We start from the raw sequence: 1,153,433 nt of genomic DNA, 5'->3' as shown, positions 1-1,153,433 counted from the left end.
AAAATAATCGGTGGCACAGTCAGTTTCGCTCATATCAAGATATTTGTTCAACTAAACAGGTATTGATTATCGTTTCCCAAAGTCTCTCAGATATCTTGAAAATGTGATATATTGAAATAATAAACATGCGTGCACCTATCTGTTCAGCCTTGTCGTCCCTAAATGGTGAACAAGAGGTTGTTCTGCCAGTGTTTAAGGTAACAAATGGGAACGGGAAGTAGCCGGCATCTTCTGGGGGGTGTGTGAATGTGGTCACATGTAAGAGACGAAACCGCATTGTTCTGCTGAAGCTGTGCTAGGCAAAGCGCCAAGGTGTCAGGATGGTATACACTATACACCATCTTTTAATAATCCAAAGGAAATGCACTCTTTGGTGAAGAATATCAAAATGAAGCCAACTTCTTAACTATTCCATATAATATTTGGACTTTATTAGCCTCTGTGTGTTAATTATGGTAAGTCCAGAAAATAGAAAAAAATTAGGCCCTTTACAACAAGTTTCTTTGCTATATAGTACTAAGGCTTGAGGTGCCCTATTAAAGTGGCATTTCAGCAAATTGCACGGGGGTATTGTGATTAGTTATCTTGTTCATGATGGTGTACCAAAAGGCCTAGTGTAATTTTACAGATGGGTATTTGCTTGATACAACTGTGTATAGGGAAAGCGATCCAAACACCATGGTGAAGTTCATAATGTCAAGCATATGATCCTTATTACTGGCCATATGGTTGTAATCAAAAAAATATGCCAGGTTGATTGTATTAATGTGTCTGAAAGAAAGCGGGCTCCCATCATTCCAATATATATTCTTTCATAAACAGCCAGGGAATATCTTTATTGAGGCCAATTCTATCAGTTCCCAGTTTAATGATCCATCTTAGTTCTGTTTCGAAAAGACGATCCTTGACATTGGGCTCTTCCAGAGGCATTCTAGTACATTCCATTCCATTGGGTTGAGGATTCTTCTCCAGATAATGGGAGGTCAATTTGGTTGTTGATCTCTTGCAAAGATTAGTGCTCCAATATTTGTTTAATGTGATCTTAATTTTCTAGGTTGTCATTGTGATGTACTGCAGCTTGTATGAACAGCTTTTGAGATATATTGCATTTTTGGTGTTACAGTTGGTGTGTCTAAAAAGTTCCCATTTATAATGGAGTCACAAGTCAATTTCTTTGCAATGTTTTGAAAGAGGGCACACATTACAATTCCCACAAAGGAAGTGTCTAGTAAACGGGGCTACGCACCACTGTCTGCTGATGGATTCTGTAATATCCAAGAGACGTGGTCTGGTATGTACTAGGATGCAAATTCTTTGTTCTTTGACGGTAAAAAGTGGTTTGTTCAATTACATTTCCATGTGTTTAGAATATGCCAATTGTGGTTTATTATTTTATTAAAGTTCTTTGAAATAAAAGTGCAAGTGGTCACACAGGCAATGGTGTCCTGTTTTTTCTTTCTCAGTGGTATCTATTTTTTCACATTGGTCTCTAAAAAGTGCCTCTCTGTTGGTATTTCACGCTCATTTATTTGCACGATAGATTGATTTCTTAGGTTGTTTTGTTTTCTCAAAGTTTCATGGCTACAACATCAGCTTCTGAGTCGTAAGTGTGAATTTCACTGCAATTTCTGCAAAGTTTGAGGAATTGTACATATGGTAAGTTTCCTCTCAGGGCTTTGGGATGATAACTGTCATACCCAAGAAGATTGTTACAGTCAGTCAGTTTATGAAGGGTAGTTGCTTCAATTGTGCCATCAATGATATCCAACTATAGATCTAGGAATGACAAATTCTGTGCTGACAGGGGGATGTGAATGTGAGATACTGGTCCAGAGTGTAAATCCAGTTGCTGAAGTGTTGGGCCCCCTCCATGTTCCCGTTCCAAATAACCAATATGTAACCAATGTATCTTCTCCATGGTGTTATGAAATGATGATATGGATTGGAATTTGAGAATATGTATTTATCTTCAAACCTATACATCTAAAGACATTCTAAGGCTCGAAACAAGTGTACTGCCCATTGAAGTTCCTTATATTTATCAATATATGGTTTCTTCAAATTGGAAAATCCTATTTTTCAGAGCACAAGAAGCGCATTCCATAACACATACTATGGGTGTTATGTAATCCCAAGCACTTGATCTTTTAGTTCCTCAGTTAAGGTCAGAGTTGCTTCCTGCCAGCTACACGTCTAGAGCACTTCTACGTTGGCTCACTGGTGTGTCTGATTTATTTCGGAGATGATGTTAAGAATATATTTGATATCTTGTACACATGACAGAATTGTTGTAATCATTGTTCTTAACCCCTTCCAGGCTCATGACGAGCTGGGCTCGTCATGAAGTAGCCTCCTACCAGGCTGATGACGAGCCCAGCTCGTCATACATAATGTACTTTTGAAAATCCCAGCACAGGAGCAAAATATCACTAGCAGCGATGGTGTTAAGAAGAAGTCACAAAATAAGGACAAGTGTTCCAAGAGGGAGGTTATTCCCGAGACAATAGGTTTTCCCGGAGATGGCTAACGATTCTTGTGTGCCGAGGAAGAACATAGAAATATGGGGTTTGGGGTACTTTTTTTGTTTACCAAAAATCGGCCTCACCTTTCGTGATCCATCCTGCCATCTCTGCTTTGTGAACCATTATTCTGACGTCTTTTGAGAGTTTTACAGTGGGATCTTCTATCAAAATTCTGTAGCTATTAATCTCACTGAGTACGTTAACATTAAATCTGTAGTCTGTGATAGACCTAATCACTGTGGCACCTCCTTTGTTTGCAGATTTAATAGTGATAGTTTGATCAGCACCAAGGTATTCTAGAACGTTCAATTCACCATTTGTGATATTGAAAAACAGCTTGCAATATATAGCCGCAGTGGGTAGCTTATCAAAGAAATGAAGGAAGGGCTGCATTTACATTTTCCAGGGTCAGAACAGAAAAAGGTAGCCTGCACAGTCATTGGACTAGAGAGAGGGGCATGTAAGGATGCCTAGGGAGGCATGTTTCAGTCCTGCGGATGTACTTATTTTTATCCTGTGCACTGTCGAGTTATTTTGTTTAACTTTCACAATCCCCTCTTTGTCTTTCATACAGCACAATTGAAAGCCTATTAATAGATATTAGTATCTCTACCACTATAGTATTTGTTTTATTGGCATTGTAAAGTTATAACTTACAAGACAACAGACATGGTCATGAAAATGGTAATTCCCATTACTGTCACAGGGCAGTCATTAAGATTATAACACAGTAGGTCTTAAACATGTAGAAATACCAGGAAAGGCCAAGCACCAATACAATATCAAATAAAGAAAATAAACAACCAATGGAGTGGCCGTGGAAATGGCCGCACGGGCATGGGAGATGCAGGGGTGTCTAAAAGCTGGATAAGAGATAAAATATTATCACGGATGCCATATCGTTGAGGGGTTTCCATAAGAAAAGGCCATTCAAGGCAATCGAATGCCATCTTGGCATCCAGCAGTGCAGGAACAGTCTGAACTATGGAGTCGATCTGATTAAGTACCAATAAGACAGTGAAAAGATTAAGTGCTGTAGATCTGTGAGGCAAGAGTCTTGTGGCTAGAATGTTCACTAGTATCTTATTATCGTAAATAAGCAACGAAAGAGTGTGATAGGAGGCACATTAAGTCAGATCTTTCCAGGGTTTTGGGAGAAGAAAGGTGAGTGGCTCACGAGTAGATGGGGGCAATTATCCATCTTTTAATGCCTCCATCTATATCTAAAAAAGGTGAGGGGCTAGATATGTTTATAGGCTTCATAAAAATCAGCGGTAGGACCGTCGGTACTTGGGGATTTTGAACAAACCAAAGAGTCTATGGCAGCAATAACCTCCTCTGGTGATATAGGCTGACATAAAAATTGGTGCAGGTCTCCCACCAATCACACCAGAGACGCCTCATCCTGTTACCCGGAGATCTCTGCCTGAGATTTGGCATTAGTTGCGATATAGTGTTAAGAAAAATAATGAATGAACTCAGAACTGATGTCTTTGTCGGTGGTTAGAGTTGTCCCATTGTGGCCCTCTAGGCCGACTATGCACGATTTGGTTCTCTCCTGTCAGAGAAGTCAGGCTAGCATTTTGCCAGGGCTCTCCATCTCACCGTACTGCCTATCCAGTGCATATTTCCTGAGGTGATGTACCTCCCTATTGGCTAGTTCCCGAAATTGTTGAAGAAGTTGGTTCTGTTCCCGTAGCAATTCCCTGGAAGGCATACTTTCTTCTTGGGTATGGTCAGCAGTGCAGTTTCAAACTGAGCGGGCTGGCCCTGTATGTGCCTTACTATGCCAGCATGTTTTGATATCACCTGTCCATAAATATACGCTTTAAAGGCCTCTCAGAGGATAGCAGATTTGGAGACCGAGCCAGAATTAATCCAAGAATACTCAATATTTACACATTGGAGCAACTTTTTGAAAACCAGATCTAAGAGTGGGGAAGCTCCTGTAGCCACTGAGACTTTGAGAACACAGTAGTTACAGGTCACACAGGATCATGAGTTGTCAGAAAATGTACGAGGTAAGTGTCTGATGTTTGTGATTGAAGAGTGAAGGTCAGAAGAAGCATACCAGAAGTCCAGCCTGGAAAAATAATTCTGTGGCGCTGAGTGAAATGGGAAGTCTCTGGTCGAAGGGTGTGCCCCTGCCACAATTCCAACAGCCAAAGAGGTCAATAATGTCACCTAGGGATCGTGCAGCCTGAGTATGTTCAGACCGTTATGGCCCTGAGGAGTAAAGCCCTGTGTCTAGAAGTAGGTTGAATTCCCCTCCCTGCCCCCCCCCCCCCTCCCCGCCGATAACAGTGTCTCATTAGGAGCTGTGCACTTTGGTAGAAACATCCTTAAAAAACTAGGAGGTCATCAGTATGCATTAACTAATGCAAGTAGAATTTTATGAAGTGTGCCTTCCGGTAATAGGAATCTACCATCAGACTCTTCTTGTAAACGTTGTTTAAAGGAGACATGTGGATGTATGTGTAAACATCCTCCCCCAGAGTAAGTGCTATAAGAGGAAAAATAACAATGGGGGGCATTTAGAAGTAAAGGAGAATGGGTGAGTAGGGGAGTGGTGTGACTCCTACAAAAATGCTTTATCTACTCTATGTTGGTCCAAATACAAGTTTTATGATTTGCATTAAGGCCACAGACATTCCATGTAAGCAATTTAATGCTGTGCCTATGGGGGGAGGGGACATAAGACTGGGCAGAGAAGATTACCAATTTAGAAATCTATGTGTATGGATCAGTCTGAGGCCTGCATAACTATAGTTATTCAATGTTCATGACCATTAAAACATAGAGCAATAATATTCCATAAAACATATGTCCACCCACACTGAGAACCTCGACTTTCAGTGCTATTTCCCCAGACAAAAACCCTCCTAAGAAGAAAAGAAATACACAATATGTGATACATCGGTGAGGTGTGACTATGGTCTCGGGTGAGGCAAGAAAGAGAGAACAAACTTAAATTACAAAGGTGCGTGGAGTCCCTACCCCACACCGCCCCACAAAATATTGACAATTAGCAATCAGGTTACTTGAAGAGAAAGTGTCATGAGGAGTTTGCTGCCATTCCCCAAGCAAGCACCAGGAGGCAAAGCAAGTACAACACGGTGAACAAAGAAGTATAGTATAAACTTTCTTTTTCCCTTTACTTGAGTCCATTATTTCCTCTAAAAATCCCTGCTCTTGAAAACGTTCTTGGTCATACATACTTTTATTGCCCAAAGCACAGAGATCATACTGAACGTTATGAAGAAACCAAATTGGAGGAAAAACCCAAACCGCTCATTCTCCATGGAGAAACAGGAATCCTATCACCATTCTGAATTATGTTTATGACAATCTGCTTCATTTCCTACTGCTCTAGAAAGTGTTCATTCGCTATCTTGAGCAAGTGATTCATGGATTGATGGATAAAGATCATGACACATATTTGCACAGTCTTCATCCTGTGTACCTCTTTCTTAACTTCATTCTCTGTGCTCCTTACTTCACTATCATTATGTAGGACAGAGTCTAGTGGAATTTGTCAAGCGGTCACAACATTTACCAGTGGGCTAAGGATAATCAAGTGTCCTAATATATAAGTGACTTGAGACTAGATGCAGAAATCCTGCAGAACCTCACACTCTCCACACTGAGAATCCAGTGCAGTGCAATCTCACAATATGTGCCATTTCCCAATGCCGATAGAGAAGTTGTGGCTGAGTTGCAGATCCAGAAACCTCGTCCCAAGATTAACTTTACATCCACATTTTCATTATTCTCAAGTATACAGTAGATGGATGAACGTGTTACTGTACAATTGGAGGTAACCGCATAGCTACCATTTCCAAAGTCACAAGCTGAAGCTATCTCGTTGCCATTGTTGTTGGAAAACTTCATTGGCCACTTCTGATGCCCATTCAGGTTCTTCCATATCAATTTACTGTTTCCAGGAAAGCCATTGGCCATTGATGGCGGCAGGGTGTAAGAGTATGGAATCGAGCCAAGTGCCCACCCCAAGTTCCAAACCTTTTCACTACAGCGGAACGTGCACTTTTAATCAGGTCATAAGACACCTGGTCACCGACAAATAATCCAGAGATTGATATTTGAAAGAGGGTGAAGACAGGATCAAAGGCTAAAATGCAGCTTACTAAGCATATGCGTGTGTTACCTGTGCTTCCAATGCTCTCAATGAGTGTGTCTGCTGCTTGTGAAATGCACTTTAAGAATCATTTATTATCCTCTTGGAACAAATGTAGTACCCTAAGATTCAATTTGCTGACTTTTCTAGCACCCTTCCACCTTCCCCTCCATGATTTTCTTGCTTGGCTAAGCTGTCCTGGTTCTCCTGGTGTTGATTCACTTCCTTGTTAACCACAATGGTGTTTAAAAGTGAGTTTGCACTGCTAAAAGCTCTTTTCACATCCCCTAGCACACTTATTCACAGTCAATGGTGGCTGGTAGTGTTTTCCTCCATAGGCCCTTCTTGTCTCTTTTGTACACAGGCTATTAGGTCAACATGATGGGCACAATGTGAAGTGTTCACTTGCAAATCAATATAGACCACTTTGTTTATGGTTATTTTTATGGCAGAGAAAAACTTTGTGCAAGACTTGGAAATAGGTAGGATGCCAAAGGAGGGTGGTGTTCTGACTGAGGGGTAAGTATGGTTCTTACTTGAAGTAAACTATGTTAGATTGGAAAACCTCCACGGATGTGAGTTTATTGTTGGAATGTTCACTGCCGCGGCTGAGGTAGATGAGGTGTATAATTGTATATGAACATGGTCTGCAGATTTGAAGGACCAAACTAATAAAGCAATAAAAAAATTAAAAAAGTATGGTTCTTCCTTTGTCGCTTGAGGGGGGGGGGGGTGATTGAATAACCAAATATTGTGTGGCCAGGGTACAATCAGTTCTCCCTCACTCTGGATCTAGGGGTGAATGCATTAGACCAATAATTCAGCATTTACTATTTCCTTTAGAACTACTTTCAATCTAGACTTTCTCATATTGTAACGAGTTATAGAGAAGCTGATATAAGTCTGCAAAACAGTAAAAGTGTGATTACTACCACCATTGCTACAGGTACATAGTTACAGTGTCCACATTTTATTCAGCCAGCTGTTTGCAGTGCAACAAGCTGTAATTACTAGGTAAACATTCTGTCCAACAGGTGAATTATGATTTTAGGTGCGGTTAACAAATCCTAATACAAAAGGCTCCATTTCTCAAGAGGGAAATTTTCAGTTAACTACTAGTCCAGTGTGCGGGCGAAACTCAAACTGAGGCACTGCTGTGATGGGATATAGATCTCCACCTGTTTTTGAGTCTGTCCCCCTCCTAAACTTCTGGAAAATGTGCAGTTAATAGACTGAGTTGGAGATGTCTTAGACCCTCTATGTGGTATTATGTAATGAGAACTTAATTTGTTTGTTTATTTCTGCTGATTCTTAAAGTTATTTGGATATATGATAAATATGCATTTTTTTTTCGTTGGAGTTGGACAAGTGTGGCGTGCATCACCACAGATGTATTATGTACTGTATAGACTGTGACTATTTACACTCATGTACAGATTCAATATTATGCTGGCTTGTTGTGTTGTAAAACGACCTTTTCTTGAAAATGTCAATTAAAAAAAAAAACTACTAGTCCAGTGTTGTTTTCAGCTGTCTATTACACTTGTGATTGCCTTTCTCTCCTGCCGTGAACCTGGTCGGGAAAGAGCAGTTCAGGGTAGAACCATAAAATGAACATGACCATTCTTACCATGGCAATGAACAGCCGTACTGCCCATCTCCATGAGGGCCTTATATCACGTAATTGTTTTTGTGGTCGGGAGTTGGTATGGGTGGTGGGTGTGGTTTTGGCTCCAACTAAGATGGCGGTGCCGCTTGAGCTCCATTAGACACGGAAGCCTTCAGCTGCTTCGGGACCACTCTGGCGCTCACTTAAAGGAGGAAACAACCATGCGTTTCCTCCTGAGGATTTAGTGAGTCGCTAGAGCTGTTTTATGTGCTGTTTGCTTGGTTCTTTCTGCCACAGTCAGCCCTGGTGAATAACACCTCACAATGAGAGGTCATGCCTGCCATTTTGACAGCGGCGGGCTCATTACCTCACAAAAAGTATCTCTGCTTATGGAGCTCACGCTCCTTCTCCCAATTTAAACAACTTTGTGCATTTTACAATTGTACATATCAGTCTGTCCCTGTCAACTCGCAGTCTTGTTTTTTCTTGTTGTTATTCCTCAAATAATGCTTGGCAATTTTTTTGCTTTTTCCTTCTATGCACCAATATGTTTCCTCATCATTGCACTTTCGTTTATTATACTCAGTTGGTCTTAGTGCTGTTAATATGGCTATCAATTTCTGGTGTGAATTTCTACTAAATGTTTTTCATGTCTCCTGACCAACTATTTTATTTTTTTCTCATGTTCTTCAGCTCCTGGGCCGATTGACTTACTTTTCATGAGAGTCCTGTCCTTTCCATAGGAAGTTTAATATAGTCTTATAGGCTGCAGTAGCGGGCTATACCGGCCATTAAAGGTCCGCTCCAGCATTAAAGGCCCGAGCCGAATGCCTTTAACAATTGTTGCGGATCTTTAATGGGCGGTATAGCCCAGCTACGGAGGGCTATAAGGCTTATAGAATATTCTGCCACTAGAGGGCAAAATGGCCAACAAATAAAACAAAGGCCTTGTGGAGCATTAGTGGATTTAAATCCCCTTGAGCTCCAAGAGGCCTTTGTTCACAGCAGCAGCTGTGAATGAAAAAAAAACATTAGAATGATGCTCTGCAGGCTTCTACCTGCTCATTGAAGCCCAAAGCATTCCATTGTCTGCAATTGAGTGCTCAACATTCTAATGTTCTAATTTACATTTCAATTCATTGCACATTTCACCTAATTCAGTTGCTGGAATCTTTTCTCAAACCTATCAATTTGCTATACGCACCTTCATTTTTTCTGGTTCTTTTTTTCAGGTTCTTTTTTTCATATATAGGGAAAATAAGAAACCTGAAACTGGTGCCTCTACCAACGTTACTCTGTCTGATTCAGAATCTGCACCCCACAATATAGATGATGCTATCTCTCAGAAATCTGAATCTAATTCAGGTGCCATCAGAATCCTTCTTCAATAAAAGTTTGACATATCCAGTAAAACCTACTACAGCTTCAATGGATGTGATTCTTGAAGACAGTCGCTCATTAAACCCCTTCATGGAACAAACTACCAAGATGTTGCAACACTTAGTTGAGAAATAGGCCTCACTTGAGTCACATGTTTCCATGGTAGAACAATAAAATTAGTTTGCGACCTGCAACTTCATGAATCTCCCACCTGGAGTCAGAAATCTCTTTACCTAAAAAGCACACAGAGGACCTTGAAAATTAAAATCGCATGAATAATTTGCGCATATATGGGCTTCTGGAAAACACTGAAGGTTCGGATCCAACAAATTATTTTTTGTACTTTTTCACCAAAACTCCTCGATTATTCTACAACCACTTCTCTTAACATACAAAGGGCACACAGGGTTGGTCCTAGAGTTTATGCAAAACCACAAGGTGCTATTCTGTTTTGTTGCAATACACAGACTTTCTTACAGGTTATGTCTGCTGTTAAAATGAAAAAACAAAATTATCTGAGCCGGACACAGACTGTTTTCTCTCCGGATGTAGCTGAAGTTACTACAGATCGTCAGAAACAATTCTTGGATATGCGCCTTCAGTTGAGAGCAATGAACGCTAGATATACCCGAATTCATCCCTGCTTGTTTAAAGTAGCATATAAGGACAAAACTACTACTTATGAGGAGCCTGCTGCACTTAAAAGATATCTTTAATTGCATGGAGGAGAAGATATGAACACTTCAAAAATCACTTGAATGTTATTTTGTTGCTATTGACTATTCTCTTGTTAGGAATAATTAGGTTTGGATTTCTCTTATGATTAATTTGTTATGATGTCTCTTTCTCAGAATAACATTGAAGAATTCTGTAATGTTTATTTTTTATGATACAGGTATATGTTTTCGCTTCTTGATCCCGTAAGGTCCCGCTTTGTCTGATGTTTTCATCCAAATTACGGCTGTTCTTACATCTTGTGGAGTTTGCATGTGGTCGCCGTCATCTTCCCGTGTTGCCACCCTCCCTTTCATTCTGTGTTTTGTAGATATGTTATTCACCTTCTCTGTCTCCTGTACTACCATCCCTCTCCCCCTCCCTCTCCTCGTTAAACTAAATTCTTATTCTCTCCAATATTGGTCTCATTTCTTTTCTAATTTTATTTCTGTAGACATATTTATTGTGCATGCTGTTGTTACTGTCCTTGTGTCTTGTTCCAGTAAGTTCTCGCTTTGTCTGATGTTTTTATCTAAGTTACGACTGTCCTGGCATCCTGTGGTGTTCGGATGTTGTCGCCATCATCGTCCGGGTTTGCCACCCTCCCATTCGTTCTGTGTTTTGTAGATATCTTATTCGTCTTCTCTGCCTCCTGTCCTACCATTCCTCTCCGCATCCCTCCACTCATTAAGCTCCTTTCTCATTCTTGCCAATATTTGTCTAATTTCTTTGCTAACTTTATTTTTGTAGACGTATTTATTCTGCATACTATTGTTACTGTATTTCATTCTGTGTAACTACTTGGAACATCACAGGGTTAAGTAACTCTATTAAATGACAGAGGGTGTTATCTCATTTAGCCAAACTCAGAACGGATGTAGGCTTTTTTACAAGAATCTCATCATCCTGAAAAAGAGGTTGCTGGAATGAAAAGATGTTGGGTAGGCAATGTTTTAGTACTTTTTCTTTGTCATAAAATGTTACATGTTACCGTTATTAACCAAGAGTCTGATTCTGAAGGTTGATGGGTTATTGTCAAACTTATAGTTGATAATTCGGGCTCCCAGTTTCATGGTATTTTTTTTTTTTTTTACATTTCCATCTGTTTATATCCATATTTATTTTTTGGCCATCTTATCGGCATTTATCCATATTTCATATTTTGAGAACAAATTGTGTGATAAAATGGTGTCTTTCCACATTTATTTAACTGCTTAACATGTGCTCGTTCTTTGATGTCTGTTGCGTTTTAGCAAATTTAGCAGCCAAATACAGCAAAATACTACACCCAGAGGTAAATATCAGCATTATACTATAAATATGTATTAAAATATGTCTGCATTTAGGGAATTCTCAACCTGTATTTTTTAATTCCCCATGCTGGCTATCTGCTCAGCTGCTGTCCTGGAATTCACGAAAGACAGCTGGGAGAGTAATTCACAAGAAGCACAGTTTTCAGTATTTTTCTGCTTTTAAAAATAAATACAGACTGGGAAAATACTGTTTTCTGTCTGTATTTATCTGTAAAAATGGAAAACCGTAAGGCTTATTGATAATATACCTTTAACTATTATTAATGTATATTTTCCAGTTTCTGTTGATAATACGTTTTGGACCACAATATCTGATACTTTTTTTTATGTGATGGCCTTAATAATTCACTACTTTTAGAGAACAAAGTCACACCCCAATTTGAAGTTTTGCTTCTAATTCTTCTCCGGCAATGGTTTGGGATTCCTTCAAAACTGCGGCAAGGGGGTTTATAATACGTTTTATTTTGCAAAAGAAAAAAACCAATCAAACCAATTGCTTGAATTTTTTTTAATGGAATATACCTCGTATCACTCAAAAAATGAGTTCGCTGCACATAATCTTATAGATACCAAGCTTAATTTTAACAGATTAACTACAAATGCTGCTTCCTCTTACCTATTAAAGAGCAGTGAATGTTATTATGGAGGGCAAACTTAAATATGAAAATTACTTGCAAACTCTTTATAAATCGGGAGCGATAGAACCAGAATTGAATGGTTACAAAATAATACAGGAACTACTTTTTTAAGTATAAGGATATATTGCAGAAATTAATTAACTTTTATGCAAATCTCTATTCTCCAGAATGGCAACCACTACTAACAGAATTGTCTAAATATTTTCAATCTATTGCTTCTCCCCTCTCACCATATTGATTTTGATTTATTAGGGGCAGATATTTCACTTACAGAAATCACCCATGCTGTCTCAATTTTACACAGGGGGGAAAGCTCCTGGACCTGATGATTTTACTATTGAGTTTTATAGCCACTTCGCAAAACTTCTCCTTCCCAATCTTTTACTTTTATTTAACTCATTCATTACTAAAGGTGTTTCTCAAGGCTCCTTCCAAGTCGATATGATTTGCTTCATCCCCAAAGACAATAAAGACCTTTCGCAGTGTTAGAATTTTCATCCCAATCCTTTGGTTAAAACCGATTCAAAATGTTTGCAAAGAATTTGGCATTGCATATTTACCCTATTCTACCCAACCGCATAGGCCCTGAGCAGTCTGGTTTCATGAATGGTAGTTTGACCTCGGATAATGCTTGAGTCTTTTTCAATGTTTTAAGTAAAACCTCTACACTGGACCATCCTCTTGCTGCCATTGCCATGGAAGCAGAGAAGGCTTTTGATAGGATCGGTTGGGACTTTATGTTTCAGGCATTGAAATGGATTGGCTTTCCACCCAAACTCATTTCTTTAAATTCCTTGTTATATACTACGCCTCTTTCATTCATTATACCACTTGAACCCCTTCTTACTAAACTCTAGCAAGATATGCACATCAGGTTATCAGATTGGGTCTCAACAAATTAAAATGTCAGATTATGTCGATGATACTCTTCTATATTGTTCCAATCCCACTGTTTCCCTCCCTTTCTTCAAAAAGTTACCACTTTTTCCCCAGTGTCCAGTTACAAATGTAAATTGATACTTGTATAGCACACTACTCACCCGCAAGGGTCTCAAGGCGCTTGTACGAATACCGCTGTGGAACCCATCCTGGCTTTCCCTGTGAGGCGTCCACTCCAGGGCACCCCAAGGTGGAGGCCAGGCATCCTTAGCATTGTGGGGGCCGTTGTGGAGATTAAGCAAGCTATTGCCCAGAGTTGCAGAGTGGGACTCCATGATTGGAATAGGCACCGAGGCAAGAATTATCAGGTCCGTGGAATTTTTGAGCCCAAGACCTGCCGAGGCGGGGAATTGAACCCTGGTCCCGGGCTAGACCTCTGGATCAGGGTCTGCCGCTCTAACCATTGAGCCACACTTCTTCACAGTTACAGACTCAACCCTGATAAATGTGAAGTTCTACCTCTTAATGTCCTGTGTAATAGGCAGCTTTTTGAACACACAAGATTTGCCTGACACCTTCCAAAATAAAATTCTTGGGATTGTGGTTCTCACAGACGATCAAAGAAACGTTGAACCTGAATTTCGATTACATTACAAAGATACTTAATGATAATATCGCCCGATGGCATCCACATTTTCTTTAATGGTGGGGCAGGATTGATTCCTTTACAATGAGGCTTACTCCTCTAATATTATATGTTATTGCTGTGTTTCCTGTTCATATTCCTGGTTATTATTGTACGAAAATCGACTCTCTTCTATCAAAAGGTCTTTGTAACGGCAAACCAACTAGTATAGCCTTTTCTTTGTTAAAAAAGAATAAATATAATGGAGGCCTTACATTTCCAGACTTCCAAACATATCACTAGGTTTTGTCTTTCAAACAGCCTGCATGCTGGCTCTCTTCAGATTTCCCCATACACCCACCCAGCAATCCCGCACAGATAGGGAACAAGCTATTTTTCTGCCAAATTAATACACAACCCGACAACCCCCCAAACCAATCCGACAACCAGTCGACCCTGTCAGGGTCAGTCATCGTATCATTTAAAAACAGCAGCTTATCATCAGCATCAGGGCAAGTGATGGACAGATCCACTCACTACCAAGTCCTCATAGTAAGCACTGGGCCTCGCTCTACAATCCAAAGGCGTCATTGCTAGCCCAAAAGGCAGCGGGGATAGCAGGCAGCCCTATTGGATCCGGCGCCCCTCCGAATATACCTCTGAAGTCACACTGCCTGTCTTTATGTGGCCCGTGGGGCTTGAGTAAAGAAGTGTTGTCCAGCCCATGAATCTGCTCCTTAAGCACATCTTCTTCATCACACTATAAAGATATGCTGACTCCAGACTATTGAAGGCCTTCTCAATATCTACCGCTATCACCACTGCTGCCTGCCCATCATTAGTACCCTCTATCAACAATGCCAAGAGTCAGCAGATATTGATTGCCTTGTTATGCCCCAGCATAAATCCAGCTTGATCCGCATGTATCGGGCGAGTCATATAAGGCAGTAGCCGCGTGGCGAGAAGATTTTATCATCGACATTAAACATCGATAAAGGCCTTTAGGATTTCTTATCCTGGGGTGGGCGGCCAGGCTTTAGTACTAGATTCACCAACGCCTCAGAAATAGAAGCCGTCAAAAACTCGACCGGGAGCCCATCTGTCCTGGCACCCTCCCCCAGGTGATATTCTCCATGCCAGTATTAATATTGAAGATCGTGATATCGCTCCCCAGCAACTCAGCTTCCTCCTGTGTGAGCACCACGAGGGGTAGCAGTTCCAAGAAGTCAGCAATCTCCTGCTGGGCCTGATCGGGGATCCCCTTAGCCTGTATACAGAGGAGTGCTCTTAGAACCTGTCATTGATAACGTTCTGCCCATATATCCAACCTCCGAACTCTGTCTCAAACTCTAGTATCATGTATCCCCTCTTGGTAGGGTTAGCCGACCACGCTAGCAGGTTTCCTGACTTATCTCTCAGAGTGTTTTCCCTCAGCATATACTCCCAGTAATCAAAACAATGAAGCTTCTCTTCATGCCACACAAGCATCTCCTCAGCATCTAACAGCGACTGCTGGAAATCAGGGTTCCCAGTCCTCGCTCTCTCCATAAACCTAAGTGTCAGTTTCTGGGCTTCAACCCCCCATACCCGGGTCTGACGCACTCCCATTGGTTCAGCAATACAACACTCCTGGGTAAGTACTTTAAAAGCGTTCCACTCTGCCTGTAGAGTATTCGCCATACTTGTGTTAGCTTCAATCTCCTCCCCAATCATGCTGAAACACTGGGTCCCCAAGAGTCAAACGTTCAGAGACCATCCTAGCTAGGTACTCAACATTCTGCACCTCTGCATGTACCCCGGAGTACAAAGAAATGTGTCTAAGTGTACATGCAACTCGAGCATGCCTAAAAAGAAGGAATAGTCCTTGTCTCATAGGTGGGTGTGCTGCCACGTGTCAATGAGCCCCCATCAGAGTTTCTACTATGTAAACTTCCACGCTAGACGAGCCACAGGGGTGGGTGCGATCTATCTAGAATGGGGTCAGCCACTCTATTAAAATCCCCCCAAGGATCATAGACGGCAACATATAGGGTGCAAGAACTCTTGATAATTCATCAAAGAAACGCTCCTGGTTTGTATTAGGAGCATATGCTTACTATGATTAAGTCCCTCCTGCCAAGGCGGCCTGCAATCACCACATACCTACCAGCCATGTCCACTAATTCCCTGGTCTTCTGCAGGGGAACTGAAGGCTGCACCCAGAGAGGGACCACTCTTGCCAATGCTGAAAAGTGTATAAGTCTGCCTCCTCCAGCGCTTGAGTAGTGCTAACCCCTCAGCAGTAGTCAAGTGGGTCTCCTGGAAGAAAGCAATATGACCCCCCCCCTCCACGCCCCCCCGTTTGGGGGAATCTTATTCAGACCACAGACATTCTAGGACACACACAAATATCCAATGATCATAGATCAAGGAGGGGTGACTGCGCTCATCCTTTTATTGAGCACAGCTTTCAAAACCGTTTCCCATTTAGTCCTGAAAGAAAGGATGACAGAAATGTGAATCACAGCTTTTTTAACAAACAGAAGTTTTCAAGTTAGTGAAGGCTCTTTTTGTCAGAAAGAAAGAGAGTGGATTCGGTGTGCACAGGGGTCTGCCCTGAGCCCCATGCTTTTTCATATTTATGTCAATCCATTGTCTGATATTATCGGTGCACATGGCTTTACCAAGGTGTAGTATGCGGACAAAACCCAAATTGTCATTTCCATGGCTCCAGATATTCATGCCACCTCCAGGAGACTTAACATATGTTTAGAACAGGTGGCCAAGTGGATGGCGGCAAGCTGCCTCAAGCTAAATGGAGACAAAACAGAGGTGTTGGTGGTGGGCAATAACTCTTTACTCTGGGTTTAAATTGCATGGCCTTCCTGTCTAGGGGGGGGATAACCTTCTCCCAAAGATGAGGTAAGGTACCTAGTAATCATAGTAGATAAAGATTTGACAATGAACTCCAAAGCCAAGAAGATAGTGGTGACTTGTTTTGGACTGGTTAGATCCCTAAGGAAAACACTGAGATGGCTGCCACTGCAGTGTCGTAGGATGGTGGTTCAGAGTTTGATACTTTCACACCTTGACTATGGCAACTTCTTATACGTAGGCAGTCCAGCCTATGTCATAAAGAGATTACAGGAAATAAAAAATGCGGCAGCCGAGTACTCCAGGATATCCCCAAGAGGAGCTCAGCTCAACAGGCTGTGGGACAACTGCATTGGCTTCCCATCAAGAAACACATATAATTTGAAGCCTGTGCATCGCACATAAGCTTAAATATGCACCCAGGCCGCTGACCTTATAACATCTCATCCCCTCTCATACAATCGCTAGAACACGGAGATCAAACAATCTATCTCTTTTGGCCATTCCAAAAATAAGAAGAGCAAAAGGGGGAGGCAGAATATTTGCCTTCCTCGCTGCCAAGCTATGGAACTCCCTTCCTGTACAACTCAGATCCAACAACTCGCTAAGCTTTAGGAGACAATTAAAAACACATCTCTTTAGGTAATTACAGAATATCAGGTCTCTCTTTAGTAAGATATCTTCTTGTAAATTTTAGACACTTTTGCACACTTTCTGAAACGTCCACTCACCCACCTGGAACACCTGTTAGACAGTGGGTCTGTCAGCGCCGGGAAGCCCTATTTTAGGTATCTGTTGTGCTTTATACAACTCTATGAATAAATAAAAATAAAATATGTGAGTCCGTCATGGTCTGTACAGAAACAGGCTTCCCAGACCCCTCCCCACATTCGTTCAGGACCATGGCACAGAAAAAGCACAGTGGAAGGTGTGGCTAGACCAACTGAAACAAATTCAACTCCACCACCCCAGTACAAGAAGGCAACATCCCCCATCTAAATCAGCAACGCAGCACCAAACATATGTGCAACCATCGCACGCCTAACAGCAGTGGGGGACTTCCCCACTATTGCACCCCCCAGCATCACAACTTACCATTCGGCCATGAATAACCATAGTACCTGTAAAGCTGGCCTTTCCAATAACAGGTAAAAAACAAATGAGCCACATTTCTCCTCCCTTTCCCCCACTACTCCATCACCTTCCAACAGCGGCAGCACCCAACAATAGTCAGAGAAGATCATCAGAAATTTGAAGCGTGATCTGGGTCAAAACAGAATCCAAGTCCAGAGTGGAGACCGAATCTAGGTCCAAGTACATGTTACGTGCTCCATCCTCCCCAAAGTCGACAGTGGGCTTGCCCCCACCACACTCGGCATCACTGCTGTCACCACTGACCTCAATTGTTCACCATAGACCTGCGACTTAGTAGGGATAGCATGACATCCACTGCGCACTCTTTTTCTGGTCAATTTTCATGCAGCCACCCACTCAGAAACACTTGGAAGATTGGCATTCTGCGGTTGGCACTTAATCCACTCCCACACCTCCAGCAAAGTGGTGAAGAATTGCTCCCTCCATCACTAACAACTCTTAGTCTTTCAGGAAAAAGCATCGCCATCCCAGGATAACTGAAGAATGGCACTTGATGTCGGTGTTCTGCTAGACGCATCAAACCTCCCAACTTTCTCCATCTACGTCAGGCCACACCTCAATGTGGTCATCCACATACTGTATCAGCACAGATATTTTGGTGATTTTGACCAAATTTAAATTGTTCATCAGAATTTGGGAAAACAGGGATGGTCACCCTGCTAACTCTTGGAAAGACATATCAAAGTGTACTGGACATTTCTTTGATTGTGTGACAAAGTACCTGGAGTGAAAATTAACTGAAATTCTAATTCTGCAACTATTTGTTTGTGAGGGAAGGTATTAGTATTTTCTGAAAGTGTATGATGCTGAGGAATGTTGAGTGTTATGGTCATGAGGGGTTAGTATACATAATAACATATTCCCTATATACCAGTGTATGATAATACTTTCGGGATTGTGAGTTTACAAGTTGTAGTACTGGATATTTTGGACTTCATAGATGTGTAATTGTGTTCTTGCAAGTTTTTTGCCCTGAAAAATGTGGATTTCATACATGTGTAATCATCATCAACAACTTTATTTGTCAAACAGTCACCGGTAAAAATGCCATCAAGTGCTGCACAAAAAAGAACAGTACAATACACCCATCACAGCCCAAAACATACAAGGTTATTAACAAGGACTATGTCAGAAATAAGTAAATTCATAAATAAAAACATCCATTGCAGCCCCATAAAATGCTAATTTAATAACACAGACTATATCAAGAACAAATTAATTTGTAAAGAAAGAAATCTCATCTCGCCGCGGTATCCAGAGTTTATCCTTAAAAGTTTGTTGCAACTGGACCTGAACCTAACTGCAGCTCTTAAAAAACTAAGAACATGTAATGCTGAGTTACTTGAGAGCAATTTAAAAAAGAAAAGTGGATCTAACCTGCCTAGAATGGGGATGATAAAAGGCTTACTTGGTACCTCCTAAAAACTACAAAAGATTAAAAATGCATTATATCCTGTGGAGAATTCCAGTCTCAGCCACAGGGTAGGAGGCTCGGCCCTTTGTGCGCCCCATGGGGTGGGTCAGGAGATAATGGAAGAGGTTCAGTCGAAATCTGGTAAATAAAAAACGATCATGGTTGCCTTTATATCCATAAAAGCTAGGGCTCGGTTAATGGCACAGCTACACTTCTTCTCTGGCCTGTATACACTTTTTAACAGTTTTCCTTCGCCCAATACAGAACCCTCCTGCAAATTTTCTCTGAGTTGCCAAATAAATTTGTCCTTCCCATACCGGTAAAAATTTCCCTGACATACTTAAGTCAAGGGATGCGGTTAGAATGGTCAAGGGAAATACAGTCACTTACAATTTCCTTACTTCGGTAATTCCCTTCCTTAGCCTGATTTTCATCCACAGCGATAAAGGACGAAAGCCAACACGTCTGAAAGAAAGGCCGGCCCTTGTCCTTTGTGAACTACAAACGAGGAAGTGCTCTGCAGTGAGCAAAGTATCCGTCTCAGGAAGGTATTTTCAACAGTTTGCAATACGTCATGCTCAATATATCTCAGATCTCACTACCATACGACACCTTAGAAATACATTTGGCCTTGTAAATCTGCAAAAGGGCCTGATGGGTCTACTACCTAATCTAGATGCAAAGTTAAAAACAGCGGCAATAACCCTGACAAAGTCCCCTTTCTTTTGCATTCTTTGAAGAGGAGGCAATCTCGAAGTATATTCCCCTGCAGTACGGCGTCCCCCAGGGTTCCTCATTAAGTCCTACCATGTTCAACATCTACATCAGGCCATTGCCTCAGATGGCTCTTCCCTGGGGGGTTCAGTTGGTCACCTACGCCGACGATACCCAGTTGGTAGTCGCCCTTTCCAGACATGACTCCTCTGGCTCTAACCTCTCCGCATGCCTTGGCAAAGTCCTTGAATGGATGGATGCATCGTTTTTGAAGCCTAATGGTTCAAAGACCGAAATAATGATGCTGGGGCACATGGCAGCCAACAATTTAGATCCTTGGTGGCCGAGCTGTCTTGGGCTGCCCCCCACCCCCCCTCCCAAGAAGCAAATCAAGAGTCTGGGTGTCTGGTTAGACCCCAACCTTAATTTCCTGATACATGCACGAAAGGTTGCGGCAACCTGCTATGGTCTTATTAGACTTCTCAGAAAGATCTTAAATCTTCTCCCGTTTGTAGCCAGTCGTTTGTTGGTCCAGTCACTCATCTTGTCACGTCTTGACTACGCGAATGCAGTGTTCCTGGGTGCCCCTCTGGGAACTATCAAAGTCCTGCAAACAGTACAAAACTGTGCTGCTTGCTTGCTTATGGATGTGCCTAAACGTAGTTCGGCCAAATCTGCACTACATCAGTTGCACTGGCTTCCAGTGCTGCAAAGGATTTGGTTCAAAGCTATGTGCACTGTCCATAAGTCCATTTCTGACTCTGGACCTGCCTTGCTCCAACCCATGTTTCAGCTCCATCATATCCCACGGACCCTCAGATCAAACCATAAGAAGCTGCGTACAATCCCCAAGATTAAAAGGACAAGGATGGGTGGCCGCCGTTTCTCCCTTCACGCTGCAAAATTTTGGAACCAGCTTCCCAATGCCATCCGACGGGAATCTAATCATCTCACATTCAGGAAACAGCTTAAACCCTTTCTGTTTCCTTGAGCTGGAGGAATGACTAGGTACTTAATGCGCTGAGATGCCTAAGGGTAGCCATGCGCTACATAAATGCGTAATCATTCATTCAGGGGGGTGCCAATTCAAGGCTGCATCAAACACTACCCCCAGGTAGGAAATAACATCGATCTTAGGGACCTGAATTGCCCCTACCATGACTGTATAGGGTTTAGCTGGACAGAGGCCCACTTGCATTATAAACAAGTTACTGTTGTTGACCAACAAGTCCAGAGCCTCCATAAAATAAACAAAAGAGGTCAGCAGAGATTGTAAACCCCTCACTGTCCTAGCCATGAGGACAGCATTGTTAGCGTACAATAGGACAGGCAAACTTCACTGATCCATGTGGGGACAGTCTATTTTTGACTTCAAAAGGACCTGCTCCGGATTATTGATGTTCAAGTTAAAAAGAAAAGGGAGCAGAATACACCCTTGATGGACCCCTCCCTGGATTGAAAATTGGCGGGTAACTCGGAGATATTTGGAATAGCGACCTACCACTTTGGTGTCTCTGTGGCAGCGGCGTCACTAGGGGTGTGCGGGGGGTGCGGACCGCACCGGGTGACACCCCATCTGGGGGTGACACCAATCTAGTAGTTATTTAGCCTAGCCAGGCCACGCACGCACCGCACCTCACCTCACCAGACCAGATCATGTTCATGTTGTGATGACGATCGTCACTGGTGTCTGGTGGTGCGATGCGGATGCGCGCGGCGGACCCACTGGACAAGCTGGCTGGCAGAACTGAATTGAGAGGAGAGACTGCTGCACTTCGTCAAAGTTGACATTTTAAGGAACGATGCAGTACTTTACCTTGGAGTTACCAAACACTGCTCGTGGCGCATTTATTTCCGATACCAGGCAGGCAGGTTCATTTTTTGTACTCCTAGGCTAGCTGAGGTCATATTTGTATAATAGCCATTTAGATGAGGAAGCTGGGTGAAGAAACAAGTGAAACAGAAACAATTACATTGCAAATGCACAACACATCAGCTAAGGAGCAAGCTGATCTGTGTGATTGTTGTGAAAAACATTTATTGTAAACTGTGAAAATAGGTCACGAATCGATGGCTTTGAAAAAAGCTTCATGACGTGTCTCTGAATGAAATCTGAAGCCCTAGGTAGTTGAAGTTTGCGGTTTGATTATCTAGCAAGCATGAGTAGCCTCTAGAAATCTTTGTTCCACCCGTTCTTTACCTTCACGATTCGAATTTGCGATGCAGCACGCCAGCTACTCGAATCCTTTCTACTAGTACTACCCAGCAGTTTGGGTCCCAGGGCCGTCAATCTTAGCGCTACCAATGACGGCTCTGGGACAGCCCCCGCGCGCACCTGCTGCACTGACGCGTCACGGCGGTCACGCGCCCGCCAGGGAGAGTGCGTGCGGGGTGCGTCCGACGTCGTGAGAATAAAGAATTAATACCGATGACGACAGAGACCACCGGCACTATCTTTTGATGATATCGCGATTCGCGAGCGCCGTCTTGGTCTCTCATCAGTCCCCCCTTCAAATTTGGAACGGTGAGAGAAAGAATATAATTTATTAATTTATATATAAATACTGCATGAACTAAGTTAAAAATGTGGCAGTGCAGCGGCACACAAATGAACTGATTCAGTACATGCTTTCAGTTTTTTTTACTGGCACAAGCAAAAACACTGCCCTCTTCTCTGATGCTAACCTAGTGTTTTGAGGCTCAGACCAATAAGATGCCCTTGCCCTTTAGCCCTGGAAAGAGCTTGTGCACGTGCACAGAGGATATTGCTGTAGAACAAATACATGGTAACATAGCTGGGCCTTAAAGCTTGCCTTTCTTCCTTCCAATTGGGCAGTGACAGTCACGATAGGCCTGGGCCCGGGTCCCCCCACCACACCTCATGTGATGTGGCCCCTGCTGTACCCTGCCAGCCGGTCAGAACCTGTTAATACCAAACACCAGGAGCGGGGGTGGTTATTTAGACAGACTGTGTTCTGTCTGGATGTGTACAGTGGGCGTTTTGTTTCACAAAAGGTGTAACCCATGCTCCTTCTAGCACAATAGGAATGTAGGCACATCTCATGGTGTGCCCAATGGGGGTGATGCTCTACAGAAAGACTATCAGATTTTGTGCACTTGAACCTCTTCAGATTAACACAGTGGGTGTGTGTGGACAAATCTACCTGGCTGGGTGGGAATATAACGATGCTCTCCAGTTGACATAAAGGGCACCTTGGCAGATCTTTCTAGTGAGTGTTACCGGGGACTGCGCAGTAATGCCATTTTGTTTGCTTTGATACTTGCGCAAGTGCCACCATTGCCTACAAACGTAACGTTTGTTCTTGTGCTCGAGTGTCTACCATATATTGCGGAGGTCCATGCGGTAAGTCGTGAAGGGGTGACACCATGAGTTACCCGCACCGGGTGACACCAACCCTAGTGACGCCACTGCTCTGTGGAGACCCTTAAGAGCAGGACAATGTCTATAGCGATACCAATCAAAAGCATCATCTGCCAAAGCTTGTGTCTGTTAATGCCGTCATACACTGAGGACAGATCCATAAAAGTTAAGTAGATGGTATCAGCACGGGCAACGGTGTACTTATTAATGACCATATAAAGATATAAACTCTGGTCCACTGTTGAAAAACCATATTAGTCCGCTGCCAGGATGTTATTATCATCTTTCCAGCTCAAAGGCCTGTCTAGTACCATATGTCCCACCCCCTTTACCACAAAATCTAAAAGGGGGCTTATAGCAATGGGTGCTATCTCGATCTCACTTTTTCAAAACATGCACAATAGTGGAAAACGCCCAAGTACCTGGGCGGCCAATCGTGACTGCGGCATTGATAATTGAGGTAAGGGCGGGTACCCAAATGTCCAGATTCGAAATGTAGAAACATGTGTAATCATTGCAGATGGAATTCTTGATGTTGTACCTTGTGTAATATAGTATTGTAGGTGTGAATTCATGTTTGACCTTCTGTGAAGCCACAGACCTGACTGATGGAGGGACAGAAAAGATAGCAGATTTCAAAGGCTTTATTTCAACAAGTTACAGCTCTCCTGGTAAAGTCCTTTGGGACTTCAACAGTTTCTTTCACATTAATACAAAAGGTCTTCTGGAAAAGCAGTCCAGCTGGCACGTTTTTCTCTATCTTCTCTATCAGCTTCTCTTGCAAGACGTCTGTCTTTATTGTTTTTTTAAAGTTCTGGAAAGAAGTGAACAGTCAAGACGCTGTGGTTAGAGAAGGGTCCCTTTTATACCACTCTGTCTCTCCTCATGGTTGTTGCAGCCACTCTTCTCCACCCCTCTTTTGCCTCTATCAGTTCCACCGTAAAGGCTAAATCAGTGTTGCTCTTGTGTGTGAATTGCTGATATTCTGAGTTAGTTGTTTTCCTTAGGGTCGTTGCTAGACTCATTTCTTTAGTTCTGATTGCCCAGCTGCATTTTGCTTTCCCTATGAAGCTGAGCCTCTCTGTATTGTGTCAGCTGTCCAGGGGCTGAGGGTAACCTGCATATGTATCTCCTGTCAACTGCTGGGACCACAGAGGACACCACTGTGTGTACCTGCAAAACTCTCTAGGATTCCCCACAAATGAGAGGCAGGGGGGATTAACCAGGCTCTCCTAAGCCAAAAGGCAAACATGTTGGTATGAATCTAAGAATGTACGTGAAGGTTTTGTTAGTGTGGCGGGCAGGTCATGGTTAAGCAGTACCTTAAGTTGTGTTGAATTTTACATCATTTGAGGTGTTTTTGCTGTAGCCTCTTCAAGCTTTCCAAGGGTATTTTGCTGTTTTTTTTAGATGCATGCTTTTGAATTTTATTGGCTCATACTGGTTCGTTACCATCGTATAGCAGTATGTGAATTTAGTGTATATAGAGTCAATCAATCAATCAGGGATTTGTGTAGCAGTACTACTCACCCGTGAGGGTCTGAAGATGCTGAGGGAAGTAGTTGGGGGGAGCTGCTGATCTGTCTGGAGTTCAGTCGAAGAGCCAGGTCTTGAGATACTTCCTGAATTGGGTCAGCAATGGGGATTGCCTGAGGTTGAGAGGCAGGGTGTTCCAGGTCTTGGCGGCGAGTGTTTGCGAACATCATGTTGAGTTGTTTATCTGTTAGAAGTAGACGTAGATTATTACAGCATGTTTCAGTGGAAAATGTTAAGAAATTGAAAGGAGTATGCTCAATCAAATGGAAGAATATATCATTCATATGATTTGGGCTATCAACAATTAGTATGAATGCTCCTCAAAAAAGGCGAAAATTGATTGTTAAGTTTTCTTTTATTCTTAAACAAGTTTTCATCTTCAGTCAGCTTTCACAAAAGATAACAATTTAAATCGCATGAAAACAAAATTCAATGATTAACAGCCAACGCGTTTCGTCCCCATCCGGGACATCATCAGGGCTTCTATTGTGCTGCTGAATTTAATAATTAACACGAAAAGAGAATAATTTTCAGAAGAATCCTGTATTTTTTGCAGTCCTCCTAAGATCTTTCAATACAATGATAACTGCGGTGAACTTCTTATGTTATAGTTCCAAAATCCCTTTTAGATAATCTACTTCCACTTTTAATGCACCCAGTACATCTAATCTGTTAATCTTGGTGTCTTGGCCACTGCAAACCGGGAACCAGGAACACGGCGGATCGGCTGATGATTTTGAACAGTGATTTTGAATATTTGGGTACATTCGTCAGACGACGGGATGCTTTGAACTTAGAAGGAAGTATTTATTTGTTTGGAGCTAGGGCGACAGAACTTGCAGTGGCCAAGACACCAAGATTAACAGATTAGATGTACTGGGTGCATTAAAAGTGGAAGTATGTTATGTCGTACTTTATTTCCTTGTGTATTTCTTTAAGGCTCGTGTTGGTGCAAGCCTATCTTTAGAATGGTTATGACATAGTATGACATAGTATGTATTCTTACTGTGGAGTCAGTTGCTGCCTGACTCGTTGCTGTACAGCTGTGCTTCCTGGCACCACCTGTTCTTGCCTATATCTTGAATAAACTATTACTCAAGAACCCTGCCTCCACCTCTACTTTTCAAGTGGCGACGATCGGGATTACCTGAAGATTTTTTTATTTATTTATTTCATCTCATGGAAAAGAAAGAAACCACGTCGTGAAGGAATATTTCACAGAGAAAAGAAAACTAGCCTGGAATGGGTAATTATTATTTACGATCATCCCCATAACCCCAGCGTTTATAGATTTTAATTGACTTTGCCTCAAATCCGGAGAAAGAGAAGTTACTTACTACTTCGGTGCCTGCATTTTTTAAAGCGTCCGCAGAGTTCCATGCACGCTCTGCTGTTGCGCAAAACAACAACCGATGCACGCTCTGCTCCTGCGCGAACCAACAACCGCGTCAGCTGATTGTCTGTCAAGACTTCCTTCCCCTCTGGAAGAATGTGTTGATGATCCTTGGGGAAACGTTAGTGTGGCGTTTGTACACGATTCTGGGTTCCCGGACATTAGCAGGGAGGATTGGATAAGTGAACATAATGCAGATAAGGAATTAGTAGAAGTCTCAAAGTTTATTTGTCACGGTTGGCCAAAAGAAAGATTTTTACCTGGCTCTGTGAAGCCATTTTGGGAGGTACGATCTGAATTATCATTTGAGAAAGAGGTTTTATTGAGAGGGGACAGGATTGTTCCACCTTCTGGGTTAAGGAAAAAGATCTTACAATTATGTCATGAGGGGCATTTTGGTATAGTAAGGACTAAGTTATCTGTTAAAAGTTTGTTTTGGTGGCCAAAAGTCGACAGTGAAGTAGAGACTTTTGTCAGAGGTTGCCCTGTTTGCAGTTCTGCAGACAAATCCATGAGGACTTTGAGACCAGCTATGAGTGATGGACTCATTCCTAGCATGCCTTGGGAAACTATCGCTGTGGACATATTTGGTCCTGTAGGAGACCCGAAGGAATATGGTTTGGTTGCCATTGATCTGTTTACCAAGTGGCCTGTAGTTAAATTTGTGGATAGAGTAGATACTCAGGCTGTGTTGAAATTTTTAGATAAAATTTTTATAGTTGAAGGTTTACCTGTTAATATCTTAACGGACAATGGTGTACAATTTCTGTCCAAAGTTGCTAAAGATTATTTTGTGAAGTGTGGTATTACGCACAAAACGACCTCATTGTACAATCTTAGCGGCAATGGAACTGTCGAACGCTTCAATAGAGTGATTAAAGGCATTTTGCAAGCTGCAAATTACAAAGGTTTGGATTGGAAATTGGAGATACAAAAGGCCGTGTGGTCTTACAAAGTGACCTTGAATAATTGCACAGGAGTTTCCCCTTTTGTGATGATGAGAGGTAGGCTACCAAGGTGTAAGGTTAACCCTAGTTGGTTTTTCAAAGACAATGTCCAACAGTGGTCACCTGTTGAGGTCAAGAAAAATTTGGAATTGGTGCATGACAGGAGTAAGGCTTACTATGATCAGCGCCATAGTGTGAAAGATGTCATTGTAAAAACTGGAGATTGGGTTAGGATTAGGAAACCTTACAAGGTCTTGAAAGGTGAGAATAAATTTGATTCGCCTAAACAAGTTCTTGAAGTTCTTAAGAACTCAGTCAGGTTAAGTGATGGAAAAGTTTGGAACCTGAAAGATGTGGCTTTGGATATTTGTCAGAATCATGATGAGAGTAAAATCGTGAAGGGCAAACTTACTGATTTTGATTGGGTTGAAGATTACTTTCATGGCAGCGAGCTGCAGTCCCAACTTGCGCCTAGTACTTCACTTCCTCAATTAAGGGAGGGGGATGTGGTAACCGGTTCTCCTGTTTCTCCTGATGCTGAACATGAACCCAGCTCGGTTGACACCGGTCACATGTGTGATAATGTGACTTCCTTCTCCAATGTGAGTTCCTCTTCTGTTAGTAGTGACACAGTTTCAGCACCCACATTACCTGCTGTTAAAGTTTCCAATAGGACGCGAGGTGATGTTCCTGATTCTCAGGCTTCGCATGACCCAGGTCAAGCTGGTACGTCTTTGCATGACCCTGGTCGTAGTATGTGTTCAAGTTCTAAGAGGACAAGAGTTTTGCCTAGTTGGCTTAAGGATTATGTTAAGTAATTTCCTTAGGGTTTGTTTGTTTCCTTTGTTTGTTTTCTTTTTCTTTCCGGGTCTTCTCCTTCTCTTTCCTATGTTTTTTTTTGTGCTTCCTTTGTGAGGGGGGGGGATGTGTTATGTCGTACTTTATTTCCTTGTGTATTTCTTTAAGGCTCGTGTTGGTGCGAGCCTATCTTTAGAATGGTTATGACATAGTATGACATAGTATGTATTCTTACTGTGGAGTCAGTTGCTGCCTGACTCGTTGCTGTACAGCTGTGCTTCCTGGCACCACCTGTCCTTGCCTATATCTTGAATAAACTATTACTCAAGAACCCTGCCTCCACCTCTACTTTTCAAAGTAGATTATCTAAAAGGGATTTTGGAACTATAATACAAGAAGTTCACTGCAATTATCATTGTATTGAAAGATTTTAGGAGGACATCGAAAAATACAGGATTCTTCCGAAAAGTATTCTCTTTTCTTGTTAATTATTAAATTCAGCAACACAATAGAAGCCCTGATGATGTCCCGGATGGGGACAAAAAGCGCTGGCTGTTAATCATTGAATTTTGTTTTCATGCGATTTAAATTGTTATCTTTTGTGAAAGCTGACTGAAGATGAACACTTGTTTAAGAATAAAAGACAAATCAACGATCAATTTTCGCCTGTTTTGAGGAGCATTTATACTAATTGTTGATAGTCCAAATTATATGAATGATATATTATTCCATTTGATTGAGCATACTCCTTTCAATTTTTGAACATTTTTCTATAGTTTTTGGAGGTTAGGACGGTGTACCTTGGGGAGGTTGAGTATGCAATAAGAATTTGGATCAGGTATTTAGATCACTGGTGTGGGATTTACCCCTTAAGTGCACATTAATCGACCCTACACCGTCACATTTTGTTTAGATGTTTCAGTGGAAGTTCATCAAACTCTTTTTATGTATCATTTGATGATGAGTCATGTTTGCTGTACATGGAGAATGGAGTATATTTGATTTTAGGACACAACATAACTTTTGGCTTGAATGTGTACGTGATTAGAGTGACAGTTGAGCCCCCCTTGGGTGAAGGCTTCACCCACTCTAACTTAATTCATGCACTTTTTTTTGATGTTCTAAAACATTGTAGTATGACGTATATTAGAACACAACCTAACTTATGGCTGTATCTGTGTGTGCTGTAGGTTCAAAAATTGAGCCTGCACGAGTGATGGATTTTGACCATGACGAACTTGGAAATGTATGTAGTTTGATGTTTGCGAATATATGGATATGTATGTCTGAAGTTTTAACCCAACGTAACTTCTGGCCTGTATATGTGAGTGACATTTGCAGATTGCAAGTTTCTGTATGGCTTTGATTATGATGTTCGTGACCTTTGATGTTCATGACCAGTAATATTTGCAACAATTTGAGATAGGTTGCAAAGGTGCATGATCAATGGCATTTACATGTTCCCAAACTGTTCGCAATTGATCACAAACATTTCTTGAGATATCCGGCACTGGTGCATTGGACAGGTAATTTTTGCTTATTGTCTCAAAAAAAGCTGAATTACATAAACCAAAAAAAAGCACTTATTCGAGACTAGATATACGTGCCTGTAAAGTTTGGTGGACTTTCGTCTTTAACTTGTTAGCAGCAAATGTTTCTGTGCTATTAAGGGAAATTCACCTAATTTGGGAAACCTGACCCTTATAACTATTGAAAACTTTCACCAAGCGGCACCAAATTCGGCACACTGAAAAGTAATCTTTTTTTGGCTCGGCTCCGCCAAGCATATAATCAAATTCGTTTTTGTGTCAAATATGGTTTCAAGGCCTTTTGTTTACTTTTGCGACTTCTGGTTTTGTATCCTCACCGAGTTTCTCTATTTGTTTTATTTTTATCATTGCATTTTATTCTATTAAAATAAGTTGAGTTGTATCTTAAGTACTTTATTTCTTTCACTGAAGTTGTTATTTGGTTGTCAGTTACACATGAAACCTATGCTCTTTTCTCTGAGGATGGCTTTACTACTCAGGGCATCGGTGCATATGTGTGCCAGACTAGTTCTTGGTGCGAATTGTCTTCCAGCAGTTATGAGCCACGGGTAACTAACTGCTGCGAAACCTTTGAATAACTACTTTCTATCCATACATTTCTTTACTTTGAAAGCCAAACTAATTAATAAGTACCGACTCACCTCCCACTAATGCCCACTCTAAAACCAAATGCCTGTGTGCCCTAAGTGAAACTTTAAGTACTGACTAACATTGAAGCCAACTACTGATCATCCTGCAACCAGCAGCCAACTCACAAACAAGTATTGCCGTTGGATAGACCTCCAGTCCCTATCCAAACCAGAAACAGTGGCCAAAACTCAACAAAAAGCACTGCCCAACCCAATACCAGCACCCAAATCCTAACTACAGCACATTGCACTTTTCATTTGGAGCGGCCAGCTCATTCTGCCAGAGAGGAGAGCACTTTACGAAAAGATTTGGAGATCACCTCAACTTTGGCCTCATGTCCAACCAGCCTCCTAGGTACTGGAAGACCCAAAACCCCAAAAAATCACTGTTAGCTTCCCAAGAAGTAAAACATTGTAGTAGGGCAAAATAAAGACCAAATAAAACATTACGCGTCTCATTTACGAGGCCCTAGCAGCACTTTTGCGCCACCGGAGTGTCACTTTATTGACGTTTCGGTGGTGCAATGTGCTGCAGGCATATTTACAAGACCACGCAAAGCCACTTTACGTGGCTTTTCATGGCCTTGTAAATATGCACTCCTTTCAAGCAGAACACTACGTGAAAGGGGCGTTCCATGGGTGCTACTGTGAGTGTTCAAATACAATACCCATGGAATCTGAAGCATTCCCAGATATATGAGGAGTCGTAAACCTGGGAATGCGTCAGATTCCAACACTTCCCTAGGAGAGGTGTAGGAGTGGAGCAATGAGGAGAAATACTTTTATTTCTCCTTGTTTTTTCCTCTTTCTATGCATTCAGCACGCATAGAAAGAGAAAATGCCATCAATTATTGTTCTTGTGTAGGAAGGTGAACCCATGGAATGCCCCTTTCACACAGAGTTCTGGTGAAAGGGGCACATATTTACAAGGCCATGAAAAGCCACCTTGTAAATATGCTGTGGCACATTACGCCCTCAGAGCGTCAAAAAAGTGCCTCTCCGGCGCCGCAAAAGTGCTGCTAGGGCCTCGTAAATGAGGCCTTAACTATTTAAGCAACATCTTCAGTGAGAATCATGTCAATGTACTTCTCTCCTATCTGCCAAAGACAGAGGAGGGAAAAGCTTGATTAAGGAATGTGCACAGAGTGTCCTGTGCACACTATTTTCTAGAAATCTTGTCATCAAGTGAGAACTTGCTAAGTTTTGAAACGTTCAATATATGATTTCAGAGTCCATTTTCATAGAGTAAATATATTTAATGGTACAGTCTTGATCAGTACATACAAGAAAAGATAGCCGACACGTGTTTCGTCACACCGTGTTGTGGCTGTGACTCTTCAGGGCTGTGGATGGTAGTGTGGAATCTGGTGTTGAAAAGCGGCGCGCCAGAGAAGAGCGGAGCACGGTCTGGCAGCGTCAACGGAACTTCTGATGGTGTGATGCACGTTTCAGGGCGGGTACGTCATGATCTGTGTGCTGAAGGAGTGAGGTATCAAGCACGGGTATGTGCAAACGGGAGGCTCATCACCCGGGTTGTGGGTTGATTAATGAATGTGCGGTTTCTTTTGTATAATCTTTTACAAAAACAACATGACTGATGCTAATATGCGGTGTAATGACTTACTTTCATTCTCCCATTAGGATTTGGAAGAGTGCTTATGTGTGTTAAAATGTTTGATGCCTTGAAGGTTAAAAGTATAACTGAAGCCGTCAGTCTTGTCACTGTTACTTTTTATAATCAATGCGTTGTATTTAGTTTCAAATATAGAGTTTAGAAATTACAAAACGCAAGAACTAGCAGGAGCCAAATTAAAAAGAACAAACATTGGCATTCAAAAGCCTAGGTACGGGTTACAAATGCAATGCCATCCAGTTGCCATTCAGTCGAATTGGTCGTTCGGTTAGCGTCTGCTACCCTCCTCCGCATACACAAAAGGTTGTTATTTGATGATGCTGATGTCATGGGCTCCCAGGGCACCGTCTGTCCTGAATAATTCATTTTCATGGAGCAGCTTTTTAGCAATTGTGAGGGGATAGTCCATGGAGTCCGACTACAGTAGTCAAAGCCGGAGCAGCCCCGCCTGGGCAATGCAGGCATCTGTATTCCACAAATCGACTTCGGTAATTAAAGAGAATAATGATGTGATCATTATTACAATTTTATGGTCTTTGACCGAAATAAAGTTATCAAAGTGAAGTATTACAATCATAGATATGCATTTTGTTTTAGTCATAATATGAGTATGGATAAAATACTATTTTGGATTTCATGTCTTGCAACATAAAAAATGAACTTTGACAAATCAGCACACATTACTCTAAGCTAAACAGAGAGGATGTGGCCTAACTGCTAGAGAGGTCGACCTCGGAGCTGGGGAACCGGACTCGAGTCTCAGCAGAGACGCTCAACATCCTGTAATTCTGGGCAAATCTCTTAATCTCCCGGGGCCTACCAAAAAATGAAGGTGTCAGTCTGCATCGCAATTGGTGTTCATATAAAGCTCGTTCACACTTTATAAAACAAAAACAAAAAAGAGAGCAATACATAAGAAATCTATAAAAGACAATAAAAATCAAAACTTTGGTAATCCCCCCAATTTTGGAACTTCAAACACGGCAGGCATGGGAAAGTACAGAGAGGAGTCATTACTTCCCATTTTAAGCTTTTGGGTATTAATGTGTTGTGGCACCGATTCCCTATTCCCCTTTCCCCCATTTTGTCACCCTGTATTTCACCTCAGTTAACCTGCCATCAATAGGTGAAGTGTACAGATGAAAAATCACCAGGCGGAGATTTTCATCCAGACATTTAGCAGATGTTGTCATCCTTAGGGGCCAAGCAGTTAATTGCCCCATCTGGGTTACCGGGGAGTGTGTGATGAAAAAACCCTAAGTAGGCTAATAAAGCTTGTATCTTGGGTGTCATAGGTCTCTGTGACATCGGCATATTGTTAACTTTGGAAGGTAGGTTTCTGGGTTAACATCTTTCAGAGGTCATAAATGTACATTGATGAGTTTGCTGGATTTCTTTGCAAGGTCCTAAGGCTACTTGCATGACTGTAGACCATTCAAATTCTGGCTCTGAGAGACAGTGATGCAATAGTGTATGTATGTATGTATGTATAGGCATTTATATAGCGCACTACTTACCCGGAGGGTCCCAAGGCGCTTCGACCGCTGCGAAACCCTTCCTGGCTTCCCTGAGAGATGGTCCCTTAATGGGTATCTCCAGGGTGAGACCAGGCATCCCCGGCGGTCTGGTGGGGCCGTTAGTGAAGATGAGGCAAGCTAATGCCCAGAGTTGCCGAGTGTGATCGCTGATCAGAGTGGGCACCGAGGCCAGAGAATTATCGAGTCCGCTGACCCTGGTCCAGAAACCTGCTGCGCCGGGAATCGAACCCTGGTCCCGGGCCGTCCTCTGCTCTCGGGTCTGCCGCCTCTAACCTCGGGTCTGCCGCCTCTAACCAGTGAGCCACACTACTTTTACACTATCGAATTGAGGGGTTTGCTCTTAGATAATTCATTCTACATCCCTAGTTGTTTTAAGCTCTTTCAAGTCACAGTTCAGCTTATTTGCCAGGGCTCAGGAATCTTTAGGTAAAATTTAAAGCTGTCAGAAATATCACTGCATTAAATTTTAAGCAGTGATGGTGCAGTTCTTTCACTTGGACCACTGTAGAAGGTGTCGTGGAAGGAGTAAAAGGAGTAAAATGCTTCTTTGTTTAAATATGGGGAACAATTCAAATTCTTCTATCAGGCCTGCCTTTGGCCAGAATGGAGGTATGACACAGGGAGGCGTGTAAAAATAACTTGCAAACTAGGCACTGAAAGCATAAGTCATTCTATGTTTCAAAATAAATAAAGGTTAATTCCTGGGGTGTGGCATGTACCACAGATGATCCCTGTTTTACTTAGGAGCTCTGACAAAGTGAATTCTCATTGCGCAATCACCATCTATTTCGTGACTTCAGTCTACAAAAGCTACCAAAGAAGATAGGAACAAGGATAGGTCAGTTAGATATGTCCAGAAACTATTTTGAAGAACAGATACACCATTGATGTCCTCTCATTAGTGGCCAGCTCTCAGCACGGATCAGGCTCCTCATCACTTACCAAATGGTACTGTTCAAATCACTCCTATCTATTCGCTCTAGGTCAGGCTCCCAGGCATCCCCAGAGGGACGACAGCACCACTGAATTTAGTATGAGAAGTGGGCTACAGAAGTGCAAAGGTCAACAAAACCACAGCTTAGGCCTTCTCTTGCACACAGCATACACCACACCAGGTAACAAGATAGCAGAGAAATGTGTTTAATCTCTCTGGCTGGTCTGCAGACCTTTCAACCCACCCTAACTTTAGACTGATATCTCTGCTACCATTCCCAGCCAAGGTCTTGGAAAAAAATCACAGCAGATACTTCACCAAATACCCCAACTACCACCAACTCCTTTACACTGCTCAGTCTGGTTTCAGACCCAACCTTATCATGGAAACTGCTCTCATTTCTGCCAAGGATTACAGCTGCATGCCTCTGGATGGAGGATACACAGCTGCCCTCATCCTCCTGGACCTCACTGCAGCATTTGACATGGTCTCCCACCCTTTCCTCATCCAATGTATACATGACATCAGAATTCAAGGACACTTAGTCCAATGGTTTTGTTCCTTCCTAACTGGAAGAACCCAGGCACTCAGCCTGGCAATGTACCACTGTACACTTTGGTTGCCTGAGACCTCATTGTGGAGTTCAGCAAGGATCCTACCTGAGCCTGACACTTTCCTATGCCAACGACATGCAACACATTCGATCCCTTAAGGATAAGACCCCAGTACCCAGATCAAGTTCAATGCCTGCATGATCAATCAAACAAGAGTTTATTAAGTGCAGTTACTCCCCTGGGAGGGTCTCAAGGTGCTGAAGGGGAGGGGAGGCTAATGACTGAAATCGCCCACTGGACAAAGACCAAATATGTGAACCAGACCAAACCCATAATCTTTGGGAAGACCACTGCACCGTGGGACTCCACTTGGTGGCCAACCGAGTTAGGACCAACCAACCATCCACTGGAAGAACCTCAGGATCTTCATCGTCAGAAAACTCAACATGACCACCCAAGTCAAAAACATCACCTCCTCATGTTTCCATACCCTGAAAATGCTGAGGAAGTCTTTTTAAATGGCTCCCAATCAGCACCTGGAAAACCATCACACACGCCATTGTCACAAGCAAGCTGGACTATGGGAACACCTTTTAAGCCGGGATAAACAAAAATTCACTCGAAGGCTGAAGACCAAACAGAACTCTGCATCCACAATCACTCTCAACCTCCCACGCTACACTCACATCACAGCCAACCTGAAGGAGCTCCACTGGCTTCCCATACACAAACAAGCACAATTTAAACTCCTCAGGCACACTTTCAAGACTCTACATAACACTTGCCCAGCATACCTCAACCATCACATCTGCTTTCACAAACTTTCCAGGCACCTTCGTTCATCTAGAATCCTACTTACACACAGCCTGCACATACATAAAAACCAGATCCAGCGGTCAAGCCTTCTCATAGAACACTCCTAATGCACGGAGCGACCTGCAACTACACATAAGAGCCTCCTTCTCGCTGCTTGAATTCCACAAGAAGCTGAAGACCTAACTCTTTGAGTAGTCCCACTTTGCCCTAGGTTTGGTTAGACTCACACCTTCTCCACATCTAAATACCTTTTCGGTTGATAGTGCCAAACCTGCCAACTTACATGGTGCCACAGTGTGTAACACACTATCATCTTCCTACAAACAATCATCTGGTGGGAAGCCAATATCACACATTGGCAGGAAAAATCATTTGAAAACCACTGCAAAGAGTTGATTTTCAGGTTGTATTTGAAGGTTTTTAAATGCCAACGTCTAATAAGGGGGTGAAAACACCCCAGGACATCAGCACCTGCCTTAGCAAGCTTGGTTTTGGAGGTGGGGAAAGGCGCAGAAGTGCCTCCCAGGTGGATCTGTGCACAAGGCCCTGCCGCCTTCAAGGCCAATCCCCCTCCTCACACAGTAAATCATTTTAAATGTTGGCAGGTTTGAAGTGCGCTCAATAAATCTGCATAACATCACATACACACTAAGATACAACTACTGCAATATGCCGAAGACTTGGTGCTCCTTGACCATACTAAAATTGGCCTACAAAAAGCACTTACGGCCCTGGCAAATTACAACACCAAGAACAAACTGATTGGCAACCCATCCAAATCAAAAATAATAATTTTTGGGCACTATCCGAAAAAAAAACTGGCAAAATGGAGGATAGAAAGCTGTTGTTGGATTGCACACAACATTACAATTACTTGGGAGTTTGGCTTAGTGAGACAGGGCGCCCAGGAGTACACCTCGATAAAATACCTGTAAAAGGGAAAAGCATTACTTATGCCCTTGGAAAGCTGCATGCTACATTACACTGCCCCACAACAACAGCAATTCAAAGAGTCATGAGGGCGAAGCTAATACCTTCACTTACCTATGCACAACAGGCCTTCCCAGGAAAATTACCAAGAGTGCTAGAAAAAATCCATTGCTCGGCATACAAAAAGTTATTCCATCTACCTGCCTGCACTAGAAACAATCTAGTGCGGTTAGAATTCGATTTGAATCAACAAAAATTGGAAGAAATGGCTTCCATGAGCAAATACTTTTTTCTCACCATGGCGGCAACAGAGAACATTTTGAGGTTCACCATAAAAAGCATTTTTATGGAACCAGATAACCCCTGGGTCAAACAGCTTCTCAGCCGCCAAAGAAGCTCTGAAGCTCGCAGTGGAAAACTGGGATCCCGAGTTAACTAAGTACACCGCCATTAAAAGTGCGATAAAAAAACAGGTTCGCCTCTGCTCGCGCACCTCTGACCTGGAATCATTGGAAATAAGAGGCTTTCATGAGTCCCAAAGCCTCCCACATACAGAACACAATTCCAAACTCCATCTTACCCAGGCGGTGGGGAGACAAGCCCTAAATAGGATTCTAGCATTCAGATTACATCCTCTCCCCATTAAAGAACTATACCCCTCGAGGCTGATACGCATGGGGTACTCGGAGTGTCGGCTATGCAAATATAATCCTGAGTTTTGCCCACATTTTATTTTGTTGCCCGGTCTTGTGTTCTGAACGTAATCTTTACCTTAAGCCAATCTTACTACAAAAAGGGATCAGATCCACAAAGGAGGCTGTTTATCACCTGTTCACACTGGAAACAGTGAAAGATATGGCTATGTTTGGCAAATGTATACAACAGTCACGCCGGAAATTGATGGAATCCCCCAGTTAGGCAACTGGACCTGTAACTGCACTGATCTCTCACACCACCGAGACCTAATAGCCCATCCCATTGAGACCAGGCAAGAGTGATGGGTGAACACAAATGAACCAATGAACTTTAGATTTTAACAATGCTTATGTTTTTAGCTATTTAAGTTTTTTGAAAATAACAGAATGTTCTTCTCTATTTTGTTGTGCTATTTGATTGGTTTTGAGTAACCACAAATAAATTGTATTCATTCATTCATTCATTCATTCATTCACATATAGTAAATGTCAATCAAAGCATATCCATCCTCCAAACTCCCTCGTTACCTCCCTACCCTCTCCTCTCTCATCCTGATCTTATGCTCAGTACCATTCTCTTCTCTCTTGCACTTCTCTTCTATGCTTTCTTTACAACAGTTTTTCCTTCCTTCAGACTGTAATCCTCGTAACTAAGTAATCAGCTTTTATTAGAAAAACAATAACACACATAAAAGGTAACGTTCAGAGTCAGACTAATAATGATATATCCCCAAGTTATCGCTATAACATAACCTGCATGAAACACCTACACGTCTGCTTTTATAAACCTTTTTTCCAACATACATGATGAACTTTATTGCATCATTTGTTGTTTCAATGCTTTTCATTTAAAATACATGAACTCTTCTGACATTAAAAAAAAGTTAATTCCTAGCAAACTCAAACTATTTCAAAGTAACCTAAATACATTAACTATTTGTCCTCTTCCTTTTCATTGGAAATCAAGTTGTTTGGTATTTTTTGATAACATCCTATCATGGAAACAAGTGTCATTCGTCTGGTCCTAAGCTGTCATTTAGTAGACCAGAAGAGGTTGCCCTTTCTGAGGACTGTATACAAAATAAAACTGCAGTACATTGTGTGTTCGGTGGAGGACCCCAACATTGTTCTGTCACTAAATATATATATTTGCATTCAGCACAGCAGGTTGACGCAAAAAGGACAGTAATCCTCTTAGAACAGTAGGGAGAAGTTATAACTTCATGACTTATACAACCATTTACTTCAATGTGTACACTTTTCTTTCCTTTTCAGAGTGGTGTCTGCACCCTTGAAAGTGAGAAAACCCCTGCTAAAAAAGTTGGATCCCACTGTAAAAGCAAAGTATAAGCCAATATTGCAACTTCTATACAATGGCAAACTAATCAAAAAAATCATTTTTTTGTCCAAATGAAACTTGCATTAAGAGTACTAATAAAGTACATTAATTCAATGCTGGTTTTCACCCCCATGTGAAAAAAGTTATTGCTGATGCTTGCTGATGTTGACAGCTTTATGGCGTTAATTTTGTTAGCCCTTTCAGTGGCTTTCAGCACAATCAACAGTCATCTGTCACATATGTAGCAGGTAGATATACAGGATAATGCAGTGACCTGAATTGCAAGAGGCACCAGTTAATCTCAATTCCTCTGTAATTCTCTTCGAAAACACCTTATTTGTGGAATACCACAGAGTGGACCTGTCGCTATTTTTTCAATGTTTATGTCTCCCCTCTGGCTTGTGTAGGTTCAATCGTTTGGACTTATGTGTTTTATGTATGCAGGTGACATGCAGGTCCTCCAAGTTGTCATCACAAACCACTTCCAGTCCAATCTTGCCATTTACATAAATAAACTATGGAATATGAACATATGTCCTTATCAATTCGGCACCCACATTCACCATTTTTCAGTAGGGAAAAACTAAGGATAGATTTTCATGTTTTAAGGACGCCACAAATAACAACAATCACCCGTCCATTCTTTTCCCAGCTCTACATTTTTTAGGCACATTTTACTGTTTTTCCCGTTCCCTCGTAACTTGTTAAGTGAGCAGGCCATTCTTCCTCACATTTAGGAAAGAACAGCAGAGCCTAAATAGGACTCTCTAAGCTCTCTATCACCAAGTTGTAACCCATTACAAATGCTGCAGTTTCTCTAGTACTAAGGCAATTGTAGGGGATGTCTAGGTCGAAGTCATGAGATGGCTTACAAAGCATTGTGTTGCCAGATTCATGGACAGTTGGTGCTCTGGAGTTGCAATAGCCAGACCCACTCAGGAGTGTATCACTGCATCCGAGTTTTGAGGTGTGGGGTATGCGCGAAGTTGAGACTTTTGCTCTTTGATAGAAAGCCCAGTCTAAACAATCAAGACAGACAGGCGATTTAACCCATGGGCAATTTCTCCTGGCTTGGGGGTGGAAATGGAGTCATTGGATGCTAGTTTTTGAAGGCCCATGCCTGACACTGGACTTCAGCAGGAATAACTGGGGTGAGTGAGAAGGGGAAGAGAAAGGAAGAATGGAGGAAGGAAGTCGCTCTGGGTTGATCTGAACATTTTTGAAAGGACTGCCTTTACTTCCTTTCCGCCCGTGTGAACAGAGTTGCATAAAGCTTGGAGCTTGTTCACACACACACACAGCAAAGGATTGATCCTTGATCAAACAGTTGTCTAGATAGGGGAAAAATATCTCCCTACAGGCAAATATGGACTGCCACTGTTGAAAGTCTGAACAGATGTCGCTAGAGATACCTTAGATTAGGTAAGAGATGTATTCAGTTACTACCAACTTAGAGGAGGACTTCTTGCAACTGTCTTTGCACTCACATTCCATTTGCGCACCTAGTCACCCCATCTTCTTCAATACATGGGATGCAACACTTTAAACACCAACCGTGAAATTGCTAAAACTGCGTATGCATAACACGGATATACTACAGAAAGTATAGCCGAAACAGCAAAAGATATTAGAAATACAAATACAAAATAAATTAAATACATTTAAAACAGACAAAATCCGCCCATGGTGAATACATCATGGAAATACTCTCACTAATATAAAAGGAACTCATTAAATTTCTGCGGAATCTTGAGCTCCGTCTGATCACAAATGAACCATGGACTTGCCCTCATCTTCATTAAACACCTTCCTCTGTACTCTTGCTTCATTCCTTCCCCTCATTCAAACCTACAGGGAACCTTCCCACCTTCTTTCAGTTCCAAACACTCCTATCATTTAAAAAAAAGTGTGTATTTATTGACTCTTATTACTTGGAGGGTACGAGAAAACTTGGATTCACACTTGCTCACCCTGCGCCCTTTCAACACTCAAACCCAGTCTCCTACCTTATGGTCTTTTTGTTTTTCAGTAGAATTCTCCAAAACAGCATCCTTTCTATCAGTTCCTTTGGACAACATCCAGGTTCTGTGACCTCTCATCACTTAAAAAGGAGTTTTCCAGCCACACAATGAGGTGTGGTACGATACGACCACATCAATTTTTCTCCATTCCTCCCATTGTCGGAAACAATGGTTTCAGGTACACTCTCTCTCTCAAACAATTCCTTCAAAAAATCAATCAATGTCTCCGTGATGATTTGCCCTATGAACCTTACCTCTGGCCATGATGAGAAATAATCTGCTAATACAGTAGCATACTTGGGACACTTTCCCAACACACTCAATGGACCAGTGACATTAATCGCAATCTTCTTCCACGGACCATCAGATTTGTCAGTAACTACAGAGGGATAATTCACAGTTTTCTGAGACTTGTGTTTTCTCGCACAAGGTACACATTCCGTGATGTTATGTTCCACATCACAGTCAACACCAGGCCACCAGTAATCTGCTCTGGTGTGCCTTTTGGTGGAACTCGTTCCATTGTGCCCCTTATGGGCCAGCTTCACCACCCATTCTCTAAACACCAACAATTCTCCTCTCACCACCTACAACCGACAACTCGGCATTTGTCAGAAATACTCTGCATTCTCAAAAGCCTTGCCTTTTGCCAGCCAACCTTGCCAAAAATACTTTTGTATGTTTCTGAATACCACGTCATTCTTCACAGCAAACATCCACTACTCATAACAACTAATCGTCATGTTTGTCTTCCACGTTCAAACCTTCACTAGCTAGCACCTGGACAAACAATCGGCTAAATCATTAATTTTTCCAGGGACATATCCATCCTATAGTTGTACTCCAACATCCTCATCATCCACCACACTATTATAGAAGAGGCTGTTCCTCCTTTCCTAGTACCAAAAATATCAACCAAAGGGCGGTGGTCCTTACAAATCATGAACTCAGTTCCCTATACATACTTCCAGAGATGATTCACAATGACCAAGCTGCCAACGCCTCTCTCACTGAAAGGTGGAGTAATTTTTCTCTGCATCCCTCAAAGACCTGGATGCATAGGTAATAGTAACTTCTCTTCCATTCGTATTCTGTAACAACACAGCACTCAACTCTACTGAACTTGCATGAGTGTTGATAACAGTGGTATTGTTTGTGTCAAATGGTTTAGTGCTGTTGCAGATGCAATGTACTTTTTTAGCTAATTAAACTGCCCCAAGCATTCCCCAAATCAGAAAACCTCTCATTCTTCCATCATGAGTTTTTGCATGTACTTGGTCTTATCTGCAAACAACAGAATGAACCATCAATAATAATCTGCCAGATCCAAAAATGATCTTAACTGGTCTTTGTTTGCTGGAGAAGTAGAATTTTTTATGGCTGAAACCAGTTTAATCTTGGCAGAAATTCCATTCTCATCAATCCAATGCCCCAGATACTCCACATCACTCACTCTAATCTTGCAACTCCCCCTCTTGTTTGTCAAACCACCTTTTTAGCAACATTTCTCAAACTGCTTTCAAAGTCTGATCCTGTTCCATCATATTTTCTTCTGACACTGGGTTGCAATTTTGAAAATAAGTAACTTGTGTAGGTCTTCAAATTAATAATGCGTAGCAAGTTGAAACACTGCGGTCATAAAATCCAACCCAAATGGCATTTTCTTGTATCTGTAGGCACCTTCTGATTTAACAAAATACGTAAATGGTCGAGAATCAGATGCAACGCTACCAGATGTTATGCCAAAGATAAATCTAACATGGAAAACACCTTAGCCCTCTTAATAGTAGTAAGAATTTCATCTATGTTTGGCAAAGGATGTCTATCGGCCCAGATTGCTGCATTCTGATCATGAAAATCCACAAAAAGGCATAAATCACCATTCACCCTTCTTGGCTATCACTACATTCGGATGCCTCTATTACTTCACTTATTCCCTCATCACACAAGCTGCTCAATACTTGGTTCCATGATGAGTGGAACACTTTGGGGCTTGTAAGGCTTGGGAGTCACCCCTTCCTTCAATACAATTCTATGTAGATACCAAAAGTTTGTCATTGAACACTAAAGAATATTCTTCTACAAAAGGCATGTTCTCCACTCGACACACATTTAATTGTGCGCCCAATACTTGTCCCAGGTGGTTAGGGTCCAACCATATAGATAAATCCCTTTGTTGGGGCCCCTCCTTGAGACACAAACCATCTTGGCAAAATATACTTTGAAAGGCACAACTACCAGTTGAAATTCTAGTTGAGCCTCAATAAAACCCAACAATTGTTTGGGTTTATTACCCGAAGCTACCAACTTAACATCAGGTGTCATAAGTACATGATTGGGAAATTTGCTCAAATATTCTTCCCCAAACCTGACTCCAGAATCTGCCATTAATTTCACACTCACTCCATTAATTTTAATGATACAAAATAGATTATCCTCTACAGTATTCCCAACCTATAATATGTGTCCAATTACATCCTGGCTCTCCCCCCTCCACACTGTTCAAAGAATATATTTTTTTCACTCAACTCACTTGACACACGCTGGCAAAATGCCCTTTAACTTTACATCTCCTGCATATTTGTCCAACAGCAGGACATGATTCATTTCTTCCCACATTACCCATCATCCCTCATTTGTAGCAGTCCATTGCTCTTGTGTCTCCATATTTCAGAGTTCCAGCATCATCTTCTCCCTTTGACTTTTGCACATCCTTTTGAACCACTTCTACTTTATCTTTCAACAATAACTCCTTCAGACCCTCGTTGTTGCTTTCGGCTCTCTTCATCATATCAATGGCCATTTGTGAAGTTAACCCTTCCATGCTACATAACCTTTCTTGCACTTTTTTGTGATTGGCTTTCTACACCAATTGATCCTTTAACATTTCATCAAGATAAGTCTTGTGATTGCAAGTGGCCACAAGTGATTTCAGTCCAGCGATGTAACTCTAAACTGATTCACCTGGACATTGGCTTCTCTTAAGGATATTGGACCTTTCATATTCAGTTTCCACAACGCTGACTCATATTCATCCACCTCCTTATCCGTGAGAACTGAAGATTTTTTTAAACTCTCCTTCATTCAACTCCCAGACAATACTTGAGCAGGGCTAACTTCCTAGATGCTGTAAAAATATTGCCAACAACGGCTTGGACATGAGCTTCAATCAGTTTCTCCAGTCTTCCCAGAGTACAACAGGTTCTCCTGAGATATGTACAAAAAACTCCTTCCATGATGATGGTACAAAACTATAGAGCAGTGCAACAATAAAGAATAAACGAGCCAAATGACACGAGAGAGTGCAGCCCTCAAACAAATCCCCAAAAACATCAGCACATGGGTTTTCACCTGTTCGCACTGCGGCGAGTAAAGTCTGAAGAAAATGATCCCTGGAACAGGTCTTCACTGTATGACTACTGCACCTTGTTTCCAGGCAGCAAATATGCAGGCATGTGCTCGCAGACAACGCATGTCAGCATACCGCGAGCGTCTTAACACAACTGAGTGTGTACCTGCATAATTGTCTGTGGCTCAAGAGGAGACAGACATGCATGGAAGCAAATAATGGCAAGTGAGGCACACCAGCAAACCCGCACCCACTGGCAAGAACAGTCTGGTCACACATACCAGCAAAGTCACACCCAGCAGCAAGTACACTTGTGACCAAACAGCCTTGGCTTCCGATGGAGGCTGAGGTGTGGAGTTACCGGTCATGCTCTCACTGGTCAGACTCTCACCAGCAGAATAAACATCTTGGCAGACATCACCAGCATTGCATTCAGCAGAGTTTTTCAGCGGCTCTCCTCCTGTACTTTCCTTGTCACCCGTGAAAAGAAGTCGCTGGGGATACCTTAGATAAGGTTTATTCAGTTGATGCAAATCCTAAAGATAAACCTTGGACAAGTTTCCATCTTTTTGGGGACAATGAAGTACCCGAAGTAAAATTCCAAGGCTTTCCTTTCACTTTTACCACCTTGATTGCTCCAAGAAGAGAATGTTCTTAGTATTCCTGTACAAGCTCTGGAGAGGGCTTCTGCAATTCCAGGAGACAAGAAGCAGCGAATGGAGGAAGATTCAGGACGCTGGTGTTGACATGCACTTGTAAAGAGGATAAGAGTACACAAGAGAGGAGTTGCTAGCACAAAGCAAGGAACTGTCACTGGCTATAACCTGAGTTTTATAGAACAAAATACACCTTGCATCATCCGTGTGGTGCAGGTAGGCTGGGGTGCAATGAGGTGTAGAGCAATCAAATTGTTAATGTTGTGCCTGCTCGAATTGAGAATGTTCCTACAGTGATACCTCCAGGTGTTACTGTTTCAGTAGAAACTGTATCAGAACCCATTACTAGGGTTATAACAGCACAGCCATTAGAGATTCGCATGACAGCTTCTCTTATTAATATTCTTCCGGATGCAGTTAATTCAAAGAACTGTTCATGGAGCACCTTTGACAGGCTTTCACCGACCTCGCAACAATTGCAAATAGTTGCTTAGACACCACCACAAAATGATTCAGTCATTGAGAGAAGGGAGAAGGATTGTATTTACGACATTAATAACACAGGGTGAGACTACTCTTTTTGAAGATGGGATTTTCCCCCATGGTGTTGAAGAAATTGCAGAGAATACAAAGACAGAAAATCATGTTCCCACTACACAAGAGGCAAATAAGGAAAGACCACTAAATGTCCTGGGGTTAAAAGAACTAGAAAAAATAATTAGAGGATGTTTAGGTCTTGAGCATGTGAATCAGTAGCAAGAAGAAGAGCTGATATTTTGCACAAAGAAATGACAAGACATGCAGCAGTTGCTCACAATAATCTAACTGATTTTGCACGTAAATATGAAGTCGAACTTTCAAAAAGTTTTCCATTGCTGAAAAGTGTCAGGGTACAATTGGATGATGATGCTATGGAGACAATGTGTTCTTCAGGAATACGATTACACAAAACTGAATTAGTAAATGAAGTGATCTTGAAAAGATAGAAAGCGAATGGGTAAGGAAGCATGAGAAGAAAAAGAAACAATCAGAGATAGTTAATGAGAATATTAAAACAGATGAATAAAGATCTTTGGCTTATCCATTGAGAGAAATTCCAGGTGAAGGGTATGTTCATGTGCCTTAGAGCAGAAGTGATCTTACAGCATTTATGAATAATTTCCAAAATTGGTACACACAAGTAGACAGATTTGTCAATATTTCAAAAGTGCTGTGGATTAATTTAAATATATATTCTTTGATATTGTAGTGATTTGTGGGCCGAGTGTAAAGTTGCTGTGCAATGGAGGTGTGCATAATGAGAGAGAGATGCCCACACTAATGCTCTGTCTCCTATGGTTATGGAAAAATATGATGTAGTGATTACATTTCTGAATATCCCGAACAGAGAGATATGGGATTTTTTGTGTCCTAGTTTGCTCTTGGGTTGAGACCAAAGATCAGTATCCACATACAACAGAGTGTGATTTTCTGGAGGACAAAATAATTTGATGAGATCCTGAGGTATGCAAAATACTATATTGGCGAACAAGAGATGAAACAGAAAAAGCTCAAGGATAAATTCATGTTAGCCCAGACGAAGTTTACTCAGAAAGGTTTTCAGAATCAGTCATTTGCAGGAAATGCTGTTGACATGGAAGGTGTTGGTTTACAAGGCGCTCAAGAAGGATTTGGTGTTTCACATGGTAGAGATAGAGGTGTTACGATTGATCCGAATTCTGGAGTAGATATTGTTACTTTGAAGAAAGCGACCCTTTGTCACCTTTGTAACAATACTGGGCACCGGAAAAGAGAGTGTAAACTGAATCCAGAAAGAATGAGCCAACATAATCAAATGCAAGGAGGAAATCAAATCCAGATAGAGACTGTGCAAGTTCAGCAAATGCAAGTACCAATGTAGAAAAAGGTTCCAAGGATGCAGGTTCCACAAGTCCCAATGGTCCTACAGACTATGAGAAACCCTAGATTTAATATGAATCAAATGCCCAAAGCAAATATAAACACATTTCAGAATCAGAATCCATTTAAACAGTACCCTATCTTACAAAGTGACGGTTTTTGCTCTGATAATTTCCAATGATAGTGGCTGAGGGGGGAGGAAGATTGCATGCTTGGCGTAGTCTTGGAGATAGACAATTTGTAGACGGAGAAGTTAATGGCCACCAAGCGTATTTAAAAAAAAAAAAAAGAAAAATCTTTATTTTATTTTTATAAACAACAACATATTCAGGCATCACATAGCATCCCAATTGGTGCTTCCAAAGTATACATACAGCATAAGCAGCAAGCATGCAGTGTTCGAAACAGCAAAATGAATAAAACATCAAGGGGGCGGGAGAGAGAAAGCTCCCCGGAAATAATGATTCCATCAGTGCCCATGACACTGAATGTCAGATAACAAAGAAGAAAGAGCACCACACAACACTCATATGGGAGTGTATCGCTACCCAGACACAGCTGACACAGCATTCCTAACTCCTGGTCTCATGCTACCAGTCTCATCCGCCTCAGGCCCCTGATCATAATAACATAACCAGGGCCCCCACACTGTGGGGAATTTGTAGGGACTTCCCATGCTCTTATAGGTGACTTGCTCTGCAGACATATACATGTCCATACATGCCTTCCATTGGGGCAGCGCGGGAACATCTTGTTCTTTCCCGTATTTGGCACAACTCTTTTCACCAAAATCAAACCCTAATTACAGAAAAGGAGTTGAGCCCCCGGGACATCCACCTCCGTTGGTATCCCTAGAAGAACAGATTTCGAGTCAATTAGAACATCCACCTCCAGGGTAGCGTGGATTTCCCGGACAACCTTGTCCCAATAAGTTTGAATGGTGGGGCAGCTCCAAAGTGTGTGCAGGAAATCGCCTCTAAGCCCCATACATCATAAACAATCCGGGGAGGCCACGTATCCCATCTCATGCAACCTGGTTCTCTGCCAAATTATACCCAGTGACGTACCTTAAACTGTTTTAGCTGAAGCCTTGACTTTATTGCAACTTCTCGTGGATGCATCGAGTCCTCCACCTAGTCTGTATCATCAATCTTCCCAATGTCTGTTGCCCCTCTTTTTTGCAGTTTGCCTAGCGTGTCTGGAATATTATTGTTTATGGTTTTGTAGGTGTACAAGATACCCTTGCTCCCCAGCTCAACCATAAGTAACCAGCCCTCAAGTGAGGTGTGTTCAGGTATGTCAACAGCGTCCAAACCTTTAATTAAATACTGTACGTTACATAAACTATTTAGTATCCCTGTCACATAACTATCTTTTGTTTGTTGCTCCGCCTGGCATTAATTACCTTATATGCCCACTTGATATAGGCATATTGATTAACACCATCTCAAATGAAATGGTTGTTTTTTTACTTTGGACCGCACTGGCCCGTTAGGAACCATTGTTTTCTCAAAACATCAAAGAGGTAAAGGGCATCAAGTCCCCATCTTCCAGAACATCACCTATTTTGGAGATGCCAATCAAATCCCAGGGTTCAAACCCTAGATGCCCAGCCCAAAGCTTAGGTGGCCATTCTCCAAACTCCTGCCCAAACCGGCCCGTCGTATATATATATAGTGTACAGGGGAGTACGGCAGTAGCTGGGCCCTGAGGGCAAGCCTAGAACTAGCTGTGACTCATACCGTCCAATTTCCCTCTTGAACTTAGAAGCTAAGGCGCATGCCACAATTCTGGTGACTACGCTGTTAAAAGTTATTGTTCTGCTGTTACATGGAAACCAATCAGGCTTCATGCTAGGTAGATCCACCAGGATTAACTTACGAAGACTGCACAACTGGCTGGTAGAGGTTCAAGGTAGTGGGACGCCCCATGTCTTTCTTTCCTTCGATCCAGAGAAAGCATTTGATGCTACACATTAACCCTACTTATAGCAAACACTGGTAACATTCAGCGTTAGCCTTAAGTGTAGGCAGTGGGTAGCATTATTATACCAAGCCCCAGTGAGGGAATGAGATACTCTCCATGGTTTTCCCGATTGCACGGGGACATGACAGGGATGCTGTTTGTCCCCTCTTCTGTTTCTGCTGTGCATTATTAAAAGCAGTCTGTTTGGAGATGTGAGTATAATATATGATTGGAAGCACATCAGATTATGTGTTTCCAAGTGCCTAAAATGATATAGGAATACAAAGGGGCATGTTTATGAGGGAAGTGGCACAGTGAGGCTTTAGCCTTCCTGGCTTAACGCCTCACTCCGCCACTTCAGAAACGCAGGGCTGCACCATATTTACAAGAATATGGTGCAGTCCTGAGTTTCCCCCAGCGCTGGCGCTACACTTAGCAGCATAGCACCAATGCAGACACCCTTGCACCATAGTGCAAGGGTGTTTGCACACAGGGGAAAGTAGTTTATGTGCAGGAATGTCCCCCTTCCTGCACATAAACAATCTTTAAATGCGATTTCGTAATTATTTGTGTGCTGCTTAATGCAGCGCACACAGAAGTTGCAAAATGGCATTTAAAAAAAATTATTGTTTATGTGCAGGAAGGGGGACCTTCCTGTACATAAACAATCATTGGCCTTTTGCTGTTTTCATGGGTGCTGCACAACGCAGCACACATGAAAACAGCAAAAACGAGGAGAAATAAAACATTTCTCCTCGTTGTGCCAGGGTAAGAATAGGTTTACCCTGGTCTTAATTCTGGTGCTGCCTCCAATTTACGCCTCCCTTGTAAATATGGGGCAGCGTCAGAATCAAAGGGTGTTGTGGTGGAATGCCCGCAGCAACACCCATTGCCCTCTCCTTTCACAGTAAGCATAGCATGAAATGAGGCCTTTTTTACAAGGCTGCGTTCAGCCACTTTGAGTGGCTTAACGCTGCCTTGTAAATAAGGCAAAGTGACTATCGCCACAGGAATATTGTAAAAATGGACATTCCCTTGGCGATAGGGGCTTGTAAATATGTCCCAAAGTGGGGGGGCGGAGCTTGCTGGCGTCCATGAAAGACGTGTGAGCGTTGAGCTCCTCGCCTAAGCCCCGTTAAACTTCGTCAAACTTATCCTTCTGGGGCCTAACCAGCTCTAAAAGTGGCAGCGGACTCCCTACCAGCGCTCCGGTCCGGTGGGGGTTCTTTACCCGGTCGAAATCCGGTGTGGTGGAACTTTGCTGCTCAGAGGACGGCGCTGACACGGACCAGGCCGTAATCCACGGACTATCCTGAGGGGCGGCCTGTGCTGCGTCACACTACGTGCGGCTCGCTGTACTGCAGCGGGCCCGGTCTACCTAACCGGCTGCCGAGCAACTGGTCCTGAGCGGCGCTACTACGCCCTGTTCCCGGGCGGCCTTGTGGTGAACTGGCATCCGATTGTGAAGTTTTGGAGGGTGCGGACGTGCTGGTGCCTGCGGTGATCCTAGCCGCTGGAGGAAGTTTCTGGCTGACCGCCGATCTGCGGGGAGGACGCCCCAGTTGCTTGTACCTGGTCCCCACGCTACCTACAGCCAGTCGCAGGATCGTAGGTGTGCTGTGATCCGGAGTGGGGGTGGCCCAACTGCCCAGTCTTGGTTCGGTGTGGTTACGGAAGAGTGCTTGACGGTGTACCTTATTGGCGGCCGGGCCTACTCGCACTATCGGGCGGACGGCCGCCATTTTGGGCGCATTTCTTGCTGCGCAATGCCTCGCCCTGTGGCATCCACTGCCTAAGTGTCTCCTACCTGCCCTCCTACCATCCGCTGGTGGTGTTCTGCTAGCGGATGTCCACCAGGAACACCATGGGGAAGGGCGACAGAACCCAGCCCAAACTGTCGTTTGATCAACGGAAAACGAAGGGAGCTGAAGGACCGGCCCCGGACGCCTCGCCGCGGCCCGCTGCCCCCGACAGCTCATTATGTGCGGACATAAGAGAAATGCTAGTGTCGATTGAAAAAGGCTTGCAAGACAGCATGGCGGCGATTGGTACTAAAATTGATGCATTGACATATCGGATGGACCGCATGGCCGAGAGAGTCGATAAGCATGCTGAACGGCTGGATATGGCGGAGAGACGGCTGACGGAGGCAGAGGAGGCCCAGACGGAATGGGATAAAGATCGCAAGCAGTTCGGAAGGCTACTCCAAGTCATTCAGGACAAGACGGAGGACTTGGAGGCGCGCTCACGGCGCTCCAACGTTCGCATTACTGGGGTGGCGGAGTCTACCAACACTGGTAAAATGGAGCTGTTCGTGGAGAAGCTGCTGCGGACCCTGTTAGGAGAGGAGGTCTTCTCCCCTATGTTTATCGTCGAGAGAGCTCATCGCACGCTGGGGCCGAAGCCGCAACCAGGACTCCCACCGAGGCCGATTATTGCGAAGCTGTTGAACTATCGAGACAGGGACATAGCGCTTCGGCTGGCCAGGGAGAAAGGAGATCTGCAATTCGAGGGCATGAACATCTCCCTCTACCCGGACTTCACAGCGAGAGTGCAGGAGGAGAGGAAGCGCTTCGCCCCATATAAGAAACAATTGAGGGAACTTGGGCTTGACTATGCCATGTTGTACCCCGCGAGGCTCCGGATTAACAGGCAGGGGCATTCACATTTTTTCACCGACCCTATGGAACTGAAAAAATCTTTGAAGGAGTGGGCCAAGGAACAGCGCAACAGTCCGAGGAGTCGACGAGAGGACGCTGATGCTGCATCTAACATGAACGACCAGGAGTAAACGGAAATGCGGCCTCCTATATGGGTCGACTGGGCCCTGTAGTACTCTGGCTCTTGATGCGAGCCCACTGTGACACGATCTCGGGGTGAGGTCTTCCTGGTTACTTCCTGAACTAATTTGATTGTACTGGGGAGTTTATTGGCAACATGCTCTGCTGGCCGTGTGTTACTATGGGGAAGGGCCTCCCGTGTGCGGGAGTTTCATTATTAGACTATGAGGATTTGAGCTGGCGAAGGTGCCGAATGTTGATCGGGGGCGGGGTGGAGGAGCAACTGAAGTTTAAGGTCCCGGACCCAATTGTGCTGTTGTCTGGCTGGGAACCTCTGCCCCAGCGCTTTCGGCTTTTGGCTCCTTTGTGAGCCCCTCAGGGTTTGTAGAGTTAGTTTGTAGTTCGGGGGGGGGATGGTGGGTGGTGGCGGGGCCTGTCTGACCGGGTTGGGGATGGTCGACTGTGGGTGGGTGGGTGGATGCTCTTCTATTCCTTTGTTGAACGTGTTGAATATGTCAAATTGGGACAGTTGGGGGGAGGGTTTTGTTAGGCCTACTACGGGATTGTGTCTGCGTTTCCACCTGCGCGAGTTCAATACACTCATTACTCTGAAATGGCGAACGCTGAGGTCTTAGGGTCGGAGAGTGGCCCCAACTCTATCAGAATGCTGACTTGGAATGTGAGGGGGTTGAATGACTTTCGTAAACTTCAGAAGGTACTGGCATATTTACAGCGTCACGGGGTTGACCTTGCACTGCTCCAGGAGACGCACCTTCCTCTATCCAGCCCTATGCTGTTGACTAGAGGGCTTGGAAGCAATTGCATTGCAGCGGGTTTCACTACACATGCAAGAGGGGTGCTAACGTGGGCTAATCCCAAATCGCAATTGAAATTACAGCAGGTGGCTGTGGACCCGGAGGGTGGTTATACAATTGCCCGTTGTGTAGGGAAAGGTCAGGATCTGTTGGTTGTGAATGTATATGGTCCCAATTATGATACGCCTGCCTTCTACACCTCTCTAGCGGATCTAAGCAGACAGTATGAGGGTTCCAGGTTGCTGTAAATGTAAATGTAAATGTATGAAACTTATATAGCGCTGGACTTACCCTGGGGCATCTCCGCGCTTGCTTAGGGAACCCGTCCTGGTATTCCCCTGTGAGATACCCCGGCAGGGTATCCACAAGGCGAAAGCCAGGCATCCCGCCGCGAAGGGCCGATGTGGAGATTAAGCAAGCTATTGCCCAGAGTCGCAGAGTGTGAACCCGTGAGTCGAGAAGGCACCGGAGCGAGAGAATTATCGAGTCCGTGGGATTATTGAGCCCAAGACCCGCCGAGGCGGGGAATTGAACCCTGGTCCAGGGCTGAAACTCAAGCTCCAGGTCTGCCGCCTCTAACCCCTGAGCCACACTTCTCCACCTGTGGGGGGGTGATTTTAATTTTGTGCTGAACCCAGAGCTGGACAGGTCGGCTGGCGCTTCCAGATGCCCGGCAGCCTCGGCGTTGATTATGCAGGCGGAAATGGTTAAACTTGACCTGGTGAATGTGTGGCGCAATAGACACCCGGGGAAGGGAGGTTACACTCACTACTCAGCCTATCACAACATCCACACGCGAATTGATTATTGGTTTGCCTCCCATTCCCTCCTTAATTCAGTGAAGGGTTGTGTAATATTGCCCCGCACGTTGTCGGACCACTCACCACTACTTATGCTGCTGGAGGCGCCGGCTAGGAGAATCCCCCCGTTCACTTGGAGGTTCCCCCCATACTCACTTATGGATGAGGCTTTCAGAGGGGAATAGGCTGAAGACATTGACACTTACTTTGAGACTAATGTGGGGTCGGTGGATAGTGTGCAGGTTCTTTGGGATGCGTTCAAGGTGTATATACGAGGTATGACGATGGCCAAACACTCAGGGGTGCTCAAAGCTATCAGGCAGCGGTTGAAGTACTAAGAATCGCAGCTGTCTGATCTGGAACGGCGAATGGGGCGTGCAGGAGACACAGCCACTGACGAGAGGCTTAAATCCCTACTAGCAGAATTCCATGATGAGGCGGACAGGGAAATACAGCACATGGGGAAATATGCCACTGCTCGCACCTATGGGGAAAGAGACCGCCCTGGTTCCCTACTGGCTAAGCTTATGCGAAATAGTAGACCGCCATTGGTGATTGAGGAATTACTAACATCTAGCGGTGGGGTGGTCACGGAGGAGGGAGATATACTGGCGGAATTTCACGCTTACTATACCGAACTGTACAGAACACGGTCAGGTCACCTAGAGGAGGAATTAGATGACTACCTGAGCTATATTGATATGCCCTTTCTTGCCAATTGGCAGAGAGAATTTCTTATGGCTCTGATTCAGAAAGAGGAGATTTCTGAGGCACTCGAGGGAATGAGGTCAGGCAGTGCTCCGGGGGCTGATGGGCTTACGGTAGCTTTCTATAAGGCTTTCCAAGATAAACTTATACCACACTTGATGTTGCTATTCGATGACATTTGCCAACAGGGTAGTATGCCGAAATCTACGAGGGAAGCACTTCTCATTACAATCCCGAAGCCGGGGAAACCTCCCAACGAATGTGGCTCGTATAGGCCGCTATCCCTGATCAATGTAGACGCCAAGCTGTACGCGAAAGTCCTGGCTGCGCGTCTGGCTCTCCTGGTCCCGGACTTGGTTGCCCCGGAACAGGCTGGGTTTGTCCCCGCTAGGAATTTGACATATAACATCCGTACTGTGTTAGGCACCATACAGCATGTCCGGCAAGAGAATAAGGCTGTCGCTATTTTCCTGGACATGGAAAAAGCCTTTGACTCAGTGGAGTGGCCATTTATGCTCAGGGTCCTGCGTAAGTATGGGCTGGGCGAGCCTTTTTTGCAGATGCTAGGGGCCTTGTACTACAAGCCGACAGCCCGGTTGAAGATAGGGAACTCGGTCACTGCTCCGATTGAGATCAGCAGAGGCACCAGGCAGGGTTGCCCCCTCTCCCCTCTTCTGTACGCCTTAGTGGCGGAACCACTGGCGTGCGCTATCAGGGAATACCATGGGTTTGAAGGGATCAATTTCCCTACTTATCAGATCGGCATATCGACGTACGCCGACGATACCCTGCTATATGTTCGGGAACCGGAAGAGAACTTGGTCTCTGTCCTGCGGGAAGTGGTGAGGTTTGGAGCTCTGTCTGGTTTGCGGGTCAACTGGGACAAGTCCGTGGCGTTACCTCTAACTCCGGTGACCCACCCGTTTGACTCGGAGTACCCGTTGCAGTGGACCACGGACTCGATTCGCTATTTGGGTATACGTGTCCACACTGATCCCGAGACCTTGGTACGCGAGAATTATGGCGTGGCGTACTCTAGACTGGTGGATGGTGTGGAAGTGTGGTGCAGGCTGCCGTTGTCCTTGATGGGCAGAATAGCGATTATGAAGATGGTGGTCCTCCCCAGGTTTCTTTTTCTTTTTACTAATATCTCCGTGGTGCTTTCAAAGGCATTTTTCCGGCAGCTTACGCAGACCCTTATCAGGCTTGCGTGGGGGGGCCAACAGCCTAGGGTCCAATGGCAGACTTTAATGCTCCCCTATGAACGAGGGGGACTGGGGGCTCCGGATCTGGAACGGTACTATAGAATAGCGCAGGGGGCTCATCTACACACTTGGGTCCATGGGGACACCGATATCCCACACGTGAAACTTGAACGCCTCTTTGCGGATCCAACCCCGCTCCCAGCCACAATATGCTGCCCTGTTGACCGTAGGGTTGGGAATTTAGATTCTATTGCGGCTACGAACCACGCCTGGCATGAGGTGGTCCGCTCGAGGGAGAGCGAGCTACTGTACTCGCCCCTCATGCGTGTGGAATGGGCGGTGTGGTTAACTCCGCTGACAGAGAAGGGGGTCCTTAAGGCGTTACGGGACTTGGGCATAGAAAAGATGGGCGATCTCTTCCTGAACGGTACTGTCAAAACACTGCAACAGGTCCTACAATCCCATTCTGGGAAGACGCTATTGCACAGTTTTCAATATCATAGGGTCCGTGGTGCACTACAGGTGCTACTGGGCCCGGAAATGTCGGAACCCCTGGAGGTGCCGGAGCTCACCTACGTTTTGAAAAACCCCTCGTCCAATAAGTTGGTCACACACCTTAAGAAACTGGGGGACCGACACAAGCTGTACCCGCTCTCCAAGACCAGATTAGCTTGGCAGACCGATCTCCAGATCACGGTCACGGATGAGATGTGGCAGTACTGCTGCACGAATACTAGAAAGATTTTGCTTAATAGCAGACACAGATTGATACATTTTAAGTATCTGCAGCGTGTCTATTACACCCCGGAAAGACTGCACAGATAGGGACTGAGGGATTCGGCGGAGTGCGAGCGGTGCCGCTCTCCCTCGGCTGATTTTTTACACATGGCCTGGTCTTGCCCTAGCATTTATACTTTCTGGCAGGGGTTATTCTCGGAACTCAGTGTGATATTGGGAGTGGAGGTCCTGCCGTGCCCGGCACTGGCACTGCTGGGCTTCTCCAAGCCGCTGCCGGTGCGGCGCTTGGCGGATATTGCGTTGCTGACTGCCAAACGCCTGGTTGCACTGTGCTGGATGAGGGGACCGATACCAACTAAGAGGCGTTGGGAGGTGGATTTGCTGTACTGTTGCACGCAGTCGGAGGTCTATAATGAACTGCTGCCCCCGAAGAGTCGCCCTAAGAATTTCTGGGGTCTATATAGGGAATACCTGTGTGCCAAGGAAGGTGGGGAGTCCGAACCTGAAGGGGAGGAGTTGGATGTGATGCCGGAGGGAGGGGTGGGGGCGTCGGAGAGAGATTTCCTACTCGATTGACTACTTCCTTCTGGTGGTGGTCGCTGGTCCCTTGGTGCTGTTGGCTGTGTATTGGGGGGGTGGGTGCCACCGAGGAGGTTACACAGGGAGGGTAGTCCTTGGTGCTTGTTTCAGTGGAATCACTCGCACACACGGGGCCTATGGGTCTCTGGCTGTAGGCACACTGTTCGCATTCAGACACTACAGATATGGTAGGTGGGTGGGTGGGCACATGTACGGGTAGGTCGGTTGCTGGGGGGGTTGGGGGTTTGTTTGAGTATGGGTTTTATTGTACTGTTACTTAGCGGACATTGTTTATTGGATTCAGGACTTCTTCTGCTCAGTCACTCTAGCTGCACTGCATTTGCACTTTACTCTACGGTTCTGGGTTCCGATATACAGACTGCCCATTCCATTCTTGATTCATGGCAGCACTATTCCTGCATGAGAATTTATCTGACTGCGCCGCCAGGCCCCCGGGATGCTGGCATTACGGCTGTGTATGATGCTATTGAACACTGTACCGGATACTATTTACTGTTGCCGCCGGCCTCCGGGTTGTGGGCGAAGAGTGCTGTGTGCTTTTGTTGGATGTGCAATAAAGTACAAATTTAATTTAAAAAAAATATGTCCCAAAGTGCATAGAAATTATGGAGCTATTTAATGAAGTAGAATACTGAGGGATGGAAAATACTCTGTTGAGAGGTGCCCCATTCAGGCTTGGTCTTCTAGAAGGCGAGCAGTTAAGAAGTTTTCTGTATGCCCATGCTTTATAACTTTACAAGACAACAAGATCTTGGGATTTTCTAAATAGTTATTGTTCAGGATACAAGTCACTGTGAGTTAAGGAGTTAAGGCACACAAATTATCCTAATTTCATAGGTTTCTGGTAGTAGAATACAAAGTACTTTGAATTTAGGAATTTTTCGTTGCCCGTTCCTAGGATACAATGTAGTGTTGAACTTGATTTATGTGATGCTTGGCTGTAAATGTTGCTTGGTATGGAGTGGCATGCTTCCTTTGTTGTTACATTGTGTTCTTGACAGGTGGACTGTGGGTAAGATGTGTTGCATGTCGTGTTTCAACTTTTGATTGGGACGTATAGGCTATCTACTACATAGACTTTAATTGCTGAGTTAAAAAAAAGATTTATGAAAGTGTGGTGTGCTTTGCTGTATGTATATTTGAGTTGCATGTTTCAGTTGTATTGACTTGTTTATTTAAGGACGGAAGTGTGTTGGGAATGTTGTTCCCTGTCCTGTGCATGTCTTAGTGCTTGCTAAATGTCTTTCATGCTCCCTACCCTTTCATTTACGATCTAACACTGTTGTATGTGGCTAGAAGTTCAGATACTAACAGATGCGTCAGTTGGTCATTGGTAGAGATTACGCAAAACTATTGCTCCGGAAAGAAGTTAATACCTTGAATAATTAAGAATCTGCTTTTTGCCTGTCAGTGTCCAGATCATATCCACTGTGAACAACTCACTTTGTTACAGTTCCTTAATGTGATAAGTGGATGGGATGAACTATTATTGTTGTCTTTCCAGAACCACATTTGTTGCCAGCCTTTCCTTTCTTAAAATGTACTGTTGAGCACATTTTTTATACATTACCACTGTGAGAGTTGCCATCTTTGAACAATAAATTAACATAAAGTACAGAATGGACTGAGCAGAATTAGAAGGACAGTTAAAAAGACCAATGGGTGTAGAGGTCTTGCCTATAACCTCCCTGTGAAGACTGGCAGTGAAGGTTTGTCCAGGTGTGTGACCGTGAATAGTCCAATCTGATCAGTGCTTCAGCAACGTGGTTATGAAGATCTGCAGCTTTTTTTTTCAATGATAATCTGCCTTAATATTTAAGTTTAAATATCAACATGCATTCATATCAACTCAACTCCTCTACCACTACCATGCCAGTCGCTACAGTGCTCGCAATCACAACGCTCTTGTGTACCACGTTGCTCGTTGTGTAGCTGTGCTGCTTGAATCCGACTGGACCCAACTGGTTCAGACTGAGAACCTGCCAGATTCCGAACCCTGCAACCAGCCAGCTCGTAAGCCTGCCTGTACATCCGTCTGGCATTTGCCTGATATTTGCTGCCTTGGTGTTTTGCGGCCATTAATACCTGGATAAGGCCTCCAGCATGCCAACTGTGGCTAGCAGGAGTTAACTGCTGTATAGCTGTTGGAGTGAACTATCCTATTTGCAATCCTCAAGTCCCCCCTCCACAAACCGCTACTACACCCTGCCCCCAAGGGGAGATAGGGGAGTTAGGGTGTACAGCATGGTGGTAATTCAGTGTTGGGGGCCTGGGGAGTGCAGGGGAGTCACTGGCAGGCGCATCGGATGAAAAGAGGGGGCGTCAGCAACTAATTTTGCTGAGAATGAAGCACGGAGGCTGGTGGAGGCAGCGGTAGCATCAAGGCAGAGGGGGGGTTAAGCCTTTTTAGGTCGAGCCTGAGCAGCGCATGTGTTTTTCTGCGAGGCATGCTGTATTCGAGTATGGACTAGAAGCTGCGCCGAATCACCGCCCATATTTTTCATTGGCTTGTGTCATTGTCCTTTGTTAATGCTGGCTTCTGATTCGTTAATAGGCTTGTTAGTCCCTCCTTAGTACCGCCTTGTCTTCATTTCTAACCTCCCATGAGAACTGACCCTTTTACTTCTGTTGTTACACGGTGTGTCTTATTTAGTTGGTAAGCACTATTTTCCTTAATTAGTTTTTCCTACTGCAGGCAAGACATGCTTTCCTGCAACATTCAGCGCGCCATGCGGCCTTTCACTCTCCAAGCAGACCGGGACAATGGCGGGCGTTTCTTTGAAATTAAATAAGTCTCGCATTTACAAGAGTTTGAGCTATTGGCATTGTAAATGACAATGCCTTTTATTTATGTTTTAATTACCAGAACAGATAAATAAAGGCATTATCATTTACAATGACAATAGATTAAACTCATGAGAATGCAAGACCTATTGCATTGCAAATGCTTGTTGCATTTGTAGTCCTATTTGTGTAAAACCTGATGGTCTGACTTAAGGTGCAGTTGATTAATTGTCACAGAGACAAATAAAGGCAAAATGCCACATTGTAAAGTGAAGGCACAAGGGGGTTAGGGCCTAAAGAGTCAGAAGAAAGACACCTCAGTAAAAATGTATCCTCCCAGGGAGATCGATCAAAGTGAGTCCGTGGAGAGCACTATCATTGGCCCCCATGAAGGAAATAAGTATCCCAGTATGACAAGGGGTGAACACTCGTCAGGCACCCCGACGCACCCTACGGAGAAGCAAGTGTAACACCCCCGGGACAATCTATAAAGGAATTTGTGTGGAAATACTTGAAAAGGAAATCTGTTGTCCGAGCCCACTCCACATACTGCTGAGAAACACACTAAGCTGTGATCAGAAAGAGGGCAAGAGGAATGTAATAAGTGACTCTATTATTCTGGAATCAGCACTGGACTTGGACCTAGCTCTGGGGGATGAAATGGGTAAAAATATATAGGAGATGTTTTTATCGGAACCAAGGTTATCTTCATCACCCCACCTCTCCCATTTTTTAGTTAACAGCTTCACAGAGGATAGTAGAGCCCTGCATCAAATGGTGAATAGGCCAGGGGAGGAGGGAATTGGGAGTGGGGAGAATACTCTATTGGAAGAGGCAGGAAGAGATACCCCTCGTCTACACTCTACCCCTCCCCTCCAGGCTCACAGTCCTATCAATACTAGAGCTGATGTTTTTAATGCAGAAAACCTTTCAGGTAATGTTGGTAACAGTGACCAAGAATAATAGGCTGGGGAAGTCCCACAAAAGCCAACTACAGGGGATCACAGAGGAACTAAAACAAATGAATATTTGTGTACGCCTACCCTAGTGCTTCCGGTACCAGAGAAAAGAGACCAGGAGATATTAGTGCCGGCCGACACAAACAGTAAGCTTCCCACAGGTATATATCTCAAAGCGCCCTATGTTGGTTATAAAGAGGAGGCAGTACCATGGGGCAAAGGGTCATATACCTCATCCCAGAAAGCTAGGAAAACCACAGAAGATGTTAAAAAAGAAAGGAGCGGGGAAAATGAGGTGGGTGGAAAGGGCAGTGTAGGACCCCAAGTGTAGAGACCTGGTAGAAGAGTGAAATGGGAAACAGGTAAGTGGGACCCCAAGAGGAGTTAGAGTACCAAGTAGAGGGGATACCCAGTCACAGTTTGGAAGCATGCAACCTCGAAGGTCTGTGAAAGAGAATCATAGGGGAACAGCTAACGGCGAAAGAGAGAAAGAAAAAGTGAAGGGTGCAGTATGTAGCATAAACAAAAGGGGTGAGGTCACTCTGGAACAACTTGGGAGGAGTGGATGCTTAATGTCGGTTACAGCTCCTAGAAGTGTAACTAGTGGAGAAGGACATAATAGAAGGGATAGCCTATGGGTATACCTGGAAGCCTAGGGAAGAGACACAGGTAGGAAGCATCAGAGGAAGCTTAAGTCTATCTGTACGGCAAAGGCAAATCATTTGCCTAGTGATATTAGGGGATTTGAATCGTAAACTTGATCCATCCTCCAGTGACAAGATTGTAAGCCGCTGCACGGGTGCCTTTGGCTGTTTTCCGTAGATCAGGTGTTACTGTGTGAGATGAAACCCTTGTAAAATTCCTAGGGTCCATAGGTCTGTTTTGTGTTAATAGACGGGTAGATACAGACTCCCCACAAGCCAGACTTACCAAGTAGGTAATCAGGTCTATCCTTTTGATTATGTTTGTATAAATGCCTGGCACTTTTCTGAGGTAGAGGGGTTGGAAGTATTGCAAATGGAGGGCAGTCATCACTGACCCTTACAGGTAAAACTTAGAGTAGAGCAAGGGGAGCAAAGACATACAGCCTGATTCATCAAGCTGATATGCGCTCGCAAAGGGCCAGATTCTGTGAATCTGGCCCTTTGCGAGTGCGATTTTTGCATTTGGGATTCATCATTCCAAATGCAAAAATCGGTAATAGCGATTTCGCTATTTTGCGAGGAATTACATTTAAGGAATCTCTATTTGAGATTCCTTAAATGCAATTCATCATCCATTTAAAAATTGCGAATTCGCAATTTCGGCCCGCTATTTACTGCGAGGTCAAACCTCGTGGTAAATAGCGAAAACTCAGAAAAATGCTTTTAAAAGCATTTTTCTAAGTTGCATGTTGCACACACACATGTCCTTTGGACATGTGTGTGCGCAACACCTGTTTCAATTTGCATTTAAGGGGTGCTACAGGGTGTCCTTTGGACACCCCTGGCACCCTTTAAATCGCTATCTTATTTGCGATTAGCTAATTGCTACTCGCAAATAAGGAATACTCCCCATTCATTCCTATGGGCCTTTTGGCCTTTTGGCCCATAGGAATGAATGGAGAGTTATTCCTTATTTGCGATTAGCAATTTGCTAATCGCAAATAAGGATTGTGTAGGAATCGCAAATCTTTTTGCGATTCCTACATGAATCCCGTTTCGCGAGTCTGTAATAGCGATTCCTTATGAATCGCTATTATAGACTCGCAAAATGGGTCTATGATGAATCAGGCTGATAGAGTTGCACCTCTGCAGGTAGAGTATCTACGACGAATAACTAGCCATATAACAGAGGACAGTTTAAAACTACCTAATGATGTGATGGCAGATTATACGTCTCTCAGCATGTCTGAAGATCAGAATAATGTTCTAATTTGGTATGAGCAGGTGGTTTAGCAAGTGGTAAACTGAGGGTAAAACTCATAGCAGGGCCTGTGATTAAGGAACGTGAACATTATAAGTGAGGCAAGAGAAATTGTTGGTTCAACAAAGAGTGTAGGAGTCTAAAACTAAGGATACAAAAATGTGAAAGATTATTTAGTAAATGGCACGATCAGGGCCGGCGCTAGGCATGGGCAGTTGGGCAGCTGCCCAGGGCCTCGCACTCAACCCACCAGGGCCCCACACTGGTGGTGTGTCCTGTTGTTTCCCTGGCAATCCATTTTGAAGAAAGGTGTCACCTTGCAATTAGGGTCCATGGGAGGGCCCCACCTCCCTGGGCCTCTCAGGGATTGTGCCTGGAGGCCTAGGGGAGGGAGACGCTTCCTCTTGTCCCAATTGCAAGGAGACCATTCAGAGACACTGTGGGAAGCCCATTGTCAAGCATTTTAGTGCCCAGCAGTTTTAACTTTTAACCCACAAGCAATTCTCACACCTACACTGCTGAAGGTGTAAGAATTGCTTGTGGGCTGAAAGTTAAAACTGTGGGGGCGCAAAAATGCTGTACAATGGGCCTCCTGCAGTGTCTGTGAATGGTCTCCTTACAAGGGTCCACTTATCTAAATTAGAGGGGCCTCGCACATTCCCTTTTTAGCCCAGTGCCTCACAAATCCTAGGACCGGCCCTGGGCATGATAGAGAAACAATGGAGAACCTCCACCTGGCAAAACGTGTGTATAAAAATAAGCTGAGGGAAAAGAAATTGGAGTACGCAAGCAAAAATTGGCAAACTATGGTTGAATTGATTGGTACAAATAACATTAAGGCATTTTATCTGCTGGTGCGTGATAGGAACATGCCAAGGGAAATAAGTTGTTTAGTAGGGAAAGATAATTTGATCAGCCACCTGACTAATCTCTATATGTTAGTAACAATGTAGGTGAGAACCTGAAGAGTACTGTCAAGGTTGATGTGGTTATTGAGTCTTACTTCTTCTTTCAGAAAGTAAAAGAAACCATTCAGTCTCGTAAAAATGAACAAAAATGGCAGGGCCAGACAATCTAACGGCAGTTACAATAAAAAATAATGTGGATTAGTGGGCAAGATTTTTTTGTGTCACCTTCCAAAAAGCTTTGGCCTCCAGGTGGTATCCTGAGAGTTAGAAAGGGGAAATAATTAGGCCAATACATTAGAAGGATGACGCCACACAGCCCAAGAATGATCACCTAATTAGTTTGCTGGATGTGGGGCAGAAAGTATTCTCCAAAGTATTGTTAGGCTTAATGAAGTCTTGGGTAGAGCAACATAATGTAATCCCAATAAAGCAATGTGGCTATAAGAAAGCCCATTCAATAATAGATCACTGCCATAGTTTATGGGCAATGGCAAAAAAAGGCAATCGAGTTGTGAGGCAGATTATTTTCTTTGTTGATTTCTGGGCTGCTTTTGACTTGGTCGATCACAAATTATTGTGGGATATGCTTATGCTGCTCGGTATCAACAATGTGTTGCTTTCACGTATTCAGGAATTGCACAGCCAGAACTGGGCCCATGTGATCTTAGATATCCGTAGGACCTTATAAAAAAGTATACAGATAAAGAATGGCCTACAGCAGGGCTGTGTTCTAGCCCCCACTATTGTTCTCTTAATTTTTGTCCATCTTGCCAAATACTCTACATAAAGTTTGTGGCCTATACCCAAAATGAATGGGATCCGTATTCCTTGTCTACTATTTGCCAGTGATCTGGTGATATAGGACATGACAGAATTGGGTCTCCAAAGGAAACTGGATAGTGTCCATGATTATTGCTCAAGGAAAAAACGTATGGTTAATTTGAAGAAAACTAAAATTATGGTGCTGGGGAAAGGAAAGGGGGCTTTTAATTGACGCTTGGGAGGGGATAACATTGATCTAGTTGACAAATATAAATACCAGCATATATAGTTTGATAACAAGTTAAACTGGAGAGACCACAGATAAGCATTAAAATCAACTGCATTATCCTCGGACTGGGGCCTAGAAAACGTCAGTCTAAAGTATGGAGGGCCATCCCTACGCCCTATACTGTCGGCCTTTAATGCAATGGTTCATCCACAATTCCAGGACGTGGTGGAAGTGCTAACCTTAGGTGGTACATTGGATTGGAATCTTGAGGAGGGTAAATGTGTATAACAGCTTCTTGCACTTCCTCCCTCAACCATAATTCAGGCCATTAGGGTAGAATGCCAACTTCTATCCTATAGTTATTAGGACCTGGAAGCTATGCTGAATTTTTGGCAGAGATTGACTAGAGAGGGTAATCTTAAAATATCACACATCTGTAAAATGGAGAAAGAGAAAAGGGAACTGAACTGGGCCCTTCATGTTAAACGCATGCTAGGCAAGCTTGCATTAAATTGTCATTAGAGCCTAATCAGTGGACGAATGGGCAATCGACCCCCAAGCAGGTGCTATGCACTATTGTAAGCAAAAGTGCGAGAGAGGAGGACCTGCTCTATTTGCAGAGCAAACTGGCTACCCAGTTTTTGGTTAAAAGCTGTAGCAATGAGGATGAGTTCCCTTATATCGAGGCCCTGTCAAGCCCCAAGCTTAGGAAAGCTGTGCTAAAATTTAGGGTCGAGCTATACCCATGTTATGCAGATATGAAGCTAAAGGCAACAATGAATGATGAGCAGGGCCTATGTACATGTGGACTGAAAGTAAAAAGTAGTGGAATACTTATTTTACTGGATTGTCTGAGATTTCTAGATGAACGAAAAGAGTGTTTAAAGCCTGTTTTTATTGCTAAAACGAATATTATTCTAGATCAAGCCCTCAGCCTGTTGATAAACATGAAATTTCTAAATGTTGTATGTGTAATAGGATGCTTTTTAAATGCAAAATGGGATTCCCAAAAAGGTCTGCCTGATAAACTGTAAGGAATCAGGGAGTGGCATGAGACCCTTTATTAATTGATATTCTTTTTAATTCTGCATGTACATTGAGACGCACCTTTTTAAATCATTTTTATATTAGTAATGGATTTTAGGATGTATTTATGGTAATGTTTATAGTCCATGGTCTAAATAAACAGATTTCTGAGTCTGAATCATATCATCAAGTAGATGTGTAGCTAAAACTAGTGCATCTTTTATTCCCTATGTATGTAACCTTATAGTGGTTGTTGATATATGTGCGGATCAATATTCTTGGCATCGATATAGTGACATGCAACCATTTTCAAAGCAGACACCCAGCTCGTTAAAGAGTTATTATGATGTAATAGGTGCATTTACATTTGCTTTCGGGTTGTGGAATTCTTACGCAATCTTGAACATTTCCTTGGAGAAGCAGTTACAGTCAGTGTAGTCTAATACCTGTGTGAAGATCTTGCATATTAATCAGTTTCTTTGCAAAGCGGAGATTCTTCCTTCCTGTAGACTGTGGAACAAGAATTTCTCTTTTACAACATGACAAGTGGGGATTGAGTGCAACACCACACGCATCACCAACATCCAAACATGGAAAAGTATGTCATAACTCTGTTTAAATTCCATATTCTGTTACCCTCTGTTTTGATTGGATTTTTTTTTTTCAAAACCAAGTTTATTGAGCATAGGAGTATCAAGAATGTGGTATCTCCACACACCAAGATCACCACAACAATATCAATGCATCTATGACATATATAAGAAAGGATGAAGTAAATACAAAATAAGCTCAGTTTAGAAATGCCCCAGCAACCTACTCTAACCCCCAACTACTCCTCCCCCCCATACTAACACTCCCCCCCAACCCCCCCACCACACGTGTACAAAAAGGCAACAGAAAAGGAAATATACAAAGAATAGGCAGGTATAGCGCCGCCAGGGCTTTGCCGCTGCAGGCCAGAAATGTCACTGTGTTCAAATGTCCTCCTCCTGCTCCGCCGGGGGGTCCAAGGACAGGCCACGGTAGTCGGCCCACCGCTTCCAGATTTTGAAATGTTTGCGCGGGCAGCCCCGCGCCTCAAAGATCGGCTTCTCCAGGCCCATGAAATAGTCTAACCCTGCCTTCCATGCAGACAGGGGGGGGGGCCCTCACAGAATTCCATGCCCGAGCCAGGTCTCGTTTGGCCACCACCAGCCCCAGGAGCAATAGATGACGCTTATATATGTTGCCCCCAACCCCTTCCATAATATGCAGCAGGCCCAGCCGGTGGGTACGAGGAAGATCCCAACCCAGGACCTCAGCCAGGCAACTCCACACGCCCCTCCAGAATCCAGTCAGGCGACCACACGACCACACCGTATGCATTAGGGAGCCAGGCACCGCCCCACACCGCAGGCATTCCGGGGACGCAATCAAGCCAGCCTTCCACAGACGTTCACGCGTATAATAAGCACGGTGCAAGTACTTGAATTGAATCAGGCGGAGCCGGACCGCAATGGCGGCGCCGCGCGGGGACTCCAGCGCTTCCCTCCAATCGTCCTCGTCCAGGGCGCCCACGTCCACCTCCCACGCCTCCCGAAGGGAGCGGAGGGTGGAGGAGCAGTGGATAACAAGCGTCTGATAAATCCTAGAGACCTTCCTGTCTCCCAAGTCTCCCATAAACACTTTCGCCTCAATCGGGCTGAACTCCGGCAGGGAGTCGAGGCCAGTAATGCTCGAGGCGAGGGCATGCCGCAGCTGGAGGTAGCGGAAGAATTGGGACTGAAGCATCTGGAACTCCGCGCGTAGTTCCTCGAAGGACTTGAGAGTGGTGCCGGACATGACCTGGCCCAGTTGTGTAACTCCAATGGCCTCCCAGCCCTCAAACCCAGTCAGGGCCGCCAGTTCCGGAAGCAGGCCATTGTGCCATAGCGGCGTTTCAGCTGTTAGTTTGCCCCACCAGCCCATGCGGCGTAGGGATTGCCGCCACACCGCAAATACTACTTTAGTGACCGACGGTAAGCCACGGCGTATGCGAGCCGAATAAAGGATGGTGTGAAGCGTGCGATCACCCATGAGCAGTCGCTCCAGGGCATAGGCCGGATCACCCCTGTCCCCATACCACCATTCATTAAGGACAAGTAGGTGGGACACTTGGTAATAGGAGAGGAGGTCCGAGGTGGCCAAGCCACCACAGTACGTGGATAGAAAGCACGTCTTCAAGGCCACCCTGGCTGCACCACCATCCCACAGGAAGCGGCCTAGCACAGAGTTAACCTGACGGAACCACTCCACTCCAATGGGGTGTGGGAAGTTTTGGAGTTGGTATAGGAGCCTCGGCAGCGCCACCATCTTGAAGATGGCCGACCTCCCAAAAATGGTGAGCGGCATTCTGGACCAAGTTTTAACATCAGTCTGGACCCGTTCCCACACCGGCAAGACACCACGTGCCCACGCCACGGCCCGCGAGTCCGATAGAAAAACGCCCAGATATTTCAGGCCATCTGCCGCCACACGCAACTCGGCGGCCCATGGGTCGGCGACCTCTCCGCCACCCAAAATCCACAGGGTCGATTTGTTCAAATTAAGATGGAGACCTGAGACCTCGCCAAACACCCGCATGATCTCTAAAACCCGGGGACCCGAGCGCCGCAGATCAGTGAGGAATAGAAGGACATCATCTGCGTACAGTGCAATCCTATCCGTCAGGTCATCGTTCCAGACAAAGCCACGCAGCTGGGCATCTGTCCGTATCCGCGACGCCAGGGGTTCCATGGCTAGGGCAAACAGGTAGGGGGACAGTGGGCAACCCTGTCGAGTACCGCGACCGATGCGGAAGCGCCCAGAGACAGCGCCGGCCACGCGGACCGAGGCCGTAACATTAGTGTAAAGGAGACGAAGATATGACAGGAAGACAGGCCCCAGGTTAAGGCGGGTTAACAAGGTGAACAGATACGTCCAACTCACCGAATCAAAGGCTCGGTCCATGTCCGCCAGAAGGAGTGCCGCCTGTTCATCTCTAGCACCCATGGCGTCTACCGCCGACTGCGCCCGTCGGATATTATGCCGGGTGGCCCTGTGCGGCATGAATCTGGCCTGGTCGGGGTGGACCAGGTCAGCAATGTGAGGCAAAAGGCGGTTCGCCAAGGCCTTCGCCAAGATCTTGGCCTCGATGTTGAGAAGGGAAATCGGCCTGTAAGAGTCGTGCCGGTCCGGCGCCCTGCCCGGCTTCAAGAATACCACTATTTCGGCATGACGCCAGTCCGGTGGCAACTCACCCTGAGCCCGCGCCGCCTCCAGGGCGCTGCGAAAGTGGGGTCCCAGCTGGACGTGAAACTTTTTATAAAATTCACTAGGATAGCCGCTCGGTCCGGGCGCCTTGCCAGTATTTAATTGACCAAGGGCCTCCCCGAGTTCTTCGGACGTAAGCGGGGCTTCCAAGGCGGTTCTGGTCTCGTCAGGGACTGCCTGCGGGAGCGGGTCATCTAGGCATGACGCGATCTCGTCCGCCATCAAAGGATCACGAGGAGCGTATTGCGCCTCGTAATAACGGGCAAAGCTAGCCGCCAGCAAGTCCGGATCGGTCATGACCGAGCCGTCGTCCGCATTAAGGCCCGGCAACACTAGGGGCTGGAAAGTCGCCTGGCATAGCCTATGGAGCATGTTGCAGGACTTGTTGCCCCACTGGTATACCCTGCTGCGCGAGGCGAGCCACGCCTGTCGGGCCTCCTCGTACAGGACTGAGGCATACATCTGTTGGGCCTGCAGGAGCTGTCTCACGACCCCCTCATTACCACAGAGCCGACCACGCTGCTCCAGTTCCTCAACACGAGCCGCGGCGGCCACAATGGCCTCCCGATGTTTTCGCCGAGCTGCCACACACCAAGCTATATCAACGCCCCGGAGTGTAGGCTTCAGCGCTTCCCATACAACCAGCGCGTCCACATCCCCAACCAAATTCTCGCGCCAGAAGTGGTCAATCGCCTCGCGTAAATGGCTCACATACTCAGGCCGTTGCAACTGCCAGGAGGACATACGCCAGCGAAAAGGTTGACGTTTCGAAGGGAGGGTCACGGTAGCCAGGACAGGGGAGTGATCCGAGAGGCCTCTGGGGAGTATCGCGGCATCCCGGACGCGACTCAGGCAGGCACCAGGCACAAACAGATAATCTATTCTCGAGAAGGACCCATGCACCGCCGACACATACGTGAATGCACGCACCACAAGGTGAAAGTGCCGCCATACATCAATCCAGCCTAGACCACTCACAGTCGCATGTAACCTGGTGGGAGCAGCCGCGGGGGGGGGGTCAGACACAACGGGTACTCGTCTCAGGCGATCCAGGCACACATCCATAACCTCGTTCCAATCGCCCCCCACCATGGTCAGTACCTCCGGGATCTCGTCCCACAGCGCGAACAGCCGCTCAGACAAAGCCCACTGCAGGGGGGGAGGGGCGTACACACTACCAAAAACCACTGGCTCGGAGCCCAGCAGGCCCTTAATAAAGACATACCGGCCCTGAGGATCAATCCATTGTTTCTCATGCACATAAGCCACCCTACGGTGTACCAAGATTGCCACCCCCCGCGACCCCCTCGTGAAGCCCGCATGATAAACCTGTTGATATCCAAACCTCTGGAGGCTAAGGGCCTTAGAGCCCAGCATGTGAGTCTCCTGGAGCAGGAGCACGTCCACCATCTCCTTCTTCCCCCATCGCAGCACAGCCCCACGCTTGATTTTATCCAGGATACCCCTCACATTCCATGTCACAACCCGCAGGGTCTTTTGAGGAGGCATAGTCACAGTATCAGCCATTATCGTCACACAGTCTAAAATCCGGCCCTCCGTCCCACCCTGGCACAACCCACAATTCAACAAAAACCAAGACCTTAGACACGTGTGGTCCCACCCCCCCAACCCAAACACTCAGCAGCCCCCCCCCAATCCAGATCCCCCCCAACATTAGCAACAAAAGAACCTCCCCCCACACCCCACACCCACCACCCCAATACCTCAGAGAACTTTGAAGTATCTGTCGCGGCATGGAGAGACCCGGGTCCAAAACAGAGAACCCAGGGCCCGCCATACCAATGGATCCCAACAACCCAACCATGACACACTCACCACCCCCCCAACCACACTCACATCTGTGAGGGTCTGAGGCCCACAAAAGGTACCCCCGAGCCCCACTGCGTCCCCATGAAAACCAACAGGAGTCCTCACATAGGAACCAACTGGTATACGAAAGACACAAAAGAACAGTCTCACCAGCCAACGTAGGGCAACTCAGTGTCCAGCAAAAAAGTCCAGTCTCAGCAATGTTCAGCTGCCGGCATCGGAGTGCTCCGAGTCCCTGGCACCACCCGACTGCGATGCACTGGCGGAGGCCGACCTCTTCTTAGAGCGGGACCTTCGATGGCGACCCTTCCTGTTCGGGCGATCCGTCCGCTCCGGCGACGATCCCTGAGACCTGCCCGGGTCCAGTACCGGCTGGGGGTGCGGTCTGAGTCGCACCGCCTCATCGGTCCAGCGGAACACCTCCTCATGTGAATCAAAGAAATGGGTCCGGGACTGAAACACCACCCGCAGGCGGGCTGGATACAGGAGAGAGTATTGGAGCTTGAGGCCCCTCAGCTTGGCCTTAGCAGCCACGAAGGATTGTCTCTGCTGCTGCACCATCTTCGTGTAGTCCGGGAAAATCATGATGGTATGATTTTCGAAGGCGAGCGAGCCCTTGTTCCTCGCCTCCCGCAAGATAACATCACGGTCATGGTAGTTTAGCAGCCGAGCGATGACTGGCCGCGGGCGCTCACCCTCCGGCGGCCGCTGGGTCAGAGCCCTGTGAGCCCTCTCAATCACGAAGCACGCTGACAGTGCCCCTTCGGGGAGCCAGCTCTCCAGCCACTGGGTCAAGAACCGCTCCATGTCGTCTTTCTCGCACCGCTCCGGAAAGCCGACAAAGCGGAGGTTGTTCCTCCGCGCGCGCCCTTCGGCATCCTCCACGCGGGCCGCCAGCGTCTTTTGGACTCCCTCCACCTCCGCCAATCGTTTCTTCAGGGCGCCAATGTCAGCCTCGGTCACTGTGATGCGGGACTCAGCCCCGGTGATCCGCTCCACCGCGTTTGGGAGGTCTTGGCGCAGCAGCGTGACATCCGCCCCGACCGCCCCAATTCTGGCATCAAGCATGTCCCGGGACTGGGTGATGGCCGCCAGTATAGCTGCATTGTCCGGCCCAGGGCCACCGCTGCCACCGGCCGCCCCAGAGCCGCCACTCGGTCCAGTGAATTTGTTGATAGGGCCATGTTTAGGCGGGCCACCTCCCCTATCCCTGGTCATGGCACACGCTGGGCAGGGTGGACACCACCCCCGACAAGGCTTAGGGACCCTTGGGCACTGCCACAAGTCCTGAATGGAACGGCAGCAATGAAGTTCCAAATGAGAAGGTGGGCAGATCCAATGTCGCGAAAATCGAGGTCCCGGCCTCACCCAAGCGGAACAGGCCTCACCCACACTCGTCGTCACGAGCGGCCGTCCAAGGCTCAGAAATAAGCTGCGGCTCCGTGATTCGTGGGTGGCCGTAGCTCGGGAGCCGGGCCAAGAGCGGTGGAGCGGATGCCACCACCGCCCGCCAGTCCGCCACCGGCGCCTCGAAACTCAAAGACCCCGGTCTCCAGCCGGTCACGAGGCCTCGCAGTGTCGTCGCCTCTTTTCGGTCACACAGGGGAAGAGCCGTCCTCCCAAGGAGTAGGAGCAGGTGGCGCCGTCCTGATCTGCAGGCGACCGCAGCTGTAGAGTTGAGCCAAAGGCGGCGCAGCGGATGCCACCCGCACCCGCCAGACCGCAACTGCCACCAGGCGTCTCGAAACTCGAGGACCCCGGTCTCCGGCCGGTCACCAGGCCGCACGTCGCCATCGCCTCCCTCCGATCACAGGAAGGGGAGAAATGCAGGATCGACACACCAAAGCAGACAGGAGGCTTCGCCAGATCGACGCCAACCACTGGGTATCAACAGCGGGCTCGGGGGCCAGGATAAATGATCGGATTAAGTCCGGGCCGGCGGGAGCTCTACAAGGCTGCGACCGCCATCTTCGCCCGCCAAGCCACGCCCGTTTTGATTGGATTTTTAAACAATTTCAGCACTTTCAAAGATTTATTGAATTTTGAATATCTTGTTCTTGCAATTAGAAGTCGTAATTTGACCCAATTCCCCACATTTCCTAACTTTTTTTATCATCACCATTATGCATCTCTATTTGTGCACCGCATCCTCTTTTCACCAAATCTGTTTTCCAGCATATCCTCTCCTTTTATTGACCCAACTCGGACACATTAAACAACTGTGCTTTCTTCCCTTAAAAAGCTCAAAAGGAGATCTTCCATTTGTGGAGTGTGGTTTCAATCTATATATTCTTACTTTCTCCATCAATCTCTCCAACCAGCTCTTGCCACAGATCACTGCACGCTGAATGGTCTCCTTTAAAACTTTGTTGAATCTCTCAATCATCCCGTTGGCCTCGGGGTGATAAAGAAATGTCTTCTTGTGAGTAATACCTTTATGTAACAAAAACTCCTTCATCTGAATTGAAGATAACTGCACACAATTATCAGTTAATAAAGAAGGCGGCTAACCTTCCCTCCCAAACATCTCAACTCATGATGCCGTGACAGTAGTTATCAGGAAACACTCAGGCTGGAATGGCTGAACCACCCAAGTACCAAGGCTGTCATGGTATACACAACATCAGGCACTCTGGGCGGGCGTGATTGCACCTCTGACTGGCCTTTGGGATAGGCGTGTGGGATTTGGGGACCCTAATCCTCAAAGCAAATTGGTCAAAAATACTGGAACTAATGCCTAGGGTATTTAGGAATGCCTGCCTTAAATAGATACTTTCTACTTCCTCCATAGGCCGTATCTCATGCCCAGAGAAATGAACAGGTTCTACCAGGCAGCTGGGGCAACATGCCCTCTGTGTTGCAAAGTAGGAGCTGAAATGTCTCATATGGTTGGGACATGCCCTTCATCGCAGGATTCTGAGAGGAAGTTATGAACTGCCTTAACGATGTTACACAGCGCAACATTCCTTGTTTCTCGGGCTCCTGCTTATTGTGCTGGTTTCCGCCCCAGCCAAGCATAAGGTTTCTTCTAGATTCTTTGACTTTGCCCTGGTACCTGCAAAGCGTAAGATTACTATGAACTGGAAGGCCACTAGAGAGCCCAGTACATAAATGGTGTGTTGAGCTTGTCAAGTGTGTGGGGTTGGAGTGTGGAGCAATTCTCAGGGAGACGAAAAGAGGTTGTGGCTGCCTTGATGTAGCTTGAGCAAGGGACAACCTGGTTGTCGAAGTAGACAGTGAAATGGCATTGAGAGAAGGGGTATAGTGTCAACAGATTCCAGGGCCGGGTGGAGTCTCAGTGAAACTATTGGCTTCAGGCAGAAGAAGGTCCGATGGGAGAAGTTTAAGTTTTAATGCCTCAGATGTCTTTGGCATCAGTTGGTTCTTTTTTGATGGCAGCACTGACTAATATGCCATTTGGAGTCAAAGAGGGCTCAGCATCGACATATTCTGGCATCGAGAGAAGAACATAGCAGGAGCTACAGCAATGTATTCTTGTCTGATCATCTGGACAGGTTGGTCCTGATCTCCTGATGGTTCTCTGGGTAAAACCTTGGTAGAAAGTTTCTAAGTCCCAGGTTTTTCCGGGATGTTTGGAAGAGTACACTTCAACACAGCCAAGGAACCCAGAAACTTAGGAACAGCACTTTGGGGTCAATACTCACTCCAGCAGAAGCCACCGGCAATCCAGGATAGGTCCAGTTATAGCTGGTCATCTGGGTTCTGCAGAAAAGGGGCTTCTTACTGCTTTTTGTTTCCCTTTAGCTTAAGATACTTGGAGGCCACTTCTGTGTCCTGGTTACAAGTGGACTGGGCCACAGGGTCAGAGCTGATTTGCATAAAGCCATTATCTAACCCAGGGTGGTGTGGAGTGCAAAAAACGATGGATTTAGGCCCAGATCCTTGTACTGGGGTGAATGTAAGACACTGATCTACATTCTGTCCATCAAATTGTTTTTTGTAATTTTCTCCCTGAGTGTACTGGGGTAGCTCAGACGTGGGTCCCAGATCCTCCACACCACTGGAGTCAAGCTAGCTGGGCTGATGAGAGGTGTTACCTCGAAACCGGTCTGGTCCTCGGATGCTTGATTCCGGTCTGGGAAAGATATGGCTGTGTAGTTCGGACTGGACTGTTCCCATGGGGCACAGGGTCAGAGCTGATTTGCATAAAGCCATTATCTAACCCAGGGTGGTGTGGAGTGCAAAAAACGATGGATTTAGGCCCAGATCCTTGTACTGGGGTGAATGTAAGACATTGATCTACATTCTGTCCATCAAATTGTTTTTTGTAATTTTCTCCCTGGTTACAAGTGGGAGCAGGTCCAGCCTACCAGATCTCAACAGCAGATGCAGTCCATCTTCTATCTTTCACAGACCCAGCAGTGTTCTAAAGAGGATGCCCATGAGTGCCACATGTATGCCTAGCACTAGCCTGTGAGTGGGGGCGACTACTGGTCCCTCCCTGACCAATAAGGAAAATGTTTTCAGGGGTAAGCCTGCCCACTTCTGAAGCAGTTCCTGTGTGTCCCACTGCAAACAATTCCACAGTGCCCCTTCTACCCGACTCCAACATGGCAGAAGCCTGTGCAGAGCCTGTGCCCACCCTAGAGCTGTGTCCAGGAAAATGAGCAACCCCTCCTCTGTGGACACTCAAAATTCTGAGGGCAGTTCCCCTCCCACTGGGAGTGGTGCCTGGATGAGTAGAGGGGTCAAGGAGGGGGCAGACCTTGGTGTTCGCTATATCAGCCTGTTATAGTGTAAGCTCTAAAGTTCCTGGGCACTGCCTAGATGGTCATCCTGTCGGATGAAAAGAACGCCTACCCTCATACAAGGCCTTTGTTTCAGCTATGGGAACAAGTTCTCTCCTCATGAAGTGGCTATTCACCTTCTGGATGACAGTTGGAAGCTTGTGCAAATTGGCTTCTAAAGGATATAGGCAAGTAAAAAGGTGACATTTCAAAAGTACTTTTTGTAAAATACTTAGTACAAATCTGACCTTACCAGTGAATTGGGCTTGTAATAAATATTTTAAAAAGTTCAAGAATTAACTTTGTAACTGTTTCCTAAGCGAATATTACATTCTTTAATTGTAATATTATCCCAATGCTTTCCCCTTGCTACAGTGAAAATAGATTATTAGGTCTTGTCATTGTAAAGACATGTTTTACTTAAAACTTCTACATGTCTTATTTTTTTTTTAATGTAACTCTTTTTATTATGCAAGTTATTGGCACAGCATATCGCAATACAGACATGTGAGGACACATCAAATAATGACTGTTAAATGTTTACATTCACTTGACATCCCATGTTCTTACTCTCCCACCCCGTCGACGACAGAACTCGTGATATGCGTTAACCATAGAGGCCCATTCCCTTGTACTGAGGGGGAGGCACAGATGTTACCTCTATATGTATTCCATTTCCCCCATACCTTGTCCCATTTTTTGGGGTATCCTCTGTTTGTGTAGACCGCTGGTTCAGCTAACATGCACCAATCAACATCTCGCTACCATTCTTCTAGGGTAGGCGACACAGAAACCCCCATTTAAGGGAAATATTACGCTTAGTTATTATAAAGCTAGTGGCAGCTCATAGTTGATCCATATGTGATTCGAGTATGTAGCATCCCAAATATTGAGCAAACATACCTTGGGGGACAGAGTCAGGGCCACCCCACACTTCGCCAACCACCTCGTTGACAGCATTCCAGTATGCCTGGATAATTGTATGGTAAAATGTGCCTATCCCCCCCGCATTTCCATCTACATTCTTCGTTACTTCTGCGCCCCATCTTGACCAATGTTGTGCATGGTATGTATGTACGATGTAAAACTTTCAACTGGACTAACCGCAGTCAGGATGGTATGCCACTTCTTGTTGGGAGGATAGGGCATCAGGGTAATCCTCGTCCTCTAGTTCCACCAGACCCGTCCGCCAGCGTTCATATAGGTGCTTCAACGGGTCTGGGGAATTGTTGATTATCTTACTGTAGGTAAGTGAAATTGTCTTGCGATCTATAGGATCCGCGAGCAGTCTATCTTCAAGCGGGGCGGCCTCTGGGATTTTATCCACCTCCCTGGTCGCTGCCTGCAAGGCATGTTGTATTTGCAAATACCTAAAGATATCGCCTGTGAACAGCTCATATTCTTGCTGTAGTTCTGCAAACCTAAGTATTTTCCTTTTCCTTACCAGGTCACCCACTTCCGATATTCCAATGGTGTCCCACTTAGTGAATCCTTTGCATCTACCTAAGTTGCCCAATATTTCTGCATGCCACAGGGGCATCTTTTGTGTCAATTTATTGTACCAGCCCAGTTTTGTAGTGGTAGTGTGCAAAATTGCAACCGTGAGGGCTGTAGGACCGGTAAGTTGCTGTTAACAGGGTTTTGTGTACAGTGCCTCTCTATATCCCATAATACTTATTAGCCACTTGTCCATCCGACACGCTGGATCTTGCTGTGCGCCATATAACCATTTATTTATGATCGAGGGGTGCGCTGCCCGGTAGTAGTTTTGGATATCTAGCAGGGCAATTCCCCTGACACACCCCAGACCACCTTGGGTGTTGCAATGCACGGTGGCTTCCCATCCCAAAGTAGGTTTCTAACTTCCCCCTCTATTCCTTTAAAGTATGATTCAGGAACACTATATGGGGTCTTCTGGAGCATGTACAAGAATCAGGGCGGAGCCATAATTTTGTATGCGCATCCCAACAATAATAAAGGCAGCGCCAGCCAATGGCGGACATCGCACTGCAGTCGGGTCAGAGGGCCCAGAAGGTTTCGTTCATAGAAGAGCGATGGATCGGCTGTACAAATATCCCAGGATAACAAAACCCATCCGTAACTATAGTGGCTTAGCAATCAGTCACCAAGATCGTTACGGGCCCTTGGAGCAAGTATATTACTGAATTCGACCAGTTGATAGTATACCCTGAGTATCTACCATAGTTCAAACAGATCTGGAATATTCTGCTGATTGAGGCACGAGGGGAGGCAACGTACAATAGGATGTCATCTGCATAATGCAAAATTCTATTCTCCCATTTGTTTGCCCAGATCAGTCCCTGTATGAAGGGGTCTCCCTGTATCCAGCACACCAGTGGCTCAAGAATAAGGGTGAATATGAGTGGTGATAGATGGCAACCCTGTCGTGTTCCAGGGAGCAGAGTGATTGTCGTAGATATATGTCCATTTCCCACCACCTGCGCAAGTGATACAGCATAATAAAGTCGGATCTACTCAATATATGCCATCCCTAAGCCCATATGCTCCAGGACCGCAAACATATATGGCCACTCGACAGTGTCGAAAGCCATACGGGCATCAAAGGACAGTATGGCTGCATTTTCTCTGATGGTATTTTTCCTAACAAGCACTCCATTTAGCCGGCGTAAGTTCAATGCAGTGTTGCGGCCCGGCATAAATCCAGACTGGTCTGGATGGAGCAGCTTTGTGACTACGGGGAGCAGTATCGTTGCCAATACTTTAACCAGAATTTTTGTTTTGACATTGAGTAGGGATATAGGGTGGTATGAGGTAAATTTCTCCTCTGGCTTCCCTGTTTTGCGGATTAATACTATGGAGGCCACTCTTTGGTCCCTGGGCACCTACTGTTTTACTCTCTAGGTACATATGAAGGAGGTGGAGTGCCACCTTAGAGGCCGTAATTTTAAGGAGCTCAATTGGGAGACCATTTGGCCCCATTGCTTTGCCTGATTGTATGCTAAGTATGGCCGCAATGATTTCCTATGTAGTAAGGTCTGCTTCCTGTGGTTGCTGGTCTATTGTGGCAGTTGCTGCGGGGGAGTAGCATTAGGGTATAGTTGTCAGTGAATCAGTCGACCCACGTATTTGTCTTATTCATCGCTCCGCTCTCCCTGTCTGTCCAGACATGCTAGCAATTTAAAAGCCCTGTCTCCATGTTAGTATAGTTTGTATAGTTTAGTGTGGTGTTTATAGTCCACTGTTAGGGAGAGGACACAGCTCTTTATCACTGCTTTGTAAGCCTCCCATATAATTTGTGATGACTGGACCGACCCCACATTCTCCTCGAAGTAACAATCAGTGTTTTTTACCAGGGTGGCTTTAATGTGCAGGATTTTAGGGCTCCATGGGTCAATCGTGATTTTTCTACGGGTGGGTACAGTACACACCGCATATCACGCCATTGTGGGGACATGATCTGAGATGCCCCTCGCTAAGTGCTTGACCTCAGTTAAATAGTGTGTTGTGTCAGCCAATGTGAGAATATAGTCAATTTGGGAGCCACCGTTTTGGGCAGCCGAGTAGAAAGTATATTGTTGTGCGTTTGGTTGGGTCACCCGTCATACATCAGTTAAGCCCATCGCCGTTAAGAAGTCGTCCATTATGTTTTTTGTCATGGAGTATCCCTTGGGGGGTCTCTATCCATCTGGTCGCTCAGAGTCATATTAAGGTCTCCTCCTATCACTATTTCGCCTTCTGGTAAGTCAAGAATCATCTTACTCAGGGGCGTGGCTAGCAACCGCCAGGAATGGTCGCTCTCTGAGGCGGCTCCGTAACCCTCGCCCAGAAATCCGTCAATAAAATGGCACGCTACGCAGCAGATTCCCCACCGAGGTCAGGGATCTCCTCATAACCCGATCCTGCAAAAGATCGCGGCTTCAACCCTGAGCAAGCGCCGCCACAAATGCTATAAAGAGGAGCTGAGCTGCGGAGCCAGTGACCCGCAAAATGGCAGCCTGAGAAGATGCCCGTACAAACAGCGGCAGTAATCTCCGCGGTGAGACCCGAGAGAGGGTGACAGCTGCTGCACCTGTCCGCGGCACCGGCCCGAGCCCCCTAGTGCACTAGAGGGTGACGAAAAGTCTGTGGGCGGCTGAGCGGGGAAGCGAACCACCCGCAATAAAGACCTCCAAGTTGCAGTGAGGGAGGTGGCTGCCATATGAGGTGGGGCCTCCCGGCACTGCGGTCTCCCCGTGCTGCCAATGACTCCTTCTGAGCTACAAACTGCCCAGAGTGCACCGGACAATGCCGCTGGTGAGGAGTGCGGTCGTTGCTTGGGGGGGGATAATTGCACCTGCTGGCCTCATTGGCGGCTCGTTAAGAACTGGAGAGAGCTGCATGGCTAGGCAGAAATAAAGATTCAGGCTGTGGGGCCTTCCAGCAATCTGGTCCCTCCCCCTCTGCTGTGTGTACCAGGAAGCTAGCTGACACGTCGGCATTGCAAACTTGGAACCTCTGCCCTGCCTGGGGACTGACTTTCAGTGTGATGCAGGCGGATGAGTGCACTGACTGCTGACAATCCCCAAAATTGAGGCCCCGTTTCGCTGCCTATACATAGACACACCGGCTCACTCTCAAGCCTGAATCAATAGGGCGGGGTGCATTCCACAACGGGGGTCAACCTCTCCCCCCTGTGGACTTGGACCCCAGTTACATTGACCAGTTGGATCAGAAGCGACTTTCTGGCCCCATGGAAGACCCCCGGGGGCCTTGCTGACTACGGAGATACCAACCACGCTGAGACTAGACTACCTTGGCCACATTTCCCGCGAAATACTACAAGGCCCCTACTTGCAAGACTGAACGATAAATTACCCTGCTCTTTGCCCTTCGGCTAAGACCCTTACCCTAGAAGACGTCATGGAAGCAATAGCAGGAGTGCAAACCTCCCTGGAGACTCGGATAGACTCGGTGAACATAGAAGTGACTCTTCTAAGGGTTGATCTGAAGAAAATGGACTCCAGAGTCAGAGAAATAGAAACCACAACGAAAGCCCTTGTGTCCGACACCTCTACTTTACAACAACAGGTGACCCTGTTGCAAGATAACCAGAGACAAATGGAGGAGCTCTTGGATGAATATGAAAGGAGGGCACGGCGGAATAACATCCGAATCCTGAAAAATCTGAAGGTCAAGCCGTGGACCTCTTTGTAGAAGACCTGGTACTTAACAAATTCCAACCTAAGTGCCTCTCCAGTTATTTCTCTATTGAGAGGACCCACAGAGTCCCTGGGGGCACCCAAGGCCTCCCCCCGACCTATAATAGCTAAAGTCTTCAATTTCAGAGACAGGTACGTTATCTTACAGATGGCGAGAGTGGACCACCGGTACAGATTGTCGTGCTCTCACCTTATGTTGCCTCAGGAGTGCCACAGAAGTGAAGACAGGTCCGCAACTTCCCCAGAACACCACCATATGCCAGAAGAGGAACTGGTTAACAAATAGTGGTACCCAAGGGGAAGAAGGGAAAACAAAACAAGGAAAGTAGGGAAGAGAGGTTCTTCTTGATGAGTCGTCAGAAAGGCAGTCTAGGATCAGGGAGCTAATAAATGTCCAGCAGGCATCAATTTCCTTTGAGAGAAATTAACATAACATTAAATATCACATTCTAGATATAAGAAAGAATAAATACAGGTCTGCTGTATTTCTTGGTATGTACCTTTTCTTTAGGTTCCCTTTAGTACGAGGAAAATACACAGCAGGATTCAAAAGGACATCCCGGACTTATCTGGGTAATGTTAACATAACTGTCAGGATGTAAGGATAATACGGAAAACACATACACTAGTCTTTTGGTGTCTTTATTCTCACCTTTTTACTTTGTCTGATGCACATACAAAATAACCCCCATAAAGGAAAGTGTACTACAACGCTTTAAAGCAACAGCAACGTAGCTCTCTTAAATGCAGAGCAAAAACTAAATCTTAATGCCCGTCAAGAAATACCTATGTATGGCCAACCTAGTCACACAATAAACAAAAGGGAATGCAATGTAAGGGAAAATATATTTCCTACGTAACTGGAAATTACCGGGCATACATCTGAAACTGAAATGTCCTGAAAACAATGGTACCAAAAACGCCAGAACCCCGACGTTGCATTCAAGGCTGATAATCACTTACGCTACCAAAGGAGAGGGAATAGACAATACTGCGACATCCAGTGAAGCCAGTGAAATAGCTTCAACCGAGGCAAAGCTCTGAAGGTCCGATCGATTCCCGAAATGCCAACGACTCCTGAAACGCCACCATTGTGACCCGGAAGCAATCGGAGCAAAGCAGGAAGCAAACCCGAACTCGAAGCATTGTGGAGGCCGAGAGGAGGGCTTAAGAGCCACCTCCTCCACTCATGCGCATGTGTCAGTCTCCGCGCATGCGCACAATGGGTCAGCGGCCATTTTACCAACCATGACGACAGGCACGACACAGATAGACAACGCAAATATCACTTTCTTTCCTGACTTTACGGTCAAGGTCCAAGCGCAGAGCTTTACAGCGGTCAAGAAAGCCCTACGAGATAAAGAAATCAAGTACTCCATGATGTTCCCTTCCAAACTTCGAGTGAAATCCGAGGGGAAAACTTGTTTTTTTCAGTCCTCAGAGGAAACATGGGACTGGCTAGAGGACTGGCGGCGAGTAGGCAAACAGCTGGACATCCAAAACAATAAAGGATCAGGCGCCAACCTACGAAACCCCTCAATCTCACAGGACCACAGCTCAGCAGGGGGTTCAGATGGAAAGCGCTGAATATTTAATTGGACTCAACCTGTCTCCAAAAACCCAATAAAACACACAAGAAGATCGACAGAATGTTGCACAATGGCAAAACATTCACCCCCAGTCACAGATCTGGGTTTAAGCCATTGTTATTTTGCTCACCAAGCCACCCCAGTTCATACATGGCCATATGCAAATCAGTCTTGAACCTGTGCCTCATAGGAACAGTCCAGACTGAACTGCCAAGCCATGTCTTTCCTGGACCGGAATCAAGCATCCCAGGACCGGTTTATGGCTATCAGCCATCTTCAGCCAGGATAGCTTGACTCCAGTGGCTTAATGAGCACGGGACCCACGCCTGGGCATACCCTTCCCACATAGGGTGAACAGCAAAACACACAAGAAGATGGACGGAATGTTGCACAATGGCAAAACATTCACCCCCAGTCACAGATCTGGGTTTAATCCATCGTTATTTTGCTCACCAAGCCACCCCAGTTCAGACATGGCCATATGCAAATCAGTCTTGAACCTGTCCCTCATGGGAGCAATCCAGACTGAACTGCCAAGCCATATCTTCCCTGGACCGGAATCAAGCATCCTAGGACCGGATTCTGGCTATCAGCCGTCTTCAGCCAGGATAGCTTGACTCCAGTGGCTTAGTGAGCACGGGACCCACGTCTGGGCATACCCTTCCCACATAGGATGAACAGCAAAACACACAAGAAGATGGACGGAATGATGCACAATGGCAAAACATTCACCCCTATCAGACAATGACAAGGAGGCCCTAGATGCCGACATAACCACAGAGAAAATCTGTAAAGCCATATTTGCTATTAAGTCGGGGAAGGCAATGGGACCCAATGGGGTCCCAATCGAATTTCTCAAGGGAATGGCCCTCAAAGTGGCCCCACACCTTCAAAATATGTACGAGGAGAGTCTGGAACAGGGTATACTCCCCTTAGATCAAAGATTGTCATAAGTAAACCCGACAAACCGGCGACCAACTGTAGCTCCTATAGACCCATATCTTTAATTAGCTCAGAAGCCAACGTGTTGGCTAAACTCCTTGCGTCCCGCTTGATCACCGTCCTCCCCTCACTGGTTCACGAGGACCAGTCCGGGTTTATACCAGGCCGCAATACTGCCCTGAATATCCGTAGTGTTCATAACGTCCTTGGCAGGCAACCGTGCCTACTAGAAGATTCGGTCATCTTGTCGCTCGATGCCGCCATGGCCTTTGATGCAATAGAATGGCCCTACCTATTTGAGGTTTTGGCGAGGCTCGGTTTTGGACCTTCTTTTCAGAAATGAGACTCACTGCTGTACAACGAATTACTGGGGCAGGTCAGGGTAAATAATCATACCTCACGTACATTCGCCCTGCGGAGGTGGACTAGACAGGGATGTCCCCTGTCCCCCTACTATTCACGCTAACACTTGAGCCATTAGCATATTGGGTGCGATGTGCTGCCTCAATACGCGTCATGCGATGGAGTGAGGAGGTGGAAGATAAAATATCTATGTAGGTCGACGATATCTTGATCTATTTGTAATCCCCAAGGTCATCACTCAACAGTCTAATCCACATCATTACTAATTTTGGTAAATACTCGGGGTACACTATCAACTGGTATTAATCAATACTCTACGTCTTACACGGCCAGCCGCCTATCCTGCCCCAGTGATACACATTTAAGATTGCCTCCGGTGGTTTCAGATATTTAGGGATATATATTACAACTGACCCCAAAGTATTTTACAATCGAAACCTCCTGGGCCCCCTCCGGAGACTACAAGATGATGTTACACACTGGCGGCCTCTGCCCTTGTCGCTTCTAGGTAGGGCTGCCCTGTTTAAAATGCTTGCACTTCTTAGATTCCTGTATGTGCTCCAGAATTGCCCATTCCCAATTGCCAATACCTACTGTACTGCCATCGAGGGTGAGATCCGTACTTTGTTGTGGGAAGGGGGAGCGCCCGCATTGCCCTCTGAAAACTGACAAAAGGGTGGTATAATGGAGGAATAGCCCTCCCGGATTTGCGCCTATACTATTGGGCTGCGCAACTGGTAGCTACGAGCCACTGGATTCATCGCTCTCCATCTAACCCGGCATTTCACTTAGAATACTATCAAACTGGACGGGATGGATACTTAGGCGCACTCTACAGTAAAACTCAAAAAGGCAGATACCTGGGACCTATGTTGCAAACAATAAACGTCTGGCACCAGACCACTAAGCGTCTGGGTTGGGCGGACAAACTTACAAAAGCCACTCCGCTTTGGTCCTCTCAAAGATTGGGTCTGGTCTGCCATCACACAGAGTTTGATAAGTGGGACACTATTGGTATCACTAACATTGGAGATTTAGTGCATAAAGGCAAATGTCTCACCTTTAAAGAACTCAAAGCCAAACACGCACTTGCGCCAGGCGAAATTTTTAGATATTTACAGATTAGACATGCCCTTCTTACCAACATTACAGATGTATCCTCCTTGCCTGACTCTTCCCCTTTGGAAGAGCGCTTACTCCAAGAACAACATGCCCGACTCCTTCCAGATCCTCTGGGAACAATGGCAAAGAAATGTGGGGCCGCTGGACCTAGACGACTGGCAAACTGCATTAATGTCCCCCAGGGAAACAGCGATAAATCATCGCTTTCGCCTCATCCAATTAGAAATTCTGCACAGGGCCTATCTTTCGAGGGTGCTTCAGGCTAGGATAGGAAGTCGAGCGGATCCACTCTGCCTTAGGCGATGCGGACAAGATGGCACCTTTTATCACATATTGTGGGAATACCCCGAAGTTCGCCCTATATGGGATAACTCGACCCAGAAAATGAAAGATACCTTGGGTAAACAGCTTCAACTGTCGCCAAAGTTAGGAATATTGAAAATATGTGACCCCACTGATTTAATAGACATCAAGCAACAATGGGTGGCATTGGGATACGTAGTAGTGAAGAGGGCCATAGCTATGCTTGGGGGATCTGATAAACGACCTTCGACGATTGGGTGGGTAGCAGAGATGGATCGCTGCACGATAGCAGAAAAGAAGGTCTATAAAATGTGAGGCTGCCCCAAGAAGTGGGACAAAAAATAGTGGGTGGGGGGGGCGGTGGAACACCTCAGAGGGGAGATCTGTACCTCACCTACGGAAGATATGGCAATGACAGACGGATTGACCTATAATTTTTATGTGTCTGGATTATGTAGCAAATGACCATTGATGTACTGTGGTTTAATATGTTTGATGCATAACATGATATTGCCAGGATGGCTCTGTACTTTCAATTTAATAAAAATTGTTATATAAAAAAAAGAATCGTCTTACTCAGATCAGGAAAGGTGACATTATTCAGTGCCGGAGGTATGTAATGCGAAAGGATGTTCGTACATCTGCCCTACCAGGTCCCCGACACAGCTGCAAAGTGACCATACTTGTCTATGCGTGTTTGAGTCACAATGAACTGAAGATTTTTTGGGATTAATATCCCCACCCCTCTTGACCCAGTAATAAAGCCTGATTGAGCTATGAGCTTGTATTCCCATCTATCAAGCGCCTTGCAGGTATTCCCTACTAGGTGAGTTTCTTGCAGCAAGATGATGTCTGATAAGTGTTGTTTAATGTATTGGAGTACCACCCCCCTCTTAATTATGTCACCCAACCCTTTGACATTCCAAGAGAGTAGGTTTACTGCCACCTCAGATCTTACTTCCCCAGGGGTGTCTGCAATCGTCACTGCATTTTGCATAGAGGCAGCAGGGGCCCCATTGTCAAAGATGGGTTCTTGGGGCGGAGGTGTCTTATTCACATATGTGGGGAGTGCAATGTTTGTGCTTAACGGTATTTGCAGACCTGACAGAATGGGAGGAAGCCAGTGTTAAATGTGAGCTGTGACCAGTTATCAAAATTTAAGACGCAATTAAACAGAAATAGCCCCCCCAGAACTTGCAAATTCCCCCACCCTGCCTCCCTGCAAGACGAACTTTAAACTACCCACCACCCCAACTTTGCAGAGCGCCCGTCGCCCTCCCTTCCCAGTTGTGGGGGAGATGTGGACCTTTGGATCCCTATCCCCAACGCCATTGACCCCAATAATTATACAGAAAACAGTCTTTGCATATAGATGCTCCACATTTATATTCAGCCATCTCTGCTTAGGGCATTGCCCATCGTATTCTCTCCGACAGGCGGTCATGCAGATCCACTAATGCTCTAATGTAGCACAGGGATACAATAAGTCTTGGAGTTCGTAGGTGTTGCAACTGGATCCTCCACGTGGGCCTCTGAGCTTGTCTCTGCCCACTCTAAATTACGCAGGATCAGTCCGACCGCTCCCTGTTTGCTCTGTGTCAATAACGTCACTCACTTCTTGATCAGACATGATTCTACTCCGATCTTTCCCTGTTTGTCTCCTCGCCTGTCAAAGTTATGCGGACCTCCCACCTGCCGCCATCCGTCATTTCCAGGCCGTCGCCAGCTCCATGAAGAACCATGTCTTACCCTCGGACTCCGCCCTGAGTTTTATCGGGAATAGCATTGTATATGACAATGCTTTTTTTCTCAGGACTTTTTTGACTTAATTGAAACTCCTTTGCTGTCTTTCCACCTTTACAGTGAATTCTGGGAAAAACATGAAGGTGTCGTTATCTATTTTGAGAGGAGGAGCACAGCGTGCAGTTTGCAGGATCACATCTAAGCATGGGCGGAAAATCTGTTACGCTCGCGGATTTTCGGTAAATTCGCAATCCGCGAATGCTCGCGAATTTACCGAAAATCCGCAAATTCGCACGCAGCGGATTTTTTTTCTTGGTGATACAATTTTGCGGCGTGCGGTGTAAGTTCGCAATTGCGAACTGGTACAAAACCCTCGCGAACTGGCAGAAATCCTTGCGAACTGGCAGAAATCCTTGCGAACACAAAAAAAGCATTCAGCAGGTTCAAAAGTTCAAACTCATCATTAGTAACCATTCCCTGTAGTGCTTCCTGACAAGGGCCCCTCCAGAGTTCAGTTGCTAGTTGCAACAATTGTATGACCCTGCTCTGACCCTCACAGCAGGCTCATAGAATAGCTACAAGTAGGCCACAAAGGTCCTGGAAAAAAAATTGCACTGCAACAGAAAGCAAATTACAGATAAGGAAGCAGGTGCCAGACTGAAATTTTAAAACAGTGACACATTAATAAATCAACCCCAAATTAATTCATGTCAGTTGAAGCAGGCAGGTGTGCTTGCTTTTTCCCCCCATAATCTACAGTGATGATGAACCAGGGGTGGCATTGATGAACCAGAGGGTGGCATGGGTGAAACAGAGGGTGGCAGGGGTGAAACAGAGGGTGCTGGGAACCTGTGATGATGAACCAGATGTAGAAACAACATAATTGTGACTGTTACGAGGCGACATGTAAGTTCGCAATTGCGAACTGGTACAAAACCCTTGCGTACTGGCAGAAATCCTTGCGAACTGGCAGAATTCCTTGGGAACACAAAAAAAGCATTCAGCAGGTTCAAAAGTTCAAACTCATCATTAGTAACCATTCCCTGTAGTGCTTCCTGACAAGGGCCCCTCCAGAGTTCAGTTGCTAGTTGCAACAATTGTATGACCCTGCTCTGACCCTCACAGCAGGCTCATAGAATAGCTACAAGTAGGCCACAAAGGTCCTGGAAAAAAAAATTGCACTGCAACAGAAAGCAAATTACAGATAAGGAAGCAGGTGCCAGACTGGATTTTTAAAACAGTGACACATTAATAAATCAACCCCAAATTAATTCATGTCAGTTGAAGCAGGCAGGTGTGCTTGCTTTTTCCCCTCATAATCTACAGTGATGATGAATCAGAGGGTGGCATTGATGTACCAGAGGGTGGCATGGGTGAAACAGAGGGTGGCAGGGGTGAAACAGAGGGTGCTGGGAACCTGTGATGATGAACCAGACGTAGAAACAACATAATCGTGACCGTTGCGAGCCGACATGTAAGTTCGCAATTGCGAACTGGTACAAAACCCTCGCGAACTGGCAGAAATCCTTGCGAACTGGCAGAAATCCTTGCGAACACAAAAAAATTAAAAATCCGCAAATTCGCGCAAATTCGCGGATTTTGCGGATTGCGAGTTCGCAAATTCGCAAAATTCGCGAACGCCAGATTCGCAAAATTCGCCCATGCTTAATCACATCCCTATCACTGAAATTAAACATGCATGCAAGTATTGGCTTGGGAGGCTGCCCCGGCCTGGGTTTGTCCCTGGTACTCCGTGCGCCCACTCAATGGAAAAATATTTGGAGAGAGTTTTGGGCTTCAGGCGCTGAGTGATCAATTCCTCCATGAACAAATCTATTGCATGACCTTCAGTTTTCTCAGGAATCCCAATAATTCTCACATTATTCCTCTGGCTCTGCCTTCGTAGTCATCTAATTGGTCTGCGAGTGCCTGACTGGTAGCCTGTAGTTCCCGGGCTTGTTTCTCAAGTCCCTTGGTGTTGGTAGCAATGCCCTGGGTTACCTCTTCCACATCTTTCAGTCGCACATCCATTTTTCAAAAATCGGCCCGGATGAGGGAGATTTCGGGGGAGACAGAGTCAATGCGAGATTCAAGTGATGTGCGTATTGCTGTGACTGCTGATAGAATGTCTTGCAATGTAGGCTCCTTTTGTTCCGGCGGCATGCTATGCACTTCTTGCACTGAGTCAGCCTGAGTCCTTGTCCCTTTCTGGGTCTTGAGACATGCAATGTTGTCTAGCTTAGGCTGGTGCAAGCCACGACTTCCCTTATTACCGGACATGGTGAAGCGTCTTGGGATTATGCCAGAAGACACCGCTGTTGTGGGGGAAGAGTATTAGGGGCCTCACCACCAACTGCCCGGTACAGCAATCTTGTGGGCCTGTTGGGCTCACCTCTTCCCCTACAATGTTCACTGTGGTGGCCCCTCTGGCGTCACGTAGCACTCCCACTAGGCCTGGTATAGGCTCACCGTCGGCCTCCAGAAGTGGGATTTATTTTGAGGGAACAACTTGGCACTACTCTCGCATGACAGTACCTTGTGTGTGAGGGGGGGATCTTCTGACTTCACGATTCACCGATCAGTTGTTTCTGCACTCGTTGTGGTTCACCGCGCCTTCAGGCTCACCTCCTTGTAGGTTTGTATCGCCCGCTGTGCTGTGTCTGGGTCATTTCCATCTCGATCCAGGCTGGGCCCGCTACAGGTGCACAGTGTCAGGGATCTGCCGGCCCAGGCTCCCATCCTTAACAATGTTGTTTATTTCAGCCTCGGCCAGAGATCTCTCACTGGCCCTTCTTTGCTGCTTAAGCCGGTTTACTTTTGACTGGAATCCAGTGTCTGCACTCTGCCAGTGGCCGCAACCATCCACCACGGCAGCCACACACAGCCCGACACCGGCAGGGGCCCCACCCCTCAGGCTCGCTCTCGGTCACTTTGTTCAGCACAGCAGTGCGGGTACGCGAGACCGCGCCCACACTGTTACACTTAGGCAGTGAGTCGTATCAGGCTCCAAACCCTGGCTACACCTCTCCTGCCAGGAAAATTATTGCCGCAGACCTCTGCAACCTTGATTCTGGTCTGACTATTCTTGTTGGGAACGGATATGCATGTGTATTTATTGGGGTTTAGGGGTTCGGAGCAGAAGCCGCGTTAGTGTGCAGTCATCTTCTCCGGCCACTCCCTCCCTACGTGTCTTATTTTTAAATACCATGGACCCTGCATTATTGGGCATTAGTGCCTACTTATGGGTGACTTACTAATATTTAAAATGAGGCTTTAGTGCTATTTAATGGGGTATTTTATAGGTCAAAGTACCGTTTTAAAATTTCACAGACAGCCTACAGTAGTTAGCCTGCAGTCATGGTTTGCATTGTTACTCTGGTTGTGACACAATGTGTGCAGCAGCCACTAGTGACATTTAACTTATAGGCCCTGGGTACACTTTATACCATATACTAGGGCATTACAGGTTATTTAAATATGTGAATTAGGAGTATAGTAAATTTCAACATGTTTTAGGAGTCAGAGCACATGCACTGGGGCCTTGTTATAATGCATTATGTGGGAGAACTGCCTTTGAATAAGAATCGGCTTGAGGGTGCGTTAATTGGGCCCTTGAAAGTAGTGTGAGTGAGTTTGACTGCAAGTTAGTGGAATGAGCTTAAAGTGAGTGAGGACATAGTGAGGGTGAGTGAAATGTGCTGCCTGTGAGTGAGAATCATGTGAGGACGAAAAGGGTAGGCTATCACTCTGTCAAAATAAGCACTGTGTTTTGTCTGTGTGTGAGTAAAGTACAGATTGTTGCCTGTGAATGAGGAGAGTGCAGCATTGACAGGGACCAGCTGGCCTTGTGTGAAGACAAGGGACACCAGAGATGGCTGAGATGCATGCAAGTGAAAAATGGTGAAAGGGTGAATTGGGTAGGCTTCCTCCGTGTAAGGGTTGTGTGAGGATGATTTTGGTGTTCAACTGTGAGTACAAATGGTGTGAGGATGAATGGGGTGGTCTTGTGAGTGAATGTAGTGTAAGAGGTTTGGTTCCTGTGAGAGTGGCGTGAGTGTGTGGGCAGGGCTGCATGCTCCCCTGTGTGTTATCTCTGACTGAATCTGTGCTGGAGGACAGTGTAAGGGTTACCAGGATGAACTACTGTGTGAGAACAACGTGAGGGTGAGCTGCCTGTAAGCGGGGCTAGGGTGACTATAGAGTGCTGGTTAGAGATCTAATAATGAGAATAGAGTACAATAGGCTGGAAATTCCTGCCTGTAGATAAGTGAGATATAAGGGTGTGTTTGGCAGTTACATATAAGTGAGAAGAGCATAAGTGTAAAGGTTGGGGCACATTGTAGCAAGTATATTATGAGAGGGTTGATCTCCCTATGAGTCGGGTTCAGTGGGTTGTCTGTAAATGAGACTAGACCCCTGACCATCTGTCAGAGATCAGCTCTCCTCCCGCAGCTCCGCCTGACAGTCCCCGGCTTTGACCCAGACAGGCAGGGTTCAAGCCTTCTCTCAGCTGGGTCCCTTTTTTTTGGCCTGGCTTGGTTCTTGGTTTTTTCCCTCTTTTTCTCGTCTGTTTCCTCCTTATTTCTTCATCCCCACATTATACTTCCAATTCTAACCCTCCCATTTCATTCCATTCTGTGCTGCCCTTAACGCTCTTCCTGCGTTAATTTTTCCTGCCGCTCCAGCCCTGATCCCGCTTCCCAGCCTCAATCCCCTCCCCTACTTATATGGCGGACGAGTGCAGCGGGCGCGCCAAAGGCAAGCCCTTCGGCACCCGTCCGCGCCTTGACTGTTCCCTGGCCCCCGCGAGCACCACGACACCAGACGCTGGTACGACGCCAACCACCTCCATGCACTCCTCGCCGGCCGATCGACCGCCTGCTTCCAGGCCACCCTGAAGCACAGCCACGGTCCATTCACCTGCCGAAACTGCAGCTTCATCAGCAAGCGCATACTAACACATCCTGCCCCCCCACCAAGGCAGGCAACAGCTGACTCAGATGCATACTGCTCAACACCCGTTCCATCCAGAGGCATGCCATCGAACTCTGGGACCTGCTCGACTCATCCTCCCCAGACGTCGCGTTCATGACAGAGACTTGGATGAACACCTCATCGGCGCCCGATGTTGCAATAGCCATCCCGGATGGCTACAAGATCACCCGCAGGGACCGCACCAACAGACTGGGAGGAGGAATCGCCATTGTCCATAGAAATGCCCTCAGAATCTCAGCCAACACTGAGGACACCATTGGCACCGCCGGACACCTGCACTTCCAGATCAACATCGATCGCAACACCAGCCTCAGAGGAACACTCGTGTACAGACCCCACGGATCCTGGGCACAGTTCATCAACTCCATCACAGACGCCGTCAGCTCGCACGCCCTAGCCTCCACAGATGACATCCTCCTCGGAGACCTCAACTTCCACCTCAAGAACACCAACGACAGCAACTCCACCACACTTCTGGACAACCTCGCTAACAAACAGCTCGTCACAACACCCACCCACTCCGCCGGACATACGCTCAACCGCATTTTCTCTGCCAGCAGCCAAGTCTCTGTCAGTCACACCACCGAACTCCACTGGACTGACCACCACTGCTTCCACTTCTCCTTCATGAAAACCAGCGCACACAACCACCAGCATAGAATCCCCCACCGCAGCTGGAACAAGGTCACCGGAGACCAGCTAACCACCACCCTCGCCCAAAACCCACCTGCCGACCACACAGACACAGCCACCCGCAACCTCAGGCAATGGATCAACGCTTGCGCCAACACTCTTGCCCCGATCGAGAAACCCTCAAACAGAAGCACTGGCAGAACAGCCATCTGGTTCACCACCGACTTCCAGATATCCAAGCAGACCTGCAGAAGACTAGAGAAGAAATGACGTCACGAGCAAACACTGGACAACCAGGCAGCCCTCATGAACGCCAGCCGCAGACACCACCAACTCATCCGAACGGCCAAAAGGACCGCCGTCAAGGAACGCATTGACAACAACGCACAAAACAGCAAAGAGCTCTTCAACATCGTGAAGGAGCTCGCCAACCCCAGCTCCAGCTCCAGCTCCAAGGACATCCCGCCGTCACAAGACCTCTGCGACTCTCCAACAACCTTCTTTCATCGCAAGATCACAGACATCCATGACAGCTTCGACTCCCAGACCTCTCCGACAGCCGCCGACACCCCAGACTCACGGCCCCCCCGTCACACTGGCTGCCTGACCTCCTGGAATCACATAAACGACGAAGACACCATCAAGACCATGATCACATCCACTCTGGCTCACCATCAGACCCCTGCCCCCACCATATCTTCAATAAAGCGATCTCCATCAACGCACCCCAACAACGTAAGATCTTCCACAGCTCATTTGAGACCGCCACCTTCCCATCAAGCTGGAAACACGCAGAGATCAACCCCCTGCTCAAGAAACCCAAGGCAGGCCCAAAGAACCTAAAGAATTTCTGGCCCATATCTCTGCTCCCGTTCCCAGCGAAAGTTATCGAGAAGATAGTCAACAGACAACTGACCCAATTCCTTGAAGAATACAACACCTTGGACTCATCCCAATCCGGATTCCGCAGCAACCACAGCACCGAAACTGCCCTCATCACCGCCACCGACGACATCAGGGCCCTGCTGGACAATGGCAAACCTGTGGCCCTCATCCTTCTGGACTCTCGACTGCCTTCAACACAGTCTGCCACCACACCCTTCGCACATGCCTCTACTTCCTCACTGACAGAACCCAGAGAGTCCGCCTCCCTCCATTCCGATCCGAAGCCACCAAGATCACCTACGTTGTACCCCAAGGATCATCCCTCAGCCCGACCCTCTTCAACGTCTACTTGACACCGCTCGCCAACCTCGTCCAATCGCACAACCACAACATATTTTCATACGCCGACGACACCCAACTGATCCTCTCCCTCACCAAAGACCCCACCACCGCCAAAACCAACTTTCACGAAGGTATGAAGGCTGTCGCCGAGTGGATGAAGACCGGCCACCTGAAACTGAACTCAGACAAGACAGAGGTCCTCATCCTTGGTTACACCCCCTCCGCCTGGGACGACTCCTGGTGGCCGGCCTCACCAGGAACTACGCTGACACCCAACGACCACGCCCGCAACTTGGGGCTCATCCTGAACTCCTCTCTGTCAATGGCCCAACAAGTCAACGCCGTCTCCTCCTCCTGCTTTAACCCCCTCCGCATGCTTTGCAAGATCTCCAGATGGATCCCCACCAGAACCAGAAGAACGGTCACCCAGGCACTCGTCACCCGCAAGCTGGACTACGGCAATGCCCTCTACGCGGTAACCATGGCCTAACTCCAGAAGAGACTCCCAACGCATAGAGAACGCCTCTGCACGCCTCATCCTCGACATGCCCCGCCACAGCCACATCACTGCCCACCTGAGAGATCTGCACTGGCTCCCTGTCAATAAAAGGATCCCCTTTAAGCTCCTCACCCACACTCACAAGGCACTCCACAACACTGGACCAACACACCCCAACGACCGACTCAACTTCTACACCCCGAACCGCCAGCTCCGCTCCGCCGAACTCGCCCTCGCCACCGTCCAACGCATCCGCAGAGCTACCGCAGGCAGCAGATCATTTTCCCACCTCGCCGCCAAGACATGGAACCCACCTACGACAGACCCAGGACCTGTTGACCTTCAGGAAACTCCTCAAGACCTGGCTGTTCGATCAGTAGCTGCTCCCATCCCCCTCTCCACCCCCCCCCACCCCCCCAGCGCCTTGAGACCCTCACGGGTGAGTAGCGCGCTTTACTAGTGATTGATTGATTGAATGAGTAGTGTGAAGGTGAGTACGGTGGGTGCTGCTTGCTGGGACAGTACGAATAAAAGAAGCGTGGGGTTATGCTGAGTGAGGATTATAGGGGTGGGCTGTCTGCATATATATTACAAAATGGTGGTTGCTAGTGTGAAGTTATAGGTAGGATAGAGTTTCCATAGAAAGAGCGATTTTGTTTTGCTAATAACTTTGGTGCCATATGTTCATACCCCTCAGCTCCTTTCTGGAAAGTTTTGGAGTGATCCATCCAGCTAGGGCAGAGAACAAGGGGGGAGGGTCCCAAAACGTCATTTTCCCTTGTTAATTCCCACAGAAAAATGTTGGGAAGCAATGAGGGAAATACAGCTTAACAAAATTACACCAGAAAGTTCGATCTTTACTCAGAAAGCGGGCTTTTCATGATTTGGTGTAAATATGCTCATCTGTTTTAGAGAAATTAGGATGTAAATTATGGTTGTATCTGGATAGTTAGTCTCACAGTAGTACAGCGGTACCACAAATTAAAAAAATAAGGCATTTTGATTGGTCAAGAGAGGGCTGTTTTTCTAGTCCAACCCGTGGCCTGAGTGTTCTGATTACCTGGATGTAATATGAATGAAAATGTTACTGCTGACATAACAGGACTCTGGGACTCTGTCCACATGTCCTTGAGTAAAAGTTAAAAAAACATATAGGGGGAAGGGTGGGGGGACCCTAACCCCTATCACTTCTGGGGTTGACCCAGAGAGACCCACTCCAGGTCCAAAATTAAAAACTAAATTGTCTTGCAGGTACCAGAGTACTTCACTCAGTGCGGCCCCTCCTATGGTTCCGTGCAATTTCCATGGAATAAATGGTACAATGGGACCACACAAGTTTCACAAACTGAAGATGCGCTTTCAAGGTGGGATGTATGATCTTTAAGTTCCTGAATGGTAGAAACACTAAATTCATCAACAATCTGATTGAAAGATACACTCGGACCCGCAACCTGCGATCTGCCCATATGCATCTTCTGACTACACCTCCCTTTAAACTGAAACGTTTTGGTGGAACAAGGTTCTCCATACTAGGCCCCAGATACTGGAACTCCCTGCCTCTAGAAATTAGATACTGTGCAGACCTCATGAGTTTTCGTAGACTCCTAAAAACATGGCTATTTAGACAAGCATACGAGTAACATCTCAGACCAACACCGCTAGAGTAGATCCATGAAACCAATCTGGTGTTTATGCGCTCTACAAATAAAGTATAACATAACATAACAAGATTGCACAGACTTGAAGTACCATTTGTTAACACTTGGTAGTGGTACTGTAGTACCACAAAAAAACTTTAAAATATATAAATATGAACAATGTGGGGTGGAGGTATGTTGGGGGTTTACCACCCATAGGAAGTTCAGTGCAGGGCCTGGCTGCAGATCCCAACCCAGTGCTGCACACAGTCAAATGCTAATCCCTGAGGAGGAGGAAAGAGTGGGAATGACCTGTAAATGTATCAGAACTGTTTTAACCAATCAGTTGTCTATCCCCTATGGCACAAGTACTACAGTACCATTTTCAGGGACTGAGATACTACATCGCCTAAAAAAACAGGAACACTTGACTACAACAAAAAACAAGACATCTTGCTTAATTGTGCCCATCAGCAAACTTCTAGTCTCAAAGTAGAAAAATAATTAACCCTTCATCCTAAACACAACTTTTCCTTTCTTAAAGTTCTGGGTCCCCTGGTAGTCCTACAGGAACCTGAACTGGAAATAAACCCACATGGTATTCCTGCTGTAGCCTCTAATTCATTATATGGGTCCTGCTGGAGTACTGCAATACCTATGGTCGGTCAAAAAATATTAAATAATAAAGCAGACATTTAATTGGCCACTCGAAAAACTACTCAAAAGAAACTCAAACCCTGTAGAAACAACCTCAAACAATTTTGCTAACTACAATTACTGGTTTAACCTCTTCTGTGCGTGGGACGGCCCGCCGTCTGACGTCACGGTGGGCGTGTGTGGAGGACGGCCGGGACGGTGCCGTTCTGTGCACGCGTCAAATTCCTCAGCACCACGGGGGAATTCCGGCTGCAGCGAAGTGGTTAACAAAGACAGTTTGCAGTAAATACAGTCCAAAGCCATCATGGCATCAGACAAAACTGGAGACCCACATTTACTCATAATTAAAGTTGTGGATGCAACAATTTTTTGGTGTAGCCACGACGCAAAATGCTAGTTGAGCTTTACAAAGACAATCAAGGGCTATTTTGCATAGTCTTGAGTGGCTTCGTAAAATAAAAGTTGTGTTAAACTGTTGTGGGTAAGCGTTACATGGGTGGAGCCTGGGCCTTCCCATGTTTTCACCCATGTATTTAGATGCAAACCCAGGTATACTAAAGGAAATAAACCTGGGCTTGTGCCAAAATTGTGTCTGCTACCTGAGGGTGGCATACCAAGAAGAAATATCTTCATTTCTCCTTGTTGCTTCTTCTTTCTATGTGTGCCGCATTTTACAGAAAGCATACAAAGAGGAATATGCCTCTAAGTCAGCGGCGGCCGGCACAGATAAACGCAGTGAGGCGGGCGGGGTGAGAGGGGATGAAGTCGACAGACGACAGAATAGGTATAATTAAATAAATAATACCTATTCCGTCGTCCTTTGACTTCCCCCTGCCGCGTCCAGTCCGGCCCCACCGCGTTTTCTCTGTGCCGACCTCCGCTGCTCTAAGGATTGCTTTTTTTTCTAGGAAGGTATCCCATCCTGCACATAAACAACTCCGCCCATTGTGCAGGCACCCATGCACCATAGTGCAAGGGGGCCTGCATTGGCTTGAGGGTGCCTGAAATGTGCCTGCTCTGTGAGAGCAGAAAGGCCATATCTTTGTAGAAATGGAGCATTTCTGCTCTCTCCTTTTCACGCACAGTAAGTTGCCCTGCTGAACTGCATTGCATGAAAGGTTAGTAATTCCGGGCCAAAGTTCATCATGGAAGGTATTTGGAGAATAGAATGATCCCGTATACGCGGGAGAGAGTACTAAGATCTACTATCTTCCTCTTGATGCAGATTCCAAAATTCTGGAAGACACCCCGTGGAGGAGGATTATTTTCAGATTTTACAGCCAAGCTATGGAACAGTCTGCCACCTAAACTGCGCTGGTCTGAGTCGCTGGCCTTCTTTAAAAGAAAACTCAGAGCCTGGTTGTTTGATGCAGCCTAGTTAAGGTAATGCAGTTGGTTCTCTGTTGTCCGCCTTAAGTGCCGGGACACTTCTGTTTGTCCTGAGTTCTTAACAAATGCTGATTGATTAACTGATTGAAGGTACACCAAATGAAGATGATGACATTAATGTTGTGCCAAGCACTTCTGCAACCCCGCAAGTCCTCCTTAGCTAGCTATAGAATGCCACTGCTTTCTCTTTGCATTAGGCTGGGACTTTCCTCAGAGAGCTCTTGGTTGGAGGATTTTTCCCCTTTTCCAAGGCCCTGCAACTCTCTTCTTTCCCTATTCCTTTTTTGAGTAGTCTAGCAGACCTTAATTAGTGCTGGTGTTTGTCGGTCCTCGACACGGCACTTATTTTTAAGCACAGGCACTTGCTGGAGTACACCACAAGGGGGTGCTCTCTGCCTGTTTCTGAGCATTGTCTATCAGAGTGTTTAACAGTTCAATATACTAACTAAACAATATATACAGAACGAGCGCTTACAGGCCTGTCCTAAAGCTGAGAGTTACCTGGAATTGTCCAACATTTCACACTTGTTTAATTAAGTACGATGATTAGTAAATAATGTTGGCACTGGCATTGGGTAGCAGAAGCAAGAAGTGTGGGTGTTGCCAGCTGCCGTGGAAGTCCTGGGGACCTGGCACTTATATTTTGACAAACTAAGCACTATAGTCAAGCAACTCCTATATTCCATATTCACTCCTCCTAGCATAGAAAACAAAAACAAAAATTAATTGATGGTTTTCTCTAGATTTCCTTTTTTGACATCATCCTAGACTCTCTTCTACTCTAGTTCGCATGCACTTTCATATGGCCCAGCATCCTTTTCATCTTAGTCCCCTCCCCATCACTTGCACTTTTGTTCAAATTACATATATGTCTAATGACTTCCAATGCCTTTTTGAAGATATAGCCCAATTAAGACCAGTGGGTTGTTCTTTCAGTTGAAATGCCTGCGGAGCTTGCACAATGGTTCTGCAATGGATGCCTTGTTGGACTGTCGCATTACCCGTACACGGGTAACAGTTACATAGATGTTCATCCGGACTCTTGTTCGAGAGATGGAAACCTTTGGTGTTGTGTTAGAAGTTATCTGGTGCTGCTGAGTCTCAGGAAACCTAACCTTTGCCCTCTTACACACCCGAGTCACTTCCATTTTTCTCTGAAGGAGGTGTGTGGTAGAAGATAGTGTAGTATGATAAGATAAGATACTAAAAGCTACTGTAGACAATGTGAGAGGTGACTCATCTTCCCCAACTGCCTCAAACTCCGCCTCTGTGTTCTCATGACTACTCTATCCTGCCACAGAAATCGGTATCCTGCAACCTAGAGTCAGCTCTCTTGCACCATATCTGGGCATCGATTCAACTAAGACGTGGTTGTAACAAAAGTGCTGCCATACTAAGCATATGGGGAACTTTGCCTACTCTTTCCCATTGCTTAATTTGAGCCAGTGGTTTCCAGTGCTGGGCTCTGGCACTAAATTGTCAGCACTACACTTATGACAGGCTGCTACATGGTGGTGCTGTTTATCTAATATAGAGCCAAACACAACAACAGTTGTTTCTTAATTCAATATACATAAAAAAACTCATACCTGCTGCCAAAGCTATTCTTATAGCTTTGGGGTTTGGAATCAGAGGGTAGTGAAACCCCCACTTTAGCAGCTACAGCAGATGAAGTTGTCTAGGGGCCTTTTCAGTCTGCAAGTCAGCAGACAAAAGCTCATAAAAATGTGAAAGTGTGGATGGCTGACTGGTTGAGTGAGTGAAAGGACTGAAGGATGGATAGGTGAGTGAGCAGCCAGGTCTGGTGACTCAGTGGACTAATGCATCCACTGCAGGGGCCTGTGTTTGACCTCATGATCACAGGTTAAAATCCCTGTTGGTCTACTCAGCGTTTCATCCATCTGAGGTCGATAAAATGAGTACCATTGAGTTGGTAACAATAAACATCTGTTATTTAGCACCAAGATGCTTAAGGCTGAACGTGCGCTTTACAAATACACATGTTATGTTATGAGTGAAAGATAGATAGGGTAGATGGATGAATGAGTGAAAGGATAGAAGAGAAATAATTGATTGATAAGTGAAAGAGTGGAGGGTTACATGGATGAAATGGTGGATGGATAAGTGAAAGAATAGATGGGTGAATGAAAGAGAGATCAAATGGATGAAATGGTGAATGGATGGATGAATAAAAGGGTGAATAGATGATGAGAAACGGTGGATTGGTCGAGTGAAAGGGTGGATAGATGGATGGAATAAAAAGGTGGATAGATGGGAGTGAAAGGATGGATAAAAAACAGCAATGGACCACACACCGCTAGCCCCTCCTCCGGGTCGCCCCTAAGCACTCTGGTATGTGAAGTGCCTGAAGTCCGAAGAATTACTGAAAGTTCGTAAGTGGTTCACCTATGTAGGTGCAAGTAGATACTTGTTATTACCCCGATCTCTAGACCCGGGACATGGCCTGGGTTTCGGGATATCTTCCCTCATCAATAGAGAAAGTCAATAGGGGTGGAAGAGAAGGCCGCCTCGTAACCGTCACGGTTGTTTCAGTGAAAGGATGGATGCTGGGGCGTTGTGAACCCTCAACTTTAGAAGCTAGAGAGAAGTGGAGTTCTTGTGGCTCAATGATTAGAGCGGCAGACCCTGATGCAGAGGTCTAGCCCGGGACCAGGGTTCAATTCCCCGCCTCGTCGAGTCTTGGGCTCAAAATTCCACAGACCTGATAATTCTCGCCTCAGTGCTTATTCCAATCGTGGAGTACCACTCTGCAACTCTGGGCAATAGCTTGCTTAATCTCCAAAACGGCCCCCACAACACTAAGGATGCCTGGCCTCCACCTTGGGGGTGCCCAGGAGTGGACGCCTCACAGGGAAAGCCAGGATGGGTTCCACAGTGGTATTCGAACAAGCGCCTTGAGACCCTTGCAGGTGAGTAGTGCGCTATACAAGTATCAATTTACATTTACATTTGATAGGCCTCTTCTTATATGTATGTATATGTTTTATTTGTTTTTTTGATCATATGTACTCTTTTATGATACACCTTGTGTGAACCGAATAAAGATATTTGAATTTTGATAGGCCTCTTCTGTCTGCACGTGGGCAGATAAACATGAGTGAGTGAATGGGTGTGTGTATTAATGAGTGAATAGATGGATTTAAGGACGGATGAGTTAAAAAATTACTAGATGGGTGAAAGGGAGGATGGATGTATAGATGAGTGAAAGGGTGGATGTAGAGATGGGTTGATGGATGGATGGATACTCAGATGGAATGATGAAAGACTGAATGATAGATTTAATTGCTGACAGAACTTAAAGGTGAAATTGTGGATATCAGCGATGTAGAGCTGTGTGAGGTAATCTAGTGGTTGGGGGCGGAGTCATGGGAGGAGCAGGAACAGGAGGAGCCGGGGAAAGGAACTGGTCAGTTAGAGTAGGGACAGTGAGTGAGTAAGAGGTATTGAATAAAGCTCGTAGATATAATCAATGGTGTCTGTGGTTATTGGTAGCGGGACGCTACAACTGGCGACGAGGGTGGGATGAGCAAAACCCCACAAGCCACAGCACCTCGTGGAATCATCTTGTCCCCGCAGCGTCGAGAAACGAGCTCCGCTGCTGAAGGAAGGCGGCGCCAAGAAGAAGAAACCGCCGCTGTACGGAGCTGCCCCAGAGAGAAGCTGGCAGCCGGTGACCCTGTCCCTTCAAAGGCCTTGAGGGAGAAGAGAGGGAGCCGCAGTGACGAGCGTTGGAGCGCTCGAGAAGTTGGAGCAGTTCGCGCCAAAACGTATATGCATATACAGACAGAACAGAGGTCGGGAGCGAACCCCGATTCTGCCCAGCGCCCAAGAAGCAGAAAGGAGTGCCCCGAGTGAAGAGCATTGCCCCAGAAGATTTGGCGGCAAGCGCCGCCGAGCGCGGTGGACCCAGAGCTCGAGTGGCCCCGACGCTAGGAATCTCAACCCTGATGCGTGTGTTTTGACACGCTGACGCCGCGTGGAAGCGGCCCCTAGCGCAGTGAAGTGGGAACTCGCTCCAACCTCACCTGTGGATCGGCGTGGAGACCGGGAGAAGTGCTGATGACCCTGGGACCGGCGGCCGGTGAGTCCTGATTGAGTCGGCCCGGGTCTGAATGAGCAAAGTGAAAGTCTCGTGCAAGCTGGGATTTCAGTGGCGGCGGCCATATTGGAGTCAGGCAAGCCAATGGGACATCCCTGTGAAAATCGGGAGCGGCCATCTTTAAGTCAGGCAAGCAGTGTCTGGAAATAAGCATTGATAAAGGACAAACAAACAAGCATTGGCAAAGACCAAACAAGCATTGGCAAAGGCGAGAGACATACAAACAAGCATTGGCAGTTGCATGCAAACAAGCATTGGCGAAAGTGAATCAAACAAGAATTGGCGAAGACCAAACAAGCATTGGCAAAGGCAAGAGACATACAGACAAGCACTGGCAGGTGCATGCAAACAAGCATTGGCGAAGACCAAACAAGCATTGGCAAAGGCAAGAGACACACAGACAAGCATTGGCAGTTGCATGCAAACAAGCATTAGCGAAAGTAAATCAACAAGCACTGGCGAAGACCAAACAAACACTGGCAAAGGCCAAACAAGCATTGGCGAAGGCCAAACAAGCATTGGCAAGGATCAAACAAGTACTGTCAAGAGCCAACAGACGAGTCGTGGCGAATAGAAACAACAAGCAGTGGCGAAAGGAAACAAACACATGCAGTCGACAAGCCTTGATACATGACAATAAACATACACTGGTAAATGCCAAGAAATAGGCAGTGGCAAGGCAAACACACAAGCGTGGATAACGGCGCGTGAACAACAATGAACACGGCTTGGCAACTGAAACAGAACAAGCACGTGCAGACACGAGAGTAAATCAACTAACAAGCACGGACAACCACAAGAGTTACTCACCATACATGCGTTGACAAAAACAAATGTCAGCCCGGGTGGCAACGCGGACATGGAGAAACGCAAACGAATGCGCAGTGGTGAATGCACTGAAGCAACACGTGTCTGTAAAATAAGAGGCTCAAGCGAACACAAGAACCAAGCAACGACAACAGCACAATGGAACAAGCATTAGCAAATGCAAGAGACAGATAACGACGACACTGAGCGCAAACTGAAGAGCGCCGAAGAGAGAAGAGCTGCTGGACAGAACTGCAGAAGACCCAGAGGAGGGCAGTCCTACAGAGGACCCCGGAGAGAGCAGAACCATCCAAGTTCATTCGCCGACGCATACTTCGTTGGTTACAAAGACCATCAATCTCTAAGCAAACGACCAAACCAAAGACCTTGACCAGAATCTCCCTCTCTCATGGCGGGTGGAGACATAGCACGGAGGGTCACTCCATACAGTGAAGTACCGCCCCCGGCGATGCAGACTGATGATTGGATCTCGGATCTCAAACGACACCGGTGGCTCGAAGCACTAGAAGACTTCTTAAAAGCCAATGGTGAGCAAAGAGAGAGGAAATGTCTGATACTACTCCTCCATTTGGTGGGTCCGGAGGGCCGATGCCCAATCAGGACATTTTCCAAAGAGGACACAGAAACCTATAAAAGACTCCAAAGGGAGCTCTGTGCTCATCTCAACGCACAGACAGATGTGGATCATAATCGCATGGCTTTCAATACAGCACGGCAGGAACCAGGCGAACCGCTGCCAAATTTCATCACTCGTTTGCAAAGTATGGTACGAGGTTGCCACTTCAACACTTTCACAAATGAGGATGCGGTTCGACTTCGGATCGTTGAAGGTTGCACAAACCCTGACACAAAGCGCAAGATCCTGCATGGGCATTGGTCGTTAAAGGAAATCATCAAGAAGGCCGAAATTGGAATGCAAATCGAAGCAAGAGAAGGATTGAAGGACATGCACCTAAGCGCAAACCATCAAGATACCGGGGAAGATAGAACTCAGAAAACAAACAGAACTGAAAGGAGAGAGGGGGAAGGCAGACCAGCAAAAAGACAACGGGAAAGACACAGTGACAAAGAAAGTGACACAAATTACTCAGAGTCAGATTCCTCAACATCCGACTACTCGAAGTCAACCAAGGATTACTCGGAGTCAGATGACCCAGAGTCAACCATCCAAAAGACCGTTCCAAGAAGTTATTCACCTCCCAGGAGTTCCTCAAGGAGTCACTCAAGGTATGACACACAATGCTCTGATGGGGAAAGAGCATCAAGTGGGACAGATCGCACCCCTGGACAAGAGGGCATCCGGCACAGCAAGTGGGAGAGAAAGAATAACCATAGAAGAAGGGGTCGCACTGGTCAACACCGGAAGTCGGCGCAGGAACATCAGTCGACAAGCAGTGAAGAGGAGTCCAAGGAAACATCTGGCCGAAGAACACATAAAACTCAAATCAGAAGTGTTAGAGCATCAAACAAGAAAGAAGGAGAAACAGGTCGCACAAGACGGACTGATCCTCCATTGCAACGAACCAAAAAAGAGGACAAAGAGGCAAAAGCTTGGGATCAAGCACAAGGAACAAGCACAGGATCATCAAACAACCTCCCAAATGAGACAGAATTGAAGACGTTCCAACAAAGGCACACGGAGAAACATCTCAACGACAACTCAAAGGGGAAGAGCAATTCGTCATGGACTACGGACTTCAAAAATCCATTACCAAAGACAGTTTCAAAGAAACGTTGGAGAAGGAATGGGGAGAAGGATATCTCTGACACTGAGTGCACATCTATCCGATCCTGGAGGTCGACAAAAGACTTCTCTGACCCAGAAAGCACGTCCATGGCCAGGAACTCCTCTGGTTCAGAGAGCGCGTCCGTCCGATCCTGGAGGTCAACAAGAGACTTCTCTGACCCAGAGAGCACGGCTGTTCGATCCCGTGAGTCGACCAAGTCATGGTCCAGACAACAGCCATGGCGTCAACCACCCGAACGCGCCATAGAACCAAAGGACACCCTTCCTGTCAAGAGCAACATAACACACACTAAGGTCTCTGAATACTCAGTCACGCCACAAGACAATCTGTCGTGTCAATCACAAATATATCCGGACATAGACCAGACACCGTCACCCCTGAAGGGGTCCGAAAGGCTGACTCAAAGGACCTATAAAAAGAAAACAGAGACAGTGGACCTTAGTCACCGGACGGGAAGGGACCTGCCAGCCACTCCGCAAAGAAAGTCGGACATGTCAGTAGAGAGAGATCATCAGATGAGAGAGAAACATGCCTATGCACAGGTAACCCACGAGTTCGTCAGACAACCCGAGGCTGTGAATGAGTTACCGAACCAAACCAAGACAGTCTCGTCAGATAGTACCGTACTGTCTGGTGTGCATGACCCTGAAGTGGAAGACAATGTTGCCCTCGACCGGACAAGACAAGCGGAAGCAAAAGCAGGCGCAGATGCCCATAAGAGGACCAGAACATTATCCACTCATGAAAGAGACCGAGCACCCGAACCAACCGTTACACCACCAGAAGGAAACATGAGGACTGCAGACTGTGAGAGCGAAAAGTTCACACGCAACGTGGTCAAGAATACCCTGATCAAGACACCGGAAAGAGTGACCAAAGCCAAACCCACCACTGATTCGACACTACTGAGGCTTGAAGAACAGGCTGTCCGCCAACCCGTGTGGTGGATTGAAGAACTGCGAACACTGAGGACATTAAGCTCACTTTGTTGAGAAAGGGGGAGATGTAGAGCTGTGTGAGGTAATCTAGTGGTTGGGGGCGGAGTCATGGGAGGAGCAGGAACAGGAGGAGCCGGGGAAAGGAACTGGTCAGTTAGAGTAGGGACAGTGAGTGAGTAAGAGGTATTGAATAAAGCTCGTAGATATAATCAATGGTGTCTTTGGTTATTGGTAGCGGGACGCTACAAGCAGGTGGATGGAAGGATGAATGGATAAATGATTGGATGGGCGAGACAAGAGAGCTATTCTGGGGAGGGTTGTGACGACTTGTTTCATTTGCTCGGTGCCAATAAAGCTTTGGTTTGAAGGGGGTCTATTTTAATTTTCTAGCAACTCCCTTGTCTGGAATAGTCCGAATTGTCACACTTGTAGCAGAGTGAGGGTTAGTAGTTGTGCTGAAACTGTATTGGCAGTGCTGACAGCAGCAGTGGCCTCTGCAAGCGGCAGTGTACTCCTGACAGGGCCTTGGTACTTAATTGTTTTACCAATTAAACACAACATTCTGCCATTGCAGTATTATACCTCTATGTTTATTTTGTACGCTTATGTAACCGGCACACGTTCTGTAATGCACCGTTTGCTACCTCTTGTATTTTGTTGGCTCACGATTGTCACTTTTGCTTCATTTAATGTAACGTTTGCTATTGTATTTTGCTCATTTGTAAGGTTCTCATGTATCAGTTATGTTCCTATTGTGATGCGCTCTGACACCTTCGGGTAAAGTCCGCGCTATATAAAAACGCATAAATAAATAATAAAATAATTGCTGCTTATCTGACCGGCCATGAAGGCCCGCTCATTCCTGCCTCGCTGCCTGCTTAGGGACAGTGGCCGCGTCTGAATGCACAGGGTGCACGGGTGTGCTTGGAGACACTATTGTCCATGAAGAAAGAGGTGCTTTCAGGTCAGAAGGCAGCATGACCCGTACTTGTTACAAATGGCACGCTTGTTGCATACGGAGAGTGCTGCCTGTCTGACAGGGGGGCTTCCTTAGAGCTACAGTGGCATCCAGAGGACAGAGGGGGCGCGGGCGCTGGGGCACAGCAAGCATCACTTTTCTCGCGCCTCCCCAGTGCCTTGTCCCACGCGGGCTACAGTTACATACATTACCTATAACGTGGCAAGAGTCTGGTTTCTCCTGATCCCCCTTGAAAGAAGATGAATAGCCAGGGGCGTAGCCCCCATTGGTGCAAGGGCACCAAGACCCAGCGCCCTGAGGGGCCCTTAAAACCTGATAATATTACTTCACTACCCAGCAGCTGTCACGGGGGCGTTTTCATTGCTTGCAGCAGGCCCATTTAATCAGCATCCCAAAAATGTAATGCTGTACACAGTGCTTAATTTTTTTAATAATCAGTCCGGTGCTCAAATCTCTGCTCAGAAGCCCCCAGACCTTGGTTCATCCTCAGTGGCCCTTCTTTCGCCTCGTGTCTCTTTAACCCACTATCTGACACCCCCCACCCTTTCACTCCCTCTGGGAGGGTCTTGATTTCTCCCTTTGTGAAGGGTCCTCCGTCTTCCTCTTCCTCCAACCTGCCGTTTTGTTTATGCTTCAATCTCTCTTTTCCTTTGATAAAGGTCTAATGCAGAAAAATAAGTGCCGGTCCCCAAAAGTGAGTGCTGGTGCCTAGGGTGGCTCACATTACGCACTGGCTGCAGAGGTGTCACGTTTCCCAGCGCGAGCTCTCTGTGTGCACTGCGCAATGCTTATGCTTTCAGGCAGAATCAGAAAGGCCCATGAAACGTTAGAAGGGTATTAACAGGATGCAAGTAAGAAAGCGCGGCAACACAGCAGGGTACATTGTCTTTGCAGGTCTTAGCTCCTGAGATGCACAAATCCTCCTAAAATTAAGGCTCCTCAATTTAGAAATAAATACGTTCCATATTTTCTTTGACGTAAATATACTTCCAATCCAGTTCACTTGCCATGTGCAGTGGTGTGCACAAAGAGCTCCTTGCCTGTTGTTTTCATCTAAACATGAACGTGCCAAATTACCATATATTTTCCTAATCATTTCATTTTCGTTCATGGTCCTGATTTATCGCTTTGATTCGGAGAACTGTTGTAAGCGAAGACCTACCAGTAACAGAAGACATTTCACATACACACGTCTGAAACAAAATCTGTACAAAGCCTGCGCGCCCTGTGTAAGAAAGGTAGCGTTGTATTATAGGTATCGGGCAGTTATTGGTAAGGTGGGACCCGTGGCCATGCCAATGCCGCGGATGTAGTTATCAATGGTGTAGCAAGTGCAGTGGCACCGGGCCCTGGGGCTAATGGCGCCCACTCAAATGCAGTTGGCTGTATTTGATCGTCCTCTGTGGGTTCTGCTTTTTTTGAGTGGGGGTGATGGAGATCGGGTCTCTCTTAAATATTGTGTTTGCCAACTGTTGCAACGTGTTTATCTGGCAAAGTGCTTGATTCGATCAATTGACATATTCATTCACCTTTAGTGATAATACTTCCGTGTATTTTTTTTTCAGTAACCAGGAGCTCCCTGTTTTTACTGGTGAACACGAGCACGCCCCTCGTGTTTGTTGTATTCTTTTGCATAGCAATGCTAGGCCTGGACTCAGTTGTGGTGATCTGCTTCTGAAAATGTGTACTGATCAAATGGGGTGCTTCGAAGGCTTTGGAATGTGTATTATTTGATTTCAGATCATGCAAATGGGTTGCACTTAGCTATATCTCTACAAAATATTTTCTTAAATCAAATAAAACATTTTAGGCCCACGACTTACTGTCAGCCTCCTATGTAATGTAAGACCTTTCTGTTTTTCACAGTGTGTATGTGAAGCGCTCTGATACCTATGGGTCTAGCTAGCGCTATATAAAACTTTAAAAATAAAAATAAAATAACAATGTTTGGCAAAACAAATAAAGAAATAACTTTCGATAATACGGGTAAAGTTGGATATAGGCCCTGAATAAATGCTTCTGAAATTGTCGATGGACTGCATTAGCTTTGTCTTGTGCAGCTTTCACCAGACCTTCGCCGGGCCTGCCTCACCCCCAGTGTTAGGACCTGGGCGGGCCCGGGAAAACACAGTGTAATCCCACAGAAAAGTAAATGTCTCAAAATGAACCCCCTGGGTCTCGATCAGCCTTTTCAAAATGACAAGAGCTTGGTATTGTTTTGCAAAGTCGAGAATTTTCAGGAAAGTGGTCTGTGTTTTCATACGCTCTCCATATGCAGATGTATCTGTTGAACACAATGAGTGCTGAAGTGGGGGCAATTGAGAGGCGAGCACCCTTCACAGAACATTCAACCCCACTCGGCGATGCTTTGTTTTCAGTCCATGTGTGAACGTGCTCGGAGCTGGCTGGGTTTACATGCAAATCGCCTCAATGTCTTTCAGCCTCTAAATAGATAATGACTGCACACCTCTCACCCTCAGCTGTGCAAATGGCTTCCCAGATTCCTCATTTTGGGGGGGGGGCAGTGCGCACTTTCGGAGGAAAAGTTTGAATTGTGTCTATTCTCTCCTTTTCATATTAAATAACTTAAGCTTCATACGTGGACCCGAAAGAGCATCCGTGTTTGATACTTACATAAATGTATATTGCTTTCGCCCATTTGCAGGGCCGTTTCTAGGTGTTTTGCCGCCCTAGGCGACAACTGAAAAATACTCCCCCTCCCTTTTACTACCATCACTCTCTCCCCCTGTCATCCAGGCTAGAAGAATTAATGCATTAGATATAAAATAACTTGTATTCAAGTGCTGTTTAAGGTTGCACCATCTCTGCATTTAGGCTTTCGTCTCGATGGATAAATGTTCATACTTTAGGATTGTTGGTTCAATTTGTATGAAATTTGTTTTACTCTTCTGTATGTATTCATAAAGGCTGGGATGTCCGTTTCTTAAACATGTTTAATTACTTACGTGATGAAAAAGGTACCCTTGCTATTTTTATTTGCGTTTGTCTATACTACTATTATAAAGAGAGAACTGTGTCCTTTGAGCCAGGTAAACTCGAAAAGTACACCACCAATCCAAACACCCAAGACATCTTTGAAATCCTCAGGGCAAGCAGAAGGACATAGGCTATATAAAAATAAAAAATATACGTTCTTTAAAAGAATTAGGAATAAAAAAAAGTAGTCCCTTGCAAGTAGTGCCGGCCGTGACGTGCGTGATGACATCGGGAGTGCGGGGAGGAGCGGCGTTCAGGAGCAAGAGAAAGAGCGGCGGACATGAGCGCGGGGAGGAGCTGCAGACAGGCGGGGAGGAGCGGCGAGCGGCGGACAAGCGGTGAGGAGCGGCGAGAAGCGGAGGAGCAGTGGAGCGGTAAACTCAGCAGCGCTGGGAGGAGCAGCGACTGAGGTAAGTGAAGCAGCCGCGGGTGCACACCAAGGGATGGGCGGAGCGACGGGCGGGGGCCATGAGTGCTCGCAAGCCTTTTACTCAAAGTCAGGACGTCGGGGGAAACAGCGGACAAGAGCTGCGGGTGCGCACCAAGGGACGGGCGTAGGGACGGGCGGGGGCCATGAGTGCTCAGAAGCCTTTTCCTCAAAGTCGGGACGTCGGGGGAAACAGCAGACACGAGCGTGGGCAGAAGCGCCCAGGACCAACAAAACCGGAGCAAGGAAACACCGTAAGTACGCTCTGCTGCTTACAGCCGCTCTGCTGCGCCTCTCCTGCTGCGCTGCTGCCCCCAGCTCCCTTCTGCCCCGGGCAACGCCGGGGCGGGCTGCTAGTTCAATATAACTTTGCCAAATTTCTTTTCAGAAAAAATGTGCCCTCTGCTTTCCAGCAAACTCACTTTAAATACTTACTTGCAATACTTATTTATACAGGTTTTAAACAGTTAAGTTAGCTTTTTAGGAAACATTTACTCCAGGCTGACACTCTCATTCGCATTGTAAACATTTCCTGCAAAAATAGTGTCTAAAGGTGCTGGTGTTGTCACATACTTGACGGTCTCGACATGAAAAGCAGTAATTGTAGTGCATTATGGGCACCATTGTTTACTGCTGAAGCGCTAGCCTCGTTTTCTGTCTTTTTTAAAATAATTATTACAAAAATAAATAAAATGTCAGCTTTAGGCCACTTTTTAAATGTATTCATTTTTATTGTTAAACACATTTTTTATGAAATTCTTGGTATAGAACCTTAGCACTCCACCTAGTGACTATGAGTTGCTACACTTGTATATCTATTACTACTCTTCAGAATTTTTATGACAAGCCCTACTTAGTAAAACTACATTTTATCAAGGTACACCAACTGCAATTAGCAGCTAACGTGTTTAATAGTGAACACAAAATACTGCTGGCCTAGCATGTAAGAAGTTAGGGGAAATTTGTAGGTAAAATCAAAGCTAGCAGAACAAACATGATATTTACTGGTACAAGCCATGGAAGTTCCATACCGCGCAGACTACTGACCCAGCCTTAGGGGGTCTCTGATGAACAGGCACAGGGGGGATAAGCAATAATTTCCCCAAACCTCACAGACTTGGCTGTACACATACCATAAGTCAAATGCCTTCCTGACAGGGCCTGCCTCGAAGTGACTGTTCCTCATTTCAGACCTTTGTGAGGAGATAACATTCTGCTTATGTGTAATGTGACTGTATACGTCGCCCTTAAAATCGGGCATTTTCTACATAAGACATTATCCATATATATGTATGTGTGCTAGCTTTCCCCTATTAATGTAACTGGCCCATTTCGAGTTTTCCCATGTTATATTAAACATTTGGGCTGGAAATATTCCCTAAAACGTTGCTGCTTTAAATGCCGGGCAACTCTGTCGAGAGTCTTTCCAAATAGCTGCGAGATTTTAATGGGGGCTTTCTCGGTTTCTTCAATGGTTTTTCGGGGGCTCACACCTTATGTTAGACGGACCGGGAGGGTCGGCCGAGGTTACGGGGAGAGGTCTCCAGGGAGAGCCGTCTCCAACGACTGTACAGATAAGTAACTTCCCCCCCACAGACGGACACCACACAAGATTGAAGGTTAACGAGACTTTATATGCACTTCTTAGGTTACGTTGATATAATACAAGGAGGTCTGGACTCAGGGGTCCCCTCGGTTCTGATCTCTGGTTGAGGAAAAGGGTAGCGGGACAGTCTTAGTTACCAATGAGTTCAATAGCTCTCAATCCTCGAGCTCGGTGTGGTTGCTGGTCGGGCCGTGGAGGAGCCAAGCAGGTCCCGAGATGGATGAAGGGTGGTCGGCGGGCCGTGGAGAAGCCAAGCAGGTCCCGATATGGATGAAGGATGGTCGACGGGCCGTGGAGAAGCCAAGCAGGTCCCGATGCAGATGACAGTTACAACGGTCCGCGGCCTCGCCAGCAGATCCGGACGACGGTGAAGGATGAAGGTTACGACGGCTGTGGCAGCGCCAACAGGCAGGATGATGGTGCACAGGACAGAGCTACGGCAGCGCCAGCAGTCCGTCCAGGATGAGTTCTTCTTTCGTCTCTCGACTCCAAGATACAACTGCCTTCCTGTTCTGGAGCTGCCCCAGTTATAGGGCTGGCGTGCTTTGATGTCCGGACCCTCGCACTTGGAGGTCGGGAGGTCCGGGATGAGGGAGTCCAGACACCCAGCAGGGGGGTGGAGCCAGCGCCCGGGGAGGCGATGGGCGAGCGGCACTGGCCGGGGGAGAACCATCGACACCTCTTTCTCCCATTGACTGGCCAAGTAGCTCGCTCACCTCCTGGGTGGAGGGTGGTGCCGGAATGTCTGAGGCCGGGCTAGGCCCAGGGTTGAGGTCGATCGGGGGCCAGGCGGCCTCGTGGCGAAGTGTCCAAGATGGCGGCCCGGGCTGGGCGCGTGGGTCGGTCGTGGATCGGACCCACGAGGTTATCATGCTCGGGGGCAGGTGTCCCTGAGGGGACGTAGGACGTGCAATGGTGGTGTGTGGTGCTTGTATGACTGGCTCGGGCTTGGTCGAGCCGGGGGAGAGCGGCCCGTCACGTGGCCTGTCCAACATGCGTCCCCCCCAGCTGAAGGCGGGGAGAGTTACCCATCCTCTTGGGGACTCTCTTCGTCGAGGCGGAAAAACCGGGACAGGCCATCCGCGTTGGCGTGGTCAGACCCAGGCCGGTGTTCAACGGTAAAGTCCATACCTTGCAAGGAGATGGACCAGCGTAGCAGTTTTGGGTTTTCCCCCCGCATATGCATCAACCACTGCAGGGGTCGGTGGTCAGTCTGCACCCGGAAGTGGGTGCCAAAAAGGTAGGGTCGGAGCTTCTTGAGGGCCCATACCACAGCGAAGGCTTCCCTCTCTATGGTGCTCCAGCGTTGCTCCCGTGGTAGGAGTCTCCGGCTGATGAAGGCCACCGGTTGATCAAGGCCTTCGGTGTTCACCTGGGACAGGACCGCCCCAATGCCCTGGTCGGAGGCATCCGTCTGGACGACGAACTCCCGGCTGTAGTCTGGGGCCTGGAGTACAGGAGCGGAACACATGGCGGCCTTTAGCTGTTCGAAGGCCGCTTGACACTCTGGGGTCCAGTTCACCTTCTTGGGCTGATTTTTCGACGTGAGTTCGGTGAGAGGCCCCACGATGGTACCATAGTCTTTCACGAACCTTCGGTAGTAGCCCGTGAGGCCCAGGAAGGCTCGCACCTCAGTTTGAGTGTTAGGGGGTTGCCAGTTCTGGATGGCAGCAATTTTCAGTTGAAGAGGGGCCACTAGACCGCTTCCCACTTGGTGTCCGAGGTAGGTTACTGACCCTTGTCCAATTTGACATTTGCTGGCCTTGATCGTGAGGCCAGCTCGCTGAAGGGCTTGCAACACTGCTTGGAGGTGGTGGAGGTGCTCGGTCCAGTGGTGGCTGTACACAGCGATGTCGTCCAGGTAGGCGGCGCTGAACTCTTCGAGCCCCGCCAGGACCTGATTGACGAGCCGTTGGAACGTCGCTGGGGCATTTTTCATGCCGAAGGGCATGACCGTGAAGTGATAGTGGCCATCGGGGGTGGAGAAGGCCGAACGTTCTTGTGCTCGGGGTGTGAGGCCGATCTGCCAATATCCTGCCGTTAGATCGAAGATGCTGAGGTAGCGGGCAGCGCCCATTCGGTCGACCAGTTCATCTGCCCGGGGGATGGGGTGTGCGTCCGTTCTGGTGACTTCATTCAGGCCCCGGTAGTCGACACAGAACCGGAGTTCGGGTGTGGTTCCGGGGGCGGCTGCTTTGGGGACCAGTACGACCGGGCTGGCCCATGGACTGTCGGAGGGCTCGATGACCCCGAGCGTGAGCATCTTAGTTACTTCCGCCTGGATGCAGGCCCGTACCCGATCAGGTACGCGGTAGGCCCGGTGGCGGATAGGAGGGCTGTCTCCGGTGTCCACATCGTGCACACACCAGGAAGTGACACCTGGGGTGAGGGAGAACAGGCTGGCAAACCGTGATAGGAGGGCTTGGCACTCTTGGCGTTGTTCCTGGGAGAGGGTCTCCGAGAGTCGGACCCCATCCACGGAGCCGTCTTGCTCCTGGGTCCGCAAGAGGTCAGGGAGAGGCTCGGAGTCGTCCTCAACCCCGTTGTCTGTGGCCATCAAGAGGCTGAGTTCTGTTCGTGCAAAGTGGGGTTTCAGTCTGTTGGTGTGGAGGACTCGGAGCGGATTCCGGGCGGACTCCATATCGATCAGATAGGTGGCGGGTCCCTTGCGCTCGATTACTTTGAAGGGTCCCGTCCATTTGTCTTGGAGAGCGCACGGTTCTGTGGGGGACATTACCCAGACCTGTTGCCCCGGCTCGAATTCAATAGATGAGGCGTTCTGGTCATACCATCTCTTCATGTCCTCTTGACTGGCCTCTAGGTTGGCTTTCGCTAGGTCTCTGAACCGCTGGGACTGGTTGCGGAGGGTGAGGAGGTATCGGAAGACATCTGGAGGACTCTTGGCCGGAGGCAACTCCCAGCCTTCTTTGATCAGGCTGAGTGGCCCCCGTACTGGGTGCCCATAGAGCAGCTCGAATGGGCTGAAGCCTAGGGACTTCTGTGGGACCTCCCGGTAGGCGAAGAGGAGGCACGGCAGCAGCACGTCCCACTGGCGACGGAGGGGTTCTTCCAATCCCCCGATCATCCCTTTTAGAGTGCGATTGAACCGCTCAACAAGTCCGTTTCCTTGGGGGTGATAGGGGGTCGTGAAGCGGTAGGTGACCCCACACTGTTGCCAGAGGGACTTCATGTATTTGGAAATAAAGTTCGTGCCTCTGTCACTGACGACTTCTCGGGGGAACCCCACACGGGAGAAGATCCCCATCAGGGCCCTGCCGACCACTGGGGCTGTGACGGTCCGGAGAGGAATAGCCTCAGGGTAGCGGGTGGCGTGGTCCACTAGTACTAGGATGAAGCGATGGCCTTGTCTTGTACGTGGGTCTAGGGGTCCCACAATGTCTATTCCGACCCTCTCAAATGGGGTCGTGACTACGGGAAAGGGTTGCAGGGGGGCCTTTAATTTGCGGCCGCTCTTCCCACTGGCTTGGCACGTGGGGCAAGATCGGCAATGCTGGTGCACATCGTTTCTCATTTTTGGCCAGAAGAAGTGGGTCACTAGGCGGCTGTAGGTTTTATCTTGTCCCAGGTGCCCTGCCAGGGGGACATCGTGGGCCAGATTTAGCAGGAAGTCTCTAAAGCGGAGTGGCACCACTAGTACTCGGTTGGCCCCTAGCTCGGCGATTCGTTGCTCGCTGTACAGTAGGTCATTGTCCCAGTAGACCCAATGAGTTCCGGAGGTATCCCCTGCGCTTTGGGCGAGCGCTTGTTGTCGGAGTCCCTCAAGGGAGGGACAGGTCTTCTGCTCCTGACGAAATTGTTCTTGTGTGGGCCCCCCTTCTTGAGCCCACTGGTCGAGATTAGCAAGGTCGGAAGGTTGAGCAGGTTCGAGGGGGATGCCCTGGTCGGGGGTCTCGGCGGGGGCGACCGGAGGCGGAGGCGCCGGCCATTCTGGTTCTTCCGGGTGATGGTTGGCACGGGCGGCCATAGACCGGGTGGTGACGCACGCCCAGTCTGGGACGCCCAACATCCCCAAGTGTTCTTTTCGCTCCACGGCTGCCCACGGGGAGCTTTCCAGGTCATTTCCGAGGAGGCAGTCCACGGGGGCGTCGTCTCGGACCGTTACTTTCAACATGCCGGAGACCCCTCCCCACTCAAAGAGGACGCAGGCCATCCGACACAGACTCTCCGAGTTGTCGGCTGATCGTACAGGGCAGAGAATGTTCGGTAGATATTGTTCTGGGGTCACCAGATGACAGCGGACGGCTGTCACACTGGCCCCGGTGTCTCGAAGGGCTTCGGCCCGTTGTCCATTGATGCTCACCCATTGGCTGTACTTCTGGGTGTTAGCGGGTAGGGGGACCCGCGGGACCATGTCTCTTCCCCCTAAGCACGCGAGAGTCATGGCGGCTGGCTCCCACCCTTGATACTCTTGCTCGTCTGTTTCTGGTTCCTCGGAGATCTGTTCTTCCCCTAGTGCCGCGGCGGCCACCTGGCGGGGTCTTGGGCTCGGATACTGCGGGCAGCTTGGGTCATTTGCATAGTGGCCTACTCGTTGGCATCGGTGACATGTAACATTGGCTCTGTATCCCGGTCGCGCCGGGGTGCTGCCCCGGTTGGCCGGGGGGGTGGTGCTGGTAGTGGGGGCGGCCGGAGTGTTGTCTCTTCCTCGTCCTTGGCCCCCTCCTCCTCCTCTGGATCGGTGGTGACCATTGTTGTTCCTGTTCTGCTCGTAGGACCCAATCCGGCCCACTCGGGTGATCTCCCACCGGTCAGCTTCGGCTGCGAGCTGCCGGGGATCGGTTAACTTGCTGTCGAGGAGGTGTTGGCGTAGTTCAATGAAGCAGTTGTTGGACAGATGCTCCCATACCATCAGATTGAACAACTGCTCGTAGGTCGTGACGTTGTTCCCTCTGATCCAGCCTTCGAAGGCTCGGCTGAAGTACGTTACATAGTCCACCCAAGTTGTACCTGGAATGCGTGTGCAGTCTCGGAACCTCTGACGGTACATCTCGGGCGTGAGGCCATAGCGAGTGAGGAGGGCCGCTTTCATATGGTCGTAGGAGGTCATCTGGTGGTCTGGGAGCTGTAACAGAGTATCGCGGCCCTCATTGAGGAATTTGCCCCATAGGCCGGCTCCCCAGTCGGCTCTATCGATCCGGTGCGCAGTCATCGCGATTTCATATGCCTTAAACCATTGCTGGATGTCGTCTTCTCGAAAATATTCTCGGACCACATCCTTGGGGATGTGCACTTTTTTGTCCGTGGTCCCGGGGGTGGACGGTCTGTCGGGCACCCCTAATTCTTTATTCTGTTTGCGCAGGTTGATCTCGGCTAGGTTCCGCTCGTGCTCGTACGTTAGCCTTTTTTCCTCGAGCTCCCTTTGCCTCTGTTTCTCCTCTCTTTCTTCTCGGAGGCGAAGGTGCTCTAAGTTTATTTTTTGCTCGGCCAATTTGAGTTCTATGTCCATCTTGAGTCGGGCCATTTCAAGTTCGTGTAGTCGGGCTTTTTCTCTTTCTTGGATCTCGTCTTGCGAGAGACCCGTTCTTTGCTCTTCAGGGGCCGTGTTGGTCTTTTTCGCGGTGCTTTGCTCCGGGGCTTCGACATCCCCGGTCTCTGCCCAAGATTCTAGGGCATGCTTAAAATCGTCCTTGGTACTTAGTCCGGTGGTAGCGATACCTAGTTCGATGCAGAACTGCTTTAGTTCACGATGGCTGTATTCCTCTAGCTTTTCCATTTGGAACTTCTCAGTTGATCCGCTCTCTTTAGTCGACATTGTTGTTCGTTGTGGGGTGAGCTACTCTCTGTACGTTATGCGGTGATTCGGATCGCGCCGCTGGCCACCAATGTTAGACGGACCGGGAGGGTCGGCCGAGGTTACGGGGAGAGGTCTCCAGGGAGAGCCGTCTCCAACGACTGTACAGATAAGTAACTTCCCCCCCACAGACGGACACCACACAAGATTGAAGGTTAACGAGACTTTATATGCACTTCTTAGGTTACGTTGATATAATACAAGGAGGTCTGGACTCAGGGGTCCCCTCGGTTCTGATCTCTGGTTGAGGAAAAGGGTAGCGGGACAGTCTTAGTTACCAATGAGTTCAATAGCTCTCAATCCTCGAGCTCGGTGTGGTTGCTGGTCGGGCCGTGGAGGAGCCAAGCAGGTCCCGAGATGGATGAAGGGTGGTCGGCGGGCCGTGGAGAAGCCAAGCAGGTCCCGATATGGATGAAGGATGGTCGACGGGCCGTGGAGAAGCCAAGCAGGTCCCGATGCAGATGACAGTTACAACGGTCCGCGGCCTCGCCAGCAGATCCGGACGACGGTGAAGGATGAAGGTTACGACGGCTGTGGCAGCGCCAACAGGCAGGATGATGGTGCACAGGACAGAGCTACGGCAGCGCCAGCAGTCCGTCCAGGATGAGTTCTTCTTTCGTCTCTCGACTCCAAGATACAACTGCCTTCCTGTTCTGGAGCTGCCCCAGTTATAGGGCTGGCGTGCTTTGATGTCCGGACCCTCGCACTTGGAGGTCGGGAGGTCCGGGATGAGGGAGTCCAGACACCCAGCAGGGGGGTGGAGCCAGCGCCCGGGGAGGCGATGGGCGAGCGGCACTGGCCGGGGGAGAACCATCGACACCTCTTTCTCCCATTGACTGGCCAAGTAGCTCGCTCACCTCCTGGGTGGAGGGTGGTGCCGGAATGTCTGAGGCCGGGCTAGGCCCAGGGTTGAGGTCGATCGGGGGCCAGGCGGCCTCGTGGCGAAGTGTCCAAGATGGCGGCCCGGGCTGGGCGCGTGGGTCGGTCGTGGATCGGACCCACGAGGTTATCATGCTCGGGGGCAGGTGTCCCTGAGGGGACGTAGGACGTGCAATGGTGGTGTGTGGTGCTTGTATGACTGGCTCGGGCTTGGTCGAGCCGGGGGAGAGCGGCCCGTCACGTGGCCTGTCCAACACCTTACATGTCATATATTGACGCGTTTTTCTAATCTATTGCGTTACTTTTAATAAAGTGTATGATGATCCGACACCACATGTGGCATTTTTATGCAGAAGGCTGCTTTGGGGGAGGACTTTTCTCTGTTGTGCGGCAGCGTTTATAGAATGCTTCCCCTCACCTTTTGCAGAGACAGTTTCTGTTCACTCTGCACCTTTTCATGTGGGGGTCACTAACGTATGACTTTTTGGTACATTTAAACGGGTTACATGGCACACATATTAGGCCCCAAACAGCGCGGAGACTGCCAATTGAGTGTGCAGGAACATCTGTGAGCATTTCCTAGTGCTCACAAGGACATGGACCCTGGGCAAGATGCCAGACCAGTAGGACTTTCAGAGGCGGGCTTGTCAGGGTCTGGGCGCCTGGCCCGTGATAGCTTTCAGCGCGCACATGACCCCTATGTACCCCTTTCAGTATCTCCAGTGCGGACCCCAGAGAGGATTGCTTCATTGCTCAGCAGTGACATTCACCTAAAGCACCACGATGTCACATGGTCTAGCCCTGGCAGGCAGGAGTTTTTGCAGACATCCATAAAGCACCACACAATGGCACTGGGTTTTCACCGATATGAAAACCCGTAATGTGCAATGTCAAAATGCAAGGATTTGACAAGACTGACAACCCCAGATGCTGCTGGGGGATCTGCTCTCTTTGGAAGGGCATTGTAGGGGCCTTCTCACAACTGTCACAGTTTATAGGGACACATGTTTTAACTCGGGCCGGGTTGTTTGGGGGGCTAGCACTGCTATAAAACACACGGTGTGGGACGTGCCCCCTCATGTATTGCCTAATGGTGAGGGGCAAACAGAACACGAGAATTGAGAGTGTCACAGATTGTGTGAGCGGCAAGGCGGGCGGGATGGGGGACGACCATAGGGGGACTCTTTGCGCAGAGGCTTCCTCTCCTGTTTATTGTTGGGGTATGCCGATCGGTTCTGCTGCCGCACAGGTGATTTGCAGGGCTTTATCAACTAACACAGAGTCCAGGTTTGCAGGGAGTATGGTCTTCCAGGACATGGCTCGATTTACAGGGTCCTTTCCAACTAAATTACTGGTAGAACGTGCATGAGCACGGTGCCACATCTTGTCCCGATTTGTAGAATTACAGCGCACTAAAGCGCTTCGTGTTCAATCACTAGTACACACTAGTAAAAACTGGAGCAAAATCGGAAGTCACATATTTATAGCGGTGCGCACTCATGGCTTTTGCCGCCCTCCCCCTTTTGCCGCCCTAGGCGACCGCCTAATCTTGCCTAATGGTAGAAACGGCCCTGCCCATTTGAAAGTTTCACCTTCATTAAACTGTTTTCTCTGGAGGAGAAGCGCATAGATACAATCCCTTAGAGTTTGCTGCCAGTGTGAAACTGCCTGTACTGTCCCAGTCCCTGGCTGTAGTTTTCATAGGGCTGATTCTAATTTATTTGGACAAACATTGACAGTGTTTTACTCTTTTTTCAGATTTATAAAGGGCGAACTTTACCCGAAAGTATGGAGCTCTTTAGATGAGCACCAGTTACGTTACACAAGGACACCTTAATTTTGGGTAGGCGCGGGGAGATTAAGAGATTTGCCCAGAATCACAGGATGTTGAGCAGATGCCGAGGTTGGAACCTGGTTCCCCAGCTCCAAAGTCGGCCGCTCTAAAACACTTACCAACCGTCGTGGGAGCGTTTGGGGTGCGAGATTCAGATGCGCGCTCGGTAGACCTTGTGAGACGTCCTGCGGTCTTCTAAGCGTAAGGGTTGTAATATGCCTTTTAGGACTCTGACGCCTGCAGACCTAGGGACTTAAAATGAGTTAGGATGGCGGAGTATTCATTCGTCCTTTTTGCACATTTTCTCCCCCAGCAAAGAAAACAATGCTGTATCGAGAGCCGACTGCCCGGGCTGTAACGGTCTCTGTTCAAATGTACATCTGTAATGGCAGACGCCATACTGGCGTGGGTGAGGCTAGGGCACTCTCTTTAAATCTAACAATTTTCGAGTCAAATAAGGTACTTTCTATTTTTTACCAGAGTAGCCACTGTAAATATATCCCCACAGAGGGGGTACAGTATCAGTGCCCACATATCCAGACTCTCCCTCCGGACGATGAGGTGCAGCAGTTAGCAGCACTGGACTTACACATTCATGAAAGTTTGTCACCCTATGCATGTTGGTCTCCCATGTATGTATATACGTATTTGGTGGTATTTCTAAAGCGTGAACCTAGCTGGCTGGCAACGGAGTGCAAGTCCAGGTGGAGATACATAGTGTGGAGGGGTCAGAGGAGGGAAATGGAGCTAGCGGAATGTCAAATAAGTCAGCCTTTCTCAGGTAGTGCTCCTTGAAGAGCAATTTTCAATTTCTTCCTGAATTGTAGGAGGGTTGGTGCTGTTATGATGCCTGAGGGACTCTTGTTCCATATCCTGGGGCATGGGCTAGAGAGGGTTGTTGTTTTGCTTTCTCTTACATGTAGTGTTTAGACTCTAAACTGGCAGTGGCTGAGCTCCTCGTCTGGCGTTGACCTGTTAGCTAGGTAGTAAACAGGTTCCGTGGAGTTAACCCCAGCAAACATGGCTGGCCAACATGGCAATAGATCAGTCGCATGGGGCTGGGTCGTGTGTGGATGCCTCACAGGGGCCTGAGGGTTGATCTGCCATCATTTATGGAGCCGTCACCTTCAAATCTTGGTATACCTCTCAACCTTTCGAGCCTCCGAGGAGGGTGTGTAATGGCAGAGTTTTTGGCTCTATTTAGCAGTGATATAGATCTTAGTCTTGCTCACATCTAGTATAGGTATTCTTAGCTTGTGTTGGCCCTTTTAAGCCCTTTCTTCCAGACCTAGAAGAGGATAGCTGCTTAATATGATGATAGATCCCTTATTCTTGACTCTAACCTGTCTATTGCCTATTGGCTTTGACATACTTGACACATTGGTATGGTTTATGTAGGTATTCTGGCAGAGCTAAGGGGCATTTCATCCCTTTCAGGCCTACAGGCCTAGAGCTAGAGGGACTCCATCTTGATGAAGCTGAGAGGCTTTTCAGGGTAAAGGTAAAGTTTATAGTTATAGCTGTTGTTCGCCCTAAGTGAACCGGAGAGAACCGGCCAGAGCTGAATCTAATCAGGAATTGTTCCCGGGCTCAGGTCTCTAGACAAAACAAGCAGACTGGTCACTGTGGGAGCGTCTAGCGCAAGGAGCCTGGTGCATGGGATTGGTGGGAGGAAGCTGCTGGCTGGAACTTTCCATGAGGAAACAGTATTCTATATCAGTGAAGTGCAGAGGCGGAGTTAGTCAGTCGAGTGGAGGTGGCGGAGCCAGTCAGTCGTGTTGAGATGGAGGAGTGGTAAGCAGTCGAGTGGAGGTGGCGGAGCCAGTCAGTCGTGTTGAGGTGGAGGAGTGGTAAGCAGTCGAGTGGAGGTGGCGGAGCCAGTATGTTTAATCCTTTTCTTTCAGCGGTGTGTTAAAGTTACTGCTAGTTATAGAGACCCCATAGTTTTGTATATGTGTATTTTATTATTGCTACAATAAACATCCCCATTAATTAGTGAATTAGTGTGCATGAGTTTTTTTATGATAAAGCTAGCCTGGCTTCTAGCCAGTTGCCGTTGAGCCACTGATGGATCAGAAGGGAGTAGGAGCGCTTAAATCAAGAAATAACTCAATCACATAGTGTGTATATCTTTGTCCCCATACAGTGAGGGTAATCTTCTTTCCTGGTAGGTATTACTGTTTGAACAGATGCTACCCCTGATCAGGTAAGTAATAGTGAGGGAGAGAGGAGACCTGCAACTAAGGGACCACGGTAGTACACTCTCCCATAATCCTGTAAACAGCGTCTTCTGTTCCAAAGCATAGGTAACCTTTTTTCTCCTAGTCAGATGTTATAGCCAGAACAGATGCTGTCCCTGATCCGGTAAGTCTGAATGAATAGGGAGAACAGGGAGCCCTTGAGCTAGGGAATTGTTGACACTAAGTAATTCGGCCATCCCATAATATTATTGTAGTAGCAGACCCTTAGTGAATAGACAGAGAGCTGAAGGTGTTCATAGGAATGTGGTCGTTGTTGATATACGGCGTTAGTGAGAACGCTGGGGAGGATTACCAGCGTGGAGGGCTGCCGGATTGCGGCCCGTGTGTAAGTGAGAGCGTCAGGGGGGATGACTGGCGTGGAGGTTTGCCGGATTGCGAACTGTTTGGAAATAAGGGAGAGCACTGGGGCTGCAGACCCACGTGTGTAGACGCACCGGATTGTGTGTCATATCTGCCCTGGGGTAGATTAATCTGGGTCTGAGTGGCCGCGAGACTATAAGTTATCCTTAGTAATCAGTGAGTATTCTTAGTATCCCTATAGATTTAGTGGTGTTTCTAATAATATGAGCTTGTATATTGCAAGTTCCCCATCCTCAGGTAGGTACCCAGGTGCCTGGATAGATGGTCCTGAGGAGGGAGGTGGTTACATTCTGGCTGGGTTGGAGGGGCCCCTAGGGGCTGATCCCATCTAATCAGAAAACCCAACCATTACATCTGGCGTCTACGAACAGTTTACGAAGCCTGTGTGATCTGGCCATGTGCTTAGAGAGTTTCCCATGTGTTGTGAGGGAGTGCCCTGAGCGCCAGTTCCATCTGGCGTAGTTTGGCAGTTTATGTAGCCTGTGTGACCTATGGGCTTGAACAGTTGCAGCGTGAGGAGATTGCATTACATCATGGCATTTGGCTTATTCAGGGTGGAAGGAATGGTTTTCATCTTGGTGTTTAAACTGTCAGGGTTGAAGGATGGCATTACATGAGGGAGCCAGTTACATCTTTGTGATGGTCCAATTGTATAAATGTGTGTAAAAAATGCTTTTAAATTGCCCATTAAATTGCTTGCTGCATCTGCTTATGCTGTGCAATGTGAAATGTGTTCATTGTTATATGATCTGTGGAGTTCTTTGCATATAGCTCCTTGTAAATATGGCTTGTGAATAGCGCCATATTAATGTGGCTTGTGAGGTGCATGTTCTCATGTTGATCTGCTGTGTTCCTTGTGCATTGCGCCTTGGATATATTGTTTGTGAAAAGCTTGTCTTGTAAATATGGCTTGTGAATAGCGCCATGTTATTGTGGCTTGTGAGGTGCATGTTCTCATGTTGATCTGCTGTGTTCCTTGTGAATTGCGCCTTGGATATATTGTTTGTGAAGAGTTTGTCTTGTAAATATGGCTTGTGAATAGCGCCATGTGGTAATGGCTTGGACAGGGCATGTTATCATTACGTTAGGCAGGAGAGAGCTGGACCTCTCTCGGGTGCTTGGGGATAACGTTTTGAAAATGTGTGTACGTGTTATCTGTAAACGTGAAGAGATGTGCTCATGACTTTCCCATGTATCCATGGACATTGGGGAATGATTGTGCTTGAGCTGCCAAAGGGTTAATATCTTGAATTGAGATGGCAGTCTTTATTTTTAAACATGCTGTTTTACCTTGCATGGTTATCTGAACTGACTATAAAAGTCAGTGTATTATTTTAATGATTGATGGTTTGATTTTGACTTTTATTGATTCCTGGGTCTGCCTACGTGCTTTGTCAGCTTCTTGACGGAGAGGTAACATCTTGTGCTTCACGAAGGGTTCTGTTCATTTCACATTCTTTTTGAAATGCGTCTACGAATTTGTGTGGGTTTGCCTTGGAACTGATGTCTTCATGTGTCTGACTCTTAGGGGTCGCTAGGTTATAAATCAACCAGTCGGATTGAGATAAGGGTTTGCACGGAGAGAGCTGTGTTCTTTTAAATGCGCTTCTTAATATGCATCCATAGACGTGTGGAGAATTATTTTTGAATGCATGGTTTAAAATGTGTGAAATATTAGAAGATGGCCCAGTTGGTGTGCGCACGCTACGGGCTGTTTTCATTAATTATTTCTTTGAGGGTTTTCCATCTAGAAAGGAATGTGCTGGCCGATGCTTTGGCAGTGATCACAGGTTGAGAATAATCAATCTTGCCCGACAGTGCATGGTAACATGTGCTTTTAATTAGTGAAAGGCAACCGTGTGCTTTTAAAATAAAAGTATTATTATTATTATTTTCCCAAATGCAAACTGAACTTTTTTTTTTCTAATGTGACTGTATGCAGCAAAACCGGCATTGGTAAGTTAACCAACTCAGTTAGAAAATAAATGGCTGTTTATTAATGTATGAATGTGGCCCTTTTATTTGGTCGAATTGAAAGGTTTGCGCTATAAATTACACTGTAATGCAAAATTACATGATGCCCCTGGTTGAACAAAATACAATGGTGAAATGTGTCTGCATTTTATGTTGTTTTAAAATTATTTCTCTTTCAACAGCTGACAATATATGTTTTTAATACCTTGCACGATAAACATGCTGCCTGATAGATATATGTACAGAGAAATATTAAACCCAATAGTCCATGTTAATTAGTTTTTTTAAATGCAGTCTGCATAATCTTGTGTGCAGAACTAAGTTGCCCCTTACTAAATCAATGCCCATATTTCAATTATCTTGCCTTTTAGCTGCATTAGTTAGACAAAAGTCTTTTTAGAAAGTGGACCTTTTAAGTAGCAGTACATTGTAACAGAATTGTTTTTTTTTAAAAATGCTAGCTTTTGTTAGTTAGAGAAATCAGGCCTGGGAACAAGCTTAGAAAAAATGTGTTTGTCGACCTTGGCAGACCAGCTGGTTTGTGAAGACGGGTTTTTTCCTCTGCAGGCTTCGACTGCAGCCTGTCCTGTTATGATTGGCTATAATCCAATTTTGTTCCGCGGACGGCATGTTTATGTAAGGGTGGGGTGAACTCGCTCTTCCTGGCTGTCAGCGCGGGCAGCTTCATTGCCTGCTGATAAGGGATTCTTGCAGACTCTTGGCCCTTGGAGTTACTTAGATACAGTAGGCCTGGGCGGGCTTCTCTGATCAGGGACAGGGAGGCTTGCAGCGCCCTGCTCCTGCTGTGAGATCATCACTTGGCAGTGATTCAAATTGCTTCACACTGTAGCCTGGCTCCTGCGTATTCTGAAGGGAGGGGCTGTCTCACAGAGGATTAGGGTATGTTAGGCCCTTCTAAATGAACTTAAAAATTAGATTTTGCTAATGTTTTTAATTAATTAGGATATTTTCTTTTCAATAATGAAAGGCACCCGGGGTGCTTTTTAAATAGAAAATGTTATCATGCAAGATTAATGATACTTGTTTTCTCGTCCTAGGATTGCTGGGTTGTGGTGTTGGTGCGTGGGTCGGCCCCCCCCCCCACTTCCTTTCTTATTTTAGTTTTTTACTTTCATGTTTTTATGTTAGTTTGTTATTTTTGGAAGATGGAACCAGACCAGACCAGACCGGAAGGGTGGTGGATGGCCGCATCAGAGGAAGTGTCCGGATACCGAAGATGCCGGGTGGTGACCTACACTGATGTCCCAAAATTGACATTGGACTTTTTTTTTTGGATAAAAAAACAATTATACTTTTTTTTATTTGTGACAGAATCGCAAAAGGATTTTCTTGTATAATTCCTTGGCCTGCATTATTCCCATGTTTTTTCTTTGCAATCACTATGAGCAGGCCCCACTTTTAAAAGAAAAACAAACATGTCACCTATTATAGTTTTCCTGTTTTCTTCAAAACAGTTTTTGCCAATGAAGGACCTTTTTTTTTTGAATGGTGGTGCACACATGTGTTCCACAGTGTGAAGAAACTAGGTGTTATATATATACACCAGCTATCTTGTAGAAATGGGGTTGTCTTTTACTGTTCTTACATTTTCACCTTGATTGATCAAAGGGTGGTTACCCTAGCCTTTAGGTTGTCCTGGGAGGTGTGTCTTTTAGTATGATTATGTATTAATGTTTGCCCAGACCTTGCAAATAATTTGTCATGTCTATTTCTCAGATTTCACCAAAATGTTTCCTTAAGTTGACCATAGTAGGTAGGCCTCATTTAGGCCCATTGTTATTTTCATCCCACAAACAAGCCCCTACACCATTAGATTTCATGAGTCATCATTAGCTTAAGTTGACCATAGTAGGTAGGCCTCATTTAGGCCCTTTGTTGTTTTCTCGTTAGAAGTTGAAACACATCTAGTTCTTAAGTTGTCCGAAGTAGGTAGGCCCCATTTAGGCCCCTTGCTGTTTTCATTCAACACATAAGTCCCTACATCACTAGACTTCACCAGTTATCACTAGAAGTTGAGGCACATTTAGTTTGAGGATGCTTTGGTTAGTTTCTGTTGTTATCAGATCCAATCTCAGATATGTTTCAGCATTCGAATCAAGGGTGCTTTGATTTGTTTTCAGTTGGTTGTTAGATTTGTATTCCCTACAATTGAGTTTCAGGTGGAATTTCCTTAAGTTGTCATTCTTTTTAGAGAGTTTTTTAGTTTTTGATTTGTTGATAGATTGTGTTGATGTTTGTTTATATGGATGTTGTTGTTTATAGATGTTCGCAAGATAAGGATCTAAGGGTGGAATGTAATGGCAGAGTTTTTGGCTCTATTTAGCAGTGATATAGATCTTAGTCTTGCTCACATCTAGTATAGGTATTCTTAGCTTGTGTTGGCCCTTTTAAGCCCTTTCTTCCAGACCTAGAAGAGGATAGCTGCTTAATATGATGATAGATCCCTTATTCTTGACTCTAACCTGTCTATTGCCTATTGGCTTTGACATACTTGACACATTGGTATGGTTTATGTAGGTATTCTGGCAGAGCTAAGGGGCATTTCATCCCTTTCAGGCCTACAGGCCTAGAGCTAGAGGGACTCCATCTTGATGAAGCTGAGAGGCTTTTCAGGGTAAAGGTAAAGTTTATAGTTATAGCTGTTGTTCGCCCTAAGCGAACCGGAGAGAACCAGCCAGAGCTGAATCTAATCAGGAATTGTTCCCGGGCTCAGGTCTCTAGACGAAACAAGCAGACTGGTCACTGTGGGAGCGTCTAGCGCAAGGAGCCTGGTGCATGGGATTGGTGGGAGGAAGCTGCTGGCTGGAACTTTCCATGAGGAAACAGTATTCTATATCAGTGAAGTGCAGAGGCGGAGTTAGTCAGTCGAGTGGAGGTGGCGGAGCCAGTCAGTCGTGTTGAGGTGGAGGAGTGGTAAGCAGTCGAGTGGAGGTGGCGGAGCCAGTCAGTCGTGTTGAGGTGGAGGAGTGGTAAGCAGTCGAGTGGAGGTGGCGGAGCCAGTATGTTTAATCCTTTTCTTTCAGCGGTGTGTTAAAGTTACTGCTAGTTATAGAGACCCCATAGTTTTGTATATGTGTATTTTATTATTGCTACAATAAACATCCCCATTAATTAGTGAATTAGTGTGCATGAGTTTTTTTATGATAAAGCTAGCCTGGCTTCTAGCCAGTTGCCGTTGAGCCACTGATGGATCAGAAGGGAGTAGGAGCGCTTAAATCAAGAAATAACTCAATCACATAGTGTGTATATCTTTGTCCCCATACAGTGAGGGTAATCTTCTTTCCTGGTAGGTATTACTGTTTGAACAGATGCTACCCCTGATCAGGTAAGTAATAGTGAGGGAGAGAGGAGACCTGCAACTAAGGGACCACGGTAGTACACTCTCCCATAATCCTGTAAACAGCGTCTTCTGTTCCAAAGCATAGGTAACCTTTTTTCTCCTAGTCAGATGTTATAGCCAGAACAGATGCTGTCCCTGATCCGGTAAGTCTGAATGAATAGGGAGAACAGGGAGCCCTTGAGCTAGGGAATTGTTGACACTAAGTAATTCGGCCATCCCATAATATTATTGTAGTAGCAGACCCTTAGTGAATAGACAGAGAGCTGAAGGTGTTCATAGGAATGTGGTCGTCGTTGATATACGGCGTTAGTGAGAACGCTGGGGAGGATTACCAGCGTGGAGGGCTGCCGGATTGCGGCCCGTGTGTAAGTGAGAGCGTCAGGGGGGATGACTGGCGTGGAGGTTTGCCGGATTGCGAACCGTTTGGAAATAAGGGAGAGCACTGGGGCTGCAGACCCACGTGTGTAGACGCACCGGATTGTGTGTCATATCTGCCCTGGGGTAGATTAGTCTGGGTCTGAGTGGCCGCGAGACTATAAGTTATCCTTAGTAATCAGTGAGTATTCTTAGTATCCCTATAGATTTAGTGGTGTTTCTAATAATATGAGCTTGTATATTGCGAGTTCCCCATCCTCAGGTAGGTACCCAGGTGCCTGGATAGATGGTCCTGAGGAGGGAGGTGGTTACGTTCTGGCTGGGTTGGAGGGGCCCCTAGGGGCTGATCCCATCTAATCAGAAAACCCAACCATTACAGGGTGGTATAGATTGGTTTTAGAAGGCCATCTCAATGGAATCAAGAGATGGCACATTTTTAGAGAGTGAGGAAGACCTTCATGGCGGTGATCTAATTGAAGACTATGGAAATCATTTGGCGTGTTTGGAGGATGAAGAGGAATCCAAGGAAGTTTATCCCCTCCAAATGAGATTGAGTTGAACAGTCCCCTTGTGAACCCAAAACTCTAGCAACTTGAGAGGTTTGAGAGGGTTGCCATTGGCCCGATGGGCTAGTAAGCTGGGTCCCACTGAAATGGAGTTCTTTATGGGCCTCTTCTCACCACAGGTTTGTAAAAGAAAAGCTAATGAACAACAGTGTGAGAAGAAACTACGTCAAAGCTGATGGATGTGAGCCCAATGCTGCCAAGAGACAAGTATAGGAAAGGAAAGGGAGAAGTATTGAAAATGACGTAAAAGAGAAAGCTTGATGGCAATAGAAAAGTAAGAAAATACTAAGGAGGGAGAGTGAAAGAAAGATGGGTAGATAGAAAGGGGGAAGAAATAAAGCAGGAATGAAGGAAGAGTGATGTGAAGAAGATGTGAAAAAGGATAGGAAAGGGTGTTAGATGAAACATGGATAGTAAAAATATATATGCAAGGAAGAAAGGATCCATGAGTGAAAGAATGGATCGATGGAAGAGTGAAAGGATGGATAAAAGGGCAAAAAGATTGATGGAAGGTTACTGGATGGACGTCTAGAAGGGCGAACATTTAAATGGATGCTTTGATGGTTAGTAGCATGACAGAATAGAAGGAACAGTGAGATGGATGGCAGATATTAGAAATCTGTGGATGGATAGGTTGGTAAGGGAATGGATGGATCCATTGATTGAAAAGATGGAAGCATGAATGGGTGAAGAGATGAATGGATACATGAAATGATGATGGCTAGAAAAGTGAATGAATGAATGAAAGGATGGATGATTGGTTGGAACAGAAAATAGATGATGCATGGATGGCCGAAAGGATCTCTGAATGGATGGAAATGTGAAGGAATTAATGTAAGAATGAATGGAGGGGTGGATGATAAATGAGAGGATGTATAGACGGATGTCATCCATTCTGCTCTACAAAGAGAATAATTGATTCTGGGCGGTCAGTGGTTTGCACTACTTTCTTCTGGAGGGAATGGTCTATTTTCAGCTTCCTAAGCTTGCCAGATTACTAGTAAAGGTACATTTTACTCACACAAGTAGTTTCTGTAAATATATCGCAACATAAAAAGACGATGGACGGTACGCTGAACATTGTGAAGCATTCACCCCCAGTCACAGATCTGGGTTAAATCCATTGTTCTTGTGCTCACCACACCTAACTGACAGGCCAGGTCTTCCCTGAACCGGAAAACAAGCATCCTGGGACCGGTTTCAGGGCATCATACTTCATCAACCAGGCTGGCTTGAGTCCAGTGGCATGGAGAGCACAGGACACACGCCTGGGCATACCCTTCACACTAAGGGTGACTTATAGCAACACAAAAAGATGTTGGAGGAAATGCTGAACATTGTCAAGTGTTCACTCCCATACAGGTTAAATTCATCATTCTTTTGCTTGCCATGTCACCTCAGCTTGGACCCAGCCATATACAAATCAGTCTTGATCCTGCGCCTCTTTGCTTTCAGTCCAGCCCGACTACCAGGTCAGGTCCTCCCTTGACCAGAAAACAAGTATCCTGGGACTGGTTCTGAGGTTTCACCTCTCATCAACCAGGCTAGCTTGAATCCAGTGGCACAGCGAGCATGGGTCCTACATCGCGGCATACCCATAGCCACTTAGGGCGCACATAGCAACATCACAAAATGAAATTAAGGCTGGCTTATAGTAACACAAAAAGATGATGGACGGAATGCTGAACATTGTCAGGCAATTTCACCCTTTAGGAGGCTACAACTAAAATGGGACAGCAGGGACTTTCGTGGTTGGATCATGTCAGCCGACTCAGCTTTGAAAGTCGCTCCATAGTCTTCAGACCAGTGGAGAAATTCCACTTCAAGTAGGATTATGAGCCCTTATGATGTCCACATTGGAAGAAAAGTGTTGGCTGGATTGATTTGACTGATGGCTGGATTGATTTGACTGCTTCTTTTTAGGTCTCGCCTATTATATCCCTCAGGGATAAATAGGCGAGATTATAGTAAGCGGAAAAGAAAAGTCTAACTAGCCTGCGGATCGCGTACAGTTCATGTGAGCTATGCGCGTGCACAGAGCCAGCCACATCATGGCCATTCCTATATTTAGATCCAACCTTTTGGTTGTAGTGGACAACTGGTGTAAAACAACATGGTGTGCTTTTGGTTGTAGTGGAGCTATGCATGATTAGGATGTGTGAGCGAGTGTATGTGGTTGTGGTTCTCGACCTGGGTTATAAAACTGTCTTGCTTTTAAAGAGAAATCTATGTTTATTTAGATAATGGAATTATAGAATGAATTTTTGTATATGTATTCAAAGATAATTATATGAAACACAGCAAATAATTACCAGTTTTAAAAAAAAAGAAAAAAATGATTTAAGGAATGACAAAAAGACCTTAAAAATAAAAATGAATACATAATTAAAAAAAATGTATATGTGGTTTATGTATGCCTGTGACATTAGAGGTTTTTCCCAGTAGCAAAGTGGTTATAGGTCAAGAGGGAGTTCTTTTTTGCTTCTGGTTGCCGTGCCACCATTTACTTCAGACCCTCACCCTCACACCCTCACCCACCCTCAAACACCCTCACTCACCCTCACCCTCACAACCCTCTCACCCTCACTCACCCTCACCCCCTCACACCACCTCACATCCCCTCACCCTCACACCCCCTCAACCTCACACGCCTCCTCACCCTCACGCCCCCTCACTCATACCCCATCACCCTCACACCCCCTCATCCTCATCCTCAAACACACTCACCCTCACACATCCTCACCCTCACACACCCTCTCACCCTCAGACACCCTCTCACCCCCTCACCCTCACATCCCCTCACCCTCACATCCCCTCACCATCCCTCACCCTCACACCCCGTCACTCTCACTCACCCTCTCACCCACCCCCACCCACCCTCTCACCCTCACAAACCCTTTCACCCTCACACACCCTCTCACCCTCACATACCCTCTCACCCACCCTAACACCTCCTCACCCTCAAACACCCTCACCCTCACTCACCCTTACACCCCCTCACCACTGTTCGCAATAATCTGCGCGCCCGGGCGCGCGCCCATAGATGGCTCCCCAAGTGAGCAGTGCTCAATATTTAGTGCGCACAGCCTGAGACTGTTCGCGCTGCCGCTTTTAAAATAAGAGCGGCGCGAAAACCCGGCATTTTCTGTTTGCTGGAGACAAGAAGATCACGACGAGTGGCAGATAAATGGGTTTTGGGAGGGCGTGCGTTCACATGCAAATGGCCCTTGCAATTGCTGCATTCCTTTCCTTACAGTGCACCACTGCGGAGCTGATTGTCGGCCATTGAGTTAATATTCAATGTTAATTGCAGCCCGTGTGCGCTGCAATTAACATTGAATACTAACTCAAAGGCCCACAATCAGCCCCGCAGCTGTGCACTGTTAAGAAAAGAAAAAACGATTTTTAAAAACGACGTGTGTTTTAGCACAGGCCGTGTTTGACACTGTGCTTTTCTTTTCTTAATTGTGCACAGCTGCGGGGCTGATTGTGGGCCATTGAGTTAGTATTCAATGTTAATTGCAGCGCACACGGGCTGCAATTAACATTGAATATTAACCAATCCAATCCAAAATTTCTTTATTTCGGTCCTTGAGACCATAAAAGATTCATACAAAATACATTTATACGACCATTTAAAAAGTGCATTACATTTTAAAATACAATAATAACTGGGCTTGAAAAGTGTACCAGGGGTAAAATGGATTGTAGACACAGTTACATAATATTAAAAAGGAATGGTTACAGAGTTTTAAAAGGGATAATTCTGATTGGGAGAAACATTCAAATTTTCTACATTTAGGCGAGTAGCAATTTTTTCCTTATCTGCCACATAGCCATAATGAACTTAGCCACTGCAAATACAATATGGGATTGAGTGCTTGTTTTTAAAATTCTATATACAACCAGGTAAGACCTAGATCCCAAATTCCTGCATAAGGGCACCAGCCAGTATTTTCTAGGTCTATTGTAGGCAGGGCAGAAGAAAAGAAGATGAATTTCCTCCTCATCATACATGTTACATCCAGGACAGGATCTATCCCCCCCCTTAAGCCATTTACAAGTGAAGGTTTTTATGGGCAAAGTGCCTAACCTCCACTGTATAAACAATTTTCTCGCTAGGATGGGGAATATTATGTCCATAAAATCTTCAAATTCATAAGAGTTCTTAAATTCCAAAAAGCGATCAGTCAGGGTGCCATTGGTAGTGGCGGACAGGAGAAGAGCTAAACTAGATTCCTTGTGGATTTGCACCAAATTTTTACGAGTAATGGTTCGGCATCCCTGCTCTGGGTCCTCCCATAGCTCCTGCAGTTTCAACCGATACAATTCCTTTTTGACAAAGGCCAGCCATGGGATTCTATCGCGGTTATTCAGACTCATTACATGGGTGAGGTCACTCCTGTAATGAGCAAGCTCGCTGGTGGTCCATAGCCTGTGCCAAAATCTTAGTGGCTTTGACTCCAGTTCTATGGCAATGGAAGGTAATCCCACATCTAATCTTAGGGGGAGCAGAGGTGTGCCACGAGGGAGTGCCAAAAGGCGTCTTAAGAAGTTATTTTCCACATTAGCCAATTCACGCCCGCTCTATACCCAGAAAACTCGCTGCCATAAGATGCAGCTGCTTTGGCTTGAGTTTTATAGAGCTCTAGTGCCGGCCTTATAGGTTTAAAGGTGGAAGTGTTCACAACCTTTAGAATGGCACCTGAAAGTTGGCACAACTTCAGCCGTGATTTTAGTATTTGGGGGTCCCAGGAAAGATTCTCTTGCAATGTAACCCCCAGGTATTGAAAAGTTGTGACCCTTTCCAGACTGGCATCGCCCAGGGTGGGATTTGGTCTAGTCTTTGGGGATGGGTTAAAGATCATGAACTTGGTCTTTTCGGTATTGATCTCTAGACCATGCTGTATACAGAAGAGACCAAATCCATCTAGGATCCTTTGTATCCCCATCGGAGATTTGGAAAGCAGGAGGGTGTCGTCAGCAAACATAATAGCTGGCACCCTCCTGCCTGCCAAAAGGGGGGCATCATTATCTTTAACGTTGTCCAGGTGGGATATGATATTATTAACAAAGAGGCAAAACAGAGTCGGCGCCAAGACGCAACCCTGCCTCACCCCTCTGCGGACAGGAAACCTAGAGGACAACGCTCCATCCCTCCCACACCTAACCTGTGCGTAATTGTTGTCATGGAGCCTGATTATGGCATGCAGTATTTGTGTGGGAACGCCAAGCGTTCTTAGGACCTCCCAAAGTTTCTTGCGTGGGACCATATCGAAGGCTGACCTCAGGTCCACGAACACCATGTACAGCCCCCCCCCCTCTATCCTCACCGTTTTCCAGTACAGGAGGACGAGGCGGAAGATCTGATCCATGGTGGACGTGTTTTTCCTGAAGCCAGCCTGTAGTGGGCTCAAGATTTCATTGTCCTCCATCCAATCCATGAGATGGTCCAGGAGAAGACGGGAGAAGAGTTTTTGGGGAAAATCGATAAGACTGATCGGCCTGTAGTTGGCTGGGAGCAGGGGGGAACCCTTTTTGAAAATGGGCACTATCTCCGCCCCCAGCCAAGTACAGGGGATCTTCATGCCTCCCAAGATGGCATTGAAAAGGATTAGGAAGTACGGGCCCCAGATCTCCGAATGGTGTCTGAAGAGATCACCAGGCAATCTATCCAGTCCCGGGGCCTTCCCCATTGTTAATCTCTCCATTGCACCCACCACCTCCCCTAGGGTGAATTCCATACCGGCTGCAGAGGTGGATAAATCACCAGGGGCAATATCGTCATTTGCGAATTGTTCGGTCTCTTGGTATAGTTTACCAAAATGCTCTTCCCACAGAGAGGATGCAATGTTTGGCTCTACTGCGGCTTTCGGTTCTCCTGTGCCAAAGTTAACCAGGGACCAAAATGTTTTAAGATCCCTGGATTCCAATGCTAGGGAGAGCTCCTGCCAGCGGTTGCAGTCCCACTCTGACCTTGCCAGTGCTAGGGCCGCCTTATACTCCCGCCGAGGTTCAACTACCCTACCCCTGTCTTTGCCTGCTTTAATTGAGGCAATGAGCTCTGTTTTTGCCTTTTTGCATGAGGAATTGTACCAGGTGGAGGTTCTGGTCTTTTTACGGCGTGGGGGTACCACGGGATGAAAAACCTCGCCTAGTGCTCCAACCAGGTTATCATGGATTTGGCCTAGTTGCTCACTAAAATCCGGTTGCCTGGGCAAGTTAATTAAGTCCTCCATTTCTTCAAGTTTGGGGAGTGCTACTTCATAAATTCTTCTTATATTATCTTCTGCACTGATTATTTTCCCCCATTTAACCCTACGTCTATTGGAGGTAAGAACCAAGTTCCCGGGGTCACCACATGGGTTGGAAGAGGGTGACTCGCCTGCAGGAGCGGGGTGTTTCATTTCTAGTAACAGTGCGTTATGGTCGCTATCTGTTCTAGACAATATCCTAAAATCCTGGACCTTGGACCATAGGGAAATGTCAACGAAAATATAGTCCAGTCTCGATTCATGATCCCTCCTATTGAAAGTACACAGAGAGGGGCTGTCGGACGGAGTTCGTCCATTACAAGCCCTCACCACATAATTCAAAGTAAGGGACATGATTTGAACTGCGAGAGGGGACCAGGATTTTGGGTGAATCATCTTCAGAGGTGATAGCACCCTCCTTTAGACCTTCCAAAGGTTCAAAGTGACAGTTAAAGTCACCGCCCATTACTATTTTACAGTCACTTGGGAGTTGGCCCAGGAAGGACGAAAGGTCGTCAAGGGTAGGTGATTCCGAGGCCAAACTAACAGGGCGGGAATATACATTAACAATTGCCAGGTTTACAGCATTTGGCCATCTGAGAAGCACACACTGGATGTCCCGGGAGAACGTAGGTATACTCTCCACGGAACACCCAATGTGAGTGGCCACCCAAACCGCCAGACCCCCAGAGGGCCTCCCCCTGCCACTCCAACTGGCCGGAATTTCAAGGACTCCTGGAAGAGACAGATATCGCTCCCTTCCACTAGGAGATCCCAATCCTCTGAGTGAATTTTGTTTGCAATGCCCGCTACGTTCCAGGACAAGAACTTCAAAACCTCAGTAGGATTTTTTGGTGCCTAACCTCCGGAAGATTCCAATGGATTTTCCGTTACATCGTCCGCTGGTCGAGGTGCGTGGCGACGTACAGGAAACTCCAGAATGGGCTGCAAAATAGGAGTGATGTTAAGGACACACGAGACTTGAGGTGTTGGGGTACTGTCGGATTGGCTCTGGGGTAAAGTGACTGCAGCCCCGCCAACGGTAGGTGACTTTAGTGTACTCCCTTGGGAAGGTTCCAGGTCTCTATTATTGTGGGTCTCCAGCACAGTAGTTACCTCCCCCTGTCCCAGGGATTCACTCTCAATGTTTCCGTTGGGTTGCAAGGGGACACCCCTACAGAGTCAATCCACTTCGTCAAGGCAGGTGTATCTGTTGGGATGTGCGTAATTAACTTGGGCGGGGAAGATATTATGCCTAGGCCTATATCTTGTCCCATCCACAGCAAAGCCCACCCGTGTCCAGCCTTCGTCCCTCCTCACAGTGTGGGTTGGGGCATTAGGATAAAAGTATGAAAGAGGAACCAGCTCAATAGTAGTGTTACCTTGATTTCCGAGCCAATTGCAAATATGTGTGACTACCTGGGGGTTCCTGAAGCTGACAATAATGCAGTCCCCCACTCTTTTATTGACGGTGTACCCAACCCATGGGACCCTTCTAACCATGAGAACCTCTCCCTTTAAGTGCGGTGGTAGGGGTCTATGGATATTTAGCCAACTGATTACCTTGTTGCGTAAGGATTCATAAGGTTCTGTTACGCCGCTTGCAAGCTCAGGTGCCCCCATCAAAATTACGGTGTAACCCACCGCCTCTGGAGGTAAATGAACTGCCTTATGCCTGGATTTAGGGCCATCCGATCTTTTAGAGCCGTTATCCATCCCATTCGAAGATCTCTCCTGTCTGGGTAAAGTGGCCGAAGTTAATTGCTTCGACCTCCTGGGAGCAGGTATCAGTGGCGCTAACCTGGGAGATGGTACAGGTGCTATTTGGCGCTCCGGTATAGCGCCATTGTTGGTGTTTTCCCCAGGGAGGACTATCGATGTGGTTGCAGCTACGGCCAGTGAGGTCGTTGAAGAATGGGATGCTTCGGCAGTGGGCCCCTGTATTACCCGTGTACTGTCTCCCCTCCCCGTCTGAACCTCAGTGCCCGTGCTTGATTTTTCAAGGGCTATTAGTCTAGATTCAATTGAGTCTAATTTAAGGGCGAGAGGATTTAAGAAGCTCTTAAGGATTTCAGTAAACGAGCTAATGAGAAGTTCTAAGTTGTTAGTGGGAACCCCGCCAAAGATGAATGGCTCAGGAGGCACAGGTAGGGAGGGGATGGATGGTGTTGCCAGTACTTCCGGGTCCTCGTTACCAGAAACTAATAGCACAGAAGTACTTAAACCATCTTCCCTCGCGGGCAATGTAGAATCAGTTTTGGCCCTTTTAGCATTTTTGGATTTTCTTGATCTTTTCCTTTTTAGTTTCGGTACCGGATCCATTGTACACCCCGCATGCTCCAGAGAATTGGGATCCCCACCCTGAGCCCCGGACAGTGCCAGCTCCACAGCAGGGGAGAGCTCCACATCACTGATAACCCGAGATGTGTCCCTATCCCTCTGCGTGAATGATGGAGTCCTGAGCTGTTGGAGTACAGACTCTATAGTTTGGTCAATACTGTCCATTAAGGACAGGTGGGTGGCATCAAGCAATACTGGAGTACTAGTGTTGGCTACTAAACTCGAAGAAGAACCCAGAACATTATTTTCTACGCCTTCCTCTATTGATGTTACGGGTAACATAGGGCCGTTGCTGACCGACATATTTATTTTAGAAAGGAATTTGTCCATAGTACCTGAGACTGCAGTCGCAGCCTTGCTTCTTGTTTCCCTACTGGCCATGGTATATCGCCCACTGTCAACAGGTCCACGAGAGGGAACCGGGAGAAAAGGCCTTAGAGGGGAGGCCCGGTCGGTCTCTACCGCCCTCTACCGGCCTCAAACGGCCCGCCCTTTGCCCGGGCTTAGCCCGGCACCCGCCCGCGCGCGTCCCGCGTGGCGCGTTACCCTCTGTGTTCTTATTCCCAATGTTTCAGCTGGATTCCTGGGAGAAGGAGGCGGAGTCAGGGGGGAAGAGTCACACAGGTGCGGCCGATGACGGAGCCGCTGGCGTTCCTGGGACTCGCAGTCCCGCTCTTCCTTCCGCCCCCCAATCAGGTCACTTGGGCTCCCAGGGACACGAGGCAGCAAGCAAACAGAGTCCTTCCACAATATCCTTCACGCAGCTTCGAGCGGCTCCCGCGAAGCGGGGGCCGCGAGGTGTGGTTTTGAGCACCTGGGAGGAGGCCGGGTCAGGGGGGAAGAGTCACACAGGTGCGGCCGATGACGGAGCCGCTGGCGTTCCTGGGACTCGCAGTCCCACTCTTCCTTCCGCCCTCCAATCAGGTCACTTGGGCTCCCAGGGACACGAGGCAGCAAGCAAACATAGTCCTTCCACAAGATCCTTCACGCAGCTTCGAGCGGCACCCGCAAAGCGGGGGCCGCCAGGCGTGGTTTTGAGCACCTGGGAGGAGGCGGGGTCAAGGGGGAAGAGTCACACAGGTGCGGCCGATGACGGAGCCGCTGGCGTTCCTGGGACTCGCAGTCCCGCTCTTCCTTCCGCCCTCCAATCAGGTCACTTGGGCTCCCAGGGACACGAGGCAGCAAGCAAACAGAGTCCTTCCACAAGATCCTTCACGCAGCTTCGAGCGGCACCCGCAAAGCGGGGGCCGCGAGGTGTGGTTTTGAGCACCTGGGAGGAGGCGGGGTCAGGGGGGAAGAGTCACACAGGTGCGGCCGATGACGGAGCCGCTGGCGTTCCTGGGACTCGCAGTCCCGCTCTTCCTTCCGCCCTCCAATCAGGTCACTTGGGCTCCCAGGGACACGAGGCAGCAAGCAAACAGAGTCCTTCCACAAGATCCTTCACGCAGCTTCGAGCGGCACCCGCAAAGCGGGGGCCGCGAGGTGTGGTTTTGAGCACCTGGGAGGAGGCGGGGTCAGGGGGGAAGAGGCACACAGGTGCGGCCGATGACGGAGCCGCTGGCGTTCCTGGGACTCGCAGTCCCGCTCTTCCTTCCGCCCTCCAATCAGGTCACTTGGGCTCCCAGGGACAGGAGGCAGCAAGCAAACAGAGTCCTTCCACAAGATCCTTCACACAGCTTCGAGCGGCATTAACTCAATGGCCCACAATCAGCCCCGCAGCGGTGCACTGTTGAGAAAGCTCCATTTTCTTTTTTTTTTTTTTTTAAATAAAGCCAAATTGCACACTATTGAACTTCACGACTTTGCACAGCTCCACTTTCACATTGTCAGATTACATTATACTTTTATGTCACCATGATCACACTCAGTAAGACTTCTATGGGTGGAGCACATTACAGTTGCCCAGAAACTACTTGAGGAAATGTGGGGTCCGAAATTAACAATTACAGTCAGTATCTCTCCATCAAAGTCAGTAAATTGATATATTTAGTCTGTGGATTTGAGAATTAACTAGAGGGCATGCAACTATCTGATCAAAGCTGCAGGTTTTCCCCAAAATTGAGCACTATTAATAAATGCGAGCGAGTAAGTGCATTGTCAGGAGAGTAGGGTCAGGCTCAGGGGCTGCTAGAGTGAGCGTTTTATACACCCCAGACCCTCTAACCTTAGGCTCCATCCTGAACAGCCAGAGATTTCACAAGGTGCATTCCCGCACACAATAGAATCGGCCTCGGTATTCTCACACCTGGGCATTTGGGGTGCACTGAATACTGGGCCATGTGAAGTCAGTCAAAGCCATACTCCACAGGTTTTTAGTTGTAACTAGAGACATTTGACACTATATTTTGTAGCATGTCCACAACAGTGTGTCTTTCAGAGCACATACACCAAGTCATAAGATTATAAACGTGTATGTACATGCCAGTACAGATGCATGTGCCATTCGTACACATCTCAAGGATCAATATGTTAGATCATGAAATGGAAAGGCAATAATGTTAACTCTTAACTCAGGAAGCCCATTAAATCTAAACACGTATCTGAAAATACTTTTTATAATGTTATGCAATGGCACAGTATCCCCGGTGTTCAGGCATGCAGAGGAACACACATGACCACTCAAGAACAGTAGAAGTAAACTTACAGATAACCCTGAGACAGAAAAAAGATAAGCTAACAAGTGAATAAAGACTAACATTCAACAGACTTTCGCTATCCTGTTATCATGTACTTTGGAATCATCAGTTCATTAATGGACTCACCCTTAGCTGCTCAGGCCCTGGTGGACACCCTTGACACCCTGTCTAACCGACTGCAGCTGGATTTGCCCTAGAAGCATTGCAGGCGGCGACGGGGTGGTGTGCGGCCTTACAGACTGAAGGTCGACGCAGACAGGTAACAGCAGTAGGGCGAACAGCTGAGGTGCTCCAGCCCTGAAGGCTGTGGGCAGAGGCTCGAGAGGTGCGGATAACGGAGTGGACCTGCTGTGGGGTGGTTCTGCCACCGGAAGGTGCGCTGCCTTGCCTACCTTCCCCGCCTGAAGCTGGTGGAGACGCCTGGGGGGGTGACTTGGAGGCGTGATGGGGCACCAGACCGCCCCTGCCGAGAGGTGAGTGTGGGCTAGCAATAAGCCAAGCCAGAACCTACATAATGTTCGAGCTGCCCCTGGGCCGTTATTTCGTGGCCGATGGAGGGCCGGGCTGAAGACCGGAGCAGAGGGGGCCGGGGATGGCCCGGTCGCGGGAGTTGCTGGGCCCTTGATGGAGGCACTGACCTGCCTGACTCTGCCGGTGGTGCATACTTCGATGGGCAAGTGAATGGCGCCGCTACTCCGGTGGCTGTGGACAGTTCCCTGACCTGCCTTGTGAGGTCGGGCGGCGGGGCGTGTCTGCAGTGTCTTCTCCCTCTGGGCTACAGCTACGCAAGGGGATAAAGGCTTGTTCCTACAGGACAATCCCTGGTCTGGGTTGCCCAGACACTTGGAGACAGCGCTCTTGGGGGCCCGGGAGTGGCAGAGAGCCAGCCATTTGTAAAACCAGCGCACAGTTGTAAGGAAAGCGGATAAAAAAAAAGAAAAAGCCCGTGAGTGGTGCGCGCGCCACTGCGAGCCATGGCCTATTGAAGCGCGTAATAGACACCAATAGGCCATGGGCGGAGCAATGCGTCCTCTTGTGGCCTATTGCATGTAGTCTTTCAATAAAAGACGCACACAAAGGCCAATAGCTGCCCAGCTGCTAGAGGTCACTCGACCTGCGCGAGCACTGCTGCGCAGTACAACGCAGGTCACAAGACCTAAAAAAGGGGTATGTGAGAAGCCAGTAGGAGAAGGCACTTACAAAAGATAAAAGTTTGGAGGGTTATTTGGTGCTGCACACACGCGCGGTCTGGTTTCTGGCGCACATAGCCATGGCTGCAGCGCAAAGAGACCCTAAACTGCCGCACACAGCGGAAAAAAATTAGGAGGGAACATTGCCCCTCACCCTCACACGCCCTCACACACCCTCACACCCTCACGCACCCTCACACACCTTAACCCTCACACCCTCACATCCCCTCACTCTCACACACCCTCATCCTCACACCCTCACCCTCACCCTCCTAGCCCCTCACCCTCACCTCACACCCCCTCACCCTCACACCCCCTCACACTCACACCCCCTCACCTTCACACACCCTCACCCTCACACCCCTCACCCTCACACCCCCATATCCTCACACCCCTGACCCTCACACCCCCTGACCCTCACACACCCTCACCCTCACACCCCCTCACCCTCACCCTCACACACCCTCACCCTCACACCCCCTCACCCCCCTCACCCTCACACCCCCATATCCTCACACCCCTGACCCTCACACCCACTGACCCTCACAACCCCTCACCCTCACACCCCTCACCCTCACACCCCCTCACCACCTCACCCTAACACACCCTCACCCCCCTCACACCCCCTCACCCTCACACCCCTCACCCTCACACGCCCTCACCATCACACATTCTCACCCCCTCACCCTCACACTCCCTCATCCCCTCTCACCCTCACACCCTCACACCCCTTAACGCTCACACCCCTCACACACCCTCACCCTCACACCCCCTCACCCTCACACCCCCTCACCCTCACTCTCACACCCCCTCACCCTCACCTCACACACCGTCACTCACACACCCTCACCCTCACACCTTCACCCTCACACCACCTCACCCTCACACCGCCTCACCCTCACACCCCCTCACCCTCACTCACCCTCACTCGCCCTCACACACACTCACACACCCTCACACACCCTCACCAGCATAGCATAACAAAACATAGCATAGCATAACAAAACAAAACATAGCATAGCAAAACACAACAAAGCATAGCATAACATAACAAAGCATAGCAAAACGAAACATAGCATAGCATAACAAAACATAGCATAGCATAACAAAACACCACAAAACATAGCTGAACAAAACATAGCATAACATAACAAAACAGCATAATATAACATAAAACAAAGCATAGCATAACAAAACACAGCATAACAAAACATAGCAAAACACCATAAAACATAGCATAGCATAACAAAACACAACAAAACATAGCATACATAACAAAACATAGCATTGCAAAGCATAGCAAAGAATAGCATAGCATAACAAAACACAACAAAACATAGCATAGCATAACAAAACCCAACATAGCATAACAAAACAAAGCTTAGCATAACAAAACATAGCATAACAAAGCATAGCATACCATAACAAAACAGAGCATAACAAACATAGCATAGCAAAACAAAGCATAGCATAATAAAACACAACAAAACATAGCATAGCATAACAAAACATAGCATAGCAAAACACAACAAAACATAGCATTGCATAACAAAACACAACAACACATAGCATAGCATAACAAAACAAAGCATTGGATAGGATAGCAAAACTAAACATAGCATAGCATAACAAAACAAAGCATAGGATAGCAAAACAAAACATAGCATAGCAAAACATTGCATAACATAACAAAACATAGCATAACAAAACACAACAACACATAGCATAGTAAAACAAAACATATTTGATATTTGATATTTATTGACACTTGTAGAGCGCGGCTATCGCTCCGGAAGGAGCATCTTGGCGCTAAGCGATCAGAGAGCCAGCATGGCGAGGAGTGTATCAGATGGCTGCAAGAACTGCTGAGTCGGGCTGAAGGAAAATCCAGGTCTTCAAGAGTTTCCTGAACTGGCTTTCCGAGGGGACGTGCCTAAGGTTAAAGGGGAGACTGTTCCATGCCTTCGATGCTAGGAATGAAAAAGTTTTTCCCCCTTTTGTTTTTAGTTTTATTCTAGGTACTACAATCAAGTTTGCTTCGGCTGACCTCAAACAGCGCGATGGAATGTAGTGCTGAAAGCGTTTGGCTAGGTAAAGAGGGCCGGTGTTCCTAGTGGCTTTGAAGACCGTGATAAGGAGTTTAAAAAGGACTCTTTTGTGAAGGGGAAGCCAGTGCAGCGTGTTGAGGGCTGCAGAGGCCGAGGACCTTTTTGGGAGTTTAAGAACTAATCTAGCTGCAGCGTGTTGGACGCTTTGCAATTTCTTTAGCGAAGACTTTTTTATTCCCGCCAGGAGGCCGTTGCAATAATCCAGCCGAGAAAGGATTAGAGCCACCGCGACTGTTTTCCTGGCGGAGATAGGGAGGAAGTCGAAGAATTTTTTCAGCTGTCGAATGAGGTTAAAGCAGCACCCAGCTGTGATGCGTACATGGTCATCGAAACTCAAGGAGGAGTCAAATTGGACACCTAGATTGCGGGCCGAGGAAACCGCACAAGGCGGTACATCAGAATTTTGAGGCCACCAGTCCTTTGGTGAGAAAAGGACGTCTTTGCCCAGTGGAATAATTTCAGTTTTTGCACTGTTGCATTTTAGGTGGTTAAGATTGAGCCAGGAAAAGACTTGGGAGAGGCAGTTCTGGAATCTGAGAGCTGTGTCGGGGTATTTTTTATCAATGGTGATGACAAGCTGAGTGTCGTCAGCGTATGAAGTAACGAGGATGTTGTGGGATTCAATCAATGTTAAGAGGGGGGCCATATATAGATTGAAAAGGAGGGGGCTAAGTATGGATCCCTGGGGCACCCCGGATGTGACGGGTCTTTCGCTGGAAAGAAAAGGTCCAAGCGAGACTGTTTGTGTTCTATGATATAATAGCATAGCAAAAAATAGCATACCAAACACAACAAAACCCAACATAGCATAACAAAACATAGCATAGCAAAACAAAGCATAGCATAATAAAACACAACAAAACATAGCATAGCATAATAAAACACAACAAAACATAGCATAGCATAACAAAACATAGCATAGCATAACAAAGCATAGCATAGCATAACATAACAAAGCAAAGCATAGGATAGCAAAACATAACATAGCATAGCATACGGCATCCCTCCGCACCATCACAGCATTACTCAGGGGCACCACAACATCACTGTGTGCTACCACAGCATCACTCGTTCGCCATCACAACATCACTCAGCGCCACCACAGCATCAATCTGTGCAACCATTCAACAACACCTGGTTCAAATATGTTCTCTCAATGTTTCAAGCTTTATTACAAATGTAACAAAAAGATGTTAATATTTCACTTCTGTTCTTGGATTTTCGTCACAATAAAATACACTGAACATACTCTTCACAAAAGTTATTTACAAAACTTTAAGCTATTGCCATTATTAATTAAAATCACTTTTATTTAAGTATTAAGTATTGAAAAAAAATTAAAAGCCATTTTTATTTGTAATATCAATACATGTAAATCCAAAACATATTGCATTACAAATGCTATAGGTGTCACATTTGCGAAAGTTATAACTATTGGCATTCTAAATGACAAAGCTATTAATTTCGCTATTTTCAAAAACAAAACATAAATAAAAAAATGTGTCATTTACAATACCAATAACTCAAACTTTCCTAATGGGAGACCTATTGCATTGCAAATGCTTGTTTTGTTTTATAATGGATTGAGTAAATTTCGAATTCAAAATTAATCTAAAAAAGACTCCCAAGAGACCGCTTTGTGATTGGATGATAACGAATATACAGATCAAGATAATACTTTTGTGAACTATTGTACAAAGGAAAGACTGACACTTACACGTTCCTTTTACATAGGTTTGAACTTTGCTTTGACGTGGCCCAGTGGCAGTGGGACCTCATTAAATTGAGCGTGATAGGAACATTATTGAATTCCCAGATTATACATCTGTGCGCCCTGGGTTGTCACCCTCACTACCAAGTAGTTGTGTTTACATGTTTGAAAAGCACTACTGTGCATACGGGTTCACCTATATGCGCACCATTAGAGACCTGGGTCAATGGGTTAAAATCGTATCACCCACCCTTAGATCTATGGGAATTCCAGTGCTTCACTGAGTTGTGTACAATTGTTTTTCATACACTGCAAAACCCTTTACTTAGACTGCATGCTAAAGTTATTCCCTGTTTAACCTTTGGGATTAGCGCTGACAATCAGATTACCTTATGGGAATGAGGGACATTTGATATTCGCTGGCTTGGACTAATTATGACTGAATGACAGGTGAGAAGCTACAGTGATTTTCTCATTCATGCGGTATTTGCTGATATGCTAATTTTTGAGTATGGAGATGAAATATATTGACGGGACTATACTGGTTATCGAACATCACTGGTTCTGTTATGTCCCCCACTATGTTTCTATTTCAGAACCCGTCTAGGGTTATGTCCCCGTTTTTGCAGACATTTTGGTGATGTCTTTTTGCAGCAAAAGAGACCTCATATTCCTACTCCACTCAGTGTATGAATTTATTTTTTTTGACTCAGGTACCACGTTTTTAAAAATGTTTAACTCTGCTATACTCACAGAACTACTTTTAAACTAGAATCCTGGTAACTTCTCTTTCCTGCCGGTGGCTACCTTTAGTACACAGGGCAATTCTTTTAAAATGGCACTATCATCTTTTTGCCACGCCATCTTCTTTATAGCTCAGCATACTAACTTGGAGTATACGATGTGTAGGACTCATGTCATGGGGTTGTGGCTGTCTGGATAGGTTTGATCACTTATTCGACTAAATTCGGTGTGTAGCCTGTACCTTTGTATCACATTTCTGAGAATCTTTACTGCTATTATGAAATTATTCGCTCTACCGGTGAAGTACCCTCAATAGAAAAACTTTTCCCCATGTCATCGTGACTCAAAATAATGTATGAATATGTGCATTTATCATTTGAGGCCTTGAAAAAGTCTATGTGACAAAACATGTGTTGTCTGCGGCCTTCTTTTGTTGTCCCATTTTATTTGCAAGGACTGTGAAAAATGCTGGGAAGAACAAATACAACCATCATATATTCACATTTCTGAGTACCTCATTACTGTTCAAATACAGTGACCATTAAACTTCCTACTGTGCTTCGGTGCTTTTTCTCCATAAACCTGCCAGTCTGAGAATTTTCTCCAGGTTGGCCATCCTTGGTGGCAGGGTATACAAAGCAGAATAGCACCAACCTACAAACATTTGCCGTGGTATTACAAAATATATTTCTCTGATTGTGAACGGCATTTGGGCGTGCGGACATTAGGGCATAGCCATCACTTGCTATTGTTTTCACTGTCCTTAAGTATTGCAGCCTTGCTTGATTGTGGTGGTTTTGTTCAGCTGTAATACTCCACTTCTGTCCCAGGGATATTCCAGGAGACTTTAACACTATCCTGGAATTTTGCAACTCTCATGTGTTCCATTTTCTTTTCTACCTTTTAGTCTTAGGTCATGCTTTTTGCCCCTATATTCCAGGTGCAACTATCTAAATACACCACATGTTTGACAGACCCCTATCTAGAGTACTAAACCCTACATTACAGAAATCTGTCTTCATGACACATCTATCTGTACGAGGACAATCTCATGCTGATTCTGGATTCGATTCAATAGTCTGAAGGTCTGCAAATTGAATCTTTCCGAGAGGATGCACACAAAATTCGGAAAAAGTGGGTTCTGCATTTCTCATCGAAGGACCAGAGATTAGCCATTTCCTCAGACGAGTGTCAGGACGGGGGGGGGGGAGATGGGAGGGGTGCTTACTTATTTCTGCTGCTGCCAGCCAGGCAGCAGCAGAAAGCAGTGATATGCAGGGCACTTAACTTTAAACTACGCATGTATTTTTGGCTGGTTGTCTTGTGACGGCCTGCCAGACATGCATAGTTTAAAGCTCTCTAACCCTGCTGTCTTAAGACAGTTGGGATAGAGACCGCATAAGGCTTTAGTGCCCTCAGGAGCCGTAAGAGAGGCCACTCCCTCCAATCCTGGCGCTGCTTTAATGCTGCATGAAAGCAGCATCAAGATTGGTTACCGCTCCTTCCTGGTCCTGCCGCATTGGAGCCTGCTTGCCTCCATGCTCCCAAGCGAGGAGGACATCGCGCCAGGATCGAAGGTAAGTGTATTTTTTTGTTTATTGTTTTTTTTTTAAACCTTTATTGACAAACATGGTTATACAGTAGCAAGCATGCAGCCACTCCAAGTCGGCTGTCACCATTGTCAAGAAGTATATCGGATGAGTCAGTTACACAGCACTTCAACCGACAACCCAGGGGTCCGGCGGCAATTAAACAAACATGTCGTAGCCATATATTTAATCGCAGGAGAAATAAGGTATTTTTCTTTTATGTTTTTAAAAAAACCAAACAAACCAATAAACAGGAAAGAATAAATAACTGTTGAGGCAAGACAAAAAGCTTATATACAAGTGATCCTTCTAGAGAGGGAGGACCGCATCCAAGGCCATTACCCGGCAACAATTGAAGCTAAAAAGCTATAAGGAAAGCAAGGAGGGAGGGGGAAAGGGGGAAGAGAGCAAGCAAGCAGTATATGAACGAAAATCAAGACCAGAAGGAACATCTAGCTAAGGGGAGTGCAACACCTCCGGTGGAGTCACAAAGGGGGGAGTACAGATCTATCCACGATACTGGTTCCACTGATTCCATACCCTCCCCCACTTCTTGGGCCTGCCCCGGGCGACATAGACCGTTTTTTCGCGAAACATGCACCAGTCCATGTTTCTTGACCAGGCCGACAGACTAGGTGCCCTCGATGATCCCCTCAGTTGTGCAATATCACGCTTGGTGACCATATTCCCTAAGGTGGCCCACTGTGTCTGAGCCACGTTGTAGTCGTTGGGCTCCCACACATTCAGAAGACACCTTCGCGCCTCAGGCAAGATCGAAACACCCATCACTTCTTCCATAACGCCATGCACACGCTTCCAAAAGGACACCACCGCTGGACATTCCCACAAAATATGTAGGAAGGTACTCACCATTCTACACCCACGCTTACACAATCCATCCAAAGAGTACCCCATACGTAACAATCGAGGGCCCGTCACATACACTCGGTGTAGGATTTTCAATTGCACCAGTCGCAGACGGGCCGGGATCGCCACCTCCTTCGGGGAGGATATAGCTGCCTGCCAATCCTCATCGTCAAGTTCCAATCCATCGCTGGTCCAGGCCTCACGGAGCTGTAAAAGAAGGTCCGCCCGGTCATTTATCAGTTACTTATATATAAGAGAGATCGTACTGTCCGGGACATGGCCGTCGAGCACTCTGTCCTCCAGGGGTGAGGATTCCGGAACAAGAGTGCCAGTCGGGAAGACCGAGCAGATGGCATGTCGGACCTGCAGGTACCGAAAGTATTCTCAATTGCTAAGTTTATATTCAAGTTGCAACTCATCAAAAGTCTTTATCCTATCTTTCCGCCAAAGGTCCCCCACCTTGCTGATACCAATGAGGTCCCATTTCTCAAAGCCCTTGGTAGTCCACAAATTGCCTAACCTCTCGGAGACGTAGAGTGGAGTCGCTCGAGTGATGGTGTCTGACCAGCCCATAGCCGCATTAACGTTATACCAGATCCGCACCGCTACCTTGGTGGGCCCCGTTAACGTCGTATCTGACCGTTTAGAGTAAAGTGCCCTGTAGTAATCCCCGCCCGGAAGCAGCCATTTATCCATTGCAAAAGCCGGGTTGGAAACTGGGCCATACATTGCATGATTAACCGAGCTCAATTGAGAGGCCCAGTAGTAGCGCCTGATATCAGGCAACGCTATACCGCCATCTTACCAAGGCAGCGTGAGCTTAGCCAAGGCAATCCGGGGACGTCCGGTCCACACAAACTTTCTTTGGAGGCTCTCGATTTCGTGGAAGTAGCTGGTAGGCACAAAGTCAAGAGTGTTTTGAAGTGCATATAAAAATCTAGGGAGGGACATCATTTTGAAGAGATCTGCCCTGCCCACCAGGGACAGCGGCAGCCTACACCAGGCTTTCACACAGCCTTTAAACGAAGAAGCGGGGGGAGCAAGTTGCGCTGATACCAGACTGCAGGATCACGCGAGACATATATACCTAAATACTTGAACCCAGAAGGCGAAATTTGTATCGGGCAGTTGCGCGGCACGAGTGGCGTATCGTCCGTGAGCGAGTAAACACAGGACTTACTCCAGTTGATCACTAGACCAGAGTTTCTACCAAAGGAACTAAGGACGTCGAACAGCACTCCCAGAGATTTCCGAGGGGAAGTGAGATAAAGAAGAATACCGTCCGCATACAATGAGATGCGGTCTTCAAAGTCAGGGGGCCATCTGATACCCCTTAGCGACGGTTCCCACGGCAACCAAGCAGCCAGGGGCTCCAAAGCCAAGGCAAAGAGCAGGGGGGACAGAGGGCACCCCTGTCGCGTACCCCTCCCTAGGACAAAAGAAGCTGAGACCCTACCATTAACGACCACCTGGGCCAGGGGCTCTTCATATAGTAGCCAAACCCAGCCAATGAATACCGGTCCGAAGCCGAACTTCGTCAAAGCCGCCCATAGGTACGGCCATTCCACTGTATCAAATGCCATGGTGGCATCTAGAGAAACCAAAATAGCCGGCTCACGCAACGTCTCCGCCCTCGCCAGAACGCCGTGGAGACGACACAAATTCAATGCAGTGTTGCGGGTCGGAATAAAGCCAGACTGATCTGGGTGCACCAAGTCCCCAATCACTTTAATCAATCGATTCGCTAACAATTTTGCCAGGATCTTGGGTTCAGCATTAAGAAGTGAAATGGGTCTATAGGAAGTACACAACTCACGGGGTTTTCCTTCTTTATGTATTACTGCGATAGATGCCAATCTCTGATCTCGGGGGAGTAAACCCTTCTACCTGGACTCTAAGAACATCGAGCGAAGGTACGGCGCCATTTTGTTCGGACACAACTTGTACAGCTCGATAGGTATGCCGTTCGGGCCTGTAGCTTTTCCAGAGTGAATGGAGCGTATAGCGAGCGCCACTTCATCGGTGGAAAAGTCCGCCTCCATTAGCTCTCTGTCAGATTCGGACAAGCCAGGCAAAGCGATTTCCCTGAGCAAAAGACACGAGTCCTCCTCCGGCCGGTCAGAGACCGGCGCGTACACCGCTCGGAAGTGACAAGCGAACTCCTCCACGATCTCCAGTGGATCCGTCACACGTACACCATCCACTCGTTCAACCACCGGCACCACTCGATTCAGTCTCTCTTTCTTGTCCAGCCAAGCTATCAACTTCCCCGCCTTGTCACCCACATCATACAAACGGCCCTGTTGCTCACGACTCATGGCTTTCGCGGCATTCGTAACCAAGGCTTTATAGTCAGACTGTTTTAGTTGAAAAACATGCACCTTATCTCGTGTGACCCCAGACTCAAGATCTGCCTCCAAAGCAATAATATCAGACTCCAACTGCTCAACCTCTTCATTGTGGCGTTTCTTAGAACCGGCAATCAGAGATAGCGTCTGACCCCGTATAACAGTTTTAAAAGCTTCCCACAGGGACACAGACGAAGACACCGATCCCACATTTTCGGCAAAGTAATGGTCAATAGCCTTAACCACCCAAGCCCTGATCACCGGAAGACGGAGATGCCAGGGATTGATCGGGGCGACCCGGCCCCTGGTGCCCAGATAGAGATACATGAGTATCCATAGCGGGGAGTGATCTGAGATGCCTCTGGGCAAATGTCGGACCTCTCTTACCGATGCTGCTTGGGCTGCAGGCATGAGGATGTAATCAAGTCTAGCCAAGCTCCCATGTGCCCCAGAATGGAAGGTATATTGAGCCTGCCCGGGGTGAAGCATCCGCCAACAATCAACCATACCAAACGTTTCCAAGAAGCCACCCAGGCAGGACTGCGACTGTGTGAGAGCTCTGGGAGGATGACGATCCTCCAAGCCGCAAACAACAGAGTTGAAGTCTCCTCCAACCACCAAGATCCCCTCAGGAAGCCCCAACACCAGTTTCCCCAGGTCGGCAAACGTGGGGGTCTGTAAACCCGGGGGAACGTATATTGAAAGGATAGAGATCGCCTTCCCCTCCCACCTACCAACGATGGCCGCATACCGTCCCCTATCGTTAGGGTGACCAGAATTTTTCATTAAAAAACGGGGACATTTCACAAAAATAGAAGGACTGCAATTTTACTTCAAGCGATAAGAGCGCTCCTCAGCAGAGAATTACAGAACAGGCAGTAAGAACCTAATTATAATGCTATGTTTAAACCCAATAGCTTGCCTGTTAATTAAATTGCTTTCTTGAAGCAACTGCTAACTATCCCTGCTTTGTAAAATATAGAAAACACCTCCCACCGTTTTTAGTCGACCCTCTCTAAAAACCGGGACATGGGCTACATTTCTTGAAATCTGCTGGGACAGTTGGTTAAAAACAGGGACCGTCCTGGCAAAACAGGGATGCCTGGTCACCCTACCTATCGTCCAGTACCGTATCATCAATCTCCAAGGGGAGGGAACTTCGGACCATAACACTGGTCCCTCTGGATCCCGAGGAGAACCCCGAGTGTGCAACCAACCTGTAGCCCCTCCGGTTCATTGCATGGAACGTCTTCCCCACCAAGTGCGTTTCTTGCAGTAATACAATATCGGGGGAGTGGCGTTTTAAATATTGAAGTACAATCCCCCGTTTTATCTTGTCCCCCAAGCAGTTGACATTCCAACTCAAGACTCTTAACCCCCTACCCTGAGGTAATTGGAATTTTTATGGTCAAGTGTGTCCCCTAACGTAGACCCCAACGGCTCCATGTACGCACTTCAAGTACATGTAATTTCCCTCCACGACCGAATCTGAAGACGCAAATACATTTGCGTCCAACGTTAACATGTCCTCTATCAGATCCACCATGAATGGATCGATAATTCCGTTCCTAAGTATGCCGTGCCACCGTCTTTATATGGTGCACTTTCACGTTTTTCCTGGCTCTGCCGAGCTAGGCCCTGATTTCTGTCTTCAAGCCACTTCTGCCTCTGCCTCTGAAAGCTGCGGCATGGAGATGCATCCCTGACCTCTGCCTTACTTCCTGCCAACCAAGCGGTGCCCGGCTCGGCCTGGTCTGTCTGCCAGAAACAGTATTTTACCTTCAAGTTATCAGCGTAGCCAGCTCAGTTTCTCGAAAACACATTCCTGTCTAGTGATTTAGGTAAACATATCCCCGGCTGCAGAGCAAAGAGCAAGTCTCCCTGTCCCCATGCAAGTAATTTACAGTTCCCGTTACCATGGTAGGCCCCTGGCTTCGAGCATCCACATGTAGACACGCAGACACCTATGCACGCACTAACATTCAGTATAGAGTAGCCTCTGCCCAAGAGACCTTTTCCTCTAGATTAAACATCCTCCAAATACTAGATATCAGATATGTTATAGGGACAGGTCGATCTGACATGCCAGACTTCTGTCTCTTCTACTAGTGTTAAAAGTCAGACTCTTAGCTTCCTCCCGTTGCACGTCAATCACACGTCATATTAGCTGCGCGCGCATCCAGGCCATAGGTTTCAGCTGACTCTGCAAGAATTCTCCAAGCATCCACCCACTTATGACACTTTTCTGTGACGTTTCTAGTTCACGCCTCTGTGCACACCCATGTTCACGCCTTTTTGCTACGCACATGTATTCTTATCCTATACATTTCACTTGTCACGCCTACTGTATTCAATGCTATTGTGTCATTTTACTATATATGTCATGTACTGTGAATAAATCGTTGACATCTTTTCCTGCCATCATTGCATACCCGAACCCTTGTATTGATGGACTAGATCTCCATTGACTCGAGTCATTTAGTCATCCTTTATGATTAAAGCCCTTATGACTCAGACACCACGGACTCTGCCTCTCATTTGATTGAGCTATTCTTTTGTAACCTGTCTGAAATTATATGGAAAAATAGTATACGGTAAAATATTTACCACATAATTTGGCGCCCGAATAGGGACCCCTCCCCCACCCCACGCGCCGGCGATGCGTCGCAGGCTTTGCCCCCGACTACAGCTGTGACGGACCCCATGCGCATCTGCAGGATTTCCTGTATCTCCCTCAGGCCTACGGAGGTGACGGAGACTGCGGCTGACATCCAGACGAGGCGGTGAGGAGTGCGGAGGATCCCGACCAGAGCCCAGCCGAGAGAGCAGTGTCCGAGGTATCGAGAGACCCACCTGTAGTGTCGAGGCGCATGCGTAGTGCGCAGCAGAAGCAGTGACGTCAGTCCAGTCCAGTCGAGTTTCTATGGCCTTCCGTTCCGTGCTTCCCGGTGAGTACCGTTGCTGGGGACGCATCTAGACGGGTGCATTAATTTGTGTCCGGTCAAGACGGGTTTGGGTACACAGACCCGGTCTGCACTGTTTTAGCAGTGTATCTGTACTGTTTAGCAGTGCATCTAGTATTTAGGTATCAAGTTATTGTTGTTCGTTTCATAATGTTTCAATGTGTTTTAATGTCGTGGTATGAGTGATTGTTCGCATTTTTACTGTGTTTATTGTGTATAGTGTCTAGATCGAGGTAGCGATGCCCTTATTCTCGAAATTGCGACAGATAGGAACTAGGAAAGGGATATTTGAAGAAGCTGTTCCCATCCCACCCAGGGACACTCCTGGCTATTTTATGTACCACAAGCACGGCTTAGATGCCATATTATTTCTCGACTTGTGGGTGGAATACACGAAAGACTTAGCAGAGAATCAGAGATGGCCCGTTACAGGGACATGGGATGCCGAGTGCATCATGAGAGTAGAGGAAGCGCTGTGGAAAAAGAAAGCCAGACAGTCACAGAAAGATGCCATTGAATTATGGCGTAAAGAATCACATAGACGGACAGAGAAAGCACTCAGAAAAGCAGAGAAAAGTAGAGAGGATTCTGAAAAAGCCAAAGAAAAAGAACTACTAGAAGAAGGAGAACGAGTTAGAATGGAACAACACAACAGACAGAGTAATGCCATTATGACAGGACTGTATCCAGTCCTGGCCGAGGGCCTGCCCAAGGCGACCCCGGAAACACCGAAAAATCTGCCCCCTCCATTGGTTCCGACTAAATTACGTCACAAGACCGCAGCAGACATTTTCCTTTCGTCCTATTTAGACGACGTAGCTCCCGCCTATACCAATGTACCTGCCCATGTACCCGTACCACCTACTGACAATAACCTACCCCATGATCATCTGCCCCCGGGTCCGCAACAGCAGACCCCTCCTGCACCGCTTCCTGCACCCGTACCTGTTGTTCCCCCTATTCACCCGCTTAATCCTTTTGGGTCTGGCACGGTCCAGGTTCCAACCCCGTTACAGCAAATACCGACCCTACAGCCAGGTTATGCTCAAGCCTCCACCTCAGGAGGTGCTACAGGAGGTTATCGCACCCCGCCACAGTTACAACGTATGACAATGAGAGAATTCGCAATGTCGCGTACACCTAAAGGTGCCCCAGCCGAAAAGCTCAAAGAACAGCTTACAGATTGCAGATATGACACAGTGCCTGGTAAAACAGGACCCATGTTGTTAGCTTCCCTACGTTTAAGACGTGTTACAGATTATTTGATATTGTTACCAGAAATGCCAGACCATCTAGACAATCTGTATCATTTTATTAGAACAGGAGAAAGACCGGAGTGTGTTGGTGAAGCCATGTCACGTCAGAAGGTTGAGACTCAAGGTTTAATAATGCGATTTTTGGTTAATTGTTTGATAAGGGAACAAGATCAGCCCAGTTTTCCACAAGGAGAGATGGATAGATTGATCAGATGGAGTCAGAATATATCGGAGGGTAAACATGATAGAGAGAGAAGTGTACATGCTATGGTTAGAAAGATCCGTAAAGAAATAATAGCAATACATGTCCGTCGAGAATCTGAAAGACATTCTGGGTCAGAGGAAAAGGACTCCTCAGAGGAGGAAGAAACAGAGAATCCAGCAGAAACATCGCAACAGGCGAATAGAGACATAGTGGCATATGTAGGTAGAGAGAAACTCCCTAGACCGTACCCTCTTGATAGGCCCTTCGACAGACCCATTCGTTTAGAAAATAAGAAACGTTACCTTTGTCCGATACCAGAGCAATGTACCCTTGAACATGTATTCCAAATTACTGACAAAGTACTGGAAGAAAGGGTAGGTTATCACAAACTCAATACCCTACGTGATCAGGAACTAGCCCGGTCCGCAGTACAGTGGGCCGGAGATGACAGCATATATAAAGACGATTTAGTAGTGCAAACATTTTTAAGTCTTACTCCCGAAGAACAGCGACTAGCTGGTATATACATGACCCAACACCTCATTATACAGTATGAAAACCAAGCATCTGATCCAGGTCCGTTATATAGTTTATTGCAAGACTTACTCCTGAGAAGATGGAGAGGTCTAGGTACCGATCTAATTGAAACAATTTTAGAACAACGTCACAAATATAGAACTTTCTTGACTCCACATCTTGTTTCCGTTCCACCCCCAGTCAGGCAACCATATCACTTTGACAAACAGAATCCTTTACGAGAAGTACATCCAATCCGGAACCCTGATGATACCTTTGCACGTGTGTATGTATACACGCCCATAACTAAGATGGAGTTATTGGAAATGAAGAAAATAGTGCCCAGTCATGATAAAGACCCTGCAGGTTTCCACCGTGAAATAAAAGACATGTTACTCATGGGAGATTATACTTATCCCGACATTATGAAAATATTGAAAGTGTTATTGCCTGCCGGTACTTACGAGAAACTCAAAGAAAAAGAATGGGAGGTGGGAGACAAAAAGATTGATTGGGCTGCATTAGAAGCTGAAGAAACGACTCGAACCCCAGGTGTAGGTCTTGGGGATAAAACTAAAGCATTACCAGGATTGTTAGTACAGGTTTTGCCAAGATTGTTAGCAACTAAAAAGGAGGACTGGGATGCAATCTCAGCCTGCAAACAGAAACCCGACGAAGACACTAGTGATTTTTATTCCCGATTTGAGAAATGTTTTATTATTAATAGTGGCCTGAAAACAAGTAGCGAGTCATACCCACACCTTTTTGTGTCAAAATTAGTCGAGAATTCCCTGCCCCAGGTTAAGAACCGTGTACTGAAAGTCGAGAGCACATGGCAAGCTAATACGCCTTCCCAAATGTTACAAATGTTACAGTATCACCAGAACAGAATTAGGGAGGAACATGATCACGAACAGAGACGTATGAAAGACACGAAAATGAAAGTACTAGTTGCCCAGTCAGTTCCAGCTGACGGTCATAAAAGGGGTACGACACAATCAAATAATTCAAATTCAGCAGCTCCTGTTAAAGGGATATGCAACTATTGTAAACAGCCAGGTCACTATGTAAACGATTGTGCAGTTTTGAAACACAACATAGCTACAGGAAAAACTAAAGAGAGACCGCGTCCCCCTAGACAGGACCAGGTCCAACAACACGTTCCACAGAATGTCCAGCCTATGCAGGTCCCACAACAGACCGTAGCAGTACCGCTGCCACAACCCATTGCCGCAACACAACATGTCACACAGCAGATGTACCAGTATGCGCAATCCGACTACCCCGATTACCAGCAATACACATGAAACAGCCTAGAGAGGGAGGTTGGCTTGCCCCTTATCGAGGTTCCTGTAGATCAAGAAGGCCCTTATGTACACAGTCAGGTATTAGGGAAGGACAGAAAATTTTTAATTGACACAGGGGCAAGCAGGACAACCATCAGTCATGAAGAGGTTCCAGGGGCACCCCTCTCAGGCTCACAGAATGTTTCCCTTGGATTTTCAGGAAAGCCTATTGTTAATGAAGTATCGAAACCTGTTCCCCTTGCAGTCGGTCCATTGTCCCGCACTACAGATTTACTGCTCACGAAATCATGTCCAGAAAACTTGCTTGGTATAAAGACCCTGAAAGCTCTAGGAGCTGTAATTTGTTGTTCTCCGGAAGGAGTAAGGTTGTTCCTTCGTGATTTTAAGGGACACTATGTATTGAGAGATTTTGACGCCAGGTTACAGAATGTTCCTGCACATTTATGGGCAAAAGGCCTCACTGATGTAGGTTGTATGCACATTACTCCATATTGTGTCACACTCAAGCCAGGAGTAGTACTACCACGCATCCGACAATACAAGTTACCACCAGATGCTGTAGTGGCTTTACTGAAAATCATTGACGAGCTCATTGCACAAGGAGTGGTTGTAGAAACCGACTCCAATGTTTGTAATTCCCCTATCATTCCAATTCTTAAACGTACTGATCCAAATGCACCTCCAGTTTATTGATTAGTTATCGATTTACAAGAATTGAATATATGCATTGTACCACAATATCCCGTGGTCCCAGACATTTCATCCCTATTGACAGCTATTGATTCCAAAGCGATGTTCTTTACTGTAATTGACCTCAAGAACGCCTTCTTTAGTGTCCCCATTGATCCGGAAAGCCAATATCTTTTCGGATTCTGTTTAAATGGCCGAAGCTTCAAATTTGCACGCGCACCTCAAGTATTCACAGAAAGCCCCAGCATCTACAGCCAAGCATTAAAACGACAACTTGACAGTATTCACATGCCTGCCAACACTGCCCTACTCCAATACGTCGATGATCTATTGATCACCGCCCGTAGTGAACCAGAATGTGAACAAGCATCACTGACAGTTTTGCATTTCCTGGCGGACAAGGGACACAAGGTGTCTCCTTCGAAGCTACAATTCTGTGCCCAGCAAGTGGTGTACCTTGGGCACTTGCTGACCAAGTGGGGTAGGCAGCTGACACCTGAACGAATTCAGTTAATTGCACATCTTCCGCAACCCAAGACACAGAAAGAAGTACGAGCCTTTATTGGACTCACTTCCTATTGCAGACAATGGATTCCACAATATGCATTTCTAGCTAAACCACTCATACAGTTGACAACACAGGAGGCAGCGTCTTCGTCTGTTCTCCCATGGACTCAGGAACATACACAAGCTTTTGATGAATTAAAGAAAGCCTTATGTCAGGCACCAGTTTTAGCAACACCATGTTACAGCAAACCTTTTACACTTTTTGTTACAGAACGCGATGGCACAGCGTTGTCGGTTCTCACTCAGGTTCAGGCAGACAAACACAGACCGTGTGCTTATTTTTCGAGTACATTGGATCCAGTAGCCCAGGCCTTGCCTGCGTGCTTAAAGTCAGTTGCAGCGACAGCTCTAGCAATCAGACAAAGCGACTCCATTGTATTAGGACATCAATTGACAGTACAAGTTCCACATTCTGTAGAGGTTCTTTTAAACAGAACACAGACTCAACACTTGACTGTAGCACGACTGACAGGTTATGAATTAACATTATTCCAGCCACACATAGAAATCAGACGCTGTAATACACTGAATCCTGCTACTCTTTTACCATCGAGCACCATAGATCCTACTCCACACGACTGCGTAGAAGTGGTTGACACAGTTACGAAACCCAGACAAGACTTGACAGATGTCGCATTACCCGATCCAGACCTGACACTTTATGTGGATGGTTCATGTTTAAGAACAAGTACAGGAGAGTTAGTGGCCGCGTATGCAGTGACCACTGAAACTGATGTCATAGAAACACATCGCATTGACACCCTGTCAGCCCAAGCAGCAGAGCTTATTGCTCTGACCCAAGCCTGTATACGTGCAAAGAACCAGAAAGTAAACATATACACAGATTCACGTTATGCATTCGGAGTCGTTCACGACTTCGGTGTACTCTGGCAAGAAAGAGGTTTCTTGACCTCTCACGGAGCCAAGATACAGCATGGCCCCCTCATTCAAGCTCTGTTAGAAGCAATACATTTGCCTACAGCTATAGCTATCATGAAGTGTAAGGCACATACGAAAGTCATCGACAAGATTTCTCAGGGCAACGATTTTGCAGATCGAATAGCGAAACATACAGCACTGACTCATACTCAAACGACGGACATGACCAAGATGGATGCGACTTCACAGACACATTGCATGACAGTTAGGGACCCCACACAAGATGTCATCGACATACAGACACATGCCACTCCAGATGAAATAAAGAAATGGGCTGAACAAGGAGGGGTCCAGACAGACCAGGGATGGATGACGAGGGGAAAGACCACATGGTTTCTCCCCGACTCTATGGTTCAAGTTATCATTAACACAGCACATAGTCCAGCACATTTAGGAGAAAAAGCCATGTTAGATAGTGTACAGAATCTTTGGTTCAACAAGCATTTACGAGCAGCAGCGAAACAGAAAGTGCGTACCTGTATGATCTGTTGTCAGTTCAATCCAGGAAAAGGGATTCCTGTAGAGCAGAGGTCTTCAAACTTTTTGATGCCGAGACCCCCTTGTAAAACCTTTTTAGGCGTAAGGACCCCCTTACGACAAAAGATTCTAGAAACTGGTACTCCTCATCATCAACAACTATCGACAACCATAAATGCGCCTGTTAGACCTCATCACATCCATCCATCCATCATTCATCCACCCACACTTTCACACATCCATCCACCCTTTCATCCTTCCATCCATACGTCCATCCTTTACCTATCCACCAATCTATTCATCCACCCACCTTTTCACACATCCATCCATCCATCATTCATCCATGCAACCTTTTACCCATCCATCCATACATCCATCCTTCATCCATCCACCCTTTCATCCTTCCATCCATACATCCACCATTTCACCTATCCATCCTTCATCCATCCACCCTTTCATTATTCCATCCATACATCCATCCTTCATCCACCCACCCTTTCATCCATCCATCCACCCATCATTCATCCCCCCACCTTTTCACACATCCATCCATGCATCCATCATTCATCCATGCAACCTTTTATCCACCCATACATCCATCCTTCATCCATCTACCTTTTTGTCCTTCCATCCATACATACATCCTTCATCCATCCACCCTTTCATCCATCCATCCTTCATCCATCCACCTACCCTTTCATCCATCCATCCATCCATCCACCCATCATTCATCCCCCACCTTTTCACACATCCATCCATACATACATCCTTCATCCATCCACCCTTTCATCCATCCATCCACCCACCTTTTCAGACATCCATCCATCCTTCATCCATCTATCCACCCTTTCATCTTTACATCCATCCACTCATCATTCATCCACCCACCCTTTCATCCATCCATCCACCCACCTTTTCACACATCCATCCATCCTTCATCCATCCATCCACCCACCCTGTCATCTTTACATCCATCCACTCATCATTCATCCACCCACCCTTTCATCCATCCATCCACCCACCTTTTCACACATCCATCCATCCTTCATCCATCCATCCACCCTTTCATCTTTACATCCATCCACTCATCATTCACCCACCCACCCTTTCATCCATCCATCCACCCACCTTTTCACACATCCATCCATCCTTCATCCATCCATCCACCCACCCTTTCATCTTTACATCCATCCACTCATCATTCATCCACCCACCCTTTCATCCATCCATCCACCCACCTTTTCACACATCCATCCATCCTTCATCCATCCATCCACCCACCCTTTCATCTTTACATCCATCCACTCATCATTCATCCACCCACCCTTTCATCCATCCATCCACCCACCTTTTCACACATCCATCCATCCTTCATCCATCCATCCACCCTTTCATCTTTACATCCATCCACTCATCATTCACCCACCCACCCTTTCATCCATCCATCCACCCACCTTTTCACACATCCATCCATCCTTCATCCATCCATCCACCCTTTCATCTTTACATCCATCCACTCATCATTCATCCACCCACCTTTTCACACATCCATCCATTCATCCTTCATCCATCCATCTACCCTTTCATCTTTACATCCATCCACTCATCATTCATCCACCCACCTTTTCACACATCCATCTATTCATCCTTACATCCACCCATCCATCCTTCATCCTTCCTTCCATCCATCCATCCATCCACCCACCCTTCATCCTTCCATCCACACATACATTCATCCTTCATCCACCCACCTTTTCTGTGCCTCTCTCATGGGGGTGGGGTCAGTATCTCTCTGTGTCTTCTTCCTTCTTCCTCTCTCATGGGAGGGCATCTCTGTGCTTCCCTGCTTGGGGGGAGGGGGGGGGGAGGGGGGGCAGACAGGCTGTATAAACACCTCACGGTGAAGAACAGTTTCAGGCACATTTCTCCTGCACAGGCGCCAGGTATGTGGGACTTGAACCAATGACTGTAATGTCCTTCTGCTGTTTGCTATGTGTGTTTGTAAAGCGCTCTGATACCTACGGGTTAAGCTAGCGCTATATAAAACGTTAAAAATAAAAATAAACCCCACAGCTAAGTCCATTGATTAAACTCAAAGGGCTACAGCCTCCTCCCCCGAACCCCCCTCCCCCCCCTCCCCCCCCCCCTCCCCACTCCCCAGCACGTGTAAGTGAGCCCGGCTGAAACAGCTTCGGGACACACAGAAAGGGACACCCGAGTACTTCACAGGTCTTCAGAAGACCTTTACTTGTTAATGAGGCGTGAATTAGGCCTCCACCGTGATCACCCGGCCTCAATCAGCCTGACGCCAGGAACTGCTGCACGCTCCAACAGAATCTGCGACCCCCTTCCCAGGACTCCACGACCCCCCTGGGGGTCGCGCCCCACAGATTGAAGACCTCTGCCGTAGAGCAAGGTGGATTCCATCCTCCCGACTATCCTTTTGAAGTCCTCCAGATGGATTATATCCAGATGGACAGATGCCGAGGATTCAAGTATGTCCTCGTAGTTGTCTGTGCCCTATCCCGATGGACAGAAGCATATCCCGTCCCAGATTACACTGCCCCGACCACTGCCAAGCAGTTGGTTCGTGAGTTTTTCCCTCGATACGGTTTGCCCCGTGTCGTATATTCAGATAACGGTCAGCCATTCTCATCCGAACTCATGAAGCAGGTCTCTCTTCTATTGGGGTACCAGTGGAAGTTTCACTGTGTCCGACATCCTGAGGCAGCAGGTCTTGTGAAGCGGCACAATCAGACTCTGAAAACTCGCCTTGCAAAAGTGTGTAAAGAGAAGGGAGTAGATTGGATAGTAGCATTGCCAGTTGCTCTTTTTTATATGAGAATGGTAGCCCACTCTAGGACAGGGCTATCCCCGTATGAGGTGGTCTTCAGTAGACCTCCTAATATGTGGGGGACGCCTCTGCCGCAAAAGATTACTGATGTTGATAGTACTATGCTGACAGATTACCTTGCTTCCTTGATGTCTGCACTACAATCATGTCGTTCACAGGTCGCGGCAGCCTTCCCAGACAACACCGAGGTGAAGCCACATGAACTGGTCCCAGGCGATGTAGTGGTCGTACGCAACTTTGACCGGTCAAGCCCGTTGGAGCCCCGCTGGAAGGAGCCGAAGATCGTTTTGTTAACAACCAGGACTGCCGTGAAACTGGAGGGGCGCAAAGGTTGGGTGCACTCCAGTCACGTTAAACGATTTCATGGACTTTCTCCAAACTCTGAATCCCAGAACTCCCACGTACCAGTGACTGATACCAAACTCCCCCTTCTAGAGAAAACTCCCCAAGAGGAGTATCGCCAGAAACTGAGGTCTAGTAAGTCAGACAGTTTAATTGTTTAAGTCCCCCCCTGGGTGAAGTGGTTAGGCAGTTCTGACAATGTACAAGTTAGACCCAAATAGAGAGAGAGATAGACAGGAGACCAAGAAACGAAAATATTGTAAAAGTCTCCGGAGCAGATGCGTCTGCACATTACTCATTATGTTTTTTCTGAGTCTTACGATTATTGCTTTAAGTTGGATGCTTTATATGTATTTTCCTCTTGCACATTTTTCTAATAACACTGCAGAACACACGTTTAGTGCTCTACCGCCACACGAATTGTCTTATCGACTTGCGCTGCGCAACAATACATTCATTCGTATGTTACACCATTCTCACCAGATCAACAATGCTACTCATTGTTGGATATGTGGCCGACTCCCTCCCTATCAGAACTACAAGGGAGCTCTGCCTCTCTTTCCATACCCGTTTACACATAATGGTTCCTGTGGTGCCTGGTTTAGTTTAATATCTTCTATAGACACTGACTCTAAGGTTTCCCAAGGCAATTGGATATGGGGAAATCTGAACACAGTCATGAACAAAGCATGTTTCCCGAACGAAGAGGGTCTTCCACAAATGACAGGGACCGATCTAGAAAACGAAGTGTATGGATTAGGCAATTTTACACTTAACCTTATGATTCTAAATGTTCAGTCAGAAACCAGTCCAGACTTGCCATCCATATCAGTTCTACCAGCGAAAGGTGTATTATGTGTCAGAAAGAATGGTTCAGTACATCTAGGTCACAGTGACTGTACTACTGTGGTCGAATTTAGTGATCAAGGCAAGTCTACTTTCAAAGCTTCCCGACATTCCTATTTTATATGTGGTCAGACAGCCTATGTCCGTTTACCTCCAGACTGGGATGGTACCTGTTTCATTGCATTCTTATTACCACCAGTATTTCTAGCCCCATCAGACTATCATAGGAATTCCCGCCTTAATATTGTTAGACACAAAAGAGACCTCCCAATAGTTGATCAGACTGAAACTACATGGGAACAATATACAGATTTCAATAAAGGATTCTTTCCCTATCTAGGAACTGTCTCCAATAGTAAACTGATACGCAAATTAACCAGAATACTCGAAGCGGTAGTGAATGAGACTACTTCAGCTTTGGGCAACTTAACAGAGGAGCAGTCTGCTATGAGACTTGTTGTTCTTCAGAACCGCCTTGTCCTTGACGTTATCCTGGCCGATAGGGGCGGGGCTTGTAGAGTCATCGGATCCAGTTGCTGCGTATTTATTCCAAATAATGCGCCATCAGTCTATAAGGCCATTACCCGACTTCACGAGATTGCCCATCTGATACATCAGAATCCAGGCTCCTGGACTTGGTCCGGTTGGCTCTGGAGTGTAATAACAGCCTGGGGATGGAACTTACTGTCATTCCTAGGAATCATATTGGCCATAGTCTTCAGTTGTTGTCTATGTTTACAATGTGGGCCAGCGATTTGCGGCTTGTGCGCCACAGCTTGTGTTCCCCATTCAAGTGCACGTTCCCATTCCAGAAGAAAGAAAGAACAGCAAATGATGTTATATGAACAGATTGATGGTCTCATGAACATCGACATATCATGAAGGGTCCGTAGGGGACAAGGAGGGAATGAGGTAATTGGAATTTTTATGGTCAAGTGTGTCCCCTAACGTAGACCCCAACGGCTCCATGTACGCACTTCAAGTACATGTAATTTCCCTCCACGACCGAATCTGAAGACGCAAATACATTTGCGTCCAACGTTAACATGTCCTCTATCAGATCCACCATGAATGGATCGATAATTCCGTTCCTAAGTATGCCGTGCCACCGTCTTTATATGGTGCACTTTCACGTTTTTCCTGGCTCTGCCGAGCTAGGCCCTGATTTCTGTCTTCAAGCCACTTCTGCCTCTGCCTCTGAAAGCTGCGGCATGGAGATGCATCCCTGACCTCTGCCTTACTTCCTGCCAACCAAGCGGTGCCCGGCTCGGCCTGGTCTGTCTGCCAGAAACAGTATTGTACCTTCAAGTTATCAGCGTAGCCAGCTCAGTTTCTCGAAAACACATTCCTGTCTAGTGATTTAGGTAAACATATCCCCGGCTGCAGAGCAAAGAGCAAGTCTCCCTGTCCCCGTGCAAGTAATTTACAGATCCCGTTACCATGGTAGGCCCCTGGCTTCGAGCATCCGCATGTAGACACGCAGACACCTATGCACGCACTAACATTCAGTATAGAGTAGCCTCTGCCCAAGAGACCTTTTCCTCTAGATTAAACATCCTCCAAATACTAGATATCAGATATGTTATAGGGACAGGTCGATCTGACATGCCAGACTTCTGTCTCTTCTACTAGTGTTAAAAGTCAGACTCTTAGCTTCCTCCCGTTGCACGTCAATCACACGTCATATTAGCTGCGCGCGCATCCAGGCCATAGGTTTCAGCTGACTCTGCAAGAATTCTCCAAGCATCCACCCACTTATGACACTTTTCTGTGACGTTTCTAGTTCACGCCTCTGTGCACACCCATGTTCACGCCTTTTTGCTACGCACATGTATTCTTATCCTATACATTTCACTTGTCACGCCTACTGTATTCAATGCTATTGTGTCATTTTACTATATATGTCATGTACTGTGAATAAATCGTTGACATCTTTTCCTGCCATCATTGCATACCCGAACCCTTGTATTGATGGACTAGATCTCCATTGACTCGAGTCATTTAGTCATCCTTTATGATTAAAGCCCTTATGACTCAGACACCACGGACTCTGCCTCTCATTTGATTGAGCTATTCTTTTGTAACCTGTCTGAAATTATATGGAAAAATAGTATACGGTAAAATATTTACCACAACCCCCCATCCCATAAGCAGTGGCAGGGTCCCCCAAACCCTGTGAAGGAAACACAGATCACACTATGCAGCGATACGTAGCCTCTGAAACAATTCAAACGGAAAGAAATAACCCCCCTCCCCCAAAATGCCCCATACACACATCCCCCCACCCTGCACCCCGGCGATAACACAAAAAACCACCTCAAAATGCAGTGTGCCTGTCGCCCTACCCAAGAAAACTAATCTACAGGAAGAAAAGGAAACACCCCAGAAGGAGGAAAAGTCCCAAACTCCCCGCCGCCCCAGGGTTTGTCTCGTAAAAGTGTCATTGACCCAAAAAGATAACGATCCACCTCAACACAGTACGGTGGTTACACACGCCGGTGTCCTTACTCCTCCTGGTCCCGTTTGCCTCCCTCTGCGCCTTTGGAGTGCTCCGCATTGTCCCGTTGCGTCGATAATTTGTCCAACCAGTCACTGACCACCTCTGGCATATCAAAAAATAGCACACGCTCATTATGTTCGATACGCAGTCGAGCAGGGAAGAGCATAGCATACTTCATGCCCAGGTCTCTCAGTCTACGCTTCACCCCAGTAAATCCCAGTCTCTGTTTCTGCACCGATTGAGTGAAGTCGGGGTAGAAGCTGATGGACGCATTCACAAATTTGGTAGGGCCGTTAGTCCTCGAGGCCTGTAAAATGGCGTCCCTGTCCCTGAAATTGAAGATCCTCGCAATGATGGGTCGTGGCATAGACCCCTGTTTGCGTCTTCCGCCCGGAACTCTATGGGCACGCTCCACCGCATAAAAGTTACTGAGGCCCTTCGGGGCGAGATGGTTTAGGATCAGGTCTTCCACGAGGAGGTCCGTTGATTGATCGGCTGAGGACTCCGGAACTCCGACGATGCGAACATTATTGCGCCTAGCGCGACTTTCAAAATCCTCAAGCCGGCAGGCAAACTGTTCGCTCGAGGTCCGAAGGGTCCGGACCTCGGTCTGGAGATCGGAAACGTCAGTGGTGAGACTGGCAGCTTTGATATTCAGCGACTTGACTCTCTCGTTAGTCTTGGCCAAGTCCGCCCTAATCAAGCTAACATCCACAGCCACAGTGTCAATCTTGGCGGCCAAAGTTTCATATTGTTGGCCCATGGATGACTTCATACTCGCAATGGCGCCCATTACATCTCGAAGGGTCAGCTCCTCCGTTTCGGGGGGGCCACCACCAAGGTCCTCAGAAGATTTACCAGTTCCGCTGGGTGAACCTTTGTGGCGCGCAAATCGGTCCATAATGGTGGTTTGAGTAATGCCACCACGAGACATATTCTTGATTGTCCGCTTGTCGCTGTCGGACTTGCCCGCCATGGTGGGCTGCGCGCCCCTTGGGGGCTTTTGGGACCTGGTGAAAATGGCTCCCCACGGAGAAAAACAGCGAGGAATCAGAGTGCTAGGCGCCGGCGAAAAGCAATCAAGCGAGTGTGCATACGGGCCAGCTAGATCAAGGGACAGTCGTCTCCCAGCTGTCTTAGACAGGAAAAACGAAACTGAAAGTAGACCCTGGGTAGCTGTCCCCTTCCATACGCCGTTGTTGTTCAACTACTCTCGGGGTGTTTCGGATGCCCAAGTCCCGGGATGACTCACGGTGTAGGCCTTCAGGCTTCAGGAAGGAGTATTTCAGGTGTCCGGCATCCGATTCGAAGTTTGAAAAAGGCCATATAGGTCAGGAGAGTCTCAGCTACAATAACCCGTAGTTAGAAACAGGATCCATGACAGGATAGATGTTGGAGGCGGCAAGGGTTTCGGGAGCTCACAGCTCACGCGACCATCTTGGATGCGCGCTAAGCTCTTACCATCTTTTTTGTTTATTATTAATAACTTATTTTATTTCCCTCCTGCTCCACTACCCTCCTTGCATACCAGCTGCCACCGAGTGGTGGACTATATTGAAATCCTCCCTTGGCCAGCGTCATAGGTCAAATCTCTTTAGCTATTCCATGCCTGTAAAGCTGGTGATGGACAGTTTATTTGCTGTGGACTAGAATACTAGTGGGTGATGGACATGACCCTTAGCAGTTTTGTCTTATTTGAGTGTAATGGTGTCAAGCAGTTTGTTATGCAGCCAATATGAACTACATTAAACTGTCCAACTGCTGAGTGTTATGGCATTAGTATTAGTGTGGGTTATAAATTGTATTGTAATTGCATTTATTTAGCAAGTACTACCCCTGATGAGGTGTTGAATTATTTTACAATGGGCAGCACACTGCTCCGGAGCCCGGGATTGGCATCTTATTTTTTTAAGTCATGGTTGGGTATTAGGATTAGTCTTGCGCTCTTAGGGCCCGATTACACTGTCGGATGGACCTGAGTCTGTCCGAAATCGTTTGGGAACTGGGACCGATCGACCTCCTGTCGTCGGTCCCAACCCAGTAATTAGGATGCCACCGGACGCTGTTCAGTCGCAATCCTATTCTTTACCATGGGAGCCTGCATTCTGACTGGAATGCATTGTCTTATCGTAAAAAGCTGAGGTGCAGTTCATCCCTGAACCTTAAGGTGCCTTCCACCGGGTGCAGGGATCAACAGGGGGGCACAATAGCTGCCCATAAGGCCGTCATCCGGAGGCCTTGAACCCATGGGAGCCCTGTTGGGAGCCCCAAAGTCAGATTCCCACAGCGTTTCTGTTTCGGAAAGGCTGACACAGAAAGGATGTAGGGATCTGCCATCATAATTCCTCGGGCGGAAAGAGCCCTCCTTGGGATTATAGGCCCATAATCGAATGGCAGACGGGCTCTCCAAGCCCTTCTTAAGCCATTCGGAAATCCTGTTTGGATTCATTTCGACCGACTCCATTAAAATGGTTTGGGCAGAAATTAATCCAAAAAGGAGATTACGATGCCATAGGAACGGCTCCGACCGAGGGTAATCAGACCCGTAGTGTTTTAGCCGTGTCAAAATCAAATGGCAGGGAAGCCTAGTGCATCTCTGCCTCTTACCACAGACCAGTGTGCAGATCTTCTGTCTAGAGTGCTGCTACTTACCCACACAGTCTCATGACCAGTGAGCTGCCAAGATCTAGCCACCACCCATGGCTCTATTATAGTTGCAGCCTCCTGCTGCATGAGCTGGTTTGAACATTTTTACCAGGTCTGCTTTTGGATCCCAGTCTGGGCCTGAGAAGCATCTTGTAATGCAACTCTCCACACAAATTCTTCCACTTGTATTAGTTCACTCCGTGGCCCTCCCCATTTTCTTTTTAAAAAAAATATTTTTATTGAACTTTCGTTAGTTGAAGTATACAGTGTATATTCCACAGGAGCATTGGTAGCATAAAACAAAAGGAAAAAATTTACATTTTAAATCTAATTCCCAATATTACAACAGTTATTCTGGAGTTTGCCTCAGTAACACATTTATAAGTTGGCATTTATCCTATTTCACCTGTTGTCATTCTTGTTATCATTCTCTCTCCCTCACCCCCTTACTTCAAAGATCCCTGTAGATCACCCATTGGTGCCATATTTTATCCCATTTCCGTGTGCATCCTCTACTCTCATAGACAACTTTTTCAGCTGTGTTGTACCAATCAAGGTAAGACTTCCTTTGTCCCACCCTCAGGGGAAGGGCCTCCCCCCCAGGCTCTGGCGATATTTCTCTTGGCTACCATTGGCCGGTCACTCTACTACCGCACGGCCCCCGTGTGCCCGGATTCTGCTGCCGCTGCCTGCTTGGCCCTCTTGCTGCCGCCTCTCCTTAGGGCCCCTGCCTCTCCAGGTTTGCCCAGGCTTGCCCTCGCTCTCCAGGCTTGCCCAGACTTGCCCTCGCTCTCCCCCGCTCCGCTTTCCTGCTTTTTCCGACCCCCTCTGCTCCCCGCCGCTGCTCTCCTGTGGACCGCCTCTTCTCCTGTCTCCCGCTCCCCATTCGCCGCCCCGCTCCCGCCTCCCAGCTGCTCCTCCCTCCCACTTCGCCATAAATGGCGGGGACCGCGTATACGCGCAGCGGCCACGCACAGCGGACGCGCCGAATGGGTGCCAAAGGCAAACCCGTCTACGCCCGTCCGTGCCTGGACCGCGCCCAGCGCCAGAACCCCTGGGCCAGAACCCAGAGCCAGCCAACCCGACTGAGCTACGACGCCGCCACCCTCCACGCACTCAACACCGGCCGACATCCACCCTGCTACCAGGCCACCCCGAAACGCACCCACGGAGCCTTCACCTGCCGCGCCTGCTACTTCACCTGCACTCGGTCCTGCACCACGCCAGCCAAAACAGCCGCCAACAACAACCACCTCAAGTGCATCATGCTCAACACCCGCTCCATCCACAGGCACGCCGTCGTACTATGGGACCTCCTGGACAAAACGGCACCAGACGTCGCCTTCCTCACGGAAACCTGGATGAACGCCTCCTCAGCCCCCGACATCGCCATTGCCATCCCGGACGGCTACAATATCATCCGGAGGGACCGCGTCAACCAGACCATAGGAGGCATCGCCATCGCCCACAGAAACACTATCCACATCACGACCAACACTGATGACACCCTCGCCACCGCAGAGCACCTGCACTTCCAGATTCACACCAACCCCAAGACCACCCTCAGAGGAACCCTCATCTACAGAACCCTGGGACCACGCTCACACTTCAGCGAGGCCATCGCAGACTTCATCAGCCCACTCTCCCTCACCTCCCCCGACTACATCCTCCTAGGAGACCTCAATTTCCACCTGGAGAAAACCAGGACAACAACACCACCACCCTACTAGACAACCTCGCCAACCTCGGATTCAAGCAACTGGTCAACACCCCCACCCATTACGCCGGCCACAGGCTCAACCCTGTCTTCTCCTCCAGCAACCACATCTCCTTCGGCCACACCACCGAGCTCCACTGGACCGACCACAGCTGCGTACACTTCAACTTCAGGAAAACAACGACCCACCATCGACCTCAACAAACCCAACGAAGATGCTGGAGCAAGATCACCACCGACCAACTCACCACCTCCTTGTGCCTAAACCCTTCCACCAACACCACGGACCCCAACGAAGGAGCCCGCAACCTCACACAGTGGATCACCGACTGCGCCGACACCCTTGCTCCACTGAAAAACCCTCCCAGCAACCTCAACAGCAAGAAAGCTGCGTGGTTCACCAACGATCTCAAAGACTCCAAGAAATCCTGCCGTGACCTCGAGAAAACCTGGCGCCACAACCAGTTATTGGACACCATGACAGCCCTCAAGAAAGCCGCCCACAAACACCACCAGCTGATCCGCACCACCAAAAGGTCATCCTTTAGAGAATGACTGGACAACAACACCCACAACAGCAAGGAACTCTTCAACGTCGTGAAAGAGCTCTCCAACCCCAACGCCAGCAACAACGACATCACGCCTTCTCAAGACCTCTGCAACTCTCTGGCCACCTTTTTTCACCGTAAGATCGTCAACATACATGACAGCTTCGGCGCTCAGAACACGTACCCCACCACCGAACCTACACCCACCACCATGTGCGCCTGGACTCAGGTCAGCACGGAAGATACCACCCACACGATGAACACCATCCACTCGGGCTCCCCAGCCGATCCCTGCCCACACCACATCTTCAACAAAACCGACTCCATCATCGCACCCAAACTTCGGGACATCATCAACAACTCCTTCATATCCGCCACCTTCCCGGAGAGCTGGAAGCACGCAGAGATCAGCGCCCTCCTGAAGAAACCCACCGCAGACCCCTCAGACCTCAAGAACTTCCACCCCATCTCGCTCCTCCCCTTCCCTGCAAAAGTCACTGAGAAAACTGTCAACAAACCGCTGACAGCCTTCCTGGAGACGAACGGCTCCCTCGACCCATCGCAGTCCAGATTCAGAGCGAACCACAGCACCGAGACCGCCCTCATCGCGGCCACCGACGACATCAGGACCTTGCTGGACAACGGAGAAACCGCCGCCCTAATCCTGCCCGACCTTTCGGCTGCGTTCGACACAGTCTGCCACCGCACCCTGACAACCTGTCTCTGCCACGCCGGGATCCAAGGAAAGGCCCTGGAATGGATCACCCAAAGAGTCCGTCTCCCGCCCTTCCTTGCAGAAGCCACCAAGATCATCTGCGGCGTACCTCAAGGCTCCTCGCTCAGCCCCACCCTCTTCAACGTCTACATGAGCCCCCTCGCAGCCATCGCACGCAAGCACAACCTCGACATCATCTCCTACGCTGACGATACCCAACTGATCTTCTCCCTCACCAACGACCCCACGTCCGCCAGAGCCAGCTTCCAGGACGGAATGAAAGACATCGCAGACTGGATGAAGCTCAGCCGCCTGAAACTGAACACAGACAAGACGGAAGTCCTCATCCTCAGCCCATCCATCTCCGCCTGGGACGACTCCTGGTGGCCCCCTGCTCTGGGCCCCCCACCTAAGCCAACTGACCACGCATGCAACCTGGGCTTCATCCTTGACTCTTCCCTCACGATGGCCAAGCAAGTTAACGCTGTTACCTCCTCCTGCTTCAACACTCTCCGCATGCTCCGTGAGATCTTCCGCTGGATCCCCACTGGAACCAGGAAAACAGTCACCCAGGCCCTCGTCACCAGCCATCTGGACTCTGGGAACGCCCTCTACGCTGGGACCACCGCCAAACTACAGACAAGACTCCAGCGCATCCAGAACGCCTCAGCACGACTCGTCTTGGACATCCCCAGACACAGCCACATCTCCGCCCACCTGAGGGACCTACACTGGCTCCCCATCAGCAAAAGGATCACGTACAGACTCCTCACCCACGCACACAAGGCTCTCCACGACTTGGGTCCCGAATACCTTAACAACCGCCTCACGTTCTACACGTCAACCCGCCAGCTGCGCTACACCAGCCTCACCCTCGCCACCGTCCCACGGATCCACAGAACCACCACCGGAGAAAGATCCTTCGCCTACCTGGCAGCCAAGACCTGGAACAACCTCCCCACCCACCTAGGTCTGCAGAGGTGCGCCCTAAGTTAAACATAACTATGCCCGTAGAGTAAGATCTATGGAGGATCCTTAATTGGGCCAGTCGAAATCTTGCTCTGACTGCTACTTTCCTTGGGCTTTGTAGTGCTTTAGCCCAATCATCATCTTCCAGTAATCCGATATCTGATTCCAAGGCTTCTCGCAGGGTCCTCAGTGGATCGGGTGAGTTATTAATAATCTTCCTATCTGTTAAGGATAAGGCCTTTTTCTGGGATCGGGTCCAGTAGGAGTCAATCCTCCAGGGGGATATATTCTGGAAGCTGCTCCCCTTCTTTGATGTGCCTCCAGAGTGCGAGCCCTAGCTGCATGTATCTAAATCTTTCTGGGTCCGCTTGCTGATATCCTTTCTGCGGGTCTTCAAATGAGAATATTGCCAGACCTCTCCATACATTTCCCAAATGAAGTATATCTAACAGTTTCCATTTCTTAAAACCCCGTAGTTTACCCACTTCTCGCAACATGTTGCTGTCCCATAGTGGGGTTCCTTCTATCAGTCTGTTTTTCCACCTTACGAATATATTTGCCCTCTTCCATGCACCCAGCACTGCCTGTGTGTGTGGGGGCATGTGTTTGTATGCAATTCTCCGGTACAGTGCATCTGGGTATCCCCTATGTCCGATCACCAAGTGATCCACCCTGTACGCCGGGCCAACTCTAGCCGCAAAGATCCACTCATTGATTGTTATCAACTGCAACGTCCAATAGTAGTTTTTAAGGTCGGGAATGGTGAGGCCACCATCATAGATTCCTCTTTGGAGTTTTGTTAGCGCTATTCTTGTGCCACCCCCATCCCACAAGAGCTTCCTCAGTTCACTATCTACTTCGCTAAAGTACCTGTCTGCTACCTTATATGGGGCATTTTGGAGAACATATAACATACGTGGCAATGTCATCATTTTGAAGAGCACAGTTCTCCCCATCGAGGAGATTGGTAGGGTCCTCCAGTGCGGGACATCTCTTTTCAAGCGTTCCAGTTGGGGCAGCAAGTTATCTTCCAGGAATTCTGTTTTCGCTATCTTAATGCCTAGATACTTGAATTTGTCTTTAGGTTGGAGTTTTATCTCTACAGTCAGCATAGTCATTGGTCTATTCGTAAACTCAAACAGGAGGGACTTGTCCCAATTAATTTGGTACCCAGAGTAGCCACCAAATATGTGGAAGATTTCTAAAAGCCTGCTAACTGTAAAGCGAGGTCCTGTGGCGTACAGTAGGACATCATCTGCATATAAAGATTTGCGTTGCTCCCAGTTCTCATCACCCATTATCCCAGTCACCAATGGGTCTCCTCTTACCCAGGCTGCATGCGGCTCCAGCGCCAATGCGAATAGTACGGGGGGCAGTGGGCATCCGTGCATTGTCCCTCTATGTTGTGCAAAAGAGCGGGAAACCGAACTGTCACCCGTACCCTAGCCAGTGGATTTGTGTAGAGCAACCTGACCCAGGATCGATACCGGGGATCAAATCCGAATCTCTCAGGACTGCAAACAGATATTGCCATTCGATGCCGTCAAACGCCATACATGCCTCCAGTGAGAGCAGCACCGCCTCCTACGCGGGTGAGACTTGATCAAATGCCCCCATACAGACATCTTAGATATAGCCTAGTACTCTCATGGAGTATAAATCCTGACTGATCGGGGTGTACCAAAGTCATAACTGCCCCCAAAGTGACGATTCACCAGGACTTAGGCCAGGATTCAAGCCTCCGTTTTTAGCAAGGATATTGGCCTGTAGGAAGTACATTATTCCAGAGGTTTGCCCGTCTTAAGGATCACTACTATGGTAGCCGTTCACTGGTCTATTGGTAGGCTACCCTTTCTCTAGCCTCTTCGAACATCTTCAGGAGATGCGGAGCCACTACACTCGCTGTACCTTTAAACAAACTCAGCCGGCAGGCCGTTAGGCCCGGGGCCTTCCCGCCCTACAGATCTCGTATGGCTCCTGTAATCTCTTCCACTGTGATGTATTTTTCTATTTAGTTTAAAAATATATATATTTTTTATGTTTTTTCTAAACAAAACAAGCGCATTTCTTCATCAAATGGCAGTTGTACAGTCAGCAACATGGTACTAAGGGAAATCGCTTTCAGTAGAACATCTCCGACATCCAATTATACAGTAGAAGTACTAGAAAATACAGTCCATAATAGCTGTTAACATTTAAAACGCCATAACCTCAGCCCAATTCTCTGGAGATAATCATCCCCGCCATACAACTGAAACTAATTGCTCATCATTAAACAAATAGAACCAAATGCAATCCCTGTTCCTCCCAATTATCCCTCCCCCCTCCCTAATGGTGTAACAAATATTTGTAAATAACAATAATAACAAATCATAGTTGTGTCAACTGTAGATGTGCATAACACAGTAGACCAGAAAGCCACATTATGGTGTCAGAGGTAGTTACATGAATGGAAGCATTGTAGCCGTTCTCTTAAGGAGGTGCAATCTCTTGAGGTGGAGTCTCCAACCCTGACGCGCTCGAGTCTTCGTCCGAGTCCGTGCGCGGCATCTTCATGGGTTGTACTAGCGCCTCCCAAGCCCTTGACAGCTCCAACGCCCTATCGCTGTTAGCGCGGGTTGCCAACTGAATTCCCTTGCATTCCACCCATTTACTAAATTCAGTACGCCACCTCTGAAAACTAGGCCCCTAGGCTGTTATTTCTCTCTTTGCTAGCAAAAGTCCCGAGTCTATAAACTTACTTGTTATCTTATTCCTAGAGGTATGGGGTAACCAGTGCAGCAAGCAAAGATATAGTGGATTCAATGACGCTGTCCGTAATAGTACGTAAAAGAGCGACCACCTCCAACCAAAATGCACCAAGTTGAAGACAATTTCACAGCATGTGGCAAAAATCCGCTCCTACCAAACCACAGCGCAGGTCACATTAAAATATTTATTTCTTTTTTGCGGCGTAAAGTATGCGCGAAAAAGAAATGGATTAGCTGGAAGAACGCATTCTTAGTGCTTTTCCATGCACGTTCCACCAGTCCCACCCATGCCTTCTCAGGAATTTCGTCACCTAGATCTACTTCCCATCACCGCCGGAGTGCTACTAGTGGGGACAATCGCTCGCTGGTCATTCTACGATATAAGCAGGTACCTGCCTTGATAGTGCCAGCAGGCAGACTACATACTTACAAACCATGGAGGTGGGCGGTTCGCTGAGTCCCATTTTCCAATACGATTGAATAGCCGTTACAAGCGCTAAGTGCAGCAAGTAGTCTCCCCGAGCCAGTTCATACCTATCCTGCAATACCTCATATGAAATCAATGAGCCATCTTTATATAGGTCACCAATGGTGGACAGCCCCCTCTCCACCCAGTCTATCAGCGCCACCCAACTACTGCCATGCGGTAATGCACTGCATATCACCAACGGGATCTCAGGGGCATAAGGACGAACTATTTGTGCGCATGTTTGACTTCTATTCCAGCAGAGCTTGAACGTCCCCATCTCTCGGGTGAGAGAGGAGGCCAGGAGCGGCAATTGCAACAGCAGTTTGGAAAGCGTTTGCTTGTGTGGCTTATGTGGCTGATTCCTCTCCCGGTCGTCAGAGCTGCGGAACGTTCGTGCCACCGCTTGAGTTAAGCCACTGTAGTTGCGCCTGCTAAATAATACGATTCAAAATCAGGGACCGCCAGTACCCCCTCAGAACGCGCCCTCATTAGCGTGTTAAGAGCCACTCTCCGCCGTCCCCAGCCCAGAGGAACCCAACCACCATTGACTGGAGGTGCTTAAAAACGGTATGTAACTGTTACCACAGATTTTTTACAACGCATACCATTACCACGCATAATATTACAACGCATGTCATTTTACAACGATTACCTTTACATCGCATTACACTACAACGCACATACTATTACAACGCATACCATTACAACGTGAGTATAATTATAGGTAAGTTTATCTTACAATTTGTTTTAGGGTTGGGTTTGGGTTTTGGGGTACAGGGGTATTTTTAGGTTTTAGGGTTGGGTTTGGGTTTTGGGGTACAGGGGTATTTTTAGGTTTTAGGGTTGGGTTTGGGTTTTGGGGTACAGGGGTATTTTTAGGTTTTAGGGTTGGGTTTGGGTTTTGGGGTACAGGGGTATTTTTAGGTTTTAGGGCTGGGTTTGGGTTTTGGGGTACAGGGGTATTTTTAGGTTTTAGGGTTGGGTTTGGGTTTTGGGATACAGGGGTATTTTTAGGTTTTAGGGTTGGGTTTGGGTTTTGGGGTACAGGGGTATTTTTAGGTTTTAGGGTTGGGTTTGGGTTTTGGGGTACAGGGGTATTTTTAGGTTTTAGGGCTGATTTTGGCTTTTGGGTTACAGGGGTATTTTTAGGTTTTAGGGTTGGGTTTGGGTTTTGGGGTACAGGGGTATTTTTAGGTTTTAGGGTTGGGTTTGGGTTTTGGGGTACAGGGGTATTTTTAGGTTTTAGGGTTGGGTTTGGGGTACAGGGGTATTTTTAGGTTTTAGGGCTGGGTTTGGGTTTTGGGGTACAGGGGTATTTTTAGGTTTTAGGGTTGGGTTTGGGTTTTGGGGTACAGGGGTATTTTTAGGTTTTAGGGTTGGGTTTGGGTTTTGGGGTACAGGGGTATTTTTAGGTTTTAGGGTTGGGTTTGGGTTTTGGGGTACAGGGGTATTTTTAGGTTTTAGGGTTGGGTTTGGGTTTTGGGGTACAGGGGTATTTTTAGGTTTTAGGGCTGGGTTTGGGTTTTGGGGTACAGGGGTATTTTTAGGTTTTAGGGCTGGGTTTGGGTTTTGTGGTACAGGGGTATTTTTAGGTTTTATGGTTGGGTTTGGGTTTTGGGGTACAGGGGTATTTTTAGGTTTAAGGGTTGGGTTTGGGTTTTGGGGTACAGGGGTATTTTTAGGTTTTAGGGCTGGGTTTGGGTTTTGGGGTACAGGGGTATTTTTAATATATATTTAAAAATAATAAAATTAAAATTAATTGTATTAATAAAATTATTTAATATTTAAATAATAAATAATTAAATTAAATAATACAAAAATAATTATTTACATTATATATTAATATTATATACTTACCTATACTTACGTTGTAATGGTATGCGTTGTAATAGTATCTGCGTTGTAGTGTATTGCGTTGTAAAGGTTTCCGTTGTAAAATTACCTGCCTTGTAAAAAATCTGTGGTAATGGTATGCGTGCTAAAAGTACGCGTTGTAACATCATATATCCCTTAAAAACAGATGCTGGGATCCAGATCGGAAACATCCTGAAATAATACAGCAGTCTGGGTAGCGCTACCATTTTAAGAAGGGCTACCCGCCCGGCCACCGAACACAGGAGCGTACCCCAAACTCAATACAATCCTTAAGTGCTCTAAGGGCCCTGCCCACGTTGCACTCCAATAAGTCCGTTTGGTTGTGACAAATGCGAGTGCCAAGACACGTCAGACATTGTCGCTCCCATCGTACCCCCTGTGTATAATACTTGTCCCTCAGCCTACAGCACCGCGGGTAACAGGCAAGTCTTTGCCCAATTTACCTTTAGACCGGCAACCTTACCAAGGTCCTGTAATAACACCTTCTTGCCATGGAGGGCATCTTCTACATCAGCCAAAAACAAAAGGAGATCCTCAGCATATAATGCAATATGATACATTTGTTCCTGGACTCTCAATAATGCATAATGCAAGCCCGTCCTAGCCCGTGCCGCCAGCGGCTCTATGGCCAGGGCAAACAACAGTGGAGAGAGGGGGCAACCCTGCCTCATCCCTCGACCCACCAAGGGTGTCTGATATCACCCTCCCATCTTCACCCTCGCTGTGGCCTGTCTTTACAAAAGAGATGTCCGACATACAAAGCCATCTCCCAAACCAAAGTGTCGCATGACGTGGAACAGAAACACCCATCTCCAAGCTATCAAAAGCCTTCTTGATATCTCTTGCCAAAATGGCAGCAGCCTCTTTTTGGTAGGTGTCAGCTTCCAAAATAGCAATAAGGTGCTGTACATTCTGAGCCGTATTCCGAGTTGGTATAAACCCTGCTTGATCTCTGTATGTAAGTTGGACCATTTTGGGAGCAGGCGAGTCGCCAAAATCCGACTCAGGATTTTATAATACGTTGTCAGGATCCTCCCTAGTAAAGGGTCAGCAGGGGTTCTCAAGACGAGGAAACAGAACTGGAGTTTAACTTCTTCCTGGTCCAGAGCATGGAATTCACGGAATTCCAAGATGGCGGATGGAACAGGGGAGTTATCAGTCTAGCTTCTTGGACATTCCAGAGCGGAGTTCAGGTGAGGCGCGCGCTCTATCAGAGCTGCGCACTTCACCGAGTATTCAGCCCGAGTTAGTCGTGAAAAATTCTGTTAGAGTAAAAACGTCATTAAAGAACGTTGTTTAGAGTCCTTAGTGTCCGTGAGGTGAGAGAACAAGAAGAGACACGGCAAGTTTGTTCCCGACAGTTCAAGTCCGATGTTTTGAAGAAACTACGCACCTGACAGAAAAGGCGCTTAAGAGAGGCTCCGTTACAGACAAGTCTTCGACGTTGCTGGAACTTCCAAGAAGCTTTCGAGTCGAGAAGAGCAGCATTGACAAGGAGCTAAGTGAAAGTTTGAATTGGACAGTTCAGTTGATTTGGTAGCAAAATATTTGCAAAGACTGTTTCTATTGAAAGAGAAAACTGAGGAGATACAGTGAGCTCATGTTTCAAACAACAGCAGCAATAACGAGTTAAAATATACAAGGAGAAATGTTAAATAGTTAAGGTTTAGCCCTTTAGTTTAGGAAAGTAGCACATAAGAAGAAATTAAGCGCAACCCTGAAAAGTTAGTGAGGCGTCATCACTCAAGCAGGGTGACAGCACTCCTTAAACGGAAAAGGACAAGTTAAACAGAATCCAATTAAGAAGAAAACACTAAATACCACTGGTAGGTCAAAAGAGAAAAAGAGATAAAAGAATAATAGTGAAAAATAATAGGGAATTAACTAATCTACTGTTTTGCAGATGAGGTTCATACAGACAAGTTGCAAAATACAAGAGAAAGAAATAAAGACACGGAGTTGCATAGAGTGGTAGGTTAATTAAACCCTAATCCATACTAGCACCTAGAGAGTAACTGGAGATAAGTACTAAATTGAGTTTATTTGTTTCAGTGAGAAATAAACACAAATAGGCAGCCCCAGCAAAAGAGAACCTCTCAGGAGAAAGAGAAGAGTTACAGGTCCACACAGTCCCTTGGGTATGTAAACGTAAGACACTAGAAGAAGAGGTAGAGCAGAGTATTGACATTAGGACTTATTATTTTCTGTATGTGCTTAGTATTCACAGGAATCTTTGGTAGGCTGACTAAAAGCCAGTAGAAGTTTCGTCGGAATATCGAGGGAATCTGGACCAGTCTCTTCTGTACTTTATTTTCTTATGGTTATTTTCTCCACTTTTCCCCTTCCCTTTTTCTGATTGCTTGGAGTTATGATTTCACTCTGACTCCGACTGATTGGAGAGAGGGAGTTGGAAAGCTAGCATCTTCTGTTCCTGTGCAAGTCGACATAGAGACAAGAATTGGTGATTCGTGGACCTTGACATCCGTGGTCAGCATCGACAGTGGGCGTTCCTGTCATGGGAAGGCTCACACGGTTTTAGCAACAGTATAATTAACGCCTCTCGAGTAGTGGCAGGTAAGAGACACTCTTTCTTCGCAGTATTATAAAGTGTCACTAGTCTAGGGACAACAAGTCAACATACGTACTATAAAATTCCACCGGGAGCCCATCCACACCGAGGTCTTTTTCCAGGCCATATGTTTAATCGCGCCATGGACTTCTCCCAGGGTGATGTCCTGACCCAGTAGTTCCGCCCTCTAGTTATCCAGCACTGGGAGACTTGCCGCCTCCAGAAACCTCTGAATGACCTCTGCGTGAGGGGCCACTTTACTTTGATATAAATCATTATAATAAGCAAATAACAGGCTGTTAATCCCCTGCTGTGTGTAGTGGGCCTCCCCATTTGGTGCACAGAGTTCCAAGATGACCATCCCTCTTTGCACTGGATTAGCCAGACATGCCAATAGTGCCCCAGTTTTATCACACTCTGCATGCGCTCGCGTAGCGTATTTTTTATAGTCGAAGCAACGTAATCGCTCCACCTGTACTGCAACCTCTTCTCTTGCAACTAATAGGTCCTACTGGCGGTCTGGACGCTCAGGCCTCTCCCTCTCAACGTTCCGCAACTTTTGATCTGCCCTCTCCAGATCTTGCAATAGCACTTTACGCAATCCCAACTTATACGCTATACAACTTCCCCGTATTAGACTCTTAAAGGCATCCCATTCCATCGTCAGCAATGAGGCAGTACCAGTGTTATTCTGAAAATAATCAATAATGTCTGTCTCCACCTCCCCGCGGAATGCACGGTCTTCTAGCAATTCTGGGTTTAAACGCCAAGTCAGAATTTTAGGGCGATCAGGCAATGAATTCACTCGTAGTAATAAAGGGTTATGGTCAGATATGTATGTATGTATGTATGTATGTATAGCATACTTATATAGCGCGTACTGTCACCCAAAGGGTATCCTGGCGCTTTGACTCCATAATCGCAATACAAGCAGAGGAGGATCAACAGCCCTAGGAAAAAGATGAGACTTCAGACCCTTTTTAAAGTGGGTCGGCTCATTCAACTTCCTTAAAGAGAGTGGAAGAGTATTCCACAATTTTGCGGCAGTAAAGCTGAAAGAGCGACCCCCCATTTGCATCCTCTGAATGCGGGGGACCCCAACCAAAAAGGCAGAAGAGGAGCGTAAAGGCATAGCTGCAGAATACCATTTGAATTAGTTCTGAAAAGCAGTGGGTCCCAGTCCATGAAGTGCTCTAAAGACAATACAAGAAGCCTTGAAGCAGATCCGCTGATGTATAGGCAGCCAATGAAGGTCTTTAAGAGACAGAGATGAAGATGCAGAACGCACACTTGAAAGAGCCAGCTTGGCTGTCATATTCTGTATCTGCTGCAGTTGCTTTATCAAAGAGCTAGGGGCTCCTAGAAGTAGTGCGTTACAGTAGTCTAACCTACTGAGTATAATACTGCGCACTACCTCAGGTCTCGCCAACAAAGGTAGCATAGGGAGAATTTTGCGCAGCATTCTTAGCAACATCAGGCAAGTGCTAACAGTCTTGTTTATGTGGACGTCCAATTGCTGGTGAGGACCAAAAATTACACCCAGATTGCGAGCAGAACCAGCTGACTCTGCAGTGCCCTTAGTGGTAGAGGGCCAGAAATAGTCGGGCAGAGGGCACGGGATTTTATCCAGCGAGCAATGTAAAACCTCTGTGTTAGATCCATTAAACTGGAGGGAATTTTCCCTCAGCCAGCCCGCCGTGGCCAGCATACAGCGATGGAAGGTCTCTGTAGAGACAGCATCCATACCCTCGAGAGAGAAGATAAGTTGCATGTCATCTGCATAGTTTATTACTGTGATACCAAAAGATTTGATCAACTTGATCAGGGGACAGAGGTAAAGATTGAACAAAATGGGGCTGATTGCTGAGCCCTGAGGGACACCTTGCCCTACCATTCTGTTATCAGACATAAAAGGGGGCAAGGTCACCACCTGATGTCTGTTAGAGAGGTAGGAGGCTAGCCAGTCACGGGCTGTACCGACCACCCCACTGTCCTCCAGTCTCCTGATCAGTATGGAATGGTTCACGGTGTCGAATGCGTCAGACATGTCGAGCAGCACCAAAAATGCTGCTCGGCCACTGTCGACTCGCGATCGTAGGTCATCTAGAACCACTACCAACGTTGACTCTGTACTATGTGCTGGTTGAAACCCGAACTGGGCCACATCTAGGCATACATTCTCCTCAATGAAGTGAGAGAGAGACTTAGTTACAAATTTTTCCAGAATTTTAATTGGAAAAGGTAATAAGGAGATGGGTCTGTAATTCACAGGGCAGAGAGGGTCCAGGGTGGCTTTTTTTTACAATGGCGATACCACAGCCAGTTTCCAACTGTCAGGGACAGTGGCAGTACTTAGAGACTGGCAGCAGATCAAATATAGAAGAGGGAAGAGCTCGGCCTGAAACAGCTTCCAAAACTTGTGGGGTAACGGATCAAACGGGGAGCCCGAAGACACACTGTTAGCCATAGTACAAAAATCCTCGTATGAGGGGGGATAAAACTAGACAGCGGAGTATGCGCAATGCACTCCCCCCATCAGATGAAGTCCGTACAGGTAATGGCTCTGCAGTAACCTGATATTAGGAACACTTGATTCAGAAAGTCCAGCTATAATAGAAGTGATCTAGTCCTCAAAGGTGGAAGCCAAAGAATCACATAGTGCCTGCGAGGCCGGAATACAATTAGTGGCACAAGCAGGGTTGGAAAGATTATTGATATAGATCTAGTGAGGTATTTGCTGTTCTGTACTACCACATGTATGTCAGGAGAGCAAAGCATTGCATCTAGCTGAACATGGAGGTCATGCAAGGCAGAAAAGAATGAATAATTCCGGGTGGTCAGGTGATGCGCCCACCAGATGTCTATCAGTCCCCAACTATGCTGCAGTTCCTGCCTAATCTTGGAAAGAGCATGAGTAGGGGCATCCAGGAGGGGAGGATGCAATCTATCCAGCAGGACATCCCCCCCAACAGCACTGACCCGGTTAGGAAAGGAGCAAATTTCCCAGACGATTGGTGCATATATGCTGCCCAGTACTACATCCCTACCATTTAACCACCCTGCAACCAATATATAACGACTCTCGAGATCTTTCAGTTGGCGAGTGGGTTGAAAATGAACTCCTGCTCCAACCCATACCAGTACCCGTCGCTTAAAGGCTGAGTATGTTGTACAAAAAATCTGGCCTCTCCATCTACGCTGTAATGCCATATCTTCTTTTGGTGCAATATGTGTTTCTTGAAGAAAAGCCTGTTGGACCCCTCTACGGGCTCAGCATGCATGTATTTTATGCCTCTGTGTCAATGTGTGCATACCCCTGACAATCCAAGATAAGCATTTCAAATCAGATAACAAACAGTGACTCCACACAGCTAATTCTAAAAGGTTACGCCATATACCCTGTAACATTACCTTACTGAAAAAGAAACAACCCCAACAATCCCGTAAAGGATGACCCGGAGCCAACGGTCGAGCCGTAACTCGATGAGCCCTTTCCAGCATGTAAAACTGCGTCAGCCCCTCCAGCGCTACCGCGTCGCAGAGCCAGTCCTCCAGGTATTGGCCCATGTTGGACCCCTCAATTCCTTCCGGAAGAACCAAAACACGGATGTTGTTCCTCCTATTTCTCCCTTCTGCATCTTGAGCCCTTTTCTCCAGCACCGAAGGCCTGCAGGAGACGTCCACTACATGGTCAGCAATGGTCTTCTGTGCTGGCTCCAGCGTCACCAGGGAGGTTTCGGCCGGTTCCACTCTGTCCGCCAACCTGGCGTGCTCGGCACGCAGCTGCCCCTGCTCCACCAACACTGTTGCAATGTCCTGATGTAGGGCTTCCCTCGTATCTGTAATAGCCTGGAGTATACGGGCCAATTATTGTTGTACCCCTGCGTCCCCAGGATCCGTAGGTGAAGTCGGCCGTTTCTCCTCTTGACCCATGCCCTCCTGATCTGGAGGGCCGTCTGAAGCTTCCCTCCGGGCTTCCCCATATTGCAGCTGTGAACCAGAAATTCTATTGCAGGAGGGGTACTCATCACTTGCAGCCTTACACTCTTCTCAATAGCCTCCACCAGTGCTCTGTCGACACCCAACAAGGCACTATTGGGCCCACATCTAGCAGTTTGTCGGGCTCACCAGGTCACTCCCCCCTCTAGCTCAATTCAAGCGATCCAATTAGGCAATGATCTAGTATTAAGGCCAGATGTCCTTAAGGGCCGTCAGCTCTCCCGAGGTACAGTCAGGTAGGCTGGAGCGCACTCGTAAGGAGTCCGTGCGGGTTCTTGAAGTGCTCAGGCTTGTGTCTGTAATGAGGAAGCCCCAGGGGTAGCAGTATTGTGCTTTACCAGGGCCAATGTACAAGGTGATGAAGCACTGGCAGGTCATCACTCACCCATGAGCGCCCACGATGGCAGCAGGTCGCAGTTGGTGCCCATCCACGCAGCAAGGGGGCCATCCCAGTGCGCTCCGAGGAAAACGCCTACAGGTCAATCACCGCCACCCCGCACAACCACCCACACAACAAACTCACAACAAAGAGCAGCGGAGCAGGCCCCCAGGTCGTCAGCAGTCTCTGCGCTTCCACTGCTAGGGCGCAATCAGGCGCTCACTGTTCAGCCGCAATCCCACCATATTCTCAGTACATCACTGGGCAGGGTTGCGGTCCTCAATGCAGACCAGGCAGTGTCCCCCACACGTTCCACATCAGCCCATCCACCGCAGGTCATAGTTGTTTAGGGCCGCCACTGCTGACACTCACCGCATGTCAGCTGAGCAGGCCACCGTGACGTCGTCTCCAAAGCGTCGCGGCACAATCAAAGCGGCCCGCAATACCCAGCACCGCCGGATCTAATGTGGGCCCCCCGTGTAGCGAGCGGGACAGCAAACTCCAGGCTGTGAATCTCGCCCCTCAGTTCATGGGCCGCCGCCACCCTTGGTCGACAGTATCAAGGGCTCACCTCAGGGAGCAATAATTCTGGCTGCGGATCTCCGCCGATTGCGCTGCTATAGCAGGCACCAGCACACTTCTCCCAGTCGCCAGATTCCGGGCGTCCCAAGCTGGAGTCACAGGACAGCCCCTACAAAGTCCCCGGGCCGTCCAGCGCCTTGTTGCTGCTCTCGGCTTGCAGTTCGCACTGCCGCCGCAGTCACACATCTCCAGGCAGGTGGAAAAAAAGGCCGCAATCAGCCCCGCAGAGTCTCACGGGCAGTGTGAGACGACTACCTCCTGGGGACAGGATGGTCGGTAGGCTGGATAATTTACGGGGCTGACGCGGAGCTCGGAGCTCACTCGTCTGCCTCCAACAGCCTGCAAGCCACGCCCCCTGTGATGTATTTTTCAATGTCCTCTCTATCCCCGTCCATCAACGTGGGAAGCCGGACAATTAATAGTAGTTCTCGACAGTCCGCTCCCATCTGGTAGTGTTGGAGGTATAAACACCCTTGTAATAGTCTGCAAAGGCCTTTCCTATTCCCTCCCCAGTAGTTTGTACTACCCCCCTGGAATCACATATCTCCACCACACTGTTTCTCTCCCTAGCTCTCTTTTCCAACCATGTGATCATTTTGTTGGCTTTGTCCTCTAGGTCATATAACTTCCTTTGTGTTGCTAGCAACAAGGAACTTGCAGCGTTGTCCACTAGATCTCTCATTTCCTGCCTTTTGAGATTAAGATGCTGTATGAGTGGTAGATCAGCCTCTTCCCTTGCTTATACTCTGGCCTCCAGCTTGGCTATTTCTCCCTCAAGGGTGTCCCACTGGATCTTCTTTTCTTTCTTAAGCCCCCCAAGTTGTGCTTGGATAGATCTCCTTATCACTGATTTAAATGCTTCCCATGTGGTGCATGCTGAATCCACTGTCCCTTCATTTTCCTGAGAATAAAGTTGCGCCCTCTCCCTAATTTGATTGTCTAGGTCTCTAGGTCTCTATTCTTGAAGACCCAGGGGTCTTTTCTAGGTGGTAGTGCCATCATTCTCGGTGGGCCCTGAAGAACCACCTCCACCGGGGAGTGATCTGAAATCCCCTTTGCTTTGATTTTTGTGTTTCGAAACCATCCAGCGCCCCCCATTGTGCGTCAAGATATGGTCCAAGCGACAGTAGCTGCCATGTACCGCTGAGTAGTAAGTATATTACCGTTCCTGGGGTTATATAGACGCCATAGGTCCGTCAGGCACATAGCTTCCACGAATGCCTGCAGCGGTTCTATACCCTCACCCTATTTGCCCTGGATTCCCTGTTTCTCTCTGGTTCCATGGTTGCATTCATGTCCCCTCCTAATATTGAGGTCGCTGGTGGGAGGTCGACAAAACCACCCACCTCCCCAACTTGCAGAGTGCCTGTCGCACCTTAAACTTTGGAAACTAGAATGGGGTTGGCAGGTGCCTAGTAGTTAGAGCACCGTCCTCACCCACCCGTACACCCCAAAATCCATCAATCTCATTTCGTTCCCGCTGTCAGCAATGCCTAGGCACTCTGGAAGTCTCTTGTTCACAGGTGCCAGCTTTGTTTATGTACAGTTCCTTTGTGTTTCAGCCTCTCTTGCCAGGCGTAGCTTATTCAGTGGTATGTGTTCTTCCTTCCATTGATCCCCCTGGCTTGTCCTTCTATATTCCTTGTCTCCTTTCTCACTGGGAATTGTGTCCCACGGCACGTGAACCTTACAGCCATTCCCAGGCTTCTTCCGGTGTATTGAAATGCCAGGTCTTTCCCTCAGCGACGACTCTCAGCTTTGCTGGGAATAACATTATATATGTAATTACTTTGCTATGCATTTCTCTTTTGACTGCCTCAAAAGTTCGTCTCTTCCTCTGGATCTGCAGTGTGAAGTCCCGAAAGAACCGAATCACTGCGTTTTCATAGCGGAGGTCTCCGTGTTTTCAATATGGCATCCCTATTTTGAAAATTAAGGATCCGTGCAATAATTGTACTAGGTGGAACTCCCATTTTTGGCTTGGGAATTAGGGCCCTGTGCACATGCTCTATAGTGAAGTAGTTAGAGAGCCTTTTGTGCTTTAAATGTCAGGTCCTCCAGGAACAGATCAACACTGAGCCCCTCCACACCTTCCGGGACCCCCACTACTCTAACGTTATTTCTGCGAGATCTCCCTTCCTGATCCTCCAGTCTTGCAGCCATTACCTTTTGTTGCTTTGTGAGGGTCAGTACTTGCTATTCTAGGCGCTTTGTGCTGGTCTGCAAATGTGCCACCTCCGTCTCTGCCACAGCAACTTTAGCAGAGATTTTGTGGAAGTCTGCTCGCAGGAGATTCACATCTAGGGTCACTGCATCTAGTTTGGGTTTGATTGTCCCTTTCAAGTCAGTGATTGCTGCCTTTATTGTGCTTAGGAAGGGTTCAACAGGTTTTTCTAGCCGCTGTTCTTGGGCTCCTGGTGCCTGCCTCGGGACTGCATATTTGTCCATTTTGTTGGTCTGTGTCCCGGGTTTTCCCTTGGGCCTCATTTAGGAGCACCACGTTGTGACCGTTTTCACTTCCCTTGCTCTCTTCAGCGCTGGGTCCCATAGGCGCCTCAATCAGCAGCTCTGGTCTTTTCTGCAACAGCTGGACGATAAGGACCTACTCTAACTATTAGTGCAGCTTCTTCGAGTTTCCACCACAGGGACTCGGCATCACAACCCTGCTATGACGAGATGTCATTATGATACTCTGTTTGTGCCTTTGCGGTGTTCCCCCTGTAGGCCAGCATACTTCATACAGTCCGTGGCCTTACCTGTATGCGAAGGGACTGGCTGCCCTTGGTCTGCTCCCATGCAGAGGCTCCCCCCGGGCCCTCTTGCCAGTGCGAGCAAGCACCCTCCTCACTGGGGATTGCACCTCCCTTGGATTTTGGCCTTGGCCAAACAGTCCCTGCAATGGTCACCGGGCCCCGACTTCAGGGCATGCGTGCCCTGGACATGGTTAATATTGTGGGCAGTGGATATGATGGATCTTCACCTCGCAGTCTTATGGGCTGCACCCCACACTGCTGGTCCTCCCATCTATGCAGGGGATCTGAACTGAACTAATCTGGGCATCCCGGGGCCGAATTGCAGGACGGACTGGACTGGACTGCCAGCTCCCAGCAGGGGGTGGCAATCGTCCTTCGTGTAGGCCGCGGATTAGCGCCTCGCCCCTTGGCTTCTGCAGTTATTGTACTGCGCCACGCCTTATTTACCCGTCCTCTTCTTCCTCTCCGAGTGTTGGTGCGGTCTTTCTCAGAGTCCGGGGTGCCTTTGCCCCGGCGTGTCCTTAGCCAGGCGTCGAGCGCTCCTCCGCAACTGCCGAGTCCCAACGTCTGCCCCAGGGCGCACAGCAGCTGGCCTAACCAAGAACCGAGCTTCTCTGTATATCACCATGGGAAAGGCGCAAGGGGAGAGGTCCACTGTCGGCAGCTCATGAAACGACACTCCATATCAGCATCTTGTCAGTGTTTAACAGTCATTCTACAGCTCATTGTTGGCCCCTTATTCGTCTCCGTGCACTGCCGATAAGTAAATGTCAGCAGGATCAGAGATCAGTACGGATGTTGGGATATTCCGGCAGCGAGGGCCAGAGCTCCGCTACTAAGCCTCCATCTTGGTTAGTTCCTAAGCCTCGCCCCAATTGCCCTCCCTATTTTTTAAAAATTCAAATACTTCACTGATGCCATATGAGTACAATAGGGACATGTAGGGTAGGTGCATCATAGATCTAATTCCCCAAATAACTCCTTAAATATTTATGAAAGTTTGGAGGAAATGTGAGCAATTTTGTGATTCAATATTTGAGAATTTATGAGTTTAAATTCCACTTTTTGCATATGTAACTTAAAGTTGCAAATCCAAGGCACTTTTGTAAGGGCTCTGGAGTAGATGAACCTGCTTTTCAACCAAATACTGTCTGTAATGTCCAGAGAATGGAAGGAATTGATCAACGCATATAGGGCGATGGTCAGTAGGGCACATTGATTACAGAAGAGCAGCAGCTGTGGGCTAAGCTGGCAGGGCAACACTAGGGAAGTGCAGTAAATACATGTGCACTGGGGCAAGAGCGCAAACTATAGGTGGTAGTGGGGCGAGGATGACTGTGGCCAGAGATTAGATGTGTGTGCTACTGGCCACAGTGAGTGCTAGAGCAGACGTAAGCTGACGCGGGGAAGCCTGATACAGATGAGATGGCCATCTGTACACCTGGTTGGTGTCTGCCAATGTTGGGCTGTTAGCATGTCTGGAGCAGTGCTTAATTTGCAAAAAAATAAGTGCCAGAGGTCTCGTAAGGAGGCCATTGCAGCTTGCACCACACAGTTCCACTGCCATTTTGCCAATGGTAGTAACAACACAACTGCTAACCATCATACTCCTACAAGTGAGGCAATTCAGACTATTTCAGGCCCCAAAGCTACAAGAAACTCTTAGGCGACAGGTAATAATTATTTTTAATATATATTGAATTAATAATTAACTGTTGTTGTGGTTATCTCTAAATTAGCCAGGAAGCGCCACCTTGTGGCAGTCTGTCACAAGTGCTGGTGTTGAGAACTAAGTGCTGGTGCCGAGCACTGTAAACCTCTGTCTCAAATTAAGCACTGGCATGGAGATGCAGTGAGGGTGCGACTGGGGGCCATGGTTAAAACAATATGCTACAGGCTCTGAAGAGAACTGAGAACAGTTCACTGGAGCAAAGATGACCCTGACAGCATGCTGCAGTGCGGGAACTGCCCATTTGTATGAACGGTGTCTCCCGGAGATGGAGGGGTAATGGACAGTGTACCACTTCAGTGGACAAGATAAGATGAAATGCCTGACAATAGAGGGGGCCCACGTCAACAGGGTGAAATGAGGCAGTACTGAAAGCTACAATGGGCAATACATTGGAAAATCAAGATGTTAGATACACAGCAAAATGGCAACCAGAGGAGTGAGATGGCCTTAACACAGTGCTATGCAGCAAGAGCAAGCCACTGGGCTGGCAAGACTAGTGGATTGCACCATTATTTCGATCTTTTCTGAGAACATGCAGGATTCAGTGTCCAGCGGTGCTCAGGTGGGAGGAAGACATAGGAATACCTGCTAAACCAGGGCACCTGTGGTGCACCTGATGTGCTAGGCTAATGGGTAAAGGCAAAGCTCCTAAAGTTACACAGCAGACAAAATTGGACCAGTACATAATGACCACAGGTGGCAATCAGTCCATGCCCGAACAAGGAGACAGTTAGGTGCTCTTGAAATTGCATGTGCCATCTGCAAGGCAGATTCTTTTCACCACTGAAAACTCTAGACAAATGCTGGAAAATAAAATTGATGTAGTCCTACTGGAAGTGGACCTAAGCAAGATGACATCTGAGGTGGCAGAACTGCGAAAAACACTTAGAACCCTATCGGAGTTCTCCTGAATTCTGGATGGCAGGATAAAAGATAGGGACTGAAGTTTCTTGAGAACAAATTCAGTATTGTGTGTGTGTTGAGTCGAGGGCAACTCTGAAGAGCTTGTCATGAAAAGTGGACATCCTAGGTCTTACAACCAAGCCGTCTGTCTATCTGTTTTACTGTGGAGAGGTGGATTTGTTCCACTGAGAGGCATAATCACAAGAATGCTTAAGTTTTGAGAAAATTATGCTATCCTACAGCATGTCAAGAAGGAAAACAACCTGAAATATGAAGGACACACCATCAGTGTTCCCTACGTATACGCAAAAGTGCTGAGGCTTCGGAAATCACCCCAGCAGAAAAAAACAACAGAAAGGAACAAAATGCATTGCCCTACGGCACGTGAATCAACAGACATGAGCTGCATATCTTCAAACTGGTGATACCATTTCTATATTTTCTATTAAAAGATAGAAATAAATAAGGATCACTGGTTTCTTGCTATTTAGATCCCCACATTGTACAAGGTTTTTATGGTCCAGTTAGTTTCAAACTTTCCTTTGCTGGAGTTTTTAGGGTCCTTGTGTCATTACATACTGAAAGGTATTCTGCAGCTTTTCTACCATTTTGTAAGTTTTACCTACCCTGCCCTTCCTGAGTCTGTTCTTCTTCTAAGCATGGTATGCTGCTGGACATGGGATACTGAAAGGTCTGCATTGACTGGCCAAAGCCAGGTTTGCTGATGTTAGGTATTGGCTAAAGCTGGCCTGCTCTCCTAGGCCGCTCGTCTTACATTGCTGTGAGGAAGAACTGAACTAGAGTAGACATCATAGCCAAGGCTATTTCACTGAGGCCCTTCCCTGCCTGGCCTTACTTTTCCACATAACTAACAACTAATAACCCGAAGTCTGTCCATTATCACCATCCACTGGCCCCAGACGGCCATATCCTTTTTAGTTGTGTATACCTCTTTGCTTGTGGGGAAATTTCAAACTCATACCCCTCTGCAATATTGACTAAGCTTGGCTTCTTTATTTAGATAGATGCATCTGGAGGACATAGGGGTGATTGATAATCCCTGTGAAAGCCTGGTGCTATTAAGATTGATGAACAAGCAACCAACTGCATTTGAGGCCCCTATGACTAAACAAGAGCTTATGAAAGTAAAAGCTGAATGACCAATGCCCTGAGTACCCAACTGTATTGTTGTCTGGATCCCTAATGCTGATTTTTGTCATAGGCAAACATGGATCAAGAGTGTGCACCATGACATAGGCCTTTCTCACAGATTGCGGTCTTGGTGGACTGGGAGGGATGCCCAAAGTGCTACCCCCATAGTGGTGGAAGGCTACTGCCTTCACCAAGATTTAAAGAAGATCAGGATTGTTTCAAGAGAATTCAAGGCCCACACAGCCAAACCGTACTGCGTGGCCAACGGTTGTATATTCCAAACAAATTTATTGTCATTTAGAATCAATTTGCATTAGTTCATCAGAAACATGACATCGAAGGAACTTTCTATCAAAACAGTCAGTTCAAAAACATGCAAGAATATGCACAATATATACAAATATACAGACATTTAAGGTGAATACTCAAGATTAAGCGACAACAACAAAACACTTCAAACAAATTCCATTGCAAAGTAATTACAACATAAACAACCTTTACACAAAAAACACCGTTTATCAGTGGAAAGAACCAGTCCTTTGACTAAAAAACCAGTGGACAGGCGGATCTGAAGTGGGTTTGCCTGCCTGTCTCACAACACCTGTGGTAAAATATTTTTAGATTGACAGCAAGGGCCCACACAAGTGGTATTAGTTAGTCCCTAGCTGCACCCTTCTTTCTTGACACAGGCTGGGGGTCAACGCGTTTCGAACCGAGATAAGTAAAGGTTCTCCTCAGGACAGGGACTGGGTGGAAGTTTACATAGAAAAAGAATTAAGGAGTGGTGTCAAAAACTATACATATTGTTTGTATTGTCATACTGAGAGAGCCCTCTCTGTCTCTCTACCCAAGGGTAAAAGAAGTTTACCTTATCAGCTAGCGCAGAGGCTGCACGAGGGAAAGTAGACTGAACATCAGGTGAATATTCTGAAACGGCAAGAGTGAAGGTAGTCAGAACTGTAGGGTACATCAATGGCGTGCAAGCACAGACACGGGTTTGTGTGGGAGAACCAAATAATACCTGTATGCAATAGCAAAAGGTGTCTGGATACAGAGCGCCCAAGGCACGGTGCGCGGTTCAAGGGGCGACTCACATGATCGTTCTCTTTTTTTTGTAGACTGAGTGACAAAACAGAGAGAAGAGAGACAACAGTGTAAGGGGCCGTTGGAAGGCGGCATGTAGAATCTGTAGTGCGGAGATTAATGTTTAGCATGAACAGGACGTCTCCTACCTGCACCCAAATTGCACTAGTATGGGAACGGCCGAGCCGCTGAGAAATCCGAGCAGCGGAGTGGGAATCAAGCTGCCGCGTACCGCTGTAGAAAAGCGGAGACAAACACGGAGCAATTAGGACGCGTTTATCATGTTGTGCCTAAGGGCGGAGAAATACGGGCAGCAGAGATGCTACTTACTTGGAGCCCCCGAAGGAAGGAATCTTTTCTTAGTTGCGCCTCGAAACAAAGTCGCAGAGTGAGCCTCTCGCTCGTACATCAAACAAGTTACTGACTGGAGGGCGTGAAAATGGAAGAAGGACTAAATATCAGTCCCGAGAATCATGGTGCTCGTAGTACCGTGTAGCCTATAGATGGAGAAGGGGGGGCACAGTGAGGTTACTGAATGACAAACCGTGTCCAAATCACGATTTGACTTCTTCATCAGTGGGGGCATGTCTGTGGAATGAGGTACACACAGCATCGACATATGTCCAGAGCTCGAACAATTATAACATGGAGTCCATATTGTGCCCAGAGCATGTACATGTATCTGAAGCTTGAAACATATTAGAACATGAAGTCCTTTTCACAAGTCGCCCTATTCATGTTGATCCCGCCCAGAACTGTTGATGTAAGCCATGATTGTGCCCTACAGTAACATCCTGTGTTATAAGGCATATCCCTAGTTAAAAAGCATTAGACAGCCAGTACCAATTCGAGGTGTTGCTCAGAACACGGCACCAGTCCGATGCCACCATTAATTGCAAAATGAAACTGACAGTAGTATATGTAAAGAAATATGGCAGAAAGTTAAAAAAAATAATTTTTAATTAAAAAACAAAGGAAAGAGGAAATTAGTGTTTGGGACAACCCAGATTGAGAGGAGAGAAATCAGCAGCAGCACAGCTTAAACACAGAACCGCCCGAACTGGCTGAAGAGGATTCTGAAAACAGGCATAGGTTGGAGCTAGAATCCTAAGTTAGAGAGTTCGGACATTTCATTGAGGCCAGAGTTCGATGTGTCAAATTTTAGGATAAGATACGCTTTCTTTTGGGGAAGTTGTGCGTCTGGATCTCCACTGCCACCTCGAATCACTGCCTGCACAGTCCATCTCATATCATTCACAGAATGTTTGTATTGTAGAAAATGAGAGACCAAAGGTGCCGTTAAGTTCTTATTGTTTATTCAGGACCTGTGTTGTATGATTCTTTGACGAACCTCCTGCGTGGTCTTCCCAATGTATAGCTTTTTACAGGGACATTGAATAGCATACACAGTGTATTTAGTCTTGCAATTGGTATGTTCATCATGGCGCCAGAATTTGTTGCCGTCAGTGAACAGGGAACCTTCCATTGTGATGTCACAAAGAGGCAAATCCCGCATTTACGATGTCCCTTCACGGGATTGGACCCGAAGATGGTACTTTGGGTATCTCTTTTGGCTGGAGGCCTGGTGGAAGTGATCATCTGGCCTATGCTCCGGTTCTTTTTAAGGGCAAACAATGGTACACCTACATGGTGCATCTTCACAAACCCAGCCTTCATGCTAGCTTTGACCTGGTATGATAACCTGTATATTTTGCTTTTGATGGGTAAACTGTCAGTGGTGTCCACGTCATGGGTACACCATGTTGTCAAACCTAGGGTTCATGAAAATAGATCAGCAAATTGACTGAGAAGAATGTAGCAGTCTTTTTGCTGTGCCTGGTACTCAACTATGGAAGACTTCTGGTCATACCAGTGTTTGACAAAATCCTGGCTGGCCTCCGAGATTCTGTTTGCTTTTTTTTAATGTATTCAGCCTGTCTGGAGCAAAGGTTTAATACTTAGTCCAAAATGTCTAGTTTGGGCTTTTTGAGAGGTCTCTCCCAACCTTCTCTTACCAAACTTAAAGGACCTCTTACAGGGTATCCAAAGAGTAGCTCAAATAGGCTGAAACCCCCTCCTTTCTGAGGGTCCTCTCTGTATGCAGAAAGCAGACGTAGTAGGACAATATCCCATCTCCTTCTGAGTTTCTCAGGTAAACCCATGACCATGCCTTTCATGGTTTTGTTGAGCCTCTCTACAAGAACATATCCTTGGGGATGGTAGGAGGTAGTGAAATTATGAGTCACTACACACTCATCCCACATGGCTTTCAGATAGACAGACATGAGGTTTGTGTCTCTATCTATTATGACCTCCTTAGGGAACCCACCCCTGTTAAATATGCCATTAGGACCTTCGCTTCTTCAGGAGCAGTAACTGTCCTAAGGAGAATTGATCCTGGGTATCTGGTGCAATGGTCCACTACTACCAAAATGAACCAAATAAAAAGAAATAGAAGACATTATTGTCAGTGTCGTAAGTCTCAGAGGCTTGGGGGTCAGGCCAGGGGACTGAGGGCAGTAAATGGCCGCACCCCGTCAAACCTACAGGGCAAGCACACTTTTGATAATTTGAGGTCAAGTAGCAGGATAGACTACATCCTAATAGATGTTAGAGACTGGCACAAAGTGGTAGATATGCAAGTGACATCGAGATTAGAGAGTGACCACAACCCGTTGTGCCTGCTCTTTAATCTGGAACAAGGTGAAAATTCAACTAATCAGGAAAGGGGTGTTACGACACTAGATGTTGTTCCAACTAACAATCTCCGCCATATCAAATGGGCGACTCTGGTAGATAAGCCCGGGGACATGAAGGACCTAGAGGAGATAGTTATCAAAGAGGTCACCAGATTACAGATTCATAGCAATGAATCAAATTTTAATCAATTGATTGAAGAGTCACAGCCAACGTTTTTTGCTAACTTACAGAGGTTTTTCTTCAAAAAAACCAAGCAGAGGAAGGGTCCTGGCCCACCGATAAAAAGAGGGTGGTATGACCACTCCTGCAGAAAAGCGCGACAGAAACTCAGCGTAGCACTGAGGACTAAAATAGGAGAATTAAAGGCCAGGGATGATTACAGGAAAACACAAACTAGGGCAAAAAGACTGTGGGATGAGAACACATGGCTAGACCTGAAGAAAGCATGTACAGCCAAACAACAGAAAGAGTTTTGTGCCATCTTAAAGTGGGGCAGTGGGGGAACAGCAGACTGCCCGAAAAACCATGTAGCAAAGGAAGCATGGGTGGACTTTTTAAACCACAATACGCAGATAATCTACCTCCTCCAATCGAAATGCCACCAGAAAGGGTATTCTATACTTATGGAATATTCTCATTAAAAGATGTAAACGAGGCCATGGACGGGGTAACTAAAGGAAGGGCGCCAGGAATTGATGGAATACCAGCGGATGTGTTCTTATTTGACAGGGTCAACTGGTGTAAATATTTTGTATGGCTTGGTAATGCCATCGCACAAGAAGCAATGATCCCAGCAACATGGAAGGGTGCGGAGATAATACCAATCTTCAAAAAAGGGGATAAGGCTTTACCAAGTAATTACAGGCCCATTAGCCTTATCGACTCAGCACAAAAACTGATGGGCAGGATGACACAAAACAAAATACAAGCCTGGATAGATGATAAGGATATCCTTTCCCCGTACCAAGCTGGCTTCCGCCCACTAACTAGCTCTGTTGACCAGGTATTCCACTTTTTAACCTTGTTCTGGAAAAATGTAACCCTGACAAATGGCCCATTATATGCTGTTTTCGTTGACCTGAAGTCAGCGTTTGACCTAGTACCCCGACAAAAACTTTGGATTGTTTTGCGGGATCTCGGAATAAGCCCCGAATTGCTTACTCTGCTCATGAGAATGCACAAAAATAACTATGCCAGGATCAGGTGGGGTGCACAGGGAGACGTCACCGAACCTTTCCCTGTGGAACGAGGGGTAAGGCAGGGCTGTGTCCTGGCCCCCACCCTATTCTCTCTTTATATCAACGGCATAGTAGACTTTCTAAAACAATCTCCGACAGATGCCCCAATATTAGATGGAGAGCGGGTTCCAGTATTAATGTTTGCTGATGACACCTTACTGGTCTCGCGGACCCCTAGTGGTTTACAAAAGACAATCAACGCTTTTAGTGATTTCTGTCGGATTCGGGGCTTGGAACTAAATACATCAAAGACTAAGTTTATGAATCTGAACCCTGCAAAGCAATTTAAGGGGAAAATGCATTTTAATGGGTCTTCATTGGAGGAAGTGAACGCTTTTACCTATCTAGGTATTTCCCTACAGGCCAACATGAATTGGAAATCCCACATGGACTCTGTGGTGCTAAAGTTCAATCAATTGGCCGGGGCTATAGCATAAAAACACAAATCTTCATTTACAAAACTCATCCAGCCAACAATGGAGATTTACAGTATGAAAGTGTTGGGAGCTTGCCTTTACGGATCAGAGCTATGGGGCTTTACCAATTTGAGTACACTGGTCACTGCAGAAAACAAATTCCTTCGTCGAATGGCTGGTCTCCCGCAGAGCACTCCATTGATCCCGCTCCATTATGATCTTGGGAGGAAAAAGATTGAGGACATGGCCAGATTGCGTCCCCTCCTATATTGGAGGCGCATAAAGACTACTCCTGAATTGGGACATTACGCAGCTGCTCTAATGGACGTTGTTAGCTCTGATCGGTTTCATAAAATATCTTGGCTTAAAGAAATCAAGAACTTGCTCCAAAAAATGCACCTAGATCACCTGTGGACTGCAGTAGACCCACATGCCTTTCCTTCTAAGGCATCATTGAAAAAAATGTATTGGGACATGATACGTAACACTGTTCTGACTTCCCACCAACTAACAATGTTGACATCCCAGTTCTTGGATTTTAAAATTACCCCTAAATGCGAACAGTACTGGGATTTGATTTCTAAACCCCTAGATAGGAAGCTGTATTTTCAGTTTAGAATTGGTTCCCTACCCCTTAATGCCTTCACTGCCAAATGGTCCCCTGGCAATGTAAATATTTGCTCCTATTGTAAAGTACATGTAGAGGACATCCCACATTTTCTGTTTGCCTGCCCGCTATATGCTGCCCCAAGAAGTAGATGACTAAAACCGGTTTGTAGGAATTTGGGGATAAGGAAATACCTAGAGGCACTAAGGATATTGAGATCAAATTGTGCCCCCAATCTTGCTATTGCTGTAGCCAAATACCTAGGGGTGGGCCTGGATAATACGCATGCGCACTTTAAACTGTAATTAATTATGGGAAATGTAATTACAATGATAACTCACCTCGCCAAGACCTTGTACTGTGACTCGGATTTTACTATGTATGAATTTTATAACTTGAAATATTCGCCAGCACTGTATAAATTGATGGTATTTAATATGTATTTTATTCTGCTCTTAAAATTTTTTGTGTAGTATTTATTCTGTTTAGCTTAGGGAAACATGCTTTTATGACAATGCTGTCGAATAAAGTATTAAACTTGAACTTGCAATCCAGGGGACAGCAGGGCAGTCCTTCTTCGGTCCGTGTTCCAGTTCTGACTAGATCTAAGGGTCAGGGTCCCAGGGGTGTCATATTTATTTCCAGAAAGTGCCCTGGGGTGAGGACTATCTTCAATAACCCGAAGTCTGGTCAAAGATACTCATCAACTCTTGGAACGAGGTGGGCATCAGTCTTGGTGACCGCATTCAAGCCTCAGTAGTCCACACAAAATCTCATTTCTGGCTTTCCTCCCTTGGGACTTGGCTTAGGCAACAGAATTACTGGGCTAGCTCATGAACTACTAAAGGGCCCAATCACCCCCACCTCTAGCATCTTCACAAACCCAGCCTTCATGCTAGCTTTGACCTGGTATGATAACCTGTATATTTTGCTTTTGATGGGTAAACTGTCAGTGGTGTCCACGTCATGGGTACACCATGTTGTCAAACCTAGGGTTCATGAAAATAGATCAGCAAATTGACCGAGAAGAATGTAGCAGTCTTTTTGCTGTTGTTGTGTTAAGGGGGAAGAGAGGAATACTCTTTCAACTGATCAATTCTTGACATTGGTAGATAGTAGATCAGAGAGAGGTTCACTCTCCTAGTTTTCTCCTCCATCTGTTACCATGAGCATGTTGATGTCTGTTCTGTTATGACAGAGCTTGAGCCTATTCACATGTATCACCCTATGGGGAGTATCTGGGGGCTCCCAAATCCCCAGATATGTGACTTCACCCTTCTTCTCTTAGATAGGGTAAGTCCCAATTCACATATATTAGAGGGCCATGGGTGCTACAGGCTCTAGGACCCATATCAGTTGTCCAGCCTGGTACTCAACTATGGAAGACTTCTGGTCATACCAGCGTTTGACAAAATCCTGGCTGGCCTCCGAGATTCTGTTTGCTTTTTTTTAATGTATTCAGCCTGTCTGGAGCAAAGGTTTAATACTTAGTCCAAAATGTCTAGTTTGGGCTTTTTGAGAGGTCTCTCCCAACCTTCTCTTACCAAACTTAAAGGACCTCTTACAGGGTATCCAAAGAGTAGCTCAAATAGGCTGAAACCCACTCCTTTCTGAGGGTCCTCTCTGTATGCAGAAAGCAGACATAGTAGGACAATATCCCATCTCCTTCTGAGTTTCTCAGGTAAACCCATGACCATGCCTTTCATGGTTTTGTTGAGCCTGTCTACAAGAACACATCCTTGGGGATGGTAGGAGGTAGTGAAATTATGAGTCACTACACACTCATCCCACATGGCTTTCAGATAGACAGACATGAGGTTTGTGTCTCTATCTATTATGACCTACTTAGGGAACCCACCCCTGTTAAAGATGCCATTAGGACCTTCGCTTCTTCAGGAGCAGTAACTGTCCTAAGGAAAATTGATCCTGGGTATCTGGTGCAATGGTGCCTTCGACACCGTGTCGCACTCCATCCTCATTGACTCTCTGAAATCTCTAGGTGTGGCAGGCCAGGCCTTGGCCTGGCTGGTGTCTTTCCTCAACGACCGAAGCTTTCAAGTGTTTTCTTCTAAATCAGCTTCCACCATCTGCCCATCTACCCGCGGCGTCCCCCAGGGCTCAATCCTTAGCCCTTTATTATTTAACATTTATGTTAAACCCTTGGCAACCATAGTTGAACAGGCTGGGCTAACCCTGTTTTCCTACGCAGATGACACCCAGATTGTCTTCTCCTTATCAGGGAGGGACGAGAACAATATCTCCGCACTCAAGTCGGGCCTCACTCTTGTTGCCGATTGGATGCGGAGAAACTGTCTCAAGCTGAATGGGGAGAAGACCGAGGAGGTCATTCTGGGATGGAACAAACATCTATGGGGTCCCCACCATTGGCCCACCGAACTGGGAAATGCGCCTACACCATCTACTGCAGTTCGTAACCTGGGTGTCATTATTGACGACAGGCTAACCATGAGGCAACAGGCTACTAAGGTTGCAGCCATTTGCTTCTCAACGCTGCGGTGGCTTTATAAGATTCTGTGGATGCTCCCCCTCTCCTCCCGCAGAACCGTAGTCCAGGCACTTGTAACATCACGCCTGGACTATGGCAACATTCTCTATTTGGGCGCAGATAAAGCCACCATACATGTGCTGCAGGTTGTGCAAAATGCGGCTGCGCGCCTGCTAAAGAACGTCCCTAGACGCACTTCAGCCACTGCCGCCTTGCGTGACCTTCACTGGCTGAGCATCCCTGAACGTGTTAAATTCCAGGCACTCTGTTACATGTTCAAGGCCAAGCAGGGCAGCGCCCCAGCATATATTCAAGGGCTGGTAAAACCCTACAGACCCCTGCGCTCACTAAGGTCATCGGACACTGGTAACTTCACAGTGCCAAGATGGAAGCTGACAAAAATGGGAGGCCGCTCCTTTTCTACTTTGGGTCCTAAATACTGGAACTCCCTCCCTTTAGCACTAAAATCAGAGACCAACCTACTCCGCTTCCGTAAGGCTCTGAAGACTCTGCTTTTTACTAAGCGTGAACAATAGTCGGCTGTGGCCTCAAGTCAGGTGATACACCCTCCTTCTTCTATAGTCTATCCCTGGCGCCGGGAAACCCATTGTGGGTAGCTGTGCGCGGTATAAGCTTAAATAAATAAATAAATAAATAAATGGTCCACTACTACCAAAATGAACCAAATAAAGAGAAAACGAAGACACTATTGTCAGTGTCGTAATCTCAGAGGCTTGGGGGTCACGTGGTTTTTATGCTAACCGGGTTTCGGGTATTCCGACGTGAGGACAAGTCAAACATGCAGCGGAGGGTTTTATCAGGGTTAGGCAGGGTCAGGGGATCCGTGTAGGGAAATCAGTACGAACTGTGGTATTTAAATTAAAGCCCGTTCCTCACTAACCCACCCGCATCCGCCCTCTCTAACCTCCTCCCTCCTCCCTGCTCCCGTCCCGCACTTTCCCCAGAACCCAGTCACTCACCAGGCCTGCCGTAACTCTCCTGAGTTACGGCCGCTTGACAGCCTCCTCCGGGGGACACCACCACTCTTCACTCCAGTGGTCTTCCGATCCTTCGGCTTCTCCGGTGTCGTCATCCTGGTCCCGACCGGCGTCTTCTTCCTGGTCCCACTCGGCGTCTTTCCTCCTGGTCCCGCTCGGCGTCTTCTTGCTGGTCCCGCTCGGCGTCTCTCCGGCTCTCCTCGTTTCCGGCTCTCCTCCTGTTCAGCGACCTGCAGAGGACGGCCCGGGACCAGGGTTCGATTCCCGGCGCGGCAGGTTTCTGGACCAGGGTCAGCGGACTCGATAATTCTCTCGCCTCGGTGCCCACTCTGATCAGTGATCACACTCGGCAACTCTGGGCATTAGCTTGCCTCATCTTCACTAACGGCCCCACCAGACCGCCGGGGATGCCTGGTCTCACCCTGGAGATACCCATTAAGGGACCATCTCTCAGGGAAGCCAGGAAGGGTTTCGCAGCGGTCGAAGCGCCTTGGGACCCTACGGGTAAGTAGTGCGCTATATAAATGCCAATACATACATACAATACATTCTCCCTGGGCTGTGTACCTTTTCACTGGTGCAAAGCCAATGGTTCCGGGGTTAACCCCTCCTTCCGGTTGCTCGTCCTGTCGTAGGGAAATACGAGAGACGGGTGTAACTGGCTGATGCGGTGTTGTCCTCCGCAGCGGCGATCGGTGTACATGGAGCCTGGCTGACGTCCCCACAGGTACATTAAATGGGAAGAAACGGGTCCCTGGGTCTATCCCCTTACAATGGACTTTGGGAAAGGGCCTTGCCAGACTTCCTACCCTTCCTCTTGGTACTAGGCTCTTGGGCCATTTTTTCAGGCTCCAAAGTCCCTTGACTTTCCCTTAAGCCTTTTGTGTTCTGGTCGAGACACACCTACTCAGGGAGACCCAACATTGCTGCATGAGTCCTTCTCTCCACCGCTGCAAAGGGCAGAAGTTTCAAGGTCGTTGCCCAGTAGACACTCCACTGGGATGGCAGAGGACACAGATACTTTAATCCCTCCCCCACTCCAAGTCTACCTCAGATATGGAATGAGACTTGGTAACATTGTCAGAGTTTACTGTTTGATGCACCTCATCAAGAATGATCTGACCTGGTGAAACAAACTTAACCATGACCATAACCATGGTGATGCTGGCACCTGTATCCATCAAGGCCTGAACTTCAGTCCCATTGATTCCTGGTCACTGTCTGTACTTTACAATGCTGCCAGACCAGTGGACCAGGGGTTCAAGTTCCACCCCAACCATAGAGACTAAAGTGGCTTCAGTGTAATCCTTGCAATCCCAGGGACAATGTCCACCCACATCCCTACACTGGCAATGCCCTTGGGAGGGTCACCAGTGGGTGACTTCTTGGTGCATGCAGAGCCCTCCAGTGGGCCCCTCTTTTGCCCTGGCTATTTACAGTCATAGCACACCCAAGCCTTTGAAGGGCCATAGTTCTTTCCCATGTACTGCCTCCCCTTTTACTGGAATGTGGATCTGGGCTCCCCTTCTTGGGTATCTTTTGGGGACTCTTTGGGGTTTTTTATTTTTTGTTTTACTTGGCCCCATCATTCCCCAGCAGTTGACCCCTGTCTTCCTTTCTCGTGTTCACCACCCTGGGACTTTTTGAGCACCTTAGTGTGTGCCCCTTCATCAGCTATCTTCTCCAGCTCTCTAGGGCTAGATAGCTTAGAATCTACCAGATTCTGGTGTAACGTTGCTGAGATACAGTTTGTAAGTATGTGCTCTTTAACCATCCCGTTGTAGAACCCCTCATAGGTATCCACTGTGTTACTCTTAATCCAGCCTTACAGTGACTTAATGGAGGCATCTACAAAGTCCACCCATGTCTGAGTGGACCCTTGTGTGTGTTCCTGAAGTTTTGTCTGCCCTTCTCTGGGGTGAGACAAATAGCTAGATGAGTGTATGACTCATCTCATGAGTAGATGTGGGTGTATGACTCTGGCAACGCATCCTTCAGTATCATCATCCTATTTCTCCCTACTGTTGGAATCAGTTTCAACAATAAGAACCCCCAGTGTTGGCTACCCACACTTCTCATGCTGAGACACCAAACAGACCTTCATAAGAGACAAGGTCCTCCAGAACAACGTGACCCACGCCAAGGAACTGTTCAATGTTATACAGCAGTGTACTGCAAAGCCACGGACATCACACCTTTCCAGGAACTCTGTGACAAGCACAGCTCCTACTTCCATCTGAAGATCAAGGACCTCTACGAAAACTTCAGCGAAGACAAGGATGAATACCACCCCCCCACCCACCACCGCCGATGAGCCGACCATCACGTCCTGGGATCCCGCTACCATCGAACTCATCACCGCGACCATGAAGAAAATTCACTCAGTAGCCCCTACGGACCCCTGCACACCGCACATATTCCACAAGGCCACTACCGTCATCGCACCTGAACTTGGATGCACCAGCAATGCTTCCCTCAGATCAGGCATCTGCCCAGATAACTGGAAACTGGCGAAGGTAAAACCCCTCCTCAAGAAACCAACGGCTGAGCCAACGGACCAGAAACACTACCGGCCTTATGTGACTCCCCTGGGGAGCGGGGGGAGTTGGTGTGCAGCTGGGTGGTTGCTCAGTTGTGGGGGTCAGTCTGAGGCACAGGCGAGAGAATTAAGCAACAACCCTTCTTTAACAAAAGGAATTCGGAAAAGTGCAGCCAAAATAAAACCAACTATATTACTGAGTGCACTTTGCGTATCCATTAACTTGTATCTACATTTCCCTCCCCAAAAGAGACTTCGCCCACAGCTACTACTGAATCAAGTGCAGAAGGGGTATCAGACCACGGCATATCAGGAGTAAAAACGCGTAACCACCACGGTTGGGCCCAGTAGTCCCTGATTGCCCTGTGGCCTGCTGAGAGGGGTTCTTCTGACAGGCTTGCTGTTTGAGAGGCTGCTAGAGGTATTCCTTGAAGCATTTAATAATGGTGCTCAGCCTAATACCATGAGGCAAGCTTAATTACTATGATCCGAACATCAGATAGGAAACGAATGGGAAGTGTCATATAGGTTGCTATCAAAGATCAATACTTACACAGAAATACTGAAGAAAGTGATAACTAGGAGACTGGTGCTCTTAGCTGGCCCACTACTACTCCACAAACAGTGCATGATTTTTTACCCATAGCATTCCCCATAATTTATGGAGGCTTACTTATGTCCTGATGTTATGTAATCGTACAATAAAGAACAACCTACTACTCATGTCCTGCATGCCTTGCAGGATTCAGAGCAGCACTGCACGCTTGCACTTCTTGACATTGAAAAGGACGTTGGCGTTTAATGCCTCCTTTTCTGAGCGAAACTTGATCATGCGTTTAACAAAGAGGATATAGGAACTGAGCAGGATAATAAATACTTGTAAGATGGAAGCTTGCAGTGGCTTATACAGTGAAGAGAATGTGGCATGTCGGGACACTGTTCGGCAGACTCTGAGTCTTAAGTGAAGACAACGAGTGAATCATTCGAGCGGGAGTAATGGTGAGAGCTACTGACTGCGGCGCCAACCCGCCTCACAATGGAAAGATTTCCCTCTGGCTGCCATGCGGCGCCTGCGGGGTGGGGCTGTAAGACAGAGGCTCCCTGCAGGCCGGTTTCTTTTAAATACCGTGAAGGACAACTACCAAAGGGGTGTTTAGATTAAAAAGAAACGCTATGGAGTGGTGCAGAGAGCGGGGCTAATTGAATGGCTCGAGTGAGCCGTCTAACGCCCATAACTGCATCTCTAAGATTTCGTGCAGAGGAAGGGCTCGCGCCAGACAGCTGCAGTGCAGAGATGTGAGCTCAGCCGCTGCCCCCACCTCACCCCTATTCTGTTCGGCAGACACCAGCTAGCATGTAACTCCTCCCAAAGAGAAACCGGCTCACATTGTAAGCCATTTAGGGTGACTGACTTGAGCATACAGCGCTGGAAACTCTAATATCACAATTTGTGCGTGCTTCTGCACGAGACTTTTGGGACTGCTTTTCACGAACGTTGATTAACGTTTAATATCTAGTAGTCAGTCTCCAGTTTGAAGGCGTGCATGCGGACTCTGAAAGCAATTACAATAGCTTGCACCCCATTGAATAACTTTTGCTGTGCTGAAAACTGATACTAATTACAACAGAATGGCTAAAATGCATATGTCACCAGGCATCACAGTTTTTTTTCAAGTGCATTCTTTCTTTTGCAGGAAAGTAGCCTCTCGTACGTTCTAGAACGTGTCATGCTTGGTACTTCTTCACCAGCTGCCCTTTATAATGCCCATGAGACATAAAATGTCCTCGATGTTTAACTTTCCTGCGTGTGTGGAGGGGTGGGGACTAAAGCAACGGGTGGGAGAGATATATACTTTTTAAATGCCCTAGTGTGGGAATATGCCCGGAATGTGTTCCTTTGATCAAATCATGTTTCCGATAATCGCGGTGAGCACTGTATCCACGTCGAGAGAGATTTGATATAATAAGGAGACTGGCCAATCAGAAAAGCAAATGCAGAGACGACCATTGAATTGCCCGTGAAGACCCCCCCAGTTTCACGGGTCTAATTTATTCTAGACCATCGGTCGTGCGTCTGTTTTTTTTTCTTTTATTTTTTTGAGAGCCGGGTGTCTAAATTCTAAACAAGTTGGAAAGAGGAAGGCAGTCCATTCGCACGGTTTCCAATTTGCTCCAATCCATGCATTAACTTGGAGAAATTCAGTTATATGTTTTAACTATGGACACCTCGCACGCAAAAACACTCTCAACACACCATTGTAGGGACCCTGCTTACGAATCAAAAGTAGGATGGAGTAAACTCACGTCAGCGAGATGCAGCTCTAATAACACATGAACTGCATCGGTCAATAATGCCGACTTATATTTAGAGGCACATCTTTGGAAAACCATTACAAAGCGGTCCATAAACAACATTTGGGTTTCAGTGGGCAGTTCCTAGTTTAAACACGCGTATTTTTTTATTTTTAATTAAGGCGAGATTGGGGTATTTTAAGAAACTGCTTTGAATTATATCGGCGATTTGCTGAAAATATTTGTTTATGTCTCAAAGAGACATTTCTCTCATGTAACGTAACTGGCTCTATTGTTCAGTGCTCTGACACCTTCGGGTAAAGTCCGCGCTTTATAAAATGCATAAAATAAAGAGAATGCAAACTATTGAGAATCGATAAATAACGTGAATTGCCACTACATAAGACATAAATGTGCAGGAACATATAAATGCAGAGACACGGAGTTTAGATGTAGGTACTTTCCAAATATCAACACACGAAGGTGGAAGTGCATCCCCCACAATTAAAGTTGCCGCCTTTTTTTCCCCCCTTTGTCTCTAAGCGGGTTCTTTACGTATACTGGCATCTGTATTTTTTTAAAACGCGCTACTCCGTCGCCTTCTAGCCAACCAGCAGCCTGGCTACTCGACCAACCCAATCAGCTCCAACCCCGCGAAATTTTAAACAACCCATCAAGCCGCCAGACTCCGCCCAGCATCCTCCCAGAAGCCCTAACCGGTTCCAACGAGTAGGCAAACCCAAGGATTGGAGAGCTGCAGTAACATGCTTTACCAAGGCTGCTGACGTCATCCATGGATTAACCAATCGAAAGGCACCCCTGACCCTGAGCCACTAACTTTTCCGGTTGAAAAGGGGACACGAAGCCAATGACGATCAAGTAGGCGGGCTTCCTGGGACTCTTTATCAAGCTGCTGTGAGCGGGACAATTGTGAATAACAAGAGGCGGTATTCCGTTTGAGTTAAGCCATTTCGCTGCAGCAAGACGAGGCGAACGGGTTCTTAAGCGTTGTCTTCTAGGTGAGTCACCCTTTCCGGCCTCGGGAAGTTCTTGCTATCTTCTCTTTTTCACGTTAGTTTTTCTTGTTCCTCCATATGTATGTGTGCGACAGGAATCTATAACGATTATTGTATTTAATTTTAAAATACACTTCTAGCTGTACTGGAGTTGTTCCGTGGTTTTTAAGTGTCGTGAGTGTGTCCTGACGTAGTTCGGAACGTGGCCTAATTGGATGAAAAACGTAAACTCGGGCATGAATTTCCTAACTTATATTTCTGATGGAGTAGCCGCATTCGGCCGTTGGTCTTGACTCTAATCTTTGGACTGTTTCTAAGGCCAGTATCAAGTTTACTTTTTGGCGGGTCTTTGTGTACCATTGGATTTGCTTACATGAATAAGCAGTGCTTCTATGTGTCGTGACTGCAGCAGGAGCGGCACTTGATCGGTGATCTTACCTTACAGTAAGATACTTGTTATTGAGTGTTATGGTGTAATGTGGCCGACTGTATCACACATGTGATTTCGCAATGTCATGGTTTTATAGTTACGTTGAGATTGTAAGAAATGAGCGTAAACGTATAATGTCGTAGCCGACTGTGTCACACAAATGTGATTCCGCAATGTAATGTTTTTTTTTAGCTATGTTGAGGTTTACGTTTAATAGTATCTGTTCGCTTTGCCCTCATGTGCGCGCCATGAGCACGCTGCTCTTGGAGGGTCTCTGACGGGCGCTGCTGTCTTTGGGCGGGAAGGGTAGGTTGGGGGAGGAGTCTGGGGGTGATGGCGGCCGTTCTTCATGCGGTGTCTTTTTTTTTTTAAATTTTTTATTTTAGGTGACAGATTAACTTCCGCCATGGGTAAAGGAGATCCCAACAAGCCTAGAGGCAAGATGTCCTCCTACGCCTACTTCGTGCAGACGTGCCGGGAGGAGCATAAAAAGAAACACCCGGACGCGTCGGTGAACTTCGCTGAGTTCTCTAAGAAGTGTTCCGAGCGGTGGAAGGTGAGTGCGCCACAAGCTGGCCCGCGCTTCCGCTACAGTTCTGGGAGGAGCAGTGGAGGGCGGTCCGAAGCGGAGGTGGGAGTGGTGAAGGGAGTAGGATGTGTAACTCGAGGTTGCATAAGATACAGCTGAGTGGGCGGGAGTCCCGAGGATGGGGTGGTGCTGGCAGACTGCCGCTGAGGAGGAAAAACAATTTCTTATATGTACTTCCGCAAGGGGGTGGAGTTTATTGCATGTTTCGTAGAAAATGGCTCTAGCCATTTTAAAAGGCGGGAAATATCCCAGCAAAAGAAGATCTTGGTCTAGTATAAAGCTGCGAGATTTCGTAAACCTTAGTTTAGGGTGTCTGGGCACGACTAGTTAGTGTATGTCTGACCATTTTCCCTCCCATTTCCAGACAATGAACGCAAAAGAGAAGGGCAAATTTGAAGACATGGCGAAGGGGGACAAGGTCCGGTATGACCGGGAGATGAAATCATACGTGCCACCAAAGGGCGAGACCAAAGGAAAGAAGAAGAAAGATCCTAATGCACCCAAGAGACCACCGTAAGTTTATTGCCTGACTTTTATTTTAGGACGTGATATACGGACTTGGACATGTCTCTTACCTACTGTTTCTTTCTATCCAGTTCGGCATTTTTCCTCTTCTGCTCTGAACACCGTCCCAAAATCAAGACTGATCATCCTGGCTTGTCAATTGGCGATACGGCGAAAAAATTAGGGGAGAAGTGGTCGGAACAGACAGCGAAAGACAAAATCCCATTTGAACAGAAAGCTGCGAAACTGAAGGAGAAATATGAAAAGGTAACTTAGCCATTTCACTAAGGCATACAAAGTGTGCCAGGTTTCCATGTGAGATCTACGATAAACATCGAACTGTTTGCAAAGACTACTAAAGTAGCGCTTGTTCTGCAGGCTACGGGGCCATATCAAGCAACGGCGTTATAATTATCACCGCAACACCTTTCTTCATAATAACCCCATGGCATATTATCAAGGACCGGTGTTGACATTATCGCCGTTTTATCGGCAGGAAATTTTAACACCGCTCCTTGATGCTATGCCCCCTCGTTTGTAGTCGTTGCTTGTGGCCGATAAAATACCGAACTACTTAATGTGCCCGCAGCATGCAAGTTTAGCAGCGGTAATCTTGGTTCAACAAGAATGTGCCTTCATTGTGAAAGACTTTATTAATAAAATTCTTTATAATATGTACACCACTGATCTCTGGCACCAAATTGGCCTAGGTAGTAAATTGCCCTAATTCGCCTAAATATCCGATTAGAATATAGTGGACATCAACAACTTTTTCTGAACGTTGGAAACTACTTATTTAGTGGAGGTTAGTTGCATGGGCGTTAACAGTAGCTCATCCCTTTGGGAAGCCGCATTGTTTTCCCTAACTTGAGACGCTGAGCATCACGAATTGAATGTTAACATCTTCCGTTTGCGTACTCTTCCAGGACGTTGCAGCATATCGTGCAAAGGGGAAGGGTGACGTAGGGAAAAAATCACCTGGAAGGCCAGCAGTGGCAGCAAAGAAAAAAGTAGAGCCAGAAGATGACGACGATGACGAAGAAGAGGACGAGGAGGAGGAAGAAGAGGATGAGGAGGAAGAAGAGGAGGATGACGAGTAACTTGAATGCCTGCTATGAGATTTTGTGCTGGAAGTCCATTGTTTTGCTAAGAATGTGAACTCGAGTGCAGCTCATTGTTAGCGCTGGTATACAAACTGTACAGAATTGTGTATAGGTAATGTGTGATTCTTTTAGGGAAAAAACTCCGTTTTTAATGTAAGTAGTAGCTGAGGTGCCACTTCAGTTAGTATGGATTCTGATGTTGTGGAATGTCTCTGCATATTTGCATATTTAAAAGGATTCTAAAGACTTCAAAATAAGCCCTGGTATGTCCATGTACTTTAGGAGTATCATAGCAGATTTTACATCCATGTAGACTGGTGCATTGTACTTTTCTAAACTTTTTTTTTTTTAGCAATTTTGTAATAAAAAGATGTATATTACCTTATTCGCATTTCATTTATCTAACGGGTTGATGTTTTGCTGGGTGTGGGGGTTGTAAAGGTTACTGTTAGATCAAAGCGGTCTATATAACGGGGTGTAAGGGGTCTCTTTGTATAAGACACGTCCCGCTTCCAGAGGATAATTGCTAGAGGGATCTGCAGGCAGTGGCTTTGAGACCTATTGAGACCAATTTGACCCGTGGTTTCACCACAGATTCCAGTTATATAGGTGCGCTAATCATGGTGAGAGAAATGTCTAGTATGCACTGCTTGAGACATGAAATGCTGTAATAAGCAACCATAGCTTTTTACGGAGTACAAACATCCCGAATCTCTGCCACAGGCCACATTAAAGGAGTCAAGTAGAACAAGCAAGTCTGGTTAAATACAAACGACAACTGACCTTGCTGCTTCTCTTCTGAAACCGTTGGTGACACGCTCAGGGGCTAGTTTGCGCTGTAGTCGCGCTTCGGCAAATAGTTAATCTGTGTTCGTGCCTCTTGTGTTAAGGCACTCGCCTGTCACTCGTATATGCCTCAAAAAGGCACGTACCGGACGGTGCGAGCTTCGCAACGAGGGGTGAGGCTGTCGACTAAGATGCAAACACTGCCCGAAGGAGACTTGCACTTTTAAGAACTTCTTGCAGGTACACATTACAGTGTGACATCGCACAAAATAATGTAAATTTGCCTGGTGCATAAGGCTGCACATCTGCTTGTACCCCCCCCCCCCCTTTTGTTGTGTAAGGTATGTAACGTTTTGGGCCGTTGCGGTTTTTAACCCGCATCTGGTATAAGCTAGTTCCCTAGAATATTGTACCGAGGAACCGCGCTGACGGACTGATCAGTGTGCGAATACAAAATGGTCTGGAATGGTGGTTTTAAAACTACTAGTTTGTCACTCAACGTGTCTCTAATTGGGGGAATATGGTTACCTTAAGCTTGGAGCTGTAGTAGGACAAACTAAAGTTGCCGAGTCACCAAGGCAGCAACTCGCTTGCTTAGTTTGTACAGTGGCCTTGCACAAATGTGTGCCGCCCTTGTTCAGGAATAATGGAAGCGTGCTACAGAGGATGGTTTCACTTCCACTTTGCAGAAAGCCACACTTGTCAAAGGGAGTAAAGCTACATTTAGTAAACAAATGGTCATCACCCATCTGACTGCTCGTGTTTTTTGTAGGCAGTGGGCTATCAAGCTCCCATACTCCGTGAAATCATCCGGCTGATCAGCCCAGACTCGGGGGAGCACACACGCTATGGCGATAACGCAGATTTGTCCGGCAAGTGTTGCAGCATGCACTGATCACCTGGGGAGCAACAGCCTGCAGAAGGGCAGGGAGCAGCACAAAACTCAGCGCTCTGCATGTCTAAATGTCAGAACCAGGCGGTTCCAATCTTAATAGAATTACAACCCTTCCTCTGTCAGAGGACTACAATCTCACTCAGTGGCAGCTGTCTTTAAATGGGCAGTCATTGCCTATCGATGCCAATTTCATACCGGCAACCCCAATTTGAATTTCACTTCCATGGGATTGACTTAATTCCCCCCTCAAAACTGGCCATCTACAAATTATGATTTTATCCTCTTCAAATAATTATGCCCCCCTGTGGGTAAAAAATATCTGCCCCCTTTGTCAAAAGTATCGAGTGTGTGGGGGGGGGTGGGGTATTAAGGAGTCCCTTCCAAAACAATTCCAGCTAGGATATAAACGACAAAATGTTAATGAGCCATTAGAGCCCCATCCTCACAATAGTCCCCTCCCCCAGCTTAAAGATTCTGCTTTAGGGAATCTCAAATTGCAGCGGCCACCCGGAAATACTCCCTTGTAGAGTCTGGCACGCCGACTCGACAAAAGAAGCCTGACCAACTTAATGTGTCTGATCTCACCGGCTCAACATGTCAACGGCTTTGGGCTCCTAACTCCAGCCATTGCTTTACCAAAGACATACATAAGAGTCCCATCCACTCTAACAACAGAGTGCGCTTTAGGTGGCTGTGAATGACATTGTGACATATTTACCCTACCAACTGTTGTCTAGGTTGTACCTTTAAATTCCCGATTGCCACAGGTCCCCATGACGGCGGTGCCCATGTTGCACTAGTGATAGCAGAGGATATCTCCTGCCTATTTCACCTCTCTCCCATCAATGCCTTATGATCATTACCGTTTTGAAACCGGCTCTGTACCTTCTAGATTTTGGGATGTGCTGTGTTCCCAGCTGAGTCCTTGATCTTTCTAATATACATTAATCAAGATGTTTTTGTGTAGTTTGTTTACCTATAACAAATATATAGATTAAATCGACTTGCATATTCAGTGTTTTATGTCGTATGCTTTGACTTTTTAGCACTATTCACACATGCCACTAACCAGGATTCAGCTTTGGGATGATGGACAGAGCGTTTGAGAAGTCAAACTTCCATCCCCAGTCAACTGATCCGGTTTAATCCATCATTCTTTAGCTCACTCCACCACCCCAGTTTAGACATAGCCATATGCAATCAGTCTGACCCTGTGCCTCATGGCAACAGTCTAGCCCGAACTGCCAAGCCATGTCTTCCCAAGACTGGAAACCAGCATCCTGGGACCTGTTTCTGACTAATCAGTCGGTCCTAGGATGCTTGATTCCGGTCCAGGGAAGACACGGCCTGGCCTGACAGTTCAGTCTGGACTGTTCCCATGAGGCATCAGGGTCAAGACTGATTTTCATATGGCTGTCTGAACTTGGGGTGGCGTGGTGAGCTAAATAACGATTAATTAAAACCAGATCTGTGACGGGTGAATGTTTGACACTGTTCAACATTCCGTACATCTTTGTTTCACTAGTGATAGATGGCAGAGGCCCTGAGAGCAGGATATCTCCTGTCTTTCACCCCTCTCCCACCAATGCCTTATAATCAATACCGTTTTGATGAAACGGGCTCTGTACCTTTTTTGTTTTTGGGGAGTGCTATTCAGCGAAAACTCAGCCCAAGTGCATTGGAGTGCTCCCTTTCATGAGCACCAGTTAAATTACACAGGGTCAGATCTTTTCACATGGAGATTAAGTGATGGTGCCAGTGAAAGCTTGAACTAATGGAGCCGCTTGAAGCTCCACGAAGGCTTTTTATTATTGAGAGGTAATGTGAGGGTGTCACCAGCTGAGTTCTTGATCTTTTTAATGTACATTCATCAAAATGTTTCTAGTTGTAGTCGGTTTACCTATTGCTAAAGTGACTCGCATATTCAATGTTTTCTGTCACATGCTTGGACTTTTTAACACTATATATACACATGCCACTATTCCCCACTGCACCAACCAGGATTCAGGTTTTTGATTTCTGGCAGGACCACTGAACTTATGCGATTCTGCTGCATTTTCCACATAATTTTGCATTTTGTCCCACTTGCCACTTAATCTGTCATCGGGTGCATACTCTGCAAATTTAAAGAAAAAAAATATTTCTAGTTCAAACAGATTAAAATGTATTAAAAATGTAGCAACGTGTTGCCACACAGTGGACAGCCCTTCACAAAAGGTGCTTAGCCACTTTTCAGTTGCTCCTTTGTGTATTTCGGTGGGAAACGGGTACTAATGAAATTAAATCTTTGCCCAGACAGTATTCACATGTGTACAAATGGACACAATGAAATGCTATCTTGATAATGTGCCAGATCAAGTTGTAGTATTTGCATTTTGTTGCAATATTACTTATTTAACCCTGTAACATAATTCTAGTTCTGCTTTCTGGCCACAAACCGACATTTGCCATAATTGCATTAGAAAACGTAGGTTTCGTAGTAAACTAGATTAGCTTATCCATTTATTTTCCATTTAATATGTGCACATTTTTGTTTATCCAGTTACTTGAAGGTTAGAAAAATAACTACCGTAACTGGTTACTGGATATATTTCTCTTTTTAACCACGTCCTTTACCCTAACACGCTTCTCACTGACACGCAGTTTTCATCCTCTCTGTTAAAGCCCATCAGCTGCTGTATATAAATGAAGGTTGCCTGGAAACACACCAAATGAATAAAGTTGCTCTTCCAGGCCTTCCTTATTTGCAAGTACTTGAAGTCATATTACTCAGTTTTACATTGCATCAAGGCGGAGTTCTCCCATTCTTTCACAAAGTCCCTGAGATTCAGGACCCTTCCAACAACTCATTTTCAGTCTTTTGAATGCATGTTGGTAGATATGTCCACATCCACTACCTCCAACATCATATTAAATGTAATATACCATCCACTGTGTCAAAACAACACCATTGAGGAATGCATGGATCTCTTCACCTCTCAACTTACAAGCTCAGACAACACTGTCTTCCTTGGTGACTTCAACGCCCAATGGGGTGGAAAGGTTAACAGCCAAGTAAACACTTTCACATCCTTTCTTAAAGATGATCTCCAACAACACTGCCACATACACCCACACCACAAAGGTGACAATCTAGACCTGATATCACATCCCCCTAACCTAGAGTTGTATGACCCCATTCCGGTCAACTGGCACGACCACATGCAGATCCCATTCTACCCATCTGCCCCTTATACCAAAACATCCAGGTAACCCAAGAAAGAGAAAATATGGTTCAAGGACACATTCAGCCTTGACACAGCTATGGCCATCATAGACCTTCCTACACTAATTACAATTACATCTCATGTTGATGTAAATGAGGCCACTGTCAGGTACATCTCCTTCATGGGACCCCTAGTTGATAAATGTGCACCCCTGAAGTGATATCTGCAGTGTTCTTAACACGACCTAGTACCTAAAACCACCGCCCTGCTAGCGATATATTTACAATACGTCGCAACATGGTGATAGTAACAGCTAGCCGAGGTGAAAACTACAGGTAATGGTAGTGTCAAGGCAATAAACATTATGAAGTTAGTGGGAGAACATTGACGAAAGGCACATGATTGGCAAAAATTCTCACATTAGTCAGCCTGTGTTCTTTTTATTTTTTTGCCTCCTGAGGCAAAAATAGCCCATAACTCCACCGCCAATGAAAAATGGGAAATAAAACGAATGGAATGCAGAATTGAGCAGCCAGGTGCAAGTGCAGCACAGATCAAAAATCCCCCCTCCCCCGCAAACCCCACAACAGCAAGGATGACCAGCCGGAGTCCACAGGGAAGAGGAAATGCAGATTCAGGGCTACAGTTATGAAACAAGGTGCATCACTAGGAAAAACCACTGATTCATCACTTTTCATAGCGCCCTCCTTGCAACACCATGGCAGCCAAAACCTTGAAAGCGGGGACAGTCCCTGGGGCCCGGAGGCCTAGCTGAGCCCGTGTCTGTGACCCGGAGAGGGAGGCAGAGTTGCTGGGCCATGGCAGTAAATATCGAGGCGTAGGCGATTGCCCTTACCTGGTGGTAAAGTCTGGCAGGTCGCACGGAGACACATTGCTGACCTGTGTGAAACGACCACCATGGAGCTGTAGAGGCGCTCCTGCGCACCGACCTAGGGATGTCTGCATTACATACCAGGCGTCACCAGTACACTTGGGTGTACAGACGAGATTACCAATGGAGGGTTGCACCTCTGCATCACAGACTGCAGGATGGTGTGCTGGCCGGACGCTGTGGAGGGTAGGCCCCCTGAGTTGTGCCTAACTTATGTGGCGGTAGCACTGCAACTTCATGCCTAAGGAGACCCTGTTGCATCGGGAGGTTCCCCAGCGGACTTGGCGTTTACAGCTGTACCCAGGCTTGTGAAAGGAGAGCTGGCCTGGGGGCAATTCGGCCCAGGCCCTTTGGGTATGCAGCTTGATCTGCCGTTACTCTCTTGGAACTAGGGAACACTGAATCTGTTCACCTCTGTTAGATTGGAAGAGGGAACCGGGTGGTGCTGCCTTTCCTTGCCCTCTCTGTTAGTTTGCTTTTAGGTGTATGGGGGACTAACCCATAGTGGACTTCCTCATCCCACAGCGCTGCGCCTTTGGTTGCTGCTGCCGTCCCCATCTGCTGCTTCCTCTGACTCGGAGGTCAGGTGTTCGCGTACCTCCTCCACCCGCACACTTTTAAGGAAAATTAGGAAAATCTCCCGGCTACTTACTGCCGAGGCCCTTACCCTGGCCCTGCTTGCGCAAGTAATATCGAGGCTTGACTACGCCAACGCGCTCTATGCTGGCATCCCAGCCTACCAACTTAGGCGGCTTCAGCTGATCCAGAATCAGGCTGCCCGCCTGATTCACTTTCTCCCAAGCGATCAACACGTCCGCCCCCTCCTAAAAAGCCTTCATTGGCTCCCGGTAGCCGCCCGTTGCAAGTTCAAGCTGGGCTGCATCATTTTCAAATCCCTTGCCGGGCAGGGCCCCCTCTTCATTTCTTCCCTCCTTCAACCCTATGTTCCCCCTCGTACTCTCCGGTCTTCCCAACTGGCCCTGTTATCCACTCCCAGATACAAGAGGAAGAAACACGGCGGGCGTTCTCCTTCCTGGCCCCCACTTTTTGGAATTCCCTCCCTCTGCCTCTCAGACTGTCCACTCCGTACCCCAAATTCAGATCTTCTCTTAAAACTTTTCTTTTTACTGAATCCTACCAATAAACGTCCTCTGTTGCTTCCTCATCTGCTCTCTTCATTACGGCGCCAAGAAACCTAATGGTGTTAGTTGCGCCTTACAAATTTGTTTAACATAACATAACATAACGCTCCTGACTCTGCCTAATCCCTGGTGGTCCAGTGGTAGAGCATCACTGCTCTGCAGCTTGACTGCTCTCCTGCCCCATTTTTCTGGTGTTCCTGTTAATCTTTCTGCTCTTCTCTATTGCTTTTCTACTTTTCTCTTTTTTTTATCTTTACTTTGTTTTTCCTGTGCTATATTGTAGTTTCTTTTTCCTTATCGTCTCCTTTGTTGCTGCTGGGATCCCCTGTGTCCCTGCTCCCCCGGTGTCCTTTCCTGCGTTTCCTGCCTCCCAGTTGTCCAGTCCCCCTGCAGCAATACTTGATGGCAGACGCTTTGTGGCCATGCACAGGGGTGTGCCATTTGTGCGCCGAAGGCAAGCCAAAAGCAAGCCTGTCTGCGTCTGTCCGTGCCGTACTGCGCCCAGCACCAGGGACCCTGCCTCTGGGACATTCCACCACTACGACACCAGCACCCTCCTCGCCCTCAACCTCGGACGCCACCCCGCCTGCCATCTAGCATCAACAAAGAATACCCTTGCCTGCCGAAACTCCTGCAACATCAGCGCCTCTTGCCGCCGAGCCGGCCAACAGCGCCCGACTGGCTCAACTGCATTATCCTCAACGTGAGGTCCCTCCACAACTATGCCACAGAAATCTGGGATACCCTTCGTGCCACCTCTTCAGACATCGCCTTCACATAATCCTGCACCAAATTCTGCTCCGGACAAGACATCGCCATCACCATCCCAGACAGATACAAATTCACCCGCAAGGACCACCCCTACCGTCCAAGAGGACGCATTGCCATTGTCTAAAAAAGTACACTTCGACTGACCACGCACATTTGTCCAATGTGCCCTGCTTACTGGATGTTGTGTGTATATCTTTAGCCATCATGGCGATTCAAATATTCACAGTATTTTGTGGATGCCACAGAATCCATTAAGGGGAATTGATCATCTAGGCACTCTGACACCCTACACACCTATCTTCTGCTTTGAAACTCGCCCTACCGCTCCTCAGCCGACTTTCGGCGGCGGTGGGCGCCATCTTGAGTGAGGCAGTCGGGGAGAGCGCTCTAGTCGCGCCCTACTCCCGCCCTCCTGGTGTATTTGAGTCGAACTTGTGCAGAGCTCTTCGCCCTACAGAAGCTCTCCCTAGCGAGGGAACTGGGGCTGCGAGCGACTGTTGTCCACATAAATGTGTAATCTGGAATTTTATTGTTAACAGCTTCGTGATTAGCGCATTTTGAGCGCTTTTTAATCGTTTTTAAAACTGTTTGGAATTTATTCTGGGGGCTCTAACATTAAGGGGAATTGATCATCTAGGCACTCTGACACCCTAAACACCTATCTTCTGCTTTGAAAGTCGCCCTACCGCTCCTAAGCCGACTTTCGGCGGCGGTGGGCGCCATCTTGAGTGAGGCAGTCGGGGAGAGCGCTCTAGTCGCGCCCTACTCCCACCCTCCTATCTCCCTACATAATGTGCATAGCAACCAGACGGCGCAGCGGGCTGGCGCAGCGGGTGCGCCGGATACGCGCCGAAGCCGCGCCTAAGCCGCGCCTAAGCCGCGCCTAAGCCAAGCCCGTCTGCGCCCGTCCGCGCCAAGACCGCGCCAGGCGCAGGACACGCTGCTTCTACTTCCCCTGTTCTCAGGTACGACTCTTCTGAGTTGCTATCTATGCGCCCCCCCCTACCTAGTCCTTCCTGTTGTGTGCATTCCTTTTCTGACCACCTCGGTGGCCCTTACACCTGCCGACCGTGTGGATGGTCATCTTCCAGCCCCGCCAGCCCCATTACTCCCCCTCCCCCTCGGCATAAGCCAACCTCCTTTAACGGTGGTCTTATCAATGCCAGATCCTTAGCGCGACATGGACAAGACATCCATGACCTTATCATAACAGCCAATTTTGATGCCATGTTCATTACCGAATCTTGGTTGCATGATGCCTCAAATCCCGATCTCGCCACCGCTCTCCCCCCTGATTACACCATCCTTAGGCGAGACAGGCCCATTGGTCGGGGAGGCGGATTGGCCATCATTGTAAAAAAAGCACTCAAGTGTCACACATTTGATTTAGCTTCCTTCAAGGACTGTGAATCCCTGGGATTTGTAATCCAAACTAGTTCCTCCTCCGCATTTTCTGGAGCACTCGTCTACCGCCCCCCCGGAAATGCCGCTACTTTCCTGGACTCCCTTGATGATACTCTCGCAGCTTTTCTTACCCATTACCCTACCTTCACCCTCCTTGGAGACTTTAATCTCCATTTGGAATCCGATACTGACCCCCACACTCTCAATTTTCGCCACTCTCTTGAGATTTTTGGTCTTTCCCAATTAGTCTCCCTTCCTACCCATTGTGCCGGACACACCTTGGACGGAATTTGCACAAACTTGACCTCCCTAGATGCTTCCACCCCCGTGCCACAAATATGGACAGACCACTGCCTCATTCCCTTCTCCATCAATAACAAAACCCTGCCCTCCCCCCCCCATGAAACTTCCTCACACCCCCTTCCCTATTAATTGGAAAAAGGTAGCTGAGTACATCAAACTTAACCCACAACCGGCTGTACCCCCCCCTTCCATCACGGGTGACGCTTCATTAGACTCCACAAATTTCCACCTGTGGATTGAGAGAGTAATCTCTGCCAATGCAAAACCCGTCAACCAAAAACCTGTCCGAGGAAAAAAGAAACCCAATGCTCCCTGGTATTCTCCGGCCCTCGCTGACTGCCACCTTAAGTGTAGGCTTTTAGAGAGAGAATGGAGAAAAACCTACGATCCAACGTCCAGATCCACATACATTCTCCAGAGAAAGCAATATCTCTCCAATATAAAAAAAGCAAAAAAGGCATTCTTCACTCAAGCAATAGACTCTGCTAAACAGAAACAACAAACGATTTTCAATATCGTAAAATCTTTTACTCACCCCAAAGCACTGGCACTAGAAATCCCCCCCTCGCAAGTCCTCTGTGATCAAATTGCTGATTTCTTCGAGGAGAAAATTAATAATATCCACAAGGACTTCCCCCCTGCACCTATCCCCACCCAAGAGCCTGACACAACTATTCCCTCACTAAACCAATTCAAAGCAGTCTCCCTATTGCAAACGCGTAAAGCCATACTAGCCTGCAAATCAGGTGCGCCCACGGATTCCTGCCCCCCAGTCATCTTGCACCATCTTATTGAGGCCGTTAACCCTCTAATCAATGCGATCGTGAATGAATCCCTTGACTCCGGCATTGTTCCCCCTGAGTGGAAGAAGGCAACAGTCAAGCCCCTCATGAAAAAACAAAATAAATCCCCTACTGATTTGTCTAATATGCGCCCAATCTCACTCCTCCCTGCGCTAGGCAAAATCACGGAGCAACTAGTTCATGAGGAATTAAAGAACTTTGTGGAAACTCACTGTATCCTGCACCCACAGCAATCTGGCTTCCGCTCCGGCCACTCCACAGAGACCGCTTTGATTGAGTTGTCAGACACTATCAAGTTCTTGCAGGATGAGGGCAGGCAGGCCGTCCTCATCCTGCTCGACTTAACCGCGGCCTTCGACACCATCTCACATGCTATTCTAATTAATAGGATGCGTGAGATTGGTGTCTCGGGCTCCGCGCTTGCTTGGATAACCTCATTCCTGTCCAATCGCTCTCAAACGGTCTCCTTGGGCCCCTTCCTCTCCGGCGAACGATCCATCATCTCAGGGGTTCCTCAGGGTTCCATCCTGAGCCCCCTCTTTTTCAATGTTTATATGGCCCCCCTTCTCACGTTGATCGAGTCATATGGGATTCTCGTGACATCCTATGCTGACGACACCCAGCTTGTCGTCACTATTGATAAAAGACTTCCGGATGCTGCCATCAGATTCCAAAACTGTCTGTCAGAAGTTTTTTCTTGGCTTAACCGGCATCATTTAAAATGCAACAGTGCCAAAACAGAAATAATTCCCCTTGGCAAAGGCACACTCTTTTCCCCCAAAGACTGGTGGCCTCATAACTCCGAAGCACCACCAAGCGCGGTCGCCTCAGCCCGCAACTTGGGCGTTCAATTTGACGAGTCCCTCAGCTTCGATGAACATGTGCGTATTACTGCAGGGCGCTGTTTCAGTCTGATCAGGCAACTAAAGAAATTTTTTAATTTTCTGCCTATCACAGCCAGGAAAGCAGTCGCGGTGGCACTTATCCTCTCCCGGCTGGATTATTGTAACGGCCTCCTTGCAGGCATCAAGAAGTCCTCTTTGAAAAAGCTGCAGAGTGTCCAACATGCGGCAGCTAGGCTTGTTTTGAAACTCCCCCGTAGGTCCTCAGCCTCTGCAGCCCATAACACTCTCCATTGGCTACCCCTCCATAAGAGAATCTTATTCAAGCTCTTGGTCACTGTATTTAAAGCCAACAGGGGCTTGGGTCCATTCTACCTGACCAAGCGCTTCCAACGTTACACTCCAACCCGCTGTTTGAGGTCATCTGGCGCCAATTTTATTTCTGAACCCCGTATAAAACTAAAATCCAAGGGTGGAAAGACCTTCTCCTTTCTGGCGGCTAGGGCATGGAACCGTCTCCCCCCCCAGCCTCAGGCACGCTCCCTCAGAAAGCCTATTTAGGAAATCTCTGAAAACTTGGATTTATTCTCAGTCCGACTCCTTAGTTCTCGCAGCTATTTGATCCATGCCCCCCTAGACGACCTTCTGTGTGCCCAGCGCCAAGATGCTCCCTCCGGAGCGAAAGTTAGCGCTTTATAAATGCCAATAAATATCAAATATATATCAACTCATAAATTGCATATGGCCCTCCATCAAGGCCATCCAACCTGCCAGTACTCAAACCTATGAGTGTCCTTTGAGGTAGCACAAGCAAGCAGATGTAAGATTGGGACCGTTCTGTAGGGTTTCAAGCAAGCCTAGTGAGTGCTCCAGTGAGGGCTCAGACGGGGAAGTTGGTCATCAACCAACAAGTCAATCCTTCTCCCTTGTTCTCGTGTGGAAAAGACCAGATTTTAGGTTATTGGCCATGCAAATGAGCCTACCACTGATGGTGGATTTTTTTGTGTCCCAAAAGTAATGTTCCGAAGGAGGGGGGCTGGAAGGGACAACAAGAAGAATCTGACACCAGAGATGGATTGGGGCAATGTCCCACCAGAAGGTAAGACCAGTTGGGCCCAGTTTCACAGGGCTGGCCACAACAGTCAAAAGACTGCTACCCGGCCGCGCGGGCTGTCACACTTTCCTCAGACTAAATAGACCATCTGAGCCAGGAGGGCTTGCCCTAACTGCCAGGCTCGCCTCTCGGGTCCCCCTCGCCCATAACTTACCTGGCGAGGGACAGAGAAATAGTCCAATCCTCAAGGGCCACCTTGCAGATTCCAGAGGATGAGCCCATACTCCGCCCTTTGCTCCCCTGCCCTAGTCTGATTGATCTAGAGCGCTCCTTCTCCCTCGCTCACAAGCACCAGTAGGCCAGGCCCAAGCGTCACTCCAGCCTGGCAAGGCCCCTTCCCTCTAGTCGGGTTGAAGCATCTACATCCATGGACTCTATCTGTTACTCAGTGAAGGCCCGTAAAAAAATCGGGTCCTTAAGGGGCCAACCCCAGATCATGGGAGTCGAGTCTGCTCCTCTCACCATCTCTCAGGCTAAACCAGCCAGGCTACAAAACAGGATCCGGAGTGCCACTTCAGTCCTCAAATGCGTATCAAGCTTCCACAGGCACCCCTTGCTGCACAGTGTCTTTTCACAGGACAGGTGGTCAGAATTGGAAAAGATATTTATGGTTGTGCGGTGGAGCTCCGTTACAATGCATCTAACATTTTTGGCTGCTGTCCACACCCACCCATCATCTTCTATGTGTTTGATGTTATAGGGACTCATGCAAGTAGGTTTTTTCACTTTGGCTGCTACCTTTTAAAAATATTCACCCACCACTGCTACGCTTGATTTGAAAAGCAAACTGCTAATTTTAAAAACTCACCCCCACCACTGCGACGCTTGATTTTAAAAAGCTGTGTTGTAATGACTGTGTATATCATTGTATAACCACTGCTCCCCGGTCCACCACGGGCATGCCCGATTGATGTGGAGGGAGCAGCGATCCTAGCATATTTCCGGGTCTCAGGCGGGGAAAGTGAGCGCTGACGTCAGCAGTCAGCTGTTAGCAAGGCTTGAAAACCCATGCCCCATTTCGTGCGTGCCGGTGGTGCGCCGAAGGCGTGCCAAAGGCAAGCCCGTCTGCGCCAGGACCGGGCCGTGGCCCCCAAACCCTGATCCCAATCCCTCAGACACCTCCTCCACTAAACCCAAACCACCTTTTGCTGAGATCCAGGCTGCTCCTACTGCCCATAAGGGCATTCGACCACTTCTTAGGTACAACTCTAAACAGCTTAGGGCATTAGGATGCCCACTTTCAAGGGTCCCATGCTGCAACTCTGGGCAATAGCTTGCTTAGTCTCCACAACGGCCCCCACAACGCAAGGGAGGCCTGGTCTGCACCATGGGGGTGCCCAGGAGTGGACAATTCACAGGGAAAGCCAGGAAGGGTTCCCTTGCGGTATTCGTACAAGCGCCTGGAAACCCACTGTGGGTAGCTGTGCCCTATACAAGTGCAAAAACATTTACATTTACATCAGGGCCCTAGCCACTGCAGGTGCAGTAATGGTCCTCAGAGGAATTGCCTCTGGGTACCGTGTGGCGTGATCCACCAGAACCAGGATGAACCTGTGACCAGCTGTAGTTGGTGGATCCAATGGCCCAACAATGTCGATGCCCACCCTTTCAAAGGGGGTGCTAACGACAGGAAGTGGTTCCAGGGGAGCTTTCAGCTTCCCCCCTGTTTTCCCACTGGCTTGGCAAGATACACATGTCCGACAGTATGTGTCGGATGCCACCCTCATCTGAGGCCAGTAAAAGTGGGGGACAAGCCGGGCAAAGGTCTTGTCCTGTCCTAAGTGTCCTGCCAAGGGTATCTCAGCCAATTCTAAAAGAAAGGCTCGGCAACGTTGTGGGACAACCAAGGCCCGTGATGAACCGTGCACAGGTGCCTTAGGTTCACTGTAGAGGAGTCCATCCTCCCAGTAAATATGGTAATTCCCAGCAACGTTCCCTGCTGCCTGGGCTTCGGCCTGTCGCCTCAGTCCCTCAAGGGTAGGGCACTCCTTCTGGCCCTTACAAAGCTCCTCCCTGGTAGGCCCTCCTTCCACATGCCACTCAGCAGGGATAGGTAAGTTCTCCAGGGAGACAACTTCCCCCTCCACGGACTCCTGGTCCAGCACTGCAGGTGGCCTATCTGTCTCAGGGAGCGTGGAAGACGAGGTAGGCTTCTCCTGTCCTCGGTTCTTTCCCTTTTTAGCAGCTGGCTGGGCCTTTGTTCCAGGCTCCAGTCCAAGCGAACTCCCCCTCCGGGTAGTCGCGGACCTTGTGCTAGCACAGGCCCAGTCAGGTGTAACCAGCATCTCAGAATGAGTTCGGTATTCCACCTCCTTCCAAGCATTATGCTCCATATCATTCCCCAACAGACAATCGACTGGCACAGCAGGGCTTACGGCAACGCGAAGTGAACCTGCAACCCCTTCCCACTCAAATGGAACCTCGGCCACAGGGTAGTGGCCCAATCTGCCGTCAGCCATCGCGGCGGGGTGGAGTACATGTGGAATCACCTGCTCTGGAGACACCAGTTGACTCCTTACCGTAGTCATACTGGCTCCTGTGTCTCTCAGAGCCTCCCCTCTTTGGCCATTGATGGTGACCCACTGCCCATACTTTGTAGTATTGGAGGGCACCTGGATCTTAGGAACCATCTCCCAATCTCCCAGGGACACTAAAGTGACACCCGCCCACTCCCCCCCCCTTATCTAAGGGCAACTCCTCCCTGAGCACTACACTAGCTACTCCTGGGGCTTTTACTCCAGTGGGAGGGGGTGGTCTCTTTGGGCACCCCCCTTATCTAAGGGCAACTCCTCCCCGAGCACTACACTAGCTACTCCTGGGGCTTTTACTCCAGTGGGAGGGGGTGGTCTCTTTGGGCACTTGACATCTCCCTTATAGTGTCCAACGCCACCACACTCAAAGCAGTGGACAACCCTTGTCTGCTGACTTTGGCCAGGATGAGGGTTTCTGGGCGGAATAGCCTTAGGGGTGAATCCTGTTCCCGTTCCCTGGAAACTGTTTTGGGGGCCTTTTGAGAACTCCTTCTTTTTATCTCCCCCCCTCTTTCTTCTGGGGAGCGCCCTTTCTGGTCCTTTGGGAATCCCCTCCAGTCCTCTTTGAGGACACCCGGGTACTAGCCCAGATGTCCGCCTCCTCAGCAAGCTTCCGGGGGCTGGTCAGCTTGCTGTCCACCAGGTGTTGTCGCAGCTCGGGAAAACATTTCTCGAGTAGGTGCTCCTTGAGAATAAGGTCATACAACCCCTCATAGTCCCTCACCTCGCTGCCTTGTACCCAACCCTCTAATGCCTTCTTTGCGAAGTCCAAGAAATCCACCCAATTCTGTGTGCCTAGTTTGTGACTACCCCTAAACTTCTGCCGATACTTCTCTGGAGTCAGTCCAAACTTCTTAATCAGCGCCACTTTCATGGTAGGGTAGTGGGTCTTCTCTCCCTGCTCTAGGGCCAAAAGTGTATCCCTTCCTGCAGGAGGCATGTATTTATACAAGCCACCCCCCCAGTGTTTCTCCAGTATCCCATGGGCTCTTAGGGAGACCTCATAGGCAGCCAGCCACTTGGCGATGTCATCCCCTGCGCTGTAGCTGGCGACTACGTCCTTTGGTAAATATGGTCTGGGTTCCCATGTCAAGTCCTTAGATTCGCTGCCACCATTTAGAGAACTGGAAGTCCTTACTTGCAGGGCCTTAAAGTCTAATTCTCTGAGACTCAACTCATGAGCTAGCCTACTCTCCTCCCTTTCCTTCTCTAATTTCGCCAACTCCCATTTTAACTGTCTCTTCTCCCTCCTGTCCGCTAGTTCGGCTTCAGTCAAACTTCTCACGGAAACACTGCTGCCCTCCCTTGAGAGTGTTCTGGGACCTGTCAGTAGATTCTCCCTCCCAGGTTGGTACAACACATCTACCCCGATGACAGTGTCCCGGTCTGCCTCCTCCACCTCCTTCCCATCTAGGCGAGCTGCCACCCACGCCTTCAAGCTAGTTTGGAGTTCCCCCTTTTTAGCACCACGCTTGAAGAACACACCCATATTTTGACAAAATTCTCGGAGTTGAGCCACAGTATAGGTCTCTAATTCTTCCAGAGCAAATTCCATTTTGCCAATGAGAGTCCGGGACAGCCACTTGGAAGGAATTAGTTTAGAGGGTAATTGGAAGCTAACTCCACCCACCACCAGGAGTAAATTTGGAAAAACAAAAATATAATTAGAGAGTCCGCTAGGAGAAAACTCCAGGTGTAGGTCTGTGGAGTACACTACTTTACTATTGAGTGGACGCAAGCACAGTTCTCATCCCACCGCTGGACACCAATTATGGTCGACCTGGGGTCTCCAGATCACATAGGGTAGCCTGGCACAGAGTGGAAAGGTCTAACCTAAAGGTCAAAGTGTTAAGCTTGCGTCACACCCTAAAAGTAACTCGGTGTCCATCCACCAGAAAAGAAAGAGTCTACACCAGTTTAGAAAAATACGATTTGTTTTATAAAAGCTCTTTAAGTTATCTTGCTTTGTAAATTAACACATGAGGTTGTACATCAAGCATTTCTCCCGTCCATTTTTCTGCAACAAGGGAGTCTCAGTAATATAACTCATCCTTCAGCTACTGTAATAAACACTTACACTTAGTACTTGAAATTATAAGCAGATTCTTGATTACTTAGATAATTATTCACAATATGAAAAACAGAACACGTCACATTTCATTCAGTTATCGAAAACTTGTAATATTGCAGTCTAGTTAACCCATTCAATAAAGTTAAATTAAGTGCTTGTACAGCACTGCCTGTTTTATTCCTCACTGATAAGATAAAGCAGTTAAATGTTTCAATCAGGTTCATATAATGTATTTGGGATTTCACAAAACACTGGCCCCTGTTTCACCTCTCTGTCGAACCAGAGTTAGTTTTACATCTAGAATCCTCTTCTGATGATATTACTGTCTGTGTTAGGTCGGGCTCCCTTAGCCAGTACAAGTTCCTCTGGGGCTATAAGGGAAGACCAGACCCCATGACCTGTGGCGTCAACTCCCAATCCCAAGCACCCCCACCAGCCACCAGAGCCCGGCTTACTTATAGAGTTTCTGTTGTTTGTTCATCCCCGGCTGACACAAGCACCCGGAGACGCCAACGCGCCTCCAGCCACTCCTCTAGCACTGTTCGCTCCCTTCTCTGGTCGGGCCGAATCACTCTCAAGACCTGCGCGGGAGCCGGATGCTGCCGCACCACATAACGGGTGATTCCTCACAGGCCGCTCGCTCCCCGAGACACTTCCCTGAAGAGCCGCGCTTCTGAGCCTGCGCGGGAAACAGACGCCGCCGCCCACACAACAGGCGTATCTTCTCAGGCCGTTCGCTCCCCAAGACACTTCCCTGCAGAGCCGCGCCTCTGGGCCTGCACGGGAAAACAGGCGTCGGAATTACAGCACCGCCCTCCCTGGGGACTCCAGCGAGATCTCTGCTGGGCCTGCGCGGAAGTCAGACGCTGCCTGGCCTCTGCCTCTCCGCCTTCACTCCCACGCTCAGCAGCAGCTCCGTCGGCACCACCATGCCAGGACTTCCCTCCCGAGCACCTCAAACCCCGATCCCACAGAATTGGGGAGGTCCTCACTGCTCACCCGGTCCCAGGAGACCACGTCCCTGGATGAAGGGAAAAGCAGCCGCCGGTCAATGCTCTGCAGCGCAGGTGAGGAGACAGTCCTTAGCAGATGTACTTCTTGTGGCGGAAACGGGTAGGGGAAAGAGAGAGGGACAGTGGCTCACCGTTCCTTCCTTTACTGGGATCTCACAGAGATGTTAAACTGCACTTCCTACTGGGGGACGGAAAAGGGCAGTGCTATTGGCTCAACACCGGCCCCGGCAGTCACCAGTTATGGGTCAGTGGAAGGGTCAGTTCCCCTTCTCTGGAGATAGTTGGGCAGTATTCAGATATGGAATACCTAAGCAGGGTCAGATCTAAGGTCAGGGGCGATAACAGAAGAGAGAGCGCATCCCCAAGAGTGAAGTCAATTTTCTCAGTGTACCACCTCCCTGATGTCCTAGCCTGCACTCCAGCTAGCCCTCCAAGATCACTCTAAAATGGCCGCCCTAACCTGGCCTTTATATAGGGTGGCCTCATGCTACTAGAACCAGCTGGAAGTTTCTAGAGTGTCTCAATGCTATCCTATGGGTCCCTTCCCTGAGGTAACAGTTTTGGCAGTTACTAGCCACCATTTTGTGTAACTGAGGTTCCATTATTTTTAAGAGTCACCTAGGCCTATGATAAAAACTATAGGGTCAAGGAGTACCTAGCCTCTGGGACATCACCTGAAAATTCCAGTGGACATAACACTGCCTGACTCTACCAAGAAAACAGTAGTCAATGCCTTAATTACTTCCAGGCTTGACTATGGAAGTGTGCTTTATTTGGGGGCAAATAAAGCATCGATTTGTAAATTACAAGTCATTCAAAATTCAGCTGCCAGGCTACTATGCAAAATCATCCAAATCAACAGATGCAAAATCCCCAGATCTACCCCAACTACCCGATATCTTCGAGACCTACATTGGCTGAGAGTCGACTGCCGAATCAAATTTAAGACACTCTGCTTTATGCACAAAATCCACACAGGCACGGCACCAAAATACCTTCAGTCACTTGCTCATCTGCACCACCCTGCCCGCACCCTCCGTTCCTCCTCATCTAAAAAGTTTGTGATTCCAAAAATCAAGCTCACACGAATGGGCGGCAGGTCCTTTTCCTATCTTGGGCCATCGCTATGGAATGCTCTCCCAACAGCAGCACACAATGAAACGAACTACATGAGCTTTCGTAAAATCCTAAAAACCATAATATTTAATTTGTAGAAGCATTGTCCTCTCAACCTTACTTACATTTGCTCCACTTTTCGCGCCAGGAAACCTTTTGTGGGTAGCTGCTGCGCGCTACAAATGGAATAAATAAATGCAAAAATAAATGTTATACCCTAAGGAGCCACGGGAATGACCAGAATAGGGGGGCATATTACCAACAACTAGCGATAATTTTTGTCTCTAACTTGTTTAGAGACAAAAATTATCGCCGCACATCGCCGATTTTTATCGCAGATAAACCTTGCTATTAGCAAGGTTTATCGCAAATGCGATAAAAAACGGCCGCAATGCATGAATATCGCTGAAAAGTCAGCGATATTCATGCATTATCGAGCAAATGCTCTTAGCCATGTTATCCACCTCCCATTGGATAACATGGCTAAGAACTGCTCAGGGCAGGTGTTAGCTTTTGGAGATATTCGCGCTTAGTGCGAATATCTCCAAAAGTTGGTAATAGGAGATAGCGATGTTAGGGATTGTTTCCCGTCGCTAACATCTTGGCACGCCCACTTTGCATCTCATTAGTGATAAATATCACTGACATGCAAAGCGGGGCCCAAGATGGTCGCTATCTCCTATTAGCTGTCACTAACTGGTGTTAGCGACAGCTTGGTAATAGGGAGATCATTTTATCTCCGCTTTCTTGGCTTTTAAGATAAACCCCCTTGATAATATGCCCCTAAATTCCTTGCTTGCTGCGCCACTGGAACCAAGGAGCAACAGACTGAAGAGGCCTGTCTTGGGTGCTTGTATTCTGGTACAGAGAGGTCCTGGCTTATCAGTCAGAGCTGGATTGTTTTTATTAGAGCAGGACCAAGACCTATTTGCAAATGGCTGGTTTTAATCTAGACAAGAACAAAGATGGCCGCCAAGTAGGAGCTCTCTGATGCAGCTCCCGGGTCGTGGATTACCATTTCCATATCCGTTTATATCCCCTGTTAACCCCGCCATCCGCCTTCCTCTTGCTCCTACATCTCCTTCTACAACACACCGGATCATCTGGGCCCAAATATGGCTTACCTGTGAAGAAGATCCCTGTGACTCCTGACGCGCCTTCTCCTCTGCCTCGCCGCTCCCTGCCTGGATCAATCTATCTGAGGTCTTTGAAGGACGTGCCTGGAATCAAACGCTCCGAGGTCTTTGCAGGATATGTAGCATCCCTGCCACCTCTGACAATTCAGTGCTGTGATCACGCATGCTTGGACTGTCTCCAGGAGCCCGACAAGCCGCTCGCTATCTTTTACACTTGACCGCTGACCACCTGGATCGATCTCTTTGAAGTCCTTGCAAGACGAACCACATCCCCGCCGCCTCTAACATCAATGTGCTGTGGTATGCCTGCTGAGACGATCTTCGGGAGCCCGATGGACCTCTCACCATCCATCTCTCATGCTGACCCCCAAAATGAGTGTGCTTCCTGAATGACTGGTGCACGAAGCACCTCACTTGAAGTACCGGTCCAGTGGGTGCCTCTGAACCTCGCTGCTCCCATGCAGGTCTGAGCCTCCAGGAACCTCACTGCTCCTCTGCAAGTCTGAGCCTCCTGGATTGTGCTCCCTGAGTCACTGGTACGCTAGCCCCCCGCTGGAAGAACCGGTGCGGTGTAGCCCTCGGAACCGCGAAGCTCTCCCGCAAGTCTGTATCTATTTGGGTTACTCGCAACATCTTATCCCACTCTGGGTCTATTAACGGGCCTTAGAGCGACAAATTCCACTTGCACCCCATTGAGCTTTCAATGACCTACTCTTGTCGTTTCTGCCACCCCCCCCCCCCCCCCCCCCCAACCCATTTTGAAGTGTGGAGTTTGTTGACGAATCACGGTTTGGGTGGTCTGCTCCTTCAATGTCAACTAGACCAGCTGCATATCCTGGTCCTCTTAACTGCCTTGCTGATATTGTCGACATTTTGTCCTCCCGCCTCGTCCACCGCAAAATGGCAACACCTAGTTGTTTCAGCTCCTGCCGCCTCTAACATCAAGGTGCTGTGGTATGCCTGCAGAGACAATCTCCAGGAGCCCAATGAACCTCTCGCCATCTCTCACGCCGACCCCCTCAATAAATGTGCTCCCTGAATGACTGGTGCACGAAGCACATCACTTGAAGTACCGATTCAATGAGTACCTCTGAACCGCACTACTCCCCTGCAGGTCTTAGCCTCCTGGATTGTGCTCCCGAAGTCGCTTAGCCCTGCTGGAGGAAATGGTGCGGTGTGTGACCTTGGAACTGCGATGCCTCCCCACAAGTCTATATCTACCTGGAGTAAGCACACTTTGCAAAATCTTTACCCCTCTGGGGCTATTATTGATTCCCTCTTTGCATCGACTGGCAGTCCTCCGCCTTATACTCTTCTAATTGGTGAAGCCCAGATCATTTATGTATAGGTCTCCCAACGACCTAGGTTCCTGCCGTTTGGCCTACCACTGTTCGCGCTACTGCCTGACCATCAGGATCTGGTGATCCGATCTGCCCACCAACACAGCCTGCATCCTAACCAGGTGTCAAGCCTTCTGATCATGTCTAACCCCCTCCCTCAATCTCTGGCAATTCATGGTTTCAGTCTGGTCTGCTACAAGCTTCAGCTTAATCATCGACACCGGTCCGCACCCTCCCACCAGGCCGCCCGTTGCCCGAACTAGGTACTAGTTTCTCTCTCAGCCCCTGTTGATGAAACTCCACCCTTGGCTCCACTAAACTGGCGGGGCCCTGATACCCTCTGCTTTGCCTCCAATCATTGTGTGCTCTAAGCTCCGGCCTAATCAGTGACCTGTTGCATATCCCCGTCCTATCCTGCCTCTCTACCACCACCGAGTATTCAACTCCCGGTACTCCACAAAATGGCGATGCTCGCTTTCCCACAGCCTTGCCACTAACTTAGCTTTAGCCTAATCACTGACACAGTGGCTTTTCCCAGGCCTAGCCTGCCTCTCTACCCCCACCGAGTATTCACCATCCGGAATCAGCCTCAAGACAGTCTGGTCCAAATCTTATCCTCACACCCGATGTCAACGCACATCGGTGTCTACCGGGCAACAACCCCTTGGACCTGACTCCCCTAGGAGCCCACTAGTTCAACGTTTACGCTCATACCTTAATTTTCGCTCTTTCTTGGTCCCCACTCGAACTGTTGAGGTAATTCTTGGTCCCCCAATGAGGCCACCGTCAAACGTTTATTTCTGTCATTTTTTACCCCTGCTGATCGCAGCCTCTACCTTGCTGTGAGGCCTCTTCTGTTTCTCCCCTTGAGCGGCCGCTGAAGTTCTGAACAGAATATACTGCCTAAAATGCATACTGCTGCACCGACCGCATCCTCTCGGATCATCTCTGACACAGCTATGGCCATCTTAGCCCTTCCTACTCTAATTACAATTACATCTCATGTTGATGTAAATGAGGCCACTGTCAGGTACAACTCCTACATGGGACCCCTAGTTGATAAATGTGCACCCCTGAAGTGATATCTGCAGTGTTCTTAACACGACCTAGTACCTAAAACCACCGCCCTGCTAGCGATATATTTACAATACGTCGCAACATGGTGATAGTAACAGCTAGCCGAGGTGAAAACTACAGGTAATGGTAGTGTCAAAGCAATAAACATTATGAAGTTAGTGGGAGAACATTGACGAAAGGCACATGATTGGCAAAAACTCTCACATTAGTCAGCCTGTGTTTTTTTTATTTTTTGCCTCCTGAGGCAAAAATAGCCCATAACTCCACCTCCAATGAAAAATGGGAAATAAAACGAATGGAATGCAGAATTGAGCAGCCAGGTGCAAGTGCAGCACAGATCAACAATCCCCCCCCAACCCCCGCAAACCCCACAACAGCAAGGATGACCAGTCGGAGTCCACAGGGAAGAGGAAATGCAGATTCAGGGCTACAGTTATGAAACAAGGTGCATCACTTGGAAAAACCACTGATGCATCACTTTTCATAGCGCCCTCCTTGCAACACCATGGCAGCCAAAACCTTGAAAGCGGGGACAGTCCCTGGGGCCCGGAGGCCTAGCTGAACCCGTGTCTGTGACCCGGAGAGGGAGGCAGAGTTGCTGGGCCATGGCAGTAAATATCGAGGCGTAGGCCAGTGGTTCCCAAACTTTTTTGACCCGTGGCTCCCTTGACCTAATCGGCAGTGGGCCGTGGCTCCCCACAATTTTTTTATTTATTTATTTATTTATTTTTTTCCAAAACCTTTATTGCACTTTGCATAGTACACAGCGGAATGCCTACAACCCCGAGGGCCGGCCGCTATCGGAGGATCATTGCAAATAGAGATTTTCAGCAAAATGGACAATCATACCACATTAACAATCAAGTTCTTGACAGAGAGTGCTGAGAAAATAAAAGTGCCAGTTGCGCAATTGTTCAATGCAGGAATTGAGGTTTTGATGGAGATTTTTTTGTTTTTTGAAAAATAACAAACTCATAACAACAACAGTTAGGAATGACAGTGTGGTCTGACACGAATCAGTGCTTTGTAAGTCTCTAGTGTCACTTTGGAGCATGGGAATCTGACAGTCCTACCCAGTACGTACATGCCTCTATTCTCCCCAACCGCCCCTACCCCCTTAGACTCATCTGTCTAAGTACTAAGAGGCGATCTCCTACAGCAGCCCAGGCCCTCCCCCCACTCCCACCCCCGCCCAGGATTAGCCCTCCTCGCCCTCCTCATCAGATTCATCCAGATCATCCTCTCGCAAGGGTTCGCAGATGTCCCCCCTGTACTCATTCCACTTCAGCCATATCTTATTCCATTTCCCGGGGCAGGCTCGGTTGATGTACACTGCTCGCTCGGTCAACATCACTCGATCCATGTTCAAGCACCACTGGGACTTGGTTGGGAGTTCCGCTGCCCCCAGCGCTGTGCTATGTCACGTTTCGCTACCATTAGCCCCGCCGTGACCCAAAGTTGCTCGTATCGGGTCAAGTCAGTAGGTTCCCATATATTTAGCAAGCACCTCCGTGGGTCAGGTAAGATGGAGTGATCTAGTGCCTGTGAGAGTGTGCGGAGTACTTGCCTCCAGTATTCCTGGATCTTAGGGCAGTCCCATATGGTATGGAAGAACGTGCCCTCCTCCCCACACCCGCGCAGGCAGTAGGGATGGGGCGCCCTTTGTATATGATGTAACATCGTCCTTGTATAGTAAACCCTGTGCAGGATCTTAAATTGCACCAGTCGCATGCGTGCCGAGATGCCTATTTCTTTAGGGGACCCAAGAGCTGCGTTCCATTCATGTTCATCCATGTCGCTAACCTCCCCTTCCCATTTCTCCTTCAGGTGTGATGTTGGTTCAGGGCTGTTGTTGAGGAGCTTGCGGTAAGTGAGGGATGTTGCCCGTTCTAACATGCAATCTGTGAGTAGGCGATCTTCCAAGGGTGAGGACTCTGGGAGAACTGTGTCTGCTGGAATGGCTGCAAGCAGTGCGTGGCGTACCTGAATGTACCTGTAGAGCTCCCTGTCGTTGAACTCATAGAGTTCTTTTAGTCGGGTAAAGGGGATCACTTCATTCCTCTCCCATAGGTCACCCACCACGGAGATGCCTATTGTGTCCCATTGTGTGAATCCCTTGGTGTTCCTCAGGTTGCCCAGTACACGAGAGTCCCACAGCGGAGTCATCCCTGTGATTTTCCCCTTCCAGCCCAGAGCTGCCGTGGCTGCGTGCCATATCTGCACCGTCAACTTGGTGGGGCCGACCAGAGTACGCACCTTGCGGTGATCGTATAGTGGACCTAACAGACTATCAGCTCCCAACTGCTCCCTGTCTGAGTGAAATGCTGGTTCGGTGTGTGGTGCGTGTATCCATTGATTAATGTGCCTCAAATGTGCAGCCCAATAATACAATTTCAGATTCGGTAGCGCAATGCCCCCACCATACCAGTCTCTGTGAAGCTTGGATTGTGCCACTCGCGCCGGGAGGTTGCCCCACAGTAGGTTAGAAACTAGAGCTGCTACTTTCTGGAAGAATTTGGGTGGCACCGGATAGGGCGAGTTGTCGAGGACGTACAAGAAGCGTGGTAACGCCATCATCTTGTAAAGCGCCGCCCTGCCGAGGAGTGTTAACGGCAGGCCGGACCAAAACTCCACATCCCGCTTGAGTCTATCCAGGGGCGGCTTCAGATTCTTATCCATGAATTCGACCGGGTCCTTAGTGACATGTATGCCCAGATATTTAAAGGAAGTTCCCGCCAGTCGCAGCGGGCAAGTTTCGTCGAGGTCTGGGGCCGGACCCCGGAGGACATATATCTCTGACTTGGACCAATTTAGCGTGTAGCCGGATATCCTGCCGTACGTGTCACAAATGCGTAACAAGGCCGGTATACCCTCCTCGGGGTCTGTTAGATACAGCAGCATGTCGTCTGCGTAGAGGGACAGACGGTCTTCCCAACCCCCGGTCCCCGGTATACCCTTGAGGAGGGGGGAGGCGCGTATAAAAGTCGCAAGCGGTTCCAGGGAGATGGCAAACAACAGGGGCGACAAAGGGCACCCCTGTCGCGTGCCCCGACCCAGCGGAAAAGTGCGGGAAATGTGTCCGTTCGCCACCACATGAGCCATCGGGGCTGCGTACAGTAGTTTAACCCACGCTAGAAAGCGAGGCCCGAACCCCATATGCGTCAGTGTTTCAAAAAGGTACTCCCACTCCACCAGGTCAAATGCCATTTTGGCGTCAAGTGCCAGGATTACTGCCGGTGTGGTGATGGTGTCAGCTCTGGCTAGGATACCATGCAGTCGCCGCAAGTTCAGAGCTGTGTTCCTGTGCGGCATAAACCCGGACTGATCCGGGTGTACAATCGAGGACAGATGGGGCAGGATCCTCTGTGCCAAAAGTTTGGCCAAGATTTTCACTTCCGCGTTCAATAACGAAATTGGCCGATAGGAGGAGCAGTCCTCCGGGGGCTTGCCCGGCTTGGGGATTGGTATTATAGTGGCCTCACGCTGGTCTGGTGGAAGGGAACCCCTCTCCAGGCATTCCTTGAACATCCCCAGCAGATGCGTGCTAAGGGTGTCTGGCATAACTTGATACCATTCTATGGGTATCCCATTCGGTCCCAATGCTTTGCCCGGGTTCAGTGCCTTGATGGCCAGCTGGATTTCGTCGGCTGTGATGTCTGCCTCCAGTTCGGTCGACGCCTCCGGTGAGAGGGTCCGAACCTCAATTGGTGCCAAGAGTGCCCTGGCACTCTCCGGTGTAATTGTACGAGCCGGGGTGTACACTCGTTCAAAATGGGACGCAAGTAGTTCTGTTATGCGCCTGGGATCGGTGTGTGTCACTCCCTGTTCATCTCTCAAACGTTGGACTCCCCTGGAGCTACCCTCACGCCTATCGAGCCACGCCAGCATTTTCCCCGCTTTGTCCCCCACTTCATAGATCCTGTTCTGGGTGTCGGTTAAGAGACCCTTGACCACCAACCGTAGGTGATCATTGTACAGCTGTTGCTGGAGAGTGAGTGCGTGCAGGGCATCTGGAGAAGGGTGAGACTCATGCGCCGCCGTCCGCTCCCTCAACGTAATCTCTAGGTCGGCTAGCTCCTGCGATTGTTGTTTCTTATGTCCGGTTATGGTGTTAATGGCTTGTCCCCGCAGAACTGTTTTATAGGCCTCCCAGGGCGTTGCCGGTGAGCGCACTGAATGTGTATTTTCAAGAAAGTAGTGTTTCGTGGTGCGTTTGAGTGCTTTGCGAACCTGTGGGATTTTAAAATATGATGCGTGCATGGGGTAAATGCGCCTACGTGCTCTCGTCTGTAGGGAAAGCGTCAGTGTGAGCGGTGAGTGGTCCGAAATACCACGAGGGTGAATCTCCAGGGTATCCACATGACAAAGGGCCTCCCCCAGTGCCAGGAAATAATCGATGCGTGACAGGCTGCCATGCACCGCTGAGTGGAATGTGTATTGCTTCGTGCCCGGGTGCAGGTGTCTCCAAATGTCTGTCATGCCCATTGCCGTGGTAAATCGTCGAAAGTATGTTTCCCCCCCTGTCTGGTTGGGTGAGGGGTGTTTATCCAGTTGTGGGTCTATGACCGCGTTGAAGTCCCCCCCTAGTATGGTCTCACCCTCGGGGAGAGTTAAAAGGAAGTCCCCTAGTCTCGGGAGGTGGACCGAGTGTAAAGCAGGTGGCACATACACCGATACCAGATTAAAGAGTTTCCCCTCCCACTGTCCCTGCACGGCCGCAAAGCAGCCCTGATCATCCGTTTTAATTGATAGGGGCATGAAACGTGAGTTCTTCTGTATTAGTATGCCCGACCCCCTAGAGCCGGACGTGAAAGCAGAGTGGGCCCACATTTTGTAGCCTCGCCTATCCAAGGCCTTCGTGGCCCCCCCCCACCAGGTGCGTCTCTTGCAACAGGGCCACAGTAGGTCGCAAGCGCTTAATAGCCGTCAGTACCAATCCCCGCTTAACCTTGTCCCCCAAACCTCTCACATTCCAGGACAGCAAGGTCATAGGTGGGCATTGTGCGTCAGAGTGGGTCACCCCCTCTGCCGGGACGGGATTGTTAGCCATCGGGTGGGATTAGGGACATGATGCAGCGCCCCAGAGACGTGACCGGTTTAGCGGCTGCGTCGTTGCGCAGCAAAGTGTTTAGAGGCATCATGGGGGCATAATGTCACCGTCTGTTTCAAGCAATGTGTTCTGATCCCCATAGGAACTGAAACATCGTCTTCGACCCATAATGCACATTCCTAACATAAACAATTCAGAACAAACCCCCCTCCCTGCCCCCCTGCTCAACGGACCTCCAACTGCCCGCCACCCCAACTTAGCAGAGTGCTTTACCCATCCCAAAACCAGAGTACTTGCTTGTAGGGGGGAGAGTGTCTCCCCAGGCAGGCGGCTTCCCTGAAGGCTCTTGGGGCAGCCATGCCGGCGTCTACGTGTAGCTGTGGAAAGTATGGGTTAGTTCGGCGTTCGGCGATTGCTTAGTGTCCAGTGTCCAAGGTCGGGTTCATTCTTTCCCGCCTCCTCCTTCAAACCCATGGGATGGTGAGTGGTCCGGTCCCTCCGCTCGACCTGATGTTTGCGAGTCCGCTCCGCTACCTCCTCCACGGTCTCGATCCGGTCTGTGTGTTTTGCGCTGTCGTCCCACGGTGTGCCAACCCTCTAGCCAGTCCCGGGCTGCTCCAGGGGAGTCGAAGATCCACACTTTCTTGTCTGCTACCACCCGTAGCTTAGCCGGGAAGATCATTGAGTACGGCAGTTCTTTATCTCTCAAGGTCTTTTTGACTTCCAGGAACGTTTTCCTTCTCCTAGATACCTCAGCCGTATAGTCCGGGAAGAAAGCAATCTTCGAGTTCTGAATTTGGATGGTCGGTGCCACTCTAGCGGCCTGCAGGATGGCGTCCCGATCCCGGAAATTGAACAACCGAGCCAGTATCGGTCGTGGTGCGGCCCCCGACTTGGGCTTGCCTCCTGGAACGCGGTGCGCCCTTTCGACGGAGAAGAAGTTTGAGAGTCCCTTGGGCTTAAGCCGAGTCTTGACCAAGTCCTCCACGTAGAGGTCCATAGCCCCCGTGTCCTCTGATTCTGGCACACCTAAAATTCGGACATTATTGCGTCGGGAGCGCCCTTCCTGATCGTCCAGTTTGTCCCTAAGCAGTCTGTTATCGGTTTGCAGCCGTTCTACTGCTATTTGCAATTCGGACACATCCTCGACCAGCGACTTAGTGACCACCTCGACCTGTTTGACCCTTTCGTTCATTTTTTGGAGATCCGCCCTTATCAAGGTGACTTCCGTTGCCGTGGCACCCACCGTCGTTTGTACTTGGGCCAGCGCTGCTAGGACATCGTCCAGTGTGGCCTTCTTCGCCCCCTCGGTTTCCGCCGCTTTTCCGGCGGCCTTTCGTTGGTCTTGGGGCGGTGAGTGCCTCTCAAATGCGAATTTGTCCAGCTTGGCCTGGGTTGAGTTGTTTCTAGGGCCCCTATGGGACATGGCGCTGCCGTGGAGTACACTGCCTGGTGGATAAAATGACCGTGCGCGGGTTGCACAGTGCCGCTTCCTTGCGCACCGGTGGTAGCCTGCGACGAGGTACAAGGTCACCGCAGTGGAGGGTGGCGTCTCCTCTCCGTCATGCAGTGGTGTGACGCTCTCCTAGTGAATGCGCACCGGCCAGGCGCTGAGCCTCCTCCCAGCGCTGGGTTGAAAGGGGAGTGTGGCGGTGCGTTGTAAGTTGCGACTCACACCGGCCGGGGCCGTCGCGTTATGATTCTCCTCAGTGCCCCCTTGATGTGGGTGATGCCCAGGCTCTTGCCCCTCAGGTGGCGCCGCGTGCGTATGGCCCCCGGTGATTCCGGTGAAAAGGCTGTGGTGTCTTTAACCCTCGCCCGCTGTGGCCGCCGTGTAGCGTTGCCGGTCACTGAGCGGTTTTGGCGGCCGCAGCCGGGGTCCGGCGTCTTCTATCGCTGGGGCCGTGTAATGGCGGCACTGGGTGACCCTGCGCAGCTCCCGTCGCGCTGCTGGAGGATGCGTGTGTGACCGGGGAGTGCTGTCGGGTTGCCGTGGTGGGCGTCCGTGTGTCTGGGTGGACGGGGGGGGTAGCTTTGCGGTGTTGTCGGGGGAAGCGCTCGGTAAGCCGGCGCTTCCTGCCACTCACCCCCGCTTGCTGGACACTTCCGGCCGGATTCGATGGCACTGGTAGTCCGCGGCTCCTCGGCTGCAGTCAGGCCCAGCTCCTCCTCCGCCTCCCGAGGATGTGATAATTTTTTTTTTTTTTTTTTTTACCGGTGGACGGGATGCAAGCCCGACATCGGGAGTACTTCCAGTTGTCTTCCTTAAAGTAATTGAGACGCAATGAAGGTATCATAATGATATTAGTAACAAAATAAGAAGATAAGTTGTTTAATAAAAACTTGTTAAGTGAGAAACAATACAAGACTTTTTTGGACCACACAACAGTAGTTTGAAAAAGATATATTATACAGAAGTTTTTAATGACCAGGAAAAACAACAGAGTCCGAATTTACCTTGCTAATCCTAGTGCGATGGATGTGCTTGTTTTCCCTTACATAGCTCTTGATATCTCGGAGTTATTTTTGAGATCGCAACACGCATTTCCTTTTCAAGGTTAATTTTTGCCCTATATTTGGACTTTATTACTGCAACTGCTGAGAAACCAGCTTCACAAAGGTATGAAGTAGCAAACGGGATCAAAACATGCAGGTCTCTCTTGCTTATCATTGGGTATTCATCCCCAGCTTGGCACCAGAACTCAAACAGTGACTGAGAGTGGAACCTTGCTTTCAATGCTAAGTCACTTGCAACATCAATAAACTGTTCAACTTCCTCATTGTTGAGATGCTGAGGTATCTCGGCATTGAAAGGGTTGTTCACCCATTTTATTGGCTCCACTTCATCCTCTGGAAAATATTTGTCAAGGTAAAAACGCAGTTGAGACAAATACAGAACAAAAACTGTCTGCAGTTCCTCCTTTAACACCATTCCATTCTCCTGCAGAAACTGGTCCAATGAAGGAAACCATTTATAGTCACCCTTGCATACACAGCTTTTCCAAAGGATCACCTTGTTCTTAAAGCCTGAAACTTTGCCTGACAGTTGCAAGATGTTAGTGTTATTGCCTTGCAAGGACTTGTTCAGTTCATTCAGTTTTTCAAATAGATCAGAAAGAAAACCCATTTGTATTAGAAAGTCTGCATCAATAAATTTGTCAGCAAAACAATGTTCATCATCATGTAAATATGAGTATATTTCATTCCTCAGCTCATACACTCTAAGCAGGGAATTACCAAGAGACAGCTACCTAGAGCTGCTGTAGAACAAGAGGCATGAGTGGTCGGCACCCATGTCCTCACACAGTTTAGCAAAAAATCGTGCTTTCATTGGTCTTGTTTTAATATGATTTACCACTTTGATTACTATTTTCAAAATACCATGCAGTTCTTCACTGAGGTTTCCTGCTGCCAGTGCCTCTCGGTGTATTATACAGTGTGTCCAAACAGCATTGGGCGCTTTAGATCGTATGCGAGCTTGAAGTCCTTGGTAGCATCCTGCCATTGAACGACCCCCATCTGTACAAACTCCAACACATCTCTCCCAGTCAATTTGATTATGTTGCATAAAATCATCCACAACTACAAACAAGTCTTGACCTGTAGTTCCACCTTTGATTTCTTTACAGAACAACAAATCCTCAACAATTTGTTTTTCGTGAACAAACCGGACATAGCAAATAAGATGGGTGTCTTTGTGGTTGTCTGTTGCCTCATCCAACTGGAGTGCAAAGTCTTTTCCTCTTAGATTACAGATGAGCTGATCATTAATATCTTCAGCCATATCATTTATCCTCCGGCTGACAGTATTATTAGAAAGAGGCACTTTCAGCAGCTGTTTACCCGCATCTTCGCCGACCATGTTTGTTACCATTTTAACAGCAGCAGGCAAAATCAGCTCTTCTGCAATTGTGTGGTTTTTTTTACTCTGTGCAACTAGATAGGCCACTTGATAGGAGGACAGGAGGGCATTACTATTCATTTTGGTTTGTTTAGAGAATACGGACTTTTGTAGTTTGGCTTCTGCAACTTTTCTTACAAAAAATTCCCTTGGCTTTCCAACCACATTTGGGTGAAGACTTTCAAGATGCCGCTTAAGTTTACTTGGAAGCATGCATTCCAGAGCCAAAACTTTTAAACAGATTGCACATTGAGGACGGTCCTCATTATTAACCTGAACACACGTGAAACCATAATCCGGATACCCGTCATCATACTTTCTGTACTTGGCCTTTCGTTTCCCGTCATCTTTGTCAGGAGAACCTCCAACTTCACTTTGCGCAGATGAACTTGAAATTAGAAATCTCTTCATTGTCAATCAGAAAGATGGAAATCAGTTCCACCTGTCTGAATTATTCAGATGGAGGGGTCTTTCTATCTGTAAAGTTCCTGGTCTTCTTTTCTTTTCCTTTGCTCAAGTATTTCCAGGTTTCTTCCGGGTCTCATCCAGTCTCCACGGTATAATAAGTCTGAAGTACAAAACATCCAGGTAAGACAAGTATAAGAAGAACAAAAGTGATCCTCTTTGTAATGATGGATCTATTACTGATGTCAATTTCCAATAGCAGCACGTGATGATGATGACCATTTGGATAAATTATTCTTATTGGTACCCCACACAGACAGAAAGAGCATTCAGTTTTGTAATGAAATCTAAGATGGCACATTTTTGCAAAGAATGAAGAAAGCCAAATTGCAGCTACTGTGTACATCAGACTGATTTGTAACACCAAAGGCCACACTTCAACAATTCCTGGGCCCAGCCAAGGACATATCACAGTAGTACAGAGTACGCTATAGAACGGACATATAGTTTCTAATCCAAATCAGTCTAGAGATAACAGCACTACCTGCATCAACTTTGTTTGCTTTAGTTTAGATACTTGCACAAGTGCCACCATAACGTTTGTTCTTGTGCTTGAGTGTCTGCCATTATTGCAGTATTATACCTCTACTTGTAGTTTGAACGTTTTTGTAACTTGCACACATGTCGCTTTTCCCCCCTGTAATGTACCTTTTGTATTTTGTTTGCTCATATTACTGCTTCATGTAACTTAACGTTTGCTTTTGTAATTTGGTCAGTTGTAATTTTCTCATGTATCCCAACAGTCAGCTCAGGTCTGCCTCTCTTCGGAAGGTTGAGATACCTACATTTTGAAAAGGCAGGTGAGGGGGCAGTCCTTTCTAGTTGTCGCTAACTATTCACATTGCAAGTCTTTCCTTCCATGCTGCCGTTTGCAAGCAGTTGAAAACCTGGCTCTTCTGTGATGGATAGGTCTGGTGTCCTGCCTTGCAGTCATTCTTACTCTTTGCTAGCGCTTTGGCGCACTTGGGTGTAACACGCTCTATAAATTCTCAAAATACAAATAATGGCCTGCTTGGTGATACCTCCATCTCCTTTAACCTTGCTGTGTCCACATAAAAGGCAAAACCTTGGGTTGCTAGCAGAAAAGCTGCAGGTGCCCCTACCGTTCCATTCTTAAATAAATACATTTCCCCAGTTCAGAGACCCACCCACCCATCAACTTTGAAGAGTTCAGTTGAGACATAAAAACATAATTGATTCAAGAGTAGCCATCAATAAACAAGGTCATATTCAAAAGCAACATGATCGGTCGGCCCCTTAATTTATCTCCACGGTTCTGTATTTGTTCTAGATTTTGAGTAATATGATACTGCCTGTGGTCCAAGTCCATATGCCTGTAATTACAGCCTATTCCCGTCATTTTAGGAGTTGGACTGTTGCATTTATTCTAACGGACATAATCGTTAAATATGTAACCCTAACGCCACACATACAATAAAAAAATCCCCTCGTTGCATGAGCAGGCCATAGAATCAAAACAACGCAGGTAAAAAGAAAATAATTTAAACACAGCAAGCACAGGATGTACATTAAAATAACGCCACACATACAATAAAAAAATCCCCTCGTTGCATGAGCAGGCCATAGAATCAAAACAACGCAGGTAAAAAGAAAATAATTTAAACACAGCAAGCACAGGATGTACATTAAAATATAAACATATGTGACACATTTACGGCTAAAGAACTTCCTGCCAGGGTCTGAGAAGAAGGGAACAATCGGACAGAGAGACGCTTACTTACCGATTTGAAAAGGGTCCTACGGGGCGAGGCACGGCAGGGCAGGGCACAACACGGGGGCCACCAGGAACGATTCCGTCGACGCTCCAAAGCAGGGGCAACACGGGGGGCACCAGCAATGATTCACCGACGCTCCAAAGCAGGGGCAACACGGGGACCACAAGGATCGATTCGGCGACGCTCCAAAGCAGGGGCAACACGGGGACCACAAGGATCGATTCGGCGACGCTCCAAAGCAGGGCAACACGGGCACCACAAGGATCGATTCGGCGACGCTCCAAAGCAGGGCAACACGGGCACCACAAGGATCGATTCGGCGACGCTCCAAAGCAGGGCAACACGGGCACCACAAGGATCGCTTCGGCGACGCTCCAAAGCAGGGCGCAACACGGGGGGCACCAGGAACGTTGCAGCGACGCTCCAAAGCAGGGCACAAGACGGGGGTCACCAGCGGGTCACCAGCTTAAGTACAAACACGTGCGTGCGTACGTACACAGGAAGCGTATGGCGGTAAACCATCATCAAGGCGCTATTTTAAACACCCTCCCCCTCCCGGCCTGCAATCCATATGTCCCACTTCCTGTCCTGTCCTGTGTGGCGTCGCGGCGCCCCTGGCTGCTAATCACGGCGCACCAGGGCGCCGCGGCGCACAGTTTGGGAACCGCTGGCGTAGGCGATTGCCCTTACCTGGTGGTAAAGTCTGGCAGGTCGCACGGAGACACATTGCTGACCTGTGTGAAACGACCACCTGGTGCACCATGGAGCTGTGAACGGTAGAGGGACTCCTGCGCACCGACCTAGGGATGTCTGCATTACATACCAGGCGTCACCAGTACACTGGGGTGTACAGACGAGATTACCAATGGAGGGTTGCACCTCTGCATCACAGACTGGAGGATGGTGTGCTGGCCGGTAGCTGTGGAGGGTAGGCCCCCTGAGTTGTGCCTAACTTATGTGGCGGGAGCACTGCAACTTCATGCCTAAGGAGACCCTGTTGCATCACCTGCATCGGGAGGTTCCCCAGCGGACTTGGCGGTTACAGCTGTACCCAGGCTTGTGAAAGGAGAGCTGGCCTGGGGGCAATTCGGCCCAGGCCCTTGGGGTATGCATCTTGATCTGCCGTTACTCTCTTGGAACTGGGGAACACTGAATCTGATCACCTCTGTTAGATTGGAAGAGGGAACCGGGTGGTGCTGCCTTTCCTTGCCCTCTGTTAGTTTGCTTTTAGGTGTATGGGGGACTAACCCATAGTGGACTTCCTCATCCCACAGCGCTGCGCCTTTGGTTGCTGCTGCCGTCCCCATCTGCTGCTTCCTCTGACCCGGAGGTCAGGTGTTCGCGTACCTCCTCCACCCGCACGCTCCTGACTCTGCCTAATCCCTGGTGGTCCAGTGGTAGAGCATCACTGCTCTGCAGCTTGACTGCTCTCCTGCCCCATTTTTCTGGTGTTCCTGTTAATCTTTCTGCTCTTCTCTATTGCTTTTCTACTTTTCTCTTTTTTTTATCTTTACTTTGTTTTTCCTGTGCTATATTGTAGTTTCTTTTTCCTTATCGTCTCCTTTGTTGCTGCTGGGATCCCCTGTGTCCCTGCTCCCCCGGTGTCCTTTCCTGCGTTTCCTGCCTCCCAGTTGTCCAGTCCCCCTGCAGCAATACTTGATGGCAGACGCTTTGTGGCCATGCACAGGGGTGTGCCATTTGTGCGCCGAAGGCAAGCCAAAAGCAAGCCTGTCTGCGTCTGTCCGTGCCGTACTGCGCCCAGCACCAGGGACCCTGCCTCTGGGACATTCCACCACTGCGACACCATCACCCTCCTCGCCCTCAACCCCGGACTCCACCCCGCCTGCCATCTAGCATCAACAAAGAATACCCTTGCCTGCCGAAACTCCTGCAACATCAGCGCCTCTTGCCGCCGAGCCGGCCAACAGCGCCCGACTGGCTCAACTGCATTATCCTCAACGTGAGGTCCCTCCACAACTATGCCACAGAAATCTGGGACACCCTTCGTGCCACCTCTTCAGACATCGCCTTCACATAATCCTGCACCAAATTCTGCTCCGGACAAGACATCGCCATCACCATCCCAGACAGATACAAATTCACCCGCAAGGACCACCCCTACCGTCCAAGAGGACGCATTGCCATTGTCTAAAAAAGTACACTTCGACTGACCACGCACATTTGTCCAATGTGCCCTGCTTACTGGATGTTGTGTGTATATCTTTAGCCATCATGGCGATTCAAATATTCACAGTATTTTGTGGATGGCACAGAATCCAACTCATAAATTGCATATGGCCCTCCATCAAGGCCATCCAACCTGCCAGTACTCAAACCTATGAGTGTCCTTTGAGGTAGCACAAGCAGGCAGATGTAAGATTGGGACCGTTCTGTAGGGTTTCAAGCAAGCCTAGTGAGTGCTCCAGTGAGGGCTCAGGCGGGGAAGTTGGTCATCAACCAACAAGTCAATCCTTCTCCCTTGTTCTCATGTGGAAAAGACCAGATTTTAGGTTATTGGCCATGCAAATGAGCCTACCACTGATGGTGGATTTTTTTGTGTCCCAAAAGTAATGTTCCGAAGGAGGGGGGCTGGAAGGGACAACAAGAAGAATCTGACACCAGAGATGGATTGGGGCAATGTCCCACCAGAAGGTAAGACCAGTTGGGCCCAGTTTCACAGGGCTGGCCACAACAGTCAAAAGACTGCTACCCGGCCGCGCGGGCTGTCACACTTTCCTCAGACTAAATAGACCATCTGAGCCAGGAGGGCTTGCCCTAACTGCCAGGCTCGCCCCTCAGGTCCCCTGAGCCCATAACTTACCTGTCGAGGGACAGAGAAATAGTCCAATCCTCAAGGGCCACCTTGCAGATTCCAGAGGATGAGCCCATACTCCGCCCTTTGCTCCCCTGCCCTAGTCGGATTGATCTAGAGCGCTCCTTCTCCCTCGCTCACAAGCACCAGTAGGCCAGGCCCAAGCGTCACTCCAGCCTGGCAAGGCCCCTTCCCTCTAGTCGGGTTGAAGCATCTACATCCATGGACTCTATCTGTTACTCAGTGAAGGCCCGTAAAGAAATCGGGTCCTTAAGGGGCCAACCCCAGATCATGGGAGTCGAGTCTGCTCCTCTCACCATCTCTCAGGCTAAACCAGCCAGGCTACAAAACAGGATCTGGAGTGCCACTTCAGTCCTCAAATGCGTATCAAGCTTCCACAGGCACCCCTTGCGGCACAGTGTCTTTTCACAGGACAGGTGGTCAGGATTGGAAAAGATATTTATGGTTGTGCGGTGGAGCTCCGTTACAATGCATCTAACATTTTTGGCTGCTGTCCACACCCACCCATCATCTTCTATGTGTTTGATGTTATAGGGACTCATGCAAGTAGGTTTTTTCACTTTGGCTGCTACCTTTTAAAAATATTCACCCACCACTGCTACGCTTGATTTGAAAAGCGAACTGCTAATTTTACAACCACCATTGCGACGCTTGATTTGAAAAGCAAACTGCTAATTTTAAAAACTCACCCCCACCACTGCGACGCTTGATTTTAAAAAGCTGTGTTGTAATGACTGTGTATATCATTGTATAACCACTGCTCCCCGGTCCACCACGGGCATGCCCGATTGATGTGGAGGGAGCAGCGATCCTAGCATATTTCCGGGTCTGAGGCGGGGAAAGTGAGCGCTGACGTCAGCAGTCAGCTGTTAGCAAGGCTTGAAAACCCATGTCCCATTTCGTGCGCGCCGGTGGTGCGCCGAAGGCATGCCAAAGGCAAGCCCGTCTGCGCCCGTCCGCGCCAGGACCGGGCCGTGGCCCCCAAACCCTGATCCCAATCCCTCAGACACCTCCTCCACTAAACCCAACCCACCTTTTGCTGAGATCCAGGCTGCTCCTACTGCCCATAAGGGCATTCGACCACTTCTTAGGTACAACTCTAAACAGCTTAGGGCATTAGGATGCCCACTTTCAAGGAAATGTTGCATTCTACACCTGGAGGATGAAATCACGCCCTGCCCCAATTGTAATTTCAGAGTCACTCATGGCGGGAAACCAATTACGAACAGGGAAAAAAGATAAGAATGAACTTAGTTATGTTCAACTTAAAACGTTTTGCTTTCTTAGCCTGAATTGTAGGTCCTTACCTAAGCACAAATTTGAAATTTTTAACCAATTAACGGACTAACAACCTGATGCCCTATTCTTCACAGAAACGTGGCTCCAGGAGAGCTCAGGTCCTGACATAGCAGTGGCATTACCTGACCACTATGCTATAGTAAGAATTGATCGTACAAACAAAACAGGAGGAGGGTTAGCTATTCTCTTTAAAAAAGAGTTTACTTGTGTGATTTCACTCACTTGCTTATGCCTAACTGTGAAGCGGCTACATTTAAGCTTGCCCTCACTTCTAATATTACCGTCTCTGGTGTTCTTATATATCGCCGACCGGGCTCTGCCACGGCTTGGGCAACCGCCCTTACTGAGATCTTAAGCCCCTTAGTGATGAATGCTGCTAATTATTCCCTCATAGGGGATGTAAAGAGTAGAGGTTTGATTGTCTAAGTGCACATTTACATCCCACTCATACAGCCGGTCATTTTCTTGACCCGATTTTCTCTAACATAGAGGGAATCAGTGTTCTGCCTGCATGGCCAATTTGTTGGTCAGACCATTACCTGATTAAATTTTCACTTCAAGTGACAATGTGTGACCCTAAAGCCCCCTCCAACGCACCCACATTTATAAGGAACTGGAAAAAAATAGATATGGAAACACTCAATTCCTTCCTTTGTTCCCACCTTCCCTGTACACAACAATCAAGCATTTCTCCCGTCCATTTTTCTGCAACAAGGGAGTCTCAGTAATATAACTCATCCTTCAGCTACTGTGATAAACACTTACACTTAATACTTGAAATTATAAGCAGATTCTTGGTTACTTAGATAGTTATTCATGTTACATTATATTCAGTTAGCGAAAACTTGTAATAATGCAGTCTAGTTAACCCATTCAATAAAGTTAAATTAAGTGCTTGTACAGCACTGCCTGTTTTATTCCTCACTGATAAGATAAAGCAGTTAAATTTTTCGATCAGGTTCATATAATGTATTTGGGATTTCACTGAACACTGGCCCCTGTTTCACCTCTCTGTCGAACCAGCGTTAGTTTTACATCTAGAATCCTCTTCTGATGATATTACTGTCTGTGTTAGGTCGGGCTCCCTTAGCCAGTACAAAAGTTCCTCTGGAGCTATAAGCGAAGACCAGCCACCAGGACCTGTGGCGTCAACTCCCAATGCCAAGCACCCCCACCAGCCACCAGAGCCCGGCTTACTTATAGAGGTTCTGTTGTTTGTTCAGCCCCGGCCGACACAAGCACCCGGAGACGCCACCGCGCCTCCAGCCATTCCTCTAGCACTGTTCGCTCCCTTCTCTGGTCGGGCCGACTCACTCTCAGGACCTGCGCGGGAGCCGGACGCTGCCGCACCACATAACAGATGATTCCTCACAGGCCGCTCGCTCACCGGACACTTCCCTGAAGAGCCGCGCTTCTGAGCCTGCGCGGGAAACAGACACTGCCGCCCACGCAACAGGCAAATCTTCTCAGGCCGTTCGCTCCCCGAGACACTTCCCTGCAGAGCCGTGTCTCTGGGCCTGCGCGGGAAAACAGGCGTCTGAATTACAGCACCGCCCTCCCTGGGGACTCCAGCGAGATCTCTGCTGGGCCTGCGTGGAAGTCAGACGCTGCCTGGCCTCTGCCTCTCCGCCTTCACTCCCACGCTCAGCATCAGCTCCGTCGGCGCCACCACGCCAGGACTTCCCTCCCGAGCACCTCAAGCCCCGATACCACAGAATAGGGGAGGTCCTCACTGCTCACCCGGTCCCAGGAGACCACGTCCCTGGATGAAGGGAAAAGCAGCCGCTGGTCAATGCTCTGCAGCGCAGGTGAGGAGACAGTCCTTGGCAGATTTACTGTGGCGGAAACGGGTAGGGGAAAGAGAGAGGGACAGTGGCTCACCGTTCCTTCCTTTACTGGGATCTCACAGAGATGTTAAACTGCACTTCCGACTTGGGGACGGAAAAGGCCAGTGCTATTGGCTCAACACCGGCCCCGGCAGTAACCAGTTATGGGTCAGTGGAAGGGTCAGTTCCCCTACTCTGGAGATGGGCAGTATTCAGATATGGAATACCTAAGCAGGGTCAGATCTAAGGTCAGGGGCGATAACAGAAGAGAGAGCGCATCCCCAAGAGTGAAGTCAATCCTCTCAGTGTACCACCTCACTGATGTCCTAGCCTGCACTCCAGCTAGATCACTCTAAAATGGCCGCCCTAACCTGGCCTTTATATAGGGTGTCCTCAGGCTACTAGAACCATCTGGAAGGTTCTAGAGTGTCTCTATGCTATCCTATGGGTCCCTTCCCTGAGGTAACAGTTTTGGCAGTTACTAGCCACCATTTTTTGTAATTGATTTTCCATTATTTTTAAGAGTCACCTAGGCCTACGATAAAAACTATAGGGTCAAGGAGTACCTAGCCCCTGGGGCATCACCTGAAAATTCCAGTGGACATAAAAAAACAAAGGTTAGGAGGCAGTAAGGGAACAAAAATAAATAAACCACAGGAGGGACCACCCAAAGGGCTGACTGGTCTAACACGCGTCCCCCCCAGCTGAAAGTGGGGAGAGCTACCCAACCCCTTGGGAGACCTCATCACTATGGCGGAAATACCTAGAGAGACCATCTGCATTGGCGTGGTCCACTCCAAGCCGTTGTTCCACCCGGAATTCCATTCCCTGTAGGGAGATAGACCATCTCAACAGCTTGGGGTTCTCTCCCTTCATTTGCATCAGCCAACAAAGGGGTCGGTGGTCGGTCTGAACCAGGAAGCGCGAGCCAAACAGGTATGGCCGCAACTTCTTCAGAGCCCATACCACCGCAAAGGCTTCCCGCTCAATTGCACTCCACTTCTGTTCCCGGGGAAGCAGTCTCCTGGACAGGAAGACATCAGGTTGATCCAGACCCTCCTCATTGAGTTGCAATAACACTGCCCCAATGCCGTGCTCTGATGCGTCTGTCTGGACAATGAATTCTTTGTAAAAATCCGGGGCTCTTAGGACTGGAGCCTCACACATTGCTTGTTTCAATTTTTCAAAGGCTTGCTGACAAGCCTCTGTCCAGACTACCCGTCGAGGTTGTTTCTTGGATGTGAGCTCAGTCAGGGGTGCCACGATAGTGCCATACCCCTTCACAAAGCGACTGTAGTAACCTGTGAGGCCCAGGAAGGCTCGAACCTCAGTTTGGGTCTTGGGGGGGGGGGGGTTCCCAGGCCATGATAGTCTCAATCTGCCTGGAGGGGCTGCACTGTTCCCCTGCCCTCCAAGTGGCCAAGGTACACAACCGACCCCTCCCCGATCGGACATTTACTGGCCTTGATTGTCAAGCCAGCCTGTTTCAGGGCCTGAAGAACTGCTTGTAAGTGTCGCAAATGGTCCTCCCAACTGCTGCTGAAGACGACAATGTCATCCAGATAAGCAGCGGAGAAAGCCTCCATCCCAGAGAGGACCTGGTTCTCACCAGCCGCTGAAAGGTGGCAGGGGCGTTCTTGAGCCCAAAGGGCATTACGCAGAACTGGTAGTGGCCCTCAGGCGTGGAGAAGGCTGACCTTTCCTTTGCTCCATCTGTAAGGGAGATATGCCTGTACCCTGAAGTAAGGTCAAAGGTACTCAAGTATTGGGCAGCTCCCAGCCGGTCAATAAGTTCATCCGCCCTAGGGATCGGACGAGCATCAGTTTTGGTCACTGAATTCAGTCCCCGGTAATCCACACAGAACCTTAGTTCTGGAGTGGTGCCCAGTGGAGCAGCTTTCGATACCAGAACCACCGGACTGGACCAGGGGCTACTAGAAGGTTCAATTACTCCTAGCTCCAGCATCTTTGTAACTTCACTGTGGATGCTGGCCTTCACCTTGTCTGACAGCCGGTAGGTCTTAGACTTCACTGGTGGGCTGTCTCCTGTGTCCACATCATGGGTACACAGGTGGGTCCTTCCTGGGACAAGGGAGAACAGCGAGGAGTACTGCTCCAAGACCTGGCGGCAGTCCTCTCGCTGCTCAGGAGTTAGGGATGGGGAGAGAATAACTCCCTCCACCGACCCATCCTTTTCCTGAGACGAAAAGAGATCAGGGAGAGGCTCGCTTTCCGCTTCCTCTGCTCCATCAGTCACCATCATCAAGATGACCTCGGGCCTTTCATGGTGGGGTTTGAGACGATTGGCATGAAGCACCCGTAGGGGCTGTTGAGGGGTCTTAAGTTCCACCAAATAAGTGGCCTTACCCTTCTTCTCAATCACCTCAAAGGGGCCTGTCCAGCGATCCTGGAGGGCACTAAGCTCTCCAGGTTCCATCACCCACACTTTCTGGCCAGGCTCCAACTCCACCGGGTGAGCGTTGTGGTCATACCACTCCTTCATCACTGCTTGACTGGCTTCCAAGTTGTCAGAAGCTTGCTTCCACAACTTAGCCATTTGGCTCCGGAAGGCCAGCATATAGCTCACCACATCCTGGGGAAGCTTCCTGGGAGACTTTTCCCATCCATCTTTCACCAGGCTGAGAGGTCCACACACATGGTGCCCATACAGAAGCTCGAAGGGGCTGAAGCCCACTCCCTTCTGTTGCACTTCCCTGTAGGAAATAAACAAACAGGGTAGGAGGACGTCCCATTTCCTCCGCAGGCTCTCAGGCAGACTTCTTATCATGCCTTTCAAGGTCTTGTTGAACCTTTCCACCAGACCATTGGTCTGTGGGTGATAAGGAGTGGTAAACCGGTAGGTACCTCCACACTCCTTCCACCTAGCCCGCATGTATGCTGACATGAAGTTGGCCCCCTGTCGGACACAACCTCCTTGGGGAAACCCACTCAGGTAAAGATCCCCATCAGTGGAGAAGTGTGGCTTAATGGTTAGAGCAGGCAGACCTCGATGCAGAGCTCTGGCCAGGGACCAGGGTTCGATTCCTGCCCCGGCGGGTCTCTGGCTCATTAATTCCCCATACCGGATATATTCTCGCCTCAGTGCCTATTCTGATCATGGGTCCCACGCTGCAACTCCGGGCAATAGCTTGCTTAGTCTCCACAACGGCCCCCACAACGCGAGGGATGCCTGGTCTGCACCATGGGGGTGCCCAGGAGTGGACAATTCACAGGGAAAGCCAGGAAGGGTTCCCTTGCGGTATTCGTGCAAGCGCCTGGAAACCCACTGTGGGTAGCTGTGCGCTATACAAGTGCAAAAACATTTACATTTACATCAGGGCCCTAGCCACTGCAGGTGCAGTAATGGTCCTCAGAGGAATTGCCTCTGGGTACCGTGTGGCGGGATCCACCAGAACCAGGATGAACCTGTGACCAGCTGTAGTTGGTGGATCCAATGGCCCAACAATGTCGATGCCCACCCTTTCAAAGGGGTTGCTAACGACAGGAAGTGTTTCCAGGGGAGCTTTCAGCTTCACCCCTGTTTTCCCACTGGCTTGGCAAGATACACATGTCCGACAGTATGTGTCGGATGCCACCCTCATCTGAGGCCAGTAAAAGTGGGGGACAAGCCGGGCAAAGGTCTTGTCCTGTCCTAAGTGTCCTGCCAAGGGTATCTCATGAGCCAATTCTAAAAGAAAGGCTCGGTAACGTTGTGGGACAACCAAGGCCCGTGATGAACCGTGCACAGGTGCCTTAGGTTCACTGTAGAGGAGTCCATCCTCCCAGTAAATATGGTAATTCCCAGCAACGTTCCCTGCTGCCTGGGCTTCGGCCTGTCGCCTCAGTCCCTCAAGGGTAGGGCACTCCTTCTGGCCCTTACAAAGCTCCTCCCTGGTAGGCCCTCCTTCCACATGCCACTCAGCAGGGATAGGTAAGTTCTCCAGGGAGACAACTTCCCCCTCCACGGACTCCTGGTCCAGCACTGCAGATGGCCTATCTGTCTCATGGAGCGTGGAAGACGAGGTAGGCTTCTCCTGTCCTCGGTTCTTTCCCTTTTTAGCAGCTGGCTGGGCCTTTGTTCCAGGCTCCAGTCCAAGCGAACTCCCCCTCCGGATAGTCGCGGACCTTGTGCTAGCACAGGCCCAGTCAGGTGTACCCAGCATCTCAGAATGAGTTCGGTATTCCACCTCCTTCCAAGCATTATGCACCATATCATTCCCCAACAGACAATCGACTGGCACAGCAGGGCTTACGGCAACTCGAAGTGAACCTGCAACCCCTTCCCACTCAAATGGAACCTCAGCCACAGGGTAGTAGCCCAATCTGCCGTCAGCCATCGCGGCGGGGTGGAGTACATGTGGAATCACCTGCTCTGGAGACACCAGTTGACTCCTTACCGGAGTCATACTGGCTCCTGTGTCTCTCAGAGCCTCCCCTCTTTGGCCATTGATGGTGACCCACTGCCCATACTTTGTAGTATTGGAGGGCACCTGGATCTTAGGAACCATCTCCCAATCTCCCAGGGACACTAAGGTGACACCCGCCCACTCCCCCCCTTATCTAAGGGCAACTCCTCCCGAGCACTACACTAGCTACTTCTGGGGCTTTACCTCCACTTGGAGGGGGTGGTCTCTTTGGGTACTTTAGAACGTGAGACTAGAGGATCTCTAGTCTCATCCCTTTGCTGGCACACACTTGGTTGTCTTTCCTTGGGTCAAAAAAAGACTTTCATTCAATGTTTCTTATTGTGTATCTTTTAATTTTGCTTCAAGATTGAATTCCTGATTTGCGACATTGTTTCTTATGTCTTCAAAATCATTATCAACAATATTTAGTTCAGGCAATGTCTTTCAAACGTGTCCAATGCATTTCGGGCATTTTTAACATGCCCTTCATCAGGGAATTGACACTGAAAACAATAATGTAAATAAACATTAATATGGCTACTGAATATATACGCAGATAAACAGTATACAAACATGTAAATGATAGCAATCATGTTGACCGTTTTCTAAAGTGTTAAACTAGTTTCTCAAATGGAAACGATAATGCAAAGCTGTTTATCCAACATGTGAGAAAATGTCACGGTGTGTTTGCATGAAAAGATAAGGATAAATGGGTCGGCGTGTCACTTACATGCCTGTCAGGGAGAACTGATGTAAATCTAAAAAAGAATGGGAGGAATGCGGTTAGAGCATGTTGACGGAGTGCTTCAATGGCGCACTCGGGACTTGGGTCTAGCGGATAGTGAGAACTGACCTTGAGGTTGTTGGGAAAGTATTCCGGTCCGATGCTCGTCTCCGAAAAACGCCGGCACAGAAGATTACTTGCCGCGTTTAGTTATTTCGAAATGGGGTGATCACGTGATGGGTCACGTGTATAAAACATGGTAGAAAGACTATAGGAGTCTAACATTTCGTCAGGGGAGAATGCGAGCTAAATTGCGAGCTAGTCAAGGGTGTGTGCTAAATTGCACAGAAGGGGTAAATAAGGATTGGTAACGAGCTGATGGTGGTGGGAGATGCAAATTTACAAATCCAAAAAAGATTAGAAAGAAAATGTGTGGAACCCAAGTCTAGAATCGAACCCTGGTGGTGGAGGTGGGAGAGAGCTGAGTGCTAACCGTGTAGCTAATGCGGTTGTGACAAAATTGAAAGGAAAACCGGGATATGAAATGTCAATGTAAATAGTGATAGTGAACATACACAGTGACAACAAGTACAGTCTATGGAGCAATATTTCAAAGGTAGCAAGACAGTTCGATTCTTTCATTTAAACCCATCGGTTTTTGGGTCGATAATTTGTGAATGCAGTAATTCTCTCTTCTTAGGAGATATTTGTTGTTATCTCTCCCTTCCATTTTGAGAACAGTTTCGAGAATGATAAACTTGATTTGAGAGACGTTGTGTTGTGTTTCAACAAAGTGTGCAGATAGTGCTGACTTCAAGTTTTTAAGTCGGATGTTAGACTTGTGTTCCGTAAGTCGCACCTTGATTCGTCGTTCGGTTTTGCCGACATACATTTTCCCACAGGGACATTTTATTCCATATATCAGGTTGTTAGTGTCACAGGTTGCATTCACCTTGAGTTTGATAGGATTACCTTGTCTCGGATGATGGATGATGTTTCCTCTGATAATGTTATTGCAGTTGCCGCAATTTAGACAAGGTTTGGTTCCAGTATATACTGTGGTCTCAGTGGGCTTATGCTGTAAGATTTCTCCCAAGTTCTTTGCCCTGGTAAAGGCAAATAATGGTGGTTGACTGAATGAGTTTTTGAAATCCGGTTCAATGTTTAAGATTGTCCAATGTTTCATTATGATTTGTTTGAATTTTTTACTGGCTGTAGAATATTTAGAAACCACCACTGTCCGTGATTGCTCTGGTTTTATTGTTGGAGTTAAAAGTTTGGTTCTGTCCATGTTGTCAATCCTTGTTTTGGTTTCTTCAACTAGGGTTTGGGGGTAGCCTCTGTTGGTAAATTTGTTGGTCATCTCGGTAAGTCTTTTCTTGAGAGTGGTTGTGTCTGAGGTAATCCTTTTAACTCTGGCCATCTGTGAGTATGGTAAAATCCGTATCAGATTCGGTTTGTGGAAACTCGAGTGCAATAACATGTTGTTCCTGTCTGTGGGTTTGACATAAAGGTCAGTGATGAATCCATGTGGGGTTACGGATATTTTCACATCTAGGAAGTTGACAGAAGTGTCTGAAATGTCCCAGGTTAATTGGATCCGTTGGTCGATTGCATTGAACTTAGTGAGTTCCATTCTTAATGTCTCCTCTCTGTTGGTCCAGATGATAAAAAAATCATCGATGTATCGAATTATCATTTTCAAATGGTTGGTCCATTTTGTCTTCTTAAGGATGTGTTGTGTTTCATACCATTGCATAAAGATGTTGGCATACACGGGTGCGGCCGAATTGCCCATGGCCATCCCAGTAAGTTGTTGATACCATTCCTCTTTGACTCTGAAGTAGCTGTGGTACAAGGTGAAATGCATTAGTTCCATTAGAAACAACTGTAGATCTTGGTCCAGGTCCGTGTTCAAGAGTGCTGATTCCATAGCTTCAATCCCCATGTCATGGGGTATGCTCGTGTATAGACTGCATACATCTGCTGTGCATAAGATCACCTTTTCTGCTGGGTTCAATGATATTTGCTGTAGTTTTAGTAAAAATTGTGAAGTATCTTTGATGTACGTTTGCATGGATTGTACTGTCGGTTGTAGGTATTTGTCGATCAGCTGTCCGATCGGTTGATGTAGGCTTCCTCGTGTGGAGACAATTGGCCTCATTGGTGGGTTCATAATGTTCTTGTGAATTTTCGGCACCATTCTCAATGTCGGACTTCTGGGATTGGAGGTTATGAGGAAGTTTTTCGTCCTCTCAGTGATGGTACCCTGGTTGTATGCTCGATCGATGATGGTCCGTAGGGTTTTGGAGTACTCCATAGTTGGGTTAGAGTCTAGTTTGCTGTAAGTTTTTGTATCCGTGATATGTTCCGTCACTTTATTGTCGTACATGGTGGTGTTCATGATGACGATTGCTCCCCCCTTATCCGCTTTGGTGAATATTGTTTGATCGTTGGCTGCCATTTTGTTCAATGTATCAAGGTCTTTTTGTGTCATATTCCTTGATTTGGGTCTGGTATGTCTGATCTTACTGAGATCCTGTTTGACTATATTTTCAAATAGGTCCAATGTCTTGTGACTTATGGGTGCTTGAAATGAGCTCTGTGGACGTAGTCCCAACAATTGGTCTTTCTCTTGATGTGGACGCTCAGGTATAACGTTGTCAAAGAAGTGTCTGAGTCTAAGTTTTCGCATTAGCTTAAAAAAGCTCACTTCAAGTTCTAGGTGATCAGTAGAAGTGGTGGGTACGAACGAAGTTCCTTTCTCTAGTAATCCCAGTTCATAGGCACTAAAGTTTTAGTCACTGATGTTAATGACTAAGTGTTCTGAGGTTGGTTTTTTTTGGGCTTTTTCTCCTTCTCCTTGGTTGTTGCTGTCGTGCTCCGAGTGTTCGGAGGGTCTCTTTCTTTGTCCATTTCTTTTCCCTCTCCTGGGTCTCCTTTTTGGGCTTGGCCCTGTTCTAAAAAAGGACTGATGTCTGGTGTTTTGCTAGTGGTAGGTTCTTCTGTTGGTGTTTGATCTTGTGGTGTTCGTGAGGGTTGTGACTTACGTGGTTTTTGGCTAGGTTCGCTGTCCGTAGATGAAGTGTCTGTGTTCGAATTATAAGGACGATTTCTTCGTTTCTGGGCGTAAATGTCAGCCCATGTATAGACTTCCCCCAGTCTATAATCCAAGGTGTCCCGCTTGAACTTGCGGACCTTGCGTTCATTGATCTCTCTAGAGTGACGTTCAATTTGGTTTTTAATGTCATCCAAGGTTGCACTAAGTTCATCTTCTGACATCATTTTGGACAGTTCTGTAGATGTTTCCTTAATTTCAGCAGTAAGTTCCTCCAAGATGGTAGATAGTTCTTGAATGATTAAAAGGATTAAGTCCAGTGAACACTTATTAAGAATCTCGTACCAGCGTTCTTGAAACTTTTTAGAATGCTTGCAGAGGGATGGTTTGAGTGCAATTCTTAACCCACGTGGTATGCGTACTTGACATCTCCCTTATAGTGTCCAACGCCACCACACTCAAAGCAGTGGACAACCCTTGTCTGCTGACTTTGGCCAGGATGAGGGTTTCTGGGCGGGATAGCCTTAGGGGTGAATCCTGTTCCCGTTCCCTGGAAACTGTTTTGGGGGCCTTTTGAGAACTCCTTCTTTTTATCTCCCCCCCTCTTTCTTCTGGGGAGCGCCCTTTCCGGTCCTTTGGGAATCCCCTCCAGTCCTCTTTGAGGACACCCGGGTACTGGCCCAGATGTCCGCCTCCTCAGCAAGCTTCCGGGGGCTGGTCAGCTTGCTGTCCACCAGGTGTTTTCGCAGCTCGGGAAAACATTTCTCGAGTAGGTGCTCCTTGAGAATAAGGTCATACAACCCCTCATAGTCCCTCACCTCGCTGCCTTGTACCCAACCCTCTAATGCCTTCTTTGCGAAGTCCAAGAAATCCACCCAATTCTGTGTGCCTAGTTTGTGACTACCCCTAAACTTCTGCCGATACTTCTCTGGAGTCAGTCCAAACTTCTTAATCAGCGCCACTTTCATGGAAGGGTAGTGGGTCTGCTCTCCCTGCTCTAGGGCCAAAAGTGTATCCCTTCCTGCAGGAGGCATGTATTTATACAAGCCACCCCCCCCAGTGTTTCTCCAGTATCCCATGGGCTCTTAGGGAGACCTCATAGGCAGCCAGCCACTTGGCGATGTCATCCCCTGCCCTGTAGCTGGCGACTACGTCCTTTGGTAAATATGGTCTGGGTTCCCATGTCAAGTCCTTAGATTCGCTGCCACCATTTAGCGAACTGGAAGTCCTTACTTGCAGGGCCTTAAAGTCTAATTCTCTGAGACTCAACTCATGAGTTAGCCTACTCTCCTCCCTTTCCTTCTCTAATTTCGCCAACTCCCATTTTAACTGTCTCTTCTCCCTCCTGTCCGCTAGTTCGGCTTCAGTCAAACTTCTCACGGAAACACTGCTGCCCTCCCTTGAGAGTGTTCTGGGACCTGTCAGTAGATTCTCCCTCTCAGGTTGGTACAACACATCTACCCCGATGACAGTGTCCCGGTCTGCCTCCTCCACCTCCTTCCCATCTGGGCGAGCTGCCACCCACGCCTTCAAGCTAGTTTGGAGTTCCCCCTTTTTAGCACCACGCTTGAAGAACACACCCATATTTTGACAAAATTCTCGGAGTTGAGCCACAGTATAGGTCTCTAATTCTTCCAGAGCAAATTCCATTTTGCCAATGAGAGTCCGGGACAGCCACTTGGAAGGAATTAGTTTAGAGGGTAATTAGAAGCTACCTCCACCCACCACCAGGAGTAAATTTTAAAAAACAAAAATATAATTAGAGAGTCCGCTAGGAGAAAACTCCAGGTGTAGGTCTGTGGAGTACACTACGTTACTATTGAGTGGACGCAAGCACAGTTCTCATCCCACCGCTGGACACCAATTATGGTCGACCTGGGGTCTCCAGATCACATAGGGTAGCCTGGCACAGAGTGGAAAGGTCTAACCTAAAGGTCAAAGCGTTAAGCTTGCGTCACACCCTAAAAGTAACTCGGTGTCCATCAACCAGAAAAGAAAGAGTCTACACCAGTTTAGAAAAATACGATTCGTTTTATAAAAGCTCTTTAAGTTATCTTGCTTTGTAAATTAACACATGAGGTTGTACATCAAGCATTTCTCCCGTCCATTTTTCTGCAACAAGGGAGTCTCAGTAATATAACTCATCCTTCAGCTACTGTAATAAACACTTACACTTAATACTTGAAATTATAAGCAGATTCTTGATTACTTAGATAGTTATTCACAATAGGAAAAACAGAACACGTCACATTTCATTCAGTTAGCGAAAACTTGTAATAATGCAGTCTAGTTAACCCATTCAATAAAGTTAAATTAAGTGCTTGTACAGCACTGCCTGTTTTATTCCTCACTGATAAGATAAAGCAGTTAAATGTTTCAATCAGGTTCATATAATGTATTTGGGATTTCACAAAACACTGGCCCCTGTTTCACCTCTCTGTCGAACCAGAGTTAGTTTTACATCTAGAATCCTCTTCTGATGATATTACTGTCTGTGTTAGGTCAGGCTCCCTTAGCCAGTACAAAAGTTCCTCTGGGGCTATAAGGGAAGACCAGACCCCATGACCTGTGGCGTCAACTCCCAATCCCAAGCACCCCCACCAGCCACCATAGCCTGGCTTACTTATAGAGGTTCTGTTGTTTGTTCATCCCCGGCTGACACAAGCACCCGGAGACGCCACCGCGCCTCCAGCCACTCCTCTAGCACTGTTCGCTCCCTTCTCTGGTCGGGCCGAATCACTCTCAGGACCTGCGCGGGCGCCGGATGCTGCCGCACCACATAACGGGTGATTCCTCACAGGCCGCTCGCTCCCCGAGACACTTCCCTGAAGAGCCGCGCTTCTGAGCCTGCGCGGGAAACAGACGCCGCCGCCCACACAACAGGCGAATCTTCTCAGGCCGTTCGCTCCCCAAGACACTTCCCTGCAGAGCCGCGCCTCTGGGCCTGCGCGGGAAAACAGGCATCGGAATTACAGCACCGCCCTCCCTGGGGACTCCAGCGAGATCTCTGCTGGGCCTGCGCGGAAGTCAGACGCTGCCTGGCCTCTGCCTCTCCGCCTTCACTCCCACGCTCAGCAGCAGCTCCGTCGGCACCACCACGCCAGGACTTCCCTCCCGAGCACCTCAAACCCTGATACCACAGAATAGGGGAGGTCCTCACTGCTCACCCGGTCCCAGGAGACCACGTCCCTGGATGAAGGGAAAAGCAGCCGCTGGTCAATGCTCTGCAGCGCAGGTGAGGAGACAGTCCTTAGCAGATGTACTTCTTGTGGCAGAAACGGTAGGGGAAAGAGAGAGGGACAGTGGCTCACCGTTCCTTCCTTTACTGGGATCTCACAGAGATGTTAAACTGCACTTCCTACTGGGGGACGGAAAAGGGCAGTGCTATTGGCTCAACACCGGCCCCGGCAGTCACCAGTTATGGGTCAGTGGAAGGGTCAGTTCCCCTTCTCTGGAGATAGTTGGGCAGTATTCAGATATGGAATACCTAAGCAGGGTCAGATCTAAGGTCAGGGGCGATAACAGAAGAGAGAGCGCATCCCCAAGAGTGAAGTCAATCCTCTCAGTGTACCACCTCCCTGATGTCCTAGCCTGCACTCCAGCTAGCCCTCCAAGATCACTCTAAAATGGCCGCCCTAACCTGGCCTTTATATAGGGTGGCCTCATGCTACTAGAACCAGCTGGAAGGTTCTAGAGTGTCTCAATGCTATCCTATGGGTCCCTTTCCTGAGGTAACAGTTTTGGCAGTTACTAGCCACCATTTTGTGTAACTGAGTTTCCATTATTTTTAAGAGTCACCTAGGCCTACGATAAAAACTATAGGGTCAAGGAGTACCTAGCCTCTGGGACATCACCTGAAAATTCCAGTGGACATAAAAAAACAAAGGTTAGGAGGCAGTAAGAGAACAAAAATAAATAAACCACAGGAGGGACCACCCAAAGGGCTGACAGGTCTAACACTGCCTGACTCTACCAAGAAAGCAGTAGTCAATGCCTTAATTACTTCCAGGCTTGACTATGGAAATGTGCTTTATTTGGGGGCAAATAAAGCATCGATTGGTAAATTACAGGTCATTCAAAATTCAGCTGCCAGGCTACTATGCAAAATCATCCAAATCAACAGATGCAAAATCCCCAGATCTACCCCAACTACCCGATATCTTCGAGACCTTCATTGGCTGAGAGTCGACTGACGAATCAAATTTAAGACACTCTGCTTTATGCACAAAATCCACACAGGCACGGCACCAAAATACCTTCAGTCACTTGCCCATCTGCACCACCCTGCCCGCACCCTCCGTTCCTCCTCATCTAAAAAGTTTGTGATTCCAAAAATCAAGCTCACACGAATGGGCGGCCGGTCCTTTTCCTATCTTGGGCCATCGCTATGGAATGCTCTCCCATCAGCAGCACACAATGAAACGAACTACATGAGCTTTCGTAAAATCCTAAAAACCATATTATTTAATTTGTAGAAGCATTGTCCGCTCAACCTTACTTACATTTGCTCCACTTTTCGTGCCAGGAAACCTTTTGTGGGTAGCTGCTGCGCGCTACAAATGGAATAAATACATGCAAAAATAAATGTTATACCCTAAGGAGCCATGGGAATGACCAGAATTAAGTTCCTTGCTTGCTGCGCCACTGGAACCAAGGAGCAACAGACTGAAGAGGCCTGTCTTGGGTGCTTGTATTCTGGTACAGAGAGGTCCTGGCTTATCAGTCAGAGCTGGATTGTTTTTATTAGAGCAGGACCAAGACCTATTTGCAAATGGCTGGTTTTAATCTAGACGAGAACAAAGATGGCCACCAAGTAGGAGCTCTCTGATGCAGCTCCCGGGTCGTGGATTACCATATCCGTTTATATCCCCTGTTAACCCCGCCATCCGCCTTCCTCTTGCTCCTACATCTCCTTCTACAACACACCGGATCGTCTGGGCCCAAATATGGCTTACCTGTGAAGAAGATCCCCGTGACTCCTGACGCGCATTCTCCTCTGCCTCGCCGCTCCCTGCCTGGATCAATCTATCTGAGGTCTTTGAAGGACATGCCTGGAATCTAACGCTCCAAGGTCTTTGCAGGATATGTAGCATCCCCGCCACCTCTGACAATTCAGTGCTGTGATCACGCATGCTTGGACTGTCTCCAGGAGCCCGACAAGCCGCTCGCTATCTTTTACACTTGACCGCTGACCACCTGGATCGATCTCTTTGAAGTCCTTGCAAGACGAACCACATCCCCGCCGCCTCTAACATCAAGGTGCTGTGGTATGCCTGCTGAGACGATCTCCGGGAGCCCGATGGACCTTTCACCATCCATCTCTCATGCTGACCCACAAAATGAGTGTGCTCCCTGAATGACTGGTGCACGAAGCACCTCACTTGAAGTACCGGTCCAGTGGGTGCCTCTGAACCTCGCTGCTCCCATGCAGGTCTGAGCCTCCAGGAACCTCACTGCTCCTCTGCAAGTCTGAGCCTCCTGGATTGTGCTCCCTGAGTCACTGGTACGCTAGCCCCCCGCTGGAAGAACCGGTGCGGTGTAGCCCTCGGAACCGCGACGCTCTCCCGCAAGTCTGTATCTATTTGGGGTACTCGCAACATCTTATCCCACTCTGGGTCTATTAACGGGCCTTAGAGCGACAAATTCCACTTGCACCCCATTGAGCTTTGAATGACCTACTCTTGCCGTTTCTGCCCCCCCCCCCAACCCGTTTTGAAGTGTGGAGTTTGTTGACGAATCACGGTTTGGGTGGTCTGCTCCTTCAATGTCAACTAGACCAGCTGCATATCCTGGTCCTCTTAACTGCCTTGCTGATATTGTCGACATTTTGTCCTCCCGCCTCGTCCACCGCAAAATGGCAACACCTAGTTGTTTCAGCTCCTGCCGCCTCTAACATCAAGGTGCTGTGGTATGCCTGCAGAGACAATCTCCAGGAGCCCAATGAACCTCTCGCCATCTCTCACGCCGACCCCCTCAATAAATGTGCTCCCTGAATGACTGGTGCACGAAGCACATCACTTGAACTACCGATTCAATGAGTACCTCTGAACCACACTACTCCCCTGCAGGTCTTAGCCTCCTGGATTGTGCTCCCGAAGTCGCTTAGCCCTGCTGGAGTAAATGGTGTGGTGTGTGGCCTTGGAACTGCGATGCCTCCCCACAAGTCTATATCTACCTGGAGTAAGCACACTTTGCAAAATCTTTACCCCTCTGGGGCTATTATTGATTCCCTCTTTGCATCGACTGGCAGTCCTCCGCCTTATACTCTTCTAATTGGTGAAGCCCAGATCATTTATGTATAGGTCTCCCAACGACCTAGGTTCCTGCCGTTTGGCCTACCGCTGTTCGCGCTACTGCCTGACCATCAGGATCTGGTGATCCGATCTGCCCACCAACACAGCCTGCATCCTAACCAGGTGTCAAGCCTGCCGATCATGTCTAACCCCCTCCCTCAATCTCTGGCAATTCATGGTTGCGGTCTGGTCTGCTACAAGCTTCAGCTTAATCATCGACACCGGTCCGCACCCTCCCACCAGGCCGCCCGTTGCCCGAAAGAGGTACTAGTTTCTCTCTCAGCCCCTTTTGATGAAACTCCACCCTTGGCTCCACTAAACTGGCGGGGCCCTGATCCCCTCTGCTTTGCCTCCAATCATTGTGTGCTCTAAGCTCCGGCCTAATCAGTGACCTGTTGCATATCCCCGTCCTATCCTGCCTCTCTACCACCACTGAGTATTCACCTCCCGGTACTTCACAAAATGGCGATGCTCGCTTCCCCACAGCCTTGCCACTAACTTAGCTTTAGCCTAATCACAGACACAGTGGCTTTTCCCAGGCCTAGCCTGCCTCTCTACCCCCACCGAGTATTCACCATCCGGAATCAGCCTCAAGACAGTCTGGTCCAAATCTTATCCTCACACCCGATGTCAACGCACATCGGTGTCTACCGGGCGACAACCCCTTGGACCTGACTCCCCTAGGAGCCCAGTAGTTCAACGTTTACGCTCATACCTTAATTTTCGCCCTTTCTTGGTCCCCACTCGAACTGTTGAGGTAATTCTTGGTCCCCCAATGAGGCCACCGTCAAACGTTTATTTCTGTCATTTTTTACCCCTACTGATCGCAGCCTCTACCTTGCTGTGAGGCCTCTTCTGTTTCTCCCCTTGAGCGGCCGCTGAAGTTCTGAACAGAATATACCGCCTAATATGCCTACTGCTGCACCGACCGCATCCTCTCGGATCGTCTCTGAATCCACCGGACATGACTCCCCAGGGAGTCCACAGTTGATCCTATGTTTTTTACTGCAATTAATTTTGCTCCCTCATGATCTCCTCACAAATATCTTAAGGTTTTCATGATTAGATCGAAACCTTTGTCTCATTTTTGTATGTTTTTTCCTTTAGAATAACCTATTATGTTTGTATAATGACCATTGTGCGCACTAATATTACAAGCCTTCAGCCTCTGATCTGTTTGTAGTCTCTCCTATATCCCAAATACCCCTTCTGATTTCATTCCACTGGAGCCCTCAGACGTGACCACAACCGTGATCTTTTGTGCTCCTACTCCCTGACAATTTTTCCCTGGTTGCTGCCAGACAACCTCCACAGATGCTCTCGTGTTCTAGCACATTGCGCCAATGATTTCTCTATTCACTCGTGTTCTGTAACCTTTCTTGTTCTTTTTATCTATTTCCACACTGCTCTAGTAACTTTCCTTCTGTATTTTTGGACCTCCCCAATTGCTCCCCTTTCGCATTAGCTCCTCTTTTCCCTCCCTTCTAGCACCGACCTCCCTCTCTCACCCTGATTCCCCACTTAAGTTATTTCTTTCTTTTCTCCCCCTTCTCTCTCTCCCCCACTCTCCTCAATTCAGTGATCTGTCATGTCCCCCCACAATCACTCCTTCTTCCCCCAAGACTCTACCCTCACAAGACATGGCCCCAATTCTTGGACCATCCTTTACCCTCCCAATCTCTCCAAAATCGCCAAAAAATATTTTAAACATAAATTACTGATTCGGGACCCAGAAACATTAATTGTCGATAACTACGACAGCCTCTCCTCCCTTATAAAACCCAACTACATCTTCTACTCTAAATGCCCCTCCAAATGGAAAAGCATCTTCCTCCACTTCCTCCCTGTATCTAAATCTAGCAAAATTCCCTATGGATTTAAACTGTCCACTACCCCTTCCCCTGCTTTTCGCGGTGAAATTGACATCTACATATTTAAAACTGCTAAAAGCCTCAAACCCACCTCACCATCTTTGAGCTGCACTTCAGTACCTTGTCATACCAACTATCCACACCTTCTCCTAACCCCTCATCTTACCCCCCACCCGGCCTCTCACCCCCTCCGCACATCAGATCATCTCCCAAAATCAACACTGAACACACCCTATCCCGCCCTCTTTCTTAACTGCTTCTTTTTTCTTACTTTTTACCCAGACACTGTCCAACATAGAATGCAATATCTCAACCCTGAGGACCGAAATCTCACAACTAAGAGAAGATTTCAACTCCAGATCCCTCATTTTTCATTCTAACTCCCCTGGTTCTTGCTTAACATGCATCTCTAATCCTAAACCTTGGAGTACTACTCCCCTCCGCTGCCGTACTCATAGGCCCCTCCCTACTTCGAGTCATCTCTCCTCTACCAACCTGTTTTACCTCTGCAACTCATACCATCCTAATTCCCCCATTAATGATCCTCCCCCCTCACTGCAGCATTCCCGTTATTCTGGGGACCAGCAGAATCCCCTCTTCTCCCCCAGATTCCCATCCCAACATATCACCATCCATTCGAGCTCCATCCCCAATGATAACCCTAAACCCCTCTCCTGTGTGCTTGTGAACTGCTGGTCAGCTGTCCAACATGCTGTCAAAATTTCTGAAGCTAGCTCATCGCCTTCCTCACTGAAACCTGGCTCAATGACCACTCAATGTCCAGCCTTGACTTACTCTCACCCCCCGGTTACACTATCATCAGAAAGGACAGAACTGAGGGAATAGTGGGTGGATTAGCTATAATCTTTAAAAATGAGCTCCAACTTTCCCTTGTTAAGAACTCTGACTGTTCAAACTTTGAATACCTTGAAGCTGAACTCAAGTTTCTTTCCCAATTCGACTACATAATATATACCACCCTCCTGGTGACCCACTTCCCTTCTCTGAGGATCTATACCGACCTTACTCAATCCTCACTTTCTAACTCTAAAAATCTCTTCCTATGAGATTTTAACCTCCACTGGAATGAGACGAAGGATCCCACAGTCAACCTCCTCAATAATCTTCTTGAGAACAGAGACCACAAACAACTCTGCCGTTCTCCAACCTACACCAAAGGGGCCACTCTCGACTCCATCATTGCCAATAATGACTTGGCCTCCCTTTCCAACATCATCTTCATTGACTGGTCTGACCAGCACCTCATTCTGTTATTTATTACATCCATGGCTCCCCACACTCCCCCCCCCAACCCCCAAAAAACATCCAATCCAAGAAATGGACCTGAAATCTTAATCGCTTCCCACGGTGAACTGGAGTCTAAACTCTAAGCACAATTTCTTCGCACCCCTCTCTCCCAAAATGCAAACAAACTTACCAAGCATTTTAATAAAACTCTCTTCGATGTCTTAGACCAAATTGTTCTGTCGAAACTAAAAACTCTAAGAAGTATTCCTTCCAAATCGTGGTTCAATTCAAATCTCAACAACGAAAGACGTGCTTTTAGACTAACTGAAAGAACATGGAGATAACACCCATCTCCCGCCCATCTTATTCTCCTCAGATCCGCTAGATCCACTTACAAGAAACACATTTTCTCTGAAAAAGCTTCCTTCTTCCGCACACAACTCGATCGGGCCAAAAACAAACCCAGAGAGCTGTTCAACATAGTTCAAAACCAAACATCTTCTGCCTCCCCATAATTGATGGCCTCAACTGAAAGGTGCGAAGAAATTGCCAAAACAGATCTACCCTTCCTTGTAACTAAGATCCCTCCCAACCCCCTACCTACAGCTGACTCTACCTCTAAATCACCCTCTCTAGTAACTCTCCCCCCGATTCCTTTTCTCACCTTCTTGCCACTATCCCCCGAATCCTGCCCTTCACACTCACAACTTAAAAACAATGCCTCCTGGCATAAGTTCCACCCCGTAACTGAGCTTCAAGTCTCTAACATCATTTCTAAACTCAGACCTTCCTCTCACACTAAAGACCCCCTCCCTTATAATCATGTCCATGAGCTAAAGCACATCATTACCCCTTATTGGATTACTATCACCAACTCCTCCCTTTCCACAGGATGTGTCCCTGTCTCCCTCCAACTCGGACAAATCACTCCTATTCTTAAAAATCCCAATGCTGACCCTAATGACCTGAACAATCTCCGCCCTATCTCCAACCTCCCCCTGCTTTCTAAAGCCCGTGAAAAATGTGCCCTGCTCCAACTGGACAAACACATTGAAACTTTTGACCTACTGTTCTGCCTACAACCTGGCTTCCGAAAAGGCTACAGTACAGAAACTGCCATACTAAATAAGATTCCTTACCTTAGAACAGATACCAAAGCTGTCCCCGGATGTGTTTCTGCGAACTATTCTTCCTGGAGGACCCAATGGGCAAAATGTCCATTTCTCCTGACGGGACTGCCTAGGTAGTAGTGTTTGACAAATGTGTGCAGTGATGCCAATATGGCCGCCTGAAAGATGTCCAGAACTGGGACTCCTCTATTTAACGTAGTGGTCGTAGCTTTATCTCTGGTGGAATGAACTCGAAGATGCTCTGGGGGTTGGTTCTTGGCCATTGTGTTACATATCTTCATACAAATGATAATCCGTAGCCAATAAAGGGTTGATCTTCAACCTGGGATTCTTTTGTAGGATCGATGGAGAACGACAACGCTCTTTTTGGGTGCAGGTTAGCCACGACCCTTGCAGGTAAGAGCGGTGGCGCCCGGTGGGGCGAATTTCAACGGACGATGAAAAGGGAAAATTAATGATTTCTTTAGTTTCCCTTAAGCAAGCATCCTAAGACCGGTTTCGGGCTTTCAGCCCAAATCAGCCAGGATAGCTTGACTCCAGTGGTATTTGTCACCCCGAGTGGGACGGGTATGCCCAGACGTGTGTCCTGTGCTCTCCATGCCACTGGAGTCAAGCTATCCTGGTTGATAAGGGCTAAAAGCCCGAAACCGGTCCTAGGATGCTTGTTTCCTGTCCAGGGAGGACCTGGCCTAGCAGTTCGGGCTGGACTGTTCCCATTGGGTGCAGGGTCAAGACTGATTTGCATATGGCTGGGTCCAAACTGAAATGGCATGGTGAGCAAAAAAACAATGGATTTTGGCCCTGATCTCTGTACTGGGGTGAATGTGTGCCATTGTTCTGCATTCTGTCCATCAATTGTTATTTTTGCATGGTGGAAAGAAGGCACACTATAGAGGCTTCTGAGTTGTGATTGCTGGGGTGGGGGACAGATTGATTTGACCTCAGGCTCTGGTTCGCACAAGATTTGTGGTAGTTGTGGCCATGGCCGCGAAAGGACGGCAATGCCTTCTGACTACAGTGGCTGGGGGTAAATGGACGTAGCTGATAGCCCCTGCCATAGCTACAGAAGAGCCAGGAGTAGGATTGCGGCTGTTTTAGGGCCATGGTAAGCCCCAAAGACTAAGCATTGGCCCTGCTGTCTTTGAATTGTTGCAGAGCCGAATCCGCCTTGTCTCCAAAAAGGGAAGTCCCATCGAAAGGCATGTCCATAAGGGATGAGTGGACATCCCCTGAAAATCCAGTTACATTTCAGCTACATGTGATGTTCAATTGCCACCATTGAAGCAATGGCTCCGCCCAGACAGTCAGTCACATCCAATCTGCATCCAATAGCGAACTTTGCCACATCCCTCCCATAACAGACAGCCTTGGATATAATGGCCCGGCCCGCTTCAAGGACCATGGGCAGCACTTGCACAATTAATCCCACACCATGTGGGAATTATGGCCCAATATGCATGTTGTGTTCACGGACTGCAGACGAGGCCGGTGAAGAGTACATTCTCTTACCAAAAGGTATCGAGCCTCTCTTGGATTCCCTATCCACTGGTGTGGTAGGGACTGCACAGCCTGGAGGTTGAGGCCGGGATCACCAGGCTCGGGTGTCAGAGAGGAAGGCGGGATCCCAGGGGGCAGGTCGATGGTGGTGAGCAATGGTCCTAGGCACAGGAGCCCCTATGCCGGGCCGTGCCTGGCTCAGGCCCCTAGCAAAACATCTGTGAGGGCTTAATTAAAAGGTAATAAGGGTTCTGAGGAAGATACCCTGGACTGAGGCGCTTCTGTCAGGACATTAGTCTTGACCTCGACCATGGGTGGCATCAGGTCCAGGACCTCAGGTGCCCTCCGGACCACCATTGCAAAAGAAGCATCTTCCTCCATAGCCACTGTGGGAGGGGACAGGAGGCCAGTGTCTGGTGAGATGTACAGATCACTGGCGTCATCCAAGACTTTGCACCAGGTTTCATCGTCCATGGACTCTGCTAGGTGGTCGCAATCGCCATAGGGCCTCTGAGGGCCCTTCAGGGAAATAGGACTCCATCTCTAATTCAGGCCATGTAAGCCTGGTCGGCACCAGAGCAGATTTTGCACAGCACCGGTCTGAGTTCACATCAGAGATGAGAATCACGATGGGCATCTACAGCGCCAGGAACGGCACCATTGGAACTGTCCACAGAGGAGGTTGCATAGCTGTACACAGGGCCATTCCAGATCCACCAATGGATCCTGAGAAGCTGACTGGTGCAAAGGGTGGACCTGCCGGCGGAGCCCCAGTCAAAGGCCCTCCTGAACCCATGGGGCCCGGAGGCGCTGCAGAAGAGTTTAGCCAGATTTGGCCACTTCAGCTCCGGCAAACTTGGCGAAGCGCAGAACGATCCCAGTCTCAGACTCTGGCTGTGCAGGGACAACCTGTGATCGGGGCCTGGATTTGTGGCATTGTTCCCTCACATCGTACAAGGAGTGGGAATGATGCAGAAAAGTCAAAGAGCGCTTTCGCTTCTTTGACTTCTTCTTATGAGACTTACTTGAAGAAGTCGGAATCGCAACAAGGATTGATACGAGCGACTCTGGGAGCAGTCTCATGACCGGGTCCAGGAGTGGCACTGACTCGCATAGAGAGCAGCCAAGAGCTTCATGGCCCACTCACAAAGGGCCTTGGAGTTCATGGTCTGGCACTTCGCACAAGTTGTGGAGTCGTGGCCCCTCTCCAAGCACCACAGACACACCGAGTGGGGGTCAGTCACTGACATCTGTCGAAGACAGGCACCGCAAAGCTTGAACCCGGTGGTTTTCTTCATGGACATTCCCAAAAAATAAGGTGGCACACTAATATTTGACAATGTCAAAAAAATCCAGGCAAACAATGAATAAAGGGCGCTCATCTGAATCTGTGCTAATGACACTGAAAAGAAGGAAATGAGGTTTGCATTTTTGGACCACGCACATCACTTCTGGCGTGGACAATCCCAAAGATTCCATGCAGAGCCGAACAATGCACCCACCTGTGCACAAGGGGATTGCTCAAAATTTTCCTGCTCTAGTCTGACGCCTAGGGAATATTCTATGGTACCGAATATGCGGCTAAAAGTCTCTATCAGATATTGCTGTACTTACCTTGGAGTCAACCTTTATTTTGTCCTCTCCTTCATTCCCCTCCGTTCCTTCCTGCCCTTACCCTTTGGCGAAAAGAACACTGTTACAGTTCGAAAGCCTCTTTCTGAGCCTCCTGGTTGATATGTATATTGTGGCCTTTGCCAACCACGGCAGCCAACTTCTGCTAGCCCTATCAAAAATACCTCTTCTGAAAACCTTCCTAGTTATCTGTGCTTTATCAAGAAGCATGAAAGAGAAAACATATTTTCCCAGATCCTTCTTTTCGAAAAGAAGGCCCTTTGCATCCTCGTGGGACTCCTTCCCAGCTATGTCCACTATTTGAGGCCTACGTATAGGAGCAACAGGAGGGAACCCATAGACCACGTTGGGATGGGTGTGTAATGTAAACAAGAACAATTCCCAACAGGTATCATAAGGAGGCAATTTTAACAATGTATGCAATTCGCATTACAAAAATAAGCAACAAGGAGTCACTAGGGTTTTTTGGAAAAAGGCGGTATTATTCACCAGTTGAAACAAGAGGAGGTCTTTCACATGGCAATACAGTTAAACAGCACTGTACAGAACAAATCATGTGACAACCCAGTGGCACTTGGTGAGTAGTGATATATACAGTTGTTGACTGTGAAGGTGCAAGTGCTAAGGTGAACAGCGTGATCGGCGCATAATGACAAATTATAAATCAATAATGGCTCCAAAAGATCAAGTTGTAGTCACTTAGAACATGATTGCATAAATTTTAACAGGAGCACAAAACGTAATATGCGTCATATAGTTATGCTGTAAAGTCAACGGCGTTTCGATCCTACGTAGCTCCAGCATTAATTGCGAGCACCACTTGATCCTAAGAGCCCTAATCGCCCTCCGCCGCCCTGACTCATACAGGCGCCGCCCGGCCCCCCTCGCTGACCAGATTCAACTAACGATCAGCTATCGACTCCTGAGCGACCGCTTGGATCCCAGCCACCCACGCGCCTTCGCTTGGGTGACTTTTACTGTCTTCATCGACAACCCTGTCCTGATGACGATCCCAACCTACGGGGATCGAAACGCCGTCGACTTTACAGCATAACTATATGACGCATATTACGTTTTGTGCTCCTGTTAAAATGTATGCAATCATGTTCTAAGTGACTACAACTTGATCTTTTGGAGCCATTATTGATTTATAATTTGTCATTATGCGCCGATCACGCTGTTCACCTTAGCACTTGCACCTTCACAGTCACCAACTGTATATATCACTACTCACCAAGTGCCACTGGGTTGTCACATGATTTGTTCTGTACAGTGCTGTTTAACTGTATTGCCATGTGAAAGACCTCCTCTTGTTTCAATTGGTGAATAATACCGCCTTTTTCCCAAAAACCCTAGTGACTCCTTGTTGCTTATTTTTGTAATGCGAATTGCATACATTGTTAAAATCACTATTTGAGGCCAGCATTTGCATTGGCCAAGAGCCATATAACCCTTTAACTCTGCCCTCTTAATATATCTAAATCTCCCTGAAGGCCCTTCAAGTGGGCCTCTACGCCATATTTGAAATCTGTGCCGAGGCCCCCAGAATATCCAAGAGTTTATTCTGACACTGCTTCAAAGATTGTAAACAAAAATGTGATTAGTTCCAAATGCAAGTACTGAAAGGAACACACCTTCTCATCAATCACTGTACTCGAATATTCAACCTGCATCGCACTCCTTATATCTTTTTCTAATGGTTACCTAATCCATTCTTTTAAAAATATTCCAAGATGATCCAATGGCCATCAATCTACTGGGATGTCTTAATCCTTGAAGAGAAACCATTCCCAGAGTGTCCTTTACTACTGACACATTTGTGGAAGGACCGACCATAACTTCATCTAAATTATAATTCAGGACTTCATATTGCTGAAGATCCAAAACATAGCAAATCTAACATTTATTCTCCTTCTTTCTCATAATACTAGCCACATTCATGTATTTTAATGCATTTTTAACCTCTAGCCTTGTTTTGGATGAACATTTGGAGGAGTGTGGCTCACTGATTAGAGTGGCAGACCCTGATGCAGAGGTCTGGCCCGGGACCAGGGTTCAATTCCTGACGCGGCAGGGTCCTGAGCCCCAAAAATGTCCACGGACTCGATAATTCTCGCCTCGGTGCCTATTCTAATCACGGGGTCCCACGCTGCAACTCTGGGCAATAGCTTGCTTAATCTCCACTACGGCGGCCCACCCGCTGCGGGATGCCTGGCTTTCACATTGGGGATGCCCAGTAGGGTTATCTCACAGGGAAAAGCCAGGACGGGTTCCCAAGGCAAGCGCCTTGATGCCTTCGGGTGATACGTGCGTTATATAAGTCGCAATACATTTACATTTACATTTACATTTGATAGAACTATTGCAATTTAGGACATTCATCAAGGACACATTACTAGATTTTAAAGATTGTAAATGTAAAGTAAATTATCTACTTTTCTTATTTGATGTAGTGAGTCTGTGAGAGAATAACACATGAGGAGGGCAAAGACGCTGTAGAACAATTGCTAATAAGAATATTGATGGATTAAGTAAAGGCTATATTCATATTGCAGATTCTTCTAATGATTCTATATCATTCTTTTTATGAATTTGAAAATAATTTTTATCTACAAACTATGCCTTACAATGGGAAGCAATACGACCCACAAACGTAAATATCTTTATGTTTAAAGTGGAGACAGACGCAATATTGGAAAGTACTGATTGGAAACATTATATATCAATGGCATACGTGTCATCTGTAAAGGCAACGAAGATCAATTGAGTTTAGAGAATATTTAAACTCTTGCTAACACGCAGTCAAATTGACCCTTTATAAAGGTGATCTTGGGGTATACTTTTTGGATTTAAACATCAAGACTATCAATAAAACAATCATCAGAGATCTAAGTTAAGAGCAGAGATAAAAAATATTATTGACCATGCTACTAGCTTCCATCCAAAACAACACATTGATAACCTACCACATGGGCAACTATTAAGACTCAAAAAGAAAGGCAGTTTAAAGAGTCAATATACAATATGAGAAATTGAAATATGTGTGAAATTTAAGCGAGAAAATCCCAGAGCCATCTGATTATAAAGTTATCCAAAAAGTAAATAGCACACATAGAATTGAAGCATTGATAAATAAAGCTAAAAACAATAAAGGTCAAAGAAAGAAGATAATGTAGATTTTCATCAGCTTTGATGGACAGAAAATTCTGGATTTTATTAAAGACACGGAGGCTAATATTATTGCGCCACCCAAAGCAGATCCTTTAAAGAACACAAACATTAACAAAGTTCTAAGAACCCAACCAAGGTCCAGAACCACTGGCCATCTTCCTTCTTTTTTGTGCACTGCAACATAACCAAACATAAGTCCATAATAACAAAAGTTCAATAACTCCATACGAAAGTTAACCATTGATTTCTAGACGCCATCTTCTCATCTCATTGTTGTCCACGACCTAAGATAAAAATAAAATGACAATTACCAAACAAGGGTTGGGTTATGGGAGGGATAATATGAGCCACCGTGTCTCTAATAAAATACAGATTTTCTGTGCATCAAAGCTTATGAAAGTCTACATTTTATGACAAGACCGGAGACTAAGATTATTGGAAGTTTTAAGCTTCTCTAATAAACAGGAAGCTGCACTAATTACTGGTTTAAATTACTGAATCATTCAACCAATCAGCACATCTCAAATATCATGCAAAGCGCCACCAAGCATGAAAGCTTTTGAGGCAGAAGCATCTCTGAATGTGCCCCAAACCTGCTCTCATCAATACCAGCATTCCTCATCACCTCCTTCACCCATCTAGCTGAAGTCAGGCTTGACACAGCCCTATGAGGTTTCCTATCAGAGATTAAAAGCTGCTTTTCATTTAAAGAGCGAATGCCTAAAGTTCTCTTCTCATACTCCTTCAATTAACGCACAACACATAAACACTTATGCTCATCAAAATAAGGGTAGAAAATGGTTTCTGAATTCATTTTCATTCTTCTGCACAGATAAAAACAAACACCCTCTGGATTGAAAATCCTTGCACAAACATCCAGAGCTTTCACATCTGAAATCCTTCTAAAAGAAAGCAAACATAACAACGTTGTCAATTTCCCACTTAAAATCCTCAAATCCAACCCTGTGTTGTTTCCTAAATCCTCCAACTACGATAAAACCGTTGACACATCCTAAATCAAAGAATATCTGTCCACAGGAGGCTTAAAGACTCTCACGCTTCTCATTAACCTTTTAACCAAAATATTCTGCCCCACAGACACTCCATTAACCAGCTCAAGGCCAGCAGAAATGGCTGATCTATATACATTGATAGTCTTGTAAGCTAGACCAGCACTAAACAAGCTAGTTGACTAATTCAACTATACCCACTGAAACGGCAATCCAAGTTCCTCTCCACACACCAGCGTAACCATTTCTCCTATGCCAATCTATACATTTTCCTTGTTCCAGGAGCCCAGGATTCTCTAATAAGGTTAGAAGCCTCTTCCGAAAGTCCAGGCACTTCCCAGACTCACCCGAAATTCTTCATGCTATCAGTCTCATTGATCTGACAACACCAACTCGTGATGTTCCCCCAATGGGCCCAACAAAATGTCTTGAAACATTGGAAGTAAAATGGGAAAATTATTGACATTTCTAAGAGGATGGGTACCAGACTTGAGATCTCCATAGGCGAGTTATCAAAACCACTGTTTCTCTCCACTTGTTAACTAGTAAGGTTACACGCTTATCATAACAAACGGAGGAAAAGCATAGGGATGAAGCCCCCTCCAATCCTACCTGCAAGCATCTTTCCCCGCAGAATCTGGATCCGGACACCAACTGAAAAACTTCTCCAACTGGGTATTCCTCATGTTCGTAAACAGATCCAAATAACATGGACCCCGAACTTACATCAACCTCTGGAACACTGACCTGTGGAGACTCCAGTCGCTGGAATCTCTGTAATTCTCTGAGTACCAATCTGCCTCCACATTCTCCAGTCCTGGAATATGTTCCGCCTGAACTAGGATATTCTGGCTCAAACTGTAATCCCCCCCAAAAAATCTGTCTAAATCTGCTAGATCCTTTGAACGAGGGCCTCCCAACTTGTTCACATATCTCACTGCTGACGCATTGTCCATCCTCAAAAGAACTGAACAACATGCCTTGTCCTTTGTAAGGCTCTTTATCGCGAAATACCCTGCTAGTAGTTTCAGACCGTTTATATGCATTTTCCTTTCTTCCACTGCCTAAATACCTCCAGTCAATGTCACACGACAGCGAGCTCCCCAACCAGTCAAACTTGCATCTGATTCTATAATCAATTCCGGATTTACTCCTAAAATTGCTCTCCCATTCCAAGCCTCCATATTTCTTAACCACCATTGAAGTTCTAACTTCGCTTCCTCTGAAAGGGTTTTTTCCTCTGAATATTTCTTCCACGTCTTAAGTGATTTCCCTTCAACCTTTGAAGAGCACGATAATTCAAAGGTCCTGGAAAAATAGCTTGAATTGTTGATGACAGCAGACCCACAATCCTTTCCAACATTCTCAAAGAAATCACTTCGCCAGAATTCTTCGAATTTCCTTCTTTATCCTCTTTACTTTTTTCTTCGGCAACCTCAGTTGGCCTTGAATAGTATCTATCAAAAACCCCAAGAATTGAGTCTCTTGACTTGGAACTAGTCAAGACTTCTCTCTGTTTACTACAAACCGAAGTTTCTCTAGAAGATTTATTGCCAAACTCGTGTGACCCTCTACTCTCTCTTTCTCCTAATGCATTATTAAATTGTCATCCAGATAAATAATAAGACTATTTCCTCTCTCCCTCAAGAATGCTACTACAGGACGTAGTATTTTGGTGAAACACCATGGGGTCGAGGATAAACACACAAACTTCCATATCTTTCTTCCCCACCTGAACCTTAGAAATCTCTGATGTCCTTCCCAGATTGGAATAGTCAAGTAAGCATCTTTCAAGTCTAGATGCGTCATCCAGTCTCCTGATTGTAACACATCTCTTAACATATGCATTCCTTCCATCTTGAAGTGATGGTATCCCACCCAATCATTTTGCTGGCTCAAATTTATAACTGGTCTCATATCTTTTCCTTTCCACCATGAAAATATTGCTCACAAACCCTCACAGAGATCCAATTCCTCCACAAAGGCACCTTTCTTCACCAATTCTTTCACTTCTGCATCCACCAGTTTCGATAGCTTTGAATCGAATCGTATCATTTCTGGACAACGGTGTTGAACCGGTGCCTCTACAAAATCTATGTGATACCCTATGACTGTTTGAAGAACCTACGGGTCCCCTGTTATCCAACACAAATTTTGATAAAATTGAGCAGGTCTGCTGCCCAACTTTACATGGATAGCAAAAGGGCCTTGATTTACCTGATCCTCTAGACCTTCTATTTCCTCTCGAATTGGCCCTCTGCCTTTGGGGGTAAAAATTTCCGGGTTGGTATACACTATGGGGCCCATTAGGATGGCGGGCAGACTTTCGTCCGCCCGCTACCCTAGCGGTGCTGGGCCTAGATGTCAGTGGTGCGGCGGTCCCACACTGGCAATTAGGATGCCACCGCCACGGTGGCGGTGGCATCCTCCATTGCCAGCATTGTGGCGGGCGGTGCTCCCATGATAATATGGATGGCGGTGTCTAGCATACACCACCACCATATATAGCCCCTTTTCCGCCCGGTCAACTGGTCGACCAGCGGAAAATCGGCGGGCGGTCTTTCTGTCCGCTGGGGTCCCCCGCCATACTAATATGGTGGGAAGAAATGGGTGGCGGGCGGAGTAGGATGTAGGGCGGATCGCAACCACCATGCAGGCGTTGGCAATTCACCCTACATCCTTATGGACCTCTTTGTGTCTGATACTGGAAGGGCCTGAACCCTCTCGAAAAAGAGGTCCTTGTAATTCCTTGTCCACAGCCAGGGAAATAACCTCTATTTCTCCCGGCCCCACCAAAAACACGACGGTCAAAGACCTTTTTAATCCCTCTTTGCAACTTCTGCAAAGAACTGAAAGCCCCAGCATATTTTGACATTTCTTTTATAAATGCCTCTCCAAACAACATTCCGTTGGCTTCCAAGCCACCTTCATTAATAGCAAGTTCAGCTAATTTAGGGTCTATTTTGAGAAGTATACTCTTCCTTCTCTCTACTGAAATGGCTGTGTTTGCATTGCCCAACAAACAAACAGCTCTTTGTATCCATTCTCTCAACTCCTCAACATCCAAATCTTTTTTACCCACATAGGCCTCTTCTGCCACATCAAAGATTTTCGTGAGCGGACCAGTCAGATCAAAGAGCCTACCTTGGCACATTCTCAATCCTTTATACAAACCCTTCCGTGGATCTCTACCACCTTTCCCAATTAACTCTATTATTTTTGCATCAAGGTCCGGGGGCATAACAATTTTCTTTGCCAGATTAGGATGTGGGCACTCAGACTGAAGTCTCATTCTTACATCTTTAGGGATTTGCTTCCTTAACCACAACTTCACGTACTTTGCCACATGCGGAGCCGGGCTCCATTCTGGCGAAAGAGGATGCTACAGCATCAATGGGTCAAACATTGACTCCCCAAGTGGGTCCACCACACCACCAATGGTATCCGCCTTGCCAAATAATTTATTGTCCAAAGACTTTTCCTTCTCCACTATTTCCACCCCAGAATCGAATTCAGAAGAGCAACTCAGCTCTATTTCTGCAGTCCATGTGGATTCCTCAAATTGGATAGTAGTATGCTTTCTACCACTTTTCTCCCTCGATTCTGAAGTCTTCTGACTTCTTCCATGGTCTCCTAGTGTGTCCCTGACACAACCATGTTTCGTACGATTACAAAATCCTCCATCTGCATAACCTGCTTTTGCTCTCTTGCTTCTAAAATCATCAACCTCCAAAGTTTTCCTTTTCCTACTTACTTTACCTCCCTTCTTCAACACAGGTCCAGGTCCGTCACCTGCTGACCAAAAACGCTCCCTTTATTTAGGATTAAATCCTCAAATTTCTTTTCCATCTTTTTATCAAGATCAGTGGCAAATTTACTGAACATATTGCCAATCTTTTCCTCTAGGCTCATATCAACCTGTCTGTTTTCTTCGGACATTTTATCTCACAATATATTCTCGTCCTTAAGCACTTAAATATAATCACGTAGAATAAAAATGCAACCTCATAAAAATATGTCCTTCAAAATAAACTCCTTATCCTAATTACAAGACAAAGACCTCAGACTAAACTCATGAATTTCCTTTCACTATTAACATACAAACAATTCCTTTGAAAATACAACCGAAACGTACTCTCCTAGGGCCCGATGTAGGTAAATCCCATTTACCGATTTTGAAATACTGAATTTTACCGATTCGGTATTTCAAAATCGGTAAATGGGATGTAGGTCCCAACATCTGGAATCGTTACCGATTCCTTACAAATTCGGTAATTACCGAATCGGTAAATACCGAATCGGTATTTGCTATTGAATCCTATGGGCCTTTGAAGCCCATAGGATTAAAGTCAAATACCGAATCGGTATTTACCGAATCGGTAAATACCGAATTTGGCAAGGGTGCAGGGGGTGTCACTTTGACACCCTCTAGCACCCCCAAAACGGGCATGTGTGCAATGTGGCACACAGACATGCCCTAAGGGCACGTCTGTCTGTCACATGGCACATGTGTACATGCACAAATGTGCATGTACACAGGAATCGGTATTTTACCATGGATTGGTATTCCATGGTAAAATACCGATTCTGTAAGCCATGTGCTGATGGAACATTGGCTACCTACATTGCATTTTCGGTAATTTTACCGAATCGTTATCATTACCGAATCGGTAAATATTACCGATTCGGTAAATTTACCGATTCGGTAATGATAACGATTCGGTAAAATTACCGAAAATGTGCCCCTACATCTCGATAGGCCTTTACCGATCGGAAACGGCCGAAAATCGGTATTTTCGGCCGATTCCGATCGGTAAAGGGCCTACATCGGGCCCCAAGAGTCTTGCCTAAACAAACCAGCAAGTATTGTGTTAACCTGGAATTGTAGCGTATGTCTCCTGTCAGTTTACCGATTGTGAAACTGACAGGAAAGCTGGTGCACGTGTCAAGATCTACGTGAGAGCATGAGCGTGTACTTCATGCCGCTGAAATTGTGCGTCCACTAGGGCTTGGCAGTACAAGAAGACCAGCATTGTGACGAGCTGACTCTCCCGACTCCCACGTGCCACGCAACTGTGACACACTAAGCCAACGGTCAGTCAACTTGAATGTATTTCAAAACTAAATTAAACAGTTAAATATTTGCCCAATTCCGCGGGTAGCTCGAAATGCAGAGAAGCGCCCTGCAATTACAAATGCGCCAAAAACTGCGCTGCCCTCCTTTTTGACCCATCGCGCACCTCGCTAAAATCCCATCAAAATAACACCGTCTCGTCTCGTTAATCAAATGTACCCCTAATAAACAATTTTATTATAATATTCTAAAATACAATTTTCAGTACAATCGTGTTAAAATGAAAACACAATGTGCTGCGACTTGAATATTAACATAACGCGACGCGCTCCACACACAAATAAGTGTCGTATCATAACAGAAATATACAAGGTTGAAAGAAAATGTTATAAATAACTCCCAGGTTAATTAAATGAACACTTACTATGAAGTTTAACATAAAACCCACTCATACCAGTGAATCATCACAACATTAAGTACATTACGTATACAAACATTCATACAAGAGCAATCTGCAGACAAGACTTATCTGTTTGGGCAGCAGCGAAAAAGAAGGAAGATGGCTAGTTGTTCTGGCCCTTTGTTGAGTTCTTAGAACTTTGTTAATTTTCGTGTTCTTTAAAGGATCTGCTGTGGGTGGTGCAATAAAGAAGATTGCAATAATCTTAGCCTCCGGTCTTGTCATAAAATTCTTCAACATTCCAAACAAAGTTACTTTATCTACTTATTTAAGGTAGCTTATATAGTGCAGTTGTCACTCCAAGAGGAGTCTCTTGGTGCTGTGTAGCTTAGCTCTGCCTGTTCAGGTGTGCGTGGATGGAATTTACTGTTTGCCTTGTTTTTGGGGCTTGCCTGAACTTTTAAGATTGTTGGAAATTTGGTTCCAAAGTTTGGCTCATTGCAATCCGAAAGCACTGCACCTCATATTCAGTACTTGAAACAGGGAAGAGGAGATTTCTTGATGGCACATTGTTCTTACATTTACAAGATTGAAAATTAGGGATAATGGCATGAAAGATATTAGGAAATCATGAGAACAATATACAAGCATTGACACACATTAAAATATGATAACTTAAGAGAGAGAGCTAAACAACAACCATTGTGAAAGCTCCCCCATAAAACAGATCTTCAGCAAATATTAACGTACTGAAACATCAAAAGGATTACTCAAAGTTATATCACTGCCCCAAGAAAAGTCAGGCTTCTGTGCTTTGAGTGTTCTCAATGTAACACTATGAGCAAGAGTGAATTTGTTTTCATCCTAACACTGAGATTTTTTAAAAACATTATTCAAATTATCGAAATGCAATTAAATAATGTCATTTATATAATACAGCCCAGCATGTTCTCCAGGCATTTCAACACTCGGACCCAGGAGTAAGAAAGTATGGGCAGTGTCTGAACATATGAGGCAAATCCTCATTTGGTCTGTGTAACTTGGGTTCGTGAGGAGCACTCCGTTTCTTTGATAATATTTTTCTTTGCTTATCAAATGGTGCTACGACTAATCAGGGTAGTCACTCCTGTGTTTTGTCAAGTGGTTATGATGGGTTTTTGGACCCACCTATCAACCGTTCCAATATGGCGCCTGCATTGGTAGGTGAACTGAATGCAGAGGATGAGAGTAGTCCGTTGTCAGTTACTACCACTCCGCAACCATGCGGAGTTCGCGGAGCTCTTTAATGGAGTTTCTCTAGGACTCGGGTGAACACGGCACACACAGGGCTGCGGTTTGTTCGTATACGGAAGGAATCTTTGGCAAACGAGGTATGGAATACTTAGAATAGAGACGTTAATTCGCGGCTTTAGCGGGAACTCTGAATTATAACACAGGAAATATTTTCTTTCACCCCACAGAATCACAGAAGGGGTGAAGATAAGGTAGGGCATACAACAGAATACTGTTAAATTATACAGTTCTTACTTTTCTCGCGGCATCAGTGCAGTTCTGATAGGTTGTACTTATTGTTTCAGAGAACACAGAGAAATCACACAAGGTATGTTCCTCATGGTAGTACAAGTATAATTTGATTGACGATTAAGGTGTGCATATAGTTGACCACGGATGTTTATTTTTGGTATTGATTCATACAGAGAATTTTATACAGAGGCGATCATACAGGTACAACTACAACAACATTAAACAGGTATGACATTCACATTTTCCAGCAAATACCCCCATGCACCACTACTGAAATCATACTTACATGATGCATATGTTTTTATTTTCAGAGCCGCCCCTGATGAAGGCACCACAGAGGTGCCGAAATGCATTGGGCTCTTTTGTAAATATATGAAAAATTGTATGGACTTATATATGTTATGCCAAAGTACTGAAAAAGCAATAATGATTGTATAACTAAGAAAATGTAAGAAATCTTTTTTGTTATGAACAATGAAAATAACAATCAAGAAGGTTAAAAACAAGATGCAATAACGAAAATAAAAGGTTAAAAGCAAACGTACACCATTTAGTGTGTTAATAATATGTTGAAAGTTTGAGGTGCGGAGCACCAGGTGAACAGTGCACGATTAGGTGGGTCCAAAAACCCATCATAACCACTTGACAAATCCTCATTTGGGCCATAACACCACAAGCAGCTCCCTGTAGCAATCAGTCCCATGTGGTGCAATCACGCTCTGGTAAAATATGTGCGGTGAAGCAGCTTAAGCTGTATTAATCAAAACTGGGAGGTGTTAGAAATGGGGGTCTCTAGTTGGCAATGGTTTGCACCTTTGTCCATCTAGAGACTTAGAAGTGTGGTGTGCGGTACCCTTATGTCGCGGTGCAGGCGGCGGCTCGGTGACGATCGTCCAGCGGTGTCGGTAAGACCAGGGCTGCGATGTGGACTGAGGCAGTGCTTGTGGCAGTGCTGATAGATCACTGTGCAAGTGACACTGCTGGTTGTTGAGAGCTGGCATTGGTCGGCCCAGACGGCGGTGTGGGAAGTAGCGGTGCGTTGTGTAACTTACAAGTGGTGCCCCCAAACCACAGTGTGGTCATGGGTGTCGCTGTCAGCGACATCGACGGTTAGACCAAGGTGGCAGAGTGAAGTGAGGTGGTGCGGAGTGCAGTGCCCGCAGCAGCTCAGTGGCGGCGGCAGTCATCTTTGAGACCAGGTTTGGGGTGTGAAGTGCAGCAGTGCTCTCTGTGGTGCCTTCAGGACACAGAGTCCGCAGCGGTGTCAGTGATGGTATCGGCTACTTTCCCCCTCTGTCGCAACTGAAACCGCGGTTGCAGAGCCGGTACCCAGAGGTAAGTGAAGTCTTTTCTGGCCGTGAGACTTGGTGAACTGGAGGCAAGTTCGGTTTCAAGCCCTTGAAGATACTCAGCACAAGTTTAAGCAAGTTCAGTCCAGTCCTTTCATTTCCCAAGGCTGAAGCAGCAACTGCAGGCAAACCGAACAAAGCAATAACACAGCAAATGGCCAGTATTCCTCCTGGCAGTTCTTCCAGCTCTTCTTCTTGGCAGTTTCATTGATTCCAGGAGTTCTATGAAGTCTTTTATCTCCCTGAGACTTCCAACAGTCGGCAAGCTTTACTTCAAGCCCTTGGAGAAAACCCTAACAGCAGGATAATGAAAGTACAATCCAGTCCTTTCGCTGCCCAAGATAGAAGCAGCAAGCAGCAGGCCAACACAGCAGACCACACAGCAAAGTGGCAGTTCCTCCTGACAGCTTTTCCAGTTCTTCGTGGCAGGTTCCCTAGTTCAGCAGTAATCTAAAGGTTTGGGCCCCAATATTTATACTGCTTCTGTATGTTCTTTTGGGCAGAGAGTGTCTGTGCTCAGCCCAAACCAGTTCTGTCCTCTCTGGTCCAGCTTCCCGGCAGGAGGTGGAGACAGCTTTGTCCAAGGGAGACAGGGCCTAATCAGGTACAAAGGAAATCTCCTCCAACCACTCTAAATGCAGACCAGGCCTATGCAGGTGCTAGTGAAACTCATCCCACTACTCTGAATGCAGCCCAGCCCTGACTCACCCAGGAAAGGCAGAGCACACCTCAACCCTCCCTGTGGCTGTCTACAGGGAATGCACATCCCCAGCCCCTGTCACTCCAAAGCCAGACAGCCAATTCACAAACCCACCAGAGGCACACAGGATGGCTATGCAAGAAAATACTCGGGCACGTTTACAAGAAACTAACAGAGCGCGGCAAGTCATTTTGCTGCACCGCACTGCATTCATATTGAAGAACAGGGATGCAAGATATTTACAACAATATGTCACATCTCTGTGCTTCCTCCTGTGCTGCGCACAAACTGCTGCCCTGCGCCAGCGCCGGCACCCTTGCACCATGTTGCAAGGATTCCTGCATCGTGGGGAGATTGTTTTTGTGCAGGAAGGAGCAAATTGAGGTGATTTCCTCTTCCAATGCTTGCTGTAGAATGCAGCACGCATTGAAAAAGGAAAAACCGGAGAGAAATAAAAACATTTCTCCTCGTTGCACCTTGCTACGCCACCCCTAGCTGGTGTAGCATTCTGAAGCATCAGTGGACTTGGGTGTTGCGTGGGAAAACCCACAGAAACAACCATGTCACGCCTCTAACACGCAAGGTGTTGCACGAAAAGGGGCAATATTTACAAGCACATGTTAAAAGTCATGCAGGGGGGCTTTACCTGTGCTTGTAAATTTCACTCAGCAAGTTGCACCGCCGGTGTGTCATGTAACGTGACGCACCGGCTTGTAAATCTATCCCCTAAAGTGGTATTTTCAAACACAAAACACAAAAACCATCTGTACTATACATTTTGGTATTCTGAGTTCAGGCATACTAAACCCCATTTCTCTATCTTGTCCTAATACGAAGATATGCTTATAAGATGTTATAAGTAAACTCCCATTCTAGCCTATGGGGTTGTGGGAGTGGATTATTAATAACCCTTAATTGGGGAAGGCTTGATACTGTTACAAGTAGCTATACAAGCTGCACATATCACAGGAACATGCTGAATGCAGCAACAGCAAGTGAGAAAGATGGCTCCTATAATTACTGTCTCCATTAATAATTTCCAGCCCCAAGCAGAAACAATACCCCAAAACCATTCTGACCAAGTCCATGTTCCTTTTTCCTGGTGTATTTCTGCAGCAGTTTGGTGAAGCTTTTGTGTGGCTCAATTAACATTTAAGGGTGTTTTATGTAAATATTGAACAAATATATTGTGCTTATATATTTGGCAATGTGAATCCTTAAGGGAGGACAAGGTGAAATGATAATGTTCAGATGTGGTAGGAGTAGGGGGCACTAGGCTATGAACAGGGTAATATGTTTCAAGCTTCCAAAATAGACCCCAAAATCCCAATACTAACAATAAAAAACATACAAGTATCCCTGTTTTTCTTCTTTTAATTCAAAATTGTCAGCTTTTATCAGGGGCATTCGGGGCAAGTACTTCTATTCCTCCTAATAGGACAAAAAGCACCTTCCCAAAGGGGCTTAATGGCAGATCGACAACTCTACCCATTTCAACCTAATCTATATGCAAATACCTATTTCAGAAGAACACCTAACACTATTCCCTATACTGATCTTTTATATTCAACCTGTATGTTTCTTAACCTTCCTTCCTCTTACTGTAGTATTTGTTGTTTGATTGCCAAGGTAACCAAGAGTAGCGTAACGATCAGCCAGAAACAGAGCAATGTAAACTCAATTCTCCCCAAATTCCCTCACTACACTATCAGAGAGCATTAAGTCCCAAGTATGTTTTGCTTCAAAGCCTCTCTGGCAAGCTTATGTACGGGTCCGGATGTTGGCGGTCTTGACAACCGGCATGGGTTGCCACCTCTCCAGAGATAGTTTCTTCAATCAAAGTCTATAGTTCTTTTCGTCCCTTGGCCGCATTTCGTATCAGGGCTGAACAATGTCCGGATGTTCAAAGAGAATTTAGTCATCTCGGTCAGGCATGATGGCAGCAAGTTATTGTTCCAATGACACCACTTCACCATGTTTCTAAAAGATCACCATCCCCAAAAGGCACTTGTTGACAGATCTTATCATATTCAAAATCAGGTATTCTTCTTGTTATCCACTGATCATATGGCAAAGGGAGTGGCGCTTGCTTTCTCCACATCACTAGCATAGATCCAGAGTCTGTACCCTGTGCACTTAACAGCAGTCTGGGTGGTGAAGAGAACTTGCATTGTCCTGTGAAACTGTTGGGTAAAGATTGCGCTTCCCTATGGCAAAACCTCATAAATGAGGCCAAAAGTCGCTAGGCCTCAGCTTGTGACCTGGACCTTTAAGACTGGAAGAGAGACTGGCCTTCACCTGTCAATAGATCAAATGCAAATCTTTAGTCAAAGTTCAAAGTTCAAAGTACTTTATTCGGTTAAAAAGACAATAACCATAAAAGCAGCAAATTAAGATTTCATTTACAGTGAATAATAAAACAGTTTTTGTCTAAGAGAAGGAGACACAATTTTTCCCTAAAAAAACAATTAAAATTCATCCATACAGATCGATTTTCGTAGTTTAAAAACATGTTAAAAAAATTCTGATAGTGATGTAACAATAAAAACAGTGTCCATTCTTTGTAATTCAAAAAACGCTGGGCGACATCTATTTAAATTCATCTCTTTGAGGATAGGGACAATACATTTCCTACGAGGCAAAGTGTAAAATTTACAAAAAAATAATACATGAATATCGGATTGTAGAGACAATTCATCACATGGGCACATACACAATTCATTCGACCAAGAGTTTATTTCTGGGAAGGTCAGTAACCTAAAAACAATATTAAATCTAAAACATTTAAGAAGAAATCTATCATAATTGGACATTGGAAGGCTTAGGTATGGCTGTCATTTATTTCCGGTTAATATCAGCTGATGTGAGCAAACCGTCTTTTTCTTTGTTTCCTCTAACAATCTTTTTTCCCTGAGGTGTTCCATACACAGTTTTTTCAACAATTTTCTGGATATGTGTACCATTTTAGGTGGGTCCTCATAATATTGTAGACAGTCAATTTCTGTCAAAAAGGTTTTAACATAATTTAACCACTTAAGACCATTAACATTTTCAAGTTTTAACACATCCTGGAGTATGGCATGATTTACTACACACTCATTTATAGTCCATACCCTATGCCACAGGAGAATGGGCTGGGTTCTAATTATGTCTGAGAACCCAGACATAATCAGCCCACCGTGATTTGCTAGTTACACCTAAAAGCAAAACTAAGAAATTCGGCGGTCGCCGTTTTTCCTACCTAGCTCTTGTGCTCTGGAACCTCCTTCCCCTCTCAATCAAATCCTCCCCTTCCCTTCTGAACTTCAGAAAACTGTTAAAAACTCATCTCTTCCCCACCCTTAGTTAGAACTTCGCCACCTGTGCTCCCCCCTCACTTGTTCTGTCTATCAGCGCCAGGAAGCTTCGGTGTCAGTGCGCTTTATAAATTGCACCGAAGATAAGATAAGATAAGATAAGGCTGCGCCAGCTCCGCGTGACAGATAAGGGCCGCAATACTTTCGGGTATGGACTGAACAATACAGTAATCAACAAGAAAGGTAAATTCAATGTCAGATTGTCCTTGAACTTGGTATACCCGATACATTTGCTGGCCTCCCCATAACTACCTCAACTGGTTGCAAGACCTCAAAGGGCGGATCTGGGGGTGCAAAATATCCTGTTGAAACACTGTACCTTTTTCTGTGCTATAAGCATGGCACATCTTGCACCTCTTAACATAGAACTCTGCCACCCTGGGAATCAGATTATTGAACCATACATGATATGACATGGCCACTATTCCTTTAGCACTGATGAAGGCTGAACTGTGGGCCATGGTAACAATAGCATTCACATAACAATTTGGAAGTATTCATCTTTGCTTTCCTGACAGATCTATCCAACATCCTGTCGCATTCTGACACCCATATCCTTTACACTGTTCCTTCTCGTCCTCCGTAGCTTCTTCCTGTACTTCCCTAATGCAATCTAGAGTCTGATTAAACATAATCACTTCTGGTGTCCATCTAGCTGTCCCTACAATATACATTAAACTATACTCTGAATAGGCTGTTCGTTTAGCTGTTTCATTGGCAAAAGTATTTCCTTGTATTACCTAATCTATAATTTTCTTGTGGACAAAACATTTAACTATAGCAACTCTTTTTGGTAACATCAAGGTATCCAGTAACTTTATTATTCATTCCCCATACTGTATCTCATCTCCATGCAAAGTCAGAAAGCCCCCCTTTTTTTAAGAGTTGTTTCGAATAATTGGGCAACTCCAAAGGCATATATATTGATATTTACTGTCAAATCTTTACTTAATTCACAGGCTCTAGTCAAAGCTGTCAGCTCCACAGATTGCACTGACATTTGTTGTATTTTACATAACTCAACCACAGATTTCAAGGGAGTAACTGTATACGCCGCTGTACTAGAGCCATCAGGTAGTTTGTAACATGAACCATCCACTGACAGTTCCCATAGTGGGTCAGATATAGGGGTATCTGTCAGGTCTACCCGTCCCTTAGTCTCCTTCTCAGTAATAAATATGCAATCATGCTTCTCATCTTGTTGGGACTCAGAAAGGGGTAGTACAGTGGCTGGATTCAAAATGTTACAGCATTTCAGAATGATGTTTGGAGAAAAAATTGCCACCTCATACCCTGTTGATATCGCACTGGTCAGGTGCTGGGTCTGAATTCATATTTTTTAGATATCCACTAAATGTGGTACCATAACTGTCAAATTGTGACCTTAAATATACATTTCAGATTACTTTATCGCAGTGGGGTCCAATGTGGAGGAAAAAAATGCGCATGACCTATTCCATCCTACATGGGACCGTGCCAAGCTGCAATCACCTTTTGCATGCACAAATTTGTAATAATCAGGTTTTACCTAAAGCAGGAGCATTACATAAGGCATTTTTCAATTGCAAAAAGATAGCTTCACACTGATTAGTTCAAGGAAGCGGCATGCATACATGCTTTAATGTTAAAGCAAGCAAGGGTTTTGCAATTAGTGAAAAATTTGGTAATAAACGCACAGATATTAGATTGAGTCAGTGTTTTCTGCAAGTTCTGCACCAATTATATCCTATGTTAGTGTAGCGTCTTACCCCTCTTTGACAGGAGGAGACCTAAATAGGTAACCTTCTGTTGACAATACTGTAATTGAAAAAGAGATACTGTGTCCCAAGGAGGCTAATTGATGCAATCATTTCACTGTAGTCTGTTTGCAACCTTCTGCTGCATTGCTATGTCGCCAATAAGTGGTTCGTGACCTACCAGTAGATTACCAGGTACCTGTGAGTAGCTCTCCTGTGTGCTGTCCAACCTGCATTTTAAAAATAAAACTCATGCATTCAAGACAACATTTCCTTTGTATTTTCACAATTCATAAACTGATGTCTACAGAAAAATAGTTGACATTTTGAAAATGGACTTACAGCTATAACTTCAGTTGGAGATATTTATTACTCATAATTATATCTTGGTGCAAGTGAGTTTTGGAGCTATTGTTTGTATCTAGAACCCATGTAATATTTCAGTTCAAATTGTCAAAGCCTTTTTTTTCCATTACTGCTGAAAACCTTGGCTAATGCACTAATGTGATCACTACTGATACTCTTTGATAGGGTGGTCACTTTTTCATCACTAGTGACTTTTGTTACAGAAAATAATAGAGACCCTTGTACTAACATTCAGTTGTTGTGAAATAGGGCTTTGAATGGAGATGCCAGAAAATCCCACATGTGTATTAACTTTACCTAAGAAACAACAGGATATCGAGGGACTACTATCTTGTTACTTTCTCTCAAATCAATCACAAATTGATAAACTTTTATCCTGTATTCCATCCCCTCTTTTAAGGACAGGAAGAATGGGGCTATTACATACATTAGAGGAAACGTCCTCAAAGAAATCAGGGATGGACTCGCCCTGTCTTTGCTTACAAGCAGTAAGGAGCATCCAATCTATTTTCTGTGCCCGAATTATCGTCTTTATTTAAGTTAGTATGTTGCCAGGGAGGTCCAGTATGAGCTGATTGGGTTTTTTACTAGGCTTCCTATCAGCTTCAGCTGCTACTATTGCAGTCCAATCTCTTCTTGACTCAATAACATGATCCTGTTTCCGGGTGAGTCGCCACATATCTAGTGGCAGGATCATACCAAAAAAACATATCAATATCTGCTAAAGTCATGATACAGGAATCAATGGCTGCATGTACATCATCATAAAATCCTCTAAGATTTTTCTGTATGTCAGGTAAGGAGGCCTTTAAAGTGAGTACATCCGTCCTTTTCCAGGGCGTATATATCCAATTATATAAAAAAATTGGCTCTAGCAGCAGGACTATTAGGCAGACCCTCCAGTTTATCGCGATTTCGCGATTCACGAAAAAATTGCGAAATCGGCAGACTACCGCGATAGCCGCGATATTGACTATTTCGGCCGCAAAAAACAGGTCTCCTGGCAGACATAAAAAATTATGCCTTTTAATTGGCTGCACGCGCGTACGTCACGACGTGAACTGCGCTGTACAGCCGTAATAGCAGGAAACAGGAGAGCACCCGTATTTGAATTACAAAGAAGGGACATTAGGAGCTGGCTTTGTTTGTGCCGTCGGCGCCGTTGAGCATTTAAATCCTAAAGGAGGCAGCGCAATCTTATTCATCAAAGAAGCATACCATGCAGCCATGTGTGTTTACGGTTGAACATAAACACGAGATGTTCATTAAACGCGCATACCGGCAGCTGCCAACCCGGTTCAATTACTGTTAAGCAGGGCTTGTACTTGAGTAGTTTAGAGCTACGTGTGTGCTTCTCCTGCCTATGTTTCCAGTTGTTTTCCGATTTTTCCTATTCTCTTTTGCGATCAATCTTCATATAGCACATAATAGCAAAAGCAAAACAATTGAACATTTAAAGCCACGCCCATTGACATGGGCAATACATGGTCATTTTATTTTTCTAGAGGAGCATGTGAAATGCGTACATTTTACGGCACTAAAAAGTTCCAGCCATCTGCCATTTCAGAGACTGCTTTTTTATGAACATACATATTTAGGACTTCCGCACTGCTTATGTGCTTTCTGTGGGTAATGCAATGTCAGTTACTAAGTTTATTTTAGTCTGCACGCTTAGGCAAAATAAACGGAGCTGGCTAATTTGTGGTGGTGTCTAGTGTACATCTGATTAAATCAAACCAACTTCAGACGCCGCACACTAAGCCAGTAATGTGTGTACCCACACGGGCAGCTTAAAACCACCACGAATGTGTATGCTCTGTTTAGCAAATCATAATTCTGGAGAGAGTTACAGTGCCCAGCTGCACTTGCTAAAAGATGATGACTATAAAAACATTACCAGGCAAGAGACTGGTTACTTCGAAAATGCATGCACCTCCGTCAAACACAACCACAAAATAGATGGGGGCAGATTTATGAGTTCTGGCGCGTCTCTGCAAATCAGCAGGGATGCGCCAGAACTGATGCGTCACGCAATTCCCTCCTTGCGGCACCACAGATGCGCCGCATTTACAATGCGGCGCAACATGGTGCAAGGAAGGGCAGATGCGTGGCGCATCTTGTGGTGTACGGGCGGCGCATTGCTGGAGTAGCGTCGCAAGTGCGACGCAACTCCTGCAATGTACAGAGGCCACCCATACATAACGTGGTGCGTCACTCCTTACCCCTGCTTCAAGCAGGTGTAAGGATTTGACGCAGCAGCGTCGTAAAACTGACTCAGTGAAATCTTGTAAATTTCACTGCGTCAGTTTTACGGTGCTTTCCTACGAGGGAACGCCCACCCTGCGACAGAACGCCCACATGAAACCTGACGCAGGTTCCATGTGGCGCAGGGCTTTACAACATGACGCATCTGCCTAGATGCGTCACGTTGTAAATAGGTCGTAGGGATGCACCATGTTTCCGCGCCGTTGCGTCACGCAACGGCGGCGTAAACGTGGCGCAAGTCCGACATAAATCTGCCCCATGGTATTTTTCCTGCAGTACAGGAGAGGGTCTGAGCAATAATCCGCTAATGGGGCGGGATATGCGGGTAGTAGTTTGAGGCGGAAAGGGCTTTTAGCGCAGGTGTAAATCTTCACGTGTTTGCAAATGAAGTGGGAGTGCATTTCACGTGGCCCAATACAACCAATGCTTCTAAATGCAGAATTGGAGTAACTTTGTTGAAACACTGAGGCACCCAAGTTCTGCTGGACAGTTATGTCGCCATTTGCACACGAGTTAGTCACAGCCTGGAGAAATATACTTTCACATCATTCTACCATCACCATTCTAAAAGTTAACAATATGCAGATGCAGACCAGTGGTAAAGAAAATGGCACTGCGAATACGAGGGCTGGCTGGAAACCGATAGCCCACTCCATGCACTGCACATACGAAGGCAGGCTGCAGACCAACAGCACAGCCCCAGGCACTGCATAGAACAGGGCAGACAGCAGGCAAATAGCTTACTCCATGGCACTGTACATACAAGGACAGGCAGCAGACCAATAGTACAGCCCATGGCACAGCACAATTGCAGACAGGCTGCCTACAAACAGGCCTGCTCATGGCGATGCACATATGAAGACAGGCTGCAGACCAGTAGCACAGATCGTGGCACTGCGTATGCAAGGACATGCCGAGAAGTACCTAGGAGGCCCTTTTTGAACCCCAACCCACCCCCATACCCCTCCTCCCACACCAAAAAAAAAAGCTTCGAGAGGCTGGTGCCACAGAAATATATATTGGAAGGTTGGGGGTTCGAATACAAATTCTATGGTAGACAGCACACACCATCTGAACAATGCTGTGGGTGACGTCACTGAAAGGTACCACAAGGCGACATTGCTAGAGCACCCTCACAGGGGATGGCACGGTGGTAGCCCAGTCCTAGGCGCTGCCTCCCCTCACTTGTGTAATGCACTGTACAGACCCTCCAGGATTTGAGGCTGAAAATTATTGATTATGAATAAAATAAAGTGCCGCAAAAATGCCGCTAAATTTCCATATTTGTGCCGCTAAATTTCCATATTTGTGCAGCTAAATTTGCAAATCCATGCCGCTATATCCTGGGGGGTCTGATTAGGGTCATCAATATCTGCATTCCCTCTTTCAGCAATTAACTGTGGCGCTGCTTCCCTCATAGGTTTTATTTGAGGAGAGGAATAGAGTTCATTACGATATCCAATAATCATTGCTATGGCATTATTGACCCAAATTATAGGGAACGCCCTATCTGACACTGTCGATTAATAGCTCTAACTTTATCAGGGCCATTCTGTCCTGTAGTCATCTCCCATTGGACTATAAGTTGATGAGAAAGCTTATTTATCAGACAAAGAAGTTCGCCCTCTGAAAAATCCTGTATCTGATCTATTATTTCTTCTACTTCCATTTCTAAATCACTCAACCAATTTAATACCATCAACCATATTCCGTCCTGACAAAACTAAGGTACAGTAGTACAAAGAATCCAAGAGGTGGAGATAGATACAGGAAGTACGGGATCATCAGTCATTTCAGGTGCAGTGGCCTGGGATGGGGGTGCAGTGGCCTGAGATGGGGGGAGGGGGTAAGGGATGTACCGGTACTGGTTGGAAAATAGGGAGCTGGGCAACTGCAGGCAAAAGAGGTCAGGCCGGGAGTACAGGGGGAACAACATTTTGTAGTCCAGGGGGATGAGGTGTAAAATGTACGTATGGGGGTGGGTTCAATAAATAATCCATCAATATTTGAATCCACATCTTCTTGGACCTGAACTGCTACTGTTGGTCTAACTATGTACTCCTGAGATGTTAATAATCTATGCTCTCTATCTAAACATTCCTTTTTCTCCTGAACTTTCTTATCCTTCAATTCCTTATACTTCTGATACTTTGTCTTCCTTTCCTGTTTCCTTTGTACCTTCTCTGCCTTTAGCTGCCACTCCTTCACTTCTTTCCTCTGCATACACAAACTATCAAACATAGCTGGCCAAAAAAAAAAAACAATTGTTTCTCTGGATACTCAAGTTTGTGAGGGTCCATGGTTCCCTATAATGGCCATTGCAACTGGGGATCCCCTTTTGTATATTTGTTCCACAATGAATTATACATGATGGGACAAATACCATATTTGATGTACATCTCAAAATTTGCCGTACTTTCTGGTGGCGCCGGCTGACTTGCTTCCAAAATGCTATGCTTATCGCAGAAGCAACAACAAAAAACTTCCAAAGCGTACTAAGTACAGGCATGTTATATAAGATTAAAAAAAATTATAAACTGAGAGAAATAAAAAATATTCTCACATTACCTGTAAGGAAAAAATGTTTAATCAAAACAAATAGCAAGGTTCAAACCAGATTCCAAATACCAAATCAAAACAGATTTCAAATACCAAGTCAAAAAACAGATTCCAAATACCAAGACAACTTCTAACCGAATGAACCAGTTCAATACAGATTTACCTTATGTGTAGTCTTCAACTCCCACCTGTCAATCCTTCCTGATCCAAAATAAATGACCGCCCAAAGGCCCCAGTCAAGGGCAGCAGCCGCCAGGAAGTCAGAGAGCTGAAAAATCATCTTGGACCATGAGCAAATCTAGTCTCTTCAGGTGGTGCGCCCCTCAGCGAAGTTCATTTTACCAACCCGATCTTCTCCCCTGGTCCAACTGCAAGCTCTTGATAGGGTCTCACGTTCGGGTGCCAATTTGTGGAAGTGGATTATTAATAACCCATTGGTGCAGGGGTCACCCTTGGTCCACGTGTTCTTAACAAGTAAGGAGGAATCAACAGTGGAGCGAAGTACAAACCATAGGTCATTTATTAAGCATTCATGAATGGGACTCCGTCTGACAAACTTCATAGAGATAATCAAGGAGAGAGCACACTGAACGAGGGTTACATGGGTTTTCATAGCAAGAGATCACAAACAAAGGACGCCCAGAGATAAATAGAGCTTTGGGAAAAACACACAAGTGAGGTAAGGCAAGAATAAACAGCTTTGGTGTCTTGTGCAATTGCTACGTTCTTAGGCTGAACAACAAGATATTCTATCTGAGTAGACTTTACTTGTGGATTAACCATTGCCTGAAAACCCTCGAGCAGATTGCCAGCTGTTCTTTTGTGCTGACTTTGCATGTTTACGCAGCCTACAATGTCCCAATCTAGATTCTTTACCAATGTTTATGCAAGTGCGATGTCAAGGATAGAGCCAGGCTGAGAGCAGGGCAGGGGTGGGATGGGGGTGAAAAAAATGGATGAGGCACAGCTTAATAAAAACACGAGAGAATTCAGATTTTACATTTCAACAGGACAAGTAGCCATTCCATAGTGAAAAACACTGTATTTCACTATCAGGACATGTCACACACCAGTACATGTCCTACGTTTCACTTACACTGCACCCTGCCCACAGGGGTACCTTGGGCTTACCTTAGGGGTGCCTTACATGTAAGAAAAGGGAAGGTTAGGGCCTAGCAAGTGGGTGCACTTGCCAGTTCGACATGGCAGTAGAGACTGCATGCAGACACTGCAGTAGCAGGCCTGAGAATCCTTTAAAAGGCTGCTTGTGTGGGTGGGACAATCAGTGCTGCAGGCCCACTAGCAGCATTTCATTTACAGGCCCTAGCACTCTCTGTGCACTTACCTAGGGACTTAACAGTAAATCAAATATGCCAATCATGGAAACACTAATCCAAGAACATAATTTACCTGGAAAGCATATGCACGTTAGCCCTGAACAACAGTTGTAAAGTGCCCAGAGTCCTAAAACTAACAAAAACAGGTTCAAAAACAGGAGCCCAAAAAGCAAAAAGTCTGTGGGTAAACCTGCTGAAAAAACCAAGTTTAACAGAAGGCTATTACCAACTCTCTAAGGACCTCCACCGCCTCCTGCCAATCCTCATCGTCCATCATTCCCAAGTCCCCCTCCCACACTATCTTCACCCCAGTTATCGGGTCTAGTACATTTCAGAAAAGCATTTTATATGTCAGATAGCTTATGGTCTTCGATGTTTATAAGGAGAATATTTCCTTCAAGTGGGGACTATTTGGGGATGTCGTCCTCGGACTGTATACTCTGTAAGAGTACATGATGGAGCTGGATGTATCTAAAGAACTGCATGTGGTGCCTGTCATATTCTGATTGCAAATCTTGGAAGGATTTCAGTGCCCCGTTGTGCAACTCGTCACCCAATGTTGGTGTCCCATGCCGAGAAAACCCACAGAGCTATGACTTATGGAAGTGTGTTACCTCGCCACAATGGATTTTCCAGCGTCAAACTATCCACTTGGCCCATTGATTATGCAGCAGTCCAGACCGCCAGTGCCCCCCACGTGGTGGAGGGCAGGTTTTTGAGTGGAGTCACATTAGTGAAGCAAATGTGGGAGGTTGCAGCGGCCCATCGCACATCCCTCCGTTGCGTATGCCGGGTAATCAAAGCCCTCAAACCACCATAAGTAAGTGTACTACTTTACAATACAAAAGAATGTCAGGAGTAGCTATCCCTCCATCAAAGACAGCCTGGCAGCATTTCAGCAAGGTTATTGGAGGAGGACCCCTTTCTCATAGTAGCATCCTAATTAGTGCATTTGTTTTGGTTAAAAACTGCCTTCTCCACAGAGAAAGACACATTTTGCAGCTGGTACAGGAGTCATTGAACAGAAACTATTTTAAAAATGGCAGAACGTACTAGGAGGGACAGAGGGTGCGTGGGCAGAATTCCACATCCTTCTCAAGGACCTCCAGTTGTCATAGGAGATTGAGTTCAAACTGCCATGGACAATTATCGGTAATGAAGACCCCTAAGTACTTAAACCCCAAAGGGAGTATCTGTATCTCCTGCGGCATGTCATGGCCGGTGGGCAGGGAGCAATGGGGTAAATCAAGAACTCGTGGATATTTATTAGTCCAGAATAGTGACATTCTGTGGCGCAGAAGCCTGCATGATATTTATCAGGCAGCACTAAGCCACTTTTTTGGGCTTAATGCTGCCTGATAAATATCAGTCCCTTTAACGCAGTGTTCTGTGTTAGAGGGTCATGTAATGGGTATTGCTGGGGGCGTTCCCAGCAACATCCATTGCCTTTGCACACTGCCCCAGAATTATGAGAAATCGTAAATCTGAGGCAGTGCCAAAAGCTTATGCCTCCCCAGAGGAGGCGTAAGGGAGGTGCAACAGGGAGAAATCTTTATTTCTCCTTGTTTTTCCTTTTTCTATGTGTGTGCTGCATACTGCAGCACACATAGAAAGAGGAAAAGCCTTTTGTGATTATTTTTGTACAGAGAGGTTTCCCTTACTGTACAAAAATAATCATCCCTGCAAGGCAGGCACCCTTGCACCATTGTGCAAAGGTGCCTGCGTTAGTGCTTGGCAGCCCACTGTGTGCTGGTGCAGGGGAAAAGGACAGGAATGCGCTGTATCTTATAGATACAGGGCATTCCTGCCCTTTTCTTTTGCTGTAGGGAAGCGCAGCAGGAAGTCCTGCTGCGCTTCCCTACGGCAAAACCTCATAAATGAGACCCTCAGAGTCCACTGAGTCAAAGGCTTTCCTGAAGTCAACCGCGACTAAGGTTTGGTGTCCGGGACAACCTCTGCACAGTTCAATGGCATTGTGGACCTTGCGTATATTGTGGCATGTGGGGCGATGGGACATAAATCCAGGCTGATCCAGATGCACTAGGCGAGTGATGACTTTGTGAGCTGAATGGCCAACATTTTGGCCATGATTTTTACTTACGAATTCCAAAGTGAAATCGGTTGATAGTTTTCACAGTGTGTATCGTCCCAATCTCAGTTTCGGGATTACCTAAGGTGAGGCGACAGGTCTCCATGTGTTACTGCCTCTTTGAAGGCCGCCACCACCAAGGGACCAGTCTTGGACCACATCAAGCACCAAAACTCTGCAGGGAAACCGTTAGGATCCGGCGTCTTGCCTGCCTGCGCTAGGGCTGCCCGTAGTTCTTCACAAGTGAATTCGGTTTGCAGGGACTTGCAGTCTGTGGGTGATAGGTGGAGTACCAGTAGGTCTGCTACAAATTGATGAAGATCTGCTCGGGGGCTTGAGAGATCAGAGCTGTCCAATTCTTGGTAGTAAGACACAAAGGCATGTGAAATGGACTCGCTGGCAGTTATTTGTGAGCCATGTTTGGCCACTAAGTAGGCAACAGGGGCTCCGATCTACTTGGGGCTACACAACCAATGCAAGGTCTTGCTAGTTTTTTGCCCCCATTGATAGATTTGACTTCACGTGGCCATCCAGGCCTCTTGTGCCTCCTGCATGAACACCTCCCTGAGCAACGTCCACGCATGCAACAAATCTTTCAAGAGGGATTCCTCCCTTGACGTCACATAACAGCTCTCTAGGTCATGCACCCGTTCTTCAAGATCTTTAACTTTCCATTGGGCACTATCTTTTTGGCTCTTGGAATAACTGATAATATCCCCACGGATGGTAGCCTTCTGGGCTTACCACATCGTGATCTGTGAGTTCCCTGATCCGAAGGTTTTTGGCAAAGAACCGTTGGTACCTGTCCTGATACATCTCACTAAACTCATTCTGAAGACACCAGCTGTTCAGGGGCCAGCTTGTTGCAGCCTTGGTAGGCCACAAGCCAAATCCATAGCCACCAGTGAGTGATCTGATAGGCTTAATGCTAAGAGTCATACATCTACAACTCAGTGGCTTTAACAACAGGGTATGAAAAAGTGATTGCATCTGGACAAAGACAGATGTACACCAGACTAGAAGATGTACACCCTGTCTTCAGGATGGTGCGCCTGCCATGTGGCAACGAGAGCCAGGTTGTGCAAGAAAGCTGACAAGAGCGTCATCCCTGGCCAGCTATTAAGTGGGTAGAAGAACGATCAAGGTTCAGGTCACACAATCCATTAAGATCCCCTCCAAGTAGCCACTGTGACTCCGGAAGCTCAAGTATAAGGTTACCCAGCCTTTCCAAGAATCGTGCTTTAAGAGGCGGCGAGGTCGTAGACACAAGCCAGAGAAATAGGAAGCCCCTGTAGGGTGTCCGTCACTGCTATGTACCGGTCCAGATTATCATACCATTCTTTGAACACCAAGGCCGTACGCTTTCGGACCAGGATAGCTGTATCTCTGGAACCTCACTGGAAACCTGAGTGATATACCTGGGCATAACCTTTATGGGCCAGAAAGGGACAATGGTTGCCGACAAGATGGGTCTCCTGGTGCATCATAATGTCAGCATCAATCTTTGAGGCTGCCCTGAGTACCGCCCCCCTCTTGATCATATCGGGCATACCGCATACAGTTATCATTCCACCAGAGGACTCAAAGTTTACCTGGGAAACCTCACTGTCATGTCCCAGCCATCCATTCGGATGTATCAGTCATTCTCTACCCATTTCCGTGAACCATAAGTGCCTGTCGAATATCTTTGACTAATAGTACCAAACAAGAAGGAACCACAAATCATTCCGGACAACCCTCCCCCTCCCACAACTCCCACCCCAAACTTTGTGAATTAGAAGTACCTGTTTTGGTGCATCTAGAGACCTTGGTCAATCAGGCTAACTTGAGATGTGCATTTCCCCTACCATGTATACCCCCACTCCAACTAAAACCAACCTAAACCCCCTAGCGGAAGGAGAGGAAAAATAGAAGAGTGGGGAAAAAAAGGAAGAAAAGAGAGAGAGAGGGCTAGCTTGGGAGCTGTGCAAAACCACCAAGTGTCTTCATTGAATGTCAGTGTAGCTGAGCCTTTCACTGCTGCCGTATATATTTGTCATGCCTGGGGGGTCATTCTGGTCCCAAGGACAGGGCTCTCTTGTCTCTGTGGCGCGTTTGCCTTCTCGAACATGTGTGCCATTCTCTGGGAAGACTTCCAGTGCCCCCCACTTCCCCCCACACCCTTGTGATGGAGAGTCTCCGGTGCTCAGTGTGAGGCGTTCCTTTACCCAGTCCCAGACTGCTTGAGGAGTCTCAAAGAAGAATGTCTTGTCCTTAAAAATTACCTTCAAGTGGAAGAGAACCATATAGGTGACTTCCATGGCCCTCAGTGTTTGTTTTGCTTCTTGAAAGGATAGTCTTTGTTGTTGGACCTTTGAAGTGTATTCTGGAAACATCATCACAGGAGAAGAGTGGCAGGTCAGAGATCCTATCTTGCACGCTGCTCTAAGAACGGCATTGCGATCAGCGTAGTTTAGCACCTCGACTATGAACAGGGAAGGTGGTGTGCCCACCGGAGGTTTGGCAATAAGTGCCCTATGGGCCCGATCTATTATAAAGCAGTTCGACACTTCACCTGTGGGAATCCTGCTCTGCAACCAGTTGCGTATGGTGGGCGTAGTCCCTTTAGTTCCACCAGGGATGCCTACAATGCCTAGGTTGTTGCACACCTTGATCTTCCTTCAGCGTGGGCCTTTAGTTGTCCCACTAGGTGCTGTAGATTTACCAGAATAGTCTCATGGGATTTGACTGCATCTTCGGTCTCAGACACTCTGCCCTGTACCTCAGTGACCTTGTGAGTGATATTCCACAAGTCTGTCTGATCAGGGCCAGATCAACTTTCAGTTCACCCATCTTGCCTTTCAAAGTAATCTTAAGATCTTGCATGTAGCATGGAGAAGCTTCATGTCCCTTCATCCTTTGAGGGACTGCTGCCGACTGCACCTGCCTCATCCATAGGGACAGTTTGCTTGGTAAATTTGTTGTTCATCTGTTGGGAGGCGGTGGCCGCTGGTTTGTCTCATGCCATGATGAGATCAGATTTAGGCAGTGTCCACAAAAGTGTAATGAGAAGCTTCAGCTAAATTGCCCGCTATGACATACCACCCTGTCTCTGTGGGGCGCAAGGTAATGTTTTTTAAAGTTCAGTCAGGAATGAGTCCTCTCCTTCCTCCGAACTCAGCTCCCTTCCACAGCCCTAGGACTTGATTTTTGCCTCTGACGCAGGCCGCTAGGCAGTGTCCACCCGGCTGGTGATAACCCCCGATTTCTGGAGGATAAATGGGGGGGAGGAAAGAGGATGCAGGGAGAGCGAAGTTCACTGCACCAGGGGTGCGGTGCAGCCTCTGCCTGTTACATTTGTGTGCTGCTTACAGGTGTTCGTAGTCCATCGCCCCACTGGAGTTGCTACCTGCACACTGTTTGTGCTCATATCTCTTGCTAGTCTCCAGTTCACCCCACAGCTGACTCCAGGTCTTCACGCAGGTCTCCTTTGCTCCTACCCAGATGAGTAGTGGGATGAGCCCAACTCCGTTGGGCCAAATGTAGTCTGGCCGGGTGGCCCTGGTGTGTTCCCCCATCACTTCAAAGGGGAGAAGCTGTCCAAACTCAGTGACCGCTCAGTGGCCCAGTGGACAAGCCGAACAAAAGTATGAAAAATGCAAAAAACACAGTTGATGGACAGAATGTAGAACAGTGTCATACATTCACCCCAGTACAAGGATCTGGGCCTAAATCCATCGTTTTTTTGCACTCCACACCACCCTGGGTTAGACACTGGCTATATGCAAATCAGCTCTGACCCTGTGCCTCATGGGAACAGTCCAGTCCGAACTACCAAGCCATGTCTTTCCCAGACCGGAATCAAGCATCCAAGGACCGGTTTCTGGCTATCAGCCTTCATCAGCTTGGATAGCTTGACTCCAGTGGTGTGGAGAGCCTGGGACTCACGTCTGAGTATACCCAGCACACTTGGGGTGAAAATTGCAAAAAACACAGTTGATGGACAGAATGTAGAACAGTGTCATACATTCACCCCAGTACAAGGATCTGGGCCTAAATCCATCGTTTTTTTGCACTCCACACCACCCTGGGTTAGACACTGGCTATATGCAAATCAGCTCTGACCCTGTGCCTCATGGGAACAGTCCAGTCCGAACTACCAAGCCATGTCTTTCCCAGACCGGAATCAAGCATCCAAGGACCGGTTTCTGGCTATCAGCCTTCATCAGCCTGGATAGCTTGACTCCAGTGGTGTGGAGAGCCTGGGACTCACGTCTGGGTATACCCAGCACACTCGGGGTGAAAATTGCAAAAAACACAGTTGATGGACAGAATGTAGAACAATGTCATACATTCACCCCAGTACAAGGATCTGGGCCTAAATCCATCGTTTTTTTGCACTCCACACCACCCTGGGTTAGACACTGGCTATATGCAAATCAGCTCTGACCCTGTGCCTCCTGGGAACAGTCCAGTCCGAACTACCAAGCCATGTCTTTCCCAGACCGGAATCAAGCATCCAAGGACCGGTTTCTGGCTATCAGCCTTCATCAGCCTGGATAGCTTGACTCCAGTGGTGTGGAGAGCCAGGGACTCACGTCTGAGTATACCCAGCACACTCGGGTGAAAATTGCAAAAAACACAGTTGATGGACAGAATGTAGAACAGTGTCATACATTCACCCCAGTACAAGGATCTGGGCCTAAATCCATCGTTTTTTTGCACTCCACACCACACCACCCTGGGTTAGACACTGGCTATATGCAAATCAGCTCTGACCCTGTGCCTCATGGGTACAGTCCAGTCCGAACTACCAAGCCATGTCTTTCCCAGACCGGAATCAAGCATCCAAGGACCGGTTTCTGGCTATCAGCCTTCATCAGCCTGGATAGCTTGACTCCAGTGGTGTGGAGAGCCTGGGACTCACGTCTGAGTATACCCAGCACACTCGGGGTGAAAATTGCAAAAAACACAGTTGATGGACAGAATGTAGAACAATGTCATACATTCACCCCAGTACAAGGATCTGGGCCTAAATCCATCGTTTTTTTGCACTCCACACCACCCTGGGTTAGACACTGGCTATATGCAAATCAGCTCTGACCCTGTGCCTCATGGGAATAGTCCAGTCCGAACTACCAAGCCATGTCTTTCCCAGACCGGAATCAAGCATTCAAGGACCGGTTTCTGGCTATCAGCCTTCATCAGCCTGGATAGCTTGACTCCAGTGGTGTGGTGTATACCCAGCACGAGAGCCTGGGACTCACGTCTGAGTATACCCAGCACGAGTGTGCTGGGTATACTCAGACGTGAGTCCCAGGCTCTCCACACCACTGGAGTCAAGCTATCCAGGCTGATGAAGGCTGATAGCCAGAAACCGGTCCTTGGATGCTTGATTCTGGTCTGGGAAAGACATGGCTTGGTAGTTCGGACTGGACTGTTCCCATGAGGCACAGGGTCAGAGCTGATTTGCATATAGCCAGTGTCTAACCCAGGGTGGTGTGGAGTGCAAAAAAACGACGGATTTAGGCCCAGATCCTTGTACTGGGGTGAATGTATGACATTGTTCTACATTCTGTCCATCAACTGTGTTTTTTGCAATTTTCACCCCGAGTGTGCTGGGTATACACAGACGTGAGTCCCAGGCTCTCCACACCACTGGAGTCAAGCTATCCAGGCTGATGAAGGCTGATAGCCAGAAACTGGTCCTTGGATGCTTGATTCCGGTCTGGGAAAGACATGGCTTGGTAGTTCGGACTGGACTGTTCCCATGAGGCACAGGGTCAGAGCTGATTTGCATATAGCCAGTGTCTAACCCAGGGTGGTGTGGAGTGCAAAAAAACGATGGATTTAGGCCCAGATCCTTGTACTGGGGTGAATGTATGACACTGTTCTACATTCTGTCCATGAACTGTGTGCTGGGTATACTCAGACGTGAGTCCCAGGCTCTCCACACCACTGGAGTCAAGCTATCCAGGCTGATGAAGGCTGATAGCCAGAAACCGGTCCTTGGATGCTTGATTCCGGTCTGGGAAAGACATGGCTTGGCAGTTCGGACTGGACTGTTCCCATGAGGCACAGGGTCAGAGCTGATTTGCATATAGCCAGTGTCTAACCCAGGGTGGTGTGGAGTGCAAAAAAACGATGGATTTAGGCCCAGATCCTTGTACTGGGGTGAATGTATGACACTGTTCTACATTCTGTCCATCAACTGTGTTTTTTGAACAAAAGTATGAAGGCAGAGGCTCCAGGGTGCAAGGCCGCATCTACCACCCCCTCAGTGAAAGTCTGTGGATGAAGCCTCCCAACGGCCTCAGTGCCCCGGTCAGAACTTCAAGATACACAGGTCACACAGCTCCCCATATACACAGGTCACACAGCTCCCCATATTCGCAGGGCCAAACAGGAAGTGTAGTCCGGGTTCACAGCCAGTGACTATGTATGGCCCCAAATGGTAAAGTGTGGGCCAGTGGCTCCCGCTTGAACAACAATACACCCTTAGTTTTAATTTCACAGTGAGGTGGGGGAGAGAGGCATCCCTTCCCCTCCTTCCCAGTCTTCAACAGCAGGCGGGGTCTCCGGTTACCATGTTGGACCCACCATGCCAGCATTCAAAGCGAGGCTGTGACTTCCCGGCAGCATAGCTCTGTGGGCCTTTCAAGAGCTGTCCGTCTGCCCCGGTTAGCTTGAGTCACCTCTCCGTGACTGCCTATGTGCCTTCGCTCCTATAACTTCTTCTGACCCACCTTCAGTTTTTCGGCTCCCTCCGGACCTCTGCCACCATCATAATGGGCCATACCGTGCCTCCTGGCTGCGAACAGGTGCGGCCACCTCAGGCGTCTCTGCTGGATCTGCAGTCCCAGTTTGCAGCCCAGCTCAAGGTGGTCAGCGACCGGGCTGCGGGTGTTGAGTAACCCTGGGCGTAAAACTCACTCTAATCGCAGAGGTTGCAGAGTTTTGGCAACTCCGCGTTCTGCTTAGAATGCAGAGTTGCCAAAAAACTCTGCACTCCGCAACAGAGCGGAGGTTTTTTGTGTTGGCGTACCCGAAATGCATTTTCACATGTGCAGGAGCGACTTACCGGGTGCCCACGATCGCGGACAAGGTTTCCGAGCCATTTGCCAGCGCCACGAGATTGGCTAGGCGGCCGCATGGTCCCGCGAGAGTTTGCGGTCGTGAACACGTCATTCCACCACGCCATCAGACTTCCAGTGGCGGTTTTGTGAAGAACACAATCCTAAATGTGCAGAATTTACTGTGACTGCAATCTGGAGAAGGTTCTCTCCCCCAGCGGCATCAAAACCCTCTCAAAATGACTATTTTGAGTAACAAAACTCCTCAAATTGACATTTAGCTATACTTTTTTGTGTAAAGAGTTCTTTTACTTTTTTTCAAGAGGAAAGAAGTGCCCCAGAGTCTCCAACTTCCTGTTCCTGTCCAGCAGGCTCCTCTCAGTGCTTTGTCCATCTCCTGGTCACTTTTCATTTGGATTTGGAGCTGTAAGGATCACTCTTTGTGTCTGCGGCATAATATCGTTGGATTTGAGGACTTTGAAGTAGAGATTTCACAAGTAAGTTGGAAAACTGATGTTATAAGTTTGAATGAGGCCATACACCTAGATTTATTTGTATTTTTTATCAATTTTATTTTTAAGTTATTGTGGTGGGTGGCCTTTAGTTTCAGTAGGGGCCTAGTTGTGTCTTTGTACGTAATTTTTCTTCTTTGATAAAGGAAACATGTTGCACAGTTCACTACATTTTCTCTATGTTTTGCTTTAAACAATAATTTGCAATGTATATTTAATTCACTATGTAGCCCAGTAGTCTGCCAATAGGCCTTTCCCAGCCAGTAGGCCCAGAACTACTCATGGGTGCATGAAACAACAACTGTTTCTGTGGTGTCTATTAAATTAAAACATCATTTAGGGCATGGATTGCATTGGATTGAAATACAAAATGTATTTTTTGTGGTATTTCCCTTTTTTATGAGATGTGTTGTTTAGCATGCCTCCTTTGTCTGGCCAGTGTGTGTGTGAGTGTGTTTGTAATAGTAGGCCCCAGCAATTGCCTTGGCTCCCCATGTGGCCTGGGACCATTTTGTAAAGTCTGCGTCCATAGGCCTGCTTGTGTTCATTGTTTCCAGGCCTCCTGCTTTTTGTTGTGAGTGACCATGTGGCTAGCGGCCATTTTGTGGAAGCAGTCAGTGTGCTTTTGCCATAGGCCTGCATGTCTTTCCTTTGTTTCTCCTGGCATATTGCTTCTTGTTGTGGTGGCCTGGCCATGTGGCTGACGGTCATTTTGTAAAGGCAGCCAGTGTGCTTTTGCCATAGGCCTGCATTGTCTCCCTTTGTAGGCTTATTGCTTATTGTTGTGGCCTGGCCATGTGGCTGGCAGCCATTTGGTCAAGGCAGCTAGTGTGCTTCTGCCATAGGCATGCAGGCCTTCTTTGTTGTGGCCATGTCTTCTTGCTGGTTGTTGTTTTGCATGCCATTGTTTTGCCTATTATTCAGCAAAAATTTAGCACAGTTCACTACATTTTCTCCATGTTTTTCAAAATAAATTTGCAATAAGGATTTGAATTGATTGACTATGTAGCCTAGCCTGCCAATGGGGTTTCCACCAATAGGCTCAGAGCTACTCATGGGTGCATGAAACAACTGTTTCTGTGGTGTCTGTTGAAATTAAACATCATTTAAAGCATGGAAGGCATTGGATTGAAATGTTTTTTTTGGGTGGTATTTCACTTTTTTTTCTATGTGTGTGAAACCTTTTTAGCCCTGTGGATTTTCGGGCTTGGCATTGTTGCATTAAAGATGTGTTGTTTCACATGCCTTCTTTGTCTGGCCATTGTGTAAGCAAAATAAGTAGACAACTTGTAGAGCGCACGAATGCCGAAGCATCTTGTCGCTATGTGTAGCAAAGAATCAAATAGCGGTCCGGTACAGATGCCTTCATTCTCTTGCAGGAAAAAGCTAGGTCTTAAGCATTTTTCTGAACTGGGGTCTGGAATTTTGACACCTAATGCTGGCAGGTAGTTCATTCCAGAGCTTCGATGCTCAGTATGAGAGACTTCTACCTCCCCATCTGGCCTTATGGGTCCTGGGCACCTGATCTAATCCTTTGTTGACAGAGCTAAGCTTCTGATTTGGTAAATACCACTGAAAAAGTTTCTGTAGGTCCCCAGACTCTCCACCATACAGTGCTTTATGCACCAGGCATAAATCCTTAAACTCAATGCGCTGCCAATGAAGCTCCCTAATGCTACTTGAGATATGATGGTATTTTGGAATATTGAGCAGCACTCGAGCTGCTGCATTTTGCAGTGATTGAAGTTTTAACGATTGGTGTTTGTCAACGTCCAGAAAGAGTGCATTACAGTAGTCGATATGGGAGAGGACTAGCGTGACTATAACCACTGTTCTGAGGTCTAAAGGGATAAAAGTTAGGACTTTACGCATGATTTTCAACAGATAAAAGCAAGAAGATGTCAACTGATTGATCTGTCCAGCAAAGTTTAGTTGGACATCAAACAGAAATTCTAGGTTACTAACCTTTGCTGAGGGATTTGGGCAGTGACCTGCTTCTGCCGGCCACCAAGATTGATCCCAAAGAGGAGGCCCTGTCCCTAACTCCATGACCTCCATTTTGTCTGTGTTTAATTTGAGATATCTCTGATGCAGCCGCCCTATGATTTGCTTCAGACAACTGTGAAATCTCCCTGCCACAGTTTTGGCATTTGAGGAAATGGAGATGATTATCTGCGTGTCATCGGCGCAAGTTATCAACAAGAACCTGTGGGCCCTCGTTAACTTGGCCAGAGGCATAACATAAATGTTAAATAGAGTTGGTGACAAGGCTGAGCCCTCTGGAACTCCACAGGCGAGGGAAAACCTCTATGATGTAAAATTATCCCAACACACCCTCTGTTCCCTGGCAGTAAGGAACGAGGTGAGAAGGGTTAAAGCGGCCTCTGTAATTTCTATTGCCTGCAGCCGTTGCAACAGTACCAGATGATTCACTGCATCAAACGCGGCTGATAGATCAAGTAGTATCAAGACGGGTCTTCTTCCTCCGTCCAGCTGCTTACGTATTTCCTCTGTTGCCATGATTAGAGCTAACTCTGTTAAGTGCCTTGGTATAAAACCATGTTGTGTGGAATCCAGAAGGTCATTAGTGTCCAAATAACCAATTTGAGCTTGATTAATTGATTTTTGTAGTATTTTTGCCGCCAGTGGCAGGCAGGATATAGGTCAATAGTTTTTCACATCTAGTGGATCGAGAGACGGTTTCTTTAGAATTAGTCTAATACAGTCTTTCTTCCAAGAGACTGGATAAGTTCCAGAACTAATTAAGTTATTCAGAAGCGTAGTTAGTTTGGTACTGATCTTATCAGAGGCCAGATGTATTTTAGCGGGGGGACAGGGATCAGTCCGGGACCCAGATTTTGTAGCTAATAACAACTCATTAAGGGGCAGATTTAAAAGCCCCTTGCGCCTCTTTTACACCGCCGTTGCGTCACTTTTGTGACGCAGAGGCGGCGCAAAAGATGCACCATTGTGCGGGGTATTTACAACGTGACGCATCTCTGAGATGCGTCACGTTGTAAAGCCCTGCGCCATAAGGAGGCGTTCCGGCACAGGGGGGGGGGGGTGGCGTTCTGGCGCAGGAACGCCTCCTAAAAGTGGCTGAGTGAAATCTACAAGATTTCACTCAGTCACTTTTAGGCCAATGCTGCGTCAAAACCCTGTGCCTGCTTGAAGCAGGCGTAAGGCTTGACGCAGCATTGGAAGAATAGGCCCCCCAGAGCATTGCTGTAGCTGCTCGTGTTTGCGACGCAACTCCAGAAATGCGCCGCCTTTACGTCACAGATACGTGACGCATCTGTGCCGATTTTGCCCCATGGTGCGCCGCATTGTAAATACGATTTAGAAAAGGGGGTGGTGATGAACAGAGTGTCTGAATTAAGCAGACCACTCTTACCCAGTCCAAAGATCAGGGCTTGATCCATCACCGTTATTTATCTCACTGCCCCATCCCAGCTCAGAACCTGGCTATATGCAAATCAGTCTGTCCCTGGCCCAGTGCATCATGGGAACAGGGCAGACTAAACTACCAAGCCAATTCTTCACCAGAAAGGAAACAAGCTACCGGGGACCGGTTTCTGGCATTTCAGCCGTCTTCGGCCCGGCTTTCTGCTTAATTCAGAGACTCTGTCCCTCACCACCCCTTGTTGTAAATATTTTTGTCCACCCTAAGCGTGGAAGGGTATTCTCAGATGTGAGACCCTTGCTCATTGCACCATCAGGATTCAAGCAAACCAGGCCGAAGACGGCTGTAATGCCAGAAACCGGTCCCCGGGAGCTTGTTTCCTTCCCAGTGTAAGAATTGGCTTTTGTAGTTTGGTTTGCCCTGTTCCCATCATGCATCGGGACAGGAACAGACTAATTTGCATACAGCCAGGTTCTGAAACTGGGATGGTGCAGTGAGCTAAAAAACGGTGTTGGATCTAGCCCTGATCTCTTGACTGGGTGAGAGCTTTCTGCTTAATTCAGAGACTCTGTCCCTCACCACCCCTTGTTGTAAATATTTTTGTCCACCCTAAGCGTGGAAGGGTATTCTCAGATGTGAGACCCTTGCTCATTGCACCATCAGGATTCAAGCAAACCGGGCCGAAGACGGCTGTAATGCCAGAAACCGGTCCCCGGGAGCTTGTTTCCTTCCCAGTGTAAGAATTGGCTTTTGTAGTTTGGTTTGTCCTGTTCCCATCATGCACCGGGACAGGAACAGACTAATTTGCATACAGCCAGGTTCTGAAACTGGGATGGTGCAGTGAGCTAAAAAACGGTGTTGGATCTAGCCCTGATCTCTTGACTGGGTGAGAGCTTTCTGCTTAATTCAGAGACTCTGTCCCTCACCACCCCTTGTTGTAAATATTTTTGTCCACCCTAAGCGTGGAAGGGTATTCTCAGATGTGAGACCCTTGCTCATTGCACCATCAGGATTCAAGCAAACCGGGCCGAAGACGGCTGTAATGCCAGAAACCGGTCCCCGGGAGCTTGTTTCCTTCCCAGTGTAAGAATTGGCTTTTGTAGTTTGGTTTGCCCTGTTCCCATCATGCACCGGGACAGGAACAGACTAATTTGCATACAGCCAGGTTCTGAAACTGGGATGGTGCAGTGAGCTACAAAACGGTGTTGGATCTAGCCCTGATCTCTTGACTGGGTGAGAGCTTTCTGCTTAATTCAGAGACTCTGTCCCTCACCACCCCTTGTTGTAAATATTTTTGTCCACCCTAAGCGTGGAAGGGTATTCTCAGATGTGAGACCCTTGCTCATTGCACCATCAGGATTCAAGCAAACCGGGCCTAAGACGGCTGTAATGCCAGAAACCGGTCCCCTTGAGCTTGTTTCCTTCCCAGTGTAAGAATTGGCTTTTGTAGTTTGGTTTGCCCTGTTCCCATCATGCACCGGGACAGGAACAGACTAATTTGCATACAGCCAGGTTCTGAAACTGGGATGGTGCAGTGAGCTAATAAACGGTGTTGGATCTAGCCCTGATCTCTTGACTGGGTGAGAGCTTTCTGCTTAATTCAGAGACTCTGTCCCTCACCACCCCTTGTTGTAAATATTTTTGTCCACCCTAAGCGTGGAAGGGTATTCTCAGATGTGAGACCCTTGCTCATTGCACCATCAGGATTCAAGCAAACCGGGCCGAAGACGGCTGTAATGCCAGAAACCGGTCCCCGGGAGCTTGTTTCCTTCCCAGTGTAAGAATTGGCTTTTGTAGTTTGGTTTGCCCTGTTCCCATCATGCACCGGGACAGGAACAGACTAATTTGCATACAGCCAGGTTCTGAAACTGGGATGGTGCAGTGAGCTATAAAACGGTGTTGGATCTAGCCCTGATCTCTTGACTGGGTGAGAGCTTTCTGCTTAATTCAGAGACTCTGTCCCTCACCACCCCTTGTTGTAAATATTTTTGTCCACCCTAAGCGTGGAAGGGTATTCTCAGATGTGAGACTCTTGCTCATTGCACCATCAGGATTCAAGCAAACCGGGCCGAAGACGGCTGTAATGCCAGAAACCGGTCCCCGGGAGCTTGTTTCCTTCCCAGTGTAAGAATTGGCTTTTGTAGTTTGGTTTGCCCTGTTCCCATCATGCACCGGGACAGGAACAGACTAATTTCCATACAGCCAGGTTCTGAAACTGGGATGGTGCAGTGAGCTAAAAAACGGTGTTGGATCTAGCCCTGATCTCTTGACAGGGTGAGAGCTTTCTGCTTAATTCAGAGACTCTGTCCCTCACCACCCCTTGTTGTAAATATTTTTGTCCACCCTAAGCGTGGAAGGGTATTCTCAGATGTGAGACCCTTGCTCATTGCACCATCAGGATTCAAGCAAACCGGGCCGAAGACGGCTGTAATGCCAGAAACCGGTCCCCGGGAGCTTGTTTCCTTCCCAGTGTAAGAATTGGCTTTTGTAGTTTGGTTTGCCCTGTTCCCATCATGCACCGGGACAGGAACAGACTAATTTGCATACAGCCAGGTTCTGAAACTGGGATGGTGCAGTGAGCTAAAAAACGGTGTTGGATCTAGCCCTGATCTCTTGACTGGGTGAGAGCTTTCTGCTTAATTCAGAGACTCTGTCCCTCACCACCCCTTGTTGTAAATATTTTTGTCCACCCTAAGCGTGGAAGGGTATTCTCAGATGTGAGACCCTTGCTCATTGCACCATCAGGATTCAAGCAAACCGGGCCGAAGACGGCTGTAATGCCAGAAACCGGTCCCCGGGAGCTTGTTTCCTTCCCAGTGTAAGAATTGGCTTTTGTAGTTTGGTTTGCCCTGTTCCCATCATGCACCGGGACAGGAACAGACTAATTTGCATACAGCCAGGTTCTGAAACTGGGATGGTGCAGTGAGCTAAAAAACGGTGTTGGATCTAGCCCTGATCTCTTGACTGGGTGAGAGCTTTCTGCTTAATTCAGAGACTCTGTCCCTCACCACCCCTTGTTGTAAATAGCATTGTAAATACAGCGCATCATGGGTGGCGGAGCTGCGGCGCACAATAACTGGCGCATCCCTGCTGATATTCAGGGATGCACCAGTTATTGTAAATCTGCCCCAAACTTTGTCCACAGTTAAAGAAGAAAAACTGATCAACTGACACATCGTGGTCTCTGAGATGAGCTTCTCCGACGACAGTGAGTAGGGTTCCAATCAATGCCGGGACCTTACCAGCAAGCTTGTCGAAGACCTTTTTAACCTTCTCCTGAAAGAAATAGCCACTTTATCACAAAGGGCTTGATCTGGTGCAAATGGATTCACCTGTTGCAGTTTGGACAAGGCAGTGATTGTCTTAAAAAGCTCTCTTGAGGAGTTTTTGGCACCTTCAACTTTATTTGTGAGTAGTTTGTTTTAGCACTTATGATAGCTGCCTTTTACTCAGCTAATGCTAGATTATAGGTATGTTTACCTTGATCACTATAATCAGCTCTTCATGCACGCTCTGCTCGTCTGCACTTAGATTTAATGAGTTTGAGATCTGAGTTGTACCAGGGAGCTGAGGTTCTATTATTTCGGACTTCATTTGTTCTTACTGGGGCCGGCTGGTCCACAGCTGATCTAATCCAGCCATCAAAGTTGTCTGCTGCCTTGTTATTGTCTGCTACTAGCAAAGGATGGGCTTTTATCTAGCGTCTCTATAAGATCCTCTTTCTTGATTTTGTTCAACAGCCTCATTTTGGCAGGGGGTAGTTTGTTTGACTGCAAGCTACCATTATCCAAAGAGGATAGTTTAAAATGGTTGGCCATATGGTCATTCCAGGTGAGGGGTGATACTTTGTCCACTGAGATATTGGGATTGTTCATGAATATACCATCCAGAGTCCCATATAAGCTTTAACCGCACACCCTTGTGTCTATTCGTCAGTCCAACATTGGTATAAGATGATTCGGAGACGCAAACAAAATTTACTTATTGGTACATATGATTCTGAAAAGGTCAATTCAATCAGAGTTCTTCATATCCAATAGAAAGTCCAAACCAAATCAAACAATTTAGCAGATTTTTGTCTTTATTAACTTTAAAAGGATTCCCAGCACACGATCTAGCCGACACGTGTTTTGTCTGTACTCCGACTTTTTCAAGGTGATATTGAATTTTTAGCGTCGATAGTTGCTAATCGCGTAAAAATCATCAGAAGAGCATCGAGCTGAGTGTGGATTAGCCGTGGAGTTCCCGTCAATCTGGATGTTTAATGTCCACTATCAAAATATTTGCATAATTTAAGTAATGGGTATCCAGATGGACCCGTATAGTGCCGCACCGATATTGATCTATAAATATTTGAAAGCCTCTGATAAGTATATAGCAGCGGTCTGGCAAATGTAGAGTAAGCTTCCACTTGGGTGTCAACAATTGCGGTACACATCCATGATAATAATGGATCTTCAATATAGCAGTTGTCCACAGTGACTGGTGGCACGGCTTCTTATTTAGCTAATGGCTGGCCGTGCCACCATTCACTGTGGACAACTGCTAAAAAACTGCTAAAAAATCCAGGCTACCACTCTCAGCATGCTTAAGCCGGAGGGGCAGTATGAATGCAACCGCCCAACGGCACGTTTGTACAACGCGAAGCTAGCTAAAATGTTAGCGCTGGACCTCCTCTCTTTTTCTATTGTGGAAGGGGTGGGCTAACTAGAATTTGTGGCAGCCATCTGCCCAAAATGGAAGGTTCTTAACCAGTCCTATTTCGCCAGAGTAGCTGTTCCAGCACTACATCACGACATGCTGCAATTGCTTGGACAAGCTTTGCACCAGAGTGCTATTCACACTATCCACTTGACAACAGACATGTGGACCAGTTGCCAAGCCACTGATTACATGTGCATCACTGCACACTGGATCTCTTTTGTGGGTGTTAGCAAAATAATATCTGCAGGCGTTGACACAAGCTGACATTTTTAATGGCACTAGGTAGCATGCCTCAGTAGCCATGTTACCCATAGAGAAATCTCATATTACTGCAAACATTTTTGAAGACTTTAACACTAAGGTCTTTATGGCTGCGACCAAGAGGGCTTAACATTGGTTTTGTTGCCATGGACAATGGCAATAATATAGTTAAAGCCATGGCTGATGGTGGCTATTTCAGGGTCCTGTGTTTAGTGCACTAAATTAACATAATTGTTCAAGACTTTCTGAAAAAAGAAGACAGAGTCAGCAACACAGTGACCACCTGCAGAAGAATCTGCACACATTTCAGCCTTTTAAAGCCCGGCAACAGCTGAGGATCATTCAACGTGATAATAGAATGCCAGTTAAAGAACTCATCCAGGAGGTACTAACACGTTGGAACTCAACTTATTACATGCTTGAACATCTATTTGAGCAGTACAGACCAGCCAATGAATATATCATGCAAAGAGGGGATGTTACTGTGAAAGGCATTATCATTGAGATGGACCAATGGGGCCTAGTTAAATGCCTGACAGAGATGATACTACCTTTCAAGGTCTTCACACGTGAAGTCAGCAAGGAAGACGGTACCATGGGCAAGGCTATCCCATTGTTGCACATACTACAGGAACAGATAAGGGAGGTGGCTGCAATGTACGCAGGTGTGGAGGAAAAAAAAGAAGCATATGAGTTGGTAGAAAGCTTAATCCTTTGCTTATCTGAAAATACAAGGGTGCAAAGAGGCATTGTGTCATCCAACCATTACACTTGTGCCACAATTCTTGGTCCACGGTACAAACCATTACTGGACACTTTCATTCATTTTTCAGACGGGGCTGTTGCCAACTACAAAACTTGGATAGCTGTGCAAGCAAGTCAGCTAGAAAAAGAACGGCCGGAAATTAGAGGCCAGCTCCTCCAGGGCACAACAAGTTCTGCAAGGCAGCCTTCAAATTCAACTTCAGACTCTGAGAGCAGTGCAGTTGGCTCACAGCAGCCAAAGCCACCAATAACAGCAAGAACAACAGCAACAATGTAATGTAATGTATGTGTTCTCGTAAAGCGCACTGCTGCCCTGAGGCGTCGTGGCGCTGTAGACCGCTGGGGAACCCGTCCTGGCTATCCCTGTGAGATGGTCCCTACTGGGTATCTGCAAGGTGAAACCAGGCATCCCCGGCGAATGTGGGGGGCCATTGTAGAGATGAGGCAAGCTAATGCCCAGAGTTGCCGAGTGTGATCCCTGGTTAGAGTAGGCACCGAGGCGAGAATTATCGAGTCCGCTGACCCTGGTCCACGACCCTGCCGCGTCGAGAATTGAACCCTGGTCCCAGGCCGTTCTCTGTTTCTGGGTCGGCCGCCTCTAACCAGTGAGCCACACCACTCAAGAGCAGGAGCCTCAGCCCAAAAATCAGCAAAGGAATGGTTTCTGTTGGCAGAGCTTAAGTCCAGTGCTGAGGCAAAGGCAAAAGAGGCTGAGCAAAGTGGAGCACCCATGGCCATTAAGCAGATGGTCCAGGCCTATCTGGATACAACAGAGGTCTACTTTGATCAAAACCCATTGCTGTATTGGTATGGGAAGAGGCACCAATGACCGGTGCTCAGCAGGCTGGTGACAGACTATCTGGCTTGCCCCGTAGTAAGTGTCTCTGCTACGCGTGTTTTCAGTGCTGCTGGTGCTGTTCTGACAGTGAGAGGGACCAGTCTCTCACCCTAAAATGTGGAGAGGTTAACCATGATCAAAATGAATCAGCACTTTATACCACCGGATTAACCATACCTGAAGTTCCACAGCAGGAAGATGATGACGGTGACTCAGGTCATGGAAGTAGTATGTTAGGTGACCTACTCCTGGGTGAACCACCAGAGTTTGAGAACAAGCTCTACTTCCCTGACAACTAGGCTTTACTTTCTTTCTTTCTTTAACATCCAATGAATAAACCCTAAATAAAATATAGCTTAGGAACATTATTTATTTTATTATTTGTGCGTGTGTCTGTTTGGCCAATGCATTCTCACCATCCTACTCTTAGACACATTTTATTGCCAGATTGGAGTTGCAACTGTGTGCAGTGAAGTCCCGACTAGCCCTAAAGACATTTCCCTGAAGCCAGACATTTGATGGAGAAATTAATACAAACAAATGTGTGCCTGTCTCTGCCTCCAACTTTGGGCTCTGACTATCTATTTACCCTTTCCTCCTAGCCTAGAGGAACTGCCACGCCCACATGTGAGATTATTAATAATTTGATTTACAGCGAAGCAATGGATGATCTGCATTCTGCAATGTGCCACCACCAGTCGATCACGGTGAACACACGGGAAGAACAGGTAAATGATGGCATGCATTGCACGCTAAGTGACTTGTTTGTTGTAATCTCAACTTGTGAATGATGATCTGTCATCATCATCAATCATGTGTCCGTCAACTTGAGTTGAGACTTGAGAAGAAGAAAGATGATTCATGTGGTGGCAGCAGGCAGTGTGAGACTGGGTGATTGTTTGTTACGCTTAATGTTTTAGTGATGATGATGATTGAGATTCACAATGTTCTGGTGGCCTACCGAGGGCTGATCAATAATTTTCCCCTGAAGGTTATTTTTTTCCCTTCCCCTTTGAAAAATCAGATAGCGAGATCCCTTCACCGGGTCCACTCCACACTGCTTTTTTATTGTTTTATGCTTACTTATACTCCTCAAAGACTCAGACCTGACCAGTTACTTAGTTATGCAAAGCTTGCAAACATAAATCTAGTCTAGTCTACAGTGAGTCCATCAAGTGAATCTTTCCCTCTTGTTTTCAATAAAAAAATTCAGGCCAATCCATTACATTGAGTCGGACTCACTCAGAACACTTTTGGTATGGATTTGGACACCATACTCGGAGTCGTAGTCAGACTCAGGAGGATCAGAGATGATGGAATGGCTCAGGCACTGGCGTAGCTAGAGGGGAGTGAGGGAGGGCCGTCCGCCCCAGGCGGCACTATTGTGGGGGCGACGGCCGTGGTGGCAGCCTTTCTAATTTATTTGGGGACACTCAATGTACAGTGTCAGTGTCCTCAAATAAATTATAAAGGCCGAGCCGCCACTGGGGCCCGAACACAAAGAGCAAGCCCACCTGATCGCAAATCATGCTTCCTGCAGTGCAGCATGCGCAAGATACGTACCTAGTTTGTGGTTGTGGTGGATTCCGTCCCAGGGCCGTCAATCATGTAGCGCGCGAAAGCGCGACCAATGACGGCCCTGGGCATAAAGTGTGGTCAGCCCTTGCGGTGCGCTGAAAAGTAGCGTGGCAGTGACGCATTACGTGGTCGCCTCTTTTCCGGTGTTCAGGCAGCACAATGATTTTGCTGCAGGCATTAGGATGATGTTCTGCTCACGGCGATTCACGTCAGGTCCATCAGCCCAGGAGAGCAGACGAACAGTTGCATAGCCACGGTTCGATTCCAGGTAGTTAAGTTGTTTTAGGTGAGCTGTGACAGTGACTTTCATGCCCATGCCCGGGGCACCCCGGTGTAATTTCTACATACCACCAGGCCCAATAGGGGGGCCTGCTTTACTTAAGTTGCTCTCCCGATCATAGTCATTCACCCCGAAATTAGGGGACGTAGACTTGTTGGTTTTAATGTAAGCGACTAATTCTTTTGAGAAGGACTCAAAAACATTCTGGCAGATATTGAGCCAAGTTGTCGCCAAAGATCGAGTTAAGTAACTCAAATCTTCTATTCAGCCCAGGCAATGAGAAGAACATTTCAAATTAATTATTGTTCCATATTCAGTGTCTGTCGCAACCGCAGACAGCTCAGTTCAAAAATCTTGCAGTAAATGTGGCAGCTTTTGAGAGAACTTATTGGTGTGCTATCGGAGTGCTTTGTGACAGACTATTTCCTTTCTTCTCACACTGCCACACCTGGGTATTAATGTTAAGCTTCAGCCGAAGATGTAGAATCGCCGAGATTTCCAGCTGTCCCAGAGTCGCTCTGAAGTAGCAACATATTGATTAACTCATGTGAGAAAGAAGGGAAAATGAGAAGGGGAGGGAGAGAGAGGAGAAAAGGAGTGCTTGTTCTCGAGAGGTTGCATTGGGAAAACCTATGATGGACTCGCATCGGACTAAGCGGGTGATTTTTGCGTTATTAGATCTCCCCTTAGTGAGTTGAAGGCGCAGCAGTAGTTAACGGCGTTAGCTAATTATGCCCAAGAAAGAATTAAAAACAAAGTTAAACAAAGTAATCGTCATTGGAGCAGAAGACTTACATTCTCATTGCCGGCAGATAAACAACAAACTCCATAGGTGTGTAAGAGCTATCAGGGCTCTAAGTGGGATGAAAAAACTGGGGGTAGAGGGCTCTCTCAAAGGGGCGTGGGCGTGGCCAGTGTAATTAAGGGCGTGGCTTAAAACACGTACGTTTAAAATCTGTGTTTAGCATAGTGTACCACCCGACTTGTATTTTGCGGTTTCTGTCATTGTATCCAGATATGTGATACAACAAGTAACATCATACCTACAACAAGTCAGGGCTATTGGCTTTGTCAGTGGTTGTTAGTTGCATAAGATAAATAGGCAACAACTATGGCTTATATATAATATTGAAAAATCTTACATTTAAAGCCCTGGTGACACCACAACAATGTTGCTGCTCCTCAGTTTCAAAAAGAGAAGGGAAATCAAGAGAGAAAATGACTCTCTCTACAGGATTTCCCTTCCCCTACAATGCTCACCTGGCATGACGTCATGCTGTAATTTCTCCAATAGTGAGAAGTGAGTGCTTTTGCCAGGGCACAAACCAGAGCCAGATAGAGACCCGTTTCGAGGCCCCCTTTAAAAAACTGCCGGAGCTCAGCATCGGTGAGACCCGGCCCACTTAAAGCCCTGAGAGTGAGAGCTATCAATATTTACAAATTACAATAACCAATACTTTTCCTTAGTCCTCTCATGTCCAATGTCACTTAGCTAAGGAAAGTTATGCTTGGTGTGGTATTTTTCAGTTTTTAAAAACTTTATATACTAGAGACTTTTTATTTCTTTTAAATGTGCTCTCACAAAAAATACTGTCTCTAGTGCTCTACACAAATGAAAATCAAATTCCTATTTTCTTAGCCAATTCAGAAAAAGTGGATTCTACCTCTGGAAATGATTTCTGACCTTAAAAAAACAACGCTGATCAAGGCTATTCAATATGAAATAAGTTTCCTCTAAATAGGATATAGACACCAGATAGAACACCGAAGAGAAGCAAACTGGGAAGAGCTGTGTAATGATGTTAATTTGAAGTTTTCTTTATCAAACATATGCTTCTGTTACTAGATTTTCTCAGATTGACAGAGAATAATCGTAAATGAACTGTGTAATAGAGCAGTAATGAAATCCTGGCTAATGTTTCTAGTAAAATGAATTGGCAAGAAGTGTGACGCACATCCTGTATCCGACACAGAGAATATAGTTGCTTATTTGCCTGTTTAGGATGAATTGAGATATTTATAAGAGCAGAACTTGATGCAGAGTTAGTAAATGTTATATGGATTTTAAATTGGTGGGCTTGCAATTGGAGATTATATATGGTTGAAATGTAAAAATATTAAACATATCTTCTCTAATACTAGATATTTCAGAGATTCACATGGTTGAATTATTCGCCATTGTCATGCCTGGAACTCTTGGTAAACAATGTTAACATAACAGTGTACATTATGACTCAATAACATTGGGAGACACTAATACAAGTGCGGAGCGTGCGCAGGGGGAAGCATTGGACTCACAAGTTTCACCCAATAGTGAACACTTGTCGGATCTGACTGCACTTGACGGTAGTCCCTTTGAACAGGCCTTGCATCAGACTTGGGTCTGAAAATTCCCCCCTCCCCCCTCGGTCACACACATGCACATTGTGTAGTAGTAATGTGTAAGACAGAGGAAGGGTTTGTGTTGTTCTTTTCCTCACTAAGTTGAGAGTACACATTTGGCTCCCCTGTCTACACTCTGCACCCACCAGACCTACCTAAATGAAACTGCCTGTGTCAACTGTAACTATGCTGCAATATTAGTTCTCTGTATGTTTTGTTGATGGAAAGCTAAATAATCAAATGAAAAGAAACACTCAACAGAAAATTGTAAATACTAGGGGTGCTGTGCGCAGCCCTCTACAACTGCGAGTTCAGATAGTTAACACTTACTTGCACTAGTTAATAGACCAATGAAAAACTAGCATTCCAATGATACACGTGAGAAATATTTGGGCCTGAAATATGACAGTGAGGTGAGATTCAAAATTCGGCTCCGAGACATAAGCTCACAATCACAGGGCTGCAGATGCCATGGGCGGCAATCTGAGGGATAGCCCCGGGCGCCACAAGCTCTAGCTACGCCCCTGGGCTCAGGGCGTGAGCGTCACTACTTTGAGAACTGCCACCAGAAGAAGATGGAAGCAGACCTACGCATGTCTGTGTAGTGGTGGTGAGTGTGGTGTGAGTGTCTGACGGATTCTATAGCGGTGCATTGATTTTTATAGATTTTTTACTTCATTGGGAAAATGGCATGCTGTGTTGCTGTGTGAGTCTGTGATCAGTGATTGGGCTGGTATAAATAAATCATGACATGAAATCCATCTAATGCCTTTGAGCTTATTTGAACATTGATGATAAGAACGCATTGAATAAAATGAATGGAACTGAACAGAGGAAAAGGATGAAAAGTAACAGAGAAAAGTTGGAGAAAAAGTATATAAAATGATATGAATTTAATTCATTGGATTCAGGCTACCACTTAGCTGTGCAGCTTTATGGATACCTGAGTGGGTTCCTTCGTGGTTTAGTATTGTTGCAGCGCAGCGGGACGAATCGCGGAGAAAGTTTTGCATACTAGAAATGTTTGAATGGAGGAATATGGTTAAAATGATTGGAAAATCGAAGTATAAAAACAGGTGTGCATCTCACCTTCAGTGAACTCATTGCATCTCTGGTTTCTGGCATTCAGCTGACCTTTCAGGGGTCCTGTTGTCCGTGCTCAGAGTCAATTATCTGAGACTGACTTCTGCATGTCAGCCTCCTGTTCCAAGACTGTTGTGGCTTTGGCAAGCGGATGTGGGCCTTCTGAGTCAGGGGTTAGGCACTCTTCCCCCGTCCCGAGAGGAAAGTCATCAAGAGGTGGAAACCCCCTCCCCGTGTTCCTCAGGCCTCACTCATGGTCTCCCTCAGTGTCTGAGGAGAATCTTTTTCCACGACCTGATCTCTTTATTGGTTATGGAGTTACTCTACTGTGTTGCTCAGTTGTGTGACCTCTCCTCCAGCATCTCTGTTGTCCCTCTTTGGGCTTGGCCCCTGAGTCTCTAGTCCTTGTCAATCCAAACCTCTGGCCCGCTGAGTGCACAAGTCTGAGCCGCTCCTCAATCCAGGACATTGTCTCCAGAGAGTTCCTTTGGTATATAACCTTTAACTTCACTGGGAACAGCAGCTTGTACTGAAGCTGGAGGGCTCTCAATTTCGTTTTAGCCTCATAGCTGCTATGGAACGTCCAGCTCCAGTGCTGGACGTTCCATTGCGCAGGTGCAGTTCGAACGTTCAACGGCTGACGGCAGCACTCCAGAGGTAGTGGTGCCGTCGGCCGGTGAACGTGCGCAGCACCTAAAGGGTTAATCGAGACAAATGTGCGGTGTTGACATTGTGCCTCCCAGTATAGTAAGGGACCTCCATAATGTTTGAGTTGTTATATTTCACTTCTACTATGTGGTGTGCTTCTCGAAGGATCATGTCGCAATCCAGGAAGTTGAGGAACTTCGCTATGATGGGCTGGGGTGAAGCCCCTGGGGGGTGGCCTACCACCAAGGGCTATATATGTCCATTCTATTACAAAACATGCAGAAAATTGTTCAGAGGGAAGAACTTCTTACAGCCAAGTTGCCAGGAACGAACATGTGTTAGTGCCCTCAACCCCTCTGGAAAGCAGCCAAAGTAAAGGTTGCTTCTTCGTGCGTGATTTTCTGCGTCCTCAAGACGCCACACAACGTCATTATCTGTTGTGCGCATCTACTTCATCCCTTTCTTGAAGTCTATATACTTATACTATATCTTTCACCTCTGACAGTCTGGATTCAGCCACCGTCACTCTCTGAGACATTGCGCCAGTTCTGGAGCAGTGGAGAAACCTCCGAACACACCTCCCCTAGCTTGCCCCAATACCTCTTGTGAAGATGGAATCGCCTGGAGGAACATTGCATTGTTGGGCATAAGGGGGGCTGTTGCCTTTCGTGTCCATCGAGGTTGTCATGACCTTAGCATACCGATCCATCTTGTCCTGTCTAGGTTGTTTATACTTTTTATCTATCGCCAAGTTTCTGAGGGTAATATAGTCTTCTTGTAAGCCGGGAGCAATCTGCAGAGGAGCCACCAACAAGACTGTGCGCGGCCGGCTAGCACTTCCCACAGGTGGAAGATATCCCCCTCTTGTCGCTTTCAAATGCCCCTGTGCCCTGGAGGAAATGCAAGGGAGGGCCACAAACCTACGGGGAGCACAGATATCTATCTGCTGTGCCACAGCCGCAAGTACGTGCAATCTCATGCCGTGGCACTGGTGCTGCAAATGGCATTTGATGGGCCTCAACACTCCACTTCAATCACTCCTAGGAGAGGGTATTCTTCGACAGTGCCAAAGGGACCCAAGCCGCTCCCCATTCAGGGCTCCTCAACAGGACCTTCCCGTACTCTTGTGCCTCATGCCACCCATCTATGCCATTGCCTTGGATGGTTTCAGATGGCCTCAGCAATCCCAAGCTTCCTTCAATGCCAAGGCCATCTTCTCAGAACGGGGGAGGTGGGAGCACCCCCAGCCTGCACCATTTTTACCCCCTGGGGTCAAGACACCCTCCTCCTCAGTCCCAGCGGAGGACACATTGACCCAAAAAGGAAAGGGGGGGGAGGAGGGACGAACCTGTCAGTGTGGTGACATCCTATGTTTAGTAGCCCCCCTGGCCATGCCATCAGCGGTGTCATGTGCCTGAGTTAGGCCCATGTAGCAACACTGTACATTTTCTTACATTGCCCTCTTTCTGCATAATAACATTTCACCATAACCTTTTGCACATATTCGCGTGTGAGATAATGTTGGATTAGTTTCTCTGAAACTGCGTTGCTTACACATTTGTCTTCATGCAACATTATCATGATGCCTCGAACACAGAGTACAAGGCCTTTGCACATGTTGTACAATGTCGTTCTATCTTCCTCCACGTGGCGACAGGGCTATCTGCAAACCCATAACAATGCTAATCTGTATATACATCGCAAGGATTAATTTTATTACACATTTTATTATAAATAAATAAGCATTTCCAGGTGTTAGCAGAGGAGACACTTCTGCTGACATCAGGAGGTCCTTGCATGCTGATGCTTCGCCAAGTAACTGCCAAACAACTCCCTGAGGGGTATTCAGTTTCTGACCAAGACATGGTCCTACATTCTGTCCTGCCAGGTTATAGGGTTGGATCATCCCGTGGGGGGATTCTTGACTACACACTCACACACACCCTAGACACACATAGGGTAGGGATTACATAGTTGGAGTATGCCTGTTTACTACATTGTTTTATATTCCTGCATATATACACTGCTCTTAGCACCATGGTGGACCTATACCTACTTTTACTATTTTGGTGCTTGTGATCACTTTCATATGCTTCTCTCTACTATTCATATGCTTCTCTCTACTGTTTATCTCAGCACGTTCTCTATACAATAAATATATTGAAGTACTTCCCATTGTGAATTCTCTATATAATTTTTTGAGAACAAGAGTGCACAAGTGACTGAGCAAAAGGGTTCTAGATCTGTTACCATGATCCTTGAGGGGTCAGGGTTGTCATATTCAGTGGCCAGAAACCATTCGCTCTCTGTTTGGTTTAGTGGGGCTTGTTGTGGCACTGTGAGGTAGCTGGACTCTAGGCCAACGTATACTATGGCGTGTATGGAATCAGTCTAGTCACCTCACCAAACATTTATGTTGTCCACAAACATGGAGATCCTACTGATTAGTGGGAACTACATGACATGGTGCCACCAAAGTTGGTTGGGTTCTTATTTTTACGGTTTGCCTGAGTAGTTCAATCATGCCTTCTCAGAGACTTCTACTCACCTCCAAAACGGAGACATCCTTGGTGATCGGGGAATCCACCTGAGCTGAGTAGGAAGACACTTTGTATTGGCTGTAGGTTTTTCAAGCTTGAAGGATTTCCCACATTGTGTTAACCCATTTGATAAATTCATTTGTTCTATTATGTCTGGAGACAAAGCTGCTCAGGCACTGAATATTGCAGAGAAATGTAAACCTATGGTTACTCTAAAATTATTACATTTTGGTCTCCTGGCTACGTGTGGAGATGTAACCTTTGTGGTTGAAGCACACGAAGCATTTAAGACGGAGGTGTCCTAATCCTGGGCTAAATTCCCATCTGCAAATGCTCGAACAGAACTATTTCATACCTACTTTGAGTATGAAGTTACGGAAGAATACTGCTGTGGAATGGAACCAGGCATTGCTTATCTGGTGATGGTTAATTTCACAGTTACTTGTTGCCCACAAGAACTGTTTCCACCTGCTCGCACAGTTGGGGAGGCAATGCTGTGGCCTTCGATGAAGGTTTCCAACATATGCTTTGATACTCTGAGCAAACTGAAAGCCATACTTTTTCAAAAGGATGTTCGCTTAACATCCGCCAAAGAGATGTTTGATCTCCAGGTTGTGAGGCCCTCGTCCGAAATACAGACACTACTTCATACTAACTTCCTACTTCATTTTGGGGAGCTGGTCCACTGTATCTTTAATATGTCTGATACAAAGGGTGTAGCGCACTTTTTAGGTTTTGCTGTAAAATCTCTTGTATTTAATATATCTTAAAAGGGGGCTCTAATCAGTTCCCATAGCCAAATTACTGTGTTCATTTGCTTTTGTGTGGAACTATTTTTGTTTGTTAACTTCCCCTGGCTACATCCATTTATGATACTTTTATTAAAGCTGTTCACACGTTTTGAGCCCCATTCACTGTCAAGATAAGATCTCTTCCCACAGAAAAGGCAGACAGTTTCTAACAGTATACTGGAATGCTTGCTTTTTATTACATAGTTGTCTAAAGCAGATGCTTTAGCTTTAGAACGTTTGTGGCATTTACTATTTATGCTTCAATACCTTTCTTTGCACTTGTAGCCATTATCAACTTTATTTGTTCAATGTAATCTACTTGGTTATAATAATCAAATTCTAAATTTTGTAATAAACATTGCATGTTAAATCGAAAGTTATTATACAAGAGCTTTGCTATATTTTACTACTAAACAGGCAAAAAAAAAAAAAGAAAACTAAACAGGCAATCACAAGTGCTTTTATCTTGCAGACAAGAGGGTCATCATTTCATTGGTACAGTAGGTGCAGTGACACAGGACCAAAAGCTCTAGGCACCCCACTAAACATCTAAAATTAATATATTTTACTACTAAACAGTCACAAGTGCAGTTATCTAGCAAGCACTCGGCTCATGATTTCAACAGCGTCACAGGTGCAGTGGCACTAGGACTAAAAGCTTCAGGCCCCCCACTAAACACTGAATATTGCTAAATTTTACAACTAAACAGGCAGTCACAAGTGCAGTTACCTTGCAGACAGCAGGGTCGTGATTTGAATGGTGCAGCAGGTGCAGTGGCAGTGGGCCCAAAAGTTGTCAGAACTCCTCTAAACACCTAATGTTGTTCTATTTTACTACTATACAGGCAACCACAATTGCAGTTGAAAGGGGCTTGATTTAAATGGTGCAGCAGGTGCAGTGGCACCAGGGCCAAAGATGATCAAAACTCCACTAAACACCAAATATTGCTATATTTTACTACTAAACACGCAGTCACAAGTGCAGTTATTTTGCACGCACAAGGCCCAAAAGTTATCAGAATTCCTCTAAGCACCTACTATTGTATATTTTAATAGTAAACAGACAGTCCCACCTGCAGTTATCTAGCAATCATGATTTACAGTCATGATTTCAATAGTAGAGCAGGTGCAGTGGCACTGGGCCCAAAAGCTCCAGGCACCCCACTAAACACCAAATATTGCTATATTTTACTACTAAACAGGCAGTCATAAGTGCAGTTATTTTTCAGGCAACAGGGTCATTGATTGAATGGTGCAGCAGGTGCAATGGCACCAGGCCCAAACGTTATCAGAACTCCTCTAAACACCTAATATCATATATTTTAATACTAATCAGACAGTCACACCTGCAGTTATCTTGCAACTGCTACAAACATGATTTCAATGGTGCAGCAGGTGCCGTGACACCAGGACCAAAAGGTCTACACACCCCACTAAATACCTATAATTGCTATATTTTACTACTAAACAGGCAACCACAAGTGCAATTACTGTGCAGACAGCAGGGTCATGATTTGAATGGTGCAGCAGGTGCAGTGGCAGCAGGCCCAAAAGTTGTCAGAACTCCTTTAAACACCTAACATTGCTATATTTTACTACTAAGCAGGCAGTCACAACTGCAGTTACCTTTCAGTTGAATGAGGCTTGATTTGAATGGTGCAGCAGGTGAAGCGGCACCACAGCCAAAAAGTTGTCATAACTGCACTAAACACCAAATATTGCTATATTTTACTACTAAACAGGCAGTGACAAGTGCAGTTATCTAGCAGACACTTGGGCCATGATTTCAATGGTGCTGCAAGTGCAGTGGCACCGGGGCCAAAAGTTGTCAGAACCCCTCTAAACACCAAATATTGCTATATTTAACGACTACATAAGAAGTCACAAGTGTAGTTACCTTGCAGGCACTAGGGTCATGAAGCGTCACCAAGCGCTTTATGATTTCAGTGGTGCAGCAGGTGCAGTGACACGGGACCCAAAGCTTTAGGAACCTCTTTAAACACCAAAAATGGCAATGTTTTACTACTAAACAGGCAGTCACAAGTGCAGCTACCTTACAGGCAATAGGATCATGATTTGAATGGTACAGCAGGTGCACATGCACCAGGCCCAAAAGTCATCAGAACTCATCTAAACACATAATATTGCTATTACATCAATTAGTTCTATTATTCCCCTCTTTCAATTTATTTTTCAAAATGTTGCTATTACTTACCCGCACTATACCACTAGTAACAGAACAATGTATTGCATTTTTGTACAATAACATTTTACCATAACCTTCTGCACATATTTGCGTGTGTTACAATGTTGGATTTGTTTCTCTGAAACTGCTTTGCATACACATTCCGCTTTGCGCAACATCATCATGATGCCTCGAACACCGAGTAAAAGGCCTTTGCACACACTGTACAATGTCATTCTTTCTTCACCGATGGGGCGACAGGGATATCTGCAAACCCATAACAATGCTAATCTGTATATACATCACATGGATGATTTGTAATATAAATAAATAAGCATTTCAGGGGTCAGCAGAGGAGACACTTCTACTGACATCGAGAGGTCCCTGCATGCTAATGCTTTGCCAAGCAGCTGCCATCATCTCCATGAGAGGTGTCCAGTTTGTGACTAAGAGGTCGAATCCGATGCTGGTCGGAAGGGCTCTAAATCGGATTCGGGTTTGCCGAATCCGATCCGGAGCCCTTGTTCCGACCGACTTGTTCCCAGTTACGAACAACCAAGTAAAATGCCTGGAAACCGGTAGGGCTGACCAAATCAGTTCTGAAAGGCATTCTGACAGTTCGAGCCTTTCCGGAGCCGATTCGCACAGCTCTATGGACTTGGTTTCCGAAGCAAGCAAGTACGATCACCGATTCGGACAGCCTTTCCGATTAGGTTTGCCCGGAACGAAATGGCTGCCGGAATCAGTCTTTGCCAGTAGCAGGCCCCCCTTCACCCGGGGCCCTCCAAATTGAGCTTTTGGGGGTACCCTTGGGTCCCCTCTTCCCAACCATGCACAGTGTGGCAGGCACTTGGGTGCCGCCACAGGGTGCAAGGTTTTCCCCAACCAACCCTTTCTCCAATGGAAGCCTGTGTTCTCGTTCGGAACATGGCTCCCATTGAAGTCAATGGGAGTTCGAATTGTATACCGATGCATCGGTTTTGTTCGGTCAGACTCCCCCGAGTTGAGTCGTACGGAAAGTATTCTGGAACCGATTCGGTCAGCATGCTTTCCGAACGAGATCGAAATCGGGCCCTAAGACGGGGTCTTACATTCTGTCCCGCCATGTAATGGGGTTGGATCTTCCTGTGGGGGGATTCTTGGCTACACACTCACACACACCCTAGACACACATAGGGTAGGGATTGCATTGTTGGAGTACGCCTGATTACTACTTTGTTTTGTATGCCTGCATATATACTCTGTTCTTAGCACCATGGTGGAACTATACCTGCTATTTATAATTTTGTTGCTTGTAATCATTTTCATATGCTTCTGTCTACTGATTATCGCATCGCATGTACTGTATACAAGAATAACGTTGGTTCAATAAATATATTGAAGAATGTCCCATTGTGTATTCTCTGTATACTTCTCTGTGAACAAGAGTGCATGAGGGACTAGATCTGTTAGAACGATCCCTGAGGGGTCAGGGTTGTCATGTTGAGTGGTTGCCAGAAACCATTCACTCCCTGTTTGGGTTAGGTGGGGCTTGTGGTGGCACTGTAAGCTAGCTGATCCCTAGGCCAAGATATTCTACAGGGTGCATGATTCTAGGCACCTCACCCAAGGTTTATGTTGTGCACAAACACGCATATCCTAATGATGAGTGGGAACTACACAACAGCGGAAGTTTAGATGGGCCAGGGGTCCCACCCTTCAATCCAAGACATGTCCCCTGCAGTCGGCCCCAGGTCCATATGTGCCAGGTCGTTCCTCCTGGCCCCTCTTGCCTGCAATGCACTGGCAGACTCTGTACTGGGAATCAAGCGGTCCAATTTCAGGACAGGTGTCCCAAGGGATGCGGCATCTACGCCTCCTCCCAGCCAATGGAGCACTCATCGATCCAGTGTCACTCGCCAGGGAGAGAGTTGGGTTCTCTGCAGTCTGGGGCGGCTACTCTAGGGACATTTTGTCATACAGTGCCCCCCAGGTCACGGTGTCTGCCGGGTTCCTCAGGGGCTCCCCTCCCTGATCTAGGGTGGGCTTCCATGGTTGACCCCTGGCCAGAGCAATCAGAGTCGTCCCTTCGCCTACATGACCCATGTCGCCCATGCAGTCACTCGGTCAGGATCGATGCACCCCATGTCCGGACATGGGTCCCCCGGGAGGTGATCCTCTTGCCTCTCCACAACTGGGGGGCACTCACAGCCCCAGTATCACCAGCTGGTAGGGGACAGTAACTTTCCAGGCAAAGCACTGACCAAATCTCCAGTGATTCGACAGTCGTCAGCCAGGAGCAATCGAGCAGCCAAGGACAGGATTGGGAGCCGAGCCACTCTGGGAAGTTGCACTGAGGACCAGAGCTACTGCCGCCTACACTGTGCCTGCTCCCAAAAGCCTCCAACCGCTGTTCCACCACGCAATGAGATTGCAATGCATACTGAGATTCAAGATTTGAGATCTGGACTCCCCACTCAGCTTACTCGGTAAGCTCATGGTGGCTGGCGGCTCTATCAGCTTTGTGTAGGGGACGTACCTGGGCACGAGCGTGGCAGCCTTAGTCAGCTGCTGCTAATAAGAGGAGCCCCAGGGGCCCACGGAAACAGCTTGGATAACGCCAGGTCCGGCTTGTGGGCTTCTGCAGGGAGCCCCGCTTGCGTCCAGTTTTGGCCAGTTACGTCAAGCACCTCCAGGCCCTTCTTGTTACTGCGCTGTAGACCTGCAACAGATCATAGCGATTCAGCTCTCCTGGCGCTTCTTGGGGGCACAGAAAGAACGCAAAAAGTACATTTATCGGGAGCGGCAGTGACACCATGAGGGGGCAGGAGCCCTCCCAAATCATCTTGGATCTCCTACTGAGGGGAGCTGCGCATTATAGTGGCTGGCGCACGCACGCAGAGCAGACAGCGGGGGTCAAGAGTCTTGTTCAGTGAGTGGAGAAGGAGTGATGACCAGGTCTTTGGCAGCCACAGGGAGGTAGCTGTCTTAGACCTAACTCCTCAACACCCTTCCCCGTCTCCCGCTACCCCGCTCCTCCCTCCCTCTTACTGCGCCCCAGCCCAGGCGCACAGGCTGACAACACCTACCTTGTCTATACTGCTTATAAGGCTCGGTTACCCTGCCTTAAGGACACCACAGGGGAGTCCCTGACCATTCAGTTACCTCCTTTTTACATTGGCTCATTTGACTTCTAACATTCATCCACTGGTCACTTGAATTGTAAGCAGAACTGGGCTGCCAGAAAACGAAAAAAAGGAAGAAAAGCAGGCACATAGCACAGAGCGCAGAACACAAAGGACCCAACACACAGCACTCAAGCCATCCGGCTTGAGGAAGTGCAGCACGATCACTGCTATGAGGCCAGGAAGGAACAGTGGCCAACCACTCGCCCCGCTGCAGAGATCTAAACGCGAAGTGAACACTAGGGCAACCAAACCCGACCCGGCGACCTCCTCTGAGGACCTAATGGAGTACTAATCCCCTCAGGCTCAGTTCTGCAGCCACCAAGAGCCACCAGGGTGCCCGGAGATAGGCTCTCCCCTGGCGGAGGCCTACACCATATCTCTTTCAACCAAAAATGTATTCAAAAATTCAACTTCCTTAAAGACGCAGCATCCTCCATATTCTCTTCTAATGGCGAAATTCAAGGCCTCCAAAATCCCCATCTCCCTTTACAGCCTACCACCGAATCAGGTGCCGCACAATCTAGCGCTTCACCACCCGTTAACCAAACTGCGGCTGCCCCACAACCATCGGAAAAGGCTGTGGAACCTACCAAATGCAGCAATACCCTTCCACATACCAGAGCCGAGGAAGAACAGGTCAACTCTCCAACCCGAGCTGCCCAAGCATCTCCCACTTCCCCTTCTAGGGAACCGACTCACAGGCTATCCTCTCCAGCTCATACGTCTACCCAACTCAACAAGGGCAGGAATGGGGTAATACCCCAAACTTCCATTCACCTGGGAACTACAGCATATGGCTATGACAAGCGCACCGAAATTCAAACAGCACTGGGACTTGCCGGAATTGAAAAAGGGCCAGAGCATGACATTTTAGGCAAAATACAACTGAATGCGCCATCCTCACCACATCTCCAAATACACTTTTCATACCGGCTTCCACAGCTGCAAACAAATAAGGCTGTAGCAGACCACTCGGAAGTTACGGTGGGGGGGGGATGAATCGACCCCAGAAGCGACCCCAAAAGCCAGGGTTGGCAAGCACGATGCTCTCTTACCTAGGGTCCCAGGAGTGGACTGACCTAGTTGCCTCCTTCATCTTGGATACCACATCAAAACTGATCCTGAATACGGGCAGTATAGATGCAGAACAAGGCTGGGTCCACAAAGCAGCCAAGAGTACACCCCCCTCTTCGCACAGACCCATAACCTACACTACGTACTCGTTGAGTTGATCCTCTAACACCTGGGACATGTTACTAAACACGATACAAAGAACTGTTGATGGTCTGCACTATCAGTCGAACAAAATTGACCTGCAATGGGCACTACTCGATACCTTGGCTCTTTTTGTATGGGGGATAGATGAAAAACTGGGGCAATTAAACTCACTAATCAGTGGAGACCAACAGGAGGCCATAATTGAACTGTAGCTGTGTACCTATCATAAACAAATTGTCTTCACTTCCCTCAATTCGGTTGACACTTTTAGAGGGGTTACCAAAGCAACCGAATAACAAAAAATACATCACTAAATTTGAAAAAGCGGCACCCAAGAAATTAATCACGAAGGACCCCGCTGTTAAAGACCCTACTGCATCAAATCCAGTGTGCTTCCCGGGGGCGACCTGGCCACTGCAGGAAACCAGCCACAAAAAGAACTAACTACAGCTCAAAACACTAAGCAACATCGCCAACTTCGGAGGAAAATAACAACTTCCAGCCACACAGCAGTATACACTCTCTTTGACACTGAAAAAACAACCACGGGTGATACAGCACATGAAACAACGAACCAGCTAACAGAAACTCTGGGTGCAGCAACCATGAATGCGGATCAACCAGCAACAGCTCCCTGCCGGGCCAACCGCTCCCTGTCCCTGGGCAGCTTAACAGGTACACCACTTTCCAAAAATATAGTCATACAGACTCAGCAACACAGCAACCGTAGCCAATTCCTATTGGTGACAGGAAAAGGGAGATACCCCTTCTGCAGGGACATAAACAGGCACGGACACCAAACAAAAAAAAACAATGGAATACAGGGCCCATTCATGGGACAAGGCAATCCCCAACTCAACCCCAGCACAACCAAAAAGCATTCACTACAACACAACCACAATGGCAAAAGAGTGCTCATCCCTGCCCAGTCACCAACTCCTTTGACTCCAGTGACAAGGGAAGTGAAAAGAGAAAATGCCGGTGATAATCCAGCCCCAGTCAAGGCGCAGGAAAAGGTCCCATGGATCATCAACAACAACAGCGTGAAACTCTGACCTTCCATCATCGCAACATCAAAACAGAATCACAGGATCCGACACAGAAGGATCCTTTGGTCTTTCCCACCCAGAAAATCCAAAGTCCAACAACTATAACAGGCTAATCCGGCAGCGCTCTACCCGGGTGAACTATCCTTCTAGAGCATCTCCAGCCTGGCAGCTAACAAATTCGAGCACCAGTCTCTTCACCCCAGAGTATGACTCTAAAGGGAACTGCGACACTGAAAAGAGGGAATGTTCTGCAACTATTGGATACAATACCAACCTTAAAAGACATCAACACAACCGATCTCCTTTCCATATAATTAATAAAGGCAGACAGGGTAAGGGCAGGGAATCCACTAAGGCCACCTGGAGTTCAACCCAAATTGCAAACAAAGTCCTGAACGGATGGGAAATCTTCAAATCATGGGGCATATGAACCTCACCTCACCACAATATTGGATATCCACTCTGACTACTTGTCACCAGGCGGCACGGATCCACCAGCAACAGAGAAAAAACATCCTCTGTGCTTAAAGGAGCTCTACACCAAAGGGAGCAGGTACTGGGCACTCAAAAAGGCCACAAACACCATCATCCCAGGCTGCCTGCAACCGCCCAGATTCCTAGAACTATTACTATAACCAGACCGACACAATGACAAACCAACTCACACAAAATAATAATAATAATAATAGGGAAGCTTATAAAGCGCCTGGTTACGCGCACCGGCGTGTCCCCACACTGTAGTAAGTGGAAACAGCAAGCCCTCAGCAAAGCTCACAGAGCCAGTCTACTGCACAAATAAATGGGTTTTAAGTTTTCCCCTAAACCTTGCCTCTGACGGTTCCAGTCGTAGTTCCAGCAGGAGCTTATTCCAGCTCCTGGCTGCACGAAGCCGGAAGGATCTGCCCCCCATACGTGCCTTTTTAACCTTGGGAATCACCAGTAGACCAGAGCCAGAGGACCTGAGGGCTCAAGCTGGCTTATAAAGAGTGATAAGGCTGTGTAACGGCTCAGGTGCCTTGCCGCCACTAATAAGGTGGCACGTACATAGAGCCTTGAACTCAATTCTGCTCCTCACCGGGAGCCAGTGAAGTGTCTGCAGCGCGGCCTTTGAGGCAGATCTTCTAGGCAGCCTCAGGACCAGTCGGCCCTCAGCATTTTGTATCACCTGAAGGCGGTCAAGGCTCCTCACCGTAGCACCCAGATATAGGAGATTGCCATAATCCAGTCGGGCGGTAACCAGGGCATGCACCAGTGTCCGTCTAGCCTCCATTGGCAGGAGTTCCAACACCTTCCGTAGGCCTTTCAGGACCCCAAAACACATCCCCACCACCGACTAATCTGGGGCACACATGTTAATTCCGCATCGAGCCATACACCCAGATTTTTTGCTTGCTGACACGGTGTGGAAACCGGACCCAGACAGGAGGGCCACCATGCCGATGACCATACAGATGGCCCCCCCACGAGCACCTCCGTCTTGCTGCCATACAGCCTCAGGCAGTTGGTCGACATCCAAGAGGCAAGCTCCTGCATACATGCCCTGAAGCTGTCCGCAGCAAGACCAGGCGCACGCGACAGGGAGATGACCAGCCGCGTGTCATCGGGATAGGTCACGATACGCAACCCATAGCCTTCAACTATAGTTGCTACTGGAGACACATAAAGATTAAATAGAGTTGGGCTCAGGGACGAACCCTGCGGTATGCCCTCACCCAAGTTGACCACTCTAGAGTAGCAGTCCCCCTGCCTGACCTGGAAACCCGGGCAAACCACAATAAAACAACCCTGAGACTATGCACATGGAACATTGATGGTCTACACAGCAAGGTAGCTGATGCTGAATTCCTCACATATTTAAAAACCTTTGACATTGTCCTCTGGTTCGGCCCTGAGTCTCCTTAACTCCTTTCTCCTTGATAGGGAACAGAGAGTGATGCTCGGCGACCACCTCTCCCCAGCTAAGTCTTTGCAATGTGGGGTGCCACAGGGGTCGGCATTAAGTCCGACCCTGTTCAACATCTACGTGGCCCCCCTTGCTAGGCTAGTAAGATCGCAGGGGATGGAGGTGGTATCATACGCCGACGACACCCAGATCATGGTTTCACTTACTCAGTCCTCTGTCACAACATCTGCCTCTAGCTTCAGGTCCTGTATGCAACATGTTGCAGATTGGATGGTTACCAACTTCCTGAAGCTAAATGGCGACAAGACTGAGGTCCTGGTCTTTGGGAAGGACCAAGACATTTGGTCGAGTGAGTGGTGGCCCCCCTCTCTTGGCATCTGCCCCACTCCCTCTCAGTCTGCCAGAAATCTGGGTGTAGTGTTCGATACTTCGCTCTCGATGGCCTTACAGGTGAATCGGACTGTCTCGACCTGCTGGGGCGTGATCAGGACGCTCAACAGAATTCGCAGCTATCTGTCTCTACAAGCACGCAAGCAGATTGCAGTCGCCCTTGTTGGTTCCAGGTTGGATTATTGCAACTCTCTCTATATGGAGTCCAACAAGGGCCTCATACATCGACTGCAAATCGTGCAGAACGCCGCTGCACGTTTCGTACTGGATCTTCCCAGAGCCTCCTCTGCTACTGCTGCGAGGAGAGACCTTCATTGGCTGCCTATTCAACACAGAATTTATTTCAAAATTCTGTGTTTGACCTATAGAGCACTCGAGGATGGATCTAAAGGAGCTATCAGCTCCCTCCTTACCCGTTACCATCCCACAAGGTGTTTGCGCTCTTCGGGTCTATTCCAACTTGTTGTCCCTCGCTTCAAGCTCACCAGATGGGGAGCCAGGGCCTTCTCCGTCGTTGCTCCACAGCTTTGGAACACCCTGCCGATGGAGATGAAGACCTTACCCTCTCTAGCGCTGTTCAAAAAGGCCCTGAAAACGTGGTGCTTCTCGAGAGCTTATTCAGGTTGAGCTGCAGGGTCTATGTTATGAGCTGGATTTCGAATTAGGCGCCTTGACGCCCATTGGGCTAAGTTTGCGCATGACAAGATCCCTTTTATTATTATTTTATTATTCTGTCTGAAACGTGGTCTATGGATCCATACCAACTACAGGGGTGCATTTGCTTCCACACTCCAGCACTGAGGAAATCCAAATGCGGTCACCTATCAGGGGCCTAGCCACCTACGTCGCCATTACAATATTTAATCTAGCACAAGAAATTCTATCTCCACTACCATCAGTAAACTCAGTCAAGATCCACCTAAACCTCATCGACTAAAGACATGGTGCTAGTGGTCAACACCTATATATAAATACAAAACGGAAAAAAACACTTAATCGAACATCTGCTCTCACTCATAAGCTCGCACAATATCTTGAACCTCATCCTCTCCAGGGATCTAAACCAACAAATACTAGGCACATCAGCAAACACTGACATACAGGTTCAGTCCTTCTACTGGAACATACAAGTCGAAACCAAAAACAATCGCGACAGATCAACCGAGAAAGCGAGAGAGCGGTTAGAAGACCTAGAGCACATCAATCTAAGGGTACTAAATGGAAGATTTATTGATGACTCACCCCCATGCCGCCTCATTCTACTCAGAAATTGCAAACTCCACCATAGACTATACCCTAATCTCCCTCTCACTTTTTCAAAATGTATCAGGATTCCGCTTAGGAGCAAAGGGGACAGTGATCATCGGACCCAGCAAGTTTCAATCCAATCAAATCCGCAACTGATGCTTAACCCAGTCGGCGGGCAAGCATGCCACACAATAAACTTAAAAAACTCTGGGGAGGTTCTCCAGGTGGCAAACACACTGCTACATGATTACAGTAATTCCATTGAATATATGGAAAACCTTCACAGTCACACTTGCATGATCATTTTCAACTATAGCCAGCTATAACCCCCAAATGATCCAATCGTCATGGGGAGGGCCACAAGTGCACAGCGGTCCAAATTGAAATTAGTTAAAAAATCTGTAAACGAACTTCTCAGATCATTGAGGCTTTACCCCAGAGACGAAAACTTAAACCACCTACTCCGCCAAAGGTAAGCTCTAAACAAAAAACATAAGTGGGACATAAACAAGTCCAACGAAACAGCATTTTGGGCAAAACTCTACCACGACTCCCAAGCAATCAACAGCGCATGCTTCTGGGCTCCGTTAACAAAATCCTACAACAGGCACATGGAGGGTTCATATCATACATTACAGGTGATTCATGGACAACTTTTTTAGAACCCCACTTAAATCAGCAAACATCAGGATTTCAAGCAATCATGGATAACCAACCGATCCATCCCACCCGGGAAGCACCCCTTACATCGGATACATCGCATCGCGCTGACATTGCAACGCGGCGATTACATTGTGGCTGTCATCACATCGCATGTCATCAGGACGCATGCAAGTGCATCGCATTTACATTTACATCGCATGCAAGTGCATCGCATTTACTAACGATGACATTGTGACAGCATTCAACTAAAGCGCGTTGCCTTTACTGTGTTTATGACAATGACATTGTGACATTGGTGTCAAAGGGCAGGTTTTAAAATGGTTTATCAGTTATTTGTCTAATCGAACAACTACACTGCAAATAGACGAGACTCTAGCCAGTACTCGGCCGGTTACAAGAGGTGTGCCTCAAGGCTCTATTCTCAGCCCCTCGCTTTTTAACGTTTATATGGCCCCCCTGGCCAAACTTATCAGGGCATACGGTTTCGACGTGTTATCATATGCGGATGACACGCAAATACTGGTCACCCTCGGCCCTGATGTAAACGACACCAAAAAGCGTTTTAAAAAGTGCTTGATAGAGGTAAAAAACTGGATGAGTTCAAACCATCTCCAGCTGAATGGCGCCAAATCTGAAATTATGACATTTGGGCGAGCAAGCGTACACTGGACCCATGATTGGTGGCCCCCGGAAATGGGGGAGTGTCCCGTCCCAAAGGAATCAGTCCGCAACCTTGGATTCCGCATGGATAACAAATTATCCATGAAGGACCATGTAAATCACACCGTATGCACCTGCTTTGGAATCATGCAGAGTCTACGTAAGGTCTTCAAATGGATACCAACAGAAGCACGCAGAACCTTGGTTCAGGGCCTTATACTAAATAGGCTAGATTATGGTAACTCTCTCCTCCTTGCCATAAATGAGTGCCATATTAGGAAATTACAAGTTGTACAAAATACTGCTGCTCGTCTGATTCTGGGTTTACCCAGACGGTCCCCTTCTCTGCCATGCCTAAAAAGCCTACACTGGCTCCCTGTTAAAAAAAGAACCATCTTTAAAACCATGTGTTAGGTTCATAAACACATGTACGGCACAGGACCAAAATATTGGAATCAAAAACTGACATGGTACCAGCCTGGTCGACAATTGAGATCTAGTTCCAAGTTGCAGCTTACGCCGCTCAGAGTTCTAACTGCTAGAAACGGCGGACTTGCCTTTTCCTTTATGGCACCATCCCTATGGAACAAACTCCCCCTAAACATACGTACAACTACTGAACTCATGAGTTTCCGAAAAAAAATTGAAAACATGGCTCTTTAGTTAAATTTCCATTTCCAGGCTCATCCACTTTTTTCTGGGATTGTCAGCGTGCGCCATGAGACTCCCCCTGGGATGTGATATGTTGCGCACTACAAATATCCAGACTAGACTAGACAGCGAGCACAATTATTGAAGTAGCGCATATTCAACTAAAGCGCGTTGCCTTTACTGTGTTTATGACAATTTACATTAAATAGGAAGCAGCGCATATGCGAGCACAATGTTTATTTAAGTCATAAAATGGAAATTGTGTTTCTTTAACTAAACAAGCAAAGCAGCGCTAACGATGACATAGTGACATTATTGAAGTATTGCAATATGCGAGCAAATGACAATTTACATAAAATGGGAAGCAGCGCAATTTACATAAAATGGGAAGCCGCGCATATGCGAGCACAATTCCAATTTGGAAGTATGTTTATAAAGCAGCGAATTGTACATTAGCGCATATGCGACTTCAACTAAAGCGCAGTGCCTTTACTGTGTTTATAACAATTTACATAAAATGGGAAGCAGCGCATATGCGAGCACAATGTTTATTTAAGTATTTAAGTCATAAAATGGGAATTGTGTTTCTTTGACACTGTGTTTATGACAATTTACATAAAATGGGAAGCAGCGCATATGCGAGCACAATGTTTATTTAAGTATTTAAGTCATAAAATGGGAATTGTGTTTCTTTGACTAAACAAGCAAAGCAGCGCATATTTGGAAGTATGTTTATTTAAGTAATAAAATGGGAATGAAAATGGGAATTTCAAACTTAATTAAAAACGCAATATAAAACAGCGAAACATCAGCGTCAATCACTGCAACAACATGTGGTCTGACGGAAACATAGACAGACTTTGGTGCTGTCAGACAAGGTTCAAGCCTCCTACCATCCACTCATAGCAAGAGCATATATATTTTATAATTAACAATCAGTATCTTTTAGTTTATACCGATGAAGCCGTGCAGGGGAGTAGTACATCCTGGGTAGGAATTTGACATGGATAATCCTCAATTCGCTGCTAGCAGTTATCAATTCAGTCTGCTGACGGCAGTATGCGCATTGTGCATCTTCCATAGTGTGTCCCTACATGCCCTCCCAGCCCCGTCTGGCTTCGTCGTTGGTAAGCATTTGTGATGTGAGGACACTTCTGTAGTCTTAAAACCACGTGTGATGGGCCTTCAGTTTGAAGCATATTATGCAATGGGATTAGTACTGGTGGCTCCTTGGGGAAGCTAGGGGTAGTCGTCTTAAAGTCCTGTCTTAGCCATAGGTACATAATGATCTCAAGGGGAGTGGAGTTATTTTCAGTGAAAAATTCTTCCCTAATTTGGAATCTCCCCTCTACATACAGGGCCCACCAGGTGCGCAGGTTGTGGCGTTATAGCTTACGACGGCATTACGCTTCATTACGCCGGTGAATACACCATAAGGTGGCTGTAGCTTTTTTGCAATGCTTTTTCAGGCCTCATTCGTACAAACAATGGTTGATTCCCTCCCTACAGCTGTCTGTCGTTCCTTCCTGAGAAAACCAGAAAGTGGCACAGGTGCCATATACCCCAGGTCCACTGCCAGGTGTGGCAAGAAGGGATGAGGATTGTACCAATATGTTGCGTAATGTTATTGGCACTTAAATAATATAGTTCTTGCTCCAGAGGGTTTTTTGAGGGTATCCCACTTGCTTCTGGTTGCTTGCCCCCACAAGCCAGATGTATCAGTTGGGTACTCAGGCTCTTAAAGAACTGGCGTCTTGGGGTATGTGGTATGTTTATGTGATGCCTGGCTAAGTAGGCCAAGAGATCTCTTCTCTTGCGCTGATCTTTCAGCCCCGTACGTTCCATGTCACCAAATTCAGGCCCGTCTGTTGCCTGTTACCTTTCATCTGTTCACAATCTACTAATGAAAGCTGGGTCCTTGCCCCTCCAGGGTCTGGTTTTCCTTGGTCTGAGTGTGTATCTCAATTCAAATGCTGCTCTACTCGGTGTTCATTGTGAAGCTTGTTGCCCCTTACATCGGCTTCCCCAACATGCAATGTACTATTCATCCAGCCCTCCCTGTCCCTCTAACGGTCCAAAATGCCTAAGTAACAAACAAGCAGCTTGGTACGACAAGATTAAGGGTACTCCGATCTCCTCCATGTTTGATTGCTGTACTGCCATGTCTACTCGAGAGTTCGGAGTTTTAACATTTTTAATATTAGTGAGATTGCTGCATTTGGAATAGAAAAGTATAACCCAGATTAAAACATAATGCTTTCAGAGGAGCAAAACAGTTGCCCTGTCCATGTTCTTAGGTGAGAGAATTCCTGCTGGGCCATGACACCAAGGGGGCATAGCTGAAGCTCCTCCCAGCTGTAGCTACATGGGTGGATGGTGTCCAGGACATGCAGGAAGCACCCCTTACATCGCGTTGTCATGTCGCGCGTTGTCATGTCGCGCGATGTAATGTCGCCGATGTGATACGCGATCCTAGGCCACGGCCGCATTTGCGTCGCAACGACATGCGATGACAAAATGGCCGATGTAAGTGGCAATGCGATGTATTGGCCGCGATACGAATGGCCGCGAGGAGTTTGAATACGATGGATCGTCATACAACCATCCCACCCAAACTGAACGGAACCTAGAGGAAGAGGAAAAAGGAATTGAGATAATGACAATTAAGAACCTAATTTCAAAAAGAAGGAGGGAAGGGGCCCCGATGCCAAAACGGGATTCTACTAGCTCTCTTTAAACAAGATCCAGATTACTGGTCAGAAATACTGGACCCCCTCTTTTATACCGTTGGACATTTCGGGATCCTACCTGCTTCATGGAAGGGCTCTATAATTTCTCTAATTTATAAGGCCAGCGACAAAACCTCACCAAATAATTATCGTCTGATTGCACTACTAGACATAGAGGCAAAATACTTTGCCGTTACCTTATTGACAGAGCTCCAGGACTGGGTAAAAGAGAAGGAACTAATCCCCCCTAATTAGACAGGGTTTGGCAAAGACACAGGAACATCAACCAATATACTAACCATGTCATTGCTTATTGACAAGGCAAAATCATCCAAACAGGCGATTCACTTTTGTTTCATAGATTTCAAGGCAGCCTTCGACAATGTTATCTGAGAAAGACTGTGGAGAAAATTGGCGCTCTGGGGAATCCCGCCATCTCTCTTGAACCTCCTAATACATCTCCACACCAACACATAGATACAGGTAAAATTAGGTAATGGCACCCATCTCTCAAGGCGCATACCAGCTACCAAAGGGCTTCAACAGGGATGTGTGCTTGCACCAACACAGTTAAACCTGTACACAGCAGATATGACATCAGTACTCAGCACCTGCAGTGCGCACGCACCACGACTCAGTGGCAAAGCCATCTCCAGTTTCTCATATGCCGACGCTGTTGTCCTGGTAAGCCACACTCAAGTCGGCTTGCAACGTTTACTCAACAAAATGCACGAGCAAGCAGCGGAAAATCACCTAGAAGTGATCAACAAAACAAAAACCTTGACAATCAATGGCAAACGACGGCTCCACACCTGGTACTTGAAAAAACACCAATTGTGAACACCTTGGCCTACAAATACTTAGGGGTAACCATCGACAAAGGTGGCCAATTGGCCATCGAACTTGAGCCTATCAGGAGGAAGGAGATGGCAATAGGGCGTGGCTTAAAACACGTACGTTTAAAATCTGTGTTTAGCATAGTGTACCACCCGACTTGTATTTTGCGGTTTCTGTCATTGTATCCAGATATGTGATACAACAAGTAACATCATACCTACAACAAGTCAGGGCTATTGGCTTTGTCAGTGGTTGTTAGTTGCATAAGATAAATAGGCAACAACTATGGCTTATATATAATATTGAAAAATCTTACATTTAAAGCCCTGGTGACACCACAACAATGTTGCTGCTCCTCAGTTTCAAAAAGAGAAGGGAAATCAAGAGAGAAAATGACTCTCTCTACAGGATTTCCCTTCCCCTACAATGCTCACCTGGCATGACGTCATGCTGTAATTTCTCCAATAGTGAGAAGTGAGTGCTTTTGCCAGGGCACAAACCAGAGCCAGATAGAGACCCGTTTCGAGGCCCCCTTTAAAAAACTGCCGGAGCTCAGCATCGGTGAGACCCGGCCCACTTAAAGCCCTGAGAGTGAGAGCTATCAATATTTACAAATTACAATAACCAATACTTTTCCTTAGTCCTCTCATGTCCAATGTCACTTAGCTAAGGAAAGTTATGCTTGGTGTGGTATTTTTCAGTTTTTAAAAACTTTATATACTAGAGACTTTTTATTTCTTTTAAATGTGCTCTCACAAAAAATACTGTCTCTAGTGCTCTACACAAATGAAAATCAAATTCCTATTTTCTTAGCCAATTCAGAAAAAGTGGATTCTACCTCTGGAAATGATTTCTGACCTTAAAAAAACACAATATGAAATAAGTTTCCTCTAAATAGGATATAGACACCAGATAGAACACCGAAGAGAAGCAAACTGGGAAGAGCTGTGTAATGATGTTAATTTGAAGTTTTCTTTATCAAACATATGCTTCTGTTACTAGATTTTCTCAGATTGACAGAGAATAATCGTAAATGAACTGTGTAATAGAGCAGTAATGAAATCCTGGCTAATGTTTCTAGTAAAATGAATTGGCAAGAAGTGTGACGCACATCCTGTATCCGACACAGAGAATATAGTTGCTTATTTGCCTGTTTAGGATGAATTGAGATATTTATAAGAGCAGAACTTGATGCAGAGTTAGTAAATGTTATATGGATTTTAAATTGGTGGGCTTGCAATTGGAGATTATATATGGTTGAAATGTAAAAATATTAAACATATCTTCTCTAATACTAGATATTTCAGAGATTCACATGGTTGAATTATTCGCCATTGTCATGCCTGGAACTCTTGGTAAACAATGTTAACATAACAGTGTACATTATGACTCAATAACATTGGGAGACACTAATACAAGTGCGGAGCGTGCGCAGGGGGAAGCATTGGACTCACAAGTTTCACCCAATAGTGAACACTTGTTGGATCTGACTGCACTTGACGGTAGTCCCTTTGAACAGGCCTTGCATCAGACTTGGGTCTGAAAATTCCCCCCTCCCCCCTCGGTCACACACATGCACATTGTGTAGTAGTAACGTGTAAGACAGAGGAAGGGTTTGTGTTGTTCTTTTCCTCACTAAGTTGAGAGTACACATTTGGCTCCCCTGTCTACACTCTGCACCCACCAGACCTACCTAAATGAAACTGCCTGTGTCAACTGTAACTATGCTGCAATATTAGTTCTCTGTATGTTTTGTTGATGGAAAGCTAAATAATCAAATGAAAAGAAACACTCAACAGAAAATTGTAAATACTAGGGGTGCTGTGCGCAGCCCTCTACAACTGCGAGTTCAGATAGTTAACACTTACTTGCACTAGTTAATAGACCAATGAAAAACTAGCATTCCAATGATACACGTGAGAAATATTTGGGCCTGAAATATGACAGTGAGGTGAGATTCAAAATTCGGCTCCGAGACATAAGCTCACAATCACAGGGCTGCAGATGCCATGGGCGGCAATCTGAGGGATAGCCCCGGGCGCCACAAGCTCTAGCTACGCCCCTGGGCTCAGGGCGTGAGCGTCACTACTTTGAGAACTGCCACCAGAAGAAGATGGAAGCAGACCTACGCATGTCTGTGTAGTGGTGGTGAGTGTGGTGTGAGTGTCTGACTGATTCTATAGCGGTGCATTGATTTTTATTGATTTTTTACTTCATTGGGAAAATGGCATGCTGTGTTGCTGTGTGAGTCTGTGATCAGTGATTGGGCTGGTATAAATAAATCATGACATGAAATCCATCTAATGCCTTTGAGCTTATTTGAACATTGATGATAAGAACGCATTGAATAAAATGAATGGAACTGAACAGAGGAAAAGGATGAAAAGTAACAGAGAAAAGTTGGAGAAAAAGTATATAAAATGATATGAATTTAATTCATTGGATTCAGGCTACCACTTAGCTGTGCAGCTTTATGGATACCTGAGTGGGTTCCTTCGTGGTTTAGTATTGTTGCAGCGCAGCGGGACGAATCGCGGAGAAAGTTTTGCATACTAGAAATGTTTGAATGGAGGAATATGGTTAAAATGATTGGAAAATCGAAGTATAAAAACAGGTGTGCATCTCACCTTCAGTGAACTCATTGCATCTCTGGTTTCTGGCATTCAGCTGACCTTTCAGGGGTCCTGTTGTCCGTGCTCAGAGTCAATTATCTGAGACTGACTTCTGCATGTCAGCCTCCTGTTCCAAGACTGTTGTGGCTTTGGCAAGCGGATGTGGGCCTTCTGAGTCAGGGGTTAGGCACTCTTCCCCCGTCCCCGAGAGGAAAGTCATCAAGAGGTGGAAACCCCCTCCCCGTGTTCCTCAGGCCTCACTCATGGTCTCCCTCAGTGTCTGAGGAGAATCTTTTTCCACGACCTGATCTCTTTATTGGTTATGGAGTTACTCTACTGTGTTGCTCAGTTGTGTGACCTCTCCTCCAGCATCTCTGTTGTCCCTCTTTGGGCTTGGCCCCTGAGTCTCTAGTCCTTGTCAATCCAAACCTCTGGCCCGCTGAGTGCACAAGTCTGAGCCGCTCCTCAATCCAGGACATTGTCTCCAGAGAGTTCCTTTGGTATATAACCTTTAACTTCACTGGGAACAGCAGCTTGTACTGAAGCTGGAGGGCTCTCAATTTCGTTTTAGCCTCATAGCTGCTATGGAACGTCCAGCTCCAGTGCTGGACGTTCCATTGCGCAGGTGCAGTTCGAACGTTCAACGGCTGACGGCAGCACTCCAGAGGTAGTGGTGCCGTCGGCCGGTGAACGTGCGCAGCACCTAAAGGGTTAATCGAGACAAATGTGCGGTGTTGACATTGTGCCTCCCAGTATAGTAAGGGACCTCCATAATGTTTGAGTTGTTATATTTCACTTCTACTATGTGGTGTGCTTCTCGAAGGATCATGTCGCAATCCAGGAAGTTGAGGAACTTCGCTATGATGGGCAAGGGTGAAGCCCCTGGGGGGTGGCCTACCACCAAGGGCTATATATGTCCATTCTATTACAAAACATGCAGAAAATTGTTCAGAGGGAAGAACTTCTTACAGCCAAGTTGCCAGGAACGAACATGTGTTAGTGCCCTCAACCCCTCTGGAAAGCAGCCAAAGTAAAGGTTGCTTCTTCGTGCGTGATTTTCTGCGTCCTCAAGACGCCACACAACGTCATTATCTGTTGTGCGCATCTACTTCATCCCTTTCTTGAAGTCTATATACTTATACTATATCTTTCACCTCTGACAGTCTGGATTCAGCCACCGTCACTCTCTGAGACATTGCGCCAGTTCTGGAGCAGTGGAGAAACCTCCGAACACACCTCCCCTAGCTTGCCCCAATACCTCTTGTGAAGATGGAATCGCCTGGAGGAACATTGCATTGTTGGGCATAAGGGGGGCTGTTGCCTTTCGTGTCCATCGAGGTTGTCATGACCTTAGCATACCGATCCATCTTGTCCTGTCTAGGTTGTTTATACTTTTTATCTATCGCCAAGTTTCTGAGGGTAATATAGTCTTCTTGTAAGCCGGGAGCAATCTGCAGAGGAGCCACCAACAAGACTGTGCGCGGCCGGCTAGCACTTCCCACAGGTGGAAGATATCCCCCTCTTGTCGCTTTCAAATGCCCCTGTGCCCTGGAGGAAATGCAAGGGAGGGCCACAAACCTACGGGGAGCACAGATATCTATCTGCTGTGCCACAGCCGCAAGTACGTGCAATCTCATGCCGTGGCACTGGTGCTGCAAATGGCATTTGATGGGCCTCAACACTCCACTTCAATCACTCCTAGGAGAGGGTATTCTTCGACAGTGCCAAAGGGACCCAAGCCGCTCCCCATTCAGGGCTCCTCAACAGGACCTTCCCGTACTCTTGTGCCTCATGCCACCCATCTATGCCATTGCCTTGGATGGTTTCAGATGGCCTCAGCAATCCCAAGCTTCCTTCAATGCCAAGGCCATCTTCTCAGAACGGGGGAGGTGGGAGCACCCCCAGCCTGCACCATTTTTACCCCCTGGGGTCAAGACACCCTCCTCCTCAGTCCCAGCGGAGGACACATTGACCCAAAAAGGAAAGGGGGGGGAGGAGGGACGAACCTGTCAGTGTGGTGACATCCTATGTTTAGTAGCCCCCCTGGCCATGCCATCAGCGGTGTCATGTGCCTGAGTTAGGCCCATGTAGCAACACTGTACATTTTCTTACATTGCCCTCTTTCTGCATAATAACATTTCACCATAACCTTTTGCACATATTCGCGTGTGAGATAATGTTGGATTAGTTTCTCTGAAACTGCGTTGCTTACACATTTGTCTTCATGCAACATTATCATGATGCCTCGAACACAGAGTACAAGGCCTTTGCACATGTTGTACAATGTCGTTCTATCTTCCTCCACGTGGCGACAGGGCTATCTGCAAACCCATAACAATGCTAATCTGTATATACATCGCAAGGATTAATTTTATTACACATTTTATTATAAATAAATAAGCATTTCCAGGTGTTAGCAGAGGAGACACTTCTGCTGACATCAGGAGGTCCTTGCATGCTGATGCTTCGCCAAGTAACTGCCAAACAACTCCCTGAGGGGTATTCAGTTTCTGACCAAGACATGGTCCTACATTCTGTCCTGCCAGGTTATAGGGTTGGATCATCCCGTGGGGGGATTCTTGACTACACACTCACACACACCCTAGACACACATAGGGTAGGGATTACATAGTTGGAGTATGCCTGTTTACTACATTGTTTTATATTCCTGCATATATACACTGCTCTTAGCACCATGGTGGACCTATACCTACTTTTACTATTTTGGTGCTTGTGATCACTTTCATATGCTTCTCTCTACTATTCATATGCTTCTCTCTACTGTTTATCTCAGCACGTTCTCTATACAATAAATATATTGAAGTACTTCCATTGTGAATTCTCTATATAATTCTTTGAGAACAAGAGTGCACAAGTGACTGAGCAAAAGGGTTCTAGATCTGTTACCATGATCCTTGAGGGGTCAGGGTTGTCATATTCAGTGGCCAGAAACCATTCGCTCTCTGTTTGGTTTAGTGGGGCTTGTTGTGGCACTGTGAGGTAGCTGGACTCTAGGCCAACGTATACTATGGCGTGTATGGAATCAGTCTAGTCACCTCACCAAACATTTATGTTGTCCACAAACATGGAGATCCTACTGATTAGTGGGAACTACATGACATGGTGCCACCAAAGTTGGTTGAGTTCTTATTTTTACGGTTTGCCTGAGTAGTTCAATCATGCCTTCTCAGAGACTTCTACTCACCTCCAAAACGGAGACATCCTTGGTGATCGGGGAATCCACCTGAGCTGAGTAGGAAGACACTTTGTATTGGCTGTAGGTTTTTCAAGCTTGAAGGATTTCCCACATTGTGTTAACCCATTTGATAAATTCATTTGTTCTATTATGTCTGGAGACAAAGCTGCTCAGGCACTGAATATTGCAGAGAAATGTAAACCTATGGTTACTCTAAAATTATTACATTTTGGTCTCCTGGCTACGTGTGGAGATGTAACCTTTGTGGTTGAAGCACACGAAGCATTTAAGACGGAGGTGTCCTAATCCTGGGCTAAATTCCCATCTGCAAATGCTCGAACAGAACTATTTCATACCTACTTTGAGTATGAAGTTACGGAAGAATACTGCTGTGGAATGGAACCAGGCATTGCTTATCTGGTGATGGTTAATTTCACAGTTACTTGTTGCCCACAAGAACTGTTTCCACCTGCTCGCACAGTTGGGGAGGCAATGCTGTGGCCTTCGATGAAGGTTTCCAACATATGCTTTGATACTCTGAGCAAACTGAAAGCCATACTTTTTCAAAAGGATGTTCGCTTAACATCCGCCAAAGAGATGTTTGATCTCCAGGTTGTGAGGTCCTCGTCCGAAATACAGACACTACTTCATACTAACTTCCTACTTCATTTTGGGGAGCTGGTCCACTGTATCTTTAATATGTCTGATACAAAGGGTGTAGCGCACTTTTTAGGTTTTGCTGTAAAATCTCTTGTATTTAATATATCTTAAAAGGGGGCTCTAATCAGTTCCCATAGCCAAATTACTGTGTTCATTTGCTTTTGTGTGGAACTATTTTTGTTTGTTAACTTCCCCTGGCTACATCCATTTATGATACTTTTATTAAAGCTGTTCACACGTTTTGAGCCCCATTCACTGTCAAGATAAGATCTCTTCCCACAGAAAAGGCAGACATTTTCTAACAGTATACTGGAATGCTTGCTTTTTATTACATAGTTGTCTAAAGCAGATGCTTTAGCTTTAGAACGTTTGTGGCATTTACTATTTATGCTTCAATACCTTTCTTTGCACTTGTAGCCATTATCAACTTTATTTGTTCAATGTAATCTACTTGGTTATAATAATCAAATTCTAAATTTTGTAATAAACATTGCATGTTAAATCGAAAGTTATTATACAAGAGCTTTGCTATATTTTACTACTAAACAGGCAAAAAAAAAAAAGAAAACTAAACAGGCAATCACAAGTGCTTTTATCTTGCAGACAAGAGGGTCATCATTTCATTGGTACAGTAGGTGCAGTGACACAGGACCAAAAGCTCTAGGCACCCCACTAAACATCTAAAATTAATATATTTTACTACTAAACAGTCACAAGTGCAGTTATCTAGCAAGCACTCGGCTCATGATTTCAACAGCGTCACAGGTGCAGTGGCACTAGGACTAAAAGCTTCAGGCCCCCCACTAAACACCGAATATTGCTAAATTTTACAACTAAACAGGCAGTCACAAGTGCAGTTACCTTGCAGACAGCAGGGTCGTGATTTGAATGGTGCAGCAGGTGCAGTGGCAGTGGGCCCAAAAGTTGTCAGAACTCCTCTAAACACCTAATGTTGTTCTATTTTACTACTATACAGGCAACCACAATTGCAGTTGAAAGGGGCTTGATTTAAATGGTGCAGCAGGTGCAGTGGCACCAGGGCCAAAGATGATCAAAACTCCACTAAACACCAAATATTGCTATATTTTACTACTAAACACGCAGTCACAAGTGCAGTTATTTTGCACGCACAAGGCCCAAAAGTTATCAGAATTCCTCTAAGCACCTACTATTGTATATTTTAATAGTAAACAGACAGTCCCACCTGCAGTTATTTAGCAATCATGATTTACAGTCATGATTTCAATAGTAGAGCAGGTGCAGTGGCACTGGGCCCAAAAGCTCCAGGCACCCCACTAAACACCAAATATTGCTATATTTTACTACTAAACAGGCAGTCATAAGTGCAGTTATTTTTCAGGCAACAGGGTCATTGATTGAATGGTGCAGCAGGTGCAATGGCACCAGGCCCAAACGTTATCAGAACTCCTCTAAACACCTAATATCATATATTTTAATACTAATCAGACAGTCACACCTGCAGTTATCTTGCAACTGCTACAAACATGATTTCAATGGTGCAGCAGGTGCCGTGACACCAGGACCAAAAGGTCTACACACCCCACTAAATACCTATAATTGCTATATTTTACTACTAAACAGGCAACCACAAGTGCAATTACTGTGCAGACAGCAGGGTCATGATTTGAATGGTGCAGCAGGTGCAGTGGCAGCAGGCCCAAAAGTTGTCAGAACTCCTTTAAACACCTAACATTGCTATATTTTACTACTAAGCAGGCAGTCACAACTGCAGTTACCTTTCAGTTGAATGAGGCTTGATTTGAATGGTGCAGCAGGTGAAGCGGCACCACAGCCAAAAAGTTGTCATAACTGCACTAAACACCAAATATTGCTATATTTTACTACTAAACAGGCAGTGACAAGTGCAGTTATCTAGCAGACACTTGGGCCATGATTTCAATGGTGCTGCAAGTGCAGTGGCACCGGGGCCAAAAGTTGTCAGAACCCCTCTAAACACCAAATATTGCTATATTTAACGACTACATAAGAAGTCACAAGTGTAGTTACCTTGCAGGCACTAGGGTCATGAAGCGTCACTAAGCGCTTTATGATTTCAGTGGTGCAGCAGGTGCAGTGACACGGGACCCAAAGCTTTAGGAACCTCTTTAAACACCAAAAATGGCAATGTTTTACTACTAAACAGGCAGTCACAAGTGCAGCTACCTTACAGGCAATAGGATCATGATTTGAATGGTACAGCAGGTGCACATGCACCAGGCCCAAAAGTCATCAGAACTCATCTAAACACATAATATTGCTATTACATCAATTAGTTCTATTATTCCCCTCTTTCAATTTATTTTTCAAAATGTTGCTATTACTTACCCGCACTATACCACTAGTAACAGAACAATGTATTGCATTTTTGTACAATAACATTTTACCATAACCTTCTGCACATATTTGCGTGTGTTACAATGTTGGATTTGTTTCTCTGAAACTGCTTTGCATACACATTCCGCTTTGCGCAACATCATCATGATGCCTCGAACACCGAGTAAAAGGCCTTTGCACACACTGTACAATGTCATTCTTTCTTCACCGATGGGGCGACAGGGATATCTGCAAACCCATAACAATGCTAATCTGTATATACATCACATGGATGATTTGTAATATAAATAAATAAGCATTTCAGGGGTCAGCAGAGGAGACACTTCTACTGACATCGAGAGGTCCCTGCATGCTAATGCTTTGCCAAGCAGCTGCCATCATCTCCATGAGAGGTGTCCAGTTTGTGACTAAGAGGTCGAATCCGATGCTGGTCGGAAGGGCTCTAAATCGGATTCGGGTTTGCCGAATCCGATCCGGAGCCCTTGTTCCGACCGACTTGTTCCCAGTTACGAACAACCAAGTAAAATGCCTGGAAACCGGTAGGGCTGACCAAATCAGTTCTGAAAGGCATTCTGACAGTTCGAGCCTTTCCGGAGCCGATTCGCACAGCTCTATGGACTTGGTTTCCGAAGCAAGCAAGTACGATCACCGATTCGGACAGCCTTTCCGATTAGGTTTGCCCGGAACGAAATGGCTGCCGGAATCAGTCTTTGCCAGTAGCAGGCCCCCCTTCACCCGGGGCCCCCCTTCACCCGGGGCCCTCCAAATTGAGCTTTTGGGGGTACCCTTGGGTCCCCTCTTCCCAACCATGCACAGTGTGGCAGGCACTTGGGTGCCGCCACAGGGTGCAAGGTTTTCCCCAACCAACCCTTTCTCCAATGGAAGCCTGTGTTCTCGTTCGGAACATGGCTCCCATTGAAGTCAATGGGAGTTCGAATTGTATACCGATGCATCGGTTTTGTTCGGTCAGACTCCCCCGAGTTGAGTCGTACGGAAAGTATTCTGGAACCGATTCGGTCAGCATGCTTTCCGAACGAGATCGAAATCGGGCCCTAAGACGGGGTCTTACATTCTGTCCCGCCATGTAATGGGGTTGGATCTTCCTGTGGGGGGATTCTTGGCTACACACTCACACACACCCTAGACACACATAGGGTAGGGATTGCATTGTTGGAGTACGCCTGATTACTACTTTGTTTTGTATGCCTGCATATATACTCTGTTCTTAGCACCATGGTGGAACTATACCTGCTATTTATAATTTTGTTGCTTGTAATCATTTTCATATGCTTCTGTCTACTGATTATCGCATCGCATGTACTGTATACAAGAATAACGTTGGTTCAATAAATATATTGAAGAATGTCCCATTGTGTATTCTCTGTATACTTCTCTGTGAACAAGAGTGCATGAGGGACTAGATCTGTTAGAACGATCCCTGAGGGGTCAGGGTTGTCATGTTGAGTGGTTGCCAGAAACCATTCACTCCCTGTTTGGGTTAGGTGGGGCTTGTGGTGGCACTGTAAGCTAGCTGATCCCTAGGCCAAGATATTCTACAGGGTGCATGATTCTAGGCACCTCACCCAAGGTTTATGTTGTGCACAAACACGCATATCCTAATGATGAGTGGGAACTACACAACAGCGGAAGTTTAGATGGGCCAGGGGTCCCACCCTTCAATCCAAGACATGTCCCCTGCAGTCGGCCCCAGGTCCATATGTGCCAGGTCGTTCCTCCTGGCCCCTCTTGCCTGCAATGCACTGGCAGACTCTGTACTGGGAATCAAGCGGTCCAATTTCAGGACAGGTGTCCCAAGGGATGCGGCATCTACGCCTCCTCCCAGCCAATGGAGCACTCATCGATCCAGTGTCACTCGCCAGGGAGAGAGTTGGGTTCTCTGCAGTCTGGGGCGGCTACTCTAGGGACATTTTGTCATACAGTGCCCCCCAGGTCACGGTGTCTGCCGGGTTCCTCAGGGGCTCCCCTCCCTGATCTAGGGTGGGCTTCCATGGTTGACCCCTGGCCAGAGCAATCAGAGTCGTCCCTTCGCCTACATGACCCATGTCGCCCATGCAGTCACTCGGTCAGGATCGATGCACCCCATGTCCGGACATGGGTCCCCCGGGAGGTGATCCTCTTGCCTCTCCACAACTGGGGGGCACTCACAGCCCCAGTATCACCAGCTGGTAGGGGACAGTAACTTTCCAGGCAAAGCACTGACTAAATCTCCAGCGATTCGACAGTCGTCAGCCAGGAGCAATCGAGCAGCCAAGGACAGGATTGGGAGCCGAGCCACTCTGGGAAGTTGCACTGAGGACCAGAGCTACTGCCGCCTACACTGTGCCTGCTCCCAAAAGCCTCCAACCGCTGTTCCACCACGCAATGAGATTGCAATGCATACTGAGATTCAAGATTTGAGATCTGGACTCCCCACTCAGCTTACTCGGTAAGCTCATGGTGGCTGGCGGCTCTATCAGCTTTGTGTAGGGGACGTACCTGGGCACGAGCGTGGCAGCCTTAGTCAGCTGCTGCTAATAAGAGGAGCCCCAGGGGCCCACGGAAACAGCTTGGCTAACGCCAGGTCCGGCTTGTGGGCTTCTGCAGGGAGCCCCGCTTGCGTCCAGTTTTGGCCAGTTACGTCAAGCACCTCCAGGCCCTTCTTGTTACTGCGCTGTAGACCTGCAACAGATCATAGCGATTCAGCTCTCCTGGCGCTTCTTGGGGGCACAGAAAGAACGCAAAAAGTACATTTATCGGGAGCGGCAGTGACACCATGAGGGGGCAGGAGCCCTCCCAAATCATCTTGGATCTCCTACTGAGGGGAGCTGCGCATTATAGTGGCTGGCGCACGCACGCAGAGCAGACAGCGGGGGTCAAGAGTCTTGTTCAGTGAGTGGAGAAGGAGTGATGACCAGGTCTTTGGCAGCCACAGGGAGGTAGCTGTCTTAGACCTAACTCCTCAACACCCTTCCCCGTCTCCCGCTACCCCGCTCCTCCCTCCCTCTTACTGCGCCCCAGCCCAGGCGCACAGGCTGACAACACCTACCTTGTCTATACTGCTTATAAGGCTCGGTTACCCTGCCTTAAGGACACCACAGGGGAGTCCCTGACCATTCAGTTACCTCCTTTTTACATTGGCTCATTTGACTTCTAACATTCATCCACTGGTCACTTGAATTGTAAGCAGAACTGGGCTGCCAGAAAACGAAAAAAAGGAAGAAAAGCAGGCACATAGCACAGAGCGCAGAACACAAAGGACCCAACACACAGCACTCAAGCCATCCGGCTTGAGGAAGTGCAGCACGATCACTGCTATGAGGCCAGGAAGGAACAGTGGCCAACCACTCGCCCCGCTGCAGAGATCTAAACGCGAAGTGAACACTAGGGCAACCAAACCCGACCCGGCGACCTCCTCTGAGGACCTAATGGAGTACTAATCCCCTCAGGCTCAGTTCTGCAGCCACCAAGAGCCACCAGGGTGCCCGGAGATAGGCTCTCCCCTGGCGGAGGCCTACACCATATCTCTTTCAACCAAAAATGTATTCAAAAATTCAACTTCCTTAAAGACGCAGCATCCTCCATATTCTCTTCTAATGGCGAAATTCAAGGCCTCCAAAATCCCCATCTCCCTTTACAGCCTACCACCGAATCAGGTGCCGCACAATCTAGCGCTTCACCACCCGTTAACCAAACTGCGGCTGCCCCACAACCATCGGAAAAGGCTGTGGAACCTACCAAATGCAGCAATACCCTTCCACATACCAGAGCCGAGGAAGAACAGGTCAACTCTCCAACCCGAGCTGCCCAAGCATCTCCCACTTCCCCTTCTAGGGAACCGACTCACAGGCTATCCTCTCCAGCTCATACGTCTACCCAACTCAACAAGGGCAGGAATGGGGTAATACCCCAAACTTCCATTCACCTGGGAACTACAGCATATGGCTATGACAAGCGCACCGAAATTCAAACAGCACTGGGACTTGCCGGAATTGAAAAAGGGCCAGAGCATGACATTTTAGGCAAAATACAACTGAATGCGCCATCCTCACCACATCTCCAAATACACTTTTCATACCGGCTTCCACAGCTGCAAACAAATAAGGCTGTAGCAGACCACTCGGAAGTTACGGTGGGGGGGGGATGAATCGACCCCAGAAGCGACCCCAAAAGCCAGGGTTGGCAAGCACGATGCTCTCTTACCTAGGGTCCCAGGAGTGGACTGACCTAGTTGCCTCCTTCATCTTGGATACCACATCAAAACTGATCCTGAATACGGGCAGTATAGATGCAGAACAAGGCTGGGTCCACAAAGCAGCCAAGAGTACACCCCCCTCTTCGCACAGACCCATAACCTACACTACGTACTCGTTGAGTTGATCCTCTAACACCTGGGACATGTTACTAAACACGATACAAAGAACTGTTGATGGTCTGCACTATCAGTCGAACAAAATTGACCTGCAATGGGCACTACTCGATACCTTGCCTCTTTTTGTATGGGGGATAGATGAAAAACTGGGGCAATTAAACTCACTAATCAGTGGAGACCAACAGGAGGCCATAATTGAACTGTAGCTGTGTACCTATCATAAACAAATTGTCTTCACTTCCCTCAATTCGGTTGACACTTTTAGAGGGGTTACCAAAGCAACCGAATAACAAAAAATACATCACTAAATTTGAAAAAGCGGCACCCAAGAAATTAATCACGAAGGACCCCGCTGTTAAAGACCCTACTGCATCAAATCCAGTGTGCTTCCCGGGGGCGACCTGGCCACTGCAGGAAACCAGCCACAAAAAGAACTAACTACAGCTCAAAACACTAAGCAACAACGCCAACTTCGGAGGAAAATAACAACTTCCAGCCACACAGCAGTATACACTCTCTTTGACACTGAAAAAACAACCACGGGTGATACAGCACATGAAACAACGAACCAGCTAACAGAAACTCTGGGTGCAGCAACCATGAATGCGGATCAACCAGCAACAGCTCCCTGCCGGGCCAACCGCTCCCTGTCCCTGGGCAGCTTAACAGGTACACCACTTTCCAAAAATATAGTCATACAGACTCAGCAACCGTAGCCAATTCCTATTGGTGACAGGAAAAGGGAGATACCCCTTCTGCAGGGACATAAACAGGCACGGACACCAAACAAAAAAAAAACAATGGAATACAGGGCCCATTCATGGGACAAGGCAATCCCCAACTCAACCCCAGCACAACCAAAAAGCATTCACTACAACACAACCACAATGGCAAAAGAGTGCTCATCCCTGCCCAGTCACCAACTCCTTTGACTCCAGTGACAAGGGAAGTGAAAAGAGAAAATGCCGGTGATAATCCAGCCCCAGTCAAGGCGCAGGAAAAGGTCCCATGAATCATCAACAACAACAGCGTGAAACTCTGACCTTCCATCATCGCAACATCAAAACAGAATCACAGGATCCGACACAGAAGGATCCTTTGGTCTTTCCCACCCAGAAAATCCAAAGTCCAACAACTATAACAGGCTAATCCGGCAGCGCTCTACCCGGGTGAACTATCCTTCTAGAGCATCTCCAGCCTGGCAGCTAACAAATTCGAGCACCAGTCTCTTCACCCCAGAGTATGACTCTAAAGGGAACTGCGACACTGAAAAGAGGGAATGTTCTGCAACTATTGGATACAATACCAACCTTAAAAGACATCAACACAACCGATCTCCTTTCCATATAATTAATAAAGGCAGACAGGGTAAGGGCAGGGAATCCACTAAGGCCACCTGGAGTTCAACCCAAATTGCAAACAAAGTCCTGAACGGATGGGAAATCTTCAAATCATGGGGCATATGAACCTCACCTCACCACAATATTGGATATCCACTCTGACTACTTGTCACCAGGCGGCACGGATCCACCAGCAACAGAGAAAAAACATCCTCTGTGCTTAAAGGAGCTCTACACCAAAGGGAGCAGGTACTGGGCACTCAAAAAGGCCACAAACACCATCATCCCAGGCTGCCTGCAACCGCCCAGATTCCTAGAACTATTACTATAACCAGACCGACACAATGACAAACCAACTCACACAAAATAATAATAATAATAATAGGGAAGCTTATAAAGCGCCTGGTTACGCGCACCGGCGTGTCCCCACACTGTAGTAAGTGGAAACAGCAAGCCCTCAGCAAAGCTCACAGAGCCAGTCTACTGCACAAATAAATGGGTTTTAAGTTTTCCCCTAAACCTTGCCTCTGACGGTTCCAGTCGTAGTTCCAGCAGGAGCTTATTCCAGCTCCTGGCTGCACGAAGCCGGAAGGATCTGCCCCCCATACGTGCCTTTTTAACCTTGGGAATCACCAGTAGACCAGAGCCAGAGGACCTGAGGGCTCAAGCTGGCTTATAAAGAGTGATAAGGCTGTGTAACGGCTCAGGTGCCTTGCCGCCACTAATAAGGTGGCACGTACATAGAGCCTTGAACTCAATTCTGCTCCTCACCGGGAGCCAGTGAAGTGTCTGCAGCGCGGCCTTTGAGGCAGATCTTCTAGGCAGCCTCAGGACCAGTCGGCCCTCAGCATTTTGTATCACCTGAAGGCGGTCAAGGCTCCTCACCGTAGCACCCAGATATAGGAGATTGCCATAATCCAGTCGGGCGGTAACCAGGGCATGCACCAGTGTCCGTCTAGCCTCCATTGGCAGGAGTTCCAACACCTTCCGTAGGCCTTTCAGGACCCCAAAACACATCCCCACCACCGACTAATCTGGGGCACACATGTTAATTCCGCATCGAGCCATACACCCAGATTTTTTGCTTGCTGACACGGTGTGGGAACCGGACCCAGACAGGAGGGCCACCATGCCGATGACCATACAGATGGCCCCCCCACGAGCACCTCCGTCTTGCTGCCATACAGCCTCAGGCAGTTGGTCGACATCCAAGAGGCAAGCTCCTGCATACATGCCCTGAAGCTGTCCGCAGCAAGACCAGGCGCACGCGACAGGGAGATGACCAGCCGCGTGTCATCGGGATAGGTCACGATACGCAACCCATAGCCTTCAACTATAGTTGCTACTGGAGACACATAAAGATTAAATAGAGTTGGGCTCAGGGACGAACCCTGCGGTATGCCCTCACCCAAGTTGACCACTCTAGAGTAGCAGTCCCCCTGCCTGACCTGGAAACCCGGGCAAACCACAATAAAACAACCCTGAGACTATGCACATGGAACATTGATGGTCTACACAGCAAGGTAGCTGATGCTGAATTCCTCACATATTTAAAAACCTTTGACATTGTCCTCTGGTTCGGCCCTGAGTCTCCTTAACTCCTTTCTCCTTGATAGGGAACAGAGAGTGATGCTCGGCGACCACCTCTCCCCAGCTAAGTCTTTGCAATGTGGGGTGCCACAGGGGTCGGCATTAAGTCCGACCCTGTTCAACATCTACGTGGCCCCCCTTGCTAGGCTAGTAAGATCGCAGGGGATGGAGGTGGTATCATACGCCGACGACACCCAGATCATGGTTTCACTTACTCAGTCCTCTGTCACAACATCTGCCTCTAGCTTCAGGTCCTGTATGCAACATGTTGCAGATTGGATGGTTACCAACTTCCTGAAGCTAAATGGCGACAAGACTGAGGTCCTGGTCTTTGGGAAGGACCAAGACATTTGGTCGAGTGAGTGGTGGCCCCCCTCTCTTGGCATCTGCCCCACTCCCTCTCAGTCTTCCAGAAATCTGGGTGTAGTGTTCGATACTTCGCTCTCGATGGCCTTACAGGTGAATCGGACTCTCTCGACCTGCTGGGGCGTGATCAGGACGCTCAACAGAATTCGCAGCTATCTGTCTCTACAAGCACGCAAGCAGATTGCAGTCGCCCTTGTTGGTTCCAGGTTGGATTATTGCAACTCTCTCTATATGGAGTCCAACAAGGGCCTCATACATCGACTGCAAATCGTGCAGAACGCCGCTGCACGTTTCGTACTGGATCTTCCCAGAGCCTCCTCTGCTACTGCTGCGAGGAGAGACCTTCATTGGCTGCCTATTCAACACAGAATTTATTTCAAAATTCTGTGTTTGACCTATAGAGCACTCGAGGATGGATCTAAAGGAGCTATCAGCTCCCTCCTTACCCGTTACCATCCCACAAGGTGTTTGCGCTCTTCGGGTCTATTCCAACTTGTTGTCCCTCGCTTCAAGCTCACCAGATGGGGAGCCAGGGCCTTCTCCGTCGTTGCTCCACAGCTTTGGAACACCCTGCCGATGGAGATGAAGACCTTACCCTCTCTAGCGCTGTTCAAAAAGGCCCTGAAAACGTGGTGCTTCTCGAGAGCTTATTCAGGTTGAGCTGCAGGGTCTATGTTATGAGCTGGATTTCGAATTAGGCGCCTTGACGCCCATTGGGCTAAGTTTGCGCATGACAAGATCCCTTTTATTATTATTTTATTATTCTGTCTGAAACGTGGTCTATGGATCCATACCAACTACAGGGGTGCATTTGCTTCCATACTCCAGCACTGAGGAAATCCAAATGCGGTCACCTATCAGGGGCCTAGCCACCTACGTCGCCATTACAAAATTTAATCTAGCACAAGAAATTCTATCTCCACTACCATCAGTAAACTCAGTCAAGATCCACCTAAACCTCATCGACTAAAGACATGGTGCTAGTGGTCAACACCTATATATAAATACAAAACGGAAAAAAACACTTAATCGAACATCTGCTCTCACTCATAAGCTCGCACAATATCTTGAACCTCATCCTCTCCAGGGATCTAAACCAACAAATACTAGGCACATCAGCAAACACTGACATACAGGTTCAGTCCTTCTACTGGAACATACAAGTCGAAACCAAAAACAATCGCGACAGATCAACCGAGAAAGCGAGAGAGCGGTTAGAAGACCTAGAGCACATCAATCTAAGGGTACTAAATGGAAGATTTATTGATGACTCACCCCCATGCCGCCTCATTCTACTCAGAAATTGCAAACTCCACCATAGACTATACCCTAATCTCCCTCTCACTTTTTCAAAATGTATCAGGATTCCGCTTAGGAGCAAAGGGGACAGTGATCATCGGACCCAGCAAGTTTCAATCCAATCAAATCCGCAACTGATGCTTAACCCAGTCGGCGGGCAAGCATGCCACACAATAAACTTAAAAAACTCTGGGGAGGTTCTCCAGGTGGCAAACACACTGCTACATGATTACAGTAATTCCATTGAATATATGGAAAACCTTCACAGTCACACTTGCATGATCATTTTCAACTATAGCCAGCTATAACCCCCAAATGATCCAATCGTCATGGGGAGGGCCACAAGTGCACAGCGGTCCAAATTGAAATTAGTTAAAAAATCTGTAAACGAACTTCTCAGATCATTGAGGCTTTACCCCAGAGACGAAAACTTAAACCACCTACTCCGCCAAAGGTAAGCTCTAAACAAAAAACATAAGTGGGACATAAACAAGTCCAACGAAACAGCATTTTGGGCAAAACTCTACCACGACTCCCAAGCAATCAACAGCGCATGCTTCTGGGCTCCGTTAACAAAATCCTACAACAGGCACATGGAGGGTTCATATCATACATTACAGGTGATTCATGGACAACTTTTTTAGAACCCCACTTAAATCAGCAAACATCAGGATTTCAAGCAATCATGGATAACCAACCGATCCATCCCACCCGGGAAGCACCCCTTACATCGGATACATCGCATCGCGCTGACATTGCAACGCGGCGATTACATTGTGGCTGTCATCACATCGCATGTCATCAGGACGCATGCAAGTGCATCGCATTTACATTTACATCGCATGCAAGTGCATCGCATTTACTAACGATGACATTGTGACAGCATTCAACTAAAGCGCGTTGCCTTTACTGTGTTTATGACAATGACATTGTGACATTGGTGTCAAAGGGCAGGTTTTAAAATGGTTTATCAGTTATTTGTCTAATCGAACAACTACACTGCAAATAGACGAGACTCTAGCCAGTACTCGGCCGGTTACAAGAGGTGTGCCTCAAGGCTCTATTCTCAGCCCCTCGCTTTTTAACGTTTATATGGCCCCCCTGGCCAAACTTATCAGGGCATACGGTTTCGACGTGTTATCATATGCGGATGACACGCAAATACTGGTCACCCTCGGCCCTGATGTAAACGACACCAAAAAGCGTTTTAAAAAGTGCTTGATAGAGGTAAAAAACTGGATGAGTTCAAACCATCTCCAACTGAATGGCGCCAAATCTGAAATTATGACATTTGGGCGAGCAAGCGTACACTGGACCCATGATTGGTGGCCCCCGGAAATGGGGGAGTGTCCCGTCCCAAAGGAATCAGTCCGCAACCTTGGATTCCGCATGGATAACAAATTATCCATGAAGGACCATGTAAATCACACCGTATGCACCTGCTTTGGAATCATGCAGAGTCTACGTAAGGTCTTCAAATGGATACCAACAGAAGCACGCAGAACCTTGGTTCAGGGCCTTATACTAAATAGGCTAGATTATGGTAACTCTCCTCCTTGCCATAAATAAGTGCCATATTAGGAAATTACAAGTTGTACAAAATACTGCTGCTCGTCTGATTCTGGGTTTACCCAGACGGTCCCCTTCTCTGCCATGCCTAAAAAGCCTACACTGGCTCCCTGTTAAAAAAAGAACCATCTTTAAAACCATGTGTTAGGTTCATAAACACATGTACGGCACAGGACCAAAATATTGGAATCAAAAACTGACATGGTACCAGCCTGGTCGACAATTGAGATCAAGTTCCAAGTTGCAGCTTACGCCGCTCAGAGTTCTAACTGCTAGAAACGGCGGACTTGCCTTTTCCTTTATGGCACCATCCCTATGGAACAAACTCCCCCTAAACATACGTACAACTACTGAACTCATGAGTTTCCGAAAAAAAATTGAAAACATGGCTCTTTAGTTAAATTTCCATTTCCAGGCTCATCCACTTTTTTCTGGGATTGTCAGCGTGCGCCATGAGACTCCCCCTGGGATGTGATATGTTGCGCACTACAAATATCCAGACTAGACTAGACAGCGAGCACAATTATTGAAGTAGCGCATATTCAACTAAAGCGCGTTGCCTTTACTGTGTTTATGACAATTTACATTAAATAGGAAGCAGCGCATATGCAAGCACAATGTTTATTTAAGTCATAAAATGGAAATTGTGTTTCTTTAACTAAACAAGCAAAGCAGCGCTAACGATGACATAGTGACATTATTGAAGTATTGCAATATGCGAGCACATGACAATTTACATAAAATGGGAAGCAGCGCAATTTACATAAAATGGGAAGCCGCGCATATGCGAGCACAATTCCAATTTGGAAGTATGTTTATAAAGCAGCGAATTGTACATTAGCGCATATGCGACTTCAACTAAAGCGCAGTGCCTTTACTGTGTTTATAACAATTTACATAAAATGGGAAGCAGCGCATATGCGAGCACAATGTTTATTTAAGTATTTAAGTCATAAAATGGGAATTGTGTTTCTTTGACACTGTGTTTATGACAATTTACATAAAATGGGAAGCAGCGCATATGCGAGCACAATGTTTATTTAAGTATTTAAGTCATAAAATGGGAATTGTGTTTCTTTGACTAAACAAGCAAAGCAGCGCATATTTGGAAGTATGTTTATTTAAGTAATAAAATGGGAATGAAAATGGGAATTTCAAATTTAATTAAAAACGCAATATAAAACAGCGAAACATCAGCGTCAATCACTGCAACAACATGTGGTCTGACGGAAACATAGACAGACTTTGGTGCTGTCAGACAAGGTTCAAGCCTCCTACCATCCACTCATAGCAAGAGCATATATATTTTATAATTAACAATCAGTATCTTTTAGTTTATACCGATGAAGCCGTGCAGGGGAGTAGTACATCCTGGGTAGGAATTTGACATGGATAATCCTCAATTCGCTGCTAGCAGTTATCAATTCAGTCTGCTGACGGCAGTATGCGCATTGTGCATCTTCCATAGTGTGTCCCTACATGCCCTCCCAGCCCCGTCTGGCTTCGTCGTTGGTAAGCGTTTGTGATGTGAGGACACTTCTGTAGTCTTAAAACCACGTGTGATGGGCCTTCAGTTTGAAGCATATTATGCAATGGGATTAGTACTGGTGGCTCCTTGGGGAAGCTAGGGGTAGTCGTCTTAAAGTCCTGTCTTAGCCATAGGTACATAATGATCTCAAGGGGAGTGGAGTTATTTTCAGTGAAAAATTCTTCCCTAATTTGGAATCTCCCCTCTACATACAGGGCCCACCAGGTGCGCAGGTTGTGGCGTTATAGCTTACGACGGCATTACGCTTCATTACGCCGGTGAATACACCATAAGGTGGCTGTAGCTTTTTTGCAATGCTTTTTCAGGCCTCATTCGTACAAACAATGGTTGATTCCCTCCCTACAGCTGTCTGTCGTTCCTTCCTGAGAAAACCAGAAAGTGGCACAGGTGCCATATACCCCAGGTCCACTGCCAGGTGTGGCAAGAAGGGATGAGGATTGTACCAATATGTTGCGTAATGTTATTGGCACTTAAATAATATAGTTCTTGCTCCAGAGGGTTTTTTGAGGGTATCCCACTTGCTTCTGGTTGCTTGCCCCCACAAGCCAGATGTATCAGTTGGGTACTCAGGCTCTTAAAGAACTGGCGTCTTGGGGTATGTGGTATGTTTATGTGATGCCTGGCTAAGTAGGCCAAGAGATCTCTTCTCTTGCGCTGATCTTTCAGCCCCGTACGTTCCATGTCACCAAATTCAGGCCCGTCTGTTGCCTGTTACCTTTCATCTGTTCACAATCTACTAATGAAAGCTGGGTCCTTGCCCCTCCAGGGTCTGGTTTTCCTTGGTCTGAGTGTGTATCTCAATTCAAATGCTGCTCTACTCGGTGTTCATTGTGAAGCTTGTTGCCCCTTACATCGGCTTCCCCAACATGCAATGTACTATTCATCCAGCCCTCCCTGTCCCTCTAACGGTCCAAAATGCCTAAGTAACAAACAAGCAGCTTGGTACGACAAGATTAAGGGTACTCCGATCTCCTCCATGTTTGATTGCTGTACTGCCATGTCTACTCGAGAGTTCGGAGTTTTAACATTTTTAATATTAGTGAGATTGCTGCATTTGGAATAGAAAAGTATAACCCAGATTAAAACATAATGCTTTCAGAGGAGCAAAACAGTTGCCCTGTCCATGTTCTTAGGTGAGAGAATTCCTGCTGGGCCATGACACCAAGGGGGCATAGCTGAAGCTCCTCCCAGCTGTAGCTACATGGGTGGATGGTGTCCAGGACATGCAGGAAGCACCCCTTACATCGCGTTGTCATGTCGCGCGTTGTCATGTCGCGCGATGTAATGTCGCCGATGTGATACGCGATCCTAGGCCACGGCCGCATTTGCGTCGCAACGACATGCGATGACAAAATGGCCGATGTAAGTGGCAATGCGATGTATTGGCCGCGATACGAATGGCCGCGAGGAGTTTGAATACGATGGATCGTCATACAACCATCCCACCCAAACTGAACGGAACCTAGAGGAAGAGGAAAAAGGAATTGAGATAATGACAATTAAGAACCTAATTTCAAAAAGAAGGAGGGAAGGGGCCCCGATGCCAAAACGGGATTCTACTAGCTCTCTTTAAACAAGATCCAGATTACTGGTCAGAAATACTGGACCCCCTCTTTTATACCGTTGGACATTTCGGGATCCTACCTGCTTCATGGAAGGGCTCTATAATTTCTCTAATTTATAAGGCCAGCGACAAAACCTCACCAAATAATTATCGTCTGATTGCACTACTAGACATAGAGGCAAAATACTTTGCCGTTACCTTATTGACAGAGCTCCAGGACTGGGTAAAAGAGAAGGAACTAATCCCCCCTAATTAGACAGGGTTTGGCAAAGACACAGGAACATCAACCAATATACTAACCATGTCATTGCTTATTGACAAGGCAAAATCATCCAAACAGGCGATTCACTTTTGTTTCATAGATTTCAAGGCAGCCTTCGACAATGTTATCTGAGAAAGACTGTGGAGAAAATTGGCGCTCTGGGGAATCCCGCCATCTCTCTTGAACCTCCTAATACATCTCCACACCAACACATAGATACAGGTAAAATTAGGTAATGGCACCCATCTCTCAAGGCGCATACCAGCTACCAAAGGGCTTCAACAGGGATGTGTGCTTGCACCAACACAGTTAAACCTGTACACAGCAGATATGACATCAGTACTCAGCACCTGCAGTGCGCACGCACCACGACTCAGTGGCAAAGCCATCTCCAGTTTCTCATATGCCGACGCTGTTGTCCTGGTAAGCCACACTCAAGTCGGCTTGCAACGTTTACTCAACAAAATGCACGAGCAAGCAGCGGAAAATCACCTAGAAGTGATCAACAAAACAAAAACCTTGACAATCAATGGCAAACGACGGCTCCACACCTGGTACTTGAAAAAACACCAATTGTGAACACCTTGGCCTACAAATACTTAGGGGTAACCATCGACAAAGGTGGCCAATTGGCCATCGAACTTGAGCCTATCAGGAGGAAGGAGATGGCAATAGCAACAACGCTACTGTAGTTAAAAACAAAACTAACAGGGCCTATCCTTTCTCCTCTCCTCCGGGTAGCACAAGGTAAAATTCTACCCTCCATCACCTATGGCAGCGAGGCACTGAGGGGCAGGGACGCAAAACTGCTGGACACCACCGTGGCCAGGGCCTATACAGTTATGTTTAACCTCCCAACTTAAACCTCACCTGTACAGATTCGACTGGAGTATGGCCTAACCAAACAACTTCTGGCAAGTCAAGTTATCTAAATAATCTGTTGGCCCAAAATTAAGAACCCTCCCCAGAATACACTGAACCATCATCTCTGGCAAGATCTTTGAAATATATATAACTTTCCGGCCAGAAAGTATTTGGAGGACTCACTTGCTACTACCGGGTTAGCTGACCTATGGGAAACTCAAACTACTGATTTGCTCTTTAAGCAAGTAGTAAAAAAGGTAATCAAGAAAATCTGCCTAGTCAAAGAGAAAGTTGCCTTTGCCCACAGGAGCCATGCATGGATGACACTGATTGGCTACAAATCACGTGGGTCTCAGGCATACTTCAAATTGGGGTATTCCAGGAAGACCAAAGAAAAATTCTTAAAATACAGACAAGGAATCCTGCCAGCCATTCCACACCTCCCACCCTGACAGAGGGAGAAATATGACAAAACATGCAGACCATGTGGGAACGGTACATGGATCCCCTAATCTGCTCCTGCTCTAAATTAAAGGAGGAAAGGGCAGGATTACTCAAAGTGCACTTTAATGAACGAGGGATTCTAACTCAGGAGACAGGCTGTGATTGCATGCTTCGACTCCAAGGGCCCGCAGCTAAATGGGAAGCTAGTGAAATTCCTGTCACTAGTAGAATCTAAGCAAGGAAGTGCTGCACTCCGTGCAAATGCAAAAACTGCATAAGGGAGTTTTAACTCGCACAATGGAAACATTTTATCACAAACATCTGAACCTTTTCAGAAGAAGCCGAACTGGGGGGCATATTATCAAGGGGGTTTATCTCCGCTTTTTTGGCTTTAAAAGCCAAGAAAGCGGAGATAAAATTATCTCCCTATTACCTAGCTGCCGCTAACACCAGTTAGCAACAGCTAGTAGGAGATAGCGACCATCTTGGGCCCCACTTTGCATGTCAGTGATATTTATCACTAATGAGATGCAAAGTGGGCGTGCCAAGATGTTAGCGACTGAAAACAGTTGCTAACATCGCTATCTCCTATTACCAACTTTTGGAGATATTCGCGCTAAGCGGGAATATCTCCAAAAGCTAACACCTGCCCTGAGCAGTTCTTAGCCATGTTATCCAATGGGAGGTGGATAACATGGCTAAGAGCATTAGCTCGCTAATGCATGAATATCGCTGACTTTTCAGCGATATTCATGCTTTGCGGCGATTTTTACCGCATTTGCGTTAAACCTTGGTAATACCAAGGTTTATTTGCGTTAAAAATCGCCGCAGCGCTGCGTTACATTTTTGTCTCTAACCAAGCAATAGCGATAATTATCGCTATTGCTTGGTAATATGCCCCTAGGTGCTTTCACAATAGAGACTTTTAAGCTTATAGAAATGCATTTCTCTTGTCTTACCAAGTATGAATTGTTTTATGTATATTTTTGTAATGGTTTTAATTAATCAAATACAATAAATTACTTACTTACTTACCAGCTGGTAGGGGTCAGTCACACTCCGTGCAGTGTCCGTCACTTAAGGGACGCCACTATTTTGAGACCCTGCAGCCGTTTCTCTCCTCCCAGTTGTACAGCAACTGTTTTCTACCGCCTTGGAGGCCGAACTCGCTGAATTTAAATGCAGGGAGACTGCGCTTAGTAGATGTGTACGAAGCTCATCAGGATGGCCCTGATAAGGTAGGATTAATGCTTGATGTTTTGCATGTCCCCACAGATAAGGTATAGAGCGACTAACCAGCCATCTTACTGGCCATGCCCCCCGCTGCTGGATTTCTTAAACCATAACTTTGTTGGCACAATCCATTCAGTTGATTTGTCCTGCCCATTTATATAGAATTCAATGTCTCACTTTTGAAAAGCACATTTTAATGATCTAGAATGCAATGCCAAGTTAAATTTGCTATTATTTCTTCCATTCAAAATGTGAGGAAAATATTAAAACTGCCCTTCTACTTATAAAATGGCATTTGTCTCTATTATAGTGCCATGGAAATACGCTTTGAAAATAGGTATTCATCATTCTTATCCTCTAGTCAAGCTTGTTTGTTTCTAGTCAGTCACACAAAGACCTTTGTAAAAAAAGTGCACATTTTTACATGTTCAAGAATGTTTCATTTTCTTTTTTTCTAGAAGCCATGTGGCATCTCTCTCAAACACACAATACAGTCCAGCAATTGAATGCAGATACACCATAACATTGTGCCCTACCCATAGGCTAGTGCTCGTGATTCTTTTTTATTCCCACCATCCAACCTCTACCTGCATTCACTTACTGGCACATGCATCAAGGTAGGTTTTTGCCATTCCTTAATTGCGATTATTAAGGAATCCCAATTAAGGAATTGCAAAAGCCTGTGCATGTAGGAATCGCTATAGAAATAGCGATTCCTAAACATTCTTTAATTTGTGATTCTTAAGGCCAAATCACACTTTTACTGTGCTTCCTACATTGTATTTAAGGAATCGCAATTCGTGATTCCTTAAATGCAATTGCAAAATTAGGGAATCGCAAATTTTGTGATTCCTTATTTTGCAAGTGTTTTTCTTTCTCATACATTGCACACAGCTAAATTGCGATCGCAAACGCTGAAATTCTGTGAACTTTCGCATTTGTGATCGTAATTTAGCTTGATACATATGCCCCTTTGGTACCAGTAAAGCTGACATAATTAATTTTCTGGCTTGTGAGTGTGTGCACTCCAAATGTCTTTAAGTGCGGCACTAAAAGTAACTCTGAGCATCGATGTAGCTGCTCATCCTGGAGGGACTTGGTCCAAAGTATCATGTCATGGTTCAAATGTCCTTAATTTGGTCAAGCGCCGAATTAGCCATCTCCCCAAACAATCTAGAGCAATGGAGCAACTACCCTGAGCTCGCGTTAAGCAATCAGCCACAAGCGCTGCGAGGCCTCCGGGTAGTTAGCGCTATACAAATGCAATTTTCATTCATTCATTCATTCATTCATTCATTCAATGGCTCTTAACATATGGGTTGTGGACCCCTGAGGGTCCGCAACGCCTAAATTAAGGGGTTTCGGGACTGTGTATAAAATGAAATAATATTAGCTGATAAGTATGATGTACATAAAGAAACAAAATGTAAAATTAAAGATTTTAAAACTTCCTGTAAATGTAAAAGAATTTGAAACTGGAGGCTAAAAATGAAGGGCCGGATTCAAAAAGGTAAACTTACACTTTTCTGCTAAGTTTATGATATTTTGCTATTCAAATAGGTATTTTATTAGTATCTTTACGACTGTGGATTCTCCACACTTAAAAAGATAGGACTGTCCTGTCTTTTTATATGCAGAGACTCCACAGTCACAAAGATACTAATAGTAAAATACCTTTGTAAATAGCAACATTTCGTAAACTTGCCAAAAAATGTCTCCACATATAAAAAGGTAGGATTGTCCTAAGCCTATAGGCGCCACGCTTGGACACCAATATCACTTTCTTGCTTGACTTTTTCCACGCCCTAGGATGCAGGGCACAAAACTAATGTCAGTACCAGTGTACAGGTCTTTAATTTGGGACCTTTTTAGATGGTTAAAAGAGAACACTCCACAGAAAGGGGGCTGGAAGGGCAGTGAGCAATTAGCGCTCAGATAGAGTATAAACCAGAAAGTGTTAAAAAAGGCAACTTGTCCTTGTAATGGATACCCCTAACCACAGATTACCCATATTTAGAATAGATACCAAATCAGTACCTCATGAATGTGGAGAATCTGTTGGAGTGGACTCAGATCAGAAAATCTTGCAGGACCGTACGGCCGAAATACCCTTCCTATCAGACCTGGTTGTCAAGGCAATAGTGTTTCGTGAATGTGTGCACTGATGCACACATTACAGCATAACAGATGTCAAGGACAGGCACACTGCATTTCAGCTCAGTAGGCGGTGGCATCCTTGGGCCTGATGGAATGGTCTCTCAAACCTTCCAGAGGCTGCTTTTTGTGCACTGTGTAGCAGATCTTAATGCGGAGGACTAGACACCTCTATAAAGTCCTTTTCTGCACCTTTCCTTTCTTCGCTGCTGAAACCCCGAAAAAGATGATCGTCCACCTGATGGTCCTTAGTACGTTCTATGTCGAAGCTTAAAGCTCTTTTGGGGCCCAACTGAAGGATTCTCTCTTCATCTTTCAAGGGATGGCCACGATAAACAATCCTGGGAGATTGTTGGATTGCCAATGTGGAGAGCAGCCATGACTTTCTGTAAAAAGGTTGCCCGAGTCCTCAGCACCAGACTGCCCGGAAGGAAGGTGGTGTAGAGGGGTTGCATCGACAGAGCCAGGAGTTCATTCACACGACAAGCTGAAGGGATTGCAATGAGGAAGACAATCTTTAAGGTTAGAAGATATTACATGCAGCTGCGCATTGGTTCGAAGAAAGTGCAGATGAAATACATCAAGACCAAGTTATTGTCCCACTGTAGCATCAAATGGAACAGGAAACATGTGTTAAACGTTTATTAAACTGCTTCGCAACTGGTGAGTTAAACAAGTATGGTTGGTCCAGCAAATTGAAAACGGCAGAAAGGGACGACTGCAAGGCCTTTCTGGGACAAATACAAAATAAACAATAAAATATCTGACAGTTTGCCTCCAAAAGGGTCTTTGGGACTCCAAACCAGGCCACAACCTTGTCCCAACAGCCAGCATGAATGGGCTTTGTAGACAAACTCTTAGTAGCAAGGATGAAATCCACAACATTAGGTGGAAAATCAAATTCACACAACTGCCGCTGCTCAACCTTCATGCATGGAGCTGCAGATTGTGCATGCTTGGATGCAGAACCTTTCCCTACTGCTACGACAGAAGCTCCTTCCAGAGTGGTAACCTGATTGGGAGACAGACCCTCATATGCAGAAGATCTGGGTATCACTCATTCCTGGCCCAGTCTGGAGCCACTAGGATGACTTGGGACCAGTCCGTCCCAATCTTCTTCAGAACATAGGGCAGAAGAAGCAGAGGCGTCCCTGACAAGACTCCAGCCAGAATGCATCTTTCAGCAAGAGTTTTCGCAGGAATTCCAATGTAAAAAAGTTCTGACACTGCGCGTTCTTGATGGTGATGGTTTCTGCACTGTCAGAAGATGCCTCATGTCACCTCAAGATGCAGACGCAATTCACGATCTGCCGTCTGCTTAGAGTGACTGCCCAAGTGTTCAAGGATCCCGCATGTAGTTCACGATCAGGAATATACCCTGATGCTGCAGCCAACACCATAGGCGCCAGAGGACCCAGTACCCTACTATACCCTGCTTGTTGCAGTGGTGTTGTCCATGAGAAGCTGCACTAGCCTCCCCTTGATGGATGGCAGGAGGGCCTTCACCACCAGACAAATAGCCTTTATCTTCAAAAGACTGATATGGAGCTTGGTTGCTTCCAGAAACCAGAGTCCTCCAATGTTCATCTCACCCAGGTGACCTCCTGAACCTAGCATTCGTCACCACTGTCCGCTCTGGGTGGGGAAGGGAAAGAGGGTCCTGTGCAGGTCTAGTTGTAGTCAAGCACCACTGCAGATCGTGTGTAGTAAGTTCCAAAACCTAGATGGTGTCTGAGAGGTTGTCTTGTTGCTGGACCCACTGGGACTTCAGATTCCACTGCAGAACTCATATTTGCCAAATGGCATAGGGCCATATGTAGGAAGCTGTTTTGCGATCGCAAACACTGCGAATCGCAAAACAAATGTGTTTGCGATCGCAAAGCAGAGAAACCCTATGTATGAGAGCCATAGTGATCGCAAAATTGCTAATCGCAAAATTATCGATTAGCAATTTTGCGAGAAATCGGTTCTGCAAATAAATTTGGGGAATCGTTATCTGAGCCACACAAATAGCAAAAATCGCAAAAAGGAATCTCAAATTGCAAATTTCCAAACGAAATGCATGAAAAAAATAGCTAATTGATAATTCCCGAAATTCGCTATTTTGCTAATCGCAATTACCACCAAGTCTGAGCAGGTGGTAACCAGGTGCAAACTATTTAAAGAGCCCCACAATGCCACAGGCCTTTTCCACAATGGCTGGTCTATATGTGATAGCCAGGAGACTGCGAATCAGAGCTGCCGCACAGAGAAGGAGACGCCAGGAAAGGATCTTCAGGACGTGCATCACCCAGTTCCAGCGGATTGTGGAGAATTTCCATGTAAACTACAGGCTGGATGAAGAGAGCATCCTTGACTTAATAGCGGAACTCAAACCCATACTTAAATAACCCACACGCAGGACACACACCATCCCCACCCATGGCAAGGTCTTGTGCTCACTGCACCTACTGGCATCAGGGAGTTTCCAGGGGGTGATAGCCACAGCAGGAGGGGTCTCTCAGAGTGCGCTGTCTCGCTTATTCCACGCGTTCCTAGATGCAATGGTACAGAGGCTTCATCACCACATCCAATTCCCCAGCACACAACAAGCACTAAACCAAGCAGGAGTTTTATCAGATTGCACAATTACCCCACGTCATTGGCTGCATAGATGGGACCCATGTCGCTATATCCCCCCCTCTCAGAACGAGTATGTGTTCAGGAATCGCAAGTCCTACCATTTTCTGAACATACAGGTGGTGTGCAATGCCAATCATATCATCACTTACATCGTAGCGAAATACCCAGGCTGCACCCACGACTCATACATCGTCCGCCACAGTGGGATTCACCGACGACTCACAAATGGTGAATTTACTGATGGCTACTTATTAGGTGAACACATTGGTAACAAGGACACACCAGTGAAGTGCAGCAGCAGCAGGACAGTGCTTAACCTGATTCTTCTCACCCTACAGGTGACAGTGTGTATGCTGTCCGTGACTACCTACTGACTACGTACCTGAATCCTGCCACCGCTGGGGAGCGGAGGTACAACAGTGCCCACCCAGCCACCCGCTGTACCAGTGAGAGGACCTTTGGAATACACAAGAGCCGTTTCCGCTGCTGCCATAAGAGTGGAGGGGCACTACAGTGCAGCCCCGAGACCTGTTGCAAGATAGTGGTTGCGTGTGCCAAGCTGCACAACATTGCCACCAGGAAAGGTACCCCAGTGGAGGTTACAGATTCGGAATCATCAGATGAAGAGAGGCCAGCCTCAAGATGCAGGCCAGCCGGTGTTATTTGCGCGGCTGCCGGGCACCAGAGGCGAGATGAGATCACACAGAACTATTTCTAAGTGAGAAATTATGACACAATGCTACAGATTGGTGCAAGACTGTGTTTTTATTTCCTTATGCTCAGGAAAGTTACCATCACACAGCCTGTGTTGCACACTATGTTGGTGTAAATGTCCCGCACATGTTGAACACACAGTGCAAAAAAATCATAATAAACATGGGGCTGTGTGCAATGGGCTAACTCACCTATTGCCATATGTTAGTCAGGGCACCTCAACGTCGGCGTTGACAGCTCGTAGCCCCTCGCTCAGAGTGCACAGTGCCCTCTCCTGAAGCATCGACAGCCCTACCCAGATGCACACTACAGCGCCTGTCCTGTGGGAGGGGTGGAGTGATGCTGCTCCTGCTTGATTGCCCATCCTCCTCCAGTGAGCTGAGGGCTCCTGTGCCAGCAGTGCCTGCTGCCTGCAGCTGGTCCACCGCAGATGTGTCCTGTACTAGTCCCCTGCCACGTCCTTGCTGCCGTGTGCCAACTCATGCTGCATACTAATGCAGCGACTTGACAGCACTGAGGTGGCAGAGGACAGACGGTTAACAGCCCTCGTATATAAGTCCAGGCGTGTGTGGAGGCGCTGTCTCTCCCTGCGGCTGGCTGCACGGTCTTCTCGCATCTCAGCGCACAGTGCCTCCACGGCACCCGTCTGGCCCATGAAGCCCACCCTCATTTGTCGTTGAATTGATTTGATTGTTTTTACCTGCAGGCACTGTACCTCCAGCATGTTGCATAAACCTCTCCTGTGGTAGCTGGGCTTGTGGACGGCCGTGCCTTACGCATGGTTGGAATAGCTGGAATGGAACGTGAAGGAAGTGTGCTCCATGGTGTGGGTCAGACTGGCCCTGGACTTGATGCCCATCCTCATCTGTGTCCAGTGTTTCCAGCTCCAGTGGTGGCAATGGTGATACTGTGATGCGCCGAGGGCCTTTCGCTGGGCTCACTGGGCTGCCTTCCTCCTCCTCCTCTTGCCTTGACACTTCTGCGCTGTGGGATTCATCCTCCCCTCCTGCCATCTGTCCCTGTGTTTCTATGGGTGCTGTGGATGTAAATGCACACATTAATTTGGTGTTCTGCCTTGCATTTGTCATGCAATACATTACACTGTTTGGAGTTACATGGGTCCAAACAGTCTGTATTTTGCCTTTCCTGATACAGACATACTGATTGACCCTTGCTGGGTGTCACTGCTCCACTGTTTGGTGCATGTGACTACATCTCCCATAACTCATTGCTGTGTGTGCTTGTGTGCATGCACTGGACTTGCATTTCTGTTGGGTGCCTGGGTCTCTCCTGGGTGTGTGGGTGAAGTAGGGAGGTATCAGGAGTGTGGTGGCATGCTTCTTACCTTGTCTGGGGTTTGGGGGGTCGAAGCTGTCAAGGCCTGCGACGCCACTCACACTCTCGGGCAGCAGGGTACCCTCAACCAATTCCTGCATTGGCATGGAATCAGTGGCAGTGGACGCCCCACCACCGGTCTTTCTTGCCTTCTCCAGCCTGGCAGCTACCTTTTCCTTAGACCTCTGGCGCACATCGTACCAGCGTTTTCACTGGTCTTATTCGCTGCGGTGGGTGACGCCAAAGGAGTTGACCTTTTCCGGGATGTCAGCCCAGATTCTGTGTTTGCGGGTCTCTGGCACACGCATGGATTTTTTAACAAAACGCAGCTCATGGCTCACCACCATCTCCTGGATGAGCACCTCCAGCTGCCTTTCAGAGAACTTCTGTTTTCTCTTCTGCTTGTTTCCCCCTGCTGCTTATCCTGAGTGGCCATTTCTCCTCTCTCAGTAGCAGTTCACTGGTGTCTCAGCCCTCCTTCCAGCCTCTCCCTCTGCTTCTGAAACTCAGGTGCAGCATGGGTAGTCACACTTCCCGGTTGTGATGTCATCAAGCTGCACCTGAATTTCCGATTTGCGATTTCGCAATTAAGGAATCGCAATTTTGGTATTCGCAATAAATTCAGCAAATTTTTGGGAATCGCTTAATATTAGTGAACTTTTAATTACATCGGGTATTGCGATTTTCAAAATGCGATTCGCAAAGGTTTGCAGTTTGAGAATCGCAAAATCTGAGTTTGATACATATGGCCCTAAGTCAGCTAGCAGGATGCAGGAGGCTAAGAGGCCAAAAAGCCTCAGAACTGGTCTCACCAACATCTAGAACCGAGGTTGAAACATTGGGATCATAGTCTGAATGTTCTGGACTCAATCCAATAGAGGGAAGGCCCTGTACTGCATTGTGTTATAGAAAGCTCCTATGAAAGGAAGCTTCTGCAAACAAGTCAGGTGTAACTTCGGCTCATTGATCTAGAATCTCAATGATGTCAGGAGGTTGACCGTTGTCTGGAGATGGTCCACGATTTACTATGGAAAGCCCGACTTCAACAACCAGTCATTGAGATAGGGGAAAACTTGTTTACCTAAATTCCAAAAGTTGGGCAGTGACCTCTGCAATCACTTTCGCGAACACCGAAGGGGAGCTAGTGAGGCCAAAGGGGAGGATGGCAAGCTAAAAATGTTCATGGTCTACCTTCTATCACAGGTAACGTCAGTGGGGCTTAGGACATGTATATGAAAATACATGTCCTGCAGGTCCATGGCTAGCATCCAGTAGCCTGAATCCAATTCAGACAGAACCTGTGCCAGTGAGTGCATTTTGAATTTGACCTTCTGTAGAAGACACAGAGGATCAAGATCTAGGATGGGCCGAAGCCCTCTATTCTTATTTGGCATGGGCAAATAGTGAGAGTAATCACTCGTCCTATTTCTGAGTCCGGAACCCTATTGATGACTCCTCTGAAGAGTAAAGATTAGACCTCTTCTATCAGAATGGACAGGTGCTCTTCCAACAGCCATTCTGGTGTGGGAGGAAGGTGCAGCAGCGGAAAAGAAAAGGGTAGAGAATAGCTATGCTGAACGATTTAGAAGGCTCCTCTGTTGGGTGTGGTGAATCATCACCCTGGGAAAAAGTGCTTGATACTGCCTCACATAGGCTGGGTAAGTGTCACTAATGGTAGGCTAAAGTGGCTTGAAGGCTATTGCCAGCAAGGAAGAGTACTGGGAGGACTAATGCCCATTGTTATCAGATATGTCCATATTCATGTCTCTGGCCGTAAAATAACTGGGGTGACTACAGAGGGGACTGGGGAGACTGCTGTTGCCTGTATGTCAACCCCCTGGAGTAGCCTTAGAATTTTCTAAACTGGAAACTATTTGGCAGGAGTCAAAAGACCCAGAGAGCATGCTGTGGCCCTACTCCCCTTAAAGGTTTATAATGCATAAACAGGTTTTTTGCGGCTCAAACAAGAGCAACTCAAAGGTATATACAAAACGAATGTCTGTAAGTCTCCTTAGAAACCTGTGGATCGCATCCAAGCATGGCAAGAGAGCACCACACTGGTGCAAATCAGCCATGACCCTGTGCCTCATGGGAACAGTCCAGCCCGAACTGCCAAGCCATGTCTTTCCTGGACCGGAATCAAGCATCCTAGGACCGGTTTCTGGCTATCAGACGTCTTCAGCCAGGATAGCTTGACTCCAGTGGCAGTTCGGGCTGGACTGTTCCCATGAGGCACAGGGTCAAGGCTGATTTGCATATGGCCATGTCTGAACTGGGGTGGTGTAGAGTGCAAAAAAACGATGGATTTAGGCCCAGATCTCTGTACTGGGGTGAATGTATAATATTGCTCTGCATTCTGTCCATAAACTGTTGTTTTTAGGTCTCGTAGAGAGACCTATTGCCGTCCATCCACAAAGCTGACTTTTTACGATCCGGATTTTGACGAGTGCATGTGCTCTCGTGCACGAGCTTGTTGCATTTGTCACCCCAAGTGGGATGGATATGCTCAGACGTGAGTCCAATGCTCTCCACACCACTGGAGTCAAGCTATCCTGGCTGAAGACGGCTGATAGCCAGAAACCAGTCTTAGGATGCTTGATTCCGGTCCAGGAAAGACATGGCTTGGCAGTTCGGGCTGGACTGTTCCCATGAGGCACAGGGTCAAGGCTGATTTGCATATGCCATGTCTGAACTGGGGTGGTGTGGAGTGCAATAAAACAATGGATTTAGGCCCAGATCCCTGTACTGGGGTGAATGTATGATATTGCTCTGCATTCTGTCCATCAACTGTTGTTTTTGCATTTGTCACCCCGAGTGGGATGGGTATGCTCAGACGTGAGTCCCATGCTCTCCACACCACTGGAGTCAAGCTATCCTGGCTGAAGACGGCTGATAGCCAGAAACCGGTCCTAGGATGCTTGATTCCAGTCCAGGAAAGACATGGCTTGGCAGTTCGGGCTGGACTGTTCCCATGAGGCACAGGGTCAAGGCTGATTTGCATATGCCCATGCCTGAACTGGGGTGGTGTGGAGTGCAAAACAACGATGGATTTAGGCCCAGATCCCTATACTGGGGTGAATGTATGATATTGCTCTGCATTCTGTCCATCAACTGTTTTTTTTGCATTTGTCACACCGAGTGGGATGGATATGCTCAGACGTGAGTCCCATGCTCTGCACACCACTGGAGTCAAGCTATCCTGGCTGAAGACGGCTGATAGCCAGAAACCGGTCCTAGGATGCTTGATTCCGGTCCATAAAAGACATGGCTTGGCCGTTCGGGCTGGACTGTTCCCATGAGGCACAGGGTCAAGGCTGATTTGCATATGGCCACTTCTGAACTGGGGTGGTGTGGAGAGCAAAAAAACGATGGATTTAGGCCCAGATCTCTGTACTCGGGTGAATGTATGATATTGCTCTGCATTCTGTCCATCAACTGTTGTTTTTGCATTTGTGACCCCGAGTGGGATAGGTATGCGCAGAAGTGAGTCCCATGCTCTCCACACCACTGGAGTCAAGCTATCCTGGCTGAAGACGGCTGATAGCCAGAAACCGGTCCTAGGATGCTTGATTCCGGTCCATGAAAGACATGAGGCACAGGGTCGAGGCTGATTTGCCATGTCTGAACTGGGGTGGTGTGGAGTGCAAAAAAAAATGGATTTAGGCCCAGATCTCTGTACTGGGGTGAATGTATGATATTGCTCTGCATTCTGTCCATCAACTGTTGTTTCTGCATCAGTATTATGAGCGACAAGAATTAGAAGCTAAAAATAATGAGGATAAAAAGTCTAAAGAGTTGAAAACAAAGGTTATGTTAGCTCAAGCTTATGGCCCACCTTCTAGAGGTAATGATAGAGGGGGACGTGGATTTCATGGTTCGTCTTTTCCTCCTTATACTTGTCCGAATTTGTCTGTTGATCAGTCTGCGTACTACAAGAAGTTTGGACATTGGCTTTCTGATTGTACAGTACTGCGTGCTCAGCAGTCTCCACGTGGTCGGGGACAAATGAGAAATCGTTCAGGATATTCAGGGCCTAGCGGAAGCACAAATGATTGCGCTAGATTTGATACAATTACACGTGGGCAGGATGGGTCTAATGCTTTTGATAGAAGGAACCAATATCAAATGTCTAACTATGTGCTGTCTGATTTGCAAGATTCTGCTTATGCATAGGATTGCCTAGGATGGGGTAAGGAATCAGTTGAAGTTCCAGTAGGTCAGAGGGGTCCCTTTGTTACAGCACATGTTTTGGGTTCTACTGATCAGTTTCTGGTTGATACAGGAGCTACTCGTAGCGCCTTGTCTAAACAATTGGTTCCAATGGCTCCCCTGTCTGGCTTAACCATTACATCGTTAGGTTTCGATGGAACACCTTCCCTTAGCCCATTGTCACAACCACTCACATTTCATGTTGATAAGTTTACTGCTCCATGTCCGTTTTTGCTTTCTCCAAACACACCAGACAATATTGTGGGTCTTGATATGCTTAAATATTTCAGGGCTACGATACGATGTTCTCCTGAAGAAGTACGGGTTATTTTGAATGACAGCTACCCTGTGATTGAGAGATCTTATATTGTTAAAGAAGACATTGCACTAGCCTCACTTCCTAGTACTTTGTGGGCTACTTCCGATACCGATGTAGGGCAAATGGTTATTTCGCCAGTGCATATTAGTGTCAAGGAGGGTGCTTCATTGCCAAGACTGCCTCAGTATAACATTTCTTGAGAAGGAGAAGAAGCACTCACATGTATGGTACAAGATTTGATTAAGGTGGGGGTTGTGGAAGAAGGTCCTTACAATGTTTGCAATAGTTCGATTCTTCCCATTTTGAAAAAAGATACTGACACTAGGATTTATAGATTTATCATCGATTTGAGAGAAGTCAACAGGATTGTAGTACCGCAGTACCCTGTGGTTTCTGAAATAACGACACTACATACTTTGGTACCTCCGACAGCAACTACATTCTCTGTTATAGACTTGAAGAACGCTTTCTTTTGGATCCCTATTCATCCTGATAGCTGATATTTGTTCGGCTTCACTTTGAATAATCGATCGTATAGATTTTGTAGAGTTCCTCAAGGCTATACTGAGAGTCCTAGTATTTATAGTCAAGCATTGAAGAGACAGCTTGATTCCTTTACTTTACCTGAAGGAGTGGCTCTCATACAATATTTCGATGACATCTTGTTGGCAGCTGATACGCCTGAACTATGTGAAGAGTGTACTTTGTCTTTGCTTTCTTTTCTTGCTACACACCATCATAAAGTGTCACAAAAAATTAGCAATATTGCAGACCGAAGGTGACCTATTTAGGACACCTTCTGTCTAAGGAGGGCCGTGCACTTACACCAGATCGTATTCAAGCAATTTTTAGACACCCCAGTACCTTCCACACAGAAAGATGTCCGTGCATTTAATGGTTTGACTTCGTTTTGTAGGCAATGGATATTGGGCTTTTCACACATTGTTAAACCCCTGCTAGCGCTTTTGACTAAAAACACTCCGATCCCCCTTCCATGGACAGATGAATGCCAACATGCTTTTCTTCAGTTAAGACAAGCTCTTTGTTCTGCACCAGTGTTAGGCACACTAGATTATACGAAAACTTTTACACTCTATGTACACGAGAAAAATTGGTGTGCATTGTCAGTTTTAGTACAGACACATGGTGATAAGCAGCGTCCCTGAGCATATTTTTCTGCAGTTCTTGATCCTGTTGCTCGTGCATTGCCTGGATGCTTCCGTTCAGTTGCAGCAACAGCTGTGTCCATACGTCAGAGTGAAGGGATAGTTTTGTCACACAAACTGTTGGTGCTAGTATCCCATGCAGTAGATGCCCTTTTGAATTAGACTAATATACAGCACTTAACTAGTGCTCATTTGACAGGATACGAATTGACAATGTTGGCACCTCATATAATCTTGAAGAGGTGTGCAACACTGAACCCAGCCACGTTGTTGCCATATCCTGCGACTCAGTCCCAGTCGAAGGAACCTCACGATTGTATAGTCCTCACTGAGGAACAGACAAAGGGTCACATTGATTTGCAAGATACACCCCGTCCAGATGTAGATAGGGAACTTTGGGTTGATGGGTCGTGTCTGAAGTAACCAGATGGCACAACTTTAGCTGCTTATGCAATTAGCACGCTTGAGATAGTAGTGGAAACCGCTTGCATACCTCAGAAGTCGGCTCAAGCAGCTGAACTAATAGCTTTGACACGAGCGTGTGAACTTAGCACTGACTTGTGTGTGAACATTTACAAGGATAACCTATATGCTTGTGGAGTGGTTCATGATTTTGGCCTACTCTGGAAGGAAAGAGGCTTTCTTACATCCCACAGGATGCAGATAATGCAGAGAGAATTAGTACATAACCTCTTGACTGCACTTACATACCCAAAGAAAGTTGCTTTCATGAAGTGTAGAGCACACAAGAAATTCATTGACAAAATAGGACAAGGCAATGCCTTTGCAGATCGCGTAGCTCGTGAAACAGCGATGCAACGAAGCACTACATCTATGTACATAGTGAAATCACAAGCTGGGCGTTGGCATGACGCTAGAGAGGAAGTATTGGATATACAAAGATCTGCTTCTGTGGAAGAGCTTGAGAAATGGTCTAAAGAAGGAATGTTAGACCATGAGGGCTGTTGGCGTAACAAAGAAATTAATAAATGGAAATTGCCTGCAGCCTATTTACAATCTATGGTTCAAATGGCACATGGGCAGGCACATGTTGGAGCTCTAGCAATAACTAAATTGCTTATGTAAGTTTGGGAGCATCCTGAAATTGCCAGCACAGCTAAAAGAGTGGTACAGTCCTGTTTGATTTGTTGGCAGTATAATCCTGGAAAAGGGACATGGACTCCTACAGGAGAGTTTGCTACACCAACCGCACCTTTTGAAGTCTTGCCGATGGATTACATCCAACTTGAACGCTGCAATAATCTAAAATATGTCCTAGTGGTGGTATGTGCTTTTAGTAAATGGATACCCTACAAAGGATAATACTGCTCTTGCTACAGCAAAGGTGCTTCTGAAGGAGTATTTCCCTAGATATGGTGTTTATAAGCTTTTGTGGAGTGACAACGGACCTCATTTTATTGGGCAAGTTGTTGAGCATGTCCTGAAAGGGCTAGGGATCAAACAGAAATTCCATACAGTCTTCCACCCACAATCAGCAGGATTAGTGGAGAGGTACAATGCTACTTTGAAACTAAAGTTGGCGAAAATACTGGCTTCCACGTCTTTAAAGTGGCCAGATACACTCCCTTTGGCATTGTTGTACATAAGATCGATACCACATTCACGATCAGGTCTTACCCTCTATGAGGTGGTGTTTGGGAGACCGATGAATATCTGGGGAGTTCCTAAGCCACGCCCCATACATGATGTTCCTTGTGTTCTGATGAATGATTATTTGGCACAGTTAACCGACAGTTTGATTTCTATTCATCAACAGGTTCAAGAAGCGCTTCCTGACAGATCTACAGGTGAGGCCCACGAACTGCGTCCTGGCGACTATGTGATGGTCAAGGTCTTCGATAGATCAAACAGCCTGGAACCGAGGTGGCGAGGTCCGGAGCAGGTGCTTCTGACTACAAGGACAGCAGTTCGAGTGACGAACAAGAAGAACTGGGTCCACAGCACACACTGTAAGCGCGTGTCGCCTGCCTTGGTGGAACCTGCTGCGCTGACCGACCATCAAGAGATTCTGGAGACGGAGAAAGGTCAAGCTATCTCACCTGACGAATCTGCGAATGTCTTCCCGGACCACACGATTCCTGGAGCATCGCGATACCATTCGAGACCGAGGAAAGAATCTGCAGTGTTGGAAAAGACTGGTTGAGCTACCGCCCAGGGTTAGCAAGACGGAGAGCCGATGTGGCAAGGGGGGGAGGGAGGGGGATCAGCCCTGCGTTAGTGTAGTGACACCCGTCTTGTCCCGTGGTGAAGAAATCAGCGGCTGCCCAAGGGATAAGAGCTCCAACGATTGTTTTCAATGAGTTTTAGAAAGATCAATTATCACTGTTGCTGAAATGAATAACAAAAGAATCATTTGTGCTGTACGGTTTGTTGTTGCCCTGGTGGTTCTGGCGATAATCACCTGGTTTGTTGAGAAAGTGGCTCCTGCGCGACAGCTTTTTGTTGCCACTACTCCAGCTCCAGTGGAACACCATTAATGAGGAACATTAAAGACAATGGACCTTTTGTAATTTCTGTGACCAGAGCTAAAGCAGAACTGTATAAGTAGTGTTGGGAGAATTCCAGTAGGACGGAGTGAATGTATTTTGACATTGATTATTGAAGGAGCTAACAACAGTAGTTTTACGTCTTCACACAATTTGTATTTTGTATGTGGTAATAAAGGATACTATCAATTACCTGTTGGGTAGTCCGGGGTAGGTTACATATCATTTTTGTTATCACCTGTGTTCTTGGCCCCTCCATCATATCACCTGAATTTAAAGTTGTATAATGACATTTCCAAGAATAGATATAAACAAACAATAAGTACAGATGAAGGTGACCATACAGATACCACTTTGCAACAATATGTCGATTTCAATTAGGGTTTGTTCTTTTTTGTGGGTGCTGCATTGAATAGCAGAAAGATAAGATAAGGCGATTAACTCGTGTTGTGGAAGCTGTCGCCAATCAGATAGCCATGGCACTTAGAAACATTACAGAGGAACTACAAATTGCAAGGGTTGTAGCACTCCAAAATAGGATGGTGCTTGATGTGATTTTAGCTGATCGAGGTGGTGCATGTCGCATCATTGGTAGCAGTTGCTGTGTGTTCATACCAGATCACTCACCATCAGTGTATGATGCAATCTCAAAACTGCATAAGATTGCTGCAGAAATTCACACAGAGACTGGTACATGGACATTTTCAAACTGGATATGGACACTCTTTGCTACTTGAGGCTGGAAACTACTGACTATTCTAAGTAAACTACTGGTGATACTATTTACATTATGTACTTGTATACAATGTGGTCCTATGCTTTGCTCCATGTGCATCACTGCTTGTACACCTGCCAAAAGAAATATTGCAGAGATAAAAGCACAACAAATGTTAAAGAATGAAATTACTGAGATGATGAACATCAATGTACAGGATGCATATCTAGATTACCCCAGATAAACGAATGTCTTCAGCTAATGCTGAAAGGGTTGTCTGTTGTAATTTAGCAGCGAGTAAGTTAAGCATTAGCAGAAGACATCTTGTATTTAGAAACTATCTTGTCTGTTGTGTGGAATCCATTTTGTATTTCTGGCAGCCATTTTGTTTGCCATGTGCTCGCCATGTGCTCTGTCCTACCTTCCTGTCAACTGCTCTTGAAATCTGCCTAGAGACGAGATATATTTAGCCTCTTCTGCTTCGCACATGCTCAGTTGAGCTCACAGCTGTCCTCAACTTGTAACTGTCAGGATGTGTCCACCAGAATTAGCTAACTGTCAGCCCCTCCCACTTGTTGCCAGCACACTCTCTGTATGACCTTGTATGTATTTGAAACCAGCATTCTGTACTTGTACTGCCTTCATTTGAGCCCCGGTGTGGGTATAAAAGGACCAAGTTCCTTCCAGTCAGCGTGCTACTTCATGCATTACCGAAGGGTGCTGTGTGAATGTAGTTCCACCTCATGAGGTTTAATAAACTCTGTCTTTTCTATTCCAGTTTCTGTGCCAACTTCTTCCTATTGGTCTGAGGAATCTGTGCAGAGAAGGGCGAATCCCTTGCACTGGAAGGCCTTGCTGAGGCTCACCACCACAAGATGCTTGCTGAATTTCCACAGAAAAGGAAGCACTCTTTTCTGTTTGGGACCCAAAAGGCATTTGCCTTACATTAGGGGCAGTATCAAGCCCCCTGCCCTACTGTATGTCCATGTAAAGACTGTCACATCATAATGGAGAGGGGATCATCCCCGTCATTGTCATCTCTGGGTGGTGGCAAGCTCTTGTCAGAAATAAACCGACAATGAAGTCTTTCAGGGTGCCTCTGCAGTAGTTGAAGCATCGGATCAGACACTCAGATTGTACGGCGACCGGGTGTGATATTTCGCTTATGTTTTTGCTTGGACTTTGACTTACTGGAGGATTTTGACTGAAAAGACTTCTTGTAGAGTGTCTTATTCCTATTCCTAGGACACCCCCGTGCCGCACGGCCACCAGCTGTAGCAGATGTATGTCACTACCACGCACACTTTTACAACGCGTACCATTACAACGCGGTTGTAACAACGCAAGTCGTTACAACGACTTGCGTTGGGGGGGCGCAAATTTAAAAAATATAATTTACTATTCCAACACCAGTCCCCGTGGATAGTAGGGAAGGTGTTGGGATAGTAAATTAAATGATTTATTATCCTTGAGCGCCACCCAGCGCAATTCGTTGTAACAACTTTCTTTGTTATAACCGCGTGGTAATGGTACTTCGTTGTAACGCTCGCGTTGTAAACGTTGTATACCGCTGTAGCGTGTGCTCCCCGCCTGCCTCGTTGATCCTGCCTGCTGCCGGCTGACCACGCCACCTGCCGTCGCTCGGCGTGGTCTCCTGCGGTCTGTGTGTACGTAGTTATCTGTTGCCTGTTTCCTGTTGCCTTTCTTAGGCACTTTTGCCCCTTTATTTCGCTATGTGTGCCCCCCTGTGCTGTATACATTAGATTTCGTCTGCCCCCCTGTGCTGTTCTCCCCATTGTTGACCCCTGTGCCCTCCCGCCCCGCTCCCCGCCTCCGTGAGGTTGGACACGCCCCCTTTTCTTTCTATGCCCTCCCCGCTCCCGCCTCCCAGCTGCTCCTCCCTCCCTCGCACTTCGCCATAAATGGCGACCGTGCGAACGCGCAGCGGGCGCGCCGATTGTGCGCCGAAGGCGCGCCAAAGGTAAGCCCGTCTGCGCCCGTCCGCGCCTGGACCGCGCCCAGCACCCGGACCCCCGCAGACCCCAGCCCACCCGCCGGACCTACGACGCCACCGACCTCAACGCACTCAACACCGGCCGAAGCCCGGGATGCTGCCGAGCCACCCCGAGACGCACCCTCGGACCCTTCAGCTGCCACTCCTGCAAGTTCTCCTGCATCCGGACCTGCACGGCACCCGCACCCACCAAGTCGAGCACCAGCAGCAACCACCTGAAGTGCATCCTGCTCAACACCCGCTCCGTCCACAGACACGCCATCGAACTCTGGAACCTCCTCGACACCACATCTCCAGACGTCGCCTTCCTCACGGAAACCTGGATGAACGCCTCCTCAGCGCCCGACATAGCCATCGCCATCCCGGACGGATACAAGATCACCCGGAGGGACCGCAGCAACCAGACGGGAGGAGGCATCGCCATCATCCACAGGAACACCATCCGCATCACAACCAACACCGACGACACCCTCAAAACCGCCGAACACCTGCACTTCCAGATCCACACCGACCCCAAGACCACCCTCAGAGGCACCCTCATCTACAGACCCCCGGGACCACGCACCCAATTCAGCGAAGACATCGCCGACTTCATCAGCCCGCACTACATCCTCCTCGGGGACCTCAACTTCCACCTGGAGAACAACAACGACGGCAACACCACCACCCTGCTGGACAACCTCGCCAACCTCGGTCTCAAGCAACTGGTGACCACCCCCACCCACTACGCCGGACACACACTCGACCCCGTCTTCTCATCCAGCAAGGACATCGCCTTCAGCCACGCCACCGGACTCCACTGGACGGACCACAGCTGCGTACACTTCAGCTTCAGAAGGACCACGATCCACCATCACCAGCAACAGGTTGCACGCAGAAGCTGGAACAAGATCACAGCCGACCAGCTCGCCGCCTCCCTGAGCCAGAACCCTCCCACCATCACAGCGAACCCCAGCCAGGCCGCCAACAACCTCACAAAGTGGATCAGCAACTGCGCAGACGACCATCGCCCCTCTGAGGACCCCGCCCAGTAGACCCGTGTTAGAACCGGGACCCTGGCCGGCCAAGACTCGCGTCGAGGTCAGTCAGGGATCGCCAGTTCTAAGTGTCAGGGCAAGGGAGTCACACACCAAGGCAACCCCTACTCGCCCTCTAGGTAACGTGGCGCGAGCAGTCAAGGCTAAACTTGGAGGCGATGTAAGTTAAGTATTTGCGCATGCACCCCAGCAACAACACCCAAGGCCCACCACAAAGAAAACACTCCACACAAGGTTATGTAAAAATAGCCTTTGTATTATAAAAATATACATCAGATAAAACACACATCTTATTACACGGTGCCAACAGGCACGGGCGGAATTTACAAGGGATATTTGTACAGGACAGGACCACTTGGACCACTGTCAAGGGTATCAGCACTTTTAGAAATAATTAATGTAGCACAAAAATATAACAGTAGAGCATACAACCAGTAATCACTGGTAACAGGACCTCTCTAGCACCACCTGTACTAGGGAGAAAACAGCCACCTACATGTCACAATACCTATAGGGGTGCAAGGATAAAACACATGATGTATCAACATTCAGAGGTGTAAAGGCACATGACGCATAAGCAACACATTCAGAGGTGCAGAATCAATAACCATTACCCCATACTCACAAGTCACCACCTGTGACTGTCCCGGTGTCCCAATGTCAGGGCCTAAACGTGGCAGTTGCCCACTAAGTGCTGGGCAACTGGAGCAGGGAAAGTTAGCGCAAAGTTGGAGCCTCTCTGGGCTCAAAGAACCACCACTGTGGCACTGCGGAGCCTCTCTCAGGCTCTCAGACAAGGGGGGCACTCGAGCCTCTCAGGGCTCGCAAAGCAAAAGGCAGGCTGGAGCCTCACTGGACTCCAAGCCAATGGTGCAGCCTCGCTGGGCTGTGGGGTCCCTCTCTCTGGGGACCCGGGGTCAGGACAAATGCTCCTCAAGAGCCTCGCAGGCTCACGGACGAAATGCCCCTCAGAGCCTCTCTGGGCTCTTAGTAGATGCGCCCACGAGCCTCTCTGGCTCGCCAAACAAGGAATGTGCTGGACGTTGGAGCCTCTCTGGGCTCTTCAATACACAATGCCCCCGAGCCCTCAGGCTCAAAACACACAGGCGCGAGGTCGCGCTACAGAGAGGGGGCGGGGCGGACACCGGCAATGTGTCCCGACGCTCCCCCCCCTCCTCTGCAGGCACCGGCACTCACCGGTCTAGCGCTGGGCTCTCCAGCGGCGGCGGGTCTCTCCCGCTGGTCCCGGGGCGCTCCTCGGCCGGTTGCTTCTCGTCCTGCCCCCGGCCTGCCTGACTTCCGGGTCGCGGCAGCGGGGCGGGACTTCCGGTCGGCCTCTCCGGGGCCGCACAGTGATTGGTCGGCCGCCTCACCACTTCCGGGTCGTCGCGGGCAGCGCGGCGGCCCGTTTCTAGGCAGGCAGGCGGCTTACCAGATGATCCGAGGAGTGGGCTCCCTCGTGGATCAGTGAATCGGGCAAAACACTACGGCAATAAGCGGGGTGGCACCCGCGCCATCAAACCACCACACGGGGCGATCGGAGGCCGGGTGGGCACCGGCCTCTGCAGACCACAGCGCTCCCAAGCGCTGCGGGCACAAATAAGCGCTCGTAAGCGCTAAACAGCAGCAAAAAGCGCTCCCAGGCGCTAGGGGTAAAATCCAGCGTTTCCAAGCGCTAGGCAGGCGATCTCAGCGCTCCTAGCGCTGAAGGGCAGAGAGCAGCGCTCTCAGGCTGCAGGCCACGAAGTCCTCAGTGCTCCCCAGCACTGGAGGACAGGACAGGGCTCCAGCAGGGCTGGAGGCAGGCAGGGGGGGCAAGTCTGGGCCAGAGCCAGCACACTGGGTCTCCAGGCAGGGAGACTCCCCAAGTGGCGGTCCTTCTGGCCCCAGCAGCGGCACAAGCCCCCTCTGGCAGGATTCAAAAGAAGAACAATTTCAGTGGGGACACAGCCCCTTCTTATACTGTAAATTCCTTTGTTACAATGTGCAGGGTGGGGGGAAAACCAGTCGCAGCTGGTGCTGGAGCACTCTTGATGGCCCAACCACCCATTCCTTTCACTGGGGAGGCTAGGGTCATTAGACACACCACAGGGGGGCGGAGCCAGCATTGTGTGGGGAAAACCCAGCCCATCCAGGACCCAGGTACACTCCTCCCACACATCACTCATGCTAATCTCCCACTCACCACCGGGCAGACCCATCCAGACTTCCTGGAGCCTGGCATGCCAGCCAGCTCCAGCCAATCACGCTCCAGCACCCTCACTGTACACATATCTCAATGTCCAGAAGTAGCACTTCCCAACTAGACACATACATGCCGCAGACACCATCTTGCAGCATTCACTCTCACGAGTTCAGGCATACCAAACTCGAGCCTGCACTCCCCACGCATCAGGAACTACCAGGGACACACACATTCCCCATGCATTCCTATGGGAGGGCAGGCCAGCCATACTTCACGCACGCACTTTCACTCTGGGACTCAGGGGAAAGTGCGCAGAGACCCAAAAATCACTAACACAGGGTCACAAATAAGGCAAAAAGTCTAGGGGTGAACCTGCCCTGCGGGCCAAGTCCAACAACCCGGCAGCAAGAAAGCCCCATGGTTCACCGACGAACTCAAGAGCTCCAAGAAGAACTGCCGAGCCCTCGAGAAAGCCTGGCGCAGAGACCCAACACCAGACAACATGACCACCCTCAAGCTCGCCACCCGAAAACACCACCAACTGATCCACGCCACCAAGAAAACTGCATTCAAGGATCGACTGGACAACAACGCACACGACAGCAAGGAACTCTTCAACATCGTTAAAGAGCTCTCCAACCCCAACGCCGGAAACAACGACATCACCCCATCACAAGACCTCTGCAACTCCCTCGCCTCCTACTTCCACAACAAGAACGCAGACATACACAACAGCTTCAGCGCACAACCGACGCACCCCACAACCGCACCTACGCCCCCCCACCACCACCCTCTTCGCCTGGACCCCGATCAGCACCGAAGACACCATCCGCACGATGAACTCCATCCACTCCGGATCTTCAACAAGGCCGACTCTGTCATCGCACCCCATCTGCGGGACATCATCAACACCTCCTTCGACACTGCGACCTTCCCGGAGAGCTGGAAGCACGCCGAACTCAGCGCTCTATTGAAGAAACCTTCAGCGGACCCCACCGAACTCAAAAACTACCGCCCCATCTCGCTCCTCCCGTTTCCGGCCAAAGTCATCGAGAAGACCGTCAACAAGCAGCTGGCCGCCTTCCTCGAGACGAAAGGTTCCCTCGACCTCTCGCAGTCTGGCTTCCGGGCCAACCACAGCACCGAGACCGCCCTCATCGCAGCCACCGATGACATCCGAGCCCTGTTCGACAACGGAGAAACAGCGGCCCTCATCCTCCTGGACCTCTCCGCCGCTTTCGACACTGTCTGCCACCGCACCCTAGTACAGCGCCTCTACAACGTCGGAATCCAGGAGAAGGCACTAGAATGGATCATCTCCTTCCTCGCCGGAAGGACACAGAGAGTCCGCCTCCCCCCGTTCAGATCAGAAGCCACCAAAGTCATCTGCGGCGTTCCTCAAGGCTCCTCGCTCAGCCCCACCCTCTTCAATGTCTACATGAGCCCCCTCGCGGCCATCGCACGCCAACACAACCTCAACATCATCTCCTACGCCGACGGCACCCAGCTGACCCTCTCCCTCACCAACGACCCCGCCACCGCCAGAGCCAACCTGCACGAAGGGATGAAAGACGTAGCCGAGTGGATGATGAACAGCCGCCTGAAACTGAACTCAGACAAGACGGAAGTCCTCATCCTGGGCTCCTCGCCCTCCGCCTGGGACGACTCCTGGTGGCCCCCTGCCCTGGGCAGCGCACCCAAACCAACAGACCACGCACGCAACCTGGGCTTCATCCTGGACTCCTCCCTCTCCATGACCAGACAAGTCAACGCCGTCTCCTCGTCGTGCTTCAAAATCCTTTCCTCTCTTCCTGCCACTAATCAGGCCACCTTGGGAAAAGCCAAAGACCCATCCCCTGCATTAGGGAACCCCCCTAATACACCTGATGCACCTCATTTAGCTTCATTCGGACCAGTCACGGAAGAGGAAGTGGCAGCTACTCTAGCATCGACGAAGAGTGGTGCCCCCAGCGATTCAGTTACCATACGGTTCACTAAAAACATCGCTCGGACCATTACAGCTAGACTTACTGCCCTTATTAACACCTCGTTTATCCAAGGAGAAGTCCCACAAAGCTGGAAGGAGGCCGTCGTCAAAGGACTTCTTAAGAAGCCCTCGCTAGACCCCGCGGACCTATCCAACTACAGACCCATCTCGCTCCTCCCTTGGATAGGTAAGGTCGCGGAGAAGCTGGCTAACAAAAAACTATCTCACTTCTTAGAAGCAAACCATCTCCTGAAAAACTCTCAGACCTGGTCAGGGCACTGACACCGCCCTCCTGGCTGCTGTAGAGAAAGCTAGGGAAATCATTGACACTGGAGGATCAGTGGCAGTGGTCCTCCTAGACCTAAGTGCGGCATTCGACACTGTCAGCCACCAGGTCCTAACCCAGCGCCTGGATAACACTGGCGTGAAAGACAGTGCGTTGAAATGGCTCACATCCTTTCTCTCCCGACGCTCCTTCCAAGTCTGGGAAGGAGAAAGCCGCTCCCCCCCGATCCCCCTCCGGTGTGGAGTGCCTCAGGGTTCCTCATTGAGCCCCACGCTTTTCAACGTGTATATGGCCCCACTGGAGGAGCTGGTCTCTCCATTCGGAGTCACTATCGTCAGCTACGCTGACGACACTCAGCTGGTGGTGACACTCTCTCACCCCAAGCTAGAGCCCTCCAATCTTCGAGACTGTCTCTCCAACATCCATCAATGGATGAGCGACTCAGACCTAAAGCTAAACGGGTCAAAAACGGAGATCCTGCTCCTAGGTCACAAAACTCTGAGCCTCCCCTCCAACCTCTGGCCCGCCTGTATGGGTGAACCCCCTACTCCTAAGACAGAGGTTAAGAGTCTGGGTTTATGGCTGGAGACAGACTTCACCTTCAGGACTCAGGCTAGGAAAACTGCCGGCATCTGCTATGGTCTACTTAGATCATGCAGAAAGGTGCTTCCCTTGTTACCATCCCAGTCCCGTCTTCTGCTAATTCAGGGCTTAGTTCTATCCAGGCTGGACTATAGCAATGCCATTTACCTCGGAGCGCCGGAAGCCACCCTCCAAATACTGCAAAAGACCCAAAATGCCGCAGCTCGCCTACTCACAAATACCCCAGCAAGATCATCAGCCAAACCAGCTCTTAAGAAACTTCATTGGCTCCCCGTAAGGGAAAGAGTCCTCTTCAAGGCCCTTTGCCTGGCCCACAAGGTTCTGCACAACGTCGGCCCCCCTATTCTGAGCACTTGGATCACTCCATATATACCGACGAGAGCGCTCCGGTCAGAACAGGGAAACCTCATCGTTGTCCCTAGGGTGAAGAAGGCCCGCACCGGTGGCCGCCGCTTCTCGGTCAACACTGCCAAGAAATGGAACGCCCTCCCTCCGAGCCTCAGAGCTGAACCAAACCTCCTTCGATTCAGGAAATCCCTCAAAACCCTCCTTTTTCCCTAATGCATCTGCAGCTTCTCTTTGCCCCCCTTAGGAGTCCGAGGTTTCAGCGCTGGGATACTCGAGGGTGACTACGCGCTCTATAAAAACCTAAAATAAATAAAATAAAATAAATGCTACGTAAGATCTTCCGGTAGATCCCCACCGAGACCAGGAAGACGGTCACCCAGGCCCTCGTCACCAGCCGACTGGACTACGGCAACTCCCTCTACGCCGGAACCACTGCCAAACTCCAGAAGAGACTCCAGCGGATCCAGAACGCCTCAGCAAGACTCATCCTCGACATCCCCCGACACAGCCACATCTCCGGACACCTGAGAGACCTGCACTGGCTCCCGGTCAACAAGAGAATCACCTTCCGGCTCCTCACCCACGCACACAAAGCCTTACACAACCAAGGCCCAGGATACCTCAACAGCCGCCTCAACTTCTACAAACCCACACGCCAGCTTCAATCGACCGGCCACGCCCTCGCCGCCGTCCCCCGCATCCGAAGAGCCACCACAGGAGGAAGGTCCTTCTCCTACCTGGCCGCCAAGACTTGGAACTCCCTCCCGACCCACCTCCGCCTGACCCAAGACCACCTCGCCTTCAGGAAACAGCTCAAGACCTGGCTGTTCGAGCAGTAGCGGACCCCCCTCCCCAAGCGCCTTGAGACCCTCCGGGTGAGTAGTGCGCTATATAAATGCATTGATTGATTGATTGATTCAGGAGTGGGTCTATGCCATCCTCTGAAGCAAGCATGTGACTTACGTGATGCTAGTGACTTTTCCTGTGTTTGGTGTTTGGCGACATACAGCTTTGCAGTCCTGGATCGACTTTGGGTGCATGAGAGCACACCTCGCATACCTTAGAATTGTGCCCCAAGCCCAAAATTCACACCTAGTGCGGGTCCGTGACCAGCATCTGTTTTCACAGCATGGTTTGAAGCCTGTAGTTTTAAGAGGGGACATCATTCCCTTACACACTGGATTTTATATTGGGAGATATCAAAAGTCTGAAAAAAGTGATAGTGGCACTTCTGATCTGTGTGTGAAGGTGCAGAAAGAAAGAAACTGACAGTGCGCAGAGACAGCGCTTTTATGTGTTTACGTTACATCACTTCCAGAACAGAATGAAGCCTATACGGACCTAATGGCGTTCTGGAGCACTCTGTAAAGTTTCTCGATCTTTTCTGGTGCCTGGGAAATATTCTAAAGATGAACAATGAATAAATTACTTAAAGCCTTAGACAGGATCTATTGTGTTGAAACATTGGCATATGTTAAAAATTGAAGAGTTCAAAGGTACCTTCAATCTTCCACCTCTATTTTCATATCGAAGAACCAGGAACTGAAAGATCTCCTTTCCAAACCAGATAATTCCAAGAGAGGCCAAACATACCGAGGAACTACACCATGCCTCAATTGTGGGAGCTGTAACACCATCAAACATTGTACCACTATTAGGCACCCAGTTCAAGGAAACCCCATCAAATTGTATACATTAGCAATTTGGGACTCTATAAATTATGTTTATCTGTTGAGGTGCCTGTGCGTATTGGCATATGTGGGTAAAACAGAATGAAAAATGAAAGTCAGACTCAGAACACAAAAGTAATATCTGCACCAAGAACGAAAAGTCCACCATTGCTGTGCACTTCTGCACACATAAACATAACGTGAGCCAACTGAGATTTGTCATTCTGGAGATTGCACCTATCAAAGAAGGCAGAGACAATAAAACATTTGTCAAAGAGAAATTTACTGTATGAAAATATTGGATTCTGCAGCCCTATGGGCTTGAATGAACAGTTGGACCTGAGCTGGTACCTATAAATCCATATTTGGTATTGCTTGCATATTTTAAAAAGTTGGTATTTTCAATGAATACCGATTGTTGATTGCTAATTTTCATTTATCTTTATAATGGCCTTTTACACTTTTTTCATTTCTGTTCATATGTTTTGCTCAATCAATTCATAGAGGTTTGTAAACTCTTCTAATATGGCGTCCACAGTATCCTAGTCCTTTGTTTCACGCTTCAGCCCCTTTCTACTAGCACATATTTCCTTTTTTACTGAGCATGGCAACCCATGGCGTTTAGTCTACACGCTGAGTTCACCCTGGGCGTTTATCACCATGAGGGTATGTTTGCACTTGTGATTTCATTGAGTATTTTTCGGCATGCACGTCACTAACAGCCACATTGTAACACGCTTGAACACTATTCACTTCTTGAAAACCTAGCACGACTTAGATTAATACAGCTTGATTCTCTTTATCAGTAAATGAAATACGTGCACAGCTTTGTTTGTTTCAGAGCGATGAAGTCACCATATCGTCATCACTCATGATGTTAGTTTACATTCACAGAACGTGGCGTTCGCTTGACAGATCATGTCCAGCTTTCTATAAGCATTTTTATCAGCTCATTTTTGAATTGACATTTCCTATAGCTCGATTACAGATGTACCCCTGAGTTTGCATGCCTTGCACAGTGAAATATAATCACTGGAGTAATGTTTTCCATGGTGCTCAAGACAGCCTCCATGTTGTTTATTGGGGTTGATTTTAGCACTTGGATTGTATTTGGATTTGATTAAAGACATTCTTCTTTTTTATATGATTTAATTTCATTTACAATATACTGGCAGTGTCCTCTAGATTGTTTGGTTGGTGATTGCTAGAGTAGTTGATTATTTGATATTGATTGTATTTTAAGAGCTATTCCCATAACGAAGGGCCAGTGCTGAAATGCATTGGGATACTTACGTATTGATGAGGATGAATGATATAGCGTGATGGAAAACACTATAAATTTGATGAACCTACACTGATAAATGAAGATTGAAATTCATAAAATTGATGACATCAAGTGATTATTACCACAAGAATTACCTGTGAGAAAATTACATATATGGTCAAAACTTTCCAGCAGAGTGCATAGTGGAGATGTTATTCCCTCCCAGGAAAACGCACCAGTGAAGAGACAGGATCTAGCCGCAGATTCCTTATCTTAGAATTCTCCACAGGCACCAGATTGAATCTGAAAATGTTTGCAGCAGTACCTCTGTGCACCGCTAGAGGCCGCTGAGCAACTCAATAGCGACATCGTCCTCCAGGTGTGATGTTGACGGAGTCCATAAAAGCCCTCCCCTGACGCCAGTTTCTTCTGTGACTATTTTTCACGCCAACAACACGGAGCCACTAATAGAAACTGCCTATAGAAATTGTGTGCCAAAGCAGAGACATATTTGTGTCAAACAAATATGAAGTCCTAAAGAAAGGCATCGGAATGCCAAGAAAGAGAGCTTATAGTTAACAGAGCCAGCAGTTCACAGAGCGGGGACGATGGGCTGGTCGTTAAAGAATCTGCGGCTAGCTCCTGTCTCTACCACATAAGGTTCTACTGAAGTTATGAAATGTATTAATCTGATAGAGACATCTAGCAGCAGATTCTTTATCTTAGAATTAGATACCTTAGCAACACCATCCCTGGAGGAGGGTCTGCGAACTGAACTCATGAAAGAACCCTGAATAGGACTAGCTGATCCATAATGGGATAAAGTGACCAGGCTCCCATAGTAATTATGGGTGAAGCAAAGAAGATGCTCCACCAGAAGGACTATGGGAAGCCCACAGGGAACTGAAGTCTGCAAGACCTTGAGAAACATGTAGACAACATGAGCCACAGCAGAGAGATAAGAGTAAGTTGGAAAAAGCACTTCATAGAAACAATTACACTATGTAGCCATGCTGAAGGTGTTCAACCCATGACTGGACTAAGATAAAGGATCAAGGACAACCGTCCATACCCCTGAATTAGAGATCCAGCCTCTGTCATGGAAACTAGTATGTGAGCTAACCCTACCCTGTAAAACACGGAGAAAAGGGAATCTCAGAGCACATCCTTGAAAGAGAGAGAAAGAGAGAGAGAGAGAGAGAGAGAGAGAGAGATTCCACCAATGCCGAACATAAGCACTGTGAGAAGAAGGAGAAGAAAAGCAACGTTTGGTAAAGACATCTCTCAGTAGGAGAAAAAACCCTCCTAGAGAAAAGGTAACCCTCCGGTACTGTGTAAAGCAGTAGCCCAGAGGAGAAAAGAAATGCATAAGCAAACAAAAACCAAGATAAGGTCAAACTAGAGCCCCAAGCAAGGCATAGCCACCAAAGCAGATACGTATGCCCTTTGGTGTACATAAATACATATATTCGTGAACCATACTTCACAAAAGCAGGGGTCCCTCAAGGCTCTATTATCTCGCCCATGCTTTTCAACATCAGTATGAAGTCATTACCTGCACTGATAAATCAATTTCACCTCATGTGCTATAACTATGCAGATGACACGCAAATACTCCTTCAACTCAAATGCACCAAACACATTAGAAACTCGCCACTTTTCAGTTGTCTCAGAGCCGTGAATCAATGAATGACGTTGAGCTATCTCAAATTGAATGCTTCTAAAACTGAAATACTCACATGTGGCGAATGGAAACGTTATGACCCGCTCTTGCCACGTGTCCCGATGATCTGGGAACACCGCCAAAAATATCGAAGGAAGACAGAAACCACAGAATGACCATGGACTCCAAGCTATTGATGAATGCCCAAGTGGAAAAACAAGCAAGATCAAGATTTGTTACTATAAACACTCTGCAACAAATCTTCCCCCATTTGGGATTTCTACACAAGTTCCAGGCTACCATCTCTGTTGTTTTGTCCAAACTTGATTCCCCAATAGCCTCTACCACGGATCACCTTTAACGACCATGAAAAGACTCCAATTGATTCAGAACTCGGCTGCCGGACTACTCTTACATATAAAACCGCAAGACCACATCTCCCATACCTTAAATGCCCTGCATTGGTTACCGGTTGCAAGAAGATCCATGTTCAATCTGCTTTGTATCACCCACAAAGCAATACATGGAACAGGACCTCTCTTCATCAGTAATAAAATCACCAAACACATTCAACAAAGGAATCTCCGCTTTAGAGTGGCACCTCGCCTCAAAATCCCAAGATACAAGGAAAAACAATGCGTGGCCAATCATTCTCTGTTCAAGCAGCCAAACTATGAGACTCTTTACCCTCCAACATAAGATCCACATATAACCACTTTATCTTCAGAAAACTACTCAAGAATAGGCTTTTCCCTACATAACCACCATACGTAAACAGATAGAAATATACAGCATATCTCTCTATATAAGCATTTCTTTGTACTATAGATATGTACCTATTTATGTGTATTGCTTTGTATAAACGTGTAGAATAATTATGTTTTACATTTTTTATTGTATATATATATATATATATATCCAAGCTTTCCTCTCCCTCACCTTCGAAGAAGACACGGCACTCATGGGAGGAGGGTTTAGTTTCTTTATTTTACACTCAGATGGTAGTACTATCGACAAAGGCAGTAGCCGAAACGCGTCTGGTTCTCTGAGGGTAAAATAAAGAAACTAAACCCTCCTCCCGCGAGTGCCGTGTCTTCTTCGAAGGTGAGGGAGAGGAAAGCTTGGATAGTAGCGGGGTGGCGCCCCCCGCATACAGGCACCCGTGTTTGAGTGCGCGACCTGGCGGCACAAGGAAGCAATAATATATATATATTGTTCACAAGCAAAAACCAAAGGAACATCACAGTAATGCTCTAAACACCTTTTAACGACTTTGATAAGCCCGCCCCAGTGGGCATACATTTGCAAAGTTCGGCAGTCCTCATGCCTTCTGGTATTTGTAGTGATAGGCATTTCATTTTCTCCAAGTTGATTCTGTGTCATTCCTACAATAAATTCGATAAAATCCCCAGTGGGTTGTGTAATTCGCGGGCTGGTAATGATGCCAATAAAATCCACTTACATTTGAGTCCTCGGTCTTTTACGTAGCACTCAGCCTACTGAAAGCCACAAGATCCGCTCTTCCAGCGGCGGTTCGTCCCTGCGGCCGGGCAATGGCCGCTAACATCCAACAAACAGAGAAGCCTCTCGTGGGGACGCCCACACCAAGGGTGAACCTCTGCAGGTGAGTGTGTGCAGCAAGTCCAGCTAACGCGCTTTTCTCTCCATCATAAGCTGCTCAACGCGTTTTGGATGGCTAATCCTTGTTCACAAGCAAAAACCACTTACCTTCAGAGGTTCATCCCTGGTGTGGGCGTCCCCACGAAAGGCTTCCCTGTTTGTTGGATATATATATATATGCACCTACTAAATCCTTCATCCAGACACTTATACATCCACTCATTCTTCAATATGTAAGACATATTTTAACTTTACAGAAACATACAGTCACTGGATGATGTCATCAGTGATGTCACTGACCATATATAGTTAGGAATTAGCATTTACAAAACCTTATTTTACTCACACAAAACCATTGAAATTTGCATATATAGTTAGTTGCACTAACTATATATCGCGCACCCGCAATCCACTGCTGATGATGTCACATATTACATCATTCATGACATGGTCAGTGACATCACTGATGACATCACTGATGACATCTCAAATGACATCACTGATGACAACATCCAGTGACTGTATGTTTCTGTAAAGTTAAAATATGTCTTACATATTGAAGAATGAGTGGATGTATAAGTGTCTGGATGAAAGATTTAGTAGGTGCATGACTGACTGTATGAGTGAGTGATTAAATGTGTCTCACTGAGTGCATGGGTTAGTGACTAAACTGTCTTAATTTGTGCATCATTATGTCTGTTGTTCTGTAAACTGCTGCATGTGTTGATCAGTAGCTATATGAGTAACTATATGGGTTATTGATTGGTTGCCCAAGTATTTGTATGGGAGACTGAGTGTGTGTGTGTGGGTGGCTGGGAGGTGTATGACTCTGTGCATAGATGTGTGAGCAGTTTATTCACTAGATGTATGGGTTCAAAAGTGCATGTGTAAACAGCTGTATGGGCGGTTGACTGTGTGCATGAGTGTATTGGTGAGTGAATGGATTTCTCAGTGCTACATGTCAAAGTAAGTACATATGTAAAACACAGTACATGTGAAAGTTAACATATATAAATAACTGTGCATAAGAGCCAGTGAATGTGAGTGGCTGTATGGATCATTGTGAACTTGTATCAGGGATTGTATAAGAGAGTAAATATGTGTTAGTATATGTTTGAATAAGTAAGGTGTGTATAACTGTATAGTTGAGGAAATGGAGGTGTGATTGATTCTTTGCATGACTGACTAGGTGTGTGAGTAACTCCATGGATGAGTGACAGTCTGTGAGTGTCTGTTTACACTGATTGTATCTAAGGTTATATTAGAGTCTGAAGAGGTTCATCGTATTATCACATGAATGATATCATCAGTGATGTGATCAGTAGTGTCAAATGAGATGTCATCAGTGATGTCATTTGAGATGTCATCAGTGATGTCATCAGTGATGTCACTGACCATGTCATGAATGATGTAATATGTGACATCATCAGCAGTGGATTGAGGGTGCGCGATATATAGTTAGTGCAACTAACTATATATGGAATTTCAATGGTTTTGTGGGAGTAAAATAAGGTTTTGTAAATGCGAATTCCTAACTATATATGGTCTATAACCTATGGTTTTTTCAGTGAATATATATATATATATATGTATATATATATATATATGTATATATATATATATATATATATATATATATATATATATATATATATATATATGTATATATATATATATATATATACATCCACACACAGGTTTCCCCATTGAAGGTGCTGCATAAGAAGGGGTAACGCACAGGAAGCCGCTGGCAGCAGAAATCACAGGATGCCGCTCGCTCTCCTGATACAGCCATACGCGTTTCGAGCATAACCTTACTCTTGTTCACTGGCACTGCAAACACAAAGGAGGCGGGCTGTTAGGAAACATATTTATTCACGATAGGTCCCGCCCCTGTGGGCTATGGCATTATGATTATGATAGATATTAAAGCCAAATGACCTTGCAGTTCCTTGTACCCTTATATATATATATATATATATATATATATATATACACACACACACATATACATACACATAGGTAATCGCATAAGGGAAGAGAGGGGTTGGAGGCACCACCCACCCCAAAAAAATAATGGCAATCGTCCATGAACCAATACTACCGACTGACAAGGCTACCATCAGGCTTTTAACAGGAAATCAAAAGAAAATAGTAGGTGTAAAAATGCTATAAAGGGAAGGTATAGTCGAAGTAAAGGCCAACAAACAGAAGGCCTCAATAAAACCACCAATTTCCATCCAGTAGGCACATAAAACAGGCAGCATGACCTGACTAAAGCTTCTGATAAAAGATGGAGTACCTAGCCATAATGGGATCAAGCCCCACGAAGTGGAAAGAAATCCCAAAATATTGCATGGCAGTGCACAAAAGCACCACAATGATAGAGGCCAGTAAGAAATGTCTCAACAGGAGACAGGCTGATGCAAAACAAAACCTCCAAAATACCACCGCTAAAAAAGAGGAAAATACCACTATCTCTCAAAGGAAGAGAGGGAGAAAAAGAGAAACTATTCCTTCAAGCAGAAGAAATTCACCAAATAAGGTGGAAGTGGTATGATGAAATTTCGAGGGCTAGAATCCTTATCACCTCCAATAAAGAGGAAGAAAAATCTTCAGGAAAAGGATGCTAAGGGAGACCATAGCCTCCTTGGAAACCAATTCTCAAAGAGATGGATCCATTATTTCTAAAGCACACATGTTCCAGAAGGCAAACTGGAAATGAAAATTAGCCACAACACGACAAAAGGGGTGAGATGGTGACATTTGAAGAACAACCAATGTGATAAGTAAATGCTGTGGCTGTGATACCTATAGGTAACAAGCACTTGCAATGCAATAGGACTTGCATTTACACAAGACCTATTGCATTGGAAACGGGAGCAAGAAGGCACGAACGGGAGTGCGGTGGGGCCCCAGAAGTCACGGATTTCGGGCGGGGGGGCCACGAGAAGAAAATAGTATTTGAAGTAAAGTGGCCAGGAGCCATGGAAGGATACAAATCACGATATGGCCATCATGAGGTGGGACTAACAGGCCTAAAACCAATCAGAAGGCAGCATTTAGGACCTAAACTAATGAAAAAGATGGACGGTGAGTGGGCGGAGCTTCGACGCCATACTGAATACTGCATGCCTCGCAAATATAGGCTCTACCTAAAAAGGGTACAAGGCATTCCAGAATACGACAAGTAACACCATCATCTTGAGAGATGAAGCATAAAAAAAGGCAGCAAAATCTAAGGCACAGGACCAAGGTAATCTTGCAGCAGAATTGGGATATGAACCAATGCATTAGAGGGGCCTCTGATACATAAAGCAACACTGAGTTAAACCTTAACAAGAAAGTTGAAAGATCAGTGGCAGTAAGCCTTCATGCCAATGGATATCGAAAGCAGAACATCAAGAAATGCCAAGGTAGTAGACCAGAGATAAACAACTACCCAGGTCAAGAACCTGGCACTAGTTTCATTACCTCCTATCTGGAAAGAAGGATAACATTAAAGGGAAGAACTGCCCAATGTATGTACGAGATGACCCTTATGATGGTTGAATGGGGAGGGGGGTAAGGTTTAAATTGTGCTGGTGTACTGTGAAGTCTCTATAAGGGATACCAAGCACCAGAAGTAGGCCCCAAAATGCTTAGAAGGCATGCTGAGGATGGTCCCCGTAGAACAGGGAACAAGGCAGTAGTACATCTGCACAACTGCAAAAACCACAGTTGATGGACAGAATGCAGAACAATGTCATACATTCACCCCAGTACAGAGATCTGGGCCCAAATCCATCGTTTTTTTGCACTCAACACCACCCCAGTTCAGACATGGCCATATGCAAATCAGTCTGACCCTGTGCCTCATGGGAACAGTCCAGCCCGAACTGCCAAGCCATGCCTTCCCTGGACCGGAAACAAGCTTCCGAGGACCAGTTTCTGGCATTCCAGCCGTCTTCAGCCCGGCTTGCTTGAATCCAGTGGTGTGGAGTGAATGGGACTCACGTCTGAGCATACCCATCCCACTCGGGGTGACAAATGCAAAAACCACAGTTGATGGACAGAATGCAGAACAATGTCATACATTCACCCCAGTACAGAGATCTGGGCCCAAATCCATCGTTTTCTTGCACTCCACACCACCCCAGTTCAGACATGGCCATATGCAAATCAGTCTGACCCTGTGCCTCCTGGGAACAGTCCAGCCCAAACTGCCAAGCCATGCCTTCCCTGGACCGCACACAAGCTTCCGAGGACCGGTTTCTGGCATTCCAGCCGTCTTCAGCCCTGCTTGCTTGAATCCAGTGGTGTGAAGTGCATGGGACTCACGTCTCAGCATACCCATCCCACTCGGGGTGACAAATGCAAAAACCACAGTTGATGGACAGAATGCAGAACAATGTCATACATTCAGCCCAGTACAGAGATCTGGGCCCAAATCCATCGTTTTTTTGCACTCCACACCACCCCAGTTCAGACATGGCCATATGCATATCAGTCTGACCCTGTGCCTCATGGGAACACTCCAGCCCGAACTGCCAAGCCATGCCTTCCCTGGACCGGAAACAAACTTCCGAGGACCGGTTTCTGGCATTCCAGCCATCTTCAGCCCGGCTTGCTTGAATCCAGTGGTGTGGAGTGCATGGGACTCACGTCTGAGCATACCCATCCCACTCGGGGAAACAATTGCAAAAACCACGGTTGATGGACAGAATGCAGAACAATGTCATACATTCACCCCAGTACAGAGATCTGGGCCCAAATCCATCGTTTTTTTGCACTCCACACCACCCCAGTGCAGACATGGCCATATGCTCCGCTCTGTGAACGGGTCATATGTGAATGAAAAAGGGAACTTTCCCCAAACAAACCTTGTAGAAGTGTAGTAGGAAAGCAGACGGCAGAGTTAAGAATCTGCTCCATCCTGACTATCTCGAAATCCCCGCAGAGTCGGCATGTGTGCTGAATAGACAGGTGCATCAAAAGGTATACCAACCAAGGTTAGCTTGAACAGCCGCAGAAAACCCAGAGGTGCACAACCAGGCACGCCGAATAAAGAGCCTCTAAAGAGGCCATAGCCCGACCTACAGAATTAGTGGTATCCATACCACAGCAAATGATTAGATTAGCCGCTTGCTGCCCATCCCAGTAGTAATGGAACAAGATTCTTCCGGGTCTCTTCCGGAAGGCAGAGCAGCAGGTGCTCCAATGAGTACCAAAATGTATGTGAGAAGCATTCAAGGACACACAAAGTATTAAGGGATCGCAGTGAAGAACTGTTGAAGGAGAAAAATATACTTGCCACATGCTTCTAGTCTTCAGGCCTCTCTTTCTAGAGGGACAACAGAGGAAAAAAATACACATTTTGTGCGGCCAAAGCAGTCTGTTCCATAACACTATGATGAGTTGGATATCTGAGGAGATATGTCGGATCTCCATGGGCCGGACGATGTCTGTGAGAAATAGAGCGATCCGCAGAGTTCCCGGTTTTGGGTTTAGCCCAAGACCCCAACAAAATATCAAAAAGAGCCTCACTGTACGGAAACACTGGCTTTACCCCTGATTGGCCTTGATGCAGGACGTCAAGTAAGGGATCTATCGTCATTTCCACAGAAGGAAGTGCCACATTGAAAACGACAGAAATTAATTTGAGCATATCTGCCAGAGAGGAACTCGCCTCTGTAGCCCAACCAGGAGCGGACACAAAGTCCATGGCTGGAGAAGACTCCAAGCTACTAACTTCACCCAACTCAGTCAACCAGGTAGACTCCATAGGAGGTTGAGCAGGGCCTGAGATGGGATGGTGAAACTCCAAACCCGCTTCATCACCTCAATCATAGTGTTTCTCAGTAGGAGTAATGGGAAGAAGGGATAATAGAGAGCTGAGGAAAAGAGTCTGAGACGGACAGCTCCACCGGCGCCGCATCTGTTGTTGAAGAGGCAGCGTCTCTGCGTCAGAGAGGGAAAGTGGTGGAGCATTGAGCGGCACAGTCATCAGTCGGTAGACCAGGCCCCAATGCAGTCGTTTGTTGACCAGATCCAAGAGCTGAAGGTGGAAACTCAAAAGGGCTGTGCACCGGCGTCAAAGCAGATTTGAACCCAGGAAGTTGAACAGAAGCTGAGGGCGAACCCGCCGGTGTGGGCACAGTCACTGCCTCATGAACTTCCTTCGGGCCTGAGGGCACTCCAGGGGAAGGTGAAGACACAAAGATACTATGAAGAAAATAGTAATATTTTCTGAGAATCTCCCAGGCTCCAGAGTAGGTTGGAAGGTGGGGTAAACTCGGGCACCGAATCTTCAACTGAAGATCGGAAACAGGCTTTATGTGGCAAAGTCAGGTGGTGCCGTGACTTCAACCGCCTGTGTTGAAACTTACCTTGGGCCGTCGATGGAGAGTGACGCCCATGAGAAAGGCTCCTGGATCAAACCCGCAGCTGGTCTGTGGAGCATGAAGGGGACTGAGGTCGATGAAAATCCACGCCTCTAGGAGCTTCATCCGACGTTCCCTCAGTGCGTTCAGTCGAAGCTGATGACAGGAGTCCCACTCTTTGGAGTCATGATGGTCACCCACGAACCACATACAAACAGAGTGAGAGTCTGTGGCAGACATTTGTCATCCACAGGACCCACAAAGCTTGAACCTCAAAGACATGAGAAGTCATTAAAGGCACACTATTCCTTTAGATGAAACCGCTGATGTAGGCCAAAAACAACCCGAGGAACCACTGATCAGATCCGCGGTGTAAGCACGGGAAAAAATAATCTAGTGTCAGAGCATCAGGGAAGGGCTTATATGGACTCCATTGACATCACATCCGGTGTATGATATCGCTACAGAGTTGCTTTATGCCCTCTACCAATCCCAGAGGTACTGCTGCAAATATCTTCAGATCCAGTCTGGCACCTGGGGAGAATTCCAAGATAAAGAATCTGAGGCTAGATGCCTCTATCAGATCTGTGGTTTACAAGTGTCCATCAGAAAATGCATTTCAAAGGTTTATGGACAACTTTAAATCTAAGAGGTTAGATGGATGAAGCCCGACTGGCTTGTTTCTTAATATAAACTAGGTCATTTGGGTTAATCACAGGCAACCTTTTGAGATGAAAAAACTCTGTAAACATGTGCCGAGAAAGGTTGATACCACCGGTATGGAAATTGCTTACTCCCTTGAAGAAGTGAGCAAAATACTTTAGAACTGGGGACAAGACTTGCTGCTGATGCACCCTGAAGACAGAAGGACATAAACTGCATGGTGTGTAGAGACCATGCGTTGTTCAGCTCAGAGCCAGGGTTCAGCTATCCACTTTGCTGCCAAGAGGAACTTGTTTGTCAGAGCCGAAGTCTAGCTATCCAGTTTGCAGCATTTGTCAGGGACTGCCAGGAGGGCAAGTTTGAGATAGCTACGCAGCCTGGGTGATATTATGACATGAAGTGAGATGTATGAGGGAGTGAAAATTCCATTGGTGCAAACTGCTAGAACAAAGCATATCGCCTGCTTCATCTTTCTCCCTATCCCCTTTCCGTGTCCCCGATGTTCATGTTGCAGCCAGAGAAGAAAGTGCTTCACTATTCCCCCATCTTTGGTGCCAGCCACCACATAGTTTTCCCTGCTGTACTACTAACTTATATACGGAGGCCTGTGAGCCCATATTGCATCCTATTTGTACACAAAGCTGGCAGGGGTGAGATACAATACTCCTGTGAATCACCAATTCTGTGCCTGATGTTGAGTCTGTGACTCTCAATGAAGAACAATCAACTGCAGTAGCTGTCTGTGATAGGAGTGTAGAAGTAGAAACAGCAGGATGGGCACTTTCTGCAGCAAGCTAAACCACCTCTATGAGACTCTGTAGGACTGAACAGTGAGTCGTATGTTCTAATAGAACTAGTCAATGTGCTTGTTTCCGTGCAAGTTATGACTGCAATAAGCACAGAGTCCCCTGAAAATAAACCTTAACACAGATTATCTGCAGAATATTACCCAGCGTAATGATTAATGCAACTGAATTTCCAAAGTTATTACACGTTTTTAACAATGCACATATTAGTCTCTACTCTTCTGTAAAGAAATATCACTGCCGGACATTATATCTTTTAGAACTGGTACAAGTGCTATCTCAATCTAAATATTCTCCCCACACCAGCCTTCAAGATTAAGCCATGATTGCTCATCCACACTTGCCTCTGAATTTTAAAACTTAAAAAGAATGTGCGTGATAATTTAGTGAGCTTGTAGTGGCATCTACCTTCCATGGTTCAAGAGACTATGGCAATATTTGTCAAAAGGACTGCCTAATTGCACTTGTATTTCACAGGAACCCAAGAACTGGCTTGACAACAAGTTCAAAGACATGAGTAATTTTATCTATACACTGAAGGTATTTCTTCCTGTTAATATGACTATTATCAATTTCTTTCAATTCTTTTTGAGAACCGATTTGTCAATACAATAATGCAGTTTGTTGGTCAATAAAAATGTAGGTCAGGGCATGATGAAAGCAGTTGAGACAGATTTGGGCAACTTAATTTTAAATCTCTAGATCAGTGGACCTCAAACTTTTTTTATTGCAGCCCCCTGCTCTCCTTCCCTGTGTTTTAGTAAAAAAAACATCAGGGCCCCCCATCTATTACTGTTTTAAAAACGCAATCACAAACATGATTGCCATATTTACTATTCTGATCAGGTATGCATTACTAACTTATACAAGTATCCACATTGTAATTATTAGAAATGGGAGTAGGTCGGTTTTTAAGAATATTTGGAGTCCCTTCCCTTTTGACACCTTCTCCCAGCCAGGATATAAATGACAAAAGATGTTAGTGATTGTTTTCAGCTGAAAACAAAGCACTGTTAATCAGCATAATGCTTCTTTTGGCTAGAGCCTGGCACCAATCCCAGCTCCCCCCACCCAATGAGATCACTTGAGGCCGTCCTAGTTTGAAGACCCTTGCTCGAGTGCATCACAAAGCCGAGATAGGTACTACATGTAAAGTTCTCCGCATTTATATTCATACAATAGGCATACAAATAAGAGGCGTTTGTTGGAGAGGGAATGTGTAGTTATTAAAGCTGTTCAGTTTTAAAGTTAATCAAGACAATGCAGAGAGGCAATAAGAAGCTATAGTGTAATTTAAAACACAATTTCAATGTCATTATGAACACCCATTCATTAGAATGCACATTATTGTGTATTGATCAAACCAAAAGAGAAAACAATGACAAATAAAAATATTTTATTTTCCGCGCCTAGAAAAACAGGCAACCCAATATTAACATGTACATTAAGTTTCCCAAATGTATCCCTAATAAAATGCCTTTGTATTTGTACAATTTCTACAGAAACATACAGTGTATCAAAATCTTCATAAATCAAACGTATAAAATATATGTAGAAATGCATAGTGTGATGTTACAATGGAAGGGTATGGAATCTCATTAATCTAAGCAGGATAATTGTTTTACAGCGAATGATTCTAGTGCCTTTGAGGTCCACTAGAATTGCAGTCTCAAGATACAAATGTAGATTCACAGATATAAGATTAGCATTGAAAGAATTGCACAGAATACCCATCTCAAATATATACATATACTTCACAATGTCTGCCACCTTTCTTTTATCTATGCATAGCACAATATAAATTAACAGAAACAAGGCAAAATGAAAGAGTTCTTTATAACACACAAACAAGTAATAAAGGGAATAAAACATTTTAACATTTTAGTTTTTCTATCATTATTTTGAAACCAAGAATCAAGACTAACATGTTTAGTATCAAATTACTTCTGTGTGTAAATGAAAAAAACCCAAAGACAACAGAAAAAAAATGCACATCTTTTTCAATGAATACTCATATTGATAGTAAAGCTCGGGAATGTAGCGGCAGAAATCAAAGTGGTGCTAAATTTTCCAATACCTGACTCGTCTACAAACAAAACATAAGTCTGTAAAGGCAAATTACTCCACAGTGCATACCTGCCGCTATCGTACATAAGTTTAAGGAAATGTATAATGAAATTTGAGCAGACAAACAAGTACATTAATAATATGTCCACTGGTGGACTACCTGTTCAACAAACACAGTATTTTTCTCAGCAATATAGGTTTTCCCAGTAATAATTCTCTCTCCAGGTCAACAGTTAGAGCTCTTCCGTCATTCCAAAAATCTTACTTTTGAAAAAAAACAACAGGTCCAATAGCATACGCAATATTGCAAACTATACACAATATTGCAAACTATAGGGAGCATTGAAGAATGTTGACAGCATCTCACAAAAAATCCACAAAATTAAAAGGCCCCGAAAATGTCATTTTTCTAGATAGTCTTAACAAGTGCATAGTTGATTTCTTTTAGATGAGACATCAATTATTTTTCACTACATGCAGCCTCTGGTTGCAGGGCATCTTTTATTCAACCAACGGTAAGAATTTCATTGTTGCGCTACTTACTGATGTGTACTCCTGTTTCGGCATACATTTTTTAGCGTACATACAAGGCCAATAATTTGGAGGTATTCTTTGGTTAAACTATGTTCTCCACTTTTGTAGCCATCAATTTTGTGAGTTCTGCTTACATCACGTGAACACATTCTATTTCTACAAATCTCTCATAGCAATACACAACTTCTGAAACTAACAGGATTTTCCTCTTTACAGCTTTTTATGCCAGCACTTTTTACCTTTTTTCCTAGCTTGGAGACAGCTTTTAGCTATCGTCTGTCGTAAGACGTTTTTCAGGGGGTGAAACTTGCTGATTTTGGTCCAAAGACTTCAATTTGGTCTAGTTGACTTTTACGTTTGCATACTCTATATGGGGCCTAAACTAGGTCCATGAGTCCTCCGGTGAGGCAGCGGACCCGAGAGTGGTCTTCAAACTCCCCGAGGCCAGACGCACAGCTTAAACTAAATCTAAGTGCAATCATGTTTCTCTCTTTCTGACACTAAAATTCCCTTTGTTCAAAGATATCTGTTAGGAGACATCTGCTTATATTAGTTTGGTGTATAATGTTCATTAAAAACATTGAACCTGAGAAGGAACCTCAGTGACTTTTTTTTGTTTTTTTTCTGTAAAACGAGGTCCATGCCTTTAAAATATAATTCAGTTGTGCATTATGGATGTCAATATACATCCAACTGTTTTCCATTATCTGCATTCTGGAGAAAAAGAGCTAGCAAAAGAGAAAGTAAAGAGACACGACTGTGACTACAAACCTAAGTTCAAACATGCACAAGTAACTTAATTTGTAACTACCTCCAACCTGCTATAAGCACCAGCTGTCTTAAAGGAAAAACAATGGGGAAATGGGGAGATGTGGAGACTGAAGCTGTTAAGCAGTCAGTTATTTAACCACACATTTTTTAATAAGATGAGAAAAGCACTCTACACGAATATGGTCATTAACAACCCCAATACCACTTGTAAACTGACAAATAAGAGATTTGTGTTGAATGCAGTAACAAAGCCAATATGACTGCTAGATATAAGAATGATAAGGAGAGGACGGTATTGAATTGTGAGCAAAAATATTAGTTAACATTCAATGGTTTTTAAGGAGGGAAGGTTGTCTCGCTTAGCGAGGTTTGTTGTTTAGGATAGATAAGTATTGATGGAACAGACGTGTAAGATCTACTTGTGACAGTATCAGTGCAAGCAGACAGTACCATTTATTGGGACTACTTTATTTCTATTTACCCTGCATTAAGGGAACAGATGCAACGGTTAGCAGTGCAAGGCAATATTTAAGATTATTGTTTTGTTAAGGGAATGGCTAGAGCTTGTTTGCGACCACATATAAACAAAGAATTAAATGTTTAGGAGAAGGGTTGTGGCAGAGGCCAGTGGGTTGAGGTACTGTATAAAATAAAGTAGGGGGCAGCAACAAACCCTGAGGAACAATATAAGGAGGGTGAGGAGAAAAGCAATGTTCATGTGAGTATACGCAGTCACAATTACAAAAGGAAAACTGAAAATGTAGCAGAGAGAACTTGAGACATATGAGTACTTATTGTCACGGTAGAAAGGATGAGAAGAATCGGAAGCAAGGAAAGTTTAATATGTCACGTACGGTTCATGAGTGCAAGAATTAGCAATCTGGTGGAGTGAGTAGGTCAAAATCATAAAGATAGAAGAGAATTAGAGTTCAGAAATAAGAGCTGGCATCACATTTTAGGAGTTTAGATACAAAATGAGTTAAGCGATTGATGGCACTTTATTAGGATGGAGATCTCAAAGGAAAGATTTCTAAGAAGTTACAGGTTTCTAGCATGCCTGAAAGAATTCAAAAGGAAAGATTAACGAATGAAGGTGTGTACGATCCTGAAAATCAGACCTTTCCCTTCTTGTTATCTGCAAAATCTCTTCAATCACGAACACTAATTAACCATTGGTTTTTATTGCACTCATACAACAAGAACACAATCTCCTATAACATCTGTGACCTTTCCTGCTGATTAATGAGATTTTCACAATTAGCAGGTGTTTCGATAGGTAATCTCAGTCTACGTGTGACACATACAGAGATGTACCTCAAGTTTCTAACGTTGTGGGACATTAAGAACATATGACAACTCGAACACTTCATTGAAAAGAATTAGATTTGATGACAATGAAGTTTACCCAAGAATAGCTGGCAGCGGTGCTTGTTTCTTGTGTGCTACTGGAACTGCATCAGTGCAACCTCTTTACGGACACCATATTCTTTCATTGATTTGTTTCTTAATATTGTTGATCAGGTGAGGGATTTGTTTTACATTCACATTAAAAATAAAGAAAAGACTCAAAATGTCTGAACTGATAAATTCATCGGTGCAATGTTGTGTGTGAAATAGTTTATTAAATCAACTTGACAACTAGTGGGGCGCTGTTGCCAAATATCATCCAGACAGTCCTATACCAAGTTTATAATAGAAAATAAGGGTCACCCTCGATGACACTGAACAGTAGAGGGATATTATCATATATATTATACTTTGCAGCTTTTTTTTTTTTTACCTAATGTTTTTCCATAGACACCATTCCCCCAAATACGTGCCAGTTGTTTGGAACTTTTTCCTATAAACCTTAATGAATTTCAAGTTGGTTCTTATATCTTGTTGTCACACAACTGTGACCCTAGGTGGCCTATCTGTGAGGTGGAATAGCCTACATAAAAATATTTTCTGGAAGTAAAAACGTCAAGACTTATGAGTATGACAGTTTCACTTGCTGGCTGTGTACCGGCCAGGAATGGACAAGGACTAGCCAAAGGTGGCACAGCTGCTCATGGACTAGAACCGGCCCAAATGTGATATAAGCCTCAAACTGGACCATTATCTTTCAAAACACTCTTCAACAAGGAGTCCACGTATCTGTGAGTTCCAGCAGGCAGGAGGGCACATTTTCGTTTAGGTCACTTTTGCAATACGGCACAATCCTACAAATAGCCTTTACTGCCAGCTTTGATCATGAGGGTAAGTACAAGCTGGACTGTAATTCACCACTGCTAGCAGGTCACTTGACATCGCACACAATGCGTGATGTTTCTGAACAACGCATGTAGCACTTCATGCAGTAAGTGACATTTAATTGAATCAATCTAACCTATGAAGCCACTTTATGAAAGAAAAGACCGAAGGGTTAAATGTAGGTCCCTTACGGGCAGGGCGCATGGGTGGGAAATATGCGTTGGGGTGAGGGGGGCATAGAAGGAATTCTCAAGGCGGCTCCATTCAGCTTATGAATTGCTGTCAAGTATAGCAATTTCAGAAGCCCCTCACCATAATCTGCTGGGAGGAGCTGTTCTCTTATATTACGTCACTTTTAGAGGGAGTTCCTTTCAGAAAATGTGTTTTAGAAGGTGGTGACAATTTTGGACCTATGCAGGTTTGTCTCTGGTTTAATGTAAAAAAAAAATGAGAGATGCAATGCAAACATGACGAGCTTTACAAGCAGCGAAACCGTAGAGAGAATTGCAGGGGGAAAACAAAACACATCTAGGTTAAAGTGAGGTCTGTTTGTACCATGTCTATATGTACAGCAGCGGCATGCCTAAAAGAAGTGCCTATTAACAGAATATAATGTCTAGATTCAAATCTATACATCGGGTTAGAGGTCAGGTTGGGAGAGAGCTAGTGTCTATGCTCCTCTCTAGCTCTGCAATGTGTAGTAAAACGGATTTAAAAATTCAGGCCTCATAAAAAAGTTGTATAAAACCAGGTTTCTTGTGTAGAATGTACATTGCCAGCTTGAATTTGCTAACATTTAAACCTACAAAGGTGCCAAAATAATGCAATAAATAATATAATTTATTTACTTCTAGGAAGCATTTAACTTAAGCGCTATGAAGATAGATTACATACATATTGTTATCCATAATTAACGTGTACTAATCCACTCAATCTGAAGAATGAAAGGCAAGAGTGAATTAAGTCTGGCTTCTGAACCTATGGAGCCGAGGTTTAAAGAGATGGTACAAGTCACACCATACAGAGCATGTAATTCTATGGCTACAATGCATACATCACAAAAAATGTTCAAAATTGTTAAAATATATACTGTAAGTAGTTGTTGGTCTTGGGTATTCTCTCACAACATTCAAATTATAAAATGCTTCAAAGGGATGTGTAGTGTTTTAGTGCCTACAATTAGTATTTTGAATAACTATAGGTACTAGCAGCTCATTATTCTAATAACTTTTCCCACCATTATAGAGTCTCAGTATTTGGCACAGGTTTGGACTAACTTGTCAAAGTCACCAAATGTGACAGCCAAAGCAGTACATTTTCTTGCATATTATTTTAAGCTCCTTACGAATGGGTCAACCTAGTAATACTATTTATTAAAAAGGTACATTCAATTGAGGGGTGCATTCATATGGCCACCGTGATATCAAACGCTTAATTTTCATATTTGACCATCGTTCATAAATCGTTTGATGACATCACACACAAAGAAGCTGGGCTCTTCTGAAGAGCAAATGTAACTTGAGTAGTTACATGTACAATCTAGGTTGCAAACCACTCCCAAATATATCTTCGGTCAAAAAGCTATGAAGCAGTGACACGTGGAAAGGATTACTCGGGACTTTAGCACTCACTGGGCTTAGCTTTCTGACTGCTTGCCACACGTTTCCTATGTCTAATCTCTTAAAGACAGTTTTTGAGGCTAGCTCCTGGAATGCAAAGTAAAAGATACACAGGGTCCGTTGACGAAGGCCAGTCTAGTTCATTTCATCTTAACAATGTCTTCCATTTCGTAAACAAAGAGATGAGGCAGGGTAAATGAAACAGGTATAACAAACATGGGCTGTAAAAAAGGTCCTAAACTGTGGATCAGAAGTGTTAAGCACACAGGAGTGTCTAAGGCAAAATGTAGCGGTAAAGTTACTTACTGCTTGAGCAAGTAGCTGCACTCCAAGCAATGGTTATAAGAAATGGTCAGGGTGTGACAACATACTGTCGATTTAGATAAACCAGCAAGTTATGCAGAGTCATGCATACTAGAACTGGCTTTTTACGTCAATTTGTGAAAATTAACTGCCTCTTTTTTGGTAGTGCAATGCCTGTAATCATTGGTAATCGGTCCCTTTGTTGGTCAGCAACCCAAACATTTTCGTACATTGTTTTTTTTGTTATTCCTAGATAAAACAATCAAAGAGGCACTACATGTTGTTGTATTTGTCTGCCAAGAATGTAATGTTACTAAAAAAGGCCACCTTAACTCACAACACGTGGCAGTGCTTCAGAAGTTATGAAAACAAGTGAGAATACAGTAGGAAAGGTTGACAATCACCAACAATTGTGAAAATCTGGTTACTGAAACCATGTTCAAGTGTGTAAAATCTGCCTTTAAGACCCTGAGTAAAATCCCAAAGAAGACAAATACGTGCCTTTAACCTTGTTGTTACCAACAAGGGTAAAAGGTCATTTACTAACATCTGGAAACAAAACAATGTAAACATCTACAAAGATTAAGGTAACGCAGTTTTGTAAACATTAACTGCAGGATGATAATGATATCTTAATATCATAGTTCACCAGTGTCCTTCATCAAAATCAGGAGGCTACAGGCTCATAGCTGTACAAAATTATCTATTGCAGCAGGTTTCAGGCTATTGCAGTCCTGTACAAACTGACGTGCCAGCAGTTGTGGCGTTCTCCGTATCTATACGTTAAGAATGTTGTTCATTTCCCATTTCTGACCAGTCTTACTGGCGTCGCAGTCCGAGATAAACACTTGGTGCAGCACCTCTGATCGATCCAGGCATTTCCCCGTAGGGATGTGAGTAAATCGATGTATGTCCTACAAGACATCATGCAGACGGAAGAAGCATAAATGTTAGTGGTTTCAAAATAAACATAAAAATGATCAATTATGTAAAACAAACATGAATACAATATACGGAGCCACGTATGCACATGTGTACATGGGCACATGCGTGTCCTTGCACACCCCTGCCCAACTAGGTGGTCCCCTCGTTGTGCAGCCATCAATGGAATAAATATTGAAAAAGTGAGAATTGCATATGGATTCGTTGTGTGCTTCAGTAGAGTAGATACAGTGGCCAGTTGGAAGACCACAGCCTCCTCCACTATGAAAGTTCCAATCGTCTGGGCACTAAAATACCAGTTTCCCTTTCTCTCGTTCACCTTTTCTTTGCACATTGATCCAGTGTCCAAGGACACCTGAGTTTATAGGCTAAGTATTCTTTTATCAGAAAAACGCCAAAGACAAATAGTACAGACTTTTATCTGTCTATTCAACAACTGCTTTATTTCTGATCAATCTAAAAATGCTATAGTAGAGATGGGTAAAATCAACATTTCGTTGCACACTAAAGGAATATGTCACGTTATTAAATGTAAGAAAAAACGGTATATGCAGGGGCGGTGGGTGACATTTGAAAGTGGTGGGGTGTAAAGTGATTTGCATACTGCACCGTAGCGAGCGAGCGCAGCGAGCGAGCCTGAACCCCAAAAGGGTGGTTTGGGGGGATAACCCCCCCCCAAGAAAATTTTGAAAAAAAAGAAGAAAAATCATGCATTTTCAAGCAAATTTGAGAAAGCAGGAAGGTTAATAAAGCAATTGTGAAAGTGCAGTTATTACATTAATAGTTGGCATAACATAGGTAGTTGCTTATTCAGTATAACCACAGAGCTTCCTACATTCCGTCCTATTACGCTCAGGTGCTGAATTCAGACTATAAGACTTTCATGAAAATCTCAGCTCTAAGAGTGGAAGAAGTTGCACAGCAGTTGGGAAACAGCCTTTACAAAGCATTGGGAACCACGCCTTACCTTTACCACGTTTCCATTAGAACGCATGTGACTTTATCACGCATGTCTTTCCACACAGATTATAGTGTTTAGGTGAAACAAAATGTACTTAATATGCCATTTGATCATTAAAATCTGTTCAGTCCCCAAATAGGAACAAAAACTAGAAAACTTTATAACCCATAGGCTACAGGAACGCCTGCTGCTATTTCACTACTGGGACCACAAAAATAGGCTAGGTCTGCCAGGCTGCCAATGCACCTCCATATATAGGCCAACAACTGATTTTTCTATTTTTTGTTTTATATAGTGCGAACTAGAACTGAGACATTGGGTATCAGAGCGCTTTACATGATCACCAGAACCCCTGGCCCCCGCAGAGGCCATCCCATCCGCCGGACCTACGACGCCGCCACACTCAACGCACTCAACACCGGCCGAACCCCCGGATGCTACCGAGCCACCCCGAGACGCACCCACGGACCCTTCTGCTGGCGATCCTGCAACTTCTCCTGCATCCGGACTTGCACCGCACCTGCCAAGACGAGCACCAGCAGTGAACACCTGAAGGGCATCCTGCTCAACACCCACTCTGTACACAGACACGCTGTGGAACTCTGGAACCTCCTCGACACCACATCTCCAGACATCGCCTTCCTGACAGAAACCTGGATGAACGCCTCCTCAGCGCCCGACATCGCCATCGCCATTCCGGACGGATACAAGATCACCCGGAGGGACCGCGTCAACCAGACTGGAGGAGGCATCGCCATCGTCCACAAGAACACCATCCGCATCACGATCAACTCCGACGACACCCTCACGGCGGCCGAACACCTGCACTTCCAGATTCACACCGACCCCAAACCACCCTCAGAGGCACCCTCATCTACAGACCCCCAGGACCCTGCACACAATTCAGCGAAGACATCGCAGACTTCATCAGCTCACACGCCCTTCCCTCCACCGACTACATCCTCATCGGGGACCTCAAATTCCACCTGGAGAACAACAACGACCGCAACACCACAACCCTGCTGGACAACCTCGCCAACCTCGTTCTCAAGCAACTGGTCAAGACCCCCACCCACTACGCCGGCCACACACTTGATCCAGTCTTCTCATCCAGCAAGCACATCACCTTCAGCCACTCCACAGGACTTCACTGGACCGGCCACAGCTGCGTCCACTTCATCTTCAGAAGAACCACGACCCACCACCACCCGCAACAGGTTCCTCACAGGAGCTGAAGCAAGATCACCGCCGAACAGCTCACCACCTCCCTCAGTCAGAACCCACCCGCCAGCAAACGGACCCCACCGAAGCAGCACGCAACTTCACGAAGTGGCTGACCGACTGCGCTGACTACCTCGCGCCACTAAAGAACCCTACCAGCAGACCCAGAAGCAAGAAAGCCTCCTGGTTCACCGACGAACTCAAGGACTCCAAGAAAAGCTGCCGCACCCCCGAGAAAGACTGGCTCCTCGACCAGACCGCAGACAACATGACCGCCCTCAAACACGCCACCCGCAAGCACCACCAGCTTATCCGCACTACCAAGAAGAAATCACTGAAGGAACGACTGGACAACAACACCCACGACAGCAAGGAACTCTTCAGCATCGTCAAGGAGTTCTCCAACCCCAGCACCGGCAACAACAACATCACTCCTTCACAAGACCTCTGCAACTCTCTTGCCTCGTTCTTCCACTGCAAGATCGCCGACATCCACAACAGCTTCAGCGCACCATCAACGCACCCAACTGTCGAACCAACGCCCTCTACCGCCGCCCTCCGCACCTGGACCACGGTGACCACCGAAGACACAGCCCGCATGATGAACACCATCCACTCCGGATCTCCGACCGACCCCTGCCCCCACCACGTCTTCAACAAGGCCGACTCCATCATCGCACCCCAACTCCGGGACGTCATCAACACCTCCTTCAACACCGCCACCTTCCCGCAGAGCTGGAAGCATGCCGAGCTCAACGCCCTACTGAAGAAACCAACAGCTGACCCCATCGATCTCAAGAACTTCCGCCCCATCTTGCTCCTCCCTTTTCCTGCCAAAGTCATCGAGAAGACCGTCAACAGACAGCCTTCCTCGAGACGAACGGATCCCTCGACCCCTCGCAGTCTGGTTTTCGAGCCAACCACAGCACCGAGACCGCCCTCATCACAGCCACCGACGACATCAGAACCCTGCTCGACAACGAGGAAACAGCGGCCCTCATCCTCCTGGACCTCTCTGCAGCGTTCGACGCCGTCTGCCACCGCACCCTAGCTCAACGCCTCAGCAACACTGGTATCCAAGAGAGGGCACTGGAGTGGATCATCTCATTCCTCACCGGAAGAACACAGAGAGTTTGCCTCCCCCCATTTCGATCCGAGGCCACCAAAGTCATCTGCGGCGTACCGCAAGGATCATCACTCAGCCCCACCCTCTTCAACATCTACATGAGACCTCTTGCAGCCATCGCTCGCCAGCACAACCTCAACATCATCTCCTACGCCGACGACACCCAACTGATCCTCTCCCTCACCAGAGACCCCGCCACAACGAACCTACACGAAGGGATGAAAGACGTCGCCGAGTGGATGAAGAACAGCCGCCTGAAACTGAACTCAGACAAGACGGAAGTCCTCGTCCTGGGACCATCGCCCTCCGCCTGGGACGACTCCTGGTGGCCCCCCGCCCTGGGCGCCACTCCCAAGCCAACAGACCACGCACGCAACCTGGGCTTCATCCTGGACTCCTCTCTCTCGATGACCAGACAAGTCAACGCCGTCTCCTCATCATGCTTCAACACCCTACGCATGCTCCGCAAGATCTTCCGATGGATCCCAACCGAAACCAGGAAGACTGTCACCCAGGCACTCGTCACCAGCCGACTGGACTACGGAAACGTCCTCTACGCCGGAACCACAGCCAAGCTACAGAAAAGACTCCAACACCTCCAGAACGCCTCCGCCCGACTTATCCTGAACATCCCCCGACGCTGCCACATCTCCGGCCACCTGAAGGACCTGCACTGGCTCCCCGTCAGCAAGAGGATCACGTTCAGGCTCCTCACCCACGCACACAAATCTCTCCACGACCTGGGCCCCAAGTACCTCAACGACCGCCTGACCTTCTATACGCCCACCCGCCAGCTACGCTCAACAAGCCTCGCCCTCGCCGCCGTACCACGCATCCGAAGAGCCACCGCTGGTGGCAGATCCTTCTCCTACCTGGCGGCCAAGACATGGAACTCCCTCCCCATCCATCTCCGGCTGACCCAGGACCATCTCGCCTTCAGGAGACAACTCAAGACCTAGCTGTTCGAGCAATAGCAGACCCCTTCCCCCAAGCGCCTTGAGACCCTGCCGGGTGAGTAGTGCGCTATACAAGTGCTATGATTGATTGATTGATTGATTGATCACCAGTTTCGTTATAGATGGACACATTTATTTTTGTTAGGCACAGGAGATTAAATGATTTGCCCAGAATCACAGGATGTTGAGCGTTGTTGCCGAGTCTCGAAACCGGTTTCCCAGCTTCGCGGTCAACTGCTCTGGCTGTAAGGCTACATCTTCTCCCCTCATTGTTAAACTCCAGGTGATTGCTTCCTCCTTCATGTAAGATTCTAGAAAGATATAAGGCCACAGTCAGATTCAAAATAATTAGGACAGTCTTGAACTTCTGAGCGTGGCCCTCTCACACGTGGACTCACCACAAAACCTCTCTGTCCCACTCTGATTTAGTAGACACCCCACTACCAGGCTCCTCTATAGCTCCCTCTTGCTGCTCCCCCTTTCTCATCCTTGAGATTGGCTTGCTCCCCCAACTCGTATTCCTCCGGTCCTCTGTCGACCCCTCCCTGTTTCTTTAAAATTGTTTTTGTTTATTTGTTTTACTTTTCAGGAGGTCACCGAGCTGCAATTTGCTACCAGGCCACTTCTTTCCCTATATTAACTTTCCCTCACCTTTATTTTTAGAATTTACCTCAACCTTAGAATCTGCTATCATGCAACTGTAAAAGCAAATAAAGTGGATGCTGTTTCACGGCATATGTGCGCACATACATACATCATCAGGGTTCAAAAGCAAGACCTGTTGGTTTTGCCATTGCGTTTTGAATAAGTCTTCAGATAATAATTGTTTGATTCCCTCAAACGGTAGCTACTGTTAGAATAATCAATTCAATCCACGTCTGATGTTCACTACTTCCAGCCCTTGAGGTGGTGGTGTTCCATTTTGCACAAAGTTACTAATTGACTGCAGGTCTTACACACAGGGAAACTGGAATTATGTAATTGTGCGACAGCAACGTTGTTCGCATAGTTCTAGATTTGCGGCATTTACCATATAGGCCCACAACCTAGATATTTTCCTGAAAAAACGATATAATAGCTCATTAGAGTTACTACATATGTGTGTTCGTCTGCGTATAAATTGACAACGCAGCCCTTTCAATTTCCCACTTTCTCCCGTCCTGTAATGCTTGTTTTGAGTTAAGCATGTGACCCAGGAAGTAGTTTGGGCACAGACCACTACGCTGTTATTATGTTTTTACTCTGGCGCAAGATTCCACCTCCTTGGCATAAGTGGTTCTGGTACAATGCAGGCCTTCTTCGTTTGCTGTCAAGGCTTCCCTTAAGACTCTCTAACCGCTTCACCAGCAGGTCCCAGCCTTCACATCTAGTACGACCTGCATGCTGATAAACCACTACATCCTGCCCTGGCAGGGTTTTTAACTCGAGGGGACGAACGAGGCAGAAGCACAGACGTAGCGCTAATCCGAACATATCCAGTTCTGGAGAAGACTAAAGAAATTGTATGCCCGTTCTAAGAACGTTTTAAAATTTTACCAGATGCACGAGACTTGAACAAACGCCTGACAAGCTCAAAGTAAGGAAACCCAAGACAAGGAGCTCCTATCGTAGGAGAGAGAATACTTACCATAGATGCACGAGACTTGAATATACGCCCGACAAGCTCAAAGCAAGGAAACCCAAGATAAGGAGCTCCTATCGTAGGGGAGAGAAGACCACATTATTCGCAGAAGCTAATTGAAATTTACAGCTGACCACATCCTGAAACGCCCCCCACACGACTCAAAGGATATGGTGTAACCATCCATTGCCCAAAACCCCAGAAAATAAGAAGTCCTGAGGAAGGTGCAACCAAATCCAGAGTACAGCACCGAAACGCGTCGACGCACTGTTTGTCTTTTTCTAATAGAATCCAATGAGGGCCGTATAAAACTTTAGATGGGCATTTCATTCCTCCACTAGAGTTTTACAACAACATAACGGATTCAGGCCATTGGATCGGGTAAATGACAGTGGCATAGATATTTGGTTGGCCACATAGAAATTTAGGGGTTTTTGTGATTATGTGTAGTTTGTTTTCCATTTACCGTGAATATGCTTTGATCGTGTCTTTACTTATCGTGTATCGTTATATTGTGTTTGTGTAATACTGTTGAATATTTATGTTTATTTTTAACCCTCCAAAGTATCTTTTCACTTGGATTTTAAATTGTGTTGCAAAAAGTATATGAATTTACTCTGTTTTTTATTGTTTAATTGATTGTGATTTTAATAAATATAGACTGTAAACGATTCTATCTCAGTGTGGAAAACCTATTTTTGGGTTAGTTTAACACCTATTGTATTTTGTGACCTTTTCTCCCTAAATAGGAAAGGCCAATAGTTACTAGTCGACTATTCGACTCCAGGGATCTCCCTTTTTGACTAAGGGTTTTTAACTCTCCACACCTTCTAAAATCAGACAGAACATTTGCTGCACTATTTTCGCCATCATGGAAACCACCCACATCGATCACAATTATGTGATCAAAGGACACATATATTCAGTTAAGACTGTTCAATCCTCTTCTCTAATGGCCTGATGTCAAATGTTTTTCCCATTCTTTGTCGATGGAAACACGTGTTAGTATCTAGGGGCCAAAATTCCTTGTTACTGACAAATAGCAAGGCATGATTGTGTTCCAGAAGTCTAGGTCTTTGTTAGCACTCCCAGGCATCAAGCCACAAGTGAAAATGGCAATCGGCGGGGGACACAAGTATTTAAATTCCCTTTCACGAAGAAGAATTAGCAGGGAATTAAGTGCAGACATCATTTTCTCCAAAATTGTAAAAGAGAGCAATGAGTGAATCCAACATCAGAACTTGACAAACCAGCTCACCATAACAAGGACAAAACTGCACAAAAAGGCTTTTACACTTAATGCAACTAACAGCAAAAGATCACTAACAACTTTAACATAACCTTTCACGTGAAACGCTCATAAAGCAGTATGCTCATATACGGTGAGCTGAGCAAATGAACAGAAATCTGCACCACTCAAAGGCATTAACACTATAAAACTGCAAAATCAATATACAAGTTCGATTTCACGTTAAAAAAACACAGAAACGGTGCCTGGTGTGAAGCTGTTCCCCTCATTACACAGAGCAGCAGTGGCCAGAGCAGCCTCCGTGCACACTTCTTGTCACACGCAGCAGTGAAAGCATCGCACACATAACAGGACATTGGACAAGGCATTAGCAAGGCACACTTCCTAAGTTCCTCGCTTTTACGGAGCCGGTACATGTGCCGATTGCCGTATGTCAGGTGTGTGTTTATGTGCACAGCTATGAGTCTCAGACACCCCTTCTATCAGGGCAGATCCATACCCACAGTGCCCCCGCCCCCCAGCACTCTGTGAGGTCGAGGATGGTTCATAGGGGACAGTCTGGCTGCCTCCCTGTGGGACGCAACAGATGCCTAGACCAGCTGCACATCTGGCCCGGCCTCCCTCCCCAGCTCCCGTTCGAGACATCACTGAAGCCGGCAGCCCATCCCTGACTCCCGGGGTCAGCAGAGAGTCTTGGGGACACAGAGGGGCCTTTGTTCGGGGTCTGCATGAAGCCTCCCGGGTCCCAGGAATCCAGGAATGTGCTGTGCAACCTTTATCTCCTCATTGTGTGTGTGTGTGTGTGATGGCGTTTCGTGTTTTACTGTATGTAGCAGCATGTTTGTGTTGCGGCGCGGACCAGGTACAGACTCCAGTTCAAACTTGGCGCCATTATTAATCGTCGGGCCTGGCTGCCCTGCAGTGCCGCGGACCTTAAGGAAACACGGAGGGCATCTGCGCGAGAGTGAAGGTAGGCCTGTGCTGCAGCGTGCTTATAATTCCCGCTATCGGATGGGGGGCACGGAGGTCAATCAGTCCTAGGCCCCCTGGCCGGGCAAGATGTATGAATGAGAAGCCACTGCCAGCCCAGCTGACAGCGCACAATGGTCACCTCAGGCCAAGGCTGTCCCTCCCTTCTGCTTGCGCTAATCCTATGGCGCATGAAAGTGAAAGGGAACCAAGACTGAAGTTCCCTGGTGACTGTGAGATCAGGCACGGTCTGGAGTGGCGCAGTGGCGCTGAAGAGAGTGGATGGATGTGCAGGCAGTGCATGCCATTGCGGTCTGTGTCACGTCACAGCGACAACATTGAGGATCCTCTGCAGCCCTCAATCCCACGCCCATGTTACTTACAGTCAGCAGCTCACTCTTACTTTTTCACAGCAGGATGGATCGGATCACACGATTAGAGACGTCATGTCACCTACACACCAGCGGCTGAAGTCCATCGGTCTGTTGACTGCTGCCTGCGCACGAGATTGGAACGTCACACCCCACCAGCAGCGCGCGCGTCACGAAATGGCCAATCACTGCATGACTTCACATGAAGTCACACAGTGATTGGCCATATGCAGTGCGGCTGCCACCACCCACGCGCGGCATCCAATGATGGATTGCCTGCCCTTCTGCCGGTGGGACCAGCCAACCCTGGTGCTGCATGCAGCACCAGGATTGGCTGGGGGGTCACACTAACTACTCGCCCTGGTGCATTTGAAACCCCGGGGGCTGCTGCGGCCCGTCTAAAGCAGCACCCCCTCTGTCCCTCTATTACTAAGGTTACCAGTGCGCATGCTCGGGTTAGGTGCAATCAAACAATCGCATGCGCAGTGCTGCTGGCCTCCTGCTGTCACTCAAGCTGTGCAGCAGACCAGCCAGCCCCACCCCCTGCCCCTGCGCACTCTCTCCAATTCAATCGGGTGTGTCCCGTATTGAAGCGCTGCGTTGCGGCATTTAAATATATTTCTAGCTGCATTCACAAAAATATTTTAGCGGTGCGTCCAGGCTTAGTGGGGCTACGCCCCTACGCCCCAATGGATGCACCGCTGCTGGGTATATGGGAGCAGTTTGAAGGAAGACACTTTACTCTTGCAGGAAACAAGAACTGCATATAAAGGAATCCTACAAGTTCAGAAGGACTGGGTCGAGGAAGTGTTCACAGCAGAAGCGGTGCTATAATCTTACTAGCCAGATCCCAGAAACACTGCAGTTACTACTACTGAGGACATGGTCTGGATCAGTCTCTCCTTATCATGAGTTGAATGGCTTAGACCAGTGAAACAAGAGCCCCTCAGTCAGTAGAAACATGATCAGGTCTGGAGACATCCAAGGGACCAGAGCTTCAGCTTCACCCAGGCCCATGAAAAGAGGCAACAATAGACCAGAGCAGTACAACCCTCCGGGATTACAAATCTGGCAAACTGGGCTACATGATTTTCTTTCCTTTTAGTTTCAATAGTTTTAATTTGAGTGAATATAATGAACAACATCGAGGTGGGCATATCAACTTAATCTTCTTTCCCCCTCCTTAGACCCCCTTTCTTTTTCTTAATCAAAACTCCCTACTTAACTTCCAACCCCCAAGTCTCCCTTCAATCCTGCCACTCACTCATGTTATTAAGTAAAATGTATCATATCGATCGTCTGAGTGGGGCAATATCCCAAAACGGAATATAGCAGCATAATAAACAAGGCTAGGGCTCTCAAAGATTGTGGACATGTAAGGTTTCTATAACCCATATTAAAGTATGACAAAACTGTATTCCTGTTTGTTGAATTGACAGGATTTTTCTGCATGATCATATGCAATGTTTTTGTTCCGTAACAGTGTTCAAATGTGGTGTAGCTATAGTTCATTTAACCGTACAATTCTTGTCCCACACAGTGATAAAATGGTTTGCTTTGCTTCTAGTAGCAGGTAAGATATTCGATTATCTGCAGAAGAGTGCAGGGGATCGATTCCATACATGTGCCCGCCCAGCAGACCAAACTCTGGAAATTTGTTGACATCCTGATCAGGACCTTTAGAGAAAGCTAGAAAGACCTGTTGCAGGATTGCCCCAATCATGAACAGGACCGCATAGTGTGAAGCAGAGAGACAAGTTCACCACATCCCCTCCAGCAGGTGTCAGGAGTGAGTCTGGCCAATAGCAGGTGTAAGACGCCAGAGGAACAGGATCTTGTAAATTCTCTCCCTACCGTTTGCCTGTCATGTCTAATTATTGGTTTGCAGGAATATTTTGTGCCACTGATCTGTGTCAAGGGAGACACTAAGGTACCTCTACCATTGTATATGGAAAGGGAACTTATGCACATTTGCTGGGGAGTTGAGGAGAGAGTACATTTAAGAGCCTACATGCTTAGCAGAGGTAGAAATTTTCCAAAGTGTGCCAGCTCCCTATTGCTGTTCTTTGATCACACTCTGAGCTACCCAGTACTGGATTTAGAGATAATAAAAGCACTTCGTCTCAGTGATCTGATACTTCTGTTTAAAATTCAAATGGTTGCCAGATGCCTTTAGAATAAAAACCCCAGAGCCTGAGACACTGTCTCTGCCTCCAGATCCGAAACTCATGTGTCTCCATCAGTGATTATACCTTAGAAATACCAACTATCAGGACTAAGGGGTGATGGAAAAGTGGTAAGGCACTCTTTACAGACCCCTAATGTGGCTTAGGTTACCGGAGTGGCATAGAGGAGATGGCCTAGTAGGTTCTTATGGACCCAAGGGACCTCATCCATGGCCTGGTTGCCAAGTTCTGATCAATGGAACACACATGTTTATCAGTTCCCCCCTCAACGACTCAATCAAATATCTTAATTGGCGATGCTTGGCAGTAATGAAACAAATGGGGTACTTTTGTGGAGAGTTTTGGTCCCCTGTCCTACCACTTACAACTGTGCAATGTCTTTCCACCTGAGTGGCAGCAGCAGATCATAGAATACATATGAAATCCACATCAATCGATTTATTTTCAGGGTAGCAATCATCCCCACCAAAAAAAGGGTGTGGTATCTCCAGGCAGCCAAGCTTGACTGAGTCTCCTAATGTAAGAGCTCAAAATTTACGCTGGTGCAAGTCAGGGTATTTGCCATACGCTAGATACCTGTTGATATCTAGAGACCAGCGGAAAGGTCTAGAATTGTTCAATTTCCTAGCAAAAGCATTACTTTTTGCGAACACCAGATCCCAGACTTGGTCCTATTGATTCGGAGGCCAATCACTGTTGATATTCTTCGAATATTGAGAAAAGTTCTGGTACTGACTACATAGGGACAGTGAGGGTGAGGAGTACTTTGTCTGAGAAGGCAGTTACTTTGAATGTATCCTGGTAAAAGGATATACCTTTAATCGTATATGGTCTCTAATTTTCTGAGGAAGGGGCTCCAAGAAGATGTCATAGAGGAGGGGGAAAAGTGGAGGGACAGTGAAGGGGCCACTATTTATTTGTAGATATGCTGAAAACTGACTGATGACTTTAGGTTTAGCTCAAGGTTTGAAGTACAGGGCTACAATCCAACCCAGGAACTCTGCGCCAAACCAAAATGTTTCAGTTAAACAAACAACGTTACTCAGTTCACCCTGTCAAATGAGTTTTCAGCATCTAAGGACACTAGGACTACCTCTTTCCCCACCTCCTCGCAATATCAATTAAATTTAGGGCCTTTCTGCTGTTGCTGGTTGCTATTCTATGGAGTATGAAGGATCCTGTGTCTGAATGTACCAGCCCTGTCATCAATTTATCTAATCGATAGACTTGCATATTAGCAAAGTTCTTCAAATTCAAATTAAGCAGTGAAATGGGGGGATAACATTTGCAGGCAGTTGCATTTTGCTGCATTTGGTAAGTAGAGTAATAATAGCATAAGACGTTCCCATTGTGACTCCTTTATCAGTACTTAAATTGATAAAAAGCACTGTCTGAATACAGAGTATTTCGTGTGCAAACACTTCAAAAACAAAACAAAACAGAGAACATATTGGAGCCCGGCGCCTTAGAAGGTTTCAGTTGTCTAATACAGCCAAGATCTCAGATGCTGTGATAGATCCCTCCAATATGTTTGAGGCCTATGAGAAAAATGTGAAAATCAAAACTGAATAATAGTAGGCAGTCTGTGCCGTCTTAGTAGTGTGGTCAGTAGTGTAAAGGGTCTGGTAGTATGTATGGAAGCCTAAACCTTGCCCTTAGTTGAGAAGTATAGGGTGCCACTCTCATCCTGAATCTCCCCCATGTGCTTATGGGTCTGGTATGCCCCGACAGTGTGTACTAATAAGGTGCCTGGTTTGTTTCCTCCTTTTTGGAAGCGAACCCCTGTTCTCGTAAGGATATAGTGTGCTTTGACAAGTTCTAGGATGAAGAGTTGGCCCCGTATGGCAGTCACCTTCCACCAGATCTCCTGAGATGGGATATTTTTGGTTCTCTCTTTCAACTCCACAGCCAGGTTAGCTCTGGTTAGTTCATGCATACATTTAAACCTTGCTGCCTCCTAGACAAGGGTTCCCATGTGAATGCCTTTAGTGCATCCCAGAGCACCCTCCTCTCCAGTTCCCAACTGTCATCCAGGGTTATGTATTCTGTAAGGTTCTTCGTACTTTAGACTGTACTACAGGTACCAAGTGCCTCAAATATGTCTCCCAGCCTCCCACTGTCGTTTTAGGGTAGTTTCCAAAAGACCATGTTCGGACAGCATCTAGGGGAGCTGACCAGCCCTTTTCAGTTAGTGTTCTAATCATTTATCTAGCAGAACCAGTGCAATTATGGACTACATGTGGTGCACTACGATGTAGTGGAAGTAATCTATTTTTAGGGATGTTGAGTGTGCCAAGTGTCAATCAAGCCCAAATCATTTACCCATGATTGCCCCTCAAATGACAATTTTGACGTCAAACCACAGTATTTACCATGAATTGCATTCATGGCTACATTAAAGTCCCCCCCACGGCTGATAATCAGTGGACATGAGTCAAAGTCGGTAATGATCCACAGAGTATCTTTTAGAAAGTGTTCAAGGTCTGAACAAGGGCACATACAGATGCTAAAGTAATCTGGCTGCTATTCCATTGTCCATTAACCAGTGCCCGCTTCCCTTGCGTGTTGGTTTTATAATTATACTTCTTAAGGGACCCTCTAGGGCTAAAAGGAATTGCCACTCCTGCTATTTTGGATGGGGAGCCTGCATGGTAATGGAAAGGGAGAAAATAGAATTTCAGTCTGAACCAGTCAGCCACGAGAAGGTGAGTCTCCTAAAGGAAGTCAACACCACCGTCAAATGATCTAAGCTCCCCAAGGATGATATACCTTTTTGAGGGATTATGAAACCCTCAGACGATTTTCAGTGTTGTATATCTAGTAGCTATTGTGGTATACCGATATAAGACTAAGTGGTTGAAGTAAAGACCATAAGGCCCGACAGGCCAAGGCTCTCTTTTCCCTATTTTTGCTGAATCATCAAGTCTGGCCTTTGACACAGATGTCGTCTGTCCTTATCTTTCCAAGAACCTGTGAAAGTAACAAGTCACTCAGACAATGACATTGATAAGACACCTGATGCAATATCTGTCTGGAACAACTGTATTGTTATCTCGATTTCAAGGTCAGACTAGAACAATAGCCAAAACAGTGTAGTCTGAATTCAATTTTTTGAATTGAATTGAATTTTTGCCTTATTAGTTTAAAAGAATGCGTCTTAGAATAGCAGCTTGATACAAATCGGTTGTGTCAGACATTCCTGAAGTTATGTGAGAAATTACCATGTTAGATAAGATACAGTATAAAAGGCCCGACACTCGACCACTTGTCAGTAGAGGTCCTTCACCCCAGATTATCGTGCAAGATACTGCCAGAGAAGATCTGGACAGCCAAAGATGCTGCTGCATCGTACTTTCTACTGAAAGCTGATACTATGTGTGATATTCAGTAGAATTAAATAGACTTGTTTTCAATCACCATAGCGTCCCTGGTAGGCACTGTTAGCAACCCAAAATCATTGACACCACTTCAACTGTGTATTGGGTGAGGTTCTGCAGGGCTACAATAACCTGTCTTTCACATTCAAGGGTTGGTGCATAGAACTAAGTTCACTCGTGTCGTCACCTGTGGGTGTGAAAAGAAACCTTGTGGAGCGAAGCCAAAGTCTTAGTTTACGCAACATGGTCTGCTCCGTGCCTCAGTAGTGAGAATTTCTGTAGGACACAATGCCTCTGTTTTCCAGCACCCCCTCTTCCCCAAGAAGGCCAAAACGTGAGTAATAACAGTTACAAACAAGATAAGATATAATGCCAATGGGAAACTTTTTTTCTTTTTAAAGATATTTGATCATTACTTAAAACTCATGCATTCTAATGTAATAGAGAAAGGATATGCGCTGCAGTTTTTTGCCAAGAAATGAATACTCTTACCTATCTATACTGCATCAGGAGATATTCCTCTACGGGCTAGCAGAGGTAGTTCCTTCAGGAGATGGAGGAAGTGACTACTCTGTTCAACAGAAAAAGAACCCTGGACAGGTACTAGACGCAATGGGTCTCAAGCTTTTCAGAAGGGCCCATACAATTCTTGTTACTACTGCTCATACATATTTAGGCAACCAGTTCATGAAGGCTGCATTAGCTAAGCAGACCTTCATAGAAAACAGAAAGCCCTGAACCTGGGCTGAACGGTGAGGGGTTTCCTAGAATCAAGTACAACCCCATCTGAAACTGTTTGATACTGCTGTCCGTAATGGGAAAGCAGTAGGTTTAGTGAGTTTCATTCCACTCTTGAAATGGAAAAATTGTTCTTGTTATCTGAAGTAAGCTCTGACATTATGTCAGGCAATCAAGTGGTTAAATTAATGCACTGTTGCGGTTATGAATAGGAACCAGGTTTGGGAACTGTTTGCTCAGTGGTCAGAAGTGTCTAAAATCCAGTTGAATATTTTCAGACCCCAATTTTCAGTTTCATCCCAACTGCAACACCACAGACCCTACTGTGTTAAATGCAGAAAGTGTAAAAAAAATGAAATTACTGAGATTAAAAAAAGAACAATAATAGGACAAAAAAATCTCAGAATGAGAAGTGCAAGAAGCACAAGGCACAAGTTACTACTTGTGTAAGGATATATCTGTACGAGACATTAGTTAGTGATAGGATCCCTACCTTAGAATATCCCCAGGCGTCAGACTGGATCCAGAAAGTCTTAGCAGTATCCCTGCACGTCAGTAGGTGGCGTCCTGCAGCTCCGCGTCCGTCGTTGGCGCCGTATGCGCCGGGATGATATCACGGAGACTACTAAGGCGCCACCCATGCGCGCTGATGTCCGTTCTGTACACATCTTTCCACACCAGGAACGCAGAGGGATGCAAGATACTGACAATTGGTGCATAAAACTAGGGCCCTAAAAGGGGATGACCTTAACCCTAGTAATCAGTTCGCAGAACGGGGAGGATGGGTGAGGTGGTAAGGAATCTATCACTAAGTAATGTCTCCTACAGCTATATCGTTTCACAAGTAGTAACTTGTGCATCTGAAAGAGACACGTTAGTGATAGATTTCTTACCTTAGAATAGATACCCCAGCAATACCAATCCCAGTGGAGGGTATGCAAACAAAATTACACCAGGAAGTCCCGGAGAACAGAATGGCCAAAGAAGCCGTCTCTCCGGACTACACTGTCAAGGCAGTAGTGCTTGGTAAACGTGTGCAGCGAGGCCCACGTAGCTGCCTGACAAATTTCCTGCAAGGGAACGCCGCATCACAAGGCAATAGTGGCTGCAGTTGCCCTGGTTGAATGGGCACGCAGTCCCACAGGAGGCTCCTTCTTGGCCAAGGAGTAACATGCTTTGATGCACAGGACGACCCACCGGGAAATGGTCCGTTTGTGCACAGCCCGACCTTTTTTGCGCCCACATAGCCAGCAAAGAGCTGATCGTCCACCCAGAACTGTTGTGTGTGCTGCAGATAGAATGTGAGCACACGTTTTGGGTCCAGACACTGGAGCTTCTCCTCTTCCCTGGAAGGATGCCGAGGCGGAAAGAAGGTGGGCAAAGTGATGGTCTGCCCGATGTGGAAGGGCGTGACAACCTTTGGCAAGAAAGAAGGACGGGTCCTTAGAACCACCTTGTCTGGATGAACTGAAAGGAAAGGAGGTATGGAAGAAAGAGCCTAGAGCTCACTCACTCTTCTGGCAGAGTTGACAGCTACCAGGAAAGCCGTCTTTAAGGTGAGAAGACGTAAGGGACAGTTATGAAGGGGCTCAAAGTGAGCGCACATTAAGCAAGTCAAGACAGGATTCAAGTCCCACTGAGGCATTATGAAAGGCACGGGAGGGAACGTGTGTGTAATACCTTTATGGAAACGGTTAACAACCGGGAACTTAAGAAGAGAAGGCTGATTAGGAAGCCTTAGAAAGGCGGAGATGGCAGAAAGATAACCTTTGATAGTGCCCAGAGCAGAGCCCTGCTGGGCCAAAGATAGAAGAAACAGAAGAACCTCAGAAAGGGGATCCACAGTCTTTGCTGTGCACCATGCCACAAATTTGTTCCATCGGCAGGCGTATACCATTTTAGTGGAGGTACGCCTGGCTGCCAGAATGACATGACAGACTTCGGGAGGAAGGTCGAAAGCTGTCAACTGTAGCCGCTAAATCTCCACGCATGGAGGTGGAGTCTGGACAGGTTCGGGTGAAGGACCGTCCCCTGGTGCTGTTACAGAAGATCCTCCCGAAGAGGCAGACGGATCGGGGGATCGATGATCATACTGTGTAGCTCGGGATACCATACTCTTGAAGCCCAGTCCGGAGCCACAAGAATGACTTGGACGCGGTCGTGCCTGATCTTCTACAGCACTCTGGGCAGAAGTGGTATAGGCAGAAAGGCGTGCAACAGACCGCAGCTCCACTCGAGATAAAAAGCGTCTCAGAACGAGTGCCGCCTTGGAAATTCCAATGCGCAGAACGAATGACATTGCGCGTTCTCTTCGGTGGAGAATAGATTTAACCAGGGCTCTCCCCACTGCAGAAAGAGACCTTGAACCAAGTCCGAGTTCAGACACTATTCGTGATCCGTCATGCACTGGCGGCTGAGTTTGTCCGCCCTGCCGTTCAGAGAACCTGCCAGGTGTTGAACCACCAAGGTAATGCCTTGATGTTACAGCCATGTCCAGAGGCGCAGAGCCTCCTAACATAGGGTCCACGACCCCACTCCGCCCTGTTTGTTGCAATACCACATGGTGGTCGTGTTGTCCATGAACACATACACCACACTGCCCTGCACAGAGGGAAGGAATGCCTTCAGTGCAAGTCGGATCGCTCGCAGCTCCAGAAGTTGATATGGAGCCGGGACTCCGCCGGAGACCAGAGGCCTCTGATCTCCGCCTCTCCCAAGTGGCCTCCCTATCCCAGGAGGGACGCATCCGTCACTACTGTGTGCTCCGGTGGGGGAAGAGAGAGGGATCTGCCATTGACCCAATCTCGATTCATGAGCCACTACTGCAAGTGTCATCCAGTGCCATCCGAGATCTGGACATGATCAGACAGGTTGTCCTGATGCTGCGCCCACTGGAACTTCAGGAACCACTGCAGAGCCCGCATATGCCATCTGGCATGTTGCACTAGAAGGATGCAGGAGGCCATCAGGACCAGGAGCCGGAGGGTCATCCTGACTGAAATCCGGGATAGAGCCTGAAAGATCAGAATCAGAGACTGAATATCCCGGACTCGCTGCTTGGGGGGATAAACCCGAAACTGCGTTGAATCCAGAACCGCTCCGATGAAGGGGAGTTTCTGAGAGGGACTGATCTGCGCAGATGAGCTGCGACCACCGCCATCACTTTCGTGAACACCCAAGGGCCGCTGGTAAGGCCGAAGGGGAGCACGGTAAACTGAAAATGCTGCTGGCCTACCGTGAACAGCAGGTAACGCCGGTAGGCTGGCGAGACGGGGATGTGAAAATATGCGTCCTGCAAGTCCAACGCTCCAGGGTCGAGGGCAGCCAAGACCTGAGCCAGAGTCAGCATCTTGAACTTCTCCTTGCGGATTATCTTCAGCACCCACTTGCCGATGTGATATCGCACCAGTGGGGGAGATGGTGGCGAATCCTGCCACCCACCGCCCGCTGATTCCCCGACCCGCACCTGCGGAAGCCGCGACCACGGCCGCAATGAGGCTGGTTCTTCACAGGCTTGTTGAATGAAAGTGCCTGGGTGCCCCTGCCCTGGCTACGAAAGGAACGAAAACCAGGAGTGGCCAGGTTCTTAGCAGAAAGACTCAAGGACTTGGCCGTGGCTCGTGAGTCCTTAAAGCGCTCCAGTGCACTGTAGACCTTATCACCAAACAGGCGGGTGTCATCAAAGAAAGGGCATGTCCATGAGCGAGCCCTGGACATCAGGTGAGAAACCAGGCGAACGAAACCAGGTGTGGCGTCACAACGCCACCATTGTAGAAATCGCCCTGCCCAACGAGTCGGCGGTGTCCAAACCACTCCGAATGGCGAACTTAGCCGCATCCTTACCCTCAGCAATCGCCTGGAAAAGGACAGCCTGGAGCTCCTCAGGACACTGAGGCAACACCTGAGCAACAGAATCCCATACTGGGTAGGAATAGCGACCAAATAAGCAGGCGGTATTCACAGACCGCAGCCCCAAGCTGGTTGAAGAGAACAATCACTTACCAAACTGTTCCAGTTTCTGAGAGTCCTTATCCAGGGGAGCCGTGGGAAAAGCACTCTGCGACGTCGAGGCCTGGATCACCAGACTTTCAGGCGTGGGATGGGTTGCCAGAAAGGCAGGGTCGCCAGGCGCCGGCCGGTGGAGTCTGGTGACATTTTTATCCACTGTGCCCCAGTAGTGGGCCGCGACCAAGTGCCCAAGAGGACGTCGGTAAGGGCGTCATTGAAGGAAAGCAACGGTTCTGACGAAGTAGACGCTGTCTGCAGCTCCTCGTGAGGAGGTTTGGTTTTGAGGGCCACTGTGGGGAGGTCGAGGTTGAGGACCTCAGCTGCCCGACGGAGCACCATTGTGTAGGATGCGCCCTCCTCCATCATAGGCGGGGGGGAGAGGCAAACCCCCGGTCAGAAGAGACATTGAGGTCGCCGGCGTCTTCCAGGTCATCCACCCAATCCTGCTTGGAGTCACTCAGCCAGGCAAGGGGTTCCTCGGATCCGTCCCAGTCCTCGCCCGCCTTCGGCGCCGGAGCAGGGACTAAAGGTGTCAGAAACAGCGCCGTTCTTGGTACCGGCCAGAGTTGGCCCGGTGCTGCCTCCCAATGCGGATCACAGGTCGGAACAAAATGGTCCTGGAACCGGGGCAAGGGCAGAATAAACGGCACCCAGGGCCGGAGCCGGCAACGCCGCACCTCGTGACACCGGAGCCAACGGCGCATGATCCTGTGGCGCAGAGGCTGGATCCGCTGGCGGAGCTGCCGGGCCGACAGGATCTGGACATGGGACCGCGGGCTGAAAGCATGCTGGCGGAAGCACGAGGCCTAAAAAGGCGTCCATGGCAGCAAGAAACTCTTGCACCTGTCCCCCTCCGAGGAGTGACGAGGGGACGTCGGAGAACGAACATGCTTCTTCAACTTCTTTTTATGACGTAGCTTACCAGAATCCGAAGGCGAAGACTTGGAACCCGAGGAACGGCCCCTAGACCAGGAGCGAGTACCGGACTTCCAGCAATTTCCGGCGCCGCTCCCTCAAGGCCTTCGGGCCATGGATCGACCGTCCCGGGAGTCGTGATCAGTCTTCGGGCAGTAGAGGCAAACATCGTGGGGGTCCGCCAACGACATATTACGGCGGCAGGCCCCACAGGACTTAAAGCCAGGCAACCCTCTATGCACCAGGAGAAAAAAGGGGGAGACAAAAGTCCTGGATCCGGGGCAAGAGCGGAATGAATGGCACCCATTGAGGCGCCGAGGGTGGCACCGGGGCCGGAAACGCCGCACCTCGTGGCGCTGGGGCCGGAGCCAACGGCGTAGGATCCTGTGGCGCCGAGGCTGAATCCGCTGGCGGAGCCGCCGGGCCTACAGGATCTGGACACGGGACCGAGGGGCCCGAAGGCATGCCGGCGGGAGCCCGAGGCCTAAAAAAGGCGGTCCATGACAGCAAGAAACTCTTGCACCTTTCCCTCTCGTCCGCCTTCGAGGAGCGACGAGGGGACGTCTGAGAGCGAACACACTTCTTCGACTTCTTTTAATGAAGTCGCTTACAAGAATCCGAAGGCGAAGACTTGGAACCCGAGGAGCGACGGCTCCGGTCCCACAAGTGGTCCTGGGAACGCCCCCTAGACTCGGTGCGGCAGTGAGACGATTACCGAACTTCCAGCAATTTCCAGCGCCGCTCCCTCAAGGCCTTCGGGCCATGGATCGATAGTCCCGGGAGTCGTGATCAGTCTTCGGGCAGTAGAGGCAAACATCGTGGGGGTCCGCCACCGACATTACGGCGGCAGGCCCCACAGGATTTAAAGCCAGACCTCCCTACGTGCACCAGGAGAAATAAGGGGGAGACAAAAGTCTCAAAGTAGTCAAAAAGTGACTACAGTTCGTGCTCAATCCGGATCTGCTCTTGCTGGCGCGGAAAAAGAAAGAACTGACGTCAGTGCGCATGGGTGGCACCTACGTAGTCTCTGTGACATAATCTCGGTGCATACGACGACAGCGACGGACGTGGAGCCGCAGGACGCCACCTACTGACTCGCAGGCGTACTGCTAAGCAACATTTCTGGATCCAGTCTGACGCCTGGGGATATTCTAAGGTAAGGAATCTATCACTAACGTGTCTCTTTCAGATATTATACTATGCTTCCAAAGATTTTCTAAGAGTACAATAAATGAATAATTCAACTTGGTAGTGCATGCTGAAAGCATAATCCATTCTGATTGTTAAGGCCAATATAAAGAACTGTGGATGGAGAGGTGCAAACAAAAGAGATAGAAAAAGTGGTTTAGTATCTATCTTGAGAGAAGGAGGCTAAAAATGGGCCTCAATAATGCTGACAAACCCAGAGGCTATACCTACAATTCACTCCTCATTCATCTGTTAAGAATTTCTGCCTACCTTAATATGCGTAAGAGGAATTACCCTATTCGTTTCCCTGAATCCAATACCTATAGGGCACAACATCCATGCAAGAAGAGTTTCATCTGTCCACAAATACAAAGGAATTTGCACAGGTTCTTCACCACATAAGGAGGGAAAGCCGATCTTGTTGGCCTCCATGGAGCCCAATATAGTAATACCTGCATGTCCATTTGCAAAACCATTTAAGCTCCTTAAGTGCATTTATTCTTGCTCTGCCAGAGCTAAGGTAACCTCAGGTGTTTTGCACAACTATTAGCTAATCTGAACACTCCCACTGGCCATACACTTCATTTTCATTGTACTTTATTTTAGAGGAACTGAAAAAATTCGAATTTGAGGAGTTGAAATTTCATTTTCTATCTACGGTACTGAGCTATACTGTACTTTTGCTCATTTGGTTTTGAGATTGCAAATGCTACTTACCAGTATGCATCTGTTCTTGGCATGTAGGGCTGCTGACATTCATATCTGTGCATAGATCGCCGCCTAGTGTTGGGTCCGGATGATTGCACATTGTTGTCCTGGAAGAGTCTTCGAAGTATCACAAGATAGGTGGCTCCTCCCCTGGACTACAGTGCGCATGGGCATCGCCTCCATCCCCAGATTGTTTTTAGCCATTGGCAGAGATGGAGTGAAGTATGTGAGTGATGACCATGCTATGAGCATATATATATATATGAATACTGCAGCTGCTACAGGCGCCGGGGAGGAGGGCGGGCGATATGAATGTCAGCAGCCCTACATGCCAAGAACAGATGCATACTGGTAAGTAGCATTTGCAGTTCGAGGCATGTGGGCTGCTGAATTCATATCTGTGCATAGAATACATAGCAGTCCCTCCATTAGCGGCGGCCGCCCGTGCCAGCTGCAGCAGTTTGGAAAAGTGTCTTGAGAACAGCCTGCCCTACAGCTGCCTGCTGTTTGGAGTGCACGTCTACACAGTAATGTTTAGTGAAAGTATGTGTGGTAGACCATGTGGCTGCTCTACAAATATCTTCTAAGGGAATGTTACCTAGGAAAGCCATAGAGGCCCCCAACTTCCTGGTGGAGTGGGCTCTTGGTGGGATAGTGAGAGTGCGTTTAGCTTTAGCGTAACAGATTTGAATGCACTTCACGATCCACCTAGCGATCCCAGCTTTGGAGATAGCGTTTCCCTTGTGGTGTGTGGCAAAAGCAACGAAAAGCTGCTTGGTTTTGCGAAAATCTTTTGTCCTGTCCACGTAGTACATCAAGGCTCTTTTAACGTCAAGGGTGTGGAGCATCCGCTCCGCCAGCGTCTCTGGGTTTTGGAAAAACACCGGCAACTCAATTATCAGGTTCATATGGAATTGAGATACAACCTTGGGTAAGAATTTAGGGTTAGTGCGGAGCACAACCCTGTTAGCATGTACTTAGAAGAAAGGTTCTTGGATGGTGAGCGCCTGCAACTCGCTAACCCTCCGTAGCGATGTAATTGCTACTAAGAAAGCAACCTTCCAAGTCAGAAACTGAAGCTCACAAGAGTGCAGTGGCTCGAAGGGAGGACCCATCAGTCTTGTAAGAACCACATTGAGGTTCCATTCTGGAGCTGGTGGGGTCGTGGCGGAATGACTTAAAAAGTGACAGGTGTTGCCTATTCTGGAGGTATGCTGCCATAGCAGACAGGTGAATGCGGATGGAAGAGTATGCTAAATTGCATTGGTACAGGTGGAACAGGTAACAAATGATGTTTTGAATGGAGGCATCTAGCGGGTCAATATCGTGGTTAACACAGTAAATGACAAACCTCTTCCATTTAGCCGCATAACAAGCTCTAGTAGTGGGCTTCCTTGCCTCCCGAATGATGTTCATGCAATCGGGAGGAAGATTGAGGTAGCCAAACTCTAGGACTTCAGGAGCCAGATCGCCAGGTTGAGCTGTTGCGGATCTGGGTGCTGAATGTCGCCATGTTTCTGCGTCAGAAGGCTGGGAGTGAGATGAAGCCTTTGATGCGGTACCACGGAAAGTTCCAGAAACGTGGTGTACCACGGTTGGCGAGCCCACGTTGGAGCAACCAGGATGAGAGTCATCGAGTGCTGCCTGAGCTTGCGTGCCACCAGCGGTATCAGAGGTGCTGGGGGAAAAGCGTACGCAAATCTGCCTGACCAGTTCATCCACATCGCATTGCCCTGTGATTGCGGGTGTGGGAACCTGGCGGCGAAGCTTTGGCATTTTGCGTTCTCCTTTGTGGCGAACAGGTCTATCTCTGGATGACCCCACCTCTGGAAGTACGGTTGGAGTACTGATGGGTGTATCTCCCACTCGTGCATTTGATGGCTGTGCCTGCTGAGCAGGTCCGCCATCTGGTTGTCCTGGCCCGGGAGATGCTCTGCCATGAGGAAGATGTTCCTCTGAATGGCTCACTTCCACATGCTCTGAGCCAGATGAGACAGCTGCGGAGAGTGTGTGCCTCCCTGCTTCTGAATGTAGTACATGGCTGTCATGTTGTCCGTCCGGATCAACACGACTTTGTTGCACAGATGTACTTTGAACGCCTTTAAGGCCATGAAGATTGCCATCAGTTCCAACACATTGATGTGCATCTTCCGTTGCTGTAGTGTCCATAGTCCCTGCACCGTGTACTGGAGTACATGCGCTCCCCATCCCTGGAGAGAAGCGTCCGTAGTCAGGATAATCTGTGGCACAGGCTCCTGGAACGGTCGGCCCTTGCAAAGGTTTTGTGGATTCCACCAATGCAGAGAGTTGTATGCCCGACCGCTCACCAACACTAGGTCTGTCAGTTGCCCATGAGCCTGAGTCCACTGACGTGCTAGGCACTCCTGAAGCGGACGCATATGTAGTCTCGCGTGCGGGACGATGGAGATGCAGGAGGCCATCATGCCTATCAACTGCATGAACACTTTCGCTGGAAGCGAGTGCTGAGGTCTGAATCGTTGGATCAGCGTTTGGATACTGGCGATTCTCACTGAATTTGGCTGCGCAGTGGCTGCCAGAGTGTCTATTGTCGCGCCCAGATACTGCCGTATATGGGCGGGTTGGAGATGGGATTTTGGATAGTTCAGCGAGAATCCCAGATCGTGCAGGAGATGAATGGTGCGGGACACGTGGTCGACGCACTGCTGTTCTGACTTTGCCTGAATGAGCCAGTCGTCCAGATAGGGATAGACGTGGACGTTCTGGCGTCGTAGATGCGCCGCCACAGTCGCCAGACACTTTGTAAAGACTCTTGGCGCTGTGGTGACCCCGAACGGCAGGACCCTGAACTGGTAGTGCTGGTCTAGAATCGTGAATCTGAGATACTGCCTGTGGGAAGGATGCAAGGGGATATGGAAGCATGCATCTTTTAGATCCAACGTAGCCAGGAAGTCCCCCTGTTGGAGCAGAGGGAGTACCTGCTGCAACGTGAGCATATGGAAGTGCTCCGAGAGAATGTACCGGTTGAGGGGCCTGAGGTCCAGGATGGGCCGTAGGGATCCGTCCTTTTTGGGGATTAGAAAGTACAGAGAGTAAACCCCTGTTCCCCTTTCTTGTAGTGGGACAAGCTCTATTGCTCCTTTTTGCAGCATGACTTGAACTTCCTGCTGCAACAAGTGCAAATGCTCGCCGGACATAGGACGGCTTCTTGGAGGAATGTTTGGTGGAGTGGAAGTAAGTTCCAGACAGTAACCGTACTGGACAAGAGATTTGACCCACCTGTCCGTGGTGATGGATCTCCACACGGGCAGGAACTGCTGGAGTCTCCCCCCGACCGGTGTTGTGTGGTCGGGGGGCAGTGACAGGACGTCACTGCTTGTTGGCGGTGGTGGACCTGGAGCTGTTGTTTCCACGTCCCCTGCCCTTGACATTGTTGCCTCTGTAGCCACCTCTACCCTTGTTGGTGTATGAGGATTGGGTATTGCTCTTGTAGTACTGGGTTGACTGCGATGCCTGACCCCTTGAGGTGCCTCTGGTATTGGAGCGGCGAAAGGAACCACCCCGTAACTGCTGAGACTGGAGGGCCCCCATTGACTTAGCAGTGTCTGTATCTTTTTTCATTTCTCAAGCGTCGCATCAACCTCGGGACCAAACAAATGGTCAGGATTAACCGTCTGGTTGAGGATGGTTATTTGTATATCAGGTTTAAACCCTGAGATCCGAAGCCATGCATGCCTTCTGAGCAACACACTGGTGTTGATTGCCCTGGAGGCCGTATCAGCCACATCTAGCGCACATTTGATGGAAGCGTTTGTAATGAGCTTTCCCTCTTGAATTAACATTTCCCCTGCCTCCTTGTATTGGTCAGGCAAGTGCTGGAGCAGTGCTTCTAGGGTGTCGTAATGAGCCCTATCGTAGCGTGCGAGTAGGGCCTGCGTGTTTGAGATGCGCCAAATGTTTGCTGCTTGTGCGGCAATCCGTTTCCCTGAGGCCTCAAATATTTTCGACTCTTTGTCTGGGGGAGGAGCGTCACCAGTTGTCTGTGAGTTCGCCCTCTTGCGAGCGTTGGATACCACCAAAGAGTCCAGTGGCAAGTGTCCCTTGATATATGTTGGATCCGAGGGCGCAGCCTTATATTTCTTATCAATGCGTGGATTGATGACACGCGCCCGAGTGGGCTCCTTGAAGACCTCCTGCGCGTGCTTGAGCACTCCTTTGAGCATTGGCAGAGTCTTGATAGACTTTTCAGCCACTGAGAAAGTGTCAAATAAAAAGTCCACATCCACAGGGTCGGAGTGCAGCTCGACATCATGGTTAGCTGCAGCTCTCTCGATCAAAGCGTTGAAGGCTGCAGAGTCCTCCGTTGGCGATGTTTTCGCCGCAAAGAGCTGCGGTTCTTGACTCGACTGCGGGTCCTCGGGGTCGCCTCCGGCAGTCCAAGGTTCATGTTCCTCCTCCGGATCCGAGTACGCTGGATAGTTGTACTCGACCTCCTCTTCGTCACCATCACCTGCGGTAGATGGAGTCGGTGAACGCGGCAAGTCTCTTGGAGACGCCGGCTCCATAGGTGCTGAAGTACCCGCGGAGCCCTTCTTGTTCTTGAGAGGAATGCGAAAAGGTTCCAACAACGGCTCCGTGGTGATTCTCCTTTTGAGGAGGGACAGTTTCCCGGTATTGGCGTCGATGATGACCTCACGACGCTCTTCCTCCGCAAGTGGCTGGAGCCGAGGCGTTGGCACCAGTGAAGACGCTTTGGGCGTCGACACCTCCTTCGAGGGCACGCCTGCCCCATGCTTCGAAGCGAAGGCCTTTGGCGTCGACTTCGGCGGCAGGGTGAAGCGGATAGGCGTTTGCGCCTTTGACGGCTTCAGTGCGGGCTTCGACACCCCCTCCTCCTGTTCGGGAAGGACAGATACCTTCCGAATCCGTTGCAAGGACTCCTCGACCTTCTTCGAAAGGGCTGGAGAGGGCTTGACCGGCTCGGGCGACTTCCCCGTCTTGGGAGTGGTGTTGGCGAGAGGTCCCGTCTTCGGAGCCGACGCTGCGCCGTCCTTGGCCCCGACGGCCGGAGCCGGCGCAGCCAGAGCCTTGGGATCGCCTTGACGCTTCTTCGAAGCCTTCTTCGGGTCATCGACCGCGACCATCTTCGGCGCCGACGCAGCTGCGTCGGTCGACTTCGCCTTCGGCATCGACCCCGAGGCCATCGGGTCGGCCATCTTGGCGTGACTCTCCATGTCGGCCATTTTGGTTTTCTTAGGCTTTGACGCCTCCAGAGCCTTCAGTACAGCTTTCACTTTCGGTTTTGGAGCCGGAGCTGCAGATCCCGAAGGCTTCACTTTTGTTTTCGGAAACGTGAGTGGCACTTCCAAAATGTCCGTGGCCGGGCCCGGAGGCGGGGCTGCTGGACTAGGAACGAGGTCTTGGGTAAGGCCCGAAGGCGATCCCTCGACCCGGGCCGCAGGAAGGGGGTCGACCCCTGAGTCAATTTGGGGATGCTCTTCCTCCGAGCTATCCCCCACGGTGGCAATGGCCCCATCGTCGTCCCCTACCTCGTCGCCGGCTTCGTCAAACTCCTCGTCTTCTGCGTCGTAGGCATCCCCCTCGGACGCAGGGCTAGAGTCCGAAACCTGTTGGACATCGTCGTCTCCGACGTCTTCTTCGAAGATGTCGTCCGGCGGGGGCGCAGACATCTGGGCCTGGAGTCTCGCAGCGCGACGAATCTTGAGGGTCTTTTTGCACCGGAACCTGGAGCAGGCCATACACCTGGCCTCGTCATGGTCCGGCGACAGACAAGTGTTGCACACTGGGTGCACGTCGAGGTGCGAGTATTTCGAGTTGCACACCGGGCACCATTTAAACGGCGTCCGTTCCATGTCTGGAGCGTCGTGTAGGCCCGTCCGCGCCGACAGCACGCGGAAGGGCAGCAAGAGTTCGGAGCTGAAGTAACAGTAAGACCCGAACGAAAACGATACCGGCGCCAAGCCTAAAGACCTTTTGGTCTCGAGTAAAGAGAGTTAACAACTATCGGTTCCGACAGAGGGAACCGACACACATCCGAACCCAATGGCGGAAAAAAAACAATCTGGGGATGGAGGCGATGCCCATGCGCACTGTAGTCCAGGGGAGGAGCCACCTATCTCGTGATACTTCGAAGACTCTTCCAGGACAACAATGTGCAATCATCCGGACCCAACACTAGGCGGCGATCTATGCACAGATATGAATTCAGCAGCCCACATGCCTCGAACATTCAGTTTTTATTTTGTGGATTTGTCATCTTATGGACTTTACCACATTTACTTGAGCTTACATTCTTTTTTTAGCTAACAGTGCTTGTGCAACCTTTGTACCTGCGCCCTTTGGTGTTACCTCTTCTTTCCACCTTGTTTATTTCTTGTGCGTTTATGTTCTTTTTTTGTTCTGCCTTTCTGTTTCTGCCATCTTCTGTTTAATCTTCTTCCTTTTCAATTAAAGGAGGGAGGTGTGTTACATCCTGCTCTTCCCCTCTCTTTGTCCCTCCTTAGTGTTAGTGTCTGCTTGTCTATGTCATGTGTCTGTGATGTCATCCATGATTCTACCTGTTGCTGTTCAAAGGATTTATCAGTTACCTGGAGGCTGAGCAGGAGGTTATCTGCTCCCGGTGGGGTTTATTCCAGATTACATTCCTACTTGAATGCTGTACCTGACCATCTAATCCCAAGAATAAATATACTATATGAACATTACAACGAGGAGTCTTCATCTTTAATTTACTGAATTTAACAATACCTTCAGTACTTTATAGAAGAACTACTTCATTGACACCAACGCCAGGCCACAGGCAGTAATTATTAAATTGTTTAGCCAGATCCATATTGGCCATCACTGCTAGTATTCTTATGCCTTTTTGCTGCTGAATACAATTATTGGAGTAAATTATCCACGCTTATTTCTGTTGCTGCACCTTTCACAACCAGCTACCCTTCACTCTACCTAGTTGCAACTTAATTGAGAGATTAGCACACACAGGATGCACTGATAAGAAAATGGGGGTAGGGCACACAGGGGACATGTGAGTGGTGGACTGAAGGTACAAGGGCGTCCTTGTTACATGGTGAGAATATCTCGTAAATTATTCCAATGAGTATGTCTTTCTTCTCAGGTTACCTCATGTTTTACCTGCTAAACTATCTTTACTAGTCCTCCCAATAAAGATAAAATACAAAGCAGAAAAACTATCTTTACTAGTCCTCCCAATAAAGATAAAATACAAAGCAGAAAAACTATCTTTACTAGTCCTCCCAATAAAGATAAAATACAAAGCAGAATTATCAGCTTTTTTTCTTCTAACAATACTAATCATCAGCATCGAGAAGCAAAAGAATACATCCCAGAATATTTAAAGACACAAGCAAAGCTATGATACCCTTGTGGTGAAACTTTTGAGAAGTAGCTGTTTCATTGCCACATCCCTGTCCCAATTGAAAACAATGGCACGCCCTCATATCTGCTTGGCATTTGGTGCATTAAAAGATGTCCTGAAGTTGCATTTTACTTGGTAGAAACCTTATTAAACATTTTAGATTGAAATCTGGTTCACTGTGCATCAAAGATCCTAAAGCAGTTACGGCTCATGTTGCTTGTCGCACAGCACGGGGACACAGTTCAGTATAGAATGATGAAAATTGAGCTACTTCAATACGCATTTTGTAATAAGGCAACAACAAACATATAAGCCTCTCAATAACCCTCCCTCCGGGATCCACCCCAATTTCCCTCGCCCCTGGATACAAGTCCTCTAGAATTGTAAACAGTGAGGTCTGATATGACTGTAGTAATGTTTTGGTGCATTCGTCAGGTGTAATATTCTCAGGTATCTTCGATATTATCCTGGGAGAGACACTCACTACATGGCCCCCTTAGTAAACAGTTTAGTGTAAAAAAGAAATGAAAACTCGATGCTAATAGCACATTTCAATTGTATGAGAAAGCAAAACACGAGGGACTCCATTTTCACATATATTGTCTGCCATGTCGAATTTACCTTGAAGTATTTCCATTCCTTGTAATCATTTAGTTCACAGTGTGTAATCATAACTTTTGATCCATCGGGCCCTCTGGTCAAACATTGATCATACTGCATTAGCTGGTTAGCTTCATTAATTCGGAAGAGCTAGAATAAGAAAAATAAAATTATATATTTTTTTAGACAAGCACACGGAGAATGTTTTATGCGAGGAAGACACATAAAAACCTAGCATACAATGCCATCAATTTATTGTATACACCTGTAGCAGAAACAATGTTTCTTCAGTGCATTTTTAAAAACGTCAGAGCAAGTAAAACCCCCCAAACACTGACTTAAGGCATAATACAATGAAGATTTCAAGATGTATATGAATGTATCCATTGTTGTTTGTTAACTCACTGCAATACAGCTTACTGAAGCATCACAACACAAGTAAGTGGAGCTAAAGTATCTACGAATAGGCGATTAATTCTGCCCTTCAGTTTGCCAGACCTGATATGACTATGATGACCAGTTCTCCAAATAAAAATGTAACCTGGAAATATTTTACTTTTAAAGGTTAAGAGTGAAACTGGGTTTTAGGAGAGCTTAAAATGCAACTTTATGTGAAAAAAAATGTTTTACATGACATTGCTTCTTTTGTGCTACTAATGCATTTAAATGAAAATGTAGTAAACTAGGTGGCAGCAAGTAGATTTTCCATGCGATGCGCTCTGCTGTAGGAGTTTTCATACAAGGACAGGTTTTTTGATTGATTACAAAAGCGTATACCATCTATTGATTAACTATAATTTTATGTATTTAGTTATGCTTTTCTGTGATGAAAAACTCAGGGGCCCCGCAGGTCGTGGACACTATGTCCGTCTTAGAGCTCGCAGTGACGGTCGCGAGGCATGCTAGAACACTATTCGACGCAGAGGCATCTTCTTGCCATTCTAGTCTAGCTTCAGCGTTGGAGCACGTATTTCCGTGGGTCAAGATGTCGACTATTCTCACAGTGTCGAGGTGTTGCTCTATTTCAAGTGGCCCCTTGGTGTTCCGACCTTATGATTACGTGTACACAAATTAACCAACAAAAAGGACGCAGGAATCTTCACTACAGAGCCCAATCAATGTTGGGTCACCAGATGAGAGAGCCAGTCAACTTTGAGGCAAGTGATGCTCTAGAACGACGAGCAGACAACTGGAGGTCCATCAAACGAGAGGGAACCACCCCCCCCCCCCGTTGACATGCAGATCAATGGAAGACTTATCTCCGAGGCATCCCAATTCCATAAGAATGAGCCCAACTCTTCCTTTTACGAGATAGCATCAACAGAGAAACACCTCAAACGGATCAAAGAACCAGCGCAGCAGGGTCAGGGTTACACTGTCACCTCCAGACTTCATTTCCCCCAAGATGTCTCTAGCGGATAGCAATACCATATTCATTGAGGTCTTCAAAAGGGCTGCAACAAATCTAAACAGTCAGTAAGGTTATAGACACTGGTAATTTTCAAAACCCTGCTATTTGTTTGTTTAGGGATTATTGTTTTGTTCAAGGAATCTCCTAATGATTTGTATCAGTTACTGTGTCCAATCCCGTCAAGAATGTGGTGTACTGGATGTATGCCAATATTCTTTTATTTCGGTCAAGATATGACCATAAAAAGACATCATAAAGATTCCTTAAAAAATTAATAAATACAATGATAATTAAGAGAATTAGTGTAAATTGTACAAAATGTGCAAACTCAGCAGACATTTCAAAGCTCCTTACTAGATTACATACAACTTAGAGCATCAGGATATTTTAAAACAGATCAATCTATACATCACAATTTAATGTGCGTCTCTTAGTCTAATATACAATGCGTTTTTCATAAAATCTAGAATTTCAGAACATATCTCTATTGAGCCTAGTTGTTGCAGGAATATTAAAGCATTCCTATGTTGTCTAATATTTGCCAGTTTAAAACCGGTATTAAAGCACAAGTTACTACTTGTGTAACGATATATCTGTAAGAGACATTAGTTAGTGATAGATTCCTTACCTTAGAATATCCCCAGGCGTCAGACTGGATCCGGAAATGTTTGCGTAGCAGTACCCTTGCGCGTCGGTAGGCGTCTGCGGCTCCACGTCCGTCGTCGTGGGCGCCGTGATGATGTCGTCGGAGTACTTAGACGCCGCCTCCGCGTGCTGACGTCAGTTCTTAGACACAGCTTTTCCGGGCCAGAAACGCAGAGCTATGCCAAAAACCAACACTGGTGCCTTGAAACTAGGGCCCTGAAAGGGGGATGACCTTAACCCTAGATATCGGTTCACAGAACGGGGAGGATTGGTGGGTCGGTAAGGAATCTATCACTAACTAATGTCTCCTACAGATATATTGTTACACAAGTAGTAACTTGTGCATCTGAAAGAGACACGTTAGTGATAGATTCCTTACCTTAGAATAGATACCCCAGCAATACCAACCCCGGTGGTGGGTCTGCGAACCAATAATCACACCAGAAAGTCCTGGAGGACGGAACGGCCAAAGAAGCCATCCCTCCGGACTTGGCTGTCCAGGCAATAATGTCTTGCAAACGTGTGCAGCGAGTCCCACGTAGCTGCCTGGCAAATGTCCTGAAAGGGCACTCCTTGGCCCAAGGCAGTAGTAGTAGCCGTGGCTCAGGTGGAATGAGCCCTCAGCCCAACAGGGGGTTCCTTCTTAGCCAAGGAGTAACATGCCTGGATACACAATATGATCCACAGCGAGATGGTCCGCTTGTGTACCGCTTTTCCCTTCTTAGCGCCCATGTAACCAACAAAGAGTTGGTCATCCACCCGGAACTGGCGTGTGCGATCCAGATAGAAAGAGAGCGCACGTTTTGGGTCCAGATGGTGGAGCCTCTCTTCCTCTTTTGAGGGATGCGGAGACGGAAAGAAGGTGGACAAGGTGATGGATTGCCCGATGAGGAAGGCTGTGACTACCTTGGGCTGGAAAGAGGGACTTGTCCGCAACACAACCTTGTCCGGATGGACCGAAAAGAAAGGAGGTTTACAGGATAGAGCCTAGAGCTCACTCACTCTCCTGGCAGAGGTGATGGCTACCAGGAAGGCAGTCTTCAATGTAAGAAGGCGGAGAGGACAGTTGTGAAGTGGCTCGAAGGGAGCGCACATCAGAAAAGTAAGAACCAAGTTCAAGTCCCACTGAGGCATCACAAAGGGAACAGGAGGGAACGTATGTGTGATGCCTTTCAAGAATCGATTAACAATAGGGGACTTGAACAAATAAGGTTGATCAGGCAGCCTCAAAAAGGCTGAAAGAGCAGAAAGGTAGCCCTTGATAGTGCCCAGAGCAGAGCCCTGCTGGGCAAGAGAAAGAAGGAAGAGAAGAACCTCAGAAAGAGGGGCAGAGAGAGGATCCACAGCCTTTGCTGTGCTCCATGCCACAAATCTGTTCCACCTGCAGGCGTATACCGACTTTGTGGAGGGACGCCTGGCTGCCAGAATGATGTTACAGACTTCAGGAGGCAAGTCAAATGGCCTCAACTGTCGCCGCTCAAACTCCAAGCATGGAGGTGGAGACTGGACAGGTTCGGGTGGAGGACCGTCCCCTGCTGCTGCGACAGAAGGTCCTCCTGAAGAGGCAGACGAACCGGGGGATCGACTGACATACTGAGTAGCTCGGGATACCAGTACCTTTTCAAGCCAGGAGCCACAAGGATGACTTGTGCCCGAACGCGCTTGATCTTCTTCAGCACTCTGGGCAGAAGTGGTATAGGAGTAAAGGTGTACAACAGACCGCAACTCCACTCGCGACGAAAAGCGTCTCCGAGCGAGTGCCGCCTTGGAAATTCCAACGCGCAGAACTGATGACATTGCGCGTTCTCTTCGGTGGCGAATAGATCTAACCAAGGCTCTCCCCACTGCAGAAAGAGACCTGACGCCATTCGTGATCCATCATGCACCGGCGGCGGAGTTCGTCCGCCCTGGCGTTCAGAGAACCTGCCAGGTGTTGAACCACCAGGGTCACGCCCTGATGTTCCAGCCATTGCCAGAGGCACAGAGCCTCCTGGCAGAGGGTCCACGACCCCACCCGCCGTGTTTGTTGCAGTACCACATGGCGGTGGTGTTGTCCGTGAACACCTGCACTACACTCCCCCGGACAGAGGGGAGGAATGCCTTCAGTGCTAGACGAGTCGCCCGTAGCTCCAAAAGGTTGATATGGAGCCGGGACTCCGCCGGAGACCAGAGGCCTCTGATCTCCGCCTCTCCCATGTGGCCTCCCCAGCCCTGGAGGGACGCGTCTGTCACAACTACGTGCTCCGGTTGGGGAAGGGAGAGGGATCTGCCGCTGACCCAATCGCGGTCCGTGAGCCACCACTGCAGCTGTCTCGCAGTGCCCTCCGAGATCAGGACATGGTCGGACAGGTTGCCCTGATTCTGGGCCCACTGAAACTTCAGGTCCCACTGCAGAGCCCGCATCCGCCAACGGGCGTGATGCACCAGAAGGATGCAGGAAGCCATCAGCCCCAGAAGCCGCAGCGTCAACCTGACCGAAACTCGGGATAAAGGCTGAAAGATTGGAATCAGAGCCTGTATATCCCGAACCCGCTGTTCCGGTGGGTAAACCCGAAACTGCGCCGAGTCGAGAACCGCTCCGATGAAAAGGAGCTTCTGAGAGGGGCACAGGTGTGACTTCGGCACATTGATGGAGAACCCCAGCTGGTGCAAGAGGTCTGCCGTTGTCTGGAGGTGGCTGACGACTGTCTGGGGCGAGCCCGCCTTCAACAACAAGTCGTCGAGGTATGGGAAGACTGAAACCCCTAACCTACGCAGATGAGCTGCGACCACCGCCATTACCTTGGTGAACACCCGTGGGGCGCTGGTAAGGCCGAAGGGGAGCACGGTAAACTGAAAGTGCTCGTGTCCTACCATGAACCGCAGGTAGCGCCAGCAGGACGGGGATGTGGAAATAAGCGTCCTGCAGGTCCAACGCTACCATCCAGTCTCCTAGGTCTAGGGCAGCTAAGACCTGAGCCAGAGTCAGCATTTTGAACTTCTCCTTCCGGAGGAAGCCGTTGACGTTCTGCAGATCCAAGATAGGGCATAGGCCCCCTTTGCCTTTCTTCGGTACCAGAAAGTAGTGGGAGTAGCAACCACATCCTACTTCTGGCCCAGGAACGCGCTCGATGGCCCCCTTGGCCAAGAGGGTCAAAACTTCCTCCTGCAGAAGCCGCAAATGATCCCCCGATACGCAGTGGTGTTGCGGTGGCATGGCTTGAGGGGTCGTCTCGAAGGGGAGGGAGTAGCCCCTTCGGACGATCTGCGCCAGTGAGAGTGGTGATGGCGAACCCTGCCCCCCACTGGTGTCACATGGGCCGAAAAGCACGGACTAGGAGGGTTTTGAGGTGGATGCTGCGGAGGAGGGTGTGGACTGGCCTTGCCGTTATCCCCGACCGCCTCCACGGCGATTTCCACGGCCGCCACCGCGCTGGATGTTAGTCTGTGGTGCGTGGCTGGCGGCACGTGTGGGGGCGCCCCTTCCTTGGCCACGAAAGGAGCGAAAGGCACCCGTTTGCTGGCGCGGGGCGAGAGGCCTAAGGACTTGGCCGTAGCCCTGGAGTCCTTAAAGCGCTCAAGCGCATGGTCTGCTTTGTCGCCAAAAAGGCGACGGCCATCAAACGGCAGTGTGTTTTGGACATCGGCCGAAAAGTTGGCGGACCTCAACCAGGCGTGGCGTCTAATCGCCACCGTCGTTGCCATCGCTCTACCTAGTGAGTCGGTGGTATCCAGCCCACACCGTATTTAATATTTGGCTACATCCTGGCCCTCCACAAGGGCTTGGCCGAGTTTGTCCTGTACCTCTAACGGACACTCTGGCAGAACTTCTGCAACCGTATCCCACAGAGAGTGGGTGTAGCGGCCCAAGAGGCATGCAGTGTTGGAAGACCGCAGTCCCAAGGGATGAGAAGATCTTTTTCCCGTACTGCTCATACCTCTTGGATTCCCTGTCCGGCGGAGCCGACGGGAATGCGGTCTGGGAATTGGATGCCTGGATGACCAGGCTCTCAGGGGTGGGGTGGGTGGACAGGAAACATGGGTCGCCCGGGGTCGGGCGGTGGCGTCTGGCCACGTTCCTATCTATGGGCGAACCCGTAGCGGGCCTGGACCAAGTGCCCAAAAGATCGTCGGACAAGGCCTCATTAAACGGCAGCAGAGGCTCGGCCGAGCATGACTGCGGTTTAAGGACCTCAGTGAGGAGGTTAGTCCTCACGGCCGCGACGGGGAGCTCAAGGCCAAAGGCCTTGGCTGCCCTCATCAACACCACACTGTAGGTTGCCCCCTCCTCCGAAGCCACGGTAGGAGGTGAGACAAAACCAGTGTCTGGAGATGTGTCCAGACCACTGGCATCCCTGTCCAGTCCTCTTGAGACTGACACTCTCGGGTCAGAGGGTCCTCAGACCTCTCCAAATACTCCTCTTCACCCATTCCCTGATAGTCAGGGTCGTCAAACGATGAGGCCGGTTCATAGAAGGTAAACTCCCCAAGCGGCGTGGAAAGCAGCGCCGTTCCGACGCCGGAACCGGAGCAAGGGAGGCATCGGGGACGGCGCCGCCGGAGGTGACAACTGACGGACCGACGCCGGGGGGGTCGTTAGGTCCACCGGCGACGACCCGGATCCCGAAGCGGATCCAGTGGGGCCCTGCTGCGCAGGGCCCGAAGGCGCCGGCGGCGTCGGGACCCTGCGGCGCCGGCCCTGCGGCGCCGGCGGCGTCGAGGCCGAAGCACCCGACGGCGTCGGGGCCGAAGCCGCCGACCCGCTAGGGGCCCCAGACGGGTCCGCTGGGCCCGAAGGCGCCGCGGAGCCCGTCGGAGGAAAGAGGGACCTCATGGCCACGAGGAAGCGCTCGATCTCCTCCGGTGTCGCGTCTTGCCCAGGGACCGGAGGGTGTGGAGCAGGACGCGGCGCCCTCGACTCCGACGGAGCCACGTGGGCGGTGCCACCCAAACCCCCGGCCGTGTCGTGCAAGCGTCGGGGGGAGTCAGAAGAGCGATGACGTCTCTTCGACTTCTTGTGTTTCTTACCTGTCGACGACTTCGACCCGGAGGAGTGATGCCGACTCTCAGAGCTGTGATGGCTCCGACCCCGCGACCTGTCCCTCGACCTCCCGTGGGACCGGGACCTTTCGCGGCGCGGGCCGACTGCCGGAGTTCAAGCCGCCTGGCTTTCGAAGACAGGGCCCGGCAGTCGGGGCAGGTCTTGTCGTCGTGGTCGACGCCGAGGCATAGGAGACACCGACGGTGAGGATCCGTAACCGACATCGTGAGGTCGCAATCCTCGCAGTGCTTAAAACCAGGCATCCCTAGGCACAGTCCGGAGTCGATCGACTTCGAAAAGATGACCAAAAATGATCCAAAAAGTTAGTCAAAAATTTACTAAGGGTTACTGCTTTTTCCAGATCTGTGCTTGCTGGCGCGGAAAAAAGAAGAACTGACGTCAGCACGCGGAGGCGGCGTCTAAGTACTCCGACGACGTCATCACGGCGCCCACGACGCCGGACGCGGAGCCGCAGACGACGCCTACCGACACGCAAGGGTACTGCTACGCAAAAATATCCGGATCCAGTCTGAGGCCTGGGGATATTCTAAGGTAAGGAATCTATCACTAACGTGTCTCTTTCAGATAACCTCTTTCGAGGGACTAAATACAGAGAACAGAAGAACATAACATGTATCATCCTTTGTGGTGTGCAACTGTCACTCTGACAGTTCTGTAAAACTTTAAACTATGTGCCCAGTGTTGTGTAAAGGCGCAAAGGAAAGTCAAGTAAAATATATAATGAGGGTTGTGAAAAAACTGAAGATATGGTTCCAAGGCATTAGATGGACCCAAGTCAATACGCCTTAAATGTAGTTATATTATCAATTTCCAAGAGCCTCTTCTCAAAAGTGAAATCATAGCATAGATATTTAACCAATTCCTCATTATGAGAAGTTATCTTTGTGAGTTTAGCATAGACTTCTTTAAGACCAACGGTCACCAAAGACTGTTTCACATAAAGCAGCCAGGGAATCCTAGCCACCTCATCCAATGCCAGGCAGTCCTCCAGGATTAGCCTCGAGAAGTACGTTTCCGAGGAGGACCAGACCTTAACCCAAAAGAGTAAAGGGGCAAGATGGACCATATCTTCAAAGTAGTTTAAACCCAGCTCGTGTTGACCAATGAGTGAGGTTAAGCGGCTTGCTTGAGAGCATACAATTTACAAATCTATTTTCCAAGGTCTGAAGATATTCTGCCTCTACATGATCACACACTCCCGAACTATATATAGAGTCCACCGGAATACAATAATTTTGTACAGAAGCACCATTTGATTTTGCACCCAGTTTGGAGGAGAATTTACAAAATTGCCTCAATGGCTCCCTGAAATTGGTGCCCCCTAGCTCTGAGTAAATGCATCCAATTTAACTCTCTGGATAGTGACCCCTCCCAAAATGTGTACCCTGTATTTTGTCTTTCTTCTTCCCATTGCCTTCATAAAAGATTTAGCAAAGTTTACCTTTAGGACCTATTGCCCGTAAAATACGTAAAAGATATCAAAAGCTGCTGCAACCCATTTGCTGTTAGTGGTATGAGCACAATGTCATCTGCATATAGGAGGCAGGGGACAGGCAGTGCACCCACTTACAGGCAATTCTTTCCCAGCCTTAACCAAGTGTAGATTCGGACCACTGATGTATAGCAGGAAGAGGAAAGGGGCCAAAATCAGAGCTAAATTTGTGCCGGAGCTTTCAGGTGCTGAGCACCGGCACCTATTTCTCAGGGCTGAGTCTATTGAATTTTTCTCCTAAGCACAGCCAGCACTGCACAGGCCATTAACATGCCCCAGCCCTGGAGAGAGGTGTGTGCACCTGCACATTCAGATTTGGTTCATGCTGCCAGTGTGCTAGCTTTGGTGCACGCGAGTGCCTGGTCTCAAGGGTGGGGGACAGGCAGGTGTGTTGTCATGCGCAGTATAAACTGTACGCACAATAAACTGGAAGCACATTTCAACGGCGTCTGCCCAGGGTCTGCGCTTTCCAGTGTAGCTGAAGCTGCGAGGTTAGGTGAGTTGTGTGGGAGTTATTTTACACACAACTGTTATCCTACAGGTAACAGAGACAGAATAATGTTCCTTGTCCGTGGGACACCATCAATAAATTCCTGCACAGCAGCACCTGCAGCAAATTGCCTGCCTCAGTAGCACAGACAAGGCCTTGCAGCATAACAAAATACGGGAATGAGCTGAGGGTGGTCCGAAAGTGAAAAATGTTCTTCCTGCCAGTCAGTGTATTAGTACCTAGCTTATTCACTATTGATAGCATTACAATAGGAATTAGAGTGAAATCTGGTTTCACTGAGATTTGTCTGATAAGGAGAGAGCTTTATTTTAAATAAATCATTATAGACGGGAAGTTTGCGAACAGTACACTGCATTTTACTGAGTGTTTAATAAAGCATTCTGTAGAGAGTGTCAGTGTAATGAGGCGTGCGCAGGCAAAGGATTTACTGACGCTGGCAGGGCGAATGCGGCTTCCGGAGCTTTAACGACACAGAGCACACAGGCTTGTGGGGAAAGTGTTTGTTTACTCATACTCACTCCTACCTGTCCCAGCACCACCTCGTCCCTATCACACCCATCCTCTCCCTTCTACAATGGGCACCGTTGCAGCCACAAGTGCCTTGATGAATACCTCCCATCCCTGCCACAGTGACTGTCCCCTACAGCTACCTCGTACAGTGCCCCTCTCTCCACAGTGGCCTTCTCCCGCTATCACAGTGCTCCTCTCTCCACAGTGCCTTTCGAACCTGTATCTCAGTGCCTCTCTGCTTACAGTCCCCTTGACCTCCGTATCACAATGCCCCTCCCTACCACAGCACTCGTTCATTCCTGTTACAGTGCACCTTGGCTCCAGCCCTCACTCTCACAGTCATCCCTCCCCACCACCACTTTGATTAAAGCTTGCACTGGGCCCTGAGCATCCATACTTTAAGAGTTTGCACATGAGACCATAAAGCTCTTCTCAATCTTGTCCACTCGAACCAGGAGGCTTTCCCAATTCCCCCCAACCAGAGAGAGGATACATGGGGAATTTATCAGCTTTGACCTGGAGAAAAATAGCATTGATTCAAAACATGCCACCAGAGGGGCTAGGCTGTGTTGGGCGCTCTGTACCCCCCACCCCCACAAGTCTGCTGAGAACAATCGCTTCACATTGTCTCTTCACCTCCAAAGAGCCATGTCCGGTAAACCCCTGCTGCATACTTACAGCCTTATGTCCCTGTTGAAAAGAGATAAGAGTTTTGTCTAGTTGTAGTTTTGACTGCAGTGCAGAGGGGTAATGTAGAACATGTACCATGCAGATGACACAACATTATTTATGTGGATAGCTCAGTGAGTTTCTGTTTTTTGTCACAGACGTCCTTTTGTTACTCGCTGAACATAAATTACAATCCTAATCTAGCACAGGCGGCAGACTCAGTTGAATTGTGTGCTTTATTAGTTAAAATGTGTGTGTGGAAGTCTCTGAATGGAGTTGAATGTCTGACTTCGTTTGAAAACAGGTGGCAGTGGGATTTTGCGACTTATAGCCTGATCATGTAATAGAACAATTTGTTAGAAGCATGGGAGCGTGGTTCTCCATCAAAGCGAAATCCCAATGGTATAACTGATACTTTATTATGTTTTATCAGGAATACCTATTGTGATGGCACAAAACGTCTTTGATGGCATAAAACTTAACACAGTTAAAGAATTGCTATTGTGTGTCTTGAGCAACACAGCTATGCATTGATGAACAGGCCAAGAATGATACACTCCTGTAAACCCTAAACTTTACATAATGAATTACTGTATATTTAAAATAAAGCAGAGGTGCACTCTTTTCTTGCTCTCCCTCAGTATATGCTTTTCTTCCGCCCCTTCTCACCACACTCCTTCCCTTCTCTCCAATTTTCCTTTACTTTCTGCGCTACATAGGTGGCATTGGGATTTCGCGCTACATCCGCATTTTTTCTTAATCGCTACCTCCCCTCATTAAATGCTTATTCACCTTGCCATCTTTCCTTTCCACTCTACTCTTACACGCTCCCCCCTGTCCACTCTTTTTCCGTTGCCTTTCTTCTCTTTTCACTTTTCCTTCTCATCACGTTCCACTCCAATCTTGCAATCCTAATCTCTGCTTTCCACATTTCTCTTCACATTCTTAGTCTACCATATCTATGTTTGCCTTCGGACCTCTTCAACCTCACTTTCCCTTTTAATTTGTTCCTTCTTGCACATATGTTTATATCCACTCCAGGATTCTGTGTTCTATCTCAGGGTCATCAATTGAAATCTTGGTGTGACCCCTAAATCTTTCATCTTTAGATAAAATTAGTGCAATTGAGCTGGATAACAACATTTTTAATTTGGTGCCAAGGCCCCCTCTAGTGAATATGTGCTTTACAAACATACTTGGTGTGTTTCTCCCTCTATATCTTCATTTCTTCCTTTAACATTCTTTTCTTATTTCCTCCTTCTTTCATCCATTGCTTATTTCCTTAGTCCAGTGCTCCTCTTCCTACCTGCATTTGTTGCTGCCTTATTTAATGTATTCCTTCCTTCATCCTTTCCTTTCTTTTAAACAGCACAGTACAAGCACATTTTCTTTTGTTTGCAAAGCTGCCTCAAGTCCTCAAATGACCATTTCTAAAGTTGCATTTTGAGATGTACACACATTCTCTAATTTGAGTTCACTTTTAAGTTGTTTTGATAGGCTTCCTACATGTTATGTTATGTTATATTGATTTGTATAGCGCACTAATCACCCAGGAGGATGTCCAGTGGCTTGGCAGGTGTGAGGTGCCTGAGGTGCTTTTGTGAATAGCCAGGCCTTCAGCTTCTTGCAGATCTCAAGAAGTGAGGAGGTGGCTCTGATTTGTTGACGCTGGTGGATGTGGGTGAAGCCAATAAAGGAAGTGGGTGGAGCTGGGGAAGTGGGTGTGGCCTCTATAAAACTGTGAGCACCTGCACTTCATATTTTAAAAATTAAGCACTGGCCAAAATGCATCCTTGCCTAACACCTCTGCACGATGTAAAGAGGTTACTGCATTCTCTGTTTTGGCCAAAGCAAATCTTTATGGTTGCATTTGAGTGCATCCTCTCTAGGCCATCAACTAACACCTGCTCTACCCCCATAGATTCCATCTTCGTTCATAGCTTGACCCGGTTTACAGTATCAAAAAGCACAGGAAAGGTGCATTAATGCTAAATATAAGGCACCTCCCCTGGCTTTGATATACTTTCTAGCTAAATGTGACAAATTTAAACATTGTTCAACCGTGCCCACCACTGGACGGAAACCAAATTAGAGAGGAGAAAGAATATTGTTAGCTTTGGCCTACTTCTCTATGCATGTGAGAAGAACCCACCCCAGAATCTTAGAGGTGGTATCCAATAAAGAAATGGTTTTATAGCAACCTGGGTCATATTTGTCCCCCTTTTTGAAAATAGGGACAAAACTGCCTCTCTCCACTGGGTGTATGTGTGTTTTAAGGATGTCATCATTATTCATTAAGTGCTAAATGCTGTTGAGAAAGGGATTATAATCTGCTATATAGCATAACTGCACCAAGTTAGATTTATGTGGAATTCTTGGTAGGATATATGATGTTACAACGCGGACTGTAACAACGCATACCGTTACAACGCATCTTTTACAACGCGGATACTGTTACAACTCATGTATTTACAACACATTTTTTTACAACGCAGGTACCTTTACAACGCATACCATTACAACGTAAGTATTGGTAAGTATATATTAATATTAATATTATAATCGTAAATTAATTTTCTAAAATATAATTTAATGTAATTTAATGTAATTTAATTTCAATTAAATAATTTAATTTAAAATTAATTTTACTTTATTTTTACCCTGTACCCCTGTACCCCAAAAACTCAAAACTGACCCTCAACCCCAAACATAAATTAAAGTAATTTAATTTAATGTAATTCCAATTAATTAATTTAATTTAATATTTTAATAAATTAAAATTAATTTTACTTTATTATTACCCTGTACCCCTGTACCCCAAAAACTCAAAACTGACCCTCAACCCCAAAAATAATTTAATGTAATTTAATTTAATTTAATTTCAAATAATTAATTTAATTTAAAATTAATTTTAATTTATTTTTACCCTGTACCCCTGTACCCCAAAAACTAAAAACTGACCCTAAACCCTAAAAATACCCCTTTACCCAAAAACTAAAAACTGACCCTGAACCCTAAAAATACCCCTTTACCCAAAAACTAAAAACTGACCCTGAACCCTAAAAATACCCCTTTACCCAAAAACTAAAAACTGACCCTGAACCCTAAAAATACCCCTTTACCCAAAAACTGAAAACTGACCCTGAACCCTAAAAATACCCCTTTACCCAAAAACTGAAAACTGACCCTGAACCCTAAAAATACCCCTTTACCCAAAAACTAAAAACTGACCCTGAACCCTAAAAATACCCCTTTACCCAAAAACTGAAAACTGACCCTGAACCCTAAAAATACCCCTTTACCCAAAAACTAAAAACTGACCCTGAACCCTAAAAATACCCCTTTACCCTAAAACCCAAAACTGACCCTAAACCCTAAAAATACCCCTTTACCCCAAACATATAACATTTAAAATATAATTATATACTTACCAATACTTACGTTGTAATGGTATGCGTTGTAAAGGTACCTGCGTTGTAAAAAAATGCGTTGTAAAAACATGAGTTGTAACAGTATCTGCGTTGTAATAGATGCGTTGTAACAGTATCGCGTTGTAAAAAATGCGTTGTAACAGGTGCATACCTTCTTGGTACTGTGTGCCGTTGGTAGCATCATTACAGCGAGCTAAGAGACTTATCTGAGCCATGTGGTATGGATGTATCATGTCCTGACAAATGTATTTGCTTGATTTTTGGGCAGTTCTATGACAGAAAAGCAAACAGCACAACAATGCATGCCTTAGATACAAAGATCACAGTGCAGTCATTTAGTTAGTATAAAACAGGTACTAGGTAAGATGGTGTGTTAATATCACCTTCACATGTGGGGTGTTCTAATTAGGACTTTAAAAGTGTATTATGCGGTCAGTCTGTGTAGTGTTTATTATTGGCTTGTGATATTTTGGACACTGTGATACTGTCCTGCAGATTCATATGACCTATGGTCACACCAGATAGCCTACTACCCTGGCGCCTGGGTTAATGAGCGAAATGCGACTGCCTGTGTACACTGTGTTTACACTCTTCTAGGCCCCGAACACATGCATTACTTCCACCAATAATACTACAGAATTACCCACCCTAACCATCTCTTAATAAAATTCCTCATAGTCTTCCATCAGCAAAGTGGAGTATTCTAATATGGAAAGTAAGAATGAACTTAAATGTATGCACTACGATTTGGCGAGATTACAGAAGAGACAAAAGAGGCACAGGTGGCTGCGACTGAAGACTGCAGTCCACGGGACAATAGACACATTTCTGGAGCCCTGAAAAAGGCAGACGGGGACAACATGCTGTTGCTCCTACCAGGCTTCTGCAAGGAGTTGTGCTAAATTAATTTCTCACTCCCCCCCCCTTCCCCGCCCGATAATTCAGCGAATGGATAGAGTGCATATGAGGAACCTGGATACACATGTCATGTCCTATAATAGCCAGTGCACTTTGCCACCAACAGGCCACACAGATCATAAAGTTGGCAAGAAGGAATGCCCCCTCCATGAATGGAGGCCGAAAGATACATATTAAACATGTTAATTACCTTTGGTAACTCCCTTTCTGGTGGATACTCTAATGCACAGCTTTCCATACTTTTCATGTTGCTGACAAGCCTTTTTTTGAATTTTTGTTCAGGGACACGGTAACGCGAGCGAGCGCAGAGAGCTAGCCCGAACCACCCACAACCCCGCACACAACCAACACACACAACCCCACACACACACCCCCAAACACACACACACACCCACAACTCCACACCCCCCCCACACAACTCCACATACACAACCCCACACACACACAGCCCCACACCCCCCCACACCCACCCCACACACCCATACACACACCACCCCACACCCCCCCCCCACACACACACACACACCCACACACACACACCCATACACACACACACACAGATAATGTACGTATGTTTTGTATGGAACTTTTCATGTTGCTGACACATCTTTTTGTGAAATTTGTTTCATTTCAGGGACACAGTAACGCAAGCGAGCGCAGCAAGCTAGCTCGAACCACCCACAATCCCACACACAACCCACACACACAACCCCCCACACACACAACCCCACACACCCACACACACACACAACCCCACACCCCCACACACAACCCCCCCCACACCCCCCCACACACACACCCATACACACACCACCCCACAACCCGCCCCCACACACATACACCCATACACACAGCCCCCCAGATAATGTATGTATGTTTTGTATGGATCTGAAGAAAACCCACATGGTTGGTAACAGAGCATGAACAGGAGATTTGCACATTTGTGATATTACATTTTATATATTTACAATCACGTTACATTCCACACATATTTACAATTTTATGCACTGTAAGGTCAACTCATTTGCCCAGAATCACACATTTTAAAGTCAAGTGCCAGAGCTGGAATTAAAACCAAAAGTTCCAGATCACCAGGTCACCAGTTTCGGCACTAAACTAAATCTCTGTGGTCTAGAATCCCAGAATGTTGCATGTTCTTGGAGGAATTCTGTCTCGTAAAACTCTGCTCTTCTTGGCCACACTTTTGATCTAGTATCCTGGCTTCAGCTGGGTTTGCTTTTCCACACAACACTCAAGCCTATTCTTGCCACCCAGTGGCCTAATGAGCTGTTGCATCTTGTGTTTCTGTACTTTGACGAAAGTGGACACCTTCGGTTTTGCAACAGTTAATTTCTAAGTGCTAGTGGATGGGTACAAAAGTTTGTTGTGACCCCTGAAGGTCGTTCGGTGGCTGCATTAGTTTGGTCCCCGTAACCTTTCTACATTTGAAAGCCGGGGTTTAGGCATCACACACCCCATGGAGCTTAAATAGCAGATCTGGCGTAATTGGAGGAAAGCGGTCTCTGGAATCTTCCAGTGTGCAGTTATGTGTTGGCACTGTTTGCAAAAAACTGCAATGCTCGTGCTTAGTTAGCTGCGTTATGAGCAATCCCACACGAGAGTCAATAAATCCCGAAATATTAGCGATGCTGCTTTTTAGGACTGCCCACAAACTTTCATAAATAAGCACATTTTTTCACCGCAATTTTCTCCTTCTTTTTGCCGGTGAGACACTGTGTGCGCGCTTTGTTAAATGCTCTGTGAACACATCCCCGGACTGGATTCCTAAGAGCCCTTACCTTCACTCATGTTTTTTTTGTTTTGTTTCTTTAACCCGGCGTATTGCAATGACAACCTTCCCCCACTTCCCCCGCAAAAGAGATGCTTTTTAGGTCTCTCTGAACCAATGCGTACATTGTTCGACGAGATTATAGTAAGGCTTCCGAAAAGTCTCTCCAAACTGCGGATTAGGCACAGTTCAAGTGAGCCAGGCTAGTCACATCGCACTCCATACACCATTTGTCTGAGCCTCGGCATCAGACTTCAAAGGGAGCCACTCCTCCGCACCCCCCCCATCAGACTTCAAAGGAATGCGCTCCCCCGCCAAGGCAATGCTACTCCCCTAATGAAAGTCTTCACATAGCCCATTGTCCCCACATTTCTGTGCACATTTCAATACCGCTTTTCTGTGCCTCGTACATTAATTTATTTTTATATTCATAAGAGTGTTGTTTGCTTTTCAGCCGTCGCTCATGTGCACCTCTCTCCCAACCTACTTTGCATGTTGCTCTGTCGCCAGCGTCTTTCTCCCCCACCCGCTCTGCACTGCTCTTTTTTTTAACAAGCACCAACGGTGGATCACCCTTGTAAATTTCAAAATAAATAAAATACTATGTTACCGAAAACATATTCTATGTATCTGTTAAGAGCCTGGCGGTAGCAATATCTGTTCCAGAAGTAGTTTTCTGATGACCTGCACTTAGTTCGTTTAGTTGTTTACCTTCTTACTGATCAGAGTGCCCTGTATGTGGAATTTATATGGAGGATTTGCTTTGCATTTCAACCAAACCCTTCCATGGACCCATGTCTCAGGTTCCAGCAGGCGCGGTTATTCAGAAGATGAGGAGGGCCAATTATTTTTCTTGAGTTGCAATTTCACAACATGCTTCTCTATTAACGATTTCTATGAAATTAAATTTTTGCCCCATGGTTGAATACGTGTATATTGAAAATGCACGGGTGTGATTTCCATACATCAAATATGATTGAACCATGGAGGTGCAGGAGTTCGTTTCAATCTAAGCAGATGGTGTGCATTGAAATGCAGGTACCGTGGCAAGCAGGCACTGCGTCAGTTGAGTGAGTTGGCCTCACTGACACTTGAGAAGAACACGTCTTCTCTATGTAGCTGGATAAGCAGCATCGTTGAATCTACCGCCTTCACTCTACCGCTCTACTGCCCTCACTCTACTGCTCTACCGTCCTCACACTACCGCCCTCACTCTACGGCCCTCACTCTACCGCCTCACTCTACCGCTCTACCGCCCTCACTCTATCACTCTACCGCCCTCACTACTGCTCTACCGCCCTCACTCTACCACTCAACCACACTCAAACTACCGCCCTCACTCTACCACTCTACCGCCCTCACTCTATCACTCTACCGCCCTCACTACTGCTCTACCGCCCTCACTCTACCACTCAACCACACTCACTCTACTGCCCTCACTCTACCACTCTACCGCACTCACACTACCACTCTACTGCCCTCACTCTACCGCCCTACCGCCCTCACTCTACCGCCCTCACTCTACCACCCTCACTCTACCACTCTACCGCCCTCACTCTACCACTCTACCCACCTCACTCTACCACTCTACCGCCCTCACTCTACCGCCCTGACTCTACCACTCTACCGCCCTCACTCTACCACCCTCACTCTACCGCACTCACTCTACTGCACTCACTCTACCACTCTACCGCCCTCACTCTACCACCCTCACTCTACCGCCCTCACTACCGCTCTACCAGCCTCACTCTATCACTCTACCGCCCTCACTCTACCGCCCTCACTCTACAACTCTACCGCCCTCACTCTACCACTCTACAGCCCTCACTCTACCGCCCTACTGCCCTCACTCTACCGCCCTACTGCCCTCACTCTACCACTCTACCGCCCTCACTCTACCGCCCTCAATCTACCACTCTACCGCCTTCACTCTACCACTCTACCGCCCTCACTCTACTACTCTACCGACCTCACTCTACCGCCCTCACTGTACCGCCCTCACTGTACCACCCTCACTCTACCACTCTACCGCCCTCACTCTACCACTCTACCGCCCACACTCTACCACTCTACCGCCCTCACTCTACTACTCTACCGCCCTCACTCTACCACCCTCACTCTACCGCCCTCACTCTACCGCCCTCACTCTACCGCCCTCACTCTACTGCCCTCACTCTACCGCCCTCATTCTACCGCTCTACCGCCCGCCCTCACTCTACCGCCCTCACTCTACCGCCCTCACTCTACCACTACCGCCCTCACTCTCCCACTCTACCTCACTCACACCCTCACTCTACCGCCCTCACTCTACCACTCTAACGCCCTCACTCTACCACTCTACTGCCCTCACTCTACCACTCTACCGCCCTCACTCTACCGCCCTCACGCTACCACTCTACCGCTACCACTCTACCGCCCTCACTTTACCACCCTCACTCTACCACTCTACCGCCCTCACTCTACCACTCTACCGCCCTCACTCTACCACTCTACCGCCCTCACTGTACCACTCTAATGCCCTCACTCTACCGCCCTCACTCTACCGCTCTACCTCCCTCACTCTACCACTCTACCGCCCTCACTCTACCACCCTCACTCTACCGCCCTCACTCTACTGCCCTCACTTTACCGCCCTCACTCTACTACTCTACCGCCCTCAGTCTACCACCCTCACTCTACCACTCTACTGCCCTCACTCTACCACCCTCACTCTACCACTCTACCGCCCTCACTCTACCGCCCTCACTACCGCTCTACCGCCCTCACTCTACCACCCTCACTCTACCGCCCTCACTCTACCCTTCTACGGCCCTCACTCTACCACCTTCACTCTACCACTCTACCGCCCTCACTCTACCGCCATCACTCTACCGCCCTCACTCTACCGCCCTCACTCTACCGGCCTCACTCTACCACCCTATCGCCCTCACTCTACCACCCTCACTTTACCGCCCTCACTCTACCACTCTCACTCTACCGCCCTCACGCCACCGCCCTCACGCCACCGCCCTCACGCCACCGCCCTCACTCTACCACTCTACCGCTACCACTCTACCGCCCTCACTCTACCACTCTACCGCCCTCACTCTACCACTACCGCCCTCACTCTCTCACTCTACCTCACTCACGCCCTCACTCCACCGCCCTCACTCTACCACTCTACCGCCCTCACTCTATCACTCTCCCGCCCTCACTCTACCGCCCTCACTCACTCTACTACCTCACTCTACCCTTCTACCGCCCTCACTCTACCGCCCTCACTCTACCACTCTACCGCCCTCACTCTACCACTCTACTGCCCTCACTCTACTGCCCTCACTCTACCCATCTACCGCCCTCACTCTACCGCCCTCACTCTACCACTCTACTGCCCTCACTCTACCGCCCTCACTCTACCACTCTACCGCCCTCACTCTACCTTCCTCTTTCTACCACCCTCACGCCCTCACTCTACCGCCCTCACTCCACCACTCTCACTCTACGGCCCTCACTCTACCACTCTACCGCCCTAACTCTACGGCCCTCACTCTACCACTCTACCGCCCTCACTCTATCGCCCTCACTCTACCACTCTATCGCCCTCACTCTACCACTCTACCGCCCTCAGTCTACCGCCCTCACTCTACCACTCTACCGCCCTCACTATACCACTCTATCTGCCTCACTCTACCGCCCTCACTCTACTACTCTACCGCCCTCACTCTACCATCCTCACTCAACCGCCCTCACTCTACTGCCCTCACTCTACTGCCCTCACTCTACCGCCCTACCGCCCGCCCTCACTCTACCGCCCTCACTCTACCACCCTCACTCTACCGCCCTCACGCCACCGCCCTCACTCTACCACTCTACCGCTACCACTCTACCGTTCTCACTCTACCACTCTACCGCCCTCACTCTACCACTACCGCCCTCACTCTCCCACTCTACCTCACTCACGCCCTCACTCTACCGCCCTCACTCTACCACTCTAACGCCCTCACTCTACCACTCTACTGCCCTCACTCTACCGCCCTCACGCTACCACTCTACCGCCCCCACTCTACCACTCTACCACCCTCACTCTACCACCCTCACTCTACCACTCTACCGCCCTCACTCTACCGCCCTCACGCTACCACTCTACCGCCCCCACTCTACCACTCTACCACCCTCACTCTACCACCCTCACTCTACCACTCTACCGCCCTCACTCTACTGCCCTCGCTCTACCACTCTACCGCCCTCACTCTACCACTCTACCGACCTCACTCTACCACTCTACTGCCCTCACTCTACCGCCCTCACTCTACCACTCTCACTCTACCACTCTACCACCCTCACTATGCCACTCTACCGCCCTCACTCTACCACTCTGCTGCCCTCACTCTACCACTCTGCCGCCCTCACTCTACCGCCCTCACTCTACCACTCTACCGCCCTCACTCTACCACTCTACTGCCCTCACTCTACCACCCTCACTCTACCACTCTACCGCCCTCACTCTACCACTCTACCGCCCTCACTCTACCACTCTACCACCCTCACTCTACCACTCTAATGCCCTCACTCTACCGCCCTACCGCCCTCACTCTACCACTCTACTGCCCTCACTCTACCACCCTCACTCTACCACTCTACCGCCCTCACTCTACCACCCTCACTCTACCGCCCTCACTCTACTGCCCTCACTCTACCGCCCTACCGCCCTCACTCTACCGCCCTCACTCTACCACTCTACTGCCCTCACTCTACCGCCCTACCACCCTCATTCTACCACTCTACCGCCCTCACTCTACCACTCTACTGCCCTCACTCTACCACCCTCACTCTACCGCCCTCACTCTACTGCCCTCACTTTACCGCCCTCACTCTACTACTCTACCGCCCTCAGTCTACCACCCTCACTCTACCACTCTACTGCCCTCACTCTACCACCCTCACTCTACCACTCTACCGCCCTCACTCTACCGCCCTCACTACCACTCTACCGCCCTCACTCTACCACCCTCACTCTACCGCCCTCACTCTACCCTTCTACGGCCCTCACTCTACTGCACTCACTCTACCGCCTTCACTCTACCACTCTACCGCCTTCACTCTACCACCCTCACTCAACAGCCCTCACTCTACCGGCCTCACTCTACCACCCTATCGCCCTCACTCTACCACCCTCACTCTACCACCCTCACTCTACCGCCCTCACGCCACCGCCCTCACTCTACCACTCTACCGCTACCACTCTACCGCCCTCACTCTACCACTCTACCGCCCTCACTCTACCGCCCTCACTCTACCACTACCGCCCTCACTCTCTCACTCTACCTCACTCACGCCCTCACTCCACTGCCCTCACTCTACCACTCTACCGCCCTCACTCTATCACTCTCCCGCCCTCACTCACTCTACCCTTCTACTGCCCTCACTCTACCGCCCTCACTCTACCACTCTACCGCCCTCACTCTACCACTCTACTGCCCTCACTCTACCACTCTACTGCCCTCACTCTACCTCCCTCACTCTACCCATCTACCGCCCTCACTCTACCGCCCTCACTCTACCACTCTACTGCCCTCACTCTACCGCCCTCACTCTACCACTCTACCGCCCTCACTCTACCTTCCTCTTTCTACCACCCTCACGCCCTCACTCTACCGCCCTCACTCCACCACTCTCACTCTACGGCCCTCACTTTACCACTCTACCGCCCTAACTCTACGGCCCTCACTCTACCACTCTACCGCCCTCACTCTACCACTCTACCGCCCTCACTCTACCGCCCTCACTATACCACTCTATCTGCCTCATTCTACTGCCCTCACTCTACCACTCTACCGCCCTCACTCTACCACTCTACCGCACTCACGCCCTCAGTCTACCGCACTCACTCTACCACTCTTCCGCCCTCACTCTACCGCACTCACTCTACCACTCTTCCGCCCTCACTCTACCGCCCTCACTCTACCACTCTACTGCACTCACGCCCTCACTCTACCACTCTACCGCCCTCACTCTACCACTCTACCGCCCTCACTCTACCACTCTACCGCCGTCACTCTACCGCCCTCACTCTACCGCCCTCGCTCTACCGCCCTCACTCTACCGCCATCACTCTACCACTCTACCTCCCTCACTCTACCACCCTCACTCACTCTACCGCCTTCACTCACTCTATCGCCCTCACTCACTCTATCGCCCTCCTCACTCTATCGCCCTCACTCTATCTATCTATCTATCTATCTATCTATCTATCTATCTATCTATCTATCTATCTATCTATCTATCTATCGCACTCACTCTATCGCATCACCACAGCATCACTCAGCACCACCACAGCATCACTCAGGGGCACAACAACATCACTATGCGCTACCACAGCATCACTGAACACCACAGCATCACTCGTCGCCACCACAACATCACTCAGCACCACCACAGCATCACTCAGGGACACAACAACATCACTGTGTGCTACCACAGCATCACTGAACGCCACAGCATCACTCGTCGCCACCCACCACAGCATCACTCAGCGCCACCACAGCATCAATCTGTACAACCATTCAACAACAACTGGCTCAAATATGTTCTCTCAATGTTTCAAGCTTTATTACAAATGTCACAAAAAGATGTTAATATTTCACTTCTGTTGTTGAATTTTCGTCACAATAAAATACACTGAACATAATCTTCACAAAAGTTATTTACAGAAGTTTAAGCTATTGCCATTATAAATTACAATAACTTGTATTTAAGTATTATTATTTAAAAAAAATTAAAAGCCATTGTTGTTTGTAATATCAATACATCTAAGTCACTTAAATACAACACATATTGCATTGCAAATGCTATAGGTGTCACATTTGCAAAAGTTAAAACTATTGGAATTGTAAATGACAAAGCTATTAATTTCTATTTTCAAAACCAACACATAAATACAAAATTTGTCATTACAATACCAATAGCTCAAACTTCCCTAATGCGAGACCTATTGCATTGCAAATGCTTGTTACCTTTGGGACACCCTTTACTGATACAGCCGCTGAGACTCTGACAATGGCCCCACTGAGCCTCGGTATAGCTGAATGGAGCTCCTGACCACGAGGCTCCGCTGCTACTCCGCCTTGCACGACGTAAACACTGAGCGAGGCTGAAGTCGTATTGCCCTATATCGACTGCCCCTGACGTCATCGCATCGCGCGACACACCTACGCAGGGGGGGCGACACAGTAACGTGTCGCGCCACACACTTTGGAAAGCTGTGCTCTAACAGCAGATGACCATTAGAATATCCACACCAGACATTATCCGGAAAGCTTTCATTGCAGCTCGCTGGCAGGTGGCACCGTGTTGCTCAGCAGTGACTCTGTTCTACCCAAGAAGTGACAGAGCTGAGCCACATATAGGCACCAACCTTGAGTGCTGCAATCAATCAGTGGTACCAGTGTGCACACCTCTAATCTGGGACATTTTTAGATGGAGAGAGAGACCATTTCACAGAACAAGAAGGTCATACAGCCGTGAGAAATATGTAGCTACATAGAGTATCCAGAAGAAAGAGCATTACCTAAGGTTAGTAATGCATTCTTCTGATGGCTACTCTTATCTGCAGATTCCTCACCTTTAGAATAAAAACCAAAGCAGTACCTCCCAAGGTTGAGGGTCTGTGGAGTGGGCACAGACCAAAACGTCCTGCAGGACTGAACAGGCGAAATACCCTTCCACCGGACCTGGCTATCTATGCAGCAGTGCTTCATGAACATGAGCACTGATGCTCATGTCCCAACCTGACTGATATTAAGAACAGGCATTCCGTGTATCAAAGATGTGGTGCAGCCTTGGTCCTGGTTGAATGAGCCCTCAATCCTTCTGGAGAATGCTTCTTGGCCTATGCGTAGCAGGTCTTAATGCAGAGGACTATCCCAGTGACAAATTCATTTTCTGCATCAACTTTATGTTCTTTGCTCCCACAGAACCCCACAAAAAAATGATTGTCCACCTGAGGCTCATTGGTGCAATTGATGCAAGACCTCAAGGATTTTTTTGTTTTTTTAGGTCCAGCTGATAGAGTATATATTTTTCTTTCGAGGGGTGAGGAGGAGCAAAGAATTTTGGATGGGTGATGGATTGCCCAATGTAACAAGCATTTGCAATGCAATAGGTCTCGCATTAGGAAAGTTTGAGCTATTGGTATTGCAAATGACAATTTTTTTATTTATATTTTGTTTTTGAAAATAACTAAATTAATAGCTTTGTCATTTACAATGCCAATAGTTATAACTTTCGCAAATGTGACACCTATAGCATTTGTAATGCAATATGTGTTGTATTTACGTGACTTACATGTATTGATATTACAAATAACAATGGCTTTTATTTTTTTTAATAGTTAATAATTAAATAAAAGTTATTGTAATTTATAATGGCAATAGCTTAAAGTTTTGTAAATAACTTTTGTGAAGATTATGTTCAGTGTATTTTATTGTGACGAAATTCCAAGAACAGAAGTGAAATATTAACATGTTTTTGTTACATTTGTAATAAAGCTTCAAACATTGAGAGAGCATATTTGAACCAGGTGTTGTTGAATGGTCGCAGAGATTGATGATGTGGTGGCGCTGAGTGATGTTGTGATGGCAAACGAGTGATGCTGTGGCGTTCAGTGATGTTGTGGTAGCACATAGTGATTTTGTGAGGGTGTGTGAGGGTGAGGGGGAGTGAGGGGGTGTGAAGGTGAGAGGGGGTGAGGGTGTGTGTGAGGGTGAGGGTGTGTGTGAGGGTGAGGGGGTGTGAGGGGGTTTGAGGTTGAGTGAGGGGGTGTGAGGGTGAGAGGGGGTGAGGGGGTGTGAGGGTGAGAGGGGGTGAGGGGGTGTGAGGGTGAGGGGGTGTGAGGGTGAGTGAGGGGGTGTGAGGGTGGGGGGGTGAGGGTGTGTGAGGGTGAGGTTGTGTGAGGGTGAGGGTGTGTGAGGGTGAGGGGGGTGTGAGGGTGAGAGGGGGTGAGGGTGTGTGAGGGTGAGGGGGTGAGAGGGGGTGAGGGTGTGTGAGGGTGAGGGGGGTGAGGGTGAGTGAGGGTGTGTGAGGGTGAGGGTGTGTGAGGGTGTGAGGGTGTGTGAGGGTATGGGGTGGTGAGGGTGTGGGGTTGTGAGGGTGAGAGTGTGAGGGAGGGTGAGGGGGGTGACAGGGGTGAGGGTGAGTGAGGATGCGGGTGTGTGAGGGTGAGGGTGTGTGAGGGTGAGGTGGGTGCGGGTGTGTGAGGGTGAGAGGGTGTGTGAGGATGAGGGTGAGAGGGTGTGTGCGGATGTGTGTGAGGGTGAGGGGGTGAGGGTGTGTGAGGGTGAGAAGGTGAGTGAGGGTTTGTGAGGGTGAGGGTGTGTGAGGGTGAGGGTGTGTGAGGGTGAGGGTGTGCGAGGGTGAGGGTGTGTGAGGGTGAGGGTGGGTGAGGGTGAGGGTGAGGGTGTGTGAGGGTGAGGGCGTGTGAGGGTGAGGGTGTGTGAGGGTGAGGGTGTGTGAGGGTGAGGGGGTGTGAGAGTGAGGGGGTGTGAGAGTGAGAGTGAGGGGGTGTGAGAGTGAGAGTGAGGGGGTGTGAGAGTGAGGGTGTGTGAGAGTGAGGGGGTTGTGAGGGGGTGAGGGTGTGTGAGGGTAAGGGGGTGTGAGGGTGGGTGGGTGAGGGTGGGTGAGAGGGAGGGTGAGGGTGAGAGGGTGTGTGAGGGTGGGTGGGTGAGGGTGGGTGAGAGGGAGGGTGAGGGTGAGTGTGTGAGTGAGGGTGAGGGGGTGTGAGGGTGAGGGGATGTGAGGGTGAGGGGATGTGAGGGTGAGGGGGCAACATCCAATCTATATTTACTGAAAGGTCTTCCCATACACTGTTACCTATTTGAAGATCCTTAACCCACTCACAAATTGCAATTTCTGGCATTGCTCTGAAAGCAGGCTTAATAAGGTATGTAGACCCAGAGCGGTAGACACACATTGCTCCACGATAGGGTAACTTGCCTTGAAGCAGAATTAATAAAATTAAGCCATGAATGTTTTATATGCTAAAACAAATTAGCTACGTTATCTGCATCAACATTAGTTGAGAGGCCAAAGAACAGTGTAAGAAAAATAGGCCCCAGAGGTTTTATTTGTGTGACTTCACTGCATAACAAGATAAGACCTCTGTTATAACCTATTTTAAGGCACTGTGGGAGGAAGCGGGCCGTATATATAATTATACTTCAAAACTAATACAGATTATGTAAAAAGCGTTTTCATATGAAGAGTTATGAATAGTAAAAAGAAAGTATAACTACGTGAGTTAATGGATGCCCAACGCTTCAGCAATTTAATTAGCAGGCTTGAAATCCAAAAATAAATCCACGGGCTGCTTCATAGTTCAATAAGAGCACAGACCCTGCCCTTGTAGTGATAGGGAGGGTGCCGCCGCGCTGCCCGCGGCGACCCGGAAGCTCTTGGCCGGCCGGCCAATCCGCTCGCGGCCGACCGGAAGTCCCGCCTCCCGAGGTCCGTGAACAGGCATGCCGGCGCATGGAGCGCCCTGCCGGTCCGGGGTAGCCCGGGTCCCCAGGAGGGGGCCGGGGAGAAGGAGGAGTGTGGCGCCTGTTGCGGGGCTCCTCTGACCTGAGGGAGCCCAGATTCAGAAGAGCAGACGAGACGCGCCGCGCCGTGAGGAGCGGAGCGCGAGAGGAGCCCCGCCGGAAGAGCGCAGTCGGTGAGTGGGGCCCAGGGCTGATGTGAAGTGCGTGCGTGCCTGTGTGTATGCCTGGTGGGGGGTGGGGTGTGCGTGCGTGTGTGCTTGTGTGCGCGAGGGAATGTGTGTGCGCATGCGTGACTGTGTGTGATTGAGAGAGAATGCGAGGTAGGGGATAGTGTGCCTGTATGTGTGCCGTATGCCTGCGTGTGCATGCGCGCGCCTGTGTGTGTGTATGTGCGTGCGTGCATGCATGCAGAGGGGTGGGGGCTGCCTGTGTCTGTGTGTGAGCAAGGGCTTTGCACCGCGCATGCGCAGCTATCAGCCGCTCGCTCCCGAGGTGAAATCTGACCTCGTCAAAGCGCGCGTCTGGTAGCTGTCCACATTCTTAAATACGGGCCACAATAGGTCTGAAGCAGACACCTTCAATGCTCACGCATTGAGGGTAGGTCTGCTCGACCTAAAAATTAAGCCACGTTTGCATTTTATTTCTTATTCCAAAACAGTCAGAACCCTTTCTTAATGGTGATGACGTTATATATGGGAATTAATGGTGTTAGATGCAGGTAAATGCTCCTACCTGTGAATTAACACCACCTTTTAATAACGAATATCAATTATTGACATTGATTGACATGTGGGTTTTACCGCACTACTGCCAATTGTTAAAAGACGCACAACACACTGGAATATTATATGAGTGAATTAAGAGCCATAACTCACAGTTATGCATGAATTACAGTGTGTATCCAGGGCCTTAACAGGCCCTTGCTGCAAGGGGGCCAAAACCCCTTCAAGGGCTCCCTAATCATCAGGGGGCCCCATTCCACTCAAGGCCAATAGATACCTGTGAGATATGGAGGCTCAAGGGCCCCTCATCACATTGTGTGCAGGGAGGCCCCATCATTTTGCGTTACACCATTGTGAGTTTCCATCTAGTACTGAAAAGAGTTACCTTTATACTGAATGGATACACTGGACTCGTCTATGGTGACGATGGCCTTTGCACTCCTAGGTGGACAGTTCAAAACTAAAACAAATGTAAATCCCAACAAAGCCAATACAAATGGATATATACCTGCCATGTTTAACCTAGACAGGTCCCCAATGACAAAATTGCACAATGTAATTCTGAGGCACTATTTGGATTTAAGTCAATCAGTAGATTTCAATCCATCAGTTGGTTTGTAGAGCGAGTCTAGTCACCCGTGAGTCCTATTTCACTGGATAATCAGAAGGTAATTCATATAGCTCCATCAAAGTTAACTGCCGTCATTACCAGGCGAGGATAACATTAGATTGGTAAAGGGGCTTGGAACACAAGAGCTCCACGTCAGTGGCTTTGGACTCAAATAAAGCATATTATTTAAGCATGAGTGGCTGCATAAACCAACCATTTTATCTTTTCCATTTACTTCAATCACACAGGGAAAGGATCATAAATGCTCGTTCTCCCTTGAGTCTGAATTGACAACACATGACTGTGGCAACTATAGCAGCAAAACTGATGGGCTGCAAGCGTGAGTGTGCCCTTCACACTCACATTTATTACAAACCCAAAGTGCACCAGTGGGAATAATGCAGACCGCTCCCTGCAGGTCCTGTGTCACTTGGAGTGATGGGGCAGCACAAAGCCTATGGATATCTCTGAGACAAGGAGTCTTGAGGCACGGGGAGGGTGGGGGGCACGTTTCTTGTTATGCCACGGAAGAAGAAAATAATCCCCATTTAATTCATGTGGGACTTCAAGAATCCCTTCAATAGTTTGTAATATAATTTAAAACAAAACAGAATCCCTCCGTGTTACCAGATGACATTCCAAACCATGCAAATTTTAGGTACAGGATGAGTAAGGATTAGTGTCATGAGGATATTTGCCAAACATTAAAAAAAATTATTTGCCTTGAACAGTTTTCACTTTTACCATTTTGACTAATGCGTGCAAAATATTTTCGGTATTGCAGACAATAGCTTACTGTGCATGCGCGCGCCTGTGTGTGTGTGTGTGTGTGCGTGCGTGCATGCAGAGAGGTGGGGGCTGCCTGTGTCTGTGTGTGAGCAAGGGCTTTGCACCGCGCATGCGCAGCTATCAGACGCTCGCTCCCGAGGTGAAATCTGACCTCGTCAAAGCACGCGTCTGGTAGCCGTCCACATTCCTAAATACGGGCCACAATAGGTCTGAAGCAGACACCTTCAATGCTCACGCATTGAGGGTAGGTCTGCTCGACCTAAAAAGGAGTTGCAACTTTTGGCAAAACGGCCGGCCTAGTCTTCAACAACAGTTTATCTGGGAAAAAGGTGGTGTAAGGCGGCCGCACCAAGAAAACTTGGAGCTCGCTCACATGGTGAGCTGAAATAGTTACAAAAAGAAAGAGGCTCTTTAGGGTCAGAAGACGTAGTAAACGGCTGTGCATCAGCTCAAATGAAGATCATATTCATGATGAAAGTCTGGATCAAATTTAGATCCCAGTGTACCATCACAAATGATTTTGGAGGAAAACACGGGGATTAAACCTTTAAATAACCTTATCACTACAAATGATTTAAACAAAGATGGCTGGTCCAGCAAATGCAAAAATATGAAAGGGCCAAAAAATCACCTTTAATTGTACCCACAGCAAGTCCTTGCTGTGCCAAAGACAAAACAAAGACTAAAACATCCAATAGTCTAGCCTGCAATGTGTCTTTGTAGCAGGCTTCATACTAGGGCACAAATTTATCCCAGTGCCAAGCGTAAATGGACTTCATAGAAGAATACCGTGCAAGAAGGATGACATCCACAATCTTGGGACTTAAGACTTAACACACTTTACTGCCGCCCCATAATCTACATGCATGGAGGTGTAGACAGTGGCGATCTGGGTGCAGAAACCTGCCCCCTGCTGCTGCCACAGAAGATTCTCCGGAAGTGGTATTCGGATCAGAGGACAGATGTTTAAGCCCAGAAGTTGTGAGCACCACACTCTCTTGATCCAGTCTGGAGCCACTAGGTTATCTTGGGCTGGGTCTTTCCTGATCTTCTTTCTTCTTTAGAACTCATGGCAGGGGAGGCAGAGGAAGAAAGGCAAACAGGAGTCATGTGCTCCACTTTAATCAGAATGTGTCTCCCAGAAAAAGCGATTTTGGAAACTCCAGCGGGTGTGAAGGTCTGACATTTTGAATCCTCAATGGTGCAAAGAAGATCTAGCCAGGGTTTTCCCTAGTATTATAAAATGTCCTATGACACCTTGGGGTTTAACCTATATTTGTGGTCTGCCAAGAGTTACCACCTGAGCTCTTCCACTGTGGCATTTAGAGGTCCTGCCAGGCAATTCACAATTAGCGAGATGCATGGATGCTTCGGCAACTCCAGAGGTGTACTGCCACTTGACATTGGACCAAGGTCCCCACTCGGCCCTGCTTGTTGAAGTTAGAAATGGCGGTGGCCTTGTCTGTGAGAACCTGTACCAACTTTCCCTGGATGGATAGTAAGAATGCCTTTAAAGCCAGGCGAACAACACACAACTCCAATAGATTGATGTGGAACCAGACATTTGTCGGAGACCAAAGTCCTCTGACCTTAACCTCACCCAAATGACACCCCTCCAGCCCAGCAATGATGCATCTGTCACCATGTTAGCCTTGGGTGGGGCAGGAAGAGGAATCCATTGCCAGTCCAATTGGTGTTGAGCAGCCACCACTGCATATCTGTTGCAGTCTCCTCCAAAACCTGGATGCAATCTGACAGGTTTATTTGGAGAAGGGCTCACTGTGACTTCAGATTCTTCTGCAGATTTCACATATGCCACCTGGCATAGCTGACAAGCAGGATGCAGAGGCCAAGACATCTCAGAACTATTCTCTCTGAGACTGAAACGAGGATAGAGGCTGAAACATCAGGATCATAGCCTAAATGTCTTGGACTAGTGACGGGGAAGGCTCTGAACCATATCTAGGATGTTTCCACAGCAGGTATTGCCTGTGGAACTGCAGAATGGGAACATGAAAGTAAGCGTGCTAAAGGTCTAAAGTAACCATCCAGTTGCCTGGGTCCAGAGCAGACAGAACCTGGGCCAGTGTGAGCATTTTGAATCCGTCCTTCTATAGGAAGGTGTTCACAGGGCGAAGATTTAAAATAGAGCACAGGCCTAGGTATTTTTTCCGGTATGATGAAACAGCAGGATTAAAAAACATTCCCAATTTCAATATCTGGTACCCACTCTATAGCTGCTTTGGACAGTAGGGCTTGCACCTCTTACAACAAGGTGGACCGGTGCTCCTCTGAAAGCCACTCTGATGGAGGCGGAAGATCTCAAGGACCCATCTGCCACAGTTGGAAGAGATGTCTGATCCTGCCTACTACAGACTGGTTGTGTTCAATTAAGGGCAAATTAAAGCAGTTTGGACGCAACATGTCTTCCCTAAAGGCATCAATCTGCTGCAGCATCACTGATGGACCAAGGAATTCAGGGTGCACCAGGATCAATTGTAGAATTGGCTCCTCAAAGGAAGATTAAAAGTGAGATTGAGTAACAACTTGACATCCTCTCTTGGCCTTCTTGTGCTTCCGTGTTGTCTTACACTTAGACTTGCCAGAAGAACTCAAACGTGACGATGATGCGCTGCGGAAGCAGCCTTGAGAGTGTGAATAAGTCTGTGCTCTCAACTTCAAGCAGAAGCAGGACTTGCATGTTCTCTTCCGATGTTCCTTTCACTGTTCCAGGTTGCCATTGGGTTAATGAGGGCACATTCCTCACACAACTTGGAGTCATGTCCCGAGCCAAAACACCAAAGATACACTTTGTGCGGGTCTGTCACCGAAATTTGTTTTTAACTGTCGCACCAGAGTTAAAAACTTTAGTTTTGGGAGAATACATTTTTCCCTTGAATACTGGAAAGTTTTTTAACAGAAAAAAAACTCACCAGTCTAACAAGAACAAGCATTGGCACAGCCAACAGGTCTCGCTTTTGGGACCTTATAAGTATTTAGTTATGCAGCACAATATCCTTGGTGCAACAACATCAACTGTTGCATGGCTAAACACTTATAAGGTCTCAAAGGCGAGACCTATTAGCTATGCCAATGTTTGTTATGCAGTGTTGCTGACGTAGGATTTACAAGTAGGGCTACAACAATGCTGAAGCAGCGAACTCCACAGTGACATGGGCTTCACAATTTTCACTGTGCATTGGCCTTATTATACAGTGTCATCTTAAGGCTTTTGGGAGTGCTGGGCAAGACTACTACTGGGACCCCTGTGTGCAACAGCTTGAATTTCATTACCCATTTTTTTGCTACTCAAATCCTATGATGCTAAACAATATTGAATAATAAATTAAAGGCTGAGATGGAAAACTAGAAAGATGTGACAGAGAGATAAAGTTGACTTTCCTGCGGCCCCTTGGAAAGTGGAGGTCCTCGGCAATTGCCCACTTCGCCCATGCCTTAAAACGTCTCTGTTATTATGATAAATCACTTCACTTCACTGCCCTGTTCATTCGCTCCCCAATCTAAAATCACAGATTTCTAAATGCAGTCTTCCTTCATGCAACTTAATCGTGTGGACTGTCGGAAGGGAGGACCATTTTTGTTAGCAATTTTTGCGCTGTTGTATACTAAATAACCCCGGCCGCCATTAGAAAGCCCACCTGTAAATAAATAAGGGGTTCTCACCGCTCGCCAACACCATGGAAATACACTTTCTTCTTCTGCCTTTGCATGAGCAGGTTTATGTGCCTCGTCCAGGAAGGAAGGAAACAACCTTCAAAATGTGTGTGAATACCCACACACTGCACTTCATATACCCACCCATGCCAACCTTAACCCTGAAAAAAAGCATGCAGATGACCCACAGTGATACCGCCTGGCTGCTGAACTGAGATATAGATGCGGGTACAAATGTTCGCAGTACCAGAGTCTGCCAATGAGAAGCCTGGCATCTGTGTATTGAAAATATGTTTTTGTGCACCCAAGCTGTTGGTTGTGCGTATGCCTTGCCAGTCAACCAATATACAACCAAGTGGACAGCAATTGGAGGGTGGGAACAAACCTAACTCAAACAAGTCGAAGCAACTGCAGTAACTGTTTTGTTTTAACGTTGATGGGGCTTGCTACCTAGGCACACATGTATTAAATGTTAGAGGGCATGCTGAGGTCTTGGTGACAGATAGCAATTAGGTTTGAAGGACAACAGGCGCACGGCTAACACTGCCTGTGGAGCTGGTACCCCCTCACTTCCTTCTTCCCCATTCCCCCCTGTGAGGAGCAGCAGAACGCCGTGGATTAACAGCGAAGTTTAAAACCACCAAAAAGCGAAATGCCGGCATTCAGAGGCTTTCACTCTCCCACAAAGGAGCCGACTGGAGAAGGCTTGAAGCAAGTCATGTCCGGAGGCTGTGTCAGGAGGACTGGAATCTCGTATGGAATGCTGGCAGAGGAGAGCTGTGAATAACGCTATACCATGCGCTAGGACATCACTTAGCTGCTGCAGTTGGGGGTTGTAATTCAAGACAGTCACTCACAGGAAACCCGCAGAGAAGCAAACACGCGAGGCAGGAGGAGGAAAGCGCGAGTCAGAAAGAGAAAGGCAGACAGAAACAAAGAATCAGAGGGAGAAGGGCGGGTATGCAAGGCGAGAGGCACGCAACAGGAAAGACAAGCCCGGGAGTTGTGTGTGCACGCGTGCTAAAACAAAATTGAAAAAAACAGTAGGCGTAAGGGCGGATTTGAAAACTCATGGGGGGGGGGGGGGGGGGCTTTGTGTGGGATATAGAAAAGAAAGATTGGATGCAAGACATCTTCTTGAAGTTGAATTGTGCATGTGGCGGATAAGAGCAGCCCAGCCGAGCAGTGAACACCTGGAGCCGTCCTGATGACTGGGCGTCTGCGAGCCCATTAACAAACGGAGCTCCGACTTTGCAAACCTCAGCTAAATCACCTCAGGCTCAAACGGATGCACAGACGCACTGCTGGCGCTTCCCGGCCGACCGTGGGGATTGTATTGCAGTGAGGGGCAGGCCGCTGGGCAGCGTGAGCAAGACTGCAAGCAAGAAAAAAAAAGCATTGGCCGCGAGGCCGTGAAAGTGACGCGGCCGTTAAAGTGAAAATTATCTCGCACTGTAAGGGTGCCACAAGCGATGGGCTTAATGAGCCATGACGGAAAGCCAGATGGCGCCTCTGCACGTAACAGCGAGCGTAATCGCAAGCTTTAGGCCACAGGCAAAAGCGTGTGCTAGGATTTTTAAAGCCCACTTAATAAATGTCTCGCCAGATCAGTGCATGCGCTGGCTCAGGCGAGACCTAAAAAGGGAAGTAGAGATCTGGATCTGAATGCAGACATGCGGAAACAAAGGAACTGACGACAGAACGCGGGGACCCTATTTCCTACTCTGCTTTGTCATTTCCAGGTTTGAATGGAGTCACTGCAGAGCTGCACGGTGCCATCTGCCAGTTCACAGCACTACTGCTGTGAACGTTTTTGGGAGCCAGTCCGGCACGCGGATAGTCTAAACGTGAAGAATTTGACATTAGAAGTATCTATAAGAATGGCAATTTCTCGCAAGTGAGGAATTTCAAACATAGGAATTTCTTATTTTATCGCTCTTTTCTTTGCAAATGGAACATCCAGTCTGGCCTTTTGGAAGTGGCTGCAATGTAGATGACAATGGACGGTCACTCAAAACACTTTCATGACCCGGATGCTTTGAAACATTTTCTGCACAGGCTGGAAGATCACAAGTGAACATACCTTCCAAACTTATCCCTGCAAAGGATACTAAGCAGTCTCAAAATTGCAAACTAGGTATGAGCATAGAGCCACTTTGCGTCCACCCCAGTGTTCACTACAAGGAGCGAGAGTGAAAGGGGTCATAACAAAAAATTAGCTGGTTTAACATAGCGTTAAGTCTAGGACCAGGCTGAAGTCCACTATGGACAATGCCCACAGTTTGCAGAATCCTAAAAGCCCTGTCAATAACTCTAAATTATGATGGCTACTCTAGTCTCCTGAAGTGTTTTTTACTTCAAGTGGGCCTTACGATCCTTCAATGTCTTTATATTTCCCTACTAATACTTAGATGCATTTTAGAACCTTCACAACAGTCTGACCCTCCTAGGAGTACCTCTAATGATCTGTTGAGCTTAAGTCATTGGAGTGGATTTTGGGAGGATTGGGGAGCTGCAATTATGATTAAAATGGCATTTGATGTGCCTGCCTCACTGCCCCCATTGGAGCAGTCCACAGACACCAAGTATATGGACAAGGGTATTCCCCGCTTGAGTCCTGAAGGATTATATTGTGCACTGTGTTCTGTATTTAAGCTCTGAGGAAAACTTGAACATGAGCAGGTGTCTGATGCTGGATTATGTCAGTTTTTGTTATTGTATGGGATACATGTAGAATACGTACTATAGTTTCCGAATGTGTTTGCCTATCTTTTATTTATTTAGTCATTACTTCCTTCTTCATATTTTGTATTGTCTGACTTCATTTCCTTATTTGTTGTCTGATTTTTATTCTTTTTTAATATACTTGATTGTTCTCTTTGTTTTCTCCCACATTGCTTGGTCTTATCTTACTTCAAACAATCATTATTAAAGCTGGAAAAGATTTTGCTACCTTTTGTAAAGTCATTTGCTTATCAGGCATCACTGTTTTCGACCTTATCTTTTCATCCTAAAGTGAGTAAAAATGATGTAGAAAAATAATAATTCCAAGGAGAAAAGGGCTTATAGAATAGTTTATTTTGAAAAAAGAGCCTAGCAGAACATACAGTCTTTTGCAAATAACAAAAAAGCTATGCGTACTCATGATGATCAGCTTTGTGAGAGAGGAGAATGCAGCTCTAGGACAATGCAGGTGTTCACCAGCCTCAATATTGTTTAAAGAGGTTGAAGAGCTTCTTGTCAATGGACAAGTATGGCCAGTTCCACAACTTAGCAATGGGATGCAATTTAGATTGGAATGCTCTGTGTTCCAGAAAGATCTATTTATAGTTAAGTAGAAATCTGACTAGTTTAGCCTCAGCTTTATTCGTATTACAAACATGCCTGCTAAGTCCACTTTTGCATTTTTCTATTGTATTCTTCTGATTATCTACAGTTCCACAATTATTCAACCAGGTGTTTACACATGTGCTTATCTTAAAAGATATCAATGTCATTTGCAGCATGGTTGATTACTGTACTCTCCAAGAAAAGAAAGCACAACACAGCTATTCAAAGCAATCTTCGAAGCTAGAGGCACATCTCTAAAACTATAGTTAGAGGCAGATGGTGGAAGCATGATTGCCAAGAGATGGGGGTGAGGTGAAAAGATACCCAAACAAACACAGAAGGATACTACCAATAGCCCAGACTAGGAAATCAGAGGACAAAAATTGCCTTAGCTTTGCCTGTACTACTAAATTTAGGGAGCAGCTTTTCTTGCATTTCAAAACCAGATAATTGTTGAGTTTATTGAAATCTATCAGAAGGCCTTCTGAGATGACACTGCCTCGGACAAACTAAAAGCATTCCCTGGGGAGTCCCGGCAATGCATAAGGCTAATGCATAATGCATTGCCAGGACTCCACAGAGTTGTGTTTTCTTGCGATACATAATAAACTGATGAAGCAAACAGATGCTGATAATCTGTGATAAGTATTAGTTCAGTTCCTAATGATATGGAGGAAGCTGAAATTCACTGGTTTCTTTTTTTGGATCACATACTGACTGAATTCATTAAGGCCTACTTTGTCTGAACAGGGATCACTCCCACGTGCTATTTATCGGAGATGGTTGCAGCTGTGCCCGGTCTTTGGTAAGACTGCTACTTTGCTAAAGTGCAAGTAGCAGGTCCAGTGCAAAACTGTAAAACTTTGGTGACATGCTCAATGTTGAACTACCCAATGGCACTCCATTTATAGTATAAGTTATAATAATAATAATAATAATAATAAAGGATTTTATAAAGCGCATGGTGACGCCATCACGGCGTGTCCCCGCGCTGTGGAGAGAGTAGCAGGAGAAAGTGAGCGACCTAAAGGGTAAAGAGGTGGGTTTTTAAAAGTCTCCTAAATAAGGTCTCTGTCTCTGCCAGTCTAATGTGCAGAGGAAGAAGGTTCCAATTTTTGGCCGCCAACGCACGAAAGGAGCGCCCTCCCATTCTGGCTTTGTTTATCCGTGGGGCACTCAGAAGCCCGGTGCCCTTGGAGCGCAGTTCTCTGTTGGGCATGTAAGGGATCGCAAGATCCTTCAGGTATTCTGGGGCTGCCTGAGAGGTTATCCTGTAGCATATTAGGAGCGCTTTGAACAGGATCCTCTTTTTTATAGGGAGCCAGTGAAGGGCCTCCAGTGTGGGCTTGGAGGCAGCTCTTTTGGGAAGCCTAAGGACCAATCGGGCCGCCGTGTTCTGGAGAACCTGAAGTTTTTTAATGTTCTTCTCGGTAGTCCCTAAGAGTAGAACATTACCGTAATCAATACGGGAGGTGACTAAAGCTTGGGTCATCGTGCGTCTGGCCTCTAAAGGAAGGAGGTCCAGGGTGCGGTTTAAGGTCTTCAATACACCAAAGCATTTCCCTGCTAGCTTCTGGACGTGGCTATCAAAGGAGAGTCTGGGATCAACCCATACCCCCAGGTTCTTTGCTTCCTTGCAAGGAGAAGGTATAGGACCTAAACAAGGAGGCCACCAGTCCAGGGTCCAACTAGCCGAGTTACCCCCTATCACAAGCACCTCTGTTTTAGAGCCATTGAGCTTCAGGCAGTGTTGGTTCATCCAGCCTGCAAGCTCCTGCATGCACGTTTTGAAATTAGCAGCAGCCAGGGTGGGTGCCTGGGATAGGGAGATGAGGAGTTGGGTATCGTCGGCATAAGATACTAAACTTATGCCGTACGACTGAACCACCTCCGCCAGCGGGGCCATATAAAGGTTAAACAGGGTGGGGCTCAGGGCAGAGCCCTGAGGCACCCCCTGTTCTAGGGCAATGCTGTCTGAGAGGGAATTACCTCTCTGAACCTGAAAACTACGGTCTATAAGGAAGGATTTAAGCCATCCCAATGCCGCCTTGGTGACCCCAGCCTGGTTTAGACACTGTAGCAGGATGGAATGAGCTACAGTGTCAAACGCAGCACTGAGGTCCAGCATTATGAGCGCCATCGTATGGCCCTCGTCAGCTCCTGCCCGAAGCGTTTCAGTTGCTCTCAGGAGGGCTGTCTCGGTGGAGTAATTGGTCCGGAAACCGGACTGGGAGCTATGCAGGGATTTATTAACTTCAAAGTGAGCCATGAGTTGTTTATTTGCAATCTTTTCGGTCACCTTAGCAAGGTAAGGTAATAGAGAGATTGGTCTCAAGTTTTCCAAGGTATCCTGACTTACATTAGGTTTCTTCTTGATTGGCAGTAGTACAATTGCCTTCTTCCAATCTAGCGGTAGGTACGCTGAAGAAAAAGATAGTTGAATTATGTGCCTAAAATAGGGTTCTAGTACCTGTAAACTCTCTCTGAGTACTTTCGGGGGGGCAGGGTCGCGAGGGGAACCCGATTTGACGCTCTTACAAATGTTTATAAGAGTATCAGGAGGGGGAACCGAAAAGTATTGAAGGCAAGACTCAGTAGAGTTAGCAACTGCACTTTCCATAAAATCACGGCCGGAAGGCAAATTATCCGAAAAACTGGCATAGATGTTGGTAATTTTTTCTGAAAAGTAAAGTGCAATCTTATTGCAGGTTTCCACTGAGTTGTTACAAGGCACATTATCATTAGTGAGCACTGAAATTTCTTTAAAAATTTTAAAAAGCTCTTTAGAGGAGTTCTCTGCCTCCCCGATACGCGTCTTATAGTGCATGGCTTTGGAAAAACGGATTTTTTTGTAGTATTCCTTTTGCGCTTTTTTATATTGTAGTTTAATAGCTGGGCAGAAGTTAATACGCCATTCGCGTTCTAGTTTTTTGCAGGCGGATTTGCTTGCCTGGAGTTCTGGAGTGTACCAGGGAGTGGTTTTTCTGGGGTTTTTGTAATTTTTCAAGTTGCGAGTGGGAGCGGTTTTATCTAGGGCCCTTAAGATTCTATCCTGCAGCTGACTGTAAGCTATTTCACAGTCAGTGCTTTCCAAAGAGTCTCCTGTTCCAATCAATTTGTTGAACGTATCCTGAGAGAAATTTTTCCATTTCCGGCGCTGGTACCGGAGGTCCGTGTCATTTTTTTTAGGATCGGACTCAGATCTCTGCAAGTAGAATGGAACAATTGAGTGATCTGACCAGGGTACCGGAATGGGAAGAGAAGCGTGCACTCTGGAAATGTTCCCAAAGATGGGGTCAAGGAGGTGACCAAGTCTATGAGTAGGATCGAGATTTATTAGATCTAACTGCAGAGCCTGAAGAGCAGACCTAATGTCCTTCGCTCCGGAATCGAGAGGGTCATCGAAATGAGCGTTCATATCACCTAGCACCAGGAAATTCTTTTTCCTAATAGCAAGGTGAGCGGTGTTTTCTAGCAGGCTAGATGTAAAATCATACAGTCTCCCAGGAGGTCTGTACACAAGAATGCCTGAAATGGAGAATTGGGGATTTATCATGATGGTGAAAAATCCAGCTTCACAGTGATCTATAATCAGAGGTGATAGGGAACATTGCATGGGAGTTTTAGTGGCAATAGCAATCCCACCTCCCCTGCCATCCTTCCTATCCAGTCTGGATAGGGAGTAGCCAGAAGGCATAGCTTCGATGATGTCCGGGTCGGAAAATTCCCCTAGCCAAGTCTCCGTAAAAAACATCATATCAAAGCCATCATCCCCCAATAGTTGATGTATTTGTATACCATGTTTGCCGAGAGAGCGACAATTAATCAGACCCGCCTTAGTCAGCATTATAGAGCCTGCCCTAATGGGTGGCTCGTTCGGCGTGAAAGAGCATAAGGGGCAGCAATGCAGAGACAGCGCCTCCATGGTGTGAGAGCAGGATAGGGTGACTCCCGGACGGAGATCTAATAGCTCCTGTCTAGCGTACCGTATACTGTGGGATGGTGAATGGCCGAGGGTCGTAGCCCCGCGCCCCGTCCGGCCGCGGACGGGCGCAGACGGGCTGGACTTTGGCTCGACTTCGGCTCGCATCCGGCGCGCCCGCTGCACGTGTCCGCTGCGCGGTCGCGGCCCTCTGCACATTTATGGGAAAGGTAGGGGCGACTAGAGCGCTGAGCAAGCAGCCCTGAGCCCGGATGTGTTGGGCTCCTCCTCCACCCTCCGCAAACAAACGCCCAAGATGGACGCGGCGGACCGGGGCGGGAGTTCGAATTCAAAGTGCCCAGAAACAAGCAATATCAGCCTACAGGTGAGGCACAGTTTTAAAATTAAGTACAGCAATACACTGACACATAAAATTAGCAATAATCGCCAAATTTAAAAACGCTAATGAATCAGCGCTCCCAGTGCATGCAAATTAACCACCAGCGTAGCGGATCGAGTCAGCCACTGCCACCGGCTGAACTCGTCTCCACAACGCGAGTGCGCTAGAAGCAGGGATTTTATTTACTGTAGAGTACAGCGCGACTAGAGCGCTGAGCAAGCAGCCCTGAGCCCGGATGTGTTGGGCTCCTCCTCCACCCTCCGCAAACAAACGCCCAAGATGGACGCGGCGGACCGGGGCGGGAGTTCGAATTCAAAGTGCCCAGAAACAAGCAATATCAGCCTACAGGTGAGGCACAGTTTTAAAATTAAGTACAGCAATACACTGACACATAAAATTAGCAATAATCGCCAAATTTAAAAACGCTAATGAATCAGCGCTCCCAGTGCATGCAAATTAACCACCAGCGTAGCGGATCGAGTCAGCCACTGCCACCGGCTGAACTCGTCTCCACAACGCGAGTGCGCTAGAAGCAGGGATTTTATTTACTGTAGAGTACAGCGCGACTAGAGCGCTGAGCAAGCAGCTCTGAGCCCGGATGTGTTGGGCTCCTCCTCCACCCTCCGCAAACAAACGCCCAAGATGGACGCGGCGGACCGGGGCGGGAGTTCGAATTCAAAGTGCCCAGAAACAAGCAATATCAGCCTACAGGTGAGGCACAGTTTTAAAATTAAGTACAGCAATACACTGACACATAAAATTAGCAATAATCGCCAAATTTAAAAACGCTAATGAATCAGCGCTCCCAGTGCATGCAAATTAACCACCAGCGTAGCGGATCGAGTCAGCCACTGCCACCGGCTGAACTCGTCTCCACAACGCGAGTGCGCTAGAAGCAGGGATTTTATTTACTGTAGAGTACAGCGCGACTAGAGCGCTGAGCAAGCAGCCCTGAGCCCGGATGTGTTGGGCTCCTCCTCCACCCTCCGCAAACAAACGCCCAAGATGGACGCGGCGGACCGGGCGGGAGTTCGAATTCAAAGTGCCCAGAAACAAGCAATATCAGCCTACAGGTGAGGCACAGTTTTAAAATTAAGTACAGCAATACACTGACACATAAAATTAGCAATAATCGCCAAATTTAAAAACGCTAATGAATCAGCGCTCCCAGTGCATGCAAATTAACCACCAGCGTAGCGGATCGAGTCAGCCACTGCCACCGGCTGAACTCGTCTCCACAACGCGAGTGCGCTAGAAGCAGGGATTTTATTTACTGTAGAGTACAGCGCGACTAGAGCGCTGAGCAAGCAGCCCTGAGCCCGGATGTGTTGGGCTCCTCCTCCACCCTCCGCAAACAAACGCCCAAGATGGACGCGGCGGACCGGGGCGGGAGTTCGAATTCAAAGTGCCCAGAAACAAGCAATATCAGCCTACAGGTGAGGCACAGTTTTAAAATTAAGTACAGCAATACACTGACACATAAAATTAGCAATAATCGCCAAATTTAAAAACGCTAATGAATCAGCGCTCCCAGTGCATGCAAATTAACCACCAGCGTAGCGGATCGAGTCAGCCACTGCCACCGGCTGAACTCGTCTCCACAACGCGAGTGCGCTAGAAGCAGGGATTTTATTTACTGTAGAGTACAGCGCGACTAGAGCGCTGAGCAAGCAGCCCTGAGCCCGGATGTGTTGGGCTCCTCCTCCACCCTCCGCAAACAAACGCCCAAGATGGACGCGGCGGACCGGGGCGGGAGTTCGAATTCAAAGTGCCCAGAAACAAGCAATATCAGCCTACAGGTGAGGCACAGTTTTAAAATTAAGTACAGCAATACACTGACACATAAAATTAGCAATAATCGCCAAATTTAAAAACGCTAATGAATCAGCGCTCCCAGTGCATGCAAATTAACCACCAGCGTAGCGGATCGAGTCAGCCACTGCCACCGGCTGAACTCGTCTGGGTACTATTTTTATGCTTTCAAATGCACACTACTGCTGCTCCAGTCAAATCACTGTGTATAGCTAGGAAATCCACAAACCCACCTCCAGGAATATTACATATTTGGGGTTGCATAAGAGCATGTCTAACTAGGGGACGATGGTTAGCCTGAATCCAATAAACCAGGATCAGGAAGTCCACACCTTGGAATCCCTCCATTGGCTGAAAGTACATTCAAGAGACTAGCCCCTTGAGAAAGGCCTTCTTGAGCAGTAGGACAATCAATAATCAGAAGCTGGATCCACATTAAGTGCTCACCAGATACTGAACATGTAAATATCTGATGCAGTAAAATAAAACATAAGAAAAAAGAGTGAAGTACCCCCTGAGTTTCAGGCCTTCTGCTGCAGAATGACCTAAACCCCCACTTGAGTATGTAACCAATGCATGCCAAGTTCAAGAAAAGACCTGAAATCGTATGTAGTACGCAGGTTGAAGTAGTTAGTTGTTCAGAATAGAATTGCTACCACCACACACGGACCAGGTTATGGCAAAGAACATACATTAAAATGACTCGTGCAACTTTAAAAATGGTATATGTGATTAACAGCGAGGACCATTTTATCACCCTCGCAGAGGCTCAACTACTTTGGAGGGTGGTAATTGGGCCCAATGAAAAGACATTAAGCACTTTCACCACCTTCCACATCAAGCATTCTAAAGTGGTCAAAAAGCAGTATGTTTAGCACAATATAGATCTCCTCAGTAAATATGCAGAAATATTTCTATTCTAGAATTCATGAAGAAGTATAGGCATTCTCCGTTGTTGCGCCGATATTAAGCAAACTAGCAAACATCCCTAGAGGAGGGAGTCAAGATTAACCCGGGGGACTCAAGTTCTGAAGATGTTGCTGCAGGAGTTCTGTCTAATATGTTGCACAAAGTTAGAAGAGATCAATAGAGTCACCAAGTTCTTGATCACATGCAAGCCTCTTAAAATTACAGATTGCAGAAACTTGGAATGCATAAGAAACAACACTGCCCACTGACAAACACAATCAATAACACATTTGTGAACATAAAGATAAATGTTGTTTTTACCTACTTAAGTGATTTTTCAAATAAAAATGTCAGCAATCGTGTCTTTTTCTCAAGCTTTCTTGATGTATTATTCTGTCACAACTTCTATTGCAAAATACTGCCAGCTGTTAAATTATTGACAACATATTTCTAATATATTTAGTACCATAAATCAAACATGATTACCTGATTTCCACCCATTCTGTGGCAGGGTCCAAGCTCCAAAAATCCACCGTTTGTGTGTCCCATGCTATCTATACAGTAAACAGTATCGACAGCTCTAATCTGAAGGAAGACAGATGGAAATAATCATGAGCTATAACAGCGTACTCCTTGGAGAACAGTATCTGAGTAATAGTTAAAGTAAATGCAAACTATTATGGCTCATAACTTTTAGGACACTAGAAAATGTTTAACATGGATGTGCTATGTGCTATTGGTATTTTCACTGTTTTTATCAAGCTATTTTCATGTTGCTACTGGTGGCACAACCAGAATGGTTACTTACCTGTGGGAGTAATTTTGCAGCATTCAAATAATCTGGATTACATACTGTGCACCATTCCTCCATCTAATGGTTGGTTCAGGAATGGTCTCCACTTTTCTTTTCTTTTGTTTTTTGAGTGGGCATTGTTGAACATTTGGTGTCACGTCTCTACTCAAATTTGTTTTTTTTAAAAAGAAGCTCTATTTCCTTTTACATGTTGTACAGCAGGTACGCTGATTGCGGCCCAAATAGATACAGAGCAAGATCATTCGGATACATCCCGTTTAATTTCCCGCTTAGTCTAATACCTGAGTCCCGGTTTTATCGATACCCTGCTCGGCCCGGTTTCACTTCTGCATATAAGCAAGAAAATTCCCCATCCCTCCTCCCCGGTTTGCCCTACTGCATGGTTAGAATATCCTGCTGTGTTGGTAGCTGCATCACACGTCCCTGAGCCAGCTCCACAAGGTCGGAGAAGCTTGCCTGTCTGGCCAATTGTGGTGCTATGAAGACGACAGTAATGGCTGCCTGTCTGTATCTCTTTACCACAAGGTGGATCAGAGGAATTGGTGAAAAGGCATATGAAAATCTCCCTGACCATTCCATAGATAGGGCATTCCCCAGTGACCTTGGGTTTGGGAATCTGGATGCGAAACTTTGGCATTTCGCATTCTGATGTGTTGCCAATAAGTCCATTTGTGATGTTCCCCACCTTGTGAAAATCCTATGTAGTTCCGTGGATTTAGGTTCCATTTGTGGGATGCTCTGTTTTGTCTGCTTAGTATGTCTACCTCCGTGTTCTCCACTCCCAGCAGATGTATGACTACCTGAGTTTATGTTAAACTATAACACCCATTTCCATATCTCCTGTGCTAGGCCGGATAGAGCATGAGATCTTGTTCGTCTATGTTTGCTGAGGTAAAACATGGTTGTTCCATACAAAAGCTGTATTGGATTATGTTGAGTATTCAACAACTTTGCAGAATCCTAAGATTCTGTCCCCTACTGGAGTTCTGTGTAGGGGGGGCTGATTTGTGAAGGAACGTGCTGCTGTGTGCCGTCCCACTCAGTGTTGAACACATGAGATGCTGATGGTTGTGAATCAATCAATCAATCAGAACATTTGTTAGGCGCATTGCTCACCTGTGAGGGTCTCAAGGTGCTGGGGGGGGGGGGGGGGGGGGAGGGGTTGCTGCTACTGCTCGAATAGCCAGATCTTGAAGGTTAGTAGGTCCTGGGTCTGCTGTAGGAGGATGGGGAGGGTGTTCCAGGTCATGGCGGCGAGGTAGGAGAACGATCTGGCGCTGGTGGTCGCTCTTCGGATGCGGGGGACGGTGGCGAGGTCAGCGGAATGGAGCTGGCAGTTCGGGGTGTAGAAGTTAAGTCGTCTGTGAAGGTATGCCGGTCCGGTGTTGTGGAGTGCCTTGTGAGCGTGGGTGAGGAGCTTGAAGGTGATTCTCTTGTTGACGGGAAGCCAGTGCAGGTATCTCAGGTAGGGTGTGATGTGGCTGTTGCGAGGGATGTCGAGGATCAGGCGTGCAGAGGCATTCTGTATGCGTTGAAGTTGTTTCAGGAGTTTGGCTGAGGCTCCTGCGTAGAGGGCATTTCCGTAGTCCAGCCTGCTGCTGACGAGGACCTGGGTGACCGTTCTTGTTCCGGGGGGGATCCACCTGTAGCTCTTGCCTAGCATGCAGAGGGTGTTGAAGCAGGAGGATGAGACAGCGTTGACTTGCTTGGTCATGGAGAGTGTTGAGTCGAGGATGACCCCAGATTGAGTGCGTGGTCGGTGGGTGTCAGTGTTGCTCCAAGTGCGGTCGGCCACCAGGAGTTGTCCCAGGCTGAGGGGGTGGAGCCGAGGATGAGGACCTCCGTCTTGTCTGTGTTCAGCTTCAGACGGCAGTTCTTCATCCACTCGGCGACGGCCTTCATTCCTTCGCGGTCTTGAAGGAAATGTTGATGGCCTTGCGGAGATGGGGTGCGATGGTAGCGCTAGCTTCGTTGAAGATGTGGTGTGGGCATGGGTCTGACGGAGAGCCGGAGTGGATGGTGTTCATGATTTTGATGGTGTCGTCAGTGTTTATGTTTATGTCGAGATTTTGACCTCTAAAGATGACTGTAATTGGGGTCTTTGTCAAGACAAAATAAAAACGGTAGCGACCCTAAATATGTGGCCCAAACATCCTGTAAAGATCAGAATCTTTCAGTGCTGGTTGGAGAGACACTAATTCCTAATCCGCTTACACCATTAGAAGATCAGCGAAGAAATACTGCTGTAGCCACAACGCCGGATCTCCTCTACTTGCCGATGCCGAGAGGATGGGAATGAAGTTCAAGACCTACTGAGTGAGGGCCAACTAAATCCTGCAGGAGGACTTGGGTGTGCTCGGCCAGAATACCTACAGCATTCAAAATGCTCCGTGAAGAGTTTTTGGTTGCCAGCCTCTGGTCCCAGTCTCATTTTCCAAGCCAGATGTGTGGCTGCTTCAGCTAACAAGCTTGAGACCTGTACACATGCATGCTGGAAGCTATTTTCAACAAATCCACTGAATCATTGTTACTACATAAGAGGCAGGGCCTTCTCAACACTGCGTATCCGAAAGAAAAAGGGTCTCCCTTGCTGTTCCTCCATGCAAAGACCTGTAGGAATCCATCTCAATATCAGCCACTATAAAATCCTGCATGGCAAGCCCTGGCCCCCGGGTCATCTTTGTTTGGAAGGACTTTGCATTTTCACCCTTTGCTGGAGATGCTGTCAAAAAGACAGCTATATTGCACACATACTGTAATCCTGCTGGTTGTGACCCATTAGTGGGATGGAATATTGTCCACCAGGAAAACTGCTTACTGCTATAACTTTGCCCCCTCTGCAGAACCGGCACTCCTCCATTTTGTTTCAATCATCCTACAGATGACATTGAACTGGCAATGTTGGTTCACTATGGCTCAGGTGGTGACCAATCGATGTGATCTTCGACAGTGGAATAATGCCTCACGGCTGACCCAGGGTAAGTGGAAGAGGGAATTGATGGCAATGGCCAAGAGTGGCTCATTTTACAAACTCAATGATGGTTTCCTCTTTATGGGACAATCTAGGAATATTTATTCGGTGAGGGCTCAGACATAGACAAGGTATTGGGTTACTGCTGAAACTGCATTGGTTCTATGGTACTGCCTGACATAAGTGCTTCTTCTGTACTGTCACAGGGTGGCACTCTTGCCTCTCTGTATTGTTAGTAGATCTTGATGATCTGGGAGCTTTATTATTCATCCCTGTAACATCTAAAGTAGATCCGCGAACCTCATTTGCCTGGCCCACTGCAGAGCTACGAGCTTTAATGTAAATTAGTAAAGAGAGGCAACAATAATTTTAGGGTAAAAGGGTGGATAGTGATAAGGAAGTTTATGAGTAAATTAAATTCATGGGGGGTCAGGGCAGGTTTCCCCCTAACAATATATGTTAATGCTTTTCCTCAAAAGGCTTGTCTTGAAGGTGAAATTATTCTGCCATTGCGGTGGAGCTGCTGTGGTTGTAGTCTGTTGTGTGAATGAGGCTGGGTGCACACCACCCCCTTGCATGTATTCTTTTCCTCTGCTGCATTCCACCCAGTAAGGGTCCTTCATATTGCAATGTCCCCACTTCTTTTGCTGCCTCTTTTTTCATGCACTGTAGCACCCTGTCTTTTTTCATGCACTGTAGCACCCCATCTATTGATTTTCCAAAAGGGCAAATTGATAATGGCAGATTGTACTTCCAGTTTAAAACCTGAAACTCATAACTAGGCATATTAGAGCAGAATTGTGGCAGTACATAATTGCTTACTGGCTGTATCTGCCGTGTCAAGTGCAGATCTGAGGCAGGTATTTTAAATGGGCTTGCCTTCCTGAACAAGGTTATTGTCCACTCTTCCAGCAGGTGCTGCATGAGTTCCTCAGCTTCACTCCACTGTTAGTGAGTGTAGGCACTTTCCTGCTCTCTTTGTCCGGTGGTAGCACTGGTGGGGTGGGAATATAGGCTCTCTTTTGAGCTGTTGCCACAATGAGAGCCTGCTGGTACATTGCCCCTAAAGTAAAGGGACCTATTGTCAGGAATATGCATTTCTTTTCCACCTTTGAAGACCTCCTTCTACTGGTCAAAGAGGCTGGGTAGCATTGGGAGGAATCGATTCCTCTTCTGGGCCAGTAGTAGTGCTCCAGCAGGAAGCATGACTGTCTGCTCCTTCTCCAGTTGCATCCCAAAGTTATTTGCTGCTCTTTTTATAACCATATTGTATGCGGTGATGTCAGCATATATGGCGTGCCACTCTTCCCTCTACTAACTACCCTGTTTGTGAAGGCTCTTGTTCAAGGATCTGTTCTTTCTCAAATGGAAACACTCCTCCATGATCTTCTCCTGAAGTTCTGATTTGAGTGGTGGCTCCATTCTTTTTAGAGGGTTGTAAAACTCTCTCTTTTCACACGAGGGCTACCATCATAGCCTTGAGGGGTCTTCTCATTTTCTTGATATTAAGAGATTTTTGTTTGGCATTTTTTTTGTCCCTTTTCTTCAACGTCAAGCCTTTCCTCCCTTAAGGAGTCATGCCCCTCCCACGCTTTTGATCCACTTTCCAGAACGATGCAAGTTCTGAGAGTCTTCCTCCAGCAGTATAATTTGGCTCATTTAGCTTCTGTTTGCTTTGCAGGGCCGAATGTTTTGGCATCAATGCAAATTTTGCATGCTTCAAGTATTATATTTATGGCACCCCTGAGGCAACTGGCATCTTCTATGTACGCTTGTATTTCTTCTCTGGCTGCCACTTGATTACCTCTTTGGCACTGGGGTCTTCCCCATGGACAAACCCAATATCCTCCAGCGCGTCTTCTTCCTCGCTCAACAGACAAACATCTTTTAAGGATTTCTGTCTTTTCTGGGACGATATCTGTTGGAGTGTAAAAGTTCCCTGCTTGGTGCTGATGTGTACCTTTGCCCTGAGTGGCCCAGCTGCAATTTTATCTGGATCCCTGGAACTGATTTTTGGTGGTGGGTGACAACGGATAAGGCAAGCGTGTCATGACCTATGCCTGTTTCGCAGTACTGCAGGCTGTGTAGACTGGGAGAGCTGCACCAATCACCCCTAAAAGTACGGAGATACTGCCCTCACCTGGAGTTAAGTGGTGGCAGCATACCCTTGTTTGTGTTCAGTAGAATCAGTAATATGGACAGGTGTTCTTACCTGTGTCTGAGGAGTGGGGCCTATTGCCTATTGCCCCACTTGTGTAAAGTTCTGTTGTTGTGCACTTAACACATTCTTGGCCAGCATGGGTTCTGTGCAAGGCCAGACAGCGTGTAATACTTGTGTATGCGTGCGGAAACACTGTGTGATAGTCTCGTTTGGATGGTAGATAACATGGAGCCTAATTTATGAATCACAGAACCTGCAGAAGCTGGAGCAGTGAGGACTGCATCCCTTAGAGAGGAGATGTGTATTGCTAGGGTAGAACATACACACTGAAGGGAGAAGAGCAGAGTATCTGCTGTGCCCATCAAGGGGTTCTTTGATTCCAGGAAGAGTTACTGGTCAGTGAGGTCTGGGCTCATTGTCATGGAGATGGGGAGACTAAGAAGGCTGCCTCTACCAGGGAATCTGATAAAGAGGAAGTCTCAGTTCTTTAAACCTCTATGGGTCATATTTCAGTGAAGGCTGACAGCCAGGTTGTTATATCTTAGTTCTGTACTTCCTCGTGCCCCCTGTCACCTCTCCTGCGCGAGAGCACCCATTGTCACCTTACCCCCTCCTATTGGTTCCCCAACGTTCCACCTTTCCTCCTGTTCAACTCCAACTGCCAAACTGTCATATGAGAGATAACCTTCCTGACCCACGCACCGCTTCATGTGTGGGGCTGTTTATGTTTAAACCTATTCTTGATTCCAACTGCTTGGTTCCTGTGATTTACTTTCAACAAGTGGCGACGAGGATGGGATTCGAACCCACGCGTGCAAAGCACCTTTTGTTCTCATGAGAAGCAGACAGCCCCTGAGTATTGACCTAGGATGGATGCCTACTTCAAAACAACTTGAGTGGTCACCAGATGTCATTAGGAATAACATAATCAAGGCACAAAAATACTACAAAGAATGGTATGACTAAAAACATGGCGCAAAAGAACACTCATTTAAGGTAGGGGGTCTTGTGAAAGTTCATTTAGAAAAAAAAAGTAAGGAAAAGAGAAAGCAGATTCACCTCTCCTCTTCATATCGATGAACTTTATAACAGAGCTGCAAGGCTCAGCGATGGGAAAGTGTGGCACATGAGTAGATTGGCCAAATGTCATCATGGAGGCACGGTACCAAGTCAAATGCAACCTAATGTGTATTGCAAAGATCTGTGGGTTGATTATGATAAGACTAGTTCTGAACATAGTTGCATGCCCCCCAGTAATGAGATTTCACATGATCTCCCACCTGTCACTGACTTTGCTGATTGTCACTCATCAGACCAGTCTGTTGATGTCAGTCCTCACACTCCGACACCAAGGCGGGGTTGTTATGGCGACTCACACTCTGACTCTGAAGTCATGTCTGACAGTCATAGCTTCAGTGGTAGGTCAGGCAGAACCAGTAATGATCCTCACTCCGACACCGAAAGTGTTCCTGATCCTCACCTTGTCACGGGGAGGTTTGGAAGAGCCATTTGTATGCTGAAACGTTATGAAGACTTTGTGTTTGACTAAAGGTTCATAGTTTAACCCACATGACTGTTTGTTATAACACAGAATGTAGTTATCAGTCAAAACTCTCAAGAGAGGAAGATGTGTTATATCTTAGTTCTGTACTTCCTCGTCCCCCCTGTCACCACTCCTGCGCGAGAGCACCCATTGTCACCGTACCCCCTCCCATTGGTTCTCCAACGTTCCACCTTTCCTCCTGTTCCACTCCAACTGCCAAACTGTCATATGAGAGATAACCTTCCTGACCCACGCACCGCTTCAGGTGTGGGGCTGTTTATGATTAAACATATTCTTGATTCCAACTGCTTGGTTCCTGTGATTTACTTTCAACACAGGTGTGAACCCCGGTTACTCCTTTGTCCGGTGTTGTGGGTCACTCAGAATTAGAGCCACTCCCGCTGTAGCAGACTGTCCCTTTGACAAAGGGCAGTATAGAAAATAGAGCACTTCAAAGGAAATGACAGCCTCGGCACACATTTTAAAAGCCAGACGTGTGTCTGGCGTTTGACTATAAAGATGGATGCATGTGCCCCATACTTGACTGAACAGCACCATCTCAACAGGAGAAGGAAGATCACCAAGACTTCTTGCTGTTGGGATCAGGACTGAGTAGCAAGGTCTGCATGTCTCCTTTCTGGGTGAGGGGCCATCACCCAGAATCCAAGGACACTTGCCCTGGTCCTGGAACACAAGCCTTCTGCTTGCTTGGCCAAGACCAGTATGTCCTGTGAGTAGGAGGCGAGAGCACGGAAGGAGTGAGGCCTAGAGGGAATGCTGGCGAATGGATTCCGGTGGGCACCGTGTGAGGTGCCTAGTCCAGTCTGGACCGGTATTGTGACAATCATCTGTTCTTTTGCGTAAGTTAGCAACCCCCGTCAGGACTACCGCGAAGTTGCAGGCTGTGGCTTGGTATCTTGTTGGGGCATTCGCCCGCGACCTCTGTGTTCCTTAAAGAAGACCACTGGGATTGCTGGACTGTCACCCATGTAACTGAGACCGTGGGTCATCACCTGTGTTTCTGACCTTTATGTGCCAAGTGTGGGCAACTGGAATCATTGGGGATGTAGCCTGGAGCATCCAACCTGATCGGGACTGTTGCCTGCATCTCTGATCCCTCATATGCAAAGATGGAGCAGGAAGACTGTTGAGGCTGTAGCTGTGTAGGACCAGCAGAGAGACTCGGGACACATAAGTGCAGATTCCGCCTGCATGGATGCTGCTTCCTTCACTAACGTACTGGCAGGTACAACAGAGAAAAAAGAGCAGCTGCAAGTGGAAGCAATTGCTGTCTCTGACCGCCCCAGAGTGCTGATCCCTCTGACCTCAGGAAGGGCCTGGTGTGTGTTGCTCAGTGTGGAGCTTTGGGGAGAGAACTACCCCGGCTCCTGGACTTTTCTGAATCACACAGTGGAGGGGAGGTAAAGGCAGGGCTGTGGGTCCTTGTGAGACTTGTTTGAGCTCAGTGGTTTAATGTCTGATGAGTCGAGAAACTTGTACTCCCAAAGCCAGACTCTGATGTGCATTGTTAGTGTGGGCAGCACCTGTGTTCATCTCCTAGAATTCACAAGAGATACAGAATATAGTGTGGTGTAGAAGAGGGAGAGGATCCACAGGGGACACCGTTTGGAAAAGAAAAAAAGAAGTGAGGTATGCGCTCTCCTCAGTTTTCTTCAAAGTGAGAATTTTAAACACTGCCGCGAAGGGGCTCTAAATAAAGTCTTTTCCTCTTCAGATAATAAACATGCTGGGCCACAATCTTTTACCAGAATTGGATGAGCAAAGACACCCTTGTTCCATATATAAGGCACCACAATATTACAATTGAATATATGGCTATATATTTACTTCTACCAAGCGACTGGAAAAGGTAGGACACAGTTGAATAATGTGCCTATAAAGACCAATGGTCCTATATGAATATCAATGATATAATTCTCTGTTTGCCAACAGAGATTCCTTGATTATAAGAAAATACAGAATGCAGCCTGGGATATAACCTATGAGGAAGAAATGATTGCACCACCTCAGGTATAAGAGAGAGTAGTTTGTAGAGTTCGTGGAAATGTGCTAAAAAAATGAAGCCCCCGCCCTCCTAAAAATGTTTTTTATTTTTTATACATCTTGTACAGAAAATCAGAAAGCCCTGATGAGAATCCAGGCATTGATTTCCTATGATTCGAAATGCGTCGACAGAATAAAGGAGCACAGAACAACAAGGATTTAAAATCTTGTATTTTACTAACTTTGAATTAATATCTATTTGATGTATTATGTTATTAATGCTTTTGTGCTCCTATGGATATTTAGACATTTTGTTATAAAAAAGTCTAGGGTACTGATTTATTCACTGTAACCTGTGAACAAGGTTATGAGTATTCGTCTATTTAGTCTTTTGTGTAAGGTTATGTATTGTGATGTAGTATGTAGATTATGTCCTAATGAATATGTGGACTTTAAATGTTTTGTCTAAATCTTTTTGAAATTGTTCATATATGTATTCTTTAAAAAGTGTGGACCATTTTCCCTTTTCATACAAAAAAAAGGTTAATGAAGATATAAACGTATGAAGTAAAAGGTATAAATAAAATACCGGTACAAACAAAAAGAAATGTGTTCGGCCATGAAGCATTAAGTATAAGAGCTTATAAATAAATCGATGTTCAGGCAATCTTTTCTCACTTAACTTTCTAAAAGTGGCATTTTCAAAATTACAATTTAAAATCCGACTTTACCATAATAGAATAATTTTCATTACAATACTAAAGACATCAAACAGGAACTGTTCCCATAGGGACGTTACAGCTTATTAATTCTAATAATGAAACTCCAATGTTATCCTCTGGGAGAGGCAGTCCTTGCAGTTGTGTACCACTACATGTAAAACCTAAACCTACATGTCCAACTTTTTAAATACACTGCACCCTGCCCTCTTGGCTGTCCAGGCCTATCCTAGGGGTGACTTATATGTTTTCAAAAAGAAAGGTGTGAGCCTGACAAAAGGTAAATTTTACCACTTCGAATAGGCAGTTTTTAAAACTGCACATACAGGCTGCAGACATGTTTAAAGGGCTACTTAAGTGGGTGGAACAATCAGTGTTGCAGGCCCACTAGTAGAATTTTAATTTACAGGCCCTGGTCACAAACAGTGTCACTTTACTAGGAACTTACAAGTAAATTCATACATGCTAATTGGGTATAAGCCCATTCTACCAGGTTTTAAGGAGAGAGCACAAACAATTTAGTACATGTTAGCAGTGGTAAAGTGTGCAGAGTCCTAGAGCCAGCAAAAACAAAGTCAGAAAAACAGGAGGGTTGCTGGCAAAAAGTTAGGGGGAAAATCACACTAAGGATGCCAGGCCTAACAAGAAGGGACACAGCACCAAATGATCAAAGAGTCGAAAACAACCACTCAAAATAAAAAAGAGAAAAGAGACTACAAAAAAAATTCCGAACCCAACCGATAGATGGTTGAATGATGTACATGTGATGTGATGTACAGATTCACACTGCATAAATGAGGCACTTCTTTTAGGAGTCTGGCAGACACTCCTGTGTCTTACACATAAAGCATTTACATAGGACCTGGCCATAATAAGCTCATTTCAAAGACACGTTTTAAACATTTCAAACCAGTGCTTAATTTGCAAACAAATAAGCGCTGAGGCTCTCGTCTGAAGGCCACTGCAGCTTGCAGCACCCATTGCCCCTGACAGTCCTGCTAATGACAGTACAAACACACCTACTAAACATCACACTCCTACAAGTGTGACACTTCAGAGTATTCCAGGCTCCCAGTGCCACCATGTGGTTGCCTGTCATAAGTGCCGATGTCCACAATAAAGTGCTTGTGCCGAACATAGGAAACCATTGGTTCAAATTAAGCACTGCGGCACACCAATAATACAATAAAACACAAGATGCTAATCCTCATGGCTCATGCATGACAACTGACATTTTTGGCAAACAGCAACGACAGAGCTTGAAAAATTGCAATCTACCATACTTTATTAGTGACACTTTTCAGTGTTAATTACAAGAGCTTTGGAGAAGAGTTTGATGCAAGCCATACAAAAGCCAATGTCAAACAGAGCACTAGTACAGTTATGGCATTTAACTACGGTCTGAAACTAGACCAGGGGATGGTTTACTGTATCAGCCTGCCTCCCTGTTAAGAATAACAGTGTGTATCCATTTTGTAAATTTACAAGGATATGCTAATCCTGTTTGTAGTCAATTTTTACAACCAATAGGTAAAAAAGAATAAACTCATTTCTATTCTGAATTTATGAACGGAGTTTAAGAATGTAAATATTTTTTTAATGGAAATATACATACCTCTCCCCATTCCACATTTTTGGCAGGCAATGGATAGTGTAAGGGTATATCATAAGCTATCTCCTCCATGAACCATTTAAAACTTTTGCAATTGTGATCCTCTCTGAATTTCTTTAGTTCTGTTATATCTCCAAACGCTAATGCTTTGGTCTCTGGGCGGCTCGCATAGAAAAAATCTTTATATTCATCCCACCAAACTTCCACAACACGAACATAGTTCTGTGAAAATAAATGTAGAAAAACATGAACAAATACTAATTATCTGGTTTAATTGCTGAAGAAAGCAATCAATAGGGCACCAACATGGGGTAGTTAAAATGTTTACGCTACAATAAGTTTTCACCAATACAATCAATAATAAAAAAATATTTAGTTTCATTTATCCTAACATATGTGACTGATAGTTTCTTAATGTGAAGATTGAATAATGTTTTTTTTTTTAAAGTTACTTAACCTCTAACAAAAGTTCTTCAGTGCGCATATATTCCCAATAGGTTTCATTTTAACAAAAAATATCATTTTTCACTTTTTTTTTCTTTAAGTATTTTTTTAAAATGAGAAACCACAGAAACCTGCCAACAATGTAGCACCCATGAAATGTAGGCTGTTCACTCAACATTTTTTTATTTCTGAGGAGGAAGGCCCCTAGATTATTTACAATAGCTCAGTTCAACAGCCTTTAATTTACCTTGGTTACATTGTATTAGAAATCTTGGGGGATCTCTTTGTGTCACGACTAGTGTTACACGTAAATAACTTTTCCTTCTCCAACAAGAAATGATCCTAGATTCATGACTTTGGGTTACTGCTATACATCACTTCTGAACGTCAATGAAAGGGGATTAGGAATAGATCATCTCAAAGCAGTTACAAAACGTGCATGCACAAAAATATTTCTGCAAGTTGCGGAGTCTCCAGGTGTGCTAAAAGGAGACAAACTTCTCACGCAGATTACAGACATACTGAAGTTTGAATGTGATGACAGGTTGATAAAAAAGCTCCTGTAAGCCTGCAACAAACTATGTTCCATTTTAACACCAGCTTTGGAAGATGGACCATTTTTTATTTTGAGGACTTTTATTGAAAATGCACATTTACATGCCCACACTTGAAATACCTCTGGTGGCAAACTATTAACTTGAAGACGACCAAGTATAAAAGTAAAACCTGACTCGGTGCGTGGAAAACAGAACAATGGTATAGAAGTCTGACAACAGACGAGCAACAGTGCCACCTGTCTTTAAAAAATCTTTATTCGGATAATTTTTTTTATTTTTTTATTTATTAGCTTTTTTCAAAAACATAGAACATGTAACAACAAGAAGGCTTAGTCACAATAGAGAGTGCATGTTCAGATACTGGAATACATTCGATATAGTTCAGCATGCGGTACAATTGTTTATGCATTAAAATTTTGATCATGCAAATTATAAGTCCCTCCACCCCAGCCCCCCTACTACCCAAACAGTCAGAGTCAAGGCCATCATCAGTAATGTTATCTTCTCGTACCTTAACCATTTACCCTGAGCGCAGCCCTGTCTATCTATACCTGCAGAGCTAGCTAAGTTTCTGTCTCCGCCGTCATCTCCCTGAGGTATACGGCAAAGGGTTCCCAAATGTCTCTAGGCCGAACGCGCTCAGGCATAAGCTCCGAATAGACACTGTGTTGCTCCTGGCAGTAGATAGCGTTCCGCAGCCATGCAGTGCGCGCCGGCGCCCCCAATGGATCGATACTCTGCACTTAGCCAGCACCAGCAAGATCGCCACCAATTTGCTTTGAGCCACTATCACTTCCCCCACATACCCCAACAGACAGGTCACCGGGTCCGGCTCAATAGCGCCCAGCGCCTCACATACCTCAATCCAAAATTTGAACACTAGCGGACAGTTCCAGGCCAAATGCAGGAACAAAGCGTCCGGGGCCGCGCAGCGAGCGCAGCTCGAAGTCTCGCATAGTCTCATCTTATACATTTGCGACAGAGTGTGGCACATTTAATTCAAATACTTAAAGTGAATCAATCAAAACTTGTAATTGGGGGATAATCTCTGTCTGTACACAGCAAAATACCTGGACTGCCTCCCGGAGCTCGGCACCCAGTTCCTTCCTCCACATCTCTCTTGCCGGGTAGGTTCCCTGTGCAGCAGAGCAAATTGTCATGGAGTACAGTCTGGTGACAAGCATTTTGGGGGACACCGTAGTATACACGTGTTCTAGCGCCTCCAATGTTTGGGGCTGCTATGGGAAAGTAGCGTACAGTGATCTGCAGGACGCACTTAGCTGGTAATATAGGTGAGTATCCAAAGGGGACGCACCACGCAATGCCGGGCCAGGCAACGACGCCAGAAAGCTTCCCGACGGGAACAGATCGAACACTGTCGACAGGCCCAGTGAGGGATGAAATCGATTTCATACATTTATATTAATCTTTTGTGTTAGCACGATGTATCTATATTTACATGTATATTATAGAACACACTAATTAGTTATGCCAATACAGGAACTTCCTTTCGTCTCCTGTCCTACATTTCTTTCGTACGCAGACTACGAACCAAACAGACTCCATTTTGTGTACACATGTATTAGACTCGAATGCTGGTCATGGGCCACCCCTCTTTCCAGCAGCCGAGTAAGCGCTGTTAGTTGAGTTATACAGACAGCTGAATACATACTATTCTTTCTTCTTCTGAGGCCCAAGGTTGCATCTGGTTTCATAGGAGCTAAGCACATTCCTAGAGGCGCCGTATTCGGGCTCCCAGGCACCGAGACGAAAGGGAGTCCCCCCTCCTGACCCTCCCCAATAATAGCAGAAGCAGACTTCTAAATGAGCTTTGTGTGCCATATAAGGTCTTTCCTTTTAACTACTGTGCCTACCAGTAATTTTCCATGTACGGTAATCTCATGTAACGCAATTAAAGTATATATGCCATGTATTGGGTGTGAATCGGCAGTGTTCTCCACGCACTGGCTGGGTGACATTGGAGGGGCTCCTCTATAGAGTATTGGTTGTCTAATAAACGATTGACTTTTCTTCACTGCCAACTGATTGATTATTTGGTAAGACGATAAGTAGGGGCTATTGGTAGGTATAGCTCCTTAAAATATTTTTGTAATACGTCAGTTGGCGACTCTGGTGGGACTCCGCATTTGGGGTCGTCCTCCCTTAACACGGGTAAGAAAGGACAAACGAAGGGGTACTATGGTCGAGGGGGTGGACTGACTAACGATTCTGGCTGAACTCCGCTCTCACGATCAGAGAGCCCCAGCTGCTAGTGACCCCTCGCCGGAGTCCTACGGGCGTAACCCAGGAGCTGACCATGTTGGTCTTCAGGAGTGGGCAGTGGAGAACAAGCAGACAGCACTGTGTGCACCAGGTGAGTGTATTGATTTGGTGTTTTTTGGATTACGCTGTTGAGAGCGTTTTTGAAACAGTTAACTGTGTTTGGCTGGTGGCCGGCGTGCCACGGAGAACTTTGGAGGTCTGACGGGGTCACATTGAGGCTGCACGGGCAGATGCTCCGCGGACTTGTTTGGTGAATAATAGAGGTTTTCGATCAGATGCCTTGGTGTGGCACGTATGGTCCTCACCCGGCCAGACTGTTCTCAGAAAGGCCCATAGTTGCAACTGGGTAGCCTTTTGCACACATCTGAAGCGGCGCTAAGGCAGCGGGCTCAGTCAGAATAGTGCTGAAGGTTAGCCAGGGAGACTATGGGATGGTCTGTAGGCCGTTCTGTGGTTAATTCCTGTCTGATGGCCTCTTGGTAGTCTCCAGACTGCCTGTTTTTGGTATCTGTTAGTCTGGTAGTCGGAAATATACAAGTTCTCCACGAACAGGAGTCGACGGGCTCCGTTCTTTGGTTGTTTGGTTCTGGAAAAGACATGTCAATGTAAAATATTGTATGTTCGTTCGTTTTTGTGTGACAGATCCCGTTTGAGGAGAGATTGAACAAGAGTGAACATGGCCATGTTTGAAAGCGTGTGATAAGGGTGTATCGTCGACAAACAAAATGTTGTGCTTCAGTAAAATGTGTTTTGGATGTTGTTGCCGCCGAAAGAGCGGACGGTTGGATGAAAGCCAGCCTGCTCCGCCAGAGGGCAGCCCAAATTTTGATATGTACATAAAACATGGCCTTACGCCTATTCGGTTTATTAATTTATGGCACCAGTATACAAAGGATAATGTGGAATTACAATGGCCTTTAAGCGGATCATTCGATGAGAAAAAGATACAGTATTTACAGGATCGATTGTTTGCCAAAAGAAGCCGGCATGCAATGTTCGATTCTTTAAAGCTGTGGCAGAAAGAGGCTAAACGCCGCCGTATAAGGGAAGAAAAGTTAAAGTGAAAAACGGTCAGACCATAACCAAGAAGGCTGTAGCATATGATAGGGAACAGACTGAGAAAAATGTTGAATGTATAGATAGGCAGTTTAGGTTACAGGTGGATAAAAGTTACACAGCTCGGACTGAACCAGAGGATGAAATTGAGGACTTGTTGGATGTGCGTCCCCCGCCTCCTTATGCTCCGCAACGAGTGTACCCTGCGATACCACTTGTAAATGCCCCCGCCCCGTCCGTTTCACAAGCCACGGCCCGGCCGTTGCTGCGGCTTCTACGTCCTTGGGGCTACATTATTGACCAGTGGCCCGTCTCCTCCTATTATGTCCTCTGTGACTCTAGCTTCACTGGCCTCGGCCTGGCCTTCTCTGTCAGCCACGTCGACTCCCGCAATGATTGATTCGACCCCCTCCCATGCCTCAGAGACTCGGGGCGCACGGCGGCTGTATACCCGCAATGCGGTGGGCTCGAAGGAAAGGCAGATGGTGATAGATCAAGCATCTCAATGGGTGCGGAATGCCATCTACACAATTACAGATATATGGGGGACCATGCAGGATTATGAACCAATTATGCAGCAATATGCTTTAGAGACTATGACTAACCGTTTAATTTCCCTATGGGAGCAATGTTTCGCAGATGGAAGAGCCCCGCAGGTCCTATACGATATTGTGGACCTGGCACGTAAATTTGAATTAGGATTAGAAGATGTATATGGGAATCTGGTGACTATAATGAAGTACCGAGAAAGGTTGTTTACTAAATGCCCGAACTGGGATACTCAACATCCCATGCAGGAGGTGCATCCAATCTATCACCCTGAAATTCCCGAGGTCAGAGACAATGCTAATCAAGTTATGCAAGGAAGTGTGGAAGCTCGATTTCAAGAACAATGGGTTTATACCCCGTGGAAAAGAAGTGAGGTTCTCTCCTTGAAATCCCAGCTACCTGACCCACGGAAAAATCCCACTGCTTATTACAAGGAACTCACTGAGGCCGCTTCATCGGCCGTGATCACCTTAGCTGATATTGAATTCTATTTCGGGTTGTTGGTACCTGTACCTGTACAGGTGCATGATCATCCCCATGTTAACGAGTTGGGAGAAACTTGGGACCAAATTAAAGACTGGGACAAGGACCGGAAACCTGGAGACAAACCAAGACCGGAAATTTTAGCTTTGCCGGGTCGGATTATTACATATATGCACTCTTTATTTCCACCACGGAAAGTGGATTGGAACAAACTAACTGCTTGTAAACAAAAGAAGGATGAGAGTGTATCAGATTTCTTTACTAGATTCAAAGAGGTGTTTATTGATTTCAGTGGGCAAGATTTGTCAGTGAAAGGTGGGGTAAGATTATTCGTAAATCGGTTTGTGACTAATTTGTTGCCCGAAATATCTGCTCGGCTCCAGGCAGCCGAAAGCACTTGGACCACCTCTACTCCTTCTGTTATTTTGAGTATGGCCCAATTTTACTAGCATGGAGAAAACAAGAGTAAAAATAAATCTGACAAGAAGACGAAAGATCTTAAGACTCAAGTGTTATTACAGCAAGTAGCCAGAGGACGGGGTAGAGAAGCAGTAGGAAGAGGGTTTGTTCCAAGAGGGGTGGGAGTAGGACGGGGAGGAGGTCCAGCCGTTACTTTGGGGCCAAACCAATGTGCTTATTGTAAACAGGAAGGGCATAGGCAAGCGCAGTGTCCTTTTCTCTTAGCACAAAATGCAGCTGTGAGAGGCAGAGGGAGAGGACGGGGAGGAGTTGATCGAAGTGACATGAAAAGAGAAGAAGGGACACGAGGTGAGGCAGGGGGAAATTATTTTGATAAAACAAGAGGGAGACAGTACTATAACAAAGATTGTGTAATAGGAGGGTCAGATGGGTATTATTACGCATAGGACAGCCACGGACAGAGCAGGGGTCAAGTAGCAGTACCCGTCGATCAGAGAGGGCCTTACGTTGAAGGACAACTAATGGGAACTGTTGAGGATTTTCTAGTAGACAAGGGTGCAATGAATAGTTCGGTTGCTCATTCACTGGTCCCAGGGGCTGCTCTGTCCGGGCAAAATAATATTTCAGTCGCGTTTTCTGGAATCCCGGTAGTAAGCCCCATTTCTAAGTCACTCCCGCTTACCATAGGTCCAGTCACGGTGGATTCCCCATTTTTTTTTACTTCACATTGTGAGGAAAATTTATTGGGGTTGGACCTGCTAAAGAAATTGCATGCTAAGATATTTTTCTCTCCCGATGGAGTGCATGTAACTATTCAATCGCCTGACCAGTACACTCGGCAGAGTTTTGCTAAAAATAAACCCCTTCCTCCTGAGTTGGCTGTCATTCCATTCACATTATGGGCGGCAGGTGATGCTGACGTTGGCCTCTTGAATATTCCGCCGGTCTCTATTACTTTAAAACCGAATGTTCGTTTGCCCCGTATTCCACAGTACAAGATCTCACCAGCAGGTGAGAAGGCATTGTTGACGATCATACAGGACCTCATTGATAAGGGTGTAGTAGAAGAAGCGGTTTTCAATATTTGTAACAGCCCTATATTACCAATTTTGAAAAGGGCCCCGACAGGAAGTGGCCCTGATTATGCTGACACTTATTGCTTTGTAATACTGAATACATACTATTCTTTCTTCTTCTGAGGCCCAAGGTTGCATCTGGTTTCATAGGAGCTAAGCACATTCCTAGAGGCGCCGTACTCGGGCTCCCAGGCACCGAGACGAAAGGGAGTCCCCCCTCCTGACCCTCCCCAATAATAGCAGAAGCAGACTTCTAAATGAGCTTTGTGTGCCATATAAGGTCTTTCCTTTTAACTACTGTGCCTACCAGTAATTTTCCATGTACGGTAATCTCATGTAACGCAATTAAAGTATATATGCCATGTATTGGGTGTGAATCGGCAGTGTTCTCCACGCACTGGCTGGGTGACGTTGGAGGGGCTCCTCTATAGAGTATTGGTTGTCTAATAAACGATTGACTTTTCTTCACTGCCAACTGATTGATTATTTGGTAAGACGATAAGTAGGGGCTATTGGTAGGTATAGCTCCTTAAAATATTTTTGTAATACGTCAGTTGGCGACTCTGGTGGGACTCCGCATTTGGGGTTGTCCTCCCTTAACACGGGTAAGAAAGGACAAACGAAGGGGTACTATGGTCGAGGGGGTGGACTGACTAACGATTCTGGCTGAACTCCGCTCTCACGATCAGAGAGCCCCAGCTGCTAGTGACCCCTCGCCGGAGTCCTACGGGCGTAACCCAGGAGCTGACCATGTTGGTCTTCAGGAGTGGGCAGTGGAGAACAAGCAGACAGCACTGTGTGCACCAGGTGAGTGTATTGATTTGGTGTTTTTTGGATTACGCTGTTGAGAGCGTTTTTGAAACAGTTAACTGTGTTTGGCTGGTGGCCGGCGTGCCACGGAGAACTTTGGAGGTCTGACGGGGTCACATTGAGGCTGCACGGGCAGATGCTCCACGGACTTGTTTGGTGAATAATAGAGGTTTTCGATCAGATGCCTTGGTGTGGCACGTATGGTCCGCACCCGGCCAGACTGTTCTCAGAAAGGCCCATAGTTGCAACTGGGTAGCCTTTTGCACACATCTGAAGCGGCGCTAAGGCAGCGGGCTCAGTCAGAATAGTGCTGAAGGTTAACCAGGGAGACTATGGGATGGTCTGTAGGCCGTTCTGTGGTTAATTCCTGTCTGATGACCTCTTGGTAGTCTCCAGACTGCCTGTTTTTGGTATCTGTTAGTCTGGTAGTCGGAAATATACAAGTTCTCCACGAACAGGAGTCGACGGGCTCCGTTCTTTGGTTGTTTGGTTCTGGAAAAGACATGTCAATGTAAAATATTGTATGTTCGTTCGTTTTTGTGTGACAGATCCCGTTTGAGGAGAGATTGAACAAGAGTGAACATGGCCATGTTTGAAAGCGTGTGATAAGGGTGTATCGTCGACAAACAAAATGTTGTGCTTCAGTAAAATGTGTTTTGGATGTTGTTGCCGCCGAAAGAGCGGACGGTTGGATGAAAGCCAGCCTGCTCCGCCAGAGGGCAGCCCAAATTTTGATATGTACATAAAACATGGCCTTACGCCTATTCGGTTTATTAATTTATGGCACCAGTATACAAAGGATAATGTGGAATTACAATGGCCTTTAAGCGGATCATTCGATGAGAAAAAGATACAGTATTTACAGGATCGATTGTTTGCCAAAAGAAGCCGGCATGCAATGTTCGATTCTTTAAAGCTGTGGCAGAAAGAGGCTAAACGCCGCCGTATAAGGGAAGAAAAGTTAAAGTGAAAAACGGTCAGACCATAACCAAGAAGGCTGTAGCATATGATAGGGAACAGACTGAGAAAAATGTTGAATGTATAGATAGGCAGTTTAGGTTACAGGTGGATAAAAGTTACACAGCTCGGACTGAACCAGAGGATGAAATTGAGGACTTGTTGGATGTGCGTCCCCCGCCTCCTTATGCTCCGCAACGAGTGTACCCTGCGATACCACTTGTAAATGCCCCCGCCCCGTCCGTTTCACAAGCCACGGCCCGGCCGTTGCTGCGGCTTCTACGTCCTTGGGGCTACATTATTGACCAGTGGCCCGTCTCCTCCTATTATGTCCTCTGTGACTCTAGCTTCACTGGCCTCGGCCTGGCCTTCTCTGTCAGCCACGTCGACTCCCGCAATGATTGATTCGACCCCCTCCCATGCCTCAGAGACTCGGGGCGCACGGCGGCTGTATACCCGCAATGCGGTGGGCTCGAAGGAAAGGCAGATGGTGATAGATCAAGCATCTCAATGGGTGCGGAATGCCATCTACACAATTACAGATATATGGGGGACCATGCAGGATTATGAACCAATTATGCAGCAATATGCTTTAGAGACTATGACTAACCGTTTAATTTCCCTATGGGAGCAATGTTTCGCAGATGGAAGAGCCCCGCAGGTCCTATACGATATTGTGGACCTGGCACGTAAATTTGAATTAGGATTAGAAGATGTATATGGGAATCTGGTGACTATAATGAAGTACCGAGAAAGGTTGTTTACTAAATGCCCGAACTGGGATACTCAACATCCCATGCAGGAGGTGCATCCAATCTATCACCCTGAAATTCCCGAGGTCAGAGACAATGCTAATCAAGTTATGCAAGGAAGTGTGGAAGCTCGATTTCAAGAACAATGGGTTTATACCCCGTGGAAAAGAAGTGAGGTTCTCTCCTTGAAATCCCAGCTACCTGACCCACGGAAAAATCCCACTGCTTATTACAAGGAACTCACTGAGGCCGCTTCATCGGCCGTGATCACCTTAGCTGATATTGAATTCTATTTCGGGTTGTTGGTACCTGTACCTGTACAGGTGCATGATCATCCCCATGTTAACGAGTTGGGAGAAACTTGGGACCAAATTAAAGACTGGGACAAGGACCGGAAACCTGGAGACAAACCAAGACCGGAAATTTTAGCTTTGCCGGGTCGGATTATTACATATATGCACTCTTTATTTCCACCACGGAAAGTGGATTGGAACAAACTAACTGCTTGTAAACAAAAGAAGGATGAGAGTGTATCAGATTTCTTTACTAGATTCAAAGAGGTGTTTATTGATTTCAGTGGGCAAGATTTGTCAGTGAAAGGTGGGGTAAGATTATTCGTAAATCGGTTTGTGACTAATTTGTTGCCCGAAATATCTGCTCGGCTCCAGGCAGCCGAAAGCACTTGGACCACCTCTACTCCTTCTGTTATTTTGAGTATGGCCCAATTTTACTAGCATGGAGAAAACAAGAGTAAAAATAAATCTGACAAGAAGACGAAAGATCTTAAGACTCAAGTGTTATTACAGCAAGTAGCCAGAGGACGGGGTAGAGAAGCAGTAGGAAGAGGGTTTGTTCCAAGAGGGGTGGGAGTAGGACGGGGAGGAGGTCCAGCCGTTACTTTGGGGCCAAACCAATGTGCTTATTGTAAACAGGAAGGGCATAGGCAAGCGCAGTGTCCTTTTCTCTTAGCACAAAATGCAGCTGTGAGAGGCAGAGGGAGAGGACGGGGAGGAGTTGATCGAAGTGACATGAAAAGAGAAGAAGGGACACGAGGTGAGGCAGGGGGAAATTATTTTGATAAAACAAGAGGGAGACAGTACTATAACAAAGATTGTGTAATAGGAGGGTCAGATGGGTATTATTACGCATAGGACAGCCACGGACAGAGCAGGGGTCAAGTAGCAGTACCCGTCGATCAGAGAGGGCCTTACGTTGAAGGACAACTAATGGGAACTGTTGAGGATTTTCTAGTAGACAAGGGTGCAATGAATAGTTCGGTTGCTCATTCACTGGTCCCAGGGGCTGCTCTGTCCGGGCAAAATAATATTTCAGTCGCGTTTTCTGGAATCCCGGTAGTAAGCCCCATTTCTAAGTCACTCCCGCTTACCATAGGTCCAGTCACGGTGGATTCCCCATTTTTTTTTACTTCACATTGTGAGGAAAATTTATTGGGGTTGGACCTGCTAAAGAAATTGCATGCTAAGATATTTTTCTCTCCCGATGGAGTGCATGTAACTATTCAATCGCCTGACCAGTACACTCGGCAGAGTTTTGCTAAAAATAAACCCCTTCCTCCTGAGTTGGCTGTCATTCCATTCACATTATGGGCGGCAGGTGATGCTGACGTTGGCCTCTTGAATATTCCGCCGGTCTCTATTACTTTAAAACCGAATGTTCGTTTGCCCCGTATTCCACAGTACAAGATCTCACCAGCAGGTGAGAAGGCATTGTTGACGATCATACAGGACCTCATTGATAAGGGTGTAGTAGAAGAAGCGGTTTTCAATATTTGTAACAGCCCTATATTACCAATTTTGAAAAGGGCCCCGACAGGAAGTGGCCCTGATTATGCTGACACTTATTGCTTTGTAATACTGAATACATACTATTCTTTCTTCTTCTGAGGCCCAAGGTTGCATCTGGTTTCATAGGAGCTAAGCACATTCCTAGAGGCGCCGTACTCGGGCTCCCAGGCACCGAGACGAAAGGGAGTCCCCCCTCCTGACCCTCCCCAATAATAGCAGAAGCAGACTTCTAAATGAGCTTTGTGTGCCATATAAGGTCTTTCCTTTTAACTACTGTGCCTACCAGTAATTTTCCATGTACGGTAATCTCATGTAACGCAATTAAAGTATATATGCCATGTATTGGGTGTGAATCGGCAGTGTTCTCCACGCACTGGCTGGGTGACGTTGGAGGGGCTCCTCTATAGAGTATTGGTTGTCTAATAAACAATTGACTTTTCTTCACTGCCAACTGATTGATTATTTGGTAAGACGATAAGTAGGGGCTATTGGTAGGTATAGCTCCTTAAAATATTTTTGTAATACGTCAGTTGGCGACTCTGGTGGGACTCCGCATTTGGGGTTGTCCTCCCTTAACACGGGTAAGAAAGGACAAACGAAGGGGTACTATGGTCGAGGGGGTGGACTGACTAACGATTCTGGCTGAACTCCGCTCTCACGATCAGAGAGCCCCAGCTGCTAGTGACCCCTCGCCGGAGTCCTACGGGCGTAACCCAGGAGCTGACCATGTTGGTCTTCAGGAGTGGGCAGTGGAGAACAAGCAGACAGCACTGTGTGCACCAGGTGAGTGTATTGATTTGGTGTTTTTTGGATTACGCTGTTGAGAGCGTTTTTGAAACAGTTAACTGTGTTTGGCTGGTGGCCGGCGTGCCACGGAGAACTTTGGAGGTCTGACGGGGTCACATTGAGGCTGCACGGGCAGATGCTCCACGGACTTGTTTGGTGAATAATAGAGGTTTTCGATCAGATGCCTTGGTGTGGCACGTATGGTCCGCACCCGGCCAGACTGTTCTCAGAAAGGCCCATAGTTGCAACTGGGTAGCCTTTTGCACACATCTGAAGCGGCGCTAAGGCAGCGGGCTCAGTCAGAATAGTGCTGAAGGTTAACCAGGGAGACTATGGGATGGTCTGTAGGCCGTTCTGTGGTTAATTCCTGTCTGATGACCTCTTGGTAGTCTCCAGACTGCCTGTTTTTGGTATCTGTTAGTCTGGTAGTCGGAAATATACAAGTTCTCCACGAACAGGAGTCGACGGGCTCCGTTCTTTGGTTGTTTGGTTCTGGAAAAGACATGTCAATGTAAAATATTGTATGTTCGTTCGTTTTTGTGTGACAGATCCCGTTTGAGGAGAGATTGAACAAGAGTGAACATGGCCATGTTTGAAAGCGTGTGATAAGGGTGTATCGTCGACAAACAAAATGTTGTGCTTCAGTAAAATGTGTTTTGGATGTTGTTGCCGCCGAAAGAGCGGACGGTTGGATGAAAGCCAGCCTGCTCCGCCAGAGGGCAGCCCAAATTTTGATATGTACATAAAACATGGCCTTACGCCTATTCGGTTTATTAATTTATGGCACCAGTATACAAAGGATAATGTGGAATTACAATGGCCTTTAAGCGGATCATTCGATGAGAAAAAGATACAGTATTTACAGGATCGATTGTTTGCCAAAAGAAGCCGGCATGCAATGTTCGATTCTTTAAAGCTGTGGCAGAAAGAGGCTAAACGCCGCCGTATAAGGGAAGAAAAGTTAAAGTGAAAAACGGTCAGACCATAACCAAGAAGGCTGTAGCATATGATAGGGAACAGACTGAGAAAAATGTTGAATGTATAGATAGGCAGTTTAGGTTACAGGTGGATAAAAGTTACACAGCTCGGACTGAACCAGAGGATGAAATTGAGGACTTGTTGGATGTGCGTCCCCCGCCTCCTTATGCTCCGCAACGAGTGTACCCTGCGATACCACTTGTAAATGCCCCCGCCCCGTCCGTTTCACAAGCCACGGCCCGGCCGTTGCTGCGGCTTCTACGTCCTTGGGGCTACATTATTGACCAGTGGCCCGTCTCCTCCTATTATGTCCTCTGTGACTCTAGCTTCACTGGCCTCGGCCTGGCCTTCTCTGTCAGCCACGTCGACTCCCGCAATGATTGATTCGACCCCCTCCCATGCCTCAGAGACTCTGGGCGCACGGCGGCTGTATACCCGCAATGCGGTGGGCTCGAAGGAAAGGCAGATGGTGATAGATCAAGCATCTCAATGGGTGCGGAATGCCATCTACACAATTACAGATATATGGGGGACCATGCAGGATTATGAACCAATTATGCAGCAATATGCTTTAGAGACTATGACTAACCGTTTAATTTCCCTATGGGAGCAATGTTTCGCAGATGGAAGAGCCCCGCAGGTCCTATACGATATTGTGGACCTGGCACGTAAATTTGAATTAGGATTAGAAGATGTATATGGGAATCTGGTGACTATAATGAAGTACCGAGAAAGGTTGTTTACTAAATGCCCGAACTGGGATACTCAACATCCCATGCAGGAGGTGCATCCAATCTATCACCCTGAAATTCCCGAGGTCAGAGACAATGCTAATCAAGTTATGCAAGGAAGTGTGGAAGCTCGATTTCAAGAACAATGGGTTTATACCCCGTGGAAAAGAAGTGAGGTTCTCTCCTTGAAATCCCAGCTACCTGACCCACGGAAAAATCCCACTGCTTATTACAAGGAACTCACTGAGGCCGCTTCATCGGCCGTGATCACCTTAGCTGATATTGAATTCTATTTTGGGTTGTTGGTACCTGTACCTGTACAGGTGCATGATCATCCCCATGTTAACGAGTTGGGAGAAACTTGGGACCAAATTAAAGACTGGGACAAGGACCGGAAACCCGGAGACAAACCAAGACCGGAAATTTTAGCTTTGCCGGGTCGGATTATTACATATATGCACTCTTTATTTCCACCACGGAAAGTGGATTGGAACAAACTAACTGCTTGTAAACAAAAGAAGGATGAGAGTGTATCAGATTTCTTTACTAGATTCAAAGAGGTGTTTATTGATTTCAGTGGGCAAGATTTGTCAGTGAAAGGTGGGGTAAGATTATTCGTAAATCGGTTTGTGACTAATTTGTTGCCCGAAATATCTGCTCGGCTCCAGGCAGCCGAAAGCACTTGGACCACCTCTACTCCTTCTGTTATTTTGAGTATGGCCCAATTTTACTAGCATGGAGAAAACAAGAGTAAAAATAAATCTGACAAGAAGACGAAAGATCTTAAGACTCAAGTGTTATTACAGCAAGTAGCCAGAGGACGGGGTAGAGAAGCAGTAGGAAGAGGGTTTGTTCCAAGAGGGGTGGGAGTAGGACGGGGAGGAGGTCCAGCTGTTACTTTGGGGCCAAACCAATGTGCTTATTGTAAACAGGAAGGGCATAGGCAAGCGCAGTGTCCTTTTCTCTTAGCACAAAATGCAGCTGTGAGAGGCAGAGGGAGAGGACGGGGAGGAGTTGATCGAAGTGACATGAAAAGAGAAGAAGGGACACGAGGTGAGGCAGGGGGAAATTATTTTGATAAAACAAGAGGGAGACAGTACTATAACAAAGATTGTGTAATAGGAGGGTCAGATGGGTATTATTACGCATAGGACAGCCACGGACAGAGCAGGGGCCAAGTGGCAGTACCCGTCGATCAGAGAGGGCCTTACGTTGAAGGACAACTAATGGGAACTGTTGAGGATTTTCTAGTAGACAAGGGTGCAATGAATAGTTCGGTTGCTCGTTCACTGGTCCCAGGGGCTGCTCTGTCCGGGCAAAATAATATTTCAGTCGCGTTTTCTGGAATCCCGGTAGTAAGCCCCATTTCTAAGCCACTCCCGCTTACCATAGGTCCAGTCACGGTGGATTCCCCATTTTTTTTTACTTCACATTGTGAGGAAAATTTATTGGGGTTGGACCTGCTAAAGAAATTGCATGCTAAGATATTTTTCTCTCCCGATGGAGTGCATGTAACTATTCAATCGCCTGACCAGTACACTCGGCAGAGTTTTGCTAAAAATAAACCCCTTCCTCCTGAGTTGGCTGTCATTCCATTCACATTATGGGCGGCAGGTGATGCTGACGTTGGCCTCTTGAATATTCCGCCGGTCTCTATTACTTTAAAACCGAATGTTCGTTTGCCCCGTATTCCACAGTACAAGATCTCACCGGCAGGTGAGAAGGCATTGTTGACGATCATACAGGACCTCATTGATAAGGGTGTAGTAGAAGAAGCGGTTTTCAATATTTGTAACAGCCCTATATTACCAATTTTGAAAAGGGCCCCGACAGGAAGTGGCCCTGATTATGCTGACACTTATTGCTTTGTAATTGACCTGCGCAAAGTCAATAAAGTGGTAGTTCCTCAATATCCTGTGGTTTCAGATATTACCACCATTCTTACCATGATTTCCCCAACAGCTAAGTTTTTCTCCGAATAGACCTGTAAGAATGCTTTCTTTAGCATTCCAATACATCCTGATAGCCGTCATATCTTCGGCTTCTCGTTATCTGGACGCAGCTTTAGATTTTGTCGTGCCCTTCAAGGCAATACGGAGAATCCTAGTATTTACAGTCAAGCTTTGAAAGTACTTTTAGACGAAATGACCTTGCCCCCTAGGGAACGTTCTCCTCCAATATGTGGATGACTTCTTGGTCGTATCAGACACGGAGGAGGGTTGTAAGGAAGCCACGGTTAAATTATTATTGCATTTAGCGGCTCATGGTAATAAAGTGTCTCTTTCAAAGTTTCAATATTGTCGACAGGAGGTGACCCATCAATTGGGGAAGTGTAGAGGAGATGATAGAATCACCCTCCTGAGCTAGACTTGTAAACAATGGGATTCTATCTATGAGGATAGTGATATGTGTTAGGGAGTGTATGGACCTATTTACGTGAATGGTAGTAGAATTACAAGTGTGGTCTACTTTGACAAAGTAGACCACACTTGTAATTCTACTTACTAACCCCCTTTTAATGTTCCCAGCTGGCGAAACCATTAAAGTAAATTTTTTCGACTAGCCAGGATATTTTTAACCCTTTTTCTACACTCCCATTCACGTAAATAGGTCCCTACACTCCCTAACACATATCACTATCCTCATCACATCACATAGCCTATTGTCAAAAATATAAGTGCCCCCGCGTCACTCGTAGGTCGAAGCACGCCCCGCCCCGTAGAGGGACGGGAAGACCCCAATGATGGGAGAATGACACTATGGGATTCATAGTGTGTGAGGGGTATTTTAAAAACACACAGTGCTCTCATTCTGCCACCCGCAGAGATGCCTAATTTTCAAATTGCAGTGTATTCACGAGTTTAGAGAAATATACAAAATCATATAAAATTAGTCACCACTATCTGTCAAAAGAGGGGAGGAAACTAACTCCTGAAAGTGTGTCTACTATTTTTAACATGCCTGTTCCTCGTACTCAATGTGATGTTCGTGCATTTCTGAGCATAACCTCTTACTGTCACCAGTGGATTCCAAATTTTTCCCTTCTTACTAAACCTCTTTTGTATCTAACCACTAAGGATGTGCATGAAACTTTGCCTTGGACTGATGAGTGTCAGGAGGCTTTCGATTCTCAGAAAACTGCTCTCTGCTCGGCCCCTGTTTTAGGGACTCCTGACTACCGAAAGCCTTTTGTGCTCTACATGCACGAGGTGGACGGTTGCTCGCTTTCTGTGTTAACACAAGCATTTGGTGGTAAGTAAAGGCCTTGTGCTTATTTTTCGGCAGTATTGGATTATGTTGCCAGAGCACTTCCTAGCTGTTTGAGGGCTACTGCATCCGACAGTCGGAAGGACTTGTTCTAAATTCTGACCTCACAGTGATGGTACCGCATGCTGTGGACACCCTGTTGAATAAAACTAAGACCCAGCACCTTACGAGTGCACAACTTACTGGATATGGATTAACTTTATTTGCTCCCCATATAACTATCAAAAGGTGTGCCACTCTGAATCCAGCCATGTTACTACCCCTCCCTTCGGATGAACCAAATAATGACATACACAATTGTATATTTCGGACTGAGGAAGAAACGAAGGGACGGGTGGACCTCACAGACACGCCCCTATCTGACCCCCAAGGGGAGTTGTATGTGGATGGCTCCTATTTCAAGTTACCAGATGGCACAACGACAGCTGCCTATGCAATCACTACTCTTCGCACCATAGTTGAGGCTTCTCGAGTTCCCTATCATTCTGCGCAAGCAGCTGAGCTAATAGCGCTGCTGCGAGCCTGTGAGTTAAGTGAAGGGTTGGAGGTAAACATTTATACTGATAGCCAATACGCCTTTGGTGTGGCTCATAGCTTTGGAAAATTGTTGGCAGAGAGGGGATTTCTCACCTCACACGGCCAGCGAATACAACATGGCCCTTTGATCTTTAGGTTGCTAACTGCTCTGACACTGCCTCGAAAGGTTGCAACTGTGAAATGTAGTGCACACAAGGCAATAGTGGATACTGTAGAAGAGGGGAATGCTTTTGCTGATCAAACAGCCAAGGAGACAGCTAGATCTAAAGTGTCTTCTATTTATGTAAGCTCGGCTAGATGGGTTGAGGAGTCTGATATGTTTGATAACACCATAGAAAGTGTCTGAGAGATACAGAAAGAAGCTACCCCTGCTGAACTGTTCCGTTGGAAAAACGAGGTGGGTAGGTTGGATGACAATGGTTGTTGGTTTGACTTAAGTGAGAAACAAAGGTGGATACTCCCCAATGCATTCATTAATGCCGTAGTAGTTATGGCACATGGAACAGCGCATGTTGGAACACAGGGTATTTGCGCTTTGTTAGACCCAGTTTGGAATAACCCTAATATTGCCAAAATTGCGACTCATTTAGTTCAACACTGCATGGCTTGCTTACGACATAACCCAGGAGGGCGGGAATCTGCACTCCTGTCCTTACCTTTTGAAGTACTCCAGATGGACTACATACAGTTAGAAAGAGTGAATAATTTGAAATATGTTCTGGTGGTGGTCTGTGCTTTTAGTAAATGGGTGGAAGCCTATCCCACTAAGGAAAACACTGCCCTGGCAACAGCCAAGGCCTTGATCAAGGAGTACTTCCCAAGATACGGATTACCTAAAGTGATTTGGTCAGATAACGGGAAACACTTTAATGCAGATCTTATCAAGCACATCTGTAATGGATTACACATTAAACAGAAATGTCATGCTGCTAGGCATCCCCAGTCTGCAAGGTTGGTTGAAAAATACAATGGGAGTTTGAAATTGAAAATGGCGAAAATTCAGGAAAGCACCGGGTTAAAGTGGCCCGACGCTTTGCCTCTAGCTTTAATGTCTTTGCGGGTCACCCCTCATTCCCGGTCAGGATTGTCACCCTATGAGGTCATTTTTGATGACAGATTATTTGTACGCTTTGACTAAAGATCTTCGTTCTATCCATCAACAGGTGTCGGGAAACACCCGTCACAACGAATGCACTGCCTAGCGGTGCTATCGCAACGCGACTGTTACATTGCGGGCGGCACCATAACGCATGCTATTACGACGCATGCTACAACGTCGCTATTACATATACATCGCTAGCGATATCGCTAGCGATGACAATGCGTGCAAATTGTCTGAGCATTTTGAGTACCTAAAATGTAATGTATGTATACTTGTAAAAGCGCACTGTTACCTCGTTACGTGGCGTCCTGGCGCTGTATACTGCTGGGGAACCCGTCCTGGCTTTCCCTGTGAGAGGGCACCCCCAAGGTGAAGCCAGGCTACCCCGGCGCTGCTAGGGCCGTTGTGGAGATTAAGCAAGCTATTGCCCAGAGTTGCAGAGTGGGATCCATGGTTAGCGTAGGCACCTAGGCGAGAATTATCGAGTCCGCGGACATTGACCCAAGACCCTGCTGCGTCGGGAATTGAACCCTGGTCCCGGGCCGACCTCTGCTTCAGGGTCTGCCGCTTCTAACCAGTGAGCCACACTTCTCTATGAGCAGCGGCGTCTGCCTGACCCCGAGTCTAAGCATTTTGACATGTGGAGCATTTTGTCTGAGAACAGACAGTGCGTGCAAATAGTCTGAGACTGCAGTCTATGTGCAATTAAAGAAATGATGAGCATTTTGAATAGGAACAGACAGTGATCAAGACTGTAGTCATTCGTTTGTGTAAGTCACGCAATTAGGTTCATGTTTGTGTGTTCTGCTGTTGATTTGTGTGGGGGGAAGCTTGGTTGATGGGTGCATGGGTGCGATGGATGCATGATAGATGGGTGGATTAGTGGATGGATGGGAGCATGGATGCATGATGGATGGATGGGTGGATTAGTGAATGGATGGGTGGATTGATGCATGATGGATGGGTGGATGGATGGGTGGGTGGATGGATGCATGATGGATGGATGGGTGGATGGATGCATGATGGGTGGATGGATGTATGACGGATGGCTGGATGGATGGGTGCATGATGGATGGGTGGATGGATGCATGATGGTGGGTGGATAGATGCATGATGGGTGGATGGATGGGTGGATGGATGCATGATGGGTGGATGGCTGGGTGGATGGATGGGTGCATGATTGGTGGGTGGATGGATGGATGCATGATGGATGGGTGGATGGATGCATGATGGATGGGTGGATGGATGATGGATGGATGGGTGGATGGATGCATGATGGATGGCTGGATGGATAGGTGCATGATGGATGGGTGGATGATGGATGGGTGGATGGATGGGTGGATGGATGCATGATGGATAGATGGATGCATGATGGATGGATGGATGCATGATGGATGGGTGGATGGATGCATGCATGATGGATGGCTGGATGGATAGGTCCATGATGGATGGGTGGCTGGATGGGTGGATGGATGCATGATGGATGGCTGGATGGATGCATGATGGATGGATGGGTGGATGGATGGATGAATGCATGATGGGTGGGTGGATGCATGATGGATGGGTGGGCGGATGCATGATGGATGGGTGGATGGATGCATGATTGATGGATGCATGATGGATGGGTGGGTGGATGGATGCACGATGGATGGGTGGATGGATGCATGACGGATGGGTGGGTGGATGGATGCATGATGGATGGCTGGATGGATGGGCGCATGATGGATGGCTGGATGGATGGGTGGATGGATGGGTCCCTGATGGATGGGTGCATGATGGATGGGTGGATGGATAGATGCATGATTGGTGGGTGGATGGATGTATGCATGATGGATGGGTGGATGGATTCATGATGGATGGGTGGATGGATGGGTGGATGGATGCATGATGGATGGCTGGATGGATAGGTGCATGATGGATGGGTGGATGGATGGGTGGATGATGGGTGGATGGATGGGTGGATGGATGCATGATGGCTGGATGGATGCATGATGGATGGATGGATGCATGATGGATGGGTGGATGGATGGATGCATGCATGATGGATGGCTGGATGGATAGGTGCAGGATGGATGGGTGGATGGATGGGTGGATGGATGCATGATGGAGGGATGGCTGGATGGATGCATGATGGATGGATGGATGGGTGGGTGGATGGATGGATAGATGAATGCATGATGGGTGGGTGGATGCATGATGGATGGATGGGTGGATGCATGATGGATGGGTGGATGGATGCATGATTGATGGATGCATGGTGGGTGGGTGGATGGATGCATGATGGATGGGTGGATGGATGCATGATGGATGGATGGATGGGTGGGTGGATGGATGCATGATGGATGGTTGGGTGCATGATGGATGGCTGGATGGATGGGTGGATGGATGGGTCCATGATGGATGGATGGGTGGATGCATGATGGATGGCTGGATGGATGCATGATAGATGGCTGGATGGCTGGGTGCATGATGGATGGATGGGTGCATGATGGATAGATGGGTGGATGGATGCATGATGGATGAGTGGATGGATGGGTGCGTGATGGGTGCGCAATGGGTGGGTGGATGGATGCATGATGGATGGATGGATGCATGATGGATGGCTAGGTGGATGGAGTGATGGGTAGGTAGATGGATGGATGGGTGGGTGGATGGATGGGTGGATGGATGCATGATGGATGGCTGGATGGATGGCTGGATGCATGATGGATGGATGGGTGCGTGATGGGTGGGTGGATGGATGCATGATGGATGGCTGGATGGATGGGTGGATGGAGTGTTGCTCTGTGCAATGTATTAGCTGTGGGGTTAAAGCCTGCGATGTGTTGGTGCGCGATGTAGGATCATACATCCCTCATAGCAAGGTGCTGGAAATAAAACGACCCCTCATGCAGTGCAATGAAGTCTTATGACAACCCATTGCTATAGAGATGACTAGTGATGGCCAGCACATCACTGAATGCGTCAAGGAGGTGTGAAGCCCATTGGTCCTCATTATAGGGCAGGAGCCTCCACCCTTGGTAGAGCACTGGTTCTCTTTGAGATGAAGACGCCTCAACAATGTCAGGCTGGTTTCCAGTGCAGGAAGGGTTGGGGAGGGAGAAGTTCTCAAGAGTCTACATTATGTGTCATCATTTTTTATTGGAGTTCAAAGATAGGCAATTTCATAGGTTACAAAACAATATAATAAATATAAATCAGTATGTGACAAATAGGCTTGAGAAGTGGTGGGGGTGAGATTTAATTAGGGGTTGGGGTTATTAGAACACTGCAGATTGTTGTATTCGGTAAAATGCATGGTAGTCTTGTGATTACACTTTATTAGGCTGGAGACGGATTGATAATTGATGATTAAGTTTTGTCCATCATTTTGGCAACGATCAATGTATTGCATCCTTTAAATGCCTATAAAATGTTATACTATTGTTCCCTTTTAAATACTGTGTGCAATACGCACACACAGATAACACTTATGAGGTCGGTACTTCTACATGTTGTACGCCATTCATTTGAACAACAGAACTAAAACCACTGTAATAAACACGAAAAGTGAACTCAGTTGCAAGGCTGTTATCATGAGCATCGTCCTTGCAGAGGGGGGAACCACGAACATTTCCAAAACTCATTCTCTTTTCGACACTTCCTTCCTTCATAGAATGGTTCCTCTAATCTGATGTTCCCTTTTTCCGAAATCCTTTGAGACCCGCGCCGCCGCACCAGTAGTGCAAGAAGTGTTTGTTGTTCATCGGTATCGGACCACCATCCCTTGACGGTGCCGTTCCCGGAGCGCTTCGCTTTTCACCGACACCGAAGATGCGTGGGACGGACTGTATGCACTTCAGGCTGCTGCTCAGGTAGGGGTTGCCATTTTAGGACTGCCACCGCTTATCACTAACAGCTACTCTCCCGCTCCGCTGCTAATCGTCACCCAGACCGCCGCTGAAAGAGAGGTTTTACTGCAGAATTTAACTTCGGGGTCTGCAAGCGGACGCTCGATGTAGTGTACCGACATGATTGATGGCAGTATCTCTTTCACATTCTTTAAAAGATTTTTCAGAACCATTTTCAAAAGCGGTAGCTCTCTCTGCCAGGGTAATGAGTATTAAAGTGGAGGGTGTCTGGCTTAACGATCAGAGCTGCCGAATTTGTAATTGGAATGCCAGGTTCGAGTCTCAGCATCGCATGACATCCTGTTTTTGCCAATACTAAAGGAGAGCCTTTAAATAATGTTAACATTACAGGTGCAGTGCAGTATTTAGTGGGAAAAAAACCCGAAAAGAAAATGTGGGGAAATAGAAATAAAAGAATTAGCGTCGTGGGGAAAGAGGGGGGGGGGGCAATGTGGGCCAAGGGTTAGGGGCGGGTGCATGCATTAGGAGAACAAAAATGCAAAGCCTGCGTTGTCATGACGTGCGATCAAGGCGCCTGCGATGTTACAGCCTTGCCAATAGGAATGGACGCATTGCCGTTGTAAATGCGTGCAATATAACAGAGGGGGAAGTGTTGACCTGTGTGATGTATTAGCCGCGGGGTTAAAGCCGGCGATGCGTTGGTGCGCGATGTAGGATCATACATCCAGAGGTGTCAGGTACGCTGCAGCCCCTGCTGGAGGGTCCTGGACATTGTCTGGAGCCTGGCCAATGGGTGATGGTGAAAAATTATCAGCGGAAATCTAGTCTGGAGCCCAGGTGGACTTAACCAGTTCAAATTCTACTGGCTACTCGCCATCTGAAGAAAGTACATTTCCCGATTACTTTCAACTGTCCTGTGTGAGGTATGAGCCTCACCTCACCTGGCTCAGACTCAGGTCAAGGAGGCACCGCCCTCTCCGTCGGTACCTCAGTCAATGTACTGAGGTACCGACGGAGAGGGCGGTGCCTCCTTGACCTGAGTATCCTTACCTGAATATCCTTCCTTCCTGTATAGAGGTATTGTGAAACATCAGAAGTTCATTCACTGTGATAATTATATGTTTTCATGTTTTGTCTATATTTGTTTCACTTTTTCAAATAGCACTAATATGCAGTAGCTCTCACCCTAAGGTCCTGACGAAAGCCGCGGTTCTCTGACCCAGAACGGCTGAAACTAGTAGACCAAGTACATCCGGCAGATTTGTTGCATGCCGATACTTATTTTATTAAGATCAACAGTGGTCATTAATAAAGGTTTTTGGACTGCTGTGTAATCTTTTTTAACTTCACCTCACATAGATATTCTTTTCTTTGCACTGCATTTGATTGTTTCGGTCAGTATACCCTTTTGGACAATTAGGCTCTCAATCTGTCTTTTTCTTCCTTCATTGGTTTCTCACTACACCTACTTCACCGGTCTCTGGCTTGCTGCCAATAGAGCAGAGGTGACAGGGGTACCTTTGGAGTTCCAAATGATGACACTGGCCAACAAGGGCAGTTGATGGAAATCCTTTTTCCTTTTCCCCTCCTCTGGGTTTCTACTGTCATGGAGTTGCATTTGTTGTAGCTATGCCAGTGATCACCAGTAGTTAGGTGATCACTATTGTAACCCGTTCCTCTAGCCTCTCATAGTTGTTTCACTTCTTTGGTTTGTCAGACTACCAGGTTATTTGTGTAATGTTATCTATCAGATATATAACAAAATATCATCAGGGTTTTAAATACTGTAAAACTCCAATCTTCCTATTTCAGATCATCCTGTTCTGTTTATTGTTTTTCTTCTAGCAATAACAAAATGGATCATTCTCCAGTTTACATGACAATTTTAATGCATCCTGGTACAAGAAGAGCTTTGGAGGGAGAAAAAGTGGACGTAACCAGCATCTCCTAATATCTCGATATAGGCGCAAAATAACATAAGATGGATAGTAGATTGTTTAGACCGAACATCACAAGGACATTTTGGCAAACCTAGTGTCCAGGAAGCCCTCTTGGAGCATGTCACCTACTAATGTCATACACCCAGTTGCATTTGAGTCAGATAAAATCTCTGCAGAGTATTTTTACTAGAGATAGATACTTGGATAGACCCAACAGGGGCTAGATTGACATATAGCTTGTCATAGAGGGTTTGCCATTCTCACTGCTCTCCCTCATGCTTCTTCTTTGATTGTTCTAAACCAATTTTAATTCACTCTTACTAAACTGCAGGATGCTGACTGGATTAGTAATAGTTACCCCCTGATATGTCTCGGTTGGAAGTGAATTCATATAACATAACCATGGGATGTTACGGTACTGATCAAGATTTAGCAAAACAAGGATGAAATAATTTGTAAATGTAGTGCCTATCTTGCTCCAGATATTATACCAGCAAATAATAGAGCTCTGGTCAATCAAATCTTTTATAAAAAGGTATATCCAGCTCATTGTGAATAATGTAAGATGAAACAGTATGGGGTACGGCCAGTAACTTACATAAAAACAGATTTTTCTCATGTTGGAGGAATTTACTATCTGCCTTGCCCCACACTGCAGCCTCATAGCCACAGGGATACATTTGCTCTTATATAATTTGTTCATTTTTTTTATTGGCTTGTTTCCTTTTTTACTAGAGAATCAATTTAGGGCCTCCATAGTTTTACCTGCTTATGCTTTTTCATTTCTAATGTGTGGGCCCCATGTGCTGGAATTGTATACCGAGGTAAGAAAAGCTCTGTACCTTGGTCAATCTGGCGTCGCTCACTTAGTGTGACCTTTTTTTAAAATGTCCTCTCCTGCAAACCCTGTGAGCCTTATTTTCATGTATTTATTTTGGTGTCTTAGTATAGCGTAGGACTCACTCCCGGAAGAGTATCTCAGCGCTATGCTGGCCATGGCAAGGATAGCACAATCAAAAACAGCCAGGTTTTAAGCATCTTCTTCAGATTTGTGAAGTCTGTGCAAGTGCGGAGATGAAGCAGGAGTCTGTCCCAGTAATAAGGCGCCATATAAGAAAAGGATCTACCCCCGAATCTTGAAGTGCAGATGCGTGGGGTCAACAGAAGCGCTAGATTAGAGCATCTTAGTGGCCTAGATGGCAGATAGTGGTTTAGCCGTGACGAACGATAGGCTGGGTGGGCCTTCTGCAGAGCTTCATGTGTCAGCCAACTCGTTTTGCGATGGGTAGGCAGCGCAGGTTCTTTCGGATAGGGGTAGAGGAGAAGTGTGCTTTAAGGTTGCAAATCAGCTGTGCAGCTGTATTTTGCACTACTTACCTCTTGGTTAACAGGGAGTCATTTACTCCTGCCATTAAAGTGTTCCCATAGCCCAGGCGAATGGTTATGAGGGTTTGGACAAGGGATTTTCTAGAGGCATCTGGAAGCCAAGGAAACATTTTCTTTAGCATCCGCTTTGTGGCGTAACAGGTGCCACATGTGTTAGTGACTTGGTATATCATGAAGAGAGGCTGATCTTTCACCATCTGCTTGGGTGCAGGGGAAGGACCAAGTTCCACTGGCCACCAATCTGTTGACCACAGCTCATTGACTTCACCAATTAACATGATCTCAGTCTTCTCACTGTTAAGTTGGAGACGGTTCTTATTCATCCATTTCCCTCATGCAGTCCGAGAAACTGTCCTTTACTTTGTCTGGATCAGGGCCAGAAGAGATGAGAAGTTGAGTGTCATCTGCATACGACACGATCTACACCCCGTAGACTTTAACAATTTGGGCTAGAGGGGATACATAGATGTTAAACAGAGCTGGAAATGGAACAAAACAAGCTCACTCAGTAGGCCAGAAATTACAATATACCATCCTTTAGGAGAGACATGATTATCAGTTTTAAGCTACATAACACCACTGTGGAAACCCTAGCATTGAGGCGGTACCAACAATCCTCATGATGCAAATTGATTCGAATTAATATGGATCATCGCGATCCATAGATTTCATGTTCCTTTCGTTCTCACCAATATGTATGGTGGCTTACTAGGATTACAGATTCCTTTTTCTTCCCCTTCCTTTCTTCGAGATGCACACTTCACCCGCTATTTGGATTATAGACAGTGGGGAATTATTTAATTCCTGTTTGGGTCGACTTAGTTTTATTCATTACAGCAACAGGTCAGGAATTAGATACAGTGATTATGCACTTAGACAGTGTCACAATGAGAGATAGATCATTATACCAAACCTTTGTACCTTACGTTTGAATACTTGTCTGCAGTGATTTTAATTATATATATTTGTATTGCCACATGTATAGTTATGGTACACCTTTCCAATATGCACTTCTTGTGCCTCGCTTATATACCTATCAGGTGCTTGCAGCCAAAGTAAGCTGCAGGATGCAAGTGCGATTGCAGGCTTTTCTAAATATGGTACACGGGAAGTATTATTCCCCTTTGTCAACACGCGCCCGAGACATCGGTTACATTTTATCTGAGCACCTGTGATAATACGGAGGTGGGTGGGTTTTCTTTACGAACCAATCTGCGGAAATATTCTTTGGATTTGGTGTCATTTCCAGTAATAGTTTTGCCTGGGCGACACTTTCGGGTCTCTCCATTTCCAGATTCATCAGAAACGCTGAATGCGTTCTAGTGCTTCCATGGCCTCCCCTTCTTTAACCTGCATCACCTCATTTTCGGTTGCTCCGAGCCACACAGCATTCGGACAGCAGGAATGAACGCCGAGACGCCGGGTCCCTAATTTTGCTCACGTGAGCACTCTCATGCTTTCTTAATCGTTTCGGCATTTTTTGCCAGCAGTCTGTGTCCGTGTTGTTTACTTGGCGTTTAGGAGCGTCATATTAAATACGGTCTCCCTTTACAGGATTGGAACATTTGTACACGACGCGAAGGGTTGATACCTTCTTTACAGATCCTGAATGTGAGTGATCTTATGCCTGCTCTGCTTCAATGGGTTTACTGTCATTTGAAAGTCATTGATACCATAGATCTTTACAGTTGAATCAATATTTACCATTTTAGACTAGCAACAAGACGTACCCGTCCTTCTCAGACCCGTGTTCGGCGTTTAAAATGCCCACTGGTTACTATACAGGTGGGGTCATGAATGGTGGGGGGGGTCTAGGGTGTCCACCCCTTTCTCACATCCTTAGGGCCTGTGGGATTGTAATCTTAGGTTTTTTTTTTATAATACTTGACCTTTTACCTCTTTTTCTTATTTTCCATACTCTTCAGACTCGGTGAACATACGTGATGTTTGATTGCTGATAGATAGACTCACTCCTTGAATTCGAATCTGAATTCACTCTTGGATTTATCACGGAATTTAGGGTATTTTCTATTAATTAATATTTCTCAGCACACAGTCCCTTGTTTGTAGACTTTTGTTGTTTGTGGATCAATCTGTCTAATGGCTTTTCTTCCTCCCCCTATCCCTTCCTAGCAGAGCACCGTCAATTCATTTGTATTGAAAGATTACTTCTTCAACCATCTCAGACCCCAACCGGGTTGGAATTATCACCGGTCCAGGGGTAAGTTTCTCTTGAGTGGTATTTACCAACTGTAGCGTGTTTTTTCAGTCAGTCCAATTTAGGATCTCATCGTCTGATTACACATTTGCCTATTCCTTCTCTCTATAGATTATTGTTGCCGTCTACTGGGACTCGGGTATGTGTTTTGAATATCTTTTGACTCTTTCCACGATCAGTCTCTCTTTTTTCTTTTCTCTTTTTTAAGGTAGCACCAATGAGTTTTGGGTGTATCATCACACTTTAAAATTTTCTCTGCACACTAAGTACATGTATTGGTTCACACAAATTGAGCTTTTTAAGATAGAGTGTAATTTGTACAAAAAAAAATTGTTTGATTGGAATTACACACTAGTGTGATAATTCCTGTAATAGAGTAACTAACTTGAAATGTCACTTTCGGAACACTTCTGGTCCTACTATCATTGTCTGTTGATACAGTTTTGCTTTGTTCTAGGGTGTCTAATCATTTGTTTCTATGTGAGGGAGTAGGAGAGCAAGTGGGACACTATATCTAGTCGGTCCTAGGCTTGTGGGTACTGAGGTGGTAGGAAGACTCAGACCCTGTACACCAAGGTCCCATAATGCTGCACATAGTTCTGTGTTTGTGCAGAATCTCTGCAACACTCCTGTGAGGGTGGGTGATGTCCCTCCCTAAACCTACCCCTAAAACTCTTGTACTCCTTCCTAATTCCATTCCTTTTTGTAGTGCTTCTGTCCCCTTTACTACCCACTTACTTCAGTCCCACCCACATTTACTACTAAAATTTATACTTGATTGTGTGGAGACTCCAAACGCATAAGTATTGATTATGTAGTATATGTACATAGTTTGTGAATAGCAATTTGTAGTATATTTTGTAGTACCATAAAATGTACAACAAATGTAGCTTGTGAATTAGGCCCTCAAACCTGTCAGCACTTGCCCTAACTAGATGGTTCTTCACAGCCCGACCGACAGTATTCCCACCATCATGTAAATACACCTGTAAATCTTATTCCCATGATTCTTTTTTTACCTTTATTTGCCAGTTTTACAAAACAACACAATATGAACAAGTCAGCAGACAGAGGTTTTGCATGATGAGAGGCACATGACAACGCGATTGTAACACAGATAATTCCAGAGATACAGGACAATCGATATCCCCAAAGTAACGACTGGGTTCTCTCTACATGCAGGCCATGAAGCTCTGTTTCTGCTTAGGGTGTTGGGACCACTGTCAGGGTATCACCTTCCCTAATTTTCCCACCATTTTTAGGGTCTTATACAACTTTTGGAATCTGTGCACCCTTTAAGTATGGTGTTTCCTGGATCATCATTAGTTACAAACCAGAGTACTGTTTACAATGATCATTGTGATTTAGTGATTTTCTGATAGAAAAATCAAGAATCTCCCAATTCCACTTTGATATTAAAATACAAATTTGTCAATGCACACTGTGACACCGTTACACACGGTTTTGTAACTCATCGACTGGCAAAACACTGACGACCCACTATCAAATTGTGAACAGTAATGTGAGCTTGAAACCCTTGCTTGTGTGTGGAGGCTTTGCAGAAATGGAATTCATTGAAGATGTAAAACTTCCCCAAGACATGTGAGGTGGCTTCAGGTGGCTTGCTGTGGGTAGGATAGGCATGACTGCAAAGACCATGCTGGTGTCCCAAACCCCTGCTCCTGATCCGTAGCCTGCCTGCTCGAAGGCCCCAGTCTCGCCTTGCCTGTACAATCACATAGTGGAGAATGTTCTAAGGTTGTCAGGTCTGAAAAGAATGCAAAATCTAGGCAAGTAACACATGATTAAATCAACCTTAAACAGTACTTGCTGCGTTGAATTATAGGCCTATGTGGCTTTGGGGGTCACATCACACTTCCCCAAGGTAATTTCAAGTTCTTATTTTGTTAAATCAATACTACAGATTCTTTTGCTTGTGAGTTATCATTATGTGGTAAGATGCTTAGATTCTGTGATTACAGGTTCATATTTATAATGGAGATGTGAAAGCAAGCTTAAACATATTGACTAGCAAGTAAGCAAGTACCTGTGTCTTTTTAACCTAGCAAGGAATTGAAAATAATATTAGTAATCCAACCCAAACACAATTTTACCAATATGATTACCTCCTACTCTCAGAGCAATGTTAGAAAGGGAGTATGTGGATATTTTGGGGGCGAGGGAGGGATTTAGGCTCAACGCTTGTTTACTCTGTTATGTTTGAATATAGGTGGTTGTGAATCATTAGCCGTTCTCTTCGATCAACACTCATTTTTACTGTCTAGCTCAAATAGTGTAACTCATACGTCAGAAAAGCCTCACTAAATCCATAGTTGCTTGCGTCTGCAGTATTATGCTGTGCAGGTGCACCTCTTGAATAAACTGCCCTCTAGAATAAACTGTAGGGTATCCTGTGGTGCATTTCCTAGGCAGAACGTTTGCAAGTCTAGGTCAATACTCTTTTTTAGGAAGGATTCTGTCATAGTAAAAGTACAAATACAAGTCTTCTGCTTGTCTAAGAGGTACTGATTATAAAGTCATGTTAGATGGGCATGGATGTTTGTCATCAGTCTTTGAAAGATTGCTAATGTTATACTTGTGTTATATGTGTAGGGTTCTTAGTTCAGGAGTTCTCATGTAGCAATGAGGATGCCTGACAGTAGCTTGTTTGTACTTTCTCAGTTTTCTGGTTGTTCCAAAGGAGCAGAGGAGAGCTCTGTTCTTAGAGAACACGTTCCTTACTTTCGGTACTGCTCTTACCATATTGCTCACTTTTACACTATCCTCAGGAGCCAGACTGGATAGGGAGAATTTCAATAGCAGTGCTCCAGCATTTTGGCAGGTGGCATTGTATGGTGTTGTAAATGCTTCACACCGCCCATGAAGTGATGGAACAAAGCCACATAGAAGGACTACTCCTGCGTGCTGATGTCAGTGTCTTGCCTCTTTCCCTTTTTGCGCTCACAGACACAGAGCGTAGAACAATTATTAGTGACAGAGTGCTGATTTCTAGAGGTCACTTCATAGAACAGGGAGGTGGGACCGCAGTTTGGAATCTGCAGTTAGATGGAGTATTCACTAGAAAGGGTGTCTTCAAAGTTAACTTGTCCTTCTGATGGATATTGCTAACCATAGATTGCTCATCTTTAGAACATATACCAAAGTAATATCTCGCAAAGGTGGAAGGTCTGTAGAGTGGACTCAGATAAAGAATTCCTGCATCATCAATCGTTCACAGTGATGTTCTCATTGGACCTGCCTACAAAGGCAGTAGGGCTTTGTGGACGTATGTACCGACTCCTACATTGCAGCATGGCAGATATCAAGAACGACTACGCCTTGCATCAGTGACATAGTAGCGGCCTTGACCTTGGTGGAATGAACTCCTAGGCTCTCAGGGCTGCACACTGTTTTTTTGGTGTGCAGAGCAGATCATCAACTTGTCCAGGGACAAGGCAGTAAAGGGCGGTGGTTCGACTGACAGCGCTAGCAGCTCACTCACACAGCATGCAAACGTGATGCCAAGACTGTTTTCAGAGTCAAGAGCCTTAAGGAGCAGCTGGGCATAAGATCAAAGGGTGTGAACCTAAAGAATTTCAATTCCGGATTAAGACCCAACTTGAGTGTAAACATATGTGTCAACACTTTAATGAAACGCATCGCAACTGGTGACCTAAACAAGGACAGTTGGTCTGGTAAATAAAGAGGGCCGACAAGTAACCTTTCACTGTGTCCACTGCAAGGTCCTGCTGGGATAAGGAAAGAACAAACAAAGGAACACCAGGAGGTTTGGCTTGAAAGCGGTGGATGTCTCTTTCACCACACCAGGCACCGATTTTGTCCCAGCATAGATGGACTTCATGTGAAGGCATGTGACAGGAAGGATAAAATCCACCACCTTGGTTGGCAATTCAAATGCATCTAACTCCTTCTGATCAATCTCTACACATGAAGGTGTGAGTTCTTCAGAACTCGAGGCAGGAAAGTTAACAGCAGCAAGGCATACAGGAGCCCCAAGTTTTACATCAAACGCAACGCGTCCTCTAACAAATGCCTCAGAGGAAACTCCAGCATGCAAAACTGTAGACACTGGGCATTTTCTAAGTAGCTTGAAAGATCTATCAGGGCTCCCTCAAGACTTCGAAGCCTCCCTATATCACCTCAGAATGGAGAAACCAGAGAACACCAGTTCATTTTGTCAGCTCTTGCATTCACGGACCCTCCCAGGAGGTTGGCGACCAGGAAGATGTTCTGCTTTTCCAGCTACCTCCAGGAGCACAACCTCCAGGCACAGAGTCCAGGACTCAACTCTGCTCTGCTTGTTGCAGTACCACGTGGTAGTAGTGCTGTCTGTGAGAACCTGCACCAGCCTCCTTTTCACAGATGGATTTTGAAGACCAAGCTAATTGTATGAAGATCTAGCAGGTTGATGTGGAGCAGGATGTCAACAGGAGACCAGAGGTCTCTGTTTTCAATCTTCCCTAGAAGACTCCTCCAACATAGCACCCTGCCACAACTGGGAGCTCAGGGTGGAGAAGGGAGAAAGGCCTACTGCGGATCAGACTGGCACCTGACAGCTACCACTGTAGGTATTTAGCTGTCTCCCTCAAGACCAGAATGGAGTTGAAGTCATATGGTAGTTGAAGTTCCATTGCAGGGCTTGTATGTGTCACTTGGCATTGGATGAGGAGGACATACAAGGCCAAAAGGCCAAGAAGCCTACAATAATTCTCAATGAAACGCAAGGATTGGACCCTGAATGTCCTGGATCCACTGAGGTGGAGGGATGGCCTAGAAATGCCACAGTGTCCAGAATTGACCCAATAAATGGAATTCTCAGTGTGGGACTCCTGTGCGACTTCAGCAGTTTTCTGATGCTGAAGTCCAGTGATATCAAGAGCCTGTCCATCATACTGAGGGGGTCCATGACAAACTGTGGCAGGCCCACCTTTAGCAGACAGTCATCAAAATACATGTACTCCAAACCTCCAAAGATGGTCTGAGACCACTTCCATCACTTTTGTGAACACCTGAGGAGCCAAGGTAATGCTGTGGGACTGCAGGGTGGTATGTGGAAATACGTGTCCTGCAAGTCCATGGACTCTATCCAGTCTCTTGTGTGTAGGGTAAATCGAATTTAAGCCAAAGTGAGCAATTTGAATTTGTCTTTGTGTAGAAAGATAAAGAATGGGCAAAGATTCAGAATAGGTCTGAGACCCCAACCTCCTTTGGAATGAGGAAGCAGAATGAATACATTCTTCGCCTTTCTTCAGGGCCAGAATCTCTGTGATGACACCCTTGGAGTGTAAAAGATGTATCTCCTGCATTAGGACTATCAAGGGCTCATCATAAATGTGTTCTGGTGTTGCAGGAAGATAAGGCGAGGAGGAAATAAATAGTAGGATGTAGGCCCTTGGATGATCTGTAAGGCCCATCTATCTGACACGACGGATCTCCAGCCGGGGGGGGGGGAGGGGAGGGAATGCTGTATCCTGCCTCCCATGGGATGTCATGAACTGTGGATGACAAACTAAAGTGGCTTGCCAGCCACTGCACGGGGGTAGGAAGGAAATTGTAGGATTGCTGCCCTGTTGACCCCTGCAGTGACTGCCGGTAGTGCGCCCTTGGCCAGGAAGGGTCTGTGCTTTCTGATGTATCACTGCTTGGGAAGGCTAATGCTGCTTTAAGCCAGTCCCCTGGAATAGCCTCAGAATTTCCAAGATAGATGTGGAAATTGTTTCGCCAGCATCAATAATCCCAAAGAGTGTGCTTTGGCTTGGCTGTCTTTAAATCTCTCTAGCAGAGAGCCCGCCTTTTCCTCAAAAAGTCTGGAACCTATCAAAGAGCATTTCCATTAGGGATGCTTGCACATCACCAGAAAATCTGATTGACCTCATCCTCACATGCCTCATAAGCAAGACATTGTTGTCAGCCTTTCTGCCAAGGCAAACAGTAGTACCCAGGCCAGCACAATTATGTAATTTGCTGCTTCCTGTCCATCATGTATTATCCTAGCGAGAGAAACTCTAAGGTCCACATGAACCTCGACAGAGGAAGCCAGGCAGCCCTCATTCTCCAGGACCTTTAAGCAGCATCTGACACAGTCTCACACTCCATCCTCATCAGGCGCCTGCATGATATTGCATCGAAAGACCCACCCTCCACTGTTTCTGCTCCTTCTTAACGGATAGAACACAAGCTGTCAGCCTGGCACCTAACTCCTCAGAAGCCCGCAAACTCATCTGCGGAGTGCCTCAAGGTTCATCATTCAGCTCCACTCTCTTCGAAACATACATGATACCTCTGGCCAACATCATCTGCACATACAACATCAACTCCCTCTACTACGCCGATGACACACAACTCATACTCTGAGTCTCTGACAAGGACCGTCTCCCCCTCAACACAAGAAACAAGTTCCCCGCCAGCATACCGAAGTTGCTACTTGAATGAAAGCCAATTTCCACACTCAGCACTGATAAAACAGAAATAGTGATCTCTGGCAAACTAAACTCCAACTGGTGGTGGTCCGAATTCAGACCCACGCCTACCCACAGAGCCCAATACAGGAACTTCAAAGTAATCATCGACAGCAAACTGGACATGACCACACAAGTCAATGCTATCATTGAATCTTGCTTCCACACCCTGAAAATGCAAAGGAAAATCTTCAAATGGCTCCCAAGCAACACTAGGAAAACTGTCACTCATGCCTCAGTCAACAGCAAATTGGACTATGGGAAAACCCTCTATAAGACTACAAACCATTCAGAACTCGTTCTCACCCTCCCACACAAACCTCACATCACACCACACGTCAGGAAGCTCCACAGGCTACTGATACAGTAACACGCTCAATTCAAACTCCTCACACACACATTCAAGGCATTACACAACTCAGATCCCACCTACCTAACATGCACATTTAATTCCAAAACCATCCAGACACCTTCACTCCACAGGACTCTTACTTGCACGCATCCCACACATACAGAGAGCTAGATCAAGTGGACAAGCGTATGCTTACATCGCTCCTAAAGTGTGGAACGGCATTCCACTTCACATCAGAGCCTCCTTCACTCCTTTTAAATTCCACAAGATGCTCTAAACCAGGTTTTTCAATTGACCAATAAACCCTAAGCACGGCCAGGCACACACACCTGCTCAGCGCCACTATACCCTTGTGGGTGATATTGTGCTTTACAAATGCACATAATTTAGCGTTAGGAGCACCAGGTTTGAGTTAGGCTGTATAATGACCAGCCTTGCATTTTTTATCTCATAGTGTGACATTAGTTGAGCTTGGTCTGTCAGTTTGGGTCCAACACCGTGTTATCCATCATCCTCATTGGAGTCAAAATCCGCACCTTGGTGAGGGAACTGGATTGGTAGTGTGTACTGGAGTCAGTTAGGGTCCGGTATCAAGTCCCAATGAGACACACAGCATTGTGGGAAGACCAGCCAGCAGCAATCCGACTAGAGGCCACTGCAGCTCCATGAGGCCCGAAGGCAAGCCAGAGGGGACTGGAATTACACAAAGAAATACAGCATGGCCTCACTGAATGCCGGTATCTGCTGAGGGGGTTGATGATGGCCCATGACCAGAACCAAGGATTTTTAAGGAGCGTGATGTTTACCTTGATGCCCTTGCAGCTTCTCTTTTGACTTAGAGTGGTGGGATGGTGTTGAGTCTTGCTTCATCTTTTTGTATTTTTCTTTGGACTTCGAATAATCTGAAAACTTTGAGCAAGAATTGGATTGTTTACAGGAATGGCCTTGTGAATGGGACTGGGCCCGAGACTTAGGGCCGGAGCAGGACCTGAGCTTCGATTGCAATGCCTTCCTGTGTTCTCCAATATAAACCTTTGCCTCCTGCTCCTGGATCGTCTTTGGCTGCATAAGGACGCAGGTGTTGCACGAAAATTCATGACTGGAGCCCAGGCCTCAAAGGCCTACCTCGTGCAGATTGCTACAGACATCTGCTTCCTGTTGTCTCAGCATTTTGAAGCGGGTACTTTCCGAAGATGCCATGATTCCCTAGCACACTATTTACAAGTTGTTGGAGCTGTTGTAAGAATTACAAAAGTTGGGAGCAGAGCTCTAGATCCACATTAAAATGCACATATAGAAAGGCATTGACATCAGTATGTAGGGGTGTCGCTTTTATGCAAAGTCGCACAATAACACCTGCTGGCAGGCGGGAGCACAGATGTGGAAATCCTCCCGATCTAATCTCAGACTTTGGGATATTCTAAATGTGATGAATCTTTGGTTAAAATTAGCCATCAGAAACACTTATAACAATAATCATGGCTAATGATGTGTTTGGTGTCTATGGTCACTTGGCTTTGGTAATCTTTTCGCTTTTTCAGGTCTGCGTCAGTAGACTTTGTAATCTTTGCTAATTTACAGAGGTTTCCATCATGAATATACAATAACTGGTAATTTGGGATTCCATGTGGTTCTTTCTTGTATTTGGGCATTCTTCCTACCATCTGCTGGTAGCCAGGTTAATTATCAAACTGGCCTGTGGATCATCTTACCTGCCTAAAAGCCTCTTGTTGCAGTGTGTGTAACGCCTCCTGAAACTCTATATCCTTTTGCTTGATTCATACTACTTCACTACCTCTAAATGTATCCTGGCCCTCTATGCTCATAATTCCCAAGCACGTTCAGGGTTGTTTGCTTTGAAATATTTTGAAGCTTTCCAGCTGCTGTTTGGTCAAACGTTTGAAGGATAATTGCAGAATGAGAAAGGAATAATTTCTCCTCCTACCTAATTATGATCATCGCTCTTGCCAGTGTGGGGGGCTGGGTCTAATTTCTGGGCCGTTCAAGAATCTAAGCAATACTTAAGTATTTAGTGAAGGCCTTGCCTGTGACTTAACACACGTCTGTCCATTGGGAATTGCACAAAAGTAGAATCCTTCCTATGAATAATTGTAATCTTTGAGTGGCCAACAACTGGCTTTTGTTTATTACAGTAGTGGCTAAGGCAGTCATTGCTCCCTTTTTGGCTGCCTTAGTTGTTTGATGTTAGCAAATGACGTCTGTTACAGACTCAACAGACCACAGACAGCACTAAAGATGAAACACAAAGTGGGAGTGAAAGTCAGGCTTGTTAAATCTTTACGGCAATGTACTTCATTCCAATAGGACAGGCAGAAATAAAGGAAGAATTTAACAAGAGGCTAACAGGCTTTACAATGAGAAAAGTGGCTTACATACTTATTGGGGGCAAAGTGGATCTGATTTGGAAATTTTGCATAAAACCTGGGTTTTGGGGTTGCTGCCATAAAAATGTACACTTCACATATCTGGGTACAACCAAATTCAAACTGGCATAGCAAACTGTGATGTACCTTCTGGAGCAATAAGGATAGCAATATATTTTTTAAATTCTTAGACTGGAATGTTATGTTATGTTAACGGTTTTCTAAAGCGCACAAATTACTCTTTAGTCCCACCACTAGGATTGCTATCCTGACAGAAGTAGGAAAGATCAGGAGGTGACCCAGTCTGCAAAATGAGGAAAAGGAGGGCGCGAGACCAAATAGGATCTAGTTCCAAACCACTAGGAGAGATGACTTTCCTAAAAATGGCCTCAGTCGGTTCTAATATTAAGTGCAAGGGGAGAGTATTTCATAACCTGGCGGCACATACACCAAAAGAACAGCTGCCCATCAGGTCTTTCCTAGCCCTCGGAATAACCGCGCGTGCAGTAAATATGGTTTTACCAGCTTGCGCAATTAGCAAGGTCGTCTGTTGTTAAGGATTTTGAGACATAAGCACACAGCCTGGAAGCTAATATGCTACTCCAGAGGAAGCCAATGAAGTTCTGCCAAAGTTGGGGACATGTGTGCTCATCTTGGAAGATTTAAAAGAAGGCGGGCAGCTGCGTTTGGCACACTTTTCAACTTCTGGATTCAGTTTTTTGACAGTCCAATATACAGGCTGTTGCAATAATCCAATCTCAAGACTAGAGAGCATGTGTAACCACCTTCGTCTCAGACAAGAGAAGCAGATTGGAAACTTTTGCCATCATTTTTAGTATGGAAAAAACATTTCTCAGCCAAGCAGAAAATGGGGTCGTCAAAGGAATGACGTGCATCAAACCATATTCTGAGGTTCTTTACTTTAGGCTTGGGAAGGAGCCTAGTGTCTGCGGCCGCCATGCCAACCTCATTTCTGTTATCGTTCAGTTTTAGGCAGCTGGAACTCATCCATTCGGCCAGTTCTACTATACAGGATTTGAAACGCGCTACAGGTTCTCCCTCATCCTGGACAAGAGTGATAATCAATTGTATGTCATCGGCATAAGACACCATGGAGACATTGTATCTGCCAGGGGGGGGGGGGCATATAGATCTTGAATAAAGTAGGGCTTGGCGTAGATGCCTGGGGTATCGCCTGGGGAAAGACTTCTGAGGCATGAGGGGTCTGCACTACCTGAAAGGTACGACCTTGAAGAAAGGAGGTCAGCCACTTAACAGCCAAGTAACACTCCCCACAGCTGTGAAGCCTTTGTAACAGCAAACTGTGAGAAGCAGAGTCAAATGCCGCACTTAGATCCAACATGATCAAGGCGGTGGTGTGTCCTTTATCTGACAACGATCTGGGATTCTGAGGCCAATAACAGTGCAGATTCGGTGCTGTATTGAGTGCAGAAACCAGATTGAGACTCAAGCAACAAGTTGTTGGCTTCAATAAAATGAGCCAGTTGAGCACTGACATGTTTTTACGCAAGTTTGGCGAAGAACGGGAGAAGAGAGATGGGTCTGTGGTTTTCAAGTATGGCAGGGTATAGGGAGGGTTTTTTAAGGAGAGACTTGAAAATGGCATGCTTCCAGCGTTTGGGCAATGTACCGGAAGCCAAAGAGATGTTAAGAAGGTTACTCACTCCAGGCGAAATGGATTCTATGGCTAATTTCAGGATCTTAGGAGACGCATGGTCCTTGGGGGAACCTGATTTAATCCTGGTGGCTAGCACCCGTAGTTCTTCCGGGGAGGGGCAGATGAACTGGAAAGGCCATCAGTAGTGACTGGGTCTTCCCCCAAGGCTTCCTGGCTGCCAGATTCCCTCACAGATTCTAGAAATTGCTAATAAATACCAGACACCTTGTCATGGAAGAGTTGGGCAATGGAATTACAACTCTCTCGAGAAGGGGTAGCCTGTACGGCGACCCGATCTAACGATGTCAGGGATTTGACACTGGATAATAGTTTCCTTAAGGAGTTGTGAGCAGAAATAATTTTATCAGTGTTGAAGATCCCCCTGGCGGTGAGAATGCTTTAATGGTAAATTCTCTGTGCAGCATGATAGTCCTGTTTACTGCTAATGCTCTTAACTTTGCGCCAAGTGCGTTCCAGTTGTTTACAGGATTTGTTTACAGATAAGAGCTTGGCATTAAACCATTCCTCAGATGGCTTGGTTCTTCGTGCTACAAAATCTTTTAATGGGGCAACCCTATCGAGGGCTCCCGTTATCCAATTCTCCAAGAGCTAGCTGGCTGATTCACTATCCTTGCCAATCTGAAGCATATTGGACTGTAATGCCTCCTTTAAAGACTCTGGGGTAACCTTAGCCCACTTTTTGTTCTCATAGTTTCCGCCAGTCCTGTGTGTCGTGAGTGCTCTGGTGAGCCCTAATTGAAAGGGGACCAAATAATGATCCGACCACGGAATGGGAAGAGGAGTTCCAACAGACAAGGCCTGTTAGTTGGAAAAGACAAGGTCAAGCAGATGCCTAAAATAGGTGTCGATCTGGTGATCCGCTGTGACAGTTAATGAAAATCGAGATCTTTCATGAGAGAGACTGCAGCTGGTGTCCTCATAATAGAAGTACAGATCGCCTATACCACCAGGTCATTATAGAGTAAAGCATAAGAGGGCAGACAGTCAGATAATGAAAAAGCAAAATTTGTAGCAGGGCCAGGGGGCTGGTAAAGCTGCCAGCCATCCAGCATGTACTAGAGAATGCCAAGGTAAAAAAAGGAGGCCTCAGAATCTTTCAACTATGTGTCTGTAAACGAACAACTAATATAATATTTTAACATAATTGCAATATCCTCACCTCTATGGGGGAGCAATCCTTTCTAACAAGTGCATAGCCCTCAGGAATTGTGCTAAAGATAGCAGGCCGGAACTATCTGATAGCCATGTTTCCATTAAAAATAGCACGTCTGGGCTAAAATCCCTAAGTAGGTCAAAAATATCAGTCTTATGTTTGGCCAAGGACCGGCAGTTTAAGACAAGACACTCAGCCTTAGGCCCACTAGGTATTACCTGCTCGCTTGGAGAATGGGCCTGAGCTGCTTGATTAGCATGAACTTGCAGTTCGACATCCAGAGATTCCTCCGGCGATGTCCAAAACATGGCAACACTCGGAAGCTAACTCCGCCACCAACTCTGGAGTTCTTCACAGGAGTAATGTCTAAATGAGGGACCCGTCCGAGCAGGGGTTCTGGCCCCTGGCGCCATCTGGGTGCGGACGGGCTCACCTTTGGCACACCCGCTGGGCATCAGCACACTGGCTATTTCCTAAATAGCCCGCCTTCCAAGTGGGTGTGGCTAAGGTGCCGGCAAACAGAGCCTATAAACAATGGAGGGACAAAAGATCTCAAACCGAAGGCCAGCAGCCCCGCACCACACAGGAAGGCTTCCCTTCTTGAAGTTAGATACTGGGGAAAATAAAGTAGTTAAAATAACACAACTAAAAATAAGCATATGTGCTTAGTGTAAGGAAATACATTGCATTGTTTTTGTATGGTCATTCCCCAATTTATTTGACTGATGATACTGGCGTTTTTTGACTCTGAGAGTCCACTGAGGCCTGCTAACCAGACCTCTATGCTAGGGCCTTGACCTTAAAGTGTATATCTAATTGAATGTACCCAATTGGAAATGACTAACTTACCTGTAACTTCCTACTAAATGGTATCATGGTACCCAAGGAAAGTAAGTTAATAGGATACCCCAGGGTTTGCAGAACTGATTGTGCCACCCTGGTGGGGTGGACTAAAACAAGTCCCCCAGTCCACCACGGAGATAGGTAGAGCAGGTTTGCATTGCTAGACCGACTCTGCCACTGCAAGCAATTGCAAAGCCACCACCTTCCCTGGACATGTGTGTAAGTCACCTCAATAGCAGGCTTCCTGAGCCCTAAAGGCAGGGTGCAACATATGCAAACAAGGGAATGCATTTGTAATGTCATTGGCTGAGATGATGAGGAACTAACAACCCTCTGAAAAAGAAGCCTGGTCTATTTATAAATTGGCATTGTAAAATTTCACCTCATATCCTAATTTGCAGTGAAGAGTTCACCCTGGTGTATAATATGAGTGGGTTTACCGGGCAGAGTTCGGCCACAGAAATTTAGTAGGAAGCAGAGATTAACAGCACCACTGAGCAAGAAGGAAGCAGAAACAGTGATGATTAAATGCACAAAACAGCAAAGCCCCACATGCCTGTTGTGAGCTTTTTCCACTTTGCGAACAAGTAAACAACCAGCCCAAATCCTTCTCTTACCACTGATGTGCTGCCGAGCGGTGACGCAGGGCGGGGGAAGAGCAGGGTGGGTGGTAGCTTTACTACCCCCCACCCTGCCCCTCTCCCGCCCTGCGTCACCACCTGGCAGCACTCCCTCCAGAGGCTGCTACGGTGCTGAACAGCATCCATGCTGCTGTAAAACCTGGCTAAAAGATATATACATAGCCATTGGCACTCGCCTAGGCAAGACCTACTGGCTTTGCCAATGCTTGTCCTTATTGCACGTGAATAGATATCACTACTAGTCTATAATACGGAAAATATAGACAGGTTTGCGTACAGTTCTTGCAGTCTCCCAGGTATTATTACATCATGATTTTAAGCAATGGGGCACGGTGCTCAGCCCCACACCTAACCTCCCTGAGGCCGCTGCCCGAGCACGAGCAGACCTAGCCGGTGGCCCTGCGCGGCGGCTGTAGTTACTGCTCAGGGAGGACGCTCGGGGTGGCAGCTCCACGAGGCAGAACGCTTCCGCGCGCCAGATGTCGAGTGACAGTGGAGAGTCTGGGACAGCCGCGACTTTCAAGCTGACATCAAATAGAGAATGATGGCCGACAACATATTGCCTTTAATTGAAGAGAGATGAACCCCAGTTGCAAACAAATACATGAATATAATTATCTCTCTTCGCCAGCTGGAGGTGCAGAGCCAGATGGCAGTCGGTTCGCCAACTCAGGTTGTGTCTTCCATTCAAAAAACATGACATTTTTCCCCTCTGTTTGCCCCGGTGCCGGCGCAGCACGTGAAAAACAATTAACCTCTCGTCTAACAACCTGGGATTCTGTTGAAGTGGGCTTTGACTTTCTGCGTTGTGCTCCGCACGGAACATCTACGCTCTAATCCTTCCTGGTCACTGACCTTGGGCTCCAAATCGAACAGAATTCATTTCAGATTAAGTACGTCTGAACCCTGACCCGGGTTTTTCTTTTTCATTTACAGCGACATTCTTGCGTACTGACTGAGGTCTAATCCGCACCTATGCGCCCCTGTCCCCTCATTATGCAAGTAGGCGGCTACATTTCATGAAGTACAGGCGGCCGCGTGAAAGACAGGGGGATAATGTTCCGAATCCTGCAGCCGCTCAAATTACCTGAGGTGGAGCACCGCCAGACACTGATGCTGTCCACGCTGCTGTCTGATTAAAATTATGTAACTCTGGCACGTCAGACTCCCGTTCCTCAAACATATATAAGTATAAAACAAGCACTGTAGGGGAGAGGTCGGCGGCAGTGACGGTGCCTGCGAGAGGCTCATGTGGCGTCGCAAAAGTGAAAGCAGGAGCGCGAGAACAGACGCTGCTGACGCAGCCGTACACGCTCACAGCTCATGCCAGCAGCAAACGCGCGCTCACAATGCCAAATCCGAGACGGAAAATGCGCGCGTCCTGCTCGTGTCCACATATTCAGTAAGCATATAGGTATACTAAAGTATACAAGAGGTCCATCGCTACGCTCGACCTAAAAAGGCCAGTCCTCATGGGAGGTTATAAATAAAGACAAGGCGGAACTAAGGAGGGACTAACAAGCCTAATAACAAATCAGAAGTCAGCATTTACGAAGGGCAATAACACAAGCCAATGACAAATATGGGCAGAGAGTGGGGGCAGGGTTTCTATTCCATATTCCAATAGAGCATGCGGCAGAGCAGCGCATGAGCTGCCCAGGCTCGACCTAAAAAGTAAAAGGGCTACTTTTCAGTCCTACCTGGACTAAGAAAATCTTTCCATTTCACATTGAAAAGATACCTTACAACATCCCTACGCACAGGAGGAATGGTCCCTGTTTCCGTAGGTAGAACAGGCGAAACTATAACAACTCTTATTCAACACCAAGTGGAAAATGGCATAACACGTTTTGTAGCAGGTTGACAACTTACTTATAAAGAAGAATTTGTAGTCTGCGATTACTCCAACTAACAGCTTTGCTCTAAGGCCTGAATACCTCATAACTCATAACACCATTTCCGTTTACTACTCTCTGAAGCATCAATACAATTGATACAGAGGATTTTGGCCTATCAATGGCCCACAAAGGCTGGAGGAAATGGCAAAAATGACAGGGACCTGAACTGCTCTACTTCTCACAAGAGTGAGCGCCTGCATGACCTGCAAAATGGTTCCTTGTAGCAGTGTTCGAACGGGTGTCAGCAGAAATAGCATTCAGTCAGAATAACGTTTTTTTTAAATTGGATTTTATATAGCGCAAACTCAATCCTTAGGGTATCAGAGCGCTTTACATGAGCACCAGTTGTGTTACAGACAGACACATTAATTTTGTTAGGCACAGGGAGATTAAGTGATTTGCCAGAATCACAGGATGTGGAGTGTCCCTGCTGAGGTCGACCGCTCTCACCGTTAAGCCACATCCTCTTCCCAAGTACACGATTTAGCTTCATAGACACATTGTCTATTACAAGAGTGTATTTTTAGTTAATTATGGTCGATGTTGCTTGTGACACACTGACCTAATATGGCCTGTGGCTTTAGACACTAAACATAGTCCAAAGAGGAATTCAAAGCTGTTGAGCCTTTAGACAGTTCACTTAGTATAGGAATACCCTACACATCAGAATGTGCAGCAAAGAAACACATGGAAGAATATTGTGCTTTTGACCTACCCTTCCCCCTGTAGGGCAGTTGAAAAAGGTCCAGCAGACTATAAGGTCTTACCATCTGCATTATGATAGTGTAGAGAAGCCAGGTTAAATAGGGTGGCGTTGGGGTTTCACATAGTTTGGCCCATTGACTTACATTTATCACATTCATTACAACAGAGAGTGTGCAGTTGGTGCTCTTAGGTATTAGGTATAATTAAGGTTTAAAATGTAGAAGAATATCACACAGAGTTTCGGAACAACTAAGCAAATTCAGAAACAATAAGGACAACGTCCTGAGACAGAAACTCTCAAAACTTGTGACAGGCATAGTCAATCTTAACAGAAATCTGACACTAAGGAGTCGAAAGGACCTCAAATCCTCCAACATCCAAGGAGAAGGATCTGACATGCGTCGAGAAACTGTGCAATGAAGTAAGAGTCTGTGATATGAAGGGATTGGCATACATACTACCTTCCTATGCTTTTTGACACTTTGGAAATATTACTTTTGAAAGGTGTTAATTCTGACAGTGCTGATCTATGCAAATAACCTCATGGGAGAAAAATGAACCGCTTCTTTTAGAGCTGTTTTAGTAGATTACGTAAAAGTACCTTGAGAGTTGGTGAAGAGCCAACATACACAGGAGGAGGATTTCCTTGCCAACCGTGGAGACGGTAGATGTGACCAACACGAGAACAAGGTGTGAAGAGCAACTTTCCACCACACTGCCAAATCTACATGGATAAAGAGAAAATGGAAAATAACGTTTTAAATGCAAACAAAAGTGACGCTGTGAAGGAAGCATTTAGCACTAGAAGTTCATAAGTTTAAATCGTTTTAGAAAGCATAACTTTGAAAAGAATACTTTACTGTGTCCTTAAATTGTAGGTAATGCCAGACAGCGCCTGCAAAAATTTTCTCCACCTGTGCTTCATCCATAGCAAAATAACAATAATACATCTCACATTTCTTACACTACAGCAAGTGCTGATATTGAAGAATTCTTGGTTTCTTAAAAGTAACGTAGACAGTTAAGCCATTGATATTGCAATTTCTGAAACGGATGCTACAGAAAAGAAGGCTTTGTAAAAAGAGACAGCCTATGCATCTGTGAGTTCATTTGTTTACCTCACACTCTCAATTGCTGTTCAATTTAGAATGATGATGTGCTCACTGAAAAGATGTGTGACACAGAACTGCACATTTTTGTCACTCTTTGACGGGGTAGAATCAGAATCTATGAACTTGTCCAAAAACTCTCTCTCGGAGTCTGCTTAACTGACCTCGTCAGTGAACTGCTTCCCTCCCTTCGCAGCTACGCCTGGTAGCTGCTGCCCCTGCATGTCCACTAACCCTTGCTGGTTGGTGTTCGGGGTCTCCTCCACCCGAAGGCTCCTGCCTGCGCCTCATCCCTGGTGGGCTAGTGAGGAGCATGTTTGCTCTGTAGCTGATCTGCCTTCTGTCCTTGTACTTTTTACCTCTGACTCTTTCTGCCTCTTTTTACCCTCTGCATTCTTTTTGACTTTTTCTCGGTTTTTCCCCCCTTTTTCTGCTTACTTTTTCACTATTTCTCCACTCTCTTCTTTTGTACACTGCCCCTGCTGCTGCTCTAACCTTGCGGCCCGTCCCATTTCAACGCCGCGTTTCCTAGCTCCCGCTTCCTGCCTCCCAGCCACCACATAATGGGGGTCGCTGCACCAAGTAATGAGCAATTCCACTGACCTGATCATTGAACTGCTTCCCTCCCTGCGCAGCTCATGCTGGTAGCTGTTGCCACTGCAGGTCCACTGACTCTTGCTGGTTGGCGTTCAAGGTCCTCCTCCACCCACAGGCGCCTCCCTGCGCCTCCCTGCGCCTCATCCTTGGCGGGCTAGTGGGGAGCATCTTTGCTCTGCTGCTGGTCTGCCTTCTGTCCTTGTGCTTTCTGCCTCTTTCCCCCCTCTGTCTCTGCACTCTTTTTTGCTTTTTCTAATTTTCCTCCTTTTTTTCTTACTTTTTCACTTTAGCTAAGCTCTCTCGCTCTCTTCTTTTGCGCAGTTCCCCCACCACTGCTCGACTCCAACCCCCTGCAGGTGCCACATTTACCGCCTCTTAGCCACTACTTAATAGTGCTCAATGTGCAACTGCGCAGTCAGTATGCCAAAGGTAAGCCGGTCTGGGCCCATCTGCACCTGGACTGCGCCACAGACCCTGTTTCTCGGAACTTCCATTGATACAACGCCAGCATCCTCCTCGCAATCAACACAGGACGTCACGCTGCCTGCCACAACGTGTCGCCGAAGGACACCCAAAGACCCATCACATGCCGAAATTGCAGCTGCACCCTCACCCATCACCGCCCTCCAGTCTCTCCGGCCATCCGTTCAACCCACAGTGCACCCGCCTGGCTCAGCTGCATCCTCCTCAAAACGCACTTCCTCCACAAACATACCATAAAAATCTGAGCCCTTCTCGACTCCGTCTCCCCCAACATCGTTTTCCTGATGGAAACCTGGACAAAGCCCAGCTCGGGCCGAATCCCGCCAGCGCCATCCAAGACGGCTAGCAGATCACTCGCAAGTACGGCACCGACTGACCAGGAGGGGGATGCATCGCCATCGTTCACAAGAACTCCATCCGCCTGACCACCCACTCGGACGACCCTACCACAACCATGGAACATCTCCACTTCCAAGTCCAGACCAACACCACTCTCCGCGGCACCCTCGTCTAAAGACCTCTAGGCACCGCTCGCTCTTCACCGACGCCATCATTGATTTCATCGCACCCCGTGACCTCGCATCTACAGATTATATCCTACTCAACCTCAACTTCCACCTGGACAACCCCAATGACCAGAACACTGCATCACTTCTCCGACCAAGCAGCAGGACACATGCTCGACCCAGTCTTCTCCGCCACCGAAAATATCTCCTAAAGCAACATCTCCAAACTCCTCTGGGCCAAACACAACCGCATGCATTTCGCTTTCACCAAACCCATCTTACTCCACCACACCTACCACCCCCTGCCATAGCTGCAACAAGATCACCAAAGAACATCTCACCGTCTCCCTCAGCACAACCACTCTGCCAACATGCACAGATACCAACGCCACAGCACGCAACCTCCACCAATGGATCTCCAACTGTTCAGACACGCTGGCGTCCCATCATGAAAGAACCCAGGAAGCAACACTCCAAGAAAACCAGCTGGTTCACTGCCACCCTCCACAAGTCCAGACACACTTGTAGACAGCTCTAGAAGAGATGGAGGACAACAAAACCCCGGAAGGCCACATAGCCTTCGAAGCCACCGTCACCGCACACCACCTCCTCCTCAAAACTACTAAGAAAACGGCCCTCCAAGACAGAATCAACGCCAACGCACACAAGGAATATGCTACTTACCAGTATGCATCTGTTCTTGGCATGAAGGGCTGCTGACATTCATATCTGTGCATAGATCGCCGCCTAGTGTTGGGTCCGGATGATTGCACATTGTTGTCCTGGAAGAGTCTTCGAAGTATCACAAGATAGGTGGCTCCTCCCCTGGACTACAGTGCGCATGGGCATCCTCTCCATCACCAGATTGTTTTTCGCCATTGTGGCAGAGATGGAGTGTAATACTGAAAGTGATGACCATGCCTGAAAAGGATTCTGATAGCTGCAGCTGCGACAGGCACCGGGGAGGAGGGCGGGCGATATGAATGTCAGCAGCCCTTCATGCCAAGAACAGATGCATACTGGTAAGTAGCATATTCCATTCGAGGCATGAGGGCTGCTGAATTCATATCTGTGCATAGAATAAATAGCAGTGTCCTCCTTACCGGCGGGTGCCCGTGCCAGCTGCAGCAGTCTGAAAGAGAGTTCTGAGAACAGCCTGTCCTACAGCAGCTTGCTGCTTGGAGTGTACATCTACGCAGTAGTGTTTGGTAAATGTATGTATGGTGGTCCATGTGGCTGCGCTACATATGTCCTCTAGAGGAATATTACCCAGGAAAGCCATGGAGGCCCCCATCTTGCGTGTGGAATGCGCTCTAGGGGGAACTGTTAATGTGAGCTTAGCTTTCTGATAACAGATCTGGATACATTTAACAATCCACCTGGCTATACCTGACTTGGAGATAGGGTTGCCTTTATGTTGTGGAGAGAATGCAACAAACAGCTGTTTAGTCTTTCGAAAGTCTTTTGTCCTGTCGATGTAATACAGGAGAGCTCTTTTGACATCCAAGGTGTGCAGTGCTCTGTCTGCCACTGAATCTGGGTTAGGAAAGAAAACTGGCAGTTCTATATTCTGGTTAAGGTGGAACTGCGAAACCACCTTTGACATGAATTTAGGGTTGGTGCGAAGCACCACTCTATTTGCATGGATTTGCAGGTAGGGTTCCTGAATTGTGAGGGCTTGCAGTTCACTGACCCTCCGCAGCGATGTAATAGCTATTAGGAAGGCCACCTTCCAGGTGAGGAACTGTATTTCACAGGAATGGAGTGGCTCAAAGGGCGGCCCCATGAGTCTGGTGAGAACGATATTTAAGTTGCAGACTGGCGAAGGGGGGTGTCTGGGAGGGATTACTCTCTTAAGTCCTTCTAAAAAGGCTTTAATGCAGGTACACTGAAAACGGAAAGGTGCTGCCGGTTTTGAAGGTAAGCGGCTATGGCCGCCAGATGGATCCTGATGGAACTGTATGCCAGGTTGCATTGGTACAGATGCAATAAGTAACATATGATGTTTTGCGTAGATGCGTCCAACGGATTAATGCTATTGTTGGAGCAGTAAATAACAAACCGCTTCCATTTGGCCTCATAGCAGGCCCTGGTAGTCGGTCGTCTTGCCTCCTTGATGATGTTCATGCACTCAGGAGGCAAGTTCAGGTATCCAAACTCTATGACCTCAGGAGCCAAATCGCAAGGTTCAACTGTTGGGGATCTGGGTGCTGAATGTCGCCATGGCTCTGAGTGAGGAGGCTGGGAGTGAGGCGCAGCCGTTGGTGAGGCACCACTGAAAGTTCCAGGAATGTGGTGTACCAAGCTTGCCGTGCCCACGTTGGAGCAACCAGGATGAGTGTCACGGAGTGCTGTCGCAGTTTGCGCGCCACCAGAGGTATGAGGGGGGCTGGCGGAAAAGCGTACGCAAATCTGCCTGACCAGTTCATCCATATCACATTGCCCTGAGACTGCGGGTGTGGGAACCTGGCGGCGAAGTTTGGGCATTTTGCGTTCTCGCTTGTGGCGAAGAGGTCGATGTCTGGATGACCCCACTGTTGGAAGTACGGATGGAGAACCGACGGGTGGATCTCCCACTCGTGCATCTGATGACTGTGTCTGCTGAGCAGGTCCGCCATTTGGTTGTCGACACCCGGGAGATGCTCCACCATGAGGAAGATGTTCCTCTGAATGGCCCACTTCCACATGCTCTGGGCTAGGTGAGACAGCTGCGGGGAGTGCGTGCCTCCCTGCTTCTGGATGTAATACATGGCGGTCATGTTGTCCGTCCGGACTAACACGATCTTGTTGCACAGGTGCAACTTGAATGCCTTCAGTGCCATGAAGATCGCCATCAGTTCCAACACATTGATATGCATCCTCTGCTGTTGTGCTGTCCATAGTCCCTGCACTGTGTAGTGGAGGACATGCGCTCCCCAACCCTGGAGAGATGCGTCCGTCGTTAACACTATCTGTGGGACAGGCTCTTGGAACGGTCGTCCCCTGCAAAGGTTTTGTGGGTTCCACCAATGCAGAGAGTTGTAAGCACGACCGGTCACCAACACTAGGTCTTTTAGATGGCCATGAGCCTGGTTCCACTGACGGGCTAAGCATTCTTGAAGGGGTCGCATGTGCAGCCTCGCGTGCGGGACAATGAATATGCAAGATGCCATCATGCCGATCAGTTGCATGAAAACCTGCGCTGGGAGGGATCGCTGAGGTTGGAACCTCCGGATGAGCGTTTGCATGCTGTTGACCCTGGCTGGGTTCGGCTGCGCCGTGGCCGACTGGGTGTTCAGTGTTGCCCCCAGGTACTGTTGCACATGGGCTGGCTGCAGGTGAGACTTTGCGTAGTTGAGAGAGAACCCCAGACTGTGAAGGAGGTTAAGGGTCCGCGACATGTCGCGGCCGCACTGCATGGCAGATTTGGCCTGCACGAGCCAGTCGTCCAGGTAGGGATACACGTGAACACCTTCCCTGCGAAGGTGCGCTGCCACAGTCACCAAGCACTTGGTGAAAACTCTGGGAGCAGTAGTGACCCCGAACGGCAGAACCTTGAATTGGTAATGCTGACTGTTGATTGTGAACCTGAGATATTTTTTGTGACTCGGGTGAATGGGAATGTGGAAATACGCATCCTTGAGGTCCAGGGTGGCTAGGAAGTCGCCCTGACGGAGCAGCGGCAGGACTTGTTGTAAGGTTAGCATGTGAAAGTGCTCCGAAAGGATGTATTGGTTGAGTGGTCTGAGGTCTAGAATGGGCCGCAGGGACCCGTCCTTCTTCGGAATCAAGAAGTACAGGGAGTACACCCCTGCACCCCTTTCTTCGGCAGGCACGAGTTCTATGGCTCCTTTTTGCAGCATGGAGAGTACTTCTTGCTGCAATAAGAGCGAGTGCTCTGCGGACATAGGACGGTTTCTTGGGGGTATGTTGGGGGGGGGTGGAGGTTAGTTCTAGACAATAGCCGTAACGGATAAGTTGTCTCACCCACCTGTCTGTTGTGATGTTTTCCCAGAGTGGCAGGAACTGCTGGAGTCTCCCCCCGACAGGTGTTAGATGGTCGGGGGGCAGTGACAAGAAGTCACTGTTTGTTGGGAGTAGAGGACCTGGCGTTGTTATTGCCGTGGCCTCTCCCTTTGGCGCTGTTCCCACGGTATCCACCTCTGGTGTTTTTTGTGTAGGCAGATTGCGTGTTGCCCTTGGCGTACTGGGAATGCTGTAGAACCTGTCCTCTTGTTGCTCCCCTGTTACCGGAGCGACGAAAGGAACTGCCCCGAAACTGCTGTGACTGGAGAGCCCCCAGGGGTTTCACTGTCTCAGTGTCTTTTTTCATTTGCTCAAGTGTTGTGTCAACTTCTGGTCCAAACAGGAAGTCCGGATTAACCGGCTGATTGAGAAGAGTAGTTTGGATCTCGGATTTAAACCCTGAGATGCGCAGCCATGCATGGCGACGCAGCATCACGCTAGTATTGACTGCCCTCGCTGCAGTGTCTGCTGCATCCAGTGCGCATTTGATTGACGCATTGGAGACCAGTGTTCCCTCTTGTATAACCATTTCCGCTGCCTCTCTGTACATATCAGGCATGTGCTGCATTAATTGTTCTAGGGTGTCGTAGTGCGCCCTGTCGTACCTAGCCAACAGGGCCTATGTATTGGCTATTCTCCAAATGTTAGCGGCTTGCGCTGCCACACGCGTCCCAGACGCTTCAAAGATTTTGGACTCTTTGTCCGGAGGGGGAGCGTCACCAGCTGATTGAGAGTTAGCCCTTTTGCGTGCATTAGCCACCACGAGGGAGTCCAAGGGGAGCTGGCCTTTGATATAGGTGGGGTCCACTGGGGCAGGCCTGTATTTCTTGTCAATCTGGGGATTGATAACCCTGGCTTTGGTTGGCTCCTTGAAAATGGCTGTCGCATGCTTGAGGACCCCCTTAAGCATGGGCAGAGACTTGGTGGAGCGTTCAGATGTGGAGAAGGTGTCAAATAAGAAATCCTCATCCACTGGCTCAGCATGCATTTCGACGTCATGGTTGAGAGCTGCCCGCTCTATTAATGCATTGAATGCTGTAGTGTCCTCAGTTGGAGATGGTTTCACAATGTAGGACTGAGAGTCTGGAGCGGTATGGGGGTCATCAGGGTCATCGCCTTGATCTCCTGCTCCTGACCATTGATTTGAGACATCCTGATCAGTGTCAGTATTGTAAGAGAAGGCCATTTGGCCATAGTCCGCATTCAAGTCCTCCTCACTCTGTGTTGGAGAATGAACAGTATGGTGCGAGTAGTCCTGAAGATGTTCAACAAGAACCGGAGAGGTGGTGGAGACCATCTTCTTTTTGAGGGGAATCCTGTAACCTTCCAAAGGATGTTCAGGCGCTATCTTCCGCTTGTGGACGGTAAGCCTGCCCGACTCCGAGTCAATAAACAGTTTTGTCTGGTTGTCGTAAGAAGGCTCATGATAGACGACCTGTGCATGTGAGGACACTGTCGCTATCTTGGAAGCCTCAAGATGCTTTGGCCGGGCCGTGGGCGGAAGGCCAAACTTAAGTGGCGTCGATTCCGTATGCTTCGAACCTGAAGCGCCTTTTTCGGGTCTCTTCGACGCCTGTGTAGGCCGCTCGCTTGACCGCGTCGAATCGAGCTCCCGGCGCGGTGCGCCTCCATCCTTGGATGTCGACGATAATTTCGGGGCGTCCTTGGCCCTCTTCGCCAGCCCAGTCTTGAGTCCTGAGAGGGGTGGCTGGAGACCTTTTCCCAACGGAAATCCTTTGCCCTTCTCGCCATGTTTGGTCGTCGACGCCGGCACCGACGCTGAGGCCTTCGAGGCGACGTTCTTGGTGGCCGAGCCCTGCTTCGAAGTCCCAGTCTTGGCGCCGACGGGTATCTTCGGCGTAGAAGGATCGTCGACAACCTTCGAGGTGGTCGTCGACGTCGAACCAACCACCATCTTGAGTAGTTTCGGTTTCGATTTCGGCTCCGTCTGTTTCGGTTTCGATTTCGCTGAATCGACCGATGGCTCCTTTGAAAGGGTCTTAGCCTGGCTTTTTCGCGGGGCTGTAGACCGAGGGGATGGATCTTGGCTAAGGCCTTTCGGCGATACCTCGACCGGAGCCGGAGAGGGCTGAATGTTAATGATAGGCCCCGGAACTGCGGGCGGACTTGGTTCTCCACCGGAGTCGTCATCAACGGCCGCAAGGGCCTGATCGTTGTCCCCTACCTCGACGACGTCTTGGTCGTGGACGAACTCTTCATCTGGCTCGTCCACCTCGAAATTGGAGTCCTGCTCTGACGCCGGTTCCGATATTTCTTCGGGAACGTCTTCTTCCGCCTCTTCCTCATCCTGGAAGAGTTCCTCGTCCCCGGCATCGAAGATGTTTGCAGGTGCTGGAGCCGACTGCTGGGCCGACTGCCTCGCCGCGCGTCGAAGTTTAATAGTCTTCTTTGAGCGGAACCTTGAGCAGGAGAAACATTTTGACTCGTCGTGGTCGGGGGACAAACAGGTATTGCACACTGGGTGCACATCTAAGTTCGAATATTTTGAATTACAAACGGGGCACCGCTTAAACGGGGTCCGTTCCATCGTCGATGTAGTCTGGGCCTGTGTTGTCGAGAGAATCTTCTTTCGACGCCGATAGAAGAACCGAAAGGGCCAGGCACCGAACGATACAATACCGACGCTATGAAGGCCTTTTGGCCTTAGGAATAGAAAGAGTACAAGTTATTTAACTGGAGTTGAGATTAGGCATCCGAACCCAATGGCGGAAAAAAACAATCTGGGGATGGAGAGGATGCCCATGCGCACTATAGTCCAGGGGAGGAGCCACCTATCTCGTGATACTTCGAAGACTCTTCCAGGACAACAATGTGCAATCATCCGGACCCAACACTAGGCGGCGATCTATGCACAGATATGAATTCAGCAGCCCTCATGCCTCGAACCAGCAAAGAACTCTTTGCCATCGTCAATGAACTTGCCAAATCTAAAAACTACACCATAGAAGTCCCTCCCTCACAAGACCTCTGCACAAATGCAGCACCTGCTTCCACCACAAGATCAAGCAGATCTATGACATCCCATCACGCCGCTACCATCACATGCAATGCCACCGCCCCCCAACAAAGCCTACTAAACTGGACCCCGCTCACCATGGACGAGACACTCAAGACTTTGAAGACCATTCACTCCGGAGCACACTCGGACCCCTGCCCATACCACATCTTTCACAGAGCTACCTGCTCTGCCTCACCCTATTACGATGCACCATCAACTGTTCCATCGAGATAGCCACCTTCCCGATGACTGGAAACATGGTGAGATCAACCCCCCTGCTGAAGAAACCGTCCACCGACCCAAAAGACCCAAAAAATGTCAAACTCATCACCCTGCTCTCCTTCCCAGCTATAGTCATAGAGAAGGCCATTAATGCCCAACTCTCAGAGTTCATCAAGGCCAACCACGTCCCTGACTCCTCACAATCCGGCTGCCAGAGCAACCACAGCACCTTGACCGCCCTCTTCACCGCCGCCAACGACATCCACTCACTCCTCAACCGGGGAGAAACAACAGCCCTCATCCTCATGGACCTCCCCGCCGCCTTCAACACCACCTCCCACCGCACCTTAAGCACAAGACCTGACAACGCCGGCATCTGCGACAAAGCCCTGGACTAGATCCGCTCCTTTCTCACAGGTAGAATACAGCGAGTCAAACTTCCACCATTCCTCTCAGAACCTACAAAGATCAGCTACAGAGTCCCCTAAGGCTCCTCCCTGAGCTCCACCCTCTTCAATGTCTACGTGGCCCCACTCGCAGCCATAGTTAGGAACCACAGACTCAACATCGTCTCCTACACTGATGACACCCAGCTGATCCTCTCCTTCACCAACAATCACCAGAAACAACTACCATCACAGGATAAAGGCAGTCGCTACCTGGATGAGAAACAGCTGCCTCAAGCTCAACTCGGACAAGACCAAAGTACTTATCCTGGGGTCCAACACCTCCCCCTGGGAAGACTCCAGGTGGCCTGCTGCGTTAGGAACCTCCACTACACCCACAGACCACATCCGAAACCTAAGCATCATACTGGTTTCCGCGCTCATGATGAACCGCCAGATCAACTCCATCTACTCATCATGCTTCCACATCCTGCGCCTCCTCCAAAAGACCTTCGATGGATACCCACTGTAGCCAGAAAGATGATCATCCACGCACTCAAAGGCAGCAAAGTCTACTACGGAATTGCCCTCTATGCAGGCATCACCCAGAAACTCCTCAGGAAACAACAGAACATTCAAACCGCCGAAGTCAGACTGGCTCTCAACATCCCCCTGGCAGCCACATCTCCTAACACCTGTGAGAACTCCACTAGCACCCAGTCAACAAAAGATTCATGTTCAAGATCCTCACACACGCCTACAAAGCCCTCCACAACGTTGGACCAGCATACCTGAACCACCGCCTCTCATTCCAGATACCCACCAGACACCTCCGAATCGCTGAACTGGCCCTCACTACCGTCCCTCGGTTCTGCAAGTCCAGGACCAGAGGAAGATCCGTCTCCTACTTCGCTGCCAAGGCCTGGAACACCCAGCATCTACACCCCAGGCTAGCTCATTGCTAAACAAGTTCAGGAAGGATGTCAAAACTTGGCTATTCGACTGAACCTCAGCGCACAGCAGGACCTGCAGCCACCCCGGTGCCTTCAAAACCTAGCGGGTGGGTAGTTGCGCCTAACAAATACTGATTGATTGATTGATCATTCACTACCCACTGTGTTTGATGTAGGGTCTGTCCCACTGTTTTGTCAGTGATTGCCATGAAGTCCTAGCCTCCAGCTCACACGAGCAGAAAAATGGGTATAGAGTCATCCATATTAAGAAGACCTAGCCACGTTCTGAGCAGTACAGGATATTGATAGCTATCCATCTGAGGCAGGATTACATTGTCCTTTGCTAAACACACAAGCTCTAGCTCTCTGCTGCCAGCGGTCAAGGAAATCGCCTTTGCAAAGATGTCTTGCACAATTAGAAGGGTAAGGGATGCATTCCTTAGTAGGAGCTAGTCTCTTCCTTTCACCTTCCAGTAATCATGGATCCGCTTAGTGTTGATTTTGGTCTAAATCGGCCATTCCACAGCCTTCTCTTGCAAGTCGTGCCAAACTGCAGTTGAATTTTTCAGAGCTCTGTGTAGATATTTGGATGTTGCTGGTCTGGAACACCACTGGTCTTCTTATAATGAAGTTGATAAGCCATAAATTAGGCTACTGGTATGTGTAACAGAAGAAAATGTGATTTACAAACTATACTCTATTTGAACACTGGACATTACTTTTTTTATATAAACATTACTATGCTACTTTGAGGCAAAATTAAAGGCTCCATGGACGAAACAATGACTGAAAGTAGTAGACCCGTGCGATGCCTACCTCAAAATCCAAGTCCAAGGTAATGAATGAGGGTTTTGCTTAGTTGGAGGAAGTAGGCACTAGAAAGGTCATGTTCGTTTCTTCGGTTTTAAAAGTTCTAGTTACTTACCCATTCATTTGAAGAAAAGGATAGCAATAGTCTTATAAAAGGCTAATCAGTAATTCCGGTACAGAGCACATCTTACAGTTAGTAAGGGACTACATCAATTGGGTGGCTGGGCCAAGACTGGTTTGCATAAGGATGATCTCTGTCCAGAGTGGCATAGAGGGCAAAAACAAGAAAGAATGCGAAGTAATTTCCAGTGGCTGAGATTCATTCAATAATTCCACTCACCGCTTTTTTATTTTTCTAACTGAGACACCCTAGGGACGATGGGTATGCCTAGTCGTGGGTCCATTGCTCACTGAGCCACTGGACTCAAGCTGGACCCAATAACTAGGCCCAAAAGGACAAAAACAGCTTGGCACCCATCTAAGGGGGACCTGGCCTGGCAGCTCACATTGAACTGTTTCAACTGGAGCAAGAGCTCTACTGAGTTGTAAGTAGTTGGTCTTGGTCTAGCGTGGCAGAGTGGGCAAAAACATATGGGCTGAAATGAAGTCCTGGGTAATTACCAGTGGCTAAGCATTTCATTCACTACTTTTTAATTTTTCTAAAGTTGGTGACAAATGTATAAGGAACAAGATCTGTGAAGTTTAGGATTGCATTTTTTCACAAAAACATTTTGATTCTTGTAAATTCAAGTCACATATTATTCAGCAGGTGGATGGGGTATGAAGTAGGGTGAGTGTGTGTGTATTCACACCCAGCTCTGAAAAAACACTAACCTGGTGTTGAAAGAAAATGCTTGGTTCCCATAAATGTGCTGGGGAAATACATGGTGACCATTCTGATTCAGTATTTTTCTAGGTTTAGAGAGTCCTTCTGTGTATCAAAAACAACAGTGTAGATTTAAAAGCAGAGTCCCTCCAATTATACCTATTTGTTCTGGAAATTTAGGAATAGAATGTGAGACATCATCTCCTTGGTGGCACAAGGATTGAGGCAGATAAACTGAGCAGAATACATCATGCCTCCAACGAATGAGGGGCTAGTTGAATTTTTCCACATCATGGCTCTCACTGGATAACCTCTTTGTAAATCAGCACCACTCCAAACTACCCATGTAGGCATCAAAACCTTATGATACACACGGGGGTCCAGAAGGCACTAGTTGAATCCTGTACAATCTGTAACTGTGGCATATAAATAACACAACAGCAATATTTCCCCATGCAATAAAGTGGTTAGTTGGCAAAAGGCCATTTGAAGTCATAGGTTCAATGTTGTTTAATTATTATCTAGAACTGAAGTGAATGTATTTGGCTTTTCTATGGCCCAAGCATAGCCGAAAGGCTGTGAAGGATTGTACACAGTCGAAGGCAAAGATATAGGCAGTTAATGACAGGATGGGTAGCTGGGTTCTGAGAATGGAGGTGGATTGTTACTTCATTGTGATGTAGTGTTGCTTAGGGAGGTGTGTCTTCAGCTTTGTCTTAAATTGGGACAGGATGGGGATAGTCCTAATGACTACATGGGTGTTGTTTTAGATCCTCGATGCATAAATGAGGAGGGCCTTTTAACTTATTTATTCTATTTTTGCACTTCTTCATCTTCAGGCTGATGGTGACCTGGCTTAGTATGTGCATGGAGGTGGTGAGCTTTTCAGTCAGATAGGGTAGGGTGCCAGTTTTGGCACCTTTGTAGTTGCTGCAGCAGGTTTTGAAGATGGTGCAAGCTGGATAGGCTATGCAGTGGGGTTCTATTAGGGGTAAGGGGTTGACGCCAAATTTCTTCAGGGACCTAGTGGTGCGTCCTGTCGCTTAGTGGATGCCTTTAAGGTGTACAGGTTTGTAGGCCTTGGAGCAGGGCATTGTCACCATTCATGTGTGAGAGAATGAGGGCTTGGAAGGCAGTTAAAGCCTATAAGCCATAGCCAAGAGCAAGCAGGTTGCTATAAATGTATGGTCAGGTGTCTAGATCATATTCTATAAACCCAAACAAACCCTTGGAAATATTTTTCCTTTGTCCCTAAAGTCTACATCAACCATGCAATACATCCCACCAAGTCTTTCTAAAGCAACAGAGGTGGAAGAGATGATTCATAAACTGAATATCCAAGGAAATTTAAAGTCTACATTACCCAGGCTAATGGTCACCTAAGGCCGCCATTCCCCGTTGAATGAGGCAATGATTTCTTTACATGAAGGGAGAATTCCTTCTAAAGGTTGTTTATATCTATTCAGTCTGTGCTACATCAGCGTGAGTTGCCTTTCAAAGACACCTTGTGTCAGGTCTAAGTTCTGGACCTTCAATCTACTTGGCTCTCTACAGAAGAATTCTCTAACAATATTTGCACCACTCATTCTCAGTAAGAGTTGGAAATCTGCTTGATAAGACATCTGCTGAATATTGAGTGACAATAATGGTTGGTAACCCATTGTGGTGTAAATGGGTCGCCCTTAGAAACAATGTACTGGTCTGGCCTCCCTTCATATTTGTATCTGCCAGTTACATTCATCCAGTGGCACTACAAAACCAAACTTAAATGGTTATGTCTATAAACTTCGAACTACCCTAAATTGCAACATTAATATTCTGAAAATAAATGTACTTTGTGGAGAAAATATTTTGTGTACAATGGCAGTTGCAAATGCAATCCCCAAGTTCAATTCCTACTTCATAAAGTCACACCATTTCTGATTAAATATTTTGTTTGCCGGCTTTGTGTTTTAGCAATATCTTGCTTGGTCTGTACTGACGTCCTCTATAATACCTTTCTGTTTCTTTTTCATACATACTACCTTTTAGTATAGCTACCCACTGTTGCTGTGATCCACAGAGTCTTTGGATTTCCTCTTGTTGTCCCTAGCCTTGGCCAATTGAGTGCCACAATGGGTTTTTGCTCTGTTTTTCACTAATTTGCCTTCACTTTTTTTTTCCTATTATTAATTTGAATTCCTATTAATGTCATATTGAGAGAATATTCCTCTTTGTTAACTACATTCTTCTGAAGTCTTTAGTTGATCCCAAGACTGCAGCCGCACCACCTACCCCCGAATAGAAAAGTGTGTAACACTGTCCCCATTGTGAGTGTCAGGTCTAAAGATACATGATTGCAAAAAGGGCTGACACAGGACACCCCATCTATACATTTTGTACATTCCTGCACTAAATTGTAAAAACAAATGGAGTGCTAGCTAAATCTGGCAAACCGAAGTCTCTCATCAGCAGAAATGCAAATAATTTGTATCCCGTTCTTACTTGTGTGAACATAGCGTGGTATTTGTTTATATATGCAGAACGGCAACGTGAATTATGTATTTTTAGCTAACCCTAAGGCAATTTTCTGTTCTTCTGACACTCTAATGCATGAAGGACAACTCATGTTCTGCCTATTCTGGCTCTCATTCTACCATTTTTACCTTAAGGTGCAATATTCAGAGCATCACTTGGCATCCGCTTGATAGTTGGGAGGTTATTTATGGATGCTTTGAGCTACTCAATATATTCTTTCTTTGATAAAAAACCCTTCCTGATTAATGTTTACCTTTTTGTCTTTCTTCACACTGTTCCCTTGGCTATTTTACCTTCTACCGTGCACACTTCTGTATGACAAATGCAGTCTTCACCAATCTCCACGTCTATTAACGTTCAGTTTAGAAGACCCTCCATCTACTACAGATGCAGACAGATTCTTTATTGTTACCTTTGACTGCATATAGGTCACAGTTTTTATTGTCAACTTTTTGTCTTTCATTTATTTACTAAATGATCCAGGGGATAGGGAGGTGAACGTTTTGGGTGTTCAGACCATTCGCTGACAAAGAACTGAAATGATTTGTCAACAGACTAAAGAGGTGTGTTCCTGCATTACTTTATTGTGTGTGTGCAGTTCTAATTCGTTACTCGTTCATGAAACACCAATGCGGATGATTGCCTGAATGTTTTACTTTCAGTTCACAAGACAAATTCACTTACCTTAAAAGTCACTTACCTTCTGTAACTCTCTTTCTGGTGGATACTCTATCTACTGTAGATTCCTCACCTATAGAATATCCTCTGGGCACCAGACTGGGTCTGGAGAACTTTACAGCAATGCTCCTGCATGCGATGTGCACCAATAGAGCCATATCTCACAGGAAGTGATGGAGTGGAGAAGCATATAAGTGGCACCCTTGCAGTCACATTCCTTTTTCCCTTTACGTGTCCTCAGAACGAAACATTGGGAACCGTGTGCTGTCCTCTAATTTGGGACCGTTTTAGAGTCCAGTCAACACAAATTGGAAGCAGGAAGGCAGTGAGGAATCTGCAGTTAGACACAGTATCCACCAGAAAGAGCATTACTGAAGGCGAGTAACTTGTTCTTATAAGTGCAGATTCCTCACCTTTATAATACTTACCAAAGCATTACATTCTAAAGGTAGGTGGAGGGTCTGTGGAGAGGCCTTAAATCAAAACGTCCTTCAGAACTGAGCAGGTGAAATGTCCTTCTACTCGTGCCTGGCTGTCAAGGCAGCAGTGCTTTTTGAACATATGAATAGATGCTCACCTCACAACCTTCAGATGTCACGTGCAGGCATGCTTCACACCAGCGTAGTCATAAAGGCCTTGGATATGGTGATGTAGGCTCTTTCATGATCTTGATGCAAAAGACTAACTCACTCGACAAGATCCTTTTCTGGACAGCCTTCCCTTTCTTCACATAGAAAACCCCACAAAGTGCTGATTGTCCACTCAATGGGCCTTGATACATTCAGTATACAAACTCAAAGCCAATTTGTGTCCAATTAATGCAACCTCTCTTCCTCTTTCATGGGTTGAGGGTAAATAAAGAATGCTGGTATCCTCACTGACTGACTGCTCTAAGTGGAAAGGGGTCACAGCCTTAGGCAAAAAGGCCGTCTGAGTCCTCAGCAGAAATTTGTCTGGGAGGTGGTGAATGGAAATTGCACTGAAAGTGCTAGCAGTTTGCTCATGCATATATATGAAATAATTGCAATGAAGAAGACAGTTTTCAGTGTCAAGAGACGCAGCGAGCAACTATGCAAAGGCTCGATATGTGTACATGTGGGGAATGTCGAGACCAAAAAACAAAACATGTATGTGGAGGGTCAAGGGGAATATTTAATGACCTCTCTGCTCGCTCCCCTACTCTAAGATACAAAATACACAAGAGAGCAGACTAGGTCTGAAAAGAGGGGGTTCAGCTGTGCTGACGAATGTGTAACAGTGGGTGCATGTGTGAACGTATGTTGTTGAGAACATAGGCTGGAAAAACTCCCATCAGACCACCCTTTATGGTGGATTTCGCGTCATGTGGGATGTTTTGCTGATCATTCCATATCACAACCGACCATATAGTGCCGCTGTGTAAATGGATGTCAGTAATCTAGCCGTGATGTCCATTGTGAAGTGGTGTGTCCTAAAGTGCAGTGCTAAAGTGTCGAGACCAATCCAGTGTTCTTCTGAGGCATCACAAATGGTATGTGTTGGAACTTGTGTATGAAATCTTTAATAAAAAGCATAACAACTGGTTGGTTCGGCAAACATAGAAAGGCCGGACAAATAACCTCTTACAGTGCCCGCTGCAAAGTCTTGCTGGGCGAAAGACAGAACAAACAAGAGAACGTCTGATAGGTATGCTTCTAAAGGATCAGTGTCCCGGACACCACATCAAGTAACAGATGTATCCCAGCACCCAGCATAGATGGACTTTATGGAAGGGTGTCTGGCAGCAAGCCAACTGCCACAGCTCAAACACCACATATGAAGGTGTAAGTGGGGAGGATCAGATGAAGGACCCTGCCCTGTTGCTGAGACAGAAGAATTCCCCGAAGTAGAAGCCTGATTGGAGGACAGATGCTCATGCTAAAGAGTTCCAGGTACCACACTCTCCTGGCCCAATCCGGGGCAATTAGGATGACTTGGGCCGAGTTGTTTTTCATCTTGTCCATGATTTGTGGCAGGAGGAGAAGCAGTGGTAAGGAATGGAGGAGTCCCACTGTCCATTCCAGTCGGAATTAGTCTTCTAACATCTACAACTGACAAAGCGGGCCAGTCCTCGAGGTACAAAAATACAGAAACTGACAATCTCCGTAAATAGGAAGCGACCACCTTCATCAATTTCATGAGCACCTCAGGGCAAAGGTGAGGCTGAATGAGGAGCACAGCAAATTGAAAGTGTCCCTGCTCCAGTTTGAACTGCAGGTAAAGCCTGTGGGACTGCAGGACAGGTACATGAAATACATTTTAGCTGACAGGGGGGGGGGGGGAGACGAATGCTGCTAGATCTCCTAATGGTGCTTCCAATGACCTACAGCCTTTCTCTAACCTGGACTCAAACATCTAACACTGGACATGGGTGTAGCAACAGGGTAATTTTAGCCTATTTTTAGACTGGTGGTGACTATAATTTACTACCATTTCAATCCCAATTGCATTTGCGTTCATTTACAGGGCTTAACTATGTGTTTTGACAGAGTTTAGTGCCTTTTTCCGTTTTCTCTGGCCTACAGGCCCGAGAGCCAGAGAGAAGCCATTTTGTATCCCTGCCTCGGACAGCCAAGGCGCTTGCAGGGTAAAGGTAATGTTTAGAATTCATCCTGTTGTTCGCTAGAGAGGAACCTGTCAAGACTGGCCCTTATCGAAGGAATGTTCGAAGGAATGTATTTGTCTTCCTGGCTCTGAACGCAATACGCAGGTGGCCACTGCGGAAGGCGGAGGGGGCTGGGGACTGGTACAGGAATTCGGTGGGAGTCGGCCTGATGCCAGAATTTTCCATAGAGAAAGTGAGCTCTATATTATCAAGGAGCGAGTAGAGTAGAGAGAGGGAGAAACGTGTGTAGAAGACCGAAGAGGTTGGTCTAAAGGCTGGTGCATAGAGATTGATACCATCAGCTAATCGAAATCCTGAAGTGAAGAAGGAGAGTGAGTGAAAGTCCTGTAGTGACATCATACAGGAGTGGCAGAGACCAAGACCAGAAGAGGGTTCGAGTGTTCTGGAACCATGGCAGCGTAGACGAGGCATAGCGGTGCAGACGTGTATTCGTGAGCCATAGAGGGAGAGCAGAGTCCCAAGCGCATAGCAGAGAACGAGAGAGAGAGGGATCAGCTCCGCTGCTGAGATGGAAAGACACACGTCTAAGGTGAGGCGTTCTGAGCTTAGTGTAGAATGCATTTAACTATTCATCTTTATTCCCCTTTTAGATTCTAGGTAGTGACTAACTTAATTCATTTGCCTTTTGCTCATTCTGTCATATTTGATTATAGAATAAAGATTTAATGATCAATATCTTTGAATGTTGTCTTCATGAATGAGATTAACCTTTCCTTTTAACCAGGTGCTGACATACAGAAGGATGGGATATGCCCTTCTGCAAAGGTAACTGTTGATTGGGGGAGAGTGTGAACTTCATTTGGGAAATAACTCTCAAAGTTGTATCCCTATTAGTTATCTCTATTAGTGTAGATCGTCAGGTGATATAAAAGAAACAGTCTTACGGGACTCTAAAGATAGAAAATAGTCTTACGGGACTCTAAAGATAGAAAACAGTCTTACGGGACTCTAAAGATAGAAAACAGTCTTACTGGACTCTAAAGATAGAAAATAGTCTTACAGGACTCTAAAGATAGAGAATAGTCTTACGGGACTCTAAAGATAGAAAACAGCCTTACGGGACTCTAAAGATAGAAAACAGTCTTACGGGACTATAAATATAGAAAATATCGTCGGAAGACGTAAGAGAGGTAAACATAGGATAAGATATGTAATCCATTAGGTATTAGTGGTATGTTTGATTATACAGGCATGTAAATAGCTTCTTTTCACTTTCTCAGGTGAGTATTCTAGATGTCTTGTAAATAGTGGCCTGAGAAGAGTGTTGTTATGTGACGATTGGGTTAGCCACGGATGGTGAGCTGCTTGTTCTAAGAATCCGGTTGTTACACTGGGCCATTTCTTATTTTCCCTTCCAATCACAATTGAATGGTACTGGTTCTAATATCGCACTTACCGTTCTCCTATTCTACCCTTACCTTACTCCACTACTCCTACTGCGATTTTTACTTGACGTGATATATTTATTGAACTATATGTGACAATGTTATATACACTTTTGTTGTACAAATATGCACACTTTTACAATAATCAGCCTTGAGAAAGCCCTTGGCTTACGGGCCATACGGACGAAACATGTGTTGGCTGTTCTTTTGCTCACCTGTCTTTATGACCACGACTAAATACAGAAATACTATATTGAAAATGCAACACTGGACTCTTGTATTCGGATTCTTCCCAGGAACCTAAACATATACTTAAGGTGTAAACCTGTCACAGTTCTAAAACATGAAAATACATATCTTGCATGTCCTAGAACACCACCATCCAATCTCTTTGATCCAGGGCAGGAAAATCTGACCCAATGTTAGCATTCTAAATTTGTCTTCCCGCAGGAAGGCATTCAGGGGTCAAAGGTCCAGGACAGACCTCATGCACCAGTCCTTTATCAGGACAAGGAAGTAACGTGAATAACAACCATTTTCTCTCTCCAAATCTCGTAGCCATTCAATGACACCTTTAGAGAGTAAGAAGCCGTGCACCTCCTGCAGGATTAACAGATGCACTTCAGTAATTCGGTCTGATGGGGGAGGAATATTGAAGAAGAGGATATGGAAGGAAGGGCATAGACCTTTTGGGAGATCTGTGAGGCCCATCTGTTGGATGTGATGTATCGCCAACCTGGAAGGAAATACTTAATCCTGTATCCCATCAGTCAGGTAAGAGCTACTGAGTACAAACAAAAGTGGCTTAGTGGCTATTATAGCAGGGTAGGAAAAGTTGGAGGATTGAAGCACTTGCTGGCCTGTAAGAGGTCTGCCAATGCTGAGTCCACAGCCCCGAAAGGACTAGGCTAACAGCAGTAACACTCACTGGGAAGGCTATTGTTGCCTACAGGCTAACCCCATGGAGTAACCCCAAATTTGCGGAACTGATAGGGGAAATGCTTTGCAGGAGTCAACAGCCCCAAGGAATGCGCTCTGTTCCTTCTATTTTAAATCATTACAGCAGAGAGTCCACCTACTCTCCTAAGAGTTGAGACCCGTTGATGGGCATGTCCATCAGAAATGCCTGCACATTGCTAGAAAGCCTGTGCACCTCATCCAGCCATGTCTGTGGAGCACAACACTGGTGCTCAGTACTCTGCCAATGCAATTAGTACACCACTGATTGTCTAAGTCAGTGTGGATGATGTATGTAGCTGCATCGTGAAATACTGGGTTTACAGACTGCAGTGCCAGCCTGGCAAGAGAAAACATTTGTTTACCAAAAGCATCAATCCTTTTGGACTCTCTTTGGTGAGAAATTAGTTAGAATGAAAAATTTCCTAGCTGGTGTAACGGAAAGTTTCAATTCTATTAACCTCTTCAGTGCTCATGACAAGGTAACTCGTCATGGGTTTTACCTGCCCTGTGCTTATGACGAGTTGACCTTGTCATGAACAATGCAGATCTGGATTTTCAGCACCGGAGGGGAAAACCCCCTAGCAGCCAAGGTGTTAAGGACTCGGAGGCAAGGATTATGCTTATCTTTCTTCACTGCTGTTAATAAAGTGAAGAAAGATAAGCATAATCCTCGCCTCCGGTCCTGACATAGAATTCACCTTACAAGACATAGCTGTACAACGGCACTTTCCGAAGTAGGGTTCTTGGTGAAGAATCTGAATCATTGGGCGCAAGCCTGTGTCACCATGAAGCTTTTCGCCTAACAGGTGGAGAAAAAAATGGTTTCGACCAGGTAGCCATCAAGGCATCTGTGAGGGTGTAACTGAAAGAGATCGATGGCTATAATGTTGCTTGCACAGGCTGGAAAATCACTGTCAAAACATTTGTCTTAGTCTTAATGGAGGGCAGCTTTAAATGAAGTACCTCAGCTGCCCTTCGAAGCACTAATGCAAATGAGGCACTCATTTTTGTGAGGCGGTGGCCCTTATAGTCAGTCAAGCTCTGTTTCAGGAGAGATGTCAAACCCACTGGCGTTTTGTAAGTCAATGTATAAGGCACCATCAGTATAATGACGGGGGAGCAAGCCATCAGCTGTACGATCATCATCAGAATCCTGGGGTACACCCTGTTCTGGCACAGGATCACAGTCGGAACAAAAAAGAGAATGCAGCCTCTGCTGAAAGTTGTGTCGCAGTAGAGGCACTGGGTTAGAGTCAGACTGCAAAACATCTGATGGTACTTTTGTGATTTTGTAGTGTGACATCGGTCAAGCTTTGGCTGACGTCAAGTTTGGGTTCAACATCGATGTCAGCTTAGGGTTATCAATCCTTGCTGGTGGAGTTTGTATGGGGGTCGGGCAATGGGAACCAATGAGAATCCTGTGGCTAGAATAGAAGTCTGTACCAGAGTTGGTTTGGGGCTGGTTACAAGTCGAACTGCAGCAGACGGCATGGTGGAAGGGGCCATCGGCATTACCTGGCGTGAGTACCCTGTGCTTCTGTGGTGCCCAAAGGAACGCCAGAGAGATCCAAAAGTGCATAATGGATTTGCAACATGGCCACCTTGAAGACCTTATTTTGCTGTGGCGTCAATTATGGCCCGGGATACTCCGAGAGAGTTGGGTTCAGCTGAGATATTGGTTCTGTGGCTGGTGACGTTTAGGGAATGATACTCAAATCTGGGCACTTTCGCACCTTCTTTCTTGAGCCAGGTTGGCCAGATGGGGTCAGTACAGTTTCATTTTGTTGTGCCTGCGTTTGGACTATGACTACAATTTACCTAAAAATTTTGAGTTAGAAAGGAGCAGAATGGACTTGTTACCAAGTCTATGACTTAGACTGAATGCATAACTAGTGTGAAGATCATGACTTCTTCCTATGTTCGGCGATGTATAACTTTACGTCCTGGTTTTGAATTGTCTTTGGGTGCATTATTCACAGGACTTAAGATATGCTGCCGTAGCCCAGCACCAAAGGCACACCTCGTTTGGGGCCGTGACTAACATTTGCTTCCTGCAGCCTTGGCAGGCCTGAATCCTGTCATTTTGGTGACATCATCCTTCCCTTGCATACTGTGAAGAATGTTTTGAGTTGCTGGAGGATGGAGAAAGGTAGGAGCTGAACTCTGGTACCTTGTTAGAAGGCGCTGAAAAAAAATAATTGAATCAGCACAAAGAGGTGGTGCTTATAAGCGGTTCCACTCTTTCGCTACCAGGGCTGTATGGAGTCAAACCGGAGCTGTACATCGCTACCCACTGGCACATGGGAGGATTGGTGGAAAATTCTCCGGATCCAGTCTGGTGCCCGGGGGATATTCTAGAGGTGAGGAATCTGCAGTTAAAAGCATTCATCAGAATGTAATATGAGATATATGTTGATGTAAGTGGCGTGGGTAGAGGGGTGGTTGAACAATTTCATAATCACATTGTGTCATCAACTATTACAATCATAGCACATTTAAGCTTAGTGTTATTCCTTAGAATAACTGTGCATCTTATGACGTGTGCGTTTTAATAAAATGTTTTATTTTGTATAATAAGAAACTGAAAGTGACTTAATCAGCAGTGCTTGCACATTTCCCCATGCAACATCAGCAATACACTCGTCACACCTGAAAGAAAATCCTCTCCCAGAGGACTCCCGCTGGGGACACAACTGATATGTTTCTATGTATGAGAAGGCCACCTGTAAAGTTGACTGGTACACTCAACAGAATTGTACAAAAGATGACTTCCAGATTTTGAAAAGGTATCTCAAAAAAAGTATGAATATAAATGATTTATAGCACTGTTATTTTACAGTTCGGTGAGTACACCAGTAAGCTCTGTCAGCTATAGAATGAATAGCATGTTCTACAATCCTCTTTTCTCAGTTCTGTACTTAGAAAATAAGTCAAACCGCTTACTTTTCTAATGAAAGTAAAACAACTAACTTTGAGACTTATACATGCTTGCACTGAAACATGAATTTCAAAACAAATTTAAAATACATTCAAAATTGTTCTTCAACAGGTCTTGTGTTACTAATGCTGGGTATACGTTACCTTGTAGGAAATTTCAAAATTTTCCCCACCCCAGATCTGTAGACCTGGATCATAGAGACCCAGTTCAAAGAAAAAGTCTCGTTCAATGGCAAACAATCCACCAGCCATAGCGGGAGACCTAGGGAAAGGACAACCAAAATAAACCCGTCTCATTGCATTGTTGCAACATTTTGAAAGAAAATAAGTGCAATGTGTTCCATTAAAGACGAAATGCTCAGCTAAACATATACAATTGGGAAGTCACTGATTTTTGAAATTACGAAGCTTTCCTTTGCAGTCCCCGACAAAAAACACACTTTATCTATTGAATAACTAACTATACAGGAGAGGTCTTGTTGGTGATTTTAAAAATGCCTAACTTCTAACAGCTATGAAGTGCAAATTGTGTTTAGAAAGACAACACAGTGACCAGGCTTTGTTTTGTCAAAACCTAACACATGTTCTAAAGCCATAGGCATCCTATCATGGAAGGCGGAAAACAGGCTACTAGGCCAATCAGAGGACTTGACACGTTGTGGGCTATCAAGATAGTGCAATGCTGGAGAACTGAGCAATTCAAAGGAGGAAAAAGGGGGAAAAGGATAAGGCTAGCTGAAAGCCCTAACATGTTTAGATCTTCATCTACCAGTAGACATGTGTACTAGGTGTACTGCATAGTTGGTTATTGTGTCATTCTACTGTAAGAACAGCATGTGTGTATAAGACTGGTGAACATGCAGAATGTGTTGGCAAAAAAAGAGATCAGTGGAAACCCTGATTTGAACAGCAGAGCGGGAATAAACAGTAATGTAATACAATCAGTTTGATAGGCAGGCATCGAAGACTTGATCAAAGCTCTGAAACTGAAGGATCACTTATCTTGTTTAACCACGGAGACTAGCATGTACTATGTTAGAACTCAAAAATAAATTGGAAGGTTCCCCTGGTTCAGTAACAGGGAGGGGAGCAAATACCAAGAAAATGTGACAAGACCCTGTATGTTAAATGGCCAATAAAATTTGACCATTGAGTTTAATGTTTTACGACAGTGTAGTCTTAAGATTTCGGGGTAAACTCTTAAGGAGACTGGGGTGTCTATGCAGTGATTTTGACCTTCATGGTCTTAGGTGGCACAGGAAGAAACAAATAAAGCTGAAATGTATTATAAAAATATAGAGCAATTTATTGGGTACCTCCCATACAGGGTTACACTCTAAAATTAAAAACGTTAAAAACAATAAAAACAATGCTTTTATAATTTGCAAATAACACAGTATACATAATCACAAGAAGTCAAAAAGACAAAAGTCGACGCGGCGTTTCGGTGATTGCTACAATAGTTTCACCTTCTTCAGGACGTTTTTTTGACTAGGGTTACACCAAAATCTTCAGATCGAAGACTTCAATGCTGCCAAGACCCTCTTTGATAGTAGTGTCTTATTCTGGTAAATATCCGTTAAAAAATGAAGCAAGACCTTATTTTAGTTGCTTATTCCTTTTCAATTGGTGCAGAGGAGCCACCGATGCTTGATCTAATAGAATATTCTCTGTTACGGCTTTTCTCTGATTCCTTTTTTCAATTGGAATCAGAAAGGAAGCAATTTATTCCTCCGTTTTGTACACTCTTCGGTGGGATGCTCAAAGGGTGACTTGTTTGGAGATTTTTTCTCTCTCTGGGCTGAATGATACGGCCTCCCTGCTCCTCTGCCACCGGGTTTCCATCAATTATCGATGGAAACCCGGTGGCAGAGGAGCAGGGAGGCCGTATCATTCAGCCCAGAGAGAGAAAAAATCTCCAAACAAGTCACCCTTTGAGCATCCCACCGAAGAGTGTACAAAACGGAGGAATAAATTGCTTCCTTTCTGATTCCAATTGAAAAAAGGAATCAGAGAAAAGCCGTAACAGAGAATATTCTATTAGATCAAGCATCGGTGGCTCCTCTGCACCAATTGAAAAGGAATAAGCAACTAAAATAAGGTCTTGCTTCATTTTTTAACGGATATTTACCAGAATAAGACACTACTATCAAAGAGGGTCTTGGCAGCATTGAAGTCTTCGATCTGAAGATTTTGGTGTAACCCTAGTCAAAAAAACGTCCTGAAGAAGGTGAAACTATTGTAGCAATCACCGAAACGCCGCGTCGACTTTTGTCTTTTTGACTTCTTGTGATTATGTATACTGTGTTATTTGAAAATTATAAAAGCATTGTTTTTAACGTTTTTAATTTTAGAGTGTAACCCTGTATGGGAGGTACCCAATAAATTGCTCTATATTTTTATAATACATTTCAGCTTTATTTGTTTCTTCCTGTGCCACTTAAGACCATGAAGGTCAAAATCACTGCATAGACACCCCAGTCTCCTTAAGAGTTTACCCCGAAATCTTAAGACTACACTGTCGTAAAACATTAAACTCAATGGTCAAATTTTATTGGCCATTTAACATACAGGGTCTTGTCACATTTTCTTGCTATGTTAGAACTCAAGCATCAACTAATTTCTGTTTTGGATGCTCACCTGGGATGTCAATGACCGTGCTCAAGAAATCCAAGAAGGAAATTGCTGCAGCTCTGCTAATCAGTTGAACAAACTCAATGTTGTCCCATCACCAAACGGTTAAAAGCATTATTTTTGTCCTCCATAGAAGACATTTTTTTCTGTTACTGTGCCCGGAGAACAGGGAACTTTTTGGTTTTAGGTCTGGGTATTCGCGGTTGGGAAATGACTAGTATCATTCAAATTATTTTAAGCGTATGATGGCCTTCAATGTCTTCCATTTTCTCAGTTTTACCTGAAGTCAAAATCCCTTTCAGGTATGCCGATCCCAAGGTCTACAGCAAGCTCCTTAGGAGTAGGACCCATTTATGCCTTAATTATATGGCCTTTTGATGTGCTCCTAAAAATTAATCTAAATAAAGCACTTCGCTATACAACTGCTTTTATTAGAATTTTCCAGTGATTCTATTTACTACCATGCAATATAAGAACAATCCCTCACCTAATGCTCCAGAACTATTGCGATGAGCATAGGCCAGACCAATGTTTGGATTAGCGTATAAGGGCGGGCACTAAGCATAACATCGTACTCAATTACCGGCAGCCAGAGACAAATCTGATCCTGCATAGCACCTATTTCTCTAGCAGATCTGAACATCACAAAACATATCCAGCCATCCCACACATCTTCATCAGGAGGATGTGCTCAGTGCATGCGGAACCTCACATCTCAATCCAGGAGAGGGGCTACCTCATAGGCTGCCCCAGTCTTGCACATGGGACCATGTTTATGTCAAGGCATTCCTTGCACATGACTGTAGCCTTATGTTCAAGAAAGGCTAGGGTCAAGACAGTTTTCTTCTAGAAATAAAAACGACTTCTGCTGAATAAGTAACAGTCCCAAAGGTAATCAACGTCCATTTTTTTCCACTGAATATGGGCCTTGGGAAGGAATGTGTGGAAGCAAGACTTGAGGTCTTGGAAAAGATTTGTAGATATATAATTAACAAATCTGAAAGAAGGGTGGTTCTGTTAAGATATTGACGACTATGGGTCGTCAGTACTCCCGTTTCTATCAAGTCGGCCACTCTCTTAATAATAATAATTTTTGTTAAAACAATAAAATAAGAACGATTTCCTTATAAAGCCATAAGTGGACACCGGCATACAGGAGGCATGTTGACCCAGTGATTTGTTAAGTGTGCTGAAAATGTGTGACATTACTGATCAATATTAAGGAAAGTGTAACAGGACAATATGTCTCTCATCTAGACACAGTGTTAGTTCTATTTTCATTAACTGAATTTTCATTTTAAAAAGAAATTTGGACTGTGTTTTTTTTTTTTACAAAACAAAGAAAACTCCTATCCTCAAAAACACGAATTGTCCACAAATATATTATTTCAATGTTCATGGTAAGTGTTTGGGACTGACCAAAACTTAAGCTTTACAATTTCATTTCAGATGCTTCAAGGGAACTCAGGAAGAATAAACACGTGCAGTCACAATTTGCAACGATTTTGAAGGTGCTTATACTAAAATCAACGGTGGTAATGCATACAAATGATTTTATCAATGCAAGCATGGATGAACGGAGAGACAGAAAGCAGGATGATATTCAGCATACAGAGAATGGTAAACACAAGCAGAACCACATTTTACAGAAGTTGAGCAGTAGCATTATAAACCTCCAAAATCAAGACAGTTTAAACCGAAATTGGAGCCCAATCAAAATATCATATTGGTAACAATTTCTGAGAGAAAATGTAAATATGGGCTTTAAAAGACATTTTTTGAATCCACTGCATGCTATTTTTTTTATTATGGAGATTTATAGTCGCAAATATACGCTCTTTTACATACAGTGGCCTAGCCTTTTTCTCTCACATAGATGTGTTGTCAAGAAGCTCTAGAAGACAATACTTTCTCCTGTGGGCCTCACTAATCGAATTATTAAGTGCCACTACATGGTTGTCTGGTGGCTCGATGTACTAATGCACCCAGAGCTAGGCTTTGTGTTTAAATATGTGATGTCAGGTTCGCACCCCGATGAGTACACTCAGCTGTTAGCCATCTGAGGTTGATAAACTCAGAGTTGATATGCCATTCTGTGCCCATTGGGCACAAGATGTATGGTATACCAACCTATGTTAGGCTTGACATACAAGACAAGCGAGCGACAACAAAGAGGTTAAGTTGTAAAACACCTTCTGTGGGCACATTGCAGGGTTGTTGTTTCAAGTATACTTAAGTAATATGTTCCCAGGCAGATTACTAAAGAGTGTAGTTCAGTTAATTAAAGTTCAGTCTATCCTATGACGTAGTTCATGCATGCACACGCCAGACCCTCACTAAAGAGACAGCACAGCAATTCAAAACCCCAAGAAGTTAACCTTGTTAGTTAGGACATAACTCAAGCGGAAGAGAGTTAGGATAAAAAAGGAAAGAGGAAGCAACCACTCGAAGGGTGTTAATATATGACGCAATACATCCGTGTAATTAGTTAGTAAACGAGGCTTTGCTCGAGAAGAAAGAGAAAGGTGGAAGTGATTAGTGATTACCGATACGGCTCAGTTTTGGTCTTTCTCAGGTTCTTCTCCTTCCGGGTCAAGGGCACCCTCTTCCATAGCATGCTCCAATCCCACGCTCCTCTAGCATACCCATCTTCGTCTCCACCCCCTTGCGATACTATTTCATAGGTGTTTCCGTCTATGACATCTATGAGTGGCACAGTACATGTGGTTCTGCAGGGTTGTGATGGCGGCAGTGAGATGAGATGAGGCACATGGATCCGAGCGGCACAAACAACACACGGACGGGGCCACGTGAGAAAAAAAGGGGAAAAACAAAACACAAAGGTTTAGACAAGCATTCACTTTAAAATAAAAACACACTCTTTACCGATATGGCTCAGTTTTATGCTTTCTCGAGGCTTTCTCCTTGTCATTTAATGGCACCCGTTTCCAGAGCATGCTCCAGTCCCAGGCCCCTCTGGCATGACCATCTTCATCCCCACCTTGTTGCGGTTCAATGGAATAGTCATTCCCATCAATGTAATCTATTAGCGGTACAGTACAAGCAGTTCTGAAACATTTACAGAAAGGTGGAGAAATAAGGATACAATACAATGTCAAAAAGAAAGACCACAAGTGATCCAGGAATATCCCGGAGTTTTGTAAGATTCATGCACAAGCAAAACTTTTCTTTTTTGTGACACATTCCTCCAGAATCTTGGATGCGCAATCGGTGTGTGAACATTTACAGTTGATGAAGTCCTTGTGAATATCGTTCCTCGTCAGTATGTTAGTAATGCGTAGTTTAAGGGGACCTGAGTGACAAGGGCGGAAGCCACTCTGTGCAGACCACACAGCAATGCAAACTCAACATGTTTATATTTCAAAACCAGTAGCTTGCATTTCATGGACTCTTGACATATACACCAACTGTGACAAATCACAAAATCATTAGGGGTTTTGTTCAGATCAAAATGTGATATATTCCTCTCATTTCGAATTCGTCTGTTCGATGAAACTCGTTCACTGAATAGTTTGTAGGTTTCGAGAGGTGTAGTCCTGCAGAAGACGGATCTATAAACAAGCTACATTTCCTAACACTGCCTCGGTTTCCTCTGTTAAACAGTTTGGAGTTTCTTTCAACCCAAAAAAATGTCATACTTGATTGAAATGTGTTTAAATGCCTTTCAATCTCACCATCCTGTTCACTTCAATGTGAGGGTTTGCAAACACAAGTTCCCATGTTAAAAACATGCGCTGAAATTTGCAATAAGATATGTCCTGACATTTATCCTCTGTCTTTGAAGTGCAGCAAAAGTGGCAAGATGAATACAGAATTTAAAGGCATCTTTATTTATTGCTTGGAGTTTCGAGACCTACCAAAAACCGGCTGGGACCACAGTTTGGTAAATGCTGCTCTAGGGTATTCACACACCTAGGTACAAACCGCTATAAACAACTAAAAAGTGAGAACTACTGGTACTGAGGTATAGAGGCCTATCAGCTGTGTGTACAGCCGGCCTACTAGGCTCTAAGTTATTATCACTTCACCAACCTACTGTGCTCTAGGAGCCTATCTTCTGAGGGACAGACAATCAATAGTTAAACCAGGCAGATTGTCGTCCCAGACAACAATGATCCGATTCCACAGGAAGAAGGCAGTCAACTCCCAAATAAAAAACCAGAACCAGGATCAACCCACTCTACCTCTAGATACAAGATGGAGGACAGTAACACTAGTCTTTCTGACAGTCTTCCTGGACTAAAGCTGATATAATCTGTGTCACCATATGATGACATACACCAATTCACAATCTGATCCCTCATCTTCAACGGGAAGGCATATAATGTATTAAAGGTCCTGTGGACCCTTGCTAGCAACTCGAGAGCATACCTAACTAAACCAACCAATACTAGCCACACAGGTCTGAGAATGCTTGAGAGAGATCTGCACACATCTGGTCACTGAGGACTCGAACACGGTCCACACTGTCTGTCCCAAACAGCAACTCCTATCCACATAGTCATGTTTATAGCACAGTTCATCCTGGCAAATCTCCTTAACTGTCATCTCCTAATATTAATCATATAAAGACGGAACTGTAATGCAGTCTATCTGGGCAGATCTCGAATTCCCACTCACTCTTTCTCAACATCAGGCACCTCCCCCAGATCCATAGGACCACAGAATGGATGACCTCCTTTTACAACCAGCATAGGGTTGACTGTTTTCCGCTCCTTTCTTTCAATCGAATGACTCTCTCCTTATCTTCCATCCTCCGCATGTCTCCTCTCTCAAAGTATAGTCTACTCTAGCTTGCATGACTGTCCAACTTATTCTCTATCAGGCACATGCATCAATGTTGGCTTTTGCAATTCCTTAATTGCGATTTTTAAGGAATCACAATTAAGGAATCGCAAAAGCCTATGCATGTAGAAATCGCTTAAAAAATAGCAATTTCTAAACATTCCTTAACTGCGAGTCGCAAATTGCGAGTCGCAATTAAGGACTACCTCCCCATTCATTCCTATGGGCCTAGAGGCCCATAGGAATGAATTGTAAGACATTCTCAATTTGTGGTTCTCAATTAGAGAATCGCAAATTGAGAATGCAATTTCAAGGGTGCCAGGGTGTCAAAAGGACACCCTGTTGTACCCCTGAAATTGATCTGTGCACATATGCTGCGCATACACATGCCCTAAGGGCATGTGTGTGCACAATATGCAACTTTGAAAAATGCATAAAAGTGCATTTATCAAAGTTTTTGCAAATTACCATGAAGTTCAACTTCATGGTAATTTGCTCACACTATTAGCGAAATCACAGATTTTTTTACTTAAATGCAATCGTAGTTTGAGAACTCGCAATTAATTGGGAATTCTCAAATTGCGAGGGCCTTGACCCTTGATGTGTCATAAAAGCGAATTTTGCGATTGCAAACGGCCAATTTTTGCAAATCGCACCGTTTGCGATGGCAAAAGGCTTTGATGCATGTGCCTGCAGATTGTATTTTTGGTAATTGCTCACATCTCATAGATCACAACTTCTCCTTTTTTGAAACGGCATCCCTAAAACCTAAAAAAGAAGTAATCCCCTTTAGCCTAAACATTCCTCCCACCAACCATCTGTATGAACTCACATACCACCCCAACTAATCGTCACACCTAGCTCCTATTAATTCAATATACCACAAGAAATTGAAGTAAACGCATGGGGTGGTTTCCTTGAGAGCAGAAGACTAATAACAATAACTAATAACCTTCTGTTCCAGAGTGGCATGCTACTCACAAGAAAGTGCTTCTATGCCTCATCAGGGAAAGTAAACACTATACAAATGCAATTACAATACAATTCAATAAAAGGGAAACCTCATATCCTCTGAACAAATATTTATGTTGTTTACTTGGTATTTATATCCAGCAGCAACCTGAAGCAGATTTAAAGCAGGTACATGGTGTCAAAGTCAGTTACACAACTTCATCCATGTAGACGCCCAGAAAAAAGGACTACTATAAACACTTCTGGATTCACCACTTTATTGAGGGATTATGAACAGCATATCAATCTAGAAGAGATTTCATGCAGCAAAATAGCTTGGTAAAGACAGGAGTTCTGCTTCATGTGACTGAGTTGTGGTGGCCAGGGGTTCAGAGATACCTCCTGAACTGTCTGGATATTAAATACAATGATCTCTTGGTATTTTTAATTGTGTCATGTAGGGAAGAATTGTATGACACGCACCTATGGTTGCCAACACTGGATTCTGTGCTTTACTTTTCTCTCTAGGCTTTGCTTAATGTTAGGCTTTAGTGAATCAGCTGAAGGTAGCCAGCTGTGGAACAGGCTCCCTCCAGACACATGCAATACATTGTTCTGAATCAACCCTTTGCTTTCAAACTTCTGCTGCTCAGCGCAATGTAGACCGATACTTTAACTCAAATCATTAAATCACTACAGAATCGATTGTCTTTAGGTTTATGACATTTAAACCCACGCCTTTACAACACATCTTTACCACACACCCTTTACCATGCATGCCTTTACAACAAAAGTTAAGTATATCTCAGGTATGTTAAACCCATATTTACATACATATATGGGTGTGTGTTTGTGTAAATTACATTTTTGGGGGGCAGGAGAAAACCCACCAAACCCCTCCCCCCCCACCTTTTTCAAAATAATTATAACTTTACAATTTTTCTTAATTAGGGGGGGAACGCCCAACCCCTTCCTTCCCTTTTTAAAAATTACTCTTACCACCCTATACCCTTACCCACTCCTAAACTCTAAAAATAAAATACCTTCACCATCCAACTCCTAAAGAACTTGTTGCCGATGTTTGTTAAATAAACACACTGATACATTGGAGCCGCAGTACTGTGGTTATTGCGCTGGAGCAGAGAAGGATCTGGCTGCACCAACAGGCTGTTTTTGGTGATATTTGGGGGTCGCTACTCTGCCATGGGGCTCACCGTAAGAAGCGGCTTGGGCTCAAGTGACTTGCTGTGACTGGAAATATATCTATGTAATACCTTGTGCTGGGCACCGCGTGAACATTTGCGGAGCGGTGAGGTTTTAAGGCTTAAGTCCAGTGTTGAAGAAGTCTCTTGAATCTGTATTTGGTTGCATTGTCACCTTTTCCGAGGCCAAGTATGTGCTACACAATAAGCTTTCTTTGCACATGGTGAGATTTTTACTTTTGGATTCTGGACACTCTGAAATCTCTGTGGATGTCCGAGCATTAGGGCACACTCGAGAACTATAAGTTAATTTTGGAATTCTGTTGGGCAGTAGTAGGTCTATTGATATGAGACAGTACTTTTGTCTAGGATACTGGGGATATTGAAAAGCTTTTTAACAAGATGGTGACCAATTGATTGACAACCAGGAAGATGGCAGAGTGAGTTATGCATTCGCTGCTGAGATCTGGTATGTCCTGCAGGTCTCGAGGTCTCGAATTTGAACCTCAGGAGGACAGACTTCACAATTCACTGTTCTGAGAGCCATGAATGCAGTATCATGAAATCGAGCAATTGTTACTACTTTGGAAACATCAAGCTGCAGAACACAGCTATGTCAATTATTATTCATTTATCTGAAAAAACGAGGTGGCGTCTTAATCCAAAAAGTAACATGTAGTTATAGTGACGTTAATGTTATGTTAAAACGTGTATGATGCTTTCTGGGGAGTACAGTTTCTTGTGTGATATAAAACACTGTGCTACAAGGCAGATCTGTATTATGAGGGACAGGTTACATTAGTCAGGTGGGGCACTAGAAAATGTTTGCTCCTGTGGGGGGCTCGTATTGCGGTTCAATTCTGGTGCAACAATCTGTGGAAAAACATGCAATCCTGCCACATGGGAATTCATAAGAGCCAGGTAATACGAGAAGTTACACAAATTCAAAATGAGAACATCAATGAAATACTGAAATGAAAATTGTGTGTATGCTCTTGTACATTAAATAAAACACTGTTCAGAGTGGGGGGTGCAACACCTTTGCTGAAACATTTAAAGACAATTGTGAACAATTTTAGAATGGTTTCCTTCTGACGAAATGTAAAGGCTAATTTACAGTAAATCGGTTGAAAACAACAAATATCGGTCCTTCACAGACTGCGTCACTTCTTTCTTTATCAGGTATACTCTTCGTAACGTGATCGCCCTTAAAGCAGTGCAATGTCAGCTCCTCTGTAGAGGAGGCAGCTGTGTGAATTGGGGGAGATGAACAGATGCTGCACTTAAAAGCCTTGTTGATGGTCAACCACAATGATGGGTTGGTGTACCCATCACAATGGCAACGAGCTTGAGTATCAGGTAGAAAGGCATTGCCCTACATTGTCACACACAGTTTACTTGCGACTAGAAGACACCAATGACAACACCGCTACAGCGGTAATTTGACTTGTCTTGCTGATTTGCAACTGGAATAACCCAAGACAGTAAAGGTGGTCTGGGCTTAAAGAGACATCTGAAACATGCTCCAGAGACTGAGGCTTTGAAACGATCATGTTTCAACCCTCCCTTTTTTCATAACAATTAGCCAATATATGAATTACATGCATCTAGAGTACAGATGTATGCTAGGAATGAGCACGGAAGTCATTATTTTTAACAAGAAGGGCCATACACCCAGTACATGTGTTGCATTGTTAAAATATTACCGCTTCCTGATTTGAGTCTCCGAGAGCACCAGAGCTCAGGCGATGCTTTTGAACAGTAAGCGTTGCTGCTTCAGAGATACTCAATCAATCCATCAAGGCGCTTGGGGGGGGGGGGGGGGGGGGGGGGGGGCTAGCCGGGAGGGTGCCGCTAATGCTCGAACAGCCAGGTCTTGAGCTTCTTCCTGAAGGAGAAGTGGTCTTGGGTCAGGCGAAGGTCGGGAGGGAGGGTGTTCCAGGTCTTGGCGGCCAGGTAGGAGAAGGACCTTCCTCCTGTTGTCGCTCTTCGGATGCGGGGGACGGCGGCGAGGGCGTGGTTGGTCGATCGGAGGTGGCTTTTGGGAGCGTAGAAGTTGAGGCGGTTGTTGAGGTAGCTCGGGCCTTGGTCGTGTAGGGCTTTGTGTGCGTGGGTGAGGAGACGGAAGGTGATTCTCTTGTTGACGGGGAGCCAGTGCAGGTCTCTCAGATGTCCGGAGATGTGGCTGCGTCGGGGGATGTCGAGGATGAGTCTGGCTGAGGCGTTCTGGATCCGCTGGAGTCTCTTCTGGAGCTTGGCGGTGGTTCCGGCGTAGAGGGCGTTGCCGTAGTCCAGTCGGCTGGTGACGAGGGCCTGGGTGACCGTCTTCCTGGTCTCGGTGGGGATCCACCGGAAGATCTTCCGTAGCATGCGCAGGATGTTGAAACAGGACGCAGAGACGGCGTTGACTTGTCTGGTCATGGAGAGGGAGGAGTCCAGGATGAAGCCCAGGTTGCGTGCGTGGTCTGTCGGTTTGGGTGCGGTGCCCAGGGCGGGGGGCCACCAGGAGTCGTCCCAGGCGGAGGGCGAGGAGCCCAGGATGAGGACTTCCGTCTTGTCTGAGTTCAGTTTCAGGCGGCTGGTCGTCATCCACTCGGCTACGTCTTTCATCCCTTCGTGGAGGTTGGTTCTGGCGGCGGCGGGGTCGTTGGTCAGGGAGAGGATCAGCTGGGTGTCGTCGGCGTAGGAGATGATGTTGAGGTTGTGTTGGCGTGCGATGGCCGCAAGGGGGCTCATGTAGACGTTGAAGAGGGTGGGGCTGAGCGAGGAGCCCTGAGGAACGCCGCAGATGACTTCCGTGGCTGCAGATCTGAACGGTGGTAGGCGGACTCTCTGTGTCCTTCCAGCGAGGAAGGAGATGATCCACTCCAGTGCCTTCTCCTGGATTCCGATGTTGCTGAGGCGCTGCACTAGGGTGCGGTGGCAAACAGTGTCGAACGCCGCGGAGAGGTCTAGGAGGATGAGGGCCGCTGTTTCACCGTTGTCCAGCAGGGCTCGGATGTCATCGGTGGAAGCGATGAGGGCGGTCTCGGGGCTGTTGTTGGCTCGGAAGCCAGACTGTGAGGGGTCGAGGGATCCATTCGTCTCGAGGAAGGCGGCCAGCTGCTTGTTGACGGTCGGTACTGTGCAGGTACATGCTAATGTGGGACAGAAAAGTAGGATGGGACAGAAAAGTAGGATGGGAGATAAATTCTGCTCCGCTGGCAGAGTTTTAGCCACTCTACGTTACACGTGTAACGCAGAGTTCCGGCTAAATTCTGCCAACCACGGCGTGATGGGGGTTTTCTTGTGCATGGCTCGCCAACGGTGCGAGGGAGAATTGGCGTCTACTAGCACGAATTTCAGGGTCTAGAGGGGCACCCAAAGAGATTTTCTCAACGCAGGCGGTCACAACCGTTCGCGGTGAGAAAGCTGCAGTTTGAGTAGAAAATCTACTCGAGTGGCAGAAAAACCAACTCGAGAAACAGCGCCCTCTGGCGTGCCGCATGGTGCCGTTTGTGCTGATTTTTCAGCGCGGAAAAAGCTCAAAATCAGTGTGACGTGCCAATTTGCCACCATTCGCGGAACACTGCAGAATCTCGCAAAGTTTTCATATAACTTTGCAGAATTCCGCGGAGTGAAACTCTGCGAGTTCCGCCTAGCCCTAGAGGCGGTGCAAAGGTAGGGAGTGGTTATCTATTCAGAGGACTATACATGGCCAGTGATATTAACAGGAATCGCAGGAGGGGGTTTGCACACACTACAAATTGGTGAATACAATCCTGAACTGATCAAACACCAGTGAGAACTCCGTTGGAATTTGTAACTTATACTCCAAGGTTAAACATGGATACACCATCATGTAATGTAATGTAAGGGACATTTCTACCGCGCAACTTCCACTCCAAGGAGTATCTTGGCGCTCACACAACTCAGATGGAGGAGTTGGAAAGGGAAAAGGACGTCCTGATTTCTGCACACACATTACACTAAGGTCCTGCACAAGGCGTCAGGCAAAGAAAAAATCCAAGTTTTCAATGCCTTCCTGAAGGGAGCTTCTTGGGAGAAAGATCGCAATGAAGGGGGAAGTTTGTTCCAGGCTTTAGTTCCCAGTACAAAGAGGGATTTGCCACCCTTTGTGGCCAGTTTGAAATGAGGAAGAGTAAGCAAGTTCTGGCTTGCGGATCTCAGACAACGCGCTGGATAGTATCTTTTAAACCCATTTCGTAAATAGGTTGGGCCACGTTGGTGGAATGCCCTAAAAGTGATTAACAGAAGTTTGAATAGAATTCTTTTCCCTATTGGCAGCCAATGTAGAGTGTTTAAGGCTGCTGAGGCTGACGATTTACGGGGCAGACGCAGTACGAGGCGGGCTGCCGCATTTTGGACCATCTGTAATTTGTGGAGAACGGTTTTGTTTGCTCCGACATATAGTCCATTACAATAGTCCAGCCTAGAACTTATTAAGGCTACTGCAACAGTTTTCCTCGCCGATAGAGGGAGAAGATCAAAGAACTTCCTAAGTGCTTTTATAATTTGAAAGCACATGCCTGCTACTTCTACAGCCTGGGGTTTAAAGGATAAGTGGTTGTCAAATTTAACGCCCAGATTGCGGGCGGATGCAATTGTGTTGGGTGGCACTTCAGCATCTGATGGCCAGCATGCTGTGGGGGAAAAAAGATTGTGGTTCCCTATAGGTAGAATTTCCGTTTTTCCGGCGTTGCACTTTAAATGGTTGTTGGTCATCCATTTAAAAGTTGCTGCAAGACAGTCTCTAAGGTCTTCCTCGGCACCTGGCCGTTCCCTATCCAACACCAAAATCAGTTGGGTGTCGTCAGCGTATGAAATAGAACTGATCCTGAATGACGCGATCAGATTCATCAGAGGTGCCATATATAGGTTGAAAAGAACAGGGCTCAAACTAGAGCCCTGTGGCACCCCCGAGCTGACGTTTTTAGCCTCAGATTGATATGGGCCTAGCACTGTTATTTGGCGTCTGTCGGTAAGGAAGTTCCTACACCAGGCCAACACCTGTCCTCCTACCCCTGCGGCAGCCAATCGGTCTACTAAGATGTTATGGGACACGGTATCAAAGGCTGCCGACAGGTCAAGTAGGATAAGGACGGCCTGTTTGCCTTGATCAATTGCTGCCCTTAAAGTTTCTGCAGTGTATAATAGGGCTGATTCGGTAGAGTGTTCTGACCGAAATCCTGACTGATTAGGATGGAGAACGTTATTCTTCTCCAAAAAGTTAGTCAGTTGACTGTTGACAAACTTTTCAGTCAGCTTGAATAGAATGGGTAACAAGGAAATCGGGCGTAGGTTGGAAAGGGTAGTAGGATCGGCAAGGGCCTTTTTTTGGAGTGGCTTAACAGCTGCCAGTTTCCAGTCGTTAGGGATACTTGCTGTTGCTAGAGAGGAATTGATGATATTGTTAATCATTGGATTAACCATCTCTATTAGAAGATGCAACACCGGGTGGGGACAGGGATCAAAAGGGGAACCCGATTTGCTGGCTAAGATGGCTTTGGCAGTTTCCTCCAAGGGAACTGGGGCGAACTCATCAAGGCGGGGGGAGGAAGTCGTCTTCACTATCTCTTCAGCATCTATCGTTGCAGTAGTTCCCGATGGGAAGGTCTTTGTAATGGTCAGGATTTTGTTATCAAAATAATCAGATATCGCGTTACAGAGATCTTGCGATGGAGGAATCTCTTGCGATAGAGCTGAAGGATTCATGAAATCCTTAACAATCTTAAAGATTGCTTTTTGTTCCTGGCCTGCTATAGATATGGCCTGTAGATAGTGTATTTTTTTTGCTGATTTTATTCCTGCGTGATACTTCCGTCTCGCTGCTATATAGATGTTACGTGCAGCTGTGTCGTAATTACGACGCCACCTCCGTTCTAGTGTTTTCACTTCGCCTAATTCAAGCTTAAGAGTTGATGAAAACCAAGGGGCATTTTTGTTTTGTCTTCCTAGGTTTAGAATTCTCATTTCTAGATGGTTTAAGCAGCGTGCCCGCTCCAGCAATCCAATCACAGAAGATCTGATAGTCTGAGGAGGTGCAGTCGGCAAGGGCTGGTAAACTATTCTTAAGTTTTTCAACAATATCAGGTCTGCTGGCTAGTGACTTCCAGTCCGGAATGGATTTCGTATGAGGTTTTATCATTGCATTTTAGGAGGTTTATAGTGGGTTTCCAAATCCCAGCTATATGGAAAGGAATTAAAAAATGGTCTGTCCATACCTGAGGACAGGGGGGTTTGGCTGTCAGGCTGGAGAAATTGGAACAGATACAATCTAATAGATGTCCTGCCTGGTGGGTGGGTTCCCGATTCACAAGAGTAAGGCCCAACACTTCAATTGTGTCCAGAAAACAGCTAACTCCAGGATCATTTGGATCATCAAACACTCAGCCCTTTAAAAGTGTCTGAAAAACGCAGCTGTAGAACTTAGCACTCACAAACGACTCTGATGCATTGAACAACAGGCTTCCTGACTTAATTAAAACACAAAACAATGCACAATACATTTCAAAAGGCATCAGGTGCTCCATGTGTGGGAGCAAAGAGCTTGAATCAAACGTAAAGTTCTGACTGCTACTTCAAGGATTTAGTGTTAGGCACATACATGGTGAAGGCTCCTCGCTGGATGACAAGCTTGAGAAGCTTCTTACAAAGGGGCCGACTTCAAGAACTGAACCATAAATCCAGGGCTTTAAGCGGGACGAAAAACCTGGGGGGGTCCCTCAAAGGGGCGTGGTCGATGTAATTAAGGGCATGGCTTAAAACACATAGGCTAAAAATCTGTGCTTAGCATAGTGCCAGGACCAGTCCCAAGATTTTCGGGTACTGGACAAAAGGGAATGCGCGAGGCCCCTTAAATTTACATAAGTGACACCTTCTGATCACGGCGAAGCTGATTTGTGCAGACACCACCTGGTCCGCAGCTCCTCCTCTCAGCCACCCCAAGCACCTCTTGTACAGCCCATTTCGGACTTAAGGTGTGAGAATAGCTTGGGGGCTGAGTTAAACCTGTGTGGGCTAAAGTGCTGACAATGGGCGCCCTGCAGATGATGATGATATGAAGACCACCAGGTGCTGCTTTGTGAGCAGCCCCGGGGCCTTCCATATGACCGAGATCTTGAGCACTGCTGGTTCGCCTGACATCGGGCGGCAAGGATCTTGAGGGGATGCTCCCTCAACTCTTCCGGTGCATGGCGCAGCAGTCTTCGCAGGCCTTGGAGTCCTAGTCCCTCTCCAAGCACCGCAGACAAAGAAAGTGTAGGTCTGTCATAAACAGCTGCCTGTGACAGGCACCACAAGGTATGAAACCAGCAGGTTTGTTTGCAGCCATATTGTCAAGAGAAAATCTCATGAAAAAAGTTTGACAAAAAGTTGAGAAAAAAGAAAACAGTCAAAAAGCGACTGAGGGTAGCTCTTTACAGATTACAGCTATGAGGCACGTAAAGGAAAAAACTGGCGTCAACGTGTCGGTGTGATGCCTATTTGGGCGCCACGCATGTAATTTCTGATGCGGACAATGCTGAGCTGAATGACACCATCGACTGGTGTGCAGGGGTACCGCTCGAAAACGTCCGGACCAGTCTGACAACTTGGGAATATTCTAAGATAAGGAATCTGCAGCTAGAAGTCTCTATCACATAGGCAGCAACAAATGATATCTCTAGAAGTGTCCTTAAGATCGGGGTGGAGCAGGGAGCTTAATAAAGAGAACAAAGCTTTGTAAGAAGAACAATCTTGAGAATTCCATGAAGGATGTCTGTCTGTGGGCTCTTGGTTCTCTGCCTGGTGAGTAGGGTTCAGACATTAAAGGGTCCTTTGAGTCTTGGTTTGAGAAGCATTATGGCCTGGCACAGGATGGTTCCCACACTTGAACCATTAGCTGTGTATGCATCGAACAAGCACGGTCCAGCCCTGGAAGGGACAGAAAGGGTCTAGGAATGCTCTCAGCCTGAACGATGAGTCAGCTCGAGATGAGGTCCTGTGTAGTGTAAGAAATAAAGGGAGGGTCCTAGACCAGGACTCAGCAATTTTGATATTCCTTGAGATTTGTAGCACTATGGAAAAACATAACAAAAAAGTTTAACTCTCGGTAATGGCTCAGAAAAACAGTGTCTTTCTTGAGGATTTGTCTTCTATATTTGTTTTGTGGTTCTCTCACATGGGACACATTGCACTGTTGTTGGAAGTCTATGTCAAGTCTAGGTAGTTGCCAGTTGTGGATAAACCTTTATATAAAGCAAAGCAAATGTGTTGGCTGCTAATTTCAATTTCGGTATTGCATTTATTGCATGAGGTCATTTCATCAATGAACAAATGTTCTGAAATGATATGTACAGTCTGGGCTGCTGCAGGAGAAGTGAACATTGAGAACACTCACTCATCTATCTATTCACCCATCCATGACATACATCTAACTAAACATCCATTCGCCCACCCACTCAAACATTTATGTACACAATCATCAATAAAAACCTATTCACCCTTCTATTCACTCATCCCCTCACTCAACCATTCACTCTTCTGTGGACTCATCCATACAGCCATCTGGCTATTCATGCACTCCCCAATCCACACAATCATCTACCTATGTATTCATTCTTGCATTTATTCTTCCAATCAAACGATCACTCACACAAATTCACTAATGAATGAAGAACTTTTACTTGCAAAAATATTGCTGCTCAGCTAAAATCAACAAGGCTTCAAAAGATATACTAATGAGGGGAAAAGGGATGCCACTAGTGCCAGTGGCGGCACGGGTGTGGATATTGTGCTTCGGAAAACGAATGCATTTAGTCAGGGCTATCATACTGCAAAATAGCCGTGCACAACTACAGAGATGTGTGCTTAACTTCCTTCGTCCTACATTTGAAGATTACAAAGCAGAAAAGTGTTTCTAGCTTTAGCAGGAAGTGTTTTTTTAAACTATTTATCAACGAGCTCTCCTCAGCCACTGAAGCCGTTGGTGGCTCTCTTGGACGGGTGCACATTTCAGGGAAATTCTTCGAATGTCCGTTTCGAACAGTCCAATATTCGCACGCCACTCTTTCAAGCCTCTGAAGCACTGCCGAGAAGACAGGCAGGCAAAATCCAGGCAAAGGTATACTAACGAGTCAAAGAGCTGTTCAAAAGAGCACAACCGATGAAAAAATAAATCACATTACCTGTCTTTAGCTATCGGTGCTACGAGTGGTGCGTACCAGTTAATCCCCACCTCACAATGAGCATCTAGGTAAATCAGAACCTTAGAGAGAAAATAAAAACGGAAAATAGTCAGTTTTTATCGTTAACAGATGCCAGCGATTAAATACAAACACACACACACATACATACATATATATATATTCACTGAAAAAAACATAGGTTTCACACCAGTTATAGTTAAGAATTAGTATTTAAAAAACCTATTAAATTCAATGAAAAAACCATAGGTTTCACACCAGTTATAGTTAGCTGGAAATTTTACTGACATAAAACCATAGAAATTCCAACGTTATAGTTAGTTGGACTCACTATAACATTTATTTTTTTTCCCTTTTTTTTTTATTTTTTATTAGAGTACGTGTATACATTATACAAAACAAAATCCATTTGTTTCCAGATTTGAACATACTACATAGCGAAGAAATAGTAAGCCTAAACAATTTATAAACATATGTGAAATAAAACATAAAATCCAATGGGAGAAAAGCTTTCATAGTTGAGTCCTTTTAAATCTTAACCAGTACTTTGGCTCACATTCCCCTGACCACTCATCCTTATAGTTCTCCATCTGGCCACTGGTGCCCACAGTCGTAACCCCATCTCTCTTGTTTTTAAACCCTTGTGCTCGTATAGGGCACCCTCGATGTTATGGATGCCCAACAGCCTACATATCCACATTTGAAATGTTGGGGCCTCTACATCTTTCCAAGCAGCTGTTATTAATATCCGTAGTACTGCTACTGCTATAAAAATTAAAGCTTCCTCCTCAATCCTTAATTTTAAATTAATATCACATCCAAGAATGAATAGGGTTGGGATAAGGTAATTTTAACTTCTAGGAGCCCCTCTAAGAAAGCCAATATCTCCGTTTTAATAGGGTTGAGTTTCTCGCAACCATAGAACATATGAACAATGTCTGCAGAGCCTCTGCCACATCTGGGGCAATTGCTATCAGCCCTCATCCCCCACTCAAACAACTTAGATGGAGTATAATACAAATTAAATAGGGCTTTAAAATGTTGAGCTTTAAGGTTAGAGGAGCGCAGAAATCTCTTATCAAAAGTAAGAGCTCTATCTAAATCAATCTCTGGGTCCACCAATTTCTCAGCCCAGGCTGCCTCGATCTTAAGCATGTCATCTGGGGAACTTTCCATAAGGATTTTATAAAGTCCATTAATTTTACGCCCACCTCCCTTCAGATAATCCAATAGAGTACTTATTTCCCCCATAATAATTTGTGGTCTTACTGATCTAATTGTGTTTACCACCTGAAGGTATTTATATTCCTGCCCTTCCTGCAGTGTATATCGTAGCCTTAAATCAGACAGTGATCTGCATGTATCCTTCACCATTATTTGTCCAAGTGTTACAATGCCTTGTTGCTCCCAGTGTCTCCAAGATCCATCCATGCATAGGTTTGGAAAGAGACCGGAGTTCCATAAAGGAGTATGGTGGTTATACCTTGGAATCCCCATTACTTTTTGCACAGATGCCCAGATCCCAGCTATACCCTCAAGTATTTTGTATCGTGATTTCTTGTAATACCTTCTTTCCGTTTTTCTCAAAAGAATCCCAAATGCTTGATCACCCAATTGAAATATCGATGGAATATCATCAGGGCCCCCTTCCTGAGTCACCTTCTCCTGATCGAAGAGGATTGCCATTTCTGTAAGGAGGCAGGACCAGTGGTAATTCCTGATATTAGGCATACCTAACCCTCCCCTTTCCTGAGGTAAAGACATATATTTGTTTGATCTTCTAATCTTGCCATATTGCCACAGGAATTTCATAAAAATCGCTTCAATTTCCTTTATTATTTTATCTTCTAATTTGAATGGGATAGATCTAAGTTTATACAGAATCTTAGGAAACATAGTCATTTTAATGACGTTAGCCCTGCCTATTATTGATAAATGAAGTGTATTCAATCTCCTCAGCTCTTGTTCCATTGATTTCAGGAGGGGTGTAAAATTATCTCCAATTATGTGCCCTGATTGTGAATTGAGTGTTATACCAAGATACACTACTGAATTAACATACCTAGCATCCTTTTTTGTTATATTCTTAGAACAAAGAATTTGGGTCTTAGCTTCATTCAGTCGGTATCCTGAAAATTTCCCAAACAAATTTGTCAAGCTGACAATTTCCCTCATAGCAGATTCCGGATCGTTCGTAATAATAGCTAAATCATCTGCATATGCAAGCAATTTTGTTTGGAATCCTTTTATAATTACTGGTTGTATCTTTATATTGGATAATATCTGTGTAATTAATGGGTCTATATACAGGGCAAATAAGATAGGAGAGCAGGGGCAACCCTGCCGAGTGCCTCTCGTTATATTAATTTCTCCAGAGCTCCCACCCATCAGCTGAATCTTAGCTGAGGGAGTAGAATACATTGCTTGTATGGCCTGTCGAAACCTTGGCCCAAACCCCCTCCCCTCTAAAACCTTCCATAGAAAAGACCACCTCACCCGGTCAAATGCTTTTTCTGCATCTAGGAGGATCATCGCAGCTCCTTCCCCCCCGGCAGCACAAATATCAAAAATAGTAATCGCTCTTTTGATATGATTCGTCGTATCTCTTCCCGGGATGAACCCATGCTGCCAAGGTGAAACCAGGGCCGCGATGATCCTCCCAAGACGAGTAGCCAATATCTTGGCATACAGCTTATTATCCGCATTAATAAGGGAGATAGGCCTGTAAGACCCTGGATTTTCTTTGGGCTTACCCTTTTTGTGGAACACCACGATATTGGTACCCTTCCATGACTCGGGTATCTTGCCAGTAATCATAATCCCATTAAATAAGTCCAAGAGAAGAGGGGATATTTCCTCCCGCAAGCATTTGTATATTTCTATTGGTAATCCATCCGGGCCCACAGCCTTCCCTGCTGCCAGACCTTGCAATCCACCTATTACCTCCTCGATGGTTATAGCCTGTTCCAACTCCTCCCTCTCCTGCTGACCCAATTTTTGACCTATACTTTCCCAGCTGTTCATTGGAGTATCTATTACCACCTCCTCCTGGTATAGATCTTGATAAAACCTTCTGAAAACCTCCAAGATTTCGGCAGGCTCCTCATATACTCTCCCTTGTTCCTCTATTTTTGAAATTATGTTTTTTGACGTAGCTTGTTTAATACGCAGCGCTAATGCCCTTCCAGCCTGTTCCCCAGTCTCATACAACCTAGTTCTGTTTGTGTGATATTCCGCTGCAGATTTTTTAGCCAGTTGAATCTGTATACCCGCTTTTATGGCATTAATCCTCCCGAGAGTTTCCAATCCTTGCCGCCCCTGACTTATATCCCTTTGGTGTTGCCTTTCGGCATTAATCAAACTTTCCAGTAATAGCTCCCTTTCCAGCTTAGTTCTTTTCCATTGTCTAGTAGTATAACTAATAGTTTCCCCTCTTAACCCGGCCTTATAAGTGTCCCAAACTACCCCCCTAGACGCACTATATCTGTTGGCATCGAAAAAAGCCCTTGACCAATTTCTGATATATTCAATATAGGCACTGTCAGTTAGCAATTTCCTATCGAAAGTCCATGGTCTTGGTCCTTTTGCAGGTCGGTTAATATCCATTGTCATTACCAAGGGGCTATGATCAGACATTATCATTGGGAGTTTATTAATTTTAACCTTATTTATTTCTGTGGCTGAAACAAAGAAGTAGTCTAATTTACAATATTTGTTGAAAGGGTGAGAAAAATAAGTAAACCCAGTATCCAATGGTTCCTTATTGCCCCAGACATCTCTTAGCCCATATGATGACAATAACGCAGATATGGCTCTATATACCCTAGGTTTACGTCCGGTGTATGGTATATCATTAGTAAAGTCTGCCGAAATATTGCAATCTCCACAGATTATTACTGGGGCTGGCCAGTCTATCAATTCCTTCTCGATAGAATCAAAAATGCCAGGATCATCCGAGTTAGCTCCATAGATTGAACAAATAGTACAACCCAAGTTCAATTCACATATAGCCCACCTACCGAGGGCATCTGCCTTACAGCGCTTAGCTCCACCGAGGCCCACCTTTCCAATAATAGCCACACCCCTTATGGTAGATGTTTGAGAGGTACAGGACAGAATCTCAAACCCTTTTAACTTAAGCCAGTGCTTCTTCCATGGCAGATGAGTCTCTTGTATTGCCAAAATATCTATATCTATTGCTTTAAGGTATTCCTCGAATCTGAGCCTCTTTTTCCAATTGTTCAGACCGTTAATATTTATAGAACCTATCTTAAGTTTAGGCATTTTCCTGGACCATCCCTTCCCAGCTTCTTAAACAACAAAATAACTTTCTTGAGGCAGAATTACAGCATTTCTTCATTTGTCCTTTTCGACTTAAATTTATATGTAAATTAGTTACACGTACTCTTTTTTATTTGCTCCCACACCCCCCCGACCCTCCCCACCCTCTTTCCCCATGCACCCCACCCCCCTCCCCTACTGGCCCCCTGGCCGCATGCCCACATCTGTGGGGTGCTCAGACAAAGTCTGTGCATATGATGGGAGCAGCGTTGGAGCGAGGACTGAATTTAAACCGCTAGTAGCCCCAATTGGGCTTGACCACAGAGCTCATATTTCCTAGATCCAGATACAAATCAGCTTAATACAACGGAATACCTTGGTTAACAATTCACTTCATTGCCTAAACCATGAAAACAACCTTGCAATACCTAGACCCTTCAGTATACGTTCACAAGTATCAGCTAATTTCGTTTCTAGGTACCTACTAATACATACTAATAGCTGTCTATCTACCCCCTCCCCAGCACCATACTGCAGGACAATGAATCCACAGGCTGAGATCTATATAGAGTTTAAAAATTCTTTAGCCTTAATTTCTGATGAAAAATATAAGGTCTTTCCATGATGAATTATCTTGAGTTGGGCTGGGTTAATGAGATAGACTTGAACTTTTTTGTCCTGAAAAGGTTTAATCAATTGTCGTAACCTCCAACGCCTTTCCACCGTCACGTGGCAGAAATCGGGTCTGACAAAAAATGAAAACCCCTCAAAGGTTCTCTTGGCGTCTGGTCTAGCCTTCTCTGCTATAGACTGGCACAAAAGGAAATTCCCCAGGAAAATCAAAATTGCCCTAGGTTTATCTCCTTCCCTGAAATTTCGATTTCTCTTAAACGGAGTTCTATGCGCTCGCTGAACCTCTGAATCCCAACACCAGCTCTCCAATTCAGGAAATACTTTAGCAAAAACTTTCACAATGAAGGCCCGCACGTCCCCCCCTCCAGACCCTCCGGAACTCCCAAGACCCTAAGGTTATTTCTCCTAAGCCTGTTTTCAAGGTCCTCGAGCTTCCATTGTATGTCCTCAGCTTGTGCCCCATATGATTCCACCTTACTGGTGGCAGCCACAGATTCAGCTTCAGTGGAAACCACTCTTTCTACAAGATTTGAAACTCTATCGTCCACTGTCGCACATGCCTTTGAAAGTTTCCTCACGACAGTCTTAATCTTCCTCATAGCCGCTTGGGTTTTACGATTGTCCTGCCTGGTCTCTTCCCGATGCGCAATGATTTCCTGGTGGATTGCTTCCAACATAGAGCGTTGGGTAGATTCGAAATCCTGAGTTAGGCTCGGTGACCCCTGGAGCAAGGTAGTGGGTGAGTGATCCCAGGTTAACCCCCTTTGCTCGCTTTTTTTGAAGGAGACTGCTGGTTTCGCTATAGTGGTAGGGATATCCTCCTCTGGATCAGTGTCTGACTCTAAATTACTGCCGTCTATATCTGAGCTGTTTCCCCCCTCTTCTTCTGACCAATCTGCCTCCTCGGCCACCGAGTGGAAACACTCACTAGACGTCTTCTCACTTTCAGTGTTACTCGTTGCCTCCAACTGCTCAGTAAGAGTGTTGTATTGAGCGTAATGTTAGCTACAGGAGGAATAGCCTCAATTCCCTCTTGCCTTTTGCTGGTGCTGCTTTCCGTGGTCTCTTGTTGCTCCATCTGTATTACCCGATCTGAGTCAGCAATAACCTCAGGAGTAGCTACTTGCGTGTTATTTTTAACTGGAGTAAGATCTGTAGGCAGGTTAGATAGGCCTCCCGCTCGAGTCATTGTTACATCTGTGGCGATAGCATCCGTCTCAGATGCGCCCATGACCACAGTCATTGTTGCCTTTTTCGAGCCAGAGAAACCCAGTTCAGCAGATCCATTAGTACAATCCTGCTTTAATGCTCTGACTTCCTTGCCCTCATGAACATCTTGGGCGTTCTGCATTATATTCTCCTCAGCTACATCAGGTACATCAGGTACATCAACTGCAGTTATTACTATGTCTCTTGGTCTTACTTCCTGGCCCTGGGGGTTATCTTGAATACCTTGCAATGTCTCGCCCCCCAGTGCACGTCCCGATGCTTCAAATACATCAGTTGCTGCCATTTCTGATTCAGTAGGCAGTTTCCCCCTTTCTCCTTACCGCCTCGTAGCATCTCTACAATGCTGATGTTTGCAGTAATGGCGGTGTTCTGGCGAGTCCTAACCGCTGCCGTCTTGATCTCCTTCTTCTTCACTGGGGGTGGAGCTTGCCCTGGTGTTGTGCCTTTTGACATCGCTACCGGCTCTTGAACCCGTCCAGAGCTATCATCAATGATTTCCTCGGTTCCGCCTGCATTTTCACCTGCATTCTTCTTTTTAGAAGCCTTCCCGACATTGTTGGCTTTGGGACCCATTTCGCTGCTACAATGTATCGCCCTGAAACAGAGCGCCTTCCCCCTTCTGCTTCTTGCAAACAGGCACGGCGTCCCTCTCTCACCGAGGACGACCGTGCATGCACTGGGTTTGCTCCGCCCCCTGCCTCCGTGTACTCCACAGGCAGCTCCGCAGCCAACCAACTCCGGCACCGATTGCAGGCAGAGCACAGCACCCGTCGCCACAAGCCGTCGGAGCACAGCGGGAGTCACCAGCAGTAGTCGGTAAGCCAGCATCTACTCTCCGTCTCCGTCGGAGAGAATTAATTACGCGGCAGTCCGATAGCTAAGGAAGCTCCATCCAGAAATCCGTGTCCTCGCTCCCACTCCGCTGCTGCTCAGCCACTCAGCGCGGCCGCCATCTTCCCACAAGTGCCTCTCACCCTCCAATCAGTTGGACTCACTATAACAAGCGCGCCTGCAATGCACTGCTGATGACGTCACATATTACATCACTCATGACATCGTCAGTGACATCACTCATGACATCACTGATGACACCAGTCAGTGAATGTGTGTCTTTCTTTAAAATTAATGTTTAATATTTGTATTTGTAAACGTTGATGGAAGAATAAATGGTTAAATAAGTGTGTAAATGGATGTTTTTTTTTTTTAAATGATTGGTTAACTGCTTTATTAAGTGTATTTTATTGAATACATATATTAGCGAGTAACTTTTAAATATTGAAATATATGTATCAGTGTTTCACTTTGTGTATAAGTAGCTGCATGGGTTGGTGACTGACTCACTGTTTGTATGTGTTTTGAAGACAGCATATGTGCAGGACTGTATGAGTGGATGAGTGTGCATATGTGTGTGTTAGTGAGTGAATGACTGTCTCACTATTGTGTTTTTTAGTAACGACATATATTTTATTCTAGTGTATGTGAGTTTTGATGTACATAAGTGAGTATATGTGAGAGTAAGAGATTGGAGTTCCTGTTTAAATAAGTATATGTTTATATAAATGATTGTTTAAGAGAGTAAGTATGTGTAAGTTTCCTTAGAAGTAAAGAGGTAGTGTGTGTATAGTTTTATATGCAAATAAATTGATGTTCAATAATTTATTTGCATGTGTGAGTATGTATGTGAGTAACTGTTGGATGACTGTCGGTATATAACAGGATGTATAGATGTATCACTACATATGATGAGTGAGTATATGTATGAGTGACTATATAGAACTGTTGGTAAATGAGTGGATGTGTATATCCGGTTCGATGCTGATGACGGAACCGCTCCGTCATCAGCTGCGGTTGGGCTATGCTGATGACGGAGCGGTTCTGTCATGGCCCTGCCGCCGCGCCTGCAAGGCGCTGATTTCGTGCCTGCGTGGTGCGTTCTATTGAGCAGGCGGGGCCATGATGGAACCGCTCCGTCACAAGCACAGCCCAACCGCGGCTGGTGACGGAGCGGTTCTGTCACCAGCAGGCGGCCCCTGCGCGGCCGCCCTGCCCACTTAGCGCTGCGGCGGAATAGCCGCCGCAGGTATGTGGTTATAGATGGTGGAATTACTGAATTGGTTGTTGTAACTGGTATGGGTATCTCCATTTTTTTGAAAATGTTAGTTTCTATTTTTGAATATCTATTTCAAGGATAACATTACACTAAAAGGAGGTCTGTCACTCTGTCACAAGGATAGTGTCATGAGTGATGTCACTGACGATGTCATGAGTGATGTAATATGCAACGTCATCAGCAGTGCATTGCAGGCGCACTTGTTATAGTGAGTCCAACTAACTATAACGTTGGAATTTCTATGGTTTTATGTCAGTAAAATTTCCAGCTAACTATAACTGGTGTGAAACCTATGGTTTTTTCATTGAATTTAATAGGTTTTTTAAATGCTAATTCCTAACTATAACTGGTGTGAAACCTATGTTTTTTTCAGTGAATTTCATAGGTTTTTTAAATGTTAATTCCTAACTATATATAGGGCCTCAAACCTATGAAATGTAATATTTTTTATAATGAATCCTATATTGTATATTTATATAATACTATTTTTTTTTTGCCCTGGTGCGCTCACGGTGCGTGCCCCGGTGTGCGCACTGGAAAGCGCATTTTTTCGGAGCGCCCCGGGTCGTGCACCGGCGAGCGTACCGCGAACGAAAACATCATGACGTATCGCGTAGCGCACGGCGTAAGCGCACCCGGAAATACTCGAGTGAATACGATCGCGCAACGTAATCATCTGACGCGCTTACGCGACGCGCCCAGTGGCGCGCCCCCGGGCGCGCGTCGGGTCATGTGACCTAAAAATAACACTTTTTATTGGTGCAGAACAGTTTTGGTTTCTAAATGATGAAAGCCCAGGTCATGTGACCTGAAAATAACACTTTTCATTGGTTCAGGACAGTTTTTTTTTCCAAATGATGAAAGACCCCACCTTTTTTCCTGATTCTGACTTTGTCCTTTGACTGAGGAAGACCTGTTTGGAGATCTCACAGAAATATTTTGTACTTTAAAATGGCTACAGTAGCAGCAGCAGCTGGAGCATCTGCATCTGCACCACCACCACCACCACCACCACCACCACCAAGAGGACCACCACAACATTACATTGGTGGTCAAGAAGAGGAGGAGGGGATAAGGTGGCTGCCAGAAGACAATACCCCATACAAGCCAAGGCAGCACATTGTATAGGAGTTTTTTTCTATCCCAGAGGGCAAGAAGAAAGTCATTGCGCCCAAGGTGACTTGCCTAATCTGTGGCATGGAACTTTCAAGGGGGTACCCTAACAAAAAATATTCATTTGGTAATAATACCATGATTAGACACATGCAGCGCAAGCATCCAAACAACTATGCTGCCGCAGAGGTGAGAGAACTGGCCAGTAACCCTCCCCAATCTTCAACCACCACCTCCAAAAGAAGGCAACCAACTCCATCGGGACCAGAGACAAGGGAGACAATCCATTGCATACAACCACGGTTTGGGGGATTCAGAATCACATGTATTTTTTGTGGTAAGACCATCTCCTATGGTGAACAGAGCATAAAGCTCATCCTCCTTGCTGGTGACAACCACAATTGCCCCAAAAAACCCTAATTCTTTCCTGATTTTTTTTTGCTCCAGTTGAGCCATTTTCAATTCCCTGTTTTTTGTTTCTCCCCATAAAAAGAACAAAAAAATATATAAAATAGTTCATAAAAGACAAAAAAGTACAAAATGATCAAAAAACATTAAAAAAATATAAAATAACAAAAAGAAAAAAAATAGTTCTTTTTAGAACTACCTCCAATTTTTTAAAAAAGGTTCCCGGTACGCTCCGCGGTGCGCGTACCGGGCGCTCCCCCCGCGCAAATAATTCTTTTTTTTTTTTTTTTTACCCGCGGGGCCCTTTTATAGCCCCCACATCAAACCTAGGGGGTCAAGGGGGGTCTACTCTGCCCCCTTATGGTCATTTCCCCCTTTGTTTTTGCCACCTCTTGTGTCTCGATCCTACCGAGACACAAGATGGCGGCCGCTCCGGACTGCTTGGAATGTTGACAGACACTCGAGAGCCAATCAGCTTTCCTTGCGCGAACTCGCGTAGCGCGCTGGTTAGCGCCCCGGTGCGCGTACCGGGGAGCGCTTATAGATGTATATATTGTTTTGAACCTAAATTACTCAAAATCCACTGGAGCACATGTCTTGAGACATAGCAAAGGCACATCGGGCTACCAGTCCCTACAATTTTGCCAAGTTTGGTGGAAATCCATTCAGCCATTCGGGCTAAAAGTGAGGTCGACCGCCCTATGGAAATTAACATGGGGAAAACACGTTTTGGGACCCCCCTTTTATCTCGGCCCCCGCTTGACAAATCGCCCCGAAACTTTCAGGGAAGGACCAGGGCGCCACAAGGCAAATTTGAGGACATTTTCAGGTAGATTTCTCAACCGGCGCCAAAGTTATTCACAATAGAATGTTGAGATTTTGTATTGAAAATAATCCTGACTATAACTACCTACTGGCGACCGCCAGTAGGATATATATATATATATATATATATATATATATATATATATATATATATATATATATATATATATATATATATATATATCAGGAATAGGATTTCAGTTCCAATTAATCTCGGGCTGAAAACATCCAGGCACTCACGAGCATCGTTCCATAGGCTTATTTATTTATTAAAGCAATGTCATCAACGCGTTTTGGGAGTCAGGCTCCCTTGATCACGATGTTTTTGCGTTGTCCAGAGCCCTCCCTTTAGTGCATGCAAAACACAGTGGAAACAGTAGAAGGACTCACAGTGAGACATATAGTTATATGCGAATACAGCGGTCATTTTAACACATTTAAAATGCCTTTAAGAAAGATGTAACATGAATGCAAACATTTGTTTCCCCGCTTTCAATTTGATTTGCATGTGGGTAAATGTCACGATTGCAAAATGAAAATGAGCAAAACATAATAGTATTACTCATAAGAGCAATTACAATGTTTAAAGTGCAAGTGCAGTTTTCATGTTAAAAGCGTTAACGCAATATTTCACAGTTTTTTAGGGCAAGTGCCTATTTCAGCAAGTGGGACCTTATTCGTAAACGGGAATCATTCATTATTCACATCTTAATATTTTTTAAGTATTTTGCCACAGTGTATTCAACTTAGCACAGTTATGTCTTATGTGGATTCACCTCTGGCTATATGTAGACACATACACATATACATATACAGCTTCTACTAAAAGATAGAGACTGAAAGAACTAATGTGCATGCCAGACCTCAGAATCTATATAGTTCATATTGTAATGTAACCATGAGGGGAAACAGGTCGTTACAAATGAAGAGCCCTATTAGTAGGGATGAAATATTAAAATGAAGAGATAAAGGTTTAGCGAGTAATTTTCAAGATTAAGCAACTGTAGTAAGTATTAAATGACAAACCAAATATCTAGGTTATTTACTCAATATAGTCAAAGAACAACAACTTAGTGCACGCATAGCAGTTAGAGTGGAGAAATGTGGAATCAAGTCTGGAACAAGCCTTGGCAAAGTCAATGAGTCCAATTTGTAAAAAGGAGTAGGTAGCTATTGGTTTGGCCAATGCTCGTTAGTTTTGGCAGAAAAATGTCTATCCTCTGTGAATGAGAGTCTATCCAAATATCTCCTTCAATTTTCTAATTACATAGTTTTAGGCGACTTGAATTTACATTTGGATAATTCTTTTTACCCTCAAGCCAAACTTTTACTCAATAACATAGCTGCTTGGAATCAGAGTCAATTTGTTAATCAACCACACACTCTGCTGGTCATATCTTTGAACCTATATTCTGTAATTGCCCTGTAAATATTATTGAGATTAGTACAACTGAGTGGTCTGACCGAGCTCTCTTTTATTTTGCCTGGAATATTGCCCCGGTTCCTTTAGGCAGAAGATGTGTGCCCTCCTTGCCTTATAGGAACTGATCCAAAGTCTCTAGCTGCAACATATCGTCTGTCCTTGAGAAATCCATCCCCGATGAGTGGGGATGTTAGTCAGACACTGAGGTGGTTAACTCCTGGCTGTTGCATATGGTGAACACTTGAAAGAGCAAAGGTTTGCTAATTCCAGCAGTAGACTCCCTTGCACCCCCTGGTTCAACGAGGAACATAGGGCCTTCAATAAGCATTGCAAAAAACTGGAAAGATCTTGGATAAAAGTATATTGCTTGAACATGAAGTAGGAAAATGAAACAGACACGAAAGCCATCCCAAAGCCCACTATGTTTATATACATTTTAATGTACTAGACACCGTAAGTCTTCACCAACAAACTGCTGGTTGTTGGCGAGACCTAAAAAAGCATCTTCAAGCATCCTTTTGCTTTTTTTATTGAAGAGTTCTATAATACATCTGGAAAAACAATAGCACAGAAAGCTGTAAGTTTATCATTTTAAATACTGACAACAGATTTCATTCTTACCGCATAGCATGCATTAAGTAGACATAAGGACACAACAATATATAGAACAACGACCAAGGCAATTATACAGTCCCAAAACGTTTTCCCAAATACCTCAAAAACATTCTTTCTGTTTCTAACAAAGTAAGTCATCTTTTCTGGTATGGATAGTTTTGAGTGCTCACTAGCTCAATAACCAATATTGATAAAGTTGGTGGGCAGTAAAAAGTCCAGTGCATGAGCACAGGAGGTAGATGGGGAAGTTCAACGTTCTGGAATTAACTGAAGCACTAACAGAGACATTGGCTGTATGGGGAACCAACCATGAAAAGGCTACCAGTAGGCATAGTAAACAGAGGTAGTCACTGTTTGTCATCATGAAGCAATCAATGATGACACATATGAAGTGGAACGTCAATGGTATCTGTAAAAACTAGTCCCCCGAGAAAGCCAATACAAAGTGCCTTCACCTTCGGGAAAAACAGACGAAAGGCAACAAATGCCCGTTCAATGGAGGTGGAAATACAGAGTACTTTGACACTTAAGATAGACTTCAGGGTCTGGAAGGGTGGCAACATTAATTCAAATAAGGGCTCCCGGTTTTATGGTATTTATTTTTGGAACATGTCCGTCTCTATTTATCCATATTAATTTTTTAGCTATCTTATTGGTATTTATCCATATTTATTTTGTGTTTTGTAAATAGATGAGGGGATAATTCGTATATTTCTGTATTTATTTAACGGGTAAATGTAGACTCATACTTCGATGCCTGTCAGGTTTTAGCACATTAAACAGACAAAAATAATAAAATAATAAACCCACATTAAAAACATAGTGTAATGACATATACATGTTCAGATATGCAGTAATTTAAGTACATCTCATTGAGCTCCCCATGCTGTCATTATGTACAGCTACTAGTCTGAAAGCCATTAATATCAGCATGGTGAATCACTCAAAAGAATCTAAATTATCTGTGTTTTTCCATTTTTTTAAATAAATACAGGCAGGAAACCACAGTGTTTTCTGTCTGTATTTATCTGTAGAAATCAGTAAAATCGGAAAACAGGGAACCCTAATTAAAATACAGTAATATTCTATGTACAGTGAACATGGATAGCCAATTGTGCTGGTAGCATGTTAAAGGGTATGTATACTTGAGATCAATGGTCATCGGCCCACAGATCTGCAAAACAACACCCTACAAGCATTAGTCACCAGCAATTATAGCAACTGGCAGAGATTTCAATGTATTAATGGATGCAAAAACATATAACTCAACACCAAACACGTTTTAGGCAAAAACGACATGTTATGTTATGTTATATCCATTTATAACGCGCTCGGATAATCGTGAGTGTCCCGGCGTGATGCCAGAGGGGTGCAAGAAGAGGCTATCAGGCAAAGAAATGGGTCTTAAGTTTCCTTTTAAACATTCCAAGTCAAGGGGGTGGGGGTGGGGGGGGTATTCCAGGCCACATTAGCCTTTACCACAAAAGAGCTGCCCCCTAGCCTCTGGAACTTGAAGCGCGGGACCAGGATAAAACGAAGGGACATGGATCGGAGGGCTCGCGAAGGAACATAAAAAAAGAAATGACTCTGAAGATAAAGGGGGCCATAACCGTGGCGAGCACGATGGGCCAGAAACAAAGATTTAAATTTGCCCCTGTCCACCACCGGCAGCCAATGAAGAGAGCGCAATTGGAGAGTGACACTGTTCCTCGCCGAAATGCCCAATAACAATCTGGTCGCCGTATTCTGAACCACCTGTAACTTTTTGAGCAGGTAGCCAGGGGCGCCAGCATAGAGGGCATTGGCATAATCCAATCGTGACAGAATCAAAGCGCACGTGACAGTTTCACTTGCAGCATGCGGGAGGAGTGGGAAAAAGTTCCTAAGAGTCTTAAGAAGGCCGAAGCAGCAGCTGGCCAGTTTCTTAACCCCTTCGCTGCCAGGCCTTTCCCCCCTTCTGTGCCATGCCTTTTTTTTGGCTATTTGGGGTAGTGCGCGCTGAGGCCCCTGTAACTTTTTGACCACATAAGGTATCCATGCCAAATTTGCGTCCTTTTTTTCCAACATCATGGGGATTCTAAAGGTACTCAGGGTTTGTGGATTCCCCTAGAGGGGTCACGGAAATGAGCCAAAATACAACAAATTTAGTTTTTTGGTGAAAAATGGGAAAAATGGGCTACAAATGAAAGCGTCTGGGTTTTTCCCTGCAAATGGTATCAAAAAAGGGTTGTGGGGCTGAAATCACCATTTCCCAGCTTTTAGGAAATGACAGTCTTTTGTCAGAAAACCAACATTTTTTTTTTACACAGTTTTGGCATTTTTCTGGGACATAGCCTATTTTTGCTATTTTTAGTGCTTTCAACCTCCTTCCAGTTAATGGTAAAAATGAGTATGAAAGCAATAATGGATCCTGGAAAGCTATGCATTTTAGAAAAGTAGACAAAATTCTAAATTCAGAAAGGGGTCATTTTGTAGATCCATCAAGGTTTCTTTATAGAAACTAACAGTTAAATATTGGAAAATTGAAAATTAGTTGAAAAAAACAGCCTTTGTGTCAACGTTTTCACATGTAACTTCTTGTAATTATGACAGCTCTTTGAAACCAATATACCATTACATCCGCTGGACCTTCCTTGTTGTGGGGATATATAGGACATGTAGGTTCACCAAGAACCGGACGAACTCAGAGTCAAAAACTGAGTAGCAATTTGCAATGCCTTTTTATTATGGACCGGGTATATAGCAATTATTGTGTGAAAATGTATACATGGAAACATCGGTATGAAAGACACCTATGTATTTCTGAAATGGGTACAAATTATAGAGTTTAGAAACAGTACATACTTGCACATTTTCAAAACTGGGAATACTCATAATAGCATGAGAATTATTGGTCATTTTTCAAAAGGACTTCGTTTTTACACAATGTCTTTAATTTGGAAGGCAGAAATGCATAAAAACTCAATAGGTAATAACAGTTGTATTACAAATCTGAATTACCCTAAGTCTCCCGATAAAAATGGTACCTCACTTGTGTGGGTAGGCATTGTGTCCACGACCGGAAAGGGCTCAAAACCCAACGTGAACACACCACATTTTCACAATGAAAATGTACCCTTTTTTTGCAGTGTGTAGCTGCCCTCCGTTCCCCAAAGTCTTATGTGAAAAACGGTACCTCACTTGTGTGGATCGGTCTTGTGCCCGCGACCGGAGACGGCGCAAAACGCAACGCGGTCACACCTCAATCTCGCTGTGAAAAATGACCCTTATTTTTGCAAAGTGCCTAGCTGTACTTTTTGAACCTTAGCTCTGCCGGCACCTAGGGAAACCTAGCAAACCTATACCCTTTTGAAAACTAGACTCCCAGGGGAATCCAGGATGGGGTGACTTGACTGCCTCCCACCAGGTTCTCTTACCCAGAATCCCTTTGAAACTTAAAAACTTGTAAAAAAACACATTTTCCCCACATTTCTATAGTGGAAAGTTCTGGAATCTGCATGGATCCACAAATTTCCACCCACCCCGCGTTCCCCAACGCCTTCAGAGAAAAATGGTACCTCACACGTGTGGGTCAGCCTAGTGCATGCAATAGGAAACGGCACAAAACGCAACGTGGTCACACTTCAATTCCGCAGTGAGAAATTACTCTTTTTTTGCAAAGTGAGTAGCTCTAGTTTTTTAATCCTAGCTCTGCCGGCACCTAGGGAAACCTTGCAAACCTATACATTTTTGAAAACTAGACACAAAGGGAAATCCAGGATGGGGTGACTTGACTGCCTTCCACCAGGTTCTGTTACCCAGAATTCCTTGCAAACCTAAACAATAGTCCAAAAAACAAATTTTCCCCACATTTCTGTGGTGGAAAGTTCTGGATTCTGCGTGGATCCAGAAATTTCCACCCACCCCGCGTTTCCCAAAGCCTTCAGAGAAAAATGGTACCTCACATGTGTGGGTCAGCCTAGTGCCTGCAATAGGAAACGGCACAAAACGCAACTTGGTCACACTTCAATTCCGCAGTGAGAAATTACCCTTGTTTTGCAAAGTGCCTAGCTGTAGTTTTTTAACCCTAGCTCTGCCAGCACCTAAGGAAACCTACCAAACGCACACATTTCTGGAAAGTAGACACCCAGGGGTTTCCAAGAAGGTATAGCTTGCGTGGATCCACCAACATTTCCTTACCCAGAATCCCTTGCAAACCTCAAATTAGCTGAAAAAAAAAATTTGTTCACACATTTTTGTGTGAGAATGTGTGGCACCACCGGGCTCACACAAATTTCCTACTACCCCTCGTTCCCCCACGTTTTCCGATAAAAATGGTGCCTCCCTTGTGTGGGAGGCGCAAGTACCCGCGACAGGCAATGGCCCAAAACATAGTAAGGCAACATCAAAATTGCCTTACTCAAAAGCACCTGCTTTTGCAAGGGACTGGGGTCACCTGAGTTTTTGGCCCCATGCTCGACGGCCATCTAGGGAAACCTACCAAGCCCAGACATTTTTGAAAACTAGACACCCGGGGGCTTCCAAGGAGGTATGGCTTGTGTGGATCCCCCCACGTTCCTTTACCCAGAATCCCTTGCACACCATCTATTTTTGTTGAAAAAAAATCTGTTTTTCACACATTTTTGTGTGTGATAGTGTGGCATCACCGGACTCACACAAATTTCCTACCACCCAGCGTTCCCCCAGGTCTCCTGATAAAAATGGTGCCTCACTTGTGTGGGAGGCCAAGTACCCACGACAGGCAAGGGCCCCAAACATCAAAATCGCCTATCTCAAAACCACCTGCTTTTGAAAAGGGGTTCATGTTGGTTTTTGGCCCCGTGCTCGGCGGCCATCCAGGGAAACCTACCAAGCCCAAACATTTCTGAAAACTAGACACCCCCGGGCTTCCAAGGAGGTATGACTTGCGTGGATCCCCCAACGTTTCCTTACCCAGAATTTCCACAGGAGCACTGTGTCCCATGACGAGTCCAGCTCGTCATGGGCATACAAGGGGTTAATGTGTGTCGAAAAGGAGAGACTCTCATCAAAACTCACTACCAGATTTTTAGCGGGCTGTCCCGTGAAAAGGGGCAGTAGAGAATCGGGCGGCCAGAGCTGCTCTCGGAATTCAGCGGGAAATTTACTGTAGAGCAAAATCTCAGATTTCTGCTCATTGTTCTTAATCTGTGCATCCGCCAACCATTTAAAAATGGATGCAAGGCACTGGCTTTATACAATCTATGTGAGTGAATGACATGAAGGGGACTTCCTAGTGCTGAAAGGTGCTTCTACTACAACTCCGGCCCACAATTCCTACTCTAGTATTGACCATTTCTTTATTCTGCAGAGATTTGCCAGCAGATTTGCAGATGCCAAGTACTTCGCTAGCGGAATCTCTAATCACTCCCCTCTCATGGTAACGATGCATAACGAAACTATAAAGCAAATTCAGGTTGGCGCCTAGCTTCATTTCATCTCTCGAACCAAATAGGTGGTGGAGGAACTGGTACCCGTTATGAAGTGAAGGTCAAGAACGCTGGAAGGCTTTGGAAACGCATGGAAAGTGGGTAAGGGATAAGTGGCTACCTGATACCTGGGGAAAATAGGAAACGTCAGGAAACGGGGAAGACAGTGCAGACATTTGCAGCGTGGATGCAGAAATCAAAGCCTTCTTCATGCTCCACAGCATATCCGAACGTAGTTTTTCAAGTTCCGCACATTATTTTCAACATTTTAAATATAGCAGGAAGAACATATTAAATAGAAGGACTTGAAGGAAAAAAATAGAAATGTTCATTGTGACGTTTACAAGTGTTGGAGACAAGAATTAGTTACTACTAACTATCAACCCATAGGAGGCTAACAAACTTTCTGTATCAACTAGTACTAAGTGGATTCAGCATAATATAAACCGCATAAGTGATATGTGACAATGGAAAAAGTTACAATATACAAGGTGCTGCATCTAGAAAAGTAAAAAAATGATGGACGGAATGCTAGAATTAATCTCAGTCACTGGTAATTACTCGGGCTGCAACTCAATCCATCGTTAATTTGCACACCATGCCACTTCAATTGGACAAAGCTATATACAAATCACTCTTGACCCCGTTACAGTGGGAACAGGCCATACTGCCAGGCCTTCCTCAACTGGAGCACAATCAAACCAGGATCGGGTTGGCCCTACTTAGGGCTCATTCGCCAGGTATCCAGTGACAGTGTGCACGGGGCCCATGTCTGAACATACCCGTCTCACTTAAGGAGACTCATTAAAGTGTACAAAAAATGATGGATGGAATACTTGAACTAATCTCAGCCACTGGGAATTACTATGAATTGGTATATCCCTGATTGGCTTATTTAGTTTACCTGTTAGTCCCTAGTAGTGAGGCCTGTGTGTGCCCAGAGCCGGTAACCCAAAAGCTGCTGGTGGGCCTGCAGTGCTGGTTTGCGCCACCCACAGAAGCAGCTTGTAAAGTGTTCCTCAGACCTGCCACTGCAGAGTCAGCGTGCAGTCCAGAACTGCTATCTTGGCTATGAAGTGCCCAAACTTCCCAAAGCCCTGAACCTTCCCTTAGCATCCTGTCAGTCACCCCTATGGTAAGTGCATTGTGTGTGTAAGGTAGGACATGACTTGATATGTGTAGCATGTTCTCGTAGTGAATCACCCTCCATTTTGTTTTTCACTGCTGCAAGGCTACCTGTTCTCCATAGGATAGAATGGGCAGACTGGCTATTACATCTTACAGTCCTATCTGACTCAGGGAATATGGTAGAAATTCAGGTTTAGTATGCCTGAACTCAGAATGGTAAAATACATTTTTAGTTAAGTTGGTTTTAACATTCTGTGTTTGAAAATACCACTTTTAGAAAGTAGATATTTTCTTGCCTAAGCCTTCCAGTGTGCTCTGTTCTTATGTGTATTGGCTGTCTGGTTTTAGAGGGGCAAGGCAGGCTGAGTCAGGCCTGGGTTGAATAGAGAGATATGAATAGGGCTTTGCCTGGCAAGGTGAATGCTGGCTCCACCTCCTACTAGGCGTCTGATGGCAGACCCCCTCTTTCTGAAAGGAAGGATGCAGCCTGGTAAACAAAATGCTCCAGGCCTGAGCAGAAATGGTTCTGGCTGGGTTCAGTGACTAGAGACTTTTGAGAACAAAGACTTTTGAGGTATAAATATTTGTGCCCAAACCCCTGATTTTTGTATTCTCTTGGATGTCAAGAAGAACCTCTGTCCGTTTCACTGAAGGAATCTGCAGGAGAGGACTGTCCTTGTGCTTGTGTGCTATTTCTTGGATTGGCCTGCAGTAGTTCCTCTTGGACTTGGAAGAAGAGGGAAAAGGACTTTTGAGAGACTTTTATTTTTGCTAAGCAATCACCCAAGGGCTAGAAGAGAGCTAGCCTCCTGCTGGAGTCACAGGCACATCTGACTCCCCCAACATCCTCCTGATTCCTCCCAGCGAGGATTTCTATCTGCAGGTGAGGCCCCTGTGAGTTCCAGGGCCTCTAGTTCTACTACAGAGAAGAGAGTGCTAAAATCGTCGCCAACACCCGTTTGCGAACTGCCGCAGCAGAAAAGCGTAAGAAAAATCATTGCGCTGCTGCCGCCGAGCGCTTGCAAACCAAAGATCATCGCATCGCACGCTTGCGGGCCACAAAGTGCTCGCTAACCCCAGAGATCCTCGCACCGCACGTTTGCGGGCTTTGCGATGGCTCGCTAACCCGGATCATCGCATTAAGATCATCGCATCACGACATCGCAGAGCGGACGCCGGGCGTCTGCCATTTTCCTCACATTGCACCCAGATCGTCGCTCCCTCATGGGGCGCCATTTTCTTTCATCGCAACAAGATGGCACACGCAACAGGATCAGTGCATCATCCTCCCTTGCGGCAAGGATTCAACGTATCACTGGCCTAGCGTGAAGAAGTCTGTTGCTTTGTCCCACACGCACCCGCAGACCGGCGCATCATTCTCCCTTGCGGCAAGGATTCAACGCATCGCCGGCCTAGCGTGGGGAAAATCATCGCAACAGCTCGTTTGCAACATTTTGCTTGTTTTGCTACGAAATCCAGGTACTTTGTTATTAAAAGGATTGCAGAGACCCCTGCTTTGAACTGAACCCCTATTTGAACACTTTGAACTCTTTTTCCAGCTTTTCAAGAGTACCCCCCTTTTTCAGTATTGTGGCTTTTTACAGTTATTGGTCTTGTGTTAAGTCTATATATAAAGATACTTATTTTTTATAACTACTTGTGTGGAGTCCCTTCGTAGTGTCCTTCACTGTGTTACTGTGCATGATCATAAATGCTTTACACACTGCCTCTGAGATAAGCCTAGCTGCTCGTGCTACGTCACCACAGGGTTGAGCAGGGGTTATCAAAGGGTGTAGCCTCCTTACTCTGACTTAGGAAGAAGGGTCCCTACTTGGACAGTGGCCAGCCATTGCCAACTAGAGACCCCCATTTCTAACAGTGGATAATTGAACTTGAAACCAATTATCCAAAAGGTCAAATTTGGACGAGGAATTAAGTACACACCTACAAAATGATTAGAACTGTGCCTCCCAGTAATCTTCTGATCATAACTGTATTGCTATGTATTAATTCTTTTCTGACCATAACAGTATACATCTGAATTGTTGTGACCATTATCTGTACAGCTCTTATGTGGTTCGAAATTTCCCGTGATATTCTATGTTAAACTGTGCAGGGATCATGCTGTTAGAATTATTTTATCCAAGTGGTAATTACTAGAATAGTATAACAACTTCATGGTTTTAACATCACTTTTCTTTTCTATTTTGACACAGGAGGAAAGGAAGGGTCACAATACCTGCAGACTCTCTTCCGTTCCGGTTACCCTACCCTTTTCTTCCCCGTCCTGTGGGTCCTAGTCTTAAGATAAGATCTACTTTTTCCTTATTCTATTGCACATTTGTTCACTTTGGGCCCTTCTTATGTATAGGAAGCATAGTCTGATGATCTTTTTCGGCCAGGACACATTAACCCGGGCAAGATGTCCCATTAGGTTCCTTCTATGTTCAACCACTATGGTGACTGTACTTAATTCTCAATAGTACTATCCTAAGATACTTTTGACATTGTTTATGGGTCTTCACTGTTTAAACATATGGTCAACATACATTTCAATTTGCATACACCTTTGCAATCTTAGCTAGTATAACGTGGGCACTATGCCATTGTAACCTTCAATCACAATGCTTGAATATATTTACATTTGTTTTGACAGGTTCAGGATTGCGTAAATACGACTGTGCATATTCCAAACAGTCTGCGCATGCGCACCACCAAAAAGCGACAACCGTGGTATTTTTGAATTATTTGCAATGTTAGTAATCTTCTTTAATATAAATAGAATCAACAATTACAATGTGAAGAAAAGGAGAGAATGTTTTTTAGAGGTCAATCTGGCAATGGGCGCACTGCATTGTTGGAAGCACTAATGGACAGTAGTTTGTGGCGCAACTGGGTGAGCGGAAAACCATATAACCACTCAATGGTTGTGTCAGCAAGCTGGCAAAACCTCACAATTACTACATAGACGTACCCTATGCACACACTCGATATTTTTGTACACGTAGGTGGTAGTACATAAAATTTATAGTAATGCAAACATGCAGAGAAACTGTTAATATTGACAAAAAAGTGGAAAAGAAAAGTGTGACAAGGGATGATCCTTTGGTCCTTTTTTAATTTTCAAGGCTTAACAACAGCCAGCCGACACGTGTTTCATCGCATTACTCGAAGAAGGATTGGTGGATATCGGTCCTGTACCGAAACGCGCGTCGGCGCTTTTTGTGTGATGTTGCTTCTTCTCTGTATTTTTAAACGTGTATATATATATATATGATCGGCTATTTTTTGTCAATTGGTTGTGAATTGTGTATATATTTTTGAGTGGTATGATTGATGATGGTTTGGATGAGTGTGATTGGTGATTGTATTGAAGTTGTGTGGGGGTATGCTTCACATGTGTTTTTGAAATGTAAATAAGAATTGCATATATATTTATGTTTTTTGCTTTTGGAACTACAAATGAGAAATCTCAGTAAAATAATAATAAACAGACTAATGTTTTTCAAATAATTAATTCTTGTGTGGGATAATGATGATGTTTTGTATCAAAGATTAGAGTGTGTGCCTTTATTTAATTATTGTTCTAGGGGAGGTTTTTCTGTTTTTGATTATCACAGCAGACTCTACAGAGATTCAGCCATCTCTGCGGCTGAATTAGGCAACCCAATTATATGTGACCGCCCGGCTCCCTCAAAACAAAAGGCGGACAGGACAACATTGGACTTGCCCATATCTATGGAAGAAATATATGCCGCAAATGGTGCCATGCCCTCAGGGGAAACCCCAAGCCCCACCGGTTTACCTTCAGAGTTTTATAGGAAATTTGGCAATCTTTTGGTAAACCCACTGGAGACCATGTACTGTGAGGCTCTCTGCATTCACTATTGGCCGTGAGATTTGGGTGAGCCGAACGGCAGCTTTGGAGGGTTTGGACTTTGAAAAGGTATTTAATTCTGCCATGTAGTCCTTAAGGTATCAGGTGCTGCATAAAATTAACTTTGGGCTTAGGTTTATAGCATATGTTAAGCTCCTCTATTTCTACCCTTGGGCATGGGTAAGAATCAATTGCATACTTGCACGATAGAGAGAGGGAGAAGCAAAGTTATCCACTCTCCTATTTGCTTTAGCAATAGAACCCTAGACAGCATGGATCTGCAGTGATGCTCAGGTGTGGGGAATGGTTTGGGGTGGTGGAATCAAAGACGTTATATCTCTGGGTGCAGATGGTGTACTGCTATATTCAGAATGCCTGCACCTATTGGTCCCTAGAATTTTCCAGATCCATACAATATATGGGGACGTGTCAGATGTAAGAATAAACTGGTACAAGTCTGTGCTAGTTCTCCTTGGATCGCCGCACCTATGGTCCCACCCCTCCGGTTGTCATCAAACCCCTTTAGATACCTAGGTCTTCAGATCTCAATGAGACCAGATAAATACTGGGAACTTAAAATAGAGCCACTATTATGTCACCTTAAACAGCTGTTTATAGCATGGAGTGTACTCCCCATCTTGATCATGGGCAGAGTAGCCATCTATAAGATTATCTCTCGTTCACATATGAAATTGTTCGCCTAACTGGGGATGGTATAATATCTCCTAAAACCAATTTTTTTAGTTTTCTCCAGGTGTGTCATGCACTTCAGAGGAATAGGGAGTCCCTCAACCCCACTTTGGATAATAGCCTCTTGAAGCCAAGCTGACTCTCGAGGTGACCAAGATGTCTCAAGACTCTTTAAAACATTAGTAAAAAATGCACCAGACCTGCTCCAGCTTTGAGGGAATATTGGGTGACAGACCTTAGGGAATTGGATGACGATGACTCGAGGCCAAGATGGTGGGTAGGATGCAGGCAATCTTCTCCAGGCTGTACTTGGTGCAATTTAAATATTTCCATCGAATATACTACTCACCTGCGAAATTGCATAAAAAGAGGAAATCTCCGATGAATATTTTACCTGCTGTGTTCTGGGGTTGGTCCCAAAGTGCACATGATCGGGGATTGTCCACAGATTCACTCACTTTTCTCCTAGGTTCATACCACCCTACAAAGTGTGTTGAGCTTTCCGATATCACCTCACCCCCAGAGGGCCCCATTGGGAATTCACCAAGAGTCGGATGGGTCAAGTTGGGACAAATTGTTCTTCAATATTGGCTGCTTAGTGGCCAAGAGGGATATTGGCGTATCGTCGCGCCGCCTTCAATTGTACTATGGTTACAGGACATGGATGCCTGCACCCTGGCAGAAGCAACAGTCTAGAAAACCGGAGGCTGTTTTGGAAAACATAAAAGGGTATGGAGTAAATGGTTGGATGGCAGTAATGAGCTGTTCTCATAGATCGCCAAACTTTATACTCTAAGAAGTAAATGGCAATACTCTGATTCCTACTTAAACCCCTGATAATAGCAAGTTATGTAAGAATGCTGGCTGCATTATTACTGTGGCCAATTGACCTAAGTGTTGCCTCTTGTACTCTTATTTGTCATGGTAAAACAATAAAAATAAGTTTACAAATAAAAGAAAGCCAACCAATGATAAGCAATAGGCTAACGGAAAGCCCACTGTAAGGATTGGTACCGTACACAGGAGGTCTTCGACAGAGCTAAAAATGCATTTCGGGGAGGGAGGGGTGAGTAAATGTGTAATGGACGCGTTGGTGAGAAGGCCTTGGGTGGAGCTAGCCCTGCTCAAGCCTGGCTTTGGTAAAATGTTTTTGTCAGATGCGCTGATCCCTTGTTTTGACTGAGGATCACGTCCTCTGGTTGTGAAGCACATTCCCACTGTATAAACACAGGGGGACTGTAGCTGACAGAGTACCTGTTAGAAAAAAAGATAAGTGCAACCTAGCCACTAAACTAGCAGCATTTGGTTGGTCAAATTAATATATAAAAGCTCAAATTGAAAGTTTGTATGCAAGACGAAAAATATTATTTTCAGAAATCAAAAGCTAATGTTTGGAGAAAATGGCTAAGTTTCCAGTATATATATTTAAATCATCAACAGCATTTGTAAAGCGCCTGGTTACACCAACGGTGTGTACCCGCGCTGAGCAGAAACTTAGAAATGACACGAGATAGGTAGGAGAGCCCTAGCCGTAATGTTTCACGGTCTATTCCGGTTTATAGGTGGGGGAAAAAAACAAGTTTTAACCCTTTTCCTTAAGGAAAATCAGATGTTTGTGTCATAAATCATGCGGTGTTGGGGAAACCTATTACTAATATGATTTCCTTGATGCTAGGAAAATCTCAGCTATTGCTATTATGTCTTGCCTATGATTACCAGTGCTGGTATTCTTGTACATGGTGGCCACTAATGTAATCTGGTTCTATGTCTTCACACTTACAACATTAATATCAGTAGTAGCTTGGGAAGATTTTCAGTGAATATTAGAAGCTCTTATTACAGAAAAAAACCCTGCTCTAACACATACAATAACTAAAATGGTAGGATAATTCAACATATGTAACAGTGATTTGTTAGGGCTGGCTTACCTGCCCAAGCTTAGACTTTTGGGCTCCAATGCTTCTTGCCTGAATTAGACCTTCCCTTCTCTCATTTCGAAACACCTTCACAAGTCCATTCCACTGCTGCACATATTTGTCCAATCTATCTTTCAAGTGTTCTGTCAAGTGGAAGAAAACAACAGTGACGTTTTAACAAGACCAAGGCCATTACTTTTGGAGTCCATTTTTCAAGAAAACTATTTCAGAATACTAATGTAATTTCATGGACACACGATAATGCTTCTGTGCCAACTCCAACCCTCATTGGCACATCCCCTTCGAATAATCGCGCTGCGATTGCCGCACTGTTTCAATTTTCAAGTATAGATGTGTGGCAGGTGTAGCTACCTCAATGAAGAACTACCAATGGAGACACCGTAGGTCAATGGAAATTCAACCACTGCCCTCTTCAAGAGAATGCTTGACTGCAACAGCATTAGTACTTCCAAGAAAGTCTGAAGAACAACTGAGGTTATCAGAGTTTCAGTAGAAAACACCTTCATCATGCTTTTGCTATTATCATGCCAGTACAATTGTGCTTGCAGAAATAATGGTGTTCCACACTGCAGCTATGTGGTGATCCCCCAAAAATCCAATAGCAATCTAACTACAATAGTAAAATGGTAGCTCTCAAGGGTAGCCCTTTATTCATTCATTTCACATTGTATAATTAACCACCCTTTTGTCACAAAACTGCTCCAAATACATACACATCCCATGTCTAGAAGCACCAGATTAGTCACTGCATATTGTTTTCTATCAGATACATATATGTGTTCAAACTACGACAGTGTCTTTGATTTAATTTCCAATTATATTGGCTATAACCTGAAAGATGGCAGACAAAATTACTTCATGCTCTGTTAAATATGAAGCGCAAACAAGCAATACAGCACAGTTTCTTCAAACCTGCACATATATGTGATGAGTCTTATCGACCACTTTTGCTGCTGAACGTGGACACAAAGATCCTATCCAAATTAGTTGTTAAATGGCTGCTCCGCATACATCCCTACATGATAAGGGTTGATTAGAAGGGGCTTGTGCCAAACAGATCCATATCGGATAAAAACATGGCACTGGTGGCTCCGGAGGTCATGGCCTTCGGGACCAGATCAGGCTTACAAATCAATGTGGATAAGTCGGTCATTCGATCGCTGAAGGAAACAACTGCCCGCCCTGGCTTGGAATTTGCTCTCCAATGGCAAATGCAACCTGCACGATACCTAGGTATCTAGTTTCACATTAAAACAGATATCCTGGTCCGTGAAACCTAAGGCAGGTGAGTCTCCAGGCTGGAGAAGCAAGTGGAGAGATGGATCAAACTTCCCCTCACTCTAGCAGGCAGAGTGGCAATAATAAAAATGGAGGTCCTTCCCAGATTACTTTATCTGTTCCAGAATCTCCCAATTCCACTGATGATAGCCGTTTTTTTTTATATAACTGACATTCCTCATTACTAGACTGGCCTGGGCTGAAGGTCAGTTTAGAATTGCCTGGGCTAAGTCATTACTGCCATATGGGGAAGGAGGATTTGCTGGCCCTAAATTGGAACAATACTACCTAATTGTGCATACCCAATTAGCCCATTACTGGATGCACGACACAAGACAGTTGCACCAATCAGAACTTGGAAGCAGATCTGGCTGCTTTAGTCCGACTCTAAACTGCAGACTTGACGCATACTACCTGACCCTGCACCGAAATCCAAACAGCGAACCACACAGCCAGGATATGGTCCTGTTTAGCTACATATACAGGATATACAGACATGTACTCTTCACATACCTCGCTTATCAAAAATCCTAGAATGCCGATGAGATTTGAGGCTTGTGGGAGTCAACAACTAAAGGCCAAGGGGTCACAGAAAATGGGGGTCTTGTTCATTAATTCTAAGTTCCCATCCTTTGGAGAGTTCCTGGCCGACAGTCAACCCTGCAAAATGCAGATGTTACTATGTAATAGACTCCACATTACGATACATGATGTCTGCCTGTCTTTCACGGGTGAGCCTAGGGAATGGCTACTCGTGACTAGGACAGTGGCAAACCCCAGCCCACGGAACTGATACATCAATGGGTTTTCCCGGAGCCCCATCAGATGCCAACACGTTTATGGCTCATTTCGAACATCAATTCATTTTTAACGATAAACATTGGCGTACAAACGCAGCAGTTTTCCTGCGATACATAGATGATATACTAGTCATCTGGAAGGGACCCAGAACACTTTTAGAGGAATGTATTTCAACATTAAACAGGTGTAACCCTAGGATACAGTTCACACTTGAAATACAAACTGAGAAGATTCATTTTTTGGATATTGAAATCACTAAAACTAGCTCAGGATTGGAGACGGCTGTGTACAGAAAACCCACTGATGTCAACAATGCGTTGCATTTCTCAAGTGCCCATCCGTACTCTCTCAAGAAACACTTACCCATCTCTCAGATTATGAGAATAAAGAGAATTACTTCTGAAGAATCTAGATGTAATGATTTGATTAAGGACCAAATAGAGAGATACAGGGTGAGAGGTTATCCTGAAGCCACGTTGAAGCAAGTGGAACAAATTGTTTCACTCGAGAAGATCTGTTGATGCAAAACACCAAAAAACCTATGAAACGAGAAGTGTTTGCTTTAAAACATTCGGCACAAGCACCTAATATCAAGGCCATCATTCGAAATAGCTGGGAAATCATTGAGAATGAACCTGATTTCAAAGAAGTTTTTTATGGTTTACCACTATTTGCCCATACCAGACCAAACAACCTGAGGGAACTGTTAAACTCACCATAGTTGGATGCCAAATTGATTCATAAAGGTATGAAGAAATGCCACAATTGCGGACAATGTGGTAATGTAATCAGAGGGAACGTATTCACTCACCCACACACAGGTCAGAAAATAAAACTACATCACACGTCAGACTGCACCACCGAAGGGGTAATCTATGCAATAAAATGTCCCTGCGGGCTTGTATATGTAGGGAGAACCAGCCGAAAGATAAAAACACGTATATTGGAATATAAGAGAAGGATCCGTAATAAGAACACTAGTTGCTCCTTGGCAGGGCATTGGTTAACTGCATCACATACCATTCCCCAATTACGGTTCACCATCCTTGAACGCATTAACATCACATCAGGCATTGAAACAGACACAGCTCTTGCACGTAGAGAAACACACTGGATAAAATATCTTGCCACCATAACCTCGGGAGGGCTCAATGACCATTACGAACTCTTATGCTTCTTGTAATTTCATTGATTGGTTGCTCTTTACTGTGTCTTTGACTCTTAGATTGTAAGGGACTTGCACTCATCTTTATTTTCACTTGCCTTCTAGATTTGCTTATCGTGTTTTAGTAGAGGCATCCTCACACACTATATTACGTGGATACACTTGTAATATCATGTTCATAAGTCACGTTTATTTTTACTTTTTGCCTTGGTTAAATTGCCCCTCATTGTTTTTAGTAAGTGATAGATCTATTTCGTTTTTTATTAGAGACAGATCCATTGAGTTTTATTTGGGTTTCATGTGTACTCTGATTCACAACACCCTCAAGTTACGGAGTGCTACCATAAAGCATCGCTCTGCTTATTGCTCGATGTCTGTGATGTTGAGTAAAGTTTTTTGTAGAAAACCGACACGCAAAGAGTCCGTCATCTCTATCGGGAGCGTTCGGCTCTTTTAAAAGGCCTCCCATTGGTGTTTCATGGCATACGCGTTATGTTGGTTACATTGTTTACGAAAGATTCTGGAAGCCCTCACATCGTTTGTTGTGCCGGTGAGTTTTAGAAACTTTAGCGGGAATTCTCCCTACCACAGTGACAGCGGGATGTCGAATTCTAAGCCACCCCATCCTTTTTTTACAGATTGACTGATAAAGACCAAGTGTGACTTTCGCGATGCGCACTTTATTTTATCATCGGTAAGACTTTAATAAATCTCTGTGCATGCACATGCAACCTTTTTACTCACGCACGTAGTTGGACACGGTTGTTTATTGCAGTAAATTTTTCCTTTTCAGCGTGTTGGTACCGCTCATTACTGAGCTTCCTCGACATAATACAGGGGTAAGCAGTCCGTATAACTTACTCACATGTAGACTCACTTCTGCACTTTATCACAATATTTTTTGCACGGGTCACGTGTACATTCTGTTACATGTAGCACGGTCTCTTTTCACGCACCTTTTCTCAATCACGGTCCCTAGAGTCCATCAGGGGCGTTGGTCTTTTGCTTTCTGAGTGCAAATCCTAAGAGTATAGTTACACGCTGTATCCAGCGTATCAATGTGTTTCTGATCGATGTTGTTTACTGTTATCCTTTATGCTTTGTGTTGTAGATCTGGACAGAGGACAAAAAAAGGAATTGTCGTCATTTTGTTAACACTCTTTCAAAGTATATCCCCTGAAGAAGGGTTCTTGATGAACCCGAAATGCATTGGGAACTTTCAGGATTGAATGATATGCATTTTTTAATGTGAACTGTATTGAACACATTATATGTATGCATTTACTTTCACCTTTGCGAAAAGCTAATTGAGTTGAATGCTAACTGTTTATTTCATTTTGGGTTTTACCCTTGGTTATCCAAAAAAATGAAATCATGAATACAATTGAGAAATTGTTTGTCTTCTTTAAATTGTAAAAGAATCTTGTTTAATATTTTATGGAATGTCAAAAAGGCTTTTTAGCCTATTGCAGTGCTCCATGTAGTCTGTGGTTTTCCACGGCCTCACTCTTTACAGTATTTTATTTGTGAGGGACGTAGGGCACAATCCCTCAGAACATGTAGGCACGCTAAAACTTCATCACAACCCTTAAAAACTACACACATATTTTGTAGAACACTCTTATTGAATTAAGGTGTGCAGACCCACCCTCTATTTACTTATAGTTCTCCTAATACTGACATTCCAAATACATACAGGTGACTTGTGGCACTTGCCCTACTGATGGGAAAACGTAGCCTGGTGATGAACTGGAGCAAACCCTAACCCCTCACTCCCCTCCCCGAAACAAACAATGTTTGAAGGATCTCTTCTCCTGTTTCACTCACTCACTCGAAGGTGTACGGAACCCTACATCCACAGGCCTGCAGACCTACAGACATTTGGGGCCCTTTGCATCAATATCTCCAGGCCTCCCAATCCATATTTGGACCCTCTGAGTGAGCCTGGTGTTGAGTCATTACCGTAAGACCCCTCCCCCAAATGTGCTGAGAACTAACGGTTGCTATTTGTACTGCTGTATAATATTGCTATGCCATTGTTGTAACTGTGCTTGATGTATCTATTGACTCCAGACTGCAACAGTGCCTGTTGTTCAACAGGTTAAAACTAATTAAAGGTTAAAAAGAACAGTACATTTTCTTCGATGTTCACACAACAGAAGTTTACCTCCAACTGATAATCTGTTTTAACATTTTTATTTTCGGCTGTATCAGATAACCATGCAAAGTACAGTACAACTTTCAGGCATCACAGTGTATTAGGCACACAAATCGTCACAAAACAACATGCAGACCAAGCCGTCTTCCCATTCCCTCTCCTCTCCACCTGAAATCCCCAAGGCATGTACCCCCATCTTTGGTAATGCTCGCATACCTCACCTAGATAGCACAGGAACTTAGGTGCATCATATTTAAGCCAGCTATATAAACGAGATATCAGTCTCCTGGGAGATCCAATATCAAGCAGTACCTCTAATGTCTGTGACAGGTCAGGTGTGTTCAGAAAACCAGTCCAGATCTCGCTGGTAGTTTGGTCAGTATGGCTAATTGCAAAAACTGACCTGGGCCCCTTCAAAAGCCTCCTGAGCCTCCGCAAAGGTAATGCGCCTCTCCCCAGGATACAGATCCCCTAGTGTCTTGCAACCGCTATCTTTCCAGGCTGAAACTAACCTATCCCTCGCAATTTGCAGGAACGATTGTAACCATCATGTCGGTAAACTTCTAGAGAATGGAGGTTTACACATGAAATACTTTACTGCCAGTTCCCAGGTCAGTGCCACTCACCTTACCATGTCGTCCTGCAGGTGAGCTCGCTCCAAAAGACAGAGTGACTGATTATCTGCACCCCGGGTTCCCGCCAGAAACCTCTTTTCCCCACTTGGCCCTTCTGCACACCACTAAGAAGCATTTTGGAGCTGTGCTGGTATATAGTATAATTCAAGATTTGTGTGCCTCAACTAATCATTGGGGCCACTTTCCCTATACAATGGGTGACTCAACATTTCAAATACGGGATGTATATGGCCCTCACTCAACAAAAGGCATGGGACCTTAACAACTCATCTTTATCACATCGGGTACGAAGGGACATGGATCACTAGGAGATGCTCCAGCTGAAAATGGCGGGCAGAGGAGCCTTATTTAAGATGATGGCACTGCCCAGGCTCCTCTATATGTTACAGAACTACCAACACTTTAGACCACCCTCCTTCTTCCACACCCAGTAGGGAAACACAGTGAAAATCCTCTGGCCAGGAGACTAGCCCAGCCCTGCCTCTCTTACACCAAATGTGTTCTGAACCCATCTGAAGGTGGTTGGGGATTGTGTATATACAGTTATATTACTGGGCTTGCCACCTGGTCCCCATGAATGACTGGCTTTTCATGGGAAAGGATGAGCCCTCTTTAGTAGCAGAAATCCGCACTCTTGAACACCGTGGCGTGTTCAACCTCCCCTATAGCTCCAATAAACCCACAACCCTACCACCTGCAATCCTAACATCACTAAAATCATGGATCAGCGAGCATGAAGCCCCAACAGCAGAAACACTGCTGTGGGTCGGGAGCTGGCTTAAGCAAACAGCTGCACTCGAGGGCTTCCGTATGTCAGAAAATATTGGTATTTCCAAACTCGGGATTGTCTGGGAGGGCACCTCAATGTGCACATCCCAACACCTAGCCGACACCTACTCAATGCATAAGTCACAATTTGATCGATATTGACAACTGCGCCACATGCTTAAGTTTTCCTTGGACTCCCAACACACATTCCCATAGTATAATCACTTTGAGGCACATGTTACGGAGTCACACGTGGGTAAGAATGACATCTTCACATTATACCGCAACTTGATCAATTATACTCTTGATCCAATGGCGGCACTGCAGGACAGATGGGAGCGGAAAGTGGGTCCTTTGGAGGAGGAGGAGTAAGTGGAGGCCAGGATGGCTCCCAGAGTACAGGCAATACTTACTAAGCTGCGGTTAATTCAACTCAAATATTTGCATTGAGTCTACTATAGTCACACAAGGTTACATTAGATGAAAGGCAGCTACGATCCACAGTACCTGAGGTGTCTTCAGGCCCGTGGCACCTTCTATTACACAATATGGGAGTGACCTGATATACAAAGGAACTGGTGGATCATTTGAACTATGCTATCACAATTTGCGGGCAGGACAATAACACCCGAACTTAAATTCATCTTGCTGGGGCGGATGGACGAACAGGAAGGCATCAGTTATGAGAGATCATTAGTTGCCATGAGATTCCTAATAGGCAAAAGGTACATAGTTAGACACTGGCGTTCCGCACTGCCACCACATATCAACGGATGGAAATGAAGGACAGACCACTACGCCTTTGCGGCAAAACCACTATATAAATCCCATGGCTGCCCAGAGAAACACTAGAAGATCTGGGGTATATGGATGGCTTACACAGGCAGCCTTCCTCTCGACAGACAAAAAGCTATTCATGACTGTGCGCACCAGCCAACCACTAGAGGGGTGTGGTTTTGTTGTACGGTCAGCATTGTTTACATGTTGTTTTTGACACTGTTGTATATCATTACAAAAACTCTAATAATAAGTGTTTTAATTGTTTTTAAGTCTCCTAGTGCCATGGCTAAAACTTTCCCATTGTCCTATGTCTAGGGGTGGACTTTCGATTTTTGCGCCTGCCAATCCAGTGAATTGCATACCTTGTGGGACAGGGTTGTCTTTGTCAAGGATTTTTTTTACAGCACTCCCTATATTAACTGAGCCTGCTCCTAAGCATGCCTAATGTTTGCAGATAAGAGACTAAAGAAATAAGAAGATTGGTAGGCCAAAGATTCTATTTCATTCCAATTTAATAATCAAGTTATTTCCTTTGTACACTTGTCTCACCGAACGTAGCAGTAGCAAGCAGACAAAGGTTTACCCAAGGGTGTGGAAAAGGGACAGCAACTCCGTTAGAACTGAACACAGAATTCTGAAATCTATTAATCTTCTAGCGACTAGGGGCTCGTTGCTGGCATCAATGTTGCCCTCTGTCACATCGCAGATCATACATTTTGGCCCCTGGGAAAATGTTTGTGAGTGCCCATGTTTTACTGAACCCACCAAAATTCTCTTGCCTCTAAAGAAATAATCACATAACACTCGGCAGAGATTAAGTAATTGCTTTCTCATGAAAGGTTGATTAGAAGACCATCAACTATTTACCTGTATTATTTTTTTCTGTCTGAGGTCGAAACAAACTTTGTTTTCCCTTCACAAAGGGGAACGGGTCCCAAAGGGACTCCTTCCTTTTGCATATGGATTACCACCACTTTTAGGGAGTTGGTACCCAACCAATGGTTTGTGACCTAAATTGCATCAAAAAAATTGCTAAATAGCATTCAGAATCACAATTGGAAGGGGCACCCTAAACACTGTCTTTCCAATTTGGAATTCATTATGAATTTCTAAACCCATTTTGCAATTTTTTAACCACTTACCAAATCGCAAAGTGGATTTAGTACACGTGAAAAATAAATTTAGAGGTCCCAAACGCTGTGATTTAACGAATCACAGGTTTTGCGACCTCTAAATGGTTTCATACATCTTGCTCTTACTGTCTATTATTCTAGTAAATGCTTGGTATATCTTCAGATACAAATTCTATTTGGACAATGGACGGGAGGGGATCAGTCACTGCTGTTAATACATTGCTGTAAAAGGTACAGGACATTCTTTGGGGCAATAAGAAGGAGGTCTGCAAACTATTACAGGTGATGGTGACGCAAGGAGAATCAGGGGTAAATTCCACTGATATCGAACGTCAGCAAATATAATGTGTATCAAAGGTGGTGGTGTTGAGGAGGTAACATAGAAAGCGTTTGCCAACCAAATAATTAGAGGGGCCTTCACAAGTTAATCTTGGGGCAAAGAGGTGGACTGGAGAAAGTCTTCTATCCCCAGATTTGGATATATCTCCAGCAAACAGGACCACTGAGTGACTATTTTTGTGAAGGGTAGAGCAAATGGGTAAGCCAGCTTGAGTCATCTTTGGCAACCCCCTGAAGGTCAATTATAACACGTGCAATCTTGGGGATACCCATCTCCAAGGGCTGCAGGGTCCTCTGACAGACAAGGCGAAAACATGCTCCTTTCCATTTGTTGTGGTAGAGGGAGGCAGTGGAATTGTCTACATTAAATTTAACCAACTTTCTTTATTAAACCTAGAAAGTATTTCAACTTTAGGAGACTGACTTGGAAATGTCTGTCTTCGAGTAGCATTGTGAAAGTATTGAGCTCCCTAACTTTCATTGCATTTAGCGTGGCATACAATAATCCATTATTAAGCCTACCCACATTGCACTATTTTTGCTACATACATACTTTCTCCACTCACAATACATTACACAGGAAAAGTGTGTCATCTGTTTGGTCAATGTTCTGCTCTGGTGCAAACAAAGTTTACCCCCACTATCCATCATACCAGCAGCAAAATAGAGCAAATGGATTTGCATTAGCGCAAAGTTTATGTCCGGCCCAGATGTGTTGAAATATTACGAAAGCAAGGACACGTCGTTCTCGGAAGCTAACATTTCAAAATATTGCATCCACAACTAAAACGTTTTTTTTAACACGGATATAACTGAAATATTGCTAAATTAACGCTGTTAGCATGTGTAAATGCATTAAGCTCATTTATAGCAGTAACATTACATAGGTCTACAAAATCCTGAATAACTACTTGGTTGTTAATTTACAAGTGTGTCAATTCTAAGTCTTATTCCTCTTTCTGGAACTTGCTCTCCGCAATCACTGCAGCCGCCTAGATTTGGCACTCTTCCTCGTCACTTGAAATCTAAGCTGATTACTTTTCTACTAGTTTCTTGTAATAGTGCCCTTGAAACGCATTGAAACTAGCCATGAGCAGCACCAGCGCTATACAAAAGCGATCAATAAAATACAACTATAAGTATTATAAGTACAGACACTAAATCCACTCTATATGGTGTCAATAGCAAAGTTCCTGCTATCTATGTGGCAAACTCGTAGAAACCTTCTAAAAATGAGATCAGATCAATAAGAATTTAACATTTTTAAGAATTGTACATATAATTAAATTTTTTAATGTATTTTTAAAATGAGAATTTTCTTTTAAATGATTTATACATAATTGTATTGTTGCATTATGCCCAAATTCCTGATGTACGTAACTAATTGTGGCTCAATGGTTAGAGCGGCAGACCCTGATGCAGAGGTCTGGCCCGGACCAGGGTTCTGAAAGTTTAAGAAATAGGCAGAGTGGTGCTGCAGGGGCTCTTAGAGGGGTTGAAACAATAACAAAGCCTCATTAACATGAAAATGGTCTTTTAAAGACCTGTGAAGTGCTCGGGTGTGGCGGTGTGTGCACCCGGGATGCTGTCTCATCCCGGGCTGCCACACATGACGGGGGCGGGGAGAGGGGGGTGTGGGGGGGTCTGAAGCCCTTTTATTCCAATGGGTGTTGTGCGCCTGCCTGACTGTGAAGCCCCCTCCACATTCAGTTCCCGTTGTTGGTGTGACAGCGGTTTGTTTAGAGAGTGTGGCTGTCTGGGTCACCAGGCGCTGGGGTGGGCAGAGGCCACTGATGACCCCCGGAAGGTGCTTGTGTTGTGATGTCTCATAGGTTTCTTTTTTGTTATTTTTCTGTAGTGTTAGGATGCTTAATGTGGGAGTTGTAGAGTCCACGATGTAATGTGACATTGACCAGCATGTGTTTTTGCAGTGTGCCCTGAATATTAGTCTGGGAGTGGGCACAATGGAACAAGCCTCCCCATTCACCCTCGAAGTGTAGACTGGTGTCATTGCCACATTCCATCTCCTCAGTTAAACATTTCACATTGCCCTAGGACCTGCCCCATCTCACTCAGAAATCACTTCTGGTCAACCCTCTCAAAGGTGGATTTGGGGAGTAAATATCCGTCAAACCCCGCACTTTATTACTTTCTAATGTCGTATTTCATGTAATTATCCCTTGTTAAGGTGAAGAGGCGTTATCTCCAAAATCTGCTATGGCCCTTGAGGCTGTCCTGGCTGCCTGAGAGGATCCAGGATAGACCCTCCCACCCTCCCCACGTGCATAATGCTTATCCGTGCTTGTCTGCTCTGTGCCTGCCCTGGGGTGTACAGAATGCCCCAACTGCTTGATCGTTTTCTTCCAGTTACTCCAATTATACATTTCATGTGAAGCTCGCAGAAGCATTCAGTTTTAGCTGGCACTATAAAAAAAGATTGGTCAACAATGGAGGTTTACCACTGTACACTCCTCTGGGAAATTGGTGAGAAATGATGGATAATGTTGAATTGTCTGTTTCTCATTGAGATTTATATACGTTGTTGCATTCTTGTTATTACTTCCTGTTATACTTTGTTGAATTCTTATATCAATGCTATGTCTTGTAAAGCGCAATGATACCCTAGGGTCTTGCCAGCACTATATACAACTCCCAATTAAGCCCCAGCGGTGCAGTGGGCCCCCCCAGCCTCGTTGACAAGTGAGTGATCTTTTAAAGACCTGTGAAGTACTCGGGTGCGGCTGGCAGCTCAAAAACGGTGTATGTGCCTGTCAGCATCGCCACTTCCCCCCTCTCTGCCCAGGATCTTCTGTGCCCGCCCAAGTTCATCATCAAATGATTAAATATTAGGTGGACATGAAACCTGCATTCATACATCGTCCTTTCTGTCGGTGTATCTCCTTGTTCCTCTCTACGTGCCTGAGTGTGCACTGTCTGATTGTTTTTGCATAGGGTGAGACTGAGTTCATGCCTGTCTGTATTTTGTCTGTGTGTATCAGCCTCTGCGTGTTGGCTTGTGGTTATAGGTACCTGACTTTCCCTTGCTTGACCTGGCATCCCTCACACTACTTGCCCCTCCCCCCAGACTTAAACCTCCTGCAAATATTGTACAGGTTTTCAATTGTCTTCATTTAATTCACAAACCAGAAAGAGCCTCAATGTCCTTAAAGTCTCTTGAAATGCACATGTGCTTGTACTACAATGGCAAAGTTTTCAGATGAATGTATTGTGTTGACCAATAACAACCAAGAGCATGTGTGCATTGTCAATTAAAATAAATGTGGAAAAATACTAGCTGTAGCGTCTTTTGCTTGTGGCAAAAATAAATGTGGATAAATACAGAAAAAATGCCCAAAAAATAAATATGGATAAATGCAGACGGAAATGGCAAAAAAATAAATACCATAAAACCGGGAGCCCTACTCATAATCAAAGTAAGAAGAAAAAAAATGATTCTGCAGATGCATTTTACAAACCACAAGTAGCATCATCACATAAATATAACATACAATAAAAACCCAATCCACATGTCAACATATTCCAGTTCATGACTTGATACACTTCACCAGAAAATCAATTTGAATTATCGTAAGCATAACAAGTTCCAATAATTGTGTCAGTTTTCGTAAACACGAGTTGTCTGGTCATAACATCGTGTGGTGCCCCTCGTACTAGCATGAAATTATCACACATGAATAATCCTTCTAATAAATTATTGAATGCAAAAATCTGCCATCATTTTTTCAACACATTCATAAATCCATGGTAGTAAAAACTTTGCATATAATTAATTCACGTATGTGTCATATGGCAATCATTTCTCTTAGAGGATTATTTATACATCACCTGTGTATACCTCATACCCATTCATGCCCCAGTGGGCTTGCAAATAATATCCACTATGTTTCTGTGTGTTCAGTCTCTGAGTGGAGCAAATGACACATACATGTAATGAAAGTTCTCATCCACCACCATGCAATCGATTTACTGAGGGGCTCCCAACATCGCATAGCCCTGTGGGTAATACAATTGGTATCAGATAGTTACACTCCAGGGATGTTTGTCCACGTGAGTGACGTCCCACAAGAGGGTGAACTACCATTCTTTCAGAAGAGATGTTTGCCCTCGTGAAGGACATCAGCAGTGACGTCACACAAGAGGATGCGCTACCATTCTTTCAGAAGAGATGCTTGCCAACGTCAGTGACATCAACAGAGATGTGCCACGAATGGGTGCTGTACTATCCTTGCTGCAGAGTGGCTGTTCCACAGTACTGATTGCCACAAGAGGGCGCTCTACTATTCTTGCTTAAAAAGAGGCTGGTATCACCCACTGACAGCAGAGATGCGTTAGGGTACTTGACCACAAACCAGGAAGGTTGATAATAGGAAGCTCCAGTACAAGCCTCCTTTAGATAGACATCATTTTAAGATGGACATCAAAACACAGACTCCACTCCAAGATGCCCACCAAACTTCAACGCCATTCCAGTATGTCCACGTCTGAATCAGCCCCTTCATGTCAAGTGGGTTCTGTTCAGAAACACCCTTTTACTGCAGTGTTGATGCTTTCGAAACAGGGCCCCAAGAGCAGCTGAACAGAGTAACAATGTGTGTGGCAACTCCTCCATTACACTCCTGCTATTTGATTCTTTGCTCCTGATCTCAGGGAAGAGGTGTGGCGCCAGGGCAACTGACGCTGGAATCTGGGGCTCATGGTTCGATCCCGGCGGCAGGTCAGGCCAGCACCATGTGACTCTGGGCTTAATCTTCCCGACGGTCCCCAGGGCCGGGATGCCTTTGGGTACTGTTTGCACTTTACAATACTGGCTTTACATTTACATCTCCCTGACCAGCCCTGCCTGCCTAACTCTTGCTTACTCAAGGCCTGCATTCTCCAGCTCTGCTCCAGTCCTGGCTTTACTCCAGCTCTGCTCCCGGCCTTCCAGCTCCAGGTCTGCTCCAGTACTGGTCCAGCTCAGCGCCATGCCAGTCAGCCCCAGCTCTGCTCCAGTCCTGGCTTCACTGCAGATCTGCTCCAGTCCTTGCTTTACTCCAGCTCTGCTCCAGGCCACCTCCAGCTCTGCCCCCGTCCTGGCTTTACTCCAGCTCTGCTCCAGTCCGGGCTTTACTCCAGCTCTGCTCCCGGAACTTCCAGCACCAGGTCTGCTCCAGTACTGGTCCAGCCCAGCGCCAGGCCAGTCAGCCCCAGCTCTGCTCCAGTCCTGGCTTCACTCCAGATCTGCTCCAGTCCTTGCTTTACTCCAGCTCTGCTCAGCTTTGCTCTAGTCTTGTCTTTACTCCAGCGTTGCTCTAGTCCTGGTCTTACTCCAGTCCTGACCTTACTCCAGCTGTACTCCACTCCTGACTTTACTCCAGCTCTGCTCCTGGCCTTCCAGCTCTGCTCCAGGCCACCTCCAGCTCTGCCCCCGTCCTGGCTTTACTCCAGTTCTGCTCCTGTCCTGGCATTACTCCAGCTTTGCTCTGGTACAGTTTTGCTCCTGTCCTGGCCTTACTCCAGCTCGTCTCCTGGCCTTACTTCAGCTCTGCTCCAGTCATGGATTTACTCCAGCTCTTCTCCAGTCCCGGCTTTACTCCAGCTTTGCTCTAGTCCTGTTCTTACTCCACTTTTGCTCCAGTCCTACCTCACTTCAGATCTGCTCCACTCCTGGCCTTCACCTTCACTCTAAACCTGGCAGTTTTTATGCCTTTGTCTTTTCCTCCTTGTGCTCGGGCACTCTTTCCAGAGGGCGCCCTTTCTTGTGTCCCATATTACTTCCCATACAGACAGTGTGGCTTCTGGAATGGGCCATCCTTTTCTTAGAGCCTCTAAGAAAAAGCTCAAAGGTCCAACCATAGGTTCCTTGACATGATTAAGGGGCGTGGCGGAGGCCACTGCAGCCCCTGCGTTCACCTCAAAAGGGGCTCCTTTGCGCTGGCCAGCTGCAAACAAATGAAACACTCAGAAGCAGAAGGGCATTAAAGGAACCAATACCATTCACCTTACCTTGCAGGGGGGATTCTTGATGCCCCTGGACGTGATGTTATTGCTAAAGTGAGACGTGTCCCCGTCACTGACATCAGCAGTGATGTACCACAATAGGACGCTCTACTTTTCTTGCTAAATAGAAGCTTTAAAATCAACAAGCATTGGCATAGCCAATAGGTCTAGCTTTTGGGACCTTACAAGTATTTAGTTATGCAGCACAATATCCTTGGTGCGATAACATCAACTGTTGCATGGCTAAAAACTTACAAGGTGCCAAAGGCGAGACCTATTGGCTATGCCAATGCTTGTTACGATTACCTTGAAGGACGAAACACTTGTTTATATTTTCTGCGGTCTTTTTTTTTTACTTCTAATTTTACAAAGATTCTCGTTTTTTGATCAATCGCCTTGGTGAAGACAAAATACACTGGATAAACTTTAATCTGCACTTTCTTCCAATACTGTAATTTTTAAATAGAATTGTATTTCTAATTTGGCATCTTTTTTTAATAACAATCTAGTATGGAACTTTAGAATTGGATTTTGTCAGCAAATAGAAGTGTTATTTTATTGAACAACTGAAACACTATTAGAAGTAAAGGCATTGCATGTACACTTACCACGCCTGCTCCCACCAGAAATATTGAGATTTACTTTAATGGGGGGGGGGACGGGGGACGGGGGGCAGGGGGGCACACTATACCCGTGTTTCAGTAAGCAACGGTCAGCTGTAACACTAGGATTGTCTTTTTCTGACCTTTGTCGCAGTAGAATTCCTACGTGCATAACCTGTGGAATGGAGCGAAGCTTTGAGCAAACTTAAGTGAAAAGGATTCGGTTTTTACCAAATGTGTTCAGTAATGTGCACCTTATGGGAAGTTTTGATGCTGTGAAGGGGTTTATGATAGCTTTAGCAGCATTCTGTTAATTCATCGCTTGGTTTGTGTAATGAGGGTGATGAAGTAAGAGTAACCCTGGGACGGAAATCCTGCAATGCTTCCTGACAGAACTAACAGTGGCTATGCAGTGAAGGTGTACCTCAATACTAGCATCCTCTGAAGACTGCTGACAACGGGTGTAAATAGACATTAAGAAAATATACTTTCAAGTATCACAGTGATTTTGGCAATAGACTTCAATCTTAGCCTTCTGAAATTATACTGCATTTTACAACTACCTTTCTCAAATATTCACCACAAAGATTGCTTCTTAAGAAAAGGAACAAGAGTTGTCAATATTTCCAACATAATGAAGCAGTTTTCTATAAACATTATGTGAAGCACACATATAAGGTTTATGATTTATTGCTTGCACACTCAAAGTTTTTTTCTTCAGTTGCTATGCCTTACTCCTGACTTGAGTATGTCTCTCTCATGAATTTTAAGGGCAAAACACTTACTCACAGAGACTCAGAGAAAAAGATATGTGAATTTCACCGTGAAAAGAACCCCACAATCTGCTCACTTCCACCTTCTAAAAAGCACTTTGATCTTTGTTCAGTTCTATCAGAGAATCTGTGTCGTCTCTCATCAGATCTATACAAAATTGCAGGAGTGCCTCAGTTCCCTTCTCATATTGCATCTAATGATGAACAAATCAATTGTTTAATTAGTTAGAAATACGCAATAGAATACGTATCAACATATTAAGCAAGCATTGACAAATTAATAGGTCTCAGCTCTAAAATACCGAGCTGATAGTTTTGCCAGTATTATTTTTTGAAATAATGTGAACATAATAGCAATCTAGTAATGGGTTTTCTGATAATCTAAACCTATTTCAAGATGGCTGCTGACGTCACAACATGTGTGCACACAAGCATTGTAACACCGGTGACCATTATTAGTTTATCAATCTTACATGGTAAGACGCCAATGTCTGATCAGTAAATTAAAGTAGTAAAAAAGAAAAGGCACATGAGCTCAGAAATGATGATGAACAACCCAGTAGCTCTTTGCAGCTACTGTTGAGACAGCATTTCCATTGAAAGGGCATTTTGGTGTTGGTCTATAACTTTTTACCCTGTGGACCGATTTGCAAGAAAATTTGCAATCTACAAACTCAGTCAGCTAGGTTTCGGAGTACCAAGTTGCATGAAGATTTGTGGGAAAAAAGGAGAGTGGGATTAAAAAAGAATTGTTTTCCCATTTTAGCTCCGATAGAAAATGTATCTCCCAAACGACTGAATGAATTTACACAAAAATGTGTATGAAAGTAGAGCTTTACTCAGATGGAGACCCTTTTTTAGTTTGGTGTCAGTCCATTCAGTATCTGTTGAGATAGAAGCCTTTTAAAATGTTTCAGAGCGGGTTTTAATAGGTAAGCATATTTTGTACATCTTTGGCATTATCTCGTGATGCGGTCTCCGGCGGTGCCATTAGGTGATTTGCCAGAGGTGCGCTTTGACGGAGGTGTGACTACATGGCCCTCTACCTCTGCAGATCATGAGGCAAAATTCTGCCTGAACTAAAATACTATGTGTCAGTGATTAACCGTATGTATTACGTGTTAGGTGTACACACAGTATGTGTGCACCTCTTTAATTCCTAATTATAGGTTTGCTTAGGAGTGGCACGCAAGGAGCTGGTTCTCGTGTGGTCCTGAAGAAGAGCTTTGAGGGGACAGCTCACAACATGTCGCCCCAATACTAGGGACTATATACTCATTATAGTTAGGCTTTCCCAATAATTACAACAGCAAAAATAACTGGACCCCCTCTATAATATTTTAAGGTCAGGCTAAAGAGAGGAAAACAAGACACATAAATATCACAAAATTTCCCTCATTGACCAACAGTTTTTCAGATATACCAGTGACAAAAGATTGCTATATCAAAGTTTTAATATTTTTTGTTTTATAGCATACCATTTTTTAAAGAGAAAATCACCTTTTTTCATTTTAAGAGTTCATTCTTTACACAATACATTATATCATTGGTACATTTCTTTTATGACCATGATAATTGTGGAACAAAATCCAAAAAATAAATACATATACAATGATATTACGGGCCTCAAACAAAGGAATTTGAGACTCGCCACTGGGTGCCGAGTCTCAAATTTTCCTTTGTTTGAGACCCGTAATGTTGACAGCAGAAAAACATTCTTTCTGTTTTTCCTGACCATTATCCTCTATCATTTTCAGATATTGTATGTTGGTAGTTGTATGGGAGTGAATGTTTTTGTATGATTGGAGTGACTGTGTCGGTATGCAACCAGGAGGACGTTGAGTAATATCATTGTGTATGTATTTATATTTAGGATTTTGTTCCACAATTATCATAGTTATAAAAGAAATGTACCAATGATATAATGTATTGTGTAAAGAATGAACTCTTAAAATAAAAAAAAGTGATTTTCTATTTAAAAAAATGATATGTTATAAAACAAAAAAATACTAAAACTTTGATATAGCAATCTTTTGTCACTGGTATATCTGAAAAACTGTTGGTCAATGAGGGAAATTTTGTGATATTTATGTTTCCCTATTATTAACCCCTGTTTTCAGTCATATCAACTAGGGACAGGAATAAAATATTAGCCCACTAATTGGGTATTTTTAACTTTTTGTTTTTCCACTCCACTACACATTTTCCACAACTTAGTGCTCCTACATAGTTCCGCAAGTCACAGCATGCCTCATTCCGCAGGGAATTGAGAGGACCCCAATGATGAAGCATGCTACCTAGGCGAAACCCTGGTGGGTGAGGGGACTCTAGAAAATAATTTTTCTTTCTGGAAAGGGGATTTTCATACATGTTCAGTGAAAACCATGTTCTTATCCATGGTTAGTTTTTTATTCTGGTATTCCAGATTTTGAGAAAAAACATTATCTTGCGAGTCTTGACTCAATAATCATGTTAATCGCATTTTGATTTTTTTTCTTTATGAAACTTGATTGGGTGGAATAGAGCTGAAAATGTGTTTTTCCACAATTTTGAAGTCTGCTTCGAATAGAATTTTGCACTATTAAAAAAAAAAAAATAGACACAGCAATAAGGAGGGTCGGGAGGAGGCAACCTCAAAAGTGACTGACCCAAGAGTAGTAGTCAGGGGTATCCAGCCACATGGAAAATAAAAGTCACTCCTGAGAAAAAAGCACCTAAAACAGCATGTGACTTGTGAGCCGTAGTCAAATCAGGAGCATTACAGCGGCCATTGTAGGTGCTGGATTCGGCCACCATTTTGTGCCTGACTTGCACGTTTCAGACAGTGTAAAAATCTTTTTTTTTTTTAAAAGCACAAGCAGAGGCAAACACTCAAATGAGTGTCTGGCTTTGCCTGTAAAAGAGGTAGTAAGGCGCAAGCCCTTCCCCCATCCTGTTCAAGTTGTGTGTAACGCCTGCCGATGACCGGTCACATTGGAGGTTGCCTGTCTGCAGTGGGTATTGGGATGAGGGAACACATGCGCCCAACCCCCACTGCACACGGACTGGCCATGAAGGTTTGGGCACAGGGCCTAGGCCATGCACAGAGGAGGTTATGTGGCCACGGTGGAATGGGCACAGGGCCTGGACATTAACTAAATCATCAAAAAACCCAATGAAATTCACTTAAAAACAAACTTCAGTTAAACACTGAGTTCTGGTTCAAATGCTTAGTTATGAAGGCACACAAGACATATATGGAGACTTAAAGAGTGTAAATGGGAGGTAGGGTGAGTGGGAATGTACAGTGAAACCGTTTAAAACTTTGTAGCTGATAGAACTGAAGTTCATAGACTATATACCAATGGGTGTCCAGACCACCTGATTAAACTGATTACTAGAACCTACAAAATCGAATGTATTAGGGGTGCCGCTCGCAGCCTTGCTCCTGGCGCGAAACTCTGTCTGTCACCAACTGCTGCTACTATTGTGGAGATAGGAGAAACCTCCCGTAGCTCTTCTGGATTGCTGGAGAATCACGGGGAACACTTGAAATCAATTTGGCCAGCGAGGGCGGGACTGCGAGTCCCAGCAGGAGTAGCGCTTTGAACATCAGCGCACCTGCGACTCTTCCCGCCCTCCCTCCTCCCCCTCAGCTTTAAGGCCTTAATAGCTACAACAGAAGGAATTATTACTTCACCTCCGCCCCTACCCAACATGCCTATAGATAGGGTGGCTAACCTAGATACCAGTGCGACTGACAATATGCCCCAAGTAGTTCAGGAACTCGCTACATTGCATAGTATAGAGAGCTTAATCAGAAGCTATTCAATAGCAATCCTAGAGAGACTGAACAAAGTGGAGGATAGATTAGGGAAACTTGAACGGGAATTAGGAAGCAAGGGAGCTGCCATTAAGCCAGTTGTAAGTAATGTCACACAAACCACTACATTGGCAATTCAATCTATTATAACTGTCCCAACTTCTGCTTCAAACACGAACCCATCTACTTCGAAGCTCCCTGAAAACAAGATCACTAAACAACACAACCCACCTTCCAAGTTGCTACAAGATAAACCCGATCAGATTCCGGCTATTCCAGCCAGCAATCCACCTAAGGTCATGGCAAGCTCATTAACGGGGAGACCAACAAGGGTGTTGGATGGTACTAGCAACAATTGGGGGAGACCTAAACGGGTTCTACTCCCAGAACTCCAGCCGCGAAGGCAGTACCTTTTGTTGTAGTTCTTACAGGGGTGCCTGTGCTGGAACCAAATAAGCGGGAGGGTTTTGCACAACTGAAGAACAAGATTATGCATTGGCTGAGTTTATTTAGGCCAATCATAAATAACATCAGTGGCGATATTGTTCACGTTCCCCGTCTTCAGTGGCTGGGGGGCAGACCCAAGGACATCGAGGGTGATGTGGTGGTAGTAAATTTCAGGGACCCAAATGCTGTCCAATACATATTAAACTGGCCACCAGGTAGCACCAACAACCGCATAATTCCCAGACCACTGACATATTTCTACCCAAGATCAGTGGTGTTTCCAACCCAACATCAACCACCCCAGTTTATAACAACACAAACCCATCTGAATACCTATTCCTCGACTGCACAGAGTGTTAGGAACCCCCAATATGTGCCCTATCCCACGTTAAGCCCAGATCCCTATGGGTGGAATTATGTACCAGCTAGACCCAATAATGCAAACAATAGGAGAATGGATCATCTAAAACCATTCACACCTCTGGAGACCACAAATAGATTTGACATATTCAGTGGCCTAGATGATTGTGATTGATGTTTTTTGAGTTTGGGGGGTGAGGAAAGTGGAACACACACCCATAGTGTAAAGGGTGTTGATAATGGAGTTGAAGTGTTGGGGAATACTGAGCTTTCACCTTTGCTCAATCTGGTCGCGAGGGATGGATTCATGCAGGGGGAGGACAGCAGAATATCAACAACTGGGGAAGTACCTTTGGTGACCCATCCTGAGATCCCAGTTAGAACAAGGGAGCCATTAAAATTGGCCCCCGAGATCCTAGCTGGAACAAGAGAGCCTGTAAAATTATTCTCCTGGAATATAGCCGGAGTCGCAAAAAATTTAAGGGACCCAGAACGGGCAAGTTTCATAGATGGTTTTGACTTTTGTTTGTTACAGGAAACTTGGGCAGTAGTTACACCACACAGACTTGGGTATAAGTCTTTCGGAATAGGTGCTATCCCATCTAGAAGTGGAAGGCCCTCGGGTGGTTTATTAATTTGGGTGAAAGTAAACCTGAGGGTACAAATTGAGGTGCTGGATACAAATTCCCTTGACATCTTAGCTTTAAAAATAACCACACACAAAGGGAAAATTCTCTTCCTAATAAATGTCTATAATAGACCAACACCTTCATCAAGAGACTCACTAACATTGTCGAAATTATACTGTTTTCTAAGTATACTAGATGGTAGGGAGGATCATGTCATTTTGGCCGGTGATTTAAACTGTAATTATGAACCTATCTTGGGTCTTTGTGATATCTTTGAAGAGGAAGACAGGGGTATGGAAATTTTACAAAAATCTACTTGGCCAATGGACAAAATGTTACAGAAATCTACTTGTCTTGGGAAGATATCTGCTTGCCTCACCTATTCCATAAATCGCTGAGGTGTGTCTGCACAGAGATAACCTGCACGGCAATCAGTGCAACATACTTTGCAATATATACTTTCAATGCAAGTCCAATTATGCAGTGCATGGTCACACCTTTTAATTCAACTATTATACTGGATGGATGTACAGCATGTGTGCAGATGTGTCAGTGTGCACTTCACTCAATTATTAACCAGTATGCATGTGACAAATTTTCAAATTTAGAGAAATAGTACCTAAAAGCTGAGTGCAGGCTGGTAAGACTACATTTCTTGAAGCGTATTTGGCATAGACTGTGCCGGAATATGAACCTGTAGGGCAAAAGGGTGTTCTTCATTCTAGGGACAATTCATAGCTGTACAGTGTAAAAAATACTCACATGTGATCATGCTCTGATAAACATGTGGAGGGGAATAACCACTTCCTGGCAGAGCTTATGAATTGTTTATGGGGCAGCAATAATCACATAGCAGAGGTGTTTAGTTCACCGAAGCAGTATCCACAAGTACGAATACACAGGAGAAAGTAATGGGCAGTTAAATCAATCTCCCCTTTTACACTCCTGGGCAGGTGTGGTGTCATTATATTATTGTGCACTCACTGCTACATCCCCATATTCTTCTACCACACAAGGAGCATATGCAACACTGGCAGTAGCAGTACAGGGTTCTCTTGTGCACAGTACTGGTTAGTCATGGCACCAGCAGAGAAAGCTTCCCTAACATGAAGGGATGCAGATCAGCAGTGGATGTGCAAGTTTGTCTCACTGAGATTTGTAAAGATCTCTGCCACTTGTCTCTCTCCTTCCAGTGTCCCCAGCCCTCCACTGCCCACCGAAATGTGTGTTATCTTCAGGGAATTCCTGTAATTCTGTTTTAGGATGCTGATATACGAGTATTGGGAAGCCTGGTGAAGGAAACGGTTTTAACGTTGCAGCAACTTGTGCAATCAGTTTCTTTATTTCAGAAGCTGAGCATCCTGAGGGTCCAAGGGATGATACTTGGATATTTGAAAATGGGCACATGCATAAAGAAGGCACAAAGACAGGACCCACATGAATAACACCCATTGGCAAATCATGTAGGGAAAGAAATGCAAACCTTTATGTCTATATAGGACAAATATTTACACAGGTGGAAGAGTCACTTTTCCTTAGATCTGTTATGGGCTATTTTTTACTGCTGACGTAACTGGGCAACAAAAAAGCAACACTACAGCGGTTGCATAAAATTCCCAGGTAGGAACATTGTATATTTTCACCCAGATGTGAATAAAATAGGATTGTGAGATCTACAAATGCATATTTTGATAATTTCTGCTTTATATTGAACTTGCTTCTTCAATTTTTGCCATTTTATATCGTTGCAAATGAAATATGGTCCCCCACTGGTGACTGGTCCCTCGTGCTTTATATGCAGAGCAATTCTAATTATGAGATTCTACAGCTGAGGAGTTTTCCATATAATTTGCCATATAATCAACAGATGCTGCCTAAACGGCATATTTTAACAAAAAAATGTTTATACTAGCTCAAACAGATCAAAAGTTACTAAAAAGGGGGTAACATGTCCTGGCACACAATGAAAAGCCCATCACAAGTAGTGACTGGTCTCTTTTAAATTGCTATTGCTGTATTTGGGTCTTAATCTGAGACTAATGAGGCAAAACATTTATAGAGTGTTAACGTGTACAGATGTCAAAATAATGAAGCAATACGATCAACGAAAATGAGCTGCATTATGCTACATAATTCTCATTTTTGTGGCAACATAATTTAGTCAACCCTACTGCGTAATTTAGACCTTCCCTGCAGCTTCATTACAATGGCTCTGCTTATTTAGCACAAACAATAGGTACAGGAGACGAGAAATTCAACCAAATAAAGGTACAGGCTAACAGAAACGAGCCCTAAATGTGGAGAAAAATCAGTTTCTTGAAAGGATTAAGCCTACAAGTATTGACACGGACGTGAGGCTTTTCCTCTGCAGCAGTGGCTAGATTGAATGATTAAGCGAGAAGCCGTGGAGCAAAGGGGGAGGTAACGGAATAAGGAAAAGGCAAAAAAGACTGTGGGGGAGAGTATTGGTAAAGGAGAACTCATCTTGGGCAAAAATGTGGACATTGCAACGTTTCAAACGCCAAGAGTGGCCCACATTTCAGTGAATAGTGTGAAATACGCTCCACATTTCCTGGATTACAAAGATACTTTCTGCCTTCAGCATAATGTGGTGTTTTCTTTATTCAACTATAGCTTGATTTGCTTAACACCAGGAAAACAATGCAAATTAAAAAATGCTTCCATTAACAGCACACGCATAATCCTGCAAGGCTGCATTTTCTGTAAGCCTGCCAGGTATTTAAAGTATTATCGTTTGCTCCGTGCCCCCAAATGCGACCTTGTCCATAAAAGCAGAAACAAAGTAAAGGTCAAGATCGCTCTATTAAACTTCCTTTTATCGTGTTTTCACTCCTTACCAACAATGTACTGGCTCCATTGCTAGATTGTAAAAGGAGAGGTGACGACTTATTGTAAAATGTTAAGGTGCCACACATTTGACCTGACCCTGCTCCCACGCTCACGGACTCCAGATCATTGCGTGCAAAATCAATCAGTTAACAACATTTTCTTAAAGCTCAGACCGCTGCAAAACCCATTTTCAGACGGACTCACCTTCTGGGGAGGCATACAGTGTGTCAGACGCCGACTTGTTGCTCCCGATTCCATGAAGTGCGCAGCAGCGCACCAAAGATAAGAGGCCTGCCTTGGACGGATCCCACTGGGCAGGGCGATCGAGCCACACAGCATTAAGCGGCAATGAAACCACCAGGTCACTAGGCCAACAGCTCTCGGTGCTGGCAGTGGAAAAGTGTTTCCTGTCTCGGCGCCCGCCTTGCACCTTCGGCAGCTGAGTTCCAAGAGCAGGTGGGCTGCACCAGTGAGGAATCCGCGCTAGAACACGGACGTTTAGCGCAAGACTCTCCCAGCCAATCACTGGCTAGATAGCGCCCAGTCATGGCCTTCCAGCCAGTCAGTGGCCTCCAAAAGCATTCTGGCTACACTTCCGATTGGCTGTGAGCCCGAAAGGGCCCACAGCACATATATTTTTAGTGATTCAATGTCTACATGTCCGTCGGACAAAATAGACAATAAATCTTCTTGCCCATTATAAAAATCTACTTGGTTTGGGCGTCGGGCGATACGATTTCCCCACCCCTGGGAAGATCAAGCCAACAAAATTCCTGCCCTGGAGAATGCGAAACCTGTAAAATGTTTGGTTTTGGCACTCCAAATAACAAAATTATGCACTGAGTATTGCCTCAGGGCTTGCAACGGACGGTTTCAGTCTGACAGCTTGAAAAGACCAACTTTTAGTAGGAATAATTGCAGAAGTAATTTGGATTTTGTGATCACTTCTATATCCATCTGGCCGAACATTCTAGACTTTGAGGTAAAGGACAGGCTAGAAAGCGACCACTTTCCAGTAAGTCTTTTGATGGAAGCCTCCTTGCTTGAAGGAGTAACTTCCCTTCACCCAGTAGATGGTAGTAATGGTGATAATATTGAGATCCACATTAGTAACAACAGACGAGCACTCAAATGGCCATTTATATTAGACCATGGTGAGATTCTCGCAGAAATATACACTCTTTTTGCAGAGACCTTTGGCTCATACATAGGTCCTACGGTAGAGGAGGTTAACCCAATCCATTTTCTGTCACTACACAATTTTTTTTTTAATGAATTAAAAATTTTAGTTACTAAAATGCCCAAGAAGAACCAACAAAAGATACAGAATCTGTCCCACAGTAAACCTTGGTATGGCAGAACCTGTAGAGAATCCAAAAGGGCTCTTTTATCAGCAATTAAATCTAAGTCTCCTTCTGACATACAAACAGCAAGGAATAACTATAAGTTAGCACAAAAGGCTTCTAAAATAGCCTGGGAGGAAGAAAAATGGGCTGATATGTTGCTGGCTGCTAAAACAGGTGACAACGCAGGTTTCTGGAGGCTAGTTGCCAACGGAAACCATGTAGGGAGAGTGGCTAAGGACATCTACCTGGATGAGCTAACATCGACTAATCATTTTACTAGTCTTTATAAAAAATATGATGATGCTTACATGGATTTAGAAGTCCCACGCTACGAACACCCCACAGATTGCCTGGATTTTACATTAGGGGAAACTGAGCTGGCAATTAGCCAAATAAAGTCTGGCAAAGCACCAGGTTTAGACAAGATCCCAGGGGATTTATATAAGCACGACCTAAAAGTATGGGCACCATACATAAACCTTCTGTGTAATAAGTTATCCCTCACTTTAGATTTCCCCGAAAGCTGGAGGGGAGCTGAAATTGTTTTAATCTTTAAAAAAGGGGATAGGATGGATCCCTCTAATTATCGGCCAATCAGCCTGATGGACATCCTCCAGAAAATGTATTCACGTCACATTTTACTTCGCGTCAGTGATTGGATGGAGGGAAATGCAATTTTAACCAAATTCCAAGCTGGTTTCTGATGTAAAGTAAGCACAATTGATCAGATATTTAGATTTTGTTGCCTTTATTGGAAATACGTATTAATTAAAAAGGGTCATTTATATGTTGCTTTCGTTGATTTGAGGGCAGCATTTGATTTAGTGCCACGTAATCTTTTATGGAAAACGTTGAGTACAGTAGGGTTACCAATCAGCTTATTAGTTCAGATAAAAGAGCTACACGAAGGGAATTTTGCGAAAATTCGATGGGGTCCAAGTGGGGAACTAACTCAAAAAATCCTTATAGAGCGTGGCGTTCGCCAAGGCTGTGTACTGGCCCCCACGCTCTTTTCCCTTTTCGTGAACGACATCCCGTCACACCTAGAGGGATGCAAAAACGACTCTCCAAAACTGAACGGAGAAAGGGTAACATCTTTACTATTCGCTGATGACACTATTCTGATTTCCCAAACTAAGAAAGGTCTCCAGGCACTACTGAATTCTTTTAGCGAATACTGTAGCAAGAAAGGACTGGAGATAAATGGGAAAAAGACTAAATGTATGGCCCTAAATCCAACAAAAACCGACAAAGGCTGTTTATTATTGGAAGGAGTAAAACTAGATTCGGTCTCCCAATTCTCATATTTAGGGGTTACATTAGATTCCAAATTTTCATGGAGAGCACAAATGGAAAAAAGCAAAGTGGCATTCGCTCAGAATGCAAAGCCAATCCTTAGGGAGCAAAGTCTAAGCACCAGCAAAGCTGTGTCTCCGGCGATTGAACTCTTCAAATTCAAGGTACAACCAGCAGTGCTATATGGCGCAGAAATATGGGGACCAGGGTCTAAGGATACCTTTAGTGTCCTAGACAATAGTTTTATGAGAAGCCTGGTAAGGGTCCCAAGAAGCACTCCTCTAGTGCCCCTTCAATTAGACCTAAACATCAAAAGAACCGACCACTACACTACAATTCGGCACTGATGTTATGGGTTAGACTATGGCGGGTGCCCGAACTACACGACTACAGGAACGGGCTAAAAGAAATCATGGAGTTAGATAATTCAAAAACTATCCAATGGCTAAAGCACGTTAAAAACTGGTTTAGTAAAATAGGCCTAAAACACTTTTGGGAGAGTCCAGAGCAATTGCCGCCCAACTCAAAACTAATTCTAAAAAGGGATTTCTGGAGCTTTATTGTTAATATGACATCAAGTTCCTCAACTGCCGGGACCCTGGTAACAAATTTTCTAAGCTTTAAAAATGAGCCATTTTTTGAGACCTTTATGGATGAGATAGAGCCCCCTCTTGCCAAAACTCTATTCCTAAAATTAAGGTATGGGAACCTTTTACTAAAAATAACTTTGGCACGTTGGGCTAAGAGGCCAAATGATCCATCCTTAGTGACCGATGAAATCTGCTCTGTATGCGAATGCCACCAGATTGAAAATCTGTCTCATATTTTCTTCTTTTGTCCTGCTTATGTATTGGCCAGGAAAAGATGGATAAAACCACTATGTCTATTGTTGGGTGTGAGATCATGTACACAGGCTTTGAGAATTCTTACAACCAACACAAGCCAAACAATAATATTCAGTGTCAGTAGATTTTTACATTCAATCTTTTTCCTTAGGAAAAAAAAGGGACATCAGTTGTAAACAAAGTTCATCCATGAAAACATGAATAATCTAGTAATTAGTGGGGGTTTCTTTTTCCTTTTTTAGTACTACATTGACGTTTGTGCTTCGATTTAATCTTATTATGAAATGTATTTTAGCCGATGGTTTTTATGTAATAATGTTCTTAATGTAATGAATGTGTTGTGACTCTTTTATGGCAACTATGCCGAAATAAAGAACTTTGAATTGAATTGAATTGAATTGAATGTATTAGGATTGCCTAAGCAATTCTCTAATCCCCATACAATATGGGCCTCCAAGGAACATTTACTCTAACCAGTTTTCATATCTTCAGATAGAAATTATTTATAAAAGTGAACAAACCAAGAAAGAACCACATAAAAGGAATAAATAAGGCAAGTGCAATAATTGCTTTATTTCAATAACAGTAGAGTCCAATGATCTAAACTAATCAATTTTCCCTTGTTTAGTTCAGTGAACCTTTTTAAGGATGTTTACATAACAGAGTTGCATCCCTAAAACCCATACCTCTAGGTCATGGCCTCAAAAAACGTATTTTAGGCCCATTAGTTAGGAGTAAAAAGTTGAAAAGCAGGGTAGAAAATTAGGTCTTCAATGAACCAGAGTGGCAGATTGACTTTCAATAGTCAAGATACATGAGAAACGAAAACTTGTTGGGTTAAGAACTCCAAAAACAGGCCTCTAGGAGTACAGGTTTCAGAGGCAATGCATGCTATAATTTCGCTAATCGAGACAATTAATCCCTGTAAGATCTCAACTTTTGCCTTAACAAGATACCTAGGAAGGCTCTTTTTGCCCAGTGAAAAGGCAAAAAGTCAATTTGAGGATACTCAGAGAATTACTCTGCACATCGAACTGTACTAAAATTGTAGCAACCATTTCCAGCATTAAGCGAAGAACCTTTGTCGGTGTTCAAAATCTGAATATAGAAATAGGTATCCTAGAGAGTTCCAGTGTAGTATGATTCTCTTAGATAAACAAGAAAATATGATACATCAGGACCATTCTGAATAGCTCCAGGGGATGGAATTCACTGAATCATAAAAGATCTAGGGTGTTGTTAAGATTATCAGTCCTTTAAGAGAAGGTCTGGATTCCAAGCCCACTATTGCTTGTACTAGGGAAATTCATCAATGTATACTCGTGTAGAGGGTACTGTGTCCAATTAGTGCTGAGTGCCCTTAAATGGAGACGGCATTGTTCATTTGCAAATGAAAGCCTTGACCTCTTGCGGGTACAGGTCTAATGATTTTGCCTCTGTCCAAATAAAATGAAAAAATGTGGTATGGCATCCCATTATTGTCAGACTCTTTCACAAGAATGAATGCTTAAATCAGATGTGCTTCCTAGTGGTAAATACTGAAGCCATGACTATGTCGCAAGTGTCGCTTGGCAAAGAAACACTGCCTGTCATTGCTCCTTGCAAAAAATCACTATCTGCAAATGGAAGGAGGTCTCCTAAATAAAATGATTACATCATCCCACATTTGCATATTGTATCTTCCCAGAACCGAGGGCAAGTTAGCTAGGTCCAAGGAGAAGGAGGCATTTAATATAAATGCGATAAAATAGATATAAGGTATGTTCTGTAAATCTAGGACACTGCCTAGCCACACTCTGTGAGAGGAGCCTTAAGGAACGGTCTTGTCAACTTGTTACTGAGTACATTATAGATCCTTACAGAGGAAAGGACGGGATGGAAATAGATCTAGGATTAAGTCAGTCTATGTTATTAGGGGATATATGTGATGGATTGCTCTGACAATCGCTGCCAAGTTTTTTATCGTTATGTTTTATTTGATTAATGTATCATTGTTTCTTGTTTACCTTATTGTGGACATGCAGCATTTTTAGCATCTTCAGTTGCAGTCTATGTCACTGTGGGGTATACACACCCCACGCACTGCCACTTGATGTGTCATCCGCTATGCACAATTTGTTTCTTGCATGTGATCGAACTGTATATTGCTGCTACACGTGTTCTGAAATAAAAACAGGTAAAAAAAAGCCATCTCTTTATATGACCTTTGTCACCATCCACTGACTTGGACACCACATAGCAGCTTTACATATCACACAGGATCTTGTGAATAACCTTACGGTTAATACAAACAGCGTTCATCCATGGTGGCTCAGAACTTATCTATATACATTCTGGATGAGATAGCCTTCTACTACTAAATCATGGCCATGTATTTTATGATCCGTATGTAAGTTAGAAAGTAATATTGGTGTCAGGACAGGTTTCTTCAAGATTTTGCTTCCTTATATTAAGAAGCAAAACACATGAAAGAGTGTCTTTCTAGAGATCATTTATTACCTGGTCCATTACCAAGCCTTTCCTAAATGTTACTTAATTCTGCATGCTCAATGTGAGAAGGATCTGAGAAAGGGAGGTGGCTCCGCTCATCCCTTTTGAAGAGGCGGGACCTGAATGCAAAAGGAGTTAGTCAGATATTGACTCTTCCTAATAACCTCTGGTTGGAATTGTTGTAAACCAGAGAAGGCAGGCCTGTATAAAGGCCTCCTCTGGCGTGAGCTGAGGGGCGCAGCACTACGCATACGCCGGATTAGGTGGAGGAAGAAGGCCTGGGCAGATGATGTCGAACAAGTAATTGGGGTGGCGTTAGGTCAGAGAATGGGGCTGCGGCTGTTTTGGACTAATTTTTAGTGTTATGTCAGTACCTTAAATTCAGAATTAGATTTATGCTAAATTTCAGTAAATGTGAATTGACGTGGAATGCACGAATAAAAGTGTGACTAAGAACTACATTATGAATACCAATGTGAAAACATTAGTGCCTATGTTTAAATCATTCTCGTTCTCAAGTAATAACGTGAGGATGGTTCTTATCAAGTCTATAAGGAGTATATATTTTTTAATAATGTTAAGATTCCTAAGTCTACAGTGAATGTACTTCAGTACTGAGTTCAAGTGCAACACCTTTGCGCTGATAACTTTAGGACACGTAAGTATGTAGTGCTAAATGCACAAGTAGGTTGCGTATTTGTGAGGTGTAAGGGTGCAGCCAAAATTACGCTGCTCCACATGTCTTCCCCATACAGCTAAACAGTGATAACATTTAGGGCTGGAGTGTTCTGATAGAAGACTTTCTCCTAGTGAGTTTCCAGTGATTTTCAGAATTTTAGGCAGGAGGCCAGCACCACGAGGACTGGATTGTTGTGAATCATTTAAAACTGTCCTCCCACTGTGAAAAAATGTTTCACTACAGTGAATGTAGAAAAATGCAGTTCTTAATTTGTACAAAAAAAATAAGTACCAGGACTATCCTCTTGGCCGAGCTTCTGCAATGCTGACACCTTACCACAATTTCCCGCATTTTTTCTTTTTCTGGATTTTCCCAACTTTTGAGATACTTTTAGACATAACCGTAGTTTTGATTCCAAACTAGCTTTTAGTCATGATTAAGAGAGAAGATCGTAGACTTTTCTCTGAGCAACAGATACTGCTGTTAACCCATTCCACGCTCATGAAGGAATGGTTCCATCACGAGCACAAGTGTGCTCATGACGGAAACATTCTGTCATGAGCACACTTGCAACAAATCCCTCTGCTATAAACAGCAGAGGGATTTCCCTTTTTTTTGCTTTAGGAGGTAGGGAAGAGATTCCCCAGCTTTTAAAAGCATGGTTTGTGTTTTCATTCAAAGTAAGATATCATTTTACTCAGGAGATCAAAGGGAACGCTAGCTGGTGGGACATTTGTGCCGGCACAGTAATCCTGCACAAAACTGTGTGGAAAAAGTGATTTTTTCAGCTAAATTTGAGGTTTGCAGGGGATTAAGGCTAGGGAAACGTTGGGGATCCACGCAAGCCATACCTCATTGGATTCCCCAGTTTTCAGAAATGTGTGGGTTTGGTAGGTTTCCACAGATGGCAGCGAGCCCGGGGCCAAAAAAACAGGTGTAACCTGCTACAAAACCAGGTAGTTTTGTGATAGGTAATTTTGAAGTCTCCACAGTACGATTTGGGCCATTTCCTGTTGCAGCCACTATGCCTACTCACACAAATGAGGTACCATTTTTATCGGGAGACCTGGGGGAACGCTAGGTGGTAGGAAATTTGTCTCAGCCTGGTTATCCCACAACATTCCCACACAGAAAAGTGAGGAAAATGTTATTTTTTTCAGCAAAATGTGAGGTTTACATGGGATTCTGGGGAGGGAAACGTTGGGTGATCCACACAAGCCATACCTCCCTGGACTCCCCAGGGCGTCTGATTTTCAGAAATCTGTGGGTTTGGTAGGTTTCCCTAGATGGCCGCTGGGCACAGTGCTAAAAACCCTGGTTCCCCCCCCCCCCCCCCCTTGCAAAAGCAGGTTGTTTTGTTAAAGGTAATTTTGATGTCTCCACCATATGTTTTGGGGCCTTGCTTGTTATGGGTACTTGACCCACCCACAAGAGTGAAGTGCCATTTTTATCGGAAGACTTTGGGAAATGCAGGTGGGTGGAATTTTGTGGAACCACGCAGATTCTAGATCTTTCCATCACAGAAATGTGAGGAAAATGTATTTTGTTTTTTTTCAAAGTTTGATGTTGGCAAGGGATTCTGGGTAAGAGATCCTGGTGAGAGCCACACAAGTCACCCCATCCTGGATTCTCCTGTTTGTCTAGTTTTCAGAAATGTATAGGTTTGGTAGGTTTCCTTAGGTGCCGGCAGAGCTAGGGTTCAACATCTACAGCTAGGCACTTTGCAAAAAAAGGGTCAGTTTTCACTGTACAAATGTGGTGTTTCCATGTTGAGTTTTGCGTCACTTCCTGTCGTGGGCACTAGGCCTACCCTAACAAATGAGGTACTTTTTTTCCTGGAAGACTTTGGGTTGAGAGGAATTTGGTGGATCCATGCAGATCCCAGAACTTTTCCATCACTTTTCCATCCCAGAAATGTGAGGAAAATTTGTTTTTTAAGAAAGTTTGAGGTTTGCAACGGATTCTGGGTAAGAGACCCTGGTAAGAGCCACACAAGTCACCCCACTTAGTCAAACATTTAGTTGTATTTTGGCTCATTTCTGGGTCCCCTCCAGGGGAATCAACATACCCTGGGTATCTTTAAAATCCCCATGATGTAGGAAGAAAAAGACACAAATTTGGCGTGGATTACTTATGTGGTCAAAATGTTACAGGGGCCTAAGCACAAACTACCCCAAATAGCCAAAAAAAAGGCTTAGCACGGGGGCGGGGTGGGGGAGGGAAGGCTTAGCAGCAAAGGGGTTAATTGTTTGTATTGTTGTGACAGATCTTCTCAGTCAGTCAAACAAAACTTTATTTGATTTGTTAAAACCTTAAAAGTACATTCCACATTCCGTGATAAGAGAAAGGACAACAGCAAAACATGGTAATATTCAGCAGGAAAAAGAGCAGCAGCATAACAAGATAATATTAAAACCACAATTACACCTCAAGATACTTGAAAATTAACTTCTCTTGTTCCTTTTAAAACGGAGTATTATAACATTTATTTGTTAAAATCGCTAAAATTTCCTATATATACCTTCGTCAGAATGCAGTTTTTACTACTATTGTCCCTTAGTGTCTCTACCTTTATTCAGGGATAAGGGCTACACTATACATGTTCTTCTGCGCATTTGAGGAACCACCTAACTTTGTTCATAAATTTCCCCAACGCGCAGGCTATATCTAAAGTCTCCATTTCCACCAAAAGAGTGGCAGCTTGCATTCTGTGCGTAATCTTATATTTTTTAAAAATCGGACATAAAAACTCCTTTCGAAAGTCTAAAAATCTCGTACAATCTAATAAAATATGTAACATATCACAGGAGGTTCCTAAAGTGCAAGTGCATTTCCCATTACTTCCTATCATTAAATTTCGAACCCCGTTATTTGCATAGCATGGGTTTATGCCAATTCGCATTTTCAGGACTTCTCGCCTCAGACTATGACTAGGTAATCGGTCCACGTAAGGGAAGTGTTGACTGCTCTCCCAAGCCACTGTCATGTGTGCTACCGAGGTCTTTTGAGCAAGGTATTCCCGGTCATAACTACGGGACATATTGACCCCCTGAGTCTTTAATTCTTTTTTCCCAAATATTATGGGGTCTTGCGGCAAACATACCTTCAAATCTAGCACCCCATAAGCCTTGCTTATTGAGGCTCTTACCTCTTTTGCCCAGGGGAGCTCACTATTGATAATTTCCTCCTTAGCCCATTGGGAGATTTTAGCAATTTCCCCTACTCCCAACCGCTGCCAGAAGCGTACAAGGCTCATACAAACTGTAATAGCCCAGGAGGTTATTCCCAGCTCCAGTCGTGCTGCCTGCACCATAGAGGATTTTGGCAGAGCGAATAAGCTTTTTAATATATTTCCCTCTTCACTATCCCAGGAGGTCTTACCACTGAGATAAATAACCTCGGCTCCATACAGAAATTGTGGGGGAACCATTGCTTGATAAGCTTTTAAGACCGGTCTATCTGACCTTTCACCATAGGTGTTATTAAAGCTTTTTAGGCCTTTGACCGACGCCAGTGCCCTTATTTTTAATGCTTGCAGGTGTGTATGCCATTTCAGGTTACCTGAGAACCACATTCCCAAATATCTATAGTTGGTCACCCTCTCAAGCAAGGTTGTGCCAAGATACCACGTGAACTTCACTTTCCTTCTCCCAAAACATACTATTTTGGTTTTATCCATATTTACCACTAGTTTTTTACTCGTACAGTAATCTTTAAACCTATTGAGTTTTCTCTGGAGGCCTATCTCCGTTTGATCCATTATTACTAGGTCATCGGCATAAAGGAGGCACAATATGTGCCTTCCTCCCAACTTCGGGTTCGCCCCTCTGACATCTCTTAATACTTGGGGTAAGTCAGCTAAAAACAGGGCGAACAGCAGGGGGGCTAGAACGCACCCCTGTCTTAGGCCATTTCCAATAGGGATTCTCCTGGTCAGTCCTCCATCCGTGTCCAATATTATCTGTGCCCAATTTTCTGTATGTAATGCTTGGACGAGGGCCAGCAGGTCATCCTGTAATTCATACCCTATTAGTGTTGACCACAGCTGATCCCTGTCCACAAGATCTTCTCATATTGATGCGTCTGAACTTCTTCAGGAGGTTTGCTGCCCAGTTGCTATTCTGTACCTTTATAGCATGGTATTGAGATTTATTTTCACTAGTCTGACTGCTAATTTGTAATAAAACCTTTTAACTTTATTTACTGATTCCTGGTCCTTTATGTCTAGCCAAATGGGTTACGCCGTTAACCAAATGTCTTTGATTAAATACTAACTCCCATCCCCTCGTAGTCACACAAAAATACACATTGGCTAAGCAATGGTAAGAGGGTTGGCTTGACGGTGAATCCGAGACTGAGACTTCAGTGGCGAGTCAGGATTGGCTGAGATTATGTTTCCATGCAAGGACCGAGAGAGGGGTTTCCAGGCTTAATGCTCTTTCTCTTCAACAGCAGTTAACACACTATGCTCTGATACACTGCCAGGAAGGTTAACAGTATCTATTATCTAGGAGTTGCCTTGTGAGAAGAATTTCAGTCTTTCTTATCGCACAGTGGCTATGCATAGAGGAACAAATCCAATGGAATCCATAATGCTTCCGTCCCCAGCCAGACATGAGGCACTTCAGGCAAGAGAAAATGACCTATTGCGTCGCACACTGACAGACATGCGGCACAACCAACACATCAGAAACCCAGCCAGTGTCTTACCAGAAAGATTTGGTGTAGGAGGTGACGAGCTGAAACATACACACTGAGAAATCTGAAAAATATGTGATGTACTCTAATCAGACATTAAACATTTCAAAGACTTTGCATTTTAAGTAGGGGTTGGCGTAACTCCGTGTAATTTGCTGTAACGTAATTAAGCAAATCTTACAGCAAAATTATCCAAGATTACGTGAAATTATGCAAGGAATGTAGCCCTGCATTTAGTGCGATTTTCTTAGCGCAAAATAGACCTGAAGATGCATTTAACTCTATGAAAATAGGCCTATATGCAACAGAACACTAACAGTAGCAGCCACTCTCGCTCTGGTCCTGTGCTCTTGTGGTTGCCCCCCACCCCCAAACACACCATAATAATCATGTCATTTTAGGTGGTTTACGTCACAAGAGTAACGCAAAATTACCAAAATAACTACAATTACTCCGGCATAATTAAAATTTCACTGAGGCCTAGTTTCAGGGGCATAAGACATGCTCCTGCAGCCCTTGTGGCACAGGGGGGATGGGGCCCATTCAGCCCCAGCCAGTGAATATCTGTGAGATATGGAATACAGAGGGGACCCTCTTCACATTTTGCAGGGGGGCCCCATCATTTCGCATTATGCCACTACCTAGTTCTAAGAAAATACACTGCTATATGGAAGCTAAAGAAACACATCTGTCTTCAAGATGCAGCCATAAAACACATCTTTAAAAGTTGTAGATATGTGAGAACTACTGCAAAGAGAAACCCCACCTGCAGATGTAACTAAACGATTATTTTGCCGAGTATAAAAATAATCAGCTCCTTGGGCAACATTCAGTGAGGACCCCAAACAATGCATATGGGATTGTCACTACTTGAACACAGCACTGAGAGAGGGCCTACTGTGACGGGTTCTGAGGGCGGTGGGGCTGCTCTACACCAGCTGCCCTGGCCAAATGTATGTTTTTGCTTTACTGGGTTTAAACCAGGGCCGGACTGGCTGTAGCGGGCATTAAGCGTTTCCCCGGGAGCCTGGGGCGGTTTTACAGCGGTGGGGGCAAGTTTTGTTACTGGGAGCCGGTTTTGCTGGGGTGCTGCGATAGCGCCCCCCAGTGACAAAAGCAGCAGTGTTTTACACTTGCATCGCCCTTCCTCCCACAGGAGGCTTGTCTGACAAAATTGCCTGGACTGCTTTGGGTTCCCAATCCAGCCCTGGTTTAATCATGATAGTGAAACGTGTCAAATTCACAAATCATGGTCTACTATAGCAGTGAAAAAACTTGAGAAACTATAGCATGCTTTTTCACACTTTAAGAAGATGGACTTCATGACAAACTATTACTGCAACAAATACTCAGTTTTGCTATTCACACCAGAGAGACGATCATCGGCACATTAAACACTGATGTCCGACTCATGAAGATTACCCTCAGCTTACACATTAAGTGTCTTTGAATGGGCTGTGGTGTAGGCCTCAAGCCCTACACACCAGCAGGGATAGCCAAGCAGTATGCTGCTGGCTAATGGATGAAAAAAAAACTAAATAGTCCCAAAGTGGCCTGGGCGACTAGATTCTTCCAAACTCCCAAATGACGGCGTTAACAAGTGGTTTTATGTAAGCAATTTGTTTGATCTTCACTTCAATAGAGCATAAGGCATACAGAGTGGATATCTTATGCCCTAAAATAAGAACGAATCTAAAGAACAAATACAATACAACGAATGCAGCAATCAAAAAGCATCAGAAACATTGTAAATGTAAAGGCAACTAAAGTTTGTACTTAAAAAAATAAAGGCCTCTAAGCAAGGGCGCGCGGAAATCAATTACACTGTATCTGTGTATGCAGAAGCTTCCACCAGTGTGTGCTGCTCAAAATCTCAAAGCACATGCCAGCAATTCTATCAGCACAGAGGCTATTTCTATCGCGTGTAAAAACAGTGGCAGCTGTTCTCAACAGTCAGAGCCATTTTCAGGCAGACAGGGTTTTTTTTCCATCTGCCGAGAAGGCAGTCACCTCAAAGAATTGGATGTCAGGGTTCTCCGAATTCGGTCCTGGAGGGCCGGAATCATGCCAGATTTTTTTTTAAGATAACTACATTTATCTAAATGGGGATATGCTAAAAACCTGGCAGGGATCCCGCCTTCCAGGACCGACTTTGGAGAACCCTGGTCTTAAACATGTAACATGGGACATGCATTCTCTCCTTAGTGCAAACACCATGCAGTTCATCAGATGGATTACCTTTGTTACTGAAGTCGTCAATCATAACAATCTCTGCCAGGTACCTCCTGGGAGTTCTCTTGATGACGCTGTGCACCGTCCTCATCAGAGTGGACCATCCTTCGTTGTGGAAGACTATGATGATGCTGGATGTCAGCAAATTTTCGTCGTACTGCCAGTACTTGCACCTAAAAGAGTTACATATTTGTTATTGTCTTGCAGTTGTGGAAATCGTACCTCTACATTTACTAGCACATTAATAAAACACACACAGAAATGGAAGATTGATGCAAAAAAGCGGAAATACCAAGATTAATATGAGTCTCCTCTTTCTAGTGAACCATCCAGTTTTACTAGATCAAAATACCTCACATCACCCGCTCAATAAAATGCAGGGGTTATACTTTAGAGATGATATCTTCGGCAAACAAATAGATACAGCAGTCTACATCCAGAGCTTTGATAATGTCAGGGCGGCTTATAGGGTATGTGGGAATGTCTCCCAATCCCAGCACTTGAGAAGAGTTACATGGGTCTGATACACAAGTTTAGCTCACTAAATTAAAAGGGGGTAGACCAAAGAGGAAAAATCGCAGCATTATCGATGACGGGCTGCTTGATCTCCTGAAAATTGTAACACCGACTCAGCTAGTCTATGTCTTGTACTTCCTAGTCTTTAAAATCCTAAAATAGCCTGACCCTTGGCAAAAATTGGTTAAACTATAAGCAATAATGTTGAATATAATTAGGGGAACTGACGCTGTTGACAAAATGAGAGCTATTCTTCTGTCCATCCCATTTAAAGTTGACAACTTACTGGCAGAAGATGGAGAACACATCCAGCTAGGCAGTGATGAAGCTGGAACTGCGGCACATACTTGATTGAGCAAACACTCTATATTTAAGTTCTGCACAGACCAGAGACTACAATGGGTTGCTGAGGATGATACTAAGAGTTTGACATAAGGAACTCAAATGCTTTTGAAGTATGGCAACTTACCTATGATGCACACAAATGTGATGGACAGAATGTTGAACATTGTCAAACATCTGGGTTTAATCCATCATTATGTGCACACCATGCCATTCCAGTTTGGGCCTAGCCATATGCAAATCAGCCTTGACTCTGTTACTCATGGGAACAGTCCAGCCCGAACTGCCAGGCCAGGTCCTCCCTGGACCAGAAAACAAGCATCCTGAGACCAGTTTCGGGGCATCACCCGCATCAGCCTGGCTACCTTGAAACCGATGGCGTAGCAAGCACAGGACTCATGTCTGGGCATACCTTTCCCACTTAGGGGGAAAATGCAACACAAAAAGATGATAGACAGAATGTTGAACATTGTTAAGCATTCACCCCCAGTCACAGATCTGGGTGTAATCCATTATTTTGCTCACCACAGTCTTGTGACCGTCCTCTCTCTGCTCCAGCTTGCCCAACAGCAATTCCAATATCTGTTTTGATCAGGGAGGAAGTGCTTTGGGATACAGGTTATTAAAAATGGGTCGATTTCTAATGCACAGTTGATGAACGCTTTGAAGGGTAGAACAGTTTCCTTCACAAGCCCTACACATATTGCTACTATTAAAATGGAGGATATATTCATATTTGGAGGATACACCAAGGACAGTCCCGGCCATGGAAATCTCATTGTCAGTTCATACAACCAACTGAAGGCACTTTACTGAGGTCTCCCCTGAGCCTCTTAGTAAACACCTCTCAGGATATTACAATCTCATCTGTCATTCTTAGGAGGGCACTCCTATAGTTCCTGGGACAGCGGACAAAGGTAACAACTTATCAGTGGGGCCGAGTATGATGGTGATGAGAAACCATTCCATACTTTATTTATTTTATTTTATTTTGGAGATTTATAGAGCGCATGGCTGCCCGAGAGCGTCCCAGCGCTAACAGAAATACACTGTGATCTCCAGAGGAGGGGACCGGAGGGGAAGGAAGAGATCAAGGGAACAGCCATGTCTTCAGGGATTTGCGGAACGCTAGGAGATTAGGTTGGGACCGAAGGTCCGGTGGAAGAGTATTCCACATCTTGGAAGCCTGAAATGAGAATTGTCGACCTCCAGAACGTGATTTTTTAATCATGGGTATTTTGGTCAGATGGGCGGGCATTAGTAGAGCGTAGGGTTCTGGTTGTCGTGTGGGGAGTCACGAGGTCTTTCAGGACCAGAGGGGCTTTTCCATGCAGGATTTTGTGGGTTAGGCACATGGCCTTGAAGTGCACCCTTTGTTCCACAGGGAGCCAATGGAGTTCTTTGAGTGCAGGTTTGGCAGAGCAGCGTTTTTTGGTGCCAGTAAGGATTCTGGCAGCCGCATTTTGCACCACCTGAAGCCTGGAGATGACTTTCTTTGGGGATCCAAGATATAAGGCATTGCCATAGTCCAGTCTGGACAGTATGAGGCCCTGCATGACCAGTTTTCTTGACTGGAATGGTAAGAGTGGAAGAATTTTGCGGATGGAGCGGAGCAGGCCAAAGCATATTCCTGCGGTTTTCATACCACTAACAATCCTTCTTCCTGTGAAGCGAAGTGTTGCTGACTGGGTGCAAATGGTAACTTTGATCCCACCTTTCGGTACCCTTAACTCAACCTTGGACAGGTGACTCCAGTTACAAATAACATCACAGTTTATTCAGGGGACCAAAGAGTGAACAATGTAGGTGCATATGCCGAAGCACAACCCAACAGCATAACAAGTCTTTATCAATTCTCAGGAGAGCACTCCCTTCTAACAGTCTGGCCGGCACGTTAGTGAATGGTTGACTACAATCAAAACACAGCTGGTGCTTGTACATGGGTAATAGGACAGCAACAGAATTAAAGATGTAGGTAACTCTTTCTGGACAGTTCGTGTTATATAATAGGAAAGTGAGAAGTGGAATCTAAGCACCACTTTTAGTGATATGGGGGCGGGGGGTCAGAATCTGCAAATCAAATGAGAAAACCTCTCTTGCCACCTGTTCCTGGCGCTAATGCATGTTTTACTTTACTTGATGAGTTACAGTTGAGCCTGGCCTGGACACTCCTCAGGCCAAGACCACTGACTGAAGAATACACTCTCAGCAAAGGGGGCTTGGGGGCTCTTCAATCAAACTGCTGTATGATAGGGAATCTGCATTTGCCCATGGCTCAAAAAGATCCTGTTGTTCGCTGAAACCTCCTCAGAATGACATGCACAATCAACACCTAAACACCTTCTAGTTGCAGTTGATTACTGCCTGAACGTGTTCTTCGGCTTGTGGGCTGTCCAGAAAAACAAAGTGGATTGTCAAACCATACTCTTAATCCATCTTCTTTGGATTACTGGCAGAAGCGTAAGCTAAACTCAAGAAACGACTGCCTCCAAGCACCAATACACAACTATGCAGCTCAACAGAAATCAGAGTTCACTGTTGAGGAGACAAACCGGCTGCTGGAGAATTCCAGTGACGTCAAAGCTGTAAACCATGTGCAGTGGTAGCATGCAGATAGTTCTCTTTTCTATGCTCATATCCAGTCTGCGGTCTACTACTTCTCGATTCATCTATGAATCAAAGGAGGCTCTGGTAATATTATGGCTTGATAGAGAAGCCATCCCTTAGCAGCCAGTCGTACAATGCCTTGCAGGTCTCTGGTCGACTGAAACACACAGATTCAACTTTAGTATACAGGGCGACCTGCACCTGTCTAATATCTAAAAGAAAAAATCCACATTTTCTTATCAAGCCATCGTTCCTCCCTGCATGATCCTGGACAGAGAGCAGACAGGGGTTCACTCCCTGGAAGGGGTTAGGGGCAGAAAGACAGGCAAGATTATAATAGTTTGACTTCTGCAATACTCTGCGACACCATTACATCTTACTTTCTTAAACAGGTGACTCAGAGATCACCAGCTGAACGCCTCAAATTTGCTTATTTTCCAACTATAGAAGTCAGATGGATGGCTCTACTCAAAATAGACCCTGAGATGAGTGAATATTGTTATATTAGACGAGAGATGGAACATGGTCACTTTGGCCCAGGTTTAGACCTCTGAACAAAGGAGAATGAATATAGTCTCTATAAACAAAGAAGTGAAAATTCTACAAAGGCACATACATATCCTTGCAGCATTCATACACAAGAAGTGACTTATGTCTTATTTCGCCTCTTGTATTCTGCCTCAAAACTATCTTCCCTGGGTGTAGTTCAACAGAGTCCAACTGGCGTGCACCTACACCTACCCATACCGAGTCTACTGGCATCTCAGGAATCAGTCTAAAGAGAACGCAGTGAACTTTCTTCTACTCTATCCAAGGTGTACGGCCTGGTGTTGTCCAACACCAGGGACACAGGCATTTAGTCAGTACTTTAGGAGCACCTCCGTTACATGACAGGCTTCCTGAGCATAGGACAAGTTACAGCATTCCCTCTTCTGTGGGATGGGTTAGTTATCAGTAAATTTACTTTCCACACCAAGATGGCGACTACAACTGCGTTCTCGTTGCACAGGATACCGAGCTGCCCTGGCAGGACTGGACTAGACCTCTGCTGCCATCTGTTCTCTCCATCACTGTAGTCAGAATCAAAGTTCTGATGCCTGGCAGAATTTTAGGCGCCATCTCAAATCTTCGCTAGGTAGAGAGAACCTCTATATTTGCACCGCTATTTTCTTGGGTTTTCCGAGGGGTTCTGTTATGGTTTTGGAAAACGCGTTTTAGGGATAGGGAAGATAATATGTCACGAAAAAGCACGTTGGGCTACATTGCACTCAAGCGGCTCGACATGGGACGGTTTCACAAAAAAAGCACAGCATTTAAAGTTTGCTCGCTCTAGTTCTGACACCAGCAAAATATTACGCCAAAGATCTGTTGCAAGATGTTATAAATAGAATGGTATGTTGTTCTACTCGGTTAGAAATCAACGGTATTTCTGAAAGGGAAATGCAACGTGCGCGCCAGCCATACACGAAAACAAGAGGTTGTTGTGCAGTTTTGTGGTTAGAACATAAAACGCCATGACACATGAGTTCTCAAGGGACAAGCCATTGTGCGGCGTCAAAGGCTTTCTAGTTTGCCCCACCTCCCGCTTCCACATGGGTGTCGGATTACCCACACCAATACTAAGAAGGCAGTGCTGAAAAGAAGAAACAATACTAAGAAGGCAGTGCTGAAAAGAAGAAAAAAACACATAGAGAAAAAAAAGACCGCCATTACTTGCATGCTTTTTTTACAGCACGAAGTCAGCCTGTGTAAAAAATGAAAAAAACAACTGCTCAGTAAAGTCCTTGGGAATTCAAATCTCAGAGACAAACATTGCCTGTATACGCCAGGGAGTGGCCAATGGCTCTCTGCAGACTATTTATTGCCCTAGCCACTCAATGTATTTTACTCTAATAAAGAATTCGGCTTCCTCCTTCCATTCTAAGCACATTACAAGGCAGAACTTGAGTCAAAGCTCATTACCTTCCTACGCACCCCGTTAGCCAGCTGAAACTGTGGTACTTGTGTTAAAAGTAAAGCATATGTGAAGGAGAACTTTGCTGTTCATCTTCCAAGATGCACTGAGTTCTGTACAGCGGATATGGGGACAACTGACGATAACTCTACAGTGGGGATGGGGGGATGGTGTTGTGGTGTACACTGTTCACAATGGACAAGAAACGTAGGATGAAATAAATGGACGGAGGCCCATACTCATCGAGGGACTGGGCGGGGTGAGTGGAAGACGGAGCAGATTTTTCAAGACCTGCTGTTGTCCTGCAACAGCAGAGGAGGACAGAAGCAGCCACAAAACCCTGGAGGGTTGCTGGAGATGGAATAAGAAAGCAGCACATGGATGTTTCAGTAGCATCTTTGAGTTTAGGATTTGATGTGTTGAGATGTGGATAGGGTAATGTGGGGAAGAGTTTTATGAGACACAGTAGGCGTTTACATGTGGGAAAACACAGGTTGTGATAAAAAGTGGACTAATGAGGCGCTGAGCAGCCGGGTTAGAAGGAGCAGGATATGGGCCCTTCAACCTTTCAAGCACTAACCAGGTTAAATTGGTTACAGAAGCTGTCACCCTTAGCTTGTCAGGTCCTTTATTAGGAGAGAAAGTGTGGTATGTTCTAGGGATGTTACCTAAATGGAGGCTTCTTGTCTCCAGGGCAGTTATCCTAGGAGGAACTGTGGTAGCTCTTCTAATGCTGGCAGAGGTCGAAGTTCAGGCTCGAGGGCAGGAAGAGAGTGGTGGATGTTGTGTAGAGAGGCGGCAAGGGACAAAAAGACCCACAAGCCCTAAATGCATGTTGCCATCTATTGGCAAATTCATGTTTTATAGGATATTAGGTCACAGGACCCTCGAGGACCAAAAGGATCCCTCACGGTTGAGCTGGTGGTTGTGGGTGGGCATGTGAGGACAGAGAAAGAGAGAGTTGTACCCACAGTGCAAGGGAATTCTCAGAATGCAATGAAGAAGGGAAAAGAAATCTAAAACTCGAGAACCCTCAGACCAGCCAGAGTTAATTTGTACCCTTGCCGAAAAACTACAACTCCCCAGTCTTCATAAATCTATGGTATACACACGTATGGCTACTCCTGACACTTGGGCTCTTTAGAGTCACTAAAATCATTGTAACAAATTAGTTTTCACAGCCAGTCCATTAAAGGATTTTTACTGAGGACACATCATATCATAAAAACACTTATCACCCATCTCAATTAATGGTTTCAGTGATTAAAGATTTCTTAGAGCGTCTCAGATAAGTTTCCTGCCAGTCAACTGCCTTGCCCTCCTTGGCAATTAAAGATAGTTCTGTCAAAATGAATGGGACATACATTTTAAACGAATGTATAGGTCAGACCAGCAGCACACATCTTGGAAGGTTGTCTTTTATGTCGCCAGAATATCAAGCCATGAAAACAAACAAGAGCCAGACACCCTGAATCAATAACTTAGATAGGGGTTTCCAACATACTAAGAAGTCACAATGGTTCATACTTCTTTCTTGCCAAGGAAACTTCGGATTTCCAAAATGAATTAAGCATTATACCTAGCAGCAGCCTTCCAAAACTTCGACAGTGCAGATAGGAGGTCTCTACAATGCAAAAAATTGCTCTTCGAAATTGTGTAGCTAGTACAAAACACGTGTGACTTAAAAAATTAACTTCATACATTATAGCCAGGGTCACTTGAATTATGCAAATCTGTGGTCGCAGCTTTTTTATCCACATGATTATGGAATTGGCGCATCTGCCACATATTCCATCATCTGATGCATAATCTGCAGATTTAAATAAAACAAGCATTTACAATGCAACGGTCTCGCCTTTGCCAAAGTTAGAGCTATTGGCATTGTAAATGACAATCTTTTTATTTATGTGTTGGTTTTCAAAACAGATAAATAAATGGCATTGTCATTTACAATGTCAATAGCTTAATCTCTCGCAAATGCGAGACCTATTGCATTTGCACCTACACACACACACACACACAGAGCCACACACAGAGAGCCACACACACAGAGCCCCCCCTACACACACAGAGCCCCCCACACACAGAGCCCCCCACACACACAGAGCCCCACACACACACACAGAACCCCCCACAGAGTCCACACACACACACAGAGCCCCCCCCCCACACACAGAGCCCCCCCACACACACACACACAGAGCCCCTTCACACACACACAGAGCCCACCCACACACACAGAGCCCACCCACACACACAGAGCCCCCACACACACACAGAGCCCCCCCACACACACACACACAGCCCCCCCACCCCCCCAAATACCTAGCATCTTTACCACAGTCTCTGAAACTTGTAAGCATAGCCCACCATAAAAGATTTGAGACCTCAGGATTTCTAAAATTAACTAAGGGTGTCTGAAACCTTCTCCATATGACAACATTGTCCGTATTGGCCAACAAGGTCTACATAACATTTTGCATTGTAGTTCCTTCCTGTGCAAACACGGTCTTATGGTCAAATTTGCCCCCGAATCCTATTAGGACCTTCTGTTTGTCTTGTTCCTAATTTTAACTTCCCTACTTTCCTTTAGGTAAATAAAGGACCTATAGAAAGGGGCATGGCCAAGCGGCATTGGAGTAAGCCGCACTCCCTCGGAGCTCCCCCTCGAGATTTCCCATCCACTGCCATCCTGCAGACACAGAGGCCTGGTGGGGGGGGGATGCTGATGCCAACTATATGCCCCCTTCATCCTCCCCTGCACTGTATGACAACCCAGAGGGAGACAATCGGGTCCCGCATAAGTCTTTGGCGCCATGGGTGCTGAGTTCCGATCCTTTCGATACCTGTGGCGACTGCCAGGTGGAGTACCTAACAACCAGAGCGCCCTGGAGGCTGTCGCCACGGTCCCGAGCCTGCCCCCTGCAGAGCCTTGACCTGAGTGCCGGTGTGGCACGGAAACTGCAGGGAGATGGGCCACTACGAGAGTGAACAGGGGGCTTGAAACGCCACAACCATAGGCCTCTCAGCACCTGGTTCTGAGGTGCTCGGGCTGTGACTGCCGGACCCCTCCCCAACAGTGAATATTGGCCTAGTACCTGCCTGTGCAGTACAGAGGCATGCAGCGCCTGACAATCGACTAGGCCAGGTAATGCAAGGACTGTTCTTGCTCGGCCCAAGCTGCCTTTCACTCGTTAGCCGGGCCCACCATAAAGTATGCCCTGAAGGGTAAATGGGGCAACAATTGATGGTGCATGTATGATTGCACTAGCAACCAAGAGTGGAGTCGGCCCCAGCACTTCTCAAGACAACATCTGAGGAGCACGGAGAGGACCGCTTGCTATCATATGACCCTGAGATCTCTGGCTAATAGTGGACGGTGGTGAGACCGCGGCGGGAGGAGGCACGGAGAGTGTGGGGGCGGGAGGGAGGAGGCACGGACAACGGGAGGGAGGGCGGGGGATAAACAAGACGAGGTAGGCTCGGATGAACTTAAGAGTTCATAGATAGGTTGGACAGCATCGAACACGGACAGTGGGCGGGCGGGAGGGAGGAGGCACGGACAGTGGGCGGGCGGGAGGGAGAACTTTGAGAAGGCATGGACAACGGGACGGCGAGAGGGAGGGTGTGGGGGGCGGGACTTAAAAAAAGACACGGAAACGCCCCCGAATGGCGTCGTGACAGGGAAAGAGTGATGGACAACCATGTCTTCCAATGGCTAGCCTCCATTTATGGAGCTAGCCAATGGAAGAGCAGGCGGGACAAAGCCCCCGTACTGTTCTAACATAAGATTTTGCCTGCGCGAAAATGTGGCGAGGCGTATAAGCGTGCAGTGGAAGGTCCTTAAAGTTAATCGGTAATCTTTCCGTTGCTTATTCCTGCATTTGGTTGCTAAACCATACTAATGAGTTAAAATCTTTGCCCATACAGTATACACATGTATAAAAATGACAAAACAATGAAGCAATACTATGAAAAAAATATGCGACAATATGCCACATTATGTGCCTTTTCTTGCTGCATAATTTGTGCTCCCCTGCTTCATAATTCCAGTGGCTCTGAGCAGAAGACTAACCAAACTGATTTAGCAACTTCAACACAATCAACGGTGAGATATCAAACTCATTCTACCATGGAGAAAGGAGAAATTGATGGGTTCATGGGAAATGTGTCCGTTTGAGTTAACTATCAAGTAGCAACTAGGGCGGATGTAATGCTGGGTTAAGATTGGTTATGCTACCCGTTTACTTAACGAGTCCTTCACTCCTTCATTGAGATAGGTTTGTTGCTCTATTCAACTATTTTTTATGTTATAGTTATACTTGAACAAATACCTAAAAGGTGACTTGGCACTGACAGATAGGATTAGCTTTATCCCAAGCAAGATAGAAGGAGATATTACCAAAAGAAAAAGGAGGCCTATCACACTGGTCGCAGAAAACCAGTCTTTAAGTGGATCGTGTATTATTTAAAAGCTATCAAGCAAATCCAATTTTATAGACTGACTTAACCTATTAAAATAAGAAAAATGGAGAGAAGACCAAAGAGTTGAAGGATCATCCCCAGGTACGAGCTATGAAGCCAGGGTTTAAGTGCCTTTCTAAAGTGCAGGTGTGATGGAACTGTTCGCAGTGTATTCCACGTTTTTTACCGCTGCCACAGAGAAGGCCCTACCACCTGAGATAACTTGATGAATTCCCAGAACTGATAGGAGGACGCGATCCTGTGAGTGAAGGAGCCGACTTGGAACACCTATTTTGATTTTCAGTCTCAGAAAGTATAGTCTGAAGTGGTATAGGGCTCTATGTACAAAACAACGGGATTTAAAGCTGATTCTCTTTGCCAGTGGAGTCTATTCAAGGCAAATGCGGAAGAGACAAACCTGAGAATGCTGAGAACTTATTTGGGAGCAGAGCTTTGGAAAAACAGAAGTATTTTTTTACTACGCACAGTGGTGCGCTTAGAAAAAGAGAGATACTGTAGTCCAGGTGACTATCACAATCCGAAGGGCCAAAGCAGGAGCAGAGGAGCCAACTTTCTTAGAAGCCGCTGCCAGACAAAACGGGAGGATGGTAAATGGTTAGCTTGTCTTTCTAGAGGCAAGTTTCTCATCCAGAAAAAAGCCAAGGTTTTTTCCGGGTTTAGCTGGGATGGGAGAAAAAGAGCAAGAGGGGCTGGGGGAGTGGGGGTCTGAACATCGATTGAAGGGGTCTGATGATCTGTTCCACCAATTGGCCTTGGTAAGTCTGGATAGAAGGATGGAGTTAGACACAGTAGCGAAGTCAGCAGACACATCTAGAAGAACCATAGTGGAAGGACGAACCATGCCTGCTGACAACCTCAGATCATCTAAAAATGACATCAGAGCTAATTTCCATACTGTGCCCTGGTCGAAATCCAGACTGTACCAGCGCCAGAATGTGATGTTTTCCCAGGAGGGCCGACAGTAAGGATTTGACTTGTCTTTCCAAGATTTTAACATCAAAAGGAAGAAGAAAGGTAGGGCGGATCTTTGAGAGAATGCTGTGATCTGCATTAGGTTTCTTTAACACAGGGATATTGGGAAAAAAAACTGTTTCCAGGGCCAGTGCTAGGCATGGGCAGCGTGGGCAGCTGCCCAGGGCCTCACACTCAGCCCACCAGCATGGGGTCACGCACTGGTGATGTGTCCTGTCGGTTCCCTGGCGATCCATTTTAAAGAAAGGTGACACCTTTCTTTGAAATGGAGGGCCCCCCTCCCCGGGCCTCTCAGGGATGGTATCTGGATACATAAGGGAGGGAGACGCTCCCTTCAATTGAAAGGAGGCCCATTCACAGACACTGTGGGAGGCCCATTGTCCATCATTTTGGCGCCCCCATAGTTTTAACTTTTAGCCCACAAGCAATTCTCACACCTATCGGACTGAAGGTGTGAGAAATGCTTGTGGGCTCAAAATTAAAACTGTGGGGGGCGACAAAATGCTGGACAATGGGCCTCCCACAGTGTCTGTGAATGGTCTCCCTTTTAGCCCAGGGCCTCGCAAACCCTAGAACCGACCCTGCCCGTTTCCACTCTTTTTGGATCTATGATATCGTGAGGGAGCAGTTGTACACATCAAGCATAAGCTGCAAAAAGTGCAGCATAGGCCAAATTCCAAAATTTAGGCAGAACAGAATCAAAGGGAGAACCAGATCTGTGATCAATCAATCATAGGCATTTATATCGCGCACTACTTACCCGGAGGGTCTCAAGGCGCTTGGGGGGGGGAAGGCGGGGAGGGGGGGGGGGGTCCGCTACTGCTTGAACAGCCAGGTCTTGAGCTTCTTCCTGAAGGAGAGGTGGTCTTGGGTCAGGCGTAGGTCGGTCGGGAGGGAGTTCCAAGTCTTGGCGGCCAGGTGGGAGAAGGACCTTCCTCCTGTTGTCGCTCTGCGGATGCGGGGGACGGCGGCGAGGGCGTGACTGGTCGAGCGGAGGTAGCGTTTGGGAGCGTAGAAGTTGAGGCGGCTGTTGAGGTAGGTCGGGCCTTGGTTGTGTAGGGCTTTGTGTGCGTGGGTGAGGAGCCGGAAGGTGATTCTTTTGTTGATCGGGAGCCAGTGCAGGTCTCTCAGGTGTCTGGAGATGTGGCTTCGTCTGGGGACGTCGAGGATGAGTCTCGCCGAGGCGTTCTGGATCCGCTGGAGTCTCTTCTGGAGCTTGGCGGTGGTTCCGGCGTAGAGGGAGTTGCCGTAGTCCAGTCGGCTGGTGACGAGGGCCTGGGTGACCGTCTTCCTGGTCTCGGTGGGGATCCACCGGAAGATCTTACGTAGCATGCGCAGGATGTTGAAACAGGACGAGGAGACGGCGTTGACTTGTCTGGTCATGGAGAGGGAGGAGTCCAGGATGAAGCCCAGGTTGCGCGCGTGGTCTGTCGGTTTGGATGCGTTGCCCAGGGCGGGGGGCCACCAGGAGTCGTCCCAGGCGGAGGGTGAGGAGCCCAGGATGAGGACTTCCGTCTTGTCCGTGTTCAGTTCCAGGCGGCTGGTCGTCATCCACTCGGCCACGTCTTTCATCCCTTCGTGTAGGTTGGCTCTGGCGGTGGCGGGGTCGTTGGTCAGGGAGAGGATCAGCTGGGTGTCATCGGCGTAGGAGATGATGTTCAGGTTGTGTTGGCGTGCGATGGCTGCAAGGGGGCTCATGTAGACATTGAAGAGGGTGGGGCTGAGCGAGGATCCCTGAGGGACACCGCAGATGACTTCCGTGGCTTCTGATCTGAATGGGGGCAGGCAGACTCTCTGTGTCCTTCCGGCGAGGAAGGAGATGATCCATTCCAGTGCTTTCTCCTCGATTCCGACGTTGCTGAGGCGCTGCACTAGGGTGCGGTGGCAGACAGTGTCGAATGCCGCGGAGAGGTCCAGGAGGATGAGGGCCGCTGTTTCTCCGTTGTCCAGCAGGGTTCGGATGTCGTCGGTGGCAGCGATGAGGGCGGTCTCGGTGCTGTGGTTGGCCCGGAAGCCTGACTGAGATGGGTCGAGGGATCGAGTCGTCTCGAGGAAGGATGCCAGTTGCTTGTTGACGGTCTTCTCGATGACTTTGGCTGGAAACGGGAGGAGCGAGATGGGGCGGTAGTTCTTGAGTTCGGTGGGGTCCGCCGTTGGTTTCTTTAGTAGAGCGCTGAGTTCGGCGTGCTTCCAGCTCTCAGGGAAGGTGGCGGTGTCGAAGGAGGTGTTGATAATGTCCCGCAGGTGGGGTGCGATGACAGCGTCGGCCTTGTTGAAGACGTGGTGACGGCAGGGGTCGGTTGGAGATCCGGAGTGGATGGAGTTCATCGTGCGGATGGTGTCTTCGAGGTTGATCGGTGTCCAGGCGTTGAGGGTGGTGGTGGGGGGCGTTGGTGTGGTCGTGGGGAGCGTTGTTTGTGTGCTGAAGCTGTTGTGTATGTCAGCGATCTTGTTGTGGAAGTAGGAGGCGAGGGAGTTGCAGAGGTCTTGCGATGGGGTGATGTCGTTGGTTCCGGCGTTGGGGTTGGAGAGCTCTCTCACGATGTTGAAGAGTTCCTTGCTGTTGTGTGCGTTGTTGTCCAGCCGGTCCTTGAATGCTGTTTCCTTGGTGGCGCGGATCAGTTGATGGTGCTTTCGGGTGGCGAGCTTGAGGGTGGTCATGTTGTCCGGTGTTGGGTCTCTTCTCCAGGCTTTCTCGAGGGCACGGCAGTACTTCTTGGAGCTCTTGAGTTCGTCGGTGAACCACGGGGCCTTCTTGCTTCCGGGTCTGCTGGGCGGAGTCCTCAGAGGGGCGAGTTCGTCCGCGCAGGTGTAGATCCATTTCGTGAGGTTGTCGGCGGCTTGGCTGGGGTTCGCTGAGCTGGCGGGAGGGTGCTGGCTCAGGGATGCGGCGAGTTGGTCGGCTGTGATCTTGTTCCAGCTTCTTCGTATGGCCTGTTGCTGGTGGTGGTGGACCGTGGTTCTTCTGAAGGTGAAGTGGATGCAGCTGTGGTCCGTCCAGTGGAGTCCAGCGGCGTGGCTGAAGGCGACGTCTTTGCTGGACGAGAAGACGGCGTCGAGTGTGTGTCCGGCGAGGTGGGTGGGGGTGGTCACCAGCTGCTTGAGTCCGAGGGTGGCGAGGTTGTCAAGCAGGGTGGTGGTGTTGCGGTTGTGGTTGTTCTCCAGGTGGAAGTTGATGTCCCCGAGGAGGATGTAGTCGGCGGAGGGGAGGGCGTGCGGGCTGATGAAGTCGGCGATGTCTTCGCTGAATTGAGTGCGTGGTCCCGGGGGTCGGTAGATCAGGGTGCCCCTGAGGGTGGCCTTGGGGTCGGTGTGGATCTGGAAGTGCAGGTGTTCGGCGGTTGTCAGGGTGTCGTCGGTGTTGGTCGAGATGCGGATGCTGTTCCTGTGGATGATGGCGATACCTCCTCCAGTCTGTTTGTCGCGGTCTTTCCGGATGATCTTGTAGCCCTCTGGGATGGCGATGGCGATGTCGGGCGCTGAGGATTCGTTCATCCAGGTTTCCGTGAGGAAGGCAACGTCAGGAGCTGTGGTGTCGAGGAGGTTCCAGAGTTGGACGGCGTGTCTGTGGACGGAGCGGGTGTTGAGCAGGATGCACTTGAGGTGGTTGCTGCTGGTGTTCGGCTTGGTGGGCGCTGGTGCAGTGCAGCTCCGGATGCAGGTGAACTTGCAGGACTGGCAGGTGAAGGGTCCGTGGGTGCGTCTCGGGGTGGCTCGGTAGCATCCAGGGGTTCGGCTGGTGTTGAGTGCGTTGAGGGTGGCGGCGTCGTATGTCCGGCGGGTGGGCAGGGGTCTGCGAGGGCCAGGGGACCTGGCGCTGGGCGCGGTCCAGGTGCGGACGGGCTTGTACGGGCTTACCTTTGGCGCACCTTCGGCTCTCAATCGGTGCTCCTGCTGCGCGCGTCCGCTGCTCGGTCGCTCTGGGGGCGTCATAAGAGGGGAGCCGGGAGGGAGGGTCTGCGGGGAGGCGGGGAGCGCGGGAACCAATCGGCGGGCGGGGGGGCGGGGTCTCGTGGGAAACCGGCGGGAAAAGCCAGGGGGCTCGGCGGCGGCCCTGCGGTGGCTGGGGCGGCCCTGCGGTGGCTGGGGCGGCTCTGCGGTGGCCCTGCGGCGGCTGGGGCGTCGTGCAGTGCGATGCTCAGGCAGCAGGTAAGGAGGAGCAGGCGGGGGGTGTGGGGGAGACCAGGCCAAGGGCGCAGTGGTCGCTCCTGGGCAGCGCTGTGGGTCCCCTTAAGAGGGGAGCCGGGAGGGAGGGTCTGCGAGGAGGCGGGGAGCGCGGGAACCAATCGGCGGGCGGGGGGGCGGGGTCTCGTGGGAAACCGGCGGGAAAAGCCTGGGGGCTCGGCGGCGGCCCTGCGGTGGCTGGGGCGGCGCTGGGGCGGTGCTGGGCGGCCCTGCGGTGGCTGGGGCGGCTCTGCGGCGGCCCTGCGGCGGCTGGGGCGTCGTGCAGTGCGAGGCTCAGGCAGCAGGTAAGGAGGAGCAGGCGGGGGGCGTGGGGGCGACCAGGCCAAGGGCTGATAGGCTGAGGGCTGACAGGCTGTAATAGCTGTAAATTGCTCTGTAATCAAATTCTCAAAATGACCTAGCCAAGGTGTCAAGTTTAATTAGGCAGAACGACAATAGGGCTAAATTCATTCAGCTCAGGGAGAGGGTCACTGGAGTAATACGTGGGATTTCACTGACAGTTCAAATAATGCTCTCTCTCATGGCTCATAGGTTGTTGGGAGTCACAGATGCTATTTATTTTCTCTTCAAAGTCATGAGAGAGTTTGTCAGCAAGTTCTTGAGGGTACACAATGGTTGAGGTCGCACAATGAAGGGAGGCAAGTGACTGTTGATTTTAAAAACATCGTTAGTGAGGTTCCCTGAAGACGCAATCCGCTGGGAGCATATTTCACTCAAGCCCTCACTTCATATTCACCAATGGACTCAACCAAATAGGCACCAAACTCATCTAATACTGCATTACTCTCTCACTCCACTAAGCAAATGACATCAAATCATATAGAATCCAGCAGGCAGCCTCCCTTCTCAACCTCTCACCACTCTCACACCCAGCACCTCAAACAGCTTCACTGACTACCTATCCACAGCCCTTTTCAAACTCCTGACACACACATTCAAAGCCTTACACAGCACTCGCCCAGCATGACTCAAAACTGCCTTCGATTTCTGAAACCTTCAAGACACTTTTGCTCAGCCAGACATGTACTTGCACACATCCCATGCATACACAGCACGAGAACAGGGAAAAGTGACTTCGCCTAATTTGCTTAGAAAGGGCGGAATGACCTGCCCCAACATATTTGCTCCATCTCTAAAACTATTGCATTATGAATGAAGCTGAATGAACATATGGCTCTTCAACTAGGTGAAGACATGGATCAGCCATGACTTCTCCTGGGTCGGCGACAGTATTCCCCCCTGCAACTCCCCCCAGGTGATATTGCAGTTTACAAATGCACAATACATTTTCTGGGAACTCTGCACCCAAAGCAACACGTATGGGTGACGTGTGTTCATCGTGCCCTGTTCATCCTCAGTTAGAACTTAGCGAAGTTCAGTTTGCTGTATGACATGTGCATTACAGTCAACATACTGCACATAATAGACAGGACATATACTGCGTTCTCACTGGCTACCCTTTGTCAAAAACGCTCTTTGTAGTTTAGGACATGCTCTTTACAGACCTTAGGTAGTTTCCTCAGCATGTTTGTTTTTAGTTTCAAAGGAGGATCTGCTGAATCAGTGTGAAAAATGTGGGCATTGGAAGGCATTGTCAGGCGCCATCAACTTGCATCCACAAACTAAAAGGAGTTGGATTTAGCACACACAAGTGCACTGAAAGGCGCATGTAAGACTTGTCTTCCTGGGCCATGAGTAAAGGTTTACTAGGCATGCGTTTGGTAATGCTCAGAATGTTGACGGAGGTGGATACTTAACAGGTTTCAAAGACGTAATCAAACTTTTTTCATTGTGAAGTTTACTGATGCACCAACCTTTAACTTTTCAGGCCATATGTGCGTGTAGAGGTTTGCTTGTGGTGTGTTTGTAAGCAAGTTGGTTGATGACTTGTTGGGAGTTGGTTTGACTGGGCATTTCGTCCTGTGGCGTATGAAAATGATGGGCCTTTGAATGGCGGCGATATGTTGATGCGAGTGCCCTGATGTGTTGGATTAGGTACGTGGCTGTTGGTATGAAAGTCATATGTGTGGTGCGTGAACAGCATGTGAATGGCCTATAAAGCAGTTGGTGTCTTTTCAAGGCTTTTTAACTCACCTTCAATTGTCTTGGTTTCAATACTCTGCTACTGCGATTAGTATTTGTTCTTTGAAGCTTGCAATTCTGGAGATACCAGAACCAATCTGTATGAGTGGTGGTTTTACTTTGAAAGTTCAGTAACAGACCCTCATGTTTTTGGACAACCGAACACCTACAGGTGGCCATGGTGGCATTACTTTTATTACTCCCACTCACGTTCCTACAATACCCTGCAAAACATGAAAGTCTGCAGTCAGAATGTCATCCTTTTTGGTCTTATCACCCCAATTGTCTTGCTTGGTACTGGTGGTAACTGACTGCCCTGGGTTCTGCTTACCAGGCCAAAGGCCAGACCTCTGATTATAAAGATATGCAAATTAGGTGTAATTATAATTGGTATGGACAGCCTAGCTGTAAGTCTCTAATATATAATAGGGCATGCAGGTTTAGAGGCCCTGTAGACTTAATGAACTTAAGTGTGCACCACTGTGGTACCTGTTGTCGTTTTAAAGGCAGCACTGCCTTTCAGGCTGCTTTTACCTTAAATGTATATGCAAATTCGGCTTTAGACTTAAAGGTACTTCCAAAGTATCAAACAACCGTATTTTTATATAGAACTCACCCCCAAGGACTCCCCTAGGTGTCCCTAGGGAAGGGTGCCCGGAAACTATAAGCAGGGACATTATGAAATATGTTTTATAAGTCCTGGTAAGGGAAATACTACCAATTCTGTTGTTCCCCATTGTATTGAATGGCTCTATAGCCTAACACAGACATTTTGTATTTAACTATAAATATTGACAGTAGCCACCTAAAAACTATACTTTAAGGTATCTAATTAATAGTTAAGAAACCTCCAACAACTTGCCGCTGTTATATTTATAATAACTAAAACAGAAAATCAGTTAACACACTTTGTTTTCTGTGAGCCAATATCCAGCTTTCCAGCTGCCCTCTCCCGATTGGCCAGCCTTTCCCAGGCTGAGCCAGAGCAGCTCGATGAGATGTGAAGTATCTTTTCAAAGTAGACAATGGATTTCCGGAGGGGGGGGAGACTTTAGATGCAAAAGGCAGGAAGAAGGTGGGGGAGCCTAACTGGTCTTCAAAGGGAGAATGACAGTCTGGCACCAGCACAGGCTGACCCCCCATATGCTGCACCCCCAGCCACACAAGAGCCTCAGTAATTAGATTAGTGGGGGATTGGAAGGGGTGTGTTGGTGAAACATAGCCACAACAGTGAATTGCCTTGGCCAGATCTAACCCCAAGGAGAGACTTTCCCCATGTCAGATTTTGAGAGAATAGTGCTTTCTGGGACAGGAATATGCCACACTTTGGAGGACGTGGTCATACACCTGGGCGCCACTCTGCATTCCATTGATCAGGGGTGCTCTCCTGCTTGATGCCCAGAAACTGTGAAATCATATGGGAGAGCTGCATAGCTCCTCTTAGCTGCAGCCTGAAACTACAAGGAGAAGAAGGACTGCCCTGCTGGAATCTGGATCTGCACCCAAAAGACTGCACTCTGAAGGACTGCACCTGCTGCACAATCTGCTAGTACAGCCCTAAGGACTTTGCCATGCTTCAAGAAGGATTAAGGAGTAGACTGCCTGCAAACTACAAGTTAACAGAGCCTGAATAATCTCCACCAAGAGTCCCCATCCTTGAATGCGTCCAGCAGACTTTTAAGGATTTGCTAGGTGGATTATGGGAATTTTAGTCCAGACATCTCAAGGACCATATACGAGATTCCAGACCCTTGTATTTGTGTTTTGGAGACGATGAACCCTCAAAAAGACCTTCTGGAAGAACATCCTCAAGTTTGGGAACTTTCTGTCAAAAAGCTCCATAAGGTGACAAACCCAACGTCGAGAGTCAAGTTGGCTACCTTCAACCACGACCCAGCCTGGATTTCAGGTTCGTCCGCTGAAAGCTCTGGAGCTCCAGACTTCCAGGATTTGACCGAGGCCTTGCAGAGAAGCAATCCGACGACGTTGACTCAAATTGGCCTGTTGGAGTGGACCGTTCGACGTCGAGAGACCAATCCTTCAGAAAAACGTTCCAAGTCCGAAGGTACAGTTTTTACCAAAGCCTCCTGCGTATTGTATCTGACCAGTGCTCCATCGCGGGGCCCCTCTACATACCTTGCAGGGAGGCCCCCTCAATTTTCGTTACGCCAGTGACCACAACACAAAAGACCCTAAGGCGCTACACTGAGTAATGAGGGTAGCTGCTGTATTTGAAGCTGGGGTGTTACGTATCCCATATAAACCTATGAACCACAGACGTTTTTGAAAACTAGACAACCAAGGGATTCAAGGGTAGTGTGCCTTGTGTGGATCCAACTAGGGTTTCTTTACCACAATACCCTGCAAACCTCAACTTTTGCCTGAAGTCACAAATGTTCCTTGCATTTCTGAGATGGAAAGTTGCGGAGTCCACAAGAATTCCCAAAATTCCAACCCCCCAGAATTAGCCCACGTGTGCTGATAAATGATTGTGCCTCTTGTGTGGCTGGTCTTAGTGCCCTTAGCAGGAGCAGATGAAACCAAGGTCAGTGAGAGCCCTTGACAAAGGATTCCCATTGACCTTGGTTTGATCCGTTTCTGTTTAGTGGAAAAGTGTCCATTTTGCGTTTTGAGTAGTTTCCTGTCACAGGATCTAGGGGTACCCCACTTCTGTGGGTGGGCCAAGACAACCCAACACAAAAGGCTCTAAGCCGCTACGCTCAGCAATGAGGGTAGCTGCTGTATTTGAAGCTGTGACGTAACCCATGCAAACCTATGCAGTGCGGAGATTACGCCCCTAGTACAGAGATTATGCCCGAAATGAAGAACCCATCACTTCAACATGCAAATCATCCCCACCAACATTAGAATAAATATGTGCACTTGCCTACTCTGGAATTTCTGGACTCTCATTCACATCTGTATCAGTGATCTCAGGCTCCACAAATACAGGAACATATGTATCCATTAAGGTGCCATCACATCTTAGTAGCACGGATGATCCGAACTCCTTTATACTAATACACTGCTCAGGTTCCATATTGAACAACCCTCAGCCCAAATTCTTCCCTTTAAGTCCTTTGTAACTCTCACAGGGTCAGACTACTAATAACCTCAACTTTACCTTTTATTTATCTGTTTTGATAATTAACACATACATAAAAGGCATTGTCGTTTACAATGCCAATAACTCAAACACTTGTAAATGTGTGACCTCTGCCGCCATTGTCCCAGGCTGCTTGGAAAGTGAAAGTGTGCATGGTGCGCTGAAAGTTGCAGGAAAGTATGTCAAGCCTGCATTAGGAGAAATGCACTAAAGAAAACAGTGCTTAAAGACTAAATAAGGCATACCGTGTAACAAGTGAAGTAAAACGGCCAGTACTCATGGGAGGTTATAAATGGAGACAAGGCGGTACTAAGGAGAGACTAACAAGCCTATTAACGAATCAGAAACATGAATTTACAAGGGACAATGACACAAGCCAATTAAAAATATTGTCGGGTGTGGAAATGGGCCTTTTAATGAACACACCGGTGCAGGGGTCACCCTTCTTTGTCCACGGGTCCATAGACCAACAAACTGGAGATTGGCACTGAAGATGGAATTCAAATAACAAGTTTATTAATCACTCATGAGTGGGACCACGTCCATACAACACCCTCAAGTGTTGCAGGAGGTAATACATTGAGTACACAGACCATGGGCTTTTATACACACTTTGTTGAAGAGTAAGCATGTAGATACAAATAGAAGATAAAGGCCTACACAGAACTAGTTACCGACAAACATGGGAACATGACTGATCACTTAGCAAAGTGGGAGGGGGAACAGAACTGTGTACAACAGCAGAAAAAAGTTGACAGTTACATATTTAACCAGGTGCATTTTAGCAAGCTACAGGCCTTTTTTTCAGCAGGTACATTCCTTGGGCTCAGTACAGAAGGAGTTAACTAAAGCTGATGACACAAGCAGAATAGAAGAGCAAGCAACAGTAAAGACGGAAGAATTACACAGCTAACAAAATGGATGCCAAGACCAAGATGGCTTCAGCTTATGCTAACGGAAATTATTTCAGATTTCCACAGGGGAGTGGGCGAAGCTTCAAGTCCATACTCAAATACAGCATGCTTAGCAGGGCAGCGCATGCAACCCAGCTGTGTTACAATGCCTGATTACAGCAGAGCAGGTTTTGCGAGTTAAGTGAGTGAGTACTCAACGTGATGTGAAGAAATTTTAAAAACGTCTCTAAGAAATGGCCTTACGAAAAACTTTCATTGAAGGGTCTTTGGACATGATTAAAAACTCAGGCGGCATTCTGAACCACCTGAAGTCTGTCCAGAAGGTAACATGGCAAACCGGCAAAGAGTGCAATCTGGTGGAAAGGAATGGGCACGCACACCATGTACAACAAAGCAAGCACAACTGAAACTATCGCTGTCATGAGTGACACCTTCTGTCAGTCCTGGTCTTTAAGTTAATTGTACATGGCAATCTGTGATCAGTAGCCTCACATTTTCCACTAAACACATAATTCTATGAGTCAAAGCTTGCAAGGTGCTCAAAATGACATTGGGCCATCAAGCAGTTATATGCAACCTTCCCACACCAGTGCCGGACTAAACCCTGTGGGGATCCCTAGGCATTCGAAATTACAGGTCCCCCTTGCAAATGATGTCCATACATTTTTTAATTTTTACCAACCAACAATTTTAGTAAACTGACTTTATTACACAAAACTAAATATTAATAAGTGTTATTGAACAAAAATTTAATTTTCGTTTATTTGAGTTGATTCACTTTTTTCTATCTTTTGGAAACAGTCTAAGAAAGGTTGATTGTGGTTTTCTTTCAATATCAAATCAATATTATTTTGATCAGTTGCCTTGGGCCCCTAAAAGGAGAAGGGCCTGTAGGCCAGTGCCTACTTTGCCTAAATGATAGGGTGACCAGGCGAACTGGTTTTTCAGGTGCAGTACCAGATTTTCACTAGCTGTCCCAGCAGATTTCTGCAATTTTGGCCCATGTTCCAGTTTTTGGAGGGGGTCGACTGAAAACAGTGAAAGGCACCTTTTAGGTGTTCTAAAGCTGTGCTAGTTGGCAGCTGTTGTAAGTAAGCAATTTAATTAACAGGTATGATGCAGGTTTTAAAAATTACATTTTATTCATTTTCTTAGTGCATCTTCTGTGTTCCTATGTTGATGAGAGCTGTCATTCTGTGCCGCTCCGTTGATGTAAAATGTTAGGCCGTGTTCTATTTTTGCACTATGTCCCGGTTTTTGGTTCTCATGATCTGGTCACCCTAGTATTTGGTAATCCGGAACTGTCCCACACACACATACAACGCAACACCAGAATTACCCTAAGAGATCACAAGACATAGCCCATCAAGCCTCATTTGGGAATGGAAGAGTCCTTTCTCGTAGGCAATGGTGTCCTGCATATATCTTCGCTGCTTCCTTGAAAAAGCTACTGAAAAACAAGCGAACATGGATGAATAAATACACACACAAACACTAGCAGATCTAGCGTCCCTCTCGCATACAGTCACATAAAGAGCATGAACTAACAGTACAAGTGTACGTACATTACACAGTGCAGACACAGTACAGCCATCCAGGGCTTTAAGTGGGATTAAAAAACTGGGGGGTCTCTCAAAGGGGCGTGCCCGATGTAATTAGGGTGTGGCTTAAATCTACGTAAACTAAAAATCGGTGCTTAGCATAGTGTGCTGCCCGACTTGTATTTTGCTGTTTCTGTCTTTGCATCCAGATATATGATACAACAAGTAACATCCTACCCTGTCAAGGCTATTGGTTTTGTCACTGATTGTTAGTTTCTTAAGATAAATAAGCAGCAACTACGGCTTGTATATAATATTGAAAAAGCTTCCACTTAAAGCCCTGGTTACACCACGACAATGTTGCTGCTCCTGAGTTTCAAAAAGAGAAGGGAAATCCAAAGAGAAAATGACTCTCTTTAAAGGATTTCCCTTCCCCTACAACCCTCACCTGGCATGACGTCAGTAAATTCTCCACTAGTGAGCAGTGTGAGCACGCGCACATCGAGGTGCCTGCTGTCACTGCAGTCCGGAAAAAACTGGACCGCCTGTGCAAGGGCACAAAATAGAGCCCGAAAGAGACCTGTTTCGAGCCCTCTTTGAAAAACTGCTGGTGCTCAGACCGGGAGAGACCCGGCCCACTTAAAGCCCTGCAGCCATCCGCAATTCATTTCCCCTCCCACACGGCAAAAACAACAGCGATCAAGATTCTGACAAACACGCACGCTACGCTCTGTCTCTATTTTTCTTTCTCTCAGTCGGTCTCATGCGGCTTCGTTTTTCTGCCGCTGACCACGGTTAAAAAAAGGGGGAATAACTGCATAAGCAGACAGTGAGAGAAACAAGCATTTGCAATGCAATAGGTCTCGCATTAGGAAAGTTTGAGCTATTGGTCTTGTAAATGACAATTTTTTTATTTATGTGTTGTTTTTGAAAATAGCTAAATTAATAGCTTTGTCATTCACAATGCCAATAGTTATAACTTTCGCAAATGTGACACCTACAGCATTTGTAATGCAACATGGTTTGTATTTACGTGACTTAGATGTATTGATATTACAAATAACAATGGCTTTTCATTTTTTTAAAATAATTAATACTTAAATAAAAGTGATTGTAATTTATAATGACAGTAGCTTAAAGTTTTGTAAATAACTTTTGTGAAGATTATGTTCAGTGTATTTTATTGTGACGAAAATCCAAGAACAGAAGTGAAATATTAACATCTTTTTGTGACATTTGTAATAAAGCTTGAAACATTGAGAGAACATATTTGAACCAGTGATGCTGTGTTTGCGCTGAGTGATGCTGTAGTTGCGCTGAGTGATGCTGTGGTTGCGCTGAGTGATGCTGTGGTGGTGCTGTGGTGGTGCTGGGTGGTGCTGTGGTGGTGCTGGGTGGTGCTGTGGTGGTGCTGAGTGATGCTGTGGTGGTGCTGAGTGATAAAGTGGTGGTGCTGAGTGATAATGTGGTGGTGCTGAGGGGTGCTGTGGTGGTGCTGAGTGGTGCTGTGGTGGTGCTGTGTTGGTGCTGAATGATGCTGTGGGGTTGCTGTGGTGATGCTGAGTGATAATGTGGTGGTGCTGAGTGATAATGTGGTGGTGCTGAGTGATAATGTGGTGGTGCTGAGTGGTGCAGTGGTGGTGCTGCTGAGTGGTGCTGTGGTGGTGGTGCTGAGTGGTGCTGTGGTGGTGGTGCTGAGTGGTGCTGTGGTGGTGCTGAGTGATAATGTGGTGGTGCTGAGTGGTGCTGTGGTGGTGCTGAGTGATAATGTGGTGGTGCTGAGAAATAATGCCCTGCTTCTTGTGTAACAACCACACATTCACATGTGTTCACAAAGGGAGGTGTGTGTTAGTAATAGAGAATGAAGAAGCAAATTCCACAGGACAGCGGCCTCACCACTTCACTCTGCCTGAGTGAAGTGGTGATAATAAGTGATAATAAATCTTAGACATTCAGCATTTCACTTACTGGGAGAGCTTTAATACTCGGCTTTTCGTCTTAAATGATAGCTGAGGCTTCTGTCATTGCAGCCGGCGCGCGCCTTTGAGGCCCGGGAGCGCGAGGCCTTTGAATGAATGACGAATGCCCGGGCGTAAATGGGGCGCTGAGAGCTGCACAGATGCGAGAGGTGCAGCGGCATTGTGGGAAACCTGCGGCCCGGCGGCCGGAGCTGATGTGAATTTTAATAAGAGGGGGATGACCCCGCTGTGGCCTCCCCTATTGTTGGCACTGAAAAACGCCAGACAAGAAAAAAATACATTTGTGAATAGCAAGTGTCTCAGCAGCTGTGAGTGAAGGATGGGTTACGGACGCTTGGAAGTGCTTGCTTTCCAAGAAAAAAAATATGTTTTTGGATAAACCATGTCGAGATGGGAGAATCTTTCAGGGCTTGGAAGATAAAAATATATGGTGAGATTGCCACGTGCCAGTGACGTGTGAGCTACTCGATAATGCTTTAAATCGAGTTGCAAAAATGGGGGTGAAAAGGCACAGAAATGTGTTAATTATCTTTGTGCGGCTACAGTTAACGCGTGAATGAGTCTGCGCAGTCAGGGGGCCGTGTGATGGTGTGGGTGGCACGTACCCTCGTCATTCCAGTGGTGCCAGTTTCTTCCGTTACGTGCTCCATCAGGATAGACTGGGCACTTGTAGTGGGCGGCAAGTGATCGATCTGTTAGTGAAGCCCCACAGAGTAAACTAATAGTAATTATATAGCGCTTACTACGCCCGACGAGGCGTTGAAGCGCTTTACGCTAGGCGGCACCCTAGCCATTTCCCATCTGCTTTTGTGACTCAAAATCAACAAGCTCTTGGCATTGCTGTGGGGGGGTGGGGGGTGGGGCGGGAGCGCATTGACGGGGGAGCAGCAGCCTTTGATGTGCGAGCGCGTGAATGGGAAGAGCGGCCGTGGGAGGTGGGAGGGGAAGTCGGAGAGTGCAAAGTGCAGGCGGGGGCGGGGAGCGGAGCCTTTGAAGTGTGTGAGGCACTGAGAGACAGATGCTGGTTTATGACGTAGCTGGTTTGTGAACGCGCACGGAGCACATGCACTGTGGCGATTCCGCCGTTGGTTTCAAAGCTTATTTGGCCCTCAATACTCTCGTCCATTTATCTAAATAGTCGAGACCTAAAAACAGGCATGGATGGATGGAGGCAGGCTCTCGCCTGCATTAATGTGATTTGTCAATATTACTACATTGCCTGCGAGTAAAGAGGCGCATATATATGTGAAAGAAATTATCCGTATTGCAAAGCAAAGGTAGCTCTGTTAATAAATCTTTTTTTCCTCATAAATTGCCATTTAATATCATTTTGGTAGTTTACTAATAATGATAATAGAGTTCTGTAAAAAATGCTAAAAAATCAGACAATCAATACAAGTATTATTATATCAATAATCCCTAATAATATAACAAACGAAGACCAATATTTACCGCTGACACTACTTTTTTTTCTCTGAAAGTGAAGGGCTGCTGATGCGGCGGGGGAGAAAAATTAGTATTTCAAGCAAGTTCTATAATTCAGAGCTGTACATCAGCCAAAGGCAGGGATGTCTCATCAGCATGCATTCAGGGGCTTCAGTGTGCCAAGTTGGCACCCACGGGCATTGCAGCACGACGCCCCTTTCAATGTAGGTGCAAAACATAAAACGTCTTTACCCATATGCCTTGGCACTCTTTATTACAGCTGCAATAGCTTCAACTAAAGCTGCTCGCCAAACCAAGTATGATGAATGCAAAAGGGATTTAGCAAGACGTTTTTTTGTTTTAACTGTACAAGCTTATAGGTCTTGATAGGGAATCCTAGGCCTCACCACTGAACATGAAATAGAAAAATGAAGCCGTACAAAGAGATTTGTTTTTTTTTACCTTCCTGTTGTATGCCTATGTGACAGGATGTCACCATTTCCTGCGCGCTTCGTTGCGATAAGCAGCAATTTACCAAAGAGGAGGGAAGAGAAACAGGAAGCTGCAACGTAAAGGGCCAATGAAGAAGGGGATTATTTTGGGCTAATGCCAACTTCGGTTTTTGTTGTGCAGTGAGTCTAACCGTGCGTGTCGTATGGAAACAGAATGATTAACCACCTGGCACAGTCTCCTAACTCTTCATTGACAGCAGAAAGGTGGCAGAAGGCGGGCTCATGAATGGTATATTTCTCAGCGTGTATTGTATTCATTTATTGATTGGCAGTCCTATCTAGCGCAGACCCGGCCTAGAGGAGGTGGCAGAGCTCTTTACAGGAAAGCAGCGTTATTTAAGAGACAGCACGGCTCAGTATGGGAAGACGCGCGAAACCGCCCATATCCTTGAAGGTACTCGGGCCTCTTTCCATTTCAAAAAGCAGTAATAATTCCAAAAGCCTTTCTCATTGCATTCATCCCTCCTCAATTGTAGTCTACCACTTAAAGATACTACTTCTATTATTTTAATTTTATTTGCGATAAAAATGAACCATGCAACACACATAAACTTTGCTTTGTTCTGGCAAAGCTCATTTTTGCTGCAGTTATTCACTGACAGTGTTAAATCTTGGTATTCGGCGGTTACATAATAAGTGGATATTGCTACAATAATACTTACATTGATTGCCGGATTTATTCAAATCAAATCAATACTTTATTCGGCATCAAAACAATACCATAAAAGTACAATTTAAAAAACATTCTTATATCCCAATAAACAATTAAAATTGTCACAGTAAAGCCAACCCGCACATACAGATACAACATGTTTCCTATTAATACCCCATCTCATCTAATAGTCTTATACCAATGATTAAAACATGACCTGGGGTAGGAAAGAGGTGGCATGACCGGATAACCAAAAGACACGTCCAAAAAAAAACCACCTCATTAACAGGGAATACAATAAATACTCATTCGATAATTACAGGTAAACACAGCCCCCCATTTCATTACTGCACCTTAAGCCTCCCAACAGTAAAGTTAATCTAGTCACTCTTCGCCTCTACTAGTTTTAAGTCGCATTGCCGACCTTAAAAAGCTTATGGTACAGTGAAGAGTTAAAACCTCAGTAGACAGCTTCAAGAACAGTAGAGCCACCCTCGCCTGTTTAAACCCTGCTTTTCTTAAAATGCCTTTTAAAAATAGCTTCCTGGAGTGCACGTAGTAAGGACACAGTAAAACAAAGTTGAGGGTGTCCTGTGGAGACCGTTGGTCGCAGCCGCACGGGCCCTTCACCTCTATGCTTTTAACGTAACCTTCCGGCACCGCTAGGCTATGATGTAGTAGGCTTCTGGATTCGTCCAGATCTAAATCCAACAGGTGACAGGTTTTAGTGCTATCCTATCTCTAATATAACTGACACCCACTTCTCATGAGTGATAGAGGACGGGATACTCTGAGGAACTTTCAACAGTCTCCGCAGGTATTTATTCTCTTCAGTGTGGAGGACTTGCTGATTAGTAAAGCCCCAAACTTCACAACCATAAAATATTTTGGCGCAACACATCGAGTTGTAAAGTTTCAAAATTTGTTCCGGGGACCACCGACCCAATCTACATGCAAAATTCATAATGGCGCCGGAACAGGTAGTTAAGGTACGACATTTCTTCTCTAACAGGGCTTTCAAACTAAGCCGGGTGTCAAATAGAATCCCCAGATAAGAGAAAGTTTGGACTTTTTCTAGACAATGTGTGCCAATCATATATTTATATTTCGATTTCTGCATTTTCCCCACCTCCATGACATAAGATTTAGAGAGGTTAGCGGACAGGTCTAGACTCTCCATGAAACGGACAAAGCCATCTATCAGACATTGTAGGCCATGGGGGGTCCGCGCTAGGAGTACTGCGTCGTCTGCATATAGCAAGACGGGGACCCCTCTATTTTCTATACTTGGCGAGTTCACCCACAGGGCTTTTAGCGCCTCCTCCAGCCCGTTTATATACAGGGTGAATAAGAAAGGTGCCAAAATGCAACCCTGTCTTACTCCCCTGGAGCATGGGAATTGGTCAGTCATGCTCCCCTCCTCGTTGTATCAGACCTGGGAAAAAGTATTTTAGTGTAGCGCCCTTAAGATGTCAACCAAGCCTGGGTCTACGCCAAGGTCCTCCAAGAGCCTCCACAGTTTTCTGTGGTTTACCCGGTCGAAAGCGGCTGTCAAGTCCATGAAAGCCAAGTACACTGTCTCTCGGCTGGCGACCGTGTACTTGGCTGTCAACGGATACAAATTGAGGCATTGATCAGCCGTTAAGCGTCCTAACCTAAACCCATACTGTGTATCAAAAATTATGCGATTTTCTTCCGCCCAGTCCAATAGTCTGTTGAGGATAGCCCTGCCTAAAACCTTTACCGTCACATCATGATAACACAATGGGCTATCCCTGTTTCCCTTTTTGAAAATAGGTACAATTGTGGCTGTGGACCAGGAAACAGGCATACCAGAGGCTACTGCTGCGTTAATAACCCTTGTCAGTATAGGTGCCCACAGATCTACCTGACTCAGGAAAAGATCAGGGGGGACCCCATCAGGGTCCTGGTGGCCTTATTTCCTGTCAAACCCACAATACCCGCCTTTATCTCGCCCACCAAGAATGTTATGTGTTCCACCATTTTACCCCCTTTTACCGGTGGTATAAATTCCTCTGTGATATCAAGATTGTATAGGCCATTAAAGTGCCCATACCAAGAATCCGACAGGATGTGGTTTGCTATCTTGGGTTTATTGGCGTCTTGAAAGCACGGTTCATTAATGACCTTCCAAAATGCTGTCATATTTTTAGACTCAACGCTTCCCTCAGATTCTCCCACGCCTGATGCTGTAAGGAGGTTTTACGTCGCTTTATTGCCTCTTTATACAATCCCCGACATATAGTCACCCTTTTCTTGTCCCTTGGGACTTCTTTTAATGCTAGTTTCAATTCTTTCGCGGCGAGGGAGCAGTTGTGATCATACCACCTATGATCCTCTCTTATTTTGTTGGTGGGTTTGGTCCGAAGTAAATTGTCAATGTGCTTAGTGACACCTTCAAAAGCTTTTACCAATTCAACTCCCTCCACTGTGGGGCTCAAGCACTTCCTTACATACTGTTGCTTATCCGCCAGTAAGGCTTTGTAAAGGGTATCTCCATCCACATGAGTCCATCTAAGCCTCCTTCCTTGATCCGATGCTGATAATGCACCGCTCTCTCCCCTTCTTGCCAGCTGCTTAATTGAGTATGGGTCCCCAAGTGACATAGCTAAAGGGTTATGATCGCTGAAAATACTTAACTGAATCTCAAAGCCCAAAATCCCCCTCTTTAAAGTATTGGAGACAAAAATAAAGCCGATAAAAGAGTCACAGCCTCTACCTTTGAAGGTTGGGTGGACCAAACCATTCTCCCCTCCTTTAATCAAATCTAGGGTATGTGTCAGGTCATATGTTCCTAAGACCTTATTTAATTCATTTCCCTCTCTAGTGTGCTATACGTGCGGGCCCTTCCAAAGGGCAGGAAAACCAATCCCCCCTTCTAAGTTTCACATTTGGGCATAGGTGACAGTTGAAATCGCCGAGCAACACCAACTGGTGTGCCCGTTCCCCCTGGTCGTGTAACCCTGCTAACCTACTCTCCAGATCTTTGAATCTTAGTGTAGGTTGACCCGTTAAAACAGCATTATAAAAATTAATAAAAATTAGCTTGTGACCCCTACCGGACAGTCCAATGCCCTGCAGGTAGTCTAAGTCCCATCCCAAGTCACCCCACCTCCCCTGAAGCCTCAGATCCACATATGTGATCAGGCCACCACTTGCACTTCCCACCACACCCTTACGTGCTGGTACAAAAAACATTTTATAACCCTCCAAGGTAAACGTGGCACTGTCAGTTTTCCATATCTCCTGGAGGCAAATGACCTTAAATTTCCTAATGTACACTAACCATTTATTATTGGATATTTTGGATGAGAGGCCAGCTATATTCCATGAGATAATCTTAATAGATCCCCGACTATGTATGTCTGGGACGACTAGTGTCGGGCATCTAGTTGGCCTGGGGGGAACAGTGGTTACATTGATGATCCCTTCCCTAACAGGCCCGCTGTAGTCTCCGGGGAGGATGGTGGAATATGCACCTTAGCCTGTGGCCTTGATGTCCATCCAGTGCTTGAGTTAAGAAAGGCAGCATCCCATCTATGGCCTTCCCCAATACTGGTTTTCCTTTCGTGGCAATCAATGTCATCTAAATCCAGGGCATTTACAAGAGGGGCAAACCGATTGGACAGCTGAACGGGCCGACCCCCTTGGGTACATCCTACTTGATCTATCCTATGCTGATCATCGATGTTGGTACCCAACATATCCCTATAGAAAAACCCCAGTGATAACATTCTAATGGTTGATCCCCCTTCTTCCCGAAAGGAGTCCTTACACTGGGTGAGGAGATCATGTACCAACCCTGGGAACCTGAAATTTAAAATCACTGTGTCTCCCGGGAAGCACTTCCTACTACATCCAATCCAGGACACCCTTCTTGCCATTAATATGTGCCTGTGGTCTGCTATTCTAAAGAGTGTGTTTTTGTTCAACCAGTGTGCCGCCTTATTAATTCACATTTGCGGGGTTTCTTCTGTTTCCACTAAGTGCCGGGACCCCAGTCAAAACTATAGTATATGGGTTAACGCAAGACAAAAGCACAGTTGCGGGCTAGAAATGTAATAAAAGTCCATGCTAGATTGCATATGTTATCACTAGCACGGGTGGCGGTAACTGATGATCTTGTGCACTGGTTTTGGTCCTGATGAGGTGCCAAGGATCATTTTAGCCAATAAGGGAGCGAAATATGTTGAGTCCTTTTTTCAGCTACTAGGGGACATGGTTACCCTCATAGTATCGCCAACCTATATTATAATCTGACCGGGAAATCTTTTATTAAACCCAGTTTGATATCCCCTAGCCAGTTTTAACTCACTTTCACACTCACAGTTTACCACCACACTAGGACACCGTCACACTCATCGAACAACAAGAAAAACCAAAAGATCTCCGCTAAAGTGACCCTTCGGGATCCCCGGAGGGCATTGCAGTGCCGGCCCAACGAGCAGCACTCGGCCGATGATGAAGCAGGACATCACCAGGGATGTGTGAGAGCAATAAGAAACACTCTTGTTGACTGTACCTCATAATTGGTCTATTTCCTAGAGCTTACCCCCTTTTTTGAAGCTACTCTCAGTGCCGCTGGTACTCAGCCATGCCTGCTGCTTCGCAGGATCACAGCATGGCATTGAGTGAAGGTGGTGAGAGCCAAGGTCAGAGTGGCCTATAGACCAACCAGGCAGTGCCATAAAGGCTGGTCTGACAGGAGTGGGCCACATCCCAGGACTGCAGGAATGATACACTTACCAGATGCGCTTTCGCAATATGGCAGAATTGCTGTATTTTTAAATGTGAGGGGTTCAGGGGGGTGCAATGCATAAAGGAACCAACACCCAGAAAGCAACTTTTTGATTATTCACACAAGGATGTTCACCACTTTCGAACAACAACTCACAGAAGCCTGCTACTGTGAAAGGCAGAAGTGAAAGCCTTACCATGCCTGGAAATGAGAGGAAACAAGCCCATATTTAGTCACGTGTAGAGGAAGGAATTTCTCCACGATAATACATATTTTCCCATGGGCAGTGGTTGAAGTGCATTAACAAATGTATGGGAACTTTAATACTGTATGCAAAGGGCAGGGTTAAAGACTTGTCTAAAGAAACAAAATATTCTGTACCTTTTTTTCGTTCTTTCAATTTAAATACATACATATAAAATAAGGCACTGTTTAAATGAAAATAAATGCAAGATAAGTTAATCAGTGGGAAATGCATTATTGTACATCATGAAACCTCTATTAATTAATGCACTGCAGAGACCCGTGTAACCAGAGAGCCACAGAAGTGAATTATTGTTCGTGCAGTGAAGACTAGTGACTTGTACATGTTTAGCGCTACTAGGTCCCAGTCTGTTACACAAAGCACTGCGAATATTTAAGTAATTATGTTAAACTTGCAATACTCACAGTATAATATAGGCTGCTACGATATGCACAAAAAGGTTTAAGATTAAAAAGTGCTTCCAAAATATAGATTTTAGTAATACCCAGACTGCACATAGGGCAATTTTTTTAACCTGTCTTTTAAAAGCACACACTTCACAGCTCAGCTAGTAACGCCCTTACAATACCACTCTAAAAGAATATATCTGTGTTATCAGGAAGCTTCAAGTGATTCTGTTAAAGCCAATACTGGCTTCCAAGCATCCTTTACAATTGCTGATTAACCAGTTGTGCACATTTACATTTCTTTCAGGCATTCAGGCACCCAGGCAGGAAGGCTTCTTTGGCTGTCTGCCCCTTCCTCTGTTTCATGGCACAGGAGACTCCCTGCCTTACACTTCAGCTGAAGCATTTCAACTCTTGGAATCCATCGTTCCGAGGACAATTGCCTATTTACCAAAAGTAGGGGAACTGTTTTTCATAAATCAAAAAAGTATGGGCACGTTGTGCCTCTCAGATCCTACCCACTTCGACCACTGCCCTGTGGTGGGAATAAAAACGAACTACACGCGTCAATGCACATTTGCCATCATTTATGTGTAGGCAGAATTGTCCTCCTGATCACAATTCTGCAAAAACAAATGTTAAATATGAGAGTACACCAGGCACATACATCTAAGACTGTCTTATATTTTGTTGGACTACTCCCGGGACTCTTTGAGAATCCCTCAAAAGCTGGACACCTCCTCTGATCTTTGGCAATCTGTTCGTGTAAAACACCACAGATCAACCATTCAGAACATTCACAGCACTCCCTTACCAAGAGACGGTGCACACGTTTCAAATGTTGCAGCCATTTAATAACAATTCACACAACCAAGTCTCCCGAGGGCCCCAGTTAATTCGTGCATTTTGTTAATTGTTAAACACATTAGAGGGAAATGGCCCAGCTTTGAAGAAAAACCACACACGCTACCTACCTCTCATAGGCAGGGGTGCTATTAAAAACTAGATCAAGACACTGGTTTAAATGTTGTCAGCGTATTTTTGGGTCTAAATAAACCATAACGAGAACGTCAAAAAACGCACGTGTATGTTGAAGGTTTTCTTTCGATGCGCTTATTAGAATATCCCTTCTTTTGGGTTGTTCTGCCACCCAGTGGAAATATTATGGAAACGCAGTTAGGGAAAGTTTTGGTGGGCAAAAAAGGAAACAAAGATAATGCACCCAAAGCGTTGTTATTGCGGGTTCTTAATACATAGTTATGTAATATGTTGACACCATAAAAAGCTACACTGTTTGAGGCCCAGAAATGATATAGCACAGAGGAGGAGAAAAATGTATACGCAATGTGTCGTCTATAAAGAATCATTTTCAGCCCGTCGAGTTACCAGGCACGGTTCACAAAAATGTGTTTAAAAAATCCGCAGATTTACTCTGTAGTTTATAAACTCTTAGCTCCTGTTTCCTTTCCGTCTCAGGAAAGGTACTTAACCCCTGTCTTTTACAAGAATAACTGTACATGTTTCTGTACTGTACACCCAAACAGTCGAGTTTGAGGGTGATCTGTTTGTCGAGAAACTGCTCGCAAATAGGCGAGCCCCGCTCATGGGTGAAAATGTATCTCAACGAACAATCAGCATAACTCACTGGCAGTATCCAGGAGAAATGTAATCTCAGATGGAATTTAACATCAGCTGATCAGGCGCCTGCGAAAACAGGACGAGGAACCAGCGACACTGGCGACCATTTGAGACCCCGCAAGTCATTACATTTTTAGCACGCAAGTTTCTTTTTACGAGCACAAAATACCTTATGCGTTTATTCTCGGAGATTACTAGGCTAGCAGGCTAAGCTCATGTTCTGTCACGCGCCTGGTACTCGACAGAGGCAGTACAGGCTATGTACGGAAGGTAACTGCATAGAGCAGACTCCAATCACTGTCCACTACACACTCGACTGGAGCTAGGCGGTATAACAAAGCACCTGATAGCCTTGCCTTTGGTGAGTCTTGGCTTTCAGGCCAAGCAAGGATGACCTCGGCTCAACTGCGGCACGTGACAAAAGACAACATCTGCACGCCCAGAGCAACCAATGGGTTCATTGTACCATCGGAGGCAATCAGTACGCAAACAATAGGCCATTGTAATAGTGCTCTTGTGTATGCACATGGTACAATCTGGTTTTGTATTTTACTTTTAACCCATTGACAGCAAAGACATGTAGAACCCTGAAACACATCAAAATGGCGATTACAAAAAGCAATTGGTGAAGTCAAAATCGAAGCTTTTGGAGAGTAGGCACAGGATACAATAAAGAAACCCAAGTTCTTACTTACGCACATGAGAGAAATGACCACTTATTTAGAAACTGACATATTTTGGCCTATTAGAAATGCAATTTAGAACATGTTTAAATACAAATGAAATGCACGTTTTACAAATGACTCACAAAAATCTGTGAATACCTTTAGCAGAACAAATAAGTAAACCAAAATGTATTGCAGAATGACAAATATATGAATATATTTGCACACATATATATTTTTTTCCGTGAAAGATGTTATCTGAAATGCTTCATTTATAATTGCATGTTTTTTGAAAAATTTGCACTAAGCAACCATACTTCAGCCTGTGCAGCGACTAGGCCAGAGGCTTTCTTTTGCACCTTTGCTCACAGTACAATATTCTGTGCTATAGCCTTACACTGATTTCTTCCTAGAAATGTGCCAACTATAATATTATGTTCATTTAGTTTTTCTCGCCTCACATTAGATCATTTCCACTAAGAATAATAGACTTATTGAAACTGTAAAGAACACATGGTGATATAAACTTATAAATGTTGCTTCACATTAACTTGATATATGTTTCCCTCATAGTTGACAAGACTTTGTCTCTGCGTTGAAACTCATGTCTTTAGCTTAGGTAAGAGGGTTTTCATGGGAACCTTTCCTCATGTAACTATTGTGTTAGAGAAACTGTATCAATCCAGATGACAAGAGTAAAGACTTTGGGAATCGGAAGAAGGGGCATCATATGACTGACAACACCACCTTACGAGCTGTTCTGTTTGGCATCTTCGAAGTGGAGGCATCTTCGAAGATTTAAAATGTGTTGAAAGGTTATATTAATGAGTGTTAAAGTGTTAGGCTTTTAGATTACCACATCTCTACATTCCCTTGACCCATTCGGTAGTCTTGATGTTGGATTTCTCTTATGTTTGAAACCCTTCTTCATGGGAGTTGATTCCTTTAGATTTCTTGAGGTGATGTCTTAAGTAATTTGTGCTCTGTGCTTCTGCACAGATCGCTTTTCTAAAACAGTTGTTATTGCAATTATGGGAAACGTTGCTGAGTTTTCCAGGACTACTCTTCATGAGAAGTTTGTCCTTTATTTACCGCTCCTTTCCAACAGAACTCTTTATGGGTTCCTATGTAGAATGGGTCCCTTAGCTAGTTTATTGGGTTTCTTTATGGAACACATGACTTGATTATGGATTTCTGATCTTTTTCTATAAATTACTAAACTGAATAAAGATATTGGCGATTTTAACCTTAATAGATGAAATAAAGCCTTTAAAACATTCTTAACTTCTCGTCATTGACTCATCGTAAATTATAAATGTCCTTGATGTTTTGATGACTATATTCTTTAGAGAGCTCTAATTCTGAGCAGGGTAGAAAAGGTCCATCGACCTCTCCGGAGCCTGGAGGATTCCTCATGGTGCCATTTGTAAGTGGGTGTATATAAACGTTTTAATGATCAGGGGAGTCCTTCGGGCTTTAGCACACTCACGACAAACACCAGCGAACGGTGGACCTAATGATCATTAGCAGCTGGAAGTAGATCAGGCTACTGTAGAGAAAGTACACGTTTAGCAATAATGTAGAGGTTGAAAGGGGTTCCTACCTCGACCACTGGACAAAAATGACTAACTTAGGTCTTAAAGGGCGAGACCAAGAGAAGGGGGCATTGGGGCAGTTGAAGTTTCTAGCAACAAAACTGTGTATGCACAATCCTGATATCCGTTACTGCCTGTTCCCCGACTACTTCCGGCAGGGATGCTAGGAGGGGAAAAGACAGTTGGGATTATGACTGGTGGGATGGGGCATGGGTATGGTTGGATCTCCTAAGTTACTAGTATGAGTCTCACTTGGGGCGGTATGAAACCAGTGATTATGGGGGAGTTGGACGATGGAACTTTTGAAAACTACCTTTTCCTGCATGCCAAGTGGCCTGAACAGTATTGGATTATATTGTAGTGTTTAAGAAGCAAATTTACCAAAGTGCAGCATGCGGCTCCAACAGTCTGCTACTGATAGAAGATTGAGCGAGAGAGAGTATGTGTGTGTGTGTATGTGTGTGTGCACTTGCGTGTATCATGTGCCTCAAATATGTATTGGTTTGCTGCATTGTTATACACGGGGACTAGATTTGTGCTCTTACTGTGTATTCTGTTGCTGCATCTAAGCATGAATTTGAAGAGCAAAGAAGCAAGAGATAGGATACCTAAACATTAGATGCTAGTGCATGGATGTTTAGAGGTGCTTGAAAGTAATATGGTGTAGGCTGGAATTGTTTGGATGTCTTGCATGTGTGGTGAATATTTAACTTAGAATATATATGGATGTAGGAGAAAATGTGAGAAGAGATACAGTAACGCAGACTGATACCTACCATTCTTGGAGTGGTCTGTATCATACCGTTTACACCTTACTGAATAAGTGAGAAAAGGAAATAATAATCCACATTTGTAAAGCGTACAATCATCCGTAAGGGTCTCTAGGCGCTGGGGGCCGTCGGGAAGATTAAGCAAGCTATTGCCCAGAGTCACATGGTGCTGGACTAATCTGCCGCCGATGGGGAAGCTGTATTAGGACCAGGTGACAGGGAGGCCGATGCGCACGAAAAAGCGCTACTCTGAAAGCCAGGAATGAATAGGAAGCGAACTGGTAGAAGGGAATGAAACAGATTTGAAGGCCTCTACCTACATAAGACAAGTTGGATCTTTACCAACATTATACAACTAAAGTTACATGTTGTATAGCTGAAATGATATACAGTGGTCACCCCTGATACAGCACTGATAATATAAATGAATTCTTATATCCAGGTGGAACAATTTTAACTAAATAACATCGAATGAAGATAAGTCCATGAGAGTCAGATTAATGATTGAAAAAAACTGCATCCTCATGAGACTTCATATGCCCTAAATCCCTCAAAATCTCTGAGAGATTTTTTTAAGTAAAAAACCCCGTCCTGAAGAAGGTGTTACCATCAACACAAGACACCGAAACGCCGCGTCGACTCTTTGGTTTTTAAAAAAAATGTGTATTTGAATGTATAAATTGTTTTATGAATGCAAACTGAAATTGTATTGTTTTTAATAAACTGTTTTTTATACTGGTAAAGATTATAGTCTCCTAAATAATGTGGTGATTTGTAGACAGGGTTCCTACACTGACTGTTAGCTTGTATTTGAAAATTTTGTGTATGTTTAGTGAAATACAATCTCGTCCTTGACAGCGTAGATACCCCGTAAGCCTCTTGGTTGGGTTATTCTACGCCGTAGGGTATACCCCCACCATCTAGGGACTCCTTGTGTTTTTCGCATATTTGTTTACCCGGTCCCTCACTGGTCTTTAGGGTACCTCCCTCATTGTGTTATGACTAATCTGCCGCCGATGCCAGGGATCGAACCGTGATCCCCAGATTCCAGAGTGAGTCGCCCTAGCCGCGGCACCACACCTCTTCCCTGGCCAGGTGGTAAGAATGCAACCGTTCTGAGGTGCAAACTTCCATCAGCTATAGAATATGCTCTCAGGAAGCCACCGGAGATTTGTGCATACTACTTATAAGTTATCCATCCGGAAGAAGCAGGGGCCATCCCACAGGAATGGACATTATGTAGCCGCCACATCTGCTTTCAGGCGATCGCGCAAGAATGTCAAAGGAGCCATATACAGAAATAGGCCTTTTGCGATCATCCAGGGTATATGCTTGGAGCTAAAATAGGAACTTGTACTGCTGTGTACATTTTAACGTCTATTTTGTAGTCTATATTGATAAATTCCATAATTTAACCTGGTGTTGGTGTATGGGTGGCTATATTAGATCTGTGCAGATCACAATGATACTAAAACAAGACTCTTTAAACTGAGAGTTATTTCAAAAAAGTCTAAACTTATGGGATTGCACTTAGAATATTATATTTTATGTCATGGAAAAGTTATTTACAGTGAAAATGTTCCCACAGAAGTGTTTTGACTTCCCGAAAAGTTAAATGACTTTTACATTTTTAAGCACAGCTTTGTTTCACTTTCTCTTCAATAAAGTTAACAGTCATTATAAACAAAATAGTTCCATGTTCCAAAATGCATTTTAGCCGTCGCTACAGTAAAATGCTTTGTACATCTGACCCTTACTTATGTATATAGCACATGAGAGGAAGGAGGGCAAAACAGTAATAGTAGCAGGTAAGTAAAAAGTAGGGCATTGTGACGTTTTAATGGATTACAAATTTTAAAAATGCTGGTACAAAAATGACTGTGATCCATGGCTAACACCTCATAGTTCGGCTCCGTTATGTCTCATTTAAGGGGCGCAAAGCAACTCAAAATAAGTCAAAGGCCTGTATGTGTGCCGAGCAGTTTGCATGTGATTGTGATATACGGTGCAACAATGCAATTGAGTCGATTAGAACCGCTAGTGGCGTTACATTGAAGATAGCTGTGGTGTTATCACTGTGGACAATAACTAAGCACTAACATGCGTATCTATGTGGAGGGACAAGGGTGATGTGTTTCACAAGGCATTGGTGGATGCATGCCAGCAGTAGGCCACCCACCTGAACTCATACGAGTCTGTCATGACCTTTATTTGCACTTGTATTAGGTGGCAGAAGCACCTTATGGAAGGATGGGCACAGGAAATCCACTACCTCAAAGCTAACACTAGAAATGGACAGGCTTCGATCAACTGCCCAGCGACTGATTGCAGTGCTCTGCCATAAGACAATGCAGAGGGCACATGTGGAGGGTGGCATCAACAGACATACTAATACAACCCTCCACAACTGAACCCTATGGAAGCACAGTACTGACACCGCAGCATTCTCCAGCAATGAATCCATGACAAGACTGACAGCTGGTACTCTCTCAGAAGGAATGGAAAAGGAGAGCACGTGGATATCTTTGCAAGACTAGAGCACATAATAGTCTTAACAAAGCGGTTCTTCTTTAGGGCATGACAGAGAATCCAAAACCGAATAGCTTTCAGTAGCTAGGGGGATTGGCAAAGATCAAGCAACTGGCTGTGTAGGAACACCTGCAGCCATTTGGCAGCCACAAAAAGCTAGCAACTAGAGACAGAATCTTTCTGAAGATCCAGGGGCCTCTTTCACGAGGACTGCCAGCTTCATGTACATGATTGATTTGAGTTGTAATCTTCTGAGTTCATGCAGAAGAGGTACCTGAAAGTAGGAATCCTGTAGTTCCATTTACCATACCTAGCCTTGTCCTGGATAGCTGCACATGACCAGAGTTAGAATCTTGAACACTTGCATGAGGAGGGATTGAATATTATCACGATTAAACAGGACTGAGAGACTCCCACAACCATGTTCATTACACAGCTGTTTTGAGTGGAATATTTCTGCCCCATTTCTGGAGGTGGAATATTCTTTATTGCTGAGGAAAGAGCCTTTTCACTTTGTGGAAGAGATCCTAAGTTGTTTAATGAAGCAGAAGTGACGTGGAACAACACTGCTAAATACATGCTCTGATATTACTGTCAACAACTAACCTTCCATTTCACTTCAATCTCCTCTGTTCACTCTTGGTTTAACTAAGTCAGTCAATGTTGGTGGTCAGGTAAGAGAAAGACCTGCTGCCACATCTAGTCAATCGGACATGAACGATGAGCAGGGCTTTGTCCTTTGGAGAGCAGATCCCTAACTGGACAGTAGTAATTCAGTTTCAGATGTAGGTAGCTAGGTCCATTTCTTGTTAGTGACTTATGCGTGAGGCAACACATTTTTAAAATAGTCCTTTTCTTAATGGGTAGCCAATGTAAGGCTCTCAGTAAAGGTTCAGCCGAGGAGCGGAAAGGAAGATTATACACAAGTTGTGCAACAGTGTTTTGGACCACTTGCAGTTTGGACATTAAGGACTCACTGGCTGATGCAAGTAAGGCATTGGCATAGTCCAATTAGTTAATAATTAAGGCCTGAACCAGGGTTTTCCAAACAGAAAGAGGAAGATAGGAGAAAGCTTTCTTCAACAGACACATCATGTTGAAACAAGTGCCGCTAGTGGCAACAACCTGGTCTTTCATGGACAGAGTCTAATCTATTTTAAGGCCAATATTCTTCACTATCTGTTTGGGTATAGAATTGAGCCCTAATTCTATAGCCCAACATTCTGAGGTACAAAGCTGCTGTGCCTTTCCAAATAGCATAAGATCAGTTTTCTCTGTAGTCAATTGCAGACGGTTGGTGGCCATCCAGTCTGCAATAGTTTTCATACTGTTTAAGAACTGATCTTTGATCCTGTCCAGGTCATCCCCAAAGGAGAAGACAAGCTAAATATCATCTGCATATGATACCATTTGAAATTTTAAGGATATCGCAATGGTAGCTAGAGGGGCCAAATAAATGTTAAACAGCGTGGGGCTTAAACATGAGCCCTGGTGTACTCCCTTGTCAATAGACATGGTGCAGAACTTGAAGGCGCTCAGCAAGATAGTCTGAGATTTTTTTATTAGGAAATCTCAAAACCACTGGAGAGCTGTACCAACAATACCAATCTCATGCAGCCTTTGAATCAACTTTGTGTGGGACACAGTATCAAAGGCTGCAAACAAATCTAGCAATACCAGCATTTATGGAATGCCTTTGTCCAAAGAAAGCCTGATGAAATTAAACACGGCAACCAGGGCAATCTCCATACTAAAGGAAGGTCTGAACCCAGATTGAGGTGGGTCCAGTATCTGGTTTTCCTCGAGGTAATTTGAAAATTGGATGTTTATTAAATCTTCCAGTGCCTTGCCCAGGAGTGGGAGCAATGCAAAAGGACATATGTTTGCTAGATAGCTAGGGTCGACATTTACCTTATTTTGTATAGGTACAACTTGAGATGATTTTCATGGAAGAGGGATCGTCCCTGAGTCAACAGATAAATTAAACAATGGCCAGGCAGCAGGTGCAACTGGTGGGAGAGTGAAGCGAAGATGCACGGAGGACATGGATCCAGAGGAGAGCCAGATTTGGCTTGTTCCAGAATCTTTTTGGATCTGCTCGATGGAAAAAGGTGTAACGTTTTCCAGGTTTCAACAACAGTTCGAAGGAGGAGCTTCATAAGTATGTGTCTCAATAGGCTGGTCTGCCAGAATGGTTAATTTTGTCATCATGAAACTGCTCTTTTGTAAACCACTTCTATGCAGCAGTAACTACCCTTATGTAAAGCGCTCAAATCCCCAGTTCAGTCTTTTACCAACAATATAAAACTGCATAAAAATAAAAAAGGCTCCATAACAAGACGCCCCAGGCACCTGTAGTGATGTGAGTCCTTGCCCATCCTCCCACTAAGGTGAAGCCGGGTGTATGGAACAGTAAATGGGAACTCAATGGAACTCAAAGACTCTGTACACTCCTGGGGAATGCTCTTTGACTTATCTTCTAGCATGTTATCTTTAACTGGGAGGCTGGACCTCTTAATGCATCAGCAGCAATATGTCCAGAACAGACTGGCTCGAGTGGTAGTTGGGGGCCTCCCCATTTAGACTAGGAGTCGGAACCACTGAGTCCCCGCAGTGGAAAAAGGTGTCGTTTTAGGAATTCCCTCTGTTTGTAGGTAGTTGGTAAATGAGAAATTACGAGCTCCTGCTCCCAAATGACTCTCTCCTTTGAGTCCAATGTGAAAGACCCTGTGAAAAGACCCTGACCCTGTCTCGGTCCCCCGAGCTGCGTAAAACTAAGAAACTCCTGGGTGCAGCGGTGATAACTCCTGGGTGCAATCACTAACCTCCTTTGCAGTCTTCGTTGCAGCTTTCGTCCACTGTACTGTTTGGCCGACGGCCTACGGAGGAGAGAAGGAGGATAAGGAGGTGTGTGTATGACGCCACCCGCTCAGGCAAGCTGGTTGGTAGAGCCCCGCCGGCCGTGTTCAGAAGCGTATTTGGTGCAGCCATACGCCGGGCTGTGGAGTGCTGCACGGGAGGCTCGTAGCGCTTGCCGGAGAGCTGCAAGCAGAGTCTCCTTCCTCTTCCGGGGCAGTGAGGTTGGCAAGGGAGGCATCAGAGCTCGCTTCGCTAGTACTAGCACTAGTGCTGACAGCAGGTTCAGAGACCAGGAGAAGCTCTCACCAAACAGGGGGTTCATATCACGGGTGATTGAGGGAGTCGAAGTGGCATGCTTCCTGGAGGGTACTGACACAGAAAAGGCCTTTAATAACATCAGAACCAGGGAGGCCATAGGGAATAAAGGAATAAAAGTATTAAACCTGGTGCCTATAGGAAAAGGAGGAAGAGGTTTAACTGCAAAGAGTGCTAAGCAGATTGAGGGACACCCAGGTGTGAAGCAGCAGCAGCAGCAGCAACGGATGGAAAAAATTCCAAAGCACTGTGGACGCAAGGAGTAATGATGGGGGTAAGACCTTAAAAGGGGGGGGGGCGAAAAGCGCAGAAAACACAGAATTAGTTCAAGTGCAAGTGCATGGACTAAGTGGGGAAGTGGAAGCGGAGGTGGTCTGCACTGAGTCGAGCAGTGCTATATTAAGTGCCAAATTAAGTGAGTGTAGAGGGGCAGCAGCACTAGTGCCTGTGGAGGCAGCACACATTGGTGAAACAAGAGTAACCACGGTACAGGAAAAAGAAAAGGAAAAGGGCATATCAAGTTATTGCCTAAGAAACAGGCAATTTCTCAAGTATACCAGTCAGGCGGTAACAAAACAAGTAATTGCCCCTTGCAGCACCAAAAGGAAGTCCAAGAAGCAACTTAAGTCAGACCCCAACAACTTTTACACTAAGAGGAAAACCCCCAGGGAAACAGGGAAGATCGGAAGCGCACTAGACGCACCTCTTCATGTTACTCCCTCTCTTAGATCCTTCTTTAGAGTCCAGGACCAGAGCCAAGTACTTACCGGCAAGGGGGCTCAAGAGGTTAAAGTAGTGGAAAGCAACGCTTCTACTTCGCTATCTAAATCTCACGCACCTAAATCTTGCACACCTATGGCTGGGTCTCCAAATACGACTCAAGTATCAGGTATGTTAGCCTCACAAGAAGGTACACCCATCCCTTCTATAAAGGAAGGGAGAGTTCCCACGCAAGAAAAGCCGACAATTACCACAAAACAAGGACAAATGCAGGCAGACCTAACAACTGACGTATCGGAAGGGTCGGAAGGGCTAGAAACCGTGCATCCTCAATCAGTAGTAGATCAATTGAGCAGCCATCATATAGGGAACCGGCCAGGGGGAGGGCAATCTCAAACTCAAACCCAAGCCCAAGTCCCGGAGCTAACCTCAACAGAGTTGATGATGGAGAAAATGATGGAGGAAATGAGGGCAAAATTTGCCGTATCTGAAACAAATCAAAGTAAAATCCGGGAGGTATGCGAAGCACTAGACACTAGGATGAGTGCTCTGAATGATCGGGTCAACGTGGTTGAGTCAGTTCTGGAGGGTCTCTCAAAAAAAGTGGAAAGAAATGAGAAAGAGATAAGGGTTCTCAAAGAAAGTGGTAGGAGTACCAACGAAAAATTGGAATCTTTGGAAAACCAGGCCAGAAAAAATATTTTGAGAATACTGAATGTCCCAGAAGGGAAAGAGGGGACTGACGTAAGGAAATTTATAATACAGCTACTTGAGGAACAATTTCCATGGACAAAGGAGATAGGACTAGATGAAGATATTCAAAGAGCGCATCGAGACCGCTTCGGCAGGAATAAAGAAAAAAAGAACCCCAGGAAAATCCTGATAAATTTTAAAACCTACACTATCAAGGAGAGAATCCTAAGTGAGGCGGTGAAAAGTGGCCCACATAGCAAAGGTAATTGGACATTTAGGATCCGGTCCGATATTTCCAAAGCCACTCAAGATAGGCAATGGGAATTGGGGCAATACATGCAGGAGCTGAAAAGTTTAGGGGCCACTGTACAAATGAAGTTCCCCGCTGCGCTCCGAATCATGTGGAGGAATAAAATGTACAATATAAGGGAGCCTGCTGAAGCAGCTCATTTTCTGGAGCAGATGAAGGATCAAGTGAGAATGCAGTCCGAGCCGGAGTTTGGGTCCGGCACTAAGTCTGGGTTCTGATCCCTAGTCTCTAGTCTTAGTCCCCGTAGATGGGATTCTCACCCCTAAACTCTAATTTAATCTTGGTAGAGGAGAGGGGACTTGATAGTACTGTATGAAAGCAAGGAGGTCAAGAAAATATTCTTAATAGAAACTAAGAGGGAGCACTACTAGTAAGAAGCGGGCAGTCATGGAGCTCAAAAGGGGCAAATAATGCAGCCCAAGAGAAAAAGAAGGGAGGTTTCCCAAGGGAGGTTGCTTTTAGGTCACAAATTTTTGTAAAAGATAAAAATATGCACATGGGTGGGTAGGAAACTATGGAAAAAATGGAAAAAAATCCTCAGAAGGCAGAAAATGAGTTATCATGGCCTGCAAAGCATAGGCTAGGGGAGGACATGGAAAATTTGTATGTGAATGAAAGAGGAAATGATGGGGAAACATGTTAACATACTATCTTGGAATGTAAACGGACTAAGACTCCCAAGTAGAAGGCGTAGAATTTTTGAATATCTGAGGGTGGCAGACTGCGAGATCATTATTCTACAGGATACACACTTGTTGAAGATAGAGTGGGAGGACATCATAAAAAAACTAAATTGGGTGGATTGCTATGTATGTACAGATCCGGAATGTGTGGTTAAGGGAATAGCGATACTCTTCAAGAAAACCTTAAAAGTAAAAATTGAAAAGACTGAACTTGACAAAAAGGGCAGATGGGCAATTACCAGGGCAAGAATCTACGACACCCCATATACAATAGTGGGTTATTATGGTCCCAATTCTGATGATCCCTCCCCCTTACAGAACTTGTATACCCATCTCTTATCATATGCATCCCCGGTGATCTTAGGGGGTGATTTTAATCTGATTCCAGACCCTAAAGTAGACCCGTTTTTCTCCCATGAAACAGGTTAATCTCCCTAAAATGCAGGAGTGGTTGGGAATCTATAAAATAGATCTGGGTTTGGTGGATATTTGGAGGGAGAAGGGGGACAAAAAACATCCTTTTACCTTCAAAAATAAAAGACTGGGAATAAAATACAGAATTGACAACTTGTTGACAGACAAAATATTCGAGGATAAAATTTATAAAATTGAGCATTTGCCAGCCATATTATCGGACCACTCTGCCGTGCTATTAAAATCTCAGTTGGATATCCAACAGCCGGTAGTTAGATGGACAGTGGCTTGTGCCATTTTTAACGACCCCCAGAACATTGAGAAGCTCAAAATAGAGTTGTCAGAGTACTTCGAGAATAATAAGGAGGGTGTATCTTCGCAGGTCATGTGGGATGCATATAAGTCGGTTATAAGAGGGAAGATACTCAGTTTGTCTGCATATAAAAACAAAAGATCAAAACAAGAGATAGGAATGCTGGAAACTAACATCAAAAACCTAGACCTACTAATAGTGGCTGAGGTTGATCCTGAAACAAAAAGGAAGTTGGAAGAGGACAGGGGAAGGCAAGAAGAACTACTAACAGGGGAATTAGAGAGCAGGGTAAGAGAGAGATGGGAGGCAAGCAAGTTAGCGCATTATGAGTACGGGGAGGGGTGCAGCAAGCTCCTGGCGTGGAAAATAAAAACGTTTGCCAGTAGAAACAAGATACTTAATATCTTACCGCAAGATGGTTCAGATATCTGTTCAGGAGAAGAAGTAATAAGAAAAGAATTTGTAGATTTATTTTCCCTATTATATACCGAGGACATTGCCCCATTAAGTGAGGACCTAGATAAGTACCTAGAAACCCTGAATTTACCAGTGTTATCGAATCAGGAACAACAAGAATTGAATGCCTTAATTACAGAGGAGGAGGTAGAAGAGGTGCTGAGAGGCCTGAAGAGGGGTAAAGCAGCAGGCCCGGATGCACTACCAAATGAACTTTATATTAAACTCAGTGAGGTCCTATCCACCCCACTCACAAACTTGCTAAACAAAATCTATCTAGAGAAAGGGAAACTTCCTGATTCGTGGAATGACGCCACAATAAGTATCTTGCTAAATCCCGGTAAAAATCCAACAAGATGTGAATCTTATCGCCCTATAAGCTTACTTAATAGTGATTATAAGATCTTTACACACATTTTAGCAAAAAGGCTTGGTAAAATAGCAGGTAAGCTGATAAAAGAAGATCAGAAAGAGTTTGTAGGAGGCAGGCACTTGCAGGATCTTACTCATAAGCTTATCGGGTCTATAGATATAGCAATAAGCGAGAAAATCCCCTTAACAATAATAATGCTGGACGCGGCTAAAGCGTTTGACAGAGTGAACTGAGTTTTTCTAAATGCAACGCTAGAAAAATATAAGTTGGGTGAAAACTTCCAGGAAGCTGTTAAAAATTGTACCGATCACCAAAAGCCAGAGTTCTAATAAATGGGAGTTTAAAAAAGAATATAGATATAAATAGGGGGACTAGACAGGGGTGTCCCCTCTTGCCCTTATTGTTTAATTTATACATCGAGCCGTTGGTACATAGGTTTAGAACTAATTCGGAAATAATCCCATTCAAACATTATGGATGGGAAAAGAAAATAGCTTTGTATGCAGACGACCTGATGATTTTCACGGATAATTATGTGGGATCCATTAAAGCTATTGAGGACACCCTAAACGACTTTGGTAGGATATCCGACTATCAAACTAATCAATTAAAAACAGAGATTATGAATTGGAATTCCCAAGTAAATAGCAACTACACCAGGGAGAAAATCAGATATTTGGGAATAGAGTTGACCAAAAATTTAGATAAAATAGCAAAGATAAATCTAGACAGGATAACAGCGGATGTAAGAAAATTACTGAAGGCGTGGGGAGGCCTCCCTCTGACCTTTCTAGGCAGATCTAACCTGATTAAAATGGCCATCCTCCCGAAATTCACATTCGTATTCAGTGCAATCCCTCTAGAATTTAAGAGAGATACTCTAAAGAAAATACAAGGTGAACTAACAAGCTTCAGTTGGGCATCTAAAAGTTCTCGCATTGCATGGGGGAAATTGCGGAGAAAAAAACTGGAAGGAGGAATTGCTAGCCCCGACCTAGTCGAATACTTTAGAGCCTTTCAATTTAAGCATATTAGGGTCCTATTAGGTAAACAAGATCTGTACCCGGGGCATCTTAAAGCAATGACCAATAATACTGGCCACTTCTTGTACAAATTTGGCCATCCAAAGTACTTCAAAAAAGTAAAACTGAAGACTTTGGAATCAGCGGCGAAACTGTGGTACCAGATGAGGAGTACTCTGGATATCCCTTATTATAGTGAGTTTGCACCTATATGGGACTCTCCAGGAACTCCGGAGTGTCTTAAAGACAGTTTGGCAAAACCACTAAAAACATCAGGTTATGAAGTATGGGGCCAATTATTGGTTAAGAACAGTCTAACAGATTGGGAGTCTCTATGTACAAGTACAAATGCATCCCTTTCAAAATTCGAGTTTTATCAAAGTTTCTGGATGGGTAAAAACTCTGAAGGAGAAATGCAGTGGAAACAAATTTCTAGAAGCCTCAATGTTGCAGAATTCCCCAAAGAGAAAAGAAATTGCATTATGGTATTGGGCACTGATCGGAGCCAAGGAGGAGGACCTGCTGATTCTGGAGAATACCTGGGGAAAATATCTGCCATCGTTGGCCCTTCAACATTTGTGGCAAGTATCTATGAGCAAATGTTGGCCCATTGTGAAATCTGCTACTCTAAGGAGAAATCACCTATTTACTTCCCACAGAGCCTACTGGACGCCGAAGCGCCTATCCAACTTCAGTGGCAGTAACATGAAATCCTGCCCTAAATGTGACCTACCAAGGGCGGACGATGTGCACATGTTCTGCCAGTGCCCCCAGCTCGGTGGCTTCTGGCAGGAAGTGAGTAAAATCCTAGAAGCAGTACAGAGAAGACCACTCATAGTAAGTATGGATCTTATTATTTTTGGGGTCTGCCGGCAAGAGGGAGTAACACTCTTAACAAGGAAAGAAGAGAACTTGTGGTTTATGTTGATTCTCCTTGCGCGAAGGGAACTCTGCATTAAGTGGATAAGACCAGTCTCTCCTACGCACTTAGAATGGGTGGCTTCCATAAACAGAGTAAATAAGTGGGATAGGAAAGGGAAACCCAGTAGGAAATACAACTATTGGGAGATTTGGGAGGATTCACAGTTTGCAAACTAATTGTGTGATTGAACACACTGACATGCTAAGCCCTATTCATCTCCAATGATTATGCAATGGCAATATGTCCACACGCATGATGCTTGTGAGAGTGGCCAAGGTGGGCAGCTCCCCCACTTCGAAATAAAAGTATTGAAAGTGTCATGAACGTGAGGGGACCCGACTTTGTAAGTACACACAGTGAGACTCCCCAACTCCAGGCGTGGTGAAGATTAGGACAGCTGAGAAGCGGGTCCGTGATAACTTCAGGTACACTCTATTGCAGAATGAGGAAAAAAAAAAACATTTCTTTGACAAGTGGATCAAAATAGGTTCAAGAAAAGCAGGTTCCAAAGCACACAGTTGCTCAGTTTGAGAAACTGAATTTGTGCACACCATTAAGATTGCGCATCCACATATTACACACTTGTGCAGGCCGTGTACTGGTAAACACATTTGTAATTGAACAGTTGTAGATGTGGTTTGCAGTCCATCATAATGTGGTACGATAACCAGAGGCTGAGAAATGGAGCTAGCTGGATTACGAAGAAAAGAGGTAACTTGAAATGAGGATGTTCTCTGCTCATTGGGGCCTCTCTCAAGAAGTCTCTCTCTCAGTCATTTCTCTAACCAGTATGATTGTGCACCCTGCACATTGTCCGGATAAGTAATTTGAGTTCTAAAACATCAGTACATATTACTGTTTCTCCCCCTTTCTTCATTCCCTCTCATGGTGCGGATAGTGTGATAGGGTGAAGGGAAAGAGTAGAGTTTTGAACGCAAATGGCTGTTATTCATGAAAGCCAAGGCATCCTATAACATCTCGTTTATGACCGTGCAATAAAGAACGCCAGAATTATGGAACAGTGTAAAAGAAAATCAAAAATGTTTGAAACATTGAAAAAGGCTTCACAACATTAACTTTAACTTAACTATTTGGTTGCATGGTTCACAAGATGCACCGAAGAGGGAGCTATGGGAAAAAAGACATGGATGTGGCATAGTAAAGGTAGTTAGCCTCCATTGTACAATACAGTCGGATAGTTTTTTTTGTTTGTACTGTGGCTAATAGTTTATCTTTGTGTAACCTACGGAAGGCCAATAATGTTAGCACTCACAGACGAACATCTGGCACATCAGGGTGCAATGCTTGTTCACAGTTAGTACCAGTGCTATCCAGAACGGTTGAGTTTAATGTGGCACAAACCATTTGACAAAGAGGGGTGGCATCTCTCAGGGTTATCAATCTGATGTGTGACAGAGCTCTGTGTGAATGCTGTTGTGCGGAAGTTTAAGGAGCCTGTCAGTGCTGGGGTCTTGTGATGTCACAAATTAATGCTGAGGCTGAAGTGAAGCAGAGTCAGTTGGGAGCAGGAGTTACAGAAAGACTGTTGAAGATGGGGACCTGAACAGCTAGGAAGTGGGGTTGAAAACAGAAAGCAACAAGGCCAGCATTCTGCACACAGTACGTCACACCCAACCTGAGAAGAATCGTACATCGAGTTTAACCCCTGGGGTACCTTATATGTGTTTGTGTATGGCATTTGTATGGTGTGAACTGAAGTGAAAGGCATCAGAGCACTGTACAGGGTCAAAAACAAAGACACCGTCAATTAATTATTAGAAGTGCAGCTGGATTCTGAGAGCAGAAGCAGACGGTTGTGGCATAAGCAGCAGCACATAACTATGGGTGTTGGGCCTCCCCTCCACATTTCCTGGTTTGTATTTGTTTTTAATTAAATAGATACATTCGTACTGTAGGGCCCTTATTGGTAAAGCAAGGCCACTATGGCCTGCCCTCTGCTCGGGGGTCAGGCAGAGTCATGGCACTATCTGACAGGCACATGCACCAATGCACACATGCCTGTTACAGGTTGTGCAGGGCTGTCTGCTCTCTGCCCTGACCTCTGGGGTCTGCCAGATATAGGAGTACTCCCCTCCTATGACAGAAGTCATCCTTCCTAACTGAGTACATCTTTGGCCCTTAGCCTTAAGCTCTTTGTAGCCAGAGGCTAAAAGCCAATACGCAAAGCAGCACTTTTGGTAACTTGTCACACGGTGGGGTGTGGTAACCAAGCCTCACTGATACCCACCTCACTCTGTGAGCAGATGGGAGGAGGCAAGAAAGCAGACCAGTGTACATGCGACAGGGTCATTAATGATGACAGGTCAACTGCTGTAAGAAAACAGTATGCATGCTTCAGTTTAGTTGGAGAATGCGCATTGTACACCTTCATCAGCTACCTCCCAGATCAGCGATTCCTCCATGCTATTGCAGTACTGACCTTTCACATGCCAGAGGTTGTTGCTCAGAGGCATACGTCCTAGCAGAAGCGTCACCATCAGCATCAGCATCAGACCTACTAGCACGCACTGTTGTCTGATGTCTGTGACCGGCTGCCCCAAACATGCAAGTATCGATCATCATCTTGTAAACCTAGCTCAGGCAGTGTCATCAATACGATGAAACATTATTAGCTCGGGGGAAACAATGTATTTATATACATTTAACATTCTTTTCAGAGAGAGACATTTTGGTTTCAGAGATACTTAGGCAACTAGGATAGAAAACATTTGCACAGAGAGTTATGACTTTAACACACAGATAAAGATTGCTTTTTTCTGTAGGGTTCAAAGCTATAAAACGAGGTTTTACCTTCCTAGAGTATGATCGCTGATCACTGAGGAGGAAGAGAACCACGGTGAAAGACAACGGGCTGGGAGAAAGGTCATAGAAGTGGGAGATCGGGCCGGACTGGGACCTCAAAGCAGTCCTGGCAATTTTGTCGAACCAGCCCCCAGGGTTAGGGGCACAAGCGTGTAGCACAGCTGCTTTTGTTGCTGAGGGCTGATATTGCAGCACTTCTGCAAAACCAGTCTCCAGTACCAAAACCGACCCCTACCACTACAAAACCGGCCCCACCCTTCCAGCCTCCCGGGAAACGCCCAATGCCCGGTGCGGCCAGTCCGGCCCTGGTGAGAGAAGTGGAAAGGTGGAGTTATGAAGAAAGAAGGCAGATGCATTTAGAGGAAAACAAATATATAGAAAACGTTGTGAAAGAAGTAGCTATTAGGCTAAGAAGGGGGGTGGCAGGGGAAGAATCATAAGTTAAAGGCAACCGAGATTTAGACTATAGTTGTAACAATTCATTGGTTTGAGTAATCTAATCTGTTCAGTTTTCTTTTGGAGCCTGGTATACAAGAAATGGATACCCTACTTACCTCAGATGAGACCCTATTAAATCTCGAAAGGAACAGAGCCAGTGTGGAAAAAAGGGAGCAAGCAGGTTAGAGAGAAAGGGGAAAAAATGAGGGTGAGAGCGGGATAGAGGGGGAACAGCAAAACGTAGGATAAGAGAGAAATGATGTGAAATGTAGAGAAGTAAAGACACATTGGTGTAAACAGAAAAGGGAAGTGTAAAAAAAGATTGAAGAACTGGAATCAGGCAGGGAAGTCTTAAGGTCGGATGTCACAAAGAGGAGGAGAGGCGGGTTCTGAAGTTTACCAAAGAGGAAGACAAGCAATGATAGAGAAGGACATAGACTGGACTAAACTAGGAGGGTTTCTCTGCCTCCTAAACAGCAGTATGACGCCCTAAATCTCACTCAAAGCCCACTTATACCCCACCCCCAGCCAGCCACGATTTGAAAGGAGGGGGTGCAGGAGGGTACAGCATTTCACATATGCAGCAGCTGAGGGGGCAGTACAGATGGGCCATGCATAGCACTGAATAAAGTAAAGTCATTGTCTGGACTTTTTGGAGAGTTTATTTCAGTAACAGTGCTGGAAAATGCACAACTTTGCATCACTTGAAAAAAAAGTCTTGGGGACACGTCTAATGCACTTTGGCACTGTTGTGCTCAAATAGTCTAACACACAATTTAGTGTTTCGTCCCACCAATTGAAAAGGTCACCCATCCACCTCTGTGGTGCATTGTGATGGAGTATTCTTTAAAGAGGTGTGTCTTCATCTCTTTCTTAATTTGAAGCAGGTTGGTGCGGTTCTGGTGGATAGGAGATGTTGTTCCGACCCCGAGTGCATAGATGGAGAAGTCCTCTTGCCTTGTTTTTTTTTTGCACTTCTTTGTCTCCAACTTGATGGTGTCCTGATGACAGGTGTGCTGATAGACACCGGAGGTAGGGAGCTAGTAAGCCAGATCGGCAAGCATGCCAGATAATGTATATTTAATAACTTACTCAGGGCCTTTCTTGGACTAGGTAAAAGAGAGGCCCAACATTTTCTGAAATCTCTAAAGGGTTTCAGTGACCCAAACTGGATTCCTCATTAACAAGGGCCGCGGATAAGAAGAGGACACTGGCATGAGATAGAGTTTTAGGTGTACCGCCAGGATTCACAATTGGGTGCATCTCTGAGGAACTGGAGTCATCCCTATGAGGCCTGGGCCAATAAAATGAAAATACCAGGTGTCAATGAAGAAGGATGGTGTTAAGACTGTGAAAACAAAATCGATCAGGGCAGAAAGTAAAACCGCTGAGTAGTTAAATCTAGGAAAAAAAGATCATCAGTCATGAAGGGCAATACACTAGATTGTACTCTATGGATTCACTGCATCCACAAAGATACTTGTGATTGGCCATAATGTTACAGAAGGATGCTGTGTAATTTGAATCTCAATTAGTGAACTATCTAGAATTGCTCGACATAGATGGTTGCCATGTTCATTGATATCATAACAGGTTTCAGCAGAAGAGAAAAACGTTCTGTAAATAAATACATTTCAGACCAGCGGCGCACATACGGGGTTACAGTAAATAAACCAAAGAATAATACACGAAAAACATTGGTGTGCACAACTGTTGCTAGGATCAGCAATGGGTATTTCAATGTATAGTTCTGATATCTTTGCCCATCAGGCTCGCAAATAATCAAACAAGCAATATTAACGATAGGCCCACATAATGACGCGGCCACAGTTGGGAGTTTCCAAAGGCTTAAAGAGTGAGATTACATTTCTTTTTATATCACTACAGCGCCAATGTGTGAAATAAAATGGAAACCGCTTATTAATATGGCATGGCATGACGGGAGGAGTTAAGACTGAAAAGTCTACTACCTATGGGGTACATACATTGAAACTTTTTAAAATTAGGACGTGCTGCTTTTGGTTAAACGTTTTAAGTATTTAGTTGATTCATTTCCCCTTGAGGGCACATCAGAGTATTTGTCAAACAGAGGTACAGCACAAGCTTGGATCTCTGATCGATTATGCTATAGATCAAATTTGAACGGCCTATGTTTGAGTGTGGTGCAGTGTTTTTAAATGAAAGGGCGGTTGGGGGAGGTGGGCGGCCCCTAAGCAGAAGGAAGGATGTACACCCTTCCTAACACCTCATTAAGTGTTTCAATAACTGTGCAAACTAATAAGCTTGCTGCAAGTAAATGTTAGTAGAAAACAGACGTTTACATACAAACTTGCCACGCTCCCCTGGGTCTCTGTGGAGCCGAGGTGCGGTTTTAAGTACAAGCAGCGTGAGCAACTACACCCCCACCCTTTCCAACGAGGTTCACACCTCTTACCAGTGACGCGGTTTTTCATACCCTGGCAATATTTTGATTTGTTGTCTAAGCTTTGCAGAACAAAATATTTTACACACAAATGCATACTCGTTTGCGTGCAAGCACATACACACGTGCGAGCCACGACTAACCTGCCGGCTGCCGCTTGAACCAAAGTACGGCAGCCGATCTGATGAACGCAGTAGGCCCCCTGTTATTATTTGTCTACATTTGCAGCATTTAAAAAAAACACCACCTTGCCAGAGGCAACGTACTGATCTTTCAAAGTTAACGTTAATCACTAAACATTGCCTCCGTTTGCAAAGGTGGTTGCGCAGTCGGTTTCATTTAGGGGTTTTCTAACGGTGACCCTGCCAAAGCTCCGTGAGCATCAGCTGCACAGCTCTGCTATAATTAACCGCTGATTGGCCCTGTGGGGAGCACCGCGCGCTCTGTCTAGAGACCTGGCGCGCGCTACTTCTGAAGGGAGATTGTCGCGCGAGTCACTCTTCCGGCAAGCCACGTGACCAGAGAATGAGTCTCCTCGCGGCTGGGGTGCTTCAGGTCGGCACAGGAGAGTAGTTTCCACAGACCCTTTGGCATGTGCATCTGATTCAGTTAGCACAATCTGTCAATGACCGCGAATGGCTTTAAGTTTAAGACGCTGTAAGCAGTTGTTAAAGCCAGGGACGAAGTGTTGTGTCTCTGCAGTGCGGGGATGCACCACTCAGAGAGCGCTAAATGGGCCTAATTTGTGGTAGTGCTGACAACCACCCGACCATGTGCACCAAGGGCGGCATTTAGGACGTGTCAGCAGTTAAAATGATGATCAACAAAGCAAACCACAAACTTCAGAATCTTGCACCTTCTGGGGCCATTGTTTAGCTCCAAATAATGCTCGCACATTAAGGAGCTACATTACGAATTACAGAGTCCTACAGACAATGTTATTCGGCGGTATCCAGGTCACATGTTTTCAGCAATCTCAGTAACGCGCCGAATGTCAGTTCTATTGCAGGATTTTCAATAGACAAAAGTGTCTGACTGTATGTTACACATGTATCTAGTATCTGCACAGAGTCTCCACTTTACACCTGTGTTATAGAACAAAAAAACTACCATCCGAAAGAGAACTTGGATCCACCATCTTCTAGTAGACAGCCTAAATCATTGCTAAAAAGAGACTGTCTCTAAGACTAAGTTCCAAGATCTCATTAATGGGGCCACTAAATCTCTCGTAACTGGTCAAAAGGGGGGTTGGATGCCGCTCAAGAGGAGACAAGATACACCTTCGTACACTTTCAAATTGTCTCTAAAGTTAATGTTCACACAGTGGGTGCTGGTGCTAGGTTTGAACTTCAGCCCTTATATTGGGCCCCCGAAGGGCCAAACGTTTGGGGAGCAGCATTTCAAGACGCCTTGGCACAGTGGCATATTCCCAGTAGGAGGAAATGGAATAAAAGGTAGGCCGTTAGTTATACAGTATCGATCTGGATCTATACCGTACTGATGTTTACGTTGGCATTGTGTTTTCTTCTTCCCAGGAGGCTGCTTCCAGCATCTCTTTCACATCAGGACCCCAAAAGTCAGCCCCAGTCTTTCCCTTAATAAATGGGGTGCTCTACCCTGTATTTTCAAAAGACACACAATTGATGGACGCAATGCAGAACAAATCAAAACATTCACCCCCAGTCAAGAGATCTCGGTTAAATCCATCATTTTTTTGATCACCATGCACCCCAGTTTAGACCTGGCCCTATGCAAATCAGTCTTGACCCTGTGCCTCATGGGAACAGTCCAGCCCGAACTGCCAAGCCAGGTCCTTCCTGGACCGGAAACAAGCATCTTAGGACCGGTTTCGGGGTTTCACCCCTCTTCAGCCAGGAGAGCTTGAATCCAGTGGCACAGTGAGCCCTGGACCAACGTCTGGGCATACCTGGCAAACTTAGGGAGAGAAAGGAAAAGACTCACAATTGATGGACGGAATGCAGAACAAATCAAAACATTCACCCCCAGTCAAGAGATCGGAGTTAAATTCATCATTCTTTTTCTCAGCATGCTACCCCAGTTTAGACCTGGCCATATGCAAATCAGTCTTGACCCTGTGACTCATGGGAATAGTCCAGCTCGAACTGCCAAGCCAAGTCCTCCCTGGATCGGAAACAAGCATCCTAGGACCGGTTTCGGTGTTTCACCCCTCTTCAGCCAGGTAGCTTGAATACAATGACACAGTGATCCCAGGACCCTTGTCTGGGCATACCCGGCGCACTTAGGGCGAGAAAGCAAAAGACACAAAATTGATGGACGGAATCCATGCCACTGGAATCAAGATGTGGCTGAGTCCAAACTGGAATGGCATGGTGAGAAAAAAAACGATGGATTTAGGACCAGATCTCGGTACTCGGATGAATGTATGACAGTGTTCTGCATTCTGTCCATCAATTGTTCTTTTTGCATTTGTCACCCGAGTGGAACGAATATGCCCAGACGTGGGTCCCGTGTTCTCCCTGCCACTGGAGTCAAGCTATCCTGGCTGATGAGGGCTAAAAGCCCGAAACGCGTCCAACGGATGCTTGGTTCCAGTCCAGGGAGGAACTGGACTGGCAGTTCAGGCTGGACTGTTCCCACTGGGAGCAGGGTGAAGACTGATTTGCAAATGGCTGGGTCCAAACTGGAATGGCATGGTGAGCAAAAAAACTATGGATTTAGGCCCAGATCTCTGTACTGGGGTGAATGTATGACATTGTTCTGCATTATGTCCATCAATTGTTCTTTTTGCATCTACCCTGTATTATGTCACGGACAGCTACTTGTTTGGTGAAATGGGAACTGAAAAAGAATCACACAAAGAAAGGCAAGAGGGTTCACCTCTCCTTCACTCTGCCTAAATACATAGCGTGCCCCGGGAAACCTCTACTTCAAACAGCCTTACACCCTGCTTCAAACAGTCTCACTCCAGGTGCTATTGGGTGACATTGGTACAAAGTCATGTCCTGGGGTTGTGCTTATGAGGTTATGAAAGGTGTTCCTGGAGGTGTGTGGGCCTTGCTAGAGCAGGGTAAAGTACAGCATTTCTTAACCCGAACTACAACAGGCGCTGCAATGTCACGCTAATAGCAGACACTGCGCTACAGAAATGGCAATTAACAATTTCAATTGTACTTAAGTAAAGAGTAGGGTTTATATGAAATTAGTGGGTTTACCTTGTTTTTTAAAACATTTGCTTACATTTGAGCTTACAGTATTCAGCAAGTGAGCTTTTACCCTGCTTTATCTAGGCAAACAGGCCAATTACAAAACATCTTCTGTGGCTAGACATATTGGCAGAATGATGAATGATGTCTGCTGTGAGAAGTTAAGAACGAAAAAAACACACGGCTTAGAACATGAGCAAAAGTTATTGTTGGCAACACGCAATCTGTGGTTACTGGTTAGAAGATCTTGCAACAAGGTACCCTCTGCAAAAGAACGCTCACACCTGAAAAGGGAAAAACATGCACCAGCACTGACAAAGCTAATCGTTTTGTTCAAGTCGGAGCTAACAACAACTTTAGGTTTCACATCCGTTTCATGTTTAAAATAATATATAGGAGGAAAATATGTATATATGATATACATAAAGAAGCTTTTAGTTAGCACTATTCATCCGTTGGTGTACTCAATTATCAATCACAATTTGTTTCCACCCACCATAGTAGACACTATAGGGCAGTGGGCCAGCCCACTTCAAACACTGGCTCGCTTATGCAAATCTGCACATCCACCGAAAAAGTAGTCCAATTCACTGGCAGGGCTGGTATACCAATCCCTGTTTTTATGTCATGTTTTTAAATGGTTTTGCAATGGATCATTTTTAGGTCTCGTCTGAGTCAGCACAAGTGCTGTCACATGCAAAACATTTTGTTTACTTACAGAAGACTTAGAGCCCAGAGCCCACCTATTGTTTGTATCATCGTCACTCTCATTTCCTTGCTTCTCTTTTGGTCAGTCAGCGCGTGCAAGCTTCACTACTTCTTCGTGCATTTTTCTTTTCCATGGAGCATGGCCCAAGTATTACTTCCTTGCATATTGTCCTTCCACTACTCACACTTTTGGAGCAATTTTTCTTTTACTTGCATTACTCCATAAGAGTGCTTGCCACCTCCACGTTGTTGCTTGCACCCACACACTCCCACGTTGTTGCTTGCCCCATCCCTCCAACGCCCTCAGCGTTGTTGCTTGCCCCGTCCCTCATGCTCCTTCTGCACTGTTGCTTTTCCCATCATTGTTTTCCCTGTCCCTCCCAAGTTGTTGTTTGTCCGACCCTCCCGCATTGTTGCTTACCCTGTCCCTCCTACTTTGTTGCTTGCTCCATAACTCCCATGTTGTTGGTGGCCCCATCCATCCTACCCCGCTCCTGCGTTGTTGCTTGCCTGGTCCCTCTCCCTCACACATAAATACAGACACACAAACAAGAACATTACATTACATTTTAGAAGGCTGGATTTCGTCATAGGCAAGTTTTTTCACGTTGGCAACAGCTATGCTGTGGAATTGTCTCTCTGGTTATGTCTCTTTAGCGCCACATAAACCACGTTTTTATGTTTAAATATTTTTATTAGTGAAACAAAAACACAACATGATCAACCAAGCTCAGTAAACTCTGAAGTAGTTTCAGACAAGCAAATGTGTTGCCTTCAACAAAGTGAGCAACTCAATCAACTCTCATGCATGTTAGAAATGTGGGTCTCTAGTTAGCAGTGGCTGGCCACAGTCCAAGTAGGGACCTTTCTTCCTAAGCCAGAGTAAGGGGGCTACACCCTTTGATAACCCCTGCTCAACCCTGTGGTAACGTAGCACGAGCAGCTAGGCTAATCTCAGAGGCAGTGTGTAAAGCATTTATGATCATGCACAGTAACACAGTGAAGGACACTACAAAGGGACGCCACACAAGTAGTTATAAAAAATAAGTATCTTTATATATAGACTTAACAAATGACCAATAACGTTAAAAAGCCACAATACTGAAAACTGGGGATACTCTTCAAAAGCTAGACAAAGAGCTCAAAGTGTTCAAATAGGGGTTCAGTTCAAAGCAGGGGTCTCTGCGACCCTTTTACTTACAAAGTACCTGGATTTCGTAGCAAAACAAGCAAAATGTCGCAAACGAGCTGTAGCGGTGATTTTCCCCACGCTAGGCCAGCGATGCGTTGAATCCTTGCCGCAAGGGAGGATGATGCGCCGGTCTGCGGCTGCGTGCGGGACAAAGCGACAGACTTCTTCACACTAGGCCAGTGATGCGTTGAATCCTTGCCGCAAGGGAGGATGATGCGCTGGTCCTGTTGCGTGTGCGATCTTGTCGCAAAGTGGGGCTTCAGGCGGTTCACATGCAGGACCCGCAAGGGGTTCCTGGGAGACTGAAAGTCCACCAAGTAGGTAACTGGACTTTTGCGCTCCACCACCTCAAAGGGACCGGTCCACTTATCTTGGAGTGCACCAGGCTCCACTGGGGCCAGTACCCAAACCTTCTGACCAGGTTGAAACTCTACCAGAGTGGTGTTCTGGTCGTGCCAGTGTTTCATTTCCTCCTGGCTGGCTTACAGATTTGCCTCAGTTCCTGAAGGCCAAGATGTAATTGAATACATCTTGGGGAGGTTTCCTGGGAGATTGCTCCCAGCCTTCCTTGACCAGACTTAGAGGTCCACTGACCGGATGGCCATAGAGCAGTTCAAAGGGACTGAGCCCTAAGGACTTCTGTGGCACCTTGCGGTAGGCAAAACACAAGCATGGAAAGAGGAAATCCCACTTACGTCTCAGGGGCTCTTCTAGGCCCATAATCATGCCATTCAAGGGCCGGTTGAACCTTTCAACCAGACCATTACCTTGGGGGTGGTAAAGAGTGGTGAACTTATAAGTTACCCCACACTCCTTCCACAGGGACTTCATGTACTGGGAGATGAAATTGGTACCCCTGTCAGACACCACCTCTCTGGGGAACCCCACGCAGGAGAAAATCCCCATCAATGCACGTCCCACCACGGGGGCCGTCACCGTCCTGAGTGGGATAGCTTCAGGGTACCGGGTGGCATGGTCCACAGGGACCAGGATAAACCTGTTGCCCATGGCTGCCCTGGGATCCAGAAGCCCCACAATGTCAATGCCCACTCGCTCAAATGGGGTACTAACAACTGGAAAGGATTGGAGTGGGGCCTTGATCTTCCCCCCACTCTTCCCACTTGCCTGGCAAGTCTCACATGTCCTGCAATGAGTGTCTGAACTCTTGCGCATCTGGGGCCAATAAAAGTGGATGACCAGCCTTTCAAAGGTCTTGGTCTGCCCCAGATGTCCTGCCAATGGAATGTCATGAGCCAACCCCAGTAGGAAGGCTCTGAGGCATGCAGGCACCACCAGCACACAGGCTGACCCCAGCTCAGCAGCCTTAGGCTCGCTATACAGGAGACCGTTCTCCCAATTAATCAGATGTGAACCAGACTGGTCACCTGCTGCCTGGGCTGCAGCCTGTTGCCACATACCAGCAACAGAAGGGCAAACTCTTTGCTGCTCACAAAACTCCTCCCTGGTGGGTCCTCCTTCCTGCTGCCAATGGGTCAGCTCAGGCAGGTCCCCCAGGTTGGCACTCTGCTCCCCGGTAGGCTCCAGGGCATCCCCCTAGGAGTCTGCTCCTTCCTGGGCTGTGGGAACCAAGGGGGCCGGCTTCCCGTGCCCCCTGCCCCTTCTCTCTAAGGCAGGGATCCGGGCCATAATCTCAGGTCCCAGATCCTTCTCAACACCCTCCTTGGCTGCCATGGACCTAGTGGTAGCACACACCCACTCACGCAGAGCCAACATTTGTAAGTGAGCTCTCCTCTCCACCGTAGCCAACGGGAAGTTCTCTAAATCATTGCCCAACAGACAGTTTACAGGCATGGCGGGCCTCACAGCTACCTGAAGAGTTCCTGAGACCTCCCCCCACTCAAAGGGAACCTTAGCCACCTCACATTGGCTCTCTGAGTTGTCTTCTGACACTATAGGGTAGAATGCATGAGGGACAACCTGCTCTTTGGACACCAACTGGGAGCTGACAGCAGTTACACTGGCTCCAGTGTCCCTTAGAGCCTCCACTCTATGACCATTAATGGCCACCTACTGCCTGTACCTCTTAGTGTTTTCAGGCAGTGGAGGTTTAGGGACCATCTCAAAGTCTCCTAATGAAACAAGGGTCAATTCTACATGGTCCCACCCCTCTTGGGGACCCATCTCTTCCTCCCCCTGGGCTACACTAGCAAGCTGGCGGGGTGGTGCACGGGTTGGTGCAGGGTGGTCCCTCAGGGGACACTGGGGATCAAAATACCCGTGGCCCGCTTGGCCACACTTATAGGAAGTAAGGGGCCCCCTCTGAACAGGCCTACCTGTCTGGGGCATTGACCTTTGTTCTTGGGGAGGCTGGGACACCACTGTTTGGTTCCCTTGGGAATTACTTTGGGGCCCTCTTGGAAACTCCCTTGGTTTACCCCTGTCCCCCCTACTTCTCTGCTGGTGATCATGCCCACCCTTGGAGAAGTCTCCCATCGGTCCCTTATGAACCCGGGTGCTCATCCAGCGGTCCCCCTCCTCAGCAAGCTTCCTAGGGTTAGTTAGCTTGCAATCAATCAGGTGCTGGCGTAGCTCAGGAAAACAGTTACTAGATAAATGCTCCCATGCAATCAAATCATACAGTTGCTCAAAAGTTTCTACTTTGCTACCTTTTACCCAGCGCTCCATTGCTCTGCAAAAAAAAAGACACATATTCAACCCACGTGGTACCATCTAACCTCTTGCAGGTCCTAAACCTCTGCCTATACATCTCAGGGGTCAAACCATAGCGGGTCATAAAAGCTTCCTTCATGTTGGCATGAACCATTCTACTTTCCTGGGGCAGGTCCAACAAGGTATCCCTCCCCTCACTAACAAAGCGCCCCCACAACCCCGCTCCCCAATTCTTCTCAGGGACCCGGTGGGACACCATGGCTAATTTGTATGCTGCAAACCACTGTCCAATATCTTCACTTTTGTGGAAATCCTTAATAACTTCTTTGGCTATATACACTCTACTCTCAGTATGCACTACAGGTATGCTGCCACCAGAGGGGGAGATCTCTACACTCTTTGCCTTAACCTCCAACTCCCTCAATACTCTCTCATGTTCAAATTTCATCTTTATAATCTCAACCTCTAACTTCTTGTTCTCTAGGTCCCTCTGACCCTCCATCTTGAGCTTAGCCATCTCCATATTATGCCGCCTATCTCTCTCCCTATCCTCCATCTCTTCTGGAGACAGGCCCCTTGAGGACACACTACTGCCCTCGCTGGAAAGTGCTTTCCTACCTACCAAATCTACTACTTCCACCTGCTGATCTCCTGTATTCTCTCCCTCCTCCCCAGGCTCTCCCACATTCTTAGGGGCATCCTTGGCTTCTAGCCAGGCCTTCACTGCTTTGTAAAACTCCCTCTTAGTGAGGCCTGTGATAGGGACTGTGAATCTTTTGCAAAAATACTTGAGCTGATTGGCATTATAGGTATCTAATCTCTCTTCTTCCCAGGAGAGATCCTCCGAGGCATTGGATCTGGGCTTCCCCGATGTAGAAATAACTAGCGATATCAATCAAAAATAGACTCAAAAACCTCAAAAATATCCGTGGTTGCGTTATGGTCTGCACTCACTAGTAGTGTACACTATAATTACTGTATGCGATCACAAATGCAAGTCCAGATCCTCACCGCTGACCACCAATGTTAGAAATGGGGGTCTCTAGTTGGCAGTGACTGGCCACAGTCCATGTAGGGACCCTTCTACCTAAGTTAGAGTAAGGGGACTACACCCTTTGATAACCCCTGCTCAACCCTGTGGTAACGTAGCACGAGCAGCTAGGCTTATCTCGGAGGCAGTGTGTAAAGCATTTATGACCATACACAGTAACACAGTGAAGGACACTTCAAAGGGACACCACACAAGTAGTTATAAAAAATAAGTATCTTTATATATAGACTTAACACAAGACCAATAACGGTAAAAAGTCACAATACTGAAAACTGGGGGTACTCTTGAAAAGCTGGACAAAGAGTTCAAAGTGTTCAAATAGGGATTCAGTTCAAACCAGGGGTCTCTGCGACCCTTTTACTTACAAAGTACCTGGATTTCGTAGCAAAACAAGCAAAATGTCGCATACTAGCTGTAGCAGTGATTTTCCCCACGCTAGGCCGGCGATGCATTGAATCCTTGCCGCAAGGGAGGATGATGCGCCGGTCTGCGGATGCATGTGGGACAAAGCGACAGACTTCTTCACGCTAGGCCAGCGATGCGTTGAATCTTTGCCGCAAGTGAGGATGATGCGCTGGTCCTGTTGCTTGTGCGATCTTGTTGCGATGAAAGAAAATGGTGCCCCACGAGGGAGTGATGATCCGGGTGCGATACGAGGAAAATGGCGGACGCAAGGCGCCCGCTCTGCGATGTTGTGATGGGATGATTTGGATGCGATGTTCCGGTGTTAGCAAGCCTTCGAAAAGTCCACCAACGTGCGATGCGATGATCTCTGGGGTTAGCGAGCACTTTGAGGCCCGCAAGCGTGCAATGCGATGATCTTTGGTTTGCGAGCGCTCAGTGGCAGCAGCGCGATTAATTTTCTTCCGCTCTTCCTCTGCGGCGGCTCGCAAACGGGCGTTAGCGACGATTTCAGCACTCTCTTCTCTGTAGTAGAACTAGAGGCTCTGGAACTCACTGGGGCCTCACCTGCAGATAGAGGGTGGTGGGGGAGTCAGATGTGACTGTGACTCCAGCAGGAGGCTAGCTCTCTTCTCGCCCTTGGGTGATTGCTTACCAAAATAAAAGTCTCTCAAAAGTCCTTTTCCCTCTTTTTCCAAGTCCAAGGGGAACTACTGCAGGCAAATCCAAGAAATAGCACAAAAGCACAAGGACAGTCCTCTCCTGCAGATTCCTTCAGTGAAACGGACCCAGGCTCTTCTGGACATCCAGGAGCAATACAAAAATCAGGGGTTTGGGCACAGATATTTATACCCCAAAAGACTTTGTTCTCAAAAGTCGCTAGTCACTGAACCCAGCCAGAACCAGTTCTGCTCAGGCCTGGAGCACTTTGTTTACTAGGCTGCATCCTTCCTTTCAGAAAGAGGGGGTGTGCCACCAGACGCACAGTAGGAGGTGGAGCCAGCTTTCACCTTGCCAGGCACAGCCCTATTCAGGTCAAGGAGCTACCCCTCCCCAGTATTCAATGCAGATCTCTCTATTCAACCCAGGTCTGACTCAGCCTGCCGTGCCCCTCTAAACCTAGAAAGCCAATACACATAACAGCAGAGCACACTGGTAGGCTTGGGCAAGAAAATACCTACTTTCTAAAAGTGGTATTTTCAAACACAGAATATTAAAACCAATTTTGCTAAAAGATGTATTTTATCATCCTGAGCTCAGTCATAATAAACTCGAATTTCTACCATGTTCCCTGGGACAGTTAGGACTATAAGATGTAATAGCCAGACTGCTCATTCTAACCTATGGAGAACAGGTAGCCTTGCAGCAGTGAAAAACAAAATGGAGGGTAATTTACTACCAGTGTGAAAGTTGAAGAAATTGATGTACATAGACAGCATTCATTCCCCTTCTTCTCCCACTCCTCTCCCTGTGAGCACCATGAATACCGTAAACTATTGACCGTATCACTCTGCCAGTAAGAGCCCCTACCCCTATGCATATGTACAGCCAGTTTAGGCACCATGGCCTTTTACCCATTGGGATCCCCGGCTTCCCTCCTGCGCGTATCTTAACCCCCCCCCCTCTCTCATGCATAGACCATGAAACCCTCTCCCTCTGCGCGACCCCGCTGTGAAAGGCAACTCTCCCACTTGACTCGCACAAAACCCCCCCCCATTCCTTCTTGGAGAGGCATCCTTCGCCTTAGCTGACGTAGCCCTCCCCAGCTGCACCTGACTGCCCCCGCTCTCTCATGTACGGGTCATAAGATCTCTCTCTCTCTGTGTGACTCTGTCCCTGTGTCCACCCTGGCTACCCCTCCCTTCTCCTCACGTGGGCAAGTCATAAACCTTCTTCTTCTGCAAGACCCTGTCCTTGAGAGTCACGGCCGCGCCTGACCAACACCTCCTTCCCTTCCATGAATGCCCCTCTGTTGACAAGCCTTCCCTCCGCGCTCGATTGTCCACGCGGCATGAATACCACTCCTTTGATGACCCTTTCCCCCGAGTCCGGCTGACCACACATGTCCGAGGCCATCGCCTGAGCCAGGAGATACCATTTACTGCCCTTATTGTATGAAGTCACTCCTCTTCAAAGGATCCTCTATTGGTCTTAGCCACCCCACCCCCTGGGCTATGATCAGGCGTACACATCCTACGAAACACTCAGCTGCGTGATTACCCTCCCCTCTTATCAGCAGGTCAAGGGTCCCCATTGTGAATGTATGTGGGGTAGGATCACCACGAGGATTATAGGGATGTCTTTCTTTTGCGTCATACAGTCCTGATTGTGTTATCGAGTGTTCTGTAAGGTATAAAAGCAAGAGTCTCAGCTCACTTGTTAGAGCACCTCCCGAAAGACACTGTGTTTCGTGTCCGAAATGACTGGCTCTCCTCATGAGAATTAAACTCTGTTCCTGATTCCTGCTTCCAGCGCCTGTCTCTTTATTTGGTAATTATTCAACATGGGAACTAAGAGGCGGTTTGCGCCAGCGGCCTGGGCATCGATAGGATTATGGGCTCGTTTTCCACAATTGGCGTCCCAACGCGGGGTCCATCAGTGACATAGGGTCCGATAAGAGAGATCCAGACGAAGAAGTGAACATCTAAATGATCGGGGTATGCCTGCCTTGAGAGGGCCCTCGCCCGGCTGCCGATCGACAGAACTTCACCAATTCTGAACTGACCTCTCTTGAGTGACCTATTGTCCTGACTGGAATCCCACAGGAATGCTACATGGAGTAAGAGAACGATCGGGCGCTGGAGGAGGAAGTCAAAGAACTGTCCGTATGGTCCGGTCCGGGTAAGATTAAGTAGGGCGTTCTTACGCCTGATTGGTAGGGTGGTTCTATCCACCTGATTGATTGATTGATTGTATTGAAAATCGGTATTTGTATACCGAAATTGTTGGTATTGGTTCATTTAGCTTTGAAGGCTACTTGACATATTGGTTCTCTTCTGAGAACGAGACATTCTCTGTTTGCAAACAGCGGCGAATAGGAACGTCGTCCCTCTTTGCAGATAGAGAAGGGTAGGTAATGCAGACTTTTGTCCCCGGTATTAATCCGTCATGCCTACTTTTCTCCCCACTGGATTGTTTGAAGTCGATTAATAATCGATTGTTGTTCTTTGAGATCTTCCCTGTCTACAAACTGAGACGAGTAGAAATATTCTGTCTTCCTTTTTGGATAGCGAAGGGCAGGTAATGCAGACATTTGTCCCCGTTGTAATCCGTCATGCCTGTTTTTCTCCCCACTGATTGGTTGGTTGCCTGGACATTGTTGTTCCAGGAATTGTTTCGTTTGAGGTATTTTCTACTTGCAAACAACGTGGAATAGAAATATTCTATCTAGTCTTTGCAAGTAGTAAAGGGTAGGTTATGCCCCTTTGTGAATTCGTCAGTCCTACCCACTCCCCACTGTTTGGGGGGTAGCTCGCATGGTCTGCCCAGGAGACTACCCTTATGGAGGACATATGCTCCCCGCTCATGGGCCATTTAGTGGAAGTAGACCATCTGGTCCGTCCAGGAGGCTACCCTAGTAAATGGAAGTACATCGCTCGGTCTGTCCAGGATGATACCCTAATGAAGGAATATATGTTCCCCTTTTGATCGATAATCTCGTTCCACCCCGGACCATTTATTGGAGGGAACTCGTCTGGTCCGTCCAGAAGTACCCCCTAGTGAAAAGGACACATAAAAATATGAAGTGATCACCGTTCCCTACTAACAGAAAACTTTAGCTCGAAACACGCTAAGGAAGAGAAAGAAAAATAAAAAGAAATCAGGCTAAGTCAGTAACCCCCTGATGAGCTTTTGACTTCACTAAAAATAAGAAACATTAGAAATAGTTCATAATAAGAAATATAAAATGGCGAAAAGTTTGGCAGCAAAAATAGCCACGAGGTAGCTAGGCTTCACTGCCTGTTCCTGCTCCCGACATGCCTGCCTCATTGCCCGCCACGCCCAAATAACGGTCACATGAAATAGAAACAATCCAATAGGTACCTACCCCCATTCCGGAAGCTCCCGAAGTGCAACAGGTCCGCGGTTACGCCCATCCGGAAGGCGAGGCCTCGAGGCACGAGGGGCTCGCCTGGCCACGGTCAGGAGGAGATGATGTTGGGCAGGCGGTCCAAAGAATGGCAGAGACCTCTCCTTCTCTCCTCTTCTGCTGCTCTGCAGGCCACGGGGGGGGGGGCTGTCTTGCCTCAGCCACCGACCACCCCCCCCCCTTCTGTCTCTCGCCTGGTCCGACCCACGAAGAAGGCCGAAGCCAAAAGCGAGAATGGCGGCGCTTGCAAGTAGTCCCGCCACATGTCAAATTCCTGGACAGTTCCAGGTAGTGCCGCCACATGTCGATGCCTGGACAGTTCCAGGTAGTCCCGCCACATGTCAAGAGAAAAGGGGGGGCTGTCTTGCCTCAGCCGCCGACCACCCCCCCCATCTTCAATAGCCAGCACGGCCAATATCGAAGCGACGGAGCCGAGGAACGGCGCGGGGTCGCTGGAAGGGGGAGGTGACGCGAACGAGCCTCCCCCACCTCCCTCCAGGTGGAGGCTTCCAGCGACACCCCAATGCTCTTACTTAAAGAGGGTCAACATCAAAAAGCGGTCTTCTGCCCAGGACGGGCACACGCTCCATGCCTTCTCCCCTCAACCTTGAAGATTCTATAAGAGCCGGGGGGCACCCCGATCCCTCCGCATGGGTGCCCCCGCCCCCTTCACTGGGAACCACGACACCGGTGCAACTCCTGCCGGCACCAGCCTCGGATTGGAAATGGCTAAAATGCAGCCGCGGCACAGACTTGTTCAGTTCCGGAGGAACACCAGGATGACCCGGTAGGAAAATTGTTGCCGCCCTTCCCACTCTTTGACTCATGGTCCATATTTGATAAACTGTTGACCACATAGCACAAAACTTTTTGAACTGCCAACGGGAAGTTCTGGGCCAACCACGCGAGACTAGAGACTTTCTGACTATGCTGGAACTCGCCTGACCCCTCCCAAAATGGCGCCGACACAAAATGAGACGTTTTGAATAAACTTTGTTGCACCCTGATTGCGCAGCTTGTTGTCCCGAGATCTATATGCAGTTTTTGGATAATGAAAGTAGATATGAAGGATGTTGAGTATGTGCTTGGATAATGAACTGACTTAGGGTGGGTACTGATTACGATTTGGAAAATGAATTGGTGTAATTTAGATAAAGAATGAGTATCGGATAATGAATTTATGAATTAATTAAAACTGAATTCTTGACATGCATCATACTTGCTCTGTAAGAAAATTTTAATACGATTTTATTGCACTGCTGCACTTTATGCAATGAACTGCCACCAATTTCGTTTATTAAAAGTATTTTGAAGAAGAAAGCGTGGTTGTAGCAGTTGCATTAATGAGTTTTGGATGCCTTACTACTGTGAGCGAAGAATAAGTATGATGAAGGATGTAGATCAGAAGGGATCAGATATTTAGCAGCTACATTATGTGTCACAAGCAGCCGGAAAAGTGTTTCAGACACCCTTAAAATGACACCACAGAAATGCCACCTGACCGTCACCCTTGCACCCGATAAAGAGGGTTACGACCAAGTAGCTCATGTAGATACGCAGATCGTCAATGATTATCTATCTGACACCACTGGTCCCTCTGGGCTTAAACGCCGAGATGGCAAGGGAATGCAGTACGAGGAGATAGGGCGAGTATGTGGTAGGTAAAAACATTTTCGGATTACTGCATGATGATGTGCTTTGAATGCTGCCCCCCCACCCCTTCTTTTCCTCCCTTCTGCAGGTCACGTCAGAACGTCGGCTGAAGTGTGGAGGAGCGACGGTCGGACCACCGACGAAAAAGGGAAAGAGGGAATATGTGTGTAGTCGTTATAACGATAAGTTTTTAAAAGACGTAGGCTTAACATGACTGTTCCTCCTTAGGACATAGCGACTGAGAGGATGGACTGACATAGAAACTGGACAGGTACTGAATGACGAAAAATTGACTAGAAATGACGTGTTAAATAATGTAACTGGACGTTTGACTAGGTAGGGAAAGGACAAAAGAAAAATTATACGGGTAAGGGTTGCCACGGCACCACCCGTCTAGGAAGTTAGAAATGTTGCTGATGTTCAAAATGCACTACCCCCTTTCTCACACTCTTATAGATATAGCCAAGCTGTCCGACTGTTCTCCCGATCAATACTTGCCGTTGCCTCAGCCTGGAGAACTTCCCGCCAAAGGAGGGAACAGAAAAATGGCTTAAGATCCAACCATGGGTAACTAGCACGACCAGGTTAATTACTGATCGACCAACCGAGGTGTGAGTATTGGTAATTGGGAACGCTCGCAGGCGTGACAAGCGAGAAGGGAAAGGGGGGAAGGGTAGAAAGAGCTAAGCACGTAGATAAAATAGGATAGTAAAGATACGTAGGATATATATATAAAAACAGATCTTGTAGGCTAACAATTGTTTCCTGTCTTGTCGTGAATGTCTTGTATATGTGTAATACATGTGCCGTCTTCCCTGTCTGAGTTTGTGTGTGTGTAATGTACGAATTTATGTCTTCCCTCTGTCTGTATCTGCGTGTTACCTGACCTTTGCTGTTCCGTGTTGTGAGCGCACTAAATGACCTATTTTTGTACACGTCTCTCTCTCTCTCTCTCTCTCTCTCTCTCTCTCTCTCTCTCTCTCTCTCTCTCTCTCTCTCTCTCTCTCTCTCTCTCTCTCTCTCTCTCTCTCTCTCTCTCTCTCTCTCCCTACATGTCATACGTGTACCGAATGGCTCGTTTAGATTGCGGACGACTCTCACTCTCTATGAGAGTCTCCCTATTTTTCTCTCCCTCTTTTTGGTAAAATTGTGCCCCACCGGTACCAGTCTGATTTGATACATATTGAACGCGAAGGTGTTCAGCGAAATTGACCGAAACTAAAATGATTGTATCTCGCCATATTACTGCCTCTCCTTTCTGTAAAATGAATGAACTTGAATTGGCTGAGAAGGAAAGGACAGGTAAGACGACTAAAGTCCCCCAAATCTGGCCATTTATAGGGGAACTGTATGTCAATGGCACCTTATGTCTGTTCTTCAGAGACGACCGCCAACGTCTAGATTGACCCCCAATGCCCAGATTGCCCCACCCCCCTTTTTGCACCGAAGCGTAAGCGCCCGAAGCGTCCCCGCCCCATTTTGATAGAACCCAGTTGCTGTCCCGGATATGAACATGATGACCATGAGTAGCTGTTGACCCTCGAGAAAATCTTGTTTTGCCTGACTCTCGATAATGGCACCCCCGCCCTGTTTGAAAAGGTTAGCCAGTCCTGAAGGGAAATGCTCCGTAATGTTGAATATGATGTAACGCACAGTTGATGGGAATCTCATTTATCCTCACTTGAGTTATAAACAGGACAATGAATAAACCTGCCATAAACTCAGTAGGAATGCTGATACATGCACTGCTTGGTAATAGGACCTCTGACTGTGACCAATGAGCGTATCTCCCAAATGCGTAGAATTGAGGGAGGAATTCACATGCGTAGATATCTTCTTCTGCCATTTCTCTAAAACCTTGTCTTGTACCTATTCAAAGATTCACGATCACCGAAGGAGATGGGTCAGATGTGACGTACAGCCTGACTGCGGATCTTGGGACTCGTGTGACCTCGACCAAAGGTGGAGCCGCAGAGCAACAGGATACGGGACGAGACCGCAATTTCAACGTGGAAAATGAAAAACGATGGGCCGCCTCGAAGCCCCCCGCCTGCTAACCCACGTGTGCCTGGAGTCTCCGTCCCCCTTCCTTGGGCCCGATGGATGGGCCTGCCTGCTTGTTATCCTTTGCTCCCTTGGTCCCTTTTGTGTGTCCCAGGAACTCTGACCCAACTCCGCCCTCTCACCTATCGACTATTTGAACCACACTCACCCTCTTTTCCACGTGACTTTTTGCCAAGGGAAAGAACCGCATTCCACTGGGAATAGGGTGCTGCCATAGAACTATGGGTGCCGAGCATAAGGCGCCACCAACCGGATTGTTTAGGGAACAGGACTGTGGTCTAACAGCAGAGGACTGACCGCACCCTGCAACGCGTAAGGATAGAACCGAGCTGGACCTATAGCTCCACCGCCGGTGCTCAACAGCGCCAACGAAAGTACTCGGACTAGAGCCTACCAGTGATGGCTCACTGACAAAAAGACACTGTGACGAAGAAATATTGTGTATTGAACTGAATTCCGCTCTCAACTACCTGGTCAAAACTGTTCATTGGTCACATTTTTTTTTAAGTCAGAAAGATTTTTTTTTTTTGCTATGTAGTGCGTTTAATTGTTAGGAACTCAACGAAAAGCAATTTTCTATGTACTGCATTCTGCCCATCACCTTAACTGTCTATGATTGTACGCCAAATGTTAGTATCGACAAAATGCTAATTCATCAATGATGCCTGTCTACCTGTAAACTCGTCAATTGCAAAAATGACTGCTGTTATGTAAAAAGGGGCGACTGTGAAAGTTGAAGAAATTGATGTACATAGACAGCATTCATTCCCCTTCTTCTCCCACTCCTCTCCCTGTGAGCACCATGAATACCGTAAACTATTGACCGTATCACTCTGCCAGTAAGAGCCCCTACCCCTATGCATATGTACAGCCAGTTTAGGCACCATGGCCTTTTACCCATTGGGATCCCCGGCTTCCCTCCTGCGCGTATCTTAACCCCCCCCCCTCTCTCATGCATAGACCATGAAACCCTCTCCCTCTGCGCGACCCCGCTGTGAAAGGCAACTCTCCCACTTGACTCGCACAAAACCCCCCCCCATTCCTTCTTGGAGAGGCATCCTTCGCCTTAGCTGACGTAGCCCTCCCCAGCTGCACCTGACTGCCCCCGCTCTCTCATGTACGGGTCATAAGATCTCTCTCTCTCTGTGTGACTCTGTCCCTGTGTCCACCCTGGCTACCCCTCCCTTCTCCTCACGTGGGCAAGTCATAAACCTTCTTCTTCTGCAAGACCCTGTCCTTGAGAGTCACGGCCGCGCCTGACCAACACCTCCTTCCCTTCCATGAATGCCCCTCTGTTGACAAGCCTTCCCTCCGCGCTCGATTGTCCACGCGGCATGAATACCACTCCTTTGATGACCCTTTCCCCCGAGTCCGGCTGACCACACATGTCCGAGGCCATCGCCTGAGCCAGGAGATACCATTTACTGCCCTTATTGTATGAAGTCACTCCTCTTCAAAGGATCCTCTATTGGTCTTAGCCACCCCACCCCCTGGGCTATGATCAGGCGTACACATCCTACGAAACACTCAGCTGCGTGATTGCCCTCCCCTCTTATCAGCAGGTCAAGGGTCCCCATTGTGAATGTATGTGGGGTAGGATCACCACGAGGATTATAGGGATGTCTTTCTTTTGCGTCATACAGTCCTGATTGTGTTATCGAGTGTTCTGTAAGGTATAAAAGCAAGAGTCTCAGCTCACTTGTTAGAGCACCTCCCGAAAGACACTGTGTTTCGTGTCCGAAATGACTGGCTCTCCTCATGAGAATTAAACTCTGTTCCTGATTCCTGCTTCCAGCGCCCGTCTCTTTATTTGGTAATTATTCAACATGGGAACTAAGAGGCGGTTTGCGCCAGCGGCCTGGGCATCGATAGGATTATGGGCTCGTTTTCCACACCAGGACATGCTACCCATATCAAGCCATGTCCTGCGCCTTACACATACAATGCACCTACCATAGGGGTGACTGACATGATGCTAAGGGAATGTTCAGGGGCTAGGAAGTGTGGGCACTTCACAGCCAAGATGGCAGTTCTTGACTGCATATAGACACTTCAGCGGCAGGACTGAGGTACTATTTACAAGCTGCTTCTGTGGGCGGCGCAAACCAGCGCTGCAGGCCCACCAGCAGCATTTGGATTACCAGCCCTGGGCACACATAGGCACTCTACTAGGACTAACCGGTAACCAAAATAAGCCAATCAGGGATATACCAATTCATAGTTACATTCACACAGAGAGCATTCACGATGTGGTTCTGAATGGCAGTAGAACAGCGCCCAGAGCATCTAATACCAGCAAAAACAGAGGAGACAACAGCAAAATATGGAAGGGAGACCCACGCCAATGGTGCCAGGTCAAACACATTAGAAAAACATGCACTGGCAAAGCTGAAAGTTCTGGTCTTTGGGAGCATTAGCTTTCAAAATACCTTTTGGTGATGCTGTACAGCACTGCCCAAAGAAAAATAAATGAGCAATGATGCAGGCATTTTGTAGGTGTGCGTATGTGTGATGCTGTTTGTGGGCTTCATCAAGAAAACGCATGTGTCACCACACCTAAGAGATGACGTGGGTTCCATTCTCTTTATATTTACTGATCCAAGATGGGTTAGTAAAAAAAAAATATATATATTTATTTTAGGGTTTTATAGAGGGTGAACTTGACCCGTAGGGTATCAGAGCACTTTACAGGATTAACAAGTTGTATACAAAAGACTTAGGAGGGGGGAGGGGGAGGGGGCAAGGTGGTGGAAACATTTGGGATAAAAACATGTATATACATTTTACACGAACGAGAGGTCCCAGATCCCAGGGTGGGGTGCCCGGAGGTGCCGGGTGGATAGCATCAGGATAATCCAAGGTGTGGCAGTAATAGAAAGTAGAACAAATTTGCTGAGGTGATTGCAATGCAAGAGTTAGGAAAGGAATTTGCCATTAGGAAGGTTTCGGCCTCCTTTTTAAAGAGTGCCAGAGACGGAATTCTTCTAATGGCAGGCGGGAGTGAATCCATATTCTTGGTGCGGCCCCAGAGAAGGCTCGATTGTAAGTTATTTTCCCCGCAAGTGTGCTGGTTGGAGCAAGAGGTCTCTGGTGGACTGGGATTTTCTGGCTCCTCCAGATGCCACGAGTTTCTGGGCGAGAAATGCAGGGGAATTAGTGTATAGAGCCTTGTGAGTGGTACATGCCAGTTTAAGTTGGATTCTGGCCTCAAGAGGAAGCCAGTTCAGAGCTTTCAGGTGTGGTGAGATGTGGATATATATATATATATATATATATATATATATATATATATATATATATATATATATATATATATATATATATATCGAAGAAAAGCAAAAGCGCCTTTAATTTTATTTAAGGTAGAGGGGACAGCAGAAATTTGCTTCAATGCCCGCCAAATATATATCTAGATATACATAAAAGTATGACCGTATGGGTTGGGGCAGTAATGGAGGAGCAGGTTGGGGGGATTTATGGGAGAGTACGTTAAAGTAAAAAAAAATGGTGGTGGGGAGGGGAAAAGCAAAGAAGGGAACAATACAGTGGGTAGGGAGATATACAAGAAGGAAAGAAGAAGGGGAAAGCGCATTGGGCAGAGAGAGCATATGGATGTGGGGAGGGGAAGGGACAGGAACATACAAGGAAGACAGTCTGAAAACACGTGAATTCTCTTGGAGTGTGTAACCAAAATTTAAACAAGTTCCCTAAAAGTGACCAGTTGAAGGATAGAAGCAAGCCAATTAGAGAGATGGTAAAGAGGATATGCTCCAGGGGAGAGGCAAACTGAAGATGGATAAGCTGGGCAGAGGAAGACCACTGAATAAGAAGAAAGCAAATGGGAGAGAAAATAAAGCCAACCCATCGTAGACATAGAATGGGTTGTAAGCCCTTGTAAGTTACTGGTAAGCCCACAATAGGTCTTTGGCAATCACACAGCTTGTGCTGCTTTGTAGGCAAGACCTAACAATGCAGATCCTACTTCTCACTATCATTCAGAAATGTGGGGGAGGCAGAGGATAGTATGTGAGGGGAGGGTAGAGGACGCGACAAGGGATGAAAAAAAAGGACAACTCTTTATGGAACTCCATTGACTATGAATCAATCACTGTAGTCATTTAGACCCAATGTGATCAACTTCTTATTGATGTCTTGTAGCTTTTGCCCTTTTCTCTGGGCTACCCGGCTATAGATTGAAAACACATTCCTCCTATATGGTGGCATAGTGTTTATTTTTTGCCTCCATTGTGATCCATTTTATTTCTAGTTCTTCACCCATTTCTGCTGCCACTATGCCCCTACTCAGTGTGTCACCAATTTCACCTCTGGAAGAAAGGCAGTATTATTTCTTGTATAAATCATGCACAGGTCCCCGAACGTGTCCTATATAAGAATCAAATAAGATGTTTGAGGGGTCGCCTCACCCACAATTTCTCATGGCATACTTCATCATTGGTGCCCCCCACACCGAAGTAGGTCAATGCCACTTCACTGGATTCAAAGGGCTGATGAATCGGAAAGTAAAAGTCAGGATAAATGAACAGAGAAGCACGATATGGTGCAAAAAGGCGATTACGCGACTGATGCATCATTACCTGGAGAAAAATCACCTGGAAGACAATGTAGCATGGAAAGTTATAGAACAGTTGTTGCTAAAACTCACACATTGACAAGATACTCCTTTTTGCTGAACAGAGGTAGAGCTATCATTTGGGCATGTCAACCAGAGGCCTCAATGATGGAAGTCCAATTGAATTTATAAAGTAGGACCACCTCTTTAGTATGTAAGGCTTTTCCTACAAAAAAACCCCATGTTTTTCTGGCTCATTTCCCATGAAAACAGCCTACATATAGCCTACATTGTAAGGAAAAACAAATACCATATAAAATCAGCATATGTTATCGCAAACATTTTTCTGGGTGTACCAAGGCTTTTTTTGATATGTTGGGATAATTCAGGATAATATGTATGGACAGAGATGGCCTCTTTGGGTATTTCTCTTGGAAGGATTGCTTTCAATAAATTGTTTTATCTTGGAACTATTAATTTTTCAAAGCATCTGAGGATATTCAGGGAAGAGGTAACCCCATTATCACATAATGCTCACATTTTTAGGTGGGCGAGCCCAGATTCATATGATTCACTAAAATACATTCTCACGCACACAGAGCGGGCAGACGAATTCCAGCTCCAATGAATTCCGATAACATGTTTAGAGGCATATGTGTGCATGGGTCTACCTGGAAGCCCGTCCTCAAGTACGGCTTAAGCATGGAGACTGGTATCTACTATGTGGAGAAAAGTGGCTCTTTAGGTTGATGGGCTTGCACCGACCCCTTGACGAAATAAGTGTTTTATGTCTGTCAACCCCAACTTAGCCGGTGGAAAGATTCACAAATGAGGATTCCTGCTATATCAAGATTATAAACAGATATAAACAGATAGGTACGGGTTCCCGGTCATAACTTAAACTGATGGAAGGTGCTCATGTCCACATTATATATCTTACAATTCCATGAAAATCAAGAAGAAATTCACTTGACTGTACTATGTGCTGTCCTTGTCCGTTTGTATGTATTTTTCCTCGATCCAGTTTTAGAGACTAAGACTATGGTAAACATGATTAAAGTGGAACAATATGTTTCAGTTTGAAATGCAAGGCTATATAACCAAGTACTCGTTTATTGGAGGAGGAGTCAGAATTATCTCCTGTTCGGAGAGATGATAGCATACAATATTATCACATAGAAAGACACATCAGGATGCAGTCCCAACTTGGAGATCTCCCTGCTTGGGTTCAGTAATAATAGCATACATCAATGCTAAAATCACTATGATTCTGGTTATCCACAATAGTTAAGGTTATTTGCCAATGTTTCCCATTGCCTTCTTCTAAAAACTGCTTTCAGTGTGTGACTACAGGGGGCATCGCCCCTATCCTGACCAGGATGCATCAGGCTATCCCAGATCGGGTAAGCCTGTAATCTTTCAAAAATAAGAATAAGGTACAGGCACTTGTATATAATTGATACTGTATTTTGTCCTTTACAGGTAACGTTTGTGCACAAGCCACACACATTTTTTTAATAACGACTGCAGTGACCACGAGTGGGGTGAGAGTATGTTGTGAACATATTTCGGGTACATGTCATCTACAGTGAATATAGCTACACTTATAAAATATATAAAACACATCTAATAAGGAGTATTTAGCTGCTGATCTATGTACACTGCATGTGTTTTCTAAATTGCAGGATGCCCAAGTTGAATAGAAGTAGACAGGTATGAGAGCCTTCTGCCTTATTTAATTTGCATGACTTTTGCACCCTATTTAGGCAGAAATTCCTTACCCCTGAAGAAGACCGCTAACCTGTATAGGCTTAACCATTGGTGGAAACATGCTAGCTTTTACCGATGGTTGGGTGACTCATTGTCGCCGGACAACCACACATCATAAGCTATTAAATATATCAAGGGTACCTTCAAATAAAAGGAAAGATACTTTTAAACCACAACTGGACCCCTGTATTGTGTCTTGTATAACATAATATCTAAGAACGCCCTTTATGGTTGAGTTTCACTGAAGTGGCATTGACCTACTTTGGTGTGGGAGTGTTGATGATGAAGCATGTCACGAGAAGTTGTGGATGAGGGTATCCCTCAAATATCTTGTTCGATCCTTATGTAGGATGTGCTGAATCCTTCCGAACCACTTGAAAACAATTTATTTGTATAATTAGGAGGGCGTTCTTGGGTATTGTCCTCTATCTTCCTTGATGTGTGTGTTAGGAGTATGGTTTCTTGAACTGGACATTAGGGCCATCCTAAGTGGAGAGGATCTCTGTTTCTAGAAATCTCTGGATCACAGCTTTTAGAGAACACCTACCTACCCCAACCATTGGGGCACATCAAGGAGGCAGATATTGACATCAGTAGTGTATTCTCAAGGTATTCTTTGTGGGATTCCATTTTGAAGAGAGCTGCAATTGCACCATCTCTTTCCTTCTGTTCATGCTCTACTTTATCAATTTTAGCTAATCTTATGCCCAAAGTGGTTGACTTTGGAAATAGCCTTTCATTGTGGTTTCTCCACGTCTCTCATTCAAGCTGTATCAGTTGTGCTCTGTCTCTTGAGATGACCAAGAGTTCCAGGGTTAGAAAATCATATTTTTCCATTTAGCTTCTTTGCCTTTTTTAGGTGGCATCCTAAATCAGAAGCGGCAGTGATGACCCAGTAAAGTAAATTAACTACTCATGCAAATTCCAGTTTTTTTCAGGAGAATGATGTCCTTGCAATATTTCTGTAGCAGTCTACTGCTAGGCTCATAACTGCATGGGCCTGCTGCTCATTCAGCGAACACATCTCTGTCTTCCTTCATGGCCAAACACCCATCAGTTTAAAAGTATCTCTACGGGTGCTCTGGTTTGCATAAGAGCTCTGTGGTTGCTTCTCTTCATAGCAAAGGAAAGTATCTTTTGTGCGCTGCTCTATTCTTTCGTCCCATTACTCTCATTGCGCGTCTATGTTCCCTAGCCCTTTCATCCTGCCCATAGAAGGATTCCATTCACCCAGACAACATTCCCATTATACTGTCCCACCCCTGTATATTCTGAGATACTTTGGCCTTCACCTTTACGGCCTTTCCTTTTCCCTGTCCTGGTTTCCTCGTGCTACAACCCCACCTTTCTAAATCCCGCACAGCAGACCCTATGTGGCCTTCCTCTGGTCATGGTTGGCCCTCCTCTGTAGGTCTTTCTGCAATTCCCTGGGCATCATTAGGGAATAAGGGACACGTGACCATGTTTCTATGTCAGTTTCCTGAATGGCCTTCCTTACCTATGCCTCCATCAAACCACTTTGTAGATGTACATATATGTGACCTGTACAGGTCAAACCTAGCTACAAATCAATGGCGTGCTACAAACAAAAATAAGGGTTACAGTGGAGAGTGTAGAAGATAGGGGAGCAGATATACAGCATCAATGGACGGTTACTTTTCCTAATTCATATTTTTACACTAAACACCAGAATGCAGAAATGGACAGAGAGCACACCAACCGTTTGCTCATTTTATGTTAACTGTGAATGCTTTCATTGAATTGATTTAAAAAAGAGCTATCCCATCTGGCCTCAGCAACAATCTTGGGAGTGCTGACTCAGAGAAGGCTAGGCTGCTCCATGATTAGGGCCATGATCAGTCAAGAGTGGAATCAATGACTATTTCTTCTTGACAAAAGTTCTGAGTGTTGATAGTGTCAGCGATCAGTAGGCCCATATAATAACATGATGTGCTGCCATAAGGCATTTTCAGAGGAAAGGAAAACATTGTCCCAGTCTTTGTCCCTTCCCATCCTGAGTCCCCCGAAACTGCTACGTCACTTCTGTACAGGCTAGGAGACAGGAAGAAGTTAGAAGCTGTGCACTAGATGCTGTACACTGCACCTTGCTCAAGACGCTATTTCCATTCTCCATGTTTCCTAAATGTAACCGTACACTGTATGTGTGAGAATGCAATATGCTGGTAGAGTAAAGAGATGGGAATAATGCGCAGCAACCAGTCTTGAGTGCCTTGGTGTTTTGGTGCATGACACTGACGACTTATTTTTCAGCATCTGCAGGTGAGGCCGCAGCAGTCTGAGCAGGCTTTACCAAGAGATGGCTACTGAATTCTACTGGCCGCAAGTTCAGCAGCTACTAGCCCAATCTGAAGTAGCATATCTTCATTTTTCACAAAGTCACGGTGAATGGGAACTAGGCAGATCCTCACCAGCTGACTGCTTATCGTGCAGGGGAAGAAGACAGGTAAGGGGTACACTGTCTGCTTACTCATCTCCCTGCTTCCAGCAGCAACAGGACGATAGGGAGCCAACCTGACCATCTTACAGTCCAAAATACTAGAAGCGTGTCGCTGTCGCTGCTGCTGCAATCGCATCGTGGATGTCGCTACTGTAGCTGTCGCATTGCACCGCATCGACAGTAGTGTCTCGCAATGAAGAAGCGCGTCGCTGTTGCTGCTGCTGCCGTCGCATCGTGGATGCCGCCGCTGTAGCTGTCGCATTGCACCGCATCGAGAGAAGCGTCTCGCAACAAATAAGAAGCACGTCGCAGTAGCTGCTGCTGCCGTGGCATCGTGGATGTTGCCGCTGTAGCTGTCGCACTTCACCGCATCAAGAAAAGAGCCTTGCATCCGCGGAGAAGCGTGCCGCCGTCGGAGCTGCTGTCGTCGTATCACGGAAACGGGTGTGGCCGCTGCAGTTGTCGCATCAAGCGTAAGCGTCTTGCAACGTCGGGGGAGAGTGTCGTCGCCAAAGCTGCTGTTGTCGCATCACGGAACAAGGGTGTCGCCGCTGCAGCTAACGCATCGAGTTGATATTTCTCACAACATCGGAGAAACGTACGGCATCAAGAAGAAAACAACGTCTTTATTTCTTTGCACCAAAATTTCATCGCATTGCGGCGTTGCTCGCAGCATCGCCCCGGAAACGCAGTAAGGAATCAACACATCACCATCTTTGCAACACTTTCGTTGCCCTGCGTGTCGCATTTTAAGGTACATTGACTCAAAGTGTCGCATTTTAAGATCTAAAGAGAACTAAGCTAATTCTACCATTTTAAGTACAGTATTGTGGATTTTTGTTGTTTGTGGTCTTGTGTTAAAACTATAGCACTAGTCCTTCTTGACCGGTCATCGGCATTCGATACGGTAAATCATGAAAAATTACTTGAAAGACTGCACAACAGGATGGGAATGATGGGAACGGTGTTGAAATGGTTTGAATCCTTCCTTTATAACAGATTACAAAGATTTTGGGTCAACCAGACACTATCCACATCATGTCCGAATTCAATCGGAGTCCCCCAAGGATCGACACTATCTTGTACGTCGAACCTCTGACAGAAATCCTCCGAAACGCTAACATAGCCTATCACATGTACGCGGATGACACGCAAATATACATTAAGATAGAAACCCTGGAAGACATCAAGTTAATGAATGAGGCATTAAAAAAGGCACTAATTTGGCTTACAAGTAATCACCTGAAGCTCAATGCACAAAAAACGGAATTCCTATTGATCTCACCTCCTAAGAAATATTCTGAAGTGGAAGAATGGACCAGACTGATCACAGCGTTAAGTTGTACCCCTACGCTAGTAGACTCAGCGAAATCATTAGGAATCACATTAGACAAGAACCTAGACATGAAAGCGCACATAAACTCAATGTCAAAGAATGCTCGCTTTCACCTGAACTACCTAAGGAAAGTGAAACCATTTATCTCATCGGCAGATCTCAAACTAGCAATACAATCATTAGTAATCTCAAGGATTGAATACGGTTGTACAACCTTAGCAGGCCTTCCAAAAATCTCCACGGCTCCGCTGAAAGCATGCCTCAATGCGGCAGCAAGACTTATAACCGGATCGAGGAAATTCAACCATATCTCCCCGCATCTAAAAACTTTAAATTGGTTACCATACAAAGCCAGAATCCAATTCAAAATGGCATGTATCACCCACAAAGCCCTTCATTACAGAACACCTAGATACTTGGCCCAGAAGATCGAGCTGTCTGGAGGAGGAAGACCGGTAAGGAGCGCCAATCTGCTAATGCTGAAACCACCCATCTTCAGGAAAAAGAAAACGTACAACAGAGCTTTCACAGGGGCAGCCCCCAGAATATGGAACTCGCTCCCGCCAAATATCAGAAAAATTACAAACACAACAACATTCAAACGAGAAACTAAGATCTTCCTAATGAGTAAGTTCCTGACATAATGAAGACACCACGAGAACTGGAGGTGATTGAGTCCCGGAACCGGGATGAAGGATACACTGTTTAAGGACAATGCAGAACATTCTGGACAGGAATACAGGCTATCCCTTACAAATCGTAGTATATATATGCCAGGATATTTCTTCATTTTATACCTCCGCATCCCAGCGGGAAAGATTATATAGCTCTACACTTATCTACCTCACTCAATATATTAAGTTGTAATGTTATGTTAGGTGAATTAAGCCTCGACACTTCTACCTCACTCAATATATTAAGAGGCAATGTCTACGTTATGTAAGTACATTACCACAGAACAGCACTATGTATTCTAGGTTTTTCCTTTTCTATACCTCGACGAACACCTAACCTACCTCATGACAATGGGAAATATTTACTATATAACTCGACACTTATCTACCACTCATTATAGTATTGTAATGCTATGTTATGTGAATTAAGCCACTCGTCACTGATCTACCTCACAATGATATTATATGGTAATGCTATGTTATGTGAATCACATATCGACAGAATGTATAGTTGTCTGTGAAGCGCTCTGATACCCAAAGGTCACGTTCGCGCTATATAAAACTATCTAAATAAAAATAAATAAATAAATAAATAAAATAAAATATTTAGAATACTTATTTTTAATATACAACTGTGTGGTGTCCATCTGTAGTGTTGTCACTGGATTACTGTATGTGTTCACAAATGCTTTACACACTGCCTCTGAGATAAGCCTGTCTGCTACCAAGGGGCTGAGCAGAGGTTATTTTAGGAGTGTACCCCCTTACCCATACTAGAGGCAAGGGTCCCTATTTGTCACAAGTACCTACCTGTGCCAACTAGAGACCCCCAAATCTAACAACGAACAACTAGAAATTAGAAAAGAACAGAAGGAGGCAGTGCTAAGCACTAGGGAAGATGGTGGTGCTCCCTTAAAGCTCCCCGGCAGCTGGTCCTCCAGAAGCAACAATCAGTCCTCCGCTGGACCAAACCAATATACTATGGGCAGGTCGATGAGAGAAGATACTAAGGACCTGCCAGGAGCAGATGGAGGTGTTGGTGAGAAGCCAGAGAGACTGGAGCTGACCTTGCATAGCTTGCAGGCTTAAAATGCAGGGATTAGAGAGCAGAGTGGGAGATGCTCCCTTGCAGGTTTCTGAGACATAGGGGAGGAGGTACATGAAGGCTCCTACCAGCAATACCAGAGAGGATGTAGCCTTACGGCTAGAGTGGTCGATCTCGAAGCTGGGGAGCCGGGTTCGAGTCTGGGCAAGGACGCTCAACATCCTGTGATTCTGGGCAAATCACTAAATCTCCCCATGCCTAACAAAATGAATGTGTAACTGGAACTAATCTGGTGCTCCTGTAAAGCACTCCAATAATAATAATAATAATAATATAAATAAAAGAGCTTGTAAAGCGCCTGGTTACACTAGCTAGTGTGTCTCCGCGCTGCGGCCAGAAGGTGCTACATTAGATGTAATAGAAAGCAGGCTAAAACATACAAGGTTCTATATCTGGAATAGCCATGTCTTCAATTTTTTCCGGAAAATATTTTCAGATTGTTCCATCTGAAGATCTAGTGGAAGCGAGTTCCACTGTTTAGCGATCAGGTAGCGAAAAGATCGACCCCCCCATTCTCATTCTTTTTATTACTGGAACTTGAACCAGCCCCGAGCCCCAAGAACGTAAGGACCTGGTAGGAGTAAAGGGGGGCAATAGGTTGTGTAGGTAATTCGGACCTTTTCTCACCAGGATCCGTTGACGAATGCATAGGTCCTTAAATAGGATTCTTTCCCTAACCGGGAGCCAATGTAAAGCAGTTCGGGCATTTTTAGACGAGGCTCTCCTAGGAAGCATCAGGACTAGGCGGGCAGCCGGTATTTTGAATGTATTGCAGTCTTTGGACGCTCTTACTACTTGCACCTATGTAGAGTGCATTCCCATAGTCCAAGCGAGAGGTGACAAGTGCGTGGACTAGGGTTTTTCTGGCAGCTACTGGGAGTACATCTAGAGTTTTTTGAAGGCCTTTCATTATGCCAAAGCACTTCCCAGTCACAGTCCTGGTATGGTGGTCAAAAGAGAGATTAGAGTCTAACCACATCCCCAGGTTCTTTACCTGCTCATTTGGGGTGGGGTGGTACCCAGGGTCTGCGGCCACCACCTTGGTGACCATATGGAGAGAGCCTTACCCACAATTCGGTCTTGCCGCCTTTCAGCTTTAAGCAGTTCTTAGACATCCAAACTGCAAGCTCTTGTAGGAATGTGAAGAAGTTAGTGGCAGATTGAAACAGAGGTACTACAAGTTGCGTGTCATCCGCATATGACAACACTAAAGCTGTATTTTTCAATGATTTTTGAAAGAGGGGCCATATACAGATTAAAAAGCGTAGGGCTCAGTATAGAGCCCTGGGGGACCCCCTGATCTAGCCTGATGTTCTTGGAGTAGTACGGCCCTTGGGAAACTCGAAAGCTCCTGTCCAGTAGGAAAGAGCTTAGCCATTTCAGAGCGAGGTTGGTCACTCCACCTTCCTTAAGGCGCTGAAGGAGTATGGGATGAGCCACGGTCTCGAATGCAGCGCTGAGGTCCAACAGAATCAGCGCCACTGTTTGTCCTTCATCAACCAGTCTGCGGATGGTTTCAGTGGACAGAAGCAGCGCCGACTGCGGAATATGTTGCCCAAAAGCCTGATTGCGTGGAGTGGAGTAGACTGGCCTGGTTTATGTGCATTGTTAATTGAGCATTGACCATTTTTTCAGTAATTTTTGCAACAAAAGGTAGGAGGAGTGAGATTGGTCGTAGATTTTCTAACTGGCTGGAGCTTACCCCAGTTTTTCTTTGATGGGGACAACCACTGCCTCTTTTCACCTTTAGGGAACCACCCCTGACTCAAAAGAGAGTCTGATGAGGTGCCTAATGTAGGGAACCAGAATGTCCATACTCTCCCTCATCTTTCTAGGTTTCATAGGATCTCTCGGAGAGCCTGACTTGATGTTCAAAGCTATGGTTTTGAGGTCGTCCAAGGAGGGAAGGTTAAAACTGGAGAGGCAGGAAGCCTCCTCCGTGTTACACACTTCCATCCTATCAGACCTTCCACTACGTGCCTCCTCCGGGAAGGTTGAGTAGATCCTCTCTACTTTATCAAAGAAATAATCTGCTATCAAGTTGCAAGATTCTACTGAATCATTACTAGGACCGGAGGTTCTGTCAAGAGACGATAACTCTTTAAAAATCATAAATAGCTCTCTAGAGTAATTTTCGGCTTGTTCAATCTTTATATTGTAGTAAGCAGATCGCGTCTTCCTTATTAAAGAATGATAATGCTTGAGACTGGTTTTATATGTGGCCTTCCTGTTTTCTGAGAAATGTTCTCTCCACCTTCGTTCCAGACGTTTACAGGAAGACTTCACAGTCCTCAGCTCTTCGTTGAACCAAGGTGCGGGTCGAGACGGTCTCCTTGGAGCACTGGTGGCCCACGGCGCCACCTTGACAAGCACCACAGTAATACGTTGATCTAAAACCCTGCAGGCGGTTTCTACATCACTCCCTCGCGGTGGTCCCCCCTGCTTTAGAGTAAGATTGATTTTGGTTGCCGAAAAACTGGCCCATTTCCTCTGAGTTCTACCTGTGTCTGATTTTAGGAACCGCATTACTAAAGGGGATCATATAATGATCTGTACATGGGACTGCAAACGGAGTATCAACCCTAAGCTCTCCTCAATTGGCAAAAATAGGATCTAATAAGTGATCACGCTGGTGGGTCGGGAGAGTGGATTGTAGTACTAATTGAAGCGCGGCAAGCTCCTGACAGAGCTCTTGCGCTGGGATATTATCCCTGTCATCAAAGTGTAGGTTTAAGTCACCCAGCACCATCACTTTGGCATATCGCAGTGCTAATTGTATTACATGTTCTCTAAGACTGGTAGTGAATTCTGAAACCGGACCAGGTGGTCGGTATATCAAAAGGCCTTTAATGACATGGGTATTGTCTGCTGCAATAGTGAAGAGACCCGCCTCACTGGCCTCTACTGCCACCCTCTCCAGGGAGCATTCTGATACCTGATATCCTTGGGTCTAGTTTGCGCTATATAAATCTACATTTTTTAATGTTTTTTAAATGAGGCATACAGGGCAGCTGGCAAGATCAGAAACATGTGGCGGCTGCAAAAGACTGCAAGAGGACTGTACAGTTCCATGGTGGTGAGCATGTTGGAAAGGAGACAAATCTCTCACTGGCATATACCATACTGCCTCTTTGTGTTTGCAAGAGAAAGGGTTTTTAAGTTACAAAGTGATATTGGGCGCTCAGCTAAAAGTAGACGCACTGAGTATTCAAGCAAACCAATAGATATTATGGTGCAACTGGCGAGCGGAAAAGACCCACTAACCGCTCAAAAGTATGTCAGAGAACCTGACGTACAGGAACTGAATTAACAGGAATACCTTATGCACACAACATTGAAATAATAAACAGTTGTGTCAGTGTAGACAAAATGTACATCAGAACAAAGCAAACAGAAATAAACAAGAATTTTTTGCAAAAATGTCACTACAGTTCACTTTTAATGATTTCTGAACCAGCCAGTCGACACGTGTTTCATCGCATTTGGAAAAGTGTTTCTGCGACTCATCAGGGCTGAATTTCTAAGTTATGGAGAGAGAGAGAGAAGGTCGCTCCACCGGTGATAATTCCGAACTGGTAGGGCCCTTGACCTGTTGTGACAATTCCTCGATGTGATACACATAAAGCGAAATGTAATCCTAGGCGACTTTTCAGTTAAGACACAACGTCAGTGAATTTGTTTGTATGTATCCCAAAATTGTAGTTAACGCGAGGCGTGTTGAAGAGGTTGCACATGCGGCGGGAAATTCAAATGCAGTCAGCCCGGGAGGGGGTTAATGGTGTCTTCTTGGAGCGGATAACTCCGTTCTATCTGGTAGATGTGTTTGAACTGACGATCAGTCTTCCCCCGGGTCGCGTGTTCCAAAGTGTGGACACCTCTTCAACAAGCCTCGCGTTAACTACAATTTCTGTTTGCTTTGTTCTGATGTACATTGTGTCTACACTGACACGACTGTTAATTATTTCAATGTTGTGTGCATAAGGTATTCCTGTTAATCCATACTGTCTCTTTACCTAGCTAGAGGTCTTCTTACATATAGCCATCCACCTTCTGATATAGGTGATAAGACTCAGACAGATGAAGGAGAGAAGGTCAGTAAAATCCACAGGGAAATTGTATTTACCCGCTGATACTGCAGGAATGCTGGTCCCAAGTTGAATGCACAAATCAGTTACAGTTTAAAGCGCAGTGTGGAGACGTGGGATAGCAGCAGTTAAATGTTGAAGCCACTGCTTATGAGATATCAGACAGTTTGAAGAGACAGCATTGAGACTGGCACCAGATTTCTACTCGAAACCCAGACAGATGAAGGTGAGAAAGTCGTAAAAATCCACAATAACATTGTATTTACTTACTGATACAGAAGGAGAAGTGGTCCTAAATTCAGCACACAAATCAGCCATAGTTGAAAGCACAGTGTGGATACATAGGACAACAGGAGTTGAACTTTGAAGACACTGCTCAGACTTTGTTTTGAGTGGTGCCGCTGAGGAGGGGGGGGGGGGCTGTAGGCATCAAGAATATATTCATAGAGACAACTCCCGCATTGTTCCACCCTCTTAAGACTAAAAACACAAGACATGAGCTATTGGGCAGTTTGACAAGACAGCATTGATAATGGCATCAGGGATCCACTCTATTCCAAGGCTGTGACTTACAGACACAGCACGTTCAGAGTATATTAGAAAAGAAGCTGTGATGCAGATCTAGTGCAATCATCAGATGTTGAAACTAGCAAGACTAACTTTGTTCACAGAAGGAGTGAGTGGAAAAACACATCAGGCTACGGTGGTCCCAGAAATAATGGCACAGGACACAGCCTTGGAGGCTATCTTGTAGAACTGAAGGCCCTGAGCAAGTCAACGTCCACGGTTGAGGAAAAGACTGTGAAGATGTACACAAAGTCCTTTTGATGAGAGGTGCCTTTAAATACTTGAACAATCACGGTCAAAGACAGAATTGCATCTATAGAACACAAAACAGTGACCACAAACGACTGTGGGGGGCAAACTCTGTTTTTTTAGGAATCCCAGAGAACCTGAAGAAAGAAAACACAATGGACTTCTATGCTTAATTTTATAGTAGAACTTAACAAGCTAAAGTTTGACCCACCACTGGAGCTCTAGAGGGCCCACAGGATCAAGAACAGAACAATCAACAAGAGACAGATTCAGAGACAGGTGATTGTCTATTTTCCACTACCAACAGGCAAGACCTCTTGCCTTCAAAACAACATTGCCCAATTATGTACAGGGAACACACAATTCATATCACTCAAGGATTTGCACATGAAAACATGTTGAAACTAAAGAGGTTTCGGAATCTCAGACCACGTTTGAAAAAGTTGGCAATCTGATACAGTCTGCTTCATCCTGTGATTGTGCTAATAACCAAAGAAGGATACATTTTGGAATTCGACGACCAAGGTCAGCTGGAAGGACTTCTAGACATGTTAGATTCCTTGGACATGGCCAGGTCCCAAATGCTAGATGATGTGGTCCCTCCCCAAAGGCCAATAGGAAATACGTCTGTAAGGAGTTAATCGAACTAAATGGAGATCCTTAAGGAAATCACAAGACCTTGGGCGTGAGGACACAAACAACTAGGCTGTCTTTCTACGGCACGAGAAACGTCAAGATCATAACTGAAGATGACCTGACAACACACCGAGCAACTCAGAAAACAGATACAAATCTTATTATTCTGACTGTACAAGTTTAAATCATAAATATTGGTTAAACTTGGGTTATGGGTCCGGGTGAAGATGAAGCTGTCCATTCCCTCCCCCTTCTTCCCTTCACCCCCCCTCCCCTACCCCCGACCCAAACCCCTCCCTTTTTGTCTTATTATTTACTATACATTACTATAAATATGGATTTAGATTGGGTCTTCTGAGAAAACGTTGGCTAAAATGGTTTTAAGTCTCAGCTCTTACAGTTTGGACAGGAATAGTACACTCTAACACCATCTAAGACTCTAGGACCTGAGAGGCACTATTTAGGGGTTTAGACCCACTCTAACCGAGGCCAGCAGGAGGGTTCAAGGCAGGTACATTTGAAACTGGTCAGCTGGATAGTTTCAGGGAAAAGACCCCTGGAAGCTTGTTGTATTCCTGTAGCTCACAGTTCATCAGCATACTGACCACTGGAGTCACTTCTGGGGTTCTTGGTTCAAGGGAAGAAGGCTGAATCTTCCTTCAGGAGTCAGACAGCAGAGAAGTCCTTCTTCTGAATCATCACAGGTCCAGAAGTGTTCTGAGGAGAGGTCTGTGGGGCCTACATGCATGTCCAGTGCCAAGACAACTCTTATATCCACCCCTAAAACAGTTATGGGCAGCTCCCCTACCTACTTGGTTTGGAGCTACCTTGCCCAAGAAGACATATGGGAGGTAGGCCCAGGTGTAAAGTGCATCTGCCAATAGCAAGATAGGCATCTTTTGAAGTTCAGGAAGAGGCTGAATAAATCCCCCGGCCATCCTGCCCAAGGAAGAAAAACATCTCCATGCGCCCCTAAAACCCTTTTCTCTCTGTCTGGAAGTAATCCACATCTCACTACAGGGAACCCATTAGCAGTCATGTGACTTTCGACATAGGCAGAAAGGACCTTTGGTTTTAGGTAGGAAAAAGACAGCTTTATAAATGTGTATTTTCGTTAATAATATTATAAAATCCAACGCTACCATTACTTTGGATTTTAAATTATTATTCAAATAAGACCGTGAATAATTATTATAGCTGCTCCCAAATGGAAATGAAGCATTATAAGTAGGTTTAATGTAACCCAGTGTTTTCACAGTCCTTAGATTTTTTTTTACTGTCAGGACATGTAAAACATTAATTTCCACATGCGTACTTTTAAATACCATGCACCATGCCCTATTGGGCTTTATGGCCAACCTTAGAGGTTACTTATAGATATTAAAACGGTAGACCTGCCAAAAGGTTGACTATGACAGGTAAAATTTGCAATTTCAAAACTGCACAGCCAGGCTGCAGCTGTAGCCCTGGAGATATGCTTACAGGGGTACTGCAGTGAGTGGCACAAGTAGGGCCAAGGCCCACTACTAACATTTCATTTAACGTCCCTGGGTACAGGTAGCATCATAGATTAGGGACAAATAAGTAATTTAAATGGGCCAATTAGGTGTATTCCAAGTTACTTATATTTAGACGGCAGGGCACAAGCACCTTGCCCCTGGTTGTCAGGGGTGAAGTGCACAGAGTTCTATGGCAAACAAAAATGGGTTCAGCAACAGAAGGCAAAAACGTGAGGGAATACCACGTAAAAGATAGTCATTTCCAATTCTGTCCTACAGTTATCGATACAGTCAGGTGAGGTGGGATTCATCCCACATTGTTTTTTGGAAGCCGATTTGAGATAATTAGCTCATGTACTATGATAAGTGCATCAGGATGCAGTTGAAAAAGTAGCAATCTCATTGGACACATAAAATGCACTTGATCAGGTAGAATGGTGGTATTTATTACATTTTTGCACTGCTACCTTTAAGGATCTCCCTGAAGATGATCAAGAAGGTGAACAAGATTTTGAAGTATAAGAACTTGGGTTGTGATTGACTGTAATTGTGATCCCCGGCTAAGCACAAACTACAATACTAATAGGTTGAGGCACAAGCCAACCCTAAATTAACCTGTGCTAAACCCTCTGGAATCTTGGTACAGAGCAGTCAGGCTTAACTTAGAGGCAATGTGTGAAGTATTTGTGAAAAACTTCAAACAATATTAATGTGGGAACACCACACAAAATGGGTCCCACACCAGATTAGAAGAATAATAGTTATTTTAACAAATATAACAATACCAAAAAAACAAAAATCTAATCAGTAGACCTGGAGATATGCAAGTTTAAAGATTTCCATGAAAATAGCGGCAAAAGCACAATGCTCCAACTGTGGATATATGGTATCGTTGGACTGGAACATCGTCACAAGTTCTGGCCAACAGCGATGGAGCGCGAGCCTGCTACAGGGACTCAGTTAGGTCCACTGAACATAGAACTTTAAATCCTTATGGGCAAGGCATTGTGAGGATCCAGGTTGAAGATGCGTTACACAGCTGAAGCAATAAGTCGGGTCCAAGATGCGGCGAGGCTGTGATGCGAGGTCCTGCGGAAATGAGGATCCAGTCACCAAGAGCTTAAGATGTGAAATCCGGCTTCGAAGATGTGTCGTGCAGTTGGGGAGATGTGTCAGTTCCGAGGAGCTGAGAGGCTGCAATGCGGAATCTGGCATCATCGTTGAGGCTGTCGTCGACGAGGGAAGTGAGGGCTTGCTCTGAGGATGCCTTGCACAACGGCAGTTCTGAAGAGGCTGCGAGGGCGATGCTGGTCTTTGTGATGGATTTGATCCATGGAACAGAGGTGATGCGACGCACAGCAGAGGAGATGCATCAGTTCTGCTGGGTCCACAGAGGTACGCAGAACACCTTAGGCCTAATTCTAAGGGTCCTGGACTGGGGTGGCAAAACTTGACAGGATAGGGTCACAGTTGGCAGAGTCCAAATAATGGGGTCAAGGTTATTGGAGCCTTCTGTCCCTGAGGATCAAGGCAGAAGGCCAGCCAACTAGCCCTCGGATTCACTTTGGGGTCCTGGGTTCAACAGATGCAGGTCCAGTCTTTCTCATCCAAGCAAGAGTGCAGCAGGTCAGCACAACATGGCAGCAGTCCTTAAGAGCAGTGGCCCAGCAGGCTGGCAGTCCTTGCAGCAGCTCAGCAGTACTCCTCCCTGGCAGAGTATGCACAGGCACAGAAGTATCCTGAAGATTTTCTGGTCTGAGGTCCAATATTTATACCCAGTTGTGCCTTTAAAGTGGGGAGAGGCTTCTACAGGCTATTCTTTCAAGTTCCTAAACACCCTGTATTCCCAGGCTAACTACATGGGGTATGCAGCCCTTTGAGTGGAGGCAAGACACACCCTATTCAAGTGTAAGTAGTGCTGTGCCCAGCTCCACCCTCCCATCCTGCCAGTGATGACCCATCCAGGCACACCTAAGCCATCTATTGTGTGGGCTGTCTAAAAGGAATACACAAAGTCTGTCAGCTGCCACCAGGCATGTGACCCAGAGACAGGCTACAGGCATTAAATGTCTAAGGCAGGAAAATGGCATCTTTCTAAAAGTGGCATTTTCAAAACAGTAATTTAAAATCTGACTTTACTATGAGCGAGGGCTTTCCATTACAATTCCAAAGACATGAAAAATGAACTGGTTACCAGCTCCTATTTGGAAATTACAGTTTTTTAAATGTAATAAGGTAACTTCAATGTTATCCTATGGGCGAGGTAGGCTTTGCATTAGTGACAAACAAATTTAAGAGTTTTTCACCAGCAGGACATGCAAAACGAATAGTTTCTTACCTGTCGGTGTAGTTTTGCAGCTTGAAGATCTTTCTGGATTCACTATGCTGTGGATTATTCCGCGGTCTAGTGGTTGGGTCCGGAATCCTTTTTTTTTTTCGCAGCCCAGGTGGGCGTTCCTGCGGAAGCTCCCACCCTTGGGCGCCATCTTCGGATTCTTTTTTTTCCGTTTGTGTTCTGTTTCCGAATAGTATGGCAATGTTTCAATATTTGTTTACCGCTTTTTCCTTCAAAAGTCTGTTTAAGTCTTTTCCCGTTTTTACCACCTCTTTCTCCAGTCTCATCTTTCTGGCGGAGGTGGGTGGGTTCGCTAGTGAATCCAGAAAGATCTTCAAGCTGCAAAACTACACCGACAGGTAAGAAACTATTTGTTTTGCAACGTGAATCTTTCTGGATTCACTATGCTGAGCATAGACTTTGTAGCGGTTTGTTATCATTGTGGCGGCTGGGTGGAAGATGAGCCTTGATTTTTGAATATGTGTTGAAGCACCTTCTGTCCTACTTGTGCTTCTTTGTTCATTTGTATGTCCACACAGTAGTGTTTTGTGAACGTGTGCACCGAAGCCCAAATTGCCGCCAGGCATATGTCCTGAATGGGAGGGTTAGCCAGGAAGGCTATTGTCGCTCCCTTTTTCCTGGTTGAGTCTGCCCGCGGCCCCTCTGCTAGTTCTTGCCCAGCTTGTTTGTGGCAGAATTGTATTGCTTGTGCGATCCATCGTGCAATTGTCACCTTAGTAACTGCTTTTCCCATGAAACTGTCTGCGAATGACACAAAAAATGTTTAGTTTTTCTGTGGTCATTAGTTCTCTTCATGTAGTGCATGACTGCACGTCTGGCGTCCAGAGTGTGCAGTGCCCTTTCTGCGTTTGTCGTTGGCTTCTGGAAGACACTAGGTATTTGAGCAGTTTGGTTAATGTGGAACTTAGACACCACCTTTGGCATAAAGTGTGGGTCCGTCCTCATCACCACCCTATCGTTGTGAATTTGTATGTAGGGTTCTTGTAGCGTTAACGCCTGTAGCTCGCTCACCCTGCGCAGCGAGGTGATTGCCACCAGGAAAGCTGTGTTTAAAGTTAGCATTTGTAGGGAGGCCTTATGGATCGGTTCAAAGGGCGCTTTCATGAGTTCCGTCAGTACCAGGTTGAGGTTCCACGCTGGTGCCGGTAACCTCTTTGGCGGTGCAATCCTCTTTGCACCTTCCTGGAATCTTTTTACAATTTGTGAAGTAAAGAAGCTTTTCCCCGTCTCTCCTCTAGTGTAAGCGACTATGGCTGCCAGGTGTACCCTTAGCGAGGATGAGCTCAGATTAGCCTCAAGCAGGTGCGTGAGGTATTAAAGCACTGTTGAGTCTCTTGTCATCTTGTTATGCAGTTTTTCCTTTCTGCACCATAGTGTGAACCTCTTCCATTTGGCCACGTAGCACTTCTGCGTGCTAGGTCTTCTTGCCTCTCGAAGTAAACTCTGGGTGCTCTCAGGTAATTTAAGGTGTGCGAACTCTATGTCCTCAGGAGCCAGGCTGTCAGGCTGAGGCTTTCCGGCTCTGGATGCAACTCCTCTCGGTTTTGCATGGAGAGTAGGTCTTTCCTTCTCACAAATCTGTGTGGTGCACTCTGTGTCATCTCCATAATCTGCGAGTACCAGGTCTGTCTGGCCCACTGTGGTGCGACCAGTATTAGGGTCATGTTGCTCATTCTGCACTTGCTGAATACCTTGTGTATCAGGGGGATCGGCGGAAAAGCGTAAGCAAATGTCCTTGACCAGCTTATCCATAGGGCATTCCCCCGTGACCCTTCCCCTGGTTGCCTGGATGCGAAGTGCTGGCATTTTGCATTCTGGCGTGTTGCAAACAGGTCTATCGATGGTGTCCCCCACCTGTCGAACAGTCTCTTTGTCTCTTGGACATTGAGCTCCGATTCGTGGGAAGCCGATGTATGTCTGCTGAGCCAGTCCGCTTCCATGTTGTCTTTCCCTGGCAGGTGAATCGCCAGTAGATCTATTTTTAGTGGGATGGCCCATCTCCATATTTCCTGCGCTAGTTCTGACAGCGGGGCTGATTGTGTTCCTCCCTGCTTGTTTATGTAGAACATCGCTGTTGTGTTGTCTGTCTGGATCAACACTGTTTGGTTGTACAGCTTCGTCTGGAACGCCTTTATTGCGAGGAAAACGGTCTTTAGTTCCAAGTAATCGATGTGTTTGACCGCATCCGCTGGTGTCCACAGACCCCTCACTCTGAGTTTTTTCATGTGTGCTCCCCATCCCTTCTGGGATGCGTCTGTGGTGATGGTCACAGTTGGTGTTGGTGGTGTTAGAGGTTTCCCTTTTGTTATGTTGCCTTTGTTCCCCCATGATATCCCCTCGTGCACTGCGTGTGTTACAACCACTAGGTCCTCCCAACAACCAGTAGCTTGTGACCATTGGTCCTGTAGCCACTCCTGGAGTGGTCTCATGTGGAGTCGTACGTTCGGCACTTTGCGTATGCATGAGGCCATCATGCCCATCATCTTGCTCGCCATCCTCACTGTCAGAGCATACCCCCTCTGGTAGAGGCGCGCCTCCTTCAACAGTGCCAGCGTTCTCTTCTCGCTGGGGAACACCTTCTCCTGTACGGTGTTGATCTGCGCACCCAGGAAAATTTGTACTTGTTCTGGGTTCATAGAGGATTTTCCCCCGTGGATGGAGAAACCCAGGGCCATCAGTGTGTCTGTCACTCGCTGTGCATGCCGTTTGCATGTCTTGTATGACCTTGCCTTTATTAGCCAGTCGTCCAGGTAAGGGTATACGTGGATCCCTTCCCTCCTTAAGTGTGCTGAAACTGCTGCAAGGCATTTTGTGAATACCCTTGGTGCTGGTTTCAGTCCGAATGCCAGTGCCGTGAATTGATAGTGATCTGTGTTGATGACAAATCTTAGCAGATGTTTGTGCCACCTGTTCATTGGGATGTGCAGGTAGGCATCTTTGAGGTCTATGGTGACCATGAAGTCCCCGCCTTGTATCTGTGGAAGGACCTCTTGCAGGGACGTCATTTTGAATTTTGGGGGTTTTATGTATTTGTTGAGGAATCTTAGGTCCAGGATGGGTCTCATTGTTTCGTCTACCTTTGGTACCAGGAAGTACGTAGAGTACACCTCCTTGTTCCTCTCTATGGGAGGTACAGGCTCGATAGCCTCCTTCTGCAGGAGTTCTTGTGATTCCCTTTGAAGTAGCTCTAGTTCTTTCTTCGCTAGTGCTCTTCTTTTTGGTTTTTTGTTTGGTGGTGTTCTTTTCAACTCTATGCAGTATCCGTACTGTATGGTGTTGAGAATCCATCTGTCTGTAGTTATTTTCTTCTACTCCTGGAAAAAAAGGTTCAGTCTTCCTCCCACCAGTGGTACGTGCTCTTGGATGTTTAGTCCGAGCCACTCCTCTTTGTTGTATCTGTGCTCCACCCCTGGAGTTTTTGAAAGGGTGTGCACTGGTAGCGTGGCAGAGTCACTTGGAGGTGGGTTGTTGTCCGCCTCTTCTGTTGTTTCCACGTCCATTCCCCTTCCCGCGAAAGGACTGGCTCCTCTGTTGGTATTGCCAGTGTTGTTTTTGCTGGCCTTGTTACGACTGGGTGTCACCCTGGTGGGACTGGTCAAAAGTGTGGTGCGACGTTCCTGGCTGGTTTCCCCCTCTCCCACTTGGTCTCCGCGACGGGGTTCCTCTCTTTATGCCTCTAAATTGCAAGGCCCCCATGGATCTTGCGGTGTCATTGTCCTTTTTCAGCTGGGTGAGCTTTTCGTCCACTGGTGCTCCGAACACTGTCTCACCGTTGAACGGATGTTCAGGATGTTTTGTTGCACCTCCGGTTTAAAGCCCGATATTCTGAGCCAGGCTTGTCTACTTTCCGTGATGCCCAGCATCATAAGTCTGCTGGATCTGTCTGCACCGTCCAGAGCTGTTTTTAGGCAAGAATTTGCCACGTTCTTCCCCTCCTCTACCAGGTGCGCAGCTCTTTGCTGGTATTCTTGTGGGAGGTGTTTGACTAACTGGCCCAGTTCGCCCAGGATCTGGTATTGGTGCCTGTTCAGCAGAGCGTTGGAATTAGCCATGCGCCAGTGCGTTGTGGCATTCCTCTCGATCTTTCTCCCTGTCAGGTCCATCCTTCTGCTCTCTTTGTCTGGAGGCGGTCCTGATGTTGTCGGGACATTGGCCCTTTTCCTTGCTGTTGCCGCAATGATGGACTCTGCAGTGACGGTTCCCTGGATGTAGGGTGGGTCCTTGGGGGAGTGCTTGTACTTCTTCTCTGTCCTGGGTGTGACGGGTTTACAAGTCGCAGGCTCTTTGAAGGCCTCTCTCCTTGTCCTTTGATGCTTTCGAGCATTGACAGGTACTGGCTCCTATTTTATATTGGGAGCAGTGTTTCCACGAGGAAATCCGCCTTCGGCTGTTCCTCCTCGAGTTTTACTCTGAACGCTGATGCTGCGTTCTTGATGACTTCATTGTAAAGTCCAATGTCGTCAGGCGGCGAGGGCCTCGCAGGATATATGTCCACCCCCTCTTCTGGACTCTCGGCTCCGAGGTCCTGCCACTCTGGGTCCTGTGTGTCCGAGTATGTCAAGCCCAGAAATGTCCTCTGGTCGTCATCTTCCTCCTCCTCGTAGTAGGGGGTCTCTTCTTCGCGATATTCCAGAACTTCCTGGCTTTCCGACAGTCCTTCGACCTCGAATTCTTCTTCTTCCTCGACGAACTCGACCACCGGTGGCTTCGGCTTTGACGGGATTGTATACGCTTTCATCCTTTTGTCGAAATCTTTCTTTCGCTGCAGGATGTTCTCCATCTCTGCCTCGAGTCTTCTCTTCTTTCTTTCCATCTCGGCAGCCTGTTTGGCGTCGAGTGGTTGTGCCAGTCTCTTTGTCTGGCAAGATGGCATAGAGACGGGTTTCGGCGTCGAGACTGGTTTCGGCATCGAGACTGGTCTTGTGTCCTTCGTCGACGAGGCCTTTGGCGTTGAGCGTTCCTTTTCGTGGACGCTTTTCGACGACCTTGGCTGGTCGCCGTCCTTCGGCGCCTGGGAGTACTTCTGTTAGGATCCGCTGGCCCTGGATGTTGCTGCTGACGCCGTAGTTTTCGGCGTCGGCGCTTTCGGGGTCTTGCCCTCGTTTTTTCGAGAGTCTTTTGGGCCTTTTTGGGGCGTCGAGTCTCCTTCCTTTTCTGGAGTCTTCTTATTATCGGTCTCTACGACCGTGTAGCCATCGTCTTCTTCGGCGACGTAATCCTCCTCGACGGTCGATAGTCCCAAGTCTCGAAGGGATGGTGGTTGGCCCATGCCCTGCATGGCGAAGTTAGCACTTCTTTGCCTCTCTCTCACTCGAAGGGTCTTCGGCGTAAAGGCGGAGCAGGCGTTGCAGTCCCTGCTTTCGTGGTCGACCGGCAGGCAGAGGTTGCAAACTGGGTGTTTGTCTTTCTCCGCGTACTTGTGGTGGCAGTTCCGGCAGAATTTGAACGGTGTGTTGTCCATCTCTTGCGTTCAGGGGGCCCCCTGATTGCGCATTCTCTTCTGGACGTCGAAGTTCCTTGAAGATCCTCTTCCTTCGTCGTCCCCTTCAATGATGTAGTCTCACTTCGTCTTCTCAACTCTTTTCTTCCCAAAAACTTGGCTTTTGGTTTCTCTTTTCTCCAAATCTCTGGAGCCCTCTCGGGAACGATCCAGACCCAACGGTGGAAAAAAGAATCTGAAGATGGCGCCCAAGGGAGGGGGCTTCCGCAGGAAGTATGACCACATTACAGGAAGGACACCAAAAGGTAGGACGCCGACGCCCACCTGGGCTAAGAAAAAAACCCAAAAAACAAAGAAAAGACTACGATTCGGGACCCAACCACTAGACCGCGGAATAATGCACAGCATAGTGAATCCAGAAAGATTCACGCTGCAAAACTTAAAGTTACTGTCACAACTTGCTCCAATGCGTTCCTGTGTCCACCACCGGGGGGCTGAACTGTGGGACTCTCCAGTGTCATAATAAGCTACTGGACTCTCCACTTCATGCATATTCTAGCTTCCAGCTATTTGGGCACCATTGGGGAATTGACATCCATTCCCAATCCATGCCAGGTTTTGTGAAAGCCAGCCTGCTCATGCTTGAAGCCAGCCTGCTCATGTTTGACACTCCATTACTCAGAATTCCCTGCTCACTGCTTCGTCTCCACCCCTGCAGGCCAAGGATGGGTGGAGGAATTCAGTTTACCTGTAGCTGGCTGCTGCTAGCCTGCTCACACCTGATGCATGTAATTACTGTGAGCTATTTTAAGCCCCAGCTCCCTTCAGCCCAGTGTAGGTCATTGTAGCTGTATACCGGTAAGACTGATCCTTATTTCCAGTGTTTCCTGAGCCTTTGATATCCTTGTTTCCAGTGATTCCTGAGATTTAGTTAATCCTTGTTCCTTGATTCCTGAGCTATAGCTATTCCTTGTGCCTGATTCAGCATTGCCTGCAGTGCTACCTTGTTTCCTGAGTTCCTGAGCTATAGCTATTCTTTGTTCCTGTTCCTGGGCTTCAGCTATTTCTTGTTCCTGATTTGTACTGCTTGCAGTGCTCTCTTGACTCCTTGTTTCATGAGCTGTAGCTATTTCCTGTTTCCTTGAACCAGCACTGCCTGCAGTGCTACCTTGACTTCTGAAGCTTTTGTAATTCTCTGGTCCTGAACTAGCACTGCCTGCAGTGCTACCTTGACTCCTGACATTTTAGTAATTCCCTGTTTCTGTACTAGCACTACCGCAAGTGCTACCTTGACTCCTAAGCCTTAGCTCAATTCTTGTTCCTGACTCAGCACTGCCTTCTATGCTACTTTGTTTTTTTGATTCCTGAACCTGCACTATTCTAGTAAACCCTTGTAGCTTCCTGTTCATGATATAATTTTCCAGTACCTGCCTTTCTTCCCATTTCCTTTTGGTTCCAGATCCTAGTTTGCCGTCTTTCTATTCTGCTGTATTGCTTCTGTTGCCGTGTATGTTTGTTAACAGCTTTCTACCAAGTGTGCCCTGTGATTTCCTTTATTTCCTGTTAAGCATTCCTCCTTACTAGCTTCTTGTCTATTTTGCTTGTGTTTAGTTCTCCCCCCTTGCTGTTACTGCCTTCCGTGTTCCTGTTTGATCGCCAGGATCCGTGGGCACAGCTGACTACCAAGGTGGTGTTTCTTGTTCACTGTGAGTATTGTCTTTGAGTTGCATTTATAACATCACCATAGATATAAGCTCCACAGGCACTGCCTTTGCATGCATATCCTATATGTGGGTATTTGCAGTCAGTATCTGTAACAGCAATTGTGGGTGAGAAACTTCCTGAGCTTCAGTCTTACCATGTGGATCTCCGGAGTGCTTTACCCCACACTCTTATTGTTAATGTTGTATTATATATATATGTCTTGCACGTCGGTCCTGGGTGGGGTTAGTTTGAATGCTAAATTGCCTTGTGAGTGCCCTTCCTTTCTGAGTCTTAGCCTTCTTGTTCACTTGTACAGGCTTCCCCTTTGGATCCCTTTTCCTCCTCTGACTTCCTGTGTGATCCTGGGCAGCGCTGTACTCCTCATTTTCTCCATTGCAAACCCCATGGCCCATAGGTTAACATGGTAGGAAGTGATTGATTAATAAATATTGATAGGAGAGGACTAGCCGGACCATTCAAAGACTTCCCAGAATGGTAGTAGTAAATCCAACAATATTATATTGTTGAATTTCTCCTAAAGTGTACATACAAGAAGTTATGAGACTTTCTTGTTTGTAAGTCCAAATTCAGCCTTTCAGTGGGCTGCCCTGATTGCTCAGAGTTAAGTGGATTAGCCATGCTGCTGGGAGGTGTGCTGGTCTATAGGAATGCCAGGCCAGGAGGTGGTGTCGTAAACTATGCTCTTCAAAGGCAGAGGGGAGGCCTGGGTTTCAGTCCACTCTGACAGTCTTGACCCAGAGTCAGGGCTAGGCTTAAGGAAGGGATGTGCAGATGGTAGGGGGAGAGTCCATGGAAATAAGCCATTCCAGGGGGTGTGTTTAGCCAGCTCTTACTTCCTTGCTGGAAAATAAGCCATTATGGATATGGATGAATGATGCACTCTGGGACAAACTAATGTCACACTCTACAGGATGTGGTCATAACTATGAGGAGTTGCCCTGCTCTCATTTGTCAGAAGTGACCTGGTGCTTGGCCCAGAGAATTTTGAATAAGTATCTGAGAGGGGCAGAGCCCTCCAGTCCTTGCCGAAGTCCCTGACTGTGTTCCTGACATAGTCCTGGACAGTCCCCGACAGTTACATATCCAATTTCTTAGGTCGACTAAATAGTACATATGTTGTCTCGAAGAGACGTGTTGTGTTCTTCAGGCCACCCATCTACGCTAAACTTCAGCGTCACTCTAATTTTCTTTGATGCCATTCGTCATGCCATGCGGGCGTCTCCTTGTGTTTGGCCCTTCCACAGCCCATGGGACGTGGGACCTCATGTTCTTAACTGAAATGAGGTTAAAAGATAGTTCCAATCATGATATTTTCTTGGTAATACCTTGGTGTTTTCAGGTTGTCACTTCCACTCGAGTTGTCAACAAAGTGGGGGGCGGGCTCGCTGTAATTTTGAGAGATGACTGGGAAATATCGAGCAAGAGAATAGCTCTGGAATGATTGAGGTTCTGTCTTTTTGCATTAAAACTTCCCCTGCATCATCTATAGCAGGCCTGCTGGTCTTTAGACCCCTGGATACTCCCACCAGCCACCTGCTTGAGCTGGGTGGTACTATTGCAAACCTTTCTCTGAGGCGTCCCAATTTTATTGTCCTCGGAGACTTCAATGTCCATATGGACAACAGAAACTTCCCCCTGGTTTCTCAGTTGGCAGGCACTCTTAAGGGCATGATTTTAGCTTAGAAGGTGTGCACCCCCACCCATAAAGCCAGACACGTGCTGGATCTTATTTTTACGAATGATCCCACTTCGAAAGTGCAGGCTCAGCTTCCTCTTATTTGGTCAGACCATTGATTAGTTCCTTTCAGCTGGACTTGCACTACATGGCTAAATAAAGGTAGATCCATGTATGAACAAAGGAGAGATTGGAGAAAGATCTCCCCTGGGACTATAGGTCCTGTGTTACACTCAGATCCACTCGAGCTGTCGGGTGACCCTTGCAGAGATGCATGTTCCTTAAATTCCTGGGTCACATCAGCCTTGGACAGAGTAGCTCCGATTAAGACTTTGAAATTAGCCAGGAGGAAACCTTTTGCCCCCTGGTTTACTTCTGATCTCCGGGTAGAGAAGAGCGCATGTAAGAAGCTGGAGCGTGCACAATTCTGAGGCAAACAGAACAGCTTAAAAAAATCCACAAGCTAAAACATAACGCCTTAAGAGACTTTATTGCCAGCCAAATTAGGTCCTCTGACTCACTCAAAGAAGTCTTTAACATTGTTCAAGGCTTTGTTACACCTACAGCTTTGGATAGCACTATCTTTCCCCCAGCTTCCCATTGTGAGGACCTATCTCTTTTTTTTTCAGGAGAAAGTGCAATCCATCTACTCCTCTTTATCCCGAGCTGGGTCGCCTATCATACCAAAACCTACTCTTGACCTACCTAGAATGTGGTCTGAGTTCAGCCCATTTAGCCCTGCTGCATCTCTGCTAGAACTGAGCAAATGCAAATCAGGTTCACCCGGCGATTCTTGCCTGGCTAAGTTTTTTAGATTGCTGGCTGAGGGGTTCAATCGGCACCTGAATCCTATTTGGAACTGTTCCCTGATGACGGGCATTTACACTTCCACCTGGAAAGCGGCCTATGTATTGCCGATCCTGAAAAAAGCAGACGCCGACCGAATGGAGCTCAAGAATTTTAGGCCTATCTCCCTCTTGCCTGTCCCGGCCAAAATCATTGAGACGGGAGTACAAAAGCAATTATCTAACTTCCTTGAGTCTAACAACTGTTTGCATGTCTCCCAATCAGGCTTTAGATCAGAATATAGTACAGAGACTGCCCTCCTGGAAGTGACAGAAACTGTATGTGAAGCTTTAGGCCAGGGTAGCTCAGCCATGCTTGTGCTGTTGGATCTCTCCGCAACATTTGCCACTGTGCTTCACCAAATTTTACAGGAGAGACTTGAGCACCTGGGAGTGAAGGTTCTGTGCTGGCCTGGTTCAGCTCGTTTTTAGAGGGCCGGTCACAGCAAATATTTCTTCGCCCCCATGTTTCCAGACCTAAATCCCTCATGCGTGGGGTGCCCCAGGGCTCTGCCCTGAGCCCCACCTTGTTCAATGTTTATCTGGCCCGCTGGCTTCTCTCGTTGAGCAATGGGGAGTGAAAGCTGTCTCCTATGCGGATGACACTCAGCTGGTGTTCACTTTCAAAGAGCACTCAGAGGCAGCTTTCGACAACTTCAAGAACTGTCTGGTCAATATCTCAACTTGGATGACTGATTGTTGCCTTAAATTTACCCCTGATAAAACTGAGGTATTGTCTTTTAATCAACCCTTTCCTCCAACTCCCGATCTCTGGTGGCCTTCTGAGCTGAATCCTCCACCCACTTCAGTCGATGCGGCTAGGTATCTTGGCTTCAAATTTGATACGCACCTCTCTTGTGAAGCTCAGATCTGCCAAGTCTCTTCGGCTTGTTTCTGGAAATTAAAAGCCTTGCGGAGATTTTTGCATTTTCTACCAATAGATTATCAGAAGACTGTAGTCCACGCTATGGTAACATCGAGGTTGGACTATGCGAATAGCCTGTACCTGGGTCTTCGTGCCTATCTCACTCAAAGACTGCAGGTTATTCAGAATGCGGTGACCAGACTCATTAGAAATGTGCTGTTTCGTCATCACATCTCCCCCCACCTGCGGAGCCTTCATTGGCTGCCTGTCCAAAGGAGGATGGAGTTCAAGGCGGTCACCATCGCCTATAGAGCTTCCAGGGATAGGGGCCTGGTGTACCTGAGACAGAGACTCCGGATATACAACCAGGCAAAGACATTGAGATCCAATCTTCAGCAACTTCTCAGGATCCCCCACTTTTCTAAAGCCAGGATTGGTGGTAGAGCTTTCTCAGTGAGAACTGCATCCTTGTGGAACTCCATGCATGACCACCTTCGTAAGGTAGAGACTGAACAAGCATTTCGGAAAGCATTGAAGACCTGGCTGTTTGCCTGTCCCTAGTCTGTAGCCCCTCCTCCTTTTCTGCAGGATCCGCATCAGCGCCGGGACACCTCCGTTGGAGGTAGCCGTGCGCTCTACAAATGTCTTTGAATTTAATTGAATTGAATGGACCAAGTACAAATCTCCTTACACAGTTTGAGGTTTGCAGAGCAATTTGTTCTTTGTTTTCAAGCACTCCATAGACTTATTTGTGTTTTCAGGCCTTTTCGCTTGTACGCATACAAACATGTAACTAAAATGCATGAGCGTGTATATAAACAAATGCATTTCTTAACAAGTTGTTAAAGCCCAAACTGCACTTCTTTTTGTGCACATTCCGAAGATATTGGAGCGCTCGCTATGTCATCAGTCTTGCCAGAGTGCGAACACAAGCAGATAGTATTGGAGTGCTTTAGGTGCTCACCAGTTACATTACACAATGACACATTCATTTTTGTCGCTGATCCTATTTCAATTAAGTACTTAAATTAAGTGGGCAAGGATATGACCATTTCTGGCAGGATGATTGTTTCTGTTGTCTTAGTGCTTTCTTCAGTAAGCCCTTAGTAAAGAAAGGATGGTCCAAAAAAAATGATTTCTTTGCAGATGGAAGGGTAATCGCTTTGTAAATACATTAGAATGGTTTAGCGAGGCTAAGCATGCAACTAAAGCAACATACATAGCTCAAGGTAGATTTGTATTCTTTAATGGGATATGGGAAATATTTCTGCAACATCAGGCTTGTCAACTAAAAGTGTAATTCTAACTGCATCATCTGTTTGTCAAATTAACTTAGTAGTGTATCAAGCAAGAGATGTAATGTGTTAATATCGATGAATGCAATATGAATGTACACCATGATATATGCACACATAACAACATCAGTACCAGTTAATGTAATGTCGATGTACGCCATAATATGTGCACGCATAACAATGTCAACACCAGTAAAAACAATGTCAATGTACGCTATGAGAAATGTACGCATAATGTTGAGAATGTAGGTAAAAATGATATCAATGACTGCCATGTTATATGTACACGTAATAACAAACTCGTATCATTGCAGTCGAAATTAACCAAGACAACCTACTCATGAATCCTGAGTCGGAGATACGTGATCAGACAGGCCCTACAAATCAAACCCAAGCCTACCGATTGATAGGTCACAGGTGGGGTTACATTTAGCTCAAAGACAAAGGCAAAAACAGGCAAAACCCTGATTGATCCCACAGATAGGCAGTTACACCACAAACAGGTTCAAGGAGACTGGCCCCAATAAAACACGTTTGGCCAAAGGTGTCGGTCCCCAAAATACCACAAAGTCAGATGCCACATGTAATTAGGAACACTCGCCAATCAGGACACCGCATGCACAAGAAGTGATCATGTGCTTCCCATGCCGGACATCTGGACACATCCACAGTTGCCCACATTAGCTCTTTGCGAGGTCGAGAGCCACCTGTGTCCCCTATCAGATGGTTTATAACCAGGCCTGGTTCTACATGCTTTCTAAAGAATGTGAAATTATTTTAATGCACCTCACAAGCTTTATATATTTCCGGACAAAACTTCTGTACATGGGGACGGTCTTCAGATACAAATCCGTCAATGCTCTCGCGGCCGCAGCGTTTAATTAAACCAATTTGTTCCTGTTTTGCCAAATGCCTCTTGTCTTTTAATTTTTTTAGATGTAAATTCAGATCTGAGCAACAATCTGATCAGCTATATTGTTTCAAAATAAACTGATACTTGCATATTTGTTTATGTTAGAGAAGAAATATACTAATAGTAAAATATGTCTACCAGGCATATATTCTGACTAAAACTTTACTGTAAATCATCTTTTAAGATTAACATGTATGCCAGGTTTAACTGAAAGAATAGCAAATGTAAATCTATAGTCAAAGCTAATAATCATAAAAATATAGCTAGTTATCTTTATATTCAGAAAGGTTTGGAGAAAATCACTTTACAACAAAGGGATTACACACACTTGAAGATTTATAAATGAGTTGATTTTAATCAACTATAGTGTCCAATGACAGTTAAAGTCTGATTTTATTTAGCGCTATGTGACATACATTCAAATCTTGGAACTTTCGTTGCATTCTTCAGCTAAAAAGTGTTTTCTGAACAATGATCTCTTTCTTAAGGCACAGATTTCAGGAATGAACTTTATAGAACATAGTTGTGGAAGAATGTGCTTGGACATCAGATGGTTGATCATTCATTGCAGAAATAAACCACTACTGGGTCAGTGAGTAAAAGTGATAAAAAGTTGGTTATTATACTTATTACAAAGCTGTGATTCTGCCACGGTAAATATGTAGGACACTCCTGACATCAGATTGGGGCACATCAACAGAGAGGTGTGAGGTTTTGGAAATAAATGAAAAAACTCGTCAGTAGCTTATTAGTGTGTTTAGCAGATATTATTGGCCCAAATAAATCAATCTTTAGGGAAGGTATGTCATTACACTTGTGGCGTTCACTCAAATTGTTTTGCTTTTACCTGACTAGAACCAAGTTGAAAACGAGAGCATTTTCAACTGGGTAACCACTCACCTAGACGGAAGAGGTGCTTTAAGGCCGACAATGGTTTTTGGCAGCGTCAGTGGTGGTGGTGAAAAAGGATCTCAAGACTTGTTTTGATGGGCTATAATGGCTATAATGTGCTGGTGTTCTCTCCCACATTATATACAGAAAGATGTTGAGAAAAAAAAATGAAATTATAAGTGAAGAAAGAGAGCACTTATCTATTTTTTTAAAACCAGTAACCAAACCATTACCATTTGCTCTTGTAATCTGCTATGAAGGAGGATTTTGTAGACCACATTGGGCAAAGGCTAATCTGTGAGGAATTAGGCACTCAATTTGAGTGATGGCAGAAATCTTCTTTCCTTACATGGACAGGAAGTTCCTCTTACAGAGAGACACGTGAGAGCTCTCTGCAGTAGATCGACTGGGTCTGAGAAATGTAACTTGGTGCAGCCAAGTTGGAACCACCAAGATGACAAAACAGCATGGACTATCTCTGAGTTTCTGTAGGATCTTCAGGATCACACAAGTCAGAGGAAAAGCATATGAATGTACTAGACCAGAGCCACATCGTACTGTTATTCAGTAGCGAGGACCTCCTCAAATGGTACCAAGGAGCCGAAGGAACCCTGAGAAAGTCACTGAGACGTTCTGATCTGCATTTCCAGATCCACACCGACCCGAAGACCACCCTCAGAGGCACCCTGATCTACCGACCCCCGGGACCACGCACTCAATTCAGCGAGGACATCGCCAAATTCATCAGCCGGCACGCCCTCCCCTCCGCTGACTACATCCTCCTGGGGGACCTCAACTTTCACCTGGAGAACAACAACGACCACAACACCAGCACCCTGCTCGACAACCTCGCCAACCTTGTACTCAAGCAACTGGTGAGCACCCCCACCCACCTCGCCGGACACACACTCAACGCCGTCTTCTCATCCAGCAAAGACATCGCCTTCAGCCACGCCACAGAACTCCACTGGACGGACCACAGCTGTGTCCACTTCACCTTCGAAAGAACGACGATCCACCACCACCAGCAACAGGTTGCCCGTAGAAGCTGGAACAAGATCACAGCCGACCAGCTCGCCGCCTCCCTGAGCCAGCACCCTCCTGCCAGATCAGCGAACCCCAGCCAGGCCGCCGACAACCTCACGAAGTGGATCAGCAACTGCGCAGACGAACTCGCCCCTTTGAGGACCCCGCCCAGCAGACCCGGCAGCAAGAAAGCCCCATGGTTTACCGACGAACTCAAGAGCTCCAAGAAGAACTGCCGAGCCCTCGAGAAAGTCTGGAGAAAGGAACCAACACCGGACAACAGGACCACCCTCAAGCTCGCCACCCGGAAGCACCACCAACTGATCCGCGCCGCCAAGAAAACGACTTTCAAGAACCGACTGGACAACAACGCACACAACTGCAAGGAACTCTTCAACATCGTGAAAGAGCTCTCCAACCCCAACGCCGGAAACAACGACATCACCCCTTCGCAAGACCTCTGCAACTCCCTCGCCTCCTACTTCCACAACAAGATCGCGGACATACACAACAGCTTCAGCACTCATCCGACCCACGCCACGACCACAGCAACGCCGCCCACCACCACCCTCCGAGCCTGGACTCCGATCAGCACCGAAGACACCGTCCGCATGATGAACTCCGTCCACTCCGGATCACCGACCGATCCCCTGCCCTCACAACGTCTTCAACAAGGCCGACGCTGTCATCGCACCCCACCTGCGGGACATTATCAACACCTCCTTCGACACCGCCACCTTCCCCGAGAGCTGGAAGCACGCCGAACTCAGCACTCTACTCAAGAAACCTACAGCAGACCCCACCGAACTCAAGAATTACTGCCCCATCTCGCTACTCCCGTTTCCAGCCAAAGTCATCGAGAAGACCGTCAACAAACAGCTGGCCTCCTTCCTCGAGACGAACGGATCCCTCGACCCCTCACAGTCCGGCTTCCGAGCCAACCACAGCACCGAGACCGCCCTCATCGCCGCCACCGACGACATCCGAGCCGTGATGGACAACGGAGAAACAGCGGCCCTCATCCTCCTAGACCTCTCCGCGGCCTTCGACACGGTCTGCCACCGCACCCTAGTGCAGCGCCTCAGCAACGTCGGAATCCAGGAGAAGGCACTGGAATGGATCGTCTCCTTCCTCGACGGAAGAACACAAAGAGTCCGCCTACCACCGTACAAGTCAGAGGCCACCGAAGTCATCTGCGGCGTCCCTCAAGGATCCTCGCTGAGCCCTACCCTCTTCAACGTCTACATGAGCCCCCTCGCGGCCATCGCACGCCAGCACAACCTCAACATAATCTCCTACGCCAACGACACCCAGCTGATCCTCTCCCTGACCAACGACCACGCCACCGCCAGAGCCAACCTGCACGTAGGGATGAAAGAGGTAGCCGAGTGGATGACGACCAGCCGCCTGAAACTGAACTCAGACAAGACGGAGGTCCTCATTCTGGGCTCCTCGCCCTCTGCCTGGGACGACTCCTGGTGGCCCCCGCCCTGGGCACCGCACCCAAACCGACGAACCACGCACGCAACCTGGGCTTCATCCTGGACTCCTCCCTCTCCATGACCAGACAAGTCAACGCCGTCTCCTCGTCGTGCTTCAACATCCTGCGCATGCTACGGAAGATCTTCTGGTGGATCCCCACGGAGACCAGGAAGACCGTCACCCAGGCCCTCGTCACCAGCCGACTGGACTACGGCAACGCCCTCTACGCCGGAACTACCGCCAAGCTCCAGAAGAGACTCCAGCGGATCCAGAACACTTCAGCCAGACTCATCCTCGACATCCCAAGAAACAGCCACATCTCCGGACACCTGAGAGACCTGCACTGGCTCCCCGTCAACAAAAGAATCACCTTCCGTCTCCTCACCCACGCACACAAAGCCCTACACGATCAAGGCCCGAGCTACCTCAACAACCGGATCAACTTCTACGCTCCCAAACGCCACCTCCGTTCTGCCAGCCACGCCCTCGCCGCCGTCCCACGCATCCGTAGAGCGACCACTGGAGGAAGGTCCTTCTCCTACCTGGCCGCCAAGACCTGGAACTCCCTCCCGGCCGACCTGCGCCTGACCCAAGACCACCTCTCCTTCAGGAAGAAGCTCAAGACCTGGCTGTTCGAGCAGTAACGGCACCCCCCCCCCCCCCCCCTTAGCGCCTTGAGACCCTACGGGTAAGTAGTGCGCTCTATAAATGTCTTTGATTGATTGATTGATTGATCAATGTATAAGCCTACAGATAGACTTGTTCTTTCCTTTGCAGCACATCCTCTTGCACTATAGAGAGAAGTCTGAGGAAGAGGCTTCTGGACACTTGGAACGCCAGGAAAGTTTTGCCTTGAAACACTGGTAAGCATTGATAGGCTGGAAGAACAGCTATGGTCTGGCTGGTACTCTTTGTATTGCAAAAGAAAAGGTTGAGGTGAGACACTGGGCTCTGAACCCCAGTAATTCAAAGCAACACATCAATTGTGGCATTTTAAATTTTGTATTGGAGGCAGCTTATGAGACAGGGGCTCTTTTTGCGTGCTCACCCCCATATTGTGTGCACTGCAACTGCTTTTTAGACTCTGTGCCCAGGGGAACTGCTAACCAGGCTCCAGTGCATGACCCCTAAAACATCTGAAACTGGCATACATCAAATTGGCATATTTAACTTTCCCATAAGTCCATAGAATATGGAGTCTAAAATACATTAATGGCAACAAAAGCAAAATATCAACAATGAAATACAGCACTGCTGTGCCATCCACTAGTGTGACGAGCCAAATGTGACTCCAGGCCTACAATTGCCACCTGGCAGCTGCAGGATAAAACCTGCAGCCCGACCTGTCAAAAGAACCCTTTTTAACAGGAGAGAAAACCTTCCTTTTAAATATTAATACATAACTCCTATGTATGCTATACAGCCCACATGGCAGGGTGATTGGTATTTAAAAGTAGGACAATGTAAAGGTAACGTCCTTACAGTCACTAGTACCCTAAATCTATTTTCACTGCAGCAAGGCTAGCTGAACCACAGAAAAAACACTGGGAAGTGATACTAAATAATAATTCTATCTCTGGATTGGAACTAGCTAGAAATATGATTAAATCACCATTTTTAATATTTATTAAAAGCAACATGGCAATGGGGAAGTCAGAATGTTAATAAATACTAAGGAAAAGCAACTTTTTGAAAGTTACTTATCGCCTGGAAGCTAATTGGCATTAAATCTCTAGCAATGGCCCTGTAAGTGCTGAGCCTCGACGAGATGTGAAAACTCGTACCAGAACAGAGACAAAGGCTTGTGGATGGGAAGGTGTTTTCTCTTAACCTGGCAGGAATACTAGTTGGGGTAACCCTGGAACATAATTAAGTTAGATAGATACGCAAGGCTGTAAGTGGAATAAAAAAGTTGTGTGTGGAGGAGGGGTCTTTAAGTACGGCATGGCCAAAGAGGCTGTGTGAAGAGGAGTCCTTCAGAAGGTGTGTGACCTATGTAATCAATGGCGGGACTAAATCAAGCAAATCTCGAATCATGTGTCGCACAAATTCTAAAAGTCAGCATGCTGTCGAGATGTTAGAAGGTGCAGACACCATAGAATCTCTGTATTGGACCCAGTTTTGCTGATCTGAAAGAGTTACTTTTTTCACAAATATATTATTAAAGTTTTTTGTTTGTTTGTCTCACCTGCTGCAATCTGCGTTTCTAGCCGATTTTCGGCTGGGTAAATTAAGGGCTAAATATAGAGCCTGAAAGGGACCCATTTCAGTTGCCCTTTTTAAATACTGCCGGTGCTCAGACCCAACAGGACTGAGTCCACTTATGCCCTGCAGATACGTAATGTAATGTTAACAGTGCAGGGAGACAAAGGATTGAAGGGCTGACAAAGGGGAGTAAAGCCGACCAGAAACTAGCAGAAAGGGCCCACAGTGTCAGCAGACTCTACGGTGCATTTAACACATTGTGCCTCTCGGTAACAAGATGGGTATCTGGTAACAGAGAAACTACGGAATCTTTTTACATTGCATTATCAGTGTCACCTATTAGAGGAAGCACTGAGGAAGGCATGGAACAACAGTATCTTCTTGCAGAGCCTGAATCATAAATATGAGTGCCTCACACTGCCCGCCACTGCATGGTAAGTGAAGAGAGACTGCCATTATAGGAAAACCGAGACGGATGTGTGGTCACACGAATAACAATGCACACGCTTAACAACAATTATACATCCCTGCAACAGCCAAGTCTTAAGAACGTTTGTTAAAAAACTCTCTTTGTAAAGGCCATACATAGCATACTAAACTGTAATAAGTATTATTGTCGGTCTCAATGGTGGTCATGTTACGGAATTTAGAAGGATAGAAGAGGGAGTCAGTGTGACCTAGATTTAGAACCTAATATGTGTAAATTGTACACAGAATCTACAGCAGGCCCTGGTTAATTTTTTTTGGGTTTCACCCAAACGTCTCCAGGTACCGTACTCATCTTTGCAGTAGGGGCAACATCCTCCATTTGAGCGGAGGAGCGTCGCACCACAAGCACCAGAACGGAAAAATAAAAATGTAATAAAGTTTATTTATTACCGTTTTATTTTTCAGCAACTCGCCCGAACTAAGTGGCAGGACGGGGCATGACCTGTGATGCCGAATTGCAGCAGCAGGGAGCTGTGTGCTTTAAAATGCGCATATGTGTTTGGCCGGTCGTCTTGGGACGCCCAACCAGACATGCGCATTTTAAAGTTCTCTAACCTAGCTATCTTAGACAGCGGGTTAGAAAAAGCGCAGGCCTACAGTGCTATAAGGAGCGCACAGAGAGCCTACTCTATCCAATCCTGGTGCTGCTTTCATGCTGTGAAAGCAGCGCCAGGATTGGGTAGTGCAGTTTCTTGGAAGACACCCCAGGGAGGAGTGCTTCAAGCTTTAGAGGTAAGTGAAGTTATATATTCTTTTTTTTGTGCCCCGCACCTCCCCGCATCACCACCCTTAGTACGAGCCAGCTGCCACTGCTCTGCAGCCAGAGCAGAATTCGAAAAGGTATTTTACCAAATAAAGAAAAAAAAATCTGCATTTAGTTATTTTTCTACCAGGAAGTCTTTATGCCATGCAAAGGGGTATAAAATCCGAGCAAGATACAGCTCTCCGTGAGACTTTGGACATCAACACTATCCTTTGGACTAAATGGTCTTCTGTAATTGCTGGGAACGTATACATAGCACTCAGATTATACAGCACTCAGGACCACCAAAGACAGACACGGTATATCTGTGATTGCTTTTGTCATCACCTTTAGCCTTAGCTGTCAAAACCTTTTCACACACTAGAAAATGAGCACATCCATAGCAGAAAATGACACTGTTCCAACATAATTCCATTACACCTGCATGCCTATCTATACCAGATGCAGAAGAAGCAAATGACATGGGGTCAATGAACACACAAGATGACTTTTTAAAGCGAAATCTTTAAAGGCCTTCAAAACTGAAAACAAATTGCTGCTTTAAAATAGTATTAGCCTTAAGGCAGTCAGTCTCACAAGAAGCAAATTTTTCCAATACACATACTAAATCGTTTAGGAAGTAATTTGTTCCTCAGCGTTCATGGTGTTAATTTAAATGCTCTCATCTACTCCATCATGACAACTCCTGCCCTTACAATACATGGACACAAATGCTCCACAAATAGTCCACAAACGGCCTAAAGTCAGTAGAAAATTAGAGTAAAGCTGATTCATAAAGCTCTTCTATGTTTTAGGGTTCATTGCTGACAAATCACATTAACGAAAATCTACAGTGTTTCTATAAATCTATAGCAATCACATATGTTGTGGCACACACCTCGTATACTTAGATGGATTGGTCTTCAAAACGTTTTAATGCTGCACCCACTCTTCCGCGTGTAAAATAAAATTATAATAATCTGGCTCTCTAGTGACAATCCTTTTTTCTCACAATTTTCTATAAATTGGCACCGCTCAACATATTTAACAGGTCAAACGTTGCAGTTATGCTCAGGAGTCCCTCTTAAAAAATGCAATCAAATACTTGCTTTATAAGAAATATGGGGAAAGAACTTAAAGGGTTATTTGGAAATCCAGCTCTTAAATTGACACTTACTCCCAAGCAGGGGCATACGTGACAAAAGAGGTTACTGATATTCAAGCAGAGAGTATCAGAATGTCACTTTTTTCTTTCACTAAAACATAGCAATGATGAGTTTAGCCTTGTGTTTCTTTCTGTTCTCCAGGGGCATAGATGCTCCTCTTGGCCAGAGCCTGGTGCCCCCACCCCCTGGATCAATTAAGGCCCCACAAACAGGCCCAGTTTGAAGACTGCTGCACTAGATGGACAATATGACGAAGAATGGCAGAAATGTGCCTGCTTGGATTTTCTTTTTTAGTTAGGTCTCGGCTAGGCAGAGCATGCGCTGTCTTGTTGAGAGATGCTTTATACAGTATAGTGGGGGAAACTCCGCCCACTTTCCACCTACCTTTTTGATTAGCCGAATTCCTAAATGCTGCAATATGATTGGTTTTCCTCAACTTAATCCCGCCTCCTGACGGCCATGTTGTCATTTTTCTCCTTACATAGCTGTCGGCCCCTTTACTTTTACAACAGTTTTGTTCCCCTGCCTCCCCCGTTCCCTCCCACAGTCGGTCACTTCTCTGCCCACCACAACCCCCCACTCACTTCCGTTCCTGCCTTCTTGGACAACCGCAGTTTAATTTACAATGCAATAGGGCTTGTGTATATACGAGTCCTATTGCAATTGTAAATGCTTTTTTCCCCCCTCTGATTGGCTGGCGGCATTTGCACTCTATTTTGCCTGACCTAGACTATCACATGCGCGCGATGCTATACATCGTATGCATGCTTGCCAAAAGTCTGCATTATCGGCTGCCTGCATCCTTCTGGGAGCAATGGGGAACTTTTTAAGGGGTCGCATATTCTATGTTTTTGCGGCCCGGTTTCCTCCTGATCTGGTGTTTGCCACCTCGGTTACTCCGGCTACCTAGTTTTTTTGTCGCTTCTGTTGTTGTACACCATGTGTTTACTTTCTTTGCCACTTTGTATACGAAAATTGCCATGGCCAATGCTTGTTTTTTGTCGCTTCTGTTTTTACCGTCAGTGGGAGGGGAGAGGGGTCGGAGTACAGCGGTGGGAGGTGCACAGGCAGGAGCTGTGGCTTCCTAGTTTTTTTGTTGCTTCTGTTGTTGTACACCATGTGTCTACTTTCTTTTCCACTTTGTATAAAAGAATTGGCATGGTAAATGCTTGTTTTTTGGTCACTTCTGTTGTTGCCGTCCATGTGAGGGGGGGAGGGGTCGGAGTAAAGAGGTGGGAGGCGCACGGGCAGGAGGGGAGGGCCTGTGTAATTACATACAAACGGCTCTCGCACAGGCAGCCCTGGACACAACATTATCGGCTGCCTGCGTCCTTGTGGGAGCAGCGGGGAACTTTTTAAGGGGTCGCAAATTCTGTGTTTTTGCGGCCTGGTTTCCTCATGATCGGATGTTTGGGGAGCAGTTTACTTTCAGTTCTATAGAGACATGGTTTTACCAGTGAAGATAACCGTCAGATTACACTCCTTTCTGTGGCTTTCCCCTTGCCACTCCCACCTTGGAAAGTTACTACAACCGTTTTGACTATAGGTGTGCAAGCGTTTACATGGAACAGCCATGCATTATGTTTCTGAATCCCTCCAAACTCACGAGTTTGTGTGTCACTCCATTTGGCACTGCCACCCTACACACTTCCCCCTTTAATGCCCTTAGCCTTAAATACACGATTGCAGGAATTCTGATAGACTGGTCTTTTTTTCTACCACTTAAAGTGCCTTTCACAATCCTAAAATCTACATTATCCTGAGTCAGTGATTACGATGTGGAATTTGGAATCACAAGCAACTTTTGTGCGCGCCCCTACATTGAATGAACATTGGATGGTTTACAAGAGGGATTAGCCAAAGAGAGGAATGTTCAAAGCATTTTAAAAGAGAAGGTAGTGAGATAGTTGACAGCGCTGGAATGTGAGTGTATTTCTAAAGTTTCAGGCCAAGGGCCCTGAAGGTCCGACTTACTCAGAGCCTTTTTGAGAGACAGTATCTTAAAACATGGTGGTCCCTGAATCGGCGATCACATTCTGTGACAAAGTCTAAGGTGTTCAGAGAGAAAGAACGGGCCAGTTTTACAACTGACCTGTTCTACAAAGTAGAGCACTTTCAAATGTCTTACAGCCATCCAGTGCAGTGCACGACGTGCAGAAGAGACACGGTCATACTTGGTGTCTGCACTCAAGTCTGACCACCATATTCTGCAGCTTCCCAATCAAAGATTTCGGGAGGCCAATATATGGAGACGAAATGAAGAATCTTTTTCAAAATGCACAACTGCAGGAAGATCACATTTTATGGACACAGTTCTTGGCCAAGTATGACAATCAGGCTTTTAGCAGTGAGGACAGTAGTAGGAAGATTGCCCCAAATATTAGATCAAAAGCTGTCCAATCAGGTTGAGAGATTGCCCCCAATAATCAAGATCTTATTCATGTCTGAATTAGTCCCAAAGTGAATGTTTCTCCTTCTGAAGGCTTTGTCGAATCTCACTCTTACACAGGCAGTCAGTCAAAGGGTGATGTGCCAAAGATACAAGATGTGCTACACCCTACAAGTTGACAAATATTGCACTGGAGCATCCTTCGTCTCCGGTAATAAGATAATAAGAGTATTAACAATGTACACAGCACTGGGTGGTGGGTAAGGCAGTTGGAGGGTCACTGTTAAGTAGATTTTTAAAAAAGTATTAACAACATACACACCTTTTGTCCAAACTACAACATGACACAGAGACTGAGTGGGTGAGCAGAGGTACTGCTCACTTTCATTTGGCATCAAGGATAGGTCTCAATCCATGGTTACTCCCAGGGTTCTAACTTCTTTTGATGTCGTTAGAGGTGCTTCAAGTTCTTTGGGCCATATGGCAGTGAGCTGATAGTTTTGCCACCCAGGTGACAATCTCTTTCTTTGTAGAATTGAGCCTGAGATGGTTATTCATCACCCATGTGTTTATGGCACAAAGGCAGTCATCAACATTTGAATTGTAGAGGTCTTCGGGGCTATCCACATTTAAAATGACTTGAGTTTATTCGGCATAGTTGTAACAGGTGAGATTCTATGATTGAATCAGATTTGGTAAGGAGGTTAGGTAGATATTGAATAATATAGGGGATATGATAGACCCCTGATGAATACCACAGTGTTGAGTGTGTGGAGGTGCAGTAAAATGCGGTAGAAGGACTACACTTTGTCTGTCTGTGACCAATGTATTTTAAAGCACTTTCACATATTCTGATAATATGAATTCATTGCAGTAGTATGCTGAGGTGAAGAGTGACAAATTCAGCTGATAAATCCAGACTCAATAAGGCAGCTACTCCGTTTTTGTACACTGTGAGTTTTAGATCATCCCAGATGAATATAAGGCCTGACTCTGTGCATCTGGTTGGTCTGAAACCGGACTATTGGTCTGAGAGTAAACCATAATGTTCGTTAAAGTTAAAGAGTTGTTTCTTTTTGAGAAAATATCTCATGTAGGAGGTTTTGAGCTCAGGCGGAAATTAACCTAGTTAAAAGGACCTGTGGAGCAGGCATCTGGTCAGATTCACTGTGCAGGTTAAGTGAAGGATATCTTTAAAGATATTTGAAGATGCTGGGTTTGATGGTGATCCCGATGGTCCGGCTGCAATGATAATATTTAGGAAATCTTTCTGTGACAGAATATTGAAGGTATGTACAGAAGGGTGATTATTGGTGTATCTTTCTGTGGGGGTTAGATCATGCGTTGTTGTGGAGTGAGTTGTCCTTGTTCTCCTTCAAGTCATTTTCAATCTTTGCAATTTTTTAGATAAATCAATAGCATATTGTGTCACTGTTGTTTTGTGACCGCAGTGTTTCTGTATTTAGGCACTGTGGATAGTGGAATTCTGTTAAAATGTTATAGAGTTCTTTAGAAGGGCACTTATGCATGGGAATAGTGGTGCCTTTTTGTGGTTCTGAAGCTTTTTTGTAGGCTCTGATATAGTGCTATAACGTTTTTTTTATCAGTTTCACAATTTGCCTTGTAACATGTTGAGTTATGTTTTAATTATTCTGATATTGTCATCAACCCACATGGTGTGCTTTTTGTAGTTAACCCTAAATGTGTTTTTGTTGGTATCTTTTGTCCAGTGCAGTGGAGATCCAGTTGAAAAGGTTGTGTATGTCTTTTGGCTGCATGTTAATTAGGGGTTTTCAAAATGGGTGTTGAGTTACTGGATGTCTAGTTTTATCCATTGTCTGTACATGACAGAGCACCGGGGAAACTGATAAATTTGTCTCTGTTATTGGCATAACAACATTACTATGAAATGGAAAAACACTGGGCTTCCTACAGCCAATGGATGGCAACAAAATGCCATTAAATGTTTGAATATTGAAAGTGAACATTTACATAGAGAAGAGCAGTCTGGATTGAGGAAAGTGTTCATAGCATATAGTTGGGATGTGATGTTAGATGCCCTAAAATCTTTTAACAAAAATGACGATCTGCCCCTATAGGCCCACCTCATATTCACATTCATCCTTATCGAGATTCACTGTTTCTTCTGATAGTTTAAGATGGTATGATCTTTAAAGATATACTGTGTTCTCGGTTTGTGGGGAAGCATAGTGCTGAAAAGAATATCCTCCTTTACATGAAAAGTCGAAAAAGGAAATCAGAGGAAAATTTACATAAAGATGCACAGCTTTACTCAAAATTAATAAGGAATGAGCACTTAAATTAAGTTTACAAGAAAGAACACATGTTAAGCAGGTAATGGGAGAGGGTGGGCACAGAATGGATTGGTGTGGATTGTTGTGCATAAGAAAAACTGTCATCTGAGGTAATGGGTAAAGGGATGATATTAATTATTAATATGATATACCCAACAAACTGATCTCACACCGTTGTACCTATGCGCTACCTAAATATGCTGTAATATATGCACAATTGAAATTACAATAAAAATATATTTTAAAATGCAAACATGGCATGTAGTTTAATAAAAACCTGGCATTAAACAGTCGGTTATCAAGAAAAACGTCAGTCTCTAAGTCAACCAGTATTACCAATCCACTCAGTATTCCGACATGTGTCCTTCAAGTAATAGATATATCTGAAATGAATGCAGGGATGGTCAGAATTGGACAGCAGACAGTTGCAGCACTATTACTGCTGGACCCATCCGCAGGCTTCAACACTGCCCAGCATCAGACACTGCTACGTAGAATTCAGCAGACAAGGGAATACGCTAAAATGCAAGCGTAAATGTAAAATGTATCCAATCTCAAAAAGAGACAGAGCCCTTTACCTCTGCTCCTCCCACTCTGCACTACTCAATCATCTATCCACTCCGGTTGAACCTCTACCTCGTACATAAACCGATGAAATGAAAAGGCCAACAGCACGTACGTTAAAAGGTCCTACAACATTCCCAAAACGTGACATTAAGTTCAACCATATCACCTCGATTAGTGGTCCCGATCTATCAGTAAAAGTTAATTGTAGGGTCCTCAATATCAAAGGTATCAGCAAAACTCTGGAAGTTCTTGCTAGCCATAATAAGAACATGCAGAAAATATATAAACACCTAAAATACAGGTAGGAAGTGAAAACTTGCTTAATCCTGAGATAAAAGTTCCTACACAATTGGATTTCCCAATACAGACGTCAAATTACAGCCATGATCCTCAAAGAACACTCTACCCGAGAACGGACAAAGGTCCATAAATCAACTGTGCATCAGCTGCAATTGATTCAGCATACCATACCAGAGAACGACCAATAGAAATCTTTGCTAAGGTCTAATCAATAGGTAACGTCTTAATATATTGGCAATGAAAGTTGCAAAAAAGAAAAAAAGTGCCTAATAGGTAAGACTCTGATAGTGAAGGCAGGAACAAAATAAGGACCAATCAACTTAGAAGGCTTTTCAAGGAAGACTATGCATAATGCGTCCCTACGCAACCAAAAAAGCTCCAGCAAAAATTAGCCTAGATGTTGCTGCAAAGTCAGAGTACATTAGCAGAACCAAGTAAAATGCAAAACCTTAAAATGAATAGATAAAAAAATCTTGTGGACTTGAGGTAATATGAATTTTTATGGTCAATTGTGTCCCCTAACGTAGACCCCAACGGCTCCATGTACGTGCTTCAAGTACATGTATGTTCCCTCCACTTCCAGCTATGAAGACGCAAATACATTTGCGTCCAACGTTAACATGTCCTCTTTCAGATCCACCATGAATGGGTCGAATATTCAGTTCCTAAGTATGCCTTGCCACCGTCTTTACATGGTGCACTTTTCACGTTTTCCTGGCTCTGGCGAGTTAGGCCCTGATTTCTGCCATCGAGCCTTTTCTGCCTTCTGCCTCTGGAAACTGCAGCCTGGACCTGCATCTGTATCCCTGACCTTTGTCTTACTCCCTGCGCGGCTAGCGGTGCCTGGCTCGGCCTGCTTGCCTGCCAAAACTGTATTTTGCCTTCAAGTTATCTGCTCCGCTCCTCGAAAATACATTCCTGTCTAGTAGTTTAGGTAAACATCCTTCCCAGCTGCAGAGCAAAGGGCCCGGCCTTTCTGTCTCCATGCAAGTAATTCATAGCTCCCGTTACCATGGTAGGCCCATGGCCCCCTTGCTTTACACGTAGACACGTAGTCGCATATGCACGCACTAGCAGTCAGTATAGAATAGCCTCTGCCCGAGATACCTTTCCTTCTAGATAATACAGTTCCTCAAACACAAGATACCAGATATGATTTGGGATTAGGTTGTTCTGACACGCCAGACTTCTGTCTCCCCGTATAGCGCAAATGTCAAGACCCCTTCACCCTCCAGTTCCACGTCACTCACACGTCATGCTGCTGCGCGCGCATCTCTGCCACATATTTCTGCTGACTCTGCATGATTCTTCTATGGATCCACCCACCTGTGACACTTCTCTATGACGTTTCTAGCACACACCTCCGTGTACGCCCTCGTGCACGCCTTCTGTTACGCATGTGTGTTCTTATCTCGTTTCTCTCAGCTGTTACGCCTTCTGCATTCATCACCACTATATGCATTGACTATATATATGATATTCTGTTAATAAAGCATTGTACATGTCCATGTCCATTCCCTTCCTGAACCCTTGTGGTGATGGAACATGATACCTGGTTCGAACCAATTCCTTTTTAAGGAATAAAACCCTTATAAACTCAGATGCCACGGACTCTGCCTCTCATTTTTTTGACTGAGTTATTCTTATTGAACTTTACCGCATAGAAATTAAGTATAGGTAATTTTATTTACCACATAATTGGCGCCCGAATAGGGACCCCTCCCCCACCTTACGCGCCGGCGGTGCGTTGCAGGCCTGGTCCCCTGCCACAGCCGTGACGGACAACTACGCGTACCCGCAGGATTTCCTGTATCTCCCTCAGGCCAACGGAGGTGACTGAGGCTGCGATCGACACCCAGACGAGGCGGTGAGGAGTGCGGAGGATCCCGACCAGAGCCCAGCCGAGAGAGCAAGTTCCGAGGTGTTCAGAGGCCCACCAGTTCCAAAGTTCCGAAGTACCTACGTCACGAGTCGAGTCGAGTCCAGTCCGGTCCAGTCCAGTGTCGAGTTTCCGAGGCCTTCTGTTCCGTGCTTCCCGGTGAGTACCGTTGCTGGGGACGCATCTAGACGGGTGCATTAATTTGTGTCCGGTCACGACGGGTTTGGGTACGCAGACCCGGTCTGCACTGTTTAGCAGTGTATCTGTACTGTTTAGCAGTATATCAAGTATTCAGCTATTAAGTTATTGTTCGTTGTCCGAAATGTTTCAATGTGTTTTAAATGTCGTGGTATGAGTGATTGTTTGATTTTCATTACTGTGTTTATTGTATTAGTGGTGTCCAAATCTGAGTAAGTATCAAGTATCAAGTATCACGGCTCAAAATGCCGCTGTTTTCTAAACTGAAACAGATAGGAACTAGGAAAGGAATACTCGAGGAAGCTGTTCCCATCCCACCCAGGGACACTCCCGGATATTTTATGTACCACAAACACGGCTTAGACGCTGTATTATTTCTCGACTTGTGGGTGGACTACACCAAAGATTTAGCAGAGAATCCGAGATGGCCCGTTACAGGGACATGGGATGCCGAGTGCATCTTGAGAGTAGAAGAAGCATTATGGAAAAAGAAAGCCAGACAGTCACAGAAAGATGCCATTGAATTATGGCGTAAAGAATCGCATAGACGCACAGAGAAAGCACTCAGAAAAGCAGAGAGAAGTAAAGAGGATTCCGAAAAGGCCAAAGAAAAAGAACTACTAGAAGAAGGAGAACGAGTTAGAATAGAACAACACGATAGACGTAGTAATGCTATTATGACAGGATTGTATCCAGTCCTGGCCGAGGGCCTGCCCAAGGCGACCCCGGAAGTACCGAAAGATCTGCCCCCTCCATTGGTTCCGACTAAATTACGTCACAAGACCGCAGCAGAGATTTTCCTTTCTTCCTATTTAGACGATGTAGCACCCGCATACACCAATGTTCCACCTGCACCTATACCACCGACTAATCGCCTTCCCCAACGACAGACCACTCCTCCACCACTTCCCGCACCCCCCATTAACCCTATTAATCCGCTTAATCCTTTCGGGCCTGACACGACCCTACAGACAGATCATGCTCAAGCCTCCGCCTCAGGAGGTGCATCAGGGGGTTACCATACCCCGCCACCAGCACGCCGATTAACTATTAGAGAACTAGCAATGGAACGTACTCCGAAACCAGCCACAATGGAAAAGCTTAAAGAGCTTCTTACAGACTGTAGATATGACCCAATACCAGGCAAAGACGGTTGCATGATATTAGCCTCAATACGCATAAGACGTGCTGCAAACTTTTTGGTTTTATTTCCAGGAATGCAAGATTACCTAGAAAGGATATATCATTTTGTTCAGACAGGGGAGGGTCAGGAATGTATTCACGAAGCTATGGCACATCAGAAAGTAGACATTCAAGGTGTACTATTAAGATTCCTCATAAACTGTTTCATAAGAGAACGAGACCGGCCTGGTGTAAATAAAGAAGAGATGGAGGTACTAACTACGTGGGGTCAGAATATTTCAGAGGGAAAACATGATAAAAAGGCATGTATGTATAGAGGCCATGTACAGGAAAATCCGTAAAGAAATAACAGTATTTCATGCAAAAGAGAACGCTGAAAGGGAAGCAGAATCAGACACGAATAAATCCTCAGGGGAGGAAGAGCCAGAAGATAGAGGAACGATAGCATATGTAGGAAAGGGTAGATCCTTTAATAAACCGATACGTCCAGAAAGCAAGAGACTTTTTCACTCCGCTATGTCAAACCCAAAGACTCCTGAACATCTATTTCAGGCTACCGATAAAATACTTCAAGAACGAATGGGGTACCATGTACTCGATTCCATGGATGAACAAGAATTAGCCAGGTCAGCAGTACAATGGGCTGACAATTCTGATAAATATAGTGATGACGCATTAGCGCAGACCTTTTTGAATCTTTCCCCAGACGAACAGCGACTAGCTGGTATGTACATGATACAGCACCTCCTTATATTGTATAAGAGCCAACATTCTGATCCAGGTCCCTTACCTGATGTACTAATAGAGTTACTCATGAATATAAATGGAGAGGCCTGGGTACCGATTTAATTAAGGTAATTCTAGAACATCGACACAGATATAGTGCTTTCCTGAATCCACAGTTTGTTTCAGCTCCACCCCCAGAAAGAAAAATGTTTTACATGGACGGACAGAATCCCTTGCGAGAAGTGCATCCAGTCAGGAATGATGATAATACCCTTAGACGTGTGTTTGTGTATACGCCCATAACTAAAATGGAATTATTGGAAATGAAGAAAATAGTGCCCAGTCACGATAAAGACCCTGCAGGTTTCCACCGTGACATAAAAGACATGTTACTCATGGGTGATTATACCTATCCCGACATCATGAAAATATTGAAAGTATTATTGCCTGCCGGTATTTATGAGAAACTCAAAGAAAAAGAATGGGAGGTGGGAGAGCAAAAGATTGATTGGGCTGCATTAGAGAACGAAGAAAATACTCGAACCCCAGGCCTAGGGCTTGGGGACAAAACCAAAGCATTACCAGGATTGTTAGTACAAGTGTTGCCACGTTTATTAGCAACGAAAAAGGAGGACTGGGATGCAATCTCAGCCTGTAAACAGAAACCCGATGAAGACACTAGTGATTTTTATTCCCGATTTGAGAAATGTTTTATTATTAATAGTGGCCTGAAAGCCAGCAGCGAGTCATATCCACACCTTTTTGTATCCAAGTTAGTCGAGAATTCCCTGCCCCAAGTTAAGAATCGTGTACTGAAAGTCGAGAGCACCTGGCAAGCAAACACGCCTTCCCAAATGTTACAAATGTTACAGTACCACCAGAACAGAATTAGAGAAGAACATGATCACGAACACAGACGTATGAAAGACACGAAAATGAAAATGTTAGTAGCCCAGTCAGTTCCAGCTGACGGTCAGAAAAAGGGCATGACACAGTCCAATAATTCAGCAGCTCCTGTTAAAGGGACGTGCAACTATTGTAAACAGCCAGGTCACTATATAAACGAATGTGCAGTTTTGAAACACAATATAGCTACAGGTAAAACTAAAGAGAGACCGCGTCAGCCTAGACAAGACCAGGTCCAACAACAAGTACCACAGAATACCCAGCCTATGCAGGCTCCACAACAGACAGTACAGACCGTAGCGGTACCACAGCCACAACCGATTGCCGCAACACAACATGCAACGCAGCAGATGTACCAGTATGCCCAAACTGATTATCCCGATTATCAGCGATACACATGAAACAGACTAGAGAGGGAAGTTGGCTTGCCTCTTATTGAGGTTCCTGTAGATCAAGAGGGTCCCTACGTTCATAGTCAAGTATTAGGTAAAGATAGAAAGTTTTTGATTGACACAGGGGCAAGCAGAACAACAATAAGTCACGACGAGGTTCCAGGGGCACCCCTCTCAGGCTCCCAGAATGTTTCCCTTGGATTTTCAGGCAAGCCTATTGTAAATGAAGTATCGAAACCAGTACCTCTTTTAGTTGGTCCGTTGTCTCGCACTACAGATTTGTTATTAACGAAATCATGTCCAGAAAACTTGTTAGGTATCAAGACACTGAAAGCTTTAGGAGCTGTGATTTGCTGTTCTCCGGAAGGAGTAAGACTGTTTTTGCGTGACTTTAAAGGTCACTATGTGTTGAGAGATATTGATCCCAGATTACAGAATGTTCCTGCACATTTATGGGCACAAGGCCCCACTGATGTAGGTTGTATGCACTTTACACCATATTGAGTCACACTCAAGCCAGGAGTGGTATTACCACGAATCCGACAATACAAGTTACCCCCAGATGCTGTAGTGGCTTTGCTGAAAATCATTGACGAGCTCATTGCACAAGGAGTGGTTGTAGAAACCGACTCAAATTTATGTAATTCCCCTATCATTCCAATTCTTAAAAGCACTGATCCAAATGCACCTCCAGTTTATCGATTAGTGATCGATTTACGCGAATTGAATAAATGCATTGTACCACAGTACCCTGTGGTTCCAGATATCTCCTCTCTATTGACAGCTATTGATTCCGAGGCAACGTTCTTTACTGTAATTGATCTGAAGAACGCCTTCTTTAGTGTCCCCATTGATCCGGAAAGCCAATATCTCTTCGGATTCTGTTTAAATGGCCGAAGCTTCAAATTTGCACGCGCACCTCAAGGATTCACAGAAAGCCCCAGCATCTATAGCCAAGCACTGAAAAGACAACTTGACAGTATTCACATGCCTGATAACACTGCCCTGCTTCAGTATGTCGATGATCTATTGATCACCGCCCGAAGTGAACCTAAATGTGAACAAGCATCACTGACGGTTTTGCATTTCTTGGCTGACAAGGGACACAAGGTATCTCCTTCGAAGCTGCAATTCTGTGTTCAGCAAGTGGTTTACCTTGGGCACTTGCTGTCCAAAGGGGGGAGACCGCTAACACCTGACCGCATCCAGTTAATTGTAAACATGTCACAACCCAAGACACAAAAGGAGGTACGGGCTTTTATAGGCCTCACTTCTTACTGTAGACAATGGATTCCTCAGTATGCATTTCTAGCCAAGCCACTCATACAGTTGACAACCCAGGAGGCAGCGTCTTCGACTGTCCTCCCATGGACTCAGGAACATACACAAGCTTTTGACGACTTAAAGAAAGCCTTATGTCAAGCACCAGTTTTAGCGACACCTTGTTACAGTAAGCCTTTTACACTTTTTGTCACAGAACGCGAAGGTACTGCATTGTCAGTACTCACCCAAGATCAAGCAAGTTCACACAAACCGTGTGCTTATTTTTCTAGTACATTGGATCCAGTAGCCCAGGCTCTGCCTGCGTGCTTGAAATCAGTAGCAGCGACAGCTCTAGCAATCAGACAAAGTGATTCCATAGTGTTAGGACATCAATTGACAGTACAAGTTCCACATTCCGTGGAAGTTCTTTTAAACCGAACACAGACTCAACACTTGACTATAGCACGACTGACAGGTTATGAATTTACATTGTTTCAGCCACACATAGAAATCAGACGTTGCAATACATTGAACCCTGCTACAATTCTACCATTAAGTGAGACAGACCCTTTGGCACATGATTGTATTGAAGTCATTACCATCACGAAGAAACCCAGACAAGACTTGACAGACACCGCATTACCAGATCCAGACCTGACACTTTATGTGGATGGTTCATGTATGAGAACAAGTACAGGAGAGTTAGTGGCCGCATATGCAGTCACGACAGAAACTGAAGTCATAGAAACGAATTGTATTGACACCCTGTCAGCTCAAGCAGCAGAGCTCATCGCTCTGACACAAGCCTGTATTCGAGCAAAGAACAAGAGAGTTAACATATACACAGATTCACGTTATGCATTCGGAGTCGTACACGACTTCGGAGTACTCTGGCGGGAAAGAGGTTTTTTGACTTCTCAAGGTGCCAAGATCCAGCACGGTCCCCTCATTCAAGCTCTGTTAGACGCAATACATTTGCCTACAGCCATATCCATTATGAAGTGCAAGGCACATACGAAAGTCACAGATATCATTTCCCAGGGTAACGACCTGGCAGACCGAACAGCCAAGCATACAGCTCAGACTCAGACTCACACAACTGACCTGACAAAGACAATAGTCCAGACACCGACACATTGCATGACAGTTAAGGATCCCGCCCTAGATGTAATTGACATACAGACACATGCTACACCAGACGAAATCAAGAAATGGACTGAACTAGGAGGGATCCAGACAGAACAGGGATGGATGACGAAGGGAAAATCTACATGGTTTCTCCCCGACTCTATGGTTCAAGTTATCATTAACACAGTACACAGTCCAGCACATTTAGGAGAAAAAGCCATGTTAGACAGTATTCAAAACCTTTGGTTCAATAAACATTTACGAGCAGCAGCAAAACAGAAAGTGCGTACTTGCATGATCTGTTGTCAGTTCAACCCAGGTACAAGCATTCCCGTAGAGCAAGGTGGATTTCATCCTCCCGATCACCCTTTTGAAGTCCTCCAGATGGATTATATCCAGATGGAACGCTGTCGAGGATTCAAATATGTCCTCGTAGTTGTATGTGCACTCTCCCGTTGGACAGAAGCATATCCAGTCCCAGATTACACTGCTCCGACCACTGCCAAGCAGCTGGTTCGTGAATTCTTCCCCAGGTATGGTTTGCCCCGTATCGTATACTCAGATAACGGTCAGCCATTCTCGTCCGAGCTTATGAAGCAGGTATCACTCCTGCTAGGCTACCAATGGAAATTCCACTGTGTCCGACATCCCGAGGCAGCAGGTCTTGTGGAACGTCATAATCAGACCCTGAAAATCCGTCTTGACAAGAAAGGCGTCGACTGGATAGTAGCTTTACCAGTTGCACTCTTTTATATGAGGATGGTAGCACACTCTAGAACAGGGCTATCCCCGTACGAGGTGGTCTTTGGTAGGCCACCGAATATGTGGGGGACGCCTCTGCCTCGTAAAATCACTGATGTTGACTGTAACATGCTGACAGATTACCTTGCCTCCTTGATGTCTGCACTACAATCATGTCGTTCACAGGTTGCTGCAGCCTTTCCCGACAACACCGAGGTGAAGCCACACGAGATTGTTCCGGGGGACCTGGTTTTCGTGAGGAACTTTGACAGGAGGAGTCCGCTGGAGCCCCGTTGGCAGGCACCGAAGCTAGTACTATTGACTACAAGGACTGCGATAAAAGTGGAGGGCCGTAAGGGCTGGCTTCACTCGAGTCACGTTAAGAAATGCCATGGACTGCCGCCAGACTTAGACTCCCAGCCCTGCCCTCCTCCAGAAACTGACTCAAAACTCCCCCTGGTAGAGAAAACTTCTTCTCAGGAGTATAAATTAAAGTTGAGGTCTAGCAAGTTAGACAGTTTAATTGTTTAAGTCCTCCCCTAGGTGAATCGGTTAGACAAGTTTCTGACATGTATCCACTAGACCCCAATAGAGAGAGAGATACAGAAACAGCTCAAGAAACGTGAATATTGTAAATCACTCCGTAGTCACTGTATTGTGACACTATTGATTATGTTTTTTCTGAGTCTTATGATTATTGCTGCAAGTATACTGCTTCATGTATATTTTCCTATTTTCAAACGTGCACATTCTTCTTCAAATGACACTGTCGAGCACACTTTCAGTGAACTGCCCCCGCATGAGTTGTCTTACCGACTTGCGCTGCACAACAATACATTCATTAGTATGTTACATCATTCCCATCAGACCAGCAATGCTACTAATTGTTGGATATGTGGCCGACTCCCTCCCTATCAGAAATACAAGGGAGTTCTGCCCCTCTTTCCGTACCCGTTCACACACAATGGTTCCTGTGGTGCATGGTTTAGTTTGATTAATTCCTTAAATTCTGATTCCGTAGTTTACCAGGGCAACTGGGTATGGGGAAACCTGAACACAGTTTTGCATAAAGTATGTTTTCCTGACAAGGAGGGTCTTCCCCAAAGGACAGGGACTGATCTAGAAAATGAAGTATATGGATTAGGTAACTTTACACTTAACCTCATGATTCTGAATGTCCAGTCCGAAGCCGAACCAGTCTTGCCCGCTATGTCAGTATTACCAGTCAAAGGTGAATTATGTGTCAGAAAGAATGGTTCAGTACACCTAGGTCATAGTACATGTACTACTGTGATCGAATTCAGTGATAAAGGCAAGTCTACATTCAAGGCTTCCCGTCATTCCTATTTCATTTGTGGTCATACAGCATATATACGTTTACCTCTAGATTGGGATGGTACTTGTTACATTGCCTTCCTTTTGCCACCTGTTTTCCTAGCCCCTCCTGATTATCATAGGGATTCCCATCTAGTACACAATAGATCCAAGAGAGATCTCCCGATTGTCGACTACACTGAAACGGCATGGGAGCAATACACAGACTTTAATAAAGGCTTCTTTCCCTACTTAGGTGCTGTCTTTAATAGTAAACTGATACGTAAATTAACCAGAACCCTTGAAGCAGTAGTGAATGAAACTACTTCCGCCCTAGGCAACTTAACAGAGGAACAGTCTGCTATGAGACTTGTCGTTCTTCAAAATCGTCTTGTCCTTGACGTCATCCTGGCCGATAGGGGCGGAGCTTGTAGAGTCATCGGATCGAGCTGCTGTGTTTTCATTCCAGAAAACGCGCCATCAGTATATAGAGCCATAACCCGTCTTCACAAGATTGCAAGTCAGATACACCAGAATCCAGGCACCTGGACTTGGTCCGGTTGGTTCTGGAGCGCGTTATCAGCCTGGGGATGGAAAGTCCTATCCTTCCTAGGAATAGCCCTTCTCATAGTATTCAGTTGTTGTCTATGTCTGCAATGTGGGCCAGCGATTTGCGGCTTGTGCGCCACATCATGTATTCCTCATTCAAGTCCACGTTCAAAACACCGTCAGAAGAAAGAAGAGCAAATGATGTTACATGAACAGATTGATAGATTAATGAGGATTGATATATCATGAAGGGTCCGTAGGGGACAAGGAGGGAATGAGGTAATATGAATTTTTATGGTCAATTGTGTCCCCTAACGTAGACCCCAACGGCTCCATGTACGTGCTTCAAGTACATGTATGTTCCCTCCACTTCCAGCTATGAAGACGCAAATACATTTGCGTCCAACGTTAACATGTCCTCTTTCAGATCCACCATGAATGGGTCGAATATTCAGTTCCTAAGTATGCCTTGCCACCGTCTTTACATGGTGCACTTTTCACGTTTTCCTGGCTCTGGCGAGTTAGGCCCTGATTTCTGCCATCGAGCCTTTTCTGCCTTCTGCCTCTGGAAACTGCAGCGTGGACCTGCATCTGTATCCCTGACCTTTGTCTTACTCCCTGCGCGGCTAGCGGTGCCTGGCTCGGCCTGCTTGCCTGCCAAAACTGTATTTTGCCTTCAAGTTATCTGCTCCGCTCCTCGAAAATACATTCCTGTCTAGTAGTTTAGGTAAACATCCTTCCCAGCTGCAGAGCAAAGGGCCCGGCCTTTCTGTCTCCATGCAAGTAATTCATAGCTCCCGTTACCATGGTAGGCCCATGGCCCCCTTGCTTTACACGTAGACACGTAGTCGCATATGCACGCACTAGCAGTCAGTATAGAATAGCCTCTGCCCGAGAGACCTTTCCTTCTAGATAATACAGTTCCTCAAACACAAGATACCAGATATGATTTGGGATTAGGTTGTTCTGACACGCCAGACTTCTGTCTCCCCGTATAGCGCAAATGTCAAGACCCCTTCACCCTCCAGTTCCACGTCACTCACACGTCATGCTGCTGCGCGCGCATCTCTGCCACATATTTCTGCTGACTCTGCAGGATTCTTCTATGGATCCACCCACCTGTGACACTTCTCTATGACGTTTCTAGCACACACCTCCGTGTACGCCCTCGTGCACGCCTTCTGTTACGCATGTGTGTTCTTATCTCGTTTCTCTCAGCTGTTACGCCTTCTGCATTCATCACCACTATATGCATTGACTATATATATGATATTCTGTTAATAAAGCATTGTACATGTCCATGTCCATTCCCTTCCTGAACCCTTGTGGTGATGGAATATGATACCTGGTTCGAACCAATTCCTTTTTAAGGAATAAAACCCTTATAAACTCAGATGCCACGGACTCTGCCTCTCATTTTTTTGACTGAGTTATTCTTATTGAACTTTACCGCATAGAAATTAAGTATAGGTAATTTTATTTACCACAGACTGACTTACTAGGGAACAAAACAGCTGAACAATGTGGCAGGGAAAAGTATATGTTCATGGAGCTTTCCACTCGAGAAGACAGCATTATGAATTGTAGAGTTCTTCGGGGCTATCCATATTTGAAATGACTTGAGTGCCAGGAGCATAGTTGTAACAGGTGAGATTCTATGACTAAAACAGATTTGGTAAGGGGGTTAGGCACATATTGAATAATAGAGAGGATATGAAAGACCACAGATGAATACTACAGTGTTGAGTGTGAGGAGGTGAGGTGAAATGGGGTAAAAGGACTACACTTTGTCTGTATATGAGATAAGGATAAGAAGCAATACATTGTAAAACCTTTTCACTACCTCTGCGCTAGACTGGCTGTGTGTCATGGTCCACCACAATGTTATGCAACATTTTGAATTTATCAAAGACAGATTATATTGTTAAAAGAAAATGGGATTAGGTTATAGTAATTTTTCCCAAAAAAAGAATGCAGACTAGGCCACCTGCCAGTGGGGGCCAAGCCACAGAAATCAGAAAGGTAGTGGCCCGGCCAAATGTCCCACTCCCAAACACCATCAGTGTAAAAAAAACGGTGTCTGTTTGCCAAGCTAAAAATCATAGCCAATAGGTCTCGCCTTTGGGACCTTATAAGTGTTTAGCTATGCAACTGTTGATGTTGTTGCACCAAGGATATTGTGCTGGATACCTAAACACTTATAAGGTCCCAAAGGCGAGACCTATTGGCTATGCCAATGCTAGTTTGTTGAAGGGAGGAAAGACATACAAAATCCCACAGCCAAAATATTCCTCGACCTCAGGATTGCAAAGTGCGCCCAAGAATTAATTACTTGCAGAGTGCTTGAGAAAGGACGTTTTGTATTGTGCCATCAGAGAAGAGGGGTCGTTATAATGCGTAAAACTGAGAAAAATAGAAGCAGAAAGGTATTGCCGGGCTAGTTGCATCCAAGGCCACATGTAAACATACCAGCTCACAAGGGCCCCCTTGTGCTGGCCCCACTACACAATGATTCGATTTTCCGGTGCGTGCCACACATACCCGCTGTCGCTCTCTCATAGTGGAATGTGAGTAAGAGCACACGGCAGACCCTCTCAGAGGGAGCGGTCGTAATTCCTGAGGGAGTTGAGCAACTTTCTGAGAACATTAGAAAGAAATTAACAAACTATGACAAAGGAAACGTTTTAGCAGTTGGAGGCAGTGGTGCAGGCGAAACAAAAGAATTTCGGTCACTGAATTGTGTAAAGCGTTATAATAACACCTACCCGGAAAGGGCGAGCCTGTGTAAAACTTTATAATCATTTCAACTCGTAAGGGCCGAGCCGCGACCAGGACAACTTTAAATTATTATTGCAAAAGTACGTCATGCTGACGTAAAGGGCGCGCAAGCAGTGTTTACACTACCACAATTTGTGTGAATGGGAGACTTAAAGTTGCTCAGAGCAGAGCACTGCTTCATTTCGCCGAGTTTGCAAAGCAATTTTGTTTCTGGAAAACTACGAGCGTGCACACAAGAGGCATAGGGGGACGGTAGTGAAATGCACTAATGAGAGGGAGCTCAGCCTTTTATCACTTAGTCAAGAGTTGTAATTGTAGTTGCTTAGCCTCAGGGGAGGCGTCAAAGCGCTTTTCAACGAGAAGCATCCTACTACGGAACCACAAGCACTGAAATACAAGCGCAGCCCCGAAAGTTACGTGTGAGAGCAGGAGGTGAGCCCGCGAGTGGTGCGAGAGCTCGCTGGGGAGAGCAGTCTGCTGTTTTTCGAAGCACATACTCATGCTTGTGGCGCACCCCTGCGCCCTCTCGCAAGGTGTATGCCCACACAAGCACAAGTATGTGCTTCGAAAAAGAGCTGAATGAAGGCTAAAGGTCTCCTATGCAGCGCATGCGCGCTGCGTAGGCGAGAGCTAAAAATCAGTGAACAGTGCCAGCTAAGGGTCAAAAGCTTGACTTGGGAAAACTCAAGACCAATTACCGGTGCGAGCAGCTTAAAATCATAAAAATACACTGAATAGTATGTTGTATCCAATTATGGAAACAATGATTACAATTGCTTCCCTAGATGATATACTGTAAATAAATCAGTATTATCCAATGAATATTAGGTTGCCAATTGTGCTATAACAGTACACAGTCAATTAATTATTCTGTTAAATAAAAAAAAGTAATGTCAAGTGCAAACAATGCTCTCATTAAAAAAATTGATTATTCGCACAACATCATTATGCAGTGGGCCATGTAGTCGCCACTGGTGTGATGAAGGTAGCGTCAATAAGGTACTATGTAAAAGAAAATTTTGCAGACAGGCAATAGTTAACAGAATGATATAGGCAAACTGCCAATTAATGATACAGTACATTTGTGATTTTTTCATCCTAATTAAGACCTCAAACATATTCATTCGGGGTCGAAAATTTGACGACTATAGTTACAACCTCTTCATTCTGCAAATACCATAATTACTACTAAGTCTAAAACTGGCACAGTTTTTGAAACACCTGAACATCTTCTATTGCACATTGCTTTTCTTTCAAGATTTCACTGACACTCTTAACCCATTTAAGCACAAACCCGTCTCCTTTCGTCCTTACTCATAGCACGCCACACAGGAAAAGCATTTATGTCAATCTGTACAGACTTACATAAATTGCTTTTTCACTAAATGTGTTTTGTAAAAGTTCCTTCGGGTGACCGCCATACAAGTTCCAAAGTTTTAATAAGGAAGAACTAGTTAACTATCGTTACTTCATCTGAGGTTATTCTGTTATAAGATATTGCAATTTTAGATGCAGATATAAGTTATTTTGCTTGAGAGCAACTTACCCGAATAAAAATAACTCAAAAGACTCCCTATTTATTTCAGTATTTAGGTCTCTACGGATATCGGGTAACCCTACATGGTACGTGAATGTTTGATGTATCCCAAGCGAGTGGGCGGATAGCACCCAGGTAAATTAGTGCCCGCACCACATTTGCTGGGATCTGTATATTATTTCCAGTTATGTATGGAACTCTTTGCTGACAAAGATATATATATATATATATATATATATATATATATATATATATATATATATATATATATATATATATATATATATATATATATATATATATATATATATATATATATATATATATATATATATATATATATATATATATATATATATCTACAATTTATGGCCAACGTTAGTAATTTGAAAGTGGAATTTCTTGATGTGGAAGACAATACCATACATACCAGATTGCATAGGAAGGCAACTGTTGGCAATTCTATATTACATGCCAGCAGTGCCCATCCTAGACACCTAATCAAAAGTATCCCTTATAGGGAAGTTTTAAGAATTAAAAGGATATGCAGCAAAAATGAAGATCTGGAAAAATGTTTGTCAGAATCAGTGGAAAGATTTAAAGCTCGAGGTTATTGTTCTAAGGACCTGCAATCTGCATTGGTTAAAATGCAAGATCACGTTACTTGTCCAGAAACCAGTATTGAGGCCTTGACAACTGTACAACCAAGTGTAAAACCAAAACCGGTGATGAGATTAATCACCACATTGAGTTGTCAGGAAAAGAAAGTCAGAAAGATTGTTAACAAGCATTGGCCCATTATGAAGACAGACATGACCCTAGCTCCAGAACTGGAAACTTATCCGGCAATAACTTTTAGAAGAGCTCCCTCTATGAGAGATGCTCTTGTTAGAACTAGTCCGGAAGTATGTAGTATGAGCAATTGGCTGACAAATAGAAAGGGGTTTTACAAATGCAGTACGTGCAGGTCCTGTAAGTTTGGGATTAACAAACAGGAATTTAAGAATGCCTTTTACTCTACGTCACACAGTATTCAAGGACTATTCTTGTAAAACTGGCCATGCAGTTTACGAGCTTGAATGCACATGTCAACTTCAATATGTTGGCAGTACAAAACTCCCTATTTTTTACCGTATATTGCAGCACCTGAGGGCGATTGTAAATTCGGATCCTTCATACCCGGTCGCCCATCATTTTGAATTGGGGCATCAAAATAATCTTAAAGATCTTTGTTATTTTGTGATTGACGCAGTTACCAAATCAATCAGGGCGGGAACAGAGAGAAAAAACTGCGCCAATTAGAGAGTCAATGCATTATGCGGTTAGATACTAAGATGCCTAATGGACTAAATACAGGAGAGGATTTGTACAGTGTTTTATAACTTGTTACATTTTGAGTAAAAAATGAAAATCCCTGACTCTGACATTTTAAGAAATATTATCAATTGTATATTTATATTTATATATCTATATATTTGATTCTTGTGTTGATACTGATGAAATCAAGTATAAAAATCAATTTTTGGCTGCTAATGATGAGATGAATTTAATTTATTGCAATACTTTTTTTAGGGTATTTGGAACGAATTAAATAATATGTATGTGTATTGTATGGTATGGTGTGTATGTGTTTTTTATTTATTGGATTTTAGCTTCACTTTTACTGGGGTTTTTACTGGTTTTACTAGTTTTCTGGCTTTACTGGTTTTTATCTGGTATTTGTGTGGTTTTGAGGTCCGGTATTAACCAATAATATGCACACTGGATACATATGTCTACTTAAAATGTTTACTTCCACTATTTCCTGTTCCCACTACATAGCATAGTTTTGCATATTCGCTGTTTCTTGCACTTTACTTCATCTACTTATATGAGAGACTTATTGTATCCGCTAGTCCTATTTTAGGTTTATTTTTTATTGTATCTTGTTAACTAGGAAATCTATAGTTGACTGATACATATTTGCACTTTGGTGATAATTAGGTTTTTGTTTAAATGCTCTGGTTACCATTTCCCTAGGATGATCTGAAATTTGACAGACAGTGTTAAATATAGATTAGGGCACTTGCCCTCCATTTCACATGTATGTAAGAGTTATACGTTTTTGATTTTACAACAATACTATGTAAAAATTAAGGAGTGTTCTTTTGATTATCTCTTTTACATTAGGAGCAATTTGTAATGAGGGATGTCTTCCAAACATGTATTTTATATACCTATAGTCAGTCTTTTATGATCATAGTTTGGAGTGAAAATATGGAGTCTGTGAATATTTAAACAACGCGGGATTTCAAGCATATCATGTGATCAAGACGGGGAGACCCGGTCAAAACGTGCCATGTTGAAAATGGAGGAATAAAGCACCTGAGTGGTGGTCCGTTCCTGGAAAGCATTGCTTGCAGCAGCATTTTGGTGTGGCCAGGACTTGGTGTTCTGTATATATATATATATATTTATTTTTTTCACTGAAGAAACCATAGGTTTCAAACATGTTATAGTTAGGAATTAGCATTTACAAAAACCTTTAAAATTCACTGAAAAAACCATAGGTTTCAGGGGTGTTATAGTTAGCAGGACATTTCATGTGCACAAAACCCCCGGGCTGTTTCTTTTGAAAAAAATATTATTATTTTTTTTTAGGGAGGGGGGGTCACGTGCCCCCCCCCCCTCCCGGGCCACTACTACCTATCCCCCGTGACTGGCTCTCTTCGTTGGGGACCGTGGGGGGGTCCCCAATCCCCCCACGGTCCCAGCCGGCTCCCCGTGTCCTGCGGGAGCCAGCATTGCTTTTCCACATGGGGAGCAGCTAACATGCTGCTCCACCTGTGGAAAAGCAATCTGCTTTCCTATTTGGAAAAGAGAGCAGGTTTCCTGCTCTCTCTTCCAAATAGGAAAGCAGTTTGCAATGACAGGGTGGGAGCCGCCAGGGTCCCACCCTGTTATTGCAAACAGCAGTGTCCCGGGGGTGGGCACCCCGGGACATTGCAGGAGCTAGCCCTAGGGGGTGGCAGTCCCCAGGGCCATCTTGGGCTCCAGGAGGGGGGCCGCGCGGCCCCCCTCCCACACTTTCAAGAAGCCCCGGGGGTGGCGGTCCCCAGGGCTGGGGGGTCTGAGAGCCCCCCACCCATTTTAAATAAGCCTCAGGGGGTGGCGGTCCCCCGGGATGCGGAGGGGGCCCTGCGAGCCCCCCGCATATATTAAATTAGAGCCCCGGGGGTGGCAGTCACCGTGGCTGTGGGGCCTCAGAGCCCCCCCAGTTCATATTTTCAAGTACCGGGGGGTGGCGGTCCCCGGGGCTGGGGGCTTCAGAGCCCTCCAGTTAATGTTTTCAAGCCCCAGGGGGTGGCGGTTCCCAGGGATGCAGGGGCCCCGTGAGCCCCCGCATATAATAAGTTAGAGCCCTGGGGGGTGGCGGTCCCCGGGGCAGTGTGAGGGGGATTGGAACCCCCACACTTTTTTTTTAAATGCCCCCGGGATTTGGCCCCCTAGGGGGCTAATAACCTTTGAAGCGCGGGATGCGCGGATCCAATGCCCATCCCGCAATTTAAAAAAAAAAATTTGGCCTTGGGGGTCCTTGTGGGACCCCCTGAGCAGACCTAGGAGGTTAGGGTGTGTCTACCCTGCCCCCTTTTCACGTTTTGCTGCGTTTTTTGGGGGGGTTTCTTGTCCCTCGGTTCTACCGAGGCACAAGATGGCTGCCAACACTTCCTGATTTGGAGTGTTGACAGCCAATTAAAATACAGCTCGTGCACAGCAGGGTGCGCCTAGGCTGCGCTTAGTGTACGCGGATAGGCACGCGGATCCACCGCGCCCATAGATATATAAATGCTTTTCACTGTCATTTTCTCAGGAACTACTGAACGGATTAACACCAAATAAGCAAAAGGCACGAGTCTGAACCATGTAAATGTAAATGTATTTATATAGCGCAAAGGACCAAGGACTACCTCTTTGCCAAATTTGGTGAAATTCCGTTCAGCAGTTCGGGCTGTAGCTGAGGCTAAAGGTCCTATGGGAAATTGCATGGGGAAACCGCGTTTTGGGACCTCCCTTTTTTCTTGGCTTGATGAATCACCGTGAAACTTTCAGGATAGGAGCGGACCGGAGCTGGCCAAAAGTTTTGAAAATTTCGCGAAGATTCGTCAATCGGTGCCAAAGTTATTCCAAATAGAATGTTGCAGATTTTCTATGGATAATAGGTCCTAACTATAACTACGTACTGGCGACCGCCAGTAGGTAATATATATATATATATATCTAGAAACACATTTATTATAGAGTGCTCATCCACAGGTACCACCTGTGGCTTGCATCATCATTGGACCCTCACTCATGCACCTAGCGTGTATGAGTGGGCTCAGCGCATTTATAAGCGGAACGCTTATGAGTGGGTGTGCAGGGAGTGAAAGTGAGTTAAAAATACCTCTAGATCCTCTAATGATGGGTTATATTCTACAGGGTCTGGGGAAAGATTAAAAACAGTCAGATGCCTTTTGGATGCGGTGTTCCAGGACATCTACAAGGTGGACATGTTTCAGACGTTTTTCTGTCCACGTAGGGTCAATCGACTTTCTTCAGGACCTAATATAACCCTGCATTTATCGGTTAACAATCAAAATTTTGTGCAAAATGATTATTAAGCATGGACGCTAAATACCGACCATACACTTAGAACTTATTCTGATATGGTTTTTTTATGGCTTGTTCAGTCAACAAACACCGTAGGGTACTTCAGGGCTGAAGCAAGCCACAGGTGGGTGGTGACACTATAATACATATATATTATAGATTTGTCAGCAGAGAGATCCATACATATCTGGAAATAAGATACAGATCCCAGCAAATGTGGTGCGCCCACTAATTTACCTGGGTGCTATTCTCCCACTCGCATAGGATACATAAAACATTCAAGCATCATATAGAGTTACCCCTCTCTAGTGTATGATTGCAATTTTTGCGAAGCTGAGGGTCCACCCTTTAATGTTATCACTCTTTCCAAAGTTAAAAGTTATGAATCCTCATAGCCAACCGTAATCAGTGCAGGCCAACACACAAATTGGAAATGAATCATCGCTTTTGGAATTAACACAGTCAACAGTTAGTGGTGTAACAAAACTTGAGGGGGCCCCCTGCAAAGTACATGGAGCGGCCCTCCCCTCCACCGGACCCAGTAAGGAGCTCTCAGGCCAGGGGCTCGCCACCAGTGCACAGTGCTGGAGGAAGCGAGGCACCGGGAGCTGGCCCAAACCCCGCAGGGCCTGAGGGGCTAATGTTACGCAGGTAACTGTATTCAGTACTGGCACCAGAATACCTTTAAAATAGTCTATCCTTTAAGGTCCCAGCAAATATAGTGTTCTCACCAATCTTAGACATAGACATCTCCTAGTCACAGTCACATAACAAGCATTGGAAATGGAATCAGTCTCACATTTGTTTGAGTTAGAGCTATTGGTACTGTAAATCCCAATTTCTTTTAGCTATGTGTTATGGAGTGCTTGTATGTGGTGTGTAGAGTAATTATGTGGGTTTGATTGGATTAGTTAGTTGTGTAATTGTGTGGCATGGAATTGTGTGGTAAAGAGTGAATGTGTGCTGTGAAATTATGTGGAATGGTGTGTTTTAGAATTATGTGGATAGTAGTTAAGTGTTATTGGGTGGACTGGATTTATGTGGAGTGGGAATGTGTGTTATGGAGTTTAATTATGTGGAATGGTATTTTGGGGTGGTATGTAGTAGAGTGTAATTATGTGGTGTGCTGTTAAATTTTGCATGATGTGCAGTGGAATTATGTAGATATAAATTATGTGGAATTGAGTGTATTGGAATTATGTGGAGTTGTATTGTGTGTTATGGAGTGTAAAAATGTGGAGTGGTAATGTGGGTCGTGGAGTGGCATGTACTGGAGTGGTTTTTTGTGGTGTTGAATTTTGTAGCACAACTTGAAATTAGGCGCTGTGAATTGGATATATGTGATGTGTAGCGGAATTGTGTTGTGTAGTTGAATTATGTGGTTTGGTGCAGAATTATGTGGCTTGGATGGAATTTTGTGGAGTTGTATTGAGTGGCATGGAACTGTGTGGCATGGAGTGAAATTATGTTGAGTGTATAATTATGTGGTATGGTGTGGAGTTTATTTAGGTGGTTTGTTATGTGGCATAGAGTGGATTTATGTGGTGTGCATTTATGTGGTATTGAGTGGAGTGTAATTAGGTGGAGGTGAATGGTGTTGCTGAGTGGTATTATGTGGAGTGTAAATATGTTACGTGGTGTTATAAGGTGGTCTGGTTGAATCATGGTTGTATTGTCACATCACCAGCATTCATGTCAATACCTATAATAAACTCATGAATGCCTATTGCTATATCGGGTGCCCTCCAGAGTCAAAAGACAGTCATAAGAACATACAGCAAATTATGAAAGGAACAAACAGAAAAATAAAGGCTAGAGTGTGGAAGTAGGGGATTTCCCCTGTTATTGCACTATTTTCAAAGAAAAGCAGACGGCTGCCAGTCGTATGGTAAGTGAAAACTTCATGTGCCTCAAGTCTCAGCATATGATTTATTATGATTTATCACTCAAAAAACATCTTTAAATAAATTTTGGAAGTTTAACCTTTTTTCTCCAAACATCAGCTTAATGTGCTGTGAAAATGCACACATTTTCATCTTTGAATAAATAATTTTGTCATACGTATGTTAATTTAAACAGACAAATTGTTCAAATTTAAAAGGCTGGGGTGCACACAGGAGAGCTACTGACAGGTCAAGACATACTGGTTGGAAAAACCTAATGTAAAACCTTCAAAAAACAGTTTCCAAACAGTATTTTACCAGTGGGAAAATGATAAAAGAAGCAACAAGCGGAAAAAGCACTGGTAAATGCAGGAAAACATGCTACAGCAAATGAACACATTCACTTTTTTCACCAGCATAATAAAAAGCAATGCTACACAACGATACAATCACCCCCTAGGAAACATCATCACACAAACAAGGCATTACACATCCATTAGGCCATGTAAGCCTTAAAAAAGGTAACATACACACATTTTTCCCACTGTAGAGCAGAAGCTCGAGCTATGGGAGGGAGAATTAAAAAATTCATCACTCAGTAAGAAAGGTGATTATTTTTGACCCCCCTCCCCCAACTTAAGGTGATTATAACTTGGACTGGAAAAGCACACCAGGCTACATGATTTGGTGGTGGTCCCATTGTACTAGGACCACCGCAGGCTGAGTTATAGGTAAAAATGTGTTTTGAATAAAGGGCCCGCAAAGCATTATAGGTTGAGTTTCCATAGCGTGGTGAATATTATAGTATTGGCTTACCCGCTGAGCTGTGGAGAGCCACAGTAAAGTTTTCCTTGCTTTTTCTGGGGCCTCGCGATGCAGTTTCTTTTTTTTAATGGGTGCACTACCCCGTACTGCTGTCAGGGCTGGACTGGCCTTAGCGGGCACCAGGCGTTTCCCTGGTGGGCTGCTAGGGTGGGGCCTGTTTTGGGCCCCTGGGGGCCGTTTTTGTCACCGGTGTCGGAAATATCAGCCCACTGTAACAAAATCGGTCGAAACAGGCCCTCGCAAAGTGCTCGGCTGCACCCCCCCCCCCCCCCCCTCACCCCAGGTGGTGCCAGCTGAGCAGTTTGCCAGGGCCGGTTTTGGTTCCAAGTCCGACCCTGGCTGCTATGAGAGCCCACAGCCTTTCCTGGTGTCTGAGACTTTGTAATAACTCAATAAAGGTATTCCTACCACACAGGCAACAGCTTAACCAAACTTCCACCACTTTGGAACAAAGGCTCAACCAAGAGTTAATAAAAATAACACAAAGAAAACTAATACTTGCATGAAAAATATTCAATACACTCTAAAGAAATACTGCTTTACATCCCATCATAAAAAGCCGAATAAATATTATGCAGGTCCAAAGGTTTTCATGACACACAGGGCTCAAAATGGAGAACTAAATAAAAAGATTCCTCACAGTGAAGGAACGTCATACTTAAACAAGCCGGAATTAACTATCACCAGTAGTCTGATGACACCCGCCTGTACTATAAAATCAAATCCCACTCTGATATCTTACACCTCAACACTGCCTTACCAAGATTCAAACCTGTTTCTTCACCAACCATCTCAAACTTAATCCAAACAAAACTGAAATCATTCTCTTCTCTCCTAAAAACAACCCTCTCGCCATTCAAGCATGGATCGCTGACCTTAATGCCCTTAGACTGCTCTCTCTCCCTCGCCGAATCAGTTAAATCTCTTGGCATCACCATCAACAGTAAGCTAGCGCTCAATACCCTTATAAAAAACTCGGCAAAAGGAGCACTCTTCAAACTCCGGCATCTCAAAAAAATCTAACATTTCCCCTCCCACTCTTTCTCACATACTTAATCCCCTCCTGCGTTATTCTGACCACTGAACCTACCCTTATGTACGGTTATACTGTTATTGTCTATATTGCTAAATTGACTCTTTTAGTCCACCATGTATGAATGCTTCATTTATATCAAATGTTCTGGTTTCCCAAAATATTTTTTATGTTAAGCGCTATGATACCCCCAGGTGGAGCTAGCGCTTTATAAAACTTCTTAAATAAATAAAATAAATAAATAATCTCCTCAATAACACCCCTCCTCAATATCAAAGAAAATAAGACAAGGTAGAACCAACAAATAGCACAGAAAAATGCATGCAGGGGTGCAAATCAATTTCCTTAGGTCTTCAGAAACAACGACACCGAAACTAACCCCTTTCCTGCGCCGCCAATTTTAGGCTAATGGGTGGCTGGGCACACGTCGCCCGTGACTCATGACGGCGTGGAGCCGGCATGAGCACCCAAGGGGTCAAAAACATGTTTATGAAAACCTGAACATTTCTCATGCAGACACAAAAACATGGACATGCTATTCCGTGCTCTCATAATCAGAACTTTGATGCCTCTTATTATAGCAGTCATATGCAAGCTAAACCAAAGACATTCTTGCCCTTCTGAAAATAACACACTGGAAGTGGAAAAGGAGGGAAGGCAAGGCTACCTACTGTGTGGGCATTCCTTTACGGAGTTCTGGCGACACTGAGACTTATGTGCCCCTAGAAGTCGGTCACAGACAGGTGGGCAGACGAAGTTTCTCCGCGTTCAGTGCGGTGCATGGTAGTAGTTTAGATCACCAGGAGTCTGGAAATGAAGTATCTGACCTATGAGAGGCTGAGGACTTGGCTCCCCCTTTTCTTGAGGCGCCAGCCAGCCCAACTTTTCAAATTGTGAGGGCTACCGGATGGCATGTAGGGAGCCTAAATTGCCCCGTAATAACTACAGTAGAGGGATTGTGGACACCACCCAGAGTGCGCTTGGAAGACCACATCCGCACAATCTCACTATGCCTGTCAGTGAGGCCTGTGGCATAGAAGGTAAAAGAGGGGAAGCACACAGGAACCACAGGCTCCCAGGCCGGAGCAGGTTTAATGAAAGGACCCCACTGTATGACTGCCAAATTGTGTAGACTCCAGAGCGAGCCAGAATGCCTTCGGCTGCAACCCGAAAAATGTTGTTACACTGCTTGTCCCTGCCTAGTTTCACTGCTGCAATGTCTCCCAAAGAAGTTAAGAGCTGGTAATGGAGGAGGAAAGCTGAATTATTTATCCCAGGGGCCACTTATGGACGAGAATACATGGGTGCAGAACCAGGTGGCGGGCTAAAAGAATGCTGTAACAACAGTTCAGTAGGAGAACTGCAAATCCTGCCTATGTTAAGTACCTTCAATGCAATCCATCCACACTGATACACACAGGGTCTCCTGAAGAAAACAAAGTGAAATTCTTGCTGGTAGGGCTAGAAGAGGCGGAAAGACTCACCCAAATGATTCATGAATGTATAGTGTCCACATGAACCCACTTTAAGACTCAGACAGAGTCGCTAGAACAAAGATCAGGAAAATTGCAAGAAATTAAGAAGTACTATGCAGGGTGGTGGCACAGAATCCATCACCCTGATAATCCAGAGTTTTCTCGAGAGGGAGGCTCTACCTAAACACTCCTTCTAGCACTTGCTGTTCTCAAGAACTGTAGGCTTGAAACTAACATCATGAGGAGAGGCTTTGAATCCAGGGGTAATTGCTGAGCTAAGCTCAACCTCAGAACGTGAAAGGGTCCTGTGTTTCACCAGGTCACAGAAAGAGGCATAGATGAAGGGTGCATATGTATAGCTTTTTTTTTCATTACAGCATCTGAACGCAAAACAGGACATAAGATCCGCAAAGCATTAAAAATCAGCTGATTGATTAGGAGCACCAGGCAGCACTTTAGCTTCATGCGAAACTGAGAGGGGTCACTGCCGGTGTTTACCCAGGTGGACGCAGCCACAGCCATTTTAGACGATCAGGGGAAACCCAGAGAGGCAACACAAAAAGAGACTTGAATTGCATTTTGGGACTAATCATTGAAACGTACGTGCATTGGCTGGATAAATTGATGCTTCCTTTTTTAGCCTTAGGAGACTGGTTGATGTAGGTATTTTGAATTTTGAAGTGTTATGATGTTCAGATTACTCTTTCCTTGTTCCCTGTCCCCCATTATCCCTCTTTTGATATTAGTGTGGGGGAAGCTTTTATAGTAAAAAAACGATATGTGTTGTACAAAGCAATGCTGGCAAAAATATTATTTTTTGAAGAGATGTTGCTCTAATACGGGTTATTGACACAGCTAGAGTTTTGTTTTGAAAAAGTGATTAAGCTTAATAAAAATGACGTTACACACAAGACCTGGAATTCCGATCTCCTGCAGACCAGTGTCCTACATATCTCCCGGAGTACCTGCAACGAAACCAAAATATGCCCAAAATATCCATTGGATCCACTACCCAAATCCTACATTGATGCTGCCAATGCCAGAGGGTGGTCTGTGTCGAACCACCAGCTCTTGGGTGTAAGACCAGATACTAGAGCCCCAGTCCAGTAGCTTCTGGGCTACTTTGTGGTGAAAGTGGCTCTAGAGGGCGGCTGGAGAGGTAAGTAAAGGCACAGAGTATTGGGTCGGAAGGCGGAGCAGGCTTAACCTTCTCATTAGCTGAATGTGATAAGGCTTCATTAAGGCGAGCAGATACTTCTTCACAAGGAGGTCTCATCTTAGTCATTACATAATAATGTATCAAACACTTCCCTTTACAGTTCCACACATGTTTTGGAAAAATGGGATGTTGTTGGAAAAGCTAGAGGAAACTGGAAATGTTCATTTAAGCATGCCACATCTGCATTGTGTTTTTACCTGAGTTGTAGTAGGCAGTGAATGACGCCTAATCTATTTCTGCATGTATAATCTGCTATTATGAACAATCAAGTCTTGCAGTTTTAATAGTTAAACTCTCAGTACAAAAAATACCAAACAAATGGAACGGGATTGACGAAAATATTAAGGAGAGAATAAAGAGTAAGCAAAAAAATAATTAGAGAGGATGACTTAACAAGATAGTGGAGGCAAACTGATCAGTTCAAGTACATTTGCTACAATTTTAAATCACCATAATATGCTGGAAAATTAAACGTCACACATGATATTAACAATATATGCATCTACTTACTCTGGTTGCCGCAGGTCACTAATGGTTCGATCCAGTGAGATCATATCACTTGCTACCATGTTAAAACCAAACTCTTTGATGCTGTTCTGAATAGCGTCCTTGTACTCTGGCCCCAAAACAAATTTCTTGGCCTCCTCTCCGGGACCGCCCACAACTCCTAGGGCCTCGGGTTCTTTGGGTTCCAGGTTACCCAACACTCCCACTGTTAATTCTGGATCACGATAGACATGCTTTTGGGGTTTGAACGTGAGGTACTGGCGCTGCATGATATTCTGTTGATTGGCTTTGGCCTCTGGATTCTCCTGCTCAGCCTTTACCTTATTCTTCCTTCGAATATCTTCAAGGTTCACCTCCATTCCTTCCACGTGTGGCCAAGGTACGACAGGCTCTAATCTATCCCTTTTGGCTGGTGGAAGGTTTCCATCCTCTTTTGGAACATGATGTTTGGCAGGTGGTTCTTCCTGGAACACAAAGGGTATAACTTTAAACATAGTGCACAGCGGGTGAAGTAATACTAGACACTCAAAGCAATAATGTCAAACAGAATCACCTTTGTGGTTTTATAATATTTAATATTCATAGCAATCTACTGTTGTATGCAAGCAGATATTTTATCTTTATTTATGTAAAAGACGTGCGACACCCAGTTTGACCCAAGTCTAGTGGTACAGTGGCCAGAAGGAAGACAGGGGTCAAGACAGTTGTGAGGATTGGTTGGAAGTGCTGGGGTGTTAGGGGCAATATTAAGACAAGCTGAATATCCAATCTAAGCTGAAAACCTGAATTTGAAGCATGGCTGGAAGCTGAGGTGATGTTTTCCTGAAAACCCCGGATCTTTCTGACCTTTTAGTCACCACAGTAGCCTATGGATAACTCATAACTCAGTGACGAGAGGATTTCAAGTTGTGAGTTCTCTGAACAAATAGGACTTTTATTTGATAAAAGAACTTTTGAAAGGTGGGGATTGGTTCTGTAGTGACTTGCTGTGCACAGAAGCCTACATGAATGTGGCGAGATACTACCCTTCCATTTGTGTAGCCGAAAGTGCTTCTAGTTCTCTGTGCCGATTCCACATTAAGCACAAGTAAAGTCATCTCCAACAAATGAATGCAGGCAAAAAGGGGTGCGAAGCCAAGTAGATTGAATAATAACTGCTTCTCAGTAAACCGCGCACAACCCAGCCTAACCATAAGCACAGAGTGGAATAACTGCTATGCACAGCGGCGCTCGTTCATTAGGAATAAAGGAGGCGCCTGTAAGAATCACACCTAGGGAACCTCTCCTGTGGTGGATTTATCGGGACCTTCAGCTCACTCTAGGACCACAGATTCAATCCAGAGAACATTGAAATAGACGTTGAGAGAGTAAATAAATATGGAGCACACTGTCAAAGGAAATTAGGGCGCTGCACAAAAATCGCGAGCTGACAATTGGTCACCCAAAAGAAATCAATTTCCCTCTTTAATTTCCCATAAAGCCCAAGTATCCATCTGGTATCCGGAGGCAATGAAGTAGAAACAGTGGTAGATGCGCTACTTCGTACTGTGTGCCTTCTAGAAAGTTCATCTCACTTGCCTCCGAAATAAGGAAAGGCTTTGACTAGGGAGACCACCGTCATTACTTTCGCCGTAGCCCTCTAACATGAGTTGCTGGGGGTTAAAGTGGGAGGAGCCTTTCATTAAACCTGGTTGGTATAGAGCAGACTAACAAGAGGCTAGAGGTGGCCCAGAGTCCCTGGTGAAGAGCCTCAGTGGACGAGGCAAACGCCAGGAAAGAGGGGAGGCTCAGACAACACTGTTGTTGACTAGAAGAATCTTGCACTGTTGAGAGGTATTTCGAAGGACAGAAGTGACTACATATCTTTAGTTATCTTTACCAGAGAGCAGCTTCCCTATGCAGCGAGTATAAGCAACGCTAGGATCATGATACTGAGCTATTGATGGAAGGGTGGTGGGAGATGGAAAACAGAAACCAGGCGAGCAAGGGAGATAAACCTTGAGTGAAAAGGCAGAGATATGTTTCCTATGCGCGTCCGCCCGTAACATGCCTCCTTAGCGTATTTCACCCCAACCAGCTCCGGACATCTAGTTACTCATTGCAGCCTTACTTTAAACTACTACAAACCAAGCCCATATTTAGTACTGGATTGCCCTTCTAAACAGGGTGGAAGAAATTTCTGATGATACACAGATGAGAAAATATTTATTGATAAGCTGGATTCTCATCAGGGCTCCCAAAATACCTAAATAGAGAAAGCGAGCAAGTCAAAGAGAATGGAAAGGTAATGTGGATGAAGTTGTGAGTGAATGCTAATACTCTACAATTGGATAACCAAATGACTCCCTCCAGAGCACACAAGTCTCCAGAAGGAGTGAAGTTGAGCCATCAAGACTGACTACATAAACTGAACCTCCAGTCAGCTTTATAAGATCATTGAAAAATAGGACTTTATTTACAGGGAAGCAGTAGAAGTGTTAAAACAGTGATAGACACAAAAAGAAAACCCTAACATGTTCTGTGGCCAAATTTCCATTCCGTGCGTATTTGCACTTAATTTAATTTAAACTTTGAACCAGGGCCACTAGAATCACGTGGTTCCTCGTCACTTTCTGCTCATGTAAGCATTTGCAGCTCTTGCCATGTACTCCGCCATCACTTGCAGATTTTTACTAAACAAACTGCATGAAACTCAAGAGCAAAATTACTATTAAAACTGTGAAAAAGGTGGGCACTGTCAAGGCAGACACTTTATAAAAAATAACTGCTAATCTTTCAGTGTTGATTGCCATGTTCAGGTACCAAATACGTGAACATATCACCTACATGGTGTAAATACTTGCAATTCAAGGACAGGGGAGGGCTTTTGACTCCAGCAAGAAACAAGCGTAGGCAAATCCAGTAAGCCTGGCCTTGGCAAGCATCAGTTTTTAATGAATTTTATTTTCAAACATAGGCAAAACAGATGAGCAAAAATATACAAAATATAAAAATAAAGTAGTGACCCAGCAGCCCTGGCATGCTAACCTGGGCACTGCAGTGCACTTCTTTTCACGCAGATGTGCAGGTGTGATCAAGCAAAATGTCATCATTCACAGTTCAAGACAACCAATGGATGAAGTAGGCTGACCCATGCTCAGGATGTAACAATGAGGGGAGGCGGAGACAAACCTGAATGACACTTTGAAGGAAAGTGGGTTTCTATTGCAGTAAACCCCCCTCCCCCCTACACTGTGAATGGGCACTCCCTGCCAATCAGGTTCCGAGGTCCTGTGTTCTTTCCCTAAACTGTACCATTGTTTCCACAATTGGCACACCTCTGGCCCACATATAAGTCCTTTGTTAAAGGTACTAGTGGTACCAAGAGTCTTGTGATCAGAGGGTGGCCCTTAGGGCTGCAGCATGTATTGTGCCACCCTATAGGACCCATAACAAAACACATACTCACTGCCATTGCAGACTTTGTGCTGTGGTTTAACTAAGTGAGTCGACATGGCACCCCGGGTGCCATGCCTATACAACACTGCCTGTGGCATAGACAAGTCACCCCTCTAGCAGGCTTCACAGCCCTAAGGTAGGATGTACTATATTACAGGTGAGGGGACACAGCTGTACAAGCGATATGCCCCTACAGTATCTGTGCCGTTCACAGACATTGTAAGTGTAGTGAAGCAATTTTGAGTACATGGGCTGGGAGATTGTCAGCACGTACTCCACAGCTCCATGGTGGCATTACCAAAGACTGAGGTGTTTGGTACCAAACTTCTCAGCATGATAAACCCACACTGATGCCAGTGTTTGATTTATTATAAAATGCACCGAGGGCATCTTAAAGATTCCCCTGCATAACTACCAACTTCTAGTGTGTTGGCGGACTGGTCCCTGTGAGCCAGCCACCACCAGACATGTTTCTGACCTCAGGGGGTGAGAGCCTTTGTGCTCTTGGAGGTCAGTAACAAAGCCTGCTCTGGGTGAAGGTGCTCCACGTCTCCCCCTTGCAGGAACATTAACACTTGGCGGTGAGCCTAGAAGGCTATCACCTTGTGATGTCCTGATTTGGGCAGCTCCAACAAGTGAAGATGCCCATCCCAATGTCTAGGCCCCACTTTTGGCGGCAGGTCAGGTGGAAAAATTAGTAAGCAGAGTGGGAGTGACTACCTCAAACTGGCACAACACCCCTAGGGTTGCCAGGAGGCGAGGTGAGCCCTTCTCTTAGAAATTCTCTATCTTGAATTGAAGAATTAGGCCCAATAGGAGCAGGAATGTGCCCCTCTCCCCAAAGGGAGGGGGCACCCAAAGGGTGTAGTCACCCTAGGGGACAGTGGCAATTGGCTACTGCTCCCACCCACCCCCCAACATCGGTAACACCCTTAAATGTAGTATTTAAGGGCTCCCTTGAACCTTGTTCCTAAGATTGAACGGACCAAAGAAGAAGACGGAAGAATACTGCTGCTGGACCAGGAACTGAACCGCTAGAGAAAGAACCCGATAAGAACCCTGCCACCTGTGGCTGGTTCGGCACTGGACCAGCTGTCCTTCCAGAAACCCTGCTAGGCCTCCAAGAAACCCCAGATACCTCCCAAAAAAATTGTGTTGATGTGACCCTCCCCTGCCAGAAGAAAGCACAACAGCTGACCTGCCTACATGACCCAGTGGATCATTAACCCAAGCTGGTCCCAGCCCCATTCCTGAGAGCCTGTACCCTCCTGCAAATGGCCCGGTCAGTTCCTTCTGCCCATCCTACTTGGCCGTAGCCTCTCCGAGATGGTCCAGCCTCGATGGAACTCCTTCATCCCCAGCGCATCTCCATCCCCACGACTGCGACTGCTGAGTTGGTAGTGCCTCCCTCCGATCTACGGTGACCCGCTGACAGCGACCACAACAGTACCAGTGTTAGCAGTCTACTGAATCTCATTCACCTCTATTGCGCTCCGCTGACCGGGAGAGTGACCATCACTGCCAGTATGGTAGATACTGAACCACGCACCTCTTTAGGTGCCTCCAGTCTCCATTGACTAGCCTTGGGCTCGGCGAACCCTGCAACTGGTCACACCAGTGCAGCTGGTGTTGCATTACCTACTGTAAACTGACCCTTACCCAGTGTACCTAGTATTGTAGTTTCTGATTGACAAGCACAAAAGAATTTTCTAGACTATAAAGCATTTCTTGCACATGCACAGTACTGACTGATGCTATACAAATCTATTGCCAGTAATTTGAATGTATTGCATAAACATACTTACTTGTAGCTGAGTTCAACTTAGTTTCTAGAAATAAAAGTAACTAAAGTAATAATTTTATGCAAACATTGACCTAGAGTCAGTCTTAAGTGTGGGGTTCTGCCTTGGATGAGTATGTGCACCAAACTACCCTCTGATAAGCCTAACTGCTCAGCCCAGCTACCACTAAATTGAGAGTAAGTTGTTATCAACTTTAACCTCTGCCATACCTTTGGGGTCTACCTGGACTCTGTGCACATTATACCGATTTTTGGTATAGTGTATACCGAGTCGGCTTCCTACACACTTGAACAGACTAATGTATAGGGAGGAATGAAAGTCCCTAGCTAACAAGACACCTAAAGCTGTCTCCACTTGAGAACTAAACATTTAGTAGCATGTGATTTATAATGTTTCTTTTTTCACACAATGCAGAGCATAATTTGCCTTAAAATTTGCCATTCCTCCACAAAAAATTCGGTCACTCCTGCCACATAATTTGGCTCTCCTGAGCCATCGATATCTAGTGACCCCGCATATGTCAACCGATGGGGCAGGTTTCAAGTGCTCTCTGGGGCACATCCAGTTTACTGTGATCTGTTTACTTGTAGACTGGTGTAGTTTATTATAATCTGTTTATTGTGCTGGAGAAGAGATGCTAGACAAAGGGAAACAATTTATTTTACAACTATATGATCGAGAATGTTTATTTGTTGTGCTTCATTTTGTTATGGTTGTGATGCATTGTGATGGCTTTTGTGCTTGTGTGTTTTGTGATGCATATTGCGTTATTGTTGTATTGTGGTGGGTATGCTGCACTCCTATGTTTTTATTCTTTTATTATTTTGTTGTGATTTTTGCCACTGTGTTGTTTTCCACTGAACTCTGTAATTTATTTCGAAAGATCAGCAAATACAGCTATACTTCCGGCCAAATGGAACACATTTTTTTAAAAGATGTAGTGACAAACAACCATTTACCACTGTCTATTGTCGAAAATACAGCTTCTCCAGGTATTCGCCTGGTTAAGACATATGTCAGTCCAGAACTGTGGCAGAGACCACGCCTAAAATTAGCACTTTGAGTCCTCGCTTTACATGATCTGACCCATTGTGTGACAACGTGAGAAAGAGAAAAATGCAACAAACACCGAGAGAAACAAAATAGGACAGAATCAAAAAGGACATATTTATAAATAGCTTTTTAAATTTGATCAAGGTATGTGAATGATATTCGAGGCGGCAAAGGAAACAGACACCAACTATGTTTCAATAAAATAATAAATTCAGATTGCGCATTAACTCATTTAATAATTTGAGATCTTACAACGTTTTGCAATGCGAGGGTACACGCTGGAAAATCAGATATTTACAGAAGGTTACGTCTTGTGCTACAATATTGTATTTTTATTTAGCCCATGCTTTAGTAGCCCATAATAACTTAATGCCTGCTTTACTAATAATGCGAGCATGCAGCAAACGGCAGCTCCTCTGTGTTTTCGATGCACCTGTTAAACCCAATAAAAGCATGCATATTCAAAGTAAACGAAGTGTAACCGGGGCCAGCCTAGAACAGTGCGGCGATCACTAGAACTAAGCAAACCCAAAATTCTTAATATTTTTTCAATACAAGTCAAATTCCCCAAATATTGTGAGGAGATTCTGATTTATAAACAGTTCAAACAGAAACTGGAATTTCAAAATAAATCTATATGTACTAGACTGGTAGCTTCATTTTCAGTGTGTATTACTGGAGTGTTATACTCACAGTTGGTAGTGGATTCGTTTCAGGCTAAACGTACGTACTTGGAGGAGGACACCCACTCATCTGACGCCCTTCAACAAGGGGTCCACAGGTGGTGCTTGCTATGTGCCCACCTCTTCATCAGTGCGGGGGGGGCGCATGTCAGGGATGACATTTAACTTCTCTCTATAAGAATTGTGAATGTATTTGACGGGAGACACATGTACATTGGTAAAGATGGAAGAGAGCAGCCCTGGTCAGGTACATATGGCTTGGTAGGGTGGTAACAGGTGCCCTTTGCTGCCTTTAATACCCATGAGGACAGCTTTATAACCCTGGAGTAAGCCTAACCAGACTTTTTTTTTTACACAAATATGTGTAGCTTTTTTCAGTTTTTGGTAGTTGCCAGCACGTTGATTGTGCCTTTTATCATACACTGTTTATCAGCAAGTCACAGCCTGGAAATAAACAGAAACAGCTTTAAAATGTGTTTTGTTTTGGCATGGCGGGTCAAATGTTATGCTTGGCTTCATGCGATGTAAAAGGGGATCTGATGTCACTTTTGCTACCCCAATAAATTTGCAAAACGATCTCAAACAAGCATTTACAATGCAACGGTTTCGCCTTTGGAAAAGTTAGGGCTATTGGCATTGTAAATGAAAAAATTTGTATTTATGTGTTGGTTTTGAAAACAGATAAATAAATGGCATTGTCATTTACATTGCCATTAGCTTAATCTCTCGCAAATGTGAGACCTATTGTACCCTACGGACGAGCTCAGCAGACAGCAATTACTACCACACACACACACCCAGAGCCACACGCACACACCCAGTGCCACACACACACACCCAGAGCCAGCCACACACACAAACACACCCAGAGCCACACACACACACCCAGAGCCACACACACACACACACACACACATACCCAGAGCCACACACACACCCAGAGCCACACACACGCACACCCAGAGCCACACACACACACACACCCAGAGCCACACACACACACACACACACACCCAGAGCCACACACACACACACACACACACCCAGAGCCACACACACACACACACCAGACCCACACACACCCACCCAGAGCCACACACACACTCAGGAGAGCAAGCACAGCGAGGGGGCAGGGAAGCAAGCACAGCCAGGTTGCAGGGGAGCAAGCACAGCCAGGGGAAGGGGAACCAGGGGGCGGGGGAGCAAGCACAGCCAGGGGGCGGGGAAGCAAGCACAGCCAGGGGGCAGGGAAGCAAGCACGGGCAGGGAAGCAAGCACAGCCAGGGGGCAGGGAAGCAAGCACAGCCAGGGGGCAGGGAAGCAAGCACAGCCAGGCGGCAGGGAAGCAAGCACAGCCAGGGGGCAGGGAAGCAAGCACAGCTAGGAGGCAGGGAAGCAAGCACAGCCATGTTTCCAGTGCTTGGCTATTCTGAACAAACCATTGGTATCCGGCCTGCCACTCAAATGAAAACAACTCCCAGAATACCTTAAATAGCTAAATGAAACCTCAGAAGTAGAAACATTATGTCCTGACTACACGAGAGAGGCTGCAATTGTAACTGCGAGGGACAAATACCACTGAACTGGGAAGAAGACGGCGTACAACTATAGTGGAGGAATAACAACCTCGTACACTACTGCATACCACTGTGCTTTGGATCCAGGAACAACACAGGCCCAGGTTTGGACGCTACTTCAGAAATGCCAAGCACAGAAAGAATAACATTACCTAATGTACTTGTGTAATGTAGTTGGTGCTCATGTAAAGCACTCCAATACCTACTTTCGCGTTATTTAAAACTGCCCAAAAATAGAAGCGGGGTTGAAGTCCTGGCAACGTGTTACAAATGCAGTTCATTAAAAAACGTTTTTTCTTGTTATTGCGGCCGCAGAAACAGCCAGCCTCGAGGAGCAGCTTCAAGCATGGGGAGTAACTGTGACGGTGAGTACGCTGTTTTATGGGCTAGTTCATTGGATGCTTACCATGCCGCGAGAGCGGGACGGGGCTTTGTGATAGGAGAATAAAGACTCTGCAATAGACAGAGGCTGGTGATCTATAAGAGCGGCATACGTGGCATTGTGTGAGGAGTTGGGCACGAGGTGACTGACTCGGTGAGGTCCGTGAAGGGAGCAGGACTTTGTGGCCATTTGAGGATCGGAAAAGCGAACGCCATAAGTGGACTGACTGGGGTTGTAATAGAAGGCTTTCGGCGTTACAAAAGGGAACCTACTCAACGGGGCATTGGGTTAAGGAGAATTGGACTGTTCTATGAAGAAAGCGGGGTTGGGGAGTAGGTGAGACGAGGTTTTCAGGCTGTGGGCTCCCTGGGGCAATTGTTTGACGTTATCGTTAGCGAGAGTGGGACGGAGAAGAGCTGCGGGGAGGAGAGCTGCGGGCAGAGGGAAGGGGGGACAGGCACAACAACAAACCGAGACCGCAGGACACCCAGATGACAAAAACAAAGACAACAGACACGAACAACAGTACACAGACGACAGGACACGGACAAGACCTACAAAGTAAACAACCAGAAAACAAAGACAAGCCACGGAAGTACAAAATGCTGCTTACCTGCTAGAAAATCAAGGAAACTGAAATCGCGCAACCCACCCCTGCAAAACACACGTCTAAAATGGCCAAAACATGCAGAGAAAAACCCACGAATCTGCTCGGAGAATATCGGACAGATCTCTCTTCCAATGGCTAGCCTCCATTTATGGAGCTAGCCAATGGAAGAGACAGGCGGGACAAAGCCCCGTACTGCTAAACAAAAGATTTCGCCGGTGCGAACATTGCTGCGCAGTGGACGCCAGGCGAAACCTAAAAACCTAAAAACGTGCTTAGTCAACCATCAGCTGATTCTCTTTTTCCCGGCCAGGTCATGTCCACCAAGGTAACTGCAGGGTACCAGTTCACCGCGACCACATGACATAAGGCTGCTTTGGATCTGGCTTCCTTTGGGAACCTCCTGGAGGTGGGAAGAGATCACTGGAAGAGAAGGTCTGCATAGAATTGGTCTGTCTTTAGCAAGGCAAAGAAGGTAAAACGGAATCACTAACATACAATTCTGGCACATGTAAAAGTGCATACCTGTAAGAAATCGAGTACTGTGAAAGAAAACATGATTGCCAAGAAAACTGAGAGCCTGGTAGCAGCTCTCCTATAACAAGCACTGGCAAAGCCAATAGGTCTCATCTTTCTGACCTATAAACGTTGTTCTTTGCCGATGCTCTGTAGCATTGAAGAGAGAAAAAACAGAAATGCAATGACGTATATTCCTGACACTATGGCAATCCAATGCATTGACCTGCTCAAATGGGGCGCTGCGGAGGAGGATACATTCCGATTTGATGACCGCAGGGAGGGAGCACCGAAATCGAGCTCCGGGGAAAGACCAACATCAATGAAGGAATAACCCTTATTGACTCCCACCATCCCCTGAAACAAAGATCAAGTACTCACTGGAGCAAACCCCGACCAGGATAAGCCTGAATCGAGACTGAGTAGACGAGGCTCACCGTCGCAACACCTTCTGGATGACAACTGCTGCCTCAACCCCTTTTCTGAACCGCAGGAGTACCGACGAGAGCACTGACGGCCCCGGACACGGACCGTTCCTCCCTCGTAGCCATCGGAAGAATCGGCTGTGAAGAGGGAGCGCAAGCTGTTCTGTCGCTCCACATTACCTGACCATAAAATGGAGGCTCTGCAAGGACTGCCCACAAGATAACTCTCGTTCACATCCACTCTGGGGACATCCTGAAGTAGGCTCAGGTGAGTCTCGTCCCGCCGCGAGCCTCGGAATTCGCCTTCATGCCCCTGACTGCTCAACTATTCCAACAGGCTGAATCGGAGCACCAACCTCGCGGCACTCCATAATCCCCCCTTAAACTCTCATTCTACTCCCATCTCCCCCTTCCCCACACACCCCAGACTTTCCAAAGACCCGCTCCCCAGCCAGTCCTCCTGCCCACTCTCGATCCCTGCCCAGAGACCGTATAGAACTACAGAAGCCATGTCCTCTGAGGAAGCGATTGAGCTGGCCTCATCATACACCTCCCCCTCCACTCACATCCTGCAATCCACAATTCAGGTGATAACCGGATTCAGAAGTGAGCACTCATTCCTGAGACCCCCCAGGCCCCCAGCTTCCCTTATCAACATCCTGACTGCTTCCCTAACAACGGAACCAAAAAAAGAGACTCCCCATACTAACTGCATGATCATAAACTGCAGATCTGCCACGAAACATGCTACAGAGCTAGCAGAATCCATCCTTAACCACGACATAGATATAGCCTTCATCACGAGACCTGGCTCAACGACTCCTATCATGGATATGCTCGTACCCTAGGGCTTCTTTATCATCAACAAAGATAGAAAAGACCAAAAAGGCGGAGGCCTGGCAATCATTCACAACAACACCCTGTCAGTGTCCGAAGTTGATACCTTCAACTACAACTCCTTCGAATGCCTAACCGCCAACATCAAAACCACTAACAACAATCTATTACACTGTCACCTCCTGTACCACCTCCCAGGCAACACCACCTCGTTCACGGAACACCTATCAGACCTGATCTCCCACTGCACTCTCCGAGACAGCAACAACCTAATTCTGGGAGACCTCAACCTCCACTGGAATGATAAAAACAGCACTCCAGTACAAACCCTGGACGAGCTATTACACTCTAAAGACCTGATCCAGCACTGCTCAAAAGAAACTCATAACAAAGGGGCAATCCTGGTTGCCATCATCTCCCAACATGACACAATTACTATAAACCACACCCTTCCGGTCAACTGGTCTGATCACCACCTAATCCTATTCCACATCTCACAACCGATCATGTGTCTACCTCCCATCAAAGACCCCCCGACATGGTCTAGAAACCTAACGCAGATCAACACAGCTGACTTAGAAGATGCATACATGTCCGAGTTTTTACTCTAACACAGAGCCAAGACGCCTCTGCATTAGTGCGCTTTATAAGCACAATCAGTCAGTCAGTCAGCCAGAAGAAAAAATAAACACCCTCCTGCCCATCTCCCCGGATGGCCTCTAAACTACAGAACTCACATCCCACTACAACATAACCATGTCCTCTATCTTAAACCAACCAGCTCCAAGGAAACTGAAAAAACCCAGGAACATCCCCTCTAGATCCTGGTTCAACAAGGACATCAACGATGAAAGGAGGCAACTCAGAGCCACAGAACATCTCTGGAGAAAGAACCCCTCCTCCAGCATCTGCGAAGAACTCAAAATGGCAAGAAAAAAGTACAAAAAACATATCAATAATAACAAAAAACTTTTTTCCAACGCGCTGGCCAAGGCTAAAAACAGACCAAGAGAGCTCTTTAACATCATCAAAAAACAAACATCCAAGCATTCCACTACCCACGTCCAGGCCTCCAAAGACTCATGTGACAGCTTCGCCAACTTCTTTAAGGACATCAACCTCCATCCTGCCAGCAAAAACTGGTCCCCAGCAATCGAAACCCTCTCTAGAGGACGACCCAAAAGTACCTGGAGTTACTTCGACCCATTACCTGAAGCTGAGATTATTAATTTAATCTCCTCCTCCAAGCCCTCATCCTACATCCTCGATCCTTTACCCTTGCATATGGCCAAAAAACTGAAACTCTCCCTTGCACCACTCTGGTGCGAATTCATAAACAGCTCCCTAAAAACCGGCATCATACCAGATTGCCTCAAAGTTGGCCAAGTCACACCACTTCTGAAGAAACCAGGCCTAGACACTAATGACTTGAACAACTTCAGACCTGTCTCCAATCTTCCCTTCCTAGCCAAAATCCTCGAAAAATTAGTTCTCCGACAACTAAACCAACATATCGACAATATTAATTTGGCTGCAGCACCGAAACTGCAATCCTCAACATCGTGGATGACATCCTCAACTTCCTTGACTCGGACTATTGCTGCCTCCTCATCCTCCTGGATCTATCAGCGACCTTTGACACGGTGGATCACAGTCTTCTCATCAAGGCTCTCAAGGACTGTGTAGGTGCAGATGAGGTGGTCCTACAATGGTTCTCCTCCTTCTTTCAAAATCACGCCAAAAAGGTAACAATTAAATCCTTTTCGTCTGACCTTCTATTTGTTAACAGAGGTGTCCCCAAGGATCCGTTCTCTCCCCTCAATTGTTCAACATTTATATGGAACCCCTCACCACCATTCTGAAAAAAGCCAACTTCCCCTTCCATCTATATGAAGATGACATTTAGATCTACTTGGAAACCTCCTCCTTCAATGACATTCTAAGACTCAACAATACTCTCAGAGAGGTTCAAGAATGGTTATCAGCCAACCACCTTAAACTCAATCAGGGGAAAACCGAATTCCTCTTCATCACCAAAAAGGAAGATAACCCGCAAATCGTTGAATGGCTGAAAGCAATCGATGCTCTCAATGGTAACATCACCCTGGCAAACTCTGTAAAATCACTTGGAATCACCCTTGTTCACAAGCTAACCTTGCCCAACCACATCAAGAACTCTGCAAAATGTGCCTTCCTCAACCTGAAGCTTCTCAATAAAATCAAACCACACATTCCACCCTTGGACCTCAAACAAGCCACAAAATCACTTGTGTTGTCCATACTCGACTATGGGAACGCAGTCCTCTCCAGGACAGCTCTCTCCCACCTAGAGCCACTCAAAACAACCCTCAATGCAGCTGCCAGAATGGTCACTGATGTAAAAAAATACGACCACATTTCTCCCGCACTCAGAGAACTAAAATGGCTCCCAGTGGAATTGCGTGCCAGCTTCAGAACTGCATGCCTCACGCACAAAGCCCTGCACCCAGGGAAACCAGAATACCTATCCTCTAAACTTAAGCAAGCCTGCCAGTCTAGAAGCCTCAGAAGTTCCAACTCTCTCTTACTCATCCCCCTGAAAACGCGCAAACAAAAAACCGCAGCCCGCTCCTTGCAGGAAATGTACCCAAAATCGGGAACTCCATCACTGTTGCCATCAGAACTACTCCCTCCTTTGGAAAATTCAAAAGCCTCCTAAAAGTCCTATACCTCAACCGTGCCTTCCCAAACTGAAATCCGTGACTCACAAGTCTCCAGCCGACAGTCATTTGGTAATTCGCATCCACTGCCTACCTCATCCCCTCTCCCCAACCCATCGCCTTGTTCCATCGCCGCTCGGAGAAATCTCTCAGCCTTAAACTTTGTCCATGTATCGAGATTACCTCTAAACCTCTCTACCTCAACGGCGCACCTCGGAACCCTAGACCTCTCTACCTCAATGGCGCACCTCGGATGCTCAACACAATTGTAACTTTTGAACACTTATGAATACGTTTATTCTATTCTTAAACTGCATGTGATTTCTCTCCCTCCTGCTGTAAAGCGCACTGATACCTCCGGGTCTGGCCAGCACTATAGAAAACTCCTGAAATACAAAAAATAAAAAAGGTCCGCTGAATACACTTATCAGACCATGTCGCCACAATGGGCAGCCCTGCTCATCTACTTCCGACAAGTGACCGATAACGATGACCTTCCCCCATGAAGACGCTTTCCCATCTACTCGCTGATTCATGCCCTCCTCCAAAGTCCCAAACTTCCACTCATGACTCATATCATGCCGCAACCTCTATTCGCCTCCTCTACCATCTTCTACCCTGAGGGACCCACCCACACTCTCCCATGCCCAAACCCATCCACTCCATCGCTGTTAACATATCCCGACACATTTGCCCCCTTTCTCCACCTAGCACCCCACAGTTCACTCACAGTTCTGAATTAACAATCCCACCTATGACAGGTTGCTGGCACCAGGAACTCAGCCACAGGGCGATCAACATACCTGGAAGTAATCCAAGTCGTAGCTTTACATGATATACTTGTGTCTATTTAAGCTGTCATTTCTCATTTATACAACAATGCTGTACATTAATCAATAACTTGTCATGTATGGTTGCTTGTTGTAATGCAAAAAATAAATAGTGGACTAGTGCATTGACGTCACACAGTCTCCATTGTTTTTTAATTTACTGCTCGCACTTGGTAAAACACTTGAGTGTTTTTTAAAAAAAGATTTAATCATGTCCAAGGGTGCGTTTACAAAATTTGGAGTTCCCAGCAGCAAATGATAGCCGCCAGGCACTCCAAAACAACTATTTAAAAAAGTGTAGATGACCACAACAGGAGGGTTTGGGGTATAAGTAAAGAAAGAAATACAGGGAAGCAACAGAGAAGCTTGAAGTGGGGGGTGTTGGGGTAGTGGGAAGTACATATTTGTTTCTAAAGCAAGAAAGAAAGGCTGGTAATGGATGAAGTGGAGGTAGTAGAAAGAGAGAGCAATATGGTGCACATGGGGTGGGCGGTATTTGAAGGAGGAAGAGGCACAATAGGAAATGCATGCTCTGTCATAGAGGGCTAAAGAAAAAAAAGGTTTCTTGAATGTGAGCAGTGAAAGGATAGACGCCACCCAATCAAAAGAATGGTAAAGACGCCATTCTTCAGGGGGGGTAAAACGCAAGAAAAGGAAGGAAAGCCACAGAATAATAAGCAAGCAAATGAGAGTGACAACAAAGGCAATAAATAGTAAGCGATAGCTGGCCATAAGCCCTCTGTAGGTATTAGTACTATCTACAATAAGCATTCGACAACACACAACTAAAAGCTGCCAGTAAGCAAGACATAACTCTGCCTTGATGAACCAAGCCTCGTCAGTTCTTTCAGAATCTACGTTGCAGAACACACCATATTACTAAATGTCCAGAATATAAATAATCAGTTAATATTGCGCATTTGAATCTATTTATTAACGTCAGCACTTTGTGAATTTATAGCAATAGATAATACAGATACAGTGCTTCATCTGATACCCCTGAAACAATGCGTGGAACCAAACAGCCTCTTAGAAGACTGTTAAACAACTACATGTAAGATCCGTGATCGAGTTTGAAAAGGGGATTCAGCTGCACACCCGAAATATGGCAGCCAAAATAAAAAGAAAGAAGAATCAAACAAAAATCCTTTAATAGCCCAAACACTTTTTTTTTTTTACAAATACATTAAATAGATTTTGCTATATCATATGTGCTGCTGTTTCACTTTCTAAGCTAAAAGGGTATAAATATATTCAAAATAGGGTTTGGAAACTGCTAGGTTAGGCTTTGGGTGGTTCAATTTTCTTAAATTTTTTACTGCAATTATAGAGCACAAAAAGAAAAATAATCAAACATGGACAAAGCCAATATTATTGGCACTGGCTGTTGACCATTTGGATTTTCAAATTCTTATTTTGCTTGTGAATGTTTTTTATATGAAGACACTGGACAAATGAGCAGCCCACTGGTAGTTTTGGGGGAGCTGCTGGGCCCCTTTCTATGTACAACAAGCAGTGCCTAAAAGCCAAAATACGTGTTTTAATTTAAAACCACACACTTTCCCAGTACTCCCTGGCATTGAAGGGGACTGCTGACCCTGTACCCCATGCAGCGGTGGAAAAAGTAAAATGTGAATCCTACTACAGCAGACTAATGGAGGAAGAGGACAAACTGAAAGGCCCTTTATGTAATTATGTATGGTACGTATATTGTTATCAAAAGAAAAGTTGTTGACTAAAACAAGCCCTAAAAGAAGAAAACGTGGCAGATTTATGCTTGCAATTATTTTATTTTTTTAAGAAAAAAATAACCATCTAGCTAAAGTGCCCCCCTCAAAACAGTTTCAGGACTATTAATGAGGAGACATCACGAGTAATGGAAGTTAGCTGCTTAAACAGCACCAACACCCGAGGTGTCCAGGTGATGCACCACATAGTGCATGGTTTTCACAGTCTCATGCAAAAATGCAGCACTACCAGTTCCTTTCACGCCCAGTTCTAAAAAGTTGAGTTAAGTGCCTATGTCTGCATTCCTTTCTTCCGAATTCAACCAGCAATTATGCATGAAGTTTGGGCAACGAAGGTCAGCGGCGGAATATTGACTCGCATAGTGATCATGACCTTCCTTTATCTAGTTTCGGGTATGCTGCAAAACCGGCCGAGCAACCAGGGAAGAACAATTCCAGAACGTAGCTGCGTTCATTTGTTAGTGTCAAAGATATGTGCGAGTTTGAAACAACTAACACGACATGCACAGAGGGCCTTGCGCAGGCCCCCAACGCAGCCACAAGCAGAACAAAAGTGAAGGGCAACGAGGCCACGCAGGCGCGTGAGCAAGAGTACAAGCTCTCTAGGGAGAGGGGCTTCTGTGAGCAGAAAGTCCTCATCTCTCTGCTTCATAATCCTGTGTGGATTCGAGCTCTGTTGAAAGGGACCTGCCTGAATAACAGAGCCGTGTCTAGGAGCATTGAGTTAACACGGCCGCGGGCGCACTGCTGCTAATCAGATAACAATATTTAAGAGCGGCCTTTATTTCGTTCTGTGGTAAAAGCAACTGGCTGCAGATAACGAACAACCACGCCTTGATCTCGGTGACTCAAACTTCCCTGTTGCCTGGTGCCCGGACACACTGCAGGAAGCAGTCGAAAGAGTGACAGTCGAAGTAAAAGTGAGACAACACAGAAATGTCTCTAATATGTAGTTAGTGACCAAATGCACATGTTATAATGAAGTAATGCCTCTCTGCTGATCAAGCGGGGGGAGTGAATCGAGAATTCAAAATTTGTGAACATACGTGAAAAGATTTTTCAATTCTATTAAGGACACGGAGGCGAGGATTATGCTTTCTCATTTCTTCACTAGGAAATGCTCAGCAGCCATTCAGAAAACAGTAAAGAAAAATCAATACTACAATACCCATGAACACTCTGGGTATCACCTGACAAACCATAGAGTAACCACTATAAAATGTCCACTAGAGAATACCATATCCTCTTTCTTTGGAAACTTAAAACAGTTCAAGTGAAGACATTTTCAGTCCAACATGAAGAGCGTGGAAGAAAGGAAAAACAGCGATAAACAGCAGTCAACTGGGATGGAAGACGTGATGCTTTCTGTGGTGTCCTCTGCATGAAAGAAAGCTCAGGAACCAGAACAGTAAGCCAAGAGGTATTTATTAAACCTCATCCACAGGAGACAGCATAGTAACTGATCAACAGGGAACACAACCAAGGCAAGGTTCCAGAACCACTACAGCAAAGGTTCTTGGTACATTAAAGATACAGTAACAATAAATGAGCACCTTCACATATCTCCCCCCAACAGAGAAAGAAGAACAATAAGTAAAACAGATAAAATAAAATTCAAACGATAAAGAAAATGGAAAGGTTATAATGCATAGTCACTCAAATAGGAGGGTGGTCTACGTATTCTTTGACATCTAGAGGGAAGCATGGGTAAGTTAGGATCATTGGCAGAATTGGAGAACATATGAGATGAACCTTGTCTATCATAAGAGGAATCAGGTATAGGTATTCTTGACTTAACAACGACAACTCTGCTTTTATTCCAAATTCTACCATCCTCTGTTTTAATGGCATTCCTAAATATTTTCACAACAGCTTTTACATCCGAGAATTTGGACCAATTTCTGCAACCAACAGGAGCTTTGATGCGAACCAGGTCACCAACAAGAACTTTTTGAGCATTTACACACTTTCTCTTATCAAAATAAATCTTTCTCTCATCTTGCTTCCTCTCCTCCCTCCTTCGCCACTCACCTATTCCATTATCAACCAGGCCTTTATCAAGATCCATCCAAGCAGGACACAGATAGGTGTTGGGAGCCCTTCCTTTAAACAAAACAAAGGGGGATCTACCAGTAGTTGTGTGGGGAGCATAGCGATAAGCATTTATTCTGTCTTGGAGGACAGATTTCCAATTTAATCCAGATGATCTTGCTAACTGTATAGCCTCCTTCAGGGTTTTATTAACTCTCTCAACAGCACCGTTGGTTTCTGGGTGATATAAAGAACATTTCTTATGTAAAATACCTGATTTTCCCATAAACTCTTCAAAAACCCTTGAACAGAATTGTGGTCCATTATCTGACAGGAGACTATTAGGGAAACTTTCTTTTTTAAAGATGGTATCTAGAAACTTTATTACTTCTTCAGATGTGATCTCCCTTACAGCGCTCACCTCAATCCATCTGGAATAGAGATCCATAAGGACTAAAAGATAAGGTGTATCACTTACACCTGACAACGGACCAACTATATCTATGGCTAGTTCATCCCAAGGATGTCTTGGAAGGGATCGCTTAACCATTGGCATCTGTCTAGTTTTAAGTATTTTATCACTTGCAGAACATTCTGGACAATCCCTCACTAATCTTTCTATCTCCAAATCCATCCCTGGCCACCAAAATTGCATGCGTAACATTTCTTTGGTTTTTACAATACCAAGATGTCCAGAGTGAGCATGAGATAAAAGTTTTTTTCTAATACCCAGTGGAGGAACCATTTTTGTTCCCCTAGTTAAAAAACCAGAGTGAATAGAAAGTTCATCGGAAACCAAGGTCCACGGTTTCTCTAAGCGAGAGTTATTGCTCAAGGACAGCATAACTCTTTTTAATTCTTCATCTTTTTCAAGTTCATCTCTCCACTCCTTTTCCTCAATCGCTCCCTCTGTAATCTCACATACGTTTATAGATTCATCACAACAACCTACAGCATCATCTTCATCAAAATTCTCTTTACCAACCATTCTCGAGAGACAATCAGCAGACTTGTTTGAGACACCTGGGATATATTCAACAGAGAAATCAAACTCTTGTAATGAAACAATCCATTTTCTAATTCTTGAAGAGATTGAATCCAATCCCTTCTTATCAAAAATTTCTTTTAAAGGTTTATGATCTGAATAAACTAGAATCTTGGTACCCCAAATTAGGTTTTTTAACTTTCTCAGAGCCCAATAGATGGCAAGGGATTCTTTTTCTATAACGGAATAATTTAATTCCGAGCCCCTTAGACATCTTGAGGAGCAGCAAATCAAATTGTCCCTCCCTTTTCTTTTTTGTATTAGGACAGCACCAAGTCCTTTTTCACTTGCATCAGTGAATAAAATTGTAGGAAGACCTGGTATAAATGCCTGAAGAGAGGGAGCCTTGTTCAATTCAGATTTAATCCCTACAAATTCAGATTTGCATACATCTGACCACACATACTCCACATTCCTCGATGTCAACCTTCTCATAAACTGTGTTTTGTCCGCAAAATTAGGAATAAACTTCCCATAGAACTCCACCATACCAAGGAAGGAAATTAATTCTTCCTTATTCTCTGGATCTTTTATTTTGTTGATGGTGTCAACCAATTCTTTTTTTGGAAAGATGCCCATGTCAGTTATTCTATGGCCTAAGTAATTTACTTCCTTCACACCAAATTTACATTTGCTTTTCTTAAGTGTCATACCTGCATCTTCCAAACGTTTGAGTACAGCACAGACACGACCAAAATGTTCTTTTGAACTATTTCCATAAATAAGTAAGTCATCTTGGTAACATCTTACACCAGATATTCCCTTTAAAATTCTTGCCATGATCCTTTGAAAGACGGAAGCCGCTGACACAAGGCCAAAAGGCATCCTTTTATACCTAAAAGTACCCATGGGGGTGATAAAGGCAGTTAGGTCTTGGGAATATTCATCTAATACAACCTGATGATAGGCTGAGGCAAGATCAAGTGTGGTGAAATATCTGGCACCTTCAAGGGTGCTAACCATTTCATCAATATTGGGAAGGGGAAATTTGTCCACAACTACTTCCTTATTTAATGCTCTTAAATCAACACAGAGCCTAATCTCACCTGTAGGCTTCTTAACTATGACAACGGGAGCCAACCACTCAGTAGCCTCCACTTGTTCAATGACATCATTCTTTAACAATTTGTCTATTTCTTCTTTTACCTTATCCTGTTCCATCAATGGTATTCTTCTAACTTTCGCTATGACAGGGACAGCATTCTCTCTTAATTTAATGTGATGCTTATAACCTTGTAAACAACCTAAGTTTTCCTTAAATACTTTTGGAAATCTACTAGCTAAATCCTCTCCCAATTCCTTATCTGACTCATTTCTCTCCAGTATATCTACCTGATGAATTTGTACCTGCGGATCTGCATTGGGATCTAAAGTTACCCCAAGTTGACCTTGATGTACCCAGCCTAACAAGATATCACCCTTCTTTGCCACATATATTTTCCCTACAATAATTCTACTCCCAAGTTCAATCTCCGCCATGAAACATCCAACCATCTTAATTGGGTTATCTGAGTACCCAAGGGGCTTAATATCTGATCTCATTAGTCTTACTTTTCCAGCAATATGCTTATTAAATAATTCTTCATCAATTAAGGTGATACGAGAACATGAATCGAATTTAAAATCTATCATTACATTTCCTACTTTTACAGGATGAATTGGATGATCTCCTTCCTCACATTTTATCTCAAATGTAACAGTTCTGACTTGTGGTTGGGACTGATTCCAACGTTTTCTAGACATGTCAGGTCTAAACATTTTTGATCTGCAACATTTACCATAATGTCCCTTTTTGCCACTGTTGGACAGGCCACGTGACGGGCCGCTCTCCCCCGGCTCGACCAAGCCCGAGCCAGTCATACAAGCACCACACACCACCATTGCACGTCCTACGTCCCCTCAGGGACACCTGCCCCCGAGCATGATAACCTCGTGGGTCCGATCCACGACCGACCCACGCGCCCAGCCCGGGCCGCCATCTTGGACACTTCGCCACGAGGCCGCCTGGCCCCCGATCGACCTCAACCCTGGGCCTAGCCCGGCCTCAGACATTCCGGCACCACCCTCCACCCAGGAGGTGAGCGAGCTACTTGGCCAGTCAATGGGAGAAAGAGGTGTCGATGGTTCTCCCCCGGCCAGTGCCGCTCGCCCATCGCCTCCCCGGGCGCTGGCTCCACCCCCCTGCTGGGTGTCTGGACTCCCTCATCCCGGACCTCCCGACCTCCAAGTGCGAGGGTCCGGACATCAAAGCACGCCAGCCCTATAACTGGGGCAGCTCCAGAACAGGAAGGCAGTTGTATCTTGGAGTCGAGAGACGTAAAGAGGAACTCATCCTGGACGGACTACTGGCGCTGCCGTAGCTCTGTCCTGTGCACCATCGTCCTGCCTGTTGGCGCTGCCACAGCCGTCGTAACCTTCATCCTTCATCGTCGTCCGGATCTGCTGGCGAGGCCGCGGACCGTTGTAACCGTCATCTGCATCGGGACCTGCTTGGCTTCTCCACGGCCCGTCGACCATCCGTCATCCATCCCGGGACCTGCTTGGCTTCTCCACGGCCCGTCGATCATCCTTCGTCCATCTCGGGACCGGCTTGGCTCCTCCACGGCCCGATCAGCAAACACGCCGAGCTCGAGGATTGAGAGCTATTTAACTCATTGGTAACTAAGACTGTCCCGCTACCCTTTTCCTCAACCAGAGATCAGAACCGAGGGGACCCCTGAGTCCAGACCTCCTTGTATTATATCAACGTAACCTAAGAAGTGCATATAAAGTCTCGTTAACCTTCAATCTTGTGTGGTGTCCGTCTGTGGGGGGGGAAGTTACTTATCTGTACAGTCGTTGGAGACGGCTCTCCCTGGAGACCTCTCCCCGTAATCTCGGCCGACCCTCCCGGTCCGTCTAACATTGGTGGCCAGCGGCGCGATCCGAATCACCGCATAACGTACAGAGAGTAGCTCACCCCACAACGAACAACAATGTCGACTAAAGAGAGCGGATCAACTGAGAAGTTCCAAATGGAAAAGCTAGAGGAATACAGCCATCGTGAACTAAAGCAGTTCTGCATCGAACTAGGTATCGCTACCACCGGACTAAGTACCAAGGACGATTTTAAGCATGCCCTAGAATCTTGGGCAGAGACCGGGGATGTCGAAGCCCCGGAGCAAAGCACCGCGAAAAAGACCAACACGGCCCCTGAAGAGCAAAGAACGGGTCTCTCGCAAGACGAGATCCAAGAAAGAGAAAAAGCCCGACTACACGAACTTGAAATGGCCCGACTCAAGATGGACATAGAACTCAAATTGGCCGAGCAAAAAATAAACTTAGAGCACCTTCGCCTCCGAGAAGAAAGAGAGGAGAAACAGAGGCAAAGGGAGCTCGAGGAAAAAAGACTAACGTACGAGCACGAGCGGAACCTAGCCGAGATCAACCTGCGCAAACAGAATAAAGAATTAGGGGTGCCCGACAGACCGTCCACCCCCGGGACCACGGACAAAAAAGTGCACATCCCCAAGGATGTGGTCCGAGAATATTTTCGAGAAGACGACATCCAGCAATGGTTTAAAGCATATGAAATCGCGATGACTGCGCACCGGATCGATAGAGCCGACTGGGGAGCCGGCCTATGGGGCAAATTCCTCAATGAGGGCCGCGATACTCTGTTACAGCTCCCAGACCACCAGATGACCTCCTACGACCATATGAAAGCGGCCCTCCTCACTCGCTATGGCCTCACGCCCGAGATGTACCGTCAGAGGTTCCGAGACTGCACACGCATTCCAGGTACAACTTGGGTGGACTATGTAACGTACTTTAGCCGAGCCTTCGAAGGCTGGATCAGAGGGAACAACGTCACGACCTACGAGCAGTTGTTCAATCTGATGGTATGGGAGCATCTGTCCAACAACTGCTTCATTGAACTACGCCAACACCTCCTCGACAGCAAGTTAACCGATCCCCGGCAGCTCGCAGCCGAAGCTGACCGGTGGGAGATCACCCGAGTGGGTCGGAATGGGTCCTACGAGCAGAACAGGAACAACAATGGTCACCACCGATCCAGAGGAGGAGGAGGGGGCCAAGGACGAGGAAGAGACAACACTCCGGCCGCCCCCACCACCAGCACCACCCCCCCGGCCAACCGGGGCAACACCCCGGCGCGACCGGGATACAGGACCAATGTTACATGTCACCGATGCCAACGAGTCGGCCACTATGCAAATGACCCAAGCTGCCCGCAGTATCAGAGCCCAAGACCCCGCCAGGTGGCCGCCGCGGCACTAGGGGAAGAACAGATCTCCGAGGAACAAGAAACAGACGAGCAAGAGTATCAAGGGTGGGAGCCAGCCGCCATGACTCTCGCGTGCTTAGGGGGAAGAGACATGGTCCCGCGGGTCCCCCTACCCGCTAACACCCGAAAGTACGGCCAATGGGTGAGCATCAATGGACAACGGGCCGAAGCCCTTCGAGACACCGGGGCCAGTGTGACAGCCGTCCGCTGTCATCTGGTGACCCCAGAGCAATATCTACCAAACATTCTCTGCCCTGTACGATCAGCCGACAACTCGGAGAGTCTGTGTCGGATGGCCTGCGTCCCCTTTGAGTGGGGAGGGGTCTCCGGCATGTTGAAAGTAACGGTCCGAGACGACGCCCCCGTGGACTGCCTCCTCGGAAATGACCTGGAAAGCTCCCCGTGGGCAGCCGTGGAGCGAAAAGAACACTTGGGGATGTTGGGCGTCCCAGACTGGGCGTGCGTCACCACCCGGTCTATGGCCGCCCGTGCCAACCATCACCCGGAAGAACCAGAATGGCCGGCGCCTCCGCCTCCGGTCGCCCCCGCCGAGACCCCCGACCAGGGCATCCCCCTCGAACCTGCTCAACCTTCCGACCTTGCTAATCTCGACCAGTGGGCTCAAGAAGGGGGGCCCACACAAGAACAATTTCGTCAGGAGCAGAAGACCTGTCCCTCCCTTGAGGGACTCCGACAACAAGCGCTCGCCCAAAGCGCAGGGGATACCTCCGGAACTCATTGGGTCTACTGGGACAATGACCTACTGTACAGCGAGCAACGAATCGCCGAGCTGGGGGCCAACCGAGTACTAGTGGTGCCACTCCGCTTTAGAGACTTCCTGTTAAATCTGGCCCACGATGTCCCCCTGGCAGGGCACCTGGGACAAGATAAAACCTACAGCCGCCTAGTGACCCACTTCTTCTGGCCAAAAATGAGAAACGAGGTGCACCAGCATTGCCGATCTTGCCCCACGTGCCAAGCCAGTGGGAAGAGCGGCCGCAAATTAAAGGCCCCCCTGCAACCCTTTCCCGTAGTCACGACCCCATTTGAGAGGGTCGGAATAGACATTGTGGGACCCCTAGACCCACGTACAAGACAAGGCCATCGCTTCATCCTAGTACTAGTGGACCACGCCACCCGCTACCCTGAGGCTATTCCTCTCCGGACCGTCACAGCCCCAGTGGTCGGCAGGGCCCTGATGGGGATCTTCTCCCGTGTGGGGTTCCCCCGAGAAGTCGTCAGTGACAGAGGCACGAACTTTATTTCCAAATACATGAAGTCCCTCTGGCAACAGTGTGGGGTCACCTACCGCTTCACGACCCCCTATCACCCCCAAGGAAACGGACTTGTTGAGCGGTTCAATCGCACACTAAAAGGGATGATCGGGGGATTGGAAGAACCCCTCCGTCGCCAGTGGGACGTGCTGCTGCCGTGCCTCCTCTTCGCCTACCGGGAGGTCCCACAGAAGTCCCTAGGCTTCAGCCCATTCGAGCTGCTCTATGGGCACCCAGTACGGGGGCCACTCAGCCTGATCAAAGAAGGCTGGGAGTTGCCTCCGGCCAAGAGTCCTCCAGATGTCTTCCGGTACCTCCTCACCCTCCGCAACCAGTCCCAGCGGTTCAGAGACCTAGCGAAAGCCAACCTAGAGGCCAGTCAAGAGGACATGAAGAGATGGTATGACCAGAACGCCTCATCTATTGAATTCGAGCCGGGGCAACAGGTCTGGGTAATGTCCCCCACAGAACCGTGCGCTCTCCAAGACAAATGGACGGGACCCTTCAAGGTAATCGAGCGCAAGGGACCCGCCACCTATCTGATCGATATGGAGTCCGCCCGGAATCCGCTCCGAGTCCTCCACACCAACAGACTGAAACCCCACTTTGCACGAACAGAACTCAGCCTCTTGATGGCCACAGACAACGGGGTTGAGGACGACTCCGAGCCTCTCCCTGACCTCTTGCGGACCCAGGAGCAAGACGGCTCCGTGGATGGGGTCCGACTCTCGGAGACCCTCACCCAGGAACAACGCCAAGAGTGCCAAGCCCTCCTATCACGATTTGCCAGCCTGTTCTCCCTCACCCCAGGTGTCACTTCCTGGTGTGTGCACGATGTGGACACCGGAGACAGCCCTCCTATCCGCCACCGGGCCTACCGCGTACCTGATCGGGTACGGGCCTGCATCCAGGCGGAAGTAACTAAGATGCTCACGCTCGGGGTCATCGAGCCCTCCGACAGTCCATGGGCCAGCCCGGTCGTACTGGTCCCCAAAGCAGCCGCCCCCGGAACCACACCCGAACTCCGGTTCTGTGTCGACTACCGGGGCCTGAATGAAGTCACCAGAACGGACGCACACCCCATCCCCCGGGCAGATGAACTGGTCGACCGAATGGGCGCTGCCCGCTACCTCAGCATCTTTGATCTAACGGCAGGCTATTGGCAGATCGGCCTCACCCCCCGAGCACAAGAACGTTCTGCCTTCTCCACCCCCGATGGCCACTATCACTTCACGGTCATGCCCTTCGGCATGAAAAATGCCCCAGCGACTTTCCAACGGCTCGTCAATCAGGTCCTGGCGGGGCTCGAAGAGTTCAGCGCCGCCTACCTGGACGACATCGCGGTGTACAGCCACCACTGGACCGAGCACCTCCACCACCTCCAAGCAGTGTTGCAAGCCCTTCAGCGAGCTGGCCTCACGATCAAGGCCAGCAAATGTCAAATTGGACAAGGGTCAGTGACCTACCTCGGACACCAAGTGGGAAGCGGTCTAGTGGCCCCTCTCCAACTGAAAATTGCCGCCATCCAGAACTGGCAACCCCCTAACACTCAAACTGAGGTGCGAGCCTTCCTGGGCCTCACGGGCTACTACCGAAGGTTCGTGAAAGACTATGGTACCATCGTGGGGCCTCTCACCGAACTCACGTCGAAAAATCAGCCCAAGAAGGTGAACTGGACCCCAGAGTGTCAAGCGGCCTTCGAACAGCTAAAGGCCGCCATGTGTTCCGCTCCTGTACTCCAGGCCCCAGACTACAGCCGGGAGTTCATCGTCCAGACGGACGCCTCCGACCAGGGCATTGGGGCGGTCCTGTCCCAGGTGAACACCGAAGGCCTTGATCAACCGGTGGCCTTCATCAGCCGGAGACTCCTACCACGGGAGCAACGCTGGAGCACCATAGAGAGGGAAGCCTTCGCTGTGGTATGGGCCCTCAAGAAGCTCCGACCCTACCTTTTTGGCACCCACTTCCGGGTGCAGACTGACCACCGACCCCTGCAGTGGTTGATGCATATGCGGGGGGAAAACCCAAAACTGCTACGCTGGTCCATCTCCTTGCAAGGTATGGACTTTACCGTTGAACACCGGCCTGGGTCTGACCACGCCAACGCGGATGGCCTGTCCCGGTTTTTCCGCCTCGACGAAGAGAGTCCCCAAGAGGATGGGTAACTCTCCCCGCCTTCAGCTGGGGGGGACGCATGTTGGACAGGCCACGTGACGGGCCGCTCTCCCCCGGCTCGACCAAGCCCGAGCCAGTCATACAAGCACCACACACCACCATTGCACGTCCTACGTCCCCTCAGGGACACCTGCCCCCGAGCATGATAACCTCGTGGGTCCGATCCACGACCGACCCACGCGCCCAGCCCGGGCCGCCATCTTGGACACTTCGCCACGAGGCCGCCTGGCCCCCGATCGACCTCAACCCTGGGCCTAGCCCGGCCTCAGACATTCCGGCACCACCCTCCACCCAGGAGGTGAGCGAGCTACTTGGCCAGTCAATGGGAGAAAGAGGTGTCGATGGTTCTCCCCCGGCCAGTGCCGCTCGCCCATCGCCTCCCCGGGCGCTGGCTCCACCCCCCTGCTGGGTGTCTGGACTCCCTCATCCCGGACCTCCCGACCTCCAAGTGCGAGGGTCCGGACATCAAAGCACGCCAGCCCTATAACTGGGGCAGCTCCAGAACAGGAAGGCAGTTGTATCTTGGAGTCGAGAGACGTAAAGAGGAACTCATCCTGGACGGACTACTGGCGCTGCCGTAGCTCTGTCCTGTGCACCATCGTCCTGCCTGTTGGCGCTGCCACAGCCGTCGTAACCTTCATCCTTCATCGTCGTCCGGATCTGCTGGCGAGGCCGCGGACCGTTGTAACCGTCATCTGCATCGGGACCTGCTTGGCTTCTCCACGGCCCGTCGACCATCCGTCATCCATCCCGGGACCTGCTTGGCTTCTCCACGGCCCGTCGATCATCCTTCGTCCATCTCGGGACCGGCTTGGCTCCTCCACGGCCCGATCAGCAAACACGCCGAGCTCGAGGATTGAGAGCTATTTAACTCATTGGTAACTAAGACTGTCCCGCTACCCTTTTCCTCAACCAGAGATCAGAACCGAGGGGACCCCTGAGTCCAGACCTCCTTGTATTATATCAACGTAACCTAAGAAGTGCATATAAAGTCTCGTTAACCTTCAATCTTGTGTGGTGTCCGTCTGTGGGGGGGGAAGTTACTTATCTGTACAGTCGTTGGAGACGGCTCTCCCTGGAGACCTCTCCCCGTAATCTCGGCCGACCCTCCCGGTCCGTCTAACAGCCACATACATTGCATATAATTCTTAATGCAGGACATAGTGGAGAATTAGCTAAATGGCCTACTTGGCCACATCTAAAACATGTAAATTTATTACTTTGTCCTGGAAAATTGCTTTGAAAACCAGGATTTGTAGAAAAATCATCTTTTCCTGAGGCAGACTGAGTTTCATTCTTGTCTTGTTTCTTGACTTGACATATTACTTCTTCAACTTTTGTGTCCTCTTTCTTTTCAACAATAGATGTTTTATCTTTTTCTTTTCTTAATTCTCCCACGCACTTTGTCATGTGTTCTACTTGTTTAGCTATTGCTAGAACTTCTTCAAGGGGTGGTTCGTCTTTTAACCAGAGTTCTTTTCTTATTTCATCATGGGCACATCTGAGGACAAATTGATCCCTAATCCTTTCATCGAGTGTTAAGCCAAAATTGCAAGAGGAAGCTAGTTTCCTTAATGAAGAAACATAGTCTTCTACAGTTTCATCTCTCTTTTGTTCCCTTAAGCCGAAGTGATAGCGTTCCATGATGGTACTAATCCTTGGAAGATAATGTTTATCCAGTTGTGCAATCGCAATTTCGTATTCATTTAAATTACGTTGTTCCCCAGCAGATAGATCAGGGAGATGTTCTAGGACATCTTGTCCTTCTCCTCCTAAACAATGTAAAAGGAGGGCTAGCTTCCTTTCTGCACTTAGGTTAGTTCCACAAACTCTTGCGTAGTTAGCAAAAATCTTTTTCCATTTTTTCCACTTTATATTAGGTTCTCCTGGAGTATTTAAAAAAATGCGGGTTGAGTTACATTTTGCATTTCAAAGATCTTCTTTTAAAGTTATTAATTATATTAAATTCTCTTTTTTTTTAAATGAAGAATGTTCACAACAAGGAGAGTTTGTTTTCAGAATCTTTCTTTCTCTTGCTGTGTTCTTTTCCTCTAGGCTAAACAATTGTTGAGTTAAAGGAGATTGGAACCCTTCAACAATGGTTAAATTGGAATGATCTGTCTTTCCTTCTTGTACACGATAAGATTCTTTCAATGACAACACAATGTGAGATGATTGCGCAAGAAACGTTCTTTTATTTCAGTGCTTTGCGTTTTTTAAACAGGGCAGCAGAGGGCGCTGTTGCATCATAATAGAACGAGCAGAGCAGCGCGAGCAAAACAATCCATGCGCGTGTATCGCTCGTGGTGTCTATTTCATAAACGCGAGCAAGGTAATTTAAGCGCGAGCAAAAGAATCAATGCGCGTGTAACACTCGTGATGTCAGTTTCATAAGCGCGAGCAGGGCAATTTAAGCACGAGCGTTGTTCAGCGCGAGCATTGTTCGTTTTGACTCTTTCAGCTAAAGACAGTCTTTTCCTTTTAATAAAATAATCTCCTCGAGAAGCCTCCCACCTTACTCCTCACCGTTTTTAATTGTATCAGCCGCTGGGAAGACTCCGCTTCCTTTTTCTTTGTATTTAACTGCCGCTGGAGGAGAAGGGGAAATTCTCTTCTTTTCTCAGTCTCTGTGTTGAGGTGGAAAGTGATGTGGGTTCACCCGATCGTCGCCATAAAAATGTGGTGTCCTCTGCATGAAAGAAAGCTCAGGAACCAGAACAGTAAGCCAAGAGGTATTTATTAAACCTCATCCACAGGAGACAGCATAGTAACTGATCAACAGGGAACACAACCAAGGCAAGGTTCCAGAACCACTACAGCAAAGGTTCTTGGTACATTAAAGATACAGTAACAATAAATGAGCACCTTCACACTTTCATCTGTGGAAAAAACTGGAATCTATAGGTAGGCAGCAGACAGGCCAAAAAAAGGCCACACAGGAAACTTCATTTCGGATCAGAACCTGAAAAGAGACACAGAGCCGTAATATACCATTCCTCCGTGGTAGAAAAAGATGCAGTAATAAAGGGGGGGGGGGCGGGACAAGGAGTAGAGATATACAATCTACAGATGCAATAAATGCCAACAATGTCAACACATCTGAAATGCAGAAATATGGGTGGGATAATCCTCGCCTCCATGTCCTTAATAGAATTGAAAATTCTTGTCACATATGTTCGCAAATTTTGAATTCTAGGTCAGGACCGGAGACTTCGATTATGCTTGTTTAAAGCTGTGCCACCACAACAGATGCAATATCTACAATTGGTTTATAATAAAAAGTTTTGAACATAGAATCAGACGACCAATCTGCTGCCTTCATAATGTCAAGTAAACTCACCCCCATTGAAAAAGCTTTGGAAGCCATATCCCCATTTGCGGAATGTGCACCAAATTTGGAAACATCAATACCAGGTTCATTCATGAGCCATCTTAACCATTTTGCCAACGTAGCTGGGGTCACAGGACGAAAAGGCTTTTGCAGAGCAATCAACAATTGACCATGCATATCTTGTCGAAAAGGAGCAGTACGTACCTCATAATCCTTAATACATTGAACTACACAAAGTTTCGGATTATTGGGAAAAGACGGGTAAGTAACCAAAGTCGTATTACATTTAGTGGGTCTGGAAATAGAAAAAGTAACACCTTCAGGTGAAAAACTACGACCTGCAAGATCCAGAGCACGAACATCGGAAACGCTTTGCATGAAATCAGACACAATAACATAGTCAGTTTTGCTGAAAGATTTTTGCGGGATAAAGAAACATTGGACAGCCAAGCCTCCAAAAATTGCAAAACAATGGAAACATCCCATAAACCAACATACTTCGGACAAGGCAGTTTTACCAGCCTGATACCCTTGCGTAACTTAGAAATCAACGGATGCTCACCAGCAGGTTTGCCATCGATAGTAATATGGTCTGCAGAAATGGCAGAACGAAAATTATTAACCGTCCTATAAGCGGCACCTGACGAAGCAATAGACGCCTGAAAATTCACAATCAAAGAGACATCGCTGAAGCGGGATCCACGTCCGGTTGATTGCACCAACCACACCATCAATCCAAGCTGCTGCATAACGTTTGTGTGTGTTGGGAGACAGAGCCTAGCTGATAAATCTGGTAGCGTCTCGCGAAAGGCCTGGGATTTGTCAGCGATCCCCGAAACCCGCCATGCAACTAGGAGGAGTTGACCCGACTCTATTAGGGGATGCGGGTTGTTGAAAGGGTCCAGCAATAGATTTTACCACTGGGGAGGAAGGAGCGGCACTGCACAACTCATCTCCAGAAGAACTGGGTACCAAGCCTGAGCCCTCCACAGAGGAGTGATCAGAATCAGTTCCGACTGATAATGCTTCATGCGAGCCAAGACCCTGGGGATCATTACAAACGGGGGTAAGGCATAACACAAGAGAGACTGCCAGACCTAGAGAAATGCATCCGTGGCCAGGGCTTCCGGATCTGGGCGGCAACTGAAAAACAGGGGAAGCTGAGTAATGAGGCGAGAGGCGAACAGATCGAGCTGGCACTGACCCCAAAACCGGGTAAGGGATATCGGAGAATGAAGCCTCCAATCGCTGAAATCTTGGAGGTGACGAGAGTTCCAGTCTGCAATCAGATTGTTGCAACCCGGAAGATACTCTGCAATAACTGTGATCTGCCTCTGAAGACAAAAGTGCCAAAAATCGTTGGCGATTTCTGCCAAAATCTTGGACCTCGTCCCCCCCTAATTTCTTGACATACCGAACCGTTGACACATTGTCCATGCGGAGGAGTATGCAACAGTTATGTTATTAAGATTTGTATAGTGCACAGCTGCCCCAGCAAAGGGGCGTCCCGGCGCTACCAGCATCATAAAACAGCAGCCATACACCCAAGCAGAAAAGGGCGCTAGAAAAAAGAGACGGAGAACATGGCCTAATAAGAAGGAAAAAGGAAGGTTTTGATGGCTCTCCTAAATTCAAGCAGGCTATCCATACTGCGAATCTGGAACGGTAGTGAATTCCAAAGTCTAGCCGCCAGATAGCGGAAAGACAGGCCACCTGCACGAAGAATTTTCACCCGGGGCACAGTAACCAAGTGCTGCCCCAGGGAGCGTAACTGGCGGGAGGGAACATAAGGGGTAAGAAGATTTGCCAGTATGCTAGGCGTGGACAGCTTCAAAATCTTAAAAGAGAGACACAATGTTTTGAATTGAAAACGCGCTGCCATGGGGAGCCAATGGAGTTTCCTAATAGCAGCAGCCGTAGAGCAGGTTCGTGGTAATCCCAACAAAGCCCTAGCTGCGGCGTTTTGAACGCGTTGCATCCGGGTTATTTCGGCCTGATTAGCCCCTAGAAGAATGGAGCTGGCATAGTCCAGTCGGGATAGAATAGCTGACTGGACAATCAGCTGGCGGGTCGAGGAATCAAAGAATTTCCAAATGGGTTTGAGGCCGCGCAGAAGGCCGAAACATGTGCCGGCGACTATTTTTGTGTGGTAACGGAATGCTTAACACCTTGGTCCAGAGCCTCAACTAAATCCTGCTCCATGGAGCCAGAAGCACCATCCTCATAGTAGTACACATATTCCCCCATAATTACACCAAGTGTAACAATAATGCCCACAAGAGGAAGGAATAAGTGAAATGCCGAAGGCAAATATAAGGGGGAGTGGCAAAAACCCCTAAAGCAAGCCACTGAAAAACAGGTTGTAAGTCAATAAGAAGTGGAGGGAGGGCTTGCTTAAAATAGGCCACTCTAGACAAGGCCTTTGCTGAATTATACTGCCCAAAAGAATATGTTTTGCAATTTGGGCATAAACGGGGGCTTTAAATGCAGGCTGTGGGCAAAGAGCTGAAAATGCGCTGCTCGGGCACTGATTCTCCACGTCTGACAGTAGATAAACAAACAAAATGGCCACCGCGCATGCGCGGTAAAGGTCGCCTGCAACAATAGAAAGAGAGGACTACGCAAGCAGCGCGCGTAGCTTCTCAGCCCCCAAATCTCCCGCTCCACCAAAAACAGGCGCGGGCGCAAGCGCCCGAACCGGGGAGGTGAACACATGCTCCCCGCAACGGAAAGGAACGCAAAAACGGAACCCCAAACCTGGAAATGCGAGGAGCGCAAGAGGCACACAAGCGACAATGCCGGGCTGCCAGAAACACTGCAGCGTCAAAGCACAAACAGAGCGCAAGCACAGCCTGCACACCAAAGTAAGTACAAGGCAAAACACGAGCCACAAATAATACAATAATACCATAAGTCAAGAACAATGCAGTAATGAGGCAAGAGCACTTAACTGGTTGCGGAACAGCAAAGAAAGAGGATATGGTATTCTCTAGTGGACATTTTATAGTGGTTAATCTATGGTTTGTCAGGTGATACCCAGAGTGTTCATGGGTATTGTAGTATTGATTTTTCTTTACTGTTTTCCGATTGGCTGCTGAGCATCTCCTTGTAAAGAAATGAGAAAGCATAATCGGAGCCTCCGGTCCTGACATAGAATTTTCATTTCATCCAGACATTAAAACCCGGGTCTGAAGAAAGAGAGACAGAAGAGAGACAATAAAGGATTCAATGAAAGAAAAGCAAAAGAAACAGAAGAGAGACTAAAACAAAAGGTCTGTTTTATTTATTGTTGTGATTTTCTAGCATGGCCTATAGGCATCAGAGCGCTTTAATAGAACGTATCAATAACAAATATAAAGTGCTTATCGCTATACTACAACTTACGAATAACAAATAGAAAATATAGATGCAACACCAGGGTAGCCTTCTCGTGAGGTACAGCACTTCACATGTATTCCGTGTAAAATATAGCAGTGACAAGCAAGTAGTACAGTACCACAAGCTGGACAACAGTCTTTACTGAAGGTTGAAGTTGGTCTGGTCTTGGCAGGAGTGTGAGGGGGTAAGAGCGGTTTAGATCAGAGCTTCGAGGTCTTTTGTGAAGATGACCTGACGTGGTCGGCAGAGGTTTGGTGGGAGAGAGTTCCATAATTGTGTGCCACTTCTGGAAAAGGATTGGGTCATGTATTACTCATGCTTGAAAGTAAGGGGTTAGAGGAGGCGCAATCTAGCATTTTTTGAGTCCTGGCTGGCGCATCGGTTTTTCAATTTCTCGAAAAAATATGAGGGTTTAGAGGAGTGCAGAGCTTGATGAGTGATGCAGGCAGTTCTAAATTGAGCTGCTTCCGTGGGAAGCCACTGAAGAGAGTGCAGAATGAGGGAGATGCGGTCAAATTTCTGGTATCCTGTCACAATGCCGACTGACGCATGCAAGACTGCTCTGAGAGGACCTCAATGAATTTTAGGAATGCCAGAAAGGAGTGCAGTTGAGTAGTAGAGTCTGGAAAGCACAAGCACCTAATGAACGAGAAGCAACAGAAACAAAAGAGAGACTACACGGCAACAAACCCATTATTCAGAAAACTTCAACAAAACTGGCCATGATAGACGACAGAAGTACTCCTTGAAAACAACATTTAACAAGCCTTTGCAATGCAATAGGTCTCGCATTAGGAAAGTTTGAGCTATTGGTATTGTAAATGACAATTTTTTTATTTATGTTGTGTGAAAATAGCGAAATTAAACGCGTTGTCATTTACAATGCCACTAGTTATAACTTACGCAAATGTGACACCTATAGCATTTGTAATGCAATATGTGTTGTATTTACGTGAGGGTGGGTGAGGGGGTGTGAGGGTGAGTGAGGGTGTGTGAGGCTGTGCAAGGGTGAGGGTGTGTGAGGGTGAGGATGGGTGAGGGGGTGTGAGGGTGTTTGAGGGTGAGAGGGTGTGAGGGTGAGGGGGTGTGAGGGGGAGGGGTGTGTGAGGGTGAGAGGGTGTGTGAGGGTGAGTGAGGGTGGGTGAAGATGTGTGAGGGTGTGTGAGGGTGAGGGGTGTGAGCGTGAGGGGGTGTGAGCGTGAGGGGGTGTGAGCGTGAGGGGGTGTGAGGGTGAGGGGGTGTGAGGGTGAGGGGGTGTGAGGGTGAGGGGGTGTGAGGGGGAGGGTGTGTGTGAGGGGGAGGGGGTGTGTGAGGGTGAGGGTGGTGGTCCTGTTTAACCCAAAGGATCACACACAAAAAATGATTTAATTCCTTTAGGTGCCGAATTAGTGCACTGTATCACCTAAATTCACAAATCAAAAGCTAGCAGACAAGAGGTTTTTCAAAATAAAACAAAATACAATTTATGAAATGACAGGGTGCTCTATCTGCCTGTTTAAATCACCCTCTTACCCTGACTTAGCACAGTGACTGATTTCAGGAGAGGTAACATCCTCGGTGAAAGCAACCATACTACTCCCAACGTTACATGTCTTCACAGAGACAAACAGATAAGTGCACAGCTTGGCTGTTAACAGACTCACAAAGTCACAGGTGAGTGTAGGCTTCGTGATTTTTTTGTTACCACATGTGGAGCATGATCGAAGACACCGTAAAACTACTCGTAGAGGAAAGCAATGCTAGGAATTTTTCAGATTGCACAACAGACTGTTTGAAGTCCCTCTCCCATAACTTTCATAGCACTCCGCGGGCGCTTCAGTATCAGTCCATCTGCTCACTCTACCTCAATAAGGCGTAGCCCAGCACCTCCTCTACTGCAAGGGACTGCTATTTATAATTTTAATTAAGAACTGCAGCTTGTACAGCAGTTCAACTTTATCCAATGTATGCAAGAGAGAGCGTGCGTGTGTAATCTTCATAATAGCCGGTCCCGCTTGATTTATCTATGCCCCCCTTAAAAATCACTTCTACGGATGCCCATGGAGAGAAAAAAATATGAAACTACTATTTTGCAGAAGCAAATAACTAGTAGGTAAATCTGAATGAGCAGCAGAATTATTTACTGATACTTTTTTGCTTGCAAATTTTACCACTATGATAGTTTGTTTTTAATTCAATAAAAGTTGTACTTCTACTGAGGAGAAACGTGACTTCAGTGCATATTTATAGGATTAGCATTCAAAATTTCCCCCGAGGGATCTCCGGCCTTTGGACTCAAGATAGAGGGTATATGGACTTGGAGCAAGGGTGTGCAAACACAAAACTACACCAGGTGCTCAAAGCAAAAGCCTCATTTCTTTATTCTTCGTCAGTTGCAACTTAAAGATAACCCTGGGCCAGCCAGCTGTCCATCAATGATTAGGAAGGGATTTGTGTTGTCTCTGAAACGGATGCAAAGGTTGTCATATGCGGAAGAGAACAGCGAACATGTTTGCTCTTGAGTGAGGATAGTTGAGGGTTGATACTAAAGTGGGAGAGAAGAGTTGAACCCCTGGAATCCCCAAGGATAGGAGAGGATCAGCTACATCCCTTCCAAGTAGAATTCACGCTACAAACTGAATCACCTGCCGTAAATAAGCAAGTCTATTAAAACTGAAATTAATTTAGCCAGTGGTCGAACTGCATACACCAATAGGGGAACTGTGATCCTGAGCACAAGAATGGGAGCGAGGCCACTGGCTGTGTGGGCAGGATCAGACAATTAAAAAGAGCAAACTATACTGTATCTAAATTGTTGGCCCTTCCTAGAGGTATCAGCATCTCAAACAAAAAGCATACCCTAAAAGAAAAAAACAAATCCAAGTTAAGCAATCTTCACATTGCTGGATACCCCATACTTTTCTTTCAACCGGAGGCAAATAAAGGTCGTCGACGCCCATGCAAAAAAATGGTTATTCTTTGACAAAGAGGTATGGGAACTATTTTAATAAAAGTACAAAACCTTAGGAACGCTGTTCCCAATAGACCACGCCCACTTCATGCTCTGAATGGAGTTCGTGTTTAACGACAGATGAACATTAAAAGTTACAGCCCGTTCCAAAAGGGTCCATTCTGAAGGCCTGTGGGCGATTTCCGTTCCTACATCCTTGCATCAGGTACGCCCCGTTTGTACAAGTAGTTTACAGATCATTTTCATCAAAAAGGTGCACGGATCTTACATGTAAAAATATGTAGCAAGGAGCTTAGCCTTTCCCTGTGAACAGGACACGCTGGTGTAAGGCACTCCGTTATGCGGCCTCAAGCTGGGCAAGGCCGGTGATTCAGCCTGGTGTTACAACCCACTCTTCCGAGGAAGTAGAAGAGAGCCTTATAAAGAAAGGTTAATCTGCATTCCTTTCCCAAGTGCTTTCTCCTGGTGGCCCGAGCACTGTGCGGACATTAATATCACAACAAGAGGCAGACATGTTTGATGCTGCGCTAGTCCGTCTGAATGGAGTTCGTGTTTAACGACAAATGAACATTAAAAGTTACAGCCTGTTCCAAAAGGGTCCATTCTGAAGGCCTGTGGGCGATTTCCGTTCCTACATCCTTGCATCAGGTACGCCCCGTTTGTACAAGTAGTTTACAGATTATTTTCATCAAAAAGGTGCATGGATCTTACATGTAAAAATATGTAGCAAGGAGCTTAGCCTTTCCCTGTGAACAGGACACGCTGGTGTAAGGCGCTCCATTATGCGGCCTCAAGCTGGGCAAGGCCGGTGATTCAGCCTGGTGTTACAACCCACACTTCCGAGGAAGTAGAAGAGAGCCTAATAAAGAAAGGTTAATCTGCATTCCTTTCCCAAGTGCTTTCTCCTGGTGGCCCGAGCACTGTGCGGACATTAATATCACAACAGGAGGCAGACATGTTTGATGCTGCGCTAGTCCGAACAGACACAGGATTCTGTTAAGGAGAACTTTTCTGTAGTAAACAAGCATTAGCAAAGCAACCAATCAAGCGGAAAACGAAAGCCGTGGAAAACTAGATGTGCCGGCCGGCCAGCAGTGAATAATTAGGGGAGAGAGAGGGGAACAGATGGCCGTGAAGCAGGGGGCGGGGCAGCGGAACCCTTTGAAGTCACGGCCTGCGGCCGTGGCAAATGCTGCTGGCAGGGGGAAGCCTGTGGGGAAATGCAAGCTCGTGCACGGAGCTTGTGGTCAAGCCATTTCACGTGATCTGTTGAGAATCCTCCTTGTAAAAAGTCAGCTTTTGGATGGACAGCAAAAGGTTCGAGTAAACTCGACCTAAAAATGTAGGGACTGTTGTCAAGAAGCTGGGCCTGGGAACCTTTGGCGTGGGATCCGAAAACGGAGGAGTGATTGCATCGGGAACCTGGAAGTAGGGTTGACACCTGGCCAATTTTATTCCTGCAAGACCGGAATTTTAAAGAATTAACAAAAATTAAGAAAATCGCCTACAGCCGGTATTTTTTCCCAGATCAGTACATAATTTAAACAGTAAATGTAAGACAAAACACTGATAATTAAGGTAAACAAATACAATAAAGCCATGCTAAAAGTAAATAAAGATGATTTAATCTACCTAATCACGTCTAGGCATTGCAGAATCTTAAAACTGTAAACAGATGGCCGGTATTTATTTCTGGGAAAGTTAATAACTCTACCTGCAAGACTTCAGCTATACCACTTCTTATACAGATGACAGAGGGTTTAAAGAGGAATGGCATGAGCTGCCAGTGAGCAGGATAATCTGTTGAAGCACTGGTTCAGCAACAGGACTTGAAGCTATTGCTAGAATGGATAGGATTCAAATTAAAGCAACATTAACAAGCATTTGCAATGCAATAGGTCTCGCATTATTTAAGTTTGAGCTATTAGCATTGTAAATGGCAATTGTTTTTTGCTTTATGCTATAGTTTTTTTTTTACATAAAAATCTTCATATAAAATATGTTTTATTAAAGTTATTTATGCAGTATCTAAATTTTGTTTGCATAAAACAGTATAATAATATCTTAGTAAAAAAGTCAAATATTTTAATGGAAATTCACCAAATGTTCATTTATGTGTTGGTTTTGAAAATAGCTAAATTAATAGCTTTGTCATTTACAATGCCAATAGTTATAACTTTCGCAAATGTGACACCTATAGCATTTGTAATGCAACATTTGTATTTACGTGACTTAGATGTATTGATATTACAAATAACAATGGCTTTTAATGTTTTTTAATACTTAATAAAAGTGATTGTAATTTATAATGGCAATAGCTTAAACTTTTGTAAATAACTTTTGTGAAGATTATGTTCAGTGTATTTTATTGTAACAAAATCCAAGAACAGAAGTGAAATATTAACATCTTTTTGTGACATTTGTAATAAAGCTTGAAACATTGAGAGAACATATTTGTGCTGTGGTGGTGCTGAGTGATGCTGTGGTGGTGCTGAATGGGGCTGTGGTGATGCTGAGTGATGCAGTGGTGATGCTGAGTGATGCAGTGGTGGTGCTGAGTGGTGCTATGGTGGTGCTGTGGTGGTGCTGAGTGATGTTGTGGTGGTGCTGAGTGGTGCTGTGGTGGTTCTGAGTGATGCTGTGGTGGTTCTGACTGATAATGTGGTGGTGCTGAGTGACTGTACTCACTGTCACTCTGCACTCACTGTCACTCTGCACTCACTGTCACTCTGCACGCACTCTGCACTCACTGTCACTCTGCACTCACTGTCACTCTGCACTCACTGTCACTCTGCACTCACTGTCACTCTGCACTCACTGTCACTCTGCACTCACTGTCACTCTGCACTCACTGTCACTCTGCACTCACTGTCACTGCACTCACTCTGCACTCACTGTCACTGCACTCACTCTGCACTCACTCTGCACTCACTGTCACTCTGCACTCACTGTCACTCTGCACTCACTGTCACTCTGCACTCACTCTGCAGTCACTCTGCACTCACTGTCACTCTGCACTCACTGTCACTCTGCACTCACTCTGCACTCACTCTGCACTCACTCTGCACTCTGCACTCACTGTCACTCTGCACTCACTGTCACTCTGCACTCACTGTCACTCTGCACTCACTGTCACTCTGCACTCACTGTCACTCTGCACTCACTGTCACTCTGCACTCACTGTCACTCTGCACGCACTCTGCACTCACTGTCACTCTGCACTCACTGTCACTCTGCACTCACTCTGCACTCACTGTCACTCTGCACTCACTGTCACTCTGCACTCACTGTCACTCTGCACTCACTGTCACTCTGCACTCACTGTCACTCTGCACGCACTCTGCACTCACTGTCACTCTGCACTCACTGTCACTCTGCACTCACTGTCACTTCGCACTCACTGTCACTCCGCACTCACTGTCACTCTGCACTCACTGTCACTCCGCACTCACTGTCACTCCGCACTCACTGTCACTCTGCACTCACTGTCACTCCGCACTCACTGTCACTCCGCACTCACTGTCACTCTGCACTCACTGTCACTCTGCACTCACTCTGCACTCACTGTTTCTGCACGCACTCTGCACTCACTGTCACTCCGCACTCACTGTCACTCTGCACTCACTGTCACTCTGCACTCACTGTCACTCTGCACGCACTCTGCACTCACTGTCACTCTGCACTCACTCTGCACTCACTGTTTCTGCATGCACTCTGCACTCACTGTCACTCCGCACTCACTGTCACTCTGCACTCACTGTCACTCTGCACTCACTGTCACTCTGCACGCACTCTGCACTCACTGTCACTCTGCACTCACTGTCACTCTGCACTCACTGTCACTCTGCACTCACTGTCACTCTGCACTCACTGTTTCTGCACGCACTCTGCACTCACTGTCACTCCGCACTCACTGTCACTCTGCACTCACTGTCACTCTGCACTCACTGTCACTCTGCACGCACTCTGCACTCACTGTCACTCTGCACTCACTGTCACTCTGCACTCACTGTCACTCTGCACTCACTGTCACTCTGCACTCACTGTCACTCTGCACTCACTCTGCACTCACTGTTTCTGCACGCACTCTGCACAACATCTAATTATTTTAGTTCCTAAAATTATCTTGCAGAGTAACCTAAATTGAGGACTGTCAGGAAACGCAAAAAGAGTCTGCAGAAAGAAAACCGTATCCATTACACCAAACATTACCAAAGGTTTGCAACTTTTTCGCTGAGGGGGAATACTAAGGAAATACCAATTTTAGGCCTGAATGTGCTGTTTGTCACGTAGTAATATGTTCCCAATATGTGCTGCTCAACCATGACAGCCAAAACTACTTCTACCATGTCATTTCCGAGGGGAGCCAAATGTGCATCTGTACGCTGTTTGGATCTGGGGGGAACATCATGCCCGCATTCTGAGTCTTTAACGAGCTCCGTGGAGCCCACCTTTTTACACTAAAAATAATGCAGGTGATACAGGTGCAAAACGGAGGTTGGGCAGAAGATCGGCATGTCATTTAATTAATAATTGATGATAATCAAATGCCATGCCGATCTTCTGCCCAACCTCCGTTTACACCTGTATCACCTGCGTTAGTTTTAGTGTAAGAAGGTGGGTCCACGGAGCTCGTTAAAGAAATCAGAAATGCCATGCCGATCTTCTGCCCAACCTCCGTTTACACCTGTATCACCTGCGTTAGTTTTAGTGTAAGAAGGTGGGTCCACGGAGCTCGTTAAAGAAATCAGACATAAAAAGACAAGGCAAAGCCTTCTCTCTGGCTGCTTTAACAAGCTCCGTGGAGCCCGCTTTTTTACAGTCTGGCTTCTTGGCTTGTGTATCACTGCCGTACTCCTGTTCTCCTGTTCTACTGAACAGGAATCCCTCCCATGCCAGTTCCTTACCTTACTTGCGAAGAGGATCCCACGGTGGGCAGCAATAACGTGCCTCAAACGGTCAGAGGCGAGCTGCATATGCCAGTAATGGCGACTACTACGCCTGTGAAAGCACGACTCGTACGTACGTGCGCTCTTGGGCCAAATAATTTTCCCGGATTATGCAGGCAGCAAGTTTTTTGCGCTGCAGCTGCAATAAGGTCAATTTTCCCAACGTGAGCGCGGCGCCCCTGGCTGCTCATGACGGCGCACCAGTTTGGGAACCACTGTTCTTATGCAGCGTCGTTTTGCGCCGGCCTGCGACCAGGAAGTCAGGCAGGCCGGGCGGGACAACCGGAAGTAGGAGGGCGGGAGCCTACCCCGCCTCCCACGGAAGAGCCGCGATTGTTTGGCGCACCGGAGCAGGCAGGAGCCTACCCTGCGCCCCGGTGCCGAAGAAGAGTCTTGCTGCCGGTGGGAGCCGCTGCACTGAGGATGCCGGTGAGTGGGGCGTCGCCTTGTTGGGGGGGGGCATCTGTGCGCGCGCGGCGGACTGTGTATGTGTGTGAGCGTGCATGTGTGTGTGTATGTGTCCTGGAGTCTGTGTGTATGCGTGTGTGTGACGGGGGGGGGGTTGCCTGTCTGGGTGCCTGCGTGTCTGTGTAAGTGTAAATGCGTGTGCGTGTGTGTGGAGCCGAGAGGAGAGGGGCTGGTGTGTGTGGAGGGGTCTCTGTGTATGCGTGTAGGTGACGGGGGTGTGCCTGTGTATGCGTGTGTATGTGCGCATGCGTGAGTGCTGTGTATGCGTGTGGCTGTGATGTGCGCATGCGTGAATGTTGACGCGCGTGCACGCAGCTCAATCCAGCCAGGATAAGCTCGTCACAGTTTCTTGTCCCTCATTCCCCCGTGTCAGACAGCTTTAAGTCTCCAGCCTGGACGCATCCTTCGGATGCGATGTCCAGGCGAGACCTAAAAAGGAGGCTGGGTGGCACTGCTGTGCTTACCTAGGCCTAGCTCTCCCATGCTGCTGCACCACTCTTCCTCCTCATTTTTCTGAGTGCTTTCTCTAGCTTTTCCCTCGTGTTTTACTGCTTTCTCCTTCCTTTCCCTCTTGTTTATTTAGTGCTTTTTCCAGCGTTTTCCTTGTTTTTCCCTGTTTCTCCCTGTTCTTTTTCTCATTTGCCGCTCCTGCCTGCAGCCCATTTTCCCGCCTCCTGGCCCGTCCCGCCCACTGCCCTCCCTCCTCCCAGCCCCTACCTAATCGAGGCGGCAGTGCGACCCCATTGAGCAGTTCTTTATCCTGCTTTTTCCTTGTTTTTACTGCTTTCTCGTTCCTTTTCCTTCATTTTTTGGAGTGCCTTCCCCTGCTTTTGCCTCGTTTTTTACTGCTTTCTCCTTCCTTTCCCCCCATTGTTGAGTGCTCCTCCTGTGTTTGCCCCTTTTTTTGTTTTACTGCTTTCTCCTTCCCCTCCCATGTTTTTTTAAATGCTTTCTCTTGCTTTTGCCTAGTTTGTTACTGCTTTCTCAGTGAATCAGCTAGCAACTCCAGTGTCTTAAGACCCTCATTGGTGATTTGCCACGCTCTATAAATTCCTGATTGATTGAGTTTCCTTTACAGCAGTAAAGAAAGAAGATTGAATGCAATGACTGTTGGGTCGTCTTGCATACCAAATGAGTAGCCTGACAAGTACATCTGCCAAGCACAGAGGTGCCTGGGCTGAACGCGGAGAAGGCTGTAGCAAAAAAAATTATCAAAGTAAAAAAAAAAAAAAAAATTTGAAAAGCATAATTAAAAGTCGAAATTGGGGGGCCTGGCTAGCAGCCGAGAAAATGGCCGCAGCCTCGAGAGGCTCTGAGGGTCCCGGAACTGACCCCGCTATTCTGGTCACTTATCCGGCGGTATAAACGCTTCAAGCTGAGGGACGAGGTGGCAGCAGATCCAGGCTACCGAGCGACCCAACTCTGAGGCGCCGAGCGGTTCCCTTCGGCTGAGACTATGAAAACATCGCCGGCGGCCTATACTGAAGTGGAAGGCCGGGAGCCACAGTGGTAAAGCAGCCGACCACGGCAGAGCGACGGGCATCGGCGGAGAGGGCGGCCGATTCACCATGGCCGCTACGGATGCGCAGACAAAAAAGGCAAGTCCGGCTTTGACTGATCGTGGTCGGCAACACTGAGAGACCCACAATTCTGCAGAAATCTGGTAAGCGCTGTTATTTGAGGATCGCACGCCGCTCTGACCCCGATACGCGGCTGGGGCCCAACCCTGTGACAGTTACGGGTGGACGGGTGTGCAATTCCAGGACCACCCCCCCCACGCCTCCCCCCCCTACTCAGAACGGCGGCGCTGGTGGAGGAAATACCAGCGGCATAGCGGAGGCACGACTAAACAGGCGCTGTGTAACCTCCTTGTAACGGCCCCAGTTTTGTATAGATCGAAGGAAACCCATTCAAGCGGGCGCCATTTTGTCAGGCAGCACAGCGCTTTCGGGCAGCCACGGCCATCCATCCCTAGACTGATATAAGAGGGAGTCCACCTCGCAGGCCTCCCCCGCCCAGAACAGTGATATCTGTGGCATTAAATAAGGGGGGCAGCGGGTGTGCAGGTGAGCCACTGCAGCGCAATCCCACCACAAAGACCCCCAAAATAGAAGACAGCGGGGGGAAAGTGCCTGGATCAAAGCAATCCTGTGAAGGAGAAGGGAGCTCCCAAGTGACAGTGTTCCTCCATCCCTAAGCTGGGCTGAGTCCGAATTCAAGACCGCATATGCAAGATTATCAACAATCCGGGAGTGACAGTGCAGACCCCGAGAGAGTGGAGAAAAGGTGGGAAAGCCGACAGGCCGCGAGGATCTAACTATCCCTCTGGCTGGCGGCGGTGATTACCGCCCTCGATCCCAGGACGGGCGCGCACCCACTCTGACAGCCAGGATGAGTAACAGGAATCCGAAAGGCCTGAACATTGGCGAGGCTGGAAAAATACACCTATTCTAAATCACAGACAGACCCTGAAGATAAGGAAGCCCAGCCTGCGTCAAATGTACAAAATGCGACGCCACATGAAGTAACCCTGCAAGACATCATGACCATACTGACCAAGGTGGACACACGCATTGGGGCGCTCTCGGTGGAAGTCTCCCTGATCCGAGACGATTTTAATAACCAGTCCACCAGAATAACGGAGTTGGAAGGAACTACAACAACTCTAGTGACCGACACAACCGTTCTGAAAAAACAAGTGAGTCAACTCATGGCGGACAAAAGCAGATGGCTGCGAAGCTGGAAGACCAAGGGCGAATGCGGAGGAATAATATCCGCCTTATTGGTGGACCGGAACGAAAGGGTGTCCCAGCCCTTGATCTCTTTGTTGAAGATCTCATCACCAATCAACTCCAACCGCGAGGCCCATCCAACTACTTCTCCGTTGAGAGAGCACACCGCGTCCCTGGGGGAAGACCGAAAAAGGGAGCGCCTCCACGCCCCATTCTGGCCCGCATATTCAACTTTCAAGACAGAGATGTAATACTGCAGGCTGCGTGTGCTGCTCCCCCGATACGACTCAACAATGCTACCATCACTATTTTCCTGGACTATATGGCAGCAGTTTCCAAGCAGTGCCTGGGATTTCTCGACGTGAAGAAGACCCTACGTGAGCGCAGAATCAAATATTCCATGAGGTTCCTAGCGAGATTAAGGGTGGAAGCAGAAGGGAAAACATGTTTTTTTTACTGTCGCCACAAGACGTGTAGGAATGGCTGGAAGGATGGCGTAAGGCCACACGATCAGGAAGATCCATAGGACACGAAGCACACCGCGGAGAACAAATGAGGAGAGAAGAACAAGAGTGAGAGAGACCGTTGGACTGCATCTTGCAGTGCAGCAAAACAGTGGTGCTATGCCTCAAAGAGAGACACTTAACTGGACCCTGTTGAACTTTCACGACCAGGGGCCACTCTGGCGTTGACTGGCTGGAACTAAGCTATGGACCCATGAACTAATCATAGACCGTGGCAGAACTGTGTTGACCACTTGCAGAACGTAATGGAAATCACTGCAGAAATCACTCTTTGACAATATGTTCCATACTGTGCACCAGACAGACAGGAGAAGTCGCACTTAATGAAGACATTTGGGGGGTTCCAATGGACGGCGGAAGCTCACTCTCAACCCCAAGTTATGGTAATGGGATGGGCACTAAGCACTCTGCAAAGTTGGGGTGGCGGGTAGTTTTTATTCCGTATAGCAGGGAGGGGGTTGGAGGGAGTGGGGCTGTTAATATGGTTATGTTTTTTCTTGATTACAGTTTCCAAAAAGGCACTCATACATGAGACGTTCTCAGACATTGGTCACAAAGTACATTGCAGACAGGACTCCGTGACAATGCTTATGCATTATGCCAGTAATGACAACGCAGGATCCACCAGAACCTGATCCGGAAACGTTCCCCATGTCACAAGTAACTCCCCTATCGTTGATTACATGGAATGGTCAGGGCCTGGGGGACAAAATAAAGAGAGGCTTAGTTTTACAATGTTTAAAACTGTGCTCTTCGACTGTATCTCTGCTGCAGGAGACGCATCTAACCGGTACCACTTGCAAAGCTCTAGATAGCTGGGGGTTTACAATGATTGTACATTCAGAGTTCTCCTCTGGCTCAAGAGGTGTAGGTATCTCAGTCAGAAAGCAGTCACCACTTATAGTACATCAAACGAAGACAGACGACTACGGCAGCTTCGCGGCCATTGCTGGTCAGTGGGAGGAGCGACCTATCAATATAGTATCAGTCTACATTCCTCCAGCCCTTCACGCTGTGACGCTCCCAGCACTTAGTGACTTCTTACTTGATCTTCCGGAGGGAGAGCTACTGATTGGGGGAGACTTCAAAGCCACTGTTGATGGGACCCTAGACCGGTACCCCGCAAAGGTACACGCGACTGGCGTCACCCATCTGGGGAGCTTTTTGAACACACTAGCGCTCACCGAAGTAGGAAGGTACCGCCACCCCGCAGCACGACAATTCACTTTTCACTCTGGGGTTCACAATAGCCTTTCCAGAATAGATTAGTTCCTTGCATCAGCAGCCAGTTTGAGAAATGTAGCAAATATTGAAATCAGACCCAGGGACGTATCTGACCACTCCCCAGTGCTTTTAACATACACATATCACCACAAGGTGCGACAGCGTGTCTATCCCATTTACCCTGGATACCTACATGTCCCCAAGATCATGAAAGCTATCACCAACACTAAGCAAAGCACAACACTATTTCAAGAAAATGTCTCATCGGTCAGCTCCCCGACCACTCTGTGGAAGGCCTATAAAACTGTTACCAGAGGGCAGGCCATCGCTTCTATTACAGGTCATAAGCGCGAAAAACAGCAAGAGCTAAATACTATAGAATTAGAGCTACATAACGCAGATGCCCAATACACCCGCAACCCAACTCCAGCTACAGCCCAGTGCTTGCGTCTTAAACAACAAGAGCACAGGGAATATCTCAGGGAAGTGACTAGGTTGCGAATGATGGCTACACAACATAAGTATACAAAACCGGCGATAAGGCCGGAAAACTCCAGGCATGGCTTGATAAATGGGACCAAGGGGAAAAAATGGATAGCACAAATCTGAACACGAGACGGACTGGTGGTGGCTGAGCAACGGACAATAGTGCACACATTGGCACAACACTTTCAGCAGGTCTACACGTCACTGTCCACCATGACTACAGAAGAGGCGCAGACCTATATACAGGATATTGCTATGCCCAAACTCACGCCAGAGGCGGCTCTTACCATTGAGGCCGATCATACGACCGAAGAGATACACATGGCGATCGGATCACTACAATCAGGGAAGGCAGTGGGACCCAATGGTATACCCATTGAACTCTATAAAAAGACAGCTGGAATAATTGCCCCACACCTGCTACATATGTATTGTGATAGTCTGCAGACAGGTGAACTTCCACTAGATCAGCGATTGGCCACCATAGTGGCGATCCCAAAACCTGGAAAGCCTCCTGAAGAGTGTACCTGATATCGCCCCATATCTTTAAACAATGCAGAGGCTAAAATCCTTGCGAAATTCTTGCGCTAAGACTGACACCGCACTTTGCGACCCTGATAACCCGGACCAGTCCGGATTCATGCCGGGCAGAAATATGGCCCTTAACTTGAGACGCTTACATGGTGTGATGGCCCGTATACTGTATATTCAAGAACCAGCTGTTATCCTTTCCTTGGACGCCCGAATGGCATTCGATATGGTTGAATGGCCCTTCCTATTTGCTGTGCTTACTCACTTAGGCTTTGGCCCTAAATTGTGCGCGTGGCTACGTCTGTTATATGCCAAACCGCTGGCACATGTTACGTCAACGGCCACATATCCAAAGACTTTCCACTAACACGTGGCACGCACCAAGGCTGCCCACTGTCACAGCTGCTATTTGCCCTTGTGCTGGAGCCACTAGCAGCATGGATTAGATGGGAACCAATGATCCGGGGAATTGGGTGGGCGGAAGGGTGGGAAGACCGCATTTCACTATATGTGGATGACGTATTATTATATATGGCCTCCCCTAGGCGCTCCATTCTGATACTTCTAAATATATGTGAACTTTTTGGTCGGTGGTTATACCATAAATTCGTCCAAATTGATCTTATTTGTACTTCATGGCCGCCGCCTCAACTCCCGAAAGATTGTCAACTGCAGATCACAGAGGACGCATTTAAGTATTAGGGTATTTATATAACAGCTAACCCGGACAAATTCTTAAAAAGGAATCTCATGCCTCCCTTAGAGCGTTTAAAGAGGGATGCGATACATTGGGGCACTTTACCGCTGACACTGCAAGGAAAGGCAGAGCTTTTCAAAATATTGGCGCTCCCACGATTCCTGTACGCATTGGAAAACACGCCATTCCCAGTACCACCAAGCTACTTCAAGGCCATAGCAGCACAGGTTTCTAGTCTGTTATGGGGGAACAAGCCGGCGAGCATAGCGCAGAGCAAATTGGTTAGAGGGTGGTGCGACGGTGGAATAGCACTTCCAAACATATAGTTGTACTATTGGGCAGCTCAGTTGAAAATCATTAATCAATGGATTCACGCCCCGCAATCGGACCCCGAATTCCAAGCAGACAGACAGGGATTAGGAGAAGAAGGCATGGTGTTAGCACTTTACAACAAGAAGCGACCCCCTTCATTACTTGGGCCCACAATACATACAGTCACCATATGGCACACACTAAATTAGGCTGGCAGGGAATTATAACCCACCTTACTCCACTTTGGGATACACAGCGGTTGGGACGACTCAAGAATAGTAAGGGGTTTACCCAATGGGGCGCAATCGGCATATACACGGTGGGTGACCTAAGAAGCAAAGGGGAGGTAATCACATTCGATATATGCAGTTAAAGCACGCACTACAAGCAGCCTTACCACCCAGGACCGAGGTCCCGGAGGCCACCCCCCTAGAAGATAGGCTACTGACAGACTACATGCATAAAAGGGCTACTTCCCTCCCCTACTGAAAGCTAGTCAACAACTTGCCTGATCCTAATGTGGCACTCAGGGAAAAATGGTCTTGGACGTGGGGGAACTCGACGACACCAACTGGCAGGAGGCACTGGCGTCCCTGCGGGAGGTGGGAATACCTTTGAAGCTTAGGTTAGTACAGCTCAAAATACTGCATTGTACCTACTACACTAGGCTAACCCCTGCAGAATAGGGACAACACCGCACCCATACTGCTTGAGGCGATGTGGGGAGGAGGGTACATTTTATCACACCATGTGGCAATGTCCGAAAATCGCAGAGTACTGGATAAAGGTAATGAGAACAATATTGCAAACAGAGGAAGTGTCACTAGTGCCAGAACCCAAGAGGTGTTTGCTTAATGTTTGGGAACCGAATGACCTTACTCATCCAGCACAGGATTGGGCTACACTGGGGATAATGGTAGCAAAGTGTAACATCGCAGAAAAATGGGGTTTGGAAGAGTCGCCAACACTGACTGCATGGCGCAAAGACATGGACACAGCTATAGTGGCCAAAAAAGCAGTGTTCATCAATTGAGGCTGTCCTCGAAAGTGGAGTAGAGTATGGGGGGCTTGGAATAAATCCAGGGGATACATCTGTGAGCCACCCAGGGTGCAGACAGACGAGGTCACTGATGAGGAGGATGGAGGGGTGACACGAGATTAACATGTGGAATACTGTCAATTTTTGTACTGTGGATAATACCGAGAAGCAAAATGTCACAAGAATGTTCAACACTGGAATGCAGTGTATGTAGGTGTTGTCGGATTGAACTCTGCCTTTATTATAATAAAAAGAGTTTAAAAAAAGAAGAAAAAAAAGCTGAAATTGGTCCGCCAGATCTGGCACTGAAGACTGCTACTTTTCAGGTGGCTGCATACATCAGCTACCTGCATTCATCAGATTTGGGAAATATGGTAACTCAAAAGGCAAGACAGACAGAGGGTGACGTAGGCTGATCCACTGTACCACACACTGCTCCATGTTGTAGGCCTTATTGGGAAGAAGCAAAATGTCAATGGACAAAGAGGGCTGCAAATATGCATAATACACAAAACACTTAGAGAGACAGTCCTCTTCATCCATTGTCATTCACATTTAGCTTCTTCCTATTTGTAGCCTACCGCCACAGTGCTCCCCCTTCGTACATGTGCAGGAGGTTTTGGGTGCAAGGGCTTGGTTTTCAATTGTGATCAGAAATGTGCTAAAGTGTTTCCCTTTGGTTATTTTCCCTGAGCAAGAAATTCTGGCTATAGGGTGAATAAGTCTGAATATTGTAGTGTTGATGGTGTGTAGGGCTCTATAGTTATGTTCGAGGTCTCATCAGGAATTTAATCAAGAAGTACAACTTTATGAAGAAAGGGAACTAAAACAATGTAATGTGTCTCAAGGAAGCAGATGGATGATTGATTCATTCAATGCTCCAAAAAGGAGGGAGTGACCTACCCAAACATTTAACTATACAAAAAAAAGGGAACCCCTCCCGGGCTTAGTCTATCGCTCCATACCAGCCCAAGGGGTTCACCTTATTGTATTAAAAGGACTCTCACCCACTGGGATTCCAAGTGGCATGCTTCAACATAGAGTCCTCGTCCAGCTAACTAATGTATTTGGAAGACTCAACCTTGGTAGCCAAGGGACCTCTTTGGTTATTGGGTGAGATCCTAGATTTGAAACAGGTTGGGTGTCCTGAGGGTTAATTTTATTTTCAAAGGGCACTCTGAAGGAGTTAAATACAGGTGGGGATGCACTAATTTCCCAGTTGGTGTAAGTCCTTTTAATGCCATAAGGTGGTCCCCTTGGGCTGCTATGAAGAGATAGGCTAAGCATGGTAGGGATTCCGGATTGATTCATTCACTAAACATGTTCATCTCACAGGGAAAACCAGGACGGGTTCCCCAGCGGTCTTCAGCGCCAGGATACTCCATGGAGTCGCAGTGCGCTTTACAAGTACACTCACATTTACATTTATGTTAGCTAGAGAAGTGCTTTAGGTTAAGGGGGTGAGAGTGCACAAACGTTTGTTTCATCACACCGAGAATGAGATAGTCATCCTCTGCTCCTGGGGCAGTGACAGTATATGCTGCTGACCTTTTTCATCCCTCTCATTCTATGACAAGACATGCACACTAGTCACCTATACCTATTGTCGGACAAGGCTGATAAACTGTAACCATTTAGCTCCTATTTATAAGACTTAAGCTGTGCATCTCTTGCATATACACATTTCTATTCACGGCTGAAAATAGTTTGTTTGGTGTGATTATTGTGGACAAAGAGCACCTCTTTTTGCACCCTCTGACTATGCTTTTTAAGGTAATTCCCTATGTCCAGTATAAATGAACAGAATATCTTTTCCACTTCTTGAGGGGCTAGGTTACTATGTATCCTGTACTTATACACTGATTGTCTACAGTCATTTATTTGCTATTCACTGTAGATACATTTCTTGTTAAATGAGTCCCTGGTGAACCACTGTTTCCCTTGTTTGCATTTACCCAGGCTACCAATGGCGTAATGGCTGGCTCTTGAACTGTATGCAGTGAGGAGTTTTCACAAGAATCTTCATTGCCTTGCTTTGTAATCTGTGCAGTTCCGAGCACTTTGTGCAGCAATAGTGGAGCTGTTTTACGAAATGTATTTACAGTAGAAAGATGAATGTACCACAGCCAAGTTGTATTGCTCTCTGCGTCTCTTGGCCTCTCTCACACACTCACATGCACTGCCAGCAGGTGCCCAACCTATATAGGGCCTGATTGTGAGTTGAGGTGTTATTTATCGCCCCTGATAAATAACGATACCACGGGGTTACTTATTTATCGAATACGATAAATAATACCCACTGTGAGTGTATGGTGAAAAACATGCAGATTTAGGTGTTTAAGACACCAAAAGCTGCATGGTACAGTAAATACCGTACACATATTCCCTGCTAAATTTCGGCAGATTCAAACTGACTAAATGTAATAAAGCTGGAGTTATTTAACGCATCTGATAATAATTGGATGCGTTAAATACCTTGTTCTCGTAAATCTGACCCATATGTAAACAAGGGTTTATGCACAGGTTAGAATATAATGAGCAACTCATAAACAGGCCCACAGCCTATCTTGCAGCCAGGAAAAGCGTTCTCACACATTCATAGTTTCATGTCTAATAAATGCGCACAGGCTGTGCTCACAAATTCTCTCCAGATCAACAACATAGGCATGCATAAACAACAATGGATTGTTTGGGGTGATTAAAAAATTATACCATGCTTCCAATGGAAACACGTACACAAAATTAAGCTTGACCAATCATACAATCTTATGGCACAATATGTTCTGAATTGTATATAATGGCCGTTACCCGCAGATCACGTACAGACGTGCAAGCCACAAATGGATTTTTATCGGTGACGTTTTAAGTAAAATCAGAAAATCGCAAAATTCTGTCATCGTAAAACTCAGTTAGTTCTTTCTGATGACAAGTTCAAAGATTGACATGAGTTGTAACAATGTTACTCCTAATGGCAAATCTTTACTAGTCTTCGACCCTAGTGACTCCATCACAGCTCAATGAAACCATACCAAGTAAAATTAATATATTTAATATTTAATATATTTTGGTGCTTTGCCAAAAATACAAGATGCCTTTATACAGGTTGTACGAAACATATCACACTGTATCAAATTTCAAAGGGGGTGTAAACAATCAAAAAAGTATGCCATGGATGGTCCTGACTTGCTCAAACACGTTTGCTTTGCCAAGATGAGACTTTTAAAAGGTATTTTAATATTTCACGGACCTAGCTCCGAGTAGATACAGCAGAGCGCTATTCAGATTACTATGCGGCAACAAGAATATCTCAAGCACGAGATGAGGACGTAGATTGGCATGGTGTGTGCCATCTGAGATTACCCAACAAACCAATGGGAAATCGGCCCGGGTGTGAGGAAGGGCATCCTGCCCTCTGTTATGGGTGCCATACTACCTTTAAGAAAGCTGAAATGTTGCATTCAGAGACTTAAGAATGCGTGAGAAAAGTTTCTCTTTTTTGTAGAACTCAGTGCTGATCTGAACACAAAATACGTCACAGCATCGCATTCTGCAGTCTTGTCAATGTTTATTTGGCCAGAACCATCCCTGGGATGCGTACCTTTTGTAGTGCCAAGACGCCGCCTGACAACCACTACGCCATGTGCCAAGTCAAATCCTTAGGGCTGCAAAAGACGTCAAGAGCACTGGAACACAAACAGCTGCAGTCACGTCTGTGTGCTGAAAAGTACACTGCCACGTTCGCTTGCTGATACCACCGGTGAGAGTACGACATAGGGCAGCTCACAATATAAGAGCCCCCGTGAACGCTACCGGCAATCCTAATGACCTACAGGTATACATTTTTCACCATGAAAGGGGGCCTTTAACAACATTGGAAGGCTGCCCGTCTGACGGTTCTGCAGACCACAGACCACTTTTCGCTCTGTGTCCTTGCTTGCTCTGTAGACGAGATCCTTCTAGTGGGTCTCTCTGTGTATTTGGTAATTTAGTTGAGACTTTAAGGACTTCCCTCTGTTAGGTAGTCCTGTGTTGCAAACCCTGTGTGCAGGCACATTGTCTTCTGTTTTCCCGCCTCTTCCCATGCCGCCCTCTTCAATAGGATGGGGCCCTGGGAACTCTGGCACCTGGGCAGTAGGGTCCTCTTTACTAGAAAGTGATACTTTGCACTAGTGGTTATGGTCTCTGACACTAAACTGCAAGGTTAAGGGATTCAATCTGCTGGCACCATGGTAATATGTAATAATTTGTAGACTATTCTATCACAAAGAGTCTTCACACTTCTCTCAGAAAATGAGAAACCAACATTTTTCACTTAAACTTTTGGCTTTAAATGGGGAGGCCTGCTTTTGTGTGTATTCCCAGAACTGAAGGGAATATGGGTCGCTGTGGTGTCTGGGAAGGTCGTGTTTTTAGGTCTCGCCTGTCGATGCGCATGCGCATCGAGCAAGCGAGACTATGGGGGCTCATCGACTCTTTATCCAACTTGCAAGGAATCGTGGCGATTCCTTGCAGTGCACGAGAAATTTAAGCTCAATGCGCATGCGCATTGAGCTTAAATGCGCGTGCACATGCCCCCAGCCTTGCCTACTCTCTCTCACAGCCTCCCCCAGCTCCGCCCCCTCACTACTTGATTGCACGGCCGCTAGGCCGTGCCTCCCCTACTCTCCTCCCCCCTCCTCCTCTCCTCCCCTGCCTGCCTGCCGCTAGGCCGTGCCTCCCCTACTCTCCTCCCCCCTCCTCCTCCTACTCTCCTCCCCTGCCTGCCTGCCGTGTCGCACCTCTCCCCTCTCCGCCCCCTCCCCTGCACGCCATGTTACGGTGAAAGGCTTGTTTGTAGTCTGGGCATGCCTGTCTTTTTAAAAGCTGGAAACCGCAATTGCATTTTCTGGTTCCACTGCCAGTGCTCGGGTTGTTTTGTTTGTGCTTGCTTCTGCATTAGAAGCGATGTGGAATGGCCGGATTGCATGTAGCGAGGGATTCTTGGGTGATTGCATTTAAGCTGGGAATTCGCTGTGAAAATAAGCCAGCGGGCTAAGGCGATCCAACCTCCCCCCGGAGGCGTGCACGCAGCCTGGTGTTTCTTTCAACAGGGCAGGCCTATCTTTGAAAGGAATATTCACTTTCTTGTAGTCGGACAGCCGCTGCCGGGGAAGGGGTGCAGGCGCCGAACTGTGTCCCAGGCACGGAGGCACCCGCAGACCTGCTGCCTCTTGCTACAGGCAGCTCTGCCCCGATCAGTAAATATTTTCCCGAAATCGCAACAGACGGCACATTGCTGGTATTTTCAGTAGACAAATACACCTTTAGCACAACCTCACAGCTACATTCCGTCGTTGTCGTCCTTTTTTAATGAAATGGGGGAAAACCCACCAGACTTTCAGGCTTCCAGTTTAATAATTCCCCTTTGCATTTGGAGTGGCAAGCCTGTCATTGTATTCGTTTTTTTACGTGGTCGTACTTCGTTCGTGTTTTGGTGGCAGGTATTTGAATGTGGTGTCTAGCTATGAAGGCCGCAGACTGCACTCTGCGTTTGTTGTTTTTCCTTTGCCCCGTATTTCGGGGTATTACCGGTTTCAGAGCTGTTAGGGGAGAGGGTGTGCTTGGCTTCGGCCCATTTGTGTGGATAGCACGAGTGTTGGTCTGCAGCTCGGTGTGCTTATGGTGTAGACTGTAAACACAACTCTGTTGCCGGTGCCATACTGCACGTAGGAGTGCGCTGTTCACCAGGCCTGTCGGATTGTGGGCACTGACTATCTTCTCATGCTAATGCCAGCAGCCCGTGAGAACCGCTCTGCTTGACTTATTGATTGTCTCTGGACAAGCCTTTCAACTTCCCATGCACGCCATGACAACCATTTAATGCTGCGATGCAGCTGATCTGCGGTCAGAAAAGACCCGACTTCTCAATAATTGCCTGCGAGTGGCCGCCAGCTTTATGTGCGGGTCTATTTTTAACTGTAAGCTGTTTCCTAAGCATTGGAATTCCGTGACAGCCCCCACCCCCTCCAAGATTGGACCAGTTTCCCGGATAGCTTTGTGTTTTCATTTTAGGTCTGGCGTTAGGAAATTAATATTAGTAAAATCAAAAGGTCCTGGCGTTATCCAGCACCCTTTGATTTTATTAAAGCTATTTATACCACGCTCCCTCTTGGTATATTGCTGTATCATTCACATTTTTCTTCTGCCCATTACTGCCTATGATATGGGGTAGTGGGTCTCCTCATGCACCCACTGTCTAACTCCACTGTGCGTGATGACATTCTTCTTTCTCAAGGTGCACATCTGCTCAAAGTTAACTCACTTCAAGGCAAGTGACTACTATTGCAGCATGTGCTTTGAAGACTTAAGTGTGTTTTTCCATTGCTGAGGGACCAGTATGCTCCCACAACACTTTACAAAAACATGGCAAAGCAGATACGTATTGACAAAGCCAACAGGCTGGCATGCAGCTCTAGGCCAGTAGGCTTAGCCAATACTGGTTTAAAGATTACCATGTGCTTGGAGCCTGGCAGTGCCTGTTGGGAATGAACATGGAGGTGTGAAATAGCTTAGTCACAGGGTGGAGGTTTGGAGGGAGGCAGTGGCATCAATGACGTTTCAGTAGCAACTTGCTTACCAGGAGACCCGGACTCCTGAGTAAACAACTCAAGATATCTACACAAACATTCTTCCCATTCCATACCCTTTGGGTGGCAAAAGCCTCGTTGCTGCATGGGCTCTGTACCTCAGTGCTGCTCTTAAGCTATGGGAGCACATGCTCTCCTGCCAGACCTTTTACTAGGAAAGTCACGCTTTCAGTCCTTCAGGTACATCATTGGGTGGGACAAGCTGTGAAGGCCCTACAGAATAATTTCACCAGCATTGTCTACATTCCTTACACTGGTGACTTCACCTTCTTTCTTAATTTGTACATTTTTTTTATTACCCTCAACCCCTCACCCTCAACCCCTCACCCTCACTCTCACTCACCCTCACTCAGCCTCACTCAGCCTCAACTACTCCCCCTCACTCTCACTCACCCTCACTCAGCCTCACTCAGCCTCAACTACTCCCCCTCACCCTCACTCACCCAAAACCCCTCACCCTCACTCACCCTCACTCACCCTCAACACCTCACCCTCACTCACCCTCACTCACCCTCACTCACCCTCAACCCCTCACTCACCCTCCCTCACCCTCACTCACCCTCACTCACCCTCACCCTCACTCACCCTCACTCACCCTCACCCTCACACAGTGCAATAGTTCTCAGACCATTTCAGTTAGAGCTTTTAGAAATGTTTATGGCTTTTTTTATTTGTAATACTTTAGCATTGGCTACAGGAAACAAAAATGCTAAACATTTACAAAAAACCCCCATAAACAATTCTAAAAGCACTAACTCTAATGGTGCGAGACCTATTGCATTTCCAATGCTTGTTCTTAGTGTTGTGGCACCCGTTGCAGGTTTCGTTCATCTGGTCTTCTAGCAGCATGGCTGCAAATATTATCCCTTCCTGTACTCAGAGCTTGAACACAAGTCAGACTGAGCCATCTGCTTTCCTTTGCTGAGATCAGCTCCTGGTATCCCGTTTCATCTTTATCTTAACAGCTTGAATAGTATTCATTTAAAACAAGCATTGGAAATGCAATAGGTCTCGCAGCATTAGAGTTAGTGCTTTTAGAATTGTTTATGGGTTTTTTTGTAAATCTTTAGCATTTTTGTTTCCTGTAGCCAATGCTAAAGAATTAAAAAAAAAGCCATAAACATTTCTAAAAGCTCTAACTCAAATGCTCCGAGACCTATTGCACTGTGTGAGGGTGAGGGGTTGAGGGTGAGTGAGGGTGAGTGAGGGTGAGGGTGAGTTAGGGTGAGGGGTTGAGGGTGGGTGAGGGTGAGGGGTTGAGGGTGAGTGAGGGTGAGTGAGGGTGAGGGGTTGAGGGTGAGTGAGAGTGAGGGTGAGTGAGGGTGGGTGAGGGTGAGTGAGGGTGAGTGAGGGTGAGGGGTTGAGGGTGAGTGAGGGTGAGGGCGAGTGAGGTGTTGAGGGTGAGTGAGGGTGAGTGTGAGGGGTTGAGGGTGAGGGTAGGTGAGGGGTTGAGGGTGAGTGAGGGTGAGTGAGGGTGATGCTGAGGGGTTGAGGGTGAGTGAGGGTGAGGGGTTGAGGGTGAGTGAGGGTGAGGGATTGAGGGTGAGTGAGGGTGAGGGGTTGAGGGTGAGTGAGGGTGAGGGATTGAGGATGAGTGAGGGTGAGGGGTTGAGGGTGAGTGAGGGTGAGGGGTTGAGGGTGAGTGAGGGTGAGGGGTTGAGGGTGAGTGAGTGAGGGTGAGTGAGGGTGAGTGAGGGTGAGGGGTTGAGGGTGAGTGAGGGTGAGTGAGGGTGAGGGGTTGAGGGTGAGTGAGTGAGGGTGAGTGAGGGTGAGGGGTTGAGGGTGAGTGAGGGTGAGTGAGGGTGAGTGAGGGTGAGGGGTTGAGGGTGAGTGAGTGAGGGTGAGTGAGGGTGAGTGAGTGAGGGTGAGGGGTTGAGGGTGAGTGAGGGTGAGGGTGAGTGAGGGTGAGGGTGAGTGAGGGTGAGGGTGAGTGAGGGTGAGGATGAGTGAGGGTGAGTGATGGTGAGGGTGAGTGAGGGTGAGTGAGGGTGAGGGGTTGAGGGTGAGGGTGAGTGAGGGTGAGTGAGGGTGAGGGTGAGTGAGGGTGAGGGTGAGTGAGGGTGAGTGAGGGTGAGGATGAGTGAGGGTGAGTGATGGTGAGGGTGAGTGAGGGTGAGTGATGGTGAGGGTGAGTGAGGGTGAGTGAGGGTGAGGGTGAGTGAGGGTGAGGGGTTGAGGTTGAGGTTGAGGGTGGGTGAGGGGTTGAGGGTGAGTGAGGGTGGAGGGTGAGGGGGTGAGGGTGAGTGAGAGTGAGGGTGAGTGAGGGTGAGGGGTTGAGGGTGAGTGAGGGTGAGTGAGGGTGAGGGATTGAGGGTGAGGGATTGAGGGTGAGTGAGGGTGAGGGATTGAGGGTGAGTGTGGGTGAGGGATTGAGGGTGAGTGAGGGTGAGGGGTTGAGGGTGAGTGAGGGATTGAGGGTGAGTGAGGGTGAGGGATTGAGGGTGAGTGAGGGTGAGGGGTTGAGGGTGAGTGAGGGATTGAGGGTGAGTGAGGGTGAGTGAGGGTGAGGGGTTGAGGGTGAGTGAGTGAGGGTGAGTGAGGGTGAGTGAGGGTGAGTGAGGGTGAGGGAGGGGGTGAGGGTGAGTGAGGGTGAGTGAGGGTGAGTGAGAAAAAAATAAGAGCAGACAGTGCTGGGGCTTGACTGGCTATTAGCAGAGAGCGCCCGAGGGTCAGATACAGTGCCTGGAAGCGAGGACATCACAGCCTGCTCGACTTCAAACCCAAACGCAGCGGCAGGCTTAGCATTAGACTCCCACTGCTATATGGTGACCAAAAGAGGAAACTGTTTGTTCCTGGAAGCGGATGTCCGAAGAGATGGGAAACCTGTGGAAGAGAGCGACGGTGGGGCGACAACGATTATGGCTTCGTTTGCTTTTGGTATCCGACTGGCTGCTGCGTTCCGGTTCTGAGCCGTGGAAGTTAAAGGGGTTCTCGCAGAGTCAACGAGGCAAAACGCGAAGGAAAGAACCATGGCTGAAGACGGGTAACATTATATTAAATCTACATCCGTTTGCAAGCGCTAAACGAAGCCTGACATGGGCGAGCAATAATTCAGTGCAAATACTGTAGCGGGGCAGCCAGGATTGGATATAGTATAATTGAGCACGTGTTTTTTTATCAACAATGACGCGAGATTTGCTACGTAAATTCAAGAGGCACGCGCTGTAAAAGTTACAACTATTTGCGTGTGTGCGCGTGAGTGAGCTCTTCTTTGCTTTTAATCTTTTGGCGCGATATATTTAAGTTGGAACGCAAACGACGACAGCGCGTTCGCCTCTTTTAACTCTGCGCCAGTCAGACAAGGATTTTACTTCAGGAAGGTCTGGAGTTGTGTTTGAGTAAGTTTGCTCTCGTTTGCATGTACCTGACAAAGCCCCAGCATATACTTAGTTTCCAGCTAACTTCGCAAACCGTGTGAAATCCCGAATGTGAACTGTAAATCAATTGGTCAGAATAAACTGTTAAACAAACACAAGAAACAGTCGGACAGGAAGCAATCGCAGGAGCAGGCTCATGTGTGCAGCAGTTACAGAGCGCACACACACAACTGGAGACCAGTTACAGTCAACGAACAATCGCAGGCAGGAGCAGTCACAGGCGGAGAGAAACGATGCGGTCACAGACATGGAGCAGTAACATGTAAGGGAGGGGTCGCCTGCAGGAGGCAGTCGAATTCGGAGAGCTGCTGCAGGCACGCGGTACTCACAGGCAGGGCTGGCGCAGGCAGGGGCTTCACTCGAGGAGGCTGCGGGGACCAGTGGAGGGGGGAGGAGAAATGCGACACGGCGGGAAGGGGAGGGACAACCAAAGAAGACGGAGACCCCAAAGACAGGCAGGAGGCAGGGACAGGCAGCGTGGGAACCGGGAACGGAGGAGAGAGGCAAGAGGAAGGAAGGACGAGGAGAGGAAGGCCATTGAAGGGGGCGACTGAACCTCAAGGCAGAAAATTGAGGAGCATAATTGAAAAGGAGGCCGAAGGAAAATGTTTAAATTGAGGGACAAAGGTAGAAGGTGGGGGCACTTGGGAGAAATATTGTAAAGCTCGAGGAAAAAGAATACAGGAAGGGAATACCTGAAAGGAGAGAGACAAACGGAAACAAGCCTTTCACCGTAACACGGCGGGCAGGGGAGGGGGCGGGCAGGGGAGGGGGCGGAGAGGGGAGAGGTGCGACACGGCAGGCAGGCAGGGGAGGAGAGTAGGAGGAGGAGGGGGGAGGAGAGTAGGGGAGGCACGGCCTAGCGGCAGGCAGGCAGGGGAGGAGAGGAGGAGAGTAGGGGAGGCACGGCCTAGCGGCCGTGCAATCAAGTAGTGAGGGGGCGGAGCTGGGGGAGGCTGTGAGAGAGAGTAGGCGGCTGGGGGCATGTGCACGCGCATTTAAGCTCAATGCGCATGCACATTGAGCTTAAATTTCTCGTGCACTGCAAGGAATCGCCACGATTCCTTGCAGTGTGGATAAAGAGCGGATAAGTGCCAATACTCTCGCCTTGCTCGATGCGCATGCGCATCGACAGGCGAGACCTAAAAAGTATGTGCTCCTGTCCTTCCTTGGCTGTCGGGTCAGCTGTCAGTTTTTTCCCCTTTGAATCATCCTGCCAGTATGAGTGTTCAGGACTGATTGTCTTCCACTTTTTGCCTCTGGGCATAGGTAGAGTTAATGTCACTTGCAGCAATGTGGTGATGCTGCTGTGTCTCAGTAGATTGAGGCCCTTGACATGCCTCGTTTTAACTTTGCCTTTCAGTCACTTGTTTCTCTTTTCAGGGACGATAAAGCGGTCTCTAGTGTTTTTGCTGGTCCTGCTCTTCGCAGTGTTCTATTCTGTGCAGCAGTGAGCTAGGGCCTCTTCCAGCTAGGGATGCCTTCCACGGGGGATATACATTTCTGATGGGTTTTATGGATGTTCTCACACTCCTTCTAACCCACTCCCTTGGTTTGGAGTGTACACTTCCACATTCTCCTGCTATGCAGGTTGGACATTCCTTAGGTGGATTTGTCTCCCGGCACTCTAGGGTTGCTACTGGCTGACTTACAGTTTACTATGTCTAACGTCATTAGGACTCCTTACGGGCTGAATTTGTTGGGCTATTTGGTGATGTAGCTGCTTTGGCTCCTTAAGCTACATGTTCTGTTTGCTCATATTTTCAGGGTCTGTATGTTTCCAATCTGGGGATGGTAATGGGGTCCTCTTTTGGCCAAGACACCCCAGAGGTGCTAGGAGTTGAAGTGGTTGTGGTTCAAAGGACTGGGTTTTTATATATATTTTTAAGTTAGCTGTCCTGTTCCCCTCACAGTGCGTGGGCTTGATGACACAAACATTCCTTTCATTGGAGTCAAACGTTTTTGCTGCTATATACTTGCCTTTGAACCTTTGTTCAGTATGATCACGAGCTTTATACCAGCTCCCATTTATTTAGGGGGGCACTTCACTTTCTAAGAGTTGGAAATAGTGTCCTTCTTTAAGATGTTCATTACCTAGTCTCCTTGTACTTTCAGAAAACTTGCTGATAGTTATAATGTGGTTTGTCATAATCACTGATGGCCAGCGGTGTGTCTTTTGGGTCTGCTCACAATTCTGGATGAGTTTTTCTCCCATGTCCCCTCTCCAGGTTCCAAGTATTCCCCATACCTGAAGGTCTGGTCTCCTTGAAGGGTGAGTTTGATAAATCAGCTTTGCTCACAACAGTCCATTTAGTTAGTGGAGAGGACTAACTGGGGCTCTTCTCTTTCGAAGGGTCTGTTTAATTGTGGTGTCAGAGAGGTCTCCCCATCTCCAATTATAGCTATCACGGATCTTGACACCTTCTGCCTTTGACATGATTTTTCCTTTTTTATGGATCCCTCTCATGCTTAGGGAGGGTGACTCACTGTACTCCTCTTCTGTATGGGGTACCTCTGGATATCCTTCTTCATGGTGCATTTTAGATCCTCTTGCAGCTTTTTCTTCCCTTGCACATAATGATCTAGTTCCCTTTCTGTGTGGTGGTAGTTGAAGCTGTTGTGAAGGTTGCCACATCTATTAAAGTTGCCTGGGTAGCTTTCAAGCTTTATGTCCAGCCATAGGTGTCTTTTTCCCTCTTCTCATTTTTTGCAAGCTAGCTTTTGTATTAGTTGTTCTTGTGGCTTACCATCTGTTTTGTGGACGTGTAATCCTTTGTTGTGTGTTCTGGATTGTGCCACAGCCACTTTGGTATATTCTGCTGGAGCAGCCGCGGCCGCTGCAAGTAAGAGCGGTGGGGCCAGGTGAAGTTTTTTTTAGAGAGACGACGCAGAGAGAAAAATAATTATTTATTTAATTTTCCCTCGTGGTCATCTCTCGGAAAAAAAAACACCGCGCCACCGCTTTTACCTGCAGCGGCTGCGGCTACTCTGGAGTAATAATGGAAAAAAAAATGGGATGAAGAGGTAATGACTGGATTACTTCCAGGTAATCTCTATTACTCAGATTCTCGCTTCCTCGTCCCAGTACTTATGTGACCTCCTTCCCTCCCTCCCAGAGCAGTTAGTCTACGACCCTGTTTGGTGCATGGTATTTTATAGGATGAAGTGTGGGAAAACAGTAATTTACTAGCGCGCACTAGGATGGTCAGTCTCTGAACGGAATAGCGCAAAATTCCTATTTTGAGCAATTGAGGAACCTGGTGAAAGGGTGCCTGGTTTAAAAAGATGGTATCTCCTCATCATAGAGTAAGCAATTTGACGAGAAAGGTAGAATCCCAGTGAAATTTACTGGCAATTAATCTGGTCACAAAACAAGCAAGCATGCGGGTACATTCATACATATCTGGATGAGAGGGAGTGCACACACCCAGACCTAGCATACCTGCGCGCTGCAGCGGGGCGCAGCATTACACCAATGTGAGCAGCACACCCCCGCCCGGCCTTCCTGCAGACTCCATGTTACAGATCTTTACTGTAAGAAACTAACGTACAAAATCTGTCATGGCTAACATCAACTCTGTGGAAAAATCCAGGCACTCCGACATAATCTAAAGCTCCACAGTTTGCTCCCAAAATTGCAGACATGCATCTGGAGCTGGAGAATGAGGCGTATGCTAGGGCACGTGAAGTGAATGGTGATCACTTGGGTGCAACAGCTGAGATCTGAAAGCTGCTACAGGATGTTCTAATAGATGCTGTAGTGTCCTAAGATTAAATAAAATTCTTCACGTGTATTAGTTTCTGCGAACATACAAACCAAGATACACCCATCTGTAATAGCCTCACAACAAAGCAGTGACATACAAATGCAACAAGCGATGGTCTAGTTTAATGTGAGGCTCAACTCTTAGCAAAGAAAAGGTCTTTTGATTGTGAAATTGTTATTCGTTCTTAACAAGGAAGGAATAAGAACTAGAAAATAAACCTGGAATATTGTTGTGGTGACAAATACTGGTAACACATTTAGGATTTGTCTGTGGGAGGAACATTTAATATTTATATGCCCAATGTTTAAGAATTCAACACTAAAGTGATTAGAAACCTATTTGTCGTAAGTAAATATTATCTACTCCATCGTATGGTGAAATGAATGAGACATGCAGATGAGACTTGTCTAAGCATGCAATGGCTAAGTTGCTACTTTCCTTCTTTTCTGAACCAAGAGAGAGACTGAGAGAAAAAGAAAGCGCTCGAGAGAAACAGGAGGAGGCGAAGATCTGTTTTTCAATGTAATAAGAAATACTCAAACAAAAATTCAAGTTCATAAACTATTAAACAGACAATGGGATTGAAGACCGTACCAACTAATTGGATCAGATTTTTTATCCAAACTTCGGTAAAATGAAACAGCATCTAAAATTCAATGCCCTCGGTCTCCTTGGCAAATTTACAAAATATGTGCCAACCGTTTTTGAGTTACTTTTCAGCCTCACTGCCTTTAATGGAAACCCCACTGTGTGACTCCTCCCCCTACTCTTTTAACCGCAGTGGTGACTAGTGACATTTGAACGTGGTGAGGTGTGAAAGTTGGGTATGGCTTGTGTAGCAAGCAACTCGAGCAAGCTTAATGGATAAACATGGGGCCCGAGTGGGCCCTCCACCCGAAAAAAATTGGAAAAAGATTGCCAAATGGTGCATTTTAAAGCAAATGGATTTAGTGAGAAAGCAAGGCTTATAAAACAGTGGGAATGTGCAGTCTTGCAATAGTAAACACATTTAAAACTGCCCCATATTTTAATGTGTTAATATGTTCAACAGTTACTGTAATGTGCAAATTGTACAGCGCAACAACTTCAGCCCTTTAAAGTGTGTGCTTGCCACGTGTCTTGCCCTGCATGCAGCATTAACTTTGGAAGAAAATGCTCTAACCAGGCTTCAGGAAGCACCTACATCTGCTGGCTGCAATCAGTTATGCAGAAATATGTGCAGACAGGTCTTTACGTGTGATGAAATAATGGGATCGCTCTAAAAGGGAACATTTAAAATAAAAATAAACTTCTATGATTCCCATAGTGTGTCACCGACCTGTATTTTGGTTTCTCTCTGAGATGTTAATGCACCCAAATATATAACACAACTGACATACACCTCAAAGCTGTCAGTAGGATTGGCATTGTTAATGGTTGTGGGTTGTTTAAGATAAAAGAGTAACAATAATAATTTGTTATAAATAATTAACATTGGAAATGTTTCAACTCTGGTCTTTGTATCTCTCCACCCCCTCCCTCTTTGTGTGGAAGTGAGATTTGGCCTAACTCTGCTCCATCTCCTCCGAACCCCACTATGGTGGCTAAAAACCTTGCAGTGAAGTTTGACAGCAATCTATCTTTTACACTGCGAGTGGAGAGCGCAGTTGGAACATTTTTGTGGAAGTTTCTGTTCCTTCTTCCGGCCTCATGCAGAAGATGGCAGGCCATGTCCTTATAACATCTCAGCAGGACTATACCAATGCACTTTACTGGGGCCTCCCTTTGTAGCTACTCAAAAAAACACCCCTTGGTGCAGAATGCTGCAGCCAGGTTCCTGCTTAACATCCAGAGGAACGTTGCTGTTCAGGGCCATCTTGAGGAGTTACATTGGCTTCCCATCCGTGCAAGAGTAAAGTTTAAGCGACTGGTGCTTGCCAACAGAGCTTTCTAAGAACTAGGTCCTAAACACTTATCTAAGCGTCTCTCTCGCTACCATCCCTACAGAACCATAAGTTCGGTTAATGCACTGCTGGTTGCGGTGCCTAAGCCAAGGAAGAAGAAATGGGGAGGCTCCACCTTTTCAGTGCTAGACGCTGCTAGCTGGAATGTTCGTTCCCGGCATCTTTGTGCTATTAGGGATGCAGGTGCTTTTAAATGTAGCCTGAAAACCTGGCTTTTTAATGAGGCTTTTTAGATCGTGTCGCCCCACATACAAGAACAGTGGTCTATTTACCTTCAGCCCCAGTACATTCCACGTAGTATCTGTGCACTTTATAAGTAAGCTTTGTTTGGATTTGATTTTAATTCTGAAATTGTGAGTCTGTGAATTAAATAGTATTGAGGCCTGTTAAAGGAGTTTTGCCCTTCAGTTATGTGTGCTTTATGTTAAATATGTATTCCCTGTTTCTCTGCACTCTCGCCCGGATGGGAAGCACATCTTCAACCTCCTCTCCTTCCTCTTCAGCACCATGTTTGCACTCTTCTCCGAAAGCACTTCCTTGCATCTCCCTCACTTAAACACTTCCAAACATACACTACACCCACATTTTACGCAATTTATTTCCTTTTGCCTTAGAAATATTTTGACATCTGTGTACCCCCTTCACACACATTTCCACAGAATTTCAATTGCAACTGGAATACATGACCATTGTTCTGTGTGCTTCGTAGATAGGCAAACCCACTGACCGGCCCTTTGCTTTGGCTTCAGCCTCATCATCAGATCTCTCACTCAAAGCCCCTCCTAAACCCCTGGCATGGCTCAAAGTATGCACCATGAAACAGTAATAAGATGCAAAAAAATATATATAAACACAACATAGTAAAATACCAAACACTCTAGGGGAAGGCAAGATTAAGCAAAACATGTGAAATAAGGGAGGAATTAAATGGCTGACATGCATTGCCTTAACATTTTCATCATTCATTGTTCGTAAATCAATCCATGTTCTTGGCATTAATGTTAAGGGCAGGAAGACAGCCAGTTTTATTGCCATACAGCAGATTGCTGTTTTTACTATAAACACATATTTCTCCCTTTGTGCTTGACTCAGATATTTGGATCGACCTCACAAGGGAGCAAAAACCCTGCTTATCTTTTGGATTAATTTTGCGGGGGAACCAATAAAGTAGTTCTACTTCTAAAGGAGCCAGCGACATACAGCCAGGGCCTGGGGTGTCACAGTGAGGGAGGGACGTGAAGAGGGCTCTCAGCACAAAATACAGAACACAAGATTACCATTATAACACTTACCACTCGTGAGGACAAGGAATCAAGTTACAAATGTGTGCATCTACTCCTATTTGTGAAGGACGGGCAAGGTAGGGATCTATGCCTGTGAATAATAGACATCTGTCCCACGCATGGACAGAGACTTTGATGCACGTAACCGTGAAGATGAAAGAGTCACTGACCTATAGTGGATACTACTGTAGGCTATAGACTACAATGGCAATGAAGGACGTTGGAATGGTAAGCCTTGCGTCATGTGTCACAGTTCAGAAAGTTGATTTACTGCCTGGCTTCGGTCTCCTGCTTCAGGGAGAGGCAGGGGCAGGCAGCCTGGGACAGATAGCCCAGACTGAAATACATCGATTTGTTTAGACATACAATTGTATCTCTAAATTAATCGATCAATTTTAATATTTGTTAAGGAATGTGTAGGAATTTCAGTAGGGCAAAGCCCAAGAACCCTGATGTAGAAACCATCCCTGGACCCTTGATAAATGCTTGGAGATCTAAAGGAAACTGTGCCAAAGCAACAGGTTAGCAGGACTGGCATAGGCCGATATAAGGCTGGATACTCACAAAGCCTAAGAGCAGCGTATAAAAGTGATTAAAGTCCTGTCTCTCTTTATTTGCTCGTGCCCAACAGGCCTTTAGTAGTCAGTACAAGAGTATGCGCTGGGGTATAAGGATCAGGGGTGTGAAATTTCTATCGCCGATACCCAAGACATGATGTTTTCTGTCAGGGACAGGTAGTTATAGTGTCTATTTTGACCGAAGGTCAAGTAGACATTAAATTACATTAAGTACAAGCAGGTGTGGCACTCTAGTGCTCAAAACTGATGAGGAAATCAGAGCGAAATCCTACCATTGTGGAAAAAATGTGAAGCTCTGTCATTGGCTAGATGTTGTTGACTGGGCTCTAGTTTCGGATTGGTTGAAGGGGATCCTGAGCCCGCCCTCAAGGAAAACATTTCACACTATGGGGAAGGCAGGCTGTTTGGGGTAGGTGGCTGCCCCATGTGGGACAAGAGAAAAAGACAGCAACATCTTGCCATTGTACAACTGTCTGGTAACAGACCAGAAAGGAGTCTCTCATGGGAGCCACCTGCATCCCTGGCTAAGCTCTTTGCTCTGCCCTGGCCCCTCAAGGCTGCCCCTTGAGCTAATCGATATGCATGTTCTTCCTCCCGATACTTCCTTCCAACTTTCTAACCCCCTTACACTGCTGAAAGCCGTACTTGACAGTCGCACACTCTTGCTGTCAACCTGCCACGTTCCTCAACAGACAAAAGTGGCCTGGAAAGCATTTGGCCAAATGATGTAGGAAAATAGGGGATGGGGAATTTACATCCCCAACCAGATAGGGAGAAGGCGAACAAATGAATCACCAGTCGTATACTCTCCATACTATCGACAGTAACAAAACCTACGTACTTCTAAAAGTAAATAGTCCTCATTGCCACCCACACCCTCCTAAAATCTGCAAGGTTAGTCACTGTGTCCATGGCCTATGCAGACAATGGGACATCTGCTAGTTGTGAAAGGCGCAACATTTGCGAGGTCGGTGAACTCCGAGCGTCCGTCCCTAACTCTAATGAATGTCAAAAGATTTGAATGCGGTACAAAAGGGGGTGGTGATAGACGGAGCATCTGAACCAATCAAACCCTCACACCCAGTCAACAGATCTGGGTTTAATCCATCACCGTTCTTTAGCCCACTCTGCCACCCCAGTTCAGACATGGCCGTATACAAATCAGTCTGACCCTGTGCCTCATGGGAACAGTCCAGCCCGAACTGCCAAGCCATGCCTTCCCTGGACTGGAAACAAGCTTCCGAGGACCGGTTTCTGGCAATACAGCCGTCTTCAGCCAGGCTTGCTTGAATCTAGTGGCAAAGGGAGCAAGAGACTCACGTCTGAGCATACCCTGCCAACTTATGGCGAACAAAGCGGTACAAAAGGGGGTGGTGATGGACGGAGCATCTGAACCAGTCAAACACTCACACCCAGTCAACAGTTCTGGGCTTAATCCATCACCGTTCTATAGCCCACTCTGCCACCCCAGTTCAGACATGGCCATATGCAAATCAGTCTGACCCTGTGCCTCGTGGGATTAGTCCAGCCCGAACTGCCAAGCCATGCCTTCCCTGGACCGGAAACAAGCTTCCTAGGAGCGATTTCTGGCATTACAGCCGTCTTCAGCCAGGCTTGCTTGAATCCAGTGGCAAAGTGAGCAAGGGACTCACGTCTGAGCATACCCTGCCAAGATTCGATTGGGCAGCTTGCAAATTCTTCTTGGGTCTGAGATGAAAGAACAAGCCTCATACCCATACATCTGACCCCGGCAGAACAAGGAAGCCTGTCAGCGATTCATTGTACCCAGCCCTGGTGGACCCGATTCATTTTCCCAGTGTTGATAACCTTTTGAGGGTAGGTGTCCCTGCGCATTGAGAAAACACATTTAAAAAAAATGTGGATGGTTTGGTTTTATGAGTACGAGGTTCTGTGGTCCTGAACATTTTCTAAATACTTGTCTCAGTTTCACAAGAGGTTGACTAACAGGAGGCACATTTGCACGTAAAGAAAACAATTTAACTCAGATGATACTCTGTGGAAAAGTTGCATTTCAATTCCCTTTAGTGCACATTGCCATGTGTTTTCTCCCTGCTGATTTGTGCTGTCAAATAAGTAATTATGTGTCCTTCAAAACTGTAGACCAATTTCTATCTTTTTGAAATGTCAGTACCGGTCTTTGGTTTTCAGAATCAGGTCACCCTAGCATGAAGTGTAGAGTGCAAGCAGGTGTAGGCGCTTGCATGTTTCTACCCACTAGCTGTTCACTCCTTTGCAGGGATGGGGCTATTGTGCGTTTAACTGCCTCTAGTGAGTCTGTGGTGAGAACCGCCCTATTCCTCTGGCCTTCATCACAGACAGGATATACGCCTACCCCATACACCTCAGAAAGTGAGCCACGGAAGCTGAGAATGAGCAGGGCATTAATGTGGCTGCTGCTTGGCGCTCTTACCACAGGGGTAAGGGGAAGTGGTCGCGGGGGCTTTAATCGAGCCGATCAATATATGACGTGGAGTGGTGTGAAAGTGCTTGGAAAAGCATGAGCACATTCAAAACAACAGCGTTTTTACATTCAGCCACAAAATTAAAAAAAAGCACAGTGTGTACTTATTTAAAACAGAATGCTGTCTCGGCTCCAGAAAAAAAATAAACAGAAAGCACTGTCCTTTGGGTATGAAAATGGGAAAGAAGGATATATCAATTCAGTGGCTGAATTCTACAAGATTTGCATAAACTCCTGAGCACCAGAGTTCAAAAACTCTTCTTCAGTCTTTATAAGTCAAAGTACACAATGTTCTTTTATCAGTTCATAATTCATCAATATGCATCCAAACAGGTCCAGAACAGTTCCAGTAGCCAACACGTGTTTTGTTGTTGTGGTTTCAGTCAAGACTGGCTGCCTAAGAGTTACACATAAACAAAATATACCATCTAGAAATAAAACATATAGTAATGAAGATATTCATCACCATATCATCATCTGTGGCAGGTAGCTGTGGAACCATGGCATTCTCATCCATCGTGTACTGTCCCAAAAGCAGAATAAAGTCTGTGCACCCTCTAAACCTCGTACGTGTATCATGCATTGATAGTTTGGAGCAAAACAAAAGTACTCGTGCAGACCAAAACTGGGACTAAGGTCGAGTGACCACTGTGCAATCGATAACAGAATTACCTCAGAGTGCAGCACATCTTTGCAGAAATTGATGTGTTAAGATAAAACACAGTATAAGAGATCCAAAAGATGAAATTCAATGTGATATTATTATCCTGTGTAGATCACACTTTCGAATGTGGACTCTCTTTATACAAGACGTATCGCTTACGTAACAACGAATAGGTAAGATGTGGGAGTTTGGACACACGATTATTTTGATACTTTCACCTATAAGGGAACATGATACATTATTGCAGTTTTTGCGTTGCAGATTTGACCTTCACTTCTTATGCATGACTTTTAACAACATATTAACGATACTATTAAGCACTATGAGAATTTCTAGATAAGATTAAGGAGTAGCTTGAGCACTGGTATGGGTGAAAGTGATCTAAAATCCGCTTCTCTGGTTTTGGTATTGCTTTTTTCATTGATGTTTACTATTTTGCTACTTTGAATTCTCGCCTCTTGTGTTTGCATGCATATTTACTGTATTCCTGTTCAAGATTTTGTAAAGCGCTCTGATACCTTCGGGTCTAGATAGCGCTATTTAACATTTATAAAGAAATAAATATATAAGGGGCATATCACCCTTCCCTTTGGATCGCTTATAATGTGTTTTATCTTAACACTTCAATTTCTGAAAAGATGAGCTGAACTCTTGGGTAATTCTGTTATCGGTTGCACAGTGGTCACTCTACCTTAGTCAAGGTTTTGGTTTGCATACGTGCTTTTGTTTTTGTTTTGCCCAAAACCTTTAATGCATGATACACGTAATAGGTTTAGAGGGTGCACAGACTTTATTCTACCTTTGGGACAGTACACGATGAATAAGAATGACATGGTTCCACAGCTCCATGCCACTGATGATATAGTGACGGATGTCTGCTTTACTATATGCTTTGGTTATAGATCGTATATTTTGTTTGTAGCCCAGAGGAAGTCAGTGGTGAGTGAAACCACAACTAATGGCATCTTTCTCGGGGCATGAGAAAGGCAGTTCATGATATTTTTAAATTCACGTTTTTATTACATAGCACTCAGTACAGTGATACAATCTAATATACTAAAGGGACAGCTTCCACATTTTGAAGGCATACACCTTTATTATTTTGAAGATTTGAATCATATTTTACAGCACCTCTGTTGCAGAATTAACATGCCACATATTGATGTTTCTCTGCTAGTACTCTTGCTGTTAGCTCCATGTCAGAGCATTGACTTTTTCTGGTTCTATTAATTTGCTCACTTGGCTACCTCTGTCAGAAGAGGGTGGGAGTGAAATCTGGAATACCATCCATACATTCTATGGGTTCTTTCCACAGAGTTCTTAGGGTACTGTGTTGCATCTTTATTTAAAAAAAGGTATGAATATATGAGAGACAACGTATAGTGTGCATGTATTTTGTAGTGCATCTATAGCAGCCCATCTCATATATACAGAAAGTAGGTGGGACAAGTAGATGCATTAATAGGACAAGAAAGATTCTGTAGCACTTTGTCCCTTGAGCAAGTACATTTTACAAATAATTCCACACCCTCGAAGGATATGTCATGTACTTTTATTTCAGTCCTGAATCGCATTTACTTCTGTCACACCAATATACCTTTCTATATGCACTGCACTTTCTCTTAACCCATTTAAAAACTGTAAGGTAATAGGCGAGCTTATTTATCCACAGGTTAAATTTGAACATTCAAGTAGTACGACAGGCACACATACACAAACTTCAGATAAGAAAACTGGAGTATATTTCTAAGTCATAATTAGAGTTCAGAGGAGGACGTGACATTGATTAAATTGTTTTCTTGGCCACTAAGAAATAATGGACCAAAAACAAGAGGGAGTGAGAGGAAACGCTAGGTTCATCCTCCACGTTAAATTTTACTTCACAAAAAAAGGAACCTAGCTATGTTCATAAGGTTGACACTCCACTAGAGAAAACAACAGTTTTCTTGTGAAACCAACCCTCACCCACCAGGGTTACCCCTTGGTGGCATGCTTCATCATCGGGTCCATCCCGTTCCACATGCTCAACGAGGCGTGCTGCGACCAACGGACTACGGGGAGCACCCTCTGTATAATGATAAAGACAATGTTTACAAAGTAGGAGTGGGGGGGTTTTAAGTGTAGGGTGAAATCTAAAAATAACTGACTAGTAGGTGTGACTATATCTAACCCCTAGACGGTATTTTTAAAAAGGAGGAGGTAGGGAAGGAGAAATTATGAGTCTGCTCTCCTACAAGGTTAACATGTTTCTAGCTGAGCCCCTCTTGGCTTTTCATCAGGACCTAGGGAAATTAACTCCCCGGACACACTTCTGCTCTTCATACTTCATGCACACAAACATACATGTTGAGTGAAATGTATGTAATTACCACCTTGATGGTGATTCATCTGATAGATAGTTATTCCACCAAGGGGGTAACCCAGGTGGGTGAGGGTTTGGCAAGAAAACTGTTGTTTTCTCTAGTGGAGGGTCAACCTTCTGAACATAGCTACTAAGAAATAAAACATAAAATAATACTTTACCCGCATGCTTGATGAGTAATTGTTTTTTTAATTTGTTCACCTGAATAATTGAAGCCCCTTCACTTAATAAGCAATTTCCCCTTATAATGTTTGATAATCGTTTTCCAGGCTTAGTTTAATATAAAATGTTTTAACAGCAGAAGTAAAGTATGGTCATTGGATATTTTAGGCCAAGGGCATTTCGCTGAATTCACCAGTAAATATTCATGTTCAAATGGCATTCCAGAGATGTAGGCACTGATTAAAAAAACACAACATACATTTCCTCCTGTCAGATTATTTATATGTTTGAAACCAAATTCAGCTTTTTTGGAAATTTTCAAAGAATTCCAAAAGTAATCAAAGATGTTTAACAGATGTAGATTTGTCTTTGATTGAGTACTCAAACTTATGCTTATTTTCCGCAGGTGCGATTATCAACAGGTGTACAATGAGACACAAATAAATTGACCATAAATGTACCTTTGCCCACTTTTACAAAATGTTTTCCTATCTCATTTTCTATTAGGGTTTTGAAAGAAAAATTGAACATTGTTCACATAAGCGATACTTAAGGTTACATTATACACATATTGATTACAGGAGTAAACAACGGTTCCCCTCCTGGAAGGGGGATGGGGAGGGGGGTCAATCATAGACAATTGTCGGCAAATATTTCCAGGGCCGGACTGGCCGCAGTGGGCACCGGGCATTTCCCCGGTGGGCCGGAGGAGTGGGGGCCGGTTTTGTGGCCGCAGGGGGCCGCTTTTCTTACAGGGTGCCGGGTTTGCAGCAGTGCTGCAAAAATTACCCTCTGTTAGAAAAGCTGGAACAGTGGTTAGCGGCTAACACCCCCCTCCCCTCCCGTTTCCAGGGCTGGTAGAGATGCAACCTGCCAGGGCTGGTTGCTGTTTCCAGCCCGGCCCTGAATATTTCCCTAGAGTACAAACACTGTGCCATAAATATCCCTTCATTTTGCACGTATTTTCCCCATATTCAACCCAAGAAATGACTCCCTTCATTGACAGAGGTACATTTTTTGTGCGCTTCCGTGATGGGAATCTACTTGTTAACTGTTAGTGAATATCCATAAACTTACGAGTTTAAGGGCGTTCATCAAATTTTACAGATTGAAAACAACAGGATAACACAACACTGGCAGACGGTGGGCTCTAGTCACAAAGGTAAATACGGTCTTAAATGCATGTTTACAACCCAAATCACCTTTGTTGAGCATGCCAATAATTCACAGTGATTTATGGCAGCCATAAGTTAATTTATGTGTGCAGAGATCTCGGCCATGGTGCATATTATTTTTCTGCATTCATAAATGTAACTGAACAGTGGGAAACCTAACCTTTCAAGATCAGGTTAGACTTGGAAGTTTTATGAACACCCATACAAATGGATAACTATTGCAATTCACAAATTCCTCTCAACCCCTTTCCTCCTTAGAAAGGTTTGGATTTGTACACACGCCCAGGCTGACATGAATCCCTTTCCAGCGTCAGTAGGGAATTGGATCATCCGCATATTCTGTAGGGGAGAGATTTTAAATAGGAAAAAATATTCTCCTTGTGGAATATAAAAAACTAAAATGTGCGTTTGCATATTTCATCTGCACAGTGTTCCCTGTTGGATCCCACTTGGAATATCAGACGACCTTCCCTGGAGTAAACTTGTGATCCTGTGCTGGTGTAGTTTTCCATGCCGATTCCTGGAATGCTTGTGAATTCCAGAAACAAATAAATCTGCACCTGCACGTAGGTATAAATCAACGAGAGCAAATGTATTACTTTCCTTGTGAATTACCCCGTCTGTATATGAGCAAAGTCTACAACAGATAGTAAACGTCTGACAGTTCTGATTTTGGGTATCTGACCTTAGCCTCAGAAAAGTTGATTTGCACCTACATTTAATTTGTGTTCGCACAAATCTTGCCAAATCGAGCTGTCATTTCTAACCTATTGTGGAGTTACAATGGAGCAGAGTAACATGGGGTTATATATTCAGGCAAACTTCTTTCATAAACCAAGTTCAAAGCCCCAAGGCCACAATCGGCCATAAACCTAGAATCTCCCAGAAACTTCAGGTCATATTTCTCCATGTACACAAGCAGATAAGACATGTAACACACACACAGTTTTAGCTTGCTAAATGTTAACCAAAATACTGATAACAAAGACTGCACAATTAATTAACCACAGATGCATATGCATCACTAGTGTCACATAAAACCATTCCACATGCCACCATGCCACCGCCTAATTATTTCACCACTTTTAACTACAGGAGCATCCAGATCTATTGCTTAGTAGTTCTTATTGTAAACTCACCTGCATGTCTCTCTATTCTGCTATGTATCCTGCTGCTAAGTACAGCACACTCCTATCCTATGAGCCTAGGCTCACACTTAATGAACACCTCCAATAACTGTAAATTGACAATTGAGCATCAGACAATTCTTGCATGCGTTCAAGAACAAGCAGGTTTCCTTGCAATGAGAGGACAGGCAATTCATGCCTACAGGGACTAGCAGCACTCTACATCCAAGGTACCATCTCCTGTCCAATGACAACGGATTTTCTTTAGTGTTGCAATTGTTTTATAAAGTAAATAAATAAAAGTTATACAGCATGAATGCAACCCGACATCCAAATATAGTAACTCTGAACAGTAATAGACAGGGTGATGGGGTACATTGTACTGAGAAGGGAAGGAGGGGTAGGTGGGCATTCACTGGAGGGAAGGTTTAAGGCAATATCCAGAGAATCTAAGAGATGCTGAAGCCCAGTTTTAGGAACCGGGGGCGGAGGGGGGACACGTCTCTAAAGTAAGTCTGGCCCGTAGAGGTCATATTCAGAAAGGGCTATTGGGTCCAAGGCACTCGGTTGGGAGCGCATTGGGGTAAGAGCATTGGGTGGGGGGGAATCCCCTATGTTGAGGGGTGATGGGGTGGTGTGGGTCACAAGGGGTCGGGTGTTGCAGACAGCGGGATTGGGTGGAGGCCGGAGTCATGATGAATAATAAAGGGGGGGGGGGGTAGAAGGAGAAAAGAAAGAAAAAGCTGGTGGTGCAGGTGCATCTCACATGCATTGTTTGGAGGGTGGGTAAAGTCTTGGTAGAAGATGGGACTGGCGAGACTTGGGGCAGCATCGGATCTTGGTGAAGGAGGGGGGGTTGTTTCGTTTAGTGGACCTGGCGTCCGAAGGAAGGTGGACGAGAGGATTGATTAGAGGAGAAGGTGAGGAAAATAAGAAGAAATTAACGAAAGGGGGGTTGGAACAGGGGAAGAGAAGGGCACAGGAGGGGCTGAGGGATGGGGTGTGTAATTCACAAAGGGGGATGGAGAGGGAGGGGGAGTAGAGGGGGAAGGGAGGTCGAAGGGGGGGTCTAGGAAGGAGGTAGGGAGGGAGACAAGATGGGGTGGGAGGAAAAGGAGGGGAGGCAGACACCATCATTACGCGGATAGCGAGGGTGGGGGGGGGTGGGAAAAGGAGGGGAGGGGTAGTGAGCATTCCGTGGGACAACAGTACTCAGCTGTGCGATTCAATTTAGATCAATGCGATTCAAGAGGGCGTGGGAGGCAGGGTGACTGTAAGCAGTCTCATCATGGAGGAAGGGCGCCCACATCTGTAAAAATACCTCAGTCTGGTCCTGCAAGTTGCAAATGATGAATGTGTGAGGCTGTTTGAATCATTGCCACCAACCTGGCTTCCTGTAATGGGGGTACTGGCGACCTCCACTAGCGGAGAATACATATCTTGGCTGTGTGGAGGAGGCGGCGCTGAAGGGTTCCGCTGAGTCCCCCACATCATGGGGAAGGATGATTGAGGGGGTAAGAGGGAGGTGTAGCGTCATGGAGGCACCCAAGACCATTCTGATGTGCAACCAGAAGGGTTGGATCAAAATGACAATGGACTTTAAATGCTTCCAAAATATAACAGTTAAAGATGGTTATTCTTGCTCCCAGCTCGACCCCCTACTGAGCCAACACTACAGCACTTGAATAAGTTAAGAAAAAATATCACTCAGAACGGACGATAATTGCTAAAGAAAGGTGTTTGATGATTGCAGTTAATGTCCAAAACAGGCCTTACATGTCACCACTCTCTTTTCTCGCCTGTAAGTTAGTAAGATTCTAAGGTATTAAAATGTTATGTGCTGTTTTTGTCTCTGATGATCTCCCTGTTCCTCTCAACACACCACAAATGTGTGAAAAAAGTCCAAGGAGCTGATGCCTGTGCGCCAGAAAGTTGTCACATTCGGCATGTGGAGTCATGGCTGAAGCCACATGGCATCACTATAGAGCCATTACTTTGGAAAAGTTATTGGGCCAGTCTAGCATGTGGAGGGATAATCATAAAGTGCGGAATCTGTGTGAAGAATGCTCAGTCTCTGTATTTCCCTCTTGAGGTTATTTTTCACCTTTCCTTTCACACTATCGCTATTTCCCTTCTGTCTCTCTCTTTCTTGCTACTTTTTCTGTCTTTAATTCTCTTGGTCTTGATCAATGTCTGATGATAAAAAATAAGCCCCGATTCCCAAAAATGAGTGCCAGTGCCACCACCTACAACCACATACTCTCTAAAACTTTTCCTGTTTACTATCAACAAAAAATGAACCTTCTGAAATTCTGCAAAATTCTAAAATCCTACCTGTTTAGACTACCTTGATCCCTAACTACTTTACCTCATTTCTAGGCGCCCCCCAAGAATTCAATCCTCCTTGTTCGCTACCCTCTTCTTTTCCAACCTATTTATGAACTCTTACTGATATCCTGTACTGCTCTTAATGGACTAAGCCTCCTAATCCTACTAACCCTAGTATTTGCCTTTCTTCACATTCTTCCTTTCTCCCTCCCATAATCTTTTACAAAAGCTCCTATTCATAGCTTCACTACATCACTCACCTCATACCAGCTCCAAAATCACCAACATTGAACTTCTTCCACATCTCCCACCACTCCTCGATCACTTCCATTGAAAATCATTTCCACCATTTCTTCTCTCATAACTTGCTTTCATTATTTGCCCCTTAGTCTACAATCCTTGTACATCCTAACCCACAGCTTACTTATCGTTTTCGACACTTCACTGTGTTCCTACCTCCACCATCTGCCAGTTTGGATCTTTTCACACGTCATTTTCTACGGATAATCTATTTACTTTAGTTTTATTTTTTTAGTTTTTAGCTCCAATACTTTTCCTGTAAGGATATTTCTTGACCTCCATTGTGGTTTAATGGAAAAACACTAATGACAAGTGTACTGCAATTCAGAAATCTATTTCATTTGTCTTAAAAAAAATAAATTTAAAAAACTCCTCCTGCAAATTTATCCCTGGGCTTCTTCAATAATTTTTTGTCGAAACTCACAAACACAAAACTTAAAAAAAACATTCTGATGTAGTTTTGTAACGTCACCAATTAAAGCAAAAATTGAGGCTGGGCTGAGATCATGGTATGGACAAGGAAGAGGTGGTCTCGAAGATTTGGAAATGAAGTGATGCACACTTTTGCTGAGGATCTTCAGGACTGCTAAAAAAAATGGAAGCATTTTGTGTAGGCTTAAGAGTTAAAACCTTAAAGCGGTACATATGGTCTGAAAGCGTTAGAAATAGTTTAGATATTTCTGAATTAGCCACTGTAAGTACTGAAAATGCTGATCATTTTCGGAATAGATTAAAAAGAAAAACAATTCTACACTCTAAACAGCGTGTGATTTTGAATGCGTTGTGTGCGTGAAAGAAGAATTTTGGAGGCGGGAACTGGGTTGACTTTATCTGTGTTTTTGGTTATTTCTGGGAAAATTGGATTATCTGCAACAGTATTAAAAAAAAGTCTGTTCCGAAGGAGTGGGGAATGTAGGACACCATTCAAAGCTGGCACAGTTGAGTGAGCTTTCTCTACAGAAGGAGATAGTATAGAACTCAGAAAAAGAAGAGGACAATGAGTGAAAGAAGGGAGAACATTTTGAAAACAAGCGTTGGCAATGCCAATAGGCCTGACTTTAAAGGATTTCTGTATGTTAATGTGAAGCATTACAAGTAAATAGCATGGGAATATACATGTAGAAAATACTAGTACCCTGGACACCCTGAGAGTATATTGAAAATTAGTAATAATATAAAATACAGTTGTATTCTTTGGTTCTGTAGTTTTTTTATTTCTATTTCTTCTGTGGACAATGTCTTTATGCACTCCAGTTGTTAGAATTAAAATAACAAGCATAAACATTACCTGCGCCATCTTGTCTGGCGAAAGTTCTTTCATTAACATAAGCCGCAGTCATTTTGATCAACCGCAGCCATTTTGTATTCTGATGGTCACCTCTTTCTCACCCTGCCCTCACTAGCACCCATCTGGCCTTCTGACCAAACCTGATATGTGTGCTGAGGCCATAACTAACAGGCATGCCTTTGATGGTATTTTCAAAGAGACATTCTATTGCCACAACAACCCTTAGCGCCCTTTGGCTAAACCACCACCTCTTCCTGTCCTCGATAACTAATGAACTTTTGCATTCTTGACCCCTCCCCACACTTGTGTACTACCCAAAGATTTCAGATATTAAGATGACCCTTGCAGAAATGATTTATTGCACCGCAAACAGCAAGTCTCGTTTTCACCAACAATGGAACCTGTTTTATCAACGGAACAGACTCTTAGATCTGGCCGGTCTCACATGTTTTAGACCCTGAAGCAAGGCCCTGTTATACCATAATATTGTCTGTTTGACCCGGGTGGTAGGAGAATAACAGTGGGGCTTGTATGACAACACGCTTGGAGCGGGGACTCAAATCTTGTATAAACATGTTGATATAACAAAGGTGAGCTGACATGACAACAATGCATTGTGTAAAATCTGTATAAAAGGAAGAGCCAAAATGAGATACAGTTAGAGCTCCTCCTGATGATAGCCCCGGAGTCAGAGTGATGTGTTCTCCTCCTGGAGTAATAAACCGGTTCTTCATTTTCCACTTTCCAGCGCCTGCCTCGTTATTTTGATAACTAATATTAAGGTAAATTAGAGGTGGTTTGCACCAAGCGGCATTGAAAGTCTTGGGAGTCACAGCTGCTTTTAACACAGTTAGGCCTTTATGTTCCTAGCCAACACATGTTTCGTCGCATAACAGGGGAAGAACACGCAACTTCTTCAGCTTCTCTAGTTCTGTGGAGCTTCAATACAATGCCCGATCCGGCATGAGTTTCGGACTAAAGAGTGCTCCCCTCTCCCGAGTGTACGCTATCGGTCCGATAAAGACACCATCCACAGAAGAAAAATAAATAAAAAAACTAAGGAACCAAAGAAGACAACTGTCATTTATATAATCACTAACTGTCTATATACTCTGAGCGTGTGCATGGGACTAGTATTTCCTTTGTATGTGGCCACCTGACCACTCACTGGGGAATATGGTGGGTTTCCCTATCTTTCTATCATTTCAACTGCTACAAATTTCTATACAAAATGCCTAGGAGCGACACACACCTATTTTATACCACTTACTGGAATACACATGTATGTGTGCTCAAGCAATAAATTGTAGAATAATATTGGTGTAGGTTTAAAGGTCGGGTAACAAATATTACACTGTCAAGCCAGACCTGAGCACCTACGTACCCTCTGTGTAATTGTGTACTTAATAAACAACTGAATTAAATTAGGTTAATGACTGCCCCCCTCCCATCTGAAATGCTGCCAGAGAAAAATACTATAAACTATCCAGTTACACTTTAATAACATTGAAATGTTATGTGTGTGCCCCTGAACACTCAAACTTGGGCATCTAGATAAATAAACAAAATGATCACAGCTGTATGTAGGGCAAGCAAGTTTTTGGGGAAGCAAACAATCTGTGCCCAATCAAAACATGCACTCCTGGCTCCCAACATGTGGACGGAGCCAAAGTCCCTCTCTAGTGATGCTCACATATTTGTATGGCTACAGCTGAGCTGTTGAGCCACACCATAAACATTGAAGGACTTGAGCCTAGCCAATTATCTACCACCAAGTGATGTCAGATAAGGCATGGCGTGAATACCAGCAGGACCACAGTAACCAACACGAACCACACACTGACCACCTGGAACATCCTCTCTACCCAGGACACCATCTCCACCATGAAATCCATCCACTCAGGAGCTCCGACAGACCCATGCCTGCACCACATTTTCAACCACGGAAACCAAAGGATCGGCCAGGAAACCACCACCCAACTCAACACCTCTATCACCACTGCAACATTTTCCGACACCTGGAAACACATTGAAGTCAGACCACTACGCAAACAAGCATTGAAAATGTAATAGGTCTCGCCTTTGATTAGGTTAAAGCCATTTGCTTTATTAATGGTATTTGTTAGACATGGCATCTTTGGCGTGGTTTCCCCCTATCTTTTTTCCTCTATCTCCTGTATTTTTTATGCTGTGCTGGATTTCGTTTTTGCTGGTTTAGATGCTTTGGGTACTTTGCCACTACTGTTCAGTGTCAAGGTGCAAGTGCTCCCTGTGTAAATTGTTATTATGATTGGTTATCCATGATTGACATATTTGTGTCACCAAGAAGTCCCTAGTAAAGTGCACTGAGTGTGCCAGGTCTGGTGATAACAAAGGCTAATAGTGGGCCTGCAGCACTGATTGTGCCACCCACATGAGCAGCCCTAAAATGGTGTCTCAGGCCTGCCACCGCAGTGCCTGTGTGCAGTCTGTGAACTGCCATGTCCTCCTGGTCAGTGTCCCCAATGGCCAGGCCTAACCCTTCCCTTTCTGTACACATTGGTCACCCCTATGGAAGGCCCAAGGTACCCTCTTGGGCAGGGTGCAATGTATGTGAAAGGTAGAGCATGTACTTGTGCAGGTGACAGCCTCTGGTAGTGAATTACATCCATTTTCGTTTTTCACTATTGTAAGGCTATCTTGCCCCCATAGGCTATCATGGGGGATGCTGGCTACAGTGGCTACCAGCATATCTTCCCATAGGAGCAAGATAGGACATAAAAGTCTGGTATCCCTGAACTCAGAATTTAATAACACATTTTTTAGGAAAGGTCGTTTTTAAATCCTGTGTTTGAGAACAGCACTTTTAGAAAGCTGCTGTTCTCTTGTCTGACCTTGCTGTGTGCCTTGGCCTGTTTGTGAATTGACTGTCTGGTTTGTGAGTGATAGGGGCTGGGTGGCTCCCAGAGTCTGAGTAGGCCATCCCTGGGCTGAATAGCTCCATCTGCATCTAGAGTGGTGGGAGGGGGTAGCACCTGGGCCTGAATAGGGCTGTGCCTGCCTCCCACAATACTGGCTCCACCTCCTACTGGGCGGCTGACAACCTTGCCCCTCTCTCTGAAAGGAAAGGAGAGGCCAGGAAAACAAAGTGCTCAAGGAACACCCAGAACTGGTTCTGACCGGGCTCAGAGCCCTCCTGCACAAAGGGATCAAATACTTTTAGGGGTATAAGTACAGGACCCCTGACTACAGAAAATTAGATAATCCTGGAAACAAGAAGGAACCTCTGCCAAGGAGAAAGCTGGAAGACTGAAGAAGAAGGACTGCCCTGCTGTGTGATGCTGGACTGTCCTGCAGTTGCTTTGCTGCCTAGGAGAGGGGAAGGACTTTGTTGTTGCTTTGTCCCCTTACTTGAAGGAACCTCCAAGGGCCTGTTATGAGCTGGCTCCCTGTTTTGAAGTCCCAGGAACAAAAGGATTTCACCCCCAGCTTCCCTGAAGTCTGCTGAGAGAGCTCTGTCCTTCCTAGAGTGCTTGGGCCAGTTGTGGTGCCTCTGGAAGTTGTACCTGTGCTGGGAAGCTGGAAACCAAGATTTGAGAGACTTTGCTACAAAAAAGCTATCGCATCGCTCGCTTGCGGAGCGCATCCCCGACAATGCGAGGAAATTCCCGCTGCTACGAAGGCCGAGATCGTTGCAGCGCCTGTTGCTGCTGCCGGAGACGTTGCATCCTTCGTTTGCAGGAAGATTACCATCGCTGCAAGCATCATCGCAGAGCCTGTCTTCGCTGGGTGAGATCGCCGCACCACTTGCTTGCGGACCGCATCACGTCGCTGCGAGCATCGTCGCAGAGCCATCGCATCAAGGAGCTGCAAGAGTAAGATCGCTGCTGGATCACGCATCGTCGCCCAGGAGATCGTCGCAGCCCCTACAGATCATCGCATCGTGCCTTTGCGAGAACAAACTTCCTACGGAACCTATGCACCGGAATCCATACAAGTCATCAGCTTTCTCCCCATACAGACTGGATTCCTCGCAACACGACCGCTGCTGCAGCAGGGCTGTCGCCAACGCCTCCCCATGGTCTCAGTAGCAACGCATTGCTTGTTTTCCACCGCACCAGCTTCTGCTTTGGAACTTTGTCGCATTTAAAGGTACTGTTGGCTAAACGTGACGCAACTGTGAACTTTTCACGCAACTGTGGATTATTTTTATTGCAACTTTAAGAACTCTTTCGCAACCATATTCTTGAACTGTGTATGTTGAATTTTTGTCTTTTTGGTTTTGTGTAGTTTAGATTAAATACTTTTATTTTTCTAAACTGTTGTGGAGTCAGTTTGTGGTGTTTTTACTGTGTTACTGTGAGTGTTGGTACAAATACTTTACACATTGCCTTTGGATAAGCCTGACTGCTTGTGCCAAGCCAGCAAGGGGGTGAGCAGAGGTTATCTAAAGAGTGTTTCCTCCTTACCCGGACTAGAAGCAAGGGTCCCTATTTGGACAGTGGTACCTACCTCTGCCAACTAGAGACCCCTAGTTCTAACAGTATTGTATTCTAGCTTTGCATTATGTAGTGTATATTTGTGATATGTTGTAGTTGTATGTAGTTAAAATTGTTTTGTTAGCTGTGTAGTAGTTAAAAGCATAGCGTTAATAGGAAAAGAGCAGTGTTTCAGATTTGAGAGGTGAATGTATAGAAGAATAGTAAGTGTGTTAATTTCGTATAGTGAGGATTACAATAGCATGAAGCAGACTAAACGGGCGAGGGGAGAGCAAATATATGCAATATCAATGTTCTATAACGGGTGCATTTTTTCACAAAATCTGCAGCTAAAACCTTCATGCATTGAAGGGTAGGTGCATGCTGTAAGCAGGGCCCTGCCTCCACTTTGCTGTACATACCAAGGCTGCGTAGAATGATCCTTCTACTCTTAGCCTGGTGTCTGTTCTCCTGTCAGCTTGAAAGTGTCTTTCTCATGTTTCCAGGTGTGTGGGGCACTTCTCAGTGCAGGCGGGCGGCCTGTAATGGTGGTGCAAGCAGCAGCGTCCCTTTATCCTGGGTGGCGGGGGAAGGAGGCCGCTCGAGCCACGGAGAAAGCAGGCATCAGCCATGAAAATTAAGCATGGTCAGCTTAAAAGCGGCTTCCTCATGTTACCAGGTGCGAGGGGTACTGCTCAGTGCAGGCGGGCGGCCTGTAATGGTGGCGCAAGCAACAGCGTTTCTTTCTCCGGAGGGACGGGGGGGAAGGGAGCCGCAGTGAAAGTGGGCGGCCGTCATGAACAACAACTGTGGCATGCAGCTGGATAATAAAGTATAATTTCAATGTAGAAAGGATTTCGCGAGACGCGAATTAAGAATGCCATACAGCCCCCATTGTTACAGCTAAAATGCGACATGCGAGTGAGCAGCAATAAGAAACAAGCACAAACGGGCAACTGCGCAAAGTAAACATTTGAAAAAAATAAATGATTTGGCGAGTAGCAGCGCTCCTTTCTCCTGAGGGGCAGGGGGAAGAGAGCTGCAGTGAAAGTGGGCGACTGCCATGAAAAACAACTGTGGCATGCAGCTGGATAACAAAGTTTCATTTAAATAAATAAATGATTAATGCAGCATGCTAGAAGCATCAACAACAATACAAAACAAGTGCGGTCCTATTCTAATAACAAAGAAAAGTGGTTACTGACTTAAACAAGTGGGTCCGAGGCGGCCCGCGCTCAAAATGACAAACAAAGAGTGCCTCCAGACTTTTAAAGGGGAGCGTGTAACTCTGTGAGTACACGATCCAGTCCCGACGACATCCGAACCCTTCTCGACCGAGGAGAAACAGCAGCTTTGATCCTCCTCGACCTCTCGGCAGCCTTTGAGACTGTATCCCACCACACGCTGATCAAAAGACTCCACCACATCGGCATCCAAGGGGACGCGCTCAGATGGATCACCTAAATCCTCACCAAAAGGACCAGGGGATCCATGTCCCCCTTTTCACCTCTGAACCCAAGTGGGATCACCTGCGGTGTACCCCTGGGCTTATCCCTCAGCCCCACGCTCTTCAACACATAAATGACCCCGCAGGCAAACATCGCCAAATCCCACACTCTAAACATAATTTCCCTACGCAGCTGACACTCAACTCATCCTCTCACTCACCGACGATCTCACCATCACCAGAGCCAACTTCCACAGATGCATGACAAACGCCGCCGACTGCATGAAGAAAAACTGCCTGCAGCTGAACACAGACAAGTAGGAAGTACTGATATTTGGCAACAGATGCAAAACATGCAATGACTCCTGGTGGTTATCAGACCTAGGACACGCATCCACTCACTCTGACCACCCTAAATACTGGCTCCTACCCTATCAGATGGCAAAGTCACCCAATGAGCAGTGACAGACATGTAATTCAAATTTTGTTCAATCGCCTGCATGTCCATCACCAGACGTTCTCTTCTGCAGTTGCATTTATTAATCAATTCCTTTCTGAAGTACATCACAAGCGGACGGCACAAATGTGTCACCCGATTCCCAGAGAATTATCTAGCATCTGACAAATGGAACTGTATATTCGTTTGGATCCAGACTTCTGCCGTTAGCCAACAAGAATAGTTTTTTTGAATTACAACATTTTTTTGAAACATTGTCATTCAGTTTAAAAGTATGATCCACTTTCCCATGGCACCTTTGGGTACTTACAATGATTTGAGGCAGTAATAACTTGCAACACTATATGACTTGTCCTGATGGAGCTCTATTCTCTATGTGCAATCTCAACCCTAAAATCATTAATATGCACTCATGAGTTGATCTTGTTCACATGATTTTTGCAAATCCAACAGATAGAATGCATGGTGAAAATAGGTCTTTAGGTCGCATCATTTATCAAAATACCCCAACTGCATGTGGAAGACTTGGAAAAACTGGGTTTTCAGAAAGAAAATGTTTGCACTAAAATATTTTTTTCCACCAGAGTTTTCTCCAGCATCTTACTCTCGCACACGTGTTCCCCGACTAATTTTTTTACTTCACTTCAAAAACTTTAGGAAGGTTATGATGATTGAAAAGGTTCTAAAAAAATTCACTAACTTACAGAAGAAAAGCCTTTGCATCTTTCTGAAGTATTTTATCAATTGGCTCAATGGTGAGTTCATCTTGAATAGGGGAGGGTTACAGCAATCTGAACTAAGAATCAAGTTCTACCTCAAATGGTTCAGGGTGCATTGCTTGGGAAAGCTTTGTAGGTGTTGCATTTAGCTATCAGGGAAATCTTAACAGTTTATTAATATCGGATTTCTGGATTTTACAGGAGTCTAAAATAATCTTTTATGCTGTGGCAGTGAGCTTGTTATTTCTTCCTATTGAGATGCTAGTGAGCACTGGGGCGTCCATTTTTGCTCAAAAAATACACATTTGAAATCCCCCTCTCCTGCTGATCTGGCTCGGTCCCATACTGTTCTGATTCGAGCTGCATAGCAGTCGGTATCTTCACAGTGGAATTTTGACGTTAAAACGCATACTTTTACATCGCATACCATTACAACGCGATATTTACAACGCAGGATCTTTTACAACGCATGCCTTTACAACGCATGTCAATACATAGCAGATGCTATTACAACGCATGCCATTACAACGTAAGTATAGGTAAGTATATCTTTTTTTTTAAATTTTAATTAATAAATATTTAATTAATGTAATTTAATTAATTTAATTAATTTATTTTATTTAAAGTAGTTGTTATAAAAACCGAACCTTTAAAATACCCCTGTACCCCTATACCCAAAACGTATCCCTAATTCCTAAAAATACCCCTGTACCCCTTAACCCAAACCTAGCCCTGAACCCTAAAAATACCCCTTTACCCCATAACCCAAACCTAGCCCTGAACCCTAAAAATACCCCTGTACCCCATAACCCAAACCTAGCCCTGAACCCTAAAAATACCCCTGTACCCCATAACCCAAACTTAGCCCTGAACCCTAAAAATACCCCTGTACCCCAAAACCCAAACCTAGCCCTGAACCCTAAAAATACCCCTGTACCCAAATACCCAAACCTACTCCTGAACCCTAAAAATAACCCTGTATCTCATTACCCAAACCTAGCCCTCAACCCTAAAAATACCCATGTACCCCAAAACCCAAACCTAGCCCTGAACCCTAAAAATACCCCTGTACCCCATAACCAAAACCTAGCCCTGAACCCTAAAAATACCCCTGTACCCCAAAACCCAAACCTAGCACTGAACCCTAAAAATACCCCTGTACCCCAAAATCCAAACCTAGCCCTGAACCCTAAAAATACCCCTGTACCCCATAACCCAAACCTAGCCCTGAACCCTAAAAATACCCCTGAACCCCATAACCCAAATTAAATAAATGTTTTAAAAAAGATAAACTTACCTATACTTACATTGTAATGGCATGCGTTGTAATAGCATCTGCTATGTAATGTCATGCGTTGTAAAGGCATGAGTTGTAAAGGATCCTGCGTTGTAGTAGTTGCGTTGTAACAGTAGTCCGTTGTAACAGTTGCGTTGTAACTGTTGTTTCCCCTTCACAGCAGTCAGGATTTTCACAATCAGCAACTGATTCATGCACTGTGGACATGGTATCATAGAAATCAAGCAATTCTGTGCGTGCCTAAACTTACATATCCCCGATTTCAGGTCACCTAGTGTAATTAGTTCAAAGGAAGCTAAAACAAGACTACAACACCATTAAGCTATTAAACAAAAGCTATTAAACAAACGCCAATGACCCGAAAAGGTGTCCGGAATGACCTGAAAGAAGGGGGTTACCCAATTTGCATAATTTTTCCACTTTAACTGCTGCTGTAGTAATGTATTGTGGCTTTCTTAATGTATGCTTATGAGACCTCATCACTTGACCGTCCCAGGCTTCTTACCTATATTGGTTACAAATACTGTCCTGCTCCAGGGCCTCTGCCCACTGTTTGAGTCTAATAAAATCAGGAGGAGCTGAGTAACCTCTAAGCACAAAAAAATATTTGTTAACTTAAGATCAAAAATATCAGAATTGTAAAAAGGGAAATCATACTGAAATCTGAATATCCAACAGGCCTGGCAAGTAAGAGTAGATGGCAACTGGTACCAGAGACTGAGACAGCAACTAGAAGCAAAGCTGGCGCTGAAAGAATGGGCTGTAGTCTGACTGTAAATCCCAAACTGGCAAAGTCCATGTTACGGCTCAATTGCCTAAGTTAGGTCCTCTTTGAAGTTCAACCCTGTCCCAAAATGGAGCAAAGCATGGCTGGGATAAAAGGATTAAAGAACCGAAAAGACATAAAGAGATACATATCTCCACTATTGTATGGAAAGTGGTCCTGCAAGTCCTTCTTTGGCTTTGAAAAAAGATTGATGTCAGGGTGTACAGTAAGGTCCAACATGGGCGTTCATGTAAAGGAATAAACAGCTATGCTCAGTTGGCGAGCACACCTTTGTCCAACTCTTTACAGGCACTGTTTCCAGTTCAGGGCTTTTATTTGACAGCTTATGTATTCTAGGGGTGGTAGCCTACCTTTGCTTCCACTGTACTGAATACATTATTATACCTGAAAACAATTACTTGTATGTGAGTTCAGTACTGGGGCAGTGTCTGTAATGACCTGGAGTGAAGTGGTCACCCCATACATACTGGTGTCTTGGTTTTGGTTTAACATGGCAAATGTTGCACCAAAGTACTTCCATATTTTGCCCACTGCAAGTTACATCGTGCTAAGAGGAGGGGCAGGAGATACTCGATGAGCGGAGAAGACATGGGTGGCAGGTAAGAATCAGCGCGGAAAAGACGAGGTGGGTCAGAGGGAGGACTGGGGGAGCTAAAGAGCAGCAGAGCTGACAGATATTACTGACAAGGAGACTAGAGTGACAGGACGGGCGGGTGCGGGCAGAGAGGGGCCAACGGATAAATAGAGCTGGTTGTTTAAGGGAACGCAGAGTAAATGGACAGAGCACGAAGGGACAGCAAGACAAAGAGAGACAGGTGTGACAGGGAGTGCCTGCAGTCAAAGATCAGAAAACGAGGACAGCACTTAAAATGCTTTTACAAGGGTGCCTCTCAAGATTCATAGTTAAGCTCCCAGTGTTCTGCTTTTACTGATGTGTATACATAAATACAGACAGAAAACAATGTGTTTCCTGTCTGCATTTATTCGTAAAAGTGGACAAAATACAAAAAATGGTGCTTCTTGTGACTGACTGTCCATGCTGTCCTTCATCAATTCCAGGCCGAAAGCTGAGCAGACATACAGCATGGGGAGTAAAAAGAAAAGGATAGGATTTCTTTAAATATAGACATATGTTAACATATATTTGTATGCAATGCTAATATTTACATGTGGGTGTAATGTTATGTTATATTTGGCTGCTTAATTTACTAAAATGCGAAAAGCATTAAAGTATAAATGCATGTTCAGCAGTTAAATAGATATGGAAATATACCATTGTATGCCTCAATGTATTCTCAAAATACAAAATAAATATGGATAAATATCAATATGATGGCCAAAAAAGAAATATGAATAAATACAGACTGAAATGTAAAAAAAATATATACCATAAAACAGGGAGCCCTATTAATAGTGCACGAATGTGTGTGCAGTGACTGATGCATCGAGAATGACTGTGATAAAACCTCTACATAGGGATTTCTGATAACACTCAAATTGTTCTGGTGTCCTTTTAACTCATAAGTAAAAATCATGCAATAGGCCCACTCAAAACACGTGACAGTAAATTACTGTGCTACCTGTGAACAAATGCAAACACAATCTTTTTGTAAGGTGGATCTGGGGTGCGGCACAAGAGGCCGAGCCTAAACGCACTTTCTTCACAAGCAATAGGGATATATTTGAAAAGGGAGACGTCACGCTCACAGTGAGATGGCCACATATAGTCTCCTTGCTTTTCAGTTTGGTTAGTAAGCCCACTCTGTCTTCGCCAGTTGTGCCACAAGCCCAGTCTCCCACCCATTCATTTCCAGTAAAAAAAAACTGGAAAGCATGGAATTGATGAATTTCAAACGTTCGCATGAGCACTAATAAATATGTTTAGTAATTAGGTGATCGGTGCTTACATCAGCGTGCAAAGATTACAAGCTTATCAACTCGCAGAGCCATATTAAGAACCGCCATTCATTTAAAATTCTGTAATGTGTTACTCTAAAACACATCAGCAGGCTGCATATTTAGAACAAGTATTCATTATATAGGAATTACATTACGAGCTATTTTAAGAAATTTAAAAACGAGCATAAGAGAGCGGGGCAAGTTATTTTTTTAAGGAAAACCTAGGGTCAGTGAGATCACCCATGGTGATGAGGGAGGCATTCAAAACGGTGATCTGAGGCCAAGCGCAAGTCCAAACGTGGGAGATTCAGAAAGAGAAGAAACTGAAAGGCACAGCTTTGGAGCATGACATCGCTATTTTGGAAGCTCGTATGTCAGGGGGGAGACGGCTTCTCCCCCATTCGAATATCAGTTGAGGTTGCGAAAGCACGAGTTAAGAGCACTGATGGAAAATAGTGCTCGAGCTCAGGCACTGTCCACTCAACATCGCTTGTACGACGTGGGAGACAAGGCCAGTAAATTACTAGTGTGGTTAGAAATTAATTAAATTAATTAATTGCAAGTTTATATAGCGCTAGGATCGACTCCCGGAGGAGTATCTCCGCGCTTCGACCGCTGCGAAACCCTTCCTGGCTTCCCTGAGAGATGGTCCCTTAATGGGTATCTCCAGGGTGAGACCAGGCATCCCCGGCGGTCTGGTGGGGCCGTTAGTGAAGATGAGGCAAGCTAATGCCCAGAGTTGCCGAGTGTGATCGCTAATCAGAGTGGGCACCGAGGCGAGAGAATTATCGAGTCCGCTGACCCTGTTCCAGAAACCTGCCGCGTCGGGAATCGAACCCTGGTCCCGGGCCGTCCTCTGCTCTCGGGTCTGCCGCCTCTAACCAGTGAGCCACACTACTTCACGAGACTGTGGAAGTACCTGGGTCCAGGAAATACTGGATATGGGAAGGGAAGCTGCACACTACGGAAAGACGATTGCCGAGGCGTTTGCAACATATTATAATGCTCTATATACCCCTAGACTGGGATGGCCAGTGAAGACTATGAAGAATTTGAGAGATCCGACTCTCCCCTAGTTGACAGAGGAGGACCGGACAACGTTAGATGGGAGACCTGATGGTAGAGGAACTTAACATGGCGGTGTAAACCTTGCAGACAGAAAAGGCAGGGGCCAAACTGCCTACCGGCGGAGCTGTTTAAATGCATGATGCACATACAGGGTAACACCTCTTGAAAGGGTGCTATAAAGGATGGTTTTTTCCCAGAGGATCAAAGAATGGCAGTTATATTCGTAATCCTTAAAGAGGGCAAACCGCCGAGTGACTGTGGGTCGTACAGACCCATTTCATTTCTCAACTTTGAGGCGATAGTATTGGCTAAGGCCCTAGTGGTTCGTTTGCGAACAGTGATGGGTAATTCATCGGGATCAATTCAGATTCATGCCGCACAGAGGGACACGACTAAACCTGAGACGATTGTATGTGATCATGCTTGTGACTGGTGTCTCGTTCACGGAAATGGCTGCACTTCTGTCCTCAGCTGTAAAAATTGCATTCAACAGTGTGGAATGGTGCTACTTATTTAAGGTTCTGGCATGTCTCGGATTTAGGCCTACGTTTATCGGTTGGGTCAAAATCCTCTACTCGGGCCCTCTGGCGTGGGTACGAGTTAACAACTCGGTAGCCTGAGTGTTTGCCCTCCGAAGAGTACAAGGAAGGGCTGTCCCTTGCCCCCAATGCTCTTTGCCTTGGCTCTCGAGCCACTAGTGGCCTGTGTTCGGCAAGACCTCCTTATATGGGGCATTCCAGTTAACAGGGAGTGGGACGAAAGAATATCACTTTATGCGGTTGATGAACTACTGTATGTCACGAAGCCAATGCACTCAATTGATAGGATTTTGCAGATTTTCCACACATCTGGGGACTACTCTGGGTACCAAATCAACTGGGGGAAGTCCTTATTCTTCCAGTTACTAGGGGGATACGGAGGCTGACATCCAGGTGTAAGGTCCCGGTTGAGATAGTTGGTTTCAAGTATCTGGGCTTGTGTGTGACTAGAGAGTCACAGGCCTTTTACACTAAGAACCTTGCTGTGCAGCTGGAACAGTTTCACAGAGATGTCCAACACTGGAAGACGCTTCTGCTCTTGCTAATGGGCCAGGCGACCATTTGTAAAATGATGACTCTTCCAAGCCTACTATACCTCCTACAAAATACGCCCTTTCGAATCCCACAAGATTTGTTTCAAAAGATAAACCCAGAACTGAGACAATTGTTGTGAAGCAGTGGCACTTCCAGTATAGCTTTGCACAAACTACAGAGAGTAGTGTACAAGGGGGGGCTGGTAGTGCCTGATAATTAAGAAAAGGCACCTGCTCCTTCTACCAGATGTGGAAACCTGACTGATATATAAAGGAATTTGGCTAGCACTAGCTTCGGCTGTGGCCAAGTGCAATTTAACACATGGGTGGGGTGGGGGGCTGTCCCTCCCCCAAAGGTGGCTGATTGGGAGGCTGGCTTTGATTAATGCTGGCAAGCGGAACATACAATCTAAGTAGAGGATGTCCACGCAAGTGGGAGAAGGTTTAGGGGGCCTGGCAGGAGTACAGAGGTTTATAGAAGTGGAATAGGGGCAAGTATACAAAGGTCAAATATATCAGAGTCACATATGTTTAGGGGAGAGGATTATCTATTTACTGAGTTACGACGGATTCTGCTATTTGTTTGCCGATTTAATCACTGTACCTTCCGCCCAAATGACTAATGTCAAGCTGTATTTCATAACATCAATGTACTGTTGATTGAGCACTTGTTACTAAAAAGATTTATATATTTTTTTTAAGTGCCGAAACCCACAGTAAAGGAATCCAAGGAACTCTCTGGAGGAAAATGCTAGGTTGACTAAGAGAGAAGGTTGACCACACAACCTGTCTTTGCTCAGAAATTACATTATGTAAGATTAACTGTAGTAGGGAGGCTTCCCAATTCCAAATGCATTCTCATAGCATGTGGTAGCAGTAACTTTCAAGACGTTTTGAGAAGAAGCCATAGACATATTGCTGTCACCTCAGTCATGAAGCTGTTGGGTTCAACTGAGAGGTATTTGTCCTACAAAGCAAACATTAATAAGTGTCCCTCCTTTCTACTTCTTAAGTAGAATCACACACTTGAGAAATATTCTTCTTTGCTTTTTATACTACCAGGATGTATTTCACTTTCCTTGTCCAAAAATGTACTGTTATGTATTTTATTAATTTTCTTTGCACTCAAAGTGAATGCTGAATATATTTCGGAATTGAGAAGATACTATGCCTCAGAGGCTAACAGGTCATATGTTATCAAGATACTATATAAGCGTTGTATAAGAGGCAAAGAATCAGTATTTCTATGTGTGGATTAGCAGCACACATAATCTATCTAGACTCATCAAAAATCACCAATCCCCTAAAGGAAGTTTATTCCACACTCCATTCCACTGCTATCAAGCCAACTATGTGAGGAAGATGAAGTTTCGAAAAACTACATTTCGGTATATATTGTCAGGATAACATTTCTTCACAAACACTCGTGGATAATCTTGTGATGCTAGTTTAACCTAAGAATATATTAAACTGCTTCGATCTAATAACAGAGGCCTGACTCAGGGCAGCAATCATAGGTAGCCATCATTATGGGTAACCATCATTCAGGATCCCTCAATGATCGCTGGCCAGGAAGAATCACGAAATCCCTTTGACCCTTCCTCAGTCAGGAGCTACTCATGTTTTTGATACAGGGACTATATAGGAGGCACAGAAACAGTTATGATGAAGCCACTGCTAAACAAAATCCTACACTAGTATCGGATGACTTCTGCTATAGTTAGGCAAATCACAGCAAAAGGTGGTCCTGGTCCAGTTACAAACTACAGTGGATGAAAATGTTGGGCTGAAATCCTTCCAGGTGGGGCTCACGTCTGGCCACAGTGGCAAGTTTGTGGTGTTGTTAATCTTGGGTGATCATTCTATACAGATCATGGGATAATGGTGGTGCATGGGCCCTATATCGATTACTGGCCTTCAGCACCCGCCACAACGTCAGAAAGCGTCAGGGCGGCAGCTGCTTCCATTACTTAGCCGCTGTCCTATGGAACTCCCTACCACTTTCCCTTAGGCTCAGCCCAGACTTTCTAACTTTTAGACGTTCTTATAAAACTTGGCTGTTCAGACAGGCTTATTTTCAGTAAGTTGTTGTGTTAGGTTCCTACTTCAACAGCGCCATGAAGCCCACGGGCGTACGTGCGCTTTACAAAAAAACCCTAACATAATATAACATAACAACTCCATGAAAGTCCATAGAACAGCTCAGGGAGGCTTAGTCCTGGGTTTGCTAAATTATTCCAAGCTAATATGATACACATGGTCGCCATGCCTCTTTTTACATCTCGCCCCAGGGCGCTCAATCAATCGGTCTCATCGGCATCCATATTATAATTTTTCATGAGGCCCCTTGCAACTCCAATCAATTCTGAAGGTGTCAAATATAACATGAAGACAAGCGGCATCCAGCTGATCTTCGAGCTGTCATAACAATTTATTTTTAAAAAAGAGGTCCAGAATCACTCCTCTTTGGTGTAATTTTTAGTTGTTGGTTATGTATGTAAGTATATATGTCTGTACATCTTATTTGTATAGTTGAAGTTAGCCAAAAAGAAGAGGAACCCCTACAGTGTCAATAAGCTTGGCAGACATATGCTAAATAAATAAAACTTAACATCGAACAATGAGCTCCTACAGGCATGAGAATTCCAGATAAGCCCTAGGCTTACTTCTAGGTAAAGGAAAATTTTGTTCACTCAAAATTCAGACCTTCTTTCCTAAACTATAAAGTGCAAGTAGATAATCTATTAAGTTTGTAATCTGCATGACACCCAGTATTATAGGACTACCATAGCTGCTCCTCCATTTTCCAAGGTGAGCTTGGTTTAGCCTATTGTGCTTACCACAGCGAGCATGTGTGTTCGCCCATTATTTTTACACGAGCGCCTCTATTTTCATAGGAACTAAAAAGGGTACTCTCTGCACCTACATGTCCATAACAGAAGCTGCCTTTACAACCGAGGCATAACAACTGTTACAACTCTTTAGTGGGTCCCCACCATGCGGATCTGATTCTCTATAATTCCAGCCATATTTTTCCACCATTTATTTTAAACATATTTCACCAGACATCTAACCAATGTTATTCATGTCTTTCCTAGACCCGAGGCCATTTCAGTCCTGATGAGACCCTTGTATTCTTGTATGGGTCGAAATGCCGTACAAGGACAGACTGGTTTTCATAACTGTGATACAATTAATAATTCCCTGTGACCTTGATTGTTCTGAATATAAACTACTGTCTTTTGATATAGAGCAACCAATTTACCGTGGATTTTCACATTTTCCCTCGCTCCTTTTTTCTTTATTTAAGTTTTGGTTTGTCTTTACACCTGGGGTCTATTCATTCTTTGTTTTGTGAAACACTCACAAATTAACTATAAAAATGTTTTTCGTTTCAATGCAAAAAGGTTTTTACAATAAAACTTTTTTCAGCTGAACCGCACTTATTCATAAACACTGGCTGTGCTTCAATATTTTTCACTATTCCTTATTAAAGATCACTGATGATTGAATCAAATATGCTGATATAAAGATTTACTCTACACAGAAAGATCTGTGCCAATAAAAATCTTTCAAGAAATTATTTTCATGTGAACGTTTGTTCCAAGGATCACTTGATACACTTGTTTACAAGGACATTAGGGTTGTTCTTGTTCTTGTTCAAATATTTAACTGCACAATGAGCACACACAGGAGGGCCTGTTGGAGGCTGCATTGCCTGGAGGGGCACACTCTGAGCACTACTGACATGCCTGCCGGTCTCTCACTATAGTTCCAGTTCCAATTATGCTACGTTATGTCAACTGAGACACCACAAAGTTCACCAGCCCAAGGAGCACCCTGCAGAGCCGGCCAACCACAACAACATCGGCAAGAAGCAGGGCCTTGTAAGAGCGGCTATAACAGATGCACAGGCCCTGTTCTGCAGTGGGATCAATGACCGTTGCCAAAATTACCCTTTTAATTTGTGTAGTAACTCTTGAATCGGAATATGAAGTACTGCTAGCTAGTGTATAGAGTCCTAGTGAACTGCACCCATACCTGATCTTTATCTATAACTATAATTGAAGAGCTATAGACACCATACCATCTCTTAGACCAGGAAGAGGATGCCATAACAGGTGGGTAAATGTAAATGTAAATGTAAATGTACAGGAATTTATATAGCGCAAATCACCAAGCGGTTTCTAAGCGCTTGCTTAGGGAACCCGTCCTGGTATTCCCCTGTGAGATAACCCCGGCAGGGTATCCGCAAGGTGAAAGCCAGGCATCCTGCCGCGAGGGGCCGTTGTGGAGATTAAGCAAGCTATTGCCCAGAGTCGCAGAGTGTGAACCAGTGAATCGAGTAGGCACCGGAGCGAGAATTGTCGAGTCCATGGACATTTTAGGACTCAAGACCCCGCCGAGCCGGGAATTGAACCCTGGTCCCGGGCTGACCTCTGCTTCCAGGTCTGCCTCCTCTAACCAGCGAGCCACACTTCTCCTGGGTGACTTTACTTTACTAGGCATCGTGGTTGCAATTGTAATTTCACATCTGAACCCCACTGAATTGTGTCGTTTAACGTTTCACTGTGATAATAAAGTCCTTTCTTTTCACTACGATAATCACTAGGCTGGACTATGGAAGTACTGTGTGTGTTGGTCGACTGTTGAGATCTGAGTTGTTGCCACTGCCCTATGCTAGCACCTTAAATAGACTTTGGCTGCTCGCCCTCCCTACCCGGATTGTCAAATGTGGAAAGAGTTGTACTTGGCCCAGTTAGCAGAGCTGGAACGGACCCCCGGACACTAGTGGCAAACAGCCTCACTCACCATGGTTGGGGCCCTATAGCCCCTGTCTGCCCTGTGGCCTCCAAGAGGGGTCTGGCATACATGCAATATCTAAAGCGCTTTGTCAATGACTATGACTGTGCTATATAAAGCCACTGAAATAAAGAAATGCATGATTATGTAATGTTTTCTTTATCCTTCATGGAAATGTATTCATGCAATGCATGTCAAATGCTGTTCGGTATCAGTCATCTTTCGAACTCCACCCCAATGCCTAAGTATCTGTGGGCATTATAGTGATGGAAAGTGAAAATAAGTCTGGCCGTATTCTTATACTACTTAATACTCTTGTGTAACATACACCAAACTCGCATCGCTTATCTGGACTCACTAACACCAGAAGTGGTACAATCTTCCATGAAAACGTCTGAATGGCATGGTAGACTGCCAGACTGTGGCTACACGAATGCAACTAACATAACAAAACAAGCCTTTGCAATGTCATAGGTCTTGCCTATGCGAGAGTTTAAGCTATTGGTATTGTAAATGACACTGCCTTTTATTTATATGTTTTGATAATTAACATATAAATAAAAGGCATTGTCATGTACAATGCCAATCAATAGCTCAAACTCTTGTAAATGCGAGACCTACGCAAAGAAGCGTCCACCATTATCCGGGCTGCTTAGAAAGTGAAAGCGCGCATGGCACGCTGAATGTTGCAGGAAAGAATGATGTGCCTGCAGTAGGAGTAATTACTTATAGAAAATAGTGCTTACAGACTAAAAAAGACTCACCGTATAAACAACCGAAGTAAAAGGGCCAGTCCTCATCAGAGGTTAAGAATGAAGACTAGGCGGTACTAAGGAGGGACGGTAAACATCGTTTACCACGAAGTTTTCACAACGCACTACCTTTAGCACGCATCCCTTACAACGCAAGTCGTTACCACGACTTGCGCTGGAGGGCGCTAAAGGTTTAAAAATAGTTAATTTACTATCCCAACACCTTCCCTAGGGTCCACGGGGACTGGTGTTAGAATAGTAAATTATACTATTCGAAATCCACACCCCCAACGCAAGTCGCAAGTTCATATGCTGCAACATTCAGTGACTAAAAATAGGGTATTTTTAGGTCGAGCCTGGGCAGCGCATGCTCTGCTCTGCGAGCCATGCTATTTTGGAGTATAGAATAGAAGCCCTGCCCACTCTCCTCCCATATTTGTCATTGGCTTGTGTCATTGTCCTTCCTAAACGCTGGCTTCTGATTCGTTAATAGGCTTGTTAGTCCCTCCTGGATGTATGACGGTACAATGCGTACCGTCACAACGCATGCCTTTAGCACGCATCCCTTACAATAATAATAATAATAATAATACAGAGTTTTATAAAGCACGAACAGCTACCTCACGAGGAGGTGTCCCGGCGCTATAGCAACAGTGTTGTGCCCGTTTAGGTAGAAGAGCTGGAGTCTAACGTGGTGCCTAGCGTGGTTGGGCAAACAGCCAGGTTTTCAGTAATCGCTTAAAACATGCTTCGGATGGAGCCTGTTGCATGTTTTAAGCGATTACTGAAAACCTGGCTGTTTGCCCAACCACGCTAGGCACTACGTTAGACTCCAGCTCTTCTACCTAAACGGGCACAACACTGTTGCTATAGCGCCGGGACACCTCCTCGTGAGGTAGCTGTTCGTGCTTTATAAAACTCTGTATTATTATTATTATTATTGTAAGGGATGCGTGCTAAAGGGATACGTTGTGACGGTACGCGTTGTACCGTCATACATCCAGGAGGGACTAACAAGCCTATTAACGAATCAGAAGCCAGCGTTTAGGAAGGACAATGACACAAGCCAATGACAAATATGGGAGGAGAGTGGGCAGGGCTTCTATTATATACTCCAAAATAGCATGGCTCGCAGAGCAGAGCATGCGCTGCCCAGGCTCGACCTGAAAATACCCTATTTTTAGTCACTGAATGTTGCAGCATATGAACTTGCTTTTCACCTCCACCTCCAGGATACATTCAGAACCCCCTCATCAAACAGAAACAACAAGCAAACGTAACAGGTAAAGGACGACGAAGGCTGGTAACAAAAAGATTATTGATCGAAGACGTTTTTGCATTTGTTTTATTTATTTGCATTAATGCATAGAATTGTGTTGTATCTAATCCCATGTCTGGTGACAATCTCATAAAAGCCATCTATTTTACCAACAAAAGGTAAAACAAAATGACAAGACGAGGTCTCAACCCAAATGTCTGAATCCTGGATGCCAGTTAAAATGTAGACACATCAGCGCTGAGCAAATGGTAAGAATAAGAGTTAACGTCATTATCTTGTGCTTTTAGCAAGCAATAAGGCTAATACAAACACACACTTACAAGCTCCATTCAAAGCTAATTTCAGAGCACTCAAACTGCAATTTAATAAATTGCATATTATTCAAGAGATGCAGGGAAGGAAGAAGGTGCAATTTCATTTGAATTTAGCATGAAAAATGCTGGCGCCTTTGCAACTTTACCCCACACTCCATGCCTCCGCGCTGTGCAGAGATGACAAAGGTGAAATGATACTGAAATGTAACCCTGAGATCGGATGCATCGCTGTGGGCATTATCCACAGGAAACCGTTCCTGCCAACTGCATAAGCAATCATAAACGACGAATCCCCTCAGGACTGTTCAAAGCTCCCCACTGATGTGGAAAACACTTGTTTAATATTACTTTACACCGTAAACTCATCTGTGCTAGGTGAGCAATATCTAAGAATTCACAGTGGACTTAGTATGGCACTGCTTACCGTCGTTTTGTTCTTTTAGAGTTTTATATAGGGCGACTCGACCTAAAGGCATCAGAGCGCTTTACATGAGCACCTGTTAGGTTACAGATGGAAACATTCAATTTTGGTAGACACAGGGAGATTACATGATTTTACCCAGAATCACAGGATGTTTCCTCAGCTTCGAGTTCGACCACTATAGCCGTTAGGCCACATCCTCCCATGGTTGGCTTTATTGTCACTCTTATTTGCTTGCCTCTTACTCAAAGGCTTAGTTTGTCCTATCCAATACATCTTGTGATTTCCCTTCATCGGTTCAATCTTATGTTTGTCCCTTCCCTGGAGCACAACCTCTTTAACATTATTTTGCTTGGCTGACTTGTATTCTTCTGCTGCAACGACTTTTTTTCTTTTTGGTTGAGCCCTCCCTGACAGTACAATGATCTCCCTCGTGTGCTTCTCCCAAACACCTGCTGCCACAACACACTCCACATTGCTCTCTCTTATGTGCTGCTCTCTGATCTCCTTCTCCTAATGCCCGATGCTCCTTGTTGAGCTCTCTCCCCGGTGTGCCCCTTTTACCCAGCCCTCCAACCAGGTTTTACTTTTATTTTGAGCCCTTGTTTCTGTCTCCTGTTGCTCTCCCCCCTCCACACCCACTCACTCGTCCATCCGTTTCACACAATTACAGGCTTTTACATTGGGGGGGGGGGGGCTTTATTTCGAGGGACCAGCAGCTACCATTTGCTGCCCGGGGCTTTGCATCAAACAAAAACACTTTTGTGCAGATAGGATTTCTTTTTAGAATTGATCAATCCCGCCATCTTAGATCGGGTATTAAAAAAAGAAAGAAAATGGCACCTGAATTATAGTGTAGGCATGCGTATAACTGGTGACGTATGTGCACCACTACAGAATGAGCAACCGTCAACAGCGACTGTGTCATCATGACTTTTTTTTCTTTTCTTGCCAATGGTACACATCAGCAAAAAGCACTGATAAAGCCATTAAGTCACAAAGTCGAGAACTATTGCCTTTACCAATGCTTGTTAAACTCTTATTTATGTTAGCAGCTACAGATTTACAGCAAGAAGTGATCACACAAATTTCGGAGATCACTAATTAGGTAATTACTAATTAGGTGACGTGAAAAAATGATGCAGTCCAACAAAAGGCCTTGCAAGTTTTCTCAGTGTTAACACTGTTGCTAAAGTTGGAATAAGTGCGTTGCAGTAAATGTTCAGCAAAATGTCTTACAGTGTGCCTGCATTAGCAGACTCTAGATCTTCTATTGCTACACGCAACCACTAAAGACTAGCCCAGAGCGCAGAGTATGCTTCAATACCAAGGATGTTAATCAAAAAGAGGACTAGCCTATTTGTGAACAATACAGGACTCAGGACTGTAATTTATGAAGCCTTCACCTCACCCACCAACCTAGTTGGCGGCATGCTTCATCATCGGGTCCACCCAGTGACACCGAGTGTGTCCCGGGTGTGCTACTACGCCTGAATACAGCGGAGCTGGTATGTTGCTGAGTGTGCAGTGTGAGTGACGTGAAAGTGAATTTTAAAAGGCTATACAGTGGCCCCAGTTCCCGAGGGGATAATTAATTTTTAGGTCTCGCCTGTCGATGCGCATGCGCATCGAGCAAGGCGAGAGTATTGGGACTTATCCACTCTTTATCCACACTGCAAGGAATCGTGGCGATTCCTTGCAGTGCCCGTGACTTTTAAGCTCAATGCGCATGCGCATTGAGCTTAAAAGCGCGTGCACGTCCGTCTTTGTTTACCCGCTCCGCCCTCTCCCCTTCCCGCCGTGTCGCATTTCTCCTCCCCCCTCCCCTCTCTTCCCTCCGTCTTGTTTATTTTACCCGCTCCGCCCCCTCCCCTTCCCGCCGTGTCGCATTTCTCCTCCCCCCTCCCCTCTCTTCCCTCCGTCTTGTCACTGTAATTTGGACTTTATCAGCGTGCCGTTTTTGTTGATTCCTTCAGAGCATTTTGCAATGATTCCTGGACCGGTTTGGATTGCATTGTGAAACCGCTATGCATTGCATTTGCTTACTTTCTCCTTTATAAACGTAAGTTGGCTTTTGTTGTGAGTTGGAAGCTGTAATTGTGACTCTATCAGCGTAGTGCTTTACTTTTAACATCAAAAGCCTTCTCGCTCCGACATTTCGACACGATTTTAAAACAACCCTGCACTCCATCTTGCTGCTGTCTCCTTTCCAATCTCACAAAGACACCAGTTATTGGCTTCGTGTCTCTTTTGTAAATGGATGTGCGTTGCTTTTACTCCAGTCTTCGTTTTCATAATCCACTTCCAGAGTATCTGCCGGCCAACTGTTTTCTTTGCCTATCGCAGCACATCTTGGGTTTGATTACTTTCCTGCTTGTTTTGTGGAGTGTGATCCCTAACACCCCTTGGTTGTTTACTATGCTGCTTGTGTTCCAAACCTGCTGCCCCATTCGAATCGTATGAAGGCTCCTATACATAGCTGTGTGTCTCTTTTGTCAATCGCTGTTATTTAAAATGAGTACTTTCATGCTACTTTTCCGTTATGAGCGCTGTCATTTTAACAGAATGCTTCAAATTACAAATATAGACAAGATGGAAAAAACACACAACCTTCCACATGCCCAAACAAGACCCATATGCTGCTGTTTCGAAGAGCGGTTGCAATCTGTATAGCTATTCGTCTGCTTTCAGTTCTTAACGAGAGGCTACTCGGCTCTCCTCCCTTAGCCCTCCCTCGTTGTCGCAGCCTTTTCACTGCCAATACAGAAAGGTGACCGCGCTTACCAAACAGCTTGTTTAAAAAAAAAAATATTTAGAAGGTAGACCCAAACTTGTACAGTAAACTCTACCCCTTTCTCAGCCTGGCATGCTCTAATTGCCGTTTCTCAGGGCCATCCGCACTCCCAGCATGTAATCTGTCCCAAGCTCTCAGCCGGTCGCACCTTGTTATTTTTATGGACGCATTTACGGCTAAGACTGATTTTGCTCGGGTGAAATGCTTAGGGCTGTTTTCATTTCATAGTACGGCGGTACTTTGCCAGCAGTAGATTTAATGCATTAATTTGCTCAGTGCCATCTTTAGTGCTTCTAGGAGTCTTTTTTTTTTTTACATAATTAGAAGGTAGACACAAACTCGTACAGTATGTGTTAGTTAAGGAGATGTTGTAGGGCAGGTAGGTAAATGTCTCACTTGCCCTTACTGCAAATCATGACAGCTTGTTTTTTTCTGTTTGTTTTCTTGTTGCTGTTTTATTTTGGTTTGGTGTCATGTGAGTTGCTTTGCAGAGAGCATGACGCCTAGCCCAGTTCGCCCTCCGGTTTGGGAGGTGCTTGGAACACATGTGTAGGACGTTTTCATGCGTCACTGGGGAATCTAGTGAGTGTGCGCTTTCCAAAACGAACCTATTCAAAACAGGAATTTAATTTGTTTGAAATCGATGACTGGGACGAATTACCTGATAACAACGCTCAGTTTCTTTCTTTTTAGCATCACATGGCAGTCTGAAAATAGAATTCTTAATCAGTGTTGCAGAATTGTGCAATTTAATGTTTTTAGGTCTTGCGGACAGAGAGCTGTAGTTATTCATCAGAGATGCCATTTTACCACACAGTACAGAGAGAGTGTGCTTTTGGTTCAGCCATTTGCTGTTGCCTTTATTATCCGCTGGTGCGATAGTCATGGCAATGTAAGGAAGGCTGCATGAGTGGGACATTATTTTCCGACTGGGTGTTGTGATAGGGTGAGGCTAGATGAAGATCCTTTTCCCTGTGCAACAGTTCATTCTGCACCTCTTCACAGCTCTGTGCCCTGTTGTGCAGGATGTGGCCCCTCTCTCAGCCGTTTAGCTTCTGCCTTTGCCAGTGCTTGTTGAATTGTGTCGTAAGCACAGTCCATTGCAACCGCAGAGCCCAGCCATTTGAGGTGTTATTTTCTTTCATACAGGCATACAGCCAAAGGGACCTAGATGTTGCTTCACACAGTACCAAGGCCATTTCACCCCTCACCCCCTCATCCTCACACATCCTCACACCCTCACCCCCCTCACAACCCTCTCACTCTCACTCACCCTCACACCCCTCAACCCCTCACCCTCACACACCCTTGCCCTCACCCCCTCACCTTGACACACCCTGTCACCCTCACACCCTCACACACCCACACCCTCCTCACCATCACCCCCTCACCCCCCCTCACTCACCCTCACACCCCCCACTCACCCACCCTTACCCTCACCCCCTCACCCTCACACACCCTCAGTCACCCTCACACTTCCTCACCATCAGCTACCCTCACATCCTCTCACCCTCACATCCTCTCACCCTCACACACCCTCAACCTCACACCCCCTCAGTCGCCCTCACACCCCCTAACCCTCACACCCCCTCACTCACCCTCACACCCCCTCACACACCCTCACCCTCACACCCCCTCACACAACCTCACCCTCACACCCCCTCACTCAACCTCACACACCCACACACCCTCACCCCCCTCGCCCCCCTCGCCCTCACACCCCCTCACCCTCACACCCCCTCACCCTCACCCACACTCACCCTCGCACCTCCTCACCATCACATACCCTCACATCCTCACCCTCACACACCCTCACTCACCCTCACACCCTCACCCCCCTCACAACCCTCTCACCCTCACCCACCCTCACCCTCACACACCCTTACCCTCACCCCCTCACCCTCAGTCACCCTCACACCCCCTCACCCCCCTCACCCTCACACACCCTCACTCATCCTCACACACCCTCACACACCCTCACCCACCCTCACACACCTTCACACCCCCTCACACACCCACTCCCCCTCACACCCACCCTCACACCCCTCACCCTCACACCCCTCACCCTCACACCCCTCACCCTCACACCCCCTCACCCTCACACCCCCTCACCCTCACACCCACACCCTCACACCCTCGCCCGCCCTCACTCAGCACCACCACAGCACCACTTGTTCAAATATGTTCTCTCAATGTTTCAAGCTTTATTACAAATGTCACAAAAAGATGTTAAATAATGCTTTAGGTGTCACATTTGCAAATTCTATAAATATTGGCATTTACAATAACAAAATTAATACATTTGCTATTATAAAAACGTAAACATAACTTAAAAAATTATTACATTTACTAGACCAAAAGCTCCAACTTTTCTAATGCGAGACCTATTGCATTTCCAATGCTTGTTAATGTCTGAGCCTCTGTTAGCATTAAAAACAAGGCAGGTGGATGTTGGTGGAGTGAGTATTAGGAACTCCTACATCCAAGGTGTGGGCTACATGTTTCAGCCAGGCCTTTTCTATGAAACTGGCTTTCCTCAAGACCGTTAAATAAGTGACTGTGCAATCTATACTTTAAGTGAGTACGTGATCGTAAAAATGTGAAGCACTCGCTACGGTGCTAAACATGTGGGAGGGGGATTCCCTCTCCAGGCATTAGCAAGCGTTTTGCTGCAAATGCCCCAAAGGAGAAGCCGCCAGAGGTGTTGATTGACTCTGGCGGCTAAGACCTGCTGGAAACCTGTTGTTCCGTCACAGACCTCTGAAGCTCCTAATACTCACTCCACCAACATCCACCTGCCTTTTTTTTTAATGCTAACAGAGGCCCGATGATGAAGCATGCCACCAACTAGGTTGGTGGGTAAGGGCTTCATAAAGAAACCTAATGGTTTCCCTCTTGTCAATACAAAGGATGCCATGTGATGTCCCACACCTGTCTGCTCTCTCACCCATACTATTCAACATTTACATACGCCCAGTAGCAGTCATCCTACAGCATCACTGGGTGTATTTCAAGACAAAATCCACATCCAACTCAACAACAACTTCAGGAGTTAATACAACATCACCGACTGCCTAGAGCCCCCGCTGCACTGGATGAAAGATTTCTTTGGCCCGAGTGGAGTGAAAAAGACATCCTGAAGCCAGGAGGCCTTGATCAAGAAATGCTTCCTTCTGCATAGATCAAACGCCTGGTCTCCCCACCAACCTCACGTGACAAGGTAAGAAATATTGGGATAATGTTTGATACACTACTCTCAGTCACACCTTAAGTAAACTCTGTGCCATGTGGCATTAATGCTAGAATTGTCTATGCCCTGTAAGATCCTTTTACTAATGCAAGGCAATGATTTAGTGGGATTAACTACACTAGAAATGACTTGGGTGGATTACTGGAGCAATGCGCTCAATAACTATGCATGCGTTCGAAGAAACATCACAGGTACAGTCCTAGAAATTATAATTCTGCATTAACTGCTGTAAATGCTACAGTGTATCAGATTTATAAAGACGAGGGCTGTGGGTACCGGATCTCTGGCCAACCGAAGCAATGAGGCTCGCTTGAACTATGTATGAAGAGTGGTGTGTACCACTGATGCAAGGGGAACATAAACCTTCAGGGTTGCAAGATACTCTGGTCACAATCTGCCGAAAACAATCGCCGGAGGATGAAGAAATTAATTTTAATAAAAACACTCAGCAATTCATCCAATCACCACCAGCCGAAATCTGGATTTTCACTGAGAGCAGTTCAGTTATCACTGGGCCCTGTTGCACCGCCCACGTCAAAGTAACTGTATTCAGAACACCTACTCAGGCGCTCAGGATTTTTCTTTCAGACCGGAGATCTGAAAGCGGCATTTATTCTCCGGCGCATGATTCGCTGCATTGTAGGAAAAGAACAAAATGAGACTCTAACCTTTTAATGATCGAGCTGGATTGAAGTGCTCGACACTTAAGGCCGTTTAAGGTGCCAGAAAAGGCCCTGCTCATCTTGCACGTGGATAGGTCACCCGTCCCTAACTGGGGTATTCGGTGGCAGGCCGGATCCGCGCGCATCGCCTCCCGTTGCCCGGCTCAGTGATTCCGCCGCCGCGTCGTTCATCACTGCCCTGCTGGCTGACACCGAGGAGGAGACGGGCTAATCTCCAGGTTAAGGCGCGCGCCCGCTGCCTTCTAATAAGGCCCTGGGTGTCTGTGAGCATGGAGTCATCCACAGACGCCACGTGCAGTGCAAAGACACTCTTAGGTAATGGAATGCCTGGAAACGAGCAGAGGCAAGAGAGTGCCTCGGAAAATCCTACCACAGGAAAGGTGTATTTAAATCACAAAACGAGCACTACATCATCGCGCTTTTCGATTCTTGTATTTCTGTCTGAATTTTGAACGGCAGCACACCTATCTTCTTGTCCAACAGAATTTACAATCATTTTTTGAGACGAGTTTCATGGGCCACAAAATAAGCCGTAGGCCTCCACAGTCACCAGGCAGATCTTAAACGTCGCCTCCGAACTATGCTACAAGCAGTGCAACCGCACTTCATGTTAGGTGGCTCGACCCACTCTCAAGCATGCAGTCTGTTTGTAAATGATGTGCTTGAATGCAAGTGGCATGCGTTGCCCATGTCAAACCATGCCCGTGCAATGACCGTACATCCGACATTCCACACTGGCGAATGTTGTTGGGACCTGCAGTGGTAGCAAGAAGCCTACAGAATATAGCAAGTAAAGCCAAGGGCAATGTAGGGTACCACCACAGAGCCACTTTTCAAGAAATAAGAACCAACAAGCATTGGAAATGCAATAGGTCTCGCACCATTAGAGTTAGTGCTTTTAGAATTGTTTATGGGTTTTTTTTGTAAATGTTTAGCATTTTTGTTTCCTGTAGCCAATGCTAAAGAATTACAAATAAAAAAAGCCATAAACATTTCTAAAAGCTCTAACTGAAATGGTCTGAGACCTATTGCACTGTGTGAGGGTGAGGGGTTGAGGGTGAGTGAGGGTGAGGGTGAGTGAGGGTGAGGGGTTGAGGGTGAGTGAGAGTGAGGGTGAGTGAGGGTGGGTGAGGGTGAGTGAGGGTGAGGGGTTGAGGTTGAGGGTGAGGTGTTGAGGGTGAGGGAGGGTGAGGGCGAGTGAGGTGTTGAGGGTGAGTGAGGGTGAGGGGTTGAGGGTGAGAGTAGGTGAGGGGTTGAGGGTGAGTGAGGGTGAGGGTGAGTGAGGGTGATGCTGAGGGGTTGAGGGTGAGTGAGGGTGAGTGAGAGTGAGGGTGAGTGAGAGTGAGGGTGAGTGAGAGTGAGGGTGAGTGAGAGTGAAGGTGAGTGAGGGGTTGAGGGTGAGTGAGGGGTTGAGGGTGAGTGAGGGGTTGAGGGTAAGTGAGGGTGAGTGAGGGTGAGTGAGGGTGAGGGGTTGAGGGTGAGTGAGGGTGAGGGGTTGAGGGTGAGTGAGGGTGAGGCATTGAGGGTGAGTGAGGGTGAGTGTGGGTGAGGGTGAGTGAGGGTGAGGGGTTGAGGGTGAGTGAGGGTGAGTGTGGGTGAGGGTGAGTGAGGGTGAGTGAGGGTGAGGGTGAGGGTGAGTGAGGGTGAGGGGTTGAGGGTGAGTGAGGGTGAGGGTGAGTGTGGGTGAGGGTGAGTGAGGGTGAGGGGTTGAGGGTGAGTGAGGGTGAGTGTGGGTGAGGGTGAGTGAGGGTGAGTGAGGGTGAGGGTGAGTGAGGGTGAGGGGTTGAGGGTGAGTGAGGGTGTGTGAGGATGAGGGGGTGAGGGTGTGTGAGGATGAGGGGGTGAGGATGTGAAGGCGCGTTTGGCAGTGTATGTTTTAACGCTCGGAATATCATAATGAACCCAGACATGACAGTCTCCAGCCAACAGCTGTAAATAGTTAGTCAAGTAAGCTAATGTTTGAGAGAGGCAGGCCCAAACCAAACGACAAGCTAGGTTCTGGGACGCACAGCAGCAGGACATTCTTTGTTGGTGAGAGGCCAAATCTTACCACTGAAAATATGGATTTGTAGAAACCTTTGTATTTGTTGATGCATTACCACAAGCGTTTACGCTTTTGGCAGCGTTCCTTTTCTTGCGCCCATGATAGTAGCGTTGTTTGCTTGTTCATTGCGAGTTTAAAATCATTTCTGGGTAAGTATGCTTACCAAAGATGGTGCGAGTTCAGCGCTTTTAAGGCCTCACTTCTTGCGCGGGCTCAACAGTTCGTTTGACTGTTATCATGAATCTCTTTCCAATTTAGTGCTTTTGGAATAGTAATGAATAAAAAGCTGTTGTATAGCTGGCCACACACCAGCAGCAGGACACAAAAAGATCTCACGGTCTTGAAAAAACTTAAACCTAACACAGCCATTAGGTGGAAGCAAGGGTCTTGTTACAATAAAGCCTCACTGCTACAAGAGTAATACCAACATAGGTGCAGAAACAGAAAGAAAGGTTCAAGAGAACAAGATACCCTTAATGCAAGCATAAAGCATGTCCGCTGTAGTAAACACCACCACAAACCAGCACGGCCAAAGACAATAGGTCTGACTTTGGCAAGCCTGCAATGGCTTTGATGTATTTTTACATGCAAGTGGAAAAACAAATCCAAAGTGCCATCTGGCTGAAATCCTTGTTTGGGTTCAAGTACATGTGGGCAGGAGACCTCTCATTCCCAGTTGCTGCTGCTGCCGCCTGGTAAGACTGTCAATAAATGACAGAAAAAAGCGAACAACGCACCTTATGAAGTGAATGGGTTCAGGGCATGGGTCCTTCCTGCATCTCCCTGGCTCCACCCACTGAAAGGTTTGCTAAGTCAGCTGATTGAAAGCTTAGGGTTCGGCATTGGGGGTTGTGACTAGAATATTAATTAATATTCTAAGAGAAGCATGGATAATTATCTCTTCCCCGTGTCTAAGGATTTAAGAACCGCACCCACGTTTCAACCAAAATAGTAGGGGGTTTGTTTCAGAGTTAAACCACTGAGCACTAGACATGTAACCTTGACAAAACCGATCCTAGTCTGCAAGAAAAGCCGCAGGAACCCAACAGGAGGTAAATAATATACATTGCAGACTACGACACAAGAGAATGTCTCTTCTCTGATAATGAACGCCAATAACCGTGCCTAGAAGACCATGCAAGATAGTTACAAAGCGCAACATAAAATGGCCGAGCAACGCGAAAAATTAATTTCACTGAAGACAGTATCGAAATGTGCCTTTTCTGCCGGTGGAAGCGCTGCGAAGGACAGAGACACGCATATTTCTCATGCGAGGCACAACATTAGCGTTAAAAGTTGCCTTTTGCCTTACTCTTCCTGTAGTTGGCTGTCATTTTAATTCACTTCCTGCGCTGGAAGGGAGAGCCGGCTAATTGAACTTATCTTCAATACTTTCAAAGGAATGGGAAGAAAAAACCGCGAGACAGAAAGGGTGAGAGGGAGTGAGGAAAAAAAAAAAATATACCTCTGACACCCACGGACAAACCGCTACTTTGAACGCTCAGGAAGAAGCTTCTTGCTGCAAACACAACAAGACGGAGGGAAGAGAGGGGAGGGGGGAGGAGAAATGCGACACGGCGGGAAGGGGAGATAACTCAGTGGGCTGAGTGCCCACACACAGTGGCGTAGCTAGGCTTTAGGCCACCCTTGGCAGCCCCTGCATTTGCCGGCCGTGGTGGCCTGATTGAAGAGCGGGGTTTGGGGGAGGGTTTTATTGCCGATTAATGCGGCCGCAGATCAGAGCAGGAGGGTTGGGGGGCATGGTGCTGCTGATTCTTGCGGCCACAGGTTAGAGCAGGGGGAGGGGGGCTTGCCGCCGACCCCAAAACTCGTGCCGCCTGGGGAGGTCTGACCACCCCCTGCCCCGCCTCCCCTCGCTATGCCACTGCCCCCACAGAAACATGCTGGTCGCAGAAACGAGTCTGGGCAAAGCTCACGCAGCCCTTCATCATTTCAAAGCCAATGAATGCAACGGAATTACTTAAAAATGGCACCCGTTAATCAAGCGCTTAGAGGCACCACTTTCAGGTGTGCATTGCATTTGCTTTATTGCGGCTGTATGGCTAGTGGACTCGTTCTTTGACACACACTCTTATGTTCACCACTAAGCGTGCGTCGTGCAACGAGAGCCGGGTTAATACAATGGAAAGTATCCGCGGCTGTGTTACAAGGCTTAGAGGTGTGATTCATTCACGAAAGAACAATTTCATTCCACTTTATAAACTTAAAATTGATAGGAACGACCGTTGCATTAAAATGTTAATATCCCCCACCCCCTCTTTTAGCTCATGTATTCTACAAGGCTTTCAGCATAGCCCTTGTTCGCACAGGCTACTGCCAATATATATTTTACAAAGTCCCCCTTAAAACCATGTTTTAATCTGTGAGCATCACCTTGTTAAAATCAGCGCGACCATGTTGGGTACCGAGTACAACATACATACCAGCAAAGACAGGCTACCTACTGCAATACTCAGTAGGAGAAAATATATAATTCCAAGGCTATTTACACACCACAAAGCCCCTTGAAGTCTCTTTGGAAAGCACTGCAACACAAAGTTCACACAAAAGCTATAGGTATGAAATTCTTTCACTGGAAGACCTTTTTTTCTGAATTTCAGTCCAGAATAAACTGAATGTATAGTATTGAGCTTTCATTTTAACATCGCGGGTTTCGTTATTTTAATTTGGAGAACTTCAAGCCCGCTTTTATTTTAATATAGCGGGTTTCATTATTTTAACTTGGAGAACTACAAGCCTGCTTTCATTTTAACATCGCAGGTTTCATTATTTTAACTTGGCGAACTACAAGCCCGCTTTCATATTAACAACGCGGGTTTCATTATTTTAATTTGGAGAGGCTGTCTCTGTGTGCTACAGGGTGAATTGACTTAGATCCCGGGTTGTATGTAGACTGCAATGGAGGAGGCAGGGTCTGCAGAACCCTGTGTACTGCACGCCGAATGTGGAGTGCGTGTTTTCATGACAGTGCAGAGAAGGCTTCCTGTTTGACAGGGTTACTGTACTGCTTCCCGCAGGAAGAAGCTGCTAGACGAGTTAGCGATGTCCGTCCTTTAGATTGTTGGTAGTTCAGTTATCGCACTCGCTCCCCCCTTCCACACCGGCCACCTCTCCACAGAGTAGCGCATCTCGTCGCCTCATTATCATGGCATGAGACAAAGGGCGGCAGAATCGGCTCCTCTGAAGAGTCTGCAGCGGCAATGCATGAAGCCGGGGAAGCCTAGAGTCACTGAAGCTAAAAGCAAAATGTTCAGCAATCCAATTTTGCACACTAAAATCGTCTGGCCGAAGGTTGTCTTGTGGAGAAATCCCTCGATAAAGTGCTTGAAAAGGAGATGTGTGGTTTGCAAAAGATCACAGAGAATAACAAGACGGAGGGGAGAGGGGAGGAGAAATGCGACACGGCGGGAAGGGGAGGGGGCGGAGCGGGTAAACAAAGACGGACATGCACGCGCCCGTGACTTTTAAGGTCAATGCGCATGCGCATAAGCTTAATGCGCATGCGCATTGACCTTAAAAGTCACGGGCACTGCAAGGAATCGCCACGATTCCTTGCAGTGCAGATAAAGAGTGGATAACTCGCAATACTCTCGCCTTGCTCGATGCGCATGCGCATCGACAGGCGAGACCTAAAAAGGCACTTTCAAAAATAAGGACATTAACAAAATGAAACCAAAATTCTACAGTAAACTAACGTGCAAACAACAGTTTACATGCATAATGTCTTGCTTGCCTTCAGGGAGTTATAATGCCAGCTCTCTCACTCCCAGGTGCAACCACCCTCCCGGTCTCATAAACATGAAACGTGCAGTCTCATGACGGTTGGAGACGATGCCCTCACCCTTCTGTCAATATCCCATGACGAAGTGACAGCAACAAAAAGGTACTGTTATCTAGGTGAATGTGAAGGTTTACCAGAAAAAAAACATATTGTAATTGAGAAATGCTGGTCTCCAGCTCAAGAATGAACACATTAAATTAGCTACAATGTATGTGTGTGGAAAAAACGGCCACGGCCAATTTAACAAATTCATGTTACGCTTATGTTTCCCCTCGTTACGACCTTTACTGGAAGCTACAGGCCAAGGTATCTGCCAGCTTCCTTCACAACGAGCTTCTGAATGCAGGTATTGTTGAGTGAGAGCAACGTCTGCCTGGCATTTCAGTTCATCCAGTTGAACAAAACCGTCAAAGAGGAAATCTGGAAGAACCCCAAACATTCATCATTGCACCTTTAATGGAAATATACCGACAACAATTCTCCATTCATCACACCAACTCCCTCTAATGGAAATATACCAACAACAATGCCCCAAACATTCATCACATCCCTCCCTCAAATGGAAATATAACCACAACAATGACCCAAACATTCATCACACCACCTCCCTCGAATGGAAATATAACCACAAAGCCCAAACATTAATCACACCACCTCACTCTAATGGAAATATACCCACAATGCCCAAACATTCATCACACCACCTCACTCTAATGGAAATATACCCACAATGCCCCAAACATTCATCACATCACCTCCCTCTAATGGAAATATACCCACAACAATGCCCCAAACATTCATCACACCACCTCCCTCTAATGGAAATATACCCACAACAATGCCCCAAACATTCATCACACCACCTCCCTCTAATGGAAATATACCCACAACAATGCCCCAAGCATTCATCACACCACCTCACTCTAATGGAAATATACCCACAACAATGCCCCAAACATTTGTTACTGGGCACTAGAAATCAAAGGAGGGAGGGGGGGCAATATCGCGAGGTGGAACTAGTTAAGTGTGCGACGAGCGAAAGTACAGTCCGGCTTCAACATGCAAAGTGGCCTACCAATGAAAAGGCGCTGGAGACTGCAAGGGCATTGGAGGCCTTAGTTGCGGTGATGCAGACACCAGAGGTAGGGTCCGATGCAAACTCGGACCTGTATGCACAAACGGATCATCATGAAATATAAGGGTGGCAAGGGACCCCCTAGTGCAGACATGCTGTGCAGATTTTGCAATAGAGCGGTTAGAGATTAAAGATGTATTGTATGGATATTGTGACAGGTGCAGCTAAGGGGATGGTCGATCTGGATTACATAGGCAATTAGTAATTGGAACACACAGGTGGAAGATGGTGGGATGGGAGGGGGGAGCGAAGGAAGTTTGTTTAGGCTGCATTATAATACCCGGGTCCCGTGGAATGGACACACCTCAAAAACTAGCAGGGAATGGGCCTCTGCCAGACTGCTGCATGTCTTCCGGGGATATGGCTACCGGGAGCTGGTCGATAGATTGTTAGCATATAAATACCATGGATATGGCGATGGGGAACAGGGAGACTCCTGACTGAGAGGGGGCCGTTACGATGGTGAGCACTGAGCTGGAGTATATTAAAAAACAATGTCCCAAACATTAATCACTGCACCTCTACTGGAAATATACCCAGAACAATGCCCCAAACATTCCTCACACCACCTCATTCTAAAGGAAATATACCCACCACAATTCACCAGACATTCATCACTGCATCTCTAATGGAAATATACCCACAACAATGCCCATATATTCCTCACACCAGCTCCCTCTAATGGAAACATACCCACAACAATGCCACAAACATTCATTACACCGGCTCCCATTAATTGAAATATATTCTCAACAATTCCCCAAACATTCATCTAATGGAAATATACCCACACAATGGCCCAAACATTTATCATGCCACCCCCTCTAATAGAAATATACCCACAACAATGCCCCAATAATTAATCATTGCACCTCTAATGGAAATATAGCCACAACAATGCCCAAACATTCATCACACTGGCTACCTCTAATGGGAATATATCCACAACAATGCCCAAACATTCATCACGCCAGCCCCCTCTAATGGAAATATACCCACAACACTGCCCCAAACATTCATTACAACGGATCCCTCTAATTGAAATATACCCACAACATGCACCTAACATTAATCACACCATCTCCCTCTAATGGAAAAATACCCACAACAATGCCCTAATCATTCATCACACCACCTCCCTCTAATGGAAGTATACCCACAACAACGCCCCAAACATTCATTATTGCACCTCTAATGGAAATATACCCACAACAGTGCCCCAAACATTCATCACACGGCTGCTCCCACTAATGGAAATATACCCACAACAACGCCCCAAACTTCATCATTGCACCTCTAATGGAAATATACCCACAACAATGCCTCAAACATTCATCACACTGGCTCCCTCTAATGGAAGTATACCCACAACATGCCCCAAACATTCATCACTGCAACTCTAATGAAAATATACCCACTACAATGCCCAAACATTCATCACGCCAGCCCCCTCTAATGGAAATATACCCACAACACTGCCCCAAACATTCATTACAACGGATCCCTCTAATTGAAATATACCCACAACATGCGCCAAACATTAATCACACCATCTCCCTCTAATGGAAAAATACCCACAACAATGTCCTAATCATTCATCACACCACCTCCCTCTAATGGAAGTATACCCACAACAACGCCCCAAACATTCATTATTGCACCTCTAATGGAAATATACCCACAACATGCCCCAAACATTCATCACTGCAACTCTAATGAAAATATACCCACAACAATGCCCCAAATATTCATCACTGCAACTCTAATGAAAATATACCCACAACAATGCCCCAAATATTCATCACACCATCTCCCTCTAATGGAAATATAACCACAATGCCACAAACATTCATCACACTGGCTCCCTCTAATGGAAATATACCCACAACAACGCCCCAAACATTCATCATTACACCTCTAATGGAAATATACCCACAACAATGCCCCAAACATTCATCACACCACCTCCCTTTAATGGAAATATACCCACAACAATGCCCCAAACATTCATCACACCACCTCCCTTTAATGGAAATATACCCACAACAATGCCCCAAACATTCACCACACCTGCTCCCTCTAATGAAAATATACCCACAACATTGCCCAAACAATCATCACACCGGCTCCCTCTAATGGAAATATACCCACAACAATGCCCCAAACAATCATCACACCAGCTCCCTCTAATGGAAATATACCCACAACAATGCCCCAAACATTCATCACACCGGCCCCAAACATTCATCACACTGGCCCCAAACATTCATCACACTGGCTCTCTCTAATGGAAATATACCCACAACAATGCCCAAAACATTCATCACACCATCTCCCTCTAATGGAACTATAACCACAACGGTCCAAACATTCATCGCTGCACCTCTAATGGAAATATACCCAAAACACTGTATCTACTTGCACAGAGCTGGAGTATAGTACCACAATTCTTGAAGGGTGGCATACATGGGGGCTGCACATCTCTAACCTCTACTTGGCTACCCTAGAAGGGGAAACAATTACAGAAGCAACAATGATCCCTGGGGTATCACTCACAAAGAGACTGGAAACATAAATGATATGGCTAAATCATGCTCTGCAGATTCTCCTGGTAGCACCTACATGGCGCTCAGAGAGCTATTGCCTTTTAGGATGTCTCCCCATGGCTTTATTGTTCTTTGCTCAGGCTCTCCCGCACAAGATTTCCATCCCACTCCCCTCAGCAGAGAGAACATTCCTGTTACTGGGAATATCACATTGACTGACCTCCACAGAGGACCTACTCCTAAAAAGGAGAAGATTCGGTTAACAAAAGCCACGAGGAGGGCTTTCTCAATGAAATGAAAACATAGTTTGGCTACATAGGTACACACCTGAAAAAGGCTCCTGGAGTTTTGGGCAGAAATTAGAGAACCAGGAAAATGGACAAACAATCTGGAATTTGGAAAGAATGTTGAATGAAAGCTGCTTGGAACAAAGGCACCTAGCGGGTTCAAACTGTAAACGTTAGAAGACCAAAACAGAGTTGTAGGCAAAACAGGTCACAAAAATATTACCTGTATAAGGTAAGTTCTATTGGGGGCAGGAGAAAATAGTACCCAAGACTTTCATGAGTGAACTGCAAGACTCACTGAAGAATAGGGTGACCAACTGGCATTGGTGCAAATTCAGGACGGTGAGTGTAAAAATTCAGGACAAAGGGTCAAAATTCCTGACACAAATTCAGGACAGGAGGCCAAAATTCAGGACAAAACTTCAGGACAATAGGTACGTTTTACAGACACATCAGAGGTCGCACAATAGTATATAAGCCCAGCCATTTCCAAACATATTCAACCGTTTGCAAACCTATCCATCATGTATCCTTCCATCTATCATTTCACTCATCCATCCCTTCATCCATCCCCTCATCCATCCTTTCACTCATCTCCATTATCCATCCATCCATCCATCCACCATTTCACCCTATCCATCTGTACACTTATCCATCCACTCTTTATCCCATCCATCCATTCACTCATCCATTCAGCCATTTACCTTTCACCAATCCAGCCATCCTTTCACTTACTAATCCTTCCACCCATCCACTATTTTAGTCATCCATCCATCCTCCCTTTCTCTCTCCATCGACCCTTTCACTTAGCCATCCTTCCTTCCATCCATCCCTCCACCCACCCATCCATCCATCTACTCATCCACTCATAAATCCATCCATTGATCCTATCACTCATCCATCTATCCTTTCACTCCTTCACACATCTATTCATCTTTTTGTCCATCTACCCTCCCTTTCACTCACTCATCCATCCTTACATCCACCCTTTCACTCACACGTCCATTCATTCACCCTTGCACTTATCAATCCATCCATCATTTCACTCATCCACCTACCCACCCATCATCCACCCAAACATTCACCCACCCACCATCCACCCACCCACTCATCCATCCTTTCACCCACCCACCATCCAATCCACTGATCCATCCTTTCACCCACCCACTATCCACCCACTCATCCATCCATCCTGTCACCCACCCACTCATCATCCATTCATCCTTTCACCCACCCACTCATCATCCATCCATCCTTTCACCCACCCACTCATCATCCATCCATCCTTTCATCCACTGACTCTCCATCCATCCATTCACCCACCCATCATCCATCCGTCCTTCTCCTCATCTTCCATCCTTCCCCCCTCATCATCCATCCATCCTTTTCCCTCATCATCCATCCATCCTTTTCCCTCATCATCCATCCATCCTTCTACCCACTCATCATCCATCCATCCTTCCCCTCATCATCCATCCTTCCCCTCATCATCCATCCATCCTTTTACCCACCCCCTCATCATCCATCCATTCCCTAATCATCCATCCATCCATCCTTTCACGCACCCGCTCATCATCCATCCATCCACCCTTCCCCTCATCATCCATCCATCCACCCTTCCCCTCATCATCCATCCTTTCACCCACCCCCTCATCATCCATCCATTCCCTAATCATCCATCCATCCATCCTTTCACGCACCCGCTCATCATCCATCCATCCACCCTTCCCCTCATCATCCATCCACCCTTCCCCTCATCATCCATCCTTTCACCCACCCCCTCATCATCCATCCATCCCCTCATCATCCATCCATCCATTCATCCCCTCATCATCCATCCATCCATCCTTCCCCTCATCCATCCATCCTTCCCCTCATCATCCATCCTTCCCCTCATCATCCATCCATCCTTTCACCCACCCATCCATCCTTCCCCTCTATCCATCCCCTCATCCATCCATCCCCTCATCCATCCATCCCCTCACCCATCCATCCTTCCCCTCATCCATCCTTCCCCTCATCCATCCATCCTTCCCCTCATCCATCCTTCCTTTCATCCATCCATCCTTCCATACATCCTTTCCCTCATCCTTCCTTTCATCCATCATCCATCCTTCCCCTCACCCATCCATCCATCCCATCCATTTATCCTTCCCCTCATCCATCCATCCATCCATCTCCTGATCCATCCATCCATCCTTCCCCTCCATCCATCCACTCCATCCATCCATCCTTCCCCTCATCCATCCATCCTTCCCCTCCATCCATCCATCCATCTCCTCATCCATCATCCTTCCCCTCATCCATCTTTCCCCTCATCCATCATCCAGCTACCCTTTCACCCATACATCCAGCTATTTACATTTTCTCTCCATCCTTCCCCTCGCTCATCAATCCTCTCTCATTAGCCATTTATTCAATCTTTCATTCATCCATTCACCCTTTCACTAATTCATCCAGCCATTCACCCATCCCTTCACTTACTTACTCGCCGACCTTTCCATATTAATTTTGATCTGAGCCCTTTTGAGAAGAGGCCCATCAGGAACTTCACCCTCGCTGCAGGGGCCGTTCCAGGACTGGGACGGAAGCCACCCAGGGAGGAGACCGGATCCACCACAAGGGGGGGACAAGAGCCACCACAGGTGGGGGTGGACTGGAGCCACAACATGGGGGGAGAGGAGCCATCCCAGGCGTGGGGTGGACTGGAGCCACCACATGGGGGGATAGGTGCCATCACTGAGGGGAGGGCAGGAGCCATCACAGGAGAGGGTACACAGGGGTGGGCATGCAGTATTCTAGTATCTAGTATCATCTTGGGCTCCTCTCCTGCACAAAATGCCATCCCCCACTGTGATGTACAGCACTTACAGGAGATACTCTAAGAGAACTGATTGAACTGATTGTCCTCCATATTTTGTTAATCAGTGTGGGTGCGATTGTGCCATTTCTTTATTGTCTTACATTATAGACTGCATGTTTGAAGAACCGAGGTTTGCTTACAATTTAGTGACAGTAATTGAGCTCTGTGAAGAGAACCACGTGCTGCCTCGGTGTAATCAGGGGTGTGTTCTGGCCGAGTCTCGGATGTTTGGGGCCCTGGGTAGAAATGGAATGTGTGAGCCCCCCTCTAAATGACAGAGACATGATGCATTCAGGGCTGTTTGCATGTGAATAGATGCTGCTGCTCCTGAACCTGCAGCCCCTCCCTCTCAGTCACCTTCGATGCACCTCTTAACAGGTCATCAAGGGCTGGAGGTGTGAGGGTTGCCATCCCGCTGTGCCTCTCCAATGCTGCGGGGCATCTGAGGAGCTTTGGTGCAGCATCGGAGTGAAGAAGCGAGGTGGGTGCAAGCTGTGCCGGCTTTAGGGTGGAGCAACCGGCGCCCTGTTAAAATGACGGACAAATGGCGTCCGTTAAAGATTCCTTCACGGACAACGGACAGACGGCCGAAATTACGGACTGTCCGTGAAATTTACGGACGGTTGGTCACCCTACTGAAGAATGAGCCAGGTATAATTTATGAGGCTGGATCAAACTCGCAGCGCTGCCCTGTGGAATAAGAACTGCTGTTTTCTGTCAGACAACCCGAGGAGACTTCACTATTTTGAAGACAAAGAATATTTAATGGGACAGAAAAATGGATGGTTTTGTATTCCATTTTTTTTTTATTTTTATTTTTTTTTAAAAAAAATTTTAAGACGTTTATTAATGTTCAAAGGTACAGTACATATAGCAAAGCCTACAACCCTGCGGGCCGGCTGCAAATGAACGGTGAATCGTGTGGGTGTGGGCCATCATAAAAGGGCATGTCATTGCGTCCCTTGTGTCCCCGGTGTGCTAGGACATGGATAAGATAGTCACATTTTCGTAAGTCTAGAAAGGAAAAGTCCATAAATGACGCCTTGTTTTTCTTATTTTTTCTAGAACTGAGCCATGAAATCGGCAAACTAAACAAAACAGTCCGTATCGGTATGTCCCAATGTTCCTATCGCGACTTCCCCACTCGAAGTCCGTCCCACTTGCACGGTGTTAGTAGGAGCCACCTCTGATCGGTGCGTTGTTTGCCGATGCTGTTACAGTGCAACCGGAGGTCAGAGGTGTGTGTGCGCAAGTGTGCCTGAACTTAGAGTGGGACAGCCCCTGCGGGCCATGGTGTGTCATCGGTCGCCGGCCTTGGTAGTGGAGCATGTTGCAATCAGGTGGAGGAGCCTCGCTGTCGGTGTGGCTATCGGCGTCTACGCCTGCAGTCGCCGTCAGTAGTGCCGCCAGCGGCTCCTACCCACTTCAACACGGGGGGTCAAAGGGGCCACCGTCTGTGCGCAGGGGTCCGATACTGCAAACATGCAAACATATATGTGAAAGTGGGTGGGGGGGGTGGAGTGTGCTTGCGGGGGCGATGTCGGCAACTCTGTGCTTGGGGCGCGCTGCTGGGCAATGGCCGCCGGTGGGCGCCCGCGTGGGCGTTGGGTCGTATCCGAGGTCTACGCGCTGGCTGATTCTTGTCTGTGTCAGGGGGGGGGGGGGTTATGCGCCGCTTGCGGTGGTTCCTGCGATACTGCATTAGCCTCTGTGTCCCACCTCCGGTTTCACTTATTCTACGTGAGCCCTCTGACAGTGCCCTCCCCCTGCATGGACCCCAGGATGCCATCCCAGAGCTGTGCTATCGGGAACTGCCGCAGGCCCGCTATTTCTTCCCGGTGGAGCGCCGTGCCTTCCGCCCTGGCCCAGTTTGTAAATGATGTGAACCAGTGTTTTGGGGTAGGCGGTTCCCGCCGTTTCCAATGTCGCGTAAGCAGCCGTTTGGCCGTGATGAGGCCCAAATCCCAGAATCGTGCCTGTGTTTTGTTCAATTTGGTTCTTTTATAGAGTCCGAGAATGCACGCCTCCCACGTGTCCGGCAGGCCCGGGCCCGTGCTGTGATTCAGGAGTGAGATCACCTCCCCCCAGTACGTGGTCAGGGTTGGGCAGTGCCAAAGCATGTGCAGGATATCTGCGCCCAACAGGTCGCATCTGGGACAAACGGCAGTGTCGATCGCGAAGTATCTGTTTATTCTATCTGGCGTTAGGTATGCCTGGTGCAGTATGTACAGTTGGATGATGCGGAAGCGGGAATTGCGGGGGATGTTTACGGGGCTAGCTAGTACCAGGTTCCACTCCTTATCCGTCCAATCCCTCCCACGGTGCGCCGCCCACTTAGCCCTAATCTGCTGTGTGGGTGTTTGCGTGTGGATGAGAAGCGCCTGCGCTAACCAATGCGTGATGTGCGAGCCTCTGCCCATTACATGTAGATATTGGACCAGGTGGTGCATCGGCGGCTCATCCTGGATGTCACCCCAGGAGTCAGTGTATGCCCGCAGTACCGACGCATGAAGTAGGAACTGCCCGGCCGGGAGTCCCGTGGTGTCAGATAACTCCGCGAATGAGAGCAGGGCCCCGTCAACATACAGGTCACCCATGGTCTCTACTCCAGCCGTGACCCAGTGGTCCAGATTGCGCGGCGTAACCATCCCGCTCCTCCTGGGGGTGCCCAGCAGGGGGAGGGCAGGAGCATATGGTCTGGTAGTGTGCGTCAGCTTCAGGCTGCGGAGAAAACATTTGCGGGCCACATGCATGGGCAGGGGACGGGGTCCTTTGATCAATGGGTGAAACAGGGCGCAGGTCTGGGAATGCGTCCATTGGTAGTCCGCAGTGGCCGTATCGTCCAGATGTGCATCGCTGAGCCAGTACGTCACCCATTGGAGCTGTGCGGCCAGGTAATACAGCTCCATGTTGGGGACAGCCAATCCCCCCTCCGCGGTCGGGGAGTACAGCTTAGCCAGCGCCACTCGAGGTCGCCCCGTGTTCCAGATCAAGCCACGAAGCATCGATTCCAGATCGCGGAATATCCGCGTGGGGACATACGTGGGGATATTCGCGAAGTGATATAGCAGCCTAGGGAGCACTATCATTTTATTAAGAGCTATGCGGCTGGGCACGTTCAGTGGAAGGGTTTTCCAAAAGGACATCTGAGCTCGCAGAGAAGAAATGGCACGCACCAGGTTGCCCTCCAGTAAGTCCTGTGGGTCTCTATAGATGTGTAGTCCTAGGTATTTAAACGTGGTCGAGTACCAAGCGAGCCTGGCCCCTCCAAGATGCACATCGCATTCCTCCTGGTCACGGCTGAACGAGTATGCCCCGGACATGGCCCAATTGACCCTGAGGCCCGATACCTCTGCGAAGGTCTGGAAGACGTCCGACAGCTCGGCTGGCACCGCGGTGAGGTCCCGCACATAAAGCAGCAGGTCGTCTGCGTAGAGTGAGACTATGTGCGTTCCGTCAGCCAATGGGATCCCCCATTCCGCTCCTCTGTCTCGTAGCAGAGCCGCTAGTGGTTCAATGGCTAAGGAGAAGAGGAGGGGCGACAGGGGGCAGCCTTGCCTGGTGCCTCTACGCACCCCGATCTTCTCCGACAGCAGCCCTCCAGTCCTCACTCGGACACTGGGTCTCTGGTAGAGCAGTCCGACCATGTCAGCAAATGCATCTCCCACCTCGAATCTGTCCAGCACGGCTCCCAGGTATGGCCATTCTACCGAGTCGAAGGCCTTCTCCAGGTCCAGGACCAGGCACCCCGATCTAGGCCAATGCGTCAGAGCCGCTTCCTGAATCCGGAAGAGGCGGCGTAGATTACGAGACGTGCACCGCGCCGGCATGAAGCCGATTTGATCTGCGTGCACCAGAGTTGGTGCCTCCAGGGCCAGGCGGCGGGCCAGGAGGGAGGTGAAAATTTTATAATCAGTATTTAGCATGGCCAACGGCCTATAGGACCCCATGAGTGCGCCATCTCTGTCCGGCTTCAGCAGCGAGACCAGGTTTGCCTCGTTAAGCGAGTCTGGGAGTGCTGATTCTTCCATTGCAGTATTGTACAATTTGAGCAACTCCGGAACCAGCGTGTCTGAACACGCCTTAAAAAATTCGGCGGGCAGTCCATCCGGGCCAGGTGATTTGCCGTTGGACAGTGCGAAAATGGCCTCGCGTATTTCTTCCGCGGAGAATGGCGCCCCCAGGGCGTCTTGCTGCGAGCCTATAAGGGAGGGCAGCGGGACGTCCGCCAGGTAGTCTGCTATGTAGGTCGCAGTTACTCTCAGTTGCGATTTGTATAGGGCCCGATAGTGTCCCACAAACGCTTGGTGTATCCTGTTTTGGGTGTACACTAGTTCTCCCTCAGTCGTGCGGATGACGGAGACCGGCTCCGTGCGTTCCTCCTGCCTGACTAACCAGGCCAATAGCCTACCGGGCTTGTCACCGTGCTGGTGCACTCGCGCCGAATGGGCCGCAAAGTTGACGTGCCGCAGCCGTTCCAGTAGCGTTTCGTGCTCCGCCCGGGCCGCCTGCAGCCGGTCACCTGCACCCCCCACCGCCTCCTGCTCCCCACCGAGTAGGTCCGCTTCCACCCTGCGCAAGTCCTCCTCCAGCTTCCGCCGTATGCTCCCCTGAGTGCTCAAGCAATGTCCCCGTACCACCACCTTGAATGCGTCCCACTCTACTCTCGGGGAGGATGCTGTATCTGAATTGTCTTCGAAGTATTGCGCTACGCTGGCCTGCAGGGAATCTCTAAAGGGGCCATCTAGCAGTAATGCAGGTTGCAATCGCCACGTGGGGATTGGCGGGCGCGGGCGTTCCCAGGCCACGTGCAGTGTATGAGGGTTGTGGTCTGAATGTGTCCTACCCAGGTATTGAGAGTCAGTGATATGGGGCAACATGTCCGCTGACACCATGTATCTGTCGAGGCGAACATGTAATGCATGTGCTCCCGAGAAGTATGAGTACACCCTAGTGTTCGGATTGTGCGCACGCCATGCATCTCTCAGACCCCACTGCGTCGCCCACTGTGTGAGTGTCCTCGTGGCCCCCTGGGATGTCGCCTCTGGCCTCGGCGGGACCGAACGGTCCAGCACTGGGTCTAGTACCGCGTTATAGTCGCCTCCCAGGATCCATGAGATGCCGTGCCAGGGCGCTAATTTCTCTGAGATACGCGCCAGGAAGGTGCCCTGATCCGTGTTTGGAGCGTAAATGGACGCCAGGACCACTGGTTGCCCGTCTATGCGACCCTTCACCAGGACATACCTCCCCTCCGCATCTATGTGAACGTCTGACATCACGAAGGGGGTTCCCGGCTTTACCCACAGCAGTGCCCCGCGGGCGTACGAGGAGTATTCGGTAGCATACAGTTGTCCCCTCCATCTCCGCCTCAGCGCAGTCACCTCCGCCCCACTCAGGTGTGTTTCCTGCAATAGCGCAACCTGTACGTTCTGCCTCTTCAAGTAGGAGTAGATTTGGTACCTGCGCGCGGGTGTGTGCATACCTCTAATGTTCCATGTGCATATTTTTATGGCAGACATTTCAGCAATACACATTCCCCCCTGACCCTCCCAATAGTAGCGGCACCACCAAAGGCCCCAGCAGCGGCTCTCCCAGCTCTTCCGTTCCCACCCCCCACAGTACACTCAGCAAAGTTCGGGAAAAAATAAGGACAGGGAAAAAAAACAGTAAAGAACAACAACCAACAGCGGGCTATCCCCACTAAAATACCAAAAGGGCAGTGGCGGAACGGGCCACCGTCCATACTCTCAGGAGAGAGGAACATTCTGACTTTGTTTAAGGGGCAGTGTGTGCTAAGCACAAGTTCGGCAGGATGGATATATAGTCAGTTTAGGGGAAGCAGGCCGCTTCCCTGAGCCATTCAATACAGGACGTTCGTGGCCGCCCACTGCGGTCCAATGCTCCAAGTTGCCCATCCTGTGTGCGGCCAGGCGCAGATGCGTGCTAAAAGACCACCCCTTCAGTGCCCTTCCAGCTTACCACCAGTGCCATAAGGGCATTACTCACTGTTCCAGGTGTCCACAGTTCGGTCAGCTGGCAGGAGGGGAGGGGGGGGGGGGGGGGGGGTGGGAGGTGTCTCCAGCAGTGGCGGGCGCCAATTGCGCATCATCGTCCAGGCGACCACTGCCAACCCTTCCCTCGTCGCGGCAAGGCCAGTGCAGACATCCCCCGTAGGATCAGTGGATCAGGTCTGAGGTTTGCGGCGTGACGATGGGCAGTTCCACCGAGATCTGTGAGTTCGGGATCCCGTATATGGCCTCGTCGTCGTCGCTAGGTACCGGCTGTTGGCCGTCCTCCTGGGCCGCCTCATGGGAGGATGAGTTGCTTATTTGGGAGACCTTCTGTAATGCATCGCGTTGCTCGCGGAGCATCTGGTCCAGTGTGGGGGAGAGTCCCGCCCCCTCCTCCGCGTGCTGGGACTGTTGGGTCCTGTGCCTGCGGCGTCGTCGTGGTCCTCGCGGCCTGGTCCTCGTCTCGCCTCCGCGAGAGTGTTTCGGTGCTGTGTCCGTGCCCCCGTCCAGCCACTCGTTGGCCTCCTCAGGTGTGCTGAAGAAGTAAGTGCTGTCTCCCGCCACCACTCTCAGCTTGGCAGGGAATAGTAGGGAGTACTTGAGGCCCGCGGTGCGTAGTCTCCTCTTCACTTCCATGAAATCGTGCCTCTGGCGCTGCACCTGGATGGTGTAGTCGGGGAAGAACATGATCGACGCGTTGTCTATGCGTACCTCGCCCAATCGCCGTGCCTCTCGCAGCACCGTGTCTCTGTCCCTATAGTTCAGTATCCTGAAGAGCAACGGCCTCGGGTTGGCGCCGGTGGTATAGGGCCTCGTTGACACCCGATGTGCGCGCTCCATGACGAAGTGCGGTGACAACGAGCCTTCGGGCAAAAGTGTCCGCAACCATTCTTTCACATGTTCGGCCGGGCGGGCCCCTTCCCATTTCTCAGGAACCCCCACAAGTCTAATGTTGTTGCGCCTCGCCCTCCCTTCCGCGTCCTCAGCCCTGTCCTCCAGGAACTCCACTCTGTTCAGGAGGTCCTGCACTTGCCTGTCTGTCTGAGTGACTTTAGGCTCGATCTCCTTCACTGCGCCTTCCAGGGTCTTGGTTCGGTCGGACAATTTCCTATGGTCATCACGCAGGAGGGTCAAGTCCACTGCGACCCCATCAATTTTGGACTCCAAGGAGGTTCTAGTTTGCTGGAGGGACTGCTCCATCCGTTCCACCGCTGCCAGCACGCTGTCGAGCCTCGCGGCCAGTTGCTCGGCGGCCATTTTGAGTACCTGTTTGCCCGTCTTCCCCTTCGGCGGGGCCCCTCCAGTCCCAGTGCGGGTCCGCACTCCCCCGGACATGTGCGGGTGGCGCCTGTCCTGCAGGGTCGGCCCCCGGTGCTACTTCAGTGATGGTGTCCCCTGAAGTGCTGCGCTCCTGGGTTGGGGCCCCGCGAGTGCTAGCTGGTCCCTCAGGTTAGGTCGTCGTTGTTGTCCCCTAAGGGGGGGGGGTCCTTCAGCGGGTGGCCTTGTGTGGGGGCCTCGGCGCGGATGGGGGGGTCCTGTCCTCCCCGTCGCCCTCGGCGTTCTGCGGCCGCGCCGGGTGTCCTCCGGAGCGCCAGCGGGTCACGGCCCTGCCACTCCGCCCCAGTTGTAGTGGGGGCCGGGGGGGCCAGCACGGTGTGCGGGTCCAAAGGGTCCAGGCGTCGTGAACGGGTCTGGGCACCAGTTCCGGCCCGGGTCTCAGCCTCTCGTGTGCCTCGCTGTCCCTCAGGCAGTTATTATCCCCGTGGGGGGCCCCGCAGGCGGGCCCGGCGTGGAGCGCACCGTCGCGCGCCTCCGCCTCAGGGGGGGGGGGCGGTCAGTCTGCCTCCGGCAGTGGTGTGGCGACCAGGCGAGGGGGGGGGCGGTCTGCCCCTCTGCGGGTCTTGGGGTCGCAATGCCTGGGCTGTCGCTCCGCGCGGGCTCCTTTATGCTGATGGGCGCAGGAGGGACTCACCGCGTAGCTCCGATGTCTGCACAGCGTCTCGGAGAGGAGCCCCCGCTGGTCGGGGCCGCCACGCCACCGTCGCCTCTCCGGGGCCGATCTCCACGCCTCGCCTGCCCCAGGTGTGCCCCAGGTGTGTCGTCAGGAAGACCAGGGAGCCCGCCAACTCGCAGGGCAGCGGTCGCGTGACGGCCGCGGTGCGGGGGCTGGGGGCTGGGGGCCCGCTTTCTGCTTGGTCCGGGCCCTCCGCTGGAGTCCTGCAACGGGTCGAGGCGATCGCTGGGCCACCGGAGGTCGTTCCCAGCGCGGCAGCAGCCAGCCAGGGGGCCGCAGATAGTGTGGTGTGGCCTACCAGTTGGGGCCTGTGAGCTGGGCCCAGGCCTCGGTCTCCCGTGGTTGCCCCGCCGGCCAGGTGTCAGCAGATCCCGCGGGAGGTCCGCAGGATAGGTCGGGGTCAGCCCCGTCGGAGCCCCGAATCAAAAGTCGGCCAGATTGCCGAGGAGAGCTCCGGGAAGGTCCGCCAGCAGTTTCGGGCAGCTAGGGTTAAATGTGGCGGAGAAACGGCTCAGGGAAGGGGAGCTTAGCACGGAGCTCTACCCTAGTGCGTCCTCCGCCATTGCGTGCTTAGCCACGCCCCCATGGTTTTGTATTCCATAATGGACAGAAGATTCACATATTGTTGGAATTTATGCACCATAATCATATGAAATCAGATACCTGAAGTCAAGAGAAAAGACACAAAAACAAAATACCCCCACTTTGAGCTTTGTGGCACAAAATGTCTGCTCAAAGTGTGCTATTCCTATGAAGGCCTGCGCGTATTGTATCTCTGAGGAAAGTTAGCAGAAATTCTTCAATTGACACATTTTACAGCAGGATTTTAAAGGAATTTGACCAAAAATTGCAAACTTACCAGAATGGACTTATTTCTTTCATTTTTACCCTTTTCTCTCCATCTTTCTTTCCTCCTTTTCCATTCTCCTTTGATTCCTTCTTTCCACCATTCTTTCCTTCTGTCTTTCTTTTGAGGTTGATGCCCATCTTTATATTCCTGTTAAATTTTCTTTGTTTTCCCATCTATCTTCCTTCCCATTCTTGTTTCCATTTTTCTTCCCATTCTCACATTTTTAGTTCCTTCCTTTCTTCCCATAATTCTCCTGTCCTATAATCCTCCTGTCCCTTCTTTCCTACCTTCTTTCTTTTTGTAATACTTCCATTCATTCTTTCCTGCTCTTCTTTCCTTCCATCACCCTGCCACCTGTCTGATTTATTTAATTCTATGTTTTTGCTTTCCTTCTTTCGTTCTTTATTCCTTTCTTCTCGCTACCTTTCTTTCCAAACCTCATTCTTCCTTTCCATCATTCTTTCCCTATTTCAGTCTTCTTTTGTCCCGACGGTCAATCCTGCTTCCTTTCAACTATAAATATTTGCATTCTTCTTTCTTTGGTGCTGTCTCTCTGCATTTGCCTCAAATGTATTTTTTGTTTGCCATTTTAAACACCCCTTTCTCTCTATTCCCGTTTTAAGCTTCTCTCTCCACCATCCGGCAGAGCGTCCTTTGGCTGCAGAAGTGAAAGAAAGGCTCCCGCCCCGCACCTCAAATTAGTCAACACGACAGGGAACATGTACAAATATTTAACAAGAACATCATCGTGAGCTAAGATGGCCGATAGCCAGAACGGAGTACAGGTGTGATTGGGCAACTGCTTGAATTATAAAGCTATGACAGAATGTACTCACAATTTTAGTGTGGGAGCAGAGCTTCTCAGAGTCTTATTGACACTTTTATTAGACAGCGGAGCACTGGATTTTTCCGAGATAAGAGTGGCCAGAATCGTTAACGGCAGAATACGGGTCGAGCTAGAAAGTGGTGAGTGGTTTTCAGATTCTGACTCAGAGGGAGAAAGAGGTGTTTAGTGCTTGCTCTATACCAACTTCCTTAAACTCAGAACAAAACAAACAGGCAAAGCATGCAGTTGAGAAGTTGTACTAGTCATTATCTCATTCCTGCATGCTAATGGACCAGGAACCTCACCCACATTTCATGGCGTGCTTCATAATTAGTGACCCATCCACATTCTTAGGTCGATTGTCAGGGTGGACTCCAGCTGTCAGGAAGCTCTTAAGATTCATTATTGGAAGGGATCAGGAGTTCTCGAGATGGGGCAAGCCGCTAAGTACAGTCTGAATCTTCGGATGGCATCTCAGTAGGCATGACACTGGAGCAAGCTGTCAAGTGTAACGTTATTGCCTTGATCTGCTTGCCATTAAGAATGTGTATTCTACCTGCATCCGGGCCTCATCATCAGTAACTTCTTAATTATATCTAATACCTCTCATCTAGCAGACAGTAGAGTGTATAATTGGTATGAAAAAACATGAAAAAAGATGTTCTTATCAATTCACACCATGTGATAACCCAAGAATGTGGTCTGCAAATACAAGAATCACTCATGTGTTTTCCTAATCGGACACAAATGCTTTAATGTAATGGGGACTTGGAAACAACACTTGTAGTCCAGTTCATTACTCAGGTCAACATTTTATTGAGTCAAGAAACAGACACGTATTTACGAGAAGACCTGTTATAACAAGCATTTGCAATGCAATAGGTCTCGCATTAATAACGTTTGAGCTATTGGCATTGGTAAATAATGCAACACCAATAGCTCAAACTTTAATAATGCGAGACCTATTGCATTGCAAATGCTTGTTTTAAATGTGAATAAAATGTTAATGTGGGTTAAAGAGCAACTGTGCGAATAAAGTTGACGGAAGCCTGCAGTTTTGGAGTTCTTCACAAACACTGCCATGTAATGCAGTATTGCATTACTTCACACCTCACCACTTGCTTCTGTTGTGCTATGGCTGTATGTCATGTGTGCATTTGTTAAATATTATGTGAGACAAACAAGGCCCCCCTGAAAGTGGATCAGTTTCCTGAGTCAGGGCAAAACATTTTGTGTGAGTATAGTACTCAGGCAAATCTCCAATGAACACTAGCACATAAACAGTGGCATTTGCCAAACAAAAAAGGTAATCAAAACAAGCTTTTGCACTTCAGATACATTTTAATTCTTAAAAAGACATTATTCACTTATAAAAAAATCCAGTACATTAGTATATATACATGATAGTGTTTCAGCATTATAGCATATGCATAAATTCAGACATTCATCAGATACATTTATAATACATTTAAAAGATGGTTTCCTGTCTACGCGTTTCGACACAGATGTGTCTTCCTCAGGACTGTACCATCGTATTTCTAAATTAGAAATAACGGTTAGCGTCAATGAATGACGTGTATGGGGATTATGCCTCCAATTAGATGCAGTGAGATGATAAAAATTCCAAGTAGGTTGAGGGTAAATGATGATATTATTTCATGGGCTGCCACAAAATGCTGGTTGATTAGGGCGTCCTTAATGAGGGATTATATTCCTCTTTAAGAAAAAGCAGGCAGGAATGTGGTCAGCGTTTCAGTCGATTGATGATAGCGTCATGGGGAATAGCGTCTTTACTGCAATCTCATCAGTTTGCATGTACCGGCTGCTGGCTGCCGAGGTTCTCGGTGTCTTTCTATCTGTTTTATTGTGAGACGGGATTGACCGGCAGCAAACGGTGCCCGGCGTCTTTTTATCGTGATGTATCCTTGAAGGCGCGGACCGGTAACAAAGGGATCCCGGCGGTATCTAGTTTTTCAGTGAGCTTTTTCTTAAAGAGGAATATAATCCCTCATTAAGGCATAATCCCCATACACGTCATTCATTGACGCTAACCGTTATTTCTAATTTAGAAATACGATGGTACAGTCCTGAGGAAGAGACATCTGTGTCGAAACCCCCAGTCTCGTCGGTTTAAAAGTTCTTCAAAAACAAGCATGGCTTCTTTCTTCATCAGGATCTTCAGTAGCCACCGTGCCAACCTACAATCAATAGTACATGTGAGAGGTGTCATGTGCCTTCTTAAGAAGGGTCCCTGTTAGGAGGAAAAAGCCACTAAGGGCAAAAAGCCTCCTTGAGAATCTTGTAGCTGTTGATTGAAGACGAAGATTAAGCAGAAATGGATACGCAAGGCATCAAACACTACCTGAAATCATGAGGGAGGAACAAGTCATACAATGATAGCCAGTAGAAGATCAAAAGGGAATTCAGGCTGCAAGAAGCAAACTCTTGAAATCAAACTAGTAGCAAGTGGGTGATGAATGCTATGACAGATTAGAATTCTAATGTGTTACGATGCCTCCTTTATATATTATACATACAGGAACTGGTAACAGCGGAAAAGGCTCAACTTCATCTTGGATTGCAACCCTCAAATAGAAATTTCCAGAACAACCAACGTCTTGAAAAGAACAATTCATTAGGCTTGACCATGCCTCTCTTGTCTTACACTTGACATTGAGTAAGCACGTAAGGAAAAGGCACAAGTTTGACTTCTTTCACCCAAGGCAAAACTCCGCAATCCTGCCACAGGCCACGGAACACCTTTCTCTAGATCTCCGAAACTGCAAAAACAGCGGTGCAATTTAGACTGTGAAGATGTCAAGCCTCATATTGTGCAGAACATCTTGCAGCTTGCTGGCCTTCCTCTGAAGGCTGACTGCTACTGGTAAGCCTCTGTTATGAGCTCACCGTGAGTGTAACAACTTCCTACCTCTCCACTTAAATTAACTCTCCATGCATACAGGAGGCTTACAGCTCTACCACTTTCACCCTATGCCGATGTAAGGACCGTCAGGTTTTGCACCCTTTCCTCCCACCAGATTGCCTGTTAAGTCCACCAACCTACCCACAGGCAATGATTCAGTAAACACCCTGGGAAAAGCGCACAGGATGCATACAAGCAGCTTTGGTCACATACACCACTCAATAGACGGCAACCAAGAAGCAGAAGAAGGCACTGCACCAACTAGCAAGACATCTGCCTTTTAGTTCATACAAAAGGGCTGATAACATACCAAATTACATTATCATCTGTGATTCGATATCATGCACTGCCGACCAGGAAATGAATTTGTCATCTCAGTGATATCAAAATACCAAAAGACAGATACATAGCACTATGGAAAACATATTTACAAGTAGATAGAGGAAACCTGGGTAAATCAGGAAATAACCAAACACCAACATACATGGCGAAGATCTTTGATAGACAGTGAAGGTTCAAAATACAATGAAATAAGAATAATGAAATCTGCACTCCCAAAATGTAGCTAATACTTCACCTGACATAAACCAATGAACCCTTAACTTACAAGTCGACCAGCAGATCTTCTTTCCAACAGGCTTTAGGGCAAAGACATCATATAGGTGGGTATCAGCATGCTGCCAACAGTACACCCTTCAAGCAACACTAAATTAGACAGGACTTTGCATTCACATCCAATGCAGCTCGGAAACTCCGTATAGTGTGTTTCACGAAGCTCACAACAGCAGTAACTGGAATATAAAACACACAAATAATCCTCAGAACTTCTGGCAGAAGTCCTTCCTAGAATATAGAGGTCAGGAAGTGTGGCCACCCTCATTTCTCCCCAGGCATCAACAGACTGATGGTCGGGGTCCCTCAGGGATCTGCCCTTAGTCCAACATTATTTAATATCTATGGGATCCTGCTAGCTGCCCTGGTGGAGTCATTTGGCGCTAAAATAAATACCTATGCAGATGACACACGACTTTTCTTCTCCTTTGGTAAAGAAGATATAATTCCAGACTCTATTAAACCTTGTTTTGCTGCAATCTTCCAATGGATGCGCACAAATGAGCAAAAATGTAATGCGGATAAAACTGAGGTTCACGGTTTTTGATGAAACTTTTCATTAAGCTGTGCCATTTGCTGGCTGGATGGAGCTCCCCTGCTAGGTCCCCAATCAGAGGTGGTCAGAAATCTTGGGGTGAAGTTTGACAATCAGCTGTCATTTCATAATTAAGTAAATACAGTGGTAGGTACGAGCTTTTGCCAGCTCTGTACATCAACACCGTTTTTGAACTTCCTCTCCCTCCCTATCATTTTGGCCCTCAATATGGCTAGGCTGGATTATGCAAATGCACTTTATTCTGATCTCCCTCAGTACTTAGTAAACAGATTGCATGTAAAAGAAAATGCAGCTGCTCGCTTGACGCATAAGCATCCATTGAATGCTCACATCTCCCCACATCTTCGTGCCTTGCATTGGCTCCCAGTGAATAAACGCATTTTGTTTAATACTCTTGTTCTGACTCATGGAGCTTTGTATCTATCTGGTATTAAATATCTTTAATCTAGAATACTCTTATGTTCCCCTAATAAAAATGTGCGTTCTTTCAAAACAGAAATGGCCTTTGCGTCAACGATCTGCGTTCTAAAGCAGGTTCTTTCTCCTATTTGGGCAACTGGCCCTCTCGGCATAGGATCATCTTCTATATTGCATGAGATCTATATAAAACTAATTTCATTCACGTTAGACAGCCGATAGGGATTCCTATCTGCATCTTATCGAGTTGAACTGCACCTGTGTTGGAGGACTGAGACGGCGCTCTGTGCTACCGCTGAAGCGCTCTTCTAAGCGCTACTTTCCGCCGGACCCGCTCCGCGGGTCCCGCTTCACCGGAGGCGCTTTCTGCTGTGACTGTCAGCTGAGGACTGGGGGCTCGAGGCAAGTAGGGCTGCGAGCGGGCAGACTGCTGGACTCCAACTCCCAAGAGTCCCAGCAGCTGCCTCACCGATCTCACCTGGTGACGCTCTCCCTCAAGGCCACGCCCCCTTCTCTCCAGTAAAAGGCGCCGGATTACCATCAACAGCGGATTCCTATCTGCATCTTATCGAGTTGAACTGCACCTGTGTTGGAGGACTGAGACGGCGCTCTGTGCTACCGATGAAGCGCTCTTCTAAGCGCTACTTTCCGCCGGACCCGCTCCGCGGGTCCCGCTTCACCGGAGGCGCTTTCTGCTGTGACTGTCAGCTGAGGACTGGGGGCTCGAGGCAAGTAGGGCTGCGAGCGGGCAGACTGCTGGACTCCAACTCCCAAGAGTCCCAGCAGCTGCCTCACCGATCTCACCTGGTGACGCTCTCCCTCAAGGCCACACCCCCTCCTAAGGTCAGTCAATAAATAGAGTACCTGTACTCCGCTGCGCGGGAGCGCGCGGGTAGCGCCCGGGAGAAGCCCGGGACAAGGGCGGGCCCTCTGAGGCCCTCAGAGGCACGAGTAGGCCAGGCAAGGCCCACTCCCTTAATCCCGGTACGTCATAATTCAATCTAAACTGCCTGTGTGACCGCTCATACAGCCAGTCTGCAACCGGGTAGGCATTCTTGCTCTTTTCCTTAGATACGTTTACTTACAGTATAATACTAGAGATCCTTATCGATATTGCATACGCTTCTGTACAGCGCATACTCGATAGTGTTCTCCGGTCAAGATGACAAAGAAATTAAGATCTGGTAAAATAATAGTAGGAAGATCTAGCTCCAAAACTAAATCAAATCCCCTCCGAAACAAACATAGCCAATCCTCAAACATGAAAAGTACCTGCCAGCTTTTTAATTTTTGGGAAAAGGGTAAAAATAAAGCCTTAGGGTCGGACAAAAAAGACCCAAAGGACTTTGGAGTCATCCATTCAGACTCTGCCTTAAATGATGCTCCAGAAAACCCTGAAATTAAAAAAGCAAAGGCAGACTCAAGTCCAGTTAGGACGCTACAATCCTCCCCCAAGAGTGAGTTCTCACCCCCTTTGTTTTCTACTTTGAAAAACAATATTGACCTAGCACCAGAGGTAATTATAAAAACAAAAAAAGACATAGAGCAAGATAAAATAAGCCGCACAGCAACCCCTGTAATTGAAGCTTCCCAGCCCGCAAATAGTTCTCCAATTAAATCGTCTTTTCATAACGATTTATCCCCAATGATTCTAGACGAAGCCCTTTGTCAACGGTATCTAGAACCTGATCCCACGATTGTTGAGTTACCCCAGAACACCCCGTTAAGGTTAAACCACGCCGGCCTACAACTTTACAGCAGTACCCCATCTAAAACCTCACACTCTCACCTTTCCTCTAGCCCAAATTTAAATTTGACTGGAATAAATTCCTTCCAATGTAAGGGGCCCGGTAAACCGTTTTCTGACTCCCTCCACATCTTAGAACACTTACTGGCCTCTATTTTACATCTATTGGAAACATTTGTGGGGGGATCTGATTGTGTGTTGGATACAGTTACCCAAATTCTAAAAGTTCTGCTGAAGTCCCAAAAAGAGAGGGAAGTGGACGGGAAGGATCCCCCCATCCCCCCCACGGTCCCAGACCAAACTGGTATAAACGAGCAACCTCCAGTAGCCACAACTACCCCAAAAATTGTACAAGAGAAAACTGGTGCCCCCCAACCACCATCCAATTTAAATGGTTCAGTAAATTACGATTCAGTAAAAAAACCTCAGGGGGAATCCCCGCTAAATACTGGAAATAATTTATTCCCAATATTTAAGAAACAGAAGGGGGACGGTGAAATAGCGGAGGAAGTTATTCAGGGGGAAACTGACAATAGCGGGAAAATTGCGCCATTAAAAAAGAACGGAAAGCATAAGAGGAAACTGTTAAGACGGATAGATAAAAATAGGCGGAGGAAAGTTTTATTTAGGAAACATGTAAGCTCTCCCCTTTTGGTAGCGGCACCTCAAGAACAGATGGCAGTGGGAAATAATGAAAATCCTACCAATATGTCAGCCAAAGAAATTACCTCCTTAACAACTAAGGTTAAATTACCCTTCTTACCTACTCATACATCCCCCTCGTCAGCAATCACTAACATATTCACCTTTGGTCAACAAAGTAATAACACTAGGGATAAAATAGTGGCACACAAATCGACCTCTCCAGGTCAGGTTCTAAAGCCACTTACCCAAGCAACTATGCCTCTTAATCCCTTTGCACCTGCTTATCAGGGTGTAACTGCTCAGGATGTTCCTCCCCAAGGCTCTACGTATCAAGAAGTAGTTAAGCCAACTTCATTAGAGCAAGAGCATAATCACCCTGTACAAAACATGTACTTTTCCAACCCTTTTGTAATTGTTCCCAAGGAAGCTCCTGCAAAGGTCTCCACGGGCAAAGAAAACATAGAAAATAATATAGATACTGTATGGGTAGATTTCTTCCCCCTCTTTGAAGCCGACTGCATCCTGAATAGATCCCTCTTGTTGAAATACTTCCAAGAATCTGCCAATCTGAAACTCATTCAATCAGCCGACCTAGATGTAGTTCTGCAACGAAAGTCGGAAGTGGGGACGGTCACGAGGGTGAAGTTCCACTCTAAACTGGTAGCTAACCTCATCCTCCAACGGGCTGAAGACCTCCAGAGTAGGGGAATAGATGTAATCCCTGTATTATCGCCCTCCAGTCGGAATATTGCCGTTAAAATGGTAAATCAACAGAATCCTTCCTCTTCCCTGCTGCTAGCTGCAGCAGGCAATATAAATAATTTGGGTGAAATAAAAGAATTAAAAATAAGCAAGTCCAGTGATTCTCGAGTGGTATCATACGCCCAACCCACTTTTTCCACTCATACCACCCTCAGAGAGGAAACGAATCACTGGAACTGGCTGCCCAAAGTATTAGCTGACAAATCCTCGGGAAAATCACTATCTAATCAGTTCCTTTAGCACGGACTTATCTATAATATCGTGGAACTCAGCAGGCATAAAAAACAACTCGGAGAAACTACATTTTCTCCTATCAAATAGGGAAGGACTACTGGGTACTAGAAGGCAGTGCTACTGCGAATAAAAAAGGCCACGCCAGCGGGGGCATAGCCTGCCTACTATCCAACCGTATAAACTGGGATTACAACCATTTCCTAGACCCGAGTAAACTTTTTCAGGTAGTTACCCTGTTTGGGTCAGGCATCTTCTTAGCTGGAACCCGCCTGGCCCTGATAAATGCCTATATCCCTCCTGAAGCGGGTTTTGATACAATTTTAAATAAAATCTTCCTCCATATACAGAGCATTAAGGAGAAAGACCCTGGAACGGTTATTATCTTAACCGGGGACCTGAATTGCAAAATATCCAATTTTAGTTTAAATCTGTTTTCTGACAAAGTAAGAGAAGAAACGCTCCATATTCCTCGGGCAATATTCCCTGAGAATATATTAACAAATAAACGGGGTAAACTATTACTAAATGAGTTGGTGGAAATCGATGGGATAATCGCAAATGGGCGTCTCCCCTCGGACTCCCCGGCAAACTTTACCCATAGATCGTATCAAGGGGAATCGATTTTAGACTATGTTATAATAGGGTCTCATTCATTTGAGTTATTAAAGGACATCGTTGTAATTGATACCATTTTTAGCGATCATAAAATTATTTCCATCTCAATGAATATACACCCCCCTAAATGTGACCAATGGTCCTTGAACAGTAGCCAAATAAATTTTGGTAACAGCTCGGGAAGGTGTTATTGGAATGCAAGGGCTCACCGCTATCTGGAGGATATGCTAGATATAGCAATCTCCGAGCTCCCCTCTTGGTATGGTCGCGAAAATGAGCTCTTTTCCCTGTTTTTGAGTTCAATAATAGCAGGGGCTAAAAAACAGAACAAGAAAAAATCCATTAAAACAACTCTCTGTCCTCTGAAATTACTCAATGTAGACCTGAATAAACTTATAAGGGCCCAATACCTAAATAGAACTGAGGATAAATCCCGACAAATAACAACACTAAAAAGGAGAAGGAGGCGACTCTTATACTCTCTCCGAAAAGAAAAAGAGGATTCCATCTGGATAAAAATAAGGGAAGCTGCAATTAATGGAGAAATGAGACAATTTTGGTCCCTTATAGGTGAAGGGTGCGGAACGAGAACCTTTCCGCTGCCTATCCCTATTGAGGAACATATATGGAGGGATTTTGTCTCAAACCTCAATGCTAGCAACCTCCCAGTTTCTCCCCAAGTTCGGCTTTTAGATATTAGCCAACCGATAGAGTCTTTCTCAGAAAAAGACATAGAATTCGCCATTGGGGAAATGAGACGCTCAGGAGCCATGGGTCCCGATGAAATCCCAATTAATGTGTTAAAGCAGAATAGGGTCAAATGGAGCAAGCTCTTATGTCCTATTTTTAATTCCTGCATATTAAGTGGAAAGGTCCTACCTTCCTGGAAGGGAAGTATCCTGGTCCCATTGTACAAAAAGGGTGATCGTCTCCTCCCCCAGAATTATCGCCAGATCGCATTGCTGGATGCAATCGGCAAAGTTTTTACTAGATGCCTGCTCAAAAGGATAAATGCTTGGGTTGAATCTGCAAATATCCTTCCACTTGAACAGACAGGCTTTAGGAAAAATCATGGGACCCTGGATAATCTAACCGCCCTCCAGGTAATAGTTGATAAGTATATAAGAGCGAGGAAGGGGAGAGTCTATGTGGCCTTCATAGATTTCTCCACGGCCTTTGATAAGGTCGACCGTCAGGTATTGTGGAGAAAGCTACACATCTTAGGAATGCCACATAGCCTCTTACGCTTGGTTCAGGATCTGCATGATGGTACATGGTGCAAGGTCCTGCTGGGAGGGGAAAGAGGTCTCTCTCAGCTCATTCCATCTGCAAATGGCCTCAAACAGGGCTGCCTATTAGCGCCCCTCCTATTTTCCCTTTATATTAGTGACCTTCCCCTTACTTTATCAACATGTGTAGGAATTGCCCCTCGCCTAGGCGAAAGACACATTCCCTGCTTAATGTATGCAGATGACATTTTAATATTAGACCTCTCCCCTAAGGGCCTTAATAACCGTCTGCATGCACTATATACCTTCTCTGAAGAGCACTTTTTGAAAATAAATATTTCTAAAAGTAAGATAATGTGCTTGGAGGGACGAAACAAACTAAAACTGGATCACATTAGTTGGGAATTGGGAGGTCAGAAATTAGAAAGAGTAAAGTCGTACGTCTTTCTGGGTATGGTAGTTACTAGTAACTTAAGTAATAAACTACACATAGAAAGCAGTTCCCGAAAAGCAAAGTCACAGGGTAAAGGCCTTAGATCATTATATAAATCAACAGGTCAGAGACACTTTGCTCATCTGTTGGAGGCCTTCCGGGCAAAAGTTCCCCCGACTCTGCTTTACGGGGTAGAATTAATTGACCTTGCAGAATGGGGTTTTTTAGACGCAGTGGAGGGTTCCTTACTGAGAAATTTAATCTCGGTTAATAACAGTTGTAGCTCGGCAACCCTGCGTCTTGAACTTGGCCTTAGGAGTAGCTGGGCTCAGGGACTCGCAGGAGTGATCCGTTGGGTTTTTAGTCTGATTAAAGGAAAGCCTTCTACTCTCAGATCTCTAATTACAAAAGAGTTGATGGGCCCCCTAAATGCTTACTCGATCCTAATAAAGAACTACAGGAAAGCTATTACTCTTTTAGAGTTGGAGGAAACATCCATCTTAGAACTTTCCATGTCCCAATTGAAATTACAACTAAAACAAGCTACATGGAAGCTAAGTTATGAGAGGGACCGGAAATTAATAACACAAAAAAAGGGGGCCACACAAGTGGCTGATTCCTATTTAATCAGACAGATACAGCCCTACCTGTCATGGAACATCCCGCACGGCTTACGCCGTTTTTGGCTGCTTCTCAGGCAGGACTTGCTCCCCCTGAACAAGTTGTTGGCCAAATGGTACGGGATATCCAACGTATGTAATTTCTGTAACCTAGCAACTCAAGACTCCAAACATGTTCTGCTAGTTTGTCCTGCATTATTGAACTACCGGCGCCTCTGGATAAAACCGGCTTGTATTCAGTTTGGTATTTCTTCTGCAACAGCTCTGTTGGATGCTATTCTTAGCCCCCCAAATGGAATTTTTTGCAACAAAATTTTTAAGTTTTTTAAATGTTTCTTGGAACTCTATTAGTAGGATGGTAAATTGCTTTTGTATAATTATTGTTTGTATGATTTGTTTTTCATGGTTAAAAATTTTATATTGTGTTATGTAATTGTATAATATGTGGATCTCCACGGAGTTCCAAAACATATTCAATAAAATAATTGAATTGACAGCCGATCACTGCATAAACATTGACCACTGCACTAATACCAGACAACTGAATTTGAGTATGCCTTCAACAGCACAAGCCACTTTGAGAGCAGGCAGCCAAGCATCACTGAGTCTGTGTAATGCGCCTTGGTCTCTAGAGCTCACAATCAGAACATCAAGCTGGAGTCATCAACTGCTGAGAACTGTGGTGTCTACGATCCAACACATATCAAAATGGCACCAGCCAACACACAAGGCTGTAGGTGTAAGAACACGGATGTAGAGAGGCAGTGTTAGATTGAACATCCCCGCTCTCACACGCCTGGGCGTAGCCAGAGTGGAGAGCAGGTCAGATTCCAAGAGGAGTTGGGATTGAAATTGACATAGGCCTGACTAACATCAGAAGATGAGGTAGGAAGGCCGAGCGGAAGGTGGTATCCAAGTAGATTATGCAGGCTTAGGTCTAGTCCGTGAGAAGGCTGTGGGTATGTGCCCAACTAACTACGCCTCTGATTTGTCAACTGTGACATCCACTGTCAGCACAGACATGCTTTATAAAGGTGATAAAGAGCAGTACAGAAAAGACAAAGTGGATTCCTTTTTCTCTGGGACAACGTTATGGTTGGGGAAGAGAGCCAGCACCAAAGCACATTGATGGAAACGAGAAATGTGACATGTGTAAGGGAGAGATTTGGATTTTGGTGGCGATAAAAGAACTGCAAGTCACCACCTAATACAGATTAAAGAGTGGTTTCAATCGATGCCACTCTGACTGCCTTGGGCAAAATATTGTCCAAGACAGAGAATGATGTAGAGAAATGAGCATCTCGAGGTTGGAATTCTTGATGAAGGGGTTAAAGGACGAATGTACATTGTGCCAAAAATACAAAGCTGATACAATTACTGCTAAGATCCATTTGGAGTCCAAGATTGAAGATATGGAGGATACAATGCAATCACCAATGTCTGCCTTACAGGTGTGCTGCATTCATTTTTAAGGGAGGTAACCATCAGCACAGAACTCCACCACTTTTTGACACACAGCTTCTCCCTGTTGATTTTACCCTTAATTTACAGGTGCTGAAAGTATGTCCTCTCTCGACTAGTAGCATGAAGGAAAATAATGTGAGTTGGGCCACAGTTATTGCTAAGTTGGCAGCGAACAATACAGGGACAGGATACAGAGAGAAGAAAATAACAGACTTGGTGAATCCACAGATGGTGGGAATATCCGAATTTTCCAGAGGGGGGTAAGCAGAAAACAACATTATACTAAGGAAAATGCATCTTTATGGCACCCTGTGAAGCTCAAGGCTACATTTAAGTATCATCATGTTTTCGCACTATCTGAGGTTACCGGCTCTTTACTAGAAGAGAATTAGAAAACAGTGTCTCCATCAAGCCAAAGCTGATTGTGGGTTAGATAACTAAGTTGTTGTTGGGATAAGGCGCCTTGCCACGCATGAGGCTTTAGCCCTTAATATACGGGTCCTGGGGTTGGTCGAAGGGTTATGCTTGTTGATCTACAAGGCCTAGGGTTGTGAGAACACAGAGTGGCTGTGCTCCTTTTTCATATCCTCTCCCAATCCCACCTTTCCCTGCAGTAGAGAGATTTTCATTGAGAAGGGCATTTCAGAATTGACGAATGGTATATTTCTGGTGAGTGCATTTCCATCTTTGAACCCCTTGTCGGTGAGTAGGAACGTGGATTATTATTTGAGCTGAACAAATGTGCCATCAAAGGATAAGGCCACCACCTGATAGATTTAAATCACATTAAATAAAATAAACCTGTGCTTAATTCCTGGTACAATGACACAAAATAATCAAGCTTATATCAAGAGCAATGTGTACAGTATTTAAGCAGTGGCTTACACAGTAGAAAAGTCACACAAAACACAACAAAATTCCACAATCAATTTTACAATAAAAAAATTCAATAAAAATATGACCAAAATGACAAAAATATCCTATAAAGAGAATCATTTTAATTTTTAAAGATTTAAGTGAAAATGTGCCAAAAACCAAAGCGCCAATGATAGACTATGCAAGAGGTAGACTGGGAACAAGGCAAAATTTGAGGCCGACCGCAGTGAAGCCCTGGTAGAATACAACAAGTGGATTGGTCCCGGTAAAAGCGTGGAAGTCATAAAGTTAAAAAACATTTTGCCACTTGTTTAGAAGAAAAATTCTCCCTCAGAGAGTCGTAGCTGAAATTGTAGCCCCCTGTTGTGGAACAGAAGGCCAGATATATAAAGCAGCTTGAGGCCGGTGGGACTTTCGAGATGTCATGCTGAAACATTTCTAAGCCCCAAACCAGAATATGACGTAGTCATTTTTTCTGATGCGTTGAGAGCTTTGACCTAGACGAAGTTGAAATACAAACTGATGCCATGAACCGGACAGTCAGATACTTTTCCCCTCTGGTCCCTATGAAGTTCTGGAGGAAAAGTTTTCAAAGGTTCCAAACGTTCACCTTGTGCCCATAAAAGCACAGAAGTACACTTCTAAGGCCCCCAGAACCTCAGGAAGGGCACTAAGAGACCAACAGTATGTCAGGCAGAGGCTAATAGCAAAGTCAAGTGCAGGTTCTGCTGACACTGGTCAGATGGGTACTTCCAGCAAAAGGCCTCTTGCAGATTGCAGTGTCAAGATAGCTACACTGGAGGTCTGTCACCTGATCCTTGGAGTCCACTTCTTTGTCCATGGTAGAAGAGACAGCAGGTTCTATCTCTCAAGGTTCCTCTCAGGGCACAAACAACAGGTTCAGTTCCCTTCTGATGTTCTGCAGGTCCAGAAAGTGTTCTAAGAAAGGTGCCACCTTTATGGTTGCCACCATCAAGTGGGTGGTGGTGGCTCATCCCTGCTGTCTAAGCAATTGGGTACAACTTCCTGGTGGCAACTTTACTCACTTTTTTAGCAGTTCCTGTTTATACTACAGCAAACAATCCAACGTTGCCCATCACTCTCAAAATCCAAGACGGTGAACCCCTGCTCCCCTTGTGCAGAGCCTGTGTACACAACCTAAGATGGGGCCAGAGTAGTGAGCAGTCTTCTCCTATGGGGTCATTCAAAACCGTTCTGGGGATAGCTTTCCCTTTCTCCCACCGAGTATGGTGCCAGCCTGAGTATGGGGACAAAAGCTGAGACCTCATCAGATGTTATTTAACATTTACGTGTGACAGGGAATGCCCCTTTGAAGTAAATGTAGTTCCTGGACCCTCCCCAACTGTTCTACTTGCCAGAGGAAGGAAACACCTCCATACTCCTGGGCCACTGTCCCTGCTCTGGAAGCAGTTTTGACCCCTTTTTCACACCTAATACCGGTCAAGGACAGGATGAATAGTTGCTGGAGAACTAATGCAAAGTAGCCTAGAGCAGATTCAGGGAGGGTAAAGGTAACTTGCTAAAAATTACAACTCACATATATGTAATGAAAATCGGACTTTACCATTAGATTGCATTCTTATTAAAAATAAAAATAAGTCTTTGTATGGCGGCCGTAGCTGGTACAGGCCAGAAGTTATAGATTGAAGTCTGTATTCTATACGTTGACTTCTCCTATGTACGAGCTACAGCCAGGCCAGTGCCAATGTTGTTTTAGGCTTAGTCACTGAGGGAACATGCAATTTATATGTCACACATGTTCCAATTTTCTCTGTCACAATCATTGTTTCACTTCCACTATAGTGGATAGAACAATATGTGCTTGCAGTCCACCTTCCATACCAGGGGTATATTTCTGCAATAACGCTATATAGAACTCAAATAAATAAAATACGATTTAAAAAAATGATAAATATTCTGCAAACTTATAGGAAAGTTCAATTTGCCAATCAGATGTTATGCCAACCTCCACATGTTAAGGGGTCAGAGCACATTTACTAGGCACTGATAGCAGTGTCCCAGTGTTAGAGTTCAAGAGTACTAGCCGGTAAATGAAAAACTGGGAGAGACACACAGTGTAACTCTGTTTCTGCATAGTAAAACAAATTAGATCATAACTCTGCTAAAGAATCTTAACTTTCCAAAAACACTACTCATTGCATTACACATAATGTCACAGATTACATCACGAATTATATAATAAATGGCATCAATAAAGGCGCTCAGAGCCTCACAAACCTCAGCTTTTGGCTGTATTCATCATATTTTACTCTCCCTTCTTCTCCCACTCTCCATATTCCTCTTACTGTTTGCATTCCTTCAAAGTCTTTTTTTTTTAAAATAATGTGCAGGCAAAACTATCTCTTAACCACATTTTTGTTTTAATTTTAAAGAGATATTCATTTGATGATCATGAACAGATCAAATAAATTTGCTCTGTAAGTTTGTGCTAAGGTTCAGCTGTGCCCATAGAACAGTATCCCAGAAGTCACGGTGTCCTAAGTAGCAGACAAGTCAAATGTGAAAGAACAGCAGCAAGGTGGTTACAAGCCTAACTAGGAAGAGATGAAACGGAGTATCTTAAAGCCTTCCAGGTAACGATGCCCTACATGGAAGGCATACAGGTGGGAGGTCATTACCGCATTGCCATTATCCAGTGAGGTTGTGTCGGGTTGGGCTGGAGGCTCACATGGTTTCCCACGCTGTAAATAGAGTTGACTGAGTTGGCTGGAATATCATTGGTGTGCTAAGATTGCCGTTATCAATAAGAAAGGCTGTATAGGGTCAGTGTAGTGGACTGAACTTCTCAGACTGGTGAGAATGAAGAAAAAAAGAGAGAAGGTGGAATAAGAGTTAGACATGAAGGTGCAGATAAGTGGAAATGAATCCCATCAGCCCACCCATATGGCGGAGCCTCGTCATCTGGGATTAGTTGACAAGGTCCTGGTCCAGATAAGGAGGCACACCTGATGAATTGTGTGTTCACTCCAATTCTCTAGGACCACCCAGGCGGATCCGACCTCACAATCAGAGAGTGGGTAAATGGTGTGAGAAATCAGGAAAAATTTGCAGTGCAACAGAGAATGTGTAAACAAAAGTTCATTATAGAATGTGAGTTAAAATTGACTACCATGATACAAAGGAGTAATTTTATTGGGGAGTAAATCATGGGGTCAAGATTAAAAATATATAGTGTAAGACAGTGCAACCTAATAACTGTCCTAAGAGGATGATATAATGGTCAACATGTTTCTGCTATCTCAGGGGCAGCTCCCCTGCTCAGCTTTCATCAGGACCAAGTCTTAGAAATACACTACTGCAAATGAAAAATGATATTTAACCCAAAAATTGTGAAAGAACGGTAACATAAAAATGGCTTTGTGAATGTTACCTAATAGTTTTTCTGACTGTAAGTTTCTACGCAATGTACTCACTGCGCCTATTTCGTCAGATTTAATCTCAAGGGATTCTTTCCCCAGTAATCTAGGGAGTAAGCCTCACCTCTCCTGGCACCGGCTCAGGGATAGGAGGCCCCGCTCTGTCCGTCGGTACCTCTGGCCTCTTCCTGACCTCCCCCCTAGCCTCAGGAAGAGGCCAGAGGTACCGACGGACAGAGCGGGGCCTCCTATCCCTGAGCCGGTGCCAGGAGAGGTGAGGCTTACTCCCTAGATTACTGGGGAAAGAATCCCTTGAGATTAAATCTGACGAAATAGGCGCAGTGAGTACATTGCGTAGAAACTTACAGTCAGAAAAACTATTAGGTAACATTCACAAAGCCATTTTTATGTTACCGTTCTTTCACAATTTTTGGGTTAAATATCCTTTTTCATTTGCAGTAGTGTATTTCTAAGACTTGGTCCTGATGAAAGCTGAGCAGGGGAGCTGCCCCTGAGATAGCAGAAACATGTTGACCATTATATCATCCTCTTTGGACAGTTATTAGGTTGCACTGTCTTACACTATATATTTTTAATCTTGACCCCATGATTTACTCCCCAATAAAATTACTCCTTTGTATCATGGTAGTCAATTTTAACTCACATTCTATAATGAACTTTTGTTTACACATTCTCTGTTGCACTGCAAATTTTTCCTGATTTCTCACACCATTTACCCACTCTCTGATTGTAAGGTCGGATCCGCCTGGGTGGTCCTAGAGAATTGGAGTGAACACACAATTCATCAGGTGTGCCTCCTTATCTGGACCAGGACCTTGCCAACTAATCCCAGATGACGAGGCTCCGCCATATGGGTGGGCTGATAGGATTCATTTCCACTTATCTGCACCTTCATGTCTAACTCTTATTCCACCTTCTCTCTTTTTTTCTTCATTCTCACCATTCTGAGAAGTTCAGTCCACTACACTGACCCTATACAGCCTTTCTTATTGATAACGGTTTGAACTGGGGGTTTAGGCTGTTAGTGGTCTATAAATATTACCACCCCTAGGACCCTTTCTTATCCAGTTGTGTTACACGTGCTAAGATTGCCCCCACCCTTGGAATAAAAACTATGTTTAACAACTCCAAGGAGATCGTGGATGCTTGTGTTAGTTGGATCTCCAATGTCTTCTGCTTTATGCACACACACACCTTTCTTTAAATGCCATGCAAAGATATTTCAATGGTTTGGGTGCTGGGTCCTCTCTCCTGACAGGAAGCACCACTATTAAAGTACTTTTCGCTACCGTTACCCCATCTATGGACACATGCATATCCTTATACAGACTGGCTCTAGTGCCTATGAAGGGCTTTTTCTTGAGTGCACAGACCAGATGAGACATTCTGACAAGATACTATCAGGCAAAGTAATTATTAGCGCCTGAAAGACAAATGCTGTTCAAGTTACTCATAAGAGCTCCAAAACAAATTCATCTGAATATAATTTGTTGATGGCTTCTAGATAATAGGAAATTAAAGAGATTAACCTTTGAATGTATTATTCAATGTCACTAATGGGAGATAATTACCAATCTCAATATTGTACTGCAAGATACATCTGCAAGAAGAGTCCTGGCAGCAAATACCTCCCACCAAGCACAATATTTATAACTAAGAGTGGGGCAGCCAGTTAGATTCATCTGCGAGCAGTCATTAACTACTGGTACAGGCCCTCGACTGCACCGGTTACAAAAGGCCACTGACCTTTGGAAAGGAACAGAAGAATGAGATGGTGAGAGAGTTAGTACATTCATCTGCAAACAGCAAAAGTGGCCTTGGCACAAGTCAATAATGTTAATTATTGTTCCTTACCCTTCTAACGTGATCAGGTGTGGGTCAATAATTAGTGCTGTTAATGTGCTCTACGGGCAGTAAATCTACCGTCCGCTGTCTGAATGGGCCTTGACCTAACCTTGGATACTGCTGTCCACATGTGACATATTTTCCCAAAGCATGACATTTTCAATCATTTTTTCCTGAACTCTGCATGGGATCTCGCCAACGGGGAGTGAATAAAAAAGTTGATACCTAAAATAAGGTACATTTTTTCACATTTTCAAGTCTATACATTCTAATGCTATAACAATGCTTCCTTCTTGGTTCCGGAATAGTCACCCATTACAATAGACACTATTTATATTAATTCCAAATCCAAGCAAAAAGGAGGTAAGATATCTATTGAGCTATCTATGGAGAGCGTTCCAGCATGTTCGCTTTGCACAATTAGAATAATGTCTTCCATGTAAAGAAGCAGGTGAGGAGCGCCAGCAATCACTGGAATGCAAACTCCCACGTTTCACCACTTTCCTACTTCATCAATACAGCCGCTAAATATGCAGCTAGCTAGCACACCACACTGCTGTAGCTCGGCAGATACTAAGAAACACCTTAGTGCTTTCCATTTGGCATGAGGGAATATGGCTCAGATATGGTATTAAGGAAAGCACACCGGTCAACTTGGGACATCTATTTCCATCTTGTGCCCTGGCCATCACCTAAGAGAAGCTTATCAGGGTCTCAGGAAGGTAAAGGTGGGTGCAGTCCCCAAACAGTGTTTCGAGATGCCACTCCTCTTATTTGGCACCAAAAAGTGGCCAGGAGAGATAACAGTTCGCCCATGTCATTCTGGCTGCCTCCATTAGAGCCTGATTGATTTGGGCACGCCATGGTATGTTTGTACCTTGTGTCTTGCTTCCAGGCATTTTTCTGCTGTATTTTGCGGGCTCTTGAAAGCAGCTAGCAGTTGGGAGTTATTAGGACAGCCTACCAGATATATTTAGGAAGGGAAAGGTGTTGACTAGATGGCTTACATGCTCACCTATGACACCAAAACTGAGATTTAGAATTCTTGCTTTCGTTTTTATTTCATGTTATTGTGCCCAAAGCAAGATGGTGTTTGGGAACTAAATCTTGGGAAACCATATAAGGAAAATTGGCCTTGCACTTCATTCCCTAGTTGCTATCTGATCTATTTTGTATAGTTAGGATTGAGCACTTATTTCTTGTAATGTTATGTTATGTTATATTTACTTTTGTATAGCGCGCGGCTACTCAAAAAGAGTGTCCCGGCGCTTTGAGTAAGGAGAGCTACAGCACAATAACATAACACAGTAAAAAGAAGACGAGAAGCAGAAAGGGAAAACAACCAGACGGCCTACTGGGTAAACAGCCAGGTTTTGAGGCCTTTTCTAAAAGCAAGTAGGCTGGTGGCTCCCCGGAGTGTGAGCGGCAGTGAGTTCCACAACTGTGGCGCCAGAAGTCCAAAAGAACGGCCTCCAAGGCGGGCTCTTTTCACTCGCGGGACAACCGCCAAGAACAGAGATTCTGACCTCAGAGAACGAGCCGGGTGGTAAAAGGCAAGTCTCTTTTGGAGGTACTTTGCTCCCACCGCATGGAGAGCTTTATAGGCCAAAGTCAATGCCTTAAAAGCAATCCGTTTACGGATGGGAAGCCAATGCAACGTCTGCAGCAAGCCCGCAGCACTGGCTCGTCTATTCAGACCAAAAATAGCCCTTGCGGCAGCATTCTGCACGACTTGAAGCCGCTGTAGCAGATACTCTGGCAGGCCCAGGTAAAGAACGTTCGAATACAATGTACACTTTAGTCAGATATTCTTCTTGTGATTTATAAATCTGTCTAATTCTGGATGTATGAAAGTGATTTTTGCCTTATTGAGTTTTTCTCCCCTCTCTATTTGGCATTTCTCACTCTATTGGGTGTCACCTTTCCACGCTCCAATCCTTCTGCGGCATTTTGAATGGCTGGTAGCTGAAATCAACCTTTATCATCATCTATCTTACTCTTTATATTGAGATTAGGCAAGATTTAGTAAGGGCGGATCTCATACCACCTCTTATCACATTCATTTGTTTTTTTTTTAATTATTTATTTTTTGTTCTGGGAAAATCAAACAAGTGGGTGGCAATGTCATTTCAAATATGTAGAACACATCTTCTTCCCAATCTTCTCTTCCCAGGTGCCACTTTAGCCAAACGAGGTCTCCCACATCTGTCGACAATCAGCTCTCCTGCTTACCCTGGGCTGGCAACATGCACCAATTTACATGCCACCCCTTCAGACTGGCCACCTCTTCAGACTCGCCACCTCTTCAGATTTGCCAGCTCTCCCTGGCGCTTTACAAATCCTCCCGATCTGCCCTCTAAAAGCCTCGAGGTTTTTTCAACACTTTTTTCGTCATGGCCCTTTCTCCCTTTCTCCCTACTCTCATACAGAGCAGACTTTTGATGTTTATCAGAGTTTGAACTTCACCAATATCCATTAGCGGCCCAAAATAAAGCCAGATAAAATGAAGGAGTTTCTTGGCTTCTTACTGTGGGCCAAATAACATCTCTTCCAAAATGAAGCTAGTCAGTCAGAAGTTGCAAAAATATTTCCTATCCGCAGACAGCATCTCGCTATGTACCACTACAATGGTTCTTGCTTTCCAACCTTTGTAGATCCCTCCACCACAGGGCTCTGCAGCACCTCCAACCTTCAGCCATTAGTAATGGCACTAGGCATGGTATTTTCCTTTAATCTGAAGCTCGGGACTAGATGAAGTATTGGCACCAGAAAATGAAATTGTGGAACTAGAAGGCTATATTTGGTACCTCCACAGAAATCATTCCATGATTTAGTGCCAGCAAAGCCGTGGGGAGTCCTGGATACCAGCGGTCTTACACAAAGACATCCTTCTTAATGGAGGGGCAGCACTTCTCTCTGCATCTCCTACTATACAGGGTGCGGCTGATGAGGCTCAAGACTGCTCTGTTCAGTTCTCCATGACAAGCTACAGAAGGACATGTGATCTGTGCATGGACCTCATCTGAACAGCAGCCGTCACCATGAGCGGAATAGTCATCACAACGTTTTCATAGTCCACACAAGGACACGAGAGCAGTTGTGTTCCCTCACAGGGAGACTAATAGTACATTAAAAAGAGAAGATGTGCAGAGTAGAAGGCACAGAACAGGTGGGGTGGTGCACAGTCTTATAACATGCTATATCCAAGTCTCTATGCTTTTGTCATAGAGCAAGCAGTCTTTGGTAAGGGACTCTTCTGCTTGAAATAACGCTTTGTTTCTTGCCATCCTTCTTGTCTGCTGTACTCTGCTAAGCCATTCTTCTGTCTCGCCCCTCCCCCCCCCCACACACACACTTCAAAATATAACCTTTCAAGCTGACAAATACTGGGAACTGAGACCTCTGTCTCTTTAACTTCATCCCAGTCATAACATTATGCAGAAGCCGAAAAAACAGCCGTGTTTGAAAGTGATTTACTGAAATTCCTCTTTGGTTGGTGCCTGGTGAGCTCAGCACCAGGAAACTCTTTTTGGATATTAACATAGTCAATAAATCTCTATCATATGGCATGTCACGTTATTCATCAGCTAAATATGACTTAATAGGAAGTGATGCCTTCGACCTATCAGACCTTTCATTTTAACAGGAACAGGCCATTTAGAGTCACAGAGTGGAAACAACCTATGTTTCATATATAATGTATGAATGTAAATATAGGTGCATACCGTATGAATCTAGAATCTATACTTCCATGCATCTGAAAATGTTTATCTGTGGATACAAGCAGTGAGGGATTTATCCAACACATGATTCTACATTTCAAGACCGAGCCATGTATTCACGACTGCTTAGTATGACAAAATAACGGGTGAACGTTCATGCTGTGGGATTGAATACATTAAGTAATGCCTATGATCATCATAATACGTTATCATTTGTATAACACATTCGTCAAGATGCTAAGAGGAATGACCTATAAAGCCAAGGGCAATTGTCAGTACATACAAATGTGGCAGATACATGAGCTTTGCGAGTCTGTATTTTTAATCGGCGCATGAAGCAGAATAATGACTTGCATTACATAACACCAAATATGCAAATAACATTGCGGATTTAATGATTACTTTTTCTACACAGTACATATGTTTTTCCATATATACTGTGAACAAGTTGATGCTATTTGGGTGGATATATTTGAAAATGTCCTGTGCACTAATTAAATAAAACTTGCTAGGAGTCTTTTTTGAAAGAGATAATGGTTCAATGTAATAGGTTTGTTTCCTGCTGCAAATGTCTTTTTATCACGAAGTACAAAAGCTCCTCTCTCAAGCCATCGACAGGGGCGGCTTTAGGCTCATGGCGGCCCTGGGCAGGGAACGTAGGTAGGGGGCCCCGGAAGAGCGGGGCGGAGCGCGAAGGCCAGTGAAGGGGGGGTCAGGGTGTTTGGAAGTGGAAGAGAGTCGGAGGCCGCCAAATCCCTGCCAGGGGCCACCACGCAAATATGTAACCATCCTCAGAGGATTATTATATTAAGGATATATATTGTCGTGGTGGCCCCTAGGGTTTGGTGGCCCTGTGCAGGTGCACAGCTTGCACATGCCTAAGGCCGCCCCTGCCATCGATAATACTTTCACCTTATTGTTCACAAACACTAACACAAAAAGGTAAGCAACGATCGGTATTCGCTGTAACTAAAAAGCTAAAATTGCATCCCTTCCTGACCCCTGGTCATAAAATAATTTGTGCCAGATAGCTAAAAAAAAAAACAGGTGTCGTTTTATACATTGTGCCTTGGGGAAGCAACGGGCATGTGCACGTGCTTTGTGCACCGCCGGGGCACAATGGTATTACAGAAGGGGCCGCAAACATTTGTGTGTCCCCTTCTGTAATACTGATAGCGGTTACGCACAGGTTGCGCCAAAGCTATCATGAGACGGTGTTCTCACATTGCATGGGGGAATCACTTTGCTTATGTTCCAGCACAGTATTAGGTGCGCAAAGACAAACATGCTGTTAGGGAAAGTGGGGATACCTGCCCCTCCTTCTATAAAAGGCGAAGACAAAGCAAGTGTTTTCTCTGCAATTCCACATTGAAAGATTATCTAAAATGCTTTGTGGAGGTGAAGGCATCGTTGATATGTTGAAGTGAAATCTGTAGTGACTGTGACGAGTGGGTTCTTTCTGGTCCATACCTGGTGACAGCAGAATACAGGGTTCTCCCTTTAAATTACTATGAGTATGCAAATATGCAAATCTCTTGGAAGCTTAACCCGTGTCACCTCACCCATCTTTGTAGTACGCAAAGGTCTTCCCGCCTTTTGCCAGGATGAAGGACAGCTTAAGAAGAGACCCCCCCCCCCGAGTGTTTCTCACCATTTTTGGTAAGACGTTCTTGATGCCAAGAAATATGAGGACATCTCCAACAAACACAAAGAAGCACTTACTTCAAATAGTTAAGAAGAATGACCCGTGTTTGGAGGAGATTTACCTGTTTGTAGTCTTGTTGTCTTCTCTATGGGAATATTCATGTTATCACAGATTTTTGGATATAGACGCACAAGGAACAATCACATTGCCCAAAGGCACACAAGATCACTGGTGAGGCTCACGTACCCACTCACAGACCCACTCAGATTCATACACCCATTCATAGACTCACTCAGACACTTGTGCACTTACTCACAGACTAACCCATGCAGGCACTTGCAAACCCAGTCAGACACTTTTACACCCACTCATGCACCCACTGGGACACCCACTCAATTACGCACCCAGTCACTTACCCACTCACTCACGTTCCCACTCTCAGACCAACTTAGACTCTTATGAACTTACTCCCAGACCCACTCAGACACTGACACACCCATTGAGACACTCATGAACTCATTCACACACCCACTGAGACAATCACACACCAACTCACACACCCACTGACACCAACATAGACACCCACTGAGACGTTGACACACCCACTCACACACCCATTAAAAACTCATGCATTCACTCATAAACCCAACGGAGACACTCATGCACCCACTCATACACCCACTGAGACACTAATTCACACACCCACTAAGACACTGACACACCCATTCAGTGAGACATTAACACACTCACAAACACTTAATAATCCTATGGAATGCCCTTAGGAGAAGAGGTTTTAGACCTAAATCATTTTTTACAACCATGTACATTTATTCCATGATTCACATCCTTTTTTTTCGTGCAAACCAAGAAAATGACTCTGATGAGCCATTCTGCTGTCCAAGGCAGTCTTTCCAACTTAACACCCAACGGTAAGGCTTTTAATAACATGGCTAGTATTTGTTTTACCATTTTCTGGTTTTAATTTCTTTAAATTTCTCTGAGGCACCATTTCCAGAATTATCAGAAGGTTTTCCATAGCTGGGTCAGTGTAGAAAATTAGGCCTAGAAATCAGTGGCGGAGGGTAATTTTACCATGAAGGAGGGCATACATAGACCTCACTCACAACCATTCATTCACACACACACACACACACACTCACCCATTCACAACACTCACTAACAAATACACATACATTCCTACATGCATGAAGGCACCAAACGCTTCCCTAAGGTCAGCCAATGAGGAAAGGCAGTTGTCCCATTCTCGTCAAAGAGTGGGATGGGGTCAGTGAGACTGTTGACCCCTCCCCATGATGAGGTGTCACTGATTGACACTCGGCCCTAGGCACTACATGGCTTAGAAATGAAGCACCCAGTTCCGCGGCAATCTGCAACGCTTCCCCTCTTCATGAGGGGAAGGGTCTTGTGGCACTTTTGCCAGGCTGAGAAGGTCACACCCACAGGGCTGTGAAATCCTCAGCCTGGCAAAGGGCACCTCAGGCAGCCAGGAGCCTGCGCATTTGGCTATGTCTAGTTTCTGACTGCCCAATCTGAACCAGAAAAGGGTCCATCAGGATGACCTTTGCTCAGCTTGACAGACACTCTTCTTGCCTAGAAAAAGGTGGGGAGGTGTCCCCCGCACTCGTACGGAGAGGCCGCTGCTGCTAGAAATTACCCTTCTAAGTGTGTTGAATAACACTGGTTGGGAGAACATAAGATTGATTATGTTGGCAATAGATAACCTTCTCTGTTCTAAGGGGCATTCCACTATTTATTCAGGTTCACGTCTACTAAAATAAACACATGACAATGTTCATACTTTATAGAGGAACATGCACCAAAGGTGGCTAATAGAGGAGGTCTGAGATCTCCTAAAGAAAAGATGCAGCTAAAATGTTGCCCATTCTATTTAGGGACACAAAACCTGTGTATTGTTCTGTCACGTTTAGGTCTGGCTTGACAGGCCGATGCATGGTTACCAACTGTTTAAAATGTACATAGGGATGGTTTTAGCTCCATTGAGAAGAGTATTACTCTCTCATCTCATACCAAGGGCTGTTTAGTGTATCATTTCGCCTCCTATAATACAATGACAAGCTCGCTAATATGCGTAAAGCGTGTAAGAGGCGTGAGCTGTCAAGGAGACGAGACTTTGACCCAATCCAGGAAGCCATTAAGAAATACCATAGGGCTATTCAGAAAGAACGTGCAGCCTACCTTGCTGACGAGATTAGGAACAGCGACAATCCTATCAATAGTATTTTCTACAAACTCAAAGATCTTAAACCGGCCGGGGCACTCCCTGCACCCTCTAGCACCTCAGATAAGCATTGTGAGGCTCTCGCCACCTTCTTTGTCAACAAAGTGGAAAACATCTATAAGTCCTTTACTCAGGTGCATATGTGTTCTGGCTCTGGGGGTAGACCTCCTCCCACTCACATGCTTGCCGCCTTCCCGCCGATTTCTGAGGATGTGCTGCACTCATTATGCAGCAAGATTAAATCCGGCTTCCCTGATGACCTGCTGAAGCCTGATCAATTTAAGAGACTGTTACCTGTGCTTCTTACACATATGGGCCAGGTGGATAACATGTCCCTGTATATGGCAATTATCCCTAGGACTTGGAAGCAGGCTAGGGTTGTTCCTTTATTTAGAAAAAAACTACCCTTGATACCACTAAACCTAAAAACGTCCATCCTATCCCCCTCCTGCCGTGGGCTTCCAAGATTTCTTAAGCCTATATAAACTCCATCTTGTCAGGTTTCCTGGAAGAGAACAACATACTTGATTCCTCTCAGTGGGGTTTCCGTCCGGGTCTCAGCACCGAGTCTGCCCTCTTAGCAGTGACCGAACATCTGAGGGCAGCACTGGATGAGGGACGTACCTCAGCACTGATCCTACTGGATCTTAGTGCCACGTTTGATACGGTCTCTCACCAGATTTTGCTGCAAAGGCTGTAGGAAGTTGGCATTCAAGGTCCTGAATTGGACTGGTTCGCCTCCTTTCTCGCGGAGAGGACCTTCCAAGTAACATCCCCCTTTAACCTCCGGGGACCATACTATCAAGCAGGGTGTGCCGCAGTGCTCAGCTTTGATTCCAACACTCTTCAATTTGTATGTCCAGCCATTAGCGGTGGTGGCCAAGAGTAAAGGGTTGACAGTAGGATCATATGCAGATGATAAGCAGTTGCTCTATCCAATGTCTGTCTGCATGATGCTCATAAGTTTCGGTCCGGTCTTGCTGCTGTCGGGGAGTGGATGACTACCAACTGCCTCCAGCTCAATGCCAGCAAGTCTGAGGTCTTTCTAGTAGGGAAATATCCTGAGCTGTGGAGTGAACACTGGTGGCCTGCTATCTTGAGTTGCACACCCGCCCCTAAACAGGTGGTGAAAAATCTTGGTGTGTGGGTCGACTCGGCTATTAGCTTTCAGGCCCAAACGAAGAAATTGGCAGCGACATGTTTCGGCATACTACGGGGGGCTCAAACCGCTACTGTTTTTTTTTGATCCATCCATCAGGCAGGTGATTGTTCAGGCCTCCGTCATGTCAAGACTGGACTATGTCAGTTCGCTCTCCTAGGGGGCATATAAGACGGAGATTATGAGACTGCAGAGGGTCCAAAATGCAGCTGCCAGAATCCTCCTTGGCATTCTTGGAATCTGCTCCACCACCAGTGCTATTCGTCAGCTATATTGGCTGCTGGTGGCCAGACGAGTGGAGTTTAAGTCCCTCTGTATTGCTTTCAGGATTTTGAACTTCTCGATCCCCTGGCATTCTGGCCAACCTGCTTTTAACATTTTAACTTTTAACGCCGCTCAATAGGCCATAACCTTGCGGTTGTTCCCCGGGTGAGGGCACATGCTGGTGGGCGCACCTTTCGCACACTGGCAGCTAAACTCTGGAATTCACTTCCTACTCACATACGGAGCATTGATAATTACCTGGCTTTGCGAAGGCTATCAAGACCCATCTCTTCCTTTCACCATAGGCCTCCTCTTCACTATAGGTTGTTTCACTTCCTTCCTGTCAGCCTTCTGTGCTTTTGTTAAGGTTATCAGTTTCCCCCCTTTACTTATTCGGCCTCTCCTGCAGTCTGCTGCCCTTCTGTTGTTATTAGCGCTGGGACGCCCCTTTGCTGGGGCAGACGTGCGCTCTATAAAACTTCTTAACTTAGCTATAGTGTGACTGCATTGCAATGCATCGGGAACAACTGTATATCTGAAAAATGTATTCAATCATACTACAATAAATTATTTATCTCATACATCATTTGGATACAGAAAGCAATGACATATTTCCACTACAACCTTAATTTAATACCACCACAATTATCACCACCAATACCACTATTGCTATCACCATCTTTACCACTATTATCACCAACATCCTCACTACCAACACCACGCATCAGAGCAGGCATGTGTTTGTATGCTTTCCGACATAAAAGCAGACCAGTTGGTTTTGCCCGTGCTTGTTTGCGAATGCAACTAGTGGTCTTCTTCCAACTTGAAAAACAAACCTTTAAACTCCCTAGCACGAGCTTGAAATGTTTTCTCCGTTTTAGAGAGCTGTGAGCAAACATGATGTCACAACATATGTCTCTTCAGCGACGTGCCAAGATTTGGAGAGGGGCAGAGCATGTTTTGGAAGCAGGTCCATACATCTTCAGGGAAGCACAAACTAAGTGCCAGGAGGAAATGTGTAATTCGTTCCTCAAACTGGCAGGGTGCCACCCTCGCAAGAGTTAGATCTTGTGCGTGGCCTACTTAAAGACTTCTTACTTTAGGCAGCATTTAGATAGCGGTAGATGTAGTGCTGTTTTTCGATGCAAGCCCTCCTCCCTGGCATGCACGCACTAGATGCTCGACTGCACCGCATGTCCTTCGAGAGACAGGATTTGTCCGAAGGCATGCCCGCGCGCTGGCAGGTGCATCACATTCACCCTCTGAAAGGACATGGCAGCAAGGTGGCAACCGAGGCGCTCAGAGCCTTTGTAAACATGCTGCGTTCCTGTCGCTGACTATTAAATATTTGTGCTCAGAAGAGACACGGGCTTCTGTGCTGCAGGCTCGCAGTCTGTCATTCCCGCAAACAGCGACAAGTGTAAGGAAAAACAAAAGGATGGGGCATTTCAGCTCATTTCTTCAGACACCACTTAGCTATCACCTAGGCAGTGCCAGCAAACTGGCAGCAGCTTCGTATTTTTTTGTGCCTGCCAACAAGCTAATGGACTTTTTTTTCAATCCTCCTAGGGCTTGCAACGCCCTGGTGATTTGCTACAAAGAGAAACCAGCTATCGCTGCGGGTGTTAGGGCACACAAAATAAAAATGTTCAAACAAACAAAACACAACGAGAGTTAAAAGCAAAACCAAAACAAAGCCACACTTCTCTCTCGAACAAAAAGGGAGGCGCCTCTTTTGGCAAGAATAATATTTACATAGCACCTCTACACAGAACTGCTTCTTTTCAAGGCGATATATCTACAGAGGCACTTGAAATACACTGAGTGGGCTCTCAGGGCGAGGAGGGGGGTGGGGGGGGGGGCAAAGGAGGGGTTGGTAGACAAGGTCTCCCCGAGGATTTTCAGGCAGGTGGCCCAATCCACTGGGCCGGGGGTAATTAAAGGATAATGGGTGTGGCTTAGTATGGGGTTAATGTCAGACTCACAGTGCAAGGCGATCTCTTGTGGTTGTGACTCAAGCACACTTGGAGCAGTCTGCTTCTTGCAACATAAGTAGGCCTGACAGAATGCTGGAAGGTGAGTCGAGGCTCTTGTGGTGGAGAGAGCAGGAGAATCAGCTGGATTTAGGTTTATAATGTAAGGATTTAAGTTTATGATGTAAGATTCTGGGAGAACTCCAAACACACGTCATTCACCACAAGTGGCGGACAAGAAGAATTTATTAAAGTCTAGTGTCTCGGGGCTAGCATGGATGGGTTTAGCAAAATCACACATCCAGGCCTCAGCCAGGGCAAGTTTGCTGGCCACTTAGAGAAATCGATAAGCTAGACAGGTTTTCCGTAGGATAAGGCGTGGGAAGGGATCTGTACACTATAAATGGGTTGTGGCCGGAGAAGAACCCTGGTCAGAGGAGTAAGTTAGTTCCATTGCGGGTGGTGATGGTGTAGCAGTCAAAGTTTGTATGACGGCCACAGAGTTTGAGCATAGCTGCTACTATATGTAGAGAGGCCTTGCATAGCAAGGTATCTCATGGCTGTATAGAGGCCTGTGGTGCCTGTCGGGAAGCTCCAACTGCAGGGCGGAGAAGAAAGAAAAGACTGTAAATATGGGTCACTGTTTTACAAAGAAAAGGTGACTAAGGAGCATGGTGCAGATGAAGGGCAGTAAATGAAAGCACATCAACGTAGTGAGGGACAGGGGCAGGAGAGAGGGGTTTCTGAAGGCACTCCTGAGAACAGGAAGTACTCTGAGTAGAACGCATGGCCTCCAAGGAGCAAGGGGAGGAGTTATGAAAGGATGGGTAACACCTCTGCAGTGCTTTAGACTCCGGTGTAGAGAAGTGGGCTTGGAAAGGCCCCAGAAGAAGAAGGATCCCCTCCGTGGATGCTGCACAGATGAATACATCTCCTCCAGGAGGTCAATCATGGATTAATGGAGTAAATCATGAGAGGGTGACACCATGAGTTACCCGCACAGGGCGACACCAACCCTAGTGACGCCACTGCCCTCACACACAGCTTCATTATTAAATTACTAGACTTGTGGGGAACTCTTCCTGAAGGGCTGGCGGTTATGGGCGGTGACTGGAACAATGTCATGGGTACATCGAAAGACAGGAAACGATCCTCCGGATCCTTGGATCACCACAAGGAATCCAAATTAAAATCTTACAGTACAGCGGTGGGATGGATCGATATTAGGAGAACACACCACACATATGATATAGGGCACACATACTACTCCCCACACACGACTCCCTCTCCAGACTAGATTATATTTTTATTCCTCATCCATACATACAGAGATTGGCCAGCACCATAATTCTGCCACGTGGACTATAGAGGGCTCGAAAAATCCACTTGCACGCTCACATTTGCGATTAATGGAGTAAGTCGTGAGGGGGTGACACCATGAGGTACCCGCACTAGGTGACACCAACCCTAGTAACGCCACTGCCCTCACACACAACTTCATTATTAAATTACTAGACTTGTGGGGAACTCTGCCAGAAGGGCTGGCGGTTATGGGCGGTGAATGGAACAATGTAATGTGTACATCGAAAGACAGGAAATGATCCTCTGGATCCTTGGATCACCACAAGGAATCCAAATTAAAATCTTACACTACAACGGTGGGATGGATCAATATTAGGAGAACACACCATCCATATGATATAGGGCACACATACTACTCCCCACACGACTCCCTCTCCAGACTAGATTATATTTTTATTCCTCATCCATACATACAGAGATTGGCCAGCACCATAATTCTGCCGCGTGGACTATAGAGGGTTCGAAAAATTCACTGGCTCTCTCACATTTGCAAGCCAGATTTAATGAGGGCGATCTATTTTTGGGTCTTACTCACCCTTTCTGGGGAGTAGGAAAATGAACTGGCTTTTAACCTCTGTTTCTGAAACAGAGGAAATGTGACAAGAGATCAAGATTTAAAGGCATCTTTATTGCTCACAAAGTAAATGAGCAACAAAAATGCCTTTAAATCTTGTTAACTTGTCACATTGCCTGCTTTCACAGACAGAGCTCAAGTGCATTTCAGTTAGGTCGAGTAGATTTTGTAGGTTACTTAACCTGCAGGTCTAGTTCAAATTAAATGATTTTTCGAGCCCTGCTATCAGATAAATATCCAATCGCGATCCAGTTCTTAATGGGCCCCAACGGCATCCTTTCCAATGGCGACTGTCCCCAAGGCATCTACTGAATCCAGATTATTGCACACATATACACACTGCATTAACAGAATTTTCTAAGTAAACACAGATACCGCCACAACCAGGGAGATTTTGTGGGAGGCCATGAAACCAACAATCAGTGGAGTGGATATTAGCTATTGCACGGCAGCAAGGAAGTGTCGGAAGCATAATCTCACGCAGCTAGAAGCCCATATCAATGCGCTGGAGAGACAAGGTCTAGACAGCACAGCATATGAGGCACGCAGACAATTATGTTTCACTCAGCAACAATACCAGTGTGAGCTCCTAGAAGAGGCGCGTTGTGTAGGACTGGCATCCCAAAGCAGGATCTATCATCGAGTAAATAATGTGTCTGGAGGGCAAAGGGATTTAAGTGTATACAACATTGATTGGAGTTATGGTCACAAAGACATGGGGAAAAATGAGAGTTTGATGGCAAAGAAGGTAGAAGAAAGGCAGATGTTGAAAAGTGGAAAATGTGGGCAATTCTCAGGTTACGTTAGAAGTAGATTTGGTGCATTATAAGGGCAGACAAAAGAAATGAAGGCATTGAACAAGATAAACAATATGATGAGGCTGTAGGCCAGTGTTGTGGAAAATGAAAAACTATTATGCCCATAAAAAAGACTAGTAGTCAGATTGTAAGTTTAGGAGAGCGAGCGACATGGAGAAATCTTAAATTAGTGGAAATTTGTGAATATGTGGTACATGATGCAATATGATAAAGGACGGTGGTAAGTTTGTGAAGAAAGGGGTAGGGGCAGATGGTGACACAGAGGATAATAGTAAAGGGGTAGTGCTAGACAAAAACAAGGAAGTTTTTTATAACACAATTATAGTTCTAAAACAAGTAATGATAGTGAGATGAACGAGGGATAGAGTGCAGTAAGTGCAAAAAATAAATTGCCCCATATGGAGATGGCAATGCCACGGGTAGCTCACTTAATGTCAAGCCCAAAGGATAAAATATGTAACAGGGAGTTTTGGACATTTTTAAGTCGTTTGATAGAGGAATTCAACCTAAATAGGGATTCAAGGATAAAGAATGGAGTTAGCAAGAAGACCAAACGTGACAGTAAAAACCGAAACATCGGTCGGTTTAAATGAATGCAATATGTATTATGAACACCACCCACAGAAACGCATTGCCCTCTTTAAATATAATGATTTAATTAAGACAGCTCAATAAAAGTTTGGGGCATGACATGATTTAGGTACAGTGAAGAGTTTATTTGGGTTCATGGCCAGTCTCAGTCTAAGCTAAACTCTAAACACGAACCAGCGCCATGGTAGAACCAGCAAGCAACCTGTCAATTCAATTTTCAAATGAAAAAGGCCTTTTCTTGAACGTCACCCCAAGTTAAGGTGGCAGAATATGATTGGGAAAAATGTGCCAAATGTGAGTTAAAGCACCTGGCGATTCAATGCTTTGGACAGATTGCTTTTGGGACACAGGGCCAAAGGGCAGGGAAAGAGGTCAACAGTCTGTTGGAGGAAAGGCACTTACTCGGTTTAACATATTTCAGTTATGTCAATGCTTGGTGGTATATTCCGATAGGGAGGAAGAAAGTCATTGGAGTAGGACATTAAGGAGGGTTTGAGTTTACAGTGTGAGGGCCAAACTCAAAGAAGGTGGGCTGAAAATTTGAAATTTGTTGGGGTTAACCCCGATATAGTGAGTAAGAAACTGATGAAAGAGGTCGTGGATATTTTATACTAAGGTGTACAGGCCGGAAGATCTGTTCACTAGAAGGGTTAGAAGACCTTTATGTAAAACAAAGGAAACAGGGGATACGTTCTCCTGAGGTAATGCAAATCAAAACACAGAGCATCACTCTGCCAAACGTCACCACTACACACCACTTCAAAGAAAAGTGGGAAAAGGGAAAGGTAATACGTTTATTTTAAACCCTCACTCACTCTAGTAGTGGCATGCTTCATAATCAGGTCGACCATGACTCCTAAAGGTCAGGGTGGGCTCAACTGTATCCGAGGGTGCTCTATGTATAGGAATAGTCAGGGGGAGCGAATGTTACAAATTCTTCACCCACTCCCAAGGTTTTCCTTTACTAGCGGGGTCGATGGGAAAGATCAAAATAGACTATGTTCAGGGGCAATTGGGAGTTGATGTCCCTATAACCCTCCTGGTGCCAACATGTTTCTACCTACTATACTGGCCGGTTCCAGGCATTAGTCAGGGCGGGTTTGCTTTGCTAATGCTTCCTCCGTCAAGGTATTATTTAAAACATTAAATCTGACATATACTACAAAAACATTAGGCATGCAGCAGGCAGTGAAAACTTGTCCCTTCAAAGGTACCTACAGATAAAGAAACCAAACATTTGTTTCTGTTAATGTAAGGTAGTATGTGTGATGTACATAGTTCCATCCACATGAGTATTTTCTCATATTTTACATATATACACACAGCCTGCAGTCTACTATGTGCAGGTGTATTTCACATGTTGCGTTCCATTATGACACTTGAGGCGTGTCATCATACATTAGTCCTCCAGTTTTTTGACCACTCTAGAACACATGCATACACATTGGTTTACATGTTCATAAACATGCTGTGAAATAAAGCGTAGACCAGGAGAGAACAAGATGGGATGCACACACTGCAAATGGACACATAAAATGGTGATCATATAGACTTACCCAGGGGGGTTCAATTGTAGGCCCACGGGGGCGGAGGGAGATTGGCCCTGTAGTCACATTCTGTGGTCCCAGGTGTGATTGGTATAAAATAATATCACCAAGGAAAAGGCAAACATATAAACGTGAATGACATTCATCAACCCAATTCTGAATGCAACACAAACAAGGTTCAAGTGGAAACCAGTGTCTACTCAGTTCGTCAAGGTCCCAAACCATCCGTATACCTACTGATGACGGCTCATACCTGGCTCTTGGTACAAGTTAAGGATTGTGTGGGAGGCTTATATCTCCTATGGTAGGTTCAGTTGCGGCCAATCTGCGGCATTGATTGAAATTACGTGCGGCAAGGACGCAATGACTCAGCTGGCACTGCTACTGAGGGGCGCTTGCAGCTGAGAAAAACCAAAGGAGACGTAGGATTGGTCCTGTGCAGCTGTGTGCCTCATGCAGCATGGTAGAGTGTTTCAAATTCATGAAAGCAAGCTATGGTGAAAAGCCTACTTCTATTAGGCTAATCAGAATACGCTCCTAGCTGAATAGACTTTCACCATAGCTTGTCATCATGAATTTAAAACGCATGTATTTTCTACATGTGGGACCAGGAAACACATTTTCTAGTGTCCCCAGCCCTTCATGAAATCATCCTCGCGCGCCACAGGCCGTCAGAGGAGCACAGGTGTAAGCTTATATCCGCGTTGATCCAGCTGCTCCCCCAGTTGACCACAGCTGGCAGTGCTCCTCATAAGCGGTGTTAGCTGTATCATGCCGCATGAGGCTCACAGCTGAATACTACCAATACTGCCCGGTTGTCTTTTCCCTGGTGATATTCTTTTAAACCAATTACACCTGGAACCACAGAGTGTGATTACAGTGCCAAATATCTCCCTCCACTCCCAGTGGGGCCTATAATTGAGCCCCCTTGGGTAAGTCCATATGATCATCATTTCATGTGTCCACTTGCAGTGTATGTATCCAGTCCTGTTCTCTCCTGGTCAATGCTCTATTTCACAGCATGTTCTGGAACATATAAACTGATGTGTATGCATGTGTTCTAGAGTGGTCAAGAAAACTAGGGATTGCTTTGGAGCACTTCCAATGTTCTACGAAACTTTTGCAAACTTGGTCTCCAGCACTCCTGAAGTTCTTTTTGAAAAAAATCTACTCAAAGATTAAGCTTTGATATGGATAAGCTCTATTGTCAACAGTTATCTCATTATTAGCTTTCTTTCTCTAGTGAGGAATATAAAGGGACTCCAAAATATCAGAAATTTTCACTAAACCATAAAGTTAGGCGTTGCATTTTGATGTTAAGATTGAGGACATTATCACTAAAAGATTTACCACAAAACAGGGGCGGCACATTTGACAAATCCAGACACTGTGATCTTTGCAGTGGAGGTATTCAAGATTTGGTACATCTCCTATTCGTTTGCCCCAATAATTGTTTGGTTAATGCACGTACCATTTTTTAAAAACCTACTTGCAGTAAATATAATATCTCTAGAACTATGGATCTGATTGAGTTAATAAGAGCTCCCCCAGATGAATGTGTATTCTATAAAGTTTTTTAAAAATTCTAATTGTTTCTTCCGTTGTTTTAGAGATGTTCAAACTATGAATAATAACTGTTTCAGTATATATTGCATTTTTCTATTGTGGCATGATTGGTATGAATATCTTGCATATATTGTATCATCACATTGTGGATCTCTGAAGAGGTCTATATCAATAAAAAAATTGAATTTGAGTGGTCAAAAATATGTAATACTAATGTATGATGACACACTGCAAGTGCCATAATGGAACGCAAAGAGGCTAATACATCTGTACATAGTAGACTACAGGAAGTCTGTATATATGTAAAATAAGAGTAAATACTTATATATGGATGGATCTGTGTACTTCACTCATACCCACCCTCCACTAACACAAACAAATGTTCTGTTTCCTTATCTGTAGGTACCATAGCAATCCCATATAATACAAAAGTGGGGCAATTTTGTTTTTTAAAAAATACATCGGTTGGAACGCTTGAAGTTTCCTTGTCTAGTCCATTATCTACAAGTGTAAGGCATCCAGAGGTACAGGCCGATTTGACAGCCAACACATGTTTTGCCCCATGTTGGCTTGCAGACCTGCTGTTTCAAGGTGTCATAATTTAGTTCATCCAGAGGGCCAGTAGCAGGTCTAGAGCCAATTCAAACACGCCACTTCGAGATGATCAGCATCTGTTTATTCAATGTCAGATTTCGGGTAGTAGAAGGTACATACACGGTTATGATGGATACCGCAGGATTGGCTATGATGAACTAGTTATGACGAACAGTCAGGCACAGAACCATTCCATGTCAGATGCAGTCTGGTAGTTGGTTGTGGTGTGTGTCAGGTCTGGTGGTACTGGGCGTCGATCCGTACTCCATGTAGGTAACAACAGAAGCTACCTGGACCCAAAGAGAACGAACAGAGGGTGCCAAATACTACCCTAAACACTAGGTCTGAAGATGAATCTTTTCTGCTAATCTGGAAGGTTGTTAAAAATGTTGGATTACATACTAGGACTTTAACATGAAAGTATTTTAGCCCTCAGGGAGAAGGGTTGCTTTTTTACCTTGAATTTCATTTTAATTACAATCTAAGGCTGATCTCAGAACAGTATTATGCCAATGAAATGGGTTTGCAGTAGACAAGCCTTTCCCACCCACACCACCTTCCAGGTTCACATTCAGCTATGAAGTTCTTCAAACACTGAAGCCCATGAGGACAAAGGTGATGCTCAGAGGCCAGTCCTTATTTTCCAGCATAACAGAAAATTTCCCAGCAATCATAAAGGAAAGTTTCAATTCTATCATGGACACAGAGGCAAGGATGTTGCCAACACTTTCTTCATTAATTAAACAGCAGCTGTTTTTTTTTGTAGCAACATAAACTAAATTCCCCATCATTCATGAGGAAGGAGCAAAATCACAGTAACAATCATCCAATCATGGCCCAGCGTAACCCATCTCAGCCTCCGTCCGCATGCCCTTGTCCTTTATCCTCCTGCAACCAAAGCCGACTGTGGAAATCTCTTACTCCTGTTTGGACAACTTCGATCCTGCAAGCACCCATAACACAAAATTCAAACCAGGACCTCAAGCGAACTAGGAAGTAATGCAGTATCCGTTAACACATAAGATGCAAAAGAACAAGCATTGCAATACCGGTAAGGTCATAGAGCTTGATGAAAACTTGTCACTTACACCCTGAACAGAGTGCTACGATATCATTAGGTGGGCGAAAGTTAAAAGAGCAACAGGAGGGCTATTCCTCGTCTCCATGTCCTTAATAGAATTGAAACTTTCCTTTATGATTGCTAGGAATTTTTCATTCTATGTCAGGACCCGGAGGCAAGGATTATTCCAATTTAAAGCTTGTCTACCACCAAAGTCACAATGGAGGAAAGTTGTTTGAAGTAAAACCTTTTAAAGACTGAATCCGATGACCAGTCCACAGCATTCATAATATCCTCCAAGCGAGCCCCAAGGGCGAACGCTTTTGATGCCATAGCTCATCTGGTGGAATAAGCTCCTAATACCTTTGTGCCAATACCAGCCCTTCGCATGGCCTGGCGCCCCCAGCGCGCGATGGTAGTGAAGGAGACAGCCCTATGAGGTTTACAAAGGACAATAAGCAGCTGTCTCTCTCCATGGGGCCAAGGTTCCTCAGTCTTTGACTCAAACTGTTTGACACAGCGAACAGCACATAGTTTAGGGGAACCCAGAAAAGCCGGATGTGAGATAAATCTGGAATTGCACTTCGCCCTTCAGGACACAAGAAAGGAAACCCCCTTAGGGGTAAAAGGTGCAACCAATAATGTGTAGTGCCCGGACATCCGAAACCCGATGCCAAGAGACCAAGCACAACAACATAGTCAACTTCACAGACAACTGCTACCTAGAAAGATATTTATTCCGTGGCCAGGAGAGGAAAAGATCCAACACTTTGTTGACATCCCAAAGTACCGAATATCTTGTTTCTAGTAAAAGAGACAACCTGATGCCCCTGGAAAGTTTACGGACCAAAGGATGTACACCAACTGGACAGTCCCCCACATGAGCATGTACCGCAGAGATCACGGAAGGTGTTGACCGACCAATAGGCCAATCCTTCCTCCGCAAGAGAAGCCAAAAAATTCAAGACGGGGATAACATCTGTCCCCAAGGGATCCAAATTCCACTGCAGACACCAACCCAGCCACCAAGAGCAAGTCGATTGGTACCGCTTATCGGTATCGTCCGCTCAGGCTCGGGACGGGAGGTCTGCAGCCGTGCGATAAAGCCCTGGGACTTGCCAACGTGACCTGTAATCCTCCACGCTGTAAGCTGAAGGGACTCGCTGACCACCAACAGTTGGGGATTCCATGAAGGATCCCTGAGGAGAAACTGATCAAGGGCTAGACGGATTGGAAAATCCCAAGAAAGTTCTAGAAGAACTGAAAACCAGACTTGCGATTTCCAAATCTGAGTGATTACCTTTAGGTCCCTCTGCTGACAGCAGATCTGCGTTGGGAGTCTCATTAGGTACACTAATGAGGGAAAGGCATAACCTGTCTCCATGGACCAGTCTTGGAGAAAGCATTGGTCACTGTGGATCTGGTCTCCACCTGAAGAACGGCGAGGTTGATGGTCCAGCCGGGACACAAAAAGATCGACTGTTAAAGGACCCCAACGAATCGACAGGGCCTGCAACACCTTCGAAGTCAGTTTTACACAGGCTTGTATCCTTGAGGTATGACGAGATTGCCGATCCACCACTTGGTTGTCTGAGCCTGGGAGGTGTTCCGCCACCACAGACACGTGGTGGTTGAGGCAGCATTGGGCACGTTCTCTTATCCAGCATCTGAGTACAAAAGAGCAAGCCATCAGCTCTAAACAATGGATGTTCAGGGTCTGCTCTGAAGCTGACCATACGCCTCCAGTGATAAATTCCCCAAAACGTGCCCCCCAGACCAAGCCACTGGCATCAGATTCTATGACTAAGTCTGGTTGAGAACCGAAAATAGCTCAACCGTTCCAGGCCTACATATGTGTGAGTCACCCCTGTAGCTCATCCCTGGCCTCGTCCAAGAAGGAAACATACTGGGACTAAGTGAGGCCGCTACGCAGGTGAGACACCATCAGCCATTGCAGGGCCCAGAAATGAAGAGGGTCAGAAAAAATGGTCTATAAGGAGGAGGAGGACAGAAGGCCAACTACCTTGGTGATCTGTCGGATTTGGGCAATTTTCTTTGGATGGCAAGCCCAGGGTGGAGTATATCAAGTTGATCACGAATCCCAGGAAGATCAAAGATTGTGATCGAGTCAGGGGTGACTTTTCTGGATTGATGATGTAGAGGAAGGGCTGAGAGAGATCCACTGCACTCTGTTTGTGCAACTTCAGAGCCTGAGGGCTTTAGTCCATAATGAGAATATTGTCTAGATTGACTATCAGGCGGAGCCCAGATGCCCTTAAAAATTCAACTACAAGTTTGAGCACCTTGGTGAAGCACCAAGGAGTGGAGGAGAGGCCGAAAGGCAGGTGGCGAATTTGAATGTCTGGGACTCCTATTGGAACTCTAGGAACCGGCAATGTGGTGGGAACACCAGGATCGTCAGATAAGCATCCTTCAGATACAGACACACCCACCAGTCGATGGGCCGGAGAAGGTCTCTGAGGAGATGGACACCTTCCATCTTGAAGTGGCGGTAAACCACCGACCCACTGAACTCCAGAAGATTCATCACCGGGGGTTATCCCCTATCTCGTTTCTCCACAGGAAAAATGTTTCTGCGGAACTCCGAAGGGTGGGGTGTGGTTGGGAATATAGCCCCTTTAACTAAAGAGTTCCTGAACCTCCTTGTGGATAAGGGCCGCTTCCCTGCCGGAAAAGACAACTGGACGAGGAGGGGGACGGGTGGAAAGGGGAGCCGCAGAAGTCTATGTGAAAGCCTCAGACTGTCTACAGAACCCACGCATCAGTAGTAAGATTCCTCCAAATATGTATAAAACGTGCCGTGCCCCCCAAGCAGTTGTGAGAAATCAACTATAGTCTCACCGTGGGAGTTGGAGGGGGAACCTCCGCCGCAGGAATGGCCTCAGGAACCTCTGTGCCTCAGATATCCCTTTGTGGGGTAGAACTCCCCGAAGTGGGTGGGGTCCTACCACTGGCTTCTCCTTGATAACTGACCCCTGCAAGGGGCTTGTGTTTGCGGGAAGGTGGCCAGCTGAGCACCCCTGTGGCAATCAGTCCCAGCGAAAACCCGGGGGTAAAGATGTGCTTGATGAGGATTCCGCTTTATCACACAAATTAAATGTGGAGACAAATTTCCAGCACCGCCAGGACACAACATAGCCTTAGTTTCAGTGGCCAATCAATTCAGCCTGGATAAGTGTCCATAAAATCAATGTGGCCCTTCCGTAGCCTTTAATGGAGAATTACAGACCCCAAGGAGGCGTTCACACTGTTGCCATTACAACCAGCAAGTCAATGACAGACCCCAGGGGGTATTTGGGTATTGCTGTACAGCATTCAGACTCCACACTGATGGGGCACATGGATAGCTCATGTGCACGATTGGGGAACGTTCGGCCCGGTTCTATGTGTAAACGGTAACAGCACTGCCCGATCACGCATCAGGGACAGAGGAAAGCGCTTGCAGTAGTCGTGACATGAACGCACGCCCTCTAGTGGTCAGAGGAGAACCGCCGCAAGGCAGCCCCTGGGCTCCACAGAACCAGGGGCGTAACACAGGCCCCCGCAACCCCCGCGGTGCTGGGGGACCCCAAGCTCCAGAGGGCCCCCTCGGCACTGCACTATGACAAGAGAGCGCCTGATTGAGCCTGGAGGGGGCCCCTCTTCATACCGTGTAGGGAGGCCCCCTCAATTTTCGTTACGCCAGTGCACAGAACCGTGAATAATAATGAGCAGCCACGAAGGAGCAGCAGAGCTCCAAGACTGTGGTCTTGTGCCAAAATAGTGACAATTCCTCAAGCAATCACTGTGACACAGGGAAATCCCACAATAGAACCTGTGAACATGCAATGCTATAGAGAATCAAAGAAGACAGAGGTCCCTGACTTCGGTTGATGCAGCGAAGAAAGAGGGCGAGGCAGGTGGATGGAGGCTGAGAAGGGTCACGCTGGGCCATGATTGGATGAATGTTACTGTGATTTTGGTAATTTCCCCATGAATAATGGGAAATGTAGTTTATGTTGTTATGAAAAACTGTCTGCTGTTTAATAAATGAAGTAAGTGTTGGCATAATCCTCACCTCCGGGTCCTGACATAGAATTGATAATTTTCTTATTCCTGCAAGGCTCATACCACTGCTTCACAAAATGAGAGACTGCACAGTGTATGCCACAGAAGTGCCTGTCCTTAATGCCAAGATTGTAGCTTCATAGGCTTTTATCATTGTACTTGTGCCAGGGTAGCTACTGCTGATTCAAGTTTGAGCATGTGAAGTAATATAGGAGCCACATCTTCCAAGGTATACATTCACTAAACACATCCACAGAAATAACGCAAATCCTTTAATGTTGTCATGACTGGGCAGAAACCAACACTGCAAATTTGTCCCGCTAGGGAACGAGTCGTGAACTCTCCCACCTCACCCCTTGTGTTTCGTTTCCTAAAAGCGCAGTCTCTCTCCATTTATCAAAGATAGGAACTATGTCATCTCTAAGCTTATTTTACCCTCACTACACATGTATGCAGGGTCCAGAGTATGAAGAAGGTATGTCTAAAACTTGTATATGATCTACACATTATTTGTCACTCAATTGTTTGCCTTTTTTTGACCAAGGCTTTGCTTACTTACCAAGCATTTACAATGCAACGGTTTCGCCTTTGGAAAAGTTAGAGCTATTGGCATTGTAAATGACAACATTTTTATTTATGTGTTGGCTTTGAAAACATAAATAAATGGCATTGTCATTTACAAAGCCAATAGCCTAATCTCTCGCAAATGCGACACCTATTGCATTTGACCCACACACACACACAAAACTGGATCACAAGAAGGGAACAGAGGCACACACAAAACCGGGTCACAAGCAGGCAACAGAGGCACACACAAAACCGGGTCACAAGCAGGCAACAGAGGCACACACAAAACCGGGTCACAAGCAGGCAACAGAGGCACACACAAAACCGGGTCGCAAGCAGGCAACAGAGGCTCACATTTTACTAGCAAGCTCGCCTTGGAAGAAAAGTTATTCACACAGCTTGGAAATGTGCAAGGTGGGAGCCCCAGTTCATACCACGCGCCCCCTTCCAACTTTGAATAAACTCTCTACAGATAAATACTGATAAAATGGCCCAAAAATACATTTGAATACATAGAGAAAATCGGGAGCCTTCATCATAACTTTATCCATTGTTAACAGTTTGTTTGACCTTAAATGGTAAAGTTATCACAGTACTGTAAACTTTCCTTGGTGTGTATCAAGGCAGCAGAAAGCGATACACATTATCAATACAAAGAAATATGACAGGTATACGTTGTGCAATCTAACCTTCTCCATAAATAGTTTTCAGGTATTATTCATACAGTCACAGATGTTAGTTCTGCTCTCAAAAGTATTACAGTAACCGCTCAGGGTGCACATTCTTCATGTGGATACAGTTGCGAATGTGGAATCGTCTTTCAATCAGCTTGTCTTATCATTATGGACCTGCCTGAGATAAATAGAATGACATTTTGATCTACCAAAATGTGTATTTTGAATGTATAAGTCTGGTGGGAGTAATCCATCGTGAGTAGATGTCTGTAACGCTACAAGTTAACCAAGCTCGTGTCCTAGCGCCACGTTTTGCTAGCTGTTGCTAGATCTGCTGTCCCCCCTACCTGCTGTTCCGATTTGTCCTGTGTAGGGTGCATCACACCGTTGAGGTCCCTGACAATTATAACTGGGTTGTCTGAAATCTGAACTGTCTCGTGGACTGTTGGGATGGGGAACTACTCTTGCCCCATGTTTGGGTGTAAATTGTCGCTATAGTCATAGGGTGGCCTGCCCATTCTCCCACCACGATCAGGTCGCCTGCCACTTTGTCTATTTGACCATCTTTTCCCCAAATTTGTGTTTGTAATGCAATAGTATGCCACCTCTGGCTTTCTTGGTAGGCGCAGCTGCATGATATTATGTAGGGAAGCACTTAGAGAGTAGTTGGTCCTGGTCTTAGCTGATGAGTCTCTTGTAAGAGACATGTATCTGCTCCCAGTCTCATAAGCTTCCCAAGGATGCTCATACGATGTATGTCACTATACTCAATTGTGTGTTTCTACACATGGCATGTGCAAAGGTGTGGGGAAGTGCTGCACAGGGTATTCAACACGAGAAACGTAGGCAACATAACTTATTAATAGTGCATCTTAACCAATATTAACTATTTGCACATCTTTCAGTGGGAGGAAATGGCTTATAGGCGATCCCTGTAGTACGCCGCTACTCTCGCCCTGCCCTGATGACACCACTTCAAACGAGCGAGACGTATGGTAGCCATGAAGCAGCCGTGAAGTGTGTTCAGACCTCGGGTTTGTTGATTCACTAGCCGTGAACAGAGACAGCACAAATCCAGACTGAGAAAACATCCGTCCACGGAGCCGAATCAGGGTTAAAAGAGTTACACGGACAGCGGGAGGGGGGGGGGGGGGGGCGGATGAACGGGCTCACGGACAGCGGGAGGGGGGGCGGATGAACAGGCTCACGGACAGCAGGAGGGAGGGCGGACAGCGGGAGGGTTAACGGGCTCACGGACAGTGGGAGGGGGGGCGGATGAACAGGCTCACGGACAGCGGGAGGGGGGGCGGACAGCGGGAGGGTTAACGGGATCACGAACAGCGGGAGGGGGGCGGGCGGGCACACGGACAGCGGGAGGGGGGACGGAGGAAGGCAGGACAGCAGCAAGCACTCACCAGAGGTCGGGGCAAATGACCAAAATAAAAGGCGGCCAAAAAAAAAAAAAAAGTAAACGCCCACCGCCGCAATGACGTCAAAGGGGCAGGATGAGAAAAATCGCCGGGAACGCCCACCAATCGCCTCCCTGAAAGACGGACGCCTCTCTCTTCTAATGGCTAGCCTCCATTTATGGAGCTAGCCAACGGAACAGAGAGGCAGGACTTTTGTCCATACTAGTAAACAAAAGTTTTCGCCTTGCGCGAAAGTCTGCTGCGCAGCTTTCGGCGAGGCGAAGCCTAAAAAAAGAAGTGGGGGGGCGCTGACGTCACGACAGGAAGTGACGTCACGAAAGGTGGCTTGCACCACCAAACTCAATGCCTCCCCGCGATCACCCCTTAGATGCCATTGCATCAGAGAAGCCAGCGCATGAGCAGCGTTCTGAATGAGAGAGAATTCAGTGGTAAAGCTTTGATTACTTGTCAGTAATAATTAACCTGAATAAGTTTCCTACTCTGAACAGAGCTCCCGGTAAAATAAGTGGGGGGACGCCGTCCACCTGCGTGGTACCCCGACTCGAGCCCTGCATAGTACCTAACTGCTCGTTGCAACACTAGTCTGTCCATTACGTAGTCAGGCTCATAGGGGGCCCAGAGACCCCACCATTGATGGTGGCCAGTTGCAGCGCCCAACTGAACAGTTGGATGTTCGGCAAAGTTACTCCACCATCGTACCAACCGCTTGTCAGTTTGTGTGGTGCTATTCGTCCTGGGCCGCCATCCGACAACAGTGTTCAAAGTGCAGGGTCTGGAGAAAACACTGTCAAAATAAAAGAGGGATTACGCCGGGTTTGAGGAGGAGCAACTTAGGGCGCTTTTGAAGAAGCAGGCTTAGGCTCCAGAGTTAGGGTGACCAGATCTTGAGAACCAAATACTGGGACATTTTGCAAAAATAGTAGAAGGACTACAATGTTATGTCAACTGAGCGGCGCAGAATGACAGCTCTCATCAAAAAAAGGAACACAGAAGAGGCACTGACAAAAAAAAATACAATGTAATTTCTAAAACCAGTATCATACCAGTTAATTAAATTGCTTATTTACAACAGCTGGTAACAAGCACAGCTTTAGTACACCTAAAACGTGCCTCTCTCACGGTTTTCAGTTGACCCCCTCAAAAAACGGAGACATGAGCAAAAATTGACGAAATCTACCGGGACAGCTGATGAAAACCGGGGACTGTCCCGGCAAATCCAGGACGCATAGTCACCCTATCCAGAGTGGGAAAGCAGCCCTGGGTCCAGAGTGGCAGCAGAGCAGTACTGGTCCCGTTATTACTTGTTGCTATGGTAATAACTCTACTTTCACTGATAGATGCTGAAGCGGCTATTAGTGCAAAATGGTGAAAACCATTTTCATAAAGTGGACCCGGGCCGTGTGCCCCTCCGTAGCAGTGAATGTGTTAATTTGTTTCTACACTGTTAAATTGTTTCTACAAGCACTTTAAATAAATGTTACTGACCACAAGGCATTTGTCCGACTTAGAAGTGATTAGGCTGGGTTCTCCGACAGGCCTGCTGTTTGTCCTAACGCAAGGATGCCTCGGAGTTGTTCAAAATGTATAGAAACACTTCAAGTTTAGCATGGTTGCGTGAAATAACGAGGGGCCCCGCTCAATCCCCCTATCGAACAGGCGGCCAACTTTACAGCCCCTTTTGAGTCAGGCAAGTCCGGGCCCACCAACCCCACCTGGTGTGCTACGCCTCTCACCTGCCGCCCCTGGATCGGGTCCAAAACCGAACATTATCTCCCCGCCATCAAAGCACTTCTTCCCGCCTACTCAAGGTCCCTCCGAGCCATCGGCGATTTCACTCGGCACAAAACCCCCCAGGCTTTCAAAAATACTCAGGGATAGTTGTTGAAGCTTGATGGCGGGCACCCTTCCCACCCCACCCCCACCATAGAAAACACTGCTCTTTTATGAACGCACATCTGCAGGCTTGGCGCGTGACACGGTCAGCCAATCCTCGTTTGAGCCAAGAGCATTTACAAGCTGGAATTATCTAGCTTTTACATTCATTGTTAAAAGCGAAACTACAAGTTCCAAAATGCAACGCACTGCCGCTCATCTAATGACGGGATACCAATCCCAATCGAATGGAAAACAGAGTCAAAGTCATCCTGAAGCACGTGCAGGTTTCCCAGCATGTAAAGCAAAATCTTGATTTACAAAAGCCACTCACGTGTGTGACTTTAGCCCTCACGTTTTATGCTTCAGTAATAATAACGTCATATGAATAACGTTTTTATACAGCACCTCATACCGCTTCTAAGTGCTGTAAACAACAACTGTTACTGCTATCCAATTTGATGGTACTCAATTCTCATACCTCACTAGGATGAAAGGCTGCATTGGCTCTCCATAACACGGATGTACGGGCTCACGGACAGCGGGAGGGGGGCGGATGAACAGGCTCACGGACAGCGGGAGGGGGGGGCGGACAGCGGGAGGGTTAACGGGCTCACTGACAGCGGGAGGGGGGCGGATGAACAGGCTCACAGACAGCGGGGGGGCAGACAGCGGGAGGGGGGTGGGCGGTCACACGGACAGCAGGAAGGGGGACGGAGGAAGGCAGGACAGCAGCAAGCACTCACCAGAGGTCGGGGCAAATGACAAAATAAAAGGCGGCCAAAAAAAAAAAAAGTAAACGCCCACTGCCGCAATGACGTTGTCAAAGGGGCAAGATGAGAAAAATCGCCGGGAACGCCCACCAATCGCCTCGCTGAAAGACGGACGCCTCTCTTTTCCAATGGCTAGCCTCCATTTATGGAGCTAGCCAATGGAACAGAGAGGCGGGACTTTTGTCCATACTAGTAAACAAAAGTTTTCGCCTTGCGGGAAAGTCTGCTGCGCAGCTTTCGGCGAGACCATACCTAAAAATTCGACTAGATCTCTGTGCCCATTCGCACAGCCAAACCTGCTACTTTACAGGCTCTGCAATGGTATCCCGACCATCTGTCAGCCCCAGGCCTGAAGACTGCAGGGGCCTGAGTGTCGTTCCACGAGTAAGTGACAAAGCCATGAATGAGCTCAACTACAAAAAAGAAAATGAAAATAACAAACCAGCAACAGCTGAATGTCCACAGGACTCAGGATCCCTGACAGAGTCCTGGACATAAAATAGTCAAAACAGGATGGCTATGGGGTTGGTGTTGGTTCACAGGGATTCTAGATGGGAGGAGGAGACATTTCAAGCTTGAATAAAAGGAAAAGGAAGTAGCAGGGTGCCAAACTAAGGAAGTAAAGCCATCTCGCTCCAGTAATGACTGAAAAGAGGATGCAAAGAAGATGACTATACGTTTGAATGCTGATTGTTGCAGTCTGCTTTTAACCCTGGCAATGTTGATAACGTCAGTACCAAAATATTGAGAATATAGTGGCACCCTCTATTTATGTCCTTCTGAATTGTACATCAATATCAGTAAGCATATGAGCACTCCAGTAATACAATATTTTGAATTGCATTGTTAGGTATCCATAACATCAACAGAGCCTCAGTTTATTGCAGTAGTAGATATATATTTCCTACGGCCATCTAAGTGCCACGTCCATTATTATTAAGAGATTTCGGATCACAATCAATCTAGAAGGGGTTGGAAGGAGAAAGGGAAACGTACACGTTTGTGTGTCTCTAAGTCCAAGAAAATGCTCAGAAAAATGGTATTACTAGGGCACTATCACAATGTCATAAAAGACAGACGTTAAAGATTTTCAACAATCACAAACAACTTTACATCGTTGTGAGCAATGAAGCTTGAAAGCGGAAATCTATACGAAGTGTTGAAAACAAAGCAGGTTGCCTCCGTCCGCCAGGACCGCTGAGTGACTGGATAATGCACATTAAATGTTGACAATCGTAGGTAATTTGCCCGTTAACTCCACCCTACCATCCCCTCTGCTTGAGTCCTGGATACTGGTGGCTCAACTAACTCATGTTTGAAGGGAATGGGGGGTGGGGGGTTTGTGCAAGAGATGGAGGGAGTTAACTGGGATTACACGTGAGACCCTGAGGGTCTCCTTAGAGAGGAGAATTACTGTAAGAAATCACCAGTTCCACACCCCAGTTCTCCTGGCTATTTCTCATTTCACACCCTGCAATTCACCCAAGTATTTCTGCTCCATTCAACAGTCTGCATCTGTGGGCGAAGAAGCCAGGGTCAAGAATTCACTCTGGAGCTTGCAATTCCCTTGTGGTGGATTCCTCTAACTGGTCCATAAGAACTAAGGGGCTCATTACGATGGTGGAGGGACTGCCACCGCCGGGCCAGCGGTGGCAGTCCCTCTGCCCTCTGGCTCCCATTTCCCCTCACCACATTAGGATGGCTGGGGGAATCGCTTACTGACCGCGGCGGTCACAAAGACCGCCCTCCACGCTTCCGCCATGGCGATCATCACGATTGCCTAGCGGAGCGGTCAGCATGTGTGAAATGGCGGTGGTGCCTAGTAGCCAGATTGCAATGTTGGCGTCAGCCAGCCTTTCCATGGCGGTTCCACTGCCATGGAAAGGCTGGCAAAAGCTGGGTCTGGGGCCAGTTGCAGGGCCCCTCTGTGTGGGGGGAAGGGTCAATGTGCACCGGGGGGTACCCGTGGTACCCCCCAACATTTCTATGCACAACGTGGCTGGCACTGTGTGGTGCCTGCCACGTTGTGCTTGGAAATGCACTATGTGCCATTTGTGCATTGTGAACGGTGCTGCTGTCAGCAGCACCGTCTGCAATGGTCAGGGGCCTGGATGCGCCCACCATAGTGGCGGGCATATCCTAATACACTGAGCTGGACCGCCGCCTTACTGGCGGCTGGTCCCAGCTCCGCAGCAATGGCGGGCGGACTGATGTCCACTCGCCATCGTAATGAGCCCCTAAGTTGGCACTCATAAACAAAGCCTTAGTTGGGAGTGCACCACTTTAGGCAGGTATGAACTTGAAGCATTAAGATGCAGGTTAAGAGTCCTACTTCTTGTGTAGGAGGAGAATGAATGTACTTGCATATTATGGACACACAAAGCCTTCCTTAGCTACATTAACGGATCAAGAGCCAGATTTAGGTGATTACAAGAAGGTCGGCAATGCCTCCACAGCAGATCAAACGGACTTTGAGAAAAAAGCGGCAAAGCTAGTAAAGTGTTCCACAGTTTGTATTTCGCAAGATGACTCGGTGCTGAGCAGCTGCAGAGGGCGTGGTAAGCACGCCTTTCTAATGAGAAATGTCCACCTTCATTCAAGAACTCTAGCAGAGGCTGAACTAGGTAAAGTTATTATCTAAGGCAGGGCCCGGACTGTTGAAATAAGAAAGACTGGGCGTTCCACCATTAAAATGTGCACTGCGCACTCAGTAAACTGCAATTACCTTACGTCCCCACTAGAAACCTTCCGTCCACTTCGCAACAACGACCAGAGAAGCAGCTAAAACCCGACAGACGATTCTTGGGAGTATTAAGCCCCAAAATCTGGAAGACCCTCGACCCACCATGTCACAGCTGAATTGATTACCTCACCTTCAGCACCACCCTTCTTAAAAATTAAATCCGCAAACGATTGCTTGCCTGAATCCATTCTTCTGGGTATCAGAATTCCAGGATGCAGGCTGGCGGTTTTCACTGGAGCCTGCTGAACAGTAAGAACCCAATGTCTCCTGTATATTGCAGTTGCCACAAGCTGATGTCCGTACTAAAGGTGTTACAAAGTGCAAGTTGACAACCAACACTTTCCGAAATGAATAAAAATTTAATGGATGAAAAAGAAGAGATGTCGGACCAGCTAAGGGGACTCTTTGCAACTGTATAGTACAGTGGCTGTTTCTTTACATTTTTACTTGCTATTGCACTAAAATTGTGCTTTTGTCCTTTAACATTGTATTTATTTCGTGTTGGTGATGACACCCAGAATAGATGGCGCATAAAAAAAGAGGAATAACCCCAAAATGAGACACCACTAGGCGCAATAGTAGGGGCTCAGAGACACATAAGTAAGTGAACAATGGTGCAGAATTTGAAGTTTAATCCACTAAAGCAGAAGGTCCCCACTTTAAAGTACCCACTTTAACAAGGCATCAAAAACCGCAGAATCCCTGATGGCATGGTTGGTGCTATGATGCCTTCTCTCGATCTTTACTAGTTCTGGCAGCCTGAGCAACTTGAGATCACACCGACTTGCATGAAAATACTTCTATGTTGGCATTTTGAAACCAAATTACGTGGCAAAAGGCAGTGCAAAGCAGGAGCCTTGGAAAACCATGGATTACCCCCCCTGTGATCTCAGCCATCTTAGAGGCTGCCAACTTGAGCCTCATGGGCATGCTCCCACTGTCTGCAGATGGGTTAATTATGGTTCAAACCAATGACTAGTTTTGGTACAAACAATCAGATCTTTTATTATTCTCTGCTTACAGTATACACTTTCATTCATCCACCCAACCTCCTTTATACTTCTCAATAGTTGAAACATCCACTCAAAAGGAGCTTATACTGCTGCCTACCTGTGAGAAACAAACAACATAGCAAACGCCTAGATGAGCATTTATAGAGATGCGCCTGCTAGGTGCACTTCAAGCCTATAGCAGTACGAGAAAATAAAGTGCAGGTCCACAACTACTTTAAATGCTCTCCATCTAACACGAGGATAGACAAAACTCCAAAAATATTTTTGGTATCAGCTACAGGCAGCATTAGCTGTCTGTTTCCAGATATGATTAGAGTGGGCATGGATCAGCCTCTTGCTCAAGACTGTATGGCTTTGTTGCTCTCTTAGGTGTCTGTTCTTGATTTAATGGCTTACCTCCCTCTTCTCATTCAAAAGCAGTGCTCCTGATTGGATGAGTTGAGTCTTTCCAGCAATAAAATTGGACCAGTTTCAACAGCAGACCAACAAAGGACTCTTTGTAGTATTCTGGGTCTACTAATGTATTTATACTATTTGAAACAGTTTTCTTTTTTGTGGAGAGTTCCCACTAGCTTGGTGGCATAGTGTTTTGGCCTTTTGAGCACGTGTTACTTTGCATGCTGTTACATACCCTGTCTTTGGATGTGCAGCACTTTTATATACCACTGCCACCATAGTTCTCTTTGTGCATAAATGTGGATCATCCCTGAACTGCCCACCAAAACAGCAGGGCCATTATTCACTCCTTGTAATTTATTTTTTTGTTGCAGTTTTATATAGTGCAAAATCGACCAAATGATTTTGGAGCGCTTTACATGAGCAGTAGTTACATTACACAGGATCACGTTATTTTTTTTATTTTAGCCATGGGGAGATGAAGTGATTTGCCCAGAATCACAGGATGTTGTGCTGACGCCAAGACTCGCCTGCTCCAAAGTGTGCAGTTCTGGCCGTAACGCCACATTCTCTCCCCCCTGGCATTACAGTCAGGGATGACGATTATGGAACTGAGGAACCAGGTTTGAGTTTAGGTGTTGGTTCAATATCCTGTGATTCTGTAAGACTTCTTCCCTGTCACAGAGCATGATACAGGGGACCATTGCTACAAAGTGTTTTTAAGGTGAACTAAATTTGGTATGGTTCTATAAACAACAACAAAATATACAGTTTCACCAACTTTCTTATTGCGTCATCACTTCAAGACTTCATTTTAGTGCACTGTTCTAATGCACTTCTGAAGACTCTGGTGGCAGCAGAAAATACAAAGCCAGTGTTACACTATAGAAACATCACCCTCAGAACTTTGACTGCCCTCAGAAATCCTTCTTCAGGGGCATAACAAATAAACCAAGCCTGTTCTCAGGCATGCCATATATTTAAATGAAGCTACTGTACTAGGCATTTTGCCTTGCTTGACACTAAATATGCTACAAAAGGTACCTTCGCATATCCTAGCGTTAAAATGCCCTACAGGGCAGTGTTTGCATTTCCATACAATTGAACTGTCATTTCACTTGGTCGTGGTGTGTTATTCCATAATGTACTACTCAAGTGTCGTATTTGCTTGTTTCCATATAGCCAACTCCTGTGGCCTAAAATTCAATAAAGTTTGTTTATCAAAAAAATGCCTCACAGAAGGGTACTGCAGAAACACTGCCGCACTCACAGGTGAGCGACCAAGAACATTTAGGGTCCAAATCTTTACCTGTGACATTTAAGATGTCTCTGTCTGCTAGTGTGACATTGGAAGCATATAGTTACAACACTGTGTTGGAAGCATATAGTTACAACACTTTGTTGGAAGCATACAGTTACAACACTTTGTTGGAAGCATACAGTTACAACACTTTGCATCTCAAAGATCCAGCTTTTTTTCCATGACTCAACTGACACGTTTTCTAACACTTACTAGTGTTGACGCGATTCTTCACAGAAGACAAAATTAAATAGCTCCTATATAACTATCTGTGGCTACTTTATCAATGCAGGTACAGCTGCTCATGCGCCATTCCTCCATTTTTAGGTCAATAAGCAGTTTTCCGAGATGTCCGCATTCCCAATGTCCCCTTGGTCAGTCCTCTCGTGTACTGCAAGAAAATCTGAGCGTAGCCAACTTCTGCATAACTAAAATGCAGGACTTCAAAGCAGCTACAAAGAAGCTACGGGCTTCAGAGAAAGGAATGCCAAGCACAGCCAACATTGACATTTAAAGAAACATTGCAAAGCCTAATAGATAGGGTGACCAGAATTTTAAAGCCAAAAACTGGGACATTTCACAAAAATAGAAGAAGGACTGCAATTTTACTTTAAGCAATGAGAGCGCTCCTCAGCAGAGAATTGCAGAACAGGCAGTAAGAACATACATAAAATCCAATTTTTTAAGCCCAGTAGCTTGCTTGTTAATTAAATTGCTTTCTTGCAACAACTGCTCAGTATCCCTGCTTTGTAAAACATTAAAAACACCTCCCACCGTTTTCAGTCGACCCTCTCCAAAAAAGGGGACATGAGCTAAATTTCTTGAAATTTGCTGGGACAGGGACAGGGACAGGGACCGTCCTATCAAAACAGGGACGCCTGGTCACCCGACTAATAGAGGCCTGGGGTGAACTGTTCTCTGGGAAATTAGAATAGTTGAGAGTTTCCCGCTGCTGGGAACCTCGAGCTCAGCCTCCTTTCCTCTGCCCAACAAGTACTCGTTTACACGTGGTAATAAAAACGCTATCTGGCTTGTTACAGAGAGATAAGCCTAGCTGGGTGCTGTCATAATGTCTGCTGAGCCGTATCAGAGTATTTCTGTATGCATAAGCTGAGCTGGCCTTCGGAGATTTATGGGAGAGGCAATTACAGGAGTTCCACGTAGGCACACTAGGTACTTAACTTCCTGGTGCACTCCATTTACAGACCTTTCCAATTGGAACGAACCGTGAGCACTGCCGGAACGAAAAGGTGAGAGCGGCGCTGTGTACAGACTTTCATACCGCACACGACAAGGCTCTCGAGAGCTTATGGCTCCCTCGTCAGACCAAAAGAGCACGTGTCAATAGCAAAGTGTACATCTCACAAACATGCACCACCAGTGCTTATGTTGTATGCATTGGTGGACAGCGTTGGTATGTTAACAAGCATTCCTTTAAATAAGGAGACATTCCACAGAAGCCTTGCTGTGGGACTAACAGAGCCTGTTTCGCAAATAAAAAGCTTTTTATTTGACACGGTGTGTAAAATACGACTTACAGAAACAATTTGAGGCTTAAGACCACTCCATGGGGCACATCATTAAACTTGAAGGCAATGCATTTCCGAGAGACTACCAAATTAGTCAAAACTTCACAAATGTAAACAGATGAAAAATCGAGAATGCAGCTTAAAACAAAACCTATTTGATTAAAACATACTTTTGGTTTTACTACTGTCAAATGTAAACCGTTTCAGAAGAAGCCGTCTAAGGAATGGGAAATGTTCCCTGCTGTGTGGCTGCCCTTGTCTCATGAGGGGCGATATGGTTGGTGGGCTACATCTTAGCCTCTGCATTTCACTGCTAACACACCCCAACCCCTTTCCAAACCTCCATCCGACAGATTTTTTTTCAAATCTCTTTTTATTAAACATACAACACCGTATATAGCAGCAAGTATATCTGAGCAGCCATGTGTACATAAAGTTTTAAAGCGACAGAGCGTTGTGTTTGTCCCCCTCTCAACCTCACCTCCTTTTTAGGTCTCATTAGCCCATGCTCCAGGGTTGAGCAACAGAAGGCTGTACCATACTGGGAGTTACACCAATAGGGATCCCCTCCCTCCTCCTTATTAGGGGCACATCTGGTGAAAAGAGCAGGAGGCCTAACTCAAGCTGAGACCTCAATCCATCTTCTTTTGCGGGTCCATTACTTTGTGAAATAAACCTGCCACATCATTTTCCTCCAACAAAAAAACGGTCCTGCCTCCCATGGTTATTGGTCTGTATGGCTTAAACGTTTGTGTTGCTATGAGATAACAGGGTTATGTATGAGTTTTTGGCATGCCTTGCAACGTTAACATTTGGAAAGGTGAGTCAAAACGTAGACAAGCCTAACAGGAAACAGGAACATACTCATACTGGAAAATGGCATCAGTATACTGAAATCCGAAAGGATACTAATACAAATTACAACTTTGCTAGAATCTCTGCCACCATCCTATTATTCTTAGAGTGGCACACAGGATAGGTCACTGGACTGGTTGCCTACGCCAGATATCTGTATGTTACATGTGGCCTAGCCCAGAAGGGATCGAGCACTATGTAAGTCGACACTATATTTTTAAATATAACATCTGTCAAGCCATCAGTATTCAGGCGAACTGTTCATTACTTAAAGAATGATATCCTGGTGCCGGCTTCTTCAAACTTCAAACTTCAATGCACCTTTTAGGAGGCGTACCTTATACATCACCTTTAAATGAGCTTGTAAATTACAAAGTCAAAGTCATTATGTGGGTGTGTCAAACCTTGAAGTTCTTCTACAAAATTGTAGTGGCCAACTTAAACCTAGCAACAGCATAAGCCTTTGCTGTAGTCATTCCGCGTAAATCTTGCTAATTGGAGATCCTTAGAATCCCAAAATAGCAGTGTATATTGCTTTGAAAATGTTCTTACCTCACCAGGCAGGCTGGTTTGACAAGTTCTTCCTAAGAAGCCACACATAGCCATTATGAAAGAGTTGCCCTTAGCTGAAAACTATAACAAGCACATACCGGCCAAATTATATAGAAAAGCTGTCAAAACAGTTACATCAGCACTTTCTTGTAACTGATTATTTGTATTACAGAGAGTTTTGTTTTGTACACAACTTACAATCTATCTCAGTTGCAATCCAGCTACATGTATAATATGGAGGAGTGACAAACGAGATAGATCTTGGCTGAAAGTCGGGGGAGGTGGATTCACCTTTAGGTTAGGATAGGCTGCCCGCCTAGCACTGGACCGAGCTCTAACCGATCTTGCCCATGGTAAAGTATCTACTGCTTCACCCCTTTTCATCTTTGCTGATCTTATACCGCCACATCAACAAAGGACGCTTGGGACTGCAAACGTCTATATAATACCTGGTAAACAAGACACTTTTCATGTGGCACCAGCTGTATCACCTATACCTGCCATAGACTAGCAAGAGCTGCACCATTACAAAATGTCACAGCAGCCTCGAAGTGTTTGGATGATATAAAAAGATGAGAAGTAAATAAACAACAGAGAAAATCAGAATGAGACAAAAAAATTGATGCTGCAAATAGAGGGATTTGCAGTCCTTAAACCACAATTTGCGGCTCATTTCATAACTCAACTTCTGAAAATTCTGCAAGCACTAGTAACTAACCAGCCATCGGTTGATCATATATAAAAAAAAATTAACATCTTTAATCTATTTCACATCTCTGCTTGTTTACAGTTTTACCCTCGTTTGAGAATAAAAAAAGACTGGTTTCCTGTTGTAACATAATACCACCGATCCAAAACCAGGTAAGAGTCAACAAGTGTTACAGTCTGACATTCGACTAGGTTTACAACCATTATTATGGCATGTACGTGCTTTCCCAATCTGAGCACCACTTTAAGAGGAACTGGCTGAGCAATTATTCGACTTGTCTTGTTCGTCGGTTTAATATTGTGAGAGGCTGGTAGATAGATGATTCATGTTTAGCTTAGAACCGGTTTGATATGTTCGTGTGAAAGTAAAATGAATTGACCTTGGAAGGCCTTTGTTGTGTCTTACGTGTACCGACTGACGGTTGTTCGGTAGGGTTGATCAGTTTTTTTATCAGAAATTAGGTTAATCGGACCACTGTTTTAATATCAGAGGATCCATGTTACAATTGCGAGAGTTTGGGATTTAATGGCGTAGCAGTAAATGAACGGAGAGAACAAACCCTAGGCCCCTGCCATACACCCCCTCTCCCCCTCCTCCCCCCCCCCCCCCAAAAAAAAGGAAGCGCAACTATATAAAGCGGGAGCAGGATGGAAAGTGAAAAGGCTGCAGCGGCAGGAAATGAAACAAGTGCAGTACCAAGGTCACACATGCACCGAGGGCTGAGGTGGCACAGAGAGTCTTTTTCCACGTACTCTTGTATAGAGGGCGGGTCAAGCCTGTTCACGCCATTAGCACAGTGTGGAGGTGGCTGTTCAGAGAGGCCGAGTCGCAGGGCAAGAAATGTGTTATGGAACTAGTCCAGACCCCTCATTTGGCTTTTACTGATAGTTACCAGATAACGTCCTGCCAGTAAACCAGAGACACCCACGTGCATCACCAGGGGTAAAAAAAAAAAAAAAACACCGTCGATAGCAAGCGCAGATACGAACGGGGTCCTTGAGGGAAACTAGTGTAGACATGGGGGAGAGGTAAGTGGATGAAAGAGCGGCGATGGTATTGTTGAGTGAGATAGTGGCGGAAGCTGGGGGCAATCAAAAGGGGATCAACTTTGGGGGATGGAGAAAGTTCTGTCAAGGGCCTGGCCACAATGAGTCCGTCGGGTCAGACTGTGTAAATGAGAGATTCAGTGCACTAAGAATCAACTATGCTCCCTCCCTTGCCTCTGGGCCTAGTTGGCCCCCCTATGAACCTCTCTGTGTTCTTTGTCATTTATTGATTCAGGATGACGCATTTCTTTCTGCCCCCGTTGGCATCTGCTACATGTAGACCTGAGCTCGCAAACCTATTCCCGAACCCCCTTCTTTTAGGCACATATTTAAAAGCAGGTACCAATACAGTCAGACAATTTCCTGCCTCTTGTTTCTGGAGTGGTACTTTTAATGCCAAGTAACAATGCTTTCCAGCAACTCAAGCAATGCAAGTCAGACAGCCTATGTGGTCCAACCAGAAACCAATAATTACAACATTCACGAGAAACAACTGCTGCATAGCACTCAGAAAGTAAGGTACATTTGGGATTGACGGGGGTGGGGGAGGGGGGTGGAGGGGAGTTGCAAAAAAAGAATGCAGAGCAGTACCACCGAGAAAAAATGACTTCCTGCGTGTTCTTGACACACAGACCTCAGATGGTCCTAGGCTTTTTTTCTTACTTATTTAACCACTACACCTATGTCTGTTATTGCTTTTTTCCCCTTTTTAAATGTATTGCTTTTATCTCCACCATTTCTGAAGGGTTCCTTTCGTGCTACAGGCTTTCATGCTGTTCCTTCTAAAGTGACCCAAGCCTAATAGTGTGCCTTCTACCTGTCCCTAAACATCGGACAGTTAGTCTTTTCCAAACTCCACAGCTGTTTTTCATTCATCTCAACACCCTATTGCAATTACATCCTAGAACCCACATGTCTAATTTTACTCCTTAGCTCTCACTCCACTAGTTCTGAGCCTGTAAAACCCACATTGTATCTCCCATTATCCCAAGAACCCCCACAACCCCTCTATCTTTTAATCCCGAAACCCACCGGACTCATTTGCATTTTAACTCCAGAACCATTCCAAAAGCACACAATATGTGTATTATTCTAGAAACAAAAGAGCAAATGTATGTATCCATGACAACTCGCATTGCCACTTTCTCCTCACCTGCTGCCTTACTCTTTCCGATCCAAGACCCAAGTATTTCCACTTCTGATTCACCACCTAAAATGATCCAGCACTTAAAAAGATGAAGTCTCTTCTCTAACCCCAAAACGACCTGGTATTTTCCCTATTCCTCCAGGACCTACACAACCACTAGTCTCATCTGGAAGATGCAGACTTTATGACTGCACCAGGTCTATGGAGGTGCCACTGTTCATCAATCTGGGTATTTAAAGTGTTTGTTGACATCGCTTCATAGTTTTCACCTTTATTTGGACCCGGTTTATCCACTTTGATTGAACAGAATATCACCTTAAAGGAACTTGAGTTCAAAATGTACTTTTTTTTGTTTTTTTGTTGTAATGCTTACATTTCGTTTTATCCAATATTTTATGATATTTCTTAATACTGTAGTACTTATTTGATTGAATTGTACTGAATGCTTTATCATGGTATAAACATTTGATTATACAGCACGCCTTAGGCATTTGTATTAGTTGCTAAGTAAATATCCAATTCATCCAGCAAATATTTTTTCAACACTAAACCCAGAATGTATCACCTATGTAAACCCTCAAGCCTCGCTTTGAATCCTGTGCCCAAGTTCTTCTTTCTCAAACTGTACGTCTTTTGAAAAGTGCAAAAGAAAAAATTGATAGACGGAAGGCTGAACAATACAAACATTCACCCCCAGTCACAAAGATGTGGGCTTAATCCATCATTCTTTTACTCACCACACCACCCCAGTTTGGGTCCAGCCATATGCAAATCAGTCTTGACCCTGTGCTTCATGGGAACAGTCCAGACCAAACTGCCAAGCCAGGTCCTCACTGGACCGGAAACAAGTATCCTGGGACCGGTTTCGGGGCATCACCCCTCATCAGCTAGGCTAGCTTGAAACCAATGGTGCAGTAAGCACAGGACCCCCGTCTGGGCATTCCCTTCCCACTTAGGGCTACAAATGCAAAAAAGCTATTGATGGACGCATTGCTGAACAATGCAAACATTCAAGCCCAGTCACAAAGATCTGGGTCATAGGTTCAAGACTGCTTTTCATACAGATGGATCTGAACTGAGGTGGCAAAGGGAGCTAAAGAACGATGATGGATTCAACCCAGATCTGTGACTCGGGGTGAGTGTCTGAAAGGTTTCAATGCTCTGCCCATCATCTCCTTATGTTTGCTTTGTTTGGCCTAAGTTGGCAGGGTATGCCCAGACGTGGGTCCCTTGCTCACTTTGCCACAGGATTCTAGCTAGCCTGGCTGATAAGGGGCGTTACCTCAAAACCGCTCCCAGGATGCTTGTTTCCGGCTCAGGGAAGACCTGGCTTGGCAGTTCGGGCTGGACTGTTCCCATGAGGCACAGTTTCAAGACTGATCTGCATATAGCTGAGCCTGAACTGAACTGGCAAAGTGAGCTAAAGAATGATGATGGATTCAACCCAGATCTGTAATTGGGGGTGGGTGAAAAGTTTCAATGCTCCGTCCATCATCTCCTTGTGTAGTCTTTTGAAAAGCCGATGGTCCCATGCACTTTCTGGCCTAGGTCATACCCTTCTCTGATCACAGTGGGATTCTCAACTTTGTGTATGCTCCCTCCAGGCTTAGGCAGCTCTTCTTGATCACAGACCACCCCACTCACTTGTACCAGAGTCCTCACCCATACCCCTAACCTCCCTTCGCCCGCTCTGATGCCCTCCAAATCTACAGTCCAAGCTCCTTGTTACCATGACTATACTACCCTAGTAATTGTTTAACTCTCATTCAACTCTCTGTATCTTTTTCTTGGCACTCACAGCTTCTGGCAATAGTCCTCACACCTCTATTCATGTCTTTCCACCCTATGCCCCCTTTCTTCACTCCTCGCCTAAAGTCCTCACCCACATCTGTCCCACACTTCACCTCTTCCTGCCCCATCCTCAATCCCTAAATTTCTAGTCATTACCACTCCTAACACTCATTCATCAACACCTTCTGACTATTCTCCAAGACCCTAGCCCTTACCCCATGTTTCCAGGACTCACCACTATTTCTCATTCATTTGTACCTCACCCCTATCTGACTACTGCCCCTCTGAAATCCTAATTGTTACCCTTAAACCACAGACCTAGCCCCTTTTAGCATACCTCGACAAAACACGGTTGTCACTGTGCTGAATCTTCAGTGATAAAATGCTTTGCCTCCTAGTGCTTTCAACATTTGCCCCTTCAAAGTCCCCATTTCACTCTGCCCAACAGCTCCTTCTTGGCCCCTGGCAGTCCTTAAACTCCACAGCCCCCGAGTACTCAACATCCTCTATAGCACTGTTTTCCCCAGTTTTTGCACCCCCATCCTCGCATCCATTTTTTCCCTAAAACTTCATTCGCCCCAGTGCTCACTTCCAGTTTTCCCAAGTCCTCACCTCCATTTGTTCACAATTTTAACACCTAATTACTCCAGTTTACACCCCGGCAGATCCAAATCCTCACCCAATTACACCAGTTCTTCAGTACTCGCCTAGATTGCCCGGTCCTCATCTATATTTGTCACAGTCTTACCCACATTTTCACTAGACTGCTACAAGTCCTGGTTTTGCTCTTAAGTCTAAGTCACCACCCCGCCTGAACACTCAGTTATTACCTGATGTTCTCACCCTTGATTGCCCTGCTCACCTCCATTTGCCCCAGTCATACCCCCGATTGTACATCAGCTCCACGTCAACCGCAAGTCCTCATCCTTGATTGCCTTCTGCCCTCACCACAGATTGCCCTAAATTCTCACTCCAACAGACCAGCCCTCAAACCTAAATGCCCCAGACCTCACCCATAACTGCTCCCAGTCCTCACCTCCGACTGACCCTGCTCATTTCAATCACCCCCACGACTGCCCACCAGTTCTCACCAACACACCACTCTTGGCCTCACCTTAATCTGCCCCACCCCGTCTGAGTCAGTAGTAACTCCCACTCTGTCCCCTCTCGTTAAACATACCACATACGTCCCTAGGTCTCATCCTCATCTGCCCACGGTCCTCATCTTGACCCCCTCCGCTTACTTACATTTGCCTCCATCTTTACCTCCCCACAATCGTCACCCCTTAACCTTGTCACCGCCGAACCAAATGACAGTCGTCACCCTTTTTATTTCGCATTCATCACCTTTGCCGTGATAACGTCAACCTTTTTCCCCAACCAATATACAACTGCCGAGAATCTTTGCCCTGCCTCCCACAGTTAACCACCGTCCCCCGGCATCACAATCACTCCCCGGCCCGCACTCCTTCGTGCCCTCACACCCGTCCCCGCTGACTCTTGTTTGGTCTCCATAGTAACCCCGGACGGCGGAAGCACCGCCGTTTGTCACAAAGCTCAGGCCCCGCACAGCCGGGTACACACACACACACACAGCACCCTTTGAGCACAGCGTAGACACGGACACCCTCAACCAAGCCCTGCCCCATCACAACCCCCTTTATCCCCGGAAACAAGGCCCGGCATCCCCGCGCCTGGCGGTCCAAGATCCGGTTTCCCAGAGCCCCCTTCGCGGCGTCGCCATGCTGCACTCACCCGCACTCCGGCCACAGGGGCCCCGGCCTCGTCCGTCACCTTGGGGGACATGGAAGCCCAGAGCAGCACCAGCCCGAGGAACGTGCCGATCACCAGCACACTGCGCAGGAGGAAGCCCACCTTCAGCCGCATCGTCCGCTGCCTGCCCTCGGCCCCACTCGCTCCCCCCCGGCTCGCAGCCTCGCTCCCTCCTCCGCCCCTCGGCTCTTCCGGATTACAGTCCGCTCCTTCCCCCGGCTCTGCTGCTCCCGGTGCCCGGCCGCTCTGCTGCGCGTCTCCTGCAGCGGTGCTGCCCCCTGCTTGCTCTTCTGCATACGATAAACTTTTCCTTCAGTGTGTGATCCGCGCAGCGCCTTTCTCACCCCAGCCCGGATCTTTCTCGCCCTTCTCTAGGGCAGCACCTCCCCTCCTCCTCCTCCTGGTCCCTCGCAGATCAGGATGTGTTCCAGGAAGTCCCCTTGGGCTGCTCCACGTGGCTGATTTTGCTGTTCCTATGTTGTCACTGTGTTGTCAACCCTATGAGAGACCCCTCCGCTAGACTGCCGCTGCGGTTCTGCTCGCCCCCTCCTAAAGCAAACAGATTAAATTGATTAAGAAGGCGCCGTGTAGGCGCTGGAGGCAAACAAGGCGCTACCTGCCTCCTCGAGAAGAGCCCTGTTGACTGAGCGGCCAGGGCTCAGTGCAAGTCTGTCAGCGCCCGCCGCTCCTCCAGCCCTGCCCTCTCACCTACACGCGGATACGAACACAACCACGCACCCTCCAGCTCGGATTAGCCATAGTTTTAGCTGCTTAATCTCCCAACGTCCCTTCTCTTGTTTAAAGTTTCATCTCATACTGTCCACAACTATAGCTGCTTGCATGTCTGACAGGTGTAACAGTCATTACAGACATTTTTACAGCAGGTGGTAGAAGCTTGGTAACTCCCCACCCACCGTCATTTTAGGTATACGTACAAGTCCCGAATCTTGCCAACATTATGTGACAAAAAAGAGGGTGTTTCATGGTTTAAACTAGCCACTAATTAATATAATTTTATTTTTATTTATTTATTTATGCGTTTTTATATAGCGTGGACTTTACCCAAAGGCGTCTGAGCGCTTCACAATAGGAACAGAAAATTACAAATGAACAAAATTACAACAGCAGACGATAAGTTACATGAGGTAAAAGTGACAATTGTGAGCAAACAAAATACATGAGGTAGCAAACAGTGCAAAACAGGGGGAAAGAGTGACAAGTGTGCAGGTTACAAGAGAAAACAAAGTACAATTAGAGGTATAATAGTGCAATATATGCTAGACACAGAGGCACAAGAACAAACGTTATGTAGGCAATGGTGGCACTTGTGCAAGTATCAACAGCAAACAAAATGTCGGCATCGCTGGAAATTATATTACAAGTCCTTTGGCCCAATTAAGATCTTTTACAAAACTACATTTCTTTAACCGGGATCGAACGAATGGTTGTATTGGAGCAGATTAGGCTGTAGAGATTTCATACTTGCCTCGCTCGACTGGTAGTTTAACTGGTCAGATGTAGAGTAATGTAAGTGATTTAATGAGGAACGTGCAATCGGAGTAATGAAGATTATCAGCAGGGCTACTGGAATTATGCAGCAGGAGAGGACCAAATTATGCTTCAGGGTTGACTAAATTATGCAGCAAAAAAATAATAATTATGCGGCACATTTTGTGTTGGTATTGATTACCTCATTATTTTGGCATTTTTACACATGTTGACACTGTGGGCCAAGGCTTCACCTTATTAGTTCCACTTTAACACCCAAATAAGAAATAAGCAACAGAAAGACCACTAAACCTTTGCGAAAGGCCTCCCACTGCGCAGCAACACACGTTGCCACGTTTGTAGTACCTTTTAAATCATTTGCGGTAGAAACAATATTTTTGTCTGAAATCTGCAGATTATGCAACAGATGATGGATTATGTGGGAAATGCGGCAAATACACAATTATGGAGAAAACCGTGCAGCTGCGATATCGCATAATTCCTCTGGCCTAATTATAGGTAAATAATGCACACATTAACGCATCCTATGTTCCTCATCCCATTCCATACTCTTGTAGGAAAACCAAAGCTTTAATGTCTTCTTTGTAATGCCCCTTAAAGGAAAAAAGATACACCAATGTAGCCAAAATACATGCCATTTTGCAAAAATTGTAATGAAGTGTCATATGTCTGAATTAACAAGATATATCTCTCAGGATGGTTGTCTGATTTCAAAACGTTTTAACCAAACTGCGGTTCAGAACTTAAGCTAAATTCAACCGGTATTGATTTACAGCTGTTGATATATTTTCCCAAGTTGGTGCAGCCCAAATATCTGTAATAGAGGCTCCTGCCCGCGATGCAACCATGTCTCTTGTAGAGCAGGCCTTTATGGTACCTGGAGAGAAATAGGAGACTTGTCATGCCAGCAGCACTTCCTTTATCTATTTACCAAGTATGAATTTCCATTCTCTTTTTACTGTTTCAAATTTAACGGTCACAAATCCTGATCTGTGAAGTTTTTTGCAAGCACATTTTCAATGCCCTGACAAGATCCAGCTTGATTAAAAGAACATCCCGTTCCGTTACAATTTCTGGATATAAAACGGGAGAAATTATTTCCTGGTTCCTATGAAATTCGGAGTTTACTTTTCAAACAAAATCTGGGCCTAAACTCAAGTTACATTCTGTCATCAAATATACTTAGAAAGCGATGACTACGCATCAAAGCATTTACCTGCCCCAGACATTTTTCAGTAATTATGGCTGCCAAAAAAACAGTTTTTAAAGATACAAAATGTTCTAAATATTCATTCTCTAGTACATACAAAACTTTTTGACAAACGTCTGAAACAGTTATTTCTAAGTATGTTGTTGTGTAAGTGCAAGGCATGTAAAAAGTAATATTTTACAAAAAGGCGTCTAGTTTAAACGTGTAACTAAAATGGAGACGTGTGCGCAGGCCCTGTTGCAGTGTATGCCCAGACGATGGGTCCCTTGCTCACTTTGCCACTGGATTCAAGCTAGCGTGACTGAAGAGGGGTGTTACCTCGAATCCGGTCCCAGAATGCTTGTTTCTGTTTCAGGGAAGATCTGGCTTGGCAGTTCGGGCTGGACTGTTACCATGAGGCACAGGGTCAGGACTGATTTGCATATAGCTGGGTCTGAACTGAGGTGGCCAAGAGAGCTAAAGAAAGATGATTGAGTCAATCCAGATCTGTGACTGGGGGTGAGTGTATGAAAGGTCCATCATCTCCTTGTGTTTGCTTGGTTTACCCCAGTTGAATCAATGTCAAATGTTTCTACTCCTGCACATTCCTCTCAAATCATTGATTTTAAGGGGGCGATTATGATGTCGGTGGGACTGACACCGCCGTGCCATCGATGCTGCTCGCACCAATATCTATATCGGCGGTTACGCTGCAGCATTACGATGCGCTTGGTTTTACAGACCAACAGCTTTCTGAAGGGCATAAGGAGCCCATTGGGTGGTCAGTCAGATCACATTTCCCACAATAAAGTACGATCCATCTTTATTTATTTATTTATTTATTTATTTACAGACTTGTACCGCGCTGGGAATCGACTCCCTGAGGAGTATCTCCGCGCCTTTGGCAGCATCTGAGAACAAAAAGGCCCTGTCTAATATTATCAATTACTCAACCAGAACTAGTAATTAAACAGGAAAGTTTTTAGTTTTTTCCTAAAGGGAAAATGTTCCTTACAAACTCTGATATCGTAAGGGAGTTCATTCCAGAGCTTCGGGCCTGCTACTGACAAAGCCCTTCCCCCTTGTCTTGTCTTCCAGAACCTGGGGACACATAACAATTCTCGATCTCCAGATCTCAGAGATCTTGAGGGGATGTAAGGAATACATTTTTTGGTTAAGTAATCAGGACCTTTACCAGTGAGGCACTTATGGATGATGCAGCACGTTTTAAACATCACCCTCTGTTTCACTGTGAGCCAGTGAAGTTTATTTAGTAATGGTTTTGAGGGAGTACGGGCCGGGGCATTGAGAACGAGGCGTGCAGCCGTGTTCTGCACAACTTGTAGTCTGGCAATGATCCCCTCATTGGCGGCTAACAGCAAACCATTACAGTAGTCCAGTCTGCTCAACACGAGCGACTGAACTAGTGTTTTCCTGGTGATATCAGGTAACAGGGCGAATACCCGTCGGAGAAGTCCAATAACATGGAAACAGGAGCTTATCACTTGATTAGAATGATGTTTAAGGGCGAGCTCCTGATCCAGTTCTACTCCTAGGTCTTTCACTACCACTTTGGGCTCGGGGACTGGGCCTAGATCTTGAGGCCACCAGTCAGGAGTCCACAGGCGTTTGGCTTCCCCAAAGAGCATCACCTCAGTCTTAGAGACGTTACACTGAAGGAAGTTTGCTGCCATCCAATGTGCCTCCTCTTTCATCCCCCGGGCAAAGGAGTTACGTACTTCAGGAGTCATGATTTTAAACTGGAAGAGGAGTTGAGTATCGTCTGCATACGATACAGGGATGAACCCGTGGGATCTCATGATGTTGGCTAGGGGTGCCACATAGATGTTGAATAGCGCTGGGCTCAAGCAAGAGCCCTGTGGCACCCCCTTTGAGATCTCCACCTCCTCTGACTGGTAAGGACCCAGTATGACTCTCTGAGTGCGATTGGTGAAAAAACTCCTTAACCAGGCCAGCGCCTTGCCACCCAGACCGATGTCAACTAGTCTGGAGGTCATGATATCATGTGACACAGTGTCAAACGCCGCTGACAGATCTAAAAGCACCAGGATAACGGAATAACCCTTATCCTGTAGCATATGAAGATCGTCAGCGACGGACAGCAAGGCGGTCTCAGTGCTGTGCCTGGGCCTAAACCCCGATTGGGAGGGAGCTAGACCCCCCGCACTTTCGATGTATTTAGATAAGTGCCGGTTTACAAACTTCTCAGTGAGCTTCCCTAAAAAAAGGGAGGAGGGAGATGGGTCTCAAGTTTGTCAGATCGGTCCAAGGAATGGAGTTATTCTTCCGTAGAGGTCTCACCAAAGCATGCTTTCTTTCTGCCAGCCATTTCATGTTGGTTCTTCCGACTTGAAAAGACTGGCCGAAAGGCTGTATTGGGGCCCCTAGTAGGACCCCTGTCCCTTATGAACCTCGCTAAGGGCCCTGGGAGGCACCCTTGGTGGCCCCTCTAAATATCCCTGCATTGTGAGGCAGGCACAGCATGGTGCCTGCCCCAGGGTGCAGGGGTGTTTAAAACATGCCTTTTGGCATTGGGACTTGTGCTGCAGCCCTTTTCAGGGCCACATCACAAGCCTCTATGCAAAGACGCATGTTTTTGACCTCCATGGTGGTTAGATCCTAATTTGGGGGACGGAACCGCCGACTACCTGTCGGCTGGTACCTTAACCGCAATGATACCAGTGGGACGCTCGTCTGACCGGCATCGTAATCAGGTTCAAAGTATGTACAGGGTAGCCAAATCAATTGCCATGCCATCCATCTTTTAAGCATTTGTAAAACTTTTTGCCACATTATTAAAAACTTGTTGTTGACTCCTTTGGCTCTTGGAAAAACAGTGCCCACTACTTACAGAGCTTTTTGACAAACTTCTGAAATTGTTACTTCGATTCTACATTACTATATTCTTTCTGTGGTTACCAAATTATTGTCTGGTACAGCTAAACACAAGTTCGGGATCCCACTGCTCGGGCACCAATGTGAGGATTTGGGTGAATTATATGGTATGGCTGTGGGGCCGTATCATGATATACACTCTCAAAATCATTCTTGGGTCCCGTCAGGCTCGTTTGTAAACCCTAAGTTCAACCCTGGGTAGCTGTTGCTTCGAGCAGCAAGGTAAACACACTTAGTGTAAAGTATTTAACAGTACCAAACAACGGAATACGAAAGTCACAGAACAAGATAGAGACACAACAACAATTTGGAAAAATTGAACATATTTTAATGAATTTTTAGAGTCCTTGATCATTAAAATCAACCAGATCTTCCGGTGATACAGATTTTGGATGAAATAAATACTTTTTAAATCCAACCACCAACAAGCACTTGTAAAAAAGAACTTAGCAAACTTTTGAAGTGTTTGAACCAGTTTATTCATTGACTCCTGCGCGGCTTGGGCAACCATGTACAACAAGGGGTAGGTCTAGGAATGGATTTGTAAGGTTACTTTAAACAGTTACCTGGCTACCAGAACCTACTTTAGTCCAGCCTTTAGGATCCGACTGCCATAGATAACAATGTAGTGGTCCTTTTGCTAGGGACGCAGGAGAAAAGATGCTCAAAGGATGTTCCTGGTGCTGTGCAGTCGATGGGGATGAAGTGCGGTTGATCCCTTAGTCCACTGGTGTGGTGAAGCAACTTTAACCCACAGCACTTGGGGTTCCACAACGTTCTCTTCGCGACAGTAGAAGGTCAACTGTGGTTGGGCTACTAATCTCGCAACACAGTGAATATCCTTAGGGGTGGGGGGGCAAGTGTCCCTCTTGGGCAACAAATCCAGTCACTGATAGTACTCCCAGGTCCAGCAGACACAGGCAAAACTTTTGTCTATTTCGGATTTTTCTCTTGGTGTATCCGGTGGTGACCAGTTGTGATCTCTCAGGAGTGGTTACTGTTTTGCGGGTTTGGGCTTCCTCAGGTTAATATAAGTAGAGCGGTATGGTACAAAGATGGACTACATTGGTGAGATGATGCTACCCATTAAGGACAGGCGGGTAGCTAAGACTTTGGCCAATATTTTACTATCAAAACTGAGGATAGATAATGACGGATATGAAGAACAGTGGAAGATGGTTTATTGGGTTTCAGCAGGATCAGACTTACCATTTTGCCCAGTGTGTGTGGAGGGTCGAGGGGGCGGGGGGGTTATAAGGCCGGGTTGGGAACTGTTCATAGGCCTTATAAAAATCTCTGGTAAAACCGTCTAAGCCCAGTGCCTTGCAGGCACTTAAGTCCTTAATAGCCTGGGAGATCTTGCACAGAATCGGAGATGAGATAAACTGCTGCTGGCAGGTCTCGAGCCACACCATGGCGATTTTGCACGGGTAATCAGGTAGCGCTTCCTCGCCGGCAACCAGGAAGACTGTGTAAAGCGGCTTGTAAAAGTCAGTGAATTCTGTCAAAATAGCAGTGGCATCAGTGATTTCTGTGCCATCTGAATGACCCAAGTGTGTAACATATGTAGAGTGGTATGGGGCTAAAGTAAGTGCACCAAAGTGTGGCTTGGGTGCACGCCCTCTCCGTATTGACACACACTAAATTATTTTCCCAAATATGTGAAATCTCGCTGAGCTAGATCATGAAAGTCAAGTAGAAACTTCAACCTATCATGCAGCTGAGCGTCAGGGGTTGCGTCCCTACTAGCTGAGTCCAAGCGCCGAAGCCTGTCCTCCACCCCAGTGAGGTCAACCTGAATACTGCGAAGTACCCCCACATGTTTTGAGATACATATCTTGTATATATAGGACTTGAAGGCCTCCCATTGTGTAGAGGGACTGTCCACCTAACTGGTGTCTGATGTGAAAAATTTGTTAATAGCATCTCGGACCTCAGAGCAAAAGACTGTATCATAGAGCGTATTAGCCGGAAAGCACCATTTTCAAAACGCATGGACAGATGCAGGCATATGTAATGTGATCACTATGGGAGGATGATCTGACAGTGTACGAGGAAAACCATCACCAGTCGCCACAGCGGGGGTCCTTCAGCAATGTCGGGGCCTGCCGCGCAGAGCAGGAGTCGCAAATACACAAGTTAATGCAGCCGCATCTATGCCGTGCGGCTGCACCGAACCTGGTCCCTCAAACTCGGATGGCCCCCGCCCTGCACATCCCAGGCATGCAGTGGCTAGTGTACCGGGGTGGCTGCCTAGGCCAACAGGCAAGGCAGAAGGCCTAAACGGGAAGTAGTGGTAAACAATACTGTAGTGGGCGGCATGCTGGGGGCACTCCACGCTGCAGACAGGCGGGCTCCTCAGACCGCAGACCTCTGACGAGGTTGGTGCGCCAGTCCGCACCTGCCTCCGTGGCTCAGTCCCAGACTCCAGCAGGTATCCAGCCTGGGCACCTTCCACACCGCCGCCCCAACCTCAGACACAGCCTTGTGCTTTGTCCCCACGGTGCTTCCAAAGGGTGCCTCAGGCCACAGTGCTGGGCGGCCTGCCAATCATCCAAATGATGGCCAGACACAGTTGTAGCCTACCTGCTGCAGCACCCCGGGTCCACAACCGCCTAAGTCAGGTCCCATATTGCGGCATAGAGGATGATTTGCTCTCCAGAATAGAGTGTTCTGGGCCATGCTCGGAGAGCTTCAGTGCCGTGACGCCATCTCGGTCACTGGCTCGGCCACACCCCCACTAAGACATATATATAAACCTATATGTCTTGGTTAATAAAACATCTTCCCGTCATAGGGCATATAGGCCTTCATTAGGGGACACTACCATATATTATTAAGGGATAGGTTGCTTTGCCATTAATGGTAATCTGCAGTGGCAGGCTGGTGACCATTTTATCATTTGTCACACTCGGGGTAGCACAAACAGTGCTGCAGCTTTGGGTGGACACACTGTCTTACATGCCCTTGGTACCCTGAGTACTATATATAAGGGCAGGGGTCTCCAACCAGTAGCTCGGGAGCTACTGGTAGCTCACTAGCACCCTCAAAGTAGCTCTCAGAGGTGAAGCCAAGCCAAGCAAATCTCAGAGATTCTGTGTATATTAAAGAAGGCAGCACTGCTCATTTCACTACCCTTAAGAGTTACAGACAGCCAAACCAATGGCAGGGCCTGTTGATAACACTCAAACACACACTGTGATAGCCTATCAATCAATCAATCCGGGATTTATAGAGCGTACTACTCACCTGTGAGGGTCTCAAGGCGCTGGGGGTGTGTGTGGGGGGATTTGGGCAGCTCAGGTAATTCGAAAAGGCAGGTCAACCTGAATACTGCGAAGTACCCCCACATGTTTTGAGATACATATCTCGTATATATAGGACTTGAAGGCCTCCCATTGTGTAGAGGGACTGTCCACCTAACTGGTGTCTGATGTGAAAAATTTGATAATAGCATCTCGGACCTCAGAGCAAAAGACTGTATCATAGAGCGTATTAGCCGGAAAGCACCATTTTCAAAACGCATGGACAGATGCAGGCATATGTAATGTGATCACTATGGGAGGATGATCTGACAGTGTATGAGGAAAACCATCACCAGTCGCCACAGCGGGGGTCCTTCAGCAATGTCGGGGCCTGCCGCGCAAAGCAGGAGTCGCAAATACACAAGTTAATGCAGCCGCATCTATGCCGTGCGGCTGCACCGAACCTGGTCCCTCAAACTCGGATGGCCCCCGCCCGGCACGTCCCAGGCATACAATGGCTAGTGTACCGAGGTGGCTGCCTAGGCCAACAGGCAAGGCAGAAGGCCCAAACGGGAAGTAGTGGTACACAATATTGTAGTGGGCCGCATGCTGGGGGCACTCCGCGCTGCAGACAGGCGGGCTCCTCAGACCGCAGACCTCTGACGAGGTTGGTGCGCCAGTCCGCACCTGCCTCCGTGGCTCAGTCCCAGACTCCAGCAGGTATCCAGTCTGGGCACCTTCCACACCGCCGCCCCAACCTCAGACACAGCCTTGTGCTTTGTCCCCACGGTGCTTCCAAAGGGTGCCTCAGGCCACAGTGCTGGGCGGCCTGCCAATCATCAAAATGATGGCCAGACACAGTTGTAGCCTCCCTGCTGCAGCACCCCGGGTCCACAAACGCCTAAGTCAGGTCCCATATTGCGGCATAGAGGATGAATTGCTCTCCAGAATAGAGTGTTCTTGGCCATGTTCGGAGAGCTTCAGTGCCGTGACGCCATCTCGGTCACTGGCTCGGCCAAACCCCCACTAAGACATATATATAAACCTATATGTATTGCTTAATAAAACATCTTCCTGTCATAGGGCATATAGGCCTTCATTAGGGGACACTACCATATATTATTAAGGTATAGGTTGCTTTGCCATTAATGGTAATCTGCAGTGGCAGGCTGGTGACCATTTTATCATTTGTCACACTCGGGGTAGCACAAACAGTGCTGCAGCCCTGGGTGGACACACTGTCTTACATGCCCTTGGTACCCTGAGTACTATATATTAGGGCAGGGGTCTCCAACCAGTAGCTCAGGAGCTCGGGAGCTACTGGTAGCTCACTAGCACCCTCAAAGTAGCTCTCAGAGGTGAAGCCAAACCAAGCAAATCTCAGAGATTCTGTGTATATTAAAGAAGGCAGCACTGCTCATTTTACTACCCTTAAGAGTTACAGATAGCCAAACCAATGGCAGGGCCTGTTGATAACACTCAAACACACACTGTGGTAGCCTATCAATCAATCAGGGATTTATAGAGCGTACTACTCACCTGTGAGGGTCTCAAGGCGCTGGAGGTGTGTGTGGGGGGATTTGGGCAGCTCAGGTAATTCAAAAAGGCAGGTCTTGAGGCTCTTCCTGAATGCTTTAAGTGTGGGGCTTCATCTGATGCTGAGAGGGAGTTTGTTCCAGCTCTTGGCCATGATGTAGGAGAAGGGTGTGCCTCCTGTTCTAGTTCTGTTGATGCAGTGGATTTCGGCCAGCAGAGCGGAGGTTTCTTTTGGGGGTGTTGAAGGAGATTCTTTTGTTGAGGTATTGGGGTCCGGTGTTGTGGAGGGCTTTATAGGTGTGTGTGAGCAGCTTGAAGGTCACTCTTTTTTTGACGGGGAGCCAGTGGAGTGCTTGTATATGCAGGGTAATGTGGTTGTGTCGTGGGATGCTGAGGATGAGTCTGGCTGCGGCGTTCTGGACAGTCTGAGTAGAGATTTGTTGATTCCGGCATAGAGGGTGTTCCCGTAATCCAACCTGCTGTTGATGAGTGCATGGGTGACAGTCTTCCTGGATTTGGGGTGGTGGGTCCATTTGAAGGTCTTGTTGCGTATGGAGAGGGTGTTGAAGCAAGTGGAAGCTGCAGCGTTGGCCTATGGGTCTGCCACATGAACCATCTTTATCCACTTTGAATCTGCCTAAGAAGGAGATTGGTCATGTTATCTGCCCTGCTCGATCAGTCGCACTGTGTGTGACATCAAAGAGTAGTAGCAGTAGTAACCAGGGCTGACCCATCAAAGGGTGTGACTGCAAGAACTAGAGTGAAAATGTGTTAGTTAGGAGCATGATCAACTAAAGAGCTGAGGAGAAAAGAGTATGCATCCAGGGCAGAGAAAATTAAAAGCATCACATTAATTTTGTTTGTGTGTGTGACATTATGTGCTTCCTAAATAAACAGTGTTGATTCCTTAAAGCTACTCCTAGCATCAAGGACTGCCAAATATGTATGCTGGTCTCGATCATAAGAGTATTGCGCCCATTCGTGGTATAATTGTGCGATAGCCATAATATTTTCGTACTTGACTATTTTGGGCATACAAGTCTAGTAATTACATACTTGCTGCCAGCACTGACATATTAAGAGCATGACTGGCCTGCTTTTAGCCATTCCTGACAGAGTGGCAACCGCTTCTCCCATAACAATGGCCATTACTGATATATGTTGGGCATCCAGCTGTGGCACAGTGGTAGCCCTGGTTTAATGGTGGGCATTATTGGCATAACAGAGGCATTCTTAGTGTTATGCTGAGGAAGCATGCCCTATGATTCCACTACCATGGTATTTGAAGCTTTATTTGTCCATGAGAGGCATTTTTACATGGCGGTACTCAATGAAAACAAAGAGCTGATGTTTTCGGCCTGTGTATTTTCTAACAATGAAAACTGATTTGATTTTTAAAGGAAAAAAATTATGCTTTTTCAGTAAAAGTTTTTCTTCTGGAAAATTGAGTTTGATTGCTCAAAGTGGAAAGGGATTTTGATAGAAAAATATGTATTTTCAAAAACGAATATGCTAATGGCGACAAAATATCGCAATTCTAAAACACATTTAAAGTTGTTAGCTGAATGATAATTCAATTTGAGTTGGGGAGACTTACTGCTGTGGTAATACCCTTTGTGGCACACAACATGTGATGATTTGAATTTTACTTGATTACAAGCATTTAATATTGATAAACGTTTTCCTAGCATTCTGCTGATAAATTCACCTGGAATTTTTGGGTGGTTAATACTGATAATTGTGCTTAAGGTGGTCATAGTGTAATGTTAATACATATCATCAGCATTGTATAGTGATAAAATATGCTAGTAGCTCAGCAGGACTTTCCTTGAGAAGAAGTAGTTCTCACTACAGAAAAGGTTGGAGACCCCTGTATTAGGGACTTATAAGTAAGTCAGTACTTCTGTAATGGATCAGAACACTGCCACTGGGGTCTGGTTAGTAGGCCTCAGTGCACTCTCTGAGTCGAAAAACAAGCAGCTAATAGTCCAAATGGGGGCAAAAAGTGGAGGTGGGCCCTGTTTCCTCACAATGGAAAAAGAGAAAGATCTGCAGCTAAAGAACAGTACATTTTCTTTATTTAATGTTATTTTTGGTGGGGAATGTCATATTATAATGTCTGTGCAAATATGTGATGGTTATGTGGCATTGTTTGGTTGATGTGTTGTAATTCATTTATGTATGGTATGAGTTGTTTTTTACTTTCTTTGCTGGTGACGATAACATTTTAATTTAAATAATTTATATATAGTTTTATTATCAGTCTTTCATATAATTGGAGTTTTAATTCATTTTTTGATTGATATAATAAAATATTATGTTCATTATTTACAAAATACAAGGTTTGGCATGTTAGGAAATTGTCAGAGCTTTTAAGGACTTTGGTAGGTTACAACTTATTTTATAATATGCTTTTGGCTATCATTTCTAAGTAATCTACTCATTTGTTATGTATTAAGAGTTTTACTTTAAATTGTAGCATATCGTACATTATTTTGGTTTATTTTCTAAGTTTAGGGCCAATTTGGGTAACTGATTGCTCCATTGTTGGTAGCTTTTTGTAATACCTCTATACATTTGTATTGTGTAGTTGGGTTCTGCCTAATGTGAATTGGAAGGCATTGTGCCATTCATCCACTGCATTGTTTGTTTTTGGCTTTCTGTGCCAAGGTCTGCCATAGACATTCCACTATGGTATTTGGAATTTGGGTTGGCGTCTGTGTCCTAAACGATGCAGCCTACCAACCCAAGTGTCTTTAAAACAGTCTACTAGGGGGTGAAATCGTCCATTCGCAGAAAGGGCTTTCTATTGTAAATTGTAGTAGTTGGCTATGTCTGTTACAGGGACCTAGGCTAGTGCTATCATTTGTTTTATTTTAAAGGCAAATTGGCTGCTTGTAGAATATTCTAAACTAGTGCAGATTTTTAGAGGTGCCATCATATACTTTAAAATGATTGCAATAGCCTTGTATAGTTGTGTGAGGGCAAGGTTTTAGAATGGTTTGAATCATGGCTTTTACAAGTCTTTGATTAGTTTTTGGGGTAGTAATTATTTGTTTTGTGTTTGATATGGTATAGGAGCCCGTAGTAAGTGCTGCTTTGTTTATTTCGCATGTGTAAAAGGGATATTTATGTTTTGATATTCCCCATGTATGGGGTATATCTGAGTGAATGGTTTGGGGCACATTTTGAAGGTCCCATTCATCATCCATGTTTCACATTCTTTCAGTTTTAGTAAGTTATTAACTGTAAAGCATATATGTATTTGATTACATTATATAGGTAGTCATGAAAAGGAAATGTTCCTCATCATGTGTCACTGTTAAGGGTTCAGTTATGTATATGTCTTGGTAGCTCCTAGGGTGGAATATTACTAGTGGCTCTTTTAATTTGTGCATTTAAACATTTTAAAGTGGGGATAGGTGTTAGTTGGCCTGTTATGTGTATGGGGCTTTTAGGTAGTATATCTTTAAGGAATTTGCTTGTGGATTCCCAGTGCTTGCCTCTCTTATATCCTGCAACATCACTCTTACTTCTATTTCTGTTATATTGGAGGGTGGTTCTGCTCTCTTACATGAATTACAACATCAATTTTTTGTAGTTGCCCTCCCATAGTAAGAATTAGAATTATATTTAGTGCATTTCCAGTTTATAGTTTCTGTTGATGCAGTTTCTTGGCTGTAGGTGTAGCCCATGCGATTTAGTAAATGCTTTCCTTTCTTCGAAGTGACTTTGCATCTTCTGTCATTGTATCTGAAAGTAGTGTTCGAGTATAGATGTATGGAATATTTTAATGTTTGTATCTTAATTATTTATATTTAAAAGTATGCAATCACTTCTTTTTTGTACACTTGCATGTATGTTGTTTATAAACGATTTTGCAGCTTTTCCTTTGGGGGTGTTCTCAAGTGGAGCATGAGCAATTGTAAGTTTCACTTTAAATGTTAATTTGTTGTTAGTTTGTAGACGTTGAGGTCATTAGGTTTAATTTTGCTTGCTATTTGGGTGAGTTTATTTGTATTAATTTATGCATACTTAATTTCTTATATCTTTTTGATGGTTTATGATAGGTATTATATTCAGGCAGTTTATCGCTGTTTCTAGGCGTGGAGTTTTCTTTTAGGAAGTCTATGTAAAAAGATAGAAGTTGCATAGTATTTTATTAATTATTTGTTAATGAATGTTTTGAAGTTTAATAACAATATATAAGTATAAGTTTTATTTACTTGGTTAGGTAGAATATCCAGCAGAGTTTCCTCGTCTTGCAGAAGTTAGTTGTTTAAATTAATGTGCCTTTTATATTGTTGATTTAATTGTTTGTTTGATTTTATTTTTAAAACTATATACAACTTTCATTTCATATGGTTGGTTTAGTTTCAATTAGATTTTTTTAAATTTGTTTTATCATTCTATTGTAAACACTAATTTTGGTATTATTTTTGAAGTGTAATATATACTTTCTACTTTTGAATATAAATATATATATATGTATATATGCATACATAACTAGGTACACTGGATACCCATGGTGTCCAGTGGGTGGATCCTAAGGAGGAATCCACCCACTAAACAAAAGGGAGGGGGGGAGGAGGAGCCCCTTGGGCAAGGGCCTTTGTTCCCCCAAGATAAATTGGGGAAAATCAGTCTTTCAGCCCCCCCGAGAGGCAGATGGGGGGCAGAAAGCCCATTAGATGCCAGGGATTTAAAAAAAATTGTATTTAGGTTGCGAGGCTGCCCGAGATGCGCATGCCAATGCCCCAACCTGCGAAATTCCACAGTATTTCTGCCCCCACTTGGAGGCCGATGGGGGCAGTAGCCCCATACTAGATGCCAGGGATTGTTTTTTTAAATTGTTTAAAGCCCCCGATCTTTCCCCGGGGGCAGAAAGCACACTAGGCACCAGGGAATTTTTTTAAAATGAAAATAGGGTTGGGGGCTGCCCAAAATGGCCCCAACCCTCCACAAAAATCCAGTCTTTCTGCCCCCCAGAAAGGCAGATGGGGACCATAGCCCCTGATCTGCCCCTGGGGGGGCAGAACGCCCACTAGGCACTAGGGATTGTTTGTTTTATATGTAGGGGTAGAGGCTATCCAAAATGGGCATGACAATGCCCCCACCCTCCCCCAAAGAATTCCACAGCCTTTCTGCCTCCCCTAGGAGGCAGATGGGGACAATAGCACCTGAACTCTTAACTTGGCCCAGCTGAAGCACCTTCACATTCTGGTGGCCATTTTATTGATCTGGTGTGCTCTAATTTTACCATGATTGTAGGAGCTCCTGAACCTGTTACCTTGTCCGACCATTATTTGATCAGGTTCTCTTGGGTTTTGGGTAGTGTGGTAAATAAAAAACTTATTATTTACGCTGTCGGAATTTCTATAGTTACCCAAGAAAGGTAATACATAAAATGAGGAGCAGAGTCCGTGGTCTTCGAGTTTAAAAGGGCTTTATTCCAGAACTCGAGTTAAGGGAGAGCTCCTTCACCAAGCGGGTTCAGGAGTAGTCTGATTTACTTGGAACATAACAGCACTTATATACACTTACGAGTACAATCAAAAGAAGGAGTTCCCCGGACTTTGATTCAATCAACCATGATGCAATCATACGGAAGACATAGCAGGCTTGTTTTTGTTTAAAGAGTAACTTGAATTACATTTAGACATAGACAAACACATTGCATCAGGGTGATTGCGGTGACAAGTTACAGAGTTACTAGTTTCTGGGGACAGAGAATCGAGGCATTGTTACAGGGTCATTTCTGTCGGAAAGGTAAAGAGGACGAGGCATTGTGCGTTCCTTGCTTCCACACAAGGGCGGTGATGTTTCACAATGGTATGTGTGTGCAGCTGGGGAGAAGGAGAATGGGCCGTGGTTAACTATTCTTCTTCGTGGCTATCTTGTGTGCTTGTTTTAGGATTTCCCTTGATTGTTGACCCAACCCGTGGCTGTCCCCGCAAGCTGAGAGATCATTGATGAGTGAGAGCTGCTCGTTCTTTGGTAAAGTTAGGGAGGGTTTTTTTTTTTTGGCGAGGCAACCATCTAACTGACTTCGTTCTGATCTAAGGGAAAAATATTGAACGGGACGGAAACCCGTAAGATACATGATGGCTGGCCATCATTCTTTGCATGTGCCCGTACAACAAAAAGGAAAACAGGCAAGAGGGGGGGGTATAACAGGATTCGTGCTTGAAGTAAAAAATCGGCTTGCCTGGTCGGTGTTAGGGTGGATAGGGTGTATGATGGAACACCCGGAAGAAAAGGGAGTTTTTAGTCAACTTCCACATTCCCTCCTTGTCCCATAGAAACCCTATTACAGAAATTCTTAATCAATTTCTATATTCATTAGGTCGTATACTTGTTCTTGCAACATGATCATTTCATTTTTCTTTCCTCTGTTTCGTGGACGAGGAGTACAGGTAGTGGCACACAGTCCACAAAGGGCGGGCCACACTGGACACAGAGGCAACAGGTGAAAATAGTGGCCAAGATGAGGCCCAGGACTGTTAGTGCTTTCCACCCCCAGGTGGACAGGAGGTCCCACAACCAGCCGGTCAGGGACCATGTGCCAGTGTCCATATCCAATTTATCGGATAGTACATGGAGGCGGGATATAGCAGAATAAACTGATGGGGCGTTGTCTGGAATAAATACACAACAACTGGACCTTATTACCTTACACACACCACCACGGTCGGCTAATAGGACATCTAAAACTATACGGTGCTGCAGTGTCATGAATCTGTCTGCAGCTACTTCAGCTGTAATGTTATTTAAGGCGCCAGTTGTTTCATCTATGGCGGCCTGAACTACACGAGTTAGTTGCCGGATGTGGCGACTATTTGCCATAGGTCCCCAGAAAGGGAGGAAACCTTTAAAGAAATCTCCAGCTTCTTGTCCTGCAGTATCTTCTGCATCTATGACCCCCCTTCGTTGTCTTCTAACTTGGGTCAGAGGGTCAATCAGGTGGTAATTGGCAGGGGCTGTGTAAGTTGGTGGTAAAAGGAATGCGATGTAGCACTTTCCAGACCAGCCTTGAGGCAACCAAGTGCGCGCATGGGGTCCACAGATGAAATCGGTGTTTGGGGCAGTTACTATGGTCGGAAAATCGGGAGCGGGTATTGTATATGTCCTATCACACTCGCTGTTCCCCATTACTTCCCCCTTTCCTTTTCCTCTTATAATAAACAGGCCGTTTTGTGGTACAACCCAACCTCCTTGATCTGTCTGTCTTTGATTGACGGAAAACATTTCCCTGAAGGAAGCGATGTCATGGAACTGAGAGTAACTGATATTTTCGTGATCTTCGGCCCTCCCCCAGGTCACAGTAAGATCCACCATTTTAGAAACAGCCTTTACTATTTTTGTCTTTACCTCATTCCAATTACTCTAGTTTTTCAATTTTGTCGGGGGAATGTTTCTGACTGAGGCAGAAAATATCATGGCTAATGCATAGGCGGACCCTGAATAACCGAACGGGAGGGAGAAAAAGGGCATTCCCTTATGTACGGAATGTGGCATCAAGCCACAAACCCAACAGTTTGTCTTGTTGACTATGAGTTGGTGTTTATGGAGAGTGGAAATGAATGTATTATTTATAAATTCCTTTCTTCTGTCCTCGAGACGTGGGGGAAGATCAACATGGGAATGCATAGTCGTATTCTTTACAAGTGTGGAAGAATGCGGAGGGAAAACTGTATATAAGATCCAACCCAGACAGGCCGCTAAACAGCAAACAAGTAACATTATTAATAAAAAAATCGAGAACCTGCTATGCAGTAATTTCACATAATTAGTCCTTTTCATTTTGCGCATCATCATGTCATTACTCCTCATATTGTCTATAAATTAAATATCAAAATGTATCTGTACACGAGATCAAACGCTTCCCAGCAGCCGCTTCACCAAGAGCTTGTTCCTGGGCTTAATTAGCCACTGGTTCGGTATGATCAGGTGAAATGTCTTTAGTCTATTTTTGGTGAGATCGCAGCCGCGATCTGTATTCCTGCTGAGGAGTGAGTTCTACATCCGGGGCATTTATAGCTGTTGAACAGGGTGCATTGTCTGTTGGTATTGGTCCAAAAAACTTTTTGCAATGGCTGGCGTGGAGCCAACCTTTTCTTCCTTCCACTTTGGCGGCCGTCCTCGTGGTCAGGAGAACCAGCTTGGGAGATGTCCACCTTTTCTCCAGAGGGCTGGTACGATCGAAGTTCCGCACAAGGATCCAATCACCAGGCTTGACGGTGTGTTCCTCAGGTGTGGTGTGATCTGGAAAAGCTGCTGCAACCTGTGAACGACAAGAGTGGAGTGCAGACATCAAGGAAGCCAAGTAATCTGTCAACATGTTAGAGTCAATTTCAGTTACTTTCCTAGGAGAAGGGACACCCCAAATGTTAGGAGGTCTCCCGAACGTTATTTCGAGAGGGGACAGTCCCGTCCGGGAATGTGCCACCATCCGCATGTAAAAGAGAGCGACCTGGAGGGCAGTGACCCAGTCTATCCCTTTTTCTGCACATACTTTGGCTAGTTTCGTTTTCAAGGTTTGGTTGTGTCGCTCTACCAGGCCAGCTGCTTGAGGGTGTCGGACACAATGAAATCTCCAGGAATATCCCAGTAGAAGAGAAACAGGCTCCATTAGTTTGGAAGAGAAAGGCTGTCCATTGTGTGAATAGATGACCCTTGGTAACCCATACCTGGGGAAAAATTCTCTCACTAATTGCTTAGCGGTTGCCATGGTGAGGGCGCTTCTCAAGAAACCCTCCCTGGACCAGAACAACCTGTCCAACTACCGCCCCATTTCGTTGCTTCCCTGGTTGAGTAAACTGCTGGAGAGGCACACCAACAATATCTTAACAGACTATCTGGAGTCCAACTGTCTGTTGCGTGCCTCCCAGACAGGTTTTCGCCCTCAACATGGCACAGAAACTGCCATGTTGGCGGTCACAGAGGAAGCAAGAACGACTTTGGATCGGGGAGGAAAGGTGGCCATTATCCTGTTAGACCTTAGTGCCGCGTTCGACACGGTGAACCATGCCACGCTAGTATACCGACTGGCGGGCATGGGCGTGTCGGGCGCAGCTCTGGACTGGCTCACCTCCTTTTTGAGTGAGCGCTTTTTCCGGGTCTTTGAGGGTGAGACAGTCTCTCCTAAACATCCTCTCAGGTGTGGGGTCCCTCAGGGCTCCTCCCTGAGCCCGACCCTCTTTAACGCCTACATGGAACCTCTGGACAGGATAGTCCATCCCTTTGGTGTGCGTATAGTCACCTACGCAGATGATACGCAGCTGGTGGTCTCGTTAGACCACGCAGATGGATCATCCAACACCTTAGGCCCCTGTCTAGAGGCTGTTGCCAGTTGGATGCAAGCTTCCTGTCTCAAGCTTAACGGGGAGAAGACAGACATCATTCTCCTTGGAAATCCCTCCCCGTCTGCTCTTGCACCCGTCTGGCCACCATGTCTTGGCGCTCCTCCTGCGCCCAAGTCCCAGATAAAGAGCCTCGGGATCTGGCTTGACACTGCCCTTGATTTCTCTGTCCAGGCTACTAAGACTGCTGCCACTTGCTTCGGACTAATGAGGATGCTCCGGCGGGTGCTCCCTTTGCTCCCTTTCCAGGCGAGGAGGATCATGGTCCAGGCCCTCATTCTCTCTCGCCTGGATTACGGGAACGCTCTCTACCTGGGAGCACCGGCTTCGGTCCTTCAGAGGCTCCAGGTCACACAAAACAGTGCGGCCTGCCTATTGTTCAATCTGTCCCGTCGGCAGTCGGCGAGGAAGGCCCTGAAGGACCTTCATTGGCTCCCAATGGCTGCCAGAGTGCAGTTCAAAGCTCTGTGCATTATGCACAAATCCTTCCACCGTGTAGGCCCAGCGATTCTGCACCCGCTGGTTATGCCTTATGTTCCAACACGCCCCCTTCAGTCTGGTACCCTGCAGCTGGCCACCTCCTCTAAAATTAACAAAGCCCGTTGGGGTGGCCGCTCTTTTTCTCATTCGGCGACCAGACTCTGGAATGCCCTCCCCTTTGCCATCCGGGGTAACAGCAACCTCCTCTCGTTCAGAAAGGCCCTAAAAACGCATTTGTTTGCTAAATCTCTCTGATCTGCCCCGAGCCTGCGCTAAAACCATTTTATCTTCAAGCGCTGCGAGGCCCCAGGGCGGTTATGCGCTATACAAATGCAATTTTTCATTTCATTTCATTACTTGTATCCTTTACATCTGTCCATTTGGATGTAATCCATTTGGAGGACTTCGAAAGGATGATCAGGAGGCTGGAATCCACCCTGTTCTACTGGTACTCCTTTACCAGGATTAAATTGGCAACATATCATGCAAGTTTTCACTTTTTGCTTGGCTGCAGCTCTTAGGTGTTTGTTAAACCAGATGTTCCGTAAACTGTCTAGCATACCTTTCTCGCCTAGGTGGGCGGGGCTATGGACCGTGTCAATTATGACTTGTACCATGGAGTCAGGGAGAAACCATACTGTTCGGTCTTTAGTCATCCAACCCTGATCAGTCTGGACCCCTCCTTGTTCAGTCCATTTCTTTATTTCATCTGCGGTGGCATGTGTCTGTATGTCTTGCACATCTTTCAAGGGGTCCCTTACTATCATCGTGACGGTCTGTGTTGGTACCTGAGAGTCTGATATATTCACTGGACTATGGGTTGTCTGTTTAGCAGTCCGGTCCGCTAAGTCATTTCCTTTGGATATGGTGTCTGTAGCTTTGGTATGTGCACGCACTTCTTTTTGTGACTTTGGCTGTGAAATTGTTGAAATCAATTGGATTTGTTCTTGTGTCAGTTGCCTACCCTCCTTGGACAGCAAATGTCCTAAGTAAGCTTCTTGCTGTGCGCAGAACTGCAATTTTGAGGGAGACACCTTGTGACCTTTGTCAGGAAATGTAGAACTGTGAGAGATGCCTTTTCACAGTCTTGTTCTGCCCTTGCTGTGATGAGAATGTCATCTACATACTGTATCAATGCTGTGTTGGTAGGCATATTGATACTGTCAAGTTGTCTTTTCAGTGCTTGGCTGTAAATGCTTGGGCTTTCCGTATAGCCTTGGGGAGCTCTATTGAACCTGAAACTCCGTCCTTTTAAACTGAACCCGAAAAGATATTGACTGTCGGGATGTATGGGAATGCTGAAAAACGCATTCTTCAAGTCGATGACTGTGAAAAATGCAGCTTCGGGGTCTATGGCAGTCAATAGTGAGGAAATATCTGGGACCACTGGATATTGTGGGATCACACATTTGTTCAGTTCTCGAAGATCAACCACCAGTCGGTAGACCGGGGGTGCCTGAGGGCCAGTCCTTTTGAGGACTGGAAGAACTGGAGAATTGCAAACATTTGAATCTGTCTCTACCACTACTCCATGTTCTATGAGTTCTTGAATAATTTTTAGTAAGGCTTGTTCAGCCTTGGGTGGAATCTTATATTGTCGTATACGGGGTAGGACTACTCCCTCCTTGAGTGTGACTTGATGTGGGGTGATGTCCATGTATCCGACATCAGTCGAGCTTTTTGCCCACAGGTGTTGTGGGATGTCATTTAATCTGGGGTCGAATTCTTTGACGGTGAAATGTCCTTTGAAGTCTCGTAGAAACAATTTTATTCCTTCCGGTGAACAGCATATTACTGCTCCTAGTTCTTTAAGTGTCTTAATTCCTAGTAAATTCTCTGGGCACGTTTCTGTAAGGACTAGATCAGTAGTACGTGTCAGAGGACCCACTCCTAAAGAGACTTGTTCAGATACTTTGTTTATGATTGGTTTTCCCGAAAAGCCCAGAGATATATTATGTGAGCCAGAGAGAGGAACCTCTGGGATTTCCTTATGACTTATGGTAGTCCTACTTGCCCCCGTGTCTATAAGGAATTTTCTGTCTTGTCCCAGTAAGTGGGCTTGTAGATATGGACCTTTCTGATCCACTGGAACTGGGATAAGGGGCAAGTCACTTTCTCTCTCAAGGCTGTCTCATGCATATGGTTCAAACTCGGGGTAATCTGACTGTGCGTACTGGTACATCTGTGTGGCAGCGGCAGCAGGCGTCTGAACCTGTGGAGGCGTAATGGTCTGAGACTGCTGAGTGTTACCTGGTCTGGGAGTGTGAGGGCATTCTTTCGTCTTTCCTGTCACTATGTTTTGTTTCAGGACTGGACATTCCCTCACAAAATGGCCCTGCTGTTTGCAGTAATTGCAAGTACCTTTATTGGCCCCCACATTACCTTTGGGGCCCGTGTTTACTGGTGCCGTCTGTGCAACCAGTACTTTCATTTTTGTGTCTTTTACTCGTTTCTTTTCTTGTTCCTGTTCTTCCCTTATTCTGTTGTGGTGGTACTGTAACATTTGTAACATTTGTGAAGGACTATTTGCTTGCCAGGTACTCTCAATTTTTATCACTCTATTTCTGATGGGGGGTAAGGCGTTGTCCACCAATTTGGATACAAAGAGATGAGGATATGCCTCGCTATTATGTGCGAGTCCACTATTTATAGAGAAACATTTCTCCAATCTGGTGTAATAATAACCCGTATCCTCGTCTGGCTTTTGTTTACAGGTAGAAATGGCATCCCAATCTTCCTTTTTCGTTGTCAATAATAGAGGCAAGACCTGTATGAGGAGACTGGGCAATTCCTTTACGCATTCACCTAGACCTTCACCTGGTTTTCTGTCTGTCTCTTCTTTTTCTAGGGCAGTCCACGTAATCTTTTTACCACCCACCTCCCAGTCCTTTTCCTTTAATTTGTCAAATATGCCTGTAGGTAGAATTACTTTAAGGAGTATTATATCTGGATATGTAAAACTACCCATTTGGAGGATATCCTTCAACTCTCTATGAAATCCTCCGGGATCTTTCTCGTGAGAGGGCACCATTTTCTTCATTTCCAATATTTCTAACTTGGTGAGGGGAGTGTACACATGTATTCGTTGCAGTGTACCATCTGGCTGTGGTATTGGGTGGACTTCTCGTAAGGTTATTGGCCTACACTGTAAGTTTCATGATCTGATGTAGCTAAGGTAAGTTGTAGGTAACGGAGGCGCAGGTCCAGAATGGTATTGATCAATTCCGGTCCCCGAGACCTCCATCTATCTGTCACTACTTCTTGTAACAATTTGTATAGCTTATCTGGTCGGTGGAAGTTATTCTCGTATAAGGTAGCCAGGTGTTGGACCATATAAATACCTGCTAGCCGTTGTTCTGCTCGGGGAAGAGCCAGAAACATTTGCGCTACTATATCTGGGCCGTATACCCGGTGCTGTGATATCCAATGGGTGGCAGACCGGGCCAATTCTTTTTCTTGTTGGGTAAGGGGAGGCTCATTGTCAATCCATTCATCTAGGGCTCTTTCTGTGGACTGGAAGAGGTCTTCCGAATAAAAGGATCTAATCTTTTAACTTTCTGTGACATTCGCGGGGTTCGCCACTTGGAGCCATGAAAATGTCGCGCTACACCCAGGAAATTCATTCTACCTAGCGTCGAACCCTCATCTTCCTCTGAGTCGTCTTCCTGTGTAATTTTCTCAGAGTGAATAGTGACAATTTTCTTAACCAGTCTTTTAGTTATTTTGTCGATCTGATGTCCCAGATCGTGTGCCCCTCTCTGCACCTGATCACTAAGGTCTATTAACTCAGAGTCTACGCTCCCATTACCCGGGTCTAGTTCCCGGATCAAACAATTTATGATGAACCGCAGGAGCAGTCCTCTGATGGGAACTTTTCTGTTTTTCATGACCTGGACCAGAGTATCCGGACCTTCACCTGTTCGTATGAATTCGTAAACTCTATCCAAATGCTTCGTTATATCAGGGACCTTTTGGAGTTGACTCAGGGCTTGTCTTAATCTTTCTGATATCATGGCCATTGGGCCACTACCGGGTTCGGGGTCGTAAGGACACTCAAGAGGCGGGACATCGTCTTTATCCTCAGTCCCGTTCCCGGACACTCCTAAATCAGAGGTGGAACCACCGGCTACTAGTTTAGGAGCACGTGTAGACGGGCGTGCTCTAGGCATGTTAACATAAGCGGGTGGTGGTTCGGACAGATAGGCAGGGAGAAAATTGTCGGGAGCAGTGGGAATTACTTTCACTGGGGATTTGGGGTGTTCTTCTAAAATTTCTTCTGACAAAACGGGATAAATGCCAGTAACAAGCCGCTTCTCTCTCTATCTACCTGTTCAGCTAAAACCTTCTCACCTTCTTCCTGTAATTGCTTTTCTTTAGCCTGTTCCGACATTCTCTTACTTTTCTCGACTTTCCCTAGTTCTTTCTGGGCCCTCCTATGTGCTTCCTTACGCCATAACTCAATGGTTTCTGTCTGTGAGGGCCTCGCCTTTCTTTTCCATAACTCCTCTTCCACTCTCATAATGCATTCCATATCCCATGTACCCGTGGCAGGCCACCTATACATCATTTCTAATTTCTCTGTATAGTCTACCCAAAGGTCTAAGAACAATATGGCACCCAGTCCATGTTTATTATACATGCAATGTCCAGGCGTATCTCTAGGCGGGACTTTAACTGGTTTCTCTAATAGGTTCTTTTTGGTGCCTATTGTACGTAATTTGGAAAACAGAGGCATTCTTAAACTCAACTAATTACGGAAAAAAGACTTGAAATATAAAAAAAAAAAAAACACTTTATACACTAGAGTATAGTGCAACCATACCGGTCTCACGAATGAGACTCGTCTTTACCGTTTTCCAAAAAATGGAACCCGTCTTTATACTTTCCCAGTGGTACTCACCAAGAAGCAAAACTTGAAGACCTGGTCATCGGACTCTTGCCGCTTGCGCAGGAATATTCGGGGCTCCAAAGACCTCGGACTCGGCGCTCTCACTGGTCGGGCTCTGGGTTGGGACGCTCCGCTATCTTCTTCACCGCCTCGTGTGGATGATCAGTCGCAGTCTGTCTCCTCCTCGTCTCGAGGGAGTTAGCGGGAACACCCCGCTGTTGTGCACTTGAAGTCCGTCAAAAGTATGGAAGGGACAAGGACCCGACTTACATCGCCGGCGCGTAGGGAAGAGGGAGCGTTCCTGTTCAGGCGCCAATTAATGTGGTAAATAAAAAACTTATTATTTACGCTGTCGGAATTTATATAGTTACCCAAGAAAGGTAATACATAAAATGAGGAGCAGAGTCCGTGGTCTTCGAGTTTAAAAGGGCTTTATTCCAGAACTCGAGTTAAGGGAGAGCTCCTTAACCAAGCGGGTTCAGGAATAGTCTGATTTACTTGGAACATAACAGCACTTATATACACTTACGAGTACAATCAAAAGAAGGAGTTCCCCGGACTTTGATTCAATCAACCATGATGCAATCATACGGAAGACATAGCAGGCTTGTTTTCGTTTAAAGAGTAACTTGAATTACATTTAGACATAGACAAACACATTGCATCAGGGTGATTGCGGTGACAAGTTACAGAGTTACTAGTGTCTGGGGACAGAGAATCGAGGCATTGTTACAGGGTCATTTCTGTCGGAAAGGTAAAGAGGACGAGGCATTGTGCGTTCCTTGCTTCCACACAAGGGCGGTGATGTTTCACAATGGTATGTGTGTGCAGCTGGGGAGAAGGAGAATGGGCCGTGGTTAACTATTCTTCTTCGTGGCTGTGTTATGTGCTTGTTTTAGGATTTCCCTTGATTGTTGACCCAACCCGTGGCTGTCCCCGCAAGCTGAGAGATCATTGATGAGCGAGAGCTGCTCGTTCTTTGGTAAAGTTAATGAGGGGGGGGGTTTTGGCGAGGCAACCATCTAACTGACTTCGTTCTGATCTAAGGGAAAAATATCGAACGGGACGGAAACCCGTAAGATACATGATGGCTGGCCATCATTCTTTGAGATATTCAAAGAAGGGGATTGGCCCAGCAGGTTTGGGGAAGGAAGGTAGGGCCGATTAATACTAAACAAAGAAGGTGTACCTTCACAACCACTTAGTTTGAAAAATTAATTAGAACGGAAATAAACGCAAATCAATCCGTTATTCCTAGCCTTTGACTTTGGCTAATTAGTATTTAATTATTCAACACTTTTATAAAAAGAAGGACATGCAATCAACTCAACAGAGAATACATTATTGGTGATGTCCTACTAAGAATGCACAAAGCGACTAAAGAAATCACAAATCAATTATACACATTTACAAAAAAGAATATACACAAAAATCACAAGTCTTAACAACAACATCAACAACTATAACATGTAGTGATCTAATCATCTACCTGGTGAAAACAGTTGGAATATGATGAAATCATTCTTGCATGTTTACACAATTCATGTAAAAGGAAAATGCAACTGTTATAAGTACAATTACAAATTGATGCAAAGATTTCTATCATTCGAGATTCAAGCTATACTTAATATAGTGGCCGACGCGTTTCAAGTCTCGGTTTTTGGAATTACCGGACTCTCATCAGGGCTGGATGAGTCTTTCGGAAGAAAGCCAACTGTTTACAAGAAAAATAAAGAAACTGATTGGAACTACTCTTCCCAGACAGTCTATAACACAAAGCAGTTATTTAAACTTAAAGGAATGTTTCATACCTGGTCAGTGACCAGCGGGACTTTAGGCGTCTCCTGTTAAACGTTTATGCAGTGCTCACCTGTAATTAACAAGGTGACAGAGGCTAAGTCGATTTTAGGACAATATAGAAACCTAACAAGGTTTAGTGAAAAAGCGGGATTTACCTAGTGTAGGATCACACAGGGCATACCGTCTCCAATTCTCCGTGCTCTAAGGGACAACGTGGCAAATTTTTGGATCAACTCTGAAATCACTAATTGCAAAACTAAAAATGTGGTTTATGCAGTGCTATGCCCGTGTGACAGGGTGTACATAGGCAAAACGAGTCAACAAATTAACATCAGAATAACCCAACACCGCTCAAGAATCAGGAAAAAGGTCCAATCGGCACCAATGGTGGAACATTTCCTGAGCTTAAACCACAATGAGAATCAGTTCAAGTGGACTGTTCTGGCTACAATTGACTCAAAACATGGATCTGTGTGCGTGGACAGTGCCTTACTACGCAAAGAGGCGTATTTAATTATGAAGTTCGATAGCATAAACAAAGGTTTGAATTCCATGAGCGAGCTGAATAGGGTATAATCTACTGTTTGGACCCCTTCCACTGATCACTTCCAGTATGGGTTAAAGACTTGGCGAACCAGCGATAAATTCAGCAATATCTATCAAGCTAGTAATACCTATGGACCACAATTCCCAGAATCCACTTACATGACTAGGTGGCTAAGCCCCGCCCCCGTCACGTGATTCCTCTCTGTAGTTACCAAGTAGGAACGAAGAAGGTAGCATGGAGGTCGGTCCTCGCTTTGACTGAGTAGGAGACATTCATCTTTGAGATTTAACCACAATTGGAAGGTAAGCGCGCTCTGCCGCTTTCATTAAATATTAGACACGCTGACGAGTCTTCACTCGGTTGGCGGTTTTCTTCCAACTGGAATTCTTTTTCCTTTTTCAGAACCCTAATATCGGCGCTGTCCCGCACCCACCTAACTCGTGACATGAATGCATTATTCACTCACGTAAGTACTGGTCTGTCGAGCGCTTCACGCGCCCATCAGCAGTCGCATGCAAAATCTAACGTTAGGTTTTGTTTTTCAATATTTTTTCACCAGAGTTGATCCAAAAATTTGCCACGTTGTCCCTTAGAGCACGGAGAATTGGAGACGGTATGCCCTGTGTGATCCTACACTAGGTAAATCCCGCTTTTTCACTAAACCTTGTTAGGTTTCTATATTGTCCTAAAATCGACTTAGCCTCTGTCACCTTGTTAATTACAGGTGAGCACTGCATAAACGTTTAACAGGAGACGCCTAAAGTCCCGCTGGTCACTGACCAGGTATGAAACATTCCTTTAAGTTTAAATAACTGCTTTGTGTTATAGACTGTCTGGGAAGAGTAGTTCCAATCAGTTTCTTTATTTTTCTTGTAAACAGTTGGCTTTCTTCCGAAAGACTCATCCAGCCCTGATGAGAGTCCGGTAATTCCAAAAACCGAGACTTGAAACGCGTCGGCCACTATATTAAGTATAGCTTGAATCTCGAATGATAGAAATCTTTGCATCAATTTGTAATTGTACTTATAACAGTTGCATTTTCCTTTTACATGAATTGTGTAAACATGCAAGAATGATTTCATCATATTCCAACTGTTTTCACCAGGTAGATGATTAGATCACTACATGTTATAGTTGTTGATGTTGTTGTTAAGACTTGTGATTTTTGTGTATATTCTTTTTTGTAAATGTGTATAATTGATTTGTGATTTCTTTAGTCGCTTTGTGCATTCTTAGTAGGACATCACCAATAATGTATTCTCTGTTGAGTTGATTGCATGTCCTTCTTTTTATAAAAGTGTTGAATAATTAAATACTAATTAGCCAAAGTCAAAGGCTAGGAATAACGGATTGATTTGCGTTTATTTCCGTTCTAATTAATTTTTCAAACTAAGTGGTTGTGAAGGTACACCTTCTTTGTTTAGTGGCCATCATTCTTGGCATGTGCCCGTACAACGAAAAGGAAAACAGGCAAGAGGGGGGGGGTATAACAGGATTCGTGCTTGAAGTAAAAAAATCGGCTTGCCTGGTCGGTGTTAGGGTGGATAGGGTGTATGATGGGACACCCGGAAGAAAAGGGAGTTTTTAGTCAACTTCCACATTAGGTCCTCTCAAAACCATATCTCGCCTCCCGCCCTGCTTCCTGGGAAGATTAATCTTCCCGCTTGTTCAGAAGCATTACACCAGCTGCGTCCGGTCCTTGCCTCTGATCTCGAAGGGGCAATCAACAGTTTTGATCAATGAATCAGGCAGGGGGCTAGCGTTTGCACTAAACCAGTTCGTTGTAGTAAACAGCGCTCTCCTCCTTCTCAACCTTGGTTTTCTAATGCTCTTAAAGAACTGAAATTGGGGTGCAAAAAGCTGGAGCGTTGTTGGCGTCAGCAGTATTGTCCTTCCGCCAAAGCAACCCTGCGAATAGCTCAGAGGGAGTATTATACAGCCATTAGGAAAGCCAAAAGTGACTACTTTGCGGGGAGGATTTTGATGGCTAGCAATAACAGCAAGGAGATCTTTGCCATCGTCAGGGCTTTTTATCGCTGAATGTGGAGCACAAGACTCTCCCTGTCGCTCAACAATGGTGCGTGGAATTGTCCACCTTTTTTGTTGACAAGATATCATGGATTCAGGATAGTGTGGGCTCTCATGCCTGGGTACTGAGTTCCCACCTGGTGGTGTCTTCCTCTCTACCTAGTACTCCTATCCCGCGGCTCACTTCATTCTCGCCTGCGGCTAAGTCTGACATCTTGGCCATTCTGTGATCTCTGAAGTCTTGCTCTCCCAGTGATCCATGTCCGGCTCGTGTACTAGCGGGGGTGGCCGAGGAGGTCTGTCTCGAAGTAATGGCGATTGTCAATCTTTCCCTTCAGACTGCCACGGTTCCCGTGAGATGGAAACAGGCCAAACTGTTACCCCTGCTTAAGAAACCCTCGCTGGACCCTTTGGTGCCAGCTAATTATCGACCCATTTCTCATCTACCTGCCTTAGCTAAAGTTTGCGAGAAGGTTATGTTTCGGCAGCTTGAGATTTTTGTCGAATCTTCAGGAGCGTTTCATCCAGCCCAATGTGGGTTCAGAACTGCCTACAGCACGGAGACCGCTTTGGTGGAGATGTCTGAGGCGATTAGGGAGTGCCTGGACGGGGGTGGCAGGGCGGCCTTGATTTTACTTGACCTCTCTGCCGCCTTCGATACGGTACCTCACCAGATGCTTTTGGCTCAGCTCTCCTCCATAGGCATTACGGCCCTGGCTTGGGAGTGGATTAAATCTTTTTTGGATGCTCACATGCAGCAAGTCTGCATGGCTCCTTGTCTTTCCTCTGTCTGGAAACTCGCTATGGGGGTGCCTCAGGGCTCTACTTTGAGCCTTCTGCTTTTCAATGCTTATCTGACCCCTTTGATTTATCTTGCTGCGGAGCTTGGCGCAAAAATTATAGTGGTTGCGGACGACACCCAGTTATTCACCTGGAGGGGCTCGGACCTGGACACCAACATCGCCCAGACGTGCCTTGCGTATTTCGCTGGCTTGCTCATGCCTCCCTGAAGTGCAACGAGGACAAATCGGAGGTCCTCCTGTTCGGTCAGTTCCCGCTGACCTTTAGACAATCTCTGTGGCCCCCTGATTTTCTGTGCCCCAAACTCTGTGGGAGCCCCGGCAAAGAACTTAGGGGTATGGTTTAGTGAGGATCTTCGGTTCACTGACCATGTCAAAAAACTGACTGGTGTCTGCTTTGGGACCCTCAAGGCACTTAGAACGTTTTTTCCTCTGCTCCCCAAAGAGGCCAAAGAGACGGTAGCCCGTGCTCTGATTCTATCCCGTCTTGATTATGCCAATGCTCTGTTCATTGTCATCCCCGGGTATTTGCTGAAAAAACTGCAAACCATACAGAATGCCATGGCGATACTCCTTTTTTACATCTCTGGGAGATCTAGCGTCCGACAGCATCTGCGGGATTTGCACTGGCTGCCTGTGGCCCAGCGAGTACAATTCAAAGTTCTCACCCTCGCGCACAAGGCCCTTTATGTTTCTGGTCCCGTGTATCTCAGGAGAAGCTTCAACATGTATGTTTCCAATCTATCTCTGCTGTCTGCCTCTTCAAGTCGGCTGGTTATGCCACGTTTGGGCAGAGCTCGCTTGGGAGGCCAGTCTCTCTCTGTCAAAACAGCAGTGTCTTGGAATTCGCTTCCTGCGAATCTTCAGCTTACCCAAGATTTTCATCTTTTCAAAAAATGCCTAAAGACACACCTTTTCAGTCAGCTCCCTTAATTGGCTTCCAGCTGCGGCGCCCCAGTTCACTTCCGCGCCAGGACACTCATGAGTATTAGTGCGCGATACAAGCTTTCTATAACATAACATAACATCTGGCCTCGTGGGGGGGGAGCAGAAAGCACACTAGGACCACACTAGGACCAAAGTGGGCATGCCAATCCTTCCTCAAAAAATTCCACAGTCTTTCTGCCCCCCAGGAGGCATATGGGGGCAAAAGCCCTTGATCTGTCCCCCGGGGGGACAGAAAGCCCACTAGGCACCAGGGATTATTTGTTTTTTTATATGTAGAGGTGGGGACTGCCCAAAATGGGCATGCCAAGGCCTCCATCCCCCCCAAAAATTGCCACAACCTTTCTGCCTTGGGGACGATAGTCTCTAATCTGCTAGGTACCAGGGATTTTATTTTTTAATACATGGGGTGGGGGCTGTCGAGACTGGGCATGCTAAATCCTCCACCACCAAAAAGGCTTTCTGCCCTCCCCCGGAAGGCAGATCAAGGCAATAGCATCTTAGGCACCAGCGATATGTTTATGGGCATGCCAGTGAGAAGCCCCATAGGCAAGAGTTGCTCCTGTTTTTTAGGAACACATTTTGGCTGTTTCAGTGATAATTTTATTCTTATCTGCACCCAAGCAGGGTCAGAAAACCAGTAGAAACCAGGGAGAGTTTGTGTGTATGTGTAAACTGGAGTTTGGCAGACAGTCTGCATGTCCTGGCGGTGTGTGTGGACCTGCACTTGGCTAATGGTGTGGGTGGACTTGCGCTTGATGACGGTGTGTGTAGATTGGTGCTTGCCTGGTGGAGTGCGGGGAGTGGCGCTTGGCTGCCGGTGTACGTGGACTGGTGCTTGGCTGACTGTGTGGATGGATGTTGGTTGGCTGTAGGGCCGGACTGCCGTAGCGGGCATCGGAGGTTTTCCCCCAGTGGGGTGGTGGGGCGTGGGCCGGTTGTCTAGCCTATGGGGCAGTTTTGTCACTGGGGGATAGTTTTTTTCAGCAGTGCTGCAATATCAGGCCCCAGTAACAAAAGCAGGAGAGGCGCTTTTTACTAGCATGCCCCCCACACAGGGCCAGTCAAGCATCAAACTGCCAGGGTTGGTTGTGGTTCCCAGTCCAGCCTGCTTGGCTGACGGTGTGTGGGGATGGCGTTTGGCTGACGGAGTGCATGGGTGGCGCTTGGCTGGTGGTGTGCGTGGATATTGTTTGGCTGACTGTGTGAATTGATAGCATTTGGCTGGCAGTGTACGCGAATGGTGCTTGGCTGGCGGTATCCATGGCGGATGCTTGGCTGGCAGTGTGCATGGATGGCGCTTGGTTAGTGATGTGCGTGTACTGACTCTTGGCTGGTGGTGTGGCTTGCGTGGATACCCCAGCACTTTCTTGCCCAGAATCCCACGCAAACCTCAAATTTACTTACAAAGTCACATATTCCTCACTTTTCTGTGTGGGTAAGTTGTAGGATCACCACGCAGGCACACATTTCCTACTACCCAGCATTCCCCTTGGTTTCCAGAGAAAAAAGATACCTCACTTTTGTGGGTGCCCAAAGTAACGCCAGCCTAAAAACGTATAAACAAACTGCCCTCTTGGACCTGCTTTGGGCCCCCCTCAATCTCTGCACGTTTTTGGTCCTTCCATGTCATAGGAACTTGGACCATCCACACAAGTACGGTATAATTTTTATCGGGAGTCTGAGGGGAACGCTGCGTGGTAGGAAATTTGTGTTGTGCGGTGATCCCCAACTTTCCGACACAGATATTGGAGGAAAATGTGACTTTTTAGCTTAATTTGAGGTTAGCAGAGGATTCTTGGAAGGAAAATGTTAGAGGACCAACGCAAGCCTCACCTCCCTAGATTCCCACCAGTGTCTAGTTTTCAGAAATGTCTGGGTTTTTTAGGTTCTGCAAGATGTTTGCAAACCCAGGACCAAAAACACAGGTGCCCACCTATCTATCACAAAACAACCTGGTCACCTGCGTTTTTGGTCCCGACCAAACCCACACATTTCTGGAAACTATACACCCTGGGGGGTCCAGCGAGAGATGGCTTGCATGAATCCCTTAATGTTTTCCTACCCAGAATCCCCTGCAAACCTCACATTTAGCTGAATAAATCACATTTTTCTCAAATTTCTGTGTTGGAAAGTTGTGGGATCATCTGGTTGTCACAAATTTCCTACCACCCAGCATTCCCCTAGGTCTTCCGATAAAACTAGTACTTCACTTGTGTGGGTGGGTCAAGTACCCATGACAGGCAAGGGCCCAAAACGTATTGTGGAGAATCAAAATTACCTATCACAAAACGATCTGGTTTTGCAAAGGGGGTTACCTGTGTTTTTGTCACCGGGCTCGCCGGTCATCTAGAACCTACCAAACCCACACATTTCTCAAAACTAGACACCCGGATAAGTATGGCTTGTGCCGGCATGGGGATCCCACACACAAATGTGTGGAAAAGGGATTTTTTTTCTGCAAAATTTGAGACTTGAAGGGGTTTCTGGGTAGGAAAATGTTGGGGGATCCACGCATGATACGACTGTCTGTCCTCTCATCCCCCTCACTTTGGTCACCCGGCTGGGCCCCTCTATGAGTAACCCTCGCTTTTCCTACACTTGTCTTGAGCCACTAATTTATTGGTGTGCACCATTCACACGGATAGTCCATTGTTCTCATTTCAGGTGTTCCATATTATCATATGATGCAAAGAGTAACAGCTTAGTAAATGTAGCGTTGAATATTTATAGTGTGTATGATCTTGATTCTTTATCTGACATTCTATCCCCACAAGTATATACTATTAAGCGTTTTAAGCATCAAGTATTGCGCACATAGTCCACAGGTACCGTTGTTCCGTGTTACACAGTGCATGTAACTACTGCTTCTAAACTCTATATTTTGTTCCCAGTTCGGAAATACATAGGTGTCCTAGAAACCTATTTTTCACTCTTTAAATTTTACCAAATGAATTGCTCTAGACCAGGGGTCTCCAACCTTTTCTGTAGTGAGAGCAAATTCTGCTCAAGGAAAGTCCTTCCGAGCTACTAGCCTTTTTTTATCACTGTAAAATGTTGATGATATGTATTAACATTACACTATGACCACCCTAAGATCGATTTATCAGTAGTCATCACCCACACATTCCAGATGAAGTTATCAGCAGAATGCTAGGAAAATGTTTTTCAATATTAAATGCTTGCAATCAAGTAAAATTAAAATCATCACATGCTGTGTGCCACAAAGGGTACTACCACAGCAGTAAGTCTCCCCAACTCAAATTGAATTATCATTCAGCTAACCACTTTAAATGTGTTTTAGAATTGTAATATTTTGTCTTCATTAGCATATTCGTTTTTAAAAATACACATATTTTTCTATCAAAACCAGTTTCCAATTTGAGCAATCAAACTCAATTTTCCAAAAGAAAAACCTTTTCAGAAAAAGCATAATTTCTTTCTTTAAAAATCAAATCAGTTTTCATTGTTAGAAAATACACAGTCCCTAAACATCAGCTTTTTGTTTTCCGTGAGTACCGCCATGTAAAAATGCCTCTGATAAACAAATTCTGCTTCAAATACTCAGGAATTGGAATCATAGGCCATGCTTGCTCACCATAGCACTATTAATGCATCTGTTATGCTAATAATGCCCACCATTAAACCGGGGTTACCACTGTACCACAGCTGGCTGCACAACATATATCAGTTATGTACATTATTATGGGAGAAGCGGTTGCCACTCTGCCAGGAATGGCTAAAAGCAAGTCAGTCATGCTCTTAATATGTCAGTGATGGCAGCAAGTATATAATTACTAGACTTGTATGCCCAAAATAGTCAAGGATGAAAATATTATGGCAATGGCACAATTATACCATGAACTGGCACAATTGCATCAGAGATAATACTCTTATGATGGGGACCAGCATAAATATTTGGCAGCCCTTGACACTAGGAGTAGCTTTAATGAACCAATACTATTTATTAGGGAAGGCACAATGTCACACACCCACACGAAAATGTATGTGATGCTTCTAATTTTCTCTGCCCTGGATGCATACTATCTTCCCTCAGCTCTTTAGTTGATCATGATCCCAACCAATACATTTTCACTCTAGTTCTTGCAGTCACACACTTTGGTGGGTCAGCCCTGGTTACTGCTGCCACTATTCTTTGATGTCACACACGGTGTGAATGATAGAGCAGGACATATAACATGGCCAATCTCCTTCTTTGTTAGATTTAAAGTGGATAAAGATGGTTCATGGGACAGACCCATAGGCCAACACCGTAGCCTCCACATGCTTCAACAGCCTCTGCATACTTCGCAAGACCTTTAAATGGATCCCCCTCGAATCCAGGAAGACGGTCACCCATGCACTCACTACCGGAATGCCCTCTATGCTGGAATCAACAAATCTCTGCTCCACTGACTTCAGACTGTCCGAAACGCTGCAGCCAGACTCGTCCTCAACATCCCACGACAAGACCACATCACCCAGAACCAACAAGACCTCCACTAGCTCCCCTTAAAAAAAAGTGACCTACAAGGTGCTCTCACACACATAGTAGCCCTCCACAACACCGGACCCCAATACCTCAATGAACGAATCTCCTTCTACGCCTCCAAGAGAAACCTCAGCTCTGCTGACCAGGCCTTGGCCGAAATCATCCGCATCCACAGAGCCAGAACAGGAGGCAGATCCTTCTCCTACATCGCAGCCAAGACCTGGAACAATCTCCCCCTCAGCATCAAACGAAGCCCCACACTGAAAACATTCAACAAGAGCCTCAAGACCTGGCTTTTTGAATAGCTGGAGCTGCCCAAATGCCCCCCCCCAGCGCTTTGAGACCCTCATGGGTCCCTGATTGATTGATCGGCAAACAGATTGTGTGTTTGAGTGTTATCAAGAGGACCTGCCATTGGTTTGGCTGTCTGTAACTCTTACGGGTAATGAAACGAGCAGTGCGGCCTTCTTTAATATACACAGAATCCCTAAGATCAGATTGGTTTGGCTTTACCTCTGAGAGCTACTTTGAGGGTGCTGGTGAGCTACCAGTAGCACCCGAGCTACTGTTTGGAGACGCCTGTTATACACGCTCATAGATATAATTTGTTACATTCCTTTTTAGATAAGTCCTTTACTGTGTATGCCTATTGAGCTACATATTTGGAACACTATCGCATATCTAGCACTTGTTCCAGTTTCTTCGTTGAGTCCCTTCTCTTGCAAGGTAACTATGGGGTTCATTGTTACTCCGATTATTAATGTATACATCCTTTTTTCTCTTATAAGGTCTCCGTTTTGACAATAGATTGTGTATTGTTTTTTCAGAGGCTTTCCAGAATATCAAATTACTGATTTTACCATTTAGCGGGACCAGGTCGCTTTTCAAATATACATACACGAGGCTTGTTTGATAACCAGGCATTGGTCTTAAAATTCTCTTTAGATCATAAGATTATGGAAACTCACAGTTATGTCTATGTTAGGGATATCTTTATCTCTTTTTATTCAATTTACGATCAAAAATAGTCGTTTTTTATTGTTTTTTGTAGACATCCGACCTTTTCGTGAAACCGTTGATTTTAAAAGTAATAATACATTGTTGCACATTCGGTGCATTGCATTTTTATCAGGTAATTCCTTTTCGTCATTGTGGTTTATCCGTTTTCAATGAACTTGTCTAATACCACAGAATCAACACCAATTGGGATAGATTAATGTTAGATACTTTGATTTTTATAACCAGTCTCAGTTTTTCGGTCCGCTAACATCAGTCCAAATTTTGGAGCATGATGATTGCTCACACTTTTACCGAACAGAGTACAGTCCTTATCTCTTTATGATCTTATTGAATTATTAACTTTGATTCATTGGTTTTAATTGCATATTTTACGAGTTAAAATCTCAATAAATTTCTTTTTTTTTAATGGAACTATACAGATAGCTTATACAAACAGCAGCTACCATGTACATTAATGATGATCAGACCCCATTATACAGGTCCATAATAATGGTGATATATACATTTCTTTCAGCCATTTATTAGAAAATAGAACATCCACCAACTATGGAGTTGCAGGTTTTAATCACTAGGAACTAATCATATTGAAACAGGATCTGTGAGTGATTGGTTACTTATTTTCTACCTAATTGTTTCTTGACTATATAATGTTACAGGCCTTCACTATCTAATAGGCCTCTTTCATTGAGGTCCATTTTTGAGCACTCAGATATAGCACCGTAGATAAATATAAAATTGTAATGTGTGATACATAGGAAGACCGCCAGATTATGAAGGAGGTTGAAAGCACAAAAGTAGCAAAAATAGGCTATGTCCCAGTAAAATGTCAAAACTGTTTTGAAAATGTTGGTTTTCTGACATAAGTCTGCCTGTCCCTGAAAGCTGGGAAGATGGTGATTTCAGCACCACAAACCCTTTGTTGATACCATTTGCAAGGAAAAAAACAGACGCTTTCTTCTGCAGCACTTTTCCCCCATTCCCCCCAAAACATCTTTTTTGCTGTATTTTGGCTAATTACTGGGTCCCCTCCAGGGAAATCCACAAACCTTGGATACCTTTAAAATCTGCATGATGTTGGAAGAAAAAGATGCAAAGTTGGCATGGATAACTTATGTGGACAAAAAATTACAGGCGCCTAATCGCGAACTACCCCAAATAGCCCAAATAAGTATTAGCCCAGGGGGGGAAAGGCCTAGCAAAGAAAAGGTTAACGGTAGCAATATTTTCGTATCCAATATTTTTTTTTCGATATTGTAAAAATTTGATATTTTTAGCAACAATAAATTTGTGCTTGGTATTTGTAGTTATGCTAGTTAAGTATAGGAAGTCAATATTTTTGTGATTGTTATTTAATTTCCAATATGTTTGTGTTTCGATATTGCACGGTTGGATATTATGTCAGTGATCCAAGATAGGTGTTCAAAACAAAACAAAAATGTAATTGAATTCTCTTTCCAACATGCTATTCTTAGGGCAGCTTCCCCCAAAAATTTGTAGTCATGGAATGACCAATAAAATAAGGCTAGCTTGTCCCTGCTTTTGTATGATCCATATATTGCTGGGAGAGTTCTAGGACAAACCAGAAAAAGGACCCTTAACTCCAGTGCCCATGCAATCAATCAATCAATCAATCAATCAATCAATCAATCAATCAATCAAGGGGTTTCTTAAGCACGACTACTCACCCGTAAGGGTCTCAAGGCGCTAGCTTAGGGCGGTGCAGGATCCGTTCCATCAAGGAAGGGGTATGTCGAAGAGCCAGGTTTTGAGGTTCCTAGCGAAGATGGGGAGCGATGTTGTCTGTCTGAGGTGGGGTGGAAGGGCGTTCCAGGCTTTTGCTGCAAAGAAGGAGAAGGAGCACCTTCCCGATCTGGTCTTTCTGGTGCGGAGGACCATGACATAAGAGAGTTGGGCTGATCGTAGATTCCTTTGGGGTGCTTGGAATTTGAGTCGGCTCTTCAGGTATGCTGCCCTGGTGCCGTGAAGGGCCCTGTGTGCATGAGTGAGTATCTTGAAGGTGATTCTCGCCTCGACGGGGAGCCAGTGGCGTGTGCACGGGTGCTAGGAGATGTGGCAGTGTTTTGGTAGGTTGAGGATCAGTCTTGCGGCTGCGTTCTGGATGTTCTGTAGCTTGCAGGTGAGGTTTTTGTTTATTCCAGCGTAGAGTACATTGCCATAGTCGAGTCTGCTGGTGACCAGGGCGTGGGTGACGGTCTTTTTTGTATTCGAGGGGGATCTATTTGAAGGTCTTATGAAGGAGGCAGAGGGTGCGGAAGCAGGAGGACGAGACGGAGTAGATCTGGCGGTCCATTTTGAGCTCGGAGTCCAGGATGACTCCCAGGTTGCATACGTGATCCGTGGGGGTTGGAGGGTTTCCGAGGGTGGGGGCCACCAGGTATCGCTCTAGGCGTCGGAGTTTGAGCCCATGATGAGTACTTCCGTCTTGTTGATGTTTAGTTGTAGTCATTTGTTTTTCATCCATTTGGTAACGGCTTCCATGCCTTCTCGAAAGTTGTGTCTGGCGGTGTTGGGTTCAGTGGATAGTTAGAGGATGAGTTTGGCGTCGTTTGCGTACGACACAATGCTCAGTCCGTAGGTCCTGACGATGGGGGCGAGTAGAGCCATGTAGACGTTGAAGAGCGTTGGGCTGAAGGAGGAGCCCTGAGGGACTCAGCAGGTGGTTGGTGTAGGGTCTGAGAGGAAAGGGGGAGTCTGACCTGCTGCGTTCTGTCGGAGAGGAAGGAGCGTAGCCAGTCGAGGGCCTAGTTCCGGATTCCTGGGTCGTGGAGTCTGCGTATTATGGTGCAGTGTGAGACGAGGAGGATGACGGCTACTGTTTCTCCTTTGTCCAGTAGGGTGTGGAGGTTGTCTGTTGCAGCAAGGAGGGCGGTTTCTGTACTGTGGTTCTTTCTGAAGCCGGATTGCGAGGGGTCGAGGATGTTGTGCTCTTCGATAAATGTGGTGAGTTGACTATTGATGGTTTTCTCGATGACCTTCACTGGGAACGGGAGGGGTGAGATTGGTCTGTAGTTTTTGAGGTCGGTGGGGTCCGCCAAGGGTTTCTTCACCTCTGCGTGTTTCCAGTCATCAGGGAACGAGGCCGTTGCCAGAGAGCGGTTGATGATGTGGTGGAGCATGGGTGAGGGGGTGTTGGCAGCCCTGTTGAAGATGTGGTGGGGGCAGGTGTCCGTGGGGGGCCCTGAGTGGATTGACTGCATTGTCTTCAGTGTGTCTTCGGTGGTGAGGGCTGTCCAGTTGTAGATTGCTGCTTTCCGGGTGTCGGGGGTGGTTGGTGAAGGTCTAGTGTGTTGGTTGTCTTCGTCAAAGTTGTTGTAGATCCTCTTGATTTTGAGGTGGAAAAAGGTGCTGAGTTTGTCTCAGAGGTCTTGTGAGGGATGGATGTCAGTAGACTCGCTGGTGGGTTGGGCGAACTCCTTGATGATGTTGAAGAGTTCCTTGCTGTTGTGCGCATGGGTGGAGACTCTGTCTTCGATTGCTTTTTTCCTTGTATCTCTGATAAGTTGGTGGTGGGCATTAGTGGCAGTTCTGAAGTCTTGTGGGCTTCTGTGAATTTGGTGTTTCTCCAGGTCTTTTTGAGACGGTGGCAAGTGCATCTGGATTCACGAAGTTTGGTGGTAAACCATCTGGCTTTCTTGGCGCAGGTGTTGTTGTTTTTCTTGAGGGGGCCATGGTGTTGGCGCTGTCCGAGATTCATCTATGCAGGGTGCAGGCTGCAGTGTTGGAGTTGTCATTTTCCGCGATTGTTGGGGTGGAATTGTTGAGTGAGGAGGTGAGCTGATCGTCAGTGATTTTGGTCCAGTTTTTTCGTGGGGGCAGGTGCTGGTGTCTGTGGATGGTGGGTGTTCTGAAGGTGATATGGGCGCATCAGTGGTCTGTCCATGGGAGTTCGGTGGTGTGGCTGAAAGCGATGGAGTTTCCTGTGGTGAAGAGGGTGTCGAGGGTGTATCCTGCTGAATGTCTAGGCTTGGTCAGAATCGGGAGGAGCCCAACGTTGTGGAGGTTGTCCAGGAGTGATGCGGTGTTGGGGTCCAGTTGGTTGTCGAGGTGGAAGTTGAGGTCTTCCAGTAGTGTGTAGTTGATGGATGCGATGGCCTGCGGGAAGATGATGTCTGTAATGGAGTTGACGAAGGTGTGGCTGAAAGTGATGGTGTTTCTTGTGGTGAAGAGGGGGTCGATGGTGTGTCCTGCTGAATGAGTGGGCTTGGTCAGGATCTGGAATAGTCCAACGTTGTGGAGGTTGTCCCGGAGTGATGCGGTGTTGGGCTCCTGTTGGTTGTCGAGGTGGAAGTTGAGGTCTCCCAGTAGTGTGTAGTTGATGGATGCGATGGCCTGCGGGAAGATGATGTCCGTAATGGAGTTGGCGAAGGGTCCGCGGTGTCCAGGTGGTAGATGAGGGTTCCTCGGAGTGTGCTGGTTGAGCTGGCCAGGATCTTAAAGTGAAGGTGTTCCATCAGATCTGTGTGTTCTTCAGGGAGTGTGCTCAGGCGTAGGCTGGATTTGTGGACGATGGCGATTCCTAGTCCCCGGCGTGTGGGGCGGTCCTTCCTGGCGATCTTGTATCCTTGGGGGATGGCGATGGCGATGTCCGGACCCGAGGTGATGTTGGTCCAGGTTTCGGTGAAGATTGCTACTTCCGGGGTGGTGCTGTCCAGGAGGTCCCAGATGTTTGTGGAGGGGTTGGATGTTGAGGAGGATGCAATGCAGGGTCTTTGGTCCGGTTGTGTTCTTGTGGGTGGGTTGTGCTGGATCCGTGTTCTCGGCCGTGCTGCAGGTGTACCAGCAACGGTGACAGCTGAATGGTCCGTGGGCGTTGGCTGGTTATACTGGCTTGCAGTTGTAGTTGTGGCCTGGGTTGAGTGCGTGGAGTGCCGCTGGGTCGTAACGTTGGCGGGGCGGTGGTTCAGGGTTCCTGGTGCTGGTCACGGCAGGCGCAGACAGGCTTGCTTTCGGTGCGTCTTCGGCGTGCCAGCGTCGCGACTGCACAGCTGCCGTCATTAAGTAGGGCAGGGGGCGGGACTGGAGGTAGGGAGGCAGGTGCAGGGACTGTGTCGGGGGGAGGGGCCGCAGCTCCGGGAAGAGTGTGAAAAGGAAAACGTTACCCAAGTAAAGAAAACATTACCCACGTGAAAAATTAAAAAGTAACCAGGTGCCAAACGAATTAAAGTAAGAAAGTAATCCTGAGGAAAAACCAAGTGAGCAGGGGTTGAGGGGGACACCAGGCGGGCAGGTAACTGGATTGCCTGTGTGTCTGCGGCGGGCTGCCAGCGTGAACCCTGGAGAAGGGAGGGCTCTGCAACTGTGCGACTGTGGCGATGAAAGCGGAACTGCTGGGGAGAGTGCTGGCCTGGACCAGACCAACCAGAATTCAAGGTTATCATCAGTTGTCATCTGCTGGGCTGGATATTGTCTCACGAAATTCACCATTTTGCAGCCCAGTAAATGCTTGTTGAAGAAGAAAAACCTTGTAGGCTCCTGACCACATTTCTACAATCTGGCGGGTCGATACTCCACCTTTCAGCTATCATGGGTCCCTTTCCTGTGCCTCGAAAACATGTGGGTTGAAGCTTCGCATAGTTCGTGGTTTCACTCTTTATTTAACTTAAGCAGCATTCCACGTATTTCCACCATCACAGCCCAATGCACCATACAGAGAACAAAGTGTTGTCTGAGCCACTGGCCAAATTGCTTGGTGATTTACAAAGGATATGAATGTTGCCACCAAAAGAAGGCGAAATGGGGGTGGGGTCAGATATCCGTGAGTGGGATTGTGGTGTTAGCTTCTTCACCACTGCTCCTGAGAATGGAGATCTGGGGAATGTATGACAGATGACTAGGCTGGAGGAGAGATGTTTCTGGTAACTTAAACTACAATAAACTGTCAGCCTTCACATTAGCACTGTATAATCTATATGCAGGCTAGGAGTGTACACACCAGACTATCTGTGCCATTTACCCACTACACAAAAAACCCCAGACAATGATTGCTATGGAAACTAGGTGATGCAGTTCTGGGGTAGTGGAATTTTTAAGGGCGGAGTCCCGTGCTTTTGGGAGATGGTGGGACAGGCAGGCCATGGGGAAAGCTACTAACATTGGTGTGTAAAGAACTACAAGGAGGAGAAATTAAAAAAAATCTTTACAGGGAGAGGATGTAAGAAGCAAACTAGGGTGATGACTCCAGGTACAATTAGGCATGGGTGATGGGAATTAAGAAATACACTGGAGTTGGGAGGTGAAGAGACCTACGTAGTTGGTCTTGAGGGTATAAGAGTGGAAAGACAGCCAGTGAGGAGTGGTAGAGTGATATGTGAAGAACATTTGTGTGGGTGGAGGAAGGGTGGGAACAAGTGGGTGAGTGGTGTAAAGGAAGCATCAGCGGTGGCTCATACACGCTCAAGTCACATTGCTTGATCCGGTTTGGATGGCCAGGCTGGAACAAGGTAAACAAATCTGACAGGTGAAGCTGGCAAAGCCTTTCAGTGATAGAGTTGTCTGATGTGGCCTTTGGGACGGAATTATTCTGGGGACAAGTATTTTTTGGAGAACGTAGATATGATGTGGTCGTGATTTTGGGGATAGGATATGACAAGGACTATGAGGGTGAAAGTGGAGAAAACATGGAGTAAGGTGAGATCGGAAAAGTGTAGTGCGAGTTCAAAAATGTAAGCTTGGGTAGCAAAGGAGGTCATTGAAGTGGGTAATTAGAGATGGTGGGAGTATTGTAATGTTGAGGTGTTAACGGTTCACAAAGCAAGGGATTTGGTGTTTTGTATGACAGAGAACAGAGCTGAAGCCTGCAAGAGGTGTAGAAAAAGCAGGAGAGTAGGAGAAAATGTGTGTCCTCAAGGAAGGTGGAATTACAGGAGCAGTGGGCAGCGTCTCTTGGACCAAGCAAACTGGGCGTAGGTCCTCTGCAAGTGAGGGCTGCACAGACACCCTGTTGCACCCCTGAAATCTGCTTAGGAGTACATTTTGCACACTCACATGCCCTAAGGGCATGTGTGTGTGTGTAAAATGGAACTTTGAAAAATGCATTTTGGTGCATTTTTCAAAGTTTTCCCAAATTACCATGAAACTCAGCCATAGACAGTGGTCTGCAATAATGGGCACACAGTGCAGGTAGTTTTTGACCTCATAGACACCCCAATCTTTGGGGTTATTTTAGGAATCCCTTGGTTAGAAGTCCATAATCTAAATATTTTATGGATTCTAAGGACAGTCATATTGGACTCACATGTTTGTTGGGTGTCCTGTTATCTAGACGCCTTTGACCTACCTACACCATTACACTGCACTTTGACCCAGAAGACAGATACACCTCAATTGCCCATACACTATGAAGACATCCAAGATGTGTTTTAGCCACAAAAGGCCACACAATTACCACCACACCAAACATTTGATTGTAGAATAGATCTCATTCCCGATGACACTCTGCCCTGCAGCTGAATATATGTCATGACGGAGCCCAAGACAAAATATCTAAAAAAATATCTGGAGGAGTAATTGGCCCTGGGGTTCATCAGACATTTCCCTCCCCAGTCTCTTCTCCACTTTTTTTTCGTGCCAAAAAAGAATAAGGGTTTACAGGCTTGTATCGATTATAGAGCAGTGAATAAGGCCACCGTTAAAAATCAATATCCTTTTTTCATTAATCCTTGTCTTATTAGTCCATTTACACCAAATTAGACTTACGAGGGTCATACCATCCCATTTTTGTCAAAGAAGGCAATGAATGGAGAACAGCCTTCCGCGCGGAATTCAGAATATTTGAATATACAGTGATGCCCTTTGGTCTATGTAACACACCAGCAGCGTTCCAATATTTAATCAACAAAGTTCTATAGGACTTTATGGATGTCTGTGCAATAGTTTGTATAGATAACATTCTGATTTACTCTCAGAATGAGGAAGAACATATGCAACACATGTGTGCAATTTTGCAGCGCCTTCAGGAACATATCCTATATGCCAAATTAGACAAGTGTTCATTTCATGTTAATTCTGATGACGTCTTGTGGTATGTTCTCTCCTCCTCAGGAATCACAATGGACCCAAAAAAGGTGGAAGCGATCATGACCTGGCCCACTCCCACCTCAATCAAGGAAGTACAGAGATTGTTGGGGTTTGAAATCTTCTAAAGAAGGTTTATTGAGCATTTTACAGACATCATAGCACCCATTACCCAACTACTATAAAAGGGAAAAACCTTTCATTGGTTAGACGCTGCTGACTAGACCTTTCAGATACTTAAAAGAGCATTCACAATTGCTACAGTGTTTCAGCATCTTGATCAGCCATGTTGTGTTGTGGCTGATGCTTCTCAGGTGGTGATCAGCGTTGTATTATCCCAAAGGGATCCAGAAACAGGAAATTTCTATCCTGTGGCCTTTTACTCTGAAAAGCTGTTGTCTGCAGAAAGAAACTACACCGTGGGAAAGAAAGAATAATTAGCCATAAAATTGGTCTTTTCAGAATGGAGACATCTTTTAGGTGCCATACATACTGTTGCAGTTTATTTGGATCACAAAAACCTAACATTTTTCAGTTCAGTCAATGCTCTCTCGCCAAGACAAATACGATGGTTGCATTACTTTAGTGAGTACAACTTCATCATTACTTATCAACCAGGTCCCAAGCAACTGCAATCAGATATAGTATCACAATATGGATTTGTACTCCCGATAGCTATTGAAAGTGAACTTCCCAGTATTATCCCCTCAGATAAGATAATCACAGTATTTAGTCCGGACCCGTTCCTAACCACACCAGAGTAAACAGTGGTGAATGGTTTGTTCTACCCAAACAATAACTATTCATTCCAACCACAGAAACAGGACGCCGCACTAGCTGGTCATCTAGGCATACATAAAACCTTGGCCAATGCAAGAAGCACTTTTGATGGAAGTCAGTGCTTCAAGATGCCCAGAAATACGTCCTCACATGTCTAATTTGTGCCAGAAAGAAATCATCCCACACAGCTCTGTTAGGGTTATTACAACGATTGTATGGCATTACAACGCAGGCTTTTACCCTGCATGTCATTACAACTCGGGGATTACAACGAAAGTCGTCGCAACGACTTTCGCTGGAGGGCGCTGGATAGTGGAATAGTTTAATTTTCTATTCCAACTCCAGCCCACATTGACAGTAGGGAAGTTGTTGGATAGAAAATTAAACTATTCCCTATCCAACAGCGCCCTCCAGCGAAAGTCGTTGTAACCACTTTCGTTGTTATCCCCGCGTTGTAATGGTAGTGCGGGGTAATCCCCACGTTGTCATGGCTGTTCCCCATTACAACCATTGCCTACTTCTTCTGCTCCTTGACACACAATCAGTTTAGTGTGTATCACTGACTTATCGTCAGAGAAGAAATACACAACAGTGCTAGTAGTGGATGCCAGCAAGGTAGGTGTTGGGGGCATTAGAGGATGCAAGGTAGGTGTAGAATAAGTGAAACATACAGATATTGGCGGATTTGAATTGCATAATGTGGAACCCGAAAAATCTGAGATCAATCTTTATAACATATAAAAGAACCCCAAAATACATGACTTCGGGATGTGTGCTGTACAAAACCTTCTCATGTGGTTGATTTAATAAACTATAATGTTGTTCATTTATAATAGCAATCCTGGTCACCCAAGCAGTGCACATAGCAATTGAATTGCCTCTTAGTTCACAATTAGCATCGTTGTCAGGATGGGGGGAAGCATGAATGTTTCTAAATTCATGTTTGAAAACTATATAAAAAAAATTTCACAGCATCGATAGAATCTGAATTACATGAAACAGTTTTGAATGTTAATAAAATACAAGTTTTTTAATTTTGCAGCGACTATAATATTTTTACAGTTGTATGCATTTCTTTTTAAATGAAGGTATTTCTAAAGTTAAGGTGCAGGAGGACACTCTTGTTACTACCTTTCTTTAACTGCAAATAACCTTTTAGTAAATGCTAGCCTGTTTATTTAACATCTTTTTATTGTTAGTGCTGGTGTTGTCCAGGCGTGTCGCATGTAAAGGTCAGAAGGGTCGCATGCAGCCCCCGAGCTGTAGTTTGAGTATCGCAGGCTCTAGAGCAAAACCTTTGTTGTTTACTTGCCTCCGCAAACAGTCAATGGGACCAAGCGTGACCCCTAGCAGAGTTTGTGTATAATTACAGTAAACACATTGCTACTAGTCTGTCTCCCATTTACTTTCTGACAGGACAACATCCAAGATTCTTACTCATAATTCACGCTACCCCACTAATTCTAGTTCCATCTGTAACAGACTAAACATGCATCAAATACAAAAGACTGCCACAGATTGTCCTTCTCAAAACAAACAAATAATGAAAAAACATGCTGATAAACACCACAAACAAGAACTAGGTTGTGAAGAGGGAGATCTTTTTTTGGTTATCAAACTGCAGTCTGAACATGGATGATCCACACAGATTCCAACCATGATTTATTAGCCACTTTCTGATACTCCTCATGCTCATTCTGTATCCCTAAACTACACGTACCTGAAGAATACACCATTCATCCTGTGTTTCATGTTTAATGTTCATGTTGAAGCACTATCACAGTCAAACCAGACCAGGTGTCCCACCTCCACTGATCCCCATCCAAAGTCACCTTGAATATGAGGTTCAGCGAATCCTAGATTCCAAATGCATCCAAGGTTGTCTGCATTATATAGTAGACTGGTAAGGGTATGCCCTTGCAGATTTGTCATGGCAACCTGCCTCTTTTGTTCAAACCCCCAGGTTGGGCCATTGTTTTCATGCTCTGTTTCCCCATAAATTCCGTCCAGTTAGGAGACCCAGGTTGGGGGGGGGGGGGGGTGGGGAGGACTGTCAGGGTTCCAACTCCCGTCACTTCATGCACCTTTAATGTGCAACTTATGTGCTAAGAAAAATGGACAACTTCATCAGTGGTTTATTAAAGAATGACCCCCCCTCCCCAGGGTTTGTAGAATGCTTTATTGAGGTTTTATGATTTATACATTATTTGGCCTTGCCATAAATATCCCTATTGGCAGTGGTAGGTTTACAATGAACTATGTTACACTGTTTCTGTAAAATATCCTTGGTGGCAGTGGTTACAGTGAAATACAACTCTGCACAATCTAGAAAGGCACATGGCCATTTACACTTGGCTTGCATGAGGGCTCATCAATGTATTCTAATGCAGACGCCTGACAATACCCACCGACTTCCAACTGCCGCATGTGCTTCTAGCTGCTAAGCGCAGACACAGCTATAAAAGCCACTTACACACGCACGCTCGTGGTTGGCTTCATCGCTTCATGCACCACTTACCTGCTCCTGGCTCGTACACCACACCGACTGATACAGGCATTCACACAGTTTAGTCACTAACCTCATTCTTCAATACACCTTGGCATCTATATACAAAACATATTTAAACTTTACAGAAACACACAGTCACTGGATGGTGTCATCAGTGATGTCCTTTGAGATGTCAAAAGTGATGTCATCAGTGATGTCACTGACCATGTCATGAATGATGTAATATGTGACATCATCAGTAGGGCATTGCGGGGACGCGAGTTCTAGTTAGCTCAACCAGCTATAACTGCTGAATTTCTCTGATTTTGTACGAGTGAAATGTTCAGCTAACTATAACGTCCCTGAAAGCTGTGTTTTTTTCAGTGAATTTCTAAGGATTTTTAAATGCTAATTTCTAACTATAACGTCCCTGAAACCTATGTTTTTTTCAGTGAATTTCAAAGGTTTTTTAAATGCTAATTTCTAACTATAACGTTCCTGAAACCTATGGTATTTTCAGTGAATTTCAAAGGCTTTTTTAAATGATAATTTCTAACTATAACGTCCCTGAAACCTATGTTTTGTTCAGTGAATTTGTAAGGTTTTTTAAATGCTAATTCCTAACTATTCCTACAGAGGTAGGATATGTGCAGAAAAAGGAAGAAAATCACAGAAAGAAGCACATTAAATGCAGAAAGAGGCAACAGAAGTCCAGAAAGACGAAGAAAGGTGCAGAAAGAAGCAAGGGCTATGCAGAAAGAACCAACAGAGGTGTAAAAAGAGGCCTCATTGCAAAGTCATTCTGTGCCCCAACTTTTTGCTGACTGGGACTAGTGGTAACTGACTCTGACTAACCAGGCCGGGAGCCAGTACTATGCTGAAAGACTCTTAGAATACAGTGACAACACCTACATACACTAGGGTACACTATGGGTTAGGATACCCCAGTGATTGGTATTACCTCCCCTGTAATGCCCTGGTACATAATAGGGCAGGGGGAATATAACTACCTCTAAGTCAAAGGTGCAGAAAGAGGAAAGTGAAGTGCAGAAAGAAACAACAGAGGTGCTGAAAGTGGCAGAAGAGGCGCAGAAAGGAGCACGTGAAGTGCATAAAGAGGCAACAGAAGTGCAGAAAGACGCAAGAGAGGTGCAGAAACAAGCAAGAGAAGTGCAGAAAGTCAAGAGAATTGCTGAAAGAAGCAATAGAGTTGTAGAAAGAAGCATGAGAAGTGCAGAAAGAAGCAAGTGAGGTACATAAAGAAGCAAGAACACTGCAGAAAGAACCAACAGAGGTGCAAAAAGAGGCAAGAGGGGTACAGAAAGGGGAGTAGGGGTACAGAAAAAATGATTAGAAGTACAGAAAGAGGCAAGAGAATTGCTGAAAGAAAAACATGGGTGTAGAAAGAAGCAAGAGAAGTGCAGAAAGAGGCAAGTGAGTTGCAGAAAGAAGCAAGATCAGTGCAGAAAGAACCAACAGAGGTGCAAAAAGGGGCAAGAGGGGAGCAGCAAAGTGTAGGAGGGGTGCACAAAGAGGCAAGAGGGGTACAGAAAGAGGCAGGAGGGGTGCAGAAAGGAGGAAGAGAGGTGCAGAAAGAAGTAACAGGTGCTGAAAGCGGCATGAAGGGTGCAAAAAGAACAAGAGAAGTGCAGAAAGACGCAAGAGAGGTACATAAAGAGGCAAGAGAGGTGCAGAAACAGGCAGGAAAGGTACAGAAAGAGGGAACAGGGGTACAGAAAGAGGCAAGAGAGGTGCAAAAAGAGGAAAGAGGGGTGCACAAAGAGGCAAGAGATCTGCCGAAAAAAAGCAACAGAGGTGCTGAAAGAGGCAAGTGGGTTGCAGAAAGGGGCAAGAGATCTGCAGAAAAAAGCAACAGAGGTGCTGAAAGAGGCAAGTAAGGTGCAGAAAGAAGCAAGAGAGGTGCAGAAAGAGGCAAAGGAAGTGCAGAAAGAAGCAAAAGAGGTGCAGAAATAGTCAAGAATGGTGTAGAAAGGGGCAAGAGAAGTGCTGAAAGAGGCAACAGAGGAACAGAAATAGGCAAGAGAGGTACAAAAAGAGGCAGGGAAGGTGTAGAAAGAGGGAACAGAGGTGCAGAAAGAGGCAAGAGATCTGCAGTAAAAGGTAACAGAGTTGCTGCAAGTGGCAAGTGAAGTGTAGAAAGAAGCAAGAGGGGTACAGAAAGAGGCAAATGAAGTGCAGAAAGAAGCAAGAGGGGTGCAGAAAGAGGCAAAAGATCTGCAGTAAAAGGCAACAGAGGTGTAGAAAGAGGCAAGGGATTTGCATAAAAAAGCAAGGGAGGTGCTGAAAGTGGCAAGTGAGGTGCAGAAAGAAGCAAGAGAGGTGCAGAAAGAACCAAGAGAAGTGCAGAAATTTGCAAGAGAGGTGCAGAAAGAAGCAAGAGCACTGCAAACAACCAACAGAGGTGCAGAAAGAGGCAAGAGGGGTGCAGAAAAAAGTAGGAGGGGTGCTCAAAGAGGCAAGAGAGATACAGAAGGAGGCAGGAGGGGTAATGTAAATGTATTGCGATTTATATAGCGCACGTATCACCCGAAGGCATCAAGGCGCTTGCCTTGGGAACCCGTCCTGGTATTCCCCTGTGAGATAACCCCAGCAGGGTATCCACAAGGTGAAAGCCAGGCATCCCGACGCGAGGGGCCGTAGTGGAGATTAAGCAAGCTATTGCCCAGAGTCGCAGAGTGTGAACCCGTGAGTCGAGTAGGCACCGGAACGAGAATTATCGAGTCCGTGGAATTTTTGAGCCCAAGACCCACCGAGGCGGGGAATTGAACCCTGGTCCAGGACCGATCTCAGCTTCCGGGTCTGCCACCTCTAACCCCTGAGCCACACTTCTCCACTTAAAGAAAGAAGGGAGGTACACAAAGAGGCAAGGAGGGAAAAGGGATACAGAAAGAGGCATGAGGGGTGCAGAAAGAAGCAACAAAAGTGTAGAAAGAAGCAACAGAGATGCAGAAAGAGGTAAGATGGGTGCAGAAAGATGCAAGAGAAGTGCAGAAAGAAGCAACAGAGATTCAGAAAGGGGGAAGAGAGGTGGAGAAAGAAGCAAGAGGGAAGCAGAAAGAAGCAAGAGAGGCGCAGAAGGAAACACAAGGAAGTACAGAAAGAAGGAACACAGGTGCAGAAAGAGGCAAGAGGATTGCAGAAAGAGAGATGAGGGGTGCAGAAAGAGGCACACAGGGTGCAGAAAGAAGCAAGATAAGTGCAGAAAGAAGCAAGATAAGTGCAGAAAGAAGCAACAGAAGCACAGAAAGGAGGAAGATTAGTGGAGAAAGAGGAAAGAGAAGTGCAGAAAGAAGCAAAAGACTTGTAGAAAGGTGGAAGAAGGATGGAGAAAGAGGCAAGGGGCAGAAAGAAGCAAGAGAGGTGCAGAAAGAAACCAAAGAAATACAGAAAGAAGGAACAGAGGTGCAGAAAGAGGCAAACGGGGTACAGAAAGAGGTAAGAGGGGTGCAGAATGAGGCAAGAGAGGTACAACAAGCATTCGCAATGCAATAGGTTTCGCATTAGTAAAAGTTTGAGCTTTTGGCATTGAAAATTAATTGTTTTTTTATTTTTTGTATTTGTACGTACATTAACACATAAACAAAGATTATGATATAGTGTATTTTATTGTGATGAAAATCCAAGAACAGAAGTGAAATATTAACATCTTTTTGTGACATTTGTAATAAAGCTTGAAACATTGAGAGAACATATTTGAACCAGTGATGCTGTGGTTGCGCTAAGTAATGCTGTGGTTATGCTGAGTGATGCTGTGGTTGCACTGAGTGATGCTGTGGTTGCGCTGACTGATGCTGTGGTTGCGCTGAGTGGTGCTGTGGTGGTGCTGAGTGGTGCTGTGGTGGTGCTGAGTGATGCTGTGGTGGTGCTGAGTGGTGCTGTGGTGGTGCTGAGTGATGCTGTGGTGGTGCTGAGTGGTGCTGTGGTGGTGCTGGGTGGTGGTGCTGAGTGGTGCTGTGGTGGTTCTGTGGTGGTGCTGAGTGATGCTGTGGTGGTGCTGAGTGGTGCTGTGGTGGTGTTGAGTGATAATGTGGTGGTGCTGAGTGATAATGTGGTGGTGCTGTTTGGTGCTGTGGTAGTGCTGAGGGGTGCTGTGGTGGTGCTGAATGATGCTATGGTGATGCAGTGTGGTGCTGTGGTGGTGTTTAGTGATAATGTGGTGGTGCTGAGTGATAATGTGGTGGTGCTGAGTGATAATGTGCTGGTGCTGAGTGGTGCTGTGGTGGTGCTGAGTGATAATGTGGTGGTGCTGTGGTGGTGCTGGGTGGTGCTGTGGTGGTGCTGAGTGGTGCTGTGGTGGTGCTGAGTGATAATGTGGTGGTGCTGAGTGATAATGTGGTGGTGCTGAGTGATAATGTGGTGGTGCTGAGTGGTGCTGTGGTGGTGCTGGCTGGTGCTGTGGTGGTGCTGAGTGGTGCTGTTGTGGTGCTGAGTGATAATGTGGTGGTGCTGAGTGATAATGTGGTGGCGCTGAGTGATAATGTGGTGGTGCTGAGTGATAATGTGGTGGTGCTGAGTGATGCTGGGGTTGCGCTGAGTGATGCTGTGGTTGTGCTGAGTGATGCTGTGGTTGTGCTGAGTGGTGCTGTGGTGGTGCTGAGTGGTGCTGTGATGGTGCTGAATGATGCTGTTGTGGTGCAGAGTGGTGCAGTGGTGGTGCTGTGGTTGTGCTGAGTGATGCTGTGGTTGCGCTGAGTGGTGCTGTGGTGGTGCTGAGTGGTGCTGTGGTGGTGCTGAATGATGCTGTGGTGGTGCAGAGTGATGCTGTGGTGGTGCTGAATGATGCTGTGGTGCTGCTTAGTGGTGCTGTGGTGGTGCTGAGTGATAATGTGGTGCTGCTGAGTGGTACTGTGGTGGTGCTGAGTGGTGCTGTGGTGGTGCTGAGTGGTGCTGTGGTAGTGCTGAGTGGTGCTGTGGTGGTGCTGAATGATGCTGTGGTGCTGCAGAGTGGTGCTGTGGTAGTGCTGAGTGATAATGTGGTGGTGCTGAGTGATAATGTGGTGGTGCTGAGTGATAATGTGGTGCTGCTGAGTGGTACTGTGGTGGTGCTGAGTGGTGCTGTGGTGGTGCTGGGTGATGCTATGGTGGTGCTGAGTGGTGCGGTGGTGGTGCTGAGTGATAATGTGGTTGTGCTGAGTGATAATGTGGTGGTGCTGAGTGATGCTTGGGTAGCGCTGAGTGATAATGTGGTGATGCAGAGGGCAGAAAGGCACAAAAAACAAGTCTAACAGAGGGCAGATGGGCAGATAAACAAGGGAAAACGATTCTAACAGAGGGCAGAAGGGCACAAAAAACGAGTCTAACAGGGGGCAGAAGGGCACAAAAACGAGTCTAACAGGGGGCAGAAAGGCACAAAAACGAGTCTAACAGAGGGCAGAAAGGCACAAAAACCGAGTCTAACAGAGGGCACAAAGGCACAAAAAACGAGTCTAACAGAGGGCAGAAGGGCAGATAAACAAGGGAAAACGAGTCTAACAGAGGACAGAAGGGCACAAAAAACGAGTCTAACAGGGGGCAGAAAGGCACAAAAAACGAGTCTAACAGAGGGCAGAAAGGCAAAAAAACCGAGTCTAACAGAGGGCACAAAGGCACAAAAAACGAGTCTAACAGAGGGCATAAGGGCAGAAAAACAAGGGAAAAACGAGTCTAACAGGGCAGAAAGGCACAAAAAAACAAGTCTAACAGAGGGCAGAAAGGCACAAAAAATAGACACACAGTACTCTCTCAGCAAACAGTGCACAGCGGGCCCACGCATGCGTTTTGCCAAGATGTGTCTGTGGAGGGTGAGCTGGGGCCGTTGGGAAATGCAGATACAGAGGAGGGGATGTCACTCTGCATGAAGCACCCACGTGACAGCTAAACAAATACATGGATAACGTATATGTCTCCCCGTTGGCTAATATTATGAGGTCCTTCGGGTTTATGCCCATCTCTTACGCTGACGACACGCAGCTGCTGTTCACTTTTAAAAAATTTACTCCGGAGATAAGACAATCTTTCTCCAACGGCATGACTGCGACCGCCAACTGGATGGCCACGAACTTTCTCCAGTGCAATGTGGGAAAGTCCGAGGTCATGTTATTCGGAGAGGCAAAAATCCTGTGGACTCCTGACTGGTGGCCCTCCAGTCTGGGGCAGGCCCCCTCCCCTAAACAGGTGGTGAAAAACCTGGGGGTTCGTTTAGATCACGACCTCACCCTTGCCCACCATGCCAGCACCACGGCGGGATCCTGCTTCCACATTATAAGCCTCCTGCGGAAGGTGTTCCCCCTTCTTCCAGACTACACAAGAAAGACCTTGGTCCAGGCCCTCGTTCTGAGCCGCCTGGACTACTGTAATGGCCTTTTCTTGGGAGCTAACGAAGGAGTGCTTAATAAACTGCAGGTGGTTCAGAACACCGCGGCCCGCCTGGTGACCAATGCCCCCCCTAGAACTCCATCTCTGCCCCTTCTCAAGGCCCTCCACTGGCTTCCCATCCGGAAACGGGTGGAATTCAAGATTTGTTGTGTGGTACACAAGAGTCTTTACAACCTCGGTCCACACTATTTGGCCGAGAAATTTGTATACCACCGCCCCTGCCGCAATCTCAGGTCCAGCAACCAACTGTTACTCCAGTTTCCTAGACACTACAAGACCAGACAGGGAGGTCGTGCCCTTTCCATTATGGGCCCGCGCCTATGGAACAATCTCCCTCTTTCCCTTAGAGAGTGCCCGAGCCATCTGGCCTTTAGGAAGCTCCTAAAAACAACTCTATTCTAGTTTGGAGTGCTGTTTGTCCTGTTCTCCACAGCTCCGCGCGGAGATACACCTTCGGGTGTGATGCCGGCGCGTTACAATCCCATAAATAAATAATATAAATGGATGCCTTTAACGAAAAGCCCCGGTATTGTAAAGGACAGGTCATCCTTGCGGCCCATCTTAGTACTTTCTCAATTCATTCAATCCCAGTTCAACATTCATTTGCATAAAAGATCAGTGAGCCTTATGCAGGTGGCATGATGCGAGCAACTGGACACACTTCAGCGGAGGCCAAACGTGAGCCAGTTTGTCAGTCTGTGGATTGCTCGACACCAGGGCCATCTGTGGCAGTCACTGAGCCCTTCACCCACGGACTACCCGGAAGTGAACAGATAGAAAAACATGGACAGTGGAAACGCTCAGATCTTTATTACTGAGTGGGGAGAGAGAAAGCCCGAAGTGCACAGCAAGCACTGGGGCCAGAGTAGGTACTGGAAGACTGCATCTTTACTTCTCTTGGGAGGTTTGGTAAATCTCGAACAGAAAGGCCTGCACGAGATGTCCCACCTTGTGTTACAAGGGAGCACCTCGGCCACTAGCTAGATGTACATGCATTTTCACATGCATTTTCACTCGCCAGAACTTACAACCCAAACAACGGAGCGGTGTCCCGGTGGGGAGGGGGCTCTGGTCTGTCTGGATGGCATGACAGAATGCTACAGCACTTCAGCGAGCAGTTACACAAGTCTGGGATCTTGGAAAGGGTGGGTGGAAAGCTGGTTCCGCAACTCAGTGAAGTAAAGAGCTTTGGCAGGAGTCGGGGTTTCAATTGACTTCTGTAATAAACTTAATACAACTTCCATCTGTGCCTCCTGTTTTTTTTAAGTGCAACACTATGGACGGAATTGTGAGTGTCAAGGCATGTGTACCACCAATGAATCCAACAGAAGGTCCACCAGGTCCTTGATATATTGGGGATCTATAAAGAGCCTACTGTTGTAGGGATAGCTAAATGGTGGCTGATAACGGGACAGCTTCTACACGAAAAGATGCTGTTGGCCCAGCAGCTGAAATGAGGGCCGTACACACTACTTCAGGTCTACTTACAAGGCAACCCACTGTTCTGTGAGAAGGAACACTCAGCCGAATGGCATAAGGTAAACCCCGGTCATTGGCTTACGACAAGTGATTGTCAAGTGGAAAACTGAGGGATAAAAAGAAGACATCAGTGGAGTCTGGAGAGAGGGAAGTTGGATAAACAGCAAAGTAAGAACAAGTTCCACAAAGATATGAACAGAGTGGTAGAATGGCAGTGCTAAAATTGAAACTGGTGACTGCGCAATTACTCTATGACACGTGGCTCGAGGCCAGCTATGCTGATCAGAAGCAAAGAGGGTAATTACGATGTGGAGAAATTCAGTGACATTGCACGGAGGTAAAATTAAACCAGCCGAGGCACAGGCTTGCAATGCAGCCGCGGGTAACTCCGGAGATGGCGAGGGTGGGAAGGAAGATATTCTGCAAGCAGCTCTCACCTCAGCTAAACGCTGCCACAAACAAGCTCTTGGCATTGCTGTGAGGGGCGGGGGAGAGCATTCCTTTAAAGTGTGTAGCAGGGGGCGGGGGAGAGGATCCCTTTGAAGCATGGCCTCGCGGCCGTGAAAGTGAAACAGCCTGAGGCCGAGCGCACGCTGGGGAAAGCCTTAGATGCATGTGGGAGGGAGGCTGATGGCTTTGATGTGGACGCGCTTTCCTCACGAGTGCACCACACGAACTGTAGGAAATCTGCGATGGTTTCAGACCTTGGTTTGGCCTCTATACTCTCGTCCTATTATCCCTTGCGTGATTAATAGGCGAGATATAAAAAGAGGGAAGAAGGGTGCAGAAAGAGGCAAGAGGGATACAGAAAGAAGCAAGTGAGGTGCAGAAAGAGGCAACAGAAGTGCAGAAAGAGGCAAGAGAGATGCAGAAAGTAGAAGTGATGTGCAGAAAGAGGCAAGAGAAGTGCAGAAAAAGAAAGAAATGTGCAGAAAGAAGCAACAGAAATACAGAAAGAGGCAAGAGAGGCGCAGAAAGAGTGGCTTGCACACCAATAACGCCAATTTAACACTCACGTTTAGCAATAAGTACCAGGTGACCATCCTAGGTTTGCAAAGGGCTTTCCACCATGCTGTAACACTTGTCTTTGTATTTTTGGTAACGTTTAAGCCGCTTGAGCTAGAAACAAGTCTTTTTTTTGTTCAGTTCTGCAGATTAGGGAGCAGATGATGGATTATGTGGTTAATGTGGAAAATGTATAATTGTGCAAAAGTCAGTGCAGCCAAACAGGTGCATAATTCCAATGGCCCTGCTCATACCTCTGACTTGGTCCACAAGTGCTCCTCAGTGATCCCTTCTGTTTTTTGTCTCATTAAGTTCAAAGTTGATCTTCTGTGGAAACGAGGAAGACTAAACCTGAGGTTACCACTCCACAACACAGACTACCATACCACATAATTACTCTTCATAACACATAATCCCACTTTACATAATTTCTATACACTAAATACCACATACTTTCTATCCACAAATTTTCACTGCACAACATACCACATAATTCTACTCCACTCCAAAAAACATTAGTAAAAAACATGAAGCCGAGGAGCCCATGCTTCATTTTAAAATAATTTTTTTGGCTAGATTTGCGCATATATATATATGACAGCGAGTAACGTGAAAAAATGCTTTGAACTTTATTTATTACGTAAAAAAGAATCACCATGATAACTGGACGCCTGGGAACAACAAGGGGACAGGCATCAACGAAAAAGACATCGTACGTGTAAGATGTCGAAAGCGTAGTGACGTCAAACGTCAACAGAAGTTGCCACGTTAATGAAAACAAATAAAGAATGGAGGAAGTGGTGAGAGACAGCAAGTGAGGAACTTTGACGTGAAGGAGCGGCCATGTCGGGAATTTTATAGAATATAAGACTGCAAAAGAATCTACGAGCAAGGTAGGAAAAGCACCATGCACCCCCTAATCAAGCCAGGCTTAGAATGCATGTACACGGGAACGTACAGCAGCAGAGGTGAAGGCTCGAACTTGCACTGGGGAATATGTACTGAGGCATGAAGGGTAAACAGAGTGAGAGGCTGAAACAAACTCCTTCATGTAATGTGCACTGTTAAACAATGAATTCCTAGGGTATAGCATAGCGACATAAAAAACGCAGAATGCCCATGGGTCTAGAATAGGTGAACCTTGGTACGACATGAACCAACAAAACAAACACAATTGGAGTGTGGAAGGAGTACTATAAAGGTACAACTAATAAATAAGGATACCTCTAAAAAATAATAATAAGGATACCCATCAGTCACTGTCCGATACCGCCCTTGTCATCATCTGGGCTTCCTTACACCCCTCATGCCGTGAAACATAAAAGCCGTATAAGAGGCCTAGATGTATATGTCCAACAACTTAATTATGAAACACGGGGTATGTGGGGAGGTGTGGAGTCAAGGTATCAAATGATGAGTGAAAAATAAATTGCAGTGCGTAAAGGTGTGTATACAGGCCCGGACTGGCCTTTGCGGACACCAGGCAATCCCCCGGTGCGCCGCAAGGGTGGGGGCCAGTTTTGGGCCCAGGGGCCATTTTTTGTTACAGTGCCGTTTTTGCAGCATAGCTGCAAAAGCGGCCCTGTAACAAAATCGGCAGAAAACCGGCCCGCCAAAGAGCTCGGTCGCACCCCCAGGGGGCCGGCTGAGCACTTTGCCAGGGCCGGTTTTGGTTCTCAGTCCGGACCTGTGTGTATAATAATCATTGCATTAAAATTGGGCTAAATGAGAGAAGCATGCATTTATTATTATCCCTCAGTTGCCCAAGACTAAAAACAGTGCAAAGAATGGCAGTTTTAACAAATATCTGTCAATTAAATCTTATGTGGTCAACATGTTTCAGCAGAAAAGATGGACACCATTGTCCTCTGCCTTCATCAGGACCTTAATAAATAATTGCTACTGCAATGAGTGAAATACAATAGAAATGACAAAAGTAAACCATTTCACCTGGAATCCTAGGTTTTCTGGTTGCACCTCCTGTCATTGGATTTCGCAACCACTGTTGTTAGATGATGTTGGTTTCATGTCATAAAAAAGGAATACAAAGAACATAAGATATTGGTGTCTTAAATGTTGACATCCAAGTATAGCACAGTCACCATTCAGCCAGTGTCATCACATATTTAAAAACCGACAGTACAGTATACTAAAATATGTATCTGTTCCTGCTTACCTAGTTAACAGGAAGGTACGGCCTCACCTCACCTGGCTGCGGCTCAGGGGGATGAAGCACCGCTCTATTAAAAACAAAAATAGAAGGCATAGACATAACCAATGTTACGAGACCTTCTTTTCGCTGTAAGTATGTGCATTTTGGGACAAATAACACCATCCTTGTCAGCAGTGGTAAACTCCCAAATTTAGTCATAAGGAGCCTTATTTTATCAAACACAACAAAGTAAATCTTTATTCCTGTTCATAAGACTCCCTCCTGAGTATGTTTATTTATATACCCGTTCAATAGGGAGACTTAAGGGCAAGTCAACTAGCACTGATTGAAGTGTCTTTTAGTTTAACACGACATGTATCCCCTTAAACAATGTATGCTAACAGTTATTCTAAGCGCAAAAACATTGTCGATTGACACAGAGTATTACTCTTGAACGCTAAGCACTCTATATGCTACTACTGGCCATGTAAACGCTATATAAGACTTCTGTTTTAAACATACTCAGGAGGGAGTCTTATGAACAGGAATGAAGATTTACTTTGTTCTGTTTGATAAAATAAGGCTCCGTATGACTAAATTTGGGAGTTTACCACTGCTGACAAGATTGGTGTTATTTGTCCCAAAATGCACATACTTACCGCAAAAAGAAGGTCTCGAATCATTGGTTATGTCTATGCTTTCTATTTTTGTTTTTAATAGAGCGGTGCTTCATCCCCCTGAGCCGCAGCCAGGTGAGGTGAGGCCGTACCTTCCTGTTAACTAGGTAAGCAGGAACAGATACATATTTTAGTATACTGTACTGTCGGTTTTTAAATATGTGATGACACTGGCTGAATGGCGACTCTGCTATTCTTGGATGTCAACATTTAAGACACCAATATCTTATGTTCTTTGTATTCCTTTTTTTTTTTTAAGTTCAAAAGAATTTTATTTGATAATAATAAAAAGATAAAGACAGGTGTCAAAACAGAATACAGTGGAATATAAAGTTAAAGACTCTTAAAAGGACATAAATGTACAGATGCATTTGCAATAAGAAAGAAATTTGGGTACAAAGTGAAAAATAAGGAAGAGAAACAGGAAAAATGCATGAGCATAAAATATGGCAATCATAAAAACATTGGGAAAATTTAAGAAAGTGATACAGTGAAGGATAGATGGAATGTATCGAGCGTTTAGGGGGGTTTGGGAACTGCTTGTTGTGGAGGCAGTGGATGAAACAGACGTTTACTGCAAGAGTCCAAATAAAGTGTAACTGGAGTCCATAAGTCCATGCGCTTGACAGCCAAACATGCCGGGAAAACATGAGTGGTATCGGAGTCTGTGGTTATGGCAGACATTAAACCACCATGCTTTGAAAGAGATTTTGGAGAAATCCTTCCAGTTAACTGTTATTTGTTGGAAAGCAGCAGCAAGTAAAAGGTCAACAATCTGGGGTTTTAAGTCAACATCATCCCAGCAAGGGGAAAGGCTACCCATAAAAATATGCGTGTGGGAGAAAGGGATAGAAGTATGAAAAATCACATTGAGTTGAGCCCATACCTGTAACCAAAAACTACGAACATGAGTACATAAAAATAACATGTGGAATAAGTCAGCTTGTGGAGATGAGCAAGACCAGCATGTGTGAGGAGTGTTAGGAAAGCGTTTGTGTAGGTCAGAAGGTGTGAAGAGGAGTCTATTGTAAATAAAGAATAGAGTCTGAGTGAGTGTTGCTGCTCTTGAAGATTTGCAGAGTTTGGTCCAAATTTTGTCCCAGAAGGGAACTGACCAAGAGACAGACAAGTCATGCTCACAGGATTCCTCGATTTTGGATTTAGGTCTTGGAGTCTCAGTTGCGTGGAGGTATTTATAGATAGCAGTAGCTTTTGGTGTAGTGCGCAAGAAGGAGTGGAGTGAGATAGTGGGTGTGGATGAGGAAGAAGGAGGGTTGGGTTGAGTGAGGAGATCATATTTCAATAAAACTGCATTTTTAAGCGAGTGATATTTGCGTGCGAAGGAGGTGGGTAAGTCATAAAGGATGCGAAGTTCATGAAAAGGTAAAAAAGAGGATTCGGAAAAGAGTTGGGAAATCCATTGCAGACCCCGAGTGTGCCAAGATTTCCAGAAAAAAGGTCTGTCTCGGATGAGTAAGGAGGTGTTATGCCATATGGGGGAGGATAGGAAATCGTCAATGGTGGTAGGGGGTGAATGAGAGGAGGAGAGGAGTATTTTTGTGGTAAACTTATGAATCGGGGTAGAAACAGATGCAGGTTTGCGAGAGAAGGAGAGGTATTCGGAAAAAGAGAAGGGAGATAGAAAAAGGCGTTCAAGTTTGGCCCATAATGGACATGGGGTGTCAGGATCTTGGAGCCAAAAAGAGGCTTGTCTCAATTGGAACGCCTTGTGATAGGCTGGGAAATCAGGGAAGTTAACCCCACCCTCTGATTTAGGACGAATCAAGCGTGCCAAGGACATTCGTGGTTTCTTTTTGTTCCAGAGAAAGGAGGTTAGAATGGAGTTGATCTGTTTGAAAAATTTGGATGGGATAGGGACCGGAATATTAGAGAGTGTGTATAAAACAATGGGAGATAGCATCATTTTTATAGTGTCTAGACGGCCCCACCAGGAGAGGTAAAGAGGGTGCCATTTGGACGTGAGATCTGTCAATTTTTGATTACATTTGGACATACACAGGGAAACAGTATCTGGGATGGTGGGGGCAACATGCATTCCAAGGTACTTGATATGGGAAGGTTTCCATGTGAAGTTGGAGGCAGCAAAATCTGGTTTGAATGTAAATTTGGTTAGAGGAAGGATCTCGCATTTGTCATTATTAAGTTTGTAACCAGAGATTTGAGAATAAGCATGGACTTCGGTAAGGAAAGCAGGAATGGAGACAGAGGGGTTGGAGACAAATAACAGAATGTCATCCGCATAAGCAGCTAGTTTGATGTGGGAATCTGATAGTTGATAACCATGGATGGAGGAGTTTTGACGAAGCTTGGAGAGGAAGGGTTCTAAAGCCAAGTTAAAAAGAAAGGGGGATAGGGGACATCCTTGACGAACACCTCTTTTTAAATCAAAAAATGAAGAAATTTGACCATTGGCACAAACCGCTGCGCGTGGGTTAGAATGAAGCAGTGAAATTAAAGACGTAAAAACAGGGCCAAAACCGAACCATTGGAGGGTATGAAACAAATAAGTCCACTCAACTCTATCAAACGCTTTTTCAGCGTCCAGAGCAATGGCCGCAAGAGGGTGAGGTAAAGGGCGGGATTTAGAGAGAATGTTAAATAGGAGTCTGGTGTTATCAGTAATAAATCGGCCTTTGACAAAGCCAGATTGTTCTTCACCCAATAAGTCTGGAAGAAGAAGGTCGAGTCGAGCTGCAAGGGATTTTGCAAAAATTTTGTAATCAATATTGACCAGAGAAATCGGCCTGTAATTTTTGCAGTGTTGAGGATCCTTCCCCTCCTTGGGTATGAGGCAGATATGAGCGTCTGAAAAGGAGCCGGAGGAGGAACCCAAGGAAAGGAAGGTGCCAATAAGGGAATGGAGTCTGGGTATAAGAAGCTTTGAGAAGTGGAGAAAGAATTCTACCGTGAAGCCGTCGGGCCCAGGGGCTTTGTCTTTTTGGAGTGTTTGAAGTGCTTTGAGTAATTCTGGTTGGGATATATCGTGTTCTAATTGAGAAAGGTCAAGTGGAAAATGTGATGGTTTTTGTATGGTGGAAAAAAATGTGTCCAGTGAGTGGGAAGATGGTTGAGTTTCAGAAGAATATAAGGTCTTATAGAAAGTGGAGAATGTAGTGAGAATGTCTGCGTCTGTGTGTTTAAGGTTCAAGTCAGTGTCGTAGATAGATTCAATGTTTAGTTTGTTGTGTTTCACCTTCAGATAATTAGCCAAGATCTTGCCAGCCTTATTTTTGCCCCCATAAAACTTGGCACTAGACTTTAATAAATATAATGATGCATCATCTGTAGAATTTTTGTTAAATTTCATCTTAGCGTTGATAAGGGCAGTTAGAGTTTGCTGTGAGCGTGAGGTGAAATAAGAATGCTCCAATTTCTTAATATCTAGAAGGATGGTTTTAGTAGCTTCTCTAGCAGCTCTACGTTTTTTAGCAACAAAGCCAATGATAAAGCCCCTCGCTGCCGCTTTAAAAGCATCCCAAATAGTATGTTTAGGAACAGGGGAGTTATCGTTTAGGGCAAAGAATTCATGAGAGAAAGAGGTGAAGGCGGTAGTAAAGTTGGGGTCCAGGAGAAGAGAATTGTTGAAACGCCAGCGTTTAGGACCTGTTGATTTGGGCAAAAGATCCAATTGAACTAATGTAGGGGCATGGTCAGAAAGTAAGATTGGACCTATTTCTGCGTAAGAGAGAGTTTGGGCAATATTGTGGGTAACAAAAATGTAATCGATTCGAGATTGGGAATGATGACATGGGGAGTAGAAGGTAAATTCTTGGAGACTTGGATTACAAAGACGCCAAGCATCAGTGAGTTTATGTTGGGAGATGGTTTGGGAGAAGAATTTGTGAGGTTTGTTAGGAATGAAATGTGCTTTGGAGTTCCTGTCTAAAAAGGGATCTAAGGGCTGATTGCAGTCTCCCGCTAAAATGAAATTATCATCAATGAATCTGGTGACGTGCTGGGAGAATGAATGCCAGAAAGTGGGATCACCAGTGGTAGGGGCATAAACATTTAGAAGAGAAATTGGAACATTCTTAATAGAGAGTTTAACATAAGTCCATCGGCCCTCAGTATCTGACTCTTGAGCAATCATAGAAGGAGAGAGAGCTTTGTGACATAAAATAGCAACTCCATTGCGTTTACCATCCCCAGGGGAGAAATAAACATCACCCACCCAGCTTCTTTTCAACTTAACAGATTCATCAGCAGACAAATGGGTTTCTTGCAAAAAAGCAATGTCCACATTTAAACGCGAAAGATGAGACAAGATTCTTTGTCGTTTGATAGGTGAGTTGATGCCCTTAACATTCCAAGTGATTATTTTAAGAGACATTTCATATCAAGAAGAGGGAAAAAAAAAAAAAGAAAAGCAGAAGAAGATAAGAAAATTCGAAAGGGACCCAGAGGAGTAAGAAAAGCATAAAAAGCCAAGAAGAATAAGGGAGTCGGTGAAAATCAGCGTAGTATAATAAAGAGTAAAAGGATGAGTAAAGAAGAAATAGAGTGGGGGAAAGGAACGTAGAAGCGAGTTGTGTAGTGAAAAGGATAAGGTAGTCCAAGAAGTAGTTAGAATGGTAGGTGGAAGACAGCAATAGAAGAGTATTCGAAAACCAAGAGAGAGAGACACCTGTGAAACATAAAAAAATGGGGAACATAGAAGTGAAAAAGATACAAGGGGGGAGGTGAGCAACCGGGAGGATAGGGAAAACATACTTACGGAGGGTAGAGATGGGGAGGGTTGATCACCAGGGGAGGGGTACGCGAGAAGATAAATGAGGGGGGAGCACCAGGCAAAGGAGGCAAGCGTCCAATGCAAACGAACCAACAGGTCGGGGGAATGACGCCATATATATTGTAAAACCTGCAAGGAAAAGGGAGAAAAACAATAATGAATGAGACAAAGGAGAGAAGGTGAGAAGAAAACAATAAGGAGTGACAAAAAGGCACGTAAATATACGGCAATGAACAGTACTGACTAACGAACAAGGATATAGGAAAGCAATGCGAGAGGAAGAGCAAGAGAACAAGAGAACAAGAGCTGCCGAAAAACGTGGCATAAACAAACAAAAATACATTCAACAATGCACGAACAGCATGCAGAATGAATGAAACTTCAATGCTTCATCACGCAGAAATCATGGCGGAAAGGCTGACGAGGAGCTGGAGAGGTCCATATCAGAGGCTTGAGTTGCATTCAAAAAGCTTCGTAGGCGAACAGGATCTTCATATGTCGTAGTTTTGTTGTTGTAAGTCACTCTGAATAGGCAAGGATGGAAAAGACCGTATCTGGCTCCAATGGCACGAAGTTCTGGTCGCATGTCCAAAAAGGCCTTGCGGCGAGTAGCTGTGGCTTTTGCGTAATCCTGCGCAAAGAAAAGATTGGAGCCAGACCATTGTAAGCGAGATGAGGCACGAGCTGCTGAGATAACTTTGAGGAGGTCAGTATATTCTAAGAAGTACATGATGACACCTCTTGGTCGTGAAGAAGGAGAAGAAGTCGAAGGAAGGCGACCCAACCGGTGTGCACGCTGGATGTTAAGCGTGGTGTCCTCAGGTAGATGGAGAGGTTTGGGTAGAAACGATTTGAAGAAGGCAATGGGATCAGTCCCCTCAGAATTTTCCGCCAGGCCGTAGAGGCGGAGATTGTTGCGCCTGTTGCGATTCTCCAACTCCTCGACCTGCTTTTGAAGAGACGAAATTTGAGATTGCATGTGTGTGACTTTGGAGGATGACTCTTGTAAAGCAGTCAAGGAATGTTCTACTGTGGTTACTCTGGCATCCATCTGAGACCAATTGTCAGTTAGAACCTGCAATTTAGAATTAGTTTCCTCCATGAAGGGTCTGAGGGCTCGAATTTCTTCCAATAACAGCTCCATGGAAACAACCGATGTGGACCCCGTTGGCGATGGAGGATCTTTTTTTAGGCGTTTCGACGTGACCTTCCCTGGAGGTTGGATGGGCCGCTCCGTGTTAGACTGCGACATTTGAGTGATAAACCCCTGGGAGGCCTCGAGGTGCGCCAACGCAGAAAAGACTTTAGAGTTTTTAATGAAGACACGGCGTGGAGGATTGGAGGTGCGAGAGAGTGCCTTTTTTTCCATAAAGATGAAGAACAATATTATCCAGTACTAGACCAGGGGCAATGAAGAGTATGCGTTGAAGCTTCTAAGTGAAAAGCTGCCCAGGATGCAGGTGTGCCCTGAGGTGAGGAGAGTAGGTGAAGCAGCGACCAATTCTCTAATTTCTCTAATCTCTAATTGAAGAAGTTAAGACAATGATGTCGAGAGCAGAGGGCCACCATGGTGAAGAGATATAAAGAAATGGCACTTTGTAGAGCAAAGGAAGTCCGTCAAGGAGAAAACATCATGAGTGCAAGGGGAGCAAGTGAAGGAAAGCGAGTAAAAACCACGCTCAAAGCTGCCCCAAATAGTAAATACTGTTAGAAGTGCGAGCAGGAGAAAAAGCAGCGCATATTGGCATAAAATTAACGTTGTCTGAATGCACCTGCAGGATATCTGAGGAGATAGAAGTCCATTCACTCAAAATGGCTGCCCAGGAGATACAAAAGCGAGTTAAACACGTTAAAATTCGTTAATAGGCAGCTTATGCCATACGCTTGCAGTGAGGAAGTGCAGAAGCAGGAAATACCTTATTGGGAAGAGATAACGTTGTGCAGGGCTCCGTGGCAAACTCGCATTGTTTTGGAGCTTGAGCGCCGCAGTCCACGCTGAGAAAAAAAAACAAAATGGCGGGCGCGACTTTCACTCAGCCGCGTCCGCCGCGAAAGCACCAAAAACGGCCATTCCGGCGCTCGAAAGGGACCTCAACTAGGAGCTCTTCATCCGCTGCAGTTTCCGATCGTGGGAAATCCGCCTTGCAAGTGCAGGTAGGATGTTGAAGGTGGCGAAAACCCCAAGCGACCGGGAGCGCTCACATCTGCGCCTCCGTCCTCGCCGGGCGCCAAGCCACGCCCCCCCTTTGTATTCCTTTTTTATGACATGAAACCAACATCATCTAACAACAGTGGTTGCGAAATCTACTGACAGGAGGTGTAACCAGAAACCCTAGGATTCCAGGTGAAATGGTTTATTTTTGTAATTTCTATTATATTTCACTCATTGCAGTAGCAATTATTTATTAAGGTCCTGATGAAGGCAGAGGACAATGGTGTCCGTCTTTTCTGCTGAAACATGTTGACCACATAAGATTTCATTGGCAGATATTTGTTAAAACTGCCATTCTTTGCACTGTTTTTAGTCTTGGGCAACTGAGAGATAATAATAAATTCATGCTTCTCTCATTCAGCCCAATTTTAATGCAGTGATTATTATACACACCTTTAACCACTGCAATTTATTTTTCACTCATCATTTGATACCTTGACTCCACACCTCCCCACCTACCCACATACCCCATGTTTCATAATTAAGTTGTTGGACATATACATCTAGTCCTCTTATATGGCTTTTATGTTCCACGGCAGGAGGGGTGTAAGGAAGCCCAGATGATGACTAGGGCGGTATCGGACAGTGACCGATGGGTATCCTTATTATTACTTTTAGAGGTATCCTTATTTATTAGTTGTACCTTTATAGTACTCCTTCCACACTCCAATTGTGTTTGTTTTGTTGGTTCATGTTGTACCAAGGTTCACCTATTTTAGACCCATGGGCACTCTGCATTTTTTATGTTGAATGTTGGGGGCTGTGTCCATGCTAGGTCTGAAAACATGCCCTAGGACCCTTCTTTATCGGTTTGTGTTCATATAGCATTGCGGCCACTTCACATAACATGTAGAATAGGAATTTATTCCAAGTGAGCACATAAATAATAATGCACGCCAGTACAAATAGATAGATAGCATAATTTGTAGGTGTGCAAGCCTCCTCATACCATTTGTCCATTTCTAGATTGCCGAGATATTGGAGGCACACATATAAAAAGAGACAAGGTGTCCATGGTCATGAAAAGTACACACTGCAGCAAGTTCTGGTAGGTTGTTGTTGAATTGATATTCTAATAAAACTCTAATAAAAGATGCAGAAACCCTAGTCACTATGACATATGATTTTATCTATACCGGTTGTGAACAACCGCACCCAAGTGAGAATGGAATACTAAGTACGTGAGTAGAAAAGCTCAATAAAATTGTGGTTCTAAAACATTTCTAGAAAACATAGGCTTACATTACAATCATCTTTTTATTTAACAAAGGTTTTAGAGGTCTAATCTCAACATTCATAGTCTTGCATTGCTACCGACCAGTTTTCAAGCAGATTTTATAAGTATCGGAGTACAGAGTCTATTTTGGTCTGGTTTCTATGCCATAGTTTTTCCACCCTTTGGGATCAAAGAAAACCTGTTTCTGCAGCTTTATTTAACACAGGTTTTAGATGTCCTACACAAAAAATAGTCCTGCCCTGATGAAGACCTTCTCTTAAAAAACTCTTTGGTCCACCTATTGCGAAGGTCAAAACGCATTGGCTACCACACCACATGAGGTCAAGAGTAAAAAAGACTAGAATTCCTGCCAAATAACTAAGACATCTTTGAGCTGAAAGAATAAGCTTAAACTAGAAGTGTATAAATAGTCTCTGACCCCTACAGGACCTATGAAAGAGCGGTTATTGAGGATAAAAAAATAAATGTTACTATATTAGATCAAAATAAGTTTGACTACAAGAGTTTTTAAAGGAATACACCTTTTCTGTAAAGTGATTGGTTTTGTAATATATTTTGATCGCAGAGACATAAGTGTATCTATGTGAATTTGTTTTATTGTGATGTCTAGGTCTTTATATATGTAAGTATTGTAAATATTGTACATGTTGATGCTTTGCTACAAAGAAAACAACCAGGGTTCGCTAAAAAGATAGTCGATAATAGGAACCTTAAATGTAAAAAAGTATAGAAAAAAGATGCAATATAAGGTAACCCAGAGACAATTAATAAAACTTGTGTGGTGTAAAGTAAAACTGAATCTATTGATTCTGAGGCAACACTTTGTTTAAAACTTATCATATTGATTCCATCCTCTGAATTCTGCAACCGAATCACTCCCCTATTGTGTATACTAGATATGGGTTGACGGCGTCTCCCGAAGACTTCTTCATAGCACTTAGGGGCCTATTCCGATGTCGGACGGACTCAGGTCCGCCGACATCGGTCAGGATCCATAACCGACCGACCTCCTGTCATCGGTAATGGCCCTGTAAGTACGATGGGGTTCGGTCACATTCGTATGCTTCACAATGGAAGCATGCATTCCGAGCGGAATGCATGCCTGCATTGTGTAAGCCAGGGGTGCAGTTTATCCCTGCACCCTGTGGCCGGCACCCCAAGGTGCCTGCCACCCGGTGCAGGGATCAACAGAGGGGCACTATAGGTGCCCCAGGCCGCCATTTGGCGGCCTCGCACCCATGGGAGCCGTGCTGGGGCCCCCAGAGACAGTTTCTGACTGCCTTTTCGTGCCGGGTAGAAGAGAGGTAGAAGATGGTAGAGGGGTAAAAGAGGGGTAGAGGGGTAGTAGAAGGGTAGATGGGTAGTAGAAGGGTAGATGGGTAGTAGAGAGGTAGAGGGGTAGTAGAGGGGTTGAGGGGTAGAGAGGTAGTAGAAGGGTAGAGGGGTAGCAGAGCGGTAGTAGAGGGGTAGAGCGTTAGTAGAGGGGTTAAGGGGTAGTAGAGGGGTTGAAGAGGGCTAGAAGAGGAGTAGAAGAGGGGTAGTAGAGGGGTAGAAGGGGAGAGTGGGGTAGAGGGGTAGTAGAGCGGTAGTACAGGGGTAGTAGAGGGGTTGAGGGGTAGTAGAGGGGTAGAAGAGGAGTGGAGGTGTAGAAGAGGGGAAGTAGAGGGGTAGTAGGGGGGTAGTAGGGTAGAGGGGTAGTCAGGGGTAGAGGCGGGGTAGAGGTGTAGATGGGTAATGGGGTAGAAGAGGGGTAGAGGGGTAGTAGTGGGGCAGAGGGGTAGAAGAGGGGTAGAGGAGTAGAAGAGGGGTAGAAGATGGGTAGAGGGGTAGAATAGGGGTAGAGGGGTAGTTGAGGGGTTGAGGGGTAGTAGAGGGGTAGAAGAGGGGTAGAAGGGTAGAAGAGGGGTAGAGGGGTAGAAGAGTGGTAGAAAAGGGGTAATAGAGGGGTAGAAGAGAGGTAGGTGGGTAGAAGAGGGGTAGAAGAGAGGTAGAGGGATAGAAGAGAGGTTGAGGGATAGAAGAGTAGAGAGGTAGAAGAGAGGTAGAGGGGTAGAAGAGAGGAAGAGTAGAGGTAGAGGGGTAGAAGAGAGGTAGAGGGGTAGAAGAGAGGTAGTGTAGAGGTAGAGGGGTGGAAGAGAGGTAGAGGGATAGAGGCATAGGAGAGGGGTAGAGGGTAGAAGATGGGTAGAGGGATAGAAGAGGGGTAGAGGGATAGAAAAGGGGTAGAGTGGTAGAAGATGGGTAGAGGGGTAGAAGGGGTAGAAGAGGTATAGAAGGGGGTAGAAGTGGGGTAGAGGGGTAGAAGAGGGATAGAAGAGAAGTAGAGGGGTAGAAGAGGGGTAGAGGGGAAGAAGAGGGGTACGAGGGGACAGAAGTGGGGTAGAGGGGTAGAAGGGGAGTAGAGGGGTAGAAGAGGGGTAGAGGGGTAGAAGAGTAGAGGGGTAGAGGGGTAGAGGGGTAGAAGAGGGGTAGAAGGTTAGAAGAGGGGTAGAGGGATAGGAGAAGGGCAAAGGGGTAGTAGAAGGGTAGAGGGCTAGTAGAGGGGTAGAGGGGTAGCAGAGGGTAGAGGGGTAGAAGAGGGCTAGAGGGGTAGAAGAGGGGTAGAGGGGTAGAAGGGTAGAAGAGGGGTAGAGGGGTAGAACAAGGGTAGAGGGGTAGTAGAGAGGTAGAGGGGATGTAAAGAGGTAATAGAGGGGTAGTAGAGGGGTAGAAGAGGGGTAGAGGTGTAGAGGGGAGAGTGGTAGAAGAGTAGTAGAGGGGTAGTAGTGGGATAGAGGGGTAGAAGAGGGGTAGAGGGTTATAAGAGGGGTAGAGGGGTAGTAGATGAGTAGAGGTGTAGAGGAGTAGAAAAGGGGTAGAGGGGTAGAAGAGAGGTCAAGGGGTAGAAGAGAGGTAGAGGGTAGAAGGGAGGTAGAGGGGTAGAAGAGTAGAAGAGAGGTACAGGGGTAGAAGAGAGATAGAGTAGAGGTAGGGGGTAGAAGGGAGGTAGAGGGGTTGAAGAGAGGTAGAGTAGACTGGTAGAAGAGAGGTAGAGGGGAGTGAGAGGGGTAATAGAGGGGTAGTAGAGGGGTAGTAGGGTAGAGAGGTAGAGGTGTAGAGGGGTAGAGGTTTAGAGGGGTAGAGGGGTAGAAGAGGGATAGTAGAGGAATAGAGGGGTAGAAGAGGGGTAGAGGGGTATAAGCGGGATAGTAGAGGGGTAGTAGAAGGGTAGAGGGGTAGAAGAGGGGTAGAGGGGTAGAAGAGTAGAAGAGAGGTAGAGGGGTAGAAGAGAGGTAGAGGTGTAGGAGTAGAAGAGAGGTAGAGGGGTAGAAGAGAGGTAGAGTAGAGGTAGAGGGGTAGAAGAGAGGTAGGGATTTATAGGCAAATGAAAAGGAAGCTATCGACTTCAGAAATTGTGAAAGAAAGCTCTCCTATCTTGAAAGCTGATTACAAGCATCTCCTGAGAAACGCGGCGAAACGGAGTCGTTTGAAAGTTTGCCGCGTTTCTCAGGAGATGCTTGTAAATACAAATAACCTGATTAATTTAATTAAACAGTTGGCTCCACCCAGGATTGCTTTGTAACGCAAATGACAAGGAAGCTGATGACCCATGATGAGAGAGGAAAACCAGATGGCGCCTCTGCTCGTAAGCGCGCACCCGTGCGCGTAACCTCAAGCTCTAGGCCACAGCGGTAGCATTTTCTGAAGCCCTTACTAAAAGTCTTGCCAGGGCAGCGCATGCGCTGGCTCAGGCGAGACCTAAAAATGACTAGATCAATTTCAGCAACTTTAAAACTTTCATGATTCTCAATTAATGCTTTCAGCAATTCATTAGGGAGATTAAGGCAATGCAATGGAAGCCGCACTCCTGGAGTTTTGGGGTTCTACTTTCCCTATTATCAACAAAAATGCATCTTTCTTACTAGTGGTATTAAACTTTTTATAGGCGTTTGACACAATGGACCACCACACCTTTCTACAGCATCTGTCTACAATAGTAAAAACTCTGGATATTACATCTTACAGTGTCTCTTGAACATCTGACACCAGCAGATGTAATTAGGAACTTTCACATTTAGCCCCATTAGGCTGGATTGTGGAGTCCCACAGTTTGTTTCTGGCTCCATCCTTTTTCTGTCTAAACTGTTACTCCCTTCTCAATCTTTTCCAAGGGATACAGATGTCAATCCAATCCCAATCCAGTTTATATAACATTTTCTTCTGAACATACCCAGATAGATAACTAGAACATTGACTAGTAGACTAGCCATGGATGACTTGTAATTATTGCCAAATTAGCAGCTAAAAAAACAATAATGATTTTTGGTCGAAAAGTCAGCCTCCATTAGCAGCCAATCCAGTGTCAATCATCTTTGATGTAGGTTTCCAGTTCCACAGATAAAGTTAAAAAGCTTGGCATCCTGATTGACACCCAGATAGCCTTCTTACCCAGCTTAATAAGGTAGTAAAAAACTTCAACTTTAAGTTCTGCAAAATAAAAACAGTTCTTTATTATCTTAATAAAAACGGAAGACGCTTGTGAAGGAGACAACAGCAGCAGGGGCAGGACTTCAAGCCCCAAGGAGCACTAGTGCCGCAAGCGACCCGGAAGCCCCTCCCAGCAGCCCCTCCCAGCAGCACCTGAGGGCTACTTACACTGCTCGTGCCTCCGCTTCGCGGGAGACGCTCGTGAAGGAGACAACAGCAGCAGGGGCAGGATTTCAAGCCCCAAGGAGCCCTGGCGCCGCAAGCGACCCGGCAGCCCCTCCCAGCAGCACCTGAGGGCTACTTACACTGCTCGCTCTCCCGCTTTGCGGGAGACACTTGTGAAGGAGACAACAGCAGCAGGGGCAGGACTTCAAGCCGCAAGGAGCACTAGCGCCGCAAGCGACCCGGCAGCCCCTCCAAGCAGCACCTGAGAGTATTTAAGACTTGGCGTACTCCCGAGACGCGGGACGCGCGTGGGCGGCGCCGGGTTAACCCGGGCAAAGGGCGGGCCGTCTGTGGCCACCAGGGGCCAGAAGTGGCCAGGCCGGGCCTCCACCCTAAGAACCACTAAATGGGTAAGCGCAAACAATTATGTAATGGGGGTCAAGGGGGCCAAAAAGCTAAGTTCCGCGTAAATCAGACTCAATTTTTTCATATTTAACCTCTGCAGTGGGTGTTATAAGCAAAGAAATTGCTAACGCGGTGAAGGAACTGGGACTGAGTTCTTCGGCAACCCCTGTTGATGGGTCGAGTCTAAGTGAAGCGATCTTGTCTGGGGCAAACGCAAAGATCCTCTCAGAACAAACAGACCCTTTACAAGGGAGCGAGGCTGAGGATACCATAGTGGAAGAACTGAGTGTGGTCATTACAGTCTCTCAGTCCACCCAGGAAGAGCTACCCGGTTCATGTGCTCAACGGAGTAAGGGTAAACGTAGCACGAAGAAATGTGCAAGAAAGACAAAACAAGTCATTAATCCACACAACCCCATGGAGGACACTATATTAAACAAACTGAGCGACAAAATAGAGGGAATGTTTAGCTCACGTCTAGAGCCTGTCTTAGTGGGTATTGCGAAAGACATTGTGGATACGTTAAATACCTGCGTCTCTGGACTTTTAAAGAGATGCAACGCAATAGATTATTTTGTTAAGGAATATCGAGGGAATTAAGATTTAGCGAGGCATGCCCAGAAAGTACATTTACCTGGTTTAGGATATAAGGAAAGTGCTCCCATTAACGCTAGGTCTTGTAATACACAGGCAATAGCAACCACAAGCTCAGTTAATAAAGATCCGTGTCTAATTATCACTCCATCGGGGAATTCACTATCATTATCAACGGCACTCCCTGCTGGTAATGGTATTGAGCAAGATCTGGTAGAAACCCTGCAAAGTAGAGGAAAGAAACTCTTAACACCTTGTGAGACCAAGTTGCACCTTCCTCCTGAAGCTGTCCCCTTGGTGGCTGTACTAACAGGAGTACTCCCACTGGAATTAAATCGCAGTGAGACCACCCAGGAGCTCCTAAGAAAATCTGCATTGTTGTAAATTTTAACAAATACAATGTAGCAGATACTCTATTTTGGGATGGATCAGATTTGTTAACACCATCGCTGCTGATGGTATCCTTCTCCTGTGTTGGGCCCTAATGTAAATGGGTGTGGTCATGACGAGCTCAGCTCGTCATGAGCACACGAGAGGTATACCTCATGACGAGCTGAGCTCGTCATGAGCATCAAAGGGGTTAAACACCGGCATTAGGCCTCTCCCATTAGGTTATTTCTATCCTCCACCCATTACTCCGAACACTAATAAATTCGCCCCTCAATTGCCCCATCCGCAGACAAGGTATCCTGTCTCACGGTACAGCGAAACTCCTGCTACATTACAAATTAATACAGACCCACCCCAGATCCCCCAAGTGACTCGGAATATCCAGACAGGGGTTGAAAGTTCTCAGGGTAGGGGTTTAACCCTGAACAATCGTTTTTCTCCTTTGCCCCATCTGGAGGAGAACGACTGACTAGGAACGTCATCAGGTGTGGATGTCACTGATCAGACCCAAGTGCCCCCCTGTAGACTCCTGAGCTGGAACACCGCAGGGATAAGGTCAAACACTAGGGATAAGAATTGGGTGGGTTTCTTAAAATTGTTCGATATAATAGCACTTCAAGAAACATGGGACACATTGAACAGCTTCTTTTTAGATGGCGATAGCCATTTTTATGTCCCTGCAAAACCAGGTTTGGCAGGTAGGGCGGTTTAATATTATTCTTTACGCTTAAATCGAATGGTACCCTAAAGAAGCTTGAGTTTAGCTATGTCTAGCTATGCTAACTGCTTGATAGTTGAATTGTCTGTCCCACAAAAACCAAAACTGCTATTTATCAACTTCTATAATTCACAGGAGAGTGATTTTACAAATGAATATTTAGACTTTTTAGAGGATTTTCTGTCAGTATATAGCTCTAATCGAAGCACTTTTGAGGTCATTCTTATGGGTAACTTTAACATCCACCCGTGCGGCCTTCATTGCGTTTTTGAAGATGAAGAATGACCTCCTTTCTCGGTGTTCACACATTTTGAACACACCAAGCAAAGGGAGGCTCTTGAGAATCTTCTGGCCACTTTGAATCTCTATGAATCGGGGTGTCACGAAGATGGACCAAGGGCACCCACGTTTAAAGGAAAAGACACGGGTACAGTCATAGATTATATGTTTTTGTCACCATCAGTTTTATCTAGGGTTTTAATGTATAAGGTTGAGGCCTCCATCTTTAGTGATCATAACCCCGTGACAATAGAGGTGGTTCCAGGGGACATCCTTGGATTTAAAGAAACACTGGTTACGGGAGTAAGTGACTTGAAACCAAAAGATCAGGGTAGAAGACTTAAATGGTCAAAAGTGGTTCCGGAAACTTTCCTGCCCGAAGTTTTGACCAGTGTTGAAACAGAGGTAGCTACTTGTCTGGATAATTTGGCACCAAGTATAAAGATACTTGGTGCCTTTGGTGCTATCTGTAAACAAATAAGTACCAGTTTGATGGCCAAAAATAGACCTGGATGTTATAAAGATAAGAGATGGATCAACAGTAGCTGTTCTAAGGCACACTCTGCCCTGTTCAAAGCTCTGAAAGTAAGACCCAGAAACAGGGAACAGGTAGCAAGTTTAAGAATAGCATACAACCAGGCTATCCAAATTCGGAAACAACAAATTAAAGAGGATGCCTGGAGTAAACTTCTGTCAGGCGAGGTCTTGCGGGATAGTGCAAAATTTTGGTCAATCACAAACCACCCTTTTTTCAAGAGTGAAGAGAACTCCCCTATGGATTGTAACATACCAGACGATAGGTGGTTAACCCACTTTGGGAATATTTATGGGCTTCAGAGGCCTGAGTTTTTGCCAACTGCCATTTCCTTCCCACACCCAGTTGCCCCCGTAGTTTTCCTGGCATCGGATGTGGAAAGAGCTATTGAGGAGACACTGAAAAACAAGGCGCCGGGCCCGACTTGTATAAGAGTGCTCCTAAATTTTGGTCCAAGATGTGTTTAACGCTTCAGGTTCAAATGGTTTTCCTGAATCTTGGGCCAAATCAATTATCATCCGGTTTTTAAAAAAGGGCAAAGTGGTGATCCTTCTGTTATGTTTTTGAGCATTCTAGTAGCTGGGCATGGGCAGAGTCATGGGTGGAGGAAGAGGCGGGGCACGAGCAGGAAAGGGACAGTTAGAGCAGGGACAGGGACGAGGAAGGAGTGTGTGAATAAAATCCTTGAACATCAAGTAGTGTCTGTCATTATTGCATGCACGACACTACAGCTGGCGACGAGGGTGGGATGAAGTAACCTGCCATCCCCACATTGAGGAAACGAGTGCCCTGTCCCTGGGCAGCACCGAGAAGTAGTCGCCGTCGTGACACGTGTGCCCCAAGAGAAGATCGCCGCCTGAGGACCTAGGCCAGCGACAGCTGTGACAGCTCCACGATCCGTCGATCTTGTGGAGCGCTGCCGAGTGAGTGCTGAAATAAGTTTGCTGCCGAGAAGTCACTTTGCGCCAAAATGGGAGCTCACCCCAGATGCGTGCAACTTGGCAAGGCGTTGGAAGTGGCAGCGAGTGAAGCGACAGTATCGCGAGCCTACCATGACCCCTTAGTGTAGAAGCTCCAGAGAAAGCAAGTGAAGCGCGGCTGCTACAGTGCTGCTGACAAGATCGGCGATCCGGTGAGTCTCAGTAACTGGATCGGAGCGAGGGGAATGAATGAAGTTGAAATCCCGCGGGAACCGAGATTTCACTAGCGGCGGCCATCTTGAAGTCAGGCAGCCCACAGGACAATCCCTATGTGTAAATGGGAAGAGGCCATTTTGAAGTCAGGCGACTCAGGGCTCCAGCAAACAAGCATTGGTGAATGCGAAACAAGCACTGGTAAATGCAAAAACAAGCACTGGCAGATGCAAACAAGCATTGGTAAATGCGAAACAAACACTGGTAAATGCAGGGACAAGCACTGGCAAATGCAAAATAAGCCTTGGTAACTGCAAAACAAGCACTGGTAAATGCAAAAGCAAGCATTGGCAAATGAAATAAAATAAGCATTGGTGAAAGAACACAAGCACGGGTAAATGCAAAAACAAGCATTGGCAAACGCAAACAAGCATTGGTAAATGTGAAACAAGCAGTGGTACCTCAAAAACGAGTTTTGACAAAACGACTGGCACCAGTAAAATAAAAGGTGACGTTGCCAATCACGCTCAAGGATGTTGAATCCACCACCGCAAGAGAATGGCAATGCTACAGTGGCTACCTCGACTGAGCCTCGAATATCACATTTGCGTCCCCCTGAACCACTAATGTTGGTGGCTGGCGGGAGCATGGGCCCTCGATGGCAGGAGTGGCTAGAAGATTTTGAGGACTATCTTGAAGGTTGAAAGGTCACTATAGATAGAGAGAAACTCATTGCACTGCGTAATTTAGTTGGCAAAGAAGTCAGCAAAGTGATTAAGGAGCTACCAGAAGATGACAAAGGGACTTATGCCAAAGCAAAAGAAGCGCTGAATAAGAAATTCATACACAAAAGGAATGTGGACTATGAAAGGTATGTTTTTCATCAAGCTCGTCAAGACAAAGAAGAAATGATGAGCACCTTCATCTCCAGGTTACAACGACTGTCTCAGTACTGCAACTTTGATGCGTTCTCAACGGAAGATGCTATCCGACTGCGAGTGATCGAGGGTTGTCACTCCGAAACACTCCAGAGGAGGTTGCTCAGAAAAAGCCATAATCTTGATAATATAGAAGAAATGACAAGGGTACATGATCAGGCGGAGGAACACGCCAAATGCATGGAACAGGAAGAAGTGAGAGAAAAGAACAAGCCTTCTGGACGCACAGCACCAAGACTCGCAGGAGGTCAGGTGAACAGCAGAGAAGGTCTAGACCGGCCTCTCGTCATCAACACAAAGGACGCAGACGCTATGAGTCTAGCCGGAGAGCCAAGAAGGCCGAACATGCAAAGAAATCGGACAGGTCTAGAAAGTGCTATTGATGTGGGTACGATTATCCGCATTCAGACGTCTGTTTAGCGATTGGTCAACAGTGCCACAAGTGTGGGCGAAAGAACCACTTTGAAGAAATGTGTGGCATATATAATAAAGAAAGGAGGGGTGAAACGAACCGGCGTCAGTCTGACCCCAGAAGACACCACGGCAAAGCGGTGCAAGACCGGGCGATGTCATCCTCTGGATTGCCCCGCTCCAGCCGAGACTCCCGTGAATCTCGGTGGACCAGAAGGTCACCGAAACGATCACCGTCGAGAGAGTCCAGATCGACGTCTGCAGAGTCTAATTATACTGATGAATATGTTTGCATGGTATCAGACCCTGATCAACTAAAAAAGTATCCCCCATTGGACATCAAAGTGGGGACTCATGCGACACAGTTCATGCTTGACAGTGGGGCATCCCTGAACTACATGCCCGTGTCAGAATATAACAAAATGAAATCACCACCTCACCTGAGCTCAGCACACATAAGAGTCTTCACCTGGATGGCGAAGAAACCACTTCCATGCTTGGGCAAATTTGAAACAACTCTCACACACGAAGACAAATCGGTGACAGCGTATATCCATGTCATTGAAGGTCCTGAGGCGGAGTGCCTCCTCAGCCTGCCGACGGCGGAACGTCTCCGCCTTGTGGAGATCCTTTACAGAGTCAGTGATGATCCGGACATAATTCGCAAGTTCCCTAAATTATTCATGGGGCTTGGAAAAATGAACAAATGCCAGATCCGTCTCCACATCAATGATCAAGTGCGCCCTGTAGCTCAACACCCTCGACGAGTGCTGTTTCATCTTCAGCAAGCGGTGGAGGGGGAAATTCAGGAGCTGTTACAAACTGACATTATCGAAAAGACAGATGGTCCTACGCAATGGGTGTCTCCGGTTGTCATAGTCCCAAAGAAAGGCACTCCAGGCAAAGTGCGTCTATGTGTAGACATGAGACTTCCCAATACTGCCATAGAGAGAGAGCGTCAACCAGGACCCCACCTGAGTGACATGATAACTGCCTTGAATGGAGCCAGAGTATTCTCCAAACTTGATTTGAACAAGGGCTATCACCAGCTGGAACTCCATGAGAAATCAAGATATGTAACGACTTTCGCTACGCATTTAGGTCTGTTTAGATACAAGAGACTACGTTTTGGCATTTCATCAGCTGCTGAAATCTTTCAAGAAATGATTCGGCAAACCATCAGACACATACCTAACTCGCTGAATTACAGTGATGACATTCTGGTATATGGGTCAAATACGCAGAAGCATGATAAGGCGCTGGATCGAGTATGCCATGCTCTTCTGGAGGCCAACTTGACTCTAAACAAAGATAAGTGTGAGTTCCACCAATCCACTCTCAAGTTCTTTGGCCATGTGTTTTCGGGAGCTGGCATGAGGCCTGACCCGGAGAAAGTGACTGCACTCAACGCCACCAAGAGTCCTCAAGATGTCAGTGACATTCGTTCATTTCTGGGCATGGCGAGCTATTGTGCCAGATATATCAAAGACTATGCCACCATCAGTCATCCCCTGAGGAGGCGTGGCTTGGGCGCCGATGGCGATGGTCGCCTGAGAGCTCGGCTCCGGGACTAAGCCCGGGATTATCCTGAAAATCGGAGGCTGCGGGGCACCCCAGACCCCGCATTCTGCTGAGCGTGCCGACGGCAACCTGCCGGGGCCCCTGGTGGAGCTTGGACGAGGGTTGCTCCGGAGTAATACCGAAGTTTGCGGAGTTGCGGAGTGCGACCCAACATGGCGCCCGGACTCCTTTGTCCCCCTGGTCGGAACTACTGAGTTGAAGAGGTGCCGCGGGTGTCGACTGGCGCCCGGCTTCGCCATCCCCGGCTGTTCTGGACATTGGGCATTTACTGGATTGGGCCTTTTGCAACGGATTTGCACTCGGTTGGATGGCCGGACGGGTGCCCACGCAGTGGAGGGCACCGGGAGCGGACGCCCTGTGATCCGAGCGGTGGCCCACCTCGCGACTCCGCAACTAGCTACGTCTTCCTGGCCAGTCCACCTACATGGGAGGCGCGACACTCTGGCGCCACAGATCATCCGAGGGAGTTGGTGGCCCTCACCCCGGGGTTACAGTGGGTGAACGGGTCTGCCCGACTCGGCGACGGCTGTCTCCGCCCCCTCATCGGTGCCCTCGGACGCCGTGGCGGTGGCGTGAGCCGAAGCGGCGGAGTCTCCACAGGCTCTGGAGAAGGAGGTCGCCCATACCCGAATTGAGGACAAGCACCCGGGAAGGTCGTGGTCAACACCTGTACACGGAGACGCCTACTCCGGGACCCTCACGGAGTGCCCCTGGAAGCATGGGGAAACCTAGAGGTGCCAAGGGATCCACCCAGACCACCTCGGACTCTGAAGCCCAGGACAAAGAGGAGCATGGGGACCCAAAAAGTTCTGGTAGCGCGCCGATGCAGCAACAGTTCGACCGTGTCCTAGGGGCGATAGAGGCTACGAGATCAGCCCTCCAACAGGACATTGCTCAGGTGGCGACGAGCCTGGGCCTCCTCAGGGCGGACCATGGCAAACTTTCAGACCGGGTCAAGGAGGTGGAGGGCACGGTGAAAACTTTGGAGCCGGCGCAGCGAACCTTGGCTGCGACGATGAAGGACGCCTTATCCCGAATTGAGACCCTGGAACGGAGGGCGGAGGATGCGGAAGGCCGCAACAGGAGGAACAACATCCGAGTGGTGGGCCTGCCGGAAAAGATCGAGGATGGCGACATGGTGCGATACTTGGAGACCTGGCTCCGAGACACGGTGGTCCCGGAGGGTCTGTCCTCCTTCTACACTCTGGAACGGGCCCACAGAGTCCCAGCACGGCCCCCACAGCAGGGACGTACCCCGAGGCCGGTGGTGGCGCGGTTGCTGCATTTTCGGGACAGGGACTTAATCCTCAATGCCGCCAGGCACAATGGCCCGTTCCAAGTAGCGAACAGTCAGGTGAACATCTTCCCTGATTACACCTACAAGACGCAGCGCAAGCGGTTCTCCTTCCTAGCGGTTAAGCGCGAGCTCAGGAGCGAGGGCATTCAGTATTCACTCCTATATCCTGCAAGGCTCCGCGTCATTGTCGATGACAAAACCCAGTTTTTCGACACCCCGGAGGATGTCTGTGACTGGCTCGAACTATACCGGACAGGGAAAGATGGTTTTGGCTCCTCGTCCCAACAGGCAGATGAGCCGGAACAAAGGAGGCGATCCAAGAGGGTCAGGAATCGCCGCGGCCGCACGGGAGGGCCCTCGACTGCGGAGACATCATCGGAACGGAGGGGAGTGCTGGAAGTATTGTCGGAGCTGTCGGGAGCAAGGGATGAAGCCATCGAGGAGGAAGAAAACCCGGGTGCTGAGGGAGCACCATCGGACTCGGAGGATTCAGTGGCAGATAGTACCCATACACCGGTGATCACACCGAAATCGGTGGAGGACCTTCTAGATGGACAAGGGTAACGGGGTATACTGCCTTGTTTTGGGTGGGGGCCCGGCAGGGGGGAGGCGGTTGCCGTCCTTTATTGCTGACAAAGAGGGAGAGAGGGTTGGGGGGCCTCTGCTTTTGCCCCGGAAGGTTTTGGCACTGTTTGGGGCTTGTTATAGTCCTGGTGGCCTGGGCGACGAGGGCCCACTGCCTCCGCCCAGCCCGCACCTGGCCCATAAGGCCTTCCTACGGTGGCGACCGTAGGATTAGTGGGGGTTCTGGGGATGATGAAAGACGAGGTTTGGATGGGATCTAGATGGTGCAGTTTGGGTCCTGTTCTGGGGTGGGTGGAGGGGGGTTTGGTTGGTTCTTGGGTTGTTTGGTTTTGGTTGGGGAAAATGGCCGCCATCAGCGCTGGGAGGATTGATGCCTTTTCTTTGTGGGGACCCGGATGGGGGGACTGTGCAAGAACAATCTGGGACAATGGCTGATGTTGCTAACTTGAAATGTGTAAATTTTGGTCAATCACAAACCACCCTTTTTTCAAGAGTGAAGAGAACTCCCCTATGGATTGTAACATACCAGACGATAGGTGGTTAACCCACTTTGGGAATATTTATGGGCTTCAGAGGCCTGAGTTTTTGCCAACTGCCATTTCCTTCCCACACCCAGTTGCCCCCGTAGTTTTCCTGGCATCGGATGTGGAAAGAGCTATTGAGGAGACACTGAAAAACAAGGCGCCGGGCCCGACTTGTATAAGAGTGCTCCTAAATTTTGGTCCAAGATGTGTTTAACGCTTCAGGTTCAAATGGTTTTCCTGAATCTTGGGCCAAATCAATTATCATCCGGTTTTTAAAAAAGGGCAAAGTGGTGATCCTTCTGTTATGTTTTTGAGCATTCTAGTAGCTGGGCATGGGCAGAGTCATGGGTGGAGGAAGAGGCGGGGCACGAGCAGGAAAGGGACAGTTAGAGCAGGGACAGGGACGAGGAAGGAGTGTGTGAATAAAATCCTTGAACATCAAGTAGTGTCTGTCATTATTGCATGCACGACACTACAGCTGGCGACGAGGGTGGGATGAAGTAACCTGCCATCCCCACATTGAGGAAACGAGTGCCCTGTCCCTGGGCAGCACCGAGAAGTAGTCGCCGTCGTGACACGTGTGCCCCCAGAGAAGATCGCCGCCTGAGGACCTAGGCCAGCGACAGCTGTGACAGCTCCACGAACCGTCGATCTTGTGGAGCGCTGCCGAGTGAGTGCTGAAATAAGTTTGCTGCCGAGAAGTCACTTTGCGCCAAAATGGGAGCTCACCCCAGATGCGTGCAACTTGGCAAGGCGTTGGAAGTGGCAGCGAGTGAAGCGACAGTATCGCGAGCCTACCATGACCCCTTAGTGTAGAAGCTCCAGAGAAAGCAAGTGGAGCGCGGCTGCTACAGTGCTGCTGACAAGATCGGCGATCCGGTGAGTCTCAGTAACTGGATCGGAGCGAGGGGAATGAATGAAGTTGAAATCCCGCGGGAACCGAGATTTCACTAGCGGCGGCCATCTTGAAGTCAGGCAGCCCACAGGACAATCCCTATGTGTAAATGGGAAGAGGCCATTTTGAAGTCAGGCGACTCAGGGCTCCAGCAAACAAGCATTGGTGAATGCGAAACAAGCACTGGTAAATGCAAAAACAAGCACTGGCAGATGCAAACAAGCATTGGTAAATGCGAAACAAACACTGGTAAATGCAGGGACAAGCACTGGCAAATGCAAAATAAGCCTTGGTAACTGCAAAACAAGCACTGGTAAATGCAAAAGCAAGCATTGGCAAATGAAATAAAATAAGCATTGGTGAAAGAACACAAGCACGGGTAAATGCAAAAACAAGCATTGGCAAACGCAAACAAGCATTGGTAAATGCGAAACAAGCAGTGGTACCTCAAAAACGAGTTTTGACAAAACGACTGGCACCAGTAAAATAAAAGGTGACGTTGCCAATCACGCTCAAGGATGTTGAATCCACCACCGCAAGAGAATGGCAATGCTACAGTGGCTACCTCGACTGAGCCTCGAATATCACATTTGCGTCCCCCTTAACCACTAATGTTGGTGGCTGGCGGGAGCATGGGCCCTCGATGGCAGGAGTGGCTAGAAGATTTTGAGGACTATCTTGAAGGTTGAAAGGTCACTATAGATAGAGAGAAACTCATTGCACTGCGTAATTTAGTTGGCAAAGAAGTCAGCAAAGTGATTAAGGAGCTACCAGAAGATGACAAAGGGACTTATGCCAAAGCAAAAGAAGCGCTGAATAAGAAATTCATACACAAAAGGAATGTGGACTATGAAAGGTATGTTTTTCATCAAGCTCGTCAAGACAAAGAAGAAATGATGAGCACCTTCATCTCCAGGTTACAACGACTGTCTCAGTACTGCAACTTTGATGCGTTCTCAACGGAAGATGCTATCCGACTGCGAGTGATCGAGGGTTGTCACTCCGAAACACTCCAGAGGAGGTTGCTCAGAAAAAGCCATAATCTTGATAATATAGAAGAAATGACAAGGGTACATGATCAGGCGGAGGAACACGCCAAATGCATGGAACAGGAAGAAGTGAGAGAAAAGAACAAGCCTTCTGGACGCACAGCACCAAGACTCGCAGGAGGTCAGGTGAACAGCAGAGAAGGTCTAGACCGGCCTCTCGTCATCAACACAAAGGACGCAGACGCTATGAGTCTAGCCGGAGAGCCAAGAAGGCCGAACATGCAAAGAAATCGGACAGGTCTAGAAAGTGCTATTGATGTGGGTACGATTATCCGCATTCAGACGTCTGTTTAGCGATTGGTCAACAGTGCCACAAGTGTGGGCGAAAGAACCACTTTGAAGAAATGTGTGGCATATATAATAAAGAAAGGAGGGGTGAAACGAACCGGCGTCAGTCTGACCCCAGAAGACACCACGGCAAAGCGGTGCAAGACCGGGCGATGTCATCCTCTGGATTGTCCCGCTCCAGCCGAGACTCCCGTGAATCTCGGTGGACCAGAAGGTCACCGAAACGATCACCGTCGAGAGAGTCCAGATCGACGTCTGCAGAGTCTAATTATACTGATGAATATGTTTGCATGGTATCAGACCCTGATCAACTAAAAAAGTATCCCCCATTGGACATCAAAGTGGGGACTCATGCGACACAGTTCATGCTTGACAGTGGGGCATCCCTGAACTACATGCCCGTGTCAGAATATAACAAAATGAAATCACCACCTCACCTGAGCCCAGCACACATAAGAGTCTTCACCTGGATGGCGAAGAAACCACTTCCATGCTTGGGCAAATTTGAAACAACTCTCACACACGAAGACAAATCGGTGACAGCGTATATCCATGTCATTGAAGGTCCTGAGGCGGAGTGCCTCCTCAGCCTGCCGACGGCGGAACGTCTCCGCCTTGTGGAGATCCTTTACAGAGTCAGTGATGATCCGGACATAATTCGCAAGTTCCCTAAATTATTCATGGGGCTTGGAAAAATGAACAAATGCCAGATCCGTCTCCACATCAATGATCAAGTGCGCCCTGTAGCTCAACACCCTCGACGAGTGCTGTTTCATCTTCAGCAAGCGGTGGAGGGGGAAATTCAGGAGCTGTTACAAACTGACATTATCGAAAAGACAGATGGTCCTACGCAATGGGTGTCTCCGGTTGTCATAGTCCCAAAGAAAGGCACTCCAGGCAAAGTGCGTCTATGTGTAGACATGAGACTTCCCAATACTGCCATAGAGAGAGAGCGTCAACCAGGACCCCACCTGAGTGACATGATAACTGCCTTGAATGGAGCCAGAGTATTCTCCAAACTTGATTTGAACAAGGGCTATCACCAGCTGGAACTCCATGAGAAATCAAGATATGTAACGACTTTCGCTACGCATTTAGGTCTGTTTAGATACAAGAGACTACGTTTTGGCATTTCATCAGCTGCTGAAATCTTTCAAGAAATGATTCGGCAAACCATCAGACACATACCTAACTCGCTGAATTACAGTGATGACATTCTGGTATATGGGTCAAATACGCAGGAGCATGATAAGGCGCTGGATCGAGTATGCCATGCTCTTCTGGAGGCCAACTTGACTCTAAACAAAGATAAGTGTGAGTTCCACCAATCCACTCTCAAGTTCTTTGGCCATGTGTTTTCGGGAGCTGGCATGAGGCCTGACCCGGAGAAAGTGACTGCACTCAACGCCACCAAGAGTCCTCAAGATGTCAGTGACATTCGTTCATTTCTGGGCATGGCGAGCTATTGTGCCAGATATATCAAAGACTATGCCACCATCAGTCATCCCCTGAGGAGGCGTGGCTTGGGCGCCGATGGCAATGGTCGCCTGAGAGCTCGGCTCCGGGACTAAGCCCGGGATTATCCTGAAAATCGGAGGCTGTGGGGCACCCCAGACCCCGCATTCTGCTGAGCGTGCCGACGGCAACCTGCCGGGGCCCCTGGTGGAGCTTGGACGAGGGTTGCTCCGGAGTAATACCGAAGTTTGCGGAGTTGCGGAGTGCGACCCAACATGGCGCCCGGACTCCTTTGTCCCCCTGGTCGGAACTACTGAGTTGAAGAGGTGCCGCGGGTGTCGACTGGCGCCCGGCTTCGCCATCCCCGGCTGTTCTGGACATTGGGCATTTACTGGATTGGGCCTTTTGCAACGGATTTGCACTCGGTTGGATGGCCGGACGGGTGCCCACGCAGTGGAGGGCACCGGGAGCGGACGCCCTGTGATCCGAGCGGTGGCCCACCTCGCGACTCCGCAACTAGCTACGTCTTCCTGGCCAGTCCACCTACATGGGAGGCGCGACACTCTGGCGCCACAGATCATCCGAGGGAGTTGGTGGCCCTCACCCCGGGGTTACAGTGGGTGAACGGGTCTGCCCGACTCGGCGACGGCTGTCTCCGCCCCCTCATCGGTGCCCTCGGACGCCGTGGTGGTGGCGTGAGCCGAAGCGGCGGAGTCTCCACAGGCTCTGGAGAAGGCGGTCGCCCATACCCGAATTGAGGACAAGCACCCGGGAAGGTCGTGGTCAACACCTGTACACGGAGACGCCTACTCCGGGACCCTCACGGAGTGCCCCTGGAAGCATGGGGAAACCTAGAGGTGCCAAGGGATCCACCCAGACCACCTCGGACTCTGAAGCCCAGGACAAAGAGGAGCATGGGGACCCAAAAAGTTCTGGTAGCTCGCCGATGCAGCATGTTCGACCGTGTCCTAGGGGCGATAGAGGCTACGAGATCAGCCCTCCAACAGGACATTGCTCAGGTGGCGACGAGCCTGGGCCTCCTCAGGGCGGACCATGGCAAACTTTCAGACCGGGTCAAGGAGGTGGAGGGCACGGTGAAAACTTTGGAGCCGGCGCAGCGAACCTTGGCTGCGACGATGAAGGACGCCTTATCCCGAATTGAGACCCTGGAACGGAGGGCGGAGGATGCGGAAGGCCGCAACAGGAGGAACAACATCCGAGTGGTGGGCCTGCCGGAAAAGATCGAGGATGGCGACATGGTGCGATACTTGGAGACCTGGCTCCGAGACACGGTGGTCCCGGAGGGTCTGTCCTCCTTCTACACTCTGGAACGGGCCCACAGAGTCCCAGCACGGCCCCCACAGCAGGGACGTACCCCGAGGCCGGTGGTGGCGCGGTTGCTGCATTTTCGGGACAGGGACTTAATCCTCAATGCCGCCAGGCACAATGGCCCGTTCCAAGTAGCGAACAGTCAGGTGAACATCTTCCCTGATTACACCTACGAGACGCAGCGCAAGCGGTTCTACTTCCTAGCGGTTAAGCGCGAGCTCAGGAGCGAGGGCATTCAGTATTCACTCCTATATCCTGCAAGGCTCCGCGTCATTGTCGATGACAAAACCCAGTTTTTCGACACCCCGGAGGATGTCTGTGACTGGCTCGAACTATACCAGACAGGGAAAGATGGTTTTGGCTCCTCGTCCCAACAGGCAGATGAGCCGGAACAAAGGAGGCGATCCAAGAGGGTCAGGAATCGCCGCGGCCGCACGGGAGGGCCCTCGACTGCGGAGACATCATCGGAACGGAGGGGAGTGCTGGAAGTATTGTCGGAGCTGTCGGGAGCAAGGGATGAAGCCATCGAGGAGGAAGAAAACCCGGGTGCTGAGGGAGCACCATCGGACTCGGAGGATTCAGTGGCAGATAGTACCCATACACCGGTGATCACACCGAAATCGGTGGAGGACCTTCTAGATGGACAAGGGTAACGGGGTATACTGCCTTGTTTTGGGTGGGGGCCCGGCAGGGGGGAGGCGGTTGCCGTCCTTTATTGCTGACAAAGAGGGAGAGAGGGTTGGGGGGCCTCTGCTTTTGCCCCGGAAGGTTTTGGCACTGTTTGGGGCTTGTTATAGTCCTGGTGGCCTAGGCGACGAGGGCCCACTGCCTCCGCCCAGCCCGCACCTGGCCCATAAGGCCTTCCTACGGTGGCGACCGTAGGATTAGTGGGGGTTCTGGGGATGATGAAAGACGAGGTTTGGATGGGATCTAGATGGTGCAGTTTGGGTCCTGTTCTGGGGTGGGTGGAGGGGGGTTTGGTTGGTTCTTGGGTTGTTTGGTTTTGGTTGGGGAAAATGGCCGCCATCAGCGCTGGGAGGATTGATGCCTTTTCTTTGTGGGGACCCGGATGGGGGGACTGTGCAAGAACAATCTGGGACAATGGCTGATGTTGCTAACTTGAAATGTGTTACTTGGAACGTGAGGGGGCTTCACACTATGTCCAGGCGCCACAAGGTCCATGCGTATTTAGTGCGTAGGGGAGTGCAAATGGCGCTGCTGCAGGAAACTCATCTGAACAAGGCGGAAGGGGCGGCGCTTCAGCGTAGATGGCGGGGGCAGGTCTTTTCCACGTCGTACTCTGCTTATGCCAGGGGGGCGCTAATATGGATCAGGGCAGGGGTCCCCTTCCAAGTCATGAGGACAGTGTTGGATCCGGAGGGGCGTTTCGTGGCCATCTCAGGCACTCTAGGAGGGAGAGACCTGAACGTTTGCTGTGTATACGCTCCTAACGTAGACCAGACTGCCTTCCTTTCCAGGTTATCGGGCTCGTTGGCCCACTTTTTCGCCGGGCCCCTCCTGTTGGGGGGAGACTTTAACTCCGTAGTGGATGTGGACATAGACCGCTCGCATCCCCCGCTCCCCGATTCCCCGGTCCGTCGCACGGCTAAGGGTCGTCAGGATTGGCAGACCCGCTGGGGTCTGACGGATATTTGGAGGTCGCATCACCCCGCATCTAGGGATTATTCATATTTCTCGAGCCTCCATGAGCTGCATGTCAGACTAGATGGCTTTCTTGGTTCGCCCGAACTGGTTTCGGCAGCGGTCCGATCGGAGTACTTATCGAGGACCATCTCGGACCATAACCCCCTCCTACTGGACCTTCGCTGGTTTCCTGGGACGCCGGAGGTGCCCACCTGGAAGATGCGACCCGAGATCCTCGAGGACAATGTCTTCAAGGCGGACTTGGGGGAGAGAATATCGGATTATTTTGCGTCCAACGGCGGCTCCGCGGGTACTAGGGCGTTAGAATGGGACGCTTTTAAGGTAGTGGTGAGGGGCTACTGTATCTCTAAGAAGGTGGGCATGAGGCGCGTTATCCTGGCTGATTTAGACACTGCGGACCGGGCACTCCGCGAGCTTGAAGTTCGCCACCCCGGACACCCGGAATTGCAAGCACAAACGGCGGAGGCGAGGGAAGGGGTAGCGGTGGAGGTCGAACGGCTCCGCTGTTTTGATTATAAGGCCTATACGGTCCGGTCTATCGCGGAGGGAGACAGGTCGAGTGCGTTGCTGGAGTGGTTGGCCAACCCTACGCGCCAGTCCCAGACGACGACAAATATGCGTGGGGCAGACGGAACCGAGGTATGCACCCAACCGGAGATCCTTAGTTGCTTCCGGCATTATTATGAATGTTTATACCGCAGTCGCTCCGCACGTGACCCAGAACGGCTTGATAATTATCTTCGCCCACTGGAGCTCCGCACAGTAGAGCAGGAAGTGGCGAAAACTCTGGGTTCTGACATCGAATTAGGGGAGATCCGCGGGGCCATTAAACGGATGGCGAGGAACAAGACCCCGGGCCTAGATGGCCTACCAGTGGAGTTCTATGCAGCTTACGCTGACCTCCTAGCCCCTCGGTTACTGGTGGTCTACAGGGAGGCGAAGAGGCTGGGGCGACTCCCGAGCTCGATGTGTGAGGCGTTGGTGGTTCCTCTCCTCAAACCGGGCCGAGACTCATCCGACCCGGGGTCCTACCGTCCCCTATCAATGTTGACGGTGGACTACAAAATATTGAGCAGCATCTTGGCCTCGAGGCTGCTGGGACATATGAGTTCCCTGGTGCATGAGGACCAGGCCGGTTTCATCCCACGGCGGAACACGACTATGAATATTCGTAGGTTGTTCCGCTTGCTGGGGGAACCATTTCTGGATGCCCCGTCCCCGGTAGTCTTGTCGGTGGACCTGGAAAAGGCTTTTGATAGCCTAGAGTGGGACTACCTCTGCACGGTGTTACGGAGATTCGGCCTCGGGAGGGATTTGTCAGATGGACCGCGGTTCTTTATGCTTCTGCTTCGGCCAGGGTCCGAGCGGGCCCATTGATTTCATCGCGGTATCCGGTAGAACGAGGCACGCGGCAAGGGTGCTCCTTGTCCCCGCTTCTTTTTGCGCTAGCGGTGGAGCCACTGGCGATGCACCTTCGCTCGGGAGCCCACTATACGGGCTTATGGACGTCTGCGGGCCCGCATTATGTCTCGCTATATGCGGACGACCTGTTGCTCTTCCTTGAGGACCCGGTCGACGCTTTACGGGGAGCGGAATTGGCGCTCACGGAGTTCGGAGAGGTCTCGGGCCTCCGAGTGAATTGGTCTAAGACCTGTCTTTTTCCGGTACGCAGGGGTACCCCCACCCCTGCGCTACGTAGGGAGATTAGATGGGAGCCCGACTGCTTTAAGTACCTTGGGGTATTCGTTTACCACGACCAACCCGACCTCCTAGATGGGAACATTGCCCGCTGCATTCGAGCACTCCGAGGTTGCATGGACTTTTGGGCCACGCTGCCGCTCTCAGTGGCGGGACGTATCGCCCTGCTCAAAATGGTGGCGCTTCCCCGGTTATTGTATTACTTCCGAACTTTGCCGATCTGGGTCCCACCGGCCACGTTTCGTCGCTTACGCTCTATGGTGGTCGGATTCCTCTGGGGAACGGGCCGGCGGCGGGTGGCCCTCAATACCTTGATGAGGCCGAAAGACGAGGGGGGGCTAGCTGTGCCGGACTTCGAGAAGTACTATCTGGCGGCGCAGCTCCAGACCTTCACCCAGGAGATCGCCAGGGAATTCCGGGGCCCGGAAGACGGTAGAGGGACGGGTATGGCCAGGCATGTTCTCTCCTTTATAGCGCTGCAACAACGTTTGGTCCTGCGGGACTTGTCGATGGAGGAGCGGACTGTCCGACTGTGTTGGAATCGGGCCCACGCCCGAGGCCACCTGAGAACACCGTATGCGCCTGAAATACCATTGGGGATGCTGACGGCCCTCCCCCACGGAGGGGATTGGTCACGTTTGGCGGCCTGGGAGGATTCCGGTTTACAGCTCGTCGGTGATCTGTACGAGGACGGAGCGCTCCTGTCCTTTCAGGATCTCATTGACCGCTTCGGGATCTCCCGGGGTGACTTTCTGCTGCACTCGGCCATTGTACGAGCAATCCAGGCACACTGGAAGACCGGGCAGGAGGAACCCCACTTGTCTCAGGTGTGCCAGTACGTAATGATGTCGGCGGGCACGGTGAAGGCGGTCACTTGCCTTTACGGCAGGTTGATTACCGAGGGATTGGCTCCTCTCACCACTTTGAGGACCCGCTGGGAGGAGGACATTGGTAGGGAGATCCCGGAGACGACCTGGACCCAGTTGGTGAGACGAGCCTGGAAGGGCACACGTAGCGCCCGTTTCCAACTGGTCCACTATTATGTTCTCCATAGAGCGTACCTGACCCCGGTGAAAATCAGGCGTTATTTTGCCACGGCTTCGGCGGAATGCCCTAGATGCCCGGCTCAGGAGGCGGACCTCCTACACATGTTATGGGCCTGTCCAGGACTGACGTCCTACTGGCAGGAGGTAGCGACGACTCTGGAGGAGGTGACAGGGAGACTCTTATCATTGGATGCGGCGGTGGGGCTCTTGCACTGGTTCCCCCATACCCCCAGGAATAAAATTTCCAGTAAATTTATCGACCTGGGGCTCCTCCTTGCTAAGCGAGAGGTGACCAGGAACTGGAAGGCACGATCTGGTCCGGCAGGCAGCAGATGGCACAGTGAGCTTTTGAAGTGGGCGGCGGGAGAGAGCGCGCTGAGATATCAACTGGCTTGGAGGCAGGGTAATGAGAAGGCGCAGGAGGCCGCGTTGGAGTGGGAAATGCTGGTGCAGGCCCTCAGGGATTATTGTGCCCCCAGCGACTCTGAAAGTGAAGAAGCGACTCGCCCCGAGTCCCGGTGAACGTCAGCACTGACAATCCTCTTGCCTTCCCCGTGGGTCAAATAGCAGATCCTATGTTGATAGCTCCCTGGCGCTGGTGGTGGGGGTGAGGGGGGGTTTTCTTAGTTAGTAGACATTTTGGGGGGGAGGGTTTATTTTGGGAGTTTTAGGCCTGTTTGGAAAAGCAGATGACGGACAGTGTATTATCCGGACCAGCTCCAGCATCCTACTGACCCCCGTTGCATTTCGCCACCCGACCCCAGGGTTGTGGGCCAGTTGGCTGTGTACAGACTTTACGGAGGGGGGCCAGAGGGCTTTATTCTGTTAATATTGCTTAGGATACAATGCTGGTCGCTACTGTACTGATTTACTGATTCCTGCAATAAAAATATATTTAAAAAAAAAAAAAAAAAAAAAATCAGTCATCCCCTGAGAACTCTCACCAAGCAAGGACAACCTTTTGTGTGGAGTTCCCAATGTGAGAGGCTGCTGACAACCTGGCATACTTTAGCCCCAAGAGAAAGACTGAAATAACAGTGGATGCCAGTCCAGTAGGCCTGGGTGCCATCTTGGCCCAGTATGACAAAGACAATGATCAAGGGCACATCGTGGCCTACGCCAGTCGCAGTTTGACTGAAACAGAAAAGGCCTATTCTCAGCCGGAAAAGGAGAGTCTCGCAGTTGTCTGGGCTTGCGAGCATTTTCACGTCTTCATCTATGCTAAACATTTCACCATGATAACAGATTATCAGGCGTTGGCCACCATATTTGGCAACCCCAATGCCAAAATGCCACCTAGGATAGAACGGTGGGGCCTGCGCCTACAGGAATACACATACACAATCATACACAAACCGGGGAAAGGGGAGAATCCTGCGGACTACATGTCCCGACACCCTCAGGAATCCCAGGCCTCGCCTCCGTCAATTGCTGAAGAATACATCCATTTTGTAGTAGGATCAGCCTGACCTCCGGCCATTCCCTTAGAGGCAATCCAGGAAGCCATTGCCCAAGACGGCATTCTTCAGAAGGTCATGCGCCGACTGCGCACTCATCAATGGAGACATGACAGTGAGGAAGAGAAGACCGATCCTCAGGTCCGCCAAGAAATGCAGGCGTTCGTACACATCTGCGAAGAGCTATCTGCCACCTCGGAGGGGCTCCTCCTGAGAGACCATCGGATTTCATCCTGAGGCCGTTAGACAAGGAGTCATTAACCTGGCTCATGAAGGTCACTGGGGAGTGGTTGCAACCAAAAGAAATCTCCGTGAGCGAGTCTGGTTCCAGCTGCTTGATTCCATGGTGGAGGCCACCCTCAAAGACTGCCCCCAGTGTCAACTAGTCAGCCATGGAACACCCCCGGCCCCGCTTCAAATGACTAAACTTCCAAATGGAATCTGGCAAGAACTAGCCATGGATTTTTACGGACCCCTTCAATCGGGCAAGTATGTGGTGGCTATCATGGATGAGTACTCAAGGTTTCCGATAGCCCGATTCGTGCCCTCCACTAATGTCTCCTGCACCATCGCAGTACTTGATGAGGTGTTCGCAGCCTGGGGTGTCCCAAAGGAACTCAAAACGGACAATGGTCCTCCTTTCAATGGCCAGGAGTTTCGTGAGTTTGCACGACACCTTAATTTTAGACATCGAAAGGTCACGCCTCTGTGGCCACAGGCTAATGGCACTATTGAGAGGTTCATGGCAACTCTGAAGAAAACATTCAAACAAGCCACGCTTGAAAAGAAGGACTTGCAAGTTGCCCTCAACGAAGTCTTGCGAGCCTACCGGACTACACCACATGCTACCACAGGAAAGTGCCCGGCCACTCTCATGCTGGGGCGACCCATCAGGACCAGGGAAGGTGCTCTGCGACCAGTGTCTCTGACACATGTCCACCAAGAGGTGGCTCTTGCTGATTGCACCAGTAAGAACAAGATGACATCATATGCGGACAATCGACGGCGAGCCAAGTCTCCTTCCTTGCAGATGGGGGACTGTGTGGTGGTCAAACAAGAACAATCCCAAAAGACAGATTGCACGTTCAAAGACGAACCGTTGGTTATCACCCAACAAAAAGGCACCATGGTCACAGCGGCATCTGAAAAGAGAAAGATTACCAGAAATGTGTCCCACTTTCAAAAATGCACGCCGGGCCTGAAAGATGCTCTTGAACAGGATGGAGACATACCGGACACGCAAGGACCCAGTCAAGTGGGCACAACCCAAGGACTTGATCAGCGGACTGAGGCTGAATTGGATGCTGGCGGTATGAGTCTGCGACCGAGAAGAAACATTCACAGACCTCAAAGACTGATTGAAGAACTTGAATAAAGTTAGTTCGTTCTTTTGTTAACAAAGGGGGAGATGTTATGTTTTTGAGCATTCTAGTAGCTGGGCGTGGGCGAAGTCATGGGGTGGAGGAAGAGGCGGGGCACGAGCAGGAAAGGGACAGTTAGAGTAGGGGACAGGGACGAGGAAGGAGTGTGTGAATAAAGCTCCTTGAACATCAAGTAGTGTCTGTCATTATTGCATGCACAACACTACACCTTCCTGTTACAGGCCTATCTCCCTGATAGATTCAGCAGTTAAGATCTTGAGAAGAGTTATTTTATATAAACTGATGGCCTGGTTGGAGGGGAGAGGGGTTTTATCTAACGTTCAATGTGGTTTTAGATCAAAGAGAAGCACCCTCGACCAGTGCCTTAACCTACAGCTTTTAATAAGTAAATACACCATAGCCAAAGATGGGTCCCTTTATATGGGGTTTATGGACCTCTCCACAGCCTTTGACCTGGTGAACAGGTCCAAGCTGTGGAAAATGTTATTGGACTTGGGTATTGACCCTCCCCTAGTTAAATTTTTAGCAGACCTTCATTGTGGTCTTTTAGCATCAGTCCGGGTCACCCTGTGAAGGGAGATGTACTAGGCACTTTAAGTCAGAGAAAGGGGTCAGGCAGGGGTGCATACTGGCCCCTCTTCTCTTTACGCTATACATAAATGCACTTGAGCCAGCTCTAAGAAAAGCTTCTTTGGACGTGCCGCGTATGGGAGATACTGTTATTCCGGTTCTCCTTTACGTGGACGATAACGTCCTTGTAGCCCGCTCTGGGGTACGTTTGAAAAAATTGCTGGATACCTTCGGCATTTTTATGGAGTCCCTTGAGCTGAAAATAAATACAAAAAAATCTCAGGTTATGTTCCTTTTTTAGGTTTTGCCTCGTCGAAAGCTGCGCTCTGCACAGCTTTTCGGCGCAGGCGAAATCTAATGTTAGAACAGTGTGGCCTTCGTTCCGCCTCTCTCTTGCATTGGCTAGCTCCATAAATGGAGGCTAGCCATTGGAAGAGAGAACTGTCCGTCATTTCCCGAGGCTATTGGTGGGCGTTCCGCCGATTCTTTCCCTCTCCGCAACGTCATGAAGACGAGGCCACTGTGGGCGTGTACTTTTTTTTACTTGATGTTGGTGTTCATTGTTCATCTTGTTCCCTGTCCCACTGGCTGTTTCCTGACCATCCTCCCGCTATCCGAGTGTCTGCCCGCTCCCCCTCCCGTTGTCCGAGTGCCCGCCTGCCCCCCTCCTGCTGTTCCGATTGCCCGCCCGCCCCCCTTCCCCTGTCCGTGTGCCCACCCGCCCCCCCTCCCGCTGTCCGTGTGCCTGCCCGCCCCCCTCCCGCTGTCCGTGTGCCTGCCCGCCCCCCTCCCGCTGTCCGTGTGCCCGCCCCCCTCCCGCTGTCCGTGAGCCCTATAGTACAAGATAAAATACATACATAACAAGCCCGTCCCCCCTCCCGCTGTCCGTGTGCACGTGCTTCTTGTTTTATTTGGTGCTGTCTTAAGTCCTGGGCTGTGGCATGTCTTACCCTACTTTATTTGCTATAGCTATTGGACATGGCAGGAGTGTTTATTTTGTCAGAACAGAACTTTCTGTGCTGTTGTTTCTGGGTGGCGTGCTGGCTCCCTGCGATGCTCGCCGGAAGAGACACCTTCAGACTGGTTGAGCACGGGCAGCCTTAACTGTCAACAAACATTCACCAATTCCAAATTACCCAGCGGGGCAGGCAGTGGACAGTAGACGCATCCACTGGAGCTCAGGGGTTGCAGCCACCTCCCCCCGCTCGTGGCAGGAGTGAGGAGAAGGGTTGGTCCTCAGTCAGCAACCGGAACCCTGGACTCATCCTGGAGGAAAAGTTCACCAGAGTGCGGCGTCGTGCTCTGCAGGAAGTGCTGCGAAACCGCTGAGTCTGCAGCGCCAGGAGCGAGGGAGCGGAGCCGGGAGAAGGGAAGCAGCCGGCCGGATACGGGCCGCCCGGGGACCGCACCTGACGGGGGAGGCGAATCCGGCAGCCAGGTGAGGGTGTCTGAATAATGGGGCTGTAAAAAGGGCTGGGGGGGGTCGCGGGAAGAGTGGGCGATGCAGGACATCAGAAAACCATAATAAATAGAGAACACATCGGACGTGTACCAAAATTAGGGGCGGGCGCGACCCGCGTCCCTGTTTGAGGGTACCTTCCTCGTTTTGCACTTTGACAGGCATCTGAGAGGGATGTTGTATTAAACTTTTCGCCCATACAGACCGCCTTTTTTTAAGTTTAGAGAGCTTTATTGCGTATAATAGGCATAGTAAAACATAATTACAGAAACAATGGCAGTAATAAGAATTTGCAAGAATATTGAAGAATTCCCTTATTTGCAAATCAATCCCGGAAAGGGATATAGAAACTATACCAAGAAAAATAGCTTTTTGTTTTACTATGACCATCTTACATCATACTGGAATATCCTGACGATAAAATGCCCTGTGAGGAATCCCTTCCCGTCGTAAATGAGTCACACCGGAATGATGGCTCAGTGAGTTGTACGGCTCCAAATCTTGAGTCCCGGCAATGTCAGTCCAGCCTCTCATTCTTCCGCGGGTTCCTCTAAACGAGACTACAGTAAAGCCTTAATGTTATGGTTTGAAAAGACAAAATGGGTGGCAGTGAGCAAGAAACCTATGTGATGTGTTTATGTGGCCTCGCTGTACGGGGCGCCGACGGCAGCTGGGGCTGCACTTCTATCGAGTGGCTCTGAAGCGTGTCTCTTTATTCCACCCACTGCCGCTTCCTCTCTCCGCCTTTCATTTCCCTGAAGTCCCCCCATGTTTTGTGTTCTAAAGTGCCTGGCCCCTTTGTTTTTTGGCACTTTCCTAAAATCGCATTTACTTTACGCTCACGTGTTTTTATCCTGGTTTCTCCTATGCTAAAGTAGATAGCATCATGAGTGACTTTCCCTAGGCTGTCTAAATGAAAACTCCACTTTGCGCGTTCTGGACCCTTTCTAGAAAGGTCCGCCGGAAGAGAGTTCCCTTCATTCCTTGTGCCATTCTTCCATTTTTCTTTTCTATCTTTCTTTCTTTTGTTATGTGCTTTTTCTTCCTTTGTTTCGCCCTTATCCAATTTTCCCCGCACACATGTTTAACTTGCTTTGCAAATGTTAGCATTTCTCGGTCTCTAATCAGGTTTGTTTACTTTGCCACCCCACTTACCACCACCCGGATGCACTGCCATTGTTTCTTCTTTCTTGCTGTATTATTCATCAGCTCTTGTGTGGTGTGTGTGTGGGCCTCGTGTGTGTGTGGGGGGGCTCTTGTGTGTGTGTGGGGCTCTTGTGTGGGTGTGTGTGTGCAAATGCAATATGTCTCGCATTTGCGACAGAGTAAGCTATTGGCATTGTAAATGACAATGCCATTTATTTATCTGTTTTCAAAACCAACACATAAATAAAAAGTTTGTCATTTACAATGCCAATAGCTCTAACTTTTCAGAAGGCGAAACCGTTGCATTGTAAATGCTTGTTTACATAGCTAGGGGTCCTCTTTGATGAAAGAGGGACCTGGGGCCCCCAACAAAAATATAAATGTAATGCATTAGCTAGATCCTCCTCAGCTCTTATGGGATTTACAAAACGGCTGGGTGCTAGACCTATGGAAGCAATTCTAAAGGTGTATAAGTCAAAATGCTTAGCAATTGCTACATATGGATCAGCAATCTGGGATTATACCCCACAAGATAGAATTCAGGTGGTCGAAAATACATTTTTAAGGTCTTTGTTATCAGTGCCACAGTCTACACCTACTTTTTCTATTCATATGGAAATGGGGCTGGGGTTTGTCACAGATTTAATAAAAATCGCACCCTTGATCTGTTGGCTTAAGACCTGGCTTAACCAGGAAATTTCATTGAACCACTTGATTCTAAAAGACTGCCTCGCCCTGGATAGAGCCAGCAGGATCCCATGGCTGGTGTATATTAAATCAACATTATCTAAATTAGGGCGACCTGAACTTTATTTTTCCCCTGAATATATAAAGAGAGAGGATGTAAGCCAGATAAAAATTGATCTGCAACATTTGATTACATCAGAGAGGGAAGAGGTCGAAATGAGAAAACCCACCATAAGAACGAATTATACATTAGTAACCTCGCCTGGACTTGAACCCTACCTTAACCTAGTAACGCGACCCTTCCATCGGTACCTGCTAACTAGATTTCGTTTTAATTTAATTCATCTGAATTTGGGACTTTTTCCAAATTGGGGCACACCAGATAACTCTAACCCCTGTAAATGCAATCATTTCTCAGCACAAGACACTTTACATTTTATTATGTTTTGCGAGTACTACTCAGATATTAGGAAAAAGTACTTGTTGCCTATTTTGAGAGAGGCGGGTTTTATACAGGTTAGGCCTGCCCTTCTTTATTTGCAACTGCTAAGTAGTCCCCGTGTTACATTTTATGTCGCTAGCTTTTTAGTAGCTGGAGTGTGGATTAATAAGAAGAGTATACGTGTCCCTAACATTTCAGTTTGATTTTAGAATGAACTAGAGGGTTGTTTTAGGCTAGATTGCACGATGAAATTTTATAGATTTTTTATGTAAAATGTTTGTTGTTATTTCGTATGATTTTATTGTTTCTGTGTCTTTTTATGATCCTAAATTATTGAATAAAAGTGTTTTGACTGACTGACTGAAAACGCAAGTTAGTGGGTCAGAGTGGCAATGCTGGATAATTGGAATGTCCTTTATGCTAGTTTACTAAGCATCCTGTTTGGTGTGGACCAGAAAGCTCAAAATACAGCTATAAGTTATGATTAGTACTGAGAAAAGAGACTGTATCAGCAGTTGTAGGACTCTGCATTTGATAGATTGTATATATTTTAAGATAGTATGTTTCGCATTTAAGACCATAACCTTCTGGCTTCGTTTTTTTTAACTCCTTCTCTTGTCGCAACTTACGAAGACAGCTTTTCTGATGTTCCCAAAATTGTACCCCAGTACTTGAGGTGAGCAAACCTTTTCAGTACAGTGCCCAGTATCTCCAGCTTGCTTTCAATGAACATCAGACTATCCCACATGGGCAGCCATTCTCCAGCAAACAGCTGAGCTCTTACTAAGTCTGGTTTGCTACACAGTTTTTAAAACGGCATCAAGAAACCCATTTGAAATGTGTGTGAAGTCTAAGTGCTGCTAGTCAGGTGAAAAACAGGCCATTGTTGACAAAGCCACATACGTGTGTCCTCTTATCATGGCGTATTCTGAGTAACTGATGAGTCTGTTCTTTACATAGTAATCTGCCAGTGAAAGCATTAAGGACTTATGAGTTAAGAGACACCCCTTAGGAAGAAAAATGCCAAATGTGACATGAGAAATGATTGTGAATAATATGAGGGCACTGGGTCAGAAAACGCATCTCAACTATTTCACTATATGATTGTTGTGGAATCTGAATGTTAAAGTTGTGATTAAATACCTGTAAGCATTGATCATGAGAGAACGTGTTCTAGCTTCAGTAAGGAAGGTTGCTTTAGTATGTAGTGCCACAGTTTGAGCTCAGTGTGAAGTTTCATTACAAAAGTTTCTAAAAGTGTTCTGTAAAACCATGAAAATGGTATTTAACGCTACACAATGTGTAAAAAGGAAGAATTCCACTGAACCTCGAGTGGATTACTTCCTTGGAGACTCGTGCTCTTTGTCAGCTAATTGTCCTGGTGAGCTAAATGCTCTCTGCAAAAGTATTCAGTGAGTCGTGGGACAGGAGTTCGAATCTGGGAAAGTCCATTTCAGGCCTTTGTCCTTCTCAGGCCGTGAAAGTGAATATGATTAAATCAGTTATTGGCAATACCATTATTGACAGCAGTTAGAAATGTCAGAAGTGCAGTGTGACTCTCTATATTTAAAAAGTAATCTAGACTGCACACTCCTGGGTGTGTTTTCATCCAGTTTTAGTGAGGGAATTGTGATGTTTTGTTATTGTGCTCTAAATATTATATATTTAAGGTAGTCTCCGTTCCTTTCTAAATATTTATTTGGCGAAAGCAAGAGGGATTAACTTGCATATCTAATATGGAAAACATGACACAATTTTCTTTTGAAGACATCAATTTCTGAAATGTCCCTCGGGTCTCCTGCAACCAAAACAACAAACACAGCCGTTGATAGTAGTTTTTTCCAAGCCTTTTATGATGTTCATGTTATTGTGCAGTTCCCCTCTTCATTTCTGATCTATTTAAAAGTGTGCTACTAAAGAACTAGATACATCAGATTTATAATCTAATATTAATTATTTCCCAGTAATTTCTTCCACAAGAGGGATAATTAAGGATCTTCAAAATTTGCCTCCAAAGTTTTGTTAAAGTTATCATGCTTGTTCCTCTAAAGTTCAAATTATTGGTCACGCCTACATTATATAACAGGAGTCCTCAACTATGTGACATCGTGGGCATTGATCACAAAAATCGGCCATTTAATTTAAGCACTTTGGGTTTAATACAAGCTTTTGGACGAAACATATGGTATACAAAAGTTTTCAGTTTAGCCATTATTAGTCATTGCATGGAGATTGATTTAATGCATTGTAAAGAAAAAGTATACCATCAGAGTTAAATGCAGTTTGTATTAGCATGTTATATTGAACTGCTGTCTAATGGTCTAGAAAATTCTTAAGAAAACATTAAAAACGCACCGTGCATGACACAATAAGTGCTATATTGACCTCACTAATAGTGAAACCCAAGTAGATAATTATGCAAGCATCCCTGACGGATGACCAGGCATAGTAAATGCCTGAAAACATCAGAAGGAATGAGGTGCATTGTATGGAATGCATCTTTAGTCAACTTATACTTGCTTCCTTTATGCATCTATATATCTTCCATGTACTTGGATCTATGTATTTATTACTTTCCTCCCCCCAAAAAATGCATATTCAATGCGCTACCGTATTTCTCACCCTATACCTCTATCAATATCTTTAATCTATATATACCTCCTTTATGCATCTATAAACTTTCTATGTACTTATGGATCTATATATTAATTACTTTCTTCTAATTCAGCATATCCAATGCACTACCCTATTACTCACGCTATACCTCTTTCAATATATCTTCTACCTCAACTCTCTGACTCACCTCAAACCTCTTTCTACTACTCTTTCCAATGCACTACCCTATTTCTCACCCTATACCTCTATGAATATATCCTCTACATCTACTCTCTCATTCATCTCAAACCCATACCACTACTATGACCCCAAAATAGCCCTTTCTAGACTCTCCCCTACTTTACCCCTCCTTGCACCATTTGACACCTTTTTTACTATACTGATCCCCTAAAGCAAGCCTTTCTAAACTTTTCCCTCTGACTCTTCCCCCCACATCCCTTTTTACTCATCCCAAGCCTCCCACTACTGCTTTAACAATCCCCCCCAAAAATCTTTCACTCTTCTATCCCTCCACTATCCTTTTCAATCCAAATAACAGACTAGCATATCCACTTATCAAATGTCATATTTCACTATACTAATTCACCACTAATGCTTTATGGGTTCTGAGTAGCATGCTACTCGCCGAAAAAATGCTTCAATACCCCAACAGGGGTAACAAGCGCTATGTAAATGCAAACCATTTTCCCTCCTCTATCCCTTCGCTACCTTTCTTAATCCAAATAACTGATTAATATCCACCACTCAAATTACTTTCATGTTTCACTATACTAATGCACATCACTCGCCGCTTTCTGCACTTCTCTTGCTTCTTTCTACACCTCTGTTGCTTCTTTCAGCAATTATCTTGACTCTTTCTGTACCTCTCTTGTCTCTGTGTGCACCCCTCCTACCTTACTCTGCATCCCTCTTGCCTCTGTTGGTTCTTTCTGTATTGCTCTTACTGCTTATTGCACCTCACTTGCATCTTTTTGCACTTCCCTTGCTCCTTTCTACACCTCTGTTGCTTCTTTCAGCAATTCTCTTGGCTCTTTCTGCACTTTTCTGCCTTCTTTGTGTACCCCTCCTGACTCTTTCTGTACCTCTCTTGCCTCTTTGTTAACCCCTCCTACCTTTTCTTTTTCTGCACCCCTCTTGCCTCTTTTTGCACCCCTGTTGTTTCTTTCGTCACTGCTCTTGCTTCTTTCTATACCTCACATGCCTCTTTCTGCACTTCTCGTGCTTCTTTCTGCACCTCACTTGCATCTTTCTTCATATCTCTTGCCTCATTTTACACCGCTGTTGTTTCTTTCAGCAATTCTCTTCCCTCTTTCTGCACTTCTCTTCCTTCTTTCTGCATCCCTCCGGCCTCTTTCTGTACCTCTCTTGCCTCTTTGTGCACCTCTCCTACCTTTTCTGCACCCCTCTTGCCTCTTTTTGCACCTCTGTTGGCTCTTTCTGCATTGCTCTTGCTTCTTTCTATACCTCACATGCCTCTTTCTGTACTTCTTGTGCTTCTTTCTACACCTCTGTTGCCTCTTTGTGCACCTCTCCTACCTTTTCTGCACCCCTCTTGCTTCTTTATGCACCTCTATTGGTTCTTTCTGCACTTCTCCTGCTTGTTTTTGCACCTCTCTGCCATCTTTCTGTACCTCTGCTGCCTCGTTCTGTACTTCACTTGCTTCTTCCTGCACCTCACTTGCCTCTTTCAGCACCTCTGTTGCTTTATTCTGCGGATCTCTTGCCTCTTTCTGTACCCCTCTTTTCTCTCTCTGTACCGCTCTTGTCTCTTTCTGTACCCCGGTTCCCTCTTTCTGCACCTTTCCTGCCTTTTTCTGCACCTCTCTTGCCTCTTTCTATACCTCTGTTGCTTCTTTCAGCAATTCTTTTGCCTCTTTCTGCACTTCTCTTGCTTGTTTCTGTACCTCTTTTGCGTCTTTCTGGACCTCTGTTGCCCCTTTCTGCACCTCACTTGCCTCTTTCAGCACCTCTGTTGCTTTTTTCTGCAGATTTCTTGCCTCTTTCTGCACCCCTCTTTTCTCTCTGTGCACCTCTCTTGCCTCTTTCTGTACCACTGTTCCCTCTTTCTGCACCTTTCCTGCCTGTTTCTGCACCTCTCTTGCCCTTTTCTGCACATCTCTTGCTCTTTCTGCACCCTTTGTGTGTCTTTCAGCACAGGGCCAGACTGGGAACCAAAACCAGGGGGTTGGGGGTGCAGCCGAGCTGTCTGACATGGCCGGGTTTGCACGATTTTGTTACAGGGGCTGCAAAAAACGGCTCTGTAGCAAAAAAGTCACCACAGGGGCTCAAAACCGTCCCCAACCCTGGTGGCCCACTGGGGAAATGCCCTGTGCCCGCAACAGCCAGTACGGTCCTGTTTTAACACCTGTATTACTTCATTCTGCACCCCTCCTGCTTCTTTATGTGCCTCTCTTGCCTCTTTGTGCACCCCTCCTTCTTTTTTATGCACCCCTCTTGCCTCTTTTTGCACCTTTTTTGGTTCTTTCTGCATTGCTCTTGCTCCTTTGTGCACCTCACTTGCCTCTTTCTGCACTTCTGTTCCTTCTTTCTGCACCCCTCCTGCCTCTCTTTGTCCCTCGTTTGCCTCTCTCCTACCTCTTTCTGCTCCCATCTTGCCTCTTTTTGTACGCCTGTTGCTGCTTTCTTCACTGCTCTTGCTTCTTTCTGCACCTCACTTGCCTCTTTCTGCACTTCTCTTGCTTTTTTCTTTACCTCTGTTGCTTCTTCCAGCAATTCTCTTGCCTCTTTCTGCACTTATTTTGCTTGTTTCTACACCTCTTTTGCGTCTTTCTGCACCTCTGTTGCCTCTTACTGCACTTCACTTGCTTCTTTCTGCACCTCTCTGACCTCTTTCGGCACCTCTGTTGCTTCTTTCTGCACCATTCTTGCCTCTTTCTGCACCCCTCTTCCCTCTTTTAGCAGCACTCTTGCCTCTTTATGTACCTCTGTTGCTTCTTTACCTGCACTTCTCTTGCCTCTTTCAGCACCTCTGTTGCTTCTTTCTGCACTTCTCTTCCTTATTTCTGCACCCCTTGTGCCTCCTTCAACACCTCTGATGCTTCTTTCTGCTCTTCTCTTGGTTCTTTCTGCACTGCTCTTGCCTTTTTCTGCATCCCTCTTGCCTCTTTGAGCACCTCTTTTGATTCTTTCTGTACTTCTCTCTACTCTTTCTGCACATCTCTTGCCTCTTTCTGCACCTCTATTTCTTCTTTCTGCACTTCTATTGTCTCTTTCTGGACCTCCCTTGCATCTTTCAGCACCTCTGTGGCTTTTTTTCTGCAGATCCCTCTTTTCTCTTTCTGCACCTGTTACTTCTTTCTGCACTTCTCTTGTTTCTTTCTGTACCTCACTTGCCTCTTCCAGCACCTCTGTTGTTTTTCCTGCAGATCTCTTGCCTCTTTCTGCACATCACTTGCCTCTTTCAGCACCTCTGTTGCTTTTCTCTGCGATCTCTTGCCTCTTTCGGCACCCTTCTTTCCTCTTTCTGCACCTCTCTTGCCCCTTTCCGCACCCCTGTTCCCTCTTTTTGTAACTTTTCTGCCTCTTTCTGCACCTCACTTGCCTCTTTCTGGTTTTCTCTTGCTTCTTTCCACTAAGTGTGGGCGTAAAATCTGTTTTGTTCGCGAATTTGCGGATTTTTGGCAATTCCACGGTCCGCGAATTGTGCGAATTTGCCCAAAAATCCGCAAATTCGCAAGCTACGAATTATTTTGTTTGGTCGCGCTTGAAAAATACAATATCGCGCGCGCGGCGTTGACTTACCGTGATTCTGAGTCCGCCGATTTGTTTTTCTCCCGGTTTGCGTGTACTGCGCCATTTTCGATCTTGCTGGGTGATCGCGCGAGAGTTTTTCGAACGCATTTACGTCATCGCGGCTCGCCATCTTGAACAGCGAGAGTTTGACAACGTGAATACGTCATAAGGGCCCGCGATCACGCATTGCGGGAGTAAACAATGCCGAACACGTAGATGCGGCGCGCAGCTGACTTCCGGCGGGAGATTTGAACAGCTTGCTTTCCCGAAATTGCAAAAATTGCAATTCTGGACAAGAAATACACCGCAGGAAGCATAAACCTTCTGAAAATGATGATTTTGATCAGAATAACTCCTCAGAATGATATTTGGCTGTACTTTTTGGTGCAAGGAGTCCATTTTGGGGGGGGGGGTGGGAGGAAGGAAGTGCCCCAGAGTCTCCAACTTCCTGTTCCTGTCCAGCAGGCTCGTCCCAGTGCTTTGTCCATGCCATGGTCACTTTTGATTTGGATCTGGAGCTGGAAGGATTACTTTTTAGGTCTCGTAGACCTATTGCTGCCAAATTGCCTCTGAAGCGACCTTCACAGGTGGACGAGCGCCGATATACCAGCGTGAACGCGCACGCCCAGCCCCCGGAGCCGTGCACATCTCCGATCTCAGTCAGCCATGCCTCTCTCAGTTCTCAGTTGCGCGCACACACACACACTCTGCATACACACACACTGTATACACACACGCAGGCACACACACTGCATACACACACCCTCACCCCCCCCCCCCCCCCCACTCACCGGGCTGACTCAGGAGTCCCCCGCTGCTCTCGAGGCCGGCCTTCCCCCTAGGTGTGCAGGGTTAGCGGCTCAGGCTCGGCAACAGCAGGCGACGCAGAAGGTGATGACGAGCTCCCTAGACGTCCGATGTGCATGCTCACGGCGTGACTTGCTCACGTACAGCTGAGGTGCATGCTCACGTCGTTATCCTTCGCTTGTATTTATTTCATTTTGCGGCCGCAAATGCTTGTGCGGCCGCCAATGCTTGTTATGGACCAGCGCTTACTTTTCCTCCACAGCTTTCTGTTATAGTTGTACCTTAAGCGTGAGGGTTATCGATAAGACAGTGATACTCACTGATACATCTTGTAATGTGCCTTGTAGCGCTTGTAATTACCTTGGGGTGCTGTTGTACTTCTGGTTGCCTATTCCATAGTAAAAATAGCGCAAATGGGCTTCTTTTCATGTGGCTTTGCATTTTACTTTAGCAAACCTCCTCAGGCCTTTTAATGCAGCAGGCATTGGCAAGCGCAGTAATTTACAGCAGGCAGCCCTGTGAGACACGGGCTCGCCCTATTTTGGCTTTGTTTCATGGGCCTCGCTCGAATGCCAGCAAGTCAAGCAGAAAGGTGTGCTCACTCTGTCTACATTTGATCGAAAAACTGACTAATGGATTGTATATGCATCTCCCGTTACGAGCCCATCCCTTTTAAACACCATCAGATAACTCGAGTGAGCTACTGCGTTGGACGCGATTAGTGGTCGCCTGTCCCATTTTTATAATTGTTTAATCTGAGACGCACAGAATAAGCAATAAAATAACAACTTTAATTTTAAAACGAAGGCAGCTTTCAATTTGTGGTTTGTGCAACGGACGCCAAGTAGAAGGCTCAGTGGATCGAGCACCTGCTGCCAAATAGGTGTAGAGCCTGAGGCTAACAGGTTCAACCCCAAGCAGGGCCAACTCTGCCTATCATCGTTGCCGAATCTAAACATAATCACGAATGTCTGTCATCATTAATTGCGTAAGAACCCTCCATCACAGCGGCGGTGCGTAGCTGGCCCTGGCTGCCCATGTTCGAGGTTATTGCCCTTGCGCCGTGACTAATCATGCTCAGTGTGTCATGTAACACTTGCGCTATGGCTAAAAGTGTTTTCGTGTTATCACCCTAGTGCTCAGGTTCTGTGTTTAAACTGGTACAATTCTATGGCCCTGGTCCTGTGGGTAATCCTGTTCCGTTTTATCACCTGGGTGCTTTAGTTTGCTCCGTGTTACCAACTTTCTACCGCCTTTCAGCAGTGGTTAAACGTGTTGTAGTTCGGCATGGTGCTGTCATTCATTGTGTACCATGTTGTAACTTTGGCACTGTGATTACAAGTTTCCTTAGATCACCCTGGTGCCGGCATTAAACACATGCCTTTCTCGCCGTGATGCTCTGGTTAAGCATGCCTTTGGTGTTCACCCTGGGATGCTTATTTGATGTGCTCCATATTATTGCGCTGCTGTAATTCAAGGTATTCTATGTTATAACACTGACACTGATCGAGAGCTTCCTAGTTTCGGGACTACTGTGCAAGGAGTCACAGATAAAAGGCCTGTGATGTGCTGGTGACCTCATCATCCAGTCACTCTCAGAGGGAAAGCTAACAATCAACTCGACCGGCTAGAGACATCCTTCAGAAGAAAAAAAGAAAAAAAAAAAACCTTTGGTGCTTTCTGGGCAACGCTAAACTCATGAGCTGTACCAAAAAACTCACGAATCATGAAAATGATGTGTCTCCAGACATTGTTTTAGCAAATTCTTATTATCCATCCCCTATGAATGCTACAGACACTGACACAGTGGGTTTATTTCGTGTATTGCGTTATATGGCTCTGTATATAGTGATTTCTACCCAAATTATACGGCTTAAAGCTCTTTCTCAAATGTCGAGAAAGAAGCTATTTATATGCCAGGGCTGAATTAAGTCAGTTTTACGTTCCTCTTGTTGAAGACTGATAGAAGTACATACGTCCATTTACTCAATCTGATCTTTCATATTTCTGTCTATCTGTATCGTAATTTCATGCAAGCATGGAGATATTTCGTGGTGACTACACTTGTGTATTTAGAAAAAGACGATGTTATGATGCTCATTATAACTCTTTTTATGACTGGAGCACTGAGATGAGCCAGACAAACAATTTTCGTTAAATCTTTAGGTAAGGGAGAGCTGTGCCCTAGAGAGAGCTGGGTCATGCCCGGAAAAACTGTAATGCACTGACCAGTGAACATAAACATTACTAGTGGGATTTTAAAGGGTAGCGCTGTGGTGTCTATCTTTGCACCTAACTGTTTGCGTAGTTAGCTATCTTGGCTCTATTTGCCAGTTTGATTGGTCTTGTGTAAGCAAGTGAGACATTGGTCTTGAGGCAAGCAATAAGAACGAGTCGCTTACCCATAGTTAGTAATGAACTTAATTGTGCGTCCGTCGCAATCTTGGGGCCTGACGCCACTGCACTTGATGCACTAAGGATAACTACATCATGGTGCACTAACGATCACCCGTATTATTGTAGCATAGCTAACCTTCAACAGCCGTCCTGATGCACTCGACAAGGATAAGCTATGTAATGTGTCACAACTGGCACAGTAGAAAGATTATCAATTTGGGTGTTTCGGACAATAACATCCCTACTGCAAGGCATTAACAGCTGCAAGTATCCCTCCTTGATGGTGGCTTATCAACCATAATAAGGTCACCAGTTTCACTACTGGGATTCACATTTTACCTGCAGTAGGTGTCTTGACCCACTGATCTATCGTAAAGTTTTGATGCACAGTCACTATGTAGATGCTGCAAAAAATGCGTTAAACATTGATCTACCCAGATCAGGTAGCCATGTCGGTGCTTATGGAAGTGGCATCATTTGTTCTTGGGATTCTAGTGGGAACATTGCACCAGTCCAAACGACCCTTATTGATGGTAGGTTAAAGATATCCTTATTAGAATGCTATCCTAGTGGTAGCTGTGGGGAGCAGCCTTCAGGCTAAGCCTGGGAGGAATGTAAAGCAGCCTGTTTTACCAGTCTATAATCTCATGTACGAGTAAATGATAGGAGAACCACACCAGGTGTAGATAAAACTTATGTATTTGTTCTAAACACATCCCTCTAGTCCCTTTATGCGGCTAGAGGCAAATAATTAGTCAGCAACTTATTTAACACACACTAGATTAGCACAATATACGTTGAGCTCTAGGGGCATACCAAGCCATATATCAAAAAAGTGGTATAAGAACCACGAATGTCTGGGGATGCTTGTGATAATGTCCGGTTGGCTGGGATGGTATTTACCAGAAGCCAAAGTGGGGAGCTAAAAAGGCTCTTGTGCCATTTTTACAGCCTGGCATAGTTGGGGCTGTGCTAATCCTTTTGTGTAAAGACTTTGATGCTGCACTGTCAAACAGACTGTCCTTTTTTCACACAGTGAAGTAGTGTGGCTCACTGGTTAGAGGCGGCAGACCTGAGAGCAGAGGAGGGCCCGGGACCAGGGTTCGATTCCCGGCGCGGCAGGTTTCTGGACCAGGGTCAGTGTACTCGATAATTCTCTCGCCTCGGTGCCCACTCTGATCAGCGATCACACTCGGCAACTCTGGGCATTAGCTTGCCTCATCTTCACTAACGGCCCCACCAGACCGCCGGGGATGCCTGGTCTCACCCTGGAGATACCCATTAAGGGACCATCTCTCAGGGAAGCCAGGAAGGGTTTCGCAGCGGTCGAAGCGCCTTGGGACCCTACGGGTAAGTAGTGCGCTATATAAATGCCAATACATACATACATACATACACATAGAGCCTATGCATAAAGGCGTGGGTAGAAAACCAGGATTAAGAGGCGAGGGCCTCGTCTGCACCACAATTTTCATTTAGTAACCAATGAATGTTAAAATAGGAAGCCAATTCTACAGCCTAGCATGGTTAGGGCGGTGCTGATCCTAGGCTTAAAGACTTAGTTGCTGCACCGGCAGACAGACTGTCCCTTTCAAACTTAGATCCTATGGCCTAAAGACGAGGGAGGAAACCCAGGAATAGGAGGAGATGTCCTGGTCTGCAGCTGAATTCTAGTAACAATGAAGGTGCCGTGGCACTGCACTTCACACTGTGTAACGTCCTTAAGGAGTCATGTGGGCACTATTGGATTCACGGTGGACCCCATGCACTGCGTCACTATACTGCACACTGGGTACTATTCTTTAATGAAGGTCATTCTACAGGGCACTCTCTCCGTAACACTAATCCAAACACACTACTTGGGACACAAACTGAGGCTATGCTTAATACTTACAGTTGGAAGTGTTAATGAGTATGCATCGGGCGCTAATTTTATCTAAAACTTAGCATGTGATGGCAATGTAAGACAAGCACGTGTACAGCAGTTATCGCCAGAAACACTGATGGTTTGTGTTTATCTTTTCCATTTATGTATGGCCGGGTCCATGGTGGACATCTGTGAAGTGCTCCACACCCCAACGGCTGCAACAGGTGGACAGCCCAAGGAATGCGTACGTCAGGTAGAGGATGGCAAGCGACAACGCAAGTGTGATGAGCAAGCAAGGACGCAGGAGGTGCCAACACAGGGTTGATTGTTTTTGGTGTATAAACCCTAGATTGGGCTGGCCGCAGTAATGTAGCGGGATGTTGCTTCACATAAAGTGGCAGTTTTTTCCTTAACAGGAAATGTATCTCTACAGTAACGGCGCCTGCGCTCGCAGGGCCACCAGTGTCAGCATGGGATATTCATAGGTTACCAATTGGTAGGGCCAACGGTAGGGATGGGGCAGTGCACAAGGGTGTGCACTGCTAGCCTTGGCAACCCCTGGAATAATAGGCCTATGCAACGCCTCATCACCCCTGGTCGGGAAGTGGGGACTTTCATAGTACAGTAGTACCATACACGTAACATTTCCCAGAGCGTAGTGGCCAGGTGTGGGTGGTTAGACTTCACATTACGCCAGTGGGGGGGGTACACTGATAGTACCAGGATACCCCGGTCACAGCAACTACAGGGACCCTCGATAGGCATGCCCCCCCCCCACCCTCAGTCATTATCTGACATGGGGTAACGTTGATAGGGGTTAATTGGGCAAAAGGGGTTGTGGTGGAAGGGATAAATCACACTAGCAAGCAAGTTAGCAAAATGTAAAACCCAAACTGCACCATAGGGGGGCTCAGTTTTTTCCCAGGCTGCAGGTAAAAGGGGGGGGGTGGACTCGGCGTGTGCGCGGAGTCACTCGGTGAAGAATTCCTCGGTAAAGAGGACCTAATTTTCTTGCAGGATCGGGTAGATGGAGGCCGGAGAGTGGGGGGTGCACGGTCTCCTTCCACGGCAGGGGGGGGCTTCGCCTCAGTCAGTTCAGGGATTATATGTCGGATTTACTAAGAAGACATACTGCACCTCCTTCGGCGGTGATCCTCCATCTAGGAGGGGAATGATCTGGCAGGTCTGGGTAGAAGGGTCCTCCTGGAAGAGATTATATCAGCAGCAGGGTGGCGGGCAAAGCGGTTACCGGGGGCGTGATTGTATGGTCACAGCTGATACCGAGAATGCAGTGGAGAGGGGGGGACTCAGTTAGCGCGTTGAATCACTCGGTAAAGAGGGTCAACAACAAGCTGGACAAGTTATTCAGAACTCCGGTCTTACAGACCATACCTCATGGGTGCATCTGGGGGGAGCACTTCTACCTGCGGGACGGGGTCCATTTAACAGAGGCGGGAAATGCCCTTTTCAGGAATATCTTGGCATGGGTTGACGTCTTTGCAGGTAGGTTATGACCTTTCTATAGGTAGGGGCGGGGGGGGGGGGGGGGGGGCCAGATAGTCGGTCAACTATGCTGGCCTGTGGCGGTAAGGTCATAATCGGTGAGCAGCATTTTAAGGTCCTTAGGGGGGGGGCGGGCCCATTCACGAAAGGGCCGCCCGTCGGGAGGGATTGGTCTCTCCCAGAACTTCAGGGGCAGGATATGATATCCATTACTTAGAAGGGTGCGGGGGAGGGAGTCCACGCTTTCCTCAGGCTGGTAGCCACCCCTCACAGACACTATGACGTCATCAAGGTGCGCAAGTGTGGTCCCTCCTGTTATGGTTTATGGAGTTGAGAGCGCACGTGGGTGAAACGTGCCCTGGGTTGCGCATGCGCCATCTCGAACGTGAGAGCGTAGCTGTAAAGGATCTGACACCGGTTAGCGACCTTGCCGTCCGACTTAATTATTAGAATGCATTAAATTTTCAGGATGTTTAGATTAGGTTAGGAAACATGCTGTACTAGATATTTGTTAAGGTTAGCCCATCATACAATGTCAAAATGGATGTTAAATCTAATGTTCTGAAATGTGCATTTAATAATTGTCAAAATGTTTATTTTATTAAAATTTTCATTTTATTTCATATTTTAATAAATACGGCCAGGGGGGCCCTGTCCCCCTGACTTCCAAAGACCCATGTCTTGACTTGTTGAATTAAGTAATGCATTTTGTGAAGTAAGGAGGGGGGTGGCCGGTAGTCCCAGACCATGAGAAAAGGGGGGGCCAATCGGCCCCCACGCATGCATGGCGGGGCCCGGCCCCTCCCATATCCCGTTCCCTTCGTGGTGGCTTGCCCTCGCCCCAGAAGTAGTTGTGCACTTCCGGGCCGAGGGGGCGGGGCCGCGACCTCGAAGGGGTTAAGAGCCTGGGAAGCGCGGGTAGCGGCCTCTTTGTGCCCGCGCTCCCCAGGCTCGCTCCTCGCCCCACCGTGGGGCTGTTTAATTTTCCCCACCCTCCATCCCTTTGGTTAGCGGAATTGGGGTAAAGACAATGGTAGGTATACTGTCTAGCGATGTCCAGGATCATAGGAAAGAAATGCTTGCTGCCTTAGGCCTTTTTTCCCCGTTACAGGTGAAATGTGCATCTGTATATGCTTGGTGCTTTGCTGTGGTTTTTTAACTAATTCTTTCCTTAGGCTTTTTTCCCGTTTACAGGAAAATGTACATATGTAGATGTGTTGTGCTTTGCTGTGGTTTTAACCAATTTTGTCCTTAGGCCTTTTTTCCATCTTAGATAGCAATGTCGTATTTATTATGTGGGTTTGGCGGTAAGGTCATAATCGGTGAGCAGCATTTTAAGGTCCTTAGGGGGGGGCGGGCCCATTCACGAAAGGGCCGCCCGTCGGGAGGGATTGGTCTCTCCCAGAACTTCAGGGGCAGGATATGATATCCATTACTTAGAAGGGTGCGGGGGAGGGAGTTCACGCTTTCCTCAGGCTGGTAGCCACCCCTCACAGACACTATGACGTCATCAAGGTGCGCAAGTGTGGGCCCTCCTGTTATGGTTTAATGGAGTTCAGAGCGCACGTGGGTGAAACGTGCCCTGGGTTGCGCATGCGCCATCTCGAACGTGAGAGCGTAGCTGTAAAGGATCTGACACCGGTTAGCGACCTTGCCGTCCGACTTAATTATTAGAATGCATTAAATTTTCAGGATGTTTAGATTAGGTTAGGAAACACGCTGTACTAGATATTTGTTAAGGTTAGCCCATCATACAATGTCAAAATGGATGTTAAATCTAATGTTCTGAAATGTGCATTTAATAATTGTCAAAATGTTTATTTTATTAAAATTTTCATTTTATTTCATATTTTAATAAATACGGCCAGGGGGGCCCTGTCCCCCTGACTTCCAAAGACCCATGTCTTGACTTGTTGAATTAAGTAATGCATTTTGTGAAGTAAGGAGGGGGGTGGCCGGTAGTCCCAGACCATGTGACCCAGAGCAAGAGGGAGTAAAACACACAAGAAGGAAAGAAGGGGGTGGGGTGGGGTGGGGCGGGGAGAACGACGGTAAAAGTGAACTGGAGCGAGAGCAGGCATATGTAAGATTGAGACAGAGAGGCGGGTGGTGCCTGGTAATGGATGAATGAGACATGAGGTGGTGTCGAGACCACGCTCCACTGGTATTTGGCAACTCAACATTCGATAGCGTGTGCCGCGTGTTTCTGAGCAAACCGTCTGGCCCCGGCACTTATTATTTTACAAATTAAGCCCCGTGGATTACTAGTGCAACACTGTGTAATGTTGGTTGGTGCAAATGTTTCTTGGTAACTTGAACAATATTGTGCATCACCCGCGCATAATTGCCAGACAGTGGTGCAATTGGCATGGCCTGGCCCGAGGAAGCGTGCGAGGGACACATAATGGGACATTTGATTCTGAAGGCCTCTGCGAGAGCCGCATATCCCGCCTTCCTGTCTGCTCGCGGGGTGTCGCACAGAGCTGTCATTGAGGTGAGGCCTGGTCTAAGAGGACATGCTAAGCATACCGCCGAGGCCAGTCACGCATGGATGTATTTCGGTGGCCGCTCCCAATGGATTCCCCGAGACCGTGAGAAGTGTTTGAAGCGGTCTATTTTTAAGAGACGTCAGTAATAACTTGGCAGCAGGCCGGCCCATCTCCAAGCCCAGCGAGGGTCAGATGACACGAGGCACCTTGCTTGCAGGCTTGGTCCAGTGGCGAAGCTGCCCATACGAAGTAACCTGTGATCTCCAACCTAACTTCTTCAATGGACTCCTTCAGCTACGCTTGCTGAGCAAAATCTCCCAGCTGCCGGAGCAGTGATGTGCGTGACAGACTTTCTAGTGGATAGGAGCTGAATCAGATTGCCAGAATGCCGGACGAAACAGGTACATGGTGGGAGGGGCGGCCTGTTTGCTGATTTGGACACAGACTGATTTGATTTTTTTGTTTTTTCACCTGTTTTCAATTTGTTTCAGCCCTGAGCAATACACTCTTATGGGAAATGGGAGACTTGAGGGGGTGGGGGTCCTAAGTGCATCCTTTTGCTGAGCACCTGTACGTAGTCAATGTTTTTGATAGTTAGTCCAAGCGATGGCGGCGTTAATCTTTAAGGGCAAAGTACTACTGTATTCCTAATGCTGGGGGTACATTTGTGTTTGTAAGAAAGAGCTATCCCGAGTCTCAATTTAATTGACAAAATACAAGTTTTTCCGAACTTTTGACTTTCTCAAAACTGTTTCATAATAGGACTAACATGTGGGATAATTTAACACATTTTGGGCGTGCTACAAAAAAAAAGACTCATTCATTTTATTTTTAGTGATATTTTCGGTTGTGCTAATATAGTTTTACAGATATGTGCCAACATGTGTGGACTTTGCTAACTACAACCGCATTATGTGTGTAATGCTGGAGTCGGGGCAGTCCTTCTTGATACTTTCTACAGTCTGTTGTAAAGATGAAGCCCTTATTTGAGCATTAGAATTCATCATGAACATATTAAAAGTAAAAGATTTGATAAATGTCAAGGCTATTTAAGTTCACGAATTTCCTTATGTATAAATGTTCTTACTTACCAGAGGCTATGGTCTTTGGGTGCTAATTAATTGAAAAAGGCTTGCGATTTAAAGTGAATAATTAGCTTGTAAATTATTGTAAATAACGTTTTAATGAATTAGGAGTGTTCAACACTAAATAACAAACTAACAACAAACGTCACATCAGACATGTATAATCTAGGCCTGTAAAAACGCAAAGGATATTTTTCTTCTTCCCTTTTACATTTTCTGTGTGTTCTTAAAAATCTGAGCTGGCTCTACATGCCCCACAGTTCAATGGAGTGTAGACACAAAACATGGAGGTGCACTACCATTTTTAGACTTCACCTGCATAGCTCTTACGCTGTTCTTGAGAAATCTATTGTTTCTAATATAAACTTACATCCCACCTCCTCTCTTTTCTGTGCGTGCCACTTACCTTTCCTCCATTTCTATTGGCTGTAGCAGATTTTCCTGCATTTACCCATGCTTGTTCCTCGTCCCCTTCTCTTATCAGTTTCCCGCCGCCAAAATACTGTTAAAATCTGCTTTGGTGGAACTATATTTTCATAAAGTTTTGCCTTTTAATCTTGCAGCATATTTATATAACCATTTATCACCCAGGGAGATTAGGTGATTTGCATGGAATCGCAGAATGTTGCGCAGCGCCGCAGAGACTCGAACCGGGATCACCAGCTCGCGAGTCAGCAGCCATGGATGCTGCTCCATGTCCTCTCCACTCCTGTGTTCCTTCTCCTTCCCCAGTTTCAGCATGGAGACATTCAAATATCCCTTTTATCCACTGTTTTTAGGTCTCGTAGCGAAAACACAGCGCGTCAGCGCTGTGTCTCGCTAGAGATCTATTGTTAGCGACTGTGCTTCCCAGGAGACAGTCCCGGCCGCGTGCATCGCCTTGGAGCCGATTTGAAACTGGAACGCGCGCTGTGGCCAGGCGCTGTCTCCTGGGAAGCTCAAGCACCACACACGCATGCGCATACATACACACAAGCGCCCATGCACGCACGCACACACATACATACAGAGACGCCCCCCCCGACACATACACACACGCGCGCACACACACAAGTGCACCGAGGCCCCCCCTCCCCCGCCGTCACCGTCGCACACATACATACACACACGAGCATACACGCGCACACACACACACAAGTGCACCAAGCCCCCCCAGCCTTTTGGAACTTACCTGGCCAATGTCGGGGACTCTTCTCTCAGCACGCGGCGCCCAACCTCCTGCTAGCGCGGCCCCGGGGCTCCACACCGCTCACAGGAGCCCCGGGCCGCGAGACACATTGACTTCGCCTGCCTCCGCCTGCCTCCTCTTCCGGTCTGGACGTGGCCCCGCCCCCGTCACAGGCGACTGTGCCTGACTTCCGGGGCGGCCTCGGCGGGATTCCGGGGTGTACGGAGAGGTTTTCTGTTTGGTAGGTGTTTGTATCTATCTGATTGTATTTTTAGGTCTCGTAGCGACATGCGTGTGTGGGTCTCGCTAGAGATCTAAAAATACAATCAGATAGGAAGCAGAGATAATGTAATTGGAGAAAACGAGGCTTGGCTGCAGGGTGGGTCTGTCTCACCAGCGCTACATAAGGCAGCATCGAGTCTTTTATACATTGAGAAACTCCCGCTAAAACAATGGCTTGCGCAATAAAATCTTATGACTTGAATGTGTTTATTTATTCTGCTGACAAGGTGTCCTCTATTGCGTGTAAATAAAGGTGTGTCTACAGTTTTAGAGTCCACGCGCCAAGACTAGAATTATTATATTTCCGATTGTTTCTAGCCGGGCGCGTCACCTCAGAGCACACCATAAAAGACGGCACAAAACAGTCAGAGTACAAATTTCATCATCAGCGGATTCAAGTGTAAGGCGTGGCCGCCTGGTCCATCAGGTAGGTGCGGCCCGTATGTCACTTGGTGCGTGCTCCCGGAGGAGTGCGTTCCATCCGGTTAAAGATATGTCCGTGACGTCGGCCTTCGCAATCTGTGGGTGGGTGGCTGCACCTGTGTAACTTCTTAGAAGCCGCTGTCATCGTGCGCGCGTAAAGCGTAATGTGGGAAGCGGAAGTGGTATCACGTTCAGTGCTGCGTCTTCCAAGCAGAATACTTGCTGCTACATGCAGAAAGGAGCCAATGCATTTCCCTTCTGGGGAACAGGGGGTGAAGTCCTCCGTGCCAGCTGTGAATTTATCACAATGTCACATTCTCCTACGTATTTCTAATTTATGTTGTGCAACCTCTTAGTTGGTTGTCATATCGCAGGATTTCATGTCTGGCAGGCTCAAAGAAGCCCTGACTTTTTGGCCAGCGGCCATTTCATGCTGAAATGTGTAAAGCTGCACGATAGTATGCAAAGTTAGACTTGCAAGCTGAAGAATGCAAAAATGCAAATGCCTAGAAGCCAGGGCTGTCTTAATCTTAAGGGGCTACAAATGAAATGGGACCACTTGGCATCTGATTGCATTTTGACATGTGTGGTTTTAATTTTCCCATACTTAACACGTTTTTAAAAATGCAAACAAAAAGTGGTGACTAAAGATGTTGTAGGACTGTTCCAGTGCTTCATTGGTAATTAAAAGAAAAACGAAGGTCCCCAAAATTCTTTTGAGGCTTGAATAAGAAGCAATTGCCTCAAGTTACCGCCTCCGCTGGAGGACCCAAACACCTCTGCTAAATGAGGAACTACAAGAGAGATCAAACCCAGAGTTACCCATTTCCTGGTAATTCTTCATTTCTTGGTGGACTTTCAGGATCCAACTTGTAATGGGCTTGTTTATCCCCACCACTGCCTGTATGCCTAGCCCAGGTATCGGTAACACCACAGAGCTGCCTATACATGCTTTTTTCTAACTCTTGAGGGAGAACTTCAGCTGGAGTGGGGAGGGGGGTCGGGTCGAAAATCTAGGCCATTTAGCAGACCACTCATAATGAGAGCTTAAGAAATGAGGAATTCCCACAGGAATCAGTGAATCTGGTTGTCTTTTCCATGGTAAATTCTCATTTTGGTTGGACTTTCACCAGGCTTGTTGGCTCCTTTTTAGCAACTCAAAACTCTGGGTGACCTATAAACGTGATTCAAATGAAGCCGGTACCAGCCCCTTAGGAATTAAGAGGCTTCTTATACTGAGGACCTTTGTTTGGAGTCTGCCACCCTTGAATGTAGCAGTCATAGCAGACAATAAAAACCACAACGGAGGTTTTCAGTATTTATAGGGTGTGGTAATTACTCGGGGACACCACCACTTCACTCGGGGACACCACCACACCACTCTGGGTCACCACCACATCACTCAGGGGCACCACTCGTCACTCGGGGACACCACCACATCACTCGGGGGCATCACTCGGGGACACCACCACATCACTCTGGGACACCACCACATCACTCTGGGACACCACCACATCACTCGGGACACCACCACATCACTCGGGGACACGACCCACTTCACCCTTCCACCAACTCAATTACAATAACTTTTATTTAAGTATTAAAAAAATGAAAAGCCATTGTTATTTGTAATATCAATACATCTAAGTCATGTAAATACAACTCATATTGCATTACAAATGCTATAGGTGTCACATTTGCAAATGTTATAGCTATTGGCATTGTCATACACAATGCCAATAACTCAAACTTTAATGCTGCGAGACCTATTGCATTGCAAATGCTTGTTGTGGGTGCTGCTGGATATTTGTATTTGAGGACTTTTTGGACTTTGGAGTTTGGATCACTTTTGGACTTCAGATTTTACAAGTAAGTTGGTGTTGTTTGTTTGGGGCATTGCAGTTGAGGCAACTACAGTTTTAAAACTTTTTTCACAACTTAAAAAATATATATATTGTGGGTAGCCACAGTATCCAGTAGGCCCAGGGTTAGTCATGGGTGCATGATACAACTGTTTTGTGATTTTTTTTAAACTTAATTCTCAGTTATATCATGGAATTTCAGCTCATTGTTTTTTAATTTTGGGGTGCTTGTAAAGCCTCACTAGCCAGTAGGCCCAGGTGTAGTGAGTGGTGCATGGACCTAGTCTTTCTGTGGTGTGTCTTGAATTTAAACATCATTGAGGGCATGGATGGCATTGGATTGTGGTGATTTTTATGTGTTTTTTGACTTTTTGGGGTGTTGTTGGGGCCTGGCCATGTGGGTGGGGGCCATTTTGAGGCCTGGTACAGGCAGGGCCTGGCCATGTGGCGGGGGTCAAGGGGCCATTTTGAAGCCAGGCAGTGTGCTCAGACCTGCATCCAGTTTGCCTTGCTTTCAACTATTATGCCCAGGGCTACTCAGTGGTGCATTGACCTAGTCTTTCTGTGGGGTGTCTTGAATTTAAACATCATTAAGGGGATGGATGGCATTGGATTGTGGTGATTTTTGTGTGTTTCTCGACTTTTTGGGGTGTTGTTGGGGCCTGGCCATGTGGGTGGGGGCTATTTTGAGGCCTGGCCAAGTGGTGGTGGTCAAGGGGCCATTTTGAAGCCAGGCAGTGTGCTCAGGCCTGCACCCAGTTTGCCTTCCTTTCAACCATTATGCCCAGGGGTACTCAGTGGTGCATTGACCTAGTCTTTCTGTGGGGTGTCTTGAATTTAAACATCATTGAGGGCAGGGATGGCATTGGATTTTTGTGATTTTTGTGTGTTTTTCGACTTTTTGGGGTGTTGTGGGCGCCTGGCCATGTGGGTGGGGGCCATTTTGAGGCCTGGTACAGGCAGGGTCTGGCCATGTGGTGGGGGTCAAGGGGCCATTGTGAAGCCAGGTAGTGTGCTCAGGCCTGCACCTAGTTTGCCTTGCCTTCAAGCATTATGCCCAGGGGTACTCAGTGGTGCATGGACCTAGTCTTTCTGTGGGGTGTCTTGAATTTAAACATCATTGAGGGCATGGATGGCATTGAATTGTGGTGATTTTTGTGTGTTTTTTGACTTTTTGGGGTGTTATTGGGGCCTGGCCATGTGGGTGGGGGCCATTTTGAGGCCTGGTACAGGCAGGGCCTGGCCATGTGTTGGGGGTCAAGGGGCCATTTTGAAGCCAGGCAGTGTGCTCAGGCCTGCACCCAGTTTGCCTTGCGTTCAACCATTATGCCCAGGGGTATTCAGTGGTGCATGGACCTAGTCTGTCTGTGGGGTGTCTTGAATTTAAACATCATTGAGGGCATGGATGGCATTGGATTGTGGTGATGTTTGTGTTTTTTGTGACTTTTTGGGGTGTTGTTGGGGCCTGGCCATGTGGGTGGGGGCCATTTTGAGGCCTGGTACAGGCAGGGCCTGGCCATGTGGTGGGGGTCAAGGGGCATTTTGAAGCCAGGCAGTGTGCTCAGGCCTGCACCCAGTTTGCCTTGCTTTCAACCATTATGCCCAGGGGCACTCAGTGGTGCATGGACCTAGTCTTTCTGTGGGGTGTCTTGAATTTAAACATCATTGAGGGCATGGATGGCATTGGATTGTGGTGATGTTTGTGTGTTTATCAACTTTTTGGGGTGTTGTTGGGGCCTGGCTATGTGGGTGGGGGCCATTATGAGGCCTGGTACAGGCAGGGCCTGGCCATGTGGTGGGGGTCAAGGGGCCATTTTGAAGCCAGGCAGTGTGCTCAGACCTGCACCCAGTTTACCTGGCTTTCAACCATTATGCCCAGGGGTACTCAGTGGTGCATGGACCTAATCTTTCTGTGGGGTGTCTTGAATTTAAACACCATTGAGGGCATGGATGGCAATGGATTTTTGTGATTTTTGTGTGTTTTTTGACTTTTTGGGGTGTTGTTGGGGCCTGGCCATGTAGGCGGGGGCCATTTTGAGGCCTGGTACAGGCAGGGCCTGGCCATATGGTGGGGGTCAAGGGGTAATTTTGAAGCCAGGTAGTGTCCTCAGGCCTGCACCCAGTTTGCCTTGCCTTCAAACATTATGCCAGGGGTACTCAGTGGTGCATGGACCTAGTCTTTCTGTGGGGGGTCTTGAATTTAAACATCATTGAGGGCATGGATGGCATTGAATTGTGGTGATTTTTATGAGTTTTTCGACTTTTTGGGGTGTTGTTGGGGCCTGGCCATGTGGGTGGGGGCCATTTTGAGGCCTGGTACAGGCAGGGCCTGGCCATGTGGTGGGGGTCAAGGGGTCATTTTGAAGCCAGGCAGTGTGCTCAGGCCTGCACCCAGTTTGCCTTGCTTTCAACCATTATGCCCATGTTGGATCTTTCGCCGACTCAACCCACAACCACGGAAGCAAGGATGGCCCCACTCCTCTGCCCCTGCTCGGAACGCCACACGCGAGTTAGTACAGCGTGACCGCGAACCGGGAAAAGGGAGAAGGTAGGAAAATATAGAACAAAGAAAGAGTAAAGCCACTCCTCTCTCTATGTTACACCGCTGCAGACTCTCTCTTCAGCTGCATAAGAAAAGGTCTTCTAACCTGTAGTCAAGAGAGAAAAGAAACATAGAAAAGAAATAACACATTAACATATGGCCCAGTGTTCCTTCACCTGAATCCTTATTCTCACCCAATAAACACGACCAACACACCCCAATCCCCTCCTTACTTGTGTAACATAGCAGGATTGTCCCGAGGAGATCGAAAGTCCAGTAACTGCACAAGGACAAAATACTCGAATACTCTTTCTTGGTGAAAAGGGGAAAAAAGTCATACGTCTGACATAAAAAACCCCAGGAAAAACGAGAAGTGCAACCAGGAACTAATAAATCAAATACTAAAAGCAACTTACTGTGGCCACAGACTAGACACGCAACCAAATGGTAGCGCTAACAACTACTCAATACCTCGGGCACTCAGAACCCGGCAAAGCATCCGAGGTTCTCTCGACGGCGAGAAGAACCCTTGAGCACAGTCCCAATACGACAACAGCACTTGCTCTTGCTTCCCAAAACGGACGCTTCTGTTACGTTACCGCCGGTTCTTACTCGATCTTGGAGACGACCGGAGTTGCACCCAGCCGGGTAGCTGACACGAAGCCTCGTGCAGCAGAACGTCTCCTCTCGCCGAGACGCGACAAGAACACATAAAGTCCCACAAGATCCCACGATGAATACGTGAAGACTCGAAATCCAGACTCACGAAAAACGCCAACAAGGTAAGAAACCAAGCACAGAGCCCTAGTGCTGGCGACCTAAGTACACGGAGGGAAAGGGGGCGGGGTTACCGAAAACAAGGAAACAGAGGAAGGACACCAAAGGAAAATCGAAAGAAGGAAAAAAGACTAGAACGGAAAGGAAATCCCTAACTAATCCCTAACAGTACCTCCCCTCAAAGGCCTCCCCACCGGGCGAGGTTTAGACGGGTGACGAAGATGGAATAGTCTAACCAGTCTGGGAGCATGCACCTCAGAAGCAGGTTCCCAAGAGCGGTCTTCCGGTGGATACCCTTTCCAATCAATCAAGTACATCAACCTCCCTCGTCTTCTCCGGGCATCAAGAATAGCATTGACCTCAAACTCCACTTCACCTTCAACTATCACAGGAGGTGGAGGGGGCAAGGTTTGATCAGTGTCTGTATATGGTTTCAACAACGAAGTATGAAACACCGGATGGATACGATATTCATCCGGTAACTCCAGCTTCATTGCAACCGGGTTAATCACCTAAGCTATGGGAAAAGGACCCACAAACCTAGGCTGCAATTTCCTAGGGCCATCCAGTCTCAGATTCCTAGTAGACAGCCACACTCTTTCCCCTACTGCATAGGACGGGGAAGGAATCCTATGTTTATCTGCCTGTCGCTTCATGTCTTCTTTGGCCTTGACCAGATGTTCTTTAGCCAGGTCCCATATCCGGCTCAGGTTTATTCCTATAGCATCAACAGCAGGCACATGACCAGTAGGTTGAATAGGGATTGCCCTGGGATGAAACCCCAAAGAACAGTAAAAAGGAGACATTCCCAATGCGGAATGAAAGCTGTTATTGTACGCGAATTCCGCAAGGGGAAGGGCTACCACCCAATCACAAGTTAAGGAAGTCAACAAACATCTCAAGTACTGTTCCATAGTTTGATTGACCCTCTCCGTCTGACCATCGGACTGGGGATGATAAGCAGAAGAAAGGCAGAGTTTCATATGAAGGGCCTCACCTAACTCAGTCCAGAACCGGGACACAAACTGAGAACCCCTATCGGACACAATGGAGGAAGGTAACCCATGCAGCCGCACAATGGATGACACAAACACCAAGGCCATTTCCTTTGCCGTGGGTAGTTTAGGTAAGGGGATGAAATGGCCCATCTTAGTAAAGGAATCAACCACAACAAGAATCACTGTGCACCCTGATTTCAAAGGTAGGTCGGTAACAAAGTCCATACTAATCGTATGCCAGGGTGCAGGGGGTACAGGTAACGGCAGTAACAGGCCAGAAGGGCGGGAATGAGATGGTTTACTCACCGCGCAAACCGGACAAGAAGCTACATACTGCTGAACGTCCTGGGTCATTGACTCCCACCAAAACCAACGTAAACAGAATTCCCTGGTTTTATGAATTCCGGGATGCCCAACCAAGGCAGATGAATGACACCATTCCAACACAGAATCCCGTAAAGGGGGAGGTATGAACAATTGTGAGCCGTGATACAGCAACCCGTCTCTCAAAGCAAAGGAAGATAGGGAGGACCAAGGTGTTAAATCTAGTCCCCTCAACTTCTCTTTCACAGAGGCCACAAAATCATCAAGTGTGATACTCCCCACTATCTTCTCAGGTGGAATAAAACAACCCGAGTCCTTGTCGGTCCCCCACTCATTAGGTTTCACATGGATGCGGGACAGAGCATCCGATTTCAATTGCTGAGCGGCAGGCCTATAGGTGATTATAAAATCGTACTCATTGAAGAATGAGACCCACCTCATTTGTCTAGGGGTAAGGGCCCGAGCAGATCGAAAGAACTCAAGGTTCTTATGGTCTGTAAAGATGGTAATGGAGTGTCGGGCCCCCCACAAATGATGCCTCCATTCCTCGAAAGACAGTTTGATGGCCAGCAATTCTCGCTCAGCAACCGTGTAATTTCTTTCAGCAGGCAATAGGGTTTTCGAAAAGAAGGCTATGGGATGCATAAATCCTGTTTCGGCATCCCGCTGAGACAAAACCCCCCCCACAGCACCCAAGGAAGCATCAGCTTCAACAAAAAAGGGCAAGGCCGGGTCGGGATGAACCAGAACGGGGGCTGAAGTGAACCTTTCGATCAACTGATCTAGAGCCATTTGAGCCACATAAGACCACACAAAAGGAACGCCCTTCCGCAACAATACCGTCATAGGGGCCACTATCTCAGAAAAATGGGAGATAAACCTCCGATAGAAGTTGGCGAATCCTAGCAACACCTGTACTTCCTTCACATTTTTTGGCGCTGGCCACGAGGTGATAGCCTCGATCTTCCGAGGATCCATTCTAATACCTTCCACTGAGACAACAAAACCAAGGAACTCCACCCTGTCGGTATGAAAAGTACATTTCTCAGGTCTGACAAACAACTGATGTTCTTTCAACGTCTGCAAGACCTGCCGAACGTGTTTGACATGTTCCGCATCCGTATTTGAGAAGATCAGTATGTCATCTATGTAGACTATCACGCTCACATCCAGAAACTCCCTCAGTACCTCATTGATAAAAAACTGAAAGGCAGCCGGGGCATTACACAACCCGAAGGGCATAACACAATACTCATACAGACCGAATTTAGTCCGGAAGGCAGTCTTCCACTCATCGCCTTCACGGACTCGTATGAGATGATATGCCCCTCGGAGGTCCAATTTGGTAAACACCGTTGCATGCCTCAGCTGATCGAGTAATACCGGAATCAAAGGGAGGGGATACTTGTTCTTGATAGTACCCTTATTGAGTGCCCTGTAGTCCACACAGGCGCGAAGACCTCCTTCTCGTTTGGGGATGAAAAAGATAGCCGAGGAAGCGGGAGAAGAGGAAGGTCGAATAAACCCCTTAGCCAACATCTCATCTAAGTACTCCTTTAAATGGTGTTCCTCTGGCCCAGATAAGGCGTAGATACGACAACAAGGTAAAGTCGCCCCAGGTATTAGGTCAATGCGACAATCAAAAGAACGATGGGGAGGCAAGTCCCTCGCTCGCCCTTTGTCAAACACCTCCGCATACTCCACATAAGCTTCCGGTATTGTCTGCACGTCACACCGCAATCCGTCTCCAACCGCACAAGATAGAGGAGTAACCCAATCAGTAGCCACCTTATAACAACTCTGCAGACAAAAAACTGAATCAAGTGTCACCGTTCTCCTAAACCAATCGATGCGGGGATTGTGGGATTGCAACCAAGGAACCCCCAACACAACACCAAACGAAGGGGCATCAATCAAATCAAACCCAAGGTACTCTGAGTGTCCATTATCACATATCATGCATAAGGGCTCAGTTTGTTTAGTGATAGTGCCTGAGGACAATTCTGTTCCATCTATGGCCCTCACAGGCTCTGGTTGCTCCTTCAGAATCCAGGGCACTCTCAATTGTTCCGCTAACTTAAGGTCCATAAAATTGCCAGTGGCCCCTGAATCCAATAAGGCTGACACCGGAGTCCTGTGGCTGTTAGAAATAACTAAGCAGACAGTGATCATGAAATGTTTGGGTACTCGTTTGACTATGCCAGAAATCTGGTAGGATGGATTAAGCCTATCTCTCATCTCCACTTCAGCAGAAGGTTGCACACAAGCCACCACTTTCTTGGAGGACAGGGAAGAAGGTTTAACAGAGCAATCCCTGGCATAATGTCCTCCTTGCCCACAGTACAAACATAAATTATGAGTTCGTCTTCTGCTTTTCTCATCAGCCGAGAGGGGGCCCCGTACACCACCAATTTCCATAGGTTCAGGGGTTGTTCTACTCTCCCCTGGACTCTTTATCTCTCCCTTCGTTGGAACCATACGAGAAACCTGAAAGCGGTTTTTCTCGCCTCTCCGTTCTGTTAGCCTATGGTTCAGCTTCACCACAAGATCTATGAACTCCACACAATCTTCCGGGGGATTCACGACCTGTGAGACGATGTCTTTCAGGTCCTCTGACAACCCTTGGTAAAATAGTGAAGTTCTTTTATCTGCGGGCCAATGGGTTTCGGACACTAACCGGTTGAAGGTGGAGACATAAGTCATTAGATCTTGCTTTCCCTGTCTTAGTTTTAACAACTCGGCGTCGCTCGCTTGCATAAACGCATGCTTTGCAAAGAGACAACGCATCTGTTCCTTAAATGCCACATAATTATACAAAACAGGGTCATCACTTTCAACTAGTGGCACTGCCCAAGATGCTGCAGTTCCAGCTAAATAAGATATAACAAAGGCCACTTTGGTAGAGTCATTAGGGAATGAAGCAGGTCGACACATGAAGTGCAGATGGCATTGGTTCATGAATATACTGTATTTACTGGAGTCTCCAGTAAACCTTTCGGGAACCGCCAACGGGACAGGGGAGGGTGTAGTCACGTTAACTGTTAAAGGGGGATTACTGGCACTCGCACCCCTATCGAATTGAAAAGTAGCAGGTTGTACTACAGAAGATTTACCCATTCCCCAAACTGGAGCCTTAACCTTCCCTGCACTCATCTCCTGACGTAACCCTTGGTTCTCTTGTTGTAATTCCTGCACCTTCAGTTGAAGTGCGTTAACCGCCCCCATTAGTTCCTGTACTGTAGGGGCCCTTTCTTCCAACTCATTCCCATCCTCATCCATTCTCGCTCGGGTGGTTGTAATTTCGTGGGCTTGGTTTTCTGTTGGATCTTTCGCCGACTCAACCCACAACCACGGAAGCGAGGATGGCCCCACTCCTCTGCCCCTGCTCGGAACGCCACACGCGAGTTAGTACAGCGTGACCGCGAACCGGGAAAAGGGAGAAGGTAGGAAAATATAGAACAAAGAAAGAGTAAAGCCACTCCTCTCTCTATGTTACACCGCTGCAGACTCTCTCTTCAGCTGCATAAGAAAAGGTCTTCTAACCTGTAGTCAAGAGAGAAAAGAAACATAGAAAAGAAATAACACATTAACATATGGCCCAGTGTTCCTTCACCTGAATCCTTATTCTCACCCAATAAACACGACCAACACACCCCAATCCCCTCCTTACTTGTGTAACATAGCAGGATTGTCCCGAGGAGATCGAAAGCCCAGTAACTGCACAAGGACAAAATACTCGAATACTCTTTCTTGGTGAAAAGGGGAAAAAGTCATACGTCTGACATAAAAAACCCCAGGAAAAACGAGAAGTGCAACCAGGAACTAATAAATCAAATACTAAAAGCAACTTACTGTGGCCACAGACTAGACACGCAACCAAATGGTAGCGCTAACAACTACTCAATACCTCGGGCACTCAGAACCCGGCAAAGCATCCGAGGTTCTCTCGACGGCGAGAAGAACCCTTGAGCACAGTCCCAATACGACAACAGCACTTGCTCTTGCTTCCCAAAACGGACGCTTCTGTTACGTTACCGCCGGTTCTTACTCGATCTTGGAGACGACCGGAGTTGCACCCAGCCGGGTGGCTGACACGAAGCCTCGTGCAGCAGAACGTCTCCTCTCGCCGAGACGCGACAAGAACACATAAAGTCCCACAAGATCCCACGATGAATACGTGAAGACTCGAAATCCAGACTCACGAAAAACGCCAACAAGGTAAGAAACCAAGCACAGAGCCCTAGTGCTGGCGACCTAAGTACACGGAGGGAAAGGGGGCGGGGTTACCGAAAACAAGGAAACAGAGGAAGGACACCAAAGGAAAATCGAAAGAAGGAAAAAAGACTAGAACGGAAAGGAAATCCCTAACTAATCCCTAACAGCCCAGGGGTACTCAGTGGTGCATGGACCTAGTCTTTCTGTGGGGTGTCTTGAATTTAAACATAATTGAGGGCATGGATGGCATTGGATTGTGGTGATTTTTGTGTGTTTTTTTACTTTTTTGGGGTGTTTAACTGATGTTCCTCTGGCTTCTATTGCTTTTAGGTGCACAAGAGAACCACCACTGCCAGGAAGATGTCCTGCAGCGGAGTGTGCAGCACAACGTCACATGACGTCACGTGTGGCCACAGACAACTCTGCAACTCGTGCAACTGCGGCCTGCTGTTCTAACATCTGAAGAAGATGGCCCCAAAGAAAGGTAGCCGTAGCGCCTCAGCGAAAAAAGTTGCCAGTGCCACTGGCAGTAAGAAGGAGCAGAAGAAGCAAGTGGCACCACCTACCAAGGAGACTGGTGTCCCCACCGACACCTTTTTTGGGAAAAAAAACTACACCTGCAGTAGCAGCGGTGTCCGCCGGGGACCAAGCTGGAAGCAGCACCTCCGCTTCATTGGGCTCAGTACCACCACGCCAAGTTAGGTCCAAGACCATGAGTGCTGCTGCGGCAGCCACTTTGGTTGTTCAATCACCATCGACCAGTGATGTTGGCTCATCACTAGAAAGTACCATCCAATCAATGCCGGGTGTAACTCAGCTGACGAGTGTTCAACAACCACAGCCGCAACGACAACCACAGGTGCAACTAGTACAAGCGCAAGTACATGGGCAAGGAGAGGCGCAAGGAGAGGTGCAAGGAGAGGCGCAAGGAGAGGCGCAAGGAGAGGCGCATGGAGAGGTGCATGGAGAGGTGCAACTAGAGGTTCATGGAGCGGCACAACTGCCTACAACGCTTGTTCCTCCAGAAGTAGGGGCACATCAGGAAATTGATATTCAAGCGGAGGTATTATCATCCGAGGAAGCCACTCCTCCTGAGGATGATCCATTGTCTTCCAGATCCCCAGCAAGAAAAAGGTCAAGGAGGGCTACTACTACTACAAGTTCTTCTTCAAGCCCCCTTCATTCGATGACCTTGATCCTGATTGGAACCCACAAATGCAGTCTGAGAGTGAGGCACGCCATGAGCCGACAAAGGTAGCCAAGCCTAAAAGGAAGGTTCCCGCAAGGCTTCGACTTATGTGTTATGACGATGAACAAGAAGTGGTGTCTTCTGCTGCTGATGAACAGTCTGACGACGACCCAGTCATCACAGACTTCACTCCAGCCCCAACGGGCATGGAGCAGACAGACATTTTCATCCTATCCCGAATAGGTGCTGAGTGGGATGTGGGCGGCGTGGCACTGGTACCACCACCAACGCAGTTAACTATAACACCAACACGACCTACAGCTTCCATCTTTTTTAGTCAGAAGGGCCGGCAGGGACCTCCATCCAGCTCGACCTCAAGTAGTGGTGCTGTAAGTGAACAACAAAAACGAATTCAGCCACGCCCATCCTCCACTTCATCAGGCATTGAAAGTCAAAGTAGCACCTACACCACCAGCAGACATCTTCAGTTCCCAGTTTGGGACTTCTTTACTGTTAGCGAAAAGGCGGAAAACATGGTTGTTTGTTCGATTTGTAAAGTATTCGTTAGTCGGGGTAAGCTTGGTACCAACTATGGTACCGGAGGCCAGAGAGGTCATCTCAAAAAACACCACCCTATCCAGTGGTATGCGCACCTAAGTAAGATCCAGGAAGTCCAAAGTAGAACTGATCCAAATGTATCCATTCACATTGCATCTGATGCTGACGAGTGGCTGATTGTGCAGGGGGGAAGTCAAGAACCGAGCAACATTTTTTGCGCCTAGAGACCTGCAGGTGATTGGCGCGATACAAATCCAATATAACAATAACAATAACAATAACAATTTTTCTTATTTTTTTCTGGTACACCCAGTACCCCTGGCAGCAGCACTGCAGTGGTAGCGCCCACACCCTCTACCCCTGCAACATGTATGAAGAACACTAAGAGTCTGGGACAGACACCAATGCAAAAAAGTACATCAATGAGCCTAACTGGTTTGAAGTCTGCATCATCATCATCATCACGTAAAACGGTCCAGACCACCATTAGAAGCATGTTTTGGTCGGAGGCGCCATTTGAACGCAACCACCTAACGGTACGTCTGTATAACGCAAAGCTGGCTAAAATGCTAGCGCTGGACCTTCTCCCTTTTTCTTTCGTGGAAGGGGTGGAGTTTCTAGAATTTTTGGCAACGGTCTGCCCTAAATGGAAGGTTCCTAGCTGGTCCTATTTTGCCAGAGTTGCGGTTCCAGCACTACATCAAGATGTGCTGGAGGTGATTGGGGCAGCTTTGCAGAAGAGTGCTGTGCACACTATCCATTTGACAACAGACATGTGGACCAGTTGTCAAGCCCTTGATTACATGTGCATCACTGCACACTGGGTCTCTTTTACAGGGGTTAGAGAAAAGTCAAGTGCAGGTGTTGACCCGGACACAGTTTTTCAAGCTACTCGGAAACATGCAACATTAGCCATGTTTGCCATGGAGAAAACTCATACTGCACCTAACCTTTTGAAGGAGTTTGATAGGAAGGTCTCTGAATGGCTGCATCCAAGAAATCGCATAGTTGGTTATGTTTCCACTGATAATGGCAGTAATATAGTTAAGGTCATGCAGCAAGGTGACTATTTCAGAGTGCCGTGTTTGGCGCACAGTATTAACATCGTGGTGCAAGATTTCTTGAGAAAAGAAAACACAGTCAGCAAGTTACTGACCACCTGCCGAAGAATCTGCACACATTTCAGCCATTCTTTTAAGGCCTGGAAGGAGCTGAGGAGCATTCGACATGAACATAGACTGCCAGTCAAAGGACTCATCCAGGAGGTGGAAACATGTTGGAACTCAACCTTTTACATGCTTGAGCGTCTGTCTGAGCAGTGAGGGGTAATACATGATTATGTCTATAAACTGGGTTCGGCTAGAGTTGGAGGAATGGGAGCTAGTTGCAAGCCTGACAGACATGCTTCGTCCTTTTGAGGTCTTCACGCGTGAAGTCAGCAGGGAGGACTGTTCTTTGGGCAAAGCTATCCCATTGTTGATCATGCTAGAGCACCAACTGAAGGCCGTGTCTTCAACGTTCCGAGATGATGCTCAAAAGCAAGACACATATCATTTGGCGGATAGGTTATTAAGCCGCCTAGTTGACAATGAAAGGCTTAAAAACATACATACAGAACAACATTACATTTGTGCCAGTATTCTGGATCGTAGGTATAAAAAGGCAGTGGCCAGCAAAGCATTCATTCCTTTTGACGAAGCAGATGTTTCAAAGTACAAACATTGGCTAGCTGTGTCAGCCAGTCGGTTCGAAAAAGAGCGGCAGAAAATTCAAGGAGCTGGCAGAAGTACAACTGAATCAGCAGGCCATCCGGCGTCAAGTTCCACTTCTGAATCTGTGGCCGAAGGGAGTCACTTTCCCTCACAGCCGTTAATGACACCAGCAGCAACCGTATCATCACCCTCACCTGCACCAGGCCGAGCCATAATATTGTCGGAAGAGGATTGGCTAACTCAAGGATTTGCTTGTTACAGTGCTGCAAAGGCCACAGATGGTACGCAAAGTGGAGTAACCGTGGAGAACCTTGAGTTGATGGTGCAGGCCTATCTGGATGATCCAACAGAGGTCTTTGTTAATAAGAACCCATTGCTGTATTGGTAATGGAAAATGCCTCTTTGGCCACTGATCACCAACCTGGCTCTAAATTATGTGTCTTGCCCACTCGCAAGCATGTCTTCTGAACGTGTTTTCAGTGCTGCTGGTGCCATTGTAACTTCAAAAAGGACCCGCCTCTCGCCCAAAAATGTGGAGAGGTTAACACTGATCAAGATGAATCAGCACTTCATACCACCAGATTACAAAATACGTGAATGCACGCAGGAAGAAGAGGACACCGACTTAGGTGACGGAAGTTCTTCTCTGTTAGCTGACCTACTCCCGTCTCAATTCATAGAGTTTGAGGACGAGCTCTACTTCCCTGCCAACGAGGCCTGAAAATGACTTCCTTTTTTTCGTCCTTATTCACTTTTATTCCTGTGTGTCTTTCTTTGTTTTGCAACTTTTACCACAACAAAACTCTAATCACCTAATCACAACAAGTCCATCAGCAGCACTGTCTTCATCTTATTTTCTTTATTGATTTGAAGGTGCCGCAGTCTGCATTCCTGAGGTTCACAAGTTCACAGCTCAATCATGCTCCTCTATACTCCTCCTCCAGACTCCCCCTATCTATTTCCCTCAAGGCAGATGGATGGATTACGACGAGTCCCCTCAAGTAGGACTGAAATACTGACTGACTTCATGCTTGCTGATTGCTGACAAAGTTACTTCTGATATTGACAGGAGAGTCTGCCTGTGCCCTCACTTTCCGAAGAAGATGCAGACAAAAAGCAGAACAGGTAATGAATCATTGAGAAGATGGCATGCAGTGGACAGCAATGGCTGTCTGTCTCTGATGAAACCAATTGCTGTTTCTTTTTTGTGCATGAAATGATGATTCATATGTCTTGTCTTAGTTATTATTTAATCTTTTACACAGTAATTTTAACTCATGTCAACTACTCTGTTTTTTTTACCTTGTTTAATTCAAATTGTACTTCAAATTCAGGGGCCACTATGTTGCATTTTACAATATGCAAAATGTCCTTGGAGTGGACTCACTTGACAATATACCATTATGATTGATTAAATAATATATCTTTTTTCTTTACAGTCACTCACTGGGATGGATGGATCATCAACGTTTGTTTACGGAAGAACTATGGCCAATTCGTGAGTGGCAAACAGGTAAACCAGTCTACAACAACTACTACAGCAAACCTACATGTCTGTCTATTCGTGGTATGTAGTGGTCGAGGGCGAGGCAGTGTACTGTTGTTGTTATGCCAGGCAGAGTCCACTCCAGACAGCAGTTCATGTAAAATTGGGGCTATGTGGCTTGCTGCATACAATTAGATATGCTTTGTCTGTCTGACAAAGAGCCTAGGTATGCTACATCAGGTTGCTTCACTCAGTGGTGCCTGCCTTGACCGTCTGCATGGCACTGCCTCAAGCTTGGGCCAAACATCCGTTATGTTTGCGAAATTTGCTGTTTTTCGGTTTTTCACAAATCTCGCGAAATTACCGAAAAATAGCAAATTCTTGAGCGGAGCGGATTTTTGGCCCATGCTTGCAGCAGGGCCATGCAGACGGTCAAGACAGGCACCACTGAGTGAAGCTTCCTCCTGATGTAGCATACCTAGGCTCTTTGACACAGACAGACAAAGCATATCTAGGGTTTAGGGTTCAGTGCGATTTACTAGGGTTTTTGGGTTTAACTTGGTAGGGTTCCCGCTGAGTCTAGGGCTCAAGGCCCTATGCAGGCTCGTTCATAAGGATGTTGGCAAGGTTTTAGAGGGGTTTGGTGTTCTTTGGTCCAGAATTGGCAGAATTTTGGTGTTTTGCGGACGCATGTGTTTGGGTGAAAACTAAGTGAAAACTAGTCATAGACCTTCTTCGTCTTCTTCTTCAAAGAGCGCAGTGGTTCGATTTTGTTCTGCCTTGCTGAGATTCTTGGGAATCGCTGGAACAAGTGTCCAGGTAAGTTTAAAGAGGATCGAAGTGGTGGAAGTGCTGAAAACAGCAATTTTTTGTGAACAGCGCAATTTGCCATGTTTTGAATATACCAGTATTGTATGTTTTTGGGGGGCTGTTTGGGGGTGTTGTAGATTTGTGGGGGTGGATCGGGGGGTCTGGGAGCACTGCTGGGATAGTCTAATTTTGATTGCGAGTGGTTTGAAGAAAATCCATGGTGGAAAAGGGGGGTTTGGGCCTAGTTGCAGACAGCGTTTTGGCACAATTTAAACTGAGGCCTAGCAGTATTGCGTGTTTTGGGGGGGCTGTTAGGGGGCTTCTAAGTTTTTGGGGGTGGGTTTTGGGGTCTAGGAGCACTGCTGGCACAGTCTAATTTTGATTTAATTTGTTTTTCAGAAAATCCATGGTGGAAAAGGGGAGTTAGGGCCTAGCTGCAGAGCGCATTTGGACTGAATTGAAGGTAGGCCCGAAAGTGTGAGTTTTTGCATTTTTACTTTTTGCCTGTTTGGGGGTGTTCTGCTTTTTTGTGGGTGGGTTCAGGGGTCTGGGGGCAATGCAGGGGAAGGTCTAATATCGGAATCAAGTGGTTTGGAGAAAATCCATGGTGAAAAGTTTTTCACTTTTCGCTCACTTTCGTGTTTTCGGGGGGCTGTTTGGGGGGGTTCTTGGTGTTTGGGGGGTCTTGGGGGGTCTTGGAGCAATGCTGGCCATGCCTAATTTTGGTTGCAAGTGGTTTGAAGAAAATCCATGGTTGGAAAGGGGAGTTAGGGCCTAGCTGCAGAGCGGGCATGGACTGATTTGGGCACTAGGCCTAAATCTTTCTGTCACTTTTTCAACTTTTGCTTTTTGCCTGTTTGGGGGTGTTCTACTTTTTTGCGGGTGGGTTGACAGGTCTGGGGGCATTTCTGGGTAGGTCTAATATCGGACGCAAGTGGTTTGGAGAAAATCCCTGGTGAAAAAGATTTTCACTTTTCAGACTTTTTGCTCACTTTTGTGTTTACGGGGGGCTGTTTGGGGGGGTTCCTGGTGCTTGGGGGGGGGGGTCTTGGAGCAATGCTGGGCATGCCTAATTTTGGTTGCAAGTTGTTTGGAGAAAATCCATGGTGGGAAAGGGGAGTTAGGGCCTAGCTGCAGAGCGCGCATGGAGTGATCTGGGAACTAGGCCTACATTTTTCGGTGTCACTTTTTCCAGTTTTGCTTTTTGCCTGTTTGAGGGTGTTCTGCTTTTTTGCGGGTGGGTTCAGGGGTCTGGGGGCAATGCGGGGAAGGTCTAATATCGGAATCAAGTGGTTTGGAGAAAATCCATGGTGAAAAAGTTTTTCACTTTTCGGACTTTTCGCTCACTTTCGTGTTTCGAGGCGCTGTTTGGGGGTTCCTGGTGTTTGGGGGGGGTGTTGGGGGCCCTGGAGCAATGCTGGGCATGTCTAATTTTGATTGCAAGTGGTTTGTAGAAAATCCATGGTGGAAAAGGGGGGATTTGTCCTAGTTGCAGAAAGCGGTTGGCACTATTTTTAACTTCTGGCTCGTTAGGGTTAGCAGTGTTGCATGTGTTTGGGGTGTTCTAGATTTTTGCGACTGGGTTCTGGGGTCTTGGAGCACTCGTGGGAATGTCTAATTTTGGTTGCAAGTTGTTTGAAGAAAATCCATGGTGGGAAATGGGGGTTTTGGGCATACTTTCTGAGTACGTTTTGGCACGATTTGAAATTAGGCTTCTGCGAGGTAGGCAGGTAGCAGTATTCTACACGTTTTTGGGAGGGTAATGTGGGGTGTTCTAGATTTTGGGGAGTGATACTGTCACCTCTGCAATTGAAAGTGTTATTTTTGCACTACACAGCGTACCTTATATTGTTTTTAATCCGTGGTGTTTTTATCACTTACTGTTGTGTTTTTCAATCAACAATTACAGGCAGGCTTTTACCCTGTGCCATCGAACGATGTACTCATGCTTACCATTAGCGATCCGCAATTCTGCATCAGACAGGCAGTGGACAGTGTGTCTGGTCACCAAGATTGATTGACGGAGTATCCGATGGAATGAAGGAGTACCGCGAATAAGAGGAATGGCTGGATGCATCAACTTCACACAAATTCAACAGGACAACTACAACATACAGTTACAGTATCCTCTTAAATTCTCCTTATCTTTTAAATGATATTGTTGTGAACTTGAACTTACTTCTACGAGTGTGACTCTGTGCGTTTGTTTGATCTCTGATTCAAATTCATCCCTCCAGCTATTTGATACGTCTTTGTTATTTTTAAAACTAATTTAACCTCATAGCTGCTAGTAAACATCCCTCCCCAGTGCTGCGCTGTCCATTGGAACTAGTGCTGAATGGACGTCCAATGGTCGTGCGCAGCACTGGGGAGGTAGTGCTGCCGTCGGCCAACGCACCGAGGCAGCACTTAAGGGGTTAATGTTCTAATAATAAGTCTTTATTCTCTCTGAGGGCAGAGAGGCAAGTGAAATTGCGTAATTACTGTAGCCCTGTACTGTCAACTTGTTTCTTCGTAGTTACTAGTAAGTTGCAGTAAATAGTAGTACTACTTTTCAGTAACCTAACCATCCATTTAGCAAACCACTTCATGCATGCAGTAGTGCACTTCCTTTATGTCCCTAAGATTTATCAATATCTTCAAATCCTAAGATTTGTTTCTCTTCATTTGTTGTTTGTCCATTGTCCATGCTGTGTTTTTTCCCCTCTCTACCAAACTTTCCCAAAAAAACCCATTCCCATCCAATTTGCAAACCCTAACCCTCTTCCCCCGGGCTGTGTGGTATTTCATTGAGGTGTGACTGACAACAACAATAAATTCCACACACTTGCTGGGGAGAATAAGGTCAAAGCAACCAAAACCGTTCCAATCAGAAGTTCATGTGCGCCATCGTGGATTGATGATCATCAAGAACATCCTCCTACTACACGACATGAAGAATCAAATGCTTAATGCTTACGTTACGTTGATGTGTCCTTTGCCTTAATTTCTTATAGCAGTCAAACTCCATGCAACTACTACTTATATTTACATTAATTTAGCACTGCTTAGGCTACAATTTATGGCACTGTTCTCTACCGTACTATCTATTGTACTGTTTCTAATGCTACGCTCAGGCCACTCAATGTTTCATTTCCTTTCTTTTCATATGCTGCTACTGCCAGTGTGTACCACTACTGCTACCAGCACAACAATGATATTGCATCCGTCGAGGATTCAAGTCAACAACCATTTGCAATGCAGGCAGATCTGTGGCTACCCCTATTCTCAAACACGAATCACAGGTAAGATAAGCATTTCGGAGAGGTAGAATAATGGGCTAGGACTGGGAGGAGAGCAGAGACTGACAGTACTACTAGCAAAGTACAGTAGTAGGGCTACTGAACTCACTAACTCGGTTGCTTGCATTTTGGTACATTTGAGGACTAGATGTTTCATTCATGCTGGTAAGTTTGAAGAAACCAAACGTCCAGTAATCACCGTCAACCGCCACACAAAATAATATGAACGCGTATACTGTGTTTTGATATGAAAAATATAATTATTAAGAAATATATATTATTGGTGTTTTTGCCACAAAAATAAAATAATTACCCCAACTCACCCCCCTCACTAACCAAACCAATGTCCAAAAGTCCCCTTTCCCAAACACCCAATCCCCACCCCCCCAATAGTCTTTAAAAAAGGGGCAAGGGACAGTCACTTCCTCCGGCGGTGGCGTATTGTGGACAGCTGGTGCTGCACGTCCCGCAGCTCTTTGCGGAGGTCCCGGAGCTGGCGCTGATGTTTTTAGCCCAACCGCTCCAGGTAGTCCACTCTTTTATGGAGCCGGCGCTGACGTACCATCCAGGATCTGGGGGGGGGGGGCAGCTGATTTTGTTGCTGCTGTGCGGCGGGAGGCTGTCGGGCCACGGCTCCGTTTGGCTGGAGGTTTCTGGCTGGTGGACCCGGGGGCATTGGAGGAGGATGTAGTGGTTGCTGTCTCCTCCTGCTCTCGAGCCCACAGCCGCCGATACTCGGCACAAATAGCCTCCAGCTTACGGGCCCTGGCCCGGATAGCCATCTCCTTGCGGGTGAGCTTTTTTGGAGTAGCATCTATGAAGAAAGAAAGAAAAATACTGTAGCCAATAGTCTTTAACATAAAGTTAAAATAATTCAACGGAAAGTTGACTCTCAGTAACACCAGCAAGTAGCAAACACAGTATAACATTTTGGCATGTATCTTTCCGCCGTCTTTGTAAGCCTGTGACATTACTGGGAGTTTCAGGAATTCCACTAGCAGCACTATGGGTGGACTCACTACTACATACATAGTCAGAGAGTACTAAAAATAGTCCTTTTTTACTTTTTTCTCTTGTTTTGCAAAAGAAAATACTAGTACGTGAACTTGTGGTTGCCGGCATAATGTCAGCTCACTCAGCTTGCACCCAAGAAATACAGATACAAGCCATGATGACGCAGAGTCGCAGTACTTTAAGCAGTACATGCAGGTGGGGATAGGAAGGTCTTACTTTTCTATAGGGGTGGCACTGCTACTAGCCATACTTCATCCACTCAGCGTCTGCTCTACATCATACACCTCTGCTATCGATGAGGAAAAAGAAGATAACATCCAGGCTTCCAAGGTACGTCTATGATTCTTCTTAATGTCTCAAATGTACCAAAATTTATTTTTGTCAACAACCAACTAACACCCTTTTCATTATATTTTGGAATCCATTGTCTTCTTATCTTGAATTGCATTAAAAAAAAACATTCTTTACAGTCATAAATATTAAGACTCGCTCGTCCTTCTTTCACTTTTCGTTCTTCACATCCCTTCACATCCCTGATATGACTTGGCTTCACAATAAAAATTTGCCAGCTGAATTGAAGTGAAATAGAGGGGGACATTGCTTACCCGAGAAGTACCACCGCTAATGCTATTACAAGTCAAGGTTGACTGTCTTCTCCGTGATAGCCCAAAAAGTAGTTCTAAATTAGTAACTGTTCTTAACAGTACAGTGTACTTATACTAGTGTACTGTGTACTACTGTACAGTACATCATACACTCCTTTGCGAGCCTACTCAAAAAAATTTCAATAAGTAAGGAGTATAATAACTTACCACCGTCCGCCGCCGCTGAGTCTTCCCCTCCAGCTCCTCCTGTTGGCGCCGCCACATCCAGCCCTAGAGTGGACCCCTCCGCACTGCTGGCCCCGGCACTGGTGGTCACCTGTGCCGCATCAGATGTTGTGACGTCTAGGAAAAACATGTCATATTTTCAGATGCCATATACAACCCCCTATTTTGTCTCGTAATGGAAGAAAATGTTACATAACACATTTTTTATTACTGGGATTGAACAAAAGTAACGGTTTTGGGGAGGCTGTTAACCTTTTATATGCTTATTCTATTAAATGCTACACTTCTTATGACAACTGATGAATGCTTGCTTAACGTGCACCATTTTTCTAATTACAGAAAGAAGATTCCATTGCCCTTCTGCCAACAGGACGATTCCCCAACTACTAGTAAGTCATCACCAGCAGTACATTAAGTACTTTAAAGAAGGTGGGGGCTGCTGCACAGTTATTCTAATAATTTCATGTGTCTGTTAACTATTATTAAGTTTGAGTAATACTAATATCATTCATGGGAATGTTGTTTAAACTTTAACGTCATCTTCATCCATCACCATTTCTCGCTCCGAATACTACGCTATTAAAAATAAAGAAATAATGTTTTAATTTCTTAATTGAAAATAAAACTTTAAAACTAACAAACACTGTGTGGTTTTTGTTCACGAGTGAGTGATTGGAAGGATTTGAACTACTGCACTTGGCACTCATGTTTCAGTGACTCCGATAGGCCGGGACTCGGTGGTAGTCTTCTTCTGTTCTTCTGGGTCGTAAAATCATTGGTCAGACACACTAGATAGTCGGTCAGGGGATTGGGGGTTCAACTTCTGTTCGGACTGAGGTATGTCGGAAGTCGAACTGCACCTATCATCAACAATGTCCTATATCTCTTGTCCATACTTCTTTACGTGCAGAATAGTCCCTGAAACACTAGCGGTATGGGATGTGCTCCTCTCAAATCAAAAAGGCAACTGCTACCGTTTACTTGGTGTAAACAATGACATTTTGTTGTTGGAAATTGTCAAAGCACTTACATGAAGAAGACTGGAATAGACAGCAAGGGCAACCCAGAGGATTGCACTCAGTGCCTAGAGCTATTGCTGGATCAGAGTTTTGTTTAACACCGTTTGCCGACTGGGCAAGCTTGGCTACCTACACAGACCGACTCATAATCATAAATAGATTGCAAATAGTAGTAGCACAGAGAGTGATAGTAGAGGCAGGATAAGAATGTAGAAAGTAGTCTAGATTAGAAGAAGATCAAAGACTATTTTGTAAAACATAGAATTAGGAAACAGTTTGTAATGAATAGGAGCTGTAAAAGTTAGGGAAGTATAAGTATTAATATAACAATAGAACAACTTACTGGGGCCAGCAGAAGAGCCTGCAAGGGACCGATCCTGTCCACCTTCTTCCACCGGAGTCTCAGTCGCCTTGCCCCTGGGAGGTGCTGATGATCATGAAATAAAGAAACACAACATGGATGATTGTTTTTTTTATATATTTGATTTCTTTGAACACAATCTAAAATCTCGGGGAAACAAATTAACAACAATTGCATCTGATCTGGTCAACTAGGAGGTTAGTAGTACAGTATTGCAGGATTTGCAAACCGTCTAATAGGAAAGTTATGTAATTCACTAACTACACCAACAACAAAAAGGTTCTACTACGACTGGCATCACTCATCAGCACGAGACATCGCATGACAGACACAGTCCGTCATCATGATTGCAGACCACTAACAAATGTCCTATAACAAGTAATAAATAATATACTCGTATTAATCCACCGCTATCTCTTCAAAGTGGCAGCAGCAGGAGCACAAAGAAGGACTAGAATAGAGTCTACTGTCTCTAGCATTACGCAGTAATGCTCTCAAATGAGCAAAAAGTTGCAAACAAGTAAGCATAGTAGCAACGCCAATAACCAGGCGAGCACCTGCAATGACAGAAGCTATTTAAACATTAATTTACCTGCAATGTAATCGAATCAGCAGCATTCGTACTCTTCAGGAAAAAAATAGATTAGTAATATAACAGAGCAGAAGAAAACAAAGTAGTTATTAAATAGCTACTCACCAAGGCCAGGGATCTCAAATCCTAGCAGGTGGAGCATGTCCTGCTCCCGGTAGAGGATGTCAGACCACCGGTGCGTCGCTTGCTGGTAGGTGCACCAGGCCCCAGACCCCCTATGCATGGCCTGGCACACCTTCTCCCACAGCTGGCGACGCTCCCGGAGGCCATAACTGGAAGCAATCCTCCCACCTGCTACCACGGTCTTAGGGAGGTGTCGCTGAACATAAAATATCAAGGCGGACACCTCCACCGCACAGAAGATCTCCCTAGCCTGGACTTCTTCCCCCCTCAAATGCCTGCAAGGGAGCCGGCTACGGGGTCCTGGGCCCTTCCCCTTGCCCTTGTCGGCTCCCTTTGCCATGGTCCTGGGCACAAGAAGTAAAGAATAGGTGTGAAAATAAAATAAAATAAGAGAGAGATCTAAACAAATAAAGTAGGTAATAAAGTAACAAAAAGTTGAAAAAAACACAAAATATAGATGTAGGAAAATAGAGAGATAGATAATAAGCAAAAAAGTGTAAAAAAAAGTTCAGAAATACAAAGGATGGCAAAGATTAGAGATCGATTGAAAGGATAGCATGCCCAAAACCATAGCAATGAATGAAAAACAAGATCCCCGCGCCCATAGAGGACCGCATGGGTAAGTTCGCGCAATATTTCCCCCGCGAGCACGCAAAAACGCCCGTGAACCCGTAAGCGCGCCACGCGCACAACGCTGCGCCCATAGAGGACCGCATGGGTAAGTTCGCGCGATATTTCCCCCGCGAGCATGCAAAAACTCCCGTGAACCCGTAAGCGCGCCACGCGCACAATGCAAGCATGCAGCTAGCCCCTGGAACCGGAAATACACAACGATAACAAGATGGCCGCGCCCATGTAAGACCGCATGGGTACGTTCGCGGTCGATGCACTGCAAGTGGCCCGTGAACACACAAAAAGCCCTGCGAAAACGCAAAAAAAATCCGCAAATTCGCACAAATTCGCGGATTATGCGGATTGCTCATGCAATTTCGCACGGATTTGCGGAACGCAAATTCGTAAATTTCGCCCATACTTACTTTCCACACCTCTGTTGTTTCTGTCAGCAATTCTCTTGCCTCTTTCTGCACTTCTCTTCCTTCTTTCTGCACCCCTACTGCCTCTTTCTGTACTTCTAATGCCTCTTTGTGCACCTGTCCTACCTCTTTCTGCACACCTCTTGCCTCTTTTTGCACCTCTATCGGTTCTTTCTGCACTGCTCTTGCTTCTTTCTGCATCTACTTACCTCTTTCTGTGCTTCTCTTGCTTGTTGCTGCACCTCTCTTGTGTCAAGTCAAGTCAAAAGATACTTTATTCGACAGTCAAGAGTCACACAAGCACAATTCATTGAAGAGTATTAATACATAAAACCTTAAAACAGACTAAAAAATTGTTTTCTAAAAATGTCTATGCAAAACAATAAAAAGGCATCCCAATTAGCAATTTCATCATACACGTATAAATCTACAAATATATCAACAATATAGAGTATTAAGAAGCACTAAATATAGGATCAAAGTATATTAGAGCTATCTCATACTGTGCACATCAAGTGAGAAAACAGACTGACTGTAGCACCAGGAAACTTTTACTGTATCTAATGGTCACTATTAAAAAGCTTGTAACCCCCAGGCAGACTGTGGGGGAGGATAACATTTGAAGATAAGTCAAAGCCGGCCTCACTTGGGCAAACTGGCGGTCTTTAAACAATGGTAAAATATGGGGCTTGCGCTGAGGGTCGTAAAAGGTGCAGAAAAACATGATGGGGCTTTAAAAATAGAATAACCGAAAGACCATTATGTGAGCACCCAAAAAAAGTATTGAGTAAGAAGTAAAACAAAAACCACACAAAAACAACACAGAGCTATAATAATGGTACACTTACACAGTACATTTTTCACAAAATAGTCATCCTAGAGTGGAGTCACAGTAATGTGTCCTGATCTGAAAAATTGTCGCAGGGGCAGGGTTTGAGTGAATCAGGTTTCGACTAGCCTAGGGCAAAAAGCTAAAAGCCAAGTGACCAGATTCAAATGAAATCAGGTCCAAAGAAAGTGGTGATATGCTTTGTTAACATAAATTAGGTAAGGCTGCTTCTGTGGATCCATGCTCAGTATAACAAATCTTCTCACAGACAGTTTTTCTAGATCCGCCTCCTTCCTAAACAACTGCCGCTAGTCCAAAAACTGCTTTTTAAATTCTCTGATAGCCGTCTTGCCCAATGTCCCTGGATTCAGAAACAGGTTGGGACGGCCGAGCCATCCAGTCTGTTCCTTTATATATTTCAACCAGAGAATACGTAAAGCCCCATCCAAACTGGTGCAGTCATTAATTATGAGTTGGTTTAAATTTGGGGTTGGACACTCCCAAATTCGAAGCCAGCACAACAGTGGGGCAACTGCAGTCTGGTCTGAAATATATCCAGCTCCCAGTTCTTTATGCAAGTTAAAAACAGGGGTTGCGATGGGGACCACAAGGAGTTTCCGCATGTAATTATTTTCAGCATCCTGGATCCCCTTCACATCTTTGTAACCCCAAATGTCACTCCAATACGTAGCCATAGGAATGCATTTTGCATTGTAGATCTTTAATAGTGCAGGAAGTGGTTTAGACCGCAATCTTTTAGCAAAATTCAGGGTAGACCCACCGCTCTGGCTATGGTGTTCTTTTTATTTTAAGTAAAAGTTGCGGGCACCAGGAACCTTTTTCATCAAAAACTACTGTTAAATAGGGAAACATGGGCACCTTGGCCAGTTCGGCCCCTTTACAATAAAATGTGGCCTTGGCCGCCTTTCCTGAACCTATAGTCATACTGTGTGATTTCTTATAGTTCGTAGTTAGATCTAGTGACTCCATAAAACGTATGAAACAGTTTAAAAGAAATTGTAATTCCAATGCAGTTCTAGCCAGCTGCATCATCTGCCAACAAAAGTGCTGGAATCATTTTGGAGCAGGCTCTGGGAATATCTTCGCAACAAGCTGTTAGGGTTTCTCCCAATTTATTAATGTAGGGTGTAAACAGCAAAGGGGCCAAAATGGACCCCTGTCTGAACCCCCTTTTTACATCCCATAGATTTGTCAAACTACCATCTGTGTTGTATTTGACTGCTGCTATGGTGTTTTCATGGCTGTATGCAAAAAGGACACTAGCTCCGCATCTATCCCTAAGTCACGTTGCACTAGCCACAGCTTAGACCTGTTGACATAGTCAAAGGTTGAGGTTAGGTCCATGAAAGCCAGATGTAAGATTCTTCTCTTGGCAATGGTGTACTTCCCAATTACTAGATGCAGGTTTAAGCACTGGCCCAGAGTCCCTTTCCCCTGCCTGAAACCATACTGCAGATCAGAGATGATATTGGCCTGATCTAGATATCCTGTGAGATCATCCAGAATTACTTTTCCCAGTATTACGGAATCTAAAAGGGAGATGGGTATGTAACAGGCGTGATCATCCCGGGCTCCTCCAGCGAGTCGGAAGAATTTGTCAGTGCCCTGAATAGGAATAACCTAGACCTAAAATTTACCAGTGAAATCAGTAGCAGGGAGGTCCATTATCTAGACCTTAGGATTTTCAACGACGGTGGCAAAAAGCTGGAAACAGCTTTATACAGAAAGCCCACCGTGGGGAATAGTGTATTACACGCTAGAAGTAGTCACCCCGCTAGTCTAGTTCGCAGTATACCATATGGAGAATTGTTGAGGATTCGACGCAATTGTTCACGAGATTGTGATTTCTTTAAGGAGGCAAAAAAATCCATCAAGAGGTTTAAAACTAGAGGATATGACAGCATCCTTTTAGAGAAAACCTATATTAAAGTAGCAAAAATCCCTAGAGATACACTACTATTGCCCAAAGAGAACACAAGTGAACTTGCGTCTATCACTAATAAATTCCGCATGATAACAACCTTCTCTGATAATGGCAATTATTTAAGGAAAACATTAACAAAAAATTGGCATATACTGTAAACCGACACTGTAATTGGTAGGGATGTCCCAGATCGTCCATTAATCACATTTCGGAAACTGAAATCTATCAAAGATAAAATTGTCCAAAGTCATCTTATGCCACAGAAACCCAAAAGTAGCGGAACCCTCAAAGAAATGTGGGAAATGTGGAGCATGTGAGAATAGTCGTAGAATACTCACATATAAAGTACCAGGTCAATCTATAAGTAGAGAGATTAAGAAGTTCATTACATGCTCAACCCCTTTTGTAGTGTATTGCCTATCTTGCCCATGTGGCTTAAAATATATCGGCAGTACAATCAAGAGTGTCAAATTGCGTATTTTGGAACATCAACAGGCAATAACCAATCAAGACATAACGTATCTGGTTGCCCGGCATTTTTCCAAAATACACGACAGCAATAGGGATCTGTTGCAGTATTGGGGATTAGATCATGTACCTCCACAACCAAGAGGAGGAGATAGACTTCTGAAATTGAGAAGATTGGAGTCACGATACATTATAGATTTAGACACTAAGACCCCACATGATATGAACAGTGGGGAAGAAATGACAGTAGATTTGGGCAAATAACATATAGTGGATTGAAATTTGAGAGCGTGATAGATTGGATGAACAGTTGTTAGGATTCTAAAAATATGAAGGATGAAATGTTTGCTTATTTATCTATGTCATTCTGTACCTCATAGGAAGTATGAACATATATCTTCTTTCTTTGGGTTGTTTTATGATGAATGTTGACAACCCTTTTGATAATCAAATTATGTATATATAGAAATGGGTCTATGTTCGATATCTTTGTAGGACTAGTAAGAAGAAATTAAGTTTTACACCCGTGGGGTGTGTATGGGAATTCAGTAGAATTCACAAACTGTGGGTTGCTTAGCAACACGATCGCTCGTTATAGACTTTTCAAGCAAGTACCGTTCATATCAACACGGAGCCCGTGTAGGACCGATCAGGTGAATTAACATGAAGATCCTCGCCTTTTTAGCGTTCTATGAGAGCACAATATAGATGATGAGATACGCTATGGTTAACTTTATTTTTTACGCGCAGCTCACGCATGAAATGAGTTGGTTTCTAACAACTTCCTCCCAGATTAAGATGGCGCCCACACTAGAAGACATCGGGTAGGCGGTAGTCCGTTTTCGATCTCTATTACCCCACCACCGGGCGGAGTACGCGGAGTTTAAATGAAGTACACCCATTCCCTGGGTGTAACAGCAATCACAGGGCTGCGGTTTTTCGTTACTGAGCAGATTTTTGGCATAACAGGTACGGGAACCTTAGTATAAAGACGTAATCCAACAGTTTGGGATAGAGTACGTAACATTTATTTAGTGATTTTTCACGTTTTTTCGATTTTCAGGAGAACAGGAATATAGAAGATAAGGTAGGGTTCTTGGAATTATGGTTCTAAGCATCCTTTCTTTTTACTTTTTAAGCAGTATGAGTAGAGTTTTTTGACAGGTTTTGCTTATTGTTTCAGGCAACACAAAGAACACAAATCAGGTATGTTTACTTAAGTAGGATAGGCATACAGCCAGATATCAAGGTTTTGTATATAAGATGTGACTGGTTTTTGATTACATTTTTTGTAATTCATGCAGTGCATTTTGACAGAGGCAAGAACACAGGTTCACACCCCCATGTACCACCTAAGAAGAGACACTTACAGAATGTATATTTCTTTTATTTTCAGAGTCGCCCCTGATGAAGGCACCACAGAGGTGCCGAAATGCATTGGGCTTTTTGTGAACATTTGTATGGATATATATATGTTATGCTAAAATAAGTAAAAATGTAATACTGTTACTTTATGTACAACTGAGAAAGTGAACAATGTGTTGATATTAAAAACAAAGAAAAAAGATAAAATAAAGAGGCAATAACGGAAACTAAAAATAAAAATAAGATTGACAAACAAGAAAGATGTTGTTAAGAGTATATCAAATGATTAAGGTGCGGAGCACCAGGTGAACAGTGCACGATTAGGTGGGTTAAGGACCCAACATAACCATATCTATGTTCGATATGACATGTAAAAGGATGGCTGGTGTGGTGCCGATACACGGCTTTATTGTTGTTGTAAAACACCGGCCCATAGTGGCCATTTTGCCGATACACAGCTTTAAAACTGAAAGTTTCGAAATCTGGCGCCTTAAATTTCGTGTGCTATTAAGGTATGAATATGAACAAATATAACCTAAAGAAATGGCCGTGCTGTTTACATGTGAAAAGTAAATGTTTTCCGTGCCGTCATTGCTTTCTATGCTTAGCTTGTATGACGTGCTTATATACACCCAAGATACACTGCTATGTGTTAAACACTGACGAAGGACTAGACGTCTGAAACGCGTCTGTTATTACCGGATTAAATACGTTTTGTTCACCCACCATGGAGTGCTTCTACTTTGTTTGGAGAGAGATTTAAACAGAGTTTTGAGCTTGGATTTAGACACGCGGTACTGGCGTGTATAAGCATCCGCCCACGAGTGCCCTGGGATTGTTATGGTACAATGGAAGCTGGAATATATATATATATATATATATATATATATATATATATATATATATATATATATATATATATATATATATATATATATATATATATATATATATATATATATATATATATATATATATATATATACATACATATATATCCATATCTCCACAAGATGTGAACCAAACTAAATTAGACTTGTTTGGTGAGGCACATTTCCCACATGTTATAGGTTGTGTTGATGGCACCTGTGTAAATTTGCCCACCTAGTGCTTCAAGGTGTTGTTCTGGAAACAGAAAAGCTAGCATTCCTTAAACATGTAGATAGGTCTCAATGCTGTCTTTTTAATAACTGACCTTGTGGCAAAATTTCAAGGTTCCATTCAGGACTCCTACATAATCCGGCACTGTGCCCTATTCAACGGACTTCCAAAAGCGGACATTTCTCTATGATACTGTCAATTTTTAACATGTTTTTTTTATTAATCTATACTATATAGTTTTGTTTATAATGTTATGTTTCTTATGTGTTAGGAGACAGTGCTTATGTACTATGCATGTGGATTTTGACCCCATACCTTAATGCAATTACAAGGAGCCAAAGCGAGTACAATATTGCTCTCAAGCGAACAAGGGAGATTTTAGAGCACATGTTAGCACTGCTTTTGGTGAGGTTTTCCTGAACTGCACAAGTATGGGGGGCACTCCAATATTCACCCGCAGTGGCATGCAATGTTGTCGCAGTGTACACTAGGCAGCACAATATAGCTACAAAGAAGAGACTTTCAATGCAGCCTGAGTAGGACAGCTCTGATGAAGAGGAAGACCACCCTGCCCAAAGCGAATCCCTTGACGCCACCAGAGCAGCAATTGGAAGAAAGAGATGCTGTTATATCGCCTGCAATTATGTTTAAGCTAAGTGTGTTTAAAAAAAACACATGTAATGTTATAATGAGTAAATCGTAGTCAAAATGCAGAAAAATACATTTTTATTTCCATATTTATTCACAGGAAATGTTAAGACTTACAACAGTGTCTGAGTATTTTTTTTTCCAAAAAGATTTAGGAATGCACAGAAATGTAACAAAATTAATTTTTGGGTGAGATTTAAAAAACATTTATTCAGTGTATCCTTGTTTGCTGGGAGTGGGCCTCTCTGTATTTGTATGTAACATATCCCCTTCAAAACCAGAAGCCTGACCTCGTGCATGCCTAGATGTCATGACATTCGACATAGACATATTACTGTGCATACAAACCTCCTCACTTTCGAAAGCAGGAGTAGCCTGGTCACTAGAACATATTTGCAATGTTTGCAAACATTGTAGACATGATATAGCCTGCCCTTACTATTGCAACATCTTTGATATGCTATGGCATTTTTTGCTAGTTATGAATGATGTGACGACTGAGTATCCTCTTGTAGATGAGAATTTTTCAATACTTTTTTTCCCAAAATATTGCATTTTAAATACAACATGTTGATGTCTTATATTTTGCTGCTGGGTCTCCTCAACAATCGAATCACTTAATGACTTCATTGTTGCATTCAAATTGTCACTGCTATTAATCATAGTAGACATGCCTTCATCCACGTTTTGTGCTAGCATGTTAATTGATTTCAATTATTTTGTTTTAAGGTCTCACATTGATTTTTCAATTTGGACAAATCGTGGTGTCACCTGTATCATCAAGGCTTGTTGGAAGCTGTAGTTGTGGTGGTAAGAATCGTTGCCTCCCGATTCTCTGAAAATAAATGTTTTTTGTATAACGTGTAGTTTCCCATGATTTTCCTGTAAATCTAGGTGGGTGTCTACTTGAAGGAAATGTTGTTTCAAATAGTGGTGATGTTTTTGTAATTTCCATTGCAGGAGGCACATCTTTTTTCTTATACGCCTGACATACTACCAGTCGCAGTTGACGTCACTGGAGAGTGGTGTGGCAGACAAATTGGTAATGGGTGGAGGGCACATTAAATAAAGAAAATAAGGAATAAAGAAAGAAACACTTACCTGAACTAACGTCCTCTGTGCTCCGGTCCGGTCTTCATCGTCTTGTCTTCTCCAGCACTGGACCCTCAACAACTCCCCTAACCAATCCTGGCCCCGCAACGGCCAGCCAAAGGGACATGCGCACTTTGATAAGTGCCCAGGCAGCCCACCATCCTCCCTGCTGCTACCACTCGGTTCGGGAAAGGGAGGACGAAAACTAAAATGGTAATAAATGAACTTTATTGTCCCATTATTTTTAATATCTATGTCATTTTTGGGCATTTTGATTAGTGGGGCGACGCTCCTCTCCTCAAATGGAGGACCCACCCCTGTCAACTACATCATTCTCATTGTGATCAACACGTTACTTTTTAATTTTGTCTTCTATCCCTGTACATAAAATACAGCATATATATTAAAATGTTTTATTTTGAGTATGGCACTTTGATTGGACTGCAGTTCCCATAATGCATTTGTTGAGCATAATAAAGTTAAATGCATTGACATGTTAAATGAGCCCAAATCTAATGTCATTTGTTTTGACCGAATTAAATGACACTTATGATAAACATATTTTAAACAAAAGTATTTGTATTTGATTTATTAAAATATTTTCTGACAACCTGAGTGCAACCGAGGAGGCTTTGAGCTGTCAATATTTCTATGCCCGATAAGGACTCAGTGGCGATTGTGCTCTTGATGCCTCATCTATTTCTGTTATTGGTGGCTGGGTAGACGGTCCCAATCTAGTGTCAGTAGATTCCTTCCTCCAATTGGTCAACTTTTCCTTAGCGTGTGAGTGAATGTCGTACCACCAGTTCCATATTTCGGCAATACTACGTGTAGTTGACCCCACAGTATTTACCGTCTTGTATACGGCTTCATGTTCGCTTTTTGGTGCCTACTGGGACAGTTGGTGAGGCTTTACCATATAGCTTGTCATTATTTGCTACACACTCCTCCATTATACCAATCTCATTCTTCTAGATCTTTTGTTTTACTTTCTAGAAGAGTCATCTGTCTGAGAAAGTGTCTCTCAGTCTATACTTCTGCCAAGGTACACGATTGACAGTTTTGGAATGCGCTTGTTTTTTGGTTTAATCTGTATATTCCAGTCAATATGCAATAATTCTCTGCAGAATATCCGACCCTGATCTAAACAAGCACTGGCGTTGCCAATAGGTCTCGCAGTAGGAAAGTTGGAGCTATTGGTTTTGTAAATGACACATTTTATATTTATGTGTTGGTTTTGAAAATCGCGAAATTAATAGTTTTGTTATTTATAATGCCAATACTTTTAACTTTTGCAAATGTGACACTCATAGTATTTCTAATGCAAATGTTTTGTATTTACGTGACTTAGATGTATTGATATTACAAATAACAATGGTTTTTAAATAATTCATACTTAAATAAAAGTTATTGTAATTTATAATGGCAATAGCTTAAACTGTTGTAAATACCTTTTGTGAAGATTATGTTCAGTGTATTTTATTGTGAGGAAAATAAAAGAACAGAAGTGAAATATTAACGTCTTTTTGTGACATTTGTGTAATGTGAGAGAGTGTGAGTGTGAGTGAGTTTGAAAAGGGTGATTGATTGTGATATGATGTGTGATGCTGATAGGGTGTGTGAGTGTATTAGTGTGTGTGATTTTTGAGACTGTTATTGAGGGTGTGTAAGGGTCTTTGAGTGTAATTGTGTGTGAGGGTGAGTGTGTGTGAGGTGGTGTGTGGGGGAGGGTGTGTGTATTCCGATGGTGTGTGGTGTTGTGAGGATGAAGGTGTGTGCGTGTGCCTTTGTATGAGGTAGAGGGTGTTATGGTGACGGTGTGTGTGTGTGAGGTGTTATGAGGCTGAGGGTGTGTGAGGGTGAGTGTGTGTGAGTGTCAGTGTAGGTGCGGCTGTGTGATTTTCTAGAGAATATGACCTGACCAGCCAAAGTTCTGCTATTAATCAGTTGATTGAATCTGGACCCTTTTGGAACATCTGGATAGGTCATTTGGTGCTCTGATGTAGGTTATTTTGTAGTATCCAAATTTGGACAACGTTTGCACCAACTGGGGTCCATTCTTGCTTCGCCTGTAAAAGCCATGGGACGGCTCTCCTGTTCAAAACCAGCTGATGTTCTGACTTCACACAACCTCAGACATTGGGTGAATAGCACTCTTTTCAACGCATGCATTTACAGCGCAAATCTTTATAACGACGCGTTGTTGTAAACCAATAAAACATTCTAATGTTAGTATTTTAGAAGTAAAAAAAAAATTGGTAGCGTTTCAAATAATCTTGAAGGTAGTTGTGGACTTTTATTATTTATATGAATATCATGTTTGCATTCTTAGGAACCTTCTATAAAGGCTGTCGCGATTTCGTAAAGTCAGGAATGTAACATCTACGTCTTATTTATGTTTTCACCACTAAGGATCTGCGTTTTCTTTAATGATTATTAGGTTTTCTTCATTTTGCCCCGTTCGGTCGCTTCTGGTTTCCTGCAGCTAAGCTGAGTCATCAGAATAATTTGCACAGGCGTGGGAGTGCAGAGGGTGCAGAGGCTGGGCTTGGGGCCAGCGTTCCAGACTCTGCTCGCGCAGTTAAAGGAACAGGCACCACACCACTGTAACTTCCTCATACCAGCATGCTTTATGGTCTGGAGACATTGCGTTCCATCTTGCAGACTTAAAATACACATCAGCCCTTATTATGAGACTTGGCTTTAACATTATCTCTCAGAGTGTTCAGGAGCAGTACATTTTCTAGCGAGATAAAACTGTTTTAAGTGCAGTGCCCTTTGGTTTGCGCACAACATTGCCCCCCAGCGGACACTCATGTATTGCCAGTTTCGAGTTCCCAATGTTACACTTTTAAAAGTGAACGGTGATAATTTCTATCAATTTCTTGGGGTTTCGCCGTTATACGGTGTTACTTTGAGACAATATGTATAATTTGTGTCAATTTAAAGGGGGCTTCTGTATCAGTACCTGAATGTATTCGGGTACTTCGGAAACATCATAGAGAAATACAGCATGTTGCATGTTATTTCTACTGCAGGAAACTAATTACACCCTCGGGCTTCGGCTGTGAACATTTGGAGAGCTCTCAAATACATAGGCAGTCCAGTTTTATTTGCTCGGCATTGTGTGATTTGGTGTTCTAGTTTTATAATCAAAATAAGACTACCAGATCGCAGAATACAAAGCAAACAAGACGGAGGGAAGGCAGAGAAGGGGAGGGGGGAGGAGAAATGCGACACGGCGGGCAGGGGAGGGGGCCGAGCGGCAATGAGGGTGTGAAGCAGCAGGGGCCTGGGGGAAGCTGGCTGGGGAGGGGGAGGAGAAATGAACAGATGTCCGTGAGGTGTGGGAGGAAGAGAAATGAACCAAATGTCTGTGTTATATGTCACCACATATAAATAAGTTTGTTAATGTGCCAGTTGTAAACCATTAAAACATTCTAATGTTAGAATTTTAGAAGTAAAAAAAAAATTGGTAGCGTTTCAAATAATCTTGAAGGTAGTTGTGGACTTTTATTATTTATATGAATATCATGTTTGCATTCTTAGGAACCTTCTATAAAGGAGTCGCGATTTCGTAAAGTCAGGAATGTAACATCTACGTCTTATTTATGTTTTCACCACTAAGGATCTGCGTTTTCTTTATTGATTATTACGTTTTCTTCATTTTGCGCCGTTCGGTCGCTTCTGGTTTCCTGCAGCTAAGCTGAGTCATCAGAATAATTTGCACAGGCGTGGGAGTGCAGAGGGTGCAGAGGCTGGGCTTGCATGCGACACGTCGGGCAGGGGAGGGGGCCGAGCGGCGATGAGGGTGTGAAGCAGCAGGGGCCTGGGGGAAGCTGGCTGGGGAGGGGGAGGAGATATGAACAGATGTCCGTGAGGTGTGGGAGGAGTGCCTGATGTGCGTGCTTGTTTGTTCACGTGATTCACGTGAACTTAAAGCAAACCGCAGGAACGAAGCCCTTGGTTTGACGAGGATTTTCGAGACATGAATTCTCGTTCCGCTTAATGCGCTTGCGCGCATTGATAGGTCGCGAGACCTAAAAAACCTGTTTGTGTCCCTGAGAGCTACCGCTTCTTGTGTGCAGTTTCCCTTTCTGTGGTTCTCTCTGGAGGTGTTGCTTTCATTGAGGCATACACTATTCTGGTAGAATTTGGGAGGGGTGTTCCTGTTATCCTGTGTAGCTCGGTTACATTCTTTAAGGTTGCTGAAAAAGTCAAAGGGGAACTTTCAAAAGCAGAAGAAATCTGCCTTCTTCTGCTGTGGCTGGACAGTTGTATCTCTTTCTGTGGGGCTCTTGTCCAATTCTGTGTGCTCCATGTTTAACAAGCAGCAGTGGCTTGGCTCTGAAAACGCTGTATTAGAGAAGTTACGTCACAAATTAGTTTTAGCATTTCCTCTATTGGTGTATTAAATGTACTAATAGTGTTATTGATGGCGTAAGGTGCACATAGTATTGTATTTCTTGCTGGTGGAAACTTCCAGTTAGTTTTATTCTGAGCTTCACAAACATTCTGTAGTGTTTGACGTATGCACAACCATGGAAGAATTTAAAATCGTTTTTATGTTCTGCAGGGCCATGCTTTTGGTCTTTTTTTAGTTTTTCTTGAATGACCAGGTATCACTCCCCAACGAGAAATATAGCTTCTTGCTCCCTGATTTGATTTACTTTGCCTTGTTTTTGTAAAGTGGCCCTCTGGCTAATGTATTTTAGCGAAGAGGCTGAACCTCCCCCACCAGACCCAACATTTCCCCACTGCAACTTTCGGATTTGGGGGAAACGTATAGCCTCAGCCTGTAACAGCTGTGAGAATCTTGATGTGGCAATTATATTGATTGATGATCTGCATTTCATACATAAGACATTGATCTTGGATGATCTCCGTCCACCCCTTTAGGCAAGAGCCTATAACCTAACAAAGGATGCCATTTTCTAATTGAATTCATATCTCCAACATCTTGGCATAAAGATTCTTTTGCCTAGGTCCAGAATCACATGTTGACTCAATACATTCAATATAATTATCAGAAAAAATCATGTAAATGCAGCACATACAGATATCCTTACAGTAGCTGAAGATATCGTTGATGAAATCCTAAAGTGCAGCTGGAACAGTAAATACCCAGAGGACATGGCTAATATGAATAATTTAGTCAAATCTCTTAGAAGTTGTTTTTCACTTGTCCGTATACTGAATTCTGAACAGGTGATGTGCTGCACTGTGACAGAAAATAGGCCCGGGCACCAAAATAAAAGTGACTCCATTAATGAATGAGACAGCTAAAACAGTGGCCCACTTTTGCAAATCGGGCAGTTTTCAACAAGTGAAGACACGATGTATAGGTGTTTTGGAGGGTATGAGGGGCTGCATGCATTTGTGTTAATATGAGGGAAATAACAATAACAACGGGTCCACAAGGCCATAAAACAAACCTACAAACAGACAAAATAAGCCCAAGGAAAGCCAATAGGTCTCACCTATGTCAGAGATATTGGCTTTGCCAATGTCTTTTAGCCACGTTGTAGAGCATTGTGGCTACTGTTCAGCATGGCTAAATGTTAGTGGCTAACATAGTGGAGTAGAGTGGAGTGGCATAGAGTAGCATAGAGTGGAGAGAAGTGGCACAGAGTGGCATAGAATAGAGTGGCGTGGCGTGGGGTGGCAAAGAGTGGGGTCGAGTGGAGTGGTATACAGTGTAGTGGCATAGAGTAGAGCGGCTTAAAGTAGTGTGGCATAGAGTGTCATAATAATAATAAAAAATCCGCATTTATAAAGCGCACAATCACCCGTATGGGTCTCTAGACGTTGGGGGCCATCGGGAAGATTAAGCAAGCTATTGCCCAGAGTCACATGGTGCTGGGCTAATCTGCCGCCAGTGCCAGGGATCAAACCGTGATCCCCAGATTCCAGAGTCAGTCACCCTAGCCACGGCGCCACACCTCTTCCTCATAGAGTAAAATGGCAATATGACTTGCTTATGTGAAAGCTTTTGGCTTTGCCTATGTCTTTTTTCATGTTGTATAGCAGTGGAGCTGCTGTTCAACATGGTTAAAAGTTATTGGTGTGGTGTAAAGCAGAGTGTCATAGAGGAGAGTGGCCTAGAGAAGAGTGGAATAGAGTGGAGTGGCCTAGAGTGAACTGGCATAGAGTAGAGTGGTGTAAAGTGACATAGAGTGGAATGGAGCGGCATAGAGTGGAGTACAGTTGAGTGGCGTAGGGTAGAGTGGCATAGAGTGGAGTGGCGTAGGCTGGAGTGGAGTAGAAGAGTGACATAGAGTAGAGTGACATGGAGTAGACTTGCATAGAGTGGCGTACAACAGAGTGGGGTGGAGTCACATAGAGTATAGTGTCTTGGGTTGGAGTGGTGTAGAGTAGAGTGAAGTGGTGTAGAGTAGAGTGGCATAGAGTGGAGTCATGTACAGTAGGGTGGAGTAAGGTGCCATAAAGTGGCATTATGTGGAGTTGTGTAGAGATGAGTGGCAAAGAGAGAGTGCTGTAGATTCAAGTAGTATATAATGGGGTGGAATAGAGTAGTGTGGAGTAGAATGGAGTGATGTAAAGTAATTAACAAAGACACTAGCTCTCAAATAGGCAAGTCCTATTGCCACTCCACTCTTTGTCACTCTACTTTATGCTGCTCCACTCCACTCCAAACTACTGTGCTCCACACCACTGCACTCTATGCCACCCACTCTTCGTGGATTAGAGTAGAGTGGAGTGCCATGGATTAGCATAGAGTGCCATTGCAAGCTGTGATGTGAAGTGGCATAGAACGGTGTAGAGTAATGTGGAATGGCATACATGGCATTGTGTGGAATGAAATGGACTAGAGTGGCATAGAGCAGCAAGTGAGAGTGACAATGAAAACAACGGATGGTGCTGTGGCGGGTTGTAAGCTCACTGAATTATAAACAACACGTCTCACAGCACAGACAGCACAGACTATAGAGCAATCGCTGCCTGATTGCTCTATAGTCCGTCCGACCCTGGAGCGTATGTATCCCTTATGGACAAACCTTAAACTGTCAATATAAAGTGTGGTTTCAGTTCGGCAGTGATAATAGACTGCCCAGCCACAGGTTGAAGCTCATTGAACATTCTTGCCAAAATATGTTCCAGGTGCTTTTTCAGAATGTCTTTGTCTTACTTTGATAGTGCATATACCATCTAATTAGCAATTCCTGTATCTAGTCGCAAGTTAATTAGTACTATGGTAGTTGAAAGTGCTATGAAGCAGTAACTTATAAGCTTCCTTGTTACTGAAGAGGCTAGCGTAAGTGTGGAGTTCAGGTGGAGCCCAACATTGTCGCCACAACGGTCGGATTTTTACTTCTCACAGCTGGATAACGATGAACAGACCACTGCCCTGGGTGAACTGGAAGATCAGAAGAATAGCTAGATTCTTGTCAGTGAGCACGGGCCGTTCTCGCTGGGGACAGCACGTTCTCCACATGTTCAAGGCAGGGCCCTTCAGATTGGTGGCGCAGGCGTTTCACCGCTAGCCCGAGGACGTGTTCACGGAATAGGTGTGCCAGCGCATTGTCTTAGAGAGGTTCTGCTGTTCCAGCTCGATTGTTCTGGTGGAAACACGCCTTTTATTACCATTTGTTTGATCCAAAGAATGTTAAGGTTAGCTATTTAGCAGTCAGTGGCGACATTTACAAATGATAGACTCCCTCTGCCCCATCACTCACGGGGTTGTTTAACCCTTGATTGCTTAGAAGAAACAAGCACTGACATAGCCAACAGATTTACTCCTGCAGCTAGCCTTTTGGCTTGTCATTGTTTCCTTTTATTATAGTTTCTATAAAATTGCATTGCTGGTGGAGCTGCTGGGCACTAGCCAATTCGTTTTTTAAAAAACATTTGCTGAAAGCACAACAGTTTTTTGGTTTCACAAAAAGCATGCATTGCCATAGTACTCCCTAGCAGTACTTTGTATGAAGATGTTCTCCTTGTGAAAAAAACAAAATGATGTTGTTCACAGTTAAGCTATCCAATGACTGAAGTTGGCTTACATACTATCCCATGCTGTAAGCTGCATTGGGAGTGGGTGGAAGAAAAATGTGAATGATATAACAACAGACCAGTGAACAGTGGATTAAGAGGGCTGGCTAAACATATACTGCTGCCCCTCTCCTGAACAAAGAAGGCATCGTCGAACTGACTCAGCATTGTCTGTATACAATAGACCAACATTCCCTTCTAAAAAGGATGACAACGGCGTGTGTGGGCTTGACAGTTTTTATTGTCGGACTTCTATCACAAGCATTTTGGCTGCGCATGCAAGGCTGAGTTTCCGCTGAAAAGCTTACGAGGAAAGTCCGGAAATCAAATTCTTCAAGCTGACACACGGTGTTGTCATCCTTTTTGATGGAGGATTTTGGTGTAATATATATATAGGGAGAGTGCCAGAGTGAGAAGCTAAGTCACGCTCACCAGGAACAAAAGGAAAGGAGGAGGGAAAAACAGGAGGAATGAGTCAGGGAAGAGAAAATGAGAGAGGAGAAACTGAGGGAAAGGGAGAAAACTGAGAGAGTTGGAGGAGAAACAGAAGGAAAGGGAAAGAGACCTGCAAAGGTAAAGGATAGCCCTTGAGAGAGAGAGAAACTTAGGATGACAGCAATGAAAACTCCATCTGGGTGACTCCGCTTCCAGTTCAGGCCAGGTTGTGACCAAGGTTCCAAAAGATATTGCGCATGTGCATGTGGAAGGTCAGTTTATTTTGGAATGGGTAGTGAGCTTTGAGGTCGCTTGTAAAACCCAGGCCTTAAATGAGCTGTTCAAGGCAGCTGCCTTAATGGGGTGTATGTCATTGGAAGGGACCGGATGGTCTATGAGCTAATGAAGGAAGCTTAGGCAGTTTAGGCTAAGGCCAGCTCATTGTTGGGCCATTTGCCTCCCCTTACATTCAGGCAAGAAGTACATCTTGGTTTAGTTGGATTACGCCACCATTTACCCGGAAGCTGTACCTCTGAGGAGTGTTACTGTAAAAATGATAGTGAGATCTCCCAGGGATTTTTCCTCAGGTCGGATTTTCAAGGATGGTAATTTCTGACCCAGGAACCAACTTCATCTCTTCCTATATGATAGAGAAGTGGGAGCAAGCTGGTGTGACATACAAATTCTCCACAGCATTTCACCTACAAACCAATGGTTTGGTGGAGCGGTTTAACAAAACACTGAACAGCATGATGGAAACTCTGCCAGTGAACCTCGGGAGGAAGAGGAATCTTCTCCTGCCATGTCTCTTCTTTGCCTACTGAGAGTAGCATTCAGCTCCTTTGAAATTCTGTATGGACACCTGGTGCGATGTCCACTTGCCACAGTAAGAGAAATGTGATGGCGAACTACATGAGTCAAGCAAAGGAAAACCTTCTGTCTAGCCAATTGCTGATGAAGGAATGGAGTGACCAGAAAGCCATGCTGATTGGGTACCAGGAAGGTCAGGAGGTGTTAGTGCTAAAGTCTATGTGTGTCAGGGATTTGGAGGACAAATGGTGTGGGCCATACACAGAAGTTCAGAGAATGTCTGAAGCAAACCACGTGGTGGACACAGGTGCCACAAGGCAACTCAAGAGGGTGGCCCATTGGAACAGGCTGAAGTCTTATCTCCGGAGAGACTACACAGTGAATGTCATGGCTATGGCTGAGGAATTTGAGGAAGACAGTGAGTCTCTTCCTCACTTACTGCATAGTGACTTGAAGGATGGCACTGTGGAAGGGGTTCAGTTAGCTCCTGAGTTAATGCCTCAGCAGCATAGAGACTGTAGAGATGTGCTGAGACTGTTTGCCAGCCTCTTCTTGCTTACTTTAGGGTTGACAGCTGTCTGTGTGCATGACATAGACATGGGGGGACAGTCTGCCAGTGAAGGGTAGAATGTACAGAATGTTTGACCAGGTTCAGGGATGCATTAGGGAAGAAGTTGCCAAAATGTTGGACCTGGGAGTCATTGAGAGATCTCGTATTCCTTGGTCTAGTTTTAGTACCATAGCAGGAATCTACTGACTTGCGGTTCTGTGTGGACTACTGAGTCTTCGATGAGGTAATCAAAACTGATGCCCATCGAAATCACTTGAGCGGATAAGCTTGTGGATCTGCTAGGTGCTGCAAAGTACTTGAGCACCTTGGATCTGGCCAGTGAATATTGACAGATAACTTTGGCACCAAATGCTAAGGAGAAGACTGCCCTTTCTACACCAGAGGGTCTGTATCAGTTTAAAGTGATGCCCTTTCGATTGAATAATCCTCCTGCCACTTTTCAATGCCTGATGAACTATGTTCTTGCAGGGTTGGAGGAGTTTTGCTTGGTCTACGTAGAAGTTACAGCAGGTTTCCGCAATTCAAGGAAGGACCACCTGGGTCACCTGGAACAGCTGTTGACAAGGATACAGGAGGCAAAACTGACCATCAAGGCAACAAAGTGTCAGGTGGGCCAGTCTCCTTGGGCATCAGGTGGGGTACAGGAAGGTTCCCCACTGGATGCCAAGATTCAGTCTGTGATGGAGTGAGAGGTACCTGCTACCCAGACTGCTGCGAGGGCCTTTTTAGGACTCCCCGGGTATTACATAATCTTTGTGGATAACTATGGAATATAGTTGACCTGTTGACTGCTTTGACCTCTGGGAAGCAGCCCAGGAGTGTAATATAGACTGCAGTGTCAAAAGCCAGTTGAGGAACTGAAGAAGGCACTATGCACTGCACCAGTGCTGAAAGCAACTGACTACAGTCAGCCATTCATTGTACAGACGGATGCCTCTAACAAAGGAGTTGGAGTGCTGTCAGCTCAACTGGATGTCAAAGGTAGAGAGGTGCCCGGTAGCCTTTATTAGTAGGAGAAATGGGCGGATATTGAGAAGGAGTGGTTTGCCATAGTGTGGGAATTTTGTAAGTTCAGCCCATATTTGTTTGGAAGTAAGTTTGTGGTGGAAACAGAGATCATAAGCCACTGAGTTGTTGGATGACTATTAAGGGCGAAATCCCAAGTTGTTGAGATGGTCTATTTCTGTGTAAGGGTTAGACTTTGTAGTGAAGCATTAATCCCCAGGAATGCTGATGGAGTTTTTCACCGGTTTTACGGATCTGACCACCCAACCGCTCTGGGTTTGGATTTGGTTCAGGGTATTCTGATCTGAGAAGAGCGTCTTTTGTAATGCAAAAGTCCTCTGCATAATAAAGACGTGTGCCCCTTTTGTCAGTGCCTAACTGTACTTTTGGCTGGATCCCTAATGCTGACATTTTGTCACATGCAAACACAGATTAGGAATGTGTGCCATGACATAGGCCTACCTCACGGATGACGGTCTTATTGGATTAAGAGGGTTGCCCAAAGAGCTACCCTCATGGTGGTGGAAGGCTACCGCCTTCACCAGGAGTTAAACTGTAAAAGCGCATTGGTTGCAGCATACTGTGTAGTGATCATTAGTAATGAACAGGATTTTTTTACCCTGTGTCACTGGAGTGAGGCCTGCAGGCTCATTCCCCTTTTTAAAGGTTCCGCTGGTGTGTGCTTAACCCACCCATGGCCTACATCAAGTAGATGTGGAGTGCTTCGTAGAGCAGGAGTAATGATTCTGTGTTGGTTATATGTGTGCCGGGGAAGGGTACAATACAAGGATAGAGCAGTATTGTAAAATGCATGTGTGGTTAGTGCGTGTACTGGGCGTATGTGTGCCTGTGAGGAATACATTACACGAGAAATGTAGTCTTATGCAGTACGTGCATAATAAAAATATGCTCTGGGTGTATATGTACTTACAGGAAGTACAACACAGGAAGTACAACACATGAAGTGTGAAGTGATGTGAAGCACACACATAGTGAGTATGTGAGTTAGCACTGTCCATTTGTAAACAGCACACCCTGGTTATATATAGAAAAGCTTCAGTGCTGAACAGTGCATACAGACTGAGTGTGTGTGCTGAATGAATCTATACATAAGATGATGCAAATCGATGGAGGTACTAGTGCTTGAGAGTAAGTATGCTGTGGACATAACTGAGTAAATGTGCCTGCAGTAGCACAATACATAGAGAACCTGGGTTCCATTTTGGAAATCTCAGGTATTAAAAATTGGGTCTCTGGTTGGCAGTGGTTTGCACCCTGTGCAAGTAGGGATCCTCACTCTAGTCAGGGTAAGGGAGCCATACCACTAAGATAACCCCTGCTTCTCCCCTTGTGTTGTGGCATGAGCAGTCAAGCTTATCTCAAAGGCAATGTGTAAAGTATTTGTGCACACCCAAAGTAACACAGTGAAAACACTACGAAAGGGGCCCACACCAGTTTAGAAAATAGCCAATATTTTTCTGAACATAAACAAGCTCAAAATAATCCAACATACACAAGTCAAAATACCACTTTTTAAAGATTAAGCAGGTTTAGTCCATAGAGATCAAAGGATGCATTTGTTTATGCACGAAATATCTTAGATGCGTCAAAAATTAAGGATGGTGCAAGGTGCAGGTGAGGTGAGGCGCGAGAAAAGCAAAGTAGAGAGTCGGTTCCTTACTACACAGGGGAAGTTATGTGTTGGTTTCTTACTTCTAGGCAGGGGAGGTGATGTGTCAGTTCCTTACAGGCCGTAAAGGTGATGCGTTGGTTTCTGGACAAGCGGCCTGGCTTTATTACTGCAGTGCGGTGTCGATGAAAAATCAGCATCGAGTGATGACTTGTTGAAAATCCAAACAAGCTGCATCAATTCGATATTATGGATGCTGGCTCTGATTTGATTCCCCAGCCACAAACCAGGTGCTGTGTCGCAGTCAGAGCAGATTTCATGGACGTCGGCAACACGAGGCATGAGACTCAAGCTGCAACGTTTTTTCTGATGCGCTGTGACGGCGAGCTGGTGCCTGCGGTGGAAGCAGTGGTCAATGCTTCCAGTGGGAACTTTGCTTCAGGGCAGGCAGCGACTATGCAGCAATCTATTTTAGTGGTGCGTCAACAACACAGGTACTGGGAGTCAATGCGTGGATCTTCTCCTTAAGATCACTAGGTTACACTTCCAAGATCCCAAGAACTGAATTTGGCACCACTTGCCTAGTCAGCACTCTAAGCAGAAGAGCCCGGGAACTGGCAGGTGAAGTATTTGATGGCCCTGAGACAGGAGGCCAGTATTGAGATTCCACCCACTGTGGGTTGCACCACCATCCAACAATATCTCAAATGTCAATAGATTTAAGGAAAAAATGTCCATCCAAAATATATTTGCTTTTATTCTTCTTTATTCATATTTCATCAGGCAGCCTGAAGCCATGAAGTTTATAACGGAACAAGCTGTCCCTTCCGAAGGAATATTTTCAACAATGTACATAGAAATCAAAAACTTCCTATAACAGCTTAAATAGGATCAAGTAATATATGAATTTATTAAACGTTGAAAAAAAAGACATGAAGAGTGGGAAAAAAACAAGACAATAAATAGTTAGATTAACAGAACTCAGACATTTACAAAGTAGCTCCACAAATAATAAACAGTTAGTGGCACATGTTTTTGTAAGGTACCAATGCTATCCTTATCAAAATAAAGAATGTTTTCAATAGTTGTGGTAATATATGTCGACGACTTTTCGATCCCACATTAAGATCTTAGGACCATCATCAGGACTTAAAATATATGCCTCAGACAAGAAATGCCTATGACATGCTGCTGAGGGGGCGACTGCTCTGATGTTTAAGGTGTCCAACTGAACCGGTCTGTCAAATAAGTAGATGCTTAAAGCGTCTGTGAAGGAGGGTCACGATGTGAGCAGTTCAGGGTCCTGGAGGATCGTAGGTCCAATGCGGCTAATCTGGTAGAAATCTGCAGCAGCGATGTGTGGTATCTGTGGTGGTTGCAGAGCTGAGAGAAGGGAGCAGCTGCTGTATGCAGCTCCCTGCTGCAACACCGGTGGATTCAACCTCTGTAAGGGTTGCAGAATGCCAGGATGGCAGCAGAATTGTAGGGCGAGAGCGGCAGCTGTGTGCGGCTCTCTGCTGAAGCGTATTAAATTCATGTGTTACTTGATCCTATTTAAGCTGTTATAGAAATTATCTGATTTCTATGTACATTGTTGAAAATATTCCTTCAGAAGGCACAGTTTGTTTCTCTATAAAACACTCTCTAAAAGTGGAATTTTCAAACACACAATTTAAAAACTAACTTCACCAAACTATGGGGCCCATTAGGATAGTGGGCGGAAAACCACCCCGACCGCCATGGAGGAGGAAACCAACCGCCCGCCTGCACCGCGGATACACTGGCGGCCACATTAGGATAAACCGCCACAAAAGGCGGTCGGAAAAGCAGCGAAAAAACAACAACCCGCCGCTAGGACAGCAGACACACCGCACGGGAAATTAGGATATCCCCGAGGGTGTCGCGGTCGGAACCGTTGTTACCGACCGCCGCGGTCGCACACAGGAGTGAATGGGAGAAATAGCGGAAGAGCCGCAGCATAGCCACTGCAGCGGATGGGACATGAAAAACATGGCGGGCGATGCCAAAACACCACCGTGATGCCAAACATTGCACAAATAAAATTAGCCATGCCCCCCCAAATACATAACACACATACAAATAAAATAAATAAAAGCAAATAAACATAAAAAAGCACAGGACACCTCCCACAACACACCTGACACCCAAAGTCCACTTGGACACACCCACAAAGCTGAGTATAAAACCACCCCCTCCACTGACCACCATCCTTTGCAACACTCCAGAAGAGAAGGCCATGCACCACATCTGACAGGAGAGACAAAAGAGCACAGCACACACACATCCACCACCACCATCACTACCACCATTACACCAGCACCAACAATCCCCCAGCACACAACACACCTCACACCTCAACACCACACCCCTGCACCCACAAACACTTCAACCACCACACTCCATGACATCACATAAAATGCCCAAATTCACCGAGAGTGAGTTGACAGTCATGGTCAATGAGATAGTGAGAGTAGAGCCACAACTGTTTGATAGCCCGGTCCAACAGACACCATTAGCCACGAGGACACAAATGTGGGAAAGGATAGTCCAAAGGGTGAATGCAGTAGGGACCACCCCAAGATCCAAGAAGGAGATCATGAAGCGGTGTCATGATCTCAAGAGGGTTGTCAAGGAGAGGAGGAGTAAGAACTGGACGCTGGCGAACGTGACTGGCAGTAGCCCTTCCAGCCAACAGAAAACATTCACACCATGGGAGGAGAAGGTGCTTGCCATACTGCTTCCTGAGAGTCTCACAGTAGTAGCCGGGGGAGCGGAGGCTGGTAAGAACAAACAAATGCCAACCAACACACTGAGAAGTACCTCCTTGCAATAACCAAACACCATTACACTGTCCACCCTCACCCAACAGGTAGCTAGACATCTTGCTTAGGAGCCCTGTATGGGGGAGGGAGGTCTGTACAACAACTCACACCATGCCCCCTGGCCCACAGCTGAGCAGGATAGAAGCCTCCTCCACCCAGGAGCAAGTGTCAGCCATAGCACTATTCAACAAACAAACTTACAGGTAGGTAGCCATCTTGTATTGTGGTGGGAGGCCTGTATCACTACTCCCACCATGCCCCCTGGCCGACACTCCAGCAGCATGGAGGCCTCCCCCATCCAGGAGCAAGTGTCAGCCATTGCACTGTTCACCCTCACTAAACAGGTAGGTAGCTATCTTGCTAGTGATGTCTGTCTGTTGGAGGAAGGCCTGCACTACCACTCCCACCATGCCCCATGTCCCACAGCTGAGCAGGATACAGGCCTCCCCCACCCAGGAGCAAGTGTCAGCCATTGCACTGTTCAACAAACAAACTTACAGGTAGGTAGCCATCTTGTATTGGACCACCGTTTGGGGGAGGGGGGCCTGTATCACTATTCCCACCATGCCCCCTGGCCCACACTCCAGCAGCATGGAGGCCTCCCCCACCCAGGAGCAAGTGTCAGCCATTGCACTGTTCTCCCTCACTAAACAGGTAGGTAGCTATCTTGCTAGTGATGTCTGTCTGTTGGAGGAAGGCCTGCACTACCACTCCTACCATGCCCCATGTCCCACAGCTGAGCAGGATACAGGCCTCCCCCACCCAGGAGCAAGTGTCAGCCATTGCACTGTTCAATAAACAAACTTACAGGTAGGTAGGCATCTTGTATTGAACCACCGTTTGGGGGTGGGAGGCCTGTATCACTACTCCCACCATGCCCCCTGGCCCACACTCCAGCTGCATGGAGGCCTCCCCCACCCAGGAACAAGTGTCAGCCATTGCACTGTTCTCCCTCACTAAACAGGTAGGTAGCTATCTTGCTAGTGATGTCTCTCTGTTGGAGGGAGGCCTGCACTACCACTCCCACCATTTCCCCTGTCCCACAGCTGAGCAGGAAACAGGCCTTCCCCACCCAGGAGCAAGTGTCAGCCATTGCACTGTTCTCCCTCACTGAACAGGTAGATAGCTATCTTTATTTATTTATTTATTTATTTAATTTCTTGTATAGCGCAAGAATCGACCCCGGACGGGGTATCTCCGCGCTTTGCTCGCTAGGATGTAGAAAAGGGAGGAACTTATGCAGATGAGCTGTAGTCTAGTGAGCTGACCAGTCTCGTTATTCCTCTAGGAACAGGTTGGTTTTTAGCTTTTTCCTGAAGGCGAAGTGGTTGGAGATTTGCCTAATACTGAAGGGCAGGTTGTTCCATAGGGTCGGCCCCACCAGGGAGAAGGCACGGCCACCTTGTCTGGTCTTTTTTACAAGAGGGGGTTTTATTAGCAGTTGGTTGCTTGAGCGTAGGGATCTGTCTGGTTTGTAGAGATGTAACTTTTGAGTCAGATAGTTGGGGGCATTCCCGAACAGACATTTATGGACAGTGCAACAGATTTTAAATTTGACACGTTGTCGTATCGGTAGCCAATGAAGTTCTCTCAGCTGAGGCTTTGAGGGGGTTCTTGTAGGGGCATTCAGAATCAGTCTTGCCGCTGTATTCTGAACTACCTGTAGGCGGTTTATGGCATCCTCGTTGGCTTGTATCAGGAGTCCATTACAGTAGTCTAATCGACTTATCACCATGGTCTGTACAAGGGTCTTTCTGTAATTGTCCGGTAGATAAGGGAAGACTCGTCTCAACAGGCCGATGGTGTGGAAACATGCCCCAGCGATCACATTCACATGTTCCTTTAAGGTTAGATTTTGGTCTAACTTCACCCCCAGATTTTTTACTGTCAATTTTGGGGAGGGTACTGGTCCTAGGTCCAGGGGCCACCAGTCAGGGGACCATAGTATGGATGCTTTTCCAAAGAGCATTACTTCCGTCTTCCCAACGTTGCATTGGAGACGGTTGGAAGCTATCCAGTTAGAGATAGCCCTCATGCCTTCAGCAAAATTTTCCCTAACATTAGAGTTAAGGGAGTGGAAAGGGTAGAGGAGTTGGGTGTCATCGGCGTAGGACACCGGAGTGAATCCGTATTTCCTCACAATCTCAGCAAGGGGGGCCACGTACACATTGAACAATGTGGGGCTTAAGCATGAGCCCTGTGGCACCCCCTTCGTGAGCGCCCTTGAGGTGGAACGATAGGGGCCCAAGCTGACGGATTGTGAGCGCCCAGACAGGAAACTCTCCAACCAAGAAAGGGTCTGTCCTCCAATGCCCACTTCCTTCAAACGGCTCACGAGAATCTTGTGAGACACAGTATCAAAGGCGGCCGACAGGTCTAGCAGCACCAGAATCATTGAGCCGCCTCTATCCTGTGACATCTTGATGTTATCGGTCACGGAGAGGAGTGCTGATTCGGTGCTGTAGTTGGGCCTGAACCCAGATTGTGAGTGGTCCAGGCCCCCTGTCGCCTCTATGAAACTGGACATGTGGGTGTTGACATGTTTCTCGGCCAGTTTGCTCAGGAGGGGCAGAAGAGAGATAGGGCGGAGATTGGAGAGTTCTGTCCAAGGGGAGGTGGAGTTTTTCCGTATAGGATTCACTACTGCCTCTTTCCATTGCTGAGGGAGTTTACCTTCTTTGAAAGAGAGGTTCAAGACTTTTTGAATAACGGGGCAGAGCGCTATGCTCAGAGTGTTCATCACTCTGGCAGGAAGAAGGTCAAGGGGGGACCCAGTTTTTATATTGTTTAGTAATGATCTTATGTCATCCTCGGTGGCTTCAGGGATGTCAGTAAAGGTCTCAGTATTAGTCGGTGTGCAAGAGGCACTGGAAGTCTCTATAGTATTAGGATGTTTGGCCAGAATTTTATTATAAATGGTGTTGATTTTATCTTCAAAAAATTGAGAGATATTATTGCACAACTCTTGAGAGAAAGTGTCAGGGCTTTCGCATGCTGAGGGGTTGGTGAAAGTTCGGAGAATTTTATATAGTTCTCTAGTCGAGTTGCCAGCTTCATCAATCTGAGATTGAAGGCTGGTTTTCCTTGCCTTTTTTTATATTTTTGTAGTAGGAGGAAACAGCCTGTTGATAAAGCTCCTTACTTTCACTGGAATGATTCTTTCTCCATAGTTTTTCTAGCTTTCTGCAATTTTGTTTCTCTAATTTTAGCGTTTCAGTGTACCAAGTCTCCTTTTTGTTGGTCGATGGTTGTTTGACTAGTTTTTGAGGGGCTAGGAGGTTTATGGTATCGAGGAGAGTATTGTTGAGTTTGGCTAGGGCCGACTCAGAATTGTCAGAGTCAGTGATAGTCGGTTTTCTCCAAGCTTCTGCAAATGCATCTGGGGTGATCTTGTGCCATGATCTTCGTTTGATGCTCAGAGTAGCAGAAGGGTCAAAAGGTTTGGTTAGCTGCATGATGGATAGTGATGTCTGTCTGTTGGAGGAAGGCCTGCACTACCACTCCCACCATGCCCCCTGTCCCACAGCTGAGAAGGATACAGGTCTCCCTCACCCAGGTGCAAGTATCTGCCATTGCACTGTTCAACAAACAAACTTACAGGTAGGTAGCCATCTTGTATTGGACCACTGTTTGGGGGTGGGAGGCCTATATCACTACTCCCACCATGCCCCCCTGACCCACATTCCAGCAGCATGGAGGCCTCCCCCACCCAGGAGCAAGTGTCAGCCATTGCACTGTTCTCCCTCACTAAACATGTAGGTAGCTATCTTGCTAGTGATGTCTGTCTGTTGGAGGGAGGCCTGCACTACCACTACCACTCCCACCATGCTACCTGTACCACAGCTGAGCAGGATACAGGCATCCCCCACCCAGGGGCAAGTGTCAGCCATTGCACTGTTCAACAAACAAACTTACAGGTAGGTAGACCTCTTGTATTGGACCACCGTTTGGGGGTGGGAGTCCTGTATCACTACTCTCACCATGCCCCCTGGCCCACACTCCAGCAGCATGGAGGCCTCCCCCACCCAGGAACAAGTATCAGCCATTGCACTGTTCTCCCTCACTAAACAGGTAGGTAGCCAGGTTAACTCTTGCTGATGTGTGTGTGTGTGTGGGAGACCTGTATCCCTAAACACAGCAACGATTGCATGCAATGCATTGACATCCAACATGTATGAGTGAATGATGTTCCTCTGCAATATGAAATTACACACAGTGTTGCCATGAATTGTACTACTGGAGACTTCATAATTGTGTAGTGTACAGACAGTCGATGATACACAGATGATACATTACTTGCACAGTGCCCAACACTGACCATTCCCCATGTACTTCACAGGTGATGAAGAACTCACTGCTGAGAACCACACCAACGACCAGCAGAGCCAGTCTCTAACGCGGCACAGG

The 1,153,433-nt window shown here is 46.2% G+C and overlaps 2 protein-coding genes across 3 annotated transcripts; one reads left to right on the top strand and one right to left on the bottom strand.

The window, feature by feature from the left end:
- The first annotated feature begins 206,197 nt into the window (after positions 1-206,197).
- HMGB2 (high mobility group box 2) lies at positions 206,198-209,339 on the top strand. The gene is made up of 5 exons (XM_086962436.1): positions 206,198-206,331; positions 207,145-207,314; positions 207,712-207,860; positions 207,944-208,118; positions 208,778-209,339. Exons 2-5 carry the CDS (start codon positions 207,165-207,167, stop codon positions 208,949-208,951), a joined length of 648 nt encoding a protein of 215 aa, XP_086818562.1. The 5' UTR covers positions 206,198-206,331; positions 207,145-207,164; the 3' UTR covers positions 208,952-209,339.
- A 196,399-nt stretch (positions 209,340-405,738) lies between these two features.
- Positions 405,739-985,323, bottom strand: GALNT7 (polypeptide N-acetylgalactosaminyltransferase 7). Of its 2 annotated transcripts, none has more exons than XM_086962434.1 (12): positions 984,604-985,323; positions 793,488-793,948; positions 648,113-648,279; positions 609,992-610,122; positions 584,266-584,345; positions 570,686-570,868; positions 565,650-565,767; positions 542,070-542,192; positions 497,330-497,548; positions 485,989-486,087; positions 442,424-442,552; positions 405,739-412,799 (listed from the first exon to the last, which is right to left on the bottom strand). In XM_086962434.1, exons 1-12 carry the CDS (start codon positions 984,733-984,735, stop codon positions 412,662-412,664), a joined length of 1,980 nt encoding a protein of 659 aa, XP_086818560.1. In that variant the 5' UTR covers positions 984,736-985,323; the 3' UTR covers positions 405,739-412,661. The 2 variants fall into 2 exon arrangements, with proteins under 2 accessions (XP_086818560.1, XP_086818561.1); XM_086962435.1 differs by lacking the exon at positions 570,686-570,868 and adding an exon at positions 571,026-571,208 and having other exon boundaries at positions 984,604-985,266.
- Between the last annotated feature and the right edge of the window lie 168,110 nt (positions 985,324-1,153,433).

Source organism: Lissotriton vulgaris, chromosome 3_1 (genome assembly GCF_964263255.1).
Source record: "Lissotriton vulgaris chromosome 3_1, aLisVul1.2, whole genome shotgun sequence".
Taxonomy (NCBI): Eukaryota; Metazoa; Chordata; class Amphibia; order Caudata; family Salamandridae; genus Lissotriton; species Lissotriton vulgaris.
The sequence above is the reverse complement of the archived record's forward strand: the minus strand, read 5'-3'. Positions and strand labels throughout refer to the sequence as shown.

Bases quoted from the DNA above. Each gene is read 5' to 3' on its own strand.
- HMGB2 (XM_086962436.1), top strand. From the start codon at position 207,165: ATGGGTAAAGGAGATCCCAACAAGCCTAGAGGCAAGATGTCCTCCTAC. The intron at 207,315-207,711 runs GTGAGTGCGCCA...TCCCATTTCCAG, and splicing joins AGTGTTCCGAGCGGTGGAAG to ACAATGAACGCAAAAGAGAA. The intron at 207,861-207,943 runs GTAAGTTTATTG...CTTTCTATCCAG, and splicing joins AATGCACCCAAGAGACCACC to TTCGGCATTTTTCCTCTTCT.
- GALNT7 (XM_086962434.1), bottom strand. From the start codon at position 984,735: ATGCGGCTGAAGGTGGGCTTCCTCCTGCGCAGTGTGCTGGTGATCGGC. The intron at 610,123-648,112 runs GTAATCCATCTG...TCCACTTGACAG, and splicing joins TGACGACTTCAGTAACAAAG to AACACTTGAAAGATAGATTG. The intron at 486,088-497,329 runs GTATGTATATTT...GTCTTCCTTCAG, and splicing joins AAAATGTGGAATGGGGAGAG to ATTAGAGCTGTCGATACTGT.